Below are 1,153,433 nucleotides of genomic sequence, written 5' to 3'. Positions count from 1 at the left end.
ATGGCCATTTGGATTGGTTCCATGTCTTTGCCATTGTGAACAGTATTGCAATAAACATACGTGTGCATGTGTCTTTATAATTGAATGATTTATAGTCCTTTGGGTGTATATCCAGTAATGGGATTGCTGGGTCAAATGGTATTTCTGGTTCTAGATCCTTGCAGAATTACCACACTGTCTTTCACAATGGTTGAACTAAGTTGCCTTCCCACCAACAGTGTAAAAGCATTCCTACTTCTCCACAGCCTCTCCAGCGACTGTTGTTTCTTGACTATTTAATAATTGCATTCACTGGCATGAGATGCTATCTCATTGTAGTTTTGATTTGCATTTCTCTAAAGATCAGTGATGTTGAGCTTTTTTTTCATATGTCTGTTGGCCACATAAATGTCTTCTTGGGAGAAATGTCTGTTCATATCCTTTGCCCACTTTTTGATGGGTTGTCTTTGTTTTTATAAATTTGTTTAAGTTCCTTGTAAATTCTGGATATTAGGCCTTTGTCAGATGGGTAGATTGCAAAAATTTTCTCCCATTCTGGAGGTGCCTGTTTGCTTTGATGATAGTTTCTTCTGCTGTACACAAGCTCTTTAGTTTAATTAGATCCTATTTGTCAATTTTAGCTTTTGTCGTAATTGCTTTTAGTGAATTCATCATAAAATCTCTATGTCCTGAATAGTATTGCCTAGGTTTTCTTCTAGGGTTTTTATAGTTTGGGGTTTTACATTTAAGTCTATAATCCATTTTGAGTTAATTTTTGTATAAGGTGTAAGGAAGGGATTTCCATTTTCTGCATATGGCTAGCCAGTTTTCCCAGCACCGTTTATTAAATAGGGAATCCTTTTCCCATTACTTGTTTTTTTCAGGTTTGTCAAAGATCAGATGGTTATAGATGTGTGGTCTTACCTCTGAGGTCTCTATTCTGTTCCATTGGTCTATATGTCTGATTTGGTATCAGTACCATGCTGTTTGGGTTACTACTGTAGCCTTGTAGTATAGTTTGAAGTCAGGCAGTGTGATGCTTCCAGCTTAGTTCTTTTTGCTTAGGATTGTCTGGATTATGTGAGCTCTTTTTTGGTTCCATATGAATTTTAAAGTAGTTTTTTTCTAATTCTGTGTAGAATGTCCATATCTTTTAATTGGGGCATTTAGCCCACCAATGTAAAGTGTTTAATAAATGTTTTTGTTTATATGTAGTCTTCAAAAATATGTATGGTTTTTTCGTGAACATGTAACTCATACCCGTATTGAAGATATAGAACATTTCTATCACCTTTGAAAGTTAAATAATGGCAATATCAAGTCAATCCCACCCCTGCCCACCAAATCAACTACTGTTCTGATTTCCATTATTTGCCTGCTATAGAACTTTATAGAATCAAATCATATATTATATATTTTTTGCTTCTTGTTTCTTCAAGTCAGTATAATATCTGTGCTATTCATCTGTGTTGTGTTTGTATTAGTAGTTCCTCCCTTTAATCTGTCAGTTCTGTTTCACTTTAACATTGCATTTTACTATATCATCATTCTATTTCATCCAGTTTACTCATTCCTTTTCATGTTGATGCACTGGCGTGTTTCCAGGTTTTGAATATGATTAATACATCTACCATGTAAATTGATACACAAGGCTTTTTGTGACAATGTGATTTAATTTCTTTTAGATAAGTACCTAGAAGTGGGAATTGCTGGGCCACTTCTAAGGTGTATATTTGGTGTAATAAGCAATCACAAAATCTTTAGATTTTGTGATATTTTGTATCTCTAATAAGAAAGGGTGAGAATTACCCTTCCTCCACATTTTTCCCAGCACGTACCATTATCAGTTCTTTTAATTTTAGATATTCAAAACAGTGTGAAATGATATCTCATTGTTTCCATTTAACTTTTGAAACTTTGAAACATTTTACAGTAAGTTTTAATGTAGTTGTCTGCTAATTCTAACAACTACACAAATTCTGAATCAATTGATTAGTCTCCTCATATTGGTCTTGCTTTGTGGTTTCACTTTTTGTGCCTCGTCACCACTAAATGGATACAAGACATTACAAATTTTACCTTGATAACTGCTGGATTTGAAAATTCTTATATTCTTGAGGGTTTTTCTGAAATTCACTTTAAACTACTGAGAAACTGTCTGATGCTCTTGGGTGTTGCTTTTATGATTTTTAGTGGGTCTGGAGTGGTCCTCAGTGTAGAGTTAATTATTACTCACCACTGAGACAAGATACTATGCATAGGCTACCCAGTACCCTGTGGATTATGAGCTTTTCAGTCTAACTGTTGTGAATAGGCATTATTCCCACCCCTGTGTGAGTACCAGGCACTGACCCTTTTAGTTGCTTCAGATTGATTGATTGGCTGATTTATGCCCAGGCTGGGGCTCTTTTCTCTAAGGTATGCACTGATAATATTCAGATAAATCCTGAAGTTAACTCTCCACAGATATCTGGGGTTCTTTCTGTGGGCAGCTCCCTTTTTTGCTAGGGTTTGGACTTTTTCATAGTGACCAGAGAGTAGCAATGAACCATCATTCTGTAACAGAAACAAAAAACATAATCCCCAGTCTGCATATCTATAATCTGTAGTCCTCTTCCTTTTTGGACTACTATTTCTTCCCCAGTGACTCTTATACTTCTTTTAGATCTAGGCATTTTGTTTGTGTGTACATTTTTTTTTGTCTTATGCTATTTTAATCTCAAGTTAAGAGAGCCAGCTGTGTGCGGTGACTCACACCTGTAATCCCAGGCATTTGGGAGGCCAATGCAAGAAGATCGCTTGAGACCAGCAGTTTGAGACCAGCCTGGGCAATATAGAGAGACCTGGTTTCTAAAAAATAAAAATTAGTAGGTATGGTGGCATGCACCTGTAGTCCCAGCTACTTCAGAGGCTAAGGTAGGAGTATCACTTAAGCCCTGGAGTTTGAGGCTTCAATGAGCTATTAGTGTGCCACTTCACTTCAACCTAAGGCTCTAGATAAGACCTATCTCTAAAAAAAAAAAGCAGCCTGTCATCTTCCTCTCTCTAACTTTGGGACACTTATAATAAGGTTGAATACAAGGAAAGGGAGGTGGTAACACATACTAATTCATAATTCATCATCATATCATAAATCAAAAGTCTGGCAAGCTGATTTTAATGACAAAAATATATATATTCACACCTACTAGTCTATATTATTATTGTATAAAACCCTTATTGCTCATAAAACAATTATCAGTCCCAGGTACATGTGATGTTGCTTTGATACTAATTTTCATTTTCTTTTCTTTCTGTTTAATAGAACTTCAATAACTAAAGGTGCCTTTATTTCTAAACAAAATATTCATTATAGTCTAGGATATGTTCAGATCTTTGAGAATTATGGCCGCCATATTGAAAGAAAATGCCCTTTTAATGTGCTATTAGAAAAGTTTATTTTCTACAATACATACCAAATAAAAGTATATATTGTAGAAAATAAACTTTGTATATGATATTATATATCATATCTATGAAAGGAACATGACTTTCATAGATATGATAAAATTTTGAAGTTTCTTTCATTCTCATAAAAGCCTAAATATTATTTTCTTTACTTTAAAGCCATCTCTTAACTGTAGGATTATTTCAAATTAGAAAATATTTAATGGCAGAAAACACTCTTAAAACCAGGGAACTTGAAAATATTTCTCCAAGTATCTATTTCAAATTTCTATGAAAAGTTATTTTTGTATATCTTCCAAAGTATATTTATTTTTTCTAAGAAGAAAATATATTTCCAAGTTTTCATAACCACTTAGATTTATTTAGTAACTTTTCTCTAAGGAATTAAAGTAGGCTTACTCTTAGAAGATTTAACTCAAAAAAAGTTCTAATAAGTAGATGCAATGAGATATATTCTATTTTATTTTTATTTCTACATATTATTTAGAGTTTTGAACTTTTCATCCAGCAACATTCTGCCTGGCTGCCTCTTTGGTTGTAAATCAGAGCTCCTCAGACATAACATTGCTCCAATGAGGCCTTGAGAGCTTTCATAGGTACATTACTTACTGAATTGCACTCCAGCGCCCTGACAGAACAAAACACTGTTAAGTATACCATAAATTTCCATAAAGAAATAACTTCAGCAATAAACTCTATTTAGGGATAAGAAGGAAGAGAATAACAGGGCAAACTAAATAAACATCATCATAACACAGTACATTAGATGACATTTTTACAGTGACATATAAAAATGACTTTGTAGAATCTTGATAGCAACTTACAGCCAAACTTTCTTACAGGAACATAAAGCCTTCTTGATATCATGAAAATCTGTTGCAGTTCTCAGGAAAGTTGTTTTTAGGAACATTGTAATTCTGTTTAACTATGGATGTAAATGTTTTCAATTAATATTCACTATACAGAATAAGCAGGCCATAATCAATGTAATGAAATAACAGGGGATGAACTAAATCATTGATTAAACCTATTTGCAAAACAGTTTTACTAAGTCCATATAACATTCTGACTTACATGATTAAACACATAGATCTAATAGGATAAAATTAAAATGCAATTTACTATCTCTAAGTAGAGATAAGTATGAAAAATAAGAGATTTGTGTTTGTCTAACACAAATTGTGTAAGCTGAAACAAAGAACAAAATAATTATTTTATAAAATAGACCTGCTGATGAGAAACATACATACATAAGCTGGGAAAATTTAAATGTATATAAATACATCATTAAGCTGTAGACACAGTAAAGAAAGTACAGAGGGCTAATATAAAATGTAAACAGACACTGAGAAGCAAATCAAGTGTGTAAAATTCAGCTTTTATTCTGAAAATTTCCTCCAAATTCTGGGAGATTAAAGTTTCCTCTTGTTCTAGGACTGCATGGCTAGAAAGAACACAAGTTTTTAATGTGACATGGGTAGTTTAAAAAAAAAAAGTCTAATAAATCTGGTACCCAAAGTACCCTACATTAAGTGAAAGAATAAATGAAAAATTTAGCCCATTATAAAGAAGGGACAGCAAAAATACTTATCCATTTTAAACCTGAAACTGGATGAAAGAAAATAAAATCTCCCATGAAACTTTGTAACCACAAACTGAATGTCACATAGATTTTTCCTTGAATTTATGCTACCTGCATGTTCAGGAGTAAAAGTTGGAGAAATTTTAATTTAAAGTATGGTTAAGTTTTGCAGTGCTCCCTGATGACTGATAGAAGAAAGTAAAATCACCTCTAGGGATGTGCCACATCAATTCAGGAAACAAAACTTTCCATGTATAAAGTTCCAAGGGAAATGAGCAGTTTAGAGTCAAACATCTTAAAAGAAACAACATAAAAAATGCCGGAATACCCTCAAAGAACATAAATATCAGAATTATCAGACTATTTTATTTATCTAAAGAAAAGAAAAAGAACTGAGAACAAGAGTCTATAGAAAACAAGTAAGATTTGGGAGAGAGCCCTGCATATTTGTAAATAAAGAAGACTTCAAACTTAACATTCAAAATATAGGTTGAACAATAACAAAATATAGCTTAGTTATTGAACTAGTAGATATCTTATTATGAAAAGATATGTGATACTAATAACGTTTTAAAAACTTGAATTGACATTTTAAGGACAAACTTTTAATTTACAGTCTGGTAGGTAGAGAGCTTAGAAGTTGTCATTCATTCCTACCAAAAAGTAAAAGCTGAACCAACTGAAAAATCAACAACATTTTTAGAACTGTCAGAGAAGTAAAGTCACAGAGAAAAATCACTGCCCCCCAAACTGGAGAGAAAAATAAGTGAATACAGAGAATCACAACTCACCAGAGCAGAGACCCACAAACTGAAACCTCCATGGGGACCGGTGCTGGGTAAGAAAACCTAAGCTGTAATTAATAAATTACTAGAGGCTCAATGTAGATTATTTTGAGAGTCAAAAAGTCCAGGGAAACCCAGCTAAAGGAGTACCCCTACACTTTTATCAGCTTTAGTTTCTGCAGCTAAATCAGGTCTTCACAGTAAGAAAAAAGTCCTCATGCTTCTTGCTAGGGGAAGAGAAAAGTAATCATTTTGAAATTTACCAAAGTATTCTGCTCTGATAAGGCCTGCCCCTAGAAGAAACTGTTTTCCCACAGCCTAAACTATTTTTTTTGTTTTGTTTTGTTTTGGAGCCTAACTAACCTGGGGGAAGGGAAATGCCCAACTCTAGCCTTCTCTAGCTTTCTGCATAGAAGAAGAAAAATATCCAGCTCCAGTCCAATCGGGCTGTTCTGTCCCACCTGGGGCCAGGGAGAGGGGAATCCATGGGAGAAGTGAGAAGCACATGTGAGGTTCACAGTCCAGAGGCATAAGCTCATTAAAACTCTGAGACCTAATTGGGCAACTACAGGACACTTTCCCTCCTCTCACACACCTTACCACCTCACTTCTATTTAGCTTACTTAGATTAGATTTTTCTCTATTTAGCTTACTTTCTGTTGCCTAGGACATCATGTCCAGCTATCAAGAAAAAATTACAAGGCATACTAAAAGTCACAAACAGTTTGAAGAGGTAGAGCAAGCAAGAACCAAACTCATATGGCAGAGATGTTGGAACTATCAGACCAGAAATTCCAAACAACTATGATTATTATGCTAAGGGCTCTAATGGATAAAGGAGATAACACATCAGAACAGATGAGCAATGTCAGCAGGAGTTCTAAGGAAGAATAAAAAAGAAATGCTAGAGATCAAAAACACACTCATAGAGACGAAGAATGCCTTTGATAGGTTTATTATTAGACTGAACACTGCTGAGGAAAGAATCTCTGAACTTGAGACTACTCAATGAAAATTTCAAACACGGAAGAGCAAAGAGAAAAACGGCTTAAGAAAGAACCTGAACGGTATTTAAGAACTGTGGAAGAACTACAAAACATGTAACATATGCATACTGAGAAGAAAGGAGAAGAAAATCAGGGAGAGAAAAATAACAGAAGAAACACTTGAAGTAATAATAGATGAAAATTCCCCCTAAATTAAAGTCAGACACCAAACCACAGATCCAAGAAGCTCAGAGAATACCAAACAGGATAAATGGAAAAATAAAAAAAACTTAAAAACCTACATGTATTCATATTATACTTAAACTCAGAATATCAAAGATAAAGAAAACATCTTGAAAGAAACCAGGGGAAACAAAACACCTTACTTAAACAGGAGCAAAAGTAAGAATCATACCAATTACTTATCAGAAATCATGCAAGCAAAAAGAGAACAAAGTCAAATATTTAATGTGTTAAAAGAGAAAAAATATCCCACCAGCCTAGAATTCTGAGTCCTATGAAATTATCCTTCAAAAGTGAAAGAGAAATAAACACTTCTTCCAACAAAATTTAAGGATTTCTTTGTAACCAATTAGGATTAAATGTAACCAATTTATTTGTATAAATAAAATAAATGACAGCAATAATTCAGACAACGTGGGTTATTTTATTACTACAAAGTACTCACAGTGCCATAAAGCAGCATAGCGTTGACAGTGGATTTTAATGAATTGTAAATCTATATTGCAAACTCTAGGGCAACCACTTACATATAGGAAAAAGTATACTGATATGCTAAGAAAGGAAATAAAATGGTATTAAATGAAATCCTCAATCAAAAGCACAAATGGAAGAAAATGAGTAGATTCAAAACTATAAATAAAGAACTAGGTTAACAAATAGAAAACACTAGTGAATATGGTAGATATTATTCCAAGTATGTTAATAATTAAACATCAATGGTCTAAATACACCAATTACAAGACAAGGGTTGTCAGAATGAATAAAAAACAAGACCTAACTATATGTTGTTTCCAAGAAATACACTTTAAATATAAAGACACATATACATTAAAAGTAATGGATTGAGAAAAATATATCACGCTAACATATCAAAAGAAAGCAGACTCCAGACAATGGAACATTATTCAGCACTAAAAATTAACGATCTATTAAGTCATAAAAAGACTACTTAGGGAGGAACCATAAATTCACATTACTAAGTGAAAGAAGCCAATCTACAAAGACTACATACTGTATGATTCCAACTATATGACAGCATGGAAAAGGTAAAACTTATAGAGACAGTGAAATGATCAGTGTTTGACAGTGAGGGGAAGAAGGAGAATAAGTGGAGCACAGAGGATTTTCAGGGCAGTGAAACTATCCTGTATGGTACTAATGCTGTATATATGTCATTATAAACTTATCAAAACCCATAGAATGTATCACACCAAGAGTGACATAAACCATAGACTTTGATAATGATGTATCAGTATAGATTCATTGATTGTAACAAATGCACCACTCTGGTGAGGATTTTGATGGTAGGGGAGGTTGTGTACGTGTGGGTGCAGGGGATATATACAGGAAATCCATGTATCTTCCACTCAGTTTTGCTGTGAACCTCAAACTGATGTAAAAAATAAAGTTATTTAAAACGTTAAAGGAAAAAGTTTTTATTCCAGCCACAATGGTGTTACTAGACCAGACCAGCTAACCCCCCATAGTCAAAATAACTGGTACTCATGCTCTCCCTCCCTTTCTGTCCCTCTGTATTGCTTTCTGCACAGGGATAGTGTTAGCGACTGCTGGAGTGGGAGAAAGGTACTTCTGAAATCTCAGAAGATTCAAAGAAGTCTGAAGAATCAAATTGGAGGGAGAATAAGTTCACCCAGATAACACTATCATTGGGGTGCAGTTCCTGGTCCTCCAACTAGGGCCCTGACTTTGACATGTCACAACTGCATCTGTACATTCACCTGGTTGACAGTTCACCTGCTCTGAGTCTTAGACAAGTGTTTGGTCTTCAGCTTTTTCTGCTAATCTACGACAAGAGATAAGGGCTTCTTTGTAAGCTGCTCTGGCTCTCATCCTTAGTTTTCAATGACTTGCTAACTGACCACGGCTTTCATTATCAAACCACTCCTCATGCCAACTATGCTAGTCGAGTTCTCCAGCAATCAGACATTGAGACAAAGTTAGATTTACAAAAGTGCATTGACAAGTAACATCTTAGAAAGGAAAGGAGAAAGGCTTACAGAGAAGGACCCATCAGACCGTGATGTAAGATCTCACAAAGTATTGGCCAACCCAATAGGAAGCTCTAGAACAAACATTTGCTTTTAGAAGAGCTTCATGTTGGGTTCAGTCATTGGCAAGAAGAAAGTAACCTCAGCTCAAAACCTAATGTGTAGACCCTAAAGGAGCTAGCAGCTAGAGGCTGACAGCTGATCACACTCCTTGCTATGGGTGGAATCATTTCTTTAAAAAGGATCTAAGATATTCTTTTTCATATGATACAAACACTATCAAATAAGTAGATAGAGCAAGACTCTGTCTCAAAAAAAAGCCAAATCTAATTCTTGGGTACTATGCTCAGTACCTGGATGACAGGATCAATCTTACCCCAAACCTCAGCGTTGTGCAATAAACCCTTCCATGTAGCTGCTGATTCTAAAATAAATTTCAAAATTTTTTTCAAACAATATTATGATAAAACATGAATGTAAAAGAGACTTTGTCACTTAAGAGGTAATCTAGATTAATTCTTTATGAAAGTGTCTCTCTAGCCTATCATTAAGCACATACAGGATTGAGGAATTTATTCTCTAGAGTAGCCTGATTCATTTTGAGATGTTCTTTAATGGTGGGAAATTGTTTTATGTTAAGTTAAATTTTCCCTCCCATTATTTCTACCTTTTATCCTAGTTGTCTCCTCCAGAAGCTCTCAAAATCAATCCAAACCTTCCTACACACGAGTGCTTATCAAAAAGAGCTATCAAGTTCCTAATTCTTTCTTTCTCCAGAAGAAACATTCCCAGCTATTTCAGGTACCTTCTCATGATTTACAATGACCCAGAAATATTCTCATTCCTCGCCCTTCAGTTTTCTTCAGTTTGATTAAAAGACCTCCAAAGGTGAGCTTTCCAGAAGAGAACACAAACAATATCCTAGGTGAGGTTTTTCCCAGTGCAGAAAACAGACACCACATTCCACCCTCACAAAAGTAAAGTAAAAGAAATTTAAAAGAAATAAAGGGCAGGCAGGAGTTAGTTTGGATAATTTCTTGGGTAGACACATGATTAATTACTTCTAATTATAACCTCCTTCTTGGGAGTTATCAGGTCTTAAAACTGGCTAAGTAGTTTTATGCCTCAGGGTCTTTGCACAAACTGTCCTGTCCACTAAGAAAGATCTTACCATACTCTTCATATTCACTATCCCAAAAAGGCTCTTCCTTATCACTTTTTCTAGGGCAACCTTTTCACCATTATACTCTGACTCAGTCTAGTGTTTATTTTCTTCAGAAAAATTATCAAAGAAGCAATTATTAATTTGCATGTTAGCCTGTCTTTTTCTCTCCCACTAGAATATAAAGTAAACGTTTGGTTAAAAAAAAAATTAAAAACTGCAACTCTTTGTTTCATTAATATCCTGCCAGCCTTTGGCACAGTGCATGCATAGTGCATAAGTAACACTCAAAAATACTGGCCAGGAGTGGCAGCTCACACCTGTAATTCCAAGGACTTTGGGAGGCCAAGGTGGGTGAATCATGAGGTTAGGAGTTCAAGACCAGCCTGGCCAAGATGGTGAGACCCCTTCTCTACTAAAAATAAAAAAAAAAGTTAGCCAGGCGTGGTAGCATGTGCCTGTAATCCCAGCTGCTTAGGAGGCTGAGGCAGGAGAATCTCTTGAACCAGAGAGGTGGAAGTTGCAGTGAGCCTGGGTGACAGAGTGAGACTCCATCTTAAAAAAGAAGAAACAAAAAAATCTTTGGTGAATTAATAAATTAAAAAATCAAATGGTTTTTGCTTTTGTGACTGGATAAATAAGCCAAGACTAACATTTCAGAAGGACAAGTATGTTGTGGGAGGAAAAAGAGAATCAGGCATGAGTCAAAGTTTTGTGGTGTCTATATAATATGTAGATTGGTAATAAGGATCTAGATTAGAAGCTAGATCTAAAAAATAAATTTATGTCACCGAGCCACCAATCTATCTGACATAAAGTTGTGGGACTAGATAAGGAAATACTCAGATGTTACAATAAAGAAAAAAGAAACGAAGGGACACAGGGTGAGTAAATAAATGTCTCAGGTGATTAAAAGCAATCCAAGAGGTAGAAGTGGAACTACAGCCAAATAATTCCATTATTTCAAGAAGACAGAAGTGACAGAAACAGTCGGATGGGAATAGAAGAGATGTGAAAAATGTCCATGGGTGTTACAATTTAGCAGCTATTAGTAACTTTTGAGAGAGAGCAGTTTAATGGTATTTGGAGAGTGGAAGCCTGAGAGTCGTGCAGTAAACAGGTCAAAAAATAATAGGGTAAATAAGAGCACTCTGTCAAGATGATTAATTGAACAGTGAGTAAGGAAATCAAGGTAGCAAGCAGAGAGGTACCCAAGAACAAAGAAGGTGGTTTTTCTTTTTTTTTAGTTTGTTTTTAGATGCAATAGATGTGTACATATTTATCACCTAAGGGAAAGAGCCACTGGAAAGGAAAGCATTAAAAATAGAAAGAAAATGGGAACATTGTAGAATTACTTATCTGAGATCACAGGAAGACAGTGGAATGAGTACTCACGAGTATAGGCATTAGATATTAGGTAGGAGGCACTGGCACCTCCTGCTTGTGGGGAACTCTCATTGGTGCACAGAAGTTAAAAGAATGATAAATCTTTTAAAGCATTTATGTCAGAAACATAGAAAGACAGAATAGATAAGTAAACTTATTCCTCAAAAGCATGAAGCCCCCTTGGAGTTGGAGATCATTTACTTGCAGTGGCACAAAGTGGCACCAAAAATACATATTTATGCCATGTTCTCTACGACTGTTCAACTCACTTGGTAAAAGATAGTACAAAGAGATAAAAGGATTGATCTTGGGTTGGAAGTTTGTAAGGCAGATGCAGAATAATAATTTGAGAGAGGAGGATTAAAGGATACTGCCTTTATAAAAGATGGAAAGAAGCCTAGCAGTGCAATTTGATAGGATTTGTGAAAAATAACAGATTAAGGGGGAGACCACAAAACAAGTGGATTACAGAGAGGGATTAAAAGTCAGTCTGAGATTTGTTAGTAGGGAGATGTCTAATATACAACCATGCCAAATTCAGAGTTGGATATGTGAGTCTGACATAAGGAAGAAATGTGAACTGGGGAAATAAGGTTGGTATTCATCAGCATTAAATAGTACTTACATAGGTGAGAATGATATGATCATTGAGGGAGTAAGCAAAGATAGAGAAGGAAGGAAAACCAAAGTCTGAACCCTGTGTTCCTGGAGCACCAAGACATTGTAGAGAGGAGAGAAGAAGCTTTAGAAGGAGTACAGTAGGCAGAACTATTTGATTCCCGTCTCCTGGTGTACAAACCCCAAATATTTCCTCCCCTTGACTGTCGGTGAGACTTATTAATATAATTAGATTTTACTTTGACGATTAGGTTATATTTTAGGGCAAAGGTGTAGGGATTCAGCAGAGGTAATTAAGGTCCCTAATCAGTAGATTCAATTTACCAAAAAAAAGGAGCTTATTCTGTATGGGCCTGACCTAATCCAGCAAGGTCTTTTTATTTTATTTTATTATTATTTTTTTTTTAATTTTGTGAGAAAGGGTCTTGTCTATCACTTAGCCTGGAGTACAGTAGCATGGTCACTGCTCACTGCAGCCTTGACCTCCTGAGCTCAGGTGATCCTCCCATTTCAGCCTCTTGAGTAGCTGGAACTATGGACGCACATCAACATGCCTGGCTAATTTTTTTTAAATTTCCTTTATAGAGACAGGGTTTCACCATGTTACCTAGGCTGCTTTCAAACTTGTGGACTCAAGTGATCCACCCCCCTCAGCTTCCCAAAGTGCTAGGATTACAGGTGAACCACTCCACCCCACAAGAAGTGTAAAATATTCTCATCCTGGGCTTGAAGAATTCAACAGCCATGACTGGAGAGAGTTTTGAGAGGGCCATTCAGCAATGCCCTGAAAACAGTCTTAGCAGTGAGAGTGACCCTGATCTCATAACCAGCCAAACAGCAGAGGCCGCAGTCTTCAAACTGCAAGGAATGAGTTCTGACAATAACATGAATGAGCCTGAACGTGAACTCTTTTCCAGACAAGCCTCTAGATGAGAAAATACCCCAGCCAACACTTTGATTTTAGCCTTGTGAGACCCTGAGCCAGACTTTTGGCCAGGAAAAACTGTAAGATAACAAATGAATATTATTTTAAGCCACAAAATCTGTGGTAACTTATGACAAAGCAATGGGAAAACAATACAGAGAGTCATCATAGAAAATTACAATGAGTGCTGTTCTGAAGCCAAATGATTAAAGAGGGAAGAATAATTGACTGTTGTCAAATGCTACTGACAAAGGAAATACAATGAGACCGGCATATTGATTATTGGAGTCACAAAAGAGAAAAAATTGTGGAATTATAGTAAATTCAAGAGGAGATTTGCAGAAGTCTAGAGGCGAAGCTCAAAGGAGACAAAAAAAAAAGTGGAAGGTTACCTAAGTTAGGAAATGAATAAAATTAAAGTTTTCCAGTATAGACTGAATAGCATATTTATATGCCCATGCAAGCATGCTCATTCTTTTGGAGTGTGGCATTTCTGACCAAATGTAAATTTGCTACACTGGGTTGCCTTCTCTTCAAAAGAATCACCTCATCTGTCAGCCCATCTAAATGACAAATAATTAAAAGGATCCTGTTGCTGATGCAGCATTTCCAAAACAAGATGAAAACTGAGAGGCATCTGAACAACAGAATTTCCACAAAAATAACATTTTCAATACAGTTAATAGTTTGTGTGTTCTATGAATTCTCCCCAACACACACACATAACTGTAACTTCTACTTTTACAACTCTCATTATTCTGTATAGGTAGCACGGGGCAGTAACTTGCAGATGAAGTACAGAAAACTATCTTCAGATTAAGGAGTCATATATTATTTGTATATGCTATACTCAATTAACAGAACATTTGGCATAAGCAATTTTCAAACACAGGTATACACGCACACACACCAACACAAACATAAAGTAAAACAGATTTATTGCAGAGACATACGATCAACCATAACAGCGTAGTGAAAGAAATGTGCCCTTCTGTAGCTACTAACCCAGCTAAAGCAACTGCACTTTTTCCTGAAGAATCATTTATTGTCAAAGAACTACTGTTTATGTGTATTGAAAAACAATGCCGTATAAAGCTAATATCTCTATTCCTATTTCTTAGTTGATTTCTTTCGAAGATTGGTAAACGTGTAGAAATATTGATTTTATTCTCTAATAATCACTCCTTAAACTGTATTTCTGAATGCCATTACAACCCCAGGAAAAGGAGCAAGAACATGTTTAGTGCTGTTTGCCCATTTGCGTAGCACTAGTGGTACCAATTCCTGATAATGTGCCTACGTTTATGGAGCAGTCATTTGAGTTTTCAGCCTTGCTGGAATCGTGTTTTAGTTATAAAACGGCCATACCAATGAGTTTTAGAATGGATATGCATTAATGTGAATCTACCCTAGAAGAGCAAGCACTATGTATCCACAGAAGTCTGGTGTTTAAAGAGAGAAGCAAATGTTATCTCAATTCTGAGAAGTGTTTCTCACATCAAATAACATTCACTTGAAAATAGTAAAGTCATGTCGGTACATTTATTCCTGTGAACCAGTAACGCACTTGCTTTATCTTCTCATCTAAAAGATGTAAACGCTACTGGTTACTGAAAGAAGACCAGTGAAGAGGTATTTATGCTAAAGTGAATATCCTCATTATCTTAGTCACCGATCTACTATTGTAAGAGGACATCTATGCTAGTTGTTCAATAAATACATTTCAATGGAACTTATATAAAATAAACTCTTACCTTTTATTTATTTTTTGAATGATTGTTATCTCACCTTGGGAGAATAAAATACACTCTTTGTGTTACTGTTGGCTGGTAAAGAAAATATTGGCTTGAGTTAGTTTATCATTTTAGTGGGTAGAAAAAATATACTCTTTCTCTGCTGGAATCCTAATACTAGTTAGAAGTTTTCACAAGATATAAGATGATAAAAGAATAGTATTTGGCTTTTTATACAGTAGATTACAGCAGTGGCATGTAAAAGGTATAAAGAAAAAGTATTCTCTGACACTGAAGGAACATTTATGGATTTAAAGGCACTTGTGCTAGTCAGGGTTCTACCAGATATAGAGAGAGATGAGATAGAGATGATAAAGGTAAAGAGAGATAGAAGGAGAGAATGAGGAAGAGGGAAAGAGAGAGAGAAAAAGAATAGAGAGAGATTTCAAGGAATTGGCTTTCACAATTGTAGGGCTGGCAGGTGCTAAATATGTAGGCACGTTGACAGATTACACAGTCTCCCATAGGAGGTGACACTGTAATCTACACTCAGTTTCTTCTTCCTCAGAGAAGCCTGTTTTGCTCTTAATGCCTTTCAACTAATTGGATGAGGCCAACCCAGATAATCAAAGACAATCTCCTTTACTAAAAGTTAACTGATTATAGATGTTAACCACATTTACAAAATACCTTCACAGCAACACTATAGTTGGTGTTTAATTGAAAAACCGGGTACTATAGGTTAGCAACAATGATGCACAAAACTGACCATCATAACATCCATGACTTAAAAGGCATTGTGCTACCATAAAGAATTCTAGATCGAGTAAGCCCTACTGGGGCTCAGAAGCTGATAGAGAGATTCCTGTTTGGAACATGACATAAAATGTGTTATAAAAGCAGAGAGGAGTCTGTTTGGAAATCAGACTAGACATGTAATACATATTATAAAGATATCATATGCCTAGTACAAAAATATCACAAATAGGAAAAGTTCTGAATGGAACCCACTATATATTAAATTACTACATGATATAAGAAGCAACATCAATCAACCCAAAAATCGTTAATTATTGAAGAAATTGTGCTGGGAAAATTGAGTACTAGGGAAAAAAATTGAGTTTGACACTGTTCTCAAAAATTGATTTGAATAGTTGTACAAAGTTAAATGTGGAAATTCCCATAAGCTGGTGATGTAGGAAAAGCATCTAACACTCTTGACCAATTCCCACTGCAACACCAACTCCCCACAACCACCGCTAACGCTTGAGGAAAACAATTGAATATAAAAATAAGTAAAACCTTATATCAGCAGGGAAAACTAGCAAACTTGTTATGCACTTTCACCAGTTTTGAAGAATTGTTGCTATACAAAGCACATGTGAGATCAAAATAAAAGAAGGAATAAGTTCAAGACGGCTCACTAGTAAATGCTCACTGCTCAACCCACTGTCAGGAACCTTAACAGAAGATTCCAAGACCTTCTACCTCAAAAAGTTAGGAGCAACATTAAAACAATCGTAGTGTTATTTAGGGCTTTCTCCTCCCCTGAGTGGCTACAAGAAAGCAAGGCAGACAAAATATCTCTTATGCAAAGTCAGGAAACACGAATGAATAAGAAAACTGATAAATTAGATATAAAGGATATGTTAGAAAGTATAAAAAATATTTTATAAAACTCTAAGCTAAGTGTCTCATACCTGTAATTCCAGCACTTTAGGAGATAGAGGTAGGAGGATTGCTAGAGACCAGGAGCTTGAGACCAGCCTGGGCCACATGGTAAGAAACTGTCTCCACAAAATTAGAGAATTAGCCAGGAACAGTGGCATGCATCTATAGTGCCAGCTGCACTGGAGGCTGAGGTGGGAGGAGTGCTTGACCCCAGGGGTTCAGCAGCAATGAGCTATGATCTGAATGATTGGGGTAAATGGACTATTTTAGAGAAATTCAGAAAACTAATAATAAGTTTTGCTTTTGGATTAAATTGGTTTGATGAAGGGGTTCTGTGTTCAGAACCAGGAGCTCAGCAGGACAGGCCATGAGGTAGTAAAGTGCCAGAAATGGGATGATATCTTCCTGGAAGGCCAAAGGGGCACACATGAAATCAGTGAAGATACAAACAAAATACACCTGAGTCCTCAAAGGGCAAGATGTCCTTTAATGATATATGAGATCCACACATTTAATATATCATGAGTCCACTCAAATCAGGGAAAGGTAAATAAATGGATGAATTAATCAAAAACGTTCACTTGAGATGACTGGATAACCAATTAGCTCATTAAAATGATAATATTAAAACTGTTAGAACCCCAGCAATGTACAAAATAACTTCCATAATGATTGAGAATATTTTAAGAAACCACAAAATACCTAGATGAGTGTACAGGGGAATATTTATGCAATCTTGGTCCTTCATTAAACAGAGGTATATCAGAAATGCTTCACAGATTTAATCAAAAAATTATTAAAATCATAAACTCAATTCAAAGATAAGTTAAAGAAAATATATGGATTAATTTTTTCTGGCATTACTTTTAATATTAATATCAAGCATTATTTCCATAGCAAGAATATTGTTTTCAGTAAAAAGTGTACCAATGAACATAAACAGTTAATTCCCAAGAAAACAGCCATAAAATAGACATTATCTTTTGATCCAGTGACTACAGTTTTATGTAGGAAATGATGAAGGATATGAACCAAGGGGTTAGCTATAAATATTTACAGCGCAGCATTGTTTTCTCCTATATTGGATATACTGCACACTATTCCCATGATGTAGGCACCCTAAAAGCTCAGGCTTCATCACTATCCATTGTATCTGTGTAACCAAAAACCACTTGCACATGGAAAGCTATTGAAATACAAATAAACTTTTTTTAAAAAAAAACATTGCTTTCGATGGCAAAATGTTATAAACAAAACTAAATTATCTACGAAGACAGAAATAGATGAATTATGGTCATAGAAAACTCAATCAAATTCTAGACATCTATTAAAGTTATTGAAGAATAGTTAATAAAACATTATTTAAAATATGTTAAATGAAAAAAGCATATTATCCTACCCAATCTGAATTCTATAATAGGCTTTTCCTAAATAGTATCCATGAATTTCTATGAAAAATAAGATTTAAGACTTTTTTGTCGTTTTGCTTTTCTACATATTACATAGTAAACATATTATGTACACATTATTAATTATCTACTTAACTAATGACAAGAGGATATAAGCTATTTTTTAAAACTCCTTTCCAATTTATAAATTTTTCTCTTAATTGTGTGCAATTAATATGTATTAGGTAAAGAGTAAAGAAGTGATTAGAAAGTATTTTGCAAAAATATATAGAGAACATTTACAGAAAGCTAACAAATTGAGAGTCATAGCTTCTTCCTAGAAAGTTGTTCTTATTGTGTATAGATCTCTGGACCATAAGGAACCATATCCAGGCCTCATAGGGAAATTACATGAGGTTCAAAGACCTATTAAACAAAAAGATAAGTCATTAACACACACACACACACACACACAGGCACACATACACTCTCTCTCACACACCCACATCAACACACATGCATACATGTATTCACCCAAAATACAATTATGGAGTAGAAAAGAGATAACTGTGACAAAGTATCCTGGCTTGGAGTTGGAATATACTCAGTTATTTATGAAAGCAGCCCCCTTATCTATTCTTGTCTGTTGTTCTGGACTTTACTGCCTGTGACATTCTTCCTTGTCCATTTTCCTTAATGGTCACAAATGCAGAAGACTTTCAAGTCACATCTGGGTGACTGCTTTCTATTAATATGGTTTTGAGGCTTAACTGGCTTCAGAAGCCACCTAATAACAGGTTACTATAAGCCAGATTTTTCAGTTCCTTGGCATCAACCCCTCAGAAACTTCTGTTCTATTTGCTTCTAGTTGGTTACATATTCACATTACCACAGCTGAAGTTTTCAACCGGGGAAAATTTTTAAACCCGAAAACTCTGATCATGTATTTACTGGCCTCTGTGTTCTTACTGCTCTTATCCCTTTCAATTTAGTGATGGTCATGTTGACATGTCATTTATAGTAAGGAAAAAAGAATATCCCTTAAGTAACTATTTCTTAGTTTCTGGATGGTGTCTGTGGTCTGTCAATGAAAAAATTAAGGGAAGCTGCTTGTGAGGAGTTTGGGCCTAGAATTTTGTGACCAGCAACACTATCTGTTCAGAGCCATCTCATAGGAAGGCTTCATTTTGGAATAGGAAGCAGTTGGCTTTTTCAACACTGGATTTTAAAACCCAGATGCTCCATTATTAGATTTCATTCTGTTGACAACCTTTTCATCTCAGCAACCAAAATGATGTATTATAGCCCAAATTCATTTCACTAATAGGACTTTACTATAAATGGTAAAAACATCTAACATACATCACATTTCTGCATTTTTCTTCACATGTGCTCTGTAGGCATACAAACTGACTTCCAAGGTATCACAGATAATGGATTTGCCACACATACTGGTAGGACAAAATAAGTGTCACCTGTTGGCAAGCCTGCAATATCTGTAACCTTGCTGTTGCCACCTGCATTGGCACTGAGCCTATGCATCAAGTTTTAGGTTCTGTTAAGGCGTCCCATTTCCAGGCAGTGTCCTAAGGCTGTGATAGTTGAAATATGGCTTTGGACTCCTTAGGGAATTCTAAAACTAACAATGTTTACCTTAGACAAAATAGATGTCCCAAGAAGCCCAAGAAAGTATGTCAACTCTCCTCTGCTAAGTCCTCAGGGACACAGACAACTTCTGTCTTGTGTCCCTTTAATCTTCAAGAGAAGCTTCTTCCAGCTTTTGCTCTAAGACAGTGGCTCTAATTTCTACCCCGGGAACGGAGAACAAGACCATATCACATGCTGTTAAAGCACAACCCAAAATGTCATAGTTCATTTTCATTCAGATCTCATTGACCATAGTTTCATCACATGTCCATACCTAGCTACAAAGGAAGCTAGAAAATATAATCCTTAGCTGTGCTGAGTCCAAAATTCTATGATGTATAAAAAAGTGTGGCGATTCCTCAAGGCCTTAGAAATAGAAATTCCATTTGACCCAGCAATCCCATTACTGGGTATATATCCAAAAGACTATAAATCATTCTACTATAAGGACATATGTACACGAATGTTCATTGCAGCACTGTTTACAATAGCAAAGACCTGGAATCAACCCAAATGCCCATTGATAATAGACTGGATTGGAAAAATGTGGCACATATACACCATGGAATATTATGCAGCAATCAGAAATGATGAGTTTGTGTCGTTTTTAGGGACATGGATGAATCTGGAGAACATCATCCTCAGCAAACTGACACAAGAACAGAAAATGAAACACCGCATATTCTCACTCATAGGCGGGTGATGAAAAATAAGAACACATGGACACAGAAAGGGGAGTACTAAACACTGGGGTCTATTGGGGGGAAAAGGGGAGGGCCAGTGGGAGGGGGAGGTGGGGAGAGATAGCCTGGGGACAAATGCCAAATGTGGGTGAAGGGGAGAAGCAAAGCAAAGCACACTGCCATGTGCGTACCTACGCAACTGTCTTCCATGCTCTGCTCATGTACCCCAAAACCTAAAATCCAATAAAAAATTTAAAAAAAAAAGGGGTGAAAGGATAGTGAGGAAACAACTAGTACTTTGTATCACTTACCTAAGATGCATATATAAGTAATCAAAATGATGAGTGCCCCAAAGGAAAAATTGGTAGACAGAAGCAAAAAATTATAAAAAGAAGAAAGAAAAGTCATTAAAAGCATTTGAAAGTAAACCTCCCTAGTGATCCAAGAACGCAACTGGAATCAGTAAACCTATACATATTTCTATCAAATTTAAAATATTCTAAAAAATTATAATACCTGTTGTCAACACGAGATAACATTTCAGTAAGAAGTGCATCTCCATACAATTAGAGGTGTGTAAACTCAAACAAACTGCAGGAAACAAGTTATTCATCTGTCTCAAGAGTGTTAACAATATGCTAACACTTTCCTTTTGCTGCAGCGATTTCATGTCTAGAAATCTACCTTAAGGCAACAATAATACATGAGATAAGAGACTTTCATAAAAGAATGCTCACTGCCACTGTATTTACAATCGCAAAAAATTTAAAAATCTAAACTTCCACAAAAGAGAAATAACAAAAATAATTATGATTGAGACATATACTAGAATACTAATCAGCTGTTAAAAATCATGCTTAACAGAATACTTGGCAAATTTCTCTAGTGCAATGCTTGAATAAAAGTAAAACTAGGATATGACATTATTTTATAAAGTGGGGTACAAAATGTGAGTGGATATTAAATTTTAAAACAAAATACCTCAAAATTATAAAGGAAATTGTATTTTTAATAATTTTTTTGCATTTTCATGTTGTCTACAATGTACATTTTTATTTAATAGATCATAAAGCCAATGATATTATATTCAAAGTTATTTAGATGAAGATGACTATTTTCCTCAAAACTCAAAACTGTAAACCTCAGCAGATCATCAGAAATTAGTCATTTGCCCAGTTCATAACTGACTCTAATAGCTACCTGCTAATTTATATTATCTTTATTTCTCTTTTTTGCTGAACTTGTTGATTCAATAAATTGATGAATATTTGAAAAATGAGTTTCATATGAAAAAAATGCCCTTATTCATCCTAAGCTCTCTTTGGTTAATGTATTTTGTTACTCAGTACAGAGCCCTTCCCACATGCATAGTGGCATAAATATCATTTTCTCTTTGAGCTCAAACAGTCAGAAATTAATACTTTTACCTTTATGCTGATTTTTCATAATATATGGAATGAGTTAGTGGCCTCAAATTTTATTTTCACCAGCTGAAATCATGGAGAAGAAAATTAAAGGCAAAAATGTTGTTTAAATTGACATGAAAAGTGTATTTTAAGGAATCACAGAATCGCAATGGTTAACCTTCTCTGATTGTGCCAGATACCACACTAAGTGCTTAGCAGTTCTTGGCCTATCGTGTCTTCCCATCAATTCTCTGAGGCAGGTACTATGATTAGCTTCATTTTATAGGCCAGGAGTCTGAAGCACAAAGAGTTATATGCTTGTCCAGGATTGCTCAGCAGTGAGGGGCGGAGTTACGACTCAATCCAAGGCAATGTGGCTACAGCGTCTGCACGTCTGGCCAGATCCTAACACTGTCTCATCATATCAAGAACGATGATAGAATCACCCATAAGTTTTCAACAACGCAGCCTTTGGTAACAAGAGAAAGTTATGTCTTCCCTTATTACAGCTAAAGAAAATAAATTGCTTCTATGTTGATACCATCAGAGAGAGTTTCTCATTTTTACTTTTAGCAGATCTGCTGTGGTACATTTGATAACTTGGCAGAATCCAATAAAGAGAACAACAGAGGGAATATCAGATTCAGAATAGACACAGCTGGTCAGTGGCAAGAACGATAATAAAACATTTTGTCATCTTGAGCAGTAAGCACTGCATAACATCAGGATATGCATTCCTGAACGTATGTGTGTAACTGTGCCTGTGTTTTGTGTCTCTATATGCTGTGTCTGTCCTTTGAAGTATTTTCTTCAATTCATCATCCAGCTTCAAATTCAGACCTGCAAAAAGCTTCAGGCAAAGGGTGTCCTTTCAACTGTTTGTTATTATAATGAGAGCACATTTTACGTGAAGAGCCTACGATTTTAGAATTAAGAGCATAGTAGAGAAAATGATGCAATATTCAGTGAAACGTTCATAAAATCCATCCAGCTGCACCAGAGGCAGCTTTTATGATTCCCAAAAGGAAAGTCAGTTTCCTTGGAACAATAAAAGAATTGCACTTACATAACTGACATTTCATGAGGTGAGATAACTGTTCCTTCAGATTTCCAGAGCTGGCCTATGCAAAGTAGCAGGTCATTATAGAGCAGTGTATGTGTGTGTGCATGTTATACGTATATATCAGTCACTGTGTGGTCTAATAATTGGAGCCCAGCTATTGTGCTGTGTGACGTTCTGAACTAATTATTGCATTCTGCCATTTCAGGTAACTCTGACAAGTCATTCTGCGCATATGTCTCATGACTCTAATTACAAGCAGCTGAAAATAAAGTTATTCCTTAAGTTTTTTGTGTCTTCAAGTGCCACAGTATCCAGCTCTCAGAAGTCCTTACATTCCCTTTATACTCTATTTAGGGTTTCATTGAAATCTGTTATATTTCACATTATACTGAGAGAAAAGCAATCAAGTGGTTTTGAAAGATGTCAGCAAATATCTTGGACCAAATTCCAAAGGTAGTTTCAATGCCCCTAGGATCTTTTTAACATTAAACCCTATTAACCTAGGATCTAGCAACCACTCCTTTCACAGTGGCCAAAAAATATACATATATTGAGAGTTGGGGGGAAAACAATGACTCAAAAATATGAAAAAAAAATTTTTTTTTTAATTACATAATTTCTGCCAACACGGCATTGTGTCATCCTGTGAGCTACAACTCAATTATTAGTTACATATAAATTACTTTTCATTTTGATATTGATCTATCTTCAAGAGTGAGAAATAACGTAAAATCGTCATAATAAATTGAAAGAACCTAGTTGCCTAATCACTATTTTAATTAATAGTAGGCTTGTCACAATTCTTTGCTGTGGTTCTCCAGATGTTCAAATGTATGAATTAATCATTTAACATAAATGATGTGTATTATTATGGTCTGTTGAAGAGTTGGCTAGTTTGGGTTAAAAATCAACTTTGAAGGGTAATTAGAATTAAGCAGTTATGAAAATTCTGCTACAAAACCAGAAGAGTACTGTGGCATGCTGAACTTTTGCTATATTCATAGTCAAAGGAGATGCCTTTTTTATTAACAATCATCACTTCTGTTATAGCCCTGGTTCCCAACCTTGGCTGCACATTAGAATCCCATATAGAGTTTTCAAAATTACATATACTCAGGCCTCACTCAACACTTTTGAACCAGAATCTCAGAGGAAGGCCCAGGAATTTAATATATATATATATATACATATATATATATCTTTTTTAAAATTACAGGTGATTTAGATGTACTGTTGCTGTGGGGAACAAATAGAGTAACAAGTCAAAATGATCAGATTTCACTGATGCCTTATAATCAAAATGAACTTCAATGTGGCTGACTATGTCGTTAATGGCGCAATGTGTCAAATTTGGTCATGTTTTCAAGTGCCATTTCTGGTTATGTTGCTGCCTTGTTTTAAATGGACTGGGTTTTTTTGTAACTTCAGCTGCAAACAATATTTTCTGAGAGTACATGAAAAATATCAATTTTCTGCAGTGACTATACCACCCCCTAACAGAGTGAAAAGCCACTATTTTACTTCTTTAATGCTGACAAGTCATCTAAAGGGAGACCATTTATCTTTCCTGATAGTTCAGGACAGGAGAAAAATGCATTGTCTCCTTACTGTATTATCAAAACCAAACAAACAAAATCCAAATTAACTCACCAATTTTGTGAAAGAATGACACTTTTAATGAGAGCCTTTGAGATAATAGAATAAAAATATTACCTGTTAAAATGTACACACTGCACTTTGAACAGAATGACAGTTTATTCTCTTTTATTCTACAACCTTAAGAATAAATTGCTTTCTCTTCATCATCACACTCTGTAAGAATGCTTACCAACACACAAGAAGGAATTCTTCCCAAATTCCAGCAGCAAAGTAACAATGCATTTGAAGAAAGGGAAAACAGCAATCTCACAACAGTCATTCCACTAATGACGTGGCCCTTTCAAAATTCGTCCAAAATAACAAATTAAGAATCACTTGAGGTGAGGAGTTCAAGACTAGCCTAGGCAACATGGTGAAACTCTGTCTCTACTAAAACTACAAAAAAATTAGCTGGGCGTGATGGCACACACCTGTAATCCTAGCTCTTGGGAGGCTGAGGCAGGAGAATCACTTGAACCTGGGAGGCAGAGGTTGCCATGAGCAGAGACCGCACCACTGTACTCAGCCTGGGCAAAAAGGCAAGACTCCGTCTCAAAAAAAAAGATACAAAAATAAAAATAAAATAAGCCTTTTGTATTAGGGTCCTGGGGCTACTGCAACAAAGTATCACCAACAGCATGACTTAAAACATTAAAAAACAAAACAAAACAGAAATGTAATCTCTTGTTGTTCTGGAGACTGGAAGTCCAAAATCAAGGTGCCTGCAAGGTTGGTTCCTTCTGGAGGCTCAGAGGGAGAAAGTCTGTTTCCTCCCGGTTTGTTTGCTACTGACAAACTTTGGGGTTTCTTGGCCTGCAGACGCAAAATTTCAAACTCTGCCTCTGTCTTCACAGGGGCATCTCTGACTCTTCTGATTGCCTTCTTAAAAGAACACCAATCACTGGATTTAGGACCCACCCTGATTCAGTGTGACTACATATTAACTTGATCATATCTGCCAAAATTGTATTTCTAAATAAGGTCACATTCACATAGGTCCTGGAGGTTAGGACTTCAGCATATATTTGGGAGAACATAATTCAATTCACAGCACATGCTTTCATTAATTACAAAATTTTAAAAACTAACTTGCTAACTTTGAGTTTGAGTAAAATAACATTTCATTTATGTTCCTGAATTTAGCCCCATTCAAATCAGGTGATCCTGAGTAAGCTACTTCAGCCTGCTCAGCCTCAGTTTACTCATTTGCAGAAGACCATCTCATAGAACTCTTATGAGGACTAAACATCACAATGTGTGATATAGCGGGCCTAGAGTTAGAACCTGTACAATGCCATTTTTACAAAGAACAAAACTGTTTCCATTCTCCTCACAATGACTGCTAACCTTGGCTTCTGTAAACTGCCAAATTATTTGCAGGATGCAAACTGAGGTAAAGCTGCATACCTTCCCTTATCTGTAACTGCCAGAATTGCTGGCCTTTGTTTACCAGAGTAAGCACCCCCAGATAATTCCATCCTGGCGCCAAGTAAATAAAAATCTATGGATCCCACCCCTACCCAAACGATGTGTAAACGAATGTTAATCTCAGCATCTGTGAACCCCTTAAATAACAATCAGAATGTCAAATAGTCCCCTGGCCCTCGAAATGTCTGCAACCCCCTCACCCTCCTCTCAGCCCAGAAGGTGATTTGAATCCACTGGCCCTTGGAATGTCTGAAGCCCCTCACCCCATCCTCTCCCCTCACCCCCAAGGTGATTTTACGAGTATAAAAGGTCTTGTCACTCTCTTTTACAGGGCCACGGGTTGGAGAGACTTGAGTCCTCCATGATTGCCGGCAATAAACCCTGCAATTTGGCATACTTTTGTTCTGGTGTTGACTTTCTATGCTCAGTTCGATATAACAATGTATATCATCTGTATGTACGGCAGGCACATAATAATACTACCCACTTATTGCAGATTTATTATCTAATCCAAAACTATTCTTTAAATGAACAAATTGACACACTAAAGAGTTGAATGACTTCCTAATGTCACCCAGCTAGGAGTGAAACATCTGAGATAAACATCAGACTTCCTAAATCTAGAATACTTTCTACTACATCATTTTGTGCTTTTGAAATTGTAAAAATACTGGATTATTTTTTCCTTTTATTTCTCAATGTTATCAATGCTCATGAACCTCAGTCAGAAGAATGACTTAACTTTAAAATCTGCTTTGCAATGCAAGAGGCAAGTAGATAAGCTATGTGTGATCTTATTTCAAAACAGTTGCAAAGAGACAGAAACCAAGTATTCACACATACACAGACACAAAATGTCTCTGATATGGCATCTGAAATCACAATGTGTGTGTTTGTGTCTGTGTGTACGTGTGTGTACGTGTGTGTGTATACTTGGTTTCTGTCTCTTTGCAACTGTATTCTCTTCTACTTATAGTGTAGTATCCTCATTTCTTCAGTTTTCTTCAGCTACAAGGAAGCCTGGGGCATCACCAGCCACAAGCTTGGTCAACTTCAATGGAGATGGAGGCAGCCAGAATAAAAAATTTGACAGGGCTCATTTAACCAACACTCTTTCACCTGGAAGGCATTTACATGTGGTAGCTGCAAGTAAGGCAAGTGTAACTCTGCCAGCTTTACTTACACAGTAAACCTAGTACCGTCAAATAAAGTGACCTTAACTCCATTACTAGACCAGGCAACTCAACTATCTCAGGTTTCAATAAACTGCGTTTCACTCTCACAATGCCAACTTAGCTATAATCAATGTCAGCAGAAAGAATATGTTTTTAATGTTATTAATATAAAGACCATTTTGAGCTAATCATATTATTTACCAAAAACTTCAGCACTATTTTAGTATTTCGATATTTGGTTTTAATCTTTAAAATTGTGTTATGAATCAATTAAAATAGCCTGATTAAATTTTATCTAGCCTTTTTTAAATAAACATAATTGTTTTTAAAAGAACTGTTTTACTGTGTAAATATATTTCATGCATTTCTAGATGTAATGGGAACTATTTACTCTAAAGGAATTAAGAGATTTATTGTCAAGAATTCTGCTGTGTCATAAACTAAAACACAAAATGGAAAATCACTGTGAACTTACTATGAAAAAGTGATAAACTTTGTTGTCTAATGCAATGATTCATAAAGCTTTACTCAAAATCCTCTGGCTCAACTTCAGAAACCTTATAACCAGTTTTTCTGTATAAACCTAAAATCACTTTTATTTTTCATGTCAGCAGTTTGTGACACTCAGAATTTCTTCCCAAGTATTCTAATTTCATCAAAAATATGTAACAGAGAAGTTTCCCTTCCACAGCATACAGGATCAGTTTTCTCTATGTTAGCAGGATTGTCCTGTCTTTTTCAGGTAAATCTTCTCAAAATGTAACTCACCTGATATTTATAAAAGTTATAAGTATTACTGTAAAGATAACACATTTTCATATTTGTTTATAACTTGTAATAATATGACATAGAGGTATTAGTACCACCAATTATTTTAAAAGATTTATGCATCAGGCAGGTTTTGTGTATAATTCAAAATCATATTCAATGAGATTAAAGGAATTAAGATGCAATTACCCAAATAGTCTCAAAATGCCAGATAGTATCTATTACTCATATCATCTGCCTCAGTGACTCAAAAATCAATAACCCCATAGAGAAATGGCACAAGAAACATCAAGTTGATGTTTAAGACTTTGTTGATCTTGCCATTTATGCCCCTACAATTTCTATCTTCTTAAAAGCAAGAAAATTTTGTGCTTATAATAGCGTGAGTTCATTTTTATACAGGGGAGCGTAATTCAGTTTGTGGTTTGCTATCAATTCACAGTACGGAGAGAGGACAAAAAAAGGAACTTTACAGTAGAGAAACCTGACAAATACTACTTCTGCCAGTTGGTCAAGGTCAACGTCAACACTCATGAGTCATGTTGGCGCATGTATCCTTGATATAAGGTGATGAAAATGATGTCATACCTGTTCTTCCTTCCAATAACTATAGCACTAGTTTTATCATAAGAAAATAATCAGACAAATTCCCACATTGGGTATCCTCTAGAACATCCAACCAGGATTCCTCAAAATTGTCACAGTCATCAAAAAATAAGAAATGTCTAAAAAACTGTGACAGCTAAGACAAGCCTAAAGAGATATGACAGCAAAATGTAACATGGTGCCTGAATGGGATCCTGGTGCAGAAAAAGAAAAGACGAGGTAAAAACTGAAGGAATCTGAATGAACCGTAGATGTGTATGTGAGGAACAATACACAAACATTGGTTCATTAATTGTAACAAATGCCCCATACTAATGTAAGATGTTAATAATAGAGGAACGTGCACAAGACTATGTGAGAACCCTCTTTACTGTCTTCTTAATTTTTCTGTAAATCTAGAAATGTTCTAAGAAAAGGAAGTCCATTAGACAAATCCTCAAAAGTCCACCTGGAAAAAAAAAATAAAGGTGAGTGAAGGCATAAAATGCATTCACATATTTTCAACAAAAAATCTAGTGGATTAATAAGGTCTCCTTAATCATTTGAGAAGAGAATATATTGATATTCTTTATCGGTGCAAATATTCTTTCTCTCTCTTTCAAATAAACAATAAAGACATGTGCAATTATATTCAGAAAAGGCAATTTAGATAGAAGAAGATACAAACTAAGAATTATCCAGTAAACATAGGACAATGGGGCTAGTATTATTATTAGTCTTAATTAGTAGTTTCTTGCTATTAACCTACATATGTCATAAGATGGGATCCTTAATGAATTCGTTCTCTTTCTTGCTTTATGCTACTGGGATTAACTCAATTTCCCTCTTAAAAATTTGCCAAAAACAAAAGCAACTGTCCACCATATGACACGTAAATGGAAGTGGATACCTATTTCATTTAAGAAAAAGGACACTTGTTAAAACATAAATACTTCAATATGTCAGCAAAAAATGCTATTGCAAGTTGGCACATTGCTCTAGGCTTCTCATTAGCACCCTTCTTTCTTGATTGCTTGCTTGCTTTCTCTGTCTTCTTTATAATGTAAAACTTCTTGTTGAAGCATAACAAACAAATAAGAAAATTCAGCCCAATGGATGTTCAAAGTGAATACATCCACCAGATAAGCACCAAGAAACAGAGCATTATTACTGAACCCCTGAAGCCCCAGAGTGTCCCCTTCCAGACAGAAGCCTCCAATGGTAACCACTATCTCAAGTTCTAACAGAATGTTGCTTGTTTTTTGAAATATATATAAATGGAATCATATGGTGCATATTTTTTGAGTGTGGGCCCTTTCACCCAATATTATGTTTGTCAGCTTTATCCATGCCATTGCATTTTTAAAATTTTTCTGTTACTGAATTATACCATTGTATGAATATATAAAAATTTACCTATTCTACTGGGTTGGGTTGTTACCAGTTTAGCACTGTTGCAAATAGTATTACTATTGCTATTGAATGTGTCATAATTGTCCATTACCCTTTTGTTGACTTTGCTGTACCTTCATGGCCTAGCATCTCCAGGAAAGAAGTCAACTAAATATTTACTGAAATCAGAAATATTTCTGCATACCTGTAATGATGCCATTCAAAAAGGACCAAGGCCACATGTTTCTCAGTCTACCCAGTAAGGGATGAAACTGTTCCTCTAAATGACAGCAAGCAAAGAAGATGGATGGCAGGAGAGAAGCTTAGCCTTAGCTGATGTCAATGCAGCGTAACAAGCAGGCATTTAATGTTACGGTATGATACCAGAAACCAACAGAGTCCTGTACAAAAAATGAATTCCTGTTCCTGGATATTTTACCCAGCTATCACCAAACAATAACTTTGGACTAATCACCAGGCCCATTTCTTTGGTCTCTGATGACAAAGTTCCCCTTCAAGAGGAAAGACAGTCACTGCTTTCCAGCCACTAAAAACAGTGAGTGGTAAGTGTATATTTTCACGTGTTCAAATGTTTGTACTTGAGGCAGATCTTGTTAATTACTACATAATCAAGTTGATCCAATGTCATAGCAAAATATTCTCCTGAATCCCAAATTGTCTGAGATCCAGATTTGTCACTGAACAACATTTGAAACTCTCCATGTCAAATTTGTTTACTGAAGCTCAGGCAAGAATCCGTGAGAAAATAATTTAAGCATAAACAGTTCCGAACTTACGTTGGTTCAATTTACAATTTTTCCACTTTATGATTGCACAAAAGCAACGTGCGTTCAGTAGAAATCATATTTCAAATACTCATACAACCTGTTTTTCACTTTCAGTATAATATTTAATAAATTATAGGAGACATTTAACACTTTATGATAAAACAGGCTTCAAGTTAGATGCTTTTGCCCAACAGCAGGCTAAGGTATGTGTTCTGAGCATGTTTAAGGTAATCTAAGCTAAGCCATGATGTTCAGTTACGTGTATTAAACACACTTTCCACTTAATGATATTTTCAATTTTTTACTGGGACATAACCCCATCATATGTCAAGGAGCATCTGTATATTTATTTTCAGCATATATTAATCATAACAGTATTTTAAGAGAAATTTTACAAGACAGATGAATTATAGATTCTGAGGCTATGACATGGCCATTAAATAACCTCTGCTGACAAATAAATCCTGAAAACCCTCAGAAAAGAAAAAGTTATTCTCAATAATTCCCTCTAGTGTTAACTAAAGGAAAAGAAACTAACCAAGGTACCAACTTTTTCAGAGTTGAAGTCAGATTGATCACAAGGTCTTTATCTGTTTATACCCGAGGCTAAAGATGGCAATCAAGGTAAGAGCTTTCTTTCACAATAACATATAAAAATGATGCTTTTACATAAAGAATTTAGGATAGCCTCAGAGTCGCAGATTTTTCTAAATCTCCATAGTAGGAACATCTCTGAGATAGAGACAAATTGACCAAAATTTTGAGTCCTCAAATCTTTAGCCTACACATTACCTCCCTAAAAGATGCCAAAGAATAAATGCAGAGGAGGTGAGCTGGCAGAGAAACATTTCTCAATACTAATCATGATTGGGCTCCAAATTCTTGTCTTCACTCTCACTCTTGAGAGAGGACTGGATCAAATGGGTCAAGAATGCCATGTGTTCCTAGAGCACACATATGGAAGATAAGACCAAGTTTTTCTGGTAATTAAACATTTTACCAAATGGGAAAGGCTTAGAAAATTACTAGCTGGTAATGAGTATGCAATAAATATGAGCTTCCATTTATTTCATTCCCTAGGCTGTATTTTTAGTACAGATGCAACCGGTTTCTTCATGTTGCTCTGCTGGTCTTGAACTCCTGACCTCAGGTGATTCACTTGACTGGGCCTCCCAACATGCTGGGATTACAGGCATGAGCCACTGTACCCAGCCATAGATATCAATTTTTACTCAATTCTTGGTGTGGTCAAAAGCGAAGGGAAGGGCAGGATGAGGGGCCCAGCAGCCACATGGGCCAAGTCAGAGGCAGGAGGAGGAGCTGGGATCTGTGACACGTAGGTGGCCTGGGGCAGGGAGAGCAGGTGGGGAGACATCGGGGCAGGCGTGGGATGGGGAGACATCGGGGCAGGCTGGCTGGCACTGCAGTTTACCGTAACTGCTTGATCTTGCCACATCTCTTTTTCAGTCTCCTGGATGATGTTATTCTGCCTGACCTGCGGGTGTTGTCCGTGAATTTTTTCAGGGATTGGCGGGCACGTTTAGCGGGTGGGGGCCCCTGATCTCTCTCCCACCTCCATTGCTGGGGAGGGACCAGTGGCAGCTGCTGGGGTTGCGCTGACAATTTTGGTTGTCGGGAACTGCTGCTGGTGGCTCTTGGTGTAGAAGAGCTCCTTGTCACAACAGCTGGAGGATCCTTGCACTGGGTCCTCTCCCACGAGCTGGGCTGGTGGTCTTTCCCCAGTACCAGAGAGGCCGCCTTGTCTGGCCAATGGGAGCAGCCAGGAACTGGGCCAGGGAGCACTGCTGGAGCTGGGTAAGGCTTTCCAAAGGGAAGGACGCCTCCTGCAGGGCTGTGTGCGCTGAGCACTCCAAGACCCTTGGGATGGAAGCAAATAACCTAAGTTAAACATATTAACACACTGTAATCATTTACACTGTGATTCATTTCTGTCAGGTTTCCCTTATACCTCCTTAAGGTCCTGGGACTGCAGTTGAGGGAAGCAAGCTTTCCCTGAGTCTCCAGGGGCCTCGAGGTGGGTGCTACTCCCGCACTGCTACAGGGGCCCCCTTTCTCCTCCTGCCCCTGGGTCTCTACCTGATCGTCCACCTCCATCGGTTCTTCAGGCTCCTCTGCTCTCACCGCCGTCTTCAGGATCGGGGCGGCACTTGTAGCAAAGGCAGTCGGAGTGGAAAAGTAAGGCTTAGAGGAGGGATCTTCACGGGTCCCTCGCGTGCGAAGTGGCGTAGCACGGGTTTCTTCCTTGAGGGGGGCCTCCAGGCAAGAGGAGGCAGGTCCTGCATTAGGGCGCTCGAGTTCAGGGTGAAATTCGAGCTCGATGGAAAATAAGGCCCAAGACCTCACGGAGGGCACAAGAGAAATCGGGAACCCTGGAGGGCTTGTGGGGCAAGCACATGCGCAGGAGCTGCGGGGTGAAGCCGGCCAGCTGAAAAGTCCGCATGGACAAGTGGAGACCATCGTGGTTGCCACCGCTGCCAGATCTGGCAGATAAAGGAACACAATTTGCTTAGGGAATTTCCCATAGCATACAAGTTGCGCTCGGACAAAAATCACAGTAAGAAATGGAGAGGGTACTCCTGAATCACCCACTAGTCTGTGGGTGGGCAGCTGGGCTGTTATGACATCACAATGGGGCTGGTGACAGAGCAGGGTGTGGAGCAGTGCACAGGACCCCAGTGAGGGCACCTACAAGTGGAGTCAAAGGGCAAAAAGCGGGGCTCCCCATCCGTCCAGCTGTACCCTCCTGCTCCTGGGGGCAGGTGTGTGGCCCTGGATGGGCCCCGCTGTGGGGCTGTGGGGCATGTGGGGCTGATCTGCCAGAGCCCTTTCCACCTGGTGCCTGGCCCAGGTGCTGGCTGGCACCCAGTGGCCATGTCTTGGCTGGCCTTGTCCCCTGGATTACAGGGCCAGACCCTGCTGGAAGCAGAGTGCAGGACTAGCCAGATCCTGCCAGGCTCCCCTAGGGCCTCCTCAGTGCCTCTGTGCCGCCTAGAGCCAGGCCCTCCTTTTCCGTTGTGGTCCTGGCCTCGCTGGAGAGATTTCAGGAGAAAATGCATGCCCTGGCTTGACTGGCTGCTGCCCCTTACCACTTCCCTTCCTGGCGGGCAGGGAACTTTCTTTTACAAATTTGCCTGAGAACTTCCTTCAGGTCATTCGGGTGATCATGACCCAGCCAGGCTTTGAACCCAGGCTGTGGGATTCCACAGCTGGCACTCTGGCCTGTGTGCCTCCTCATCATGGATACAGCACGTATTCTAAATTTTCCCATAGTCCTACGGTACTTAGCACCGTGGCATATCTGTAATAAGCACATACACACATAGAAGGAGGTCTTCAACACATAAGTTGACCATGGCCCACTCTGGGCTCCTCTTCAAAGATGTAGGGCAGGGATCACCAGCTGTCAGCACAGCACCATCCCACATTGCACCTCTCATGGCACAATGTTCATGCCATTCAGCCCCCAATGTTCATTCAGCCCTGATGTTCTTTCTCGGCTGGTGGGAGGAATCTAAGTACGTAAAGACGATGTTACTAGATCAGCTTTGGTCTATCCTGAAAGAAATTCACCAGTGGCCTATTCTATATAGATAAAAGCCAATTTCTCTAGTCTTTCTAGATGTGTCTAGAAAGCAAGTACATTATTGATTGGCAAGTTATAGTGGATCAATGTAACGGATTAAAATATGATCCGCGTAATTTGGTCATACAATGGGGATGGATAACCATGAAGATAAAGTGGTTTAATAAGAAGCACCTAGCAGGAAGTAATAGACAGTAATAACTGGCAGCTGCTGGTATCATTAGATGTTGGGAAAAAGAGAAAAGGAGTAAGGACTTACAGATGCCTACATAAATTGATTATAAGTAACATATAAACAAGAAACGACAAACTGAGGAAGGCTGCAGCAGACCTCTGAGGAGGAAGGTCTCTTCATGCCTCATGCTCCAGTGCAGGGTGACCTCGGCTCTGTTACCAGAGAGAAAGTAGTAATTTAGGAAGAAACATGATTAAAGAAGGGAGCAATCCCTGCAAAAGATGACTAACAAATAACAAAAATTCTCCAGGATAATACACATTGAGGAACATCTCCTCAATGTGTATCATGTACTGTGATAAATAGTTCTTACAGTGGTGCAAGGGAGAAAAATCAAGGGGAAGGAACAAATGCTACCAAAATGAAAAGACGTATTTGGGCCATACAAACTCTTAAAAACCTTGGTCTGAGACAGAAGGATTGCTTGAGCCCAGGTGTTTGAGGTTAGCCCAGGTGTTTGAGCTATGACCGTGCCACTGCACTCCAGCCTGGGCAACAACACAGGGAGACCCTGTCTCTAAAAAATTATAATAACAAATTTTTAAAACATAGTTCTATGAGGTAGGTTTAACACTTGCTACTCACAAATGCTTTCTGTAGTTAAGGATAAAACTACATCCTTAGAATCTGCAAGGCAAAATGTTATTTATTTCCCATTATCCATCAACCACAAGTTGCCCTCACAAAGATGGACGATCTAAATGTCAGTTTAAAAAGGGGCTTCACAAAAGTGTATTCCATTCCTAATCACATCTGTGAATGTGCTGAACAGTCCAACTAATTGGTTTTCTTCCAGATATTTTCTGGTTCTGCAATTCCCTTTTGGATGTTTCTAACATACTTTGATACAAACCATTCAGCAACTAAGCCCACAGAACACAGTAAAATAACTCCGGGAAAAAAAAATAGGCATGGTTGGTGTTGAATATAAGCAACAGACAATATGTGAACTAAGCAAATCATTAGGGGAAATCTTCATCTTCTCTGATATTTTCATTTTGATTTAATAGGCACAGAAAAACATATGCTACAATTATGGAAAGTAATACATCAAAATAAAGGTACATCACATGACACCACACCTTTGGAGATGCATGAAATAATAGCAAAGGCCCTGAAAACTTTAAAAATGGGGCATTCTGAGTCTTGGCAAACCTTTGGGGAATTAAGAGAACGAAGTAAGGCAATTTATTACTTTCTACAGTTTACAACCCTAGGAGATTTAGGGAATGTACATATATATGCTTCTTCTATAAGGCTGGTTAACACAGGAGATCAGGGTATTTTCTTTACATTTCATTTCTGTAGAACCCTTGAAATTACATAGATTTGAATGCCAGAGGGAAAATAGAAATTTCCATCGCAAGTTTGGTAACAAGCATTGCAAGTAAAGGGTCAGTGTTCAATGTTCTATGAGTGGCCTACAAGCCTGAGCTTTTGCAAATAATGGCATATGCTTTCCTTCTCCAAAAACAGTGACAAGAAGATGAGAAGGGACTCCCAGTTGGGGAGGCCAATTGAGGGGCAAATGAGCCTGTCCTGCACTTGAAAATCAGTGCATGTGACAGAGAGCAAGTAACACTTAGAGCTCTAGTGGGCTGATTGGCATCCTAATAGCAAATCAAGACAAGCAATCCATTCTTTTAATATATAGTATTTGTCTTTTGGGGCAGATGAAGCTATACTAAGAAACCATGAATTTCATTCCTCAAGTAGTTTACCATGTAAGAAAATTACAGGAAAAAAATTACTAGGTACCTAAACAAAAAAAAAAAAAAAAGAGGCTCAACAAAGAAAAATAAATTTGTTGCATCAAAATTTCACATATTATAAAAAATACATATTTATACAAATGGTAAACCCAATCTAATGTAAAAAAATATTTAAAATATTAAACACATCCAATTGGTAACATATTATGTTGCTATTAAAAATAATAGAGTACATCTAGACTTACTATAACGTTCGTACAGGGATCTTACTGTTTCCTCAAATCCCAATCAAAACGATGAAAGAAAAATAAAATAGAGGAGTCATTATAGAACTCTGAATACAAAACCAAGGTGACATTCATATGGCACAGTCTTTGAGGAAGTTCCACATAAAGTTCTAAAGATCAATCGTAAATTTCTATAATGAATCCTAGGGGGTCAGGAAAAATATGAAACTGATAGCAAACAATTCAAAACCTTGTTGACATCAGCTCTATTCAGAGGCACATGCCCTAAGCTGCGAGTTCAGCAAAGCTTGTTGGATAAGACTCCATGGATAAAACAGGATGCAGTAAGGAAGCTGGCCAAACCCAACAAATCTAAGACAGCAACAAAAGCCACTTCTGGTGGTTCTCACTGCTCACTATACACTAATTATATAAAGCATTAGCATGCTAAAAGACCCTTCCACCAGCACCATGACAGTTTACAAATGCCATGGCAACACCCAGAAGTTACTCTATATGGTCTGAAAGGAAGAGGAACCCTTGGTTCCAGGAATTCCACACCCCATTCCTGAAAAGCTCATAAGTAATCTACCCCTTGACTAGCATTTGATCAAGAAATAACCATAAATATAAAAAAAGTCATAAAAATAATCATAAAAATGGCCAATCACCCTCTCATTCTTTTATGTTTTAATAACTTGCTCTCACTTAACTCTGTCTGTTCACTCTTGAATTCCTTCCTGTGCAAAGCCAAGAAACTATGTGACTTCTCAGGCCAAACTCCAACTTTGAGGTTTGCCCTAGGACATAACCATGTGAAATAACCAGTCTGGTGACGAAGCCTTTCCTTGACATGGTAGGCAGTCTTGCCAGGATGATGGTGGACATCACGCCTCTTCCCTCTCATTCTACTGAGAATGAAGGCTCAGTAAAAATATTACAGATAAAAGTGTGTCTTTGCTCAAGAAACATAACTGCCTACAGAGAACAAACTGTACTAAAAGTCTGTTTATTTCCTCTTATGCCAGGCAATGGATCACAGAACTGATAAAGTCACTTTTAATCAAAAATTTCTTCTGCAAAACATGCTAGAGAAGAATTCTAATAGCATCCTTATGGACAGTGAGAGGATACAAACAAAGCTTCTATGTTTCTGATTAATACCAGGCTAGACTGGTGTACCAACAAAATCCAACATCACACCCAGATTTCACTGTGCAAAGTTAAAGATGCAAAAGAATATTGCTTGTTATTGATCTTTCCTAAGAAAGCATAAGTAAATTATGATGTATTAGTAAGTTCACAGTAGAATTCTATGAAATATGAAGTACTTAAAATAGGAGAAAAAGAAAGGATAATGAAACAGTAAAGCAGAGCTGAATAAGACACAGAAAAAAATGTAAAAAAGTTAGAAATGCCATGGATAAAAGCAGTCTTACAGAAGCCAAAATACATCAGAAGGTTTCATCTAACATATGAAATTAACCTGTTTACTACAGCTACCAGAAGGCACTGAAATAAGACAGAAATGAATACTGCAAGAGAAACTATGATAGGCTATTTGACATCACTAAAAAAGAGACTGCAAAAAAATGAAATAGAAGCAACAATCAAATATATGATACATATTTTTAAATACTTCATATCTCATAAATATTACACAACCCCTGAAATGAAGGCTAGAATCTTCACACCTCAAGAAACTTATAACTTTCCAGAAACAAAATTTTAAAATAAAGTTAAAAAACTAACATACCCTGGTAAATAAAACTTTAGCATCAATTCCAAAAAAATAAATAAATCATGCAAGCATCCATGCAGAAAAACAAAAGACAAATACAAAAACTGGCCACAGACTGTTCTGTTTATTATTTGTGAGAACAATATGAAAGAAGAATACAGATTTGTGGGAAGCAAAATGTTATATATTAGAAATTCTGGAACAAACAAAAGTTAACATTTTACATGGTAGGCAAGAAGGCATTCTCAAATACTCTCACAAAGTAAACACATACTTATTTTATAAAAACTATTTAGAGACATATTCTAGGTAACCATGAGACAGACTGAAATGAAGACTCAGGAACAGAGAAATCAAGGCAGAGAAACATTGCCCGATAATGATGTCTCATCACTTCTATACACAAGTAAGTCTAACTTGTTGTAAATGCCATTATTTAAAAAGAATTAAAATTTTATAAACAATTATTGAATGCTAAATACATACTGTAAAATGTTATTTAACAAGCTGGAATATTTTGCAAAGGGCATAATGAAGAAAATATTTTATTTGTAAATATATTTTTAAGCATAAACACTACTGTTAAAAAAAAAAGAACAGACAAAAACCACATATACACATAAATAGGCAAATCTCAAAAGAAAAAAAAAGCCACATAACCATTTGTTTAAAGGATTTCTAAAACTATAATTTTAATCATCTCATCTTGGAGTGTAACACAAAGAGAACCAGCTATCAGCCTGAGTATCAGGAATTTTCCACAGAAAGTTTGTATTACTTTCTCTTCTTAGAGAGAGGTAACAGACAAAATGATTCTGTTAAGGTTACATATTAAGTATATCTTATTTTTAAATATGTAATAAATTATGATCATTGTGTACTTATCTATAAGACTTGGCCAGAAGAATATTTGACTAAAATAAAAACGGTTGAGCCAATTAACATTTGCCGTCTTCTAACAGGCAATTCTAAGGAAAGAAACCAATGAGAAGAGCCAATGTCTGACGTAACAGCATGGTAGAAATAGAATAGTCAAGAACATTGTTGATGGGAATGTAAATTAGTGTAGCCATTATAGAAAACAGTATGAAGGGTTCTCAAAAATCTACAAACAGAACTACTGTGTAATCCAGCATTCTCACTACTGATTATTTATCCAAAGGAAAGTAATTAAATATTAAATTTATTTAATTACTTATTTAATTACAATATATTAAAGGGATAGCTGCATCCCATGTTTACTGTAGCACTATTCATAATAGCCAAGATATGGAATCGACATAAATGTCCATTGACAAAGAAAGTTGTGGTATACATACACAATGGAATACTGTTATGCCATAAAAAAGAATGAAATAGTGTCATTCACAGCAACATGGATGAGTCTATATTAAGTGAAATACGTCAAGCACAGAAAGAAATACCACATGCTTTTACTTACATGTGGCAGCGAAAATGAATTCAATTGTTTTTTAGCTGCCACATGTAAGAGAGTAGAACTGTGGGTATTCGAAGGCTGGGAAGGGGAGGAGGAGGAGAGGTTAAGGAGACGTTGAGAAAGGGATACAAAATTGCAGCTGGATAGGAGGAATGAGCTCTGGTGTCCTGCAGCACTCACTGTAGGGTGCATATGATTAACTGCAATATATTGGATATTTTCAAAAAGTTCCAAAAGAGGATTCTGAATATTCTCAACACAAAGAAAATAAATTCTTTGTGATAGACATGCTAATTTCCCTGATTTGCTCATTATGTGTCATATACACATATGGAAATATCACTCTGTATCCCATAAATATGTATAATTATGACAAGTCAGCTAAAAATAAAAGGAAAAAAATATACAATTAAAAAATGTTTAAAATCAGCCTCTTCTGACAGTGGCTAAGAAAAAGTCAACAACCTGAAAGGGCTATAGGTAGGTAAATCTGCTAAAGTATGTATTTTTCAGACATTTGCTAGGAGAACCAGCAAGATTTCTCTCTAAGAAGTACCTGTGTGACCCAATCTCAGCCTCAGGTTGTCAGGGCCATATCCTTTGCCAGCCACATGCAAAGACAAGGTCCACACTTGGGAACATAAGTGGACACACAGCAATAGTGATCAGTGGTACCAGGGTTGACATTTTTATCCTTTTCATTTTCTCCAATGAACATGGATAATGTTTCTAATTCAAAAACAGAACGATATTTTTAAAATGGTGGTTGTAGATAATATATAACATGGACCACATTCATGACATAAGTGCTAAGGCTGGTAATAAAATTGTACAAACTTTATTTACAACTATGTGGAACAAAATAAGCTTGGAAGGGAAAATTAAAACAAAATGATATGAACAGTAAGATTATGAATGATAACAGATTTTCCTCTAATGTCTAAACATTCCATAAGACGGTTATATTTTTGAATCATTTTAGACATTTTAAACATAATTGGTATCCAATCATTCTGCAATAAATATATATTAAGACATATGTAATTTCTGTCCCAAAATAGTATCATACCTTCAAGCCTTTAAACAGATTACAGGAGGATCAATGAGTCTTCATATGTATTAGAAAGTGTTTTTTTTATTTGAAGTATTCAAAAATAATAAAAATAAACCTGGCAATTTACAATGAAGGTGATTTCCAAAGGAAGATTTTTTTGGAACCCACTGTTTATAGAAACTGTAGTAGTAATCATTGATTAATTATTGACATCATTGGAATTTTACAAGTGACAAATTTCATATCTAATCATGGATTACAGAGTCTCCAGAGACTGGGTATATTGCAACTTGTATCAAACAAATACAAGTTCTTTTGAATACAGCAAAAACCACAGAAGGACTTTTATGAAATTTCAGTAATCCTTGTTAGGAGAGAAATTCACAAGGCCAGAGAACCTTAACTTCTGAAACTATTGTTCTTCAGAGCATTTGAAGAGCCCATTGTCAGAGAAATTGAACTGGATCTGGCTTTTGATTTAAAATAAGTTCCTATCATAGAACTGTCACTTCCAGGCATTCCAACCTCAGGCACATGATGAGCTGTGGCTGGCAGAAGCTATAATCACAGGTAAAGCAACTGGTGATAAAGTACAAGGTGCCATAAGTTTCAATATAAATCAATAGAGAAATTCCATCTCTATCCAGTTAAATCATTTCTAACTTTATTGTCTTACAGGAAATACAACCTGTGTCAAAAGAAAGGCAAAGTCAGAATCTACCACTGTAATTCCTATAATTTCTATTTTCTTAACAGTGTTTCAGCAAACTTTTGGTCCTGCTACGTGAAAAATTTCTACCCTTAACCCTGAGCGCAAGGGTAGAATTCCATTGCACTGGCAGGTAAGAGCTCACAGCTGCCCCCTTCCCCAGGAATTGCCTCAGCTGGCAAAATCTGCCTTGCCATGGCCTCCCTGGCCACTGCTACTGCACTCCAGCCTGGTGCCTGGTGACAGAGTGAGACTCTGTCTAAAAAAAAAAAAAGGCAATGGGGAAAAAAATACACTGGGAGAAGTTCTCTTCCGAAGAGGGCTAAAGAAGGTCAAATACACATTGATAGAATATCAGGAGATCTGTGCAACCTGAGTCTTAACATTTAATTTGATTTTAAAGTATGTTTATTCTCATTCTTGTTCTGTTTTAGGTTGGTTCTGTAGAAGCAGAACCTGAAATTGGAATTCAGGTGCCAGGGATTTATTTAATTGCTGAATGATTCTGGAGTACAAAAGGTGAGCCACCTTGCCACAGCAGTGAATACTCTAGAGTTCCCAGATCCCCAAGGGCTACACACATACCCAGCCTCCATGTATCAGACCACGCCCAGCCTTCATCTAATACTACATCGTTTTCAGGCTCTTTCTCCTTCCTTTCTTCCCTCTCTTCTCTATCCCGCTTCACTCCCTCCACTAAAGGGTTTTTCCTGAAGATCACTTCCTCAATAAATAAATCGCTGGCACCTGATCTTGGCTCACTGCAACCTCTGCCTCCCGGGTTCAAGCAGTTCTCCTGCCAGGCACACGCCACGATGCCCAGCTAATTTTTTGTATTTTTTATTAGTGACAGGGTTTCAACATGTTGGCCTGGATGGTCTTGATCTCTTGACCTCGTGATCTGCCCGCCTCGGCTTCCCAAAGTGCTGGGATTACAGGCATGAGCCACTGCACCCAGCCCCCACTGCCTTTAAGACACTGACATTAGTTCAACAATTCTATGTTGACTTCCCAGGTATATATGAGAGTGCTTAAGTCTATTGCTAAGCATAGCCTTAATGTTTGGAAGAACATAATGACAATAAGATTCAACTCTTAGCTTTAAAGAAATAAAAGAAAAAGAAGATTCCACTCCTCACATATACTTGACTGCATTTTTCTAACAACACTGAAATTAGTAGTAGAAGAAAAGATATGATCTCTGCCACCTCCAATATTTTTATTCTTTATAAAGAAGAAATGCAGAACACCTTTAATGCCCAAGTGTTAGCTACCCTCTTCTGCCCTTCCTTACCTTTCTGTGGCTCCTAAACCACTTAACATATGTGAGGCTAGGTGTGGCAGCTCATGCATATAATCCCAACAGTGGGAGATCAAGGCAGGATTATTTGAGCCCAGGAGTTTGAGACCAGCCTAGGCAACATAATGAGACTGTCTCTACAAAAAAGTCAAAAGATTAGTCGGCATGGTTGTGTGTGCCTGTGGTCCCAGCTACATGGGAAGCTGAGGCAGAAGGAGCACTTAAACCAAAGAGGTTGAGGCTGCTGCAGTTAGCAGTTTTCACACCTCTGCGCTCAAGCCTGGGCAACAGAGAGATACCTATCTCAAAAAAAAAAAGTGAGAGAATTTGTTTTAATTTGCCTTAATTCCTCCTGAGAGTTTTAATTTCCATTTCAATCATTGGGGAAAAAATTTTTGAAATCATCTGCTCTGTACCAGGGCCTGGAGATTAATGTAAAAACAGACAAAATCCTTTTTTTTTTTCAACAATGCTTACATCCTATATTCTAATTGTGGAACACATACACACACACAAACACACACACACACACACACACACACACCCCAAAACAAAATAAATTGTGTTATATTCAGACAATGAAAGATAATTCAGTACTAAAAAGAAATAAGCAATCAAGTCATGAATAGAGGAAACTTAAATGCATGTTACTAAGTGAAAGAAGCCAATCAGAAATGGCTACACACTGTATGATTCCAACAACATTACATTCTGGCAAAGCTAAAACTATGGAAACAGTAAAAAAAAAAAAGACCAGAAGTTGCCAGAATTGCAGAGGAAGAAGGAAAAAATAGGCAAAGCATAAAGGATTTTTAGGACAGTGTATAATCCTGCAGTGTAGATACATGTCATACATTTGTCCAAACCCACAGAATATGCAATACCAAGAGTGAGCCCTAAGGTAAATTATGGACTCTGGATGATAATTGGCCAGTGTAGGTTCATCAATTGCAACAATGCACTGGGCTGGCAGGGGATGTTGATAATGGAAAACGTTACACATGTGTGAGGGCAGAGGATATATGGGAAATGTCTGTACCTTCTGCTCAGTTTAGCTGTAAACCTAAAACTTGAAAAAAAACCCAGAAAGTAAATAAAATTATAAATCATAGTAAAGAAGAACATCCAAAAATAACTTTATCTCTAAACTTTAATATAACATTTTAAATAAACTATTTTTCCCTCCGTAAATTGCCTTCTAGGTCAAGGAGCTTAGTAGTCCTTGAAATGTTTTAGTAAAATACAGATTGACCAAATATTTTAATATGATCTTATTTCCATACCCCCTCAAAGAAGAGAAGAGTATAATCATCTTAAGAAAGCACTGGTTTCTCCAGTAAAATAAGTTGAATAATTTCATAATTTAACAGTGGCATTATTTGAAATAGCAAGTACGTGATAAAAGATTTTTCTATAAAATGCACTTAAACTAAAAAATATTATCAGTATTTTTTGACAATTAGCTATTGTTCTGCAACAATTTCACTAATAAAAATTAAAATGGCTCTAAGTAGCTAAAAAGTGCACATTATGAAGTCATTCCTCAGTAGCGGAAATTTAAATGAACTGCTCTTTCAATGTAGACGGTAGGGTTACCCCACAGTTGCATTGACCAATTATTTGCATACTAATTGTGTTTTGTGAACATTGCAGCATCCATCACAGCCTTTGTTTCACGATCCACATTGAGACTGTGCTTCCAATTGGGCCACAGGGGTAAGAGTCACATTTACTTTGAGATTAACAACCAGATCTGAAAAAGGAATCACACACAACTCTAGCTGCAAAAGAGACTATAAACACGGTAAGATGGTGCAATGCTTCAGGAAGGCACTACATATCCCCAGCATGGAAACTAAATAAATGCCTATGGAATGAATGAATAAGCAAAAACAACATACACTCATATTGTGAAAACTTGCATTTTATGCTCCTTCATGTTCCCAATTAACTCAGAAGGAATACTTGATGGAATTGTAGAAAATTATTTTCCCAGTGATAAAGAAAATTACATTAAACTGGAAGACATATTAGAAGTCATTTTGTAACTTTACTATATACATTAATGATTATTGAGTGGAGTTCAAGATTAATAGGTCATACTTGTTGCAGCTGTAAAAATAAGTACTGTGTAAAATATGTAAAGTCTAAAATGTATGTAATAAAGGAAGGTGTCTAATAAAAATATGTGCAGCGATATTTTAATAAAAAGATGTTTCTTCTCACATCTTTCAATAAGGAGTCAGGCAAAAAACATATTATTCTAGCCATCCATCTATCTCCTTTTCATTGCTGAATCCCAAATTTGCTCTGATTAAGTGGTAGCATTAATTATATAGCTGGTTTCCTCTCTTGACTAGGATCTCCTCTAGTTCACTCTTGAGCACTTCATAAGATATTGCTTAAATTCTCCTTCAGTATAGCCAGTTTTATTCTGATCTTCTATACCTTCTAGATATTTCTATTGTCTTTTCATGAACCTACATTTAAGTTTCACAGGTATCTTTTTATTTTTTTGCAATAGCTTCATTGACTGTGCCTATCAGTTATACTATGAAAACTTGTAACAGACTTTATATACTTAATATAATCACACTTAAAAAATTAACTAATTATTTAAGATTAAACATAAAATTTATTCTTTATCAAAAACTTAAAGTAAAACAGAAAAAAATTAAAATAAAATAGAAAAGAAGTTAGAACATGTGGAAAACATATAAAAATAAAAATAAAATTTATTCTCATGAAATGTACAGATTTCAGAGAACTGGAAAGTAGAATAATATATTAGGTTGGTGCAAAGGTAATTGTGGCTTTTAATGGCAAAAACCACAATTACCTTTTTAAGAACCTAATAATAAAACCAAAATTAAATATCACTATGAGAGATTTGCTCTCAAGCTCAAAAGGTGAATTTGAAGTCCTGTGTTTATGTTAAAAAAAAATTGCATATGTACAGAATGAGAAGACAGGTAACATAACTAAAATTCACTTGGTTAAAAAAAAAGGATTTAACTGTGAACTCAGTGGGATCAATTTTAGGATGGGACAACTTGAAAACTAAATCCAGTCTAGCTGTACTGATAGCACATGAAAGAAAAGTTCTGCTGTATTCTAGTGCTTCTCAAGGTTTTCTCAGGAATATTTTCCATCTAAATACAACTTTTAAGAAAAAAACATCAGTGGCATTTTGCAACCTGAATGCTTGATCAACTTGACTCACTGAACTGTGTACTGAAACTATTGGAGCTACTTAGGAGTGAGATGAAGTGCTCTGCTGAGAAAATCAAGAGTGGGAAATCAAGAATAAGACAGCAAGTAGAAAATGTGAAATCATTGGAGTGAAAAGGAAGACTTGAACAAAAGGCAATGAAATAGCATTCACTCAAATACTGATGAAATGCTCTCCATTTTCCATACGCCAGCAACCGAATGAAGCGAAGACAATGCTATGACCTCAGTAAGTGCACGTGCTCATAATTCACAAAGAACTAAATGGATATCTGAATTTATCTTTTTTCTCTGCCTTGTATTCAGTTTGTCATGACAAGTATGTAAATTATTATTGTTTGCATAACTGCTCCTGATACATGAAACATTAAGTGGTTAGCACCCAAGAAGACCCTAACACATTTCAACATTATATCATGGCTGTTGGTGAAATGGTCTTACATTTACTTTTTTCAGAAAAATTGACATATTATATGCATCTCAGCAAATCTGTTATTAATGATATTTTTAAATATCATATAATTCTCTATTTCAAGAATCATAACCACTTCCCAGAAAATGGTTCTCCCCTTCACCGAAGAAATATATCAGGTATATTCTATGTATGTTTGATATGTACTTGAGAGATAGGAGAAAAATGCACTATTACTGTATCACACTATTTATTGATTAGAAATACTATTATTATTGCCCAAATGTGTATTTTGCAGTAATTATATTATGACTACACTAACATCTACCCAACAACTAAAAAGTGAGTTCTTGGTCTTCTGTGGTCACTTATTTAGTATTTCATGTTTTCTCTAAACACAATAAATATCACACCATTATAATAATTAAACTGAATGCCTTCCCTTATATTCCCCCTACTTCAAGTCATCTCAGCCCAAGCCACTCTCTGAGTAAGAAGAGGAGAAAGAAATAGTGGGTGTTTTGCCAAGTAGTTTTTTTTTTTACACTAAATAATATTCTTTCCCTCATAAAAGCAAGCTACAGATAATTCTTTCCTGTATTCTTAATTTACCTGTACTAGTAGCAGGACTAGTTCAAAACCATGGTACAACATCAAATTCAAGTACACTAATGTCATAATCATAAGGATCCCTTTTAAAACATCACTGAACATCACTCATAATGTAATTTAATGGCTGAGTGACTTGAAGAATTCAATCTCCTTCCTTAGCATAGCACAAGAACTGCTGCTACTCTCAGCATAAAAGCCCAGAATATGGTGGAAAGTCTAGTCTGATCAGTATAACAGGCTTCATCAAGTACAGAAAGATCTGTATGACTTAAATGTATTAAGCAAATATAGCCACTATTTCCCTTCTTAGAAATGTCTTGTCCTAACTTTTTCAACTTTCCTTTTCTCCCAAATGGAAAAATAAAAATCCAAAGAGCCATCTTGATTAAACACTCACATCATTCCTTTTACCGTGAGTACACAGCTAGACACACATACAATTTTTAGACACTCTATAAAGTGAGTCAAAAGGGAACAGACAAGAGAGACTGAAACTAATATCCAGACATTTAATGTAATTCTTGGATCAATCCAGACAATAATAACACTGATTTGATTCTTTGCTGAATGATCTAAAGATATGTCTATATGATATCATAATCTCTAAAGGAAATAATGAGAAATAGTTCAGTGAAACTTATCACTGAATATCACAAGAATGTTATAGATTATACCTTCCACTAAAACATACAGAGCCTTTTTATGGGTGCCCATGAGAAAAACTTCACTATGATTTTAGTACTAGAAAGAGTTTTCGTTTTTATCTTAAGGACACAGTCATTATTTCAACTGCTAATGTTTCTCTGTTTGTTCTAGCTACTGCAAGGTCCAAATCAGAGTTTGGATCCCCTTCTTACAAATGAGAATGACTTTCTGTCTTGTTTCTGTCCCTGAGTCTTCCATTTGGCATTAGATTATCTTATTACTTCTTTCCCAGCACCTCAGGTATGTCTTAAAGTCAACTCCAATTCTCTAATTCTCTTTTTAATTTATGGATCAAAGTATATGTCTTACTCTATTTTGTGTTGCTATAAAGGAATACTTGAGGCTGGGAGATTTATGGAAAAAAGAAAAGGTTTGTTTGGCTCATGATTCTGATGCCTAGAAAGTTCAAGAGTGGACATCTGCATCTGGTGAGTGCAGGCTTCTTCCATTCATGGCAGAAGACTAAAGGGAGTCAGCATGTGCAGATGTCACATCACAAGAAATGAGGGATCCACTGCATCACCAAAACATGGAGTTTGGATGGGATAAACATCCAAACCATAACAGTATGCATAAACAAGTAAACAATACATTGAGATTCTTGGTTTTCTTTTAAAGGTAATCTGTATAACCCTTTAAAAGATACACGGTTTTCACAGTTCTGCTTTCAGTGAAATATTCTATGGCATTATGTGAAAAATTCATCAAGCAAACAAAAGAAAATATCTTCCAAGACAATTTTATAGACAATGAAGAGTTCGTTCTACATAATTATTTCTTGTTTCAATCTTCAATTAACAGTTGAATATATCTTTGATTTGAGAATATTCCCCTTAATTGAGTTTTATTCTACCACACTAATCACAGATTCCCAGTCTTCCCTCTTGTTCCTTGACTTGTAAGTATGGTGTGTTCAGACCTTGGTCCATTCTCTTCTCTATGTACTCTCTCTTCCTTGGATCACATCCAGTCTCATAGCTTTAAATACCATCTATATGCTGGCCAGTCCCAAGTTTGTAGTGCCAGCCTAGACTACTTTCCTGATTTCAAGACTCATATATCTGACATGTCAACATTGCCCCCGAATGTCTAATAAACATTTCAAAGTCAAATTTCTAAAACCAAACTCATGATTTTCCTCTCAAACATGTTTAACTTATAGCTTTCCCTGTCTCTTGATGGTGACACCATACTTCCAGTTATTCGGCTCAAAGCTCTGGAATTATCTTTGACTTTTCTTTCCCACCCTATATTAAATCCATTAGATATTCTCTTGGGTCTAGCTTTAAGATATTTCCAGAATACAAAATCTTCTTACCCCTTTCACTGCTATACAAGCCACCAACCTCTCTTACTTAAGGTCTCCAGCACTAGGTCTTCTTTTTTCCACCATGGCATCTCCACAGTCTGTTTTTCACATGGAAGCCAGCGTGAGCCTTTTAAAACATCAGTTAAATCATGAGCCACCTCTCTGTCCAAAACCATACAGTGATTCTCCATTCACTTGTAGTGAATCCAAAGTCCCTATGAGGTACCACAAGGCTCTACAACTACCGGCCCCTCCATTACTTTCCCGGCTTCATCTCCACTTTCTCTTCCCCAACTCTGCACAGCTACACTGGCCTCCTTGTTTTGAGAACAACAGGGTGCTCTCCTTGCCTTCAGACCTGAGTTATAAGTTGTTTTCTCTGACTGGAAAGCTCTTCTCCCAAATATCATTTGGCAACATCCTCACCTGTTTCAAGATTTGTTAATATGTTTTATCTGTTTAGTGACTATGAATTCAATACTACATCTTTCCAAGCTCCTTCCCCACAATTTTCCAGCCCTCCTAATCCCCCTTACCCTTTTTAAAATTTTGTATATTGCTTATCGCCTTCTAACATACAATATAATTCACTCATGTATTACGTTAATTGTTTTTTGTCTTTCTCCCCTTGCTCTTATGGAATACCCAGAAGGACAGGGAACCTTGTGTGGGGCTCTGATATGGTCTGGACATGTAGAACAGCACCAGGAATATAGTAGGATGGTAGGTGCTGATTATTTCTTGAATGAATTGATAAAGGCTCATAATGCAATTCCGGGAAGGTATTCCTGGGAGAACCAAACTAACAAAATATGCTTATAAAATTGAGAAATTCTGGTTCCGGCCCATTATCAAGTTGGTTTCCTGGATATCACTAACAAAAATAAGAAACATCAGTTCTACAGAATTCGTTTAATAAAAATATATGAAGCCCAAATTTTCTGAGAAGTTTACTTCTAATACTCTGAGACCATGCTATTCAACATAGAAACATCAGCTGTTTTTCAATGAAAGTATGAGCCCTTAAATTTCTGACAAGCAGTGCCCTTTAACATTTGCAGTTTGAAGTATTTGACTGGCATCAACTAAAGCAAAGCACCATTGCAACAGGCACTAGTGCATCGTGATGAAGAAATTTCAGATAAGAGTCATGTTATAAGGAAATATTCAGCTGAGACGGCCTTGACAAGGTTGAGACACCATGGACAGCCTTGGCACAAGAGAACACAGAAGGTAGTGTTTTCATGAAAAAAATCTTGAAGATTTTTTGCGTCAAGAAAAGATGTGCTTCAGACCGGTCTTTTTTAAAACTTTTCAACCTCAAAAAGAGAAGTAAACTTTGTTACTGACGAACTACTTACAAGGATGGTTATATAAACATAAGCATATTGACACCAGAATGAACAGATCAAAATCACTTTGCAAGAAGCTAAGTTTACAAAAAAAGCATACACTAGACACTCAAGCATTGCTTTTCCGTTTATTTAATCTATTTTATGTATTTGGCAGAGGAAAGAGGAGGCTGGAGACTGGGACAGATTTTATTAGACGGAAGGAGTAGAGGTCAGGAAATTATACTCTTCCGTTCATAGAGAATATTGTCATTTTTAATCCTATTTTTTTTTGTTTTTTTATGTCATTCCTCCTTCTCAATTCCTATTTTCCTCCCCCACTCCCACAGTCAACCATTTTCATATCTTCAATACATGTCATTTTGCTTGCTATATTCTTATAAAATATGTGAGCTTGGTTTTCATGTATTATATTTGTACAAATATGGCTGTGTTATATATTTCAATTTGTTTCTTTTTTCTCAAAATTTTATTTTCAAATATGCTATGGTTTGAATGTTTGCATCCTCCCAAAATTAATATATTGTAACTAATCCCCAGTGTGATAGTATTGAGGGATGGAGCTTTGGACAAGTGATCAGATGAGATTAACGTCACGATAAAAGAGACCCTGGAAACTAGCCCTTTCTATCACGGAAGGATGCAGTGAAAAAGCACCATTTATGATGACTGGGCTCTCACCAGACATCAAATTTGCTGGCAACTTTTCTTGGATCTCCTAGCCTGCAGAACTGTAAGAAATAAATTACTGCTCTTCATTAGCCATCCTGTTTATGGTGATTTGTTAAAAAAGCCCAAAAGGACTAGGACAAAAATTACCCATATTTCTATGTGTATATCTAGTCCACTCCTGCTAACTGCTGCATAATACTCCAAGATGGGCACATGCTTTCCTGTTCATCCCTCTGTAATGGACACCCATTTTGTCTCCAACCATCTAAAGTTAAACACTACAGTGAAAGTCCTCATACTTGTCCCCCTATGGAGCTCTGGAGCTATGTGACTTTTATATATATAGGCACATATATATGTGTAGTCTTATTTTTAATTATGTGTTTGTGAGTTGGATTATTTGCTTCCACTTTTGTTGAATTATTTACCTTTCTTTGATGGGAACAAAAATATTAAGGCATTTCCCTGAAGGATCTTCTTACATATTTTTAAGACACAAGTTTTCCACATTATAACTTTACTATAAACCTACTAACTTATCCATCAATATCACCTGACTGTGGATGGCAGCAAAGATGGATGAGGTAATCTGACCTGTAAAGACTTTATTCAGTTCTTTAGGCCAGACTGCAAACCACAAGCGTGAGAACTTCATGGCCACCCAAACCAAGCAAAGATCCTTATCCTTCAACAATATATATATATATTTTTTCAATATACGCCAATGCCAAACAAGAACGAGATGAAATACGTACATTTAAGGACTTTCTGAACACTCTTCTTATATTAGAATGTGATTATGTAGAACAACAACAACAAAAACAAAAACCCTCTGAAATATATGCCCAGTCTCTAAAATCAGGAAAAAAAATCAGACGGGAAAAATTTCCTATGTACTTCAATCAGAGCCGTTCCCTTAATAACAATATCCATGTCAATCACATAAGAACAATGACAAGCCCCATGTGAGACCTTGGCTAGAGTCTCCCTCCTGCCCTGGAATGTCCTCAGCACTCTGTTCACCATTGTGTACACTCATTCAAATCTGACCTTCAGGACCTATCCCATCTCCATGGAAAATTCTTTCATTCTGTAGATTGTCATCCTTTAGTCATTCACATGAGACTATTAACAGTTTTTAGTTTTATTTCCTTTAGTTATATTTAGTTTATGATTTTTTTATTTTTGCTTTTATAAGATATATGACCCTGAAAAACCATATATCTTATAAATATATCCAAATAGATATATGACCTACCATCATTAATCCTTAAAAGCTTGTCTATTATATTAAAATACTGATGAACAGTTACTAAAAGTATTAGGGTATATACATTATAGCCCAATAGAAGTATATAAATGTTAAAGTTTGCTCTTAGAGTCACTAATTTTGCCAGCTATAATTTTCATTTGTCTAGACATGCTGACATTGGCAATGAATTTGACAATTTGAACTTCTCCATGCACATTATAGAAAATATTAATTACCTAATATCATCAGCATGATAAAGTGGTACAATATGTTGTCTGTCCAACTATTAAGTAGTTCTTGCTACTCTCAATAAGTTTACATCTAGAAAGAATAATGCAATATAAATACTCATTAGAAATACATTGAATAATTTATTTCATATATTCATGCATCATGAAAAAAATAACAGAAAATATTGCATGCCATAGGAATGGTATATTTAATTTTTTCTGAAAAAAATTTTTGATTCTCCTGATATATTTAATAAGAAAGCATGCAATGATAATTCAAGGCATATCTATATTTTTTAATACCAAAATATTACTGTGTGCCAAGTGATATTTGAAGAAATTAAAAACAACTTAATCCCCATAATAATCCCATGTAGGTAAATATCCCCATTTTGTGTTTGAGAAAGCTGAGGTATAACCCCCTCAAAACTAGTTAGTGGCTGAGCAAGGATTAAATCCCAGACAGGTTGGCTCCAAAGGCTATGCTTTCGGCAACTGTGCAATGTTGTCAGTCTATCTGAGATTTTATTTTTAAAATAAAAACTGGAAGACTGAGTCAGGAGGATTCCTTGAGGCCAGGAGTTAACACCAGCCTGGGCAATATAGTGGAACCCCTGTCGTACAAAAAAATACAAAAATTAGCAGGTTGTCGTGGACTCACCTGTAGGCCCAGCTACTAGGGAAGCAGAAGTGGGAGGATTGCTTGAGTTCAGGAGTTCAAGGTTACAGTGAGCTATGACTGTGCACAACAGCCTGGGTGACAGAGCAAGACCCTGTCTCTAAATAAACGAATAAATAAAATGCAATGTCACCCAATGTTTACTAAAGCCTTTTAACAAAATGTAATAAATGCATGTTTCTGACCATGCTATGGATTTTTTTTAAGTTTTATGACTCAAATAGAAAATCTTACTGAGTTTTATACAAGTGAAAACTGGTTTTGACGATTTAACAGCCCAGCCCTCTTAAAGTGCAGGAGTTCTCTTAATTTCCCTCAACACAAGAGAATTAACGGATTAAAGGTAAACCAATTTCAGCTGGCATGATTAGGCAAATGCTACCGAAAATTTCTCAGAGCCTTGTTTTCTTCCTTTTACACTTCCAGTTTGTACACTGAGCATCTGCAAAATAATTTTACCCAAGAAGACACATTCCACCTGATGGCACCAAATTAAGATATTCTAAGAGAGGTTAGTGCTTTAAAACCAGGGGAGGAGCAATACATTTAATCACAAATTAAGCAGGAAATAATTATTTAAAGCCACCCCATCAAGCTAGCAAACTCATTATGTTACCTAATTAATCATATCTTCACATTTGCACACAGTATGTAAAATAGTCAGCAATGGCCCTTACTGTTTCCATGCATAGTCCTTCTTTTCCTCTTTCAACAATGTATTTTTTAGTTTCTGAAATACAAATCAAAATACATTTTTGTTACATAACATGCCCTAAGATAATAATTTTAAAAATAGCCTGTGAACCATGTATTTTTTGACGAGCTGTTTCCTCCATTCATACTCTTGATCTATGCTCTTTGGCTAGAAAATGCTATTTGTTATACCCAGCAGTCACCTCCACCCCATCCCAATCTTTCTTGTTAACAGAGCTCCAATTTTGTTGAGATGTCAGCATGCTCAGGGAAAAGGCCCAGTACCAAGGAATTAATCGTGATTGTTTTGAACCTGACACAAGTCTACCCCTCCCTTTCTTGGACCCTTGTTAAAGCATGGTTTGGTAGGAAGCTTGGTATCTAATTCTGAGCAGTGAGGTGTAAGGAGAAGTCTACTGGGACCTTCTAGGAGAGAATTTCTTTCCTGGAAGGAAAAAAAAAATACAGAAACCTGATACCATGAAGCATTAAATCTGTTCTGAAACTGCCTGTCTCTGAACTTCTCATATGAAATTGTAAGCCTTTATTACCAAAGCTACATTTAGCATGTTATTCTATTATCTGCAGCCAAAAGGACCCTAATTTATATTTTGCTTGGCTTGTGCTCCAATCCACAAGGCCCTTGTCATAAGTATGTCCATGCTACTGTATCCTAACATCTACATTCGCAGAACTTCTCATAGATACCTGATTCTCTTTGCTTTCTTTTACATGCAAATTGTATTTATTTATGTGAAATAGAATAATTAGAAGATAAAATAAATGTTGGAAAATTTTTGATGTCCAAATTGTGATGATGACTACCAACATCAATTAAGATGGATTCAACTGTTCCTGATAACAAGAAATCTAGCAAATATCCTGATTATGCACATTCAAGCTGTGGAAGAATTCAGAAATAAGGTCATATTTTTTGTCAAGCACTTGCACAAATCCCTGTGAGCATACAGTTTTCCTTCTCTGAATTCTGAAGCATACTTACCACCTGCAGATACTGAGAAAACTGACAAATAGCTTCTGACAAATAGGCAACTATTCTATAGCAAAATGACACTGGGAAACATCCACTGTGCCAAATAGCATTTTATATTGAGGAAAGTACACTAAATTTTCACATTGTAGGTCAAGTTTATATACTTCATGATATCACTTTTGGGGAAAAGCTTTTTTCTTCCCTCTTTTATAATACCCTTGTAACAACCTCAATCAGAAATCCAAGGGCAAACTAAACCATATGCAGTGACAGTCTTAAATTAGAAAATTGTTCCCTGGCTAGACCTCTTACTGGGTTTGCTAGGACTGTGTACTCCAATTTTAAAAGAAAACAATGGTCAAAGAAGACGTGCAGGATGCTATAATGAGCTCCCATTTTGGAAACAAAATGTCAGGAAGGAGAATACAAGGTCATTCAAACATGAGATAAGTATAGTTATAATGTATACCAGAAAGGAAATGACTACATATCAGAATAGCAGGATAACATATTTTAGATTCCACAGAGATGGAAATGTTGGCTAAACTCCGTAAATCATAATTTATAAAATAAACAACATCTGAAAAAAGATTGGTTGCTGAAGGAGAAAACTACTTTGCAGTCGAAATACTCATATTACACAGCAGTAACCAGGCAGGGGTGAGCAGAGATTCAAAACAGAATTTGACTTGGGCAAACACTTCACTGGACTCAATCCCCCCCTCTATCACTTTGGTATACAACTTCAGAAATTTATACAGTGTTCCAGCAGAGACTTAATAAGAACTGAAATACTAAGATTGAGCCCTCAGGCTTAGACAACATTTATGTTACTGTCATGGCAAGCCCCTCACATAGATCCAAAAACATTAGCCATTCATTAAAATCTTTCTATCAGTTGCCTACCTCTTCAAAGGGGATTTCATCTTTATTTTGAACAGATGGCAAGCCCATCACAGTGCGTTCTTTATGACCAGAGCATAAACACTGTCTGATTAAATCATTCAGAAGCCAATTAAAAACTCCGCATTTGCTTTAGTAAGTCATATCTACAACAAGAGAGGGAGCATGAGCAAACCTAGGCAATTTATTGTCCCATCCCCTGAGGAAAATTTGACATAGGACATGGGTTAATAGAAGTAATCAGATACCTCTGTGTAGATATTTCTTGCCACGTGAACTCACAGCTAAAAGTGCAAATGGCCAGAAATGTTGAAAGTCCTTTCTCATACACATATTGGAATGCTCCAATGGTAAAGTCATCCACACACATAGACATTCAAAGGAAACCCACTAATTTAGAAAATTGGATCTCATTACAGAAAAAAAAAAAATAAGTTAGTGTAGCTATTGCTCTGGCACAAGTCTAAGTTCCACTTACCATGTAGCCAAAATATTGAAAACTTCATATCTAGCAAACTAAACACATGACTAACCTTACATTATGGTAAGACCTCACTCAATGGTTCTTGGAAACTATGACTTTAAAGGAAATGACATATAATGAAGTCAATTTTGCCATATAGTGATATAAACAAGAATGAAGTTCCGAAGCCATATTTCTGGTCTCAAAAACATCATCTAATTTCTAAATGAAGATCCAAAACACTTGAAATATTAAACCTTGAAATAAATGTGAGCTATACATGCATTTAAGAAAGCCATAAAAAACGATGAGTTTGTGTCCTTTGTAGGCACATGGATGAACCTGGAAACCATCAATCTCAGCAAACTGACATGAGAACAGAAAATCAAACACTTCATATTCTCACTCATAGGAAGGTATTGAACAATGAGAACACATAGACACAGGGAGGGGAGCATCACACACTGGGGTCTGTTGGGGGGAACTAGGGGAGGGACAGTGGGGAGTTGGGGAGGGATAACCTGGGGAGAAATGCCAGATATAGGTGATGGGGAGGAAGGCAGGAAATCACACTGCCATGTGTGTACCTATGTAACAATCTTGCATGTTCTTCACATGTACCCCAAAACCTAAACTGCAATAAAATATATTTTTTAAAAAAAGAAAGATTAATCGAAACAAAATAATGATTGAGCCAATTTTTGATGACTCGACAAGTGATAACAGTCCTAGCGGTGGCAGGCAAAATCAAGGCATAAACTGTTCCTGAAGTGAAAATTGTCAGAAGTACCTCCTTTCACTGTGCAGTTCAAAAACAATCACAAATGGGGCAGCTTGCTGAGCACTTTGCACGGCGTCATTTATTCTTACACACTTGTGTGATTATCATCTACTTGACAAATTTCTATTTGACAATAATTTTTTGGTACATACTTTCATTTGTTTTCTAACCTGCTTATTCCAGTTCAAGGTCCTGGGTGGCTGCAGCATGTTCCACAGTTGAGAATACGAGGCAAGAACCAGCCCCAGCCAGACTTCATCCACGGCAGGGCCACTCACACACTCAAACTCTTGCAGATGGGGGCAACTTGGCTGATTCACCTAATGGCACAGCTTTGGGATATGGGAGGAAACCCAGACAGGCATAGAGAGAAAATGCCAACTCCACACAGATGTGGACCCACTGGGAAGCAACTTTTTTTCCTCATCAGCCTTGTAAAGAAAAGACATGACATTATTTAAGGTCCTGCTATACATCGTTTATTCTTCATAACAACTTATTAGATAGGGACTATTATGCCATCTTAGAGATTAAAAAAAAACTGCGCCTTCAGAAAGATGAAGACTGTGTTCGGTGGGCTGGTTCAGGTTCTTGACTTTGGCACACAGAAGAATTTGAGAATGAGTTTAAAGTAAGAGTAGGCAAAGAAATTTATTGCAAAGTGAAAGTACACTCTTGAGAGGCACAGCGAGCTGCTCAGAGAAACAGCAGCTAGTGCCTTCAGGGGAATTCCCTTTATTGGAGCTGTGCATTCACATTCATAAAATATTGGTGAGGTCAAGTATGCAAAAGAGGACCTGTAGTTGGTGCATGCATTCAGCATCCGCATGCTCTCACATGCACTGCATGTATCATTAGCAATATAAAATCTCCACCTAGGGGTGTACATTTTTACTATTAAAATGAGGAAAAGGTCACTATAAGCTAAACCTTCAGACTAGCTGCACATGTGGGATACTGGAGAAGTTCCAAGCCCCCAACCCCAAGGCAAGAATTTGTAGCTAACAGCTTCTTGGGCTTTTGGTGCTCATTGGCTGGAGCTTGAGGAAGCTACATCAAGAAAAAGAACTTGGACAGGCACAATGGCTCACGCCTATAATCCTAGCAGTTTGGGAGGCTGAGGCAGGAGAACTGCTTAAGCCCAGTAGTTTGAGACCAGCCTGGGCAACATGGCAAAACCCCATCTCTAAAAAATATACAAAAATTAGCCAGGTGTGGTGGTGCACATCTATAGTCCCAGCTACTCAGGAGGCTGGGGCCAGAGGATAGCTTGAGTTTGGGAGACAGAGGCTGCAGTGATCTATGATCACACCACAGACTACAGCCTGGGCCACAGAGTGGGGCCGTGTCTCAAAAACAACCAACCAACCAAAACAACAACAACAAAAAGAATAAGGGACTAGGGAATTTTGTTCTTTTTCCCAGGCCATACCAGGTATTAGGAACTTGTAACCATCTGGCAGTCCACTGGTCCATAGGGCTTCACAAAAGGGGGCAAGCCAGTATGGCCCCCTAACGTTACTTATCCTGCCTCAATGTTCACACTCATATGTGGGAGCTAAAAAGTAATTGAATTTAAAGAAGACAATTGTTAGTATTAGACGTTGGGAAGAGTTGGAGGGAGAGGCGAACAGGGAGAGTTGCTTAATGGATACAAAAGTACAGCTAGACAGGAGGAATAAGTTCTAGTGTTGTGCAGCACTGTTGTGTAAATATAGTTAACAACAATTTACTGTATATTTTCAAAAAGCTAGAAAAGAAGATTTTGTTCTTTTTTCTGTTTTGTTTTATTTTGATTTTTTTCTTGATTTCTTCTAAAAAAAATTAATGAAATACATGTGCAGAATGTGCAGGTTGGTTACACAGGTATACATGTGCCATGATGGTTTGCTGCACCTACTGACCCATTCTCTAAGTTCCCTCCCCTCACCCCTACCTCCCAACAGGCCCTGGTGTGTAGTGTTCCCCTCAAAGAGAGGATTTTGAATGTTTACAACAAAAAAGAAATTATACATGTGGAGATGAATATGCTAATTACCCTGATTTGATCATTACACATCATATACATATATCAAAATATCACTTTATTTCTCATAAATATGTACAATTATTACATGCCAACTCAAAACATGTTTAAATTTAAACTGTGCCTTAATGAAGTTAAACAACTTGCTCAATATCACACAGCTAAATACGCAGAAGAGCAAGAATTTGGCTTTGTACCCATAAGTTTTGATTCCAGAGACATTCTTGAAACTACTACCTGCTATGTCCTCTGTAAGAGAGAACAGTTTTTCTAAACCCTTTTAGAGGAAATAAAATTAAAAGAGGAAACTTCGGTCTAACAATTGCTAGAACAAATTATTTTCAGGCACTGCAAACAAACAATTGAAGTACTCAACACAAAGCATTCTCATTTCTTCATTAAAGCAAAATGAGGATGTCTATGTAGTCCAAATTACTATATATACTTAAAGTAAATAAAATGACTTTATAAATATTCTATAATTCCGATTAAAGGATGGATTTTAAATATTCATATTTTAGGCTTTTCATGCCACACTACAAAATATGAATTGGAAATAACACAAATGTTATATTAAAATGTAAATGAGAATCTAATATATCTAGACTTCATCATCAAAAGGGCTTGTATTATTGATAACCTAACTGTGCATGATCTTAGGTGGCTGTCTAAGCATCGCAAGCATGGAAGAGTACCAAGTACCAAAAAAGTCACTGTTCAGGTGTGAAAGGAAATTAAGTCTTGGGACCCCAAACTCGTTAAGCCAAAGGGAAAACTTAAGCTGGAAACTGGGTCACGCAAACCTGCCTCCTCACGGAGCAGAAGCAACACCATCTTAGACAAGCACCACAATTTTAAAGTTCCCCTTGATCAAAAATTGCCTAAATCCAAAGGGCATCAGCCTAATGGCTATGGACAGCATGACCATAAATCATAAATGACATCTCCAACAAGAAACAATCCAACCCTAAGATAAACCCCTCCCTGACCAGAGATATGCCAGCCCCAGGATAACCTTGCCTCCAACCAGAGATATTCCAACCCTGCAATAAACTTATCCTCCACACAAATATTCCAAGCCCATGATAAGTTCTCTCACCTTGAACCCTTAAAAGCTCTTAGTCTGTAAGAGAGAGCACTCCAGATCAAAATCGCCAGAAGCCCCTCTCAGGTTTATTCACCAAAATAAACCTGTTCTTGATTGTTGAGCTGCTTTTGGTCTTTCTTTTCTCTTTCTTTAACTCTTACACCTTCCTCTTTTGCTTCCTAAATAAGATGTCTACAAGATGAGAAGCTACCCACCTTCCCCATTTTTCCCACAAAGAAATTCCTAGTGAGGTCCAAGATATTTTCCCTGAAGTGTTTCTGTTAAAATTTCATCATGGCAATGTAAATTGATAGCATATCTGTACAGGTGTAGTCACACCCCTCCCCACCTGACACAAATACATATCTGATTGTTCTCCTGTTCCATTCTGTCTATGTTATCCTATGTAAAAATACAGATTCCCTGCATTTTTCTTCAGCCCCAATTGTCTATGTCATCTTCTGTAAAAAATATGCAGATTCACTGAGCCAGGCAAAGGCATAAATGACTATTTTCCCTACTCCCCTCTCACATGAAAATTACATATATCTCAGAATCCCGTGCTTTCCCCTTTAATTTGAGCCCTCAAAATCATCTTCAGAGACCTGTAGCCCAGGTGTACATCCTTAACTTTGGCAAATAAACCTCCTAAAATGATTAAGACTTGTCTCATCATTTTTCTCAATTCACTCAGGAAAGACAGAAATACTCAAGAAAACTTCCTTATGATGTGATTTCTTACCAGAAAAAAAATGGATGTGGAATTATATACTTCCTTAACATATTGAGCAATTATAATTGTTTTAACTTAGGTCCAAAAGTCCAAGGCTTTTAGGGTGATTTCTTTTAATGTTTGAATGATTAAATATTACAAATTTTCTCTAGCAAGCTTGATTAATCTCTGGCAGATTAAGGTATCACCCAAAATTTCATCTTGTTTCTTTTGAGACAGGGTCTCATTTAATCACTCAGGCCGGAGTACAGTGGCACAGTCGTGGCTCACTGCAGCCTCAACCTCCTGGGTTCTAGCGATCCTCCCACCTCAATCCCCTAAGTAGCTGGGTTCATAAGCATGTGCCACTATACCCAGGTAATTTTTGGATATTTTGTAGAGATGAGGTCTCACTATATTGCCCAGGCTGGTAGCGAACTCCTAGGGTCAAGAGATCTTCCTGCCTTGGCCCCCCAAAGTGCTAAGATTACAAGCTTGAACCACTGTGCCCAGCCCGAATTTCATCTTTATGTAGTATCTATTTACTACTTTAAACATACTTAGTGTTTATTCTGGTTAAGGGGGATGACTACAAATCCATGAAGTTTTGTGATGATATATTGCTAAAATTGTCACATATGGTGCATCTGAGAAAATGTCCTACTATGTTAACTAAAAAGGCTAAGTTTATATTTTATTACTTGTAGCAAAGACCTTTTAATCAAATTACAATTGAATTTAACAGAATCTACTATTTCACAATCATGACAAATAAGAGTTTGGACCCAGTCCTCTCAAAAATTTGGTGCAGTGGCAGTTAATTAAACTAGGCAAATAAACTACTTAATTTAATTAAATCACTATTGGGTCATTATCGAGTTCATCACAGCTAAAAGAAAATAATTTAAAATGCAAAAAGAAATGCACTTTTAAAAATATGGGATGAATCCTAGCAATACAATATTAAATGAGAGATAAAAAGTCCAAATATTACAGGAAGTGATAAATGGCAAATGAAAATACAAAACTTACCTAGGGGTTGATCTGCCAGCTCTAAAATTTAAGATTGGGAAGAGAACACTCATGGTACAAGAAACTGTATTAGTACCTGTATCCTTCACAATGTCTATTTTCTCTATCTTCTTTATCAACTTATCCCAATTTTATTAGCACATGAAGATTAGCACCAATGAAAAATACATATGTCTATTGCAGCTATGGGTAGCCACATAACACAGTTCTTAGAAAGGGAATGAAAACAGAAATGTCCTGAGTGGGGCAATTTTTTAGGTCACAGCGAGTCAAGATCAGGCCACTGCACTTCAGCCCGGGTGACAGAGTGAGAATCTGTCTCAAAAGAAAAAAAAAAAGGACTCTCACCTTTGCCTCTTGCCCTTCCCTGCTTCAATATAGATATGATATAGACAGGAGGCCTAGAGGTGGTGCACCATTTTGCAATCACTGAAGTCACATAGGGCTTGAGATTAGAAAACGAGAAGCCCTGGACTTCAGCCACTTTCTTGATCAGTTGGATTTGCTTTGGACTGCCTAGAGCTCTTGACTTAGATCAATTAATCTGTGAATGATTAAATATTACAAATATGATGTTAGTAATGTTTAGAGTTAAGAATTTAGAATATCATCTTACTCATTAGTATTAGTGCTTAATACTTATTAGTATAATATCTGCATATTACTTATTACTAAGTACTTACTAGCACTAATTAGTACTTACATGCTAATATCTGCATATTACTTATTAGTAAGTGCTATTATGCTAATAAGTAATAAGCACTTATTAGTAATACTTATAAGTGTATTAGTATACTTAGTATACTAATATTAGTATACTAATATTACTTATTACTAAAGTAATATTACTTATTAGCAATAAGTACTAAGTAATATGCATTAAGTACTAATAAGTAATATGCATAATCAAAATTAAGATGATTATGTTATGACCTTTTTTATTACAACTGACAATTTCATAAATCAAATTTGCCATTTTGCCTATAAAGAAAATATTGGGCAATTTATGTTTTCATAACTTTCCTTAAAAACTGAAACTTCAGAATGTGAGTATATATGCAGACTATTTCAATATGCAGACTATTCAGTAGTGCTTTTAGCTTTTAATATAAAGCCATAAATATTTTGGAAATGTAAATTTGCCTCCAGTCTTTTATCATCTCACTCTAGCTTTCCAGTTTTGCTGAATTTTAGTTAACTGATTTATGCCTTTTTTATACCCAATATAGATTCATTTTTAACAAATATATAGTAAAAATCATAGATGTTTTTCAGTAAGCATTGCACTTTTCTAGAACACACAGAGCTATAGGTTTAACTAAAGAGAAAAAATGTCATTTTATTTTTGTTCAGATGTTTTCTAGAGTGATAAAAATTTTCATGGTGGAGCACACAGTACTAGCCTTTGGCAGTTAACTAGGGAGATGAGGCTGTCAGCTCAAAGAAATATATGTACTTGACAAAATGAATTGTTTATGTTATTATCTGGAGGTTACTTTATGGGCTCCTGGGTTCTTAACCCCAAGACACATAGAAATTCACAGTGAGAGCCTCAAGCAGACTCAGGTATCACTGATTGTTGGTTCTACCTTTGCATCCCCATTTGCCATGGGGTTTGCCCAGGAGTTGGTGAGAATCTTTTGACTAAAGCCAAGATGAAGCATCCAAGAGTTTGACATTCTAATTCCTGCTCTGCCCCTGGCTTGCCAACAATCTCAGATAAGACAGTTATCTGGTCTGTGCCTAAAGCAGCCTGCAAAGTGAGAATAATACTTGATTCCAAATCTCTAGGATGCTGTGTTGATTAACTCATACTTTACTGTGAAGCCAAGAAGCATAGCTATGCTTGAAGTTCTCAGTATATTCAAATAAACTTTTTAAAATCGTAGGTATCATGACATTCTCATACTCAACTACAGCAAAAATGAGGAGAAAATAAATCAAAGAAGAGGGTCTTTAATAAGCAGAACCACCATGTTAATATTCTAGATCAATACATTCCTACTAAACCTTAAGGTAAAAACGTTATTTCACTTCATCCATGGGTAAGCTTACACTCATTTGATCAGATGTGAAATTTATTTTAATTTTATAAAAATTTAACACACTAACATTTTCATTCGTTTGTGATTTTTTCAGTATCAACTTTTTTGCTGCAGTAGCTTAATCTCGAATGGGACAATGAATTAATTCATATAATTCCATAACCTTACCAAAGCATCCTTTTATTCTAAAGTGGCCGCCTTATCAGTGGTTATACTGATATAGCTCTTCAATCAACAATTGTTCTTGGCTAGGCACAGTGGCTTATGCCTGTAATCCCAGCACTTTGGGAGGCTGAGGCAGGCAGATCTCTTGAGTCCAGGAGTTCAAGACTAGCCTGGACAACGTGGCGAAATTCCATGTTTTCTACTAAGCATAAAAATTCACCAGTATGGTGGTGCATGCCTGGAATTCCAGCTACTCAGGAGGCTAAAATGGGAGGATCCCTTGAGCCCAAGAGATTGAGGCTGCAGTGAGCAGTGATCATGCCACTGCACTCCAACCTGGGCAACAGAGCGAGACTCTGTCTTGGAAAAAAAAAAAAGAAAATTAAAAACAAAAAACAAATCAAAATTGTCTTTCTAAAGAAGTCATACTATTAAGAATATATTCTTCTATGTATTTTTTCTTTACTTTCTCATAGAAACATAGTCAGTTATACTTTACATTACAGCAAATACCATAGCTGACACACACACAAAAATAAAGTACATAAACACAAAACCAGAACACTATGTTAATTGACAGCTTGGCATAGAGAGGTTTAATTTCTTAATTTGAAATTGGGGGTAATAAGGATAGTTAGCACATAGAATCATAATAAAGATTAAAAGAACTAATCTTTCAAAGTTATTACTGCTGTGTCTATAAGATAATAAGTAATTAATAAATGTTATCAATTACTATTACTCTATTTCAAGAATATACAGCAGACTAGTCATACTTAAGTTCTGACTCTCTAATGAGTAAAATTCAATGTCATTTGTATTTTCAACTGTTTTAGAAAACTAATGATAAAATACTTCTAAGATTCTTGATTTAATTTGAAAATAAATTTTTAAAAGAAAGTTATCTACAATATCAAGCAGTAATTTTATCATATATACATATGATATATATGTATATATAAAATATATATGTATATATAAAAATATATACATATATATACACATATATATATGTATATATAAAAATATATACATATATATATACACATATATATATGTATATATAAAAATATATACATATATATATACACATATATATATGTATATATTTTTTTCTTTTTTTTAGAAGGAATCTCAGTCTGTTGCCCAGGCTGGAGTGCAGTGGCATGATCTTGGCTCACTGCAACCTCCGCCTCCTGGGTTCACGAGATTCTCCTGCCTCACCCTCCCAAGTAGCTGGGACTACAGGTGCCTGCCACCACACGTGGCTAATTTTTGCACATTTAGTGGAAACATGGTTTCATCATGTTAGCCAGGCTAGTCTCGACCTCCTGACCTCACGATTCACCCACCTTGGCCTCCCAAAGTGCTGGGATTACAGGCGTGAGCCACCTTGTTCAATGTTCATTTTTGTATACAGATTCTATAATATGAGGATACAATGACCTCAAATACATTGTTCTTACCTACAGGAAATTTACATCTGGGTTTTTCTGTTACTATGCCCAGCACACAATGAACACTCAATATATAGTACCTATCATTACTCTAATATTTAAACAGATATCATAAATTGCCTTGTATAATTAGCTAAGTGCCAAATACATATTACAGATGGTAAGAGAGATGGCCTCTAGTCTTCATTCAAGGAAGACTTCAGGCTGAATTAAATTTGAGTCTCTTAATAGGTAGGAAGAATTCTGTGCTTGATTTTGTGCTATATTATACTATGTTACATCATATTGTATTATATATAAACATACATACCATAGCAAAGTAATCTATACAACAATTACCTCAAGACCTGCCCCCACCTTCACAACCTTTTTAATTAAGAAAAAATATAAAAATATAAAAAAATTTAAGACATAATGACACACCCAATTTCTCAGCAGTGGGAAAACAAAAAACAATTAGATAATAAGTAGGTCTTCTGTAAGTTTCACTAGAAAAGAATGGTAAAAATCTAGGGCAGAGCAAATTGTCAAAGAGAGGACAACTAAACCGGCAACAGAACCCGGGCACCATCTGTTACTCACTGCTATAGTTTGGATGTTTGTCCCAGCAAACCTCATGTTGAAATTTGATCCCTAATGTTGGAGGCGGAGCCTAATGGGAGGTGCTTGAGTGATGGAAGAGGATCTCTCCTGAATAGATTGAGCCCCCTGCTAGGGTAGGCAGGGATGAGTAATATCATGCTCTGCTAGTTTCCTCCAGAGTTGGTTGTTAAAAATAGCCTGGCACCTCCCCTACCCTTCTCTGGCTTCCTCTGTTGCCATATAATCTCTGCACAGCCTGCTTTCTTTTGCACTCTGCCTTGAGTGAAAGCAGCCTGCCTTGAGGCTTGCAAAAGATGCCCAATAGGCCAGCCAGCAGAATTGTGAGCCGAATAAATCTCTTTTCTTTATAAATTGCCCAGCCTCTGTAATCCCTTTATAGTAACACTAAACAGACTAAGACACTCACACTGTGTTTTCTTTCCTTGGTCTTCTGTGCTTGACTCGAGGAAATGGAAAGAGCTACTCAAACATGCTAAGAGGTCACATCCAAAACCCAACCTTCATTTATTCTATACCTGAATATCATTTCCTTAAACTCCGAACCTGCCTTGTCCCACCTGAACACTGCTCAAGTGAAAACGAATTACAACCCTGTTCCAGGTAACACCTCATATAACTTAATACCATCTCTACATGATATTTAATTTGATAACATTTTTGAACACATAATATTTAAAAAGTATTGAAGAAACATAAGTAAGAGAGCCATAAGTATGTCTTTAAGAAGGACCTATGGAGAGAACACACACTCTCAGAGTAAGAATCTTAAAATCTCTGACAGAAGCAGAACATAGACCAGGAAGGACTATGTATCCATAAGAAATACACTTTTTTTTTTGTTCTTGTTTTTTTTTACCTGGGAATGAGTACCAAAGAAATATAGGAAATAACTGTCATCCTGAACCATCTTTTTATTGGATAGAAGGTAATTTCAAAAATTTAACAGAGTGCAAAACAAAAGATGATTTATGCATCATCCCTTAATTTCTAGAAAGCATGGAGGCCTTGTTCGGCATGGCATCCCAAGCATATAACAGTGTTCAGAGCTCGGAATACATTGGTTATTCAGTAAATATTTTTTTAATGGATGAGTAAAAAGTACAGTTAGTAGAAGGAGAAAAGAAAAATGTTCTTTTTAGCTATTCATTTCATCAAGCCTTTCCTGAATTCCTATGTTTATAGTTCAGGGTCAGAGACTTTGGGATACACAGATTCATCAAACAAGAAATCTACCTTTAAAATGTCAAATATAGTGGTTATAGTCGCTAAAAGAAGTGAAAATGTGCAGGATCAAATTTAGTTTACAGGGAAAAAAGGAACAAAAGTCAAGTACACCATTGATGACTGCCCACAGTTCTTGGTGAGCCTCTGCTCCAGCTCTTCAGAAACCATTCTGGAGCTCCAAGAGTAAGACTGTCATGTCTCCGATAAGACGAGGAAAGAGTCCAGCAGAACTAAAACATTACATAGAAACTCTGTAAAGATCTGCTCGCATTCATGTTGATGCAGTTGAGTTAAATGGAATGTAAACTATGAAAATTTTACATAAAATAATAAAGATAAATAAATATGTTTTAAAACCCTGAAGAACCAACTCTGTATAAGACAAACATTTTCCTCTACCTAAAAATAAAAATATTCCATTTCAAGATGGCAGACTTTATACCAGTATTTCTCTCTCTTTCTTCTGCAATCTGGATAAAATCACAATAAGAGCACAGCAAAGCTATAATTAAAGAATAATAAAGAGAAGGGAATGACATATTCCAACCAAGTTCCAGAAGAATAAAAGCATTCCATGTAGGAGTCAGAAAAAAGCAGTATCCTGCCAATGGAAGGCACCAGCCTGCTCATCAGAAACCTCAGAAAGATCTGGATATTAACTACAGTGAGAAACTGAGCATGAGAACCAGGGTTAAAGATCTCTGTATAAGATTGTTAACCCATACCAACTTAAATCTATTGCATGCAGAGTGCCAGGAGCCAAACATTTATACTACAGGGAGAAATAAATAGCCTTTGTTAATAATAATGTAATAATAGAAGAATTATCTGCAGACAACTAGGACAGCTAAAACAAGTGTTGACACTCAGTGAGGTCCTCTGAATTTTGGCATTAGTGCTCTGGAATTCAGACCAGCTCCCTGTCTGCTGCCACTAGAACAAAGCCTGGCAGCCCACTAGCCCTGCCCACTAGCCCTGCCCACCTATCCAGAAATCTCTGTCAGGCTCTCTACTGAGTCTCCCTTTATATGGACAAAGTAAATCCCATTGTTACAAGTACCATAGTTATGCTGGTACCACCAAAATTGATGTCACAGTGCCTGTTTTATATTCTTCTCAAACCTCAAAAAGCAAAGAACTTGCAATGTACCACCCACCAAATCTCTTCCTTTCTCTATCTAACCAGAGCCATTGAACCAGCTGCTCAGTGGCTCAAGTCAAAACCACTGAATTTTTCCTCATTCCATAAACAAGTTCTGTCAATTTTGACTCCAAAACAATCCCACACCAATACAATTTCCCTTGCTCCACTGAAACCACTGAAATTCAAGTCATTGTAATCTTCAATCTAGATTCCCATAACTAACTGCCCTGCCACTATCCCTGGCTTTCATTCTGATTTCCTACAATGGAGTCTCAATTGAGAAGCCAGAGCATTCTTTTTAAAATGTAAATCAAAACTTGTCAGGCCAGGCACTTAGTTCAAGTCTATAATCCCAAAACTTTGGGAGGCTGAGGCAGGAGGATCATTTGAGGCCAGGAATTTGAGACCAACCTGGGCAACAGAGTAAGACCCAGTCTGTACAAAAAATAAAAATGAAAATAAAGTAGCAAGGTGTGATGGCCATGCCTCTGGTCCCAGCACCTCAGGAGGCTGAAATGGGGGGTCACTTGAGCCCAGGAGTTCAATGCTGCAGTGAGCCATGTTAGCACACTTTACTCCAGTCTGGGTAATAGACTGAGACCCCACATCCAAAATTTTAAAAACAAAAATGATATGCCCCTGGAGTCCATCCAACTGACTTCCTTCTTTGTCACTCAAAATGAAACCCAAATCCTTTCCCAAAGCCATAGGTATTACTGTCCCTGCCACCTTCCCTTACTTCATCTCAGGTCATTGTCCTCTTTCTCACTCTGCTGTAAACGCATTAGTCTTGGGTTCATTCAAGGTTTTCAAAGACTACTCCAAGCTCAAGACATTTGTAAGTGTTCTTCTTTCTGTCCAGTCGTTTTCTTTTTGGGTCTCAGTTTCCTTAGAGAAGTCTTTCCCAACCACCCAGACTCTCTCTATCCCACGGAAAAGCTCCCATAGTTGGAATTGTCTTTACGTTACAGCTATATATACTTAGTATGCTTATTTTTACTTGCATACTGATACTCATATATTATCATTCTCCTGCTCAAGAATGTAAGTCCCAAGAGCACGGTTGTCTCCTGCTTACCACCGTATCTGTGGTGCCTAGAACATGCCTGATACGCAATGAGAGCTCAAAAGTCTTTGCTGAATAATTGTTTGAATATATCATAAAGTGAAAGAAAAAGTCCAATATAAACAAAGGAAAACTAACTCCAGGGAAAGAAAAAAAAGAACTACAGAACTTATTTTGCAGCAAAACAGTAACTTTTAGAGTATCCTCATTATTTATTCAGGGTAATTTGAGAATGAGATGGAACCATCAGAAAGCAAAGTTCATAGAAATGAGAAAGACACTTTCAAATTTAATAGCATGAGAAGGTAAAATCAAGGCACCACGTAAATGTGCTATCAAAAATAAGAGCTAGAAAATAAGAAAGAAAAGATAAAGGGCACAGACAATTTCTCCCAGAGGTACAAGATTCAACTAATGGAAATTCCCAGAAGAGAAACAGAAAATGGAGAGAAAGGAAGCATATTAGTGAGTTCAGGTTGCCATAACAGAATCCCACAGACTGGGTGGCTTAAAAAACAGAAATTTATTTTTTCACATCTCTAGAGGCCTGAAACCCAAGAGCTAGATGCCAGTAGGTTTGGTTTTTGGTGAGGCCTCTCATCCTGACTTGCAGACGGCTGCCTTCATACTCTGTCTTCACACATGGCCTTTCTCTATATGTTCACAGAGAGGAAGAACACGCTATGATGTCTCCCCTTATATCAAGACACCAATCCTATTAGATTAGGGCTCCACCCTTATGACCTCATTTAATCTTGTTTATCTCCATAAAGGCCTTATCTCTAAATATAGTCAGAATAGGGGTTATGGCTTCACCATATGAATTTGAAGGAGACAACAGTTCAGTCCGAAACAGGAAGTGAATTATTTTTCAATGCATGCAAGAAATTTTTAAAAAACTAAAAAGAGACATAAATTTTAACATTAAAAGAACTTAGTGAGGGCCGGGCGCGGTGGCTCACGCCAGTAATCCCAGCACTTTGGGAGGCCGAGGCGGGTGGATCACAAGGTCAAGAGATTGAGACCATCCAGGTCAACACGGTGAAACCCCGTCTCTACTAAAAATATAAAAAATTAGCTGGGCATGGTGGCGCGTGCCTGTAATCCCAGCTACTCAGGAGGCTGAGGCAAGAGAATTGCCTGAGCCCAGGAGGCGGAGGTTGCAGTGAGCCGAGATCACGCCATTGCAATCCAGCCTGGGTAACAAGAGCGAAACTCCGTCTCAAAAAAAAAAAAAAAAAAAGGACTTAGTGAATGCCAGATAGGTTTTTTTTTTAAGTTCTACATCTCATAGTAAAATTTAAGGACAGGATAAGAAAAAGATGTTCTCATCTTTCATAAGACACTGAGTAGGAAGTTAGAACAAGTCATCTACAAAGGAACAAGAATTATACTTAAATTAAACATTGAATGAACATCATTGGATATCATAAAACAATGGAGAGAAAAATCATTTTCAACCTAAAATTGTCTACCCAGCTAAAATTGTAAACTACACAGGTAATATTTCATTTTCAGTTATAACAAGAACATCTAAATTTTACATTTTACACACTTTCCTTAGAAAGTTGGTTGAGGATACTGTACAGCCAAGTCAGGGTAAACCGAACAGCATCAGGAAAAGAAAGATCAGGAACAGTAAAGTCAAAGCAAAGACAATGAAGGGGAGAACTTCAACAATGGTGCAGCAGGTCGATATGAATTAATCCATAAAGGAAGAACACAGGAAAAGAGGACTTCAGAAGAGAGGCCCTAGGCTTAAAGGGGAGTGCCATAGATGAGATAGGTTAGAAGAGATTAAAAATCAGAAAAGAAATAGACCGAACTTTCAAGGCACAAGTATTAGAAACTCCAGAGGGAAATTAACAAAGTTTAAAACTGGGCTGGGAGTGGTGGCTCATACCTGTAATTCCAGCATTTTGGGAGGCTGAGGCTGGTGAATCACCTGAGGTCAGGAGTTCAAGACCAGCCTGGCCAACATGGTGAAAACCCCGTCTCTAATAAAAATACAAAACTTAGCCAGTGGTGGTGGCGGATGCCGGTGATCCCAGCTACTTAGTAGGCTGAGGCAAAAGAACTGCTTGAACCTGAGAGGTGGGGTTTGCAGTGAGCTGAGACCATGTCATTGCACTCCAGTCTGGGAAACAAGAGTAAAACTCTGTCTAAAAAAAAAAAAACTGTATGAGAGAACATGTGATTAAGGCATAATATTTAATTCTACAGAGAACAATTTTCATGAGGTCACAATATTACAAATAAAAATTAAATTAAGATAAAATATTTTATAAATAAAATTCAAAGGTACACAAAGACTAGGAGAACACATGCAACACACAGAAAAATGAATTTATGCCCAAGGAACAAATACAAGTGTATACATAAATAACAGGCAACTCAATAGAAAAATAAGAAGGGCATAATGAGGTAATTTATGAAAGACAAAATGCCAGTAAACATTTGAAAAGTTGATCATTCTCACAGCCCAAGAAATGCAAATCAAACTAGCTAGGAGAGATCATTTTTTATCCACAATATTAGCAGAAATAAAATTTTCTAACATCTAGGATTGGCTAGTAGATGTGGAAACATGCACTCACATGCAATCCTGATGCAAATACAAACTATTAAGAGCTTTCTAGAAAGCAATTCAATAACTAAATGTACATACCCTCTTCCCCAGTAATTCCTCTTCTAAAGTTAATTCAACAGATATAAAAGCATTAATATACAAGAATATCTGTACATTGGTATATACTAAAGCATAATATATATATATATATATATATATATATATTATATGGTAGGAAAAAAAACCATTACTCAAAAATCCATACTGTATCTCAACAAAAGTATAATTAAATATAGCATATCTATCTATAAAATAGACATTAAGCAGTTATTTTTTTTAATGAGTTAAATCAGTGGTTTGAAAGGGTATTTATTATAGATTATTAAACTGAAGAAAGCAAATTTTTAAAAAGTAATTTCAAAGAAGTAAATGACAGAATTTAGTTTGCAAAAATTAAAACTAAATAATTTTTTGAAATTAAGAGAAGCATACGGAGTAGGATCCTAATTTTCAAAGAAATAGAAAAGTGTATGTGTATGTTTATATACATCTATATGCTGTGTGTGTTTATGTGTGCATACATATATTAACATGTATTAATATGTATATTTAATAGCACGGAAAAAAATGTGGAAATATATACAACAGTAACCTTGGGGTTGAGGGGGGGTCCAAAAAAATTCTTATACACCTCTGTCATTTTCTCTAATTACAAGAAAAGTGTAATTATTTTATTTTTAAATTTTAATCAAATTAAATAAAAAGGGAAAGGCTAAGAAAAATTTGTTTAAAGACAAGGAACAAAAAGGAAGAATCAGTTATGGAATTAAATACTACTTAAAGAATACTGGGGAAAAGTCTCTACAATGAGTGATTTGTATTTTAGAGGAACTCATATGGTCAATGTGAAATCAATAAAATAAGATACTCGCTGAAAGGATAAGGTAACAGAATGAAGGTGAAAAACAAGATTGCACAGTTTTTTTAAAAAAAAGAGAAACTGGGGATAAAAACACTCTAACAAAAGTAATAAATAAAAATAGCAGAAAACGTAACATATGGGGCCAAATATTGAATTAGAGGACAAATGAATACAGAGAGCAAAGACAGAGATTACTAATCACTTAGAAGAAAGTTAGTAGATATATCAGACAGATAATAATGATCCAGCAAAAGAAAATCAATTGGTCTTCCTTCTGGGGAAATCTTGTGTTCTATTCTATAAATGGAATAGGGAAACCAGTTCCTTTTTATATATTACAAGAAAATTTCCATGAAAAGCAAGGGAAAAAGTGGGTCTACCAATTAAATAAGCCTACCATGTTTGAAAAATGAAAATGATTATGAAAAAGAATTATTAAAACTGAGACATGGCCCAGGAGCAGTGGCTCACACCTGTAATCCCAACACTTTGGGAGGCCAAGGTGGGAGGACCACTGGGTCAGGAGTTTGAGACCAGCCTGTCCAACATGGTAAAATGTTGTCTCTACTGAAAATACAAAAATCAGCTGGCCATGGTGGCACACACCTATAATCCCAGCTACTCAGGAAGCTGAGGCAGCAGAATTGCTTGAACTCGGGAGGCAGAGGTTGCAGTGAGCCAAGACCACACCACTGCAATCCAGCCTGGGTGACAGAGCAAGACTCTGTCTGGAAAAAAAAAAAAAAAAAACTGAGGCATATCCTGGAAATCTTTCTGAATTTCACAAATGATTTAGTTCAACCGGAAGTTGGTCAGGAAAAGCAGAAAGTAGAAAGGAAGGCGAGGGAAAGAGGAGGAAAAAAGAAGAAGGAAAAGAGGGAGGGAGTAAGAGAGAGAATAAGGCATGAATATGATGAGTATGGCTGAGGAGAAAGTTTGATTGTAAGAAAATGAGAGCGAGTGGTTTCCACCATCATCACCCCTTCTACTAGATCTCTTTCAAAACCAGCCCTGAAGACTGGGAGTTGCCAAATGTATAACACTTGCTTGAAACGATTGGGTAGGTTGAATTATAGGCATTTGTTTTTGTTTGTTTGTTTGTTGTTTTTTTTTTTTTTTTTTTTTTTTTTGAGACGGAGTTTCACTCTTGTTACCCAGGCTGGAGTGCAATGGCGCAATCTCGGCTCACCGCTACCTCCGCCTCCTGGGTTCAGGCAATTCTCCTGACTCAGCCTCCCGAGCAGCTGGGATTACAGGTGTGCGCCACCACGCCCAGCTAATTTTTTTGTATTTTTAGTAGAGACGGGGTTTCACCATGTTGAACAGGATGGTCTCGATCTCTTGACCTCGTGATCCACCCGCCTCGGCCAGCCATTTGTATTTTAACTGGGAATAAAGCTTTAAACCATTGAAGAGAAAGTTAATGGGGAAAATTTCAGACAATGAGGGGAGGATGGAGAAAGTATATGAGAGGTTTAAGGAATATGAAAGCTTCACATAGAAGCTAATACAAACCTTCTCAAAAGAAAAAAACAACAGTAAAACTTTTCTTTAATTTACTATATTCTTTCCATTCCCATCCTTCCACGTTTTGAGACCAGAACCAGAAATCTGGTCAAAAAGTTGCAAAAGCACTTGCAACTGTCATCAAGAAAAAAAGTTTCCAAGTCAAAGAAAGACTTTCTAGCTTCTGATATTTAGGATTTGAGAAGACCCTGAAAATTAAACATCCTCTCAAAACAAATAAAAGCAAAGAAACGTTCCTGCCAAATCCTAATTCTCTATTAAATCCCTGTGTCACATGGCTTACATGGTTTGCATTCCAGAACTTTCTTATATTGCCTCGCATGTTACATGATGGCATAAATAAATATAAACGTGGTACCACTTTTACCTGGGGGGTATTGTTGCCAAGGGGCTATTGTTGCTAAGTTTAGCCTGCCTGGCACTAAATGCTAAGGACCAAAAAGAAAGTTAAAATCCTGAGTTTAGAACTTGTCTTAGAAGGCTCAAGAAGCAAGGAATTCTATTTGCAAATACAATTAAGGAGTGGAGAAGTCTGTGTAAGCCTAACTGGTAAATAAGCACGGATGAGGATTTAATGGGAAAAGAAGGCAAAGAAGTTTCCATAACCAATACAGACAGTTATAAGCTGCCTTACTTCTTTTCTGTAATATGGAATGAATATAAACACATAAAAACACAAATAAACAACTAAATACATTTTTTAAATGAAATGCCATCAGCAAGAGGTTGCAGATAATTGAATCAAATTGTATCTTAGACATAGTTTTCTGGTCTGAACAACATGATTACTACAAACATTTCAGTGAAATGAAAAGATTATTGAAGTAATATTAAAAGTCATCAGCACACATTAAAACCAACACCTTTCTCACAAATGTGATTTATTTAAAGTTGAACTTAAACCTATAATATCAAGCAAAAAATAATGAAAAGCCATTGATCTGAATAAGCTATGATTTTCTAGATCAGAGTGCAACTACTTAAGTGCAATGAAAATAAGTCCAGGTCATGCCGTGATCCTATAAAAATTTGTCGTCTGTGATATTGGATTTTGCATTTGATTCTAAAAGGTCAGAAGAAGAGCAGAAAAGCTACGGTTCCATTTTATCCATAAATCATTTTGTATTCATGGAGGTACTGCTTCATTGCTAAGAGAACTGCCTAGAAACCAGATTGAAAATGTCTATGAATTGAGTAGGTTCCAGATGGCCAGTGAGCTGCACAGTGACCATGCATTTCAAAACTTTGAAGAAAAAGAAAAAAATATATATATTATATATATATATATATATATTTATATATATGTTACTTGAGATGAAGACACTTTTCAAAGTTCTGCATTTTTACAGATTCAGAACTGCTGTCATTAACCATGAATCACTTTCTCATATTAAACTCTTAAAAAATCATTACTAGTTATCAAGGCCATATTTTAATAGAAATGAGGTGGGATCATGCACTGTTTCTTATTACCTACCTTTTAGAAATTTTACATGGGTTCAATACCCCCTGCTATGGTGATACAGTACTATTCTTTCTTTCCACAGAGCATATTAAAACATGCATACACACACACACACACACACACACACACACACACCCCAATGAGTTTACAGTAACTCCCATGGCCATTTCAGAATTTGTCAACAGCAATAATAGCATTTTCTTTATAATCTCAATGTCAAGATTCCTACTCTTTTATTACCACCCTGGGTCTTTTTATCTCAATTCCTCTAGCACACTAATTCAAATAATCTTTAGACTTCGCCAGCACTTCCAATCCATTATCAACACCACCATGATATTTTGAACACCCCCTACATTCTACATCCTGTTTTATTTCTATTTATGTCTTTTTTTATTGAGACAAGGTCTCATGATGTTGCCCAGGCTGGTCTCAAACTCCTGGGTACAAGCAATTCTCCTGCCTTGCCCTCCCAAAGTGCTGGTATTACCCATGAGCCACAGTGCCCTCTTTACTCAGGTGAAATTCCACCATCATTATCATCACACTGTTGTATACATGATGACTTTACTCCTTTTTTCCTTTGCCTTTCTCTGGCAAAATCACATAGCAGTTAAATCCAACTACCTGCCTACTCTCTCACCTGCACATGGGTGGAAGAATCTAGATAAATAAAAACCCACATTTAAGTTGCTTTATATTCATGACCATGAACCAAGCCCTTAATGCTTTCTGGAAACCATATTATACTTTCTCATGCCCATTCATACTCCACTCTCTCACTATTTCCCATCTTCTCTCCATCATCAAACCTTCAGCACTTTATTTCATTCTCAGCAGACAATCTGGCTTCCTACTTTATCAATCAGAAAAGAACTCATACAATCTATAGACCCTCCAACCAGCATCTTCACTCATTCTGCCTTTCCAACTTTTCCCTGAGATTAATGACTCTCCTTTCTAAAGAGACTTATTGGGCTTGTACACTATAACCCACCCCCTTTACCTTATGTGAGGATAGCACTTAAATGATTTTTTCCTCATTTTGCTATACCTTTAATTTTTCCTCCCTACTAGATTATTTCTATCAGTTGATATGCTATTAATGTTCCATCTTTTAAAGAAAAAAAATCTTGATGTCATTTTTTCATTAGATATAACCACGTTTCTTTGCTTTCCTTTGCATAAGAGCTCCTCAAAAGATATCTTTAACCCTGGTCTCCAATTTCTCTCTTAAACCTACTGTAAAACCTTACGCCTCTGTCTTTAGTCCCATTCTCTATCTGCATTTCTTTCCATGACAGTCTCATCTGCCTCATGTTTACAATTTTCATGTACTTGCAGATATTTCCCAAATGTATAATTTATATCTCCAGTCTTGACATGTCTCCCAAATTCCAGGCTTATTTTTCCATTGCCCATTCAACATCCATGTTATGAACTGAATGTTTGTGGCTTCCCCAAAATCTATATTGTGAAGCCCTAACTCCCAGTGAGTCTGTGTTTGGAGATGGGGTCTCTAAGGAAATAATTAAGGCTAATAAGATCTTAAAAATGGGATACAATAGGAATAGAGTTCTTGTAAGTAGAGACCTCAGAGGGCTTGCTTGTTCTTACTCTCTGTGGAGCCCAGATGAAAGGCTGTGTGAGAACACAGCAAGAAACATCAGAACCTGTAAATATGTTACCTCACCTGCTGATATGGTTTGGCTGTGTGTCCCCATCCAAATTTCATCTTGATTTGCAATCCCTACATGTGAAGGGAGGGATCTGGTGGAAGGTAATTGGATCATGAAGGTGGTTTCCCCCATGCTGTTCTCATGATAGTGAGGGATTTCTCGGGAGATCTGATGGGTTTGTTTCTTTTCTTGTTTCTTGGTTGGTTGGTTGGTTGGTTTTGAGACAGAGTCTCACTCTCTCACCCAGGCTGGATTTTGGTGGCACAATCTCAGCTCACTGAAACCTCCACCTCCTGGGTTCAAACAATTCTCCTGTCTCAGCCTCCTGAGTAGATGGGATCAGGCCACCATGCCTGGCTAGTTTTTATACTCTTAGTAGAGACATGGTTTCACCATGTTGGCTGTGCTGGTCTCAAACTCCTGGCCTCAAGTGATCCAGCTGCCTCAGCCTCACAGACTGCAATAATTATAGGCATGAGCCACCACACTGGCCTGAGATATGATGGTTTTAAAACTGGCAATTTCCCCTCTGCCCTTTCTCTCTCCTGGCAGTGTAAGACATGCCTTGCTTTCCCTTCGCCTTCCACCATGATTGTAAGTTTCTTGAGGCCTCCCAGCCATTTGGAACTGTGAGACAATTAAACCTCTTTTCTTTTTAAATTACCCAGTCTCATGTAGTATCTTTACAGCAGTGTGAACACAGACTAATATACCTAGCAAAAAGGACTCTGTCAATGCAATTAAGATGTGGGAGATAATCCTGAATTATCCTAGGGGACCAATCTAATCACACGAAACCCTAAAAATGGATAACTTTTGCTGGCTGCAGGAAGAGAGAGAAAGAGAGATGCAGCAGCAGATCAGACAGGAGAGAAGAGGCTTGAGAAGGGTTCAACCCACTGTAAATGGCTTTGAAGACATGGAGGTCCATGAGCCAAGAAATGTGGGCAGTCGTGAAAAGCTGAGAACAACTCCTGACTGCAAGCCAGCAAGAAAAGAGAAACTTCAGTCCTACAGCCACCTAGAACTGAATTCTGCTAAAACCTGAATAAGCCCTAAAAGTAGATTCTCCCCCACAGCATTCAGCTTAAAGCTTTGTGGCATCCCCAGCAGAGAAACCAGCGAGCCTACCAGATGTCCAGCCTAAATAACTGTGAGATCATAAATTTTGTTGTTTTAGGCCATTAAATTTATGGCCATTTGTTACGGCAGCTAGTGATAACTAACAAGGCCTAAACAGCTGCCTCTGAGCTCTTAGGTTTTGCACACATCATTAGTGCTTCTCAGAAACCACAATGCATCCCAGTGGGAAAAGGGATAAGTAGGAGTTTGTCTGTGATGGATCCAGGCCCCTTCAGAGAGGAAGGCCAAGTCTGCAGTTACTCTGGGCTTGTGTCCTTTGAGTCATTATTATGTCCTGTTTGGTAAGACTTACATTATCTGCCTTGACATATATAAATCACCCTGTGTTTACTGCACAAACTGATAAGAGTGAGTCACTCTCTATACCTTCACACATTCCTTTAGGTCTCCAGGAAGTCTCAAATTAAAAAAAAAAAAAAGCCCTCAAGATAATCAGCCAGGTGTGGTGGCTCATGCCTGTAATCCTAGCACTTTGAGAGGCTGAGGCAAGTGGACTACTTGAGCTCAGGAGTTAGAGGTCGACCTAGACAACACTGCAAAACCCTGTCTCTAAATAAAAAAAAAATTTTTTTTTAATTAGCTGGGCATGGTGGCAGTCATCTGTAGTCCAGCTACTTGGAAGGCTGAGGTGGGAGAATCGCCTGAATTGAAGAATTTGAGGTTACGGTGAGCTGTGATTGTGCCACTACACTAGATTGTGCCCGGCCTCAACAGAGTGAGCCCCTGCCTCAAAAAAAAAAGGCTGGTATTTGGAAAAATGTCTGGGACTGCACAAATTTCTTACGTGTATTATTATTTTCAACTCTTCATAATCATCCTGTGAGACAAGGCCATCAGGACTTCCTATCTAATGCTTAGAGCGAAGGTGAGTAACCCACTACTCTGTGAACAGAATTCTGCCCAGACATGCTTTACATCTCCAGCATCTTAACTAGTCTTTTTTGGATGTGTTGTTCGTCTAAATTGGTACAATAACTTAACCTTTAAGTGAGTATTCACCTCCTTTTGTTGTTTTAAGTCTCTTATTAAAGGTCAAATTTGATCGACGTGAGCAAAGATCAACAAAAGATAATGGAATGGGGATCAGATGAAGACTCAGCCCTGGAGCTTCCCCTCTGCTGCACAACCCCAGAACTAATTCTGCTTTCAATTTAAAAAGTAGTAAATCTCAGGATAATCTTTTGAATGGCTTCCAGTCACTGAAACATGTTTTATAGCTTCCATAGAAGTGTGACGTTGATTATAAGTAAGATTTGTGAAACACCAAGCCACATTAGATTCTCAAATTGAAAATGAAGATTCACATTCCACAAGGCTATATGAGTTAGCTTTAAGCCAAATCAGCTGATTTGACTCCAGGTAGGTCTGCCACAGAATTATTATAAATAGATAAATAACTTGAGAGAACTTTCACAGTCTGGTCAGCAACTCATGCAACTTTTTGTTTGTTTGTTTGTTTTTGCTTTTTACGTGTTTTTTTGAGACAGATTCTCGCTCGCAAAAAGCTGGAGTGCAGTGGCGTGATCTCGGCTCACTGCAACCTCTGCCTCCCAAGTTCAAGTGATTTTCCTGCCTGAGCCTCCTGAGTAGCTAGGACTACAGGCACACGCCACCACACACACTAATTTTTGTTGTTATTATTTTTAGTAGAGACGGGGTTTCACCATATTGGTCAGGCTGGTCTTGAACTCCTGAGCTCATGATCCACCTGCCCTGTAATCATGCAAGTTTCTAACAGCTTTAACTCCTACCCTGATCACTACAGCTTTGAGAAAGCATGCCAATAAGAACAAAAGGTTCCAATGTCAATAAAATAATATTAATAATAGCTTTAACTTTTGTAACACTCGTTAGAATGCTAGACATGTACAATCTGCTAAACAGTCACTGGTTCAACAAATATTAACTAGGGCTTGTAAAACAATTATAGAGTTGAACACTGCAGCTAGTCTCCCTTGGGCTACCATTTTTAACTAAATGACCTTGGCCATAATATTTTAATTCCTATGTGTAAAATGGGGTAAAAATAATAGCTACCCCACAACTTGTGAGACACAAATGAGTTTGTGCGCCTAAAGCTCTTGGAAGAGTGCCTATTACAGAGTCAGTTCTCAATATGTCCTAGTTGTTACTGTGCATGACAGCTACATTCCGCATGATTACTGGGCACTGGAAATATAATGGTGATCAAGATATCCAAGTTTCCTTACCTCAATAAAGCTTATATTCCTATGGGGAAATAAAACACAAACAAGAAAGCAATAGATGTTTAAAGATAAGTTTATACTCCACTAAAGAAAATAAGCATGGTGGTTAGGTTGGCAACAGCTAGGTGGGGACAAGTGAGAAGGAGTAAGGAAGACCATCATTTGAGATGGGCCCAGCAGAGGACAATGAGCCCCCCATACCAAAACTGGAAATAAACATTCCAGGCAGAAGGAGCAACTACAAAAGCCTAGAGAAGATAAAATAAAAGAGCCAGGATCTCTTAAATCCTTGCAGGCCATGTAAAGAAGTTCAGATTTTATCTAAAGAGCCAAAGGAAAATGCTGAATTATTTTAATTGAGAAGGTAAATAATCTGATCTTTTTTAAAATCTTTATTGTATCCATTTCTTACCCTGTTGCACAGAAATTTATCTGCACAGTTGTAGAGCTTAAAATGGTAAGTATTGAAGTATATTAGGAAGATTCTCAACGGACAGCACTGGGAATGAGATATTTCTGGAATGTTTAGGTAATGCAAGTGAGTTTTCCTGATACCTTCTCTCCAAATATTCTGAAAAACATGAGTTTTGAGATTTTTTTTTATTTAATTAGGAGAAAGAGAACTCTGATACAGCACAAGATAGTTTAGTAAGTGGAACAAAGTTCAAAATGAGGCAAGAGGAAAAAAAATTAAGTTCCTTTAGTAAAAGGAACATGGTAACATGTTGTATTACCATAACAACGCATTCTTAGTAGACATCTTAAGTTCAATTTTACTTCTCTTTTCTAGAAAAAAAAATGTCTGTGCAATAGGTTAAGGAATGGAGAAAGGCAAGATAGAAAGAGAAAGACCAGTAGGAAATTATTGCAGTGTTCCAGGTAAGAGATGGTTGACAGCTGGGCTAGAATACTGGCAATAGATATGAAAACAAGTAAATAGAATCATAGTATGATTTGGAAGTAAAAACAAAAATAATCATGACAATAATAAACCTATGAAATAAGTGTCCTGGTTATCTTAATCTTATATATATATATAAAGGAAGAAGGCTTATGGAATATAGAAATGCAGTTAAAAAACAACTGGAGTTCAAGCACCAGGAATTTCTGACTGCCATTTAAATGTTAGGATAAGAAGTGTGGTTGTGTGAAAAATTAGCATTCACTTTAATGCTTCCTAAGTCATCTTGTCTAGAGTCAAACTGAACGCCATGCAATGTTTTGTAAGCATGCATCTGTTGAGTATTTGCTGTACGGAGCATCTTCAGGTTTGTTTTATTTATGTCTTGGAAGTTGTCAAAGATTTTTTATTTCATTCTTTTCCTTTCTACCTTTCCTTTAGTCTCCTAAGACATGCTCTGAAAGGAAGCTCTGCAGGAAAACTTGTTACTGTTTGGATTTTTACTTGAAAAAGGGGTTGTTTTTATTGCTGTATTCTCCAAAAGGTAGACTCTTTCTGAAATGTGTGAACTTCTACTAGAGAAATGGGAGTTGAACTCTTACTTATCTCCAACCCTGCAAAAGAATCAGAATTCCAGGATTATTATTTTACCATGTGCTGATTTGTACCTGGAGTAGGATTACTGTTGCAAGGAGAACACCTTCCAAAAGAAAATGTTATTTCAGTGCTGCCAACATTCCTAGTCTCCCTAATGAAACAATCGGCTTTCAGAATCTGACACTGCATCTCCCTGAACACACTCTCACCCACAAATTCTCTTGATCTATATTATCCACAGTTGTAGAGCTCAGAATGGGAAGTATTTAAGTATATTAGGAAGGTTCTCAATGGACAGCACTGGCAGTGAGATCTTTCTAGAATACATTTAGGTAAGGTAAGTGAGTTTTTCTGATACCTTCTCTCCACATACTCTGAAGAACATGACTTTTGAGATTTTTTTTATTTAATGAGGAGAAGGGGAACTATAATACAACACAAGACAGTTTAGTAAGTGGGACAAAGTTCAAAATGAGGAAAGAGGAGAAAAAGAAATGAGTAAGTTCCTTTAGTAAAAAGTATTACTATAACAAACTCATTCTTAGTAGATATCTTGAGTGCAATTTTACTTTTCTTGTCTAGAAACATCTTAAAAGTCATGTTATAAGGGGCAATTCTTTAGGCTGACAGAATTTTACGTATTTCATCTATTCAAATTGATTGGTCTTTCTACCTTAGCAAAACATTTGTGGAAGAAAGTTGACAAGGAGGAAATGGAACAGAGGATGTGAAATGATTCATAAATATTCACAATCTATCCATTAAATTTCCTAGAGTCCCTCAATTCCCAGCTTCATCCACTTTTCATTTCCTGAGTCAAGAAGAGATTGAAGTCTGTGGAAATAAGGTAAAGTAAAATGATAGAAAAACATAGACTCAGAATTAAGACTAAAATTATAAACAATGGTGAACTATACCTAATAGAAAGGAGCCCTTATTAACCCCACAACAGGTATAACGAACTTGAGCTCACTTTTAGGATTGGAAAGGGTGCATATTTTTTCCATGTGTTATCAAACCCCACCATAAACTTATGCAGGGTTTCCTTTGCATGGCTATAGTACAGAGTCATGTTTAAGTTCTTAATCTCAATGTTCTCCATGAACATGAAAGGATTTGGCAATAGCCGTAATTACTAGAGGGTCCTAAATAAGGCGGGTCACTAACAAGGCTTGGCTGCAGCTTTGGGATGTTCCAGCTTTTATTACAAATTCCTTTAAACTCTTCACAATGGGGGTTCTATTTAAATAAGAGGCCTACAAATAATTGTTTTTTAATTAATTTAAAAACTTTTTTTTTGAGACAGGGTCTGACTCTGATGCCCAGGCTGGAGTGCAGAGGCAGGATCATGGCTCATTACAGCCTCAAACTCCTGGGCTCAAGTGATCCTCCTGAGCCAGCTGCCCAAGTAGCTTGAAATGCAGGTGCACACCACCATGCTGAGCTAATTTTTTGTATTTTTTTAAGAGACAAGGTCGTGCTATGCTGCCCACTGCTCTTCTTGAACTCCTGGGCTCAAGCTGTCTTCCTGCCTTGGCCTCCCAAAGTGCCAGGATTACAGGTCTGAGCCACCACACCTGGCCTAAATAATTATATAAGGCTTACCATCAAGCCTGTACGGACAACCACCACATATGTAGACTCAGACTTTATTTCTCCCTGATTGGCAAATAGAACATTTTCAGTGGAAATGGGGAGACAGGAGTGGAAAAGAAATAGCTCCCTGATCTCGTCACCGCTACCTCTGTCCCAACCATTATAATTAGCATAGAGCTAGCTGGTCACCTCTATATCTAGTAGTATGCTGGTAAGTGTTGAACAAACATCTCTCCCAAAGTAAAACATCCTTGATCTGTAGCATTTGACAATTTCTTGGTGTAAATACCCCCAACGTGGCCCATGTCAAGCTCCCAACATGGTAACAGTGAACATGGAGCTGATAAAAGCTGTGCAGTCTGTTCTAGCTAACCATTATGAAGACTCCAGCACAGCACTGACGGTGTCTTATTTGGAAACAGGGTGAATGAGGATGGCGGTGAATATGGTGATAAGAAGCCCAAATTGTTAGTCACCACAATGCTTGCTATTATTGTTTTGCCACCATTCTTATATAAATGCAACTTTCTTGCATTGTGGAATAAAACCTTTAACACCTAGATAATTCCCACATGGTGCACAATGAAAGTTCACAGGAACAGAAATTCATTTCAGTAGCTCACATTTATATTTGCATCTTTTGTTGGCATGCTATAAATTATCTATTATGAAAACATGCTGGTATCTATATGAGATTAAGATAGGGTATGTTCTCTCTATCATCCTGAAAGAGAGAAATTTCTGGTTCTTGATGTGAGGCAATATCTTGGCTCTCATGATATAGTTAACACATGAATGCAAAAGATCACATAACAGAATTCACTGTAATAAATAAATAATTAGTGAAAAAACGATTAAATATCTACTTTTTTTTGAGACAGAGTTTCACTCTTGTTGTCCGGGCTGGAGTGCAATGGCACCATCTCGGCTCACTGCAACCTCTACCTCCCAGGTTCAAGAGATTCTCCTGCCTTGGTCTTCCTAGTCACTGGAATTATACAGGCAGATGCTACCACATCTGGCTAATTTTTGCATTTTTAGTAGAGACGGAATTTCACCATGTTGGTCAAGGCTAGTTTCAAACTCCTAACCTCAGGTGATCTGCCCTCCTTGTCCTCCCAAAGTGCTCGGATTACAGGTGTGAGCCACTGCACCCGACCTACTATTGACTTTTTTTTTTTACAACTACAATTGCCGTACAGAAAGTCCACCACTGGTTATACAAATACAATTGTAACAAGAAAAGTTCAGGACACCTGACACTTCACCTGATACCCTTCACCTAGTAGTGACAGTTGTCCTTGCCTGTTGAAGAAAGCAAGTCTAATCCTGAACTAAACTGAGACATTGCAACTTTCAGACAATTCATGTTCAATTACCACTGAGTGTCATGATGTGTCTTCTCCAGGAGCAAAAAGTTCCCTTTACATGATTCAGAGATCAATTTCCTACACCAAATAGGAGACGTGATATTGTTCAGGAAAGCATATTCACTGAACCGTTCATCTGATCTGAAAATGCATGTTCCTCTCTTGATTCAAAAAGCAAAATGCAAAGCAAATTTATTTTTGTGAAGTGACAACACTACATGACATTTTAATAATTCTAATTCTAGCACCAAAGAAGTCTAACAAATGTAGATCAATGCATCATTAATGGTTTTATTCCACCCTTCAGCTCTTTCTATCAATGCCATAGCATCTAGCCACATTTAGTTATTCAAATTTAAATCAGCTAAAATTAAATAACATTTAAAATGTGTTTATTAGTCTCAATAGCCACATTACAAATGCTCAGTAGACACATATGATTAGTGGTACCATAGTGGACGATGCAGGTATAGAACATTTCCATCATCACAGAAAGTTCTATTGGACAGCATTGACTAAGATACCCTGACCTCATTATACTAGCAAACCAGGAAATGAAGGGAAAAGAAAAACATTGAAACTGCCATTTGTCTTAACCCATTGCTATGTTCTCACAAAAATGAGTTTGGTCCAGCAGCATCTTTTGAACTGTCAGATGGTAGGGCACCTCTAATCTGGAACCCAATATCCTTGAGTGAATATGCAATTTTTTTCTTGCATATATACTTATAATAGGGAGAAATGGGGGAAAAAAATTCATTAAGTTTATGCTTAACATAATAAATCCAAAGCATCATATGTGCCCACAGGAGAAATAAAATCTGGCTGTCCAGGATTGATTCTTTCTTCTTATTTTTCAATTCCCCTTGACCCTAATATAATAGAAATTTTTGCAATAAGCACTGTTTTAGTCCCTGGGAGGAAAGCCTCCAAGTGCTCCCAATCCCTTTGTAGCCCAGACGTTTCTCTGCTGAGTCCTGACTCTACCAGCTGGAATGTTAAAGCAAGTTCAGAGAGCCTCCTCTCTGGGGTCTATTAATGAAGCAGAATTTTCCTTCTTTGACAGGCAAGGGCTAATTATCATCCTTGAGTATAAAAAAAAATTCACTCGGTGTCCCCTGGAAAAAACAAAAGCAAAATTCAAATTTAAAGCCAGCAGTTTCTGAATTAAATTTTGCAGAATCTCAGATTGATTAATTTCCAACTCAAGTTGCTGAAGCAACAACTCTGTCCTCAGGTATAATCTGTGCTTTTTCAATATAGTGGTTATCACAGTAGTAGAGGGTATCAGCAAAACCAATGTTATGCGAGGGGCGGAAACATAATGTTTTGTAATTATATATCTGCCTGTCAGAGGTGCCTTGGGTTGAACAATCTCTTGATGACAAAAAACAGATCTGATGGCACAAAAAAGAGGAAAATATTCTTGCATGCACCTGCCTGATTGTTCTAGATAAGCTAAGCAGAAAACAACACATAGCAGTCTATCTTGACACATAGGATTAGAAAATAACATTTACAAAAAAAAAAAAAAAAAAACACTACAAAAAAGTACCAATGTCTGAAATAAAAAGCCTCATCACACTTATTTTTCTGCTCATCTTTTTTCAATTCTTCTATCTAATGTCACTCCCAACCAGTCCTTTTTCACTGATTTTCTTTTCTTGACAGTCACCTATTTGCCCTTATCTAGAGGTTGGCAACATCACAGCCAGAATCTGAAAATGTCTGGTCACACTGTGATTTCAAAAAAAAAAAAAAAAAAGTCTCTCAATCTTAAAAGGTTCTATCTAAGATATTATCATGAATGTGTCAGCCATTTTCAAAAAATGGATTGGGAAGAATTTCACAATAGTTTATTGCTTACTTTAGTTGAAATGATGGGGGAACCATAGGAGATTTGAGTCATACTTTCTTTTAATATTTTTTTTCTTTTCCTGTGTTAACTCTTTTGTCTGACTCTTTTTAGTTATTTTCCTCTAAGTCCTTTTTCTAATTTAATACTATTTGTTCTCTGATACTTAGGGGAGCTGAGAATTTTCAAAGAAAATCCTAGAATGCAAAGTTAATTTTATACTGATTACTTAATTTTCACTGCAAAAAAATTGTGAGTACAGATTATGGAGTATATTTTTAAAAACAGATTCCATTTTTTCTCTGAGTATCATTTGCCTGTGTACCTTAAATGCAGTTCACTTGCCTGTGGGAGTTTGCAGGTTGGTAGTTGATATGGTTTGGCTGTGTCCCCACCCAAATCTCATCTTAAATTGTAGTTCCCATAATTCTCATGTGTTGTGGAAGGGACACAGTGGGAAATAATTGAATCATGGGAATGGTTGCCCCTATACTGTTCTGCTGGTAGTGAATATGTCTCATGAGATCTGATGATTTTGTAAGGGATTTTCCCATTCGCTTGGCTGTCATTCTCTCGTCTGCTGCCATGTAAGACATGCCTTTCACCTTCCACCATGATTGTGAGGCCTCTCCACCCATGTGGAACTGTGAATCCATTAAACCTCTTCCTTTATAAATTACCCAGTCCCAGATGTCTTTGTAAGCAGTGTGAAAATGGACTAATGCAGTAGTGGAGTGAGGTTTTTTCACCTAGTGGGAAGTAGACATTCTATGACCCATCAGCTTCCTGTTATTTTAACCTTCACTAGGGTCATGAAAAAACTTGAAGCAAGTTTTGTTTCTTCTCTCCCATTTGCTCTGTCATCTGTAGAATTTAGGTGAGGTAAAGAGGCAACTTCTTCTCATTAATCATTGCAAGTTAAGGAATAATTTTATTGCTGTAAATATTTTGGGCCGTATGCCCACTTCAAAGTTGAAGGTGTTAGGCCGACCCATTTTCTCATAAGATGTATGTTTCTGCACCTTCAACCAATATTCCTTAGTCCGCTAAAATACATTAGAAAGTAGGAAAGATAAATAGACTCACCTAGCTGTTTTGAGGTAGCAGATTGAACCATAAGGCATATAGAAGTTGCAGATTCATGTGTGCTTATACTATAATAAATAACTTCAAAAATAGACAAATTCTTTACAACATAAAATTGTAGGATAAACCAGAAGGCTAGAAATACAAAACACTGAATGATCAAGTTAAAATAGAAACCTCACCTTACTTAATGACCAAACCTGATTCAGAATACAGCAATTATGCAAGGTATAGGAAGGCCACGTGAAAATGCCTTTAAATAAGTATAGTGCAGTATTTGCTTTGCAAATATTTGAAATCTCAGTGTAATAGAACACAAATTAAAACGGCTTCATTATAGAAATTCTAGCATTAAATTTTCCTTTTTGTAAAAAAAAAAAGGAATAATATCTTTAAATACACTGTCAACTGTAAACTCCACAAGCAGTGTGTGTGTGTGTGTGTGTGTGTGGTATTCACTAATGTATGTCTGGCATATAGAAGGTATACAATAAATAACTGTTGAATAGCTTTTATAAAAGAGATTCCTGTATACGATCCCATATGATCTCACCTGATCCAGCAGTCTTAATGTGCAGACACTAGTCATATGTGTTAGCCTGTAGGCAGAGACTAAAGAGTATAGTACCCAGATAGTGTCACAGAAACCGGATAGAACTTAGACCAAAAATCAAGGAAACAGCTTTTGGTGAAAAAGGCAGTGATCAATGGGATCAATGCCTACTACTTGACAGACACCAAATCTGTCAGTTTTCATGGGATGGTGATGCCGCCTTCTCTAAAGATTTTGTCAGACTCAACTCAGCCCCCTCCATTCACTATCACAACACCATATTTCATTTTATTTTTACTTATTTATTTTTATTTCTATTTTTCTAGAGACAGGGTCTTACTCAGTCACCTAGGTTAGAGTACAGTGGTACCATCATAGCTCACTGCAGTCTCAAACTCCTGGGTTCAAGCCTTGGGCCTCCCAAAGTGTGAGGATTACAGGTGTGAGCCACTGCTGTCAGCCCATATTTTATTTTCTTAATAATTTTTACAATCATAAGAAATTATATTATTCAGCTACACATCTACTTGTTTATTGTTTCTCCCATCCCACTAAAATGTAACTTCCATGAATGAAGCATCCTTATCTGTCTTAGATGCTAAGGCAGTACCTGATACCCAGTAGACACTCTGCAAGATTACCATGAATAAAAAAATCAGTGGGCCAGCCATCTGCTTGAAATGATTTGTCTGGATTACCTTATGTTCAATTATTCTCTCTCTTTGCATACTTTACTTGAGTGACACAATTATTTATCTGTTTTTGTTTGTGTGCTTGTTGCTTTTCTTTTACTCTCTTTCCTCCCCTGTGATGTGGATTTCCTCCTTGGTGCACGGGTGAGCACCCTCAAAGACCTAGCAAGATCATGGTAGAATCCAAGGGAAAACAACCATGGTTTGAATGGCTTCCGCTAGCTCTTCCATAATATCTCAAAAAAGGAATGTTCTTTCTACCTTGTATTCATCTTTATGTTCCCTCTAATCTCATCAGAGAGGTAAGACCACAGGAGTAAAGAGTAAGGAAATAAGGAGGCCACCAGGTCTGCTTCTCATCCAATCCTTTAGCTAAGCAGGAAAATGACCTTGGAAGGCTCACATTCATTCTGTTCACTCTGTTTACCACAGTAGGATACAACATAGGGTGGTTTTTTGTTTGTTTGTTTGTTTGTTTTTGTTGAGTTGGAATCTAGCTCTGTCACTCAGGCTGGAGTGAAGCAACACAATCTCAGCTCACTGCAACCTCCACCTCTCAGGTTCAAGCAATTCTCCTGCCTCAGCCTCCCAATTAGCTAGGATTACAGGCATGTGCCACCATGCCCAGCTAATTTTGTATTTTTAGTAAAGACAGGATTTCATCATGTTGGCTAGGCTGGTCTTGAACCCCTGGCCTCAAGCAATCCACCTGCTTTAGCCTCTCAAAGGGCTGGGATTACAGGTGTGAGTCACCGTGCATGGCCAACACAGGGTAACTCATGGTCAAATCCTCAGCAGAAAGAAACATGCTTGCCTTAATCGTCCTTTGCATCACAGTTACTCCTTCGCAACCGAGGTGACAAAAGGCAGCTGGTAAGTTATTCACATCTCTGCATTACACAATCCTTTATCAAAACTAACAGCGCAGCCATCACAGGTGAGGAAACAGCCTCAGACTAGTCATGAGACAGGACTTAAACACATCTCCCAACTCTCGGGCACTGCTCTTCCCCTTACATCATGTTTTAATTACTTTTCACTTACCAAGAATGTGAAAAACAACATGAATGTTTTAAAGAAGCATGCTATATTAAAATACACATTTTGATTATTATTTAGACTTTGGTTGAGAGGTAAATATTTAAGGTAAACTGATTTTAAAACAACCAGGCAATGCAAAAGACATAAACCAGCCTTAACTTTTAAATAATAGGAACATCCTATGACCACCTGGACTCACTGATTTGTCAATGAGTAAGCCATTTGTCAATAACTTATGGCTTCTGTTTCTCCTGCCAGGCAATTTTCTGGAAAGACTGAAAAGTTTTGTTCTCATTTTCTTCAATATGGCAGTCATCCTAAACCATGCAGCAATAAAATTAGCCATTATACATTCAAGGAAAGACTTGGAAATTTTTTTTATAAAAATCTGACTATGTCCTTTCATTCATGTCACTTAAAGAGTTATTTGTACAGATCCTGCTGCTATTCAAAGTAGCCAGAACTCTAAATTCAAGTAAGATCTTTTCTTCTTCAATTCCTCATACTTCCTCACCCCTGTGGCTCAGCACTTTGTGACTGAATTTACTGGTCTTTCCCCAACGACGACCCTTTTTCTTCCATTTCTGGGTTTCTTCTTTTCTCACATTATGAAAGCCACACTTTTGTACTTAACTTTTGCACCTTCAAGAATTCCGTTTTTAAAAGCAAGAACGCTGTCTTTGCTGTCTTTTGATCTCCAACAGTGCACTATCTTTATAAATGGAAGCACTGGTGAATATGCAACAATTATCCTCTCCTCTTTGCTCTACTCATCCCCAATAATTTAATATGTTTGTGATAATTAGATTTGCAGTGAAAATGGAAATTTAGAGAAACCTTTAGGCTAACAATGGACATTGTCCTCTAATTGGACATTAGCTTTAACAAGTCTAGGCTAGATCCTAAGGAATTATCCAAACACCCTGAGCACTTTCCCATTACATTTAAATAAGTATCTGGGTCTTTTGAAATTTTAATCACCTAGAAAGCTGCTGTTAGTACCCTAGAGCCTGCTGGGTGAAATTATTACCCCACAGCATTTGTTCTGCAAGTACTAGATGCTCTTGGAGAAATAGCACCACATAACTTTCTCTTCCCTTACAGTCAAAAGTGGTAAAATCGCCAAAGAGATGACTCAAAGACTGGTCATGGAACTGTATCAGTAAATACAGTAATCACATAAGTTTGTCAAGATGAAAAATTGTCTTCTTATGGGAAACCAAACAGTTGTTTTTTTTCTGCCTTGCCGTTCCAGGTGAAAAAGAGAATGATAGCTATGTACAAGGTGGGTAGACAGGGTTTTGTTCTGGGTTCTGATATATAGGCTAAAAATTTAAAGGAAACAATTTAGTTTTGGCAAGAAAAACTTCTAAACTGTAAAAGTTATCTGACACTGGAATGTAATATACAGGAAAATCACAAGTTGCTTTCATAGGATTTCATGTTGTTAAATGTTGTAGTGAGTTCTCTGAGTGCTACCTAGGAGCAAAGAAATAGCATCTTAAAGAGGAGACCTGTGATTCTGTAAATGTATTTAAATATAATGAAGAGTTTGCTAACACTAGTGATTCTCAAAGAGTGGTACAAGTAATTGGAAGAGTAAAGAATATCGCTGTAAATATTTAAACACAAAAAGATATGTGCTCCAATCCGACATGGTTTTTAAAATGAATTCAGTATTCAAAAATGTAATCCCAAACATAAATCTCTCTGGAGTCAACAACACAAAGTAACACTTTGTACTCGCAGATTACCTGGCACTATGTAAAACATTCCCAAAATAAAGTGCTTGCCCTCTCTGGGTTTACATTCTACATAGAATGATATAATCTGAACATTTCAAAGAGTCAGTCTGAATCCATTTTAAATTTTGTATTATAAATCAGTTTTAAAGTCAGAATTACACAGCTTTGGGGGAGAAACATGGGTCACCACAGTTTTAAAGTCAGAATTATACCATTTCTGGGGAGAAATATTGGTCACCATTTCATAAAACTAATACTATTTTTTTCTTATTTTAGTTTTTAAATAGCTATCTTGTTTTTAAGAAGGAAAAGAAACATATGCTCATTAACTTTCTCAAAGTCCATATTGGTCACATTTTGAGATGGAGATAAACAATCCAAATCACTTAACATATCACAAGTGAATTAATCCACCTTTCTCAGAGACAGCTGGGATATTTTCATCCCAGTGTTACTAATCAATTACAAAGCCTACGCGGGAGAAGAAAGATTCTAATTTAAAATGCAAGCAGCATGTGAAGCTCTTTTTTATTATTATTTCGAGTAAATTGTTTCATTAAAAACTTCATGAAGGAGATGGCTTCCTGGGCTTGTACAGAGAAAAGTGCCAGGGACAGGTAAATAAGTCAGCAAAGTCCAAATTAACTTGCTTCATTATCTTATCTACTCACCTTCACAGCAGAATCTACCTTTCCACATCTCTCCCTTCCTCCGTGCTCTCTCCCCATGCCATTACTTTCCATCAGGGAGAAAAAAACTAGAGAACGAGTTTCAGTTCACTCTCTCTGAACACCTCCCTGGAGACGGCTCTCACTTTGACTGTACGCACTTCAAATGTTAGGCAGCACGTTGGGGCAATATTTAAATATTATGCCTACCAGCTGTGTTTTCTTAAATAGCATCTTTAAACTTCAGTAGCTGTGTTTGTGACAGACTCTACAAGGCATGGAATATGCGCTGCAAAATCATTTTCACCTCTAGAGGTTTAATAGTTCCAAAAATGATTTTACATCAGTAAGAAAAGTTTGCCTTTCTTCAACGCTTTCCCCATGTATAACTGAGTTAATGAGTGTTTCTTGCTTGCAGCTATCTTTCCAAAGGCAGGCACCAAATAGGTAAAAACATTCATCAGTGAAACTTTAAGAGAATAAGCCAATGCATTGAAACCTCAGTGATGGGTTCCAGACGACTGAAGTTGAACAAGAGTCGCAGTCAGGGCTGCGGACCATGATGACGACTATAAATAGAAGGTTAGCGCTAATGTCTCTCTGATCATGTTGCGGTCTATAGCTCACAAATTCCTGCCATTAAAAATTCTAAGAATTACTATGCAATTGAGAATGCAATGAATTTTTTTAACACCCAGTTTTTATAGAACATGTTTCTGAACCACTGTTTTTCAGGTAATTCTGGAAAGTGCATGCAAAAATTTTTTACCAAAATTAGAAAATATTATCACAAAATAGTGGCTCATGTATGGGATTCTCTGAATCCAAATGATCCCAAATCACATCACGAAACAGTTAAGTTAGCGTAAAACTTTATGTAGAAAGACAGAGTGGTATCTCCACACTGTAATAGGGAAAGGGACTCATTCCCCTAAGGATAAGCTAGCATCCTGCCAACTATTTCAAATGCTATAAAGCTAACTTATCTCTAATTCCTATTGTCTCCAAAAGTAACAGTCAAGGTAACAATACTGCAGATAAGCAAGAATAGGACAATTAGACAAGACTAGAGGCTTAAGTCTTACCACCTCTTACCTAGAATTGGTCTTTGACATATTAAATTCTTACTCTAGCACATCTTTTAATTTCTAGGTCTACTGTCTCTTCTACTTTCTTGGAGCCTTTTCAAACCCATCCTGCCTTCATTTTCTAAACTGATTGCTTAGATTCTATCATCCATCATGCATCACGTTGTTCACACTCTGTCAATATTTCCAACTTTTTTGAGCCAGTGTTCTTCCTTCTCTCCTAAGTTTCTATTAATTGTTAAATTAATGAGAGATACTAGAATGGGCTGGTGATTACTTAAAGCATTAATATTTTATTTTTATTAAGTCTTTCCAGAGCCCCTGTGTAGAATACACGTTAGCCAATCCAAAATTTTTCAATTATGCTTTACAATGAGAATAGATATTTGCACTTTTTTTTTTTTTTTTTTTTTTAAGACGGAGTTTCGCTCTTGTTACCCAGGCTGGAGTGCAGTGGTGCGATCTTGGCTTACCGCAACCTCCGCCTCCTGGGTTCAGGCAATTCTCCTGCCTCAGCCTCCTGAGTAGCTGGGATTACAGGCATGCACCACCATGCCCAGCTAATTTTTTTCATTTTTTTGTATTTTTAGTAGAGACGGGGTTTCACCATGTTGACCAGGATGGTCTTGATCTCTTGACCTTGTGATCCACCTGCCTCAGCCTCCCAAAGTGCTGGGATTACAGGCGTGAGCCACTATGCCCGGCCCGATATTTGCACTTTTACCTTTTTTTTCCATTTTCTCTTTGTTGGCCGTTAAAGATTATTTTTTCTCTGTGTTTGCTCTAACAGCCTTGTGTGTTTGATGTTGGTGGCTAATAAATTCATAATGCTAATAATCTTAAACATATCTCAGTATCTTTTGGTCTTCAAAGTACTATGAACTGAACTTCCAACATGGTTAAGTGTATAGGACACACCCTCAGGCTCTGACAGCTCTGCCTAAGGGCCTTCCAAACATCATCACACAACCGAGAACTCTTGTGCTCAGTGACTTGGAATTTCTTAAGCAGATTCAGCTGAGCCTTATAATATTTCAGTGACACCCAAAAAGACCATAATTCCTCTGCAGGAAGTGGGAATGCCAACAATCATAAATTGGCAACATAAACCAGGAAAGGACAGCTGAGTTTTTGCTAATGCAAGGCAGAAGTAGTAGAGGGTTGACTGACACTAAGAAGATTATCTCTGGATTTCAATACAGCAGTCAAATGAATATTGCAGATAAACACACTATCAACTTTATTCTTACAACTCTGATATTGACTTTAATCCTGACCTTGGAATAGCTTCTCTGTACACACAAAGCCTTTTTGAAATGACTTTTTTTTTTAAAGGAAACAATAATTTATCTAGTGATTAACTTTTATTTGGATGTTTACGGCAGGCCAGCCAACTAAGGGCTTTACATACATCTTGACTGATTTAAACATTACAACAACATGGGAGCTCACTATGAACTCCCACATTTACAGATAGGCTTGGTGCAGAGTCAATCCAATATCAGGGCCTGAGCAATTGTATCTCACTAGACTGCACTCCAGCAGTTTGTGCTTCAGTATTCTGGCTTCCTATCAGTTAACAATCTGGACAATTACTGATAATTATAAAAAAGCAAGGACTGATAGCAAAGACCTTGAATCAACCCAAATGCCCATTGATAATAGACTGGATTGGAAAAATGTGGCACATATACACCATGGAATATTATGCAGCAATCAGAAATGATGAGTTCGTGTCATTTGTAGGGACATGGATGAATCTGGAGAACATCATCCTCAGCAAACTGACACAAGAACAGAAAATGAAACACCGCATATTCTCACTCATAGGTGGGTGATGAAAAATGAGAACACATGGACACAGAAAGGGGAGTACTAAACACTGGGGTCTATTGGAGGGAAAAGGGGAGGGCCAGTGGGAGGGGGAGGTGGGGAGGGATAGCCTGGGGAGAAATGCCAAATGTGGGTGAAGGGGAGAAGGAAAGCAAAGCACACTGCCATGTGCGTACCTACGCAACTGTCTTGCATGCTCTGCTCATGTACCCCAAAACCTAAAATCCAATAAAAAATTAAAAAAAAGAAAAAAAAAATCAAGTACTAAAAATAGTGCAGAGCAAATGACAGCAGGTAATTGACTGGATTCAGGGTATAAGAAAAAAGAAAAGCAAAAGTCACCACACGTTCTAGTCTTCTCTATAGGAAAAGCAGGCTACTGACTATGTTGTGATCTTTAAGACCTTGAAACTTCCTTTAGACAGAAATTAAAGACCTTTGTCTCCAGTCTTCTTTAGAGCCAGGCATTCTTACCTTAACTGCTTTAGGGGCTTTCTAAGGACACATGTGTGTTAACTGGGCTGTTATGTTTTCTAGGAAGTGGAACACATTAATAAAGTGAAGGAATTAATTCAATCACTGAAGATCATTACTGTTTATTTTCTTTGTCTTTTTTTTTTTTTTTTTTTCTTAAGACAGAGTCTCACTCTGTTGCCCAGGCTGGAGTGCAGTGGTACAATCTTGGCTCACTACAACCTCCACCTCTTATGTTCAGGAGATTCTCCTGCCTCAGCCTCCCGAGCAGCTGGGATTACAAGCATGTGCCACCATGCCCAGCTAATTCTTGTATTTTTATTAGGGATAGAGTTTCACCATATTGGCCACGCTGGTCTCGAACTCCTGACCTCAAGTGATCCACCTGCCTTGGCCTCCCAAAGTGCTAGGATTACAGACACAAGTCACTGTGCCCGGCCATCTCTTTTCAATTATTAGAGACATGCATATAAAGATTTCTGGGAGGAGATGTTTTACACTTGTCCAAGTCCTATATCTGTTCCCATCACTTCACTAAAGCACTCTTGTTAAGGTGACCATGTGGTTATTTTTCGTTCTTATCATATTCTCTACAGTATTCTCGATTTGACATCTTTCTCCATTTGAAATAATCCCACTCTTTGGATATGAGGGCATTACAATCTCCCTTTTCCTCGTTCTCTGATCTCACAGCTCCCTCTGCGAACTACCCTTCTTTTACTGATCCATCAAGTGTTGGAGTTCCTCGGGACTCTGTTCCCAGCAGCTTCTCTTCACACTCTGCGTATTCGGCCTGGGCCACCTCACCCACTCATGTAGTTTCAGTTCCTGTATTTATGAAGACAACCCTAAAATCTCTATCTTCAGTTCAGAATTCTGAACAGAAATTCAGGTCTATGTATCAAAATGTATACAGGCTCTCATAGACACCCTGCAGACACCTTAAATTCCATAATTCTCAAAATCCAGTTGTCTTTCTTTAATCGAAAAACTTGTTTATTTTCTGTATCTCAGTAACCTAGCTGTCATTGTCCTCATCCCCCAGGTCCAAATCAACCAACATCTCCTGTGTCTTCTACGTCTTAAACATGTCAATACTCTCTGTCCTCACTACCACTAATTTAATGCCAGATGCCATCTCTCCTCTGGACTAAAAACAACTGCAGAAGGTCTTCATGCTTCTTGGTCCCATAGACAGGACCTGCCACGTTGCCCAAGCTGGTTTCAAACTCCTGGCCACAAGCAATCTCCCCACCTCAGCATCCCACAGTGTTGGGATTACAGGCATAAGCCACTGCATACTATTAATAACCTCAAATTTGCATGCTGTTCTTCAATCCTATTAGTAGAACGGCTTCCACTCCGTGTCTTTCAGAAGGCTCTTTTTTCCTACTGCTTCAATAACAAATTCTACATAGCCTTCAAGTTTCAGGTTAGAGGCTACATCCATAAAAAAATTTCTTCTAACTCCGGGAACTGACTAGCCTGCCCCTGCTGTGTGCTGCAAACATTCCTAATACTCATTCCTCTCCATGCAGTACTGTAATCGCTAAGTGCTACAGGGACAGGAATGAATGAGATCATGCTAGTGCCACAGATTTTCACTATTTAAAGTACTTCAGACAGAGAAAGGATTAGAAGATACAGTGGACTGGGGACTTATATTGAATCTGCATTTAAATAGTAAGCACAATGTCTTGGCTTATATTTGTTGTATATTTGGTATGCATTAGAGGGGTTCATTATTACTATGAGAGTAAATTGGATCAATGAGGGTCTAAAATTTCTCACAAGCCACCTGCTAATATCACTAATGAACTAAACCAGTGGTTTGCAAACATTTTTTTATTTAAACTTCTATCTTAAAAAAATTTTTTTAAGATAAATGGAGATTCTAAATTTTTCCTTGGTTGATCATGTACTGATTTATGTTTAAAGATTATCTTAACAAATGGTTTTTTTTTTTTCATTTTTGTGGGTATATCGTAGGTGCATATATTATTGGGTTCATAAGATATCTTGAAACAAACACGCAATGCATAATAATCACATCATGGTAAATGGGGTATCTATCCCATCAAGCATCCATCCCTTGTGTTACAATTCAATTGTACTCTTTTAGTTATTTTTAAAGTACAATTAAATTATTAATGACTATAGTCACCCTGTTGTACTATCAAATACTTGGTCTTATTCATTAAAAAATGGGTTTTAAAGACAGGAACTATATGAGTTTGGTTGGCTGCTATAACATCAGAGCTGGGTCTAGCTCAGAGTTATCAAATGACTGAAAGATAGAAAGTTTGGGCTAAAAAGTAGAGTAGCTTACAGAATGCAGTCTAACCACCAATGGGATGTGTGAACACTTACAAGATAACTCCTTCAAGGAAAATTTCTCAACAACATATAAGAAAAGATACTTGCTCACCAAGATGGACAAGACAAATAACGGTACATAGACACGCCATTATTTCCTTTTGAATCTAAGTGGCTTTTTGATGGGTTTTGTAAAACTAATTTCAAACATTTTCAGTGACTCTCAAAATAGTTGTGATTAGTGATAGGCCTGAGGGAGAGAGGTAAGAATAGATTCACTTTCATAAGCAAAAATATCACTATATTTGTGAGTAATGTTTTAGTTCCCATATTTTTCTTGAAGATTTCTGTCTTAAGTGGTTTTTAGAACAAAGTCATGCCAAAATTCTGGACCTATGATATCAGAAAATATAACCCATTCTTCTGGACAGATAAGAGCAAAGGAAGATTTCAAAAACATACTGAAAATAATGGCCAAGGTTTAACAGTTTGTCAGAAGTTAGCTGGAAAAACAAAAAAAATTCTTGCCAGCCACAGTGGCTCATGACTGCACTCCCAGCACTTTGGGAGGCCAAGGTAAGAGAATCATTTGAGGCCAGGAGTTCAAGACCAGCCTGGGCAACATAGCAAGACCCTGTCTCTACAAAAAAAAAAAAACCTTTTAAAAGTAGCTGGGCATGGTAGTGTGCACCTGTAGACCCGGCTATGTGGGAAACTGAAGCAGGAGGACCACTTGAGCCCAGGAGTTCAAGGCTGCAGTGAGTCATGATCATGCCACTGCACTGCAGCCTGGGTGACAGAGTGAGACCCTACCTATAAAAACAATAATAAATTTTTTGTATACACCCCACCTCCCAATAATAATATTTAATTCCTCAAGATAAGCAAACAACGTGATGTTCATGATCCTTGAGAGGAAGGACTGAAACTAGTAGAGTCTCATCGAGTTCAGAGTGGTAGACTGTGTGAGTTAAAGGAATGTTTTACAGGTCACAGGCAAACAAGAGTGCTATAGTTTGAATTCTGGTGCTTTCATTTAGAAGTATTTGGATGTTTTTCTGAAGGTGACAGACATGAAAGTCATGTGTTCCTACTCTTTTCTGATTCTTGAAGACAGAAAGCTGGCCTGGCCTGGGAAGCCGAAATATCTGATGAGTTTGATTTTCTTCCCTCCAAAACATCCATGAAACATTTGATCTCCAGATTCATTCTAATCCTTTTTAATAGCTTTAAACATACAAGTTTTAAGTGTACAATTCACTGGCTGCTAGGAAGTGTACAGAGTTGTGCAACCATCACTACAATCCAATTTTAAAACATCTCCGTCACTCCAGAAAGGAACTTCAAGCCTGCGTGCAGGCACTCCGTATTACTGCTCCAGCTCCCAGGTTGCCATGAACCTACCTTCTGTCACTATAAATTTACCTTTTCTGGACTTTTCCTTTAAATGGAATTCTACAATATGTGATCTCCTGTGTCTGGCTGATTCTGCTTAGCACCGTGTTTTTGAGGTTCATACATGCTGCAGCATGTATCAGTACTCCATGCCTTTCCATTGGCCAATAGACTGTGTTGTGTGGATATACCATTTTTTGTTTATCTATTCATCAGCTAATGAACATTTGAGTTCTTTCAATTTTCTGGCTAATATAAATAAAACTCCTAAGGAACATTTACATATAAGTCTTTGTGTGAATAGATAATTTTCTATTTCTTTTTCTTTTTTTTAAGAGATGGAGTCTCACTCTGTCGACCAGGCTGCAGTGCAGTGGCATGATCTCGGCTCACTGCAACCTCCACCTCCCAGGTTCAAGCGATTCTCCTGCCTCAGCCTCCAGAGTAGCTCGGACTACAGGTGCACACTGCCACACCTGGCTAATTCATTTGTATTTTTAGTAGAGACGAGGTTTCACCATGTTGGCCAGGCTGATTTCGAACTCCTGAGCTCAGGCAATCCATCTGCCTCGTACTCCCAAAGTGCTAGGATTACAGGCGTGAGCCACCACACCTGGCCATAATTTTATTTTTCTTAGGTAGGTAACTAGAATTGAAATCGCTGGATCTTATGGCATATTTACATTTGACATTTTAAGAGACTGCCAAACTTTTCTAAAGTAGCTATACCATCATTCTACCTTAAACTATACATTTCCAGAGTACCAGGTAAATGGTAATCACAGTGCTGTGAACAAGCCTACATTTGCTAACCAAAATAGACCATAAACCTCTACCGCCTCTTAGCTCTTACCAGTTAATATACTTCTATCATTCTACCATTTCATATTATCCCATCTATTGCTAGCTAAAGTGATATAATTTGATAAGTAAAATTGATCTATATGATGCTAAAATTAAATGCTAGTTACTTGGAACTATTTGGATATTCAAATTCAAATGGGGCATTAAAAGTTATCTTTCTTTTTTTTTGTAACTCTGCTTTAAAAACCCCAGAAGCATTCATATCCCTCCTACATCTCTTCTTAAAAGTTCCATCAACATCGTGAAGACATTGAGACTAATAAGTACAATTATATGACACAGAGATCCTTCAGTAAGTCATCTCCGTAAAGAGGCAGAAGGGAGCTCTTCGATTTAGTCTTTAGAGCAGTGTGACATTTCTGTGAAAAACAATATTTTATGTGAGACTGTTGCTTGGGTAGTCCATGAAGGATAAAGAAACAAGGAAAGGAAACACTGTCCACAGATCAACAGACATCTTTCCTCCTCAAGCGAATTCTGCATCATCAACCTCAGCAGAGCCAAGCTATAACCATGGCGTTACACAGGGTTCTCAATATCAGAACTATAGCATTCAGCTTTTCACAAGGAGAGAAATCTAAATTTCAGTTATATTTTTAAAGAGAATCTACATTGAATGGAAGAGCAAGGTCTCCCCCTAGTGGACATCTCAAAAATTTTGATTTTTATAGTAATTTGTCCTTGATGCAGTAAAATGTCATAATGGATAGAGTGAGCGACTAAACAGGAATATCGATAATTAGCTCTCACTTACTAACAAAGCCCATTAAAACTTGAAAATAATTCCACATTCTTTCATGGAGAAATGGAAAGCTACAGTCACCAACAAGACATTTAGAAGTAAATGTAGGCAATAAAAGAGAGAGGAGGCAAACTGTTAAAAGCATGAAGAACATTTAGCTAGATGATTAAAAATCTGTGTGTATAAAAAATCCTCAAGACCACATGAATTACCATATTGATGTTCCCCAGTTTCAGGCAATTATTGGGTATTTCCCACCATCAGCTCTGTAGATAGTGCAGTTTTTTCTTTATTTCTTTTTCTTTTTCAGACAGGCTCTTGCTCTTCTGTTACACAGTCTAGAGCGAACACAGTGGTGCAATCCTAGTTCACTGTAGCCTCGAGCTCCTCAGCTCAAGTAATCCTCCCATCCCAGCCCCACAAGGTGCTTGTATTACAGATGTGAGCCACTGCAGCCAACCAACTGCCCTTTTAAATCATGTCATCTTCAAAGGCAATTATAGGATTCTTATAACCATATATAATAATTTCCAAATTGTACGGTTTCTATTCTAAGTCGAGTAAAAGTGTAGAGAACAACAGATTTGAGGCTTATAACTATACTGTAATGCATGCTTTCTTCATTAGGATCTCAGCACCTAGGCAGAGATTAAATAAAACTTATGCCAACATTTGAGGACTCGCCGTGTTCTAGGCACTGGTAAGGGCCTGATATAAATTATCTTCCATAATCCCCAAAACAGTCCTGTGCTTTCTCCTTGATACAGATGAAAAAACTGGGCCTTCACCACAGAAATAGCAGAGCCAGAATTTAGGCCAGGAAGTCAGACTCTGGAGGCCATGCTCTTAAGCTCTGAATGAAAACAGAAAACAGCACAATATAAAGTGAACGCAAATTTCTCAGTGTTTTTAAGGAGAATGCGAATGCTGTTATAATTTATATTGTTTATTGGCTCATTTTCAAGAAATTTCAAACTTCCCAATTCAGTGTTAGAACTGAAGTGAGAATCAGAAGCCCTGCGCCCTTTTTCTATCTTTACCTCCCATTTGCCCTCAGACCAGTTTTTGATTTTTTCAATAAAATGACCTGTATCCTTGTGATGCAGTTTGGCTTTATGTCCCCACCCAAATCTCATCCTGTAGCTTCCATAATTCCCATGTGTTGTGGGAGGAAGCCAGAGGGAGACACCTGAATCATGGGGGTGGGTCTTTCCCATGCTGTTCTTGTGACAGTAAGTCTCACAAGATCTGATGGCTTTAAAAACGAGAGTTTCCCTGCTCAAGCTCTCTTCTCTTGTGTGCTGCCTTTCATCTTCTACCATGATTGTGAGGCCTCCCTAGCCACGTGGAACTCTAAGTCCATTAAACCTCTTTCTTTTGTAAAATGCCCAGTATGGGGTATGTCTTTATCAGCAGCATGAAAACTGACTAATACACTTTGTCTAGTGCTCTTGGTATTGAAGCCTTATGGTGCCTTACTGAAATCAATGGGGATATAATAGGATATAATATTCATCAATAAAGTGGATTATGTTCCTCATGCCCACTGCTAGGCAACCATAACAGAGTATAAAACATGAGCCCAAACCTCCATGTATAAAAGAAATATACTTGAGAGAGCATGAAAATCATTTGGTTCAACATCACTGTGGCCTCTGTTTCCTTAACTGTATAATACCATTGACTAGGACTCTGTTTCCCCACAGTGGCGCTTTTAGCCTTTGACAAGGCAGTTCTTGGTTGTTGAGGATTATCTCACAAATGCAAGGTAAGTTAATGTCTTTGGCCTCACCTTCAAAACACTAGTAGAGCACTGCACATTTTCAAACACACCCGTAGGAAAAACAGTAAACCCCTTGTCAAAAACCATGCCAAAATTCCTAGAATCTTTATCTCTCTCTTAGCCCAGAGATTGTCAAAAATAGAGAAACATCATGGAAGACAACAAACTCATAGGCACTTTGAGTCCATCAGTCAATAAGCATGTACTGATTGCTGGTGGGGTTCACTGCATCCAGTGAGGAAGACAGGAGGCAAAGCCAAGAAAGGTACATGAAATGTGTGATAGTGGTTCCTGCCATGATCATGCAGCTTTAGAGTTTGGCATTGAAAATACAGAACTATGATATATGGTCCTCAGTGTAAAAATGATCATTGACTAGAGTCAGAAAAAAACAAAACGGGATTGACAGCCACATTGTGTTTATGTGTTCTGTGTGTAAAAGATAGAATATTTCAGACTCTCTGTGTTATCAAAAAATAAAATTATTTTCTTCTTTTTCTGTGACTCAACCGCGATTTCAATACACTATTTCACATAATAACAGAAGTTTGGTCTGATCACTGAAAACAAACTCCAAGGTTTTCTCAGTCATTCCTTATGTAATCTCAATATTCCCTCTCTTTCATTTCTTTTCCATTTGTGGAGGTGAGAGGCTAATAATAGCAATAAAAGTAACAATAGCTAAAGCATTAAGCTACTATTGTCGACTTATGGTGCAATCCCTCCCTCCCACCATTCCTGCTTTCTCATTCTCAGACAGCTGATCTTCTTGCTGTTGTGATAGATTAGTCTGCATGTTTTACAAATTTAGATCAATTGAATCATATGTACTCTTTGCTTGGCTTCATTCGCTCAACATAATTGTTTTGAGATTCATTCATATTGTTGCATGTATTAATAATTCATTCATTTTGATTGTATGAATATACCTTAATCCATTCAATGGGTGATGGAAATTTAGGTTGTTTCTGGTTAGCAACCATCACAAATACAGTCTCTGTGAATATTCAGGTAGGAGCTTTTCAATGGACGTATGTTTCCATTTTCCCTCCACTCTTCCTAGGAGGGGAATGGAGGGGTCATATGGCAGGTGTACACACATCTTTTTAAGAAAATGCCAAGCTTTTCTAAAGCGGCTTTATTATTTTACATTCCCATCAGTAATACATAAGAGTTTACCGTCCCCCCAGCAAACTAACAAGGAACAGAAAACCAAACACAGGAAGTGCTCACTCATAAGTGGGAGCTGAACAACGAGAACATGTGGACATAGGGAGGGGTACATCACACACCGGGGCCTGGAGGACAAGGAGAGGGAGAGCATTAGGACAAATACCTAATGTATCCAGGGCTTAAAATGTGGATGATGGGTTGATAGGTGCAGCAAACCTGCACGTTCTGCACATGTATCCCAGAACTTAAAGTAAAATTTAAGAAAAAAAAAAACGTTTTCAGCCCCTCAACATGTGATAGGCTCAAACTTTTAAAATTCCAGTCATTTCACTGGGTGAGTAGTGGTAACTCATCGTGGTGTAATTTTTATTTCCTTAGTGACTAATGATCTTAAGCATCTTTTGATGTGTTTATTTATCGTCAGTATAATGCCTTTGATAAAACATCTGTTTGGATATCTTGCCCATTTTCTACCAGGCTATTTATTTTTATTAGAAGACATTTTTATATTCAAATTACAAGTTATCAGATTCATGTTTGCAATATTTTTCCTGGTTTATTTGCTTAACAGTATAAAATGTTTTAGTTGGTAATGTACAATATTGATTTTTTTTCTCTTATGAATTGTGTTTTTGGCTCTATATTTAAGAAATCTTTTCCAAGGCCAAAACCACTAAAGTTTTCTCCTCTGTTATCCTGTCATCCTCTAGAAGTCCTATACTTTTTGGGGTTTTTTGGGGTTTTTTTGGGGGGGTTTTCTTGAGATGAAGTTTCACTCTTCTCCCCCAGGCTGGAGTGTAATGGCGAGATCTCAGCTCACTGCAACCTCTGCCTCTGGGGTTCAAGCAGTTCTCCTGCCTCAGCCTCCCAACTAGCTGGGATTTCAGGTGCCTGCCACCACATCCAGCTAATTTTTGTATTGTTAGTAGAGACAGGGTTTCACCTTGTTGGCCAGGCTGGTCTCAAACTCCTAACCTTGATAATCTGCCTGCCTCAGCCTCCCAAAGTGCTGGGATTACAGGCATGAACCACCATACCAGGCAATTTTAGTTTTTATATTTAAGTTTATGCACCTTTTCAATGTAATTTTTGTTGACGGTGGCAGGTAAGAGTTGAGTATTTATTGGGTTTCTGCATGTGGCCACATGATTGTTCCCAAACTGTTTGTTGAAAAGATTACCCTTTTCTCATTACATGCATTCCATTAACCTATTTTTCTTTCCTTACCCCAAAATCACACTCTCCTGCCCCCTGCAGATTTATATACTAAGTTTTAAAATCAGTTGCTGAAGACCTCCAACTTTGTTCTTTTTCAAAGTTTTTTGGAATTTCTACGTCCATTGCATTTCTATATAAATTTTAGAATAATGTTGTCTATTGACTGAAAAAAAAATCTTTCTAAGGTTTTGGTTATCATTGTGTCACATATGTAGATCATTTTGGGGATAACTGATAATAACATTAAAACTTATGATTGAAACACAGTATATTTCTAAAATTATTTAGGCCTTCTTTAAATTATCTTAGCAAAGCTCAGTAGTTTTCCAAGTATAGGTCTTGCAAATCTTTTTTTAAGTACATTTCTCATGATTCCAATTATGCTATTTTTAATGTAGTTTCTATTCCTAATTGTTTGCCACCCATATATATAAATACTATTTAATTTTGTATTTGTCTCTCGTCATCTGTAAACACAACTAGTTTTACTTCTCCCTTTTTTCTTGCCTATTGCATTAGACAGAACCTCTAGTACACAACTGAGCAAAAGTAGTTAAAGCAGACATTCTTATTTTCTTTCTACTCTTAGAAGGAAAACATTCTGTTTACACCAACAAGTTTGATGTGAACTGTAGGTTTCTCACAGATACCCTTTATTAGGTTAACAAAGTTTCCTTCTCTGCTAATAGTTTTTTTCAGAAATGAATGTTGGATTTTGCCAAAGCTTTTTCCACTTCTACTGAGATGATCATATAGTTCTTTTGTAATCTGTTAATATGGTGAATTACATAGGTTGATTTCCAGTGCTAAACCAACCTTGCAGTCTTGGATGAATTCTGCTGGGTCATTATTTAATACCTTTTTAAAATATTGTTGGGTTTGGCTGGGTGCAGTGGCTCACACCTATAATCCCAGCACTTTGGGAGGCCAAGGGGAATAGATCACTTGAGGCCAGGAGTCTGAGACCAGTCTGGCCAACATGGTGAAATCCCGTCTCTACTAAAAATATGATAATCAGCTAGTGCCCACCTGTAATTCCAACTACTCTGGAGACTGAGGCAGGAGAATTGCTTGAACCCGGGGGGCAGAGGTTACAGTGAGCCTAGATCACCACTGTACTCCAGCCTGGGCAACAGACTGAGACTCTGTCTCAAAAAGAAAAAAAAAAAAAAAGGTTGGGTTTGATTTACTAAAGTGTTTGCAAAATTTTTGCACCCATGTTTATTTAGCAATTGGCTTGTAGTTTCCTTGAAATTTCTTTGGAAAGATTTTCTGGAAAAGGTTGTATTAAATTGGTACTATTTATTTAACATGATTAACACATATTAACATAGTTTAACTCTTAAATTATCATGAAAACAATATGAGGCACACCATTATCATCACTTTACAGAATGATTAATTCACTGCCCAAGGGTCATAACTTATAAATCATGGGGCCAGAATTAGAACTTTGTCAGTCTGATACCAAAACCAACTACTTCACTATACTAATTTCAACTACAGTCAAAATGAAATCGATACCTTTAATATATAAGTAGTATATATTTGATAATCCCGTTTAAGCTTCATTATTCATAGACTGAGATCTTGGCAGAAAGGGTGGAGGACCTTTGCTAAGGATGTATCTAGTTCTTTGGAATAACAGTATAACAGCATGTTAAAATGAAACTTTCTTTGCGCCAACTTTTGCTGAGGTCCCCAAAAACTCAGAAACAAAAATCAAAGGTTCAAATTTTACAAAAAGGATGTTTAAAATCTATTTTTATGAGTCTTTGTTCACAATCAGTCAAGGTTGGTAGTAGAAGCAGGTGAAATACATGAAAGCTGGATAACTGAGGCATTCTCCCACCCACTCCTCTTTGCCATAAGTCTAAAATGAAGAGATTTGAGAAGAGCTACCTATTGTGTGAGAAGCAAAGAAGCTGGTGTCTGACCCAAGACTGAGCAGAGCAAATTCAAAAATCTATCCTGTGAGCTGCTTGCAATGTCAGGACAAGGAAAGAGCAGCAAAAAAAGCAGCTTTTCTTTCATAATTTAGATTGGCAATGATGCATGAGTTGCCTGAGAGAAAGTGAATGTTCTAGAAGAAGTTCAACAGGTCGAAGCCTCCTGAAGAGCTCATTCCCAAAAAATAAAAAGAAGAAACAAAACAAACAGCCAGGGTAAGGGAACCTCAGCAATAAGAAGCTATGGGTGGTACCTCTGGGTGTTGATGCCTGTTGTGAGACTTTGATTCTTTTCTTCTTAGTTTAAAATAATCTAAACAAGCGACACACCACAAAAGAGAAGTGGCATAGAGTAATTTATCGCAAAGGCAAAAGGAATATTTTGAAAGTTAAGTGCAGAATAGGCAATACACACAGAGAGGAGTCAGGGTGAGCTGACATCCCGTGAGGATGACACAGCAAAGACTGGCACCAGGGAGACTCCCTTTATGGGAATCTTACATAAATATTCATGAGCAAGTGGGAAGAGGTGTCTGGGTGGTCCTCTGGGCACACAGGCACAGTAGCTGTACATGCTTGTTCATATGTCACGTGTCTCATTAGCATCTTAAATCTCCACCCAGGGTATATGCTTTTTAGAATTATAATGAGCACAGCGTCAGTCTGAGGACAGATAAAATCAAAATGCACATGCTCCCTACAGGGGTAATTCCCTACTAGAGATAGCTTTGCTTTAATGAGCTGGACTACAATGCAAATGTGGGGATTTATTGTTTTGACTGTATGGTCAGCACAGTTGATGCATCCCAAGGATGTGGCTGCTTCCATGACTACCTATCCTGCCTCACAGAGGCTCTGAGGATGAATCACAAGAGGTTAGCTGGAGACTGAATCTCCCACGTGAAAGGACTGCAGCACAGGGCAGCTAAGAACCCACAAATGTGCACCCCCAAAAAATCCTATTTGAACATCTATCATTTTCAAAGAAAAAAAAATTGTATATCTATTAGGTATGTTTCATTTAAAATTTTGAATTAGTATCCATAAGAATGATTGGTCATAGGAGGGGTGTGTGTGTGTGTGTGTGCGTCTTTGTTAGGTTTTGATAATGCTTTTATGTTGGCTTTATACAAGGTATTTTCTGTTGTGGCCCAAGTAAATACTGTTTTCTTCTGGTTTTACCATCTTAGACGAGACTTACAGAGTCCCAGAGAACAGCCTATGCACCTTTCACTCTCACCTACAAACTGCTGCAGCATTCTCATTCACCACAGTAAGGTAACTTACAGGCCAGTGACAAAAAGGAGTCTGTTATACAGAACATATAATTCACCATTCCCTCATTGCTCCTAAGAGCCCAACACTATACCTTCATTCTGTTCACCTCAACAGTCCAATTGAATCTCGCACGCTGCTCTACCCAGATTTTTAACCTCCTAACACTTGGCACATCTATAATCTAAATCCAACACCCAACCTCTCCCAAATCCCCTATATTCCTTCTCTGAAACTCATAGTCTTCTGTGTACCCTGTAATATCTTCAGCATCTTCTCTGAGCATTATTCATCCTTTTTCATGAATGCAGTCTGTCTTCCAGGGCCACGGATTTTCTCTAACTCTCAAGAAGAGGTGATTTTTCTCCATACTATATTTTCACCAAACCTAAAGGCAGATTAGATGTCAGGTTTTATCCTCCTTGCTACATCGAAACACCTTACCCCCTACTTCCTAAAACTCCCTTGATAATTCAGAGCATATGCCATCAGAACCTCAGACACCTTAATGTATTGAGAATTGTAGCTCTCACCTGATGACTTTCTTTCAATGGCTGTCATCAATTTGGATGACTCACTATGCCTGTACAGTCAACACCTTGGCCCCTAGGTTTTGATTTATAGTTTCAGATATTCCAAATACTTTATAATTTCTCTGACAATGCAAAGCATAAGTTGTGAATGTTTTTCTTTTGCTTTCCAAGGCATGAACTCATTTAGAGTACTATGCATGAGAAGGTCATTTATTTCATTTTTTAAATAAACATAGGAACTTCTCATCATTGTTAGCCTATTTCTTCTCATCTCACTCATATTAGACATGGCAGCTCTTCTGTTTGCCCCTATGTGAGGCCTCCTTGAACCTCACCTTATATGAGACCTAAGAGTGCTGTCTTACCATCAGAGAGTCAGTATGAAGACTGGGTACTGATAGACCACACTCCCTCTGCTCTTCTTTTATCTGAGACTGACAAGGTAGAGAGAGGAAGCTACAGGCAGTTAGGGAGGATGAAGTTGGTCTCTTCTCTATTTTCTTATTAATTTTATAAAACCCTGTTCTGTGTTTTGTTTTTATAGTCAAATGTTGACTTACTTCCTTAATTCAAAGTGAGCTGCTGAATCTTCCGTCCACAAAATATTACCAATTCTTATCAGGCTTTATCCCTCTTTTAACTGAATATTAAGTTTCTAAGTTCAAATGGCAGTCTTTCAGGCTAGGCATTAGGTTTTTCACCTCAGCAATCTTTCTTTTGATTCCATCCTGTTGTCAAATAGGCAACATCTGTCTCCACTATCCCATCATTTTAAGCATTCCTTTCAAACTAATATCTAGCTCTTCTTCCTAACTCATGTAGGGGGTAAAAAGTTGCTGAGTTCCAAGTCCTAACATCCTAAAGGACTTCTTTCTAACTTAAGTACAAAAAAAGTTCTTATCAAAGAATATATGGATTCACGATACCAAAGGTTTCCACAGAAACTTCTAATTTGACTCAAATGAGTTCAGTCCTATTAAAATGAAAACATTAAAGCAATAAGGTAAAAGCATTATTTCCACTGCTTTGGTAACTGGTGACTTCTAAACGACTTCTAAATTCGAATCCCTTTTAAAAGTCAGAAATGTACTGGCAGATTCCAGGAGTCTACCTTGAAGTGGAAACCGTCTTCTCACTTCCTATCCAGTAGGGCCAAAAGAAAATTTCCATTCTCCCTGTTGAACTCGTTATCTTTTTCTGATTCTTTATAACATTTCTGCCATTACATATACACAATAAATGTTCACAATCATCTTTATTTCTCCCTTTATCTAAGAGTCCCTTGGTTAATCAGTCACCCAGTTCTGTAGATTTCTCTCCACCTTGGGAATTAAATCTTATTTCTTTCTGTCCATTCACACACACAGCACTGAGAAGTTCAAGCCCATGTTACTCTTTTCCCAATCTCCCAAGTTATCTTAATAACAGACAATCTCCTCATGATTAGATGCTCAGTTTGCCATGCCAATTAAAGTCTCGACCACGTCACCACCAACTTAAAACACCTTCCATGGTTCTCTAACACCCTCTCAATCTCCTTTTGTTGTTTCCAATATCCCCCACGACCTGGTCCAAACAATCTCCCTGTCATAATCGCCCCACAAAAGTATACACAGTCAAGCCACAACACTTTATTCACTGTTCTCCAACCACATTTCATTTTACGTTTTTCATGACACTTCTGTTAAGACTCCTGTGTTTATTGCCACACTATTCACAATAGCAAAGACATGAATAAACTTGAGTGTTCATCAACGGATGAGATAAACCAAGTGTGGAGTGCACACATGCACACACACACACAACATGCACACACACACAACACGCACACACACAACACGCACACACACAACACGCACACGCACACACACAACATGCACACACACAACACGCACACACACAACACACACACGCACACACACAACATGCACACACACAACACGCACACACACAACACACACACACACACAATTCAGCCATAAATAAGGCATGAAATCCTATCTTTTGCTGCAACATGAATGCAATTGGAGGCCAATATCTTAAGTGGACGAAATAAGTAACATAAAGACAAATTCCGCATGTTTTCACTTAGAAGTGGCAGCTGAACAATGTATCACATGAACATAAAGTGTGGAATAACAGACGCTGGAGATTTGAAAGGGGAGCAGGGTGAGAAGAAGCTGAAGAATGAGAAAATACTTAATAGGTGCAACACGCACTGTTTGTGTGAGGTTACACTAAAAGCCCAGGCGGCACCACTGAGTTCGATATCCATGTGACAAAACTGCACTTTTTACCCCTTAAATTTATACAAATTAAAAAAAAGAATATGCCTATTCTTTCCTCTGCTGCTTCATTTCTACATGTTAAATCCCATTCAGCCTTCAAAGCCTGGATCAGATATGCTGCTACAAAGCCCTCTTTGGGATTCCATAAAGAATTAATCTCCTCCCTAGATGAATTTTCAGTTATTATTTATTACTATTATTCTCACTTAATGGTTAATATATTATTTTATTATATAATTACTACTATTATTAACTATTCTCATTTTATATTTATTATATTATTATTGTCATCTGATTACTCTCATTTATACTCTATAAATTTTTTAACAGCAAACTTGTTGTCAAGGAATTTACAGAGAGAGTATAAACGAGACTAATGAGATGGCATAAAATAAAAATGTCATGCTCATTTTTGTATTTTCAAACTCAGAGCTCGAGGTCTGCTATGGTCTGATTATTTATGTCCTCCCAAGATTCAAATGATGAAACCTATTTGCCAATGTGATGATGGCGGGAGGTAGGGCCTTTGAGAGGTGATTAGGGGATGAGGGCAGATCCTTCATGAAGGGAATTAGTGCCCCTATGAAAAAGGTCTGCAGAGAGCTGCCTCTCCTCTTCCACCATGTGAGATGGAGCAAGGAGATGCCATCAAGGAGAAGGGGCCCTCACTAGACACTGAATCTGCCAGCACCTTTATCTCGGACTTTCCAGTTTGAGAAATTCTGGAAAAAATTAATTTCGGCTGTTTATAAGCTACCCAGATTATGGTATTTTGTTACAGCAATTCAAACAGACAGAGACAGGCTGTAACAATAATAATTTTTCCATAGTCCGAAAGCTCAATAACAACAAGAACCAAGTAGGCTTCATTCATCAGAAATGTATCACCACCGCTTAACACAGTGCCCTTCACTAACTTTTGTTTTGTTTGTTTGTTTGTGACAGAGTCTCACTCTGCCTCCAGGTGCCAGGCTGGAGTGCAGTGGCACAATCTCGGCTCACTGAAACCTCCGCCTCCCAGGTTCAAGCAATACTCCTGCCTCAGCCTCCCAAGTAGCTGGGACTACAGGCACTCACCACCATGCCCAGCTAACTTTTGTATTTTTTAGTAGAGACAGGGTTTCACCATGTTGGCCAGGATGGTCTTGATCTCTTCACATCGTGATCTGCCTGCCTCAGCCTCCCAAAGTGCTGGCATTACAGGTGTGAGCCACCATGCCCGGCGTTGTTTGTTTTTTTGAGATGGAATCTCACTGCGTTCCCAAGGCTGGAGGGTGGTGGCATGATCTCAGTTTAGTGCAACCTCCACCTCCCAGGTTCAAGTGATTCTCCTGCCTCAGCCTTCCAAGTAGATGGGACTACAGGCATGCCCCACCACACCCAGTTAATTTTTGTATTTTTAGTGGAAACAAGGTTTCACTGTGTTGACCAGGCCTTTCTCAAACTCCTGACCTTGTGATCTGCTCACCATGGCCTCCCAAAGTGCTGGGATTACAAGCATGAGCCACCTTACCCAGCCCCTCTAACTACTTTTAATGAATGTTAAATAAAGAAGTAATTACTGAATTGATTTATTTTAAGTCTTCATTGTTAGTTTTAATTTGAAAGACATTTGAAATTCACCATTTGGTCAAAATATACAGCATTATATGAATGAAGTTCAAGGAATTTTATTTATATGTAGTGGCCACAGGCATCTGTCTTCACATAATAACATCCCTTACCAAAAACAATCCAACAGAAAAAAACACACCCTTTTGGTTATCTGCCATTAAAAAATAATGTAAGGCCAGGCACAGTGCCTCATACCCATAATCCCAGCACTTTGGGAGGCTGAGGCAGGCAGATCATTTGAGGCCAGGAGTTCCAGAACATTCTGGGCAACATGGCAAAACCCTGTCTCTATCAAAACTACAAAAAAAATTAGCCAGGCACGGTGGTGAACGTCTGTAATCCCAGCTAGTCAGACTAAGGCATGAGAATCATTTAAACCTGGGAGGCAGGAGGTTGCCGTGAGCCAAGATCGCACCGCTGCACTCCAGCCTGGGCAACAGAGTGAGACTTCATCTCAAAAAAATAATAATAATAACGTAAGAATAATTTAACAGTGAAGACATCTATCTTTGGTTATCATGCATCAACACAAATAATTCATAAGTTTGCTCAAATACCAAGAAAAATTACAGTCATCTCTGTACCCAATTGCCAATAAAGTTTCTAAAATCTATGAAATTGTGATACACAAAATATCTGTATGAGTTAATGCTGCTAATACTTGTGGTGGTTACAATGAGGGAGATGTTATTGACTTGCTATAGTTTTATTATTCATGCAGACATGATCTTCAAAGGGTGAGAAAATACAAATGTCTGTAACATTCTTTTCTTAACCTGTTAATAACAATCATATTTAATTCCTTCTAGTTTGTGAAATTATTCCACAGATTAATGTATCAAAATAGTCAAAGGTCACTGACAGCTGATCCAGAAAATAATGTAGAAGGCTGGAGTAACATTCAGGAAATACTCAAGGCTTCAGTCTCCTCATCTGTAAACTAGATAATTGCAATATATGATCTTTGAGGGAATGTGGGTTCTAACCTTTCATTATTTTTAGCAGTTTGTACCTTGAGTTAGGGAACTAATCAAAAAGAAAAAGTTTCAGAATGTTTCAAAGTCATGGCAGCAGGCTTCAAGCCAAAATTACAGCCACCTACTCCAAAGTAATTTTTTCTCTTAAAGAATGCAACACTTTGGAGGTTTTTACATTTTTTCTCCCCCAACCCCACAGCGCCGCCCCCACCCCCACCCCCCGCCAAGACTGACTCTTGCTCTGTCACTCAGGCTGGAGTGCAATGGCAAATCTCAGCTCGCTGCAACCTCTGCCTCCCAGGTTCAGGTAATTGTCCGGTCTCAACCTCCTGAGTAGCTGGGATTACAGCCACACGCCATCACGCCTGGCTAGTTTTTGTATTTTTAGTAGAGACGAGGTTTCACCATGTGGACCAGGCTGGTCTTGAACTCTTGACCTCAGGTGATCCACCTGCCTTGGGCTCCCAAACTGCTGGGATTACAGGCATGAGCCACCATGCGTGGCAGGTGTTTACATTCTTTTATGGTTCAACAAACCTTCAAGTTCACCATTTTATAGACCAAATCAATCCAGCCCGGGTCGTCTTTGTAAATAAAGTTTTATTGGAACACAGTCACACAAATTCATTCACGTATTGTCTATGACTAATCTTGCACACTAATAGTAGAGTTAAGTAGTTGCAAAGAGACTTTGTGGCTCAGCGAAGCCTTGGGAATTTACTACTTGGTTCACTGCAGAAAAAGTTTGCCAACCCTTCCTTTATAATAAGAACTTTCCACGTATTGTTAAAATGTTAGCCCCCCCCCAAAAAAAAAAACTTAAAAGAAGAGGTGACGTGAAGCTATTTCAATTTTTCTGATCAAGCCCTTGGCAATTTGTAAATTACTATTAATAGTAGAGTTAAATTATTTTTTAAAATTACTTTAAACTTAATTATGTTTCTATGAAATATGCAAATTTTTACAATTTTCGAATGTTTGTGATGTTTGAAAAACACTCGCAAATAAAACTGCCCAAAATATCTCTGAGTTCAGTATTGTGGTGAGTCCTGTTTGGTAATATTTTTATCGATCAGTAGAGGGCGTGCTTGACTCAACATAATTGTAAGTACAGTGGACACAATTCAGCCTGGGAACAGGTCAACGGCTGAATGGAAGAAAGTTAAGGAGAAATTATTCTGTTTTTGTATTGTTAGTGAAAAGGATTAGAATAGTACAAGAAAACTGCTCTATTACCATTTAACTGAAGGTAATGTTCTCCTCCTGAGAAGAAAATTACTCATCTACTCTTATCTTTTCTCATCTTAGCATTGGTTTGCAGGAACCTTGAGTATTTCCAACAAGAGACAACAACAATTTGGCTACAGAAAACAGGATTTTTTTCCACCAAGATGATACAGCACATCTTATGAGAGTGGCTACTCTCTCCACCCTCCATCTCTTTGCATTGTTGCCTGTGTACTGATGCCATTAGCATTGAGAGAGCCATTGTCCATTGTAAGAAAATATAAAAGAAGATCATTAGAAGTTCAGATTTCTGTAGTGGCTCTCTGGGTTTTTTGATCAGCACAGAGCCTGTCTGAAAAGTGAAACATTTCCAAGGAGAATGTGCTTCCTAACTAAAGAATGCTAGGCCCCTAAAAAGAGCCTGAAAAAAACCCACCTACCAGCAGGCTAGACAAAGGGTGCAGGTTGGGGCCTCTTCTTTGAAAGACCTGATTAATGTGAGGTCTTGTTACCTGCTTTATCACTGTTTTGTTATGAGTGAAAGGTTTCAGCATTCTTAATTTGTTTTGCGGATGGGAAAAGGAAAGGCAAACTTGCCTGATGGGGGTCTGAGGGTGAGGTAGATCCATTTGCCGTCGGTGAAAAATAACAGACACAAAAGACACAGGTTATTCTACAGATTCATCCTGAATGTTTTTTTCTGAAAAGGCAGCCCAAAGCATTCATCGTTCAGCCACTTATCTTGAAGAATAAGGTACAGGCTTGGCAGTTGCAGAAAATTAAAGTTATTCGTTATGCTAAAGCAAAAATAGATTCGAAGAACTAAATAGAAAAAAACATCAGTTTTAGGAAGTAAAGAGCAGGCATAGAAAGATTAAAATGAGGTAATGATTTCACCTCATCATTGTAATTCCTGTTATTCAGTAGTTTATTCTAAAGCACATTTAGGCCTAGCGTGTCTAGAAATAATCATCTTCTCATGATACGTGTAATTTAAAAATTAATTTCACAACCGCTTTCATACCATCTATAAAATTAGACCGTATATACCATGCTTTTGAGTTTTTTTAAGTGAAAAGCAAAATGTGGGCTTTTTACAATATTTTACCTCTGGTTCCCTGAAATTTAAGTCTTATGAAAATATTAGGAGATACACTGCATAGTTAATAGCAAATGTCCAATATGTATTTTCAATGAGTGAAGAGAGAAGGATAAGGTGCTTATGCTGGCTACATGTTTCATGAAAGTTATCTGATGAGGATGAAAACGTAACAGATCAGGGTACTTGGATTACTGTATTGCCAGTCACAAAGAGCAAGTGAAAGATATAATTGGGTTGTAATGTGGAAAATACCCCACAACAAGTAAACAAATGAGCCATAGTATGAAAAATATATGGTGTCTGACTCAGATTAGCTAGCTATTCCACAAATAGTAGCTAGTAGTCATTATCACAGTGTAAGTATAATTTGGTTTGATTGGATTTATTTTGTCACCTTTTTATTAACATTTTTATCTCATTTCTAATATAAATTGTCCTAGCCTTTTGCTACTCATTATGGCTAGACTTTGACACACATGAGAGAGAAAGTGATTGTAAATGTCTATACATACCTTTATGTGTCTCTATTTGCATGCATACATAAAACTTTTTGCTGTAACAGATTAATTTTTGATGGCACACATTAGCTCAGTGGTTGAATAATAGTTTTTGTTTCATTTACAATATTTAGTGCCTTGAATAACAGTTATATGATTAGATTGTGTATACAGTAGGTTGCGAGCTCATTACAAGATGCAAGTCTTTCTGATATTTATTTCCGAATCCCAGTAGAGTCTCTCACATGAAAGTCTGCTTTCAAAAAAATGCTTGCCAAATGAGTGAACCCTGATCAGACACAGCCAAACCGTTCATTATTTCCATGATTCAACCAGTTATTTTTTAAAAAGGAGATACAAATCCCCATTTTCCCAAAGCATGTAACAGCCTCTCCCAGGTCACATATCACCTAACAAGCACTCTATAATCTGAGTCCACTGTGGAAAGCATTAGTTCAGTCAAAAAAAACCTCATCAATTTAAAGCATGCAACAAGAAATATAATCTCATGGGGGAGAGAGTTCCATAAGATCTAAAAGAGAAGTAGAAATAAATAAACATATACAAACCTACTTGTTCTAATGAGATCTACTAGTCATGCCTGATTGCCCTGCGTAGTGCAGTGGAAGCATCTTGATGTGGGCGTGAGAGAGGTGTGGGTTTAAATCCTCACTCTACGTGAACTTGAGCAAGAAACTTAACCACTTTGAGACTCAATTTCCATGTCTGGAAAACAATGATAACAATATCTCAGTGTATTTCCTGAGGCTCCTTGGAGATTCAATGGCCCTTCCTTCTTCCATCTGTATGAAAGCTCGCCATCATTTGGAAGTATTTGTCACTGCACCAAACCACCAAGGCTTAAGGGTTAAAATAACTACATATTGCACGTTGAGTTCAGCTCACCTGTAAACAAATTTCTTCTTTGAGGGCAATAGCTGAGTCTTTTAGGATTTTCTCAGAAATCCCAGGACTATCCCCAGAAAAGGCACATGCTCCCTCAGATTTGTTTTGATCTATTTAGTTAGTAAGCAAGCCCTTATGTGTGGCAATCACTGTTCAAAGAGCTTTGCTAACAATCACTGATTTGATGCTCTGAGTTTAATGCCAGCCCCTGAAATAGGGCTCTGTAGTCTTGTTCTACCTAGCAATCTATTCTTCATCCTTAAATAATTCAGCTTTCATTCCTAAAATAAATGTTAAGCGATGGCAGTAGTTGTTAACTGCGGGGACAAGCTTTAAGTGCACTACAGAAAATTTGATGGAGAATTTTCAAAAAATAATAATTCAGAATTCTATCTTAGGATCAAAGAAATCTCTTCCACCTCAGCACAGCCCTGCGATCATCAGGGGAAATTTCCCATCAGCAAGACCAGATCCAGGAGAAGGGTCCAGATGTCTCTTGTCTAAACTCAACACCATTTGGCATCTCTCATTTTTACTGAAACTTTGAAGTAAGTAGGAATAGAAGTAGACTTAGTAAATTACCTGAGGACTGAAACATCTTTGACATATGTCTTGAGAACATAGCAACATATTTCTTTTCCTCCTTCAGAACACTAGCTTCACAGCTTCTCAGCACCCAAAATGACAGAAACAATGACAGACGGATTGGACAGCAAGCCTCAATTCCCTGGTGCTGAATGCAGACCAAAGTAGCCTAGGCATGCCTTTCCAAAATCTTGAAATTGAAAAAATATATATGTGATATGCCTGTGTTTCCATATTTATTTATTAGCTACTTGGTCACACTGGAGCTGGTTTGTTGGAATATTTTAAATTAGAACAATACAGTGGTTATGATAGCAGGCTTGATTAAGGAGGTTACCCTGATTAGAATCCAAACTCTACCACTTACTAGCTGTGAAAACCTGGACAAGTTGTGTAAATCTCTTTCCCTCAGTTTTTCCAGTTGTAAAATAATTATAATAGAACCTACCTCAAAAGTGTGTTGTAAAGATTAAATGTTAATGCATCTAAAGCATTTAATATGTACCTAACTCATCGTAAATACTCAATAAATGATAGCTAGCTAACTCTTCTCCTAGGCGATTCACTGTAACTGAGCTACATTTCTCTTGTCAAGCAGGGAATGTGCTGTCTTCCTAAACTGTTTTTTGAAGCCCACTAGTCTCTGATGTCCAGCAAAAAGGAATTCTCTTCTTCATTTAATTTTGGGAAACATTACATTTGCCTTGGAAATCCCAAAAGCACTGAAACGTATTAAGGGCTTTGCCATACTTGTAATTTTAAAGTCTGCTTCATTTCGTTTAACACAATGAATCCCAAGTATACAAGACCTCTTGACCCTTGAGTTTAGCAGTCACTCTCATTTTTATTATTTCATCTGTGTACTCTTCATTTTAAGGTGTTAATTTTCTTGAAATGAGACCCTTTCATTTTTCTTGTACATACATGGGACATCAAACTATTGAAAGCACATAGGCATCCTGAGATGAAGGGATCATTCTGGACTATCTGAGTGGGCCCTAAAGCCAATGACAACTATCCTTATATGAGAAAGGTAGGGGGATATTTGAGACACAGAAGAGGAGAAGACACCATACAGGAGGAGGCAATGTGGTCACAGAGGCAGAAATGGGAGGGATATGGCCACAAGGCAAGGTATGCTGGCAGCCATCAGAAGCCAGTAGAGGCAAGAAATCAATTCTCCCCTAGAGCATGGGTCCCCATTCCCCATGCCCTAGACTGGATGGTACATGGCCTATTAGGAACTGGGCTGCACAACAGGAAATGAGAGGTGGATAAACTAGCAAAGCTTCATCTGTATTTACAGCCACTCCTCATTGCTTACATTACCACCTGAACTCCACCTTTTGTCAGATCAGCAGCATCATTATTCACAGCTTCCCACAGGGGCACAAATCCTATTGTGAACTGAGCATGCGAGGGATCTAGGCTGCACACTCTTTATGAGAATCTAATGCCTGATGATCTGTCACTGCCTCCCATCACCTCCAGATGGGGCCGTTCAGTTGCAGGAGAACAAGCTCTGGGCTCCCACTGATTCTACATGATGATGAGTTGCATAGTTATTTCATTATATATTACAATGTAATACTAATAGAAATAAGGTGCACAATAAATGTAATATGCTTGAATCATTCCAAAACCATCCCCATCACCTGTCTATGGAAAAACTGTCTTCAACAAAACAGGTCCCTGGTACCAAAAAGGTTGGGGACCACTGCTCTAGAGTCTCCAGAAGGAGCATAGCCCTGCTGACTTGATTTCTGACTTGTAGCTTCCAGAGCTATAAGAAAATAACTTGCTGTGGTTTGAAGCCACCATGTTTGTGGACATTTGTTATGGCAGCCCTAGGAAACTAATACACCCAGTTTCACCACTGACAGATGGTTTTAATAAAGACACACCTTGCCCTGCCATTGCCCTCACCGTGTTCTGAGGATCACATATAATAATGCAGGTTAGAAAGCTTCCACAGCTGAAAGTACTCACACAGATGTAGCATTATCTTATTATTATGATACCAGACTCATGAACTCTCCTCCAACTGAAGCAAGAATTCCACATTTTGGTTGCTTGGCAACCTCTCGGCTTTCCCTTATTTCTTTTTTTGCTTTGTTTGGCTTGATTTGATTTTATGAAAACTAGATCCACGATCCTCATCTCCCAACCAATGCCCAGTATGGCAAATACTGAATTTCCTAGGAGAACCTCAGCCATACTTGTCATCCACTTCCTGCCTATAGAGGATAAACGTACAGAATTGATCTGAACAAGAATTGTTCTTCTCTCAAAACAAATCAAAAACTTCAATCAATATATACATATTTAGATCACAATAAACCCATTGAAATAACAGGAAGACATCAGAATAAGAGAATTAATTCAGACTGCAAGGTAACACCTTGCATTATTAAGTCACTTGCTCCAAAGATATTTAACATTATATTTCCATTTTAAAAGATGTACTGGACACATTTTAATGGCATCTGCCTCTTTGGTTTCTGAAAATAAATATATTTGCTTTCCTCCAACTTCCAAGAACTCAAGGCACAAGAACAAGGGCTTTTAAAAGTAACCAAAGGCAATTAGAGGCACTGTCTTCCATACAGGGAGACACATGAGAGTCCTTCTTTGTTAGAGACTGGCTTCCTTAACCCACTCGAGAAAAGAAGGTGGAAGATGGCACATCTGTCAAGAAGCATATTGAAAGAGCCAACTCTGATACTCTCACTTTCTCTTTGAAACTGTGTCCTTTTCCTATTCATTTCAGTAATTGACTTTACCTACTCCCTGCAGTGATCAAATTTCTCTTTGCTCTTAAAGAATCTTCATTTGATAGAATCTAGACTTGACAATATGCAGCTCCAAGTAGCAAACAATAAGAGTTTCCAAGGCGCTTCTAACTATGGGATTCAAATTTAAATTTATTTCTAGAAATGGATTCTTCATCTCTTAAAACATCCTAAATGTTATTGGAAATTCAATACATGTGTAGGGAACTTTGCAAAAACCAAGGGGTGTTTTCATTCCAACTCATCTTTTCTCTGCCACACTTTTACTTCACTTTCCTCATTACCATCTGGTAGTTCTGCCAGGGTTTTTCTCCAAAATTGAAAAAAATTGTTTCAATTTTTTAAGTGGGCATGTTGGGAGAACAGGATTGTTTTCCAATTTTATTTATGAGTTGCTCTACATGTAGCTTAATTTAGTCCATAAGTCTTTGTGAGACTGCCCATTCCCTTATATAACATCATTCCAAATCTAGGGTTTACAAAAGTAACTCCAATCTGGTGCATCCTATTAGCACATCATACACTCTTGTTAAGTCATAACAGGTAAAGAATGGAGGCCCAGCATGGTGGATCATGCCTGTAATCTCAGGACTTCGAGAGGCCGAGACAAGTGGATCAACAGAGTTCAGGAGTTTGAGACCAGCCTGGTCAATGTGATGAAACCCTGTCTCTACTAAAAATACAAAAGTAGCCTGGCATGGTGGCAGGTGCCTGTAATCCCAGCTACTTGGGAGGCTGAGGCAGGAGAATCTCTTGAACCTGGGAGGTAGAGGTTGCAGTGAGCCGAGAGAGCACCACTACACTCAGCCTGGGTGACAGAGTGAGACTCCATCTCAGAAAAACAAACAAACAAAACCTTTGGTGAATTAATAAATTAAAAAATGAAATGGTTTTTGCTTGCACTGAGTCGAGATCAAACCACTGCACTCCATCCTATGCGACAGAGCAAAACTCCATCTCAAAAAAAAAGAGAGAGAGAGAGAATAGGGAAAAGATTTTCAATGACAGGATGAGCCCATTACCATAAGTCTAATGAAATTCCCACAATTTGCCCTATGAGAAACCAGCATTTTCTGTCTTATATGATTCTTTCTAAAGTTTTTAAACACAAAATATGTATCGGGTATGTGTTTAAGGGATTAGAATATATTAGTAAATTAAAGTAACAAAAATCTCTGCCCTCAAAGGGCTTACATTCAAGTGATGGATAGTAGTCCACTCTTATTATGCATCAAGCACTGTTTTTAGTATTTTATATAAATTAACATATTTTATCCCCACAAGAATTTTATGAGATTCATACCACCATTTAAGATAAAATAACACTGAGGCACAGAGTTAAGGCACACTGACTTACTCAGAGGCACAAGAACAAAGTTAATCTCAGATTTAACACTCAAGGAAAAATTAAAATGCAAACATTTGCAAAAGAATAATATAGATGCCCAATGTTTAACTCAGGGTTCAATGGAATCTAATGAATAAATTCATCTCCACTGAATTTTTAGAAGACTTTTATTATGCAGCTTCTTTTTACAACCAACTCAACTAAAATTATGAATATGACTATGGCAATATTTTCCAGTTTTAAAATTATAAAACCAATTAGAAATGTATATTCCAGTACTATAAGAAAAGCACAGTTGATAATAGCTTTACTATTGAATTATTATTTTTAGAAAGAAAAATAATTTCAGCACTTACCATAGTTCATAACCATACATATATTATTATTTGATTAACGTCTCTAGCCACTGCCCTGTATTTAGATATGGCCTGTATAATATCAAGGACTTAGCACAATAGCACAGTATCTTATATATCAGAAATTTATAGGTTTAGCATTGTCTTTCAGTTTCTTTGTGAACCTGATGAGGATACTAACTACAGTATATAGTAGCCAGATTCGAGTGCATTGATTTGCTATGAGAATTATGCACAGCAAGAAACTCTCCCTGGACAAAGGTACCTTTAAGTAAAGGAAAGAGTTGTTTTTTTCAACAAATGATGCTGAGATGATTAGATACCTACATGCGGAGTAATAAACTTGAACCCTTACTTCACACCATATGCAAAGAGTAACTTGAACTAGATTGTAGACTTACAAGTAAGAACTAAACTAAACTATAAACTCTTAGAAGAAAACATAGGAGTAGTGATCTTGGATTATGTAATAATTTTACAAAAGCAAACACACAAGTAATAAAGGAAAACATTAATAAATAGGCATCATTGAAATTTGAAACCTTTTCACTTCAAAATATACAATCAAGAAAGTAAAAAGACAAGCCACGGACTAGAAGACATGTTTTAAAATCGTATCTCCAATAATAAACTTATATCTAAAGTATAAAAAGAAAAACTCTTACAACTCCATAATTAAGATGGCATACAACCCAGTTAAAAAGTGGTCAAACGCTGGGCACAATGGTTCACACCTGTAGTCCTAGCACTTTAGAAGGTAGAGATGAGAAGATTGCTTAAGTCCAGGACTTCAAGGCTAGCCTGGGCAACATAGCAAGACTTAGTCTCTACAAAAAAATAGTTGTTAAAAATTAGCCAAATGTGGTGGTGCACATGTGTAGTCTCAGCTACTCGGGAGAATGAAGTAGATCACTTCAGCCCTTGAGGCGGAAGCTGCAATGGGCCGGCCGTGATCATACCACGGCACACTCCAGCCTAAGTAACAGAGTAAGACCCCATCTTTTAAAATAAAAACACTAAACATAATGGGCAAAAGATTTTAACAGACAGTTCATGAGAGAAGATATAGAAATGGCCAACACAAACATGAAAAGAAGGTCATCATTATTCATTAGGGAGAGTCCAATTAACACCACAATGGAATCCCACTTCACCCCTAGAATATCAACAAATCAAATGCAGAAAATGCTAAGGACTTGGAGAAACTGGAAAGAACCTTCATATTGGTGAGAATATTAAATGGTGCCATCACTTATAGAATATTTCTATCAACCTATGCCACCCTAATGAATTACTATTCTCTACTCTTTAGAATACAATCAAGGCACTCTTTTACTTACAACTTCAGCAAGTAAATGACAAATATCCCACATTTCTCTGTTCCATGGCCTAGGAAAAGCAGCAGTCATTGATCACTGAACTCTTCTCCCACCCAACATTAAACCAGTGTCACAACTTTTCTCAACAGAGAATAATATGCAAACATTTTTATTTGTCATCTCCTGATATTTTCACCTCTTTTATGATAATATTATCATTCATGATCTTACATAGGCTACATATCAATATTATCGGTGAGCTTTAAAAGTTTTAGGAAGAAAAAAATGGCTTGCATATAACTTGAAACTAGACTACAGAAGCTACCATATAACAGAACTAGATTGGGCGTAGTGGCTCACGCCTGTAATCCCAACACTTTGGGAGGCCGAGGTGGGCAGATCACTTAAGGTCAGGAGTTTGAGACCAGCATGGCCAACATGGTGAAACCCCGTCTCTACTAAAAATATAAAAATCAGCTGGGCATGGCGGCAGGCGCCTGTAGTCCCAGCTACTTGGGAGGCTGTGTCGGGAGAATTGCTTGAACCCAGGAGGCGAAGGTTGCTGTGAGCCAAGATCATGCCACTGCACTACAGCCTGGGAAACAGAACGAGACGCCATCTAAAAAGAAAAAAGAAAAAGAAAAGGAACTGGCCATAAACTTTGTTCTATTAAAAAAACTATATGTGCTAAATTATTAATGTATCTTATTTCTTAGTCAAATCTTAGTTTATATCTTTGTCAAATGTAAGATGCAAAATCCTAGGAAAGTATGTTGTTTAAAATATAAGAAAATAAACTATAAAATTCATCTATTCTCTGCAATAATTCTTATGGTAATTTTTATTATGATACAAGTCATGGACAGTTTAATAAAATGCTGTATATTAAAGCTGAACACATTGGCACACATCTATAGTCCCAGCAGAGGCAAGAGGATCTTCTGAGCCCAGGAGTTTGAGAACAGACTAGTCACATAGTGAGAAACTATCATCTCTCTCTTTCTAAAAAGAGAAGAAAGAAAATCCTATATAATGATCTAATGTTAGAATTACCCAAGAAAAATAAAGACTATATATACCCTTTAAAAACCTTGATACTAAATCTCACTGCTTCAAATTTCTTTCTTCGGTAAAGTTTTATTCTTTTTTTGTTGTTCACTCAAGTATGTCAGACTCAGTTGGGACATCACTACCTTTAACAAGCTATTTTGTACCTCTACTATTATTTGTGAAAAAGAAAATCAGAGCTTCAATGTTATTTCTCTGCTTAATTCGAGTTCATGACCCTTTGTGTTGAGGTTATAATTGTTGCTGAATCTCATAGAGATAGTCATAGGAACCTTTTTTTTTTTTTTTTTCATTTCTTTCTCAACCAAAATAGAACCATAGCCTTGAAATCACCAGCTGGGTTCTTTGTTTTCAACTGCCTTAAATCTTACATTATATCCTCCATAGCTAAGTACAAAATCATGTAAGGCAGACCAAATTTCCTGGGGCTAGTTTAAATGGTTCTGTATTCAACAATCTTGTGAGTCAAATTGACCTAAGGCAATATAATACACAGTTAGAGTAATAGAAAGTGAGATAAAAGTCTTCATTAGGGATCAAATAACTATTACCTTATCCATTTGGAGTGTTCTTTTGAGATGCACTTAATACACTTCTATCTGTTGATAACAGCACCCCTGAATTAGAAAAAAAAAATAGCGATTTGTTCCTATTGAAATGATACGTTAGGCACCTGTTGCCCACAAATAAATCTGAGATCTGGGCTGTTCTGCCCGAATCACATCATTTCAGGGCACTCTGTGCCATGCGTTGCCACCTTTGTAAAATATTCACTCTGCACAATTTGTTTTGGTGCTCTGCCTCCCCCTGGGTTGTTAATATCAGCCCGACAAAATGCGCAATTAGGCTTCTCTATCTTAGCATAGTTCTTTTGACAAGAAACAACACTGCGAACCTCTGTGTTAACATGAACAGGTGATAAAGAGGGTCAAATAGCCAATCGTAGCTGCCAATAGGAGAGTTTCATGAAACATGCAAATCTCAAAGCCAGCTATTCAGCTGAAGCCCCAGGGAGTGGAGTTTGCTTTCTAACTCTTAATGTGTTCTCCTCTTTCCAGTCCTGCCACCAGCACTTTCTCTATATATAGCTTGGAAGCCCATTAAAGCAAAAAATGCTTTAGTCACTGAAGCAATAAAGTTGAATAATTGCTGCCTTGAGTCTTTCTCCAAGTCATTTGAAGGATGACCATTGTAAGATAGATTTACTTCTGGTAAATGATCTACATTAAAGAGTGGGTTATAGAACAGCCGGGACTAGCTTGGCAAAGTTACTGGCAGTGGCTGTGAAGTGGCGAGCACATTGCCGAAAGAGAAGCAACTGCCTCTTTACCAGGACTCTGCTAAACTTTCATGAGCAATATAGTTTGGCTTGTACTGCTGCAAGCATTTGCTAGTGAATGTTAGATTTTTTTGCTTTTCTTGAACTCATGAAACAATTGCTTTTCTAAGCAAAGATAATCATCTGGTCACTCAAGACTAAATATGAGTTATTCTGGAAACATAGGGGCAAAGACTGCAGAAAATTTCTCACTTTGCAATTTCCTACCTACCCTAAAGTCATTTCAAATCTAATAGGAGAGATGGAAGAATAAATAATTCTAACCCTAGCAACTTGCGAGGCGGTGTATAGCTTGCAAAGGGCACTCTACAGACATACACACTTTCCTTTTTCTTTTGTTTGTTTGTTTTTGAGACAAGATCTTGGTGTATAACCCAGGCTGGAGTGCAGTGGCACAATTATAGCTCACTGTAACCTCCAACATCTGAGTTCAAACAATCCTCCCACCTCAGCCTCCCGGGGAGCTGGGACTATAGACACATGCCACCACACTGGGCTTTCATGTGCATTTTTCTTATTTGATAAGCACAAGCTCTGCCACTTGCTAATTATGTGACTGCTGTGAAATTACCCACTTTCTTCTTGCCTACATTTTCCCAATTGTAAAGCTAGAGCCTTGTCCTCTAATGTCCTTGTGAGGATTAAATGAGAGACTATAAGAAGCAAAAAGCCTCATACCTCGTAAGCATTTAATAACTGCCGGCTTTTAAAATTCTAATAAAACATGCAGCAGAAGTGCAAAAACATATAAAGACTCTTATATAGCTCTCCAGAATTAGAAATTAATATAACTGAAATGGATGGAACCTTACAGTGAATACAGCTATGCACAATTTTCCATGAAGATTTCAATAAACAGAATTAGTTTGATGGAGAAAAATGAAAGAGATTTCCAGGGGAGTCAGAGAGCGGAAAAGCATTTTAATTAAGATAAGAAATGAGAGTTGTTAAATTGTCAACTCATGCAAGAATGAAACCAAGAAAAGGAGTTTAACCTACTTAAATGACAGTTACAGTAGTCTCCCCTTATTCACAGGAGATGTGTTTCAATACCCCCAATGAATAGCTGAAACCATGGACAGTACCAAACTCTATGTATATCAAGCTCTCTCTCTCTCTCTCTCTATATATATATATATATATATGAATTTCTTTTTCCTTCTTCACAATTTCACAGGTAGAAGATTGTTTGTACCGTAAATCTTGTCAACCTCAGCACATGATTCCTTTTTTCTTTCCTTATTAAGAACTTTCACCTTTTCTCTTTTTAAAAAAATATTATCTTTAATATTTGTGGGTACATAGGAGTATATACTTATGGGGTACACAAGATTTTGTTGTTTTTGTTTCTGTTTCTGTTTTTTGAGAGGGAGTCTCACTCTGTCACCCAGGCTGGAGTGCAGTGGTGCAATCTCGGCTCACTGCCACCTCCATCTCCTGGGTTCAAGCGATTCTCCTGCCTCAGCCTACCGAGTAGCTGGGATTATAGGCACCCACCACCACACCCAGCCAATTTTTGTATTTTTAGTAGAAACGGGGTATCACCATGTTGGCGACACTTGTCTCAAACTTCTGACCTCAAGTGGTCTGCCCACCTCACTCTCCCAAAGTGCTGGGATTATAGGCGTGAGCCACCACACCCAGCCTACATAAGATATTTTGATATACACATGCAATGTCTAATAATCACATCATGTAAAATGGGGTAGCTAAGCTAGTCCCTCAAGCATTTATCCTTGTGTTACAAACAATCCTATCACACTCTTTCAGTTATTTTAAAATGTACAATTAAGTTCTTGTTGACTGTCGTCATCTTGTGCTATCAAATACTAGGTTTTATTTATTCTTTCTATTTTTTGTACCCATTAATCTCTGGGAAACATTCTTCTAATCTCTATGTCAATGAGTTCAACTGTTTTGACTTTTAGATCCCACTAATAAGTGAGTACATGCAAGGTTTGTCTTTCTGTATCTGACTTATTTCACTTAACTACCTCCAATTCCATCCATGTTGCTGCAAATGACAGAATCTCTTTCTCTCTTATGGCTGAATAGCATTCCATTGTGCACATGTACTGCATCTTCTTTATCCATGCACCTGTTGTTGGACACTTAGTTTACTTCTACGACTTGGGTATTGGGAACAGTGCTGCAAAAGACATGAGAGTGCAGATATCTCTTCACTGTACTGATTGCCTTTCTTTTGGGTATATGCCCAGCAATGGGAATGCTGGATCATATGGGAGCTCTACTTTCAGTTTTTTAGAAACCTCCAAACTTCTTCCTAGTGGTTGTACTCATTTACATTCCTGCTGACAGTGGTGTACAAGGGTTCCCTTTTCTCCGCATCCTTGCTAACATTTATTATTGCCCAACTTTTGGATAAAAGCCATTTTAACTGGGGTGAGATGATATCTCAGTGTAGTTTTGCTTTGCGTTTCTCTGATGAGCCATTATGTTGAGCACCTTTTCATATGCCTGCTTCCCATTTGTATGTCTCCTTGTGAGAAATGTCTATTCAAATCTTTTGCCTTTTTTGACTTGATCATTACATTGTTTTCCTATAGAGTCGTTTCATCTCCTTATATATTCTGCTTACAAATCCCTTGTTAGATGGGTAGTTTGCGAATATTTTCTCCCATTCTGTGGGTTCCTTCTTTACTTTGTTATATGACGTCCTTTGCTGTGCAGAAACGCTTTAACTTGATATCCCATTTGTCCACTTTTGCTTTGGTTCCCCCAACACACACATACTTCTCTCTGAAAAGCAGCACTTTATGACTTTCCTTTGGCATATCTACATTGCCGGCATCACTATTCTTGCACTTTGGGGCCATTATTAAGTAAAATAAGCGTGACTTGAACCCAAGCACCACAGCACAATGACAGTCCATCTGGCCACCAAGAAGGCCACTAAGTAACTAATAGGCCAATAATGCAAACAACATGGAAATGCTGGACAAAGGGATGATCCACATCCTGGGCTGGTTGGAGCAGGTTGGTAAACAATTTCATTAAACTACTCAGAACAGCAAGTGATTCAAAACTTACGAATTATTTATTTCTGGAATTTTCCACTTACAGTTTTAGATCCCTGTTGATCTCGAGTAACTGAAGCATCGGAAAGCAAAAGCACAGATCATGGAAACCTTCTGTTACAGTTGACCCTTCAACAACCCAGGTTTGAACTGCATGAGTCCACTTATATATGGATTTTTTTCAATAAATACACAAATACAGAAATGGACATGACTCCATTCACAGTCAAAAGACACATTCATGCAGTATAAAATCAAATTAACTGCTACATACTTTACTGCTGTAATAATTTCATGGCCACCTCCTGCTGCTGTTACAGTGAGCTCCAGTGTCATGAGTATCCACTTAAAACACCATGTATCACTAATGGAGAGCTGTTCCTCTCTCCAGTAAATGTCACAGGAAAAAGTGATCTCTCGTGGTTCTCCGATATTTTTCACTTTGTTTAGTGCAATACCATAAGCCTTAAATACACCACGGGACCCATACGAACTGCTAATAGTGATGCTGGAGGTGCTCCCAAAGAGCAAAGTTGTGACATTACAAGAAAAAGTTGAATTGCTTGACATGTACTATAGATTAAGGTCTGCTACTGTGGTTGCTGCCATTTCAGAAAGACAATTCACATTGAAACAGATGAATAGATTTCTGGTATTCACAAGTACAGTGTTACCATAGCGGTATTTTCTCTTCCTTATATTTTCTTAATAACATTTTCTTTTCTCTAACTTAGGTTATTGTAAGGTTATAGTACATAATACACATAACAAACAAAATATGTATTAATTGACTTCATATTATAAATAATACTTCTGGTCAAGAGTAAGCTATTAATAGTTAAGCTATTGGGTAGTCAAAAGCTATACTCAAATTTTCACCTGTACAGGGAGTTGATGTCTCTAACTCGGGCATCGTTCAAGGGTCAACTGAACTTTTTATCAACTTGTCTGCTCCCTTAGGAAAAGGCAACGTTCTAATCACTTCTCGGTATTGACTTGCACTTAGTTTATACTGAATGCATTGTCTTTGAGTTAATAAAATGAACACATAAAATGTTTTTGTCACTTAAGTTCTAAAAGAGGTAAGTGTTGAGAAATGCAACAATTCAACTTGATCTCATCAAAGCATAAGGATTTCCAATACTTCACTGCCTACCAGATTATTATGCCACGCTATAATCTCTATTGGAAGAATTTTGTTTAGCTATCAGGAGATTATTTTCTATGAATATTTTTACATTTCTGGACAATCTAGGCTTTCTGAACAAAGGGTATTTGTTAAAGGATGCCTAAGAACAAATATGCTTTGCAAGTTAAAGAGAATATATTGTTCCAGAGAAATGTAATGTTATCTCCCTACAGCCATTTGCTTATATTCCAGGCTAACTTTCCCTTTCCTCATTGGAGAAGATCTGTTTACATTCCAGTATAAAGGGGAAAGGGCTGGCTCGCGCTCTCTCTCTCTCTCTCTCTCTCTCTCTCTCTCTCTCTCTCTCTCTCTCTCTCTTTCTCTCTCTCTCTCTCTCTCTCTCTCCAGGAGGGAAGATGGGATGTTATACCAGCCAGTCTACTTGACTTCCAAGAATCATAATTTCAGAGTTCCTCTCTTGGGGTATAATATCTTCTGCATGAATGCCTTCTGCATGTGCAGGGTAGTATAAGGCCTTTACTGTGTCACCCCATAGAGATTGGAGCTCTGTGAGAACTGTCATGTTTTATGAGTAACAAATGGTCTATTCTCTCATTTAGATACTTATTTCCTCTTGGAATCTGAACATATATATTCATATATATATATTATATGAATATATATTATATATGAATATATATATTATATAACATTAAATTATTTATATTATAAATATATACATATTTAACAGTAAAGTATTTTGTTAAAAATGTTGTATTGCACATCATAATCCAATTTCCCTAAACATTCATTTCACCTTTCCCCCACACAATTCCATAGCAACAGTACAGTTGAACAGAGCTAGGCCTGTGTTCAGTGAAACCATTCATGACATTCCTTTATTTTTTTTCTTGTTTTTGTTAGTTGGTTCAGAAGCATCGACCTTAAATCATCAGCACAAGGGATTTTTCTGGAAATACAGATTGGTTCAGGAATGGGTAAATGACCCACTTAAGGTTCATGATTTAGAAGGAAAATTTTGCTGGGAATTCTGAAAAATCTTCTACCTCTTAAGACAGTCTTAGAAAAATCCACACTCTCTTCTATTGAATAAGAACAAGAAGGCATTCAGACCAATGCTACTGACAGCAATCCTACAATTTAAAGGGGAAGCAGCTTAGGATAAAATGGAAACTGGAGAAGGGGAATTCAGGGAACTAGGAAAACCCAAGTTCTTGGTGAATGATTGCTCCTCTGGGTCTGCCAACTGCAAAGCCTTTCCTAATTCAGAACTTCCTATTTTGTGAGTGAATTAATTGCATTATGGTATTAACTCACTTGATTTAGGTTTTGTGTTCCATGCAACTCAATTCATTCTGATACACACTTGACATAGTGTCTATGGATAATTAATTCTTAAGATCTCTTTTGCTAGATCAGCTTGTATAAAATGCAAATTAAATAGAAGAAGAGGAATAAGAATGGCCTCAGAAAACCTAAATTCAAATCTTTGCTGTGTAATTTACTAGGTGTTATTTACTAGACAAGACTATTTATAAGCCAAAAGGAAATAATATAAATGAAAATGTTCTGTGAAATAGTTAAATGATAATGAACCATCAGCATATTGATTATAAATAAATGACAAAGCATCAGCTTCCTATGTGACAGGCATTGTTCTAGGAAGTGGGTATACATCCAGGAAAAGTGAAAAAATCTAGGCTATTGCGGGCTTTATATTTTAGAGGAAAGACAGAGAAAAAAACATAATAAACATATGGTAAATAACATATAAATAATACATTATTGGATGTATGAAAAGGCGGTGAATGCTATGGAAAATTATAAGAAAGTAAGAGAAATTAAGAGTGCTCCAGTCAACATAGGTCTCCCTGAGACACTGACAGCAGAGCCCAGGTAAAGTGGAAATGAGGGACAGGAGGTGGTGGCAAGGTCACAGAGATGCTAATGCAGGAATTACAGTGCCTAAAACACAGAGAACCAGATGAGCCTTTAAGGACTTGGGCATTTACTCTGAGAGAAATAAGGAACCACTAGAGGTTTCTGAGCTGATGTGACATGATCCATTACAAATTTTTGAAAAGAACACTATGGTTGCTCTATTGAAAATAAACTATAGCAGGTCAAGGGTGGAAGCAGAGAAACAGATTGGGAAGCCATTGCAGTCAGCCACTGAAAGGTGATGATGTATTGGATCACAGTAACTGTAATGGAAGTAGCGGTTACATTCTTGAAATATTTTGGAAATAGATTCAAAGGCTTTCCTCAAGGATTGATGTGGGATATGAAAAAGGTTAGGCCTGAGAAAGTAGAAAGATGAAGTTTCCCCACCTGAGATGGGGAGAGCTGCAGGTGAGTTACACTGAGAGTGGAGATCAGGGTCCAGCACTAGACATATTAACTTGGGAATGCCTAGTACTCATTAAAGTGAAAATGTGTTTATGTTCTTAATTGATACCATAGCAACCAGTACCACAGTAAGTACATGCATCATCTCATTCGAGATGATTCTTATAGCACCTTTATTTATAATTTTTATCTAGATGCTAATTAACTTGCCCCACATCACTGAACTAAAAAAAAAAAAAGAACCTATTCTCTCTTTCCAAAATCTGTGCTCTTAGACTCTTTGCTACATGGCCTCATTACTAATAAATGAGAAAACCATACTAAAGTGTCAGGTTTCTTCATACATATTAACTAAACAAAACTAGCCAGCTTTTAAAATATGACAGTGGCTAAGTTGGAATGAATTGCACAAGAGTATCTGAAAAAACATCGAAAAGAACAATTTTCCAAAATTCACCACACTATGCCCTGAAGGTACAACAGAAAATTGAAACGTGGCATCAGGCCAGCTTTAAACCTTTCATCATTTTAATCTTGAAAGATTATGATTCCAGCTTTAAGTAGCTTATGTGATTTATCTTCATAGGTCAGACCAGAAAGTCAGCAGTCATTTGGAAATAGGCCCCGCCATTGTGTTCAGTGACATTTTATATTGGCAGGAAGTCATCATTTATGCAATTATTTTGTGTAATCCTTGCATTCCTGTTAGTATAAGCTAGAAAGAAGAAAAAAAAATTGATGATCATGTTCCTTAGTGTGAAATTGGACAAAATGCTGTCCCATTGCTGATCCCTTCTTTCCACTAAAAAATAATTATGCCACTGTGGTACCTACAACTAAGGTATAATGAGAAAATAATTTTGTTGAAATGAACAGAAAGCTTGAAATGGAAACACATTTTCATTACTTTTCCATTTTATATCACCAGAATTCAGTTTCTCCTTGAAATAGTACCTACTTATAAAAACCAACACAAAGACACAAGTATTGCTAAGATGTTCATTTAAAGATATTGGGAAAAAGAATGAAACTAGTTTCACTGTCCCGGTTTTGTTAATAGCTGTAGTGACCCTTAATTTTGTCCCTCTTGCTGACTGACCTTGACCAGCTAATTTAAAAATTTACCATTTAAAGAAAAAAGCACGTTTCTTCATTTCTTCTTTTATACTCAATTATATTTCACTTGTATGCTTGGTACTTTTCTAAAAACCCAAAACAAGAAAAAAATCAGTAGTACTCGTTCATCTAAACAAAGATTTAAGATTTTAGGACCCATATAAATGATATAATTTACAGTTGAATATTGCTTATATCATTTCCCAGCTGAAATACTAAGAGTCTTTAAGATATTAATCCACTTAACATGTGTATGGCAAAAGACAGAAGTAGATTCCAGTTAATTTCCAATCTTGCAGCAGCCTATAGTGGTTAAAGACATAGGTGGTATATTAGTCAGAGTTCTCCAAAGAACCAAATAAAATAAAATAAAATGAATGATATGTGAAAGTAGAAAAAAGAAAGATTTTTAAGGAATTGGTTCACACAATTGTAGGGGCTAGCAAGTCCAAAATCTGCAGGGCAGGCCAGCAGTCTGGAGACCCAGGGAAGGGTTGACATTGCAGTCTGAAAGCACAGTTCCTCTGCTTCAGGGGCCTCAGTGTTTTCTCCCATGGCCTTCAACTGATTGGATGAAGCTCACTCCCATCAAGGAGGGACATCTGCTTTGCTCAAAATCTACTGATTTAAATTTTTAAAAGATTTTCACAAAGACATGCAGACTGGTGTTTGACCAAATACATACATACCATGGCCTAGCCAAATTAACACAAAATTAACCATCACAGGAGGCCTTGGAAGACTTCACAATACCAGCAGAAATTATGTAGATGGTATGTAGGTGCTGTATCAGTCTGTTTTCATGCTGCTGATCAAGACATACCCAAGACTGGGCAATTTACAAAAGAAAGAGATTTAATCAATTTATAGCTCCACATGGCTGAGGAAGCCTCAAATCATGGCATAAGGAGGAGCAAGTCACATCTTACATGGATGACAGCAGGCGAAGAGAGAATATATGAGCAGGGGAAATGCCAGATGCTTATAAAAACCATCAGATCTTGTGAGAACTCACTATCACAAGAACAGTATGGGAAAAACTGCCCCTCAATTATCTCCACCTGGCCCCACCCTTGACATGTGGGAATTATTACAATACAAGGTGAGACTTGGGTAGGGGTACAGAACCAAACCATATCATTCTTCCCTTTCCAAATCTCATGTCTTCACATTTCAAAACCAAACCAATCATGCCTTCCCAACAGTCTCCCAAAGTTTGAACTCATTCTAGCATTAACCCAAAAGTCCAAAGTCCCAAGTCTCATCTGAGACAAGGCAAGTCCCTTCCACCTATGAGCCTGCAAAATCAAAAGCAAGCTTGTTACTTTCTAGATACAAGGTGGGGGCTGGAGGGGTACAGGTATTGGGTAAATACAGCCATTCCAAATGGGAAAATTTTGCCAAAACAAATTTATAGGGCCCATGCGGTTCTGAAATCCAGCAGGGTAGTCAAATTTTAAAGCTCCAAAATAATATCCTTTGACTCCAGGTCTCAAATCCAGGTCATGCAAGAGATGGGTTCACATGGCCTCGGGCAGCTCCATCCCTGTGGAGCCTCCTTCCTGGCTGCTTTCACTGGCTGACATTGAGTGTCTGTGGCTTTTCCAAGTACACGGTGCAAGCTATGGGTGGATCTACCATTCTGGGGTCTGGAGGATGGTGATGCTCTTCTCGTAGCTCCAGTGGGTGGCACCCCAGAAGGGACTCTGTGTGGGGCTCTGACTCCACATTTCCCTTCTGCACTTCCCTAGCAAAGGTTCTCCGTGAGAGTCCCACCCCTGCAGCAAACTTCTGCCTAGACATCCAGACATTTCAATACTTCTTCTGAAATCTAGGCGGAGGTTCCCAAACCTGATTTATTGACTTCTTTACACCCACAGGCTCAACACCATGTGGAAGCTGCCAAGGCTTGGGGTTCGAACCCTCTGAAGCCATGATCAATCCAAGGTGTACCTTGGCCCCTTTCAGTCATGGCTGGAGCAGCTGGGATGCAAGGCACCAAGTCCCTAGGCTGCACACAGCACAGGGACCCTGGACCTGTCCCACAAAACCATTTTTCCTCCTAGGCCTCTAGCCCTGTAATGGGAGGGGCTGCTGTGAAGACTTCTGACATGTCTTGGAGACATTTCCCCATTGTCTTGGGGATTAACATTAAGTTCCTTGTTACTTATTTAAATTTCTACTGTCATCTTGAATTGCTTCTCAGAAAATGGGATTTTCCGTTCTAATACATAGGCTACAAATTTTCTGAAATTTTATGCTCTGCCTCCCTTATAAAATTGAATGTCTTTAACAGCACCCAAGTCACATCTTGAATGCTTTGCAGCTTGGAAATTTCTTCTGCCAGATACCCTAAATCATCTCTCTCAAGTTCAAAGTTCCACAAACCTCTAGGGCAGGGGCAAAATGCCACCATCTCTTTGCTAAAACATAACAAGAGTCAGCTTTGTTTCAGTTCCCAACAAGTTCCTCATCTCCATCTGAGACCACCTCAGCCTGGACCTTATTGTTCATATCACTATCAGCATTTTTGTCAAAGCCATTCAGCAAGTCTCTAGGATATTCCAAACTTTCCCACATTTTTTAATCTTCTTCTGAGTCCTCCAAACTCTTCCAGTCTCTGCCTGTTACCCAGTTCCAAAGTTACTTCCACATTTTGGGGTATCTTTAGCAATGCCCCACTCTACTGGTAGCAATTTACTGTATTAGTCCATTTTCATGCTGCTGATAAAGACATACCTGAGACTGGGCAATTTACAAAAGAAAGAGGTTTAATTGACTTACAGATCCATATGGCTAGGGAAGCCTCACAATCATGGTGGAAGGCAAAGAGGAGCAAATCCCTTCTTACATGGATGGCAGCAGACAAAGAGATAATGTACAAGCAGGGGAAATGCCAGATGCTTATAAAACCATCAGATCTTGTGAGAACTCACTATTATGAGAACAGTATACGAGAAACTGCCCCCATGATTCAGTTGTCTCCACCTGGCCCTGCCCTCAGTCATTACAATTCAAGGTGAGATTTGGATGGGGACAAAGAGCCAAACCATATCAGGTGCCATAAACAAGAGTAGACTCTTTAATTAGATGTGTAGTGGCACAACAACAGAAAAAAGCTAATGACTTTTAATTTAGTTAACCATATATGTAGTATTAACTAGCCTACTAAATCATAAAATATGGTCCCCAGACTGGAGAAACATACCATCTTGGGACCTTGTCTGTGACTTCTTTGAGACCTATTGAAACAAAAATTTGGGGTTGGAGCCTAGCAATATGGATTTTGACAAGCCTACTGGGGAATTCTGATGCTCACTACTAAAGTTTGAGAGCTGATGAGTTGGACCCTGGCATCACTACAGAATTCACGCATTTCTATTTGTCTAGAGGAAAAGTTTATTTTTAAATTGCTACTTGGTTAATTTACATAAACAGTATTTTTCTTTCACCAACAATCATTTGCCAAGTATCCACCATGCACAAGTTCTGTGTGGCTATCAACTCTTCTGAAATAACAAGGAAGTGACCTACAAAGAGAAGTGAGGCTGCCTAGGTAGGTTGGGGTCAATTTGCAACAGATTTTGTTTTGGTGTGTGTGTGTGTGTGTGTGTGTGTGTGTGTGTGTGTGTTTTGACACATTGAGGTTTGTTTATTTATTTGTTTACACACTGATGGCTTAAATTTCTGAAAGGAAAACTCCACATCAAAAAATAACTCTAAGAGCAACATGAAGAAATAGGATATCTAGGAAATGATAGAACTGCCCATGAGAAGAGCAGTTGGGAAACAAATAAAATCGTCTAGACAAGAAAGAAGTGAAAAAGAACAAAGGACAGAAAGATGATTTCAGAAATCAAATTAATGGGAATAAGTGGTCAAATGGATACAAGGCATCAGTGGAGACATGAATGTACACACACACACACACACAGAAGTAAATGCACATTGATGAAAGAGAAAGGCCAAATTTAAAGCAGAAAATAATTCAGACATGAATAGAGAAAAGTTGGAAATGAAAGACATGTCAGAATAAGTAATAGATCTGGGATATTTCAGTATAGAGTTCATGAGAGCAGATAAAATTGCACAGTTTAGAGTATTTACACCATGATTTTCCCAGCCTATGTACAAAGGGGAGAAGGAGAGGCCATGATGTTCATCATTGTATAGTTTTTGAAACGTAGTCAATACAACTAATGCAAACTAAAAAAGTAAAATTTGACACGATCTTAGCTGAAGAGATAAGCAGATATTGAGGGCTGCTGCACTGGATAATGCACACATGAAAGGAAACTCATATAGTCCTGAAGTAAAAACAGGAAATAGGGAGAATCAAGGAAGAATTCTATAGAAGACCAACTATTCTAGGAAAGGCAGGGGAAGAGGAGCCAATAAAGGCTTAAAAGAAGCTGCAAAGGAAAGTGAAGAGATGCAGAACTGAGCAATGGTAAGAAAACCAAGACAGGAGAGCACTTGAAATGGAAGGAGTGCTAAGGAAGCCCCGTGTCCTGAGGAGAACTGCAAAGCACCAACTACAGATGGATATCAGCAAGCCCCGGATGCCCAGAGTACAAATGGTCTCAAGACCATACAGGAGGGAAAATTCATCTTAGAGCCATTCAGTGTCTCCCATTCTTACTTCCCTTCCCTGCACAAGGAGGAAAGTAGACTCAAAGACCCCTCCCTGGCCGGGCGCGGTGGCTCACGCCTGTAATTCCAACACTTTGGGAGGCCAAGGCAGGTGGATCACGAGGTCAAGAGATCAAGACCATCATGGCCAACATGGTGAAACCCCATCTCTACTAAAAATACAAAAATTAGCTCAGCATGGCGGTGCGCACCTGCAGTGCCAGCTACTTGGGAGGCTGAGGCAGAAGAATAGCTTAAACCTGGGAGGCAGATATTGTAGTGAGCAAATATCGCACCATTGCAAAAAAAAAAAAAAAATTCCTTCAGCTCCAAAATTCCAGGGCAGAGATTTCCTGAAATTGGCAATGACCAACTTTTAGGTAGGGCTCAGTTGGCATTTTTATTACGAACCTATATATCAATTTGATTGGTCTGAAAAACATTGAAGTACAGTTGCTATGAGTGAACACAGTTTCTATTAGCATCTCCTCTCTGACTTCCCATAATTTTTTGGTGTGCTTGTATCATGAGATTTATGAAACACTGTTTTATGAACACATTGTAGAAGTCATCTCAGATTCCCTCCTCCCCTCCTGTAGCCTGGGACTATTGGCTGCCTTCTCACAGAAGGACATGTTTTGTCTTGTCCCTTCCTCTCCTGGTGAGTGTCTGTCTCTGTGATGGTCTCCACTGTACCTTCTGTGAGTAGATCCCTTTCTCAGAGTGTCTTGGCCACAATAGGTGATTGAAGAAATAAGTGTAAAGAAAGGTATAACATAATTATTTTAAAGTTGAAATTCAAGTGCCATCATGATTAGCCATTTTAAGGTACCACTGTAATTTTAAGAGTGATAATTACTAGAAGCTTCCCACAGAGCTGTGATACCCATTCATGAATGAAGCAGTCAGTCTAAGTTAACTCGGTTAAAAATGATTTCTTTTACATTTTCTGTTTATCTAATTTTCTCATAGCTTATGTTATTAACATACTGATAATTTCTATTTTTTCAACATGTGATGTAATTTACAAAAATCATTTCCCTGGAAGAAGAATAATACTAAGACAAATGAAACCAGGCACAGTGGCTCATGTCTAAAATCCCAGCTACTCTAGAGGTTGAGGCTGGAGGATCCCTTGAGCCTGGGAGTTCAAGGCCAGCCTGGGAACCATAACAAGATCCCATATCCAAAATAACAAAAAAATAAAATAAAATAAGCCTCAGTAACTGAAAAAAAGTTAATGTTTTTCTAATAATGATTGTCCTTTGAGAGATATTTCAGCAGAAGTTTATAGGGACATATGGAATGATCTGAACATTCACGGTACCACTATATACCCTTATCAGGAGTTATTTCTATTTCATCATAAAAAGTGAACTGGTTTTCTAATAGCCACAAAAGTAGCCATGGGACTAAGAAAGAGGTTTGTGAAGAGAATAGGAAGTATTAATAAAAGTGTCTCAAGTTTTGATCAGTAGCTTTTAGACAAAAAAACTGAAAAAAAAAGATATGCAAGGCTTATCTGTACAGAGTACGTATCAGTATGTATCATATACTATGATCAGTGTACAGGGGTCAGAGAGTCTGAGAATGGGGCAGAACAAAAAAAAGTGGAGTATTCTGAAAAAGTATTCCTGGTTAAATTCTACACCTAGCTATAGATAAAGGAAGGAAGACAGTTGTTCTCGGAGACTGCTGTGAGTTAGCTGCTTTTGAAATAGGAGGTAAGGAGTATCACAGGGAGAAAGACCATGGAGGAGAATATAACATACTGATACCCGAATAACATTACCAAAAGCAGAAATACCTAAAGAAATAAGTCCTCAACAAGAACCCAAACCAAAACCTTCGGAATCCAATTTTCAATTCAAATGTGTTTTGACTGCTTTCATCTTAAAATTTCCATTTAGCAAGAATCTTATGTAAAGTACACAAACAGGGAATATTTTTAAAGAGGCAAGGTATATGATGCTTTTTGGAATTCTGTAAGATCAGTTTACTTGGGCCTTTGGCATATGAACCAGGGTGTATATGTCTATATCCACACAGACCATCCCCTGCATATGATGGTTTAACTCAAACTTGTCTAACCTGCAGCTCACAGGCTTCACGCAGCCGAGTATGGCTTTGAATGTGGCCCAACATAAGTGTGTAAAGTTTCTTAAAACATTATGAGAGTTTTTTGAGTTTTTTTTTTAACCTTATCAGCTATTGTTAGCATTAGAGTATTTTATGTGTGGTCCAAGACAATTCTTCTTTCAATGTGGCCCAGGGAAGCCAAAAGATTGGACACTCCTGATTTAACCTGACAATTTTTCAACTTTATGATGGTGCGAAAGCAATATACATCCAATATAAGCTGCACTTTGACTACTCATGCAACCATTCTGTTTCTCACTTTCAGTACAGTATTCAGTAAATCACATGAGCTATTCCACACTTTATTATAAAATGGGCTCTCTGTTAGATGGTTTTGCCCAACTGTAGGCCAATGTTAATGTCCTGAGCACATGTAAGTTCAGCCCGTTAAAACTATAATGTTCACTGGTTACATGTATTGAGTACATTTTCAACTCACAATATTTTCAACTTAACAATAGACATAACAGGACATAACTCCATTGTAAGTAGAGGAGCATCTGTATGTCTATAAATAGATAATTTATATATACATAGATATATATGCCTATATTTAAATATATAGATATATGCAATCTGTATATCAAATAGATAGATATAAGATAGGCATGCACACATAATCACCTGCCATATTATAGCAATACCAGTTTGAAATTTTAAGTACTACTTACTTAACTGGTAAGCAATTTTCCAACCTTCACAAATGAGAAACACTAAATGAAAAGTTAGATCTCCATAAAACCTAAGTTTGTAATTATACTGAGATAAAGTTAATTTCAGTCATTCAGCAATTTAAATGACTAATACAAAATATCTCATAGCACTTGTGATCAAGCTACTGAAAATAAATCATTTTGTTTTATTTATAGCTATCCTCATTATCTAAATCAGTGCCAGAAATATTGTAGGAGATCAAGAGATCACTGTAGAAAGAAGAATTTTCAAGCAGATAGAGGCATCTACTGGCAAAAATGGATATGCTAATTATAAACAATTTTGAACTATTTCTTTCAACAAGAACCTCTGTATGCTGTCTTTAAGTCTCTAAGTCACATAAGAGTCGAGCTATACATGTAAGTAGTTGGTCTAATTTTTTGTTTGTTTTTCTACAGTTTTTAATATAGATTCTCTTTCCTTCCCCGAGAGCATCCCAAATTAATGAAGCCCTGCAATTATTCATCTTGCAGATGTATGACAACATTCTGTTTATACTATTGGCATGGAGTAAATTATAGCATAAGCATCAATACGTTTTATTATTCTAATGTTCGCTTACTCAAACATTTATGTCAGAGACACACAAAACAGAATTAAAAGAAAAATGTGATTGGTGCTGACTTCTTATGATGAAATATTCCCATATGGCGTAGCCTACATAGCAGCTAAGAAATCCTTGAATTATTAAGGAAATAGTTATTTCTTTCACAATTTCTCAAGAATTTGGGCTTCTACACTTTAATAACCTTCCAAACAGATTTTTTTAATTTAATGGGAATGTGAGCATAATCTTAGAATCATAAAAGGATAAATATATCTACATTAAAGGAAAAAGAATATATTCAATGATAAGATTAATATTTGCATTTAGACTGTAATTTTAATTGTGTCTTTGCAGGACAATGATAGTTTTTTTTTTTTAATGTTCATTTATACTATCAATAGGACAAAACCTTCCTGATTTTCCTTGGTCTTACGTTTAGATAAAAAAATATTCTTAATATTGTAATTTTTACAATAAAGTTATCTTTCTACAATGTAGAAATTTTTATCTCAGCAGCACTCTTCAGCTAAATAAAAATAGTCATTGTTTCTACTGTAAAACCCACATAATACAATGTTTTCTGCATTTTCTGAACCAAGTCTCTTATAAGAAACAAACATCTATGATTACAGTTAAACGTAGATATGTTTTGAAAGAGACTAATCTTGCTTGAGTCAAATTAAATAGGGTTAGACATGAAAGTCCACATGAATGGTCTATTTCCTGTTCTGTCTCAAGCAAAGTACCTGCCTAGTGCAGTTCTGAATTTGCAGCTGTCCTCTTCGCCTGAGTTTGACTGATGAAGGAGTCTTTTGTTCTACTGATAAGTGATACATTGTGTATTGCTCAGGTGCCTTGAACAAAAAGTATAGGGCAACACAATGAGCTTCTCTAGAGCCACCTTTAAGAAGACAAAGAATAAAAGTAAAACTAGTTTCACCTGAGATGTGTTCTTTTCAATGAAACTTTCCTTGCCCATTCTAAAGGAAAATATCATTTTGTCTGCTTATAAAGGCTTACTCTATAGATTTTCCCTGCCCCCCACATCCCGATTCTACGATAAAAGCAACAGGAACAGAGGTTCTTTTTTACTAAAATGGTTAAGTTGGGTGAATTGCTGGCTTTTTGAAGGGGATCGTTGGAGTGACTTTATCTGAGCTTGGTTGCCTCACTTAATCTAAACAATCAGATAGTCATTTACATAACTATCGATTCTATTTGGTTATCAATGCAGAAGGAAGATGTTTTAATCTTTTTTATATGTTCTTAAATTCATCTAATTTTTTTTTCAACGTATTTCTGAATGCAAAAATATAAATGTATAAATAAGTATTTAATAATATTTTTAAAGCCTACAGGAATTTTGTCTGTTTGGTTGGTTGGTTTTTGTTTTTTGTTTGTTTGAGACCGAGTCTTGCCCTGTAGCCCAGGCTGGAGTGCAATGGCATGATCTTGGCTCATTGCAACTTCTGCCTGCCAGATTCAAACAATTCTCCTGCCTCAGCCTCCTGAGTAGCTGGGATTACAAGTGCCTGCCACCATAACCAGCTATTTTTTGTATTTTTAGCAGAGACAGGTTTTCACCATGTTGGCCAGGCTGGTCTCAAACCCTTGACCTCGTGATTCTCCCTCCTCGGCCTCCCAAAGTGCTGGGATTATAGGTGTGAGTCATCACATCTGGCCAACAATGTTTTAAAATTAGTATAAGATATATAATTTATTTGGTGAAATCATATTTTATGTTTAAATAAAAGATTTGTATTTTTCTAGAGATATTCTTAAACCACAATGTAAAAAAGCATTCCTGGGGGTGGAGAGGACGGTAACATTTCTTTTTTCACTCTTCTTTGACCAGTAGAGCATGATGCCCCAGAGGGATATTTTGGCTTGACCCAAATGGTGTGTGCAGATCCCAGCCACTATAATCCACACTGTTCTGTAACTTGACAAGTCCACTTCATCAAGAAAAAAAAATGCACTACATTATTGATGATTATCACAGCAATTGCAGGAATTAGTGCTCTTACTGAGTTTTGCTCATCCATCTTCCACACCAGATTATTACATTTATATGATTTACAACTGTATGAGTCTTAGAATCACTAAAGTCAGTACAGAAAGTTTTCAATATAGCATTTCTATATTTGGTAAGTTCACAAAATATTTGTTGGATAATGAATAAAAGGCTCTCCAACATTGTGGCTGTGTTTCCGTGGCTCCTTACCCTTTCAGATGCACCACTGGCATTATATACTGTGTTATACAATCTATTACATGTTTACATACATTGTTAACACCATATAAATGTGTTTCAAATGTTTGTACAATTTATATATAAATGCCTGGTGAGCAGAATTTATATGTTTTATTAGCCTATAATCACAAGAGCCTATAACAGAGCCTGGCAAACAGTGGTACAATATTTGCTTAAGTAATTGATAATTAATTGGCAATGAGATGGTAAATACAGATCTTAAAGTTATGTAGAAGATTCTACAATTTCCACTTAGTCAAATACTAAATATTAACACTAATTTTGTTTATCATTTTATTCTTAATTCTACCCAAAATAAATTAAATATTGTAGGAGATGGGATTCCAAGTTCTACAATAAATTGGGATATCACAGAGAGGTGATAGTTTTGTCACCATTTTCTGAAATTTTCCTTCTAGAGATCCACTGCATGAAAGAAATTAGAATTATAAAATGTCCAACACTTCTATTATACCTTATGAACACAAATTTAAATAATGAATATATTAGTGGTTCAACACATGAAATAAATACTGCCCTTATTCATTTCTGATAGCATTGAGAATGTCACAATCAAAAAGTTCTAAAAAAAATTTATGCAACTATTACATATCGATTAGAAAAAAAAAACCTCTAATCTTACTAATGTTGCTTTAAGTCTGGGCAATAGAGAAAGCAGAGAAACAAAGAAAAGCAATACTTTGTTTACTATCAGTTTTCACTAGGACCATCAAGGTCAAATGCTTGTCAGTGTCTTAAATTTACATAACAACAAGATGAAATTGTCTTAGACACGTTTATTTCTTTTGGTAATCCAAATGCCACAGTTGCCCTCTAGGGTAATTTTGATGCTCTTAAGTGACCCTGGATGAACCATACCTTTCAAATTCTTTTCTCAAGCCATACACTTGGTAAAAGAAGCATATTGCATGATAAAATCCTACTGTAACTAAAGTAAAAATCCAAAATCTCTATTGATCACCTAATTTGAAGTTTCTCTTTGCAGTGAAAGCACTCCTCTCCAAATGTCCCAGCAACTTCTCCATGAATAAGGGCCTCAAAGTTAATATCTTAGGAATGGGTATATAAGCAAACAAATGATTAATTGTCTAGTATCTTGTATATTTTATGGGAGATGCATGTATGACAAGCGAGAGAGACAGAGAATCTGATTGAGAAAAAGAATAAAATAATAAATTTTTCAAATTTTACAGATTTTTTTCCTGTGATTGTACACAACAATAAACTCCATAATTTGGTGGCTAAAGGTCTCATACTACTAAAAAAAGGAAGTTACATCGAAGAAAGCATTTTTAAAACACCTTTGAGAACTTAACCATAATGTGAGGCAGATTCTGTTCCTTTTTCTCTTCACCTTTGATTCTATCCTGGGATGGTAGAAACACTGCTTTGTAGTACTTACCTTCTATATCCCTGAATGTAAGAAACCGAACCGTCCTAACCTGTGTTGTTTATCTAGGAAAGACACCTATTCAAACATAAAGAATAGTGTCCCACCGTTCCTCAGAAAGCTAGGGTATAAATCTGGATTGTAAAAATAGGAGGTCATGAGTAACCCCTTAACATCTCTGTTACTTCAGTTTTCTATTTTGTAAAATAAAGAGGATACTAAATAACTCACATGGTTTTGAGAATTCTCTGATATGCAACATGAAATATACTTTATAAATTCAGAGGTATTCCACAAGTATTTTACATTCATACTCTAATGAGAATTTGTTAGTAAACACCTGTGAAATCTGTCAGCCAAGCTTCCTTCAAGACATTATACACTTATTTCAATAAATAATCATCACTACAAATGTTTTTTGAAAGTATTGCTTTAAAATCCCTTCAGAGTCTGATTATAACTCACATGAGAATGATAGTCTTGTTAAATTGTAACAATAAGATGATTTTACCCAGATTAATCACAGTATTTGTCCATTCTCACACTGCTATAAAGACATTACCTGGGACTGGGTGATTTAAACAGAAAGGAGATATAATTGACTCAGTTCTGTATGGCTGGGGAAGCCTCAGGAAACTTACAATCATGGCATAAGGGGAAGGAGAAGCAAGGCACATCTTACATGGTGGGCAAACAAGACAGAGGGGGGATGGGGGGAGATAGATAGGGCAGAGCAGGAAGTGTCAGACATTTAAATAACCAGATCTTGTGAGAACTTACTCACTATCACAAGAACAGCATGGAGGAAACCCTCCTGATGAGCCAGTCACCTCCCAACAGGTCCCTCCGTCAACATGTGGGGATTACAATTTGGATTACAACTGACGAGGTTTGGGTGGGGACATAGCCAAACTATATCAATCACCAACATTAATCTCTAACTAGTTAAGACATTTCTAGTATGTATAAGTAAACTTAAATTTAACATAGTTTATTTTTTAAGGGAGGGCTTAAATAGTGATATAATTTATTTGAATATTGAGTTTGAGCTTGTTTTATTTATAAACAAATCATTTTTTAATATATGATTATGTAATTTTTCTCTCCACATCAAGAAGACCAGAGGCAATATATTTAAATCAAAGTATAACTTTTACTTTTTAATTCTTTCCTGTGTAGAAATCTACTTAGTAAGGACATTCATATTAATAATGGGCTGGTGATTTTTTTATCCATTCAATCTATCAATCAGTCAAGAATTATTTCTGAGTCCTTGCTGGAAATACCAAGTCCTCACCCTAAAGATGCCCAGTGTCTCATAGAAAAGATAATAAAATGGTAGCAAAATACCAGAAAAGAAAAAGACAAAACAGAGCAGCATATTTTAAAGGGAAGTACGTTTATAATAGGTGCTGTTTATTAGCAGTAATTCTAACTGCAGAAGCTACTGAAAGAGCAGCCTATGCATGAGACTTTAAGCATTAATGTTTATCTGTGATTTTCAATTCTAAGCTTTCCATCACATGCCTAACTCAGAGATGCTGAAAAGATTTCAACACACTTTTATCCAGCTCAATGTTTCTTAGCCAATAAGTAGACACTGAGTGCTAGACACTGTCCTAGGAAGTGGAAATAGTTTTTGACAAAAAGAGACATAATCTTTTTCTTTGTAACTAATGATATAGATGGACAAAACAGACATTAAACAACCTTTCAAAATAATTAAAGAATTTAAACTGCAAAGTACTTGAATAATATCCAAAATGCTCTAGGAATATATAATATGGAGAAAAGATTAGATCTCAATGTTTACCTATTTTTATTTGAAACAATGTAGGTCATTTTGTTTTCAGAAAAATAACGTTACAATACTGTAAATATTCTGCAAAACTATCATGAAGGCTGCATTATAATATTTTGAGTAAAACACTCATGTGCAGGATATCTATGAATTAACATTTTATCATTGTCATTAGATAGGTGTTTTTTTCCATCCTTTAAACTTGTCCCTTTTCTCTAGTTCAAAGTCTGACAGGTAACTGGAAATTCTAAACAGTTCAGGATTGTATGGGTTTTAGCAAATCTGTTGTATTTTCTAAGTGCTTAACAAGTTATTCTTTGATCTCTGAAGGAGTTAAGTCAGAAGCAGGCGTTAATCATTGAATTTCTATCTGGGTGCCACACTGAAAAATAGCATAAATGGCTTAAGCCCCAATTTATAAATTGTATTCATTTGAAATTGAACCAAAGAAAATATTTGTAAACTTTTGCCTCAAAATCATATTATAATGCTCTAGAAAATCATAAACTTCACTATAAAAGAAAAGGTATCAGTTGCATTTTTGGTAAACAACAAAATTCACTTAGATCTGCACTAAAGAGAAAATCAAGATAAATATGCCAATGAAATAGAGAACGATGTGTTTTAAACTAAAGAGATTTTAAAAGTAGAACAACTTAATGGAATGGCTGAAAGAAATTTGGGTAACACCATTACCTGGCAGCAAGAGCCTGAATTGGGATAGTCTGTATTATGATTAAACACCAAATTTATGTTTCTGTCAGTTTATAACACAGATGCTCTTTTAAAGACTTGGATAAGTACCGTATCACAAATTTCTCTTATTTATTCATTGTTGAGGGTCTCATTCTGTTGCCCAGACTGGAGTGTAGTGGCACTATCAATCCTCCATCTTGGCCTCCCTAAGTAGCGGGGACAACAGGCACACACCACTATACCCAGCTAATCTTTGTAATTTTTTCTTCTTGTAGAAACAGGGTTTCATCTTCTTGCTCAGGCTGGTCTCAAACTCTTGGACTCAAGCAATTCACTGGCCTCAGCCTCCCAAAGTGCTGGGATTACAAGTATATGCCACAATGCCCAATCCACAGATACTTATAACCGTGTCTTCTTTCCTTTCCAAAAGCTTAAGAAATAGAGCAATTTTTTCTTCTTTCCTTATTTCAATTGTAGAAATAATATGTGATTAATTCTCACTACTCAAATAATAAAATATAGGGCGTTCTAGTATTATTCCAAATAGTATATATGTGCTGACAGAGCAATACCAGACCAAAAAACCCCACAAGGACTGGCTTTGAGAAAGAACAAGAGTGTAAAATTCCTAGGGACAGGAAGCCCCCAGAAACCTTAATCAAATATTACCACGAAAAGGAGAAGTCCCTACCTGTGAGAAGCCTGTCTTGAGAATGAAGAGAGGATGATTATTGTGAAATGGTAGCGACAGTAGGTCCAGAAAGTACCCAGAAGTTAGCAAAAAGTAAGTTCAGAAAGTACAAAACATAGCAGGTGTATCTGGACTTGAAACCTTCAGCAAAATCCACCTTCTAAAGGTGAGTCCAATATTTTGGAAGATAAAGAATATGATGAGTTCTGAAAAGCTCAGAGCTGGGGTTAGAAACTTCTGTATTCATGTAAGGTCTGAGAGCCAGAGAAGAAGTAAGTACAGAGAGGGGCCATATATTAAGGCCTTTGCTGAAACAGAGAAGAGAGCTCCAGGATATTGACTCTGACATATTTTCATTTCACCCTCAAGATATACACACTGCTGGAACCACCTGGTACCAGGTGGCAAAATTCATCTTCTTCAAATATAGATAGAATAAGAGGATTACACTCTGCCTTCATACAAAGATTTTGGGTACATGTCCATTCATTCAATTTTGTTCAGTATTGTTCAGATCTCCTGTATCCTTACTGATTTTTTTGTCTGGTATTTTAATTTTTGAGCGAGCTACGTCAAACTCAATAAGAAAGTGATGAAAAAAAATGGTGTAACTTTCCTGCAGATAATAAAAACTCACTGGAGAAAACATTTTCAAAAAGTTAATGAGAAAATGTGACAACATTCTTAACGTAAACAGAAAATAATGAAATAAAAAAATGTCAACTGCTTAGGAATAAAGATAATGGAAGAGACATAAGAATTCTATTGAGTAAAATAAAAAACATTAACAGAAATAAAACAAATCCTAAATAAACAGAGGTATGTACCTTGTTCATAGATGGGAAAATTCAGAGAGACAAATTATCCCCAATGGATCTACAGATCAAATAAAATCCCAATTAAAAATTTTAACAGATTTTTTTCATGGAAATTGGCAGGTGGACTCTAAAATTTACATGGAAACACAAACGGCCAAAAATGGCTAAGACCTTCTTGAAAAATTAACAAGAGCTACTGTCTCTTATTTGTCAAATGAGCTACCGGTATAAGAAAACTTTAAAAATACGTGTTCTGCTAAAAAAAATCTTAATTTCACTTCCTTTCCCCTGTGTGATTTTTCCTTTGTTCTGTCTTTCACAGCACTTAGCACCTTCTCCCACACTATACAATTTACACATCTATTATGTTGTGTATTCTCCAGCTTGAATGTTAATTCCTCAAAAACAGGAATTTTTAAAAAATCTCTTTTCTTCACAATACATAACCCAAGGACTTCTATAAGTTTACTTTACATTGATGAAAACTTTAAGACAAATTTCCAGAGGAGTGTGTGTGCATATATGGGTATACACATACACATACACATATACATACACACATACCATATATATGTGTGTGTATATATGTATATTATATATATTATATATAGTACATCCATTCTAAATATAGCCATCAAAACATTGTATACGATTTACAAATGGGATCAAATACAATTTTTCAATGTATCTTTCTCTTCTTGCCTCTGGAATAAAAACAGATTGTTTCTTAAGGTCATTGTCAAGTAAGCAAAGTCATTATTATATTCTATAGAACATATTTCAGAACAGAATCATAGAATATATGCTTTACAGTTCACGAAAGTCAAAAGAAAAAATATTCACAATGAATTAAAAACTATCTGCCCACTAAAATGAACCATTCAGCACACCTTGTCTACAGCAATAACGAAAGATGAACACTTCAATCTTTTTTTTCCTGAATGTTATATCTAGGGGCAGCAATTATTTTTCCTTCTAAAAAAATGTACATCTGAAGTAATAAGTCATGTTTCAGGAATTACTCAATTCTATATATCATTGTAAAACTAAAAGTTTTTAAAAAGAGCCTCCATGTCTCACAGGGAATATGTAATAATAATTACTTATCTTTCAGTTCACTTAACTTTCCATGTTTGAACAGGAGAAATTAAAAAACAGCTTTTATTTTTGGGGGGAAATTGGCAAAAAATCTAACACATTTATCAAAGATCACAATATATAAATATTCATGTCGTCATTTAAAAAACAATTACCATATAATGAACGAAAAACGTTGTCTTCACTGACTCCAGAACCAAAGTATTTTATAATAGTCCTTATGTTTTATTTTAAATAAATGTTAAAATCTTTCAAAATAACTTCTTGTGGATTCCATAGTATTCTGTTTTCAGATAAAATGGGGCACAATAATGTCATAAAATCAAGATTTGTGTCTAAAAGCAAACTGTTGGTAAGAATTTCCACCAAGACTCTCCTAGTTTCTCTTTCCTTGATATTAACTTTAAAAAATCTTGTTATTTTCCAAGTTCTTTAAGTAAAGGACTCAAAATAAAGTGAAGATCGCATGATATCAATGACTGGAGTGAAGCACGCATTTGGTGGAATTAGCTTTCAAACAATACAGATACTTCCTAATTTACACATATTTAAAAATATCTCTATCAAACATTACAGTTGGTATCTGAAGATCTTTTATAAGGGCAGTAATTTTAAACATAAGCCACTTAAAATACTCTATCACTCTCTGGTATGAGGGATCTTTAATATAATAATGATTTAAGAAGATTCTTAATTATATTATATCTAATATAATTATTTTCAATTCTCATCTTGTCAAAAACAACTCTTTGAAAGAGGTACTCAGGTTACATTTTTTTAAGTCCATATCAAATAATAAAGAAATATTGCTTTTAAGCAGCAAAAACTGGACAGAATCCTAGTAACTTAGATGTAAACCAGTATTACTCAGAGTACATTGTTTATTAAGACAAAATAGTATGTTTTTTCATCTGAATTGATTCCTCAACTAAAAAATCTAAGTCCAGGAGAAAAGTTCTACAATATCTATTTGCTTTCCATAGTCAGGCAATGATGCCAGAAATATACATATACAGATGTGTGTATATCTTCAGATACTCTCTCTCTCTCTCTCTCTCTGAAAACCCTCTTTGTGACATCCAAGGGCTCTGACCTAATTTCTGGGCACCGTGCCACATTTCTAGTCATTCAGATAGATGAGTCAGTGCTCCCTGGGCCTTACCCTGGCTAGATCCACTCAGAGATCAAAACCTCTTCATCTCCTGGCAGACATTCTCAATGATGTTCTCATTTCATTTAAAAGCCAGGCTCCTTCAACCTGCCTGTGAGGACTACGGAAGAAGGCATTCTCACTCCATTTCATCATTTATGCCACCTTGGACTACCCAGCAGGAGACTCACAGACCACTCTCTATACTTTCAGGTAACTAACCTCATTCACAGGTCAATAGTTGCTCTCTTCCTTCAGGAATAAAAATATTTACCTCCCACATAAAAGAGTAGTCATTCAACAAAGCAGATTTTGCTTTTTATTACATAGAAATAGGTGAAAAAACTTGTAAAAGGGCTGTATCTGCCCCTATTCAACTCCTGCTTTTCCTTGAAAACCTTAATTTCCAGGATAATCTAGGATCTCTTTTTTGGATAACAAAAAGGAGATTGGGAAACCACATAAGAATCACCTAAAGAGCAACAAGAAACAGCAAATGACTGAACAAAAATCATTCAGTTCTGATAATCAAGTAGCAATTTTCCAGCAAAATACTGAAAATATGTCAACTTATATCCACATGGGTTACCAAATGCCTGTAACATCCTTGGTACTGTGTTAGACTCTTCTTTCAGATCTCATCTTCACAATATTCTACGATGCAAATATTATTCTCTTCTTTTTTCAGATGAGCAAAGTGAGGCAGGAAAAGGTGAAGAAACTTACCCAATATTACACAGAGACTAAACAACTTGGACACTCTTCTTAGCCTGGCCCATCTGATTCCAAAGCTAATACCCCTGCTATGCAATGATATTTCCTCCCATACATCTCTCTCAAGATCCTGCATATCCTTTAAAATTCAGTTCAAGTTCCATCTCTTAAGACATCCCCCAGAAATCTTCTCAATCATAAGTTAACTTCCCCAGCCATATATCCCCATAGCACATTGATTGGTTTCCTCAGCCGCCATTTACCCTCAAGATATCAGAGTAAGTTTTGTATGTTTCCACCTTGCCACAAGATTAAGTCACTGGAAAACAAGATCTAAATCTCTTATTTTCCCAAGAAAACGAAGGTTCGGTGTTAAATTAAGTTGAATTATCATTTCCAACAACCAACAACCTGAGCAGCTACCTGTCTTCATTATGAGCATTTAGGTCCATCCTGCAAATGTGTGGGACGCTGGTAGACATAAAAATCCCCTTCAACCTCATACATTTTCATCTGTTAAAGTGAATTATGAAAATGCCAAAAATGTGGAATACACATTTCTAAACTCTAGAAACACTCCAAATTAGTAACTCTTTGTATTAGGGTTCTCTTAAAGGGACAGATCTAATAGGACATATATTTATAGGGGAGTCTATTAAGTATTAACTTACATGATCACAAGGTACCACAATAGACTGTCTGCAAGCTGAATCCCAAAACTGAAGAACATGGAGTCCCATGTTGAGGCCAGGAAGCATCCAGCACAGGAGAAAGATGTAGGCTGGGAAGCTAAGCCCATCTCTCCTTTTCACGTTTTACTGCCTGCTTTATATTTGCTGGAAGCTGATTAAATTGTACCCACCAGATTAAGGGTGGATCTGCCTTCCCCAGCCCAGGGACTCAAATGTTAGTCCCTTTTGGCAACAGCCAAACAGACATACCCAGGATTAATACTTTGTATGCCTCAATCCAATCAAGTTTACATGCAGTATTAACCTTCACAGTCCTTAAATTCTAAAACTCCCTTAATGCAACACTCAAACAAATTTAAGGATTCAAGAATTGCAGTCTCACATAATAATAAAGTGTATTGTCCTTGACTTTGTTGATTCTGAAGAAAGGCTCTGATCTTGTGGTCTGCTTTAGGAAATTTATTGTCATTTCAAAACTTCATTAAAATTGAAAATAGATTTGTTACATGTCAAAAAGCAGTATCTACCAAATTGCTTCATGTCAACCTGTCTAAAGAGACAGAACCTTGAAAACAATGCATTCAATTTAGAAGAGATCTTTTTAAGGGAATCTAATTTAGGCATTTGCCCCTTTAACTTATATATATATGTTATATAAACACACACACATATATATAACAGACATTATATACATAAAGCTAACATATATAGTTAACATGTATATAATATATATGTTATATAATGTTGAATACAGAATCTACCACAAGAATGTCTATTCTTCAATCCACTTCACTGAAAGAAAACATAGATGACTTTGAAGAAACAGTATTAGTTCATATCTAAATTACCACATCACATGTATAATCTGGTAGTAAATCCATGACTTTTTGGAATCAAATGCCCTGAGTTCCAATTTCAGTTTTGCTACCTGCTGACAGAGATACCTCGAAATCTCTGTTAGTAGGCAGAAAATGTACTTGCCCTCAATATTCCTCTGTCTCGTCTGCAAAATGGAAATATAATGAAACCTACTGGATATGATTTCTGTAATAATTAAATGAGATGATCCATGTGAAAGACCAAAAGAGAAACTGGGACATGGTAGACAGGGCCAAAATTAGAAGTTTCTATAATTCTCTGGGCCACAGCTTTGAATGCAGTGATGCCAAAATTTGCACAGAGATTCTGCAAAAGACCTGAATAGGGCTGCCTTACCAGTAGACATCTGTAGTGATGGAAGGAGTTTCATCTAAAAATGTATATTCTACTGCCTACTGTATCTTTTTTATTCCTTGGGACCTTGGAGATTTCTTTCCTTGAATAATCTCATATCGAAATATCTTTCCAAAAAAATTGTGTGGAAGGAGTTAAGTCTTAACTCACTGTCTGCTAATATCTTAATTATCAGTTCATAGCTGAACAGACATTAGTAAAAAGCCATTTGGAAGTATAAATGGCATTCAGGATAGAGTGTTTCCTAAGCAAAACATGGAGAGTGGGGTGAGTTATACAGCAAGCTGAGAATCAAAGAGGTACCAAAAGAATATAGATAGGTAATAAAGAGAGTCATTGACAAAGTATCTTCTGCACATGCTGCATATGGTATAAACCAGAAGTGGTTAGAGTGGGCGGGGTAGGTGATGTTGATCTGTACTTGCCAAAGAGATGTTGCTAAGAATTAAAGAGAAAATTAGATGACACACATTATTAAATGAAAAATGGTAAACATTTTTAATAAAACTATTATTACAGAAATCTGAAAACACTAACAATTCTGGTTACATAGTATCTCTAAAATAACATTTGTGGCCTGGTGCAGTGGCTCATGCCTATTATCCTAGCACTTTGAGAGGCTGAGTCGGGAGGATCATTTGAGCCCAGCAGGTTGAGACCAGCCTGGGCAACACAGTGAGACCCCATCTCTACCATTAAAAAAAAGTATGTGTCTGTGTGTGGGGTGTGTGTGTGTGTGTGTGTGTGTGTGGTGGCATATAGCTGTAGTTGCAGCTACTGTGCAGGATGAGGTGGGAGGATCACGTGAGCATGAGAGGTTGAGGCTGCTGTGAGCCGTGCTCATGTCATTGTACCCTGGTCTGAGTGACAGAGTGAGACTCTGTCTCAAAAACAAAAACAAAATAAAAAACATTTCTTTTTCAAAGATACTTGTAAAAGTCTCCCCCATGTTCATTTTTTTTTTTTTTTACATTAAGGAACTGCCAAAAATCCTTGCATGTATGTGCTATAAATTACCTCGTTGTGTAAGGCCCTTAGAGGTCTGTAAGAACAGCCATTTGAAATGTGATTTTATACATTAAAACAATCTATTCCCATGGAGGAAGCTGTGAATATCTCTCAACATCTTTTGGCCACCCATGAACATCTCAACATCTCTGACTATGGAAAAGGAAATATTAGTAATACATAGTATATTTTTCATACTAAATCTCACTTTTCTTTAGGTAATTTTTCCTTGCAGGGATGTAAACTGACCCTGATAATTAAAAAACAAAAAACACAAAAAAGCACTAACTTCGTATTTCAAAATGTCTTGTCCACTGGCGTAAATTTCTACCTGTCAAGTTAAAATCCAAAAAGTGAATGTTAGTGGGGTTACTTAGCTATCAACAGTGCTGATTTGGTTCCAGATTATGGATCCTGGTTTTCAAATAGGTAGTATCACATACGAATGTTAACTCTGAAGATGAAAATAAATTTCTATTCTTGGCTTTCTTCTATTATTCCCTCATTATTTTTTTTTAATTCTTTGTTGGATCTCCTTTATTCTTATTCTTTCTGCATCCTAGGTCAACTCTGGTCTATCCCTGGTCTGATTTCTCTGTTTAGTGTCTCCCATCTCCTCTTTCCACACTCTCCTTTTTAAGTCTCTTGGCTTTTTCTTTCTTTCTTTCTTTTTCTTTTCTTTTCTTTTTTTTTTTTTGAGACAGAGTCTCACTCTCTTGCCCAGGCTGCAATGCAGTGGTAAGATCTTGGCTCACTGCAACCTCCGCCTCCCGGGTTCAAGCAATTTTCTTGCTTCAGCCTCCAGAGTAGCTAGAATTACAGGCATGCATCACCATGCCTGGCTAATTTTGTATTTCTAGTAGAGATGGGGTTTGGCCATGCTGGTCAGGCTGGTCTTGAACTCCTGACCTCAGGTTACTCACCCACGTCAGCCTCCCAAAGTGCTGGCATTATAGGCATGAGCTGCCACACCTGGCTGATTCTCCTTTTTACAGCCATCTGAGAGGATCAGCCTCTCAGATCCTGCCTTTTTCACCACCACCCCCTAACTCAACTTACATTCTATTGCTGCATTCTCTCTTTACCCTGACATTGAAGGCCTTCCAGAGTTGATCTGTTGGGAAAATTTGTACTATTTAAAAATGTGGTCTTACCCTAACATGGTCTAGACCATCAAAAATGTATTTCAAGTGTAAATAGAGGCAACTATCTTTGGAATTTTAGTAACTTCATGGAAGAGACTCCCAAAATGCAAACCAAATCAGAGCCTTATGTTTATTATATAACAAAATGCTTTTCTAATATGTCAGGACTTTAAATCACTAATAAATTATCCTTCATAGGAGTATGACTTCATTTGCCACATTATACATTTAAATAGGGATTTTTAAAAGCCCCAAAGTGTGCGTTTAAGAAGAGAAAACAAAAACGTCTATATAATACGGTATCATTAAAGGTGGAAAGAAAAATTGAAATAATTACAGACCAGAAGCAAAGTTGTCATGAATTACCTTGGAATTTAGCTAGATGGTGCTGCAGCCTGTGTGTGTGAATAGTTGCTCAGTCCAGTTACTGAATGGAAATTACCAGGCATGCAGATGGTCCTTATGTTTTTAGGGTATAGGATTCTGTTCGATATTAAAGAGAATACTACAATTAGAATTTTTCAAATATCTAATTCTTCTGAGAATGACATTTTGCATCTTTGAAAGAAAGGAGATACCCATGAATATTAATTATATACGTGTTTTGACCCTAAAATAGAACCATCAATATTGACATTCAGAAGTTTCATCCTTTTGAAATTCTTTCTTTTTTAAAAGTCTTTCTCATTCATTAATCATGACAACATGTTCTGTGTATTTGTATAATTCTGAGATAACTTTTGTAAACATCCCAATATCTTAGGGATTTATCGCATTCTACCAGAAGCTTCACCTCTGATCAAAACTGACAGTCACCCAGCTGATTTCTCAAGAAATGTCTCCAAATTATACAATTTTAAATAGGGCCAGTGTGCACACATGACTCTACTCTGCACCATACAATTTCGTCACACATTCAGCTACAATATGGCTAACGTTTTGTAACATGCCATTATTCAGCTTTAATTATTGATTTAATTTAATTGCTCACATCTTTCCTGGTGCTTTGAAGTTTAAAGATTGGTCACTTTCATCAGGAAGCTCACTAAAGAGGAAATTACTCCAGCATATTCACATCTCATCTCGTGCATTTTAATTTAAAAGTGAGTCACAGGATTGGGACACAGTGGCTCATGCCTGTAATCCCAACACTTTGGGAGGCTAAAGTGGGAGGATCCCTGGAGCCCAGGAGTTCAAGACAACCGTGAGCAGCACAGGGAGACTTCTAAAAAAGAAAATTAAAAGTGAGTCACAGGTAAACTACTAATCAAAAGAAATGAATGGATTTTAGTTGTATGAGTGTGCATGTGTGTATGTTTGGAATGTAATTAGTAGTTCATATTTAATATTTTCATTTTTTCAGAAAAAAAGTTTTAAATTCTCTTCTATAGAACATGATGAAAATAAATAATTATCACCACTTGCAATTTCTTCCTGCAGAAATTAACAAGAATGACAGAATCACAATTTACGTTTAGTATTTAAACAGCTCTGCCCTATAACCAATTACTCTACATAATAAATATAGTTTGTAGATATACACATATCCATGCTCATGCACAGAATCTATGACTACTTCAGATTTATCCAATAAAAAAGTAAAAGTAAAATGTGTATCCTCTGTGGCATAGACTTTTCAACTTTGTTCTTTAGAATCCTGTGGGATCCCCAGAAATGCCTTGTAGAGATGAACTAGGCTGATACATTTTCCTTTATTCTTACTGCTAAGACATTTACTATCTGCATAAAATACAAAAATGTAAAGACACACACATACACATCCTCTAGCTCTCTGTTCTATAAATATTGTAAATAATTGGAATAGATGTTTAGTCTAAAACATCACACTTAAGTTGTTTTTATCTTGATCTTTTTGACTTATTTTAAATTCTTGAAATAGATACCCTATGGAGAAGGAGAAAGAGACTGAAAGAAAAATTTTCTTCTGACTCTTTCTTATGAAATTCTCTTACAAGTGAATATAAAAATACATACATTGAAAGCACCCCAGATCCCTATGCTTTACAGAACTGCTGATGAGCCAGCTGCAGTCCCCCAGCTAAATGTCCCATCCATCCATCCCTTGACTCAATCATTTATTGAACATTAATTGAATACCAGCCATGAGCCACACCCTGTCCTAGGCAAGGAATTAGAAATGAATCAAAAGCAGTCCTCCAAGACCTCTAGAAAATCACAGTCTAAAGTGCTTAGGCAGATACTTAAACAAATAAAGAAAATACAATGAGATGAAGGCTATGATGGAGCTATGCATAGTGTCTGAACAGGGACGAAGAAAGTTCAAGATAGGCCGCGCTCCCTGAAACAGGCAATGCCCGACATAAGCCCTAGCCGGAGAGTATCTAATGACCAGGTGAAAAATTCAGCCCCAATAAAACCTCCTATTCTGGTGTAAGAGTCCTGAAAAGAAAGTGCAGAGACTGTGATAAAATAGAAGTATTAAGAGAAAACGGCTCTATAATGAAATTCCACCAGTTCCATACACGAAACCATTTGTAAATAACGGAAGACCACAGGCTTAATAGAATCTGCATACGAGCCAGATAAAACCCTCTATTGATTTTCTAACCCTGAGCAACTAATTTCTTGAGATATCCATTTATTTTTTTCTAAAAATTAAGAAATAATTACCTTACAAAATTATTAAAATTAAATGAGTTAATCCATGTAGCACATTATAAATATTAGCACCCTGCCCTCGTTTGTCAACAGCCTTCAATACCTAGAATAATACTAGACATGGGATATGGAGAAAATTCATGAAGAAAAAAGTGTTGATATAAAGTCAGAAAACCTAAGTTGGCCTTCAACTCCATCAGTTACTAAGCTCGATAACTTTGGGTCAACTGTGTACCTTTTCTGAGCTGCATTTAATGTAATAAAATAGAATAATAAAACCTCCTTTGCCTACCTAGATCGGGTTGTTATAAATATTAAGTAGGATATAATATGGTGCTTCAATAAGAAGCACCATTCCTATAATCCAAATTTAATAAAGACAGTTTGACATTATATTTTTATTAGACAGAATGGCAACAACGAATGTGTGTATGTGTGTTTGTGCACGTGTGTGTGTGTCTGTGTGTGTGTGTGAGAGAGAGAGAGAGAGAGAGGTTGCTAAAAATGCAAATATATTGACATGGAATGGTGTCTCACACCTGTAATCCCAGCACTTTGGGAGTCCGAGGCAGGAGGAAGTTGTTTTTAATCTTGATCATTTTACTTATTTTAAATTCTTCAGATACCCTACAGAGAAGGAGAAAGAGACTGAAACAAAATTTTCTTCTCTTTCTTATGAAATTCTCTTACAAATGAATATAAAAAACATGTACATTGGAAGCACCCCAGATTCCTATGCTTTACAGAACTGTTGTTGAGCCAGCTGCAGTTCTGGATCAGGAGTTCGAGACCATCCTGGCCAACATGGTGAAACCTGGTCTCTATTAAAAGTATGAAAATTAGCCAGGCATGGTGGCACAGTCCTGAGTCCCAGCTACTTGGGAGGCTGTGGCAGAAGAATCACTTGAACCTGGGAGGTAGAAGTTGCAGTGAGCCAAGATCATGCCACTGCACTCCAGCCTGGGTGACAGAACAAGACTTCAAAAAAAAAAAGCAATATATCGGTTCTTTTTGTTCCAAAATCAAGATCAAAGTGAACATAATTTTAAAACACGATGATTTTCAAAGTACAATACATTAATTTAAAAAACTATCTGTATACTATCTAATAAAATGATTTGAAAAGAGAATGGCTCTTAAAATCAATTTAAAAGGATAAATACAATGAAAAAGATGAAAACATTAACCCAGCATTTCACTAAAAATAGAATATCCAAGTAAAGAGTCTATCAAACTATAAAAATTGATCAAATTTGTTAGAAATCAAAAATGCAAGTTAAAATAAATAAAATTCTTTACCTATTAAGTTATTAAATAAGAAAAATAATTATAATAGCAGCATTGACCTTTATAGGATAAGGGAATGGGGTCTTACACATCTCCAGTGGGAAGAAGAAATTAGCATGATCTTCCCAGAATGGAATTTGGGAATATGATTTATCATCATTTAAAATGTTCTTTAATCTAAGTAATTCATTTTTTGATTAATATGATAAATAAAAATTATAGATCAGCAATATGAGCCCAGGAGTTTGAGGCTACAGTGAGTTATGATTATGCCACTGTACTCCAGCAGCCTAGCTGACAGAGGGAGACCCTGCCTCAAAAAAAAACTTGCTTTGAAGGATTATTTAGCATTATAGAAAAGTATGGAAAAAATCAGAAAGCAAAACTGTGTTTTTATTAGCCCGCTTTTATTTTTTTTCCAGATGGAGGTTTGCTCTTGTTGCCCAGGCTGCAATGCAGTGGCACAGTCTCGACTCACTGCAACCTCTGCTTCCTGGGTTCAAGGGAGTCTCATGCCTCAGCCTCCTGAGTAGCTGGGGTTACAGGCACCCGCCACCACACCCTGCTAATTTTTGCATTTGTAGTAAACACGGGGTTTCACCATGTTGGTCAGGCCAGTCTCAAACTCCTGAGTTCAGGTGATCCATCTGCCTTGGCCTCCCAAAATGCTGGGATTACAGGTGTGAACCACTGTGCCTGGCTTCATTACCCCACTTTTAATATGTGTATGTTTATTCCTTAGAAAAAAGACTTGAAAGCAATGAAATATCATCAATTTTATTAGTTATACATTGCTGTATAACAAATTACCCCCAAAACTTAGCAACTTAAAACAATGAACATTTATTTCTTAACTGTTTTTGTGAGCCAAGAATCCAGACACAGCTTAGCTGGTATTTCTATTTTAGAGTTTCCTTACAAGGACGAAGTTGTTGACCAGGCCTGAAGTCTCCCTCAAAGGCTCAACTGAGGATGAGTTCACTTTCTTTTTTTTTTTTGATTTAAGATGGAGTCTTGCTCTGTCACCAGGCTGGAGAGGAGTGGTGTAATTTCAGCTCACTGCAACCTCTGCCTCTTGGGTTCAAGTGATTCTCTTACCTCAGCCTCCAGAGTAGTGGGATTATAGGCACCCACCACCATGCCCAACTAATTTTTGTATTTTTAGTAGTAACAGGGTTTCACCATGTTGGCCAGGATTGTCTCAATCCCCTGACCTCGTGACCTGCCTGCCTTTGCCTCCCAAAGTGCTGGGATTACAGGTGCGTGCCACTGTGCTATGCTGGATTAATCCACTTTCAAGCTCACTTACATGGGCATTCTCAGGACTCACTTCCTTGAGGATTGCTGGACTGAGGGTTCTTTGCTAGCTGTCACCAGAAACTACTCTCAGTTCCTTCCTATATGGGCCTCTTTAACATGTAACTTGCTTTATCAAAGCCAACAAAAGAGTGTCAATAGCAAGACAGAAATGATGATCTTTCATTACTGAATTGCATAAGTAGCATCCCTTCAATGTTACCATATTCTATTGGTTAGAAGCAAATTACTCAGGGGGAGGGAAGTATATGAAACTGTGAATGCCCAGTGGAGATCACTCATGCTCCACGGAAGCTGCCCACCACACTAGAGGATGCCCCATTGTCTTCCCCACATCTCCATTTTTACACGTACTATAAACATATGTCATATATAAGAAAATACTTGTTCATAAGTAAATGTAATAAATTGGCTAATCTGTTAACAAAGTATTTACAAAATATATAAGAAGAGTTATTTATATGGTTTGGCTGTGTCCCCACCCAAATCTCATCTTAAATTTTTGTTGCTCCTATAATCCCTCAGGTTGTGGGAGGGACCTGGTGAGAGATAATTGAATGATGGGGGTGGTTTCCCCCAAACCGTTCTTATGGTAGTGAATAAGTCTCATGAGATCTGATGGTTTTATAAGGGGAAACCCCTTTCACTTGGCTCTCATTCTTTGCTTGTCTGCCACCATGTAAGACATGCCTTTCATCTTCTACCATAATTGTAAGGCCTCCCGAGCCACATGGAACTGAATCCATTAAATTTCTTTCTTTTGTAACTTGCCCAGTCTCAGGTATATCTTTGTCAGCAGCATGAAACAGACTAATACAATCATAAAACTATGTCTTACAATAATATCAAAGAAAATATTTTATTTATAGGCTAGCTATCTACAAAAGCTTTAAAAATTAAAGAAGAAAGGAAAGTAGGGAGAGAAAGGGAAGGAAAACAGGAATTTCATTGCCAAACACTTAGTGAACAGTTGGTTTAAAAAAATAAAAATTATGTTATAAGATTAGAATATCTTTTAGCTATTCAGCCATAGAAAAAAATGAAAAAGTCAAAAAATTTTGCTTTTTCTTTACTTTTATTTTTAATCCTCTTAGCTTTAAATATATTGCCTAGAGACTCAGTTACTACCCAGCTTGTGGTTTTTTGGAAGAAACATAACTGGACAGTTTGTTAGCTTTTCAATTAAAGACACTTAATCTATGTGGGATGTCATCTTTTTATAATCAGTGTTCCCATGCAGGGAAAATTATTCACACTACTTGCATGTAAAAAATGATTTAACTTTTAATGTTAAAATATGTGGTAAAATTCAGAAAACATCCATCATGAATGCAAGATACTTTCAATAAAAAGTAAGTTCTTTTTAAAAAGTCAAAATATTACAGATGTCAAGTAAAAAATTAAAAATAACCTACATAGTTATTATTGCAAAATAAGAGCTATGTCTTTACCATTATAATTAAGCTTCACCTGTGAATAGTGATGTGGAAAAGGAATATTTTGAGATTTTTTCAACCATTTATAGTTGTATTTTCCATTGAAAAATCGGTGAAACAAACACCTTTTGAAAAAATAAAATAGTCTAGTTATACTTGAACAACTTGAACAAGTAGTAAAATGCAAATAATTATCTTGCCTCAGATATTACTGAAAATGATATACATATATGTGTGTGTGTGTGTGTGTGTGTGTATACATGCACAGACATAGAGAGAGAGAGAGTTTTCTCTCCCACAACTATTATAAGGTGAATGAAATTATACAAATTGAGTGTGCTCCCCTGTTTGACTGAAATATGTCCTTATGCTGCACAAAACCTCTTGGGGAAAGAAAACAGACCTGTCTGTGAAAATAAAAGACTTGTGTTTCAGGCCAGACAGTTTATCTGATTAAGGAAAGAGAAGGAGGTTTATAGTCAAAAATGAATTCTCCAGCACCACACCATAAGCTCTTCAAACAAGATTTGTGTCACTCTGGACTTCATTCACAAAGGTGGAGAAGAGTTTTTCAATTCCTGTTGGTATTATTGGTTCTTGGTTGGCATCGTTTGGCCCAGTCTCTTGCAAAACACCAGGAACAAAGAACAAGTTAAATTCTACGTATGACACAATTAGTAGAATAGTGCAAGCAGCTCTACCTGCAACACGCATGTAATTGGAAGCCAATTTTACTAAATAAATAAAACTAAAAGTGTGAAAACCAATGTATATATCCCTCTTGGTATGGTTCTCTCCAAAATATAAGAAAAGTTAAATTCACACAAACAAAATTTTAACATTAATGAAATAAGCTGATTGGAGGTGCAATCTGCAAAAGAAAGAATCACTCCAAGAGGTTACAGTGAAATAAAAATTATTTAGTTTTATGTTGAATACAAAGTTGACTGTTTCCATAGTGGATGAACAGATATCAGATATTCATTCTAAAATGTAAAATAAAGTTTCCATTTTCTCTCTTCGGCTTAAGAAAAAACAAAAACAGTAACAGAAGTAAAAAATGCAATGCATTTATGTGCCTCTTACCTACTAACAATATCTTTTGCCTATCAACATTAAAGATATTTAAGAAGTTAGAGTTCAAAGACAAAAGGAAGATGACTTCTATATTATAACAAAGCCAAAGAGTTATTTTAGCTTTATCTCAGCAATAACATGCAAAGACTTTTCTAAGCTCTAATGTTTCTCCTGACTTGCCTTTCTTCTCTTGAGTTTGCTATGGGGTGAGATTTTTTTTTTTTTTAATTTAAGCAAAATGAGATTGAATCATTACCAAAGCAGCAACTGTAGCTCCTCAGCTCAGTCACCATACTAAGCACAGAAATTCCAAATGGTCGAACTGAGATGGGTAATTAAGTTTACAACTGAAGTCAGGACATCAATTGTCTTTAAAGATTCAAGTTTTCCTTTATAAGTATTTATCAGTGACAGGACATGATTTATGACAAATTACGACTTAGGTGCACAGTGTTCAAATCTTACCAACAAGAACTTTATCAACATAGAATTAGAAAGAAAAGAGAGAAGTTAAAGTAAATTTTACATTAACTAATTCTCAAAATTCCTTATTCTACCATCAGAAGACCTAATTCTGACCATTTTCATCTCCCTCCCCATGGGCTTGGCAACATCTCTATTTCCCAAATATTTCCCAGGCATTTGGACTCTGAATTCAAACATACCTGGAATTTGGATCCTGGATTTTTTACTTACTACTTGTAGGGACACAGAACAAATATTTACCTTATAGATAAAACAAAGTAAATAATAGTTCCTTTCCCACAGGAGTATTTTGAGAGAAGGTGGTAAATCATTTAGCACACTGCTTTATGTATATCGAAACATGTAATACTGTTTTATAGTGTTAACTACTATTGATTTTATTACCTACTTTTATTCAATAAATAAGTTTCTAAAAGCATGATTTTAAATATATTTGACCCTTATATCTGATTGGCTGCTTTTTCCAATGCCTTTACTTTAAATTTGTCTAATCAGAGCTCTGAAATAATTCTATTATTAATAATTCCTCATTTGTCTGTCAATTTGAAGGCAGGCACAAAGAAATCAAGTAAACTAAAGTAAAATTTAAAATTATCAGGCCCAGGGAAAAATAGAAGGAATAAAATGGTAATCTACTTTGAGAAAATTTATTTTCTAAAGGAAGAAATTCTCTTACAAGTCAAGTGATTGGACTTTCTATCTGTGGCCATAGTATTTGAGAATTTCTCCCACATAGTACTCCATATCATGCATTTTTATTATTTTTGCAAAGATGCATCTCTTTTTATCTCTCTCCTTTAAACCTAGGCCAGTGATTGTTCTTGGCCTTGACTTACACATCCTGTTCATAGAGACAGACCTGAAGCCCATGGGTACAACGTCAGGCATAAGAGGACTTGAATACCATAGACACACCTATCTTAATTGTGACAGGAGTAGAGATGTGGCATCATAGTCACCAGACAACAGCCACTTTAAGTATCAAAACACTTTTGAAATAATGATTAAATCTTTTATTTACCTGGAAACAAAAAATCATTCGTATTTAAAAAAAGAATTTTTCTCTGCTTTTTTGTTTGAAAGTGGACATAGAGTATAAGCCACCCACACCATACACTCTGGACATTCATTCTTTACTAAATATCATTTGCAATATAAATAGTTAATTGTCAATATATTAATATGTTAATGCAGATATGTATTTGTAACTATAGATGTACTTGTGATATTAATGGTTTTTGCCATTGCTTTTAATGGCCAAACCACAATCACCAACTTAATACATTCATGTTTGTATATATAAATTGCATTCATAAGTAGAGAGAGAAAGGAATAGGAATTTGCATAAGAAGCAGTATTAAAGGAGGGGCAAGGAAACTTAGATTGAAATCTTAGCTCTCAATTTTATTAACTTAATCATCCACAAGTTTTTACGAGTCTCAAAAAATGCACATATGCAATAGTGTATCATAAATGGGAAAGTACTATCATGTTTTTCTACTATCGATGCTTAGAACTAATCCTTGATAATCTGCAATAAGCTTTCTAAAAGTTCTTTCAACACACAAAATTTATTCTAAAGGGTGCTTTTGAATGCGGTAACGAATTTATTGAATGTTACATGCTGTGAGAAGTATTCTGTAGATACACAGTGGATTTCTTCTCTATTTTTTTTTTTCCTATGTTGTTTCTCTCTTAGGGGGAAATAAAGAGGAAGACAAAAATGAAAACTTCAAAATAAATAGAATTAAATGACTCTTTTCACTTCCATTATGTGCTATGGAAAGAAGATAATTTGTACACGTTTACATTTTTAAATTATGAGCGTGGGCCAGCCGTGGTGACCTTTGGGAGGCCGAGGCAGGTGGATCACCTGAGAACAGGAGTTCAAGACCAGCCTGGCCAATATGGTGAAACCCTGCCTCCACTAAAAATACAAAAATTAGCTGGACATGGTAGCAGGTGCCTGTAATTCCAGCTACTCAGGAGGCTAAGGCAGAAGAATCTCTTGAACCCAGAAGGCAGAAGTTGCAGTGAGCCAAGATTGTAACATTGCACTCCAGCCTGGGAAACAGTGAGACTCCACCTCAAAAAAAAAAAAAAAAAAAAATTTTTTTTTGAATGTGCATAAAAAGGAACGATATCATGTCCTTTGCAACAAAATGGATGGAGCTAGAGGTCATTTATTCTAAGTGAAATAACCCAGAAACAGAAAGTCAAATAACACATATTTTCACTTACAAGTGAGAGATAAACAATGGGTATACATGGCCATAAAGGTGAATAGATACTGAAAAACTGCCTGTTGGGTATAATGCTCACTATTTGAGTGACGTGTTCACTAGAGTCCCAGCCCTCACCATTATGCAATATATCCCTGTAACAAACCTATGCATGTGCCTCCAGAATCTAGAATAAAATAAAATACAAAAAGTAAAATAAAACAAAAATGAAACTGTGGGCATAAAAATCACTGTGTTCAACCACAGACTTAACAAGCATTCATCATATGACAGGCATTGTGCTATACATTTTGCAAAAACCTGGGGGGTAGGGGGTGGGGGTGGCTGGAGAGAGGAGCTGGAGAGACAGCATAAAGCACTATGAGGAATGAAGAAGTCAGTGAACAATACTCAGTGCAGGCAAGACCAAAGGAATTTTTTTAGAAAATGGATTTGCAGGGTTCAATTTGAAAGCATTTGCCTTGCTTCAATAAGATGTAGTTCTCTACCCTGACTCAAATTTGCAATCAAGTTTGCTGCTTTTAAGAATGAATAAAAGCACCTATAATCCAATAAAAAATTAAAAAAAAAAAAAAGAATGAATAAAAGCAAGTATTTCCTAGCACAAAAGGGTGACCATCGTCAAACATAATTTAATGGCACATTTTAAAATAACTAAAAGATTAATTCAATCTCACTCTTCTGCACAGCAAAAGAAACTAACAACTGTGGGAACACACAACCTATAGAATGGGAGAAAAGTTTTGCAAACTATGCATCTCACAAAGGCCTAATGGCCATCATCTATAAGAAACTTAAAAATCCACAAGAAAAAAAATGTGTTGACTCCTCAAAGACCTAAAGGCAGAAATACCATTTGACCCAGCAATCTCGATACTGGGCATATACCCAAAGGCATATAGATTATTCTATTATAAAAATACATGTATGCATATGTTCATTTCAGCATTATTCACAATAGCAAAGACATGGAATCAACTTAAATGCCCATCAATGATAGAATGGATAAAGAAAGTGTGGTATGTATACACCATGAAACACCACGTGGCCATAAGAAAAAGAATGAGATTTTTGTCCTTTGCAGGGATGTGGAGGGAGCTGGAAACCATTATCCTTAGCAAACTAACTCAGGAATAGAAAACCAAATATTGCGTGTTCTCACTTATAAGTGGGAGCTGAATGATGATAACACATGGACACATGGGGACAACAACACATACTGGGGCCACTCAGAGGGTGGAGGGTGGAAAGAAGAAGATCAGGAAAAATTATGAACAGGTACTAGGCTTAATACTTGTGTGATCTATATAACAACCCCTTCATGGCATAAGTTTACATATAACAAACCTGCACATGTACCCCTAAACTTAAAAGTTAAAAACTTAAAATAACTAAAGTAATATAATTGAACTCTATAACACCAAGGATAAATGACTGAGATGATGGATACTCCATTTATCCCAATGTGATTATTACACATTGCATGCCTGTATCAGAATATCTTGTGTAACTGATAAATATATACACCTGCTATGTACCCATAAAAATTAAAATCAAAACAAAATAACAAGTAAAAATGTTACTGCTTTTATCAATTCCTTTTCTGATTTTGTTTGTTTAGCTGGTTACTTCTTGGTTGGAGTTGGCTTTCAATTCTTGGTTAGGGATTGAGTAAGTAGCTGATTTTTACTTCTGGATTGTCAGTGGGCAGAACTAAAACAGGGCATGCAGGAGGGTGAAATAATTCATAAATTGAACTGATTCACAGAATCAAGAGTTTACAATAGATATAACTATAAGAACAGTAGTATCTCAGAAATCACAGATGTTTATGGGTGAGGGGGGTCAGCTCTGGACCCTCACAGAGCATTAATTTGGCAGTTCTAATCACTCTTCTCTTAATTTCAAACAATATATATACACACACACACACGCACACACACACACACACATATACAATGAAATATTATTTAGCCATAAAAAGAATGAAACCCTGTCATTTGACACACCACGGATGGAACTGGAGGTCATTGTGTTAAGTGAAATAAGCCAGACACAGAAATACAAATATTAGGTTCTCACTTATAGGGTGGGAGATAAAAAAAGTGGATCTCATGAAGACAGGGTAGAACAGTGGATACCAGAGATTGGAAAGGGCAAAGGATAGAGGTGATGAAGAGACGTTGTCTACGGAGTAGAAAAATACAGTTGGATAGAAGGAATAAGTTCTAATATTCAATAGTACAGTGGAAAAACTATAGTAAACAATGATTTATTGCATATTTCAAATACCTAGAAGAGAATAATTAAAATATTTCCAATGCAAAGTAAATATAAGTATTCAAGGGGATAGATAACCCAATTACCCTGACTTGACTGGTACATATTGTATACAGGTATCAAAGTATCACAGGTACTCTAAAAATATATACAACTGTTATATAACAATAAAAGAGAACTTGGGAGATATGTGGATTATTTAGAAAATACTAAGACTCAACTATAACTCCAGTGGATTACACTCAGTAGTACTTTAGAGTCAGCCTTATAGTTTAGTTTGGGATTTCAGAAAAGCATAACCTGGGACAAGCCTTTGCTCCTGGATGGTGTGTTGAAGGATGCAAGGCCAGAGAACTAGAACTGGAGGAGACTGGAAAGAATGAAACGAGGAAAGAAGCAAATCCAATCCCAGGGGTGTGGTGCTGCACTGGTTACTGCTATGGATATCTAGATCTCAATCCCTTTGGCAAGAGGGCTGCCACATTTAGCAAATAAAAACACCCAACACCTGCGCGAGGTTGCTCAAGACTGTCATCCAAGCACTTTGAAAGGCAAAGGTGGGTGGATCACTTGAGCTCAGGATTTCGAGACCAGCCTGGCCAAGGTGGTGAAATCCCGTCTCTACCAAAAATACAAAAATTAGCTGGGCATGGTGGCATGTGCCTGTAGTCCCAGCTACTTGGAACGCTGAGATGGGACAATCACCTGAACCCAGGAGGTCGAGGCTGCAGTGCATTCCAGCCTGGGCGACAGAGCAAGACCCTGTCTCAAAACAAAGAAACAAAATTTCCCAACACTTGGCTAAATTTGAATGTCAGCTAAATAACAAATACTTTTTTTTTTAGTATATCTCAAGCAACATTTGGGACATATTCATACTTTTTAAAAGTATGTGTTGTTTATCTGACATTCAGACTTTCCTAGGCATCTTGTATTTTATCTGGCAACTTAACTGGGAACTCTCCGAGGTACTACCTATAATGTACCTCTGATTATCCACCCAAAGATATGAAAGCAAAGGCTATTTATCTTCTGGCTCCCACACCCATTGGTCCAAGTTTGCAGGGGCAGAATGGAAAAGCCAAGAAGAAAAAAAAACAAAAGGTAACTAAGGCATCTGAAGCTTGGTGCTGTGAGGTTGTGTCTGCAGCAACAGCCAGCGCAGAAAAATGTGGCCCAGTATAAAGGTTTTTCGGGATTAAAAAAAAGTCGGCCAGATATGGTGGCTCACGCCTGTAATGACAGCACTTTGGAAGACTGAGGCAGGCAGATCATGAGATCAGGAGTTCAAGACCAGCCTGGCCAACATGGTGAAACCCCATCTCTACTAGAAATACAAAAATTAGCTGGGCATCATGGCAGGCACCTGTAATCCCAGCTACTTGGAAGGCTGAGGCAGGAGAATCACTTGAACCTGGGAGGTGGAGGCTGCAGTGAGCTGACATTGTGCCATTGCACTCCTGCCTGGGTGACAAGAGCAAGACTTCGTCAAAAAAAAAAAAAAGTCTAGCACACTCTGTATTGAAATTACAATGGGAAATTTTCGTTGTGTTTGATGATGGGGGCAGAATATGCCTTCAAAATTAGTGCCACCATTCTTACCTTTCTCTATTCTAGTAACAGATGGCAAAAGCCGATTTTCTTTTTTATTGAACCAGTGTGTAGGAAATGGAGATAAGAAACAGCAGCAATACAGGGACAGCATTTCATCATCCTTTTATCCTCAGGTGAGTAAGACCTGTTCAACAAGGACACACCAAACAAAGCCATTAACAAGGTCACCATAAGCCATCATTAGTGGATGCCAGTGGCTGTCACTTCACGCTCAATGTTCACTGTGCAGCAACGTGACAAGCAACAGAGATTCTATCTGGATCCCAGCAGCGCTAAACAGGAGCTAACTGGATACTTTGCTTCTCCCAAGATAGATCATGCCGTTAAAGAAGAGCTTTCAGCTAGAATTCCAATGTGAAATTCCCCCTAAAGAAACCCCAAAGTGCAAATCACATCTGAAGAGAAGCTGAAAGTTTTGCATATAGGAATTTTCTCCAAACTATTGACACTTTTTCACTAATTGACACTTTTTCAGGATGTAAAGTTCCAACACACTGTTAATTGATGGATAGGAATTGAGTTTGAGATCCTCATCTTTTGACTTTTGCCAAGAGCTTATGCTTTTGCCTTATTTCCATTTGGTATCACTGTTAATAATTCTTAGGAGAAAACAGCACAAGATTTCACATTTCAATAAACTATTATGTTTTGAACATTCATATCTGTTGGTCTTTACAATAATCCAGTTTAAACCTCAGTGGAGTTTTTTGGCAGGATTTTTAAGCAGCGGCATTTGCTTATCACAAACACTTCTGATCGTCTGGCCTGGAGGGTGGAGAGGAAAGGAAAGAGCCCATCTAGTATTCTTCTAGTGGATTTACTGTTAACATTTGGCCCTGTATGCTTTTTCTGTTTTATAATATATCGCAATAGGGAATGATTTTGTAAATGACGATGGGAGGATAAATTTCAAAAGTTCTAACCCCTTATACACTGCTAATCAAAAGATGTTGGTAGAAAAATCATAGCAACAGAAGTAAAATTCTCCCCACAGTGAGACTATAATAACCTTTTGTTCTGAATGCTCTCATTTTTGTATCGCCCTATGAGTTGATCTGCTCATCTTTTCCCCATTCAAGAGGTGAGATCATTCATCTCTGTGGCCTCTGTTTGGGCTTACTATTCACCTGGAGTGTGGTGTGTTTATACAGACAGGTGCCTGCAAAGCACCAAGAAGAGACTCCTTTTTTGGACTTTGTTATCAAAGTCAACAGGTCCTGAGTTTACTCTCTGTAGAGTTTACCATTTACATTGTCAGAAAAATTCCATAGGGAACTAAGCCCATTAGCACATCCTTCAGTAAGGAAGTTAGAAAGGTGCAGAGAATAGTGGGAATCCTAATAAGGGGAAAGGTTTGTTGGCATAAGAAAGGAATTGAGCATTTAATGAACACTATGGGCTAAATTCCTGTCCTTCAGATTATCTCAAACTGGAAACCCAAGAAATACTACTATGCTAGAACTGTTTTTTCATCTCAGAGAAAACACATAGAGTAGGCTTTGAAATAAATTAAGGATTATTTCCAACTGGAAGTGTTTCTCCAATTATTCTAAATTTTAGGTGTTCGGAGGACCGGAAGTCAAGGATATAGGCATGTTCAGTATCAGCCTTTTTCTATTTTTATTACTTACAGCTCCAGAGGCAGGATGGAAACTATGAGAAGTATCATTCATTACTTTTATTTATTGACAAGTAAAGCTTATACTTTTATGTCTGATCCCATGCACATTACCTCCTACCTACTATTTCTAATCATCTAAAACCAAGGAAGATCACGGATCAACTCCTTTAGTTTTACAGATGAGGAAACTGAGACAGAGACTTCCTTCTAATTATGACTTACTGATGGAGTTGGGATTGGTACCTATATCCTGAATCTAAAGTTCACCCACAACCCCTCTGATTTCCTTCCACTTCTAGCCAGGATCTGTCCCACTGAATTCATATCGCATCCCACAGACCCATCTGGCATGTCAATAAAAGAAAAGTTAGAATTCAACAGAAGACCCCTCTCCCCATTCAAGGTCTAATGGACTATTTCAGTGCTCCATGAATTTTTAACATCTGCTTAGACTTTCAAGGTAAAGACATCCCTTTCTCTCCTTCTGTGGAACTGTGTCGTCAGTCTTCTCTGAGGGACTCTAAACAACACGAAGATTGAAGGCATCTGTTGCAGTCTCTGTGTTTCCATGCTGCTGGTTCATATTGGAATTCAGTAATATGTGTGGAATAGATATATAAAAACTAAAAATGAAGATAGGTGTAGAAAAAGAGTGGATTCATCAAGGAAAGGTTGCCAAAAATACAAGGGGAGTCTGGGTGGAGGTAAAACATATTGAGAGTAATAATAGGAATGTAAAGAAAAGGGAGATTCTTATAAAGGCTCACTGTTGCCTTTAGGGTATCATGGGGTGAAGGCTACTGCATATATAACCCATATCATAAAACCATAGCCAGAGAGGTACACACAGTGGTGGTGCACACCTGTAATCCCAGCTACTGGGGAGGCTCAGGTGGGAAGATTGCTTGAGCTCAGAGGTTTGAGACCAGCCTGAGCAACATAGTGAAACATCATAACATCATCTCTCTCTCTTTCTTCTCTCTCTTTCTCTCTCTCTCTCTCTCTCTCTCTCTCTCTCTCTCTCTCTCTCTCTTTCTCTTAGCAAAGAAAATTTCCTAATTCACCCATCGTGGGAAATAATTTATAACAGACAGGTAGAAAATAACATTAACAATCTTTCTTCATAGGAAAGACTATGCTAATATATAAAACTATGTAAGGTTTAATTTTGGGGGGGTTCACCAGCACTCTCTCCCCTCTTCTATACACTTGCAAATAACACATTAATTGAACAATTCTGCCACATCATCCTGGTGTCCTTGAGAGATCTGGGATTGTCAGCAAACTCTCATTCTGCTACTAATACCCTGTCCATCATCTCTGTAAGGCTGCTAATAAGGTCCAGACAGGACTGGAATCGGCAAAAATAAATTCCTTCATGTTACTTCTTACAAAGACCTCCCCTGTGTTCTGGGGAGTGGAAGAAAAGGTGTTGAGTCACATGTTCACTCCTAACCCATCTTATTTTATTACCAGCACTCCTCCCCTTTAGCTGGAAAGTTGTGTAGCCTATGGGTGAGAGCAACAGATTGAGAGATGAATTAAGGAAGTGTGGACATGCTAGCAGTTCACCTTTAATGTGTGTGTGTGTGTGTGTGTTACAACTAAGAAATGGCCCACCATGATTTGAGAATATGGGTTAAGAATTTGGTACTTTTGCCCTCCACCCTGACCTGAGAATTACCCCCTCTCCAAGCCCAAAGAAAATGATCATAGAAGAAATCATATGATAACCAATAGCTTGAATTATGATTGTGCCCAATCTGAATGGCCTCCCTGAAAGTCAGCTCTGGAAACTCCTAGTGTATCCATGTTCTCTCCTTTTCCTGGTCCACATTCTTCTCTCCAAATTTTATCTCTCAGGTCATGGGCTGATGCTGCCTCATGATTATGGATTAGCTGGTTCTGAACAGGAAAAAATGAATAGGAAATTCTACCTACAGCTCCTAGTTTGTGCCTGTGCAATTCCCAAGTCAATCTGGCTAACATAGATTCATAAAGGGAGAGACATGGGGAAAGAAAATTAGGAGACAGGCAGTGGACAGAATCAAAAGAGTTTGAAACGGCCGGGTGCGGTGGCTCATGCCTGTAATCCCAGCAATTTGGGAGGCCGAGGAGGGTAGATCATGAGGTCAAGAGATCGAGACCATCCTGGTCAACATGGTGAGACCCCATCTCTACTAAAAATACAAAAAATTAGCTGGGCACGGTGGCGCGTGCCTGTAATCCCAGCTACTCAGGAGGCTGAGGCAGGAGAATTGCCTGAACCCAGGAGGCGGAAGTTGCGGTGAGCCGAGATAGAGCCATTGCACTTCAGCCTGGGTAACAAGAGCGAAACTCCGTCTCAAAAAAAGTTTGAAATAAGGCTACTATATGGTAAAGGATCATGTTAAATGCATTGAATGGAATCAAATTATGGATGATCCCATTTCTTTGAAGAACGAGGTTTTACTGTTGAGACATGATATAGCAGGCAGTGGAACCCATGGTAGGTTTGCAGAAGAGAAGTGATGTAATCAAAATGATATTTTAGGGTTATCAGTTCAAAGTTCAGTTGGAAGGGAAATGCCCAGAGACGTGAACTTTCCAGGTGACTTTATCTGTTGCTGTTTGTCATTTGTGAAAATACTGCTTCATGACTTGAAGCACACTTCAGCAAATCTTTATACCAGAAACCTGAACAAAAGTTTTCCAATTCACCCATTGTGGGTAACAATTTATAACAGAAAGGTAGAAAATAATGTTAACAACCTTTCTTCACAGGAAAGACTAAGCTAATATATAAAACTATCTATGGTTTGATTTTTTTTCACCCAGGCTGGAGTACAGTGGCGTGATCATGGCTCATTGCAGCCTCAACCTCCCAGACCCAAAGAATCCTCCCATCTCAGCCTCCCAAGTAACTGGGACTACAGGCACATGCCACCATGCCCAGCTAGCTTTTTGTTTTTGTTTAATGTGGAGGTTATATCTCACTGTGTTGCCCTGATGGATCTTGAATTCCTGTCCTCAAGTGATTCTCCCACCTTGGGTTCCCAAAGTGCTGAGAGGCTGGGAGGCTGTCACCATGCCAGGCCTGGTTAATATTATTCTTATTTATGGGATGGTTATCCTACTAAAATGAATAAGAAGGCATTTTCATTTTGTATTTCCTATACCAACTCACAAATATATTTATAGCTTCACCCATCCTGGCAACATGCCTCCTGTTACAATAAAAAAAAAAAAAGCTGTTTCTCCTATTTAAGATCAATCCATCTATTAGTATAGTGGAAGAGCCTGAGATAGATGATCTACAGTGTTGAAAGTCCATTTGAAGTCATTATCAAAAATGAATTATGAAACCAACAAATCTCATTGTATGACGTTCTCCAAAAGTGCTCTCCTATTCAGACACAGGTGCAGAAAAACATGCATACAAGGTTCATCTTCAGTTGGGTTTTGCCAGACAGGTGAACCAGAATGTTAGATGTGGATGGAGAGTAAATGTATTGAATGTGGCAGAGAGAGAAGATTGGAAGAAAAGTGACAATATGTGCATTGAAGGTTCAGATGAGGTCAAAGAATTATTGGAGTAGGGAAAGCTGAATAAGTTCACTGGGGAGAGAAGAGGTTGTAATGATAGAGTAGGATATTTGAATTAATGAGTTGGTGGGTGAAGATGTTTATTGTCCTACTAAAGGTGAGTGGCTTGTGTATGGGAACCACTGGCTCAGGTACAGAGGAGGAGATAGTGATAGGAGATGAAGAGGGTCCCGAATGAAGAGGCCATGCCATTGGCTGTTCCATCCATGTGTACACCAAAGCCAGTCAGGACGATGGTGGCAGTGATCAAAGAAGGCCAGTCATACAGACGCTGATGTTTTAAATACGTAAGGGAAAGCGAACTACATGCATCATTTAAATATCCCAAAGCTTGCTTTTAAGTCTAATTCCTTTGATGAAGTTCCTATGATTCCAAAAGAATAGATTAAACTGAGACCATTTTAATTCTGAATTTAGTAAATACCAAGTTTTCATAAGTGCTACACGATTTAGTCTAGATATATCTACACTCTATAAGAGACTAGCAGAGCACGTTTTACTGTCATGGAGCTTGAAATAGAGGAGAAACTTACTAAGAGTTTTCCTGCTAGGATGGGACAAAGGATATCTTTATTTGGCAAAGGTGAGTTTAGGTGGACCAGCTGCCTTTCTTCTAAACTGAGGTCACAGTCTGCAGCCAAAGTTCCCATAGCCTTTTGGTGCAGCCAGATTTAAAAAGAATCTTGTTCTCAGAAAGGCCAAAGCACATGCATATTTAAAGAGTTCTTTTAACACCTAGTTATCTGAGATAGAATTATCTTAACCCAAATTCCAAAGACTCCACATAGTTAAGATGCACAAATTCATTATCAATGGTGCTAAGAATAGCTCCTTGGAAGAAATGAAATGTTTATTTGGATCAATTAATTAAAAAAAAGACTAGCAAGATGGAAATAAGAAAAGTTCTTTTTTAACATGAGTTCTATCTACAGAATGTTCAATATTCTAAATAAGACCATCCATTATTAACCTTAAAACAAACACTCTCTTTTAACGCGTCAATCACTTTACCACCCTCATATCCAAAGGTGCTGAAGGCATTGTTTTCTTACCAGAGTCTTTCTACCTAAAAACCTAACTATTAAAAAGGAAACAAACTCAAGAGATAACTACAAATCCTGAGTAAATCAGTACTGTTATAAATTTGAGAAGGAATTAATACAATCCCCACCTTAGTACTAATCATTAAATGGGAGAGTGTAAAAGAGAGGAAATCTGAAATGTTCAAATTCTGAGGTGTTGGTCGTCAATTATGAATGGGTTTTTGTGATTAAATAAAACAATGTTGATCCTAATGCTAAGAACATTGGGTATATGCTTTTTGCGCCCAGTTCTAAACTAACTCTGTCTAATTTAGAATCATGAATAAATTCTCTGAAATATATTTGAGGTTATCATAGAGCCCATGGGACTCATTTGTAGCTCATGGCTGACCTAGAGAAAGATGATACTTTCAATTTTGGATAATTTTATGAGAAGCAGAGTAGAGGAAAGATTCTTTGAGAAATATCCATTTTTAATTATTATTATCTGACCAAATGAAACTTAATACATTTAGGCCAAATGACACAAAATGTAAATGACTGGGACTGTACACCTTGGCTCTAAAGCAGCAAAGCTATTGGCTTTCCAGGAAGTAGCTGATAAATGTGTGTGCCAAAGCTAAACAGTCATCATTTTTTCCTATTCTTCAGATATTGATGAGTATATATCTGTGATCTCACTTATTCCTGTCTTTTAAAATAAATGCTTCCTTAAAATTTTCAAACTGTCTAATTTTACTTTCTAAAATTATAATGGCATTCTAATTTGGTACAAATTTTTCTAGGGCTCTTAAATTATAAAGATTGAGAAAATGAGAAATAGTTATTTCAACAAAACTGATTGAAAATTGCCAAATGGTTTCAAACCTTGCCAGACCAAAAGGCCCTAAAACTAGTTATGGCTTGAAGTAAGAGATCAAAATATCAAAGTAAATGAAAGACTTCACCAAACAGTTATCAAATGCTTCTTAAGAATAGATAATGACACCTTTCAAGTCTTTATATTTAAGTACAGCGAAAGATAAAATAAAACACCTAACATTTAACAGAAAGTAAATACATGTGCAATTAGAGAAAGCATTAGTACTGAAATGGTAGTATCCTTAAGGAAAATATGAAATGCCTCCAAAATAAGAGAGAATAAAGATTGGGAAAGAAAAATAAATTTTACAATTTTGCATCATGCTTCTATTAATTGAATTTATTTTTTCTTTTTGAGTTTATCTTTCTCTGGTGTTGCACAGAAGTTTATACCATACATTCATGTAAGATACAAGACATTTAGCTGAATAAGTCATAGTACACTGTATCTAATTAATCTATTTTGAAAGATTCCCAAATAATGTAAAGTAAAGAACTAGACTATTGGAATGATCATTATGTGAAAAATCAATTCATATTTTTCAATCCACATTTTTATTTTAATTCTACCACAATCACATGGGAAAAAAATCTTTGAAAATGTCTTTGAGGCTGGACACAGTGGCTCATGCCTATAATCCCAGTACTCTGGGAGGTGGAGATGGGCAGATAAGTTGAGGTCAGGAGTTCAAGACTAGCCTGGCCAATATGGCAAAACCCATCTCTACTAAAAATACAAAACTTAGACGAGCATGCTGTCACATGCCTGTAATCCCAGCTACTCTGTAGGCTGAGGCACGATGATGGCTTGAAACGGCAAGGTGAAGGATGCAGTGAGCTGAGATCATGCCACTGCCCTCCATCCTGGGTGACAGAGCTAGACCATGTCTCAAAAAAAAAAAAAAGAATAGAAAAGAAAGAAAATGTCTTTGATCTTTAACTACAAAGTGAAGTTTTGCTAAGGTTATCATTTTCATATAACTAAAGAAGACAAATACCAGAGTGAAGTGACTGGAAAACTATTATTCAGTCTGGGATTTGACTTTATCCTACTTAAAAACTAATAAATCTACTAAATAGAATGTAACTGTTTCATGGAGGCAAAACAGAAGACACAAGATCTCTGTATCAGAGATCAAGGTCTTAATTGCTCAAGGCACAGCAAGCAAAGTGAGCATTATAACATTTGTGTCAGTTCCCCTTACCCACATGTCCCATAGAAGTGATCCTATATGACCAACATGGATGCTACATACACAGTAAATTTGCACTGTAGTTGAGGAACATTGAGTTTAGGATGCCACTACTATCAAAGCCAGCAGTAAGCAATCATTCTTTGTCTAGAAGAAGAAACTACTGAGGACTCCGCCAATATGGCCAAATAGCAGCTCTGGTCTGCAGTTCCCAGTGAAAGCATGCCAGAAGACAAATGAGCTCCCCATTTCCAACTGAAGTACCAGGTTGACCTCATTGGGACTGGTTGGATGGTGGACAAACTGAAGCAGGGTGGGGCACTGCCTCACCCAGGAGGTGCAAGGGGAGAACTTACTCTCCCAGCCAAGGGAAGCCATTAGAGACTTCCCCCAACACTCCAGCACTCCAGCTCAGATACTGCACTTTTCCCATGGTCTACACAACCTGGTTTGTCTATATCAAATCCATTGAAACAGATCGTGCAAGTTAACAAAAAATGAATGAATGTGTAAGAGGTATATATACATAGACTTTGTTTCTCTCTTATTTTCTTATAAATAAGAATAAATTTTGAAGTCAATAACTTAGCCTTATTTAAAACTAGTGATAAATCACATATATTTTGAAATTTTAAAATTTGTCATTTATGAAGTCTAGGTGAACTAGTTATTTCAAATTCTACATACCTACTGGGTTCTATGGAAGCATGAATGTCGTAATCAGCACAAAATATTCAATTAGGTAGGTAACCTCGCATATAACTTCACATTTTTACTTTAAAAAATGTTTCCTTAAAATTACCTAAGCAGATAATTTACTTCTTAAAATTGTAAAGGCAATTTTAAATATAATAAAATGTAAGATGATGCTGTTTCAGGGGCCTTTCAGTTTTGGAGAAGATGGAGGAAAACACAAAGGAATTATTCTACTTGAAAAAAATACAAAAATATATGGAACAAGGTTGACAAGACACTGTACATCAGGCAATGAAAGACAATGATCTTTGAAAGAGGTGAAACCTATGATTGTACCAGTGTACTGCCATGAAATAGTTTCCAGGCTACGTGCAGAGAGAAGAAACCCAAGTGGAGCCCAGTAGACTCTTTGAGTTGAGGATTTGGAGATGAGAGTCCAGGAAAACCAAAACAGCAAGAAGTCTTGGGACAGAGTGCCAAAGAAAAGAAAGCCGCACAAAGAGAGAATTTCAGAGATCTGGCAAGGTCTCCCTTGAGTATTCAGCTGAGTACTAATCAACAAAATGTACAAAAGTATGCGCATGAGCCTAGGAAAAGAAATACACAGGGCCTAGCCGGGCGCGGTGGCTCATGCCTGTAAACCCAGCACTTTGGGAGGCCGAGGTGGGTGGATCACGAGGTCAAGAGATCGAGACCATCCTGGTCAACATGGTGAAACCCCGTCTATACTAAAAATACAAAAAAAAAAAAAAAAAGAAATACACAGGGCCTAAGAATAGTGCTTATTTCTATTAGTCAGACCTCAACTATCATGTGACATTGGGTAAAATACACAGAAAGGTCTTGCTCTGTGTGGGGAATACTTAGACTTAATTGCTATGCAGTTCTCTGTGCACCGATCCAGTCCTACTGAAGACATTGCAAAAGTGATATCTAAAAGGACCTATTTCCACAACAAAACTATCCTTCATCCAATTAGGTAAAATTCACAATCTCTGGCATTAATTTAAAAAAATTATCAGGCACATAAAGAAGCAGTAAAAACAAAATCCAAAATAAGGATAAAAATTAGTCTGAAGTGACCCAGAACTGACACAGAATTTGGAATTAGCAGATATGGCATTAAAATGGTATAATTGAATTTTATATATCCAAAAGGCACAGTATAGATACAGAAGATATAAAAACAACACACAAATTGAATTTCTAGAGACGAAAACTGCAATGTATGACATAGAAAATACATGAATGAACAAAAGATTACATGGAAGAAATTAATAGTGAACTTTGAGACCTAGCAATAGACACTATGTAATATGAAGCACGGGGAGAGAATTTTTTAAAGGGAAGAGATAACAGTAAGCTATTGTACAACTATAACCAAATATATATTTAACTGACATCTTCAAAGGGTTGGAGAGTTAGAAAAAACTATTTAAAGAAATTATGCCCTGAATTTTTCCAAATTTATAAACCCACAAATCTAAGAATCTTGATGAACCCCAACTGCAAGAAACATAATGGAAAATACATACATGCGCATCAAGACCAAATTGCCTAATCAAGCAATAAAGAGAAAATCTTAAAATCAAACAGAACAAATGGTATGTTATATATGGAGGAACAAAGATAAGAACAACATTATATTTCCAGTAAGAAACAATGCACAAGAGAAGAGAATGGAGAAATATCTTTGAAGTACTAAAGAAAATTAAAATTTCAATTCATAATTCTAAATTCAGTGAAAATACCTTTAAAAATCATGGCAAAATAAAAAATATTTAGACATACAAAAACTAAAATTATTCAGGACTAGCAATCTGAACCGCAATAAATGTTAAGGGAAAGTAGAAAAAAATATATACCAGAAAAATAATTATTGACCTACACAAAGTCATAAGCACTAGAAATGGAAGTTATGTGGATAAGCAAAAACCTTATTATTTAACTCTCTTATTATGTAAGTCTCTTTAAAACTAGTTGACATTAACAAAAATAATAAAATGTACTGTGGGGTTTCTAACATATAAAAATAAGATGTATAACAACAATAATGTAAAGTTCGGGATGGGAGAAATGGGGTTTACCATTCTGTACTACATGTGAAATGGTACAATATCACTTGAAGGTAGACCATAAAAAGTTAAAGATGTATAACATAAGACCCAAAGTAAGCACCAGAGTAACAAAACAGTTAATTATACATGATAAATCAACAAAGGAGATGGAATAATAAAAAATATTCCCTTAATTCAAAATGAAGAAGAAAAAGAAGTAAAAAGGACAAGGAACAGATGGACAAATAGAAACAAATAGCAAGAATAGAGACTTAACCCTAACCATATCAATAACAATATTAAGTATAAATGGTCTAAATTGTCTAAGTAAAAGGCAAAAATTGTCACATAAGATAAAAATGCAAGATCCAACTCTACAGTGTCTGTAAAAAGCATACTTCAAAAATGAAGACACAAATAGAAAGAAATTGCCTCATTCTGACAAACGACATCTACGAAAATAACTACAACTGACATCATCCTTTACAGTGAAAGACTGAATGGTTTCCCCATGAGGTCAGGAACAAGAAAAGGAGGACCAGCCTTATCATTTCAGTTAAACATTGCACAAGAATTTCTAGCTACAATGGGAGGGTTATAAAGGTATTCAGATTAAAACAAAAAAGCAAAACTGCTTTATTTAACAGATGGCATCATCATCTATGTAGAAAATATAATGGAGGCTTCAAAAAAGATATGAATACACTAACAAATTTGCAGAATACAAGATCAATTTAAAACTCAATTTAGTTCTTACTAGCTTAAAACAAGCAGAAATTGACATTTTAAAACATTATTTACAATAGCAACAAAATATGAAATAGAGAGAAATCTGATAATTTGAAAGATCTATACACTAAAAACTGTGAAATATTATTGACAGAAATTAAAGAAATTCTAAATAAATTAAGACATATTGTGTTCATGGGTCACAAGACTCACATTGGGTAAGATGTTGGTTTTTTCAAACTAATGTCAAGATTCAAGTTAATTCCAATCAAGATCCTAGCCTGTGTTTTTAAAGAAACAGGTAAGTCTAATTTTTATTTTTGAAAAAATATCATAAGTCAATCAAATTATGTTACTACTCCAATTTTAATTTTATTCTTCAAAGTCATTTTGACTGTTCTGGGTTCTGTACATTTCCATATGAAATTTATATGATCTGATTTAAAGATTTACTGTAAACTATAGTAGTCAAGATAGTTTGAAATTGGTATAAAGATAAACTAATGAATAGAACATAACAATTTTAGAAATAGACACAAACTTGGACAACAGATTTCATCAATGATGCAAAGGCAATTCTATGAAGAAAACATAGTCTTTTCGACTAATTGTGCTAGAACAACTGGATATCCATATGAAAAAAGTGAACTCAATTCATATCTCACACAAAAATTAACTCTAATGTTTAATAATCATGGCTGCCCCAGGGACAGTGAAGGCATGGAAGAGAAGGAGTGAAGTGAGAGGGAGGAATTACAAAGGAGCTCTAGGAAACTTTTACCAATACACGCATTAACTTGACTATAAGTGACGTTGCATTAGTATTTACATATCAAAAACATACTACATTGTATACTTTAAATATGTGTGTTTATACACTTTACACTTCAATAAAACTGTTTAAAAATAGAGATTTGGTGCCAGACACAGTGGCTCATCCCTGTAATCCCAGCACGTTGGAGGCATAGGGGACACAGACTGCTGGAGCCCAGGAGTCCAAGACCAGCGTGGGCAACATGACAAAACCCTGTTTCTACAACAAATGAAAATGCAATAATTAGACAGGCATGGTAGTGTGTGCCTATGGTCCCAGTACTCAGGAGGCTAAGGCAGGAGGATAGCTTGAGGCTGGGAGGTTGAGCCTGCCATGAGCTGTGATTCCACCACTGCACTCCAGCCTGGGGGACAAGAATGAGACACTGTTTCAATTTTTTTTTTAATAAATAAATAAATAAAAACAAGGATTTTTTTAAAAGACAAATACTATTAAACTTCCCATTAAAATGGCTATTAAAATGTTAACATACTGTTAAAATTATGCTACTTATTAAAAATATTTTCAAATGTAAAGAAAATAAGAAAATGATGTTTGTGTAGAAACTTCACTTCGTTGTCAAACTCCAAGAATTCTGTTTCAACATGCTAAAAAGAAGAATGAATTAACTATACAGAGAAAAAAAATGTTACTTTATGTTCTAATATTAGAACATAATGGTTCTCAGTATTAATGGTTTAAATAGCCAAAGGTGTAAATTATTAAAAGACCTCATTTAAAGGTGCCTCTTTTTTACCCAACACTGCATTTTAAATAATTTTAATTAACGTAAAAAGGTGTTAATAAGAAGAAATTAAAATTTGGGTCTACACAGTTAAGTTGATGCCAAATGTGAACCTGAACCTCCTTCAGTAATATTAATCCATTCCATCACCCCCTAAACTTATTCTTACCCTTCTGTTCCTGCCCACTTTATATATTTTTTTACTTCTGTTCTTTCACCCACCTTCTTCTATTTTCTTCTGTATTATTTCTTTTATCATCTATCTTTGTCTCCATATTTTATTCATTGTTGCTCCCTCTGTTTATTTCCTCTACTGGCAAAAAATAATTCAATTCAATGTGAGTTGGGTTTTTTTCCAGCAAGAGAAATATTAAAGGTTTTGTTCATCTTTCAGACTAACAAAAAAGAGCATAAAACTCTAAACGTAGCAATGATAAAATTGAGATTTCAACAGAGATAGAAGCAGGAACATTCAGAGACCAAGAGACCTATAAAGAGAAACAAATTATGAAGAACAGCAGGCAAGAAGGAAGAAAAGGAGGCAGAGAGGAGTGGAAAGGGAGAGAGAAGGGAGAAGACAGAGGAAGAGAAAGAGGAAAGAGAGAGAAGATAGGTAAGTGATTACAGAGAAAAGTCAGTAGGTTTAGTTACTAATGTCAATGTCTAATAGCTGAGATAGCCTTTTAAATTAACTTAGCTCTCCCATTCAGAACTCCCCTTTCTAATGGTTGTGGCAAAGTCCTCTAGAAGTTACTAGGTTGCCCTGCCTTTGTACTTTGAAAGATTATAGTTGTCTCATTTTACAGCATGTTAAAACAAGATTTGGTATTAATATCGGTTTATTTTTCTGCGTCATATTTGCAATGATCCAGATTGTGCTTTTTCTGATTTTGCTTGTTACTGAACAAGAAGCATTTATTCCATCTAACGTACATCTTTAAAAGTTTTCATTCACACACAAAAGCATAAATCACTGCAGTTCTTTGTGTACTTTTAAAATAAATTACAGAAGCTCTTTTTACAAATGGAACAAACCACCTGGGATTGAAAGGAGACCGTGAGCCTTGGGATGGAAGACACTTTTAATCTTGATGTCATATGTAATGAAAATAAGCTCAAGGAAAATGTTGATCTCCTTGGTGAAAATTCCTCCATGTCCTCTGATCCATCGGTGTCAACTTGGTGACAGTCATGACAATGCAGTGGAGAATGAGCAGGACAGAAGGGAGGGAATGAAGTAGTAATATAGTTCATCTCCTCTTTAACCTGTGTTGCAGTTTCCGCCTTTGGTGAAAATTTCTTTGACATAGTATTATCATCAAAACCAAGTGCAAAAAGAGGGCAGGAAGCTCAAGAAAAATCCTGCATTAAACAACATTTTGTTATCAGAAATTAACCCCCCACAACTCAGAAGTATGAGAATTTTGTTAGTAATTTACATTATCTGCAAAATCAGATATACAGTAACTGTCAGTATCATTACCCACAGGTAATAGCTCTAAATCATTTGCAGGTGGGGCATTAAGTCTATGAATTATAAGACTGTAAGATTAGACTGGTGTTAAATTATCTCTGTACAGTTGAAATGATAGTTATTACTAGGACAGCTGAAAAGAGAAAACAGTTTAGTAGGTTTTGAAAGGCAGAGAATTGACTGGAAAAAGGATAAGGCATCTAAGGATGAGCTTAAAATAATGCGATTATTTAGCAGTCTACCACTATTTAGAAACAGACACAAAATCTACATTTACATTGCCTGAAGCTACCCAAGAATAACTAAATCCTTAATTAGTGGGATGTTGACCATAGAGGCATAATATATTTTGCATTTGCCATTCAACTACCTTAACATTGAACTAGGCATCTTCCAAAAGGTCTTTCACAATTTTTCAAAAGTCATCTGTAATTGGTATTTTTTGCTTATCGTCAAACCATGGATGTTACATTGCAACTTATGAGAAGTATTTACAAAAGAAATGAATGAAGGATCTTCTAGTTTAAATAGAGTTTTTCCAGTCCTGACCCCATAAGCCAGAAGTAACCTTGATGCAGGGCAGGTGAGCTTCAAAGTGGGGCTTAGCCTGCAAGGGTTCTTGGCTTTGCTCAGGGAAGAATTCAAGGATGAGCCAGTGATAGGATAGAAGAAAACAGCTTTATTGAAGTGGCAGAGTTATAGCTCTGGTGGTGTTACAGCTCCATCACTGCTCCTGCAGAGCTAGGTTATTCCATAGGCAGTTAGGCAGTGTGCTGACAGCCGCAGCTCAGGGCAGTGTTGGAGTCATCTTTATACCTACTTTTGATTACATGTAGATTTAGAGGAAGTTTATACAGAAATTTGGATTGTCAGGTCATTGCCATAGAAACAGGTGGTAACTGACAGGGCATACTGGTGGTTGTGTTTAAAGGAAAACTATTTCTGTCTCATCTCTTTTAGTTAGTCCTCAATATGGTCCAGTGTCTGAGCCCTCCTCCAGAGTCAAGTCCCAATTTCTACCTCAATCTGACAGATGCCATTAGGACTGCAATCCCAAAAAATACAATCCTACGCTTGTTCAAATGAAAATGCATTCAGCAGTATTAAGAAAGTAAGCTTGCTAAATTGCAATGCCATGAGAGCTTCACTTCCTAAAATGGCCAGTTTTTATTGAATAGTGATTTTTTCTACATTTTAGTATGATTTGTGATGTCTATTTGTGAAGGAACAAAAGTCCCTATGATGCCCCAATAATTTACTGATATTCTTATGAAATTTTATATTGCATGTGATAATATAAATCCTCATGAGTTTCTGAATTATCTTCTTCTTTCCCTATTTACTTTTATAATGCATAATTCTGGTTCTCATTTTTATAACTACTCCTGCACATCTTTCATAGTTTCTTTTTCATTTCTTGTGCACAGCTCAAGACTGTATCACAATGTCTTATATAGTCAGCAGCTAAGTAACTAAGATGGAAGAAAAATATGAAAGGCAATAGATCAAGTTATTAGTCCATAAGCTAAGGGAAATCATGGAAAAGCAGATTGTGGAGGTCAGAATAAGAGCCATGATCCTCATCTTGAGAGTTTAGCAAAAGTTGAAAAAGGAGACAAAACAGTCAAAATAACAAAGAGATAGAAACGAAGTTATAAAAGTGAAGATATTTGAATAGATAATGAGTGTAGATTGAGGAGCGAAGGACTTTTCTGACAAGTTCCAAGTTATAAACTCTTCTTTAATGAGCTCATCGATTTCCACAGTTTCAATCCTTACCTCTAATCTATTTATAGTTACACTTCTACCCATTCACTTAAATGTTAAGTTCTCTATCTCAGTTTGAGTATTTCATTACCACACATTTCAACTCAATATGTTTGAATCTAACTTTATTACCTTTCTTCCTAAATCAGTCCTGAATCAATTCCCTGTTTTCAGGTAAGTGATATTAGAATTTTTATAAGAAACCTGCTCTCCATCTTCTACATTCAGTCTGTCATAAATTTTGTCAATTTTTCTTTCAAAATAGTTTTCACATCTGACTTGCTTTATCCATTTCTATGCCCATCAACCCAGTGAGGCCTTCATTTCCTTTCTTCTGGACAACTACACGGCCTCCTATTTGACGTCTCCAGCTCTGTATGGTTTCTCTTCCCATTCAAATCTGCATGTAAGCTGCACATAAGACTGATTCTTGCAAAACATTACTTTCATTACCTGCATGACTTCCTTGTCCAAAAACAGCTCAATCACTCTCAGAGCCTTCATTTATCATTCAACACACTCCACAATTTGTGCATTTTTATCTCTATTATACTACCACATTTTCTCTTTCCCAAGAAAGCCTTTCTGTCCCCACTTAAACAATAATTATTTCTACTTTTCTTATTTTGTCATGCTCCTATTTTAACCCAGATTCCTCTCTTTTTTTTCTGACTTCCTCAAAGATATAAATCCTTCAATTTCACCTCAGACACATCTATTTTAGAAAGCCATCATGCCAATTAAGAATCATAGAGGGGGACTTAGGTTATCACATTCTGAGATATGCTCTGGGTTATCTTGAAGGTCAGTGTTTGAACAGCCAGTAAAGAACATATAACATCACTTCTACTTTGAAATAAGAGGATGGTTAAACCAATGAAGTGTGGTTCTTCACCCAAATAATCTGAAATGTAAATTTTTACATTTTATAAGTTAAAAAAAGTATTGAAATTTTAATCTTTAAAATTTAGTTATTATTTTAAAATTAAAAATCAATGTTAACAAGATAAAACCATCATAAAACATCTCATTTTTAAGGAGAACTGAAGGAATATAACTAAATGATTTTTTTATCTGAAAAAAATAAATTGTGAGAAAAGGAAGTAGAGAGGAAGCTAAGATTGTGGAAAGTAGAGGAAGCTAAGATTGTTAACTTAAGAACTTGGACTTATTCTTCTAATCATAGACATTGAAGGTGTTTAAACAGATGTTAAAAAATTTTTTTTAAGATTTTTATTTTCAGGAACAATATGATCTAGAACAGACTGGAAAAAGAAGGTTGTGCATAGGCAGGGGATCCAGTTAAGAGGTTGTCACCACAGTCAGGTGAAGAGTGACTGATGTGTGAACAGGAAGTAGAAATCATTTGAATGACAAGGGAGACAGAATCTTCAACAGTATCACATAGAAAAACAAAGTCACAGATTCAATCGCCAACTATGGGTGGAGTGATTAACAGATAAGGAAGGAAGAATGATGCTAAGATGCAGAAAAATGATAGTACTATTGGGAGAATGTGGAACTTCCAAAAGAAATCTGGTTTGTGGAAAAGAATAATGACTATACTTTTTTTTAGCAATACTGCATTTGAAGCGAGAACAATACTTACACACTGTTCCATAAGCAGGTAGAAATGAAAGCATGGGGTTTAAAATCGGGGTCAGATTTCAGGTAGATTTGGAAAGTATTTATCTATCTACATATGTCTCTATATATTTCATATTTAAAAAGCTTTCGGCTTCATCCCACGTGTTCTCACTCATACGTGAGAGTTGAACAATGAGAAAACATGGACATAGAGAGGGAACATCACACACTGGGGCTTGTCAGGGGGTGGAGGATAAGAGGAGGGAGAGCATTAGGACAAATACCTAATGCATGTGGGGCTTAAAACCTAGATGACAGGTTGATGGGTGCAGCAAACCACCATGGCCCATGTATACCTATGTAACAAACCTGCACATTCTGCACATGTATCCCAGAACTTAAAGGAAAATAAAAAAAATTTTTTAAATAAAGATCTATAGTAGACCCCGGCAGAGTGGGAGAAAGGAGGAATGGGGTGCAAGTGAGTCTTGGAGAATCCTTTTATACCAGTATTTTTGTTAAAATGGTCTTCATTACGATTGAATTTAACCTGATATCTTAAACACACATTTAAATGTACATCCTACATTTTAAAAAGCACTTTCTTACATATTTGGTAGAAAAGAAGTAATTCTGTTGAAATGGTTAAAAATGTGCCTTATTTCTATCGATGATTATTTGCTTGTTTTGAGAGTGCCACAATAATGCTGTGTACTAAAACAGGAGTCAGGAGTCCTGGCTTCAACTCCCATTTCATCACTCACCTGCTGATGCAAATGCAAACTCAGTATTTTTGGTTTCAAAGAACAGAAGCCAAGAAAGAGCCTACCTTTAAAGCCTCTCTTAGAGTCTCCTTCCTGAAATTATCTATATTTTCACATCTTCAGAGCTTGCTTCAGGGAAGCATTTACTCTGTGCATTAAGACCACACAGCCCCACCTTCCTTCCTCTCATGGTTGAATTGGTTCCCTCACCTGACTGACAGTGGCGGGTTATCTTTCCTAAAGGCCTCTTATCTCTCCTTCATTTGTTTTTTCAATTAACCAAAATCTCTTTATCTGCTTTCCATTTATTTGTTGAAACTCCTATAATGTCCTTTGAACAAGGTAAGGACTAAGAGGACCCAGGTTTGCTTAAAGAGCTGACTTAGCTGTACCAAGAAGTCTGTTCAACTAAAGACCATTTGGTCAAAGAGGGTATTTGTGTTATCTGCTTCAATTACATACAGAGCAGCCTTATGCTCTCTTGCATATTGATTTCCTTAGGTTCTCTTTATCTATAAAAGTTTATAATAGTGCTTATGAATTTCACTTCCAAACTTGCTTAGAGAAATGTTATGGGAATTGATGGAAGCAAAAGATTAAATCCTTAAAGGAAAATTCTATAGAAATATACAGTCGTAGTAGTGACATTTGGGACAAGGATGGACCACATACACAGTTGTGGTCCCATTAGATTATAATTGAGCCGAAAAATACCTGTCAACTAGTAACATAGGCATCAAATGTCACACTGCATGCAACACATTACTCACATTTGTGGTGATACAGTGCAAACCAGCCAACTGTGCTGTCAGTCATATAAAAGTAAAACACGTGTTATATGTGGTGCATAATACTTGATCATGATAATAAACCACTATGTTACTGGTTTATGTTACTACATCTTTTTCCATTATTTTAGAATGTACTCCTTCTACTTATTTTTTTTTTTAAGCTAACTAAAAAACAGCCCCAGACAGGTCATCAGGAATATTCCAGAAGAAGGTATTGTTGGCCAGGTGTGGTGGCTTATGCCTGTTATCCCAGCACTTTGGGAGACCGAGAAGGATGGATTGCCTGAGGTTAGGAGTTTGAGACCAGCCTGGGATACATGGTGAAACCCCATCTCTACAAAAAATACAAAAATTAGCCAGGCATGGTGGCTTGCACCTGTACTCCCAACTACTTGAGGGACTAAGACAGGATAATTGCTTGAGCCTAGGAGACAGAGGTTGCAGTGAGCCAAGACTACACCACTGCACTCCAACCTGGGCAACAGAGCAAAACCCTGTCTCCAAAAAAAAAAAGAAAGAAGAAGAAGAAGGCATTGTTATCCTAGCAGGTGACTGTTACATGTTCACTGATCATGCAGATCTTCCAGCCAGAAAAGATGTGGAGGTGGAAGACAGTGACACTGACAATCCTGGCCCTGGGCAGGTCTAAGGAATGTGCATGTTTGTATTTTCATTTTTAATAATAAAGTTTAAAAAGTGAAAACAAAATTAAAAACAGAAAAAGGCTTATAGAATTAGGATAAAAAGAAAATATTTGTACGCAGCTATATAATGTGTACTCTAAGCTAAATTATTATAAAAGTGTAAATTTTTTTAAATTTAAAAGTCTATAAAGTAAAAAAGTTACATTAAGCTAAGGTTAATTAATTATTGAAAAAACAGGGCAGGCATGGTGGCTTATGCCTATAATCCCAGCACTTTGGGAGGCCGACACAGGCAGATCACGAGGTCAGGAGATCAGGACCATCCTGGCCAACATGGTGAAACCCCGTCTCTACTGAAAATACAAAAATTAGTCAGACATAGTGGTGTGCGCCTGTAATCCTAGCTACTCAGGGGGCTGAGGCAGGAGAATCGCTTGAACCCAGGAGTCAGAGGTTGCAGTGAGCTGAGATGATGCCACTGCACTCCAGCCTGGCAAGAGAGTGAGACTCCATCTCAAAAACAAAAACCAGCTAAAATTTATTTAAGAAACTAAAAATTGTTTTATAAATTCAGTGTACCCTAAATGTACAGTATTTATGAAGTCTGTAGTAGTGTACAGTAATGTCCTAGGCCTTCACATTCACTCACCACTCACTCACTCAGAGCAACTCCCAGTCCTGCAAGCTCCATTCATGGTAAGTGCCCTATACAGGTGGACCATATTTTATCTTTTATACTACATTTTTATTGTACCATCTTTTTTACTATATTTTACTGTACCTTTTCTATATTCATATATGTTTAGATACACAAATATTTATCCTTATGTTATAGTTGCCTACAGTATTCAGTAGAGAAACATGCTATATAGGTCTGTAGCCTAGGGGTAATGGGCTATGCCATGTAACCTAGCTATACAGTAGGCTCCACCATCTAGGTTTGTATAAGTACTCTTGATCATGTTTGCATGACAATGAAATCATTTGACACCTTTCTCAAAAGACATTCCTGTCATTAAGCAAGGCATAAATGTATTTATGTATGTGTATGTAGGTATTTATGTATGTATGGTATATGTGTATGTGTGTTTATGTATGTATAGTATTTATATATAATATATAATGTATGTATTACATATAAGTGTATATATAATATATATGTACATTTTGTATGTAATGTACACACAATAATAATGTATACATACAAATATTTTCTTAAAAATTTAAAACCCATTTTTGTTTTGTTTTGTTTTGTTTTTTTGAGACTAGTCTTGCTTTGTCGCCTAGGCTGGGAGTACAGTAACATGATCTCGGCTCACTGCAACCTCCACCTCCTGGTTTCAAGTGATTCTCCCAAGTAGTTGAGATTACAGGTGTGTGCCACCACACCCACCTAATTTTGTTGTATTTTTAGTAGAGATGGGGTTTCCCCATGTTAGCCAGGCTGATCTCAAAGTCCTGACCTCAAGTGATCCACCCACCAGGACCTCCCAAAGTGCTGGGATTACAGGCATGAACCACTGCTCCCAGCCTGTTTTTAAACTCTTAAAATGTAAAGCATCCACTAAGCATGTCAGTAGGAGTTACAGACTTTTACAAACACAGGCAGTCTAGTTCATGAAATCATTCACATAAATGAAGAAACAGTATGACACAGAGCAATAAATGCAGTGTTACCAGATCGTTTCCAGGTCCTGGCTGAAATATCCCCCTGAAACCTCTGTATTTAATTCCTCCTTTTAGAGCCAATACTGATTCTTTTCTGTTTTATCTGATGGCATTACTGTTTCCAGAATCATTTTCTTGGTTTATTTTTTTGTGTCTCCTACTATTTTGGGGAAGTTCTTGCTATTGACACCCACAGTTTCTCATGCTTCAGTTTAAATGCTGAACTGTTGCCAACGGATTGGAATAACTGATTGCAAATTGAAAGAGCTGCCCCTGTATTCTCCTAATTGGAGGGATCATGAAATTTCTCACTAAAACAAGTACATTATAGACGTTGAAAGGGGGCGCTATTCATGATTACTTCAGGGAAACAAATAATAAACTGGGACTGTCTGGGGGAAACACCTACAGTCACTGTGACAGGTTGAACTATATCCTCTCTCCAAATTTATATGTTGAAGTTCTAACCGTCAGTACTTCAGAATCTGACTTTATTTGAAGACAGAGACTTTACAGAGGGAACTGAGTTAAAATGAGGTCATTAAGGTAGCTCTCATCCAATATGATTTATATCCTTATAGAAAGAGGGTACGTAGGCTGGGTATGGTAGGTCACCTCTGTAATCCCAGCACTTTGGGAGGCTGAGGTGGGCAGATCGTCTGAGGTCAGGAGTTCCAGACCAGCCTGGGCAACATGGTGAAACTTCGCCTCTACTAAAAATACAAAAATTAGCTGGGTGTGGTGGCAGGTACCTGTAATCCCAGCTACTCGGGAGGCTGAGGCAGGAGAATCATTGAACCCGGGAGGCGGAGGTTGTAGTAAGCCAGAATCGCACCACTGCTCTCCAGCCTGGGCCACGAGTGAGACTTTGGCTCAAAAAAAAAGAAAAGAAAAAAGAAAGGGCATATGTGGAGACAGACATGCATACAGGGAGAGCACCATGTGAACATGGTTCTTCATTGCAATAAGAAAATAATATAGACACCTTACTAAAAAATCTCATTTGTTAGTTCTGTGTGAATTTTAATTACTTGCAACCAAAAGATGCTTGACCACAAGACTTCAGAAAACCATTAAGAACAAGAAAAGGGGGCATCGTCCAAACTATTTAGGACAGCAAAGTCTAGGCAACAGGAGAGCTTAGGTTCACCCAAGGAAGAATGTTAACAGCTGGCAATAGTGGCATTTTTCAGACCAAAAGAAAGAAAATGCTCTCTCATTTTTTTTTTTAAGATGGAGTCTCACTCTGCTACCCAGGCTGGAATGCAGTGGTGCAATCTCTGCTCACTGCAACCTTCACCTCTCACGTTCAAGTGATTCTTCTGCCTCAGCCTCTCAAGTAGCTGGAACTACAAGTGCACACTGTCACACTCGACTAATTTTTGTATTTTTAGTAGAGACAGGGTTTCATCATATTGGCAAGGCAGGTCTTGAACTCCTGACCTCATGATCTACCTGCCTTGGACTGCCAAAGTGCTGGGATTACAAGTATGAGCCACTGTGCCCAGCCTCTCTCTTCTTTCCCAAAAATCTACCAAGAGTAGAGAGACTATTAGCAAAAACAGGAATGCCTTCAGGGTATAGGATCATGGTTGTGGTAGATTCTTACTCAGCATGTATTCCATTCTCCCCTTCACCTATGGGACTTGCTTTAGCCTAAAAGTGGACAAAAAGAATCTGACTCCTTGACTTTGGCCTCAAGCTTGCTTTGGCCAAAGAGATCATAGCAGAAGTGATGCAAAATGAGGTTGGAAACGTGAACTGACTGTTGAACTTACCCTCTCACACCTCTACCATCAGACAATATGAGCTTCCCTTGGATAGGTCTTATTCCTTCAGCCTGAACTGTAGAATTAATACACATGGAGTAAGACTGAGCCCAGCCTTCAGGGAGACACAAGCCCAAGTGGACCCATGGCTTTCAGCTGAGCCAGGCATGCCTAATTTAAATGAGCCAATTTGTAACCAACTCACGTATTATAAATGTTTTAAGCCACCAAATATTGGAGGACATTATTACAGCTTTATTATAGCAATTGCTAGCTAATACATAGGATTTCCCTTTATTGCATATAGGATTCATTGTACTACGTGATAGCCACTGTGCTAATCTTTGTACAGATAGTGAGGGAAACTGCATTGCTAGCTTCAAGGATCTTCTAGTTTGGGAAAAATTATAAAAGCGCATTTTAAAATTGACAAATATTGCAAAGTAGTATTTCTCTAAGTGCCAAGTGATATAGCATTAAAAGGTATAAAGATTATTAACAACAACACAAACAAAGATAATTGTGCTGCCTGGGCCATGGATTACGTAATCTTTTGGGGCTTCTCTTCTTTCAACTAAAATTGAGTGATTTGAACTAGGTTAGCCATGTGATGACTTCTAGGGAAAAAAGTGAAATCCTGTGCTTACTCAGAGGTAAGGACGATGTTGACTCGGACATTGACCCCATAAAAGAAGAACATCATTGAAAAATAACACAATAAAATGCATAGTGCTTGGCCTTGAAAAATGGATTGAATTTAGATAGATTGGTGTATAAAAATAAAATTATTGGAATAGGAGGTCAGAGCAGAAATCAAACATCTGTACCAATAGATACAGTAATTATGTCAAGGAAAGTACTGTCTCATTTTGTACATAGCTCTTTGAGACATGCTACTGCCAAAAGGAGCACTCCAGGCATGTTTCTATTTTATAAGATTTAAAAAATTATTACATCTTAAGCACTGCCCTTTCCTCTGACTACTTCTGCATTCTGAGATTGCAAAGTTTGAAACTGCTTCTATCACATTTTTAGAAAATTACTCCAGCCCTTGTGTTTTCCCTAAATAGAGCTTAAAATTAGTTTTTGCCTCAGTGAAAAATCCATATAGCACGATCAGAAGCTATATCTCTACACATCAATGACTATCCTATCGGTCTTGCAAAATTCAGTATGGCTTCCCACACAATCAGCTTCATTCTACTAATCACTGGAGATGATGAAGATTTTACAATTCGCTGAAGATTTTATAATAAAATCATGAACCGGAAATGAAATCAAAGAACCAAACTCTTTGCTCACTATGTGATGGCACAAATTCAGAGTCCTAGGGCATCACTTAAAAATATGTTTTTAAAAAGCTTGATTTCAGCCACCTAGAAAAATAAGCCTGTTTCTTGTAATTACTTGCCTCTGCATTTCTTGTTGTTATGACTTGCCTTTGCTTTTGGAGATCAATTTAGGATAAAGCTGTGCTTAAAATGTTACAAAGTGACCCAGGGATTTTCCTGGAAGTTTAATTCTATATGCTACTGGTCCCCAGCTGCAGACTTTCCTTTTAAGACTAGAATCTTTCCAAATATCCAACCTTTGCAGTGTCGGTGGGATATGTAGAGACGTCATTTGACAGAGGCTTTGTGTGCTGTCTTCATTACAGGCCAGTGAAAAACAAGTAAGGGACTAGAAGAGTACCAATTGCACAAATGTCATAACTACAGCATAAAAGAATAATCCTTGTTTCTCGTGACTCTATCATTTAGTTTCCGAAATCTTAATTCATAATTTTAAAAGTACTAAGCATTTTGAATTTTCTTCTTACCTAACCCTGTGCCATTTTCTAAACTCAATAGATAAAACCTTTTTTTCTGTAATTCTACTGAGAAAAACCTTTTCTTTTCTTAAGATTCCACCTGATGTTGAATCTTCAAAGAAGACTCATCACAGTAACACTTAAAAAGCACTCTCTTCAGGGAAAGGGGCGTGGGTGGATGTCTATAAACATACCTTTATGCTCTTCTTTGAAATTTTACCTGTAAAAGTTATTACACAGGAAATCCCCATGGATGACTAATACTTAAATTGAATAAATATCTCACACACCATAGGAATCCTAGAAGTAGCAACAGAGCAGAGGAATCAGCCAGTTGACTTCTGCTACACTTCTGAGAAATGCAATCAAAGAAATTCATTAATCATCACCCACTGAAAAATGATAAATGATTATTTGTCTTGCTTCAACATAGTAAGAAAATAAGAACTATTACCAAGTTCTCCTTTCACGTATAATACCTCATCCTGCAGATATGGAATGAATGGAAAGAAAGAGTGCTCTGTTGATTTACTGTATTGCTATAGTCAAAAACAGCTAAAAGATCAGTCTGAATAATTGATATAAATTTCCACCTGGCTTAATAGCGCCTTTGGTTACATATCTTCATTTTGTGATTTTTGTAAGGAAACAAGTAACATAATTATTATTATTTCTTTAGTTCTAAGAGCACAAGTAGAGATGGATCATGGAGAAGACAGAACAAGAATCTAGGAATGGAAAAAAGAGAGAAATGTGCAAACATTAGAAGTCTGGACAGAGATGTGTTTGAGAAACCGCTTAGAAACCTACAAACCAATCATTCCCAAGTGCCAGAAATGAAGTTTTCACAGTACACCAGAAACTACATTTGAAATCAGGTACCACACAGATAGGTCAGCCGCTAAGTGGTAAAAACATTTAGAACAGTGCTTCTCAAATTTGAATGTGAACACATGTTACCTGAGAATCGTATTGAAGCACAGCTTCTGATTTAACAGTTCTAGGGTCAGAGCTGAAGTGTTGCTCCTGCTGACAGTATTTACTATGGTTGGAGTATCCGGAATTTAGTCTACATGGAAATGGGGATATCAGAAAGTCAGGGAGGCAGCCTAGGGATCTCAGAGATTAGAACTCTAGTCACAAGAGGATAAGGATGCCTTATGCATCAGCTTGTATACCTGCTTCTTGCCAACACAGAAACCCCAGAGCATGGAGAGCCTGCAGCTCATCGATGGAAGGAGGTGAGCCGTGCCAGGGTAAGTAGAACAGATTTTGTAGGAGCAAGCATAAGGGCAGATGCCAATATTATCCAATACAAGCATGAAATCAAACAATTGTATTTCATTGACTCCCGCATTCTGATTTTAAAGGGGCCCCAGCTATTCAGTATATGTTTGATACGTGTTGTAGAGAAAGCTTTGGGTAACTGTCATTGACTTATTTAACTCAGGATAATTAAGGATAGCTCTATGTATACAGCGTGAGACAGACAGTTTAACATAGTGTCCAAGAGTCCAAAGATCTTGAAGTCAGACCACCAGAGCTTTAATTCTGATCTAATATTCATCAGCTATGTTACACAAACCAGTTTACTTAACGTCTCCGGGTCTCTGATTTCCCACCTATAACATAAGAATAGGTGAGATTGGGGGGGGGGGATAGTAAAAAACACCTGTATCATAAAATTATTGTGATAGCCAAGTGAAAATACATGAAGGTCTTAGACAAGTTCCTAGCACAGAGAAAACCGACACGTGCTATCACAAGACTTTGCCGTGGTATTTCTTCAACCACCTTTCTTGTAATGCCGAGTTAAAGACTTTTTAGGTCTGCCCATGATAACTCTAAGCCGGTTCAGTACTTAACAACTTCTGACCTGGCTTTTGCAGGCTTCTCACCCTTGGGCACAGAAATAGAATTTCAAAGCACCTACTGTCTTTATACAGCCCAAGGCTATTTTGTAGGGGAAAACCTATTCCTGCTCTCCAGCTGTGATCTCCTTTCACTATCTTCAATCCCAAATTATTTCTCTTGTTCCTCAATTATTAACATACCTTTGTAACTTTCTAGATGTGACTGGCCTATATATAGAAATATGTCAGCTGATATCATTTACTATTTTAAGAAAACACAATTTAAGGAGAAATATTTAGAAACATGCATTTCAGGTTACCTAATTCGTAGACTCCCACTACTACCACTTCATTTATTCAATCACGTGCCAATTCCAAATTCTAAAGATTCAAGTAACATTCCTTTTGAATTTGCCTCTTTCTCTTTTATTGGGTCCCACCCTCCTTTTAAGCTCTTTGTGTCTTACCTCAAGACTTGCAGGCTAATACAGTTAAATTCTCCCCTTTCTAATCATCTCCTACTCCTGGCATTCCTGTGGCTCACTGTTTTATTAATTAATATTTCTAAAATACTGATTCGTGTCAGGTTTCTACTTGTCTCCAAAATCTTGTCTTCCATATAAAATCTAAGCTTCTGTGCCCAACGTAGCAAATCGATTTTACCAATCTGTATCCCATCCATCTTTCAAGGCAGTAAATTGTGCATCATTCAATTTATCTCTCATGTGTTCCTTAGGAGTCATTTTCCTTTCCTCTGTTTGTGACCTTTTTCATCTGACTCTCATGGCCATAAAGCATTCCCAAAGATATGCATGAAGTGAATCTGACTGGCAGCTGATTGGGGTGCACACGTTAAGAGAAGAAAAACAGAAGGGACTCAGAAATACATTTACCCATATCTTTTCCTCAAATTATAATTGCAGCTAAAGATTTACACAAAAGTGACATACACCAAAGTATGTCATGGTTAAGAACAAAGTTCTTGCATTGGAAATGAGTTCTGTGACTGACATATTACCCATTGTTTGACCACAGGTCAACATATCTGAGCTGAATATGATCCCTACAACCTTCCTGAGATCACATTACCATGCTACACATGGGTACATAAAGCTGTCGGACTGTTATTTTAGAAGACGTGCAAGGAAGGACACGATACCACGGGTCAAGTGCTGCCAGGAGTATAGCTTTATGGCATAATATAGCTGCTTAATGGTCCATTGATAGTCCCTCCAGACACCTGAGGTGTTTAAAGCTTTAACCACCCAGGGTGTATAAAAGAGCAATAGTCAAGCTGTAACGCTTTACACAACCTGCTTTCGAAGTATTTTTTTAATATCAAAACTAATTAAGACCCACTATTTGATAGCCCAACAAGATGATTATAGTCAGTAATAATTTAGTTGCATATTTTGAAATAACTAAAAGAGTATAATTGGATTTTAACACAAAGAAATGCTTGAAGAGATGGCTAGCCCGTTTTTCATGATGTGATTATTTTAAAGTGCATGCCTGTACCAAAGTATATCAGTACTTCACAAATATATACACCTACTATGTTCCCAGAAAAATTAAAAATGAAAAATATAAAAACTGAGCTTAATAATTATATTTTAAAAGTTCGAGTCCAGAGAAAAATGATAAAGATGGGAAAAAAGTAGCAAAACTATTTCTCCATCTCTTGTATTAATAAAGAAGCATGATATATCGCTTATATGTTCTCCTCCTTTTAAATCAGTGGCATCATTTCCGCATTTGTTTTCTATTGAATGGCCATGATAAAGAAGTATAAGACCATTTGGAAGTAAATCACTCCCATTATTACTTTTTTAAAATTTAGTAATCAAAAACATAGTTCTTGGAAATAAGTATATATACATTATATATAGACAGAGACACATATATATACATAGATATATTTTTATATGTGTTTTTGTGTATCTCTGTGTGTGTGTGTGTGTGTGTGTGTGTGTGTGTGTGTGTATAACAAATTAGGCAGTATGCATCTGCAAACTCAACATTTAAATGGAGTTTACAGATGGCTATCTCACACCAACAAAAGCAGTTTCTACATATGCTGTCAGGCTCTATACCTATGTCTTCAATCTCTGCCCAAATTCAAATAGAAGAGATGAAGCTAGGGAGAGAGGACTGTGAGAAGAAGAATGAAGGGGAGAGAAAATAATATTTAAAGATGACTCCTATACATTATGCACAAGGTGCTACATGAGTTTTCACATTTCATGATATAATCTGTTTCCAACTCTTAAATTTAAACAAATGACTCTGAACTCACATATTTTAATTTTTTTTTAATTTTAAGTTCTAGAATACATGTGCAGGACATGCAGGTTTGTTACATAGATAAACGTGTGCCATGGTTGTTTGCTGTACCTACTAACCCATCACCAAGATATTAAGCCCCATATGCATTAGCTATTTATCCTTATGCTCTCCCTCCCCCTGCAAAATGGCCCCAGTGTGTGCTGTTTCCCTCCCTGTGTCCATGTGTTCTCATTGCTCAGCTCCCACTTATAAGTAAGAACATGTAGTGTTTGGTTTTCTGTTCCTGTGTCTGTTTGCTAAGGATAATGACTTCAAGATCTACCCATGTCCCTGCAAAAGACATGATCTCATTCCTTTTTAGGGCTGCAGAGTATTCCGTGACATATATATACCACATTTTCTTTATCCAGTCTATCATTGAAGAGAATTTGGCTTGGTTCTATGTCTTTGCTATTGTGAATTGTGCTGCAATGAACATACATATGCATGTAACTTTTTAATAGAATGATTTATATTCCTTGGGGCATATATTCACTAATGGATTGGTGGGCCAAATGGTATTTCTGGTTCTAGGTCTTCGAGGAATTGCTACACTTTCTTCCACAATGATTGAACTAATTTACATTCCCACCAACAGTGTAAAAGCATCCCTGTTTCTCCAAAGCATTGCCAGCATTCGTTATTTATTGACTTTTTAATAATTGTCATTCGGATTGGCTTGAGATGGTATCTTCTTGCGGTTTTGATTTGAATTTCTCTAATGGTCCGTGACATTCAGCTTTTTTTCATATGTTTGTTGGCTGCATAAATGTCTTCTTTTGAGAAGTATCTCTTCATGTCCTTGCCCACTTTGTAATGGAGTTGTTTTTTTTTTCTTGTAAATTTGTTTAAGTTCCTTGTAGATTCTGGATATTAGACCTCTGACAAATGGATAGATTGCAAACATTTTATTTCATCCTGTAGGTTGTTTGTTCACTCTGATGATAGTTTCTTTTGCTATGAAGAACCTCCTATGTTTAAATCTTTAATCTATCTGGAGTTAATTTTAGTGTAAGGTATCAGGAAGGGGTCCAGTTTCTGCTTTCTGCACATGGCTAACCAGTTTTCCCAACACCATTTATTAAACAGAGAATCCTTTCCCCATTGTTTGTTTTTGTCAGTTTGTCAAAGATCAGATGGTTGTAGATTGTGGCATTGCCTCCGAGGCCTCCGTTCTGCTCCATTGGTCTATATCTCTGTTTTGGTACCAGTACCAAGCTGTTTTGATTACTGTAGCCTTGTAGTATAGTTTGAAGTCAGGTAGTGTGATGCCTCCAGCTTTGTTCTTTTTGCTTAGAATTGTCTTGGCTATGAGGGCTCTCTTTTGGTTCTATATGAAGCTTAAGGTGGTTTTTTCCAGTTCTGTGAAGAAAGTCATTGGTAGCTTGATGGGAATAGCACTGAATCTATAAATTACTTTGGATAGCATGGCCATTTTCAAGATATTGATTCTTCCTAACCCTGAGCATGGAATGCCTTTCTATCTGTTTGTGTCCTCTCTTATTTCCTTGAGCAGTGGTTTGTAGTTCTCCTTGAACAGGTCCTTTACATCCTTTGTTAGTTGTATTCCTAGGTATTTTATTCTCTTTGTGGCAATTGTGAATGGCAGTTCATTCATGATTTGGCTCTCTTTCAGTCTGTTATTGGTGTATAGAAATGCTTGTGATTTCTGCACATTGATTTTGTATCCTGAGACTTTGCTGAAGTTGCTTATCAGTTTCAGGAGATTTTGGGCGGAGACAATGAGGTCTTCTAAATATACAATCATGTCATCTGCAAATAGAGACAATTTGACTTCCTCCATTCCTAATTGAATACCTTTTACTTTTTTTTCTTGCCTGATTGCTCTGGCTAGAACTTCCAGTACTATATTGAATAGGAGTGGTGAGAGAGGACATCCTGTCTAGTGCCAGATTTCAAAGGGAATGCTTCCAGTTTTTGCCCATTCAGTATGATATTGGCTGTGGGTTTGTCATAAATAGTTTTTATTATTTTGAGATACGTTCCATCAATACCTACTTTATTGAGAGTTTTTAGCATGAAGGCTGTTGAATTTTGTCAAAGACCTTCTCTGCCTCTATTGAGATAATCATGTGGTTTTCTCTTTGGTTCTGTTTATGTGGTGAATTACATTTATAGACTTGCATATGCTGAACCAGTTTTGCATTCCCAGGATGAAGCCTACTTGATTGTGATGGATAACCTTTTTGATGTGCTATTGCAATCAGTTTGTCAATATTTTGTTGAAGATTTTTGCATCTATGTTCATTATGGATATTGGCCTGAAGTTTTCTTTTCTTGTTGAATCTCTGCTGGGTTTTGGTATCAGGATGATGTTGGTCTCATAAAATGATTTGGGAAGGATTCCCTCTTTTTGGATTGTTTGGAATAGTTTCAGAAGGAGTGGTACCAGTTCCTCTTTGTACATCTGGTAGAATTCAGCTGTGAACCCAGCTGGACCTGGACTTTTTTTGGTTGGTAGGCTCTTAATTGCTGCCTCGACTTCAGCCCTTGTTATTGGTCTATTCAGGATTTTGACTTCTTCCTGGTTTAGGCTTGGGAGGATGCAAATGTCCAAGAATTTATCAATTTCTTCCAGGTTTACTGGTTTATGTGTAGTAATCTCTGAAGGTGGTTTGTATTTCTGTGGAATCAGTGGTGATATCCCCTTTATCATTTTTCATTGCATCTATTTGATTCTTCTCCCTTTTCTTTTTTATTAATTTGGCTAGAAGTCTCTATTTTGTTGCTCTTTTCAAAAAACTAGCTCCTGGATTTATTATTTTTGAAGGGTTTTTTGGGTCTCTATCTCCTTCAGTTCTGCTCTGATCTTAGTTATTTCTTGTCTTCTGACAGCTTTTGAGTTTTTTTGATCTTGCTCCTCTAGCTCTTTCCATTTTGATGATAGGGTGTCAATTTTAGATCTTTCCTTGCTTCTCATATGGGCATTTATTGCTATAAATTTCCATCTAGACACTGCTTTAAATGTGTCCCAGAGATTGTGATGCATTGTGTCTTTGTTCTCATTGGTTTTGAAGAACATCTTTATTTCTGCCTTCATTTCATTGTTTATTCAGTCAACATTCAGGAGTCAGTTGTTCAGTTTCCATGAAGTTTTGCGGTTCCAAGTTAATTTCTTAATCCTGAGTTCTAATTTGATTGCACTGTGGTCTGATAGACTGTTATTATTTCCATTCTTTTGCATTTGCTGAGGAGTGATTTACCTCCAATTATGTGGTCAATTTTAGAGTAGGGCGATGTGGTGCTCAGAAGAATGTATATTCTGTGGATTTGGGGTGGAGAGTTCTGTAGATGTCTATTAGGTCTGCTTGGTCCCGATCCAAGTTCAAGTCCTGTATATCCTTGTTAATTTTGTCTCGTTGATCTAATATTGAGAGTGGAGTGTTAAAGTCTACCACTATTATTGTGTAGGAGTCTAAGTCTCTTTGTAAGTTGTTAAGAACTTGCTTTATGTATCTGGGTTGTCCTGTATTGGGTGCATATATATGTAGGATCGTTAGCTCTTTTTGTTGCATTGATCCTTTTACCACCATGTAATGCCCTTCTTTCTTTCTTTCTTTTGATCTTTGTTGGTTTAAAGTCTATTTTATCAGAGACTAGGATTGCAACTCCTGCTTTTTTTCTCTCTCTTTCTCCAGTTGCTTGGTAAATCTTCCTCCATCCCTTTATTTTGAGCCTATGTGTCCTTGCACATGAGATAGGTTTCCTGGATACAGTACACTGATGGGTTTTGACTTTTTATCCAATTTGCTAGTCTGTCTTTTGATTGGGGCATTTAGTCCATTTACATTTAAGGTTAATATTATTATGTGTGAATTTGATTCTGCCATTTTGATGCTAGCTGGTTGTTTCGCCCATTAGTTGACACAGTTTCTTCATTGTGTTGATGGCCTTTACCATTTGGTACATTTTTGGAGTGGCTGTACTGGTTGTTCCTTTCTATGTTTAGTGCTTCTTTCAGGAGCTCTTGTAAGACAGGCCTGGTGGTGAAAAAATCTCTCAGCAATTTCTTATCTTAAAGGATTTTATTTCTCCTTTCCTTATGAAGCTTAGTTTGGCTGGATATGAAATTCTGGGTTGAAAGTTCTTTTCCTTAAGGATGTTGAATATTGGACCCCACTCTCTTCTGGCTTCTGGAGTTTCTGCTGAGAGATCAGCTGTGAGTCTGATGGTCTTCCCTTTGTGGGTAATCCGACCTTTCTCTCTGGCTGCCCTTAGCATTTTTTTCTTTCATTTCAGGCCTGGTGAATCTGATGATTATGTGCCTTGGGATTGCTCTTCTTGAGGAATATCTTTGTGGTGTTCTCTGTATATTGAATATTGGCCTGCCTTGCTAGGTAGGGGTAGTTCTCCTGGATAATATCCTGAAGAGTGTTTTCCAGCTTGGATTCATTCTCTCCATCACATTCAGTTATACCTATCAAATGTAAATTAGGTCTTTTCACATGATCCCTTATTTCTTGTAGGCTTTGTTCATTTCTTTTCACTCTTTTTTCTCTAATCTTGCCTTCTCATTTTATTTCATTGAGTTGATCTTTGATCTCTGATATCCTTTCTTCTGCTTGGTCAATTTGGCTATTGAAACTTGTGTATGCTTTGTGAAGTTCTCGTGTTGTGTTTTCCAGCTCCATTGAGTCATTTATATTCTTCTCTAAGCTGTTTATTCTCATTAGCACTTCATCAAACGTTTTTTCAAGGTTCTTAGTTTCTTTGCATTGGGTTAGAACATGTTCTTTTAGCTCAGAGAAGTTTGTTATTACCCACCTGCTAAAGCCTGTTTCTGTCAATTCATCAGATTCATTCTCCATCCATCTTTGATCCCTAGCTGGGAAGGAGTTGTGATCCCTTGGAGGAGGAGAGCCATTCTGATTTTTGATGTTTTCATCCTTTTTGCACTGGTTTCCTCTCATCTTTGTGGATTTATCTACCTGTGATCTTTGTAGTTGGGACTTTTGGATGGGGTCTCTGAGTGGATGTCCTTTTTGTTGATGTTGGAGTTATTTCTTCATGTCTTTTATTTTTCCTTCTAACAGTCAGGCCCCTCTGCTCTAGGACAGCTGGGGGTCCACTCCAGAACCTGCTTGTCTGGGGATCACCTGCAGCAGCTGCAGAACAGTAAGGGCTGCTGCCACTTTCTTCTTCTGTTCTCTTTGTCCTAGAAGGATACCTGCCAGATGTCAGCCTGAGCTCTCCTTTATGAGGTGTCTCTGAATATACAGGGGTCAGGGAGCTGCTTGAGGAGACAGCCTGTCCCTTATAGGAGCTCAAGTGCTGAGCTGTGAGCTCTGTTGTTCCATTCAGAGCTGCTGGGCAGGTACATTTAAGTCTGCTGCAGTGGAACTTATAACCATCTTCTTTCCCAGGTGCTTTGTCCTAGGAATGTGGGGCTCTATTTATAAGTTCCTGAAATGCTGCTGCCTTTTTTCAGAGATGCCCTGCCCAGCAAGGAGGTAGCCTAGTCACAGTCTGCCAGTAGAGGCATTGCTGAGCTGCCATGGCTCTGCCCAACTGCGGCTTGAACTTCCTTGTGGTTTTGTTTATAGAGGTATAGTTACAACTGCCTCAGTAATGGCAGATTGCCTCGGTAATGGCAAACTTCCTCGGTAATGGCAGACTGCCTTGGTAGTGGTGGACTGCCTTAGTAATGGCAGATGCCCTTTCCCCCACAGAACTGGACTGTCCTGGGTCCAGCTGCACTTGCTGCAAAACTCTCCATCCAGAGCATTTGAGATTGCTGGTCTTTGTGGGGGTGGGACCCGCTGAACCGGATCATCTGGCTCCCTGTTTCAGGCCCTTTTTTCAGTTGAATGGGTGGCTGTGGTACTCCCAGGTGTTCCAGGCACCAGTTGAAATGGCTACCCATATTTGTGTGAGTTTTTGTGCGGAGACCCACTGCACCAGCTGAAACAGCTGTACTGGAAACTCGTGGCACTTCTCAGCCTGGGAATCTCCTGGTCTGTGGACAGTAATAACTCGTTTGGAAACACAGTGATCACTCACCCTCTGCATTGTTCTCCCTGGGAACTGCACTCCAGAGCTGTTCCTATTCAGCCACCTTGGATCCTCCCCAATCAGTAATGTTTTACAGCCAATAAGTTGCTGTCTCTCTAACTACATTTCTTAAAACAATATTGCCACTTGTGTGGAAGCAATCAGATAGAATTGTCTTTAGTGTCAAAACTCTCAGAGTGATCCCATGTGAATAAACTCTCATTACTTCTGTATTCTGGAGAGATAATTCATTTTTTTTTAAGATCATGGTCATGAGCAGTGAATGAGCATTCAATTAAAAAAAATGTTGACTTCCCCCAAAAAGGGTTTGCCTTCTAAAGAATAAACAAGTACTTGATATCATCTACTTTGCTTGGGTCCTGTAAGGTCATTGAACTACAAAGAAAACCCCCTAAATATTTGTGGTTAAGGTTTCTGCCAAAATACAGCTTTTCTCAAAAGGCCCCTCAACCACAAACCTACAGTTAAGGATTAACCTCTACAGTCAAATAATAATGATGCGAAGTGTCCCTTCAAGTGGTAAAGATTAGCACTCCAGACAAGAGATTATGGTGGAATTTAGAGCTCAAAAAATAGGGCTAGAATCTAAGATTAAGTGAGAATTTTCTTTGAGTTTTAAGGACTGGGCAGAGATTCAGAATTGGAGCTCTCTGAAAGAGGCACTGTTTCTTTTTGAAGTGAACATGCAGCAACATCTCTTAGTGAGCAGATCTTTTGCTGGGCTAGGATTACTCTCTCACCATAGGTATATATTATGAGTAGAAAAGTGCATTGCTTTGGCTTAAAAAAAAATAAATTTCTGATGGTAAATAAACATTATATTTAAAAATAAAGTTTTTAAAAATTATTCAAAATGATCCAATGTCATCAAAAAAATAAGATAATATGCACTCACTATAGAGATTGTGGTTAATAGAAAAGAAGGAAAGAGGCCAGGCACAGTGGCTCATGCCTGTAATCCCAGCACTTTGGGAGGCTGAGGTGGGTGAATCACAAGGTCAGGGGTTCGAGACCAGTTTGGCCAACATGGTGAAACCCCATCTCTACTACAAATACAAACAATTAGTTGGGCATTGTGGTGGGCACCTGGAATCCCAGCTACTCGGGAGGCTGAGACAGGAGAATTGCTTGAACCTGGAAGGCAGAGGTCACAGTGAGCTGAGATCACCCCACTGCACTCCAGCCCTGGCAACAGAGTAAGACTCCATCTCAAAAAAGAAGAAGAAAAAAAAGAAAAGAAGGGAAGGGAAGATACAAAGATGCAAAGAAGTTTCTGGTCCTTGAGGATTTTATAGACCACTGAGGAAGACGGTTGCTTAGGGTAAGAAAGAGCTCATTGTTCCAGCTAGTCTCAGAGAGAAAACTTTACAGAGAGGGGTGGAGAGCCTTGAAGAAACAATTACCAGGAATTAGATATAGGCAAGAGGGGAAAAGGATTCCAGACAAAGAGATTAGCATGTGCACAGGTAAAGGCTCAACGTGAATGGTACTTTCTCACCTGGGAAAGTTATGTGGTATGGTTTGTGCCTTTCAGAAGTTGCCATAGGAAGGTAGAAATACAGGGGTTAGCCATAAAGTTAAATCAAGGCCAGAACTTAGAGTGCTTAGACACAGTTTAAGAAATTGGATGTGTATCACTGGCAAAGAGAAATATCAAAGACTTTTAAACAAGGGAATGAAATAGAAAATTTGGAAATAGCAAATTATAGCTTTAAAAATGAAATTTCAATTAAATCTTTTTCAATTTTCTTTCAGGGAGCTCTATCAAGGAGTTCTACTTTTCAAAGTCAAATGGGTCTCAGCTGAAGGTCAGGAAAGGCACACAGGGAGGCGATGTAGACTAGGTTCATATACTCCCTCTCCGGTATACTAGAGGGTTCACCTTTTAACTGCTTGATGTTTTGAGTTTGGTTTGAGGTTCACATGACAGTTAACTTGATTTTAAAAGATCTGGCAGCATTTTTTTAAGGTTGAAAACTACTGTTGTAGAAGATGAATTTCAAGTTATTACCCAGCCCTCTTTCCCAAAGGTTACCACCATCCTAAATTCTAAAGCTATATGTTATTTTTGCATATTTTTATTTTATATAACAAATTCTATAGTATCTACTCTAATCTATATTGTCTTTTTCTAAATCTGCTTTGTAAGATTATCCATTCTATGGGAAAAAATTTTTGCAATCTACCCATCTGACAAAGGGCTAATATCGAGAATCTACAAAGAACTTAAACAAATTTACAAGAAAACAACAACCCCATCAAAAAATAGGTGAAAGATATGAACAGATACTTCTCTAAAGAAGACATTTACGCAGTCAACAAACTTATGAAAACAAGTTCATCATCACTGGTCATAAGAAAAATGCAATTCAAAAACCACAATGAGGTTCTAACTGGCAATCATTAAAAAATCAGGAGACAACAGATGCTGGAGAGAATGTGGAGAAATAGGAACGCTTTTACACTGTTGGTGGGAGTGTAAATTAGTTCAACCATTGTGGAAGACAGTGTGGTGATTCCTCAAGGATCTAGAACTCGAAATACCATTTGACCTAGCAATCCCAATACTGGGTATATACCCAAAGGATTATAAATCATTCTATTATAAAGACACATGCACACCTATGTTTATTGCAGCACTGTTCACAATAGCAAAGACTTGAAACCAACCCAAATGCCCATCAATGATAGACTGGGTAAAGAAAACGTGGCACACACACAACATGGAATGCTATGCAGCCATAAAAAAGTATGAGTTCATGCCCTTTGCAGGGACATGGATGAAGCTGGAAACCATCATTCTTAGCAACTGACACAAGAACAGAAAACCAGCACTGCATGTTCTTACCCATAAGTGGGTGCTGAACAATGAGAACACATGGACACAGGGATAGGAACATCACACACCAGGGCCTGTCAGGGATGGGGGGCAGGGGCCTAAGGGAGGGTTAGCAGGGGGGTGGGAGCTAGGGGAGGGATAGCCTTAGGAGAAATGTAGATGATAAGGCAATAGATGCAGCAAACCACCCACCATGGCACACGTATACCTATGTAACAAACCTGCACAATCTGCACATGTAACCCAGAACATAAAGCATACAAAACAAATATAAAAAATAGAAATGATTACTCTGGATATTTTGCATTGAACTATCTTCCATTTCACTTACCCTCTATGCAGCTGTATGCAAACTAATTTTAGATCCATTTATTGATATTTTACTGGCTTTTTCCTTACCAAATTCTAGTCCTGGCTAAAATTCCCTCTTAGCTATTTCTGCAAGTACTTTGGGATGTCTCACATGCGATCATTTAAAAAGCTTCTCCACTCTCATGTGATATCTGGCATCTCTCCTGCTTTATACTAGATCCCTATAAGGATGTCTGTTGCCTAACCTACTGAGGGATGCCAGAAATGTGCCCAATGACAAACAACTGGTGCTATTATGGATAGGTACTGACGTTTCTATTCTACTCTTGCCAGAACCACTAGCATCAAGGCTATTAAATTTTATGGTGCTGAATTGTGTTACAAAGTTCTGTGGATATTTTAGCTTTTTAGGGTTTTTCAAATTATTTTTAATTGACAAATACAAATTGCATATATTTATGGTGTACAACATGAAGTTTTGCTATATTTATAAATTACAGAATGACAAAGTTAAGCCTTTTAATATATGCATTACCTCACATACTTATTTTTGTGGTAAGAACACTTAAAATATACTCTCAGAAATTTGAAGTATACATTATTAACGACAGTCACCATGATGTGCAGTAGAACTCTTTAACTCATTCCTCCTGTGGAACTGAAATTTCGTGCCCTTTAATCAACATCTCCCCAATTCCCCCAGCCTCTGGTGACTGTCATTTTACACTCCATTTTTATGAATGTAACTTTTTTAGATTCCACATGTAAGCGAGATCAAGTGACGTTTGCCTTCCTGTGCCTGGCTTATTTCACCTAATATGATGTCCTCCAAGTTTGTCCATGTTGTCACAAATAAGAGGATTTCTTTCTTTTTTAAGGATGAATAATATTCTGGGGGGAGGGTGTCACATTTTCTTCTTCCATTTATCCATTCATGGACACTGAGGGTGAGTCCACGTCTTGGCTACTGTAAGTAACGCTGCAACAAATATGGGAATGCAAATATCTCTTCAACATACTGACATTCCTTGGATATAGATGCTTTTAACTTTTAACTTTTATATTGTAGTCCCCTTATCCTAGAACTTGGGCCCCAGGCCCTACAAATAGGCCAAAGAACAAAGTGACAGCATTGTCTATGTTCCTGCTAAAATAAGTAATAGTTACTTGTGTTTGTGTAAATTTGACTCAATAATTTAGATGAAGAAGATAATAGAATCTTAAGTACAAAACAAAGACCTTATGTCCCATTTAACTTCCTGTGTAGTCAGCCAAAGATGACTTTAGCTTCTTGGGAAATGAGAGAGCCATGCCTTATCTTCTATGTCTTTATCATAGCAGTTGGCAGACACATTGTAAATGGGGGGCCCTTAGTAAAAGTTGCTGAATAAACAAATAAACACTGATACTAATAATCAACTCTCTTCTTAAGCTTAACTCATTCCTAGAAAGTTGCTCTAAAGTCTTTCGTATTATCTAAAACACAGAGGTGGGATCACTGATTCATAACTTGTTTTGTTTGCTTGTTTTTTAAAATTTCAATAGCTTTAGGAGTACAAGTGATTTTTGGTTACATGAATAACTTGAACAGTGGTGAAGTCTAAGATTTTAGAGCACCCCTCACCCAAGCAGTGTACATTGTACCCAATAGGTACAATGTATCCCTCACTGTCCTCCCACCACCCTCTTCCGAGTCTCCGTGTCCATTAAGCCTCTCTGCATAACTTTGCATACTTATAGCTTAGCTCCCACGGTACTTGGGTTTCAATTTCTGGGTTACTTCACTTAGAATAATAGCCTCCAGTTTCATCCAAGTTGCTGCAAAAGACATTATTTCATTATTTTTATGGCTAAGTAATATTCCACAGGGTGTGTGTGTGTGTACACATATACATATATATCTCACATTTTCTTTATCCACTCTGTTTGGTGGGTACCTAGGTTGATTCCATATCTTCACAATTGTGAATTGTGCTGTGATAAACATATGCATACAGGTGTCTTTTAGATAATAGTGACTTCTTTTCCTTTAGTTAAATTATCAGCATGGGAATTGCTGAATCAAATGGTAGATCTACTTTTAGTTCTTTGAGAAATCTCCATATTGTTTTCCCTAGAGGTTGTACTAATTTACATTCCCACGTTTTCACCCCATCCACACCAATATCTATTGTTCTTTGACTCTTTAATAATGGCCATCCTGGTTGGGTAAGGTGGTATCACATTGTGATTTTAATTTTCATTTCCCTGATTCATGATGCTGAACATTTTTTCATATGTTGTGGGCCATTTATATATCTTCTTTTGAGAAATGTCTTGAATCACAACATTTTATCAGCTTATTTCATCTCTTTCTATAATCAGAGAAAACATTCAACCAATATTATATATTGGTAAATTGTTATTTATCATTAAAATATTGAAAGTATCTTCATACTAATTAGGAAATAGCCACTGTCCTTAGTTCTATGAGTAGCCCACACCAATACTCTGCCCCCAACCATATTAGTGCTTAATCTAGCAGCATGGCTCCAAGTATCATTGCCCAGGCCAGTAAGGACCACCACCATCACACACACTATCCATGCTCTACACCATGGTCACCAGGGATCTCTGGCGATCAGCAGGCCTAGCCCAGCCCTGCCTGATCTCCCAGCTAAACCATGCCTGAATTTAGGTAGAGGAGATGAACACCAGCTGGTGGTTCTGGCTCCCCTCTACAAATGCCCAATGTTATCTACACCCCCAAAGCCACCACAGGCAGAAACACCGCTACGACCACTGAGACATCTATAACCAACAGACCACTTTAGGTCTGAGAAAAGGGAAGAAACTAGATGCCTACGGGGGAGATCTGAGGTGGGAAGATGCTTAGGAAATAGAATATCTTCATTGAATCCTTATGGAAATTCACCTTGAGCAAATAAAATGAGTTTGTTAAAACTCACTAAATACCCACGGTATGCATAGCAGCTTTCATTTTATTAATAAAAAACAAACTACATTGAGAAAGTACTTGCTGTGTGTCAGGTACCATTCTAAACACACATTAACTCATTCAGTAATTATAATTACTGTCATTGATTGCATTTTTCAGGTGAGAAAATAAAGACAGTCAGAGATCACTTAATAAAAAACCCAGGCACCCTGACAATAGAACTAGGCTCAACTGTATTATAAAATGCTTCCTCTTTGCCAACCCAAAGGATTGGGTTTGATTTAATCAAACATAGCCTTCTGATATATAGCTTTTGTTACCCAGTATAGAACAGAGATGTTGAATATTCAATAGTGTGTAGAGAATTAAAATAACTACAAAATAATTTAATTGCCCATAAGTTCAGCAATTGCTGAGAAATTCAGCACCATTACAAGTAGCAATGTTATTAAGAGCAATTCTCTATTTATGGAAATGTAAAAGTCATCTGAAAATCAATTTAATTGGGAAGTGTTGGAAGATGCTGATGTGGTTACTAAAAGGTCGTCGTTGACTTATCCAAGACTGGTCCTTTGCAAGCCATTCTCCCAGGGAAGGAACTGGCCTGCTTCAAGGCCCCAAGGACACCAATTCAGCCACATTCTTAAGGCAGTCACCAAGCAGGTAGGGTGTGGAGGCTGTCCGGGCCATTTTTCCTCATCGGGTGAAAGTTATACATTCTTATAAATAAACATATTACAGTATGTAACAATACTTTCTTGAATTTTAAAGTGTATAGTATTGTCTGGGCATGTTGGCTCATGCCTGTAATCCCAGCACTTTGGGAGGTCGAGGTGGGCAGATCACCTGGATGTCAGGAGTTTAAGACCAGCCTGGCCAACATGGTGAAACCATGTCTCTACTAAAAATACAAATGTGAGCTCCGCATGATGACGGGTGCCTGTAATTCCAGCTACCTGGGAGGCTGACTCAGGAGAATCACTTAAACCCAGAAGGTGGAGGGTGCAGTGAACTAAGATCACACCATTGCACTCCAGCCTGGGTGTCAGAGCGAGACTCTGTCTCAAAAACTGAAAATAAAAAATAAAATAAAAAGTATGTAGTGTATATCTATTAAGTGGTAAAATATATGAGGAAGTTACAAAATGTTCCTCTTTTTTCATTTTTATTTTTTAAGTGTTGGTTAATTTGAACCAAACTCTTGAATACATGTGAAACCATTGGGCTTGTCAACAAGCAACAGTATATTTGAATTACATCATATGCTTAGATTTCATGCAGTTTTCATGCCTTAATACCAAGTCATATTTTAAAATCTTTTTTTTTAGATACAAGCAAATGGGATGCAACTTGTGAATTTTTAGATTAATGTTAGGAGGCTGTACTCTGCATTCAAAGCTACGTTGGCCATGGTTAGAAATCACCTATTTAATTTAAGCAAATGGCTTCAATAATATTTGAACTACTAGAAATCATCCCACTTTAAGATTGGTTAGTTAAGATCCACAGCTCCCTTACACACACACACACACAGTTAACAAAGTAAGCCTGTTCTAGGTCAGCTCAGAAAAACATCTTGACTTTATGAGTTGGGTTGATATCAGATGACTCTTGACTGAAAAAAGTCATTTGATGATCTTTCTTTTGAAAGATCTTTTCAGTCAGTTATTGAGTTTTTGGGAAATGTAGCAGGTAGCAGAAAATTCAAGCAAACAGAGTAGATTAATGAACAATATATTATTTGGTTGTTTTGATTATGTTCAATTTTATTTTTAAAGGTATTCAAAAGTATTGTAATATATAGATTTATATAAGAAAATGTTTGTGTGCATGTGTGCATTTGCTATAAAACTTTCTTCATTTCTAAAAATCTTAAAGAATGATGCATTAAAAACCAAACACTGAACACACCGAACCAGCCCATGTTAGGTATTCAATATTTGGTTTTTAAAGAATAATTCTTTAAGATTCTCAGGAACTAAGAAAGTTTTGTAGCAAATGATGTACTGGACATTGGACCACAAGCTTTACATGCATTATTTCATTTCATGTGCACATCTTCATTTGGTAGATATTATTATTACATTCATTTTTAATCTGGGGTTAAAGAGGTTAGGTAAATTGGGAAAGCCTACACAGTTTGTTGAAGAGCTGAAGTTTTAACTGTCCAAGAGAAAAGCCCTTAATGTGCATTATGCAATAGTGCCTCCAAAACATAAAGTGCTTTAAGGTACCCAAAGAACTTTCCAAGTTATTTTATTTAATATTGACAATGACTTTTCAGAGAGATGTGCACATTTTGTACTGATCATGTAGTGGAACCAAACTCAAACCCCGGGCTACAGCTGCCTTCACTTCAGCCTAATTTAAAAGAGAAAACTTGCCAAGTCCAAATGCCGTTGTGTTAACTAATAGCTAAAATCATTCATATTTTTTCAAATAGCCATGGAGGAAAAGAGGTGACTGCAGTAGGATGTAACACACCCTTGGGTATTCCCTAAAAAACGTTTTCTATATTTTTAGATGTAGTCTATTTCTCTTCTTACCATTAGGCATTATAAAAGTAAAATAAGAGGAAACCCTATTTTTTGCTATTTAACTATTAAAACCTATGACTCTTCTGGTAGGGGTGATCATTTTCAAGGCAGAAGATGTTTATAGGCAGTCGATGAAAAAAATGGAAAGTAAAAAAAGTGTAGCAATTTTTTTCAGCTTTGCTTTTTATTAGAATTTTAAACATTCTTAGTAAGTTATTTACTGCCATATTTTTCTTGGTCAGTGTCCTAAATTTTTAACAGAAAGGAGATGATAGGATTAGGGGCATTCTATTGACTTTATGGATCTAACTGCTGAAATCATCTTTTCAAAGTCATTTGGGGTCGTTTTTTAGAGCACTCAGCTCTTTCCTGAGGATAGCCATGTTGAGACCAATGGTGATGATTTAGCTAATCAACAGAATGGTAATATATATTAAACATGCCAAAGCAACATTTGTCTTTTTGGTATTTCTGCTACACTGACATTAGAAAACCAAAGAGCTTTTTCTTTAACTCTGTCATATATTTAATTGTTTTTTCTTCAGAATACAGTTTCATTAGCAGCATATTTAATTTGTACAAATACGTGCTTGGCAAAAATGAATAAAAATGCATTTGAAAAAATTTTGTATACTATAAAATTGTGCTTTGCATACTCACTTTTATGTATTATAATTTAATATACATATAATTATTGTACAAAGCTGTTTATATAAAACCATATATGCTCTACCTCATGGGAGACCTATGAGTAATTTTCAACATAATTTTGACTCTGTGCGATACTTGTATGCTCTAACTTAGGAAATTAGCCTCTGATAAGATGTGGCACCACTGTATTCAAAATGTAAGCAAATCAACTTTACTGTTCTTTTAATTAAGAAGATCAAATTCCAGTTTTAAAACATTGATTTTTATTCTGAAGTGCACATTCCAATTAATTGACATGCAAATATATACTCAATTTATACTGGCCACTGCACTTTGCTATGGAAGAATCAAATGCCGTGTATCCAAGTATATATATATATATACTTATATATATACTTGGATACATATATATTGTTACTCTTAATTTTGAAAACAGAATAGCTGGCTATGCCTTTAGATCCTCCTCTTCCATTTTTTTTTTTTTTTTTTTTTTTTGGTCTGTTGAATGTGATTGGAGTGGCTGAGAATGTTTTAACATCTTTAACCTTTAAGGGAGCCCTAAAAGCATTCCACGTTCTCCCTAACATCATATGACACTGAAATAAGGTGGAACACCTTGCATCTAGAGTACCTCTGATTTCCAGCCTGCAACCTCTTACTCTGAGCTTTAACAGTCTCCGAAATTGCAAAGAAAACAATATAAAAGCACCTCATAGATTACCAGACCATTACTAGTCCTCGGCACTTCAGCAGATGAAACCTCCTTGATCCCAGACTATAAAAACGCCTTCTGAAGGCTATTCAGCTCCTCTTTGATTCTTGGCCCAAGTCTTAATTTTCTCACAGTGCTGAAGCTCTGTATTTCATTAGGGATATCATCTTAAACCCCTGTGTGCCCCTACTTGTTTTAAAGGGGTTTCTCTTCACAGATTCATTTCTATCTATTTTGTAGGTGAACTAATGAGTATCAAAATATATTTTTAAAACCTATTGATAATAAATACTGAGTTGTTTTCTTTTATTAATCCCAATGGTTACAAGCCTGAATTTCCTTTCTTTCCAATCTAATACAACATTTCATATTTAGTTCTTAGGTTAAAAACACACCATTAGGTTAAGTTCACATTTTGTTTCACAGTCTTCTAAGTTATTCTTGCACTTTGTCTCAACCAAATTTATAGAATTTCCAAGGGCAATCATGAAAAGTCTTAAGATCTTTTTACTACACACAGCATAAATAATATTGACAACAGAACTGGGGTCTTCATTCTCCCAATAAAGATAAAATACAAAAAATCTTGAATTATAAAATCAACCCTTAATACAACATGTTTATTCGGTATTTATGCTGCTTTTTTGTAAATGATTTCCAAAAAATCTACAAAAAGCCATAAAACAGAAGGCTTTCTTCCCAGGAATTATTTCATCTACAACTTAATTCACACACACAAAAAAAAAGTGGCCAATAGACCCCCTGGTTCATTTTTCATTTAAAATGCCAACGTAGTCATCACTTCTCCTTGATCATGTAAATAACACATGCTCATTGTAGAAAATTTTCACAAAGGAAGAAGTTAAATGTCAATTAGGATTATTTTTCCTATAGTAATTTTTTGGGGTTAAATATTTAGTGGAAACTTAAATTATTTACAATGGCATTAAACACAATGCAAAAATTGAGTAGCCAGCAAAGTTACTTTTAGGAATTTAAATGCAAAGTTATATTTGCCTGTGCCATTAGGTCAGCCATTTGTCACTGAGTAATCTATTAAAAAATCTATTGTTCTAAAATTATATAAGCATCATGTTAAGTTGTTAAGTTAGACAGTGGCTGTTTAGAAACAAGCCAGTAAGAAATAATTGCTGTTTTAATAGAATCATTTGTCATAAGTATGTAAAGAGATGCAGTCCTGTAGATGCAAATATAGAGTAGGTAATAAATGTTTAATACTACTATTAAGTCATAGGTCCTAGGAGAAAGGTCAGTGCATAGCTTGAGACTGTATTTAAGGCAAAGGCAATCCTCTTTTATATTTAACTAAAAAGGAATTTAAATGTTTTATACTCAAAAATTTTAACCAAACCAGGGGCACTTGGATTTGAATTAAACACCTTTATAAGGAAGATAGCGTCCTAAATTAATTGTTTTAAATTAAACGATTTTGTCTTCTGGGTTCAATTGAGACAAATATGTATAAGTGTGTTTAATCACACTTTCACTGGACCTAACTGTACATAGACCCCTACAAACCCACCAAATCTTTTCTTCATCTGAGCATTAAAACACTATGTTGCACAGCTGAGTTAATGGGAGATGAGCATAAAATAGATTCAGATAAACTCCTAAAATGAGTCTTGCTGAAAAGTAATCTCATAAAATGCAGGGAACATAGATGAATGAAGTTTGATCTCCAGTTTGGGGAATCACTCGTCGCATGACCTCAGGCAAGTCAGGGTCTAGGTAAACAATCTATGTTTTAAGAATACTGAAACATTAATAAGATTATGCAGAGAATACCTAGAAAGTTACAGATTCTCAACAATGTTTCTGTTTACTTAAATTCCTTGTGAAAATAAGAACAATAGCACTCTCCCTTATAGGATGAAAATCATCCAACTACTCCCATCACTAAATGCTTTTTTAAGTGTCTGGGTGAGAAACAATGTTTTATAATGTATAAGGCACATTGAAGCAGCTTTATGCCTTCTTTAGGAACTCTATAATCTTAGGTAAAGAAGACAGATAAACTCTAAAGCACCTGCATATTTCCTTAAGAGATTTTATGTGCTACCCTAAAAAATGGTATCCTGGTCTTAAATAATGATAACTTGCTTGACAAACCATTCACCCTTTGTTCAATGAACATAGTAGAAAAACAAATGCCCTAGGAAATAAATTACATGTTTGTTGTGAATTATTAACTTTTATTTTTTGAGATGGAGTTTCACTCCTGTCACCCAGGCTGGAGGGCAATGTGCAATCTCAGCTCACTGCAACCTCCACCTCCAGAATATAAGAGATTCTCCTGCCTCAGCCTCTGGAGTAGCTGGGATTATAGGCACGTGCCACCATGCCCAGCTAATTTTTGTATTTTTAGTAGAGATGGATTTCACCATGTTGGCCAGTCTGGTCTCGAACTCCTGATCTCAGGCGATCCACCCTCCTTGGCCTCCTAAACTGCTGGGATTACAGGTATGAGCAACCGCACCTGGCCTGTCATTAATTTTTTAAATGATAATTACTAATGTTAATGATAATTAACAGATACCTAGAAAGAATATAATAGCATACAACCTATTTTAAAGAAGTGTTTTATATAATATAAATGCATATGTATTGCTGTATCCACACAATCACATATTTTTCATGAATTCTGAAGAATATTTCCAGTAACATATAGAAATACATATAATGCAAAGTAACAAAAATATTTATAATCAGAAAAAAAGAGAAACTGTAGAGGTAGAAAAGATCAAGAGAAAGTTCAAGCAAATAAAAGCAGGCCTCACAGTCCTTGAAGTCAGTTTTTAAATTTCAATTGCTAATTTGACTCTGACTTTGCTAGTAGGCAACAGAGGGCAAAGCACAGAGGAAAGACTGTCAGACACAGAAGCCAAATGATCGTAAGGCTAAATACCCTGCTTGCACAGAGAAGCAATGCTTCTCCTTTCACAGAGCTCCAATAGTAGTTTCTCCAGGGAGGTTTCTCATCAGTGTGATATTAAAGGACAAAGTGGACAATATTTACAACAGCAACCCCCAGTAAACAAAACAGATACTTTTTTTAAAAAAACCAAATTCTGAAAATATTGTAATGCAAGACTGGTGAACTAAAGTAAAATTTACTATGTAAAAAAAATATCTGAAAGAAATGTTATGGGTCAGACTACAAAATGAGGCATAAAAGAACAAGTGCTCATGTGTCTTATTCTTCTCATTTATAAAATGAAGAAAGTAGACTAAATTTGTTCTAAAATTTTTGACTCAACAAAGAGCCTTAAAGTAGCTAACCCAGATCCTTGGATGCTAATGTTTCTATGAAATAAATAACAATAATGTCGTGAATGATGCTAACTGAGAGGGAATTATTTGGAGAGGAAGGAAATAGTATTTCTTGGGCTGACTGGCAACCTATCCATTTTTTTGGGCAAACCATGTGAAAAGAAAAATAGGCCAAATTGCCACAAACTGGAGGCCTGTGGGTAAGTTTGCTTTATTTGACTCATTCTAGCAAGAATGGTGTTTTTAACATTCTTAATTCATTGGGAATTTTTTAATATTGGAAGATTTCACATAAAAATTTGAATTTCTTGCTTCTAAAAGAGTCTGAAATAGTAACAATCAACTCGACCTGCATATCCAATGTCCCCTTTAGCCAGGCCGTATGCTCTCAAGTGTGACACCATCTGTATCATTCCCTGCAGTGAAATTGTGTCAGCTACCTTCTATCATCGTGCTTGTGTTATTTTCTTCCGGTTACAGATTTAGAGCAAAACACTATAGTTTCTCTGACATCTTCCTTTCAACAGTAGGAAGATGGCAGATTGATACAAACAGCAATTAGTTTCAAGAAAAATTAGAGACCTTATTTCTTAGTAGAAGTCATGAAGATGCCTACATATTTAAATATGTTCAGTTAATATGAACTGTTTTTATGCCTGGCATACAAAGAGGTGGGAGGATTGCTTGAGTCTGGGAGGTCAAGGCTGCAATGAGCTGTGATTGCCCCGTTGTACTCCAACCTGGACAACAGAGCGATACCTTGTCTCAAAGAAAACAAAAAAATGAAATAAAACAGCAACAGAAAAACACTGGTTACATAATACAAGAAGGCATTTTCATTGTACCTTATATGTACAAACACACATGTAACGTTTTATATGTATTTGATGTATTTGATTTATCAAAAAATATATTTGATTTTATTGTATTTAATTTTATGTAATGTATGTATTTGATTTTATATAACAAAAAATATGTATACTTTGTATTAACATGTTGCCTTTAAGTATCCTGGGACAACTGAGAAAAGAATAAATGATAATATTTCTAAGAGAAACAGTAAAGAATAGGATAGAAAAAGAAATGATCTCAAAAACCCAAAATTCAACTAACTTCCAAAAAATTACGAGCACATAATTTTTTCAAGTTTAGCTGAATGTGAAAAACATATAGTTTTTTAATCATATAAAAATATTACAGCTTCAAGTGGAGAAACACGCATATATGTTTATAAACACACTCACATTGGACTATTTAAAGATTACAGTAGTAGAATGCATTAGAGTCTTAGCAATGTATTGTTTTCATGATAAAATTAAAATTTATTAATATGAGTGTATGAACTCTGTAACGAAGATCAAACCTGGCTACAAAGCTATAATAGTTTGTGTTAAAAAAAGACAACTTTTAAAGTTAGAAAGAATTGCTTAACAAAATGACCTGGATAGAGAAGTTACCTGTCATCTTGACAAGTTAATGTTTCTGTAACATCTATGTTAATTGGCCTCATAGAATAGATAAACATACTATGAAGGATGTACAAACGAAAGTGGAAAAATTGGTCAGGATGTAAATAAAGTAAGCTCCTGGCCAGGTGTGGTGGCTCACGCCTGTAATCTCAGCAATTTTAGATGCCAAGGCACGAGGATCCCTTGAGCTCTGGAGTTTAAGACCATCCAACATAGCAAAACCTCACTTTTATCAAAAATCAGGAAAATTACCTGGGCTTGGTGGCACAACCTGTAGTCGCTGCTACTGGGCAGGTGAGGCGGGAGGATAGCTTGAGCCAGGGATATTGAGGCTGCAGTGAGCTATGTTCATACCACTGCACTCCAGCCTGGGCAATAGAATGAGATCCTATCTCAAAAAAAAAAAGGCAGGCGACGTGGCTCACACCTGTAATCCCAGCACTTTGGAAGGCCAGGGTGGGTGGATCACAAGGTCAACAGATCAAGACAATCCTGGCCCACAGAATGAAACCTCATCTCTACCAAAAATACAAAAATGAGCTGGGCATGTATAGTCCCAGCTATTTGGGAGGCTAAGGCAGGAGAATCGCTTGAACCCAGGAGGCGGAGGCTGCAGTGAGCCAAGATCACACCACTACACTCTAGCCTGGCGACAGAGCGAGAATCCATCTCAGGAAAAGAAAAAGTAAGCTTCAATTAAAAGGAAATGCTGTATTTAATTAAAAGTAGGAGCCAAACATTTGTGGAGTCTCTGTTGTAAGCAAGACACAGAGCTAATCACCCTACATTTATTAATGCATTTGAGCTCCTCAATCCACCTATGATTAGCTATTTTCTCCATAATCTTCTCATACACTAAGAAAGAAGGACCAAAATACTTAGAAAGATGGTGAAAACAAAATAACCATAAAATATGTGAGAAAGCTCGGCACACAGTAACATTACCACGGAGAATATAAACAACATCAGTTTCTCATTCTGTCCATCTCTGACTAAACCTGTACAAATACTTCTCTCCAGAGCTGGCTGACTCCAGAGCCAGGGGCTGCTCAGGTGAAACAGGCAATATTTGAAGCAAGAAGAACCATCCTTCCTATCTCTATTCTTTTTACCAATATGTTTCCAGAGGTGAGATTCAAAATGAAGTAAATCCTCAATAATGACACTAGAATCCCTAAAAAACTGCTTTGCTTACAATTTTGGGAGACCATGGCAAATCACACACACACAAAATAATTGTTAGATTTAATTAAACAAATACATACAACTGTTAAAGTATATCCTGGGTTCAGAATAAACTTAACCTCAAACCCTGTGAACCCTGTACATTCAAATCTGTGCAGCAAAAAATTGAACTTTAAAGTAAGGCTAGCAGGCAATATAGCCTAAGTCCTAGAAAAACAAAGGGCTGTGTTCAGGTCCTGACTTTTCTGCTTGCTAAATTATCAGACTTCAGTGCCTTCACCTGAGTTAAATAGGAATAACAATAGCAGTATCTACTCCATGGGGTGGTTTTGATAATGTAATGATATGATCTATGCCAAGCACGTGGGAAGCATACATTAGAATATCATCGACTTAGTTTTACTATATTCTTTTAAAGCACTCATGCAGAGAGAGAGAGAGAGAGAGAGAGTGTGTGTGTGTATGCAAGCACGTGCTAGAAATCTTCTGGTCATAAAGTCAACCCAATGCAGATTTTTGTTAATGAATATAGTCTAACCTAAAAATGCAATTAATTCTAACACCATATTACACAATTCTTTCCTTTTAACAGAGAATTTTTTTTTTTTCATTTACTGGGAAGCATGTGCCACGATTTAAAAAAAAGAAGCTATTTGAGCATTGATGAGTCCAGGTTAAAATTTTGGCAGTCACTTATTAGCTGGTGATTTCAAGTCACAAGCTTTCCTCTTTTCAGTTTTCTCATACTTTGTATAATCTTTAAAAATGAAGATTAACAGAGCTAATTCACACAAATTAGGCCCAAAATAAATAGTTGCTTTTATCATTATTAATGTTATTCAATCTTCACATGAACATTCTTATTATAGTGCACAGTATTTAATTTGTATCATAACCAAAACTGAACATTAAAAATGTGTGGACATTTTAAAAGCCTTGAATATCTCTTCATCTGACTACCAATTGCTGTGACTTAGAAGATCAACTTAATTAGAGAGACAAATGCTGTATAATTTTCCATATTCTTGGCATTTGTTGAGCCACATGGCCTCTTCCCCCACCTAATAGATATGTTAACTGATTGTTTTCAAAAGGAACATGGAATATTGAAAATGTTTCTGAAAATCTCTGTTGTCACATGTTGACACTACATAGCCTTGGAAAGCTTTCCGATACTTTTCCATAAGATGTAAATAAAAGAATTATTTTTCCTTTTGGGTCATGCTCAGACATGAAGGTAATTAAAGCATGATAGATATACTTTACACCTGGATTTTTTTAAATGGTAATAACATATTTTGGGATAAAGAATACAAAATCAATATCGTATTAGTTTAGCTATTTTAGAAGGAACCAAGAAGGCTGCAGTGACCTCCAGCAATAATAGATTTTTAAATCGACAGCTGGTTAACATTATCAGAATGAATCATGGAGCAGAAGAGACAGCTGGATTCAAGCCAGGGAGGCCAAAAGATACCAAAGATAATTTCTGTGTTTTAAAAGGAGATTTTTTTTTTAGTGCCTCTGACCTGGTGCTACATACATCTTAATTTAAGACGACAGGTAGTGTGCTAAAAAACAAAGTACAATTGTAGCTAAAACCCAAAGGATTTGAGCCAATACAAATGTTTTAAGAGCAGTATATTTTGCAACCAGAGCAAGGCATCCACTTTGCCCTCCACTGTGTCCAAGAACTCTTGGCTACATGCTGGAAATATCTACTGTTCTATTTAGAGCAGTTTAATGTATTTTTTTAAATAAGGAATAAACTGCAACTGTTTTTATGGTCAAGTTAAAACAAGACTCTTACCTGTAAGCTTGACAGGTAAAGCCACACCAATCCTTTCAGCTTTAAACCAGGGAAAAAAAATCTGTTTTATGCTTCTCAGCCTAGACAACAAAGTTGCGATAGGTTTTTTCCCTTCAGATTTAGTGTAAATGTCCCCACCTGACACACGCAAAGCGCAACTATCAAACAGAATAATGATGCTGATGTACAACACCTGCACTTTCAGGGCCTCCAACAAAGGAAGACAGAAACTTCTCCAGACACACCTGCTGATGGGTGGACGCCTTTAACCTCTTCTTCTCCTGATGGGTCCCCACAAGGCAGAAATGGAAGACAGTACTCCTCAGAGAGGCACTAAGAAGGACAGGCAAACAAAACTACTGTATATTACAAGGTTTAAATTTAATTATAGAATATATCTGACAACACGCTGGGGAGGAAACTTTATATTAATTTAAAAAAAGAAAACCAGAATTCACAATTGCTCCTAACCAAACCAGAAAAAAAAGGAAAGTGGGTTTCGAAAAACACCAAAAGAAGACAAGTTACTGTTTAAAGGAAACTCAACTTATGAAATTTTGTAGCATGATATGGTATATTAGTTCATTCTCGCACTGCTATAAAGAACTGCCCAAGACTGGGCAATTTATAAAGGTAAGAAGTTTTATATACCCAGAGTTCTGCAAGACTGGGGAGGCCTCGGGAAACTTACAATATGGTGTAAGGGGAAACAGACACGTCTTACGTGGTAGCAGGTGAGGGAACTTGTGAGAGAATGCAGGAAAAGCTGCAATTTGTAAAACCATTAGATCTTGTGGGAATTCACTCCCTATCACATACTAGCAAGTCCGCATACCAAACCAGCATAGGGGAAACCACTCCATCATCCAGTGACTTCCCTCCCTCAACATGTGAGGATTACAATCAAGATGAGATTTGGGTGGGGACACAGAGCCTAACAATATCATTTGGTAACCAATTTTTTTTTTTTTTTTTTTGAGACGGAGTTTTGCGCTTGTTACCCAGGCTGGAGTGCAATGGTGCGATCTCGGCTCACGGCAACCTCCACCTCCTGGGTTCAGGCAATTCTCCTGCCTCAGCCTCCTGAGTAGCTGGGATTACAGGCACGCGCCACCATGCCCAGCTAATTTTTTAGTAGAGACGGGGTTTCACCATGTTGACCAGGATGGTCTCAATCTCCTGACCTCGTGATCCACCCGCCTCAGCCTCCCAAAGTGCTGGGATTACAGGCTTGAGCCACCGCGCCCGGCCTTGGTAACCAATTTTTATCTTATCACTAGAAAATTTATCAAGGATAAATACAGCATATATGTTTCTGAAAAAAATACTTTTGAAAGACAAAGACATATCATTTATAGAGCTTACACATTTGCATACTTAATTTGATACCTTATGCATTCAGACTATTTTTAAAATAATATATAATTGTTTTAACCTACCTTTTTTAAATCTTGAATTGATAAATAAATGAATCATGACAAAATGAACAAATATACATTCTTTTTGGGAAAATGCTTAATCAAACTACTTATTTTAAAGTATGAGAAAAAAATTTAAGTCTAATAATTGTACAACTTGAAGTGCCACGTTATAGAAAAACCAAAATTTTCCACTTTGCAGCACCATTTGAAAGAACAGTATAGTAATATAGTCCTGAGACTCTGTATATGTTAAGGCAATTGAAACTTAATTACACTTAAGAATACTTTCAAACACTGGATTAAATTCCTATGTCATTAACCAATAAGATGTCTTAATTTATAAAACAATTGTCTTCAATTAATACATATGTGGTATAGCTAACTGGTTTTTACAAAACAATATTTTTGTTAAGCTTTAATAGTTTGTATGCACAGAAATCATTTATTTCACAGATAAAAAATAGGAATACTCAAGTGCACCACCCTCGTTTGTACACTGCAATCTGTTTCAAGGCTTGAGGTGGGGAAACTCAAAGGTTGTGTGTATTTCAAGTGTTAGATGTGGGAAGAAACAGAATCCCTTTGGAGTTTCTGGAAGATGAAAGAATGAACAACTTTCTTTTATGCTCTTTTCTCATCAGAGATAGAACAGATTTGCAAAGTTACCACCTAGCCAAATACTATTCTAAGCTCTGGAATTCTTCCCAAAAGTTGCAAGTGGGTAATTTTTTATTCAAATAAATTGACTTAGTCATTTGTGTGGTATCACCATTTAAAAGAGTAAGTCTTCATACCAAACCAGAGCATCATCTTAACAACCCATGTTTCAGTGGCCACCCTGCTAACCCATGACTGAACTTTAGCAGTAGTTAAAATTCAAATCGGACTGTCCACTGCCTATAAATGAAGCTACAAAGGGTTGACAGCGTGAGGATCAGGCTGGAGCAAGCTAATAGGTTTTAGTGTCTGAAACTTTTGATAATCTGGCTTTAAGTGTCATGGGTCTTTCAAGGTGGATTCCATCTGTCCTATAAAGTTATGTATTGAAACATAATGCATCCCTTTGATCTCCTCTGTAAAAACCCTATGAAGTCAACAAAATGCCCCCATTGACTCGACAGCCAGATCCCCAACCTGTTGGCATGAAAGATTTTAACATTCGTGTTTGTAAACAGTAAGTGAGCGACGTGTAGAAAGTCTCTCAATAAAAAGGCACAGAGATGGGCTGAGTCTTGCCATAGGTACAGGCTGACTAATATTTTGTACCAAAATAAAACATAAGACATTGTCCATTTTAATGTCCATTATACAAGCTTCCAAAGTCATTCTCCAATCATGTATTTATCTTGAAAAGCATAATAAATTTGATTTTCAAATCACTTATGTTAGTGAACAAAAATATTCCAAAACATAAATGTGTACCATGGTAAATGACACAAACAAGATATACATGTGTATTTACATGTGTATTTATACATATATATGTTTATAATACATTTATTATAACACATGAAGATATATACAATGTATACTCAAGACAGAGAAAACTGTGTACCATGAAAATTGCATTGCTTGTTGTAGTCAGAAAGATTCAAGTCTAAATACTGGTTGCTACTTCTGAGCGACCTTGAACATTTTTCTTATCTTTAGAAATGAGTAGGTACTAATATCTACTTAAATTGACTGTTTGGACTAACTGAGATCAGTTATATTAAGCAACTGGCAAATAGTAGCAATCAGCATACACTGTTTGTCCTTTCCTTCTCCATATCAGCAGCATACCCAGATGTAAATCCAAGTTTTTATTCAATATTAGAATTTAATGAGTTTCCTGTGTCAGAATTAACATATGTCCTCATGTTCTTGAATCACTGAACACAGATTCGAGAGGCTCTTTTTGAATAGCAAGGAAACTGTGGTCTCTCTGAAGGCTGCAATTCCCTGTTGACATATCTTCTAACAAGGGAAAATCTTGTCCATTCTTCAACACCCAGGTCAGGTGTCACCTTCTCTGTGATAACTCTTGCAGTCCTGCTGGACAGCAATAATGAACTGTTCTTTTCACTGCTCTTTGAAATCTTGGCTTATGCCATTATTATAATACTTATTAAATTGTATTTAATGTAATTTAATTTAAATTATAATTAGTTCTCATCCAGCCAGCTTCCTCTAAGAGAAATTGAGTTCTATGAGATCAAATCTATAACTTCGTCTTCCGGAACCCCCTGGCATGCAGCTCAGAGCCTGGAAGATAACAAACGCACAACAAAAAGGGAGAAGGCAGGAAAAAATGAAGCCAGAAGTAGTATTTGCCCATTTTTCCTACATCGTGTCTATGATCACATGCTCAAAAATGAGTAAGATTTAAAAGTAAATAAACAATGGCCATTAATCAAAAGAATCAAATAGTTTTAAGTCTTCTCGGGACTAACACTAGATATTATTTCAGCTTCTTACTCCTCAGCCACCTCAAAGATTTGCTGATTTTCTAACACCATCTAGCCAAGCATCTGACAGATGGCTCTGAGATCCACACTGTCGTTATGTGTGTAAACCAACAAATGTTCCACCCAGTGGCATATGTGTTCACATATTATCAATGCTAGATGCTTCAAGCTTGCAAACACAGCCCTACTGAGGAAATGTACATCTCTTGTGGTTTTATCTAAACACATAAGCCTTTTATTTAATTTGAAATTAGTAATCGTGTATAGCTGACCATTTATAGATTAATTCCCTTTATGCATTTCCCCTCATCTTCCACAGCTATTGCCACCAAAGTGATCTCCCTAAAGCTCAAATCTGATCATATCCATTTCATACCAAAAATATATATCACCAATGATAAAATCTAAACTAAATATGAACCAATCATAACCAAACTACCTTCTACTTGCCAAATATGCCATGCTCACTCGTGTCTCTGTTCCTTTTCAAATACTGTCTCATATCCTAAAATATCATTTTCATGCCTTTCCTATTAGAAAATCATTTTCCTTCCTCTTGGTTTCAGATTAATCATCAGCTTCTCTGAAAAAGCCATAACACTTTCTCCTTTTACTCACTGACAACCTGAGTACCCATCCACTGTGTTCCTGTGACAGGAAGGGTAGAATCTAAGTGTATATACCATGCCTCATAAGACCACACTATAATTATTTTTATACCTACGTGTGTGCATCACAAGGTCATATGCTATTTGAGAATAGAAACTGAATTTTGTTCATCAGAACCTGGAACACTGCATGTATGTAATTATTTGTTAAGTGAATTATTATGGTGATACTGTTCATAAAGTACTTACAGTAACTCTATATAGATATGTACGTAATCACAAAGTTTAAATAAAACACTACAAGATATAATTCAAGCTTTGGGGATCAGGACTAAGAAAGTTGGCAGGATAGAGTGGGCCTAGTCACACATAAAAGGATGCTTGAAACTGTGTCAGATTATTTCTTTCATTGAAATCAAGTCAATTTGAAACTTTCACATAACCCCCTTACAGCCAGGAGTTCCCTGAGACCACCAGATAATATAAGAGTAGTCACGAGCACACATTTCAATGGAATGCATTTTTAACATTATAGCACGAAGTAAAGTTTCAGGGCCAGGCATGGTGGCTTACATCTGTAATCCCAGGCAGTCTGAGGCAGGAGGATTGCTTGAAGCCAGGGGTTTGAGACCAGCCTGGGTAACATAGCAAGACCCCATCTCCACAAAAAATACCCCATCTCTACCAAAAAAAAATTTTATAGCCAAGCACAGTGGCACATGCCTGTAGTGCCAGTTACTCAGGAGGCTGAAGTGGGAGGATCACTTGAGACCAGGAGTTCAAGGCTGCAGTGAGCTGATAGTACACTGCACTCCAGTGTGGGCATCAGTACAAAGCTCCATCTCAAAAACAAATTAATTAATTAATTTTTAAAAATAGAACAAATAAAAGTAAATTTTCTAAAGCTCAGAGCAGTAAGACACTGGAATAAGCATGGGAGTAGATGACAAATAGTTCTTCCTCAAGAACGCGGGCTCTGGGCTGCTGCTGGCAGTGCCAGAAAAGCACATCCTCCTCTGACTCTCTGAAAAACCCAGAGCAGCAGCTTTCAGAACAGTGGGAGTGCTGGGATTCACAGGAACAAGGGCTGGCACATAAACCATTCCCCCTTAGTTCTGCCTGAGAGGTGTTTTCTAAGCCTGGATCCATGCCATCGACCTACATTAACCAGCCTCAAAATTCAAAGATTAAATAATGCACTAGATTGTTATTTTGTCACTAATGGGATATGATAAATGCTCGATATTTTTGTCTACCCAGAAACAGATCAGCTACCCCAGGAAGGAAGCAAGGCCTTGGATCTCTCTGTAGAAAGGGAAAGAGAGACAGAGATTTCAGGGAGACAGGTCAAGAGCAAGGAACGTGGGCCTGGTTGATTTGTTACTCCCGAGACCTTGCATATTTAGGGAGTGATGGAAGAAAACAAATAGCTAGCTGAAGATTATTCAGAGAATGAAAAGCAGAGTAAGTATAAAGTCCAGTGCACTGGCAGTATTGCTAACTGAAGTATTCTAATTATCCTAGTGGCTCAATTTGGATTCTAGATTTTTTCCTGCTATATATGCTTTTTTAATAATATATATATATATTATTAAAAAAGCATATAAAATTGTATTTTAGGTTTTGGGGTACATGTGAAGAACATGTAAGATTGTTGCATAGGTACACAAATGGCAGTGTGGTTTGTTGCCTTCCTCTCCATCACCTATATCTGGCATTTCTCCCCATGTTATCCCTCCCCAACTTCCCATTCCCCACTGTCCCTCCTCTATTTCCCCCCTACAGATCCCAGTGTGTGATGCTCCCCTCCTTGTGTCCACATGTTCTCATTGTTCAACACCCACCTGAATGAGAACATGTGGTGTTTGATTTTCTGCTCTTGTGTCAGTTTGCTGAGAATGATGGTTTCCAGTTTCATCCATGTCCCTACAAAGGACATGAACTCATTAACTTTTATGGCTGCATAGTATTCCATGGTGTATATGTGCCACATTTTCTAAGTCCTCATGTTTCCTGACTTTACATTTTTTATCGGGTGTCAATATCTCTAGGGACAACCATCATCTCTAGTTGTCTTCCATTCCTGCTAAAAAAAGTCAAATCCAATGTCCATGTTTATCCAAGAGTCTATGGCATAACAAGAATTGATAAATAGGAATAAACTATTCATCATCTGGTCAAGCCCCTTCATCTATCAAATGAAGGAATTAAAACTCATGGAAACTAAGTTGCTTGTTCAAGGTCATTGTATTCACTAAATGGAATAACTGGAGCTTGAGTTTTAACCAGTGATCACACTTTGCATGACACCTTGCTGGTTCTGCTGCCTCCTGCCAGATAAGCAATAATCTTATGGTAGGAATTATTTTTGTTCTAAATTGTTATAATTAATGAAGCTCCCCCTGCCCCATTATTTCACCTGTAATGTGTTCCAGCCCTTGTTACTTCACATGTGTATTATTTTCTGTCATGGGTATATGGAAGCAAGGGAAGAGGTGATATTTGACCATAAGCTATGCTCATCACTGGAATTCAGACATGTCTAGTTACACTAAAAGCATTTTCTGGCACACATAAAAACTATGTCATCAGTTTTATTTGTTCAACAATTTTTTTTTGAGACGGAGTTTCTGTCTTGTTACCCAGTTTGGAGTGCAATGGCGCGATCTCGGCTCACCGCAACCTCCACCTCCTGGATTCAGGCAATTCTCCTGCCTCAGCCTCCTGAGTAGCTGAAATTACAAGCACACACCACCATGCCCAGCTAATTTTTTGTATTTTTAGTAGTGACGGGGTTTCACCATGTTGACCAGGATGGTCTCGATCTCTTGACCTCGTGATCCACCCGCCTCGGCCTCCCAAAGTGCTGGGATTACAGGCTTGAGCCACCACGCCCAGCCTGTTCGACAATTATTTACTGAATATTTATTATGAGCTAGGAACTGTGTGATAGGCAATAAAGATGCAACAAGTAAAAGAGACTTTGTTTCAACCCTGTGGAATTTCCAGTCTAATGTGAGAGAGCTGCACACAAATAAGAACATGCAGAAAATCCTTGTTTTGCTCAATACTGTGATAAATGCTGAGAGGTGGAGATTAGGTTTTAGAAGGAAGTTACATTTTAAGTCAAACACTAAAGAGAAGTAGGCATTTTGCTGCAAGACATGAGCATTTATAGAACTCTGCTGAAGAGGAGGACTACTGTGTAGAATAAAACTTTCCCTATTCCTTGGTAACTGGCCAATGCCTTTATTCTATGTTGGTGATTATGCACTGCCCAGAGCTAATTCTTGTTGTTGGTGATGAATTAAATCATACTCTGTTTCCTCATTATACATATGGGTTATTTGCTCACTTTAGACTGCCTCTGAAATTTAGGCTTTTACCTACATCTCACCAGAAAGGATTAGACCAACCCTGAGCTCCACAATGATGAGTAAATTCTACAACTCTTCTTTTTCCATGCTCTGGTTCAGAAATGGGTCACACAAACTCAATGATTATTTGTTGAAATCAGAAAGATGCAATTATCTTCTGACTCAGTTCTTTTTTGAATTTGCAAAAAGCATTCATAGTCACTCATGTCCTTGCCAAGAGATGGTTTTTCTCATCTATCTGGGAGGGTTAAACACTCCAACCAAATGAACAATTTGGGGAGGAATGAATAGAAGATTTGAACAGCGAAGAGGATGCCTGACAACATCTACAGTGAGTTTCTGCTTCTTTCAAGTTATCATATGCTCTAAAATATAAGCTGGTATTGAAACAGAAAAAAGAAATAGACTATCTGAAGATAAATTTCACATGATTTGAAAAAGACAAAAATGTCTAAAAGCAAAAAGGTCATGAAAGATAATCAGCATCTGTAACAGCTTTTCACTTTGACTTGTGTATTAATTACATTAAGGGAACAATATGATACATGACTCATATTTTTCCTACATAAATGGCAACTGAGGAACTTCCAAAAAGCTATCAATAGATTTCTATTACTTCTAAGAATAGAAACATAAAATGGTTTTATTTTTTGTTTTCATATCATAAAATGATTTAAATAAATTAATACTTCATTCTAGAAACAAAGTCAAGACTAACAGTATTATAAGAGACAACTCAGTTTATACAAGCAGAGCCTTTTGGGTTACTTAGAGCAGTGTTTCTGCCACTCATATAATACTGTAGATTATTGTAATTCTCTAGTGCAGTCTTCAGGCATGAGACAGAAGACAGGAAGAATAGAATTGAGCTTTCAACCACTCAAGTAGGCAAAATGATTTATAAAGGAAGGAGGAAAAGAGAGCAAAAACTTAGGTCAGTTAAATACTGACCCAGAAGCTCCCTCAGTGTTTGTCATACTATGAGGGGCACCAATCAAAGTATCAATGATCTGGAATTATATACCAATGTTTTCTTAGTACATTTATTTTTAGATACTTGATTAAAAGAATACTGAAGAGGCTGAGCATAGTGGCTTCCACCTGTAATCCTAACGCTTTGGGAGGCAAAGGTGGGAGGATCACCTGAGCCCAGGAGTTCGAAACCAGACTGGGCAAGATAGTGAAACCCTGTCTCTACAAATAATTTAAAAATTAGCTGTGTATAGTGGTGCGCACGTGTGGTCCCAGCTATTCAAGAGGCTGAGATGGGAGGATCGTATGAGCCCAGGAAGTCAAAGTTGCAGTGAGCCATCATTGTGCCCCTACACTCCACCCTTGGCAACAGAACGAGACTCTGTATCAAAAAAAGAAAAAAGAAAAAGGGAAGAAGAAGAAAACCCCCAAAAAGAAAAAGAATAAAAAAGAAAAAACTGAAAGAGAATGGATTTATTAAAATACAATTAAGTAGCAATTTGTGTTTTGCATAGAATTTTAGCTGGGATGCTGATTTTTAACTTTGTATGTGATACCATTCAATCACTAAAAGTTAGAGCATTTTCTATTAAATTAATTGAAGAATAAACAAGCCAAAAGCCTTAAAATTGTTATTTTGGATTATCAGAGTAAATAATAATGACATAGTTTTGTAGTTTATAAATAAAGATGACTTTTTAAGATATCGATTCCTAATTCAAGATTATATATGTTCTGCAGATACACAGTTTAAGTTAAAAATATTCAAAAAGTAGAGAAAACTCTTTTTTTTTTTAGCAATCATAAAGAACACCAGGAAAAATGAATTAAGGCAGACTATGAAATAGCCAACATACTGTGGATAATTTTTTAGCTCATGAGAGACTCTCATTTATTCTCATAATATAATAAGTGATAGGTATTGGATCCATAGGAATAAATATAATTTCCTTAATTTTTAAAAATTTTTTAGAGACAGAGTCTTGCTCTGTTATTCAGGCTGGAGTGCAGTGGAACAATCATAACTCACTGCAGCCTCAAACTCCTGGGCTCAAGCAATCCTCTTGTCTTGATCTTCCAAAGTACCAGGATTACCAGTGAGCCACTGTGACTCGCCTAAATTATTATACGATATTTTATGTTATGAGTGAGTCTTCATTTAGCTGTTCCAGAATGTTGCTTCATCCTCAATCAAGGTCATGAAATAGACTCTGCCCCCTCAGTAAGCTTCCTTTGCCACAAGCTTCTCAAAGCTTAACCACGTCTATAAACCTGCAAGATATTTCATGCAAAGTTGGCTTCTGAATAAAATCTGTTGTGGTCTACCTCTAAAAGTCCAACCCCAGGTGAGCTTTAGATTCCCAGGTGTAGAAAACAAAATACAGTTCTGCACTTTCACTCTCTTACATCTCCTGCAAATCTTCCCTGGGGGCTCCATTTTGCGGTAAAGAAATTCCCCCTGTTTCAGGTCAGTACAAGGTCAAACTAGAGGTTTATTTTGTAAATAAAAGTGTGACCCATAAATGATTTGTTTCATTTTCTTGTGCAAATGTTATTTGAAGTAGAGATAATACATTTGTAATTGATATAATCTTTTACTCTGCATCGGCTTTGTACGTTGGGTGCTTTCAGACTTCAAGAGAACTGTTTGCATGCTTCTACTTGCATACATTCAAAGATCTGGATCAGAATTTGCTAGTTAATGTTCCCTTCAAGGATACAGAAACAGCAGAAGAAAAATAAATTTCTGTAATTTATATTTACCTCATTAGATGGCAGCATGCATCCAAAACCAAAGTTTAACATTTTGGTGGGAGATATGATATCTCTTAGAATTTGCAAAAGAAAATCAAATGTGCTAAAAATAGGTATTTATGTGCAAGTTCTCTACTATGTTTTTAATGTATCCATCTAAAGTTAGATATAATTTTTGAAAACATTTAACATCACACAAAATTACATTTATGTCCATTTATGCATTCAAAAAAATGTATTGTTCACTGACTCAGTGTCAGATGCTTCATTTCTCGAAACTTCAGTTACACATATGATCAAAACAAAGTTCCCTGCCTGTCTGGAGCTTACATTCCAAAGGTGGAAGACATATAAAGTGCAATGGAAGTAATAGATCGGTAAATGATCTAGTACGTTAGAAAGCAATGAGTTGCAGTGCATATAGATATAATATAAAATAGAATAAAGAGAGAATCGGGAGCACTGAGGTAGGAAGTCAAAATGTAACAGTAGATAGGAAAATCTATTTAGGTATCAGTGAAAAAAATGACAGTGAGCAAAGACTGGAAGGAGGTGAGGAATTTGTCAGGTAGAAAACTGGAGGAAGACTGCTCCAGGCAGATGAAATAGTTAATGCAGAAGGCCAGAATATTGCTGAAATAAAGGGAAAATGGCTAGATGAATAAGAAATGAAACCAAAAAGGGGAACATGTGGGAAGAGAAAGCAGATAATATAGGGCTGATATGGTTTGGCTCTGACCCCACCCTAATCTCATCATGAATTTTAGCTCCCATCATTCCCACATGTCATGGGCGGGACCCGATGGGAGGTAACTGAATCAAGAGAGCAGGTATTTCTTGTCCTGTTCTTGTGATAGTGAATAAGTCTCATGAGACCGGATGGCTTTACAAAGTGGAGTTCCCCTGCACATGCTCTCTTGCCTGCCCCCACGAAAGACATGGCTTAGCTGTTCATTTACCTTCCACCATGATTGAAAGGCCTCCCCAACCATGTGGAACTGTGAGTCAATTAAACCTCTTTCCTCTATAAATTACCCAGCCTCAAGTATGTCTTTATTAACAGTGTGAGAATAGACTGATACAAGGGCCTTGAGAACTATTGTAAGAACCTTGACTGTTACTATGACTAAAATGGGAACACATTGCAAGGTTTTGAACAGAGAAGTCATCCTGAAACAGGTTTTAAAAGCATCACTCTGGCTCCTGTGTTAGGAATTCAGCAGCCAGAAATTGGGGCTGAGGTAAAAACAGGGAGTGCAGTTAGGAGACCATTGGACCACCACACAATGATGACAGTGTCTTGGACCAGAATTCCAGCAATGGAGGTGGTAAGAAGAGGCCAGCTTCTAGATAGAATTTGAAGATAGAACTGGTGGAGTTCTATACAGGTTGCATTGAAGATGCAAGAAAGTGAAGGAAGTGAAAAACGAATCCAAGGTTTTTAGCATGAGGAACTGGCAGGATGGAATTGTCATCAAATGAGATGGCAAAGGCTATGGGTAAAATAAGTTTGAGGGGGAAGCATAGTTTTGAACATGTCTAATTTAAGATGAAACAGCCAAAAGGAATGTCAAGAGGGCATTTGAATATTTTAGTCTGGGGTTCAGAGAGAAGATTCAGGTTAGAGATATGTAATTGCGAGTCACCAGCTTAACTGTGACATTTAAACCCATTAAGACCAGATGAGATCATCAAGGGTAGAATGTAGAGGGGGAGAAAGAAGATAATCTAAGATTTGAGCACTGGGAAATTCAAAAATTGAAAAATTAAGGAGGAGCTACCAGCAGAGGAGATGAAGAAGGAAGCATAAGTGATACTGGAGAAAACCAAGGGAGCATCAATAGCTAATGTTGATGCAAGAAAGAAAATGTCCTGGTAACTGGTCAGTGAAGTGGGATCAAGAAAAAGTTTATCATTTTTGTTACTAAGATGAGGAAATGACAACATGCTTGTGTGCCAGTTGGCATGATCTGGTAGAAAGAAAAAATACATATATCATGCAGGAGAGAAAGAGGAGAATTGCTGAAGCAATGCCCTTGAGCAGATGAGAGAAAATGGGATCTAAGACAGGAGCAAAGGGATTAATCTTAGATAGCAATGCTAAAAGTTGAAGAAGCAGAAAAACAGAGTGTCTAGGTAAAGATGCTAGCAGGTGAAAAAGTGTCTTAGAGAGAGTGGGGTGGTGAATGCTCTAGGGAAATAAAGTGTGATTGCCTAGCATTAAGAGACCACCCAAGATTCGAGGTCATGGTCAAATGCCTTTCTCCAGCCACATTCAGCTTCCGAGGTGCAGACAAAGAGTAGGCAGAGTTGGATTTAACCAGGACTGGAATTTTGGCAAGGGCATACAAGTTCAACAAAGCAAGAGTCATCATAACGAAGTCATCATAACGATTGGCCATGAAATGTAAGTCAAGTAAGAAAAGGAGGAAGGACATGAAGGATGTGATGAGTATTAAAAAGATGGTAGGATGAATGGACTGCAGGTACCTGTGGGGTTGGATGGTAGGATGAATGGACTGCAGGTACCTGTGGGGTTGGATGGTAAGATGAATGGACTGCAGGTACCTGTGGGGTTGGATGGTAAGATGAATGGACTGCAGGTACCTGTGGGGTTGGATGGTAGGATGAATGGACTGCAGGTACCTGTGGGGTTGGAAGATCACTGCATACAGGACACTGACAGTGGAATGGAAAGATAGGCAATGGTGGTCACCACATGGGATGCAAGAAATTGAAATTATATAGAGAGGTTACAGTTATTGTGAAGTGTTGCTGAGGAAATGAATGACAGAGGCAGGGTTTGATAATTATTAATATATGTGTTGCTGTCTATGGTCTTCACCATTTTGGAAACACTTTTTTATTATTTGAAACTCCTCTAGACTGTTAATATATAGCAGGTAGGATCAACTTTAATATTTTATTCATTCTTCATGAAATCTCTTTCAGTCTCACCTCAGTAGGTTTATTTTTGGTAATGAATTAATGGAGAAGAGGGAGTAAATTTCAACTGTGCTGTTTTACCTAATTACCTACTTCTTTCTAACCAGATCACTGGTTTCTGTCACCCTGTTATTGTTTCTTATCGTGTGGTCCACATGGAATTGGGTGACTGTCTTTAATCACAGCTGTCAATACTTCTCATCAACTTGTATCCTGATATTATTAATGAATGAGTAGTGTTACATTTTAACATGTAGTACCTGTTACTGGTCCTTGAAATTCCTGCTTTTCTATGTTTACTTGTTTTTGTTCTAAAACATGCTGGGTCTCTGAGAAGACAAACATAACTTTATTGTTTGGGGTTTTTTCTAGGTTCATCTTCTCATTTAAAGATTTCAGAGCAGAGGGATTCTTTAAATTCTATTTCATTGACACAAAAGACTAACAAGTCTCTGATTTTGATATCTATTAATTAGATTTTTAAAAAGAAGATGCAGCTAATTAATGCATTATTGCTGACATTTTCATATGGATGCAACCTGATTTTCATTCATGTAGACCTTATTGAAGCTTAGAGGGATGGTTCTTCATCTCTCAAATTTCTTATAAAGTTTATTTAGCAGAAGGAACCATATTTTAAAACATTTTCTGTTTTCTAGTATCTTTCAGAATAGAGCAGAATTATTTCACAGAATCTAACTATATACGTGCCATTGTACTTTCTTCTTATACGTAACGTTACAATAAACTTATTTGGAGGAGATATGTATTGTTCATGACTAGAACTGCTGTTTCTAAATCTAGAACCTCATTTCTTTTACCAAATATAATTTGACTTATGCTATTTTATGGCACTTACATGGGCAAAGAAACTGCATTATTTTATTTCGATAAATTCTTGCATACTTTCATGTCTACAAAAACACAAGTATAACATTTTATGTAACTGTCCATGCATAATTGAATAACAGTATTAAAAATAGGACATTATTTATGCCATTCCACCACTTCTGAAAAGGATTGCAAAGAAATTTTATAGTGGCAAAAAAAGTAACTCATTAACATTTAAAAAAATATGCAGAGACACTCAGAGATGGATTTCAGCATCTCACAAGCCTTCTTCCGTAACTCACTTTATTTTAATTGCCCACTAGGTATCCACTGTATTTGGCACAGAGAAAACATAAGTAAAAAAAAAAAAAAACAAAAACAAAAAAAAAAACATTGCCCATGTCCTAAGGAGCTCATTATTTAGTAATGCAGATAATACTTATATAGCTCAGTTCAAAACAGAAAGGTCTGTGCTGAAATTGAGGCATCAGTACAATGCTGGCAAATCAAGGAGCTAGGGAGTGTTTCACAGACAAAACGGCATTTAACCTGGGACTTGAAAATTGAGTTTATTTAGGTAGGAAGGAAAAATGAGATTTTTCAGGCACAGAAAAGCAGTGATCCCCAGCATTTTTGGCTCCGGGAGCTGGTTTCAGGAAACCAATTTTTCCACAAAAGCTGGGGATGGATGGTTTGGGGATGAAACTGTTCCATCTCATATTTTCAGGCATTAGATTCTCATACGGAGCACACAACCCAGATCCCTCACATGCGCAGTTCACAGTATGTTTCACGCTCCTATGACAATGTAATGCCACCGCTGATCTAACAGGAGGCAGAGCTCAGGCTGTAATGCTCTCCTGCCCGCTGCTCACCTCCTGCTTCCCAGCCCAATTCCCAACAGGTCACAGGTTGGTACCAGTCTGCCGCCCAGGGGTGGGGGACTCCCTCATTAAAGAATATTTAAGGCTGGGCGCGGTGTCTCATGCCTGTAATCTCAGAACTTTGGGAGGCCAAGGCAAGTGGATCACAAGGTCAAGAGATCGAAACCATCCTGGCCAACATGGTGAAACCCCGTCTCTACTAAAAAGACAAAAATTAGCCGGACATGGTGGCACGTGCCTGTAGTTCCAGCTGCTCGGGAGTCTGAAGCAGGAGAATCGCTTGCACCCAAGAGGCAGAGGTTGCAATGAGCCGAGATCGCGACACTGCGCTCCAACCGGGCAACAGAGTGAGACTCCATCTAAAAAAAAAAAAAAAAAAGAATGTTTTTTTTAAAAAAAAGCTTTTTCAGGTTTTTATATACCTGAAGTCTCAAGTGTGAAAGAAAGGGAATTTTTTTAAAATAAAAAACAAAAAGCGTAGTTCAAGTGTGCATTCAGCATATATTTGTCTGCCTCCAACTGTAGCCGTTATTTGTAGTGGGCAGCAGAGTGAAGAGAACTGATGGTGATGACAGTAACTTATTACTATAGACAAGACGATTTAGTGAGTAAACCAAGTCACTGAAGTCAGACTACTTGGATTTGAACCCCACTTATGCTAATTGCTAATTATATGATCTCAGTCCATGTATCCTTATCCTCCCTAAGCCTTAGCTCTTTGGTCTGGAAAATGGGGGCAGCATGATGTTCACCTTGTATGTCTGTCATTCAGAAATATGAGATAGCCCATGTAAAGTGTTTGCTGTGCCTGCCCAATAGTATTATTTTGATATGCCATGACCGTGCTCAATGCTATATTAGGCATTGTACCTAAGGCAAAAGCAACAGCAATTTAGAGGAAAAGCTAGAATCAAGGGTCACTCCTATGGTGGAACTGCTTCTGCTTCTACCTACACGATGGTCCTTCCAATTACCTGATAAAAACCGAAGAGCTGAGGTTGCCAAAACAAGAGCGAAAGCAGGGTTGAGTCTTGGGGCTTGATCACAGCACACAAGCTTCAACTACTAGAGCTATTTCCACGTTTTGCACATGGCGCTTGAGCCTCCCTCTTGCAGGGTTGCCGACAAGATCTGGTTCAAAGTGTCAAAAGTAATTCTCTTTTCTGAGTATGCGATAATACCCATGGTCATCACTGGTAGGGTGTTCTAATGTTCATAGTCAGGCAAACCTTTCATTAAAAATCAGACAGCTTAACAGAAAAGCAAACACCGCATGTTCTCACTAATAAGTGGGTGTTGAACAGTGAGAACACATGGACACAGGGAGGGAAATATCACACACTGGGGCCTGTCAGGAGGTTTGGGGCTAGGGGAGGGATAGCAGGAGCTGGAGGGATTGGGGAGGGATAACATTAGGAGAAATATCTAATGTAGATGACAGGGGGATGGATGCAGCAAACCACCATGGCATGTGTATACCTATGTAACAAACCTGCACGTTCTGCACATATATCCCAGGACTTATTTTTTAAAATATCAAAAAAATAAAATTTTGAATAATGAGAAAAGTAAAAAAAAAAATCAGACAGCTTAATACCTTGATACTGTATCAAAAAAGTCTATATGTTAAGAGGAAATAACTGAAGTAGCAATGTGCTTAGGTTGATATACCTTATCGCTATCATTAGCAAGTGTTTTAAACAGTAGATTCATAGATAAATGATAAAAAGTTTGCAAAATTATATCATGATAAGTGTGGCATCTTCTATAGGCAAAAAGTGTCTCCCTGCTAATTAAAGGCCCACTTAATTTGCAATGAGATTTTTCCTATCATGAGTTATATATGAACCATATTTTGGCCTGTTACTTTATATATGTCTTCTTTTTCCCAGAGATCTATAGCTTTTCTGTTAAAATATAGACTCAGAAAGAAGGACTTTTGCTCCTTTTTCCCTGATTTTTGCACTATATTACTTCTTTTATAGAAGGCTTGGAGGTGTTTACATATTTCCTTTGGTTAACTGCACAAGGTAACTCAGTGTGTAATTTCTTGGGATTGATATATTTTTAAACTTCAAAGACTTTTTTAACATAAATAATCCTATGAATACTATTTGTTAGTTTTTATCTTCATCTAAGATTGATCATGCCATGTATTATTTGAAACATACATGAGAATGAGAATTTGCCTTTAATGAGAATGAAGCTGTGTGTCCCCAAGTGACTCCTCCTCCTCACCATCTTCTTCTTACCTCCAGCTAGTGAATCATCATTTGGAATTGCAATGTTGCAACAGGAGACTAAGTAACCTATCAATGTTGAAGGATGGCAAGTCCAATTTTTCAGTTACCTGTGTTTTTCCTGGTAAGTTTAGGTTGCCCTACAGGATCTGGTATCCCAAAGAAGACTTATATTTCCTTGACCCTATGGGTCTACAACAGGTTGAATCTCTGAATTTATTATCTTCTGGGGTTAGAACAATAGAGTTTCTTTAGAAGGTTAACACTTCTCCCCTTTTTACTACCTTCTCCTACTTTATTTTGCATTTCTCATCTTTCAGTTTTGTTTTCTCTCTATGCTCTCTCTACCTCCCTGCAAGACGGGTTCTCTGTGAGAGGGATGTGCTTAAACAAATCAAAAGTGGTCAACCTATTTGTTAGCCTAACTTAGAGCTCTGTTGTGAAAGAGGAATGTTGTGAAGGAGGAAACTAGTCAATATAATTCTGTGCTTTGATAGTTTCCTAATTTACTCAGCAGTTAATTCAGCCTGTAATCACCTGATTTCATTACTACCCAAAAACATTCCTTGAAAGAAGTAGTCAGGTGAATTTTCTTTCAAATGGGTAATCCAAAATAGTAAAACAGCTTGGAGGATCTAACAGTATGCACACAAAACTTTCTTGTTTTGAGTTACAAGATTCATGAAAATGAATTTTTTCATTTCATGATTTTGTGATTTAAAATATATAAGGTAGTCAGAATCTTATATATAAAATGACATTTCAGTAACCTTTGTGATTCAAAGAACACTGAAATGTTTATGTCAGCCCAAGTCAATTTGAGACTCAAGAACCAGAATGCATTAAAAACATCACTGATACCTTTGAGAATAGACTAATAGTATACATAACAATGGTATCAATATAAAAACATGCCTAAAAATACAACTAAACAGCAATCTACCAGCTCTTCTAAGATTTGTGTTATTGCCCAAACTTTAGCTTTCTATTTTCTTTCCTAATTAAACATTTAAGGAATTATAGTAATCATAGTCCTTAAGGAAAATGTGGAATACAGAAAAAAATTACATGAAGGATAGGAGGACATTATTCATTCATTCCAACTCACAAATACTCTCTCTATAAATGTTTTAGTGCACTTCTAAACTCTGTTCCTATGTTTCAGTTATTTATATATTAGTTTACCAGTTTTATATCTATCCAGCTTCTTTCACTTTTCAAAAATGCATATTACTAAACTTCCACATAATTTTAAATATAATTGTACTAGTAATTAGATAATTACCATTACATTAATAAGCATAATTAATAATGTTCATTCAGTGGATATACAGTGTCTCATTTAACCATTATTTGGACATTGAGGTTATTGCCAAGATCTTTTTCTCTATGAGAAACATTTTCATGTTGGTCTTTTTTGTGCTCATGTAGATTTGCCCCCCCCACATACACACACATTTCTGATCATTTCCTTAAGACAAAGCACAGGGGGCAAAACATTTGAAAAAAGTTTAAGAACTTCTACAGAGTATATATTTATTACATATAGTAAGTTATAAATTTATTATATGTAATAAATACAAATTACATATGTATTTATAAATTTATATACATTTATAAATTTATGTAATTTATAAATTACATATGTATTTATATTCTTATATATTTATATAAATATAAAATACATGTATACTTTATATACTTTATATTTGATATGCAAATATATATTTATATATTATATAATTATATATAAATGTATTTAATATGTGATAGATTATAAATATATAGCTACATGTATTAATACCTTTCAAACATATATTTGATATATATATGGGGGTGTGTGTATATATATATATGTATTTGAAAGAGTTGTTCCAGTTTGTATTGCCCTCATTCAAGTTTAAAGTGCCCATTTCTGCTTGCTATAAGAGTTAACTTAGATGCTTCATGATACAGGACTATCCAACAATTTTCTCATTTAAACATTGTCCCAATTTATACTTCCTCAGTTCTGTTTAGGCCTGGTCTATTGTTTACCTTCCCTATATGCCAAACACCACACTAACAGTAACATCAAATAAAATAAACAGAGGTCTACATCACCAAGGAGTTCATCATGTAGAAGAGAAGATGAGGTTTACCTCCAAATAGCCTAACACCACAAACAACCGTGGCTTCAACAAGACAGAAATATATTTCCCATGTGAAAAAAAATGAATCTAGAAGCAGGCTTTACATGCTTCATAAAAGTTAGCTCAAAATAGATCATAGATCTAAATGTAAAATGCAGAATTCTAAAACTCTTAGTGATAACATATGAGAAAGCCTAGAAGACCTTGGGTATGGTGATGACCTTTTAGATACAACACCAAAGACTTGATCAAGAACAGAAATAATTGACAGGCTGGACTTTATTAAAATTTAAAACTTCTATTCTGTGAGAGATCATGTCATGACCATGAGAAGACATGCAGCAGACTAGAAGAAATATTTACAAGAGACACATCTAACAAGAGACTGTTATTCAAAATATACAAAGATCTCTCAAAAATCAACACTACCGAAAAAAAAGCTTTATTTTAAAAATTGGCAAAAGTCATGAACAAACACTTCACCAAAGAAGATATAGATAACAAGCAAGCACATAAAAACATGCTTAACATCACATATTACTAGGGAATTGCAAATCAAAACAACGAGAGGGGACACAGCAAGATGGTGGAATAGAAGCCTACATCATTCGGCTCATTCCACCACCCAAAACACCAAATTTTAACAACTATTTTGCACATAGAAAAGCACCATGGCATCACAAGAACCAAAAATCAGGTACACGATTACAGTACCTAGTTTTAACTTGATGTAACTGAAAGAGGCATTGAGAAGGGCAGAATGGGGAATTCCCCTAGGGCTGGTCAAGAGATGTCTCCGTACACAGGTGCTGGCTGAGCCTACCATGGCTTTATTCTCCTCTGTGACAGGGCAGCACTGCATTCAATGTAAAGTCTCCCAGTCACTGTGCTCTCCCTTTGAAAGTGCACATATTCTCTCTTTGAGCCACATATACACCATGGAATATTATGCAGCCATCAAAAATGATGAGTTCGTGTCCTTTGTAGGGACATGGATGAACCTGGAGACCATCATTCTCAGCAAACTGACACAAGAACAGAAAATGAAATACCACATGTTCTCACTCATAGATGGGTGTTGAACAATGAGAACACATGGACACAGGGAGGGGAGTGCTACACACTGGGGTCTGTTGGGGAGAATAGGGGAGGGACAGCAGGGGGTGGAGAGTTGGGGAGAGACAGCATGGGGAGAAATGCCAGATATAGATGATGGGGAGGAAGGCAGCAAATCCCACTGCCACGTGTGTACCTATGCAACTATCTTGCATGTTCTTCACATGTACTCCAAAATCTAAAATGCAAAAAAAAATTTGAAAATGAAAAAAATAAAAATGAAAATACACAGAGTAGACAAAAGATAAAAAGAACAAAAGACAAGGAGGGTCATCTATAAGATCTAGGAAATAGTCTCAAAAGAGCAAGTCTAAGAGTTATGGACCTTAAGGAGGAGGTAGAAAAAAGAACAGGGGTAGAAAGTTTATTCAAAGAGGTATCAGAGAACTTCCAAAACCTACAGAAAGATATCCACATTCCAGTAAAAGAAGGTTATAGAACACCAAGCAGATTTAATACAAAAAAGAATTCCTCTGGTCATTTAATAATCAAGCTCCCAAAGGTCAAGCATAAAGAAAGGATTCTAAAAGCAGCAAAAGAAAAGTCTGGCAGCAGACTTTCCAGTAGAAACCTTGCAGGCTAGGCAAGAGCAGCATGATATATTTAAATTGCTCAAGGAAGAAAACTTTTACCCTAAATAGCATATCCAGTGAAAATATCCTTCAATCATGGAGAACAAATAAATATTTTCCCCAATAAAGAGGGACTTCATCAATGTCAGACCTGTCCTACAAGAAATGCTAAAGGGAATTCTTCAACCTGAAAGTAAGGATGTTAATGGCAAGAAGAAATTATCTGAAGGTACAAAACTCACTGATAATAGCAAGGACACAGAAAAACACAGAATGGTATGACACTATAATTGTGGTGTGTAAACTACTCTTGCCTTAAGCAGAAAGACTAAATGATGAGCCAACCAAAAATAATAACTACAATTTTGCAGGACATTGACAATATAATAAAACATAAAGAGAAAAAATAGGAAGTTAAAAGCAGGTAAACAAAGTTAAAGTGTTGAGTTTTTATGAGTTTACTTTTTGCATTATATGTTTGTTTATCCAATCAGTGTGAAGTTGTTATCAGTTTAAAATAAGGGGTTATAAGAGCAATGGCAAGCATCATGGTACCCTCAAATAAAAAAAAATACAATAAATACACAACAAATAAAAAGCAATAAATTAGAGCACACCATCAGGGAAAATCACCTTCACTAAAGGGAAGACAGAAAGAAGGGAAAGAAGGAAGCAAAGACAACAAAACACCAGAAAACAAATAGCAAAATGCATAAGTCCATACTAATCAATAACGTTGAATGTAAATGGACTAAAGTATCCAATCAGAAGAAATAGTGTAGCTGAATGGATGAAAAAACAAGATCCAGTGATCTGTGGCCTACAAGAAACACATTCCACCTATAAAGATACACACAGACTAAATATAAAGGGATGGGAAAAGACAGTCCATGCCAATAGAAACCAAAAGAGAGCAAGCATAGCTATATTCATATCAGACAAAACAGATTTTAATACACAAGTTATAAAAAGAGGCAAAGAAGTTACTATATAATGATAAAGGGGTTGATTCAGCACGAAGATACAAGTATAAATATATATGCACCCAGATATTTAAAGTAAATATTATCAGAGCTGAAAAGGGAGAGACCCCAGTACAATAATAGCTAGAGACTTTAACACCCCACCTTCAGGAATAGACATATCTCCCAGACAGAAAATCAACAAAGAAACATCAAATTTAATCTGTACTATATAAAAAAATAGACCTAATAAATATTTACAGAACATATCCAATGGCTGCAGAATACACATATTCCTCCTCAGCACGGGGATCATTCTTAATGATCTATCATATGTTAAATCCCAAAACAACTCTTAAACCATTCAAAAAAATTGAAATAATATCAAGCATTTTCTCTGAACACAGTAGAATAAAGCTAGAAATCAATAACAAGGAGAATTTTGAAAATTACATAAACACATAGAAATCAAACAATATGCTCCTGAATGACCAATGTGTCAATAAAGAAATTAAAAGGAAATTGAAAATTTCCTTGAAATAAATTATAATGGAAACCCAACATACCAAAATCTATGGGATACAGTGAAAGCAGTACTAAAAGAGAAATTAATAGCCATAAATACCTACAACAAAAAGAAAAAAAAACTTAAAATAAATAACCTAATGATGCATATTAAAGGACTATAAAGCAAGAGCAACCAAACCCCAAATTAGTAGAATAAAAGTAATAATAAAAATCATAGCAGAAACAAATTATTTTGAAATGAAAAGGAAAACATAAGAGATTAACAAAACAAAAGCTTGCTTTTGGAGAAGATAAACAAAATTGAAAAACCCTTAGCCAGACTGAGCAAAAAGATAAAAGATCCAAATAAATGAAATCAAAAGTGAAAAAGGAAACATTACAACTGACATGACAGAAATTCAAAGGACCATTCATGGCTACTATGAGCAACTATCAGCCAAAACATTGGAAAATCTAGAAGAAATGAATAAATTCCTAGACACATACAATCTACCAAGAATAAACCATGAAGAAATTCAAAACATGAGCAGACCAATAACATGTAATGAGATTAAAGCCATAATAAAATTTAACCCCATAAACAAGAGCCAGGACCTGACGGCTTCACTGTTCAATTCTACCAAACACTCAAAGAAGAGGCAATCCTACTCAAACTTTTCCAACAAAAAGAGAGGAGGAGGGAATATTTTCAAACTCATTCCAGAAGACCAGTATTACCCTGATATCAAAACCAAAGACACACAAAAAAGGAAACTATGGGCCATTATCTCTGATGAACAAAATCCTGAACAAAATGCTAGTAAATTGAATTCAATAGTACACTAAAAAAAAGTCACTCATCATGACCAAGTGGGATTTATCCCAGGGATATAAGGATGGTTCAACATATGGAAATCAATTAATGTAATGTATGATGTCAACAGAATGAAAGACAAAAACCGCATGATCCTTGTAAATGATGTTGAAAAACTCTTTGATACAGTTCAACATCCCTTTAGCATAAAACTGCCTAAAAACTGGGTATAGACAGAACATACTTCAACATAATAAAGCCATAAATCACAGACACACAACTAGTGTCACACTAAATGGGAAAAAATTGAAAACCTCTCCTGGAAAATCTGGAACATCACAAGGATATCCACTTTTACTGTTATTCAACATTGTATTGAAAGTCCTGGCTAGAGCAATCAATAAACAAAAATCAATAAAATATCTATATGCCAGAGTCAACAATCTGAAAAAGAAATATAGAAACTAATCCCATTTACAATAGCCACAAATGAAAGTAATACCTAGGAATTAACTTAACCAAAGAAGTGAAAGATCTCTACAATGAAAACTACAAAACACTGATGAAAGAAATTGAAGAGGACACACTCAAAAAAAAAAAGATATTCCATGTTTATGAATTGGAAGTATCAATATTGTTAAAATGTCCATACTACCTAAAGCAATCTACAGATTCAATGTAACTCCTATCAAAATACCAATGACATTCTTGACAGAAATAGAAAAAAATACTAAAATTTATATGGAATCACAAAAGACCCAGAATAGCTATCACTATCCTGAGTAAAAAGAACAAAACTGGAGGAATCACATTACCTGACTTCAAATTATGCTACAGAGCTATAGTACTAAAACAGCATGGTACTAGCATAAAAACGGACACATAGACCAATGACACAGATTAGATAAGCCAGTAACAAATCCACATACCTAAAGTGAACTCATTTTAACAAACATGCCAAGAACATACATTGGGGAAAAGATATTCTCTTTAATAAATGGTGTTTTGAAAACTGGATATCGATATGTAGAAGAATGAAATGAGACCCATCTCTTTTGACCTACAAAAAAATCATATCAAAATGGATTAAAGACTTAAATCTAAGATCTCAAACAAGAAAACATTGGGGAAATTATCCAGTACATTAGTCTGGGCATAAATTTTCTGAGTAATACCCCACAAGTACAGGCAACCAAGACAAAAATGGACAAATGGGATTACATCAAGTTAGAAACCTTCTTCACAGCAAAGAAAACAATCAACAAAGTGAAGAGACACCCCACAGAATGGAAGAAAATATTTGCAAACTACTCATCTGACAAGGGATTAATAAATACAAAATATAAGGAGCTGAAACAACTCTATAGTGAAAAAATCTAATAACTTGATTTTAAAATGGACAATATAACAGACATTTCTCAAAAGAAGACATACAAATGGCAAACAGGCATATGAAAACATCATGGATCATCAGAGAAACCCAAATCAAAACCGCAATGAGATATCATCTCACCTCAGTCAAAATGGCTTTTATCCAAAAGTCAGGCAATAACAAAAGCTGATGAGGACGTAAAGAAAAGGAAACTGTCATACAATATTGGTGAGAAAGTAAATTAGTGCAAACACTATGGAGAACAGTTTGGAGTTTCCACAAAGAAACTAAAAATAGAGCTGCCATACCATCAAGCAATCCCACTGCTGAGTATATACTCAAAAGAGAATCTGTGTATCACAGAGATATCTGCACTCTCATGTTTTTTGCAGCACTGTTCACCATAGCCAACATGTGGAAGCAACCTAAGTGTCCATCAGCATAGCGGCTCCCAGCCTTTTTGGCACCAGGGACCAGGTTTATAGAAGACAAGTTTTCACAGACATGTTGGCAGGGGATGGTATCGGCATGAAACCATTTCACCACAGATCGTTAGGCATTAGTTAGATTCTCATAAGGAGGGTGCAACCTAGATCCCTCACACACACAGTTCACAATAGGATTCACACTCCTATGAGAATCTAATACCACCTGATTATCTGACAGAAGGTGGAGCTCAGGTGGTAATGCTCCTGCACCTGCCATTCACCTCCTACTGTGGTGGCCCAGTTCCTAACAGGCCACGAAGATCTGTACCTGTCCACAGCCTGGGAGTGGGCACCCCTGCATCAACAGACAAATGGATAAACAAAATACAGTACTAATGAAAAATAGAGTGCTATTCAACCATAAAAAGAATGAGATTCTATCATTTGCAACATCATAGATAGAACTGGAAGCCATTATTTTAAGTGAAATAAGCCAGGCACTCACAGAAAGACAAGCATTGCATGTTCTCATTTATCTGTGGGATCTGAGCATCAGCATAATTGAACTCATGGAGATTAAGAAAAGAAGGGTGGTTATCAGAGTCTGGGAAAGGTACTGTGGGGATGAGAGGAGGTGGGGATGGTTAATGGTTACAAAAAAATAGTTAGAATAAATAAGACCTAGTATTTGATAGCACAACAAGGGGACTATAGTCAATAATAATCTAATTGTACTGTTTTAAAATAACTAAAAGAGTATAACTGGATTGTTTGCAACACGAAGGATAAATGCTTGAGGGGATGGATACCCCATTCTCCATGGTGTTAGCATTACAAACTGCATGCCTGTACTGAGATATCTCAAGTAACCCATAAATATATATATACCTATTATTTACCCACAAAATTAAAAGTAAAAATATTTTTTAAATAATAATAGAACAACAAGGAGATGCCACTACATACATATCAGAATGGCCAAAATTCAAAACACTAACACTAAATGCTGGCAAAGATGGGGAGCAACAGGAACTCTCATTCATTGCTAGTGGAAATGTAAATTGGGACAGGCACCTTCAAAGATGATTTATCAGTTTCTTATAAAATCATACATTCTCTTACCATACAATCCAGCAAGTAAGCACCTTGTTATTTACCCAAGTGAGTTGAAAACTACGCCTACACAAAAACCTGCACACAGTTGTTTATAGAAGCTTTCTTCATGCTTGACAAACCTTGGAAGCAACCAAGATGCCATTCTGTAGGTGAATGTATAAATAAACTGATATATCCTGACAATGGGGTATTCAAATGACTAAAAAGAAAAGAGACTACAAAATGTGGGCGGGTGAGGGGGGTTGAGGGTTGAAAAATTACGTATTGGTTACAATGTTCACTATTCATGTAATGGGTACTCTAAAAATCCAGACTTCACTACTAGGCATTATGTGCTTGTAAGAAATCTACACTTTCACCCTCTCTATATATGATTTCTTTTAAGAAAAAAAAAAGAAATGGCTATCAAACATGAAAATGCATAAAGAAGCTTAAATGCATATTACAAAGTAAAAGAAGCCAATCTGAAAATACTACATACTGTATGATTCAGACAATATGACATTCTGGAAGAGGCAACACTATGGAGACAGTAAAAAGATCAGTGGTTGCTAGGAGATAGGGTTAGGGAAGAGAGGAGAATATGCAGAATACAGAGAGTTTTAGGGTAGTGAAAATACTCTGTGTGATACTATAAGATGGATACATGTACATTTTTCAAAACCTAGAGAATGTACAACACCAATAGTGAGTTACAATGCTAACAGGCATATATCAATGTACATATGTCAATGTCTCAATTGCATGTCACCAAATGTACCATTAGAGTGAATGGTGTCAATAGTGGGAGAGATTGAGTGCGCTTAGGGACACCAGGTACATTAGAACTCTCTCTACCTTTTGCCCAATTTTGCTTTGAACCTAAAACTTCTATAAAAAATTAAGTTTATTAATTTTTAAAATATGATACAAATGTTAAAACACTGTTTAGTTAATTGCTTAGTAAAATGCATGTTTCCAAAACCACAGATAATAATTAACAGCATTTGAGTTGCTCTCTCTAGCTTATAAAACACATTTGCATGCTTCATCTAGCAATCTTCACAGTAAATAAAAACATCAGACTTGTTATCATTATTTAAATTAATGAACTAAAGCATAGAATAGCATTTGTAAAATTTTGAGGTAATCACTGCTATTAAAAATTAATTTGTTAAAACAAGATGAAAATTATTTGCAGATTTGTAAAGATATGCAGATTTGAGTTTCATTAATTCTAGACCCTCTTTCTACTACATAGGAAGAATTAATTATTATTATTAATATTTTAAAGATGATTCTAAAACATAAAGCTCAAATACCCATAAAGTGATAGATGGCACCCCATTTACAAATATGAAATAATTTCGTATATGTATATTATCACATTTGAGCCTTTCATTGACTGTATGAAACAAGCAAGATTATTACTATACCCCTTTCCATAATGAGAGAATTAAGGCTAACATTATTTATTTGCCTAAGATCATGCAACTAATAAGTGGTAAATCAGAACTCAGACTCATATTTTCTCACTACAAGTCTATACTCTCTCTTATATCTATAGAAGCACACAGATTACAGGACTCTTCATCTATGGCCTGATCTTGTTTGGTATAGAAAGTTTATCATATGTGCATAACTAACTTTAAAGAAAATAAACATCTAAAACTCATGGGAATTTTAATCACATTGATAACTTGCTTCTGAGACTTTGGCAAGACAGTAATAGGTCTAGGTTTTAAAAGTTGTTGTGAGTTTCAATTTAACTGTAGGTATTTTAAGAATTACAGGGCATAAACAATTTTTAAATCTTAGGCTTCTCTGATTTTTCTCACGTGGATTAGTACCAGAATTCAAATGGCATGCCTAAGCCCTTTTGCATAAAACAATCATTAGAATCTCTTACCAGGAAGAGAAAACAAAGCACATGTATTCCCTTTCCTTTAATATTCTACTGGGTATTTGATTTTTCTCTAATTAGTCCTACATTGTCTGGAATTACCTTTTCCTCTTTGTTCACTAGAGAACTTTGAATTTAAATTTTGACTTTATTACTTATTATCTATATGTGCTAGGAAAGTTAATTAACAAGAGATGAGGATAATATGGAAACCATAGAGGTTTTGTGATGAGTAAAGAAGTAATGTATTTTAAATATCTAGTACAGAGGCTGGTATACGGAAACTTTAATTAACCCCACTTTCCTCTTTCTTTCCTCATATTTGAGACCAGAAAAAAAAAAGAATTCTCAAATTAAGAAGTGTAAGAATCACGTGGAATTTGTGAAAAAGACAAATTTCAGGAAAATGAAAACCAAAAATTTTGATGCAGTAAATCTAACATAAGGCCACGAAATTTTTATTTATGCCAAGCAATTTAGGTGATTCTCATGAAGGTGATTCTCAACCAGGGTGATTCTAAACGTTACTTTAAAATATGATAAATAACTCAGAAAACATAGTAAACAAAGCAACAAGGGAATGAACGTGGTAAACTTGAAAATATCTATTTAGAATTTAAAAAAGCAATAATTGAGATCAAGATGAACAAAGAAGATACAAGGTGTATAGAAAACAGCAAAATATCAGACACATATATTACCTTATCAATAATTGCATTAAAATAAATGTATAAAACACTCCAACCAAAAGGCATATATTAGCAGAATGGATTTTTTTAAAGGATCCAATAACAGGCGTATGTCTACAAGACATACACTTAGACTTAAAAACACAAATGAGTTGAAAGTAAAAGCATAGAAAAAAGACACACCATGCAAAGAGTAACTACAAGAGAGCTGCAGTGGTTACACTAGTATCAAATAAAATCTATTTTGAGACAATTGTTATTAGAGACATAAAGGATATTTTATAATAATAAAAGAATCAATCCATCAGGAAGACATAATAATTATAAACCTACATATGCCTAACAACAGAGCCTCAAAATACATGGAGCAAAAACTTACAGAAAAGATGGGAGAAACAGACAATTCAACAATATTAACTGGAGACTAAAATCAACCTTCCAGACTCTGCAATCCCTCCCTCATGTAGCCACCATAAAATGACTCAGGAAATTAACTTCTGAATCTAGGTGTGAATCAGACTCTGAGCATTCATGCAAAGGTAGTGCTCATGTTTAAGTCCATAGTGTATGTGGGTTAGTTCTTAGAAATAATGTGGTGGGTTGCATCATCTCATTCTTATTACCATTCATACGGTTCTGCAGGGAAAATTTTTTTAACTAAAGATTTAAATAATAGGTATTTAGAATTTTTAAAAAAATTTAATTAGCTTTCCACCCCTCACCGAACAGCTATTCAGTGACATTAACTGTTCCTTTGGATTTTCAATTAACACTGTTCAGTCAGATTCAGGAATAGTTTTATGCTGTCATTGTATATGATTCAGAGAGATATTGTGATCAGTGTTAATTTTCAAATGATCTTTTCTGTTGTCTCAATGGCTATAAACTTTCTATCTCATTATGAAATAGTTATAAATTTATATCAGAAAACTTATTCATCACTTGACATTTTTTCCTTGAATTAAAAAATATCTTCAGGTGACAACATTGGAAAAAACCTTCTAGACATTGGCTTAGGCAAGGATTTCATGACCGAACCCAAAAGCAAATACAACAAAAATAAAGATAAATGGTTAAACTAATTAAACGTAAGAGCTCTTGTAAAGCAAAAGGAACACTCAGCAGAGTAAACAGACAACACACAGAGTGGAAGAAAATATTCACAATCTATACATCTGACAAAGGACTAATATCCAGAATCTACAATGAACTCAAACAAATCAGATAGAAAAAAGAATCCCATGAAAAAGTGGGCTAAGAGTTCTGATAAGCACATGGACCTTGCAACTTGTCCTCTTGAAACTTCTGTGAGACCACCACGATGAAAGGAAGTTAGTCTGGCTTCCAGGAGGAAAGGCCACATAAAAGAGAGGAGAGATGCCTTAGACCACAGTTAGCACCAACAGCCAGATACATGAGTAAATCCATCTTAAACCATGCAGGCTTTCCAGCCATAATATGAATGCAACCACAGGAATGAGGCCAAGAAAGAACAGTGGTAGAATCATCTAGCCAACCCATGAGAAATAATAAATCATTTTTTACTGCAGCCCCTCAGTTAGAGGTGGTTTGCTAAGCAGCAAAAGCTAACAGAGACACCATCCCTTCCTATCTATGTTGACAAGCCTACTTTAGCCTCTCCAAGTCTCTTCTGGGTTTTGGAAATAGCAAACTAACTAATTTCTGTAATTCTCATGCTTCCTTTTCGAATTTGTCCAAAAGTTGTCATCTTTATTACATTCGTATATCTTATATTATTTCTATACTAAGAAATTTTCAATAAGAACATTGTAGTGAATAATAGCCCAAATCATTCATGCCTTCTTATTATCTTCCCAATTTACTATTTCAGCCTCATTCTCATGCCATCTACCATCCTGTATTCTGTAGAACTTTGCACATTTTCACTACAACACTTACCATCTATTTACATAACACTTATGTATTTGTTACATTTGTTTCACTATCTATAGTAAACTATAGGTTACTACAGTACCTAAAACAAAGTAGACATTAAATAACCGACTGTTGTAAGAATGCTTTGCTATGACCAGGATACTTTGTTTTATATTGTTTCATTTGAACTTCAGTCTTGAAAATAAGATAATTTTATGTCAATTTTACAGATGAGGAAACTGAGTCAAAAGAGTTATGAGCCCTACTTAGGTCTCAGAATACTAGTATACTTAGAACACTTAAATAAAAGTGTGGTTATCTGATTCCTAGCAGAGTGAACTTTGCATTAATTAGCTACTCTTCATTTTCAAAACACTATGTATTTGCATACTTTGCAAAAGAAAATTTAAATATTCTTCCAAAATTCAATTTTGTCAGTGTTGTATAATTCTGTATGATATTTCTTTGATTTCACTTTATAATATTCACTTCTTTCCTTTAGTCTAATATAAATTAGCATGGTAACAAAATTGTTCATTTATGCTTCTTATTATGATGAATTCTTAAATAGAACAACCCCCTCTCCAATATCTTCAGAGAAAGCTTATCATTACAGTAGGTTCTGCCTGGTAAAAACGTATTTAATCTTCATGTGTGATAGTTGGCTGAAAGCCAATAGAATCAAAAGGGCAAGTCTGAGCAAGGAAGAAAACAGGTAGGAGTAGATGAGCACAAGGGTAAAACATCACTTTAATAGATGCAATAGAAAGTGTATTTCATTTTGTAGGGCATCAGTAATCTTGATGGGTTGAGTAAGTCACCAATGGCTTCTCCCATTTACCTGATTATCGCCTTGAGTATTTTACTTAATTTCTCTACATCTTAAATAACTTGTTTGAAAAACAAGAGTAATGTTGTTTCACAAAGTTGTTGGGGGTTTGGCTGAAATACTGTACACATAGAGCACATTGTATCATGTCTGGCATATAGCAAGAAAGCAATAAAGTATAATAATTGTTTTTATGTTAAATAAAGATTTTTTAGGGTAGAGTAATTGCTTATGAGCAATACTGGAGTTTTGAAATTACACTCCCAAATTAAAGCTGTTTTGTTAAATATGATGATATTTTATTGGAATGTTGGTGTTATCCTATGTTAAGACTGGGGGGAAGATATTGGCCAGATTATGTAATGTGCTCATGGATATACCAATCATATAGTAAGATGAATGAAACTACTGTGATTGATTTGGACAATACCAATTCACTCCCTACAATTTGGAAGATGCACAAGCTTCCTTAAGGAATCTGACCACTCTAATACCACTGAAAGAACAGGTGTTCTATTAGTATTGGGGAAATAGCTGTGGGTAACAAAACAAAGTGTTCACCCCACTTGTCTTACATCTTTTCTCCCCCGCTCATCAACTTACTTCAAAATGACAACTGTCCCTCTTGTTCTCGGAGTCCCCATTGACTCCCATATTGCCAAACGTGATTAATAGTTTCTTAGTCCTCATCTTCTCTGACCTTCCAGTAGCACAGAACACAACTGGTTACTCACTCCTAGAAATACTCTTTTTATCTATATGATGTAAAAACTCTCCTGATTTTCTTCTTATCTAGCACCTCCTTCCCTTTCTTTAAATAATCTTTCTCTTCTGTCTGACCTAATGTGACGCAGAACTTTCATTTTTTTCTCCCTAGCATCTATATGCCAATAACTTTAAAATTCTATCTCTAGCTTACATTTCCAGACCCATACATGTTCAATTCCTTACTTGACCTAGTCACGTGATCATTTCACTCGCATAACAAAATGAGCAATTCCAAAACTGAACTTTTTATTTTCTCCCCAATTGTTTATTGTGTAGTCTCACATTATTTCAATAAATAAGTCTCCCTCTCTCTCCACCTCTCTCTCTCACTCTCTCTCTCTCTCTCTCTCTCTCTCACACACACACACACACACACACACACACACACACACACATTTACTCGAGCCAGAAATCTGGGCATATCTTGATATAGCTCTCTCTTATCCCAACATTCAATATATTACTAAGATCCACTAATCTTATCTTCGGAATACCCCAAATCCACCCATTACTGTCCCTGTTCATCGCCAGCATCCAGTCCAAACTGTTCCAACTCTTTCACCTAGGCTAATGCAATTTTCTCCAAACAATGTCTGTTTTCTTCCACTTTTACCTCAATTCAATCCAATGTTTATTTTGCAGCCAATGTGGGCTGTTTTTTGGTTTGATTGTTTGCTTTTTGAGATAGGGCCTGGCTCTGTTGCCCAGGCTGGAATACAGTGACATGATCTCTGCTCAGTGCAACCTGAAACTTCTGAGTTCAATGGGTCCTCCTGCCTCAGCCTCCCAAGTAGCTGGGACTAGAGGCATGCACCACCATGACTAGCTAACTTGTATTATTATTATTATTATTATTATTTTGAGACAGAGTTCCACTCTTGTTACCCAGGCTGGAGTGCAATGGCGCGATCTCAGCTTACCGTAACCTCCACCTCCTGGGTTCAGGCAATTCTCCTGCCTCAGCCTCCTGAGTAGCTGGGGTTACAGGCACGCGCCACCATGCCCAGTTAATTTTTTATATTTTTTAGTAGAGACGGGGTTTCACCATGTTGACCAGGATGGTACTTGTACTATTTTTTAATATGGATGGGGTTTTGCTATATTTCCCAGGCCGGTTTTGAACTCCTGGGCTCAAGCAATCCTCCTGTCTCAGTCTCCCTAAGTGCTGGGTTTACAGATCTGAGCCACAGATTCCACCCCAATGTGGTCTTTTAAAGATATAGATGAAACAGTGTCACTTTCCTGCTTAAAATTCTTCTATGACCTTCCATGGCACTAAAAAGAGACTCAAATAACTCAGTGTGGCCCATAGGGGCTGTCATGATATGGCCTGTCCATGTCAATCTCTTCAATTTCATATCATGTTATGCTGGCCCCCTTAACTACTTAGCCATCCTGGCCTTTTAGTTTCTGGAACATGTCACACGCTTTTCCAACTGCAAGACCTTTATCACGCTATTCTCTAGATTGCTGTCTATACACAGCCTGCCTCCCACATCCAAATTGCACAGACTCCATTTTGAACTCCCATTCATCCTTCATAAAGATCTTTTCTGATTGTCTCAACTAAAGGAGATGCCTCTGTGATCTTTCTTATAGCCTTGTTCTTTTCCTTCATAGCACTGACCACAAGCTGGAATTTTAAAATTTATTTTAATTTTACAAATAAATTACAAATGTGTAATTATTCAAAACTTTTTCAGCTGAGTGCCTGTGACCCATGCATCTAATCCCAGCACTTTGGGAAAAAAGGCAAGAGGATCACTCAAAGCAACCCAGAGCCCACATGCTGCATGCAGCCCAGGATGGCTTTGAACGCAGCCCAACACAAATTCTTAAACTTTCTTTAAACATTATGAGTTTTTTTTGTGATTTTCTTTTTTTTAGCTCATCAGCTATCACTAGTATATTTTATGTGAGGCCCAAGACAATTCTTCTTTCAATGTGGCCCAGGGAAGCCAAAAGATTGGAGGACACCCTGGCTTAAAGCCAGGACTTCAAGAACAGCCGAGGCAACAAAACAGAGACCCCATTTCTACAAAAACATTTTTAAAAATTAGCATGACGGCATGTGCCTGTAATTTCAGCTATTCCCTACTCAGGAGGCTGAGATGGGAGGACTGCATGAACCCAGGAGATCCAAGCCTGCAGTAAGCTATGATCTTGCCATTGGTCTCCAGCTTGTGTGAGAGGATGAGACTGTCTCTTTAAAAAAATTGTTTTTGCCATCTGGTTAAAACCAGGTGTAATTTAGAGTATTTGTTAGTTTAATTACCTACATGAGTACATGTCTTACTAGATGCTTAAAATCCATCTCCCTTTGGAGATATCACTATAAGCACACATACACATATACATACACACACACACACACGCACACATACACATACACATACACACACAAACACACATACATATACACATACCCAGAAACACATGAAGATGCAGAAGTCACTATAAATTTGGGGAACTCATGAAATAAATATTTCATATACATAATCGTAGTATTATAACTGCCACTTTAATCTAATAAAATTCAGTCCTTACTAAAAGTTATCTCATTCTTACTAAAAAATAGATATAATTAAAAAATATAAATTCAATTACATTCAGCTTCAAGTTTCACTGTCAATAACGAGTTAAAAATCTTTAATATAACTAAATCTGGCATATTTGAATAAGTATATGTCAACAAAATACCAATATAACTTTATGGACCTCTATCTTGTTCTTGATTTTAATTTATTAGAATGTATCAATTGGCCTACACCAATTATTTTATGGGAAATGGTATCAGTAACATTTTTATCTTTAACATCCCAAATCGGAAATCCCCATTAGTGTAATAAATAATGTATTTGTCAGGGAATTGGCAAGCCATCTTAATCAGAAAACTTCCTGGCTGACAATCACACAAAATTGAGACCACAAAGCATATCTTAAATGTTTCAGCACTTGGATTTTCCTAAATACTTCTTTTAAGTTCTTTCTGAACAACTTGCACAGAGATCAAAACGTGCTAATTTCATCACTGCTAGCCAAAATCATAAAAGAACCCTATAAAAGCATAAGGATATACTTACTAACTTATAAACAAACTGTTTCATGGTTTTATTAAAGAGTCAATGAAAGATTTTCCTCATTTGTAAAATGAAGAGATTGAATGAGATGATAGCTAAGATATCTTCAAGCACTAAAAATTCTAATATTTGTTATTTTAGAATAAATAGTACATATTTTTCATTTCTCACAAGGAAAAGTAACAGTATATATTATTCCCATGTTTTACCATATTTTTTTTACTTTGGATTTATCAGTGTTTAGTGTATCAAACTGGTGTAGTAGGAGACCTGGAGTCATTTTTGCCTCTCTGAGGGATGGGAATACAAAACAGTAACTCATGACCACTTCTTAGCTTTAGAAAGAAGCTAGTTTGAAGGACTTTCACCATCCCTCTATACTATTCTTCTATCTTTCCCTCTCCACTCCAATTCTAGTAAACATATATACACATACCCTACCACCACCCCTACCGCCACCACCAGATGTCCATTATGGACATAAACATTTCTAATCTATTAAGGGCAGCAGAGAGCATCCTCCAGAGACCACAGAGTAAACAGAGCCCTTCTCAGAATCCATATCAGGTGTCTCACTTGACAGCTCAGCTAAAGCTTCTGCCCTGGGAAGGCACTTTGCTCAGATCCTTATTCACAGCCCTTGGAGATGGTGCTAAGAGAGTAACAGAGTTAAAATAAAATCAAACCAAAGAGATTTCAGGACTGTTTGTCAGGATCAAGTTGTGCCCTACCACTTGAGCCATCAGATCTTCTTATATTGCAATGGTGGAGAAAGACACTAGTGGAATTGATGGGAAGCCCCCACTGGGAAAATCACAACACAGGTTCCTGGGATACCAGAGCAAAGTCACATATCTTGCAATAGAGAATGTACATCTTTTGAAATGCAACTTGTGGCATGTTACTGAGCCATTATACAAACTGACAGCCAGACTATGGGACACCATGTGACCATGTGGCTAGAATTTCCCAACTTGAGCTTGATCCTGTCATATCCACCAGCTCAGCTAGGCTCAGACCACAAGTCATGCATCACTGTTGCGCCAACACCTCTTCCTCATCTCACTCCCATGGCCCAGAAGGGAAATCCCTGAGGACTAACTGATAGATGATCAAAGCGACCAAGACTGCTTTACAGACGAGTCAGCTCAGTATATGGATGCAAGGCACTACAGCCTAACTCAGAGATAATTATTTCAATTTGCAGAGTTTGGGGCAGTATGTCTGCCATCCACTTTGTGTAATAAAAGAAGTAGCGCGAGATTAGAACATATAAGGACTCCTGGGTCGTGGCAAATGGAATGGCTAGCTGGTCAAAATCCTACAAAAAAAAAGATTGGAAGATCAAAGACAAAACAGCCTGGCAGAAAGGAATACAGTCGGCCCTCTGTATCTGAGGGTTCTGCATCTGTGGATTCAAACAACCATAGATCAAAAATGTTGAGGGAAAAAACCTACAACTTTCCAAAAATAAAACTTGAATTTTGTCATGCAGTGCGTAGTAGGTTGAATACACTAGAACAAAGTAAGGTATAGGCATTGTGTTAGGTACTGTAAATAATCTAGACATGTTTTAAAGTACACAGGAAAATATGCATAGGTTATATACAAATATTATGTTGTTTTGTAAAAGAGACTTGAGCATCCACAGATTTTGGTATCTGTGGGGATCCTGGAACAAATCTCCCATGGATACCAAGCATTACTATATATATGGATAAATGGGAATGGGCATAAAGTGGGAAAATCTTCATATTAAAGGTTAACATCAATCCAAGAGCTCCCACCATGGAAGAGGCACTTAGCAATGAAGTAGATAAAATGCCTCAGCCGGGTGACGTTAGCCAGCCTGACTTTGGCCATTTCAGTGCTGGAACAATAAATGCATAAAAAAGTGGTCATAGTGATAGAGACAGAGGTTAGACATCAGCACAGCAGCATGAGCTGCTCATTTTCCTGATGAACTAACCACTGCTGCCTTTCAATGTCCAATGTGCTAGCAACAAAAAGCAGTGCTAAGTCCATGATGTGTGATCATTCCTCAAGAACACTATCTAGCCACTTGATCGCAAGTTGTCTACATTGGGTCCCTTCCATCCTAAAAAGCTCTGTGATTTATTCTGATCAATCACAGAAGGAATAGAACTTCTGGGTATATATTTGCCTTTCTTGCCCAGAGAGTGCCTATTCCACCTAAACAGGGTCCCACATACAGCAGAATGGATATGGGAGCAGGCCTATAACAGAGGAATGCATCTGTTATAACAAGTTCTAACCCATCTAGAAGCTGCCATCCTGATAGAATGTTTAACCTGGTGACGGGATCATGGAAATGCCAGCTCAAAGGTGATACTTTACAAAAATGATGCAACATCCTCCAGAATGCAGCATATACCATGGTTCAAAGATTTCTATGTTGTGCAGTGTCCCCAGTAAGAAGAAACTGAGAAATGTCGGGAGACATATCCATGTTTGCATCACTCTAAATATCACTTGTGGAATTTATACATCCACCCTTTCAATCCTGCAGCATTGAAGGTCCTGGTCACCAAAGGAGAATACTTCTTCTAGTGGACACAGCAAAAGTCCCATTAAGCTATAACTATGGCTGCTCCTGGCACTTCATTTTCCTTGTGTCCAGGAACCAGAAAGAAAGAAGAGGAAATAGTCATCTTGACAGAGGCAATAAGTCTTGATCATCAGGAAGGAATGGGCTGTTATTGTATCATTGGAATATGGAGGAATACATGCAGAACCCAGGTGTGGGCATCCTTAATGACTCCCTGAAAATTGTGAAAGCATATAGACAAATTAAACAACCCAGTGACAAGTGACAAGTCCTTAATGTTAGAATCTGATGCTCACCCCTTAAAGTCAGAGCAGCAGATGGCTAAGAGAGAGGGCTAGTCTAGATTGGGTCATGCTATGGGGAGGCAACAAGTATCATTTACGATTCTGAGACCAGGTTTACCAACGACTAACATTTGTGCCACCACTCCTCCTCTTCTATGTTTCCCCCAGAAAAAGAAACCTAATGAAATCCTGGAAGACTGTTTTCCAAATATTTATCAGAATGTGGATCCGAGCAACAAGGGGTAGACTATAATGGACATGGAGGCATGCTACCTACTTTCCTCTGCAAGAAAGTTTACTGGCCCAACTGTCCAAGTGATGTCAGCCCCTTCAGGAACTGCCTGCACTTTTTGGGGTGACCCACATCCAGCAATGGATGAAAGCATGTGTAAAAGTTTTCAGCCAATTCAGCTCAGGGAGCTAGAGCCATTTTAGTTCAAGAGCTAATTGTCAAGATTATCAAGCTTAATGTCATGTCTGGATCACAAATCAACCTCTGTTCCATCTGCTTTTGCCTTTGCTTCCACAATTGTGGATCCCAAGAGCATTGCTTAATAAACATTGTCTACTCTTTATTATCTCAGAGTAAAAGGACCCAGACAGGCACAGTGTCTCATGCCTGTAATCCCAGCACTTTGGGAGACCAAGGCAGGTGGATCACCTGAGATCAGGTGTTCAAGACCAGCCTGGCCAACATGATGAAACCCCATGTCTACTAAAAATACAAAAATTAGCAGGGCGTGGTGGCAGACACTTGTAGTCCCAGCTACTTGGGAGGCTGAAACAGGAGAATCACTTGAACCCAGGAAATAGAGGTTGCAGTGATCCAAGATTGTGCCACTGCTCTCCAGCCTGGGCAAGAGAACGAGACACCACCTCAAAAAGTAATAATAATACTACTAATAATAAGAAGAATGTAAAATGTCCCAGCTTGGATTATTTTTTCTGAATGAGACTCAGGGCAGAGAATGAGCCACGGGAGACCACAGAGTATAGCTCAGGGCGTTCTCACAACTCTGTACAAGCGCTTCTAGTATATGTTTTAAAATTTCTCCTAGGTTTGTAATTTTAGTGCTATGATAATTGAAGTGGCATGTATATAAATTTTCAAATATCCTTAGCTGATACATATAGAAAAATGTACATTATATATTTTTAAATTCTAAAAATTTCAGAGGTAAAAATTATCTCAAAATGGAGCATTGATCTAAGTGTATGAGTTAAAGCTAGAAAAACTTCAAGAAGAAAGTATAGAAGAAATTTGTAGTAACTTTGGGTTTAACAAAGATTTCTTAAATACAAAACAAACAGCATGAGCAAAAAAAATCAATAAATTAGACTTAATCTAATTTTAACTTCTGCTCAGTGAAAGACACTGTCAATTTAAAAAAAAAATAAGCCACAGACTGGGAGAAAATATTTTTTTAAATCTATATCCAAAAAATCTTTGAATACATAAATAATTCTCAGAACTCAATGATAAAATAAATAGCCCAGTAAATATGGGCAAAGCATCTGAACTGTTGCTTTACCAAAGAAGATGTACAGATGGCAAATACAAGCTCATAAAAATATGTTCAACTCTATTAGTCACTAAGGAATGTAATTAATTAAAATGCATTTTAAATGAAAATCATCTGCAAATTAAAACTACACGAGATACTAGAATTTCTAAGACTAAAAAGACAGTTCATACAAAGCATTGATGAGGATGTGAGACAACTAGAACTCTTAAACAATGTTATTTTAAATGTAAAATAGAACAATTACTTTGGAAAACCAGCTGGGAGTTCATTATTAATACAACTCAGCAATTTTACTCCTAGAAATTTATCCAAGAGAATTGAAAACATATGTCCATAACAGTTTCATTCATAATAGACCTAAACTGGAAACAACCAAATGTCCATCAATGGTCGAATGAAGAAACAAATTGTGGTATATCCTTACAATGGAACAGAACTCATTAATAAAGAGAATGATACCTCTGATACATGCCACGATATGGGTGAATCTCAGAAACAATAAGAGCTCATAGTGAATGATTCCATCTATACTAAATTTTAGAAAATAAAAGCTAATCTGTAATGACAATAAGTAGGTCAGTGGTTTCCTCTGACTGTGGGTCAAGGTTGGGGGTGAACAAAATGGATAATGACTCACAGTTAGACAAGGGGAAACATTGTGGCTTGCTGGAAATATTCTATATGGTGAATGTGGAAGTGGTTACACAGGTGTATATACTTTTCAAAAGTCATAAAATCTTTGAGTTATTCTATGTAGAGATTATAACTCAAAGTGTTTTTTATAAAGAATTTTGAATTTTTTTAAAGAAGGTGTAGCAAACAAAATATAAACAGAGACTTGAACACATATTTGTATATTCATGTTCATGGCAACTTTGCACAATAGCTAAACAGTAGAAATAACCCACATGACTCTCAACAGATGCACAGATAAACAATGTGGTGTATAAATACAATGAAATTGTGTGCATCCTTAACAAGGGATGAAATTCAGACACATGTCACAATATGGATAACCTTAAAAAACATAATGCTAAATAAAATAAGCCAGTCACAAAGGGACAAATATTGTATGGTTCTATTTTTATGAGTTTCCTAGAGCAGCCAAATTCATAGAATGATGTTTACCAGGAGCTAGGGAGAGAAGGAAATGGGGAGTTGGTAACTAACAGGTAAAGAGTTTCAGTAACTAATGAGAACAGAGGAAGATGAAAACATTCTGGAAATGGATGGTAATGATGGTTGCAAAACAATGTGAGTGTACTTAATGCCACAGAACTGTTGATATGGTTTGGCTGTGTCCCCACCCAAGTCCCTTGAATTGTAGCTCCCACAATTCCATGTTGTGGGAGAGACCTGGTGGGAGGTCACTGAATCATGGGGGTGGGTTTTTCCTGTGCTATTCTCATGATAGTGAGTAAGTCTCACAAGATATGATGGTTTTATTAAGGAGAGGTTCCCTGCACAAATTCTCTTCTCTCGTCTGCCACCATGTAAGACATGCCTTTCACCTTCCACTATGATTGTGAGGCCTCCTCAGCCATATAGAACTGTGAGTCTATTAAACTTCTTTCTTTTGTAAATTTCCCAGTCTTGGGTATGTCTTTATTAGCAGCGTGAAAATGGACTAATACAACTGTACACTTAAAAATTGTTGAAATGGTAAATGTTATGCTACATGTATTTTACCACAATAGAAAAGGAGGAGTAGTGAATACAATATGTGAGAGGGGAAAGTGGATATCCCAATTAAATGAATGCTTTGTTTCATGGGTGGGGAAACGTAGAGACCAACACAAGCTGATTTGCAAGGAATACTGACGCAATCCTGGCCATGAAAACACAAAACATGTAAACAAAGGATCAAGGAGATTTGAAAGGAGGAACTTCAAATACTTACTGTCCTGATCAACAGGATAGGTGAACCCAATGACCTGATTATCACCTTTAGAAATTTGCATCTTAAGTCTGCTCCCAGAGGAACGCATTTCCACCTCCCCAAAGCTTTTAATGGAAGCATGAATTTCATGAGAAATTGCTGCAAAACTGGATAAATGGAAATATTTGGATTTGGATTTGATGCACTGTCTGCACAATAGTTTCCCTGTGGCCTAAGACAAAGGGGTCATTAGATTCTGGGCTAATATGACTGCATATTCATAAGAGGAACACTAGCAAGTTGCTAAGATTCAGAGGAGATCAATAGGACACAAGAATCAGCTAAACTTGCAGGCACTGCAGCCATGGCAACAACCTTGGCAAACCCTCCACACAGATAGTAACAAGCCACTTCAAAATCACTGGGAGTGGAGCCAAGAGAGGGAACACTGAGACAAGGACTTTGTAAATCTTAAGGATAAACTCCTCCCCACACAAGAAAAACAAAGACAGCATCTAAAGCATTTTCTTTGATTTTTTTCTGATCTCTCAGAATTTAAGAAGCCTGGCCTTAAAGTCTGGGGAATCAAGCCCAGTTTCCCAAAGGGAAGGACCAATTATCCCAAAGTCCTTAACGTGCAGGTTCATTAAACATCAGTTCTGTCTAGAGAGACCCTAAACCTTGTGACCTGCTTTGAATGAAGGACAATATTCAAGAATATCAGAAAATTTCAGATACAGGATCAAAGATAACATCAATTCTAGGAAGCCTGACTACAAGGAGAGAAATTCTCTTGACTATTTAAGGATGTAGAGAAAAAGTAGCTGAAGTTGCTGGGTTATGAAAATTGCTGGACCTAGAGAGCCAAAGAAATTTTCCTGGGGTGGCATCTCTGTACTATAAATGTATCATTGCAAGGAATTCATTGCAATTTTAGGAAAGGTAAGAACCTTCTTAAAAAATTAAAGAGTAGAAGCCTAACAATTGGCATGCCAAAAGGGAATCTCTAGAGCAGCCCAGTATTACCACAATTGTAAATATGAAATAGTACCAAGTTTCATTAGAAGTACATTAAATCATATAACAGGGATAGATGTTAAAGAATTATTCCTTTTTTGTACTACTACAGGGATAAACTCTCCAACACTCTGTTATAATCTAATAAGGTAAAATTTAAATGGGAGTCTTGCCCTAATTCAAGGAGAAATTTCATTCCTTTCATAAATATCATATTAATCAGCAGTCAGACATAATTATAACTGAATCTCTGTCTTTCCTCATTAGTTTGATGACTAAAAATGCTAGAACAATTTAACAGGAAAAAAATTCAAGGGCCTTTCACCAAACAATAACTTTTGTGAGAGTAGCATTATTTGGAGCACATGAATTATTCACTGAATGAGACAAAAATTTTATCCTTGAGATCCACATTACCAAACAGAAGGCAAAGAAATCTAGTGTCATGTGTGGATATTGATATATCAGGTTGTTAGGCTGTAGGCTCATCATTCAATCACTCAGAATCTTGAACAACAAAATGCCTTAAAGCTTGCACAAGCAACTTTCTGACCTCTCTGCCCTTGATGTGGAACCATCGGCATGTCCCTAATCAAATGGCAAAGCTGTCAAGTCTGCCAAATAGTGTATTCATTTTGAAAGTCAATTGCCAGCCACTTTCTGTGCCATGGTTAAAACCCCAATTCATAAAGAGAATATCAAGTCCTTTGCTACCACCATGAATTGGATTATATCTGAAACCTCATTACTCTTAAGGAGGAGTGAGCAAATGACATTTCCATTGTTAAATGGAAACAGTACCATCAATAGAGAGTAAGTTCATCTCCGAAGAGATGGGAAGCATCTCAGATTGTGCTGCCCTGCTGGAGATCACTCCTTGGAAGGACATCCTTACTGATTCCAAAGGTACATTGCTTCTAAGAAACACTATCCTTGACCTCTGCACTTTTCACTCTAATACATCTCCAAGACCATTATTTCAAACAGTATAAGTTATAACCATCCAAATCCCAGCTTCAGGGCAAACAAAATAATTGGAAGTAGAGTCTTACTCAAAAAACTATTTACCTTCTCAGTAATTGATCCTTTCATGGTACCACATCTCAAAACTCAGACCCCATGGTGAACAGGAATAAAGCTGACTTGATGGTGGTGGATAAGCTTTTTAATGTGCTGCCGAATTTAGTATGCCAATATTTTATGGAGGGTTTTCACATCAACGTTCATCAGGGATATTGGCATGAAATTTTCTTTTTTTGTTGTGTCTGCCAGGTTTTGGTATCAGGATGATGCTGGCCTCATAAAATGAGTTCAGGGGGAGTCCCTTCTTTTCTATTGTTTGGAATAGTTTTAGAAGGAATGGTACCAGCCCCTGTTTGTAGAATTTGGCTGTGAATATTTTAAGTTGGTAGCCTATTAATTACTGCCTCAATTTCAACACTTGTTATTGATCTATTCAGGGATTCGACTTTTTCTTGGTTTAGTACTGGGAGGGTGTATATATCCAGACAGTTATCCATTTCTTTCTAGATTTTCTAGTTTATTTGTTTAGAGGTGTTTATAGTATTCTCTGATGATAGTTTGTATTTCTGTGGGATCAGTGGTGATATCCCCTTTATCATTTTTTATTGTGTCTATTTGACTCTTCTCTCTTTTCTTCTTTATTAGTCTGGTTAGCAGTCTACAGTGGCTTTGCCATGCTGTGGTGGGCTCTGCCCAATCTGAACTTCCTGGTGGCTTTGTTTACCCTGTGAGCGGAAAACAGCCTACTCAAGCCTCAGTAATGGTGGACACCCCCTGCCCCCACCAAGCCTGAGCATCCCAGGTCAACTTCAGACTTCTGTGCTAGCGGTGAGAATTTCAAGCCAGTGGATCTTAGCTTGCTGGGCTCCATGGGGGTGGGATCCACTGAGCAAGACCACTCAGCTCCTTGGCTTCAGCCATCTTTCCAGTGGAATGAACGGTTCTGTCTCACTGACATTCCAGGCACCACTGGGGTATGAAAAAATAATTCCTGCAGCTAGCTCAGTGTCTACTTAAATGGCCACCCTGTTTTGTGCTTGAAACCCAGGGCCCTGGTGGCATAGACACTTGAGGGAATCTCCTGGTCTGCTGGTTGTAAAGACCATGGGAAAAGCATAGTATCTGGGCCAAATCACACTGTTCCTCATAGCATGGTCCCTCACAGCTTCCCTTGGCTAGGGGAAGGAGTTCTCTTACCCCTTGCACTTCCCAGGTGAGGCAATGCCCCATCCTGCTTCTGCTCACCCTCCATGGGCTGCACCCACTGTCTAACCAATCCCAGTGAGACGAACCAGGTACCTCAGTTGGAAATGCAGAAATCACCCGCCTTCTGCCCTGGTCTTGCTGGGAGCTGCAGATGGGAGCTGTTCCTATTCAGCCATCTTGCCTAGGAATTCAAAGGAATTTTAATTTAAAACCCAGAAATCTCTTAAAACTAGGAAGCCTTTGGCAATGTTTTTTTCAAGCATAGTTCTCTAATACTTCTACTCTAGTGACAGATATTATTATACAAGATGTAGATATAACTTCACTATGCCCAACTTGTCCCAGTCTACTGCACTTTGGGGACCTGAATATAAGGTTTCTTACACTGATAAGCAAAGGCTACTTTCAGCATATGTGGAAGCTTTTAACAGTCTGATAAGTTTCAGCCTCCTGTGCCATATGTTCTACATGGAGAGGAGCCATGGTCTCAAAGTGTTGATTATATTGAATTATATATTGAACAGCATCTATAGGCAATAACTGGGACATAGGGAACACACTCACTCAACCAGGAAAGAGATCAATCTATTCTATTACAGCAACTAGAGAAGCTAATCAATGCTAATGAAAACTGAGTTGAAGACACTCTAGACAGTCTCTGGGAAATTAGTGTATTAACATGATCAAAAAGACTACTAGAATATTTTCAACAATACTATAATGTAAATTGAGTATTTCTATTTACTGGGTAGAATATTCAGTAAGCATGTCTTATAATGAGTCCCAGGCAATGTAGGTGTTCCATGTAACTGAAACATTACATTGTAATCTGATGGGGCATCTAGGGGAGTAATGCAAAAGATATAAAGTAGAACAGACCATTTAGAGTCTCATTAGATCTAATTGGCTTTCGAGTCATACCCGGATTACCCTGACACAACCCAAAACGTTAAAAATCTTGTGACATAAGAAATTTTGGTCAAGTTACAATAGAATTATATTAACATACCTGACTTCTAAGAGAAATAGTCAATTCTTCCAGAGACACGAGGATACTCTAACAGTACTACAGCCAGACTTACAATAAGCTCTCAACAGGATTCCTGAAAGAATTCAGCCCTTAAAAACCTATTATGTGTAATATATCAGCTTCTATACATGAAAAGTGGTACCAGATATGTTCCCTGGAAGAATTAAGAAAACAGCCACTGTCATCATTTTCTATAGAGCTTCATTCTCTTACAGAACTGCAGTTAACAAAAGCCAGCCAATCAACATTTGGGCACTTTTATGAGTCAGACTGTGCAAAATTTGTTTATGCCCTTAAACTTGAGTTATGTTGGGAAGAAAGTAACCACAAGAACAATGAAACTTACTCTAACCTGCTTTAGAAAAATAAAAAGCAATGTTTCAAAATAAATCATATTACACACTTTGTAAGTACATGCGAGGAGATGAATTGGTACTAGTGATAGGGAGAAGAGGCAGAGGAATTCTAGGCAGAAAAGGGCAGGTTCCCAACAAAATCCCACTCTCAATCCTGAAACTGAAACCCAAAGCGAGAACATTTATTTGTTTTCCCACCCGAATGTTGCCTTTTCCTATACAACCCATGGCCCTATTTTTTTTCTAGCATACTTCTCTAATACTTCTACTCCATTGATGGATATTAATATACAAGATGAAGATATAACTTCACTATGCCCAGCCTGTCCCATCTGTGCCCGTAAAAATTCTCTAGCACTTCTACTCTGTTGATGGACATTGCTATAATAGACGAAGATGTAACTTCATTGTGCCCAGCCCGTCCTGCATCCTGTGCCCATAAAAACCCCCAGGCTCAGCTGGCAGAGGGAGAAAAAGCATCTGGACTTTGGAGAGAAACAGCTTGACTTCAGAGGGACTGCCTGATGGCATAACTTCAGAGAGAAGAATCTTGCCAGAGATGGGTGGACTTCAGAGGAAGATTACCTTTCTGCTCCATCCCCTTTTCAGCTCTCCTTCCCACGGAGAGCCACCTCCATTGACAATAAAATTCCCTGCATCTACCATCCTTCAACTCATTCATGCGATCTCATTTTTCCTGGACACCAGACAAGAACTTGAGAACCATGAGTGTAGATGCAAAAGGCTCACACTTGCCCTTTGCCCTTACTGGCGAAAGGCCGCCTCCTCATGTGAAAAGGCAGAGGACCCACTGAGCTGTTAACACTTAAGCCATCCATGGGTGGCAAAACTAAAAGAGAACTGTAACACTCCCTCTGGGACTTCAGAGGTCTCAGGCACTCCCAGCCCCAATACACTGCATGGGGCTGGCATCGAGTTGGCTCCTACAGATGGCCAAAAGCACTCGTCCCAGCTCCTGTGTTCATTCAACTGCATGCCCCCTCCTGTGAGGGGGGAATGCAGCAGGCCAAAGTGAATGGAGTTCGCTCCTGCTGGCACCAGAGTAGCCAGCAGATTTCAATGCTCGTGTATTCCAGTTCCCACCTCATTCACTCATGTGCTCTCTCCCATGAGGAGTTGAGAGCTGTGGGCTGAGTAAACAGAGTAACCCCTTCACAAGTCCCACAGACGGATCAGGGACATATCCTGCTTCACTAGGTATAAACATTATCAGATGAAAACTGTTCCTTCATGTAGTATCATATTATGGTATTATTTATATATTTCCAGCCATGTAAAAGAAAAAATAAACTGTTAAGGTACTTACAACATCCATGTGTGGCATGCAGAAATATTCTGTTCAATAAGAAGTAGAACTGTTGAACTAATTTCATTAAATATGTATCTCCCTTGCTCTACTTCAGCTTCTTTAGCCTTAACCCTGTACACGTTACTCATTACAGTAGGTTTGATAAATAGCCTCAATTTGGAAATCTTAGAATAGTATTAGTTGTAAGTTCCATAAAAATATTTGGATTGGCTGGGTGCGGTGGTTCATGCCTGTAATCCCAGCACCTTGAGAGGCTGAGGTAGGAGGATCGCTTGAGCTCAGGAGTTTGAGACCAGCCTGGGCAACATAATTAGACCTTATCTCTACTAAAAGTTTTAAAAACTAGCTTGGCATGGTGGCACACACCTGTAGTCCTGGCTACCCATGAAGCTGAGGCCAAAAGGATAGCTTGAGCCCAGATTAAGTCAGTGGGCTATGATCGTACCACTGCACTCCAGCACGGATGACAGAGCAAGACCTTGTCTCAAAAAAATTTGTTTTAGTATCAACTTATTCTAAAGAACTAGAAGTGTCATACTGGGTCCCATCTGTCAATAGTAAAAGGCTGTGCAATCTAATATTGGGACAAGGAATTACATGCATTAAATAATTATACTAATAAACATTATAATATTCACCAAACTACCCTAATTTGGGGGTATTCTGACTAGAGGAAAGTGGCATATATCTCGAGGGCCAAGATATAATCTCTGGAACCAAAAGTCTGAAGTTAATTGGGCCCAGCTTGTGGTTGTAGATCTTTGCTGGAAAAGAACGGAAATAGAACCACCTTATAAATACTGAATACTAGATGAAAAGGCCATTAGAAATAAAATTAAATAAACTTGAAAACATGAAGAATATAATGTCCCAATAAATAACGAGTTGAGTACTTGTAAAGAATGGTCTTCTAGCTGCTTCAGTAGAAGTGTCCAGCCTTGGAAGTTTGTGCCCTTGTTATTGATGGACCAATATTTTGTCTATTTTAGGCTGTTGTTAAATTACAGAGCCACAGATTCCCTTCACCAGTTTTACTTTGGATAATGACCAAACATAAAATAAAATGATGACTCAAAGCATATTGCATCCATTCATTCCCAGGCAATAGAAAAATCGAGGGTTGAACATGGCAGGGCAAATCCTTCATTTGCAGGCTGGAGGAACTCTTGACCATTTGCAATGTGACAGAAGTGCCTTCATCTGTTAAAATATGGACTAATGTTCCAAGAGAATGGTACCAACAAGGCCTGGACCATTTAATCACCAAAAAATAATTTGAATAACATATAAAAGAGTTAGAAACAAAATGTGATATCTTTCTATATCATGAAAGACCATGCACACCTGTTCCTTTGTACTATTCATGTTAAAAAGCAGAGGAAGCGTATATCTTAGTGTGCCAGATGAGAAAAAAATAAATTTGATTTAATGTTATTATTATCAGCACTATCATCATCTCAGTAATAAAGGAAGAAGTTAAGCCATTTCATTCAGGCAGAGAAGTAACCATGCCACAATTATGGAACATGTCCAAGAGTGCATTTCATTTGAGTAATAGCTCCGAGGCTAGGGTCAGAGACGAAGACATATTGCCTCTATTGCTTAGAGTGTAGATATTTTTAAAAAAGACACCAGCAAATAATTCAGAATGTTTATTGTTAAACATTTATATGATTAACAATAAATGTTTGGCATTTTAGGAGGCCAAGGCAGGTGGATCACCTGAGAGCAGGAGTTTGAGACCAGCCTGGCCAACATGGTGAAACCCTGTCTCTACTAAAAATACAAAAATTAGCTGGGCATGCTGGCAACTGCCTGTAATCCCAGCTACTCAGGAGGCTGAGACAGGAGAATTGCTTGAACCCAGGAGGCAGAGATGGCAATGAGCTGAGATGGTGCCACTGCACTCCAGCCTGGGAGAAAGAGAGAGACTCTGTCTCAAAAAAATAAATAAATAAATAAATAAATAAATAAATAAATGTTCCTTTGAATTAATAAACGTATGTGTTGCCTATTTCTGTGAAACACATGACTATAAACTTAGTGACTTAAAATAATATACATTGATTATCTCACTGTTTCTGTGTGTCAGGATTTCAAGCAGGGTTTAACAGGGCCCTCAGCTCAGGGTTTCATAAATCTGTAACCAGAAGATGCATTTTTATCTTGAGGCTTGAATGGTGAAGAATCTACCCCCAAGCTTACTCACATCATTGGCAGAATTTAATTTCTTGCTGTTGTAGGACTGAGGTCCCCAACTTGTGGCTCTCTATTGACTGAAGGCTGCTCTCAGCTCCTAGAGGCCACCTCCAGTTCACCACTCCTACTTTTCCCAGCTGCTCACTTCAACAGCTCAGCAATGAGTAGAGCAAATCAACTAGCAAAGCAGAGTCTTATACAGCATGATCATAGGCATGACATTCCTCCCCTTTGCTATATTCTATTTCTGGAAATAAGTCACAAGTGCCCCACAGGGAATTACACAAAAGCATGAGCACCAAAAGGCAGGGACTGCAGGTAGGAGCACTTTCAAATCTGTCCACTACAGTCCACTGCTGGCTCCAATGATTCATGTCCCTTTTGCATGAAAAATATATTCACTGTCTCCCAAGTTTCTCCAAAATATCAACCCACTGTAACATCTGAAAGTCCAAAATTTCATTATGTTGATCAGACATAGCATGGCATAGACAGTGGAATAACAGACGTTGGAGACTTAGCAGGTGGGACTGTGGGATGGGATGAGGGATGAAAACGGGTTCAGTGTACACTACTGGGGTAACGGCTACACTAAAAACCAGACTTCACCGCTACACGATACATCCATGCCACAAAACTGCACTTGTACCCCCTAAATCCATAAAAACAAAAAATAAATTTTAGTTTGTTTTTTGTTTTGGGGGGTTTTTTTCTTTCTTATTTTGAGGTGGAGTCTTGCTCTATCGCCAGGCTGGAGTGCAGTCAACCTCCGCCTCCCGGGTTTAAGCAATTCCCTAACTCAGCCTTCCAAGTAGCTGGATTACAGGTGTCTGCTGCCATGCCCAGCTAATTTTTGTATTTTTAGTAGAGATGGGGTTTCACCATCTTGGCCGGTCTGGTCTTGAACTCCTGACCTCGTGATCCACCTGCCTCAACCTCCCAAAGTGCTGGGATTACAGATATGAGCCACCATGCCCGGCCAATATTTTAAATTTAAAAAAAACAGATGTAGATTTGGAGGAGATTCCTGGGCGTAATTAGTTAGGTATAAATTCTAGCACATCATTCTTCTCAATCTATGGCCCCATGAGACTAAAAAGACAAGCTTTATTTCCCTAACACACCTAATGATAGAATACGCATAAAAGCTATCAACATTTCTATTCAAAAAGAAAGAAATGGAAGGTACAAAGGAGTTACTTGTTTATAGCAATTCTGAAATCTGATCAGAACAATGTTGGGAGTTCCTTGATGAGGTTTCAAGACCTGGGAGCAATCTTCCATGTCCCTCCCTATCCATCTGTTCTACTTTCCTTAGTTTTGGCTTCAGCTTTGGGTGGGATTTCCCTTCAAGGCAGCACAAATGGACCTAAAGTTCTAAACTTACATTGTTCTAAATCCCTGCCATCTCAGGGGAGAACCCATCTTTCCTTAGAGTTTCATTAGGAATACAGGCAAGGCTTTACTTGGCATGCTTGGATCACATGCCAATCCTTAATTTAAATACTATGGCGACCAAGCACAGTGGCTGACTCTTGTAATCCCAGCACTTTGGGAGACAGAAGTGGGTGGATCACTTCAGGTCAGGAGTTCAAGACCAGCCTGGCCAATATGGTGAAACCTCATCACTACTAAAAATACAAAAGTTAGCCAAGTGTGGCAGTGCATGCCTATAATCCCAGCAACTCAGGAGTCTGAGGCAGTGGAATTGCTTGGACCCAGGCGGTGGAGGTTGTAATGAGCCAAGACTGTGCTATTGCACTCCAGCCAGGGCGACAGAGCAAGACCCCTTCTCAAAAATAAATTAATTAATAAATAAAATAAAATAAAAACCATGGCTAAGATTATATGTAAGACTGGCCAACCTGGGCCTTGTATTTATCTCTAGAACTTAGGTTATAATTAGTCTTACTAGAACTGGACAACTTTTAAAATCCACCATCTGGCCCCTAAACTGTTTAGTGGTATTACATAGAAAACGTTATGGCCCTATATTACAATGGAGATTCTCAGATTTGGCTCCAAGCAACTAAAAGCTCATTTGCATGTACCTGATCCTCTAACTTCTACATCAGCTTCTCCATGCCAACTCCTTCACTGCTTCATAAATAATAAGTGCTCTATTCCAACTCCAGACATCTGCAATGGGTAGATGTAATTCCACCTGGTTCCCCAGCCCAACAGAAAGAGCAGACGGACCAGCATCCCCTCCAGAGGAGGGGCATTCAATACAAAAAATATATTTGAAGGAGACAAAACTCCTGCACCCCAAGCAGTGTGAACTTTAAATATCTTAAAGTGAACTTTAAATATTCATGGATGCAACAACATTGCCTGGTTATTAATAGTTTTGAAGACATTAATGGAAGGTATTGAAAATGTATAAAAGTCTGATTTTAGAGAACCTGAGCAGAGAACCCAGACAAGCCTTCTTGGCCTCTGACCAACAGCGCTGTGAGGTAATGCATGGATGTTGTTTTAAGTGTCTGTGTTTGCTGTAATTTGTTACATAGCAATGGAAAACTAATATAATCCTACAAACCTCCTCCTATCAGTGTGAGTCTCTCAAACTGGTGCTTATGCTAGAAAATATTAGATCTCGCTAAGAACCCTCTCTTTAAAAAATACAATAAGGGGTCAACAATATTTTAGGGCAATTGATCATCTAAAAACTCCCACTTAAAATTTTAAAATATGATTTAGAATGCAAATATATGCCAAAGGATCCAGAAGTATCTCTTAGGAACAGCAGAGCTCAGTCCTCTTTGAGGTCATACTTTTTTTATTAGCCTAATTGTTGACTGTCAGAATCTTGAAATCAGGATTAATTTGGACTAAATGTCACTGGCTGCCCCCAATTATTTTGGCTAGTGAAAGCAGTATGCACTGAGCACATAAAGGTTATTTAATGGACTAACTTCATACTTACCAAGAATATGTAATGGCTTTTAAATTTTTATTATTAGAAATTAGAGATTATGTGCAGCAGGTCCTCACATAAAATCATTTCATTCAAGGCCATTTTATTATAAAGTTGATGAGAAAACAAATGGTGCCACAGCACAGCCACTGTCTGTGTGGACTTGGCGCATTACCTCCATGTTTTCCTGGGCTTTACTCAGGTACTCCAGTTTTCTCCCATTTCCCAAAAATGTGCACGTTAGTTTCATTGGTATGTCTAAATGGTCCCAGTATGAGTGTGTGTGAGTGTGTATGTATGTGCATAAATGTGCCCTGGGTGGCATGACATCCTATCCAGGATGGTTCCTACCTTGTCTCTGGAGCTGCTGGAATATACTCCAGCCACTTATGATGCTGAACTTGAATAAGAGAGTTGAAAAACGAATGAATGGATACAAATTATTGTAATATAAAAATTTGTCAAATAGACAATAATCATGCTAACGCAGGGCAATAGATGACGCAGGAAAGTACTCAGCAAGCCCGCCACATTGATTGTTTGTTTGTGAACTGCATGGTGGTAAGAGGTGCTCCCAAAAATTTTGCTTTGCCAACATTTATTCCTTGATTTAACCTACTACCACTACAACAACCGTCATTTACTGATTCACCAAAAGTTGAGTAAATAATTAGCATCACATTATGTTTTGAATGAATCTATCTTAAATGTATGTGTGACTCACATTTATTTCAATGTTCAACATTAAAAGTGTTTTGGGTCTTTAGTGTGAAAGTTAAGCATATAAACTGAGTCATTCATGTCATATCCAACTAAAACAGAGTCAAGAAGCCAGTGGGAAGAAAAAACTCATGGTGTGTAATCATTGCCCCAAGAATATAATTCTCTGCAATCCTGGCTGCTGAAACTGCCTGCTGTAACTCAAAACCAGTTTCATCTAATAGCTACAAAAACAACCTGATAGGACGCCAAGACTGGCTTAATCCACTGCAGTCACTCACCAGTCAGAGCTCGTCAGCTCCCCACATTTTACTAGTGCCAATTGAACCTTCTTTCAAAATGTTACAGAACATTTCTCCTTTTTGTGAAACCTCTAACCTTCTCTTTGTTCTTCGGACATACCGAAGATCTACATGGCTATTCTTGGTTCCCCAACAAAATGTTAAGCTTAGAGATGCATCTCTAAATTTTTATTTTGATTTAGTCAGAGATTTGGTGATATTTTTGAGATCAGAAATATGCCATAGCAATGTTATATAAATTATCTCACAGTAAAGCTGACTGCGTTGGCCAGGTGTGGTGGCTCATGCCTATAATCCCAGCACTTTGGGAGGCTGAGGCAGGCGGACCGCGAGGCCCTAAAGAGACTGATCAAGACCATCCTGGTCAAGATGGTGAAACCCCATCTTTACTAAAAAGACAACAACAACAAAAAATTAGCTGGGCATGGTGGTGTGCACCTGTAGTCCCAGCTACTAGGGAGGCTGAGGCAGGTGAATTACTTGAACCCAGGAGGCAGAGGTTGCAGTGAGCCGAGATCGAGCCACTGCACTGCAGCCTGGAGACAGAGGGAGACTCTGTCTCAAAAAAAAAATATCAGTTTCATTATATGTCATTTTGCTTAATATCACAGCTTCCAAGAATATATCAATAACATTAAGTGAATACTCACTATATTTGTAGGCCTAATAACTTTTCTATTGAAGTCAGGCTTTTGGTGTATATGAGATATTTCTGATGATTAGCTAATTCACAAAACTGGAAATTGCCATAACTGCATTATAAATGTAAGCGATAGCCTGAATGGCTTTCTTATTTTATAATCTAAGTTTATGATAGATCTATAATCTCACAGATTGGTGGCTTTAAATTTCTTGTTTTGTAACACAGGAACAGAAAACCAAACACCACATGTTCTCACTCATAAGTGGGAGTTAAACAACAAGAATAATGGGCACAGGGAGGGGAGCATGACACATCGGGGCCTGTCAGGTGGTGGGGGAGAAGGGTAGGGCTTAAAACCCAGATGACAGGTTGATAGGTGCAGCAAACCTCCAAGGCACGTGTATACCTACGTAAAAAACCTGCACTTCCTGCACATGTATCCCAGAACTTAAAGTAAAATAAAAAATAAATAAATAAAATAAATTCCTTGTTTCGACATTGCATTTGTCTGAAAACCAAACCTTTTATAATCAACAGACCAAGAGTTTCCTCCATCCCCATGTGCTTAGATTTCTTTTATCATTGCAAAAAAATGTAGAGAAGTTTGGCAATTGGTAGTTAATATTGCAAGAAAAAAAAAGAATGAAAAATGTAAGTTAATTTATGATTACTAATATTACATTTTAAATGAAGAAAATAAAGAGAAAAAAAGAATAACTAATAGATGATGTCTCTCCCTAGCATCCTGAGAATAAATTGTTTTCAAAATATTGCTTTGATAATAAATTCTTCTTATTTCTCCATGTATAAGTTAATTAATAAGTTCACATACCACTTCTATTTAGTAGTATCAAGTAAAATCTCTTTGGATGCCCAATAATTGTTTCTTCAAATAGTGTCAGTTCAGCAAAGGCAAATTATTTTTCTGACATAAGAATGGTTGCCAATATATAGTTACAAGTTTAGCCACCAGCACCATTTTGCAAAAGACTTAAAATATTTGCTTAATGCTTGCCTTAGGGCATGTATTTTAACTATGGATGTCAAACATTGAACCAAAAGTTGTTTTTTACTTTTTAGTTTATAAATAAAAGCAAAAATGGAGTTATTTTAAAGATTATTAAATTACTACTGCTAAACTTTTATTTTTTATATTAATAAAACCAAGAGATTTTGAGCTAAACCATTTCATTCTCTATCTCCCCCATACACAAACCTGAGTGCATGCCCAACTCTTTACATACACAGATTCACATATAGCTTTATTAAAGTCATATGTTGAACTTTCTCCTCTCACCCTACACATCAGCATTAATTTATGTAAGTATGAGAAAGTGAACGAATATAGAAATAAGATGACATTAAAGCAATAGTCTTGTCATTCAAAGCGTGCTTCAAGATCTAGCAGCATCAAGCCTCACCTGGGACATTATAAAAAGGCAAAATCCCAGACCACCCTCTAATAAAAACCCCCAGGTGAGTCATATATACATTAAACATTTGAAATACCGTTCCAGACTAGTGATTCGCAAGGTGTGGTCAACATCATCTAGGAAACTAGGTGAAACTAGAAATACAAATGTTTAGACCCCACCCTAGAACTACACATCAGAAACTCTGGGGGTAGAGGCCAGCAATCCATGTCTTACCCAGCTCTCCAGGCTGGTAAAGAGTGGCAGCTGGTCCTATTATGGCATGACCACATGCCCAACCATGAGGGTGGTGGCATCGACAACTGCTGGGCACCAGGAAATAAAACCTCAGAACTTCTACAAATCTACCAGAATTTTATCTGCTTAGCTTTCTAAACTCATCTGTGCCACTCTCCCAATAGCTCACTAGGCTCCAGCCACAAAGCTATTTCCTGTCTTAGGAACCCCAGACTCACTGAGGTTCTTATCCTTCCTCCCTGGAAGGTTCTTATCCTTCTCTTGACCTGGCTAGCCCCTTCTTACCCTTTAGGACCCATCAGAAATGTCATCTCCGTAGAAAAGCTTTCTCTGACCCATCCTTAATTTGTTCTTTGTTTGTCTGAGCCTTGTTTTCCTCATAGAATAAATCACAATTCATAATTAAGCTATTTGTTTGTTTATTTGTTTACTAACTGTCTTTCCTACCAGCCATTAGGCTCCATGATATAGGGCCCACCTTTACCTGAATCACCCCATTTCCCCTACTGCCTAACACAGTGTCTGGTATATAGGAGCCTTTAACGAGCATTTGCTGTGCCAAGCATGGTGGTTTATGCCTATAATCCCAACACTTTGGGAGGCTGAGGTGGGAACATCACTTGAGGCCAGGAGTTTGAGACAAGCCTGGGTAACATAGCAAGACTCTACCTCTACCAAAAAAAATAATTAATTAAAAACGGAAAATTTTTAAAAATGTTCACTGAATAAATGGCTAAATAACAGATATAATGACAAGAATACTAGACTCAGGTAGATGGAGACTTACCATTGTTAATGGAGGTGCCACAAAGACTCATTCTTTCTACAATCATACTGGGCGAAAGAAATGGTCTTTGCCACACTGAATTAAGAAGATAAGTAAACATAAGTTGATTATAATGTTCAATACTTTTCAACATTAGAAGTTCTTCAAATACCAAAGTCTTTCTCTAGGACATTTAGAATCTTTTCATTTTTTAAATGTTATATAAATAGGAGAAAGCATTTTTCTTAGGCCAAAAGGAACCAATGTTACATTTAGAAGGCAAGGCAATTGGTTGCATAAAAAATATAATCTACAGTATGTTTGTTTTTAAAAAGAAATTCTAAATCTCTATGGTTAACGTGGTATAGTAACGTCTTCTTTACAAAGCAAGACACCACAATAAAGTAATGGCACAATAAAGAAACGTTTGTTGTTTTTTACTCTTTGTATTATCTTCATATCCCAGTAAAAAATAAACTCTTTAATAAATAAATATATAATAAATATTTTCCAATTGAAAATGTATAAATAGGTCCATTCTTTTAAAAAATGTTCTGTCTTGGTGTGGCATGTTTCATAGTTCATAGTTTCACTCAGGTTTTGTTTTGTTTAGCTTTAACATATAATGCCATAACCTGTGAATTCTACTAGGTCCTCAGAATATATGTAGTGATGGTCTTGGCTAACTAAGTCAATCCATTTCTTCCACATGAAGTCTCTATTTTTAACATAAATCTTAAAGTAAACATAATCCAGAGAGGTGAGGCACCAGCAGCAACCATGTGGGGGTTCCCATTACCCACACTTGACAGATTATTGGCTTCAGTCTACTGGTAAGGACTGAGCCCATGTATCTAAGGGAACTTAATCCATCTATAAAGAGTGATCATCATCTATTTCTGGTCAAAATGTTTTTTCTCAATATTCTTTCCAAATTCAGTCTCCCAGTAGAAAATAGACTCTAATATTCTGAATGTCTTCTTGGGTTATTATTTATGATGGGAACTGTGATAAGAAAGAATAGCTGTGGTTTGACTCTTTCATAAAGTCACTAACACACTTCAAGTGTACATCAGTAGGTCCTTGTACAATTCTGGAACTCTTTCTGGATCCACTGGTCTAGGTAGGAAATGTGTAAACTTCTGATGTCTTTTGGACCTGGCACCATCTCTAGGAGTTCCGTCTTTGTTAAGTGCCACAAAATACCTGCGGCCAGTGTCTCCATGTTTATATATGTTGGATGAATAGGTGTTGTACCAGTTCTCTTCAAATTGTTCCCTGAAGATGCATTCGGAAGTAAGTTTCTCCTGAAACGGAAAAGATAACTATTATTTTCTTTAAAAAAATACCTTTGAGATAATTTCTTTACAGGTTTTAACTCTGTATTTTCATTTCTTTGCCTATCACTACATCCTCATCAAAGAAAGAAAAAGGTTAAATTGGTTTTGCTTTGTTTTAGTTAATATGTTATCTCTAATTCTTCATACAGGTTACTTCATTTGGCAGTATACTTTAAAGCAGCAGTCCCCAACATTTTTGGCATCAGAGACCAGTTTTGTGGAAGACAATTTTTCCACGGACCAAAAGGAGGAGGGAGAATAGTTTCAGGATTATTCAGGCTCATTACATTTATTGTGCACTTCATTCCTATTATTATTACATTGTAATATATAATGAGATAATTATACAACTCATAATAATGTAGAGTCAGTGGGAGCCCTGGGCTTGTTTTCCTGCAACTAGACAGTCTCATCTGGAGGTGATGGGACACAGTGCAGATCATCAAGCATTAGATTCTTATAAGCAGCATGCAACCTAGATCTCTTGCATGCACAGTTCACAATAGGATTCATGCTCCTATAAGAATCTAATCCTGCAACTGATCTGATAGGAGGCGGAGTTTAGGTGGTAACGCAAGCAATGGAGAGCAGCTGCAAATACAGATGAAGCTTCACTTATTTGCCTGCTGCTCACCTCCTGCTGTGCAGCCCAGTTTCTAACAGGCCACAGACCTGTACCAGTCAGCGGCCCAGGGGTGGGGATCCCTCCTTTAAGAACTTTAAGTCAAATGCCAATTTCCAATATTATTTTTAAATACTTAATAAATACCTTGAATTTTCTCATGTCCCATATTATCACCCTACTACCACCATCACTACCAAGCAGACCTGTAGTTTACCTTTTTCTATCATTAGATGCCAGAGTTCCACCTATCAAGCCTCTATTCTCACCTTGGAACATTTCAAGATCTCTCTAAGAACCAAATTCCAAATTCACGATCATCACTCCAAATCATATATCTTCTTTTTATGAATTTACTAACTGTCTGATGATACATTCCCCATGATTAACTTTTACCTGGATCTCTTGCTACTAAGATAAAAGCCCAATGATTTTTCATCTTTTCAAAATGGACTGTATATTATCCTAAGGGATAAACCACAGTTGCTTTTTTTAAATCTAACATATACACGAATATTGTATACATGATTTTTTTCTGTTGTAATTCTATTAATTTTACTATAATTCTACACTTATGATTATCATACATTGCATTGTTTTTCTTTGTTCTGATCTGACAGGAAGCCTAGAAAAAACAAGTTTTACCCTCACAAAGGACAAATATTTGTCCACTTCAATATCATCACCAATTTTTCTCAGTGTATATTAAGACTCTAACTGAATACTGTGGTTCCAGTTGAGCTTTTAAGAAAAAAAGAAGGTACCAGATAGTGCCATCTGCTTAATCATAAAAATAATTACAGAGACTTCAAGTTTGAGAAGATTGTTCACATAAAAAGAGGTGTGGGATACTGGCATATATTTTTATCTTACCAAGTCTTGTAAAAGCATATAAGCAAGTGTGTACAAATAAAAAATGTTAACAATGAAAGAGAAAAATCCATATTGTTATATAAGGTAGAGTGTTATATTGTCCTGTTATTTTAATTCTTGTGTTGCTGTTGCAGCTTTGTTCTAAAAATAAAACTTATACTGATGAAATATTAACCTGAAAAATACAACTTAAGTGCCATATATAAACATTCACAGTAGACCCACAGACATGCACTTATCCCTAGAGCAAGTTAAAAAATGCCCAATACAACTTTGAGTGAGCCCATGGCTATGGTAATTTTTAAGACTACAGGCATAGAAGAGCCAGTGTGTTTGCCATCTTCTCTTGGTACTTGCAATATCTCCCAACTTTATTCACTTATTTGCTACATACAAAGGTCAGCAAGGAAGTGATGTATATTTAGCTGTGGAAGATAATAACAGGTAGAGAAAGTTTACCTTAAACATAAAGGTCAGAGAGTCTAACATGGCAAGAAAAAAAATGCTCCCATTTAACTCTGTCTCTGGAGGGAATGATCAAAACATAGAGGAAGCTAGAAAGACTGAAAATAATGTGTAGGAAGAGCTTGTGAGCTGAAGGCAAATTTTAAAAATTCTAATTTTTAAAATTAACTTGTATAGTTCAGAGAAGAAAAAGAACATTATAATTCATTAAATACAATAGCCAAATATCAATATCAATAATTGTTGGGGATTTTAAAAATATAACTGGGTTACTAGACTCTTGCCCAGACACATGGAGATTTAGCAGGATATAGATTTCTAATTTCTACGTAAGTATATTTTATATTCTTCTAATAGACATTATTGGTAGACATTTTAATTACATATTAGTCATTATTTTAAGAATTACAATAATAATAAAAAATAGAAATAATACATACTGATCCATAGAGTTCTCCTTTGTCATTCATTCCAAGATAGAGACCACTGTCCACACCTCTAATGCTGACCAGTCCCACTGCCACACTGATGAATTCCAAAATACCTGCATATGTAAACAATTTACAAACACACTATGTTTTGTATTTATGAATAAGCATATGACTAACAAAACTCTTCCAAATAGTAACAGAAGTTGGCCATTATTGCTAAATATAATGATATATACGTAGAAGTCCTTTGTAAACTGGAAACAGCTAGGCAATTATTTTATGGCAGATGAAAAAAAGACAAGAAAAGAAAAAAAATTGCTCATCATATGTGACAACCCAAGTATAAAGGGGACCCCAGAGAACCTCTGACCAGCCAGTGCACTGGGACAATGGGATGGAGCCTTGGGAAATTCACATGCTTTGCAACAGGGAGATGCCTGGCCTTTCCTGTAACTGGGTGGTAACCTGGGATTCAGTCTGTGAGATGGGGGCCTGGTAATAGGAACCTCTCTTGCTTTGCTTATTTTTTTTTCTTTTCATCCAATAAATTCCATTTTTCTCTCCCTTCTATGTGTCCATGAGCCTACTCTTTTCTGGTCATGTGACAAGGACCTCTGCTTTTAACTGAATGAAGGAGAAAGTCCTACAACAGTGGCATAATATGAAGGATGTGAAACTTTACACTAGAGTGAGCTGGGTTTAAATTCCAGTTCAGGAACTTACTAACTAGGTTGAGTAGGCAAGTCATTTGTCTTCTTTGAACTTTAATCTCCTCATATGCAAAATGGATAAAATGCCTCCCTAAAGGAGATGGGTGAGAATTTTTTTCTGCACGCACATTTAGGCATTCAACAAATGGAAGCTATTATTATTAAAAATTGTATATAATAGAGTTATTCTCAGTTTTCCATGATCCCCTTAGTTAATTATAACCACTTTCTAGTCATCGTTTGTTTTTATTTACGATAAATCACATCAATCTGTTTCTAGGAGCAGCAGCATCCCTTATTGGGTATAACAGTGTTTTATAGTTAATAAAGGGCATCTGTTTCTATTTTCTCATCTGGACTTAAAAAACAAGCCCTTAAAATAAATAGAGAAGATATTATTATCCCGATTTTACATATAAAGAAACTAAGGCTCAGAAAGGCTTACTGACTTGCCTAAGGGACATGATGTTTGGAACTGGTAGAACTGATACTTAAACTTCCATTCTCAGCCCTAATCCAGTGTTTCTTGTTCAGGACACTGTTTCTTGAGGACAATACAGTAGTTTCAAGACTTTATAGATTATATAACATGTTATGTTTCCTGCTATATAATTTTTAAAATCAAATTGCATAGTTCAGAGAAGAAAAAGAACTTTATAATTCATTAAATCTGACAGCCAAGTATAATGAATTTAGCATGCAAGTAGATTTGCTATCAATAACTTCCTAGAATTATTTCCATTTATCGTAAACTAAGAACAAAAACTCTTCCCTAAATATGCTGATACACCATAGTTTAAAAACTTTAAACTTAATGTCTCCCTCTAAATCACCCTTTCGTTTTCTGCACACACTAAACTTTGGACTAACACCTTTGTCTCATTCTTCCCTCTTCAACTCTGCTGAAAAAGCATAGCTGTACTTTCTATGCTTGGAGCTGCCTTCCTCAATAGCATACTACCTTCACCCCTTCACCCCATCCTGAGCTCTACAAACAGTATAAATGTGTACCATTTAGCCTGACTCTTGCTCTTAAGTCATTTCTTGATTTATTGTACAAGTTCCTGTTTGGACACGTGATACTCCCAAGGCCAAGGGAAAGTACAGAATCTGACTATTTGCTGATATGCAGGGCTCTATTCTATCCAAAGCTTAATTCATTCTTTGGCAGAAACATAGATTCTTAGCAAGACAAATGAGCTCTTTCAAATTATTAGGAGATCATGTAGAACACTAGAGCTATCAAGGATCTTACAGCAACAATACACTGCTAAATAGTCTCTAAGTGGCTTGAAAGAGCCAGGATCCCTCATTGAAAGAAGATAAGATATAGCAAGAAGGCTCAGACTCCATGGGACAGCCATCATAATGACAAATACAGAGGTGGGGAGTGAAGGAAAATCAAACTCACAGCCAAGTTCATTAGCAAAAGAGTCCTGTCAGATACAAAAACATAGGCCCAAAACATAATTGGTAGAAAACATATATATTAATGCAATTTCATTCAGGATATAATTACAAATGTATAGTTACTTCGTCTTGAATGTTACATTCAAATTAAAAAGGGTACTGTAGCTGAAATGCAACTTAATTCCCTTTAAGTATCTGATTAACATTAAGATTCTCTTGTCTTGCAAAGAACAGGAACTGATTAAGTGATTAGAATGTAGAATGGAGTAAGTTTTCAACTACAATAAAATAAAGCCTTAATTTCCATATAAGCTAATTATCTAACAGATCTCATTAAGTATTCATTTTTCTTGGAAAACTAAAAGGTAAACCACCTATACTTTAATTCTTATCTTAATGCTGTCATCTTGCCAAAAAATATGTAGTTGTATAAAGACAAAAGATCACATATGTTCTTAGAATAATTATATGCAATCGTTTTAATTTTATTAAACAATATTCAAAACCTTATATATAACCAGGCATAAATAATTTGGCAATGGCTCATGGGACTGATGGGAAAGAGGTTACGTGTTTTTTGTGTGTGTTCCTCTTAAAGATTTTAGTCACACTTTTAAATTCTGATCCTTTTTCTCCTTGAGGAAATAGTATACCACATAGTAATTTGTAATCATTTGATTCTTAAATGAGATTTGACAAGTCTTTCTTATTTATAATATGAGGTGGCAACCAAACTAATTCCTTTACAAACAGCAGACATGAAAAACTTTCCTTAAGAGGTAATCACAGATTTTAGATAGATTTTCTAATGCCCAGTGTCCCATAAAAAGACTTGGAGGTACTTTGTCTTTCTGGTATCACTTTCAAAGCCAGCCTTTTTAATAATCATAATAAACAGGTGAGTCAACCCACAATGCAACCACATCAGACAAATCTATGGAGAATAGTGGAGAATAAAGGAAAAGCCTTTAAAGAAATATGTTTGATCTCAGGCTAACCTTTTTTTTTTTTTAAGAAATGATTCCATGTTTACGTATTAGGTAAAGTCTTCCTACTGTACTACTGCGCAGAAAACCTCCATTATAAATACAGAGATATGACCAAATAAGTATAAAATTGGCAAAAAAAGTTATTTCCTTTAAATCTCAAATAGCCATCCCTGAGTTTTTCAAAATTGTCACTCTGATAACAAAGATAATCATTTTTTAAAAATTAAAAAATAATATAATAGTAACTGAAGCACTAGCAAAAGAAGGCAAACAAACAGAAGCATACAATGTTATATGGGTTGAACATAAATTTTCTTCCTACCTACACTCTCTTGTAGTAAATTATGATATCTAAGCTATTGAAGCCCACTAGGATACACTATAGTATATCATCAGGAGGCCATTCACGCCTTTTGGTTTCCAGAGTAATCTGGGTTATCTTCCTTTTGTTTAGCAGTGAGTATTTTGTTCCTATACATAGCCTCCCACCATAGAGTGACTTACACTGGCACAAATTCAATCTGTCATTTTTTTTTTTTTGCAACTACTGAATAACTAACACAAGTTTAGCAAAAACAAAATGTGCTAGCAGGATAATAATTCTGATATGCAACTTCCATTCCTAAAGAAATGCCATTAAATGCCATGAATGAATGTTAACAAGTTTACAAATATTTACTTATCTCTCCCCATGGGGTCAGTCTTATAAACAGATACAAAGCAGAAAAGGCCTATTTTTTTTTTCTGTCATTGAGGAGATTACAGATTAATTAAAAGTGTCTTAAAAGTAGAATTTTCAAGACTACACTGTGTATTCCAGGGTGAAAGTCTGAAAATTACCTAAGCTTAACTTCTACCTGCTCTACCTTTAAGTATTGTCATATTTGTGTTTATTTTTAAATCTTTCTGGTAGTTGGAAGATTTTTCTGTAACGAGTGGAGTGAAGTCATCTTTCAAGGCAAGAGAACTGAGCCACCTGATGTCAGCAAAGTTCTTCAGAGTGGAAATTGTAGGGCCAGGCACAGTGGCTCATGCCTGTAATCCCAGTACTTTGGAAAGCCAAGGCGGAAAGATTGCCTGAGGCGAGGAGTTAGAAAATCTCAAGCCTCCTCAGTTTAAAAACCACTTTCTAAAAGTGACCCCAGGTTGGCCACTAGGTCATGACACTCTTGACTGATGGTCAATGGGAATTTGGAGGAGATCAATGGAAGCTGCAAACATGTGGGTTTTAAAAAGTTAATTTTCTAAGCCTTTAAGTGCTACCAAACGACCACCACATGCTTATTTCTATATCTAGAGTTACAAATGCCCCCATCAAACTGAGATTTACACTTCTCCAATGTTTTAATGTCCTACAAGCCAAGAAAGGAAGAATTATAAGAACAAGGCAGTGAGGATGAGATAAGAGAGGGCCATTCAGAGATGGGTGGATTCTCAAAGAATGCCATTGCACTACAGATTGTGGCTGACAAATTAATGGAATCTTTTTTAAAAATGCAATGAGTTTTTCCAATGATATCTGAGGATCAAAATCCTTTGAAATTGCTTGCAGGTTAATTCTCATAGAATGGAAACTTCTGCTATGGGGGAAAGATCCTGGGATATTAGAACCAGAAAGCACCTAAAAAAGATCATATAATTTAACCCAATTTTTTGTACAGAAAAGAAGCCTCAGACTGATAAGGGCACTTTCTAGTTACACAGCTAGTTAGAAAGTCATTAACAGGAGAGACTCTCCCAATCTAGTACCTTAACAGACACTGCCTTAACAATCGTTTGCTTGTTTCTTTCTTTTAACCCCTTCTCTTCCCAGGCACTGCTGGAGGTATTCTGAACTAGGTCCCTCTGTGTTCCCACCCATATCTTCTTTCGCTTTCCCATTTCCTCTTTCCTAAGGTCAACACCAAGATCCTTGCTTTCAGGTTGCACAATTTCTAAAAAGGAGCCTGGATGAAAAACTGGGCATGCTCCGTAGCCGGACAGTCTTCCCTCTCCCCCACCCCTCCCCCACTCCTTTTCTTTTCTCATCCAGATAGAACTTAGGAGCTCAGAGAATCTCAGACAGGTGAGCCCGACGGTAGCGAAGCTGCCCACGCAAAGTTAATCTGCTACCTCTTTGGGTGAACATTTGCAGGTCTCTAGGTAGACGCGTAAATGCTCGCCACCCAGGCCAAGAGCGACGACCTGAGCGAGCAGCAGCCCCAGGTGCATAATCAGCTGCGTAACCGTGGGGCATCTTTAAAGAAGCGCAGGCTTCCTGTAGTTAATTTTTGTAAAGTGGAAGGCATGGGGGAAAATGAGAAAGGAAATCGGAGAAAAATATACAGGGATTTTTTTTTTTTTACACTGCCTGCGACGTAAGCAGTGCAGAACTGTGATGCCGAGTGCACCAGGTCTTGGTGTCCCAGGCAGTGGGAAGAGCAAGGGGAAGGCAGGAAGGAGCCTGCGGAGCGCCCACCCTTTCTTCTGCCGCCCCCAGCGCTGGAGCTGCTGCCTGCTAGAGGCTGCGGCGACAAACGGGCAGGAAAATTTCTGCCGGTGCCTGCTCTGGCCCGCCCTTCAGCCCCAGCCTGCAACTCGCACCGGATGGGTCCAGGGGAGCTCCGGGCTCCGCGCAGTGCTGACGCCCTTGACAGGGAGGCGCACAGGGAGGGGACGAGGAGCCCAGCTGGGGCGCGGGTGGGGGTGGGGTCGGGATGCTGGTACGTACCGAAGAGGCTGTGGTCCCGCCGGGTGCCCTGCACGCTGCCGTCGGGCAGGATCTGCAGGTGGAAGCCGGTGCGGCAGTAGAGCTGCCGGCGGCGCAGGATGCCGTGCAGGTGCGCCAGCTCCGCTGCCCCCTGCCCGCCGCGGGTGCTCCGCTCCGCTGCGCTCTTGCGCTCGCTCAGCAGGGGCGGCTGCTCCCCAGCAAGAGGCAACAGGAAATGCGAGCCCACCTGCTGGCCCAAGCCCTCCAAGCCGCCCAGAAAGCTCCCGACTTCGGCTAAGGGAGCCATGTAGGGGGAGATCCGGAACACAAAAGACCCCCCCCAATAAAGAGTGTTGCGGGGGTGGGATGGAGGTGGATAGAGAAAAATTATAGCAAAACGAGCTCAAAAAGTTAAGGCCCGGTGACTCCTCTGAGGTCGCTGGAGAGACTTTGCACTGAAATGGCAGGGAAGCTCTCCCTGTCTTGGAGCGATCTTCTCTCCTTGGGTAGGTGGGAGCAGGCTGCTGGCTCTGCCGAAATATCTATAGCTGCCGCTGCCAATACTAGGACTGGGGCTGGGGGCTGGGGCTCCAACTCCGCAAACTGATCAGATCAGAGTCCTGTGTACATACACACCGAGTATATAAGCGGGTCCTCTTGACATATGCTAATCAAGTCCTTTCATGCGCGCTGGGGAGGTTCTGTTTGAAATCTTAAACCGGCCTCCTCTCAACACGTTTTTGCTCTTCGGAAGTGACCAAAAGAGGCCTTTGGCTCTTCTCCATCCGTGCCCTAGCAAAAATCATTCCTGCACTTGGCCAAATCCAGCCAGCAACTTCGAGGCCCCTCTTTGGGGTTGTCTTTGGGACAGTGGTGATGCTGTTCAGCTGCGTCCCTGCAACAACCTTTGATGTGAGCTTTGCAGTGATAGATCGGCGCTAAAAAGAGCCCAACTTGGCAGGTATATAGAAGAAGAGTAAGGGAGGAGGAGGGAAGGCGGGGAAAGGGGGGGGGGAGAGAGAGAGAGAGAGAGAGACAGAGAGAGAGAGAGAGAGAGAGAGAGAGAAAGAAAGAGAAAGGAGGGCGTTGGTAGGAGGAAAAAGAAGAGAATTGAACTCCTTGGGAGCCGCTGGGAGCCTGCAGTGGACAGGTGCAAAGAAAGGTAAGCCAGGGAGAAGGAAAAAGGGCGTTACCTGAGGCTTACAGACCTGCCCAGACACACATGAAAGAAAAATCAAAGCTTTGACAGTTTAACTTACTAATTTTAAAACATTAATAAAATGTACAAGCATTACTTTTTTCTTTTATCATTTAGATGGGGGATTTTCTTTACATAATCAAGGTTAGGTAAGGAACACCCTCTCTCCCCACTTTACAATTTCCCTTTAATGTTTATCTTTACTCAGCACATAATATAACCAATATTGTCATATATATGTACATATATACACATATGTATTTTTAATTGTGTGCTAAGGTCATGAACTTCTAATTAGCATAAAATAATAACAATATAAACATGAATCAAAGGATTTAGAGTAGATCCAAATAGGTTGGAAAGAAATGGTTTACATTCCTATGTTTTGCCATGAATAGAAAATGAATATCTGGAATATCGTCATAAATGATGAGTGGCCTCTTGGACCTTTACACAATCTAAGAGCACTTTCCTGTTTTTCTTAGTTGCGTTTTTGTAAAAGCTAGAGTTTTTGTTTACATTTTAATTACAAAATCTAAAAATAACTCAATGGAAATAGTCTTGATGCTTGATGTGTTTCGAGACTTCAAAAGTTACTGGTAAAATTGAAGAGCACTTGTGCATATTTTTAAAATCAAAAACCATGGAAGCAAAGAAGTTAGATACATGTCCATTGAAATGTTGAAACTGGTTTTGCACCTCTAACTAAATTCAAGATCTTTCTGTTAAAATTTTTCAGTGGCAGAAGAGTTGAGAATCATTGGGCATATTTATGCTACCTCTGAGCAACATTTTTAGGGAATCGCTGAAGATTCGTTTTTCAGGCTTGTTTCATGGTCTGTTCCACAAAAGCTTAAACCTGGGAGCTCAGCTGGATTTGACTGGTTTATTTTATTTGCTCTGAAGGACTTTTTTCTAACTAATTGGCAGGTGCTGTAAAGTGGGTATAGTTACACATTTTCATCACTATAGGCCTAAGTACTGACCCTGTGCAACCAAGGTATAAAAGAGTTCTTAAAGCAAGTGATTTACTGTTGATAGATATGAAATAAAACAAAAACACTGGCTAACAACAATAAACAGATAAATCACTTTAGAAATGTATATTGCTAAGTCTATTTTAAAGGTTGTTCCAGGTAAATGTCATATTATTTTACCTTTCAAATAACAGCAGTCTGTCTTGTGGTAGGACCCCAAATCCACCATAATCAAGATTTCAAAGCACATCTGTGTAAACATTATCACATCAGTGTAAAACATCAACCAATGAGCTTTAACTTTGAACCAAATCTTCTTAATTGCAGTGTTAAATCAAAGAAAGTTAGATCAAAGTTGTGTGAATCTCATAGCAGGATAACTGAAGTAGCCAGTACATCCATTGATCACTTTTAAAGAGGAGATACTTAAAGGTTTTAAACTTAGATCAAGTGCCTTTTAATGAGGTTTGTTTCAAGGTCTAAGTTCTGTGCAACATATAATGCTGTTAATTATTCCATAATGGATATATATTATCATCACCTGCTTCTAGAGGTACTAGTTCAGTCTATAAACTATTTTCCCACATGAACACTTTAGTCCTGTGAGTTATAGCTCTTAGACTGTTCAAATCTCTTCTATTTCATATATATATATACTAAAATATGGGGAATTTCTTATAGTCATGAAAGTTCAAATACTTTCACAATAGAGTCACCTTCTCTTTGTACACCTTGGTTTTTGTGTGTGTATTGCCTTATTTTATCACCACAATGACCATATGACATAGTCACATCCGACTTTATAAAGAAAAAATATGGTCCTAGATTCCAGTTTAGTCCAGAGTCCAACACCCAGGGCAATTTCCTTAAGTCCTCTAAATGCCTCTATTTTCTCTTTTGTAAAATAAGGAGAGTATAACTTCAGCCTAGTTCACTATGCCTAGAGTTGCTATGAGACTTAAATGTAAAAATATATATAGGAAAGTGGTTTTAAAACCATAGTTTTCTATGCATAGAATGTGCTAGACAAGTTAATTGTGAAATTTTTGCTTTATAACTTAGCAAATATAACTGGTCTGAAATACAAAATAAATCTTTTTTTGCCAAACCAAACCTTTACTGTGTAAGTTTTGAATGGTGCTTAATGCCGTTTTATAAAGGACCAGACTAGAAACAAAAAGATAAGGATTTCTTTTCTTTGCACTAGTCATGTGACAGGAAAAGATAACACTGAAGATTTTTTTTTTTGCACGTGCTGTGATGATATCATGGGAAGTTAAATAATTTTGAAGAGTGTTTTACAAGAGTGCATTATTCAGCTTTTAAGTATACACTGCAATCTAATCAACTTTACCTATGCTTCCTAGAGACCACACTTGCCTTGCTGTTATACAAATATGTGGTACAACTTCTACTTCCACAAAATGTAGTTACAGTTTTCCAGACCATATAATCTCTGTATAGCTTTTCAGATGATATATTGTCATGAATCTTTGTTTTTACATATGAGGAGTTCCACCTATTGATGTCTGTACATGTGTTTAATTTGAGAAAAAGGAATAGAGCTGTTTTAACAGTCATGATTTACACCCCCAATAGAATAAGAGTATATTTGCATATTACTCATTATTTATAATTACAAAATATTAGCAACAGCGTAAATTTCCATGCATAGGAAACTGAATAAATTATGGTACATTCACACAATGGAGCATTATACAGCTGGGAAAAACAAAGAATGAGAAATATCTCTATGAACTAACATATTTTCAGGATATACTGTTAAGTGAAAATAGCAAAGAATATACATAGTGTCTGCCTTTTCTGTAAGAAAGAAAAAAATAAGAACCTTCTACATCTATATGCTTATTTATTCTAAAAATAAACACAGAATGGATAAACCAAAAACTAACTAACTTGATTACCTGGCTAATTGGTTACCAGGGAATGGATGTGAATGGAATGGAATAGAAGGCATGGAAGAGTGACACTGGTCTGAGAACGTTTTATAAAGTTTTGACTTTTGGGAAAATGTTAATGTTTTACATTTTTTTTAAAAAATGAAATAAACAAAAATGAGGGAGAAGTGAGGATGGAATAAAACAAGAAGCAAATGGACCTAACTGTATTAAAGTAAATAATGCAACCACACAGAAGGGAACAATAATAGATTATTTTCTAAGAAAGAAAGAAACCCAAGTAATTATCAGATTCAGTCTTGTGATGACATAATCAAGGTCTAAGGAAAAACCACATAAAAAAATCTCCAACTTCAATGAAAAAACTTGTTTTCCTCAGTAGCAGGGGTTAGTGTGTTGTAGGATTGAACAAATGAATAAACATATTGAAGATAATGAGAGCTAGGGGTTTCATTATTAAAGAATAGCGTTCAGATATGAAAAGAAGGAAGACTGGAATGAACCCTGTAGTGTTAAGCTGGAATTGCAGCTGTCAGTATTAACACGTGGTGCCTGTGTGTATGTACGTGCATGTGTATGTGGCTATCATAGCCCTGTCCACTAGGGGCTAGAAGCAAACATATCCCAAGTCGGTGAGCATATCTCGCATCTAAGTCTTGGTTTCTCAATTCAGTATCCTACTAAAATGATCAATATAACCTTGGAAAAATGTCTGGTTCCAGAACTGGGCCATTATTTTGTGTGCCGGAAGGCAAGGAATTACTGAAAAGAAAAAAGAATAAGGACATGTCCAAGGAACATAAGCCAAATCTGGGCAACTTGAGCATCAAAATAAATAATGACAGGAACAAGATATTTATGAAATAAATAAAAATATTTGAGTGCAACCGTTAAAGTACACAACCAACCAAGAAACCAATTAATAAGGGAGAAGGGAAAACTTTTTCTCATGGCAGAATACCAACTAATAAATATTAAAAGAATGATGGAAAAAGGACCACTTTGCATCCATCCTAGGATCATTGCTGGTCCCGACAAAAACATCAATGCATGCTAAAACTTGTGAATAAAAGTGTGATGAAGAAGAATCTTTATTACAAAGAGAAAATAGTATCTTTATAGTGAATTAATCTAGTGAATACAATACTATCTTAACCGCATAATACAAGTGAATAACAGTAATGGGACAAACCAACCCCATATGTACCCTAGAAAGAATACAATGTCACTTACATGTTGTTCCTATCAAAAATCCATAATCTGAATCTAATTATGAAGAAACCCCAATTGAGGGGCATTCTACACCTGGCTGTGTTCTTCCAAAATGTCAAAATCATAAAAGACAACAGTTAAAAAACTGTTTCAGATTAAAACCAAGTAAAGCCTTGGCATGGTGGCTCACACCTGTAATCTCAGCACTTTGGGAGGCCAAGGCAGGTATAGCACTAGAGGCCAGGAGTTCGAGACTAGCCTGGCCAACATGGTAAAACCTCCTCTCTACTAAAAGTACAAAAATTAACCAGACATAATGGTGCATGCCTGTAATCTGAGCTACTCAGGAGGCTGAGGCAGAAGAATCTCTTGAATCTGGAAAACAGAGGTTGCAGTGAGCCAAGATCGAGCCACTGCACTCCAACCTAGGTGACAGAGCGAGACTCTGTCTCAGAAAAATAAAAAATAAAAATACAACTAAAGAGACCTGAAAACTGAATGTGGTATACGATCTTGGTATGGGGCCTGAACCAAAAGCTAACAATAAGAATGATAAAGAACATTATTGAAACAACTGGCAACATTTGAATATGGAGTGTGAATTTGAAAATAGTATTATATAAATAGTGCTGCAATAATCAGCTAGCCATATGTAAAAGATTAAAGCTGGACTCTTCCTTACAACATATACAAAAATTATGTATATGTATTTGATGTTCAATGGATTAAAGACTTAAATGTAAAACCCAAAACCATAAAAACCCTGGAGATAACCTAGGAAATACCATTCTGGACATACGACCCGACAAAGATTTCATGATGTAGATGCCAAAAGCAATTGCAACAAAAACAAAAACTAACAAATGAAATCTAATGAAAGCACTTCTGCACAGCAAAATAAACTACCAACAGAGTAAGTAGACAACCTGCAGAACAGGTTAAAACACTTTCAAGCTATCCATCTGACAAAGGTCTAATATCCAGAATCTATAAGAAACTTAAATTAACAAGCCAAAAAAAAACCCATTAAAAAGTGAGCAAAAGATATGAACACTTTTCAAAAGAAGACATACATGTGGCCAACAAACACACACACACAAATACTCAGCATCACTAATTATTAGAGAAATGGAAATCAAAACCATGGTGAGATACCATCTCATACCAGTCACAAGGGCTGTTATTAAAAAGTAAAAAAATAGCATGCTGGCAAGGTTGTGGAGGAAAGGGAACGTTTATCCATTGCTGGTGGGAATGTAAATTAGTTCAGCCATTGTGGAAAACAGTATGGCAATGCCTCAAAAAACTTAAAACAGAATTGTCATTAGAGCCAGCAATCCCATTATTGGTCATATACTCAAAGGAATATAAATATCTCTACCATAAGGACACATGCACATGTATGCCCATCGCAGCACTATTCACAACAGCAAAGTAATGGAATCAACCTAAATGCTCATCAGTGATAGACTAAATAAACAAAATATGGTAGATACACACCATGGAATACTATGCAGCCATTAAACAGAATGAGATCATGTCCTTTGCAGCAACATGGATCGAAAAGAAGGCCATAATCCTAAACTAACTCGGGAATGGAAAACCAAATACTGAATGTTCCCACTTATAAGTGGGAGCTTATTATTGAGTACACATGGACACAAAGAAGGGAAGAACAGATACAGGGACCTACCTGAGGGTGGAAAGCGAGAGGAAGGAGAGGATTGAAAAACTACCTATCAGGTACTATGCTTATTACCTGGGTGAGGAAATAATCTGTACCCCAAACCCCCATGACATGCAATTTTCTTATATAACAAACTTGCACATGTACCCTTGAACCTAAAATAAAAGTCAAAAAAGGGGCCAGGCACGGTGGCTCATGCTTGTAATCCCAGCACTTTGGGAAGCCAAGGCAGGAAGATCACCTGAGGTCAGGAGTTTGAGACCAACCTGTGCAACATGGAGAAACTCCATCTCTACTAAAAATACAAAAATTAGCTGGGTGCAGTGGTGCATGCCTGTAATCCCAGCTATCCAGAAGGCTAAGGCAAGAGAATTGCTTAAACCAAGGAGGCAGAGGTTGTGGTGAGCCGAGATTACACCATTGCATTCCAGCCTGGGCAACAGGAGCAAAACTCCATCTCAAAAAATAATAATAATAAAATAAAAGTCAAAAAAATAGTATTATAGCATTGTTAAAATTCCAAATTTTGATGATTGAACTGTGGTTGCATAAGGAAAAGTCTTAAGAAATACAAAATAAGACTTTAAGGATAAAGAGGCATGATGTCTGCAAATTACTCTTTAATCATTCAGAAAAAATATACGTTTAAATAAACTTACAGAACGAGAGACAGAGAGAGAGAGTGCAAATGATCAAGCTAATAGAGTGAAATGTTAACTATTGGCTGGGTGCAGTGGCTCATGCCTGTAATCCCAGCAATTTGGGTGGCCAAGGTGTGAGGATCACTTGAGGCCAGGTATTTGAAACCAACATAAGCGACATAGTGAGGACTTGTCTCCACAAAAACTAATTAAAAAAAAAAATGTTAGCCAGGACTTGGAGGCTGAGGTGGAAGGATGACTTGAGCCCAGGGGTTGAAGGCTGTGGTGAGCTATAATTGCACCACTGCACTGTCGCCTGGGAGACATAGCAAGACAGACAGACAGAAAGAAAGAAAGAGAGAGAGAGAGAGAGGGAGGGAGGGAGGGAGGGAGGGAGGGAGGGGGAGAGAGAGAAAGAAAGAAAGGAAAGGAAGAGAGAAAAAAAGAAAGGAACGGAAGAGAGAGGAGAGAGAGAGAAAGAAGGAAAAATGGAAAGAAGGAAGGAAGGAAGCAAGGAGAAAGAGAAAAAAGAAAAGAAAATGTTAATAATTGAAGAATTTAAGTAAAGGGTATGTGCAGTTCTTTATACTATTCTTGTAACTTTTCTGTAAATATAGAATTATATTGAAAGTTTTATGAACATTATTTAGTCATGACTTAGATATTAGAAGCACTATGAGAGAAAATCTAAATTCCACAGCTATTACTTAAGAGTTTCTAAATTTGAACGACTTGTATAGAAGAGTTCCAATCTGCACAAAATCCCACACCTTAACCAGAGCACATTGGGTATTTTTCATGGGTAGTATTGAGTACACATGAAAAGAGGACTATTAATTGACCATGAAGTCACATAATTTGAGGGATCATATTCAGGCAGAATGAAAATTTGGCACAACTTGAACATCTTGATTATTATTTGCTTATTTCAGGAATGGCAGATACTCTAATCCAGCTCCACTCTGCATTTTATCCCCAACAAAGAACAACAGGAAAGACTAATAACATATCATTTGATTCTGTTACCTTGTATTTTTTTTTTCCTTTCTCACTTTGCTAGGTGTAAGCAGAATGCTGATACGCACTAGTTATAAGACCTTGGGAAGATTGCATGAACTTCTTGGAACTCAGGTTTTTCCTTTAAAGTTAGGAAAACAACGTATGATCTATCCAACTTTCAAACGTGATACAGGAATTACATGGATAAATGGGTATGAAAATCCATTAGTGCTACAACATCTAAGTAATCACTTAAATGGTGATAATCATTATCAATTTTCTCTGGGTTTTAGCTCACTTAAAATTCCATGTTCTGCCCCAGGAAGCAAAAAGATAAAATGATTTGTGTTATCATAGCATCATCAAAATTAACAATGCTCTTTATTTGGAGCACAGAAAAAATAATTTTTTATGCTTCCTACAGTGAAATGTTAAATGTTAAAATAGTATTTTGAGATGGATATGAAGGAATTAAACATACTTCTAAAGTAAGTTATTTTGGAAGTAGTCTATTTTATAGGACCTGGCTAAATACATTCATCAGTACTACACGTTCCTATGAATTCATTCATTTGTGTTACACATAATCTTCTGTTATTATCATTTAAATATATCACAAAATTATATGGTGTATTTTATATTTTTTCACTGTACAAAAGAAACTTACCAGATCACCTTAACCAAACACCTTCATTTTACAGACAAGGAAGATGGCTTTCAGATTAATCTCACCTAGTTAATGGGAAAAATCATAATTGAAATTAAAGTATTTCACATCCAATTTCAGTATTCTCACTAAATCATGCTGCAAATATTCAAATAGTAATAAACATTGATTCTCTAGACCAAATGAAGTATACCTAAAAAAATGTGATTCAAATTGACATCACTGCTTATATGCATGGCTATAATTGGTTGTTACCAGAATCAACAAATGAACAATGGGTAAGAAAAATAATTATAGGTGGCATTTTTCCATTTCTTTATTACTTGACTATTATCAATGTATCCACAAATGCTATTAAGCTTCCTTGTTTTTAATATTTCCATTTTCAAATAAACAGTATTTTAAATTACATGCACTGCATTCTTCTGAAAGATAATGGCAATGTAAACATTAGAGGAGTATTTTTTTTGGAGATGGAGTTTCACTCTTGTTGCCCACACTGGAGTGCGATGGCACAAGCTCACTCTGGCCTCTGCCAGCCAGGATTAAGCCATTCTCCTGCCTCAGCCTCCTGAGCAGCTGGAATTACAGGCATGCACCACCACACCTGGCTAATTTTTGTGTTTTTAGTAGAGACAGGGTTTCGCCATGTTGGCCAGGCCGGTCTCGAACTCCCGACCTCAGGTGATCCACCCATCTTGGCTTCCCAAAGTGTTGGGATTATAGGCATGAGCCACTGTACCCAGCAGAGAGTATTTTAATAATAAGAATTGAAATATTAAATCATCAATATTCAGCTTTGGCAGTTCTGTGGAGGTTAAAATTTTTTTTTAATCAGCTATATTGCACTTTCCAAGGGCATATAATTGCCATCGAAATTCTTCTTTTTTAAAATTGTACTCTCCTAAAGAATCTATTCATGGTGAGGTGTGGTTGCTTGTGCCTATAGTCCCAACACTTTGGGAGGCTGAGATAGGTTCATCACTTTAGCCTAGGAATTCAAGACAAGTGTGGGCAACAAGGTGAAACCCCATCTCTACAAAAAATACAAAAATCAGCTGGGCATGGTGGCATGCACCTGTAGTCCCAGTTACTCGGGTGGTTGAGGTGGGAGGATGCCTTGAGTCCAGGAGGGTGGGGCTGCAAGTGAGCCAAGATCACAGCGCCACTGCACTCCAGCCTGGGCCACAGAGTGAGATCCTGTCTCAAAAAAAAAAAAAAGAAATTCATAAAATTTAAGAAGTCAATGGATATATGCAATTACTGTATTTATTAATTGTCTCTCCTTAGAATTAGCTAGAAATGAAAAATACCATTACAGGAATGGAGATACAAATGTTTAATCTATGGTAAGATCAAAAATAGAGATAAATTGCATTGTCTTTAAAAGTCAGAAAATGGCATCATGATTTATTAAACTACCTTGAAATTTCATTCTCTCAAGCAGTGTAAAGTGACGGGAATAATTAAAGCCTTATTTACCCATCTCTGTGTCCTAACTAGAGGCCTGAGGTAACTAGTACTGTTTATGCCAATTGAAATCTAGCCTTAAGCAAAAACTGCCCATCCAGAGTTTACCCAAATGACAGCTGGAGAAGTAGAAATAAACCTCCATCCTTACAGGAGGGTTAACTGGGAGAAGAGACTAGAAAAAGGACTAAAAGGCATTTCTTAAATTTTGGCACACAATTTTAGAAGACATAAAAAGCTTTCTGTAATGATCACTCTGAGTAAGAAACACTAGTACATGAAAGCTGAGTAACACTTCTGAATGATTAGGCATGATTGATACGTGATTAATATGCGATTATTAATATGTGATTAATATGCAATGTGTTGCCACCAGCTTAATATGTGATGTGCTGCCAGTCACCTCCTACTTGCCCTGAAGGGGATCTGGAGCAGATAAGATAAAAACAATTACACTGCTGAATATTCAGAATACAGTTTGCAGAACACGGAATATGATTATTGAAATATGTCACATTTACAAGGAGTCTGTCTGGTTTGAGGATAGCCTGGGAGAAACACACATTCATTCATGAAGTCCTCATACTAGAATGTAAGCTCCATGCAGGCAGGGATCTTCATCTATTTTGTTCATTAATGTACATCAAGCACCTATAACAATGCCCAGTATATTTTACATACCTGATAAGTATCTGTTGATTGATCAATATGCACCTTTAAACTGTTTCGGACATCTGAAATATTGCTTTGATTCCTTGAATTAATTTTTACATTTCCTCCAACTAAGGATAGATCTAAGTCATAGGATGTTTGTTTGAAAATGTAAAATTTAACTTGACTGTTTGAAAATAGGTGCTTACTAAGAAAACGATCCTTTACCTTAAAAATAACAACCTCCAGTCATAAAGCCATGCCCTGAAAGGATGGTCTTTGCCACAGAGGGGGAGTGGCCACCGGCCTCTCCTGGGGTCAGCCACTAGAGGACAATGTGGTCACATGCGCTGCCAGATCCTTGATAAGGCCAAGAGGAACCTTGATAGGCAGGCATGAATGCTTCCAAGTTTCGCTTCTCCAACTTCTAGTTATACTGTTGGTAAATTCCTCATGCAAGCCTCACTCCAAAAATGAAAAAAAGAAAACCACCACAATTGTCATGAGCAGGTCACTAGCAGAGATAAAAATCACAGAAAAATTGTGAAAATGTCAGTCGTTAGGAGGAAAAAAAGCGGCTCAGCAGATATTGTGCAGCTGTCAGGACACTACGAAACTGTTGATGCTGTAAACATTTGACCCAAACTCTTCCTGTGAACAAGGTTATAAAAGTTTCTAGCTGGCAATGAAATTGTGAAACCAGCTTAGGGATAAGGAGCTGAGTCAAGCGAATGAAATAGAAAGGAACTGAAGTTAGAGTTGTTTGCTGTTGTACAAAACAAGTAAAAAGAAGCTCTTCTTGAGAACAGCATCACCTATAAAACTGCATTTTATCAGCATTAGCAACAAAAAGACACAATCACATCGGCAACCTCTGAATTTTTTAAAATAAGAGATGAAAAGTTCAGAGAGCAGCCTTTTATGATGGACTTCAGTAAACTCAGATCTACTATTATTTCCTCAAAGTTACTCATATAATACACTGTATTTCTAATGAGCAATTACAATAGAAATGTATTTTTCAGGGCAATCTTATTTTGATCTAGTAGTTGACTGACTTGGGTTTCTAAATTTTGAACAATAATTCAATCTATGTCTCTATTATCCTGGAAAAGGAACTTCTATTCATCTTAAATTTGCATGGATTCTCAGTAATTTTACAAAAACAAATGCTGTATTTGTCATTCATCAAGAAATATGTAAGTTTGTACTACACAATAGGGCATGTCTGTGTTCATTAAAGGAAAATATGATCTCTGCCCTCCTGAAGCTTCTAGTCCAGCAGGTGGAGACAAGCAAGTAAAGGAGCGCATTACATTCTGGTGGTAGTGCTATGACTGGGGAAGTTTAAGATGCTTTATTAAAAGTAGGGAGCAGCTACTGTGATAGTGCTGCAGTGAACATACTCTTACACATCTTTACAATAAAACAATTTATATTCCTTTGGATATATACCCAGTAATGAGATTGCTGGATCCAAGAGAATTTGGTTTTTAAGTCTTTGAGGAATTGCCACGCTGTCTTACACAATGTTTGAACTAATTTATATTCACATCAACAGTGTATAAGGGTTCCTTTTTCACTGCAACCTCACTAGCATCTATTTTGACTTTTTAATCATGGTCATTCTGACTGGTGTGAGAGATGGTATCTCATTGTGGTTTTGATTTGCATTTCTCTGATGATCAGCGATGTTGAGCTTTCGTGATTGTTGATTGTATGTAGGTCTTTTTTTTGAAACGGAGTTTGGCTCTTGTTGCCCAGGCTGGAGTGCAATGGCATGGTCTTGGCTCACTGCAACCTCTGTCTCCTGGATTCAAGCATTTCTCCTGCCTCAGCCTCACAAGAAGTTGGGATTACAGGCACCTGCCATCAGGCCTGGCTAATTTTCATATTTTTAGTAGAGATGGAGTTTCGCCATATTGGCCAGGCTTGTCTCGAACTCCTGACCTCAGGCAATCTACCTTTTCTCGGCTTCCCAAAGTGCTGGGATTACAGGTGTGAGCTACCATGGCCAGCTGTATGTCTTCTTTTTAATGGGATTGTTCTCTTCTTGTAAATTTGTTTAAATTCCTTATAGATGCTGTATATCAGACCTTTGTTAGATACACAGTTTGCAAAAATTTTCCCCCATCAATGATAAACCAGATAAAGAAAATGTGGTACATATACACCATGGAATACTATGCAGCCATAAAAAATGAGATCATGTCCTTTGTAGAGGGATACTAATGAAGCTGGAGGCCATTATTCTTAGCAAACTAATGCAGGAACAGAAAATCAAATACCCCATGTTCTCACTTATAAGTGGGAGCTAAATGATGAGAACACATGAACACATAGAGGGGAACACACACTGGGGCTTATCAGAGGATGGAGAGTAGGAGGGAGAGGATCAGGAAAAATAATCAATGAGCACTAGGCTTAATACCTGGGTGATGAAATAATCTACACAATAAACCCCTAAGACAAAAATTTACCTATGTAACAAACATGGACATGTGCCCCTGAACTTAAAATAAGTTAAATAAATAAATAGTAGGCAGCAGCATGTGCTAAATCAGCCTTGAGAAAGGTGAGGCATTTTGGAAGAAGTTACATCTAAGCCGAGTTCTGTTAGGGAGTACCAGAAAAAGGATGGGAAACAGATAGGGAACACATCAGGACATTTCCCCTAGTAAGGCATGATTCATTCTTGTTTTCTCCTCTCTAAAACATGGTCCTTAGATTAGATTATCTCTGGTGTTCCATTCAGTCTAACATTCTGTGATTGTCTATCCAAATCTGAAGACAAAATGTAATAGAAAAAGAGAATTCAGTAACTTTGCTTTGTAGACTAATTTTCACAAGCCTGTCTCTTCAAATTACTTAAATTCTCCTTCCCTTAAAATCAGAGCTTTAAAGAAGATAAGGAGGGTTCTAATTATGGTACTCCTATGTTCATTTGATATTTGACTGATTTTAACAAAACAGATATGCAGATAAAATATTTTTATAGATATAGGACCTTCCAAATTCTGAAGTTCTCTCAATTTTAACAGTTATTTCTGTAGATAAATCTCCAAGTTCCCACTCAGTATTACATAAATGCCATGTAATTTATAATTTTTGACTCTAACATAATCCACTTGTTGCATATGTAAACTTTCAAAGGATTTTTTCCTTTTTACTAACCTCATGCTAGAAACTCAGCTACATTTCAATACAGGGCTTCATGCAGTAGTCAGTTACCACCTTTAAGACCTCTCTCCCAAGGCTATAGTTTCATGTCTCCAACTGCCCAGTTGCTTCTTCTGGTTGAATGTCTTCTGAGTCTTTCATAATTATTGAAGAAAGATTAGAAGAAAATTTAATTTTAATATAGAGACTGGAAGTAAGAACAAAAGAGCATTCCCACCATAGGCTGAAATTCATTTCTCATGTGTTTCTACTTTCATAGGACTTAAAATAATGAAGTGTTCTGTTAGTACATCTGTCAGCTTTCCTTCTGTATTTGGTTTTCAGTTTAAAAAAGCACCCAATTTAGATAATAACTTCGAGTTTTATGAATTGTTTTTATTATTGTTTGGTGTTCCTCTATATTTAAAATTCACTTTTAGAGACAAACTCTTCACAGGCAAATAGGTGTTTAATAAGTAAATCAGTGCAGCATTCATGTTTTGCCATAGCCATAGTTCAATGATTAATTCCAGATATCATGGAGTATTAGATGTTCTCTATCATTTAATAATCTACTTGTGGACTAAAAGATATAAGTGCTGTATAAAATCAGCCAATTATGTTAAACTAGCATATCTGCCTTTATTGTGTTTGTCATTAGCCTGAGTAGAAAGGCCTTTAAAATTTTTTTTAGAAAGCATTTGACTGCATTTTGTTTGGTATTGTATTTATTCAATAAAGTATTTAATTAGTGCTAAGCGTGAACTGGACCCTGTTGCTAAGCCCCAGCAAGCAATCATCCTAGGTAGGGTTTAATCCCCAGTTAAATTGCCATATTGCACATGTCTTAATGAAGTTTGAATGTTAAATAAATTGTATATTCACTTTAAAAAAAAAAAAAAAAAAAGGTCTTTATTACATAGATTTTGATCAAAGCATATGCCCCGAAACAAATACTAAACACAATGAAATCCTAATCAAACCTGGCACATTCTTGTATAACACTGGAATGGTGGAGGAACAGGCCATCTTATTCTGGAATAATTTGTTAAAGGAGACCCATGCACCTGTGTGATGATGTTAGGGTAGTTAATTTAGTGGTTTTCTACAAAGTCTTGTCATCAAGTGAAAGGTTCACTTCATTTCCCTTGATGTGGTGGTTCAAGGTTTTAGGTTCCTGAACATAAGATCTGAGATCGTCCTGAAAAAAAACTGCAATCATTTTTGAAGTGCAAGAGTTTTGATATGCTTCAGCTGCCAAGGAATTTATGAAGACCCGTATTTTCAGACTCTGCTTTTAGATCAATCTCTAGTGTTTGAGGCAAACTAATTTATTTTAACAGAAAAATATATTGCATAGTGACCTAAACATTTGGTAATTACTTTGGCTTAAGAATGAATACCTTCATGTGGACAAAATATGAATTTTAAATATAATAAATTTAAGAATTGGTTCGATGTATAATACACTTGTAAATTTGAAATCATATATTTTGATCAAACCTAAAAATTGACCTTAGCCTAAAACAAGACTTAATTACCTGGCAATATCAAATGACAGCTGATTCCTATTGGATATCAGCTATTAAATGCACAGCTTTTAACTGAATACCTACAAATTCAGCTCAAGAATAATCTCTACCAAGTCTGATTAGTTAGTTGTACCTGTCAGTATCTACAGACCTGAGATGACTCCTTAGTTTCAAGTTTTTGAAACAACAAATATAATTAATTTGAGAGAGTAAAAATAATTCCATAGTAGTATCTATTTAATTGAAGCCAATTAACAATCACGGGAAGGTGAGAAGGATTGTTTCCCTCCTCTTGATTAAAGGATGGGTATATTCATTTTGCGCTTTGTGGCTAAAGTCAAATTATTATCATTATTTTATTTATTTTTTATTTTTTGAGACAGTGTCTGGCTCTGTTGCCCACACTTGAATGCATTGGCACAATATTGGCTCACTGCAGGCTCTGCCTTCCAGTGAGCAATCCTTTGGCCTTATCAAGTGATCATTTGGCCTTATCCTCTGGCCTTATCAAGCGATCCTTTGGCCTTATCCTCTGGCCTTATCAAGCGATCCTGTGGCCTTATCCTCTGGCCTTATCAAGCAATCCTGTGGCCTTATCCTCTGGCCTTATCAAGCAATCCTGTGGCCTTATCCTCTGGCCTTATCAAGCGATCCTTTGGCCTTATCCTCTGGAGTAGCTTGGACTACAGAAATACACTACCATGCCCTGCTAATTTTTGTATATTTTCTTTTTTTGTAGAGACCAGGTTTCACCATATTGCCCAGGCTGGTCTCTAACTCCTGGGCCCAACCGATCTGCCTTCCTCAGCCTCCCAAAGTGCTGGGATTACAGGTGTGAGCCACTGTGCTCAGCCTATTTTTATTTTTACTCTTTTTGGAGACAGGGTCTCACTGCCACTCAGGCTGGAGTGCAGAGACGTGAACGTAGCTCACTATGATCTTTAACTCCTGGGTACAAGTGATCCTTCCATAAATGCAAATTCTTAATCCTAATCTTTTTTGATTTAGTCATATGTCCCACTCACCCTTTCCTTTTCTTATGTTGAAAGCAGTCTTCAAGACCCTCCAAACTCAAATGGAGAGGGTGATCTTAAAATACTATATTGATAGGCTGGAGCCAGCTTACACTAACTCACTAGAGCTGATTGTTAAATTTTCAGGAGTTTTTGAACCCATTGTTAGAGATGATATTAAAAATTAAATTATGTAAACTTAAAATTAGATAATTATATTAAAATTAATATAAATATATTAGTTCATATAAATATTAATTATTCAATATAAACTAATTGATATAATTAATATTAATGCAAAATGTAGTAAGTACTAACAAATCACTTTTACTCTACCATTATCTATTATGTCTTTTATATGTTGTAGCTAGTGGAAATCTGCATGACAATATGCTACCATGCATCTCTTCCCAACTCTGCAATCAGTAATGTCCTATTGGTAGCCTGAAATCACCATGGTGGGAGTATTTATGCCACGGAAATCTGAAAATGCTTTAAGTCAGGACTCCCCACCGCTTCTACCCCAGAATCCTTTGTTAACACTTTACCAGCACACCACTGGTACCTGCCCACAGGGCCCCCTAAGGGAAGTTGTTCTCCCTTTCCAGAAACTGCATCTCTGTATGACACCACATCTTTCCTCCCAGGCATAGCCGGTTGGCCTAGGAGTGAAAAACTAACAGAGGAAGAAAACATTCATAGGCCAGACCAAGCTAATGCTTTCTCTTTAGAATTTGCACTAAGATTCATAGAGACTGGCGGAATTAGTAGCCAAGTCATGCTCACAGCAGTGTGCTACAATGAATGTCCTTGAGCTCTTATGATGAAGGTCCCCAGAGCTGACCTGGTTACCCCACCTCCTGACACCTCATAGTACCGCTTTTTTCTAGATTCTATACAATTTTATCCTTAAAATGTGTCTTTTACTTGAGCTAATGTAATTACTTTCTATTCCTTGCAAATTAATATTCCTTAAAAAAAACAGTCTTAAATTCTCTCAGTTTCTGATGATTCAAATACAGGAAGGGCAGAATATCTAGGCTCAATTCCTGGTAGTATAACCCAGAGAAAATTCTTCAACATAGCAGCCTTGCAGTTTCCTCATCAGTAAAAAATGGAAAGAGTATATTTTAGTGGGATTTAAGCCCTAGTAGTCTACAGAGGTAACTCAGGCTCCGCTATGGGAGTTGAAAAGGAGTCTTTAAATGGACAAGGTCCAGATTTCCTTCCTTTTCAACTAGAGATACTCTGCTGTTATCTACTTTGTATTTGGGGGCTTAAGAAATAAGATTTCTTTCGACAGTTTTCACTAACCACTCCCTTCCCCACCCCACGCCCACCACCCCCCCAATAAAAACTTAGAAAGGTTAAAAAATTTCCAGACTATCTCTAAATTCTTTTTGGTCTTCTATAACTTTCCAGGGTAAATATAAAATGTTCCCATGCATTTTACAAAAACATTTGAATATTTTTTTTTCAACTTCTCTGTTCCTGCTGTTGTCTGCATCATCTTCTCTTAGTAGAGAGTTTCAAAAGAACCATGGCAGTCTTACAATTCAACTCAGTCCCAATCTGATAGTCCACTTTTAGTGGACATACTCACCTACGTTTTTCTGTGAGTTCTGGGCCTGGCCTGATAATTTGGCTTATCACACTGTTCTGGATAACTAATACCAATGAACTGAAGTTGACAGGGGATGACACTGGTTTGCCATCCCACTAAGCTTCTGCAAGTATGTACACTGACTAACCGTATGCTATTCTTGATATCTCTAACGGTTCCCTCTTTATGTTGAGCTTTTCATCTATTCTGAAGACTGACATTCTATTTGGTTATCTGTTCTTAAAGCAATTTTCCCACCCAACACCTGACAGTCTGGGATTAGAGCCAGAAACAAGGGTATGTACTGGTTGCACTAGGCCTTAGGACCACATAGCTACTGGGTCTGTCCACATGGACATTTCAGAGGAGAACATGCTGCAAGTTAAGGAAGATAAAACACTAGGTTGTTTGCTTAAGATACCAAGTTCTTTTTGGTCTTTTCCTTAGTAAACAAGAAAATTACTAACAGTATCTTCTTAGTAGTCTTCAAGTAGTAAACATTGTTTACGATGTTTATTAAAATATTCCTTGGTTAAATCTCCTTAGGCTATATCAAGCTTATGTAACTTTTCCTTTAGTTTCCAACTCTTAATCGATTTTATTGTTCTCCACTGAACTCTTTTCAAGCACTACATATTCCCTCTAAGTTGTATAGTTCATAACTGAGCAATGTTCTCTGGTAAATAACATATTAGTATAAGAGCATTAGGAAGATAACCTATTTTTTCTTTTATATTAACTTTTTATTGAAGTGTTACATATATAAAAACATTATTCAAATTGTAAGTGGACAGTTCTATGAATTTTTATTGAGTAAATACACGTGACATTGGCACCCATGTCAAGACACAGAACATACATGGAACTCCCAAAGCTCCTTTTCTCCCTTCTAACCACCACCCTGCACCGAGGGAAACCACTATCCTGATCTCTAACATTATTTATATCTATTTGTTGTTGTTGAACTTTTCAAATATAATAATACAGTTGGTTCTTTTGTGTCTGCCTTATTTGACTCACTTTTGCTTTAAAATTTATCCAAGTGATTGCATGTAATTGCAATTCAGTAATTTTCATTGCCTTATATCATTCGATATATGCCACATTTTTTAATAATCCGGGCCACTGTTGATGAACATATGAATAGTTTCTATTTGTTGCCAATTAGAAATGGTACTACCATGAATGTTCCTCTATATGTCTTTTGATAGACATAAAGACTAATTTCTTTTCATGAGTATTTCATCTAAAAAGTGAAATTGATGGGCCATAGGACATGCATATGTCCAGCTCTAGCAGACATTGTTAATAGCTTTAGAAATATTACACATTTTTTATGGCAGCAGCAGCAGGCTCTCCAGAGTGGCCACTGCCATTGAGCTGGCTGCAGCAGGGAGGTGCAGGTGGTGACAGCTGGAGCAGCTGCGGGAGCAGCAATGGTGGAGGTGGGTTCCCTGTGCCCTACATCCCTCAGGCAGCTGACCGCCCTGCCCAGACACTCATGCATCCAGGCAGGACCCACCCCCAGGCCTGGAGCCTCTGCCACGCTGGTCCCTGGCCCTGTGTAATTGCTGCTGTCTCCCACTCTCTCCCATAACACCACTGTGGGGAGGGTGTAGAGAGCAGGTGGGGCTGGGCTGGGAGCAGTGCTGCCCTCCACAGAGCCAAAGGGAACCAGGGACAAGGAGAAGCACCCCTAGAGCCTGCCACCCTCAGGGCTACCGTGACAGGGCTGGGCCCAACTGTCTCCTGGAGGGGGATCAGCTGGTCAGGCACGGAGGAGCAGGCAGAGAGGGGCTCAGCGAGGACCTGGAGCCCCTACCCTAGCGTATGAGGAGCTGGTAGGAGCCCCATCCTCCCAGGCACAGAACCTGGGCATCTCTGTACTCTGCACCTGTGGGGCTCAGGAATGCCCCCACTGCCCTGGCAGGCTTGGGGCTGTCTGCTCCTACTGCCTGGCCTGTCTCTGCTCCCAGCGTCCGATCCTATCTCAGAGCAAGGTTGGGGACACACCTGGGCACCATCACAGCCCAGTTGGGTGTGTGCATGCTTGGGGCAGCACTGACACAGCAGCTTCCTGGCGCCTAAGCCCCCTCTAGACTTTGGGCACCAACAAGCATGGGAGAAGGCGCGGGTGCGCTGAGGGTGGCTTGGTGCTGGCCTGCAGGTGCCCCTTGCTACAAGCAGCCTGGGCACCATGGACAGCTAGGCAGGAGGCAGACAGGCTCCTGGGTGTAATGGGAGGGCCTGAAGGCTGGGGACCAGGATGACAGTCCTGTGGACCAGACTGGGTACTTCTGGTGCCTTTTTCAGGCCACTCATGGCCGCCCATGGACCAATTGGTGTCAACTTCTTCCCCTCTGAGGCCCATAAAAGCCTGGGGCTCAGCCAAATCAGGGCAGACAATGGGATGACCAGCTGCAGAGAGGAGCTATCCTCTCTGCTGACAGCTGAACATGGACTGGGACATTCTGCCTAGGAGAGGAGCTACCCAGTGTGGATCTCCCCTGAGCTGTTCTATTGCTCAAGAAAGCTCTTCATCTAGTTCACCCTCCACTTTTCTGCATACCTCATTCCTCCTAGTTACAGGACAAAAACTCAAGACCCACTGAATAGTGGCTAACACCAACAATAAAACATGCCCCTTGCCATGTTGTGGGTAAAGAGAAGGAGTAAAGAGCTGCAGTGTCTTGGGGAGACCAGACCTGGGGTTCCCCGAGCCAGGACTGTGACTCCCTTTTTTGGGGACCTGCAATTCTTGGTGTCTTCAAGTTTCTGGGCACCACTGCATTCCCCGTTGCCAACTGGGGAAGCTGCTTGTGGTGTGCCTGGTCCAGCCACAGCTTCACAGAGAACTGGTGCCCATGTGGGCACTTGGAGCTGCCCACCCTTTGGCAGCAACCAGTGTGTCTGACTGTGTGCATTGGCTGGACCCCACAATCAGTCACACACCCCACGCCACTCTACTCCACACCTGACTCATAGTCTCCCTTGGGGGCATGGAATCCAGGTCAATAGTGTGAGTTCAGCGCAGCCTGCCAGGCCAAGAAGGCAGAACAAGCCCAGTGGGCCCAAACAAAAGAAGGCACCACTGGCCACAAAGGTTTCTGGCCAGGAAAACAACACCCCAAAGATCCTGTAACATTTTGCTACCAAAGTGTCATGCTTGTGTAAAGGGTGATCATGATGTTACTATGAGGTTATTCTGTACCAGAAGACACCTTTTGATGGGCATAGAAGCTTTCATTGCTATCAGACATGAAAATAAGAAATGACAATTGAGAAAGAGCTTCCTTGTTTTTGGGTGGGAGTCTTTGCTGGTAGTTAAGTCCAAACTGCTATTCCCTGTCTCCCAAGTCACTACCACCAAATGGAAAACAAAGACACAGGAGATTTGGGACTTAAACATCAGGAATCAAACAATGAGACACTGTCAGCAAAGTTCCTGGAAATTATGTGAAACAGATGGGACAGATGTAATAATCAAAGTGAGGGTGCTACTGGTCTGGAAGTTAGGTAAATATGGACAAGTGTTGACTTGGTTACTGCCACGAGTGAAAGATCTAAGAACAATCGGGGAGGTGTGGCCAGTCAAGTCACTGACATTTCGCCATGGATGATGCTGCATTTTCCTCTGAGGACCAAAAGAATGGGCGGAGCCTTGGGGGAAGCCTATTGCTTTAAGGCTCTAGTCCAAGAGGATACTGCCAAATAATAAGTAACAGGATAACTTTAGTGCTGGAATCTCTAAATCACAAAGTTTGTTCTTGATTCAAGACTTCTCTATGATAATACTTTGTTCCCTCCCCTTTTCTTCTTTTTAGAGACAGGGTCTTGCTTTGTCATCCAGGGCCTGGAGTGCAATTGCATGATCAGAGCTCACTGCAGTCTCAAACTCCTGGTGAAAGTGATCATCCCATCTCAGCTTCCTGAGTAGCTGGGACTACAGGCATGTACCACCACACCAGGCTAATTTTATTTTTTATTTTTGTAGAGACAGGTTCTCACTATGTTGCTCTGGCTGGTCTTGAACTCCTAGACTCAAATTATTCTCCTGCCTTGGCTTCCCAAAGTGCTGGGATTACAGGTGTGAGCCATTATGCCCAGCCCACACTGTCTCTAATCCTTCTTTAGCAATCCCTTGCTTTTTCTTTTTGGCCTCCCATCTGTGTTGATTGATTGCATTTCCTCATTGGTGTACTGCTTGGTTTGTCAGCTTCTTTGGTATCTGATGAGCCACTCTATTTCCTTGTCTCCTAACTTGCCTTCCGATGTTGGCCTCCAACTTTCCCTCTTCTCAAGACTAATAAATTCTTTTTCATTTAATAAAAATAATTAAAGTCCTAATGTGTGCCAAGAACTGGGATAGAAGATGCATGCCCTGGCCTCGTGTTGCTTAGACTCAGCTTTGCCTAATGAAAAAAGGGTGAGATGCAAATCCCTGTCTTGTGATAAGTGGGAGCTCATCAAAACAGAGAACAGACCCTCCGTGTTTTAGGTAACTTGGTTTCCATAGCCCTGAATTCTGAGGAATTGAGTTCCAGATTGCTGGTGGCTAGCACTTTGAAGACAATAGAGCAAGAACATACCCTCCCCAGCACTGTCTCCTTTGTCAATTTTCCCCCAAGGAAGACAGTATCAAAGATAGGGGACAATTTGAGAAACTGATGACAACTTTCCCAAGAGGGAAAGAGATCATTGCAGCCTTGCTCTTTGCTGGCAGATTTGAGTGGACCTGGGGATGGGGTGCTTCATGTGCCCTGATATAGATCTCAGATGTAACTGCTACTCTTTCTTTCAACTAGTCAAGAATCTGGAGCTCAGAATGAGCAAAATCAGGAAAGCAGTATATTTTAATAGAAGTTTTGTTAAACAAGACATTTCTGCCTATTACACATATTCACAATTTTCAAAATCACTAATGTATTTGCAATTTTAAATGCAGTCGACGCTTAAAATAATTAGGTCAGGGAATGGGTTTTTGTTTTGCTTTGTTTTTGTTTTTGCCAATCAGTTTGAGCTTCTGAGGTTAGCCTTGAACTGATGACCTCGCCTATCGCAAGCGCCATGACCTCCGGCGGGAGCCACTTTGGACCCCTGTTTTGCTTTGTTTTAACAGAGTCTAGCTCTGTCACCCAGGCTGGAGTGCATTGGCTCGATCATGGCTCACTCCAAGCTCCTCCTCCTCACTTCAAACAATACTCCCATTTCAGCCTCCCTAGTAGCTGGGACCACAAGCACACACCACCATGCCTGGCTAATTTTTGTTGTTTTTTTTTTTTTTTTTTTTTGTAAAGACAGAGTTTTGCCATGTTGTCCAGGTTGGTCTCGAACTCCTAACTGATCAACTCACCTTGGGCTCCTAAACTGCTGGGATTACAGACATTAGCCTGCCTGGTCAGGGGATGGAATTTTAAGTTGAAAGAAGAAAGCAATCATAGGCCAATTACAGATTTTCAGAAGAGAAATGACACATGAAAAATGCTATGAAGCATCTTTCTATGGTTTACTGATATACTTGGAGCATTTTAGTTAATTAGAAAGATGGGTTCAGAGATTTCAGCTTCACTATTTTGGAGATTGTGGCTTCCAAAGCGTTATAATTAAGATGTAGCAAATCCAAGGCTAGAGTCCAGATTTCTTGACTTCTAATTTTTTGCTTACCCACTGAGGTATATGCTTTCCTGAAAAACTCTTTTTGGCTTAATCTCTACTGTTTTAAAGATTTTTTAATGTTTCAGAACACTTCTTTTTACTTAGACCATAGTGAACGTTAACTGGATATTTCTTTCAAGGTGTGGGCTCTCACAGTGGAGTAGGGGCCTTTTGGAGGGTATTCTTAATGCTCAGTAGAATTGACATAAAAGATAAGGACTATTGGGCTGACTATATCTATCCAATTATATTATCTGACATTTCAAAAAAGTTTCCAAATTCCTACATTTTCTTAAAATTTTTCCCCTGGGAATTAAACTCAGAAAAATATCCACATAACAAGGGAATTGAGTTATTTGTGTGTATCTATAGTTACAGAGCATCAAACGTGGGAAGAAGACAGTAACTATTCTTAAGGAAATTTGGCCTTTATAGAGAAGGTACTGTTGAAAATTATTAGTAAAGTTACTTTTGCATGTGTGAGACATTTTATACAAAGCTCTCTGACTGCTCTACAGACAAACTTAGCCCTTCTCACAGCAGTACTTCTAACCAGAGAAATTATTTGCAGGAGCTCTATCTAATTTAGAAAACTACAGAGAAACTACAGAGATACCTCTATGTGTGTGTGTGTATGTGTATTTGTCATCCTAATGTGATGTTATTGTACTACCTCCCTAATCCTCTTTAGAGCTACTCAGATTTTAACATGAACAATAAAAATTGATCAGTCTGTCCAAGAATTCTGGCATTAGGCTACACAGGGAATTTATGAGAAAATCAAGAAATCATGTTCAGTTAAAAGTAAACAATGTCAGAACTATTATAATTTTTATATTATATTTTATATATATTATCCAGAAAATAATTAATTTGGGGACACTAAAATTCTCCAGAATATACAGATGGCATAAATTGAGGAAAATTGGTGAATAAAGCAAGAAGCTATCACTGAGTCTTCCTTAAGCATTTATTACATAAAACCAACAGTCTGAAACTCAAGAAAACCCAGAGATGGCTTTTAAAATAGACACTATTTGTTCATCTGCTACAGAAGATTGTTCTTTTTACCACTTTTAGCGTTTTAAAAGAAACTAAAATGCCATTAACCTCTATTAAAACAAGAGGTAATGGGGTGTACCTGATGGGCTACTTACATGCAAGGTGTTAGTGATTAATAGAAATTGCAGGACCTGAGCCAGAAAAGAAACTCATTTTGGTCGTCTCTGAAAGCCTTTAGCCATAAGAATCGCCAGAATCGACTGATCTTGTATTCTCGTCACTGCAGCCCAATTGAGATCACTGAATTTAGTTGTCTATACCCTTAGATAGACGATATTTTAGGGGCTCCTGACACCATTCCATAGTATGAAGAAAAAAGCTAGCATTTTCTTCAGTTAACAAAACTGGGGTCAGGGTTGACAAACGGACAGGAACTTCATCTACACTTTCGCAAAAAACTGATAAAATATAGCAAACAAAAAGTATAACAAAAACAAAAAGATGACACTATACGCTTATCATTTCTTTATACCAACAGCCCTTCCCTCAAAAATGAGGGTATCGTTCAAGATTTTATCTTTATTCACAGAATGTTTAAAATCCTTAATTTTCTATGCGGAAGACACTTCTGATTTGTTGAATTAAGTGACTGCGGGTGTGCTAATGCTTCTAAAAAACAGCATTAGCCTTCCCCCATCAAAAGTCCCGAAGCTGCCCTTGAGTCGTCAAAATATTTGCCTTAATTTGCAATCGTTATGACTTGAGCCAAACGCTTATACCTCATTTTTGTCGTGTAGGTGAAGATACAATTGCAAATTGCTCAACCTTGAGTCAGGAGGTTAGGAGATCATTAGAGGATGTGAGTGTCCCAGAGGGGCGCTGACCCCTGCTCGGAGACCCACCCCGCGTGGCAGCGCGCGGGCCCCAGAGAGCCGGGGGCGCCTGGCAGCCCAGCGCAAGGCGGCGCCTCAGTTCCGCTGACCTGGCTGTGCCCGCTGTGTCGCCGGGGCCGGCGCAGTTATTTATGACTACGTGGTTCGGCTGGGGCTGCTGGGCCGGGGAGCAGCACTGATCCGCCGCCTCTTCCAGGCTCTTCCCGGACCGAGCCCCTGATCGCCCGTGCTCAAAGTAACGTAGCGGATCCCCGGGGCCGCTTGAGTGTAGGGGTCGCTCTCGGCCAGCGGCGAAGCTCTCGGCACCGACTTCTCGCGAGGCTTCGGCGCCCCCTTCCGCCCCTGCTCCTCTGTCCTTCGCCCCCTCCCAGCACCGGAGAGGGCGGCCTCAGCTATGGCTGCGCTGCGAAGGCTCCTGTGGCCGCCACCCCGGCTGCCGCCTCCGCTTTTCTCTCACCAGCCCCTTCTTTGGCCGTGGGGGCGGCTTTTGGGGAACGCCCCAGGGCTTCCTGGCCGGCCCTTCTCCTGCCGGGAGGATGAGGAGAGGGCTGTGGCGGAGGCGGCTTGGAGGCGGCGGCGGCGCTGGGGAGAGCTGAGCGTGGCGGCTGCGGCCGGAGGGGGGCTGGTCGGTCTCGTGTGTTACCAGCTGTATGGGGACCCCAGGGCCGGCTCGCTGGCGACTGGGCGGCCGTCGGAGAGTGCGGCCGCGGAGCCCGAGGACCCACCCCGCGGCCGGGGGCTGCTCCCCATCCCGGTGGCGGCTGCCAAGGAGACGGTGAGTGCGCGGGCGCGCGTCCCACCTGCGCGGGGCTGTGACCTTCCTGCCGGGTGCGCAGGACCCTGGAGGCTACGGGGACGGTGCGAGCGCTGTGGCCGCGGATGGGGAACCCCTCGTGAGCGAGGCTGACACCTTCTAGGCCGGATAGCCTGGGAGCCGATCACCCACGTGTTGGGAAGACAAGTGATGCTGTCACTGATGCATCAGGACCATCAAGGTGGCTGCAGCTACCAAGTATCAATCCAAACCCAAAACCAACACCCCTCCCCTGTTAAAAAAAAAAAAAAAAAGATTTAGAAATGAAGGCTGTGACAGGCAGAAAGTGGGCCGCTGTAGATTTGGGAAAAAGAAACCCCTAGACTGTGCAGAGTGACAGCAAATGACCCAGAAGGTCTGGTGCTTTAAGATGAGTTTCGAAGCAGTGGTCTGAGATCTCAGAAACCACTATATTAGCATCAGGTAATTTATTAGTCCCAAGAGAGGAAATGCTAAACCTGCATACTAACCTCCTTATCATATACAAGGAATGATGATGTTACCAGATCGGAAAAGAAAAAAAATTATTCAAAAAGAGCATATGTCTTTATCTCTTTCCCTCTCCGACTAAATCCAGAATCTCGTTAGTAGATACAATAAAATACAGAATGGATAGGACAGCAAATGTAGGAGGTTGTGAATGATGCTAACTTTGGCAGAAGAAAGTCACATGAAAACGGTCGTCTGTCATTATGTAGTTAATAATATAAGGATAAAGATGTGTGAAAGGCAAGAGTGAGTAAAGGAGCGTGAATTTTTTTGTCACCTCAGTATATTTAATAGTCATGTAAATGACTAGGAAAATTGTTTAGGGAAAATTTCACACTTTCAAAGAGTGGGAACGACATAGATGAAAATAATTTAGAGAACAGGCAGCTATGCTGTTTTTAACTTTAATAAAATTTACATAGCCTTTGTTCTTAATACACAGTGGTGATCTGATATAGGTACATCAGTTCCTTTGGTGGAGGTTGTCAATGAAATTAGGTTACAGAATCTACTTTATGGACTATGTAGCAGCAGATCACAAGCCCATAACATAAAGTGCTTTTATACCTATATATTTAAAATACTAGGAAATACCCTCAACCTCCACCTCCACCCCCTACACACATACACATACCCTTTTGTGGCTTGGCAAAGAGCTTAGCATTAGAATTGTTCATGATGACAGAACTTTTAATTACCCATAGTTGATCTAGGAACAGATCAGCAAGGTAGGGAATTCAGGTAGTATTTTCTTTTCTTTCTTAAAATTAATTTTACTTTTATGGTTGAGAGATGGTATCGCACAGTTTTTAAAAAGACCACATTCAGAAAGCTAGAACTGTGGCTCCACCACTTGCTACTTGTGTCATTATGAAGAAATTACTTAACTTGTCAATGTCTGTTTCCTCACCTGTGAAATGAGGCTAATAGTCTCCTAGGGTGTTGTGAGAGTTAAATGAGTTAACCCAGTATATTTTAGAAAATGGTATTAGTAGAGAACATTCAATAAATTTTTTATTCATTATTGTCCACATTTGTGCATTTACATTATTATTGTTTAGTGTTTATGAAAATTCTTTTCATTGGCTGGGCTTGGTGGCTCATGCCTGTAATCTCAGCACTTGGGGAGGCTGAGGAGGGAGGATCATGAGGTGGGAGTTCAGGACCAGCCTGACCAACATAGTAAAACCCCTGTCTCTACTAAAAATACAAAAATTAGCGTGGCGGTGTCACTCACCTGTAATCCCAGCTACTGGGGAGACTGAGGCAGGAGAATCGCTTGAACCTGTTAGGTGGAGGTTGCGGTGTGGTGCCACTGTGCTCCAGCCCTGGAGACAGAGCAAGATTCTGTCTCAAAAAAATAAAAAAGAAAAGAAAATTTCTGTTCATTGTTTTAGAAGTCAAATAATGCTAAAGTCCTGTGTCTTACCCTTCTCTAGCCTCTAGTCCTGCATTCTGATGGTCATACCTCTTGTATTTCCCTCTCTGAAAGTTTTTATGATCTTATCTTTATCCCTGCTGCTTGAAATTTTTCCATTAATGAGCTTTGGTGTGGGTATTTTTTCATTGATGGTGCTAGGTTCCTATGGGGCGTTTCAATATGGAAATCCATGTCTAAAAGTTCTGGGTAATTTTCTTGTATTATTTCTTTAATGACTTTTTTCTTCATCCTCTTTTTCTTCTTTTTTTTCCTGAAACTGCTGTTTGTTTGAAGTTAAATTTCCTGACAGATCCTAATCTAATTCTTTTTTGTTTTTTTGTTTGTTTGTTTGTTTTGAGACAGAGTTTCACTCTTGTTATCCAGGCTGGAGTGCAATGGTGTGATCTTGGCTCACCGCAGCCTCCACCTCCTGGGTTCAGGCAATTCTCCTGCCTCAGCCTCCTGAGTAGCTGGAACTACAGGCACATGCTACCATGCCCAGCTAATTTTTGTATTTTTAGTAGAGACGGGGTTTCACCATATTGACCAGGATGGTCTCGATCTCTTGACCTCGTGGTCCACCTGCCTTTGCCTCCCAAAGTGCTAGGATTATAGGCGTGAGCCACCACGCCTGGCCTCTATCTAATTCTAGTCATTATCATATTTCAGCTTTTAAAACTGAAATATATTTGGAATATATTTTTGTCTATTTGTTTTTATAAGAGATATCCTGGACTTTATCGTCCAGTCTTCCTACTGAATTTTTTATTATTGCTGTTCTACTTTTTAATTCAATGAGTGATTTTGTGTTCTCTGATATTTATGAGTTACAGCATTCTATTTTGCTTCATGCCTGCTATTTTCTCTTTTTCTGTAAGGATATAAATTATAACTTTGTTTTGCCTTCTAAGGATATAAATTATAACTTTGTTTTGCCTTCTCTGTGCATTGCTTTACTTCTTCCAGGTTCTTTTTTATTTCTTTTTGATTTTATAAGCTCTTGCTTTCATTTTGGAGGTTTTCCTCACATATCTGTGGTTGTTGCCTATTATTTGAGAACCTCTCAGAAGGTCTTTGTCCTTAACATGGCCTTTCATTTGGTGATCTGGGCTTTTTATTAGTGTAGCATCCAAACATCAATATTTTATAGCTCTTTGTCTCTGATGCTCTTGAACTTCTACAAAAAATAGGAGAAATAGGAGGAGCAGTAGTCTTCTGGAGGCAGGCACATGTGCACATATGTGTTAAGAGCATGTATGTTGCTATCTAATGATATACTTAGGTATTGGTATCTAATCCTCTGCTTTTAACCCCACTACTTATTTGACTCTGTAGCTCATTAGTTCCCAAGGCCTTGTCCATTTTGGAATTCTCTACAGCAAATATTAATACCTTACTTCTATTTGGTCTTCTCTGCAGTACTCAGGTAGTGCCTCTGCTCTCTTAAGTCAACTATCACTCCTTCATTTCTTCAATTTTATAAATTTTTATAAATTAATTATCTTAAATGTTTTAGTGTCCCCTTCTTTTTCTTACCTCCTTTGTATTTTTGACCTTTTTATATTTCTTTACTGTGAATTTAATGTCGTTAAGAATTTAATGAAAAAGAATCATGGGGTCAATCTGCCATTTTTCAGAAATATGGTTTTAGTCGCATGTGCCTGTGGTCCCAGCCACTCGGGGCTGAGACTCAGGAGGACCATGTGAGCCCAGGAATTCAAGGCTACTATGGGCTGTTATCACGCCGCTCCATTCCAGCCTGGGACACGGAACATGACTTTTCTTGAAAAGGAAAAGATATTTTATTTTAAACCTATGCTGCCACTTCATTTATTATTATTCTTATTATTTTGAGATGGAGTGTTGCTCTATCGCCCAGGCTGGAGTACAGTGGCATTACCTTGGCTCACTGCAACCTCCTCCTTCCAGGTTCAAGTGATTCTTCTGCCTCAGCCTCCTGAGTAGCTAGGATTACAGGTACCTGCCACTACGCCTGGCTAATTTTCTAGTATTATCAATAGAGACAGGGTTTCACTATGTTGGCCAAGCTGGTCTTGAACTTCTGACCTCAAGTGGTCCACCTGCCACAGCCTCCCATAGTGCTGGGATTACAGTCATGAGCCACTACGCTCAGCCCATTCATTTTGATGTTTAAAACTATAGCTAAAAATTTCTGATTTATAAAGCCTCTTTTAAGTATAATATGCTGCTGAGCATAAACCTGACATATAAATTAACCTGTATCTGTTGTAAGAATAATTTAACTGATGGAAGTGAACAGCAGTAACTTACAGAAATACAGTTCTCTTACAATAGTCTTGAAGATTTTTATGTCAAAGATATTGGCTCTGAACTTCAGAAGGCCTTCCCCGACTCCATAGATTTGTTAAAATATCTCTATACTTTCAGATAATGACTTCTTTGTAATTATTTGTTCATTGTCTTCTTTACTTGTCTTAGCCCTTTAAGGAGAGGCACTGTGTTGGTCTTGGTCACCTTTATATCTTCATTGCCTGGTAAGGGTCCTAGCCTGATAGGTACAATATGTATTTGTTGAATAGATAAGCTCATGCTAAATATGTGTATGGAACATACAAACTGTGAGAATTGAGTTTAATATTTTGTTCAGCTAAAGTAGTTATTTATAGCGTTTGAATTGGGATGACTTCAGTAAAGGTCAAAATTCCAGGCTTTGGGAAATCAGATCACGTGGCACTGTATTTACTTTAATTGTGCTAGTTTGAGTTGCCAAAATATTTTAGTAAACTGTGGCTTTGACCTTTATATAGATTACAAAGATGTTGACAAGATTTTGTTTAGAACCTCAAAGTTTTAGCCTTAAAGCACTATTTTTATTAGTGGGAAAAATTTTTATACTAGAACTGCCTTTTTTTTCTGGACCACAATAAAAAAGAAACGATTAAATTGCTTAATATACTTAAGTGTTTTACTTATGGCACAGAAGACATGATCTGTTTTATGATTTGTTCGTCTGAAGAAGCTTCAAGAACATGTTTGCGTATTACTAGAGTGAGAAACAAGTTAGACGAATTTTGTGTCTCTTTCATATCTATAATAATTAATCATACATTGTTAAGTTTCTTTCACTTTATCTTTTCCAGCTTCTTTCTCAAGGCAGCATGTCTTGGGATGTCAGGATATTCTTGCTTTTTTCCAGAATATTGAAGAATTTGCCAGGTACATACAGGCATATCTCGTTTAGCTGTGCTTCATTTTTTTTGTCCTTCACAGATAACTGCATTTTTTACAAGTTCAAGGTTTGTGGCAACAATGAATTGAGCAAATCTGTTGGCACCATTTTTCCAGCATTATATGCTCACTTAATGTTTCTTTGTCACATTTTAATAATTCTTATAATATTTATTATTGTATCTGTTATGATAATCTGTGATCAGTTATCGTTGATGTTACTATTGTAATTGTCTGGGGGCAACATGAACCACACCCATGTAAGACAGCAAAGAATAAATGTTATGTGTGCTTCACTCCATGGACCAGCTGTTCCCTAGTTTCTCTCCTTCTCAGGCCTCCCTGTTCCCTGAGTCAATAGTGAAATTAGGTCAGTTACTAACCCTAGAAGGGCCTCTAAGTGTTCAGATGAAAAGAAGAGTTGCACATCTCTCACTTTAAATCAAAAGCTAGAAATTATTTAGCTTAATGAGGAAGGCATGTTGCACAAAGACTTAGCCAAGTTGTGAATGCAACAGAAAAGTTTTTGAAGGAAATTAAAAGTGCTCTTTGTGAACACAAATCATAAGAAGACAAAACAGCCTTACTGCTGAGATGGAGCAAGTTTTAGTGGTCTGGATAGAAGACCAAACCACAATATTCCCTTAAGACAGAGCTTAATCCAGAGCAAGGCCCTAACTATCACCAATTCTTTTAAAGCTGAGAAAAGTAAGGATGCTGCAGAAGAAAAGTTGGAAGTTAGAGATTGGTTCATGAGTTTTAAGGAAAGAAGCCATCTCCATAACATAAAAGTGCAAGGTGAAGTGGCAAATTATGATGTACAAGATGTAGCAGGTGATCCAGAAGATTTAGCTAGGATAATTGATGAAGGTGGTTACACTGAACAACAGATTTTCAGTAGAGACGAAACAGCCTTCTATTGGAAGAAGATGCCATCTAGGACTTTGATAGCTAGAGAGAAGTCAATGCCTGGCTTCAAAGCTTCAAAGGATAGGCTGATTGTTTTGTTAGGGGCTAATGCAGCTGGTGACTTAAAAGTTGAAGCCAATGCTCATTTAAGATTCTAAAAATCCTAGGGTCCTTAAGAATTACGCTAAATCGACCTGTGTTATATAAAGGGAACAACAAAGCCTGAATGACAACACATCTGTTTACAGCATGGTTTACTGAATATTTTAAGCCCACTGTTGAGACCTACTGCTTAGAAAAAAAGATTCATTTCAAAATATTACTGCTCATTGACATTCCACCTAGTCACCCAAGGGGTCTGATGGAGATTTACAAGGAGATGAATGTTTTTATGCCTGCTAACACAGAATTCATTCTGCAGTCCACAGATCAAGAGTAATTTTGACTTTCACATCTCATTATTAAAGAAATACATTTTGTAAGACTATAGTTGCTGTACACAGTGATTCCTCTCATGGATCTGGGCAAAGTGAATTGAAAACTTTCTGGACAGGATTCACCATTCTAGATGCCATTAAGTACATTTGTGATTCATGGGAGAAGGTAAAAATATCAACATTAGCAGGAGTTTGGAAAAGTTAATTCCAACCCTCATGGATGACCACAAGGGATTCAAAATTTCAGTGATGGAAGTAGCTGCAGAGATAGTGAAATAGCAAGAGAACTGTAATTAGAAATGGAGTCTAAAGATATGACTGAATTGCTGCAATTTCATGATAAAACTTTAACAGATGAGGACTTGCTTCCTATGAGTGGACAGAGAAAATGGTTTTTTGAGATGTGGTCTAATCCTGGTGTAGCTGTTGTGAAAATTGTTGAAATGAGAACAAAGATTTGGAATACTCCATGAACTTAGTTGATAAAGCAGTGGCAAGGTGATATGGTTTGGCTCTGTGTCCCACCCAAATCTTACCTTGAATTGTAATAATCCCCACGTGATGTGGGAGGGACCTGGTGGTAGGTAATTGAATCATGGGGCGGGTTTTTCCCATGCTATTGTTGTGATAGTGAATAAGTCTCACAGGATCTGGTGGTTTTATAAAGGGGAGTTCCTCTGCATGTGCTGTCTTGCCTGCCACCATGTAAGATGTGGCTTTGTTCCTCCTTTGCCTTTTGCCATGATTGTGAGGCCTCCCTAACCATGTGGAACTGTGAGTCAATTAAACATGTTGACTTTATAAATTACCCAATCTTGGGTATGTCTTTATTAGCAGTGTGAGAACAGACTAAGACAATAATTGGTACTGGTAGAGTGGGGTGCTGGTCTAAAGATACCTAAAAACGTGGAAGTGGCTGTGGAACTGGGTAACAGGCAGAGGTTGGAACAGTTTGGAGGGCTTAGAAGAAGACACGAAGATATGGGAAAATTTGGAACTTCCTAGAGACTTGTTGAGTGGCTTTGACCAAAATGCTTATAGTGCTGTGGACAATAAAGTCTGGGCTGAGCTAGTCTCTAATGGAGTTGAAGAACTTGTTGGAAACTGGAGCAAAGGTGACTCCTGGTATGTTTTAGCAAAGAAATTAGTGGCATTTTGTTCCCGCCTTAGAGATTTGTGGAATTTTGAACTTGAAAGAGATAATTTAGGGTATCTGGTGGAAGAAATTTCTAAGCAATAAAGTGTTCATGAGGTGACTTGGGTGCTGTTAAAAGCATCCAGTTTTATGTATTCACAAATATGTGGTTTAGAATTGGAACTTAGGTTTAAAGGAAAATTTGCATCCTGATAATGCAATAGAAAAGAAAAACCCTTTTCTCAGGAGAAATTCAAGCCAGCTGCAGAAATTTGTATAAGTAACAAGGTGCCAAATGTTAATGGCCAAGACAATAGGAAGAATGTCTTCAGGGAAGATCAGAGGTCTTCATTGCAGCCCCTCCTATCACAGGCCTAGAAGCCTAGGAGGAAAAAAATGGGCTGGGACTAGGATTTTGCTGCTTTGTGCATTCTTGGGACTTGGTACCCTGTGTCCCAGCCATAGCTAAAAGGGGCTAGTGTAGAGCTCAGGCCACTGCTTCAAAGGTGCAAGCCCAAGCCTTGGAGGTTTCCATGTGGTATTGGGCCTATGGATACACAGAAGTAAGAATTGAGGTTTGGGAACCCCTGCCTAGATTTCAGAGGATGTATGGAAATGCCTGGATGTCCAGGCATAAGTCTGCTGCAGGGACAGAGCCCTCATGCAGAACCTCTGCTAGGACAGTGCAGAAGGGATATGTGGGGTCAGAGCTCACACACAAAGTACTCACTGGGGCATTGCCTAGTGGAGCTATGACAAGAGGGCTACCATCCTCCAGACTCCAGAATGGTAAATCCACTGACAGCTTGCATCGTGCATCTGGAAAAGCTGCAGACACTCAACACCAGCCTGTGAAAGCAGCCAGGAGTGGGGCTGTACCCTGCAAAGCCACAGGGACAAAGCTGCCCAAAGTTGTGGGAGCCCACCTCTTGCATCAGCGTGAATCTGTATGTGAAACATGGCATCAAAGGGCTCTTTATTTAAGGAAAATTGGAGAATGAATAATGGGACTTAGTCTCTGTTAGGTGAAGCCTGTTGTGCTGAGAAAGCGGCTTTTAAATGAAATGAAAATGAAAATGCTCAAAAATAAATTATGGAATACTTTGATGTTATGAGATAGATAGATAGATGACATATATTTTTATCTGCAGTTACTGACTCATAACTACCATAGCCCTTGTTACAGTAAACAGAATCTCTCTCTGACCTTCTCCTGCCTTCCTTTCACTTGCCCACAGCAGGACTCTAATCTGACTGTGGGTCGTAAGACTCTCATTCCAGGGAGCATCCTGCCCCATACTCTGGAGGAAGAAATGCTGCACAGAGAGGTCAAGATGATTCTGAACAGACAGGCCTTGCTGGGTTTAGATTATACCATTTTTGTCCAGTTACATTTCAACATGGTTGCCCATGTTTCAGTCATGCCTGTAAAGTCCCCATAAAAAGGCCTCATAAAAAGTTACTAGTTAAGTCCCAATAAAAAGACCCAAGAGGGCAGAATTTGAGAGTTGCCAGATAGCTGAACATGTTGAGGTTCCTGGAGGGTGGCATACTCAGGGATGGCAGGGAAGCTCTGTGCCCCTTTCCCCATACTCCATCCTGCAGATCTGTATTAGTTGTTCTCATGCCGCTAATAAAGATATACCTGAGGCTGGGTTATTCATGAAGAATAGAGGCTTAATGGACTCACAGTTCCACAATCATGGCAGAAGGCAAAGGAGAAGCAAAGTCACATCCTACATGGAGGCAGGCAAGAGGGCATGTACAGGGGAAATTCTGTTTATAAAACCATCAGATCTCGTGAGACTTAATCACTATCATGAAAACAGCATGGGAAAGACCCGCCCCCATGATTCAGCTACCTCCCAGTGGGTCCCTCCCATGACACGTGGGAATTATGGTAGCTACAATTAAAGATGAGGTTTGGGTGGGGACACAGTTGTACTATAGCATCTCTTCATCTGTATGCTTCGCAGTATCCTTTATAATAAACTGATAAATGTAAGTAAATGTTTCCCTGAGTTTTGTGAGCTGCTGTAGCAAATTATTTGAATCCAGAAAGGGGTCATGTAAATCCCAACTTAGAGCCAGTCATTCAGAAGTTCTGGAGGCCTGGACTTATAAATTTCACCGAAGGGGGCAATCTTGGTGACTGAGCCCTTAACCTGTGGGATATGGCACTATCTCTAGGTACGCTTTGTCAGAATTGATTGGAAGACACCGAGTTGGTGTCTGTTGCAGAACTGATTGATTACTTGATGATGGGGAGAACCCCCTCCCACCTCACATTTGGTCACAGAAGTCTTCTGTGATGATTATTGTGTTACTCTGAGAACAGAGGAAAAACATGGTGTAAGTTTTTATGATCAAATATTTATTTGATAAAATAAATGGTTTATACTTTTGGTTTTGGTAATATAGAATCAGTTCTAAAAATATTTTAAATATAACTAAATACCACACTGTACTTATAAGAAATTGAAGGAAATTGCCAGGGACAGAAATAAGGAACTAATAAATGCAATGGTGTGTGAACTGTGGCTTATTTGGGAAGGAGAGGGATTATGATTCATGGAATTCTAGGGACTTGGACTTCAGTGTTCATGTGGGGACAGGAAACTAGATCTTGGGAAGTTGGAAGTGAGATGCCACCTACCTGAAGCCAGAATTCTTATCAAAAGGATGAACTAGGAAAAAAATCGTATGTCTGGTATAAGTTGATGACATGAAACCTGCAAATTTCCTCCTGGGCTCATTATAGGAAAGAAGACTCTCTTGAGAATGTATACACGTGGCTGCATACCACTTCATGTGGGTTCAGGGTTAGAACTTTACATTACCGAAGCAGAGAAGGAGGAGACATAGCTGCTGAAAGAAATGCAAAACTAATTTGGAAGGAAAAGCCCTTAACACTGGCTACATATAATTCCTACAGATAAAATCTAGATGAGAATGAGCTCATAATCCAGAAGTCCAAAATATATGAAGTTCTGTGATCAAGAGTCAGTAAACTGAATGTTTGGATTCCTAACAATTTAATAGTAGGATAATTTTGTTGAGTCTATAAATTAAGTATATTCAAAATGATTGAAGATACAATGAAAAATTTGTATGTAAAAGGGTAGATTGCAGTAAAGAATCAAATATAACTTCTAGAAATGTAAGATACAGCCATTGTAGGCCAGGTAGGCTAGACAGCATATAAGATATAACTGAAGGAACAGTTGATAATCTGGAAGATAATTTTGAAGAAACTGGGCACAGAATGTAACGCAGAAATGAAGATATCTCAAATAATATGAACTGTTTTTAAAATGTGGAAAATAGACTGAGACAGTCTAAAATTCATCTATTAGGGGTTACAGATGAGGAGGAGAGAGAATGAGAAAGCCAGTATCCCAAGAGATAATGATTGAAAGGTTCCCAGAAAGGAACAAAGACATTAATCTTCAGATTCAGGAAGTCCTGAGCAAGATAAATAAAAATATTTAGTCACATTGAAGTGAAACTGTAAAATCAAAGGTAAAGAGAGATTGGACAGATTACAAAGGGACTGCAGTTTTCCTGATGATAGACTAATCCCATCACAACAGATAGAAACCAGAGGACAGTGGGCTAATGTCTTCAAAAGTGGGAGAAAATGACTGCCAACTTAGATTTCTATGCCTCAGTAAGTTACTTAGGAATGGGAACAAAATAAATTCATTTTCATAAGAGACTTAAGAGTTTTCTAGTAGCCGATCATCATTGAAAGAACCGTTGAAGAGTACATATCAGAAAGAAATGAAACGAATTAACATACAAAGAAGCAGTGAAATTCAAGAAGCAATCTTGAACAACAATATTAGTAAAAATGAGAGCAGTTCTTAGCCATTGATTTTACGTAACAATAATTATTATCTTACAAGGAGTTAAAATAAGTGGATTTCAAACATTGAACAACTCATATACAAGACAGTGGGGCAAGATGAGTTAAAGTATTTCATGGGGGAAACTAAAATCCCTACTTCATGTCATCATTATCCAGGTGGATTAGAATCATACGTGTGATAAGTAAAACTTTGAGGTATTTAGAGGAATATATATGTTTTGATGTTTGAAACAAGATTATAAAGCAAAACCTAGAAAGGAAAACATTCCTACATTTCACTTCACTTAAAGTATTTAATAAAATAAAAAGAAGTCCAGGAATGGAAGAAGATAAGGTCTGCATATTGTGAATGTGTAGATCTACAGATTAATACAAAAAAGGAAACACAATAGAAAAATAAAATATAAATTCACTGGCCTTCAAGAAGGCAAAGAAGCAAAGTCACATCTTACTTGGAGGCAGGAAAGAGCATTTGCAGGGGAACTTCCCTTTATGAAACCATCAGATCTTATGTGATTTATTCACTATCACAAGAACAGCACTGGAAAGACCCACCCCCATGATTTAGTTACCTCCCACTGGAACCCTCCAATGACACGTGGGAATTATGGGAGCTACAATTCAAGATGAAACTTTGAATTGAATTTTCTCCACAACTGCCACTTATTTCATTTTATTTTATTGAGACAGAGTCCCACTCTCACCCACGCTGGAGTACAGTAGTGTGATCTCCAACCTCCTGGGGTCAAGATGCCTCAGCTTCCTGAGTAGTTGGGACTATGGCATACATCACCACACCCTGCTAATTTTTTAAAAAATAATTGTAAAGACAGGTTGTGACTGTGTTGCCCAGGCTGGTCCCAAACTCTGGGTCTCAAGTGATCCTCCCACCTCAGCCTCCCAAAGTGCTGAGATTATAGACGTGAGCAACCGCACCCGACCTACATCTTTGAACTTTGTCTAGACCCATTTTCTAGGTACGTATACTCTGTTGTGTGCTGGAAATATATGAGCTTATTATGGTTCCATGCAAATAAACAGTACATAGTTCTATATTTCTGATATAGAGAACTTACTCCATTTCTTTGAACGTCAGCCTTTTTCTCTTATTTCATAGGTAACTGAATATTTCAGACGGGAAATATTTCAGACTTTTCTCTTAGAGGATAAGACTAAATCTCTAAACAACCCTCTTTAAGTAAAAATTTTAACTGGTTTATGCCTAGTGTTCCATTATATCCTGGAACACTGAGCCAGGAAGACTGAGGGAAGGGTGGTAAAGCATGAGGCAGTGAAACTCACAAGAAAAAGTCAAGCAATTGGAATAGTTTTATCACCTTGGACAGATTTGGAGAACATCTAACTTATGGTGCCACAGAAGTTCTAGATACTTATAAACTTTGGGCCTGGAATTCAGTAGCCAAAGACTCTTTCTGGACCTAGCTAGTTAATAGTAAGTACATCAAGAGTAGATTCTCTTGATTCTGTGAGCCAAAGGAAAAGGCAGTATTTGCATCTAGTTTTCATTTAATCTTTAGAGTTTGTGGGTTTAGTATTTATTTGTCCATTTTATAGTTGAAAATGCTAAAGTTCACAGAAAGTAAATTATTTTTCTCAAGGTAACCTAACTAGGAAGGGATGAAGCTGGCATTTGAATATAGCCCTGAAGGATTGCAAAATCCCTACACTTTCATTCTAATAAACCAAGTTATGTAACACGAAAAAACACTGGGTTATGTGTGCTATTTCCCAAGTTCTGGTTCCAGACCCATTTGCTGCCTATGTGACCCTGTCGAAGGCCCCTGTAGATTAACTTTTTTATATGGCTGAGCTAATAATATATGTTATTGCCTGCTTGCCTTTAAAAAAATAATACTCCATTTCAAGAGTTATCTACATCTTTACGTCCACATATTCCTATAAAACATGAACTTTTTTTTATCCATTTCCTACAACCTGCTTTTTTCACCCAATGCGTATCTTGTGACTGTTACTATGGTACCACCTCTAGATCTACCATACCCCTTTTCATGGTCACAAACTATTCCATGGGTGTGCCATAATTTATTTAACCATTGTCCTGCTGCTGGAAATTTTGATTGTTTCTGTTTTTTCACTATTGGAAACATGCGGCAGTGACTATCCAGGGATCTTAAGTACCTGCAAATGTTAAATTGCTGGGTCCATAGCTATTAAATTTTAATAGAAACTTTAAAAAATTATTTTTCAGCTAAGATTTACTTCTACATGTAGTAAGTAATGAGCAGTTTCCTTACAAGTGCTGTATCCCTGAACAATATATACATATTTTTGTAAATTTTAAAAATAATATGCCCTTCTATAATGTATATGTATAATTTTCTATTATATTTAGGAAATTTATACATATTGATACATGTACTTCTTTCTAGTTGATTTACTTTTACTACAGTAAAATATACTATATTAATATTTCATTAAACTGATATAATTTCCATTTTTATTGATATTTTTGTGAAGATTGATAAATGGTCAGTTTTTATAGTCCCAGTTTATTAAAGACAAAGTTAACAAGCACCTTAGTTTGTTACTCAGATCCTTTTTCTTACTTGGTTTCTCTATTTGATCTGTCCATTTCTCGCTGAGATCTATTCAGGTCTCAGCCATGATTGTGAATTGATAAATTTTCATTGCCATTCTCTAACATTTTTTCCATCATGTGATTTTAAGCTATTTGGTTCATGTGTGTAATATATTTTTTAGTGAGTTTTTCTTTGTCCCATTTAGTGCTTTTGACTCTTAATTCCATGTATTTTTTAACATTCTGGGTAATGTTTAACTGTGACTCTTGTAGGGGACATTTTTATGACTTCTTAGAAAACACAGAAGAGTTGCTGTTTTTCAATGGAGGAGTTTAAACCTATCCTATATATTGTGACTGAGAACATGCTTGGATTTATTTTTGTTGTATTATTATGAGCATGTATTACTTCTTTATCACCTGACATTAGATTGGTCCTCTTTCTTATTATTTCTCTCCCTCTAGTATTTTAAAAGTTATACATCCTGTTTCTGGTCTTTAATTGGTTACACATACATCTACCCAGTTTTTAATATATGTACAACTGAAATTTGAGGAAAACTCAGTATCAGAAAATTTTTCATTCCAAAAAAGACAGTTCATTTAACATGTTTCATTACATGGGCCTCCCCACCTCATATTTTTCCAAAACTGACTACAGTATTAGTACCACGTAGGTATTGGTTTTATAATATTATGTTTTAATTTTGTTATATTTTAATTTTTGAAGAAATCATCATTTAACAATTATAGTAAGCTCTATAACCACATTCACACATTCATTTATTCAGCAAATATTTGAGAGCCTGATGCAAGCCAAAAACTCTTCTAGGTGCTGTATACCAAGTAAACAAAAAATTCCTGCCTTTGTGGAATTTATATTGTGGAATGCAGGAGACAAATTTTGGATTTATCAGCATATTTACAGTGATTGAGGGCTAGATGAGATCATCAAGCAGATAATTATAGATTTCAAAAAGGAAAAGAGGTCCAAGGATTGGCCCGAGGGCAATATGTAGTTGGGAAGTACCAGCAGAAATACCAAAAGGGTTACCCAGAGGGGTAGGAGGAAAAGCAAGAGAGTGAAATCTTAGAAACAGAAAGTAAATTATTTCAAGGGGAAATGAGCCACCAACTATGTCAGATGCTATAAGATGAAAACTGAGAAGTGACCTTTGGATTTAGCAACAAGGAGGTCATTGATGACCTTGACAAACAGTTTTGATGGCATGGTAGAAGGGAGAGCCTTGCTGGAGTAAGATCAAAAGAGAATGAGAGGAAATGTAGACAGCACTCTCCAGTAGCCTTGCTGTAAAGGGAAGGAGAGAAATGGCAGGGAGGAGAGCAAAGGTAGCTAAATAAAGATGTGGGACAGCGCGCTTTCTAAGGTGGGAGGAATAGCAACGTGTGTATGTTGAAGAGAAGTATACAATGGAAGAGGAAATAGCTTGACAGGGCTAGGGCAGTATTGCTGAAGCAAAATCTTTAAATAGGCAGAAAAGGTGAGGTCTACACACAGAACCACTATGCTATACTGCCTCTAGAGAAAAAGTGTTTAATTTATATTATCTTTCAATCAAATAATGAGATAATATATGTGAAAGTATTTATTAAACTTGTAAAGAACCCTATAGTGTAAGATACTATAATAAATACAAGTAGAGACCTGAACATTTTTTGTGTTTTAAATGTCATACATAATATTTGTATTTATGGGGTGTGATATTTTGATACATGCATACAGTGTGTAATGATCAAATGAAGGTATTTAGGTTATCCATCCCCTTGAACATGTATCATTTCTTTGCATCAAGAACATTTCAAATCTTCTCTTCTAGCTATTTTGAAATATGATATTTTATTATTAACTATAGTCACCCTACTGTGCTATTGAACTCTAGAATTTATTTCTTCTATCTTATTTTATTTATACTCATTAACCAATCTGTCCTCATTTCCCCAACCCCAACTCAACCCTTTCCATAGTCTGGTAACTATAATGGAACAATTAGAGGCCTTAAAAATCATAAATGGTCAGTTGCTTTATCTAGCAACTTTTAAAAACTTTGATCTCAGCCAGGGAAACACTATTGGCTTGTCTTCAGCTGTGTGTGTTTCCACACAGACACATTTACGAAGCATCAAAACATTTCACTTAGAGTACTTTGGGATTTTCCCACACTGGGACTTTGAGGTTTAACCTTTCGACCACCCAGCAAGCAAAGAAAATCCTACGTCTTTTACCTTCAAGATGCCTTTAAATAAGCCTGAAGCCCTTTGGGAAAACCAAATGTAATACTTCCATGAACATCGTTTTTAGCTACTTGAATAGAATCCCATGCAAGTCCATAAGATTCTTGCCCAGATAATGTCAAGTAGAAACATAAATTTGCAAGATTATTTACTTTTATGTTTTATAAAAATGTTGGTACATTTGCCAACATGAGGTAAATCCTAATACCAGTGCTTAATTTTCTACATGAAATTAATACATTTTAAAATCACTCTTTATTTTTAAATTTTTCAATTTGATTTAGTGTAAAACAAATGTGTCTTAAAGAAACTAATAAGGATGGGTAATCTAAATAATTTTGGTTAATACAAATTATTTTAATTTTTTCTTTCATTCTGATTTCTGTTTCATGGTTGCTAAAAGGCAAAGTATTATGCAGTGTAAGGTATTACGCAGTTCAGATAATTGACATAATTGTTTTCAATTGCCCTTTAGGGTATTATCAGCTAGTAGGCATAAGTTTCTCTAATTGTCAAGTAGTGAATCCTTTATCTGGCATTTAATCTTACCTCCCTGGGAAAACTAGACCTTACCACAGAGTAAATTTTCGAATTGCTGACCTGAAGTAACGTGAGCCTGTGCCTTGGCAGTGAACCTTTGCTTTCTGTTTTTTGTAGGAAGGATAATGATGTACTCTGTTGCCTGAGGCCCTAGCTTCACTACATTAACAAGTAACATCTAAGTACTAGTTGCAAAGGTCTAAGTTTGGAAATTCCAGAGAAGATAATTGTATTGATACAATATTTTTATTTCTCTTGGAAAGATGAGGTAATTTTAAAATGCAACTTTTATCATTTTTTAAGCTTCTCAGTTTAGAGCATCCACATAGTTACCTAAAAAGAATCATTACTTAATTTTTATGAAGAAATCATGTATATTATTATTATTTCCACATAAATTCTCATAAATAGCTCACAATTTCTTAGTAAAACAGAAAAAAATAGAGCTTTCTAGAGGTAGAAAGAAGATTCCCTAAATGTTTTTAGCAAATGTGAAAAGGGTGTCAAGCAATTACCAAAAAATAATTTCCTAAAAGGTGTAAAGCATAATTTCCTAGAAGGAGTAACACGAAATGGCAAATTTCAGTTATCTTCTGGCTCTCGAGTTCTGTGATTTTATGTTTCTCCTGTGTGGCCTCATACTTACACATAAGTCATGTGCCAAATCTGTGGTCTGTGCTTGAGCAGTTTTCTGCAGGATCTTTGCAAGGTCTTTTTGATGGAAAAAAAATTCCATTTCAGCAAAATTTGCCACATCTAAAAATACTGCAGTGATACCTTCCCTTGAACTTTACAATATCTGTATTTTCCTATTCTGTGAAAAATAGGACTATGAAAAGTTTTACATATCTAGTTAGAATATTCCCATATAAAGCCAAGAAATTATAATATTATTACATTTAATAGGTAATATTTGACAAAATCATACATGCCATGGTTTCATTATTTTGAAGTTTGATGATTGTTTTATTTTCAGAATGGATTTCACTATATGAAAGAAAGAAATGAAGTTGTTGGGATTTAAAACTTAAGTTTATATACATATATATTTTATATTTTGTTTCTGTTACTTAGATTTTAGATTTAGAAGTTTTGGTTATTTTAGTTAGATACTTTGAATATAGCAATCTGCCACCAGATTTAGGAATAATTCAGTTTTATAATTATAGAGTGAAAATGTTAAGACCATGATCTTGTTAGCTATAGATAGTTGAGTCAGTTTTTGTAAATTAAACCATAGGACAGTAATAGTACTTACTATTTCAGTCTCCCTTAGATAACGTGGGGAAGTTTATGGAGGCAAAAAGCATTTGTTTACACTCAGTATCTCTCAACATTCAAGGACTGAGGACCAGACCCAAATATTTTCTTTTCTTTTCTTTCTTTTTTTTTTTTTTGAGACGGAGCCTCGCTCTGTCACCAGGCTGGAGTGCAGTGATGCAATCTCAGCTCACTGCAACCACTGCCTCCTGGGTTCAAGCAATTCTCTGCCTCAGCCTTTCAAATAGCTGGGATTACAGGCAGCTGCCAGCATGCCCAGCTAATTTTTGTATTTTTAGTAGAGACAGGGTTTCACCATGTTGACCAGGATGGTCTCAGTCTCCTGACCTCCTGATCTGCCAGCCTCAGCCTCCCAAAGGGCTGGGATTACAGGCTGGAGCCACCGCGCCCAGCCCCAAATATTTTCTTAATCTCATTGCAGTGTTTTGAGAAAAGATCAGAGTTACAGAAGCATTTTGCCAAATTTGGAGAAACAAAGCCAGGGAGAGAGTACAAATGCAAATAACATTAAATTTCAAGCCAGTTGTGGCTATGTCTAAGAATTTAGAAAGAGAGATAAATTAAAAAAAAAATTCACTTAGAACTGTCAACCTAAGTGAATCACAGCAGTTTAGTGTTTCCTGAAACATTGGTGAAGGTGATTTAGAAGTGTTACCTCCCATGAGGCTCTTAAATCTATAGATGTGGTTTGTTTTGAAAGTGAGTCTCTCCAAGTGTTTCCTAAACTTACTCTAATGTTTTTTGTTTTTAGTCCTTTATTTTCCATGAGTCACCAACATTGTCACCTAAAGTTGGTATGACAGAGACTGCAAACTGTTGACCACAATTTCTACTCCTTTTCCATAATACTTAGGGTATAGAAGTCCAGGTCTTCTTCATTTTCCATCATTCCTTGCACTTAAGTGTGGCTGTGTGACTAAGTTCTCTTCAGCTAAAGGTGAGCAGAAGTGATTTATACCACTTCCAGGACTGGCCTGTAAAAGCTTCTCACATGAACTTCTTTCATACTTTATTTCCCTCTCCCTTGGTTGATAATGACAGTCATCATCTCCCTGGGTCTCTGAATGGCTATGTAAAGCAGAGCTCCTCGATCCCACTCCCAACCCTAGTCTTAGTGTGTTCTCTCTGGACTCTTATGTGAGAAAGAAATAAACACACTTGTGTTGTGTCGGAGCCATTACATTTGAGGAAGTTAGCCTACCTGTCTAATACAGTAGAGAAGCAATTAATTGGTAAAGGTCTTTATCATTGAGAAGGGAGATGATAGTTTTTGGATAAAGGTGAATTAAATGTCAGCTAAACATGTCTCTTAAGTTTTCCTAGTGTGGAAGTTCACCTAACTGACTGCCTGTAGGTTCAACCTCACCACACACACCATAAGACACGCAGAATATAAGGAGCTTTAGCTTGATAGCTAATTGGCTACTTGGACACTATTAATGTAACTGATGGATCCCTGTGACTTAGCCCCAGTCTTATATCCCAATCCCCTGTTTTGGATTCTTACTTTAGAAGGTCACTTATAAGATCCCAGTGACCTTATGCCAATTCCCCAGGGACTACATTGCTTCTTACTGAATCCAGGCTCCTCTTCTCTACTTTCTTCTTTGAATAGTGGACTTCAGTCCATTTGCCTGCTGCTTGAACCTCCTCTGTTCTTGGCTGAGGTCTGCAGTCTGGATCTTGAACTTGGTTTAGGATTGTGCCAAATGAATCTTACGCTGCATCTCCCATACCTTTCCTGTCTGGCTTCTTGTTCCCTCCACTGCTGCCCGTTCCTGAAGTCTTCCAAGTAGGTTGCTTCCTGCAGTCTTACTCATTTGAGCCTCTTCCAAGTTACATTTATGTTTTTCTTTTTCTCCAACATAACCAACTGCCTTCTCTTACCTTAGAACTCCCAGTATTAATTCACATTTGAAAAGCTGTATTCTCCCTTTTTTGCCTTCCCTAATGTGTATACTGATAAAATTATCACCAAATATACTGTCTGTTGGTTCCTGTTATTCCTCTAGTCTAACTTAGAAGAATTTGTGAATTTTATGAATCCTTTTAAGAAAGATATTATGAAACCAGAAATTACTCTTTGTTCTAGAAAATAATTGATCATGTGTAACTGAAAGAAACCAACCAAAGTATTATGCAGCTCCTAGCAAGGTAGTTACTTTAAAATTTTAAGGGGCCAGGCACAGCGGCTCAATGTAATCTCAGCACTTTGGGAGATTGAGGCAGGAGACTGCTTGCACTTGAGAGTTTGAGACCAGCCTGGGTATCATGGTGAAACCCTGTCTCTTCAGAAAATAGGAAAAATTAGCCAGGCATAGTGGTACATGGTGGCCTGCATCTGTGTTCCCGGCTACTTGGGAGGCTGAGGTGGGAGGATCCCTTGAGCCCAGGAGGTAAAGGTTGCAGTAAGCCATGATTGTGCCACTACACTCCAGCCTGGGTGACAGAGCAAGACCCTGTCTCAAAAAAAAAAAAAAAAAAAAAGTACATAGAAACTTCTTGTAAAATCTAAATATGAAAAAAAAACCCCACAGTTTTTATATGTTGCAATTACTTTAGAGGGGTGCCTGAGAATTGAGTATTCCAAACTTCAAGATCTAAGCCACAGTTGCTTTTGCCTGCATCTCTGCTTAAGAGGTACATTTTAACCAGACTTTTTACTCTCTTAAAATAATAAGCAATAAAAGTGAAAACAAACCCCATACGCCTTCTTATTGCATTAGCTAAACTTAAAACAGTAACCTACATTAAAGATGACATATTTGAATAACTTTTAAAAGATAGATTTTTATGTTATAATGTGATGTTTTTCTCACCAAAGCTTTAGATTCTCTTTTAATATTTCAGACTAAGGTCCTGCTTTGGAATCAGAAAACTTTCTTCTGGTTGTCCTTAAGTGCTCTCTGGCCAAGACTCAATATCCCTTTGGTTGCTTATTACCCAGTTCCCAATTATCTCTTCAGCCACAAGCATTCATTTATTCACAAAGCAACCATGCACTGAGCCTCTTACATGTGTCACGTACTGTGGTATCCACTGGGGCTATAAAAGCAAGAACTTACAGCTCAAAGAATTCATGATTGAATGGAAGAGACAAATACATAAACAGATAATTGCAACCTGGTATGAATGGAGGAAAGGAGTATAAGTGATATAATAGGGATATGTAAAGGAAATTGCTAAGATTTATCCAGATACTGTGTTGGCTCTCAGGGAAGCTGTGTGGTCAGAGTATAAGATGTGATTCATTATGATCGATTTGGAGCAGTAGCTTATACAGTAGAGAGGGTATGGTAGCAGTTTTCTGTCAGGTGGCCATCCTGAGAGTCTGAGTAAAAGAATTACGTGTTCCATTTGATATGGAACACCATGGATTCATTTCCTTGGCAATAACTGGAAAGGTATTGGGCTCATCGCCAAAGAAATTGCAAAGCTAAGCAGGGAACTGAAGTAGATCTGAAATATTACTGGAGCTGGCCGTAGCGGAGACCATTACAGTTTCTGGAGTTTATCCTAAGCTCAGGTGGAAATTAGACTCATTCTTGTTTCTGTCAACAGGTTAAGCCTAGACTGTGGCTAATATTAGCTTAGTTGATTTTATGAAGTTCTATCAGTAAATAACCATTGAATGTGTTGATAACTAGCCGAGCTCTAAACAGACAGAGTTTAGAAAGAAGCATTAAGGAGTTCTGGTAAGAAACAGCCTAACCCAAGCGCTGTTGTGGGTAGGTAAGCATGTACTGCACTTCCAGAAGGAACCTGTGAAGTAGGAGGACATCTCAGTCACAGATTAACAGGAACCCAGGTATGGATATTGGGAAGTCAGGAATGGATTGGTTCTAAGGATAAGGAGCAAATCAGAAGCTCAGTTCTTGTTTCCAGAATATAACAGGCAACACCCAAATCTCTGGCCTGAAAGTATGTGGTTACCTCCAACTTGGAACAGGTTTGGCTCCAAAACTCATATGAAAACAGGAATTCAAGGTTTAAACAATATTAATTATATTCAATAAGAATTTTTAATAATAGCAAATTTTTAACGCTGATAATCAGCTATAACTTATGATTAATAAGCTAGAATAAGATAACCTCCATGAATGGGTTTGCTGTTTATTGCCTAAGAAAAACTTACGTTCCATTATTTCTGTATTTAAGAGCTTCTTCAATAGGTCTGCTGCTGACACTAAAATAAACTCCAAAGAAGGAGATGCAGAGAAAATATTTCACCTGACAGAACATACACTGCATCTCTAAAAAAGAAAGAAGAAAGAAAAAGAGGCATCTCCAGGAAAGATGGAACATGGAAATTTTGTTTTGTGTGTTTACTTTGGGGAGATTATTTCTTAGAATCTAAGCTAGTTCAGTCTTCAGCTCCATCTTGCTTCTCCTATCTTTCAGCTTCTCAGAAAGGCTGTGTTTCTCTTTGTAGCCATTATAAGCTTAAGGGTTTTCTCTTTAAATCCTAAGTTTAAAGATTGTCACTTCACAAATACATGTTTTTTAGTTTGACTGTCATTTATTGAAATTAGATTGACTGTAATCTATAGAAATTAAGAATTTTTCTTATATAAATCCTTTCTTCTATGTTCCTTTCAGTCTTTTCCCTACCAATTCACAAATGGTCTCCTCATATGTTTCCAAGTATGTAATACAGAATTGATGGTAATGATTTTCAGTTTAGCAATTAATGTTTTAACAACTGAATTTATATATTTCGGATTTTCTTGGCTTTCATGTTAGCTTTCCCTACTGACTTTTTTTTCTTTCTTTTTTTTTTTCTGAGAAAAAGCTTTGCTCTTGTTGCCTAGGCTGGAGTGCAATGGCATCATCTCAGCTCACTGCAACCTGCGCCTCCCAGGTTCAGGTGATTCTCCTGCCTCAGCTTCCTGAGTAGCTGAGATTACTGGCGCCCACCACCATGCCTGGCTAATTTTTTTGTATTTTTAGTAGAGGTGGAGTTTCACCATGTTGGCCATGGTCTTGAACTCCTGACCTCAGGTGATCACGCATCTCAGCCTCCCAAAGTGCCATACTGACCTTGGATGTAGTATACTTATTGATGAGCTTTTACTACATTGGCAATTTGTGATGCCGAAAGTACCATTTACTGAAATAGTACATAGTAATGAAATGTTTTGGTTGATTTTAGGATTTTAAAATTAGTAATTAGCCTTTAAAAGATATGTCGGTCTAAGTAAGCAAAAAAGGTATTTAAGATGAAAGAGATCAGCAGTGAAACCTATTCCTAGTAATCTAAGGATACACTCCTCATCACAGAATCACAGATTCATTGTGCTCCAGTGAAATGGCTATATTTGTTTTTTAAAAGGTCCAGAACATTAACATGTTACAAGATCATTGTCATTTATAAACAACCAAGACTCACAAGAGGTTTAATAAACTGGTTTGATGTCATGTTCCACCTTTATTATTGTTGGGTTTTTTTTTCTTGACTGTTCATAATAGTGATGTTAAAAATTTAAAGAGTTTGGGTTTTTTTGAACTTTGGAAAATTCAGAAGCAAAGCTAAATCTCTTAAAGTTCTGAGTTCCTTATGACACCTTGATAGTCTGCTGGCCAGCTGCTACCTCTTTCTCAGAGGTTTCAGTAGATCAAGTATGTTCAGCAGAACTTCATGGACTGCTTCAAGTCAGCCTCCTATGCACTCTGAAGTTTAGCTTGGTCAGAACTATATCACAGTAACAAATGATAAATTATTCATCTTATGCCATGAGAGCATTCTCTAAGTAAACAGTCTATTGATAAAATCCAGAGAAAAAAGCAGATGGATTCTCCAAGTGTTTGAAAGTAGTTAGGTGTATGTAGGCAGAACATGATTAAACCAAGCTTATTTTTTTTTCTCTGAAAACAGTTTTAGTTAATGTTGGTAATCTTCCCAGTTGACTAATTGTCTTGTAATTCATTTGTATGTGGTAGACACACAACAGATACCTGTTGAATGAGTGAATGAATTTCCATTAAGTCATTCGTTGATGTTAAATATTCATCTTAGAAACGATACAGGTTTAAAAGATAATGCAAATAATAGAGTTTTGACCAGTATAGTTTGAGTTTTTGTGTGGGGATTTCTATTTATGCTTCTACTCACCCAACACATTTTAAATGTTTGTTTGAGGACTATTTATGTTTCTATTCTGGTAAAAAGGTGAAGAAGCAAGAGAACCAAATGATCTCTAAGGACCATTCTAACTCTAAACTCATTTTCAGAGAACAAACGAGACCAGATGAATACCCACTCCTGATATAAGGTAGACGATAATTATCAAAACTAACAGCAGACATTGCTTTTATTGTCGATTCATTGGAAGCATTCTCTTCAAAACATAGAAAAAGTTAAGAGTGCTTAATATTACTGATAATATTTAACATTATTTTATAGGCCTACACCTCTAGCAATTAAGGCAATGAAAATGAGATATAAACGTTGAAAAGGAGAAGCTACAACTGTCGCCATTTTGAAAGAATTTGTGATTATCCACTTAGAAAATCTGAGAAAAAAAGTTAAGATTAGCGAAGGAATTTAATAAGATAGTTGGATATGAAGCAAGTATACTAAAGTTAATAGCCTTCCCACACATGAGAAATAACCAATTGAAAATGTAATAGAAATAAAAGGTCTCATTCCCTGTTCAAATTACACAAACTATGAAATGCTTAGGAGTAACTCTACCAAAAAAATTTTTTAATTTATGTTAAGAAAACTACAAAATTTTATTGAAAGACATAGGTGAGGAATAAGTAGACATCTGTGTTCCTAGGTTGGAAAATTCAATATTGGGAGAATCTCACGACTGTCGATTCTCCCAAAATTTTCTCAAACAAAATACCAGTAGGATTTTTAAAATAGAACTTGATACACTGATTTCTAAATTACATATCAGTCATCACAAGTATTTTTTAAAAGATTGACAGTGGCCAGGTGCGGTGGCTCACACCTGTAATCCCAGCACTTTGGGAGGCTGAGGCAGGCGGATCATGAGGTCGAGATTGAGACCATCCTGGCCAACATGGTGAAACCCTGTCTCTACCAAAAATACAAAAATTAGCTGGGTGTTGTGATGCACCTGTAATCCCAGCTACTTGGGAGGCTGAGGCAGGAGAATCACTTAAAACTGGAGTATGGGGGTGCTGAGGTTGCAGTGAGCCAAGATTATGCCACTGCACTCCATCCTGGAGACAGAGCAACTCTCCATCTCAACAAAAAAAGATTGACAGGTGCAGTCCTGTTCTACTTAATGTCAAAACATATTCAAAAGATATAGTCATTAAAAGAATATGGTATTTGAGTAGGAAGAGACAAATAAGTCAGTAGAAGAGAATAGAGAACTTAAAAACCAACCCAAGTATTGGTTTTCTGTCCTGCTCTCCATCCCATCTCATTCTCCAACCAGATGAGCTGAGTTCTTCTAGTTGAGGATAAATAGACTATTCTGGGATCAGACCAGTTTACTGGGTTATCATGGGGAAATTGTTATTTACTTTTTTTTTTTTTTTTTGAGACAGAGTCTTGCTGTGTCACCCAGACTGGAGTGCAGTGGCATGATCTTGACTTACTGCAGCCTCTGCCTTACAGGTTTCAAGTGATTTTCCTGCCTCAGCCTCCCAGGTAGCTGGGATTACAGGCATGCACCACCACACCGAGCCAATTTTTGTATTTTTAATAGAGATGAGGTTTCACCATGTTGGCCAGGCTGGTCTCGAACTCCTGACCTCAAGTGATCCTCTTGCGTTGGCCTCCCAAAGTACTGTGATTACAGGCATGAGCCACCACGCCTGGCCGTTATATTTTTTACCAGTCCCTTTTTCATCTGAGCCCTCTTAATGTGTTTTATTAGACTGTGTGCTTTCTTATACTAAACTGAGCAGAGACAATGGAGGAAGCAATGAGTTGGCCATACTGGGAAGCCCCTTTAAGCACCAGGCCTCTGGTTATCTCTTTTATACATAGTCTTTCCTTTTAGGGTATATATATATATATATATTGTGCCTGAGGCACAAACCCTTTCCAAACTCCTTCCTGATCTTCTTTTAAAGTGGTGTTAAATAGAAATGTGGGCACCCACCTAATACCATTATCAAAACCCCACCTAATACCATTGCTAAGACAACAGGAGTGGATTCATACAGTGGAGTTTTAATGACAACCTTCAACTCTGCTTGGTGAGATTTCTTCTCATACCCTTACTCGGGGTTAAAGAATGCAATCTTTTCTATAGTTCTGCTTATTTTCTCTCACTTCGGCATAGGATGGATTAGAAGTAACGATCACAGGCCATTACTATAAAACTGTAGGGAAGCAATAATGAGTCCCTGAACAAAGGTGGTGGCAGTGGTTTTGATGTGTGAAATTAGGGAGAGGACTACAGGCTTTGTTAATTTATTGTTAGGAGAAGTAAAGGAGGAGGAGGGGTTGTCAGCATTAGCTTATGTAGAAGGTGGATCATATTCCCAGCTGCAGTGGTCAGGCAGGTTTGGTAAGCTAGGGCATTGATAGACTATGCTTAAGGACAGAAAGTTTGATGAGAAAACAGGCATCTCAGGAGCAGTAGTGGCAACACCAGGTAGAGACAGTAGCCACAGATCAAGTCTGGATTAGGTCAGAGCAAATATAGATGTTATAGGCAGAAACTTGGGGTGCAGAATGTTAGACCGCTTCAGATCATGGTGCATAAACAGTGGGAGCTCCAGGCTGAGTGGTCCTCCATGAAATTCACTGGTGAGAAGTCATGGTTGATTGATGTCACCTAGGCCCAGGGAAATGGCCTAGCAAGAAAAAGGCAAAAAGTCAACTCTAGTTACAGATAAGATTGTTTTTTCTCCTTGAGAGGAAGAAGAAACCCCTGGGATATGCATGTACAAGGGGACTAACATGGTAGTCTGATCCCCGAGGATTATTCAGGGATATTATTGCTTATTTTTCCCAGTGAGTTGTTCAGTGTCTCATGTCTCACCCATGGCAGAGCCAAAACAATTTCCCAGTACCTGTGGATACCTGAGCAACTGTTATTAATATATACTGCTAAGCCAACTTCTCTTTGACACTAGGCTGCTTTATCTTTCTAAAGCACCATTTTCTTTGAGTCATTGCTCCACTTCAACAACTCCTAAGACCATTTGTTTACTGTCAAATTCAGCTCCAGGGCTTTAGTTTGGCATTCAGAAATCATTAGCTCGCCATACTTTTACCACACTTTTCCATTAATGTGAATCCTCTGCTCAGGAAGATTATGACAGTCTTTCATATATGCTGTAGAAACCCCAAACGTTCATATCTTTTCTGCCATTAAAAATTGTAATTTTTCCTGAAATCTTTTTAATCTCACCCTCTACTGCCTTTCTTCTGTTTGCTTGAATTTAACCCATTCCCTTTCTCTGTGCCTTTTGTCTCTCCAGCTAGCATTCTGTCTTTCCATATAGATTGTTATTCGTTCTTTAAAGACAGACACCACAAATTCCGTTTCTTACCCTGTTAAAAGAGGGGAGCGGAGCTTTCTTTCAGTTTTTATTTAACTGCTACTGTAATGTTTTGAGAAGTCTTAGTCTTCACAATGATGGAAAAGATTAATCATTTGCCTGGCTTTTCATTTAATAAGGTGTAACTTAGAAATAAAGTAGTATTCTTGCTAAAAGTTTCTATGGATTGTTTTTGCTATGGCTTCTCAAGGTATTAAATATTTAAATAGTTTTTTCCTTATATGAAATAATTTTTATAAAATAAGTGAAAATATAATTCATGTATTATTGATAATTGTGTAAATTGCTCTAAACTCCCTGAGGACAGTTTGACTAAAAGGTCTTCTTTGACCAATCAGTTTCACTCCTTAGTATTAAATGAGGCTAGACAGGAGAATTGAACTCGGGAGGTGGAGGTTGCAGTGAGCTGAGATCTTGCCACTGCGCTCCAGTCTGGGCAACAGAGTGAGACTGTCAAAAAAAAATATATCCTGTGGAACTGTTTATGGATATTTCTAGATATTTTCAGGGTTCAGCATTGTACCATTGTTTTGTAATAGCAAAAGATTAGAAATTAACTGAATAACCACGTGGAATTATGTTTTACTATAAACATTTACTATGACATATTATACAGTTAACAAAAAATGGTCTTCTATAAGAATAGTGACATAGGAAAATAGTCCTGAAGTTTTAGTAAGTAAAAAAGCCAGATTACTGAACAATATATATGTTATAATCCCATTTTCTTTGCCAAAAGAAAACAAAAACAATTATATCTATAAACTTTTAAAGTCTGTCTTCCAATTTTATACAGTAACTACTAGAATATTTAGTGACATAGAAAAATGGCCCTGATCATTGATAAGTGAAAAATATCAGGTTACTGAACAGCGTGTGTGATAAAATCACACTTTTTTGCCAAAAATAAAATTATACTTACAAATTTTTAAAAATCTGTCTTCTAAGTTGCATGTAATAGCCATGCATTACTCCTGTAATCAGGAAAATAAATTGTTTTATTAAAAAAATTAATTTTCTCTGGTTACTTCAGAGAGAAAATAACAGTGGAAAATTATCTATAAAGAAAGGTCTTGAAATGAAGGAAAAGAGACCCCTCCCCCCATATACAATACACTTTCTAATTCTATCAATTTTCAGCTAACTTTAATTCTAGGTAAAATTCAGACCAGTGATGGTCACTATCCTTCAGTGATCTAGAATTAGCAGTTTCCCTTTGAATCTAAATATGACCACTAAATGGTTTCCTTAGTGGTAATTATAAGTGGCCTATTAGGGTTTTACTTTCTTCTTTTAGAAAAATAATGGCTGTTGTGAATAGACTTGTAATTAAATACATTAGCCTGTAAGAGTGCATAGTAGACATTCAGCAGGTGCTGGTGTTCCTTCTAAAGGTACCATTGGCTCCATAATTAAATATTCTCTAAGACTGAAGCTTAAGAAATAAATCAAAAAAATCACAAATCACTTCCGCAGAGTGCCAGTTTAAAATCCTTAGGCTCTTAATGATACTTATTATAGGATTTTTAATATTAATTAATTTTATGTATGAATAATTTATTAATAAAATGATTAATATTTTTCAGAAGATGATATTCTCACCCTTCTTCATTTACTCTGTTAATTCGCTTTCAACATAATTAAAAGTATTTATCTTCTCGAAGGAGGTATTAATTCACATGATCCAAATTTATTTGCTTTCTCAACATTAGGTTGCTATTGGCAGAACAGACACTGAAGACTTAGACCTTTATGCCACATCTCGGGAGAGGCGATTCCGTTTATTTGCTTCTGTAGAATGTGAAGGACAGTTATTCATGACTCCATATGATTTTATTTTGGCTGTTACAACAGATGAGCCCAAATGTGAGTATACATTTGAAATTATCTTAATAATTTTATAATTTTTTTAACTCTAACTTGTAAATGTATGGAGCAGTATAAGTTTTTTTTAGAAGAACTGAATAATACGGTATTTCACATAATACTGTGCTATTCAATGTTATCAAACTGGCATTTCTTACAAACTCTTACCTCTCTTCTCTTTTCAGAAACTTTCAATTGCTCTTTCTCAGCATAACATCACCTTACTTTTGATGCTCTTTATAAAAGACTCATATTCTGCCTATTCATTCTTATATCAAACCTGAACAGAGTAATTCAGAGAACTGGCTTTGAGGTTAGCTCTGGGCAAGAATTCTACCTGTATCTCTTCTAAATTTGTAGTGTTAATATATTAATAGTTTTATTATTTCTCACCTTTTCATACATTAGACCAATGGTTCTCAAACTTTTTGGCAGTATGTACATTCTTACAAATCTCTTAATATCTAACTTAACAGAAGACAGCTGTATTCTCACATGTGCTTTTTTATTTGATCTGTTACAATATGTTGTTTTACATTAAGTATATGAAGAAAAGCTACCTCACAGATATAGGTAGTAAAAAATAATATTTTAATAGCCTTTTTAGATAATTATGGATACTCTCCTTTGATACTTTATCACAATTGGCTAGTGATAGTTTAGGCTTCAAAAGCCTCTGCAGATGGTGGTAAAAGAGTAATGAGGACTAAGGGTTTCTGGCTGGCTTACCTGGATGGATGGCAGTAGGGACCAGGTTTCAGGAGTAAAATCACAGTTTCAATTTTGGTCATGATCTATTTGAGACACCTTGGATATGTAAAAGGATGCAGTAGGATTTTTTTTTTAAATAATCATTTCAGTTCACTGAAAGATAACTCACTAAAAATCAGTATACCAAATAATCATTAGTTTGACCCATATGTGCTTGAAACTGTCACACAAATACTTTAACTTAGACTAGAACAATTAGAGCCATTTTTTTCTCCAGAGTCAGCAATATGGCAAAAGTGAACCTTAAAATAAATCCTTAACTTGGCATATTGGCTGCTTGACAGATTAGCTTTTAATGAATTTTTGATTCTTGGGATTATTTCCACTGGATATCAAGGGAGAGATACAAGTACGTATTTAGGATTCATCTTTGCATGATTGCTAACTAATACAATGTATATGAATGACATTGCATAGGATAGCTGTATAGGATGAGAATATAGATAACCAAAGACTAGGCCTTGAGGAATTTCTGTTCTTTAAAAGATGAATGGACAAAGGGCTTTGAAAGGATGAGCTTCAAAAGGAGACATGGGAGTGGCCAGAGACATAGGAAGAAAATCATAAGGGTATGTAGTCACAGAAGCCAAGTAAAATAGCCAGAATTGCCAACCGAGTGGAATGCTCCTGAGAATTCAAGTTAATTGAGGATGGGAAAATGCCCACTAGATTTAGTAACATGAAGGCTATTGATGGTTTTTTAAAATGATGTTCTTTCTAGTGGAGTCATTAGGGCAATTGCAGGAGTGAGTAGCAGATGAAGAAATGAAGACGATGAGTGTAAAGGACTCTTAAAATATTTAGTTGCAAAAGAGAAAGGAACTGAAAGGTAGCTGGAATGCAATTTGAAGTAGATCATGCAAAATTTTAAATAAAAAAAAAATTTTAACCAGAAACTATGAGGGTAGCATCTAAAGAAATGGAAACTACATAAGCAAAAACATGAAATCAAGACAGTATGTGGTATAGTCTTGTAGCCACTTAAGGAATGTGTAGAATTATATAGTGATAGGAAAGGTCGAAAATTAAATGGTGTTCTTTTTTTTCTTTTAAAAATTTGAAGGCTAGGATAAGGATTATATCCTTTATATTTAATCCATTTGATACAACATAGATTCTTTATTACTGAATTAGTATAGATTTAATACTAATTTATTAATAAATATAAATAATCTATGTTGTACCAAATCAATTAAAAACATGGAATATCTAAACATCTACTTCTGTATTAAGGGCCTTTTCTGTGTGCTACGGGGGATACAAAGTCTGTGCACTCAGCAAACTTAAAATATTATGAGAGGACATAAGATATGGAAACAACCAGCTCCAAGGTAGAATATACCTGGCACATGATAGGTATACAGTAAATATGTCTTGAATGAAGGAAGTTTTTAGATGCTAAATGGTATTTTATATCCAATTCTGTAATTTTTTCAAACATATTTGAAAGCTATTCTTTAAATGATACTTGATAATCTATAATTTTTTTTTGAGTCAGGGTCTTGCCCTGTCCCCCAGTCTGGAGTGCCATGATGTGTTCACAACTCCCTGCAGCCTCAACCTCCCAGGCTCAAGTGATCCTCCCACCTCAGCCTCCCAATTGGCTGGGACTACAGGTGCACCCCACCATGCCACCAGCTAATTTTTAAATCGTTTTGTGGAGACAGGGTTTTGCTATGTTGCCCAGGCTTGTCTTGAACTCCTGGGCTCAAGCAGTCCACCTGCCTCAGCCTCTGAAAGTGCTGGGATTACAGACATGAGCCACTGTGCCTGGCCTCAATTTCATATTTTGAAAACTTGTACTTCATTATTTTCTAGAATTTTTTTCTTCGCAAAACATTCACTGGAAGCACACTGCTGGACTTTGCTTTTTGGAAATAACTTTTATGGTGATTCTTCTGACAGGTATTTGAAAACCATAAATTAAGAGTAAAAAACTGGTTTCATATTACAAAAAATGTATTCAGGATATTTTACAACCACAACCTCAGTTAATTTCTAACCACCACTTTTCAAACATAATTAAGAACAATCACATAAGATCAAGATATTCATAAAACCTTGAAAGTTTTGAAAGTTGGGGTTTTAGAAAAGAAAAGAAAAAAGAATAGAAAAATGTTTCATGGAGTGAGTATTAAATCAAATACATTAAAAATGTGGTGTAATGAAATTTGATTTGTGTTTAATCCTGGGCACTTACTGGCTTTGAAAACTTGGTTAAGTTATTTAATCTTCTGTTTCTTCATTTATAAAAATAATAGCCTCATGATTTTTTTGAAGATATAATTAATCAATTGTGCTTAGTATAGTATGTGGTACACAGTAAACATTTAATATTGTTATGTCATTATCATCATCATCATCATTTGAATTCATAGCCATGATTTTTTTTTCCCAAGACGGAGTCAAGCTCTGTCACCTAGGCTGGAGCACAATGGCCTGATCTCGGCTCTCTGCAACCTCCTCCTCCTGGGTTCAAGCAATTCTCCCGCCTCAGCCTCCCAAGTAGCTGGGATTACAGGCACCTGCCATCCTGGCTGGCTAATTTTTGTATTTTTGTAGAGACAGGATTTCACCATGTTGGCCAGGCTGGTCTCAAACTCCTGACCTCAGGTGATCTGCCAGCCTCAGCCTCCCAAAGTGCTGGGATTACAGGTGTGAGCCACCACACCCAGCCCATAGCCATGGTAATTTTTAAGCAAATATTTATACAATATTCATTTTTTTCCCTGCTTAAATTCATAGTGATGATTTTTAAAAGTCGTTGATATCATTTTATGATGACATTCAACAGGGAAAAGATGGTAGGCTGTGTAAATATTTGCTTTAAAGTTATATATCAAATAAATGTTGAGATATCTGATTGTTGATTATAATTTTGCATTATAATCTTGTTTTGCTTACTTAAATAGAACCTAAATGGTGACTTTCTTTTCTAGAACTAAAATCAGTAATTATTTTCCAACATAGCATGAAGAATTATTTTAATTTAGATTTTTAAACATTTATTGTTAAATTTTTCAGACATACAGAAATATATTTAAAATATAATGAATATCAACCTACAGGTTAAGAAATAATATTTCCAATGGAATTGAAGTCCTTCTCTACCTAAGTTATATTTATATATGCAGTAACTTCATGTGAAATAAGGAATTTAGAAAGTCAGAAAATCCTTTGAAGAACAATCTTGATGACTCTTTAGTCTTTATTTAAAAAGCTAATAATACTGACCATGGTGACATTTCCGGCAGAATGAATATGGCTTTTGTGAATAATTTACCATGGAAATCTCATAAACCCTACAAAACTCAAGAGTACCTCTAACTTCCTCTTTTGATTAATATCTTCTTAGCATTGCATAAGAGCATGTGCATGTACTTTTCTGCCATTTATTTTTCTTCTTACTGCTATATTTTAAAAGCAACAGAAAAATAAATATAATTTGTATTGTTCTATTCTTTGTTAAAAGAGAAGTGTCTTTGCAAAAGGAACATCGATAGTATAGTTAAGGTTACATGCTAAATTCTAATGTGTAGACCTGTGATTTGAATCACTTGATTACACATTTGTATAAACGATCTTGGATAGAGGAAGGATGTTGTTGCTACATAAAGAGGAAATCTATCATTAAAAACATATTTCTTCTCTTTCGATTTTAAATTGAGTTGTTTTATTGCCTAATAAAGAAAAATTACATAGCAAAAATTGCTTTTTTTGTTATTTTGAATTTGATATATTATTAATTATATGAAATAGCACCATTACCAGGTAAAAAAAGATGTTGGTTGGTATTATTGTAATGTAGCTGAAACAATTAATATTTACTAGTTACCTAACACAGCTGTATTATAGGGCTTCATCGCATTTAAACCTGGTGCTAATTCTTAGGCAGGCATTAAATATTTACAAATCTGAGCAAAGGAAATAGCAATACTGACTACACATTTGTCCCAATATTATAAGTTCTATAGTGTTTGAGATCTTTGGGGATATGAGGAGGAATCAGAAAAAGAAAGTGATCCCTGATATCTTACTCACCTATAACACTCTTGCTTCAGAGATGCTTCTTGAATAGTTGTAAGGAAGAATAATGAAACAGGACAAGCAAGTTTCCCCATCACTTCACATAACGTCCCTTTCCTTTCCTTTCTTTTTCTCTTTCTCCAATTCTTCTTCACCCCAGAGAGACCTGACCTATGAATTACGTCATGGAACAATAGTATAGGAAAAATCACAAATAATACCTTAAAATTATAGTTTATCTATGTTAATATTATTTTATATTCTAGTTTGAATATTTCCTAAGTATCATTATTTTTACTTTTAAGCCCACAAGATGTTTAACATGGAGAAAGTTAGGCTTACTTTATTAGTCCAGAAAGCCCCAAATTAAGATGATATCACTGTGGAGAAATGTTTCCTATATCACTGATACTTATTATAAACTGTGCATAGTATATAAAACAAATAGATAATATATGTAAGATCATATTACAGATCCAAATTTTGAGGTTAAAAAAACTTTGCCTTTTGGACATAAAAGTTTGGTTATCAGTTATGGTTATAGATGGTTAGCAAATATGGGTATATATTACATGAAGTATTTATTATCTAATTATCTTACATTTGTTTATTTTAGTTGCCAAAACTTGGAAGTCACTTTCCAAACAGGTGAGTTAAAGCTCTTGGTGGAGATGCACAAATATTATATGTGCATGCATTTATGTGTATATAATTTAAATATGTATTTCATAAAATATATTAGGTCTTTTTATACATTTTATAATTTTTTTTGCAAATCAAATCACATCAGGTTGCCTTTTTTACCCTCCAGATTGTCAGGGAAAAAAAAAAGATGCACATTTCTAAGAGTTGGTGAAAATGTAGATTAATGGTAAATCTCATGTGCAAACATAAATTGGTATACCCACTTTGAAAATCAATTTGGCATTATCTACTAAAACTGAAGATATGCCTACCCTATACCTAGTAAATGCATGCCTGCATTTAAATTCTGCAATAGTGCTTGCACATATACCTTGTAAAGTTGAGCTTGAATATACTCTGTAATCTAGTAATTTCTAGACTAAATACACTGGTATCTAGTATATATGACAAAGTATCACAGGGTGGGTTAAACAACAGACATTTATTTTTTCATGGTTCTGGGGACTGGAAGTCTGAGATCCAGGTGTCAGCAAGTTAGTTTCTTCTGAGGCCTCTCTCCTTGGCTTTTAGGTGGCTGTCTTCATCTTCTGTCTTCACATGGTCTTTCCTCTGGGCATGTCTGTGTCCTAATCTCTTCTTATAAGGACATCAGTCATACTGGATTAGGCTTATCCTGATGACCTCATATAATAACCTAATTATCTCTTTAAAGAAAGATTCTCTCTCCAAAACAGTCACAATCTGAGGTACTGGGGCTTAGGACTTCAACATATGGACATTTGAGACCATAATATGCAGCATGAAAAAAGAGGCTCAAAGGATTAGAATAGAGGAAAACAATATGACTGGAAGAAAAACGGAAAAATATTTAAATTTTAGATTTGCTTAAATTTAATAAAAATTTAACAGGGCTGCTACTGGTTATAAGAGCAAGAAACCAAACTTAATAATATGCTCCACCCCAGTGAGAACAATTAGAAACTAGTATTTAATAAAATGCATTTCATAATAGAAACAAGAACTATTAGGTACTTAAGAGCATACCTAAAGAAGATATACAAAACATTATTAAATTATCTTTTTAAAAAGACAAGTAAATGGAGAACTGTATCATGTTCATATTGGTAATAAGCCGTTTCCTTATGATAATGATTTTCCAAATCTATCTATAAATGCAGAGTAACTCCAATAAAAATCCCAACCAAATTGATTCAAAATTAACTTTAAAAATTAATCTCAGTAAGGGCCCCAAATATTTAGAACAATTCTAAAAAGGAAAGAGGGGGAAAGGGGGGAAAAAAACATCGAGTTGAGAATAATGGGGTTTATCACATGTTAAGATTAGAAGTAGAGCTATAATAAAGTAGTATTGCATCATTGCAAAGATATTTTTCAAAATTAGATCAAGGTAATAGAATATAGAATTCAGAAACAGATCCAGGCATATTGGATAGATCTACAAATTGCTGACAAAAACAGTGACCTCTCAATCTTAGATGTTTGAATAATAAATTTTCCATGGTGGGGACAAAATTAAGTCTCAAATTTACTACCATATACAAAAGCTGATTGCAGATGGGTTAAGTTCTTATTTGTGACAAAAATTCTATAAGATTACAAGCAAAAATGAGAGGCATAAGAGTTATTTTTTTAGATAAGACACATAAAGCGAAACTCGAAATTATTGGCAGTTTTTACTAAATTAAATATTTTAAACTTTAGCATCAAAAGACAATGTAAGCAATGTTAAAAGATGTATTATAGACATGTATTATAAAGATAGAGAATATGCATGCAACATATTAACAGAATAGGGTAAGTGTCTTGTAGAAAGTCATGTAGAACTCCTTTTTTTATCTTTATAAAAGAGATAATTGGCTCGATAAGAAAAACATAGACAAGCATACCTACAATGGCCACTAAATATATGTAAAGAAGGTCATATACTTACTTACTAGTAAGTAGGGTATGCAAATTAAACCAATGATATGATACCATTTCACACCCACCAGATTGTTAGCTTCCAGAAATCTAACAATACCAATAATTAGCAAGGACAACAAGAAGGAACCAGGTAAGAATGTAAATTGGTATCTTTATTTTCTAAATTTTTTTTTTAAATAAAGTCTCTCCCTCTTGCACAGGCTGGAGTGCAGTGGTGCTATCCTGGCTCACTGCAACCTCTGCCTCCTGGTCTCAAGTGATTCTCCAACCTCAGCATCCTGAGTAGCTGGGACCACAGGCACACACCACCATGCTCAGCTAATTTTTGTATTTTAAAAGAGACAGGATTTTGCTATGTTACCCAGGCTGGGGTATATTTACTTTTGAGAGAAACTTGTCAATACCTAATAATGTTGAAAATGCATATGAGAAATCCTTCTTCTAGAAATGCATACTAGAAAAATGTTTTTGTGTTTGTGACAGAAATCCTATATATCAGAGCCACCCCGCCCCACGACCTTCCCACGAAGCTTCATCTGTATTTACAGCCGCTTTCCATCACTGACTGCTCACATTACTGCCTGAGCTCTGCCTCCTGTTAGATTAGCAGTGGCATTCGATTCTCATAGCAACCCAAACCCTGTTGTGAACTGGCATGTGAGGGATCTAGGGTGCATGCTCCTTATGAGAATCTAATGCCTGATGATCTGTCACTGTCACCCATCACCTTCAGATGGGACCATCTAGTTGCAGGAAAACAAGCTCAGGGCTCCCATTGATTCTACATGATGATGAGTTATATAATTATTTCATTATATGTTACATTGTAATAACAATAGAAATAAAGTGCACAAGAAGTGTAATATACTTGATGATCCCCAGAACATTTCCCCTTCCCACTTCCCAGTCTTTGGAAAAATAGTTTTCTGAGAAACCAGTCCCTGTTGCCAGAAAGAGTAGGGACTACTGCTATACATGTTTCTCGAACATCAATTGCAGTAGCAAAAAGTTGGGAACAGTATGATGTCAGTCATCAGGGAAGTGAATGAAAGATTTGTAAAATAGAGAAACCCAGGCTAAATGTAGAAATACAGAGTTAAAATGAATAAATACATTATAGCTATGTGTATTAACATGAGTAGACCTAGAAAACATAAGGTTGAGTAAAAGAGCAAGTTGCAAAATAATATTAACTGGCAGTCATTTAAAGGATCTTTTCAAAGGTCTATGAAGTCAAAACTATTTTCATGATAATACTGAGAAGATTTTGTTTTATTTACTGTCATTCTCTCATGAGTATATGATGGAGTTTTCTAGAGGCTGTTTGGTAATGATGCCATTGTTCTACCAACTAATAGAATGTGTGTTTGTGTATTCTTGTGTTCTAAAATTTGTTTTCATTTTCAACTAAATTAAATATTGATAGATATAACCCATATAAACAATATATCTTTGGGGTTCATAATATTTTTAAGAATGCAAAGAGTTGCCTTTCAGAACTGCTACTATTGACAACTGCTGTGTAGCCATTAAAATGAAAATGAAGAATATTTGACAGGAAAATGTGCTCATGATAATATTATTAAATGCCAAGGGTGAGTTATAAAACAGTATGTAGAGAATGATTTAATATTTTCAACAATACCAAAATTACAATATAAATATGCCTAGCTAGAGAATTGGACTAAAAGAATGTTAAAGTGTGTGTGTGTGTGTGTGTGTGTGTGTGTGTGTGTGTGTTTAACTTGCCACCCCTAGAGACTCAATTAAGTTTGGTTTAAAACTTAAGTTTGTCATCCCTGGATTACAATTAGTTCTTGTTTTCTGTACTTAGTAATTTTTCTATAATATATATGTATTAACTGTATAAAAATTTTATTAAAATAGTACTCATTTAAGAAAATTGTGTAGCTCCTTTAAAAGGCAACTGTAATTCTAGGAAACTGAATTTGATTCAGCAAATATTTATTTTCTGCCTACAATATAATTCTAACACTAACCACTCCGAGGTTAAGCAAAGTGCCTAACAAGATTGCCCTCATTTCAGATGCTTGTTGCAAGTTTGGGGGTTCTAGGCCACCCACACTCTGAGCTTACTGTCTACAAGTCTGAGGTTGCCACAGCTCCCCTCAGGTTTAATCATTTGCTGGAATGACTCATAGAACTCAGAAAATGCAGCACCTACAGTTATGGTTTTATTAGAAGGAATACAGAGTAAGACCAGCCAGATGAAGCGACAAGGCAAGGTCTGGGAAGGTCCTGAACACAGAACTTCTATGCCCTCTTTAAGAACATGGAGTTGGGGTGTGTCACCTTCCTTGCCCAGCAGCATGTTCACCAACCAGAAAGCTCCACTATGCTTGGTACCTAGAATTTTTACTAGGATAGGTATGATTCATTGAATTATTGGCCATGTGACTGAACTTTATCTGTAGCCTCTCTGTTCTCCCCAGAGGTCAAGCTACAGGCCCAACTCTAATCACAGTTATTCTTTTTGGTAAGCAGCTCCCCTCCTGAGTCATCTCCTTAGCATAAACACAGGTATGAACCAAGGATTTATAATCTCCTTCCTAGGAACCAGGGACAAAGGCCAAATTCTTTATAGTATAACACTGCTACATATGAAACCAAGCTGGGAATAGGGCTTAGGGAGATTCCCAACATGGGTGGAAATATAAAGATTTTAATAAATTTTAGAAGTTCTTAACATTAACAGAGAAGACAAGATGAATGTGTTGATTGGATGATTTAGACCAGGAGAGACTAAATTATTACCAAAATATTTGGAGTCAGTAAGGGTCTGGCTCTATCATTTATTAGCTCTGTGACCTTGGGTGTTACTTATCCACTTTAAGTCTCGGTAAAATATGCATAATGAGGGTTGTTTTAAGAATGACATATTGTATGAGCCTATTGCCAAATACATAGAGGGCACACAATAAAAGCTAGCTATGATTTTTCAATCTTACATTTTGATTTTTCAGTCTTACACTGTAGCTGAGTTTAAGCTAGAACAGATGAGGTTGGAAGACATGGAAACAGTAAAATAGAGAAAGATTAGTTAACATTTATACAGTTACAATAGAAATGGTATAAATTAAGCTACATAAAATGTATTTGGAATGTTGTTTGTTAAATTAAAAAAAATTTTTTTGAGACAGGGTTTGTTGCCTTGGCTGAAGTGCAGCAGTGTGATCATGGCTCACTGTAGCCTCCACTTCCTGGGCTCAAGTGACCTCAGTCCCGACTAGCCGGGACTACAGATGAATGCTACCATGGCCAGCTGATGTTGGCTTATTTGTTTGTGAGACGGGGTTTCACCATGTTGCCCAGGGTAGTCTCAAGCTCCTAGGCTCCAGGAATCTACACAGCTCGGTCTCCCGAAGGGCTAAAATTATAGGTATGAGCCACCGATCCCAGCCCAGAATGTTTTATTAAATCTGTTACTCTGACAATAATGTTTGAGTTTACTGTTGTCTAAACAATAAATATCCCAGATTCTTATTTTAATTTGGACCTGAATTATTCTGTGCCATTGCTATACTATAATTACATGCACTGATTATCTGGTGGCATTTTTTTACTTGCAGTGCAGATATAGAAACAAAGAAAATGAACACAAGAATCCACATATGGGCTTCAAAGTGTCCATAAATCCCCTAAAACTGCTGTTCTGGCCAGGCATGGTGATGCACGCTTATAATCCCAGCACTTTGGGAGGCTGAGGTGGGCAGATCACAAGCTCAGGAGTTCAAGGCCAGCATGGCCAATATAGTGAAAACTTGTCTCTACTAAAAATACAAAAAAATTAGCCGGATGTGGTGGTGGGCACCTGTAATCCCAGCTACTTGGGAGGCTGAGGCAAGAAGAATTGCTGGAACCTGGGAGGCAGAGGTTGCAGTGAGCTGAGATTATGCCACTGCAATTCAGCCTGAGTGACAGTGCGAGACTCTGTAGCAAAACAAAAAATGCTCCTGCCTTTGACATACCAAAAATTTTCTTTTCCTGCTAGCTCAGCTTTGGAGTTAAAAAAAAAATTTATAAATGTCAGAAGGCATTTTTAGGTACAGCTTCAATGGGAAAGATTTGTCTGCAATGCTTCCCAAACTTGAATGTATGTAAAAATTAGAAGATCTTGTTAAAAATGCAGGTTGTGATTCTGTAGGTCTGTGATGGGCACTGAGATTCTGCATTTTGCACAAACTCCCAGGTGATGCTCAAACTTTTGGGGAGCCACATGCACTGGGGAGTGGGGATCAGATCTGAAAATAGAAGTGGGTTCTATGTTTGTTTTATGTGTTTCTAAGCAGACTAATTTTATTATTTCAAATTATCTCACCAAATTTCAAGTTCTCTCACCAAATCCTTTAATCATTTTTCTTCACAATTAACCAAATTATAGTTTTCACTTAGTTGTTTTTAAGACTATCCACAATAAATTCAAAATTGATTTAGTATATGAGTAATGATTCAAATATTTAAATTCTCTGCTATTTTTTCAACAGCAATGATAGATTGATTTTTTTATAAAAGAACAAGCTAAGCAGCAGTTGAAGTCTGTGTTCTTTAATATTTAAGTTAAAATGAGAAACAAATTGAAACAGTGACCACAATAACTCAGTACCCATTTTTCTGCTTCATCCAATTTCATCATTCTTTAAGTCACTAATCATTAAAATACTCTTCATTCTTTTCTAACATAATCCTTTGTTCATATATTTTCTCTACACAAAGCCCTCTAAATCCACATATGCTACAAAGAAGAGACATTACGTGAAGCCAGGTGACATGACCATCTCTGAGCTTGATGTGGAAATCCACGTTTTTCCATGGCTGTCATACAGTGATTCCTTTATAACCGGCTCCAGAACTTAAAGTCACCGTTTTATCTTGATTTGGCTGTCTCATATATAACCTGCCATTATTAAACTTATCTGAAATTTTAGGTAGCTCTAATTAAATTTAATGTAGCCTCTTCATTATTTCTTTTGTGTTTGAACTGTGCGCAAATATTGGGTTGTGCGCTTGAATGAGCCACAGGCATAACATACGATAAATAATGCCATGTTTCAGGTCTTTAAAGTGGAGAATTTTGCATGGACATTTAAACATGTCTTTGATCTGTTTTATAAGGAAGTGGTTTACCAATTCATCAGTAGTATAATAACTTCTGTCACAGGAATTAAATCAAATGCTCGCAGAAACACCACCAGTTTGGAAAGGCTCATCAAAGCTATTTCGAAATCTTAAAGAAAGAGGTGAGTTAACCTTAGTACTTGTCCTTTTTAAATACTATATTATATATACTATTTATATATGCATATTTTCTCATACCTAAAATTTTAAAATTATATATATGTGTATGCAGAGAGAAAAAAACTAAAGAAGAAAACAACAAAATATTAACATTTCTGGGTATCAGTGTGGTTCTTGGATAGTTCCACCCTCCATTAAAGGTGGTTTTCATGTTATTGTTTATATATTATTTGTATCTTCCAAATTTCTTTTACAACTAAATGGACTTACATAGTTTAACAAATTGTTCTGTAACCCTATTGAAAAGTATATTTTATATTTATCCAAAGAAAGCATTTTACAAAAATGCTAGATCTTCAAAGGTCAATTTTTCTTTCTTCCATTTTGCTCTGAGGGAATTATAGATATTCCTAAAGTAATCAACAGGAAAAGTTTAGTGGATGTATTCTTGGACAGCCTAATTTGGACATGTTTCCTTTAAAGGCAACACTTACTGCTAATATATCTGTTTCAACTTACTTTATTATTAATATCAATATAAGGTTAATTTATTAATTCATATATTTCCTGGCAATCAAGCTATATGGCTTTCATTGTAATTTTCTTTTACAGTGTACTTTTTTACACATTTGTAGAAAAAAATTATTAATGTTTTTAATCAAGTAATGTTTCTTGGAAATACATTTTTATATTCTCAAATATAGGAATATGCAAAATAAAAATATTAAAGAAATTATATAAGCAATTATATTTTCCCTTTTCATCAGTTTTAACCAGTATTGGTTTGACAGTAATGTGCTTCAGCCTGAAGACAAATACTTTGAAGGAGTAGTTATAATTCATATGTTTTATTTAAGTAGAATTAGAAAGTTCAAATTGCTTCCCCATGGTTTACATAGAATCTGAAAGGAACAGACACCTTATCTTTTACTGTAGGCATTTCATAAGTAAGATTTTTAAATCTTCAAGAAATCTAGGCCAAAGTGTCTTAAAAAACTCTTAGAAATTTTTTTCATAGATGTTATCTTAAAAGATTGCCATTCAGATCTTAGGGTGACATAATAGGATGAGGAAAATTCAGATCTCGGAAGGATCAAGTAAGTATGGTGAATTTCAAATATTTTTCTTAATATACCTCATGGGATAATACAAGTTGGATCAAACATAATCTGAGAAAAATAATGCATGGAAGAAGGAATCTGTTTTTAGTTAAGGGAAGGGTCTAATCTAGAAGTCCTAGGTTTAGACATGTCCTAATCCTTCTCATGTTATATGCAGGTTTGCATTTTCTTCCCCCAGGGGATAGAACCTATTCTGTGCCATATGACGAAAATGTTCCATTTCTGTGCTGTCTCAGATGGTAGCTGCTGGCCAAATATGGCTATTGAGGAGCACTTGAAATGTGACTAGCATAACTGAGGAACTTAAGTTTTAGTTTGATTTGATTTTAAATATTTTAAATTTAAGTAGCTACACCCTGTAGTACAATGCATATCTGTATCATACTGCGTAGATCATCAGGGTAATGCATGATCTCAGAAAATGTTAGAATCATTAGGTGAAATAGAGAAGTAAAAAGAGCCTTGCTTTTTCTTAATAGCAAGTAAGTGGCAGAGAAATTTTAAGACTAAATCTTTAGAACTACTGAAGACTGATTTTATTTTTATTTTATTTATTTATTGAGCCAGGGTCTCAATTGGTTACCCAGGCAAGAGTGCAGTGATGCAGTCATGGCTCAATGCAGCCTTGACCTCCTGGGCTCAAACAATTTTTCCACCTCATTTTTTTATTTTTTGTAGAGATAAAGTCTCACTGTATTGCCCAGGCTGGTTTCAAACTCCTGGACTCAAACAGTCCTCTTGCCTCGGCTTCCCACGGTGCTAGGATTATAGGTGTGAGCTGCCTCACCTGGCTGAAGACTAATTTTAAAATTAAAAGTTTATATACTTAAAATATTACCTAGTGGGAAAACATTATACATTTAAACATTAAAAATTATATGCATTTAAGAAAACATATAGAGAATTATAAATAGCCAACTGTAATATGTCATGGTATAGGAATTTAACAATGTAATGCTTTTAAGGAACTTCCCTTAAAATTTGTTTCGATCGAATTTTCAAAAGAAACCTAGTTGACATCTTTCTTATCCTCTGTTTCTAAAGATCACACCATTACTATATGCCTAACATTTTTTTTTGATCCTGGATGCCATAAATAAATTGAAGACATAGGTCTGTAGTATTCCATTTTTATAGTTGGAAAGCATTAAAAATATACAGTTCAGTGTATTTTTATATACCTTGGTAGTATTTTCTCTTTTACTTGACCATTTTTATTAAATTATTATAACGTATCATGAGTTTCACTTCATTTTTCTTCCCTGTGGTTTAAGTCGCCTCATTGTCTATATAGTCTTACAGACAAGTGCCTACCATGATAGTCATGGTCAGGACACTCACTATTAAGTAGTCCTTTACTTGAGAAAAATCTTGAGTTAACTATCAAATAAAAGATGCATAGCAGCTATTAAAATTCTTTATACCAACCAACATCTCCTGTGTATTCTACCAGGTCAGCTAGAACAACAGTTAGTGAGATGGTATTATGGAGATAGAATGCCTATTTCCCATCCCATTTCCTTTTCCCCTGCTTCTTTTATGCTTTTCTTTCCTTGTCTTAGGGATCCCTATGAACTCTTAAGTATTGTATCTTTATATACATTGACCATTCCAGAATCTTTCTACCATAACATTCATGGCAATCAACCAGAACTATCTGTCTATAGGTCACAATATTCTAGTATAAACAAAAGAAGGGAATGAATGCTTTCAGGGCCTCCTGGGTAAGTGCCCTTCACGTCTCTGACAAACTGCCTGACAGTGACTCCTCTTTGTTCTGTAACAAAGAAGGCAGCCTCAAAGAACACCAGATAAATGGAGTTTTAAAGTTCACAATCTGGTTAATTTAAGGATTTTTATACCCTTTTACCAAGCATCAGAACTATCTGATATCTAAGTAACTATTGTAGATACATAGTCCTGCTGTTAATTTTCTCAGTATCTACTTGGAAGGTCAGTTAAATCACTAAATCTAGTTTTGGGTGTTGTATTCCAAAAGCAAGAATTCAAATAACAGAATGCACATTTTTATTTACTTCAAACACACTCCTTTTAAAGTTTGTAAGTTTGGAGGTACAGAGAACTCAGGATGTGATGTACAGAAAGTATAAGCCATTTAGTTACAATAAAAACTTCTTACAGTACATTTAATAGAAGCATTGAAGATAATTTGAAAGCCGGAAAAGTGGTGACTATAGAGCTTTATTCTTAAAATGCAAAGCAAAAATCAAATTTCTAGGTAACAGTTTCTAAATGTTTTATCCAAATGTTACTAAAGAGTACTTAAGCACTTTCCAGTGTTAATTAACCATTTCTAGCCTTTTTATTTTTACTTCTTTTTTTTTCCTTTAAGCTTGGTTGGACTTGACAACCTTTTTATTTTAAGTTAACAGTCATACATTAGAAACTAGCAACAAGTTTAAAAGTTACTGCTATAAGTATACATTATGATTTTGCTTTTTTTGCCAATATATTTGAGGACATAATGATTTAATATGGGTTTCTACAGAGGCATGTGGAACAATTAGGTAAAATTAAATTTGTTGCTTCATTTGTTATAATTTTATAATTATTTAAAATAATATGTAGTTTTCAAAACTATAAGCTATTTATAGCATTTATTGCTATTAGAATAATATTTCATACATATAACTGATACTATTTTTCTTGTAGGTGTGATTTCTTACACAGAATATCTTTTTCTTTTATGTATTTTAACAAGTAAGTATAGTTACTAAATTTATTTCTGGATGCAGCTTTATTTTTTAAACAGAATCTCACAAAGCAGATCTTTCTTAGACTCTCTTACTCTTGAAAATCAATATCTGTCTTGTTCTGCAAAATTCATGTTTAATGCCATAGAAAAATGCTAAGCATAGCACTGTGAAGAGTCAAAAACATAAATGTTACAGCTTGTGGTATAGTAATAAATGCTTACAAATTATAAATTTAATACTATATATCAATTCTTCTGGCTTTAATCTACCTGAGACTCCAAAGATCATGACATGTAATAATTTGTAAATTTCCTACTGTACTCATTTGAATCATGTTTTCTGTAAGACTGATGTGAGAGAGTGAGTGAGTCTCTTGAGTCTATGAGAATACTCATTATTCACATCCAAAACTTTTTCTTCCTCTCATGTGCAACATTTCTTAGGAAATGTATGAAGGGTTTGCTAGGTTTTCAGTTAAATTTATTCACATTTAATGGAGAAAATTTTGTTATAGTTTACTGTGTTCCAGCCACCTGGCCTTTCTGTTCCTTGAATTCCCACCTCAAGGATTTGTACCTTCTGCTTTCTGTGCCATCAGTACTTATCCTCAAGATCCCCATGCTAATAAACATCGTTCAGGTTTCCTTTCAAATGTGAAGACTGAGCAAATCTTTACTTGGCCAACCTCTCTAAAATAGCTCCCTCTCTCTTTATATCTCTTTACTGTTTCATTTTCTTCATATTAGACTATTTGAAAGTATTATTGGTTTACATGCCCTTGTCTGTCTCCTGACACTTGAATGCAAGGTCCATTATGGCAAAGATTTTATCTTATTTGTTCATCTCTGTATTAAGAACAGCATCTTGCACATGGTACCCTAACCCAAAAAGTAGTTAGTAAATGAATGAAGAAAGGAATATATGAAATATATAGTTGAATTTCCAATTGTGAGGATTTGTGGAGATGCATGGAAACAAGAATATCAATAAAACTGTCATTAGAAACAAATCTAAAAATACCTTGTACTTCTTTGATTAAAAAATTCACACCACTGTGTTATTCTTAACTTTGTAACTTAATGAGGAATGATGTTAACATTGAGTTCTGTTGAAGTAAGTTTTGAGAAGGAGGAATGTGTACATGCACTCACATATGTGTTTCAAAAATTATCTTCCTTTATTTTTTTCTCTTGGACTTGTCACATTGCTCACTGCCTAGACTGAGCCAGTTTATCAAGACAGGGGATGCAAAAAGAAAGAGTAGTTCACACTGAGCTGGCTGCGCAGGAGACCGGAGTTTTATTATTACTCAAATGAGTTTCCTGAGCATTCAGGGATCACAGTTCTTAAGGATAGTTTGGTGGGTAGCGGGTGGGTGAGTCGGAAGTGCTGGTTGGTCAGGTCAAAGATAAAATCATAGGGAGTTGATGCTTTTTTCTTTCGCTGAGTTATTTCCTGGGTGGGGCCACAAGACCAGATGAGCCAGTTTATCATTCTGTGTAGTTCCAGCTGATCCATCAAGTGTGGGGTCTACAAAATATCTCAAGCACAGGTCTTAGGTTTTACAATAGTGATGTTATTATCCCCAGGAGCAATTTATGGAGAGTCAGAATCTTGTAGCTCAAGCTGCATGACTCCTAAACCATAATTTCTAATCTTGTGGGTAATTTGTTAGTCCTAGAAAGGCAGTCTAGTCCCCAGGCAAGAAGGAGGTTTGTTTTGGGAAAGGACTCTTATCATCTTTGTTTTTAACCATAAGTTCCTTCCAAAGTTAGTTTGGCCTAACTAACTAAACAAGGGCCAACTGAATGAACACAGCTTGGAGGTTAAAGCAAGGTGGAGTTAGTCAGATCTCTTTCACTGTCTCCATTATACTTTTGCAATGGCAGTTTCAGACTTAAAATGAATTAAAATGTTAGTGCTGAAGAGCTAGTATTGTACATTTTGTAACAGGGCTACCTGTCATTGATCCACTCTGCAAAGGCATAGTAATGAAGCAAGTCCAGTCAATGTTGCTACCCTGAGAATTAGAGCCGGTGTGAAAGAGCATCTCCAAGATGTGTTGAAAAGTTAACTTGTTTGCCAGAACAATGATGGATGCAATATTAATAGTTAAATTATGTACCTAAACCAGCAGTGTGATAGGCAAGAATAAAAATAATGTTGGCTAGGAAAGCCACTTGTTGAGATGCAACAAGATATAGTTTAGGAGTGTCAGAAAAAACATATATAGTGGGTTTTGGCACAGAAAGGTTAGGATCTTTGGGTGCTGTGAAACTTTCTTTGGAGTTTAGGACTCACCAACAGAAGCTTCTAAGAGTGCGAATTGAAAAATTATGGGATATTGTTTAGACTAGAACTAAGAAAAATGTGAAAAGAGGGCTGGCAGGAAGTGAGCTACATAATCTTGGTTACCTGTCTATAAGTGTCTCCTCTTTACTTTGTACTGTATTTTTCCCTCCAAACAATGCTTGTAAGGAGGACTTCTTTTCTATATGTATTTTCAAGATCTTTTTTAAAATTTAAAACTTGGATATTAGAGATGGCATAAATTTGTATTTTTTTGTCAAAGAAATAAATGAAAATGAAAGTAAGTTTAGATTCCTAAAATATATGCAAGAAGTGAGCTTGCATAAAGGACTGGCTTCTGTTTCTGTTATTTTCAGAGACAACTGTTACCAGTTAAGAAAGTAGGACACTATCTGTGCCTCTCTTGCAGGTTCAAAATTTCACAACATGTGGTAGCAAATATATCTGTGGGGGGTCCCTTTTTAAAAGTTGTGCCCCTCCCCCACAGTCATCTCAAAAGAAAAGATCCAGTGTTTTGAGAAAGGCATGTCCACTGAGCTGCTCTTTGAAGGACACTTGAAAGTTTTCTTATGTCCAAGTTTTCTCCTTTATGCTCTAGAAGTGAAAAGGAGAAAGAGATTGAACCTCATTATTACAAGGTTCATGAAATTGAAGCACGTCATAATACGTCAAAGTCTGTCTTTTTCAGAAAAGCAATAGTTCCTTGTATTTTGGGGGAATTGGTAATTAAATACTCAATCTTTTTTTGTGTTATATTTCTGTTTTTGAAGCCTCTAGAAGTTTAAACTCAAATGTATAATCTCTTATGTTTAACATTTATTTTCATAGGTCATTTCAGTTAGAATTTTCCCAAAAATCGGAACTAGTCCATTGTGTCACATTTTTTTTCTGCCATACTAAGTAGCTGAACATATTAAATATATTTAAAATATGATGAGTTGATATTTTCCTTTTAAACAAACCAACAGATTTTGGATAAGAAAGAGAAGTACTGATTTCTAGAAATAAGGAAAGTATTCTAATTTTTCTTTCAGTGCTATGCAACAAGTATCACAGAAGTACTTTTAAAGTGTATTATCAATTTGTATTAAGTGTACTAATAGGTAAAGCAGAACTATATATACTTTCATATGCTTTTATTATATTTAACTATATTTAACCAGTAGTAACATGTTACTTTTAATTTCTTGGATAAAGAAACTTTTTCTGTACAGAATGTAAGTAACTTTACAACTAATATGGATTTTGTACTTTAAGATGCATTTTTCCATTTTATGAATACCTTCTCTGTTTTTTCTGGCAGAGCCACATGCAGGGTTCAGAATAGCTTTCAACATGTTTGACACTGATGGCAATGAGATGGTGGATAAAAAAGAGTTTTTGGTGGTATGTATGTTATATGCTGCATTTTATCAGTAGTTAAATATTGCTTACTTAAAGTTTTACATTTTTGCCTTGGTGGCAAAACTTCTGTAAGGAAAAGAGTGAAAAGCTTATGCTTTTGCCTTTATTTAATAAAGCATATACTCAGGTACTTGAACAATATTTATATTACACAAATATAAATTACATTCAGTATATGATGATTATTGTTGTTTTTATATTACCTAAAAGTGTGAAATGTATCAGGAGTTTTCTATTGGGTAGATAACAGGCAGTCCTCAGGTTATATATGCCCTGTTAATATTCAGTCCCCATCATTTCAGCCACCTAGGCACAACTCCTTCCATAGGAGCTTTTCTTCCTTCTCAATATAGGGTTCATGATTTTTTTTTTCTTTTCTTTTCCACTTACTCCTGCCTTGTATTTCAGTCTTGTTCCCACTTCCCTGTTCCTTTCTCTTATCTTTGACCAAAGGCTGATAGTTCTTAGGTATTTACCTTTTGACGTTTCTTTGACTGGTCCAGCTCTGGTGCTGGTCTGATAGTGACTTCAGTTGCTCACTCAACTTCCCATACCCTCCTTCCAGAATTTTTCTCTTTCTTTTTGCCCATGTGTTTTGCATCTTTTTTTGTGACAAAATGGTTAGTCTGGTTTTTTTTCTTTGAAATAGAAAATAATATTAATTTATTTCTTAGAGTAACATACATATTACACTCTGTCTTTACCTACACTCTCCCAGTAAAAGAAAGGGAAATCAACAGTCATTTTTCTTTTCTTCTTTTTTGTTTTCTTTTTAATTATGGCCCTACCTCCTGAACAGCCATTTTATTTTCTATTTTTCCTTTGTAACATAGCTGTTTAAAATTCCTTAGAAAACCTCTGAAAGAGCTTCATATTTACTTCAGAAGTTGAAACTCAGAAGAAGTCTATGACATCATTCTTTTTCTTAGTAGGAAAGAGAAAAGATAAAAATTCTCATCAGAAGCTAATTAGTAGCCATTCAAAGGAAAACAATCAGACTAATTACTGGGATTTATCAGAAGGCTTAAACTCTCACCCACGCAGTCCTTGCCCAGGTATAGTGCCTGAGCCAAGCCACTGGAGCTGAAGCCTTCATTTCAGTACTTGGCAGAATGATGGGGAGATGGCAGTTTTCAATTTGATGACAATAGTTATACATGTGTTTCTACCATCCGAAAATGGCCAAGTTTAGTGTCATTTCCTTATGAGAGTGCACAACTGTATTTTAGGAACTTTCAGAATGGGCCTGGGCCTGTTTTTTCTACATAACGTTGTATGTCTACACTGCCAAGTTCCATCCCCCTGACTTCAAGTAAAAGATTAACTTTTGGAACTCAGTTCATTAGAAGTTGCCTGTGCGGATGTCTGCATTTTAGAGATGAAGTAAAACTGTAACATTAAGTACATTTAACTTAATTGTGAGTTACCAATACCAAAGGATATATTTTCTTAGCAGAAAAAACTGAAATCAGAAAACGTATCTATAGCTGTTTAAATGTTCTTGGTGGATGAAGCTGTTTATTTGTTTTTGGAATATACCTAGTCCAGAATAGTAGATAGGTGCCCAGAAACTCTTGCTGAATATTTGTTTCTTAATTGCTTTCTTTGTCAGCTACAAGAGATATTCAGGAAAAAAAATGAAAAGAGAGAAACTAAAGGAGATGAAGAAAAGCGTGCAATGCTGGTAAGAATACTTTATAGTAGCTTTAGGTGGGTTTTCTAGGCAACAATTATTTTATTCATGTTAATAAACAATAATTAAAGTTTGTAACTTCGAAGCTGTCCCTTTCTTGAAAACTTTCTAAAGTTTTTATGTAGAAATATTGCTTCAGTATTTATATGCATTGATATCAATATTTACTTCAAATATTGATATTAAACATCTGTATCCATAATCATTCATTAAATCATTTTCATCCATATTGTTATCTGTGAGATTTGAAGGGTATATCATACAGTAGATTAATACAGATCATTATGCATGTAAAAATTTAAAGGTGAATTGCAAAGATTTAATTATAATGTGAGAGAATTTAGTGGTAATATAAAAATATGACTGTTGAAACAAATAAATGGAAATACCTTTTTTGCATTCTTAGAGGGATATATATATATTAGAGATTGTTCACCTGGGATATATAATATTTTCATCTTTTTCTGAAGTTAGAGTTAAACAACCATTGTCCTCCATCTTCCTAACTAGTTTTCTTTTTGTCTGAATTATTTCAGCCTGACCATAGGCCAGGTTTATGTAATAAAAATAACAAACGGCTACTAAGATCTTACCATCAGGCACTATTCTAGGTGGTTTCCATACATTTCTCATTTAATCTACCCAACAGTTCTCTTATTATCCGTAATTCTAGATGAGAAAACTGATAATTGGGAAGCTTGAGTATCTTGTCCAAAGTTACATAGTTATTAAATGGCAAAGCCAAAGAGTTGAACCTGTGTCTGGCCAGCTCCAAAACCTCATTTTTATCTACTGTGATATATTTCTTTGGTACTTAGGTAACTAGAAATACAATGAATTTTGTTGGCATGTAAATAATAATTATTATATTTGCAAATTAATGGCCCTGTGCAGTAGTTTAATTGTCCTACATGAAATTCAAATGATTAACTTCAGAGAGCTAAAATTTTATTATTCTCATTGTTATAAGAATATGCATTATGTTTTTCTTAACATAGATTATCTATAGCAGATGTGTGCCATATTCAATCCCAATAGATTTATGAAGTGATTTATGTGTGCCATATTCAATCCCAATACATTTATATTTAGTTGAATAAAAACAGATTATCAGGATTGTGTAGCACTTACTGCTTTGTAGAATATTTGACTATGCTGTAATTCTCAGTAGTCATTGAATATCTCTCAGTATACTATTGACAACGGTTATGGAAGACAGCCTTAAAAAAAATCAAAGAATTGATTGTAATGTTCATCAAGTATAAAAGGGGCAATAGTAGTTCTCTACTTAATTCAGGTCTCATGGTTTTCAAATTGTGATTAATAAATCCTACATGAATAGCCCCATAAATGCAACCATTAGAGTATTAGCAGAGGAGACTAGAGAATTGAATACCTTCCTAAATTTTATTTCCTGTAGATAATATACTAAATGAGTAAACAGTTAAAAGTTAACTGTGATAGGTTAACTTTGATAGATTACCTCTACCTATAATTGACTGAATAGGCAAGTTGTCAATAAAATACTTTTTAAGGAGGTTGAATAATGTTAATATATCTATTGATATACTTTAATGATAAAGTAGATAGTATTTCAATGAATATAAATATAATTGTTTTATTTCCTTGTTTACTTATACTACTTCCAGAGAGGAGTTAAGCATCTTACAGTAAAAATACAGTAGTATTCTAATCATTAACATTTACTAATCTAGCCATCAAGTAATAAAGGGAGATTTTTAAAAAGGGAAAATTAATAGCAGACAATGCACACTGGGAAAACGTACAATGTTAGCACAAAACTTGGCTCTGAGCATCACTGCAGCCAAGGTATAAGATAATATTGATTTAATGCAAATATTTTATAAGTGATATAGTAAAACCTCATTAACTTAGATTAATTAGGGAAAGTTCATCTGAATTATAAAATCTAAATCATACCAGCATACCCTAAATTGTATTATTTTACTTTTATATGGGTTAATGAACCATTCCCTAGCAAATATATGGGGAAGGAGATTTGTTTTAAATAACAGATTAAAATAACTTTAAAGTAATATATAATTTGTTTATATATAAATGAATGCCTACTAAAGTCTTTGATATCCACAGATACCTCAGAAGTATTCATTTCATATAACTTAAATAGTGCTGCTACAATCTTACTTTTATAATTTACCTATCAGAACTTAAAACAATTCAGAAATAATATTTAGTACAGAAATACAGCTCTCTACAAATTACTGTGTTTAGCAATAATGACAGTTAGTGTTAACATTGTTAATTAATCACATTTTAAAGAATGCAAATCCGAATCAGGGAGGTTTTATTTTATACTACTTTAGTTACCAAAGATTTTAGTTATCAAAGATTTTATTTATACTACTTTACTTAGAAAAGATTATGTAAAATGTAAGGCAATGTTATCAAGGTGATGGAAATGACAATAAGATTCTGCATATTCTTATAACATTTGGCTGCGTGTTGAAGCAATTAAAATTTAGCTTATTGTGAAAATACATTAATTACATAAGAGAAATAGCGTAGAACAGGCTCAAGAGTCAGATTTTTGAGGTTTAAGTATTAGCTCTGCCACTCATTACCTGGGTGACCTTGGACAATGTCCTTAACCTCTCTTCCTCGGTTTTCTTCATTTATACAATGGGGGCATTAGGAGTAATGACCACATATGATTGGTATGGAGGTTAAAGCACATAGCCACTTAACCATGTGAAATATAATAAACACTCAAAAAGGTTAGCTAATAGGAAAACTTAAAGTTATTCTTTCATTAGTAGAACCATGCAGCTACTTTAAACTGAATTTAATAATAAAATATAATTTTATTATTTAAATAAAATAAAATATAAATAAAATAAAATTTTATAAAATAAAATATTATAAATAAAATAAAATAAAAATTACATCAAAACTAAAGTTAAAAATATATACCAAAATAAAACTGCGCTTCAGAAGGAAAAAGAGAAATGAACATCACATTTCTTGGGACACTTACTATGTGCTAAGCTCCATGCTATGCTCATTGTAAATGTCACTCCCATTTAGTCCTCATGACAGTTCTACCAGGTAAGTATTATACCGCTTTGCAGATGAGAAAACAGTCTCAGAGAGATTAATGTGCCTAATATCACAGCACTGATAATAGTAGAGCAGGATTCTAGCACAGGTCTCTCATACCATTTCCACTGCCATGCTGCTGCATCTGGATTTCCCCCATGCCATGTAGCATTGCGGAAGCATGTCCAAATCAAACTGCATACTTAAGGACAACATGTTTTACTCAAAACAGTAGTTCTATTAGAAGGTTAAAATGAAATGGTTGAAATGAGCACAAATTCATTTAATGTTTAATTATCTGAAATTTTTAAAACTTTGCTACTCATCTTTAACATTTATCCCACTTGTTTGTGTGCTCTAGATAGAATGTAGCATAATGATTTGCCCTTCCTAATTGATTATTTTGTCGTCTTTTTCCTTTTTTCTTTCGCTGTACTTGGGTTCATTCTGAAATATGACACTTCATTTGGCCCTTTGTGCTGTATGTCAGCGTCTTCAACTTTATGGATACCATTCTCCTACTAATAGTGTATGTACAATACTTTAAATGTTCTTTATGTATATTGCCCTCACCTGTTATACTTGATAATGTTATTTCTTTATATAAAGATATATCTGCTGTTTTTAAATAGAATGTTTCGGAATTTATTGAATACAATAGGTGCAATGAAGCCATAATTTTACATTTAATTCCTGGATTTATGTGAAGACTAAACTATGCAGAACAATTGTGTATCTTTAACTTTAGATTAAAATAAGGAAAAGGTAAGTGTACAACAACTAAAACATAATAATTGAAATTATATATTTCTTGGCAGTCTTTGAAGAGTTATATAGGGAGAGCAGGTTCTCAGGCTATGTTCCTACAGAACACAGGTATTTTGTGAACCAGAAAATTCATCTTATGTACAGTCTTTCTTTAATTCTAATAAAGAAGTGACTTAATAGGTAGACTTTCTTTAGTTTTCACTTTTGCTCACAAATTATTTTTAAAGCCTTTGTTCCCTGCCTGTTTCCTCTGGTCTACACAAAAATCTGGTGTAAGCTGCTACTTGATCCGTCTGTATCAGTTTATCGTATTATTTCTAAAGAGAATAATGATTTTCAGACTCCTTGTCTTAAAAAAATTGAGAATTTCTGTAGAAGAATTTCCAGTTGTACTCTTCTCCTTATGCTGAGCTTTCTTCATTCTTTTCTCCAAAGAAAGTCAGCACTTTAGGTTAACCTAGCTACTAAAGAACAACAGGCCATGGCCTTTTTTGAATGTAAACATGTGCAGGTCACTTAATTTCCCCAAGGATCCCTAAGCTTCCTAAAAGAATCCCTCAATTTATAGAAATTCTACCCTAGGAGCTCTTGAATTCAGGGTCACTGATTTAACATTACCTGCTAAAAGTGTTCTAGTTGTAGTGCACAATTCTAAAAGTAGATGTGTTGCCTCCCAGTCAAAATTCCAAACTATAAAAACTAATTCTTGCTATAGATTTAAACACCTACTGGAGGCTGATTAGCATAAAGTAAACCTAAGATGTTTATCCTCGTCATACAAAATGGACCTAGAATGGGTTGGGAAACAAGCCAAGTCTGTGGGATCCATATAACTAATTGTTTTGATTACTTACAAGATACTTTAAATATTTTCTATAAACATCACTACCCTTTTCCATTAAATAAAGCCTGTCATTTCCTTTAAATTTTTAAAGGATTACTCTGTTAATGATTTTTAAAATTTCTAGAATATATAAGATGAAAATCGCAGATTATAATGCTATATTCCCTGTAAATCTTCACAAATGTTAATAATTCTTAGGACTTTATGATTTGTTTTTCTAATGTAATATGCCATCATTATATGAACCATTTTTCTAACTTTGACAACTTCTATTTTTCCCTTAATCTCATAAGTAATTTTTATGTAGGGTGATTATGCATTTTCTTAAAAATATTACATCTCAGAATAATATTGCTAAAAGAAAATAGATCCAAATACTGCTCTAGTTTAAACTATATATACAGATTACAGTCACTCAGACATTAAGAGAATAATATTGAGAAGCAGACTTAAATCACAAATTTCATTTACATTATACCTGTTTAATAAAAAAATTTACGATTTTACATTGTATTGTGGTAATATATTTTGTCTTTATATCATTGTATAGAAGATGGCTTTTTCTCACATGTAAAATGCACATGTTAAGGTCATGTAAATTGATGTCACTTTTATAGACAGTCTTAAATGTTACATGATTTTTCAACTCCCTTAGGAGTTTACTTGGTTAGATAACCTAACTTTATTTCCTATGATAGAAAACTTTCTGCTCAATAAGGTATTACTATTTTCATAAACTACAAGCGAACAGGGAAATTCATTTAAAATTAGAAAAAAATTTCAACAGCCTGGAAATGTATATGAAATATCATTGACATAAGTATTACATAAATCTATTAGTATGGTGTTATGAATTAACTAGCAATTACCTGCTAGTTTCCAGAGTTGTGAATTAACTCAGGTATCTAATTTGAGCATAGATCATGGAGCTGGATATAACCTAAGAGATTTATAATACCCAGTTTCTACCTTTAGGAAGAAGTTTCCTCAAGGAAAGCAGTGACCTGCTTGGCTTTTTACTATGGAGATAGAGATTCTGTGGTCTCTGTAGTAGACTGTTCCAAAATTTAATCACTCTTACAGTAGAGTCTGCCTATTTTCCATCACATTGTTTCCTGCTTCACTGTAAGAGTGAGGATACGCCTTCGTATTGATGAAGATAGCTGTTGCCTTATAAACTTTTCTGTTCCAAATAACTCTGATTCTTTTCATATTTCCCATATGGTCACCTCTTAATTTCATCATTGCACAGTGATGAAAAGAAGTACAAACATTCAAATGGATAAATAATGCCAAAAGTCAAGTCGATTTGACTTTGGCATGCATTACAGGATTTTTAAAAAGATAGTTCTGAATTCTCCTAGTTTCATTGCCAACAGAAAATATACCAGTTTTTATACCAATTCTTTGATGTATATTGAGACTTTTTAATGGACTAAAACAATATTGATATTCCTAAATGATCTGTATTTGAAAAGAATGTGTATTCTCCAATTTGGGGTACAGGGTTGTAATATATACTAATATATATTACCAAGCATGTTAGTGATATGTTTTAAATCTTCTCTGTCATTACTAATGTTTTTGTCTGCTTGATTTTTCAACTAGTATGTTAAATTACACATTATAATGGATTTGCTAACTTCTACTTAGAATTTTCTTAATTTTATATATTTTGAATTGTTGTTACCTGTATAAGATTATAGATTATTTATATTGTCTTAGTGAATTGAATCTTCTATTATATGCTATCCCTAGATCTCTAGAAATTTGTTTTGCCCTAAAATCTCTTTTAGTCATCAGAATAAATATACTGCCTACCTCTATTTTAATGTTCTCTATTACTTTGTTTTTTCCTGTAGTGATGACGAAGTTTTCCCTGAGTTTTAAAATATATTTTAGTTCAGGAATTTTTTATAATTAAAATATAAATATACAATAAAAATAAAATTATAAGCATCATAAAGATCAAAAATAAAATACTGCCATATAGCATGAATCCCCTTCATATGTGTCCCCACTGGTAATCCCTCAGTGTCCTTCAAAGGATAAACACAATCAAGACTTTTATGTCAATCACTTACTTGCTTGGTTCTGTGGTTTTATCACCTACTTAGGGATCCTAAAAAATGTAGTTTAGTTTTACCCCTTTTTGTACTTTATATAACTGGAATCATTTTATATGACTGTTTCTGTCTCTTGTTTCTTTGACTCAACATCATGATTGTCAGTTTCATCTGTGTTGTATGTAGTCCATTTTTTTGCTGTAAACAGTGGCATTCAAGCATTGTGGTCTTGTGATCCCATTACATTGTTGAAAGTTGTTGAGGGTCCAAGAGAGATTTTGTTTACATAGGTTATATATTATATATTCACCATTATTAGAAGTTAAAACTGAGAATTTAAATATATTAGTCTATTATAAAACAATAATTTAAAAAGTCAGTATATGTTAACAAACAATTTAGGAAAAATAACTTCAAAAATGCAAGGAGGAGAGTGGTATTGTTTTACATTTTTTGCAGATCTCTTTAATGTCTGGCTTAGTAGAAGACAGCTGGTTTCTCATAGCTGTTTTTGCATTCAATCTGTTGCAATATGTTATTTTGGCAACAAATACTGTCAGTTGTTTACTTGGAGGTAACAGGCTCAATTGGTTCATTTTCTAAAAACATGTCTACCCGATACTGAAGTCTGAATAACGTGGTTTATCTATTAGTTGTTCTTTCAAGTAAAATGGTATCTCATGAAAAAAGTGGCTAGTTCAGCTTGCAACACAAACCATCACACACATGTTCTTTCTCAAGACAACGTGGTACTTCAGTGTGCAGCAGTAGTGCTGTATGCATACTTCCTGCTCATCACACCAAATATTAAAATGATACTCATTCTTCTATTCCTCTTAATTTCTCTTTTACAGTTTGCCATATTTGTAACTTTTCATGCTGCATTCTGTATAATTCTTCATATTTATCTTCTAGTCCATTAATTCTACTAGAGATATATAATCTGATATTAAATTTCAGTGACTAAATTTCTAAGAGTTTTATTTGGCTATTTTTCTAAGATTATAATAATTTATGATAGCCTGTTTTTCCTGAATAATCCTTTCAAATCTAGCGTCATACTTTTTAAAGTTATCAAACTTATTTTGTATTCCATGTCTAATCATTTCAATATTAAAAGTCTGAACATCCGGTTCTGTTTGTTTCTGCCAGGTTTCACTTAGGGTAGCTTATGTTCTTATGTCTTTAGCAATTTTGCGTTGTGAGCATACATTTGTTAGAATATCTCTGTTCGGATTCTTTAAGGACTAGATTATGGATATGTTCTTCCTGGGAGGATTCTGTTTAGTTTTCTTTTTCTTTTTTTCCTATAACATACCTAGGGTGAAGTCCCATGTAACTTGAAATAACAAGTCTCAGGTGACAGTTTTTAGGACCATGGTTGTCATAGTGACACGAATTATAAAGATATAGTTTTAATTTGCGTGTGTGTGTGTGTGTGTGTGTCTGTGTTCAAATATCACTAATAGCAAAGACAGTTTACTGTCTGTTCCTATGAGCTGTTATTTTATTTTTCCCCTAGTTTGTTTAATCTCTGAATATACCTTCTCAGACCATTTATTCAGACAGGGTATTTTTATGTCTGAACATGGACAACTTTAGGGAGCCATTATTCTGCTTACCACAGTGATATCTTAACCATCTCTAAATCAGTCTTCTTTCCTCCTACCTTCCTTTTTCCTTCCTTTCTTCCTTCTCTATTTCCCTCTTTGCTTCTTCCCTCCCTTTTTTTTTCCTTCCTTCCTTTCTTGCTTCATTCCTCCCTCCCTTTCAGTCATATGTATCATGGAATGCCTTGAATGGGGTCTTGCTTTGGCTCAGACAAAAAGGCATTGGGAAATTTTGGCCAAAACTACAAAGTTTAAGGAAGTTCTGTCAATGATAGACTCTGAACTTAAGCAAAAAATGTGTCAGACTTTCAGGGCACACTACATCCAGAACATCATTTTGCCTGTGCCATTCATTTGTGAAGTTCTGGGCTACCTATCTGTTTATTCTTTTACCTCTTTCAATGAATGTCGATACACTTAACACGACATCTGGTAAAGGGACCAGTAGCTCAGATAGCAAACAAAGATAACCGAGAAAACTTCAGGAAGTCTTTGCAAATTCGCCTACTAGTTCCGTATCAAAGCATCATAGTTATCTGTTTCACGGCCTTCACAGTGCCCAGTTACACCTGGACATTTTTCTGTATCAGCCTTTCCTTACTTAGCCTGTATGAATAGATATGTTCTGGTTTTGTATTTGCTTTGCATTTCTTGCTGTTAAAATCTAGTCCGATTTTCATTGCTACTTTAAGCTTATAATGTAAAATATCCTCATTATATTATATTTTCTTGGTGATAAAACTACCTACTAGTTTGCATTTCTGAGAATTTAATCTTAATTTCATCATTCAAATTATTGATTAAAAATTTTTAAACTATCTCCAGAACAGATACATCTATAGGAATCAGTGAGCGTGCTAGGTATATCACTGATTTATTAGCTATTCTTTCCTGCAGCAGTAGTTGCTTTAAGGATATTGTTTCTGCCCTCAGAAACTGTATAATTATTTAAAAAATGATGTAAGATAAAACGAAAACAAATATATCCAGTTACAGCAATTCAGTAGTATATTCTAGCATAAATCCCTGAGGCTAAATGATGAACCTGAAAGCTTTCTGCAGCGGCTAAATAAGGTTTTTTAAATTTAAAAAGTTGTGTATTATCCTGATAGATAAATACACATTTTGAAAATATTTTCAAATATAGGAAAGCAAAAAGAAGAAAATTAAAAATAACCTAACCCCATCATTTGGAGATAATTTATATATATATATATATATATTTTTTTTTTTTTGAGATGGAGTTTTGCTCTTGTTACCCAGGCTGGAGTGCAATGGCGTGATCTCGGCTCACTGCAACCTCCGCCTCCTGGGTTCAGGCAATTCTCCTGCCTCAGCCTCCTGAGTGGCTGGGATTACAGGCTTGAGCTACCGCGCCGGCTGATAATTAATATAATTTAATATATTTACTTCTTTTTCTTGCCCACAAAATATATGATTGGTTAAACTAATTTTCTCTCTTAATATGTTGTAAATATATTTGTGTGTGTGTGTGTGTGTGTGTGTGTGTGTGTGTGTGTGTGTGTGACAGTGGACAGTGTTTGGAAGTAAGGACGAGGCATGGCTTCACAAAGTGAATCATTCCTATTACTCTCCTAATAGTGCACAGTAAGCCTTATTTTCTACTTTGCTTAGTTTAACGATCCCTTTCTTTATCACATACTAACCTGCTGAGATGCAGTTTTAAAATGCATCCACATTCAAAATATGTGAATAATATTTTCAGACTAAGCATTTAATCTAGCTATTATTTATTGAGATTATTCCATACCTATTTAAAAGAAAATGAACTGTATTAGTTATGTATTTAGCTAGTTTTACCTGTTTAGCTTATAACTGCTTAGTTAAAGCTTATATAATTATTAAAGGGAGTGATGTTGATTCTCTGTCAATTTGCTACATTTATAGTTATGGTAATATTTATGTCTATATTATGTAAAGGGTTCCCACTAAATAATGCTTTATTAACATTAAGATTTTATTAAAACATAAGCAGAAGGCAGTGTTTCTAGTTAATAATAGTAATTAAAACTTAGGATATCTTTGAAATAATTCCTAGATGCATATAATTTTATTAGTTGCACTGGACTTTTAAAGATTAACGCAAAATGAAAGAGAAGTTCTGTTATCATCCAGTCACTTTTGAGTACACAATGCAGCATTTTCATCTCACCTTAACCAAAAGACCACCTGAGAGCCTGTGAAATCTTCCCTGATTTGTCCTGACAGAAACTGTGTTTAATTATTTTTGTTTATGGGGATCCAAGTTAGGCTTGCAGTTTGACATCTTCTAGGGTGATTAGACTACACTTCTTAATCTACACTTCTTGGTATCTCCTTCTATTATCAGATAGAATTTAGTATCCTGTCCTTGTAATAAAGAGTAAGAAGTATCTTAACCATTCACAATAGACATACCTACCAAATCTCAAGTGGCTTTGAGTGCTTTGACTTAAAACAGGTCTGATTCTTTTTGACAAGTTTTTGAATGAATTTAAACTTTGTCAAAAGTATGAAGATTTGAATCTTTGATACACTAGCAAGATTTATGATAGCCAACAATAATTTATCTTTTAATAGGTTGCCATAAAGTTACAAAAATTTTTCCAAACAAATTTACTTCACACAAGGTGTGAATAGAATTTTTTTCACTCTTTCTTAGAAGTTATACACCTTTCAGTAGAAGGACAGAGGGAGGGATCGAAGAATTTGATTCTTTTTGACAAAGCTACATTGTACTTAGAAATACTGGTTATATACCATTACACCTTTGAAAGTACGTGAGTTACCAACAGTGTAATACAATACTGTTGTGCACAGCAGAAAACAAAACAAAACAAAAAAGGTAAGCTAATGTGTTTTCTTTTCAAGGTTGGTTAGATTTAAAGTGTATAAATTATTCTTTGTGACTATTCTTCAGATTTCAGTTGTGCTTCTTAAAACTCCTACAGGTAATTAAAACAGATGCTGAAGAACTTGTCTCCAGAAGCTATTGGGATACACTGAGACGTAACACAAGCCAAGCACTCTTTTCAGACCTCGCAGAGGTATAATTAAACCTCAACAAGGTCCTTGTACTATTTGCCATTTTGTTAATCTAGTCCTCATTTCATTTTAGAGTCATAGTGATGAATCCCAAAATGTATGTTACATTTTCCATTTTTTAGTACAACAATAATTACTGTATATAAACTGTATTTGAATACCTCAGCTTTGACAGTTCAACTTAAATTAAAAGGAAATGCTGTTTCTTTTTAAGGATTACTTTCTAGAAATTAATATATATATATATATATATATATATATATATATATATATATACACACACATATATATATTTTAAAGTTTCACTGAATCTTTTAAGCTTACAATTTACTATGTTACATGAAATGCTGAAATGTTTCTCCCAGTAAAAGATTCCTAACTCTTCAAAGTTACGTTAGATTTAAACAAATTTCTAATGTTAATAGTGAGTAGCTTACCAAGGGCTAGAGGTATGGGAGGATGAGAAGGTATGGTAGGAACAGTCAGTCAAGGAAAGGAAGAATATTTTACCTTGACATTAAGATTGCCAGTGCATAATGAAAATAAAAAGCTGACCAACCTTATTTAGTTTTATTACTGTTTTTGAATTTGATACAAAGCTGCATCTTAACTGCTGCATTGGAGTAGACTGCTTCCATTATCCCATTCTTATGCCATTGTCAATAGGGATTTCTAGTTTTTAAAGATGGGCTGTATCTTAGAAACACTGTTTTGTATTTCTTATTAAGAACATTTCCTAAGAAGTTTATTAGAGGCAGCCTAGCAGTCTTACCAGAAAAGAACTTTTCAATAAATACTGAGATTTATTTTTCATTATCTCTCTCTTTTCAAAGTGGCCTTCTCATTTCTTTTTCTAAACTTTAAATTTAACTTTTAAAAGTTACATCTAAAAGTATCTAGAAAACTAAACTAGATACAGTTGTGACTTCTATTGTCCATATATATAGTGTTACTCTACTGATGTGTCTAGACTAGGGCAAACACTTGAAAATGTTAGTTTTGTTTCCCTTGTTCAATTTTAAAGTCCCAAAGCAAATAAATAAAGTATTTTGTCTTATGTTTAACATGTCTCTGATATACAAATGTGATATAATTATGACCAACAATTACCTTTTAAAATTACCTTATGAATATGAGCCATGTTTAGGTATGAAGTGGCAGATGTTCCATTTACAGATATTTTAGAAGCACTTTATTTAGTAATCATTTATTTACGTAAGTACATTATAATAGTCAGTGCTTAAAAATAAGAGCAACTGGGAACATTACCTCTTAAGAGTCCCTGCGAGTCAACTGTGACCTAGCTTCCAGGCATCAAATCAAGTCCTATAATTGTTGTCTCTCCCCCATACTAGAGTATCCACCTGCCAGCCTCCAACCGTCTTAATTCCATTTAACTCTAGTAAACGTTTTCAGTTAGATAAAATCTGCTAATTCGGTGTTGAATTTAATTTAAATCTTGGGAAGTTTAATATCAGAAGACCAGTCAGTTCCTGTGTACTCAGAAAATTATGATTTGTGATCTTTGGAAAATGTATATGGTTCTATTGTTGATAGGTTGGAGCTGATGGGCTTTTACAGCTTCCCAAAGCTAATTAATTCTGCAAACCTCTTCCCAACTCAACATTCTGTGACACCCCTTTGGTACTTGAAAGTGGCTGTGATAGGTATAAATACCACAGAAACTGGTCAACATTACAAATCATTTTTTTTTTTTTCTGGATAACTCAGTTTGCCACAACACTTTTGGCTATAATTAATCCACACTATGATCCTAAGCTGCTAAATTAATGAATGAATTGAATCAAATTTCATGAAAGTAAATCTAATGGAGAGAAGAAAGAGGGGAAAAAGAAGAAAAGAAAAGAAATCTTATATCGTGTTCCAAAATAAAATAATTACTTGGGGATTATCTGTTATTACCCTCCCACATTAGAATAATAGTTGAGAATTAACTACAGCTTAGTTACAAGTAATTATAAATCCTTATAGGTTACTGTGAATACCAGTGGAATATAGAATTGTTTATAGTATTTAGCATTTCAGGATTCAATTTGGTTCAGAAAGAAGACTTGGAAATCTATTTGGTAATTATATTTCTTTGTTATTTATTTAATATGTAATTATTGAGATAAAATCTCTAAATATTATAGGGAAACTGGATATTAGCCTTTCACATTCTAGTCTGGAGCTGTTTCTAGCCATAGATTTTTGAAATTACAGTAAAACTCTGTGTCTCCAATTGTGAAACCATATAATGAAAATTTGAGTATCACAGTTAAGACCACTTTGTCACCAAAATCATATATAATAAATTCTTAGCGCAGTATGAGTATATTATGCAACTGTTGAATATATTCTGTCAGTGTCAACATTATAAACACTATTTTGAGTTCTACAGATGAAATTAACATTTTGCTTTAAATTTGCTTTTAATTACATATTATTAGTAAATTTCAGTCGATTATTCAGAAACTTTATTAACAAACTCAAAAGCTTGAAGATTTCCTCCAGCCCTTGGATACCTCATAGGGTTATTATCACATTAATCAATAAAAATATGTTAAAAGAATATTTTAAACCCTTTAATAGTATGATATATTTCATGCAAGTTTATTTTATTATTGATGAAATCATTTTAAATAATTGTTAATCAAAGTAAGATAATGGCTTTTGTATAAATGGCCCATGGGGTTCTATTGTGGCTTTTTCTTCCTTTGTTATGAAAACACCTGAATTCATTGTAACAATGAGCACAAGAATCACAGGGATAAAGTCTCTATTTTTGTCTCAATCCTTGAGTGATTTGGTATGTAACACTGTTAGAACATCAAGGACACTGGTATAGTTTTCAGTGACTGAGCAGTACTCTGTTTCACTAAATGGGAGAAAAGTTTTTCCTGTTTTCATTTTCCAATTTTTTTTCTCTGATGTCATTGTTACTTATGCCTTATTGGATCTGGATTATCTGGATAAATGCAACATACATCTCATAAGATTTTGACGCTGAAAGACTGTTAAGTGAAGATCTGCTCTGCTCAGTGGGCATGAGAAAAACTGGCTGAATGAGGTCATTATTTAAAACCTGAATAAGACAAAGCCATCTCATTTTAGTGTACTATGTCTTGAAAAGGACACCCCACAATGTAAGAAAACATTCTTTAATTATGTTATCTGAATTCACTAACTTTTGGTGTTCCTGTAGCCACTCATTTTGAGGCTTTTTTTTCCCCAGATGTATATAATATTTACTTTCAACATCAAAAAATAAGAGTGAACAATGTAAAAATCGTTTTTTATTAAGATTGAACATTATTATCTTTTCTGTCTTGTCTAGTCCCTTTTCAATGTCCTGAAATATATTTGACAAAAATACATAATAACAGCTAACACTTTACTGAGCATTTGCAGTACCCTAGTCACAGGGCTAAATGCTTTAATGTGTTATCTAATCCTTACCACAACCCTTTAGGATAGATACTATTATTATTCCTTAAGATAGATGAACTTCTCTGAGGTCACTTAAATAATGAGAAGTGTCTGAAAGCCAGCTATCTGACTCTTGAATTCATCCTATTTGCTCACCACAATACTGCCTACTTGTGAAGTAAGCAACTTTTTCAAAAACATTTCCCCCTTCAGATCCCACTCTGTCTCCTTTCCTCCCATCCCATTCCTCAAGCTTCCAGATAGAGGTGAGAGCCTCTATTCTCATGCCGCACTCAGGCATGAAATCACCTCTGACATACTTCTCCCTACTAGTAATTTAAGCTGATAATAAGATAATAAGCTAGATTCTGTTAAATCACAAAAAGAGTGTCTATATTAATGTCAGATTTCTTTTTTCCCAAAAGCTATTTGCATCTTACAACTACTAATAAGAACGTTTGTTTGCTTATATTTTAACTTTATCCTCAAAACGGTTGTTATGGTTAGGATTATTCCCATTTTATAGATAAGAAATCTCAAGGCAAAAAAAAAAAAAAAGAAAGAAAGAAAGAAAAAAAAGTCAGTGACCCAGGTCTCTAATTTTAAATCTTGTTCTCTCTATGAGAGCAGGTTGCCTCTTCAACGTAAAGCTCCTGGGGAAAGTAACGCCTTTGAGAGCCTCTCCAATTATACTAGTCTCCCCTCACTTACGGAGCCCACGTGGCTGGCACCACTAATATTCCTCAACTTTCATAAGAAGCTTTTTCAAGAAAATGCATTTAAAACATAGTATGTGACACTTGGCTACCTGGCTGTATTTTTTTTTCTCCCAGCAAACAGACCAAACCACTATCAGATCCTCAAATAAGTTGGTTATATTATAGAGAACTTCTCAGGTATCCCTGCTACAGAGAATGCTTGGGATTTCTCAGCAAAATAAACTGAGACGTAGTTGTAGAGATCTACCAAACCAATGATAAGGTTACATGCTGGAAATGATTAGGAAAATCTAAACTAAATTACTTAAATATAAATAGAATATTTAGATGATTACTAAAGAATGTCAACCATTTTAGATAATTTAAAGTATAGACACACATGCTGGAGTTTTTAAGAGAAATGTGAGTACTTAGTCACTTTAGAAAAAAGATTTTAATGCATTAAAAGGGGGCATGTGGAGGGCAAATCAGATGTGATCCCTGTTACTCCATGTTATTCATTAAAAGAGAAGAAGTTTGGTCCATGGAGAAAGGAAATAAAGATTCAACAAATGTTATGAAAGATAAAATCACTGTCTTTATGAAACATTTGGAAGAGAGCTATGAGGAATCAAAGAAATATGAAAATTTAGTGTATGGAAGATGGGTGAATGAGACTTTTGATCAACAACTATGGAAGACTGATCCTTCATAGAGAAGTATTTGTTTTCTGTCTTATGTTTCCTATGGGGTACTATCAGGATTCTGGACAAGAAGTAATAAAACTCTGTACCTATCTACAGCTATTTTACTTGAATAAAAAATAGTATTATTTAAACTCTTTTTTTTTTTTCACATTTCCTAGGATGATATATAGGAGAGTTACAATCCTTTGAATTCTATGCTTTTTGTACCTGAGTTTATGAAATGAGTTAATGGCCAACTGAAGAAGGAAGGAAGGGAAGGAAAGAAAAGGAAGGTCTATAAAGCTACATTAAAGGAAGGTGGATGATATTCATAGGCCATTATACTTTATAAGGACTATAACCAAGCAGTTTTAAGAAAATACTTGGAACTTAGTTTATTAACTTGAGTGGGAAAGGAAAAATCATCTGGAATTAATTTTTTATCCATTTGACAAGTTATGTAAGACTTTGAAAAATTATAGATAATATAAATTTCAGTGTCATATTATTACTTTAGTTTTTCTCTTTCCAAACACAGTATCCATTTAAAGTATCATAATTATGGAATATAATGGTTAAAGGAAGCTGTTTTGTGAATCTTGGACCATTCTTGAGTCAGCCCCACATAGTCAATATATCTGAAGAGTTTATCTCTTTTGAACATCATTTAAAAATATATATTTTTCAGGTTAGGAAAATCCAAACTAAATTACTTAATAAAAATAGAATAGATGCTCACTAAAGGATTTCAATTATTTTAGATAATTTAAAAGATAGACTCATATGCATGATTTGAGATTAAACACTTCTTATATCTAAAATGTTTTCAGTACAAAGATCAGTTTCATTCAAAGTTCTATTATTAAAGTGTGAGCTTTAACTATAATTGCATGTATTAATATGCCTGTTTTTCATTCCAATATTAATATATTTACATTCTTGATACTTATATGTTGATAACAAAATCCTTTGAGAGGTATTGGGTATCCTTATTCTGTTTCTTTTGTTGAAGCTAACTTTTAAATTGTGAATTTTTTTTAAGCGTGCAGATGACATCACAAGTTTAGTAACAGATACTACACTTCTTGTACACTTTTTTGGAAAGAAAGGAAAAGCTGAGCTCAACTTTGAAGATTTTTATAGGTGAGCTTATTTTTATATTTTTCTTAAAAATTATTAGCATACTGAAATCAGAAGGTTCTTTAGAAATTGTCAGTACAGGAATACTCACCTCTTTGTTACTTTAATCTTAAATAAGATACTCTTTATAATAAATATTCACATATATCAGTACCTACATACCAGTGGTTATATTGATAATTATAACAGTAAGTTACTGAATGATTTTTTTAAATTCCAGATTTCTAGATTGATTGTTATCTCCTGTATATTGAAAAGAAAGTATGTTTGCAATTTCTTAGTCTCAAGATGCCACGGTGATAATAACAAGTAGTTTTAAGTATCATTGCTACTCCGGAAGTTACTTTTGTTATCCTCATGTTATAGATGAGGAAACTAAACCCCTGAAAAGCTAGGTTATTTGCCCCAGGTGCTGCAGTCATTAAGTGGTAAAGCCTCACAAATCATATGCTCTTTTCATTCTCATTTACAGGGAGGAACATTTATTAATCTTTGTGTCATCATACAATTATTTTCATGTAACCTTTTCTGGGACAGTGAATATTTGATCACTCCTGTTACCATTACTCTCCATTTATCTTTTTCATTCTTTATTACATTTTTGTCATAGATTCATGGATAATCTCCAAACAGAAGTTCTAGAAATAGAATTCCTTTCCTACTCTAATGGAATGAATACCATCAGTGAAGAAGATTTTGCTCATATTCTTCTACGATATACAAATGTGGAAAATACATCAGTATTTTTAGAAAATGTGCGTTACAGTATACCTGAAGAAAAGGTATCTAACCTTTATATTTAGTTGGTTATGTTACTGTTTTGTAATATGTGCCTATAAAACACATTGCCTTTTGTTAGTTCTTTTGCTTCTCTGTGGATTAAAAAATGTCTTAGATGTATTTCATTCTGTGTCCTAAGTGCCCTGGCTACATTTTAATAAATGAATTAATTGTAAATTCTGGGTAGATATCTACATTTTTCTTAGGTATTTTGAAAATCCTTTAGGCTGTTAGCAGTTGTTTTATTCAAATTAACATTATCATTTTTCAGGAGAATTCCACTTAGCTATATGCTTTGACTACTACCAAAACATCACCACATAAAAAACAGTTTATGTTGACATCATTTCTGTCACACTCTATTCCTTTCCATAACACCCTTAATAAAAGGTCATTTGAAGACCACCATTGATGAGTGAGTGATATTATCATCGGCTGAAGTGAAGTTTTTCAAAGAGTTTGGATGGCATGAATGGTTAAGAACCTGGGACAACTGATTGTCTATTTGTTTAGTAACAAAAGTGTTGTCAGCACTTCTGAACAGTTGCATTATCTAGTGGTATTTGAATGCATCATTGCAACCAAATAGAACTAGTGTTACAAGCATGGGATGTTTTAGATCTATTGCCTTCTATTTGTGTTTATACAAGGATCAGGTTAATCATCCAAGAAAAACTTGCAAATAGTTTGACTTTGTTTAGAATGGATACACTGTGACAATGTTAACAATTCTCCATGTCCCCTAAGGAATGAAAAAAAAAAAAGGACTTGATGCATTTGGCAATTAGTTTACCTTATCTCCGAATTAGAGGACTTTTTATCTGTTTCCATGTTAAACTGAATTTTTCCAATTCATAGGTACTTCCCTAAAAATAAATATTGAAATTGTACTACCCGAGTAGTACAGTTTTTCAGCTACTGGAGTATTACTTATGGCCTTGAATCTGCATTTTTTTTTTTGCTTTTACTAAATGGAAATATTAAAATCTGTAACTTAAAAGGTTAAGTTTCTTTAAGTTATATTCAGTTTCTGAAAACTTCCAATTTCTAGAAGTATCTGAAGCATCACAAATGATTACTTTTGAAATGGACAAATTTGCACATGAACCAGAATGAATTGATTCTCATTGATTTATTTTTTCTACATTACCTCATCAATCCTCAGAGCAACCTTCCAGGCTTGACAGCTTTTTTTGACATCTTTCTTTTAGAACAGAAGTTGAGGCTTTCAGGTACTTAGACACTTGTCTAAGAATTCATATCCAAGGCTTTCTAAGCCTGTGATATTCTTTCCACGCTCTACTTTTGTTTTTCCCTTCCTTCCACCTACTCTTTCCTTTCCTTCCATCTCATCTTCTCTCCAGAAGAATAATAGCTACTAATATTTGAATAGCACTTTAGATTTTTAAGTTACTTTCATTTTCATTTGTTTACATAGCAGATATTTATTGAGCATCTACTATTTACTTGCCTTTATTCTAACCACTGGGGTTAACATAAGCAAAATCCTTCTCTCGTGGAAATATATCTTCGTGGAAAGACACAGTAAACAAGTGAAAAAATGACATACTTACAGATACTGATAAATGTTATCAAGGAGAGCAAGACTCATGGGGACTGGAACAGAAGGTAGACTGTCAGGAAGAGCTTTGCTGAAGAGTTAAGAGGTAGCTTTTGTGAGGAATAAGCTATGGAAAGTTCTGGGTAAAGAGTCTTCCAGGCAGAGGTAACAGCAAATACCAAGGACCTGAGGACAGAGAAGCTTAGTTTATTTGAGAAAATGCCAAAAAATAAAGTAAGTGGACAGGAAAATTGGAGGAGATGAGTAAGAAGAGGTAGATACGGGTCAAATCTTTTAAGACTCTGTAGGCTAAGGTAAGAAGTTTAGATTTTATTCGAATAGTGACTCTAAGAGTAATGAGAAGCCACTCAGCAAACTGCCTCACTTCCTATTTTTGTAAGTAAAATTGTATTGGAACACAGCCATGCTCATTCATTTAATATATTGTCTGCAACTGTTTTTGTACCATGATGGTAAAGTTGAGGCAACAGAGGCCATGTAGTCAGCAAAAATGAAAATATTTACTCTCTGGCCCTTTAGGGAAAAAGCTTGTGTACCTTGCTTTAGAGCATAGGCATGATGCTCATTCAAAAAATATTTATTCAGCAAGTATTGACAACCAACTATGGCACTCAGATGTGGTCTAGTTCATGCGCCAGATAAAATCTGATTCATGTTTCAAAAGATATCTTGGCTGCTACATAACAGAATAGATTTTAGGTGGCCTGCCTTTGAAAGGAATAGACAGCTTAAGGTACTGTTATAGGTGCTCAGGCAATAGATAAGCATGGCTTGGACCAGGGTAAGAATAGGGAAAAGGGGCCAGATATTGATTGGATCATTTAAAAAGTAGAGCTGATAGTACCTGTTCATGGATTATAATTCAGTATAAGGGAAAAAGGAACTGTGAAATCCTAGGGCTTTGGCTTGAACCAGAAGTTGAACCAGTGCCATTTGCTGAGCTAAGCACAATCATGAATTTAGGGTTAGGAGGGAATCAAGAGTTTTATTAGGGACCAGTTATATTTGAGATTTTAAATAGATATCTGAGCGAATAATTAAGCAGGCCAGTTGGATATGTGAATGTAGCAGTTAAGGGTGCAGGCAGGACTACTGATTAGTAGTCCTTAGTGTATGAACTTCCACATTGTCTCCAGCTTAAACTTCTCCCCCGCATTTCAGGCATTTACACCATACCGCCTAGTCAGCATCTCCATTTGAAGATCCAGTAGATATCTCAGACTTAATGGTTGCAAACGTGAACTTCTGATCATTCCCATAAAACTTGTTCCACAAACCATCTACCCTGTTTCAGTTCATAGAAACTCCATTCTTCTTAATTCTTGTGGCCAAAATTTTGGATTCCCTCTTTTCACATTCTACATAAAATCAGTCCATCAACAAATCCTACTGATAATACCCATATCAGAATTTAACCACTCTTAGCCACCTCCGCTGCTACCACCCAAGTCACCATTCTGCCTGGATTATTGCACTTGCCTCCCGGGTCATCCTTCTGCCTCCGACTTTGCCTCCCTGCAATCTGTTCTGCATTTAGCATTTACAGAAATGCTTTTCACTGTAATTTAGATCATACCACAGTAAGATCTCCATTCTTCTAAAAGTAAAAGCCAAAATCCTTACAGTGGATCCTACACACACTGCTCCCTCATTACCTTTGACCTCACTTTTTATATTCTGATCCTCCTCACTCACTCTGCACCAGCCACAGAAACTCTGTTTCTCACATCTTCTCGCTTGTGGCTTTTGTATATGTTGTCCTCTCTATGCTATTTCTCAATGATGCCTACCGTTTCTAACCTAAAATGTAAAGAATAGCCTATTATATGAATAATATATAACCTATTATGTAAATGATACTCCCTCTCCTGGCATTCTCTATTCCTTCCTACCTTAATCTGTTTTTATTTCCATCGCATTATCATATTCTAACATACCATATAATTTGCTTATTTCCTTATTCAAATATATTTTATGTATATGTATGCATATCTATATTACATTGAACTCCCTGTTAATTGATGGATAGCTGGTATTTTAAAATGTAGAACTTAAAGCTTATTTGTTTTTATGAATTTTACCTACAGATATATTCACTTAGGATGAAATGGCACATGTACAAGGTTATTCACTATAATGTTGTTTGTAATAGCAACAGATTGGCAACGCCTAAATGTCTTTCAGAAAGTTGCTGATCAAATATGTCATGATATATCTATAGAATGGATTAAGGTGCAGCTGAAAAGAGATCAAGAAAATTCTTTACTAGTGTAGAACTATCTCCGAGATACCGTAAGTGTGAAAAGAGCATGATTTAGAGCCATTTGTAGCGTATAAAAAGCTTATGCTAACTCTGGAAGAATTCACAGAACTAGAAATTGGTTCCTCTAAGGAAAGAAACTACATGGCTAAGGGTGGAAGGGAAATTTTGTGCTATACGATCTCTTGTGCCTTTTGAATTTTGAACAAGTGAATATATTGCCATATTAATAAAAAAATTTAAATGCCATAGGACTAGGTAAACTTATCTAGGAAATAATGTAGATAGTGACCAGAGGGATGGAAAGATGGCTTTTCATCATAACCACATAATGCAAATATTAATAAGAAAGTAGTATAATTATTGTTGTTAAGCTTTAAGGAAATGGATATTCAGAAAGATTTAACTGGCTTATCTTAGGTCATTCAGCCAGTAAAATTTAGAGTTTGGATTTATTTCTCCTAACCTTTTAAACTCATTTATTTTTCTAAAAGTTATCATATAGTTGCCATTTATATCAGTTACCAATAAACTTTGAACAGTGTATACATAGTGGCATAAGTTATGGGATCAGCATGAATTTTGTGCTGAAAGCAAACATGGCTTATACACACTTGAAAGTCCCGTAAGACCATGTTTTCTGAATGTCTATTTGTATTTAGTCAGTAGTATATTGTAATGATTTATTTGGAGTTTTCGAGTTGGTCTTTTCCTCTTTCTACTGTTGTGTGTGTGTTTTTTATTTTGTTGAGGTAAAATTTGTGTAACATCAAATTAACCATTTTAAACTGAATAATTTAGTGGGATTTATGAATTCACAATATTGTATAACCACCACTTCTGTCTGCTTCTAAAACATTTTTATCATACCAAAACAAAGCCCCATATCTATTAAGCAGTCCCTTGCCATTTCCGTCTCTCCTCAGTCCCTGGCAGTCATCACTCTGCTTTCTGTCTCCATAGATTTACTTATTCTAGATATTTCACGTAAATGGAATCACACAGCATATAACCTTTCTGTTTGCCTTCTTTCATAGTATTTTAAAATTATTCACTTTTATTTAGTTTTTTTAAGAAACGGGGTCTTTCTCTGTCACCCAGGCTGGGGTGCAGTGCAACCATAGTTCACTGCAGCCTTCAACTCCTTGGCTCAAGTGATCCTCCCACCTTGGTCTCCCAAGTAGCTGCCTGCCTGGCTAATTTTTTTTTTTTAGAGACAGGGTTTTGGGTTTTTTTTTGCCTAGGCTTGTCTCAAACTCCTGACTTCAAGTGATCCTCCCACCTTGGCCTCCCAAAGCAGTGGAATTACAGGGGTGAGCCACCATCCCTGGTCTGATAGTATTTGTGAGGTTCGTCCACATTGTAGCACATATCAGTATTTTATTCTTTGCTATGGCTGAATAATAATTTTCATTTTATGTACATACTATAATTTGTTTATCCATTCATCCTTCCATAGACATTTGGGCTATTTCCACCTTTGGCTATTGTGAGTAGTGCTGCTATGAATATATGTGCACATGTAGTTTTGATTTGTATTTCTCTAGGGAATAATTATATTCATTATCTTTTAATATGCTTATTGGCCATTTCTTTGGGGAAATTAATTTTCAAGTCCTTTGCCCATTTTTAAATTAAGTTGTTTATCTTTTTGTTACTGCTTTGTGCATCTTCTTTATATAAACTGGATTCTAGAGCCTTATCAGATACATGATTTGCAGATATTTTCTCCCATTTTGTGGATTATCTTTTCACTTTCTTTTTATTTATTATTTGTTTTTAATTTTTTTCTACAGAGAGGGCCTTTACTCTCTTGCCCAGGCAGGATTGCAATGGCACAATCATGCTCACTGCAACCTCAAATTCCTGGGCTCAAGTGATCCTCCTGCCTCAACCTCCCAGGTAGCTAGGAGTACAGGCCCATGCTACCACACCCAGCTAATTTTGATAATGTTCATTAATGCACATGCTTTTAGTTTGATGAAGTTTAGTATATCTGCTTTTATTTTGTTCCTTATGTGTTTGGTGTCATAATTAAGCAGCTGTTGCCAATTCAAGGTCATGAAGTTTTGTGTGGTTATTTTCTAAGACTTACAGCTTTACCTATTAAATTTAGATCTTTGATCTGTTTTGAGTTAGTTTTTATAGGTGGTATGAAATTAGGGTCTAGCTTCTTTCTTTTGTGTGTGGATATCCAGTTGTCATAGCACCATTTATTAAAGAAACAGTTCCTTCCCCAATAAATGGTATTTTTGACATCTGTATTAGTCCATTTTCACACTGCTATAAAGAGATGTCTGAGACTGGGTAATTTATAAAGGAAAGAGGTTTAGTTGACTCAGTTCCACATGGCTGGGGAGGCCTCAGATAACTTACAATCATGGCAGAAGGCAAAGGAGAAGAGAGAGAAAACAAGGCAGCAGGAGAGAAAGAGAGAACACACAGGAAAAACTGTCATTTATAAAACCATCAGACTTATTAGAATTCACCCACTATCAGCATGGGGGGAACTGCCCCCATAATCCATTCACTTCCCTCCCTCAATGTGTGGGATTATAGGTCCCTCCCTCCCTCAACTTGTGGGGATTACAATTTAAGATGAGATTTGGGTGAGGACACAGAGCCAGACCACATCAACATCCTTATTGAAAGTGAGTTGACCACAGATATTTGGGTTTATTTCTGTATTCTCAGTGCATGTATTTTTTGATGCTTTCAACTTTTGAGTTATCATTGTTTTATTTTAGCATACAAGCTACTTCTTTTCACCTTATTTCTAACGGAAAATTCCATTCAAGTCCTGATGGTTTATTCCAGTAGTGATTCTGGGGGCGAGGATGGTAAAGAGAAGAAATGGCCACACCTTTTTTCTCTGTCCCTCTCCCCGACTGTCTGTTCCTCTCAGCCATTAAGAAACATTGCTTCAAATATATCCCTCAAAATAAATGTTCCATTTGTTATTTTATAATTTTGTATTTCTAAACACAAAGTATTTAATCTATACCAAAAGAATGATTGTATGGTTCTGAATTTGACCTGTCTTTCCAAACATGAGAACCATGTGTTGAAAAATCTAAAAGTTCAGAAGTTCAACATTGTAGTCTGTCATTTTTAAATTTATTTCTTAATTTCAAGCCTGCCTCCCAATATATTGATTTTTTCCCTTTATTTAAAAATATCCCATCCTCGTGTGTATTACACCTACCAACAGTAGCCTGTCTCCCAGAGACTGCTGTAATTTTAGCAGGTCACAGCATAAACTGGTGCAGAACCACAATAGTGACCAGTTGTTTTTTTTTTTTTTTCGGCAACAAGCTCTCCACATCAAGACAAACTTTCTGGTAGAGTCCTCCTGACTGATTCAAACATGATGGGTGGGATAGGGTCACAAAGCAGGATTCAGGATTGGAATGGTCATAAATGAATATAAGGAAAGAGGAAGTAAAAGACGTGAGGAGAAAAGACAGTAAGGATCTCATGTTGCAAGTACAAGATGAGTTGTTAATTGAAGTAACATATACCAAAAGTTGGGTGTTTGGGTAAAAATCTTTGATCTAATCAGCAGCTGGCTTATATGAAACTAGACCCCTGTGGTTCTTTCCCTGGCCTTCCAACATGGCCTTGTTCGTGTCCCTTCCTTGTTCACCCTCCTATTAAACTAAGAATTTGTTAGGTCTAAACTCAGCCTTCTGCTCTTCTGTCTTTCTCAATTACATTAATTTCCTGAGAACAAACACATTAACTAAATGCACCTTCTCTTGTCCAAATATGTATTCTCTGAGATAAATTATACTTATTTAAAAGACTTTCCCTATTCAACTGAAGTAACACCAATGGCAATAATTGCAGTTTATACACATGACATTCCAGAAGAGGCCACCCTGACTACCAGTCCTTTACATGAGCCCACACCACCCTAGTGTGGAGGCGCCCAGAACTGTCTCTCTGAGGTCACTGCACTTCCTGCTGCTGCCCTGGCAGTGCTATAGTGACAGGAGCAAGTGTGAATAGGCTACGTTGACTCGGAGTCAGCACTTTGATTTTGCATTGTCATTATAAAGATATTCGTCATCTAATGCTGAATCACATTTGAGTAGTACATATGGAGGGGGAACTTTATTTTTTGGCTTTTTTTGTTTTTTTTCTTTATTATCGTATTTACTTTAAAGGTTAAAAAAATCAGGTCTCAAATAGAGGATTTGCAAAATTGAAACTGTTTAATTCTTTTTATTGGCACTTTTTTTTGGAATTTTGTGCTGATATGACAGTGTTTAAAAAATATTTTCCCTATTATTGTAATGGTAGCAGCACTACCCAGTGAAAGTAAGTCTGAGTGAATTTTACCTGCCAGTTGGAGAACAGCTTCAAAATGTGGCCTGGAAATGTTTAGCTGCAAGATACATTGCAAAGGCTTAATCTGTTTATTTCTCTTCTGTGTTGATACTTATTTTAATAAGTTTGGCAATGCTAAATGTATTTTCATTTATTTTCCCAATACAGGGCATCACATTTGATGAATTCAGGTCATTTTTCCAGTTTTTAAACAACCTAGAAGACTTTGCAATAGCTCTGAATATGTATAACTTTGCAAGTCGTTCCATAGGGCAAGGTAAGTAATGATCTACAAAAATTAAAGAAAAAAAATCCTACATTGTTTCTAGAGATTTTGGAACTAATTAATTAAATGTGACATATCACGTATCAACTTGTGTGTGAAAGTCTGGTGTATACTTTCAGTGACAAATCAGTTCTAGTACTTAAAACAGTCATGAGGAAGAAACCTCATGGCCACTGGGTGACACTGAGGGACTTGTGTCTACCTATGGAAGAGCCAGCTGATCATGCCCTATTCTCACAGGATGGATTTATTTTGCTAATTTAGTGCCTGCTGACTCAGAAACTGGAATTTTCCTCAGCAGAGCCACCTCTTAGCCATGGACTTACATTAACCAACTAACCTGTAAAATTGAGCATCAGTTTTGGGTAATTTTTCAAAGAAATACAATGGTCACTGAATTCAGAATGCTGGTGTCCTCAGAGCCAGCTGTCTTAACAGCCTGTAGGTTAGCCTGTAGAAAAAGCCAAGTCTTTTTCCTAGGATGCTGTGGCTGTGATCATCCTCCCTCCCCTCATGGCCATGTCCTTTTTAAAAATTCTTGCCATATGGGGACTTGGTTTATCTTTAAGGTGATATACCTGTCTCTGCCATAATTGAGTATATGTTCATGCACAAGCTTAAATCCCAGAGGACAGTTTTTGTTTATTTATTATTATGGTCTAGAGAGAAGCCAAACTGCAGTCCCTAAGTACTGACGAGAATTATCTCTTTCCCAAGAACATAGATACTGATTTCATTATATGGCCTTATTCATTTATTCGTTGAATAAGAGAAACCCAAAAAATGTTATGTTTTACCCTTCCTGTAGTCTAGATGTTCAAATAAGGCATCTTCTCAACCCATTGTAGTGTTTTAAAGCCAAAACCTTTGGGAACTCCACCTCTACAGGCCAGCCTTTACTGCCATGATAAACCTAATCAGTGTGTAAAGAAACGAATCAATATCTGGTTACTGGGTTAGAATGGAAAAGTTGTTCTTTTTTTAGAACTGAGAAATGGAAAAAAAAATTGATGGTATCACCTGTCTTGCAGGCGCTAAAAATACGTCCATCCCTTTTTGCTACCACAAGTATCTTTATTCAAATTATTGCCTCTTAAAAGGAATATTCCTGTAGTCACCAAAGTGGCAATCCTGCTACTAGCTACTTTCCACTTTGATGTTTCGTACTCACCTGACAGAATAATTTTTCTTAAAAAAGTAACTTTTCTATGACACATCTGCAGTGGAAAACTTACATTTTCCAGTTGCCTATTGAAGAATGTTCTGGCTCCCTGCCTCAGAGTCTTTGTGCAGAGATTCTCCAGATACTAGATGTTCCCAGCTCCACCCAGACCAGATTCACTGCTTTCTGAACATGTTTTGTGCCCTCCCACCTCCCCGCATACCTTAGTTCATTCATGTCATCTCATCTACCATTTCTGTCATCTCTATGAGCTGAAATTATCCTTTTGCATTCAGCTCAAAGACAAAAATCACAGCCTTTTCCTAACCACTGCCTTTCTCTCCCTGCTCTATGCTACACACAGCAGTGATCACTCATCTCCAGATTTTCATAGCACTTTATTGGTACATTTTGTGTGGCCCTGTGCATTGTGGCCCTGCAATGGGCAAGGGTCTCATCTCCCATCTGAACTGTAAGTTTCTTGAAAACCTATTCATCTTAGTAACTTCTGAAGTATCTGTCACCAATAGTAGGTGCTCATTAAACATTTATTGAATATGCATGCATTATTAACCTGAGCTGCTTGGCTCTTTTCATTTAAACCCCCAAAATATGTGTTACCTAAAAGACAGCATGATTAATGAAAAGTCATGTGTTACAACAGATCATGATTCACATTTAGAAAACAACCTTTTTACAACCTTTCTGGTAATTAACACATATTATAAAAATATAACAGTCTGTTCTTTTCCTATGCAACATTTATCTAGATGAATTTAAGCGTGCCGTCTATGTAGCTACTGGACTCAGACTTTCACCACATTTGGTGAATACTGTCTTCAAGATTTTTGATGTTGACAAAGATGATCAATTAAGTTATAAAGAATTTATTGGAATTATGAAAGACAGACTCCATAGAGGATTCCGGGTAAACCTACACATTTTAGACCTATTGATATCCTTTTAAAGTCTGAGGGAAATAAATCCATCTAAGTTGAGAAATAACTTACCTTGATTTCTTAAGGATATAAACATGAATGCTTTATTTGAAAAGAAAAAAAACATAGGCCTTAGTGCCCTTAAGAAAAACATTTCTTGAGGTGATAAAAGAGAATGCTTTTTAAAAAAATGTAAAATCAGTTTGACCTTATAATAATTTATTTTCATATTCAATTAATCTAATGTCTTCATCCTAGTTTATGGAGGAAATGCGTTGCCAAATGTTTTCAGAAAATTTAGTCTGCATGTTAGCTTTTCAGACTTGTTACTATACAAATAAATATCACTATTTGTCATTTTATTTTATTTTATTTATTCCTTTAGAGACAGAGTCTTACTCTGCCACCCAGGCTGGAGTGCAGAGGCATGACCACAGCTCACTGCAGCCTAGAACTGCTGGGCTCAAGTGAGCCTCCTGCTTCAGCCTCCCAAGTAGCTGGGACTATAGGTGCATGCCACCATGCCTGGGCATAATTTATAATTTTTTTTTAAAGTAACAACCAAAACTGCTTTTTAAAAGTGCATTTAGAATGTCCTCCCAGCAAAATAAGTGTGTGAGCTGATGGATTTGTTAATAAGTTTGATATAATCATTCTGCTATATCAAAACATCACATTTACCCCATAAATACATATTTATATACTATTATTTATAGATTAAAAATTAAAAAATGACTCTGGACTGTTGCCCTGGCTGGTGTTGAACTCCTGGACTCAAGCAATTCTCCTGCCTTGACCTCCCAAAGTACAAAGATTACAGGCATGAGACACTGACCTGGCCACTATTCCTCATTTTAGATGAGACAGATTTCCTCTAGGCAACTTGAGGCCCTTAAGTCACTGCCTAGTCAGTACTTTTTAATATGAAAAATAAGTTAACATTTTTTTGTCTATTGAAATCTTATAGTAAAAATATAATTACCTGAAATTCAGTGATTTTCCCCCCAAAAAACATATTTTAAAGCTAGAAATACAGTATGAATAAATGTGTACGTATCTAATGTATTATGAATATCCACAAATAGAAGAAGAGAAAAAAAATCTATTAAAAGTAAGAGCTAGAATATTCAATATTCCCTCTGTCAAGAAAGAATATCCTTAAGTTTTATACTTTTTTTTTTTTTTTGAGACGGAGTCTTGCTCTGTCGCCCAGGCTGGAGTACAGTGGTGCGATCTTGGCTCACTGCAACCTTTGCCTCCCGGGTTCAAGCAGTTCTCTTGCCTCAGACTACTGAGTGGCTGGAATTACAGGCAGGCACCACCACACCGGGACTACTTCTTTGCATTTTTAGTAGAGACGAGGTTTCATTATGTTAGCCAGGCTGGTCTGAAACTTCTAGCCTCAAGTAATCTGCCTGCCTCGACCTCCCAAAATGTTGGGATTACAGGCGTGAGCCACCACACCAGCCAGTGTTATACATTTTAAAAGAGAAAAGGTTATATATACAAAAATTCAAGATTCATCTTAGACAATGATTTTAAAGATTTTTAATGACTTTTAAGTCCAAGCTGCGTGAGTAAAGATGCTGTGTACTTAACTGCCACCTAGTGGTTAGCTGTTAACATCTTAGATGATGCCAGAAGTACCTGAAACAACGTATGAAAATGATTTATTTTGCCTCAAAAATTTTAGAGTAGCAAGATCAAATTAAATATAAACTATGGTACAAATGTGTGACACTATTGCTCTCTTGATGGTTGTGTTTTTATTTTTATTTATTTATTGCATACCTGTGGCCTTTAACATTTTATTTGCATTTGCACATTTTTTATTTTTAATCAACAAATAATAGTATACAAATATGTATTTATGGGGTAAATATGATGTTTTGACATATATATGTAGTGAAAAGACTATATTAAACTTATTAACAAATCCATCAGCTCGCATACTTATTTTGTTGTTGTGAGAACATTTTAAGTGTGCTTTTTAAAAGCAGTTTTAAAATATGAAATATGTGATTTCTAACTGTGATCACCTTGCTATGCAATAGATCTGAAAAACATATTCCTCCTGTCTAACTGAAACTTTGTATCCTTTGGTCAACTTCTCCCTCTCCTCCCCAATTCCCAGCCCTCGAGTAACTAACATTCTACTCTCCATTTGTATGCGTTTGACTATTTAGATTCCACATATAAGTGAAATCACACTGTATTTGTCTTTCTGTACATTTGCACACTTTGCTGTTCTATTTTACAGGGTTATAAAACAGTCCAGAAGTATCCCACTTTCAAATCCTGCCTGAAGAAGGAACTTCATAGCAGATAAGTATGTTCACTTCTATTTGTCTAAATATATTCAATAACAATAGGAATCATAATTTATTTTTCTGTTATAATGTTTAGAAAATAGCTGAAAGAAATAGAATTATCTAATTTATTTTTAATTTTTAGGTCATTAGAGCATCTTGATTGACAGATTTTAAGTTAAATATAAAGTTTTGTATGTGAGCAGACCCAATGTAAGAAATCCAAATTGGAATTTTTAAATATAGGATAACTAGCACCCAAAGAATATTTGTTACTGTTTTTTAGGATTGTGATTCTGAGCATCCACAGAAAATAACAGCTTATTTTTTTAGTTATTTTAGTTGGCTGGCACTATGTTAAGTGTTCTTCCACAGGTAGTATCTCATTTAATTCTCACAGATATCCCATTTAAACAGCAGAGAAAAATCAGTGTTTAACAAGTACCTTGTCTAGGATAACTTGCTAGTCAGCGGAAACCCAGGATTTAAGCTTCATTCTATCTTATTTATTACTTCCAATTTATTGCATCTTATTATTCTTTATCACATACTATCTATTATTTATGATCCAAAGAAATGTGCCAGACATATTTCCAATCTCCAAATAAGGTTTTTTTTTTTTTCTTTCAAAAGTCAAGTGTAGCTATAAAATTTTGGTCAGTTTGGGGTTTTGATTAGTTAGATTTTTGCAATGGAGATTTTATTGTTTATTTTAAAATGCTTGCAAGTATATTCACATTTATGTTTCCTGCTGTTTTTCTCAAGCTTGAAGCGTGTGTGTGTGTGTGTGTGTGTGTGTGTGTATATATATATATATATATATATATATATATATATATATAGAGAGAGAGAGAGAGAGAGAGAGAGAGAGAGAGGGAGGGAGAGGGAGAGAGAGAGAGAGAGAGAGAGCGATGTTTCCCAAAGTGGTTCCTCAGCACATCAATCTTTAAAAAAAAAAAAAAGAGTTGCTTAATCAAGTTTAAGAAAGATAATAAAAGTGGTTAAATAAGTTTCTTCCCCATAGAGGGTATTGATCGTAATATGCTACTATTCATTTTGTGTCGCTAAAAGGAAATGGCAGTATTCAGCATTTTGCAGATTAGGTTTGAGATCTAGTGTTTTATGGAACCCATTTTGGGAAGTATTCGTCTAAAATGTTTAGAGGCAAGCAGGCTTATTTATTTTTTAAGGTGGTAACTGTTGTAGGTGAGTTAACAAAAGAAGTCAGGTCTTCCTAATCTCCATTTTAAGGACTTTTAAACTACTTTTTGAATTCTTAAATTAAACAACAAAAAAAGTAGGACTATTCCACACAGATAGTGTTCCTGACCAGCTCGTAGTAGTATCACACTGGCACTATTGATTCTAATAGTGCACAGAGCCATACCTGGAAGTGGCTACCTTTTTCTAAGCCTAAGACTGAGGATTAGCCCAATTACTAAACAAAACACTCAGCTTTTAAGTATTTGTGTCTTATATTTTATGTGGGTATTTTTATTGAATTCCTTACTGTTTCATGTTATAAGAATATTTGATTAATGCCATCACCTCAGAATTATATCCTAAATAAATATGGCTTTTGTGTTACTTTTTTTAATTAGATACTCCTAAAACAAAGTTTAAAGGATTACTATCTGGCAAATAACCAGAAGCAAAATTTTCAGAGTGGAAAGCAGGTCTGAGATCAGAACAAGTAAAGAATGAAGGAAAAGGTGAATGCTGTGAAGTTGATATTTTTTCCTGGAACTGAATTCTTAAACATAAAACAGATAAAATGCATCTTGATACTACAAATGTTATATATATAAAATCAAGTTGAGTTTTTGCCTTGATTTGCTGAACTCTGCACTTTTTCATTCCCTTCAGAAGTATGTAGATACTTCCAGTGACTACATATGTAGTACATATGTACGTAGGTACTTTCAATATTATTTATTTATTTATTTATTAGAAATTGCCTCATTTCAAAATAGTTTTTAATTCATGGAATGTTGATCGCCTAAAAACAAACATCGTATTTTCTTTGGTTTTGGACTGTGAACTTATTTTTGCAGATGAATATTGCTTGAGATTTATAAGACCTTTAGAATTGTTATTAAATTCCTGTTATTTGCCCAGTTTTTAATTACATTGAGATGATTTTGAAAACAAATAGAAATTAAGCTACTCTATAAAACAATTGTTTACATGTACTTTTAACTTTTAAAAGTACTTAATTAACATATGTTGTTTGACTTGTATAAAGTTTTTAAAAATTTTTGTTCATTTGCCAAAGTCAACAGAATGTCTGTTATTCTTTTATGTATACAGTAAGAAAATTTAAAGTGTAGAATTTTTCTCCCCAAAAGTCATGTGTTCATAGTAGAAGCAGTGGTAGTTGTAATGGTAATCATTGTCCTTGTCATTATCTTCTTAAACGTTGAAGCTACTCCTAATTGTAGGTGGTACATGTTAATAAAACTAGTAAAAATAATGTCTTACACGCTGTAACTTATTGCATATTGTTAATATATGTCTAGCATCAAATGAGTATTGTAAAAGACTAATATAAAATGGTTTAGAAGACTGATATATATATATTAAGTAGAAGCTAATATTTTCCTTCTTGCAAAAGGACCACATGCAAAAGTGATGCTAAACAGCCAGTAATAATAATTTAAATATAATTTATTATTTCAAAAAAATATGTCTTAAAAGGGAAAATAAAACCTTTCTGTTGAATCACAACAAAATTATATTTTTACATAGAAAAACAATTTGATAATCCTTAATAGAAATTTATTCAATTAAAAATGCTTAGGTTATACAAGGATACTATACAAAAATAGAACAATTAATCTAAATCAATATATTTACATATTGCATGTGGAAGTTCATTTATCTTCCTTTATAAGACATATTTAATGTAAGTTACATACACTCCAACTATTACTTTGCTTTTACATATAAAAATAGCACTGACTTTGTTTTTATAAGTTATTAAATGTGAAATTGATCTGCATCAGCTTATTTATAAAAGTAATGTTATTTCCAAGAAGATGTTACTATTAGTATTAATTTTGTATGTTAGACTTTTTACATTCTTTATCTGATATTATTTATTACAATAATTTGAGAATATATTATTCATAAGTACAAGGATCCCATATAGTATAATAATTAAATTTCACCTGCTTTGAAAGTTGATTTAATTGATTTATGAAATGAAATGCCTACCCACTCATATAACATACCCCAGGTCTATTTTACCTTACACTGAATGTTCTCAATATGATTTGGTACCTAAAGTAATTGAAAAAGATGCAGTTTCCTTTAATTCTTGACTGTAAGTTATACTTTCTTCCATACCTGGAAAATCCTGCAAATATAGTGTAAAAATTAAATTGCCCCATTAAAATCCTTTATAATTCTGTCATTCTCCCAAGGAATAATACCATAGTACATATGCAATCTTTATTTTATTCCTTATTGCTTATCAGAGTGAGTGGATGAAAACATTTGTAAGACTGCAACATAATATTAAAATGTAAATAAATAAATATTCTGATCAATTAAAATAGAAAAGAAAGTGGTAAATTACAGTGATGCCTTTCATATTATCACTCTTGAACTGTATCATCTATAAAATGAGTGATAAAAATATCTCACTGAATTGTGGCTTATATCAATTTAAAATTTATTAATGATTTGAAAATAATATGTACTAACTACATGTATGCTGTTATTGTCAGTGTTTCCTTCTACAGACTGTTCTTTGGAAAAATTAAGTTATACTTAAAATTAACATTAAACTTTTTACAGAAGGCATACATGATAAACAGTTTATGGTACTTTTCAGAATCATTTCATAGTAAGAAATTTATTTAGCTTAACTTCCAATTTACTGTTCTTATTATAAATTGTAAAGCAACCTGTCTTGCATTCTTATATTATCTTAAAATAAATATTCCTGCCCTTGAATCAAGAAACACTGTATTTGGCTTTCATATGTATCTATGAACTAATAATGACTTTCTGAAAATGTTACCTTCAAACTTTGGATTTGGACATCTTATTGGTTACTAAACCTCTTTTGATCTTATTCCCTCCTCTGAGGCAACATACCAGTGACATTTATCTCATCAACACCTTTGTGGGTAAGTAAATCACAGAGCTATAAAGACACTCAAAGTATATTATAGGAATTACTAAATTGCAGAACTGTGGTCGTTGGTACTGGAAACCTTTTCAGAAAGTTTATATGTGACTTAATGGAGTATTAATTTTGTAGGTATCAATTTACTAAGACCACACCTAAAAATGTTTCAAAATATACTCGTTATTATCCTACTTACTATAGCTATTAACTTACAATAGTAAGTTAACATTTCTTATGTTTACTTTTTAAGAAAAGCACATTTTTAAAACTTAGGATCCCAGTCTGGTAAAAGTGGGAATAAATCATGAAGATCATGTATTGGGTGAATATATTCACCAAATCTAGAAGTAGACTACTTCTTGAAGTGGGAAGAGATGGTTTGAAGAAAAAATAAAAGTAGAATGGTGATTGTAAATTTGTGGAGCTACCACGCAGTTTAGGCTTGTATGGTAGGACTGGAGAAGGAATTAATTGATCAAGGAACATCAGTGGGAATCAGTTACTGGGTTAAAAAAGGTAAAGATGGCAGCCATACTCTCTGACACAGTATATTCTGGTCACATTTACCATCAGAGACAACTGAACTTGATTATTAATCTAATTCAGTATGGCATTTCCTATATGCATACGTTTTAGGAATGAAGCAAGTAGCTTAAAGGTAAGCAGATTAGGCCAAGTGCAGTGGTTCACGCCTGTAATCCCAACACTGTGGGTGGCCAAGGTGGGCAGATCACAAGGTCAGGAGTTCAAGACCAGCCTGGGTAATATGGTAAAACCCCATCTCTACTAAAAATACCAAAAAATTATCTGGGCATGGTGGCACATACCTATAATCCCAGCTACTCGGGAGGCTGAGGCAGAAGAATTGCTTGAACCAAGGAGGCAGAGGTTGCAGTGAGCCGAGATCATGCCACTGCATTCCAACCTGGGTGACAGAGCGAGACTCTGTCTCAAAAATAAAAAAATTTAAAAAAAGGTAAGCAGATTAGTCTGCTAGCAGATTTTAAACTGAGGTAAAATGAGAGTTTAGTACAGATTAAAAGACAGTAAAGATATTTTGAGTCTATGCTATATCATGCTTTTGCAAGCTCTAGGTGCTATAAGAGTTAAACATTCAAGCTGAAAAATCTATAAAAAGCACTCTGAAAATCTATACTTTTTTGTGTCATTGCTCTTTGGTGTAAGAAGTTCTCAAGAAAGTGAGTAACTTACATACCATTTGTGCTGTAATATTTAATTACAGTGAGTGTACAGAAGATTAGCTGTCACAAAGATTCTTTTGAAATCAGATTGCACATGAAAACTGCATTGTACCCTGCTAAGTAAGCAAATTTAAGAAAGAGGAGAAGGTGATGTCAAGACTTACTGCAAAATGAACAAATAAAGGAATAGGATTTGCTTGATTTTCAGCCTATTAAAGAATAGCCAAATGTCAGCCTTAATTTATCAACTTAAGTATGTTTTTCTAAAATTTACAAAGATTCAGCCAATGGAAAGTATCCTTTAGTATTTGGACTGAGAAGTAAATTAAGCAAATGGAAAATGCTAAATAAATTATGCTAATAATTCAGTTTCTCATAGCGATAAATTGCCACATAAAGATGTATATTAGTAATTCAGATAGGGATATTTATTGCCTTTTATTTTTGTCACATGACTGATTATCAAATTAACACATGTGTTTTGCTCCCATATATGTAATGTTTTAAAAGCTTAGGTTAATTTCTGCTCCACAGTAGCTAAACTCCAAATACAACATACACTGAACCATTTCTAGTCTCCAGTGATTTTTATCCCTTCAAAAATGAAAAAACAAAACCAGAAAGGGATAAAAATAATCTTTTAAAAATCTAAGAGCTGAGCCCCAAGTAGCCAGGAGTGGAAACTATCAGTTTAGAGCCTGAATTGGACTTGCCAGAAATCAGCAAGAACCAGACCATATAAGGTGAGTATCCCCAGCTAGAGCAACAGAGTTCACAGATGGTTGGAACTAGAATGGTTGGGAGCCTGTGGGCTTTATGGAGAGGAGATATTTCCCTGAAGCCAGGGTTCTATACTGACAGTATGTGAGCACACTGAGCTTTGACGCAGCAGTGAGGGAGAAGACCTGAATTGGACCCCCTCTTCTGAGTTAAAAATTTTAAGGGATTCCCAAAAGTTCCTGAGATTAGTGTACACATACACACACCAGATGAAGAAGAAACTATCCCAAAAGAGTCTTAGATGATAATCAAGCATAAACTTTTAAAGAATTCTACCAAATCCAGATAAAGCTAGCCTCTATTAAGTGAAAATCAACAGCAACAATAAATTTAGACTGCAAAGAATGCAGATGTTGGAACTGAATGCAAAATACAGAAGAGCTATGTGTGAAATTAACTGAAATTTCAAAAATGGGTATACAAAATGAGAAAACTAGGGTTTAAACAGATATACTTATGAGATAGAATTTCTAGAAATAAACAGTTGCTGAAATCAAAACCTCTGTTGGAGAGTCATGTCTGTTAAACTTCTACCATAAACAATACAATATTGTACAACAAATAATTCAGGGCTTTGATCCTTGAAAGAAGGGAAAACTATGTGGTGACCTCTGCATTCACTGGCTTTCTTCCTGGGAGGGCTTTCCAAACTGCAGCAAAAGTAAGTGGAGCTCAGACAAAAAAGAGTTGCATGGGTTGGCAGAAATGGGACCAGAGTTAAGAATAGCTCAGGTAGCTGAAATTTGAGGGACATAGTACCAGGGATGGGGAGCTGTGCAGAAAAGAAGCACCAAAAATCTGCATAGGGGTACTCTTAAGTCTGACTGATTATGAAGCTGTACATAAGCAAGGCAAGACGTCATGGGGCATGGAAAAAAACAGTCACTGGAGGTCACATAGTGTTGGGAGCCATCAGAGTTCAAGTCAGCCAGTGTGTGAAGGGCTCACTGAACAATCGAAGAATTAAATAAAGGTCACAGCTTTACTGTAGCTCTAAAGTAAAGATAACTCTTGACCTATCCTAAACTAAGCCTTGACAGGATCATGCTATCCTATCAGTACTGCCAGCTACCTGCCAGAACAAAACTATAGGAAGACAGCAAACTCCTATTGTCAACAGTGTAGTATCCACAACATCCACTATAAAGTAAGCCAATATTATATAGGCTAAGCAGGAAAACGTGACCCTTAGCCAGGGGAGAAAGTCATTCAAAGAAACAGGCCCAGAGGTGACCCACATATTTGAATTAGTGAATAAAAACTTTAAGAACTATTATAAACATGTTCAAGGGTTTAAGTAAAATTAATAGCAGAACAGGAAAGGAGACCATAATTACAGACAGAAAAATGAAAATTTTAGAATTGAAAAATACAATATTTGAAATTAAAATTCATTGTATGAGCCTAATAGAAGATTGGAGACAGAAGAAATTATCAGTAAACTTAAAGGCAGGGAAGTGCAAGCTATCCAAACTGATGCACAAAAAGAAACACCACTGAGAAAAAGAAAAGAATAGTGTCTTAGTGATCTATGGAACCATATAAAACAGACAACTGTAAGTGTCATTGGAGATCAAGCAGAGGGGAAGAGGGAGGGAGAGTAAAAGAAAAATTGAAAAAGTACTAGCCAAAATTCTTCCCAAATTTTAAGAAATGTATAAGCCAGAGCTTCAAGAAGTTTAACAAACAAACCTACATCTGGTCATATCCTAGTTAAATTGCTAGAAAGAAAAAAAAAAAAAAATTCAGCGGCAAAAGATAAATACCAGGGTAATGATAAGAATAAGTGCCGACTTCTCATCAGTAACAATGGAGAACATAAAATAATTGATAATGTCTTAAAGGGTGGAAATAAATGTCAAGCTAGAATAGTATATGCAGTAAAATAGCCTTTTAAAATAATGGTTATATACAGACACCTTCAGATAAATATTATCAGGAAGAATGTAATCAGCAGACCTGTACACAAGAAAATTTAAAGAACTACTTTAGGCAGTTGGGGAATGAAACTAGCCAGAAATTTTGATGTATACAAAATAATAAAGTTCATCACATAAATTATAAATGTTTAGTAAATATACAGTGTTTTCCCTTAAGCATATAGAAAGGCAAATGAGGCCAGGTGTGGTAGCTCATGCTGTAATCCCAGTACCTGGAGGACTGAGGTGAATGGATCACCAGAGGTCAGGAATTCAAGACCAGCCTGATCAACATGGTGAAACCCCTTCTCTACTAAAAATACAAAAATTAGCTGGGCATGGTGGTGCACACCTGTAACCTACCTACTTGGGAGGCCCAGGCACAAGAATCGCTTGATTGAGGTGGAGGTTGCAGTAAGCTAAGATCATGCCATTGCACTCCAGCCTAGGCAACAGAGCAGACTCCATATCCAAGAAAAAGGCAATTGACTCTTTAAAATGAAAATAATGCATTGCTGAGATTATCACTGAAATATTTGATAATATCGCAAAGGACAGAAAGGGGTAAATAGAAGTATACTGTTATAAGATTACATTGTAGGCACAATGGACTAGTGTTAATTCAGTTAATAAATACTGAGACCCATAGAACCATAAGTGAGTTAAAAATGTAATATTTTTTTTAAAATAGCTAACCTGTAAGGCAGGAAAGTAGGAAATTAAAAAATGGGTACAACAAATAGAATAAAATAGCAAAGTGATTACATAAATTCAACCAAATTAATAATTAGATTAAATGTAAGTTCACTAAACATTCCAACTAAAACTCAAATGTTACCAATTTTTAATGAAGATTATCTTCTGTGTAGAAACTATGCCTTTTATATATAAAGACATGGATAGCGTTTATGTAAAATGATAGAGAAAAAAGATACCACGTAAACACTAGTAAGAAACTGGAGCGATTATATTAAGATCAGACAAAATGATATCAGGGCAAGGAGTATTACCAGATGTATTAGTTGGGGTCCAGTTAGGAGACAAAAACCACACTGATTTAATCAGGGAAAGTTTAATGTGAGAAATGATTGGAATAATGGCAAATTGACTAGTGAAAGTTGAAGATATTTTAACAAAAGAGTAGCAGATATGAGGAGCCAGTATTATGGCTAAGACTGAGATAGAGCTCCCAATATAGAGCATTCCCCTCCCTAGAGCTGAAATCCAGATGTCTTTGGAAAGGGCACAACTTTGGTTCACTGGATGGTGGAAAGTTACTGATGTGCCTTGCAAGTGGGAGTTGCTAGAAGTTTCTGGGATACCAGGGAAGCCATCCAATGAAAGTGGAGTCTTAATTATCAGGGTGAACTCACTGCATGTCAGAGGGAGCTGATGGTGTCTGGGCACCACTGGAACTGGAATCTGGAAAAGCAGCCCTCTGTAGGAGCCCAGTATAGTTGGAGGATGGCCCTGGGATTCTAGGGCTGAAAAGATGTGGGGAGCAGTGGCCTGGTTTGGTGTGCAGGGCCATACTGTGTGGGAAATCCCAGATACACCATCCCTATCTCCAGCTGAACACTGGAGAAAAGTTGCAACCTGCAGCATGGAAGAAACCACACAGGGAATAAGCATGCATGGTGGTGGGGGGTGGAGTGTGCCCTACAAGAGCCTAGAGAGTGAGCATACCAGAACCAGCAAAGGAAAATCCCTTCCTCCTCCAGTGTCCCTCCAGAACCCTCTACTGACAAGCTTTAACACTAGGCTGGCTAGCAAAGGTGACATTTTTACAAAATCCTTCTTCATTTATTACAAAGTAGGCGAAAAAATGGTGAATTTGGAGCTCAAAGGAAATCAATAAACAGCATAGTCTGCCCCTTTGAGTACTCACTGTCCATATATACCTTCTACACACACTTGAATGCTGTACAATAATAACTCTACATTTCACCTAACAGGATACTTGCCATCTTCAAAATGAGGAGATGCAACAATCATTTCATACAGTGCTGTGGTTATATTAATGGCCCTTCAGAATCCATCACAGTTCCACTGGATATTCTGTTGCCTAAAGACTAATTGTAAACTTAACCTCTAGCAACTTGCATATCAAATTTTTGTTAATAGGAAGAAGCCAACAAGAGGAAAATGTGAGCATATACACATAAGTACATATACATGAAAAGCAAAAAGGAAATACGCAAAGTGACTACAGCCCTTTTTTCTGCAATTGGTCACCAGGTCCTAACTGTTACCTATGGCTTCCTTTTTCTACTATTCATTGATTTCACCCACCTTCAGCCAGAACCTGGTAGAGTAATTGAAACTCTCACTTCTGAAAGGTCCAAGTCCTCAATTATCCTGCCTTTTTTGTTTTGTTTTGTTTATGCGCTTTTCCACTAAACTTTTCTATTGCATATGGAGTACTAATATACACCCCAAACTATCTCCTGAGTTACACATATAGTCCTCCTTGCCCCTAATGTATAAAGGCAACCCAGTTTCCTCTTGGCAATAGGGATCAATCACTCCACCTAGAAGAACAATCCACCTTTCTGCCTGTTGATTCAGTAGCATAAGGAATCTGAAACTGCCAAGTGGAAATCTTTCTCCAATTCAATAGAACCATTATGTCTCATGGTGGAATCACACTCCATATAAGGACTCAGATCTCTGAAATGGCAGAGCTCAAGGATGCCAGAAGAAGCAAATATTCTGCAAGTATGTTATTAGTGTTGCTCTGGTCTGAAGGTTGGTGACCTCCCAAAATTTATATGTTGAAATGTAATCACTAATGGGATAGTATTAAGAAGTGAGGCCTTTAGGAAGTGATTAAGTCATGAGAGTGGAGCCCTCATGAATGAGATTAGTGCCTTGGTTAAAGAGGTGCAGGGGCACTGTACACCCCTTCCTCCAGGTGAAGAGCAACAAGAAGAGGCCATATTGGAAGCAGAGAGCAAGCCCTCACAAGACATTTAATCTGTTTGATCTGGGATTTCCCAGCCTTGAAAACTGAGAAATAAATTTCTGTTGTTCATGAATTACCCAGTATAAGGCATTTTCTTACAGCAGCAGAAACAGACTAAGACAAATATAATAGTTAGAGGAGCCATTCTTACATCCTACTTTTGATTCCTGAACCCATGTATTCTGGTTATGATAGGGAAAGTGTACTACCTAGTTATTTGTTTGTTTTTTATCAGAGGATTAGCCCAATCAAACTATTCCACTATTAACAGAAGCTAGAAATAAATCCCTTTGTTATTGACATTTTTTGCTTACCATTGAGATTTTTGTTATTTGCGGATTATCTGTCTTTTTTTGCATATATTTTAAGAAATCTCATTCACTCTTTGTATATCAAATATACAGATCATTTGGCTGTTCTATAAGTTGCAAGTATTCGTCCAGTGTATTATTTCAGTTTTATTTCCGTGTGTGTGTGTGTGTGTGTGTGTGTGTGGCTTTTATTTTTATGTGTTCAAATGTGATCTTTTTATTTTCCATTTCCTTACTGCCTTTAAACTTAGCAATATCTCTTCCAATTTAATAAATATTCTGTCATATATTTTATTGTTTCTGTTTTCTTTGCATTTAACTTAAAATCCACCTGGGACTAATTTTGTTACACAGTAAAAAATGAGAACCTAGTTTGTCTGACCCACAAATATTTAACCAACTTATCCAGCACTGTTTACAGAATCATTCTTCCTTTTTGCCACGAAATATAATGCAATCTATATTTTAAATGTTTAAAAAGATTTTTACATACCTAAATCTATTTCAACATATGCCTTGGTTGGGGGATGTAAATGAATAAACTATTCTCTTAATTTGGACTATCTGGCTATTCTTGTAACCACATTGCTTTAATTCCTTTTTAATCTGTAAGACTATTCTGCAAGACTAGTATGCCTCCCTCTTCAACAGCCACACTTAAATTCTTCCTTTTTAAGTTTTAAATACTATTTGTACTGGTTTATCCTTTCAGATGAATGTTAGAATTGTTTTATCTTCTCCAAATGGGATTTTATTTAATCATGTTAAAATTATAAATTAATTTGGAATGATTGACACTTGTATTATGGTTCTCCAGAGAAACAGAACCAATGGGATGTAAAAAGAGGTTTATTGTAAGAAATTGTCACATGTGATCATGAAGGCTGACAAATCCCAATATGTGCAGGGAGAGGTGGCAGGCTGGAGACTCAGGTAAGATGTTGTCTTTCCTTTCTCAATCCTAAAACCTGAGAACCAGGAAAGCCAATGGTGTAGTTCAAGTCTAAAGGCTGGCAGGCTTAAAATCTAGCAAGAGCTGATATTTCAGCTTGAAAGCAGTTGGGCAAAGGAATTCTCTTACTCAGAAGAAAGTCAGCCTTTTTGTTCTCTGAATTCAGACTTTAAAATGATTGTATTTGGCCCACCCACGTTAGGGAGAGCAATCTACTTTACCGATTTAAATGTTAAACTCCTCCAGAAACACCCTCACAGACACACCCAGAATAATGTTTGATCAAATATCTGGTCACCAAATATCTGGTCCACCCAGTCAAGTGGACACATAACATTAACCATCGCAACACCTTTATACTATTCCATTTCATTCAGCAATAATTATTTGAGTTTAGTTATATATTCTACTTACAAGTCAAGATTTATGGGTTTCATAATCCAGGTCATGCCTGCTTCTTACAATTATGGTCTTTCCTAGAATATGTACCCCTATTGTTGCTTTTAAGAATGGACATTTGACCAGACGTGGTAGCTCACACCTGTAATCCTGGCACTTTGGGAGGCCAAGGTGGGCGAATCACACGGTCCCGAGTTCGAGACCAGCCTGGCCAATATGGCGAAACTCCCTCTCCACTGAAAATACAAAAATTAGCCAGGCATGTTAGCAGCTGCCTATAGTCCCAGCTACTCAGGAGGCTGAGGTATGGGAATTGCTTGAACCTGGGAGGCGGAGGGCGCAGTGAGCCGACATTGTGCCACTGCAGTCCAGCCTGGGCGACAAAGTGAGACTTCATTTCAAAAAACAAAAGGACATGTTCCCATTAGATTTTCTACCTGATTATTGCTGGTAGAAACAGAGAAACAGCTGGTTTTATTTGTTCAGCACTTAATTGAACTCTTCGTAGTTCTGAAAGTTTTTTAACTGATTCTGTTAGGTTTTCTGCTGGAAAGTCATATTACATGCAAACTAAGGCAAATATATCTTTGCCCTGACTACATTATTGCTTCTATTTCTATTTCCTGTATTATTGCATTTATCATAGCTTCCAGAAGAGCACAAAATCCTAATGGAGGCAGCAGAAATCCTTTGAATTTCTATTTTAATAGGATGATCTCTATAATGCTTCAAATTAACATGTTGCTGTTGATAGGAAACAAATACTTTATCATGTTTAAGAAGGTATCCTTTGTTTCCTGGATTTGGAAAACCCAGAAAAAGGACTAAGTGTTGAATCATCTCAAATACCTTTAAGCATCCACTTATATGATTATGTCATTTTTCCAATTTGACCTCCAGAGGTAACATATTTTTACAGTTTTCCTATATTAAATTATTCTATGTTATTGTAATAAACTCAAATAGATCATTCTTTTCATTTTCTGGTCTTGGACAAATTGGCTTCTCTATGTTAGCTTCTTCATCTATAAAATAGAGCTAAAAATTGTACTTACTCCATGTTATAGGACATAGTTGAGATAAATCACATAAATTCATATAAAATGACTAGCACGATGTCCAACACAAAGGGTGTTCAGCTAATATTACCATTATTGTTATTAACCAATAGAGTAGAATACGGTTAGAGTAGGGAAAATTGTATTTCCCTAAGAGTTTTTTTATATTCATGAAAGTGACATTTCTCATACATTTAAACTAGCTCAACCATTGTGGAAGACAGTGTGGCACTTCCTCAAGGACCGAGAAATAGAAATTCCATTTGACCCAGCAATCTCATTACTGGGTATATACCCAAAGGATTATAAATCATTCTATTATAAAGCTACATGCACACGTATGTTCATAGCGGCACTGTTTACAATAGCAAAGACCTGGAACCAACCCAAATGCCCATCGACGATAGACTGGACAAGGAAAATGAGGCACATATACACCATGGAATACTATGCAGCCATAAAAAGTGGTGAGTTTGTGTCCTTTGTATGGACATGGATGGATCTGGAAACCATCATTCCCAGCAAACTGAAACAAGAACAGAAAATCAAACACCGCATGTTCTCACTCATAGGTGAGTGTTGAACAATGAGAACACATGGACACAGGGAGGGGAGCATCACACACTGGGGTGTGTTGTGTGGGGGAGGCCAAGGGAGGGACAGCAGGTCGGTGGAGAGGTTGGGGAGGGATAACATGGGGAGAAATGCCAGATATAGGTGACGGGGGATGGAGGCAGCAAACCACATTGCCATGTGTGTACCTATGCAACAATCCTGCATGATCTGCATATGTACCCCAGAATCTAAAGTACAATAAAAAAAGTAAAGTAGGTATTTTTAAATGTTATATATTAATCATTGACAGAAACAATAAAAGAGTTTTTTTTCATTGTTTTATTGTAAAGCAATGTTTGCTTATACCCACCTCCTTGGGTTAAATACTAAGTCCTGTATACAGTTGGGCTGGGTTCATGGCCATGTTACCAGTGCAGCTGCACACAGCCCCATGTCACAAGGACCCCACACATGGGTTTTAATCCCCTGCAGCCACCCTTTTGAAATACTTAACAATTTTTAAGTTTTTTTGAATTTGTTTTTTGTATATGAAGTCAGTGGGACAATGGAGCTTGTGCAGGCAATTAGAGCCTCTGCTGACTCATGGCTCTCCTTCCCATTCCCTCCCCACCTTTCTGGGCCACCCTCTGCCTTGCCTGGCCTCACCCTCCCCACCCTGTCCAGCTACTGCCACCAGTCCCCATTCCCCAACAGGGGCTGGGTGCAGGTGTGGATGCAAGTTGAGTAGGGCACCCGTGACCCAGAAAGTCTTCAGGCAGAGTATGGGAAGCCATTCTGCCCTAGGCTGGCAGTGCCATGGTGCAAATCTTTTTTTTTTTTTTTTTTTTGAGACAGAGTCTCGCTCTGACACCAGGCTGGAGTCCAGTGGCACGATCTCAGCTCGCTGCAACCTCTGCCTCCCAGGTTCAAGTGATTTTCCTGTCTCAGCCTCCCAAGTAGCTGGGACTACAGGCATGCACCACCATGCCCAGGTAGTTTTTGTATTTTTAGTAGAGACGGGGTTTCACCATGTTGGCCAGGATGGTCTCTATCTCTTGACTTCATGACCTGTCCACCTCGGCCTCCCAAAGTGCTGAGATTACAGGCGTGAGCCACCGTGCCCAGCCAAAACTTTCTTTGACTCATCTTTAATCCAAGTATTTAAAGGCTTCTAGCACAAAAGTTGCAATACCCTTGGGGTTGCCTGTCCACTGTAGGTTGGGGTCTCAGGGCTATGAGTTATGAATTATGTAATTTCAGTGATTCCACATAGGAGCTAAATGTTCTGATATTTGCATTTAAAACTGGCATTGCCCAATATAAACAGTAAACATTACACTATTGTTTTCCTCCCCAGTGCCTGTGAGAACATCGTACTAATAATTTTTTTTAAATTTTATTGACTTAGAATGACATTAAATAGCACATAAAAAACACTATGACCAGTTGAGATCCTCAGACCACAGAAGGAAAGAGTTTTATATTTAATACCTTAAACCACACTATTTCCTGCTTTAAAAAAAAAATGGCCCTGTATTTTCATTTTACACTTTCATTTTACACTGGGCTCCAAAAACTACATAGCCTATTCTTTCCTGGGATATGGAAATTTGGGCCAGTGTGCAAGTGTGTCTGAGTTTAAATAAATATAGGATGGTAAGAAACAGATAAGGGAAAGTGTAATATTTTCTATTACATGGAAGTAGATATTAATTTTTTTCAAACTTACAATGGAGGAAGGAATATTAAGATGGTAAATATGCTCATGATACCAAACATGTCACCCACAAAGTGATAAACTCCAAGAGACTGATGTTTAAGGAGTTATGGTGAACTGCCTGATCCGATTTCTTGAATTCATCAATAAGGATTAGGGACTCAACAATGAAATTCCAAATAGGTTTGCGTTAAAAGGGGTGTAACTCCAGCAGAATATAAATGGATGTAAAATAGATAATAGCAAGATGTTATAATGTTTTTATTTTGCATGAAGCAGAAGCTGTTTAGGAAAGAAAAACAGGGGTTTAAAGAACAGGGAACGTACCTTCAACTGTTATGTCAGAGTGGTGGACCACGACTAAATGATTGTGATAGATCAGCTAGTCTTGAAACAAATTATGGAAGGAAACGGTGAACAACAGCTGCAAAGAAAACTATGCAAGAATTCTCAAATGATGTCCACTTTGTCTTTCATTTACCTAATTCTGGAAGAATACTGGTAACCTCACTTTTCAGTAATAAATATGTACATCATCGTCTTCATACCCAGAAGCATGAGAAACAAATGTTTAAAAGTCACTGAAATGGGTTTCACCTCTTGTACTTCATTGTTACACAGTGTCTTGCTAGAGAGGCATTTTCATTCCAGATGAATATATAGTTGGTAGTGCTTTTCCAAAAGTAGATTGTCTGAAGTTCTCTGTACTTGATTTCCTGGTACCAATTCCTCATTAAGGTGATTCATGAATTTTTTTTCAATTAGGTTCCTATGTCCTTTTAAAAATCAATTTGGAGTCTACCTTTCAACTAAATGAATGAGTCAGCGTATCATTCAGACAGGTGTGGACTTGCATAACTATAAAGTTAAATGAGACTTGCATATAATTGAGAAAATGGGCAAGGACTAAAAGTGGAATCTGAACAGGCATAACTATTTCAGAAAGAACAAATTAGAAAATTTGAATAAACAGGTGAATTAGTTAAGCCCTTCCATTCAGAATAGTGTGGTGGGTAAGCATAGGCTCTGGAGTCAGGGTTCCTCGAGTTCAAATTTTGGCTCTTTTGCTAACTTTGTTTGTAATTAAGCAAGGTTGTAACACTTACCCCTCTGCTTTTTCATGTGTAAGTGAGATCATGACAGCAGCTGTGTCCTTGAGTGGTGGTGAGAACTACATAGGAAATTGCCTTTAAAGCACTGAACTTAGCACATAGTAAACAGTTAGTAACTGTTAATTACTTTTATTCCTAAAATGATAATACTATTCATTTAGAATCAGTTTATTAGTAATTAATGCTAACTTGACCGTAAAGATTAAAATAAAGATAAGAATTCATGGGCTATCAAAGCATATAATGTGGTACTCATTATTCAAGTTGAATGACAACAGTGAAAAGAAACTTTTTCAAAATTTCATCTGACAAATATAGCCAAATACTTTAAAGCAAACCTATGCATTTTCTCTTCACTTCATTGTCCTGTTCCATGAGGGGGAAGAAAGGATGCATTTTAATTGTTGTGAGCACCTTCATCTATTGAAGTCTCGATTTTCAGGCATCTCTTTTGTTTTATTAAATATTTTATGCTGTGCCTGTAAAATATGTAGTCCATGTACCCAGGGATATTTCTGTCTACTAGTTTTCCATTTCCTAAAAACAGAAATGAGGAATGCCTACGGCTAAAAAAGAAAAAAACTGTCTTCCTGTCAGCAGTTCCTTCTGCTGATATCTCACCGATGCCAAATTATATATTCACATAATTTGCATTTTCCCACTCTTAGTTTTTTTTTAATCATTAGGTCAAAAGCTAAAATACATTCCTTTTTATAGCAGAAAATTACTCCTGTTGCTCAAAGCCAATTTGAAAGGTTTGATCATCAGAAAAACACATATGTCTATATATATAATTTGCAAATTTGGCTTCAAACCACTACTTACTTAGTAGTGCCACACAACAGCTTTTTTTTAAATGTGAGATTTTCCTTTAAGAAATGGACACAAAGCTTTACGCGTTTTTTTTGTTTTTGTTTTTGTTTTTGAAAGGCATTGTTTAAGCCTGTGCTTAACATAGTGCCTGGTGTTTGATAGATAACCAATATATATTTGTTGAAAAATAAGTGAATGAATGTGTAAGTGAGTCAATGAATGAAGGAATGAGCAAAGTAAGGCATATGATGAAGCCTGAAGGGTAAATACAGTCTTTGCTTGACTTTTCCTTTACTGCTTGACACATTTCCTAACCTTTTCTGCCTCCTAACACTAAAACAAATAAATACAATGACATACTTGAGAGTTTTCTAGTAAAATGCATGTCCCAACAACTAAAAAGCATTTCCATGAGATGGATTTTTTCAGGAATACTAAATGCTGATAGTAACTAACATATAGTCATCATGTATATTATGCATGTAAAATGCATAGCATATCTACACATACATATATGCTAGACACTATGCTAAGCGTTTATGCACATAGTCTTATTAATATCCTCAACATTCCTGAGAGAGTAGATAATATATGCCCCAGCTTACAGCTGAGGCATAAATAACTTAAGTAATTTCCCTAGGTTATATAGCAATAAGTATAAAACCAAGACTCAGACCCAGGTTTGCCTAATTCCTGAGCCAAGCTCTTAAACCACTATAGTGAATTACTTACGATGATGCAAGAATACTAGGAAGGAAACAGAGGTGACTTCTAAGCCATGGAAGAGGTGCCAGTGAGACTATGGTTTGGTGGAAAATTTAGGACTCTGAGCAAGTGCTATGGAGCTGGAGTAGACTCAGCATGAGGCATCAGGGAAAGATGGAATTTTTTCGGAGACAGCATCTCACTCACTCTATCGCCCAGGCTGGGGTGCAATGTTCTGATCTTGGCACACTACAACCTCTGCCTCCCAGATTCAAGCGATTTTACTGCCTCAGCATGATGAGTAGCTGGGACTAGTGCGTGCCACCATGCCTGGCTAATTTTTGTATTTTTAGTAGAGACGGCGTTTCATCATGTTGGTCAGGCTGGTCTCAAACTCCTGACCTCGTGATCCGCTCTCCTTAGCTTCCCAAAGTGCTGGGATTACAGGCGAGAGCCACTACGCCCAGCCGTGAAAGACGGAATATTAAGGCAAAGAACTGGCTTGGGGGAAGGCCGAGATATTGGCCTATATCTAGGGTCATATAATTTATCATCCAAACCAGGACAGTTCTGAAAGTGAAAAGGGACCCTATTCACAATTACCTCAAGACCGTGCTACAAACTGGGACTCTCCAAGCAAAACTAGGTCATGTAGTCATCTTTCCCATGCCCCACTCTTGCTAACTTACTTTTTTCCTCTCTTGTTCTCTTCTCCCTTCTTTTCTCTCCCTGTTCATCCGCCCTATGTCCCTCACTGGCTCTCTGGATATACCTTAAGTGGCAGTAATTTGCTGTGATTAACTGAGTCGGGTTGTCCATTAAGTGTCTCATGCTTGAACCGAGTTAAACAAATGCTCCAAAACCATAGTTCCGACGTTGCAGTATTGTTTATCGCTGCATTGCAAATTACGCCAAATTGCAGCAGCCTAAGAAAACAGACATTTATTATTTCACACAGTTTCTGAATCAGTCAGGAGCAGCTCTGCTGGGTGATTCTGGCTCAGGGTCTCTCGTCAGGGACTGCACTCAGGGTGCAGTCAAGCTGTTGACTCGCAGCAGAGGCATCGAAAGGAATGAGGTTTGAAGGACGGACTTCCGGAACTCACTCACATGGCAACCCCGTCCTCTGCTACACGGCCCTCTCCATGGAGCTGCTCATGACAGGAAAGCTAACCTCTCACAGGGCAAGTGATGTGAGGGTGAGGAGGAAGCCACGGGGTCTTCTTTTGAACTAGACTTTCAAATCGCCCACTATTAATTCTGCTTTACTTTATTCATTAGAAGTGAGTCACTAAGTGCTATGGTCTGACTGTTTGTGTCCTGCCAAAATTCGTATGTTGAAATCCTAACTCCCAGATGACGGCAGCTTTTAGGGGTGCAGCCTGTGTTAGTCCATTTTCACACTGCTGATAAGGACATACATAAGATTGGGTAATTTACAGAGAAAAAGAGGTTTAATGGACTCCACTGTGGCTGGGAGGACTCACAATCATGGTAGAAGGTGAAAGGCACATCTTACATGATGGCAGGCAAAGAAAGAATGAGAACCAAGTGAAGGGGATTTCCCCTTATAAAATCCTCAGATCTTGTGAGATTTATTCACTACCACAAGAACAGCATGGGGAAACGGCCCCCATGATTCAATTATCTCTCACTGGGCCCCTCCCACAATACATGGGAATTATGGGAGCTATGATTTGGTTGAGGTTTGGGTGGACACAGGTGAACAGTATCAGAGCCTTTGGGAGATGACTAGGTCCTGAGGATGGAGCCCTCAGGAATGAAGTTAATGCCCTTATAAAAGAGACCCTACCAAGTGTGTCGTTCCCTTCTACTATGTGAGAGTGCAGGTAAAAGGCACTTTTGAGGAACCAGAAAGCTGGCCTTCACCAGACATCAAATCTGCCAGCAGATTGATCCTAGACTTCCCAGTCTCCAGAATTGTGAGAAAGAAATTTCTGTTGTTTAGAAGCTACCTAGTTTATGATATTTTATTATAGCAGCCAGAATGGACTAAGATACTAAGTCCACTCAACACTCAAGGGTAGGGGTTAGCCTTAACTTCTTGAAAGAAGAAGTATCAAATAATTTGTGCACGTATTTAAAATAATCACAGCCACATAGTTTTTCAAACTGTTTGACTCTTTGATGTAATTTTACTTCTGGGGCCCTATCCAGAGAAAACAACAAAATATAAGGGAAATGCTAGATGAGCCAAGTTCTTTATGGTATGTTATACCAGTGAAAAACGAGAAAACACCTACATAATTAGCAATAGGGGGAAGGTTCAATGAATTATAGAATGCCTACAAAATAGAATATTGTGCAGATATTTAAAATTATTCTAGACTGGGTACGTGGTAAGCCCAGCACTTTGGGAGGCTGAGGCAGGAGGATCACTTGAGCCCAGGAGTTTGAGGCTACAGCAAGCTAATGACCATGCCACTGCACTGCAGTCTGGACAACAGAGTAAGATCCTGCCTCAAAAAACTTATTTTTAATTTAATAAAACAAATCTGAAGCCTGTATAGTGGCATAAAAAAGTTCATAATGAATATTTATGAGAACACAAAATTGTATGTAGACTATCATTTCAACTCTAAAAAGAAAATACACAAAAAGAGACAAGATGGAAACAAACTAAAATAACAATGGTTGTGCTCATTGGTGTAATCATGGGAAGTTTTTGTCTCTCTGTTTTCAAAGTTTCTGCTCTATAACTGTTACGTATTGTTTTGCTATATATAATTTTGTTATTTTTTATTTTAAAAGAAATAAAGATAATATTGACTTTCTAAATAAGGAATTTAGTAGGCTTTTTTTTTTTTTTTTGAGACAGAGTCTTGCTCTGTTGTTCAGGCTGGAGTGCAGTGATGTGATGTCTGCTCACTGCAGCCTCTGCCTCCTGGGTTCAAGTGATTCTCCTGCCTTAGCCTCCTGAGTAGCTGGGACTACAGTTGCCTGCCACCACACCCAGCAAATTTTTGTACTTTTAGAATAGGTTGGGTTTCACCATGTTGGCCAGGCTTATCTGGAACTCCTGACCTCAATGATCTGCCTGCCTTAGCCTCCCAAAGTTCTAGGATTACAGCGTGAGCCATCGTGCCTGGACAACTTTCATGTATTTTTTTTTCTGTGCAGCAAAAAATAGACTGTACTGAGATTGACAGGCTGTACGGCTGTTAGTAAGGGAATAAATGATGCACTCAAATGTGGTAACTGAGAAGAATTTAAATAATGGAAACTGACAGAGTGTGGTTGAGTACCCTCTGGAGTTAAGTGCTAACCTCCACCCCAGGCCTGAGGGACAAGGAGAGACAGGTACTGTATCACAAAGAAGCTGTGATCTTTGGTGTCAGACTGGGGGAGGTGGAAAGAACATCCCCATATATTGGTCTCACCTTTGATCCACTGCCTACCTCCCATTGGTTGAAACAACCAAAATCTAGAACACAAAGGAGCTGTAGCTCTTACAGGGTGAGCCTTCTATAACACAAAGAAAGGTGGAAAATGCATCTGGAAGAGCAAATGGAAATATCAATAAAGGAACAGTTTTACGGAGGTAAAACATGTGCTGCTTTGATGATAAGTTTCCAAAGCTCTTGCATACAGTCTACATCTTTTTTTGTCGTTGTTGAAAAAGTCTCATTCTGTCGCCCAGGATGGAAGGCAGTGGCACGATCTCGACTCACTGCAACCTCTGCCTCCCAGGTTCGAGTGATTCTCCTGCGTCAGCCTCCTGAGTAGCTGTGATTATAGGCACTTGTCACCATGCCTGGCTAATTTTTGTATTTTTAGTAGAGATGGGGTTTTACCATGTTGACCAGGCTGGTCTTGAACTACTGACCTCAGGTGATCTGCCCACTTTGGCCTCCCAAAGTGCCGGAATTACAAGCATGAGCCACCATGCCTGGCCACAATCTATATCTTTATACTAATAATTTACACCAGCAATATTTGAGGAATATATATTTTGGCATCAAAGCATTCACAGAAGCGTGTCCAGGTAGCCCACTAATTATGAATGATTGCTCTTTTAGACACAGACCTTCTGTGGTTTAGATCATGACAATTCAAACTGATTCTTGAATCTGGATATATAGGTTGGTGCAAAAGTAATTGTGTTTTTAACCACCAAAAGTACTGAAATTACAGGCGTCTGCCACCACATTAAAAGTAATTGTGTTTTTGCCACTAAAAGTACTGGAATTATAGGCGTCTGCCATCACATTAATGGCAAAAACCGGTCGGGTGTGGTGGCTCATGCCTGTAATCCCAGCACTTCGGGAGGCTGAGGTGGGTGGATCATCTGAGGTCAAGAGTTTGAGACCAGCCTGGGCAACATGGAGAAACCCCGTCTTTACTAAATATACAAAAAATTAGCCAGGTGCGGTAATGCATGCCTGTACTCCCAGATACTCGGGAGGCTGAGGCAAGAGAATCACTTGAATCTAGGAGGCAGAGGTTGTGGTGAGCCGAGATAGCTCTAATGCCCTCCAGCCTGGGCAACAAGAAAGAAACTCTGTCATAAAAAAAAAAGTAGTGCAAAAACGCAATTACTCTTGCACCAAGCTAATACACATCTCATAGCAAGTGTTATTTAAGCAGAGACAGTGTACAAACCAACAGGACATTTTCAGTAATACTTATACCAGTAGACCTCCTGATAAAATTATCTCCATTCAAATAAGAGATGTAGAAGCAGGCATTTTCTTTATTTGTACTATGAACTTCTCAAAGGCAAGCTTCTTGTTTTCGGTTTGGTTGGGCTGCTTTTTTTGCACACCGTATAACCATCACCTAGCACGATACCTAAAACACAGAAAGTCATCAAAATGTGTTGAATGGATGAATAGATGAGCCTATTAAAGGTCCATTTCACATGCCAGTTTCCCTATTTTCTTGTTGAGGTAATAAGAAATGGCTCAAGAAATGTTGGAAAGTTTAAGTAACTTGCTTAAGATCAAACAGCTAGCAGGTGACAGAACTATAATTCAAGCGCAGATGTTTCCATTGCAACCCTCCGAGGAAAACCAGACTCTTACACTGGTATTTCAGTTGTATTTCTAAACATCTAGCCTGAAATATGACCATTCCTTTGCAGTGCAAACATGATAAAACTTTATCTTCTCTTCACTGTCTCTGGAAACAAATTTAATGTTCTTCTGACTGAGAATGTTTCATTATATAGTTGACATGAAAGTATTCTTTTTCTGTATGAGAGAACATGATGGTAAAAATAATCCCACCCACCACCGCCTATTTAAGATGGAACTTCTGTACCGTTTTTTTAGTCTAACAGCGGTTGTCTCGAAGACGGTAGTCTTTCCAAACCCCCTCCCACCCCCAATCCCCACCCAGTAGGAGGATGGCTTTGTTTGTCCAACTGCCTAGGAAAGGGGGTGGCTCTATATTTAGTTGTGCAAAAGAACCAGACATCCTGACTGGCCGGCAGCGCTCAGGACAGTCCCATACAATGAATAATTGTCATGCTCCCAATGCCACAGCATCTTAGCCCCTGAGTGGTTCTCCTGCTTTTTCTAGGTTAGATCTTTCACCCAAAATCAACTATCCTGGGTATATTTAATATTTTTAATAAAACCTAACCATGACATTTTACTTGGCTCCCCCTGAGAATTTTAAATTCCTGGGCTTAGCTTCTTCAATTAAGCTTGCCTCACTTGGAATCTAAGTGAAAACAAGCTGATCATCTTGTGCTTGTGGTGGAGCGGGAGGAACAGCAGGCTAGGCATCAGGAGACCTGATTTTTGTATTTTAGTAGAAAATACAAAATGAGTTGCCCAAGGTCACACTGCTTGGCTTGTCGACATAGCAGTGTGACCTTGGGCAACTCATTTAATTTCTTTGTGCTCCTGTTTTCTCATCTGTACCATGAGAAAGGGTGGACACAATGAAATAATTTCTCGAAGCTGCAGCCCTAACACTCTCTGAGTAGTGGTAGAGCTAAACAAACCAGAGCCAAATGAAAGAGTTATTGTTAAACATTTGAAGGAATGATGGAGGAATAAAATCCCAAAAGAAAACTTCAGATATGACCTCAATTAATACCCAAATGGGATGGGCATGTGTAGACTCTTCTGAAGCAGAAATAACCATTCCCACTTCCCAACTCTGTGTCTCTTTTCTGCATCTTGCTTGGAGGTCATAGTCTCATGAAGGTTGTAGTTAATAGTAGATATGGCGGCCAAAGATGTTTTTCTTTCTTAGTTTATGGTGAGCCCGTAGAGTGTGATGAGCCCATTTACCTTGAAAGTCTTTCCCTTGGATTTCCTCTCTGCAGATTTTTCTTTCCCAAAATGTAGGACACTTGCTCCTTTGTGTCTTTCATGTCTATTAGCTAACTGGTCCCTGGGCCTTTCTCCTGGAATCTGTTTCTTCCTCTCCATTCCTCTTGCCATTGTCCCAGTTCAAGATTCCTTTTTTTTTTTTTTTTGAGATGGAGTCTCCCTCTGTGGGCAGGCTGGAGTGCAGTGGCACAATCTGGGATCACTGCAACCTCTGCCTTCCAGGTTCAAGCGATTCTCCTTCTTCAGCCTCCTGAGTAGCTGGGACTACAAGCGCCTACCACCACACCTGGCTAACTTTTGTATTTTTAGTGGAGATGGGGTTTCACGATGGTGGCCAGGCTGGTCTCAAACTCCTGACCTCAAGTGATCCACCTGCCTCAACTTCCCAAAGCCAAAGTGCAGGTGTTCCAAGCCCACTTTTTCTAGGTGGTTGCCTATCTGGTCTTAAAATTTATCATTATTATTATTATTTTGAGACAGAGTTTTGCTGTTGTTACCCAGACTGGAGTGCAATGGCATGATCTCAGCTCACTGCAACCTCCGCAATCTGGGTTCAAGCAATTCTCCTCAGAGAATTTTTGAGGAGAATTTTTGTATTTTTAGTAGAGATGGGGTTTCACCATGTTAGTCAGGCTGATCTTGAATTCCTGACCTCAGGTGATCCACCCACCTCGGCCTCCCAAAGTGCTAGGATTACAGGCGTGAGCCACTGCACCCAGCCAGTTTCAGACTATTTCTTATTTTTCTTTTGCTTCACTTTATACTCAGGGCACTGACCCCTGCAAACTACATTGCCCATGCTCTCATGCCATCTCACTTTCAGGTAAATTTGCAGCCTCTCTATCTCTCTTTTTCTCTTCCTCCTCTCTCTCTCTGTCTCAGGCCATGTCTCTAGTAGTGAGTAAATCACCACCAGGGTCCCCAACAACTACCAGGCAACACATCATTCATCTTGGCTGCAGTAACACCACCTTTCCTTTGTCCTTCCAGCCTTAGAGGTGGTATTGATTTTCTACAGCTGCTAATCTTTGTATTTATTTCACCTCATCATAATTGTTCCTTCAACTGTTCCAACATCTTTCAATTAGATTTCCTGTTTTAAATTCCTCCCATTGAAATCCCTAGAGTGATATTTCCTTCTAGTTCTCAAAATGGGCCTCTCAAGAAGAGAAGGCATTCCCTGCACAAGGAAAACATCCCTTCCGTTCTCCATGATGCAAACTCCTACGTATTTTTAAGCTTTAGCACAAATTCTACTTTTCTCTCAAGGTTTTCCTAACTATTCCAGGCACATTGAGTCACTTCTCCTTTGCTGCCAATGTACTTGGTGTATTACTGCAATGTGCATTTATCTTATTATAGAAAATGTTTCCACATTGGTCTCCTCACTAGTCCAGAAGCTCTTTGAAGTGAAAAACTAAATTTTTTAATTTGAATATCACCAACATCTGGGCACACAGCAGGCAATTAGTAAATGTTAAATAATATACTACAAAATTTTGAAAAATTTCTAGTTATATTTAAGCAGCCACAATAGGGTCATGATTCTTAAATTTTGCAAACATATCAGATACTTTAGTTGTTTTATAATGAAAACAGTTAGAACTGACCTCTTTATAAAGAAAGTGAATTAATAACTTTAGCTGAACTAGATATTTTATTTCAGTGTTGGCTGCAGTATAATTCATTGCCGGACTTATTATATTTCACCAAATAGTGGAATACTGATGTTTTATCTTCAGTTTCAGTCATTGGAATTTGTATTCAGGAATTTTGGAATTTATATTTCAAAATGCTGCTCATTAAAGAGTAATTATAAATTCCTATAATTAGGAATAGGTCACTAGTGTTACCACTGGAAGCATACACACACACACACACACACACACATACATCACAGCAGATATAAAGTCCAATTCTCCTTTTCTCTTCTTTAAAAAATATTTTAGAATGTGTAATTTCTACATGATAATTATATCAACATATTCTTTCAACAATTCACAAAGTGATTTTGACAAGTTGTCAAATCTTTTATGATTTCTGAAAGTTAAAAAATGGCATCTTTAACATTTTATTAAATTCAAGAGAAAGCTTTAAAAAACAAATATGTATTACCCAAACAGATTATTTGGTTTAAAGCATAAAATCCTAAATCTCTAATCATTTGGATTCAGAACCTTCAACATCTATACCGAATGTTTGAAAAACAAAAACACATGCTGTCTCATATTCCAGATATAAAGGCTATTGATATTCCACTACCAACCTAGCATTTCATATAACATGACCCATTACAAAAGAGAAATTTTTATCAACCAGTAAAATAATCCAAAGAAATTCAGAATACAGAGCACCTGAGTATCACTTGAAAATAATAATTTAAGGTCTTTGAGCTATAGAACCTAATTACACTGGATAAATTCTAGCTTATGGAAGAATCTCTGATGATAAAAATTTTTCTCTTACAAATGCGAAGCCAACATGCCTTTTTTGTTAAATGTCATCATTAAATATTTATTCTTTATTTTGCCTGCTCTTTTTGGAGGCTGGAGAAAACTGTTAAGACTTTTTTCCTTCTACAGTTATAAATTGCAGTGTAAGCCTGATCTCCAACTTACATTTAAAGTTTTGGACAATACTTGGAAACTTATTAAAATAAAATATTAGGCTGAGTTCAGTAGCTCGCACCTGTAATCCCAGCACTTTGAGAGGCCAAGGCAAGTGGATCACCTGAGGTCAGGAGTTTGAGACCAGCCTGGCCAACACGGTGAAACCCCGTCTCTACAAATAATACAAAAATTATAGCCAGGTATGGTGGCACGCACCTGCAGTCCCAGCTACTTGGGAGGCTGAGGCAGGAGACTCACTTGAACCCAGAAGGAAGAGGTTGCAGTGCTTTGAGATCATGCCACCGCACTCCAGCTTGGATGACAAAGTGAGACTCCATCTCAAAAAAAAAAAAAAAAAAGAAATTATTTGATGTCTTTTCTTTTTTTTTTTATTCTCCAGGGGAGTGTGTCTTGAACCAGAGCCAATGTGGGTTTGCACAAACCACTGGGCAAGACACATTAATTCCACCTCCGCTCACATCCGCTGTACAGAAAACCCAGCATGACTAATCTAGCCTACAATTTCACAGAGACAGAACTCAATATAAGCAGTTATTCTTCAGGTGCCCCAGTGATTACCTGCTCAACCAACAGAACAGAAAGTGTCTTAAAGACACTGCATAAAGAGAGACCACTCTTGTTTCAAGGCTGCAGTTATGCAACAATAAAGCTGTATCTTCAAGCACTGTTGGTTTAAATTCTAAATCTTACATTTAGCTTTTTGTAACGGAATTTGGACATAGATAGCATTCTAAGTTTCTCCATGCATATATTTTGAAAGTAATCATGTGTACCTAAGTCTCAGGTTGAAGAAATCTATGTACAGTGTTTTTTCTATGATCCAACTGGTACCTTACTCTTTTCTCCCCAAATCAACAGGTCTTTTATTGCATCATTTAAATATCATAAGTAGGTGTTAGGAATCATCTGGCATCTTGTTTCTGTAGCTGGACGACTGTTAGGTCTTATCCAGCAGCCTGCTGTACTGTTCCTTTTATAGAGACATAAATACAAACCACACATTTTCTGATATCCTTGTTTTTATTTAATCATCGCGGCTTTCTGAATCAAAGCAGCTGAATTTGCAGCAAGACCAATGTCACTTCCTTCAAGGGTTAATTCATCTTTCTGGGCTTGAGATACTGAACAAGCAACACCCGGCCTCCTCTGAACCCTGTGAATTTATTTTCACCCAGGAAATTTCGGATCTTGACCAGAGACCCATTCTTCTGGATAACAACATTGATGGAGAAGTGAGTACACGCAGAGCTCATCTTGTAACAGAAGCCCAGTGCGACATCCTTGACCATGTTCTGTGCATGATGATGCACAGTGCAAATGGCAGCCGGTTTCCCTACCATTTTTTGTCAATCTCAGAGCCTCATTTTTTTCTTTCCAAGGAGACTGATGTCTACATTGATGTAATTGAAGTCCCTCCGCAGGTTTTCTCTAGGGCCCTTCGCAATTACTGGGTGTCCCTTCAGAGTGATGTCTACATTTTCTGGAATGTGGACCGTCTGGTTGCAGAGAATGGTCTTCATTTTCACAGTAGATACAGCAAAAAGGCGGTTCTTTACTCTTTAGATTCATCTTCAAAGGAAGAAATCTCCTATACCAAAAACGTAAAATTGTTTTCAACTTCTGGTTACCTCTCATTTTTGTTTCTATAAAACAGTGAAGGAATTACTATATAGGAGACTTTTTTGTTTCTTATATTTACAAATATAAAGCCTTATGAATATTCAGACAAGACAAAATGTCTAGCCAGTTCTGTCCAGCAGAACTTTCTTCAACGATGGAAATGTTCTAGATCTGCAGCATCCAATGCATTAGCCACTAGCCACATGTGGCTACTGAGCATTTGAAATGTGGCTATTGCAACTAAGAAACTTATTTTTAATTCCATTTCATGTTAATTTTAACAAATTTGAGTAGGTGTATGTTGTCAGTGGGTACTTATCGGACAATGCAAGTCGAGAGAGTGTGATGTGAATGGCACCAAGTAAGCTTCTTCACCCCCAAATTTCTGTATCCCTATTTCTCAAGGTTCCTTCATCTCCATGAGTTGAAACTGACTGTTTAAGCAATGAGATGCAGAATGAAATTAAAACTACATGCCAGTCAGAGTTCTTGGTTGTAAACACAAGCCAACTCTAGTTGACTTACACAAAAAAATATTTTGCAGTTATTTAGACACTCCTCCAAAATCAAAAGGAAGCCTGGAGAATCAAGCTTGAGCTGGAAGAAAGGAAGCTGGTGAATGGCCAAGATCTTGCCACCATGAACAGTCAGCTGAGGATACCATTGCTGGCTGTGACATCCCTGGACAGTTGCCACTACACTGCAGAATTCTGCTGCCCTTGGTCACTCTCTGCTGGCTGTTCAACTCTTAACTCCACAATAGCCACTTCTAATAAACTCCAGTTGGACTTGGGCCATTTTATCACTCCTTAAAGATCCATGGTATAGCTGTCAGTCCATTGGAAGGAAATATCTGCTCACCTTTTGGGTTTATAGACAGTGCCCCTCCACATTTAGGGGCAAAGAAGGAAATCAGTGTAAGCAAAGGTATTTATTTCAATGAAATTTTTCTATTTTATTTCCAAAGAGATTGACCTTAGTGCCAATTCTAAAGAAGTGGATGCAGAATCAGAATGATTTGCTACATAGAAAGATGTTTTAAGTCTTTTAAATTTTTAATATGGTTGGTATTTTTTAATTAATCTTTAGCCATTAAATTATAATATAAAAATTATATAATTATAATTTTCTGTTGTTTTAAGACAGAGTTTCACTCTTGTTGCCCAGGCTGGAGTGCAGTATGATCTCGGCTCACTGCAGCTTCCACCTCCCAGGTTCAAGCAATTCTCCTGCCTCGGCCTTCCGAGTATCTGGGCATACAGGCTCCCACCACCATGCTCGGCTAATTTTTTTTATTTTTAGTACAGACGGGTTTTTGCCATGTTGGCCAGGCCGTTCTCAAATTTCTAATCTCAGGCGATCCACCCATCTCGGCCTCCCAAAGTGCTGGGATTAGGTGTGAGCTACCACGCCCAACCAATCATAACTAATTTTAATTAGTTACAATATTATTGGTCATGAAGCTATAATTCATATTTATAATTGCTTTGGTTAAGCTAACAGTTGATACTATTAAAATCTATGAAATCTACGGAGAAAAGGGTCAAGAGAGCTGCACTGCTTGGTGTGTGCCTACCATCTAGTGGCAGGACACATTAATGCTACTGTGCATGAAATCCTAGAGTGCATGAAAGGCAGGTTTGCCAGGGACAGTTTGCTCCACTTTACATTTTTCCCAATGTTTTGACTCAATCATTTGTAGAAAGAGACATCCTTAGACTTTGGAAATTATCTCCCATTTTATTCAGTATCATTACAGCTGAATTGCAAACATGAATCTCTGAGAGCCAAAACATATCTACGCATTAGTTCATTCCTACATTCACTAAGCACAATTCCTTTTATTTTATATTACATGTCTCCAGAAACAAAAAGTGGTTTAGGGATGCTATTATTCTCCCATGAAGAATGTTTTGACCACTATTATAAACACACACATTGACACTGGAGTCACTGATGTCATGGATTGCTGGCTTCTAAAGAGCTCTTCTCCCTCCAAAGAGTGAGAAGATTCAGTTTGAGAAAACAATGATAGAGAATCTATCAGTATTTATGCAGACCACTTTAGTAAGGATGGGAGTGCCATGAGTGAGTAAGACATACATCCAGACCTCTGCTTCATTCTGTCCAATCCTTCTAAGAGTTAGAACTCCTTGTAGTATTTGTGAAGTATCATACTCTGTTAGCAAAATCAAGACAATCAACTTCTTACATACATGAGACTAAGACAATCGACCTTATATTTAAAAGATAAATTCTTGTTGCAACGTTGCCCTCTAAGAACTCTTCCAAAAGGAAGACACAAACATCAAGCAGGTGTCCTAATAAAGTTTCTGGTAGGTGGTTTGGCTGAAAAGGTTGAGATGAGGTTGATGTAAGCAGCATTAAGGGAGATCTGTGCTCGCTAGAAGCGGGTGAGTCCATGGCTTTCTGGGCTTGGCTGGCATGCTATGTTTGATTCATATTATGCAAGAGACTATGTTAAAATGTTAATCTGAATCTGAAAGCAGGAGGAAGATTAGCTGTATTAACTATGAAAGCAAGGTAGATTTGGGGTTTGGGAACTGAAGAATTTGGGGGACTGGGCTGAAGGGAGAGGAGGAACGTTTAAGATTCCTTCATGGGGCAGGATATGATAATAAGAGTCCTGAAAGTTTGAGAGGTGAATGACGTTGCTAGACCTCTGAGTGCAAGGAGCATACAGGCAGAGGCCTAGTGAGGATGGAGTCAAGGTCATTAAGGGATGGGTGAACCCAGCAAGGGAGCCTTTCTCCTGTTCTCAGTCACTCCCCTCACTCGCCTTCCTGCCTAGCTGTCCACTGGCCCCTTCTCTTCTTAGTGTTGCCTTCTTCCTCCTTTGCTGTGGCTGGCTTTTTTCCACCCCTCCATAAATGGCTGTATCAGTTTAATCACAGTTACACATGAAACCTATAATTTCTTTTGCTTCTTGAACATCTAAATTAAAATTCGTGACTTGAATCTTCCATATTTCTAAAGAGTAAGTCTCTAGTGAAATTTCTTTTTAATTGTCTATGACCTTCAAATTATTTTTTCTGTTGATGTACAGTCCTAAAGAAAAAGAAAAGGAATCAAAGGCTCTCTATTCCTCAAAATAAAAGTTCTCCTTCCACTCTCATCAAAGTCCAGTATCTAGAGATTGGCTGCTCACCAAAGACCTTACATTTGTGCCTAAGTGCTTATGCCTAATTAGAGACTACGCAGAGATCAATCCTGTTATCTTGAGGCTTTAGAGATGCTTCTTCCTACTCCAGACTTTTTTTTTTTAAAGAGAACTTGAAAACCCCAGTAATAGTAGTATCCTTAAAATGGCAATAACAAAAAAAGGTTGAAATATTTCACAAATATTTATTACAAATAGGAACAACTGAACAACATCTTAGTAATAAAAATATGGCCTCCTTCAAAGATATGACCCCTGAGTACTTTTCCAAAAGGGTAAAAGATGTGAAACACGGCAAAATGCTGTTCCATTTCTGATTTCAAGACCCTGTAAGACAGTGAGAGGAGGAAAAGCACGGGGCACTGGAGCATCTAGGATCTATAGAGGCACTATTTGCACTTTCTCTGCTGTTTCCAGTATGGAAAATCCGACCCCTTCCTTTTCATTTCTTGATAGTCTCTACTGACTTTCAATTACTTGATTTGCTCATCTTTGTGAGGGTTTTTCAGTCCCAGAGGAACTTTTTTTTTTTTGAGACGGAGTTTCGCTCTTGCTACCCAGGCTGGAGTGCAATGGCGCGATCTTGGCTCACCGCAACCTCCGTCCCCTGGGTTCAGGCAATTCTCCTGCCTCAGCCTCCTGAGTAGCTGGGATTACAGGCACACGCCACCATGCCCAGCTAATTTTCTGCAATTTTTTAGTAGAGACGGGGTTTCACCATGTTGACCAGGATGGTCTCGATCTGCCGACCTCGTGATCCACCCGCCTCGGCCTCCCAAAGTGCTGGGATTACAGGCTTGAGCCACCGCGCCCGGCCCCCAGAGGAACTTTTAATTCCTGTTTTTACTCTCTTCTGATTGGGGGGCGCACAAGGTTAATATCCATGGAAAACGTTCAGGAAGCCAGACAAGTTACAATTTTATATTAATACACAGAATATCCAAAGAGAATATAAAATGCTACACCAAAATCAAGTGATTCACTGCGACATAGTATTTCTCTCCTTTCAATTATTTAATGTCCCACAGAAGCTTGACTGGCATTTTCTATGCATTTTTGAAGAGAAATGGAAAGAGATGTGGGGTGTGTGTAACGTAGTAGCTATTTCAGGAGAGATTAGCTTGTGTAATCCAGTCACAGAAGGATAATCGCAGACACCAGAGCTACATTTCTTTGACTGAATTCATGTAAATCAGTATTTTTTTAACTTCTACACATGAATAAGAAGTAATTTCATTCACTATGGTTGCTGTGTGGTGTAAATACACGTATTCACTAATGTTAAGAAAATTGTGCCTATTACGTACGGTAGTGAGGCGCATAATTTACAGACACTCATTGATTGAAGTGTTTCCCTGTGGAATCAGGTGCGTTCAGAATCAGATGAAGGAAAAACAAAGGAGGCATTCGTCTATTTTCCATTTCATGAATCATAAAATCAGAGGTTTGGTTTGACCACCTTTAGATTCCCCTTCGGAGTTCACTGGAAACCGCTTTGGAATCAGCTATCTACTAAGTTTGGAATTGCCACCACAAAAGTAAACACCGTAGTGAGGAGCGGATTGAGGAAAAAAATAAATACTCGGTGGAAGGAACCACCAGACTCTAGGGAGGGGACGGTGGGAACGGCCCCTGTCACAGTCACTCAATCATTTAGCCAAAGCGTCAATATTCTCAGAGCAAAGAACTAGTGTTTCTGACTCCAGGGGTGACTGGATTCACAACTAAAAATGCCTCTTCGTCGCTCTCCACAGCCCCTCCCACGCCAGGCGCCAGGTCGGCACCCCTTCTTCGCGGTGCATTTCTGCTTACCCCCAAAACCCGAGTAGTAAAGGGAAGCTCCTCGCGGCCCCCGCGGGTTCCCCAGGACCCGCAAGTTGAAGCGCGAGGGTTCCACGCCGGCTGCTGCGGGTACGCGGGCCTCAGCGCTGCGGACTTCCTCAGGGCACCTGGGTCGGGGCGGGCGCGGAGTTCCGCGCGCAGCGGCTTCTCCGCCGGCCTCGCCTCCGAACCCCGTGCGCTTCCCTACTTCCAGCGCGGCGGCGCCCGCGACCCCACTACCCCGAGTGCCGGGCTCCTGGGGAACGGTCGCCCCCGGGGCCAGCGCCAAGCAGCCCCCGCCTCCCTTGTCTTCCCGGAATCCAGGGGCCAAGCCGGAGGCGGCAGGGCCACAGTGGGCGCCCCCGAAGTGGCCCGAGCGAGGGCCCCTCATCCCAGTAGAGCCTGCTCGAGGGTACAGCCGGCCACGCCAGGGGAGGCGGCCGGGCGGCGGGGAACGGCGGGGGCGGAGCGCAGCCTCCCGACGACGCCGCCTCGCCGCCCCACTCCGCCTCCTCGTCCTCCGCTCGCAGCCGCCGCCTCCGCCGGGCTGAGGAGCCCGGAGTCTGAGGAGCCGGGAGTCCGCGGCGCCGGCTCGGAGCTGCGGAATGGGGAGTTAGCGCCACGGCGGCGGCAGTGGCCGCAGCGCACCCGGCCGCCGCCCTGGGGCCAGTCCCGCCGGGGGTGCCGGGCTCGCCCAGCCCGCCTCGGAGCCAGGCCCGCGGGCGGCGGCAGAGCTGGGCAGGTGGATGCGGCTGGAAGATGGCGCCCTCGGGCCCGGGCAGCAGTGCTAGGCGGCGGTGCCGGCGGGTGCTGTACTGGATCCCGGTGGTGTTCATCAGCCTCCTGCTCGGCTGGTCCTACTACGCCTACGCCATCCAGCTGTGCATAGGTGAGTGCGCCCCCGCCCCGGCGCCCCGCGCCGCCCACCCCGACAGTCCCGGGACCCTCAGCCTCGCCTCGGCTGTCGCCCCCCGGGTGCGCCCCGCCCGGGAGCCTCCAACCCGCCGCGTCCCCCAGGCCCCGGCCCCGCGGCCGAAAGCAGCCTCTGGGCAGCTCCTCGCGCACGCCCCTCTCCCTCCCCTCCCAACTCTGGGGTTACGGTGTCGCCTCCACCCGCACTCGCCGCCGAGCCTCCCGCCGCCTTCCGCTCACCGCCGCCGCCCCGGCCACACCCCCTAGAGGGGCAGACGGTCCCCCGGACCGCGGTGGAGAGCAAAGGCCGAGGCCGGCGGGGTGCGCCGGGGGCTGGAGGGCTCTGAGCTGGGCCGGGCCGCGAGCTGCGCCAGACCCGCGCGGGGGTGCTGGCCTCGGCGGCGGTGGAGCTGGATCCCTTGCTGGTTGGCGTCAATCCACTCGTTAAAAATTTGTGACAGCGCTTAGGGGTGTTTTTGTTGCCTTTATGATTTGAGGGCTGCCAGTTGGACACTTTTCTAGTTAAAAAGGATGTGGAGGAGGTGAGCTACTAGGAAGTATTTTCGAGGACATGTGCAACACACCAAACCATAATTTAGGTGTTTGAACAGCACGGAGAGAAAAAAGGTGATCGTCTGAGGTTTTTACATCCAGAGAGCCAAGTGGCTCCAGTCCGAGTTCTTGGTTCCCGAATTGGTGGGTAGGGTACTTTTAACGCTGAAGATTACAATTTTTTTTAAGTTGATTTTTATACACAAGTAGGGAGTGCAATGATATCGCTTAATGTAAGCTGGTTTCTACCTTCAGAGGTTTTGTGAAAACTAATGTGGGTTATCAGAAAAAGATGTTAAAACAGAGAATGACCTTTCTGCCAGTGACTTGTGAATGCTTTCTGTGTTTGGTGTTCCACCTAACAAAGTGTCTATGTTTTTGCCCTACCAAACACTAGCTTTGGGTGGGACAAGGGAAAAGATTAAATAGTGGCCTATTACATTGACCCTCTAATCTAAGCATTTTCAAAGCCTCAAGATTCAGACATAAAATCTTGTCTGAAGCCATCTCGCCTCAAAACGTTGCCCCTTGTGAGAAAGCCGTAATAATACATCAAAATCATCACTGATGTAAGTTTAAGGAGAACTAACTTTTATTTCATATAGTTTTGATAGTTTTAAATTTTGCTATTATTACTTGAAGGGATTTAGAAACAAGCTTAATAATAATTAAAAAAACCCCTCTTGAATCTGTTGTTAGGAAAAGATGAAGCTGTACAGGCATCATCGTGAGAATGCATTTAGGTATGTGGTGGTCAAATCATCTAAAATGTATGGGAAAGGACGGGCAGTAAATTTTGTGTTAACTGTTAATGTTAAAATAGCTTGCCTTATTGAGATAGACTATATAGGTTACATAATTGTTGGGAACCTTTGTTGTATTTCATTCCTTCACCCTCTTAAAAACAGTGAATAATATCAATTAATATAACCTGCAAAGAAGGGACATCCTGGAAGGCCTTCATTATCAAAATAGGCAGCTTATTCTCCTGTATTATTACATTAAGCTAAGAAGCTTAGCTTAGTACAGTGTCTCATGTTCATTTGGAGGAAGCATTTGAAGGCAAAGAGAGCTTTTCTGCCCTTACAAGGATGTCTGTGCCTAGCTGAGGTGCTACATGGCAGGTCTTACTATTATATTGGGTAGACAGGTGATGGGGAAAAAACTAAATGGAAAATTGCTATTATATCTGAATCTATGTTTATATGTCTTAAACTTTCTATAAGTTTAAGACAAATCTAGAGTATTCATAAAATCCACATCATTATTTTAGTGATGATTTTACTAAGAGGAAGAATGCCTCTTTTAAAACTGCCTAAGTGGCATGGTCTGATATTGATACTTTACCTATCACTTCTCGTCTCTGCCTACCTGGCACCATGCCTGTCTGCCTGGCCTTGCTGGGTAGTGCCTACCACATTGAAAGCAACAGTAAGTGGTCTTGAATAAACAAATAAATGATTCAGAGGCAATATCTCCTAGAATTTCAGAAAGTAGCTTTTGTATTTTTATTGCTGTAGAAACAACAAGTAATTGTTACAAACGATGTCGATTCTAGAGTTTTAAGAAGGATGAACAAGTTGAAACTGAATTTGATTCTAGAGACCATGGCAGTGTAGGAGTGGCAAGCTTTGCATAGCCTTGGTTGAGTGGGAAGTTGAAATGAACTGTACAGTTTCTTTATAGGCAGTTGGAAAGATGGCGACTAGTGTGACTGACACACAAAACCAGTCTCTGTTCCTTTTCACAGACAAAGCAAATGGAAATGCCAGCCCCCACCCCACCCCTAGCATTAATCACATCTCAGACTGCCCTGCCTTTTGAAGATTATTTTTCTTTTAGAAGTTGCCATTTACAAGCAGTTTTTCCAGATTTCTTCCATAAAACATTGGCCAAGGTGGACCAGAGTGTGGGGGTCAGGGACTGGGAACTGGATCGGGTAATAAATAGAATGAAAGAAACAGGGTGATTTGCCCTGGTCCTCCTTCCACATCTGCTCTCAGCTAGGGATGACCCTGAATGTAAATTATTCTGTGCCCTTTGCTGAATGAATTGCAATTTAGGAGTAGTGCTTATCCTGGTATCCTTGGAAACTGGAGATAATGATTCTCATTACAGTTAGTTTCTATATTTAACAACGTGGATGTATGTGGCTCTCTAGGCACTTTTTCAGTTAGCATAATTTTTGCTTAGTGTTTGTATTTTATAAAAATAACCTCTCTTTTTGGAATATGTGTATATGTAAAATATATGGGATGCACATATATTGTGTGAGAGTCAAGTATTTCTGGTGAAGTCAGCTTCCTATTCTGCCAAAGAAAAGATCACAAAAGACAGTTATACTGCTAACCATTTGGATTACGTTTATCTAGTTTGTTGATTAGGCTCTTCTATTCCTGTTCCTCCCCCTCCATCCTTCCCTTCCCTTATCACTCCTCTTCCCTCTCCCCTGTCCCTCTTATCCTTTTCTCCACTCCTGGCTTCTTTTGTGTCTTAACTGTCTTTTTCTCTTTAGTTATTAGCTTGATTTCCATCAAGTCAGATAAACTCAAAGGTAAAATTTATACAGGGAACTTTAGGATGCACCCTGACAGGGAGTAAGGGTGGTCTGCAGCCTCAGGCATGCTTGATTTAGTGGGCGCACGACATGGTTGAGGTGTGTTTCACAGATCCCTTATGGCTGCTGCTGTGTTAACTTTGCTCCTGGAAGAAGGTCACTGAAGTTTCCCCTTTTAAGTGCTCACGTTTACATTATTTTAACTCTTTCATGCCATTTTATTTAGGTATTTCAAATTTACTGAAAAGTTTCAATGGTACAAGAAACGTCCACATGTCCTTGTGTAACCATTTCAGTTACCATTTTTCTGAAATACATTAGTTTCTGGTTTCTTTGGCAGAGGCTATGGGGTATTTATTTATTTATTTCGAGACGAAGTCTTGCCCTGTCACCCAGGCTGGAGTACAGTGGTGCAATATCGGCTCACTGCAACCTTTGCCTCTTGGGTTCAAGCGATTCTCTTGCCTCAGCCTCCCAAGTAGCTGGGACTACATGTGCACGCCACCATGCCCAGCTAATTTTTTTGTGTGTATTTTTACTAGAGATGGGGTTTCACCACGTTGGCCAGGATGGTCTGGATCGCTTGACCTCGTGATTCGCCTGCCTCTGCTTCCCAAAGTGCTGGGATTACAGGCGTGAGCCACTGTACCGGTAGGGACATTTATTATGATGTTGCATACTAATATGGTTCTGAGTTTGCTTATGGTTTTAGTTAAGTCATTTTAAACAATCATGAAGATTGAAAAGCTTAGAGGGCATCCAGGCTAACTCCTCCTGTATTTCTAAATGAAAGAGTTAAACATTCCAGAGTTGCCACAAGTTCAGTGTTCTTTCTCCAAGTTACCTAGCAGAGGTGTCAGCTATGACTTTAGCTGCTGTGATTCAGATGTCCAAATGTCTCCTTTTCCCACCAAACCCCTCACCAAATCTCCTTTGCTGAGTAAAGTTAGCAACTCTTTTAACTTTGCTGTTGTTTACAAAGAGTTGACAGAGCTCTGAGAATAAGTCAACAGTTTTTACACAATGCTTTCAGAGTTTTAAAGGGCCTTGTAGTTTTGAGCTATACAGTAAATATTTTTGGTCTTATGATCTCTGTTCCAACCACTCAACTCTACTACTGTAGAGAGCAGCCATAGAAAATACTTTAACAAATAGGTGTGGCTTTTATTTAACAAAAGTGTTTAGCTAGCCTTGGCCCTTGGGCAATAGCTGGCTGAACTTGGGAATATATTAGAAGTTAGACCACTAGAATCTTGAGGTTTTACTCACAGTTTTGCTGTCTTTATTAATAAACATCCCTCAGCAGTGATCACACCCTATTATATATACTTAGGGATCAGTTTGAGAGATACACGGCCATGTTTTCATACTTTTAAACAAGCAAACAAACATCCCTAAGAACAAAATACATCAAGCCTCCTACTTGGATTCTGTGAAGTTATGACCTACCATTAATTCAAGGCCTTGGCAAGCTCAAGCATAGAGACTACTGGGGCTCTCAGTTGCTTTCCACCGTGAAATGAATTTGAGTTACACAGAAGAAGAAATGTATTCTTGTTATTGATATTTAAACTATCACTTTATATTATTAATATCTTGCTACTCCTGTTATTTAAACTATTACCATAAAAACTCTGTAGGACAATAAAGTATTTAAAAAGAAAGAGGCAGAAGATCTTGGGATTACAAATGTTTTATTAGGTTGATGCAAAAGTAATTGTAGTTTTTGCCTTTATTTGGTTTTGCCAACTATTTTAACTATTAAAATAGTTTAAAGTGGAATACAAGGCACACCCATAGTGATGCTTGCAAAACATTTAATGACTAAATCATTTTAGAAATTATTACATTGGCTGGCATGGTGGCTCACACCTGTAATCTCAGTACTTTGGGAGGCCGAAGTGGGAAGATCACTTGAGGTCAGGAGTTTGAGACCAGCCTAGCCAACACAGAGAAACCTCATCTCTACCAAGAAATACACATATTAGCTTGATGTGGTGATGTGTGCTTGTCCCAGCTACTCGGGAGGCAGAGGCTGCAGTGAGATGAGATCACGCCACTGTACTCCAGCCTGGGTGACATCTTGACACCCTGTCTCAAAAATTTTTTTTTAAAAAGAAATTATATTACTTGGTGGCAATATGATTCAAAATATATTAGTTTTGTGGCTTTTCTTGATATTGTTGAATATTTTAAAGATTTGAATTTATGTGAGTAGAATGATAAAAAACTCAACATTTCTTTGAATCCAGAATTCAGATGTATAAAATATGGTATGTTCCAAACTCTGGATCTGTGCTGCCATTTTACTTTAGCATAAATGATCAGGTCAAGAAAGAGCGTAAGAGAAAAGACTTAAGCTTTCTTGGTTCCATTTAGTATGTCAGAGACTTCCTTTACTTTTGACGTACTGGATAATGCGGCATTACTATTTGCTATTAAACCCTATTAGAGAGAAACATGCAAGGCAGTTAGCACAGTCTTAGCATGTAGAGGTGCACAATAAATGTTGAATGAATTAATCTCGTGGTTTCTACTTAGTCTTATTCAATTGTATAATGCAAATAAGTGAGAGAACAGGATCTAGGGGTCAAACCTCAGTTTAAGGTTTATTGTAGAAAGATTTCCTTGCAATTGCTTACTGAGAGTGTCAGCCATGCCATTAAATTGATACTTGGAGGAGTGTTTCCAGGAATTAAACAGAAGCTGATGGGATGGTTTCTTAAATCAAGATAATTAATTGTCTCTAGAGAAGGTGTGTTTCCATGAGGTTAGAAAGAAGGCAGCTTCTTAAGGGTTTGAGTAGGGTTCATTCAAAAACATTTATTTACCAGGCATTTCCCGCCACAGAAATGATTTAGAAGAGAACTTAATAGAGATCTTCTCCTAGTAGCCAAGAAAAAAAATTGCCTCTGGGAAAAAATCCAAAACCAAAGCTTTCTAGCTGACTTAGGCAAGAGGAGAGGGGTTGTCACCTTTCTGGATGCCATGTCCACAGCAGAGTGGTAGGAAAGCAGAAATGGAAAGCGAAACGTCTCTGTCCTAGATATGTGAATTGGCTGCTGGGCCAATGGAGAAGGATAAACAAGGTAGAAAGAGCTTTTGGGGAGCGTGTAAGGAGAAATGAATTTTAAGTCCTGTTACAGATCTTACTACATATATTTAGTGGTTGATACAGTCTCAGAGTGAGATTATAAGCAGCACAGTTTGCCTCTGCTGTAAAGTAGGAGGCTGTTTTAGCTTTCTCACTTCTTACCCAATGCTTGGGCCACTTTTACTCTGCTCTCAGCTCAGGGCCTGTACATGGTGGGTGAAACTGGGCAGGGAACTTCATGAATGCAACTCACTGAATCCATGGGAAGCCTGGAGAGCCTAGACTAGAAATGGACAGAAACCAGGGGCAGGTGGGTGAAGTAGAGCTGACATTACACCTGAGGAACAGCCTTTGGAAAGAGTGGCAGCCCTGGCAGCCAATCACCACAGAGCACTGGAACCACCTCTGCTCCCCCAGCTTGGTAACAGCAGGTCCAGTGTTCCAGCCTGGGCAGTGTCCAGTTGGCAGGGCTGGGGTGGTTGTGCCCACATCCCAGACTACATGATCCAGCGAACTCAGGTGTTTCATTTTTTTTTGTTACCATGGGGAGAAGTGTGCTAGTGGGGGGGAAAAAAAAAGACAAATTTATTTCAGAGATGAGTATATATGGGGGCAAGAGATTGGCCATGAGATAGTCCTCATCTATTTTTTTTTGTTTTTATTTTTTATCTTGATGGAGAATTTGTGATTTTCCTTCTCATACTAACATTTCATAATTTATGCTGCTGATTTATACTACTTCGTTTTGGCAGTTGTATCACATCTCCCAGCCCTTCTCTTCTCCAGGAACTGGTGGATTAATGGGTCCCCAGGGATTCCAGCACTGTTCGTGATGAGTGTAGATATTCTATCTTGTCTAACTTGCAAAATGACAGATTAGAATATGGTATAGATTCTTAATGCTGTCTGTTGGAAAAACAACATATCGAAGATCATTAGAAAAACATATTTAATATGATGTGGAATTCTGTTATTATATATTACCATTTAGAAATACTACAGAGAATTTATAATTAAAGCATAAAATAATTGAATGAAGTTTTTAGTAGTCCATTAGAAAATTGTTTAAAATTTTTTCCCAATTCCTTTAAGGGAATTTTATTATAATTGTCTTAATTATTGTTTCAGTCAAATGCCAAAAGTGAGAAGAGTGAAATTATCAGCGCAGGGGGTAGAAGGAGGGGGACATTGGGGAGGAGGTAGATGCTCTGATTTCTTTTCTTTTCTTTTTTTTTTTTTTTTTTTTTTTGAGACGGAGTTTTGCTCTTGTTACCCAGGCTGGAGTGCAATGGCGCAATCTCGGCTCACCGCAACCTCTGCCTCCTGGGTTCAGGCAATTCTCCTGCCTCGGCCTCCTGAGTAGCTGGGATTACAGGCATGCGCCACCATGCCCAGCTAATTTTTTGTATTTTTAGTAGAGACAGGGTTTCACCATGTTGACCAGGATGGTCTTGATCTCTTGACCTCGTGATCCACCCGCTTCGGCCTCCCAAAGTGCTGGGATTACAGGCTTGAGCCACCACACCTGGCCTGATTTCTTAAGAACAATAGGATAGCTGTAAAGAAACCAGACACGATTGCTTGAGAATTTCCCTTTCACAGTGATAATGTCATGTTTTATATCATTTATGTAGCATTTTTCCTAATTTGACTGTTTATCTGGCTGTGACTTTTAAATTCAGTTATAAATATTAGTGCCTGAAGTGTTATAAAATCCATTTTTATTTGAGAGATACTCTTAAGCAAAAATATATGCTGCATTTGTCATCTTAGCACTTCACCCCGAAATGCATACTTAATGGTAGTTCATTTTAGATATGTTATTGATTGGATTACATTTTTAAAATGCAAATGAATAAGTGCTTTTATAGATGGCTGGGTTTTATTTCTTTGCTAGTATTTCTTTTTGGTATCCTGAAGCTTCTCCTCATGTGAAGTGTACAATTAAGCATTCCTGCCATACTTAAATTGATTGGGCCTTTTATTCATGAGCATTGCCACCCCAGAGGAACAGAATGGTACCGAGGAGTTCATTAGCAAAATACATGCTAAACAATTAAAAAAAAAACAAAAAACGCATTTTCTCTAAGTCCTTTAAAACCAAACATCCAAAGAATAAAATAGTTTCAAGGTAGTTGTCTATCTCCGTGATCATCTTATAAAAGATATAATCCTTATAAAAATAAGTTCACATAGTTTCAAGAATTGTATTTGATTATTATTCAGTGAAACTTGAGAAACCAGAATGGCTTTATCACGACTGCCTATTTTCTTATGTACAGTTAAAATTAAATTCTGTGTCTGTGTTTACTGCATTATGTGAGTGGATTTTCATAGTATTTAAAGGGTATGTATGGAGTAGGGTGACTTAAAATTCAAGCTGAACTGTGTCCCTCATCCATTTGTATCCCATGGGTCCTCTCAAAGAGGTAGGTAACTGAATCTAAGTATGGCTTTTCACCAGATTTGTAGGGATGTGAGAAATGGTGTGATTTGGAATTGTGTTTGTAATGTATATAACATATTGGAAGTACTTTAGTGGGAAAGACAGCCCACTCCAGAACAGCTGAGCTGGGGCTGTAATGAGAAACACCTGAGGCCATTTGCAGAGCATGGAAAAGATTTCAATTATGAGTCTCCAATGGAAAGTCATAAGCTGGCTGGATATTGCAGCGGCTAATTTGTGATCAAGTTTACTTCTAAATGGGCAACTCCATGTGACCTGTTTTACGAAGAAAGGCAGTCAGGGATTTATGTACTTAACTATGACTAGTGATTAGCCAGGGCATCTCCAGAGAGGTCAGTTAATAGGAAAAGATATAGGGCAGGGACCGTTTTGATTTAAGCAAGATCTAAATTATAGCATATTTTAATGAAATGCAACTTATTTCAGGACTAGTACCTACTGAAAATTAAGATATGTAGAACCAATAACTGTATGTCAGTCAAAGGGGTGGGATGCGTAGTGATTTGCCTCCCATAAACTTGCCCTTTAACAAATGATTGCAAAATCCAAGAACTGAATGCATGTTAACCAGCCATAATTCATTGGACACACTTTTAATTTATTTGTTCAAAAATATCTATTGGCAGGTCTTGGATCTTACATTTCTAATTTGGGGAAGGAGAATGAATAAAAAACATAAGTAAATTATATTATTTGTTAGAGGAATCATCATTGTCATGACACAAAGCAAAAAGTAGGACAAGAAGGACTGAGAATGCCAAAGGAAGGTTTCAATTTTAAATACAATGGCTGTAGAAGGAGAAGGACTCATGAAATTTAAGCGGAGACCTGAAGGAGCTGAAAGATCTAACCACGCTGGTATTGTGGAGAAACGTATCTCAGGCCAAGGGACTTTCATTTACAAGGTTGGAGGTGGGGGTCAGCCCCAGCATGTTTGAGGAAGGACAAGGAGGTAGCTTTGGCTGAAGCATAGTGAACAAGGGAAAGGGAAGTAGGTCAGAGATCTGGGGAGAAAGTGTAGATCATGGAGGGCTGTAAGCCACTGTGAGGACTTTGGCTTAACTTGGAGTGACGTGAGAATCCACTGCAGGGTGTTGAGTGCAGAGCTTATGTGCTGCGACTTATATTTAAAAAAATCTTTGTGGCCCCTGTGGACCTAGGCTACTGCCTCAATCCAGGTGAGCAATAATGGTGTGTCAACACATGGTGTGGGAGTTGGAAACGGTGATGGGTGGTCAGATTCTGGACGTATTTTACAGTAGTGACAGCAGAACTTCCTGACAGACAGGTGTGAGTTGTGAAAGAAAGAAAAAAGGAGTCAAAAATGATTCCAGTGTTTTTGACCCAAACAACAGAAAAGATGATCAATTGAGTTGCAGAAGCCATCAGTTAGGTGGTATGGAGGGTTGCCTTAGGTCCAAAGTGGATGTGCTGTCATTGAAATAGAGATGCTGAGTAAGCAGTTGGCATTTGGGAGAGGAGCATAGAATGTGGGAATAAATTCGGAAGTCTTCAGCATATAAGTAGATTTAAAGACTGGCACTGGATACATTTGTTCCATCACATGTGAGAATGTAAATGAGCAGAGAAATGGATCAAAGATGACCAACACTGAGAATTGGAACCAGCAGAGAAGACTGAGAAGGAGCGCCCAGTGAAGGGGAGGAAAACTAAGAAAGTGTGGTGTCCTGAAGCCTGGGGAGGAAAGGGTATCAAGGAGAGGGAGGAATCAACATTGATACACATTCTGGCCTGTCAAGCGGGTGAGGACTGAGAATTTAACAATGTGCACATTGAACCCTTGTTTTGAACTTATTACTGACTCTTATGACCTTGAATGTAACTTACAAAGTTATAAAAAATAATCTTATATACCAGTATATGAGTTGCTGGGATATCTGAATTAATTCAATTCAAATTAAAAAGGCTTTACTCTGTTAGGCAAGCTTCACTTTCTTATTATCTGAAAATAATCTACAGAAAATTTCATGAGCAGTAACTATGTCTGGTGTATGCACCATTATAGCCCCGATGCCTAACACAGAGGTTGACACAAGTAACATTTGGGACATATGTTCCTTGGATGAATCAAAGGATTAGTGCCAGCTGGACTTGTTCAGTTTGAACCTTCTGTGCAGGGTGGACATTTCAAGCAACAAAGAATGTTGACTCTTACATGAGAGGATGATCTATTTTTGGCTTTTTACTATTTGATCATCCAGATGTTTATAAAGAAGCTTGTAATATTTTTGTGATTTCACATATAACAATAAAAAACCTCTTTTTCTTTCTGGACGTTAAAATGTTATCAACTGTAATGAGAATTTAGATGATAAAATTAATTGTAGAACTCACTTTAAGATTTAAAAGATAAATTATCTTTATATATGTAATATAATAATATCCTCATAATCTATAACAAAAAAATGAGAACAATTTAGAATGTAGAATTTTTGCCCCAGTATTCTTATAAAATCATCACAAAAAAATAACTGAAATGCATTTGCAGGAAACACTCCAATAACATTGCCTAGAGATACTGTCCTCCATTTTAGTAGTTTTCAGATAATTAACCCCCACTCCTGCCATTAATGTGCTAAAATTGTTACCCTTTTTAGATTTAAAAAAACCTTCTAAAATATGTTTCAATTTTCCTTTTCTTTGTCCCAGCCTTCTTAGGGCATACTGAATATAATTTAACACTGACTTAAGGCTATAAATCTGAGATACATACATGTATCAAGCTAGTATCCAAGACCCTTGGTGTTCTAGGATTTTACATTCAGTTTCATCTATTTCCTATTGACTGAAAAAGGTCAAGGAAGGCTGGAATGTTGGCTTGGCATTTTTTGAATCTCAAGCACCAAGAATCTGGGGAGACTCATGAATGAGCCACTTAGCATGCGGAAATGCCTAGCTAGTCATACACAGCTCGACAAAGCTTGTTTTCTCTGCTTATCACTTCTGGGGTTACTTCTTTGAGATACTAAACAGAAATGAAAACTTTTCAGCATGGGAATGACCAGAGGTGACAAAATTTTAGCTAATGTTGAATTTTAACTTAATTTGTTTTTTTGAGAATAACCTCTAGAGCAGATGATTTTTTAGTTTTTATTGTGGTAAAATATCAATAACATAAAACATTTTTATGTTAATCATTTTTAAGTATACATATTAGTGGCACTAAGTACATTCCAAATGCTGTGCGATCATCACCACCATCCATTTTCCAACTTTGTCATCTTCCCAAACTGCGTTGCTGTGCCACTAGCACTAACCTCATTCTTCCCTCCCCCATCCCCTGGCAGCCACCATTTGACTTTCTGCCTCGATGAGTCTGACTTCTCCGGGTATCTCTTATGAGTGGAATCATACAATATTTGTCCTTTTGAGTCTAGTTTATTTCACTTATATAATATCTTCAGAGTTCACTTGTATTGTTGCATGTGTCAGAATTTCATTTTTTCAAAGGCCAAATAATATTTCATTGCATATATATATCAGATCTTGTTTATTCATTAATAGAGGTTTGAGTTGTTTCTACCTTTTTAGCTATTGTGAATAGCTGCCATGAACAGTACATACAAAGATCTGTTTGAGTCCCTGCTTTAAATCCTTTTGATAGATACCTAAGAGTGAAATTGGTCAGCATATGGTAATTCTGTGTTTAATTTTTTGAGGCCACCATCCTGCTTTCTGGAGCAGGTGATTTTTGATGGAAGTATCACCTCAGAGAAGCCTATATATGCCCTTGTAAACATGTCAAAATCTGAAGGTCTCTAGAGGTATCCTTGAGATGTATCAATGTCACTGCAGCTTTTTTTCCCATCTTGCCATTTTGTGGTTCAGCAGAAAAGGTGATGGGCAGCGGGGCAGGGGATTGTGAAGAGTCCCATTTTGCCCATATGGTATCCCTCATTACTGGGTAGTGTCTTCCTCATGAGAGTGCTGGTCATCAGGCATGCCTAGGGCAGAAAACTCGAGAGCCTCTAGCTTGCTGTACATAGTCAGGAATTCAGCAACAGTTTTTGAGTAACCAGAGTCCAGATCATGTAAATGACAGATGGAAATTTAATCTTGAAAGAATATATTAGCAAGTGCAAATGGCACAAAAACTGAAAACAGGAGCTGGTGAAGAGAAGGGGGAAATATAATGTGAATGCATTGGTAATCCATGGTGTTAATTCTGTTCCACAGCGCAGGGATAGAACGTGATTTATAAATAAAGACTCAGGATTTTGCATTGCCTACAGATCCAGAGTAAGTGAAATGATTTTAGTAAGAGAAGGCATAAATCCATACATTAGGAGAGAGATACAGGCAGGAAACATGAGATAAAGTTTACACATTGAGCAAAGGAAGAGACTCATTCCGAATATTAATGACTGTATTCTTCAGTTCCTTGTGTAATTTTTTTTTAGAACTTCTCACTTACATTAATGAATACATCTACTGTGTAAACAGGTGGTAGTTGTATAATATTACACTATTACAAAATGTTGTGTCTTTAAGCAGTAGTCGTGGAACTTTCAATTGTGGGTGGCCAGATAATGGCAATGTCAAATTTGTTTTGGCTGTGACTGAATATACATACTGTTTCAACAATTGCTGTCAGAGAGATTGGGCTAGTGCTATAGGTGAATACAGTGTAGGGCCAGAGTATGATCTGCTGCAAGTAAAAAGAGAAAGGACTTTGATAATTCCAGCTGGGATCAAAGAAAGATTGTGTATGTTTACTTTATGAATATATGACAGTGAGGTTACAGAAGAAAATAGTGCTTCTCAGTGATCCAGTACTGAAGGTTGAGCTAGGGAATAGCTCGATACTCTTGAATGTTTTCATAGATACTGTGACCCAGTGCTATCATGCAGCAATTACTGCTGGTGCTAGTGTTGGTTTAAATCTTTGAATTCGTCTTTTCAAGTGTGCCACTGTAAATTTTATTCCAATGAGCATCATAAACACAAAGGTCGGAATTTCATCCTTATATAGTTTCTTTCTCTGGACAGCTGTAAAGTACTCATAAGTGTCAAATAATTTTATGAACCTAGAAATAATTGGTTTAATTTTAAATGTGTTATGTGTGCATGTACTCTGGTTGTACAGTACTCAACGCACAGCTGCTAACCCTGCGAGATGGTTTTAGAACGTTGCCTGTTTCCTTGGATATGCAAAGAAGCAGCATTGGTTTTTCTGCTTAATAAATCAAATAGCCAACGTTTGGTCATGAAAAACAAGGAACTCTCAAAATTGTCCTCTATGATAATTCTGAGTATATCAGATAATAAGAAACTTATCTAAGTTAAAAATAATCTACAAAAATTGTTTCTACTTGATCGTATATATATTTTTAATGGTGAAATAACCAATATACATGTGAGACTTTTTGCATGCTACCAATAAATAAATTTGTCCATGTGTATATAAGAAAGTTGAGTAGTATTGGGCAAAATAATCATTGAGGCACTTCCAATTCTAAAATTTTGGTTCTGACTAGTAAGGGGAGTGTCTCAGGATATAAATCCCTAGTTGATGTTCCTGTTGCTCATAGACAATCATTATGTGGAAAGCAGGCAGATCTTTTTTGAGGGTGTAGTATCCGTTGTAGACTTACATGGTTCTAAGCAGTCAGTCGTGGCCTCTCTGCTCTCAAGGAGGGCATCTGGAATTGGAAAGGAAGGGTGTGGGAGTTGAAAAGATTCTGTGACTGTAGGAACTTGGAGCTGAGTTGTAGCCCTGTGTAGACAAGGAAGGACCCATACAACTCTGTCTAAACAGGAGAAGTAAACTCATACCTGCGCTGAAAACTGTACACTTGCTGGCACTGGGAGTCTTGTCTATTTTAATTTGAGACAGGGATTATAGGATTCCACTGAGTAAGCTTTGAAATGAGGATGCTAAGATCAAGGGACCAGCCCTGAGATCAGATTTCCATATTTATCTACATTGCTTAGTGCAGTCAGTGATTCAGAAATTGTCCTTCCCTTTGCCAAGATGAAAGTGGCAGTGAGTTTTGCAGGGCCACCATCATGAGGGGATGTGTTTATTCCTTTTTCAGAACTGATAAATTGAAAGACCCACACATTCCTAATGATTTAAATACAAACATTCAGTGAATGTTTTCCCAGCTTTCAATTAGATAAGTTAGATTTTATACCATCTGTTTCTGTAGAGTAGAGCTACTTAGCTATTTAGAGCAATGATTTGGTCATCAAATTGCTAAAAAAAGTGATGTTGAATTCCACCACATATGACAACATGGATGAACTTGGAAGACACTGGGCTAAATAAGACACGCCAGTCACAGAAGGACAGATAGATAGGGCATGCTTCCACTTGTCTGAGGTATCTAAAATAGTCAAACTAAAAGAAACAGAGAACATTTGGTGGTTGCCAGAGGCTGGAGGGAGAAGGAGATGGGGGGAGGTGAGTCAGTAGGTATAAAGTTTCAGTTATGTTAGATGAATAAGTTATAGAGCTCTGTTCTACATCCTTGTGCCTGTACTCAGCAATACTGTATTATGCACTTACAATCATTTAAGAGAGTAGATCTCACATCATCTTATTGCAATAAATTTTAATAATAAAGAAATGATGTTGCTGAGTGTATGGGGAGAGGAACACTTATAACCCAGAGACTTTCATAAATATAAGAATTAAGAGTTACCATCCAGGACAGATCCATATTCTGTCCCTCTTAATGTCAGTGTCTACATGTGAAGACTGTACCTTAGGAGTGTGCCTGTGTCGTCCAAACCTGAGTAATTATCTTTCTTCTTCTCTTCTGCTGAGGATGGAGGTCAGGAAATCCCTATCCCATCTCTTACTCTTTCTAGTATCACCTTTTTACTCTTGCTCTAGTAACCTAGAGCCCTGTTCCTCCCCAAATCCTTGAAGTGGGATGGGTAGGAAAGTCTGGATTCAGGTACTGCCCTGAAGTATGGCCAAATATTTACATTTTTTTGTATCCAAAAGTTTGTAAAATTTTCTGTTTGCAGAGGTTTTAAGTTGGTTGATGGAGCAAGAGTGACAAGAAGATGACATTTTAAGCCCTACTTTCTAGAGTGACCCAGATCAGAAGTAGCAGGGAGTGGCAAGAGTATCAAACACAGACAGACCAAGAACTTGGAGCAACCAGGGAAGGGAATGGCTTCCCAGGACAGAGCAGGCCAGCGACTGGGATGCATCCGATGTCATAGATCCTGGGAGGTCACATGGAATCCTTGCAAGAGTTTTGGGGCCAAACAGAGCTATATGTAGATCCTATGATGACGTGGATGACGTTAGAAGTTACCATACCTCTGTGAGACTGCTTTCTCAGCATTTGAAATGATAATACCATCCTCACAGATTGTTTTAAAGTTTAAATGAGATAAACATTCAAGAAATTGCACACAAGGCGGGGTTTGTTGGCTCGCACCTGTCATCCCAGCACTTTGGGAAGCTGAGGAGGGAGAATCACTTGAGCCCAGGAGTTGAAGAACAGCCTAGACAACATTGGGAGACCCCATCTCTACAAAAACAAACAAACAAATTAAAATTATAAATTAGCAGGGCATGGTGGCATGCACCTGTGGTCCAAGCTACTTGGGAGGCTGAGGCGGAAGAATCGCTTGAACACCGGAGGCGGAGGTTGCAGTGAGCCGAGATTGTGCCACTGTACTCCAGCCTGGTGACAGAGCAAGACTCTGTCTTAAAAAAAGGAATTGAGCACAAATTTGGCATAGAGAGCATTAAACAAATGCTCCTCCTGTAAAGCTTCAGTCTCATTTTGGAGGATGCTGCAAGCTGTGTTGTGTCCCTCCAAAATTCTTAGGTGAAAGTCCCGAACTCCAGGACTTCAGAATTTATTTGAAGAAAGGGTCCTTAAAGAAATAATTAAGTTAAACAAGATCATCAGAGTAAGCCCTTATCCAACATGACTTGCCGTCCTTAAAAGAAGAATTCAGGATACAGAGAGGCACCGAGGGAAAATGATGTGAAGATACGGAGAAAACGTGTCATTTCAAGCAGAGGAGAGAGACCTAGGAAGAAACCAATCCTCCTGACAGCTTAATATCCGTCTTCTAGAATCCAGAAATGTGAGAACATAGATTTCTGTTTAAGGCACACAGTCTGTGACACTCTGTTATGACAGCTGTAGCAAATACAGGTGTTATCACTGAAGACTTGGAATGGGATGAACACCTGCTCTTATAGCCCAGCAGGATAGGGGAGAAAATCAGGGCAGCCTCAGTCCTGCTGTGCTGGAAGGGAGGTGTGTTTGGATGTTGCAAACCCAGTAGGCTTCCCTTAACACCGAGTCACTAGTTTTTGTAATATTGTTAATACTGTTATGCAGAAGCTTTTGATGGCTGATCTAGAGGCCAAACCACAGAAAACAAATCTTTTAGACCATAAGCTACCCTTAAGAGACTTCCCATATGTTGGTTTATGTGATTTAACGTAGTATTATTCATTTTTGTGTTTGGTATTTTGCTGTTCTTTCATTTATTTATTTCAAGACATGGTCTGGCTCTGTTGCCCAGGCTGGAGTACAGTGGCACTATCTCAGCATACTGCAACCTCCACCTCCTGGGCTCAAAGGATTCTTCTACCTCAGCCTCCTGAGTAGCTGGGACCACAGGCATGCACCACTACACCCAGCTAATTATAGGGTTTTGTTTGTTTGTTTATTTTGGAAGAGGCAGGGTTTCACCCTGTAGCCCAAGCTGGTCTCAAACTCCTGCACTCAAGCAATCCCACTGCCTTAGCCTCCTAAAGTGCTGCTATTACTGATGTGAGCCACCATGCCCAGCCACATTGTGCTTTTCTTTTGGGCCATTTTCCATGGTTCTTTGATAATGGCTAGCACATAGTTTAGCTCAGTACAGTTGTTTTGATATGTATTCTGAGATAGAGGCTGGGGAAATCATCAAACTCCATAGGGCGTTGGCACATGGCCAACGCATGGCAGGCCCCATCAGAATCTGGACTGGGCATAGTGAATTCCAAGTATGGGTAGCGTTGACAGGAAAGGAGCGCTGGGAGAGGTAGGACAAAAGTTTTTAAATTTCCTGGTTTCATTTCTTCTCATTCTACTAATTTGCCCAGATTGTAATTCACCTGCATTTTTCTGCTTATTCACACTTAAAAAGTCTTCCAGCAGTTTATTCCTAACAACTTGTCATTTCATGCTGCAGAAATTTTAGCATTACTACATGCTAAATATTCACTGTGTACTTCTTTCCCTAGATTGCTAATACACTGTTGGCACTAAACTTTAGGGAACTCCTACTCTTAACATGTCACAGTTTAATGATGAATTTATCCTCCGTGTTTGATGAGCAGCTCTTAAAAATGCGCCAAATTCTATTCTAGGTGCTTTTACCTTCTAGTTTAATTTTCTGAAGAGCTCAGTGAGATAAACATTGAGGTAATGTTGAGAGAGTCTAGATAACTTGTTTAAGGTAAAACATCAGACAGGATTCAAACCTTAGTGAGGGTCATGGAAAAGAAACAAACAAATGAAAATACAGGTTGTGTGAGATGCTAAGAGAGAAATAATGTATTGCTACAGTGATTGCAGGGTCTAACCAGACAGGAAAAGCTGACATTTAAACTGCAGCCTGAAGGATGATAAAGAGTGAGATTAGTGGCAGTGGAGTCGGATGTGGAGCTTTTCAGAGTGGGCATAAACACTAAGGTTTGCTGTGTTTTAGAAACAGTCAGGAGCTCAGTATGGCTGCAGCTTAGCCAAAGGAACTAGTGACCAGAAGTGGTCTTGGAGGAGAAGGAGGAAGAGCCAGATCGTGCTTGACCACTGAGGGTGAAGTAAGGAAATGGGACTTTATTTTACTGTAAATGGAGTGCAAAGCCTTGGGAGGGTTAGTGAGATGATATCATTGAATTGCACTTTAAATGAGATCATGGTTTTCTTAATGCAAAATGAGTTTTGAAGGAACTGTGTGGGGATTCAATGAGGAAGTCGATTGCCTTGCTTCCTGATTGTGGTTAGACTGTTAGGAATATAGGACGGGCTTTTATGTTAACTGAGAAAGTACAAACTGCAAACCCTGTGTTTGGGATTCAAGTTTTACACCATTGAAGCCTTATCCTTAACCTTTGCTTCTATTCTGAAGCTATTATCTGTCCTTGAGAAAACAGTTCCTGCTAATTTACTGATAAATGCCTTGGATTTATCAGTAAATTTGAAAGTCAAGATTTTTTTCTCCCACAATACAGCAGGGTAGAATTTAAGATAATTTTATAGCCAGAGAAACCTTCAAGATAAAGTGCAAATTTTTGTTTAAACAATAAAATTAAAACACCACTCCGCTGAGTGTCATGATCAAGATCTCACATATTGGGAGGATTGGGCTAGAGTCCAGGTCTCTGACTGCCCAGTTCACTGCCAGTGCAGAGGATCCAGGGAGCTACACAATGTTAGCTTGTTTAAGATGTAAGAAAGCCCAGAGTGACAGAAGCATCATGTACAAGAGGAAAGAGATGTGAGGTGAGATTGGAGAGAAAGGCAGGCGCTTTGAGTAATCAATAAAGTCACTACATATGAGGACTGCAAAGAAAAAAAACAGTTTGATAAATACTTTTTAAAAGATAAGTAGATAGATTGTAAAGAAAATAAATTTTAAAAATGTATTAGGAAGAAAAGGATACAATTGCGATTAAACTGAACCTGTTAATGTGAATAACATTTTTTCTTACGTGTCATTAACTAAGATCTGGCAGCAATGTCAATTTTGACAACTAATGCACTAAAAATGAACCAGAGCTTTTTGGAAAGTAGCTAAAAGGACAAAGGATTTGGCTTCGGCTTCAAGGGCTTCCCCTGGCCAATTTTGTCAAAGATTCACTATGAATTTGACAGACTACTTCCAAAAGAAGAGCATAATTAATTCTATTAGAGTAATTTGAGTACAGAAAACTAGCTTAGGGAGGGAGTTGGTGACCTTGACATGGGTGATTGCAGTGGAATGTTGGGGAATTAGACCAGTTGGAGTTGGAAGAGGAGGTAAAAGGAGGTTGGGGGTAGGGACAGTGATTTTAAATCATTGTTAAATTATCCTGTGAAAAGGCCCGAAAGTGGAATGGCAGCTAGAGACATGAAGTCAAGGGACAGATTTTGTTGAGATCGGAGATGTTAAAGCATATCATAAAGATATTAAAGCATAAAGTATGTTTGTCTTAATCTTTTGAATGTTGAGCTATTTCTGTGGATTAACTGAAAATGTTTTCATAACTACATCCTTGATTTTTCAGTTAGTTTTTACTTCTAAATGAAATGATATTATAAACGATAAGCTTCAGCAGAGGTGGAGCCTTATTTACCATTTTGTTCTCACCAGTATAAGCATGGTATAATCAATGTTTCTCAGTAAATGAGTTAAAGATAAACAGAAAAAAAATAAAGCTTGGCTATAAAATTATCTCTAAGATTCATTCATTAGAACCAAGTCTCTGTTTTGGAGTGTGTTTGGGTTTGATATTCTTCATTATCAGGAATCTGAGGCTAGAGTGTACCTGTGTGAGAATAAATCTGGAAACTGCACAGTAGTTTTATATTGAAAAGTTACTATGTATGAGCAATAAAGGTAACTTATTCCTCCAAAGGAGAGAGATTGAATTTAAAGACAAGAAAAATAAAATTCAGATTAAGAAAATAAATTTAAAATATAGCAATATACATTTGTAATAAAGTACCACCAAATCACATTGTTTTAGAAACACTTACATAACTGTTCTTTGCTAATTTAAATGGGGGAGTACATTTTTTGTCTATTATGAAGGTATAGCTTGGTATCTGAAAGCTTGAATTTTGGATGTATTTATGACTAAAAGTTCAACTAGATTTAAGTTACCATCAGTTTGCTGGGCTGCTGCATCTCAATAGATACTATTTAGGACAGTAACACTTTATGTAATAATAATCACCAAAGCCAATTTGTAAAAAATCAATTGACAAAAATATAGGACTAGAATAATAGTTGAGATCATCCCCTACTTTTAATCAAGGTTGAATTTAAATAATTCTAGACTAAATCAATTCTGATACAGTATATACATACACATACATACACATCCTATGAAGTCTTTTTCTGTGGAGAACCCTGACTAATACATAGGGGCTGGAGTACTTTCTTTACACAAGACTAGACAGTAAATATTTTAGGCTTTGCAGTCCATACTGTCCCTGTCTCAGCTACCTAACTGCCATTGTAGCACACAAGTAGACATGGAAGTGAATAGATGCATACATATTTCAATAAAACCTTATTTACAGAAACAGGCGTCTAGCTGTATTTGGACCAAGGGTTCCAGTACCTGGACTAAATGATTGTTTGATAGTTCAGTCAAAAGAGATAAGGGAGGCATACATTTGAAAGGATGGTTAATTCAAGCCAGGTTGGATTAAGGAGCAGTTTGTCATCCTTTTCTATATTATGGGTTATTACTTTGACTGATAGTCTCACTCTTTAACTTCAATTTTACCTGTTTTATTTTTTGTAAGGATTTCTTAAAGAACACTTAATGCTGTAACAAAAAACTCTCACTCTTGCCAGTCTTACCAATTCTAAACTGAGGACTGACTAGTTCAGCCTTTTTATCTGTTGTCCCTCTCTGTTTCTTTCTCTCTGTTTTTTGAGACAGGGTCACACTCTGTTGCCCAGGCATGAGTACAGTGGCAGGATCACAGCTCACTGCAGCCTTGACCTCCTGGGCTCGAGCGATCCTCCCACCTCAGCCTCCCTAGTAGCTGGGACAGTGGGTGGGCACCACCATGCCTGGCTAATTTTTAAATTTTTTATAGAGATGGTGTCTCACTATGTTGCCCAGGCCAGTCTCAAACTCCTGGCTTCAAATGATGCTCTCACCTTGGCCTCCTAAAGTGCTAGGATTACAGATGTGAGCCACTGTGCCTAGCTCTCCTGTTTCTTACAGGAATGATTATTGGCAGGGAAGGGGGTAAGTATAAAGTGTAGCCAGACAATACAACTAATGACCCAAACTACAAGCTTTGTAGTATTGATGATGGTTCTAGATTTTAAGATGAAGTTCTTTTTTTCTTTTATTTCTTCTTCTTTTTTCGTTTTAAGAGACAGGGTCTTGCTCTGTTGCACAGGCTGAAGTGCAGTGATATGATGATAGCTTACTGTAGTCTTGAACTACTGGGCTCAGTCAATTCTCCTGCCTGTCTCCCAAGTAGCTGGGACCACAGGCAGTGCCACCACACACAGCTAATTTAAAATATATATATATATATATATATATTTTTTTTTTTCTTTTTTTTTCTAGAGACACATGGCCTCAATGTGTTGTCTGGGCTAATTTCCAACTCTTGGCCTTAAGTAATCTTCCCACTTTGACCTCCCAAAGTGCTGGGATTACGTGAGTGAGCCACCATGCCTGGCCCAAAATGTAATTCCCAAAGACCTTAATTTTACTTTTGGCAAACAGGAACATTCTTGGTAACTATAGTAGTAATTTTCATTTTCTCTCTTCCTGTATACCATCAGGGCCAAGAAAGTGCTGTGATTCCCACAATTAATCACAGAGGAATTTGAAGTTCTGGAGGTATATTAGAAGATTAGAAATTACTGAAGCAAAATATTATCTTTGTAGGACATGGACGAAAAAGAAATTAGGCTAATCTTCAATAAAATTAGGCAAACAAGTGTTTGAAATTAAAATTAAAATTGTGATTCACAGTGTTACTATTGTGTGTATTTCGATTGTATGAATGGTACCATCCAGCAGATGTAAGACTGGTAAATATTTTAGTGGAATATTAGCAGTGCTCTTAATTCCCAGGAATAAACTGCACCTGACTTCTTTGGGCTGAATATAACATTTAGGTCTTCATTTAAAAAAAAAATTGTTTTTATTCATTAAGTTTAACAGTGCCTATCCAAAGTAGATTCTTTCACATTTAAGTTCTCAAAATGACTAACTGGCACATTAAGATAGAAGCTTTAATGTCTCATCATTACTCTGTGTTAAGAATGAAGACCACCTTTGTGATTTAAACAAGTTTCTGAAATGACACATCCGTATAAAAAGGCAAGTGACTTATAAGATATTTCAGATTTAAATTATTTTTCACCTTTTATTTTTGCTTACAAAGTCTATTTTTATTCAACATTTTGCATTGATTTCTTTCAGGAACCTGTACAAATATTACCTTTCTCTTCATAATTTTTGTTTATTTTTTATCCCCCTTTCCTATATGTTATACAATTATGGTTAGTATTAGCCAAATGAAAGATTATATGTTATCATTGTGTATTCATGGGGCTTATACCCCAGGCACTGTGTTAAGTACATTCCTTTATTATCCCTTTTAATTCTCGCTACAGCCCTAATGATATTGTTGTGGTTATTACCCTCATTTTGTAGTGCAGTAAGTGGGGTAGCTTGTGTAAGCGAGCAAGTGGCAGAGACAGGATTGGACCTTGCCTTCTTTATCCTGAGCCATCGCTCTTGGAACTACCATGCTTAGTAATAATCTCTTTTCCATTTTGACAAATTCAGCTATAAAAAAGTAAAATCCTAAGCAAGATCCAAAACCAAAGGTGGGGGTGGAGGGAACCCTGTAAACTTATAGACCATTTCTGTTTACAAAGTTGCTTGAAGCCCAGTTGAAGCCAGTATCTCCCTCAACCTTTTCTTTTTTAAACAAACAGGAACCATTTTGTCTTCTCCCTCTCTCCTCTCTTTAGAGAAGTATTTTCTTCACTTTACAGAAGAGATTACTTTCGGTGTTGTCAACTATGAGTTGAGTTCTACAGTGTGCTAAGCTAACATAGTAAAAGAAATAACTTTTCTCTGGAGTTTCTCAGGCCCAAAAAAGAAGAATGAACACTTGTCGTATGTCCACTTTGATATACTACTTTTATGTGATTCAAATTAGTTGTCATCATCTGTTTGTCTAAGTCAGTCTCTTACTCAGTAAACACATATGGAGCAGATGCTCTGTGCCAGTTATTGTGCTTTAATGAGGAATTCATTTTAATATGATCCAGCAGAACTCAAGGTTGTAACGTTTTTGTCACATGCAGGAAATGTTTAAATTGAAAGTAAAAAATTTCAAGGGTAGAATTAATATGCTTACTCATTTTGACTTTGAGTGTAAAGCTCATTTGCTTTGGTTAAAAACTGAGCGAACCGCACTTTTCTGTTGACAAAAATTAAAATAACTATAAATTTATCTCAATAGATGGTTTAAAGGAAATGAGATAAAGAAGACTGTACAACACTTGAAATTTCTCTATGGTAAAACTGAAGAATAGGTATCAACATCATTGCTAAGTAGACCAAAGTGAAATTCTGTGTGCGAAGTAAGAAAATTAAACAATTCTGGAGTAAAAGTCAAAGTTCACATTAAAACCAATAGTTACTTTTAGATTTGTCCCAGTTATGTTCAGTATTGCTGTTCAGTTTTTGTACGGGTATAAATAATCAAATTATATTTGATTACCATCTATATGATTTCAAAAATGAGTGTCTGTTTTCCATATATTATCTTTATATGCATATATATTAGAAAAGTGAGGCTAAATTTGAGCACTTTTGAACAAAATCACTCAGTTACTTTTGAACAAAAATATTTGCATTTAACAATAGCATTGCATTATATGTGTTTTTACACTGTGAGAAAGGAAACTTTGTGCTTGACAACTCTGCCGCTATTAAATTGAAAATTATAAGCTAAATCACTTGATTTACTGATTAAATAAACATGGTTGGGAAAACATTCATTTCCTGAGTATCACAAACTAAAACCTTGTGTAGTCTGTATATCTGTTAATGAAATAAGTTAATTTGTAAACTTTGATGGTATTTAATCAGTGAAAAGTGATACAAATTTTGCTAGTGTTTATTAAATCATTTAAAATAGCTGTATGCAACTTTATTTGCAATATGTATAACAGATAGGAGATTTCTGTTTAGAATATATAAAAGGTTCTCAATAACTACGTAGGCCAATAGGAAAATACTCACTTAGAAGAGAAAGGAAAAGCCAGTCATCACATTTTTAAAATAATGCCAAACTTCACTACTAATAAGGAAACTGAACACTAAAAGAATGATTTTTGGCCGGACGCGGGTGGCTCACGCCTGTAATCCTAGCACTTTGGGAGGCCGAGGCAGGTGGATCACGAGGTCAAGAGATCGAGACAACCCTGGTCAACATGGTGAAACCCTGTCTCTACTAAAAAAAAAAATACAAAAAATTAGCTGGGCATGGTGGCGTGTGCCTGTAATCCCAGCTACTCAGGAGACTGAAGCAGGAGAATTGCCTGAACCCAGGAGGCGGAGGTTGCGGTGAGCCGAGATCGCGCCATTGCACTCCAGCCTGGGTAACAAGAGCGAAACTCTCTGTCTCAAAAAAAAAAGAATGATTTTTATTTTGGCCTATGGTGTCGATAAAAATTAAACAGACTTATGTTTATGAGAAATTGAATAGGCTCATAATCTTGGTGAAAGTGTAATTGGATATAGCCTTTTGAACTGTCGCATTTCATTCTACAAATGTTACAGAATTATTTACTGTAAGCATGTGTTTATGTGTAAGTTGTGTGCTTTTTAAAAACTAGAGCATCTGTGGATTTTGAAGTACATTTAGGGAAAAGCAAGGTGTGAATGGTCAAAAAACAAAAATTGCTTCAAAAGCAAAATCTTCGAATGCTTATCAAGCTAATAGAGTAGTGGTCCAGGTCAAAAAGATTAGCAGCTCATACCAACTATACCTTTTTTAAAAAATTTTTTCAGGACAGAGTCTTGCTCTGTCACCCAGGCTGGAATACAGTGGCACAACGTTGGTTCACTGCAACCTCTGCCTCCCAGATTCAAGTGACTCTCATCCCTCATCCTCCACGTAGCTGGGATTACAGGTGCACATCACCACACCCATATTGGCCAGGCTGGTCTCGAACTCTTGATCTCAGGTGATCCCCCCACCTCGGCCTCCCAAAATGCTGGAATTACAGGTGTGTGCCACTGTACCCAGCCCCCAACTATACCTTTTTAAAAATATCATTTTGTTTTACAGTTTTCAATTTTCTCAACTCAAGACAAGGGAATAGCAAACACATTTTTATTAAAGCACCAGCACCTCTGGAATGGTCAGTAAGGGTCATTGATACATAAATGCACAAGTGGTCAAATTGCTTTTCCTTTCCTTAGATCAGCTCCGCTGAAGGATTGGAAATTTTGACCCAGAAAAGAGTTGTTGTCAATTTTGGAGCACTTTTGAAGACAGGGTAGCAGTGGCTAGAGAGAAATGCGCAACTGCGGCAGTAGGTTCAGATATTAAAAAACAGATTTGCCTCAAGCCTTTCCTGTGCCTTCAGCTGAGCCACTTTGGGGATTTATGAGAAGGCAAACTCTAACTAGCCTCTCATTTACAAGCGGACTTATACAACAGGCCATTCATAAGTCAAAGATCTTCCACGCCTGCCTGTCCCATTCTGGGGATCAGAAATGCTAAAGGGAATGGAGAACCTAGGAAGCATTTACAGATGTGGCATCTGGGTTGGTAAGAGATCTGGAAACCATGTATTAGTTGGTTTGAACTAGAACATTTCAGGGAGATACAATAACGTCAAATATTTGAAGATCTGTCATTTAGATTTTCTGTTTATTGCTATGGTTTAGAAGCCTCGATATCACAGATAAAAATCAAAAAGCAGCAAATTTCAACACACTGGAAGGATAAAGTTTCTTATTCTAAGGGCAATTCAGTAATGGAATGAGCTGCCCTCCAAAAAGCTATGGGTTCCTTCTAGCTCTAGAAATGCCTGAACTTATACTTGGTAGCTCTCTTGGGCAGGAGACTGGATGGATTGAGCAATCTTAAAAACTTCTCACACTACCCTCTGGTCCAGGCTTCAGACGGCTGTGGCATTTTATTCCAGCACTAAGGCCTGAGATCCTGTGCCTTTTTAAGAAGCTGAATAAGGACAAAAATATACAAAGTCAGACTTGATACAGCTGAGATAAGGCAAGACTTTAGTACAAAGAGAGAGACCAAATGGGAAAACAAATACACAATACAAAAGGCATACAGATGTCTTGATTACTAAATACAGCTTTTGTCTCAGCTTGCTTTAGCACTTGTAGCCCCTGGCCTAATCTATAATACCTGCTAGCTTGGAATATTTACAGCAGCCTGTGAGGAATGGCAGTTTCCCAGCACTGCCTGGCCTCTCACTGTGCCGTAGGAAGCAAGTAAAGTCATTGTGCATAAGCATTTGTACTTAGGAGGGAATTAGGGGGAAAAAGAGTATCTGCTGTGGACACAACATTTTCTTCTTTGTGGAAAGCTCACCAGGTGGTTGCGGATTTATAAAGAGCAATAAATGCCTGTGGAAATATAATGACTTGGAGAGCATTGCTTTTATCTAAACTCCATAGTTGGAAGGAAAACCAATCAACCAAATGATATAGGAATAAGACCCTCAAGGGCACACTTGACAATTTTGTTGGCTGCACAGGAGCCAGGGCTAAAGGGCACAATGGAGGCATGGCTGATTGCAGCCACCAGTCTTTTCCTCCACCAAATAAAGTTGAATGAATATTTACAGAATGTTGGTTTGAAGGAAAGCCAAATTATTAAGCAATTTAAATGCCTTATGTCTATGTCAAACCTTGTTTGCCATAAGCTTCATATAACCTATTACCTGTTTTTCTATTTATAGTGTCCATGGAAAACACTGGTGAACAAGGTAAGCTAGATTATATGAATGTTATCGATTTTTTTAATAGTTGGAAAAAACAAATTGTATTTATTTCGATTTGGTTGGGATTATTAAATTATTCTTTGAGAATGTGGTGACAAGCTAGCGTTAAAGATATCTCATTTTTCTGAGTTTGCAGATTGAATTCTTTCAGACATTTAGCAAAGAATTCTATCCTGAAATGGCTGTAATTGGGCCAAAGATTCTTAATTAAGGCTTTGAGGTATAGGGATATCAACAATTTCCTTTCCTAATTCGAAATATTACTTTGTAACTGAGTCACCTACCTAAGTTGTGAAAAAATATCATTGCTTTAGTCATCTCACACTGATTAAAGTGCCTTGTTGAATAATTCAAATTTTTAATGATTCTGTGAGTATCATCATTCTTTAGAAAAATTAAAAATTGCCATTAAAGTTTTAAAATACCAAATATGTTGCATTTAAATTATCATATTTTATTCAATGCTATCTTACAGAATTAAATTGTGTATTAATGTATTACCCAGAAGGAATTCTTATCACCATATACAAAATTAATATTTAAAATTTGGGCTGGGCACAGCAGCTCATGCCTATAATCTCAACACTTTGGGAAGCCAAAGCGGGAAGATCATTTGAGACCAGGAGTTCAAGACTAGCCTGGCCACATGATGAAATCCTGTCTCTGCTAAAACAAACAAACAAAAAAACAAAACCACAAAAATTAACCAGGTGTGTTGGGACATGCCTGTAATCCCAGCTACTCGGGAGGCTGAGGTAGGAGGATTGCTTGAGCCCTTGGGGCAGAGGTGGCAGTGAGCTACTGCACTCCAGCCTGGGTGACAGTGTGAGACCCTGTCTCAAAAGAAAAAAAGAAAAGAAAAGAAATTTGCATAGTATTTTAAGACTAACACCATACAGAGTGTGTTTGCATGCATTACTGAAAAAAGTATTCAGAATACTTTCTTAAACAATTGTCCCATGTGGTAGATAAGACACTTGAACTCCCACTGGAGGAGATCTCTTTGTCCAGATGTTCTCTGTTTAAGTATGTTATTATTATATCAGCTTTGACTACAGCCAAGCAAATAAGCAAACAGCTTCTCAAATAGGAACTGCCTTTGTTTCTATGTCAGTGAAGCAAAGTTCTTAAAGCCTGAGTGTTTTAATACTTGTTTAATGCTATGTTTGCTGTTTGAGGTTGCAGGTATAACTGCCTTATTTTTATAATTTAGAAAAGGTCCTTGTTAGTCATTTTGCCAATATATGGTCTGTCTACAGATGGGAGGCTTTTATTCATGGGCAGAGAACTCATTATGCATTTAGAAATTAAAAAAAAATCTTGGCTTTAGAAATAAATTTGTTGAGTTGTGTTTATTCTAGTATGAAGTAAGAAAACTTTCATAATTTATTATAATTGGTAATTTGGTTATTTTAAAACAAGTAGATCTTTTGTGAATGCCATAATTTTAGTATGTATTTGCATATTATGATGAAAATTATGTTTCTCTCATTTTAGTTGTGTGCCTGATGGCCTATCATCTACTTTTTGCAATGTTTGTCTGGTCATACTGGAAAACTATCTTTACATTACCAATGAATCCTTCAAAAGAAGTAAGTTAAAATATTAACAAAGTTATTCTAAATATAGAAATCAGTAATTCTGTTGTGTTATTGAAGAATGAATTTTATTTTTAATGTTGCAAACTTAGTGTAGTGATTTTTTTAGATTAAAAAAATTAATATGTCTGTTACTAAATGCTTGAATTTTTACCTGGAAATATTTTTTACCAGATGAACACTGAATTTTCTGTGTTAAATCAGTTATACATTCCGTTTCCACTTTAGAGTCAGATGTCAGGTTGAATGGATAGGTAGACAAAGATAAATAATAGATAAAATAGAGCTGAAAGGTAGACATAATTCTATTATAATGATCATATTAACGGTGTTTTAGTTGGTTTTCAGCCACCAGAAACAACAACAACAACAACAACAAAATAAGGGCTTAGCTAATCTTCCCTGCATTCAAAAAGTCTGTTGCTAGTCCACAGCTTCCAGGTACCGAACTCCTTCTATCTTGTTGCTCTGCCATGTGTAGGCTCCATTTCCAAGGTCCACTCTTGGTCTAAGATGGATGCTCCAGTTCCAGCCATCACATCTACGTTTTAGCCAGCAGACCAAGGAAAGTGGGAAAGAGGAAAAGCAAATGTCCTTCTCTGTGAGGCAACTTTCTAGACAGTGCTGTCATTTCCACTTACGTTTAGAAGTTAGTTATATGGCCACATCTACCAACATGGAAGGTGGGAGTGTAATCTTTCTTCTCAATGGCAATGTTAAACGTGAGGGAAGAAGAGAAATATGGTTACTGAGAGACAACTAGCAATCTCTGCTCCAGAGGGTGTTAAGTAAAGGGATGTGATCATATTTGCATGTTGAAAAGATTATTCCATTTGCTTCTGGATCCTTCATCCTGGGTATATGTTCTTGAATCAAAGAATTGTGTCTTACTCATTTTTGTATCCTTGGCATTTAGCCCAGCACATTGCTGAATAAAAATGTACTTTGCTAACAGTAATAACAGTGTAGTTTCAGTAAACCAAGTTTAACAACAACAACAACAAAGCATCTCTGTAGACTGTTCCCTGAAGTAATCAGTTCGAAATGCAACTTTGGTCAGAAAAGCCAGTAAATATGCTATTTGTCTTGGGAAAGGATAGCAAAAACCACAGATATTTACACAGAATTAATGGTATGCCTAGCTTAGAATGCTCTATCTATCGATCTATCACCTGTTTTTCTTCTATTCTCCGCTTCTTTTTCTTTCCCAGTCTTTTTTTTCCTTCCTCCTACCATATTTGCTTCTTTTCTATCATCTTTCTTACCCTCATCCTGGCCTTAATAGCGTGTTTAAAGAAAAATACTTCCTTCTGTCATAGGTAATCTCATCCATTGTGGTAGTTTACTTACTACCTCTGTATTGATAACTCCCAAATCTATTTTGAGTTCTAAACTCACCCTTAAGTTTCAAACTTATGTATCCCAATGCCAAGCATGGCTTCTTGTTAATTTCACTGACACCTCAAATTCAAAACATCAAAAACATGTCATCACCTTCTCCTTCCCCAAATTGTGACTCATCTGTTTCTTATGCCAGTAAATGGGCAGTTTATCACTGGTCTAATTCTGTGTCTTCATCATCTCCCTTGTCTGAGACATTGTATTCTTCTCCTGGTGTGTCTTCTGTTTACTGTCTTGCCTGCCTTTCCTTCCCAGAATCCTGCAAAACTTCATCCTCCACCCTGCAGCTGGTGTGGACCACCTAAAAGCAAATGTAATGCCTTCACTCCACCGCCTGTGTCTATTGCGATTCCACATATCCCACCAGGGAAAGCTCAGTCTCTCCTGCCTAGTGATAGCAGCTCTTGTCTCAATTTCTGACTTTCAGATTTATACTCCAGTAGTTCTTAACTACACATAGTTTCCTATATAAAACATGGCATTATTTTTTATTTTGAGATGGAGTTTCGCTCTTGTTGCCTAGGCTGGAATGCAATGGCACGATCTCGGCTCACTGCAACCTCCGACTCCCAGGTTCAAGTGATTCCCCTGCCTCAGCCTCCCAAGTAGCTGGAATTACAGGCATGCATCACCCCACCCAGCTAATTTTTTGTATTTTTAGTAGAGAGGTTTCTCCATGCTGATCAGGCTGATCTTGAACTCCCAATCTCAGGTGACCCACCCACCTTGGCCTCCCAAAGTGCTGGGATTACAGGCGTGAGCCACCTCACCAGCCAACACGGCATTATTTCTTTTCCAGAATACTCTTAACTCCTTACTCATCGAGTATTATTTTTCCATTCATACTGGCAGCTCCTTCTTGGTCTCCTTTGCTGGTTCCTCCTCAGCTCCTAGACTTCCGAAGCATTGGAGTGTTCCAGAGCTTAATCTCTGGACCTCTTTTCTTATATACCTGCATTTATTCCCTTGTGGATTTCACTTAGTTCCATGACTTCATGTGTCACCCTGGTGCTGCCGCTCTCAGATTCATATATTAGCCTGTTGCTTGCTAATAAATGCGTGACACATTTCCAGCTACCTATTTGACATCTAATAGAAATTTCAAGTTCAACAAAACTAAAAACAAACTTCTGATTTCTTGTTTAATTCCCCAGTTCTCCTAGTTCTAAAGTTTTCTTACCTCAATAGTGACAATTTCACTCTTCTCTTTAGGCCAGAAACCTTGGTGTCATCTTTGGCTATTCTTTTTCTCTGGAACGCCACATCTAGTTAATCAGAAAATGTTATAGCCTCGCCCTCAGAGTATGGCCACAGTGTGAACTCATGCCCTGCACTGCTCCCACCCTGGTCCAAGCCACCATCCTCACTTTTATGTATTTGCAGTAGCCTCCTAACAGGGTTTTTGTTTTGTTTTGTTTTCTTCCCCTCCTCCTGTGTATTTTCAGCACAGTAGCCCAAGTGATCCTTTCAAAAGACAAGACAGATCCCTCCCTTTTGATGTCTCTATACAAATGGTACCTTATCATTGAGGCTATGATGACTCTACGTAGAGTAGCAACTCCCCCTACCCCCAGCATTCACAGCCCCTTACCTTGCTGGGTTTTTCTCAGTAACATTTACCATCATGCAACACACTCCATATTTGTTCAATACTTTTAAAAATACACCATCACTAGAATGTAAGTTCTATAAGGGATGAAATTAATCTTTGTCCACAACTTCATCACCAGTGCCTAAAGCAGTATCCGACTTATAAAAGGTACTTGAGAGATATTTTTTAAGTGACTGAAGTAGGGAAGAAGTTATGCATACTGATGCAGGTTTATTTTTATGGCTTTGGCAGAAAGTTGAAGTGACTTCTAACTTCTCTCTAAAATTGTATATGACATTACTGGCTAACAATGAAGAGTTAAATGCGTTAATTAGGGTTTAAGAGAGTAGAGAAGGTTTCAAATAGTGGATCGGACTGAGTGGCAAAGGGAAATGAGACACAAATACAGAAGAAAGAACGTAGCATTGAAGAAGTAGTCAAAATGGATGACAGTGAAATTATAACAGTATCAGGCTTTGGTGATTTTTCTATAAAAGATAGATCTTATTCTTACAATTGTGTGAGATAAATATTATTTATTACTATTTTACAGATGGAACCATTGGCTTTGAACATGAAATTATTATCTTAAGTATCTAGTGCTTCTGTGTGGGAGAGCTAAGATTCAAACCAAAGTCCTTTTAATGCTTAAGGACACTTTCTCTTTGCTATACTATATTGTAGGATGGAAAGTAAACACAATGGGGTGGGAGTGTTCAGGACTTCCATTGAAGCATGGGGGGAAATGTAGAAAAGTTTTTTTTATATATTATTCATTTAATGTTTGTATTTTTTAAAGTTTTGTATATGAGGTACATAAGATATTAGCTGATAAAATATATACCAATACACTTGGACCTGGGAGGCAGAGGTTGCAGTGAGCCATGATTGTGCCACTGCAATCAGCCTGGGCAACAAATTGAGACTCTGTCTCAAAAAACAGAAAAAGAATATATACCAATAAATACTCATCTGTTAGCCATGTGGTCTCATGTTATTTTTTACTGTTAGGGGAATACAATCAAAAGAGTTTGGAGACCATTGTTTGGAAGAAAGAACCCTTCTTTGGTGGTTAAGAATCTTAGAATATTTATAAAATGCAAGGTCTTGGGCTATGCTTTTAATTGATCAGCTATCAGAGACCTCTCGCTTGTAAAATGAGGATGCTGTACTTAGAACACATGAATTAAAATTTTCCCTTTTCATAGCAAGATCCTTAAAGTGGTAGAAGTTTCTCATTGGTAAGCTTTTATCAATATAAAAGTAATATAACTGCACTAAATCATATTTTGAAAATGGTGACTAGAGCAAAAAGAAAAAAAAAAATCCATTACACCAATTCAACCACTTACATTCTGAATTTGTAGTTTAAAAAAAAATTTGTGAGTACATTATATATATGCATTATATATATAACACGTATTATATATAAATATATATAATTATAACATATGTATTATATATAAATATATATAATATATAACATATTTATTATATAACATATATTATGTAAGCATATATACTATATAACATATATATTATATATATACTATATATTATATATATATGGGGTACATGAGGTATTTTGATATAGGCATACAATGTGTAATAATCACATCAGGGCAAATGAGGTATCATTCTCCACAAACATTTATCTTTTGTGTTACAAAAAATCCAGTTATACTATTTTAATTATTTTTAAATATACAATTAAAATTATTATTGACTGTAGCCACCCTATTGTGCTGTCAAATACTAGATCTCATTCATTCTTTTTTTTTTTTTTTTTAACGTGAAGTTTTGCTCTGTCACCCAGGCTGGAGTGCAATGGCACAGTCTTGGCTCACTGCAGCCTCCACCTTCTGGGTTCAAGCTATTCTCCTGCCTCAGCCTCCTGAGTAGCTGGGGTTACTGGTGCTCACTATCACGCCTGGCTAATTTTTTAGTAGAGAAGAGGTTTCACCATGTTGGCCAGGCTGGTCTTGAACTCCTAACTCAAGTGATCTACTGCCTCGGCCCCCCAAAGTGCTGGGATTACAAGCGTGAGCCACTACGCCCAATCTTACTCATTTTTCTAACTTTTTTTTCTGATACCATTAAGTGTCCCTACTTCTGTCCCAGCTCCCCACTACCTTTCCCAGCTTCTGGTTGCCATGCTTTTATTCTCTATCTCTCTGAGTTTAGTTGTTTTAATTTTTAGCTCCCACAAATAAAAAGTTTATCTTTCTCTGCCTGGCTTATTGTACTTAACATAATGACCTCCAGTTCCATTCATGTTATTGCAAATGGGACTCATTCTTTTTTTGTGTGGCTGAATATATTCCATTGTGTATAGAAACACCATTATGTTCAGTATTCATTCATCTGTTGATGGACACTGAGGTTCCTTTCAAATCTTGGCTATTGTGAATAGTGCTGCAATAAACATGGGAGTGCAGATATCTCTTTAACATACTTACTTCCTTTCTTTTGGGTATATCCTAACTGCTGGATCATGTGGTAGCTCTATTTTTGGCTTTTTGGGAAACCCATCAAAGCAGTAATAATTTACATTCTTACCAACACTATACAAGGGTTCCCTTTTTTCTACTACCTCACCAGCGTTTGTTATTGCCTTTTTTAGTTATCATTTTTTGAGACAGTGTCTTGCATTGTTGTCTAGGCTGAAGTGCAGTGCTGCAGTCACAGCTCCCTGCAGCTTTGACCTCCTGGGTTCAGGCAGTAGTCCCACCTTAGCTTCCTCAGTGGCTGGGACTACAAGCATGCATCACCATGCTTATCTAATTTTTTTAAATTTTTTGTAGAGATGAGGTTTCACTCTGTTGCCTAGGCTGGCTTAAACTCCTGGGTTCAAATGATCCTCCTGCCTTGGCCTCCCAACATGCTGGGATTATAGGCATGAGCCACTGCACCTGCCCTTTGGCTGTCTTTTGGATAACAGCTATTTTAGCTGAGTGCAATGATATCTCATTGTAGTTTTGATTTGCATTTTTCTGATGACGAAGGATGTTGAGCACATCTTCATATACCTGTTTTCCATTCGTGTGTCTTCTTTTTAGAAATGTCTATTCAGATCTTTTGCTCATTTTTAAATTGTATTATTTGATTTTTTTCCAGTAGAGTTGTTTCAGCTCCTTATACATTCTGGTAATTAATACTTTTATCAGATGGGAAGTAGGCAAACATTTTCTCCCATTCTGTGGGTTGTCTCTTCACTTTGTTGATGTTTACTTTGCTGTGCAGAAGCCTTTTAATTTGATATGATCGCATTCGTCTATTTTTCCTTTGGTTGCCTATGCTTTTGGTGTATGACTCAAGAAATCCTTGCCCACACCAATGTCCTGGAGAGTTTTCCCAATGTTTTCCTTTACTAGTTTCATAATTTGTGGTCTTAGATTTAAGTATTTAATCCATTTTGATTTGATTTTTGTGTAGGGCAAAAGTTATGGGTCTAGTTTCATTCTTCTGCATATGGATATCCAGTTTCCCCAACAGCACTTATTGAAGAGACTGCCCTTTCCCCAGTGTGTGTTCTTGGCACCTTTGTTGAAAATGAGTTTACTGTAGACATATGGGTTTGTTTCTGGGTTCTCTGTTCTGTTCCACTGGTCTATGTGTTTGTTCTTATGCCAGTCCCATGCTATTTTGGTTACTGTGTACAAATGCTAGTCTTATATCAGTACCATGCTATTTGGGTTACCCTGCTACAATAAACTCTGTCATATAATTTGAAGTCAGGTAATGTGTTTATTCCAGTTTTGTTCCTTTTACTCAGGATAGCTTTGGCTATTCTGGGTCTTTTGAGATTCCATATAAATGTTAGTATGTGTCCTTCTGGGGAAGGCTTTCCAGGTTAGATGTTGTGATCTAAGCTGAAACTGCATTAGGAGACACCCCAATCCCATGAATACTGTGGTTCTTACAGACTGTAGATGTGTACTGCCTTGGTGGTCTTGGATAAGATTTGGAAGAATTCTCTGGATTAATGGGCAGAGAGTCCTGCCCAGTACTTTCTTCCATACAAACAGAGCTTCCCTTATTTTCTTCCAAACAAACAGAGCCTCTTGCTCTGTGCTGAGCTGCCTGGAGCTGGTGGAGGGGTGACATAAGTACCTCTGTGGCCAGTACTACAGGGACTGTGCTCAGTCAGACCCAATCAGAATATCATTGGGGTTCACCCAAGGCCCACTGTGTCCACCACCTGGCTCCCCCACCTATGTTCACTCAAGGCTCAAGGGCTCTGCAGTCAGTAGGTGGCAAAGTCAGCCAAGCTTGTGTCCTTCCCTTCAGGGTGGAGAGTTTCCTCATGCCGTGCTGGGTCCAGAGATGCCATCATAGATGCAAAGACTGTAGTCAAAAACCTTTTATTTTTATTTTGGTATTCAGAGTGTACCTGTTCTCATTTTTTAAATTTAATAGTCCATCAGTGACCTATTGGCATTTTTAATACCAGCATATTGTTACTGAAATATAAAAAAATTTAATGCCACACTCCAATTTGTAATTTTTTTTTTTGAGACGGAGTTTTGCTCTTGTTACCCAGGCTGGAGTGCAATGGCGCGATCTCGGCTCACCACAACCTCCGCCTCCTGGGTTCAGGCAATTCTCCTGCCTCAGCCTCCTTAGTAGCTGGGATTACAGGAACACGCCACTGTACCCAGCTAATTTTTTGTATTTTTAATAGAGACGGGGTTTCACCGTGTTGACCAGGATGGTCTTGATCTCTTGACCTCGTGAAGCACCCGCCTCGGCCTCCCAAAGTGCTGGGATTACAAGCTTGAGCCCGGCCTCCAATTTGTATTTTTAGACTGATCCCAGTTTTTCATATTATAAATAATCCTGTCATTAACATGTTTATACATAGAGCTTTACTTATATTTGGAATCATTTCCTTAATGTAAATATCAGACGTAGAGAAACTAGATCAAGGAAATGTAAGTCATTTGCCCAATTTTTTCCCAAAGGATTATAGCAATTTACAATGTAACCAGCCTTATTGGACCCTTATTATTGTATGTTATTATTAAGAGACTCTTTGTTGCCAATTTAATCAGCAAAAACTTTATTGTTACTATTTTTTGAGATGGAGTCTCCCTCCGTTTCCCAGGCTGTAGTGCAGTGGCACGATCTTGGCTCACTGCAACCTCTGCCTCCTGGGTTCAAGTGATTCTTCCTGCCTCTGCCTCCCAAGTAGCTGGGATTGCAGGTGCCTGCCACCATGCCTAGCCAATTTTTTATATTTTTAGTAGAGATGGGTTTCACCATGTTGGCCAGGCTGGTCTCAAACTCCTGACCTCAGGCGGTCCACCAGCCTTGGCCTCCCAAAATGCTGGGATTACAGCCATGAGCCACCACACCTTTTTTTTTTTTTTTTTGAGATGGAATCTCACTCTGTTGCCCATGATCCAGGATGGAGTGCAGTGGCACAAATCGGCTCACTGCGGGCTCCATCTCCCAGGTTCAAGCAATTCTCCTGCCTCAGTCTCCTGAGTAGCTGGGATTACAGGCGCCTGCCACGACACCTGGCTAATTTTGTATTTTTACTAGAAACAGGGTTTCACCATGTTGGCCAGGCTGGTTGGGAGCTCCTGACCTCAAGTGATCTGCCTGCCTCAGCCTCCTAAAGTGCTGGGATTACAGATGAGAGCCATCACGCCCAGTCAGCAAAAAAATTTTATGTTTAAATATATACATGTTAGATACTAGTGAGGTTATGTTTATTTTTGTACTAAATGAAAAACAACTAGCAAAAAGGGAAATACAGTTCTTTGAATTTTCTGTTCATATTAGTAGATAGTAGTTTGTCCTTAATTTGTATATTCTTTAAAAAATTATACTGTCATTATCTGGAAATAGTCTGATAATATTCTTCATTAAAAGAAAAGGAGGCTCCTTGGACAAATGGCTGATTCTAGGACTTCAGCAGGAAATAGTTGAGATGAGCCTGAAGCATCTTATAGTGACAGAGATACAGGGGAAAAAAATGGCCATGATGCATCAAATGGATAAAGAAGCCAACTGAAGGAACTCCCAGTAGCTAAGCTGGAACAATTTGAGCAACAAAAATAAAGTAGCATTGGATTATAACCCAAAGTATAAAATAAATATGAGATTACTGATGGAAAAAATAATTGAAGGAATAAAAAATAAATGAGAATAGTAAAATCTGTCTTATAGAAGAATTCCAAATAATGTATATAGATACTTTGCTGTCAAGGAGATGAGGAATAAATCTCCACTTCTTACACATGAGCTACATATGCTGAATTCCTTCCAGAGAACAAGATGGAAAAGGGGAGGTAATGAGTACAGTGGAGAAACTTGACAAAAACTTCTTGAACTGGATGGTTGAAGTCAACATTAACAGTGATAAGTCATGTTCATAGAATGTACCCATGGGACCAGGCACAGTGGCTTACACCTGTAATCTCACCACTTTGGGAGGCTGAGATGGGAGGATCGCTTAAGGTCAGGAGTTCAAGGTCAGCCTGACCAACATGGCTAAACCCCATCTCTACTAAAAACACAGAAATTAGCGGGGCATGGTGGCACTTACCTGTAGTCCCAGATACTTGCGAGGCTGAGGCACTAGAATCACTTGAACCAGGGAGGCGGAGGTTGCAGTAAACTGAGATCATGCCACTGCACTCCAGCCTGGGCAACAGACCAAGACTCAGTCTCAAAAAATAAAAATAAAATGTACCTTGTTATGATGTACTGAGCATAGCTCTTTTTACCTCTGTGGGTTTCTTCTCAGCAGCCCATAAACCCAGTCTAATCATGAGAAAAATATCAGACAAATTCCAATAGAGGGATATCCTAAAAAATATCAGAAGAGTACTACTAAAATTTATCAAAGTCAAAACAACAACAAAAAAAGGGAATATCTATGGAACTGTCAGAGCTGAGAGGAACCCAAGGAGAAAAGACAAGTAAAGGTACTGTGGTATCCTGGCTGAGATTCAGGAATAGAAAAAGATATTCAGTACAAACCAAGGAAATCCGAATAAACTGTGCACTTTAGTTAATAATAATGTATCCATATTGGTTCATTAATGTACCAAATGTGCTATACTAAGTTAAGATGCTCATAATATGGGAAACGTAGTAAAGGGAGTATGTGGGAACTTTCTACTATTTTCTCAATTTTTCTTTAACTATGAAGTGTTTTGTTTTAAAATAGAACTATTTAAACAAAAAAGAGCATTTATCAACCCACCAAAGAACTGCCACATCTGAAGGTTGGTGGTAGGTCAGATATGTTACCTGCTTCATCCTAAGAGATCTTTCATTCCTTCAGATTTCTCCAAATGGCATCTTTCAACAAATCTATTATGTGACATGCCTTTGTGTATATAAAAGTTTTCTTGCATGGGGGGGACCATATATTTGGTATATTTCAAGGTAGCAATATGTTTGTTGACATCCAAATTATATGAGTAATACCATGAAACTGTATTTGTTTTCTTAAAGCTGATGTTGGGTATGTTCATTTATTAATAAAAACATTGAGCATACTAGTGAATCTTCAGTGCTAGCACTCTCTAAAACTTTCCTCTAAGGTGATGAAGACCCAGAACTCTGTAGAAAAAGGTAATACAATGTTGATGACTTTAATCCATTTAACTATGATTGAATATTTTACTAAATTAATTTCTAATGCCAGGCTTTAAATTAATTTTAGAAGTAAGGAAGGGGGATATATCTGCCTGAATAACGAGAATCCTGTTTCTGAGAATAGAAGGTTGGAGACTAGGATACAAAACAACTTTTTCCTTAATATATAATTATTTTGGGGGGTAGGGGGCAGTCTTGCTGTGTCACCCAGGCTGAAGTGCCCTGGCACAATCTTGACTCACTGTAACCTCCACCTCCCAGTTTCAAGTGATTCTTCTGCCTCAGCCTCCTGAGTAGCTGGGATTAGGCACACGCCACCACGTCGAGCTAATTTTGTATTTTTAGTAGAAATGGGATTTGACCATGCTGGCCAGGCTGGTCTGAAACTCCTGACCTCAGGTGATCTGCCCACCTTGACCTCCCAAAGTGCTGGGATTACAGGCGTGAGCCACCATGCCCGGCCTATTTGCAGTGATTTGACCTTGGCCTGCTGACATTAGCTCCTTTGTCCATTACACAATTAGAATAAAGTATGCACTGTGAGCCCAGAATTGACCCCTGCCCTTGTGGAATTAAATGCTTATGAGAGAGAGGGATGAAGGACAAATGAACAAACAAAATAATTTCAAACTGTGGTATGGAACACAAAGAAAGCACACATAGACCTGATGCAGGGTATGACAGGAGAAGGGACAGAAAGTGTACCCAGTTGAGTAAGGAAATCACAGACATTCTTTGAGAAGATGACATTTAGGCAGAAACCTGCAAAATGTGAAGGAGCCCTTCATAAAAAGCTTGTGAAGAACAGCTTTCTAGGCAGAGGAATCCGCATATGCAAAGTTGATAGATACTTTCTGTGGAATGACCCTGCCATTTATTATTATAGCATCACAGCATCATTTGGTATTATGCTTCTTATACAAGACAGATATTTCCAAATAAGATACCCAGTTCTATTAAGACCATTAGTACATGTATGTGTGTGTGTATTTTTTTTAAAAAGTGCATTTTAAATTTTAAAGTATTCTGCACCTACATAATGCCCAACTTAGAATTTGTTTTTCTTCTTCTTAAAAATGTTTATAAATCTATAACAGCTATGCATATTTGTAAGGTACCTGTGATATTTTGATACAAACATGCAATGGATACTGATCAAATGAGAGTAATTGGGGTATTATTTATCAAATATTTATTATTCCTTTGTGTTGGGAACATTCCAAATCTACTCTCCTACTTATCTTGAAATACTCAGTAAATTATTGTTAACTATAGCCTCCCTGTTGTGCCACTAAATACTAGATCTTATTCTTTCAATCTAACTGTATTTTTGTACCCCGACCTAGAATTTTTTAGTAAGAAAGAAAATCTGGTAAATCAATATGATTGTATATGATAGATCAATAAATAGCTTGAATTTTACTTTCTCGCTTCTTGAATTCTGTTACTAAGATCTGAAGGATGACAACATTCTCACTGCATTAGATTCCCATTAAAGTTCTTTTTCAGAGTAACTGAAAATAGTGAAATGTATTCTGGGAATCCATTATCGAATCGAGAGATAGTTTTCCATCTGTTGGAAATGTGGTTCCCAGCCCTTTCTTTGATTCCAGGATCTTTAGATCTGTGGCTGTTCCTGTCCAGCCTCTAGAATTAGGCTTCATGGCCCATTTCTAGGGTTCCACACTCAACACTGCTCACAGCCATACACCACGCTTATTTATATATTCTAGTGATCAGAGTATTTGTGTAAATATACTTCGTTTTTTTAACTGAAGCTTTAAGGTAGCAAGCTATTGAAGAGCTGCTGATAGACTACACTAGGTTTTCACAAATGTGGCCTTCACTTATTGAAGTGTAATTCGAAACACTGTGGAATTAGTTAATAGGTAAGCAAATGCTATGACTTTATAAGAGGAGGAATAGTTAAGCTAGAAGACTCTTTTCTTTCAGATACCCGAGAAACTCTTCAGGAACATAACTTTAACATATCTACTACTTTAATGCTAGAAAACTTGATATACTAATTTAAAATCATTGATATCATGTAAATTTTCTACTTAGAGAAAACTTTATTTTCTTTTACCTTAATGGTTTTGAAATTTTACAATGATATTAAACGAAAGGCTATGCATACAGGAATATTACGGCAATTTAAAAATTATTCACATTTGAAAGCTGGAAATTTGTTTCTATTTTTAAAATGACCTCAGTAGAATTGTCTTTTTCTAAACAAAGGTATTTAAATTTTATTTCTCTTAACATAAAGATTTGGACTCAAATATAATTACCTAATTTTTATTAAATTGTTTTTCCTTCTTTCATGGACATATCACTTTAAAAAATTTTTTTTAAATTGTAAACTATTTTATACATATTTTTCTATATATACAAAAACATATATCTAATATACTACTTAAAGAATAATTAAGTAAAAACACCTAAGCAGTCACCCAGCCAATATGTCAAACATTGTTCATATTTTTCATCTCTGCTGCATGTTTTCCAGTGCTTTCCCTTTATTCTTCAAAAAGTAGCAACTATCTTGCATTTTCCATTAATTATTCCTTTTTCTTTATAGTTTTATCACATGTGTATGTATCTCTAAACAATTTACATACTGTTTAGCTTGCTGGTTTTAAAATTATATATGAATGAAATCATTGTATATCTGTTCTATAAGATTGTTTACTGTTGTTCAATATGTTGAAGTTCTTTCCTTTGCTGTACATATCTACAGTTTATTGTTAAATTCCAGTACTATTCCATTTTTGGATATATTATACCCCAATTTATCGGTTATCCTTTTGATGGACATTTGAGTTGTGTTTAGTTTTTTTGTATTTTAAACAATGGTACTGAGATTTTTCTTGTACATGTCTCCTGGTGCACATTTATAGAAGTTTATACAGGTGCATGTGTGGGAGTGAGAGAGAGATATTAGGAGCCCAAAATTAATTTTTCTCAAATATTTTTAAATTAGCTGGGCTAAATTGTCAACATAAGAAGTAAAATAAATAATTAGTTCCTTTAGAAATGCTGGGAGAGATTTCATGTAATAATTATCCGTAAGTTAAAACTCACTTAGATAAAAAAAATATGCTTAATGAATTTGTTTCTACTTTTGTTCTTAATTATCTAAATAAAAAAGTTATTCATTTAATTGTATTTATTTATTGGATCATTTTATCTATCAATCTAACTAATATTTTGTTGGAACTCTGCAGATTATAAGCATTTTTGTGTACTCTGTTCCTTTTGAATTACACAAACACCAGAGGAAGTGGATATAATTGTATTATGATGATGATTATTATATGCTTTTTCTAGATGTTTAAGTTAATGACCTGTGAGGTGAACAGACTTGCCCAGATTTCAAACTCTATTGTCTCTTTGAATGTACAGTATACCATTAATATTTTATAAATACCCTCTTCTGGGTATGGTAGAAAAGACCAGTATGTCATCATTTCTTTGAAAATACTGATTAAAATTTAAATTTATTCCACAGTTCCATCTCTCTTATTCAGAGAAAGAATTGTTGGAGAGAGAGCCAAGAGGAGAAGCCCATCAGGAAGTTCTTAGGCGAGCAGCCAAGGATCTTCCCATCTATACCAGGACCATGTCTGGAGGTAAATGTCGATAATGGGTGCTTTGCAATGATATGCAAATAACATCGTTAAGGTGACTGTAAGAAAGTGTGTTTATATACTTGAAATGGTAAAAATTTCAGAATACTATGTTATTTCTTGAGTTGTTGTTAAATCTTTCCTGTATGAATCCATAAAACATAATGGGAACATGAATAACATTGTGGCAAAGAGATCTCAGGGAAATCAGAACTGACTTTAATCCTGTTCTGCCTACTTAGTTATGACTCAATAAAGGTGTGAGAACTGCTGAAATCTTCATTTATAGTAGTACTCACGTTTAAGAATTTAATTGTAGACTTTCCTATTCATATTTAATTTAAGGGGGGCAGTATCTGTAATTAATATAAAATTAATATTTTACATGTATTTTTTCATAAATTTAGAACAGGCATATAGATGATGTAAAACTTCATTTAGTTATTGGTATGATTTTTTATCTACCTTTAAAATTTTCTTACAAATGCAATAAATTAATAATCTCTTGTTTGGGACATATTTTAAGGTAATTTAACAACTATCCAATTAAACAATTGTCTTAAAACTTATGTACATGGACTAGTGATGCTTGCCCACCAAGACTTGCACAGAACTTCTGTGACTTCAGAGCTTTGCTGCCCATTATGGTAGCTGCTAGCCCCATGTGATTGTTGAGCACTTAAAATACGGCCAGTTCAAATTGAGATGTGCTCTAAGTATAAAATACACACTGGTTTCAAAGACTTAGTGTGAAAAAGTATATAAAATATCTCATTAATGGGCTGACACAGTGGCTTGTGCCCGTAATCTCAGCAGCTCGGGAGCCTCAGGTGGAAGATTTCTTGAGCTCAGGAGTTAGAAGTTACAGTGAGTTGTGATTGCACCACTGAACTGCTGCCTGGACGACAGAGTGAGACCCTGTCTCTAAAAAATAAATTAAAAAAAAATTTTAAACTCGTTAAGATTTTTGACTGGGTGTGGTGACTCATGTCTGTAATCCCAGCACTTTGGGAGGCTGAGGTGGGCAATCACCTGAGGTCAGTAGTTCGAGACCATTCTGGATAATATAGTGAAAACCCATCTCTACTAAAAATACAAAAAAATCAGCCAGGCGTGGTGGCAGATACCTGTAGTCCCAGCTACTCGGAAGGCTGAGGTGGGAGAATTGCTTGAACCCAGGAGGCAGAGGCTACAGTGACCTGAGAGGACATCACTGTACTCCAGCCTAGGCGACAGTGAGACTTCATCTCAAAAAAAATAAAGATTTTTTATTACTAATATTTGTTTCTGACTCACTTTAGAATCATAATTGAATCTAACTCTAACACATAATTTTTATCCTGTTTATTTTCACTAGTTTTTGATCATCAAGTGGTAGTTTCTTGGTTAATATGACATGGTTTTATCCTACAAAGACAGAGATGTGCTTATATATGTTTAGGTATACTTACCTTGTAAGTCTAAACAAATACTGAGGAAATTTAAGCCCCCCATAAATAAATTATTGCTGAGTTTCCAAAGCTAGTGACAGTAAACGGCACATAATCTGGTGTTCTTATTCCTAGTCTAATTTAAAACTTTTTTTGATAAATAGCAAAGTACAGGAAATCAATTGGTTTAATTGAGGGAGACATTCTATTTATTTTGATTAAAATGGACATGTTTGTACCCTTTGTGAGCCTTATTATAACTACTGACAATTGAAAAAGCATTAAAAAACTTTCCTTGGGAGATTCTTTGTTCTTGTTAAACCTCCAGAGAACTATGGCTGTAGGCAAGTCCTTCCATTTTTGCATTCAAACAGCATCAAATATCTTATTTTTTACCAAATTTAAATTTTATATGTGTTTTAAAATTTAAATTTGGAGAGATGATAAAACCCATTTAATTTCATATTCAATTCAGTGTTAACTCTAAAACTAAGTGGAGCTTTTTGTCCCTAGCAATCCGATATTGTGACAGATGCCAACTTATAAAACCAGATCGCTGCCATCACTGTTCCGTCTGTGATAAGTAAGAGAACCTTTAACTTCTAAAATATCTACATGCTGGTGGTCTTTTTCTTCATTATGTTTCTTTTCTCACTGCTTTCCTGATTATCTTCTTTTCTTCATATTCTTGCTTCTCAGCCCTTTATTTAGGAAATATAGTTGGTATAACCCACTTGCATTCATACCAGTGTGGCTTAAGGTCACAGTCAACTGTCAGTTTTTCCCCAGATTCACTATGCGATGAAGTACATGATTTTTAGCAGTTCTGACTTGGCTAGTTCGATTTAGGAAATAGGTCTATGAGTGTTTTTCATTTTTATAAAGATAACTCAGTTGACTTCATGACAGTCAGATGTTGTTATATTTAATATATTCCAAAGGCAGTATTACTTGGCTTAAGGATTGATGCTGAAGGAGAAGTTTTATCCAGACCTTCTGTAAATCTATTGCAGTTTTGTACTTTCTTTAGCATAAGATAATTGTATATTAGTACATTGTACTGTTTTTAGAAAATAAGTTGCTTTGCATCTTAAGCATGTGTATTTTGAATTAAAGTTATATTATTATAATGAATTGGATTTAGTGTTTATTTTACGTGAGAACTTCTGCCATTATCCAATTCTTAGATAAGTAAATAATTTGCAATATTTTACTTGCCACAACTCTTTGAACTAACCATAATTTATATTTTATTTTATAATTTAATATTATTGTAATTTCATGGGGTATTGGGTTTTGTGTTTTACTTTGTTTTTTAGATGTATTTTGAAGATGGATCATCATTGCCCATGGTGAGTGTGGCTCTATTCTTAAACAAGTTTGTGTCCCTTATAAATGCTAATAAATTGAATCATTGATCCATGTAAATTTTATCATAAATTAAATATAACTTTAGTCTATACAGGAGGAACTTTCAGATTTAGTTTCTAATATTTGTTTAATTAACTTAAAAGAGACTTTATTTAGGGGAGTTTCCATGAAATACTTTTAAAACCAGTAGGTTAACAATATAAACGTTAATATCGCATGTTAGCCCAGAACAAAGTGTTTTCTTTGGATGCATGTGCATAAATATAGAGATTCCAAAATACGTCACAGAAATATACACAAAGATGTACATGTAAATTATACATAGTACCTCACTGGAAGGTGCTAATAAAGAATTAAGTCATCTAAAGCTTTAACAATTATTTTACACAAAACTTAAGGAGTAGAAAAGCAACTACACAAATACACAAATGCACAGATAAGTTTAAAAAAAAGTTCCCACTTAGAATTCATTAGTATTTGCTAGTATTTATAAGTCCCAAAATTAGGTAACTTAATAGAGGATTCTTTGAAATATCTGAATAGTAAGGTTAATTTTCCTTCCTTTCCCTCATCTTGGTGTATACATGTCTCTGACTGTCATGCCCCAATTGCTGGCTGGGTTGGATTTGGGCATGAGTAATACTTATTCTTCAAGCCTTCTTCCAGGGATGACCCTACAGAAAGGTAGACATCCCCACAAGTCCACAGTAGGTACGAGGTGAAATATATGTAGGGAATGGTTCTCTTTGCAGCAGGAAAGATTCCTAGGGAAATGTATAGATGACCGTATCCTGTATCTCTCACCAGTATACCCCTTTCTTTTCTCCACCTTGATTTTCTTCTTTAAAGCCGTCAAGCTAGTAAACTCCTATGAGAATGGCATTTTTGGGTCAGGTGCGGTGGCTCACGCTTGTAATCCAAGCCCTTTGGAAGGCCAAGGTGGGCAGATCATGGTGAGGTCAGGAGATTGAAACCATCCTGGTGATACAGTGAAACCCCATCTCTACTAAAAATACAAAAAAATTAGCTGGGTGTGGTGGCACATGCCTGTAATTCTTGATACTCTTGAGGCTGAAGCAAGAGAATTGCTTCAACCTGGGAGGCGGAGGTTTGCCATTTTAGTATTTTTTCTAAATCAAGAGTTAATTTGGCCCCATGAGAAACTTAACAATTTGATAGACTTTCCAGTTTTCACAGATCCTGTTAAATAAGTGAAGGAAAACAACAGAAATGAGACCCTATAATTTTTGAAAATAGATTCACGTGGCATAACTACGTGCTGTTGCTCCGCCTTTAGGTGGCAGTGTGAGAAGGTGAATGAACTGACTGATAGATACCTTTAATGTCTATGTCAAGTTGTTCACTTCCCCATCACTTCCGTTGCTGAATCCACTGTCCTCGCCACTATCGTAGCTCTGGGTACTCCCTTGCAGAAAGCAGCAGTCATGTTGACTTGTGCAGGATTTGATGCCAAGGGCCTAATACTCACTTGGTGCTAGCTGAATGAAGCAGCCATCATATTTAATTTTTTCATTTCAAATTAAAATTTTAAATTAAAAAGTCTATAGCTAATAGCATGCTTTTGGTTCCAAATTCAAAAATAAAGCAGGTGGACATGTTCTTCCCAGTCCTTCTCTCCACCTTCTTCCCCTAAACACAGAGAACCAGTGTTGTTAATGCGATGGCACTTCTCAGATATCAATATGTGTGTGTGTGTGTGTGTATGTGTGTGTGTGTGTGTGTGTATGTGTGCATAGCCTCCATACCCCCCCTTTCTTTTTAGTAGAAGTAACTACACTTTTGACTGAATCTGTTTCTTTTTATTTTCTTCACTTGATATTTCCTGGAAATGTTTCCATATGAATACATAGAAAGTCTTTTTCTGCAGGCTTGGTGTGAACATATTAGTCTAATTAACAGTCACTTATTTAAAAACTTCTAGGATGTTCTCAGACCTGGTGGCAACCTTTTTATATGGGTAATTTAAACAGGTCTCTTGAACCTTAACATCTGTCACCTTTGAACATTTGAAACATTAGATCAACAATACCTCTTTATTTTTCAATGACTTCTCAATCTCTCCTCTGGCCACTTAAGATTACCAACCAGAATTCTGGGGTTCAATGTCATACTATGTTTTAACTAAAACAGATTTTATACTATTTGATTTATTGGGTTTTCTATCAAAGTGTTTTATTCCTTTACTATAAAATTTTAGTTAATTAAGTATATAATATTAATAATATGTTCACATGCTTGCCAAAGATTAGGTAACACAAATAAAAGCAAACTATTTGAGCTTTGATTTATTGAGTGCCAATTATGTTCTAGAGGCCATGCATATAATCTGTAACACTTTTAACAGTGACAGAAAGAAGTAGAAATTATTTGTCTCATTTTAAAGGGGAAAAAAATGAGGCTCAGAAAAGAGAAAGAGTGGGCTCAAAGTCACAAAGGAAATTTTTTTTGGACTTCAGGGGCCACACTTCTTCCAATATATTATGTCCTTTTTCCAATTTAAAGTCAGAAAGCAATTTCCCAGAAACAGAGCCAATAGCTGTGTTTTACACAGAACTTAAACAACATAAGAAGGATGTTTACCTAGAACATGTTTTGTTTCTCCATATGAAATCATTAGCTAATTCTGCATGGGTGTTGTATCACATTGACACAAGGTCATTCAGTAATGCCCTTGTCTTTATAAAAAGGAAATTAAAAACTTCGATAGAAAGAAAGTGAGCCTTTAAGTTGGAGGTAAATGATGAGAACATATGGACACAGAAGAGGGAACAACACACACTGGGGCCTTTTGGAGGGAGGAGGGTGGAAAGAAGGGGACTAAGAGAAACAACTAATGGGTACTAGGCTTAATGCCTGGGTGATGAAATAATCTATACCACAAACCCCTGTGACTCAAGTTCACCTGTGTAACAAACCTGCACTTGTATCCCAAAACTTTAAGTAAAATTGAATATAAACAAATAATGTTTAAAAGGAAAATCTTTAAGAGAAAGAAAATGAGCTTAAAAATGAATTGTATTTGTACTTGTTTATTGATATGATAGTTTGAGTAATCTCCCACTCACTTTGGAGTGAGAACTGAGATTTATAAATTTCCATATTTGGAATTATAGCCTATTTAGAGCTGAATTTTGGAAATGACCTCAGAGTGCTTATCTTATAGATAAAGAAAATGAAATTCTTCTTTTTTTTTTCTTTTTGAGACTGAGTTTTGCTTTGTTGCCAGGCTGGAGTGCAGTGGTGTGATCTTGGCTCACTGCATCCTCTGCCTACTGGGTTCAAGCAATTCTCTTGCTTCAGCCTCCCTAGTAGCTGGGACTACAGACATGCGTCACCATGCCCAGCTAATTTTTGTATTTTTAGTAAAGATGAGATTTCACCAGGCTGGGACAGGATGGGCCAGGATGGTCTCAATCTCTTGATGTCGTGATCCGCCCACCTTGGCCTCCCAAAGTGCTAGGATTACAGACGTGAGCCACCTTGCCCAGCCACGAAAATGAAATTCTAACAGATGATTTCACTTTCTCCGGCCACAGCATTATTTAGTGTCAAATGGGCATTCTGACCCAGCTGTCTTAACGGCCATTCCTACTTCTTTTCTTAAAGTTCCCATTTAATAGACGTTGGCAGTCTGCTTGCTTCAGTGATGCCATGCAGAGAATAATTTGTGAAAAATTTCATTTAATTTGGGAACACTTGAAAGATTTTAACTTAATTAATCATAGTTGAAAATCAAACCCAAAGATAGCATAGAGGAAGGGTTTAGTAAATTCACCTAATCTGCCTGGCCGGATTAGGGTCTCACAGGCTCTGTGCTTTGAGGAATGCATATAATTGCATAATTTGACATTACATGCAGTTACATTGCTTATGACTGATTAAAGAAATATTAGATATCATGTTTTGTAAATATAAACATGTTTTTTAGTGAAATAGATTTTAAATGATTGTATGCTTAAAGAAATCATGAGTCATATTTAAAGAAATGCCAATAAATTAAAAGTGAGAGGAAGCTAAACGCTTCCTTGAGCATATGCAAATGTAGGTTGAAGATGTAAACCTCATTGGAAATGTTTTTGTTTTATTTACAGGGTGAACAATTGTGTTGGATTTTCAAATTACAAGTTCTTCCTCCTTTTCTTGGCTTATTCTCTGCTCTACTGCCTTTTTATTGCAGCAACAGATTTACAGTATTTTATCAAATTTTGGACAGTAAGTCATTAACTTGGTAACTTTTTTAGTATACAAAAATAGATAATACAGACTTTTCAGGACAGAATTATTTCAGACACTGATTTTATAGACTAGAGCTCATTGACATGCAGTTAGTCTTCATTATTCAGCAGATTCTGTATTTGTTAATTAACTTACTAAAATGTAGTTGTAACCCCCACATCAGTACTGACAGCTTTCATGGTCATCTGCAGACCTGTGCAGAGTGGCAAAAACATTGAGTTGCCCCGGTGCCCGTTCCCAGTTGAGGTTGAACAAGACGATGCTTTTGCCTTCTTGCTTCAGCTCTCATACTGTAAACAAGTGTGCTTTCCACAGTCTATTTAGTGCCATGTTTTTTTTTTTTGCATTTTTGTGCTTTTTGTTGGTGATTTTGCTGTCAAAAAAAGGTCTTCAAGTGTAGTGCTAAAGTGTGTTCTAGTGTTTCTAAACTAGTTTTCTTTAAACTGATGGGACTTGTGGAGAAAATACATGTGTTAGATAAGCTTAATTCAGGCACGAGTTATAGTACTGTTAGCTATGAGTTGTATATTAACAAATCAATACTGTATATTAAATAAGGTCTATTTAAGCAGAAACACACATGAAACAAGGTTATACATTCGTCAGTTGTCAAAGATGCTTTGACCAGAAGTTCATGGAAACCTAACCCTGCATTTTCCCTAGGAGCAGTGGTTCATTATTCACACATTCAGTGTTTGTGGCAACTTTATAAAACTTTATAGTACTGCGAATAACGAGAATTGATGACTCTATAAGATTTTTTTCAGTATTTAAAAATATAAGTATTTTCCTTATGTTTAAGAAGATTACTTTTAAACTGTTATGGCTATAATGTCCTTATGCCTATAATGTCCTGAGTTTTTATTCAGTACTGCTTGATTAGCTTTAAACACTATATATTTTTAATGTAGGCAAAAATAAATCAAAATTGAGGATTTAAAATATCCAGAGTTTCTCCTTGTGAACACCAAATGACAGTAAAAAGCAGTTTATTTGCTGCCAGGATTGATTTATTGTTTTCATTAAATTGTCTTTATTATGAATTTCTAAATTGCTAGGTCACTTATGTGAGATTTGAACCAAATTTAATTCCAAAGAGTTATTGAATGCCTACTACATGCCAGTTATCTTGCTAAGCATAGAAGGACATGGTGAAGAGACCTGCTGCTAGCCCTCAAGGATTCGTTCAGAGTTTAGCTTAAAAAATGATCCCTAAAGAATGTCTAGAACATTACCTCACTGCTCCTCATTCTTGTGGATGATTTTAGTTTCAAACCACAAATATATTTGAAAAGGAACAACCAAAATTTTCACTGTGTATCAAAAACTACTGTTGCTGTCGAAAACTATCAGTGAGGTCTTGTGACCTGTATCAATCTGTCAGATACTACAGGGTATTAAAACATGAGGACAGTTTATCAGAAGAGCCACCTCCTGGCAGCCGCGGTGTTTCACTACGTGTCCATAGCCCCAAGCCCTCCATTCTAGAGCCCTTCAGGTCTCTTTGGCATTATAAACAATGAGAGTGTAATGGGTTTTCTTTGAGATGGACTGTTTCAGCCCATGGATATTAAGATTTATTTTAGACAGGTGTTATGCACTGGTGTTGATCTTTTCTGTGGTGCCATTATTTAAGATAGATTGAAGCATTATTGTGAGTGTGTTGTTACATGTATTCATTTAGTTGATGCTGTTGTTTGTAGTAATTAATATAAAACATCAATAAGAATAGTAGCCAAATTGTGCCAGTTAACCTTCATTTTCTGGCATTATAATAAAACTGTTTAAACATTTGTGAATCTGTAGTATGTTAACAAAACATATTCAGGTAATAAATTTAAAACTACATTTTATAGTTCCATTTAGTTTACTTCCTACTATTACAGTTTATACATATACTGCCATAAATTTTCTGTGATTTAGTTACAAAAAACATTCTAAATTTTAATATAATTTTCATATATATTCATATTCTAGTAAACATTTAATCTGATGAAATATATACGTATTTTTCCTAAAGTTTTAACATAAAGCCACATATCTTTTTTCATGTCTGGATTTAAGAAAATTTTTAAGCAAAAACTTACTAATTTACTTATAAAATAGGGGAATACATATCCCTTTGACAAAACATTTTATTTTCTTCCTTTCTTTATAGAATGGTCTACCTGATACTCAAGCCAAGTTCCATATTATGTTTTTATTCTTTGCTGCAGCTATGTTTTCTGTCAGCTTGTCTTCTCTGTTTGGCTATCATTGTTGGCTAGTCAGCAAAAATAAATCTACATTAGGTGAGTATCCAATTATTGTAGTTGAGAGAACTTTAAATACATATACCAACATTCACTGACAGTTGCTATGTGATTAAATGCCAACCTGTCCTGAAATGGTAAAAATCATTCGTATTTCCCTCATTTGTTTTAATATGTCACTTACACACATGCAGCTTTGCTCATTCCATATATTTATTGATCGTCTCTTATATATATATACAGTAGTGAACAGGGGCAAAACAGTCTAGTTAGGAGCACAAAAATTAATAACCAAACATTAAAGTGATTACAAAATGCAAAGTGCTTCGAAGAAAATAAGTAGGATGCTGAGCTATGCATAAAAGGCTGGGGATGGTGGAAGAGAGCCTATGTAGAATGAGTGATCAGGGGAGAACTTATCAGAACAAAAAGTACTTAACCTAAGAAGTCAGCTCTAGGAAAAAAGCCATAGCATCTATGTTTGAAAGCCATACAGATATCAGACACAGCAAAAGCAGTGCTTAGAGGGCCAATGCATAGCTGAAATACCTATATTAAAAAAAGAAATACCTCTGTTGATAACATCATACCTTAAGGAACTAGAAAAAAAGCAAAGTAAAACCAAAGCCAGCTGAAGAAAGGAAATAATAAAGATAGGAGATGGTACAGATAGAGAATTAAAAAATAGAAAACAATAAAATCAATAGTGGATTCTTTTAAAAAAATATCAACAAATATGACATCCCTTGGCTAGCAAGAGAAAAAGAGATTTATCACAAAACTCCGAAATGAAAGTGAGGACATTACTACTGACTTTATGGAAATAAAAAGGCTAAGAAAATGCTATGAACTACTTTCTGTCAAAAAATTAGGCAACCTAGATAAAGTGGACAAATTTCCAGAAATACACAAACTATCAAATTAACTCAAGAAGAAATAGAAAGTCAGAGCAGATCCTGTAAGAAATAAAGTGATTGGTCAGTAATCAAAAAAACCGCACAACAAAGAGAAAAGCCCAGAACATAATGGCTTAACTGATGAATTCTGTGAAACACTTAAAGAAGAATTAACTTCTCAAACTCTGCTAAACATTAGAAGAGAAGGGGATACTTTCTAACTGATTCTATGAGGCCAACATTACCCTTATACCAAAGTCAGAGACAAAGACATCACAAGAAAACTAGAGACCAATATGAATATAAATGGAATGATTGTTAACAAAATATTAGCATACTGAATCCATAAACACATTAAAAGGATAAAACACAGCCATGATCAAGAGGAATTTTTCCCGGGAATGCAAGAGTGGTTCAGTATATGAAAATCCATCAGTGGTAATATACCACATTAATAGAATGAAGGAAAAATACACATGATCATCTTAATTAATGCAAAAAAAGTAATTAACAAAATCCAACATTATTTTATGATTAAGAAAAATTGCACTTAAACTAAGAAAACAAAGGAACTCCTTCAACTTGAAGAGGAGATAAAGGGCATTTGTGAGACTTCTACACCTAACATCATACACAATAGTGTTAAAACCGAAAGCCTTTTTTCTAAGATCAGAGATTAGAAACACCAAGGATGCCCCTTTTCACTACTCCTTTTCAACATTGTACATAAGTTCTAGCCAGAGTAATTAGTCAAAGAAATAAAGGTATCCAAAAGAAATAAGTAAAACTATTTTAATTTATGGATAACGTGATCTTATGTATAGAAAACCCTAAGGAAGTCATAATAAAAATGATTAATAAGCAAAATATGAAAGTTGCTTGATTTAGAATCAGTATGGGGAAAATCATTTATATTTCTGTACACTTAGCAATAAACTATCCAAAAAGGAAATTAAGAAAACCCCATTTGAAAAGGCATCCAAACAAATAAAATACCTAGAAATAAATTTACCAAGGAGGTGCATGCAACACGAATAATACACTGAAAACTCAAAACATTGCTGAACAAATTAAAGAAGACTTCCAATGTTCATAGGCTTCAAGACCTTATATTGTTAAGATGGCAATAATACCCAAAGTGTATTTACAGTGACATTTTAAAGGCTTTTGTTTTGCATAAATGGAAAAGCCAATTCTCAAGTTCATGTGGAATTGCAAGAGGCCCCACGTAATTAAAACAATATTCACCAGAAAAAGAACAAACTTGGAAGACTTACATTCTTGATTTCAAAACTTGCTATAAAACATTCAGTGATCAAAACAGTGTGGTGCTGGCATAAGGATGGATGTACAGATAAATAGAATAGAATTGAGAGTCCAGAAATGAACCCATACATCTTTAGCCAACTGATTTTTAACAAGGGTGCCAAAACCATCCAATGTGGAAAGAATAATATCTTTTTTTTTTGAGACGGAGTTTTGCTCTTTTTACCCAGGCTGGAGTGCAATGGCGCGATCTCGGATCACAGCAACCTCCGCCTCCTGGGTTCGGGCAATTGTCCTGCCTCAGCCTCCCGAGTAGCTGGGATTACAGGCACGCGCCACCATGCCAGCTAATTTTTTGTATTTTTTTAGTAGAGACGGGGTTTCACCATGTTGACCAGGATGGTCTCGATCTCTTGACCTCGTGATCCACCCGCCTCGGCCTCCCAAGAATAATATCTTTGAGTTGCGTGAGAACAACTCAGTATCCATATGGCAAAAAAAAAAGAAAAAAAAAAAAAAAACTTGCACCTCTACCTCTACCATTCACAAATATTAAGTCAAAATGGATCAATGACCTAAATGAAAGAGCTAAAATTGTAAACTCTTAGAAAAAAAATAGAGGGATAAATCTTTAGGACTTTGAATATGACAATGAATTCTTAGATATAACATCAAAAGCATGAGCAACAAAGAAAAAATAGGTAACTTAGATTATCAAAATTAAAAATCTACATGCATTAAAATACACAGTAAAAAGATAATCTGCAGAAAAAGAAGAATATTTCCATCCAATTCATTATCTGATAAGGGCCTACTATCCAGAATATGCAAAGAAATCTTATAACTCAACAACAAAAAGATACAAACACCCAAGTTAAAACATTGGCAAAGAATTTGAATAGACATTTAAACAAACCTTCCTCCAAAGAAAATATATAAATGGGGAAAATAAAATTTTAGGTTTTTCGTTTCAGCATTATTCAAAGAGAATATTTAGTATTATGGAAGGAATGTTGATGACCTTGTTCAAGACTCACTCTGTCATTTACTTATTGTGTGGTAAATCCCAGTACAGAAAAATAGGCTCAACATCATTAGTCATTAGGAAAGTGCAAATCAAAACCACATCGGGGTACCACTTTACACTCGCTAGGATGGCTACAATTAAAAATAAGGTCTTGGTGAGGATGTAGAGAAATTGAAACCATCCTACGTTGCTGGTGGGAATATAAAATGGTGGGACCTGGTGAAAAATAGTTTGGCAATTCTTTTAAAAGTTAAACATAGGGGACTCCATGTTTGGGTCCCCTTCCACGAACACTCCCTTTGTGGAAGCTGTTTTTCTCTCTCCTGGATTTCCCCTCTGGAGTCCCCTTCCACACTCCCTCGTGAAAGCCTGTCTTCCCCTCCTAAACTCCATCTCTCTCTATTCCCTTCCACTCAGTGTGGAAGCTGCATTCCTCTCCTGGATTCCATCTTTCTCGATTCTCTCACTCGGTGTGAGAGTTAGCTGTTTCTTTCTCTTTTCTTCTCCTGTTTCTCTCTCCTTAAATAAATCACTTTCTATGAAAAAAAAAAAGTTAGAATTACCATATGAACAAGCAGCTCCACTCCTGGGTATATACCCAAATAGAATTGAAAATAGGACTGAAAGAGATACTTGTATACCGCTGTTCATAGCAGCACTATTCAAAACAATCTACCCCTTTTTTTTTTTGAGACAGAGTTTCGCTCTTGTTACCCAGGCTAGAGTGCAATGGCGCGATCTCGTCTCACCGCAACCTCCGCCTCCTGGGTTCAGGCAATTCTCCTGCCTCAGCCTCCCGAGTGGCTGGGATTACAGGCACGTGCCACCATGCCCAGCTAATTTTTTGTATTTTTAGTAGAGACGGGGTTTCACCATTTTGACCAGGATGGTCTCGATCTCCTGACCTCGTGATCCACCCGCCTCGGCCTCCCAAAGTGCTGGGATTACAGGCTTGAGCCACCGCGCCCGGCCTAAATGCCCATCTAAGGATGTAGAAAATATGGCATATCTATAAAATGGAATATTAACCGTACAAAGGAACGAAGTCCTGATACATACTACATATATGTCATATGTAGTAGGAACCTTGAAAACATGCTAAGTGAAAGAAGCCAATCACAAAAGATTATATACTATATTCTCATTTTTATGAAATATCCAAAATAGATCCATAGAGAAAAATCACATTAGTGATTACTAGGGAATGAGAAGACAGGGGAGTAGGGGGAGTGACTGCTTAATGGATATGGAGTTTCTTTTGGAGTGATTAAAATAGTTAGACATTTCATATTGGTGACAAGTTGCATAAAATCATGAATATATTACTTTCTGTTGAATTGTCCACTTTAAAAAGGCTAATTTTACATTCTGTGAATTTCACCTCAATTGCAAATAAAAGGTCCTACAGGAAAAAAGAAAAAAAACTAGGAATATTTGAGAAACACGCCATGTGGCTGAAGCATAGGAAGCTTAAGTTGAGAAATATATTAATGAGGTTTGAGACGTAAGCAAGGACTAAGCTATGTAGAGTTTCTAGGCTAAGGTTAGGAGTTTCAGAATGTAACCAGTACTACAAATGCTTATGATCATAAAGGACACTCCAAGCTGCGAGCTTCAGTTATTATAATATGCAGTGAGGATTAATTATAGTGAATAGACAATTAATGTTCATTTTCAGAATTCTGAAATGAATCATTACGTTACAGAATTCTGAAATGAAATCATGACACCAAATACTATTAGGGTGAAAATATTGGTAAAATAAAGTAATTTCTAAGCCTGGGAATCTTATTTCAAATTATAATTCTCAAAAGTAAATTAATTGTTTCTAGAAGTTTTTAACTTCTGGAAACTTCTAGATTTAACTTGTAGCACTGAAAGTACTTCCCCTGGATAATATGGTTCGCTGAAATGTTTTAGAAAAAATTATATATCCCAGAATGAAGAATGCTAAGGATCTTGCAAATGACCACATTTTTTTTCATAGTGCCTAACTCTGCTAGTTAGATTTTTTTTAATATAATGGATAAAAATCATGTATTTCCATGTTCATACTCCAAAAATAAAATTTTAGATTTTGCATTTCAGCATGATGCAAGAAAAAAAATGTATTTTTGAAGGAATGTTAATGACCTTCTTCAAGTCTCACTCTGTCATTTATTTTTTGTGTGACCTTAGGCAAGTCCAAGAGCCTCTCTGAACCAGCTTTCATATGCAGAATGGCCAGATGCAGTACATGGTTCTGCACTGGATCCTGGTTTGGACAAACTAGATTTAAAGTACATTTTATAGTCAGTTGGAAACATTTTATTAGCCAAGAAGCAATTTCAGTGAAATTGGAAAATGCTTTGCCAGGCATGGTGGCATGGCACCTGTAGCCCCAGCTACTTGGGAAAGTGAGGCAGAAGAATCACTTGAGCCCAGGAATTGAAGGCTACAGTGAGCTGTGATACCACTGTACTCCACCCTGGGCAACAGAGTGAAACTCACTCAGAAAAAAAAAAAAAAGGAAAATGGATTTACTTAAAAACAAAGGTTGTAGAATGAATGTGAAGAATAGTCTCTTTTTTTTTTAAACCCTGGAGATATGTGTATGTATATCTGTGGATCCATTCATTTATCTGTTGACCAAAAGATCCAGAAGACCAGAAAATGCAGTTTTAATGAGTTTGCTAGTTTGTATTTTCTAATTTTCTATGATGCACATGTACTGTTATAATAAAAAGGGTTTATTTTAAAATTAAAATAGATATATCCTACGATATTTTAAAACAGAATGGACAACCTATATTTCAGGGCTGTTGATAGGTACATAAGCACTCACAGTCAGCTAGCCATTGATTTTCAGAGTTTCTTCATTTAATTATTGCTAAATATTCATGATTACTAGTAAATATGTTCTTTACTCACGTGATTGCTTTACCATGTTTTGTAGAGGCATTCAGAAGTCCAGTATTTCGACATGGAACAGATAAGAATGGATTCAGCTTGGGTTTCAGTAAAAACATGCGGCAAGTTTTTGGTGATGAGAAGAAGTACTGGTTGCTACCCATTTTTTCAAGGTACTTTTTTTGTGAAAATTTTCAGGCTTTAAACTAATGAAAGTAATGTGGCAAAAGATAATTTCAGGAAGAGAGTCTAGTTCCATAGGCTTGTAATTCTATGTAGGAACTCTTGTTTTTTAGAAGTATGATTCACTACACTATCAATGTGAAAATTAGTTAATTCATCTTCCTAATCACTATGTTGAAGCCAATGTCTGATACACATTTTTTTGCCTATAATATACCATGTTCTGCTCTCAGACATGAGCATTTTAACAAGGATTCACCCTGTTTTCTTTTGTTCCATTCTAAGTTTTTATTTTAATTCTAGTCTAGGTGATGGCTGCTCCTTTCCAACTTGCCTTGTTAACCAGGATCCTGAACAACCATCTACTCCCGCAGGGCTGAATTCCACAGCAAAAAAGTAATCTCATATTTTTCTTTTCATCTTACTTATAAATAATATACCATATTGTGTCTTTTGGTTATATGTTCCTTTGAAAAAAAATTAAGAACGTAAGAAAATTCACTGCAATGGTTTCTACCTGAAATGAGGGAAAAAAGAAAGTATGATTGAAGAAGGATACATTGGGAACTTCAATTATACTTGTAAAATGCTGTTATTAATCTAAGTGACAAGTAAAAAGGTATTCTCTATACATCAGGTAGGCAGACAGGGTAATATTGACGCTGACCTGCCATGTCTTTCCTTTCTGTGATAACTGTTAGAGTAAAGAAATCAGGCTTTTGGAGATCAAATGGATCCCCTGACACCTTCTTGACAATTTCATTAGAATGTATATTATGGCCTTATTGCTCTTGAAAGACCTCTGGGGATTATCTGAGCCATTTCTCTAGAGAGAGAAGCCAAGAAACTTGGAAATTCATTGTCTGGAGACTTTTGTTCCAGTTTTAAGTTTGTTTGATTCCAGACTATCAAGAATTTGAGGATGGCCACTGAAAGACTGACATTTGATTCTGAACTTGCTACTAACTGGCAAAAGGAAAAATACTACTTAAACTTTTAAAATGCTATGTATGAATTTTTAATGGTTTGAAATATCAATGTTTATATTTTTGTGACACATTTGAGTACAACCGTTCCTCTGATTTTTAAATGAAAGCCAACAGCAAAAGCACAACCATAATATCATTCTTTATTAAATGTTAGAGCTTTACTTAGTTGCTGCAGTGCCGCACACACAAGGCCCACACCAACACTCCATATTGAACATTTCTCATTGATCACAGTACCTTTTCCTAGGGAGCCTGGAGTGACCCCATAAACCTCAAAGCAGTGTTCCTGGTAGCTATCCGAAAGTCCTTTTTGTTCTTGTTGTTTGTTTGTTTGTTTTTGTTTTAGTTTTGAGACAGGTTCTCACTTGTCGCCCAGGCTGAAGTGCAGTGGCATGATCATGGCTCACTTCAGCCATGACTGTCCTGGGTCAGGTGATCTTCCTGCTTCTGCCCTTTTAAATTGGGAATTAAATTTAAAAGGAATTTAAATTGAAAATCGTTTTAAATTGTCAAAAGAATTGAAAGGTATTTGTTACCCCATCCCTAGAGTGAGCTCTGTATAGGCCAGACTCTACTAGTTAGTGAAGGGGCCCAGTTGATACATTTCACAGGGACATTCAAGGGTATCAGAGTTTTTTACTAAGTCATGCCATAATCCCACAGATCTAAATGTTTATGGTTTTTCATATACCTTAATGCAGAAAAAAATCTAGTTTTAATAAATTATTCAGAATATGTTTAAAGCTTTTACAAAATTTAATAGTAGTTTATAATACTTTTTTGCCCTTTGTGTTTTTTTTTTATAATTTAAGAAATTATTTTGGTTTTAGACATAGTATTTCGCCTTCCACTAAGGGTACCATAAGATTGGGGAGAACTCTTAGTTTTGACATGGTTACCTGACTAGGTGATCTTGAAGAGGTCAAGTAGTCTTTTGAGGCCTCTGTTTCCTTTCCTTTGAATGTTGAGATCAGATTTTGACAGCTGAAGTCTCTTTCTTCTTCAGAATTCTACCATCTCCCATGTTTAGCCCATATAAACTTTGTGTGGCAAGTTCTGCTCTCTTCTGTATTCCAGAGTTGAATATCTTGCCGTCCACTAGACACACCCACTTGGACACCTAAAAATCGTCTCCAACTAAACAGATTCAAAGCAGAACTTTGAATTTGAGATTCCCAGCCATGTGTACTGTCATCACCACCCTAAACCAGATTCTCCTCCATTCTTTCATATATCAGTGTTAGGGACCTCCATTCTCCCAGGTGTTCAGGCCAGAAACTGTGGAGTCATTCTAGATTCCCCTCTTTGAATTACCTTGTATTTACTCCATGTGCAAATCCTAGCAGATGTCTCTGACATCTATAATCTGAATACTTTCTTCCCACCTACAAAGCGGCTTTCCAGTCCAAGTCCTCAACACTGCTCCCATGGATTACTTCAGTAGTTTTCTAACTGATCTAATATTTTTGCCCCACTCCAGTCTATTTTCCATTCAAAATATAAGTCAGCTTGTGTCACTCTTCTGCTGAAAGCTGTTAGTTTCCCATCTTACTCCAAATAAAAGCTACTGACTGTCCTTACCATCACTTAACAAGACTCTCTGATCTGACCCCAGTCTTTTTCTTTTCTTTTCTTTCTTCCTCTCTCTCTCTCCCTTTCTTTCTTTCTTAGAGAGTCTTACTGTCCCTATTAAAACAAGTTAATAGCTATCTCTATTATCAGCCTGTTATCCAGGCTGGAGTACAGTTGTGTGATCATAGCTCACTGCAGCCTCAAACTCCTGGGCTCAAGCAATCCTCTCACATTGGCCTGGATGTCATTCGTTTTGACTTTCCTTTCACTCACAATCCTCAGACCCCACAGATCTTGCTGTTTCTCAAATGGACGAAGCATTTTCCTTTTGTAGTGCCTCGTACTTGCTAAGTAGGTTTCCTTACCATTCCTCCAGATCTGAGTGGTCTGTCTTCTCTTCATTTGTATTCTGTTCAGCGGTAACTTCAGAATAGAGGCAATCTTTGATAACCCTTTGTAAAATAGTAACTTTCTTCACCACTTCCTGTTAATGTAATTTTTCTCCTTTCCTTTCCTCTCCTCTCCTCCCCTACCCTCCCTTCCTGCCTTCTTCCCTTTCCCTTTCCCTTTCCCTCCTCTCCCTTCCTTCCCTCCCCTCCCCTCCTCTCTGTTGTCTCCTCCCCTCCCCCTCTTTCTTTCTTTTCTTTTTTTCTTTCTTCTCTCTCTCCTTTTATTTTTCCTTTCCTTTCCTTTTATTTTATTTTATTTTTGGGACAGAGTTTCACTCTGTCACCCAGGCTGGCATGCAGTGACATGATCTCTGCTCACTGCAACCTCCACCTCCCAGGTTCGAGCGATTCTCTTCCCTCAGCCTCCTCAGTAACTGGAATTATAGGTGCACCACCATACCTAGTTAATCTTTGTATTTTCAGTAGAGATGGAGTCGTACCATGTTTGCCAGGCTGGTCTCAAACTTCCTGATGTCAATTGATCCACCTGCCTCAGCCTCCCAAAGTGCTGGAATTACAGGCCTGAGTCCCGGCGTCCAGCCTGATTTTTTTTTTTTCTGTTGTCATAGCTCTTATTATCACCTTTCTCTCTCTCTCTCCAGATAGATAAATAGATAGATAGAGATATATAATTTATTTATTATTCTTCCTCAATTGCAGTGAAATTTCCATGAGAACAAAAACTTTGTTTATTAAAGTAACAGGTACTCAATAAGTATTGTTGAATGAATGGATTCTTGACCTTTGCTAGAGTCCTGTAGTGGTAATGAATCTTCAGAGTTCCTAAACCAGGATCTAGTTAGTCTTCTGTACCTGTTATATGGTCCCTTTCTTGAAGAATGATAAAAATTAAAGTAAGATTTTTTATATGAGCATATTTAAACCTGTGTGGAGATATACCCTTTTCTATTTTTTAAGACTTACCTCTAAAATTTTAATAAGGAATTGTTAAAGCTGCACAAAATTGAAGTATTCTAAAATTTTAGATATGACATAATTAAGGAGAAAAAGCATACCCATATATCCTTAAAAAACATAGTAGTTGCTATATATAATTGAACTCAAATATGTGAAATTATTCTTGAAATAATTTTAAGTAGTGTTTTCTTTTGAATACTATTTGCTATTTTGAAACATTCTGAAACATCATTAATAGTTTCTATGTCAGTGTTTCCTAAGTGAAATATTTTTGTTTATATTTTTTATGCCATCCAATATGTTGATGTGTGGCATTTCTACCTAAATTTTAAAGAAAATTCTTGGCCAGGTGCAGTGGCTCACACCTATAATCCCAGCACTTTGGGAGGCTGAGGTGGGTGGATCACAAAGTCAGGAGTTCAAGACCAGACTCACCAAAATGGTGAAACTGTCTCTAGTAAAATACAACAACAAAAATTAGCCAGGCATGGTGATACATGCCTGTAATCCCAGCCACTAAGGAGGCTGAGGCGGGAGAATCACTTGAACCTGGGAGGCAGAAGTTATAGTGAGCCAAGATCACACCATTACACTCCAGCCTGGACAACAGAGCAAGACTCCGTCTCAAAAAAAAAAAAAGAAAAGAAAAAGAAAAATCTTCTTAGAAGACGCCTCACTCCCCAACCTGAACATTGGATTTGTAAGATCTGATCATTTCAAATGATTTTTAATATTCCTACAAGATAGTTTGCTCAAATTTGTTGTTTCTGGGACTGAACATTGGGTTTGTAAGACTTGATAATTTCAAATATTTTTTAATAACCTGTGAGATAGTTTGCTGAAATTCGTTGTTTCAGTTTTATAGAAGAAGATAAGAGAACATTTTGTTCAAGACCATTTAGGCCACTTTAGAAGATGCAGGTCAGTTTTTCCTCAACTTCGTCTTCCTGCCGTCACATTCATATTTTCTTCCATGTCCATATATTACTTACAACGTTAATATTTTTCTCTATTTAAATTGGCACTTATGCTTATTTTTAAACCAAAGTTTATACCACGCTCATAAATGAGAAACTGGCATAACTTTCTATAAATAGAATATAACTTTAAAAATAGACCAGGTGTAGTGGCTCACCCATGTAATCCTAGCACTTTGGGGGGCTGAGGCAGGAGGATCAGTTGAGACCAGGCATTTGTGATCAGGCTGGTCAACACAGGGAGACCACTCTACAAAAAATAAAATAATTAGCTGAGGGCGGTGGTGTGGTCCCAGATACTCGGGAGGCTAAGGGGGAGGATTGAGCCAAGGTGGTTGAGGCCATGACTGGAACTCTGCACTCCAGCCTGGGCAATGGAGTGAGATTCTGTCTCAAAAATAAGTAAATACATAAAATTGATAATAAAATACTATTATTAAATTCCAACTACCTGCTAAAGCCTGGGACTGAGGACTATTCTCTGTATTAAAAATGGAGATTTGCTGGAGTTACAGATTGTCATCTTATTGTAATCAGAAGAAGGAAGAGACTGAAAAGAGAACACTTTTCTCACCGCGAGTCAGTGCTATTTAATGCCTTCTTCTTGTATTCCCCACATTATTTTGGGTACCTCCTGCAATCATCTTGAATCACAAGTGATTTGGGTTCTATACATTGAGAAACAAATCAACTTTACTATCAAAAATTAACTTATGATGATTATTATTCAATTATTCAGTCCCGAAAACCATCAGTTTCCTGCAAAACCATTGCGAGAGTCTCAGAGCCACCTTCTTACTGATTCTCAGTCTTGGATGGAGAGCAGCACAAACGCAGGAAAATGCAAAACTGGTAAGTGTGTGCTTGGTAGGCTGTCTTTTGATATATTTTATTTTTAGAAGGTAAACGTGTAAAAAAAATCCATTATATTACCTACAGACTTTTTCTTATTTTGTATTCAGACTCCCATTCCAAATTCAGAATTATTTTCAAAGAACTTCTATTCATGAAAATAGAATACCTTCTTTAATACCTGTTAGCAGCAGAAAATCATTTTGTGAAAGATGGATCTACATCGCCTTTCTTCTGTTTAAAAAACTAAATATTTATCACCACTCTGCAAATAAAATGATATAAGTAAATTCAAAATATAAAGTATAAAAATGAAAAAACTGCTATCAAATCAGATAGAAGATTGAAAAGTATCACTGAAAAGGATCTTAAATTATGCAGTTCTGTCTTTTACTCCAAGATTTCTGTCCAGTTTCAGAATGTCTAAGTAAAGTGGTTGTGCAATTATCATAACTTGAGCTGCCTGCGATTTCTTCATATCCCACTCACATACCATTTGTTACTGTTGTTGATTTTCATCTTTTGTTTCCTTCAGTCAGTGTAGTTCATTAGCAAGGAACAAGCAAGGCTTCAAAGTCAGACCTGATTTCAAATCCTAATTTGGACTTCTAGTAGTATGTGATATATTTGTTAAGTTACCTAATATCTTTTATACTTAGTTTTCTTATTTTCAAAAGACTACCTATTTCTCAGTGTTGGTAAGGAGTAGACAAAATAGGGAGATCATACATGCATGTGTGTGTATACATGTGTATACATGTGTGGTGTCCACATAAAGGAGTTAAAGCCATACATCTGTTATTAAGGTGTTATTAGCTAGGAGATCTTCAGCTTGACTACTGACTTTTTCTCCTTCATTTCTAGGCTTTTCAAATAAAACAGTAAATGTTTTAATGTGTAATGAACCAAAGTCAGGCAGCATGACTTTGGGATTTAGTGGTAGCAAAAAACAAATGGATAATCCCGAGTAAATATTCTAGTCATTATTTAATGTATTATCTTCTCCTAAAATATAAGCTTTATTTAAATAGTCTTTTTTATCTTTTTTTGAGATGGAGTCTCGTGCTATCACCAGGCTAGAGTGCAGTGGCACAATCTCAGATCACTTTAACCTCCACCCACTGGGTTCAAGCGATTCTCCTGCCTCAGCCTCTTGAGTATCTGGGACTACAGGTGCACTCCACCATGCCCAGCTACTTTTTGTATTTTTAGTAGAGACGGAGTTTCACCATGTTGGCCAGGATGGTCTCAATCTCTTGACCTCGTGATCCACCCACTTCAGCCTCCCAAAGTGCTGAGATTACAGGCGTGAGCCACTGTACCCAGCCTAAATAGTCTTATTTTTAACAAACATACATGATTTAACTATTCATAATTTGGTCACTCAGCCTTCAGACGTGCCATTTCACTTTCTAATCTATGGCAAGGAATAGGCATTGTCTAAACAAAAGTTGATCACACCAGTTTGTTCTTTGAATCCATCAGTTTCCTTAGAGGCAGAAAAGTGATATATAGTTGGGGGTCAATTGTTGAGAAGTGGAAAAACGACAAACTCCTCTTCTTCCAGAAAGGATTCATGTTTCATCTTATATAGTTTATATTAACATAGGAGTGGTTTCTTGATTTTCACATGCTTTTATAATTCTTTAGCATGTTCTATGAATTTTTTTGTTAGTTGAATGAATGACATGAAGAACTACTTAAAGTTTAAAATATGATGTATAGGAAGGAAAAGATACAGGAAAAATGAGGTGAGAAAGGGCTCAAAGATTGGTTTGACTAAAATGAGGTTGGTAGAGGAAGAATTTGGAAATGATGTAAGCTGATGTGAGCAGTGTGGGTCAATGTATCTTTCATTATTATGTTCCCCTACTTCCTCAGATGTATATTTCTATTTTCAGTGTATTGTGTGTGGGAGAGAGAGAGAGAGAGTTTGTAGCTGACACTGTATAAGGGGTGTGTGTGTGTTTCTATATAACCATCTTATACCTCCCTTATTATATACAGGACACCTTTGGAAGTCTACCAGGGGATTCATAATACATAGATGAATAACTAGTTTCTGTATACTTGTTCAAAGCAACCAAAAATGCTAACTTATGCTCTTTCATTAAGGTATGAGCAATCCTGCATTAACCATGGAGAATGAGACTTAACTCTTCAAGCAAGATAAATTCATGCTTTATAAAAGTACGATAATTTTCTCTTTATTGTTTTATATTTTTAACAGTCTTGTAATTTTCCTAGGGCAAACAGTTTCCGTAAACATTTTTACTTATTTGTGAGTGACTCATATAGAAGATCTTTTACCTGACTTGTGAGATTGTATTAGCCATGCTGGGGCCTCTGTGCACAGACCTAGCTTCAGTATTAGCTGGTATTTAGGTTAACTTGATGAATTATAGAATTAAGTTGATGAACAGAAGTCATTTTATAGTAATGCATTAAGTGGCAGGGATCAATCCTAAAATACTGAACTATACATAAAATTAATCTTGTCATTTTATAGGAAAATAGAATAATTGTTTTTAATTTTTTCATCTTTCAGAATATACAGTGGCATATCCTTGACCATCCATTAGCAGAATCTTACTGAGTCTAAATGCAGTACAATTATATCTCCTTAATGCACTCGTTGGCACACTGTCATTCCAATTTTGGGGTCATAGTAGGGCCTCATAGCATGTGTTAACCTTAAAATAATAGGTGTTCCAAATCATTTTCTTTAAACTTTATTTTTTTAAAACCTGCAGTTTCAAATCAGTTTCTTTAAAATATGATCTGGTTGGCCGGGCGCGGTGGCTCACGCTTATAATCCCAGCACTCTGGGAGGCCGAGGCGGGTGGATCACGAGGTCAAGAGATCGAGACCATCCTAGTCAACATGGTGAAACCCCGTCTCTACTAAAAATACAAAAAATTAGCTGGGCATGGTGGCGCATGCCTGTAATCCCAGCTACTCAGGAGGCTGAGGCTGGAGAATTGCCTGAACCCAGGAGGCAGAGGTTGCGGTGAGCCGAGGTCACGCCATTGTACTCCAGCCTGGGTAACAAGAGCAAAGCTTCGTCTCAAAAAAAAAATATATATATATATGATCTGATTATAAGCCTACAGTCAATAAAAAGCTACAATAAGGAACCCCTTTGGAACAAAAAACTTTAACAATTTACAGAGTTGAATATTAAAGATATCAAGATAACTCTCTATTTATAAAACTGCAATCTAGAATCCTAAAGTCTATTAAAAGAAGAGATCAGCGTGTAAAACAAGATTATTTGCATCAAAGTGTATGGATCTCTGTTTTTATTTGTTCTGGTTTTGATGAATTAGCCATGTATTAAAACAGCAAGATGCTTGTCTGGCAATTTGCCAGCTGACTTGTGTTTCATTTTGGGAAGACCAGTATCAGCTCTGAATACATTATGGTACAGTAGGTCACACTGAACGTAACTGGTTAAAATAGTGAAAATATAATATGAATTTGATTAAATAGCAAAGGGACATTATTAAATTTCTGAAAATAATTTTAGAATATAACTATGAGGCTAGGCACAGTGGCTCATGCCTATAATACCAGCACTTTGGGAGGCCAAGCGGGTGGATCACCTGAGGACAGGGGTTCCAGACCAGGCTGGCCAATATGGTGAAACCCCATCTCTACTAAAAATACAAAAATTAGCCAGGTGTACTGGCAGGTGCCTCTAATCCCAGCTACTCAAGAGGCTGAGGCAGGAGAATTGCGTGAACTGGGGAGGCAGAGGTTGCAGTGAGCCAAGATTGTGCCACTTCACTCCAGTCTAGGTGACAAGAGCAAAACTTCATCTCAAAAAATAATAATAATGTGCTATGAGTGTAATTTTAGAATGTAACTATAACAAATATGAGTCACTAGCCAATACCACAAATGAAATATTGTACAGAACATAGTTAAAACATAGAATTTCACAGGATTTTTTTTTTTTTTCAGTATTTTGAAATCAGTTACAATGACCATTGTTTTGAAGCTCAGAGCTATTAGGAATTTTTCTATGTGTTAAGTATTTTACGTATTTACATGGCAGTATTACATAAAAGCCATCTAGACTTCCCAGTATTTTGACATAATACCACTCTTGTGTTTGTTTATCTCCAACACCTTGCATAATGCCAGACACATAGTAGGTTCTGAACAAACATTCAACTGATAAGTGACAAAGTAAAAACATTGAAATTAAAAATTTGACAGAAACTTGATTTTATTAATTCAAATGACATTAGTAGTCATAATCACAAAATGGCAGCATGACTCAGCACTACAGACCTAAAAATATACTCCTGATTTTCTGATGTAATGTTTTCAATTCTGATCATATAACCAGTTTCAGTGACATGTTTTTTGTTGTTGTTGTTTTGTTTTTGAGACAGAGTCACACTCTGTCACCCAGACTGGAGTGCAGTGGAGTGATCTCAGCTCACTGCAGCCTCCACCTCCCAGGTTCAAGCAATTCTTCTGCCTCAGCCTCCTGAGTAGCTGAGACTATAGGCATGTGCCATCATGCCCGGGTAATTTCTGTATTTTTAGTGAAGATGGGGCTTCACCATATGGGCCAAGCTGGTCTCGAACTCCTGATCTTGTGATCCACCTGCCTCAGCCTCCCATAGTGCTGGGATTACAGGTGTGAGCCACTGTGCCCGGTCATGTTTTTTTTTTTTTTTAGTTAAATTTTTCCTAAAGTAGCTAATAGACCCTAGACTTTTAAAAATAATTTTTCCTGCTTTATGTCACAGATCTGCAATTCATTCAAATTGTATGTATAGCAAATAATAGTCTGATATTGAGGTGCCTAATTTATATTAAATATCTTCATTTTTTCTCCTCTTTTTGAATTACATTAGTAAATGACATCCTTTTTATAAAATATTTCTTAGTTCAGCGGTTTCCAGATGGTTATAATGTGCCTAAACCCATAGTTAGTACTAAAAAGTAAATTAAATTTAGCTTACCAACCTTTCCTGTCAAGTGGTATAAATAAAAAATACTGGCTGGGCATGGTGGCTCACATCTGTAATTTCAGCACTTTGGGAGGCCAACACAGGCAGATTGCTTGAGCTCAGGAGTTCAGGACCAGCCTAAGCAACATGGTGAAACCCTGTCTCAACCAAAAATACAAAAGGAAAAAAATTAGCCAGGTGTCGTGGCATGTGCCAGCCACTTTGAAGGCTGAGGTTGGAGGATGGGAGGATCGCTTGAGCCAGGGAGTGGAAGTTGCAATAAGCCAAGATTGAGATTGCACCACTGCACTCTAGCCTGCGTAAAAGTGTAAGGCTCTGTCTCAAAAAAAGAAAAGAAAAAAGAAATGCTGTGCTTCTAAGCACAGGAAGTTTCAAAATCATTTCCCTAAATGTCCTTCCCCACTCAGTCGCCACTCCTAAACTCCATTCAGCCTCAGATGAATGCAGAACTAATAACAGAACCCTGCCATTCACACTGTAGCCTCAAACTAGCAACATAGGCATGACCTGGGAGATTGACAGAAATGCAGAATCTTAGGCCTTATCTTAGACCTACTGAATCAGAGTTTGCATTTTGGGTTTTTTTGCATTTTAATAGGATCCTCTCTTGTATATGTATATTAAAGTTTGATTAGTATTGATAGAGATCTGTATTCAAGAACACATCTACTGAGTCTTCCAGCATAGTAAACAGTTTTGAATGAGGGATATTATTGAAACAGATTATGAAATGAGTTGGTTCGTTTTGCATATTTATGGTTAACACAGTAGTTCCATGTTTTCTGTTTTATTTCAAGGTATCTATACTGTAGATGGATGGAAGAGGCTTCCCACAGGAAGGTGCCACTGGTCAGTTGTGCCTATATCCCTTTGGCTGGAAATGCAGAATATGAATTGATTAGTTCTCTCCAAGCCATTGATTAAAATATAACATATTTTGGATCCAGTATACACATTGTTAAAACTAACACAAACTCCTATTAAATATTAAAAGTAGTCTGGTTTATTAATAACAGGGAAAACATCTCTGAAAAACCTGGACTATATTCAAGGACCAGTTTTTTACCCAAATATATGGGTAGCACAGTTTATCACATAGAAACTCCACTAATCATCTGATTTTCTGAATCTGAAAATTTAGACTATTAAGATATTAAGATTTCAGAGATTTCAAGTCACATTATAATAAGTGTTATTCGTAAAACTTGTTACCTTTAAGAAGATGGAAGTAGCAAACCATATTTCTTTTTTTTCCTCTCGTGAATCCTGCCTCAGACTGAATGAACTGTAATAACTGTGAATTTATTACAGAGTCCAGGTGGCCTACAGTTGAAGATCATCAATTTTTGCCTCACTTAATTCCAGCCTTCGTTCTCTGCTGGAAAATAAGTGTGGACATTGAAGCTTGAGCTCCCTTTTAAAGCAGTTGGCTGGAATACTTTTGTCAGAATACAGTACATTTCTGTTACATCAGAAACACATTTTCATCTCTTCTAATCGTCTTAAATGGGGGGGAATTTATGATGGCAGTTTTGAAGATTGTTTTATGATATTCTGTTGTCAGTTTGGCTTTTTAAAAATCTCTTTTTAGATGACTTCTCCTGTTGAACATAGTAAAAATACTGAATTTCTGTTAAGAATTCCTAATAGGTCAATAGATTTACCCTCCGGTGATACCTATATTATTTCTTTGTCCTCTCATCAAAACTATGACAGGTAAACTATATTTTTCCTTAAACACCTATTAAGATTAAATTATGCAAATAATTAAAAATCATATAACTTTTGGGAAGTTAGTTCAACATGAACTAAATGGCATGCTGTTTGGAAATTTAGTTTGAGATAAACTAAAATAGTGTGTTTGTTGATGCCAGAATGTTCAGCTTCAGTAAATATACTAAGAAGCTCTTGTGCCTTGTATGCATTATTTGAAAAAAGTTTTATTTTTTGTTTTGAGTGCAGTATAATTTTTGTAAATGTTAACAATTAGAATAATAAGCTGTATGCTTTTTGGTACTGATTTTGAGAATTTAAAGCAGATTACCTTTTAAAACTGCACCAACTAAGTAACTGGTATTTAATCGAAGAGAAAATGGTAATAAACTTTCAAAACCTTTGTTAAACCAAACATTCAACACAAACTAAACTAGAAGGCCAGAGGATAATAGAATAAAGGATCATTGCAATTACTTATCGTTGCTAAAAATATATTAAATGTGCTTATGGACAAAACAGTGTCAGCCAAGTCCATTTTGTAGTTCATTTGAGTACGATTCTTTGAACAATAGAAAAATCTGCATTCTTTTACGATTTGTTTTAAGCTAAAGAGTTTCATCTGACAATCTGCTTTAAGAAATCTCAAAAAATATAACATTTTAACTTTCATCTTAAAGAACGTTTTGGTCATTTTTTAGAATACCTGAAGTGCCAGATTGGAACCTATAGCTACTGCTAGAAGTCTTACAGGCAACAGCAGCACAGGATGTATTAATAATTATATGAAGTCAGATTTTTTTTTCAAAGCAGAGTACTATTAGCTTTTTTTGTGGACAGGATTCTATTAAGTATTCTCTCTAGTCAAACTGGAAGCTGGGGAAAAAAAGATGGATTTTTATCCTTTACTCTGCTAGAGTACTGTTAATGCCCCTTTCCGCCAGTCTTTTATATAATTACATATATGTCGATAACACATTAGAATCAGATTTGAAAAAGTTAAAACAATTTCATTGTTGTAACTGTTCCCTTTCTGTTTTCATACAGTAATACCTTTAAACAGTTGTTTTGAAATATAAGGGGTTATAATTTTTGGAGATGATTGTGTATCTTGTTAGATATGCCATATAAATTTATCTAAGTGAACAAAGTGCTAAATAAATATATCTACATTTTGTACATATTTATATAAAATTTACCCTTAAGTATTTAAAAAATTTAATGGCTTAACTCGAACTTGAAGACACATACTTTAATTATCCTTATTGTCCATTAAACTGATAATTTTGATTTTTTTTGTTTTTATAGATTTTACTATATAGGAATCAAGATTTAAGAAATTTTTCATTAAAAGGTAGTGTACAAATGCTTCATATACATTAGTTATTTGCTATTATGTAGGGAAGAGGATTGTTATTTGAAAGATATATTAAAGAACAGTTGCATCTGAATACAATGATGATGTGTTCAAGGAAGTTCATATCCATGAATTCACCCTAATATATCCTCAAGTGGTTGATCACTTCATTAACTGTCTTTAAGAAACTGCCTTTGCATTGACACTGACAATATAAATTATTTTAAGCATAAACTTTCCTAATAGTTTGTTAGAGCTACTAATGGCAAAATTCATGTCTTTAGTGTGGTCATAACATAGGTCTTTGGGGAAGGGGTGGTGAGAAGATAAGGTATTTACTTCGTAGTAAATGATTCCGAGGACGATTAGAAACAGACTATGAAATTCAAGTACACTGTAATCAATAGACAACTATTGGAAATACGGCATATGTTGTCAAAAAATAACTCTTAACTAGGGAAATCAAAGATATAAGTCATGTTTACAAAAAATAGCAATCGTGATGAATCTTGCTTCAAGAAAACATGAAAAAAGTATATTACTCCATTATATTATAAACTAGCAAATTTTTCCTATTTTGAAATACATGTAAACTTGCCGGGCTGATTCTTAAGTCATACTGTATCCTTTGGTATATACTTATATTGCCAAATTCTTGTCAAAGTGATGATTCTGGATACCTTTGATCAAATATAGAAACCTCATAAAATGGTAAATGCAACACAATTTACATTGTAAATCACGATGAATGTCTGCCCCAGCACAACCATCCCATCCACACACCCAGACTCCAGATTCTGATCTGCTAATATTTTGACCAAAGTGACATTTCAACAAGTGGATTTTTCACAGATAACGTGTTTTAAGTAATAGCCTCCTGCAGAAACGTTCTAAGCAGAAAACCACCTGGCTCAATCCGAAAGTTTTACACTTCTTTTCTGCATACTTAGCCAGTTCAGCACATGTGGTGAACTTCCCCTTACATGTGGAAGGGGACTATAATCACACACCTTAAGTATTTGCTACTCTTTTACAAAGATACCACTAGAATTTTTTCACTTTGTCTTGGTAAAAATTCCTAGATTCTACTTTTTATTGCAGGTTTTAATAATTTCATCTTGTAATGCCATGAAAAGCATTAAGTAGAAGCCAACATCAGAGAAATCTAGATTTTTAAATTGAGCAATTTGTTCTCCACCAGATTTCGTTTAGAATTTGTTACCAAAGGATCTCATTTTGTTACAGAACACAGGAAATCGTGTTATACTTTATAATGGTGAAACCATGCATTTTCCTTTTCTCTTTCCCATAAGATTTTTTATTATAGTAGTGCCCTGGCTTGTAAACAGTGGACATCACTGAAAGGATGAGATCAAGTAGGCTTGTTTCAAAGAAACTCCTGTGAATCAAAAACTGTGCATATGAAGTACCTCCCAGCACAATGTTCAGTGTTACAGGAGACTCTGAAACAGGGCACCCATTTTTTTTTTTTCCTTCCTCAAATAGTCCCCTTGAAATGTAAGCAAAGAACTATGATAATGCAATCCAGGTAACTAATAGTTCAATCACCAACACCCTCTAGTTCAAATACAAAAATCTGGGCAATGCCAATAGAAGACAATCATTTGCAGATCTTGTTGCAGGAAAGTGGGGGCAAAAACAAACTGCTGAAAAATGTTCAAAAGTAGATCTTTTTGATGTTCTTGTTCATAGCCAGCTTTCAGTATTTCTGTATTGTTTACAATTGGGGGAAAATGTTAAGACTACTTTTCTGAGTGGTTTATGAATACCATACCAAAGGGAAAGTGATTTTAAGCCCTGGTTTATGCTAGTTCCCTATTGCTCAGGAAGGATAGTAGCAGTTCATGGTTTTTGAAAACAACCTATCATTTATGTTGCCTCTTCCAGGGAAGGTTTAACAGTACAAGGAACTCAATCCTACCTAAAATTATTAATGCTTAATAGCTTGTGTGTGATGAATCAAGGTGCTTAATCAATTTTTTTAAAAACCCATAATACTTCAAAATAAAATTGTTGATGCTGAATTTAAACAGATACTAAAAAATGTGTCAGTTCTCCTGTTGTATTTTACTCAGTTATGAAAGCAAGGCTATTCTGTCAGTTTAGATTTTGTGTGTTTTTCTGTCAGTGTGTATGGCTCCCTAAAGTATACTACTATTAAAAGCATCTTAAATGAACTAATCAAATACTGTGTGAAAGCTGAATATTTTAAAAAGCAGCCTTAATTATAAACTAATCTTGGAGTAACATGCAAACGTGTTAAAGTTATTTTAAAAACACTCTTAAGCAAGAAGTAGAGGATAGCCCCAGAATTGCTACAATGAAAGGAAGGAAAGTCTGTATATACACATGAGGTAACTCAAGAACAGGTTTTTATTCTTTATACATGGGCTTTGCAGCGATACAACACCTGCTAACAACTTATAGTATTAATTTTTTAGAAAAACAAAACAGGTATATGGCATGAGTGAAACAGGTCCCCATCAAAAACATTTAAAACCTATGGTATGGCTAATATGATATAAAATATTAAGTACCCTTGGATCTTCAAACTTGCGCTTCCTAACAGTTTAGAAGCCATGATGATATTAAGTCTGAAGCTAAAGGAACTCCAATTTCTTGGTATGGTATTGAATAAAGATTCTTATCTTTTGAGAGAAACAGCCCCAACAGAAGTGTGTGAAAGCAGTTAATTTCCCCTCCTATGACAATAAAGCAAGAGGGCAGATTATATTCATGAACACGTCTCATGTACAAAAAATTCCTGCCTAACAGAAAGAAGAGTATTTACCAGTTTATCTTTAAAAAGAAAATGAGTGATTTTGGAGAAAGGTAGCTTGGTTTATTCAACTACAGATTATGGCTACAAAGCAATGAAATGGACTTCTAAAGAGAAAGCTCAATTGCTTTTATACTAAACATTAGATGCAACCGACTAATGCAATGGAAAACTATAATACAAGCTGGAACAAATGGAAATTGTCTAGTGAGAATGTACATGAATCTGGTTTTCTTGGAATTTTCACTCTATGCTTTTTTTAACTTTTAAAACCTGAAATGAAAATTATGCAGGACTTAGATGTGTACAGTTCAACATTTCTATAATGTCTTAATAGAAAAATGAAAGGGAACATTGGTATGAATGAAACTCTGATACAAATTACACCAACATAGCAAATGGCATGTATGAACTGGTCCTCACTACAAAGTACCTGCACACAGAATAATCAGTGTTTTTCCTAAGAAATTGTAAATTCTAACACATTTATTTTACAGACATGACACAACATATACATTCATAATTTGATTCCACCTCGAATTGTCTACCTAGAGGAGCCACTGCCTATGGCAATGCAGATGAAATGGCAAACAGGACAGATACAGAGATACAGACCCTTGAGTTTCTTCTAGAGGTAGACAAGTCTTTTTTTTTTTAAAGGTGGGGGGCGGGGGCAGGTAGCAAATAGAGGCTTTGCAAGCTAAGATGAAAGACACTACTTACGTACTCAAAATTTTTCACAAAATTTTTATTCTAAAAATTGAAAACTCAAAACATCAAGTACAATTTTTGATAGTAATAGAAGTCTACTAATGGGGAAAAGGTGTTTTTTGGAGGTAACATTTTGGTCATTTTGGGCTGAAAGCTGGTATTCCCTCATCAGAATCAATTGAAAATGTTAATCTGTTAATGCTGATCTGTAATGAGATTTCACATATTTCATCTTCACAAGTGTCTTTTCACACAAATAGTTTGAGGTTAAACACTGACACACCCATGAGCCTGTGATTTTACTTAAGCATATTCATCACTTGTAAGGCAACTGTAGGAGTCATCATTTTGGTATTTGCCCTTTAGCGTGTCATTCATTCAAGATGATTCATTTCCAACAGAAGATTAAAAGGAAACTCTTCAATTGCAGTTAAATGCTTTTAAAATTTAAGAATTTTCTTTGCACTGCATCAAGGTCCAAAAAACTGCTATAGGAAAATATAACCACTAAAAATGGATGTGGCAATAGAGTGCTGTTTTGACTTTTGATAGCACAGGAAGTATATAAAGCAGCTTGACAATCTTATGATTGAAATTTTAGTTTTTATTGAAATGAGTTTACTGTAGTATATCATGTTGTTCGGTGAAATTTATTAAGAAATATTTCGTAAGTCTGTGGCAAAAGTTAATTTCCAAAGTCACTCAGTTAAAAAAACAGTGGTTGAGGACAGTTCTTCTCATTCAGAAAAATATCAATGTGAGCCCAAAATAATCAAAATAAATCTTTAGCACTGCTAAGCCAATGAATGCCTGTGTGGTAAATCTAATCAGAATATTCAGCTTCTGTTTCTCACAAAAGTGAGGTTCACTGTTGACCAGTTCAGTAACACCAATATTTCCTGCAAAGTACTTGCTGATGAATAATAAAGTGAACAGCTATAGGTTTTAAACAACTTACATTTTCACAAGCTTTATAAATTTGACCAAATAAACTTTTTTCTGCTTCATGCATTTTTTTTTTTTTTTTTTTTTTTTTAACCACCATCAGTTGCATCACATCTTAGTAGATTCCACTTCAGGTTGTACTGTCTCTCAACTTTTTTTGAAAATATTCCCACTTGTAGTTCCATACAAATTCTACAGTCACTTCACATCCAGCAATGGTTTCTCAAAAAATGAAGCTAGGCAGCACTGAAGTTAAATAATAACACTCGATGTCATCTGATACTGTGTCCAAAGTCTTCATTCTTCAAACTACTATTCTCATCAAAAGGCTGATGTCTTAATCTTCCCTGGACACATTTCTTTGGGTTGGTTACTATCTTCAAGCATGACAGAACTCGGCATTAGTAAATGCTTTTCTTTGCTCAGCTAACAACTTGACCACTTATAAACATTTTAGTTACAGCCTCATTTTTCTTATTTTTGTGAAATTATGTTGTGATGTTTCATTCAAATTTTCTAATTCTTATGTTACTTTCCCATGAATTGAGAATATTTTGATGTTAGTCCGATACTGTCAGTCTATTCTTTTAGCAGTTATGGTGTCACTGCATTATAAACACAATGTACCACCACATAATAAAACAGTCCATATTCCAGTGTGCCTTAAATGCATAACATTCAAAGTGTACTTTCCTTGTTCTGAGATACGGGGCATGACCTGGTAGTAGGAAAAGTAATAAATGTGGCAATATACAGGGCATTCCAAATGCTTTCAGGTCATACCTGCATCACTGTGATTCTGTAGCTTGCCAAGCAGCAATGTGAAACAATGAGACAGACATAAACAGGTTCTGTAGCAGCTACTCATCTTTCCCATTGTAGCAAAAATGTATCCATAGATAATATGTAAATGACTGTGGCTGCACTCCAATAAAAACTTATAGACTCTAAAATTTGAATTTCATGTAATTTTCAGATATCAGGAAATATTCTTTTGATTATTTTTCCCAACGATTTAAAACAAAAAGCCATTCTCAGTTCATGGGCCATATAAAAACAAGCAACAAGCTGATTCTGGCTTGCTTTAGTAGATTTAACAGAAGATATGAGTCTGTAATTAATGGCTCAGGAACACTAAAAAAATTATCAGCCAAATATTTTATGTCTAAAACCTAGACTCTACAAACATTTGGCCTATCTGGAACAAAATAAAAAAGTAAAATTTAGACCCAGTAAGTCATAATGTTCCTCTACAGAAGTTACAAAATACTGTACAAGTGCTCAACTTACAATGAGGTTACATCTGAAAAAATACCAAAATGCATTTAACACAGGCAGCAGCATACAGTCCCCCAATTTACGATGGTTCAACTTAAAATTTTTGACTTTGCAATGGTGCAAAAGCAATACACATTCAGTAGAATGTGTAACCCCATCATAGGTCCTAAGGAGTTCCTAAACTTTTGATGGGGTTACCTCTCAATACACCCACTGTAAAGTTGAAAAATCATTAAGTTGAAAGATAGTAAGTTAGGGACTATCTATACTTTTTAGGTACAGAAGCCAGAACTGACCTACGTTATGAGCAATTATGTGGCTACTAAAAAGATAATCTTTATCATTCCTATTTCAAATCCAGCATTGATTTCTCAATGAATAGTTGAAATATTAGTTGAAGAAAATGTAAACGTTATTTTTCTCAATAAAAACTAGCAAATCGTAAGTGAAAAGAATCTTCATTTTTAACTAAGACAAAACAAAGCCAGAAACTTGCTACACTGTGTTAGATTTTTTTTTAAAGCCACAGTTATATCAATTGTATTTACTTGGTAAGTATATCCTTCAGAATAAATGCATTCCTGGAAAGGAGAGATAAAAATCAGTCCTTAATTAGCTAGTTGAGGTACTCATAAAGAACAAGAATAAGCCAATATTTGAAATGCAGAAAGGTTAGATTGATTTTTCAATTAATGGACTAATAATCATCTACGGTTAATGAAGGAAGTTACTGAAAGAGTTGCCCAAATAAAAAAAAATCCACAAAGTGTGTATTTCCAAAACAAAATCACCAGTCATCAAATTTATAAGAAAACATTTTTGAAGCCTTTATTTACAAAAGGTTTAAAAACAAATAATACCCTCTGTTTTGCAAATAATGTTTTGTTTAAAAAGGACCACCCAGTTACAGCACTGTAATATCATGAATAAAGAATGTACAAGGGAGACAAACCAATGTAACATTTGGAGATTTGCTAATATTACTGATTGTAAGTGTAGGTAACACACATTATAACTCGTAGTCCATCATTTCAAGGTAGAGTTAATGATTACTGAAAAGTCTTGCTACACATGCTCTGGTCTGGTCACATATTCTGCATGACTAAATATTTCAGTCTCTTTTGTCAATATATATAAAATAGATTGCAAAGATATACACAAAAAAATAAACAAGCATTACACTCCTCAGGTAATTTTATTAGCTATATATATATATATATATATATATATATATATATATATTCTCATATATATATATATATATATATATATATATATATTTTGTTGTTTTGTACCAAATCTCTCCATTATTTACTTCTGTAGCAAGCACAATTTTTGTTTTCTAATTTAATTTGGTACAAAATATACTTAAAGACTTATTATCTTTGGATTTTAATAAAATTGATTTGTGTAACCAACAAATCAATAGTATCATAAGTATGGCTACAAAATTTAAAAAAAAGGGTAAACAGTGACGGAATAAAAATAAGCAGATCAAGGGAAGTGTGCTATCATAACTAGCTTCAACATCTTGAGTACCAATTTCCTGGCAGATACTAAACATCCAATCACAAGGGATTCTTCCTGAAGGGTGTAAAGCTGGTTTGAAAATTCTTCAGTCACAGAGCAGCCTACACATGCCAATTAGAAACTGACAGACACTAGATGTGCTTGGAAGATTAAACACTACGTACAGAAACAGCAGTTACTAAGCTCCTCAGTAGTTTATCTTTTTTAGTTTCGCTAAACTGACAGCACAATGAATGTGCTACAGTCTGTGGGTCAAAACCAAGTAAATACTGTGTAAAGTTGGCAGATGGTCATTTTTCCAGCTAAGATGAAGAAAAAACAAAATTTCTGATAAAACAGAGGTTTTGAGTCAGAATCACTCTCTAAAGTGCAAAATTGATGGTCCACAATCTCAAATAGCTAAAACTCCTGCAGAATGGAAGGGAGAGACATGAAACAGGGAAATAAATTACAGTCAGTGCTAGTTAATTTAGGAAAAGGAAAAAATAAACCCAAGTAGGTAAAGTTTATCAAAATATTCAGTGATGTAGCTTTCCCCACTCTCTGTCACACACGCTTGCTAACAAGTATATTAAGGCCAAATTTAACCTGAATGCATTTTTTTATTAAGATCTGAGATAGGAACGGTCATACTTAGTACTGAAAGGTAGACAATAAAATGGGCCACGAAAGGGGCAGGGGAAAGGTACTGTCTATTGTTCAAGGGATTCAACCAGAGATAAAACCTATATACAAGCATGTGTGTAGCTCGAAATAAAAATAAAAGGACTATTTCATGTCATGACTGCTTGTTGGCTTCCTCTTCATATGCATTCCCTGTGCCATTCTGTACATAGGATGAACCAGAACCAAGGCCATACAAATGACCACAATATTTGGCATCATCAATATGATCTTCAAAGAACATCTAAAAAGGAATTTTGAAGAAAAAAAGATAATTTTAACCAAAAGGTACCACTTCTAATTTCTATTTCAGCAATGTAAGTACTGACTGTTCATTAAAGATGACAGCTCTTTTCTATGGTGTTCCTTTGAGGCTACATTAAGTTCAATAAATAAGACTAATGTAGTCAAAAGTACAGAGCTCAGAAACCAAAGCAAGAGACTACAAAAAAAAATGTATAAAAGCATGTCTTTTCCATTATCATTTAGACCATTTTTATAAGAATTTGCAATCATGGAAAAATAAATATTTTATTCCATTAATTTAACGATACTCAACAGTAAGAAGAAAGCCAATGATGGTAGGAAAAAAGTTTAGGTTCATAAGCTGTCTTAAGTCTATGTGCAAGGCTGAGCTGCTGATAAATAAACCCTAAAGTTATGGACAGTAAAATCTGAACATTCACACTATATTACTATCCTTGAAGAAGCCAAGAAAAATAAAAATAAATTAGTGCCAGATCTACCTTCAGTTAAACCATTATGACATCTTTAAAATGCAAAGCTAAAAAGTCCAAAAGGTTTCAATTATCTAATGAAACAATGGGAAGGAGTCCAAAACAAAATATTTACGTGTCATGAATGGACAGTCCAAGTCACTTCTGAATCAATGCTACTTAGCACAACAGCTTTAATACTTTCTATTAATACACTGCTACAAAAAGTTAAATTCTCAGCCTCAGTCAATAATTTAATGTCTAAGAGAATATACTCAAAATCTGAAGTGAATTTTTGCTTAAGGGAAAACTTTCATATAGGCAAGAAAAACCTCACTTTTGTTTCTGTACATCCAATTTTCCCTTCTGTTTACTTATAGCTAGGTGAATCTATGCATATCAATTACTAACAGTAGATATGGGTTCATTAGGTTTCATTTTTCCATACCTAACATTTTATACTCAAGGAACTGATCTCTGCCTTTTGCCATTTAAGGAGGGTTTCCTAATATGGTTTCTGATTCAACTACTACAATGGATTTATTTAATCCCTTCAGAATTCAACCCCCTTTTTAAGACTCAATCCAGTAAAAATCCTGAGTCCTACTCTTTAAAATCTCCAAAGCAGTGAAGAATGGCATGAGCAAATATTTTTATCACCAGTTTAAAGCCTAAAAGAAGGCCATGCTAGAAGAAACCTAAAAATCTTTGCCTTGCAGAAGGAGCACTGATGGAGTCTACAAAAAGAACTCTGGATTTCTCCCACTAGTAATGTGTTTAATCATGGAAGTTATTAGCCTGTTTTCTCACCTGAGAAATAATATCGTTGGACCTACTTGATTTCTCAGGTAGTTTATGTTTTAAAATTTGGGGTTCTAGGAAGAACATGTTCTCACAGTTCCTTATGAACTACATTTCAAGATGACTTATTTTTGAATACTTTAAGTGTGGTGGATATGACTCATACGGTATCTCTAATTATATCTTTACTTAGTAGGTATGTGTTGCCCAAAATCTTTGGCCATTACAAATTTTTAATGTTCTCAACCTAACAACCAACTGAGAAAAAGGCAGTGATGTCTTCATACTTCTCTCATTTTGAAAAAGGCCATTCCTGTGAGCAATGAATCAGATCCTGCCTGATGTTGTGGTCCTATCCGTTCCAGCTCTAACTGTTCTGCCACCTCCTGTAATCCACCCTAGAAGAAACAAAAATTGCTTGTCAAGGAGAAAAATATTGCAATGCCTGAATTCACCAACTGTACACTTAGTGACCAAAATAAAAATAAACTTTAGTATGTAAAGGTGAACCTTATAAAGATTAGGGGGAAGAAACAGAGAATGTGAATTACTAATGGAAACGAGATCCTAATTGGGAAAATGTATCTTCATCATGTTTCAGGGCATATAACAGGTAAATAATGTTACTAGAGATAGGAGGGAAGCAAACCATATATAGGGTAGTATTTATCAACTATAATCATAATCTATCAATCCAGTAATAATTATAAAACTGAATAGCTAGTATAACACCACTTTTTTTCAAATTTTCTTAAACTTCTCACCAGTCCATTTGTAGTTTTGCACTTAATTTTTACAAAACAAAGCCATTATGAATAACCGAATCATTAAGAATATGCTAAATGCTTAACTATGGTTTTGTTAGTTAAAACAAGTATAAGCATACAACTCCTTAGAGTGGTCTGCTCTAATCCACCTATATTAATACTGCTAAGATTAAAAGATAATGAGAGTGGAAAGAAAGAAAGGAAAACATTTAATAACAGAGAGAGGGAGGAGAGGGAAGGGGAGTAAAGGGAGAGGAGAGAATGAGAGTAGAGTGAAGGAAAGAAACAAACACCAACAACAAAACAGAAATTCTTCTCTAAATTGTTAAGGCCTCCACCAGTAAACTAGCCCTTCTGTACATCATGGCTTAAAACAATGCTTTGCACAGCAGTTCCTTCTGTGCTAAAAATAGCACGAGAATTAGGTATCATTAGCAGCTGCTTAGGAGAACAACGGAAGTCAACAGAACAGCATGGCTGACAATAGGTCAGAAAGCACCTTTGTCATTAACCTGATTTTTAACACAGCAGCTCACTCAGGACACATTCAGAGTATCTGTACTTAAAAACTTCCCAGTAACACACACATAGTGAGCAATATTTTGGTTCTCTGTTCCTGAAAACTGTCATTATACAGACATGTCAATTAAAAAAAAAGTTTCCTAAGCCAGATGAAAACATGAAGGCCCTGGATTATCAGCATGCAGTGCCAAAGGGTGGGCTGAGTTTCTCAAGCAAGGGATGCCCTGCAGCAAGTTCACTTGCTGGAAGTATAAGTCTACACTACAAACATAAAATAATCTTTCTTAAAAACTTCTCTAGTCACATTCTGACCATGCCCCGTATTAAAAAGTAAACGCTGGCCAAAACAATGTTTCTCATCTTCAGTTGTCTGTTAAGACCAGCCTGACCAATATGGTGAAACCCGGTCTCTACCAAAAATACAAAAATTAGCTAGGCGTGGTGATGGGTGCCCATAATCCCAGCTACATGGGAGGCTGAGGCAGGAGAATCACTTGAACCCAGGACAAAACTACATGGCTGAAAGATTCTTTTTCTGGCCAAAAGATGTTAGCTTGTTACAGGTAAGTACTATAGAAAATGTGTAGGTCCTGCCTAGATATTAGTAACATTCTAGGAGGCAGAGGTAGCAGTGAGCTGAGATTGCACCACTGCACTCCAGCCTAGGAAAAAGAGTCCCTCTCAAAAAAAAAAAAAAAAAAGCAAAGTTTCCTTATTTAATTCCCATGTTCTTTCTGCCTAAAAGCAAAGCTCTTCAAGTCTTTACCATCTAAAAGTGTAACTTTACTTGCACTTCCAAAACCTGATGAGGTGAAAATTTGATCAACCTTTGTTTCACTGAAGAAAGAAGAGACGATGCAGGTTCTAGAAATCACCTACATTGCCTCAATGTATTTTTGTTTCCTTTTAGTTATAGCTTAAATGAGTGCACACCTAAGAAAGACAAAACCACTGTATTCCCAGGGCCCAACCCACCAGAGATAATTCTGTTCTCAAAGTGAAGGAGCATTTTTCCTTATCAATCTCCTTTTGAAAGATGTTTAGAATTTAAAAATACATGTTATGAAGCATCAGAATATTACTACTGTCTAGGCAGGACCTACACATTTCCTGTAGAATTTACCTGTAACGAGCCAACATCTTTTGGCCAGAAAAAGAATCTTTTAGCTATGTAGTTTAATCCTAGAAACATTATCCTATCATTAGAACTGACAAAATAATTTCTAGCTAAGATAAAAGGAAAGAAAAACTCTTTTGCCACACTACTGAATACATCTGCACATGGCTGGCCACCTTAGAATCTACCTTGTAAGAACAGATTCCATGCATGCTGGGAGAAAGAAAGAACTCACACTGGTGTACATATGAGAGCCTCACTGTCCTCAAATTTTTGTTTTGGTTTGTGATTTTCAATCTGGCAAGCAATGACAAGAATCTGACCTAAGCCTGAATTGTGTTGAAAACTAATTCTGCTTTCGGCCAAGATATACTGAAGCTCTGAAAAAATGATTTCCTATAAATAATCATTTATGCAAGAAAAAGAATAACATGACCAGATAACATAATTGCATTTAATGTAATACTTTAAAATATGGTTTAAAACAACACCCTAGCCTAGGATCTTATGAGTCACTTGGTCTGAACAGTGTGATGTTAAAGATAAAGCCACCTGAAGCCTTACTTTGAGATTTTTGCAGCTCTTCATGAGGTACTTCACATCATAAATGACAGGAAAAAACAATCTAAGGATCTCAAAGAAGTCAAGTTCTTCTTCAGGCAAGTTAGAGTTGGTCAGGATTTTGATTAAATAGCCAAAGTCATAACCGCTATAAAAGGGTTAAAATAGAGAAGAGAGAAACATAAATACCATAAAGATTTTAAAAAAGATGTTTTTCTGATTCAAATTTAAGCAAGTCACATTACAGCCCTTCCAAAAAAATTAAAGAGAAGTGCACATAAAAACAGAGAAAACAAACATATTTAGAACTATAATGGGAAAATGCTGTCATCTTACAACAGTGTTAAGAACTTTATCACTTTATTATTCAGAGAGATCAACACAGATCTACACTACCAAACCAAGCCTGTGGTCACTAAAATACTATTTTGCTGATGCTCGAATAGAGAACACCAGAGTATCAAGCTGCACAAAGATGTCTCAAAAAAAATGTTTTTAATAACTATGAACATAGAGAAATAAAGATAAATGGAAACTTGGCCATAAGAGTTAGCAAATGTAGCAGAAGAACTGGCATTCGGTAAGCAAAAGTAATGCAAGTCATTCCATCTGTTACAGAAGGTGGTCATATACTTTATCCAAAGAATAAGATTCTAACAAGGTATTTTCACTTCTCTTACGTGACTTTATGAATAAGTAGGCCCTCCCTCTCTTCCTTCACAATTCTGGCTCCCTTAGAGTTATTATTAATGGAAACGTTGCACATGAAAGAAGTGTAGTAAAAAATAAGAACTACTCTCCTGGATAATAAAATGCAAACTCCTACATTCTCAAATCAAGACCTCTTATCCCTTCATCTGGACTTTTCCACAGCTGTCTGTCTCCCTACACTCCCAGACCAGTTAGACACTCCCATCCCTTATCTATCTTTCCTTCCAGGATTTCTGACAGGAAGTCTATATAGCATTTGCCTACTAACATTAAAAGTATAATTACATTAGCATTTAGGATTTATAAACTTCTTAAACTATTCTTTATTACTAGAAATAGATTAGAATATGATGAAAACAGCTGATATTTATTGTAATAAAATCTGATATCTTGATAAATATTCAAATATATCAGTCTGACTTAGATTCTAAACTCCAAGAAGACATAAATGAACCCTGCTTTTGTTCATCTTAATATCCCAGTGCCTAGTACACTGTATTTTGTCAGAGTATTCTTTAAATGAAAGGGTATGTCATATACAGTGTAAAAGGGTAGGAAACTACTTTTTAGTGCTTTTGTATCTTCATGTCTACGAAGTAAAAATGACTGAAAAAAAGTTATTTGTATCAGGAGTCTTAAGTTGTGTCTCCTAAGGTATGGTCTCAAGTGGAGAAGAGACAAAAAGATGGTAGATCGAGTGCGTTCAGTACCTACAACTCAACAATTTCTGCTTAGTACATATCAAAGTTGCCCATATGAACTGTCCCTCACTATAAACATCCCACAGGTCAGAGCTGGAAGCTAAACCATGCAGGAGATTCAGATTTAAAATAAACGTGTGAAACAAACCAAGTAAAAGAGTATTAACACCTATGTAACACAATGCTTTTTCAAAACCTAACAAAAGCCAAATAAAATCATTCTGAAGGTTACTTTAAATCCCTGGATCGTCAGTTTAGTTTACTTAGATAGGTAAACTCTCATACATGGAAGTCTATTTTCACAAAATAGGAACTAGTTTCCTTACCAGAAACACTCTTAAATAATCTAGTTTTACAATAATAAAGAATTAAAATCTACCACTTATTGATAATTGACTGTTTATAAAGTAATTTACTGACTATTAAAGCAAGTCTTCGAGATATTTCTTCTAAGGGATACCTTATCACATTATTTTTAAAAAATTAAATTCCATCTACACACACACCCCTAGCATTTTCTTGCTGTTTCATTTTAGATAGTACTTAGCACTATCTAACAAACCACAATATGAACTCCATTTTTAAAAAACTGTCCACCCCCATCAGGATATAAACTCCATGTGGACAAGAATTTTCATCTGTTTTAGTCACAGCTTAATTCCTAGCATTTCATCACAGTGCCTGCCATATTGTAAATACTCAATAGATTTTTGTAAATGTAAATTAATGGTTTCCCTTGTAGAACATTAAAAACTAAGGTGCAGAAATAGTAAAAGAAAACCCTGGGCAACATCAATTCCAAACGGCATTGCTGGCTTTAAACTAGGCCTTTCACTTTCTAGGGAACGTGTACTCTTTCTACTACGCAACATGCTTCTCACAGGCAAAAATGGATCCCATATTTTAAATTAACCTTTAAGCAGACTAACATTAGCCTCCTAAGAATTAGGTGACAACTCTATATGGCAGTCAACTCTTTCTAGAATTAAGCCTGAAATTGCTAACATAGTGACCGAAGTAAGTGTGATGCAAGTATGAGATGGAAACACAAATGGCATTTTCAATGCAGTCGTTTTACCTATGAAATGACAACCATTTGACCCCTTCACAGAGGACCACTCCTGAAGTCATGAGAAGTTCTGCGAAGTACTGGGTCTCAATTCCTTCTTCCTCATGTTTTTTAAACTGGATACCAGATGTTGTTAGCAGCTCTATAGAGTCCTGGGCATACATGTCCTCCCTGGCAGAAGAAAGAGAAAGATTCAAATATGCCATTACTTCAAACAAGCTGTTCTTCTGCTTACACCTGTAACTACAGTGCCAATAAGGAGAGAGAGGATTGGCTTGATTCCAACTGTTTGAAGGCTTTAACCTTTGTGCAAGAAAAATGCAATTTAAATGCAAGAGTCATTGTTTCTGAAAAGTGTTTCAAACAGTAAAAAATCATTCAAAGAGTTCAATGGTGCAATTTTAATCCTTACTATTAACTCAATTTCATTAGCCTTTCATACTTAAATACATTTAACTGGGTTTGGAAAAAGGGTCTTCTACTCACCAGGGGCTACCACCACAGAGTGACAGACAACTTTTTTCAGACTCTCTGTCTCAGCAGTCATTGTAATGCTGCTAGGTGGAGCTGCAGCCATAGCTGTGGGGGATATGCCCACCTCCTATGGTCTTGGCAGCATAAGGAAGGAGACCCAGTGGAAAACATCTCATGTGGTTGAGGTAAAACTACACTTCATCCTTAAGAAGAAGGAGATGCCTTTCATAAATGATAAGCCTTGCAAATGGCTCCAATAAGCAACACTGCTTAAAGTTAAGGACTATGCTGTAATAGCAATAATTTCTTCTGTCAACAATCATATTCCTAAAAGACTGCCTTATAAAATCAAGCCAGGAAATCTAAATATAAACCAATTCTTCAAGATTTCACTTAAGCCAAAAAGAAAGCCATCTCTAATTTCCAACCACAAATTTATGTGTATCTGAAATATTTAAAAAGTTATTAAAATACACATGTATTTTTGAGAATAAATGAAAAAGTATTTTGTGAATCTGCCATTGAACTTTTTATTTACTTTTTAAATTGTAAGAATAATGGTTTCTACCTTTTGGCAAAAGGAATTGCTATTAAACACTTTAAACAAAACTAAACCAAGGGTATATTTCACTTGGGCCAAAAAGCATTCTTATGGTTTGTCCTCTGGAAATCATTTTTAAATGTCTGAAAAATTACAAAGCTAATAATGGAATTATTTTAAAATAGAGGCAAACTACAATAATCACTTAAAAGTTAAGTCTCCCCTGGAAAATCCTTTAGGAAAGGTAACAGAATAAACCCAATGAAGTTGTTTAGTATTTTTTGTTTTTTCCCCAGTTAAACCACAGCTTTCCTAGGCTAAAAATACGTACTCAAAAAATTAGTATCTCAGTCATCAGGTCCCAATGCTCACAATGAGGTATGCTTTAGCAACTATAAGCAACCAAAGGCACAAAAAACAGATTCTTCCCCAGGCTTACATCGCTTTTGGCCATTTGCGAAGGTATAGGTGAACAAGTAGTTTCAGATCTTTTAAATTTCCAATAACACTTTTCACCTGTTTACTTGTAGCACATGGCTTCACCCTATACTTGCTTTACAAAGAAATATCAGATCATCAACATTCCTGTTTTTTTATATCAACCCATCTATCTGAAGATCTTTTTCCTTTAGACTCCGAAGACAGCCTGCCTCATCGCCAAAGCTAATTGCTGCCAATGCCTTAGATGCTTTTCCATGCCATTCCTCAAAGTATTTGTCAAGTGCCTATCTTTATCCTAACACCCGGCAACTCAACTCTTGAACACTCAAGTATGTCTGTGTATTATCTATAAAACAAAATAAAAACCACCCTTCTGTTGAATTCACTTTCCCTTCTTGAGACAGGGTGTGGCTGTCATCCAGGAAGCACTGGCTTGAACACCACTCACTACAGCCTTGACCACCTGGGCTTAAGCAATCCTCCTGTTGCAGCCTGTCAAGTAGCTGTGACTACAGATATGCACCACCATACCTGGCTAATTTTTGTATTTTTGTAGAGATGAGGCTTTGCCATGTTGTCCAGGCTGGTCCTGAACTACTGAGCTCAAGCGACCTGCCTGCCTTGGCTGCCAATTGGCCTTGCAAAGTGCTGGGATTACAGGCGTGAACTACTGCACCCAGCCTCCCTTCTTATGGAACTATCTCCTTTTCACTACCACTTTCCTTAACTGAAGCATCAGCTTCCTTTCTGTTACCAGTGAACTGAAGATGCCCTGTCATTACTACTGCCCTATTAAAATGATTCAAATATCAAGAATCACTGCAATCACCAAAAGAGATGATTTTTTACAAATGTGTTCTAATCCTCTCTGACTTATCAGTGACAATATTTCCACAGACTGCTTTTCCTCTTCACAGCTCAATACTCCACTTCAATTTTCATGGGTATATCAACTCCAAATTCAGTTTGGAGAGAATTCTCATACATTGATTGGTATTAACAACTGTAATTCTTAGACTCTGGCAACAGAGGAAACAGAAGAGTTACAAAATAGTGAGTTATAAAGACCATGACCAACTTTCCTCAATACTGTATCTCTAGTGTCTAGCACTGTATCTGACACTCATTCTACCCACTCCATTAGGAAGTCAATCTTAACTTTCTTCAAAATTTCCAAGATTCTGTTCATGGCGTTCTCTCTGTATTAAGCACTACTGGTTTATCTGCTAAATGACCTTTCCACCTAATGTTTTTCACTGTTTCCTTCTCCTTAAACATCTCCTAACATCGGTGTAAATCAAGCTTGTCCAACCTGCAACCCGTGGGCCACATGTGGCCCAGCATGGCTTTGAATATAGCCGAATACGAATTAGTGGACTTTCTTAAAACATTTCGAGTTTTTTTCTTTTTTGCAATTTGTTTTTCTTTTCTTGAGCTCATCAGCTGTCATTAGCATTAGTGTATTTTATGTGTAGCCTAAGACAATTCTTCCTCGAATGTGGCCCAGGGAAAACAAAAAATTAGACACCCCTGGTGTAAACTGGAGCCAAACTTCATAGTAAACTTTAGCAGGCCTTTCTAAGAAAGAAAAAAAAGATCCTCACTTAGAGGATCTACTAATAAAGCAGTTGTTACTAGAACAAAGGTATTTCTAGAAAAGGAAACTGTCAATTTTACCCAAACTGAGACACTGATGGGTTAACTCCTTCTCATGTACTGAGATCACATTATCTAATTTAAAAACAATGTTCTAATTCATTTGAACAAAAAGTAACAAACTAAAGAACTAACTTTAATAAAGGTTTATTATTTGAGAAAAGGATAGGAGGCAATTTTCACAGTGTTTCAAAGCTGTAGTTCTTATAAAAGGTTATCAGTTTGAGTGGAGATGAATACTTTTCACCCTTTATATAACAGGGGTGATGTCCAATCTTTTGGTTTCCCTGGGTCATACTGGAAGAACTATCTTGGGCCACACATAAAACATACTAAGAAAAAAAACTCATAATGTTTTAAGAAAGTTTACAAATTTGGGTTGGGCTGCATTCAAAGCCATCCTGGGCCACAGGTTGGTCAAGTTTACTTTATAAGGTTCTATAGTGTGTGTGTGTGTAAATAGATACAGGTATGTTTAGAGACAAACTATCACTCTGTTGCCCAGGCTGGAGTGCACTGGTTCAATCTAGCTCATTATAGCTTTGCACTCCTCAAAGTTCAAATAATCTATTCGATTGGCCTCCCTAGTGGCTACGATTACAGGGACACAGCCACCATGCCTGGCTAAGTTTTGAATGTTTTCTTTTTTTGGAAGGACAGAGTGTATGTTGACCGAGCTGGTCTTGAACTCCTGGCCTCAAGCAATCTGCCAGCCTTGGTTTCCAAATGGAGAGTATAGTATTAAATCCAATAGAAAATTTATATATATATATAATCCAATATAGTGAAATGGAGAGTCAGGCTTAACACAGTGTAATTATAAGCCATAACTGTACCACAGACATCATTACTCTGCTTTTCCTAAGCCATACTCTCATAAAATCACATATATTAAATATCACATTATTCAACAAAGAACAGAAGAAAGAATCCATAAATTGGCACTACCATTAATTGCTTACAGCTTCTTTTACTACTTTCCCTAACAGATATTAGAATATATAACACAAATGTAGGATATAAAATAGAAAAACACTGCAATACTGCAACATATAGTTAAGTACTCACTCAACATTATCAGTAAGTTTTTGCAAACTGCAACTTTAAGCCAAAAGATGGACAACAAAACCAGTTTTACCACAGTCTAATTGATAAAAACAAGAGTTAAGTTCCTATGGCATATTTCTGGTCACAAAAAAAAAAATCACCAAACTTCCAAATAAAGATAAAAATACTTGTAATATTAAACACTGAAATAAATGTGAGCTCTATGTACATTTAAGGAAGATTAATAAAAACAAGATAATCATTTACTTCATTATTCACTGGAGGGTTGAAAAAAGCCAGAGCCTATTCTGCCAGCTCAGGGCACAATGTGGGAAGCAACCCTGGTCAGGATGTCATTCCGTGGCATGATGCACTCACATGGATGACCTACCCACTCACACTGGGACCACTTAGCCACACCATTTCAGGTAACATGCACAGCCCTGGGATGTGGGAGGAAATCAGAGGACCTGGGAGAAAATCCACATATACATGAGAACGTGCAAACTCCACACAGGTAGTGGTCCAGGTCAGGAATCAAATTTTATTTTTTATGAATGTTACCATGAAACAATTTGAAGAAAATGACATTTGAGATCCTGCTGTACTTAGGAAATATTAAATATTTTATTTACTCAACGTACAGTTTGCAAATAATCTGTCCTTTTCCAAAAACACTCTAAAACTTCCATTAATCATCAAGACTACTTCTACTCATGATACAGAAATATTGTAACTAAAGAAACTGGGTGGAGACCCAGGGCTTGAGTTACAATGCAGAATCTGACATGATAAACACCAGGTTCAAGGACAACTACCACTTCTTCTACATGTAAATTAAGAGAGGCTTTGTGGGCTGAAGTACGATTATAAAACCGACTTGAAAAGAAACTGTACCCAAGGTTCCAAGGCACATCTTACTGCATTTGACATGTAATCTACTCATAAACTGGAATGACTGCAATAAAAATCTTTACAAGCAGCATAAATATTACAAAAGAAGTCTATACTTCAAATTGAACCCATAATTTTTGAAAGTAAAACTAATGTGGTAAGATTATTTTTTCTATCAGAAGTATGTTCAATACCCAAAGTTTTCCAAATACAAAAAACGTTGCAGTCCTATTTTAAATATAAAATCTGTAATATCAAAGTTTTTTTTTTTTTTTGGTCCTACAGTAAAAAAAGAAACCCATGCTTTTGAAATATTACCTTTTATACGTTTCCAGGACTACTACACCAAATTCAACTAGCACATCACTATACCTTAAGAAAAATTAATTCCTAAGATTAAACTAAAGAAAAAAAAGTCTGGGTTATACAGTTATTTCACACTTACGTCAAATTAAATTTAAAATTAAACTGCCATGTTGAAGTTCCTGGAGGGTATTCTCCTTGTTCATTCATAAATGTCAGTCCTAGCTGAATTATCTTTAACAAGTCTACATTACACCGCAGTAGTTGGTACTGATAGTCAGCATTGCTTCTGAATTCTCCAATGGGTCTTGCAACTACACCCGGAAATTCGGTGTCCTGTAAAACAGTTTTAAGATTCATTATGTACAAAACAGTCACAACCACAATCCACACGCACTCTTAATTCATTTTTGATGCAAATCAAAGAATCCTACAGGTGATGTTCTACACACTTATATTCAATTACAAAGTATCTTTTATCTAGAAAGAACATTACTTTTTAGAACCATAAAACTCTACAAATGTAATAGCCTTTTCTTAAATATATCCAAATTACTACTATGAGATACATATGATAAATGTAACCAAATACTTACTCTATACCCAAGAAAGGGGGGAAAATCATAAATTTGTATCTCCCAAAGGATAGGTGAAAAGAAGCTCAAAGTATTCCAACGCTAAAACATTTCTTGAAGAACTGGTTTAAAAGAGTGGAAAATGCCTGTACTTTCCAATTGCTTCTCTGAGACAAGGTTTTTCCCAACACCAAAATCCTAAGAAAAACATCGTTAGCCTCCTAATTTCTCTGGCCAAAACAATATTCTTTCTATAGTCCACAGAAAGTATACTGTCAAGAACTGCATGCCACCCACTCACTCTTGTAGGACGTTATCACTTCTCTGTTGCCACTCTTTATGATCTGAGAAAATCAATGAGTTTCCATTGGATAAGAAAATAATTTTAGTTCTAATCATGGGTAGTACACCTTTATTAAATTGTAGATTGTCTACATAGAAACATTCATATTTTAACCAATCAAACTGCTCCTCCCTAAAGTCATGCATTTGTTTATTTTTATTAAAAATACTGAGACAAAGATACAGCAGTTTAGTATTAGAATTCAAACCAGGGCTAAGAATAAAGAGTACGTATGAAGTCACTATAAAACAGTAAAGAAATCAGTATTTCTCTAAATTCAGTGCAATTGAACAGCCACTTTATTGGATACTATAAAACTCCTCTATTATGCTAAGAGTTGGGGGATGATTAAGGCATTAACCCCTTGCTTTACGGAGCTAATAATAATCTAGTGGATCCAGAAAACAGTATGGTAGCTAACAGATATACACAGTATAACGGTAAAGAAGAAAAATCATTAACTGGGTAGACATCTAGGCAGACTGAACAGCATGTGTGAAAGCAGAGTTGCTTAACAACACAGTATATTCATGGAACTCCAGTGTTAATCATGAAAACAAATTGCAGACCAATTTCACTGGCAAATTGGATTTTTTTGTTTGAGAAAGAGCTCTCTAGCTTCTGGGAGCTGATGTGTTACTATCAGCTAGGATTTGGTGTTGACAGGAGCAGACCGGGTGGCCATAGCTAGGCCCTAATGTTCTCCTGTTGCACATAATTTCACTGAAGTTCAACCTCAAATAAGGCCACTCTGTAATCCTGCCTGAAGAAGGACAAAAAAAAATAAACAATGTCAAACCACAAAATGACCAAGTATTAGCCATCCTGGCTAAATGAATGACTGTTCCTTCTCTACAGCTCTAGCCTCATTCTAGCATTCTAGTCTCTCATTTAAGACTTATTAAGATATCCAATCACAGAATTACCTCAGCTTCCTGACCACATCTGATCCACAGTAAAGCCCTGCTTCCTTAACTCCTCTCTAAGACCACCTGATGCAAGCGCAAATCCTTTCTAACACTCTCTTTCTCAAATGCCCTATGGTTCCCATGAATCCCAATGTGTTTTCCCTCACTGCAATGAGGGATAAACCCAACCTGTCAAATCGTAGGTGTATTCCTGATGGCTTCTGGCTGGATGGTAGTGACTTATTTTTCTTTTCATGGTGCAATTAACCTCTAAAAATATCAACCAAAAGGGATGAATTCAAGACTTTAAAATTTCCTTCCTTCCTTTATATAAAGTGTTTTAAAGATTTGCTTGTGGGCATACCATAGCAACATAATTATATTTTCGGATAACTTGACGAATTTTCTTCATCTCTTCATCCAAGTTGCAAGCCCAAACTTCACAAATTCTTTGGCTATGATCTACAGTTGCTGCTGGCATAGTGAGGGCACAAAGGAGTCTAGATGCCAAGCATCAAAATGTTATACTTGATTGAAGATTTGTTTCATAAAATATTGTATTCTTTATTTATGTACCTGTCAAAATAAAAAACAACATAAAGACCAGATATTTCAAATCTGAATCACAGAATAATTAATCTGGCAGGAACCTAAGGAGTTATTTATTCAAACTTATTGACTCATTAAAAAAAAAAATCAAAGTTTAGCAAGTAACTTGTTTAAGGTCACACAGCTACTTTGTAGGAAAAAAAGAACTACAGCACAGATTTCCTGGTCCTAATATCAGTTATTTTTTAAAAGTTTTTTTTAGTGCATACATACTAATCATTTTTTATAACTTTCCACTAAAAATTTCTCGATTTCAACTAATCCCCTGCATAAAACTTTATAATGCCATACATTTCTAGACAAAAATGAAAAATCCCTTAAATACATGTGACAAGATCAGATGTTACCATGCCAAAGGTGGTGTTTGCTTTTATTCCTCATCAACAAAACATCCAAAATCCGACTTGATTACAAGATCTATTTCACTGGCATTTATTCAAACTAGACTAGCGAGGTCAAAAATGTTTGTAAATGCTCTGAGAAAAAATAATGGCAAAAGAAAATTGAATGTTCGCAGTTACAGAAGGAAAAAAGAACACAATCGAACGTCTGCATTTTAAATTGTTTTTAATTGCCTAAAAATCAGAGCATAGTCCCTGGTTACCAAAGATACAGCTCAGATTTCTGCTTTACATAGAGTTTAGGTTGACTCTTCGGCAGAGAAATTTCAAATTCTTCTGCATTTTTCATATAATTTTTTTTTAAAAAAGCATAACAAGGGTAAAAAGAGGGCCTTACGACTGTTTTCTAACCTCCGAAAAGTCAGAAATATAACTTTGGATTCTCCAAGTAAAGAAACCAAAGGAGATCCAGGACATCCCTCCTTTATATATCTACCACCCCAATAAATACACACATACGCACATAAACACAGAGACTTGGAAAGACTCTATGGTTTTACACTGCTTTCCTCCACCTCTCTCTACTGCACTCCTAAGAGCCCCGAAGAGGCACCAAAAGCCTTCTCATTACTGGAGATAGCATTTCCGTACTGCATACAGGCTCCCAGAGAAACGAGAGAACGGCACAGAGGCATTCAAATCATAGATAACTCTCTTCCCTGGCAGAGTGCCAGTGCGAAGGTGCTGATAACACTGACTGGAGGTACACTGACTCGCGAGCACTGCCGCGTGAAGGAATACGAAGAGCTGAGATCTAGGCCATCCCCCTCCACTCCCAATTTCTGTCCCGCTACGAAGCCCCAGGTACAAAGCCTTTGCGTCATCAGTACGCGCCAACCCCATGACAAACCCCCAGCCCCAGTTACCCAGCCCCCCACCCGCCGCCAGACTCCTTCCTCAGCCAGCCGCACTCCAGCTGGCGCCATGGCGCACCCTCTCAGGTTCATGGTCCCCGCCCCCTTCCTACTTCCCTAAGCCTCCCCTCCCCCCGCAGGGTTGCGGCAGATGCAAGATCTACTTGGGTCGCTGAGCTCGCGCTCCTCCTCCTCCTCCTCGCCATAGAGACAGCCCCCGGCGGCGGTGACGGTGGCGGTAGCGGCGGCGGCAGCGGATGCCCCATAGACACCTCTCGCCCAGCAAGGGGGAAAGGCGAGCCGGAGCTGCGCTGCACCGTGCTGCGCCGTCGCTTTTCGCACGTCCTTGCGGGGGCGCTAGATGATGGCGTAGTACGCAGAAGGGCGGGGATAAGGGCGGGGCACGCAGGTGACGGCGGCGCGGCTGGTGGATCGCTGGGCGATCAGGTTCCCTGACTGGCCGGCTTGGGCGTCTGTGCTGTGAATGTGTGACTGCCTGTTCTGGCCGGCAAGTTCCTCTCTCCAGCTGCCCGCTGTTCATAGCATGTTCCCCAGATCCCGGGGAGCGCAGGCAGGGCTGGCTTAGAGAAGACGCGGTCGCCAGCGCTTGGGCCACGGACTTCCCAGTCTCCTCTTCTGTCTCTGGAGAATCGCCGGGCCGAGCGGCTGGGAGAAGCAGGCCAGAGCCTTCCAGGGCCTCGGGCCCGGGGACCCAAGGAGGATGAGCTGGCTCTTTCCCCTGACCAAGAGCGCCTCCTCCTCCGCAGCTGGGTCCCCCGGTGGCCTCACCAGCCTCCAGCAACAGAAGCAGCGCCTAATCGAGTCTCTCCGGAACTCACACTCCAGGTGACTGGTCCCTGCCTCTTCACCGGAAGAAAAAGTAGGACGGGAGGGCGGGCTGCTCCTAACTACCCTTGTAGTGCTCCCCAGCAGCTCCTCCTGTGGTTTGCCTCCGTGGTTCTGGGTCACACGCTTGCTCTCCCACTCCTGTCCCCTTTTACTGTTTTCCGCCGCACCCTCCCTGCCTCCTGTCCCACCACTGCTCAGCGCGTCTGATTCGGATTTACTCATCCCTACGGACACATCGCTGCTGACTGTAATCTCTCTCACAGTCTATTTCCAGTATCCCTAGCTGTCCCGGCTTCCCCACTAATCTTTCCCTTTGCTCACCTTATTGCCGCGTCTGCAGAATTGTTAAAATACAATTGCGAAGAGTAATCTCCAGGCTTCATAAAGAATGGAAAATAGAACTGTTGCAACATCAAAGGAAAAGGAAGCCAGAGTTTTCATCAGTGAATGCTTCTCGTATCAGAGTCACGTAGTCTGTCCTGTCCTCTTTGAGTCTCTAAGATTTACCCTGTTCCAGCAGCCTCTCCCCATCTCACAGCTTCCAGTGCCTGCACATTTCTCACTTCTTTCATAGTCTTGCAACACACTCAAAAATTACCTTATGTTCATCTTGATTGTTCTGTTGTCTTCCTATGAGTTTTTCATTTTATCGTGGTCAGTTTAGAAATATATTTACAATTCATATTATTTCAACTCTTTTTACTATAAATTGGTTTCCTGCAGCCTTTTACATTGCAAAGGCCCGTGGCTTCTAACGGTTTTCAAAAATTAGAACTGCTTCTTTATATTATACGCATTTTGCAAGTATATTAACAGTTTCACACTACTTATATAAAGATGACAACGTTGTCAACATTGTTAAGTCCCTAACCCCCCCCTTTTTTTTTTTTTTTTTTTTTTTTTTTTTTTTTTTTTTTTTGAGACAATCTCATTCTGTTGCCGGGGCTAGAGTGCAGTGATGCGATCTCAGCTTACTGCGACCTCCACCTTCCGGGTTCAAGCAATTCTCCTGCCTCAGCCTCCCGAGTAGCTGGAATTACAGGTGCACACCACCATGCCTGGCTAATTTTTTGTGGAGATGGGCTTTCACTATATTGGTCAGGCCGGTCTAAAACTCCTGACTTCAGGTTATCCACCTGCCTCAGCCTCCCGAAATGCTGGGATTACAGGCAGGTGCCACCTCACCCAGTCCCTAACCCTTTTAAAGATATTCTGTTCATACAGTTAGAAAATACATATCCTGAGATAATGAAATTGAATAATTTATATCTAAAACGGAATAATTTTAAATTAGATAGTCTTGTTAATAGAAAAGTTCACTGCAAAATCAGTTTGGTCAAAATAAGGCCTGATGCTGGCTGAACTTCAGGTGTTTCTTGTCTCAATTGTTCTGTTTAGAACGTTCAAAAGGTGAAATTTTACTCTATTTAACAGAAAGGAATGGCAGGCTATTATTGGTGGCTTTCATTTTGGAAAATTAAGTTCACAAAGTTCTTATAAGTCAGTCTTATTCCAAATCATGTTCAGTACTGAACTTTAAGAGCTACTCTCACAAGATAGGCTTATTAAATAAGGTGACTCATTTTTAACATGTTTGTTCCCTTAGAAGTTAATACCTTGGTAGACTGGTTATGTACTGTACCAGTCCTGCTATTGCAGAAACACTTTTTGAGAACCACCCTTTTGGAATTAATTGCTTTTAAACCTTTCTATATAGTATTATGTTAAATATTTTCAATGCTGACTAATTTTTTTCTTTGAGGTTGGAGTTTAATTTTTTTAATACTCCAAAGTCTCTTGCTGCTAAGACTGATAAGTAAGGAAAGTAACTGATTCTGAAATTTCTAATTTTGGCCTCCCAAATAAAGTGAGATTCTATAGAAGGAATTGTTAACGTAAGGAGTTCTGGAATTGGCTTAAGAGGATGAATAAATACCCTGAATCGGTTGCAGAAAGGATTCATTTCATATATTATTTTTTGAACCAGAAATTTTGAACATAAGATTGATTGGACATGGTTGTATTAGATAATGTAATGTATTTTGTAGTGTTATGAACAAATAAATTTATTTTATTCTTTTAAGTTCATTTAAAAATACTTGAAGCTTTATTTGAGATATTTTACATTTACAAATTATAGTTAAATAATTCTGGAGACGTTTAAGTAGGTCATATGCTTCCAGTTTTTCAAAAAATGGCACAATCCCAGAAAAAAATGCCATTCATTTATTCTTCTTAGTCCATCCTTTTAAATGACATCTGATTTTTTTCGGCAATTTATAAAAATTATACTTTAAGTTCTAATGACATCTATTTTTAAGCTAGGAGGTAAAAATAATCTATCTGTATGGTATCTGATGTAAAGATGGAAATGGTGTGACATCTTTCCTCATCAGTCATAAGGGGGACAGCTGACACTCCTATAACAAAAGACAAGTTAAGAGAAAAGCATTAACAGATTTATTTAATCAAAGTTTTACACTGCATGGGAGCCTTCAGAAATGAAGCCCAAAGACCCAAGGAAAACTGTATTCATGATTAGCTTCAGTGAAGAATGGACAGCTGTGTAGAAATGTGATTGGACAAAAGCGTATAGTAATGGTAATAGACAGAGGTGGGGGAAATCCAGCAAGGCCTGTCTGTCCAGATTTTTTTTGGCGTCTCTGTATGGCATTCTCCTCCTCTAATGTACGGCCTGGGACCCCTGTGGAATGAGGGTCTTCAGGGCAGAAGGGAAAGTGAACTTTCTGTATTTATGTCTCTTTGTAGGGAAGAAGGGTTCTAATTTGTAATACAATACTACCTTGGGGAAGAGGAATTATGGTTTCTATGACTTCTTCAAGGGAGAAAGAAGGACAGGAGAAGATCAGAGAGAACTTTGCTTCTGAGGCTTCCAGACTTTTAATTCAAAGTACTTAGTTTGCCAAAGTGCCATATTTTGGAGTATTGTTTCTGAGTCCCAACACTGTCAGTACGTTCCCTGATTAGCTAAATTAGTGGTACAATTTACACTTAAAGATTTTTGGTCAAACAGACACTGATTGGTTATTCTAAAGGTGTGGTGTATAAAAGTTGAAAGAATTTCCCATTTTTTTATGCACTGTACAAAGAAACTTGTTACATGAGGAATATCAGTATCTTGTTACATGCTGCCTACCTCCCTCGTGTTTCATATTATGCCTTTTCTCCAAATGTAAGGTCAATAGGTGAATATCTTTTTTTGGCAATGAAGGTATCTTTTTATGTCTGTATATTTATGAAAATTCCGCTTTAACAGTCTCTTTAAGTCCCTTTCTCTAATGATTGTGAACTCCTTTTTAGTTGCCGTAAATTCTTATCTCCTCATCTTTCTCAGTCCTCTACAAAAAAATAGGTGAATTTTATGTATATTTCTTCATCTAAGTCTCACCAATATGCAGGGCAAATGAGATAACTGTCAGATGACAAGATTTAAAAAAAGTGTTGTAGCCAAAGTGTTTAAGTCAGCTGTGTAAATAGAAACTAGAAATTATGTAGACTGGGCTCAGGTAATATGTTCTATCACAGTATTGAATTTATCACCACAATTTCTGACTTTATGGGCAGGAGTAGAACGAATTCTGTTTCTTATACTTCCTGAGGAAGGTAACTTTATGGACACTTGGTTTTTTCCTCTGTGAGGCCATATACTTTGTGAAGGCTGGGATCTTTCAACCCAGCTCCACTGGGGGTAAGAATTATTTACACCAATGGTGATGGTCTCATCACTCTTCCCCCAAGTTACTGTGGAAGCAGGACTCTTGGTCATTGTGTGTTGGAGAGGAATTCTGCTGGCAAACTGCTCAAAATGTTTTCTCAATAATAGTAAGAAATGTCTGAGAAGAAGAAATGTCTCATGTTTTGGATATTGTTACGTTAGACAACTCTGATCCTCCAATTCCTATCGATAAAATCAGGAATTGTGATTCCTGTCATGCAGGATTTTTGATAACTAAATAATATATTTAAGACATTTGGAAATGTATCTGGCACACAGTAGGCATATGACAAATTACATTCCTTCTTTCCACTGGAATCAGTGTGCCTGAAACCTTTGCCTATTAGCCTGTAAGCTTCTAGCCAGCTTGTTGTTTATGGATCTCTCATAAGCCTACCTACAACTCATTTGTCTCTGGCAGGACTACTTCTGACTTTCCATTTAGGAAGCAAGTCCATTCCAGAGAGTTAGTTTCTTTACAAATGTAATGAACTCATTTTCAAAGGCTTTAGGCATGAATGCAGGTAAATAACCTAAAATATTATCTTACACACAGGAGATGTAAACTGCAGTAGTTATGTATTTTGTTCTTGTACATATCTTTAAAATAATAGTGCCATTCTCTGTAGTCTTTAAAAAATGATTTAGTATCTTCTTTTGCTGCTAGTCTCCAGATTCCATTGTTCTTTCTGATTGCCTAAATGTTTAGCCTTAAAACTTCTTGTAGTGTCATCTCTTGTGTAGTTCTCCCCCACAGCTGCTAAGCTTACCCTTTTGCTCACAACTGTAAGACTTTCTCCACCCATCTCATGGGTTTCTGAGTAAGCTTAAATTCCATGCTCTTTTTATAGAATTGACTCTAAGCTCATAAAGACTCACAAACAAACTTGGTAACACAAGAGATATTGTAATAAGAAGATATATGTGTGTGCGTTTTAACCTGTCTCATGCTATATATTTTTATGAAAAGGATCCAAGTTTACTTTCTATTTATTTTTTGAGATAGGGTCTCACTCTGTCACCCAGGTTAGAGGACAGTGGCATGATCACAGCTCACTGCAGCAGTCCTCCCACTGCACATGCCATCATGCCCAGCTAATTAATTTAATTTAATTTTTTTTTTTTGTAGAGATGAGGTTTTACCATGTTGCCCAGACTTGTCTCTCAAACTCCTGGGCTCAAGCTCTCTGCCTGGCTTGGCCTCCCAAAGTGTTGGGATCACAGGCATGAGCTGCCACACCCAGCCTAATTTTTCTTTATTTAATAGACTTTATTTTTTAGTGTAGTTTTAAGTTCACAGCAAACTTTTAAAAAGGCATGAAGATTTCCCCTATACTCCCTGTCCTCTTCAACTCTTCTTTTAAAATGGAAAATCTGGAAAGATTGGTTTCCACATAGCAATGTTTGCTTTAAGCAGAAGAGTAACTGTCTCCTTTCCTGGGCTGCCCACTACCCATTTACCAATTTGCAGTTCACTCCCTGTTGTATTAGAAGCAGCTGCCTTCATTCGTGTGTATTACCTAGCTCCTGTAGTTATTTGATACTAAAACTTCTTTATGGAAGGAAATAACATTAATTTGCAATAAAAATTCTACAAGCATCTGTTACGCCTTAAGCCCATTGAAGCTACTGAAATCTACAAAATGTCAACATTTGACTTTATGAATGCGCTTTGAGCTCTATATAGTAAGCTTTAAAATTGTGTGTATCAAATAATCCTGTAATTAAGTAAAAACTAATTTGATACATTAAGTTATATAGTCTATTCATAACCAGTTATTAAGACTTAAAATTGCAGAGTATATGACACAATAAAGTGTGGTACCATTTAAGAAATATCATAAGAACTCAAGTGCTATCTTCAGTTAATTTTCTCATTAGCAGTATTAGTCTGTAACTGCTTTAAAAAAAGTTATGGGCCAGGTGTGGTGGCTCATGCCTGTAATGCCAGCACGTTGGGAGGCTAAGGCAGGTGGATCACGAGGTCAGGAGTTCGAGACCAGGCTGACCAACATGGTGAAACCCTGTCTCTGCTAAAATACAAAAAATTAGCTGGGTGTGGTGGCGGGCACTATAATCCCAGCTACTTGGGAGGCTAAGGCAGGAGAATTGCTTGAGCCTGGGAGGCAGAGGTTGCAGTGAACAGAGATTGTACCACTGCACTCCAGCGTAGGCAACAGAGCGAGACTCTGTCTCAAAAAAAAAAAAAAGTTACAGTAAGTCAGTCATTTCTCCACTGCTAGTTAAATCAGCCATATCTGCCCCTCCCCGCAACCTGAACTCCTTCCAAACTTTCTGCTGTTGCTCACCTAAGCCAAAAACCTGTACCATCTTCCATTTCCATTCAGTCTTCCATCTCTACTATCATGAGGTTCTAACAATTCTGTCTGCCTCCAGTCTTGTTCTATTTTTTTCTTCCACATTGCTGCCAGAGTAATCGTTCTAAAATCCAAATTTGACCATTTTACTCCTTTTAGTAGCTTCCTAACTCTTGTCAAAAAAAGGCCAGCCACCTTAGCTTGATTTCTGGTTGTCACAGAAGATGGTGATGTGACTGGTGGAAAGATATCAACAAACAAAAAGTAACATTTCATATAAATTGCAAAGGATATGGAGACTTTTTGAGAACTTGTGTTATTTTGTATCTGAAGCTTTTCTGATAGTGTTTTCTCCATCTAAAATGTATACTTTATTTCCCTGATTCACTTTTCTGGGTGTTAACACTTTTAAATGTAACCAGATGTTATTTTTTCCACAAGATCTCACCACCACTGGGTTAGGTGCTTTCTTCTGTGTTCTCATAGCTCTTTGCACATCTCAGTCATTATTAGGTGTTCTATTCTATAAAAAAAATATGAAATAAGTGGTCCTTGTCACACAGATTTGGAAAACAAATGCCGTTTACTTGGAATTTCTCAAAGTCTTTAATGTACTAAAGTGCATCAGCATTCTCCAAGAGACAGCTATAGTATGAAGGATTTTCCAAACAGCACTGAACCATTTATTGGAGCTGTTTCTTTTAAATTTCCAGTTTCTTAATTTTTCATTTTTGTATCAGCTGTGTGTGTCTGTGTGTGTACAAGTGCTGTTTTCTTTTGTTCTGAGGATAGTAAATACGTAAATTTATAGTCGACTTTGCTCTGTTAACTGTTTCCTTGAGTTTTTGTGTTTTAGTTTCTTGAATTTGGGACATAGTTTGAATGATTTTGTTTTATTCAATCCTTTATGATGTTCTCATTTCTGTATTTGAGGTTCCCTGTTGACTCACTTGTGAATACTTACTCTGTTTACCATTCTCTGCTTCTGGTGATGAAGAATAAGAATGGCATGTTCTTAGGTAGGGCAAGCTGATAGTTATCTTCTGGAAAAGGAGGCTGGCTTCCTGGGAGTCAGTAGCTTCCATGAGGTCAGTTATTTCCTGAGGTTTCTCTGCTAGCTTAGAGAGGCTATCTCTGTGTTAATCTGAATGCAGATATTACACTGTTTATCAGTTAGAACAAGCTGGGAAAAGAGGCTAGTTCCCTAGCCTACCTGTTGCTCCACAAATGTCATGTTGATTAATTATCCTGAGAAATGCTCCTGACCTGCCCTCTTCCCCTCAAACTCTTGGTTTGCACTGACTTGGTTCAAGGGCTTAGAGGACCTTCAAATTGCTTCAGACTTATGTTTTGGATTGTGATTGTTTTCTGTATTTCCTTTTTTCATCTTCTTTTTTTTTTTTTAATGTTACCCATTTTCTTAAATTTAATCCTATCTTTTTGTTTGTCACGGTTTCCTCAGAATGTATCTGTGCATTGTAGCTTTTGCTTTTCAGCACTGTTATGGATTTGCTTTTTAAAAATCTGTTTTGCGCTTCTGTCAAAACATCACAAGTACCCAATAAATATGTATAACTATTATGTATTCATAATAAATAAAAATTTAAAAACTTGATTTTTAAAAATCTAAATCATGGAGATTTAGATAGGATATTTGTCTGTCTGTTCTTCATCTATTCTTAGACCTTGAATCGTTTATTTGCAAGATTTGCCCATAAACATTACTTGAGTTACCCTACACTGTGGGAAATGCATGACATTATTGTCCTGAATTGATCTCTTTAGTCACTTGAGTTTCTCATCACATCATATTCATCTCTATTTCCATTTCCTTGCAAGATGCTGGATATATGGTAGCTGTTCAGTTGAAGTGAGTCTTATCAAATCAGTTTACACAAAATATAAACTAAGTGATAAATTATTATTTGTTCTGCAAAAGGAATCTTAACCATAACTGATGCCTCTATTGCATTTTTAAATCTTTTAAAATTGATACATAATAGATGTACATAGTTTTGGGGTACATGTAATAATTTAATGCATTCACATAATTTGTAAAGATCAAGTCAGTATAATTGGGTTGGCTATTACCTTAAATATTTGTCTTTATGTTAGTAACATTTGAATTTTTCTCTTCTAGCTATACTGAAATGTATAATAGATTATTGTAAGCTGTAATCACCCTTATCTATTGAACACTAGGTCTTATTTCTTTCATTAACTGTATATTTGAACTCACAATTAATTTTATTTCCCCTTTCATTTACTCTTTCCAGCCTCTGAAACCAGCAAGCTACTTTCTTTCTTTGTGAGATCCACTTTTTTAGCTTTCACATATGCAGTGTTTTTTTGTGTTTGGTTTATGTCACTTAACATAATGACCTCCAGTTCCACTCATGTTGCTGCAAATGACAGAATTTCATCCTTTTTTATGGTGGGATGATATTCTGTTGTGTATTATGCCACATTTTCTTTATCCATTCATTTGTTGATATGTACTTAAATTTATTGCATATTCTGGCTATTGTGAATACTACTGCAATAAATGTGGGAGTGCAGCTTTGGCAATATACTCAGTAGCAGAATTGCTGAATCATATGGTAGTTTCATGTTGTTTTTTGTTTTTTTCAAGGTTCTAAAGGTGCAGAGATATTTTTAGACTTTTGAGGAACCTCCATACTGTTCTCCATATCAGACTCCACATTAGTTGTACTAATTTACATTCCCACTAGCAGTGTATTAGGGTTCCCCTTTCTCCACATCCTTCACATTCCTTGCCAGCATCCGTTATTGCCTGGCTTTTTAATAAAAGCCATTTTAACTGGGGTAAGATGATACTTTTTTTTTCTTTTCTTTTTTTCCCAGAGACAGGGCCTCACTGTGTTGCCTAGACTGATCTGGAACTCGTGGGCTCAAGCAGTCCCACTTCAGCCTTGCAAGTAACTGGGTTTACAGGCGCATGCCATGATACTTTGTATACATCTTTTGAGAAATATTTGTTGAGATCTTTTGCCCATTTTAAAATCACATTATTTGTTTTTCTGCTTTTGAGTTGTTTAAGCTCATGTATTCTGGTTATTAATTCTTTGTCAAATGGATAGCTTACAAATGTTTTCCCCATTTTTTGGGGGGTTGTCTCTTCACTTCCTTGATTGTTTCTTTGCTGTGTAGGTTTTTAGCTTGATGTAATCCCATTTATCTGTTTTTGCTTTGGTTGCCTGTGCTTTTGAGGTCTTACACAAAAATTATTTGCCCAGAACAATGTCCTGAAGCATTTCCTCAATGTTTTCTTTTAGTAGTTTCCTAGTTTCAGGTCTTTTTAATTTTGTGTATGGTAAGAGATAGGAGTCTAGTTTCTTTCTTCTGTGTGCAATTACCCAGTTTTCCCAGCACCGTTTATTGAAAACATCATGCTTTCTCCATTGTATGTTCTTGGTGCTTTTGTCAAGATGAGTTGGTGTGGATTTGTATTTGGGTTCCTTGTTCTTTTCCGTTGGTCTATGTGTTTGTTTTTAGGCCAGTACCATGTGATTTGGTTACTATAACTATGCAGTAAATTTTGAAACCAAGTAGTGTGATGCCTCCAACTTTGTTATTTTTGCTCTGGGTTGCTTCACCTATTCAGGGTCTTGTGGGTCCATGTAAATATTAGGATGTTTTTTTTTTTTTCTATTTCTGTGATGCATGTCATTGGCATTTTGATAGGGATTGCACCAAATCTGTAATTTTGTTTGGGTAGTATTATCATTTTAACACTATTTATTCTTCCAGCCACAAGCATGGAATATCTTCCCATTTTTTTTTATACATGTCTTCTTTAATTTCCTTCATCAGTGTTCTATAGTTTTCCTTGTTTAGATCTTTCACTTCTTAGGTAAAATTGTTTTCTAGGTGTTTTATATTTTTTGTAACTATTGTAACTAGGATTGCTTCTTTTTTTAGATTGCTGACTGTTAGCATATATAAATGCCACTGATTTTCATATGTTAATTTTGTATCCTGCAACTTTATTGAATTTGTTTGTCAGGATTTTTGTTTGTTTTTTTGGTGCAGTCTTTAGGTTTTTCCAGGCATAAGATTATGTCATCTGCAAACAAGGCTAATTTAACTTCTCTTTTCCATTTAAGATGCCCTTTATTTCTTTCTCTTGCCTAATTACTCTGGCCAAGACTTCCACTATTATGTTGGATAAAAGTTTGAAAGTAGCTATGCTTGTCTTGTTCTAGATCTTAGAGGAAACGCCTTCAGTTTTTCCCCATTCACTATGATGTCAACTATGGTTTGTCATATATGGCCTTTATTATTTTGATGTATGTTCTTTCTATACCCAGTTTGATGAGGGTTGTGATCATAAAGGATTTTATTGAGTGCTTTTTCAGCATCTATTGAAATAATCATATGGTTTTTGTTCTTGGTTCTGTTAATGTGATACATCATATTTATTGATTTGCATATATATTGCACTGTCCTTGCATTCCTGGGATAATCCCACCTGATAATAGTGAATGATCTTTTTAATGTTTTGTCAAATTTAGTCTGCTAGCATTTTGTTCAGGATTTTTGCATCTATGTTAATCTGTAATATTGGCCTGTAGCTTTTCTTTTTCTTGTTTCTTCGGATAACGCTGGTCTTGTAGAATGAGATTGGAAGTAGTGCCTCCTCTTCAATTTTTTTTTTAAGCATGAGCAGAATTGTTAGTAGTTCTGTAAATGTTTGGTAGAATTAATCAGTGAAGTTATCAGGCCCTCAGCTATGATGGGAGATGTTTTATTATAGCTTTAATCTCATTATTCGTTATTGGTTTATTGAGTTTTTCTGTTTTGTCATGGTTTAATTTTAGTAGGTTGTATATGTCCAGCAATTTATTAATTTCTTTTAGGTTTTCTAATTTTTTAGCATATTAATGATTCTTTGTAGTTCTGTGGTATCAGTTGTTATATCTCCTTTTTCATTCTTACTTCATTTATTTGGGTTTTCTCTCTTAGTTCATCTAGCTAAAGGCTTGGGATGATTTTGATTATCTTTTCAAGTAACCAACTTTTCATTTTGTTGATCATGTATTATATTTTAGTCTCAACTTCATTGATTTCTGTTCTGACATTTATTTGTTTCTGCTTTTAGGTTTGGTTCTTGCTTCTCTAGTTCATTGAGGTGCATAGTTAGGTTGTTTATTTGAAGTCTTTCAGCTTTTTTGATGTAGTCATTTAGTGCTGTAAACTTTCTTCTTTGTACCACTTTTGCTTTATCCCATAGATTTTGTTGTGTTCTATTTCCATTTGTTTGAAGAATTTTAAAATTTCCTCAATTTCTTCATCAACTCATTGGTTGTTCAGCAGCTTAATTTCCATGTGGTTATGTAGTTTCTGAAGTTCCTCTTGTAATTGGTTTCTAGTTTTATTCCACTGTGGTCAGAAAACATACTTGATATGATTTCTGATTTCTTTGAATTTGTTCAAATTTGTTTTATGGCCTAAGATATGTTCTGTTATGGAGAATGTTCTATGTGGTGATGAAAAACTATATTCTGCAGCAGTTGAATCTCAATTAGGCCTATTAAGTCCAATGAGAAGTTTAACTTTGGTGTTTATTGATTTTCTGTCTGGATGATCTTTGCATTAGTGATAGTAGGGTGAAAGTCCCTTATTATTGTATTGCAATGTCTTTCCTTTAGGTTCATTTGTGTTTGCTTTATGTACTTTGGAGCTCTGGTTTTGGGTGCATAGATATTTATAATTGTTATATCTGCTTGCTGATTTGACCCCATTATCATTTTATGTAGTAACCTTGTTTATTTTCATAGTCTTTGATTTGTAGTCTCTTTTATTTGATGTAAGTATAGCTATTCCTGCTCCTTTTCATTTCCAGTTGCATGAAATATCTTTTTCTACTCCACTTTCAGTCTACATTGTGTCTTTATATGTGAAGTGAGTTTCTCGTAGGCAATATATTCTTGGATCTTGTTGCTTTGCTTTATCCTTTCAGCTACTTTGTGCCTTTTAATTAGAGAATTTATTCCATTATATTAATTATTGATAAGTAAGGACTTCTCCTATTTTGTTGATTGTTTTCTGGTTGTTTTAAATCTTCCCTCTTCCTTTCTTCTTTTCTTACTGTCTTCCTTTGTAGTTAAGTGACTTTCTTTGGTAGTATGTTTTAATTTGTTGCTTTTTATTTTTAGTGAATCAAAACTATAGGGTTTTGCACTATGGTTTTCATGCAGCTTACAAAAAATAGGTCTAACAAGTTATTTTAAAGAGACAGTAACTTACCTTAGATCCCAAAGAAGGTAATAGGAACAAAAAATATTATGGTTTGACTCTTTCTACCCAACATTTTGACTTTTAGTTGTCTCAATTTACACATTTATATTACCTCTCTCTTAACAGGTCACCATAGCCATTGTTTTTGATAGATTTGCATTTTGGGCTTCATACTAGAGTTTTAAGTGGATTGCACACCATAATTACAGTATTAGAGGATTCTGGGTTTCTCTGTGTACTTAATTTTACCAGTGGATTTTATGCCTCCAAATGTTTTGTCTTTGCACGTTAATGTTTTTTTTCTTTCAGACTGATGAACTTCCTTTAGTGTTTCTTGTAAGACAGGTCTTGTGGTGAATTCTCCATGCTTTTGTTTGTGTGGTAAATATTTTGGGTCTCTTTTATATTTGAAAGAAAACTTTGCTGGATACAGTATTTTTGGATGGCAGAGTTTGTTTGTTTGTTTGTTTGTTTGTTTTCCTTTCAGCATTTGGAAAATGCTGTTCCTCTCCCTCCTGGCATGTATGGTTTTAATTGAGAAGTCTGTTTCCAGACAGACAAATTAGAGTTCCGTTGTATGTTGTTTGCTGCTTTTCTCTTGTTGCTTTTAGTTTCCTGAGAGTTTGATTATTATATGCCTAGGAAGTAGCCTTATTTATGTCATATTTGTTTGGTATATCTGACCTTCCAGTACCTGAATATTTTTATCTTTCTCAAGCTTTGGAAGTTTTTCTGTGACTATTTCTTGGGATAAGCTTTCTACCCATTGCTCTGGCTCAACTTTTTTGTTTTGAATACCAGTAAATCTTAGATTTGGTCTTATGAGGTGATTTTCTGTATTTTGCAGGTGGTCTTCATTTCTTTTCAGTCTTTTTTCTTCTTTCTCTGACTCTGTATTTTCTAATATCCTGTCTTCAGGCTTACTAATTCTCTCTTCTGCCAGATCCATTCTGCCATGGAGAGCCTTTAATAAATTTCAGTTCAGCAAACATATTTCTCAGTTCCAACATTTCTGTTTAGTTTTTCATTATTACTTAAATCTCTTTGTTAAATTTCTCTGATAAATTTTTGAATTTTTTGTTTTATCTGGGAGATCAATGAGTTTCCTTAATACTGCTATTTTCAATTCTTATTCAGAGAGCTCACATATTATTATCTCATTAGGGTCAGTCATTTGTTCTCTGCTTTGTCCATTTAGGGAAGTCAGACTCCCTGTTTGCCCTTGTTTCTTGCAGATGTGCATTTATGTCTTTACTTTGAAGAATTTGTTATTTATTCTGGTCTTCTCTCTGGTTTGTTTTGGTTTTATTGAATATATTTGCTTAAAGACTCTTTACTGTTTGGTTGCTACCTCCTTTTGCTTCTCACTGGCACTTTAAACCCAGGTTTGCCTTAGTCTGGTAAATACTGGAGCACTGCCCATCTCTAATGGGGGAGCTCCCAAAGAGGATATCTCACCAGTGTAGGAAGGCTCGCAAAGGGTTCCTGCCCAGGGGATCTGTGGAACGTATCTCCTACAACATGGAACTGCTGAATAGGCACTCTGATTTGGTGTTTTCTTCGGCTCAGTAACAGTTTCCTGGGTTGAGGCTGGTAGTCTTGCTTCTCCCCTTCTCCCTTTTGTCTCTGGCTGTCCTCAGGGATATTTGTCCCTTCATTCCTCATGATGATTCCAGTGGGTTGAGGCAGGGATGAGTCTCCTGGCAGGGAACTTAGAATGGTGGGGAAGCTGAATGTCCACCTCAATCTCACTTTTTCCAGTGTAGAAACTGAGTTGAAGGGAAATTTTTCTTGTGCTTGGTGCTGGGAAGACTGTGGGGAGAGGCATCACAAATATGGAAGTCTAATTCTCTTACCATCTGCTCAGAGTTTTTTCACTTCTCTGTGGCCCTGAGAAGTGACCGATCCTCATATTTGAGTTCTGGGATGTGGCTGGTGTTAATCTCTGCCAAGACCAGCTCGGGTGTAGAAACCCCAACCCAGATGACACTAAAGGAATTAAGAAACAGACACAAATAGAGTGCAAAGTGGGACTATCAGGGCTAACAGCTCTCCGAGCTCAGAGCCTCAGGAGGCTAACAGTATTCTGGGCTGAGAGCCTCTTACAGGCTGTGACCCGTGTATTTATTCTCTCTAAACAGGTGATTATTAGTAACAAACAGGTGTTCTGTGTTTCCTCATAGAACAAAAATAAACTAGGCAGTTAGCTGGTGCCTGTTTACCACTGATCAAAGACAAACCAGAAAGCATTCTCCACTAGGGAGCCACAGGGGCAGGGTCACGTATTCTGTGCTTAAAGAACTAGTTTAACTGGTATATGATATACACATACTGTTCACTGCTTTGGAACACCTTGAGCAGTTTGCTGCTTCGGGGTCCAGCTCGGTTTTCCTTGCCATGGCTCTCAGCAAACAATATAGTCCATCCTACGCTCAGCAAATCTCAGTGTTACATATTTGTTCTTGGTTTTCTGTGGCGTTAAGTGAAGCCAGCTTGCTTCTATACCACCATGTTGGAACTGGAAGTCTCTAATGCATATTAAGATCTACTTGTTTATACTTTGGGGGACTGTCAAAGAAATGAGGATACCAATTAATCATATATTCTAATAACAAAGTTATATGTTATATCAGCTTTATTTAGCCCCAACAAATTCAGTCACTGAAGTAAAACCATAGTAATACTCTTCTCCCAGAGAATCTAGAAAAAATAATTATTAATTTATAGGTCATTTAAATTTTCTCTTGTGATGTGATTAAACTATTACTTTAAAATACATATGTGTGTATTTACATTGAAAATACTACCAGCCGGGCGTGGTGGCTCAAGCCTGTAATCCCAGCACTTTGGGAGGCCGAGGCGGGTGGATCACGAGGTCAAGAGATCGAGACCATCCTGGGCAACATGGTGAAACCCGTTTCTACTAAAAATATAAAAAATTAGCTGGGCATGGTGGCGCGTGCCTGTACTCCCAGCTACTCAGGAGGCTGAGGCAGGAGAATTGTCTGAACCCAGGAGGCGGAGGTTGCGGTGAGCCGAGGTCGCACCATTGCACTCCAGCCTGGGTAACAAGAGCAAAACTCCGTCTCAAAAAAAGAAAAAGAAAATACTACCACTGTCAGCATAAAGGTATGGCTATAAGAATGTTTATCAAAGCATGGCTTATAAGAGTAAAAACTGTAAACAATTTCAGTATCTAATAATAGAAAAATACCTTAAAAATAGTATGACCATGTACTAGAACATTATGCAGCCATTAAAAATGATATTGTAAAATAACATTTACTGGTTTGGAAAGACAATCACAATTAAGTGAGAAGTAGAACTTACAAAATTGATGTACAGTATATTTTTGTTTTAAATAAGGCTATGAATATACACATAAGTTTAGAAGATTATTCAGCAATATGTTAAGAGTAGTTTTTGATGATATGGTAACCTTTTTTCAGTGAGAATGAATGTTTTGGAATACGTTTTTTTAAAGTTATTAAAAATAGCAGCATATTCAAAATCACATTGGTGATGAATATTCAGGGAATGATTCCTGTTTTAATTAAAACAATTACATACCTATTGTTTTATCTAATGCGGCTAATCAAATGCATTTCTAGATTGGCATGATTAACTTGTTTTGGAATTTGTTGATGGTTCAACTGTCAATATTATAAGTATCACCTTCTGTTATTTGTGATACCTAGTTTGTGAAGAAAACGCATAAAAAAATTTTAGTAACTATCAACCATATAACTCGAGAAAATGAATTGGACATTTCTAACTATTTAAGTAAAAATTATTTAAATCAAATTTATTTTTGTATGTTTTCAATGAAAACTTTTTGTAAAAATCTAAACAGTGTTTGAAAAACTGATGAGTTAAAACTTGGAAGGCCAAGGCAGGTGGAGCACTTGAAGTCAGCAGTTCCAGATCAGCCTAGCTAGCGTGGCAAGACCCCATGTCTACAAAAAAAAAAAAAAATACAAAAATAACAGGGCATGGTGGCATGTACCTGTAGTCCCCGTACTTTTCAGGCTGAGGTAGGAGAATTGCTTGAACCCAGGAGGTAGAGATTGCAGCGAGCTGAAATCCTTCTACTGCACTTCAGCCTGGGCAACACAGCAAGACTCCCTGTCAAAAAACAAAAACCTTAATACTATAAATCTAGAGAGGGACCAACTTGCACGTTCTAAATGCCTATTTAATAATAGCTAATATTTATTGAATAATTATTTGCCTGGTACTCTGTTGGGGCTTTACATGCATTATTTTGCTTAATTTAACAGGGCTTTTAGGTAGTTAGATGTTTTTAACATCCCCCTACCCCATTTGGGAGAAAAGGCTTAATGTACCCATGAAAGTGAATAAATGGTAGAGACAGGATTTGAACCCAGGAAGCCTGACTCGAGAGGCAATGCTCTTAATCACTAAGATGCTGTACTTGACTTTGAACTGGTGGATGCTTTCGTGACTAGTATTTATTTCCTTGAGCAATGACCTTTTAAGGTTCTAAAACAACCTAGAGGAATAAAAAACTTAGGCCATTTGGTTGATTATGTGGTGTTCATGCAATGGAGGAGGTTTTCAGTCCAAAACTAATTCCCAAAGAGAAACTTCCATAAAAATTGTTGAAGTCCTGGTGAGTATCCCCTTGAGTCTTTTTTAAATTGTTACTTCTAAATGATAACCCCATTCCTTAAAATGTCAGAGAGGAAAGTTTATCTACATCTATAGTTTCTCTGTAACGCTATCCCAACACTTTTGAATCTTTTAAGCTATCTGAGATTTACATATCATAGAGGCTGGATTCTTATCAAAGGACCAGAAATGAAGGGAAATAAGGCTTTATAAGGCTATTAGATGAAGCATTCAAAAGAACAAAAAGCAAAAGTTATTCATATGCTAGGCATTTAAAGGGTATTCATGCTTGAAAAAGTTTCGTGTCCATTTGAATATTAAGCTTCCTCTGCAGCCTCACCTCATTAATACATTTTCCTCCTTAGAAATAGGAATATTGGTTAGAATTTCAAGTAAGCCCCTGAAAGACTTGCTTGGTATATTATAGTTGTAATGATGTATGCCTGCAAATAACAATAAAAGAATATTATGAATGTAGAGTGTTAGTATCAGGGACTTACAAGGCAAGAATTATATTCAGCTGTCAGTACACAAGAATGGTGGCTAAATCAAGATAAAAGTTTATTTTTCTCTCACATAAAAAAAAGTTCAGAGTTTGACAATGTCATAGTCATCAAGGACCCAGGCTACTTCTTTCCTTCTGCCTAGCTTTCCTTAGTGCATGGCTTCAATTCTAAGGGTCACTCATGGTACAAAATGGCTGTTGGAAGTCTTAATTCCTAGATGGAAAGAGGAAGTGAAAGGAAGTCAGGAAGGACAAAATGGGCTGATATCAATTGTCTATTATTTTGTTTTCTTGAAGGTATTTTCCTGGAATTTCTCCCTACAACTTCCCTGTACATTCTGTTGGCTGAGAGTTAAGTCTATAGCAACAACTAGCTATAAGAACTAGAACATTGCTATCCAGAATAAAATCAGGCTTCTTGACTTAGAAAGAAGGGGGTAACTGTTTGGAAAGCAGCCAGCAGCCTCTGTCATAAGACTGTAGGATACATCTCATTTAGACCTTTAATTTCAAGCTGTTAAGATCCTGACTTCCCCGGCTGTCTATATAGCTGGATAGTGGCAGTTAGAATCAGAACCCAGATGGCTTGCTGACCTTTATTAACCAGAGAGCACACAATTGCTTCTGCAAATGATAAATCGGATAGAGTGATAGTAAATCAACCTAGCATTAATGAAGAGTTTTTTTTCTTGCCTCTTTACCTCATCTCCTTCCCCTGGATGGTTCAGAGTATTACTGCTTACTTAGTTGATGATCCTTTCTAACTATAATCATTTTCCTTCCCCTCAAGATACAAGTTATGCTGGCAATCCTGATTCTGTGATTAAAAATAAAGGTAGCACTTAACATTTGTTTTTAACAATAATAGTTCATGACTTTGGGTAAACTTTTTAAAATTTTCTCTTACAGTATAGCTGAAATACAGAAAGATGTGGAATACAGATTGCCATTCACCATAAACAACCTGACAATTAACATTAATATGTGAGTAGAATTATATCCTACTTTTTCATTTAAAAGGACTTAGTGTTTTTATTGTTTTGTTTCTTAGTTATTAGAAGTAAGCTTTTAAAAGTGAACTTATTTCAAATAATTAATTTATAAAATAGTGCACAATTCAATGAGATAAAAATTTTTTAAAACTATCACTCTAAGTTATAGTGCTAAAAGAAAGAAACTAGACAAGTGGAATGCAATAAAAATGTGCAATACTAATTCTTAGTACTGTAATTGTTTTTATTGATTAGCACTAAAATCTTCGCTGGAGGTAGGCTGAACAGTGATAAAAAACAAAGGGGATATATATCGCCATTAGAGATAGATTCACCTTTAAATCAGAAACAAGTTAAAATACTCCAAATTTCAGCAACAGATAATACTACATCAACTGGAAAGTTCAAGTCTAGATATGATTTGCTGATCATTTTTATGAAAAAAAAAAGTTAAAAATATAAGCATCAGGTTTTCACTTAAGTTACGAAAAGTTGGACAAAGCGATTCCTGAAGTAGCTATTTTGCCTTAAATGCAGCTATGAGGATGTAGTGAAGAGATTGTGATTACTGCAAGTTGCATTAAGTGGCTCTTGCTAGAGCAAGTGTTTGGGCCAGAGAAGACGACACCTAACTTGAAATTACTCACTTTCACGTTCTCATTGCCTAGCATAGTGCCCGTACCTAGGAGGTCTTATTAAATATTAATTGAATGAGTGAATTAAAGCATGAATATATAACTGCTGTGTTCACTTGTTATATATGAGCTTTTTGAATCATCACAGCAGCCCTGCAAATTAGGGCAACTTACAGAAACATGATTAAGAGGATAGTCAAGATACAAACCTAGGTTGACTGGGCTCCAAAGGTCATTTAGTGCCTTTTTTGCCAAAGTAGTTTTAAAATCTTCAACTATGTAAATGAAGTAGTTTATCTCTCATCAAATGTCCAGGTAGAGCTGAGCAGAGGAAGCCAATAAGGACCCAGTTTTCTTTTCAACAGTGCTACTAACAAATAGTTTTCTGAGCGAGCAGGGGAACAAAGAGGCAATTCAAAGTAAAATATTCTTGAGTTTTAGAGATTTGGAAAACCTGGTTTTATATCCAGTAAACTCTCATTTTTAAGTTTTAAAGATTTCACTCACTAATCTTGGTTTTGTAGTATTTCAAAAAGGTTTAAAGTTGCACTTTTTTTTTGGTGTTGAAAACTTACTGTTCTTTACTTGAAACCATGTGATTGACCTCTAAGTTGGGAGAGATGTGTCATTTATGGCATTTAGAAGGGAGCCATATAGAACCAAGTCTTGATGACAGCTACATTTCAATCCTGCTACTTTCCATTTTATCCTCTTACTCTTTAAAAGTACAATAAATAGTGAAATAATGCTTCACAGCATTTTATTTATTTTTATCTTGCTTTATTTTTTTTTAGAGATGGGGTCTCACTTTGTTGTCCAGGCTGGACTTAAACTCCTGGGCTCAAGTGGCTCTCCTGCCTCAGCCTCCCAAGTAGCTGGGACTACAGGTATGCACCACCACGCCCAGCCTTGACAGCATTTTCAAAGTAGAAAAACCACAGGAAATTTATATGGCTAGAACCTGGGGTCCAATAAATAACCAGACTGGACTAGTATGGTTCACCTGATACAAATGGCTGATCTGATTTTTACCTAAGATTTTTTATAGCTTGGTGTATTGTGTTTGAAAGCAATTAATGGGCATGATGTGAAGAGTATTCTATAATTCATGTCCATATATAACATTAAGATTTTACTGTGTTCAATAAGTAGTCTTATTACCAAATTTTTTCTTATATATATTTTCAGACAACACATAATAGAGCATTATTACTAAATAATCCATATAACAGTGTGAAAATTTAATTTACTTTTAAATAACTTTAAGATTTTGACTGTATAATGCACCTTTGTTATCTTCGTTTTTGTTTTTTATCTGTTCTACCTCTATCAGATTGCTTCCTCCACAATTTCCTCAGGAAAAACCAGTGATCAGTGTTTATCCACCGATACGACATCACTTAATGGATAAACAAGGAGTATATGTTACCTCTCCATTAGTAAACAATGTATGTATATGGGATAATTTATTTATGGGTAATACAATAGGTGTATTACTTTTCTACTAAATATTTTAGAAATCTGAGGTGCATTTAAAGTTTCATTTTGTCATGGATAATTTTTTAAAAAATTGAATATTTAAGACTATGCCTTAACATTCTTAGAATATGATATGGCTGATTGTGAAAGATTGTAACTTACATATACTCTAGTATTTACCTTTGAACCCTCAAATGACTGTAAATCATCAAATATGGAAATATTTCAGCTCCATATTGATTAAATGGACTTTTAACCTGTTTACTTACTACCAGATATTTATAATATCGATTGTATAAAAAAAGGTTACAACTTGTGCATTGCTAATATCCTTTTAAATTTAATTCTTGACCTGTAAAAGTAAGTTAATATTTAGAATGACATTATCCTAATGAGACTCTATAGTCTTTTTCTGAAAGTGATTTTAATCATCATGTATTATTGTTACTTTCAGTTTACAATGCACTCAGATCTTGGAAAAATTATTCAGAGTTTGTTGGATGAGTTTTGGAAGAATCCTCCAGTTTTAGCTCCTACTTCAACAGCATTTCCTTAGTAAGTATATTTCTAAAAAAAAAGCCTGCCTGTATTTTAATTAATTAATTTTTTATTTATTTCTTTTTTTGAGACAGAGTTTTACTTTTGTTGCCCAGGCTGGAGTACAATAGTGTGATCTTGGCTCACCTCAACCTCTGCCTTTCAGGTTCAAGCAATTCTCTTGCCTCAGCCTCCCAGAGTAGCTGGGATTATAGGCATACACCACCATGCCTGGCTAATTTTGTATTTTTAATAGAGACAGGGTTTCTCCATGTTGGTCAGGCTGGTCTTGAACTCCCAACCCTCAGGTGATCCGCCTGCCTCGGCCTCCCAAAGTGCTGGGATTACAGGCATGAGCCACCACAGCTAGCAGTATTTTAATTGATTAAAGTAAGCAAAACATAGTTAAAAAATTCAAATGATGTTAAAAATCAGTCCTCCGATTTCTACATCCCCACCTTCACACAAATATATCCACATTTTCAGAGGCATATCTTTCACTCTTTTAGCTGTCTTTTTTTTTGAGACAGAGTTTCACTCTTGTTGCCTAGGCTGGAGCGCAGTGGCGCAATCTCAGCTCACTGCAACCTCCACCTCTAGGGTTCAAGTGATTCTTCTGCCTCAGCCTCCTGGGTAGCTGGGATTACAGGCATGTGCCACCACCCCTGGCTAATTTTTGTATTTTTTTAGGAGAGACCGAGTTTCACCACATTGGCCGGGCGGGTCTCGAACTCCTGACCTCAGATAATCTTCCTGCCTTCACCTCCCAAAGTGCTGGGATTACAGGCGTGAGCCACCATGCCCAGCCTTGCTGTTTCTTCTAATGTTTACCTACATCTTTTTGAATAATGTGTGCATACTTCTATGTCTTGATTCTTTCATTTTAGATATTATCTGTTGACCTCCTATTATAATAGATGAGGATTTCAGCTGTCTTTCACCAAACTTCCTTTCTCCTCATTCTCCCGGTGAAAAAAAAAATTATATCATGATTTTTAATGTTTTAATATTTGGTGTATTTATTTCTGTGACTCTAAATATTGTCCATTCCTGAGCCAAGTATGTAACCATGTTTACATTTTCCTTATGGTGTAATTTTTGCTTTTTTTTCTGGAATTAATAACTACCTACATTTTGCATTTGGTTTTGTTTTGTTTTAGATCATCTTTATTTTCCATGTCTTCTTAAAGTTAAGATGTTACTAAATTTCCACAGAGCTTTAAAACTCTGAAAAATTTCCCTTAAACCATTTTTTTCACATCATCAAACCAGTAGGGTAATATCTAGGTTTTATTTTTTCCCTCACATTCAGTGTTCCACTTCTTCCCTCTATTCTGAGTTTCTCTCTATGATGTTTGTGTAACTCTAAGCCAGGAATTTTTTTTGTTGTCATCCTGGGATTTCCCTTTGCCACTTTCTTGTATTGGATTCTCCATTTCTTAGATTTTGTTTTTCCCTTTCTCAGGCAATTTCCTAGTTTCTTGGTTTATTTCCTTCCTGTAGCTTCCTGAATAAAGTCATGTCCTTGTACTAAGGATGCTGTTTTAGTCTTGTTCTTGCATTGCTATAAAGAAATACCTGAAACTGGGTAATATATAAAGAAAAGAGGTTTAATTGGCTCAGCGTTCTGCAGACTGTATAGGAAGCATGGCATTGGCATCTGCTCAGCATCTGGGGAGCCTCAGGGAGCTTTTACTCCTAATAGAAGGTAAAGCAGGTACAGGCACATCACATGTTGAGAGGAGGGAGGAGGTACCACACACTTTTAAATAGTCACATCTCACAAGAACTTACTCACTATCACAAGGACAGCACCAAGTGGATGGCATTAAAGCATTCATGAGAAAGCCACCCCATGATCTAATCACCTCCCAGCAGGCTCTACCTCCAACATGGGGATTACAATTTGGTGTGAAATTTAGAGGGGACAACAACATCCAAAGTATATCAGATCCATAACAGATTACCCTAAAACTTGTGGTTAAAATAAAGACATTTATGTTTTTTAAGAATCTACCATTTGGTTAGGGACCAGTGGCGGCGATTGCTCACTTTTGCTCCACTTTTTGCGTTAGCTGGTGTCGCCTGGCAGTTAATGTTGGCTTAATGCTTACACTTTAGTGCTGATACATCTGTATGTGGCCTCTCCATGTGACCTGGGCTTCCTCACTGCATGGCAGGGGTAAGTTCTGAGGGTCAGGATTCCGAGAGAGAGCCCTCCAACCAAGTGGAAGCTCTATCATCTTTTTTGATTTAGCCCTGTATGTTATTCAGCATCCTTTCTGTTGCATTTTGTAAAGTTAGTCACCTAGTCTGCATCAATTGAAAGGGGAGAGAAAGTAGACTCCATCTCTCCATGGGGTAGCAAAGTTGAAGAAGTGCATATTGGTCTGGAAATATGGCTATGGCCATTTTGGAAAACACAATCTGTCACATTCGTCCTCCTAATCATAAGAATTCACCTCTTTCCTATATGTGAATCGTCACTCGCCCCTTTCCCCAAGAACTTGCAGAGTTCATCATATTACAGATTCAGGCTTGTGTTCTTTCATTTAAATCAGGTTCAGGTATAGATGAGGTTTCTCAGTTGTGTTCCTGAAGAACAATTCCTCTTGTTCCAAACACAAGGGAATTAAAGAGATAAGGTAGCTGCCCCTCTCACACCCATTATATAGTGGTAGAACAAGCCTCGGGTAACCACTATAGATTCCAAAAGAGAGAAAATAGGAAGCATACATGAGCCACTGGTTCATGTCAGTGCGGAAATCCAACTGGGCACATTTGAGGAAGACTTAGTTCATGGAAATGATTCTTCACAGAGTAGTTCTTGGTTCTTAGTTCTACCTTCTGCATCATTCTTCCTTTCTGTAAAATAATAGTCCTTGTTTCCAAGTGCATAGTTTTTTCAGCCTGCTTTCTGCCTATAGAAATTAAGGTTCCAATAGCCTCTTTTACATTTGGTACTGTCTCTGTCCCTTTTAGACCCAAAATGACACAACTCCTTTAAAATGCTTATGATTTTCTTATGAATCAGTTTTTTCTTTTATTTATATATATAAATTTTAGGTTGTGTTTTAGGTTTTGGGGTACCTGTGAAGAACATGCAAGATTGTCGCATAGGTCCATACATGGCAATGCGGTTTGCTGCCTTCCTCCCCATCACCTATATCTGGCATTTCTCCCCATGTTATCCCTCCCCAACTCCCCACCTCCCACTGTCCCTCCCCTAGCTCCCCCCCATAGACCTTAGTGTGTGATGCTCCCCTCCCTGTGTCCATGTGTTCTCATTTTTCAACACCCGCCTATGAGTGAGAACATGCGGTGTTTGATTTTCTGTTCTTGTGTCAGTATACTGAGAATGTTGGTTTCCAGGTTCATCCATGTCCCTACAAAGGACACAAACTCATCATTTTTTATGGCTGCATAGTGTTCCATGGTGTATATGTGCCACATGTTTTTCTGAGGTTTGTCAAAGATCAGATGGTTATAGATGTGTGGCATTGCCTCTGAGGCCTCTTTTCTGTTCCATTGTTCTATATCTCTGTTTTGGTACCATTACCATGCTGTTTTGATTACTGTAGCCTTGTACTATAGTTTGAAGTCAGGTAGTGTGATACCTCCAGCTTTGTTCTTTGTGCTTAGAATTGACAGCTATGTGGGCTCTCTTTTGGTTCCATATGAAGTATAAGATGGGTTTTTTCCAGTTCTGTGAAGGTCATTGGTAGCTTGATGGGGATAGCATTGAATCTATAAATTACTTTGGGCAGTATGACCATTTTCATGATATTGATTCTTCCTAACCATGAGCATGGAGCGTTTTTCCATCTGTTTGTGTCCTCTCTTATTTCGTTGAGCAGTGGTTTGTAGTTCTTCTTGAAGAGGTCCTTTACATTCTTTCTTTGTTAGTTGTGTTCCTAGGTATTTTATTCTCTTTGTAGCAATTGTGAATGGCAGTTCATTCTTGATTTGGCTCTCTTTAAGTCTGTTATTGGTGTATAGGAATGCTTGTGATTTTTGCACATTGATTTTGTATCCTGAAGTTGCTTACCAGTTTCAGGAGATTTGGGGCTGAGACAATGGGGTCTTCTAAATATACAATCATGTCATCTGCAAATAAAGACAGTTTCACTTCCTCCTTTTCTAATAGAGACAATTTGACTTCCTCCTTTCCTAATTGAATACCCTTTGTTTCTTTTTCTTGCCTGATTGCTCTGGCTAGAACTTCCAGTACTACATTGAATGGGAGTGGTGAGAAAGGGCATCCTTGTCTAGTGCCAGATTTCAAAGGGAATGCTTCCAGTTTTTGCCCAGTCAGTATGATATTGTCTGTGGGTTTGTCATAAAAAGCTTTTATTATTTTGAGATACGTTTCATCAATACCTAGTTTATTGAGAGTTTTTAGCATAAAGGCTGTTGAATTTTGTCAAAAGCCTTCTCTGCATCTATTGAGATAATCATGTGGTTTTCGTCTTTGGTTTTGTTTATGTGGTGAATTACATTTATACACTTGCGTCTGCTGAACCAGCTTGCATCCCCAGGATGAGGCCTACTTGATCTTGATGGATAAGCTTTTTGATTTGCCGTTGCAATCAGTTTGCCAGTATTTTATTGAAGAGTTTTGCATCTCTGTTCATCATGGATATTAGCCTGAAGTTTTCTTTTCTTGTTGAATCTCTGCCAGGTTTTGGTATCAGGATGATGTTGGTCTCATAAAAAGATCTGGGAAGGATTCCCTCTTTTTGAATTCTTTGAAATAGTTTCAGAAGGAGTGTCTTTTTTTTTTTGGAGGGGTGTCATATTTGATCACTTTATATAATATTTGTGTTATATAATTTAATAAATACCACCTGCCATAAAAATATTTCATCAATATTGTGCTTGACCATTGTTGTTAAGAACAATTTTGAAATAATTTGACATGTTTTATTCACAAAATCTGATCTAATGATCTTCTGTTTTTCTCTTCAGCCTATACAGTAACCCAAGTGGGATGCCTCCTTATGCTTCTCAGGGCTTTCCATTTCTTTCTCCATATTCACCACAAGAAGCAAACAGGAGTATCACTTCTTTATCTGTTGCTGACACGGTTTCTTCTTCAACAACAAGTCATACCACAGCCAAGCCAGCTGCTCCTTCATTTGGCGTCCTTTCAAACCTGCCATTACCTGTTCCTGCAATGGATGCCTCAGTACCGGTTGGTATTGTCAGTTATCTATATTTTGTGCCACTGAAACATTTATTCAGTCAATACACATTTATTACATGCCTCCATGTGCCAGCCACTAAGTTAGACACAAAATATACAAAGATTAAATCACATTTTTAAATTCAAGTAACAAACTCAGAAAGATAACCACAAATAATAATTTAAAATATGGAGCTTCTAGTTCTGATGGAGTAGAATAGACAGCTAGAGTTTTGGTAGACACAGTTAAGGGAATGGTCAGTGCTCCTAGGGACCAAGGTAGAACTAGTAGGTTGCCTTTACAAAAAATAAGATTCTGTTTTTTTTCACCACTTTCTTAGTGCCTCAAGCAGTGCATAATAAATATAGTAGGTGCTCAGCACTAAGCAACTAAGCAAATGCAAGCATTTATGCTTGAGGCCAGAGTTTGAAAGATTGTTACTAATTTTTCAGAATAACAAGGGGCTGTGTGAGAGCCAGTAACATAGTCAAAGGCATTGAGGTATAAACCGATGGCATTTTTGTGAAGCTGCCTATAGATCTCTCAGGCTGCTATATAGGGTATGGGCAAAGGCAGAAAAATGATCGTGTGGGAGCCGCACATGTCACATTTTGACATTTTGACATGTCACATTTGATGGGTCTGCTGAAGTATGCTGAGGGCTTCAAGTGTTCCATTGGCTTAAAAACTTGTATGTTCTTAAGCTACGTGGAATGTTACTGAGGGAGAGATTAATACTTTGGGCATAAAACATATAAAGGGGCAAAAAAAACCTTAAAATTATAACCCTTAGTGAATATCACCCATGGTATAGTACTCAATTATGAAACCAAACTATATCCAACATTACTGGTTTCAGAGTTTATAATCATTTAGAATATATAAACTCAAATGGACTTTGTTTTTCCAAAACTTTTCATTTTATTGTGTTAATGAATGTTAGGAACAAATTACAATTAGAAGTATAAACAAAATTATCCTTGGATAATTTTTATTATAATAATTATCCTTGGATAATTATTATCCTTGGAGGAGTTTTCAAGGGTCCTCAAGGATAAAAGTCATATATATTCAAACAGTGGCTATTCGATTGCTCATCTACCCATACTGTCTCATCTAACTGAGGCATGTAACTGTTCAGACTTTTGTTAAACTATTGCTTTTCTGTATGAAATGCCTTTCACTTCAGAGAAACATATTCATGTATAACAATGAAATCTATAGCCATATACTTAGACAAGAAAGAGAACTACCAGTTCTCTAACACAGGTACTCACATGGCACTCACCAAAAAAAAAAAAAAAAAAAAAAAAAAAAGTAATTCTATGAATACTACGCTGAAAAAAAAATAGACTGAAGGAATAAGGGGAGATTAAGGCCATGTGAAATGTGAAGATGAAAATATGATAATGAAAACAGTTATGGGATACAGTACATTAAAGAGGACATTAGTAATTGAAAGCAGTAAGAAAAATGGCTGAAATTTAATAATAACATTTAAAACTTTTCTTTAGACAAGCCAAAATGGTTTTGGTTACAAGATGCCAGATGTCCCTGATGCATTTCCAGAACTCTCAGAACTAAGGTAAAAAACCTGGAGAGTAAAGTTGGTGACACTGTCTACTTTATTTGTAAGCAAAAACCCCAGACCATTATTTCATATCCATATTAAAGTAACTGGTTTTTTAAATCTTCACTTCCTATACAGTATTGTGGTTGTCTTAGTGGGAAAGTTTTAAAACTCAGTAGGTCCTACAGGTTGTATTTATTGAGTGACTAGTACATACTCAGGGATTTTTATAATAGTTATTATAATAACTATTAAACACTAGTTATTAAGATAACAAGATCTTTTCTCTCATGTGGCCTGCATTCTTTGAAAAATATTTTTGAATACATTATTCCTGACAATTTCAAAATATATCTTGGCCTGTTTTAGATCGTCCATTTTTCCTTTAGGAGATAAACTTTACATATAGAGAAATAGATGAAAGTTATCATAAAGTATTGGGTGTTTTTACAGAGGCAAACTTTTATTCAAATTTATAGCAGAAAAGTTTATAGTCAAATTTAAGGTGCCAGTTTTTCATGGAACTTTGCTTCTCTAAGATGCTTCATGAAGAAAATGGTTTTTGGCCATTCAGTTTTGGGAAGCATTGCATCCTTTATACCCCCATTGAGAGTTCGTGATACTGATAAGGCTTTTATTACTAAGACTACTGAATGAAGTTAAACCTTTTTTTTTTTTTTGCAGTTCTTTTTGTCTTTAGGATATATCTCATCAAAGATGTACAGCCAGGTACCCATGAGAAATCCTATAGTTAATAAAAAGCATTTAACTTTATTTGCATCAATGTCTTATAGTCATTTTGAGGAAATAGTGATTTGTTATCTTCTGTAATAATAAATTAATATTTACAGTATACTGCAGGCATGTTAAAGGTTAATATGCATTGTAATGCTCACAATAACCCCATAAAGAAGTTTTCATTTAATCAGGTTATCTTTTTTGCTTTTAAATTTTTTAAAATAATTATTATGAAAACATCAAAAATACAAAAAAGGTGAAGAAACTAATATGATGAGCCTCCATGTATCTATCATGTGGCATCGACAGCTATGAACCCTTTTGCTCACTGTGCTTCATGCCTCCTTCCATCTAGCCTTCTTGGAGGGCTGTAGGTATGAGTCATGGTTATTTTAAAGCAAATACCAGATAATACATCCTTTTTACCGGTCAGTTCTTCAGTAAATTTCTCTACCAGGTAAGGATTTTCTTCCCTTTTTTTAACCATAACCCCAATCACCATTATCATCATGCCTAACAAAATTAATGATAATTCTTTAATATTACCTTATTTCTTCAGTGTCTTAATAATTAATCTTATTCTTGGTAGTTTGTTTGAGGCAGGATTCAAAATAAGTTCCACCTATTACGTTTGTATAGTGGATCTCTTAAGTTCCTTTTAATCATGAACTATTTCTCTACAACCTTTCTCTTTTACACACACACACATACACACACACACACACACACTTAGACATATACATACACATAAATATGTGAATAAATACATGTACATGTATATACATGCATACATATATATTATACATAGTGTGTATTTATTAAATTGGTTATTTGTCCTATAAAATCTTCCAGGTCCTATTTTTTCCTTAGTGCCTCCTTATGGTACCATTGAAGATATTTCTCTGTTTCCCATAGTTTATGCTGCTGGTGGCTAGAAGTAGACAAGGTTCAATACTTTTGCCAATGCTTATGTCATAATTAGTGTATGCTTCCTATTACATCGCATAAAGCAGCAGTGAGATTTGGTTACCCTTTTTTTAGTGACACTAAGATTATATCAGATTAAAGCACCTGAAATCATTGACCATCATTAAGTCTGTAGTGGTTGTAAATATGATTTTCTGACTTATTATTATCACCAGAATTTATTAACCAGAATTACTATATGAAGAACTTGCCTTAATCAACTACATATTTTGTTACACTGAAATACACCTCATACAGGAACAAGAAAAATGCTTAATATTTCCCCTTATAGTATCGACTTTCTCAATAATGAGTTGATGCACTATCCATCTCCAGAAGTTATTCTGATGGGTGAGAAGCTCAACTTGCCTTCTATATCATTTCTGACAAAGTAAAGATGCTATGTGCTCATCATGAACATTTCTTCTTCTACACCCATAGTTGGCCATTTCTCTCAAAGACACTTGTTCTTTTCCAAAATAACAATATTGGACCTGCATTCAGTATTTAACCTGCATTCAATAATCTTAGTAACAATTTTTTTTTTGGTTTTGTGGGTTTCTCTGTTGCCCAGGCTGGAGTGTAGTAGCACAGTCTTGGCTCACTGCAGCCTCTGCCTCCTGGGTTCAAGCAACTCTTTTGCCTCAGCCTCCCAAGTAGCTGGGACTACAGGTACACACCACCATGCCCGGCTGATTTTTGTATTTTTACTAGAGATAGGGTTTCACCACGTTGGCCAGGATGGTCTTGATCTCCTGACCTTGTGATCCGCCTGCCTCAGCTTCCCAGAATGCTGGGATTACAGGTGTGAGCCATTGCGCCCGGCCTGTTTTTGTTTTTTTATAGTTCTGTTGCCTTTGGTATATGACATGCCAGAATATACTGTTGTTATTGTTTTTTTAATCTCTTCAAATAATTTTTCTCTGGGTGTTTATATAACTTAGATAAAACAGGTTTATTTATTTTTACAGCAGTCAATTTTCTTTGAATTTTAATGACTGCTTTTTTTCCCTTTTCTTTAATTATTCTCAAATTATCTGACATTTTTCTATGGTTCCATAGTCAAAAATAAGATTTACTTCCATCCATATTCCCTTTACCTAGTTTTCTCACCCTACAGATACCTATTTTTGTTTTTGGTTTAGCCCTCCATTATTTCACCATGTTGACCAGGATGGTCTCGATCTCTTGACCTCGTGATCTACCCGCCTTGGCCTCCCAAAGTTCTGGGATTACAGGCTTGAGCCACCGCGCCTGGCCAGTTGTGATTTTTAAAGAAAGTAGATATATTGATAAATCCATTGAACCAGAATTTACTTTTTCAGATTCTGTTGAGAATGTATTACAGACTGCTTTATGTTCCATTGTGGTTGATATTTTACATGATTTTAAGGTTACAATTGGCTGCCTTATGTGTATATGTAAAAATTATTTAGAACCCTATCAACTAAATAAAGCTAAAAAATTATAAATAGTTGTCATGGAGAAAAAGTTTATTTCTGATACTTATTAACTTTTTTTCTTTTGTGTTTCTAGTGTGTCACAACTCACAGATATGAATGAACAAGAGGAGGTATTACTAGAACAGTTTCTCACTTTGCCTCAACTAAAACAAATTATTACTGACAAAGATGACTTAGTAAAAAGTATTGAGGAACTAGCAAGTATGTCTTCCCTCTTCTCAGCTCAAATTTTCTGAAAAAAAATCTGGTTTTTACCTAGAAGTAAATTGGAGGTTTATCTTACAGGAAAAAATCTCCTTTTGGAGCCCAGCTTGGAAGCCAAAAGGCAAACTGTTTTAGATAAGGTGAGTTAGTGATCATTTTGAAGAGATTTATATCATTTAAAAATAGAATAAAACATCCTTTTCATTTTCTCTTTTAGTATGAATTACTTACACAAATGAAGTCTACTTTTGAAAAGAAGATGCAAAGGCAGCATGAACTTAGTGAGGTAAGACTGTTTAGGTTTTTTCCTTTGCCATATAATTTTTTTTTCTTTTTTTTTTTGAAATGGAGTTTCACTCTTTTGCCCAAGCTGGAGTGCAGTGGCATGATCTCCACTAACCACAACCTCCACCTCCCAGGTTCAAGCAATTCTCCTGCCTCAGCCTCCAGGGTAGCTGGGTTACAGGCATGTGCCACCACACCCACCTAATTTTGTATTTTTTTTCTTTTTTTGAGATGGAGTTTTGCTCTTGTTACCCAGGCTGGAGTGCAATGGCACGATCTTGGCTCACCGCAACCTCCGCCTCCTGGGTTCAAGTAATTCTCCTGCCTCAGCCTCCCAAGTAGCTGGGACTACAGGCGTGCACCACCACGCCCAGCTAATTTTTTTGTATTTTTAGTAGAGATGGGGTTTCTCTATGTTGGCAAGGCTGGTCATGAATGCCTGACCTCAGGTGATCCGACCTCCTCCACCTCCCAAGTGCTAGGATTACAGGCATGAGCCACTGTGCCCGGCCAGAATTTTTAATCTTAATGTGCATGAGTCATGTTCTTACTCTCATTATCATCAGAAACTTTGAGGTATCTGACCTTATAAGACATGATGCCTTTAAACATAGATGAATAGCTCTCAGTGATGAGGTATCATACATTATTTATGGTCATACAAGAGTGTATTTGTTTCCAAAACAGAAAATTATGACAGGCCCTGACAAATAACTTTACTGGGAAAGTTGTGAAACCATTGTAACCATTGTAGTGAAACCTAGCAATGACATCATCAGAAACTTTTGACTCACTTGTAAGCTTATGTACAAATAAGCTTAAATGAAAAGTTAGCAAATTTAAAAGTACAATATTTTAAAAATATACAGTATTATCTGCTACAAACGAGGTTTTATGCTAGAAATCCAGTTATATGAAAATCAAAAGAATTTTATAAAATTCAACCTATATTTCTGGAAAAAATGTTATCAGTAACAACATCATAGTTAACAATATTCTGTTCCCTATAAAATCAGGAACTTTGGGTAAAGCCAATGAAGTAAAACATAAAATAGATACAAACCAACAACAGCCAAAAAGATGGTAAAGGAGAATATAAATTTATAATGAATTTCAGATAATATGGTCATTTGTCAGAATAAAGAAATAAGAATAGCTGCCTTTCCGGCGGTGACGACCTACGCACGAGAACATACCTCTAGCAAAGGATCTCCTTCATCCGTCTCCAGAAGAGGAGAAGAGGAAACACAAGAAGAAACGCCTGGTGCAAAGCCCCAATTCCTACTTCATGGATGTGAAATGCCCAGGATGCTATAAAATCACCACGGTCTTCAGCCACGCACAAACGGTAGTTTTGTGTGTTGGTTGCTCCACTGTCTTCTGCCAGCCTACAGGAGGAAAAGCCAGGCTTACAGAAGGATGTTCTTTCAGGAGGAAGCAGCACTAAAAGCACTCAGAATCAAGATGAGTGGGAAACTATCTTAATAAACACATTTTGGATTAAAAAAAAAAAAAAAGAATAGCTAACATTGAGCAATTAATATGTCTTGCATCACAAGAAGCAATTTACATGTATTGGCCCATTATTACATCAAATCCTATGAAATAGGTATTGTTACTTTTTCCTATTTTACAGGTAGGGAAACTGAGGCATGGGGCAATTAAATAACTTCCTGGAGGTCATATAGTAGAAATATTAGGAGTCTAACTTAAACAGTCCTCTTTAACAGAAAATGTGCGAGAATCAACTGAAGTACTGTTACATATACATTGGAACTTAGTAAATGTTGAAGAAGTTTTCACAATACTCAACATCTTTCTTTATACAAACTCATAGCAAACTAAAAATAGAAATTGTTGATTTGGAAAAGAATATTAGAAACCAGCAGTAAACATCACATTTAATGACAAAACATTTCCAGGATCCCATTAATGTTAGGAATAAGAGAGTAATGCCTCATGATCACTGCTGTTTAACGTTGCTTGGGAGGTTCTGAGTATTGCAGAAGACAAGATGAAAAAAAGTGGTATAATGTAAAAGAAGAAATGAAACAGTTGTTTTGGCCGGGTGCGGTGGCTCACGCCTATAATCCCAGCCCTTTGGGAGGCCAAGGCGGGTAGATCACAAGGTCAAGAGATCGAGACCATCCTGGTCAACAAGGTGAAACCCCATCTCTACTAAAAATACAAAAATTAGCTAGGCATAGTGGTGCCCGCCTCCCGAGTAGTAGTCCCAGCTATTCAGGAGGCTGAGGCAGGAGAATGGCTTGAACCCAGAAAGCGGAGGTTACGGTGAGCCGAGATCGTGCCATTGTACTCCAGTCTGGGTAACAAGAGCGAAACTCCATCTCAAAAAAAAAAAAAAAGAAACAGTTGTTTACCAAAAGTAAATAATCCAAAATTCTAGAGAACTGAGAAAATTTTTCCCTATGCTTCTGCAATTACTACTGCAAAATGAAGTAGAGAAAACAACTCATTTACAAGAGGAAAAAAATTAAAGTACTTAGAAGTGAACCCAATGAAGTAAGTTAGGAAGCTTTATTGAATGTCATAAAAGAAGAGTTGAGTTTTCTATTTTCTAAGACTATTTAGAGCAGCATGAAAGATACAGTATTATAAAGATTTCATTCTCCTCAACTTAATACAGTTCTAATCAAAATGCCAAGAGTATTTTCTTAAATCTTAACGGATATATTCTAAAGTTCATCTGAAACTTTAGGTATCAGATGGGTAAAAGTAGTCAGGAAAAGCTTGAACAAAAAGAAAAAATGAAAAATATTCCCTTTCCTAGCATCAGAATACACTGTTAAACTCCATTATTTAAAATGGTATAGTAGTTTTATAGGAAAATTATTTCTATGGAACAGACTATACAGTTCAGAAATAGACTTGTGTATGTATGTATCAGTTGGAAAAAATTTAGGATTCAATAAACTATAAACTTGGCTGTTTAGTATCCATTTAGAAAAAGGTTCAATCACTGGATCATACAATACACTACTGAATAAACTACTTATTCAATTCCACTGAATAAACTACTTCAGTGGAAACCATAAAAAGTCAGCTACCTCGTAGGATTTTTTAAGATTTTGGTGGTTTTCCTTTCTAAGCATAATAAAACAGATACAAGCATAAAGGAAAAACTTGACATATTTATACAGATTGAAAACTTGGATATATTAGAAGTCATGAAATCAAAAGTGAAGTTAAAAAAAGGGAACAAATATTTTTAGCATATACAACAAATACTAATGCCAATGCTCTGTTGCAAAAGGCAAAAACAGAAAACTGACAAAAGGAGGAGAAACATAAATGTCCAGTAAAGATTCTGCTTTAACAGTTATTCTGATCCTTAAATTTATGTAAGAATTGCTAGAAGTGATTCTTGAAATACTTTTAAAAAGCCACACACAAGACGTTGATTCCTAGGCTCCTTTCTAGGTGTTCTCACTCAGGATTTTCTGGGGATGATGAATCTTCTACACTGTAACATATGGAAGCCACTTCAGTAGACGGTTGGTTCCGTGATGGAGGAACCCGTTTTGTTTCATTTCCACTGTATACCTAATACCTGCTCCAGTGGTTGGCACATAGTAGGTACTCAATAAATATTTAATTAATAAGTAACAGATTTTTGAAAATATGTTCGGCTTTACTATAATTTTTTTAAAAAGCCAAATAAAATATCCATGTGAGCCATACTTGTAAAGATAGAAAACCAATTTTGTCAAGGGTAATAAGAAAATGGTGCATTACTGTTCATTTTTGTGTATGATGTGTCACAAAGAGAGATACTACCCCAAATGCATTAGGATGGCTGTTACTACTCTTTTTTCTTACTCTGTTGCCCAGGCTGGAGTGCAGTGCCATGATCACAGCTCACTGCAGCCTTGACCTCCCAGGCTCAAGCGATCCTCCCACCTCAGCCTCCCAAGTAGTCAGAACTACAGGTGCGTGCCATCACACCTGGTTAATTTTTGTATTTTTTGTAGAGACAAGGTCTTGCTATGTTGCCCAGACTTGTCTTGAACTCCTGGGCTCAAGAAATCTGTCTGTCTCAGTCTCCCAGAGTGCTGAAATTACAGGCATGGGCCACGATACCCAGCAGGATGGCTATTATTAAAAATAGTTTTAGTGCCTATATTTAAGTCTTTGATCCATTTTGAATCGATCTTTGTATTTAAGTAAGGTAAGGATACATCTTCACTCCTTTGCTTGTCGATATCCAGTTTTTTCCAGCACCATTTGTTGAAGACTGGTGTTTCCCCATTAACTGGACTCGGTCCTCTTGTTGAAAATCATTTGGCCATATATGTGAGAGTTTATTTCTGGGCTCTCTATTCTGTTCCATTGTTCTTTATGTTTTTATGCCAGTACCACAGTTTTAATTACTGTAACTTTGTAGTAACTTGAAATCAGGAAATATTAATCATCTTTGTTCAAGATGGTTTTGGCTATTTGGAGTCTCTTGAGATTCCATATGAATTCTAGGATGGGTTTTTCTGTTTTTGCAAAAAATGCCATCAAGATTTGATAGAGATTGCATTAAATCTGTAGATTGCTTTGCTTAGTAATGTCTTTTTAAGAATGTTAAATCTTTAAACCCACAAACTTGGGATGTCTTTCCAGTAATTTATGTCTCCAATTTCTTATAGCAGTATCTTACACTTTTCTGTGTACCAGTCTTTCACTACTTTAGTGAAATTTAATCCCATCATTTTGTCCTTGTTCTATTCATTAAAAATGGAGTCATCAGGTCCAGCCCACACTCAAGGGTGGGATTATGCAAGGGCAGGAATACCAGGAGGTGAGGTCATTAGTGGTCTCCTTAGCAGGTATCTACCACAATGATTTAATTCCTAAATCCTTGGGAAAGAACAATGATTTGCCCAGTTTCTCTCCTTTAGTAGTTTGCAGCCAACAGATTGGTTTCTCTTGAGTTAGGTATCTGCTGCTATCCAAAAGCTAAGGACCTGGGTGCAGCATTATAACATAGCAGATTTTCTCAAAAAGAGGTTATATAAGGCATATAATAGTTTCTCCATACCACTACCTCACTTCCTTTCCCTGTGAGTAATTCTTATGTGTATCATAAATTAAAGTAGTGCTTGGTTTTCTTTTTCAGAGCTGTAGTGCAAGTGCCCTACAGGCAAGATTGAAAGTAGCTGCACATGAAGCTGAGGAAGAATCTGATAATATTGCGGAAGACTTCTTGGAGGGAAAAATGGAAATAGATGATTTTCTCAGTTGCTTCATGGAAAAGAGAACAGTATGTAATACTCTTCAGTTGAGGACAAATATTGGATAAAATCTGGTGTTTTTATAGAGGAGGAGAAGCACTGGGTCTTAGCTATTTCTCTATTATATCATCTCCGTTTTTTGTACAATAGATTATTTACCTGAAAGGAAGGTTTCCATTCCTTGTGTGGGGATGTGGGCAAAAACCAAGTTCCTGGAACTTAAAACTTTGAAGGTCTGTCATGAGACTCTAGACAGCCTCACACCTTAGCTATTCCCAGGGAACCCAGGGAACCCAGGGGGACAGGCAACTGCCATTGCTCTAAGATGTCCTTTTGATGTGAGTTGGTATAAATGAGAGTGAGGGGCTGCACATGTGGCTGTTTCCTGTCTGTCAGAGGAATAGTCCTGGGTCACAAAGGGGCTCTTAGCAGAAATGGCTAATAAACTTTGTGCTGATCTAGAAGAAAACAATTTTTTTTGACAGCATAATATCAAATTACTTTAGCATACTTATGAGTGAAAAACATTAGCACATTACTGAGCTGGAGTTTTGAGTGCTGTGAAAGGAATCTGAAAAGCCTCTTGAGAATGATAACATCCTCCTCCTATCACTTCAGACTTGCTTTTTCTGAGTATACAAGCAGGTAAATCAAATAGTTCTGTTTCAGAAATGGTAGTATCTGTATCATTCTGTAATATAGCTGGTAAATCTAAGTCAAGTCTTAATAGTTGAAATCTACTCTTCAATGATTTGTTTTACCACTCGTTTAGACAGTTATCTGTAGGGATTATAAAAGACATTTTTAAAAATTGAGAAACTAATATTTCTGTTGTATTTAAAGAAAAATCCAAAAAAGTCTGCTTAATAGTTTCTTGCCTTTTAATACAGTCCAAACTGTTTACCTAATTTGTCTGAAATAATCACATTTTAAAAATAATCTTGTGTTAGTAAACTGTATGAAACAGCTGTGACACACACACATACACACACACACTCACTCCTGTTAAGGAAGATGGGGTGGATTTTATCATTCACATTTTTCATGAGAGGAAATTGAAGTTCAGTGATTTTAGTGACTTACCTATGGTTATAGTATTAGTAAGGCATTGATTTCTGGTCTATTATTCTTTAATGTTATATAATTGTGCCTGGAAGCTTGTATCTGTAAAAAAATTAGCTGGGCATGGTGGTGCATGCCTGTAATCCCAGCTACTCAGGAGGCTGAGGCAGGAGAATTGCCTGAACCCAGGAGGCGGAGGTTGTGGTGAGCCAAGATCACGCCATTGCACTCCAGCCTGGGTAACAAGAGTGAAACTCCGTCTCAAAAACAAACAAACCAAAAAAAACACAGATATTTAAAGTTATATAGTCAGATAACTGATATAAAGGATCAGTGTGTGTTTTACATTCTAGAAGCCAGCAGGCAAAGGCTGACTTCCAAGAAGGTGTTTTTTTTGTTTTGTTTTGTTTTTTTGATTATTAAATTCTTAGCTATCTTCAACATTAGCTGTCTTCAACATTCAATTTGAATAGTTAATCTTCATTAGCTATCTTTAACACTGAATTCTTAGATTATTAGCTAATTCAAAATGAATTGGTATCATATGGTCCTCTGCCTGGTCAGCTGGGCTGAGGGAGTGGATTATGGGAAGGGAGCATGAGAGGTTCCCTAAAACAGGGACTGGAGTACAGGAAAGGAAATGATAGGCATTTCTCATGACCCATTCAAACTGTTACCTGCTCCTTGTAACATGAGTGTTAATAAAATGAATTAGCTCATAATCTAATAATTTTAGCTATTAGATTATTAGCGATCTTCAACATTCAAAACCTAAAATAATGCCAACAAGTTGGCATTCCTGTCATACTTTAGGAAGTAAAGTAGTAGGCATATCTTTGGAAAAGTGACCAGTATTTTAAAAAATTTATTTTCCAGATTTGCCACTGTAGAAGAGCCAAGGAAGAGAAACTTCAGCAGGCAATTGCAATGCACAGCCAATTCCATGCTCCACTATAGGTAAATTGTATTTCAGGTTTGAGTCTCAAAGTTATCGCAACAGTTTCTTTAAATAGACATGTTGTTAATTGTGCCTGTTCATCACCCTTAAGCATAATTCTGTCATAATAGCTATTGTGCTATGTAACATAGAATGCTTTGTATTATATAATAGGCATAATATCAATATAACTGATAGAAGTCTTTTGGATGTTTTCTATTATATTGGCATGAATGAAATTTTTTTAACATTAGCTCCTTGTATAGAATTGTAAGTTATAGTCAGTTCCTTTCTCTTACCTGGTGTGTAGAGTATGCTTCATTACGTCGCTAACATTTCTCAGAAGGCTCCTTTGTCATTTCTTTCCTTGAAATGAACTTGCATTCGGTCTCTTTTCCATCCCACACCACAATTACTCTAATAATTTGCCCATCTCCATGACTTGAGGGTTCTCCTTTTTATGCAGCACTTACAGAATGATCTTCCTAAAATACCACTTTTATGATAAAATTTGCTCTGTTTCAGAACCTATAATGAACCCCTAGCAATGACAGTATCCATGTCAAATTCCTCTGGTTAAGATTTCCATAATTGGGCATATATTTCAGATCATCCATTTTAACTTTGCATTTCTCCTTACATTGCATTGTCTTACATGGCATGTTCTTCCTTCTACCACTGTATCTTAGGTTGTGCTCTTACCTGATGTCAAGATGCCTTTCCTTTTCTTCTGCATCTACGTTTTAGGAAATGATTTGTTTGCAAGAATAGTTCCCACCCCAACAAACTTAAGTAGAAACTTATGTTATTGGATAGGGCAGAGATTTATTATAGAGTAAAAATGAAGGAAAGTACAGTCACTTAAGAGTGAAAACAGCCACTGAATGACCAAAACAGCTCTTCTCACACCTTTTCTGAGGCTGCTTGTTTGCTTGTTTCTTATTTCTACATCTGTTTTCTTTTTCAAAATTTTTTCTCTTACTTGTCCTTCACCCATTCCTGCCCATAAGCCTGATTATATTATTCGACAGTTCAGGCAGCCAGTGGAGATAAATGAGTCCCTGGAGTTCCAGTACATTCCCTGGGAAAGTAACTGACCTGGTTTAGGCAAGCTATCCATCCTGGTGTAGTTAGTTTGGCCTGGAGATTGGTGTCTACTCCCTTAGTCAACTGGGCTGAGGGAATGGATGAGAAGGGAGCATGAGAGGTTCCCTAAATAAAACAGGGACTGGTGTATAGGAAAGGAAATGACAGGCACTTCTCATATCAAGTTAAACTATTATCTGCTCCTTGTAACATCAGTGCTCACAGTGCATTGTTTTATATGCTATTTTCCAAATCAAACTATAAATTCCTTAAAGGTAGGGGCTGATTTTTGATACCAACTTTGCATTTCTGCCAGCTTAAGAAGTAGACACCGCGCAGTTGCTCATTTATATGAACATACTAGAATTTGTTCCTTACATCTATTTCCTCATAGTCAAGGTATAATTTTATAGGCGTCTATTTATTATTATACTTTAAGTTCTGGGATATATGTGCAGAATGTGCAGGTTTGTTACATACATATACATGTGCTATGGTGGTTTGCTGCACCCATCAACATTAGATATTTCTCTTCATGTTGTTTCTCCCCTTGTCCCCTAACCCCGAACAGTCCCTGATGTGTGATGTTCCCCTCCCTGTGCCCATATGTTCTCATTGTTCAACTCCCACTTACGAGTGAGCACATGGTGTTTGATTTTCTGTTCCTGTGTTGGTTTGCTGAGAATGATGGTTTCCAGCTTCATCCATGTCCCTACAAAGGACAAGAACTCATTTTTTTTATGACTGTATAGTATTCCATGGTGTATATATGCCACATTTTCTTTATCCAGTCTGTCATTGATGTGCATTTGGATTGGTTCCAAGTCTTTGCTATTGTGAATAGTGCTGCAGTAAACATATGTGTGCATGTGTCTTTATAGTAGAATGATTTATAATCCTTTGGGTATATACCCAGTAATGGGATTGTTGGTTCAAGTGGTATTTCTAGTTCTAGATCCTTGAGGAATCAACTACACTGTCTTCCACATTGGTTGAACAAATTTATACTCCTGCCAACAGTGTAAAAGTGTTCCTATTTCTCCACATTCTCTCCAGCATCTGTTTTCTGACTTATTAATGATCACTATTCTAACAAGTGTGACATGGTATCTTACGGTAGTTTTGATTTGCATTTCTCTAATGATGAATGATGATGAGCTTTTTTTTTTCAAGTTTTGTTGGCTGCATAAATGTTTGAAAAGTGTCTGTTCATTCCTTTGCCTACTTTTTGATGGGGTCATTTGTTTTATTCTTGTAAATTTGTTTAAATTCCCTGTAGATTCTTGATATTAGCCCTTTGTCAGATGGATAGATGGCAAAAATTTTCTCCCATTCTGTAGGTTGCCTGTTCACTCTGATGATAGTTTCTTTTGTTGTGCAGAAGTTCTTTAGTTTAATTAGATCCCGTTTGTCAATTTGTCAAAAGCAGTTGCTTCTATGTCTTCAATGGTATTGCCTAGGTTTTCTTCTAGGGTTTTTATGGTTTTAGGTCTTATATTTAAATCTTTAATCCATCTTGAGTTAAATTTTGTATAAGGTGTAAGGAAGTGGTCCAGTTTCAGTTTTCTGCATATGGCTAGCCAGTTTTCCCAACACCATTTATTAAATAGGGAATTCTTTATCCATTGCTTGTGTTTGTCAGGTTTGTCAAAGATCAGATGGTTGTAGATGTGTGGTGTTATTTCTGAGGCCTCTGTTCTGTTGTTGATCTATGTATCTGTTTGGGTACCAGTATCATGCTGTTTTGGTTACTGTAGTCTTGTAGTATAGTTTGAAGTCAGGTATCTTGATGCGTCCAGCTTTGTTCTTTTTGCTTAGCATTGCCTTGGCTATATGGGCTCTTTTTTGGTTCGACATGAACTTTAAAGTAGTTTTTTCTAATTTTGTGAAGAAAGTAAGTGGTAGCTAGATGGGAATAGCATTGAATCTATAAATTGCTTTGGGCAGTATTGCCATTTTCACGATACTGATTCTTCCTATCCATGAGCATGTAATGTTTTTTCATTTGTTTGTGTCCTCTCTTATTTCCTTGAGCAGTGGTTTGCAGTTCTCCTTGAAGAAGGTCTTCACATCCCTTGTAAGTTGTATTTCTAGGTATCTTATTCTCTTTGTAGCAGTTGTGAATGGGAGTTTGCTCATGATTTGGCTCTTTGTCTATTATTGATGTATAGGAATGCTTGTGATTTTTGCACATTGATTTTGTAGCCTGAGACTTTGCTGAAGTTGCTCATCAGCCTAAGGAGGTTTGGGGCTGAGATTATGGGGTTTTCAGAGTATACAATCATGTCATCTGCAAATAGAGATAATTTGACTTATTGTTTTCCTATTTGAATACCCTTTATCTCTTTCTCTTGCCTGATTGCCCTGGCCAGAACTTCTAATACCATGTTGAATAGGAGTGGTGAGAGAGGGCATCCTTGTCTTGTGCTGGTTTTCAAAGGGAATGCTTCCAGCTTTTGCCCATTCAGTATATTGGCTGTGGGTTTGTCATAAATAGCTTTTATTATTTTGAGATACGTTCCATCAATATCTAGTTTATTGTTTTTACCATGAGGGTGGTTGAATTTTATTGAAGGCTTTTTCTGCGTCTGTCGAGATAATCATGTGGTTTTGTCATTGGTGCTTCTTCTATGATGGATTACATTTATTGATTTGTATATGTTGAACTAGCCTTGCATCCCAAGGATGAAGCAGACTTGGTCGTGATGGATAAGCTTTTTAATGTCCTACTGAATTTGCTTTGACAGTATTTTACTGAGGATTTTTGCATTGATGTTCTTCATGGATATTGACCTGAAATTTTGGTTTTTTGTTGTATCTCTGCCAGGTTTTGGTATCACGATGATGCTGGCCTCATAGAATGAGTTAGGGAGGAGTCCCTCTTTTTCTATCGTTTGGAATAGTTTCAGAAGGAATGGTACCAGCTCCTCTCTTACCTCTGCTAGAATTCAGCTCTGAATCGTCTGGTGGGCTTTTCTTGGATGGCAAGCTATTGATTACTGCCTCAATTTTGGAACTCATTATTGGTCTATTGAGGGATTTGACTTCTCTTTTGATTAGCCTTGGGAGTGTGTATGTGTCCAGAAATTTATGTATTTCTTCTAAATTTTCTAGTTTATTTCTGTAGACGTGTTTATGGTATTCTCTGATGGTAGTTTGTATTTCTGTAGGATAAGTGGTGATCTTTTATTTATTTATTTTTTTTGAGATGTAGTCTCACTCCATTGCCCAGGATGGAGTGCAGTGGCGTGATCTCGGCTCACTGCAACCTCCACCTCCCAGATTGAAGCAATTCTGTGTCTCAGCCCCCTGATTAGCTGGGATTACAGTTGCCTGCAAGTATGCCCAGCTAATTTTTGTATTTTTCATAGACATGGGGTTTCACTATGTTGGCCAGGCTGGTCTTGAACGCCTGACCTCACGATCCACCTGCCTTAGCCTCCCAAAGTGCTAGGATTACAGGCCTAAGCCACCGCACCTGGCTCATCTTCCTTTATTATTTTTTAATGTGTCTTCTTTTTTCTTCTTCTCTGTTTTCTTCTTTATTAATCTGGTTAGTGGTCTGTTTTGTTAATCTTTTCAGAAATCCAGCTCCTGAATTCATTGATTTTGTTGTTGTTGTTGGGGGCCCGGTGGGCTTGTGTCTCTATCTCCTTCAGTTTGGCTCTTATCTTGGTTATTTCTTGTCTTCTGCTAGCTTTTGATTTTGTTTACTCTTGTTTCTCTACTTCTTTTAATTGTGATGTTCAGGAGTCAATTTTAGATCTTTCCCACTGTCTCCTGTGGCATTTAGTGCTATAAATGTCCCTCTAGAAACTGCTTTAGCTGTGTCCCAGATATTCTAGTACATTGTGTCTTTGTTCTCATTGGTTTCAAATAACTTATTTCTACCTTAATTTTGTTATTTACCCAGTAGTCATTCAGGAGCAGGTTGTTCAGTTTCCATGTAGTTGTGTGGTTTTGAGTGAGTTTCTTAATCCCGAATTTTAATTTGATTGCACTATGGTCTGAGAGACTTTTTGTTATGATTTCTGTTATTTTGCATTTGCTGAGGTTTTACTTCCAATTATGTGGTTGATTTTAGAATAAATGCTATGTGTACTGAGAAGAATGTATGTTGATTTGGTGTGGATAGTTTTGTAGCTGTCTTTTAAGGTCTGCTTGGTAGAGAGCTGAGTTCATTTTTTCAATATCCTTGTTAATTTTCTGTCTCATTGATCTGTCTAATATTGACAGTGGTTTGTTAAAATCTCCCACAATCATTGTGCAAGAGTCTAAGTCTCTTTGAGGTCTCTAAGAACTTGGTTTTTGAATCTGGGTGCTCCTATATTTGGTGCATATATATTTAGGATAGTTAGCTCTTCCTATTGCATTGATCCCTTTACAATTATGTAATGCCCTTGTCTTTTTTGATCTTTGTTGGTTTAAAGTCTGTTTTATTAGAGACTAGGAGTGCAACTGCTGCTATTTTTGCTCTGCATTTGTTTGGTAAATCTTCCTGTGTCCCTTTATTTTGAGCCTTTGTGTGATTTTGCATGTGAAATGGGTCTCCTGAATACAGTACATCGATGGGTCTTGACTTTTTATCCAATTTGCCAGTCTGTGTCTTTTAATTGGGGCATTTTGCCTATTACGTTTAAGGTTAGTATTGTTATGTGTGACTTTGATGCTGTCATTATGATGCTAGCTGGTTATTTTGCCCGTTAGTTGATGTAGTTTCTTCATAGTGTTGATGATCTTTACATTTTGGATTGTTTTTGCAGTGGCTGGTACCAGTTGTTCCTTTCCATATTTAGTGCTTCCTTCAGGAATTCTTGTAAGGCAGGCCTGGTGGGACAAAATCCCTCAGCATTTGCTTGTCTATATAAAGGTTGATTTCTCCTTCACTTATAAAGATCAGTTTGGCTGGATATGAAATTCTGGGTTGAAAATTCTTTTCTTTAAGAATGTTGATTATTGGCTCCACTCTCTTCCAGCTTGTAGGATTTCTGCAGAGAGATAACACTGTTAGTCTGATGGGCTTCCCTTTGTGGGTAACCTGACCATTCTCTCTGGCTGCCCCTAACATTTTTTCCTTCATTTCAACCTTGGTGAATCTGACGATTTTGTGTCTTGAGGTTACTCTTCTTGAGGAGTATCTTTGTTGTATTCTCTGTATTTTCTGAATTTGAATGTTGGCCTGTCTTGCTAGGTTGGGGAACTTCTCCTGGATAACATCCTGAAGTGTGTATTCCAACTTGTTTCCATTCTCCCCATCACTCTGAGGTACACCAATCAAACGTAGGTTTGGTCTTTTCACATAGTCCCATATCACTCTGAGGTACACCAATCAAACATAGGTTTGGCCTTTTCACATAGTCCCATATTTCTTGGAGGCTTTGTTTGTTCATTCTTTTTTCTCTAATCCTGTATTCACACTTTATTTCATAAAGTTGATCTTCAATCTCTGATATCCTTTCTTCCGCTTGATCAGTTTGGCTATTGATAGTTTTGTATGCTTCATGAAGTTTTCATGCTGTGTTTTTCAGCTCCATCAGGTCATTTATGTTCTTTTCTAAACTGGTTATTCTAGTTAGCAATTCCTCTAACCTTTTATCAAGGTTCTTAGCTTCCTTGCTTTCAGAACATGCTCCTTCAACTTGGAGAAATTTGTTATTACCCACCTTCTGAAGCCTACTTATGTCAATTCATCAAACTAATTCTCCATCCAGTTTGGTTCCTTTGCTGGCAAGGAGTTGTGATCCTTGGGAGGAGAAGAGGCATTCTGGTTTTTGGCATTTTCAGCTTTTTTTGTGCTGGTTTTTCCTCATCTTCATGGATTTATCTACCTTTGGTCTTTGCTGTTGGTGACCTTCAGATGGAGTTTTTGCCTGGTCATCCTTTTTGTTAATGTTGATACTATTGCTTTCTGTTCGTTTTCCTTCTAACAGGAAGGAAAACTCTTCTGCAGGTCTGCTGGTGTTTCCCCTCCAGACTCTGTTTGCCTGGGTAGCACCAGTGGAGGCTGCAGAACAGCAAGATTGCTGCCTGCTCCTTCTTCTAGAAGCTGGTCCCAGAGGGGAACCTGCCAGATGCCAGCTGGAGCTCTCCTTTATAAGGTGTATGTCAACCCCTGCTGGGAGGTGTCTCCCTGTCAGGAGACACGGGGGTCAGGGACCTACTTGAGGAGGCAGTCTGTCCCTTAGCAGAGCTCAAGCACTGTGCTCTTTTTTTTAAATTGCATTTTAGGTTTTGGGGTACATGTGCAGAACACGCAAGATAGTTGCATAGGTACACACATGGCAGTGTGTTTTGCTGCCTTCCTCCCCTTCACCCGCATTTGGCATTTCTCCCCAGGCTATCCCTCCCCAGCTCCCCGCCCCACTGTCCCTCCCCTATTCCCCCCAAAAGACCCCAGTGTGTAGTACTCACTTCCCTGTGTCCATGTGTTCTCATTTTTCATCACCCACCTATGAGTGAGAATATGCAGTATTTCATTTTCTGTTCGTGTGTCAGTTTGCTGAGAATGTTCTCCAGATTCATCCATGTCCCTACAAAGAACATGAACTCATCTTTTTTGATTGCTACATAATATTCCATGGTGTATATGTGCCACATTTTCGCTGTCCAGTCTATCATTAGTGGGCATTTGGGTTGGTTCCAGCTCTTTGCTATTGTAAACAGTGCTGCAATGAATATTCGTGTGCATGTGTCCTTATAGTAGAACGATTTATAGTCCTTTGGATATACACCCAGTAATGGGATTGCTGGGTCAAATGGAATTTCTATTTCTAAGGCCTTGAGGAATCGCCACACTTTCTTCCACAATGGTTGAACTAATTACACTCCCACCAACAGTGTAAAAGTGTTCCTATTTCTCCACATCCTCTCCAGCATCTGTTGTCTCCAGATTTTTTAATGATCGCCATTCTAACTGGTGTGAGATGGTATCTCAATGTGGTTTTGATTTGCGTCTCTCTAATGACCAGTGATGATGAGCATTTTTTCATATGTTTGTTGGCCTCATGTATGTCTTCTTTTGTAAAGTGTCTGTTCATATCCTTTGCCCATTTTTGAATGGGCTTGTTTTTTTTCCCCTGTAAATCTGTTTGAGTTCTTTGTAAATTTTAGATATCAGCGCTTTGTCAGATGGGTAAATTGCAAAGATTTTTTCCCATTCTGTTGGTTGCCGATTCACTCTAGTTACTTGTTTCTTTTGCCGTGCAGAAGCTGTGGAGTTTCATTAGGTCCCACTTGTCTATTTTGGCTTTTGTTGCCAATGCTTTTGGTGTTTTGGTTATCAAGTCCTTGCCCACTCCTATGTCCTGAATAGTTTTGCCTAGATTTTCTTCCAGGGTTTTTATGGTGCCAGGTCTTATGTTTAAGTCTTTAATCCATCTAGAGTTAATTTTAGTGTAAGGTGTCAGGAAGGGGGCCAGTTTCTGCTTTCTGCACATGGCTAGCCAGTTTTCCCAACACCATTTATTAAACAGGGAATCCTTTCCCCATTGCTTGTTTTTGTCAGGTTTATCAAAGATTGTATGGTGTGCTCTTTTCAGAGCTGGCAGGCAGGAACATTTAAGTCTGCAGAAACTGTGTCTACAGTCACCCCTTCCCCCAGGTTCTCTGTCCCAGGGAGATAGGAGTTTCATCTATAAGACCCTGACTGGGGCTGCTGCCTTTCTTTGAGAGATGCCCTGCCCAGAGAGGAAGAATCTAGAGAGGCAGTCTGGCTATAGTGGCTTTGTGGCACTGGGATGGGTTCCACCCAGTTGGAACTTCCTGGCGGCTTTGTTTACACTTTGAGGGGAAAACTGCCTACTGAAGCCTCAGTAATGGTGTATATACCTCCCTGCACCAAGCTTGAGTGGCCCAGGTCAACTTCAGACTGCTGTGCTGGCAGCGAGAATTTCCAGCCAGTGGATCTTAGCTGAGTGGGTTCCGTGGGGGTGGGATTTGCTGAGCTAGAACACTTGGCTCCCTGACATCAACCCCCTTTCCAGGGGAGTGAAGGGTTCTGTCTCACTGGCGTTCCAGGCACCAATGGGGTATGGAAAAAAAAACTGCAGCTAGCTCATGGTCTGGCTGAACAGCTGCCCAGTTTTGTGCTTGAAACCCAGGGCCCTGGTGGAATAGGCACCCAAAGGAATCTCCTGGTCTGTGGGTTGTAAATACCATGGGAAAAGCATAGTTTCTGGGCTGGATAGTTCTGTCCCTCACAGCAGGGTCCTTTATGGCTTCCCTTGGCTAGAGGAGGGAGTTCCCCAACCCCTTGTGCCTCTTGGGTGAGGTGACACCCCACCTTGCTTCTGCTCGCCCTCTGTGGACTGTACCCACTGTCTAACCAGTACCAGTGAGGTGAACCAGGTACCTCAGTTAGAAATGCAGAAATCACCCGCCTTCTATGTTGATCTCGTTCTGCAGACCAGAACTGTTTCTCTTTAACCATCTTGCCTGGGAGCCCCTACAGGCAAATCTTAATTGGAAGATAATGTAAAAGGATACAAATGTGTTATCTTAAATCTTAGGGTTTTTTTAAAATTGTTTTCTTTCTAGATTTTCTGGAAACATGAACTGCCGAGAGAGGAATGGGACACAAAATTAAATGCTGTTTTGTATTTATGGTTTGCAAACTGGTACTTCATCAGTGGCTAAATTCACAGATATCCTGTATAGATTGTATACAGAACTGAGACTGATTTTGTACAGATTAGAATCCTTGCTATGATCTTTACTTTGAGAAATTTTTCTGCACTATTTGCACTGAAATGTTTATTTATTGTTGATAAATCCCATCATATTTAAGTTCCACTTCTGTTCCTCTTCTATTGATTAAATGCCTATGCATGTAATTTTAGCTAGTTTTTAATATTTTATAAAACTTCATTTAAATTTGTATTTTTAACTTGAAGCTGCATTTCTTTATCAAGAATGATATTTAGATTTTTTTTCTCTTAATCTTTTTTGAAAAACTATTTTCAACTATGAGAAAACTCTTTTTTCTTTCTTTCTGGATAAAACTTTCAAAAGCAATTTGTTTTTAAAATATTCATAGTATTAGGAAACACCAAACCTGCCTATGTGCCATCTCAAAAAAGTAACTTTTAATACCTACAATAAATCAAAAGAATAAACCAGCTATTCTTATATATTGTTTCATTTTTAAAACTAAAGATGCATTTTAAGAAGCAATACAAGTAAATATTTTACCTAATAGAAAAAAAATTGCCTTTCATTTAAAGCAGTCCAACACAAACTCGCATGCTAATTTTTAAAAAATAAGTATTTAGCAGGTTTCTGTTTGGATAGGTTTTCTAAATTCCTAATGTTTAAAACAGTCTTTATGTTAATATACAGTTAATCTATACACAAAAAAAGTCAGTGAACTTTTCTGACCTTTACTGTGAGTTACTTTTCCTAAGAGAAAAGCTATAGTAATAAGTAAAATTGAATTTTTAGGTAATCCTAATTTTAATGAATTTAAGGTTCTCTTGTACTATTTTCAGTAATTTGCTTCTATACCATGTCACAAAATTAACACATTTCTTGAGTACCCCTAAAAGCTTATGAAGGAAAAAGGCATGCAGGCTTGGAAAGGTACCATCTAAATTAAAAAACAAACTAATGCATAATTTCGTTTCAATTTCATCCCAGTATGATTGTCCTTCCAACACCAGCATACAATATAGATTATCTTTTTAAAATTTTTCTGTTCTTCCTATCCATGTTTTTGGCAACAAAGTTATAGGAGAAACAAAATTATTTTGTTAGAACTGAAACATGCTTAATAATCTGTGGAGGGTAAGTAGTCACATGGACTATAAAGATACAATGTTGGATACAGAACATAACCTGGATTGTCTCCCTAGCACTGTGCTAAGGGCATGCTGTTAAATCTTCAAAACAACCAGATGAGGAGGGAATAATTACTACTCCTGATTTATGGATAACTGAGCTAAGAGTGTTTCAAATTTATGATAGTCTTGGATATTCAAAATCTTTTCCTTAGTGTACTGACAACTAGAGCTTAATTTTCCCAGCAATTACTGCAATAGAAGATAGAATAATCTCAATATTTTGCAAACAATCACGTTATAGGAACCAGGTGCATTCCGAGAGGAGCATACCACAGCCCTTCATTTGATTAAGTCATTAGATATACCTATTTTATTCGGCACCTACTAAGAATAAGGCATTGTGGAAATACCATACAAAGATAAACCTTGTTTAGGTGCTTATCTACTTTCCTTTCCACCAGAAAAACAAAGTCAAAACATTTTCTTACAGAGTAAATCTCTTCTACATAATCACATGAGTAGTTCACCTCAGTGTTTTTTATTCTTTAAACTTGAACTATCCCAGTTTCATTGTATACCGATTAACTCGGGTTAGGTTCTCCTTCAAAATTCATTTGTTAGATAACCTTACAACCCAGTCATTAAATTAACAATTATCTACATTTAATACACAGTTCAGATAAAGGTTATATATGTCACCCAGAATGAAAAGAATCTACATTTGAATATACCCGTATGAATGTGGGTTCTGTTTTTGCAACAGAAATTAAGTGACCATTTTTTCTAATTTTATGGCTCTATATTTTCTTCATAAAAATTGGCCATATTGGAGAAGCAGTGTCAGTGGAAAAATGAAATGCATGTCAGAGTTGGTATTCTAGTTTTACTTTATAAGACAAGATGGAAATCAGACTTATAGAGGAATACTTAGGAGTTATTAATCAGTTAGGAGTTTGTCATAAGTAGAGATTTAAAGGTTAATATCTCAAAATAGAAGAAAATTCTAAATCAGTGAGATATAAACTAAAGACATCCACTTCAAAGTTGAAAGAAATTTCTAGGCATAGACTAGGAAATTTATATCAGAATAGAGGGTGCTTGACACAGATTTATATATGCCCAAATTGAAGGATGGTTCAGATTCATTTTTAGGAGAAAGTAATCATGTGCTCTTAAAGAATAAATATTTATTCTAGGCTTTCCCTCTCAGATCTTTACCTTCCATTATTCTATAAACAGTTCAGTTACTGATTTGCTGGGTCATGGTTAAAATTCTTACCTACTTCATATCAAACTTAAAGAATAAATCACCTGAGCTCTGAGTATTACTAATTGGGAAGTAATATGCCTCAAATCAATTATATACTGGTTTATTCCCTATGCTTTAAAGTACTGTTCTCAATAAAACACTTCCTGATGAATGTTTGATTTTAAATGAAAATGCAGTATTAGATATTTTAGTCTTGTTAGATTAGCCATGCTCTTTCAAGAATCTGTGAAAGTAAAGTTTTAATAAGCAATAAATGTAACCTTTTATATAAGTCTCAGTGCTAGGTTAACTTCTAATAAGTAGATGAACATGTTACATAAATTATGTCTTGAGGGGACTAAAAAAAGTTTGACTCCGATGTGGAAGATGTCACATTAAAAAACTACATTTTAAAACATCAAATATTTATACTATTTGCTTTTTGAATAAATGCATAGTGCTTTTTGGCATACTTTGTCATTTTTTAAAAAATTTTATTGTTTTTATAGACATACACTGCCAAATGGAAGAAATTAAAGCTGCATCCCCAATATTAGGCAACAAAGTTTCTAAGAGTGGGCAGCTACAAGAATGGTGTGAAGTGAGTTCTGTTATAAAAAGGTGAAAGCCATCACCACTATATCCTAAGTATTTATCATTTTAGCAAGGTATTCCCTATTACATACAGCATATTGCAGAAAATGAATAAACATTCCTTGTACTTAATTTGGGAACTGCTGAGCAGAGAATGTTCAAATTTTATATTGTAAAAGAATTACACTTGCTTTGTTTTTTACATTAACAGTACTTTTATATCACGGTTCTCTAATATATTCTATTTTTAAATATGATTAACACAGTTACATTTTTTCATTTATATATATTGCCACACTCCCTCCAATCTTTCATATTAGAGAGATCAGCAGTGTTGCTTTCTTGCCCTTTCTCTTGACTTTGTTCTAATTTCAGCAAAATGTAATACATTTATGCCATAAAAAAATTACATATTCAAAATACTGATGTAAACTGTAAAGTTTAAATTAATCCTTTTACATTCTAGAATGTACTAATATATTAAAACCATACAGTGTGAGTATCATTTATCTCTGTCCAAACATGGCAACTTTTCTCCATTAAGTTTCATTTAGGTCACCTAGTGAAGTCTTTTACTCCTAAGACGGGAGTGACTCTCCCTCAAATGCGCCTTTTAACAAAACAAAAACTCGAACTTTCAGCAGTCAGTGGTCATGAGATGTTACTAATGTTAAGTAAACCATATTAGCCAGTTATATAATTTCTAAAATGATAGATTACAAAACCTATTCCCTTCATTAAACAGACTTGACAACCAAATTCTCTGGTTCTTAACTGGATTTTCCCTCACAGATGTTTTACCCTACTAACTTTATAATGTTATACTTTGAGATCAGACTGGTGGTTGGCTCACTGTCGTCTCTAGAATAGTAGTAAAAGGTTGGTTGTTATTACAAGAAAACTAATACTTAAATTCATATATAAGACCAGGAGAATGAATGTTGCTTCTACCTTGTTAGGTATTAAATCATTGTTAAAGAAAAAGTGATATAAATTTTAGCATTTTTAAATGATGAGGAGAAACAGACTATAGATCTCAGAGAAAGGCAACAAAATTATTCTAACAATTCAAAATATATTATCTAAGGAAAAGTTAAAGTGATGATTATTCCTGATGATAACCTTAAGCAATTAAAAGCTCCTTAGGAGTATATCTATTAACCAAAAAGGATGCATCTCAACAATGTGCCTGTTTTTAGAAATATGGATAAGACGGTCAGAAAGGAAGATAATGTCAGATGCTTTCGAAAACACAAAATATACATCTGGAAGGCAACTAAAAGATTCATAATGATCACAGATGTGAGGGAAAGCAGTTGAGGCTTTTTAAGAGATGCATGCTATGACAAGGAAGATATATATTGATAACTTTAGGTAATAACAGAAGTAATTGCTCTGTAGTGAATATAATTTTCATAGTCTAGGATGAGCTTCAAAATGGTGAATAATTTTCCTTATATTTGATAAACGAAAGGACTATGTCCTCTTCAGTATCTAAGAAATCAAGAGCTGGGCACTTGTTTCCCTTTTCATAGCTGCATTAAAATAATAGTTCTCAATGACATGTACCATTTCTTGTTTTTATGATAAACTGCCTGTGTTCCCTTATTTTTGTAAGTGTTGCTTGTGTGTCCTTTACTTTGGAACTCCAAAGGGAAACTTCAGGCAGTGAGAAACACAGCTTCATCAGAGTCCCGGTCCTTGCCACTATCTTCACTCGGTGCATGCTCACCACCACTTGGAGACCGACAGCTCAGATCCTCCACCCCAGACTCCTGGTCACTGTTGGCTGACAGATCTGGATCTGAGCTTTTCAAATTGTCTTGGGTTAGAATCAGAGCAGAATCTTCATCACCTTGCGAAGGGCTCCGGGATGGAAATGATTTCAAATTCCCACTGTAATCCTGGGGAGTGTTGGCTATGCTGTTGTCTGAGGTAGAAAACCCTGAGTGCTTGCTGGGTTCACTTTGCTTACACTTCACCTTAGTGCAATTTAACTGGACCTTTTGAATTTTTTCCAGCCTCTAAGAAAGAAATAACAATTTCAGCAGAAATATCATAAATAATTTATCTTTTCCTCTATGTGCATGCTTTCAGCATTTGTTACCTCCCAGGTGGGTATAATGTTAAGAACATGGGACTCATATCGATTTGAGCTCAAACCTGGACTTTATGACATTGGGCCTGCTTTCTTTATCTCTAATGTAAGGATGATACTACCTGCCTTAACATAGGTTTTCTATAATTATAAACAATATAGCACAGGTGAAGCACCCTGTGATCACTAGTTTCCCTCCTTTCTGTACCTACATGGTTTCATATGATGATTCTCATCCCATGAACTCAAAAAATATTTTTTAAAAATCAGGAATGAAGTGTTTATCATCTAACTTTTAAATTGAGATACAATTCTCTTACCATGAAGTTCACCCTCTTAAAGTATACAATTCAGTGTTTTTAGTTATATTCACAAGGTTGTGCAACAATCACTACTAATTCTAAAATACTGTCATCAACCCCCCCGCCCCCCCACCACCAAAAGAAAACCCCATACTCATTATTAACAGTCATTCCCCATTTCTATCTCCCCACAGCCCCTGGCTACTACTAATCGACTTTCTATCTCTATGAATTTGCCTAATCCAGATGTTTTATATATATGGAATAATACAATATGTGGCTTTTTGTGTCTGGCTTCTTTCACTTAGCTTATATTCTCAAACTTCATTGATGGTATAGCATGTATCAGTAATTCATTCCTTTTTCTGGCTAAACAGTATTCCATTACATGGATATACCACATTTTGTTTCTCCATTCATCATGTCATAGACACTTGGGGTGTTCAGAATGCATTTCACCAGATTGCATGTTTTGATGTTAGCAGAGGAGGTGTTTTAAGATCAAGTATTATGTATTCATTCAAAAAGCATTGATTTAGGTTATGTGCAAAAGCACTGTGCTGGGCAGTGTGAGGAAAAGAAGAAATACAGACCCAGCCCTAAGGAACGTGGAGTAGTGGAGCAGAGAGAGGCAGGTTCATGCAATGTAGGAATCTTAAAATGGCAAAAGTTCTTGAAGAGGAATGGAGTGGTAAGGTTAGAAGGAAGAGAGCATAGTAAATTTCAGGGAGCAAGGAACATTTTAATAGGACTGTAAAAGATTTAAATGTGAACATTCTGGTGATGGCTAGTAAGTATTCCTGGCAGGAGGGACAGTGAGAGGAAAAACACAAAGGTAGGAAGGTCTAAATTGTGTGTAAGCAGCAGAAACAGTTAAATGTTTGCATGAAAAATAAAGTTGAAAAGAGAAAATCTCAAATGCTAGCCTAAGGAATTCTAACTTTGTAATAAGAAAGAGTCAGTTTTAAAATTAGGGTACTTTTAGATATTCTAAGTAATTTTTAAACTTATTATTTCAAGAAAAAGACTGCTGGAATAGACTAATAGAATCCTAAGATTTCATAAACTACAGTGGTACCAGTGGAAACAAAATTATCCAATTAGGAAAAACATTTTATTATAACCTCCCTATCCAAGTACAGGGAAGTAGTTATAGAAGCCAAAAGATAGACTTCATAATCAATCTCACCTATTATAGATCAATGATAGTTACATAATTTTTTTAAGTGGAGAAAGTTTTTTACAATTACATATATTTAATTTTATTCTTTTTCACACATTTCCAGAAAGAATTAATTTTGGTACTCTCAAATAACAGTAACCAAAAAAACTGACCTAAAATAAGGAACAGCCAACTAGTTTAGCAAATTGTAGAACTGAACCACAAGCCTGATTTCCAAAAGCATTAAATACCTAGGTTTAGGCTTCAGTTATCTGAGTACTCACCTGGATGGGCTTGTGTTTCAGGTTCTCTACTGGCTAAAAATGCGAAATGGTTGTGTTGCACTGAATCTTAAGAGGCTTTTATGAAGCAATGCTCTTTAAGAAATAAGCACAGACAACAGATTAACAAAGCAAGTATGTCTTACCTCTTCCAAGGCCTCTAGTTCTTCCTCTAGCTGCTGAGTTTCCTCCTTCACTGCCATCAGGTAATCTGTAACTGATTGTCGGGGCTGCATCCCCTTTTCAAAGCGGTTATACATTCCACTCCAAAACCTGGAAAGGACAGCAGAGTGTCATGATACCACCTTATCACAATATGAAAATTCACACCCTCAAGTCTTCTAAGGTATCTGTGATACCACAGTCTTATTAATAACCAGATGCAAATTTCAGCCTCAAGAAAGCCACTACCTAAGGTAATAATTTTGTGTTGATGTTTTTTTTCCTTAGTTCAATAAATGCCTTTTGTGGAGAATAAGTTATAAAAAGTCTACTTGTATATATGAATTAGAAAACACAGAATATACTTTTCTAAAATTGAAATAGCACATGTAACCATTTTCTTTTAAGAAAATGGCTTAGTTTTGAACTTTGAAAATTAGTCATTGTATATTTAGAATCTTTCAGTTACAAAGGGAATCTTAAAGTTGACATTTGCATTTGCAATAAATTTTTTTAAAGACAAAGTTTTGCTCTTGTTGCCCAGGCTGGAGTGCAATCTCAGCTCACTGCAACCTCTACATCCCAGGTTCAAGCAATTCTCCTGCCTCAGCCTCTGGAGTAGCTCAGATTACAGGCATGCCACCGTGCCTGGCTAATTTTGTAATTTTTTTAGTAGAGACGGGGTTTTACCATATTGGTCAGGCTGGTCTTGAACTCCTGACCTCAGGTGATCCACCCGCCTAGCCTCCCAAAGTGCTGAGATTACAGGCGTGGGCTACTGCACCCAACCAATAAATCCCTTTTTATCCTACACACAAAAGGATGCTGTAGTGCAAATGAGAAAAATGGTATTATCATAGGGTTATCCTTAGACCCACTATTTTATTTATGTAGAAAAGTAAAGTACTTTGAGGGCAAGGACTTGGTGTCCTTGTTTTATCCAGTGCCCAGAACAGTGTTTGATCCTCAGTAAAATATTTATTGACTAGCTATTAATAACAAATTAGCTTCAATCCAATTGGTCATACCTCAACAGCCCTTAAAACTTCTTTTACACACACTATGGAGGCTCTTTCCTTTATTATGATCGAATTAATATTCTGCTATAAATTCTGAGAAAATAATTAGATTGAAATAATAAAGAAAACATCCTTGAGAAATGAACTCTATAGAGGAAGAAAAGCCATCAAGTGTGTGTTGGGAGTGAGTAGGAAAAAAGAGATGGGATTTCTGTCTATTCTGCATAGTCTACCTTTTTTTTGACCACTGAGTTTTTGACATACATATCTAGCACACATATAGTAGAACCTATAGGATGCTACCCTGCTCTTTCCATCCTGATATATACAATCTTAACATAATTTCCACAAGGGAAGTACTTCCTCCAGGACTTGATTCAGTGGAGACAAAAGGCAAGCTATTATGTTGATGTAAAAGTAATTTCAGTTTTTGCCTTTTTGTTGTTTAAACTAATGGGAAAAACCACAATTACTTCTGTGCTAACCTTAATATGTCATGACCACTGTTGAAACTTGTGATTCCACATTTGACTGAAGGCATTTGCATTATTCTCTTTCATTGGCTTTTAAAAAATAAATTGGAACTTACCTTTTTATGATATCATTATTATAAAACATCAGCTCCTAAAGAGAATTCCACTTTTAGGAGGAATAAAGAGGTAAAGGAGACACTGGCAAAAATAACAAATCAGATATTCAAGCATCTTTCTCTGGCATCTTTTGTGTCCAACAAACATCTCACAGATCAGTGTTCATGCACTTTGACCTCTGAATGTTAAATGATACCAGAATCCAAGTTCATACCATAGCTACAAAGTTCCCAAGAGTTTACATACTTGTACATAAAGTTGCATGGTGTTGTAGGGAGATGAAGGGTTCCCTGGGTCTGGCTGTGATCAGCTCTAAACAGAGGATTCAGGTAGTCGGCCCGATTCTTCCACAGGTGAGCCCATAATGAGTATGTTCTTTCTTGAATCCTATTATAAAGAAAATAAGTCTCTAAATGACCTATTTTGGTTCTTACACATGATATATATGTTATATCAAAGCTGAGAGGAACTAATAATTGTTATCTGAAAACTGTGTGTCTGTTCTATAGCAGGTACATCTATAATCTTGGTGGCTTCATGGTATAGCGGAGAATACTGTAATAATCTCAACTTCACCACCATCTGTACTGGCCTTAACAAGGTGTTCAATTCCTTTTTTTTTTTTAATAGCTGTTCTTTTGTGGGGGAGTTTTTTCCCCAAATAGTCATTGGACATTTATAATCCATCAGACACTATTCTAAATGTTTCACATTTTCTCTCATTTAATCCTCACTGAATTGCTGTAAGTCCAATTCACAGATGAGGAAATTGAGGAATAGAGAGAATAAGTAGTTTCCCAAAGTCCTATAGCTAGTAAGTGGAAAAGCTATATTCAGACCCAAGCAGATACAGTTAAAATTGGCTACTCAGGTACAGGAAGCCACAAAACTGTATAGGAAAACAGGTGACCTTAAAGGATACACTCTGCTGCTTTCAAATCATCTCCGTTTATCAGGAATCACACTTGAGCTTCCTTAGAGAAAACAAAGTGGTATCCACTAGAAAAACTGATTTTCTTTATGCTCAACTCAGGAAGTATAAAACTACTGGAGTTTATTTTATTTGAACTGATAATTCCCAAAGTTAAATCTGATAATATGTATACACCATAGTTAAAATCATTTTATTCCATGAAAATTTTAAAAATGTTCTCTTATTTATACTGCCTAAATCACTTCGTTAAGTTTTTTACTATCACTTATTTTAAAGTACACATTTTATCTACTTTTGCCCTGGGATAAATCAAGACAGTTTTAATCTGAATAAATTATGGCTTTAGTTTTATATTTGCTTTCCCAATTAAATTTCCCATTTTTATTTTGGTAGCACGGCCACCAAAGATACCTAACCTTTTCCTTTAAATGCAAAACCCACTTTTTCTGACTCCAGAAGATTACCTTTCAATATTCATGCATCAAGTCTGTCAATCTGTGTGTATCAGGAAGAAACTGAGGGAAAAAGTGAAATTGCATGTATCTTTGTCAGTTGGCGACATTTAAACAGTTTCTGAAATGATGTCAGGAAAATAGCTTTAATCTGTCAGTACAGGTATGTGACTAAAGAAAATAGTTTTCAAAATTATGAAAGGCCATCTAAAGTTCTCAATCATCAAAATCTTTAGATAAAAATTAAACACCAAAACACTTACTTGAGTTCTCGTCTCTCCTTTTGGCTGTTACATAGGAAGTTTCCAAACTGGCAGGAATAAATGTGATGTTGAATGTGAATCAAAAACCTCTCATTGAACTCAAAGGCACAGGGAAATTGTTCCATTAACTGCCAAACACACTCAATGAACTGGTCAATAACGGGAGAGATTTCTTTTGGATCACCATCTAGATTGCCATATCTATAAAACAAAGCATTACAGACTTTTAAAGACAAGAATTATTTTTAAATTAGCCACAAATGCAAAAACCATCATAAAAGCAACCCCAGTTCCTAAATAAGTCTTACCTTACAAACTTGCAATGACAAAAAAGTGGAAAAATAACTTTTTAAATTCAGATTGCCAGAGCAACTTTGCAGTGAAGGTATGGATAGAAGGGATATGTTCATGTTAGAGTTAAAAAGAAAGCATCCGTGCAAAGCATAAAATTCAAAGATACTTCCCACAGAAAAAGGGCATTTTTAAATTGATTCCTTAAAAGTACATTAGAACTTTAAAAATCAATGTTGCACTTTATGAGTGGGTGAGAAGAAATGTCCGAACCGCCTTAGGGCTCTTCATTTTTTGCACTGTCTTGCTGGGAAGGGATGAGGAAGAAAGACAACTTAGTTTCACACGCTGTCAGGAGCATTCCCATTTCTAGAGCAGTTAAAGCTTGTCACATGATTTATTTCCATGTGACCACAGATTCCACATGTATTTTTATTACATCTCTCAGTGCTTTGCTTTTCAAGAGCACATTAGAATCTTCTCCCTCAAATTTGTATTGATTCTAAAATGAAGACTCCTTAGCCCTTTACGCTATTACGTGAGTTTACAGAGAATCCAAAAGGATGTTTTGGTGTCATCAAAGACAAAATAATATAGAACCTCATGTTAGTAACGGAGTATTACCTTGAAGAAGAGAAACTGCAGCTGGCCTAGTTACACTTCTTAAACATTCATGCTACAACCCTGCAGAAGGACGCTTTCCCCATTCCACAAATCAGAGACCAAAGGTCAGAGAGGACAGATGCCCAGGGCCAGACAGTGAATACCATGGCCTGGATCTGGAGTGTGATCCAGGATCTGTGTCTGGCTCTGAAGCCTGGGCCACTGTCCTTCATCACCCCTCCAGAGACCTGGGACAAACTGCACTCTGATACAAATATCTTAGAATTATAGAAAAGCAAAGAGAAACTGTTCCACAGGCATTTCACAGCTTGCAGCCTAAAGTGAATGTCTATACTTCTAAAATTGAGTAATTTAGTAAGTCAAATGTGTATGGCAGGAGAAAGGGACAGCTGATCCTGACTAGGACAATTAACAAACAAGCATTCTCTGTCTCTTCTAGAACAATTTAACATTAGTTTGTTCTGCCCAACTATTACCAAGAGGAATCAGAGTTGTAACTTCGTTTATCTATGATATGACATATACAACAAAACTTAAACTTTCTGAATAAGACACAAACTTCAAAAACAAGACTTTTCCCATAGACATTCAGTTGAAAATTTCACAAACAGTGCTTTTATTCTAAACATTCAAAGCAACAGAGTCTTAAATATTACTTACCTGTGATTAAACTTATGGCCAAAGGAAATCCAGTCCTTTTCAATTAATACCTACATAAGGAAGAATATAACTATCATGGAGAGAAACAAACAAAAAAATAAGAGATCACACAAACAATAATGTGGAGGAACTCAGAGGCACTTGGGGCAGAAGTCACCATCCTCGAGTAACCTGCAAATGCATGACCAGGCATTATCCAGCCATATAGAGATGCGGGTGGCAAGGGCAAAGTTGAAGGTCATCCATAAGAACAGTGAAAGGAAACGGATGTATAAAAATGTAGGAACCCCACCCACTGAATGCTTCCTGTGTGTCAGGCACTGTTTACATTCCTTTACATATGATCTCATTTAACTGTGGGATAGGTATTCTCACTTTTAGAGGGGAAACTGAAGGAAAGAGTTTTCATATTCACCCAAGATCATGCTACTAGCAAGCAGATGCCACTTCACAGCCCAGCTCTCTCCATTCCAAACCCCATCCCAACCAGTATGTGATGCTGCCTCTCAGTATGTCAATTACCAACCTCTTGACAAAAAACACATGGGAATGTTTTTCAGTGATATCTTCTATACATTAGAAGAATTCTAACATGATGGCTTTGGGGTATATTCAAAGTTTCAGCCCTGCTTTGGAATTAGGGTTAACATGAATTTAGAAGTCTGAAGCAGTCCTGATTATTATTTTTAAATTTTTATGTTATTTTGGTTTTGTTTTTTATATTGTTTTATATTTTAAATTTTATTTCTGAGACAGGACTCAGTCACGTAGGCTGGAGTGCAGTGACACAATCACAGCTCACTGCACCCCTGACCTCCTGAGCACGAGCAATCCTCCAACCTCAGCCTCCCAAGTAGCTGGGACCACAGGTGGGCTCTATCACACCTGCCTTATTTTTTATTATTTTTTGTAGAGTCAAGGTCTCACTATGTTGCCCAGCCTGGTCTTGAGCTCTGGGGCTCCAGCAATACTCCTTCCTCAGCCTCCCAAAATGCTGGGATTATAGGTGTGAGCCACTGCACCCTGCCTGGATTTAGTCAAGTAATATAGATAGTCTGATCAATATCACCAATGCTCTAAAGTAGCCAGAGATTTCCCCTACAAACAGATATGGACTGGTGGAAGTCTGTTCTTGACAACTCTGAAGACATTTTCTTTGGGTTGTACATTTAATGGGGCACAACGAGAATGAGCTGATGGTAGAAAAGGATGTGTGCAGGAGAACAGCCTAAGGGCAGTGTGTGACTGGCAACCTCTTCATCTCCAAATGCAAATGAAGGAATCCAGCCCTCCTGACCTCAGTCCATCAGGGGTCTGAAGCAGGAATATCGCTTTGAGGTGTCAATGCTATCACAGGTAATTGGAAGGTCTCTGACACTTTCAAAAAAGGAAAAATGTCCCAGAGAGGGAGCTTGCCTCTTCTCTCTTGTGTGAGGGTGCTGCTGATATTAACAGCAGACACCCAGCAGTAAAGAGATTCCATTAGGGCTCCTTCCTAAAGCATCTTCTGTAGCATGGATCATGACTGACTATAGCACTTTCTACCAAATCATGATTAAGAGGTTAATTCATTTTAAGGAACTTATACCAGATTAGCCAAAACTTCACCATCCCAGGCTACTATACAGTACTCTGTAGTTGAAAGCAACATGTTATCTTTTGATGCCCACCTACAAGGTTCAAACTCTATAGGAGAATATACTCGTAACTTTAGCAAACAATGACAAGAAAAGGCTGTGAAATGTTTAGTATTCTCTTGCAGGGATATGAAGGACCACTTAAATCCCAGAAGTGAAAACAGTTTTTCCTACCAAGGATGTTTGGCATGCACAATATAGAAAATTTTTCCCCAAATATTTTTTCTAAAATGTGTTTTCTGTTATATATTCACATTACCTCAAACCTGAAATACTTATGAGTAAATGATGTATCAAACTGTCTTACAAACTACCAAACATATTTTACATTTGCCCCAAAACTCATTCAGTATCATTGACTTGAAATGGTTTCAATATTCCAGAAATTCACCTCTATTCCAAGCCTATCTGATCTCCTCCCTTTTAATCCTGTTCAACTACTAAAAGAAAAATAATGCTGGCAAGAAAACAGTAGTTGCAAAAACAGAGGTCCATTCCCGGTCAAGGCACTGCCTGTGGGAATGACCCGGTGGCCACACTCACCATGAAGCCCTTCAGAGTCCGGTAGTGCGGGTCCAGCAGCAGGCTTGCCACTGAGCACACCTGAGCAGTTCTGTCCCAGCCGTCGGAACAGTGAACAAGCACACTTGCCCCTTCCTCTGAAACTGCCTAGAAAACAAATGATCCGCAAAGAGTCACAAAAAATGGCTGTAAAAAGGCAGAACCTTGGATCAGAGCCAGGTTTGTATATTACAGAAAGAAATTGCCAAACAAAACACCTGTTCATTCATGTATTTAGGGCCCCACCTAATTAGGACAGAGCCAGAATGGCCTGTTGCTGGCAGCTAAAGCTTTCCCTTCCCATTCTGTGCATGTACTTAATAAATACAAGCATTCATCCTATGCAAACGTACCTTCATGGCTTGTCCCCTAGTCCACCTCACCTTCTTCCCTCTGGGTTTCCATATTAAGCTTTACTGAAATTCTGGAGTTGCTACCGGCCCCACCCATTTCCAAAAAGGAAAAGGCATGAATATAAATTACAAAACTATGAACTTATAGATAAAAAGATAAGAGTCAAGTAATAGATCCAAGTTTGAGGAAAGGAGGAAAAAAACAAGGTAAAAATGATACCAGAAAATCTCTGCTAAGAAAAGAATTTCTATTTGCTATTGCAAATGCACATCATTTTTAGCTGAGTTTCTTGGCAGGAAATATACACTGGGAAACACGGGAGAGATTTCATCATAGTATTTATCACTACCTAAAATTCCAGTTTTATTAGTTTATTAATTCTCTGTCTCAGCTGAGCGCAGTGGCTCACGCCTGTAATTCCAGCACTTTGGGAAGCCGAGGCGGGTGGATCACCTGAGGTCAGGAGTTTGTGACCAGCCTGACCAACATGGTGAAAACCCATCTCCACTAAAAGTACAAAAATTAGTTCAGCATCGTGGCAGCTGAATAGCTGTAATCGCAGCTATTCAGGAGGCTGAGGCAGGAAAATCACTTGAACCCAGGAGGCAGAGGTTGCAGTGAGCCAAGATCCCACCATTGCCCTCCAGCCTGGGAAACAGAGCGAGACTCTGTCTCAAAACAAACAAACAAACATACTCTGTCTCCCACCGCAGAACGTAAGCTCTGTGAGGGAAGAGACTGGATCTGGCTTACTCGCATCGCATCTATAGAACATAGAATAGTACCTGGCACTAAATAAAGATTTGTTGACTAAATGATTAATAAGGGGGAATACACCATGGCATCGGGGAATATAAGGTTCTCTTTAGGTATAAATCTGAGGAATTTATTTTTTTAAAAAACTAAACAACACAAAAGACATTGCATCCTAAAACAGCTTATATGAAAGTTACAGCAACATTTTCCTATGGCAGAATGGAATCTTACCTTCCAGCTACAGAAACATGACTTTGGCTAAAAGAAGGATCTATTGGATATAAGCCCCAAGCCCCCGTCACTGAAGTAACTCACATTTGGTTGTATTCTACAGAAAGTTCTTTCCTCCATCCAGGATTAAACCTAATGGAAGAGAATACTTTGGAAATATTTGCTTACAGTGCTGACACACTGTCAGCCAAGCACTGTATTATTTGGCAAAATCACATCTTCACTGCACAAACCATATGGAGTTCTGCAAAGCCAGCTACTTAGTCAGTGCAGTGCAGCTTAAGGCAGGGAAGCCCATGGCGGGGTATCCCCATTTTGAAATCAGAGTGGCTTGCTGATCTGTCCCTTAATTTCTCCACAATTGCATACCTTTGCAATGAAGATTCCTGCATCCATTATGGCCTTAATGTGCCTTAGCCAGCCAGAGTTCTCCAGACCCCACAGGAAGTCACTCATGGAGGGAGATTTAAGTTCACACACTGCAAGATAAATCATGTTATAAAAGCAAAATTAAGGTAGGCTCTCATTTTACATATGATCATGTTTAATAGGTAGTTTGTTAATGATTCCTTTGTTATATTAGGTATTTTCTGGAAGACTTAAGTCAAAATACCCATGTTTACTAAACTTGATTCTATTGAACCATTTCAAGGAAGGCTTCTTTGGTCACGGGGAATACTACACTTGTTTACAAGTATATATGTAAAGTTGAAATCCTAATATTAATGAAAATCATTAAGAGTTCTGGCAGAAAACATCTACTTGCCTTTCCAGGAAAGATATTAAAAATGGGGCACTAAGGAATACTTGAATTCAGAGTGCTATGGGGAAGAAATCATATAACTAATTGTAGCAGATACCCACTTAGAAGTTTCCATCACCCAGCCACTTCAGGTTAGGAGTGTTGTAAAAACAAAACAGAGCGATCCTAAAACTCTTAAATGCACATGATTAAACTCCTCTTGCCAATAACTCCCACCCAATAGGAGTAGGGCCTATAAGCTTAAAAATAAGATGTACACCTCTGATCCAATTCTACAGCATCAGGGTAGGGGCTTTCCCTTTGGGTGAAAAGGAAGAAAACCTAGGACCCCAATGATATCTATATTTACCCAACTAAGGCAGGTGTATAAACACTTCACTAATATTACAGACCACCAACTTTCACCTGAAGAACTTCTTTTATTTAACATAAAGCATTAAAAAGCTTCAGAGCTAGTGTTCCAAGTACATATCACAAATACTGCATTCCAAAGACAAGGTTTAGACCTATAAAGCCCTATCAAGTCGTATCAACCAACGACTGAAAATGTAATCTACAGATCTTCTAGTTTATTTTATTGTACTCTGTAACACAGTAAACACATATAGGGAACAGGGAGCCCTTTTTCCTACCCCCAACTCCATGAGCAATGAGCTGTGTAATCTTGTACGTGTTATTCCACTCTGAGCCTCAATTTCTTCATTTTTAAAATGGGGAAGATGTACTAAATTATATCCTTCCAACTCTAAACCCCCAAGTTCAACTGTGAACTCTTTGAAAGCACTGTGCATATGGAACACATGGCAACCATTAACAAAAATATTTTATCAGATGCCCTGCCTCCAAGTACGCAGATCATAGGATTCACTCTGATTTCCTGCAACATAAAAGCCACACACACCAGCATAACTAATCACATTCTGAGACACAGATGACAACAACATTGAAGGAAATAACACTGAAATTCCCAGCAAAACCCAACCTAAGAAAACCATATTATGAGTATGTTCAGGCAAGATTCCAAAATCTTCCTTCTAAAAGCCTGCCCTGAGCTGGAAGCACAGCTCTGAAGACCTAATAAGCAGTTGGTGAAGTGAGGGCCCTCTGAATTCTCTCTGGCTCGGAGCACTGCCTTTCTTTCCAAGGCCACAGTGTTGTCCGCTCAGCACCTTAGGCCCAGCATCACAGGCAGGAAGACACTATGTGTCTGTTAATTACATGCAGAATGGTAAAGAAAATGACGCTTAGTGGAAGGCCTGTGAAAAATATGCAGACTGATTCACAGTCCTTATGGCTCTATTAGTCCTGTATCCCTGAACAGTCAGCTGTGGGCTGAGAATTTCCAAGCTTACAGTTTTAATCAGTAAAAGTTAGGACATATTTTAACATGTAAAGACTAAAAAGTAATATAACACACCCAGACAATGAAACACTATTCAGTGATAAAAGGTGATGAGCTACCTAAAGACGGAAGTTAAATGCGCAGTGCTAAAGGAAGGAAGCCAACTTTTCATTGAAAAGACTGCATATTATATGAAGTCAATTGTGTAATCTCCTAGAAAAGGCAAAACTATGGAGACAGCCAAAAAATCACTGGCTGCCAGGGTTTAGGGTGGTGAGAGGAATAAACAGGTGGAGCCCAACAATGTTTAGGGCAGGAAAGCAATTCTATCCACTATGACAGTGCGTACATTCATTATTAAACATCTGTCAAAACCCACAGAATGTCCAACAGCAAGAGTGAACCCTACAGTGGACTTGGATACTGATGTGCCAATGTGGGTGCACTGCTCGCAACAATGCCCCGCTCTATGAGGGACGTTAATGATGGAGGAGGCTGTGCATGTGTGCGACCAGGGCGAAATGGGACCCTCTGTACCTTCTGCTCAATTTTGCTGTGAATCTAAAACTGCTCTTTAAAAAAAAAGTATTTAAAAACATAATCATGTAACAGACACTCAGCTTGGCCACAACTGCTTCAGATCTCACTTAAGAAATAAACAACACAAAACAGAAAAAAAAAAAGGCTGGGCACAGTGGCTCATACCCATAACTCCAGCACTTTGAGAGGCCAAGGCAGAAGGATCATTTGAACCCAGGAGTTCAGACCAGCCTGGATAAAGTAGTGAGACTCAGTCTCTACAAAAAAGATTTTTAAAATGCCTGTAGTCCCAGCTACTTGGGAGGCTGAGGAAGACGATCACCTGAACCCAGGAGTCTGAGGCTGCAGTGAGCCATGATCATGCCACTCCACTCCAGCCTGGGTGATGACAGAGCCAGATTCTGTCTCTTAAAAAAAAAAAAGATACAAATAAAGTCTCGTGTTCTCCTGCTTCTTTTCTTTGAAGTTTGTTAATATACCCAAGAATTTTTTGTCCTTTCACTACCTACATACTAGCTGTGTGGGCTTGAGCAAGTTACTTAGCCTCTCTGTGCCTCACTTTCCTCAGATGTAAAACGGTAACAGCCTCTGTATCAAAGGGTTACTATTATTTATGTTAGCCCTTGTTACTACTATTATCCTCAAATATTTTATATGTATTCAAATTTACATAAATGTCATAGTCTTTGTAGTTTGTTTTCATCCAACTTTTTCAGATATCCATATTATGTAAGTAAATTTCATTAATTTTAACAGCTATATAATATTCCACTCTACATCTCAAATTATCCATTCCCCTACTGTTGACAATTGTTTCCTCTTTTTCAATATTTACAAACAGTACAGTTAAAAAAAATCTTTTTACAATCTCCTTGTGGAAAGTCTCCCTGTACCTGGACTTCTATAAATTAAATGGGCTAGGTCAGAGAGTTCCTACATCTTCAGCTCTATCATATACAGTTGGCCCTTTGTATTCTCGTACTCCACATCCTTGGAGCCAACCAACCACAGAGCAGAAATATTTGGGAAAAAAAAGTAACAATAACAACAGAAAAATGATGCTAACAGAAAACAATACAGTGTAACAACTGTTTACACAGCATCCACACTGTGTCAAGTGTTGTAAGCTAGAGATAATCTTAGATCTATGGGAGGAAGTGCATAGGTTCTATGCAGACACACCGTGTTATCAGGTAAGGGACTTGAGCATGTGTGGATTTGGGAATCTGGGGACTGGAAACAATTCCTCTTGGATACTGAGGGATGACTCTTGCCAAATTGCTCTTGAAAAGGGCTGCAGTGGTTTTTGATCTCACCAGCAGGGTGGTAATGTTCCTTTACCCATATCCCAACTAACGTGGGGTACTGCTGATGCTTTAAGTTGTGCCCATCTTATCATATTTCTCTAAGAATATTAATGCCAGTTTTTGTTTGCTTCTCTGGATTGAATTTTGTTTTCTAGACTTTTGAAAATTTGCTTGCTTACATATGTGTGTTAGGGAGTGTGGTCTCTGTCATGCATGTTGAGCTTTCCTCAATTTTCTGGTAATTTCTGCCTGTCCATTCACATATAAGAGCCTCACACAGGAGGCTGGCTGGCAGTGCCGTGTGCCATGTGCAGGCTTTCTTAGCTGCCAGGCTTTTCGATGGGGGATTTGGCTAATAAAACAATCTGCAAGTCCTTTGTCTTGGATGTTTGCAGGCCCCAGCATGGAGTCTTCCAAACACCTGAGTGCATCACATTGGATGCCAACTTCCTGAGAGGAGAACTGGGGCAGTAACCATGGGCCTCATTCTTCTATACTTAGACTCTCACTTAACCTGTTTTTCCCTGGCATTCCCTGCCCCTCTTGCAGCTTTGCCTCGTGCTCCTGATCCCAGAGTCCCTGTAGTCAACGTTTCCAGAACGGCTGACTTTCCAGAAAGCGTATAACCATCTTCTCTTGTGGAAGTATGGGAAGAGCCTTCACTAGGCTGTGCCGGGGAGGAAGGAGGCTTGGATCCAATGAACTGCTTCTTGTGCAAACGTTCGGCTAGTCCCAACACCTGATAGCTCTAATTCCAGAGATCGTCTAAGGATCTGCACTTCTATTTGGCTTACTTTGGGGGTTCTCATACTTCTGCCGTAAACTGCAGCCTTTTTTTCTAGTCTGTGGCATTACTTATCACTCATCCATTTATGTTGCAGCTTTTATATTTTTCGTTTCCATTACCTCCTCTTCCAATCTCTTATCCTTTTGTATTTTTGCCTTTTTTTCCATTTCATTATCACTTTAGTGGGGAGTCAGAAGGAAGTGGGCAAATTACTGTATGTTGTGTTTAACTGGAACAGAAACAAGAAATTACTTTGGGCCTGTGCAAGCCATCTGCTGGAAATGAGATTCCCTACATCAAACTGAGCTGTTAACAAAAAACCACTCATGCACTCAGGGCGCTGACCAGGAAGCCAATCTCTGCCCGGACCCGGCATGAGGAAAAGAAAAATCTGAAACCCTGGGCCTGGTCTTGCACATGTTTGGGATCCAAACACACCTTCCTTATGCACAGAAGCCCCCAAAAGGAGGAATTCTCATGTTGGGCCAAAAATCTCAGACGGCCAGCAGATGCAAACCAAAAGCTGCTTAGGAGCAATGATTCCACGATTCTGTAGAATCCCACAGAAAAAGCTGCACTGAAGGCAAGTTTACAACATACCAGAAAACAGCATTCATGATGATGGCAGCAGGCAGAGGAAAAAAGTTGCAGGATGAGCAACCCAAGAACCCGATATGATAGAACAGTCATCTGGAACAGTATGTAACCTAAAGATTATTGGAACTGGAGCAGGAGGATGGAAGGCTCCCACACACATAACGGGTGGTGTTCCTGAAGTGTCTGGACTCACTCTCAAGTGGTTCCAGGAGGAATCCAGTGGCTGTTGGCCACTGCAGTGGGGTCCCACCCTATCATGTCAGCTAATTCACAGCCAGGCTTCCTGAGAGTCTCTAGTCTGGATGGTTCCAGGTTAGGGTTTGCTACAGGTATTTTGCATATTTGGAAAGTGACATGAAGTGGCAGCTGAAGCAGCCATCCCTGCCCACTCCAATCTGTCCTCACTGCCCTGCCTCTGAAGGCCAGTCCTGTGCCCCCAGGGACACCTGACACAGGAGAAGCAGCCTCCACAGGCGTTCCCTCCAGCCCCGACTGCAGGCCTTTGCCAGTGACTTGTCCTCTGCTCTTCCAGGCACCCAGCTCTGCACCCTCACATCCCCAACGTCTCCTGAAAACAAGGCCCTTTTCCAAACCACTGCTCACTGTCCTGCTTCCCTGATCAAACTCACTGACACTTCCGGATCTTTTTATCAGCAGGGATTTCACATTAGCTTACTCTGCCATCTTGGGGAAATAGGAAGACCTCCTTGTTTCACTTAGATTTTAGTATCACGTGAACTAAACTGTACCTCTGAGTAATAATCATGACATACGCATGGGCAATAGCATGTAGCAATGTTTCAGGGCTTCAGAGGCAGACACAGCTGCACTCAAACTTCAGCTCTGCCCATGCCCAGTAACTTGGGCTAGTTACTGAGCCTTGCTGTTTCAAACAGAAAATGGGGATAAAAACACCTTCCTCAAACAGTTGTTGTGAAGATGAAATAAGATAATACAAATAAGCATTACATTGCCATAAAGAAGATTCCCAAAAATGGTGGCTGTGATACATATTTTATTATCTGTCCCTCCAGCACAGTGTCCTGGGAGGAAGGAGGTGTTAAGACTCCCTTGAACGTGTGAACGCCGAAGTTTGAAAAGTTAAGGCACGAAGTGATCAATGGCAGAAAGACACCTCAAATGCAAGTCTTTCAAAGACAAACCTAGAGCTTTTGCCACCACAACATAGCTGCCTTGGTGGGCTACAGACCAGATACCAGACACTCTTCTAAGTGCTTTATATAGATTAGCCTTAGCTTTTCAATCCTCAAACAATCATTATGAGGAACGCACTTACTATTCTCATTTTTGATGGGTGGAAACCAGCGCAAACAGAGGGTCAGGGCTTGTCCAAAGTCTCCCAGCTGATGGATACGTGGTGAGGCTCTGATCCAGTCTGGCTCCGGGGTTCATGCTCTTAATCAATGCCTGTCAACCTCAGCTTGTTATTTTTTCATAATTCAACATGAACCAATCTTGGTTCCCAAATACCAACAGTTTAAAGGCTGTGCTTTCTATTACTTATAACAGTGCCATCCTAATGTATCACTAGCCACATGTGGCTCTGAAACACTTGAAATATGTCCAGTCTGAATTGAGACAAATATGCTATAAGTGTAAAATATAAGTCAAAATTTAAAGGCATAGTACACACAAAAAACGCAAAAACACCCCTTTCTTAGCTTTTTATTCTGACAATGTTGAAATGATAACATTTGGGATATGCTGGGTTAAATAAAATGTTATTTAAATTAATGATATAAATATTATACATATTTATATGACATAAATAATATGAAAATTTCTTTTTACTTTAATGTGGCTATGATAAAGTTTAAAATTCTAAATGTTTTCTGCATTTGTCTTGCATTATACTTCTATGCACAGTGTTGACTTAGATTTCTCAAGGAAGTTTAATCAGCAGTCTTCAAACGTTTCTGCACATGTGCCTCTAAAACATATTCCCTTATACATCCTGAGATGTATAGCAAGACTGAGGGTGTGATGAAGGAAGGGTATGCTTGTTTTTTTGTAAGGTGGCAACAAGGCAATCAAGAAGGGAGCTGGGAAGGGAGACCCAGCTTAAAGCTGGCCCCAGGGGCATTCTGAGGCAGGTAATGTAATCGTAAAAAGGATATATAGAAGTTGATGATGTAAAAGCTGAATTCCATAAAGTAATGTACCCAGGGTGAACCTCAAAAAGTCTTCCTATGAACTCAGGGGTGCATGGACCCAGCCAGAAGACAGCAGAATCTGATACAAAGGATAAAAGGCTAAATGCCAGCCACAAGGTAAAACTGAGCAAGCCCTGTCCTTCTAGAGATCTGTAGCCTCGTGACAATGCCCAGCAATACTGGAGAGGCCCTCCAAGCATCAGGCTCACTTCTGCCTGTGCACACAGCCCTGAGACACAGCCCAGTGGGAAACACGGCAAATTCCAGCACCTTCCATGAGTGCTCACCACTCCCTGCATGCCTGCTGTTTGGGCTTTCTGTCCAACCCCAGGCCGTGACCCAAAGTGTTCAACTTAATCCTAAAATACATACATTCCACTGTGTGAAGTCTCAGGATGTAGCTGATTCCTCCAGACCTTCTACAGATAACATTCGCTTGCAGTCTTTTTTTTTTTTTTTGCTAAAAAGGCCAAACTTTGAAGTTGTTATTGTAAGGCTTAGGGCTAGTTAGCAGGCCTGAAGAGTATCTTGGCCGCCAATCTCTGAGGCTCAGCCCAGGAACAAAAGATCCTTCTCTTCCCACAAGGCATGTTAATGACTGCAAGTTTAAAAATAAAGACACCAGGCTTGCCAGCTAACCTGGAGATGGCCTGCAACAAAAGCAAGAGAGGAGTGGATGGCCACAGGACCAGGCCCCAGAATGTGCTGCCAGAGAGAATGTCCCCACGCTTCTCTGTCTAGTTAGCCCTCAGCAACGGGACAGGCTGCTGCAGCTCTCACCATGTCAGCATTAAGAAGGCTCCTTGTTTAACATTCCTGTTTTCAGGAACATTAAAACTGCATGCACTAGGTAAAATAACCCCACCAGGTTCTCAAGCAAAGTGAACCACTGAGAGTGTTTTCTCTCCCTGTTTGCTGAGTGGCAGGTCGAAAAGCAAAGAGGTCTGCAGATGATTAACAGACATGGGCAGATGGGGGTCCACTCGAGACTGAAGCAATTAGCACCTGGATTTTTAAATAGAAAACTGTTGTGTTTGTTTGGATAAACTCAGGATGAGGCAGAAATACTGATTTGTTCACTCTTGTTGCCAAACCCAAACCAATATTTACAAACCATTTTGCTGAACAAAGTTCATTTCAGCTGACATCAGAGGCATATGCCACAAACTACAGACAATGGGGCTTATTAATCAGGAGTTTCATGCCCGGGTCTTATAATATTTGTTTTATATAACAGGACAACTATATGTCATAAACATATAGAAACTACAGTTAAAAAATTAAAAAGCAAAGAAAATATATATAATTTTTAGACCTCTGCAAATGTAGAATTGACTTAGAAGAAAATAAGCCTCAGATAATCTGCCTCAGGTGTGTCCTCTAACACTCTTATTTTCTCCTATACAACTGCTGGGTGGGGTCGGCGAGGCTGCAAAAGAAGTCTCCATTTGAACCCTGTGAGGCTGGTCTTTCTTGTACCCTGAGATCTGAAGTGGAAACCTACATGGCCCTCCCTTGATTGCCAGCCCAACACACATCTAAGTTCTGCCAATGTTGGATCTGTCCCTCTCCCATTTTGGAGTCATGAAGCCAAGATCCACAAGACAGTCTTCAAAGAACTGGCAAAATGATGATAATGTCCCTGTACTGAACATCCCACAGGTGAAGCCATTCAAAGAGAACTTAATCATGGCCTGTACAATGAAAGTGTTCAGTTTAGCCTACAGGAGCCCCTCACCATATACTCCAGAATACTCATTATCACTGACCTAAAGGAAATGGAGCAGCAAGTCCATAGAATAATGTGCTATTAGTATTTATGGATGTGAATTTTGTGTCTAAAGACAGATTCTCAGTATATGGTGGTAACCTGTTCTATCTTAGGTTTAACACGTGGTAAGGACGGTAAGATGTGAATATTAATTGCTGAGGTATGTGAAACTTTGCAGCAAATAAAAAGCATGCAGCTGGGCGCAGTGGGTTGTGCCTGTAATCACAGAGCTTTGGGAGGCCAAGGCAGGAAGACTGAGCCCAGGAGTTCAAGACCAACCTGGGCAATACAGCAAGACTCCATCTCTACAAAAATTTTTTTTAAATTAGCTGGGTGTAGAGGTGCACGCCTGTGGTTCCAGATACTCAGGAGGCTGAGGCAGAAGGATCACTTGAGCCCAGGAGTCAGAGGCTGCTGTGAACTACAACTGCACCACTGCACTTCAGCCTGTGCAAGAGAGGGAGACCCTCTCTCATTTTAAAAATATGTATGTGTGTGCCCATTTTTGTCACATCTGCCATATGTAAATGATGAGGCTTGGTGCTTTCCTCTCAATAAACCCTCACAAACTCCCATCTAGAGTGGATAGAATTATCTTTTTTTTTATTTTTGAAACTGAGTCTTGCTCTATCACCCAGGCTGGAGTGCAGTGGCGCAATCTCAACTCACTGTATCCTCTGCCTCCCTGGTTCAAGCAATTCTCCTGCCTCAGCCTCCAGAGTAAGTGGGACCACAGGAAACACCACCACAACCAGCTAATTTGTGCATTTTTAGTAGAGGCAGGGTTTCACCATGTTGGCCAGGCTGTTCTTGACCTCCTGACCTCTGGTGATCCACCCGCCTCAGCCTCCCAAGTGCTGGGATTACAGGCAGGAGCCACCACACCCAGCGATAGAATTATCTTGATGTATTAAGGAAGAATGGCCTCAGATGCTAGCAACACAGCAAATACACTTCGATAGAAATCTAAATCCCTTGATTCCACTTTCCATATTATTTTCACTAAAAAAAAACAGAGAATAATCAAAAGTCAATATACAAACTGAGCCAGGATGAACAGGAATTGAACTGAAGCCAGGATTCGAGGGATGTTAACATCGAAATAGGGAACGCAAAGCAAATGGCACGAGAGAAGTGGAGACTGGGAAAAGGCAGGGGTATTGAGAGGCTGGAAAGACCGGCGTGGATGTACAATGGCAGGCCCTGGAGAGAGGGCCAGGAATCCCCGAAGACTGAAGTAGTGGCTGCCAATTACTAACGCGGTAAATGAGTGGTACATGCAGGAGAGGATGCAGGGGTGGCGATCATTCCACACGCCTCATGCCAGCAGACAAAGCTTCTAGGACCAACACTCATAAACTTTGAGACTGTACTGTCACTGGCAAGCAAATATTGAACTGGCAAATGTCAACTAGAGCCTTAGGGAAAAACAGCTCCTCCTATCACTAAATTTAGCCACATCTGTCTTGAGTTTGATGGCACACACTTTCTTCTACAAGCACTCACTTTGTAATTGTCCTAGTTCTCTGATTAACAAAACAATAATTCTGAGGGTGAACATTTTAAAATTAATCTTTGAAGTATCTCAGTGAACTGCAAAATAGAGCATCACTGGGAGAAATATAGCTACTATTCTCTCATTAAATCACCTTCTTTTCTGTTGTCCTTTTGACAATGTCAAGTAAACTTTCTGGTTTTGACATCCAGTTAAAACATTCAACCATGACTTAACCAGGGAAGGCCCTCACTGAGATCACTAATAAACAAGCACGATCTTTTCTTCCAGCCTGATTTCTGCCCTATGTCAAAACTGGTTACTTCTTTCAGAGGGAATGAACAAAGCATTAGTCTACCCAATGCCTGGCATCCAGAACACTCTCAGTACCTGTCTGATGAACAGATGCATGTGGAGATAACCGTCCAGGCTCCTGTGTGTTCAGGACAGTACTCACTACAAGCAGGTATTGTGCCTGAGGCTCTGCATAAATCATCTACCCTTCAGGGCAGATTCACTCTGGATTTTCAAAATGGAAAGACTGAATTAAAGGAATTTACCAGGCCATCCATGGTTACACAGCCAGTAAGTTGAGCTGAAATCCATCCACAGCACATGCATCCATGCTCTTCCTCTAGCCTATGCCTCTGCGCTTAGTATATGATTGTCCAGATGGGCAGATCCCATCCAGCACTTGAGCAGATGCGTTCAAAATCCATCCTCATCCAATACCAGAGAGGCAAAGCACACATACTTCGTCCATGTCTTTCCTTTAAATGACTACTCTGATAGCCTGTGAAGCCTGACAGACTCGCTGTTCTAGCAGATCACTTGTCAAAAAGCCGCACAAGCTGCTATTTCCAGGTAGAGCTACCTATTTCCACTGTAATGGGAAAGTGCGTTTTGTATATGGAAACCTAGGCCATGGTGCCAAATTTTGAGAAAAAATGATGAGAAATTTCCAGTTATTATGGGTTGTCTCCTCCAATAGCGAAGTAATCTGAGGATATTAATAATGGTTAAAAACTCAGACTACAGAAAGCTGAAGAAGGATCGTATTTTCAGCCTTTCATCAGCTCACATCAGGTAGAATTTCGCAGCATAAATTTGCAGGGAATGTGATAGGAAATACTCACTTTAAAATGAAAAGCTTAAATTTGCAATATCTATGAAGGGCTGAATCCGTCTTCTATTTCCTCAAGGCTGAATTAGCCAGCACCCCATTAAGACATGAGGTAAGGAAGAACATGTCAGCAAAAAGGACATTTGAACCAAGAGCCACAAGCTCTCCTCTCTCTGAGCAGAGAGAACTACTTCATAGACACTTTAGACCTTGGTTCCTCCAAGGCGACTTGGCAGGGAAGCTAGAGCAGGAATCCGACGTGTCACCGTAATACCCACCACGATGGTGCCGCCCATGACAACTCCAAGTTCTTTGCCTCCACCCATCCTTTCCACACTGAATGAAGATTCCGATTAATCAGGCCTCAAAACCTTTGCATGGAAGAACAGATCAGGTATCATCTCTAGAGCCACCTGATTTTGCCACACAACATTCTCCATAGTCAATGACCATCATGCCTGGGAGTATTCTTTTAAGTGGTTATATTTTAAGTCCTGCTAAAAAGATTCCAGTCTTTCAGAATGGATCTGCTTGGCCCCTTTCACACAGTCCCTGACCGCACAATCACCCACATCACTGAGCTGATACGGGGCCTGCATCCCACATGCTCTGGGGTCACTTCGTCGGCTCCGCTGTCAGGCTAAGGTTTGCAAGTGCATAGAACAACTTGCTCAGAAAATACCTGAAGGTCTGATGTGTTGTTTATTAAATCATTTTTGATGAACATGCGCTGATTGCATACAGACCCTATCATGAGACAAGCGCTTCTGTGCCTGTGAAAATTGTGCTTAAAACTCCGTGTCTTTGGAATAAAGAAATTCAGAAAATTTACCCATAGGAAGGCATGGGGGTCTACCAAATACTTGCCTGGCTGACTGAATTCATCTGTAGCCCATCAACATATCCATTTCATTGAGTGCTTATTTTAAAATACATTATTGCTTCCCAAGAGAAAACATAGCCACCTTACTTTAGAAAGCACTTTATAGTTTGCAAGACATTCTTTTAATGAGATGTGAGTTAAAGAGGGAAGCTATGTTGCTTACAATGCTTTACAAATACAGAAAATGAGATTTGTTCAAGTTTACTGAGAGACTAAAGCAAAAACCCAAACCTAGGACTTCACACACTGAGACCACAGTACCTTCCACACCAACCCCCTACCTCGAGTGGCAGAAAAGCCTAGTGGTTAAGAGTGGGGCATCTGAATTCACTCTAAGTAGGTAAACATGTTGGTTCTATGACTACTATTTTGAGCTGACACAAGTTTCTCAGGCTCTGTGCCTCAATTTCCTCATCTGTAAAATGAAGGTAACAGTAGCAACAACTGCAATGAGGATTACTTGAGTAAATACATCTTTAAAAATTGGAAACGTGTCCAATACATAGTAAGCCTTCCAAAAATGTATCTTCACTACTATGTGAGGTGGTTACAATGATCCTTGTGGTTCATATAATGATCCTTGTGGTCACAAGCTGTGAGCTTGTCTTATATCAGCACCACTAATCAACAAGGGTCACTGTAATATGATAACAAGTGTTAGGTTAAAATACTGCTTTGTAAATGTGACATGGAAAGGATGTTTTTAAAAAACAATTTAATTAAAAAGTGTAACACACCAGACTCTGTAACTGGAGAGAGGCACGCCTGTTGGCCTTGAATAAACAGGCTGCCATGTTGTGAACAACCAAACTTCCACATCACAAAGTTTGAATAGGGAAAGTAGATTCTTCCCCACTCAAACTTCCTAATGAGAATGCAGCCCAGCTGTCACTCTGCAGGCTTGAAAGACCCTGAGAAGAGGGTCCCTGGGTTCCCATTTATGCTTGAGACACATCCAGACTCCTACCCTACAGAAACCATGAGATAATATCACTTTTTAAAGAAGGAATATAGCATCCATAGCAAATATTTTGTAAATAAAGAGGAAAAAGGGAAAAACATCACTCTCATCCTTCCATGCTAACCCAATGATCATTCTGGACGTGCTCTCCTAGTCTTTCTTCAGACAAATGATTTCTGTATAGTGCATAAGAATATGGAAACAATTTTACAACCTGAATTTTTCACTTACGTTATACATATTCTCCCATGTTAGTACATATAGTCTTAACATTTGGTATTTTTCAGGGATGCAAACTTTTCTATCAAGAAGATGAAGTAAAATTAATCAGTCTACTACTGTTAGTCATGTGGCTTCCAATATTCTAAACACTACTATCAACACAGGCACATCTATATCTTCATTTTATTTGAGACAGGGTCTCACTCTTTGTCACCCAGGCTGGAGTGCAGTGGCACAATCATGGCTCACTGGAGCCTCAACCCCTGAGGCCCAGATGATCCTCCCACATCAGCTTCCTGAGCAGCTGGAACTACAGGTGCACACCATCCCTTGTTGATTTTTTTTTTTTTTTTAATGTTCTGTAGAGACAGGGTCTCGCTGTGTTGCCCAGGCTGGTCTCAACTGATCCTGAATGTCTCAGCCTCCCAAAGTGCTGGGATTACAGGCATGAGCCTCCATGCTCTTCCTATATCTTTATTTTTTTAATATTACTTTAATTTTGTCCCTAAGAGGAAGCAACCTGGCAAAACCTATCTTTAAACAAAATATGTCTCTCTAAGCCAATTTAAATGATACTATAAATATTTAGAGTACTAGTTTTACCACATTCTTTTCAGTAGTGTCTTAATTTGTAAAACATTGGGTGACAAATGGTACTTTGAAGTTTTACCTTACATTTCTCTAATTACCAGAGCAAGTTTACATGTTTATCTACATGTTTGTTTCAACTTACTGTTTACTCTTTTAAAAAATTATGTTTCTTCATCTATAGAAAGCAGATAATACCACGCACTGCACATAAATATTGTGAAAATCAGATACAATCATTTACGTGAAAATACTTATGACGTGTGGCAAAGAGCTGCTCAATTTTTAGTTTAATGACTACACTGATGAATAAGTGCTCAGTTCGATAGAAACAAACAATGGCCAACAGTATTAATCTAATAGTCATGTGGAAAGTAGGCACAAAGCTACTCATGGGGAGAAAGTGAAATTTTCTAGGTGACCTCCAAAAGATGGCAAGTTGATTGGAAGAGGAGGATGCGCCTCCTGTGTCTTTCCTGCCAACCTTCAGAGCAGATATGAAGAGGTGTCCCAACGGGGCACAACCTCAACAAGTGGAGACATGCGAGTCATTCCGTGCACCTCTCTACCTTCCTCTTCACCGCTTCCTCCCCAACACCCAGGATGGCTAAGATGTAAAAGCTCCACTTCTGCTAGTAACAATACTCTCGGCCTTGGAAAGCGACTATTCCGGGCTCTTCTGCTGACTGTTTTAATGGATGGAGCTGGAAGCCACAATCCTCAGCAAACTAACTCAGGAACAGAAAACCAAGCACCACATGTTCTCACTTGTAAGTGGGAGCTGAATAATGAGAACACATGGACACACAGAGGGGAACCACACACGAGAACTGTCGGTAGGTGGGGTGGGGGGAGGGAAAACATTAGGAAAAATAGCTAATGCATGCTGGGCTTAATACTTAGGTGATGGGTTGACAGGTAGAGCAAACCACCACGACTCAAGTTTACCTATGTAACAAAGCTGCACGTCCTGCACATGTACCCCAGAACTTAAAAGTTTTAAATAAAAAAAGAAAATACAGAGTATCCTCTTACTATTTGAGGGAAAAACCATTATCTATATGATCAAAAGGGAAACTACTGTGAAAGTCACTTCATTAAATTACAAAATTGCTTGTTATGTAACTGAAATGCATCATATTCTCTCCTTAGAAAGTATAGATCCCACAAAAAATAGTTTGGTTGAAATGTACAAATCGAAGTTCAAATTAAATCGGCTCTATAGAGGACCTACACAGGATGTGAACTTGGTCCTGGATTTCAGCTTCTGATGAAATATCTTGCAGCTCTTGCTCACAGAGAGCTGTTTGAAGCCAGAATGCAAACAATTTTACTTTTCTACTCTTTGAAATCTATTCTGATTACATCCATAGCAATGGTTAAAAAATGAATAAAATTATCATGAATGAAATGCATAATTCATTCCTCTGCCTACCAAGTGACCAGCAGTATGAACCTTCTTATCTCTTTGATGCCAAGGACAGCTGTTTGGAGGAGGAAAAGCCTTAGAAGGTGGGTCTGATTGCAACACTTCATCATCAGCTCAGCCTCCGCAATGGTTTATAATTTACTTGGTAAAAACAGATAGTCAAACATTGGTCAAGACCACGGACAAGCATCCAGGAAGATGTCCTTGCCTACTGCACTGCACATAGCTGAAAAAGTTATGTGGAAGCACCATGTTCCCTTATGAAACAGATAGCTGCCCTCCGGAACTTGGTCAGTTTGCATTTCTTTAGAAAACAGCAATGAGTCAGATCACAGGCGTAAGAGCAGGAGAAATGGTTCCTAACAAGAAACCAAATAATCACCAATTTAAAAACAAGTCAAATTTATATGCTATAAGTACTCATAGGAGCAACTTTCTGCAGAGAAGAATATATGTTCTCCAAGTCATCTTATGAAATGACCAAATGAAAAATTTAAAGCATAAATTAATGATGCTAAGTGAACAGTCTTCATATTAAAGTCATACTACCTTTCCAATAACAGTACCAAGCTAGTCCAATCTTTCAATGCATAAAAAACACAGTTTGTAGCAGGGACAGCCAAACTGTGCATGACAATCTCCAAAAGTTTAAGCTGCTCAAATCATGTATGATCACCGTGACCTAAGACAATGCCCAGGTAATGTCACTGTGACCTGAGAGACTGACTGCCAACTATGTAGAAAAGATGGAAATGGCTCTAGGGTTGAGATGTTTTCAGTTGTAGGAAGGGATTTTTTTCTAAAGAGGGGCATCAAATTGTCACAGCTAGAAGAACTATAGGAAGTTCTGGTCTAGGTTGGATGCAGTGACTCACACCTGTAATCCCAGCACTTTGGGAGGCCGAGGTGGGCAGATCACGAGGTCAGGAGATCAAGACCATCCTGGCTATGATGAAACCCCGTCTCTACTAAAAAAAAAAAAATTCAGCCAGTCTTGGTGGCACATGCCTGTAACTCCAACTATCCAGGAGGCTGAGGCGGGAGAATTGCTTGAACCTGGGAGGCAGAGGTTGCAGTGAGCAGAGATCACGCCATTGTACTCCAGCCTCAGTGACAAAGTGAGACTTCGTCTCAAAAAAAAAAAAATATTGGCCTAATCCTGTCATTTTGCAGCAGGTAATGGTTCCCCAAAAAAGTTAACTATGTGTTCAAAGTTTCATAATGACTGATACGAACCAGAAAGTCCAGAAAAGAGAATGGAAATTAGGCCTGTTTGTGACACTCAGATTTCTTCAACTGCAACATTAAGTTGTTCTGATTAAACGAAGAACTGCATAAGTAACTGAGAGCAAATGTGGATTCCTGGAAAAAATAATTCAGCACCTTCTTTGTCCCTCTTCATTCCAGAGCCTGCATTTCCAATCAAGACAGCCAACCTCCCTGGCTCCCAGCTCCAGCTCTCCAGGGCTTTCCCCTGAAGTGCAGACACAGCATGGACAGCCAAGGCACAAGGCCATGGTTTCTGCATCCTCTGCCTTTTCCCAGTTGCCAGAGCCGGAAGTGGTTAGACAACGGCAACAGATTCCTTTCAGGGTCTCTATGATCACAAGGAGCAGAAGTGGCAGACAAAGCTGGTTTTGCTTGAAATGCAGCATTTCTGCTCATCAGCATGTGGTTGGTTTGGCCACATGAATAACTCTTCTATATTACACAATCCATCTCTTTAATTTCCTATCCACACAAGTATGTAAGTCTGTGGGTATGGGTCTTACAGTGTTCGCTGCTACATGTCGGAGCGTGTGTGGAGGTGGCAGGAGGTTACATGCATGTGGATTGCAGTGGCTGCTGTTTAGAAATTCGAGTCAGAACCTCCAATATTCTCCCTTCTAAGGGCCTTCAGCAAGGATACAGTTTTTGAGCCTGATCTCCATAAAAGAATGGCTGGTTATTGCTTTATTCCTAAATGGCCTTAACTGTGGATCAAACTAACATTATGAGGAAGAAAGAAAAATATCCCTGTTATTAAAAATATCTAATTTCTACCTGAGATGTTAAGTACCATTGTAGAGTCCCTGACTGCTAATCACCAAGTGATAAAACCACATCACAGTGATGCTTAAAAAAGTAACAGAAAGGTTCTTAAATATTTAAAGAGCCACCATAACATGATATTCTTCCCAGATTATCACGCTTATGTAAATAGCATCATTGGGGGAAAAAAACATTTTAAAATCAAGACTATCTTATTCCCTTTTGGCATCAAAATATTGAACTGCATTTTTTAATGCTGTGCATAAGGAAATGGTTTACCTTCCAGCATTTTCTGCAGACTGTTCCTCATGACATGGATGTTCTCTATCCCGATAAACTGAAACTTGATATTGGAATAATTGTCTTCATTCTCATAGCCTTTCCCTGCAGCACGATTTGCCATTGCATTAAGCTGCAGTGGTCAGCAAAACAGAACAGTCATCAATTACACTGATGAAACAATGATGAAACAACCAAAACATTTCATGGACACCCAATCAAAGCATTCAAAATGATGTGCAGGAACACAGTATGCTTATCTGAATCACTGCAACATTGTACTAACTACACAGCTTCAGGCACTCCTGCTGAGCTTATATTCAACAGCATGAATTTGTTGTGTGGGTCACATTTTCTTAGCTGGAAAGCAGTCTATAGATAAACCCTTTTGGAGATGTCTCTTTCAGTCCCTGTCAAAGATGCCAAACTGATTGTCGAATTCTGTGATGGAACCAAGTAGTCCAGTTAATACTACATATAACCCGGAGGTTGGCAGAATAACAGCAGAAACAGCTGTCAATATAAGGCTCTAAACATTACGTTATTATGTCTTCTAGTATTACATTGGTCAATAAACATGTTATCAAATAGGAATGGTTGCATCATTCTGATTTGCCCACAAGATCCCTCAGATGCCAAGTTAAACCTTGAGCAGGAATTACTAAATAAAATGAAGGCAAGGAATGCAATCAAGTCTCCAGAGGCATTTCCTCCAGCCACCTTATTTAAATCTAGAGCTCTATTGGACTTTTTAATCACTTTCATTATTATAATTTTACATATGAGAAGTTGGAGTCTTCAAGACAAACTAGGTTAAGTCATAGCAGTCTTTGACGAAATTTATTACATCCAAACACTGTCCTAGCCCTGCATGGCGAAAATCAAAAAGGGGACAAGTCCAACTTTAGCTGGGAAATTCATAGGTTTCTAGAACAGAAAAACATTCTTGCTATTTAATTAAGCAGGTCATCACATCCTGGAAAACAGTACTGAATGACCATTCTCCTCCTCTACCCACCTGTAACTCCAAGGACAGGAGAGCTATCCCTATGCCAGGAACTCACCACCAGAAAAAAATCTGCTTTTAAGAGTACAATGCCACGCAGTACTTTTCAAAAAGCTAAGTTAAAAGAGCTAAGTTTAAAGTTAAAAACACATATCTTCTTTGACACAGTTCTCCTAAAAACCTGATGAAATTGAAAGTACCAGCACATAAAAATAGATGCCCAAGAATCTTTATTGCAATAAAGCTTAAAACCCATGGCTATCTCAATAGGGCAAAGATAGGATACAAGATGGTTTATCATGCCCTGGACTGCGAGCAGCAACCAAGGAGGAGGCCACAGATCACACAGCAAACAGACAGATGCTCCGAGGCTTACAATGGGGTTACATCCTGATGAGCCGATCATAGTTGAAAATACCCTAAGTCAAAAGTGCATGGCAAATGAAGCTGGCGCCTGCTGCTGCTGCCCAGCATCACAAGGGAAGTATAGTTTCTTAATGGGTCTGTTGCTTTTGTAGCATTGTAAAAAGTCAGAAAATCACCTAAGTCGAACCATTAAGTCAAGGATCCTCCGCGTGTAGACTTGGCATTGGCCATGACAAGTGAAAAGAGTAAGCTACAGAATAATATTCATACAATCATCCACTTCTTATAAAGCCAACCTATACACATGTATTTAAGTTTATGCATGTTGATCAAGCAGAATAAAAATGTATAGAAAGCGATACCAATTTGGCAGCAATTACATCAGAAAGACAGGGTGGCAGGTGACAGGGGAATGCTATCAGTACTACTTTAGATGCCCCTGGAATCTTTCATTGATATGGAGAGCATATATGAAGTTTGTAATTTAAATTAAAAAAATAAAGTGTATTAGAAGTGAAAAAACAGCACAGGACAAGCCATTGCCATAGGGGCCCAGGCTGGCAGACACCTCACGTCTCAGTAGCAGCCCTGCTCCATGACTTAGCTCATATGGCATCAGCTGGGGCACATCTGCCCCTCAGGACACTGTTCCCAGTCTACAAAAGGGTCTTTCTCCCAGGCATACTATGAGAATAAAGAGTTTGGCCTTAACCAAGAAAAAATATTAAAATAATGCATTTTAGTACAATTTACGCTCACACTTTTAAAAGTATAAATATTTTATAGGGAAAAATTTTCTAAAATTACCTATAGACATCATTCTTTCAAAACTATTATGAAATATCACTGCTTTGCATAATTATTTTTCAAAGATATTGGTTTATCCTTTAAAATAAGCTTCATAAATAGAATAGGATACTTGCAAGTATCTTTACGGACATGAACCTTACATTTATGCTGTACCTTGAATAATTCAAGTTAAGCCTATTCACCACATACCACAGAGATACTCTTTTTTAAAAAGCATAACAAAAAAAACCCAGCCAGGCACAATGGCTCATGCCTGTAATTCCAGCATTTTGGGAGGCAGAGGTGGGCACATCTCTCAAGCCCAGGAGTTCAAGATCAGCCTTGGCAACATGGCAAAACCCCATTTCTACAAAACAAATGCAAAAATTAGCCAGACGTGGTGGCACGTGACGTCCCAGCTACTTGAGAGGCTGAGGTGGGAGGATTGCTTGAGCCTGGGAGGTCAAGGTGACAGTGAACTGTGCTCATGCCACTGTACTCCAGTGTAGGTGACCAAGCAAGACCTCATGTTACTGACCATTCTCCTTCTCTACCCACAAAGGACAGGAGAGTTATCCCAGGCAGAGATATAAAACAAAAAAGAGAGAGAGACTACAAAGTCTACAAAAGTTATCATGGGGTGTGGAATAATTTTTTTAAAAATTAAAATTAAAATATTATTTTAATCTATAATTAAGATGCCACATACGCCTTATTAAATAGGTGATTATCTTTGATCCAGGAGAACTTACTGGTAGTCTTCTTTAAAAGCAAGGGAGCAACACAACCTCCTGAACATCAATGTGCACTTCTCAAAATGAACAGAAGGTGGCAATATTTAATCTACCACCTAAAGTGTAATTGCTTAGGATTTCCACTTATTTTACAGGACCTATCACAATAATGTAGCAAAAGATGAACCCTCAAAGCAGGAGATCAGTTTTACAATTAATAAAAATTCAATAAGTTATCCTGAACATTTTATATGTATGTGCGTGTAGTAAGATAAAGCATCAAACAAATCGCTATTACTGCATCAAATATGGTCGTCTGTCCCTTTGACTGAGAACTCCATTTCACAACTAAAGAAAAGCTATTCATTTCAGGTCCTAAAAATTCTCAAGGAGATAAAGCAATAAAGGTAGCCACTTCAGTTTCAATTTATGTTTAAGAAACACAACAGATAGGTGAAAAGTAGGACTGGAAAAAGTACCCTGTTTCCTAACACAAGGTTCTTTTGCTATTTGATAATATCAGTGTCTTTGGGTGTAGAGAAGCTAATAAATGAAGCAAAGACAACACTTCATGGACACCTACTGTGGCCAGGAGTCACATGGAGTAAAATCAAGCTGTTCTTGCTGTCTTCAGCTTAGAACTGAGAATGGAAGGGAAAGCATAGGCCCCAATGGTCACAGAGGACATCCACCAGGACTGGGCAGGAGCTGGGTTAACAATACAGACAGTGACAGAGACAGGATTTGGAATCTAAGGCAACTCCACCTGGCCTGGGGATCAGGGATAACGTTCTGTACAAGAGAGAAAGCTGAGCTGGACGTGAACATAATCTGGAAGGATGGAGAGAGAGAAGAGGGCATTCTAGATGACCAATGAGCTAACCACTCCAGGGGAAGATGAAGGCTCCTGTGTGGCAGCTATACCAACAGGGAAGGCTAGAAAGCACTCAGGGTCCACTATAACAGGTCCAGCCAAGGAACTGAGACTTCTTCTGTGGCAGTGGATTTTCAGCAAGTCTAAGTGAAAAACTGGAGACTGATTTAGTGTCCACAACAGAGAAGACAGGAATAAGAAGTGAGCAGAGAGGGGTGGGCAGTGTAAACCTTGGCACTGAATGAGAGGAGGGGTGGAGAATGCAGGCTCCACGAGGGACTCTGTCCATCTCATTTATGGCCATATTCCTGTCCTTCAAACCAGCACAGAACAGGCACTTAAGGAAGATTTGCTGATCAGCTGAGCAACTGCATAAATGACTGGATAACAGAATGAAGCCAGGGAAGAGCAGGCCAAGACTGTGAAGAAACAGCATCAGATTCTTGCCCTAACCCTGAATCAAACATAGGAAAACTTAGTCTGTGTTCATCTGGATATCAGGTTAAAGGTCAGCCTGGTCACTACCTTAGTCTTGGAGTCTGCCATTTTCACAGCTGCATTTTAGGCCTGAATAATGAGAATGCCAGAGCTGACACGGGTCCGAAATGACCGTAAAAGTTTATCTTGGCATGGGAAGATTGGGTCTTGCCCTAACACAGGTTGTCAAATGATGGTCCTTCTCTATCCCACCTATATAACTGGTTAAAGGAAGAAACGTAACTTGTGGTACAAACACAAAATTGTGAGTTGATTTGATTCCTTGCAACTATTCTCTACACCTGTGCTAATCAAAAGACTCCCTTCTACCTGCGAAGGGCATGTTGGGCAGATTTGATAGCAACAGGTTTACATTCGGATAGAAAATCTCCATCTAGCCTAACTTGGAATTCCAGTCCCGTATAGTATGTAAAATTAGGTCTTCCCCCGATTACAGGCTATTTGGACTGGTGAGGGTTTGCTCCGGCCCTCCCTCCCTCTCCTCTCTCTTTTAGGCCCTATCTGTGTACTGGGAGGATGCGTGCAGAGGAGGGGTAAGAAAAGAGGTACATTTCTCTTTGCAAAGCTAGGCAAGGTTGCAATTCTCTCTTCAATAGTTGAATGAGTTGGTCACCACTTCCCTCTCTGGCATAGTGTCTGGCAAGTGCTGAATCTCCCAAGGTATAGATGCGGGTTTTGGAGGTGGGGAGTACACATCTCACTGACATGGGAGAGCCACCTTGGCTTCAGCCTATTCCAGTCCACTCAGCTTCCCTCACCAGCATACCCACCACAGTCATCTGCAGCTGAAGACACCCAGTGGCTGAGCCCTTTCAGGAAGGTTGAAGCAAGATGGCTCCTGCTCAGCTTCCTTCCTCAGGATCCACGTGACCCATAGGAAATTTCTCCATCTTTGCCCTGCCAAAGGGAAGGGGTGCAGATTGCCCCACAGCCACGGGGCACTGACCTCTTCCCAACTCTCTTCCCCCTGGTTGCTGCTATGATGGCCATCAGCAGGTGTGAGACCCCAGATTCCCCTCTCTCAGGCACTTCTCATCTCTACCACTAATTTTCCTAGGTGACCCCTCCCAGGACTCAGCGAGTAGAAACCACCTACTCGCTAATTCCAGAGAAACAGAAAAACATCCCACATGACATCCTGTTACGCAACTGAAAACTCGCTGACCTGGTGAAATCAGGGGGCATAACCACAGTGCAGTCTCTGGAGAAGGAGCAAGGACAAAAGGCCAGGCGTCACGGAGGCAAGTGTTGCCTCGCCCTCCGCCCTTCTCTTCATGCCTCAGCACCCCCTCCGCTAGCCCTGGCTGCCTCACAGGAGCTGGTAAAGGGTTCTCCAGCCTCACCAGCGGTGAGCTCAGAGGTGGTAACCCTGCAGAGCCTCCACATGGAAACGTGGCTCTGCTGGTAATTTTTGTCAACAGAAAAAAGTACCATGGTCAAACACCTGGGTCAAACCCCAGAGTGGGCTCTAGGGTTACATAAGCCTGGATGTGAATCCGGGTTCTGCCCTCAACTGTGTGACCTTGGGCGAATTACTTAACCTCTTTTAAGTTCAAGCCCTTATCCATGAAAAGAAAAAAAACCCTCTTAACTTGCAGGATTCTTAAAAGAACTAAATGAGAAAGTGCCTGGCATTTTTACAAGCTCAGCAAAGTCCCAGAACAAATGAATGATAAAGTCATGAACAAGATTGCAGTAAAATGAGTTCTCTCTCATTGGAAAATTCAACAAATACTGCATCAACACTTTCATATTTTCATAATGCACCAGCCCCTAGCACTAATATGGGCCCTGACGAGCATAATTTTGTTTTGAATTAACATTCAATACATGCTTAAAGACTTCACTGAATTTTTTTCTTTTTCTTTCGAAACAGGTTCTCCCTCTGTTGCCCAAGCTGCGGTGCAGTCACACAATCGAGGCTCAGTGCAGCCTCCAACGCCTGAGCTTAACCATCCTCCCATGTCAGACTCCCAAGTAGCTGGGACTACAGGCTCATGCCACCACACCCAGCTAATTTTTTCTATCTTTATGCGGGTCCCAATATGTTGCTCAGGCTGGTGTCTCCCAAAATCTTAACATCAACAAGCAATTCAGAGGCTTTCATCTGAACAGCTGGCTCTGGAAGTTCTTATGTGGGGCCAGCCTTGCTCAAAGGGCAGGAACAATCCAGGTCAGCTCCCAATCCTTTTTCTTTTTAATGAAACCTGTGAGCAAATCTGAGAAGTGCCTGATTGCCATGGTCTACACTTCCCAGAGCAAACTCAGTCTCCTGGCTACCAAGGAGGCCTAACACACTCTGGAACAAAAGTCAACAAACACAATCTTTAGAAGAATGAGAGCTCTAAGCAAACAGTTTAAGCCTCACGTGAAGTGTGCATGGATGAATGAGAAGCAGGCACGGCTCGTACAAGACCCCTGTTTTCCTTAATGGATCAGCCTCAAACTCACTGCTGAGAGTAAACACACTTAGCGCTAAATAGACCCTTCAAATCAAATCCTTTGGATTAATTTATGTTAAATCTGGAATATGCCTGGCTCTCCAGCTACCACATTTCCTAGAAGGTTTACACAACACAGTACATATCTGGATCACTGGTCCTAAAATTAGTAGGTGAATCTGTCTGGCTTTATTTAAATCTGAAAAAAAAAAAAAAAACAAAAAAAAAACTGGATAGGAAAAAGGCTTCCCAATCTCTACTCAGTAAAGCCCCTGTCTTTTCTCTTTCTTTTCTTATCTTATCTTGTCTTCAGTGTATCTAAGCAGCTAATCATTAAATCATCTGTAACTATTAGGAAATTTAAAACGGCCCCATCTTGCAAACAAAGGGTACAAAGAAGAGGTGGCAAGGCAGTCACATTAGAAGGAAAGGTTTAAATGCAATGGCCCCGAGAGAAAGGCACAAAGTGAAAGAGAATAGTAAAAGCCAGAGATTTTCTGACATATTTCAGTGAAAATCTTCCAGCAAAGAAGCGATTTTTTTCTCCAGTTTGAAACTTTTATCTGGGAGTTGTGCTCTGAGAAATTAAAAGGAAGGGACCCTTGACCTGTAATCTAGTAGAATGTGAATGTGATCTAGCTGTAATATCGGTTTCATCACTGATCTCCATGATGGCTTTGCTCATCTGGCATCCGTGAGTAGTGACTCCATCCTCACTACTCCACACACATCTCTCCCACTGTGTGCTTCGCTCCAAAGAGGACAGGATGGTTCTGAGGTGAGGGTAGGAGTAGGGCGCCGATCTTTCTCTAGGAAAACATCGCATTACATTATCCTGGACACAAATCATAATATTTGGTGACATGAGGTTCAGAGAATCTGTGAAAATCACCAAAGCCTGAGTATCCACACAAAGGATTCAGTTCTCATGATTTCTCATATCACCAATGAGTATAGACCATGTTTATAATTACCTCTTACCAACAGAGCACACTTTTAAATGACTTGAACTGTTGGTTTTATTTTATCCTTCCTTGTAATTTTTTTTTTATTTCGTTGTAATGTTTAGGTCCTATGTTCTTTTTGTTTATACCTTCACTGACATATAATTCACATGTGACACCATTTACCCATTTAAAGCAAACGATTCAAGGGTGTTTGGAATAGCCACAGAGTTGTGCAACCACCACCATGATCTTATTTCAGAACACTTCCATCTCCCCAAAGATAATCTGCTACCCATTAGCAGTCACTCATCATTTCCCTCCCTTCCCCCAGCCCTAGGCAACCATCAGTCTATTTTCAATGGTTATGAATTTGCCTATTTGGAACATTTCATGATTCCTTTGTGACAGACTTCCTCTTAGTATAACACTTGGAAGATTTGTCCATGCTGCAGTATGTATCCATAGTCCATTCCTTTTCATAGCTGAATAATATTCCATTGAATGAACTTGCCATATTTTATAAATCCATTCTCTGCTGACAAACATTTGGTTACTTATATTTTTGGCTATTACTGATAATGAACAAATATTCACATACAACTTTTTATGTGGACATAAGTTTTCATTTCTTTTGGTTACATACCTAGGAAGGAAATGCTGAGTCATATGGCAACCCAACGTTTAACTAAATTTAAGGTCCTCATGGTTTTATACCTTTTCCATATTGAAAAAAAAATTTCAAACTCTAACTTAGGAAGTGAAAAGTTTCTTAAAATGAACTTCTCACCCCACAGAAAAAACCACTGTAAACAGTCCCCCAATTTTTTTTTAAATGGGATTGCATTCAACGTAATTTCTCTATCCTACTCCTAGGACATCCTGGACTCCTCGGCTTACCATACAAGGAGACAGAACTGCATGTTCATCTTTCTCCTCAGTCACAGGTCCAGGCACATTTTCATTATTGGCATGAAAAGTGCGATGCCAAATAGGCTGACTAAGGGATGTTCCACTCTGTCATCTCATTCTGCTACAGTCAAAGCACTTGTAGATGATTCTGTGTCCATCCCTCTAGCGACTCCACTTGTTGATGAGTTTTAAAAGAATTGGGTCTAAGGAGAAAAACTGGAAATTTTATTGGACTTAACACTGATTCTCCTTAAAAAAAAAAAGTAAGGCTGAGTGGAAGGTAAGTATAAGATCAACGTGACTCATCCCTTGATGTCTAGATTTATTATTTCTTTTTGGTTTGCTTAAATTAGAAAAGTAATGTATTAATACATATGTAATTGTAAAATAATGATTTTCTAACAATAAACAAGCAGAAAGCCCTCTACCTCCCCAACTTACTCCCTTCTCCAGGGAATTTTAACGGTTCCATGTTTATCTTTTCCGATCTTTCTCTATACATTTTTACATACCTACAACTTTTTTTAAAAATACGGTCTTTAAAAAATTTACATATTTTATAAATCTTTCCAAGTCACAGGTATAGATTACTACAAGTTGAATTTGAAAACTAATTTGAGTACCTTGCAACAATTGAACTGCTGGAGCTCTAGACTGAATTTTCTTGTCAGAGCAGAAAGAGTTGTTATAGAAATAAACCCAATACTAATTTGGTTATACTTAGGAGCACCATCTCCAAAAGGAAGCCACATTCATTTGGGTGCCTCTGTGTGCCCAGCACAATGCCAGGGGCAGGGGAAATAGAAAATGTACTTGCATACTCAGAGGCTTCAGGAGCAATGGACCTCCAGGAAGCAGCCAGCAGGGTGCCCAGATACTAACTATGCCAAAAGGAACCACGCCTTTGCAGATGAAGCAACCTGCACAACACATGGCAGTCGGCTAGCCTTTGCCTTGCCTCCAGTTTCACAACTCAGGTGCAAAGACATGCATAGCAATGGTGACACTTACTTTAGGCCGGGTGTCAACAACATAAACGAAGTCACTTCCTGGATTGGCTTTTCTAATGGCCTGGAGCATCTGCTCATCCTCTAGGCACCGGGCACTGAAGCCAGACAGGGGCTGGCTGCTCCGGCAGATGGAGGCCTGGGGGGAGAGATCACAGCAACACAGCACTGTCAGGTAACTGTACCCATGAGAGACACTCTCCTTGTGTCTCCAGAACAAAGAGCCCTTGGCTCATTGATAGTCCACCTCTGCTTACGAAAACATGATACAGCTTTCTGGAAATCAAGACTTGTTTATTTTTCATTCAAGTCAAAGAAACCACTAATGGGCAAATGACACAAAAAGCCTCTCAGTGCAAAATATTAGCAATGTGTAGAGATGTTTAGATAGGATCTAAGTTATGAAATTTAAAACCATTTAAATAACATACTTTCCTTTTCACTGGTATTATTTCATTTTCCTGCTGAAAGAAGAAGTAGAAAACGATTAACTGTTCTCCTCAAATGTACAGGATACTATTAATGGCAAGATTAGTAAAATAAAAATTATTTTTTAAAATGCTTTCCAACCTTTTTTTTCCCTTTACTAGCCTATCTAGAAACTTCACAAATACCAAAAACCAATTTTGATTCTAAATGGGAAACTTTCATGGTGACAAAAGGCCAGGCTGCTGCTAGATTTGATACCTAAGGACAGCAGGCACATACCCACGCTGACTTGTCTGTTTAGAACGAGGGGGATTTTTTTGGAATCAGTCTGCATTCTCTGCTGCAAGCCCCCTACCCTGCAATTCTGGCAGAGTAAACTGCATTGTCAAGTGAACATCTAGAAGAACATAAACATTTCCCTGAGTTATGAATACAGGTATAGGTATTCATAACTCGGGTACAGACCAAACCTTGCAGCTATACAACTTAGGCTTTTGTGGCAAAGTACTTTTATGGACTTAGGTTCTAACATTTAAATTAAACATAAAACACCCAATAAAATGCATGAATGACTCAAAGCATCTACACTGAGACTGTAAGCCCACAGTGTGAAAGAATGAAGGCAGGGATAGAAACCCTCCATGCCAGATAATACGGAGGGGATATTTTCACTGAAAAGAGTCCTATCATACCACAGCCTGTTCAGGATGCTGGCATTACAGGGTTCTATCCATCAAGGGGCACACCAAATCTTAGTCCAATCACAGCTTAACTGTCTTTAAGCCCAACCCAGGAAAACTTAACATGGGTTTGGATTACTCAAAAGGGCTTGGGTGCTCCTTGTTGGAGAAGGTGGGGACACTTCTCACTAGCGCTGAAGCTGGAGAACCATAGAATGGCTGGACATATGATAGGGCCATTGTCTGAGGGCACCAGCACCATTCTGCAGAGACAATCACTGAGGGAGTTAAAGGAAGCCTGAGACCAACAGCCAGGCTCAGAATTCAGGGGGGCAAGGTGTGGGAGTGGGAAGCAAAGGGGCAGCAGAGTCACTCCAGGGTGGCTCCTTCCTGACTGGTGGGGAGGAGAAAAAGATCACAAGGGTATGAATATGGAAGAGAGGATGGCAAGCAATGGCAAGGCCACCAGCCAAAGGAAGTGATGGCGGGGATCCAGAGGAGAGCAAAGGCAAGCTACATCCAGCAACCAGAAAGCAAATGACACAGATGGATTTTGTGGCGGTCCTGTTTCCTTTGATCTTTAAGGGGTAAAGGTCTGCCGCCTGCTGCGAGGGAATTCTGCCTGGAGAGAGAATAACTCTGAGCTGGCTTTAGATGATACTTTATCTGGGATAAAGAAATATTAGTTGGCAGGGTGCAGTGGCTCATGCCTGTAATCCTAGCATTTTGAGAGGCCGAGGTGGGTAGATCACCTGAGGTCAGCAGTTTGAGACCAGTCTGGCCAGCATGGTGAAACCCATCTCTACTAAAAATACAAAAATTAGGCATGGTGGTGCACACCTGTAATCCCAGCTACTTGGGAGGCTGAGGCAGAAGAATTGCTTGAACCCGAGAGGCAGAGTTTGCAGTGAGCCAGGATGGCACCTCTGTGCTCCAGCGTGGGTAACAAAGAAACTGTCTCAAAAAAAAAAAAAAAGAAAGAAAAAGAAACATTAGTTAAGAACAGCTGCCACCAGGTAATCTTAGATTCTATCAGAAGGGTTAGATGGGGATGGGAATGTATTTAAATGATGAGAATTTGAGAACATACACACCCAAACTCACTAAAGTAGTGAGAAACCAATTACAAAATAAGCAATTTAGGGACAACTACTATTTCAAATTACCTTCTGGTTTAGGACAGCTAGTCAGAACTGTTTTACTACGGAATGTGGTTGGTAACACACACATATTAAACAGACTACATTTTTGGTATTCTGTAGTTAGATTTTCTTAATAATCTAAAGATGTGCTCTAAATGGGATTTATCATGGACTCAGCAATTGCTAACGTGGTTTTCAATTTTGCGCAGAAGAGTAGGTTGTCTTAGTGCTTTTGTGTACCTTATACACACCCTAGGTAGATTATCCAAAGAGTATTACTATTACTTGGCAGCATTTCTTACTGATGTCAGAGCATAGATTAAAAGCTCTTCAGCTGTAAACCATGAAGGACAGCGCTCATTTACAATGCTACTAATAATTAAATACTCAACATTTTTGATGGCTTACTACAGTCATCTTACTACTGTGTTTTTGAGTGTTTATATGACAAACACTAGTATAAGAAATTTGCATATTTTAATTTAATTAACCTAATTATCATATACAATAGACATATTCTTGGCTCCACTTTATACATGATGTGACCAAGGCACAGAGAGGTTAAGGAACATACTCAAGATCACACAGTAAATGGGGAAGCCTAGATTTGTATCCAGACAGAGTATTTCCTGATTCTGAATTCTTACAAAGTGATGTAAGCCCTGATGGGAGGAAATAGGTCAGGCAACATAAAACAGCATTAAGATGCAGCATAAAGCCGGGTGCGGTGGCTCACGCCCATAATCCCAGCACTTAGGGAGGCCGAGGCAGGTGAATCACCTGTGGTCAGCAGTCGCAGTTCAAGACCAGCCTGGCCAACATGGTGAAACATGTCTCTACTAAAAATACAAAAATTAGCCAGCATGGTGATGTACGCCTGTAATTCCAGCTTCTTGGGAAGCAGGAGAATCGCTTGAATGTGGGAGGTTGAGGCTGCAGTGAGCTGAGATCATGCCACTTCACTACAGCCTGGGTGACAGAGCAAGACTCCATCTCAAAAACAAAAAAAGAGATGCAGCATAATAAAAGACCTGGCTGCCAGTCCCAGCTGTGCTCTCGGTCAGTATATGATCTTGGGTACTTTATGTATCTTCTCTGATCCCTGGTTTTCCCATGTATAAAACGGGTAAAATATTAAAACTACAGGGTGTAATAAGGGGCATAACACTAACACTTCTGGCACTGTGTCTAACACAGGAATTAATACAACAAGTATGAAATTATAAAAACAGAGCATGAAGGTATTTTTTTAAGGAAATTTGCCTCACTGGACATCTTTCAGAGCTTTGTTTTCTAGAAATGTGTACTGTTAATTTGGGAGACCATGCTGTGCACCATGTAAAGCAAAACTAAAAAAAAAAAAAAAATCCTAACATAATAAAGAATAACGGGTGTAGAAATTCTAAGACCGCTCATAGAAAGATACACAGAATTCTGACACTCAGCCTCTCTAACCATGATCTGTAAAGCTGTTAATTGCTGGATATTCAAAGGGAGCCCACATGGCTCTACATATCCCATGTGCATAAGGCGTAAAGTTAATATTATGTGTTGCCTCGACATCTGGTAAAACCGAGAGGGCCTCAAATGGCCTCAAGTTCCCTGCTACACTCTGCTCCTGTGGATAAGCTTCCCAAGTGAAACAATTCTCCTTATCCAGCAGAGCAGGTGCAGCTCCTGCCCATCCCTCAGTAGCAGGTTTCAGTTCCCTGCCAGCCCATGGAATTATGCTAGCAAGCTAATCACATCCTCCTGCAGGAGCCAAGGCTGACCCCACACTCCTGATACTACACAGCCTGCCTCCCGCAGCCCCTGGCTGGCACTCTGCTCCTCAGTGCAACCTCAGGTGCCCCTTCATGGGCTGTGGTGTCCTCCTCCCCCTGGCATTGACTGTATGTGACCAGTAAAATGGCTGTTGATCTCACATGTCCAGCGTCAAGTGTTGTGTGTCTGGCTGTCCCTGTAACCTACAGCAGGAATCCTTCCCTCACCACAGGGGTGAAAGGATGTGATTATAACCATTAAAAGTAATGGCAAAAACCGCAATGACTTTTGCACCAATCTAACACATGCATGGTAAGGAAAGATGTATCTTCAACAGGGGCCTTCATATCAAACAGAACTTCAGGTTCATAAAAATCAGATGCATTTCAAGCTTCTCCTAATCTAATTACCAATTCCCAGCACCCAACATTAGCCAAGTCATGTCACCACCAAAATCAGAAGTGTCTCTGTGGTAACATACGTGGGAAACAATATTTTAACTATAAAATGCAATGTCCTTACTCATAAGCATAAGTTATTTTTTGGGTAGGAATGCATCCTCTTAAGCCTCAAATGTCTCAAATAACCAAAGAGAAGAAAGAAAGATCAGCAAATGGATGGAATGTATACCTGTTTACTTCTTCTGGAAGACTGCCTGTTTTCTATGCAGCCATTGATGAGCAATGACAGCACAGATAACTACTTTGCTATTTCAGTATCTTCCATTTAACCACAGAAATCCACCTTTGGTAATACTTCCCTTTAGGAAAAGCCCTAGTCAAATCAGAAGCATTTATATAATTAACCTTGATATTAAAATGTAAACATTGTAATAAAACACAAATTTGATCATTATTTTACCGGTAAAATAGATTTTAGTTCATGGGGTTGGGAGAGTGGGCAGGCAAGTGTGTGTTCATTCAGGACTTCCCTGGGGTAACCTGATCGCACAGCGATGCTTTGAAACATACCTCTGTTCTGTACCTTGGAAGAGCTAGAACTTCAAGTCATTTCTGCTTTAAAATTTTAAATACGGGAAATCAATTATCTTAAACTCTAACTATGCTACATGAGTCCATTTTCAGGCCTGGAGGTCCAGTAAACAATAGTACTTGGGGAAGCAGGAGTGGAGCCACATGGGTCTGAGGTCAGCCAGGGAAGAAGCTGTCTCTGAGGTGTAATTGCTAAAAGTTCTCTCCTTTCTGAGACAATACACATTTAATCCTTATATTACTCACACTGACAAAAGTAAAAGGTCCTTTGTCTCAAGAATATAAAAAAAAGGGCTGCTAGGCACACTGTGCATACTTTTTAAATATTCTACAGACAACAATAAAACACCTCTGAAACATCAATGAAAGATCCTTTCTCTGTCTCCTGGATTCGTCTTCTCTCTTACTTCTTTAATCAATGGATGCTACAATAATGTGCATGTTACCAGCACCCTAAATTCAAGTACACCACCATAAAATTTCATATCCCTATTTATTCTATCTTTGACAGCAACAACAAAGAGGCCAGACATGGTGGCTCATGTTTGTAATCCCAGCACTTTGGGAGGACGAGGAAAGTGGATCACTTGAGCACAGGAGCTCGTGACCAGCCTGGGCAACATGGCTCTCCCCATCTCTACAAAAAATGCAAAACATTTAGCTGGGCAAGGTGGCACGCACGTGGTCCTAGTGACTCGGGAGGCTAAGGTGGGATGATCACTTGAACCTGGGAGGTCAAGGCTGCAGTAAGCCTTGCCACTGCACTCCAGCCTGGGGGACAGAGTGAGACCTTAATAATAATAAAATAAAATAATGAAACAAAATAAAATATAAAAAAGCCAGCCCAGGCAACTTAGCAAAACCACGTCTCTACAAAAAAATTATCTTCTCTACAAAAAAAAAAAAATGTTTTTAGACTTAGCAGGTGTGGTAGTGTGTGCCTATAGTCCTAATTCTTTGGGCAGATGAGACATGAGGATCCCTTGAGCTCAAGAGTTTGAAGTTACAGTGAGCTATGAAGCTATGATTATTATGCTGCACATCAGCCTGGGTGGCAAAGCGAGACCTTGTCTCAAAAAAAAAAAAAAAAAATCACATCTTCTTTTGCCTCTAACCAGTGCTCCAGTTCTGTGTAGGCTGAAATATATTTGGAGTTAATAAAATACTTTAGCCCCTAATTCAGGGCTAGGGAAAGAAGATAAATGAATGTAACTAAAAATAAGATAATTTATATCCTTCCAATTCACAGAACTTTCACCACTAAATGAATATTTTCCTTCGAAGTAGCAACAGAGAAGGCTACGTGCTCACTCTGATGAAGCTGGCATTGCTCAATGTATTTTTGGAAGCCTACAAAATCTGACTCAGACCCTGCTCTACCCCCCTTATAGATGTAGGCATGTGCATACACTTACACTCATACACTCCCCTCTCTGTTTATACCTCACTCAGCTTTGAATCCAAAACTATATTATCTAGCTTAAAAACTAAAGTTTCTCTCTCACCTAGCTAAAGCCAAATAACTTTTTGTTTTTTTAAAGATGGTTTTTGGCCAGGCGCAGTGGCTCACACCTGTAATCTAAGCACTTTGGGAGGCTGAGGCGGGCAGATCACGAGGTCAGGAGATCGAGACCATCCTGGCCAACATGATGAAACCCCGTCTCTACTAAAAATACCAAAAAAAAAAAAAAAAGCTGGGTGTGGTGGCAGGTGCCTGTAATCCCAGGTACGGGGTAGGGGGGCGCTGTGTCAGGAGAATTGCTTGAACCTGGGAGGCAGAGGTTGCAGTAAGCCCAGAATGCACCACTGTACTCCAGCCTGGGTTACAGAGTGAGACTCCATATCAAAAAAAAAGGAAAAAAAAAAAAAACCCAGAAAATAGAAAGAATGGGCCATGGACCTCAGCAACTTTTCTAAAATAGGCATGCCACAGATCTCCAGCACTGAATAAGCACTGAGGTGCCCACTTAGAAGAAGACAGTAACAGTATTCACTTGGATGATTGGGCTTAGGAATTTTCTGAATTTATTGAGTCATTTTCTGAATTTATTGAGTCATTTTCTGAATCATTCCTTTCCTGTCAAATAAACATGGGAGGTCTACATGAGATAAGGACTTTGCGTAGCTATATCGTGCATACCATGCACAGGAATATCCACATACCTTCTGAAGAATTCAAACACACACAAATACACAGTAGAAGGCAGCTAGAAAACGACTGCTTACGATAAAACAAGAAAAGCAAAGCGTCAAACAAAAGCATGCCTTGAGACTTACGTGGTTATCTTTATAGTAGTAAGAAAGGACAGGAAATCGCCGTCTACTCCGGAATTTGGAACTCCCCACTATGATGTGTGCCGTGGCCGATTTGGGAACATACAGTTCAGTAGGATAAGAGTCACAAACCTGTCACCAGAAAATACAAGGGATTTTTTTTAGGCAATCTAGTAATGCCCTGCAAACTGCTGCCAGAAATTCCACTTGACCATGCTTATAGGCTATATCCTTAAGTTCCCTTAACCATGTTACAAAGGAGGTTATTTCAAGGAAACCATAAGCTACTTCAGAGGAACAAAGTGCCGCTGATTCTATGTAATCATTTTGAAGGAACACAAGATACCCTTAGTGTTCTGTCCTTGTGCACTGTCCCCTCTCTCCAAGGACTCTTTGTGCCAGACCAGTAACAACGAAGGCTTCCTTCATCAAACCGAGACACACTGCAATTTTGCATCCTGGCTGAGAAAACTTGAGCTGCCAGGGTTTGGTGGAAAGACAGAATGACTCTGAGAGACAGTTTTCCTAAAACACATGCACGCTGGTTAAGCCAGAGGTTACCGCTATGGGTCCGACATGCCGTGTGTTCATTCCTGATCCCGAATCATTGCACAAGCTGATGCTCCCTACACACTCCAGCCCTCCACCTTCCCAAATCCCATCTATTCTTCAAGGGCCAATCCAAGTTCTACTTCCTTCTGGAAGCCTCTTCCTTGACCTTCCAGCCCACGCAGATTTCCAGATCTGATTTCCTAATGTGCCACACATTACCGCACAATATAGCAGCTTGATTTTTGTTTCTTATGTGATTTTGTAACCTGTAAGAATCTATGTACTCTTTGTATGCATCCCTGACAGTGATTACCACAGAGGAATGGTGCCTTGGAAGGATCTTGCAATTCAGAAACAGAAATTAGCAGTTTAGAACCTGGCTCTAATTGAGCAACTTCATGACCCTGGGGAAGCCAGACTACATTGTGCACTGTGGTTTGCTAATCTCTAGAAGTGATACTGCAGCAACAATATCTCATGGGGTTGACAGATGGATCAAATCTGGTAACAGCCACGGCAAAGCACTGCATAAACCACAAAATCCAAAACAAATGTTAGTGGTAGCAACAGTGATGACTGCTGTTCCTCAACACATTTTGCTTTCACATCAGTCCATCAATCTTTTCGCAACGTGAAGATCGCCCACATGGCAGTTTCCTGAGATTTGTTGAGCACTTATTTACTTCCTGGATGTCAAACATCTTCCTAGGCATATCAAGGGAGTCCTCAAGTAGGTGCAACAATAGGAGTGGATTAGTCCATTTTCATATTGTTATGAAGAAATACCTGACACTGGGTAATTCATAGAGAAAAAGGTTGAATGGGCTCACAGTTCCACATGGCTGCGAGGCCTCACAAGCATGGCAGAAGGCAAAGGAGGAGCCAAGGCACATCTTACACAGCAGCAGGCAAGAGAGCATGTGCAGGGGAACTGCCCTTTATAAAGCCATCAGAGCTTGTAAGACGTATTCACTTCTGTAAGAACAGCATGGGAAAACCCCACCCCCATGATCCAATTACCTCCCACTGGGTCCCTCCCATGACATGTGGGTATTATGAGAGCTATGATTCAAGATGAGATTTGGGTGAGAACACAGCCACCCATATCAAGGGAAAATACTTATCTGCAGGTCCTGTGTCCATCTCCAACCACTCTTATCATTCTGGAGGATGGGGTTGAAGGGACTGAAAACCCACAACTGAAGTCTAGGCCTTTTACAAAGTCTTCTGTGATGATGCTTCCCTTGCTGGCCTACATTGCCTTTGTTACCACAATGAGGAACATAGAGCAGGGAATAAAAGGGCCACGGAAGAGATTTTCACAGGCCCAAAGCCTAATTTCAGGATTCTGCCAGACATTTTAGTTCAAATTACACTTTGGGCCTGTGAACACCACCAAAGAGTTTAACATGGGCTCTGGCACTGACACTCTGAAGGAAAATCTGCCAAGAACAGAAGGCTCAACTAACTTGGACTCAGAGAGCTTTAGCTGGGAGGACTGCCATAAAACACTACCCTCCCTCCTCCATGCCAATCTGCTGTCTGAACCTCCATGAACTCAGCCAGCTAGAACACTACAACATGGACCACACCTGTTTGTCTGAGCTTCAAGAGACATGTAGTCATTGCACCAGATCAACAGTTTCCTAAAATAACAGTTTTTAAAAGGAAGTAAGTAGATTTTCAGTAAGTTGGGAATTACCTACATTCCTTCTTGTAACAACACTAAGGAATTGCAAAATTTCATGATTAAATAAGAGTAAGTAACATGCAAGATTTGTCAACATGCTTATTTTGCACAGCCTCTCTGAAGAGCAGGAGGTAACCTGTGAACTTAGGAACTCCTGCCAGGCCTTTTTATGGTCTTCTAAGGCAAAATAAATAAATAAATAAATAAACACTCAGGTTCGCCAGCATCATGGTCCTGTGTGCACCATAGCTGGAATGAGACCAAAGAGAGAAAATCAAACACCTAGAGTCCACTCTCCTTGACCCCAACGCATGGCCCTTTTTATTCACACAGGGAGCAAGGAAGACTACCTCCTGCCCTCTAAGAGTACCAGAGCTCTCACTCTACAAAATAGAGACATGTAGACTTTCATGGCTTGGCATGTGCCAGGACCAAGAGCTCAACAACCTGTGCCTAGTCACCAGTGGCCAGGCTTTTCAGATGTGGAGGCCTCTCCTCTAGGAACACAATACCAGGTATGAGGATTTCTACATTCTCCAGGGTACTGGGTCTAGGGGAAAAAGTTCCATGGGTCATAGCTTAAGTTATAAAGCATTTTGATGCATACTTGCTTGAGGAACTCTAAGAAGCTAAAATGACTTTGGGAAAATCAGATTCAGGGTGTCAGTTAACATGGGAAGATACAACCTCTTACCAAGCTGGGAGCATGGATATTTGTCCTGCTTTCATTAAAGTAGACAGCATTGTCAAATGGAAATTAAAATAACAATCCTACCTTGAAAATATAAAGCACCACTGAAAGGAATTAAAGATACAAATAAATGGTAAGATATCCTGTGTTCACGGATTGGAAAACTTAATATTGTGAAGATGTCCATGCTACCCAAAGCAACCTACGGAAACAAGGCAATCCCTATCAAAATTGCAAGGGGATTTTTTTGCAGAAGTAGAAAAATTCATCCTAAAATTCACATGGATTCTCCAGGGACTCCAAAGAGCAAAAAACAATTTTGAAAAAGAACAAAGTTAGAGGACTTACACTTCATAATTTCAAAATATAGTACAAAGCCATATCTATTTTGCAGCAATCAAACAGTGTGGTACTGGAATAAAGACAGACAAATAGACCAATGGAATAGAGAACCCAGAAGTAGGAGGCCAAGGTGGGCAGATCACCTGAGGTTGGGAGTTCAAGACCAGCCTGACCAACATGGTGAAACCCCGTCTTTAAAAAAATAAAAAAAGAGAACCCAGAAGTACACCCTCACGTATGTGGTCAAATTATCCTCAACATGGGTGCCAAGATCACTCAATTTCTCTTCAACAAATGGTACTGGGAAAAATGGATATCCATATGCAAAAATAAAATAAAATAAAGACGGGCCCTTATCTTGTACTATATAGAAAAAATAACTCAAAATGGACTAAAAACCTAAACGCAAGACCCAAAAGTATTAAAATCCTAGAAAAGAACATAAGGGACAAACTTTATGATGTTGGAGTTGGCAGTCTTATGCATGACAGCAAAAGCAGAGGTAACAAAAGCAAGTATTAGACAAATATAACTATTTGTTACATCAAACTTAAAAACTTTTATGCATCAAAGGACACAATCAAAAGAATGAAATGGCAACCTACAGAATGGGAGAAACTATTAGTAAACTACATATCTTAGAGAAATGAGAATCAAAACCACAGTGAGATACTGCTTCACAATTGTTAGGATGGCCACTATTAAAAAATAAAAGAAAGAAAACATAATAAAATAAGTATTGGTGAGTGTGCAGAGAAAATAAAACCCTAGTGCACTGTGAATAGGGATGTAAAATTATGCAACCACAATGGAAAAAAGCATGGAGGCGCCTCAGAAATTTTAAAATAGAATTCCTATACAATCCGGCAATACCACTTCTGGATATATGCCCAAAAGACTTGAAAGCAGAATCTCAAAGAGAGATTTGCACAGCCATGTTCACATAGCATTATTTACAACAGTCAAGAGGTGGAAGTAACCCAAATTTGATGAATGGATAAGCAAAATGTGGTATATCAATACAATGAAATAGTACTCAGTCCTAAAAAGGAAGGAAATCCTGTTACATGCTATAATCACAGATGAACCTTGAGAATATTAAGTGATATAAGCCTGCCACAAAAAGAAAATGCTGTATGATTCCACTTACATGAGGTAGGTAAATTAGTGAAATTCATAGAAACAAGAAGTAGAATGATGGTTGCCAGGGGCTGTGGTAGGTGGGAATGGAGAGATGTTTAATGGGTACAGAGTTTCAGTTCTAGAGATGAAGAGTTCCAGATATCTAGAGTACAACAATGTCAATGTACTTAACACTCCTAAACCACACCCTTAAAAATGACTAAGATTGCACATTTTATGTTATGTGCTTTTTAATCACAATGAAAAAAGTAAAGGAAAAACAATCTTAGCATTGACTGCCGTCATTTTTGCAATAAACTCACAGAGCTGTAGTCAAAATTCTGACAAATAATGCACACAATGATGCAACATATGCCACTAATTTTAAAACACCTCAGTATGCCACTCAAGATTTTGTCTGGTCTGGAAATCCATCTGACAAAATTCAGAGAGAATATGAGAAGTTCAGAAGAATGGAAAATGTTTTTCTCCTGAATTTTCTTTACACGGACTCTGCCTTAGCTAATGAAAGTGGATTAGTAAATTAATCATTTTAGCATTTTTTTTAATGAATAAGGAAACTGATTTTCTTTGTGCTCCACTAAATTAACTGGCCTTCCTGGAGTGCCCACATGCCTTGGTGCTGTCCTGGCAAGAGGAATGTTTTGGTAATTCTTTCACTCATTCAACAAGGTTTTACTGAGTACTTATTATACGCCAGGCATTACTTAAGGGCAGAAATGAAAAAGAGTTTTTGGCCTTGAAGATTTCACCCAGGACAGTTGATCTTTGTTAATCTGGTTAGAACCTTCCAATATGTGTATTGATCATTTCAGGGCACTAGCCATCTAAGATGCAATCCAAAAGTTTCACTCAGACTCCGAGGACCAATCATTCAGCTGAGCACTTTGGGATAAGAGTTGTCAGAAACTGAGAGATATCTACATAGACAACCTTCTTAAACATTTCTGTGCTCAAATTTATTTTAAGGGATTTATAATGAACAGGGAGAAGAAGGAGGTTATAAACAGCATAAAGTGACATATATGTGAATAAAACAAAATAATCCATGATACATAAAATATACCTGTAGAGAACTGAAATAAATGAGCTTTAATAAAATCACTGGTTTGAACTGTATTTTACATTTTATTCCAAGAGAGTTAGATTAAAACTTTAACCTAGCAATGAATACCAATTAATTTATTTAAATAAAGACAAGTTCAAGGTTTAGGTATAAAAAGAAATCTGAGCTTAGAGACTTAGACTACCACAAGCAAGTGTCTTATAAATAGTGATGGTAGTACAATGATACAGATGATAATAATAGCCTCTCCAAGGCCACAGTTAAAAAAATAGCAGAATTGGTTCTAGAATCTAAGTTTTGTATTCTATGTCTGCTGTTATTTCCACCATGGGAAACAGTTTATTTTCCATCAAATGACACTTCTTGACCCACCTACCTCAAAGGATTTGTCAGATGAACTTGTAAGAGAAGGGAGGAAAAAGTAAAGATTTTCTTAACCATGAGGTCAAAAGCAAAAGGAATGGTTTGGATATCCCTCTCTCCATGGGTTATTAGTCAAAAATTTTCTGAAGGAAGACAACTTTTATTCTAGGGCTAAGTTAGTGATAAATCAGCGTACATCATCTTTCCCCCATTTCAGTGATATTTGCAAAATCAGAACATCCCCTAGGTTTTTACCTTTTCTGTTTCAAAACAGTTTGCTCATTGTCAGTTTTGTTTTGCTGCGTGTTGCTGCTGAAAAGAAATACTGAGTAACTCATGTTCTGCAGTCTGTGCAATGCAGGACTTCAGTGACTGAATATGAGTCATGTTTGTACACTAACTCTAGAAGGAAATAGCATCAAAAATAGGAAGAACCTGTATTTCCAAGGAGACATTATTCCACAAGAAGTGGTTCTGCCTCATTTTCTTCCTTGCCCAAGCATGTGTCATATTTTTTTAAAAAGGGTATCCAATTTTCTTTACTAAACTTGGAATTTCCTTTCTTTCATTTCAAGACTAAAAATTCACTGCAAAGGTGAGCATTAGTATAAGAACAAACTAGTCTGATTATATGAGCCAGATAGTTTGTAATGATTAAAGCCATGGTTGTTAAATTTAAATATAATGATGAAGATACAGCATCATGGAAATGTCCATTCTAGCCCAAATAATCTATATACACAAGATATCCTGAGGAATTATGTCAAAGAAGCTGACTTTTAAGATATCAAGATTTATTATAAGGCTCTAATAATAATTGGTAAAATGTAATTGTGCAATTTATACAGTGTCAAATTGGGACACAGTTTAGCAAACAGATCAGTATTTTTTTAAAAAAAAAACCAGTATACTAAAAGACAAAACATGGTAAGAAAGATTGACAACTCAAAACTTCTGAAGACCCCGGGAACAGTTTATCAGCTATAAATTATAAGATTATTGGCTACATTATATAAAGAACTACAACAAGAAAAAGACAAATAATCTTATGGGAAAAAGAACAAAAACACGAGTAGATAATTCACAGAAGAGTCAACATGAATGGCCAAGAAACACAAGCTCAACCTCACTAGTTGATTAGGTAAATGCAAAAACCTTGGGGGCCAAGAGTGGTAGCTCGCCTGTAATTAAGATCCAATTCATACAAATCAGTTTGGCTCAAAGTTAAGATTAGGTAATAAATCCACATGGTTATATAAGTGAAACAATACAAAAGGTGCATAAAATGCTATAAATAAAAGCAAAGGAACAACAATGCCAAATTGCACCCAGTGACGCGGAAGCAGGAGAGTGAATCCCACTTTCATCCTTATGTTCTGTCCCATTACCAGCACCACTCTAGGTTATCACTTTTGGACAAACATGCTATTATTCTCCCTTCTTTGTTAAGCCAAAAGGTATCATACTATATTTGTCATATTGTGCCTTGCTTTTTTTAAGCAAGCACTTTTAGGTGAATGATGGCACTTTTAGGTGATTTAATATCCTTTTGCTCTATATTTTCTAATTTTCAATAATGAATATGCATTACTTACATAAGAAAAATGTTATCATACTATACAAATGAGAAAACAACTGAAGGAAAATTTTAAAACCTAAGAATGATTTTAAAATGGGATGGTGGGCATTTTTTTTTTTTTTTGCAATCTCTCTAGGATGGTCTCACATTATGCTTGTTACTTAATATTTTAAAAATTAATAGTGAAACCACCCATGATCATTAAGGAGAAATTGCGATTAATTCTGCCACTCTAGCTTCCCTGCCTCTCTCTATTCCTTCCTGTGAGTGTAGACGTATTTCTCTAGGGAAGCCTCTTGGTGACCTTGTGTACCAAGCAAGAGTTCAGTGAGCACACAGAGGAGCTGGTGCCAAACTGCCATCAGAGTATCCATGACTTGCCCACTAATCACTCACTACACTATAAAAAGACCTGATGGGAGAATGAGATCCTGGCCAGCTCTCCCACCAAGTGCCTGTCCATAAGGCCTGCCACCCAACCTCTCCGGGTTTTAAGTTCTTCGACCATGAGAGGAAGGGTTTGGAAGGGTGTAGAAGGGGTGATCTCTATGTTTCCCTGGTTCAAATACTTTGATTCTAGGTGCAAGTTGGAAATACAGCTGACAATAACCAAGAGGGACCTGGAAATCTACACATGGATATCTACAAAGAGCCACAAAACCTAAAGGAGATAAAACTAAAGGTATGCAAAGCTAGCTGAAATCATAGTTTCATGTGGCTTCAGTGCTTGGGTTTTATACAATGCCTTCACTCACTCTGTACTCTCTATTCACATCACTGAGCTGCCAGTAATTATTAGGGAGGCCCATCCGCTTGTATTCTTCACTGAGATTGATCAGCACCCAGCCTTGCTCTCTTTCTCCTTTATCCAGCATGGGGTTAAATGAAAAGCAGTATAACTCCTCGTATTTCACTGCAAGAAAAGGAAGGATAAAGTTAAATCAAGCTTAGTCAAAACCAGAGCCAAATCTCCCCCAAAACATTCTGTCCCAGCTGGAGTACCCTAAGAGGCTATCACAATCCCCACCCCTAGCACACTACTGGGCGCAACCTGTGCGCAGTGGATAGGATCCCCTACCTCCTCCCAGCAATGATAAGAACACCTTGGGGTATCAAAACTCAACTCTGCAGTACCTTCTTTCCTTTTAGAACACAGGGACATCTCCATTTTGAGCTTCTTTTTTTTTTTGGTTGCTTTAAAAGCAAATATATTTTCCAGACCACATAAAATATGGAACATAAAAATTAAGAACATATGCATTCAATCAAGATTCCATTTTTTTTAATGCATATGAAGCTTAGATTTGGAATGGCCTCTCAGAGGCAGACACAGGACCAGGCCAAATGCACATTTTGATGCTCACAGTATTAAAAAAGAAGAAATAACAAAACTGAAAAAACTATGGATTACACGTTTGCACTGGGAACATCTGAACTTTAAACAACTACATAAATGTCATAATTCCACTGTCCATTTGCACAGAATTCGTTAAAAAAAATCAATTCATAGTGCACAGCACTGTGCTCATGGGATAAGAACTGGTGAAGGCTGCATCATGATGCAGCTTCTTTCAATCCTGTCATGTTATCTCTGATGTTTGTGAAGCCCAAAAGCCCCACTGTTTCCCTCTCTCCAGTAAAAGCTAGGATTTTATTTTCTTGCTCTGGTCTTGCCATTTAAGGGGAAGTGTAGAGACCAGCGCTACCCAACAGAAATATAATGTGACCTATGTAGGTCATTTTAAATTTCTTTATATAGCCACATTTCAAAAGAGTTAATTTAATAATCTATTTTATTTAACTCAATATATCCAAAATCATTATGATTTCAACATGTGTGTGATATAAAATGTATTAATATTTGATACATTTCATTTTGTACTGTCTTTAAAATTTCACGTGTATTTTTCACTAGATGGCATATCTCAGTTCGGAGTAACACTGAACAACTATCTGTGGCCAGTGGCTACCATTTTGGACAGTGCAGATCTAAGCATTTCTGATGATAACAAAGGATAGCTGATACTCAGACCTTGTTTTGTTCCAGATTCTGTTGCACTTAAGTGCATTAATCCGGTTAGTAGGCAACATTGATGTTCCTCACTCTACTGATAAGAAATCTGAGGCAAAGGGAGTTTGAGGCACATTCCCTCACTCAAAGTCACATGGCTAGTAACTGGGGAGTCCAGGTTGAAATGAGACATCTGGCTGCAGAAGGCCTGCTCCTAATCATAACATATCACTCCCCAAAGGCAGATCCTTCTCTCTTCTTCCTTCCTTGTTCCAGTCCCCTAATCTTCCTGTTTCTCTCCAAAACATTTCCTTCTCATAGCTTCCCCAGGTCCTCCTATGTCCTTAGCATACTGATAGCATTCAATGTGGACAATTTAAGGTTCCTAAACACATGTATTTGAAACCCTTTATAGGATCTCACCACCAGCAAGAGGCTGCAGCAACACGCAGGCAGCCTGACACAAAAACTCAGGTTTCAAATTTGTTTTGATGGCTACTGAGATGACTCATCCACATGAAAGAGGAAAGATAAGGGTCATATTTTAAGAACCATATTTCTTCATTTTTTTTGTGAGTAAGAAGCAACTGTGGTGTGTCAGTGAGATAAATTATGTTCTATTTCAGTCTTTCGATGTCATATTTCTAAACTTCAAAACTTAGAATACTATTTGCACAAATAACAAAATATGAACATCCAGGTGCACTCACACACAAACCAGAGCAGACATTTTCCATAGAAACAATTTCTTATCATCTTAGCTAATGTTGCAGACAGCATGTATAACTTGAAATCCTGTTCTGGGAATAGTTGGCTGGACACTGACACGTCTTTTCCATCTCGAAGTACCATTTTCATGACTCAGGCTTCTACTACCATAATGTTAACCACAAATCCAAGTTGTTTAAGATGCCAAAAGACTCTCTTGAGAAAGCCTCATTTCCCTCAGTAAAAGAAGACCTACTGAAGATGGGGTAATAATGGAATTTAAGCTCCCTTTGTTAATATTTACAAATAGCTGTAAAGGTAGAAGAAGAAAAACATCCTATGACTACTGACAGTTTTCTGTGTGTGGGCTGATACCTGTTTCCACTGGGTAGAGAAAATGAAACTATCCATAAATTACAGCAAGACTAATTTATAACAGACATTAAGCAGATCACTCTTGAACTAGGAGACATTAAGATGGGTTGACACTGAAATTATGAATTTTTCCTTCAGATATTTTTAAGGAAAATAGTGATCAACCAATCTTCATGCCCAATTTAAACAAAATTCTACCTGACAGCAAGGAAAAACCCCATTTTTGTCAGCCAAAACTCAGTCATGTTAACATGGACAAGCTTCTTACCCACAGGCAAGCCCAGAAGCGGCCTCCAGACTCCGCCTACTCTGAGAAATCAAAAAAGTGCCACTAGCACAGAAAAAAATTTTACTGAATTGTTCACATCTCATAATTTTCTGTTCCTTTCATTCTCGACCTTTACCAAATACATAGCAGAATTTTTAGCAATTAGCTGGAAGGTAAATTTAAAAAAACACCAAGTAGGTCTTGCTCATCTTTTTAATTTTTTGGCTTATAGACTTTTTAATAATATATTGGCAAATTATAGTTGTATATATTTCTGGGGTAAAAAGTGATGTTATGATTTTTGACCACAATGCAGAATGATTAATCCAAGCAAATTAACATATACATTGCCTCAAATATTTCACATATTTTGTAACAAGAATATCTGAAATATACTGTGTTTTAAAATGTACACTACTCAGTTATTACCTACACTCAGCACACTGTGCAACAGTTCTCAAAATAATACTTATTTCTCCTGTCTAAAGCTTTGCACCCTTTGACCATCATCTCCCCATCTCCCCTTCTCCCAGCCTCTGCCATTCTACTCTTTGTTTCTATGAGTTTAACATGTAAGTGAGAACATGTGGAATTTGTTTTTTATGTCTTTGGCTTTCTTTACTCAGCATAATCCTCTCCAATTCCATCTATGTAGTCACAAATAACAAAATGTCTTCCTTTTGAAGGCTGAATAGCATTCCATTACTTATATATACCATGTTTTCTTTAGCTCTTCATCCAATGATGTGTACTTAAGTTGATTCCACAACTTGGCTACTGTGAATAGTGCTGCAGTGAAAATGTGAGAGCAGGCATTTCTTTGACATATAGATTTCAATCTTTCCAGTAAGTACTTAGAAGCAGGAGTGTTGAATCATCTAATTTTACTTTTGTTTTCTGTGGAACCTCCATCTATTTTCCATAATGGCTGTAGTAATTTACATTCCCACCAACAGTGCGTAAACATTCTCTTTCCTCTGCACCCTTGCCAAAGCTTGCTATCTTTCATCTTTTTGGTAAAGGCCATTCTAACAGTTGTGAGGCGATATCTCACTGTGGTTTTAATTTGCATCTCCCTAATGATTACTGAGGTCAAGCATTTGTTCATGTATCTGTTAGTCATCTATGTCTTCTTTTGAGTAATGTCTCTTCAGCTCCCTTTCTTAATCAGAGTACTTGCTCTTTTCCTATTGAGTTGTTTGAGTTCCTTATATATTTTGGATATTCATCTCTTATCAGATGTATGGCTTGCAAATATTTTCTCCCATTCCTTAGAGTGTCTCTTTACTCTGTTGTTTCCTCGGTTATGCAGAAGCTTTTTATATTTTAGACAAATCTGTAATCTTTACAGAATCTGAACAGAGAGAAAATATTTGCCTACTCTAGGAAGGTCATATCCCTCAATTGATTTTTTTACCCACTTTTAAAACAGGCATGTTAAAAGCTCCACCGGCTTTTCCCATTAGTCTGAGCCAGCATATCCAACATAAAACATATTTTGCTGTTAGTGACCCGCAGCTTTCAGCAGGAAGTGTACCGAAGGCCTCACCCTAAGGGGCACCATTACACAAGAGCTCCTCCAATAAGAAGCAAATACTCAAATGGCTTTAGACTGTAAGAGTAAACTGAATGTGCATCTTTAATTTTTAAAAAAATTCAGAAAAAGTTAATGTGGAAATCTTGGTATTCACAATATCATATATTATCTACATAAATCATATAGCTAATGAAACAGGAGTCAAGCTTTAATGTTTTCCTGCCCAGAGCAAAATGATAGTTTCTAAAATACTACATGAAATTAAGAATGAGTAACATTTTGGCTGTTTCTAGGAAGACCAAATCAGTGTTTCAGTTGAAAGCAAGCGCTCAACCCAAGCATAGAGATGCATGTTTTGACTGACTTTATTCTAGCACGGGTATTCGCTGTGCTCCCCTTAACCTAGGGCAGCTTGTGGCACTACAGTACAACTCAGTCTCTATTGCCCTCCCTGGCTCCTTCACTCTCAGATAACCCCACTTCCTACTTCCCATAGAAAATACAAGACATCAGGTGGAACTCTCAATTTGGAACCACCAGGTGAATAAACAGGGCTGCATCCGTATCCAACCTTTGCTCCTTTTCTCCCATGTAAAGGAAAGCGTGCTCCTTCTGCTAAAATAAGAGAGAGATGTGGGTACAACAAAACATTAGGGAAGGAAGGAAGGAAAAAAACCTAGCTTGTTCTCTAGGCATCAGGTTAAAGATTATAAAAACAGAATTATTTAGCATAAATATATGGAGGATTTGCCTCTCAATATAGACTAACTGGGAGAAGCAACAAATAATGCAATATTAAAATCAAAAGTATTTTAAAAATCTAAAGAAAAAAACAAACATGAATCAACATCAGCAGAATGTGAACGGTGGGAAAGGGAAGGGAAAAGTTACCAATAGTCATCAGGACACAGAGATGTGAGTGTTTTTTTAACCACAGTAATTATTGAAACCTAAATTGCATCAAACATTATGCTGAATTCGGGTAATTTAAAATAACTGTATCTGAAAAACCATTTAGAGTGGGGTGAGAAGATAATACAGCTATTACAGGATTTTTGCATATTTAAAATAAAAATGACAGTGCCTCACCTTTGCTATTTTTTTTTTTTTTGGAGACAGAGTCTCCCTCTGTCACCAGGCTAGAGTGCAGTGGTGCAACCTTGGTTCACTGCAATCTCCATGTCCCCAGTTCAAATGATTCGCCTGCCTCAGCCTTCCAAGTAGCTGGGACTACAGGAATGCACCACCATGCCCAGCTAACTTTTGTATTTTTAGTAGAGATGGGGTTTTATATGGCCAGGATGGTCTCTCGATCTGTTGACCTTGTGATCTGCCCACCTGGCCCTCCAAAGTGCTGGAATTGCAGGCCTAAGCCACCGTGCCCGGCCTGCTGTCTATTTTAAACATTGTGTTTAAATTGTGTTGGAATTAAACACTAGGACTGTTGAAGCTAACACAGTGGAAAAGGGCTGCAAGACTCTGATAAAAAAGAAATTACCACTGCAAAAATTGCTTAAACATCAATAACTTAGATAAGAAAAATAAAAACTTATAAATTAAGCAAATGAGACTACTTCAATCATGAGATTTTTTAAAATCAAAAATATCCAAAAGAATTGGGGAGTAAGATACTAAAAAAAAACTAGGAAAAGGAGGAAAATAAACAAAAGAAATTATTTAAGTGTTGAACCACCCACCAACACTAAAGTGGGAAAGATAATTGATTCAAAAATAAACAGCAGGAGGCAAATTGGAGGGAAGAGAGGAGAGAAGACATGGGAAAGCTGAGGGCCTCTGAGAAACAGGGGTATTTTCATTATAAAAATTCGCGTCCTTATGAATATATTAGATCTACAAGGTTAACTGATCTCATTTGAGCCACAACCCTTATTTTAACCTAAGTTAGTTCTTTACCAAGAATTTTTCTTGCATTTGGCCATGTTATGTTCTGCCTGAGATCTTCTATAGTCTGTGACCAAATTCTTATCAATCTTTATTCATACAAAAAGCAAACCAATAAAAATCTCTCCTAATATTTTAGTAATTTGATTTACCCTTATACCACAAATCCTAACTCAGTAAAGAGAGAATCTCAACATTTATTTTAAGTTGCCTGAATTCAGCAGAATGTCTAAAGCAATTTAGCTTTCAATAGTTACACTGGTTTTAAAACACCTCATGCCTCTGTGTCCCTCTGCTGACAGTTGGGAACTTTTCTCTTCCCTTCCCCATCCTTAGCATTCTGCTGATGCTAAGGTTTTAAAGTACTTTTGATTTTAATATTAAATTATGACAACTTTGAAAATATCTCCTTCAGAGGCCTTGACTTAAATGAACACCCAAACATTTCTTTCTATGTAAAAACAACTGTTTTGTCCTTTATAGCAGTGGTTCCCAAACTTTTTGGTACCAGCGACTAGTTTTGTGGAAGACAATTTTTCCATGGATGAGGGTGTGGTTGGGGGATGGTTTTAGGATAAAACTGTTCCACCTCAGATCATCAGGCATTAGATTCTCGTAAAAAGCACAAAACCTAGATCCCTCGCATGTGTGGTTCACAATGAGGTTCATGCTCCTAAGAGAATTAATGCCACTGCTGATCTGATAGGAGGTGGACCTCGTGCTTGCTTGCCCACAACTCACCTCCTGCTGTGTGGCCTGGTTCCTAACCAGCCATAGACTGGAACCTGTCTGTGGCCCAGGAGATAGGGACCCCTGCTCTATAGAACCTTGCAGTTAGCTGGGTGTCCATAAAAGAAACTGAAAATATGTAAATTTTGTTGACTACTAACCAGAATATCAAGAGAGAGCTATATTATACTACTAGAATTCAAAGTACACCTCCCTCACCAACCAAACACACACGTTTATTCTCATACACTTAGAGGAGGGGGAGTGTGTATTTTATAAAATATCTTCAGATGGTTCTAAAAAGCCACCCATGCCCCAACTGAAGGCTACTGTTTCATGTCTAACCCCTTCCACAATTCCCCATCTGCCTCTACAAAGTCCTGCTTCCAAAGTTATAGCCTATAATATGCCCCAATTTTAGCACTGCCTTTAACATTACACTGTGAAACTACCTGTGTTCTAGTTCACCTTCCCACATTTATTAAAGCACTACATTTTATACAAACTGGCATTTCTAATCCCCATGTTTCAGAATGCTAATGATTCTTTTTAACTCCTCTCAGGTGATGGCTTTGATTCAATGAATTACTATGATTTCCTTTTTTAAGAAAAGGTAGCCAGTCAGGTCTCTGACTACATCTAATATGTAACTCCCAAAACTTCATATTTTAAGAAAAAGTATCTATTTTTGAAACTGGGGGAACATACTAATTTCCCCCTCGCGGATCCTCACAGTGAGAGTCCTATCACTTGCTGCCTGAGGGCCGTGACCCTCCTGGTCCCTGTGATTCACTCTTCCAGCTGCTCAGCTCTTTCCCAGTTCTCTAGGCTATTCCTAAATCCCGTTAATCCGCTCAGAGCACATTTTATCGCCCAGTACTTCCATCAATCAATGACATAGAAACTGTTAGCACAGCATTCTCCTCACATTCTCTGCTGCGTGCAATCTAATGTACATCTTCCCAGAACTTCTGTTCCAATTTTAGTGCACCCTCCAAAAAGTTCAACTGCTTTTCTGGCTTACTCTGCCATTCTTTTAACACACTTGTATGAAAAAGCCTCAACCAACTGCCTTTAAAGGGAAACAGTGTAAAGTAAAAATTACCAGACTTTGACAGCTCCCTGGCATCGTTTCCATTCAGTAACTTTATCTCTTAGCTACCTATAAAGGATATGAACAAATCATAAGAAACTTAGGATCCAACCAAATGCCTTGGCAGGTTTATAATTGAACTTCTTGTCCTGAAGCAAAAAGCATTTGGCAAAGTAACTATCAGCACATACCTTATTTCCTTTATTAACTACTTCTGTGTAACACAATTTTATTTATATAAATGATCTCTTTTCACTGTATTCTTCCAAGAAACAGAGTATATTTCTTTTAAGGAAAACACCACCACAACTCACACAAGCCACACAGAGAGGCAAGAAACACTTCTGTACAAGTGAAGAGTAAGCTATAAATCTGAAGAGCCCAAGATGACAGCTAGAACAAGATAGCAACGGAGAGAATGTAATTTTCAAACCCAAATGTTCTTCCCACCACATCAAATTTTCTTTTTTTTTCCAGGAGAATCAGCAGATCCACACTCTGAATAGTCACTGATGCTAACAAAGTCCAGTTGCACCAACCTTGGAAAAAATAATTATCAAAAAGCAATGGAGGGGCAGGCATGGTAGTTCACACCTGTAATCCCAGCACTTCGGGAGGCCGAGGCAGGTGGATCCCTTGAGGCCATGAGTTCAAGACCAGCCTGGCCAACATGGCGAAACCCCACCTCTACTAAAAACACAAAAATCAGCAGGGTGGTGTTGGGGTGAGCACCTGTAGTCCCATCTACTCAGGAGGCTGAGGTATGAGAATCGCTTGAATCTGGGAGGTAAAGGTTGCAGTGAGCTGAGATGGCACCACTATACTCTAGCCTGGGCAATAGAGCAAAACTATCTGAAAAATGGGAAAAAAATCAAAGAAACAAAAAAGCAATGGAGACCAAACCTTAAAAGCCTCAAGAGGGAGAAAACTGCATAAGAACTGTCTGATAACATTTCCCACACAAAACAATTGGTCAGTTCTGTCACTGGCCCCATTCAAGGTGGCTCAATTACCATAATATAAGAAGGGCATAACTTAAAGGCAATTTCACCCCCAAAGGAAAACATCCTATAAACCCCACCAAGATTAAGTTAATACTAAGATTCATGAAAGAGACCCACATAGTAAATAACTCCGAAGAGACCCTAAAAAACAAGAAACTATATATCAGGCAATCATTCAGACTTGTCCTCATCTGAGAACCAGACTGACACCTAATCCCTCAAATACTATCATTTCTAAGCACCATACAAATTCTTGAACATGATTTGCAAATTTTTAAGAGGGGTTCCGTATTAAATGCCAAGTTCCTCTGCCCTACCTGGCCTTGCAAGGCGTATCAGGGAGATGTACACGTCATGGCAATCTCTTTCCTGAGGTATGATGAGCTGTATTATCTGAAAGTTCTTGCAGCGAATCAGCAGAGGGCATCCAGTAGCAGTTGTTGCCTGTTTCTCAATGGTGGAAATCTGACTGTGAAGAATCTAGAACCAAATGTTAATTTGCACAAGCTAAGCACAAGTAACTAATGAATATGACAAGGACTAACATTTCTTTGTGGCTCAAAGAAAGACAAGAAACAGTGCCCAACCTCCAGCCAGCTCAATCCTTGCATCCAGATGACAAGCACTGAGATGTTCCAGGTAAGAACCAACTTCCTAAATTTTTAATTTTATTTTTCAATACCAAGCTTCCTGATATCCAGGATAGTTATTTCAAATCAAATCATTCAGCATATAAATTTGCACAAGGCCAGGTAAGAAAACATTTTCGTAGTCAAATGTTGAATGCACTTAATCGCTAAAATTAAATAAGGTCATGAGAAGTTAGTAAAATTAACTTCTGCAATCAACAAAAGTTAGAGATGGCTCCGCTGGGAGGTGCCACCATGCTCCTTAATTCCACATGGAATGTTCAAGTTCTGTATCAACATGGGATTGTTGTTTACCAAGCTGTTGGTGGTCGGGCAGGCTACAAAAGAAGGGATTTGTTTTATTTTTTAAATTAATATTTTTTACTGCAAATCATAGTTGTACACATTTACGGGGTACAAAGTGATGCTGTGATAGATATACATCATGTGGAATGGATTAAATCGAGCTAATTAACATAGCCGTTGGTTACCTATAGTTTTTTGTTTGTTTGTTTTTTTACAGTGAGACCCTTGAAATTTACTCTCGTAATGATTTTTGAAATATATGTTACTATTGAGTATGGTCACCTTGCTGTGCAGTAGATTTCAAGACCTTTCCTCCTGTCTACTGGAAACTTGGTGCCCTTTGATCAATATCTCCTCATTTCCTCCCTATCCTATGCTCTCCCAGCCTCTAGTAAAACCATGATTCTACTCTCCAAAGAGGAGATTAACTTTAAAGGAAATCATGCTGAAGTGCATCTCTGGTGTTACAGGAGGGTCTCTGCTCAGTCTTCAATGGCAGCATTTTATTAAGTTTCCTCTACACTAAGAAGTGCCTGCCACCTTCTGCTAAAAATGTATCACGGTGCATGGAATATAGAAAAGGGAAATCTACAATTCAGGGATGTCATGATTGGGTTGTGAAAAAATAATATGGCCAGGTGCAGTGGCTCATGCCTGTAATGTCAGCACTTTGGGAGGCCAAGGTGGGCAGATCACTTGAGGTCAGGAGTTCAAGACCAGCCAGGCCAACATGGTGAAACCCCGTCTCAACTAAAAATAATAACAAGTAAGCCAGGTGTGGTGGTGCATGCCTATAGTCCCAGCTACTCTGGAGGCTGAGGCAGGAGAATCACTTAAACCCAGGAGGCAAAGGTTGCAGTGAGTCAAGATCACACCACTGCACTCCAGCATGGGCAACAGAGTGAGACTCCATCTCAAAAATAATAAGAATAAATATCTAATAGTTTCATTAAGTAGCAGAAATACCTGATGGTGAAACTCCTCTAGCTTTTCTTTTTCCAATTATTGGAAAAATAGAGGCAAGATAATAAAGTGACCAAATGGCTGCATTATAGGACCCTACAAATAAAGAGTACTGCAAATGGAGCACTAGAGGATGAAAATGCTGAATCTGGACAACTGACATTATTCGGTCTCTCCCTGACAGCTGTGACAGGAAGCACTTGTATCATCTGGCTTTTTCTAAGTCTCTCTTTAATGATGTTCAAATAATTCATGTTTAAAATGATTAAGTAGATATGACTGCACTGAAAAAGGCACACACATTCCAGAAACAGTTCCCTAACACCCAAGCATCAAAAGCCCACCCATCTCACCCTAAGGAAAAATGGAGGGCAAAACCTTTTTACTTCAAACAATGCAAAATAAGGAAAGCTAAAAATAAAGCATACCCATGTTTCTTTTCTTGTGTCAGGTGAATTTTCAACGAATATGACGTGAGTAGCCGTCAAATACAAAGTACCTAGAGCTGCTTTTTTAGGAGACACTCGATCTACCAAGCGGACATTTTCAACCTAGAGAAATCGGCATGATGAACAGAATTACCATAAACCAGAAGAGAGATTCACAAAATAAATGACAAGAGAGTAAACTCATACTTACTCCAAAATGCAATTTTTTGAGAATTCCCTAATAGTAAAAACCAAAACACGTCCCCTTAAGTTAATCGGATCTCTGAATATGATTCTGTATATCCAAAGATGAAAATTCATCAATTATGAAAATATGACTTTAAATGTACCACAAAAGATCTGTAGATCCTACTAAGAATACCCTCTCTGAGTTTTACATTGGTCTACACTTTTATTTCATTGGAATTATATAACATTTCTATTAAAGCAGAAAGTGTATGTGTTAAAGTTCAGAGTTTACACTGACCATGTATGAATTATATTCTAGGAAAAAAAAAATAACACATTTTGCTATGTGTTTCTAACTTGTAGAAATGTTAGACTGCTTCCATATAAAGTAGTAGGAAGTATAAACATACATATGGGAGAAAAAAAGTATCAGATAAATGTACATAAGGAAAACATACCATTTCAAGATCCTTACATTGATTTATAAAAAAAATCTTTCTAATGAATGGCATTATCACAACTCAGCTAAAATCCAAACTGCTACAAGAGATTTCTAGAAATAATTTTTATCAAGCATACATCTCTTATATGCAGGGCAATTTCAAGGATATGTGCACTGGGATCATCCTAACATAATATGTAATAGAAATGACAAGACAGTCTCTACAGGGCAAGAGAAAACTGAAGCAATGATGACTCTAGTAAGACACAGCCACTATAACCACCAGAGGAACGTTCCTATAATGACCACAGGGCACAGCAATCCTACCACTGCCAAGAATCAACCACCTTCAGATAAACACTAACTCATCCCTCCAGTCAAAATGGTAGTTGCTTCCATGAGGCAGCTTAGGAACTAATGCATTGTATTCGCTCCATTCTTCAGTTTAAATAAAAGCTGTGGGCCAACCTTGTGGCTCACACCTGTAATCCCAGCACCTTGGGATGCTAAGACAGGTTGATCACCTGAGGTCAGGAGTTCGAGACCAGTCTGGCCAAAATGGTGAAACCCTGTCTCTACTAAAAATACAAAAATTATCCTGGTGTGGTGGTGGGCATCTACAATTCTAGCTACTCAGAAGGCTGAAGCAGGAAATTCACTTGAACCCGGAAGGCAGAGGTTGCAGTGAACCAAGATCATGCCACTACACTCCAGCCTGGATGACAGACTGAGACTCCATCTCAAAAAATAATAATAAATAATAATAGAAATTGTGGTCCTGATCTAGTTCAGGAGCCTAAGACTTCCCTTCTGCTCCAGGAGACAGCCAGGGGAGTAGCAGACCTCATGAACATTCCTCAGGACACCAAGAGCAAACAGGCCTCAAGACCTCCCATTGCCTCATTCTCCTCTAAGCGCTTATAGCCAAGCCAGCCCTCTAAGTATAGCTATAGTGGATCCCAATTTTCAGAGATTACTTCCTCCCAATTTTCAGATATCAACTGAGGTCAATAAAGAATTAGGTACTATAAATATTTGTAGTCATGTAATTTAATCTGGGGCATTGCTAAATTCCTGAGGACTTCTGAATGTCTATGTATGTTAAAGACATTCATTCAACAACAGTGCCCCTCACCTACCAGCTTATGATTTTTTTAAGAAGTGTTTCTTTTGTTACTGATACGCTGCACATTCTTTTGTATGGTTATCCATCATGATGTATTTTTTGCAAATGGTCTTCATATAATTGGTTTACTTTCCTTCTAAGTGATCATTTCTTACATATTTATAAGAACTGTTTATATAGTAAGGATAACAGCCCAAGGCCCAGTGAGTTTGTATACCTGCCTCCTTACCAAACATTTTTATTCATTCTAGTATAAATCTCTTGAATGTTCTGAGTAGACAAATATTTTCTGTAATAATTTATTGCTTCCTTTCCAGTATTTATCTCTTTTTTCCTCGTATAATGAAGGCATTAATTAGAAAGTTGAGAGTAACCAGAAATAGCATGGAGACCATGGTCACTCTTGCATTGTTTTTCATTTGTTTAATAACAGCTTTATTGAGCTATAACTCATATACCATACAATTCACCCCTTTAAATGTACCTTTCAATGGTTTTTAGCATATTCACAGCACTGTATACATCATCATTATGCAACCATTAACACACCAATTTTAAAACATTTTCATCACCGCAAAAAGAAACCCTACACCCATTACCAGTCACATCCCAGTAATTCTCCCAACTACTCTGGCCCTACAAAATCAATTTACCCTCTGTGTCTATGGATTTGCCTACTCTGAACATGTCATATAAATGAAATCATTCAACATGTCATACTTTGATACTGGTCTCTTTCACTTAGCAATCATGTTCTCAATCTATATTTCCATCCAAGTTCATCTATTTGTAGAATGTATCACTGCTTTATTTTTTGTTGCCCAGTGATATACTATTATGAGGATATATCATATTTCATTTATCCATTCACCAGTTGATAGACATTTTGGTTGTATCTACCTTTTGACTACTAAGAATAATGCTGCTTTGTACTTTTGAGCATAAGTTTTTGTGTGAAAGTATGTTTTCATTTATCTTGGCTATATACATAGGAATGAAATTGCTGGGTCATTTGGTAACTCATATGGTAAGGCTTTTGAAGAGCTTCCAGACTATTTTCCAAAGCAGGTATACCATTTAATATTCCCACCACCAATATACACAGGTTCCAATTTCTCTGCATCCTTGCTAACACTTGTTATAATCTTTCTTTTTGATTATAGTCATCCTAGTATGCAAGATGGTATCTCATTGTGGTTTTGATTTGCATTTCCCTAATAGCTAACAATACTGAGCATCTCTTTATGTGTTCCCATTATAATCTTTCATCAAGTTTGATGCTGCTATTTATTATCACATTATGAAAGTGACCTAATCCTAGTTTACTAAGAGTTTTGATTTTTAAAAATCAGAAATGAATGTTATGCCTTTCTGATATGCATTTGGATAAATATTTGCTTTTTTAAACTCTAGTCCTAAATTATCAATAACAATAATAGTTTTCTTAATCTTTAAAGGAGTCCTGTGTTCCTGTTTTATGGCCAACTTGGAATCACAACTATGTAATTCATACATAGTAACTAGGTATTGATATTTTAATATTCCTTGCATTTTCCTTGCCATAGTTTTTTTTATATTTTGATTTTGTTTTGCATCTATACTTTTAAGAGCGAACCTGCATGCCCTAGCCTACTCATGGTACTTATCAAGTGAATTAACCATGGTTATGATTACATCAATTAATCCAAACGCTTTCAACATACAAATTATTTATTAGTTGGAATAAGTATTGTGCTTCTTTATACAGGAATAATTCCTTAGTGATGCTTTCAATTTCTTAGGTGTTTACAGATCTGTTCAATGTTTCCAATTTTTACTAAATCTCATTTTAATATCATTATAATACCTTTACAAATTATCTTACTGTATTTTCAAATTTTTACAATATTTTCATTCTTATCTCTCCCTTCTTATCCCTACCTTCATTCCTAATACTGTGAATTATTTGCTTTTTTTTTAACCTCTTTGTGATTAGACAGGCAAAGGTTTTTCTTTAACAGGTGTTGGACATATCAATTTTATAATATTTCTCTTTTCTACTGTTAATTTCTGGTTCCTTAATCAATGTTTTAACTTGCTCTGCTTGGGCATGCCATATAGTTTGTATTTGTTTCTTTGTTTCCAAATTTTCAGATTTCACAGTCAGTTTGTTAATTGTCACTTTTACTGTTTAACAACAAAAGTTTTTAAATTCAGTCGTTTTCCTCCAAATGTATCTCTAGTTGCATCCTGTGAATTTTATTCACGGCATTCTCATTCCTCCTACTTTGTAGATCCTCTTTAACTGCAGTTTTTATTTCTTCTTTGATCCAAAAGTTTTTAAGGGGAGCATTTTCCAAATTCCCATATGGTTGGGTTATTTTACTTAAACTTTTATCATTAAACATTCTATTTTGAACTAACTCAACAAAGATATTATGAAAGGGCTAGAAAAACTCTTTCTAACTCTTCAGAAAGAGTTAGAGGAGACAAAGAGAAAAATAAGGGGGCACATTTATTTTTGAATATTTCTTTGGGAAAAAATTCATTTGCAGGCTTAAATGTGCCTAGCAAAATTAAACAGAAGTTCAGGGATAATACACTTTCTAACAATAGCTACAAATGTCTACAAATAGAAAGCAAATAATTTTCCTTGAACTTAGGACTAATGAAACTCTTTTGAGATAATCATATTGCACATAAGATAATGCTTTGAGGCAAAAATATTTGATATGGATTATTCTCCCTACAGAAGTAAAGGAAGCTGTATCACTTAAATTAGTTTTAGAAAACCTCAATGGAGCAAAATAAGGTATGCAGATGTTGGTAGATTAGAATACTACCATTGAGATGGGATTTTTCCATGTCTTTTTGTTAACTTTGGATGCTGCTGCAGGAAAGTTACATTCCAAAATTTGGCAATAGTTCCTACAGGTCCCAGAGCTGTCAAAAGCAATTTTAAAGATACGGAGGGAGAAAAAGAAATGGAAAAAAAAAATGAGGGAAAAACCAACAGTATGATTTCCCAGAGATACTAATGATTTTTAAAATGAGTTATAAAAATTAAAATCATTTGTCTTAGAAATGCTATGAAGTCAGAAGGCACTGCTCAGGGACTACCTCACAGTTCATACTAAGACACTGAAAGCAATCTAAAATGAAATAAATTTCAGAGTTTGGGCACCATCTTGAAGACCCACTGACTCAGTAACTCAGACTTACTGTTGGGCTAACTTATTTCTATCTCATCTATACATATAATACGCTGTATAAAGTACAAAGTAATAAGGCCAGTTTTATACTTAGGAAGAGATAAGACTAAGGAAACAACCAGCTTCTCAAAATTGTTGCAACTCATTTGCCTGCTCCCAGAAGCACTATGCTTAAGACATACAAGCTATTCATACGCTGAAAAAGCTAATCTATGCAAAAGATATTATAATGTGTTATTAATTTTTGGATGTGAATTTGTTATATTCTGGTATTTCTAAAAGGGGGACACATCTGATGAATGACGTGTAAGAAGCTATTGTGTCATTTCATTGGCAGTGCTTTGTTCTTTTGTGGTACACAAAATCTTGCTGCCTCTTAGCATCACTGATGTCTTAGGTTTGTTGAAATGTGATAAATTTAGTCTTTAGCACATAAAAGATAATAATTCAGGCCATGAGACTAAAAAATTTTACCCAGGGCGAGCAGGCAGAGTGGGAAGAGATCTGAGGAAAATCCAGTGTTTAAAGGTCTAAATGAAGAGGAGAAATCAGAAAAGGACAGAAACAAAGAAACGAACAGATAGGAGGAAAACCAGGAGATTTTGTTGTCAAGAGGATGGGATGAAATGTTTTAGGAGAGAGGGAGTATCTATGTCAAATGCTGCTGAGAGATGGAGTAAGGCAAGAACTGTAAATTGCCCATTAGATTGGTCCTGGAAGCACGAGGCTCAGAAGTCATGAAAGAGCAGCTTGAGGTGTGAACTCCCAGGCACTGAGAAAGTAGATATCACTGTTTGCCAAAGCGGGGTTTGAGTGGGCAGAGCCAGAAGCAGGTAGTCTGACCACTCAAACTCCACCCTGGAGCAGCAAGAGCCACAGCATGTTAGCTTTTCAGAAGCAACTGGTATGTTAAGACATTTTAAGGAAAGATGCCTATTAGTGCTACCAACCAGGACATCTGCACTTGGGTTACACACGGGAAATAAAATGGCTGCATTAGGCGGGACTGAGAAATACATTTTAAAGCATTAGAAGGAGATGGGGATCGTTGAGCAGAGATTTGTTTATCTTGCTTATGTTTTCTCTCCAACCCTAAGAAACTTTCACCCTCAGTGTTTAGAACTTGCCTTTTTTAAAAATTAAGAAACATGTACTTATTTATTTAATGTTTAAAGATTTGGAAACGTAACAGGAAGAAGAGAAAATCACCCCTAGGACCATAATTCAACACAAGCACTGTCTTTTGGGAAAGATGCCTGTATTTCATTTTAAGTGTTTTTTTTTTTTTAATTAGGTAGTGAAGCACCACAGGAAATAATCCCCAGGGATGGAGTGAAGGAATCTAATCTAAATTATCTGAAGTCACTGTTTCATTGCAGTATCAACCCTTTCTTTGCCAAATCTTCAGAACAGTTGCCTATATACCATAATGCACTGAGGGTTTGGAAGAGGGGAGAGTTAATTAAGGAAGAGGTAGGTGATTAAGGAAGACCTGTGCCACAGGCCAGAGATACATAAATGGATGGTGATCTGCAATATGAACTAATGATTATGCCAGAGGGCACTGTGAAAATGCAAACCTCCATGGGAACAGGCAGAAAATCTGGGGAAAGCTTTGGACTTCTGAAGAAAAGAGAATTGGGGCATTCCAAAGAACTCTATCAGTATCATGAATCAGGCCAACCCTAGTTGTCAGTTTGTTTATGAAAACTCACCAAATAACAAAAACAAAAACAAATATTTTTAGAGTACTTACTCTATGCCATGCAGTGTGCTATCACTTCATATACCTGAGCTCAAGTTAATTCCCACAGTATCCCCTGACTTGTAGGTTCTTGCATAATCCCCATTTCATAGTTCCACTGAACTTGAGACTTGACAAACTTCCCCAGCTCCTGCAGGGAACAGGTGACGTGGCACAGCCTGCATGGGTGTTCAACCTTTTGGCTTCCCTGGGCCACACTGGAAGAAGACAAATTGTCTTGGGCCACACATAAAATACACTAACAGCTGATAAGAAAAAAAAAGGTCCATACATAATTTTCATAATAGCCACCACCACATATAGGCAAAAACATCCTCACATTTAAAGGGCAGGACATCCATGCTAGAGCTAAGGTCTAAATTCAAAGCCACATTCATCCTTCACCAGAGCTGTGGGCACTTGTAAATGCCTTTGAGGTCATTCTAGAATTGTTATTCAAAATTAATATGTTTGGCATAGTCAGTTAACAATTATTGTAAGAAGTCTTATACACGAAATTAGTATTTGGAAATAGAACGCTTTAAGACAAAATTATACTGTACTCACAAACTACTATCACAATATTGTTCTTTGAGATAAATCCAAAGACAAAAAGCTTGGCAATAGACACAAGAGCCCAAACATTGGCACTAGAAGACTTTGGGGATTCTCAGAACTAATAAAAGAGAGAGAACACTAAACATCTAATTCCATCCAACAAGATGCCTATGTGTAGCACTGTGTCAGTTTCTGCAAAGTGAAGCAAAAGGGTCAATAAGATAGAGTCTTTGTCTGTCTTCAAGAATCTTACAGATTCAATGGAAAAGACTGTGTTCCAGTTCAATGGCTTTTTTGAATTCCCGTCCCTCCTCTCTTGGGGTTACATTGAGGGGAAAAAAAGGTTTCATCATATTTTCTAGGCCAAGGCTGAAAAGCTTCAGTCAAAACCCTGGGCCCCACCACCACACTGCCAGGTCTGAAGAGGCCTCCCCGATGGCCCAGCATAGGTCCTTCTTGGTCTTCCCTTCGCTGCCTGGGCATCAGAAAGACCTCAAAAATCACTGAGAGACAGAGTCTTTCTTCAGTGATCCTCTACTGTGCCACCTTATAATTTCAATCTTAATAGAATGTAGGTCTTTCTACCCTGCAGATCAAATATTGAACTGCTGAACATTCAGGGTTCCAGAATCATCTGACTATTTGGATAGATAAAGTTGGTCTGTAGGACAAGGAATCCAAAGTGCAGGGCAGGGTGCCAGTGAGCAAAAAGGACAGAAAGCAGTGGCCCTGGCTACTGGCTTTTCTCAGGACAAAGACCAAGTCCTCAAAGCCATATAAATTGGGCTCCAGATCACTGTCAATCATCTGGGGGAAGAGATCCAGTGACTGTTTAACAGAGAGAAATCAAAATCTCTGCAGCAGCCAAAACTGAAGACAAGTTTATGTTCTAATCTAAGAAAAGCAGCTAGATAAATAGTTTGTTGCGCTAAATTTGGTATCATGACATTTTCTAACTCTACCAACAAGAAAAGAAAACTATGTGAATCAAGAGGCCTAGACTCTGATTCTGGTTCTGAGATTGAACTGCTGGGAGTAGGCAGTTTAGACATTATCTCTGCATTTTGACTTCTGTAAGGGATCTAAAGGGTCTTTAATGTCTCTCTGCATTCTAGCAGACTGCAGTTCTGACCCAGTGGTACTTTATAGACCACCTACATGGACACAAATGGCAATGGTGAAAATGCATACAATAATGACTCAACATTAAATTCTCTGGAAATCAACCCACTTGATAACCTGGTTGCCCAACACAACTTTTGTGACTTACTAAGGAAAGGAAGCATCAGCCACAGCAGCAATGATGCTGTGACAGCTTCTGAAGGTGGTCCAGAGGCTGCCCTGATATCCAGTTCTGGTCCCAAGGAACTGAGATGAGCATCCCAAGCCCAAGGACACCCAGCCCGCCAGCCTGGAAAAACAAGCTGCCCGGTCACAGTGACTCTTTTTCAGTTCCCAGATTCCTTCCCCATCTTGAGCTCTTCTTTTTTTGCTTCTCTTCGATAGTCATGAAGTCACTGGCTAGAAAACCTAGAGCACTCAATAAGATTTTCCGAGTTATTTCTATCTCTCTGAGTTAGTACTTAATCTCTCATAATTATCATTTGAATTTAAGACTGAATTGATGAAGTACTCTTACAAATAAAGACTTTCAGTTGATTTTATTTTAAAATGTATCTATTTAGCCATCCATCCATCCACCCATCCATCATCTTCTTTTTTTCCCCAATCTTTAATCTTGACATTCAGGCTACGTGGCACACAGAACAATCTTAGTGCCTCACATTAAATACCCACCCCCTGGTCAGAAAGTGCCTGAGTGATTAGGACAGCTTGTGCAGAAACAAAATTTGAAACCACTACAGTAATGAGAAGCTAAAAAAATGCAGGCAGAGTCCTTTTTTTCCTCAACGTTCTTCCATTGTGAGAACATGTTATATGGGCCACAAAATGTGAAGGTGTAAAGCACAAAAAATGTACATTAATATTACACTTTAAAATACACATCAGTTAATGTAGTTCTGTTACACTATGCAGTAATTAGCACAGTGATTAATGGAATGTGGTGAGGGCGCAGGGCAGTTGCTGTATGGAACACTCACAGGGCAAACGGTCAGGACAGAACAACATGAGAGTGGCTGGTTTTGTTCCAAGATATAGGGACTGGGATCCAGGGCCTGGTGGCAGCTCAGGTGAGACACATCACAGCCTAGGGGTGTGAAAGCTCCCAGGGAGGGGAGCCACCTTTAGATACCAAGGATCTGGTTGGGAGGATGGTTCTGGGCATGGAGGTTGTTTTATCTTTAAACAGTGCCCACTCCCTCAGTCCCTACTTAACAAAGTGCTGGTTCCAAATGTGGGCAATCCAGGACTACTTTTTCAGAAACACTGATGGCAAAGGAGGCAGCAGAACTGCAGTGTGTTCCTTTTAACCTTTCCCTCGAGCAGAGGGAGCAAGAGGAGGAAGGGTAATAACAACAATGACAATACTTTTACCATTGACCACACAACTACTGAGCATCAGATATTGTGCTAGGTATTGCTCATACGCTATTTCTAACCTTAGCTGAGACAAAGACATGATTACTCCATTTCACAGAAGCTAAAATTGAAGGGCATGAAAAGTCAATCAATTGCCTAAGCCTCACAACTAGAATGCGGCAAAGCCAGATTTCAAAGCAGAAGTGTCCACTTCCCTGGATCTCTCCCATACCTGACCTCTTCAGCCTGGGTGTAATATTGCAAACTAAGGAAAAGCATCCTGGCTCAAAAGTCTCTCCTCCATCGGCTCTGAGATTTCATTTACAGAGTAATATATTTAACAAGTTAAATGCTCTGGCTACAGCTCAACGATTTGGTCATTTTGTATAGAGCAGCTTGGTTGGCCATTGAAGCTCCCTAACTGTTCATTTCTCTTGTCTGGAGGGGCAAACTCCATGTTCAGCCTGAAGGGTCTGGTTCTCCCAGTGGTCCAGGATTCTCTGGGCAAAGTCTTGAGGTGTGCACCAGTGTGTTTCACATTATAAGGTGCAATGGCCTCCGGCAGCTTTGAAGGAACCATTCAGGAACCAAGTCCCACTTCTAAGCAGCCATGCATTAATTATAAAAACATCTACCATACAGAAATTCTCAAGTGATTCTTATTTATGGCAGGTGTCACTGTCGGTATAATGGTTGCTAAAAAAGATGTTTCAAGTTTGACTTCAGAACACCTGGACAAACGATCCCATTCTATACGTAACTGTACATGTGAGAGAAGGGAAAAAAAGCATACATCTCAGTATTAATTAAAAAATAATAATTATTGGCTGGGTGCAGTGGCTCATACCCATAATCCCAGAACTTTAGGAGGCTGAGGCAGGAAGATCACTTGAGGCTGGCAGTTCGAGACCAGCCTGGGGAACATAATGAGATCCTCATCTCTACAAAAAATAAAAAATTATCTAGCCATAGTGGCATGCACCTTAGTCTCAGCTACTTAGGAGGCTGAAGTGGGTGGATGGCTTGAGCCCAGGAGTTTGGGGTTATAGTCAGACATGATCGTGCTACTGCACTCTAGCCTGGATGACAGAGACGCTATCTCTAAAAAATAAAACTTTAAAAAATTAAAAAAAACAGTAATTATTGACAAACATATTCATAACACATACTTCAAAGTTTTACTTCTTGCTCCCACCCCATGTCCATGACTTCATTTCCCCTATGTTAAAGTCATAGTAACACTAGGGCATGCAAAAAAGATGAACTACCCAATTATAGGGGTCAAAGTACTCTCACACACAGGAAGAAAAACTGAGGCTATAGCAAATTCTTCAAAGAATGTAGAATCGCCACAATCTCTTACAATTACAGGAAAAAAAGCATTTCATTTTTCCAATTTAAAAAGAAAGCACTTTTTTTCCTATTTACTAAAGTTACTTAAATAAAAGGAGGTAACCATGAAGCTTCAGGAGTTTTTAAATTCAGCCTTTTGGTAGAGAAACAAAGAACAGCAATTGTTTTTCCAAAAGGAGGATTTAATCTGCCTAAAACTATAAAACCAATGAAAGTCTTTTCCCAGGACTATTTTATTCAGAGGTCAGAGATTAGAGAAGAACTGAGCATAATCCAAGAAAATATAACATAAACAGAAGAAACAGAGACTCTGCCCTTCATGAAACCCCTTAGATACCTCTCATATAATGAAGAAAAACGCTGATGGGATGCATACAGGGATATATCTGGGATGCATGCAAAGAATCCTATTTTCAAGTTGCCTAAAACAATTCACTCTTTAAAAAATGCATTCTGCTGTGAAACTAAGTCGTTTCAAAAACACACCTAATATAGTTGATATAGATTGGGGGATCTGTGTCCCCCATTCAAATCTCATGTCAACTTATAATTCCCAATGTTGGAGGTGGGGCCTGGTGGGAGGTGATTGGATCATGGGGGCGGTTTCTCCTGAATGGTTCAGCACCATCCCTCTTGGTATTTGAAATAGTTTGGCTGTGTCCCTACCCAAGTCTCATCTTGAAATGTAGCTCTCACAATTCCCATATATCATGGAAGGGACCCTGTGGTAGGTAACTCCCCGACGGGGGCAGGTCTTTCCCGTGCTGTACTCATGATAGTCAATACATCTCACAAGATGCTGATGGTTTTATAAAGAGGAGTTTCCCTGCACAAGCCCTCTCTCTTGCCCACCACCATGTAAGAAGTCTCTTTGCTCTTCCTTCATCTTCCAACATGATTGTGAGGCCTTCCTGGCCATGTAGAACTATGAGTCCATTAAGCCTTTTCCCTTTATAAATTATCCAGTCTCAGGTATGTCTTAAATAGGAGCATGAGAACACACTAATATAGTTCTGTCCTCATGATAGTGAGTTCGTTCTCATGAAATCTGGTTGTTTAAAAGTGTACCTCCCTCCCTCTGTCTTGCTCCTGCTCTCGCCATATAAGTAGAATCTACTCCCCTTTAGCCTTCCGCCATGATTTTGTTTCCTGGGGCCTCCCAGCAGCAGATGCCACCATGCCTCCTTCACAAACTGTGGAAGCATGAGCCCATTAAACTTCTTTTCTTTATAAACTGCCAAGTGTCAGATATTTCCTAATACCAACGCGAGAACAGCCTAATAATCAAATACAATACAAAGCAAGCTACTTGTAAAAGAATCCTGTGAAAACTAGATAGCTGCTGCCCATCAGTTGAAGCCCTTTTAATTTAATTAATTAAATCTGCGAAATTGTCGAGTGTCTGCTCTGTGCCAGGCACCCAGACTATTTATCAAACTCTCCTGGCCAGGAGCAGTGGCTCACACCTGTAAGCCTAGCACTTTGGGAGCCTGAGGCAGGAGGATTACTTGAGCCCACGAGTTAGAGACCAGCCCAGACCACGCACTGAGAGCCTGTCTCCATCAAAAATATTTAAAAATTAGCCAAGCATGGTGGCACATGCCTGTAGTTCCAGCTACTCAGAGGGTTAAGGTGGGCAGATCACTTGAGCTAGGGAGGTCAAGGCTGCAGCAGGCCATGACTGTGCCACTGCATTGCAGCCTGGGTAGCAGAACGAGACCTGATCTCAAAAAAGAAAACAAAAAACAGCTCCTAACTGGTAATACTGCCCACAGATGATCTGACTCCACCTCTATCTCTTAGGATTCTTCTAGGAGCAAGAGACAGAAACCTCAACCTCATATGGCTTGAGCCAAAAGGGATTTCACTGGATCATATGTCTATAAAGGTCAGTGACAGGACTGGCTTCAGAAGGACAGGAGGGCTGAAAACACCCAGCTCCTCACCCTCGAACTCTTGGCTGGACCCTCGATGCTGGCTCTCAGAGGGCTCTGCTCATGATGGCTCTAGTAACCCCTCCCCCAACTCCTGTCACAATCATGGCCATGAAGAAAAGCACCAGCTGCCCTTCTAGGAGCCCAAGCCAAGTCTCATTGCATCTCACTAGGTCACACACTTATCCCTAAATCATTCAGTGTGGTCACGAAATGATACGATTTGGGTAGCTGGACTGTGGTACACCACACACCAAAAACATACAGACTGAGCACAGGGCAGGCATGGTCTCTCAGAGGGAGCCAGGGACAGTGGATGATGGGCAACCAAAGCACAGCACATCCAAACAAACAGTCTAGTCCCCAGGTAACTACTCAGTCACGCTACACACACCCTGATCATGTCACTCTCTATTCAGAGCTACAGTGTCTCCCCCCTGCTGCTGACAGGGCCTTCCACAACCTGACCCCACCTTACCTGCTAAGTAAGTTCTTCCTTTCATTCCCAAAGCAATCACCAGTCTCATATGATAGATGTCACTGATCATTCTTTCCATGTATTCTGATATACCAGCATCTGTGCATGCATGTGAGGATAAGCACTCTGTTTCTTCCTCTACCAACACCTAATTAGTCTGGAGAGCCCATATCTTCATACTTCAAACTCTGGACAGAGCCAGTTTCAGCCAGGTTAAGTGAAGTACAAAGCTACACATTTGAAGACTAAGACCCAGTTTGAAAAAGGCTCACAAGCCAAAAGTTTAGACAGACCCAGGGATAGCTACTGGTAGAAAAGTTCACCCCAGTAATCTTGATACAACTTTCAAAAGTAAGGGAGAAAGGATAAATTAATATATCCAGACTGTTTTGTTATGCTGGTTGCACAAAAAGACATTAAAAATGAAGAAAAATCCTGTAATTGTATGCACGTTAGAAGGATTGTTAGTATATCAGTGTCCAAAGTGAACAATCTACGTGTTTCCAATTTCCCAAAAAATTTAAGTCCTTCCTCCACATGGGAAATAGCATACTTGATACACACATTTCTCTAGATTTTTGAGCCACCTACAAATCTCTAAATAATTCCTATATGTAAAATTATACTCAATGTTGAAAAATATGGGCTTTGAGAAATTTGCACGTAAAAGGAGAAAAATAAATCACCCAAACATCCTATACAAATAAGGATTATTTCACCTAGTTTAGATCAAGGTAAAGAACATATATTGATGATTTTGGATACCCCTGAGTGGCTATGAATGGGCAGGTTGTTGAGTTCCATCTACCTGTATAATTGTTAAAACAGTAGATTTGACTGATGTTTAAGGAAATGTTTAAAATTCTCCTAGGGGAATAATTAAGCTAAAATAGTGACACAGCCATAACTACTTAAGAAAAAAGAGTAATAGAAATTCTTAGAAAAGGCAGAACGAAACAAAAAAGAGCCCATTTTTGCTCAGGGGAAACTATAAATGTTATGCCAGCAGCCAACACTCATAAATAAAAAGTCAGGCACTTGAGAATTTTGCAAAGGGCCCATGTAATTTATTAGAATGACCCTGGATATGCAGGCTTAAAAGAACATGCACTGTTGAACAAGAGGACAGTTCCAGGATTTATTTCAACAGCACCTTAAAATAATCCCAACCAAAAATACCATTTTCAACAAGCACAAAGAAGAGAAAAAGAGGTTAAAAGGAAAATGAATGCAGAACAGATGCTGGGTCTTTGTAACTCAATGAATAAATGATGCTTTGTATCTCAAGGGATAAATGCATGGAATGACCTACTAAAGACAGCTGGGTTCAAAACAATCAAGTTATTTTCAAATATATAGTAGTATTAGGAGAATAAGACCTTGCTTTGAAGCAATACAGGAAGTCAAGGGCTTATTTGATTATGATTTTCCTTTAAAAATGTTTCTAAAATTCTAAAGTGATTCTGAATTTGACATATTTTTGACAAAGGCAGTAATGGCAAAGGACGAAACCATTTACTTATATAGCTCTTTGGGAACTATGGAGAAACATTTTTCCAAGGGCAAGTTGTGCCAAATAGAACTTGCTAACTATTGGTCCAAAGGTAGGCGACAGCTTGGGCACAGAGAGACCCAAGTCTTATGCTCTCTCTCCCAGCAATCCCTGGCAAGTGCCAGTGCCAGAGGACGAAGGGGTACACTCTGACCACCCAGGCCAAGGCCAGATTCCAGCTCATTTACACATTCTCATGCCAAACTCCTGGGCTCTGAAGCCCCCAAGAACAGACTGCATACATGGCACCACATTTTTCTCTTTCCTCTCTTAACAGTCCAGCCCTAAAATGTCCATCATTCCCACTCTGGGAAATGAGTATAAGGCAGAATGCCTTTGCAGACACAATGATGTGGAGGCCTCTTCTGAGGCCCAATAAGTAAAGTTGCATGTCACAGTGTGCTCACAGGTCACCAAGAACAGTAAGAAAAGGATACCACCACACACCCACCACAACATGCTCCCGTCCAGCCTGACGCCTAAGAGCCACCTCCTTAATAACACCTTTCCTCAACTACCCCAACTACTGCAATCATTCACTGTCCTCTTAATTGCTGTGACCTCTCTGAGCACGACTACTTGGTATCCATTTATCCTACACTAACTCATTACATTCTATCTTTGTTGTACAGGCTTTCATTACCAAAAGTTATTTTATTACTAATATTCCCTAGAGCACATGTACAATGCTAGGCACATACTCACACTAGAACTCTGGGAAGAAAGGAAAGAGCCACAGTCCTTGGCTCACTGGCTTCCCGAAACAACAGATTTCAGGACATCACAGCAACCTTCAACGGCAGGATCCTTAAAGACAGACACTACGGTTTTTTTTCTATCTTTGTAGCATGATGCCAAGCACAGGTGCTAAATATTTGTACAATGAGTGAAAATTAACAATACTATGGTAAAAAAATTTAATTATGTAATGGCTTGTATGTAGAATTAAGTATGATTAACCTGAAATGCTTTATTATTGAGTTTGAATTTTCAGACAGGAAGGTAAGAAAGATTCAGTTGTGGAAGACGTTGCACATACAGGAAACAAAGAGCAGAGACAAGGAAAAATAAAACAGAACTTCATCTACAAATGTGAAAAGTAGTGCCATATAACTAAAACAGAGAATACTGGAGAAGAAGAAACATAGCTGTTGAAAGACACTGAAGTTTGGACACTAAGTCACATTGAACCATTTCCTTCATTCATTCATACAACAAGTATTTATCGTGCACCTTTATTCCATACCATAGTGTTCTGAGTGCTGGGGCACATGAGTTGGGAAGATAAAGTCACTGCTCACATGGAGTTTGGAGGTGGGAAGGCAGGAAAACAGGCAATAAATACGTTTAAAAAAAACATATATCAGTCCATTCTTATGTTGCTATAAAGAAATTCCTGAGACTGGGTAATTTATAAAGAGAAGAGGTTTAATTGGCTCATGGTTTTGCAGGACATAAAGGAAGCATAGTGGCTTTTGCTTCTGGGGAGGCCTTGGGAAGCTTCTAATCATGGTGGAAAGCAAAGCAGGAGTACAGCTTCTCACATGGTGGAAACAAGAACAAGAAAGTGTGAGGTGGGAGGTGCCACACTCCTTTAAACAATCAGATCCCAAAGAACTCACTACCACAAGAATAGCACCAAAGGGATGGTGTTAAACCATTCATATGAAATCCACCCCCATAATGCAACCATCTCCCACCAGGCCCCACTTCTAACACTGAGGACTACAACGTGGCCTGAGATATGGTAGAACCATATCACCACGTGTGTGTGCCACAAGATTCATAGGGAGGAAATTAAAGAAACAGGATAAAAGTTGGGTGAGGAGGGCCAGTAGGATGCTGTATTAGTCCCTTCTCACACTGCTATAAAGACTGGGTAATTTATAGAGGAAAGAGGTTTAATTGACTCACAGTTACGCATGGCTCGGGAGGCGTCAGGAAACTTACAATCATGACAAGAAGGAGACGCAAACAGCAAACACATCCTTCTTTACAAGGCAGCAGGATAGAGAAGTACACAATGAAAGGGGAAGAGCCCCCTATAAAACCATCAGCTCTCATGAGAACTCACTCACTCTCATGAGAATAGCAAAGGGAAACCACTCCTATGATCCAATCACCTCCCATGAGGTCCCTCCCCCAACACATGGGGATTACAATTCAGATTACCATTCAAGATGGGATTTGGGTTGGGACACAGAGCCAGACCACATCAGGTGCCCAGGGAAGTCTTCTCTAATAACATGATTAGATATTTCAGTATAGAATCAGAGTGAGTGAGAGAGCCAGCCATGGGGGTATCTGGGGAGAGCATTCCAGGCAGAAGGAACAACAAATGACAAGACCCGGGGCAGAAACAGGTAGATATGGTCAAGGGCCTATGAGGAGGTGAGGACTTCTAAATCAGCATCTGTGAGGGGAGAAAAGTAGGAGATGAAGTGCCCCAGTAGATGGGCAAACCTTGTAGAGCCTCCTGGACAATGTTACAACTTTGACTTTCACTCCCAGTAGGGTGGGAAACAAGTGGAAAGTTTATAGAGGGAGAGTGGCAGAATCTGGGGAAAATCTTCTAAAAATGGGAGATTTTCCAAGATCTTGGCTTACAGTGATGATATATATATTGTTTTGAAGAGCTGCAATATTGTAAGTTCCATGAAACTAGGGCCCCTGTCTATCTTGTTCACCACTGGAGTTCCAGGGCCTAAAAGAGTACCTGGCAGAGAGAAAGAACTCAAGGAATATTTGTTGAATGTACAAGAGAATGAATATATGCATTAATAGTGCCTTTAAATTTATCTGTTTACCTTAAAAGGCAGAATCCCTTCTTTAAACTACTACTCAAACTGGCTGAACTGTTCACTGCAACTTGCACAGTTCAACTGTACCTTGAATGTTCTAAACAATGTGTGCTTTGCTACACGCCCTAAGGAATAAAACTTTCTTTCACAGCTTGGCAATAAATTTATTTCTCCGGGAATCTATGATAATCAGTGTTTTAATAAATGAAAAAGAAGAGAAAAGTAAACACACAATTTTTATAAAGTTGTCATAGCTTGCCACGAAACATTAAGTGGGGGTTATTTTTAAACCATTTTAAATGGTTGTGGGAGGAAGGGTTGGGTTTATATCCTGGGAAGTACTTTTACTCCCAGAGGCTTCAACTAGCTGTCCACCAGGGGAAAGGGCACTAGGAAAAATAGTTTAGACTTTTCCTGACCTAAGAAATATGGTACAAAATGAGCTTCTTGGACTCCAAGTGCAGTATGAGAATATAAAACTGAACCACCACACAGACAAAGTCACGGAATCTTGGGTGTCTGGTCAAGAGGTTTAATTTCAAGCATACTTCACAGCCTGTCCTGTTCAGAATGGAAAAAAAAGCAATAAAAATAAGCTTTAAATAAGGATGAGAAAATATATGTACATCTGTGAAAATAAGCATTCCAGTTGCTGTTTTGCCCACAGAGATGAGACAGAAGTGATAACCAAACCTAATCAGTTAATAATGTGAGTTCAATAGGGAAATGTTGAAATTTACTAATAAATCATGGCTCAAGTAGACTTACATAGGAGGTTACGGTTTCATGTCTTTCTCATTCCTTACCAGCATATAGATGTTTCAAGGTGTGGTGTATAGTGCCTGCCTTAATTGCATTCCGTTTGAAAGCTTTCATGGCAGCACAAATGTTACCCTCATACTTTCCGCCACTAAAAAGTCAAAGTGTGTTTCCCAGTTTCTTCTCCATACTTCCATTCCAAAAAGACTCTCCTTTAGGAATCTAGGGGGAAGGTCACTAAGGCTTTGCCTCATAGGCCACTGCAAAGGGTTCCTAAGTGAAAGTTGACACCTTTCCTAAAATCCATGTGTTTGATGAGATCAATGTTTTTATTAAAGAACAATATGCTCCAAAGTCTAGGTGTAAACTAGAGTTGGGTTACAGGGAGGCATTCTTTGCAGAGTGCCTCCAGAGGAAAGGATATTGAAATTCATTGTGCAGCAGGGAGATGAATGAGTAGGACAAATGAAATGTTTGCATTTAGAAAATTCTTTTTATTCTCAAATTTCATGGAAGTTCTTTCAGCACACAAACTTGTGGCCACATCTTTTTACAATGATGGTGGTGATAAAAATAATTTTAAAAACAGCTAAAATGTACTATGTGCCATAGCCTTTAGTGCTATTAAATGTATTTTGTTTAGTCTCTAACAAGATATACATGAGAAAGCCAAAGCTTTCAAGATCATATACCTATCTATAATAATCAAGATTGTATGGTATTGGCTAAGGATGGACATAGAGATTAAAGGAATAGAACTGGAAATCCAGAAATAAATCCATACATTTACAGAGAATCAATTTTCAGCAAGGGGACTAAGACAATTAAATGGAGTAGGAAAAGTATTTTCAATAAATATTGTTACAACAACTCGAATTCCATGTGCAAAAGAATGCATCTGGACCTCTCTCTCACACCATATACAAAAATTAACTCAAAATAGATCAAAGACCAAAACAGTATAAATCTTTGTGACCTTGGATTAGGTAATTTCTTAAATATGGCACCTAAAGTACGAGCAACCAAAGAAAAATAAATTGTACTTCAGTAGGATTTAAAGCCTGTATTTCAAAGATAACAAGAAGAAAGACACCCTACAGAATGAAATAAAACATTTGCAAGTCACATATCTAATTATCTAGCAGCCAAAATCTACAAAGAACATTTAGAAGATAGATAACCCATTTTTAAAAACGAACAGGAGTTGGAAGCCGTCATCCTCAGCAAACTAACACAGGAACAGAAAGCCAAGCATTGCATGTTCTCACTTTTAAGTGGGAGCTGAACAACGAGAACACGTGGACACAACACAGGGAGCAAAACACACTGGCACCGGTGGGAGGGTGGCGAGGAGAGAGAGAGCATCAGGAATAAAAGCTAATGGATGCTGGGCTTAACACCTAGGTGATGAGATGATCTGTACAACAAACGACTCTGGCACATGTTTACCAGTGTAACAAACTGCACATTTTGCACATGTAAACTGGAACTTAAAAGTTAAAGATTACAAAATAAAAAATGAACAAAGGATCTTAATAGATATTTCCCAAAGAAGATATACGAATAGCTAATAAGCACATAAAAAGATGCTCAACATAATTAGCCACCAAGGACATACAAATCAAACTATCATGAGATACCACTTCACACCCATTAGGATAGCTATAATCAAAAAAGACAGATAATAGCAAGTGTTGGTGAGGATATGGAGATATTGGAACCCTCACATATCACTGTTGGGAATATAAAATGGTGCAGCCTCTTTGGACAACTGTTAGCCTCCTAAAAGGTTAAGCATGGATTAATATGATATAATAATTCCACTCCTGAGTATATACTCAAGAGAACTGAAAACACATTTTCATACATAAAAAAACTTTATATACACAAATGTTCAAAGCCTCACTATTCCTAATAAAAAGCATAAACAACTCAAATATCCATCAACAGATGAATGCATAAACAAATGTGGGGTGTATCCATGTAATGGATTATCCAGCAATAAAAAGTAATGAAGTACTGACATACACTACAACATGGATGAAACTTGAAAACTTTCAGTTAAGTTATGCCTAACTGAAAGAAGCCAGTCACGATGGACCATAAATTGTATGATTCCATTTATATAAAATGTCCTGGGGCCAGGTACAGTGGCTCACACCTGTAATCCCAGCCCTCTGGGAGGCCGAGGCAGGCAGATCACCCAAGGTCAGGAGTTTGAGCCCAGCCTGACCAACATGGAGAACGCTGTCTCTGCTAAAAATACAAAATTAGCTCTTGTGGTGGCACATGCCTATAATCCCAGCTACTCGGGAGGCTCAGGCAGGAGAATTGCTAGAACTGGGAGGCGCAGGTTGCAGTGAGCTGAGATTATGCCATTGCACTCCAGCCTGGGCAACAAAAACAAAACTCTGTCTCAAAAATAACAATGATAATAATAAAATAAAATGTCCTGGACAGATGAATCTCTAGAGATTTTCCGGGGTATAGGGAGAGAGAAAGGAGGGATGACTGCTAGTAAATACCAGGTTTCCTTTTGGGGTGGTAAAAATATTCAGAAATTACGTAGATAGCAATGATGGTGACAGAATGTTGTGAATATATCAAAAACTACCAAACTATATCCCTTTAAAGGATAAATTTTATAGTATGTAAATATCTTCGTCTTTTGTGGTTTTTTTTGAGAGACAGTCTTGTTCTATTGCCAGGCTGGAGTGTGCAGTGGCACGATCTTGGCCCACTGCAACCTCCACCTCCCGGGTTCAAGTGATTCTCCTGCCTCAGCTTCCCAAGTAGCTAGGACTACAGGCACATGCCATCACACCTGGCTAATTTTTGTATTTTTAGCAGAGACAGGGTTTCATCATGTTAGCGAGGATGCTCTCGATCTCTTGACCTTGTGATCAACCCACCTTGGCCTCCCTAAGTGCTGGGATTACAATCATGAGCCACCGCACCTGGCCAATATCTTAGTTTTTTAATTATGCCAAAATCAAAAATATATATAAGTGGCAGAGAAAGTATTTTAACTGAGCATCTGACTTCAGATCCACCCTGCTACCCACTATGGTGCTAACAGTTAATATACATTTGCCAAACTAAGTATTGGTTCATTCAACACATTCATTCACTCAATAAGCATTTACTGAGCACTGATTATGTGCCAGGAAATGTATTTCTTTGCCCCTTTAAACCATTTTTAAATGTATCATTAAGTGGCATTAAGTACATTCACTGTTGTGTAACCATCACCACTTTCAATTTCCAAAACTTTATCACCTAAAAGAAAAACTCTGTGACTATTAAGCAAAAATTCTTATTTTCCCCTACCCTCATTACTCATAACCTTTTACTCTTCATTTCTAACAATTCTAGATACCTCATATAAGTGGAATTATACATTACCTGTCCTCTTTTATCTGGTTTATTTCATTTAGCATAACGTCTTCAAGGTTCATCCATATTGTAGCATGTATCAGAACGTCATTCCTTTTCATGGCTGAATAATATTCTATTGCGTGTACATACCACATTATGTTTATCTATTCATCTGCTGATGGACTCTTAGATTGTTTCCACCATTTGTCTACTGTGAAAAATGCAGCTATGAACCTGTGCATACCAGTATCTGTTTGTTCCTGTTTTTAATTCTTTGGGGTATATACCCAGGAGTGGAACTGCTGAGTCATATGGTAATTCTACATTTAACTTTTTGAGAAACTACCAAAGGGTTTTCCACAGCAGCAGTACCATTTTACATTACCACCAACAATGCACAAGGGTTCCAATTTTTCCACATCCTTTGCCAACACTTGTTTTGTTTTCCTTTTCTTTTTTAATAACAGTCGTCCTGATGGATATGAAGTGGTATCTTATTGTGGTTCTGACCTGTATTTCCCTAATGGCCAGTGATGTTGGGTCTCTTTTCATGTACTTATGGCCATTTGTATATCTCCTTTGGAGAAATGTCTACACAAGTCCTTTGCCCATCGTTTAAACTGGGTTGGTTATGGTGCTATAAATAAGTACATAAATATATAATTGTTTGCTTTTTTAAAACAGATGCAAACACCTAGACATAGAAACCAGAAAAAGCAAAGCAGAATCTTTCACATTACAAAGGAGCTATCCAGTATGCTTTTAAATATAACATTTTTCTCATACTGGGAAATGTATTTACAGTCTATGAACTTCAATCTTGATAGGGGAAGCTGACAAAGAAGAAAGATTAAACTACTGGAAGTAAAGTGGATTTATGTACATAATATGGAATAAAATAGTCAACGTTAAACAGTTATAAAAAAACAATAATATCCATTGGGAGATATGGCTGATCATACCAACATATGGTTTATTTTTAAAATTTCCACAGAAACTATGGGGATGAAGGGAGAGATGGCCAAATAGAAGCCTCCACAGATCATCCTGCCCCCAAGAACATCAAGTTTTAACAAATACACACAAAAAAAGCACCATCATAAGAACCAAAAATCAGGTGAGCTATTTAAGTACCTGGTTTTAACTTTGCATTGCTGAAAGAGACACTGACAAGAGTAAGAAAGACAGTCTTGAATTGCTGATGCAACCTGTCCCCCATCCCCTGGCAGTGACCAAGTGCACAGATTCTTTCTCCTATGTGGAAAAAGGGAGAGGGAGAGCACACCTTCTTGGAGACTTGGCATTATTCAACTCAGTGCTTCCCTATCACAGCAGAGCAAAGCTATGGCTCTCTTTAATAAATGGTGCTGGGAAAACTGGATATCCATATGGAAAAAAATGAAATGAGACCCATATCTCTTGCCCTACACAAAAATCAAAACAAAGTGGATTAAAGACTTAAATCTAAGACCTCAAACTATGAAACGATTACAGGAAACGCTGGGAAAAGTCTCCAGGACACAGGTGTGGGCAAAGATTTCCTGAGTCGTACCCCATAAGCACAGGCAACCAAAGCAAAAATGGACACATGGAATCATATCAAGTTAAAATGCTTCTTCACAGCAAAGGAAACAACCAACAAAGCAAAGAGACAATCAACAGAATGGGAGAAAATATTTATAAATTATCCATCTCACAAGGGAGGAATAACCAGAATGTGTAAGAAGCTCAAACAACTCTATAGGAAAAAATCTAATAATCCAATTTTAAAATGGACAAAATTTCTGAACAGACATTTCCCAAAGGAAGACATATTATTGTCTAAGCCAAGTAATCACAGAAGTTGTGATTAAACACTCCTCAAAAGTCACCCACACTTCATGAAATCCTCACTTCTAATAAGTCTAGCAAAAGTTGAAGTCTGGTTGTCTTGCGTGGAGGCCTGGGTGTACAGAACACACAGTCTGCTACAGAACTTAATAATCCATATTCATTCATTCAGTGTTATGAATAAAGGCAGTTAGCTGACAGGTACCTTTCTAATTCAGGGTATACAGACCGTATGCATGTGTGTGCTATGTGCATGTGTATAGGTATGTGTGTATGTTACAGGGAAAATGCTATGGAGAAAAATATAAAGAGGTAAAGTATGTTGGTTAGGGTGAGTTAGAATTGTTATTTTATATGTGATAACTTGGCTTTCTTGATAAAATAATATTTGAGCAAAGACCCAAAAAAGTGTGGGAGCAAGCCATCTCCATATCTAAGGAATGCAAGTTCCAGGCACATGAAACATCTAGTGCAAAGGTCTTGAAAAAGGGGGTGCTTGGTCACTATGTGACCACTACTCCCTGGATATTCCAAGCACACCCTTTCCAAGAGCAGGGAGTGAGGTAGTTGTGGGAAATGAGATTTGAGAGGGAGAAGGGGCAGATAATGTACAGAATTTCCCTCTAGGTTTGAGGAGACCCACGAAAGAAGTCCAAGCTCCAAATTACATTTAACAGTAACTCTGGCAAAATTAAACTGGTGGGGGAGTGACAAAGATGGAAAGGGGAACAGGCAAGAGACGATAGTATTTCAGAACAGGGTGGTAAGAATGGAGGTGGGATAACCTGGATATATTTTAAAAGTAGAGTGGTAAGGATTTACTGTTGGTGTACACATGGGAGGAGAAAAAAAGAGGAGTCAAAGGTAACTCCAGCACTGGAAGGGTGAATTGACGAGATAGGAAAGAGTACAAGAGGAGAAAACTGGGTGTGAGGCGAGAGGGAATCAGCTCAGTTTTGGACATAGTGAAATTGAGGTTCTTATTAAATATACGGATTATTTTCTTAATAAGACCAGGTAATATGACTCTTATGGATATTATGGATCTTATGGATAAGTTCCTTATCTTAAGGAACTACTAATATAAGAGTGACTTATTTTTAAAGAGTTATTTTTTTAAATCATGTATACTTTACAAAGGTCTCAAATTCTATTGAACATAGTCTAATATAAATTCAGCCAATAAAACTCTGGAAATTTTTCTTTTAAAAAAATTTTTAAACTTTTGTGAGCACATAGGTCTATATATTTATGGAGTATATGAGATACTTTGATACAGGCATGCATTGTATAATAATCACATCATGGAAAATGGGGTATTTAGCCTCTCAAGCATTTATTCTTTGTGTTACAAACACTCCAGTTATACTCTTTTAGTTACTTTAAAATGTTTAAATTATTTTTATTAAATTATTATTCACCCTGTTGTGCTAGCAAATACTAGGTGTTACTCATTCTTTCTAACTACTTTCTGAACCCATTAACAATTGCCACTCCCCACCTCCTACGAGATCCCACTACCTTCCCCAGCCTCTGGTAACCATCCTTCTATCCTGTCTCCATGAGTTCAATTGTTTTCTCAGCTTCCACAAAGAAGTAAGAATATGAAAAGTTTGTCTTTCTTAGCTGGCTTATTTCACTTGGTATAATGACCTTCAGTCTCATCCATGTTGTTGCAAATGACAGGATCTCATTCTTTTTTATAGCTGAATAGTACTCCATTGTATATATATACCACATTTTCTTTGTACCTTCATCTGTTGACGGCCACTGAGTTTGCTTCCAAATCTCAACTACTGTGAATAATGCTCCCATAAGCATGGGAGTGAAGATATCTCTTGGACATACTGACTTCCTTTCCTTTGAGTATATAACCAGCAGTGGGCTTGCTGGATTGTATCCTAGCTCTATTTTTAGTTTTTTGAGGAACCTCCAAACTGTTCTCCATAGTGATTGTACTCATTTACATTCCCACCAACAGTGTATGAGGGTTCCCTTTTCTTCTTATCCTTGTCAGCATTTATTATTGCCTGTCCTTTGGATAAAAGCCATTTTAACTGGGGTGAGATAATATCTCATTGTAGTTTTGATTGGCACTTCGCTAATGATTCCTGATGTTGAGCACCTTTTCATATACCTGCTTGCTATTTAAAAAAAAAAAAAACACTGCCACAACTACAATTTTAAGTGGATTGCTTCATTCCAACAAACTTACCAGCCTTGTCTTTGGAGCAAGCATATTGGATTAAACAGACTACCTTCTCAACAGCTGTTAAGTACTGGGCAATAAAGGTCTGACAATTAAACAGCAATACATATATAAACAGGTTGAAATCAAAACACCATACTGAGGTTGGTTCTTTTGATAAAATCAAATTGCAATGACAAGAAAAAGCAAGAGGAACGCTTGATAATATAAAAGCAGCCCATTACCCTAGAGGCAAGAATGCAAGCAGGACTCCAGAGGGCCTGGAACCAGCATTATAAAGCCACTGAGAACCCAAACTGCATTTTCTTTCCTGTTCTTAACTTCAAAACGCAAAATGGTAGAGTTGTTAAGAACACACACTCTGGGGCCACGCTGCCTGGTTTTGAATCCTCACTCTGGCTCTTACAGTTCACTAACTTATTTGACTTCAGTTTCCTCTTCTGTGAAATGGGGATAACAATAGCAGTCACCTCTTAGGGTGGTTGTGAGGTCTAAGTGTCTTATTAAATGTAAATCTATAGAATGGTGCCTATCACAATAGCTATAGTGTTATTTAAGAATTTTCTTTTATCAGTACTATCAGTACTCTTGTTATATTTATTGCTTTTGTTACCAGTAATTGCAAAAAATAAATTCAATCTCACCAATAAACAAATAAACATAAACTGATGGAAACTATACTTCATATATAATTCTCAAGAATTGTTTCAAAGGGGATTCCTCTGCTACACTAGCAGACACAATCCTAGTGAAAAACATAGCAGTCAGCATCAAAAATCTTTAAAATATATATAGAAATGGAATCAGAAAATATACTGTACAAATTTAATCTGAGGTAACAGAGATTTGCACAACAATTTAAATACAATGAGGTTTATCAGGTTTTTTTGTTTTTTGTTTTTTGAGCCAGAGTCTCACTCTGCAGCCAGGCTAGAGTGTAGTGGTGCAATCCTGGCTCACTGCAACCTCCATCTCCCGGGTTCAAGTGACTCTCCTGCCTCAGACTCCGAGTAGCTGGGATTACGGGTTCCTGCCACTATGCCCAGATAATTTTTGTATTTTTAGTAGAGACAGGGTTTCACCATGTTGACCAGGCTGGTCTCAAACTTCTGACCTCAAATAATCTGCCTGCCTCGGCCTCCCGAAGTGCTGGCATTACAGGCGTGAGCCACTGCACCCAGACTATCAGTTATTTATTGCAGTGAAAATATAGGGATAAATTAAATATCAACCACTAGGAGTTTATCAAGAACTAGGAAGTGTTTGAGATTTTAACCTGCTTACAACTAACAAGTAGCCTCCCACAGTTTCATATGCTGGCAGAAGACACAAGATTTCTGGGTCAGAGACAAAGGACATTAGTATTCTCTGTACACCAGGAGGTATAAGCTTCATCTTTGTATTAACTCTCCATGCTTCCCCTCCCAAGTCTAAGGGGCAATATGGAAGAGTCCATATGGATGCTGCACACAGCAGGGTTCTGCATCCTCAGTCAGGAACCTTGAAGACTCAGGGTTTAAGAAATGCCTGTCATATAAACCGGATGCAAATAATCCTTTGTCCCTGAGGATAACCTTATCTTTATTACCCCAGACAGCAAATAAACCTGCCCTCTGCTACTAAGGAAGAAGCTATTCCTCTCTTTCAAGGCTGTTCAGTATAAAATCATCCTTGAAAAGATGGTTCAGAACGAAAGTGCAAAACTGCAAAAAGCCGTGGGGAATTGCCTCCAGATACTACATAACGTATGGTCACAATGTGGATTATGTGGTTATAAAAAAATTACTTTTCAGAAAGATATTTAATGAAAAAAATATTTTGACATATTAAAAAACAGGTTCTCACTCCCCAAAACTACACACACACACACACACACACACACACACACATTTCTCTCATGAGAGAGAAAATGGACATGATTTTCTTTTAAATTGCATTGCCTTATAAATGTAAAGAAAAAGGCTAATATACACACAGCAGTAGTTTTTCTGGATTTTGAGATTATGCAGAATTGCTATTTTCTTTTTTTAATTATTTTTTATTTTTTAAAGACAGGGTTTCGCCATGTTGGTCAGGCTGGTCTTGAACTCCCGACCTCAGGTGATTCACCCGCCTTGGCCTCCAAAGTGCCTGGATTACAGGTGTGAGCCACCGCGCCTGGGCCCCTTTTCTTTTTTCTTTTTTTTTTAAAAGACCAGAATTGCTAATTTCTTTCTGCTCCTTTGAACGAAATTTTCTGTAATGTATGGCTTTCTACAAAATACATATAGATATGATATCAAAAGCACAAGTGACAAAAAAAAAGTTGGACGTCATCAAAATTAAAAACTTTTTGTGCTTCAAAGGACATCATCAAAACAGTGAAAAGAAAACCTACAGAAGGGGAGGAAATATTTACAAGTCATATAACTGATTAGGGATTTGTATCCAGATTACATAATTTTGCAATCTAATAATTTGAGACAAATAACTGAATTAGGAAAGGAACAAAGGAATTGAATAAGCATTTCTCCAAAAAGACAGGAAAATGTTGATAAGCACAAGAAAACACGCTCAACATCATTAGTCATTAGAAAAACACAAATCAAGACCACGATGAGATACCACTTCACACCCACTTGAATGGCTAAAATAACAAGTGTCAGTGATGATATGGAAAAATTGGAACCCTTACACATTGTTGTCGGGGTTTTGAAACCGGGCAGCCACTTCAGAAAATACTCTGGCAGTGCCTTAAAATGATAAGCACAAAGTTGCTATATGATTCAGCAATTCCATTCTTAGAGAAATGAAATTCTATCCAAGAGAAATAAAAACATATGTCCACACAAAAACTTATCACCGAAGTTTATAATTGCCAAAAATGGCCACACGAATGTCCCTCAATTGATAAATGTATAAACAAAATGCAGTATTAGCCACAGAACACATAAAACAAAATGAAGTGCTAATACATGCTACAACTTAGACAAATCTTAAAAACATTAAAAGAAAAGGTCACAAAAGCCTCACATTTTATGATTACATTTTTATTAAATGTCCAGAAAAACAAACATATATAGAGACAGAGAGTATATTTACGGTTACCTTGGGTGGGGAGAGGGAGAAATGGAGATTGATCAATAATGAGTATAGGGTTTCTTTTCGGAGTAATGAAAATGTTCTGAAATTAGATAATAATGATGGTGGTACAACTCTGTGAATATACAACAAAATCACAGAATTGCATACTTTAGAAAGATAAATGTTATGCTATGTCAATTATATCATACTTCAATAAAGCTATCATAAATACATACACTATACATGCACACTAAATCACCCATTATAAAATGGGGAAAATATAAACAACTCAAAAAGTAACGAATTGATCACTATACATATTTTTAGAAACAACCTCACTAGTAAAAAAAAGAAAATAGACTAAAAGGATGAAGTGCTATTCTCCCCTTTAAATTAGCAAAAAAAAAAAAAACCTTAAATAACAAAACAATGGTATAGTAAAAACAACAGTCTATATGCTACTACTGAAAGTGTTAAATGACAGAACATTTTTGGAAAGTCATTTGATAATATATATCAACTATAAAACTATTCATTTTCTTTGACACAGTAATTCCATCTAGGATTCTATTATAGGGAAGAAATCACATGCAGATAATAAGGAGGTGTTCATCATTATTATAATAGCCCTAAAATGGGAAAATGGTAAATATAATGATATTTCCTTAGGATTTTTTAAAAAGTCCCACATAATCTTCTAAAAGTATGATCTGAACACTCCAATTTAAAGAAGCAAACTACAAAATTGAATTGGGTGATCCTAAATTTCTAAGCAGACAATGTTTAATATATGCAAAGAAAAACCACCAGAAGAAAATGTACCCAAATATTATCAGTGGTTAATTTCTACATGCAGTCCATATTACTTTTATAACCAGAAAATAATTTACTAAAGGAAGATGAAAGAAGAGACAACCCTTGGAGTTGATGGTATACTGACAGTGAATGATCAAGAAAAAGCAAATCTCATGGACCTCCTGATGTCCCTCCTTCACAGACAGAAAATGACATCACTATTTATTTATTTATTTATTTATTTATTTATTTATTTATTTGAGAAGGAGTTTCGCTCTTGTTGCCCAAGCTAGAGTGCAATGGAGCGATCTCGGCTCACTGCAACCTCTGCCTCCTGCGTTTAAGCAATTCTCCTGCCTCCGCCTTCAGAGTAGCTGGGATTACAGGTGTGCACCGCAATGCCCAGCTATTTTTTTTTTGTATTTTTAGTAGAAACAGGGTTTCACCATGTTAACCAGGCTGGTCTCGAACTCCTGACCTTAGCTGATCCACCCACCTCACCTCCCAAAGTGCTGGGATTACGGGGGTGAGTCACCATGCCTGGCTGCAGAGATCACTATTTTCTGATGCTGAATATAGAATTTTGTAATTATAAGTTGGTGAGTTCAACATTAATTCTGGCAGTGTTCTAAAATGAGTTATTTAATGGAACTTTGTATGAACCTAAAAAAGGGAAACCACCAATCAGCAAGAACATCATAGAGTCACTGTCATCATTTCAGACAACTTCGTTTTTGGATGAGCTCTTTGGCGAGGTGATGGAGAACTAACTTGTCAACTGCTAAATGACATCAAACTGAGAGAACTAGTGAATCTATCGGGTTCAAGATCCTGAGAGATGGGGGCAAGTGGCTTTAGAAGTCACTTTTGCTTCTTGGATAAGATAATGAATGAGGCAACAGAAAGCAAGGTGATTAAATAGTACCAAACTGACAGAAATGGCAGATGTGTATTTCTTATCCAAAACAGAGTAAGAAATAAGCAAAAGTCTAAATTCAATGAGATAATATTCAACACAGATAAGTATAAGATATCATCATCAAGTCTAACTACTAATGGGTAACTCAATGGGTATCATCAAGTTTAGCTACTAATGGGCCAACTGCTAATGGATTTCTTTCGGGGGTCATGAAAGTGTTCTGCAAGTAGACGGTGGTGATGGTTGCACAATATGTAAATATACTAAAACCACTGAACTGTACCCTTTAATAAAAAAGGTGACTTTTATATTATTTGAATTTTATCTAATTAAAATATAATTTCAAAATGTTTTATATATCATATATTATGTCAGATACATTAACATCCACAAATATTTAACACTAATACTATATAAGAAGATTCACAATACTGTCAAGTAGTATTGTGTACAATTGTATAATGTACAAGAGGCCTGGATTAATAAAGCAAATTGTTAAAAATAATGAGGCTGGGCACAGTGGCTCCTGTAATCCCAGCACTTTGGGAGGTGAAGGTGAGTAGATCACCTGAGGTCAAGAGTTCAAGACCAGCCTGGCCAACATGGTGAAACCCCATCTCTACTACAAATATAAAAATTAGCTGGGTGTGGTGGCACATGCCTGTAGTCCCAGCTACTCAGGAGGCTGAGGCAAGAGAATCGCTTGAACCCAGGAGGTGGAGGTTTCAGTAAGCTGAGATCACGCATTACACTTCAGCGTGGGTGACAGAGTGACACTCCGTGACAAAAACAAACAAACAAAAAGCAATGAATTAATCATTCATTCTTCACTAATTTACTGCAGGCTTAGCTGGCCCCAAGCACTGTGTTAGGTGCTATAGATACAAAGGGTGAACAAGATATAATCTCTACCATCATAGGACTTCCATCAAGCCAGGGGAACTTGACATTAAATGAACATAACTCAAATACATATAACAATTGTAATGAGGAACCTAAGAGGAAAACACAAGGTTTTATGATAAAACACAACAGGCAGATCTGATTTAGATGGAGGAGTTGAACAACGGCCTGAGAAATCATAATTTCAAATGAGAAGGATCAAGTATTTAGCCAGGTGAAGAGTGAGAATTAATGCTCCCCGAGATAGAACAACAGTGCACAAGTCCTGAGGCAGAAAACAACTGGTCCTGTGGGAGAACTCTGTGAAGGCAAGTTGTATCAGAGGGTAGTGAATAAGAAGACTGTCACAAAACAAGGCTGCAGAAATAGGAAGGGCTCAGTCTACACAGGGCCTTACAAGCCATTCTGGGGATTCTCACTTCATATCCTGAGTACAAAGGGAAGCTACCTAGGAATTTTAGCAGGGAAGTAGCATGATCCATTTGAGACACAAAAGCACCACCCAGGCTCCTCTGTGAAAAACGGATTCAAGAAGAGCAAAAAAGTAAATGAGGAGACCAGTCAGGGTCAGACTGGAGGGTAGGTGTAGAAAGGAAGAGAAGACATTTGCAATGTCTGTTTTGGAGGTTACCACATATACTATTTCATAACTCAAATTTACACATGTGGGAAGAATGCCTTCCAGAAAGACCAAAGTCTACAAAGTAGAGATCACTTACCAGGATCCTGGACACATTCACCTCAATCCAGTACCAAATTAAATCCCACAAACACTTCAAATTACTTCCAGGAGTCCCAAAATCTTTTCATTTAATTAAGCAGTACTTGAACCCAAATTATGTGTAAGCTTCCAGCTTAGAGTGGTAAAGGAAGCCAGAGTTTTTTTCAAAGTGGTGAAGGAAGTTTTCAGAGTGGTAAAGAAAGTTTTCTGAGTGGTAAAGGAAGCCAGACAGTGAAGCAGAAACCTAGAAGTTAACTGGGATGAGTACAGGTAATACTTGGTGCCCTTGCTTTAACTCATCTGCAAGCCAGCTTGTCCTTGGAACTTTTTTCCTCTCTAGAGGAACCATTCTGAAGAGAAGCACTCTGCTTAGCATATGCTGTGTTAAAGGCTTCAGTTAAACACACACAAACCCTCAGAAAGAAATATGTGCAAAGCATTCCAGATTATGCATGTGCATCTGTCTCCTTAAATTGCACTCCAGAGACTAAAGCAGAACACAGAGACTGCCATGGATATTACACAGTCTACAGTCAGTGAATGAATGATTTCCCTTGTAACAGAAAAGCAACTGTACATTATACATGCATACAATTCTTTTCCTCTTAAAATAAAACTCTACTACCCACATGGTAAATATTGCTTTAAACATACAATGGGCCAAATAAACAAACTTTGTATCTACTCCTTGCAAACGCAAGACGCAAAACTATGAAATTGAAGGAAATTTACCTATAGTTTCACCAGAGTATAACAGAAGCAAATAATAAAGATGAATATGATTAGTAACAACTACATATTTAACTCTGCATGCTCTGTAAGTAATCTTGTTCTCTTTTTCATTTAGACTGTTAAAATTAACTTTGCTCTTAAAAATGTAAAACAGAAGGAGGAAGTTATTTAACATCCAGGAATCATTTATCTTTGACTGTTATTCTTTTCAGCTTCTTTAGAGTTGTAATTATTTATTACAATATATATTTATACAACTACATGACCACTGTCAAAAATGCTCCTAGTCCCCCTTAAGTCCTTCCATGTTAAGACAGCTCTTCTAAGAAGGTTTCCCTTGCCCTTGAGGGCAGAGCTGATCCTCTATCCAGTCTCCCCCTCTACCCATCGCACCTTGTATATGTCTCTATCGTACACTGACATATTTACAACTGCCTCCCCTTCCAGACTGTGAATTCCTGGATGCTCCCAGCACTCAATACAGAGCCTGGCACATGAAAGATTCTAAATGCTTGTGGAATAAAATAAATGAATAAATGAATCAGATCCATCCAACCTCTGTAATTTCTGATTTTTTTCACTGGCATTATCCCAAATGTTAACGACCCATCCAATTCAATAACACTTCAGACAATTTTCCATTTCCCCCCAATTTCTTCCTATTTCCAGATAAATGGGGATTTCTGACTTGAAGTACTGCACTGCTTAGGGAGTATCAATAAACACCAATTTTAAGAGTAAGTAAAAACATTTCTTGCGACTCAGCTTTACATGTGAATTTGTGCCAGGTGTCTTTGTATACAGAAAAGGCCTTGTCACCCCAAATTCATATTCCATAAGAAAGTGGCATCCACTGCCATGTCACCCTATCATTCTTGCTATCGACATCCACATCAGATATCACTTTTATAAAGGACCCCCCTCATCATAAAAGAAAAAAGAATGCCCTTGGCAAGGGTAGAGTCCATGAGTTAAATTCGTCCTTCTGGAATAAATTATTTAGTACCACTTAAACTCTGAAAGCTTTGAGCCACCTATCCTGTGGTTTATAGCACTATCTTCTAAGTTTACAATTTCCTGATTGTGAAAGGACAATTTAATCCCCTAGCGCAAAATCAATACAATTTAAATTTACTGTTGGAACTGACATTCTCCAGCAAACTGAAAGACTTCTTTTTCCAATGACACAAGATAATTTTAAACTGCTTTTACAAAAAAGTACTCAGGAACTATTCCAAAATTTAGAAATGAATTCTTCCTGGATATAAAGCAATTGCCCCTACCCCTCTTAAATGAGTGGGCTCCCTGGAGCCACCTGAGCTACGGCCACTCTGACCTAGGTTTGACCTGTTACGGGCCTACATTTTAAATGGAAGTTCTTCCAGCAAAAGGCAAGGAGCTGTGGTGGTAGTAACAACAGACAGCCAATAGGATTTTAAAACATATTTTCAGTCCTTTAGGGTTTTCATTCTAAATTAGATCATCAGTACAACTACTGATACATCAGTTAACGTTTCCGATGTTAATTTACTGGACTGATCAGGGACCATTCGCTTCTGTTGATTAGCAAAAACTGGTGTTGTTTACAACACACCAGTGCGTGACGAATCCATAAGCTGCATCTTTTTCTCTAACGAACAAAACAGACTGGAAAAGGCAAGAACCATCATTCAACCTACAGTGAACATTGATCATCCCTTCCGTGTAAGGCTCCTTGAAGCTGCTATACTGAGGATGAGGATGGTGACTGAAAAGGCCGAGTCGAGTGGGCCTGATCCCCTAGATTTAACAAGCTTCCAGGCGCAGGAGGCCATCTGCCTGCAGCTCGTTTTCCTTGCACCTGTCACCGAAAGGCTTGTTTCCCTTTCAACTGCTCTGAGCAGCCAACAGCTAAAAGGAAAGGCCTCGCGCCAGGAGAAAGAAGCGTTGATCAACAGCCAGTTGCTAGCAGACAACTGAGGTTCCCTCCCGTCCACCCCTGTGTCTACTGTGCGCCCCTAAACCAAGAGGTCAGACCCAGCAGCAGCTAAGGCTAGGCCTGAGAGGCAGCAAGAGAACGACCAGGCTCGTGGGGACCCAGAGATGCTCAGGCGCTCCCAGCTCCTCCCTCGCCCGCGGTCCAGGCTCCATCGGCGCCTGTCAGAGCAGTCGGCCTCCCGCGCGCTCAGCATCCCTCCTCCTCCTCCATCTCCTCTCGTCCCTCCTCCTCCCGCCCTGGTGCCACCAACCTTGGGCGTGCGGATGTGCTCCATGGCTGGCACACGTCTGCAGGGTCCCCGGCGGGCGCGGCCTCACGCACCTGCGTGCGTCTGCGGCGCGACGGGAGGGGCGCGTGGAGTGGGCTTCGCGCCCGGGCGTGGGCGGAACGCGGGCTTGGCTCCGCCCCCAGGTGCGCCTCGCGCGGCCCCTGGGCTACCGCGCGGCCCTAGAGAGCGCACCTCTGCGCCTGCGCCCACCTGCGCCGCCGTTGCGCCGCACCTCTACCCGAGTGGCAGGCGCCGGGGCCTCTCGCTCCCTCTTAAGAGGGGCAGCCGGCGTAGCACTGTACGGCCACTGTTCCCCAAGACACAAAGAGGGCCTTGTGTTGGGTGTGGTCTCTTGGAAGAGAGATGGGGAAGTACACGCTGCTCCACACCGCCCCTGGGCTTCCTTCCAGGGCGTCCCAAGATAGGTGGGATTTCAGAGTGGGGCGGAAAAGAAGACTGCCACAGACACTCTAGAACCAGGACGGTCTCGTGGGCTCGAGGTGCGTGTTTCAGCCCAGGCGCGGCAGGCATAGCACTGGAGGTGCGGGTGGAAATATTAGCAGCAGTATTAGCGCCCTGCTAAATGCTCTGCTAAGTCAGGCATCTCGCATCCACCTGCGACTTCACTGTTGCAGACAAACTTTTCCCTTGGCACGGGGTTGGGTGTTCATTTACTATCTTTATTTAGCTCCAACTGAACTGGGAGATAGAGGTACAAAGCATCCATTATGCGGTACCATTTCCCTACTTAATAATATTAACGGTAGTTGGAACCATAATTAGTACTAAGCCTCTTGGGAAAAAGTCAAAGAGAAGAAGAACGTCCTCTATTTTTTTTTTCTTGCAGCCCTAAGAGTACAATGTTCCACCATAACTAAAATTTTATAGAATATTACATAGTTCTTGGAATATCTGTTCAATTTTTTCCTTGCTCTTATCTTTCGGGCCAGATTGTGAATTTTTTCTTTTCCGTAGAGACTCTGCTTATCTCTTTTTGTTCAAGGCCTGGACACATTGCAGTGTTCCGACAAATAATTAATATGGTATTGAATTTATTTTAAAAATTCCAGAGCCCTCTTCCACACATCTTCTGCCTCCTACTACTTTGGAGGCAATTAGGATTAGCACTATAAACCACTATTTGCATATGTCATGATTGACCCAGGGCGTTGTTTCTTCTTTACCGAATAACAGCAGGAATAGAGTCAAGAGTGCTCTGGTGCCAACTCACACACCGGCCTCAGTCTCCTCGTTTATAAAACGAGAAAGTCGCCTGCCTAGATAATCTCAAAGTTAGCTATCATCTCCAAATTCTTTCAGTACAAAGAATCTTAAGTACTTTTCTGGAGGGGAACATTCTAAATAGGCAAATGACATTGAAATTTTATGCTTTCAGGGTTCTATTCTTCTACTGGTGAGCTGATTAAAAGTCTACTTGGTGAGTAATTTTTGCATGAAAAGTGTTTCTGGCCTGTTGCTTATTATAATAGGTTTTTTAAAAAACACTAATTGGTAGATGAAAGGAAGTAAATCTGAACAATTTAGCCTAATGTTAAGATATTACATCACAAACGGTGTTAATCCCTAACAACCACAAAGAACTTTCTGGTACTTACAGTGTTATATAGCCCTCTAAGCTTCCTTGCTGTTCTAACACCACCTAGCAGGGCAGAAGAGATTGAAAAAGTAGTAAGAATTGGAGGGCAGTAAGGTGAGAGAACAGAGAGTATATTGTTGAAATGGTTGGCTGTATTCATCCTAAATAGAGAGAAAAGGAAAACTGGCCATTCGTTTACTCAGAAAATACTGCTATTATTTAACTATTGGTCATACTTAAGGTATGATGGCAAATCCTGGAAGATTGAAGGGAGTCTCAGATAAGAAGGACATTAAGCCCTGTAATTGTGATATGGCCAACACCACAGAAGTAAAAGACAGACCAACTAAGGTGGTGACAGAGCATGGAGAAATACTAAAGAAAGCCTTAAGAAGAGTGGTCTACTTTCTGCCTTTCTCCTATTACTTCAAGAAAAATCAGTGGATAGACTTAGAATCATGTACTTCTTGAAGTTTGATATTTGGTGTGTCTGAAATGAACTGTAATCCAGAAGGATGAATGCTGCATCTCTGAGTCTTCACAAAGCAGAAATCTCTCCATCTGGTCCCAGACCAAGAAATGAGAAGGGGAGAGAAAAAAAGTTTATCCTTCCAACTCTATGTAATTTGCAGATGGAGCCACACTCAGATTTATACCAAATCAGCCTATGTCCACAGAATTGGAAAATGGCTACTTTTTTCTCTACTATTTATGACTCTTGGATAGAAAATAAGTGTATTTCAACAAAGCTATTTTTACCATCAAGCAAAATATCAGACAATAGAGTTAAGATCTAGTTACCTGCATGTCCACCAAACTGCTTCTTCCCTTGTCAGGGCACATTGTAGTTGCCGTCATTTTATCATCAGTGTCTGGGATTTTTGCCTTAGGAAATGGTAGGTATTACTCTACACTACCTGTCCTATCTGGGAACACAGGGACTATTACTCCTATCCTACCTGGGAACACAGGGACTACACTTCTCAACCCCCTTGCTATTGAATGGGGCCATGTGACTGGTTGTGGCCAATGGACTGTGAAAGTGGCTTATGTCCATTCTGAGCCAAACACCTACAAAGCCCCTGTGTGGCCCTTCACTTCTCTCTTCCCCTGTCTTGATGATATGGAGGTCACATGTTGAGATTAAAGAGAAAGGCTGGGTACAGTGGCCTACACCTATAATCCTAGCACTTTGGGAGACCAAGGAGGGCAGATCACCTGAGCTCGCGAGTTTGAGACCAGCCTAGCCAAAATGGTGAAACCCCATCTCTACTAAAAATATGAAAAGTAGCCAGGCATGGTGGCACGCACCTGTAATCCCAGCTATTCAGGAGGCTGAGGCAGGAGAATTGCTTGAACCCAGGAGGCAGCAGATGTAGTGAGCTGAGATCATGCCACTGCACCACTCAGGCCTGGGCAACAGAGTGAGACTCTGTTGAGAGAGAGAGAGAATAATGATAATGAATTTTCTGTTAAAAAAGAGAAAAAAAATAATAATGAATTTTCTCTTCATGTTTGAAGTAACTGTGGCCACAAACTATTCAGTATTAGAATGAAATGAGACAAGATTTGCTTACATTATTACAAGAACTGTGGAAAGCCACAGCTCATTCTTTTGTGAGTGAAAAGAACACTTTTTTGTCATTGTTGTCACATAAAGCCACTGAGCTTTAAAGCTTAATTTAGCCTAGCCTACCTTCTGGACTACGGTTCATTCCAGACACACCAAATATCAAACTTCAAGAAGTACATGATCCTAAGTCTATCCATTGATTTTTCTCGAAGTAATAGGGAAAAGGCAGTAAGTAGGCTACTATTCTTGAGGCTTTCTTTAGTATTTCCACATGCTCTGTCACTACCTTAGTTGGTCTGCCTCTTATTTCCTTGGTGTTGGCCATATCACAATTACAAGATTTAGTGTCCTTCTTATCTGGGACTCCCTTCCAGCATTTGCCAATATAGCCTATACTATATTGAAGTGGAAAGAGAATTTGAGAGAGAGAGAAAATAATACACTGTCTCTACCTTTGTCTTTATGATTTTTTTTAAAGAGGGAGTTGATAATGTCTTTAAAGATCTCTAGGGATACTTACCCATATTAGAGACCTAAACTACTTGATTGCAAGTTACCAAACATCTTCTAGAGAATATCTTCTTATGCAACTTTTATCATATAGATAATTCAGTTGCAAATACTATTGCTAAAAGAATTTTAAAACAAAAACTTGATATTAACTGGGCAGTTTCCCAGAATCCCTTTATCTTCAATGGCCTGAGGAGATTTGAATACTTATCAAAAACACTTGCAAGACTTTTTCCAGAATACTTACATTTCTCCTGAGGCAACTCAAACTTCTGATTTGGCAGTGAAACCAAAACATGTTTCTTTGGGGATGGTATTGCTAATGATTACAAACTCAGTACGATCCTATTCTGCGTAATTAAACCCAAGTGGACCATATTATGAGTGCAGCAGGGAACATATCTCTGAACAATCTCAGCCTCATCTGGAATCACTCAGTATGATAGGCTCAGCGTTGCATTTGGGGTTCTGCCTGGCAAAAAATAAAAGCAGCATCTCTTCCTTCAGGATTTGTATAAACCAACGATGCAATGTATCAATGTCTTGTTGGCCTTGTCCTGTGACAAAGATGTGGAGGAAAAGCACTCAATGGATTGCAGTCAGCTTGCCCTTCTTCTAGGAGCCAAAAGGAAATTCTAGGGCAGCAAGAAAAGAGTGTTTACTCAATAGTCAAGGCTTTAACATAGCCTCCTTCCAAAACTATGAAACTGCTGGAGTAAAACATAGGGGAGACTCTTCAGGACATTGGTCTGGGCGAGGGTTTTTTGGGAAAGCACTCAAAAGCGTAGGCAACAAATGCAGAAAGAGACAAATGGGATTACATTAAATTTAAAAGCTTCTATACAATAAAGGAAACCTACAGAAGGTGAGAAAACCTACAGAAGGTGAGAAAATATTTGCTAACTATGTGCATTTGCCAAGGGGTTAATATCCAGAATATATAAGGAATTCAAACAACTCAACAGCAGAAAAACCAAATAGTCTAATTTAAAAATGGACAAAAATCCTGAACAGAGATTTCTCAAAATGAGACATACAAATGACCAACTATGAAAAAATCCTCATCGTTAATCATGAGGAAAATGAAAACCAAAACCACAGCGAAATATCACTTCACTCCAATCAGAATGACTATTATCAAAAAGATAATAGTCATAATAACTAATGATGGCAAATATGCAGAGAAATCAGAGCCCTTAGGCATCGTTGGCAGGAATATCAATTAGTACAGCTATGATAGAAAACAGTATAGAGTTTCCTCAAAACTTAAAAGTAGAACTACTATATGATCCAACAATCTCACTAGTGGGTATTTATCCAAAGGAAATGAAATCACTTTGTTGAAGAGATATCTGCCCTCTCATGTTTATTGCAGCACTATTCACAATAGCCAAATATGGAATCAACCTAAGTGTCCATCAATGGATGAATATAAAGAACATGTTGTAGAGATACATAGTGGAATACTATCCAGCCATAACGAATGAAACCCTGCCATTTGTGACAATATCGATGAACCTTTAGGACATTATGATAAGTGAAATAAGCAGGGCACAGAAAGATATATACTGTGTGATCTTACTCATCTGTGGAATCTTAAAAAGCTGATCTCGTAGATGTGCAGAGTAGATTACTGGCTACCAGAAGCTAGGAAAATAGGGAAAGTTGGGTATGTGAAGGGATTGGTCAGTGAGTACAAAATTACACTTAGATGGCTGGAATAAGTTCTAGTCTTTTATTCCATAGTATAGTGACTGTCATTAACAACATTGTACTGTATATCTCAAAATAACCAAAAGAGAGGACTTTGAATGTTCTCACAGCAAAGAAATGATCGATGTTCAAAGTGATGGATATGCTAATTACCCTGATTTGATCATCGTACAGTGTATACGTGTACCAAATATCACATTATCCCATAAATATGCAATTATATGTTGATTAAATATAAGACTAAAATCTTTCAAAATAAAATATTTTAACATTTAAAAATAATTAAAGTAACAATAAAATAGTCTCCTGTATTTTGTTCTCGCTCTAGGAAGGCACACCACCCAAGTTCAAGTCTGTGTCATCAGGACACTGATTTTTTTTTTTTTTCTGAGATGGAGTCTCACTGTTGCCCAGGCTGGAGTGCAGTGGCACCATCTCAGCTCACTGCAACCTCCGCCTCCTGGGTTCAAGCAATTCTTGTGCCTCAGCCCCCCGCATAGTTGGGTTACATGCACCTGCCACCATGCCCAGCCAATTGTTATATTTTTTGGTAGAGACAGGTTTCTGCCATGTTGGCCAAGCTGGTCTTGAACTGCTGACCTCAAGTGATCCACCTGCCTTGGCCTCCCAAGTGCTGCGATTACAGACATGAGCCACCACACCCAGCCAGGACGCTTATTTTTCTTATTCCCTTCCAACTTCTATCCTTTTTTTTCTTTTTTTTTTGGTGGGGGAGATGGAATCTTGGTCTGTCATCCAGGCTGGAGTGCAGTGGCACGATCTCAGTTCACTGCAATCTCCACCTCCCAGGTTCAAGTGATTCTTCTGCCTCAGCCTCCTGAGTAGTTGGGACTACAGATGTACGCCAGCACACCGAGCTAATTTTCGCATTTTTAGTAGAGGCGGAGTTTCTCCATGTTGGTCTCCATCTCTTGACCTCGTGATCTGCCCACCTCAGCCTCCCAAGGTGCTGGGTTACAGGCTGAGCCACACTACCCAGCCCCACTTCTATCCTTTCAGCCATCACTTGGATGCAGTTAATTCCCATATTAGTATTTCCAGTCTTGGATTCTTTTCCTACATGCCATATTATATTTCCATCTACATGCTGAGTACCTCTACTTGGATGTCCCATCAATAACCCTCATGTCACAAACCAGATATAGTGAAGAACGTGGGTTCTGAAGGCAGAATGACCTATATTCAAATCACAACTCCGGCATGTATGAGCTGTATGACCTGAACCAAATTATTTAACTACTCTCAGTTTTAGGCTTCTTATCTATAAGATGGAGTAATGATAATGCTATGTTTGTGTCTCCCCAAAATACATATGTTGAAATCCTTACAACCAAGAGGATGGTATCAGGAGATGGGACCTTTGGGAAGTGGGAATTTCAGGAGGCATGGGGACAAAAAAATTGCTGTGGTCTGAATGTTTATGTTTCCTCAAAATGCAAATGTTAAAATGTTAAGTGCCAAGGTGATAGTGTTAAGAGATGAGACCTTTGGGAGGTGGGAGTCTTTGGGATTTACTAAACTACCATCATGAATGGGATTCGCACCCTTCTAAAAAGTGGCCTGAGGAAAACCTCTTATGTCTTCCACCACATGAAGCTGCAGTGAAAAGACAGCCATCTATGAATCAGAACCTGTCTCTCACCAGACACTGAATTGGCCAGTGCCTTGATTTTGGACTTCCCAGCCTCCAGAACCATGAGAAATAGATTTCTATTTTTTATAAGCCATTCTGTTTATGGTATTTTGTTATAGCAGCCTGAATGGACTAAGACAGAAAATATCTGTTAAAAAATAATCTATTCCTCAGATTGAGTAGTTGGTATATATATATGGGTATTTATCATGGTATTTCCTATATTTTTATTCATACCTTAGGTAGGTGAAAATAAAAATAGAATTAATAGCAAAAATGAGGGATCATTATACTTCCTTGTTATGGGTGTCTGCGTCAATTTACTGAAATTGAGCATATGACATATTACCTGACAAATATTTATTGAATGTTCATCTTATGCCAAGCACTGGGGACAAAAGTATTTAACAAAACAATCACAGTTCCTGCCCTCAGGGTGCTTCAGTTTAATAATATCTGCCTTATTGTCTCCTGCCTACTACCAATTCCTCCTCTTGACTTCATTATTTCTTTTATTGATCTCAATTACTCAAGTTCAAAACCTTGGAGTTGTTTTTGGCTCATCTCTCCTTCTGGCCCCCATATCAGGACAGGTGTAGTTTCCTCTACTACATTTCTCCATCCCATCCTTCTCTTCCTTTTTCACTGTTATGACTCTAGTTCCGATCCTCATTGCTTCCTCCTGGCTAGAATATTAGCCTCTGCTGCCAGATTAATCTTCATGGAAAGCAACCCTAATCATATCATTCTCCAGCTTAAAAACTTTCAAGTGGTTTACAATTGCCTTCTGAATTATATCCTTATTCTGTCATTTGAGACCTAGACTGCTGTCTTTGACAAACTCAGCCAAGTAAGTCACTGGCATTTAGCAGGTGTTTGATACATATTTTTAAATGTTGTCAGTTAGTCAACAAGTCCCTGTCTGTATCCTGCACTTGCAAATTTTTTCTATGTCTTTGCTCATGCTGTTCCATCTCTATCGAATTATTTGAGGTTCACGTAAAAATTTATTTGAACATTCCCACCAGATGCCGTTCTTCCAAAGTAACTCTTGTCTGTTCATTTCAATGAGCAGAGATTATCATAAACAGTTTATTTTCATCTGTCACAACTTATTTACAAGGACTTTGATCAGTACATTATGCTAAGGATACCTCACGGTCCACTACATTGATAATAACATGCTGATTAGACCTGTTGAACAGAAAGTGGCAGACGTCCAAGTAAGGCACACACATATCAGAGGGTGGGAAATGCACTCTGGGAAAATTCATGGTCCTGACATCTCCGTGAATTTCTAGAGATCTGCAGTAGTCTGGGGCATGTTAAAATAGCCTCTCCAATGTGAAAGGCAAGTTGCTTCTCTTTGTACCCCTACTAATACATGATGTAACCTATTCCTGAGCTATCCAGAAAGGCTACCAGCTCTGTATAAGGCACAGAGCACGAAAAGGCTCTCCACCTGGTTTGGGTTGTAGTGGATACAGATCTGCCCCAGTGGCCTTTTGATCTCAGCAGCTCCAGATATAGTCAAGGTAACTGCAGCAGATAGAGGTTGGTATGGAGCCTCTGACAAGCTCCAACTAAAGACACATAGTTGGTTACTGCATGGCCCACCACCAGCCATACAGTGCCCTTGTGTTAACTTTTAGGATATTTTAAAATATGGTAAAATATACATACAATTTATCATTTTAAGTGTGTAGTTAAGTAGTGTTAAGCATATTTACATTGTTGTGCAATCGTCATCACTATCCATCTCCAAAATGCTTTTCATCTTGCAAAACTGAAACTCTGTACCCACAAAACAATAACTCCTGATTTTTCCCTACCACTGGCCTCTGGCGATCACCATTCTATTTTCTATTGCTACAAATATGACAATTCTAGGTACCTCACATAAATACCATATGACCATATAGTATTTGTCCTTTTGCAAATGGCTTATTTCATGTGTCAAAATATTCTTAAGGTGCATCTATATTGTAGCATATGTCAGAATTTTTTGCCTCTTGAAGGCTGAATAATATTCCATTGTATGGATAGACCATGCTTTGTTTATCCATTCATTCTCCAGTAGGCAGTTGGGTTGCTTGTACATTTTGGTTGTTGTGAATAATGCAGCTATGAACATGAGTGTGCAAAAATCTCCTTGACACCTGCTTTCAATTCTTTTGCATAAGCACCCCAACATAGAATTGCTGGGTCATAGGTAATTCCATTTTTAATTTTTTGAGGAAATGTCATACTGTTTTTCATGGTGGTTGCAGCATTTTACATTCCCACTAACAGTGCAGAAGGGTTCCAATTTTCCTGTGTCATCACCAGTACATGTTATTTTCTGGAGAAGTTTTGGTTTTAGCTTTTTTTGACAGCAGCCATCTTATTGGGTGTGAGGTGGTCCATTGTGCTCATGATAAAAAGATGCAGAGGATGCCTGTGAACTCATGGATTGAATAGTGTCTAATCCACCATGACACAAACTTAGCACAGCCCAGAATCACTCAAACAAAAGAAGGAAGCAGGGCATAAGAGATCCTCCTGGAAAGTCGAGGCTTCAGTGAGCCATGATCATGCCACTGCACTTCAGCCTGGGTGACAGAGGCAACCCTGTCTCAAAAACAATTAGAAAAAAAGGGACTTCCCACTAAAGCAAATACTAAAGATCCGACTGAGTTGCATGAGAAGCTGATTCAGATTCCCATGTCTTCTCCCAGTGTCGATCAATGCCACCTCTCCCTCAATTCATACTAACAATGTTATAGGGCATTTAATGCACTTAGTTTATGAAAAAAGAAAAAGTTCCAGCCTGATTTATAGATGTTTCTGCAAAATAAACTCAAAGCAGCCAGAAGTTGAATGCTGCAGCATACAGCCCTGCTCAGGAGTGACCACCAAGGGTGAAAGGGAGGGCACTTCTCCAGGTGGGCAGAACTGTGCAGTTTTTCTGGAAATTTCAATTCCTTGAAAGATAGACGGCCACATATGCAGATTGATGCCAAGTAGAGGTGGGTGACCAGCATTTTGTTTAATGCCCAGAACTGGGAAGGGGCAAAATTTGAGATCAGCAACAAGAAATAAGGAAAATATTTAGGGATGGATCTTTCAAAAGAGCCCAGAGTATTAAAAATACTTGTGTCCCATGTAAATACTCACCATAGGGCATCGCTTCAGTGATATAGTGACATTCTCAGTAACTATACAAACAGGATGGTCCATTTTATGGCACCTCTTTCTTCTCCTCCTCCTCCTTCCTCTCTCATTAATTTTGTAATCTCTTGCATTAATTTCTGTTGGTTTAAAATACTGTTATCAATGGAATGTTTGTGTTACCATAAAATTCATCTTTTGAAACTAACCTCCAATGTGACTGTATTGGGAGATAGGGCCTGATAGGAGGTGATAGAGGTTAAATAAGGTCATAAGGGTCAGGCCCTAATCCAATAGGATTGGTGCCCTTATAAGATGAGGAAGAGACAACAGAGCTTTCTCTCTTTCAGTCAGGTGAGCAGATAGCCTCCAGAAGTGTGAGAAAGAAATTTCTGTTGTTGAAGCCACTTGGTCTGTGGCATTTTGTTATGGCAGCCCTAGCTGACTAATACAAATACTTACAGTAGTTTTTCTTCCTTGTGCTGATTCTTGCCTGGCAGATACATATCATAATATAGCTTTTAGGAAATCTAGATACTTTAAGTTTCATGAATTTATACGTACAGTCACAAGAATATTAATACCTAAAATCTCACCAGCCTGAAGCCTCGATCTTCATGATACAGTCATCTTCTTCCTAATATTTCCTAATAAATATTTCCAACATGTATACACAAGCCAATCCTGGTGGGTCCCTGCTGTCTAGTCAACTGGCTCAGAATTCCTTGGCAGGAGGACATGCTGCTCCTCTCTACTGCCGCTGTGGCTGTGGGGAATTTGCAGTGTGATGTCAGGGAAGCTAAAAGGCTACCTCAGCTCATGACTCAAGAATCAAACTCACACTCATTTTGGAGAATTCCCACTCTAATCATGTTTGCTTCCTAGAGCATAAGAGTTTTTTTCTTTTCCCATCATGGTGATCCAAACTGGGCCCTCCGTGACAGTTTTTCTGTGCCAATTCTTGACTGGGATTTAGCTTCCATTATGGTTAGTCACTGCCATTGCCAATATTGTGACTTTCACTATGGTTATGGTCACCAACAGTGCTGAAAACATGCTCTCTTCAATTCTTGTGAAGTCAGAAAGCTGCCTTTGTATGCCAGTGCCAGAGATCTGCCCACTGCAGATTTTCTTGAGAAGTGAAAGTCAGGACATTCTTAATTTAGGATTTGCCCCACAGCAGAGTTTCTGGGTCATCAAAGTGTCAGAGTCCATAGCCCTTCCATTCATGCACGTTGCCATTCCCCACAAGGTGCATAAATGAAATGCATTCTAAGATTAGTGAGCCCATTGCACCCAGCACCTCCTCCATTTTCCCTCTGACATCAAATCCTGTTGCTAGAATTTGTTCTTCATGGTTATCCCATTTGCAATTGTGATGAATTAATCTCATTCTTTGGGTGGAGTTAGGACCTTTGTGGAGCAGATGGTAAGCAGCCTGCATTACAGACTAGCTTATTCTTCAGATAATTGCAAATATCTGTTCAGGGTTCAAGTTTTTATAAATTCAGAAAGTTCTTCGGCTCCTGTGAAAATAATTGTATTCCAATAAACAAGTGGTGGGGCAGTGTGGGAGGCAGGATTTTTGCTAACCTAACAATCTGGAAGCATCTGAGTCCCAGCTCTAGTCCAGTTAGGACTCCTTGTCACATTCTGAATAGTGAAAGATTAGAAACAATAGCAAAAATAAATAGAATTATTAAAGTGTGGTGTGGCCATATTTACAATATGATATGGCGTTTAAAATTTTTTCAAAGAATCCTTAATGACTTAGAAAAATGCTCATGGCACTATTTTAAGCAAAAACCTGGATACAAAAGTGTATATACAGTATGACCTAAGTTTTGTTTCAAAACGTGTGTGTGTGTGTGTGTGTGTGTGTGTGTGTATAGAGAGAAAATAGAAAAAGGAATAAATAGATACAACATTTACATCTGGGTGGTGGGTTTGTGATTGATTTCAATTTTAACTTAAAAAAATTTTACAAATATTCACATTGCATATTTTAATAATTATAAAGAACATGTATTTTTAAAAAGTCATTTCAAGCTGGTCATAGTGGCTGATGCCTGTAATCCCAGCATTTTGGGAGGCTGAAATGGGCAGATCACTTGAGGTCAGGAGTTCACGACCATCCCAAGCAGCATGGTGAAATCCTAGCTCTACTAAAAAATACAAAACTTAGCTGGATGTGGTGGCAGGCACCTGTAATCCCAGCTACTAGGGAGGCTGAGGCAGGAGAATCACTTGAACACAGGAGACAGAGGTTACACTGCACTCCAGCCTGGTTGTCAGAGTGAGGTGAGACTACATCTCAAAAAAAAAAAAGACATTTCAAAATAAAAATCAATCATAATCAATAATCACATTGTCATGTCATGAATCAAAGCAAAAATTTTTGTAGAGAATACTTTTTTTTAGCAAATCATGAATTAGACACTAAATGGTTGAGAGACCTCCCCTAAAATTTCAATTCAAAAATAATCTTTCTGAGCCCAGTTATTATTTTTCAAGAACAAAATCAGGCATATTTGCCATGAGGAAACAATAAAAGCAAATATCCCAAATGTATAACAATAGCTGGAAAAAGAAAAGAGGAGGGCGTTTCCTCCTGAGCTGTCAAGTTCTTGGCAAGGCTGTTTTTATAACAACAACAACAAAAAAAAAATCCAAATATTTTTCTAGGAGTCCAGTTGGCTTTAAAGAAATGTTCTATGGTGCTGTAAAGACAATGTTCTATTAAAATTACTCAATTTAGCTTTAACTTTTAGTAATAAATCTGAAATGCATCTTTGGTATTTGGGTAACAAATATATCTTTGATATTTGAGAAAATAGAATTTATGTAATTAATAAAGCCTTACCTTAACCCCACACATCTTTTTAATTTTGATATAGATGCTAAATATTGGGAAAATGTATATAAATATGGATCTTGTCACCAGACCAATCTCAGATTCTTTATAAACAGATGTTAAAAGTTATTCTTGGGTTATGTTAGGGTTTTCTTGTGGAGATAATGACTAATTTGAAATGCTGGCTCTGCAAGAAAATTCTTTCTTCTCTTCTTTGGCAGAGAGAATATTTTTGTAAACAAAAGCAGTGAAGAAGATTTGTTCAAAATGGTGAAATAACATAAGGATTTGATCTGGATCTAACTTGCTGAAAACCACCTATGTTTGCAATTGGATTTGACAGTAGCAATTGACTGTGTTGCCACTGCAAAGACATTCTTAAAGCACTTAACATGGCACAAATCCCATTAATTTCTGGTAGAGCAGTTCAAGTTTATTTTCGTGCCTTGTTCCTAAACATTCAGCCATTTTGCAAGGATAATCGATACTGTGATTTGAATGTGTCCCCAAAATTGAGGTGTTAGAAACATAATCTTCTATACAACAGTGTTGAAAGATTGGGCCTAATGAAGATGTTTAGGTCATGAGGGCTCCCCTCTTATGAATGCATCAATGCTGCTATAAAAAGGGCTTGTGGGAGTGGGTACTCTGTCTGTCCTGCTCTTCTGCCATGTGATGATGCATCATTCCTCCCTTATGGAGGACACAGCATCCAAGGCAATATCTTAGAAACAGAGAGAGTAGGTCTCAACCTACTGGCACCTTGATCTTGGACTTCCCAGCCTCCAGAACTGTGAGAGGATACATTTCTGTTCTTTATGAATTACTCAGTCTGTGGCATTCTATTATAGCAGCACAAAATGGACTTAAAATAAGAAGGAGAAAGAATCATCTTATAAATGAATTATATTGGAAAAGTCATGTTGTAAAAAGCTTGTTCACTGCTCCAACTTCACAAATGATGGCTGTTTCTGGGCCATCCCACAAACAATGATACTAATCCTGCTACTACTTACACTGTAGCTAACTCCCATTTATAATATGTCTACAGTGAAATGCGTAGGAACTGGCTTGACCTTGCATTTTAGAAACAGACCTCCTCCCTCTACCTTAAAAACAAGAGGAGGCACTTCTACAAACTCCAGAGCAGTGGTAGCCTGGGCAGCTCTCAAGTGGGAGGGGTGCCATCAGAGATGGCTTCTCTTGAAGACCAATATCAACTCTCTTCTTTCTATTGTTAGGCTGAAAGAGTCATAAAGTTCTTTAGATTCCATGGTCTGTGAAGACTGTGAAACAATATGCTACCAGGATATAGAGATACATATGTATATGTAACCCTAGGAACAGACCTCCTCCTTCCACCTTAGAAATAAAGGAGGCACTTATATATAGATCAGATCTTGTGAGACCCTCTTATATATATAAGGAGTGCCTCCTTTTATTCTAAGGTGGAAGGAGGAGGTCTGTTCCTAAAATACAAGGTCAAGCCAGTTCCTATGCATATATATGTAACCCTATATCCATATATATGTCACATAGGTGTGTGTATATATATGACTATTTTTATACTCATATATGGAATATAATTATCTCAACACAATAATGTGTCAATGAAGTATCCATTTCCTTAGCTTACTTCTCCTGAATTTCATAGTCATGTTTGTTAGCATTTTTTCATTCATTTTGATCTTGGAAACAGTGAACACAAAAGATTTTAAGAAAATTTACAAGAGCAAAACATTAAATAGGGATAATTACATTAACTTTTTTACAATATTGAGAAAAATGGATCTTACTGTAATTTAACTGATAGTATTCCTGCCCACTTTTGAAATCATTGTTTTAAACATTAAAATTTTTGAATTAAAGAATAAAAGAAAAGATAAATGAAAAGGGACTCACTCAACAATGAATTCCCCATGACCTTATATTTAGTGACTCACCTTTGTATGTCAAGAAGCTCTGAAAACTAAAGTAGGGCAATAGAATGAACAATAAACTGGGCAATAGAACTTCCATTACTAGGAAAGTTTTAAAATTACAATATCCTTGATGGTATGAACAAATACTATTTGTCTCTTTGCAGGATGCATAATGCCTATAAATCCCAAGAAAGTGGGCTAAATGAATAAAAATATTTTTCTAAAGTCATTTCCTGCCTTGATTCTCATTCTCTTGAGTTACCAGAGATGACATTGACATGAAACCAAAGCAATTTGTTTTAATATTAGGAGTAGAAGCTTTCTAGGGAAGAAAATACCTAGGTTTGAACAGAAGACAGTGACAATGCTCGATTACTCTATTGAGATATTTATCAATGACATCAAACATCTGACTACTTTGGCCTAGAAAGAGGAAGCTTCTGCTAGCCATCTCATTGGCAGTGGCTCTGTGAGCTTCCTTATACTTTCAATTTCTGGAGTATCTCAAGTGCTAACTCCCAATCCTTAATTTTAAATATTTTTCCATTTCCATCATTAGCACACCTCAACTATGATTTCTAAATTTCAACAATCTATGTTTAGAATCGTGCACATTTTGTTAATTTTTTTCTTTTTCCTCACAATTTAATACACATTTGAAAATGAAAGTTCAAAAAGTACATGATTGAAACTACAGCTAAATGCCTTATCATATTTAACTATTTATATCTGCTACAATTGTCATGTCACTAGTGAAATGGTTTGGCTGTGTCCCCGCCCAAATCTTACCTTGAATACCCACGTGTTATGGGAGGGACCTAGTGGGAGGTAATTGAATCATGGAGGCAGGTCTTTCCCATGATGTTCTCCTGATAGCAAATAAGTCTCATGAGATCTGACAGTATCATAAGGGGGAGTTTCCCTGACCAATCTCTCTCTTTGCCTGCTGCCATCCATGTAGGACGTGACATGTTCTTTCTTGCCTTCTGCCATGATTGTGAGGCCTCCCAAGCCATGTGAAACTATAAGTCATTGTATTAGTCCATTTTCACACTGCTGATAAAGACATACCTAAGACTGGGCAATTTAAAAAAGAAGAAGGGTCTTACAAAAGAAAGAAAGAGGCTTATAGTTCCACATGGCTGGGAGGCCTCACAATCATGGCAGAAGGCAAGGAGGAACAAGCCATGTCTTACATGGATGGCAGCAGGCAAAGAGAGCTTGTGCAGGGAAACTCTTGTTTTTAAAACCATCAGCTCTTGTAAGACCCATTCACTATCATGAAAACAGCACAGGAAAGAGCCACCCCATGATTCAATAATCTCCCACCAGGTTCCTCCCACAACACATTGGAATTATGGGAGCTACAAGATGAGATTTGGGTGGGGACACAGAACCAAACCATATCAGTCATTAAACCTCTTTCTTTTGTAAATTGCCCTATCAGCATCATGAAAATGGACTAATACAACTCATCTCATTTTTCTATTAGCAATTATTAAAAATAATTGCAAAATGCAAGAATATATTCAATATTCACTTAACTGCATGAACACTTCTAGACAAACCAAGAAAGCAATATAGTTTAAAGTAATATGTCAGTTGGCCAGCAAGATCACCATGGGACAATTCTAAATGTGTATTCATCAGTTGATAAATAAAAGTTCAAAGTCTGCAAATTGAGGTCATCATAGAATGTAACAGAAGTGCAGATTGCTTTGAGTTCATTATTACCTTTACTCTTTTGTCTTACCCTTCAATCAATAAAGTATACTTTTATTTTCTAAAAAAATGTAATATTAAACTTTCATTAGAATGCTATGCAGAATGAATACTCCTTCAATATAAATTTATCTTTATAATGTATATAAAAATACATGTTCACACACACATACACACACACACAGAGTATATGTTCACTGAGAGGAGGAGACATCTCTTGCAAATTGTAGCAAAGTGCACATGGGACCACTGAGAATACTAATAACTTCCTCAAACTGGTTTCTCTATAACAGTTCAAAGCAAAAACAAAAAAAAATCATTATACAAAAAGACACCTGCATGTTTATCACAAAACTATTTGAAAAATAATCACTTCTATGTTTATTCACAAAACTATTCACAATATGAAAAATATGGAATCAACCAAAGTGTCCATTAATGAAGGCATGGATAAAGAATATGTGATATGTATACACAGTGGAATACTATTCAGCCATAGAAAGAAGGAAGTAATGTCTTTTGCAGCAAAATGGATGGAATGGAGGCCATTATCTTAAATGAAACAACTCAGAAAGACAAACACCACATGTTCTCACTTATAAGTAGGAGCTAAATTAGGTGTGCACACGACATAGCATGTGAAATGATAGACATTGGAGACTCAGGAGGGTGGGAAAGGCGGGAGGCGAGTGGATGATGAGAAATTAATGGGTGCAGTGTGCACCGTAAAAGCCCAGACTTCACCACTACACAAAATATTCGTGTAATAAAATTGTACTTGTAACCCTTAAATTTATACCAAAAAAAAAAAAAAAAAAAAAAAAAAAAAAAAAAAACAGAAATGGGAGGCACTACCAAGGCAGATCATTTTATTTTAATCTCTTTGGGCTTAAATAAAATGAAGAAGTTTCATTTATCATTGGAAATTCTAAAACCATTTATACCCCACAGTGGGTATTTTATGTCATTTAATTGTTTTTGCCTTTGTATTGCTTTATTTCACCTTCTTGAGGGGAATTGTGATACAATAGAGGCTCACAAGCCAAACTGCCTGGGCTGGAATACTAGCTCTCCCATTTCAGCTTACAGGCCTGGAATGTGCTTAACCTCTGTGCCCCAGTTTTCTCACTTGTTAAATGGGAATTAATAACTGAGTTGTGAGGAATCAAAGAGTAATGAATTCTAAGCAGTTAGAAGAGTGCCTGTCACATTCAAGCTCTCACAAACCCTTCATGCTGGGCTCAGCTCCTCTTCCATTTCATTTCTCTTTTCTAACTCAAAATAGGCAGAAATGAAAACACAGCAATTCTCATTAATGGACCCTAGTGATAGTTTGGATGAGACAGTTAATTTATCATGCAAGGCTGACCCACAAATTGCAGGCTGTTTCACATCCCTGATTTCTGGGCATTATTATTATTTTATTGCTAGCAGAAATGCCCAATCATTTTGACAGCCGAAAACAGCACCCTATCCCCTGCCCTGTCCCTTGGTTTCAAATGCCCACCCAGGTTAAGAGCCACAGCAGATATTTAATTCTCACTTTCATTGATGTCAACTAAAGGTTAAGGGAAAATAGTGGAAATAGTAGTGGATGAAGTAAGCAATAATATTAACAACTGCTATTTATTGAGTCCTCACTATAGTCCATGGTTCATAATAGACTCATAAGGAGAGAAAGAAACTGAGATGAAAAAAGTAATTAATCCAGGTCACAAAGGTGTCAAGGTGGTACAAGAATTCAAATTCATGGTTATCTTACTCCATATCACATGCTCTTATTCATAAAAACTAAATCACTTACTGTGTTAATTAAACTAAGACAGCTCTATCAGTTTGACAGAAGACCAGATTTTGTGCAAGTATAAAGTTAATATACTCATCTATACAATTATGCAGTATACCTGAACAGACCTGCTTTTGTTCACCCTGTACCCTGAACTATTAACTTTAATTGTTAGGTGGAGTTCAGTCTGTAGATGGTGTATTAGTCTGTTCTTACACTGCTATAAAGATACTACTCGAGACTGGGAAATTTATAAGAAAAGAGGTTTAATTGACTCACAGTTCCACATAGTTGGAGAGGCCTCAGGAAACTTAGTCATGGCCAAGGACGAAGGGGAAGCAAGGATCTTCACATATGGCAGCAGGAGAGAGAAGTGCGAGCAAGGGAAATGCCAGATGCTTATAAACCATCAGATCTCATGAGAACTCACTCACTATCATAAGAACAGCATGGGGCAACCACCCCCATGATCCAATCACCTCCCTCCCTTGATACATGGAGATTATAGGTCCCTCCCTTGACAGGTGGGGATTACAATTGGAGATGAGATGTGGGTTTGAAGGCAGAACCAAACCATATCATATGGATACAGATAACAATATTTGTGAGAATTCTTACGAAATTCACAAAAATTTTTTTGAGACCAATTGAATTCACAGTCTGTAAAGTCTTCAGGTCTTTCCAACCTGTGGATATGGCATCCACTGACCCATTGTTTTCACTTGCTCATTCAAAAATCCCTGTCTCCAACCAGGTGCAGTGGCTCAGCGTGTAATCCCAGCACATTGAAAGGCCAAGTGGGGCAGATAGCTTGAGCTCAGGAGTTCAAGACCAACCTGGGAAAAATGTTGAAACCCCATCTCTACCAAAAATACGAAAAATTAGCTGGGCATAGTGACACGCGCCTGTAGTCCCGGCCAGCTGCTCAGGAAGTCTGAAGTGAAAGGATCACTTGATCCCAGGACACGGAGATTGCAGTGAGCCAAGATGGTGGCACTGCACTCCAGCCCAGGTGACAGAGCAAAACCCTGTCTCAAAAAAACAAAACAAAACAAAGACACACAAATTTTTGTCTCCAGAAAAGCTCCTCTCAGGCATGTCTAGGCACTCCTAGAGGCTTGCTCAGACAGGCCCGGGAACACCTGTTATCCTCACACTCCAGATTCTGCCCTATGAAAATTCCAACTGGGGGATACCTCATCCTTGCCAGTGCCACTGGGCCCTTCAGTGAGAAGATTCTCATCCATGCCAAGAGTGTTGTTTTCTAGAACTTTCAGACTGACCATTTGAAGGGCCAGTGCCATGCTGGATTATTTCCTACAGAAGGGGAGAGGACGCCTCTCTTCCCAACTTTGGGTCACATCTTAATTTCTCAGCCTCAGTGCAGCTCTACCTGAGCCCAGAGTCCACAGAATTTCTCAGCAAGCTCTTCTAGGTTGGGGCTCACCCATGTTTCCATTGCTGCTGAAGCCTAAGTGAGGAGAGAGAGGCAAACACTAGGTCATTAGCCCTGTCCTTGTCTTCCCAGTGTGCCCTACTCAGATGTTTCTACTCTAAAGAAAATAAAAACCTTTATTGTGGTGGTTAATTTTATGTGTCAACTTGGTAGGCTATGGTGCTCTGTTTTTGGATCAAACACCAGTCTAGATGTTGCTGTGAAGGTATTTTTACAGACGAGTTTAACATTTAAATCACTGAGAAAATCAGATTACCCTCTAGAAAATGCATGGGCCTCTTTCAATCAGTTGAAAGGCTTTAGAGAAAAGATTGAGGACTCCCAAAGAGGAAACAATTCTGCCTCAAAACTGCCTTAGGAGTCAAGAATGCAACATTAACTTTTGCCAAAATTGCAGCAAGCCTGCCTTACGGATTTTGTACTTGGCAGCTCCTACAATTGTGTGTGCCAATTATTTAAAATAAATTTCATGTATATATATGATGTATATACATATCTATATTTGAAACTAATATATCCTATTGGTTCTGTTTCTCTGGAGAACCCTGTCTAATACACTTATGCTATCCCCTTTCAGACAAACCCAAAGTATTCAATCATAGAAACGCATCTAAACAGATGCCTAGTGTTATCGCCTGCTGGGAAGGTCAGCAAACCATACATTGATTGATGCCCAGTTGAGGCCTTTGAGAGCACTAGTTTATGTTGTAGATAATGAGTTATGGATAGTATTAGGTAAGTTAGGATATCAGTTTCTATTTCTCTCCCCTAGGACCCTACACCAGCATCGCTGAAAAGACGCCTCCTGTGCTGGTCTGGTCTTGTTTCACATTGTTCTTTCTCCAGCCATTCCACAGTGGAATATCTGATTCTTCAAGAACATTCCTACCATGACAATTTCCATTTCTGTTATGACTACTATAATTACCTAACATTTTTTGGCCATTTCTTATTTAACCCAGATGTCAATGAGGAGATCTTCACTCTGAGACATAATGAGCTTGAGTCCACAGTCCATATCACATGAAAGTCCACATGTCTACAGATTTTTAGATGGGTATAGGGGAGCCTATATGCTCAAAGTCAATGTAAGCTCCAGGTTTCCACTGCTGCTCTTCTGTACTATGTCATCTCAGACTTACACCTAAGCTTTTTTCTAGATTTCCAATGAAAAATAATTCAAACCAAATATTTGCGAAAATATAAACTATACTGAAGATGTTTAGGTTCCATAGAAGGGTCATTTCATCCAACACAGTACTGCCAACCTAAAACATGTATTAGTATAGTGGATAATGTTTGAAATGCCTGTTGAAGTTTTCTTTCTTTACATTTCCTTTGATCCTCCCATTTCTTCTCACTGGTCCAGCACCTGTAGCATCTTTTATCTTTACTGTAGAGGAAGTCAGAGAGAAGCTACAGGCAAAAAGCCTTGGAGTAGCAGAGACTTGAGCTGAGAGCCACAACACCCGAAGAGGAAAATGTTTTCTGAATTCCAAAAACATAGCTTTTATTATCAGGAGGCAATGCCTGAAGGCAGAAGACACAACGTTTACCCATAAACAATTTCTGTGGAGGAGAAAGATGAAGAGCCCATTTCCAGCCACACAAGAAGATAAAAGATTTTGCTTGAATTGGGGAAAGAACTTCAAAGAGGGGAGGAGAAGAAAAGAGTGAGTTTGCCTGTGTCTCTGGCCCCTGGCTCCACTTCCCCCCAGGCCATGTCGAGCTAGGGAGGAAAACTGCAAATCTAATATGGGTTCATGGGAGCCAAGACAAGAAAGGACTTGGCCTTACTTCTCAGTGGATAAGCTTGGGAAGACTGAGTTTCAACTCAGCATCCATCCCAGCCAGCAAATTCTGAGTGAAACACTCTGACAGCTGGCCTCATGGACCTCCAGGATGATAAGGGACAGTGGCAAAAAGTTGCTTGTGGTCCCTGAGAGGAGGATGGGAATGACACTTAGACAAGTGGACATTGATAGTGTTTAGATGTGTGTTCCCTCCAAGTCTTGTGTTGAAATGTGATCTCCAACGTGGATCCCTCAAGAATGGCTTGGTGCCCTCCCCATGGTCATGAATGAGTTCTTGCTTTCTTAGTTCATGCAAGAGCTGGTTGTTTAAAGGAGCCTGGAACCTCCTGCTCTCTCTATTGCTCCATCTCTTGCTGTATGACATGGCAGCTCCCCCTGAAGCAGCAGCGGCTGAAAACAAACCTCTCAAATAACGAACAATGAACAGGGAAGGAAGCAGTAATTTTATTCGGTCAGGAGCTGTATCAGGTATAGATGCCTCTACAACCGAGCTCCCTAACAAAGAAAATCCTGGCCTTTTTAAAGGCTCACAATTTAAGAGATCTAAGTGGTGCACAAATCAGAGGGTTGTGATTGATTTAGCAAGCGTGGGGGACGTGACTGGATAGGGGTCTTGAGTGGCTGAGTAAGAACAATGCCTTCCGGGATAAGGTTCCTCCATACCATGCCTATAATCTATAGATAGGATTGCGGTTAGGAGTAGGGGGTTTAGTTTTTAACCTCCAGACCTGGTCAGCTGTGACCAACTGGTTCTTCCACTGACCTTATCTGGCTGGCTTTTAACTTTCATTTCCTCTTTTTCCCCTAAGCATAGGCCGAGGGAAGGGGATCGCCTTCCTCATTTCCCCACTTTGAGTAGTTCACTTATTTATTAGTGAGGGTTCTCACTCTCTTCTTCACTATGCTGGTCATTTAATGATACCGATTGATAGTGATTCATGTCATATGCTTGAGCTGAAGTCTTTTGGTGAGCTACAATAGTGACTAAACCTCTAATCATCTGGAGGAATTACAGGAAATAAACAAGGGAGCAACAAGCATGTACCTATTACCCAGCACCACACCTATTATGAGGGTTTTAAATCTTCCCAAAGCTGAGAACCATCTCCTAAACATGGATGCAAGGTCAAACCTGTGCCAAACATGCACCGGCACATGGGCTAGTTTTGCCATGTCTGTTACAATATTTTCAACTGCCTGGCCTTGATCGTCTATATGCAGGCAACAGTTGGGAAACTGAATTTTCCACAGACTCCTCCTTTGGCTGCCAGCAAGTAGTTTAGTGCCAATCTATTTTGGTAAATAGCATTTCTCATTTGAGTTTCTTGCTAGGCCAAAAGGGTTAAAGCTTTACCAGTTTCGTTGGTGATTATTTCTTTTTTTTTTTTTTTTTTGGGGGGGGGAGGAAGGCAGGAAGGGAGGGAAGAAGGACGGTAGGGAGGAAGGAGGGGATGAAGGAAGGAAGGAAGGGAGGAAGCGGGAGGGAGGGAAGGGAAGGAAAGGAAGGAAATCAAGCAATGAGAGAGACATTGCCAACCTGGATCTAGAGGTTTACAAGTTGATTTTTTTTTGAGAGAAGGAAAGAAAAAAAAAAAAGTAAAGGAGAGGAAGAAAGAGGAAGAAAAAGAGGAAGAGTAAATGGAAATATTGCTTTATTTTGAAAAAAATTGGGTATTAATAATGGCCAATCAATGTTTCATTTAAACTTATGGGTAGGTGTGATGTGGTATTGACAAGAATGTATATTTTGTGTATTTGAAGTGGAGAGCTCTATAAATATTTATTAAGTTTACTTGTTCCGGATCTGAGTTCGAGTCCTTGATATCCTTATTAATTTTCTGTCTCATTGAATCTAAGTCTCGTATCTGTGTGTTAGGATCATAAGCTCTTACTGTTGCATTGATCCTTTTATCACTATATCTTTGTTGCTTTAAAATCTATTTTTTCCAATATGAGAATTGCAACTCCTGCTTTTTATTTATTTATTATTTATTTTTGCTCTCCATTTGGTTGGTAAATCTTTCTCCATCCCTTTGTTTTGAGTCTTTGTGTATCCTTGCATGTGAAACAGGTCTGGATGTAACATGCCGTTGGGTTTTGGCTGTGTCTTTTGATTGGGGGATTTAGTCAATTAAAATTTAGGGTTACTGCCATTTGATGTTGACTGGCTGTTTTATCCATTCGTTGGTGTAAATTCTTCTTTATGTTGGTGCTGTTTACTTTTTGGTGTATTTTTAGAAAGGCTAATACTGGTTGATTCTTTCTGTGTGTAATGCTTCTTTCAGAAGCTCTTGTAAAGCAGGCCTGGTGGTAATAAAATCTCTGAGTTCTTGCTTGTTCATAAAAGATTTTAATTTTCCTTCAGTTGTGAAGCTTAGTTTGGCTGGATATGAAATTCTGGGCTGAAGGTTCTGTTCTTTGAGGATGTTGAATATTGGCCCCCACTCTCTTCTGGCTTGTAGAGTTTCTGCTGAGAGGTCTGATGTAAGTCTGATAGGCTTGCCTTTGTGGGTAACCTGACCTTTCTCTCTGGCTGCCCTTAGTATTTTCTCCTTCGTTTCAACCCTGGTGAATCTAACGATTATGTGCCTTGGGGTTGCTCTTCTTGAGGAATGTCTTTATGGTGTTCTCTGTATTACCTGGGGTTGAATGTTGACCTGCTTTGCTAGTTTAGGAAAATTTTCCTGAATAATATCCTGAAGGGTATTTTCCAGCTTGGATTCATTCTCTCCGTCACATTCAGGTACACCTATCAAACGTAAATTTGTTCTTTTCACATAGTCCCACATTTCTTGGAGACTTTGCTCATTCCTTTTTATCCTTTTTTCTTTAATCTTTTCTTCACGTTTTATTTCATTAAGTTGGACTTTGACCTCTGATATCCCTTCTTCTGCTTGAACAATTCGAGTGTTTAAACCTGTGCATACTTCTCGGAGTTCCTGTATTATATTCTTCAGTTCCATTAATTCACTCATACTCCTCTCTAAGTTGTCTATTCTCAATAGGATTTCATCAAACCTTTTTTCAAAGTTCCTAGTTTCTTTACGTTGGGCTACAACATGTTCTTTTAACTCACCGAAGTTTGTTATTATCCATTCCTTGAAGAGTGATTCTGTCATCAGGATGCACTCGTTCTCCATCAAGCCTTGTTCCATTGTCGATGTGGAACTGTGATCATCTTTAGAGGGAGAGGCATTCTGACTTTGAGTATTCTCAGCTTTTTTACGCTGGTTTCTTCCCGTCATTGTAAATTTATCCTCCTGTCGTCTTTGAAATTACCAACTTTTAGATTAGGTCTCTTGAGTGGACGTCCAGGTTGTTAGTTCCCGGGCCAGAGCAGCGGCGTTAAAACTGATGGTGCTTTTCTCCCCAGGATTCTCCTGTCTGGCTTCCTTCTTGTGTCCGTAGTAGGCGACTCTGCCTTCCCAGGACTCCAAACCTCGGTCAGAAGGGGAACCGGTCCGTTTACTCTGCGCCGAGCGCTGCCGCGCCGGGCTCTGGTGTCGTGCTGGGGGCCCGTGCGGGTCCTCCGAACCTGTTTACTCTGCTCCGAGAGTTGCCGCGCTGAGGTGCTGGCAGAACCACTGCGCCGGCCACCAGAGTCGCGCTGGCCACCCGTGTGTTTCCTCCACTGGGGGATCTTCTGCTCCGTGAGTGACCAGAATTTGTCTGAAAGTATGGCGTCCTCTAGTTCTCTGTGCCTTCCCTGAGAGCTGCAATCTCGGGATGTTAGCGATCGGCCATCTTGGATCGTTCCTCCCTGGTGATTATTTCTAAGACAGCTTGTAGCCAGATAGTGCAGTTGATCATATAAATTGGGGTCTGGTATCCCCAGGAGCCGTCCTGTGCTCATGTAGCAGGCCCATAATATTGTATGATCCTTTTAGGAGGCCATTCATCATCTCTCCAATCTCCTATAGACAGGCTTCTTGGTTCCTGAGGAGATGTATAAATGGGGTAGCCTAACAATTCACCTGTCTTGACGGGTAGTAAGAATAAAGAGAGTTCGATAGTGCCTATGACATAGCTGCCGGTCCATTTTTCAGGCAGCTGCACATACGCTCTGTGCCCACGTATCCAATACAGCACAGCTGGGGCTGTCCAGTCTTGATGAAGCCCAGGAAGATTCCAGGCATCCTACAATTTAGGGAATTTAAGGAGAGGGTTTTTCTCTGCATGGTTTAAACTCCACCAAGTGACTGTATTTGCTGTTTCATTATACAGTTGCTGTCCCAGGCAACTCAGTCTCCCTACCAGGACAGTAAAGTCTTTTCCCTCTCTTGCTAGGCAATAGTGTTCAATAATTGAGACTTTTAAGACACAGAAGCTGTTGGTTTAAATTCTTTGGACTGAGGTTAGGTCTGGGACAGGATCAGAGGGCACTAACTCTCGGGCTTCCCATGGCCACCGATCTCCCATTGTAGTCCCCCCACACACATAACAAGAAGTAACATTAAGTGAGTGGACTACATTTTCAGCTAACTGGAGGAACAAGTTTTTGGTCTTCTTTGGGAGTTCTGGGTCTGGTTCGTTTAACTCATCATAAAAAGTCTGATATACCAGCGTACTGGAGGTATGTCTTTGGACCTCCCCTTGAATTAAGATATTTATCATGGGGTCCAGTCCTTTCCCATCAATTCCTAGCTTTACATATTCTCCTTTTCTCCAGTGGGCATCCTGTGTATTTGTAATTGTTACCTCTATGGATTGCAATGTCAAGGGGTACAGAGAACATTACTCCAGGGAATATTACATTTTCCCTTTTTCATATGGACGGGATCATTTTTATCAGTTTTCTAAGTGGCCCAGATAACACATGACCAGTAAGTATATTCACTATGCCAATGTGTTGTCTGGCACATATACTTATGCTCTATTGCATAACCCTTCTCCCAACCAGGAGAGCCACGCCCTTTGTCCATAGCCGCACAAGCATCAAATTTTATGACAACTTGCTTGAGAATTCCTTTTTCCTTTGTTCTAGCAACTAATGTACTTGAGGTTTTCCATGCCTCAGTTGTTAAGTGTTTTACCTTAAAAATTGTGCACATGGGGGGCTCTGATGGGTCATAGCAGACAACTGGCTGCCCATCCACTGGGCTGCACACTTTATTTTGGGTGCCATTATACTCAAATTCCCTTCTGAGTTCTTGTACATTCATAATAGCGTGGAACAAAAGGATGGTAGTGATTTCTCGTCCTGCATTAGTGACATTATGTATACACTGAGAACAGTCTCCAAAGTCAGGTAAAGTTCTTACCACCCAAGTCCAAATTCCAAGGAGAATGAGCACCATGATGAGTTTCCTCATGCTTCAGCCATGTGTGGACCGGCCAGCTTCTGAGATGTGGCTGGGGCAAGGCTTGTCATCTTTCTCAAGGTGAGTTTGCAGCTGTTGTCTGGGTCTGGTTGTACCCGCTAAGTTTCAGCCGCTGCAGGTTTTACTCAGCTATGTTGAATCCAAGCTGGTCTTCCTTCCACCTTCACAGCTGTGGGAGTGGTCAGGATTATGGTTAAGTGCCCTTCCACCAGGGCTTCAAAGGGGTGATATTCCAATCCTTTATCCACACTCAACACCTGATGAAAAAGGGTGAACTGTGGAGAATAAGCTCACTGGGCACCTTTTATTTACCTAGGCTGAGATGGTTTGGGCAACTTTTCTGAAGGCCTGTAGCTGTCTCTGCAATTCAATTTCACCTAACTCTTGAGGAGTTCCCGAGAGCCCCTGTAGTATAGGAAGTGACAGATGGGGTCATTTTTATAATGATGGTGTCATTTTTATATGGTAGAGGATTTTATAAGGGGAGTACCCTGTCTTTTTAGAAGGGGTACATCTAATTTCAAACAACACCATGGAGAGTGCCTGTACCCACTTTAACCCTGTCTCCTAGCACACTTTCCCTAAACTATTTTTGATTGTCTGATTCATTTGCTCCACCTTCCAGAAACTCTGTGGTTGATAAGCAGCATGCAGTTTCCAAGTGATTCCCAATACTGTTGCTGTCTTAGGAACCAAGTCAGCCACGAAAGCCAGCCTGTTGTCTGAGCTGATGTACAAGGGTAGTCCAAACCTAGGAATGAGATCTTGGAAAAGCACATGAGTTACTTCACAAGCTTTTTCAGTTCAAGTTGGGAATGCTTCTACCCACCCAGAGTATGTACATGCCAGAACTAGCAGATACTTATAACTTCCACACTTGGGCATCTCAATGAAGTCCACCTGGAGATCCTCAAAGGGAGCTGCTCCATCAGACTGTACGCCAGGCATGATCGTTGGACCCTGACTTGCATTGTGTTGTTGGCAGGTGACGCATCATTGTGGCAATGCCTTTGCTAGAGCCAACAAATGTGAAATGTAGAAATACCAGCCTATCAACTTTTCGAGAGGTTCTTGGCCCAGATGGATAGCCTCAGGTACAGCTTACACAACAGCAGTATTCAACAGCTGCAGCACTGCTATTGTTCCATCTGGTAACTGGATCCACCCTTCCTTTATTGTCTGTCCCCCTTCATTTTGAAAAAAGTCTCTTTCCTCCTTAGAATAGGTAGGTACCAAATCAGGCATCTGGGGGATTAGGGGAGCTCTTACTGCTGCTCGGTAGGGAGTGGATGCTTCTTTTTGAGCTTCTGAGTCAGCAGTTTCCCAGGTCAACAGAGGTGGAGGCTCATTGATGCCCCCAACAGTGCATTACTGTCACCTGTGGGGGCTTCCGGACTGCCTCTAATAGCTGCAGAATTTCCTGCTAATATTTTCTATTCCCCCTGAGTTTAAGAGTCCTTTTTCCTTGTATAATGCCCCATAGATCTGGAGAATTAGAAAGGTCTACCAAGAGTAGGTATAGATGTTCATAGTCTTACCTTCACTAAGCTCCAAGGCGTGCATTAAGGTAGTAAGTTCAGCTTTCTAGACTGAGGTTCCTTGTGGCAGTGATTTAGCTTCGACAGCTGTATCCAAGGTTACTATTGCATACACTGCACACCTCTCTCCAAGGATGTTAATGAAACTGCTTCCATCCATTTACAGCTCCCAGTTAGCGGTTGTCCAAGGCTGGTCTTGGAGCTCAAGCCTGCTGTAATTGACTAAGTCCAACACCTCAATACAATCATGTTTCACTGGGCTCTCTGATGTTTGGAGCAAGGTAGCAGGATTTAGGGTGTTACAGACCTCAATGTGAAACCATTGAGGTTTCACAAAGCAAGCTCTGGTACTTAGCTTGGCATTTGACAGCCAGTGATGTCCCTTGGTATTCATTAGAGTCACCACTGCTTGAGGGGCCTTTTTGTTTAGATTCTGCCCCAGAGTTAGCTTATCTGCTTCTTGGGCTAACAGGGAGTTCTTGGGCTAACATGCTAGGGCCCTTAGGCATGGAGGCCAGCCCTTTGCAACTCCATCCAGCTGCTTAAAGAGGTAGGCTACCGGCCTTGGCCAAGAATTTTGGATTAACACCCCAGCAGCTATTTTTTCTTTTTCTGGTACTTATAATGTAAAGGGCTTTGTCAGGTCAGGTAATCCCAGAACTGGAGCAGACATAAGTTTTCCCTTCAGGGTATGGAAAGCCTGCTTCTGCTGGGTTCCCCATTCAAGGGGTTCCTTGTCTCCCCTCTTTGTGACTTCATACAGGGGTTTGGCCAGCTCTGCAAAGTACAGGATCCACAGTCTACAGAAGCTGATGGCTTTCAAGAATTCTTTTACCTGCCTTGTGGTTTTGGGTTCCGGCAGTTTGCAGATGACCTGTGTCCTTTCTGCCCCTAGGCTGCACTCCCCTTGTTGAATAGTGAATCCCAGATACTGCACTTGCTGCCTGCAGATCTGAGCCTTTTTCTTGGACACTTTATACCACAGTCTTCCAGGTGCCGAAGTAAAGCATCTGTTCCCTTAGCACACCTGATTGCTGTGGAGTGTCCCAATAAAAAATCATCAACATACTGGAGCAGCACACAGCCTAGGCTCTTGGCAGAAAATTCTGGAGGTACCAAGCTAGTGCCTACCCGAAGATGGTGGTGGAATTTTTGAACCCCTGGGTTAGCCAGGTCCAGGTGTCCTGGGTAGTGACGCCTGTTTCTGGATTTTCCCACTGAAAGGCAAACAGCTTTTGGCTTTCAGGAGCTAGCCTGATACTGAAGAAAGCGTATTTTAAGACCAAACAAGTAAACCAGCTGTCCTCAGCTGGCAATAACCCCGACAACATGTACAGGTTAGGCACTGTGGGGTGCAGGGTCATGGTTGCTTGGTTGACCAAGCGCAGGTCCTGCACTGGTGGGTAGTCCTTAGTTCCCAGCTTGGGGACAGCCAGGAGAGGCATGTTCAAAGGAGACTGGCAAGGAATATAATACCATAAATTTTCAGGCATCTGAGATGGACCTGGATGCCTTCAAAAGCTTCCCTTGGGACCAGGTACTGTCTCTGTCTTGGATAATGCTCTGGCTTTACCTCAATAACCACCAGGGCTTGGTTTACTGCCAACCCTGGGGGGGGGTTGTCCTCTGCCCAGACTCATGGCCATCGCTTGGCTAGAACAGGGGTTAATTCTCATCCTGTTTCAGTTAGGAAGAGTCTCTACGCCTCCTCCCAAGGGACAATGAGGGCCATGATAATCCCTACCTGAGGCAGTTTTAACTGCAGGGAGTCCTTATCAGTGAAGGTGATGGTATCTCTTAGTTTGCTGAGCAAGTCTCTCCCCAAAAGGGGTAGGGGGGAGTCTGGCATATATAAGAACTGGTGTATAATTTCATGGCCTCCCACCTAACAGGTTCAGAAAGCCTGCCTTTCCAATACTCCAGTTGCCCCAGTTATGTTTATTGTCTTGCTGGGCAAAGGGGCCACGGGTTGCGTTACCACCAAGTGTTCTGCCCTGGTGTTGATCAAGAAATTAATGTCCTTGCCCCCTACTTTTATCCTGACCATGGGCTCTCTGGGGGCATTCGAGTCTGGTCTCCTTCAGTGTAATGGCCCCCCTGCCAAGCTAAACAGGGTAACCTCATCTTTTTCTGAGGCTTCTTGCTTATTCCCCTGCCAACTGAGGACACTTATTTATCCAGGGTCCCATTTCTTTACAATAGACACACTGGTTATGCTGTAGATATGGTTGATCTGACCCCCTTGCCCTGCTCCCTTGAAGGGGTTCCTCTGATAGCTGCGGCCAGCTAATTGATGTTTAGCCGGTTTTGTTACTCCTTCTCTCTGCGGCTTACTGCATCTCTATTCACAAACACCTGTTAGGCTATTTCCAACAAGTGCGCAGTGCTCATGGCTGCAAACCCATTCTGTTTTTGTAACTTTTTCCTGATATCATCTGTACTCTGACTAAAGCTCTGACCATGCACTGATTCTCAGGGTCCTAAGGATCAAAGGGAGTGTATATGTGGAAGGCCTCACACAGTCTTTCATAAAACTGTGCTGGACTTTCATCTTGCCCCTGCTTAAGTTGAGATACTTTGTATATATTTATGGCTTTTTGTGCTCCTTTTCTTACTCCCTCCAGCAAAGCCTCTCCTATCGAGTTAGCCTCTGCATGCCTTCTAAGGTATTTGGGTCCCATGGAGGGTCAGTTCCTGGCAACTGGGTCCTTGCATACTCCTGGGGGTTCTGGTAATCAGCTGGAACATGCTCTTCCAGCCATTTAGATGCTGACTGGGTGTTTTCTCATCAGTGTTAAAAAGGTACATGAGCAGCTGGTGACAATCAGCCCAAGTGGGATTATGAGTTTGGATGACAGTCTGAAGCAGGTTAATTAAAGGTTGTGGCTTGTCAGTGTAGAATGGGTTGCTATTTTTCCAGTTTATGAAGTCGGCCGAAGTGAATGGTATACATATGAAGACAGGCCTTTCTACCATGTGGTCATCCTCATCTACTCCAGTGTACCTCTGTTCTCTTAGAGGCATTTGCACTCCCACCTTGATTCGTAACCGGGCTGCCAAAGTGGGTGATTTTTCTGGGAAGGGAGCTGCTATGGGAGGAGTGCCTCATGAAGCTATGCTTCCTTTTCCTTTCACTCTGAGTGGTTTAGGAGTATTCGGATCTTGTGGAGGTACAGAGGCCTCTGGCTCTGGAGTGGGAGACCTCTTCTCCAAGTAAGGAGGGGGTACCATTGGAGGGGTGCTACTGGCAAAGAGTCTTCTGGTGCCAAGTTGGCCAAGACCTTATGAGTCTGTGTCCTCTGGCAGGCGGAGCAAGATCTTTCCCTACCTGTCTTTCCCTGGGCCACTAGAACTGCAGCTGCCTGGTCCCTTAACCACTGTGGGGGGTTCAAAACCAACTGTAACCAAGAGTCTATATGTGGGAATTGGTCAGGGTGTCCTGGCTTGCCTATAACCTTGTTCCCCTCCTTTGGAGACAAGAGACTTATCTAGGCTTCCTCCTGAGGGCCAATCCACCTCCATTGCTGGCCAAGCCACTTCACACAAAGTTCTAAGTCTTCCTGGTGTCTTGGTGGCACCATAATCTCCATTAAATCCCTTTTTGAAATTTTTTTGGTGGAGGTTTGCTCTGTGTTTTAACCATCTCCTTAAGAACAGCGCTACCAAAAGGTAGAAGGGTTTCTCGTGGACTTTGCCTGATGTTACTACTCGGGACTCTGTACTCCACCTTCAGTCTCTGGCCCATTTCAGCACAACACACTCTCTCTCTTCACTTTTGCTTCAGACCGGTAGGACCGTCCCCCTAGTGGGAGTGTTTCAGATGCCGCTTGGCATTGGAGAGATCGTTACTCCCCTCCACAATACCTACATTGTGAGGATACCTCCTTTAGCCTTATGCTGATCACCCCTGGTCCCAGCTGGCCCCACAATGCACTCAGGATGAACCGCCCACTCTAACGGACCTGCGGCCCCCATACTTTGTGGCTGGTGAGCCCAATTGGGCCACTCCACACTCACACACACACACCTCCCACCACCCAAATTCTAAGAACACAAGATTACTGAGACCAGTTACAAAGAAACAAAAATCAAGCTCAAAGTGCCAAAACAGATGATCATCTACCCAGTGGGGTGGGCAAGTTCCCAAGACAAGTCCTACAGTGTTTCTGACGTCTGGACACTTCAGGCACCTGTTCCTTCTTGGTGTTCAGCCACTGAGTGGTTCCGCACTGTGGGGGCTTACCCTGCCTTGCTCCAGCGAGGCTTTCCACTAGGGCCAATGCCCACCCAGGAGTGCTCTCATGACTTGTGTTGCCCAAGCAGGCTGCAGTCCCCAGCAGGGATGCTCTGCAGGGCAAGGCAAAACCGCCTGGAAGGCTGTCCCGGCTGTCCACCGTCCGAAACTCGTTTCCTCGTCAGGGACCAAAACGAAGCAGGAGCGGCCACAAATAGCCCTCTCAAACACCGAACAGGGAAGGAAGTGGTAATTTTATTTGGTCAGGAGCTGCAGCAGGCATAGATGCCTCAACAACCGAGCTCCCTAACAAAGAAAATCCTGGCCCTTTTAAAGGCTCACAATCTAAGAGATCTAAGAGGTGCACATATCAGAGGGTTGTGATTGATTTAGCAAGCGTGGGGTCATGACTGGATAGGGGTCTTGAGTGGCTGAGTAAGAACAATGTCTTCAGGGATAAGATTCCTCCATACCATGCCTATAATCTATAGATAGGATTAGGAGTAGGGGGTTTAGTTTTTAACCCCCAGACCTGGTCAGCTGTGCCCAACTGGTTCTTCCACTGACCTCATCTGGCTGGCTTTTAACTGTCATTTCCTCTTTTTCCCCTAAGCACAGGCCAAGGGAAAGGGGTTTCCTTCCTTACCCCTTCACCTTGCACCCTGAGTAGAAGCTTCCTGAGGCCTCACCAAGTGAGCAAATGCCAGTGCCCTGCTTCCTGTACAGCATGCAGAACCATGAGCCAAATAAACCTCTTTTCTTTATAAATTACCCAGGCTCTGGATTCCTTTATAGCAATGCAAAACAGACTAATACAGATGTGAAGGAATCTGATCTGTGTCTCAGTGAGGAGGACACAGGTGGTTTGCATTGAACAAGCAGTCAGAGTCCTTGGGAGAACAGTGGTAATTTTGGCATAAGCAGAGGGTCATGCACCCAGAGGCCTGGAGGGGATAAGTTTCAGCTCAGTAGCAGCTAGAGAAAGATAAAGGATGACTGGGGATAAAGCATCCTCTTCCCTGACTTGGATGACAGCTAAAATCTGTTCCTGGCCAGGCATGGTGGCTCATGCCTGCAATCACTGCACTTTGGGAGGCCAAGGCAGGTGGATCGCCTGAGGTCAGGAGTTTGAGACCAGCCTGGCCAATATGGTGAAATCTCATCTCTACTAAAAATACAAACACTAGCTGGGTGTGGTGGTGGGTGCCTGTAATCCCAGCTATTTGGGAGGCTGAGAAAGCACAGTCACTTGAACCTGGGAGGTAGAGGTTTTAGTGAGTTGAGACTGAGTCACTGCACTCCAGTCCCAGCCTGGGGGACAGAGCAAGACTCCATCTTTAAGAAAAACATCCCTTCCTTCTGGAACTTATATCACCTCCTTGGCAGAAGGGAAAAAATTGCTGGAAGAGTGTGGACTTGATTGAGAAGATAGTAATTATTTGCTGTGAGTTTTTAATCCTAAGTGTCTGAGCCAACCTTGAATCAGATTACTTTTGTCACTACCAAGCAAAAAGGGGCACTCGAAATCTAGTTCAATTACAGAGAAATGAAGAGTTTCCAATTTGCATGCCTTTGCAACATATGGGGAAAGTCTATGACATGTGGCATTCGGCTATTGGAGGTGCTCTTCTACTCACCCTCGGGGGTGTCTCACTGGGCCTTCCTTCTCACTGGCTTTCTTTTCCTCTTTTTTTGGAGATGGAGCCTCACACTACCACCAAGGCTGGAGTGCAATGGCACAATCTCAGCTTACTGCAACCTCTGCCTCCCAGGTTCATGCAATTCTCCTGCCTCAGCCTCCCAAGTAGCTAGGATTACAGGCACACACCACTACACCTGGCTAATTTTTTGTATTTCAAGTAGAGACGGGGTTTCACTATGTTGGCCAAACTGGTCTCGAACTCCTGACCTCAGGTGATCCATCCTCCTTGGCCTCCCAAAATGCTGGGATTACTGGTGTGAGCCATTGTGCCTGGCCTCACTGGCGTTCTCCACTCACGTTCGCTTCTCTGCTCCTTTCCCACCAAGACTGCCTTGGGAACTCCACATTCTGCTTCTTTAATGTGTAGAACAAGTCAACACAACCCAGATCCTGCTGTCAGCACACACAAACCCTCCAGTGGCATGAAGCGGCCTTCCACTGAACAGAATCCTTTTCAGAAGCCAGTCAGGGTTATGAATGGCATCTTTCTTCTATTACAGTGAAGTACCAGTAATATGCTAGCTGGTTTACTTACTTCATCTCACAATAACACAAATAAGAAAACTGGTGGTGGCCCAGACAGAAAATTGAAGGAAACATAGGTAAGAAATTGCACAGTCCCTTCTCAACCCTGGTCTCCCTGTCCCCAAATCTGTCACCACCAGCCACTGTATGGCAAAAATTCCTAGCCTTTGCTGATGGACTTGCTTAACAACCTTGAGGATTAAGTCTTGATCATCATACTTCTTCTGAAGGCTTGAATTCCTTCTAGTCTGCTTCACCTGATTTACTGGTTCATGAAAGAGCTGATTGATGTCTGTTTGGCTCTATCTCCCCATCTGAAGGGCTCATTATCTGCCTTCTCACTTTGGCAACTTTCTCAGTACAAACAGCCTCCCTGTCTTCTGAGGCCCAAGGGAATCTTAATTCCCTTTTGATGAGGATAGTCACTTCCTGCCCTGAGTTGAAAGTGAAATTTGATCATGAATATTTCCTGTACATCTCTCTAGGAGCAGTAGCTAATTTGGCAGTATTAGTGTTTAAGCATTTATGTTCACCCTGCTCCGTGGGCTACCAGGATCACCCACGGTAGTGATCCTGCAACCTCCTTTAAGAAAATGCCCCCAAAAGGAAGTTTAGACTAGTTGTCAACTAATAGTCTCATAAAATAGAGGGAAAAGAGAGAGTTGTGTAAATAAGTAGAACCACATAAAATACTTTGCCCTAGACTAAAAAAGTATATATTTGGAAATGCCTAAGAGCTCAGGAAAAGTAGACACCAGATATTTTCTAATTTCTAAATAGAGTAAAGAGAAGAATATATTGCATTTTACCTTGGTAAAGTAATGATCACTACAAATTTCACATATTTTAATATAGTTTCACTGAAAAGGTAAGAAATTTTTTTATATTTATTGAAACAGTCATAACTAGAAAAATAACTCATCTTCCATGATTTAATAAATTGTGCTGCAATAACCAAGCAGTCAGAATCATTTAACTTAAATCCAACCTGATAAATTTTTCTGTTTTTAAAAACATTTTGTTTAACACAGAAATGCAGGTTTGTTTAAAAATAATAAATCAGTGTAATTCATCATCTTATCAGACCAATGAAACAGTCTGATGTCCAATGCCAACACTACTACTTGACATTGTACTGGAGGCTCTAGCCAATTCAGTAGCAAGTATAAGAATTTAAAGATGTCCAAATTGAAAATGAAGGAGTAAATCTATCTTTCTTTGCAACAGACATGACTCTATACACAGAAAATCTGATGGATTCTACAAAAGCTATTAGAACTAACAAGTAATTTTAGCAAGGGTGTAAGATACAAGATCAACACAAAAAAAATAAGTTACATTTCTATGTGCTAGCAAATAATAACTGGAAATTGAACATTTTTAAAATACCATTTATGATAACATCACAAATATGAAATAGGGATAAATCTAACAAAAAAGTACAACTCTTGTATACTGTAAACTATAAACATTGCTGAGAGAAATTAAAGAAATCCAAAATAAATAGAGAGTTGTACTATCTTCATGGATTGAAGAATTCAATATCATTATGATATACTCCACATATAGGAGACACAGTGCAATCATAGCAAAAATTCTAGGAGGCTGTTTTGTAGAACTGACAAATTGGTTTGACAATGTGGAAATGCAAAGAACCTAGAATAGCCAAAATAATTTTGAAAAATAACCACTTTTTAATAAGTGCAGTAATCTAGACAATGTATTTTTGACTTGAGACCAGTTATTTGAGGGTAACTAAATAAAACAGAATCCAGAAACAGACCTGCACATATACGGTCAACTGGTTTTCGACAAAGGTACAAGAGCAGTGATAAAAGAAGAGTCATTTCAACTACAGTGCTAGAAAAGTTAATTTTTGAATGCAAAAAAAAAAAGCTGTGATATGTACCTCACACCATTCAAAAATTCACTTAAAATATATTATAGATATAAATGTGAAACCTAAAACTATAACACTTCTAAAAGTAAACATAGGAGAAAATCTACGTGACCTTGGGCTAAATGAAATGTCCTTATCTTTAACACCAAAAGCACAATGCAGTAAAACATAATTTTTTGTTTTATCAAAGTCAAGAAATTCTACTCTTTCAAAAACATCTTAAGAGATTAAAAAGACAAGCCACTGACTGGAAGAAAATACTTACAAATCACACATCTGTTAAAAGACTCGTGTCCAGAACTTGTATATAAAGTACTCTCAAAACTCGATAATATGAAAATAAAGACCCAGTTTTAAAGATGGCAAAATATCTGAACAGAAACTTCACCAAAGAATACTTATAAACCAAGTGCAGTGGCTCATGCCTGTTATCCCAGCATTTTGGCAGGCTGAGGTGGGAGGATCACCATAGCCCAGGATTTCAAGACCAGCCTGAGCAACATAGCGAGACCCCATCTCTACTAAAAAATGAAAAAAAAAATGCTAGGCATGGTGGCACATGCCTGTAATTCCACCTACATGGGAGGCTGAGGAGGGAGGATCACTTGAGCCCAGAAGTTTGAGGCTGCAGTGAGCTGTGACTGCACCATTGCAGTCCAGCCTGGTGATTCATTATCTTGACTGTGGCAAAGGTTTCCTGTATGTCAAAACCCATCAAATTCATACTTTGAAAATGGCAGTAGTGTATGTCAATTATACTTCAGTAAAGGTGTTATGCAAAAACATTTTTTGATTTTAATTTATTTAATTGAGAAAGATCTAGATTCTTTTTTTCTCTTCTTTTCTTTATTTTCTTCTTTCTTTTTCTTTTTTTTTTTTTTTTTTTTAGTGAGATGGAGTCTTACTCTGTCTCCCAGGCTGGAATGCAGTGGTGTGATCTTGGCTCACTGTGAGCTCTGCCTCCCGGGTTCAAGCGATTCTCATGCCTCAGCCTCCTGAGTAGCTGGGACTACAAATGCCCGACACCATGCCCAGCTAAGTTTTTGTGTGTATTTTTATTAGGGATGGGGTTTCACCGTGTTGGTCAGGCTGGTCTCGAACTCCTGACCTCAGGTAATTCACTAGCCTTGGCCTCCCAAAGTGCTAGGATTACAGACATGAGCCACCACACTCAGCCTATTTCTATATCCTATATTTTAAAATCCAAAATTGAGTTAGTTTTGGAAGTGCTTTAAGCAGCAATTTTATAAGAATGTTTATACATTATTTATTTGTTTATTTATATTTGCAGAGACAGAATTCTCGCTCTGTCACCCAGGCTGGAGTGCAGTGACACTATCTCGGCTCACTGCAACCTCTCCCTTTCAGGTTCAAGCGATTCTCATGCCTCAGCCTCCTGAGTAGCTGGTATTACAGGTGCTCACTGCCATATCCGGTTAATTTCTTTTGTATTTTAATAGAGACGGGGTTTCACTGTGTTTCCCAGGCTGGCCTCAAACTCCTGAGCTTAGGCAATCCACCTGCCTTCGCCTCCCAAAGTACTAGGATTACAGGAGTGAGGAACATTTATACATTTTAGTGGTCTAACTGAAGTAGTAAAACTGTACAGTCAGGTCTCTAAGTGGCAAATCTGTGTCAACGAAGATCTGCTATCATTCAGTATAACCTTGTGCTATGTGGAGTTCTGTGGGTGAAATGTGCAAAGGCTTTGTCTCTAAGGGTTCAGGAGATTTATACATTCCAGAGAGGATGGGATCTTAAGGAAAAGCTCTGACAGGAGAACATGGTGCTGGTAGCTTCAAATATGGGAATGGAAATAGTGCCTCGGCAGTATTTGCTCTGAGTCCTTTTGGAGTTGATGACATTCCTCACCCCACCCACTTGCACAGAGCAAAGGGCACTGCCTTACCAAGTGCATGTTTGGTTCTTCTAACTTATGGGAAGGCAGCCACAAAGCCCTGTGCTAGAAAATGAAAAGACCACAACACAGAGACCCCTGGTGTTCTCTGTCCCCCTGAGAAACTCAGAAAAGCAAAAGGGATCAAGGTGATCCAAATATGTGTTCTGGGACTGATTTTTGTGTTTCTGCCCATTTCAATAAAAGATTCAATGAGATGGTTGTACTGGCAATGTTGGCATGGAAAGGGCCACTGTGCATCTGTGGCAACAGCAGCTGTGACCAAGAGCAAATGACTTTGGCTCCCCATTAGGGAGCACATTGGGGCTCTGCCTAGAGTAAGAAACATTCTTGCAAATGAACTTGCCAGGAGACATCCCATGAGGTAGGAAAGGAAACGTAACAATACTCACTGCTTGCTAGACAGAGACACTCTGGGGTCTAGCCACCAAGGACTCTAATGCCGCATTGGGATGGGCAGTTAACAGTAACCACTGAAATCAGGGCATCCAGCTAGCCTCATAAGAGTGGAGTCATCTCAACACTCAGGAAAGAAAGGTAACTAAGTGTGAGTCTTTTTTTGTAATCTACCCAGAATTTGTTTTTAATCTGCCTAATTGTCTTATGTGAGATGCTTTGAAGAAACTGATGTCTGACAAAATTCTAGAAATAAATATAACAAGGCCAATGGTAATTCACACCTGTAATCCCAGAACCAGGCTGAGGTGGGAGGATTGCTTGAAGCCAGGAGTTTGAGACCAGCCTGGGCAACAAAGTGAGACCCTGTCTCTAAAAAAAAATAAAATAAAATACATTAGCTGGGTGTAGTGGCTTGCACTCATAATCCCAGCTACTTGGGGGCTGAGAAAGGAGGATTGCTTGAGCTCAGGAGTTTGAGGCTGCAGTGAACTATTATCATGCCACTGTGCTCCACCCTTGTCTCCAAAAAAAAAAATGAATGAATGAATGAATAAATAAAAATTAAAATACTTTAAACTGTTGCTGTACAATGATGGATTTCTTTTCCATGATGGAAATACTCTTTGTAACACATTAGCCACTAGTTACATATCACCACTGAACACTTACAAAAGTGACTAACACGACTAAGTTACTGAATTTTAAATTGCATTTAACTGTAACTAATTTCAACTTATATTTGACTAGTGACTTGTGGCCAATGGCTACAATAGGGAACAGTTTTTTCCTGCCATGAAACAATCGGCATTTTAGTTGGTGGTAAATAATGTTTCCCCACCTGAGTGAAAGTTAGAAACCAGTTAAATTGCTGCAAACAAAAGCACCAAAACTTTCATATACTGTTTTTGAGAGTATCTCAAAACTGGTACAATTTTTGTTTCCATTACTATTGGTTTTTCTTTTTTTCTGCTGAATACAAAGAGAAAAATTTAGAAATACAGCATAAACATGTGTTTGCTTTTTTTTTTTTAAGGAAACCCATTGATTTCATTAAGTTAAAGATTCTTTCAAGTTCTACATATTGAGCAAGAAAGAGTAGATATGTGTTATTTTGCTACTCAGCATTCACTCACATTTTTGCTGTTAACAGAACAATGGGTTTTGCTTGTTTCTTTGTTTGTGGTCTGAGTAACTATCAATGCCACAGAAACCTATTCACCCCTACTCCTCTGTCCTATCATATACACTTAGGAGGAGTTTGGTTTAGAAACTTTCTCATCATCCAATCAGAACTTGCACCTGTAGTCCAGCAACTCTGGAGGCTGAGGTGGGAGGATTGCTTGAGTCCAGGAGTTTGAGACCAGCCGTAGCAACATAGCAAGATCCTCCATCTCAAAAAATAAAAATAAAAAATAAAGTGAAATGAGATTTTTGTAGGGACCGTAGCCATGCCACCAGACTCTGGAAAGTGAATACAATTTAAGCCTGGAGGGGCCATGTGGAGCTGAGGGGTCACCAACATAAGAACCAAATAATGCAGAAAAACCAAGTTTAAGTCTCATGATGATGTTTGAACTCCAACATCCAGTCACAGAAAAAAAACCTTGTGGGAGAATTTGTTCTAAAAACAGCTTTATTGAGATACACTTCACATATCATATCATTCACCTATTTAAACTTTACAATTCTTGTTTGTTGTTGTTGTTGTTTTCCACTGGAATGAAAATTTTTTAAATTGTATTTTAAGCTCTGGTATACATGTGCAGAACATGCAGGTTTGTTACATAAATACACACGTGCCATGGTGGTAGGCTGCATCCATCACTCCATCATCTACATTAGATATTTCTCCTAATGCTAACCCTCCACTACCCTTCACCCCGCCACAGTCCCCGGTGTGTGACGTTCCCCTCCCTGTATCCATGTGTTCTCATTGTTCAACTCCCACTTATGAGTTTTTAGAATACTCATAGTTAACCATTACCACCATCAGTTTTAGAACATTTGCATCACTCTCTGAAAAACCTGTACCCATTAATGGTGACTCCCCTTCCTCTTCTTCCTCCAACCCTAGGCAACCACTAATCTATTTTCTGTCTCTGGAGATTTGCCTGTTCCAGACAAATGTAACATAGAGTTGTATTGTGACTGGCTTTTTTCACTTGACATATGTTTTCAAGCTTCATCCAAATCATAGCATGTATCAGTATCTCATTTTTTATTGCCAAAAGCAATTTTTAGATAAACTTTTTATTGTATTATTACACAATATAATATCCATACTCTTCACCTAGTTTCTCCTAATGTTAACATCTTACATGACCATAGTACATTTGACAAAACTAAGGAATAGTACTGTTTAAACTGTATATAGACATGCTGGCTTTTTAATAATTATCCTAAGCTCTTTCATTAGTGACTCTAAGTAGGCGTTCCTTAGAAGCTTCACGAGAGGCAGTGAGCTTAAGCCCTTCCAAGAGCTTACCCATCGGTCCACCCTTAGCCATCCTAGAGCAGATGTATAGTGGTATAGTGGCAGATCCTTACTAGACACTCTGTCAAGTAACCGGAGCAGCACTTGTGCCCTTGTCCAATTCGCTATCCCTTTTGTCCTGGCATTTCATCAACCAAGGAAAGAAAAATCACAACATCGTAATGTAAGAGAAGCCCCTTATAAGTCTTTTGACTCCCAAGTTTATTTAGATTCAATTAGATTCCCACAGAGAGTACCTGATAGATTCAAAGCCCGAGATTAAGTAGCTGCAGAATTTAAGTCATTATTTTCATAAGTAACTATTAATAAAAATATAGACAATAAATTACATCTATTGTAATCAGCAGCAGTATAATAATTACCCCAAGGATGCTGTCAAAAAAAATATAGCTGACCAACTAAGACCTACTAGCCAAATGGCTTAAGAAAACAGAATAGAGAACGATCCAAGATGGCCGATCGCTAACATCCCGAGATTGCAGCTCTCAGGGAAGGTGCGGAGAACTAGAGGACGCCACACTTTCAGACAAATTCTGGTCGCTCAGGGAGCAGAAGATCCCCCAGTGCAGGAAACACACAGGTGGCCAGCGTGACTCTCGTGGCTGGCGCAGCAGTTCCGCCGGCACCTCGGCGCGGCAGCTCTCGGAGCAGAGTAAACAGGTTCGGAGGACCCACACGGCTCACCAGCAGGACACCAGGGCCCGGCGCAGCGGCTGTGATGGCACCTTGGCGCGGCAGCGCTCGGCGCAGAGTAAACGGGACCGGTTCCCCTTCTGACCGAGGTTTGGAGCCCCGGGAAGGCAGAGTCGCCTACTACGGACACAAGAAGGAAGCCAGACAGGAGAATCCTGGGGAGAAAAGCACCATCAGTTTTAACACCGCTGCTCTGGCCCTGGGAATTAACAACCTGGACGTCCACTCAAGAGACCTAATCTAAAAGTTGGTAATTTCAAAGACAACAGGAGGATAAATTTACAATGACGGGAAGAAACCAGCGTAAAAAAGCTGAGAATACTCAAAGTCAGAACGCCTCTCCCTCTAAAGATGATCACAGTTCCACATCGACAATGGAACAAGGCTTGATGGAGAACGAGCGCATCCTGATGACAGAATCACTCTTCAAGGAATGGATAATAACAAACTTCGGTGAGTTAAAAGAACATGTTGTAGCCCAACGTAAAGAAACTAGGAACTTTGAAAAAAGGTTTGATGAAATCCTATTGAGAATAGACAACTTAGAGAGGAGTATGAGTGAATTAATGGAACTGAAGAATATAATACAGGAACTCCGAGAAGTATGCACAGGTTTAAACACTCGAATTGTTCAAGCAGAAGAAGGGATATCAGAGGTCAAAGTCCAACTTAATGAAATAAAATGTGAAGAAAAGATTAGAGAAAAAAGGATAAAAAGGAATGAGCAAAGTCTCCAAGAAATGTGGGACTATGTGAAAAGACCAAATTTACGTTTGATAGGTGTACCTGAATGCGACGGAGAGAATGAATCCAAGCTGGAAAATACCCTTCAGGATATTATTCAGGAAAATTTTCCTAAACTAGCAAAGCAGGTCAACATTCAACCCCAGGTAATACAGAGAACACCACAAAGATATTCCTCAAGAAGAGCAACCCCAAGGCACATAATCGTTAGATTCACCAGGGATGAAACGAAGGAGAAAATACTAAGGGCAGCCAGAGAGAAAGGTCAGGTTACCCACAAAGGCAAGCCTATCAGACTTACAGCAGACCTCTCAGCAGAAACTCTACAAGCCAGAAGAGAGTGGGGGCCAATATTCAACATCCTCAAAGAACAGAACCTTCAGCCCAGAATTTCATATCCAGCCAAACTAAGCTTCACAACTGAAGGAAAATTAAAATCTTTTATGAACAAGCAAGAACTCAGAGATTTTATTACCACCAGGCCTGCTTTACAAGAGCTTCTGAAAGAAGCATTACACACAGAAAGAATCAACCAGTATTAGCCTTTCTAAAAATACACCAAAAAGTAAACAGCACCAACATAAAGAAGAATTTACACCAACGAATGGATAAAACAGCCAGTCAACATCAAATGGCAGTAACCCTAAATTTTAATTGACTAAATCCCCCAATCAAAAGACACAGCCAAAACCCAACGGCATGTTACATCCAGACCTGTTTCACATGCAAGGATACACAAAGACTCAAAACAAAGGGATGGAGAAAGATTTACCAACCAAATGGAGAGCAAAAATAAATAATAAATAAATAAAAAGCAGGAGTTGCAATTCTCATATTGGAAAAAATAGATTTTAAAGCAACAAAGATATAGTGATAAAAGGATCAATGCAACAGTAAGAGCTAACGATCCTAACACCCAGATACGAGACTTAGATTCAATGAGACAGAAAATTAATAAGGATATCAAGGACTCAAACTCAGATCCGGAACAAGTAAACTTAATAAATATTTATAGAGCTCTCCACTTCAAATACACAAAATATACATTCTTGTCAATACCACATCACACCTACCTATAAGTTTAAATGAAACATTGATTGGCCATTATTAATACCCAATTTTTTTCAAAATAAAGCAATATTTCCATTTACTCTCCCTCTTTTTCTTCCTCTTTCTTCCTCTCCTTTACTTTTTTTTTTTCTTTCCTTCTCTCAAAAAAAATCAACTTGTAAACCTCTAGATCCAGGTTGGCAATGTCTCTCTCATTGCTTGATTTCCTTCCTTCCCTTCCCTCCCTCCCTCCCTCCCCACTTCCTCCCTTCCTTCCTTCCTTCATCCCTTCCTTCCTCCCTACCGTCCTTCTTCCCTCCCTTCCTGCCTTCCTCCCCCCACAAAAAAAAAAAAAAAAGAAAACAGAATAGCCCTAGACATGATATTAGCTGAAAAAGGTAGAGTTTGTGTTATGATTAAAACTCAATGTCGTACCTTTGTCCCAAACAATACTGCCCCCAATAAGAGCATAACCAAGGCTTTGCAAGGACTTACTGCTTTATCCAGTGAACTAGCTGAAAATTCTGAAGTTGATAACCCTTTTACCGGATAGCTAGAAAAGTAGTTCAGTAAAAAGAAAGGAATTGTAGCCTCAATTCTTACTTCTTTTGCAGTAGTACTAGGTGTACTCATTCTTGTCAGATGCTGCATCATACCCTGCATTCGTAAACTAGTTCAAAGACTTATAGAAACAGCTATTACCAAAACCTTCCCTAGTTTCTCCCAATCCTATACTAATAGGTCCTTTCTCCTAGAAGAACAACAAAGCTGAGTCATGTTAGATAAGTTTGAAGAAGATGTATGAATTCAAGAAGAGGAAATTGTTAAGAACAAATAGTTCCTCTTCAAAATGTTTCAGTTTCTAGTTCTTTGTCCTATTCTAAAAAGGAATCTTACCCATTTGTCTATCAGCCCTCTCTATCTCTGTTTTGCCCAAACAGGCCCAAGCATTTCCCATCACCTGTGCAACTGCCCTTCCTGTCAGAATCCCACCCTTGCCCCCTTGATGATGTCAACTCTAGCCAATCAGAATTAGCCTAGATTGTGCAGTCCAATCCCAGCCCACAAAGGAAAGACACAAGAACAAAGTCTGCCTTAGCAGATAGAAACTGCTGCTCTCCTTTGTTCTGTGTGCTCTCCCTTGCCTCTGCCTTGCATGCAAGAGAGGTGCTTCTATACAAGTAAATTGCCTTGCTGAGAAAACTTCTGCCTGAATGTTAGTTCCACTTTCCAGCACCAAGCATTTTTCTCTCTAACATCTGTTTCAAGAGAGCCATGGGAGGTCCCTGAGTTCAGAGAGATAGCATATATTCCTTTTGTCATCACACCATTAGCCATAAACCTATGATATAAATAGTAATGCTGTTAAATAAACATATGAAAAATGAACATTTAGATTTGTAAAAGCCTCATAAACATTTCCCTTTCTTCTCCTTCTCTTCTCCTTTTTCTTCTCCTCCTCCTCTTCTTCCTCCTTCCCCTTCTTCCTTTTTTTGCCAAATAAAAAATTTGAAATAATTAACTTACATAAATAACTAATCTATAAGGGATAAAGATTTTTTTCATTTAAATTACTTTGAGTTTGCTGGCAGCCTTTAGTGACAAACCTGGAAAAAGATACAGTGCCTATGTTAGTTTCACATGGTAGCTGCCTGGTAAATGTTTGTTGAATTAACCAATTATTCAAAAGCAACAAATATTTACTGAGTTAAACTCTGTGAAGGTGCCAAGAGGAAAGGTCTGTATCCTCAAGCTGCAATGACCTTATTGAGTAGATGAGACATTAACAGCAGAACCTACTTAGAGTCACCAATTAAAGAGCTCAGGATATTTATTAAAAAGCCAGCATGGGGCTAATTACAAGTTAAGTGACTGGGAAAAGGTAATGAAGAATTTCTGAGCAGAAAACAGTTATAGATATTTTACAGGGGAGACAGTTTGACTCTGGTGTTAAAGGGTGGATATGCTTTGGGCAGGTGGGCCAGTTGCTATGAGAGCATCAGAACAAGGAAACACAAAGGTTTCCTATCTGACACACTGTTTTTCCATTACAGAGAGTGTAAAAATGTGTTTGGGGTGAATTGCTTATGTCAGAGCAATCAGTGGTCTTTAATCGCAGATCTCAAAGAAGCAAAATGTCTCAAATACTCTTTAAAACTTTGGAGATGAAAATAAAATAAATCATGGCCAGGTGCAGTGGCTCATGCCTGTAATCCTGGTACTTTGGGAGGCCAAGGCGGGCAGATCACTTGAACTCATTAGTTTGAGACCAGCCTGAGCAACATGTCAAAACCCCATCTCTACTAAAAATACAAAAGTTGGCCAGGCATGGTGATACATGCCTGTAGTCTCAGCTACTTGGGAGGCTGAGGCACGAGGATCACTTGAAGGAGGCAGAGGTTGCAGTAAGACAAGATCACACCACTGCACTCCAGCTTGAGTAACAGTAAGACCCTGCCTCAAAAAAAGAAAAAGAACAAAAATAAAACAAATGAAAAAGACTTTGTAAAACTAGCAATTATCTTTTCCCGGAGTTTATGAGTTAAAATTTAAAGTTTAGCTACAGTCTCTGTATTTGTGAGTTAAAGTGAAATTACTTAAATAATGAAGTCATAATAATTTTCAACATTGTGTATTGAAAGAAAGTCCCAAATATCTGTCTTTTATAAGCCCACCTTATTTTTTCAACTTTTATGTTTTTAATTGAGATCATGTTATGTGGGGAATAGTTGTTTTCTGTTTATTTCTCTTTCATTAATTAGCAGCATATCAATTTTTCAGGTCATTCCTTTCATCCCAGTAACTTGAGGGCCACTTTGGTTTCTGAAGTCTTCAAAGAACTTATGATAAGACATTTCCACCCAGAACTTGGACCCTTATTTTCCTGCATTTGTACATATCTGTAGTTAAATGACAACAAATATGTATTCATCTTATTCTTAGAAATAGGTTGCCTATTTTTAAAACACACACTTTTCCATCTAATGATACCAGGACAAAAACTTTCCATTTGCTGAGGGAGCCTAATTAAAGAAATGAAAAAGAAAGTTATCTATTATTGGGGGAAAATTATTTTCCTTCTAAATAGTGCTAGAAACACATGTCAAGAAGATGTGCTAAGAATTTTTTTAAAAGTCTTGTTGTTCTTTTTTGTTTAATGTATCTGTGTGAGGCAGCTGCAAAACTTCACTTTTGTGAAAACAATCCCACACCCTCATTCACCCAAAGAGTTCTTTTCATCCAACTACACTAAGATTTTTTTCCCCAGATTTCATAGGCTTATAAAATTTTGAAACTTAGGGATCCTTTTGTCTAACTTTATAAATTACGCAAGCAGACAAGAATAATGCAGGAAAACAGTGGGAAAATCTATCCAGAGTTCTTGACTCTTAACTCTGTACAAGCAAACCACACTCCATCAGCATTAAGCTTCTCTAAAAGATCTGGTGATTTTAGGACTCCATATCTTGGCACTGGCAGCTCCCCTTGCCCAGAAGGACTGGCTCTTCTGTCATCAGAAACATGCCTGCTCTTCCTTCAAGACTCCAAAGATCACCTCATCTGGCCAGGTGCAATGGCTCACGCCTGTAATCCCAGAGTTTTGGGGAGGCGAACATGGGAGGATCACTTGAGCCCAGGAGTTTGAAGCTGCAGTCATGGGGCCACTGCATTCTAGCCTGGGCAACAGAGCAGGATTCCATCTAAAAAAAAAAATGTAGCCAGGTGTGGTGGCTCACGCCTGTAATTCCAGCACTTTGGGAGGCTGAGGTGGGTGGATCATCTGAGGTCAGGAGTTTGAGACCAGCCTGGCCAACATGGCAAAACCCTCCCTATCTCTACTAAAAAAAAAATACAAAAATAATCTGGGCATGGTGGTGGGTGCCTGTAATCCCAGCTACTCAGGAGGCTGAGGCAGGAGAATCACTTGAACCAAGGAGGTGGAGGTTGCAATGAGCTGAGATTGAGTCATTGCACTCCAGCCTGGGTGACAGGAGTGAAACTCTATCTAGAAAAAAAAAAACAAAAACTTTCCTAGCTAGTATCTTGTGACTCTGCATTCCCATAGAGTACTTAGTTGCCACCTCTACCATGGCATTTGGCATGGTGCATTACAATAATCTGTTCCATTGCTACTCACTAGCTCATGAGTGTTTCAGTTCTTTATTTGTATATAGCCATTGCCTAGCACAGTACTTGCCACGTAAATAGATAATTAATAACTGATGATTGAATGACTGTGGCCAGAACTTGCCTGTAGCTCCTCCCGGCCTCCAATAGATTGGTTACATATTCTCAAATCTCTTTCTTCTCTAAATGAAAATCATTACCTGAATAATCATTCGAGCCTCACATCTTTTGAATAGTAAATTAATATTAGCATGGTTTCTCATTTCCAAGCTTCTTTAATATGTTTGTTGAATAAACTATTCACTGCAACCTACTATTCATTAAATTCAAGGCATATAGGGCCATTCAGACTTCACCTTTGAAAAATTTAATCACTGGTCTCAGATTCAGCACATTTAAAATAAAATAAGAGTTTGATTACGTTCACCTTTTTGTAAGAAGTTTGTTTGTTCTTTATTAACTAGATATAATTAGGCTTCCTAAGTGGGATATTGCTTTTTGTTTTTTGTTGTTTTTTTTTAATCGCATTTTAGGTTTTGGGTTACATGTGAAGAACATGCAAGAGTGTTGCATAGGTACACACATGAAAGTGTGATTTGCTGCCTTCCTCCCCATCACCTGTATCTGGCATTTCTCCCCATGCTATCTCTCCTCTACTCCCCATCCCCGCTGTCCCTCCCCTATTTCCCCCCAATAGACCCCAGTGTGTGGTGCTCCCCTCCCTGTGTCCATGTGTTCTCATTGATCAACACCCACCTATGAGTGAGAACATGTGGTGTTTGATTTTCTGCTCTTGTGTCAGTTTGCTGAGAATGATGGTTTCCCGGTTCATCCATGTCCCTACAAAGGACACGAACTCATTGTTTTTTGTGGCTGCATAGCACTTTAGGAAGGTCAATTTCCTCATCCCCCAAAAGAAATGGAGAAAAAGAGGTAAGAGGTCAATGAATCCCTGGAAGAGTGTCCCAGCATCCTTTCAGGGATGGAGTATGACCGACCACCAGTCCACAAATGTGACTGGTAAGGGATCTAGTAACGCAAATGGAGCTGGGCAGAGTATCAGCCTGGATGACATGCACCCAGCACTAGAATACACCTTTTGTTAGAACGAAGGGAGCAAAGCCCTCAGAAAAGATACAGAGGCAGAGACATTGATTAAAACATCATCTCATAACACAGGTGGGGCTGTTACCCACCATGGTGTATATGTGCCACATTTTCCCTGTCCAGTCTATCATCGATGGGCATTTGAGTTGGTTCCAAGTCTTTGCTATTGTAAACAGTGCTGCAGTGAACATTTGTGTGCATGTGTCTTTATAATAGAATGATTTATAATCCTTTGGATATATACCCAGTAATGGGATTGCTGGGTCAAATGGAATTTCTATTTCTAGGTCATTGAGGAATCGCCACACTGTCTTCTACAATGGTTGAACTAATTTACACTCCCACCAGCAGTGTAAAAGTGTTCCTATTTCTCCACATCCTCTCCAGCATCTGTTGTCTCCAGATTGTTTAATGATCGCCATTCTGACTGGCGTGAGATAGTATCTCAATGTAGTTTTGATCTGCATTTCTCTAATGACCAGTGATGATGAGCATTTTTTCATATGTTTGTTGGCCTCATGTATGCCTTCTTTTGTAAAGTGTCTGTTCATATCCTTTGCCCACTTTTGATTGGGCTTGTTTGCTTTTTTCCTGTAAATCTGTTTGAGTTCTTTGTAAATGCTGGATATCAGCCCTTTGTCAGATGGGTAGAGTGCAAAAATTTTTTCTCATTCTGTTGGTTGCCGATTTACTCTAATGACTGTTTCTTTTGCTGTGTAGAAGCTGTGGAGTTTGATTAGGTCCCATTTGTCTCTTTTGGCTTTTGTTGCCAATGCTTTTGGTGTTTTGGTCATGAAGTCCTTGCCTACGCCTATGTCCTGAATGGTTTTGCCTAGATTTTCTTCTAGGGTTTTTATGGTGTTAGGTTTTATGTTTAAGTCTTAATCCATCTGGAGTTAATTTTGGTGTAAGGTGTCAGGAAGGGGTCCAGTTTCTGCTTTCTGCACATGGCTAGCCAGTTTTCCCAACACCATTTATTAAACAGGGAATCCTTTCCCCATTGCTTGTTTTTGTCAGGTTTGTCAAAGATCAGATGGTTGTAGATATGTTGTGTTGCCTCCAAGGTCTCTGTTCTGTTCCATTGGTCTATACCTCTGTTTTGGTACCAGTGCCATGCTGTTTTGATTACTGTAGCCTTGTAGTATAGTTTGAAGTCTGGTAGTGTGATGCCTCCCACTTTGTTCTTTTTGCTTAGAATTGACTTGGCTATTTGGTTCCATATGAAGTTTAAGGTAATTTTTTCCAGTTCTGTGAAGAAGGTCATTGGTAGCTTGATGGGGATAACATTGATCTGTAAATTACTTTGGGCAGTATGGCCATTTTCACGATACTGATTCTTCCTAACCATGAACGTGTAATGTTTCTCCATCTGTTTGTGTCCTCTCTTATTTCGTTGAGCAGTGGTTTGTAGTTCTCCTTGAAGAGGTCCTTTATGTTTCTTGTTAGTTGTATTCATAGGTATTTTATTCTCTTTTATGCTCTTTGTAGCAATTGTGAATGGCAGTTCGTTCTTGATTTGGCTGTCTTTAAATTGCTTTTTGTAATTCTCTTATCCACATGTTTGGCCTGGAGGAGTACTCCTTCACTTGTAAAATCTCCCATCAAGTATTTCAGGAACTAGGAAGGATAGAGTCTAAGATTGTAAACACACGCACACACACACACACACACACACACGTACGTACATATATATATCAAAGGTACTACTGAGGACAAGATGTCAAAAATTAAAACAACATTAAAAAAAAATCATCTCTATTATTATTTTCCAGTCCAGTGGTGAAATGGAAGTTGTTTGCCCTGGGTACTCTTACCGTATTGCTGACGAATCATTTCTGATGTGACATGAGGCCCCAGCACTGGGTTCCTGGGTGTTCTCTCCATTGCTGTTGCTGGCTTTATATGTTTCTTCCAAATGAGCCAAACTGGTGCATTTAACCCCTATGGAAAAGTCACTAACCTGTCAGAGAGGGGAATTTCTTAGGAGTGTTGGACAGATCTTTTGGGAAAAAGAAAAATCAAAGCCTGCATAAAACTGGGGTATTAGCAAACTATAAGCATGCACAGAGCCAAAAATAAATGTAGTATATTGGCAAAGGCTCAGGGCTTAGAAGTTAGTCTTTGAAACTTCTAATATAATGCTCAAGCTTTCCCTGTAAACAGAAAATATTAATATTTACAGTTCTTTATAGTACTAAGCAGTTGCTCCCTGGAGAGAAGTACAGAAATTCTAAGTGTTATTCTTATCTATTTTTTTTCATTAAGCCAATTGCTGTAACTGATTTTTAGATATACAGAAAAGAAGTCTTAAAATTTTACGTTATGCTTTCCTATAAAGACTTTGACTAGAGTTAAAATCATGTCTCTTCATGTATGGTGCTACCATATTCTTTTTCCTGAAACACAAAAAGATTCTAGCATTTCTATATCTGTATCTCTGCACACAATAATGTTTTGCTCTCTTTCTTTTTTTTTTTTTTTTTTTTTTTGGGAGACAGAGTCTCACTGTGTTACCCAGGCTGGAGCAGAGAAACAAAGTCAGCTCACTGCAACCTCCACCTCCCAGTTTCAAGCAATTCTCCTTCCTCAGCCTCCTGAGTATCTGGGATTACAGGTGCATGCCACCATGCCCAGATAATTTTTGTATTTTTAGTAGAGATGGAGTTTCATTATGTTGGCCAGGCTGGTCTTAAACTCCTGACCTCGGGCAATCTGCCCACCTCAGCCTCCCAAAGTGCTAAGATTACAAGCGTGAGCCACCATCCAGGCCTCCTCATTTTAAAAATATATATGTATATATTATAAATGATATATAATACATATATAATAAACATACATATATATTACATATGTGTTCAATATATATACATATACACACATATATGTATAAACATATGAAAAAATAGAGCTCTATTAAAATTACACTTTATGTGAATTACCAGACAGATTTTATTGACCACTGGAGGTCTATGGAAATAATCATCTAATAATAATGTGCAAAATGTATTGTCTAATTCCACATTCCAATCATACCTACATATGCCATTTCCCCTGGAATTGAAAGTAGAGACATACTGGGAAAAGATATTCACACATGCATGTCCTGATTAGGGCAGGAAGTAACAGACAAATCTCATGAGAGTCTTTCTTGCAACCCTGCCAGGCCAGTTGAATGGATTCCAGATGTTTCTGGGCTTATTATACACTTTGAATTGTTATCTGAACCAGAACCCTGACACTAAGAACTGTCTCCCCTTTGTTTCATTCCTCACATCCCCCCAGATTTGACTTGCTGAGACTTTATACCAGAGACTGAAAGAAGAAAAGAAAAACATAAGCCCATCCATTACTCTGGCAAAAGTTTTAATCAAAACACTCCCAACAGTTTCCTAGGGTTCTCCCTCAATCAGCAAAGAGAGGTAAGAGATCACTTTTCCAAAGCTTTTGAAATATAAATTCTAGTTTTCAAATCTTGTTCTGCTCAGAAGCCCATTCTTTGGGGAATGGTGGTTAATATTCAAGCATTGATATACTTTCTCCCCAGGACAGAACACGAGATGGGGACACCCCAGGAGAAGGAGCCATGCTCTGTGGAGTCCACCTGGCTTCCCAGCCTCCAACCTCTCCCCTCCCTCAACCCAACCTATCACAGTGTGCACAGCAATGAAATATTTTCCACATTATCCAGGTAAGAGAAGGGCTTTTCTTTTCTTCTGTATTGCACATAAAAGAGAAATTCCCTTTCCATGACATATTCTCTGGTGCATTTTTTTACACGTTTATTTTAGGTTGAGGGCAACATGTGCAGGTTTCTATATATATAACTCGTGTCATGGGGGTTTGCTGTGCAGATTATTTTGGCACCCAGGTACTAAGCATAGACCCTAATAGTTACATTTTTTATTCCTTTCCCTCCTCCCACCCTCTATCCTCAAGAAGGCCCCAGTGTCTGTTGTTCCCTTCTATGTGTCCATGAATTCTCATCGTTTAGCTCCTACTTGTAAGTGAGAACATGTGGTATTTGGTTCTACAATGAAAGACAAACAGTTGCAGGTGAGGAAAACAATGCTGGGTAATTGAACTGCATTTGATAATTTGCATAAGCCGTTCCCAGTCCTCTGAGGCTGGTGACTCATGGTGACTGGATGTGGCCTGAACCTTCTCTTCCTTTGAAATGTTACCGCCTGCACTAGTGTGTCACCCCCATTACTGTTACCACCTGCACTAGTGTGTCACCATTACTGGAGTTGGTCCCTCAACCACATATAGAAACTTGTCTGGTGGCAGTGGTTCTGTTCCAGGTTGAGCTTCACTTTCAGTCTAAGGGTTTATTTTGACTCACTGATCTCCATACACAGGGCCACTGAAAGTGCATCATGTAGCAGAGCTTTTCAGGAAATTTGTGTTCACAGGATGTTTAACTCTGCTAAGGAGAGTCGGCAATGATTACTTGAGTCCAGTTACATGGAAAATCAGTATGATTATTTATCCATTATTCAGTTTTCTGGGGGGACGTCTGAAGGGAAAATAATTGCTTAATAAGACTAAAACTTGTATTATAGAAGAAAATAGTGCACTTCATTAATAACATTGAATAGATAAAATATAGCCTTTCATGTTCAGAAATGGCCATTTTCTGATTATCCTGTGCTAATAACAAGTCCTCTATCCAGTCAGTCTTGGTGATGTGATAGTTGTTTCTAGGAAGAATCAGTAGATTACAGTGGTGTTTTTTTCCCCTAACTAATGATTTCCCCAAAATCTAGGTTTGTTTTTTTGTTTTTTGTTTACCTCTAGAAAGCTATTTAAAAACATTAAGGAGCTGGGCACGGTGGCTCACGCCTGTAATCCCAGCACTTTGGGAGGCCAGGGTGGGCTGATCACAAGGTCAAGTGATCAAGACCATCCTGGCCAACATGGTGAAACCCCATCTCTACTAAAAATACAAAAATTAGCTGGGGATAGGGGTGCACACCTGTAATCCCAGCTACACCGGAGGCTGAGGCAGGAGAATCCCTTGAACTCGGGAGAGACCGCACCTCTGCACTCCAGCCTGGCAACAGAGTGAGACTCCATCTCAAAAAACAAACCAAAAAAAATAAGGAATTATTTTGGATCTCCTCCTATATTATGGTTCTGTTACATGAAGCCATGCAAAAACACATTAGAGACCAGTTTATTCCATAAGTGAAGTATCTTACTTTCTAGACACATCTAATAAAATTACCTAAACTCTGGAGTAGGAGAAACCTGGTTATCAGTAGAAGAATCAGCAGCAATCTGAAATAATGTGAAAAATGAGTCCAAAAATGGGAAAGAAATCTCTCCCTGCATCTCAGAGTGGGTAAAACTACAAGCGCTTCTAGGCATTCCCTGTTTCAGAAGGCAGGGATTGAGGGGGGAAATGCATGTAGATTCAAAAGGACATTCTAACAAAATATTCTAAGAAATGGGGCATCAGTGTTTAAATCCCAATGGAAGGCCTACAGGCAGACCTGAAGTGATGCTCATTTAGTTCTGCTTTGGGTCTCAATTTTGTGAAATGTGTTGGATTCAAATGTGTTTGGGTCTCAAAATTGTGAAATGTGTTTGACTCGGACACAACAACATCCATCCAAGTCACTAAAATTGAAAACAATTCAATAAAATCTGTTCCTGAGTAGCCCCCATGGAGCCTCATTGGCTGTAGGTATCCAGAGGTATTTGTTCTGTCCCACAGGAAGGAAGCCAGAGTGTCCTGAGGGCATGTCCCCGGCACTGTGGATAAAGGTTCATCAGGTGGTGAGAAGTCAGGGAGGTGGGGAGGAAAAGCTGCAAAGAGAATCAAGGTCGGAAAGAAATGCAACAGGTATAAGACAAAATATCAACGGAGATTAGGTTCAGGGACCTTGCAAAGTCTATAGAGACATACTTTGAAATGAGTTGCAGTAGGACTGGAGCCTAAGGAACAGAATCCAGGAAAATGTGGAAACTAAGAGGAAACTGAGGGAGACATAGGTTCTGTATTGACATAGCAGTGCAGGTAGGAGCAGTGGTCATTGACCTCCAGTAGTGACAGTCACAGTTGGGGTCTGTGTATTTATTATAAGTAGACTCCAGGTCCAAAGGTATTAGGAACAGGTAGAATACCTTTTGGCTCAAGGGACTGAGGACCTATGGACTTTGCTTTTTTAGGTTGTACTATTAGATCACTAGTCCCAGGTCCTTGCTAATTTCTGTTCAGTGCCACCTGCAATTTTTTTTTGAGATGGAGTCTCATTTGTCACCCAAGCTGGAGTGCAATGGCATGATCTCAACTCACTGCAACCTCCGCCTCCGGGTTCAAGCCTGCACCTCTGATGAGGGTTGAAAAGTCCACAAAGATTAGGGATGAAAAGAATATGAAGTCATGTCTGTCAAAGAGATTGCTATTAAAAGACTGGATCTCGTGGTGGCTCACGCCTGTAATCCCAGGACTTTGGGAGGCAGAGGTGGATGGATCACCTGAGGTCAGAAGTTTGAGACCAGCCTGGTCAACATGGTGAAACCCTGTCTCTACCAAAAATACAAAAAAATTAGCTGGGTGTGGTGGTGGGTGCCTGTAATCCCAGCTACTCGGGAGGCTGAGGCAGGACAATTGCTTGAATTCGGAGGCGTATGTTTCAGTGAGCCTAGATTTGCCGTTGCTCTGCAGCCTGGGTGATGGAGTGAGACTCCATCTCTAAATAAATAAATAAAGGCTTTGGATCTAAGCACTTGGTGGTTCTCCAACTTTTATATATATGAGAGTCACAGTGCTGGGAGTGGCAGGAGTGGTTTAAAATAGAACCAACCTAGAGATGCTGTTTCAACAGATCTGGGGTAAGAACCCAGGAATCTGTGCACATAACTAGAGCTGTAGGCCGTTCTGATTGGACCAGCAGCTGACACACATGCAGCGCGGTCCCAGTGAGAAAAAGGTACCTCCAGTGGGTGCACCAATTTAAAAGCCCTTATTTCTCAGGTTCCCCCATGCTCTTGCCAGTGAGCACATTTTGGCCATCAGGGCTGGTAAAATTTCAGCCCCTCTCCTCCCTACTTGGCTGGGCAGAGTGCAACCTGCACAGCCTCTCTTGGTGGTCCTGATCCTGTAAAGGTATTTTTTGAACCTACTTTAATTGATCCTAAACTGCCCTGATGATAACAATGTCCCAGTAGCTTAATAAATGAGAGGTCTTGCTGGACTCAGTGGCTTACACATGCAATTTCAGTACTTTGGGGAGCCCAGATGGGAGGGTTGTTTGAGGCCAGGAGTTCAAGACCAGCCTGGGCAACACAGCAAGACTACATCTCTAAAATAAAAATAAAAAATAAAAAAATTAGCCAGGTTTAGTGATGAACACCTCCAGTCCCAGCTACTCTCAAAGCTGAGGTGTGACTCCATCCAAGAAAGAAAGAAATAAATAAATAGAAAGAAAGAAGGAAGGAAGGAAAAGAAGGAGAGAGGGAGAGAGGGAGGGAGGGAGGGAGGGAGGGAGGGAGGGAGGAAGGAAGGAAGGAAGGAAGGAAGGAAGGAAGGAAGGAAGGAAGACAGAAAGGAAGACAGGAAGGAAGACAGGAAGGAAGACCCTGGGTACCACCTTAAGCCTATCAAATCCGACTCTTCAGCGGCCCAAATTGGGAATTAGTATTTCTAACAAATGCCTCAGTCGTTCTTGCCCTCAGAGTCGTTTGAGAAGCACTGAAGCCTTTCTCCCTGGTGTGTTCTCTCTGCCTAAGGAAATTAGAGGCATCTTTCTACTCCAGATGTTACTGCTTCCTAGAATGGAATAGAAAGACATAGTAATAAGGACAGAAAGATCAGACTTGAAAAACATTTATGAAGATCAAAATGCAGTGGAAAAATATAATCCAAAATAAGCTACATGTGTTCATGGAAGAGGAAATTGGGAATATTTTCTTTTAGATTTATTTAGATCTATTTTTAAAGATATTCTGGCCAAGAACTGGCTTAGTGATGTGTAAGTGGTTGTAATATGAGACAGGATAACTTTGGATACTCCTGGCTGGTATTTGTGACCAGCTAGGGTCCTTGATTACTTGATAGTCTAATGACCACTCACAACCAGGCCTGAGCATGGTTGACATCCTTAGGTCCTGTGTTCTTCCAGCAGGCTTAACAAGATTGATTCCTCATGAATGTAGATGGCCATATGTACTTCTGGAGGGTGGTACCCATGCTGGGAATATTTGCTAAGAAACGTTAAACATGCAACCCCAATGGGAAAAGACCTTTCTAAATCAACAGGTGTGCTTTTCACAAAGACAGAATTCTTTGTGAGCAGCAAATAGCAACTTGCCAACTATCTGATTAAAAAGCCAAAGGTTTGAGCGACTAAACTCTGTTTCTGGAATACGGGTACCACAGAGTCTGGAAACACTGGAAAAGCCTCTGACTTTGGTTCCAAGGGTATGGCACTGAGAAACTCTTGGCCAAAATGCTCTGATGCTTCTGAAGAAGGACACGGAACAGGAACCTGCTTCTCCCAAAAACCAGCAACAGTTTTCTCAACATTGAAATCGGTTGCCTGAGAAATAAATTTCAGCCTTTTTTTTTCTTTTTGTAATCAGTATTTTTTTTTCTTTTTTTTTTTGAAACAGGGTCTTCTTTTGTCACCCAGGCTGAAGTACAGTGGTGTGATCACAGCTCACTGTAGCCTTGACTTCCCAGGCTCAGGCAATCCTCCCACCTCAGCCTCCCGAGTAGCTGAGACTACAAGCGTGTACCACCACACCCCGTTAATTTTGTTTATTTTTTATAGAAACGGGATCTTACTATGTTTCCCAGGCTGGTCTCAAACTCCCGGGCTCAGGTGATCTTCCTACCTCAGTCTCCCAAAGTGCTGGGATTAGAGGCGTGAGACAACATATCCAGCCCATAATCAGTATCCTTAAATTAAAACGAAGAGCAAGTTTCCTAGAGTTGTCTTTTAAAGCACTTATTGGGTTTTAAGGGATGTTGAATTTTTCCTCCTTAGTCCATTGTGTGGCAGATGCTTGGTACTCTGTCACTATCTAGTATCTGTACGTGACTCAGTTTATGTGTACCTTGGAGAGGATAGTGCAATAAAACTGGGAGTTTGGCAGTGCATCAGATTCCCATTGGTGGAGCGCCTGTGTCAGCACACATTAAAATTATAAAAACAGATACTGACTTCCAAACTACACATATAGACGGATAGTTACTGCCACAGTTACCCACTCACAACTGGGTCCGTAGTCACGTGTACTGTTGAAAAAGAAACACGGGAATAAAAATAGATCCTTCAGAAAGTCGCTGAGTTTAAAAACTCTGTTGGTGAAAAAAGTAACAAGTGGGATCTGGGCTTGAGTGTTTAACTTGGGGCTGACTTCTAAGTTTACTTTGTCTACCACTAGTAATATTACCTTTACCCAAAGACTTTTCCTTCCCCACTTTTCCACACTCCAAAAACTACCAATACTCAAAAAAGACAAAATAGATAACATGAATAGTCCTATAACTATTAAAGAAATTGAATTTGTATTTTAAAATCTTTTTACTAGAGAATTTTATCAGACATTTAAATAATTAACATAAATGTTACACAACCTCTTCCAGAAAGAGGAAGGAATGTTTCCTAAATCCTTTTACAAGGCCATCATTACCCCGATAACAAAACCAGACTAAGATAACACAGAAAAGAAAACTATAGACCAATAACTCTCACGAACTTAAATGCAAAAATCATCAACAAAAGTTTAGCAATTCAACAATGTATAATAAGAATACCACACCATGACCAAGAAGAATTTATACCAGATACACAAATTGGTCCAATATTCAAAAATTCATCAATGAAAACCTCCATATTAACAGGGTAAAGAAGAAAAATGATGTGATTATATCAATTAATGCAATAACAGCATTTGAAAACATTCAACAATAATTCATGATTTTAAAGAAACACCTCTTGGCCACACATGGTGGCTCATGTCTGTAATCCCAGGACTTTGGGAGGCTAAGGTGGGTGGATCACTTGAGGTCAGGAGTTTGAGACCAGCCTGAACAACATGGAAAAACCTCATTTCTACTAAAAATACAAAAATTAGTTGGACGTGGTGGTGGGTGCCTTTAGTCCCAGCTACTTGGGAGGCTGAGGCAGGAGAATCACTTGAACCCAGGAGGCGGAGGTTTCAGTGAGCTGAGATTGTACCACTGCACTCTACCCTGGGCGACAGAGCAAGACTCCATCGTGGAAAAGAAAAAAAAGTATAAAACTTCTACAAAAAATAGGAGACAGTCTTTAAGACCTAGGACTACACAAAGATTTTTGGGCTTGACAATAAAAATATAATTCATTAATTTAAAAATGGAAATTGAAGTCTACTAAAATTAAAAACTTTTCTTCTGGGAAAGACCCTGTTAAAAAGATGAAAAAAAATTATAAAAACTGGGAGAAAATATTTGCAAATCACATGTCCAACTTGTATCTATAATATATAAAGAACTCCCAAAACCAAACATTTAAAAATATCTATATTTATTTATTTATTTTTAAATATATTTTATTGCACTTTAGATTTTGGGGTACATGTGCAGAACATGCAAGATTGTTGCATAGGTATATACATGGCAGTGTGGTTTGCCACCTCCATCCCCATCACCTATATCTGGCATTTCTCCCTGTGTTATCCCTCCCCAACTCCCTGCTGGCCCTCCCCTGGTCCCCCCCAGTGTGTCATGCTCCCCTCCCTGTGTCCATATGTTCTCATTGTTCAACACCCACCTATGAGTGAGAACATGCAGTGTTTGATTTTCTGTTCTCGTGTTAGTTTGCTGAGAATGATGGTTTCCAGATTCATCTATGTCCCTACAAAGGACCCAAACTCATTGTTTTTTGTGGCTACATAGTATTCCGTGGTGTATATGTGCCACATTTTTCTTGTCCAGACTATCACTGATGGGCATTTGGGTTGGTTCCAGGTCTTTGCTATTGTAAACAGAGCCTCAGTGAACATATGTGTGCATGTGTCTTTATAATAGAACAATTTATAATTCTTTGGGTATATACCCAGTAATGGGATTGCTGGGTCAAATGGTATTTCTATTTCTACGTCCTTGAGGAAGCACCACACTGTCTTCCACAATGGTTGAAATAATTTACACTCCCAAAAACAGTGTAAAAGTGTTCCTTTAATCCACACCCTCTCCAGCATCTGTTGTCTCCAGATTTTTTAATGATCGCCATTCTAACTGGCATAAGATGGTATCTCAGTGTGATTTTGATTTGCATTTCTCTAATGACCAGTGATGAGCATTTTTTCACATTTGTTGGCCTCATATATGTCATCTTTTTAAAAGTGTCTGTTCATATCCTTTGCCCACTTTTAAATGGGTTTGTTGGTTTTTTTCTTGTAAATCTGTTGTAGTTCTTTGTAGATTCTGAATATTAGCCCTTTGTTAGATGGGTAGATTGCAAAAAACTTTTCCCATTCTGTTGATTGCCAATTCACTCTAATGATTGTTTCTTTTGCTGTGCAGAAGTTCTGGAGTTTAATTAGATCCAATTTGTCTATTTTGGCTTTTGTTGCCAATGCTTTTGGTGTTTTAGTCATGAAGTCCTTGCCTATGCCTATGTAATGAATGATTTTGCCTAGGTTTTCTTCTAGGGTTTTTATGGTGAGGTCTTATGTTTAAGTATTTAATCCATCTGGAGTTAATTTTAGTGTAAGGTGTCAGGAAGGGGTCCAGTTTCTGCTTTCTGCACATGGCTAGCCAGTTTTCCCAACACCATTTATTAAACGGGGAATCCTTTCCCCATTGCTTGTTTTTGTCAGGTTTGTCAAAGATCAGATGGTTGTAGATGTGTGGCATTGCCTCTGATGCCACTGTCCTGTTCCATTGGTCTGTATCTCTGTTTTGGTACCAGTGCCATGCTGTTTGGATTACTATAGCCTTGTAGTATAGTTTGAAGTCAGGTAGCATGATGCCTCCAGCTTTGTTGTTTTTGCTTAGAATTGACTTGGGTATGCGGGCTCTCATTTGGTTCCATATGAAGTTTAAGGTGGTTTTCTCCAGTTCTGTGAAGAGGGTCATAGGTAGCTTGACAGGGATAGCATGAATCTATAAATTACTTTGGGCAGTATAGCCGTTTTCACAATATTGATTCTTCCTAACCATAAGCATGGAATGTTTTTCCATCTGTTTGTGTCCTGTCTTATATTCTTGAGCACTGGTTTGTAGTTTTCCTTGAAGAGTTCCTTCACATCCCTTGTTATTTGTATTTCTAGGTATTTTATCCTCTTTGTAGAAGTCGTGAATGGGAGTTCACTCATGATTTTGTTCTCTGTCTGTTATTGGTGTATAGGAATGCTTGTGATTTTTTTCATATTGATTTTGTATCCTGAGACTTTACTGAAGTTGCTTATCAGGTTAAGGAGATTTGGGGAGGAGATGATGGGGTCTTCTAAATATACAATCATGTCATCTGCAAATAGAGACATTTTGAATTCCTCCTTTCCTAATTGAATTCCCTTTATTTCTTTTTCTTGCCTGATTGCTCTGGCTAGAACTTCCAATACCATGTTGAATAGAAATGGTGAGAGAGGGCAACCTTGTCTAGTGCTAGATTTCAAAGGGAATACTTCCAGATTTTTCCATTCAGTATGATATTGGCTGTGGGTTTGTCATAAGTAGCTTTTATTATTTTGAGATACATTCCATCAATACCTAGTTTATTGAGAGTTTTTAGCATAAAGGGCTGTTGAATTTTGTTGAAGGCCTTCTCTGCATCTGTTGAGATAATCATGTGGTTTTTGTCTTTGGTTCTGTTTATGTTGTGAGCTCCGTCATTCCATTCAGAGCTGCTGGGCAGGTATATTTAAGCCTGCTGCAACAGAACTCATAACCACCTTTTCTTCCCCAGTGCTCTGTCCTAGGAAGGTGGGGCTTTATTTATAAGTTTCTGATGTGCTGCTGCCTTTTTTCAGAGATGCCCTGTCCAGCAAGGTGGTAGCCTCATCACAGTTTGCCAGCAGAGGCATCGCTGAGCTGCCATGGGCTCTGCCCAACTGCTGTGTGAACTTCCTTGTGGTTTTTTTTATTGAAGTATAGTTAGAACTGCCTCAGTAATGGCGGTCTGTCTCAGTAATGGTGGACTGTCTCTGTAATGGCAGATTGCCTCGGTAATGGCTGACTGCCTCGGTAGTGGTGGACTGCCTTGGTTGTGGTGGACTGCCTCGGTAATGGCAAAAGCCCTTGCCCCCACAGAGCTGGACTGTCCTGGTTCCAGCTGTGCTTGCTGTGAAACTCTCAATCCAGGGCATTTTGGATTGCTGGTCTTTGTGGAGGTGGGACCCACTGAGCCAGATCAGCTGGCTCCCTGTTTCAGCCCCTCTTTTTTTCAGTTGAATGGGTGACTCTGTCTCCCAGACATTCCAGGCACCAGTTGAAACAGCCACCCAGATTTGTGTGCGTTTTTGTGTGGAGACACACTGCACCAGCTGAAACAGCTGTGCTGGAGCCTCATGGTGCTTTTCCACCCGGGAATCTCCTGGTCTGTGGGCAGCAAAAACTCATTTGAAAATGCAGTGATCACTCACCCTCTGTGTTCTCCCTGGGAACTGCACTCCAGAGTTGCTCCTATTCAGCTATCTTGGATCTTGACCTGAAATCAAAAATATTCATTTTTAAATGGAGAAAAGGGCTGAATAGATATTTCATAGGGAGGATATATAGATGGCAAATAAGCACATGAAAATATGTTCAACATCATCAGTCATTAGAGAAATGGAAATTGAAATCATAATGAGATATTACTATACAAATATTAAAATGGCTAAAATAAAGAATAATGATAACACAAACTGCTGGCAAGGCTGCAGAAAAACTGGATCACTCATAGGTTGGTGGTAGAAATTTTAATGCCACAACCACTTTGGAAATCAGTTTAGCAGTGCTTTGTAAAACAAATCACACGATATATCCTATTACCCAGCAATTGCATCCTTCAGCATTTATCCCACAGAAATGAAAACTTATTTGCATGAAGAAACTTGTAAATAAATGTTTACAGAGGATTTATTCATTATAACCTGAAACTGAAAATTAACCAAATGTCCTTTACAGGGTGAATGACTAAACAAACTGTGGTAAATGCATGCCATGGAATATTTTGCATCAATAAAAGGTACAAACTATTGATTCATACAACCATTTGGGTGAACTTCCAGGAAATTATGTTGAGTGAAAAAAAGGCCAACTCAAAGGATAATATATTGCTATATTTCATTATGTAGCATTGTTGTGTTCTTTCTGCTTTTTGGCTCAGCTAGGTCCAAGTTCTTGTCTCGCAACCAGGAAGAATTAGATATGCAGATGCCAGAGGAGTGTGAGTAGAGTAGAATTTATTAAGTAAAAGGAAAGCTCTCAGCAAATAGAGGATACAGGGAGTGAGGGGAATTCCCTTTTCTGATGGCAGGAAAGTTCCCTGTGTGGCTGGGTCCAGGGCCCTTTGTTGACTCTGAATGGGGAGTGTGTGCTGATTGGTTTGTGAGTATGGAAAAAAGGTTAAAGTGAAGACACCATCAAAGGTGGACTCAACAGAGCAGAAAACCGATTAGGAAAGGGTAGGTATATGTAAAATAGGTGAAGGGTAGGGATCAATCAGGAAAGGGTACCAAACAGGGAGACAAGTTCTCAATCTGGTCCAAGGATTTAGCTTGTAGCTTGGCTTTCAGGCTTTAAACTGTCTTCAGTTTGGAAGGGGTGTTTCACTGGGGACCTACACTATCTGCCTTGGTATTTGCCTGCCTCCTGCCATTCTCAACATTTCTGAAATGACATAATTATAGAGACGGAAAACAGATTAACAGTTGCCAAGGGCTAGGGATGGGAACAGTGGTGTGGTGTGGCTACTAAGAGGTAATAGGAAGGAGTCTTTGGTGACAGTAAAGCATCTTGATAGCGGTGTTGGCTACATGAAGCTACACACGTTATATATTTGCATAGAGATGTGGGTACACACACAAGCACACACATGTGCACACACACAGAGTTACATGTTTGGTGAAATCTAAAGCTCTGTGGATTTTACCAATGTCAGTTTCCCAGTTTTATTACTATACTTATACCAAAATTTGCTATAGTTATGCAATGTCAACATCTGGGGAGGCTAGGTGAAGGTTAAGAGAGATCTTCCTGTCCATTTCTTTGTAACTTCTTGTGAATCTATGACTATTTCAAAGTGAAAGTTAATAAAATAAAATAACAAGGTAATAAGCAAGATGAGATAGAAAGAAGCATAGCTGGTGATCTCAAGTCTTTCTGAAGTCAGTTGAAAGAGACATAATTTTTTGAAAACAATATGGCATAATTTTTTTGCCCAAACTTTTCCCCTGGAAGTCTCCCTTTTGGGACCTCTGAGGATATTATCCTAAATAAGAAAAAAAAGCTACATGCAAGAAGAATTTTTATGGTGTTATTTGTAGTAACAAAAAATAACTGGATGCAATCTAATTTCCCAGCACAAGTGGAAGGATTAATGACATCAAGATGCACATGTAGCCAGTGAAATGCCAGGTGCCATTACATGTGATGTTGAAAAATACAAAATAGCAAGAGGATAAATGCCTGAGTTAGTAAAATGGGACAAAATCAAGAGACCAAATAGTATGAATTATCTTTATGTAATATGGGAAGAGGGAAAAGGAAAGATATAAGAATGACATGTGTGTTGATATAATGAAAATCTTGGACATTTTTCTATTCTGTATTTTCTATATTTTTAAAATATAATTTCATTTTTATAAGTATAAATAACAAAATCCTCTTTCTCCCGCTTTAGAACATTTATCACTTTGAGCAGGCTCAGATGTGTAGCTTTAGATAATACCATGGCTCTGGGTGCTTGGGGAAAAAACACAGAGGGAAAGCTGAAAAATACACAGCTCATTCTTACCTGTTTTTTAATTTCACTTGTTATCAGCCCTATATTGTAGAAAGGGTGGGTATTCTCTGCCTTCTACTTTCTATTTCACATGGCCCAGAACCCAGCTTAGCACATTATTTACAATCACGATTCAGCTATGTGATGGAAACTGTACGCCATGTGAGCTGGGTTGGGTCCCTGATCACCACTCACGACATTGTTTCTGAATTCTACATAGTTGTCCACAAAATTGACAAGACCACTATCTTTCCTGGGCAGCAAAATATGATGGCTACTTTCTGCTTTCTATTGACAATAAAATCTTTATTTTATTTTATTTTTTGAGATGGAGTTTCACTCTCTTGTTACCCAGGCTGGAGTGCAATGGTGCAACATCAGCTCACCGCAACCTCCGCCTCCTGGGTTCAGGCAATTCTCCTGCCTCAGCCTCCTGAGTAACTGGGATTACAGGCACACGCCATCATGCCCAGCTAATTTTTTTGTATTTTTAGTAGAGACAGGGTTTCACCATGTTGACCAGGATGGTCTCGATCTCTTGACCTCGTGAGCCACCTGCCTCGGCCTCCCAAAGTGCTGGGATTACAGGCGTGAGCCACCACGCCCAGCTACAATAAACTTTTGTGCATGGGATATCCCTAGTGCAAACAGATGCATCATACAGCTTTCTAGATGTGAGCCTATTAAGAATTTAACAGTGTCTTGTCATTAGAGAAATTCAAATCAAAACCACATTGAGATACCATCTCATGCCAGTTAGAATGGTAGTCATTAAAAAATCAGGAGACAATGGATGCTGGAGAGGATGTGGAGAAATAGGAATGCTTTTACACTGTTGGTGGGAGTGTAAATTAGTTCAACCATTGTGGAAGACAGTATGGTGATTCCTCAAGGATCTAGAACTAGAAATACCATTTGACCCAGCAATCCCATTACTGGATTTATACCCAAAGGATTTTAAGTCATTCTATTATAAAGACGACACATGCACATGTATGTTTACTGCAGCACTGTTCACAATAGCAGAGACCTGGAACCAACCCAAATGGCCATCAGTGATAGATTGGTTAAAGAAAATGTGTACATATACACCATGGAATACTATGCAGTCATAAAAAAGGATGAGTTCATGTCCTTTGCAGGGACATGGATGAACCTGGAAACCATCATTCTCAGCAAACTGAGATATAAAATACAAAATATTTTAAAGAGATTTTTTTAAAAAAACAAAAAAACCCACAAGTACTTATATCTTACTGCCAACTTAAGCCCTGCTGGAAGAAAATTAATAAAATATTCTTTAGAAGGGGCTAGAGAATAATTGTGTGGTCATTTGTGGAATAAGTATAATGGAGAAAAGAGCCCAATGTGGTAAATATATATTTACCTTATTTCAAAGATTCGTATACTAGGAGAAAGTTGACTGTATTAGGGCTGAAGTCCAGCTACCACTGAGTGATTGAAGAAAGAACAGAGAAAACCCTGTTCTTGGAAACACTGTCTTTGAGAAAGAAACTTATTTCAGGGGACAGTGTGGAATGTTACTGATGCCACAATAAAGATTTCCAGTGGATTTTTCATTTGCTAACTCTCCTGAATCCTGTAATAAAGCAGCTTTGAAAAACTGAAGAGCTTTTATGCTATAATGACTGGAGTAGTTAAAATGTTTTCAATCTTCTACAAAACCCAGTGTCAGATTTAGTGTTGCATCTCTATTTTATCCCCAAACATACTTGCTTAAAACAAATTGATGGCAAAGCCCACTTGCATTCCACCAAAGAACAAGGAACAATGGGCAGAGTGACTGTCCCCTTGAAAGACCAGCCTGGTGTCATGCCAGATGTGAGAATGCAAAAGCGAAGAACATAGTCACTATCTTCGTGCAGCTAACATTGCAGCTAAGTAATTATTGACAGTGAGCAAACTCTGACCAAATCTCTCCAATAAAAGTCTGACCAAGGACTAGAAACAAGGAAAACTCCACTCCATTGCTGACTAGCATTATTGCTTATATAAAGACTTAGAGAGGAAAGTAATCACATACCTTATGTTCCCTGAGGACAGAACAAATTTTTCTTTGCAAGTCGAATTCCTTTTGTTTCTCTTGAAAAACAATGGAAACAAAAAGGGCTGTTTGCCTATTTCCAGGAGATAGCATAATAAATACATATAAAAACACATGAGTTCAGTGACATTCCTCTGATAGCATAAAAATTATAGAGTTAAACATAAGCCAATTCTGTCTTTGAGCTCTATTTAGCAAGGATGAAATATGGTTTAGAAGCTGCTTAACTTCAAGTGCTCCTACAGCACACGTGTGATGAGTTGAGTAAATGAATCAGAAACATATGGATTTCATTTTCTTTGCAATACATATGAGCTTAAATATCAAATGGAACTGTGATTGTCAAAACATATTCTGGGAAAAGCCTGATACAGTGTTTCTCTCAACCAAATCCAGTGAAATTATTTTCATTTGTTTCCTAGTGAATTCCAGTAATAACTTGGCACAGTACTGAATTTTACTTTTCCCTATTTTAAAGCTTCATTGGAGAATATCCCTTACTTTAAAATTGGCACTTTATGGATGACTATTTCATTGCTTGTTATTTTCTATTAAATACATGAACGTAAAAAATTCTGTGTTCAGATTTATTAATTTAAACAGAAATGAGGTTGACTACACTTGCTTTCATTAGGGGTAGGTGGATGGTGGGAATAAAATATTTTATTTATGTAAAATCAACTACTGTGTTTGAAAGAAGGAGATTCAAGAGTGTGAATATTGCCATATTTTTTCTATGTTTGCTCTAGAGTTTCATATTCAAACTTTTTCCTGCATGTTGATTTAATTGATCAAAAATTTCAACTGAAAGCTTTTGGAGAGCAGAGACTGTCTTAAGTTTTGTCCGTTAGTATGGTGTTTTAGAAAGCCCAACATTCTTTATGAATTGGGTAATGACCAATGCAGTTCACATTAAGAGAATTTTCTAAGCATTGTAAGTCTCACATTTATTATTTAAAACCTCAAAACCCCAAGAATTCCTCGTTGCTTCATTCCAAAGTTTAATTTTTAAGCGCTAGCCATGTGTCAGCTTCTTTCAGAATTTCATAGCCATTTATTTCACTCTCAGAAAATCAAGTTACTGCCATTAAGATTTATTTTAAGGAAAGTTGTTTAGGTTTTAAAGATTTTTCTAGAGACATGATTTATTATTAGCCCGACATTTATTTGCAGGATGGCATCAAACTACTCTTAACTATAAAGCAGAGAATTTGTCATGGGTGGGTCTCTGAATAGGAGAGCATATGCCATGCTGCACCACTTCGTCCCAGCAGATGGCTGGGACGCAGTGTATATAGGACATGGAGGAAAAACTGATGCGCCTTCAGGCATTCCAGCTAGTGAACATTTACAGTCTGTTTTTCACTTAGGTGTTTGCCTAAGAGCAGAAATTTGAACTAAGTTATCACAAGAATTGCCCAACACACATCACTTGTCAACTGGTTTTTGACACCTGCGTCAACACCAGATAGAAAGCAATGATTGCAATTCACCAGTCACAGCCCTCCACACACCCCTCCACACGCCCCTTGGTATCACTAATCACAGGGCTGCCAGATGGGACAAACAGTTCAGATTTACTTTATTTTTTCTTAGATTTTGTTTGAATCTTTGCCCACTTTGTATAATATTCTCTTTTAAACTAACCATTAGGAGGTTTTTATAATCCCTTAGGAGAAAAATTGGGCAGCATATTAGTAACAGGTAAAGCAAAGTTAGAAAATTTGTCTTTTAAAATATTTATTTTAAAAATTAAAAGAAAATTTGCCTTTTAAATTAAGTACCCCAAGTATTTTTACCTTCTGTACTTTAACAGGCTTGTAATACATTTCATCTCATTGACGATGGTTTTGACAAACACCTAATCATTGTCTTGCTGTATTTCCATCTATGTTTCCACTAACACAAAGTTAAGGACACGTTGCCGTAAGTACTGAAATCGTGTATTTATCTAGAGGGAAGCATATTTAAGGCAGGTACTATTCTCCTGCCAACTGCTTCAGCCTTGACTCACAGGTTATCTGCCACCTTCATTATGAGAGTAGTGATGTAGTCAAGGGACTCCCTTGAATGTATTTATGTTTCTTATGTCTTGCTGTTTTCATTACTCTTTCCTCGTCTTTGATTTTTTGATAATTTGATATGATATGTCTTGGTGAATTCCTGTTTGGGTTGAATTTAAAGAGTGACCTCTGAGTTTCCTGTACCTGAATGTTGTCATCTTTCCCCATATTTGGAAACTTTTAAGCCATTATTCTCTTAAATATGCATTCTGGGCTTTTCTCTCTCTCTTCTCCTTCAGGAATTCCTATTGTGCATAGGTTAGTTCTCTTGATAGTGGCCCATAATCCCATAGGCCTTCTCCATTTTTTTTGTTCACTCTTTTTTCTTTTAATCCCTCAAACTAGAAAATTTCAAATGTCCTGTCTTCGATTTCACTGATTCTTTCTTCTTCTTGATTTAGCCTGCTGTTGAAGCTTTTCATTGAAAAATTTTAGTTTAGTTACTTTATTCTTTATCTCTAGGATTTATTCTTTTTTTCTCCTTTATCATACTTCTCATTTTGTCAATAAGTTATTTTCCAAATTTTATTTAATTTTCTATCTGTATTTTCTTGTAGTTCCCTGAACTTAAGAGGATTGTTGTGAATTCTTTGTCACTTAATAGATTTCTGCTTTTTCAAGGTCTGTTATTGGAACTGCATTAGTCTCTTTTGGTGCGGTCATTTCACTCTGATTTTTCATAGTCTTTATGTCTTGCATTGGTGCCTGTGCATTTGAGGAAACGGCCATCCCTTACAGCTTTTGCTGGTGTTCTCTGGTGGTGGAAGACCTTCACTATTTAATCCAGCCTGAGATTCTGGCTGGGCCAGTTGGTGGCAACCTCGGGCAGGTAGACTTTGCTACTATGTGCTCTAGTTGGGCTAGGATGTTAATTATGCTTTGGGGTTCAGTGGAACTGTTCTGGGGTACACTGAGACCTGATCAGCTGAGCTCTGTCGTCTGGTGAGACCACAGGCTGAACTCAGCAGTAAGGCAGATCTGCTGACTGGGCTCTGTGCTTGCTTCTGATTGGGCAGTGTTGAACGTTGTCTTTCCTGAGTGGCCAGAATGCAGTTTGGTATCTGTAGTTGGACAGGGCCAAGTGCTGGTCTCTGAGGTTGATCAAGGTCTCTAGGATTGCTACTGAACAGCTCAGGGTAGGTAGGGCCAGAGGCTAAGCTCCACAGATATGTATAGACATGGACTTGCCTGCCTTCCTAGGGTAGCCTTAAGCAGTTCACCAAGACTTGGAGCAGCAGCCACTTGGCCGCTGGGCCTGGGCAGGCCAAATGCACCCTCTGCAGTTAATCACCACCCACCCCTGATTTTCAGTTTGGGGAAGCATTAATGAGCATATCAAGGGCTCAGCAGGGTCAAACCTCAGCAGCTGGGACCAGGTAGGGCCAGATACTCCCTTTGCAGATAATTGCCAACCTGCTGTATCTCACAGGCTGGGAAAGTTTCAAGGAGAGCACTGGGGCTGGGTGTGGAAACTGACCAAGGATTCGAGCCTGGGTGACCTGTCTGCCATGCTTCCTGTTTAGTGCTGCTGTTGGCTAGCTTTTCTGGAGGTGCATCTTCTCTGGCTAGAATGCAGAGCAATTGCCAAGATCCTTGAACTGGTTGCTGTGAAATAAAGAACCCTGGGCCGGGCGCGGTGGCTCACGCCTGTAATCCCAGCACTTTGGGAGGCCGAGGCGGGTGGATCACGAGGTCAAGAGATCAAGACCATACTGGTCAGCATGGTGAAACCCCGTCTCTACTAAAAATATAAAAAATTAGCTGGGCATGGTGGCGTGTGCCTGTAATCCCAGCTACTCAGGAGGCTGAGGCAGGAGAATTGCCTGAACCCAGGAGGCGGAGGTTGCAGTGAGCCGAGATCGCGCCATTGCACTCCAGCCTGGGTAAACAAGAGCGAAACTCCGTCTCAAAATAAATAAATAAAGAACCCTGTTCTTTGTTTTTATCTGACCTCAGGGGGTCTAGACCTGCTGATACCCCCAATATTTCCTGTGGGGAAAGACAAGAGAATGCCTTCTGTGAAGCATCCCAGAATGGTCAGGGAGCTGAACATTCACTTCCAACTCTGTCCTCCCTCAGTAAAAACTGTGGGTCCTGGGAAATCCACTGTGGGTGGCACTGTGCCAGCTTAGGGTAGGGTGGGGGAATGAAGTCAAAGTGAAGCCACTCCACGTACCCTTTGTGGGCTGCTGTTCTCAGTTCTCCGGTTCAAGGGGGTGTCTCAGCCTCATTTCTGCATTCTGCAATACTCATGGGGGCATTCTTGTCTGTAGAGAGTTGCTAGTTGGATTTCTACAGAGGGACTAAAGCTGAAGGATTCTTATTCTGCCATCTTTGTTGGATATGCAATCTTAGTCTCCTAACTCCAGAGTTAGTGCTAGTATTATTTGCATGCACTTTATAACAAATGAAGAATATATACAAAATAATATAAAGAGTTTTGCCTATGTAATCTCTTACTAAAGGGAAGAAAACACAAAGTGTGAGAACAGGCTGAGTGATATTGCAATGTCATCTGTCCTCTTTCTTTGGAAGGAACCATGTATGCTTTTCTTTGTTTGTTTAAGACATTCGGGCGTTATAAAATTTCCTGGATATTGTTCCCTTTGACTTAACTAGGGGTGTGTCTATCACTGAGCAAGTGAGGAAGGCTGATATGTAGCTAGGAAAAATTTATTAAGCCACAGACTTAGGAACATCAGCAAATCTGTGTTGTGCAAATCAGCTAAGAGGAAAGCATGACTTCATGCATCGCAGAGTCCAAAGGGAATGCAGACTTCGAAAGTAGAGAAAAGAGCAAGAGAGTTTTAAATGTAGTGTCTTAAAGAATATCTACATGTTCACACTAACCAGTCATTGAGGTCACATGATCACAAATCAGAACTCTGGATTGGGAAACAGAAAAAAAAAAGATACTTTGCCACCTAATTTTGTGTGACCTCATTTTGGAACCATAGTTTTCCTGTAAAACTTCTAAAATGTTAGTCATCAACCTTATGAAAGGATTCTGAGAAAGATGGGAGGAGAAGGTGCCTAGAAATCCATTAAGAACTACACATTACAAGATTTGACAAGCTGCTTAAGAACAGAGCAGGGTTAACTGTTTCTTCCATGCTCTCTTTGGCTCTTGAGGTGTTACCCAAAGTCAGTATCTTATACTCACACTTCAGGATCTGCTGCGAGGTCAGACTGTATACATTTTATTGTAATATTCTCAGTTTGTTAAAGATACTGGGAAACTTAACTTTCACAATTAGTCTGTTTAAAACAATAGTGCATAAAACCGCAATGTTCTACAGATGGTCATTTTGGAGGTGCTGATAGCTAAAATACAGTATTTAAGAAAAAGATTAAGTGAAAATTAAATTTAGGCTGCAAAAAAATAGGAGTTACAGTTTATTGGTACATTGTGTCACTACAAAATGAAAGGAGTATATTTTGTCTATTGACATGATTATTCTGTACTCTAAATATTCCTCAAGGAACATTTTCCCCACAGATAATAGCTTTGGAAAGTAATTCAATATTGACTTGCTACTTGGCTGGTCATAAAACACAACCACACACAAGGAAGTACCAATCATTAAAGCACTAGATAGGGCTGCTAGTCATGATCAACTGGTTTTAGGTAGTCTTAGTTTAGGGTGATGGACTTACTTTACTTTTGGTTTTTGAGATGGAGTTTTGCTCTTTTGCCCAGGCTAGAGTGAAGTGGCATGATCTTGACTCATTGCAACCTCTGCCCCCCGGGTTCAGGTGATTTTCCTGCCTCAGTCTCCCAAGTAGCTGGGACTACAGGCACCTGCCACCACGCCTGGCTAATTTTTGTGTTTTTGTATTTTTAGTACAGATGGAGTTTTGCCATGTTGGCCAGGCTGGTCTCAAACTCCTGACCTCAGGTGATTTACCCGCCTCGGCCTACCAAAGTGTTGAGATTGCAGGTATGAGCCACCATGCCCAGCCCTACTTACTTTTGAACTATTATAAAAGAAGTCTGAGTGGGAATGCAGAGTTAGGCTATTCACGGTATCATCATGTTCAGATTAGTTGTTTGAGTTGAATAAAATTGGAGGTAAATGAAATAATATAATGAAGTAAAGATAGTAAAAGTATATTAATCATGCATTTCTTATCATTGCAATATTACTATTTGGATAATTTTACTTTTTTTCAATTTGTGTTCCTGTGGTTTTTCTTGACTTCTTCTAGTGTTCGGTAGAAGTGACAAGAGTGGACATCTTTGTTTTGTATTTGATAGTAGGACTAACGTATTTAGTCTTTCAACTTTAAGCATGACATTGTGTGTTTTTGTAGATGTCACATTTGTTTGAAGACTTCTTTCCTGTTTCTTGTTTGCTGATCATTAAAAGAACTTACATTTTCTCAGTTGCTTTCTATCATACGGCTTTCCTTTCTTAGTCTATCCACAGGGTGAATTACATTGATTGATTTTCAAACTTACAGCTCCTTTTATTCCTGGAATTAATTATACTTGGTCACAATGTATTTTTCTTTTTATACATTGCTGGATTTGATTAGCTAATGTTTTGTTAAAGAGTTTTAGGTCAGTGTCCAGGAAAGACATTGGTTGGGAGGTTATTTGTTGGTTTGTTTTTATGCTTTCCTTTTCTGTACAAGTTAGTGTAGACCTGATAAAGAGAACCAGACAGTGTTTTCTCCTCTTTCTCATGAGTTTCTGGAAGAATTTGTGTAGAATTAGAATCATTGACATGTTAAATGTTTGATAGAATTTACAAGTAAAGCCACTTGGGTCTGGTTCTGCAGTTTGTTTTGTGTCAAAGTTTTAAACTATGAATCAGTTGCTGTAATTGATAGAAGGAAGTTATGGTTATTTCTTATAAAATGAGTTTTGATCGTTTGTATTTCTAATAGCTTAATTGAGATATAATTAACAAAAAAGTATATACATTTAAGGTGTACATCTTGATGTTCTGATATACATACATACTGTGAAATGATCACCACAATTAGGCTAATTAACATATGCATCACCTCATAGAGTTATCACTTTCTTTATTTTTAATATGATTACTTAGGTCCTACCCTTTTAGCAAATTCCAAGTATACAATACAATAGAGTTTACTATAATCACATTGCTGTACCTTAGATCTCCAGAACTTATTCATCTTATATCACTGACACTTTGTAACCTTTGATCATCATCACCTCAGCTCTTGACTACTTGCATTCTATTCTCTTCTTCTATGAGTTTAACTGTTACAAATTTCACATAAAAGTGAGATGGGGCCAGGCACAGTGACTCATGCCTGTAATCCCAGCAATTTGGGAGGCCAAGGCGAGTGAATCATTTGAGGTCAGGAGTTCAAGACCAGCCTGGCCAACATGGTGAAACCCCATCTCTACTAAAAATAACAAAAATTACTGGTGTGGTGGTACATGCTATCAGAGGATGGGGCTTGAGAATCACTTGAACCCAGAAAGTGGGGACTGCAGTCAGCCAATATTACACCACTGTGCTCCAGCCTGGGTGTTGAAGCAAGATTCTCTCTTGCAAAAAAAAAAAAAAAAGGAGGTGATACAGTATATGTCTGTCTTTGTCTGGTTTACTTCACTTAGTATAATGTCCTCTGGGTTCATCTTTATTACTTGTGTTAGAATTTCCTTCTTAGGGCTGAATAATAGTGTGTGTTTGTGTGTGTGTGTGTGTGTGTGTGTATGTGTTCACATTTTCTTTTCTTTATTCATTTGTTGGCAGACTTTTAGGTTGTTGCTATGTCTTGGCTTTTGTGAATAATGGTGCAGTGAACAAGGGGGTGCAGAAAGATCCTTGGAACAGTGATTTTTTTCCTTTGGATATATATACTCAGACAAGGGATTGCTGGATCGTATGGCATTTCTACTTTTAATTTTTTTGAGAAAACTCCATCCTGTTTTTCCATAATGGCTGCACCAATTTATACTCCCATCAACAGTGTGCAAGTGGCCCTTTTCTCTATATCCTCTGCCAATGCTTAACTCCAATTTTTTGGTAACAGCCATCCTAACAGGTATGAGGTGATATCTTATTGTGGTTTTGACTTAAAATTCCCTGATGATTAGTGATGTTGAGCACTTTTTCATATACCCATGGGCTGTTTATATATCTTCTTTGGAGAAATATCTATTCAGGGATTTCACCCATTTTCTAATTGAGTTATTATTATTATTTTTTTTTTTTGCTATTGAGTTGTGTGAGTTCTTTATATCTTTTGGATATTAACCTCTTACCAGGTAAATTGTTTGCAAATATTTTTACCCATTTCCCAGTGCAATGTACTAATATTTGTGTTCTCTCAGAATTTATATTTTGAAATCCTAACACTTGATGTGATGTTATTAGGAGGTACCGCCTTTGAAGGATAATTTAGGTTGTGGTGGTGAAGTCCACCCAATGGGATTAGAACCACACAAAAGAGACCCCAGAGAGCTCTGTAGCCCTCTTTCTACTATGTGAGGATAAAGGAAAAAAAACAGAAGTCTGCAACCTGGAAGAGGATTCTCACTAGAACCCAAGCATGCTGACATCCTGATCTCTGACTTCCAGTAACCAGACAGTGAGAAATAAATCTCTGCAGCTTTTAACCATCCAGGCTATGGTACTTTGTAATAGCAGCTCAAAGTGACTAAGAAACCTGCATTTCATTTTCATCTATCGATTGTTTCCTTTGCTTTGCAGAAGCTTTTAAGTTTGATGCAATGTCACTTCTCTATTTTTGCTTTTGTGCCTGTGTTTTTAGTGTGATAACCAAAAATCATTGCCAAGACCAATATCAAGAAGTTTTTCTCTATGTTTTCTTCTAGCAATTTCACAGATTCTGGTTTTACATTTAATTCTTTAGTCAAGTTTGAATTGATTTTTCTGTATGTGGTGTGAGAAAAGGATCCAGTTTCAATGTGTAGCATGTGAATATCCAGATGTCCTAAAAACCATTTATTGAAGAGATTATGTTTTCCTATAATAAATTCTTGGTACCTCTATCTAAGATCAGTTGATCATAAATGCATTGATTTATTTCTGGGCTCTCTATTCTGTTCCATTGCTCTATATATCTGTGTGCTTATATATTACCTTTTGATTACTGCAACTTTGTAATATATTTTAAAATTAGGAATTGTGATGCCTCCAGGTTTGCTCTTCTTTTTCAAGAATACTTTGGCTGTTTTGAGTCTTTTGTGGCTACCTACAAATTTTAGGCTTTTTTTCAATTTGCATAAGAAATGACATTGAGATTATTAATGGAGTTCACATTCAATCTGTAGATTACTTTGGGAAACATGTACATTTTAACAGTATTAAATCTTTTAATCCATTAACATGATATGTCTCTCCACTTATCTGAGTCTTTAATTTCCTTCTTGAGTGCTTTATAATTTTCTGTGTAAAATTCTTTCACCCTTTTGGTTAAGTTTAATCCTATGAATTCTATTCTTTTTGTTGCTATTGTAATTGGGTTTGTTTTAATTTCATTTTAAGAAATAACTTGTTAGTGTATAGAAATATAACTGAATTTTGTATGTTGATTTTGTATCCTGCAACTTACTGAATTTTTTAGTTCTAATAAGTTTTTTGTGGGGTCTTTAGGGTTTTCTACATATATGACCACATGATCATATTACCTGCAAAGAGAGATCATTTTAATTCTTCTTTTCCAATTCAGAAGGGTTTTATTTCTTTTTCTTGTCTAATTGCATTGGCTGGAACTTCTAGTACTATACTGAATAAAAATGAAGAGTGTGAACATCCTTTTCTTGTTTCTGATTTTAGAAAACAAGCTGCTGTCTTTCATCATTAAGTGTAATGTTAGTTCTGGGCTTTACTTATATGGCCTTTTTTATATTGAGGCCATATATGTAAAGCCCAGAACTAACATTAAATTGTTGAGGTAAATTCCTTCTACATATACTGTATTTGGAGCTTTTATCATGAAAGGACACTGAATTTTGTCAAATGTTTTTTCTGTATCTATTGAGATGATCATGTGATTTTTATTTACTCTGTTAATATGATGTATCACATTGATTGATTTGCATTTGTTGAGCTGTTCTTGCATCTCAGAAACCAATTGCACTTGGTCAGGGTGTATGATCCTTTTAAAATGGTGATGAATTAGAATTGGTGGTATTTTATTGAGGATTTTTACACATAAGTTTCTCAGGGATACTAGCTTTTAGTGTTTTCTTTTCATGTGGTGGCTTTGTGTGTCTTTGGTATCAGGGTGATGCTGGCCTCAGAAACTGAGTTTAGAAATGTTCTCTCTTTTTCCATGTTTTGGAAGAGTTTGAGAAGAACTGGTGTTAGTTTTTTAAATGTTCATGGAATTTATGAGTGAAGCCACCTAGTCCTAGGCATTTCTTTGTTACATAAGGTTTTTGATTACTCATTTAATCTCCTTGTTATTGATATGTTCCAAATTTCCAGTTATTCTTCATTCACACTTGGATGTATCATGCAATTTATCCATTTTTTCTAGGTTATCTAAATTGTTAGTGTTTAACTGTTCAAATAGTCCCTTGTAACATTTTATTTCCAAAGCATCTGTTGTAATGCCTTCGCTTTCATTTCTGATTTTATTTACGTTTTTCCTAGGTTAGCTAAGGGTTTGTTAATTTTGTTTATTTTTTTAAAAATCTAACTCTTAGTTTCATTGATTTTTTTCTCCTATTATTTTTCTATTTTCTATTTTTTCTTGTTCTAATATTTATTTCCTTCCTTCTGCTAATTTTGGATTGAGTTTGCTCCAATTTTTCTTGTTGCCTGAGGTATACATTTAAGTTGCTTCTCTGAGACCTTCCCTCATTTAATTGTCTATGTTTATTACTATAAACTTTCCTCCTATTACTATTTTGCTGCATCCCATAAGTTACAAAGCCTTCTATTTCCATTTCCCTTTGTTTAGCTCAATATATTTTCTAAATATATTTCCTTTGATCTCTTCTTTGACCCAGTGTTTGTTTAAGAGTGTATTGTATAATTTTCACACATTTGTGAATTTTTCCAGTTTTCCTTTTTTTATTGATTTCTTTCCATTTTGGTCAGAAAAGGTACCTGATACAATTTCAATCTTCTTAAAATATTTATGAACTGTTTTGTGATGGAACACAATTAGTCCTGGAGTAAAGACTAAGTGAAAATCTCACACTGTTAAGCATTAAATGAAGAATTCTTGGCTTTCCAATTCAAACTACCATTATTGAAATTTGATAATAGTAGCAACTTGTAAAAACCAAGACAATATCAATTTCAGATGAGAGTCCTGTGCATTAATGAGGAAATTTGGAAAACCTGAAAATAGTGAAATAATGTCAACAAGAAAGTGCAGATTATTAGAAGTACAGGAGAGTTTGAAATAAATATCTGTTCATGACTTTATCATTTAAGCTGAAGCATCAGGCTATCTTATTCTAATTTTGTGTACTTCTCCCTTTTAAGCGCCCCTCTAAATATAAACCCTGTGATTTATTTTCCCGACAGTATTGTCACTGCATTATAGGAGTGGGAAAGGCTAGTACCAAGGATTAATCTAGATTGGGTTGAGGATTTTGGTCAACAATGGTTAAATTGATGGAGTCCAGAACCAGGCTGTAGAAAAGAAGAAATAAGAATGGGTACTTGAAAAATGGAAAAATGAAAAGAAAAAATTATTTGAGTTCTCTATAAACTTGATGCATAATAAAAACTGTGGTTCTCTGTTTAATATATAAGAGTCAGGATCATTGCAGGTGATGATACAATACAGGTCATGGCTATAGGTTGATGGCTAAAGATCACTGAAGATGAGTTGTAAAGGCAAAAAAAAAAAAAGCAAAAAATTGGGAGCTGTATGGGTTGTCCACATTCTTGTTCAACACAGTGAGGAGTGAACGAGATTACCAGTAGAGAAGGAAAGAGTAAATGAGTCATGAATTTATTTGAGGTTGGTACATGATTGATCTGGGAGGTTAGTATAATAAGGAAGAAAGGTAAATAATGGTATAATGAGATAGCTGCCAGTGTGGTGATTTGGAAGTAGCTTTCTTAACCAAAGCAATTTACAACCACACATCTGGCCTGTAGGGCATAGGGGGTTACTGTGAATGGAAAAATTCCATTCTGCTGGGTTTCACATTGTTGAACTATAAGTTCTCGTAAAATTAAGTAGGAATAATGAGCTCTCTGTAAAGAAGCAGGAATAGAAGAGAGATCGTAGTTGCTTTTCATGAAAGGAAGATTCCATAAAGTGACAGGAAAATGATTCTAGACAGAAGTGATCAAAGGAGATAAAAGAAAACTTAAGGAGATATGGGTCCTGGTCCAGGAGATGATAGGTGCTAAATCTGGCACCTTTCATTTTTGTGTAGCCAGTTATGGGAAATATTTGATTGATTAGTGTACTTTTCATAGCAGATTTCACTTTCCTCTGTTTTTATTTCCCCCAACTAGGTTAGAGTTTTAAATCTCATTACTTTAATAATTTTATTGCTTCAGTGATCTGATGAAGACTGTAAATACTCTCACTAGATAAATGAAAATAGGCATTTTATATTTTAAATATTGAAGGCAACTTTATAGATTCCTAAGTGTATCTCCACCCTAACACTCTGCCTAAACCTATGTTCCAGACCATTAACTTGTTGAGGTCAGTAGCATTCATTTATGTCTGCCAAATGCGCAGCACGGTATCTGCATGTTATGTGGTTTTACTAATATTTTATTCAAGAACAAAGCAACAAAACAGTATTGCTAGCCAGGCACTATGCTAGAACCAGGTTTCTCATTTTCCCAAATACGTGCCAATACTTTTGTACTGTTGAGATAATTTGATAATTTTTTATATGTCGTATGTGTATATATATTTTTTCTTTTTTTTTTTCTGAAACAAAGTCTTGCTCTGTCACCCAGGCTGGAGTGCAGTAGTGCTATCATGACTCACTGCAGCCACAACCTCCCAGGTTCAGGTGATCTTCCCACTTCAGCCTCCCGAGTAGCCGGACTATAGGCATGTACCAGCCCACCTGGCTAATTTTTGTATTTCTTGTAGAGACAGAATTCCACCATGTTGCCCTGGCAATATATATATATATATATAAAATATAAAATCCAGGCTATATATATATATTTTTTAATGATATAAATATATTTCAGGGTGGATCCCAGGGGCTGGTTACCTTATAATTCCAAAAGTGCCAGAAATTTTGATGCCTTTGCCCAGGTACAACAGTATTAACTTCCCCAAAGCTTTCTTCCCTCCATTGGGAGTAAAATAAGCCCCTTTTCATTTCTGAAGGCACTTTGTTTTGCCTTCAATATTGTCCTCTCCAACTATTAAGTTCCTACCTAGTTTGACTTCGTTTCCATTTTCTTTTTTTTTGGAGACAGAGTCTTGCTATTTTCTATGGCCAGACGCCTTTCCTTATTTTTCTTAAGAGTATAATTAACCCCAAGGTACTCTCCCATCCAATTCCACCATTGTTTATTGTTTTATCATATTGAGTGAGGGTATCCATTACAGTAGATACTACTTTTTCTTTCCTTTTTCTTTGGAGACAGAGTATCACTCTGTCACCCCAACTGGAGTGCAATGGCATGATCTCAGCTTATTGCAATCTCCACCTCCCAGGCTCAGGAGATCTTCCCACCTCAGCCTCCTGATTGGTTAGGACCACAGGCACATACCACCATGTCTGGAAAATTTTTGGGTTTTGTTTTGTTTTTTGAGACAGAGTCTCACCGGAGTGCAATGGTGCGATCTCAGTTCACTGCAACCTCCGCCTCCAAGGTTTCAACAATTCTCCTGCCTCAGCCTCCCAAGTAACTGGGATTGCAGGTACCTGCCACCACACTCAGCTAATTTTTGTATTTTTAGTAGAGACAGGGTTTTACCGTGTTGGCCAGGCCAGTCTCGAACTCCTGACCTCATAATCTGACTGCCTCAGCCTCCCAAAGTGCTGTGATTACAGGCGTGAGCCACTGCACCCAGCCTAATTTGTTTTTTGTTTTTGTTTTTTGGAGAGACCAGGTTTTGCCATGTTGCCCAGGCCAGTCTCCAACTCCTGGCTCAAGTGATCTGTGCACCTCAGCCTCCAAAGTGCTGGAATTCCAGGCATGAGCCACTGCTCCCGGTGATCCTATTTTTGAAGGACAGTTGATACTTTGACACTTTGCAGTTTGACAAGATTAGATGAAGATGGAACAAGTAATGAGTGATTTGTTGCATGGGAGTATATATTAGGGACCATGAGGATAAAAGATTTTTTAAATATATATCTTCTGTGTAATATAACTACATAATTTGTCATGAAAAGGAAGAACTATTGCTATTTATTCCAAGTCAATATATATAAATCCATAAATCAAGATTCAAAACAAGATATATGTTTCTCTTTTCATTAAGACCCTTTTACTTTAAATATTTATTGTGGAAATGTACAGACACACACAGAGAGATACAGATTTAGAGAACAACCTAATGAATCCATGAACCCTTCATCTAGGTTCAGAAATTATCAAACTATAGCCAGTTGTCATTCTTTTGTACATGATGTACTCTTCCTCCCCAAAATGTAAGAGTAAATCCAAGACAGTATATTGAGTCATGACTTGAGCTAAACATTAATCCATTTTCACCCATACCTGGCTCTTATCCTCCACCACGGCCTGCTCATCAACCCTTGTCCCTGTCCTTCTTGTTTTTTCATTTATTTCTACTGCTCTGATGGGTTGAGTGTGCCAGAAGACAGAGTGTGAAGGTCAGTGCTACATACAAAGGACTCAAAGAGAGAAAGAGACACGAACAGGGCCTCCTGCTCTGCCCTCCTTTGATCTCATCCACATAGCTCCATCACAGTGGCTCCATAATAGCTGTGGGCAATCCCCTGGGCAGGTGAGGATCAGTCTCTTGCTGCTATGGCTGGGAGTGTTTCTGTTCCTTTCTGAATGGCCCCAGATTACACACTGTCAATACCACAGCCCCCAGAAGTGGTGATACCTGTCAGGGTAACTGGAATTGGTAGAAGCATGAAGGCTCCAGGCTGGCTTTTGTATAGCCTGTGCTTTGGGGGACAGAGACACATTGTCCACCTGAAGACCAAGAAGATTCTGCTATCCAGATATCTCTCTGTGTTCATCTACACCGATGAGGGTGCTCTTCTCGAGGACCAACCTTTTGTCCAAAGTGACTGCTACTACCATGGTTATAGGGAAGGGAACTCAGAGTCCCTGGTTGCTCTTAGTACCTGTTTTGGGGGCTTTCAAGGAATACTGCAAGTAAATGATGTTGTTTATGAAATCAAGCCCAGAAGGCTTTCTGCCACATTTGAACATCTGGTATATAAGAGAGTCAGCAAGGAGACGCAATTCCCACCCATAAGATGTGGATTAACAGAAGAAGAAATAGCACGACAATTGAAATTTCAAGAGAGTGATAACTCCACTCTGGTGCAAAGCACCTATGGAGCCTGGTGGATACACAGATGGTTTCTTGAACTGGTAGTGGTAGTAGACCACACAAGATTCCTTTATCAGAAAAGGAGTATTTCAAATGTGCAGAAGGACATTAGCCTTATTGTCAATGAAGTAGATGCCTTTTATTCTTCAGTAGAAGTTGAGGTGGTTTTACCTGGAATTGAGATTTGGACTGAAGGAAACCCCATGGCAATAAATTACCTATATGCACTCCTGCCAGAATTTTGCAAATGGAAGAACATCAGCTTAACTTCCTGCATAAAACATGATGCTGTACATCTTATTGTAAGGAAAGGATATGGTAAATATGCTGGCTTATCCTATCTTCGAACAGTTTGTACTCTTGGTGGTAATTGTGGAGTTATTATTTTCCTGGATGACCAAATGCTTAGATTTACATTCATTATGGCACATGAGGTTGGCCATACTTTGGGTATGCCACATGATAGAAGCCCATGTACATGTGGAGAGAAAAGATACATAATGTCTCCAACAGTAAACATCACATATAGGTTCAGCAACTGCAGCTATGAGATGTTCACAATCACTGTGAAAATGACCTGTTTAAGCGATTCACCAAATCCAGAGAACATCTTCACACACAAGTACTGTGGGAATGGTGTGGTTGAAGAAGGGGAGGAGTGTGACTGTGGGTCCTTATCCTTGTGTACAAATGATCCGGTTGTTTGGCAAATGTACTCTGAAGGCTGGGGCTGCTTGTGCTTTTGGGCTTTGTTGCAAAGACTGCCAGTTCCTTCCATCAGGCCACTTGTGTAGAGAAGAGAACAATGAATGTGCAATGGAACTTCGCACAACTGTCCAAAAGATGTGTATGCGCAGGATGGTCTCAGTTGCATGGATGGTGGCTACTGCTATCAAAAGGGATGCAGGAAACTTTATGAACAGTATAGACAAATTTTTGGCAAGGTAGCCAAGAGTGCAAATCAGAGTTGCTACTGGGAAATGAACACCCAAGTTGACCGTTTTGGTCACTGTGGTTTCAATAACACTAAATATGTAAGATGTTATATTTCAGATAGCCTCTGTGGGAGAGTTCAATGTGAGAACATGACAGAAATTCCTATTTTGAGAGATCATTCTACTGTGCACTGGACTCACTTCAACGGTGTCAATTGTTGGAGTACTGACTACCATTTTGGAATGACCATACCTGATAATGGTCAAGTGAAAGACGGCACAGAATGTGGTTCAAAACATGTGTGTATACTTAGGAAGTGTGTCCCTCTGTCATTTGAGGAAAGTACTTGTTCACCTAAGACATTTAATGTGAGAGGCATCTGCAACAATAAACATCACTGTCGTTGCAACTATAAGTAGGCCCCACTCTACTGCCTGTTAAAAGGGCACAGGAGGAAGTGTTGACAGTGGCCCATCCCCTAAGAGAAAAATGAAACTGTGGTTGCACAAGAAAATTAATTCATGTGTGTGTGTGTGTGTGTTTACATTTGTTAATTTTACTTAGTAGGAGGCACATACCACATCAGAAAGAAGAGCAAAATGTTCACACTCTACCTGAGACCAAATGGGGAATTTTTTTACAATTTCAGAAAAGAAATTCAATTCTTAATGAAATATCCCGTGTATGAACTTTTAGTGTCCTGGCAATAGAAATGTTACTGCCTATGTCAGAGACCACTAACAGAAAAACCCAGAGATCCCCTGTGTTTCAGGATTAACAATTGCCATTAAAGAAAGGTAATTCCCAGTGTATGTCTAGTTTTCATCATTTTAAGCAATTTTTATTATTTTTCATGGAACTTGTCTCTTTATGTTTTCTGAGCAAAGACACAGCTTGTGGATGGGGAGGGCGTGTGTGTGTGTGTATGTATGTGTGCGTGTGTGTGTGTGTATGGACTTGATGGCTCTCAATTCTAAGCCCTCTTCTGTCGTTACTGTGCTTTGCCCCATGGAAAATGGGAACCCAGAAATCACAATTCTTTGCCAGTCCTCTCCCTATTAATTTCTGTCAGCAGAGGAGCCAGAGAGAGCTAGAAACCTAGGAGAAGGGTTTGATTCCTGTTTATGTCAGTGTTGCTACAATAACAGCTTTTACCTAGGCAGCAGCAGTAGCTTTCAGTCTGTACATTATTTTCTGTATATCTATATAGGAACTCCCAGAACCAACAGTATTGCCAGCCCCGGAGATACAAGCACAGCTACAAACAACTTACACTCAGAGTTCTGAGTCCCAGACCTTTGAGACCTACACCAGATTTCACAGATTTCAGCCCCAAGTTGGCTGGACCCTCTCCCCCAAGGTTGGAGTCCTAGAACCAGGGGACCTTTTTCAAAGCTCTAGGTTCCAATAACTCCAGCCTCTTCCATTTGATCTCCAGGCTAGTAGGGAGAGCTACATCTGATTAGTAATTTGTGGCTATCTCAGTGGTGTGGTTTCCCATTTTGTGTCTGAACTCTATGTGATACATTACCTACTTTGGTACAGCAGAGAACAGAGGGAGGAGGAATCAGACATTAGAAAGTTTGGAATTTTCCTCACCATCGCCTTTGGTTTCTTCAGAATCTAAAAAGAGCATATTAACACTTGCCACTCAACTCCTTTGGAACTTTGGTAATAAAATAGGTTAAAGAAGATGCTTACAATTCTATGTAGGATATAATAAATTTTAGCAAGTCATGTTTCCTTTGTGGTTAAAAAAATGGAAAATCCAAATTAAACTTTGAACACCATATTTTAGAGCCACCAGAGAGCTGTAGCAACAAGGAGGACTAGATGAAGTAAATTTCAGGCACGGAAAGCAATTGTTAAATGAGTTGAGTGTTGCCAGCTGTTTCTTCCTCTGGTTTGCTTGCTGATGTTGGATGAGAAATGAGAATTAGGCTTAGCCCAGTCTGAGGACCTCTGCTGAGAGAAGAACCCACCAATCCTCTTAATTACAACACAGGATTAAATTCGTACATTAGACATTTTCAACCTTCAATTCAAAACCATTATCCCCCAACTCACATTTGATGAATTTGAGGGTGTTGTGGGATGATGCTAGTGAGCTAGCCTGCAATTTCTCAAAAAGTATAATTCACTAAAATCATGTTATATTTAGGACACAAGACATAAGTTTCTCTGTAGCATATGTACTGTCTCTTTAAGCTGCAAATTTGATTTTGAATTTTTGTGTAGTGAAAGGCTGGACAGCGGGGTTCAAAACCTTTGAGTGATAGTGATTCATCCCCATCATCTTTCAGAACTGAGGAAATAGAGTCACATCAACTCCTGGTTGAAAGTCTAGCAGGCTCATGCCTGAGCAGTATAAGAAAAAGAGAATTAGTCCAAGACTTAATAAAAACTCATTTACAGGCCGGGCATGGTGACTCATGCCTGTCATCCCAGCACTTTGGGAGGCCAAGGCGGGTGGATCATGAGGGCCAGAGTTCGAGACCAGCCTGGCCAACATAGTGAAATTCCCACCTCTACTGAAAATACACACAGACACACAAAAAGCCGCATTTACCTGTGACCTAGTTCAGTCCATGACTGGTTTAGATAACCATCTCCTTGTGCTATCTTTCTAACAGAAGAAAAAGGAGAAAATCCCTAGTGAAGACACTTAGAGCTTCTAGTTATTTTCTACACTATTTCCTGCATACAATAAAACATTTTCATTCATGCTAAGAGTAAAATAATTATTACCTGTTATAAGAGAAAAAGGAAAGAAAAAAAGGAGAAATTTTTAATAGTGTCACAAAGATCTAAACTGGAGCAAAAGTACATGAAAAAAATGACTACAATTAATATGATTTAAAATAAGAGAAAAATGTGCAAAATGTAAGAGAATATAGAGTATCCTCAGTGAATTGGAAATTATCAAATGGATATTTTGTAACTAGAAATTACAATTTATTATAAGAACTAGTAGATGAATTGAACGGTAGATTGTACAAGTCAGATTACAGAATTTAACTGGAAAACAGACCAATGGAAAGTCCCCACTCCAAAGCACACAGGAAAAAAAGCATAGAAATAAGAAAGCAAGAAGTGTATGGAATACACGAACAGTTCTAACAACCCTGATATTGGAGTTCCAGAGAAAGCAAAAAGAGATAACTGACTAGAAATAAGATTCAAACAGCTGTTTGTTACCAATTTTTTCAAAAGGGAGACAATATTTCTACCCACTGCTTTGTAATGGGCCACATATTTCTCAGAGGCACTTTGAAGTTTTCTTTTTCTTGTTTCTTTTCTTTCTCCAGATTGTGTCCTCTCTAATAACCTATCTTCAAGTTTGCTTATTCTTTCCTTTGTCTGTTCAAATCTTCTGATCTCCTCTATGGAACTTTTTACTTTGGTTTTATACTTTTAATTTTAGGAATTTCCATTTAGTTCTTTGATACACATACTTTCTGTCTCTTCATTGATATTGAAAGTAGCTTTTTGTATAGCATGCATTTGATCAGAAGTTGTGTTTAAACCTCTTGAGTCAGTGAGGAATTTGTTAGTTCTAATGTGTGTGTGTGTGTTTAATTTTTGAGTTTTGTACATATATGATCATGTCGTCCGCAAAGAGAGATGATTTTAATTCTTTCTTTAAAATTCAGAAGGCTTTTATTTCTTTTTCTTATCTAACTGCATTGGCAAGGACTTCCAGTACTATATTGAATAAAACTGAATTGTATGGACATCTTTTTCTTATTTCTGATTTTAAATGACAAACTGTCATTTTTCATGAGTATAATGCTAGTTCTGGTGTTTTCATATATGGCTTTTATTATGTTTAGGTAAATTCCTTCTGTATATAATGTGTTGAGAGGTTTTATCATGAAAGGGTATTGAATTTTGTCAAATGCTTTTTCTGTATCTATCAAGTTGATCATATGGTTTTTATCCTTCACTCCACTAATGTGAAATATCACATTGATTAATTTGCATACGTTGAGCCATCCTTGCATCTTAGCAACGAATCACACTTGGTTAGAGTGATCCTTTTAAAATGGTGATGAATTAGAATTAGTGGCATTTTATTGAGGATTTTTGCATGTAGTTTCATCAGAGATACTAACCTGTAGCATTCTTTTCTTGTGGTGGCATTGAGTGTCTTTGGTATCAGGGTAATGCAGGTCTCATAAAATAAGTTTGGAAGCATTCCTTCTTTTTTCAAGTTTTAGAAGAGTTTGAGGATTGCTATTAATATTTTAAATGTTTCATGGAATTTATGAGCAAAGCCATCTGGCCCTAGGCTTTTTTTTGTTATAAAAGTTTTTTATTATCATTCAATCTCCTTATTTATTATTGGTATCTTCCAACTTTCTAATTCTTCTTGATTCAGTCATGGTATGTTTCATATTTCTTGCAATTAATCCAGTTTTGCTAGGTTACCTAAATATTTGATGTGTAGTTCACAGTAGCTCCTTATGACCTTTTTAACTTCTGAGGTATCCACTATAATATATTTTCTTTCATTTCTCACTTTTTTGAGTCTAACTAGACTATCATTATTATAAGTGGAGTATTGAAGTAGTCTCATATTATTGTTTTTCTGTCTATTACTCACTTCAGATCTAACAATATTTGCTTTATATTTTTAGGTGTTCTGATGTTGGATGTATATACATTATTATATCTTCCTGCTGATTTGAGGCTTTCATCATTATATAATTTTTTCATCCCTAGTAACAGTTTTTGAAGAAAAGTCTGTTTTTTTGTGATACAAATATAGCCACTCCTGCTTTATTTTGGTTACCAATGGCATGGAATATCTTTTTCCATTCCTTCACTGTCAGCTTATGTGTGCCTGTACCTGAAGTGAGTCTCATAGAAAGTGTATCTCTTGATCTTGTATTTTATTCATTTAGAGACTCTGTGCTTTTTGATTGGGGAGTTTAATATATTTACATTTAAATTAATTATTGTTATATAAGGACTTACTAGCACCATTTGGTTAATTGGTTAGCAGCTGTTTTGTTTCTCTCCTTCTCTCTTGTTTTCTTCTTATTATTTGATGATTTATGTAATGATTTTCCTTTTTTCTCATTATCTTTTATGTATATGTTACAGTTTTTTATGGATATCATGTTTGCATAAATATCTTGTAATTATGTTATAATCATCTACATAAATGTTAAAACCATCTACAGAAATCATGTTAACAGCCTCTACATTTCAACTTCACCCCACCCAGTCTGTGTTACTGCAGTTAGAGTTCACTTCCTTTTATAGTGCATATGTATGAACAAATTTTATGGTTATAGTCATTCTTAATATTTTTGTCTTTTAACTTTTATATTAGAGTTAACATTAGTTTATGCCCCATTATTACAGTGTTATGTTACTATGTATTTATCTATATATCTACCTTTACCTATGAGATGTATGCTTTCATATGCTTATGTATATGATACTTAGCATGTTTTTATTTTAATTTTAACAACTCTCTGAAGTTTTGCTTGTAAGGAAGGTTTAGTGGTGATTAATTCCATCAGTTTTTGTTGTCTGGGAAACATTTTGTCTCTCTTTCATTTTAAAAGGATAGCTTTTCTAGGTATAGTACTTTTGGTGGGCAGGTTTTTTTTTCATTCAGTACTTTGAATATATCATCCCACTCTCTCTTGGACTGGCTCCCTCTTTCTCTGGAGAAATCCAATGATAATCTTATGGAGGTTTCTTTCTATGTGAGGAGTTGCTTTTCTCTTGCTGCTTTCAAAATTTTCTTTGTCTTTGACTTTTGCCAATTTTATTATATGTATTGGTGTAAACCTCTTTATATTCAACTTGTGTGGGATCCTTTGGGCTTCTTGAATCTGAATGTCTGTTTCTTCAGATTTGAGAAATTCTCAGTCGTTATTTCTTTCAATAAGCTTTCTGTTCTTTTCTCTCTCTTCTCCTTTGGGAACTCCATTATGCATATATTAGTTTTATTGATCATGTCACATAAATCCCATAGGTTTTCTTCACTTTTTTTTGTTTCTTCTCTGAATAATTTCAAATGATCTGCCTTTGAGTTTACTACTTCTTTCTTCTGCTTGATTGCTTTAGAAACTCTGTCAAATTTTTCATTTCAGTCATTGTATTTTTTAATTCCAGAAATTTTGTTTGGTACTTTTTTATGACTTTTATCTCTTGTTGAAGTTCTCCTTTTGCCCATGTATTGTTTCCCGGAAATGGCTGATTTATCTATTTGTGTTCCATTGCAGCTTGGTGAACTTTAAAACAATTATTTTGAATTATTTCTCTGGGAATTCGTAGATCTCCATTTATTTGAGGTTGGTTACTGAAAATGTACTGTGTTCCTTCAGCAGTTTCATGTTTCCCTTATTTTTAGTGTTTTTATAGCCTTGTGTTGGTGTGTGCATATTTGAAGAAGCAAGTATCTCTTTCAGACTTTACAGACAGCTTCAGTAAAGAAAGACCTTAGCCTGTGATGGACTTGAGGGCACTGGCTATATAAGTTTTATGGTGATGTTAGGTTCAGAGGGGCATGGCAATGCTGGTTCAGTAGGTGCACAAGGTCAGTAGTTCTTGGGTAGTACAGTGGTGCCATCTGTCAAAATTAGGGAGAGGTCAAGAGCCCCAGCATCAGGGAAGTGCAACAACATGGGTTTTGAGTGGCTCCAGCAGCTGAAGCTCACATCAGCAAAGACTGTGAGCAGTGAAGGCTGCAGGGATCCAGGACCATGGCAATGGCTAAGCCAGACAAGGGCCTCAGATGTTTTCTTGCTCTGCTTTTCTTTCTCTGGGGAAGTTGGAGCCAATGGGTTCCTCTCAGTGCTGAGCTTTTCTAGTCTGAAGAATGGAGTAATGTAAGTAAAATTATACTGTTCTTTCTATGCCTTTCTTTGCAATTATCCTCAATTTTTCTGTTTCACTGGTTGCTGCAGCTTCTTAACTGGACTCCAGAGCTCTCACAGACTTACTTTCATCTGGAGATGGTTGTAAAGTTATTTTGCATGGTGGGGGTACAACGGCTGGAACCTCCCAGTCAGCCATCTTGCTTATGTGCAGTACTTTTTATCTTCCTATGAAATATGCTGTTACAGCTAAATGGACAAATTTATTGGCATATGGTTGTTCATAATAGTCTCAGCATCATTTTAACATTTTATAATTTGTAGGAATTGATCTCTTGCTCATTTCTAATATTTGCAAGTCGTGTATGCAGTTTCTCTCTATCTTCCCATCGCTTTCTCTCTCCCTCTTCTCTATTTTAATAATGGTAACTAACGACTTATTATTTTTTTTATGTTTTCAAAGAGCCAGTTCAGGCTCTTTATTTATTATTTTTTGCTCTTTTCTGAATTTCATTTTATTGGTTTCTTCTATTATCCTTGTTATTCTCTTTTTTATTATTTGAATTCCATTTCTTCATTTTCTAGTTTACTGTGGAAGAAGCATAGACTTTCGGTATGATATCTTTCTTCTTTTCTGATATAAGAATTTAATTCTATGAATTTCTGAGCATTTTCTAAACTGTGTCACATGATTTTTAACAGTATTTTCATTTTCATACAATTCAAAAATACTTTCTAATTTCCTGTGTGATATCTTTCTTCAACCTACAGTTATTGATGATTGTTTTCTTTAATTTTCACACGTGAAGATTTTCTAGATATTTTTATCTTTACTGCTAATTTAATTCTGTTGCTAACAGAGAATGTAATGTGTTTGGTTTCAGTATAAAACATCTTTGAAAATATCTATGTACTTTGGAAAATAATGTGTACTTTGCTATTTGTGCATAGAGTATTCCATAAAAGGTGTTAAGGTCAACTTATAGGTTTGTTCAAATTTTCTCTGTCTTTATTGATTTTGTTGTCTATTTGCTCTTTAAGATAATGAGGGCTGAAATATTCAGCTATAACTGTGGACTTACCTACTTTACTTTTCAATTCCTTGGTCTTATGCTTTGCACATTTTGGTGCTATTTTTATTGTGCTCATGGACATATAGGGGTTTTATGCTCTCTTTATAAACTCGTATTTTTCATTACGGAATGTGTCTTTTTATGGCTGCTAAATTTTTTGTTCTCTCTATCCTGTCTGATATTAATATAGCCATTCTAGATTTTTTGACCATTTGTGTTTATGTACTACATTATTTTCAACTTTTTACTTTTAGCTTATGTGAATTTTCACTAATTTAGAGTTGGTTTTTTTTGTAGACAGTACATAGTTGGGACTTAATTTTAATCTAATTTATAATCTCTGCCTTTTATTTGAATCATTTAAACAACTTTCAATCTTGTTTAATGTTTTCCATTTTTTTTGTCTGTTCTTTGTTTTTTGTTGTTTTTGTTTTTGAGACAGAGTCTAGCTCTGTTGCCCAGGCTACAGTGCAGTGGGGCGATCTTGGCTCACTGCAACCTCCGTCTCCCAGGTTCAAGTGATTCTCGTGCCTCAGCCTCCCGAATAGCCGGGATTACAGGCATGCACCACCAAGCCCAGCTAATTTTTGTATTTTTAGCAGAGACAGGGTTTTTCCATGTTGGCCAGACTTGTCCTGAACTCTTGGCCTCAAGTGATCTGCCCACCTCAGCCTCCCAAAGTGCTGGGATTACAGGCATGAGCCACCATGCCCAGCCTGATTTTTTTTCTGTTATTTTTCCTGCTTTTTTAGATGCATTATAATTGTCATCAGAATAGTATTATTAAGTAAAAATAGGCAGACAAGCAAAAGTATCCCACTGTATTATGAAACAGAAACATGCAACTTACTTTTAAAATGAAATATATATGTGTGGACTGGGCATCATGGCTCATGCCTGTAATCCCAGCACTTTGGGAGGTCAAAGCGGGCAGATCACTTGAGGTCAGGAGTTCGAGACCAGCTTGGCCAACATGGTGAAACCCCATCTCTCCTAAAAATATCAAAATTAGCCAGGCATATTAATGCACACCTATAATCCCAGCTACTCATAAGGCTGAGGCATGAGAATCACTTGAACCTGGGAGGTGGAGGTTGCGGTGAGCCATGATTGCACCATTGCACTCCAGCCCCAGTGACAGAGTTAGACTCTGTCTCAAAAACAGCAACAACAACAACAACAAAGGAAATACATAATATGTGTTTAATTAGATTTATCATCTTTATTTGTTCTGCAAATTCAGAAGAAGTTATATTTCAGTTTGTTAAAAACTTTTTTATGAACTAGGTATCAAACAAAAAAAACTGATATTAGTGCAGAAAAAATAAAGAATTTGCACCTGAATGCTAATTCACCAATTTATTTACAGAAAACAGTTGGTGATTCAAAACTGTGCCTCCTAATTTTGGTTCAGTGTTGAAGGAAATAATGAAAAGTGTAATTTATATTAAATGGTGGTCACTCACTGTGTGACTTTTCAGTCTGTGTGAAGAAAAAGCAATCAATGTAAAACTCTTTTCACTAGAGTATGCTCCCTATAGTGGTATTTTCTAAGTGTTTGTAGTTCATAATTAGCTTCCTGTATGTAATGACAATAAACTCCTTCTATAATTCTGAACATTTTCTCAAGTAGCTCTCTCCGTGACATTTTTGCTACTTGAATAGACAGAATCTGTCACTTTCCCTCTGAACCTACTTTTAAAATGTGAGTTTGCTACAACTGTCCCTGCCTTGCAGAGCTGTGGGAAGAACTGCAGTTATCCAGGTGGTGGTAGGATGCATTTATATCATAAGAGAAGGTGTTGGAATATAAATCTGCCAATCAGTTACAATAAGTCAAAGCTAATATTCAACGCAACGTTTGTGTCTATTTCTCAGTCGGCTCAGAATTCTGAGGGAAAAGAAATGAGATTAATCCTTAAGCCCCAGCACATGATGCTTTGGCCAAGAGACCTTTAAAATGCACAAGTGGAACTCACACTTGGTGATCAAGATAGCATATAAAGAAAATGAAACTCTCGGGTTGGCAACTGCATTTGGTGACTGCAAGTGATTGGCTAGTTTTGTTACAGATACGTTGTGAAGTCTCAACTCACTTGAGTACAAGGAATAATGATTCTTCCTACTGTGTTGGTTAATTCACCCCATTCCTGCCTAAAGAAGGACTCTCCTAATTCTCTCTCAATTTAATCCCATAACTTTTCAACAACTTTACTTGTTAGATCAGTTTCATTTCATTCCATATAGCCTCAGTCTAGTTTGTGTTACTGAGGTATTATTGGCATATGTTTAAAGTGTGTGGTTTGATACACTTCGACAACATAAAAACATCCATGATATTCTGACCACATTGAAGAGAGTGGTGTTCATTACCTTCATTGTGGTAATAGTTTGATAGATTCATCACCCTCAAAAGTTTCTTCTTGGGCCAAGTGTGGTGGCTCATGCCTGTAATTCCAACACTTTGGGAAGCCAAGGTGGCAGGATTGTTTGAGCTCAGGAGTTTGAGACCAGCCTGGGCAACATAGTGTGATCTCATCTCTATAAAAAAAAAAATCATCCAGGCATGGCGGCATATGCCTATAGTCCCAGCTACTCTAGAGGCTGAGGTGGGATGATTGTTTGAGCTCAGGAGAATGAGGCTGCAATGAGCCATGATTGTACCACTGCACTCCTGCCTGGACCACAGAGTGAGGCCCTGTCTCAAAAATTTAAAAAAAAAAAAAATTCCTCTTGCCCCTCAAAGTTGCTTACCCCTACCCCTACCCACACCATCCTTTCCATCTACAGCATGCAGGCATTTTTTTTTTGATCTGGCTTTTTTCACAAAGCATAAATATTTCTGAGATTCATCCATGATGATGTATGTATCAATACAGGCATATCTTGTATAACTACACTTTGGTTTATTATGCTTCACAGATACTGCATTTTTACAAATTGAAAGGTTTTGGCAACCCTGCATTGAACAAGTGTATCAGCACCATTTTTTAATTGCATTTTAGGTTTTGGGGTACATGTGAAGAACATGCAAGATAGTTGCATAGGTACACACGTGGCAGTGTGATTTGCTGCCTTCCTCCCCTTCATCTGTATCTGGCATTTCTCCCCATGCTATCTCTCCCCAACTCCCCACCCCCGCTGTCCCTCCCGTATTCCTCCCAACAGACACCAGTGTGTAGTGCTCCCCTCCCTGTGTCCATGTGTTCTCATTGTTCAACACCTGCCTATGAGTGAGAACATGCGGTATTTCATTTTTTGTTCTTGTGTCAGTTTGCTGAGAATGATGGTCTCCAGGTTCATCCATGTCCCTACAAAGGACACGAACTCATCGTTTTTGATGGCTGCATAATATTCCATGGTGTATATGTGCCACATTTTCCCTGTCCAGTCTGTCATCGATGGGCATTTGAGTTGGTTCCAGGTCTTTGCTTTTGTCAACAGTGTATCGGCACTATTTTTCCACATTTGCTCACTTTATGTCTCTGTTATCATGTTTTGGTAATTCAATATTTCAAACTTTTTCATTATTAATATATCTGTTATGGTGGTCTGTGATCAAGGATCTTTCATGTTACTGTTGTAGTTATTTTAGGGAACCACAAACCACACCCATGAAAAATGGAGAACTTAATTGATACGTGTATTTTCTGACTACTCCACCAACCAGCCATCCCCGCATCTTTCTCCCTCTCCTTAGGCCTCCCTATTCCCTGAAATACAACAATATTGAAATTAGGCCAATTAATAACCCTACAATGGCCTGTTAAGTGTTCAGGTGAAAGGAAGAGACACATCTCCCATTTTAGATCAAAAGCTAGAAATAATTAAACTTAGTGAGGAAAGCATGTCGAAAGGCAAGATAGGCCAAAACTAGGCCTCTGTGTCAGTTAGCCAAGTTGAGAATACAAAGGAAAAGTTCAGAAAGGAAATTAAAAGTGCTACCTTTGTGAACACACAAAGGATAAGAAAGCAAAACAGCCTTATTGCTGAAATGGAGAAAGTTTTAGCGGTCTAGATAGATCAAACCAGCCACAACATTCTCTTAAGCCACAGCCTAATCCACAGCAACACCCTAACTCTCCTCAATTGTATGAAGGCTGAGAGAAGTGAGGAAGCTACAGAAAAAAAGTTGGAAGCTAGAGGTTGGCATGAGGTTAAAGGAAAGAAGTCATCTCCATAACAAAGTGCAAGGTAAAGAGCAGGGCTGGTATAGAAGCTACAGTAAGTTATCTAGAAGATCTAGCTATGATTATTGATGAAGGTGGCTACACTACACAACGGATTTTCAAGGTAGATGAAACAGCCTTCTATTGGAAAACAATGCCATGTAAACTTTCATGGTTAGAGAGAAGTCAATTCCTAGCTTCAAAGCTTAAAAAGACTGGTTGACTGTTTTGTTAGGGGCTATAAGAGGCTGGTGATTTTAAATTTAAGTCGGTGCTCATTGACCATTTCAAAAATTGTAGGGCCCTTAAGAAGTATACTTAAAGCTACTCTGCCTGTGCGCTTCCTGGAACAATAAAGCCTAATGAAACACACCTGTTTACAACATGGTTTGCTGAATATTTTAAGCCTAATGTTGAGACCTACTGGTCAGAAAAAAAAAAAAAAAAGATTTCTTTTTGAAATAGGGTCCCTCTGTGTTGCCCAGGCTGGTCTTGAATTCTTGGCTTCAAGCCATCCTATCCAATCTGTTTTTAGTAGGCCTGAATCTTAGTAAGCTCTAACATGTGAATGTCAGTGGCAAAATATAACCTAAACATAATCAGCTGAACCAAGAGATGGAATTGCAGTGGTAGCTGAGGTTGGCATTAGATTTTGAGTAAAATAATCTTTTAGTTATATAGACTATTAACGTGTTGGTGAGTTGAAAATTTCTTGATCCTTGTTGCCTATTTTTAGGACATTATATTGGGTTGGTGCAAAAGTAATTGTGGTTTTTGCCATTATGCAATACATCTACACATTTATTTTAAAATACATAAATATCAAAACCATGTTTCTTATTAAGAGTGTAAAGTTATATTTGGGTATCTGAAGGTATCTAAATATTAATAAATAAATGACAATAAGTTATAATAAGATATCCAAAGATTCTAAGACTATTTTTTTGAAAAGTATTTGTTTTTTCTAAAAGTTAATTTTTTCTCTCTGTGGTTTTGATTTTCATCCCATTTCACCTCAAGAACTATATAGAGGATTAACTTCTTAGTTTCCTGTGTCTTCTAATATAATCACCCTGTCACATGGTCTCACTGGCTCTTGTTAATTATAAAAGCACTAATAATAACCCTAAATTTCAGGACCTAAACCATGGGTTTAACCATAGAGGAGTGATAACTTTTAATCATAAATAGGTAGATAATAATAAATAACCTCTTCCATTTATTTAGGTTGAAGAGAGAAACTCTGCTCTGTATAGTATGAAAGGCCAAATGGGAGCCACCTGAAAATTCCCCCCGCCATCCACAGTAACAAAAGTAATATCACATCTTGGGCTGGATGGAAGGAAGCAGGGCTATGGTCCCCATCATGCCCCATTTTAATTTAAGAAGTTAGCCCACCGCAGTGTCCATGTTTTAAAGGCATGGGTCAAGGAACCACTTGGAGAACCTGTGCCTCTCATTTCCACAACTTTTGGCCATGCTGGGCCAGAGGTTCTAGCTCCTGGTAGGGAGAGGGATCCGTCTAGAAGTAGCTAGAATGAAGTTTCCACTAAATCTAAAGTTACATCTTCTCCCTTGACATTTTAAGCTTCTTATTCCAGTTAACCAAGATGCAATAAAGAAGCCCTGATTAATGAGCATACACAGTTGCTATGATATTATAGGGGTGGAGAAGACTATGTCCTGCAATCCTTTGCTAGGGGCTTTCTCTGGCCACTAAAGCATGCTTGTTCATGTTCTGGAGAAATGAACACATCCCAGGAGAAGCTGTGAACCAAAGGTGATGGAATTTGTTGAATAGATATCTCATTTTTCTCACCCTTCCTTAGCTCCAAGACACATGATCTGCACTATTTTCCAAAGTTCACAAGAAGGGTCAAGCTCCAGTTGTCCTTGCAGTTCTTTTCTTGAAAACACACTCTCGTACTCGTGATTGAGCTTCCCTCCCTTCTCTGTCTTCATTCCCTTCTCCCTTAAGCCTACCAAATAAAGTTCTTGCCCTCAAATCCTTATTTCAGTGTCTCCAGGAGTACCCAAACTAAGGCAGCGTCCTTGAAATTTGTTTTCTCTTTACGAAGCATGTTACCATTTTTAAAATACTGTTGTAGTGCCCAGCCACCATGCACACTTCAATACATGCTGGGATAACATCTTACAAAGCAGTGGTCTAATTGTTTACATGCTCATAGTCATGAATCAAAGATGCAAGAAAATATTCTGCAAATGATGCAAGAAAACATTCCTTGAGAGCACTCAAATTGTACACTAAAGTTTAAAATCTGTTTAAAACACGTATTTGCATACACACACACATATACGTATGTGTGTATAATATATATACACATATATGTATATACATAATATATCACATATATCACATATATACATATATAATATATATTATTTATCACATATATATATAATAGGCATTTTAAATTTGGGTACTTAAAAGGACAAATTTCTTTTCTTTCAGAATCTTCCCTATGTGGAAGATTCTGAGCCTTGGATCCTCGATGAGCCTGCTAATAAGGCTGTCTAAGTGGTACTCTGCATAACCCAATGGTGCCTTGCAACCTGCAGCCCAGTATCTTCTGGAATCTTCTGGGATTCTGCAGGGCACAACTGGATTTACAACAGGCATTTGTAAAATGGTTATCTGTCTCCTTAGATATTACCACCACAATACAAAATGAAATGAGCCAGCCCATGAAACTAAAGCACTTCCCTGTCCCAAAAGAAACGTTAGACTGTGGATGTTGAAGCTACTTTTATTCAATGCAGTTTTCATTGCCCTGAGGTGCTTTATCTACTGCTGGAATGTACTTACTGAATCATATTTTAAACCAGTATTCGTTCTGATTCTATATGCGCCTCAAAGTCTAAGCACATTGGAACTGGATAAAGGGCTACTGTCAAGTTCAATTTAGTTAAGATTACCTCCTCCACAATACTTCAAAGATTTTATTCACATAAATTATACAGGAGGATTAGAATATGCACTCAGTTAAAAAAGATTACTTTGCCATTCTGATGATCATGCACAATCTTATTGCTAATAAACTTCTTTGTATAGTTTCCCACACAAACAAGTAGAGTTTCTCATGGGAAATATGCTTCTGTAGTTTTTTTTTTTAAAGAAATATATACGAAGCTTTGTAGTTGTTTAAAAAAATCAACAAATAAAGCTGTACCTTAAAAGGAATAATCTACTGGAATATTACAGAAAATTAAATATCTACTAAGCCTGTTGCAAATAAATCAGCTTTTGAGGTTTCAAAAGTCATTTTTATAAGTGATTTCTATTGACCACATGATTATATGAGTAAACTTTAGAGAAGATGTTGAACATTTGCACCTCAGAGCCTAATGCAGCCTGCATTGCATATTGCCCATCTGTTTTTTTTTTCAAGTTTTTCATTTCAAATGCTTTCTCGGTTTTGTAACCACCCTCTCAATACCTCACTATTGTCTGGTACTCAACTGAATTCAAATTTTGGTGTTAACTGCCATGCCTCACCTCACAGGGAGGCTGAGATTGCAACCTCTGCATTAAAACAGGGGGCCCAGTGGATTTTCCGGAGACCCATAATTAGATGCATTTAATAATATATTTGAACATATTTTAATATATTTTTATAATGATCATATTTCTATGGTATGGGAAAGGGGTCCAATCCAGACCTCAAGAGGGGATTCCTGGATCTCTCACAAGAAAGAATTCAGAGCGAGTCCATAGTGCAAAGCAAAAGCAAGTTTATTAAGAAAGTAAAGGAATAAATGAATGGCTAGCCATAGACAGAGCAGCCCCAAGGGCTGCTGATTGCCCATTTTTATGGTTATTTCTTGATTATACGCTAAACAAAGGGTGGATTATTCATGCCTTCCCTTTTTACACCAAATAGGGTAACTTCCTGTTATTGCTATGGCATTTGTAAACTGTCATGGCAGTGGTGGGGGTGTAGCAGTGAAGATGACCAGAGATCACGCTCATCGCCATCTTGGTTTTAGCAGGTGTTGGCCTGCTTCATTACTACAACCTGTTGATCAGCAAGGTCTTTGTGACCTGTATCTTGTGCTGACCTCCTATGTCATCCTATGTCTTAGAATGCCTTAATGGGCTGAGAATGCAGCCCAGTAGATCTCAGCTTCATTATACCCAGCTTCTATTTAAGATAAAGTTGCTCTGGTTCAAACACCTCTGACGCTTATTCAGGCTGTGACATGACTGATTGTTTAAAGTTAAAACATGGCAATTTCATGATTTTTCTCCCCTTTCCCAGTTTCCTTCTTCTAGTTATTTTTTGTATTTATATTCTCTGATCTCCAAGTATGCCAGGAAGCAAGTAGACACAGGGCTAGTGTGGCAGAAAGGGAAACAGCAAGAATAGCATGCTGAAGTCCTTTCTTTCAATTAACACTCATGGGTCATGCTCTGGCAATCACTCCTGTTGACGCACAGAGGTGGCTTCACAGATGGAACTAGAGTTGAACAACTTCCTGGATAGAGCAATGTGGCTTAAAAGTGTCTGCTTTTTAAGTATTTGTTTATTTGTCTTAATGTAATGGGTAAAGATAATTCCTCATTACATGATTTACATCTGTAACCTGAGAAGAGTTAGATTTTTGACTTTAAATTGTATTTGGAACCCAATTTTAGACTGATGAAGGTATAAATGATCTAAGAGTAAAAACTTAGTGATTTAACTTGTTCAAAGTGTTTTCATTCCCTTGTGTATCTTCTCATAATCTTCTAGAGAAATTAAGTATTATTGTCCCCAGTTCACAGGAAAAAGAAACTTAAAAATGAAATTGAGGAATTTTTTGCTCAAAATCATACATTTAATTAAGTTAGCATCCAGTAGAATTAATTTTTTATTATACTACATATTTATGTGGAATAATGTCTTCTTATTTTATAATCTCTTCTACAGAATTTAATCTTAGGAAAGATCAAAACAAAAAACCTAAGCAGAACTGGAGTGCCTACCAGGTAAGGCCAGGATCTTATTCAGGTTTAGCCTGGCTATGAAAGCTCTCTCTCTCCATTTCCAGGTGTCTTAGTCCAGTTAGCATTGCTATAGCAGAATACCTGAGGCTGGGTGATTCATAAATAAGAGAGGTGTATTTTGCTTATGATTCTGGTAGCTGGAAAGTTCAAAGCTAGACAGCTGCATCTGGGGAAGGCCTCAGCTGCTTCCTCTCATGGTGGAAAGTGAAAGATGAGTGATAAGTGTAAAGAGAGAGGTGAGAGAGGAAATGACCGAGACTGTGGAAGCCAGATTCATTTTAACAACCTGCTCTTGCTTTCACAGACACAAATCAACTCCCCCAGAGTGAGAACTCACTTACTTCAGCATGAGCATCTATTTATGAGGAATCTGCCCTGCCCTGTGACCCAAACATCTCCCATCAGGCCCCACCTCCCAACACTACACAGTAGGAATCAAATTTCAACATGAGTTTTCACTGGGCCAAACCATACCAAACCAAAGCACCACGTAAAAAGCACAAAAGAGCAAGTTTTTTCTAAAGCTTCTGGAGAAAAAGCAGTTACCCTGCACAGTGTAGTTAAATTGAGTAGGTGAGACTAGAGGAAAAGCCCTATCAGATCCAGCAGTTTCAATTCTTCTATATAATTGAGGAAGAACCCCAGATGTTCTCCTCCTGACTAAGCTAGCATTGACTTGTTATAAAGAAGCTGGCGGACCATACTACCTGTCATTAAAAAGGAATTTGCCTTTTTCTCTGGATCACAAAAGGGAAAAAAGACTGCTTAATTTGCTGAAGGACATCAATTAGTGCCAATTCAAACATAAAAACAGGTGGAATCTTTAAAAATATATTCTTTGAAGCAATCATATATTAGGATACATTACCAACTCATGGAGCATTTTAAAGGATGCATTGGGTGAGGCTAAGCCAGACAATTAAAGACATCAAAGTCATACTGCACAATATTAATCAAGTTTAGCCTAAAGCTGCCTCCTTACATATTTAAGTTCTAAAGGTTTTTCTGTACATTGTGAACTCCAACAAGTGGAGGTGTTAACTGACCATAGCCCACACCTATGCTAATCACTGAGTTTTGGCCAATCAAATGTAGCCAGCTGTTGGAATGGTGTTCAAATAAGGCAAACACCAACCTGTAACAAATCCAGCTGTTTCTGTCCCTCACTTCCAATTTCTGTACATTATTTCCCCCCTCTTTTTTTTTTTTTGTCTATAAATCTTCCACCACATGGCTATGCTGGAGTCTCTCTGAATCTACTGTGATTCTGGGAGCTGCCTGATTCATGAATTGTTGATCATTCAATTAAACTCCTTCAAATTTAATTCAGCTGAAGTTTTTCTTTTAAAAGCAAGAAACCAACAGTCCTTCCTCCTTTTCCCCAGTACCACAGGGTAATTTTACTTGTCATTGTTTGATCTCAATGAATTTAATCTGATACAGCTACAGAGAAGTGCTGGAGGGGGCTAAACGCTAACATTATCACAGGAATACAAGAGTACCCCCCCAATCCGTGGTTTAGCTTTCTGTGTTTTCAGTTATCCACAGTAAATCATAGTTATTTTTGTTAATGATAAAGTATTTTGAGAGAGTCATGATACTCACATAACTTTCATTACAGTATATTGTTATAATTATTCCATTTTGTCATTAGTTATTGTTAATCTCTCACTGTGCCTAGTTTATAAACTAAACTTTATCATAGTATGTTTAGAAACAAATAAATAGTATATATAGGGTTTGGTACTATCCATGATTTCAGGCATCCACTGAGGGTCTTGGAACATATCCCCCACAGATAAAAGGGGATTACTCTTTTTTTTCTTTTTTTAAGAGGGAGTCTCACTGTGTTGCTCAGGCTGGAGTGCAGTGGCACAATCTTGGCTCACTGCAACCTCCGTCTCCTAGGTTCAAGAGATTCTCCTGCCTCAGCCCTCTGAGTAGCTGGGATTACAGGCGCCTTCCACCACACCTGGCTAATTTTTGTATTTTTAGTAGAGATGGGGTTTCACCATGTTGGCTGGACTGGTCTTGAATTCCTGATCTCAAGTGATCCACCCGCCTTAGCCTCCCAAAGTGTTGGAATTACAGGTGTGAGCCACCGTGCCCAGCCAGGATTACTCTATTTTGAGACCAAGGTTTTGCAACCTGGAATTCAGAGCACTATGCAAAAAGTTGTTGCTAAATGGAAATTGAAATTTAGTTATCTTTTCAGAACTGGGCTAGAACTTTTGGGTAAGTGATTCTACTACAGCTAGTTTTATGATTATATGGTGTACATGGTATGATCTGAAGGAATTCAAGTTCAATATCTTAAAAGTTCAAACTCGGCCAGGCACGGTGGCTCACACCTATAATCCCAGCACTTTGGGAGGCCGAGGCGGGTAGATCATGAGGTCAAGAGATCGAGACCATCCTGGTCAATATGGTGAAACCACGTCTCTACTAAAAATACAAAAATTAGCTGGGCATGGTGGTGCGTGCCTGTAATCCCAGCTACTTGGGAGGCTGAGGCAGGAGAACTGCTTGAACCCAGGAGGCGGAGGTTTCGGTGAGCTGAAATTGAGCCATTGCACTCCAGCCTGGGTAACAAGAGCAAAACTCTGTCTCAAAAAAGAGTTCAAACCCACTGCCTGTCATTGCACCATCGGGGGTTCATTCCTTTGGGAATTAGAGGCTTCTTAATCATGTAACTTTACTGCCAGAACTTGAAATTGAACTTGCTTTCTTTGAATTTTCCATCTAGGGGGTTTCGCTTCACTTTGATGCTGCCCTTTAGCCAACAGCCCTGGAGAACAAGTGTGAGACTCAGAAGAGAAGGAAGACTTCAAAGGGCCGGAAAGGAGGCTCTGGAGTTAGTGACAGGGGACTCAGAAGAAGTTGAGTAAGTTCCAGTGAAAGTCTGCTTCAGGTAGAACTTCTATACCCACCTTCTGGAACTTGAAGTACCTCTTTGTTATTTGATTGACTGTATGGCACCCTTCTTCCTAGATGTACTCAGTGACATATTTTTAAAATGGAAGAGAAATGACTTTAACATGAGGAATTGTGAGATCCCTTAGGGCATCATGAAACTAAGGAAAAAAAAGTATGTTGTCAAGTCAGCCCTGCAGTGGCTGGAGAAAGCAACCACATTTCTTTTTAACGTAATTGTACTGTCTCTGTCATTTTGTCATCAATATCAAATTAGCAAACTAATGATTACAAATGAAAAAAAAAGTCAGATCTGGAAATGTGACAGAGTAAGTGAGATAGACCAGCCAAGGTTACCTGGTACAAGGGACTTTTGATGCTAAAAATGAGATGATCCTGGGCAAATCAGGATGGTTGGCCAACCTAAGTGAGTTGCAATTTAAATAAACCCTGAGTTCTGTTCTTTGCATGAGTTGGTCTCTGCATTCAAAAGGTTTGCTCAGTTGGGAAGAATGTTTCTTTAGAGAAAATGTCATACGATGCCATTGTCCAGAAACATGCATTTGGAGCACATTTTTGGAACCTTGGTGAGAAGCATGGCAAAGATGTGACTGGCAACATAAACATACCTTTATTTTTTAGCTTCAGGTCCTGAGTGTGGTTAAGCCTCAGAGACAGCAAAGGAACAGAGAAGCTATTCTGCAGGTGATTGAGGGCAAAGAGGCACCGGAGACATGTAGACCCTGTCCATAGCAGGGCACAGCACTCGCCCCAGATACATTTCATCTACATATCTCATCCCAAACCTACTCAGTGCTTTCCCACCTCCTTTGTCCCAGAATGCCTTTCTCTTTCTTCTGCAACTGCAGGGAAAAAAAATACACTCTATTCTCCCAAGATCTTTTGAAATTCCACTTAAGGGAGAGAGTATTCCTGGCTACCTCTCTCTCCTTTAAATTCTCATGGGGTCAATTTTCTTCTGTTGGTGTTTGTCTACTGGTTGTAATGATAATTAATTTTTCATGTCTTATCTCCTCAGCTGGGTTGTGAAGAGAGAGCTGAAACAGAATTATTTCTTGTTTTTTTTTTAAATTTTCTCTGATGTGTTGCATAGCGCCTAACCCAGGTTGTCTAAGTCAGCACTATCCAATGGAAACATCAGGTGAGCCACATTTGTAATTGAAAATTTTCTAGCACATTGGAAAAAAGTAAAAAGAAACAAATGAAATTAATTCTAGTTATATATTACTTAGCCCCTATATCTAAAATATTATTTCAACATGTAATCGGTATAAAAAAATCACCTAGATATTTCTTACATTATTTTGATTCTGCCAAGTGTATTTTATACTTCAGCACCTCAATTTGGATTCGCCACAACTCTTTTTTTTTTTTTGAGACACAGTCGTTCATTCTGTCACCCAGGCTGGAGTGCAGTGGTGCAATCTCAGCTCACTGCAACCTCTGCCCCCCAGGTTCAAGTGATTCTCCTGCCTCAGCCACCTGAGTAGCTAGAACTACAGGTGCACACCACCATGCTCAGCTAATTGTTGTATTTTTAGTAGAGACGGAATTTCACCATGTTGCCCAGGATGATCTCGAACTCTTGACCTTATGATTCACCTATTTTGGCCTCCCCAAATGCTGGGATTACAGGCATGTAATCTGGGCCTGGATTTGCCACATCTGAAGTGCTCAAGAGTCACATGTGGCTAGTGGCTAGTGGCTACCATTTTGGACTGCACAGGTCTAAATGATAAGTTGAGAGAATGTACTAATGCAAACGATGGAGACTATATATGATGGAAGGAGTTTAGTATGACTTTGTAATCAATGAAAAGATACAATGAGTTTTTGAAAGGACTGCAATAAAGTGTCTTAACATAATACAAGTAGCGATTAGGGAGGTGAATTTATAGAAATCAAGAGAAAGGTTGATTTTTGTGATAAATACATGGAGGAATAGTAGCAGAACTTTGTGACTGATGGAATATAAAAAAGTAAAGAACAGAAAGGAGCAAACAATAACTTTCAGGTATTAAGCCTGAAGTACCAGGAGAATAGTAAGAAGAAAATAGGAGAGAAATACAAGCCTAAGAAAGAGATGAATTTGTTTTCCACCGTATAGTTTCAGGTGGTGATACCTTTATCTCATCCGAGACTGAATGTGGAACAAGAATGTGAGATGAGTCTTGGAAAGGAGTTTTGGGGGTTGATGTCATCAAGTTGTTTGGGCCTTAAAGATGCGTAACAACCTAGATCATGAAGATTGATGGACCTAAGTATGACTCAATAATTTAATCTTAAGAGTGCCTTAGTTAGCAAGTAAGACAAAAAGTTATCAGGATAGTAGGAGGATACCTAAGAGATCATGGAAGCCAAGGAGGAGACAGTTTCCAGAAAGAAAAAAACAAAGCAGGAGAGAGTCTGGGGCACATGAGAACTGGGAAAGGTCCACTGGATATGGTTAGGAAAAGATTTCTGGAGCAATTAGGCCCTTCGTCAAGGTTAAAGGAAAGAGAGGATTTACATTATCTGAGCTCTCTCCTAAATCCCTGGTTTTCAGTCCCTAACACAGCAGGCTAACTGACGTTTGGATTAAGAAAACTGACTTTTCCCAGCCGATAGAGTCTCAGCAGGAATCCTAGCGTGGGGTGGAGCTCAGGGCAATTCCTGGTTAACAGCCAATGTAAAGAAAACCCAGAAAGACACCAAGTGATATGATACAGGGAAATCCATAGGAAGAGCAATGTAGGATTGAAAGCCATTGCAAAACGATTATTTGTTCTCAGTTAAAAAACAAGCAGAAAAAGATGGATTAAAAGATTACTTGTCATTCATAAAGACTTGCTATATTTTTTTCCAACCATTTTTTCAATATTTTGTTGCTTGCCTTAAAGGATGGGCACATGTGGATTGTATCCAATGGGAAGTTGCCTCTAGGATTTTACACATTTTTGAAAGGGGAGCGAAGAACAGTGGTGGCCTAAAAGCTCTTAAAACTAGTGTTCTGGTCCCAGCGCGGTGGCTCATGCCTGTGATCCCAGCATTTTGGGAGTTCAAGGTGGGTGGAATCACCTGGGGTCAGGAATTCAATAGCAGCCTGGCCAACATGATGAAACCCCATCTCTACTAAAAATACAAAAAAAACAAAAACAAAAACCAAAAACCTAGGTGTGGTGGTGGGCACCTATAATCTCAGCAACTAGGGAGGCTGAGGCAGGATAATTGCTTAAACCCAGGAGGCAGAGGCTGCAGCCAGCTAAAATTATGCTATTGCATTCCAACCTTGGCAACAAGAATGAAACTCCATCTCAAAAACAAACAAACAAACAAACAAAAAATAACTAGTGCTCTGAACTCTGGTCCAACTCTTTTTCCCTTTTGAGTTGATTCAGTGAGAGCACGAGCATTAGCATCCGGTATCCAGCCATTTGAAAAAAAATTAGAGGATTTCAGCTTGTCTTTGCTAAAATGCCTTGGGAATAATAGAGTACAAATCAGAACCAGTAAGAATCCACTCCTTCAGTCTTGCTAGTTGAAGTAAATCCCTTATTTGTGGACATGAGATTTACTTTAGGTTGTATTTGGCAAGTGTGGGAGTACAGGGTGTGGAATTTATTCAGCTACAAAAGTCTCTTAAAATTCCCTGCAATTTCATAAAACCTTAAGAGTTCAGACATGCACGGATGTTTGTGAAATCTTTGGAAGATGACAACCTAAGTTACTCCATCTGCTGAAATGACTAAGCTGGATTTTCTGCTTCATTCTTAAGGGAACTTGACGAGGGATGAAAGTGAAAAGTGATGGCGGTAAACCAGGGAGGGTGAAGTAGAAAGTGGGTGAAAACCTTACTCAACTGGGAAAAAGATGCTAATTCAACTCCAGGCAGCAAGAGAAGATGCAAATGAAGATGCAAAATAGCTTAACCTTTTTCAATATTTCATTTCTAAAAATTCGATTCTATTTTCTCTTGTCTCATAGTCCATCTTAGAGATTCATACCAAAATTGTGGACATCTTAATTTTTCCGCATCTAAACACATTTTTTTTTTAAGAGACGGGGTCTCCCTATATTGCCCAGGCTGGAGTGTAGTGGCTATTCACAGGCGCGATCCCACTACTGATCAGCACGGGATTTTTGACCTCCTTCGTTTCCAACCTGGGCTGGTTCACCCTTCCTTAGGCAACCTGGTGGGCCCCTGCTCCCGGGAGGTCACCATATTGATGCCGAACTTAGTGCGGACACCCGATCGGCTTAGCGCACTACAGCCCAGAAGTCCTGGGCTCAAGCATCCTCCCACCTCAGGCTCCCGAGTAGCTGGGACTACAGGTACGTGCCACCGTGCCCGGCTAAACACATTTTTAAAGGTGAGAAATAACCAAAGTTGTGAGGCAGGATTCAGGGTTAATCAATAATTTCAAACAGGAAATGGAATATATTAAGTCAAGAACTAGTGTGTCAAGATATTCAGCAATCTTGTTAGAAAGTTGTTTGAAAGAACTTATTTTTTGCTTAGAGATGAAATAGCTTTTCTTATTCACACACATGAACACAGTGTGTTCTTGCCTCAGGAAGTGCTCCAGAGGGCAGATTAGATAAACTCAGAGATTGGTATTCTGACAAAATTGGCAGTTTCCGAATGTCAAATAGATTTGTTTATCCCAAATCATTGTGTTGTAATTTAATCACAGACTAAACAGATTTAAACACAGAGCATTTAAGTAAAAATATGTGGGGAAATAATTGCTCTTTTTCTTTTAAACCAAGTGAAAGATTTTAGATCAGATTACTAACCGTTAGAAATTAGACAAAGTATCTTGAGTCATCACTCCTTTGAACAACGCCTCCTAGCTGTGGGATTGAGGAGGCATCTGGTATTAAAAGTTCACATATATCATTTGCCTTCCTGTCATTAATGGTAATTTGCATAAGGAGTCATTTGTTTAACTGTGAAAATAAGTTTACATTGACAGTCTCTATTACCTAAGCCATTTAGTCTATTGGAGAATGCCTTCATAATCATGGTGCTGTTTAAACGTTCCAGTTTTTTTGTTTGTTTGTTTTTGTCTTTGAGACGAAGTCTTACACTGTCACCCAGGCTTGAGTGCAGCAGTGCCGGCTCACTGCAACCTCCGCTTCCTGGGCTCAAGAGATTCTCCTGCCTCAGCCTCCTCAGTAGATGGGATTACAGGCGTCTGCCACTGCCCACAGCTAATTTTTGTATTTTTAGTACAGAAGGGGTTTCACCATGTTGGCCAGGCTGGTCTCGAACTCCTGACCTCAGGTGATCCTCCCACCTTGGCTTCCCAAAGTGCTGGGATTACAGGCATGAGCACCCAGCCTACACTTCCAGTTTTTCATGAAATCCATGGATAGCTTCCTGAGGTACATGAACTCTGGAAACAGTAATTGAGATTTTGTGTGTGTGCTGGCTTCTGGAATGATGCCCCACACGATTTATTAGAATATCTTGGGGAAATATGTCTTGAAGTTAAGATTTAGAATATCACATTAAAACTGTATAGGTACTGTGAGGCAGCAATGCGAATCTGGCACTTTGCTAAAGTTATTACTAATAGGTGGATTAAAGGGACATTTACCCCAATACTAAGCAAAGTAAGGTGGACCTTTCTGTCAAACAAAAATAGTAATAGGCCGGGTGTGGTGGCTCAAGCCTGTAATTCTCAGCACTTTGGGAGGCTGAGTGGGGAGGATCATTTGAACCCAGGAGGTCGAGGGTACAGTAAGCTACGATCATGTCACTACCCTCCAGCCTGGGCGACAGAGTGAGAGACCCTGTCACTAAAAACAAACCACACACACACACACACACACTGTTCAATTCAGTGTGTGTTTTGCTTCGTTTTGGATTAAAATTAACAGGCTTTCACATTGTGACTTTGAGACTCCTAAAGTAAATAATAGCACAGGGGGAGAAACCCTGATTGTGTAACTTCTGCCCTCGCTCCCCTGGAAATGTCATTTCCTAAAAACCCATCTCCAAACAATCGTGGCTACCTATTGACGTCACTGGAGTCTTCCAAAATAGCAACTGCACATTATTTATCAACGTTTAGGTTGTATTTGACAAAGCACATCCATCTGGGCTTATATTTATCATTACTATTTTATTTTATTTTCTGATTTCCAAAATCTTTCTAGAATTAAAAGTAAACGCGGGACGAAACCCCCACTAAGAACTCTGCTTAGAAGATTTGGAAATGCCCAAATCTTGAGGTTTGGTCCTCCCAGGAAAGCATGAATTTTGTCCTCGTGCGCAGCCCCGCTTCCCGGTCCGCACCCACCGGCCTAGCCTCGGGCTAACGCCCGCGCACGTGTGCCCAACTCCTGGCGAACCTCGCGGAGCGGCGGCCGGACACCGCCCACCCCGGCGATTGGCCAGCGCGGCCGGGCCCGGCGGGAGGCGGGCTCAGGGTCGCGGTCCTGGAGCGCGGGGGAGGCTGGAGGAGGCGGCCCAGCCCGGCCCCGCGCCCCGCCCCCGCCCCGGGCGGCTACACAGAGGGGCGCCCACGTGCCCAGCCCGCCTTCTGCAGCGCGGCCAGCGGGTGCTTCTCTTCGCGGGACCAGCGAGGCAGAGGCCGCTCTTCCAGCCTCCCCCAGCCGCGGGCCCCGGACGCGCTCCAGCTGCCAGTCCACTGCAGCCTTCTCAGCGCGGCCCCAGCACAGCCCCAGTAAGTTGCCAGGTCTCCCGCCCCTCCGAGAGGCCGCGGGCGAGGGGCGGCCCGGGCACTGGGGCCGGCGGGGAAGGAACGGGGCGGGGGGTCCCGGAGCCGCGTCCAGCTGCGCGCAGCTACCCGAAGGCCGAGCTCCATCGACTCTTCCGCGGGGAGTCCCAGGACCGTGGGCTGGGGCCAAAGCCGCAGACCCTGGTCCTCCGGGGTGCGCCTCGCCCCGTCCGGTCCCTAAGCAGCCAGTCCTGCCGGGGGTCTTCGGGGACCGCTGGAACTGGGAGAGGGCATGGCACGGCGACTTCGCGGGGACCCTTGGGTCACTCTTTCCAGGGGGCCTCCGCGCACCCCTCTCTGGGTGGACGGGCTGAACCTCCCGTCCCTGCACCCTGCGGGGGTCCCTGAAGTCGTCTTCGCTCCCTTGGGGTTCTTGGTTTAAATTAGAAACCCAGCTTGGAGCACTGGAAGTCTCTCCATGTCCTGCGGGGAACCTGGTGAGTGGGCCGTCGTGGTGTTTGTACTGGGTATTTTAAAGTAAATGAGTGCCTTTTTAAATCCGTTTGAGATGGGCTGTATCTTTGAAGCCCATTTCATGAAACTGTTCTTGAGGCTTAGAGAATCTCCCTACCCATCATCCCAGAGTACCTGTCCGCCCAGAAAACTTTCTTGCCATCTTCTATTGACGCATACATCCAGTTTATGGAGTAAGGTATTGAGAGATTGTATCTTAAACTCATTTAAAAGAAATAAGCTCAGCAAAAGTCACAATTATACATAGCTTTTGAAGTGGATATAGTGTCTGGATTTCAGGAGAAAAAGTCCTCAGCCTCTTCAGTCTTGTAAATATTTATGCAAAACTGTCTAAAGCCTTTAGGTGACTAATTTTGGACCAGTAATAAGATTTATTTAGACGTTTTTGCAGAAACACTAATCCTTTTAATGAGGGGATATCGTCAGATCTTACTCAAACAAGAGCTCTCTGAATCTTGTCCAGGGCCGCCTGCGTTATAAAATTAGAATGTACGTGGCCTTGACTTGATACTTTTTCATTCTTGCCTGAGCCAGTCTTTAAAATTTAATAATTATCTCCTGCGGAAAGTGAAACATTTTGGGTTTGTAGTCTTTCTCTAGGTGTATAGGATGTGAATAGTGTATATTCATTATGTACCTTGTTAGGATTGCTTTGTAATTAGTAAATCCTTTTTTATTTTAATTGTATTGGAGAGTCACATGAAATGATCTCTCTGTGCAGAATATATGACTTTTCTCCCCTCCTTTTACCAAAAAGTTGCTAGTTGCCCGCTCTGGATGGAATCTGGGAGGCCACTGTATTGTGATTTTTCAAGTTTCCTCCCTTGGCCTGCACTTTGTTTCCATGCTGTGCCTTGATCTGGGAATGGTCATCTACCTTAAGGCATTTTAATCTTTTAGGGTGTGCCCTGGCCTTGGAGACCAGAGTAAAGCGCTGTGGTATCTGCAGAGATCCAATTTGCGGAATCCTTGGCCTCCTAAGCGGTGGACACAGCCCTTTTCATTCCAGAATCTCCCCTGTCACTGGGCTTTGGAGCCTGTGAAGGCACATAGAAGCTAGCAGGGGAGCTGTGGCAGTTTAAAAAGCTTGAGCATACCTTGGAGTTTTTCGTCTTGTATTCCCTTAGATCTTTGCCATGTGAACATGTGTGCCTGAAGAATTTTAAAGTTCAGGTTTCTTGCTTTGCGCTGCAAACACCTTTGCAGAGTGGAAGTGCCTTGTCTCAAGTGTAGGTGGTCTACCTTCTGTTTTCTTTTCAGACCTCCTGGCTTAAGCTGTTGTTTCTCCTGGTGGTTCTGGCCAAACCCAGAGCCCTCGTTATGGCTATTTCTTCTCTTTTCAGTCCTACCTTTTCAAATGGTTTTTCCCTCATGGTTGTCCTCTGGCGACTTCCCTATTTAGCCTAGTAGCTAGCCTCTGTCTTCTGTTTTATTTTTCCCTCTCTCCCTCCCTCTCTCTCCGTTTCCCTGGGTCTCTCTCCCTCTCTCTCCCCCTTTCCCTCCCTCTCTCTCTCCCTCTTCCTTCCCTCTCTCTCCCTCTTCCCTCCCTTCTCTCTCCCCTTCACTCTCTGTGTGTTCAGAGCCATCTGCTGGTTTTTTAGGTGCCCTTTGGTGAACAACTTGCAGAATCTTAAAAACACCTTCATGTTGCTGTTTGCTTTATTTCCCCAATCGTGTAGATATGAACACATTGATTTTGAAGACTCTTATAAACTACCTAATAGATGCCAAATATTTAGAACAAAAGCAAAAAACTTTAGTGGAATATATTTCTAAATAGTCACGTGTTTAGTATTGGGTGCATGATTTCAATGCTTGGTCATCCAACTGAATCCTGAAAAACTCAGTTAAATAAGATTTCACTTAAGTGATAGCACTTGTCTAAATGGGTTTGAAAATGGAAGTCGTCAACTCATTACTAAACCTTTGATCTGGATATTCAAAACCATATAGATACAGCCTTGAATGACAACAGAAAACGAATGCAACTGTTCTTGTCATTGTCTTCCATTTTAATAACTTCATTTTAGTACCTAATACAGTATCTGTCACATAACACATACTTAGTATGTCTTTATTGTTGAGTGAATGCTACTGATTTCAACAGTTTGAGAAAAGATGTTTTATCTGTCTTCAAATGTATTTATTCCTTAATTGAAAACTTACTGAGTTTCTACTCCGTACACTGGAAAATCAAAAAACTAATGTGTAGCTCCAGTTTCAGAGGGATTCTATAATTGTGTTTACTTTTGGTGAACTCCACTGATGGATTTTAAGAGTAGCTTTTTATTTTGCTCTACTATATTAAAAAATACCACCACTTCTAAGCAGGTGATTTCAGAACTGCCTGTGCCACAAAGCAAGTAATTTACATGCTCTCTAATACATGAAGATGATGCTACTATTTCATCATTAAAAGCACATATGCTGGACACTTATTTCACTGGTAGTAACACATTTGTCCTCAATCCTCTTCTATTTTGCTTTTATTTGACTCTCTGGCTCTTGTTTTAGAAGTGGTGTCTGTGGCTATGGAAATGTTGTGGATGACATTGACAAAACCCAGCCAATTCAGGCAGATCACTTGAGGCCAAGAGTTTGAGACCAGCCTAGCCAACATGATGAAACCCTGTTTCTACTAAAAATATAAAAATTGGGTTAATAAGTGTAGCAAACCACCATGGCATATGTATACCTGTGTAGCAAATCTGTGCATTCTGTACATGTATTCCAGAACTTGAAGTAAAATAAGAAATAAAAATACAAAAATTAGCCAGGTGTGGTGGCAGGCGCCTATAATCCCAGCTATTCGGGAGGCTGAGGCAGAGAATCACTTGAACCCGGGAGGCGGATATTGCAGTGAGCCAAGATTGTGCCGCTGCATTCCAGCCTGGGTGACAGAGAGAGACTCTGTCTCAAAAAAAAAAAAGCCCAGCCAATTAGGGGTTCATTTCTGTCTGGCTCCAACTAGTTAAGGTAATTGCAGTATGAGTCACCTATTAATTTTTCTTGTCCATCTTAGTAATGGAAACTGTTATATATCAATTAATGGAAGCAAGCAGTAGACTGTTTTCACTTTCTTAAGGACTTTTTTTTTTTTTTTTCAGACAGAGTCTGGTTCTGTCACCCAGGCTGGGGTGCAGTGGTGGGATCTCGGCTCACTGAAACCTCCACCTCCTGGGTTCAAGCACTTCTTATGCCTCAGCCTCCCAAGTAGCTGGGATTACAGGCATGTGCCACCATGCTCACTCAGCAAATTTTTGTAATTTTAGTATAGATGGGGTTTCACCATGTTGCCCAGGTTGGTCTCAAATTCCTGGCCTCAAGTGATACATTCACCTCAGCCTTCCAGTGCTGGGATTAGAGGCAATGAGCCACTGCTTTCGGCCTCTTATGGACTCTTAAACTTTAAATATTTCTGAGAAAGGCTTCTGCTGCCATTATGCTGACCTCACTGGTAAGTATAATTGGTATTGACTTAAGAAAAGATTTGAGTTAATGAGGCTATTTTAAAGGCTGGATTCGAATATGTGAGTCACATCTCTTCTGTTCTTATTTAGACTTTAAGTTTGAATCTCTTTCTTCAGAGTGATGTGGTTCCCTGTTTCTCTGGGTGTTATGGATGTGATGTATTGTGGAAAATCTTGGGAGTTTCTTGATACAGGACTTTATACATCCAAGACTGAATCATCAAGCTAGAGCATTCTAGTGCTACAAAGGTCATTAATTTAATTTTTTGCAGTATCCCCATCCTCCTGCAGAAAATAAAATATAAAATATGTAAAATGAAATAAAAAATGAAAGCAACACTCGCACACCCATTCTGGGACTGCTGAGTACTTAGCCCCCCTCTACAGAACTGAGCCTAATCTCTGATTCAGTAGCGGGAAGGCAAGTGATACGAGAACATTCCATGACCTTTGTAACAGGAGCTTAAAAGAAAAAGGCCCCGACTGTGTTGTATTCATTTTTGGAATATTTGGTGAACAATACACAACAAAGAATTTTTATGTCCCTTGTTGATTCTTACTAGTTTTTCCCACAGTTGTGGGGAAATTTTTCTTCTTTCTTTAACCCATTCTGGCTTCATCAAGGCTCCCTAAGTCTTCCTACAAGTATATATGTATATACACGGTGGGAATATATCTGTGGCTAAGGTGGGAGGATCTGTTGAGTCAGGGAAGTGGAGGCTTAAAAAAAAATGGAGAAATCACAAGAGGCCTTTAGTTATCACTTCCATCATTGCTTCTCCCAGCAGGAGACTCTCTGAAGACCAGCAGGAAAGCAGTGAGCCTTTACTGGTTAGTGTTGATTCCAATCTTGGCTTGCACCTGGGAATGGAAAAAGGACTGATTTAGAAAAAGAAAAGTGTTGACCATGGAAAGATTTTTGTCTATTCCATAGTAGAGAAAGATGAGTTCTTCTATTAGAAGGAAACACATTCAGTTTAATGTCTTATCACAGGCCTAGTAGAAGAAAAGAATGTTTTAAAAGAATCTTGGCCAGGCGTGGTGGCTCAAGCCTGTAATCCCAGCACTTTGGGAGGCCGAGGCGGGTGGATCACGAGGTCAAGAGAACGAGACCATCCTGGTCAACATGGTGAAACCCCGTCTCTACTAAAAATACAAAAAATTAGCTGGGCATGGTGGCACGTGCCTGTAATCCCAACTACTCGGGTGGCTGAGGCAGGAGAATTGCCTGAACCCAGGAGGCGGAGGTTGTGGTAAGCCGAGATCGTGCCATTGCACTCCAGCCTGGGTCACAAGAGCGAAACTCCATCTCAAAAAAAAAAAAAAAAAAAGAATCTTTACTGAAGACTTAAATCCCTATAAGATAATAGCTCTTCCATTGTACAAAGAAGGTTTCCATGAAGGTATGGAGTTGAGTATCACTGCTTCACTTTCCAGGTTCCTGGTTCTTGTGAATGTACCTTTTAAAAAATTTTTGATAATCATTCCTGAGAGGTTGGGTGGAGGGGGGCTTCGATGAGAAATTGATTCACATTTTTAGTCTACATAGGCAGATAATTTAAAGGAATACTGTAAAGTGTCCATTTCTACTGGGGGAATCACTTCGTAAGGTTTTGTTCAATGGACCTCAGGTGCTCTAAATTCTTTAATCGTAATTCTTCACCACACCCTGCTATCATACCATGATTGGTTCTTATATGACCAGTAAATAGTATTCATTTTATGTCTTGGGTTTGTCAGTGGGTGAATATTTATTATATTATTAGTTTAAAATACTCTATAGGTAAATAAAATTTTAAATGAACTTTCCATCAATCAATTAGTAAATAAAAATATCACAAATTTATTCTTTGTGTTTTTCCTTCAAGTAGAAAGCATCTTTATTGAAAAAAACTTTCCCCTTCGGAAGGATGGCTGTTTCTTTAGAAGATGACTTTTTTGCTTTCTGAAATTCACTTTATATTCACTCCCACGATGTTCCTTATCTGTTCTAGCAAAGGGTATTTATTATTCATACATGACGCTCATGTTCACAGAATATTGCAACTTGCCAAGGTACTTGTCCTGATAAAAATTCAAATGGAAACTATTCATGATAATTTGTATCAATGTGGGTATGAATTTCTCCGGGAAAAGCCTGAGTTCCAAACTTTAGGATACTCTGTACGGACTTGTTATTTGCTTTGATGATCATATGACACAGTACAGTTTTATATTTGTGTTTGAATTCACCAGCAAGTTTTAAGTGGTTTCTTTAATTCAGTTGTGATTTAAGCAATTCTTTGGGAGACACATTTGCTTGTGAGTTCTGTGGAGACCTGGAAGGAGCCTGAAGTGAGCTTTGACACTCCTTCCCTAGGCCTCAGAAACAGTTGTGTTTTGGCCACATAAGGAATTTTGTTTCACAGCAGCCTATGGAAAGAAAGTGAAGTCACATTGGCTGTGATTCACCAAGCAAAGTGAGATTTTGATTTCAACTCAGAGGCATTGATCTGAACTTTTGACTTCAACTCAGAGGCATTGATCTGAACTTTTGTGACGGCATTGTTAGAAGAATAACTACTAAGAATTCAGTTTATTGATCATCTTGAAACAAAATGGCACTGCTGAGTGTTTAGTGAATCTCAGCTTGGAGTAAGTATCAAGCAGCAGCTCTGTGCCCTGTGAGAATGTGCCAAGTACTGAATGAGATTGAGGCAGGTGGTAGATGAGATCTTGTGGCTCTCCTGTACCACTGGTCAGTTTCTTACAGAGTTCAGTTACTAGGGGATTGAAACCCTTACCTTTCAATTAGTTGCTCTTCAAATTATTTCACACTTTAAAGTCTTGAATTGCAGTGACATTTAAAAATGTTTATGTAATTCTAATTGGCAGAGCCCATACTTGATAGAATTGCCAGTGGTTCATATTATGGAATAAAATTGGGGTCATTTTAAGTGACCAAAGTAACAATTCTATCAAGTTTATCGATTGTATTTCTGTCTGCATTCCTTAGAGAACCCATATATGTTCACAGTTCCTCTTCTACCACATCCTCTTCTCTTTGGCTTTAATCTCTATGATCACCTTTTTTAAACAAATTTGGAGAAGTGAAAAGTCATACTCTTTTTAGGAAGAATTGTATTAATATTTACAACTTGAGGACCATACTGTTTGAGCAGTCTCCGAAATTTAACTGCAACTCTTAAAACATTGAATAACTGAATCAAATAAGAGAACTCAAAAAATTCAACTTAAAAAAAAAGAAAAGATCGTGTGACTTTTACAGTCTTGTCTAATGAAAGGGGCCTGCATTTGAACAAATGGTTCCCATAGTTCCCCAATATACAGAGAAGGAGCTCTCCTCCTTTATTCCAATATGCTGGCCATTCTATTTACATTCATGCCTCTGTGGGAAAGAAGAACTCTAAGATCATAGCAGCTGTTCTGTACAGCAGTGGCTCCCTTGATAAAACATCTAAGGATATTGGTTGATGAAAGCATCTACCCTTTAATCCCATCCAGTTCACTTCCCTATAAAAAAGAATGGACATCTGTATGTAAACTGCACCTCCTCCCTCCAGCAACTTTGTGTAAGATTTCTGAAAGGTCAAGACTTCCTGCATTACAACCAGTGGACAACTAGGGTTTGGAAACCCAAGATAAGGACCCTGTAATACAGAAACCATTTCAACTTCTTGGAGACATATCTTAGGAGAGAATCCTTTGGGCAGGATAGGGCCTTCTTGGTCATGCATCCTTTCCCCTTGCTAAAGAAGGCTGCTTATGGCCTCCAAGGAGGGGCTGAGAACTGGCTCAGAAGTAGATGTGGTAGTTGGGGACACTCTGTGAGTCACAGAGCTATGACCCTTTTCACTAGTACCATGGTGGACGCAGTTTCCTGGCCTCAGGGGTATGCTTTAGACTTCAGCGATCTCCAGCCTCACCATCTTTCTTTCCTCCAAATTCTTAGATTCATAGATTTCAATGTCTTCCTATGGGCCAGAAATAAATATGCTTGGGTTTTAGCTGAGAAAATTTAAATTGAGGATTTGTAAATGTATGCCATAAACAGGAAAAAAATGGATAAGAATAGTCAGTGCCCTTTTTTCTTATCCAAAATTGGAGCATCTTTAGTGTGACATTTGAAATCTAATCTTGCCAGCTCGATGTTAGTCTGATATGGATATTCTTGTAGAAATCTCTTGAGATTTAATAAACTTACTGTTGAATAGAACTAAGGCATACTAAAAAGCAACAGAAGCATCATTGCAGGGCCTTTCAATTTTTACAATATAAAATAACCTATAGCTTTTCATTTTACCATTATGTTTGTTTAAGAACATACTTAATGAGCAATAGTGAGACAAACTAAGGAATTTTAACGCTGATTTAGCTACGGAGATTATCTCTTGCAACACTTAGTTTATAAGCAGTTAGAATTTGTAAAGTTTTGTTGCAAAAGAAACCCCTCTCTTAAATGCATTGCATTTGCAGCAGAGTGGTTGTGTAGGTGGAGTAGGACTTGGTGTCCACACAATTCATCAAGAACATAGCACAAAGCGCTTTTACATGCCATTCAGAAACAATAGTGGGTGTTGATAAAATTTGTAGTACTAGAACTATGAACAAGTGCTGGGCTGGCACCTGTTTTAAACTCTCCTAAAACTTAGCAGAGTTTCATTTTTATAACAAAAATCACTGTTTTCTTTAAAGAGGATTGATACATGAATAAGGCTTGGTGTCCTGGAAATTCATTTGACTCTATCACTATAAAAATGGTGAGATACAGGCTGGGTGCAGTGGCTCACGTCTGTAATGCCAGCACTTTGGGAGGCCGAGGTGGGTGGTTCACGAGGTCAAGAGATCAAGACCATCCTGGCCAACATAGTGAAACCCCATCTGTACTAAAAATACAAAAATTAGCTGACTGTGGTGGCCCATGCCTGCAGTCCCAGCTACTCGAGAGGCTGAGGCAGGAGAATGGTTTGAACTCAGGAGGCGGAAGTTGCAGTGAGCCAATACCGTGCCACTGTACTCCAGCCTGACGACAGAGTGAGACTCCATCACAAAAAAATAAAAAGAAAAAATATGGTGAGACACATTCTGGCAGCTGGTTTTGTATTTTAAAGCCTAAACTTAATAGTACGTTTAAAACTGCCCTGTGTGAAATTTCAGAGGCTTTGGATACGTTCCTCTGTAGCTTCCCTGGCCATGGACAGTTATCAGGTTCCTGGCACAGTGCTAGAAAAATGTGGAAGGGAAGTTAAGTGCCTGGGAATGACATTTTACAGCACTCTTTAAAGGTTAAGAGACAGAGGCTTTGAGAGATATAACTCATCTGAGGTTAGATACTTAGGGGTAGAGTGAAGACTAGAGTCCAAGCATGTTGACTTGGAGAAAACAGTCTTACATCAGACCATTCTGTTTTTGTGAAAACAAATAATAATTGCTAGAATATACTACTTATGTGGAATTTTTAAATTGAGGATCAGTACAATTTTAGCTTAAAATGTTTAGATCTTAATGGTTAACTATAATTTATTATGTAATTTCAAAAGGCTGGAAGAGGATTTAAGTGTGTGTGTGTGTATGTGTGTGTGTGTATTATTATAATAATTGTTTGTTCGTTTGTCTTTTGTGGAGAGGGGGTCTCACTGTTTTGTCCAGACTAGTCTTGAACTCCTGGTCAAGCGATCTTCTCACCTCGGCCTCCCAAAGTGCTGGGATTATAGACATATACCACTATACCTGTCCTTTTTAAAATTTTTTGAAGAAAGGATTTTGAATGTCCATAACACAAAAAGATGAAAAATCTTTGAAGTGATGGATATGTGAATTACCCTGATTTGGTCATTACCTATAGTATATACATATTGAAATATAATTCTCTATCTGATAAATATGTATCATTATTACATGCCAATGAAAAAAATACAAATGAATAAATTTTAAAAACTCTTATGTTAGTATACCCTAAAGATTTCATGATAAGCTATTAAATTATTTTTCAAAGAGTTATTTGAAGCTGATGATGTGTATTTAGAAAATGGTAAGTGTTACAGGAAGAGTGGAAAAGAAAGTTTTGATAGATTTTTTAAATTCTTGGAAATTAACATATTTGGGTATAAGACATTTTAGTAGAGTGACAATCTTATGCTATGAACAATTTTATCAAATTGCATACTTGTGACAGAAAATGGAAAAGTATAGTCTTAATTTAAAAATAAAAAGACTTTAAATATGAATTCTGAGCCCTTTAAAGTCATTAGGATTTGAACCTCATAAGTGGTGCTTTTAAACAAGTAAGTTCTGTTTGAAGTGCTATTGTGCTTTTTTTAAAAAAGCTCTTTGAATTTTTCACTTTTTCTGATTATCATAGGTAACAGATGGTTTGCACTTAGTTCAGTGAACCAAACAAAAAAAAGAGCAGAGTTAGCATAAAATTTCTGTTGATAGTGCATTTTATCTATACTGAAATGGATCACATGAACTTTTTGAATAATGAATAGCATATTTACGTTATTCTGGTCTTTTTTGCTATGGAGTACAAGAGAAATGTCAAGGACAAACAACCTTATTGTTATTCTTAAAAATTACGTAAAATATTTTTGTATTTTTCCTGCATTGCTAACTTGAGGTATTGTTGGACGCTCTGTCTACTTTTAAAAAGGTAAATTGGGCCAGGCGCAGTGGCTCATGCCTGTAATCCCAGCACTTTAGGAGGCTGCAGGCAGATCACCTGAGGTCAGGAGTTCAAGACCAGCCTGGCCAACATGGCAAAAACCTGACTCTACTAAAAATACAAAAAATTAGCTGGGCATGGTGGCAGGCACCTGTAGTCCCAGCTGCTCAGAAGGCTGTAGTACGAGAATCACTTGAACCCAGGAGGTGGAGGTTGCAGTGAAGCAAGATCATGCCACTACACTCCAGTCTGGGCAACAGAGCAAGATTCTATCTCAAAAAATAAATAAACAAACAATAAAAATGATGATTGGTCAAGTGACTGAAGACTGAAAGCATGATTTATCTCATTGAACCACCGGTAATGGTAGTATATTAATATATTAATTTTTATAAGGATTTTAAAAACTGTGAGGACCCACATTATTTCTCCCAATTTTGAAAGTATTTAGTAGAGTTTAATTTGTTTTTTAACTTTCTGTTGACTGGTTATTGTCGCCTTTTGGTGGTGAGCTCCTGTGGTGTGTGTTGGTGAAAGAGGGAGGTAATGGTGGCATAAGGCAGGAGAATGATGTCACTGAAGTGGAGGCAGCTCTAGGAGTGGGGACTGCAGACACCAGCTGTAGTTGTTCGTACCAACAGTAATTGAAAGTTCAAGTCATCTGTTTTTTGAAGAATGGGTCCTTACTTCATCATGTCATTTCAATGCACTGCATATTAGAGCAGAGCAATAAGTAAAATTGAACTATATAATCTGACATCTAACTTTGTATGCATGAATCAGAATTCAGGCTATTTTCTATTTTTTTTTTTGAGCCAGAGTTTTACTCTTGTTGCCCGGGCTGGATTGCAGTAGTGCAATCTCGGCTCACCACAACCTCTGCCTCCTGGGTACAAGTGATTCTCCTGCCTCTGCCTCCTGAGTAGCTGGGATTACAGGCATGCCCCACCATGCCCAGCTAATTTTGTCTTTTTAGTAGAGATGAGGTTTCTCCATGTTGCACAGGCTGGTCTCGAACTCCCAACCTCAGGTAATCCACCCTCCTCGGCCTCCCAAAATGCTGGGATTACAGGTGTGAAATACCATGCCCGGCTCAGGCTATTTTCAAAAATTGAAGAAAAGTGCTCATTTTATTGAACTAATTGTAATTTCCTTATTATTATTATTATTTTTGAGACAGAGTCTTGCTCAGAGTGCAGTAGTACAATCTTGGCTCATTGCAAGCTCCGCCTCCCAGGTTCAAGCAATTCTCCTGTCTCACTCTCCTAAGTAGCTGGGATTATAGGTACCCACCACCACACCTGGCTAATTTTTGTATTTTAGTAGAGACAAGGTTTCACCATGTTAGCCAGGCTGCTCTCGAACTCCTGACCGCAAGTGATCCATCCGCCTTGGCCTCCCAGAGTGCTGAGATTATAGACGTGAGCCACCATGCCTGGCAATTTCCTTATTGTTATTAAGTACAATAAAAAGAGAAACAAGAATGCAATAATTTTTATTCTTTTGTTTTTCACCTCCAACAAAGTGAGGTATGCAGAATGGTGTTTTATGGTGGAGAAAAGTAATTTTTTTCTAGTGTTCATTCCACTAAAACATCTACTAAAATTATTTGCTAAATTGAATTTTTCAAATCTTTAAAAGTATGATATGCAGTATGAATAGCTTTGGTAAATCATAAGATCCTGGGCTCAGAAGAAGCCTATATGTTTCATTTCAAGCAGAACCATATCTACCTATTTCTCATTGTTGTGTGCATTATGTAAGAATGAACTAAGGTCCGGACATGGTGGCTCATGCCTGTAATCCCAGCAATTTGGGAGGTTGAGGCAGATGGATCACTTGAGATCAGGAGTTTGAGACCAGTCTGAACAACATGGTGAAACCATGTCTCTACTAAACATACAAAAATTAGCCAGGCGTGGTAGCAGGCAGCTGGAATCCCAGCTACTTGGGGGCTGAGGCAGGAGCATTGCATGAACCTGTGAGGCAGAGGTTTCATTGAGCCAAGATAACACCACTGCACTCCAGCCTGGGTGACAGAGCAAGACTCTGTCTCAAAAATATAAAAATAAAATATAATAAAAGACTAAACTGGCCATTTTTATCTGTACAGAGGTATCTGCAAAAAAGTCAAAATTGCCTAACTGCTAACATAAATGACATTACTTCCATATTTAAAAACAATAAAATGTTGAGAATATCCCTAACTAGGAAAAAAATCTGTAAAATTGCCACTCTGTCTTCCACAATGGCTGAACTACTTTACATTCCCACCAACAGCGTAAAAATGTCTCTGTTTTTCCACAGCCTTGCCAGTATCTATTGTTTCTTGACTTTTTAATAATCACCATTCTGACTGGCATGAGACGGTATCTCATTGTGGTTTTGATTTGCATTTCTCTAATTATCCATGATATTGAGCTTTTTTTCATGTTTTTTGGCAGTATAACTGTCTTCTTTTGAGAAGTGTCTGTTCATATCCTTTGCCCACTTTTTAATGGGGAAAGGCAATTCCTCAGGGATTTAGAACCAGAAATACCATTTGACCCAGCAATCCCATCACAGGGTATATACCCAAAGGAATATAAATCAATCTACTATAAAGACACATGCACACGTATGTTTATTGCAGCACTGTTTACAATAGTGAAGACTTGGAACCAACCCAAATGCTCATGAATGATAGACTGGATAAAGAAAATGTGGCACATATATACCATGGAATACTATGCAGCCATAAAAAGCAATAGATCACATCCTTTTTAGGGACATGGATGAAGCTGGAAGCCATCATCCTCTGCAAACTGATATAGGAACAGAAAACTAAACACATGTTCTACTCATAAGTGGGAGCTGAACAACAAGAAAATATGGACACAAGGAGGGGAACAACACACACTGGGGCCAGTCAGGGAGTGGGGAGTGAAAGGAGGGAGAGCATTAGGACAAATAATTAACGTGTGCAGGGCTTAAAACCTAGATGATGGGTTGATAGGTGCAGCAAACCACCATGGCACATGCATACCTGTGTATCAGACCTACACATTGTGTACTTGTATCCCAGAACTTAAAGTAAAATTTAAAAAACGAATCTGTAGAAAAAAGTTAAGCATTTTCATGTTAACTTCTTCATTCTTAGTCCTGCAGTGTTGACGTTTCCAACACTTATTTCAGTGCCTAGGAAGGAGGAGTTGCTGAAGAATCAGAAGAGCCCTCAGTGCCTTTCCTCTTTCTCAGTCATCTGTCACAGTCATTGTTTTGCAAGTTTTTAAATGGAGCTAGGGAGGGCTGATCTGAATTAGACCAATACAGTTACTGCGTTTTGAGATCCTATTATTACCTTTGTTGTACAATTTATTCACGGAATAGATAGAATTCAGTGAGTGAAGTTCTTATTCAAGTAATATAATCTGTCACTAAAGCATTAAACATTACATGTTAAAATATTGACTTTATACTTTAAAAAACCTGGCAGAACATAACTGTAGATCGGTTTTTTCAAGAATAATAATCGTTTTATAATTACTGATATAAGGTAATAAACTGGGGGCTTTACAATTCTAAACAAAAACTTTCCCCTTGAAAAAATTTTCATTTAAAACTCAGACTCTGAGAGTTAAAATTTAGAGGGTTGGAACCCATGCTAGGGTGGGCCAGCAAAGTTTATGTTCTTTCTATACCCCACCTTCTAACACACTGACATATGGGACTGTTGATTTCACAACATAATCTATCATTCTTTAAGAAAATAATCTTATTTAGAAATCTTTGGCTTACTTGCCTGAAGATAAATTCTAAACTTTCCTTTTTTCTTCTTTTTTTTTTTTTCTTTTTGAGATGGAGTCTTGCTCTGTCATCCAGGCTACAGTGCAGTGGCATCGTGATCTCGGCTCACTACAGCCTCTTCCTCCTGGGTTCAGGCAGTTCCCTGCCTCAGCCTCCCCAGTAGCTGGGATTATAGGCACCCACCACCACACCTGGCTAATTTTTGTATTTTTGGTAGAGACGGGTTTCACCATGTTGGCCAGGCTAGTCTTCAACTCCTGACCTCATGATCCACCTGTCTCTGCTTCCCAAAGTGTTGAGCCACTGTGCCCGGCCTAAAGTGTTTTTATAATTACAAGTTTGCTCTAAATTGAAACAAAAAATAAAATCAGCCACTTTTACCTCCATTCACACAAAAAGAAGTTTAAAACCTTGCCCGGTTATGGCTCCATGTATTTAAAAGATAGCAAAAGTTCCATTTATTTTAAAAGAGAATATTTTTTCTTTCTCATTTCAGTAAAAGTTATCACAAAGAAGACAGTTATACTGCCAAAAAACATGAAAAAAAGCTCAATATCATGGATAATTCAGTAAAAGTTATCACCCTGTGATAAAGGCAAAGGCAATAAACCATTGCCTTTATGCTCATTACTGTTATGATTCTAAGATTTAAGATAGTTGTGATTCATAAATTTGAACAAGTAGAATCTGTTGAGATGAGGCTTTAATTGATCATTTTTGTAAGACATCATTTTTGTCTGAATCAAATGATAGTGAAGCTAGACTATGGAATCTAAGAAGCAAGTCAAGGACATTCTACCAAGCAAAATTGACTTTTTGTCCCGCTTAGAGCAGCTCTAAGAGGGAAAGTTCCATGTATTCTCAGGGTAAGTTACAGGTAGATAGATTACACCAACGCACATATTACCAAAAACCTGCCACCCCACTCAACATTCCTACCTCTAAAGAGTAGCAATCAAGTTCTATTTATTCTCAGGATCAATTGTCTTCTATATTCGTGTGTATAATAGCATGGATTCTTAAAGCTGGACATATTTCAACTGCAGATAGCATGTAAATATCAATGATACGTAACAGTCTTGGTTCTTCTCCACAAGGGTATATGCTCAGCCCTTATTGGGAGTAAAAACACCTCTGCACATTAGTGAGGCTTCCTTGACCTCACAGTGTCTCTCAATGATTTGGTCACAATTCCCTGGATCCTGGTAAGTAACAGAAATGAATTAAACAGGTAGTATAAAATAAAAAGGGTTGGTGGTGAACTATGGTAACCCAAAGAGGAATCAATTTTAAAAATATATACAATATGTCCCAAAACATGCATTTGAGTTGGGAGAAGTGACTGATCCAACATTTATAGAGAACCCCTCAGAGTCCCTGACATCGTGGGAAGAATAGAAGTAGAATGAGCCCAGAAAACCCATGATTTTATTTTAGTTTTCTTTAAATATATCAGAATACAGTGGAATATAAAGCAATGTTTTCCCTTCTCAAAAATATACCTAGAAAGAAAAATGGGGAAATGCATAGCAGCCATCCCTGGAAGCTAATTCTAAAATAACTTAAAAATTTAAGTTGCCGACCAAGCATGGTACCTCACGCCTGAAATCCTAGCCCTTTGGGAGGCCAAGGCAGGCGGATCATTTGAAGTCAGGAGTTCAAAACCAGCCTGACCAACATGGTGAAACCCTATCTCTACTAACAATACAAAACTTAGTTGGGCATGATGGTGGGTGCCTGTAATCCCAGCTACTCAGGAGGCTAAGGCAGGAGAATTGCCTGAACCCAGGAGGCGGAGGTTGCGGTGAGCCGAGATCGCACCATTGCACTCCAGCCTGGGCGACAAAAGTGAAACTCCGTCTCAAGAAAAAAAAAATTGAGTTGTCCAGATTTCCCTCTTACAGCTGCTCTGAATAGGACAAAAACTCAATTTTGCTTGGTAGAATGTCCTTGCCTTGCTTCTTAGATTCCACAGTCATTTCTTAAGCTAGCTTTACTATTATTTGATTCAGCCAAAAATGACATCTTATAAAAATGTTCGATAAGGCCTCATCTCTAAGCAGATTCCACTTGTTCAAGTTTATGAGTTACAACTACCTTAAGTCTTAGAATCATAACAGTAATAAGCATAAAGGCAATGGAGACCCTGTGGTAAGTTTTACTGAAATGAGAAAGATAAAATCTTCTATTCGTTTAGAATATAACTATTTCTAGTATTTGATGCTGTAATTGTGTGGACCAAGGGTCAAACAGCATTTCTTTTCTGTTCTTGCAGGAAATTGTTTTATGTAATGAGTATATATGTTGGAAGAGCTATATTGGTAAAGGCCATACCTACTGTGCTGAATTATATATTTCATGCGAGGGTACCAGGAAAAGGGGAAGGACTTTATAGTTGCTAACACTAAAAAAAGATTTGTTGCATCAGATGAACCTTTAAACTTAAGAAACGTTTACCAAATCAATATTTATTTGATCTAAATAATCATTATGTAATGGTAATACCCCCGGTACTTGTCCAGAGTCATCAGTAATGAGGACATACCCTGTGGTTTTTAATTTTCTAGTCCCTGTGATACTTGATTGCCACTGTTTTTGAAGGATTGGGACGCTGAGTGGGGTGGTGGGTGCTTGGCAGTGTGTGCTTGTGTAATCTACATACCCATAATCTGACTTCTGGTTTGTATAACACACAGAACCATGAGCTAAGTCTTTGAAACAAGGGACAGAAAAGTTGTAGTAGTAGGCTTATGCTGTTAAGGAGTTAAGGTGGGAATTCTATATGAAAAGTTCAAATGATGTATTAAATATGGATCCAGTGTCTCTGCTCACTCTCCCTGTGCAGCACTTTAAACACACGTTCCTTGTGTGGATTAAGAAAATAATGTTGACTTTAACTTAATTATACTCATTTATTTCTAGGCACAAAATGAGAGCAAACCAAAACTTGGCAATAGAAAGAAGAGGTTCCTGATATTATCAGAGGCATTTGAAATAAAATCTAGGCAAAATGAAAACACAAAGACATGATTTGTAGGGCCAAAAGACTTTGCTTGTTCTGAAACATGTTTTGAATTCAGGAGTATGAAGAGCATCCGGAGTATTACAAATTGAGAAACCAAGAAGCCAAGAGATCGGTTAGAAATGAACTAGATAAATTGTAAAATGCATACAAGTGTATTAGAAAATGTTATATGTTCCAGTGAAGGCCATGAAAATCTTCAGCTTCTTACTGTAGATAACCTTCTTATATTAAATCATTGGAAATCTTTCTAGCTAGAGGTATGAGTTTTAATGTATGTTGGCACTTTTAATACAGACTTAAGTCCTGATGCTTATCTAGTATCTTCCTTTGTCCTTACACATTGATTTTCCTCTATTGCTTACATTTAATAACTATTACATTTCCAGTTTTAGGGCAGTAATAGTTCATGAATTTGAAAAGTTAGAATCTGTTAGAGATGAAGTTTTAAAATTCTGAAGTTTTTCAAATATATTTTTGGTAACATATTGATGACCTTTAAATTTCCTTTCGTCAGCTGGGTGTTAGGGGGCTGCTGAGAGCCTGGGAACTGCTAGCATTCTGTGTTTCTCACCACTTCTGGGTTATGCGGCATAAAGGAGAGGGCATGGGGTTTGCAGCTGTACAGACCTTAGGTTCAGATCTAGTTCTGTGTTTCTGAGAAGTTACGTAACATCTCTGAGCCTTAGTTTGATCAGCCTGAGACAGGACATTTCTCTTGGGGTGGTGGTGAGGCTTAAATAAAGTAAGGTATGTCAGGGGCGCAAGACATAACAGGAGAACAATGAATAGTCTCTATTGTTAATTTTATTTTTATACATCAAAGTCTGGGGTAGAACGGCCTTGCTTAAAAATGGAGTCCCCTTTCCTTTTAATTATTTTTTCTCCCCATGTGATAGTCTCAAATATGTATTCATTTTTCTTTTCTTTCTTTATTTTTTTTTTTGTACAACATCCAAAAGTAAAGGAAATGATATCCTGTAACTCCATCAATTCTGAGTTTCTCTTCAGTGTGCTATATTAAGCTAGATGATGTAATCATCAGCTAACATTGGCTTTTAACCAAGCCGTGGTGACAAGTTTCTTTCCTTAAGGCATATTCTGGAATAGTGTTTCATCTCAGTTTAGAATGTGTACTTCATAACTGGACTATTTATTGGTAGGGAACTGCCTGTGCTTCACTTTCTGGGATGTGGCAGTTAACTCTGCTCAGCAGAGAGCTCTGTCACTTCGCTAGTGTTCATCATGGGAAATTTTGAGCTCTGGAAAAATGTAAATGTCATGCTTGTCTCTTTGAATGTACGAAATCATAAAAACTTCAGTGGCCACAGCAAAACAAAACCATTTGCAAAAAACAAACAAAAAAATATTTTTTTAATTGTAAAACTTCATTACATTGCTTCTGAAACACGAATGCATATTATATTCTTTGATGGAGAGTCAGACAGACTTGATTTGGTCTGACGTTGTCCTGACATTGATCTGTGCTAGGATCTTAGTCTGCTTGGGCTGTTATAATAAAATACCGTAGACTTGGGACTTAAACAACAGACATTTATTTTTCTGTTCTGGAGGCTAGGAGTTGAGATTATGGTGCCAGCATGGTTGACCTCTGGGGAGGGCTCTTCCTGGCTTGCAGATGGCAGCCTTCTGCCTGTGTCCTCACTTGGTGGAAAGAGAATACCAGCCCCAGACTCTTTCTTTTTATGATGACACTAATTCCATCGTGGGTGTCCCACCCACATGATCTCATCTAGCCCTAATTACCTTCCAAAGGCGCTGCCTCCAAATACTATCACATTGTGAGTCAGAACTTCATAGAAATTTTGAGGGAGCACAAACATTTGGTCTGTAACAACCAGCTAGTAGCTAACCTCTTTAAGCATTGGTTTTCTCACCTATAATCTAGAGCTAATAAAAGCACTCATCTCATAGGGTTGATAGGTAATTCAGTTAGGTTAATATATGTAATACACTTAGCCTCATTCCTAAAACCTAGTATGCCCTTGATAAATGTTAGCTCTCAGTAGCAGCGCCAGCAGTAAGTCACAGCGATGGTAATATATTTTAGGAGCATGTCTCATTCCAGGAACTCACCAGAACTCTTCTGAAATTGTAAATTGATGATTGAATTCTTTTTAAGCAATAGTAATGAGAATCTCATATTTCTGCAGCTGTTTTCTCTTCCTAGGCTAATTGAGAGCTTCCTGTATTTGACTCCTGTTCCCTCCAGCCCTGCCCTTCCAGGTCAGCCTTACTGAGGCTGTGGAGTTTTGGGTTCTTCTCACTATGACCTTGCTGTAGACTTAGGTGCTTTTTTTCTCATTGCCTGTGGCTCCCTAGTATTTGCTTCAGACCCTTCACACTGTTTCTGTAACTTTTCCCCGTGCCATATCATCATCTCCTTCGTTTACTTCAGGGTAACTTATAAAGAGGATGAAAGTTTCTCTGGGGCTTCTGAATAAAGGTGGCCAGGTTCCTAAACATTCACATTCATCTTGCCAAGCAGTTTTCTGATGGCCTAAAATATTCTTTATGATCTCTTCTCCATAAAACCTTTTATAATAATCCAAGGAGAGCACCCTTCTTCTGTGAACCCTGGGAATGGATTCAATTTTATTGTCAACCAGTAACCTATCTGGTTGAAATATCTTATTCTCTGACAATGAGTTGGGCAAAGAAGAGTTTTCTGTGAGAAAGAATGGGTGATGATCAGAGTGAAACATATATCTTAACGCTATATTATACTTAGTTTTGGATGCTGTTTGATACTGATTATAGAATTTGGGGCATTTTGACACTGCAATAAGTGATAAAAGCATTTTAAATCTTAAATGCTTTAAAACCTTTCATGTTTTTGGAAAGAATTATTAAAGGGAGAAACTTTTCTATTGTGGCATATGTTCCAATAAAATATATTTTAAAACAGTTGTCTGAAGCATAGGGGTTCATGAGAATGTTTATGTATGTGATTTAATATAGATAGATATCACACACACACACACACACACACACACCCTTTTATAAAAAATATGGCTGCATGTTGTGGCTCATAACTATAATCTCAGCACTTTGGGAGTCCAAAGCAAGTGATCACCTGAGATTGGAAGTTCTAGACCAGCCTGGCCAACATGGTGAAATGCCATCCCTACTAAAAATAGAAAAATTAGCCGAGTGTGGTGACACACGTCTGTAATCCTGGCTACCCGGGAGGCTGAGGCACAAAAATTACTTGAACCCGAGAGGTGGAGGTTGCAGTGAGCCAAGATGGCACCACTGCACTCCAGCCTGGGCAACAGAATAAGACTGTGTCTTTTAAAAAAAAAAAAAAAGTACCTTTCCAAACAAATTTACTTTCATTTCAAAAAAGTTTCACAGGGGAGATGGGATATGAGAAGGACCTTGAGAGGAGTAAATGGGTATCTTAAAGTAGAGATGAGCTTAAGCAGAGGATAGTTTTAAATAGTGTATTTGTTTTGTACTCCAGCATTGATCTGTGACCACACAAAGATATTTAAGTATCTTAAAAGCAAATCAGTTCTGTTAATTGCTTTAAAGTTATTTAGATTTTTAATGTACAGCTAACATATATGTTACTGAAATGACTTTTTGTTAAGTCTGTTTCAGGCTTAGTATTTTTCAGATGTGATTTCATTTAGAAACAAAACATGCAGCACAACAGCGATAGTTACTCTTGCTGATTTATTGATATTATTGATTAGGCTAAAATATGTAAGGTAACTACATTTACTTCTGCTATTTTTTTATAGTCCTTGAGCCATTTTAGGATAGTTGCCTTCTAAAAAGAATATATTTAAAATATGAAGTTGTATATTTTAGTAGAGGGAGGTCAAAGAAATGTTTATATTTCAGAAAAGAAATGAAATACTTGTAGAGCTTAGACAATGTTTGGTATACTTTGTCTCTTCCCCACAGACAAAAAAGCTTGTGAATGGCCTGTGTTGGTTCTTTGCAATGATGGCAAGAGGACAGATGTAGATTGTAAGAATTTACATCAGATTAACTTGGCAGGATTCTGACAGTTCCTTGATACTTAATTCTAGGCACACTGTCTCTGTCTCATTAATTTCTGTAAAATTCTTGGTTGAGGAATTACACTGAGGGAGTTCTGCTGTTTCATCCACACTCATCCCTGCCTGCCATCCATCAGGTGCTTCTGGATCCCATGCCTGGATCAGACCATCCTGTGAAGACAACTGTGTCAGGAGCCAGTAACCCCAGAGACGGGGGTACTTATAGGGAGATGTGGTGCTGGGCTGTGGCCTCTTTTCAGCTTTCTGGCAGCAAGCTCTCATTAGCATGGGTGCTGGGATATGCTTGGCTAAGGAGGAACTCTCAAAAGCCAAAGCCTTGATGAAAACCCAGCTCTGTGTCCATGCCCAGAATGATGCATTGCTAGCATACAGTGGGCAGTAAAAGGAAGAAATCAAACCCAAATGTGGAAGCAAGTTTCTTAATGCCCTTGTATCCCTGTGTAAATTTTTCTGTCAAGCCACTTCCACAGAGGGCTGTTACCCAGTGGCCAATGCTTAAAGAAATTGTGTTTGAAAAGTTATTTATAACAGAAGCTACAGAATCTTACTGAGACTTACTGAGACTGTGTCCTTAATGACTATAGTGGCTTTCTGGCAACACAACCTCCTAGGTAAGAGAAAGAAACTGACCCAGGCTATGCTTGTATATTAGTTCCTTTTTATGCTGCTGATAAATACCCAAGATTGGATAATTTTTAAAAAGAGCCTTAATGGACTCACAGTTCCATGTGGCTAGGGAGGCCTCACAATCATGGCAGAAGGTAAAAGGCATGTCTTACATGGCGGCAGACAAGAGAGAATCAGAACCAAGCAAAAGGGATTTCCCCTTATAAAACCATCATATCTCATGAGATTTATTCACTACCATGAGAACAGTATGGGGGAAACTGTCCCACGATTCAGTGATCTCCCACCGGGTCTTTCTCACAACATGTGGGAATTATGGGAGCTACAGTTCAAGATGAGATTTTAGTGGAGACACAGCTAAACCAACTTGGCCTTACTGACTACAAGGAGCAGGGCTGAACCTGCATCCCGGGCTTGAGTAGATTGTGCACTTGTTTGTACCCACCCTGATAAGCAGCCAAGGGCAGAGACTGGGGAGGATTCTTACTATATTTTATCACATTTTCTTAGACAATATAATAAAGGATGCTGGTTGTTCCCAATTTTTAGCTGGGCATCTACAAGAGCACATGAAATAAAGACTAGGTCCTGTATCTCCCCTGAAGCATACTAGGGTCAAATTCTAGCCAATAACAAGTGAGGGAAGACATCTTTTTTGACTTCTAGGAAGTATGTTTTTTAAAAGGGGGTTGGCTGGGTACAGTGGTTCATGTCTGTAATCTCAACACTTTGGGAAGCTGAGATATGAGTTTCGCTTGAGCCCAGGAGTTTGGGACCAACCTGTGCAACACAGTGAGACCCTACCTCTACAAAATAAAAATAAAAATAATAGCTGGGCATAGAGGTTGCTCCTGTAGTCCCAGCTACTTGGGAGGCTGAAGTGGGAGAATTGCTGGAGACCAAGAAGTCAAGGCTGCAGTGACCCATGATCACACCACTGCACTCCAGCCTGGGTGACAGAGGGAGACCCTGTCTCAAAAAATAAAAATAAAAACCTAGATGACGGGTTGAGAGGTGCAGCAAACCACCATAGCACATGTATACCTGTGTAGCAAACCTGCATATTCTGCACGTGTATCCTGGAACTTAAAGTAAAAAAAGAGAGTAAGAAAATGACCAAACGACTAGAAGTAATGAAATTCAGTGCAACTCCCATCAAAATGCTACCACCATTCTTCACAGAACTAGAAAAAACAATCCTAATAGAACCAAAAAGAGCCCATGTAGCCAAAGCAAGACTAAGCAAAAAGAACAAATCTGGAGGCATCACATTACCCAATTTCAGACTATACTGTAGTCACAAAGTAGCATGGTACTGGTATAAAAACAGCACACAGACCAGTGGAACAGAATAAAGAACCCAGAAGTAAACCCAAATTCTGACAGCCAACTGATCTTCAGCAAGGCAAACAAAACAAAGTGGGGAAAGAACACCCTTTTCAACAAATGGTGCTGGCATGACTGGCTAGCCACATATAGAGGAATGAAGCTGGATCCTCATCTCTTACTTATACAAAAGTCAACTCAAGATGGATCAAAGACTTACATCTAAGACCTGAAAACTATAAAAATTGTAAAATGTAACATTGGAAAAACCCTTCTAGACATTGGCTTAGGCAAAGACTTCATGACCAAGAAGCCAAACGCAAATGCAGCAAAAACAAAGATAACTAGATGGACTTAATTAAACTAAAAATCTCCACAGCAAAAGAAATAATCAGAAGATTTAACAGAAAACCCAGAGTGAGAGAAAATTTTCACAGTCTATACAGCTGACAAAGGACTAATATCCAGAATTTACAAAGAACGGAAACAAATCATCAAGAAAAAAACAAATGATCTCATTAAAAAGTAAGATAAGGACATGAATAGACAATTGTCAAAAGAAGATAAAATAAGGGCCAACAAGCATATGGAAAAATGTTCAATATCACTAATGATCAGGGAAATGCAAATCAAAACGATAATGTGATACCACCTTACTCCTGTAAGAATGGCCATAATCAAGAAATCAAAAAAGAATAGATGTTGGCATTGGTGCAGTGAAAGGGGAACACTTTTACATTGTTGTTGGGAATGTAAACTAATACAGCTATGGAAAACAATGTGGAGATTCCTTAAAGAATTAAAAGTAGGCTGGGTGCAGTGGCTCATGCTTGTAATCTCAGCACTTTGGGAGGCTGAGGTGGGCAGATCATGAGGTCAGGAGTTTGAAACCAGCCTGGGCAATATAGTGGAACCCAGTCTCTGCTAAAGATGCAAAAGATTAGCCAAGCGTGGTGGCATGTGGCTGTAATCCTAGCTATGCAGGAGTCTGAAGAAGGAGAATTGCTTGAACCTGGGAGGCGGAGGTTGCAGTGAGACAAGATTGCGCCATTGTACTCCAGCCTAGGTGACACAGGGAGACTCCACGTCAAAAAAATATATATATATTGATTTTGGCAAGAGTCAGGGATTACTCAGAGCTCAGCTCTCTCCCTGCATCTAGACAAAGTTGTAATCTAACACAGAACCATTTTTCCACATATTTCTCCCATTCTCTATGTTATATTCTGTCTATTAAAAGTATCCTTTCAGTCCACCAGAGAAGTTTACCTTGACTTCTTAAGTTGAATAATGGGATTTCTTTCTGGGTTTCTTAGAGATGCTGGGCTCTTCTTCTCCCTCATTAGAAGGCATATCATCATTATGAGTATTCCTCTACTTGAAGAAAATAGTGTTTAGAAGTCTTATTTGTTAAAAAGGGGTAACTGTGGTCAGATGGATATGCTAATTTGCTTGCCTGGCGTAATCATTTCACTGTGTATAAGTATATTAAAAGATCATGATGTAGACCTTAAATATATGCAATGAGAAACAAGCTTTAGAATCTGAAATAAAAAAATCAGAGTTGCAGTTATTAGTATTTGTTGCATTTTCTTCTTATTTCTCAAGAGGTTATCTTTGCATTCACAGAAACACGTCCTAGAAAAAGGACACCATACAAATACAGGTTTGGGTGTTCGAACCGTAGGAGTGGCAAGTCCTGAGGGAGGTGCCGCTGATAATCTGGGAGGATTTGTTTGCTAGGGTTTTAATTTCACAATGAACTGGTTACCTTTAAATTATCATGGCAGAATCCTGCATGCCTCAACAGTGATTGGCTGTGTATGAGTTTGCACTCAGGGTACATTAAGCAACTGGATGGTGCTAACAGAGGTAGATGATGAAATATTGCTTCGTTGCTTGAAAACCATGACATTCCTGCAAGCAGGATTTGTTGAAACCTTCCTATGAAAGATTCTTAAACAAACCTGGTCTTTGTTGACATAGATAAATCAAATAGGGAGGCTGAGTACTGAGAGTTTGGGAAGTTCAAAAAATTTACACAAGCTATACTTTTTGGTAATATTCACAAAATGTTTGTCTTTTGATAAGGGGGAAATAATTTGCATATACCTTAGAACATTGCCTCATGACTAGCTAGTGGGCTTAATCTCTATACCCTAGATATTAAAAAAGCAGATTTCTAAATACTCAGAGAAAATATGAAGGTAATTCTATGGACCGTAACCCTAAAAAGTGATCCTGTTTGGAAAGAAGAAAAGGCAAATGTAATCAAAATCCGGATCTAATAATGAATGCTCAGAGTTAGGAACAAGAGGGGTGGATACCAGAAGGTTTCATTGTAGTTGCCGTGGAAATTCATTTTAGGAGTTCAGATTTAAAAGGTGGAAGAATAAAGTAAGAAGTATGGTTTGTGAAAAATGGCAAAGAAATGTTTGATTGGCAGCTTGTGAAATAGGAAGGTGATTAAGAAAGGAGAAGCCTGGTGTGGTAGAAGCAGATGACAGAGAAGGCAGAGCTCCTAAATCTCTATTTTGCTTTTGTCTTTACAAGAAGAATGGCCACCTGGTGAGAAGGACAAGACAAATGACTGAAAGGGAACCTGAAGCCTGAGTTGGTGAGAGAGAACCTCCCTAGTTTATGGGCTGGGCGCGATGGCTCATGCCTATAATCACGGTACTTTGAGAGGCCGAGGCGGGCGGATCATCTGAGGTCAAGAGTTTGAGACCAGCCTGACCAGCATGGAGAAACCCCATCTCTACTAAAAATACAAAATTAGCTGGGTATGGTGGCTCATGCCTGTGGTCCCAGCTACTTGGGAGGCTGAGACAGGGGAATTGCTTGAACCTGGGAGGCAGAGGTTGTGGTCAGCCAAGATTGCATCACTGCATTCCAGCCTGGGTAACGAGTGAAACTCCATCTCAAAAAATAAAAAAAACTAGTTCACAATTTTGGGTCTGGATAAATTACATCTCATGATGTTGGAGGAATTTTTAGACGTGTGTGTATGGAGTGAGCAGAGATCATCTTGGAGGTGCCCTGAAGTATGAGAAAGAGAGAGAAAGGAAAGAGGCAGTTACCCTATTTTCAAACTGAAAGCCAATGTAGATTCTGAAAACCATGGATCAGGAAGCTGCAGATCATCCACCAGCAAAATTTTAGCTGTATGTGGTATCTAGTTGGAAAAGAAGTAGCTTATCTCTAGAAAGCATCATGATTACGCTAAGAACACATTACGCCTAACAAACTGCATGCCGTCTTTCTCCATGGTTATTACACTGGTGAATTTGGAAAGTTTGAATATAATGTATTAGGATTTCAGCAAAGCACTTAATGTATTGTGATAACCTTGGGATAAGTTACAGAGAAATCTGGATTTCCTCTTAACATATTGTGATAACCTTGGTATAAGTTAGAGAGAAATGTGGATTTCTACTTAACATATTGTGATAACCTTGGGATAAGTTGGAGAGAAATGTGGATTTCTAGGTGGTTGCATGATATATCCAGGGTGTTGATCAATGGATCAATATCAGCCTGAAGGGACATCTTGGTGGCATGCCATGGTACTTTGTCCTCGGCTCTGTCCGGTTTAACTTTTTAAAAATCATTTATTTGGATTAACATATAAAACCTTATTTTCAAATTCGTAGTGATGCACAGGTAGGTAGGGTACTTAATGTGTGATTGACAGACTTAAAATGCTGAATTTAGGTTTTAAAATAACGATTGAAACAAAATGGAACCAAGAGGACCACACTATATAGAAATGTTTGAGAAGAAAGACATGAGGGTTTTAGTTGACTACAAACCAAATATGAATCGTTCACTCCCTAATTCATTCATTGGACAAATGTTTACTCCTATCCGTGTTTCAGTCACTGAGAAAACACTGGGGATACAACAAATGAATAATTATAGACCTTGATTTCCAGAGCTGTATGGTCTAAAGAAATATATTAATTTCATAGGGTTGCCATTAAAAGGTACCACCAACTGAGTAGCTTAAAATAACAAATAGATTGTCTTACAGTTCTGGAAGTCCAAAATCAACATGGCAGCTGGACTATCTGTCCTCCTCCTGAAACCTGCAGGGGAGGGTCCTTCATTGCCTCTTCTAGCTTCTGGTCGTGGCCATCAATCTTTGACATTACTTGTCTTGCAGCTGTGTCACTGTAATTTCTGCCTCTGTCATCACATGGTGTTCTTTGTGTGTCTCACATGGCATTTTTCTCTTCTTATAAGGACACCAGTCTTACTGGATTAGTGTCTTAACTCGATAATGCCTGCAAAGACCCTGTTTCCCAATAAGGTCACCTAGTAAGGTACCAGGTTTTAGGACGTCAGCTTATCTTTCTGGAGGACACAATTCAACCATAACAAGGAATAAAATCTATCGTCATCCAAGTAGTTGACTAATTAGGATTTTTTTTAAGTGACATAAAAATACAGAGTGCTGTGAGAACAGGGTGGCCTAGTTTAGCTTGAGAGAGTGTCAGGGGTGATTGGGAGCTATCCAGGCAAAGAGGAGAAGGAGTAACTTTCCAGGAAGAAGAAACAACTGTGCGGAAAGCCTGGGACAGTCAGAGGCTTAGCACTCTGAGGACGTTAAAGGAGCCCAGGGCAGCTCAAGTGGAGGAGGAGGAAGCAGAAGACGGCTGAGGAGATAGGGAGGAACGGACCCAGCAGAGCTCGGTACACTGTGTTGAGGTGGCTTTTGAAAACAAAGCAAAAATAATTAATAGAAGTATATAAAATGGAGGAATATCCTAAGCTAATTAGGCTCTGTGTTTGCTTCCCTACCTCTGGAACCCTTTGTTTTCTTGAGAGTGTCATATTTTAAGCTAGTCAGTGTTTTTCAGTGTGGCCATTACACATTCTGTTTTGTTTTTTTAGAGACAAGGTCTCGCTCTGTTGCCCAGGCTGGAGTGCAGTGGTGTGATTATGGCTCACTGCAGCCTGTACCTCCTGGACTCAAGGGATCCTCCTGCCTAAGCCTTTCCCCAAGTAGCTGGCAGTATAGGTACGTGTCACCATGTCACCATGTCTGGCTAATCCTGTAGAAACAGGATTTTGCTGTGTCATTCAGGCTGGTCTCAAACCCCTGGGGTGGTCAAAAGCTTAGAGTTGTGAGGAAGTTAACTCCCCCTGCCTCCGCCTCCCAAAGTGCTTGTCTGAGCCACTGCCCCCGGTCTAGTCATTACACTTAAATATATGAGGAGAGAGAAGTCTTGGGATGGTAGCCATTTGGAATTACTTAAAGGAGGAGACTTTCCTTTATTTGTTCTTAGGGCAGAGTGAGACTAATGGGTAAGAGTTATAGGAGGAGAACTCCATGAAATAAAAGCATTCAGAACTGCATAAGGAGAAGATAGGAAACTTCAAAGTCCTTGAAACTCATGACTCTCGGAGTTCATACAAGATGGCTGGCTGTCAGGGATGAAAGGAATTCTGAAGTGAAGATGAGAGGGGACTGATTTCCTCTAGGGTCCCTTCAAAAAGCATCCACTAGGTTTCAAATATGATATTAAGATTTCTAGACCAGGTGTGGTGGCTCATGCCTGTAATCCCAGCACTTTGGGAGGCTGAGGTGGGCGGATCACCTGAGGTCAGGAGTTTGAGACCAGCCTGACCAACATGGAGAAACCCCTGTCTCTACTAAAAATACAAAATTAGCCGGACATGGTGGCGCATGCCCGTAATCACAGCTACTCGAGAGCTGAGGCGGGAGAATTGCTTGAACCCAGGAGGCAGAGGTTGCGGTGAGCCGAGATCATGCCATTGTACTCCAGACTGGGCAACAAGAACAAAACTCCATCTCAAAAAAAAAAATTCTAAAATACATTTACATGCATTTTATAAGGAAAAATTAAGAGCATTATAAAGGCTTTAACTGGGATTAAATGTCACTGAGAGACTGTTAAATAATTGAAATTCATTTAAAAGTCTTGGCAGAATTATTTAGATGCTTCAGCTGCATTCAGTTCAGTAGCACGGTTTTTCCTTCAACTCTGCCGCGATTGCAGTAATTGTCCTTAACCGCGCATCTTGGGTCCATAAAACCGTCTCTTCCCTTTTCTTATGCTCTCGCTGCTGCCCTTAGTTGACTTGTTCTATCAAGCTCATTTCTAGGGCTCAGCTGCCAGTCATTTATGGTCAACTAAATAAATCCTGTTTAGAAGTGATGTACATAAATGTGTACTTCTGGTTTTCACCAATCAAGTTTTCCCTTCACTGGGGTTGGAGGAGCAAGAGGGTGCATTGTATAAGTGTCATCGGACTCTGTCTCTACAGAGGAACATTTTATTCATTTATTTATTTATTTATTTATTTATTTATTTATTTATTTTTCAACAGAGTCTTACTCTGTCACCTGGGCTGGAGTGCAGTGATGCGATCCCAGCTCACTACAACCTCTGCCTCCCTGGTTCAAGTGATTCTCCTGCCTCAGCCTCCCGAGTAGCTGGGATTACAGGCACCCACCACCACGCCTGGCTAATTTTTGTATTTTTAGTAAAGACAGGGTTTCACCATGTTGGCCAGGCTGGTCTCGAACTCCTGACCTCAAGTGATCCACCTGCCTCAGCTTCCCGAAGTGCTGGGATTACAGGTGTAAGTCACCGCATCTGACCAGAGGGACACTTTCAAAGAAGCTGCCAAAAGTCCATTGAAAAGGAATTTCGCCCTTCCCTTGCATTAGGTTGGTGCAGAGGTAATTGCTGTTTTGCCATTAGAAGCAATAGCAAAAACCATTATTACTTTTGCACCAACCTAATATCTCTTGAAGTAGACCCCATTTGTATTCCACACCAGTACTTCCCGACATCCTCTTATCTCTCCTCCCCGCTTCTCTTGGCAGGTGGGTGAGTGGAAGTTTCTCATTCTTCAGCCTGCTGGCTTTTCCGTGCCTCCTACCCTGTGTTACATAAATCAGCTTGGTTTCTTAGCTTTAATTTTCTAAGCTTTTTTCCCCTTCTGCTTCATCTTTAAGTCAGAATGAAAGCTTAAGAGCTGACAGAGGACAAGAAAGAACCTTCTTTTTATCTCCCTGCAATAGCTCAGACGGCCTGGCAGCTGGGACAGAGGGAGAGGGCAAGGGGACGAGGTGGGGACAGCTGGATACATGCAGTTCAGTCAATACCTTTTCATTTTTATGTGGCCAAGAAGGCTTGTGTGCTAAGGGTGGTAGGACAAACTGGGCTATAGCACTCATTGGAGAACAGCAAAGTGCAAGGCTAGAAAGGCAGGCTGCGGCCACACCACAGACGGGTGGTCTGAAAACCCAGGCAGGTTAGATACAAGTGTGAGCAAATAGATTTTTTTTTTTGAGACAGGGTCTCTCTCTGTTGCCCAGGCTGGGGTGCAGTGGCGCAATCTTGACTTACTACAGCCTCTGCCTTCTGGGTTCAAGCGTTTCTCCTCCCTCAGCCTCTTGAATTACTGGGGCTACAGGCACATGCCACCATGCCCAGCTAATTTTTCTACTGTTAGTAGAGATGGGTTTTGCCGTGTTGGTCAGGCTGGTCTCAAACTCCTGACCTCAAGTGACCCTCCCGTCTTGGCATCCCAAAGTGCTGGGATTACAGGTGTGAGCTACTGTACCCAGCCAATAAATAGATTCAAAACCTTAAAACTGAAATCTCATTCTTTATAGTATTTAAATCAAACAAGAATTGTTGTTTTTAAGGATGCTGGTATTTCTAAGTCTATTTAAATTGAAGGAAGCTAAACTCTGTTTGAACAAAATAATTCATTTACGAATCTCCATACAGTGTGGTTTCAAATAATTGCTTCCTCTCCTGGGGGTCACTCAAAGTCAGTGCTGGGAAATAACTGCTGGTTTCCTGGAAATAGTGGAATTCAGAGCCTTCCAAGATAGGATATTGCTCTCTCTGTCTGCATCTTAGTGCTAAAAACCCTGAAGGTCAGATGAAATGGCTTGTTATAAAGAAGCAGCAAGAGTGAGGAGGAAGCAAGTTTATCTCTCTTCTTACAGTCTTCTCTGAAAATAGAGCAGCTGTACCATGGCCATATTGTGTGTAACACAAGGCCACTATAAAGGTTTTAGAGGACAGAAAGATATAGTCTGAGGTTTGTTCTGGGGTAAAAAAAGATTTAAAACAAGTGTTGTTAAAAAGAAGTTTGAGCAACTCCATGAATAGTACGATATATGTGTATATGGTTATATTTTTTAAATTTTTGCTTAGATTACAGGGCTTGTAATGTTTTTATTTTTATGAATTGTATTCTTTGTAAAATCTCTTCTTACTTTATTTAAATATTTTTAAATTCCTATTGATCAATGATTATAAAACAGTTTTTATATTTATGAGATCATTTGAATTATAAGTTTTATAGTAACTTAAGCTATTATTATTCAGAATTAAAAATCAAAATAGATGTTTCCAGGAATTTCTGAGTAAGAGTTTATAGATTAATATGATTATTTTAAGTTTTGTTTTTTGTTTTTTTGTTTACTATTTATCAGGGAAATAACTATAGTTGCTGTTAAATATTTATGCAGAAATTCAAGATCTTTTTCCAAGGAAGGAATTATTTCAAATAAAGTAACAAAGAGGAATACTTGGACTTCTAATTGATTTTAAGAGGTTGCTGATTATATAAATTGTCAAAATATTAAAAGGAGTCTTAAAAAATGTGAATGTTTCAGAGTTATTAAAAAAAATGTAAAGTTGGTTTTTCTTATTTATATTCTTTGCCCTAAGGATGAGCTAAGCAGTACTGAGCCTTTAAAAAAACTCAACAATTCTAGAGTGGAATAATGGATGAAGACTTGGGTTAGTCATGGCTTTCCCCAGGAAAACTTCCTTGCTGCCCCCCAACCCCAGTCCCATGTGAGCACGGTGTCCTCTCCTGGGTGTCCCAGTCCCTGGACTTCCCTTACCCACACCTTGCTTTATGGTAATGGCCAGTTTACTTGTCTTTTTGTACCTGTATCCCCTTGTCTCCTGGAATTTTGTTTGGAAATTGCATTTAGATTACTTTTTTCTTTTTTTGAAATGTCTAAGGCATGATCTTTTAGAGAAACTGACTGTTGAGCAATTGGTAAATTGAATTCAGTCGATGCAATAATATAAAAACTAAGACAAAGACTGGAGAAGACTTACATGGAGAAATTGTTTACATTTGTGGCATATAAATAAGTAGAATAGAAATGTGACAAGCGCATCCCTCTTCAGTTTCAAGGAGCACGTCCTTTCCAGTTGTTTTATTTTTTTAATTGTTCTTGGTTTGCATATTTTAGATAGAAAGTTTAGAGGCTCTGAATCATGAAGAACCAGCACCCTTTTAATTGTTTTCCCTGAGCACACGATGGGAATATTTTATTCAGATTTATTTGAAGCCAGCATGAACTTGCAAACTTCTCTCAGCCAATAGCAACATTTCAACAGTCTGTCAAGAAGCTAACCATAAAATCTATGGTCATACATTGTTGCTCTGTTTTAAAAGGAACCAAATCAGAACATGTTTTTCACAATCCAAAATATAGTTTCAAAAGTGACCATTTTGTTTCAAGAAGTGAATTTGCAGCAAAACCATAAATCCCAACTCAGTATCCCTCTAAATTTCTTGAACTTAAACAAAAATGAATGTGAATTCTGGTTCAATTCCATTTCTGCTGCAGTTGAAGGAAGGGATTTTACCTAGCATTGAAACAAAAGTGGTTGAATTCTAATAATTAATTAAATTTAAATTAGGTAACTTTTATGGGGTGCAGGGTGGTGGATTGAAAGGGATACACTTTGGCTCTGTCTAGAAAGAGAACAATTAGAGGAAACCAGAGTGTTCTAAAGTATTTCTCAGCTCTTTGCTTTTAGACAAAAAGCTTTCTTATACCCCACTACCCTTCTGGTCCATGCATATACTTCTGGCATCTTTAATCTGAAAGACAGCTACTAATGCAGAGAAAAGTGAAACTCGCTTCCCAAGAACAGGCTATTTATTTAATTTTAAGTTTAAGTTCTGGAGTACGTGTGCAGGACTTGCAGGTTTGTTACATAGGTAAACATGTGCCATGGTGGTTTGCTGCACCTGTCAACCCATCACCTAGGTATGAAGACCAGCATGCATTAGCTATTTGTCCTGATGCTTTCCCTCCCCTCACCCCACCCCCAACAGGCTCCAGTGTGTGATGTTCCCCTTGCTGTATCCATGTGTTCTCATTGTTCAGCTCCCACTTTTGAGTGAGAACATGTGGTGTTCGGTTTTCTGTTCCTGCATTAGTTTGCTAAGGATAATGGCTACCAGCTTCATTCATGTTCCTGCAGAGGACATGATCTCATGTCCTTTTTATGGCTGCATAGTATTCCATCGTGTATGTACCACATTTTCTTTATCCAGTCTATCATCGATGGGCACAGGCTATTTAAAAAGGCAGCAGGAACATGGTTCCATCCAGGTCTTCAGGATTTCCTTGGCATCCTTGAGTTGGCTGTAATTTACATGGACAGTGGATTGAAAGTGGAATTAAGGTAATATTGAGTGGTTTGCTTTTTAAAAAACAGTTATGCTCATCTTTTTTAACAGTTTCTCTGAGAAGTGATTACCCTTTTGTAACAATGAGCAGTTCAGACCTCTGTTACCACAGTGGATAACCACCCTGAAATTGAACAGCATTTGGAGGAGAATCACTGAATTGTGGCAAATGTGATGGACAGTGTCAAAGACTTAGAGACTGAATCTTCAGTAAGCAAAAAAACCCACTCACTTAAAATATTTTGTTCCATGAAAATATCATGGCAGATATTACTCTGTTTGGAATTCTGGCAATTCAAAGAGCTCGACTTGGAAATTTTAACTGTATTTTAGAGGCACGTATTTAAAGTCTCTCTGTTTTTTTCAGTTTTAGAACAGGAGTGTAAGTTTCAAATGAAAAAACAATAACAGCAAAGACAAAACAGAATCCTCCTTGTATAAAGTCATACTGCAGTCAGTCTGACATAATTTGCTGATTCTCTGTTACTGTTATCTGTAAACTATATGCCATGTAAAGTTAACATTTTAACTTTGGAGTGGAATAGGAGCTCAGTAGTCTACCACCCAGCTTACAAATCCACGTGTCCCTTTCCACTCATTCTCTTCCTTGACTCTCAGGGTGGAGAAGCTCAGCTCTGTCATCCATCCATATCTCTTTACACTGCTGCCCATCCCCTAGAGCAGCTCAGAATCCCTCCTGCCTAGATTATTCTAGTAACCTGTTTACCTTTCTCCTTAACTCCAGTCTTGATCTTTCTTATCCCTTATTTATAATATAGTCAGAATGACATTTCTCAAATTCTGTGTCTGGCTTAAAGTTCTCAGTGATTCCCCACTGCCCCCAGGGTCAAGTTCAAACTCCTTGCACAGCCTGGGGGTCCTTTTACTCAGCTCTGCTGACCTCTGGTTTCCCTCTCCCTAAGCTCTGTGTAGACTAAACTACTCTCTACTCCTTCACTCTTAGTGTTTCCTCTGCTTAGAACACTTGTAATCCCCACTGCCCCCTCATGTCCTCCTTCAGGGGACATGAGCATTCAGATGGCTAAATTTAACTCATCCAAACATAGCTGTCTCCAAGAAGGCCTCTCTAACTACCTGCACCCCCATCGAAGTTAGTTAGGAATCCCTGCAGTGCCCGGCTTCCCCTGTGCCCGAGCATAGCTGTCTCATATTGCAACAGCCGTCATCTCTGTACCTGTGCCACTGCAAGTGACATGAGTGAAGAATTGGGGCAGCCTATTTATAGTTGTTTCAGTGCCTGGTAGGGTACACTCAAGTATTTGGGGGAACTGATTAAGTAGTGGAAGTATTCAGAAGAAATGTACATTTCTGGTCGGGCGCAGTGGCTCACGCCTGTGATCCCAGCACTTTGGGAGGCTGAGATGGATGGGTGGATCACTTGAGGTTGGGAGTTTGAGACCAGCCTGGCCAACATGGTGAAACCCTATCTCTACTACAAATACAAAAATTAGCCAGGTGTGGTGGCAAACACCTGTAATCCCAGCTACTTGGGAGGCTGAGGCAGCAGAATTGCTTAAACTTGAGAGGCGGAGGTTGCAGTGAGGCAAGATCATGCCACTGCACTCCAGCCTGGGCAAAAGAGGGAGACTCCATCTCAAAAAAAATTACATTTTTTACCAAAAGATAATCCTAACATTCAAATCTTAAGTGTGGTAGACACTTCTCTGATTCAGGAATCCAAAAACCTTCTCCCGTATGGTAAAATATTCCCAGTGCTTCCCTCGATATCCTTTCCTCCATTAGGTGAATAATTGCTCTGCTGCTAGCTTACTTCTATAATTCATTGGCAAAAAACAACAAAAAAATGTTTTAAACAGTATCACTGCACTCCAGCCTGCCACACACACACACAAAAAAAAAATTCTCTGCCTTACATCAAGCTATTCTTTCAAGGAGAGGGTATATACATCTGTGGGTAAAGGGACTGAACTAATGCAGGTTAAACTCTTTAAGTACCTTATCAGAAAAGTAAACACATATGAGTTATTCTACCAGGAAAACCTGCTTTTGGAAAGAAGAGGAATTTTCATTACATCAGGAAATGTAGCAGAAATGGCTAAAGGGAGCAGACTGAAAGAGTTGACAGTGGGAGTAGAGTGGGGTGAAGGAGGCACTCTCAGTACCATCTTGACCTTTGCAGTAAGTAGCATTTGGTTTCAAGGAACAGAAACCACTTGAAATAGCTGAAATGCCCAGGAGGTTTGTCCAAATCATATCGGAGAATCTTGTACACCCAACATTAGAGGTGCAGCAAGGCCTGGCAGGGACAGAGAAGCTGCCCGGGCTCCTCCTGCCCTGCCTCCCTGCTGGGGCAGCTGCCTTTCATCTCTGCCCTCTTCTAAATGACAATGGTATGGCTTCTTTTTTTCTTTTCTTTTTTTTGTTTTCAGGTAGAGTCTTGCTCTGTTGCCCAGGCTAGAGTGCAGTGGCAAGATCTCAGCTCACTGCAACCTCTGTCTCCCAGGTTCAAGTGATTGTCCTGTCTCAGCCTCCTGAGTAGCTGAGATTACAGGTGCACAACACCATACCCAGCTAATTTTTGTAGTTTTAGTAGAGATGGGGTTTCACCATAGGTCAGGCTGGTCTCAAACTCCTGACCTCAAGTGCTCCTCAAGCCTTCCACAGTGCTGGGATTATGGGCGTGAGCCACTGTGACTGGCCCACCCTGCTGTGACTTCTACTGCCAGCTTCTGAATTTCTACACCTTGTCAAGCAGGTCCCCAGTCTGTGTGACTTCAGCCTGCACCAGACCATTTGATCGCTTTAGTTACTGTGTTCCTCAGAGCTTCAAGAACATCTAACTGAGCATTCACAGCCTTTGAATATTTAACCCTCAGTTAGGCATCTCTCTGGTCCAGTGATCTGTGGTTTGGGGGTGTGAAGACAGTGGGGAGAGCAGGAGGCAATGGCGGGATCCCAGGTAAGGTGAAAGAATTCTGGGAAGAGCTGCTCCTCATATTTGCAATAGCACGTATAAGGTACAGGTCCTAGCAGCTTGGGGAAAGGGAACGGGTTGTACCCACTGGCAGTCAGAGTGATGTACTAGCCAAAGATTCTTCAAGACCTTATGGGCATGGGCATCTGCCTGGTGCCCAAGCCTGGCACTGAGTTCCAGTTGGGAATGCAGAGTGCTGACTGGGCAGAGACTCTGGTTACCAAGGCATCGAGGGCTTTGCCTTCTTCATTTCAGTTTTTGTTTCTTCTGTTCCCCAAGCCTAAAAACAAAAGTTGGATGCTTTATTTGATTTTTTTTCTACATATCTTCGAGCTAATTAGGTATGCCTTATTCCTGCTGTAATGTGGCTTTTAAAATGGAGACACGTGTTTGGAAGCACCAGCTGTCTTTACAGACTTCCCAGAATTCTCTATCAGCCCTTTATTTGTTGAATGTCTTTAGGAAAAATGCTTGCCTGTGTCTGGATTCTACATCAGAAAGTTTGAAATAATGAGTTCTTAGTCTAACTTCCTGGCAGTACTGATTTAGTATAAAAGGAGAGAAAATGTAAATATCATTACTACAGTGATTATAGCTTTGTAGTGGCCTCAATTGGGTTTTTCATTTTTACCTGTGTCTACATTTGCATTCAATTCTCTGGAGAAAACTCTAGAGGAAGAAATTGTTCAGAAAATTTGATTTGGAGAAAAGATAAGCTTTGGACCCAATATAAGTTAAGTGCATATGGAAGAGTGTTCCTTTTTCTCTGGAAAAATTCAGGTTTAAGGGTTGAATGCATGGGTTTGTGGTTTCTGTTTTTTGCTGATCAGGGCTGAAGAGTTATCATTTCTGATAGTCTTTTGTCATACATTATACTTTTGATGAATTTTTAAAGAAATTAATCTCTCAAAACTTGGTAAAAAGGATGAGAGAAAAGTCAGTAATTCCACGGTCTTGTGTCTGTATCTTTTTTTCCCTTTACTAAATTATTTAACTGACATAATTTGAAAATGTATCTTGGAACTTTAAGGTTGTAGAAACGTTAGGTTTGGAGATTGCAAAATAAAAAAAGATCTAGGGCAAAAACAGTACAATAAAGATCCCTATCTTTAAAAGCAATTAAATAATGATTTAATTACTTTTTTCCCCATCAGTCCCAAAACAGAAAGAGCAGATGTCTCACCATGAAACTAGCAACTGGAGTGAAGAAAGAAAAAGTTGTTATAATTTGGACAAACTAATCTGTTGAGAGTTTATTGGAACACTTACCTCACCGACTTGCCACAGCTAGTTTCTCCTGTAAGATTTATTGTCAGGGTCTGGGATACTGATATAGAAGATTAAGTTTGAAATGTCAGCCTTTACTTAGCAGAGGAAGGGAAAGATTCATTTCTAAGTGACTCAGTACATCAAACTTTTGAACAAAAGTGGAAATCTAGGATAAACTTGTGACTGTGATGAGCAGATTTCGGAAAGATTTCTAGGGATTGTTGAAAGGCAGTTTGCTCTGTTATATTATCAGGGTTAGGAATTTACAAGGCGTAAAATTCTATACTGTCTGGTTGATGGCCTGGGCTGAAGAAGTTTTAGAAAAAGGTAATTCCAAGTTGCTGAGAAAGGAATTTAGCTTTTTGGCAAGAATTTATAGGGCCCTATCAAGGAATAAGGTGTCTAGAAATGGTTATACTTCAGTTTGGGGAAGAATCGGGGCAGAGGCTAAGAAAGATCCACATGTATTATTAGGCTCATTAACATCATTCAGAGACTTTTCTGCAGCACATTATATTGTTAGTCCCTTCCAGCCCTCCCTTAGCTAATTCTATTTTCAGATCTAAGCTAATATGTGCATATTTGTCTTCCTCAAGAGACGCCACTGTCTCAGCCATTAATAAAATAATTGCTTATTGAAGAAAGATGCATATCTATTTCTCATATTGCCAGAACCACTTGTGACCTCATAGGGATATTGATAAGAGCCTTTATACTCTATGGGTATGAGTTTTATATGGGCCTCTTCCCAAAATCTGCATTGTTGTTCCTATACTACATGCATGTAGGTTTTATATTAAATACGAGTCCCTGGTCACAGTAGCAATAATTGACAGTGGGTACAATGGTGCAGATCAGTCTGCTCCTGGAAAAACAGTCTGTGCCCTCCAGATCAATGGAATCACCTCCAAAACCCTGCCTGTTATCTCTGCATTTGTATTGGTTGTGTAAGTGGGAGGGATATTTTTTCTTGGGCAGTGAAAGTCCCCTGTAAAAATGAGAGTAAGGTTGTCATAACCATTTCACATAAAAAGCTTATCTTTTTAAAAATGTTAAAGAAAAAAGTTATAAAAACTTCAAAAATAGGTACATATCAAATTACATCACTAACATTAGATACAAAATTTTTTCTATTCTCTTGTTGCCACACTACTTTCATATATCAGTGTGTCTCAACAGAAGTATATTTTACAAAAGCATGAAATTAACTTTCTTCGTCTACTAAGCACTGGATGATAGACCTGGTAGGACTCAATAAATGTTTGTTCAATAATGACTCATTAAATTGACCCAGTATGTTTTTTCCTTTTCTCCCATCCCATTATAGTCCTACAAAATAAGATCTGTGTCATGGTTTTTGCAATCCGTATTTTACCAGGTTGTGCGTAGTTAAGATTGTTTGCAAAGGACATTGAGTAACCTATCAGTTCTGAGAAGTTTCTGACGTGTGCTTTTCTAATTACTCAAAAGCAAATGAATGCTTGACAAATGGAATCTTTGTCTTTTTCCCCCAGAGCAACATAGAAAACCTGACTACACATAAAATACTTTTCATCTTTAATGGAAAGAAATATTTTGCCTATACAGACCCCTGCCCCCCAAAACCCTTCCAAAAAGAAAAAAAAACTAGGAAAGAAGCAGCAGAAATCATATCTTATCTGATTAAAGCTGTACATCTCTATAAGCAGTCCTGCCTCCTCGGTAATCTGGAATGAAATAAATTCAATTTCATATTGAAGAGATGACCATCGCTCTTTTTTTCATTTTGGGTAACTTAATAAAAGCTTTTACTGTTTTAACATTTTCAAAGGAAGTTTGTTTATTGGTCGACTTGCTTATTCTTTTATTTTTATGCTGGTCTTTAGAAATTTCACAAACAACATCATAATCATAGTACCAGAAAAAAAGGATTAGAAAAAAAGTTTACCCACAATCCTATTAGCCCCCAAATCTTTCCTTTGTTTTCCTTGCTTCCTTCCAGATTCTTTCTCTTTAAATATGCAATAGTTATAGAATTTATGTCTTTTTTATTTTTTGTGGAGAGAGAGTTTTGCTTTGTCACCCAAGCTAGAGTGAGTGGTGAAATCTCGGCTCACTACAACCTCTGCCTCCCAGCCTCAAGTGATTCTCCTGCCTCAGCCTCCTGAGTAACTAGGTTTACAGGCGCGCACTATCACGCCCAGCTAATTTTTCTATTTTTAGTAGAAACAGGGTTTCACCGTGTTGATCAGGCTGATCTCGAACTCCTGGCCTCGTGATCCACCCACCTCTGCCTCCCAAAGTGCTGGGATTATAGGAAATTTATGTCTTTTACTCAAAAAAGTCAAAGTTCATTTAAGTACTCCACCATGGGCATATTTTATTTGGTTAAATGACGAAAGGGTATGCTGCATTTTGTTTATAAGTTGGTTCCCAAAGTTGTATATGACGTGTCCCATTTTCACATGATCTTAAATCATTAGTGAAGGTCAGTGGGTCTTTGTTTCTGAACACTTTTCAGTTGGCAGTGGTCCCTAATCCTTGATATTTGTACATCTACATATAAAAATGCTTAAATAAGCTCAGCATTTAGTAACTACCTTTCCCACCCCTCTTGGCCCCCTCAGTTGGCCTTTATAAAACTTCTACTTTTTACTTCTCAATTCTTTTTAAGCAGAACACTTATCTTCTAGATGCATGAGAAAGGGCTAGTTAAGGGTTAGCTAGTGGTAGAAATTGATACACATTTGATTTATGGAAGTATTGATAGGTTGACTTCGGAACCCTGAATATTGGCAACACTAGTGATATCAACATATTTGCAGATTTTCCCACAAGCATTTGTGAAGTGCCATGATTTGGTACTCTGTCAGGTGGCACAGAAGATACTGAAGATGTATAAAAGTTTGTTTTTATCATCGAGGAACGTTTCACCTATTTTTTATTTCTCCTTAGGCTTTGCTTCATATTCTTTGACTTACCTGCTTTCACCATTGGAAACTTGTATTTATGTTTATATTGATGTGTGAATAATTTTCCGAAGTTATTTCCTAGTCTGCTGAATTACATGTTTCAGTAGACAATGCATTGTAGAGCTTTTTCATTTTTAATATTTCTTTTGCATATAAGTTGTACATATTCATTGGACACAAATTAGAAATAGGCATTGGCATTATAATATATGAAATACAGAGAAGTAAAAACCCACCATCTAAATATCATTACTGTTAATATTGTTATATGTTTTGCCTTAAACCTCTTTACTATAATACATGCCTGTGTATTTTTTCTTACTAATATTCATACCTTGTTTTATAACTTGATTTTTTTCAGTGTTAGATTGCTTATGCCTGCAGGAGGTGGGGAGTGTGATTTTTTGTCTACTTTATTCATTCCATTTTTAAAAGAACATAGAATAATACTTGGCATGGACTTTGGATATATTTATTTAGAAATGGCAAATATAGTAAGCATGTATATTTTAGTACAAATTCATACTTAAAGCATGGTTGAATAGCAGTTTTAGATTTCAGCATGCTTTGAGAGGTGATTTTTTAAAAATTCTAAAAAAGTTCATATCTGCTTCACATTCATTGTTTAAATTGAAAACAGAGAAGCTTACTTGATAAAGCTGTAGAATACATAATGATTATGTTTTTACCTGCTTTTAGATGATAGCCAAGTCCTGTAAGGCTAGAGACTCTATCTGTGTAAGACATCATTCTACATATGCCAGCACATCCTATGTAAGACATCATTCTAAATCCCAGCACATCCTATGTAAGACATCATTTTAAATGCCAGCACATCCTATGTAAGACATCATTCTAAATGCCAGCACAAGTCCTGGCATTTAGTAAGGCCTGAAAAATCTGGGCCAGACGTGGTGGTTCATGCCTATAATCCTAGCACTTTGGGTGGCCAAGGAAGTAGGATTGCATGAGCCTGTGAGTTCAAGACCAGTATGGGCAACATAGTGAGACCCCATCTCTGCAAAAAATAAAAGTTACCTGAGCCTGGTGGCACATACCTGTGATCCCAGCTACTCAGTAGACTAAGGCGGGAGGATTGATTCAGCCCAGGAAGTTGAGGCTACATTGAGCTATGACCGTGCCACTGTGCTCCAGCCTGGGCGACAGAGTAGGACCCTGTCTCAACAACAACAACAAAAACAAAACAAAAAAACCTGAGTTAAATGTATGTTTGAAGTAAAGAGAGACAGAACCTAAAAGATGAGGCAGTTCACCCCCGTCCTTGTAGTGAGGACTCATTTAACCATCTCTTGAAATATATTTCTATCAACATATTCTTAGAAAATTTTCAGGTTGGGCATGGTGGCTCACACCTGTAATCCCAGCTACTCCAGAGGCTGAGGTGGGAGGATTGTTTGAGCCAGGGAGATTGAGGCTGCCATGAGCCGAGACTGCGCCACTGCAATCCAGCCTGGGCGACAGAGATCCTGTCTCAAAACAAAAACAAAAACACAAAATTATAATATGTGAACAAGAACAGTGAATCTTTTTAATCACCGAAGGCTGCTGTATTCCTTTGCTTACCCCACATAAACCATTTGTTGTAGTCTCTTATAAAGGGACATGTATACTACAGGAAATTGAACTACAGGAAATTCAAGGCTCTGGCTATTAAACCTTCCTTCTGACTGTTCTGGGTCTGCATCTCTTCTAACAAGTGAAACACACACACACACACACACACGCACACACACACAGCCACTCTAATTGTGCCTGGAAGCTGGGTCGTCAAAGGGAGGGATGATGATTCCAGATCAGCTTCTAACTTCCTCCCTTCTGCTCAGGTTGCTCTCGTCAAACGTCAGAATGATTCCCTGCAGAGCTGCGCTGACTTTTGCCCGATGTCTGATCCGGAGAAAAATCGTGACCTTGGACAGTCTAGAAGACACCAAACTATGCCGCTGCTTATCCACCATGGACCTTATTGCCCTGGGCGTTGGAAGCACCCTCGGTGCTGGCGTTTACGTCCTCGCCGGGGAGGTGGCCAAGGCAGACTCGGGCCCCAGCATCGTGGTATCCTTCCTCATTGCTGCGCTGGCTTCGGTGATGGCTGGCCTCTGCTATGCCGAATTTGGGGCCCGTGTTCCCAAGACGGGGTCTGCGTATTTATACACCTACGTGACTGTGGGAGAGCTGTGGGCCTTCATCACTGGCTGGAATCTCATTTTATCTTATGTGATAGGTATGTTTCAAAAAGAAGTCTTTCTTGTGTGGAATGAAAGAAATCACAGCCCTGAGTCACAGCCGTTAGATTCAGTTGTAGGCGTGTGTGCATCATTTGATGTCTGTGTGTCCCATTTTTGTTATCTGTAAAATGTCTCCTTCGAATTACAAAATTCTGTGGGAGGTTTTTTGTTTGTTTGTTTTTGTTTTTGAGACAGAGTTTCACTCTGTTACCCAGGCTGAAGTGCAGTGGCGTGATCTCTGCTCACTGCAACCTCTGCCTCCTGGGTTCAAATGATTCTCCTGCCTCAGCCTCCTGAGTAGCTGGGATTACAGGCACCTGCCACTAGGCCTGGCTAATTTTTGTATTTTTAGTAAAGTTGGGGTTTCACTTTGTTGACCAAACTGGTCTTTAACTCCTGTCCTCAGCTGATTCACCCACTTTGGCCTCCCAAAGTGCTGGGATTGCAGATGTGAGCCATGGCACCTAGCTACAAAATTCTGTGACTTTTGCTTCATCTCTGACTATGCCTCTAAGTGGGCTTGCAAACTTTTTAATTATAATTCTCTACTGCAAATAAAGTTACCTGATTCCATAGTTATGGATATGAACATTTGATGACTATTGCATGGTTATAAAATTATCTAGATACTGTATACATGATTAAAATTTTCAATCTTTTGTGAACTCATGTTTATCCTGTAAATAGAGTAGCAAATGATGCTATGTTAATTTGCTCCCAGTGACTTTGTATTCTGTGTTCTGTTTTGGGAAGGTACATCAAGTGTTGCAAGAGCCTGGAGTGGCACCTTTGATGAACTTCTCAGCAAACAGATTGGTCAGTTTTTGAGGACATACTTCAGAATGAATTATACTGGTCTTGCAGAATATCCTGATTTTTTTGCTGTGTGCCTTATATTACTTCTAGCAGGTAAGAAAACTAGTTATACTTCTCCCCAGAATGACCCAAGCTAATTGTCTCAGGAAAATAGGTTACTTTTGAATTTGGGGCCTCAGTTTCCAAGACGAGGTCAGTATATGTATACATTTATGTTACTGTTAGACATCTGTGGGGTTTATCACTGGCTGGAATCATGTTTTAACCTAAGCCTAAATTGTGTGCAATAGTAGAAATAGCACTTCTGAGTAAATGGAACCTGGCACGTTCTAAATAATACGATGAGGACACTGATTTTTATAATAAGTAATTGCAGGTTTGCAGGAATAGCAGTGGTTTCAGTAAGGAAGAATGTATACTTTCTTGGCATTGTTTTATCTTATTAGATACTGCTAGGGATATTTGCAATGTCTAGAAGAAATTCTGTTTTTCTGACATCCTTCATCTATATAATGTAGGCCTTTGGTTGTAAAGGAAGCATGTTCAAATCACCTGTCATTTTGTAATGTCAACATGATACAGACCAACATACTTAGTACTGGGATTTCCAGTTTTCATCAGTATCGCAGCATAGTGGTTTTAAAAGGCACAAGAATTAGAATACCCAGATTTCATCCTTCTGTGCCACTCACTCCCTTTAGAACATAGAACAATTTCTATAATCTCCCTCACTCAGTTTGCTCATCCAGAACATGCGGGCATCAGTGTCTGCCTCCTACAGCCTTCTCATTTGGTTCCTAGTAAGCACTCACCTGGTACCGATTTTATTTCACAGGTATAGCTAATCCCTGCTCCATGTCCTAATATTTGTTTTAACTATTTGAACTTGTTCTTTCTTTCTTCCTTTCTTTCTTTTTTTGAGACAGAATCTGGCTCTGTCACCCAGACTGGACTGCAGTCTCCCAGATTCAAGCGATTCTCCTGCCTTAGCCTCCCGAGTAGCTGAGATTACAGGGATGCACCACCATGCCCGGATAATTTTTGTATTTTTAATAGAGACAAGGTTTCTACTAAAAACTCCTGACCTCAAGTGATCCCTCCACCTCAGCCTCCCAAAGTGCTGGGATTACAGGCGTGAGCCACTGCACTCGGCCACATTTTCTGTTTTCAGTCTCATTCTTACCTGCAATCCCGCCCATCAAGGATTGCACTAAGAGTAAAAACCATGTCTGTTCCTACTTCTTCCTTGCTTTATCCTGGGCAATCTGCCTCATGCTTTCTTGTCCAACCTTACCTTTGTTTTCTCCCTTATTAGAAGAGTGAGACAGAAATATCGTTCTCTTATGAAATGTTTACTTGAAAATTATATAATTTTTTAAAATAGCTTTACCCTTTTAAAAGTGAATCATTAATTAAATATTTAGGGATAAGAACCTAAAAAAGTGTATAGGTATAAAATGTTTTCCATTTTGAGTCTAATGTCAAGAAAAATTACATCATTTGTTTTTCAACAAAGAATTGATTTTTGTTTTTGTTTCTAACCAGTCTAACTTAGAAATAGAAACCAGTTGAGCATTATGTTGTTTACATCATGTTTTATTTAGGGATCATTTCAGTGAACTTAAAATACTCAGTTTTAATCTCTAAATGATGAAAAGCATGTAGCTATGATACAATGAGAACATATTTTAATTCCACAGCAAGACTTAGGCCTTGGCTCACATCATTTGACCTGTGTTCATTCACCATCATATCTTTCCTTTAATTATAGGTGAAACTTTGTTCTTAGAATCTTTGAAGAACAGACCCCATATTGTAAATCCCTATTCATATTGTAACACCAAATTACGTGAAGCAGTCGTTTTACTAAAGATACACTGGAAGTGTATGCTGTGTTTAGATGAGATACTCATTGGTGTCTAATCTGCCAGTGGGAGATGAGACTGCAGAGTAGACAGTGCACATGTGCTGTTGGAAACTTACAGGAAATATAAAGGTGGCTTTGTTATTCTCTGAGGTATATAGCAGTGGTTCCTAACCCAGCTTACAATTACAGAGTCGGGAATTGTGCTGACCATACAGCTTTCCTTTATATGGTTAATTTAAGATTCTAGGAATTATACAGGTAGAAGAACAAAATTCAAGTTCTTTCATCTCTGCTTGGAAAATTTGCTTATTTGATGGTGATAGCTAATAAATTTATTAGATATGAGGAAGAAACAAGTAAATCTGTGGCATCGTCTTTTCTTTTTTTTTATTTTATTATTTTATTTTATTTTTAAAAATAAAGATGAGCTTTCACCATGATAACCAGGCTGGTTCTGAACTCCTGACCTCAGGTGATCCACCCACCTCAGCCTTCCAAAGTGCTAGGATTACAGGCGTGAGCCACCACACCCAGCCACAAATAAGACATTTTGTTTGCCACTATTATAAGTCTGAACTTTAAACAGATTCTTGGACTGGTGGTTCATATCCATCAACTCGTTCAACTTTAGCACCTGTCTCATCCCCTGTGGCCTTCACCATGAAGCTCCATGAGTTTTCCCAATTCAAACTTGGGCTTCTTCAGCATTTTTACTTTTCTAACGAAGACATCATGGAGAGGATAAATAGATTGGCAAGCCTGTTCTATGTCTTTCCCAATGCTGTCTGGAATCAATGTATTGACCACTTCTTTCAAGTAATTTGTCTGCACCTCTCGGGTCATGATTTCCATCATCTTCTTCCGGATTTGGCGGACCTGTTGGTGCTGAGCCTAAGAGGTCTTCTGTATCTGATTGTTGTGTTTTTTAGTAAAACCAACACAGAACAGACGAAGCAAGTAACCATCGGTAGTCTTGACATCAACATGAGCTTCAATCATTGTCTGCCATTTTTGACCATGGAACACATTTTGTCACGGGTAAGATCCATGCCATGGAAGTTAGGCAGTTTTTGCCCTGAACATCTTCAGTAATCAGCATGAATTTCCTAAATGCAACTTCATCATTCTGCAAATCAGCAAGACTAACTTCAAACACTCGACCCTTGAGGCCATCAGATGCAATTTTCATTCCTTGGGTTCTGGTGACTAGCGTCTTTCCAATATTTTTTATATTGAACACAGCGGGTGCTTTCACATCATACCAATCTTTCTTAGAAAATGGATCAACCACTTTCTTCTTGGATCCCTTTTTGCCACCTTTCCTAAGGCACTTGTTCTTGCCAACCGCCATGGTGCTGCTCAGAGAGCCAAAAGGGCCGGCATCATCTTTTCAAAGCAATCATTTCCTCAGTGGTAAAAGATAAACTTCCATAGGACCATGATTCAAATCTTATACCAGATGGGTTAAAGATGTAAATCTAATTAGAAAAATACTGGAAGGAAACAAAGTAGACGTTTTGGGTTAATGTTTTAGAGAATTTTTTTCAAGGTAGAAACTAAAAAGAAAAAAAAATTTTTTTTCTAATAACTTTTCTACATGTATATAATCAACAGTAAGATTAAAGGCAAAAAACAAACTGGGAAAATATATGCTGTACATGACAAGCAGAGAGCTTATGGCATTAATATATAAATAAATTTTATAAACCAATGTATCAGTACATTTTCATACTGCTATAAATAATTACCTGAGACTTGGTAATTTTTGAAGAAAAAGAGGTTTCATGGACTCACAGTTCCACATGGTTGGGGAGGCCTTACGGAGGAAGGTGGAGGAACAAAGTCATGTCTTACGTGGTGTCAGGCAAGAGAGCATGTACGGGGGAACTGTTCTTTATAAAACCATCAGATCTCATGAGGTGTATTCATCATCATGAGAACAGCACAGGGAACCTGCCCCCATGATTCAGTTACCTCCCACTGAGTGTCTCCCATGTCACATGGAGATTATGAGAGTTACAATTCAAGATGAGATTTGGGTGAGGACACAGGCAAACCATATCAATCGATATGAATAGAATACCCTAATAGAAAAAATTGAAACTTTAAATCGAGCCAAACTTTCCAGAAAATATTTTGATAATATGAACCAACAGTTCTTACCTTTGATACACTATTATCTTGCAGAAAATTGTAAAGAAGTAAATAGAAAGTGTAGGAAGATATTTATAAAAGAATTATTATGTCAGTGCTATTTATAATTATAACAGTGATCTAATTGTCTATAAATAAGGGATAAATTAAAGTGTAGTACATCAATATAGTTGAAGATTATGCAGCTGTTAAAAATGAGACTATATATTTACTGGCACAAGAGAGAGAGAGAGAGAGAGTGTGTGTGTGTGTGTGTGTGTGTGTGTGTGGTGTGTACAAAATTTGGGAGGGAAAAGCATGGTTGATCTTCTTTATATTTTTTCTTTGTCTTCAAAGTACTTGAATAGGAAATTGATCACTTTTACAACCAGAATATAAAACTGTTAAAATGAGACTAGGTTTAACAAAATGCTTTTTGGGCACAGTTGAAGAAGTATCTTTCTTTATGTATTTTGTATGCATGGTAGACATATGTTTTAGCATTTATTTTTAAAGAGTTTGCAAGTGGGCCTGGCACGGTGGCTCATGACTGTAATCCCAGCACTTTGGGAGTCTGAGACAGGCAAATTACTTGAGGTCTGGAATTTGAGACCAGCCTGGCCGACATGGCAAAACCCAACCCTACAAAAAATACAAAAATTAGCCGGACATGGTACTTGTGTTCCCAGCTACTCAGGTGGCTGAGGTAAGTGAATTGTTTGAGCACAGGAGGCAAAGGTTGCAGTGAGCCAAGATCACACCTCTGTACTCCAGCCAGGGAAACAGAGCAAGTCTCCTTCTCAAAAAAAAACAAAAAACAAAAAAAGTTTGCAACCATTACCCTGAAATTAGATGTTACTTTACCTATCATTGGTAACGATGGCCAAAGTTACTAGATTTATGTTACTTACAAAGTGTGGTGTCTTCTGTGAGTATGATCTGCCTTCCAAAATTGAGTTGGTTGCATGCAGAAGACCTTTCAGGATTAGGTAACTAACTAAGGAGTAAGAACTAGCACTAGAGGTGGATAGATGGAAGTTACAGATATGAATGCTGGTGAAGTAATATCCTATAGCCCTGTATTGGCCTCAAAAATGCCACTGCCTTTCCTAAAGCTAGGTAAAAATTAAAATGTCCTTTCTTTTTCCATAGGTCTTTTGTCTTTTGGAGTAAAAGAGTCTGCTTGGGTGAATAAAATCTTCACAGCTGTTAATATTCTGGTCCTTCTGTTTGTGATGGTTGCTGGGTTTGTGAAAGGAAATGTGGCAAACTGGAAGATTAGTGAAGAGTTTCTCAAAAATGTATCAGCAAGTGCCAGGTAAAATATTTGAAGGTTTTTTTCCTCCTTCTTGTTTAAGAAAATATTTTAAGAGGGTGTATGAGTTCATTTTTACTCTGCTGACAAATACATGCCTGAGACAGGGTGATTTATAAGGAAAAAGGTATTTCATGGAATCACAGTTCCACATGGCTGGGGAGGCCTCACAATCACAGCAGAAGGTGAAAGGCATGTCTTACACGGCAGCAGACAAGAGAAGAGAACTTGTGCAGGGAAACTTTCCCTCATAAAACCATCAGATCCCATGAGACCCATTCACCACCACAAGAACATCATGGGAAGACCTGCCCCATGATTCAACCACCTCCCACAGGGTCCCTCCCACAACACATGGGAATTGTGGGAGCCACAGTCCAAGATGAGATTTGGGTGGGGACACAGCCAAACTATATCAGAGGGCATATATGAGTTTTATTCTAGAGCAATGGTTCTCAAACCTCTTGCTTCTGAGACCTTTCTGAGAGGCTATTCCATTCCAAGACCCCTCTTCCCAGACTCCCTTCAAACTTAAGGGAGTTCTCCCTGTGGGACAACTGTGTGAAGCTATGCAGCTGCTGGTTCCCAGCCTCAAGTTGTGCTACAGGTTTAGGGGAAAAGCAAGGAAAGTTCTAACTACTGGAAAAACTTGATCTTTTCCCCCAAGCAGTTTGCCACCACTAAATAACAATGAGTATTTTTGAGTCGTGCATCCTTTAGTTCCTCCTTCAGGGCCACCATTCCTTTTGTTGTATTCTCTTAGCCCTTTAGTAATCTTCAGACCTAATTTTTTTGGAGAATGTTAGTTGTACAAGCAGAAGTAAGATTACACAAATATTTATTGCATGGAATGAGGTACATCTGTATGTTTTTCGTGATACATGTTGTTATAGTCATTCCAATGAGGGAAGAAATTGGTATCCTATGAACTTATAAAGTTTTTAACATGTAATAAAATATTCAAGTTTATTATTATCAATCAAGACCAGGAAGTTTTGTTTCATGTTTTTAAATGTCTTCTTAGGGCATGTTAAAGACATGCACTCTGTCTTACTCAATGCTTTATGAGTTGAAGAATAGGTTCTCCTAAGAAAAAGCATCCATAAGAAGAGGAGGTTTCTGGTCTTTGTCCCAGAGCGTGGCTCATATGTAGAGTCTCTGCCTTCAAAATCCTCCCTGGCTGTGAGTTCCAGCCAGAGCCGGTCTGGACCTTCTATGTATGCTATCAATCAACCTGTAATTGGATGTCAGTGATACAGGAGGATTATTGTTAGGTACCACTGTTAGGGGCACCACCACATTCTCTAGCACAGGGTGAGAGAGGAGAGAATGAGGTTTTAGTTTTATGTATATCAGTTTCAAAGAGCTGATAAACACAACCGCCTTCCGAGAATGTGGTCTGAGACAAATCACCAGAAGGAGCAGTTTTCTGTCAAAGTGACTTTCCAATGTGTTTGTTCTCTTCCTTAGTGAGCCACCTTCTGAAAATGGAACAAACATCTATGGGACTGGTGGCTTTATGCCTTACGGCTTTACAGGAACGTTGGCTGGTGCTGCAACTTGCTTTTATGCCTTTGTGGGATTTGACTGCATTGCAACAACTGGTAAGAGCAGTGTCTTGGCTCACCGTAGAAGATTGAGGGTTCCTTGTCGTGCATAAGTACCCGTGTGTGGCAGCAGAGGGTCCAGGAAAGAGAGAGGGATTTGGGGTAAGAAGGGCAGTAGGCCCAGACCCAGCTGTGACACCTGCTGCCAAGGAAGAGTGCAACTCTCTGACCTTGGTTTCCATGTTGATAAATTTGAGAGAACAATTCCTACTCCTCAAATAGTATGAAGATTACCTAAAATAATGCATATGAAAAATACTTTGCAAGCTGTTGATTACTTTGTAAACGTTAGTCATTATTACCGTCCCTATTCTATCCAGAAGTGCTTCACCTGAGCCATACATGAGGATGACATTCTTAAATGGTCTCTTTGTTAGTGGGAGAAAAAAATATTGTATCAATTCTTTCTTCATTATCTTATACAACAACATAATTATCCCAGAGTCATTCTCTAAGTGCTTCCTCTATTTTTATGTCATGGTATGGCCATACAATTGACCACATTTAGAGTATTCAATTTCATTAGTGCACAAAGTATTCTGTTTTTTACATTGAAATTAGAATTTCATACAAATAGATGAAATAACTTCATCTGAAGACTTCATACTGAGGGGCCGACCAAATGGCATAGGAGTCATTTAATCTCTGTAGCTGAATCATTTTCTAGATGGATTAAGACTGCTATTCTATCTCTAAACACGTAATAGTGCTGGTATGTAATGGGGTTTGTTTGGTTCATTGGTTTTTTTCTTTCCTGGGCATGCAAAACTGACTGGCATGACTTCTCCTCTTCTTCCTCTGGGATTTGGATTTTTATGTAATAAGAAAGTACCTTCAAGAATAGAGGAAATTTCACGTAAAATAGATGGACCAGCTGGGCATGGTCTCATGCCTGTAGTCCCAGTACTTTGGGAGGTTGAGGCAGGTGGATCACTTGAGGCCAGGAATTTGAGACTAGACTGGCCAACATGGTGAAACCCATCTCTACTAAAATATAAAAATTAACCAGATGTTGGTGGCGCACACCTGTAGTCGCAGCTACTCAGGAGGCTGAGGCAGGAGACTTGCTTGAACCTGGAAGGCAGAGGTAGCAGTGAGCCAAGGTCTCGCCACTGCCCTCCAGCCTGAGTGACAGAGCAAGACTCTGCCTCAAAAAAACATAAAATAAAAATAGATGGACCAAGATAAGAAAAGAGAAGGGACAAAAGCAAAGAAGAATTACTCTGGAGAAGAGGAAGAATTTCGCACAGTTTAATTTATTTACCTACTGATGTTTTCCTAAGCATACACATCTTTTGTTTGTATTTCCTTAGGTGAAGAAGTCCGGAATCCCCAGAGAGCTATTCCTATTGGAATTGTGACATCTTTGCTTGTTTGCTTTATGGCCTATTTTGGGGTCTCTGCAGCTTTAACACTTATGATGCCATACTACCTCCTCGACGAAAAAAGCCCCCTCCCTGTAGCATTTGAATATGTGGGATGGGGTCCTGCCAAATATATCGTCGCAGCTGGTTCTCTCTGCGCCTTGTCAACAAGGTACATTGCATCGCCTTCGGGGCAGGGGCAGTTTGGGAGTCTACACAGTGTAGTCAGTGTCTAAAAATTTGCTTTTGTATATTTAAAAAGTATCCTAATAGAAACAAAATGTTATGTAACTGTGTATTTATTGATTATTTTGCTCAGAATTTCCATATAAAAATCTTAAAGGATAAACACTGCCATTAGTTCAGAGTCAGCTTTAAGATAGCAATGGTCCAGGCTTCGGTAGAAATATATATGGCATTGATACCCACACACACACACACACATCTGTTACACATAGTCATGTATGTAGGCATTATGAAACTTCAGAATTCTTGTCCTAAAATGTTTCTTCTTCATTAGTTTTGGTGATACTTGCAGTTCTTTTTTTTTTTTGAGACGGAGTTTCACTCTTGTTGCTTAGGCTGGAGTGCAGTGGTGCAATCTCAGCTCACTGCAACCTCTGCCACCCAGGTTCAAGCGATTCTCCTGCCTCGGCCTCCCAATTAGTTGTATTACAGGTGCCTGCCACCACGCCCAGCTAATTTTGTATTTTCAGTAGAGATGGAGCTGCTCCATGTTGGTCAGGCTGATCTCAAACTCCCGACCTCAGGTGACCCGCCCAACTCAGCCTCCCAAAGGATTACAGGCATGAGCCACTGCACCTGGCTGATATTCGTAGTTCTTCAGACATCTGAGAATATATGCACAGACCTCACATTTGCTGCCTCTGTTCAAGTAATACTGATTCTGTGTGAGTGGACACCATATGCTTTGTCTTTTTTAAATATAATGTGTTTTTTATTGTGAAACATGGAGACTTTTTCCTCTTAGCACCAGTCAGAGTGAAGTTGGTCTGAAAACAGCAATTATCATTCTTAAATTAATGGTGGAAATTCATATAAATATGTGAAGAGATAGGGTTGTTGAATCCCAAGTTTTCAGATTTCCAGTAGCTGCTGGTTTGAATACTTTAGAACTCATTTCCCTGGTTTCCGGAGCAACCCTTATTTTAATTAACATATGATTATGAGTGAGATACTTCGTTCCAGTTTTGTATCATGCCATACAGTAGAAGAGTCTTATAAAGCGAAAATTAATCTTTTTGCCAGATTAGTAATTTTTAACTGAAAATAATGTTGTAAAAGTCTGAAAGCAGAAAAAGAAGCCTTTTAGTGTAATTCACCAGACTAGGTTTATTTTTCCCCCTCAAACTCCCTTTTATTTTCTAGTTAAGACAATATTAAGTAGTGATTAGACACTTTTGGTTTCTCAGCCATCTAATAGTGTTGATGTTTATTTATTTGTTTATTTGTGTATTTATTTATTTGAGACAGGCTCTCGCTCTGTCGAGCCGGCTGAAGTACGGTAGCACAATCATAGTTCACTGAGGGCCAAACTCCTGGTTTCAGGTGATCTCCCCAGCTTAGCCTCCTGAGTAGCTAGGATACAGACTTGTAACACCACACCTGGCTAACTTTTTTTTTTTGTAGTGACAAGGTCTTACTAAGTTGCCCAGGCTGGTCTTGAATGCCTGACTTCAAGCGATCCTCCTGCCTCAGCCTCCCAAAGTGTTAGGGTTACAGATGTGAGCCACCACACCCAGCTTTGAGGTTTATTTTGAATCGCTTTAAGTAATTTCGAAAGTCTGAACTGTGAAGATACCAGGCCACCCTGGCCTTAGAAGGGATGGACAAAGATTCATCTATGGCCAAGCTCAACAGAGCCTTATTAAAGATAAAGAAGGGCCAGACACAGTGTGGTTCACTCTTGTAGTCCCAGCAGTTTGGGACACCAAGGCAGGAGCATCACTTAAGGCAAAGAGTTCAAGACCAGCCTGGGCAATGTAGCAAGACGGGGTCTCTACAAAAAAAAAATCAAGAAATTAGCTGAGCATGGTGACATGCACCTTTAGTCCCAGTCTCAGTTACTTGAGAGACAGGTGGGTGGATTGCTTGAGCCCAGGAGTTTGCAGGCACAGGGAGCTATGATGGCAGTACTGCACTCCAGCCTGGGTAACAGTGTGGCACCCTGTCACAAATAAATAGATAAATAGGATGCATTTTTAAATAAAATATTTTTTTGTTTTCTCTTACACGGTTATTTTTCACCACTAAGTAATGTATGAAATGGTACAGCTGGTAAACAAAAGTAATTCCTCACATCTCAAGCAAAAACTGTCTTACTAAACTTCAGTTGATAACTTTTCATTGTGGCCACCTCTGTATTCTACATTTATGTAAATTGATCTTCTTTGCCTTTTCTATCTTGATTATCTTATGATGTTGGAAATTATTACTAATTTGACCCAAGATCAAGGTGTATGAGAAAAAATACTGGTACAATAAATGCAAAAATATATCATTGTTGATTAAAGGTTGCAATTATTGCTTATGAAATAAAATTACTTAGTCTTTAATTATATAACAAATTAGTAATTTTATTTTCTAAGTTGTTGCTGCTCAAAATGTCTTAAGTTTGGTTTAGTCTTAATTACTTACTTTTAATTTGGGTTCACACAAATTACTTGCAATATTGTTTTTAGTCTGATAATTTTGCTGGGTACTTATCCATAACAGAATAATGAGTAGCACAATGGTAAATACTAGCAAATATCTGTAAATGCCCAATCATAATGCATTTAAAAATAATATGACATAATTATTGAACTGTCACGCTGAATGTTATACAGTTACTTTATTTCAGTTCAGGGATGTAATCTTGCATGAATGTTTGCCATACTGCATGTGTTTGCTTTTTATTCAGTCTTCTTGGATCGATTTTTCCAATGCCTCGTGTAATCTATGCTATGGCGGAGGATGGGTTGCTTTTCAAATGTCTAGCTCAAATCAATTCCAAAACGAAGACACCAATAATTGCTACTTTATCATCGGGTGCGGTGGCAGGTGAGAGAGAGTTGACTTTTCTTACGAAAAGGGGAATCTTTTTCATCAAGGACTCTGCATTAAAAATACAAAGTTAGGTGGTTTTCTGTATTGATTTACATGAAGCTCAGTCACTTTTTTTGTGAATGTTTCCTATTATGAATGTTTTCGTTCTGCATTTTCATGTGACCAGCCTTTACCTGTGTAATAATCCTTAAAATAACTCATGTGTGGATTTTGGATTTTTCTGTTCTAGTCTTCTGGGTTCTATGTTTCCTTTACCCCGAATTCTGTTTGCCATGGCCCGGGATGGCTTACTGTTTAGATTTCTTGCCAGAGTGAGTAAGAGGCAGTCACCAGTTGCTGCCACATTGACTGCAGGGGTCATTTCTGGTAAGCTTTACAGACTGGGCTTCTTGAGCATTGGACTGGAACATTTAATTCGCATGCATGGACTTATAAAGAGGGTCTGCATGCTGTGCATGTAAGTTAAAAAAACAAAATCACTGATAAATTAGTATATGAGCATTGGTATTAACATCTGAAAATCGTGGTGGCAGTGTTATACTGAAGGTCATTCTTAATTGACCCTTCCGGTTTTTTTTTTTTTTACTGTTTTGTTATTTTAATCTTTTGAGCTCTAACAAATAAGCAAAGGGTTGTAATGGCTCTTCGCTAAATATTGTAGATTGCTTTTCTGATGAACTAGCACACAAAATTCTATTATTGATGCATAAACTTTTGATTAAGGAATTCTTGCTTAATTTTTGAAATATTAATTTTAAAATAATGATTCAATTTTTTGGTCTAGGATATATGTTGACTATTGCTAAAGGACCATAGGATTTTTGAAATGCTAAACTTTACCTGTTATTAATAAGAAATGTCCAAGAGAATTTGTGCTTGGCCCTTGTAATCACTGTCCTCAGTATGGTGGGCATCTTTGCTTCTAGGGCCATCACAGCCATCTAACAGTTACAAACGCATACGTCCTCTCAAACTCCACTAGGAATCTATTTTTCCCTTCAACAGTTTTGGTACTTAAAGAATGTTCAGAAAATCCAGATTGCTAGTCTTTTGGCACATCTTAATATCCGTTAAAATACCTTTGGCCAGATTCTTATCCCATGCAGAAATTTTCAATGACGTTCTAGATCCAGAGAATGGCCTTAGAGGTACTGTTACAGAAAACAAAAGGAAGACTTTAGCAAGCTTTATACATAAAATAATGAACAACCTTGGTGCTAGAAATTCAAACCAAAATGACAATTGTGTTGAGACTCTGAATTGTTGGGAAATTAGGTTAGAAAAAGCTAGTGCTTCGTTCTGTATGAAATGGAATTTTTTTCAAGGTCAGAATGTATTTGTTTAAACATTTCACTTTGTAAACATTTTCTTATAAATCTGGCCCTTTCTTAAACATATATTAGCAGGTCAAGTCACTTATTTTCTCAGGCTTGGATTTCTGCCCCCCTAAAATGAAGATTTGCACTAGATGATGTCAAGTCCATTTTATGTTATTTTATTTTATTTTTTGAGATGGAGTTTTGTTCTCGTTGCCCAGGCTGGAGTACAATGGCGCGATCTCGGCTCACTGCAACCTCTGCCTCCCAGGATCAAGCCTCAGCCTCAGCCTTCTGAGTAGCTGGGAATACACGGATGTGCCACCACACCTGGCTAATTTTGTATTTTTAGTAGACCAGGGTTTCTCCATTTTGGCCAGGCTGGTCTCGAACTCATGACCTTAGGTGATCTGCCTGCCTCAGCCTCCCAAAGTGCCGAGATTACAGGCGTGAGCCACTGCACTCGGTACCTATTTTATTTTTAAATAATACATGATATTAAAGGTAGTTTATAATCACTTTTTTGACAAAGAGTCATTTATTTTATGTAACTCATTAGAAATTTTCTTTTTCCAGTAAAATACTTCTCAGTAATGATCCAGAATTTTTAAAAGTTTATTCTCCTCCATTCAGGAAGAATTTAATTTGGTGGCATGTGAAGATATTAAAATTAATAATTAAAAGAAGATAATTAGACCATTTTTTAAATGCTTTAAAATATTTTTGTTATTTTATACTTTGTTTTTAGCTTAGAACAGAGAGCTTGTATAGACAATTGATCATTGTCTCTTGGCTACCTTATTTGGGTATGATTTTTAAACATACCAAAATTGTAATAATCTGATGTATAAATATATGAGCAATGAAGATTTTCTTTTTGTTTTGTTTTGTTTTTTTCCGAGACATAGTCTTCCTCTGTCACCCAGGCTGGAGTATAATGGTACTATCTTGGTTTATTGCAACCTCCACCTCCGGGGTTCAAAGATTCTCCTGCCTCAGGCTTCTGAGTAGCTCTGATTACAGGCACGCGCCACCACACCCATCTAATTGTTGTATTTTTAGTAGAGATGGGGTTTCACCATTTTGGCCAGGCTGGTCTTAACCTCCTGAACTCAGGTGATCTGCCTGCCCTGGCCTCTCAAAGTGCGGGGATTGATTGTGAGTGTGAACTTCCAAGCCCAGCAAGGAATTTTCAAAGTGAGGCATGCAATGTGTTAAAAGAAACAATGTGATCTTGTAGCAGGAACATGGGGCTGTTGGATAAGGGGAACGCTGCCCCTGATGGGTAGTTGTGGCCTTGGTAAGTTAGCCTGTCTCTAAGATGGGGATAATCCTATTAGAAAAACTACTCACAATTGTCAAATCCAGCCATTTTATATAGCTAAACCTAAGTGATTTCCCATCTCACAGGATCATTGACTCAAAGGTAAAATGAGATCACAGAGGTTTCAATCTTGTAGAAGGATCTGAAACACCATATAAATGGAAGGTGATGTCATCCACTTACTGTGACAGGGAAAACTGTAGGCTAAATTCAAGTTAATATTGTCACTATTTTGCTGTTTCAGTGGAGAAAACAGTTGTTTCGTGGAAGTTACTCTTTAAAATATTTTTTTGCCTCTTAATACTTTGGGATTTGGTGTGTAGGCCCAGAAGTTGGTGTCTGAGATCTAGAAAGTCTACCTGGAATGCATGGCTCTAATCATAGTAGCATTTCACCTGTTTCAGAAACATAATTTAATTGAAAATTACTTTATTTTATCAGAATTACTAAAATAATTTTGAGTCAGGCTGGGCACTGTGGCTCACACCTGTAATCCCAGCACTTTGGGAGGTCAAGGCCTCTGGTTCACTTGAGGCCAGTTCAAGACTAGCCTGACCAACATGGTGAAGCCCTGCCTCTACTAAAAGTACAAAAATCAGCCAAGTGTGGTGGCACGTGCCTGTAGTCCCAGCTACTTGGGAGGCTGAGATATGAGAATCGCTTGAACCAGGGAGGTGGAGATTGCAGTAAGCCAAGATTGCACCACTGCACTCCAGCCTGGGTGACAAGTGGATCCTGTCTCAAAAAAAGAAAAACTTGAGTTGTATATAATTCAATGCACTTGGAAAGTAAAGTGGTTATATAATACTTTACTTTCCTTCTGTTTGAATGTTTTTTGTGGTTTTGAAAAACGAGCTAGCCAATGTTTCCTAGCAGTATTTTTCTTCTGAAGCATCAAAGACAGTGTTCTGTCATGTAATGTTTTCACTCTTTGTCAGGCCAAATATTTTTTAGATAATCAAAGTAGAATGTGCCTTGTAGTTGCTAGAGACCTGAGGGCTTTTGAAGTCCTATCAACAGATTATATGGACCCTAAGAACATCTTAACTGTGAGAGATTCATTTTCTATACTCTGCTTGACTTATCATTAGTACCAAAATGAAGTAGCAGTCAGATATCCCTCGCTCAAACGTTAATAACTGTATGGAATTTCCTCCCGGGCCATTTGCTTCATCATTCTTTTCTTTTCCCCCTAGCTTTGATGGCCTTTCTCTTTGACCTGAAGGCGCTTGTGGACATGATGTCCATTGGCACTCTCATGGCGTACTCTCTGGTGGCAGCCTGTGTTCTCATCCTCAGGTGAGTCGCCTGGTGGTTCTGCAGGGTGTACCATGCGTGAGGGGCTCTGGGAGTCGGATATTGAGCCCTCACTCTCCTGGATTCCAGGGAGCCAGCTGTCTCACCAAGGTGAGAGGTCACATCCAACAAAATAGCAATGAAAAGTAGAAGAAGCATATCTGGTCTTTAGCAAAGAATCAAATACAAGTTGACCATTAGTGGATAGGTTGCCTTAATCTGTATGAAAGGCAATTTCTCATAATGTTCAAAGACACTTAAGAGTGCTATGTTTTTTGTTCCATTAATTCAATTGTTAAAATTTTTGTGCTAAAGATTTAATCGGAGGCACACACAGATGTATGTAAAGGATGTTTATGGAAAAAGTAATTTACAATAGAGAAAAAATGAAAACTAACCTGAATATCACTAGGGGAATGGTTAAATAAATGAGGCTACATTTATTCAGTGAACTCTTCTACAGCAAATAAAATGGTATTTAATTTTATGGAGAAATATATCCATTTCAGGACACAAAACTACAGTATATATAGTATCTAAATTTATTTAAATAATAAATTTACATGAAGAAAATCATATATGCCTACATAGACATTATATGCCTGGATGAAATTGCACCAAAGTACTAACAGTGATTAACACTGGGTGGTAGTGTCATGGCTGGTTTTAAATTTCTCCTGTATACTTTCATGTATTTTTTCTCAGTGAGCATATTTCTTTATATGGAAGGAAAATGTTACTTTCAAAAATAAGTAAAGGCTGCCCAGAAGGTGAAGAGGCCATACTGAAAAGCCTGGGGCAGACACTAGGTGGAGAAGCAGGCTTGTTATTAGTCCATTCTCACACTGCTAATAAAGACATACCCAAGACTGGGTGATTTATAAAGGAAAGAAATTTAATTGGCTCACAGTTCTGCAGAGCTGGAGAGGCCTCAGGAAATTTACAATCATGGTGGAAGAGGAAGCAAACACATCCTTCTTCACATGATAGCAGGAAGAAGTGCGGAGCAAAAGCGGGGAAAGCCCCTTAGGGTGTAGTGGTGGGCACCTGTAGTCCCAGCTACTCCAGAGGCTGAGGGAGGAGAATATCTTGAACCCAGGATGGGGAGGTTGCAGTGAGCTGACATCGTGCCACTGCACTCCAGCCTGGGCAACAAGAGTTGAAACTTAATCTCAAAAAAAAAAAAAAAATCCGATCTCTTGAGAACTCACTATCATGAGAACAGCATGAAGGTAACCACTCCCATGATTAAATTACCTCCCACTGGGTCTCTCCCATGGCACATGGGGATTTTGGGAACTACAGTTCAAGGGCAGATTTGGGTTGGGGACACAGCCAAACCATCTCAAGGCTGATGTCTTGATATAAGCTATAGAGGAGGAGGATAAAGTAATAAAGGAAAATGGCATGCACTGGGTGTAGAGGTGGCAGAATGGCCAGATGAGCTTGTCTGGTTATAGCTAGAAGAATCGGTAGAGAAGGATGAGGCCAGGAAGACAGATTGTGATGAGGCCTTTGAATGCCAAACTGGTGAGTGCATTATTTTACAACTGAAATTTACCCAGAGTTCCTGTGCTGTTTTCATGAACCACATTTCCTTTGGACGTAGATAATTTCAGAATAATCATCCTTTTATCATGATCGCCTTACTTTACAACTTCACTTTCTTGTGCCATCTAGTACCTTACTCTGATTAGATGACTACTAGGGGAAATGTGGATATTTTGCTGCAGATACTTTATTGAAAAGGTTTGCCATGTGGCTCAGCATGCTCTGGGGCTGGACTCATAAGTATTGATTTACTCTACACACTATCACTCTGTATGATGTCTTACTTAAGGTTTTAGGTGCTGGTTTCACTTGGGTCAAATGTCTATTTGACAATAAAGACATAGATGTTTGTTTGGGAATAGGTACCAGCCTGGCTTATCTTACGAGCAGCCCAAATGTTCTCCTGAGAAAGATGGTCTGGGATTGTGTCCCAGCGCAGCCTCGAAGAGTGAGTCCCAGGTCACCATGCTGCAAAGACAGGGCTTCAGCGTGCGGACCCTCTTCTGCCCCTCCCCACTGCCGACACAGCAGTCAGCTTCTCTTGTGAGCTTTCTAGTAGGATTCCTGGGTAAGTGTTCTTCTCTGCGTACATTATACAGACCCAGAAGATGTGTGTGGGTGGAGCTGGCATGATGTAGAAGAGCACAGAGGGCCTCACGTTGCCCTAGAATATATTAGCAACCACCCTGAAATTTTTACTGAAAGCATCACCAGCAGTGGAGATCATCTTTATATGACCCGTATACATTTATTGTATCTTGATAATTGAAGAAAAGAGGATGGAATACGTCAAGACAAGAGTGACAGAAGTAGAAACTGGCACATTTGTTAGTGGTTATTTCACTGCTGGGTGAAAGTATCATGCCAGGTACCTCTGCCAGTAACCTGACTGGAACCCGAAGGAATTGTCCAATAATATAGAAAATCCTTGTTTGTTCACTTGCAGTGATGTAATCATTCATATTTTCAGTGACATCTACTGAACATCTCCTGTGTGCCAGGCAGTCCACCGGGCACCTGGGATGCCAAGAGAGGCAATCCTTTTACTGGCTTTTACAGGGCAGGATGATTGGTAACAAGTAGGGAAACACAGACTTCTCAAAGCAAATGGGAGGGTCTTCTAGAGCAGACTTGATGGTCAAAGATGGGGTGATGATGTCATTCTCCAAAACAAGGAGAAAAGATGCAGATGATATATCATTTGTGTACATTAGCAGTCTGTATTAGTCTGTTCTCACACTACTAGTAAAGACATGCCCAAGACTGGGTAAATTATAAAGAAAAAGAGGTTTAATGCACTCACAATTCCATGTGGCTAGGAGGCCACACAATCATGGTGGAAGGTGAAAGGCACATCTTACATGGCAGCAGGCAAGAGAATGATAACCAAGCAAAAGGGAGTTCCCCTTATAAAACCAGCAGATCTTGTGAGTCTTATTCACTACCATGAGAAAAGTATGGGGAAAACTGCATGCCATTCAATTATGTCGCACTGGGTCCCTCCCACAACACATGGAAATTATGGGAGCTACAATTCAAGATGAGATTTGGGTGGGGACACAGCCAACCATATCACAGTCCATGTTTACAATAGCTTAAAATAACCAGACATGCCATTTCCCATTTGAAAAAAAGGTAAGTATCCACCCCTGAGAGCATCCTAGTCTAAGAGTAGCCAATGAGGACACAGCACATGAGCAGATAATGCAAGTCAGTAACACCAAGTAGGGTGGTTGGCTTCTAAGGAGGAGAGAGTAATGAGCAAATGAGCAATGTTTCTTAAATCTGTGCAACTGAACATCTCTCTCCTCAGTGAAGAAGAAAGGGCAAGGTGAAGACTCTTTGTATTTAGCCAAGTAGATGTGTACAGAACTGGATGTTTTGTCAGAATACGCTGTTTGCACCAAACAATCTGGGTGGAGCATGGTGTGCTGACTGTTTTCCACACATCACCCCTGCAGCTTTTCTTGTGTTGGGCCTGAGTATCTTGACCACTTACGGAGTTCACGCCATCTCCAAGCTGGAGGCCTGGAGCCTTGCTCTCCTTGCGCTGTTTCTTGTTCTCAGCATTGCCATCGTTCTCACCATCTGGAGGCAGCCCCAGAATCAGCAAAAAGTAGCCTTCATGGTATGTGTAGTGAGGATTGGAGACCCAAAATATAATATTGTGTTCATTTTCTCTGCATAATTAATTTGGTGAGTTGTTTCTTTTGCTTTTTTTTTTTTTTCTGGAGATGGAGCCCTTCTTTGTCACCCAGCCTGGAGTGCAGTGGAGCAATCTCGGCTCACTGCAACCTTTGCCTTCCAAGTTCAAACAATTCTCCTGCCTCAGCCTCCCCAGTAGCTGGGATTACAGGTACATGCCATCATGATCAGCTAATTTTTGTATTTTTAGTAGAGATGGGATTTCACCATGTTGGCCAGGCTGGTCTCAAACTCCTGTGCTCAAGTAATCCGCCCACCTCCACCTCCAAAAGTACTGGTATTACATGTCTGAGCCACAGTGCCCTGCTTATTTGTGTATTTTTGTGGTGATGGGATTTCGCCATGTTGGCCAGGATGGTCTCAAACTCCTGAGCTCAGGTCATCCACTTGCCTTAGTGAATTGTTTCTTAAAAAAAAAAAAAAAAGAAGAAGAAGAAGAAAAGTGTCTAATGCAGTTAGCCAGTGAATGAGAGTGTCAGACTCCTTCGATGTGTTCCTTTTTATACAGAATTCCTTCTACATTGGCCCTCTTATTGTCTTTTCAAAAACTTGGGAATGTTTCTATCGCAATATTATTATATAATAGTAAACAAATTTCATGTTAAAGAAGCTATACTATGAGAAAGGTAAGGCGAATGTTTTGTTTTTAGAAATTCACTGCCCTCTCATGAGGACTTCATTCCCACCAAACACCCTTCCTCCAGGGCCAGGTATGATGGCTTACACAGGTAATCTCAGCACTCTGAAAGGCCAAGGCAGGAGGATCGCTTGGGGCCAGGAGTTCAAGGGCAGCCTGGGCAACATAGCAAGACCCCATCTCTACAAACAAATTAGCTGTGTGTGGTGGTTCATTTCTGTAGTCCTAGCTAGTCAGGAGGCTGAGACGGGAGGATCACTTGAACCCAGGAGTTCAAGGCTGTAGTGAGCTATCATATTATCACTGTACTCTAGCCTGGGTGACAGAGTGAGACACTCTCTCTAAAAATAAAACTAAATTAAAAACTAAAAAGACAAGCTTCTCCACTGCAAGGTAAACTATCCTGCCCCATTCGAGCTGAGAGTATATACTGGCTTAGGCTTGAAGAGAGCGTCCTGGAAGGATGTACCTGGGATACCATATGTATCTCACATTTCAGAAACATGCCCGTGTGTGTATCTAAATGAAATCGGTAAACCCCCAAAAAAGCTAAATCCTAAAGCCAATATTATTTGGATATGGTGCAGGTGTTCGTGAATCCGATAAACCCCCTGTTGCCTTGAGCTTTAGTAAATGCTCTAAAATTGTGATTCTCCTTTTCCAGTCTCTAGAGCATGGTTTTTACTGTGACTGATGTGGTGTGAAAGTATATTTGCCAAATTAATTGCCACCCTGTTGAAATAACTTGGGGAACATGCTTCAAAATATGAGTATATTCAAAAGGATTGTTTCCCCCCTTAGGTTCCATTCTTACCATTTTTGCCGGCATTCAGCATCCTGGTGAACATTTACTTGATGGTCCAGTTGAGCGCAGACACTTGGATCAGATTCAGCATTTGGATGGCACTTGGTAGGTGCTTTAATGTTGAGCTCTCTTTCCTATTTCATGTGCTGTGATGAGAGAAATGCACTCTCTCCCCCATCCTGGGAATAAAGGGTTTTTTCCCCATTTTTTTCTTTCCCAATTCTTAGGGATGTTTGAGTGCTTTTCCAGATGTTTTCAGATGCCTTTTTTAAATCAGTATCTCCCAATAACCCTCTAGAATCATGTAGGCTCTCTATTTTCTTCAACTTATGGGTGAAAAAAATGAAACCCAGAAAACGTCATTTTACATCAACCCAAAACTCACAACCAATTTTCTAAAATGGAACTAAAACAGCAAAATGCCTACATGTCTGCAGTGATCTTAGGAGGGTACTTAAAACATTGCCTCCTGATCCACACACGGTGTGGCTGTTAATAAACAGTTGCTTTGCACACGGTTCTTTGGACTCTCCTGGTGACAGTGACACATGGAAGGCATGTCCATGTCCCCTTCATTAATACAGGTCGTACTTTGCAAAATACCTGACCTTGACTCTGATAACTCACCACTTGTATTTAGGATATACTTGGAGACTTTAGCCCACATGTCATTTTGTTTACAGTATTAACTTTTAAGAACATAAAGTAAAATTTTTCCATACCAACACTGCAAAGCTTGTTGAGAGTGAAATACAATCCGGAAAGTTTGGGTCTTAAAAATAGAGGGGCACATTCCATCAGGAAACTATTTATCAAGGAGACCTTCTGTAGGGTATCTTGTATTTGCATTTTGTTCTTCTAAAGCAGCAGACCCAAACCTTTTTGGCACCAGGGGTGGGTTTTGTGGAAGACAGTGTTTCCATGGGCAGGGTGGGGGATGGTTTTTGAGATGAAATTGTTCCACCTCAGATCATCAGGCATTAGTTAGATTCTGGTAAGGAGCACGCAACCTAGATCTCTCACATGCATAGTCCCTTCTATGAGAATGTAATGCAGCCACCACTCTGACAGAAGGTGGAGCTCAGGTGGTCATGTGCAAGATGGGGAGTGGCTGAAAATACAGATGAGGCTTCGCTAGTTCATCTGCTGTTGTGTGGCCTGGTTCCTAACAATAGTGGTCCACGGCCTGGGGCTTGGGGACCCCTGTTCTAAAGTACTACAGAAAGGAAAGAGAAAAACTCAATTAAGTTCTGTATTTAATTCTCTACCTCAATAACTTAAAAGTCATTTCCTGACATACCTGAAACATTGATTTTTCCCCCCACCCCAACAGGCTTCCTGATTTACTTTGCTTATGGCATTAGACACAGCCTGGAGGGTCATCAGAGAGATGAAGAAGAAGAAGGTGCTTATCCAGACAACATCCATGCAGCAACAGAAGAAAAGTCTGCCATTCAAGCAAATGACCATCACCCAAGAAATCTCAGTTTACCTTTCATATTCCATGAAAAGACGAGCGAATTCTAACTGTTGCAGGAGGAGAGCTGGTCATCATCTTAACATACATATCCTACACTGAGTAAAACATGACAGGATGTCATGAGCATGCTAGGTTGTCATGGTTCGCTCCATACATAGTTCACCCTGACTTATACTTACTCATCTGTACAGCATCTCCTCAGATGGTGAATTATGTGCCCTGGGAAACTTCCTAAGTGGAGGCTTCGTTCATCAGTGATCAACAGCCCCCAAATAGTGGGAGTGCATGTACGTGTGTGTGTATGTATGTGTGTATGTATATGCTTGGGAACATGAGCGTTAAAAGTTAGCTGGTGTTTTACTATTTCTGTGTTACATCTTTCCAGTTTTGTCATTAATCAGTGGCATATACTGCACATACTGAAATAGAGGTAAATCACTGAATGCAAAGAGGTTTTGTGTGTGCCCCCTGCGGTTGGGGAAATAACTAGCAGCTCTACCTTATTTGACTTCATCACTGGGTAAATTTAGGGGATGCCAAAATGCAGTTACTCATCATGGTGTCTATCTCTGGTTAGGGATAAGATGAGGGGATAAGGAATGAGCCTTTTCAGTAAGTTGTGAATGCCAACAGTGGGTTTAATGCAAATTTTTTTCCCTGTAAGATATGACAGTTTGCTCAAACTGCAGCCAATAGGGGTGTCTGCTTCTGCTGCACTACACAGGCCAGGAGTGGCATTCAGGTCACTATTTGGCATTCTTTTGAATTCTTGTCTCCTTTGCAAACAGTGGTCCTAAAATACGAGCTCTTCACTTTTTGTGAATGACATATCCCCAGTCAGGGGCTTAAGAGAGGCACTGTGATCGACTTGGGACTCTTGAAATTAAAAAGTGAAAGTAGTCACCCTGGCCAGAAAGCTCATGGGAGTGACCATAATGAGAATATGTTTGAAGATCAAAGAGTTAGACCAATGCTTGAATACGCAGACACCAAGCATCCTTTTCTAAAAAGTCACTTAAAATAAGCCAGCAGACCCTCCCAGCCCACACAATCAATGGCATAACATCCTTTTTCCATTACTTACTTAATCACAGCTTAGTTTTTGTCTTAACCTCCTCAGGTACAGAGTTCACTTCTTTGTCTATGTTTCTTTTCCCTTGTTCTGGAGATGAGGAGGCTACACAGCATCGTGCAAAGAGGGAAGGATCAAGGGATAGAAGAGAAAATCCCCCTGTTCTGAGATGAACATGCCTATTCCAATAGTAAATGGCATCTGGCCCAATTTAAGGGCTTTGGATCTAATTTGCCTCTTATGTTTCTTTTGGAAACATTTAGGAATGTTTTTCTCTCCCTACTCCATACATTGTTTAGTACTTTTTATTCCATTTGCTTTCAAATGACCACACTAAGCCTATTAATACAAGCTCCAGGGTTTGTATACAATAACCCATCAGTGATTGAGGATTCAAATATTCTGGTTAAAAACATGATTATTTAAAACTGTAAACTAAAAAAAATTGAATTAAAACTGTATAAACACAGTTATCTTTGGAAATGAGTAAATTATTTTTTACATGTAAGATTCTCTAATTGTTACATTTTATATTTGAGGGTTCCCTAATAGTGGACTATTTATTTGCAGTGTGTTTTGCTTCTCATAAACTATTTTCTTTTGTACAAATCATTAAATAGTTCATTGGATGAGGCTGGGTGACATTTCCCAGGACACCATGGTGAACATTACCAAGCATGCTAGCTGGCCCACATAATCCAAAGGCAAGGAAAACATTTGTTTTTCTCCTCTTAACCTCCCAAGAGGTTTCTTGGGTCTCCCAAGAAATCAGTTATTTTATTGACACCATTAGAAAGCAAGTTGCATTTTTATGGTTTTGCATAACCAAGAGTCTGTTGTGATTAAACATCAAACAGGTAGAAAGCCTGGGTTTCTGGCTGCTAGCGTTAGAGCATCCATGACACAGAACTCATTACGGACATTCCACAACTTCCAGGGTGCACATGGTAAAATCGGAAGCCCAGAATTCTCTCTCAAGCTGGATGTTTTACTGGAGAAAGGGAGTTGGATAAGCATAGGTCAGATATTTGGGTAGGGATAGTAGGTATGTCCATAAACCCTTGCTGTTGTCACAGTACACTGAAAACCCCTTTGGTTTGACAGTTGATCTAGAATAGGCCCTTCACACAGGAAATGTGAACAGTTGTTAATATATAAACACTCAAATCGTTTACTGTAACAAAATCAAGAAACTTGTTTAGAATATGATAGGCAGCTAAAACTGTTATGCCCATTGTTCAATTTGAAGCAGAATTTAGGGAAAAAATATTTTTTCACATTGATATACTTTACAGACACAAATAACTATAAAAAGATGCTTTGTCAGCCACTGTGCCTTTTTTTCTGTGAGGACTCAAATGGATGTGTGTGTTTTAGGTATGTATGTGTGAGTGTATATGTATCTGCATGTGTGTATTTCATATGTCAGTGTGTAAGTCAGTTGGGTTTATGGTGGGCTTTGGCGATATCGCTATGTGGGTACAAAACCCAACTGATGTGGAGAAAAATCAATGTTTGATGTTGATAGATACGCTTACACCAAATTTTTAGTTTTTAAACTATTTTAAAATGTACTCTGATTTTATATGTATATTTCCCATAGATAGGCTCTTTGAGAAGTATTTATAATGTTTCTAATATGAAATCACTAAACTCTAGTACATTGTAACAGGTGCTTTGTAATCTGGAATGGAGAGGTGGTGGGCGCATTTGGGAATTCCTGGTCACTTGTTTCTGCCACACCTTTTCTGACAGATCTCTTTTGGTAGGTGTTTACTGGTAAAAGTCAGTACCACCAGCTCTGTGGCACCTTCCTGTTTCTGCGTTGGAATTCATAATGTTTTGAACTAAATGTTCTTTTCACTTTCTCAAAATTACTTAAATGTGTTGCAGAGTTCTGACTAGTAATCAAAAGTATATAAAGTCTTCTTCATTAATTAAAAAGTACATATGCACATTCTTTTGTGATTGAGTAAAAGCAGCTTAAATTACTTTTCTTGCCTACACTAAGGAATATATTCTCAACGTTTTCTCTGAGAATTTCTTATAATAGTGCCTCAATTTTATACTCTTTACAAAAGAATAATTTGTGAATGACCACCGAAAGGCAATGGCAGTCCTACATGAAAGAATAGAGCTATGCAAACTCTATTAAAAACTATGAGGAAAACTTAAATTGGCACCTTTGATATGTACTGAAATACTGATTATGATAATCACATTCTCCACAGAGATCAACATTGAGGAAACTAAAGCCAAAGTGTCACTTTAGAGAGATCTATAAGAAAAAGTAACGGATACATGGAGCTTTCCCATTACCAGCCATAGTTGACAGAAAACATTAGTTTCAGAATTATTTCCCTTTAAAAAATAAAAGATTGTCTTCTTTTAATTTCTTTGAATAAGAGAATTTTTAAAAAACTTTTACATTTTACATATTAGTCAAAATACTTTTTAAGTCTTGAGTGTTTACAGGTAATTGTTAAAAAAATTTTTAAGGCCAAGCTTGGTGGCTCGTGCCTGTAGTTCTAGGACTTTGGGAGGTCGAGGCAAGCCAATCACTTGAGCACAGGAGTTTCAGAGCAGCCTGAGAAGCCTAGCAAGACCCCTACCTCTACAAAAAATACAAAAATTAGCTGGGCGCGGTAGCACGCACCTGCAGTCCCAGCTGCTGGGGTACTGAGGTGGAAGGATTACTTGAGCCTGGGAGATTGAGACTGCGGTGAGTTGAGATTTCGCCACTGTACTCCAGCCTGGGCAATGGTGAGAACCTGCCTCAAAAAGAAAAAAAATTGTTTTAATAAAACACTTTGAATTAGAATCTATTTTTACCTATTTTCCAAATTGATTGAAATGCTTAGCAGGGAGCATAAGGAAAAGCCATCAGCATCCAATACCCATGATGACAGAGAGAGCACTTGAGCTTGCCTTTCCTCTTCTTGAATCAGGGCGTGTTCTGAGATTACAAACCACATGATGAAATCATGCCAAGATTCTGACTCTCCCTTTCTGGTGATGTTGCTCATGATTTCTCCTGATACCAACTGTTACCACCAAAAATACTGTTTCCACAGGGCTTTGAAGGATTGAGTTTAGCATGTACATCATGGGTTATTAAAGTTCACATGATTCTTGTGAAATTAACTGTCCTTTTTGCTAGGGCCAAAACAGTGCCTTCTCTTGCACACTTTACTTTTCTATAAAGTTCTCCCACATGTCCTTAAATATCAAGGGGGAAAGTAGGGGTATGCCAGCCAAGGTCAATTTTTAGTCATGTAGATGTGAAAGTAAGGTTGTTGACTTTATTGTTTTGGGGAGATTTTTTTCCCTTATATAACTATATTTAAACACTTTAAAATAGCCTTCCGGTTTCTGGATTTTGAGAAGCCTGATCTGTTGTTGTTGTGGTTGTTGGTTTTTGTAATATTCATTATTGTTTTTATGTATACAGTTTAGTCTTATTGATTTCAAATGCATTTTGTTATGGCTCAACCCAGTGGTAATACTGTTTGCTGGAAGGACTATAGTTAACTTTTATTCACCATGGCTGATGTCACTGCCATGATTGCTGGGCCTTAAAGAGCTTTCGCTAACCACTGACAGCCCAGTGGATCATAATCAGGACCCCAGGCTGGTTCCAGGGTCAGGCAGCCTCTAGGGCATGAGCATCTATCTATCTGTAGCTACCCTTGTTGTGTGGGCTCAGATTGATGGGGTGCAATATGAAGTGAAAGACTTCAAATGCAAGTCAGGGAGTTTGGGGTCCTTAATTCCAAATATCCCCTGAGCAAATCAAGATGAATAAGGACCAAGGAACTTCTGTGATTCATGGAAGGGGTAGCTGATTCCAGAACTAGCATAGTGGGACCCGGTCTACAATTTATGCACATGCACTGATAGCCTTGCTGTGCCATGTATCTCGCCAAGACCCAGTTGGGAAAGCACCTCCTATTGCCAACAGGTTGGGTTTCTCTGGCCTACACCTGATTAATGGGCTCGTTATCTTTGGTGGCTCCTACAAGTGCCCAGTTGTTTTATTGCTTTGTTATCATTGTACTTAATAGAAATTGTTGCTAGGGCCCAAAACCCTCCAGAAAGTCTATGTCTGTAAAAACCAACAAAGACATTGGATTTGTGTGGCTGTAAGGGGTTTTTTTAGTAGTAATTTTAAATTTAAATGTTTTTAAGTGATCATCAGTTTTCCTTTTTACTTAAGTTGTATTCTTTTGTAGAATTTGTAATAAATAAAAACTGCTGCTTTACCACTATAAAATATGATTTCTGATGTGACCGTATTTTAAAATAAATTTTAATCAGTAATAATGCAGAAGGCAGATGTCACATATACCAAAAGCACACATTTCATATTTACCTAATTTAAACACCTTTTTTATTTGGAAATCTTTAAAGCTCAGAAATATAATGCAATCTACATTGAAACAATTGAAGAATACTAAGCTGGCAACCTAGGGCCTGTTGTATGACTGACAAGTCCTGAGAGATGAAAGAGATGTCTTCACATGTCCTCAGTCCTCGTGGCACATTCCAAAAAAGTATCAGTTGCTCTTGAAGCATGCCACCCCAGAGTCACACACCTGGGATTCTACAACTGTGACTGCCGTTTAATGAGCCAATCACTTTGACGTTGCTTTGATCTGCAAGGAGTTCATCAATGTTCTTTCCACCAGATCTTTCTATTTGGTGGAAAGAACATTGAATATTTGAACGTTGATGGAATAGTCAAACATTGATGGAAAATTCAAATATTGATGGAATATTTAAATTAGGGTGGAAAGAACATTGATGGAATATTCAAATACTCAATGTTCTTTCCACCTTTAACAATTGGTGATCAGTTGTATATAACTAGGATTCTTTTTAAGTATAGTGAATAATTATCAACTTTTTACTCTTGATAGGGAGGGAGAATTCAGAAAAGCGTTTTTTTCAAATATGATTCTAAATTGCTTAAAAATTACAAATGTTTTGAGCTAGCTTGTTTAATTTTGAAACATCTTTGTGTATGCAGTTCCTGTTGTTTCTAGTAAATTGGAAGGAACAAGTTGAGTTTTAGAAACTTTACTATCAATTTAGACAGCATTGAAAACCAAGCTAAAATAGCAAACTCCTTGCCAAGTAGAAGCCTCAAACAATTTAATTTTTGTTTGATTAGGGTTGCTATGAGGCAGTGGTGCCCCGCCCATGTTCTGCCACCATGAGATCACATGAAATAATCCCCCAGGAGTTGTTTCCGGGCTCTAGGTCCAGCCAGAAGCTCCTGGAGGTAGGAATAAGATATTAGTGTTTGAAGGAGGCCACAAATAGGCTTCCTTTTGGGGCTATGGGCTCAAAGCCCATGGATTGCTAAGAGATTGTGCTGGGAAGTCCTCATCTATGTGGAAAGATAATTTTTTTCATCCTATAAATCTCAAAAAATTCTCAAAGACATGCAAAAATAACTCTCAGTATCCCATTATCTCAACTTGTCTTTAAAGTATGTCAAGGTGGCTGGGCACGGTGGTTGATGCCTGTAACCCCAGCACTCTGGGAAGCCAAAGCAAGAGGATTGCTTGAGGCCATAAGTTCAAGACCAGCCTGGTCAACATAGTGGAGACTCCGGTCTCTACAAATTTTTTTGTTTTAATTAGCGGAGTGCATGTAGTCCCAGCTACTTGGGGGGCTAAGGTGGGAGGATCACTTGAATCCAGGAGGTTGAGGCTTCAGTGAACCATGATGGCACCATTGGACTCTAGTCTGGGTGACAAAGCAAGATCCTGTCTCTAAAAGTAAATGAATGAATGAACGTGAAACTAGGAAGAAACTTCACTCAATACTCATTCACTTACATGAACCTTCCTAGTAACAGATTGATAGCCACCTCTTAAATAGTTGTAGATAGAAGAGTTTCAGATGTCATAAACTGTCAGTAAAGAGTTCTTATTACTCTGTTAAGACTGGAGCAGTCCAGAGGAAGTGGAAAACACAGGATAGAGACTGTACTACCCAGGAGTACTACATAGCCCAAAGTGGGCACCAATGTCCAAGCGAGTTTCTGAGCTGAGTCCCTTAACCCACAAATTGGCATCCCTATTGGCTGAGTCTTAAAGTCACCAGAATCTTTACCTACCTGCTCACTGATGCCTGATAATTTCATGGAAGGACCAACAATTTCACTGCTCTGGTAGAAATCAGACATGCCAATGTTCTTAAAACAGAACCATTGATTTTAACTGGCATGTAAGTATAAATGACTGATAATAGAAGCTTTTCAGAAAGATCATTTAGAGCCAGTAAGTAAGAGAAGGCAAATAGGCAGAGGCAGTTGAAATAGGAGGGAGGTCACTGTTAAGAAAAAGAGCAAAGGGGAGGCCAGAGCTCTCAAGTCACAATTTTCCTGTTCTACATTTTAGCTTAGAGTCTTTCCCTTGCCACTTAGAGGCTCTTGTAACTAACGAATAGGTGATGTATCTTTACAACATGCAACATCCTGGAGCTAGGAAGGTCATTACTTGTGTCTCATTGATTTTAAGCAGACTAAGGTTCTGGGATCCTTACCTTACCCTAAGATGTCTCTTGATGAGTGGCTCTGGGAGCATCAGAAAGGTCTGGAATTTCTTTCAGAATGAAGTTTTCAGGGAGTCCCATATTTAAAACCACTACATTGTGCCCCTACTAAAACCTTAAAGCATTGATTTTTGTGAAAAATTCATCTTGGCTGTATGTCTGTAGTTAACAAAGACCAGTTAGAGAAGTTACATGTCCTTATCTTGGGGATGGAGCAGGGATGTCCAAAATATTGGCCGATTTTTTCTTATCTAACAAATTCCTAACAGTATTTACCACTTCCAAGGGGCAAATAAAAAGCACAGAAGGCAATAGAGTAGGGACAGTTCCTGGGTAATCATAGAAAACTACCATTAATTAAAATAGGTAATGAAAATGGCTCCTGTGGCTCACACCTGTAATCCCAGCACTTGGGGAGTCTGAGGCAGGCGGATCAGTTGAGGTCTGGAGTTTGAGCAGCCTGGCCAACATGGTGAAACCCTGTCTCTACTAAAAATACAAAAATTAGCCAGGCATGGTGGCACACACTTGTAATCCCAGCCACTCAGGAGGCTGACACAGGAGAATTGCTTGAACTCAGGAGGTGGAGGTTGCAGTGAGCCAAGATCACGCCACTGCACTCCAGCCTGGGCGACAGTGAGACTAACCTAAAGAAAAACTAAAAAAAAAAAAACAAAAAGGATAAGAAGAAGAAAGAAAGAAAAGTGGGTGTTACAGGTAATGTGAGAGCATTTATCTAAAAATCCACAAGATCAACTGAAAACTATTTAGACTACTAAGAGGTCCATTAAGGTGACCAGATACAAGCTAAACACACAAAAAAAGTTAATCAGGACTTGGAAAAGGCGGCTTCAAATTGTATTTGATTTAGAGCTGCAAGATAATGCTTATTTTAATTGGCTAACATTACAGCAATTGTTGGAAGAAGAATGGAAAAGATCAACACAACAGAGATTCTAATAATAAAATTCTTTCTCACCCTAGAGACAAAGCACATGGATTTTTATAGTGAAAAAAGACCCATGAAAAACACAGCTTTGGCAGTTTTCTTTTTCAAATTTAAAATCATCTTGAGATTGTCTCATTCGAGGATAATAAGCCTGTGATGAAATAGCTACATGTCTTGGGAAGCTCCTATACGTCTCATAAATTCTGTTCCCATCCTAATACAGACCCTTGTATTAGTTTGCTGGGGCTACCATAACAAAGAACCATAGACTGGGTGGTTTAAAGAACAGAAATGTGTTTTCTCACAGTTCTGAATGCTAGAAATCTGAGATCAAGGTGGCAGAAGAATGGGTATCCTCTGAGGCCTCTCTACTTTGCCTTTATTTATTTATTTAGAGACAGAGTCTCTATCTCCCAGATTGGGTGCAGTGGTGCCATCTCAGCTCACTGCAATCTTGCTTCCCAAGCTCAAATGATTCCTAAGTAGCTGGGACTACAGGCACGTGCCATGCCACCACGGCCTACCAATTTTTGTATTCTTAGTAGAGATGGGGTTTCACTATGCTGCCCAGGATGGTCTTGTACTCCTGACCTCAAGTGATCCACCCACCTCCACATCCCAAAGTAATGGAATTACAGGTCTGAGCTATTGCACCTGGCCCTCTCCCCTGCTTTTAAATGGCCATCTTTTCCCTGTGTCTTCAAGTGGTCTTCCCTGTTTGCCTGTGTCTGTGTCCATATTTTGTCTTATAAGAACACTAGAAACATTGGATTACAGCCCACCCTAATGACCTTATTTTAATCACCTCTTTAAAGTTTCTGTCTCCAAATAAGGTCACAGTCTGAGTTACTGAAGGTTAAGATATCAGCATATGAATTTTGCAAGGGACACAATTTAGTCCATAACATAAATCTAGGATAAGTTTAGGTACTTAAATTTAGCTAAAGTGTACGTGACATAGAAAAGGCTTGAGAAAATAGAATTCCAAAATTGTTTTCTAGATTTCAGTATTAACCAATTTGAAAATGTAATGGGGTCAATTTTCATTCACAAGAGTGAAACAAATAAGAAAGCAAAAATATGAAATAAGCCCAACAGTAGGCTGGGCACAGTGGCTCATGCCTATAATCCCAGCACTTTGGGAGGCTAAGGTGGGAGGATCACTTGAGGTCAGGAGTTTGAGAGCAACTTGGCCAACATGGTAAAACCCATCTCTACTAAAAATACAAAAATTAGTCAGGTGTGGTGGCATGCATCTGTAATCCCAGCTACTTGGAAGGCCTAGGCAGGAGAATCACTTGAACCTGGGAGGCAGAGGTTGCAGTGAGCTGAGATTGTGCCACTGCACTCCAACCTGGGCAACAAAGAGAAAGAAAGAACGGAAGAAAGAGGGAAGGAAGGAGGGAAAGAGAGAAGGAAGGAAGGAAGGTGGGCAGGAGGGAGGGAGGAAAGGAAGGAAGGAAGGAAAGATGGAAGGAAGGAAGAAGCTTAACAATGAACAAGTAACACTTACATGGAAAAATATAACTATGTAACAATAAACTTATGTAAGTACTTAATTATATGACCATACACACATATGTTCACACACATACACCAAATTTAGCTAAAGTGTATTTGATATTTATAATTATATACTTGGAAATGCAAAATTCCAAAATAATTGTGTAAATACTAGCATTAACCAATTAGAAAACGTAATGGGTACATAAAAGAAGACCTGAATACATTGAAAGATATATAACATAACATTTATAGATGGGAAGACTCAGTATTATTAATATGTTTGTTCTTCCCCAAAGCTTAAAATCAATGCAATTATAATCAAAACACAAAATTTTTACGGAGATTGACAACCTGATTCCAAATTTCATCTGGAAGAGAAAATGTATAAGGATAATTAACAGAAGAGTAGTGATGTACGGGCATTCCTCTCCCAAAACCATAACAAAACAGACCATACATCCATACCAATTAATGTAGCAGAGTATTTTAATAGGCATAGATACAGAGATAAATAGAATGAAATAGAACAGAATAGAATAAATAGAATGAAATAGGTGCAGACCCATGTACCTATGTAATTGAATACATCCTAAAAGTCAATTTGAAAAGATGGAAAAAGGAAAAATCATTGAACAGATGATCGTATCACATTGACATCCAACTGAAAACACAAAATTGGATTTCTAGCTTGTGATACCAAAAATAAATTATGGGTGGATTTCAAGAAAAGGAAAATTATAAATGTTTCAGATGAAAATATGAAGTGGTTTGATAATTCAAGGCACAGAAGCCTTCCTAAGGAAATAGAAGACCTAGAAGCCATGAAGAAAGTCACTGAGAAATGTAATTGCTTAAAGAAACATTTGTTGTAATTGCTAAGAGAAAGGCACTAGCAACAAAACTAGAACACAAGCAAAGAATTAGAAGAAAATGTCTGCAGTGTTTAAAACACTCAAGAGCTTACTAGTCAGAATATGTTGAGTTACTATAAAACAATAATAAAAAGAACCCAGTTTTCAAAAGTAGGTAAATACAAATGAGCAAGAAATACATTAAGATACTCAGCCTCATCCGGGCTAACGTCTATCATCCCAGCACTTTGGGAGGCGGAGGTGGGCAGATCACCTGAGGTCAGGAACTTAACACCAGCCTGGCCAACATGGTGAAACCCCCGTCTCTACTAAAAATACAAAAAAAAAAAAAAAAAAAAAATAGCTGGGCATGGTGGCAGGTGCCTTTAATCCTAGCTACTCAGGGGGCTGAGGCAGAAGAATCGCTTGAACCTAGGAGGCAGAGGTTGCCGTAAGCGGAGATTGTGCCATTGCACTCCAGCTTGGGGCAACAAGAGCGAAACTCCGTTTCAAAAAAACAAAAACAAAAAAAAAAAACAGAAAGATACTCAGCCTCAAGAGTAAAAAAAAGAAGGAGAACTGAAGAACATAATGAGATTTGCCTACTTTACATTGTAAACACGGAAAGGAATAATCACATTGAGGTTTGGTGGGAGTGTGAGGATGTGGGTAGTCTCAGATTCTCCTGAAGTAGAAGTGGTTACCAATATGGACAGTTTTGTTAAAAGACAAACTGGCAGCATTTCCCAAAAATGTGAAATATCATGATCTTAGGCTGAGTCAACTCTTTCTGGGTATCTACCATATAGATATACTCACAGGCACAAAGATGTTTGAATAAGAATAGTTATTATGGTATTTTCTTTTTTTGAGACGGAGTCTTGCTCTGTCGCCCAGGCTGGAGTGCAGTGGCACAATCTCGGCTCACTGCTACCTCCACCTCCCAGGTTCAAGCAATTCTCCTGCCTCAGCCTCCCAAGTAGCTGGGACTACAGGCGCATGCCACCACACCCAGCCAATTTTTGTGTTTTTAGTAGAGACAGGATTTCATCATGTTGTCCAGGATGGTCTCGATCTTTTGACCTTGTGATTCACCCACCTTTGTCTACCAAAGTGCTGAGATTACAGGACTGTGCCACCGTGCCGGGCCCATGTTCTTTTTTAAATCAGTGAAAATATAGGTAGAGTAACTGAGCACAACTATTCATGAAAGCCAAGTTACTTCCTAATGTGGCACCATTGTGCCTCTCTCACCAGATCTTCTGTCTACACCACATTAATGGCCAGCCAGTCTGCCTTTGAAATCCTAAGATAGTGCAGGAGAAAAGCATAAACAGATAAACAGCGAAATGCAGAATTTTGTTGCATGGGCTACAACAGAGCCATTCACACCAAGAGAAGGGCTCACCCCAGAGGAAGGAGATGGGATCTGGGCTAACCCTTGTGGGATGAGTGAGGCCAGAGAAAGCAGGCAGGTGGGAAACTGGAGGAGGGAACTTTTGGGGGCAGATGGAAACAGCAGAAGCAGGGAATCTGTGGTGGCTGAGATGCACAGGCTGGAATGAGTGGCTACCAGAGTGTGCTGTTTGTGAGGCATGGAGGGCAGGGCAGGGAGTGAGGCCCAAGTGAGGAGAGAGAAGCAGGGGCCTGCGAACTCTAGAACTGAGTCTTGCTAGAGAGCCTCAGAAAGGTTTAAGGGTGAAGTTTTCTAGGGCTTCATTTGAAGACTGGGTTGGTGCAAAAGTAATTGTGGTTTTTGCCATTAAAAGTAATTGCAGTCCAGGCACAATGGCTCATGCCTGTAATCCCAGCACTTTGGGAAGCTAAGGCGGGTAGATCATGAGGTCAGGAGACCATCGTGGCCAACATGGTGAAACCGCAACTCTACTAAAAGCACAAAAATTAGCCGGGCATAGTGGCGCGTGCCTGGAATTCCAGCTACTTGTGAGACTGAGGCAGGAGAATCCCTTGAAACAGGGAGTCAGAGGTTGCAGTGAGCCAAGACTGTACCACTGCACTCCAGCCTGGCGAAAAAGCCAGACTCCATCTCAAAAAAAAAGTGATTGCAATTGATCGCATTGCCTGGCAAAGAATAAATTGAGGTACAAGAAAGAGGGGTAGGGAGATTCATTAGAGGCTGTGGCTGCACTCCTCATAAGGGAGGAAAACAGCCTGAGTCAGGGCAGTGAAGTTTGACAATGATGGCGTAAGAGGGGTGGACCTGCGCATGCAGTCAGCATAGAGGGGAGAGTGGGATGGAGAGGAGGAATCTAGAGGTAACCCCAAGCTCCAACATGGAGTGAGAATGAAACAGTCAATTCGTGGAGTCAGAATGAAAAGAAATCTCAGGGTGGGGCAGCTTAGGCAGATTCAGCCACTCCCATGTGCATCCTCCAAGTCCTTTGCTCAGAATTCTCCCCAGAACGTGACACACCATATTGCAGTGGTCTAAATGCTTGTCTATTCCTTAAAAGTAGCCGTGATACATGGACACAGGGAGGGGAACACCATACACCGGGGCCTGTCAGGGGGTGGGGGGCTGGGGGGGGAGGGATAGCAGGGGCTGGGGGGATTGGGGAGGGATAGCATTAGGAGAAATAGCTAACGTAGATGAAGGGGTGATGGATGCAGCAAACCACCATGGCACGTGTATACCTGTGTAACAAACCTGCACGTTCTGCACATGTACCCCAGAACTTAAAGTATAATTTTTAAAAAGTAGCAGTGATAGATGATGTTTTAACCTTCATATCCATAATAGTAATCACATAGCAAACTCCTGTGAAAAGAATCATCTAGTTCCCTCTCTTAATAAACTAGAGATGCTGAAACCCAGAAGGTTAAGTGACTTGTAAGAGGCGTTGAGAGTTTGTGGCAGTGGCGAGATCTGAACTTTGGTTTTCTTTATTCCCAGATAACTGTTCTTTACACCGCAAGGCAAGTGAGTGGCAAAGCTCAGGCTAGAGCTGGCAACAGAATGGAGAATTTTTGTTTCCTCCTGCATGAAGTGACTGAGAAGCCCTAGTTTGTTATAAATGGCAGCACTTCTTCCCTTAGGTGTTGAGGGAGAAGTTCTTTTCCTGTTTAGAATCGAGCTCTCTTTAATAGCAGTGCCTGGTGCTGAAGGTCACAATGAGATGGGCTGCTTCTCACCTGGGGAACACACACCTGGCACCTCCCCCGCTAGCAAACTGCTCTGAGTCTGCCAGCTCAGAAACCCAGGATGGCTCTCTGCAGAGGGGCATGTGAAAGCCAGAATCCTCTGCCCCATCGTCCAGGTTCTTAGCCTGATGAAAAAAAAAATTGAACAATGATGAAAAAAATTGACCAAAGTAACAAAAGACACAGCGAAAAACAAAGCAACAGAAGTGAGGAAGGAAAGCGCAGACATACTGAAGACGATTCACTGAGTGGGCTGGAGCAAGCCACAAAAGCCTGATCCTCTCCAGAGATTCTATGAAGCGAAAAGAACTTGAAAACACCCCTGAGTTCCCTTAAGAGGCCTCCAACTGGTTACGCCCTATGAAGGATTGGCCTACGGCCAATCAGAGGCTGAAGTGGAAACTTCTGTCTTGTTATCAGAGGAGACAATGTGGCTGGCCTGTGTGCCACCTAATCATGCCTAGAACTGTCTGCACCTGCTGATCTTTTGCTTCTGTGAACCGGCTGCACCTGCTTTTCTCCTGCTTATCCTTCTAGCCCGTGGTTACCCCAATTACCTATTCTCCCGCCTCACCACCACAGCCCAGGTTGTCTGTGCAGTCTCATTTTCCACGTTATTCCTGTAATGAGTCTGTCCTCCCACCCTCACCAGTAGTTACAGGGCTGCGTACAGAGCCCATTTCTGGACAGACGCAGAGAAGCAGCGAGAACCCAGGGCAACGGTCCTGTGAGTGAGTGCGTATGGGAGAGAGAAACGGAAAGAACAGAAATATTTAGGGAGCACTTTTTACAGAGCACTCAGGCTCTGCCTGAGGAGGTGGGGCGATCGCTGGTGACATTTGGACAATATGGTTAAACGTGACTCCGTCAGCACCCGCTGGGCCTTGTTGAACTCGGTATCTTGGTGCAAACGCCGAGCTTTGGAGAAATTCCAGGAGCGGCTGTGGTAATTCACTTTTCGCCCTTAGCCCATCCTCCCCGCTCTGGGAAGAAGCGCTGCTCACCGCGGCTCCGCCAGGGGGCAGGAGAAGTCGCATTACAAGGCCTTTTTTTTTTTTTTTTTTAATTCCCCAACTTTTCCCCCCAAACCCTGTTCCTCCTCATGAAACCGAATCCTCTGGCTGCGGCGTCCCAGGACCCCGCCCCTCGCCCGCCGCCTCCCCTGCGCTCCGGCCCCGCGCAGCCGCCGCGCTCTTGCGCCCAGAGGTCCGAGGTCCGAGGTCCCCGAGATGAAGGTCTGGCTGTTGCTTGGTCTTCTGCTGGTGCACGAAGCGCTGGAGGATGGTGAGTGACTCTGGGCGCGGGGCCACCTGGCTTGTGCCCTGACTTTAGCCGGGACCCGCAGCCCCCGCCGCCCGCCTGCCAGCTTTTGCGCTAACGTTCCGCCTTGGGTGGCTTGACCCCTGCGCCACTGCCTGCCGGATACACCTGCCCGCTCCTGGTGGGGTCTCATTTCCTCCCGCTCTTTCCCTGCCAGCAGAGCCCTCTGGGGAACGTGGCAGCTACCCCTACCCTTAGGAGCCCCCCAGGACCTCTCCATGCCCCGTACCTCCGGGCGAACCAGGCATCCCCAGTCAGCGCCTGGTCCAGCCCCCAGTGTCAACGTGTCGGTCTGGGAGGTGGCGCGGGAGCCTCGGATCGCTTCCACCTCCCAGCGGCGTGGCCGGGACCTCTGCTACTGAGAGCGGGTGCCACCCAAGCAGGGCAATCTCTGATTCCGTTGTAGAGTTCCTACCAGGGACCTCCTCCTCCCCTCGCAGCCCTGGGTGTGTTTCGTCTACTACCTTGGGCTTGAATCCTACAAGATTGCCTACAACTTCGAACAAAAACATCAGTGTAAGAAACTTAGAAACGAATCAAAACCCCACAGCTTGTTATATTTATCTAATTGGATGGGAAAAGGTGAAGAAAATGCTTTTTTTTTTTCCTGTACAGCATATGGGACCATGTCCACTGCGCGTTTTTGAATGTGTGCCTGCCTGGGTCCACGCTGTTGTGTAGACTCATGACCACATGGTCAGGGGTTATTTTCTGTGTGTGTGTTACTGTGATGCGTATTATACACTCCTGTTAGCATTTAGATGTTTTGTTTGCTCCACTCACTCCATGGGTGTTATTTGCACAGTACGTGTTTCATCTGGGTACATCCTGGTATCCTCAAACCTCTCTTGAAATTCCTGGGCATCAGCACAATTTTTGCTTAGATTTAGTGGAAAAGTAGCTTTTGCTGTTATGCAACTTCATGCTGGAGCCAGCTCCTCCATCCTAAAAGATTTGCCAAAAAAAAAAAACGCACATCATAGTTTGAAAATTCAACATAGTTGTGGGACTTGAAGTTGAGCACGAGGGTCCTTCAGCCCAGACCGTTGCTTAATAAAGTGTAGGCAGCACTTCTATTGGGAGAAGAGAAGACTGTTAACTCTGTCCAGAGAAAAGCTAGCATGAGTTCAGTTTGTAAAATGAAATATTAAAATGCTCCTGGCAGGTCCTTGTATGCAGCTGCTGAAAAGGCAGAAATGTAGCTTGTGGCATCATTTTTTGAATAGGGCAGGAGATGGCCAGGCAGAATTTCAAATCAGCCATTCCCGTGTTTATACCCAAGTTGCCAGTCTTAGAGGCTCAGGAAGTGGCTTCCATTCTGCCTCCTGGATCTCACCCAACCCATGTGAGTTTATTACAAACATCTGCCTAAGTAACTTAGCATTTCTTTAAATAAAATGTAATCCATACAAACAGTAGGCATTTACAAGACGACTGGAGAAAGTGGAATACAGACTGAATGTAAGAAGTAATTCGTAAATTGTAGGTGATAATAGCACTGAGATTTTGTTTATGAAAGTACACATATCAGCTGGCACTGATGGCTCACACCTATAATCCCAGCACTTTGGGGGGCCGAGGTGGGCAGATCACGAGGTCAGGAGTTCAAGACCAGCCTGACCAACATGGTGAAACCCCGTCTCTACTAAAAATACAAAAATTAGCCCCATCCCTACTAAAAATACAAAAAATTATGCCACTGCACTCCAGCCTGAGTGACAGAGCGAGACTCCATCTCAAAAAAAAAGTACACACATCTATAATGTATGGACTACTTATGGATAAAATAGTGAACACATAGTGCTTCATTAAGTTATGAAACAGTTTGGCTAAACCTATTAAGCATGGTTTTTGGTTTTGAGTTGTGTCTTGGGTTGGGGCCGGGAGCTGCCAAGGAGAGTGGATTACTCAGGAGGCCCTTGCCGTGCTGGTCTCTGATTGGCACTGGGAATATGCAGCCTGCAGGGCCATCCCGAAGCACAAACTGCAGACACAAAAAACTGCCTTTTCGTTTTTCTGATCACATCTAAAGACAGTCTTTTTTTTTTTTTTTTTTTTAAGTTGGAGTCTCACGTCTCGCTCTGTCATCCAAGCTGGAGTGCAGTGGCACAATCTTAGCTCACTGCAACTTCCACTTCCTGGGTTCAAGCAATTCTCATGCCTCAGCCTCTTGAGTAGCTGGAACTACAGGCATGTACCACCACACCCAGCTAATTTTCATGTTTTTAGTAGGGACAGGGTTTTGCCTTGCTGGCCAGGCTGGTCTCAAACTCCTGACCTCAAGTGATCTGCCCACCTTGGCCTCTCAGAGCACTGGGATTATAGGCGTCAGCCACCACGCCAAGTCAAAGACAGTCTTCTAAGTGGAAAAGACTTCCCTGCAAGTGCTCGTGGGGGTGAACATCTGGCCTGACCCAGTCAAGTTTGCTATTCCCAATTCTAAAATGCTTTAATTATTTGGAAGCAATGTGTTTTCTCCTCATGAAGAGGGGTAGCTGGAAGATCACATGATACTCCATGGCGTGAAAGTGAGGCATGAGAACAGGTAACAAATAGCCCAAGGTTCCACTTTTAGACATCGACCACGGCACCTGATTTTCAGCATTTATATGAAATACATGCCACTGAGTTTATTGATAGGGTGCTGCTATTTTCACATTAAAAAGTATAAAATCCTAGGTACTTCCTGACTTCTTTTGATTACCTACCTTTTGATTTTCTTCGAGACAGAGTCTCGCTCTTGTCACCCAGACTGAAGTGCAGTGGCACAGTCTCTGCTAACTGCAAGCTTTGCCTCCTGGGTTCAAGCGATTCTCCTGCCTCACCCTCTCGAGTAGCTGGGACTACATGCATGCACCTCCACACCTGACTAATTTTTTGTATTTTTAGTAGAGATGCGGTTTCACCATGTTAGCCAGGATGGTCTCGATCTCCTGAGCTTGTGATCCACCTGTCTCAGCCTCCCAAAGTGCTGGGATTACAGGCGTGAGCCACCACATCTGGCTGATTACCTACATATTTTTATTGAATGTCAGGAGCAAACATTGAAGCATTAATATTGATTTGTCACTACTGTTTGGTTGAACAACATGAGAACCTTGATCCATGCTAATCTGATCTTCAGTATAACCTGGGTTTATTTTGCATCTGGTGAAGGGGGTTTCTTTCTGGGAGGACTAAACAGGTTCATTGTGGCCGAGGGCCATATAGCCAGATTTCTAAGAAGGTAAAGAGAGAGAGACAGTGATGGTGATTCTCTAACCAGGAGCCTTTAACACTTTCAGGTTTTCATTTATTCTTTCAAAAAAAAATGTAACCATTAGTTCAGAAATCTTTAGAATGAAAAAAGAATTATAAAATTCCTTATTGTTTATGAGTGCAAATAATGCTTGGAAGCATGTAGGGTCTTGGCTGGTACGTTTGACATACAAAACAATTTCTGATACTTAGAATGCAGAAAGAGAAAAGTTTGAGGGTAGGAGAGAGATCTGATGGTCAAAAGATTGATGGTTTTTAAATCTAGACAAGGATCTAAAACGCTTTCTTTGTGGTGCTCATGATCGAATGGAGAGGAAAGATAATAAAGAAGTAAAGATATAATTTCAGGAAGTGGTAAATGGCATCAAGAATCATCAATCAGGGCAGGGCGTGGTGGCTCACGCCTGTAATCTCAGCACTTTGGGAGGCCGAGGCAGGTGGATCACAAGGTCAAGAGATGGAGACCACCCTAGTCACATGGTGAAACCCCATCTCTACTAAAAATGCAAAAATTAGCCAGGTGTGGTGGCACACACCTGTAGTCCCAGCTTCTTGGGAGGCTGAGGCAGGAGAATCACTTGAACCTGGGAGGTGGAGGTTGCAGTGAGCCAAGATCACACCACTGCACTCCAGCCTGGGGGACAGAGCAAGACTCTGTCTTGAAAAAAAGACAAAGAATCATAAATCTGGATCTACTAGGTTCCTAGGGCTGCTATAACAAGGTACCATGGACTGGGAGGTTTAAAACTACAGAAGTTTGTTTTCTCACAGTCCAGAGGCTTGAAGTCCAAAGTCAGTGTCACCACGGCCACACTGCTTCTAAGATGCTGGGGAGACTCCTTCGCTGCCTCCACTAGCTTCTGGTTGTGGTCAGTAATCCCTTGGCATTTTTTGGTTTGCAGCTGCGTCACTTCAGTCTCTGCCTCTGTTACCATGTGACCATCTTCTCCCTGTGTTTGTCTTCACATGGCATTTTTGTGTGTGTGTGTTCTCATAAGATTATCAGTCCTGTTGGAGGAGAGCCTACCCTAATGACCTCATGCTAACCTGATTACATTTGCAAAGACTGTATTCCCAAATGAGGTTACATTCACAGATACCAGGGAGTTAGGACCTCAGCGTATCTTTTGGTTTGTTTTTAGAGATGGAGTCTCACTCTGTCACCCAGGCTGGAATGCAGCGGCACAATCTTGGCTCCCTGCGACCTCTGCCTCCCAGGTTCAAGCAATTCTCCTGTCTCAGCCTCCTGAATAGCTGCGATTACAGGCATGCACCACCACATCCAGCTAATTTTTGTATTTGTAGTAGAGACGGGGTTTCACCATGTTGGTCAGGCTGGTCTCCAACTCCTGACCTCGTAATCCACCCACCTCAGCCTCCCAAAGTGCTGGGATTACAGGAGTGAGCACCATGCCCAGCCTTTAGCATATCATTTTAGGGGATACAATTCAACCAATAAGTCAGGGTGAGACATGGAGAGGACTGAGGGGGGCACGGGATGTGAGGATGCTGTTAGGATGAACAGCTGTAAGCCTGCCTGGAGCAAGGAGGCAAACCCCAGAGACAGCTGAAAGCAAAGCTGTGCACGCCAGGGGCACCACAAGTGCAACAGCTTCGAGATGGGCTTGATTCGGTTACCAGTGTGGCTGTGGCTATGATGTGTGAGACAGGACGTGGCCAAGCCTTGTCGGGCATGGGAAGATTTAGGGCTTGCTTCTAGAAGAGATGAAAGTCACCGGAGGGTTCTGAACAGAGAAGTACCCATAATTTGATTTCTGTATTCAAAGGTAGGTGCCGTGGTTTGGATATGGATTGTCCCCACCACATCTTACGTTGAGCTTTGATCCCCAGTGTGGTGGTGTTGGGAGATAGGGCCTAGTGGGAGGTGTTTGGGCCTTGGGGGTAGATCCTTGATGAAGAGATTAATGCCTTCCCTTGGGAATATGTGAGCTCTCTACTGTTTCCAGCAAGAGCTGCTTGTTAGAAAGAGTCTGGTACCTCCTCCTCCCACCCCACCATGCAACCTCTGCACAGCTAGTTATCCTTGCCTTCTGCCCTGAGTGGAAGCTGCCCGGGGTCTTCATTTGGAGCAAATGTTGGTCCCGTGCTTCTTGTACGGTCTGCAGAGCCATCAGCCAAATAAGCCTCTTTTCTTTATAAACAACCCAGCCCTAGGTATTCCTTTATTGCAATGCAAAAGGAACTGACACAGAAAATTGGCACCAAGGAGAGGGATATCGCTATAAAGATACCTGAAACTGTGGGAGCAGCTTTGGAACTCAGTACTGGGCAGAGATTTGGAAGCGTTTGGAGGGCTCAGAAGAAAATAGGAAGAGGAGGGAAAGTTTGGAATTTCTGAAAGATTGGTTATATGGTTGTGACCAATCTGTGGATAGAAGGAAGTGTAGCTAGTAAAGTTTGTGCTGACGGGGTCTCAGATGGAAACATAACTTATTGGGAAGTGGAGCAAAGGTCACCCATGTTAGGCCTTAGCAAAGAACTTGGCTGCATTGTGTCCACGCCCGAGGGATTTGTGGAAGGCCAAAGTAAAGAGTAATGTCCTAGGGTTTCCAGAAGACATTTCTAAGCAGCAAAGTGCTCAAGAAGTGGTGGGTGTGGCTATTTTTAAAAACTTAGGATCAAGATTAATTACAGCAGCAAAGGAATGACCTAAAGGTAGAATTTATAATTAAAAGGAAAGCAGAGAGTAAAAGTTTGGAAAATCTAAAGCCTGGCCATGTGGTGGAGAATGAAAGAGCACTTTCAGAAGAAGAATCCAAGGGCACAGCTGAGAGACTCTTGCTAAAGGAATTAGCATGAAATAAAGCAAATTGTGTGCCAGTAGTCAAGAAAATAGGTGAAAGGCCTTGAAGCCATTTTGGAAATCTTTGAGGAGCCCCTCCCGTCACAGTCCCAGAGACTCAGGAGAATAGAATGGTTTTGGGGGACAGGCCCTGCTGCCTTGTACAACCTCAGGATGCTACTGCCCCATCCCAGCTGTACCAGTTCTAGTCTTGACTTAAAAGGCCCCAGGTGTGGCTCCAGATGCTGCTCCAAAGGGCACAAGGCCTAAGCTCTGGAGGCCTCCACGTGTTGTCAACTCTGCAGGTGCCCGAATGCAAGAGTGATGGAGGCTTAGCTTCCACCTAGATTTCAGAGGATGCATCAGAAAGCCTGAGTATGCAGGCAGAAGCTGCTACAGGGGCAGAACCACCAGAGAGTCCCCACCAGGGCACTGCCTAGGGGAGCCGTGGGAAGGGGCTGCCGTGGGAACCCCAGAAATAGCCATCAGCAGCTTGCACCATCATCTTGGAACAGACACAGGCATTCAACTCTAACCCGTCAGATCAGCCACATGGGCTTCACCCAGCAAAGTCATAGGGGTGGGGATGGCCAAGGCTTGTTTTTGATTTTCCAGGCTCACAGTGGTAAGGAACTTGCCTCAAGTCTCAGATGAGACTGTGGACTTTTGAGTTGATGCTGGAACAAGTTAAGATTTTGGGGACTGTTGGGAAAGGATGACTGTAATTTGCAATATTTGAAAGACATGAGTTTTGGGGGCCCGAGGTAGAATGCTATGGTTTGGATATTTGACCTCCTCCAAACCTCATGTTGAAATTTGATCCCCGGCCAGGCGCCATGGCTGCCTGTAATCCCAGCACGTTGGGAGGCTGAGGCAGGCAGATCACAAGGTCAGGAGATCGAGACCATCCTGGCTAACACGGTGAAACCCCGTCTCTACTAAAAATACAAAAAATTAGCTAGGCATGATGGGCACCTGTAGTTCCAGCTAGTCAGGGGGCTGAGGCAAGAGAATTGCTTGAACCCAGGAGGCGGAGGTTGCAGTGAGCCAAGATTGCGTCACTGCACCCCAGCCTGCGCAACAGAGTGGGACTCCATCTTAAAACAAAAACAAGAAATTTGATCCCCAATGTTGGGGGTTGGGCCTAATGGGAGGTGTTTGGGTCATGGGGGCAGATCCCTCATGAATGGCTTGTTGCCCTCCCCGAGGTAATAGAACTAATAGAGTGAGTGGCTTGTTGCCCGCCCCGAGGTGATAGAACTAATAGAGTGAGTGGCTTGTTACATTAGTTCTCCTAAGACCTGGTTAAAAGGAGCCTGGCACCTCCCCACTCTCTGTCTCGGTCCATCTCTCTCCACGTGATCTCTGCACGCACCCATTCTCCTTCACCTTCTGCTACGACTAGAAGCAGCCTAAGGCCCTCACCAGATGCCCAGTCTTGAATCTTCTGGCCAGCAGAACTGTGAGCTCAGTAAACCCTTTTTCTGCATAAATGATTCCGCCTCAGCTATCCCCTTTACAGCAACACAGATGGGTGAAGAAGTCATACAGTGGAAGCCAGGGGCTGCTCAGGAGACAGTGTAAATGTCTGGGTGATAAGTGGCTTGGTCCAGGGTGGTATCAGTGGTTGGAAGGAAAAGAGGCTGCGTTCAGGGTCTATTTTCAAGATGAAGCAAACAAAACTTGTTGGTGAATTGGCTGTGGCTTAGGAGAGAAAAAATTTGAAAAAAAGAAGTGAGATTTGGAGGTTTTTGTCCTGAGTGAATAGAATTGCCATTTGCTGATCAAGGGAACATCAGCAAGGAGCAGGTCTGAAGGGGCATCCAGAGGTCAGACTTTCTAAATTTGAAATGCTAAATTTCAGACATGCTAACTTTGAGGTGCCTACTAGTTTTCCAAGCGGCCGTGCTGAATAAGCAACAGGTTATTCAGATCTTGAGTGTAGAGGCAGGGTCAGGACGGGAGCTAGGGCAGCTTTTAGCATGTAAATGCTGCAAGGGTCAGCGAACTGTGTGAGGTCACTTAGAGTGTGGAAGTAGTTAGCGAGGAGTGACCAGGCAGGAAAGGAAGATGAAGAGGAGCTGCCAGAGACTGAAGAGTTATCAGTGACCCCGGAGGAAAGGCAAGACAGCACAGGGTCCTGGGAGCCACGTGAATGGAGTTTTTCAAGAAGAGCGTCAACAGCTGTGTTCTAACAGGTGTTCTGGAAAATGCTTCAAATGGAGGTATTTATCCTGGCGTCGAAGGATCTAATTCTCAGAAACTGCTATTTGATGGTTTTAAAAATGATACTTTAAACAGTGATAGTGTTACCGGAAAGGGGTCCTGATCCAGACCACAAGAAAGAGTTCTTGGATCTCTTGCAACAAAGAATTCGGAGTCCATAGAGTAAAGGGAAAGCAAATTCATTAAGAAAGTAGAGGATGTAAGAATGGCTCCTCCATAGGCAGAGCAGCAGCATGGGCCGCTCAGCTGCACAGACTTACTGTTACTTCTTGATTGTATGCTAAACAAGGGGCGGATTATTTGAGTTTTCTGGGAAAGGGATGGGAAATTCCTGGAACTGAGGGTTCCTCTCCTTTTTAGACTATAAAGGGTAACTTCCTGATGTTGGCATGGCATTTGTAAACTGTCATGGCGCTGGTGGGAGTGTCTTCTAGCATGCTAATGCATTATACTTAGTATGTCATGAGCAGTGAGGATGACTAGAGATCATGTTTGTTGCCATCTTGGTTTTGGTGGGATTTGGCCGGCTTCTTTACTGCAACCTGTTTTATCAGCAAGGTGTTTGTGACCTGTATCTTGTGCGAACCTCCCATCTCATCCTGTGCTGAAGAATGCCTTAACCTCTTGGGAATGCCACCCAATGGGTCCCATCCTTATTTTTTACCCAGCCCCTATTCAAGATGGAGTCTCTCTGGTTTGAACACCTCTGACAGTAGGAAGGTTTTTTGGAGTGGGGTTCTCGAAAGGAGTAGAGAAAGGACAGGCTAGCTACATCATGCTAAATTTTCCTCTCCCTACTGTTGCTTTCCCACTTTCTCAGCTTCGTTCTTGGAAAAGTGTGTGTGTTCCTGTAGGGTGTTTCATGAAAAATGGAAAAATGAGAGCGGTGTCTCTCAGTTTATGTAACTGATTGGGAAGCAACTGAGCGGCTCAGAAGAATGTGTGTTGTGGTTAGTGGGGTGCTACTCTTAGAGCTGGCCTTTCCCCTTTACTGCCCATCAGGGAGGAGAAAACCAAGCAGCTCTAGCACTTGGATATTAATGACTGTATTTAACAAGAAATCTCATCCAAGCTGCAGTCAATGATTCTTCTAATGAATTAATCCACGCCCCCCCCCCCACACACACACACAGTTCTATTGAATTAGAGAGGCTAATAGGTCACTTTTGATGAATAAGATTTTACTGTGCTTCTCAGTTGATGATGAATAATCATGGTCCTTTGTCCTGCTTCCTTCTTGCTTGCTTTGTAACGTTTGTTTTTGTTTATCTTGGAAGTGAGGGGTTTTGGTTTTTTTTGTTTTTTGAGACAGAATCTTGCTCTGTTGCCCAGGCTGGAAACCTCCCTCTCCCAAGATCAAGCGATTTTCATGCCTCAGGCTCCTGAGTAGCTGGGAGTATAGGCACATGCCACCATGCCTGGCTGATTTTTTTGTATTTTTTGGAATAGATGGGGTTTTGCTGTGTTGGCCAGGCTGGTCTTGAACTCCTGTCCTCAAGTGGTCCACCCTCCTTGACCTCCGAAAGTGCTGGGATTATAGGCATGAGCCAACGCACCTGGCTGGAGATGAGGTTTTGACCAGCATCTCCTCACTGGGGGGATCCAGTGTGTGCCTTGGAAATGCATCTCCAGCTCTTCCAGAAAGATGAGGCTCGCATCCCCAGCATCAAGTTCTGTTTGGCTTGGAACTCCATGTCACATCAAACAGAATCTCATGGTGCATGAGACTTGTGCAAATCAAATGAAATTGCAACAATCTGCTAATCTTTAAGTGGATGGCAAGGCAATGGCATAAGCCAGAGAAAGCTCTAGACTTAGAGTCAAAGGGTCTGGTTTGTCACTACCTTCTTGATGACCTGGAGTGAACTACTCAGCATCTATAGGTTAAAAAGAGTAATACCTGCTTTGCCTCCACCACAGGTTTATCATAGAGCTCTCACATGACAACCATAAAACAAATAGCACTTAGCTCGCAGTTACTTACTATGGGTCAGATGCTAATTTCAGCATTTCTGACATATTAACTCATTAACTCCCACAATAATTATTATGGTTATTATGAGGTAGTTATTATTACCATATCATTCTCTATTTACGGATGAGAAAGCTGAAACAGTGGAGGGCAAGTAACTTCCCAAGGTCACGCAGCCAGTAAGAGGCAGGCCTGGACCTGAAATTGATAATAGTTTGTGAATTTTGCCACCTATTTCTCTAGAAAATATACAATGCAAATAGTCTCAAAATGCAATGGTAATGGAATTTGACTGTTATTTATCTATAGTATAAATTCTTTTATTCTTTTAGATCTTGGAGATGCCTCACCCTCCTGAGTAGCTGGGACTATAGGTGCATGCCACCATGCCTGGCTCATGTTTTTTGTATTTTTTGGAAGAGATGGTGTTTTGCAGGTCTTTGAAAAATAACCAGTTGACATAAGTAGGCTGAAGAGTCCTATTCTTTTTTTTTTTTTTAGAGACTGGGTCTTGCTATGTTGCCCAGGCTGGAATGCAGTGGCTATTCACAGGTGCGATCCCACTACTGATCAGCACCAGAGTTTTGACCTGCTCCATTTCTGGCCTGGGCCAGTTCACCCCTCCTTAGGCAACCTGGTGGTCCCCCACTCCTGGGAGGTCACCATATTGATGCCGAACTTAGTGCAGACACCTGATTGGCTTAGCATGCTACAGCCCAGAACTCCTGGGCTCAAGTGATCCTCCTGCCTCAGCCTCCTGAGTAGCTGGGACTACAGGCATGTGCCACCTTGCCTGGCTAGTCATGTTCTCTTAAAATTTAGACATGGGATTTGGGAGTCTCTCCATTCCAGGACTGTGTATCTGTGGGGCCACTAGGCTGGCTCCTTTAATATAACATTGTTACCATCAAACCATCGGCCAATTCTGTGGTCAGGCAGCTGGACCAACTATACAGTTAGTTCAACTGGTGGGCTATTTGGTCAAAAGGTCAAATTATGTTGCATAGATAACAGTAAATATTTGGATGCATAATCTCCATTATCAGATAATCTGATGTTCCTGGGTAACATAGACACATAAGATCTGATAGCTTAGAAGTCAGAAAAGTAGCTGTTTGTCTAATTCCATAGCATTTACAAACGGCTGTCATTTCTGATAACTTGAATTCCTGTTACACGATCCAGAAAACACCAAATTAGCTATTAATCCAGAGGTTCTTTAATCTCATAGGCATTAAAGGATTTATGGGGCACAGGTTACTTGGACATCATTCTTTCTTTTTTTGAGACAGAGTCTTGCTCTGTCTTCCAGACTGGAGTGCAGTGGTGCATTCATAGCTTACCATGGGATTACAGGTGTGAGCCACTATGCCTGACCTATTATTTTCTATCTTAAAGAAAAAAATTGTCTGGGTGTGGTGGCTCATGCCTATAATCCCAGCACTTTGGGAGGCTGACGCAGGCAGATCATGATGTTAGGAGATTGAGATCAACCTGGCTAATGCGGTGAAACCCCATCTCTACTAAAAATACAAAAAATTAGCCAGGCATGGTGGCAGGTGCTTGTATTCCCAGCTACTCAGGAGGCTGAGGCAGGAGAATTGCTTGAGCCCAGGAGGCAGAGGTTGCAGTGAGCCGAGATCTTATCAGTGCACTCCAGCCTGGGTGATAGAGCGAGACTCTGTCTCAAAAAACAAAAAAAACCTGTAACTTCCACTTTGTTGCAGAGCTGAGGCTTGTGCTTCACAATTGATGTTGCTGGATTAATGTACTTGCGTTGGTCTGACACATTCCCAACGGTTGCACTGCTTTTCCTTCTAGGAGGCTGTAAGCGTGTGTAAGGGAGCCATTGTCTATCCTCACCTATCATTAGAACCAGGGTGATAAACCACATATGCAGGGTGAGCAGAATCATGGGCAAACAGCAGATTCAACAGCAGATGTTGGGGGTTCCGCCTGGAGACTAGTGTTCAAGGTCAGACTGAGAATGCTCCGTAAGGTCTGTAGCCAAGATGAAGCTTAGTAGAGGAAGGAAGGGAGATAAGAAGAGACTCAGGCCTAAGAGAAGACAGAGGTCACAGAAAAGAGAGCAGGACTCAGGGATTGAGGCATAGAAGCCCAAAGAATGTGGCCTGGATGTTCACCCTGAGCGAAGAGTTCCCAAGGGCAGGATTGGTTCTAGAGTCAGGGCTAGGCTGAACTAAGAGTGGAGACCTCGTGGCTCCTGTTTCACAGGTCAAAGGGAAACACACAAAGAAAACCAAATTCATCATTACACAGTTGATTCCAAATCAATTGCATTTATTGCATTCTTTATTATACTTTTCTCCTGATCCATCATATTTTCCCTTTTTTTTTTATTTTTATTTGAGATGGAGTCTCACTCTGTCACCCAGACTGGAGGCAGTGACATGATCTCAGCTCACTGCAGCCTTTGCCTCCCGGGTTCAAGCAATTCTCCTGCTTCAGCTTCCCAAGTAGCTGGGAGTATGTGCACGCGCCACCACACTCAGCTAATTTTTTGTATTTTTAGTAGAGATGGGGTTTCACCATGTTAGCCAGAATGGTCTTGATCTCCTGATCTCACAATGATTGCCTGCCTTGGCCTCCCAAAGTGCTGGGATTACAGGCATGAGTCACCGCACCTGGCCCATTTTCCCATTTTCTACAAACGCCCTATAATTCTCTCAATTGGCCAAGGGCTGTGTGGTTATTTATTCAAAATATGCACAGAATGTTTATCTCCATGTAGTGAAATGAGCACTTTGGAATGGGAATGGGACCCTGACTTCCGCTCTCACATTCTTCCACTGACCAGCTGAGTGACTTTGTATGGTTTATTCAGCTTTTCAGGGCCTCCTTTATTTTTTAAATCTGCAGCATGAAGACTTGACCTAAATGATCTCTAAGGATCTCATAGGTTTGAATATTTTGTAGTTCTATGGGTATCTATCACCGTGGCCTCTGAACTTCTACAGACCGATGGTCAAACTGAAACTCGACAGTCCCCTTTTTCTTTTTCTTTCTTTTTTCTTTTTTTTTGAGATGGGGTCTCACTGTCACCCAGACTGGAGTGCAGTGGCTCAATCTCAGCTCACTGCAGCCTCCACCTCCTGGGTTCAAGCAGTTCTCATGCCTCAGCCTCACGAGTAGCTGGGACTGCAGACATGTGCCACCACACCTGGCTAATTTTGTATTTTTAGTAGAGATGGGGTTTCACCATGTTGCCCAGGCTGGTCTCAAACTCATGATCTCAAGCAATCTATCTGCCTCGGCCTCCCAAAGTGCTGGGATTACAGACATGAGCCACCACACCTGGCCTATAGTTTGCCTTTCATTCTTGTTGAGTGAACACCCCTGCATGACTGCAAGAGGCTTAGCCGAGATTTTTGGAGCCCAGTGGCTTGCCAGGGGCAGAACACTGGGGGCACTGTTCCCTGGGTGCAAGCAGTAAGGGGTGCCTTATTTATAGGGAAGGCAAAAACAATAAAAGCAAGCAACTTAAAGTCAGTAAGCCTTTGTTTTTGCTTTTTTTTTTTTTTTTTTTTTTGAGACAGAGTCTCACTCTTGATGCCCAGGCTAGAGTACAATGGCAAGATCTTGGCTCACTGCAAACTCTGTCTCTCAGGTTCAAGCGATTCTGCTTCCTCAGCTACCTGAGTAGTTGGGATTACAGGCACCTGCCACCACACCCAGCTAATTTTTGTATTTTTGTATTTTTAGTAGAGACGGGGTTTCACCATGTTGACCAAGGTGGTCTCGAACTCCTGACCTCAGGTGATCCGCCCGCCTCAGCCTCCCAAAGTGCTGGATTACAGGCGTGAGCCACCGCGCCTGGCCCATCAGTCAGCTTTTTATTATCACTCTTTGCCCGTAACTCTCAACAATGTTGATGATAAAATACTCCTTCCCCAAAGATATTTTGTTGGTGAAATTTTAAATCATTGCTACAATTACAGTTGAGTTTTAATAATTTAGATGTAAGTTTCAGATTCGTATACATTTAATACTTACTCTTTAATAATAAACATTGTATTCTACTGAGACATCGCCAGCCTCTGACATATGTAATCTCTACTTTATCATTTGTTTTGAGAGAAAGTTCATCGTGGTTCAGAATCTTAGCTGGGCACAGTGGCCCACACCTATGATCACAGCACTTTGGGAGGCCTAGGTGGGAGGACTGCTTGAGGCCAGGAGTTCAAGATCAGCCTGGGCAACATAGCAAGACCCCATCTCTTTCTTAAAACATTAGCTCAGCATGGTCTCACATACCTGTAGGCCTAGCTACTCAGGAGACTGAGGCAGGAGAATCACTTGATCCCAGGAGTTCAAGACTGCAGTGAGCTAGGATCATGCTATTGCACTCCAGCCCGGGTGATAGAGTGAGATTCTGTTTCTAACCATAAACCAAATCTTTTGCATGCACTTTCAGCACAGTTTGTGTCTCCAAACCCTGTGGAACTACATGTTTCTGTTTAAACAGTAGAATGAAAATGAACAATGATAACACAGAGATTGCAAAGTAAAGAACCAGCCTTGAATGGCTTCGGTTCTGTTTTATGTGACCCCTTGGAGACTGTGAGACACTGAACTACAGGCAATAATATTTTTGTTTTCTAAGGGCAAACTTCAGCTCATATATGAACTATTTTGCTGAATTTAATAATATCTTTGGAGCCAAAATATATTCCTTTTTAATTATTGTTTTAAAACTAAGGAGTCAAAAAATGATTATTACATGACTTTTACTGAAAACAATGTTGACATATGAGGAGGGGAGAATTAAAAAGTTATCTTCTCTGGAGTTATATAAAAGTGACTGGGGCTGGCCATGGTGGTTCATGCCCAAGTAATCCCAGCACTTTGGGAGGCCAAGGCAGGTGGCTCACCTGAGGTCAGGAGTTCGAGACCAGCCTGGCCAACATGGTGAGACCCTGTCTCCATGTCTCTACTAAAAATACAAAAATGAGTTGGGTGTGGCAGTGGACATCTGTAATCTCAGCTACTTGAGAGACTGAGGCAACAGAACCACTTGAACCTGGGAGGTGGGGGTTGTAGTGAGCTGAGATCACACCACTAAACTCCAGCCTTGGCAACAGAGTGAGAATCTGTCTCAAAAAAAGAAAAAAAGTTATTGGCCTCAAATATTCTGAGGATGCTGTTACTCTAGCCCATTTCTCCCTCCTTGCGTTTGTGCAGTTACTGCCCAACACCCTCCCAAGAACAAGCGTCCGAAAGAACCAGGGGAGAACAGAATCAAACCCACCAACAAGAAGGTGAAGCCAAAAATTCCTAAAATAAAGGACAGGGACTCCGCGGATTCAACACCAAAGACACAATCTATCATGATGCAAGTGCTGGATAAAGGTCGCTTCCAGAAACCTGCCGCTACCCTGAGTCTGCTGGCGGGACAAACTGTCGAGCTTCGATGTAAAGGGAGTAAAATTGGATGGAGCTACCCTGCGTATCTTGACACCTTTAAGGACTCTCGCCTCAGGTAAGCGTTTTTTTGTTTTTTGTTTTTTTTCAAACTGTGTAGGGTTGAGGATTTGTAATAGTTAGCGAAAACCCTTATTAACTATTATTTTTGTTTTATTTTATTTTTTTGAGACACAGTTTGGCTCTTGTTACCCAGGCTAGTGTGCAATGGTGCAATCTCAGTTCACCATAACCTCCGCCTACCAGGTCCAGGTAATTCTCCTGCCTCAGCCTCCCAAGTAGCTGGGATTACAGGCATGCATCACCACACCTGGCTAAGTTTGTATTTTTAGGAGAGACGGGGTTTCTCCATGTTGGTCAGCTTGGTCTCAAACTCCCGACCTCAGGTGATCTCCCGCCTCAGCCTCCCAGAGTGCTAGGATTACAGGCGTGAGCCACCATGACTGGAGTTAACTATTATTACACATTGTTTCTGACATGTACCATTTTACCCTCATAGATTATAAACATAGAAGCTCAAAGAGCAAAAGTCATAGATTTTATTTCTTTACCCAGTTAAAAAAAAAAATTGCAAATCCTACCAACATTGGTTGAAAGAGTGAAATTTTATAAGAAACCATATGACAAAACCATATGACGATTTTAAATGTATGATGAGTAAAATTTTATAGGAAGCCAAAATTTTATAGAAAACTATTATGCGTAGAGATAGATGTTTAAAAATTCATATTGTGTGGCCAGGTGCAGTGGCTCATGCCTGTAATCCTAGCACTTTGGGAGGCCAAAGCAGGCAGATTATTTGAGGCCAGGAGTTCAAGACTAGCCTTGCCAACATGGTGAAACCCCATCTCTACAAGAAATACAAATTAGCCAGATGTGGCAGCACACGCTTTTAATCAGCTACTCGGGAGGCTGAGGCAGGAGAGTCGCTTAAACCCGGGAGGCGGAAGTTACAGTGAGCCAAGATTGCACCACTGCACTCCAGCCTGAGTCGGCTCCACTCCAGAGCGAGTCTCTGTCTCAAAAAAAAAAAAAAAAAAAATTGTGAAAATTAATGGACTCAATGTTTTATGTTGTTTAAGTAATCATAATGAAAACTGAAATGACCTAACAGGAGATTTCTGTGAGCAACTTGACCAGATTATCAACTTCAACTACTTTTCAACTGCTTCTGATTATTTTTACCTTCATAAATCTATGATTATTGTATTCAGAGGCCTCAGCTGGTAAGACCACCAATGATTTCTCATGTTTGAATGAGTACCTTCAGGAGGCTGGGCTTCTGGACCAGGAAGTGTGGTTAAGTTGGTGAAAACAGCAAGTGTGAGAAGCAAGAAAGAAACACGTACTTCCCAGGGAGCTGGGAGGAACCTGAGCACAGGCTGTGACTGGGGGGGCGCGTATTGGTTTAGAGTCCTGTGCACCTTGGCAAAGTCTCCTAAACTCCTCTGGGTGTCAGTTTTCTTATGTGTAGAATGAAGGGTAGGGGATGAAATCATCTCTAAGATTCATTCCAACCCTATTTCCGTATACGATGGAGAAATACAGTGGATTAACAGTGAAGAAATATCAGATGTTATCTGAAATGACTACAATGGGAAAAAGAAAGGCTGCAGGCTAGGTGCAGTGGCTGATGTCTCTAATCCCAGCACTCTGGGAGGCCAGGGTGGGCAGATCAAGAGATCGAGACTATCCTGGCCAACATAGTGAAACCCCATCTTTACTAAAAGTAGAAAAATTAGCTGGGCATGGTGGCAGCTACCTGAAGTCCCAGCCACTTAGGAGGCTGAGGTGGGAGAATTTCTTGAACCTGGGAGGCAGAGGTTGCAGTGAGCCGACATCATGCCACTGCACTCTAGCCTGGCAACAGAGCAAGCCTCAGTCTCAAAAAAAAAAAAAAAAAAAAAAAAAAGCGGTGTGGGGGCTACAGAGGGCAGGTATTGCAGAATCTGCACATTCACAACAGATTCATATTTCCACACAAACTCTTTCTGCAGAAATTCATCTCCCCCAAGGACGTCATTACCCACTTGTTTACCCAACCAGAAGACAGGGGAGCATCCGTGCCTCCTCCCTCTCTCCTGCGTTCTCTACATCCAGTCAGTCACCAAATTAAGCCAATTCAGGCTTCACTTTTACATTTCAAAATTCTGTTAGTTTGGTGCAAAAGTAATTGTGGCTTTTGCCATTGAAGTAATGATGAAAAACTGCTATTAGTTTTGCACCAGCCCAATATATAACTCTATTCCCTCTTCATAGAAATTGAACCTTCTTCCGGGTATGGAAATCTGTCTACTTTCCATTCCTGGAGTCACTGTCTCCTGTCTCAACTGCTGCTCTTTCCTGTCTCTGATACTGCAGTCACCATGCCTAGGCTAGGGCTTCTCACTGCAGCTAGAGCAACACTTAAACGTCAGAGTGGCCCAGGCGCCATGGCTCACGCCTGTAATTCCAGCACTTTGGGATGCCAAGGCGGGCAGATCATGAGGTCAAGTGATCAAGACCGTCCTGGCTAACATGGTAAAACCCTGTCTCTACCAAAAATACAAAAAAATTAGCTGGGCATGGTGGTGTGTGCCTGTAGTCCCAGCTACTCCAGAGGCTGAGGCAGGAGAATCACTTGAACCTGGGAGGTGGAGGTTGCAGTGAGACCCCATCTCCAAAAAAACTAGAGTGGAGCATGTGGCTCCCTTACTCACCACTCGGTGGGTTCCCTTGGGGATAAAGTCCAACCTCCTGACCTGACAGTGAGGCCCTCCCTGACCTCTGCCATCTCTCTGGAGTCACCTCTCATCTCACAATCAGTCACTCTGCTTTCCCTTCCCGGGGCTCCCGTGAGATTCTCAAAAGCACCAGGTTCCTGAAACCCTAAAGTTTGCTGCTTTCATAGCCAGGATCACTCTTGGACCCCTCATCTCCGGTCTAACCCCAGCCCAGGCATCACTTTGTCTGGGAAACCCGTGGCAGGCCTCCCCAGCTGTGCGTTCCCACAGCACCTGATGCTTCCTCTTCCCAGCTCTCTTCACACTTACTACTTTTATTTTCTGTTAACATCTGTCTTTTTCACTGAGACCTGTAATCCCAACACTTAGGGAGGCTGAGGCGGGTGGATCACGAGGTCAGGGGTTTGAGACCAGTCGGCCAAGGTAGTGAAACCCCATCTCTACTAAAAATACAAAAATTAGCCAGGGGTAGTGGTGAGCACCTGTAGTCCCAGTTACTCAGGAGGCTGAGGCAGAGAATTGCTTGAACTTGGGAGGCAGAGGTTGCAGTGAGCTGAGTGGTTGGCGGTTAGCCTTCTCTATTGAATGCTTGACTGACAAGCGCCCCTGATACATTTGCCCTTCTTAAAAACACCTGCACCCACCCCTACACACACGCCTTGGAGAATAAATAAAATACACATATAAGTAATATTAATCCATCTACTTATGTCTCTTATCCTCCTGTATTAAGACATCTTTCACTTTTTTATTTTGCCTCGACCCTCTAGCATTGTGAATATAACAGGATAGAGTCCTTCTTAAGGTTCAAGTGGGCTGGATAGGGAGTGGAGAGGGAGAAAGTGAATCCACTCTTCCTGCTTCGTTCTCCACACTTGAAGTGCATGTGTATAATTGAGAATGTATGGGTATTCTGCTTGGAACAAATCTGGAAAGACTTACCACTATATACATTTGTGTGGTAAAAAACACAGTGTAGATTTGCCCTCTTAATAATTTTGAATGCCATGCATGGTGGCTCACACCTGTAATCCCAACACTTAGGGAGGCTGAGGCGGGTGGATCACGAGGTCAGGGGTTTGAGACCAGTCTGGCCAAGATAGTGAAACCCCATCTCTACTAAAAATACAAAAATTAGCCAGGGGTAGTGGTGAGCACCTGTAGTCCCAGTTACTCAGGAGGCTGAGGCAGAGAATTGCTTGAACCTGGGAGGCAGAGGTTGCAGTGAGCTGAGATGGCGCCACTGCACTCCATCCCAAGCAACAGAATGAAATTTCATTTCAAAAAAAAAAAAAACTTTAACCTGACTTCGTGGTGCATGCCTACAGTCCCAACTACTTGGGAGGCTAAGGTGGGAGGATCATCTGAGCCCGGAAGTCAAGGCTGCAGTGAGCCGTGATTACACCACTACACTCCAGCCTGGGCAACAGGAGTGAGAGACTATCTAAAAAAAAAAAAGAAAAAAATAATAATTTTGAAGTGTATGGTATTGTTAACTATAGGTGCACATTGTTGTATAAGAGACCTCTAGAATGTTTTCATCTTGCACGGCTGAAACTCTGTGCCCGCTGAAATCCTCCTCTCCTAGCACTCTTTCCTTGCAGTCACTTTGCTACTGTCTGTTTCTATGAGTTTGCCTACCCTAGGTACCCCATATAAACGGAGCATGCAGTGTATTTGTCTCTTTGTGACTGGCTTATTACTCACAGCATCGTGTCCTCAAAGTTCTTTGATACTGCAGCTAATAATGCAGTTTTCTTTTTGTTTAAGGCTGAGAAATATTGTATGTGTATATACTACCCTTTTTTTTTTTCTTGAGACGGAGTGTTGCTCTGTCACCCAGGTCGGAGTCCAGTGGGGCGATCTCTGCTCACTGCAATTTCTGCCTCCCAGGTTCAAGCGATTCTCCTACCTCGGTCTCCCAAGTAGCTGCGACTACAGGTATATACCACCACACCCGGATAATTTTTGTATCTTTAGTAGAGAAAGAGTTTCACTGTGTTGGCCAGACTGGTCTCAAACTCCTCACCTCAACTGATCTGCCTGCCTCGGCTTCCCGTAAGCGCTGGGATTACTGGTGTGAGCCACCATGCCCGGCCTCTCCTACGTTTGTTTTGTTTGTTTGTTTTTCTGAGACTGAGTTTTGCTCTTGTTGCCCAAGCTGTAGTGCAATGGTACGATCTCTGCTCATTGCAACTTCCACCTCCTGGGTTCAAGCAATTCTTCTGCCTCAGCCTCCTGAGTAACTGGGATTACAAATGCCCACCACCACACCCAGTGAGATTTTTTATATTTTTAGTAAAGGTGGCATTTCACCATGTTGGTCAGGCTAGTCACAAACTCCTGACCTCATGATCCACCCTCCTTGGCCTCCTAAAGAGCTGGGATTACAGGTGTGAGCCACTGCACCTGGCCTGTTTTGTTTTGAGACAGAGTCTCACTCTGTCACCCAGGCTGGAGTGCAGTGGTGAGATCTTGGCTCACTGCAACCTCTACCTCCCGGGTTCAAGTGACTCTCCTGCCTCAGCCTCTGGAGTAGCTGGGATTACAGGCATGCACTGCCATACCTGGCTAATTTTTGTATTTTTAGTAGAGACGGGCTTTCACCATGTCGGCCAGGCTGGTCTCAAACTCCTGACCTCAAGTGATCTGCCCACCTTGGACTCCCAAAGTGCTGGGATTACAGGCATGAGCCACTGTGCTTGGTCTAGACTACATTTTTTAATCCATCATCCAGCGGTAGACATTTAGGCTGCTTCCACTTTCTGGCAACTGTGAATGCGGCAGTGAACATGGATGTTGCATATATTTCTTAGAGATTCTACTTGGTGTATACCTAGAAGTGAGATTTGCCACATACATTTTAAATGACCTTATTCAACAAAGTCAGATTCATATACTTTTTATAAAAAAACAAAATTGATATAATTTAAATTCTGAATATTATTTAGTCTTTGATTTACACAAAGCTTAGAGAATTCCATACTTGAAGATTTGGCATTTTCTAAGAGTATTTTCAAATATATTTAAATTATAGATTAAAACATATTTGAAAACATTTTAAAGACTCAGAGTAGAGTGAGCATTAATCTGAAGAGAAATATTCAACATCTGAAAACAAATTTTGGCTTTTTAACATTAAATAGTGTTCATTCAAAGCACAGCAAGGGCCTGAGAGGAAAGTAATGACAGATGTGGGCTTCCAAAAACTTTATGAAATGTGAAAAAATGTGAAAAACATCTAGTTTTCATGATTCATTTCACACTAGAGATTCAAGAAATGGACTCTTGACATCGTTCCCAGAAATGGTGCCTTTGGATAGAGAAGTATTCATTCTGTATTCTTTTTTCCATAGAATGAGTTCTTTTCAGGGCTATGAGTGTTGAGTTTGGATGTTCCCCAGATCTTCATCCCACAAAGCCTTGTAGATTTTTTTTTTTTTTTGAGATGGGAGTCTTACCCTGTCACCCAGGCTGGAGTACAATGGTACAACCTTGGCTCACTGCAACCTCTGCCTCCCGGGTTCAAGTGATTCTCCTGCCTCAGCCCCCAAGTAGCTGGGATTATACTCACCCACCATCACACCCAGCTAATTTTTTTTTTTTTTTTGTATTTTTAGTAGAGATGGGGTTTCACCATGTTGGCCAGGTTGGTCTCAAACTCTTGACACAGGTGATCCACCCACCTCAGCCTCTCAAAGTGCTGGAATTACAGGCATGAGCCGCCGCGCCCGGCCCACAACTGAAAAATGCATACAATAGTCTATGCAAGTTAGTAAGATTTGAAGAGCACCACAAAGCTTGCCAGGCATTTCCTCTACGTGACTATATGATCTAAAAATTCCTAACCATAGACTTATTCCTCTGTGTTAAGTCACGACTTCCAGGAGGTCCTTGTTACACAAAATAAGTGAGAAAAAATAAACCAATCAGAATTCATTAAGAGTTATTCTCAATCATATTTTTTTTTCTTCAAGGTACAGTCTTGCTCTGTTGCCCAGGTTGGAGTGCAGTGGCACGATCTCAGCTCACTGCAACCTCTACCTTCTGTGTTCAAATGATTCTTGTGCCTCAGCCTCCCAAATAGCCAATACTACAAGCACACACCACCACACTTGGCTAATTTTTGTATTTTTAGTAGAGATGGGTTTTCGCTATGTTGGCCAGGCTGGCTCAACCTCCTGGCCTCAAGTGATCCATCCACCTTGACCTCCCAAAGTGCTGGGATTACAGGCGTGAGCCACCTCGCTCGGCCAAGCCTTGTAGTTTTAACCAATATTGGTGGCTTTCTGGAAGCATGACCACATTTATCCTAATGTAATCTTCTGACTACTTCATCTTTTCCCACTAAGTCCTGAGATGTTCTTGACACTCAGCTACAAAAGCAGGTAAACAGAGACAGCAATGTGTGAAGAAGAAAGAGGTTTAATGAACTTTTAGAGTCCTAGAAAGTAAAATGCCCAAGTAGAGAAAAATGCAGTATACATTTATTCTTCCCAAAGTGCTAAGAATGTCATAGTTGCTTATTAAATACTTGAATAAATTAATATATCTGGCTTTATTCATCAAGGCATGAAATATTTTGGTAAATGATTAAAAGACAATATCAAGAAAGAAACATTCATGTCACCTAAATATAATTTGGTATCTCTGTTGGATTGAAGGATGCCGAAATCCGTCTCTTCCTACTGATTTTTCACAGTGGTGTTTTAGCAAGGATACTGCCTCAGTTCCTTAGCCTGTAAAACAACATGGTCCCTAAGGACCCACTCAACTGTGAATTTGAGATGTGGGAAAATATGTGTTGAAAGCAGTATTTCATTAAGTTAACCTGTTCTAACCTGCAGTAATTTCATATAGATTTTTATGTAGATCTGCGTATGATTTTGTTGACGGTGTGGTATTCCATCAACATAACACAGCATTGTCTTCTTACCTGGTTCCCAGCTTGTGGCTGTTTGAGGTTATTACTCTCACAAATAGTGCAATTATAAACATATGTAAATAACTTGCTCTGGTGGTTCATGTGCCTAACACAGAGAAAGCATTCCGTTTACTCAATAAGGATAAATGTGTTACTGTACATGTTTCCTGCTGTGAGAATAAAGATGGAATGTTATGGAACAGAGATGCCAGAGGCTGAGGCACAGCTGGGTTTGATTCCTCCCTTTATCACTAACCAGCACAGTGATCTGTGATCAGTAATTTCCCTGGAATACAGTTTCCTGATCTGGAATATAAATATATTACTGCTGATTTATTTAATCAATTCTTCATAATCTGGGGTCTGTGTCCTTTTTCCTTCACGAAAGAAGAAGCCCCTTGAGGGCAAACAGCACATATGTGGTTCATCATCAGATTCCTAGCACCTAGAATGTCTGACACATACCAGAGCTTACATTTTGGCTTCCCCAGGGGTTTAGGGCACATGTCAGAAGTCCATTCCTAGTCCTTCATTCATTCAACCTTTTTTTTTTTTTTTTTGAGACGGAGTCTTGCTCTGTCGTCAGGTGCCAGGCTGGAGTGCAGTGGCGCGATCTTGGCTCACTGCAACCTCCACCTCCCAGGTTCAAGCAATTCTCCTACCTCAGCCTCCCAAATAGCTGGGACTACAGATGTGCCCCACCACGCCCAGCTAATTTTTATATTTTTGTAGAGATGGGGTTTTACTATGTTGGCCAGGATGGTCTTGATCTCTCGACCTCATGATCTGCCCGCCTCAGCCTCCCAAAGTGCTTCATTCAATCTTTAAAGAGAATTACTGAGTGCTGATGTGTGCCCTGCATGTATTGGGAGGTGTGTCTGCTAGGCAAACAACACAGTATTTCATATCTGTGGTGCATGTCACCTGCATCCATCCTCATTGTCTCAGAGCCTGATATGGTTCGGCTGTTTCCCCTCCAAAATCTCATCTTGAATTGTAATTCCCATAATTCCCAGGTGTTGTGGGATGGGAAGAGGGCAGTGGCAGATAATTGAATCATGAGGGCGTTTCCCCCATACCGTTCTCATGGTAGTGAATAAGTCTCACGAGATCGAATGGTTTTCTAAGAGGAAACTCCTTTCTCTTGGCGCTCATTCTCTCTCTTGCCTGCTTCCATGTAAGACATCCCTTGCTCTTCCACCAGGATTGTAAGCCCATGTGGAAGTGTGAGTCCATTAAACCTCTTTCCTTTATAAATTACCTGGTCTCAGGTATGTCTTCATTAACAGTGTGAGAACAGACTAATACAGAACCTGTTGTTATTTAGCCTCTTAGAGCCATCAGTCAGTTGACTCTTCCTTCTTCCTCTTTATCCACATTGCCCCTTTATGTCTTATGTATTCACGTCTCTCTCTCTTTTTTTTCTTTTTTGAGATGAAGTCTCACTCTGTAGCCCAGGCTGGAGTGTAGTGGCATGATATCGGCTCACTGTGTTCTCCACCTTCCTAGTTCAAGCAATTTCCCTGCCTCAGCCTCCCAAGTAGCTGAGATTTATAGGCTGATGCAGCATAACCAGCTATATATTTTTTTTGTTTTTTTTATATTTTTAGTAGAGATGGCGTTTCACCATGTTGGCCAGGCTGGACTCAAACTCCTGACCCCAGGCAATCTACCCACCTCAGCCTCCCAAATGTTGGGATTACAGGCGTGAGCCACCATACCCAGTCCTCTCTATTTTTTAAAATTTCATTTTTCCCTAACTTACTGGGGTACAGGTGGTATTTTGTTACATAGGTTCTTGAGTGGTGACTGGTAAGATCCTGGTGCACCCATCATCACCCAAGCTGTATGCACTGCACCATATTTGTCATCTTTTATCTCTCAGCTCCTCCCACTCTTCCCCCCAAGTCCCCAGAGTCCATTGTATCATTCACGCCTTTGTGTCCTCATAGCTTAGCTCCCACATATCAGTGAAAACATACGATGTTTGGTTTTTCTGTTCTTGAGTTACTTCACTTAGAATAATAGTCTCCAATTCTGGGCTGTGTCTTTCTACTGAACTCTCAAACATGTCCTGAGTTCCTCTGCTCTCTGTTCTTCCTTCATTTCCACTTGGAAACTTCTTATCCTAAATGACCTTGTTCATCTCCTTTCTCTTGTCTGCACATGGACACTGAGCACTGGAAGGAGCCATATAGCTGGCCATGTGACTGAGGCTGTCAGTCGATGTGGCCACGTCACTTCTCCCTAGCAAAGCTGAATACAGCTCTCTGGAAAGGTCACTTTTACTCTTTAAACCTCTGATGTCCACCTCTCTCACTTTCGGCTAATGAAGTTATCCCCTAGATTGAGAAATTGGAGCTTCAGTCACCTTAACTTTCTCTTAGCACTTCTCCTTCCCTGCTCTACCAATGATAGGGGAAGAGGATTAGGATTTTCCCTCCTGACTAAGGCCAAAGCACCAGCTGTGCCCAGGATCTCATCTCTACCTATTGTCTCAGGAACTTTGACACATCACTTATTCCCTCTTCATTCTGGGTGGTCAACATCTCCTTGAAAAGGATTTATGGATCCTTTTCATAAATCTTCACCAAATTAAGAAGTTCTGCCCTGACCCCCATGCACCCTCCAGCCATCTTCCTCTCTGCTAAACTTCACAGCCGTTCTCTGGAAGGAGTTCCATCCTCCTATTCACTCTGTGTTTTGTTGTTTTGTTGTTGTTTTTTGAGATGAAGTCTTGCTCTGTTGCCCCGGCTGGAGTGCAGTTGCATCATCTCAGCTCACTGCAACCTCCGCCTCCCGGGTTCAAGTGATTCTCCTGCCTCAGCCTCCCAAGTAGCTGGGATTACAGGTGCATAGGACCACATCCAGCTTTTTAGATTTGTAGTAGAGACAGGGTTTCACCATGTTGGCCAGGCTGGTCTTGAACTCCTGATCTCAGGTGATCCACCCGCCCCAGCCTCCCAAAGTGCTGGGATTACAGGTGTGAGCCACTGCCTCCAGCCTTCTATTCACTCTTCGATAGCTCTGCCTGACTCCTGGCCCCATTATTCCACATGGCATTTTATCACCAAGGTCAACAAAGGCACAAAATCCAGAGTTCACTTTTCTATGCCTTGGGATTTCCTGCACCAACTCCATTTAGCCGAGTGAAGCATCCCTGTCTTGGCTTCCACAGTCCTGTGTCCTTCTGGTTTTCTCTCTGTCTCCCAGCCCTTCTGGAGTCCTCTTCGCCAGATCTGAATCCTCCACTCCTCCAGACATCAGTGTTGGTTCTGTATCCTCCTCTCTACATGCTGGCAAATGCCCTCAATTTGTCCTGTATTACATTAAATGTTTCTTCTTAGCTCCAGACTGAGCTATCCAGCTGCCTGCTCTCAGTATCTGCTTGGAACTTTCATGAGCCTTTATTTAAGCTCATCCATCTATCCCAGCAACAGGGGAGGCCAAGATGGGAGAATCACTTGAGGCCAGGACTTTGAGGCCAGCCTTGGGTAACATAGCAAGACACTCATCTCTTAAAAAAAAAAAAAAAAAGTTTAAAAATTACAGGTGTGGTGGTACATGCCTCTAGTTGAAGCTTCTCAGGATGCTGAGGTGAGATCACCCGAGTCCAGAAGTTCAAGGTCGTGGTGAACGATGATCCATGCCTGCACTCCAGCCTGAACAACAGAGTGAGAACCCATCTCTAAAAAGAAACTTTAAAAGTTAGCCCAGCATAGTAGTGCACACCTGTAGTCCCAGCTACTTGGGAGGCTGCGAGGATAAGGTAGTTTGGGCCCAGGAGCTTGAGGCTGCAGTGAGCTACAATTGTACCACTGCTCTCCAGCCTGGGAGACAGAGCGAGGCCCCAGGTCTAAAGAAATAATAAACAAACTGAGCTCATGATCTTTTTCCACACCTGGTAATCCTCCTGTGTCCTTCAGTTCAGGGAGTGGCACTAATTCTATCCAGTTGCTCTTGACCAGAGGCCCAGGAATCACGCTGAATACCATTTTCTTTTTTCACTCCCACATTCAACCAGTGATGCTACTATCTAATTATTTGTTGCATTTTCCCACTCTTCCTATCAAAGTAGCAATGACTCGATACTAACTGTAGAGGGTGTCTATTTCCTGATGTTTTCCTCACGCCCGACTGTCTCCAACATGCTACAGGTCCTCCATATGTATTCCCATGAATGAATGGTGCCCAGGGCACTGAGCCTGGAGGGGATCTAAAGTCAGGCCCCTGAGATCATGTGACCTGAGACTCTGGAACAAGCTCAAAGACCTTTCGACCTGAAAGGGACCTTCTGGTGGTTTTGCTTAAGCCCCTCTTTTTTTGTTCTTTCCAACTTTTAGGTTGAGTGTGTCTATGTGTAGGTTTGTTACACGGGTAAATTGCATGTCACGAGGGTTTGGTGCACAGATTATTTCATTACCTAGATAATAAGCTTAGTACCCAATAGGTAGTTTCTCAGTCCTCACCCTCCTCCCATTATCCACTTTCAAGTGCGCCCCCATGTCTATTATTCCCATCTTTGTGTCCAGGTGTACTCAATGTTTAGCTCTGTCTTAAAAGTAAGAACATGTGGTATTTGGTTTTCTGTTCCTGTGTTAGTTTACTTAGGATGGTGGCCTCCAGCTGCATCTGTTGGCTGCAAAAGACATGATTTCATTCTTTTTACGGCTGTGTAGTATTCCATGGTGTGTATGTACCACATTTTCTTTATCCAGTCTACTATTGATTCACATCTAGGTTGATTCCATGTCTTTGCTGCTGTGAATAGTGCTGCAGTGACCATTTGAATTCTTGTGCCTTTATGTAGAACAATCTATATTCCTTTGGATATGCACTCAGTATGGGATTGCTGGCCCAAATGGTAGCTCTCAGTTCTTTGAGAAGGCTCCAAACTCTGCATGGTAACTGAATGAATCTGCATTCCCACCTGCAGTGTGTAAACATTTCCTGTCCTCCACAACCTTACCAGCATCAGTTATTTTTGGCTTTTGGTTAATAGCCATTCTAACTGATGTCAGAGGGTATCTCATTGTGGTTTTGATTTGCATTTCTTTAATGATTAGTTTTGTTGAGTATTTTTTTCATATGCGTATTGGCCATGTATATGTCTTCTTTTGAGGAAGCCCCACTTTTTGACAGGTAAGGGAACTGAAAGTCATAGAGAAGATGTGGCTGGTCCAGAGTGGCAAGCTGGCAAGTGGCTGTATGGGTCCCAGAAGTTGGGCGCCCTGGTTCCTGAGACAGAGTGGCTGCCCCACTCCAGAGCTCTGTGATATGTCTGGTGGGATAAATTTAGATCACAGGACACTCTTGGTCTGATGGAGGTAGCATCAGGCAAGATAGATTAATTGTTGACTTTGTTTTAAAGTTACAGACTAGACTAAGCAAATAAATCTGATTTCTAAAGATTCAAAACAGAACTGAAAAGCATATACTTACCCAGAATGGCACATCGATTTTTCTTGCTGGAATAGTTTTGAATGGAACGTGGTTGCAATTTCAGATTGATTTAGGGTAACTCTTTCGATGCCAGAGTGTGAAAAGATAGCACTGGGCTATTTGGAGAGAAGAGCTCCATCCAAAGAGTGTAACTGAGGGATGTGCTGTTTTGCAATGCTGGTTTCCTTTGCCTTGCAAAACCCTGTCATAGGAAGGTCCACTAGATGGCAGGTTTCAGCTGTGCTACAACTGTCTTCCTTTCACCAGAAAAAGAAACGTTCCACATGAGAACTGAGTGGACACACCTGCACACTTATGCCTATGGTCCTTTCATCCTTTCAGGCTACACAGTGGTCATGGTTTCAAGTTGTACTTTAAACAGTACAGAATTCAGTTTACCAACAAACACATTTTATTTTACTTTATTTATTTTTGGAGACAGAGTCTTGCTCTTGCCCAGGCTGGCGTGCAGTGGCACGATCACTGCAACCTCCGTCTCCTGGGTTCAAGTGATTCTTAGGAGGCCTCAGCCTCCCAAGTAGCTTGGATTATAGGCATGTGCCACCTTGTGTGGCTAGTTTTTTGGCATCTTTAGTAGAGACAGGGTTTTGCCATGTTGGCCGGGCTCATCTAGAACTCCCAACCTCAAGTAATCCCCCACCACCTACCTGGGCCTCCCAAAGTGCTGGGATTACAAGTGTGAGCCACCGCACTCACCCCAACAAATACATTTTTTTTAAAGGGAGTAGATATTTATAAGCGTATATACCCACAGGGACACATTCATTCCAGCCTCCATTCCCTGCTGGGTCTTTCAAGAACAGTGGCCACCTTGAACAGTGTAGTTGATCCTTTCGAGGCTAACAGAAACATGCTGATGACTGTATTTTCAGGTGCTGAAACTGATTCCGCTTTTACCTCCACTCAGTCCATCCCAGATCCCATAAACATCTCCTCTCTTTGAGAATGGAAACAGCCAAGATACTGTTTCTGACAACAGTACTGTTTGTCAAGCGCTCTGGTTCTCAACTGCTCTGCCCTGTTTCTTTCTTCCAACAATTTTTAAGCATCACACTTTGTTTATGGTCCCTGCCAGGCAGATGCTGGAGATAAGAAGGTGAGCAAAATAGACACAATCTCTATATCTCATAGATCTTTTAATCTTACGGAAGACAGTTAAATGAGCGATTTTATGTGAGTGCCTTGCGAACAGAGGTGTGGTGTCAAGGAGGAGAAAACTCAAGCTCATATCTGAAAGCTGAGAGTTCACTGGGTAAAAAAAAAAGGGTGTAAAAGAATATAAGGAAATTCCAGAAAGAGAGAAGAGTTTGAAGGAAATGCCTAGAAGTGGGGAAGAGTATAGCACCTGGAGCATGGAGGGCAGGTGGATGAGACGGGGCGGTCAGAGGCGGGGAGTGGGAAGGAATTTAGGAGGAGAGATGACAGGAGGTGAGGCAGACCATGGAGGGCCTTCTTGGCCACATAAATTTAGAGTAAAATCTAGGGCAGTTATGACTCAAGGATTTAAAGGCTTTCTAAATATGTATCCATAGAAAATGCGTGATTGGGCAGAGTGGCTCACGCCTGTAATCTCAGCACTTTGGGAGGCTGAGGTGGGTGGATCACTGAGCTCAGAAGTTTGAGACCAACCTGGGCTACATGGCGAAACTTTGTCTCTGTGAAAAAATACAAAAATTAGCCGGGCGTGGCGGAGTGTGCCTACAGTCCCAGCTACCCGGGAGGCTGAGGTGGGAGGATCACATGAGCCTGGGAGGTGGGGGCTGCAGTGAGCTGAGGTCATGTCACTGCACTCCAGCTTGGGCAACAGAGTGAAACTCTGTCAAAGAAAGAAGGAAAGGAGAGGGAAAGAAAGGGGAAAGAAAGAAAGGAGAGGAAAAGAAAGAAAGAAGGAAAGAGGAGGAGGGAGGGAAGGAGAGAGACAGAAAGAACACAGAGTAACATAAACCACAGTGTGAGGGTTGGCACTCCTCACTGCCTTCAGAAGAAAGACAGTGTCTTCCTGTGTCAGTCATATCCTTTCTTTCTCCCAGTGCCCCATATCCATTTCGCTCAAACTGGGTTTTGGTTTTTTTTTTTTTTTGAAGATAGAGTCTCACTCTGTCACCCAGGCTGGAGTGCAGTGGTGCGATCTCGGCTTACTGCAACCTTTGCCTCCTGGGTTCCAGTGATTCTCCTGCCTCAGCCTCCCAGGTAGCTGGGACTACAAGCGCACACCATTACACCCGGCTTTTTTTTTTTTTTTTTTTTAACATTTTAGTAGAGATAGGATTTCATTGTGTTGCCCAAGCTGGTCTCAAACTCCTGAGCTCCGGTGATCCACCCGCCTCGGCCTCCCAAAGTGCTGAGATTACATGTGTGAGCCACCATGCCTGGCCTCAAACTGGGGTCTTCAGATGTATTCTTGGACATAATGTTTTTTTTGCAATAATTAAAAAAATTTTTTTGCTTTCATTTTGTTGATAATATTAAAAAATTATATAAGAATATTCTGGAGTATCTGAATAAGCCCTGCTGCGAGATCAACATGATGCATTTCCATCTTCTCTGCACACATTTCATTTCTTGAATTTCGTCATAATACATTTTCAGGGTTTACAGCAGGAGAATTCTTGGCACCATGCTGAGCCAGGGTAGAAAACGAGAAGAAACTTAGAAGAGGTGGGTCAGGACAAAGGCTTAAATATAATAAATCAATGCTGGTAGGAACAAGGAGATGAAGATTTCAGCTGGGTTGTCAGCAACACCACCACAGCAGTAAAAACAAGATAAACTGATGTGGTAATAAACCCTGGTCCTGCTCCCTGGGAAGTACGGGTCCAGCCATTGTCTTTCAGGATGCCTCTGTGGTATCTGGTCGGATGTTAGCATTTTTTGTAAGAACTGGGAGTTGGGAGGAGTGCGTGGGGCACAGGAGATCTCTTTGATGGTTTGTTCCTCTGAAAACAATAAATAGCTTTTAAGGAGAAGGGAGGGCATCGGGGTTTTCATTTGGCCACAGTTGGCAGCAGCTTACTCCACCCACAGACAAAACAAAGGGAGGGTGGGGACGGAGCAGAGAGTGGGCTCCCGGCCAGGCTCATCACTCCGTCCAGCATCTGGAGGAAGAGTCTAGAAGACATGTTAAAAGGAAAAGAGAAAGATCTTAAGTGTTGATCAACAGAAGAATCCCACTGCTGAGAAAGAATCTTCACAGACTTTGGTAAATATTGCAGACAGCACTCTGATGTTACACTGAGAAAGTTTTTTTTTTCCCAAATAATTTATATTTTTGGTAAACACACAGAACATACAGTTTACCTCTTTAGCCTTATTTAAGTGGACAGTTCAGTACAGACATGTCTTCATGTCATTATGCAGGTGTCTTTTATATTCGAACTCACTGTCCTCCCAAGCTCGTTTTATTTTCTGAGCAGAACACATGAAGATGAGGAGGCTCTCACGTTGCCTTCATTCTTGTCTGGAGCATGGGTCCAATTGGGGTCTAATTTGCAGTGGCCAGTCAAAGGAAACACCACCCCCAAATGCTAATACTTGCCTTAATTGGTCATCTTCCCCAGAAATGACAAATACACAATGTAACCAAAGTTGAAGGTAGAGTGTTCTCTTTCCAGACTCACTGGCACCAGCTCCAGGCCCTGCTGTATTTCCCCAGAGATGGATGGGTGGAGGCAGCAGGAAACAAGACTTCCCCCAGTGTACTTAATGTTCTGACAGAGTTCAGGCTGCCGAAAAACACAGCTCGGTTCCGTTCAGGACATGGGTGGGGGAAGGGTAATAATAGAACTGGGCTCATTGTGCTATCTCAGGATAGAATGAGGTCATGCATGTAAAGCTCTTGGCACACGTGGTAAGCCGTCTCAATATCAATGTACTATTTCTGTCTACCATACTGTACCCAAAGGAGGTAAATCACAAGAAACCAGTTTTTCACACTTTTGTATTTTTGAGATGTAGTCTTGCTCTGTCACGCGGCGGCATGATCTCGGCTCAGTGCAACCTCCACCTCCCAGGTTCAAGCAGTTCTGCTTCAGCCTCCCAAGTAGCTGGGATTGCAAGCCAATGTGCCCCGCTAAGTTTTGTATTTTTAGTGGAAAAAGGAGTTTTGCCATGTTGGCCAGGCTGTTCTCAAACTCCTGACCTCAAGTGATCTGCCTGCCTCGGCCTGGGTATTTTGTTTTAAGAAATGTTTTAGACGTGTGTCTCAATCCCCTACAGACTCTTTGTGTCCATCGTGCTGTGGAGTGCTCACTGACTCTCATGCTAATGGTCCCAAGGTTCTTTCTCTACATCAGCCGTTGTTACTCGGTCTAGTCATCAGGGTGAGGAAAATGGGTTGAAGCATATTCTTTAGTTTTGGGGAAAACGTTTTCTGCTAACTCTTACTTAAAAATGTTTCTACCTACACCGAATATGTATAAAAGCAGAAAAAAACCGTTTCATTCAAGAAAACGTTTCATTTCTTGAGCACTTCTGGTAAGTCTAGGATTCATTATCCCAGGTGTGTTACCCAGCATTAAAATATAGTAAGAAGATCCCAATACAGTGAAGCTAGTGCGTCCAACCAAAGACAATAGGAGTATCACAAAGTTTTTGGTGATAATTTGGGAGAGGCTTACAGACTGGAGAATTGCTTATAGTGCCAGTGATGTATTTTATGAGTGAAACCTTGCTTTGACAAGCACGTGTACATGTGGGTGACGTGTGGAATCACATGCTCAGAAGTGAAAACTGGTGTGTCGGCAGCATGATCATTTTTGATCAAGAATTTGAATATGTAAAATATACATAAAACAACTTTGAAAGGTATGTCCAAGGAGGGAGTAAAAGAGTAAAGGATAAGATGTAAAACGGGAAACTGTGTGTCCTCTAGAATATGACTGTGTAGAATGGCACATTTATAAAAGAGCAAAATGAAGTCAAAGGTCTGCCTCCAGCTTCCAGGCTGGGCTCCCTCCTACCCACCATCCCACCCACACAGCCGGCTGCAGGTGGGCAGCTGCTAAATTGCCACCCTGGGGAGTCTGCCCAGAACCTTCTTGTGTCACTTCCCGTCCCGCATTCCCAGCTTGTCCTCTCTGTCCTGGGGCCTCAGGGGCCTGTCTCCGGCCTTGCTTGGTGCCTTGCTGCTCAAAGAGTTTGGTTGGATTGCCTTTGGGAGGTCATCCTGATATGTCCCATCTCTGCCTTTCAGATCACATCCTACTGTCCAAAGCCCTACTCTTTCCCCATTCTACTGCTTAGAACCCAGGTGAGGGCTGGGCGAGGTGGCTCACGCCTGTAATCCTAGCACTTTGGGAGGCTCATGTGGGCAGATCATGAGGTCAAGAGATCAAAGACCATCCTGGCCAACATGGTAAAACCCCGTGTCTACTAAAATTACAAAACATTAGCAGGGTATGGTGGCAGGCGCCTGTAGTCCCAGCTGGCTGAGACAGGACAATCTCTTGAACCCGAGAGGCAGAAGTTGCAATGAGCCGAGATCATACCACTGCTCTCCAGCCTGACAACAGAGTACGACTCTGTCTCAAAAAAAAAAAAAACCCAAGTGAGAGCTGGTGTCTCACGTTGGAGCAGAGGTCAGAAAGCACCAGCTCACCCTTCCCTGTAACCAGCTATGGGGTCAGTGTTCTTTGTGAACTTGACCTCATAGCTGGGTCAAGGCAGGGGGTTGGGGGTCCTGTGGGTCAACCAATATTAATGCGAGTGAATCAGTGTTGAATGTGCCCTCGTGCATTTATTTATCCAAATAGCTCGTGCAGTAGCACAATATATCACATCAGCTGGTAGGCATCCTGGGGAAAGAGACAGAGGGAAGCAATACCCCATACAAGAGCAGGAGGGGTGAGCAGAGCAAGTGTGTCACAGCCTGCAGTTAAGTAGTTGTCAGCTGAGCACAGTGCATGCTAAATAGCATTATCGTTTGCCTAATGTATATATAAAAACAGTCTGCGAAGTCAGACTGCCGTGTGAGAAAAAAGCCAGAAATGGTCCCAACACAAGCAGCTTAAGAACTAGTGAGATCAAAGACACCAGATTCAAGGACAAAGCAACAGAAGACAGCGTGTGGTCAAGTGTGAGTGTGGAGCAGCTGATGGGAAGGAGAGGAGGCAGCAGATGCTGAGGAGGCAGATGGATTCATTGACTCACTGACGACCTAATTGTAGGAGACCAGGCCTTGAAGATGAGATGGAGACTTGTGCAAAGCAGAGCCAATGAGGGGTCAGGCACGGTACCTCATACCTGTAATCCCAGCACTTTGGTAGGCCAAGATGGGAGGATCGCTTGAGCTCAGGAGTTTGAGACCAGTCTGAGCAAAATAATGCGACCCCGTCTCTTTAAGAATAAATGTAGCTGGATATGGTGGCATGCGTCTGTGGTCCCTTAGGAGGCTGGGGTGGGTGGTTGAGGCTGCAGTGAACCATGGTCACACCACTGCACTCCAGCCTGGGCGACAGAGCAAGACTCTATCTCAATTAGTAATAAACAAAGAGGAGCTGGCTGGGTGCGGTGGCTCATGCCTGTAATGCCACCACTTTGGGTGGCTGAGGCTGGCGGATCACCTGAGGTCAGGAATTCAAGACCAGCCCGGCCAAGACAAGGTTTCACCTTGTCTCTATTAAAAATACAAAAATTAGCTGGGTGTGGTGGCATGCACCTGTAATCCCAGCTACTCAGGAGGCTGAAGCAGGAGAATCACTTGAACCCAGGAGGGGAGGTTGCAGTGAGCCAAGATCAAACCACTGTACTCCAGCCTGGGTGACAGAGAGAGACTCTGAATAAAATAATAATAAAAGGAGCCAGAGAGAATAGCATCAAATCTCCCACAAAAGACTGTGATATGTAGCCAGCTTGGGGAACCACTGATGTGGCTTGGACCCTATATTTTGCAAGTGACTAGGTTAGAGCCACAGAGGGTCAGAGACTTCCTCATGTTTGCACAGCTTTTAGTAAAGTAAACTGGAATCAAGCCTCATTCCCAAGATTTTTATATACAGTCTCTACACCAAAAAACCAGTTTGTTTATTTAGGTTTCTGATGTTCAGAAGATTTACTGTCAAAATGGCATTACCGTGACCGAGTACCTTAAAAATGTTGGCAGGAAGGAGATTTGGTGGATGTTCCCGCAGTGAATTCGTTGTGCTGGGTGCCAATGGGCCCCCACCCCACTGCTGTTGAATTCACTATTCTGACTTGGCCATAATACACTCACTGTGCCTGCATGCCTACCCATTAGTAATTCACAGCTTGTTCTCTTAGCAGGGTGGCAGAGGCTTGCTCCATTGTCCTGCTCATCTTCAGGACCTATTCTTCCTGAATGCATAGCTACGAGCATTCAGCTAAGCAGAGCTGGGGCATCTTTTTCTCATGTTAACCACAGAGAAGTGCTGATGAGCTTACACTACATGTTAAGATTAGAATTGCCAGATTGATAATAAGGATTGGGCACCCCAATCCAAAAATCCAGAATCTGAAATGCTACAAAATCTGAAACTTTTTGAGCACTATGACATTTGAAGGAAATGTTCATTGGCACATTTTAGATTTCAGATTTTTTCAAATTAAGGATGCTTTTTTTTTTTTTTGACATGGAGTTTCGCTGTTGTTACCCAGACTGGAGTGCAATGGTGCCATCTCAGCTCACCGCAACCTCCACCTTCTGGGTTCAAGCAATTCTCCTACCTCAGCCTCCTGAGTAGCTGGGACTACAGGTGCGCACCAATGCCCAGCTATTTTTGTATTTTTAATAGAGACGGGGTTTCACCTTGTTGACCAGGATGGTCTCGATCTCTTGACCTCGTGATCCACCCGCCTCGGCCTCCCAAAGTGCTGGGATTACAGGGGTGAGCCACTGCGCCCAGCCAGGGATGCTTAACTCATAAGTATGATGCAGATACTCCAAAATCTGAAAATATCTGAAATCTAAACCCTTCTGATTCCACGCAGTTTGGATATGGGATAGTCAGCGTATATGTGAGTATACATATACATACACATCTGAATCGTGGTCACAAAGTTTGAAAGATGACCTTGTTGTCAAAATTGAATGAGAAAGGCCAGGCACAGTGGCTCACGCCTGTAATCTGAGCACTTTGGGAGGTGGAAGCAGGAAGATCCCTTGAGCTCAGGATTTCAAGACCAGCCTGGTCAACATGGTGAAACCCCATCTCTACTAAACACACAAAAATTAGCTAGGCAGGGTGGCGCATACCTGTAGTCCCAGCTACGTCAGGAGGCTGAGGCAAGAAAGTGGCTTGAACCCAGGAAGCAGAGATTGCAGTGAGCTGAGATCGCACCACTGCACTTCAGCTTGGGCAACAGTGAGAATCCATCACACACACACACACACAAGAAAAAACAGAAGGATGATTTCATTGTTATTTCTATGAGTTTCTCTACATGGTGGGTGCCTATCTGGAAAGTTATCATCTGTAAATTTCCTCCGAATCACTCATTTGGTTATGATTTACATATGTATTGAAAACAATCAACTGGCGTTTCTTTTCCAGGGCACAGTGGGAAGCATGCCAGACTCTCTTTTCTCAGGGGTTCCCAGGGATTTCATTCCCAGCCCTGCTTCTAACTGGCCTTGTAAGCTTGGCTCAGTCACTTCATCTCTGTAAAGTGAGAGATCCAACCAGACGGCCTCTAAGTTCTCTCCTAGTTCCAAAATTACTCTTAGCACTTGTACTTAACTCACATTGGATAAAAAAGGGCAGGGGGCAAAAAGTAGGACTCTTAGATAAGTTATTCAACTCTCTTTCACTCAGTGGTTTCTGTTCCATTCTGTACATTGTCACCTTTAACTGCAGTTCAAGGTCACACAGCCAGTAAGTGGTGGAGGCAGGATGTGAACCAAGGAAAGCCGACTCCCGCGTGCATGCTCTTAACTGCTATTTTCCAAAGGCCACTGGACATGGTCGGCCTCTTTGGGAAAAGCACCCTGAGGAGTAACTACATTTTGGTCAGATGGAAGAGGAAGAGAGCCCTTCAGAGGGAAAGAGATGGGTGGAGGTCTGAGGTGGAAATGAGCCACGTGTCTGGGCTTGGTGAGAAGCTAGATGGTGAAAGACACAAGGATACTCTCGAAGGACTGGGAGAGCAAAGGAGCTGGAGTACCAGGCAGAGGTGGTTGTGTGCAATTCCATGTGTAGTGGGAGAAACTAATATTTAGAACTGGAGGTAAACATAAAATGGCTTTCAGGAAAGTATATCTGATACTTGATGAAAGGCATCTGAAGGGGATGGAGGAGCCATTTCTCCAGAAAGATTGATTGGTCACTTGACAGAGTAGAAATGAGAGAGAATCTATGGTGGTCAGCCTGGGTGACAGGTAGAGTTGCAGCTCTGTGAAAAGAACTAGAGATGCCAAGAGTGGGCCCCATGTAAGAAGGAAGGCTTACTAAGACCCAGGAGCCTGGGCTATATTCCAGGGAGGCGGCACAGCCTTGGCAGGTCCGCACAGGTAAGGGAGCAGAACGGTTAAGGCAGAGTCATGCTGCACTCCGAGTTATGTGTTATACTCCACTTGGCAGTGTTTAATTAATCAGAACAAAATAATACACAGGAGTTTTAGGCCTCTGAAGGAATTCTTTTTGGCCCTGTGTATTGGAAATTCATGTTTTAAAAAGGCAACACATTATAAAACTCACCTCCAGGTATTGAAATACACATGAGCCATTGTGCTTATGCATTTATGCAGCATCTGTTTTGTACTTTAGAAACAGTTTAACTTGTTTTACTTTTATTATAGCTTCCTCTTCTTTTCTCTCTTCCCTCTCCTCTCCTCTTTTCTCTTCTCCTCTCTTTCCTTCTTCTCTCCTCTCACCCTTTTTTGAGACAGGGTCTCACTCTGTCACCCAGGGTGGAGTGCAGTGGCATGATCTCAGCACACTGCAACCTCTGTCTCCCTGGTTCAAGCGATCCTCCTGCCTCAGCATCCCAGGTTCAAGTGATTCTCCTTCCTCGGCCTTCCTAGTGGCTGTGATTACAGGCATCTGCTACCATACCTGGCTAATTTTTCTATTTTTAGTAGATACATGGTTTCACTAACACAAAAATTAGCCAGGCGTGGTAGTGTGTACCTGTAGTCCAAGCTACCCTGCAGGCTTAGGTGGGAAGATGGCCTGAACCCACAACATCCTTGAACCTACAGAAGTCGGGCCACTGTACTCCAGCCTAGGGAACAGAATGAGACACCGTCCTAAAAAGGAAAAGTTATTGTAAAAATGATAAAATCATAATACAGAGGAATCTGGCATAAGTCACTGTAGTAGAGAGACCTGAGCCACATTTCAAAATGTAACCAGTTGTTGAGATAGAAATATTGTATCACATTGCAAGGATTTTGAATAGTTCCTTGGATAGTATGCAAATATGGACATACATGATAGATAGATAGAAGGATAGATAGTAGATGGGCAACAGATAGATTGACAGATGATAGATAGATTAATAGATGATAGATCAATAGATGATAGACTGATAAATGACAGAGTGATTGGTAATAGATTGGTAGAGGGATAGAGATATTCCGGCCTAATTTCTGATACAGAAACCATATTCACTTTGAAGTTCTTTAGTTTGCATATTTGTTTCTCTATGAGATCCTCATGCATATTTCTTCTTTCTTTTTTAAAGAAACATAAACCGTGACAGTTTCAGTATGTTTCACCCAGCTGTCTGTTTCCCAGGATCTGTACTCTGTTCATATGGCATGGTTCCTGCATATCACACAGCCATTCTTTTCTGACACACTCTGAAATGGAGAGTTAGAGGAAACACAGGCCCTGTGTAAACACTTGAAACACAGACAAGCAAATACCCATGAGTCTTGATCGCTCTTGATTCTTGGCACAGTTCTTGCGTGTGGTAGAGGCCTAACAATTAATATTTGAAATGAATGGAGAATAAGGAGAATATTTACTTTTTAGTTTGTAAACTTGTTTAGAGACAATGTCTCCCTCTGTTGCCCAGGCTGGAATGCAGTGGCGTAATCCTAGCTCACTGCAGCCTCAAACTCCCAAGCTCAAGTGATCCTCCCACCTCAGCCTCCCAAATAGCTGGAACTATAGGCAGGCATTGGACATCCAGCTAATTTTTAAAATGTGTGTAGCGATGGGGGTCTGTTTCCAACAGAGGCAACACAGAGCGTCCAAAGCAGAAAATCCATCTTGCTAGTAGAGGCGCCCTGGGAAAGCTGTTTACACTGACCTTCAAATTCTTCTCTGGAGGCTCCAACATGTCCTGTGTAACCATGGGGAAGTTACCGAACCTCTCCAGCCTGTTTGTTCACCTAGCATGTGGAGTTAATGATAGCACCTAGCTCCCCAAGCTTCATGAGGATGCACTAAGTCAAAACGGGTGCAGGGTTTACGGCAGTGCTTAGCACACATTAAGCACTGCTTATGTTTCAGTTATTAGTTTCATCATTGTCATCCCTTGGGAGTGAGAAAAAGTAAAGTCTCCCTTGGGTATTGCCAATTACGAAGTAGATGCTTCATAAGTGATGGGTGTCCTGTTCTTGTTTCCTTTAATTACTGGATGGGTTAGTGTTGACTTAACAGAAAATAGTGTACCGTTTCTACTAAGGAAATCAGAATTCTGAGCTCATTTAACTGGATCTACCATGTTCGTGTTTGTGATATAGGAGTGTGTGTGTGAGAGTGTGAGTGTGAGAGAGAGAGTGTGTCTGTGTGTGCGTGTGTGTGTGGGGTTATATTTAGCAGATTTTACAAGGTCTTTAAAGATACCATCGCTCAGTCAAAATTGCTTTACTTCATTTCATTTCTGTAGGATGAAAATCCGTGCCCCCTCTTCATTTCTAAATGTTTGTAACCTGAGTTTGTGTCACACTAGATTAGATGCTCTCCCACTTACTAGCTGAGTAACTCGGACAAGTTGCTTCTCTCTGTTTCAGTGCCCTCATCAGTAACAGGGAAAAACAGTACTGCCATCCTAACGTGGTTATGAGAACTGGGGGACCGTGGTAATGACAATTTCTAAAATGTATTGAGGCTGGGTGTGGTGGCTCATGCCTGTAATCCCAGCACTTTGGAAGGCTGTGGTGGGAGATTGCTTAAGGCCAGGAACTCAAAACTAGCCTGGGCAACACAGCAAGACCCTGTCTCTACAAAAAATCTGAAAAATTATCCAGGTGTGGTGGTACATACCTGTAGTCCGAGCTACTCAGGAGGACGAAGTGGGAGGAGCCCTCAAGCCTAGGAGTTTGAGGCTGCAGTGAGGTATGATTTCACCGCTGTACTCAAAGCCGGACAACAGAGAGCAAGACCTTATCTCTAAAAAAGTAATAATAAAATAAAATAAAATGTGTTGAGCATTTCTCTGTGCAGATGCTGCTGTAAGTCCTGACGCTGTTTAAAGGGCTTAGCAGCATGCCTGCCCTCCATAAGCATCAGCATCATTGTTACTACAAGTCTGAAGAGTAGGTGAAGCTAGATTGTGGAAGACGAGCCCTAGCTAAGGACTCTGAAGGTCATGGTGAAGCTGGGATTTGGATCTGGTCAGTAGAGTTCCAAAGTCCATGATGTTATGCCTGTCACCATGGTCTTCAACCAACCTGTGGTCCAGACAGACATCTCTTTGTTATGCACAAACCTGCCCTTTTTTCTCTCTCTGGAGATCTCCTTCCCTTGGAATGCATGCCCTTGATTTGTGCATGTTGAAATCCTTCCTTTCCACCAAGACCCTCTCGGCCTAGAGACTTGCTGGTCCCTCTCTTTGGAGTTCTCATGGCATGTTGTACAGAAGAACTCGCAAGCAGGGACCTCTCTAGACATCACTGCACCCCTCCTGTCCTCTCCAGTGCCTCCCATTTATTTTGTACCTGTTAAGTATGTATGGGTACAATACCAATGAATCATTATCTTGTAATTCAGGGCTCACCCCCTGCCCTTGGCTTGCAGAGTCTTGGCGGGGATGGACAGAAAGTGGACCCCACTACTATTACCTGGCCACTGCCCCAGGTAAGATGCGCAGGTCCCTACATCTGAGGGATGTCAGCTCCCTCCCCTGCACCCTCTCACGACTTAGGCCACCCCCAGGAGAGAGCAGGCTGGGCTGAATGCAGGAAGCTTCAAGCTTCCACTGATGGAAGCAAGATTCTGTGTGTAAAGGCCAGGGAAGCATGTTGGAAGACATACACACACATACACAGGGTCTTAAAATTTGAACACATCGATTTGGAAATATGGACTTGGCCGTCACTGAGATCTCTGTGGGTCAGGGCTAGAACTCCTAGTTTAGAAAGAAAGGCCAGAGGTGAGCTGATGTGTTGGTGTGTTCAGAGCTGCCTCCTGTTGGTGTGAATGTTACTTCTCTTAGGACACCTTTTCCTGGCAGTTGGTCATGACACCTTCTTTTAGCTCCACTTAATCTCCCCATTCTCCACTTCTTCCATCGCTGGGGGTGGTGTTCAGTGGTTACACAGAAAGGGTCTTTGATGAAGCGTCTCTCTATAGACAGTGGCTCTGAAGGGCTCAGGGAATCCTCGTCTCCATTTTATGACACAGACTTGGCCTCCAGAGGCCTTCGTTACTTCCAACCCCTTGTGTAACCCACTGCCTAGACGATGAGATACCATTGGTAGAAATGGACATTTTAAATCCAGGCATTTAAACACTAATCCCACTAAATAATTCGTTTCCTGTTTTATATTGTTTGCATAGAAGAGGGGGTGGAAAAATGCAAAACTGTTTTCCAGTGCGTTTCCTTCCTTCCACCCACAAACCTACTAAAGATACAGCATGCAGACTGCACACTGGTGCCGGGGTTATTCCCAAGGGTTGATTTTTCACATGCCTAATTACTTTCCCAGTAATTAGGCATCTTATACTTTCGATCTCTTTGGAGTTCCCATGGCATCTTTTACTTTCGATCGCTACAATGCTAGCAAATGCTGGGGTCAGAGAAGATGTGCAGTGAATATACTGATGGCCTGCTGATCCTGTACCCTGGTTCTGAGCTCTACAGGAGGTGGCCAGACACTTGTCCACATGGGGAGAATACCGCCTCCATTTTCCCTTCCCTTTTCTAATTTCTTTTTTTATCTGCTGAAATCTAGCTTCATCCTTAAAACTAGCATTGACCTTTTCAATTTTTTTTTTTTTGAGACAGGTTTTGCTCTGTCACCTAGGCTGGAACTACAGTGGTGGGATCATAGCTCATTGTAGCCTTAACCTCTGAGCTCAAGAGATCCTCCCATATCAGCCTCCTGAGTAGCTAGGACTACATGTATACTACCATGCCTGGCTAATGTTTAATTTTTCGTAGCTACGGGGTTTGCTGTATTGTGAACTCCTAAGCTCTAAGCCATACTCCTGCCTCAACCTCCCAAAGTATTGAGATTACAGACATGAGCCACCACATTTGACCTGGGTTCACCATTTTCCATTTGCTGTGCTAATTATCCCCAATGCTGCATGTGTTCTGTTTATCATTGCTATAGAAATATTCATGATTACTATTACTTACCTGTAATTAAGATATAATTGGGATAATTCAGTGAACCAGGCATTGCTCGAAGGGTTTTGTATACCTTGTCTTATCTGATGAGTGGTATTCAGAACATACTTAATTGACTTAAGGAAGACTTCCTCACAATTGGTTCACAAGCTGTGGGTTTCAGGGAAACCACTTCAGCTATCTGAGACTCAGTTTCCCCCTCTGCAAAATAGGGAGCTAGAAGCCTGCCTCTCCAGTTTCTTTCCTTTTCCATCACTGGTTCAACTCGATTCATTCATATTTAGGGAGTCCTTACTGTGTACTCTGCACAGATTTGTTGCTTAGAGAATATAAAACAAATACAGCTCAGTCCCTGCCTCGAAGCTTGCACCATCTAGTGTAATGACAGGAAGCCAGGGGTATCTGAGGGGTAGAGAACAAGGAAGTCAATTATGTCAGGAAAAAGTGGGGAGAGTCCTGAGAGTCGATTCTAATTAGAAGCTTCCTGAAGGAGGAGAGCTTTCCGTTCAGGGTAAAGGGGGCAGTTGATGGAGTGGGAGTACAGAAGCGCCACTTGGCAGAGCTGGTGGACAAAACAAGCTTTTCCGCAGTGAATGAGAACAGGGCTGCCTTCGGGACCAACTGACCTGACATTTTGCCCTATGCTAAATGTAAACTGGTCACTGTGTTGATATTGCTGCAAGATAAACTAGGGAATCTCAACTGCATCATAAAAGTATGTGGATCTCAGAGGAGTGAAGCGTTTGGATAGTTGAGATGAGTCCCCAGATTAAAACTGCTTATTTTGGTGTACCCCCCAGTGCTGAGGCTCTCAGCCTCAGGGGAACCTCCAGTGTGAGAATGATACATCTGATACATCTGGATTTCTGCCACAATATAATAAAATTAATTACCATTAAATTGGCTGATGCTAGTGTTTAATAATAAAGATGTATGCCTCTCTCCAGAAAGAAACTGAAGGGGTTTGCAAATATATTTGCCATGCAACAAGATACAAAATACAAGAGATAAGGAAGAAAATCAAAGTAAAAATAATAATGAGGTCAGAGGAAAAGTCCAAATGCCCAAAGGCTTTAAATACTTGATTAGAAGCGGGCTGCATGCATGCTTTGGGCTTCAGGATCTTATCAGCCAATGTATTTTTTTTCTTAAAAGAAAGTGTTTGGTTTTAACATGATAATGCAGCATATCTAAGATTCCAAGCTTTAATTCCGAGACTTATCTTTATTGATGAAAGGGATTTTGGATATTGGATAATGCTGTGTGCTTTCATTCATGTTGACTGTGTATAAATTTAATTCATGAGATGCAGGCTGAAAGCAGAGCACCAGCCCAAGGCTTTCTGGCTGAGCTTCTGAGGCTGCATAGCTATTGCACCAATGATTTTACTTAAGGAAACCCCAGGTCTGAGGACAATTATGTTCTCCAAGAAGAGGAATTCTCTTTGACGTTTATTATTTCCTTTGAGGAAAGGCTTTTATCTCTGCCTACCCTGACACCCATTTATCAGAAACACACTCTTTATTTTTATTTTTTAGAGACGGGGTCTTGTCACCCTGGCTGAAGTGCGTTGACATGATCATGACTCACTGGAATCTCAAACTCCTGGACTCAAGCAGTCTTCCTGCCTCAGCCTACCAAGTGGCTAGGACTACAGGAGTGAGCCATCGTGCCAGGCTAATTGTTTAATTTTTGTAAAAATCGGGTCTTGCTGTGTTGTCCAGTTTGGTCTCAAACTCCTGGCCTCAAGTTTTTATCCTGTCTTGGTCTCTCAAAGTACTGGGATTTTTAGGCATGAGCCCCTGCACCCAGCCAAACACATTCTTATTTTACTTTGTGACAGTGGAGGGTGGTTGGGGCAAGTCTGCCCAGAGAATAGTGATGCCAAGCGCGACAGCTGGAAGGCCCCAGCCCAGATCTGACCTGTTTTGAGTTCATGTCTCTTTTATTCCCAGTGTCAAGCAGAATGAGCGCTACAGCCAGTTGACGCTGGTCAACTCCACCTCGGCTGACACAGGTGAATTCAGCTGCTGGGGGCAGCTCTGCAGTGGGTACATCTGCAGGAAGGACGAGGCCAAAACGGGCTCCACCTACATCTTTTTTACAGGTAAAATATTTGCTGAGAACTGAAGGCTCCCCCACTGCATGCTGAATAGCAAATAATGACAATCAGAGCACTCCCTGTTTGCCAGGCTCTGGGCTAAATGTTTTACATCAGTTATTTCATGTAAGTCTTGCCATAACCCTTCAGGGCAAATACTAATATCATTCCTATTTTTATTCAGATGGGAAAGTTGAGGTTTAGAGAGATTAAGTAAGTCCTTAACATCACACAGCAAGTAAGCGGTGGTAACAGGATTTCAACACAAACCGTTTGGTTCCAGGGTCTGGCCCTGCCCTCCCCAATATGGTAACCCTAGACACATAGAGCTACTTAAATTTAATTGAAAATTAATTAAAATGAAATAAAATTAAAAACAGTTTCTCAGTGCGCTTGCCACATTTCAAGTGCTTGATTGTGGCATATGGCTAACAGCTATTATGCTAGAGAGCACAGAGAGAGACGTTTCCTTTATCTCAGAAAGTTCTGTTGGACAGTGCTGCTGTTGACTTTCATCGTGTTTTCAGAACCTATGACCATCTCCTTTCTGGAAACGCCGTAATTGTGGGATACTTTGCTAAAGACCTCCTCTCATTTGTCCTTTTTAGTATTTTATTTTTTAATTTTCAGTAAAAAAATGAGGTCTCACTATGTTGCCCAGGCTGGTGTCAAACTCTTGAGCTCAGTCCTCCCGCTTTGATCTCCCATAGTGCTGAAGTTACAGGTGTGAGCCACCGTGCTCAGCCCCATTTGTTCCTATGAATACTATGAGCTGAGATTTTGGGGACAAGATTCCCAAAGACTGTGGCTCTTGGGTCTCCAGTCCCTGAGCTTAAGTGGACTGCCTGAAAACGTTCAGGTCAGAGTGGAGAACTCTACTCTGCAGTGCAAAGTAGGTTTTTGGAAGGTGGAGTTTGTATTTTGAGAAACAGGTGTTGCAGAATAACTACTCAGCCTCTTTTTTCAATGTCGCTCTCTAAGTTCAGAAGTTTAGGGGGTGAAGTTCTCCAACAAGGTTCAGAGGTCAGTAATAGCTTTCTGGAGTCTTAAAAATCCACCCCAGTCTTGTTGTTGTCCAAGACATTTCAGGTGAATACAGAATCCTCTCTTAGGCCTGGGCAGGGGCTTTCATAAGATTTCTCTATGCCCTGAATCCATCTACCTTTCAGATCTAGACCTAAATAGACCTAGACATAGACATAGACATATGACCCAAATGATGTTATGCCCTTACCATTAAAGAATGCTTTAGTGGCTGGGCACGGTGGCTCATGCCTATAATCCCAGCACTTTGGGAGGCCGAGGCCGGTGGATCATGAGGTCAAGAGATCAAGACCATCCCGGTCAACAAGGTGAAACCCCATCTCTACTAAAAATACAAAAATTAGCTGGGCATGGTGGTGCATGCCTGTAGTCCCAGCTACTCAGGAGGCTGAGGCAGGAGAATTGCTTGAACCCAGGAGGCGGAGGTTGCAGTGAGCCGAGATTGTGCCATTGCACTCCAGTCTGGGTAACAACAGCAAAACTCCGTCTCAAAAAAAAAAAAAAGAATGCTTTAGTACAATCTCATGTATTTGTGCTTTTCTGGCCAAATAGCTCCTCTCTGACAAGAAGATGCATTAGTAGGATATGCTGCAATTCTGAAAGCACATGTATCTCATTTTGATGCAGATTTTTTGCTCCATAGTTCAGCTGGATCCCAGTTCTTGTCTCATGATCAGGAAAACTTAGGCACACAGACGCCCAAAGAGTGAGTGGAATAGAATTGATTGAACAAAAAGGAAAGCTCTCGAAAAGGCTGCCCTCTACACAGTTGAATACAAGGGCTTCTATGTTCCCCTGATAGGTCTGGATTTCCTGTTTGTAAAAGGCATGAAGTCCTGGCAGCTCCACCCTGTCCTTTCAGCAACTGCATGCAGGTCCTTAATCTGAATCACTCTGCATTGATCTATTTCCCTTACTGAGCATGTGTGAAGGGATGGAATTTTTCATTGGGGGCATGTTTAGGCATGTGCATGACCTTGGTGCTTTGGAGTTTCTCTAAGTACCCTCCCTTATCTGTTTAGGAGAGTTCTCTGCCTCCTACCTCTATCAGTTTTATCCCTGGAAAATTAGGAAAAGCTATTTTATTATCTCCAAAATACTAGAAATACTAATGCTCATGCTGAGACTCAATGTTCCAGGACTTGTAGTGGCACAGTAAGGAGTCATACCTGTTTTTCTGATGCAGGATCAAGTGATCCTACTGCCTCGAACCTTTTCTAGGACAAGGTGAAGGATGGACTGATAGTCAGATTCTACCTAACGTAACTGGTGTTGTCAGGAGAATTGCTAGTAATTGTTCATAGGCAATCTCTTTGGATCTTCATTTTGGAACTTGCTACACAAGATGGTCCATGTGCCCTTCGTGTTATACCATGCTGTGAAGCAACAGTGGAAAAGGCAACCAACTAAGATGTGTAATAGTCTGTTATTCCAGACAAGGACCGATTCCATAACTTAAGTTGCAGAATAAAGATTCTTGCCAAGATTAGCACTGTTGTGTCTTCCCAAAATATCGGTTGAGGTTTTGAACTGAAGGCTTAGCTCGGGCAGAATGTCCTGTTAATATTACAGGCTCTCAGCTGGGTACAGTGGCTCACACCTATAATCTCACCCTAGGCCAAGCACGGTGGCTCACACCTATAATCCCAGCACGTTGGGAGGCTGAGGCGAGTGGATCACTTGAGGTCAGGAGTTCAAGACCAGCCTGGCCAACATGGAGAAATCCCATCTCTACAAAAATACAAAAATTAGGTGGGCATGGTAGTATGCACCTGTAGTCCCAGCTACTCAGGAGGCAGAGGCAGGAGAATCACCTGAATCTGGGAGGTGGCAGTTGCAGTGAGCTGAGATTAGTGCTCTGGTTGCTGCCAGGCTAGAGTGCAATGGCACAATCTCGGCTCACTGCAGCCTCTGCCTCCCAGGTTCAAACGATTCTCCTGCCTCAGCCTCCCAAGTAGCTGGGATTACAGGCACATGCCTCGACACCTGGCCAATTCTTGTATTTCTAGTAGAGATGGGGTTTTGCCACGTTGGCCAGGCCGGTCTCAAACTCCTGACCTCGTGATCTGCCCACCTCGGCCTCCCAAAGTGTTGGGATTACAGGCATGCGCCACTGTGCCCGGCCTATGGCTTTCTTATAGTAAAAGGCTGGGGCTCTAATTTTTATATGTAGGAAGCCACATTAATAAGTACTTTCCTGGCCGAGTGCAGTGGCTCACACCTGTAATCCCCCAGCACTTTGGGAAGCTGAGGCAGGCGGATCACTTGAGGTCAGGAGTTCGAGACCAGCCTGACCAACATGGCGAAACCCCATCTCTACTAAAAATACAAAAATTAGCTGGTCATGGTGGTATGCACCTGTAATTCCAGCTACTTTTGGGAGGCTGAGGCAGAAGAATCGCTTACACCCAGGAGGCAGTGAGCTGAGATTACAGTGAGCTGAGGTTGCACCACTGCACTCCAGCCTGGGTAATGGAGTGAGACTGTCTCAAAAAAAAAAAAAAAAAGTACTTTTCTAACCATTGAATTTGCTGTCATTTCGATTTAGTTTATAGCTTGTTAACTTGATTTTTTAAAATCTAAAATCCCATGTGCTTAGTTTTCTTTAAGTAATATATTTGCCATCTAGATCAGTGGACATAAATACATTTGCAGGGGACGTGTGTAATTTGTAATTACTAAAATGAACTTGAACACTTTTTCTTGATGGAAGCGACGGATTGCAAATAGATTTTTAAAGCAACTGGTGCAATCACTTATTTCCAAGTATGTATTATAGTATAAGAAGCAAGGCTAGGCACATTGGCTCATGCCTATAATCCCAGCACTTTGGGAGGCCAAGGCAAGAGGATTGCTTGAGTCCAGGAGTTTGAGACCAGCCTGGGCAACATAGTGAGACCCGAACTCGACAAAAAATAAAAAAACAGACAGGCATGGTGGCACGTGCCTGAAGTCCCAGCTACTCAGGAGGCTGAGGTGGGAGGATCACTTTGGCTCTGGAGGTTGAAACTGCAATACGTCATGACCGTGCCACTGCACTTTAGCCAGGGTGACAGAGTGAGACCCTATCTCAAAAAAAAAAGAGAAAGGAAAGATGATGATATTTTTGTGTTCTTAAATTCACATGGTTCACGTATTCAACTAACAGCTTTTCTTACTGATTCAGATTATTCTCCACACCCTTAAAAGTTGCCTCTAAATCTTGCAGTTGTAAAATCCTAAGGTGTTGCTGCTAAGAAAACATCTTTAATATTTTCCACTCCAGATTCTTCTCTTTACACATAAGGACGTTAAAACACAAGGAAATTAAATAATGCCTCCAAGGCCACGTAGATGGACTCTGTGTGAATACATGAATGTTGGGCACAACATTGACAGAGGTGCTCCTTACCTAAGCCTGAAAGCCAGTTTCTCATAAAGTAGCACAGACCTCCCAGCCTGATGGAAACCCATGGAAAACATCGAGACTCTGAGCCATTACGTACTCTTCCCTCATCTTAGAGCCAGGAGGGAGGATCTCCATGTTAGTGAACGTGGTACTTAGAGCCCAAGAACTCTTGGCTCATGAAACATTTGATGATGTGTCCAGTAATTCTGCCCCCAACCTAAAACACCATCTAACGGTGACACAAAGAAGGTGAGTGAGGAAGAAAGCCCAGAAAAAAGTATTTATTTCAGGAACGTTGTACGGAAAACACAAGAAGCCATGTATTAAGTGTTGGAGTCTGACTAGCTCTGAAGATTTCTCTTTGCAGTTAGCATAACATTCCCTCACAGAATGATCCAGAAAAACAAAGCATTTAATGAACTATGCCAAAAAAGAAAAGCTATCAGCACCAACAGAAATACCCTCAAAAGCCCAATCCAGAGTTTCTTGCCTGTCCTAAGGACAGAATGGGTAAGCCAGTCCTCATTTCTCTCATTTTGGTAAGATATAAATGCCATCATCTGAGCTTCAAGAACCAGGCCAAGTAATTTCAGAGAAAATAGGGGCATCTATGAGACTGGCTGAAGATTCCCAGCCAGGCGCTGGCCAAGCTGAGAGCAGACCTGAGACTGATGGGTTCCTCCTTCAAGCCGACTCCATTCCCCTCCACTGACCTTGACAGGTGCCAGGTCCTCTGGGCTGTGTAAGGACATGCTGAGGACACTGTCCCTGTGTTGGGGCTCCTGGGGAGCTCTGATGTGCTGGGAAGCGCTTCCTGACTGGCAGTTACTGACCATGGCTGTGCGGCTGATTTCTCCACACAGAAGCAGCAGATGACTTCAAGGTTTTACAACTGCTAAGGTTTTAAAACTTCAAATCATAAAATCACATTAATAAGTGCTTTCCTAAATACTAAGTTTAGCTGTAATTTGGATGTCGTGTGTAGCTTATTAACTTGATTTTTTTTTTGGAAATCTAAAATCCAGTGTGCTTCGTTTTCTTTAATATATTGGTCATTTACATGAGTGGATATCAATACATTTGCAGGGGACATATATAATTATTAAAATGAACTTCAACACATTTTTTGTTGTTGTTGATGGAGGCTACTGATTGCAATTTTTATTTTTGAGACAGTCTTTCTCTGTTGCCCAGGCTGGAGTGCAGTGGCACGATCTTGGCTCACTGCAACCTTTGCCGCCTCCTGGGTTCAAGCAGTTCTCATGCCTCAGCCTCCCGTGTAGCTGGGACTACAGGTGCATGTCACCACACTCGACTGATTTTGTTTGTATTTTTAGTAAAGACGGGGTTTCACCATGTTGCCCAGGCTGGTCTTGAACTCCTGAGCTTAGGCTATCCATCTGCCTCAGCCTCTCACAGTGCTATGATTACAGGCATGTGCCACCACACCCGGCCAGATTGTAAATATATTTTTAAAGCAACTAGTGTGGTCACTGATTTCATATTAAGAAGTAAGGCTGGGCATGTTAAACTTTAAGGGAATCAGTTTTGTTCTTGCTTCCTCAGGGTGATGATCTGTGGGCCTCATTTGGGCTTGAACTGATGCCTTTTCTATTTTCTTTAAGGAGACAGGGAAGTAAAATCATTCTTCCAAAAAATGAAAAGCATAAAAAAAGAAAACGAAAACCCAGCCTTTTCTACTCTTAAGGACTCAGTATTCTGAGTATTCAGAATCCTTAGGGGTGCTTTTACTTTGTTTCTCCGGAGTGAATAAGCCTATGTCTTCCCTTTACAGAGAAAGGAGAACTCTTTGTGCCTTCTCCCAGCTACTTCGATGTTGTCTACTTGAACCCGGACAGACAGGCTGTGGTTCCTTGTCGGGTGACTGTGCTGTCGGCCAAAGTCACGCTCCACAGGGAATTCCCAGCCAAGGAGATCCCAGCCAATGGAACAGACATTGTTTACGACATGAAGCGGGGCTTTGTGTATCTGCAGCCTCATTCTGAGCACCAGGGCGTGGTTTACTGCAGGGCAGAGGCCGGGGGCAGATCTCAGATCTCCATCAAGTACCAGCTGCTCTACGTGGAGGGTAAGCCCGGCCACCCCTGCCTAGCCTCTAGTCACTTTCCTGTCAGTTTCAGGTACTGCTGTTCTCTGTCTGCAGATGGAATAAGGAAATACCATAAGTGCCTTTTGTTTGTTTCATAGTTGTTGGGTTTGTTTGTTTTTTTCTGAGACAGGGTCCTGCTATGTTGCCCAGGCTGGAATGCAGTGACACAACCATTTTCTCACTGCAGCCTTAAAGCCCTGGGCTGAAGTGGTCCTCCCACCTAGGCTTCCTGAGTAGCTGGAACTGCAGCATGCACCACCATGCCCTGCTAACTTTTTGTTTGTTTTCCTACATTGCCTGGGGTGGTCTTGATCTCCTGGGCTCAGAGTGCTGAGATTATAGACGTGAGCCATCATGCTCGGCCCACTTATGCTGTTATTGAAGGCTTCCCTTCGGCACCACCACTTCCTGGATGTTCTCCTTCCTTGCCGTGACCCTAACCGAAAACCCCTCTTCTCCATTCCAGCCAAATCCTTCCGTCATTCACTCTGGTGCTGCCCCCGTGTTTGATCAGCAAATCTTCTATGTCCCCAGACTCCTTTAGAGCCTCCTCCCGGTTCTTGGTCTTAACACGAATCTGCTGTCTCCAAAGGACGCTGTTCACTGCCACCTCAAGGCTGGCATCCTTCTTGTACGCCTCCCAGCCCTCATTCTCTGCCCTTTTCTTGGGAACCTCTGCTCTTTGTGGGCTCCACCAGCGTTCTCATTTCTTTTCCTTTAACTCCCATGAGTTCATCAAACATTTTGGCAGTTGGTTCCTGGCCCTGCTTGTCACTCCATTTTTAGGGTGACTTTGATACTGAGTTGGAACCCACTGGCCAGGTTCATGGACCCCTCATCTGCTCCGTCTCAGATCTTCCAACCCTCATTGCAACATGAACGTGTCAACCCCACCACCGTGACAGCAACCACCGAGGCCGACCCCTGCTCCAGTCACGGGGCTTCTCTTTCCCAGGATGATGTGTTCGATGACTCCCTCCACCACGATCGTCACCTGCACTCCCTGCCCCACACTGTTCCCCGGGGCTTTCTGCTCTCCCCCCCCACCTGGGTCCCACCACATCAGGACCTGCCACCCGTGCCCCGCATACCCTCTTCTCTGTAATCTCTTGTCCAGGAAAGAACCATCCTAGATGAACACAGCTAACCTCCCCATGTCTGTACCCAGAGACTTAAGAGCTGTTGGGACACTCCCCATGGGTGGGTAGAGGGCATTGCCACAAATCCCCCATCTCTCATCCACTCTGCCTGCCTGGTGTCTTTTGCATTTTGTTCTGCCTTTCTTCTGCTATCACTTGGAGTTTTCAAATTCCCGCCTCATTCTCTTCCAGTTGGCCTTACTCTTTTCCTCTTGACAGAGCTGAAATATGATCAAGCTCCCAATTAAAAATGGAACTTCTTTTTTTTTAATGTGGCCATTTTAGTGAGGAGTTTCAATTCAGGGTGTTCATACGTGAAATACTTCTTTTCCTGGTAACTTCCATCCGTTCCACTGTGTTGAAATCCCCTTTCCTGAGGGCAGGGAGGTCTGTTAGTCCTGCCGAGTTTCACTTTCACATCCAGCAGGCTCGCTGGGTAAAACAGCCTCATTCTGTTTCTAAGACTGTTTGTTTAAAATCTTCAGTCCCTTGGGAGGCCAAGGCAGGTGGATCATGAGGTCAGGAGTTCAAGGCCAGCCTGGACAACATGGTGAAACCCTGTTTCTACTAGAAATACAAAAAAGAAATTAGGTGGGCATGGTGGCTGGCACCTGTAATCCTAGCTACTCGGGAGGCCGAGGCAGACAATTGCTTGAACCTGGGAGGTGGAGGTTGCAGTGAGGTGAGATCATGCCACTGTACTCCAGCCTGGATGACAGAGTAAGACTCTGTCTCAAACAAACAAACAAAAAATCTCTGCTTGGTCAGCTCTTAGCCTTCTCTCAGCTTTTAAATGTTGGTGCCCCGTCCCTACCCAGGTACCCTTCTTTCCCACTCCCCGTTCTTTCCCTGGGTCTGCTTCACATCTGTACACTGATAACTCCCAAGTGAGTGGAAGTGGCCAGATCTGGGAGTACCAGGCCCATGTATCCGCTGTCCACCTTGGTGTGTGCTGAGATGCTTCAGGGCCCCCATCCTCCTTGTGCCATCCCTGGACTCAGCACCATCCTCCCTGGATCTGGTTCTTCTTCCTCCTCTGTCTTGGTGACGGCACTACCTTCACCCAGGAGACAGGCCTGGGGCTGGAAGTCAAGCTGCCTCCTTTCTCCTCCCAGTCCTTTCTACTGTTTTCATTAAATCACTTTCAAATGCTACTGTTTCTCTCCACCCTCAGGGCAAAAAATGGATTAAGCCAGTATCACCTCTGCCGTGGACTAATGCAGATACTTTATCACCGCTCTCCCTGATGTCTGACTTTTTTTCTCCACTCTGTTGTCCACACTGTAGCTGTTTTTTCTTTCTTTTTTATTATTTTTTTAAAGACAGAGTCTTGCTCTGTCACCCAGGCTGGAGTTCAGTGCTGTGATTTTGGCTCACTTCAACCTCTGCCTCCTGGGTTCAAGTGATTCTCCTGCCTTAGAGAACTGAGTAGCTGGGATTACAGGAATGTGCCACCATGCCCGGCTAATTTTGTATTTTTAATAGAGATGGGGTTTTGTTGGTCAGGCTAGTCTTGAACTCCTGACCTCAGGTGATCTGCCCACCTCGGCTCCCAAAGTGCTGGGATTACAGCGCTTGGCCTTACTTTTTGTATTTTTAGTAGAGATGGGGTTTTCCCCATGTTGGCCAGGCTGGTCTTCAACTCCTGACCTCAGGTGATCCTCCCACCTTGGCCTCCCAAAGTGCTGGGATTATAGGAGTGAGCCACTGGGCCCAGCCCCTGATTTTAATTAAACCATTTGGTAGGTTCCCCCTAGAACCAAAGTCCAAATCCTCTGTGTGGCCTGAATGGTCTTGCATGGACTCATCTCTGTCTTCCTCCCCAGCCAGGTCTCACTCTTCCCTCCCCTCCCCTCCCTCACTGCCCTCCCCACCCCTGCCTAGCCCTCCCCCACTCCTCTGCCCTCCCCCATTGCCCTCCCCTCCCCTTCTTCCCCAACCCTCCCCCACTGCCTTCTCCTCCCCTCTTCAGTCCTCCTCCACTGCCTTCCCCTCCTCTCCAGCCCTCTTCCACTGCCCTCCCCTCCCCAGCCCTCTCCCACTGCCCTCCCCTCACCTCCCCAGCCCTCCCGCACTGCCCTCCCCTCCCCTCCCCATCTTCTTCCACTGCTCTCCCCTCTGTTCCCCTCCCCAGCCCTCTCCTACTGCCCTCCCCTCTCCTCCCCAGCCCTCCCACACTGCCTTTCCCTCCCTTCTTCAGCCCTCCTCCACTACCCTCCCCTTTCCAGCCCTCCCCAACTACCTTTCCCTCCCCAATCCTACTCCACTACCTTCCTTCTCCAGCCCTTCTCCACTCCTTCCCTTCCCTAGCCCTCTGCACTCCCCAGCCCTCCCCCACTGCCCTCCCCTTCCCTCTCCAGCCCTCCCCCACTGCCCTCCCCAGCCCTCCCCCACTGCCCTCCCCTTCCCTCCCCAGCCCTCCCCCACTGCCCTCCCCTCCCCACTCCAGCCCTCCCCTGTAGCCCTCCCCTCCCTAGCCCTCCCCTGCTGCCCTCCCCTCCCCTCCCCAGCCCTCCTCCACTGCACCACCGCCTCTCACCTGGAGCCATGCACATGGGCATTCCCAGGCTGCTGGTGCCTCCCTGCTTCTCCTGACCATGTCTTTGAAGCTGAGCCTTGAAATTTTAGTTCAAACATTGCTCCCTCGAGGAAGCCCTTGCTGGCTCTCAGACGATTCTCATCTGGCCTTTTGGAGCACGCTCGGCTTTTGCTTCATAGCTTTTAGCACAGCATTTTAAATTAACCATACAGCGACTCCCTAAGTGTCTGGCCAGAGAATACAGGCTCCAAGGGTTCAGAGATCAGGTCCATGTCTCTCCCTGCTCTAGGCCCAGCTACTAGCACAGCCTTGCTCAAGGCTGCCATTGAAATTGCTCACTGACACACCTGTAATCCCAGCACTGTGGGAGGCCAAGGCATGAGGATTTCTTGAGGCCATGAGTTGGAGATCAGCTTGGGCAACGTAGACCAAAACATGGAAAAGTTAGCCAGGTGCAGTGGCTCTTACCTGTAATCCTAGCTCCTCAGAAGGCTGAGATGGGAGGATAGCTCGAACTGTCCTCCAAGTTGCAGGAGTTGGAGGCTGCAGCAAGCTAAGATGATACCACCGCATTTCAGCCTGGAGGACAGAGACCCCACTGCTAAGTAAAAAAATAGACAGCTTGTTGAGTGAACTCAGCATAATGAAGACATGTGTTTCTGAAACGTGGGGAAGCAAGGCACTGCAAACCCAGGTAGCACTTGTGCCCTGCATGCGAACATCTTTCTCATCTGTATATTTAGACTTTCTCCCCTTCTGCAGATGGACAGCCACACGCCTGTCTGCCCCCCACCACCCCTGTGGCTGCCACCACCCAGTACTTCCTGCTTACTTTTTCCCTAGAGACTTCTTCCCCTCCCCTCTTTATTCCCTCTGAGCCTCCTCATCTAATCACAGGCTTGGAGGCTGTCCCGGGAAGTCCTGGTGCTTGCCTCCTCCCAGACCACCAAGGTCAACAGGTAAAGGTGGCTTAAGTGGCGGGCTCGCACCGCCCTGGCGCTGATCAGGAAGCTGTGAGGAAGGCAGAAAAGTCCATTTCTCTCCATAGAAAAGAGCACGTCTGTAGGTTTGTTTTCGAGGTTACATCAGGGTCTCATCTCACTCTCCCTGTCTCCTGCTTGCTTCCAGTTCCCAGCGGCCCTCCCTCAACAACCATCTTGGCCTCTTCAAACAAAGTGAGAAGTGGGGACGATGTCAGTGTGCTCTGCACTGTCTTGGGGGAGCCTGATGTGGAGGTAGAATTCAGGTGGATCTTCCCAGGGCAGAAGGTGAGTGTGGCACCTGCGTCTCAGCAACTGCGTCTCAGCCGGTGGTTTTAATTCACAGTTTGGTCCTCACCCAGTGATAGAGGCCATAACTTAAGAAGTGCAAGTAACATGAGAGGTTATGTTGGCGGTAGGGCTTTCTTGTTTTCTTTGAAGATGTTTCAGTATATTTAAAAATGAATTTTTTTTAAGGACAGGAAATGAAAGATGGAGTTTCATTAGTTAATTTGCTCAATGTACCCTCTTCATAGGCAGGTTGGAAAAAAAAACCCTTAACCAAGAAGGGACAGTAATTCTCATTGCAGCACCATTCACAATACCAAAGACATGGAATCATCCTAAATGCTCTTCAATGGTGGACTGGATAAAGAAAATGTAGTACATATACACCATGGAATACTATGCAACCATGAAAAAGAATGGTTGTGGGAACATGAATAGAGTTGGAGGCCATTATCCTTAGCAAAGTAACACAGAAACAGAAAACCAAATACCGCACGTTCTCACTTATCAGTGGGAGCTAAATGATAAGAACACATGGACACATAGAGGGGAACAACACACACTGGGGCCTACTTGAGGGTGGAGGGTGGGAGGAGGGAGAGGATCAGGAGAAATAATTGATGGGCACTGAGGCCTAATATTAATACCAGGGTGATAAAATGATCTGTCATTTCATGACACGAGTTTAGTTATATAACAAATTTTTGCACATATACCCCTGAGCCTAAAATACAAGTTTTATTTTTATTTTTTATTTTTTTTTTAAGGACAGTAGGAGGAAAGGGAAAGGAAGAATCCTCTCTTTCCTCCTGCCCCCACCTCAATTTCAGTCCCATCTTCTGGGTCAACCAGAGTCTAACCACCTCCTGGAGTCCTTCAGAGTGTTCTTTGTTTTTAATGTATTTTGTCATTTTTAAATTTCAGTAGGTTTTTGAGAACAGTAGGTGTTTGGTTACATGAATAAGTTCTTTAGATGATTTCTGAGATTTTGGTGTATTCATCACCCTAGTGGTGTACACTGTACCCAGCGTATAGGCTTCTATCCCTCACCCAGCTCCCACCCTTTTCCCAGAGTCCCCAAAGTTCATTGCATCATTCTTCTATCTTTGTGTCCTCATAGCTTAGCTCCCAGTTATGAGTGAGAACATACCATGTTTGGTTTTCTATTTGTGAGTTACTTCACTTAGAATAATGGTCTCCAATGCCATCTGGGTCGCTGCAAAGGCCATTATTCCATTCTGTTTTATGACTGAGTGATATTCCATGGTATATACCACAATTTCTTTATCCTCTCATTGATTGATGGGCATTTCAGCTGGTTCCATATTTTTGGACTTGTGAATTGTACTGTTATAAACATGTGTACAAGTGTCTTTTTTCATATAATGACTGCTTTTCCTCTGGTTAGATACCCAGTAATGGGATTGCTGGATCAAATGGTGGTTTTACTTTCAGTTCTTTAAGGAATCTCCACACTGTTTTCTGTAGTGGTTGTACTAGTTTACACTCCCACCAGCAGTGCAGAAGTGTGGAGAAATGTCCTCTTTTTACCACATCCATGCCAACATAAATTATGACCATTTTTGCAGGAGTAAGGTGGTATCACACTGTGGTTTTGATTTGTATTTCCCTAATCATTAGTGATGTGGAGCATTTTTTCATGTTTTTGGACGTTTGAGAATTGTTTATTCATGTCCCTAGCCCAATTTTTGATGGGATTTTTTTTCTGGCTGATTTGCCTGATTTTCTTGTAGATTCTGGATATTAGTCCTTTGTCAGATGTATAGATTGCAAAAATTTTCTCCCAGTCTATGGGTTGTCTGTTTACTCTGCTGGTTATTTCTTTTGCTGTGCAGAAGCTCTTTAGTTTAATCAAGCCCTATCTATTTATCATTGTTTTTGTTGCATTTGCTTTTTGTTTCTTGCTTTTGAAGTCCTTACCTAAGCCAATGTCTAAAAGGCTTTTTCCAATGTGATCTTCTAGAATTTTTATGGTTTCAGGTCTTAGATTTAAGTATTTGATCCATCTTGAGTTGATTTTTGTATACGGTGAAAGATGAGGATTCAGTTTCATTCTCCTACATGTGGCTAGCCAATTATACCAGCACCATTTGTTGAATAGGGTGTCCTTTATCCATTTTCTGTTTTTGTTTGCTTTGTTGAAGTTCAGTTGTAAATATTTGGGTTTATTTCTGGGTCCTCTATTCGGTTCCACTGCTCTTTGTGCTGTTTTTATACCATACCATGCTGTTTTGGTGACTGTGGCCTTATATAGTTTGAAGTCAAGTAATGTGATGCCTCTAGATTTGTTCTTTTTGCTTAGTCTTGCTTTGGCTATGCAGAGTCTTTTTTGGTTCCATATAACATTTAGGATTTTTTTTTCTAGTTCTGTGAAGAATAATGGTGGTATTTTGGTGGGAATTGCATTCAATTTGTGGATCGCTTTTGCCAGTATGATCGTTTTCATAATATTGATTCTACTCATGTATGGGCATGCAATGTGTTCCCATTTGTTTGTGACATCTATGTTTTCTTTCAGCAGTGTTTTGTAGTTTTCCTTGTAGAGGTCTTTCACCTCCTTGATTAGGTGTATTTCTTTATTTATTATTTTTTTTTGAAGCCATTATCAAAGGAGTTGAGTTACTGATTTGATTTTCAACTTGGTCACTGTTGGTGTATGGCAGAGCTACTGATTTGTGTACATTAATTTTGTATCCTGAAACTTTGCTGAATTAATTTATCCATTCTAGCAGCTTTTTGGAGGAGTCTTTAGGGGTTTTTTAGGTATATGATCATATCAGCAAACAGTGACAGTTGGACTCTTCTTTATTGATTTGGATGCCCTTTATTTCTTTATCTCGTCTGGCTAGGACTTCCAGTACTATGTTGAATAAAAGTGGTGAAAGTGGGCATCCTTGTCTGGTTTCAGTTCTCAGAGGGAACGCTTTCAACTTTTCCGCAGTCAGTGTAATGTTGGCTGTGGGTTTGTCATAGACTATTTTTATTACCTTAAGGTATGTTCCTTCTATGCTGATTTTGCTGAGGGTTTTAATCATAAAGAGATGCTGGATTTTATCAAATGCTTTTTCTGTGACTGTTGAAACGATCATGTGATTTTTGTTTTTAATTCTGTTTATGTGGCATATCACATTAGTGACTTGTGTATATTAAACCACCCTGGTATGAAACCCATTTGATCATGGTGGACTCTCTTTGATATACTGTTGGATTTGATTAGCTGGTATTTTGTTAAGGATTTTGTATCTATATTCATCAGAAATGTTGGTCTGTAGTTTCTCTTTTTTGTTATGTCCTTCTCCGGTTTTGATATTAGGGCGATACTGGCTTCACAGAATGATTTAGGAAGGATTCCCTCTTTCTCTCTCTTGTGAAACAGTGTCAATAGGATTGATACCAGTTCTTTGAATGTGTGATAGAATTCAATTGTGAATCCATCTGGTCCTGGACTTACTTTTATTGGCAATTTTTTTTTATTACCATTTCAATCTCACTGGTTGTTATTGGTCTGTTCAGAGTTTCTATTTCTTCCTGGTTTAATCTAGGAGGGTTGTGTATTTCCAGAAGTTTATCCATCTCCTCTAGGTTTTCTAGCTTGTGTGTGTAAAGGTATTCATAGTAGTTTTGAATGATCTTTTATATTTCTCTGACACTGGTTGTAATGTCTCCTGTTTCATTTCTAGTTGAGCTTATTGGGATCTTCTTGGTTAATTTCGCTAATGGTCTATCAGTTTTTTTAAATCTTTTCAAAGAACCAGCTTTTCGTTTCTTATATCTTTTCGTTTAGTTCTGCTCTGATCTTTGTCTCTTTTCTTCTGTTATGTTTGAATTTGGTTTGGACTGGTTTTTCTAGTCCTTGAGGTGTGCTTTAGATTGTCTATTTGTGCTCTTTCAGGCTTTTTTATATAGTCATTTAATGCTATGAACTTTCCTCTTAGCACTGCCTTTGCTGTATCTCGGAAGTTTTGATACATTCTGTTACTACTATCATTCAGCTCAAAGAATTTCTTTTTTGAGACAGAGTCTTGCTCTGTTGCTCAGGCTGGAGTGCAATATTGCATCTCAGCTCACTGCAACTTTCGCCTCCTGGGTTCAAGCGATTCTCCTGTCTCAACCTCCCGCATAGCTGGGATTACAGATGCCAGCCACCTTGGCTGGCTAATTTTTGTATTTTTTAGTAGAGATGGGGTTTCACCATGTTGGTCAGGCTGGTCTCGAACTCCTGACCTCAAGTGATCCACCTACCTTGGCCTCCCAAAGTGCTGGGATTACAGGCATATTCAAAGAATTTTTTTTAACTCCCATCATGATTTCCTTGTTGACCCAGGGATCATTCAGGAGCAGGTTATTTAATTTTCATGTATTTGTATGTGTTGAGGGTTCCTTTTGGAATTTTCAGGTTTATTCCAGTGCGGTCTGAGAGCACTTGATACAATTTCACTTTTCTTAAATTTATTGAGACTTGTTTTGTGGCCCATCATCTGGTCTATCTGGGAGAATGTTCCATGTACTGGTGAATAGAATGTATATTCTGTAGTTATTAGATAGAATGTTCTGTAAATAGCTGTTAAGTCCATCTGTTCTAGGTTATAGTTTAAATCCATTGTTGCTTTGTGGATGTTCTGTCTTGATGACCTGTCTAGTGCTGTCAGTGGAGTATTAAAGTTCCCACTATTATTGTGTTGCAGTCTGTCTCATTTCTTAGGTCCAGCAGTAATTGCTTTATAAATCTGGGAGCTTCAGTGTTAGGTGCATATATGTAAATAGCATTGTGATATTTTCCTATTGGACAAGTCCTTTTATCATCATATAATGTTCCTCTTTGTCTTTTTAAATTCCTGTTCCTTTAAAGTTTGTTCTGTCTTATATAAGAATAGCTACTCCTATATAAGACAGGCTTGTGTCTGAAAACCCAGCTACTCAGGAGGCTGAGGCACGAGAATTGCTTGAACGCAGGAAGCGGAGGTTGCAATGAATGGAGATCACGCCATTATGTTCCAGTGTGGGCAACAGAGTGAGACAAAAAAAAGAAAAGAAAAGAAAAGCTATTCTTGCTCATTTTTGGTGTGCCTTTGTATGGAATACCTTTTTCCACTCCTTTATATTAAGATTTTGAGTCTTATGTTTTAGATGAGTCTCCTGAAAACAGCAGATACTTGGTTGGTGACTTTTTATTCATTCTACCATCCTGTATCTTTTAAGTGGAGCATTTAGGCTATTTACATTCAATGTTAGTATTGAGATGTGAGATACTATTCTATTCATCATGCTATTTGTTGCCTGAATACCTTGGTTTTTATTTTTTAATTTGTTTTGTTTTATAGGTCCTGTGAGATTTATGCTTTAAGGGGGTTCTATTTTGCTATATTTCAATGATTTGTTTCAAGATTTAGAGCTCCTTTTAGCATTTCTTGTAGTGCTGCATTGGTACTGCTGAATTCTCTCAGCATTTGCCTGAAAAAGACTCTCTTTCCTTCATTTATGAAGCTTAGTTTCTCTGGACACAAAATGCTTGGCTGATAATTGTTTTGATTAAGGAGGCTGAAGATAGGGCCTCAATTTCTTCTAGCTTGTAGGGTTTCTGCTGAGGAATATGCTGTTAATCTGATACATTTTCCTTTTTGGTTACCTGGTGCTTTTGCCTCAGCTCTTACATCTTTCCTTCCTCTTGACTTTAGATACCCTGATCACTATGTGTCTACGTGATGATCTTTTTCTGATGAATTTCCCAGGTGTTCTTTGAGCTTTTTGTATTTGGATGGCTAGCTCTCTAGCAAGGCTGCGGAAGTTTTCCTTGATTATTCCCACAAATATGTTTTCCAAACATTTAGATTTCTCTTCTTCCTCAGGAACACCAATTATTCTTAGGTTTGGTTGTTTAATATAATCCCAAACTTCTTGGAGGCTTTGTTCAGTCTTCTAAATTCTTTTTTCTTTGTCTTTGTTTGATTGGGTTAATTAAAAAATCTTATGTTTGAGCTCTGAAGTTCTTTTTTCTGCTTGTTCAATTCTGTTGCTGAGACTTTCCAGTGTATTTTGCATTTCTCTAAGTGTGTCCTTCATTTCCGGAAACTGTGATTGTTTCCTATTTTTGCTATTTCACTGAAGATTTTTCCCTTCATATCTTGTGTCTTTTTAAAATTTAATTAGGCCGGGCGCGGTGGCTCAAGCCTATAATCCCAGCACTTTGGGAGGCCGAGGTGGGTGGATCAGGAGGTCAAGAGATCGAGACCATCCTGGTCAACATGGCGAAACCCCGTCTCTACTAAAAATACAAAAAATTATCTGGGCATGGTGGCACGTGCCTGTAATCCCAGCTACTCAGGAGGCTGAGACAGGAGAATTGCCTGAACCCAGGAGGCGGAGGTTGCGGTGAGCCGAGATTGCGACATTGCACTCCAGCCTGGGTAACAAGAGTGAAACTCCGTCTCAAAAATTAAAAAAGAAAGAAAGAAAGAAAAGAAAAGAAAATTTAATTAAGTTGGAGTTCCTCTTTCTCTGATGCCTCCTTGACTAGCTTAATAACTGATCTTCTGAATTATTTTTCTGGCAATTCAGGGCTTTCTTCGGGTTTGGATCAGTTGCTGGTGAGCTAGTGTGATCTTTTGTGGGTGTTAAAGAACCTTGTTTTGAAATATTACCAGAATTGTTTTTCTGGTTCCTTCTCATTTGGGTAGACTGTGTTAGACGGAAGATCTGGGGCTCGAGGGCCGCTGTTCAGATTCTTTCGTCCCATGGGGTGCTCTCTTGATGTAATGCTCTTCCCCTTCTATGTGTGTGGCTTTCTGAGAGCCAAACTGCAGTGATTGTTATTTTTTTTTTTTTCTGTATCTAGCCACCCAGCAGAGTTGCTGGACTCTGGGCTAGTACCGGGTGGTGCCTGCACAGAGTCCTGTGATGTCTCAGGTCTCTCAGCCATGGATACCAGCACCTGCTATGATGTTGGTGGCAGGGGAGTGAAATGGACTCTGTGAGGGTTCTTAGCTGTAGTTTTGTTTATTGTACTAGTTTTGTGTTGGTTGGTCTCCTGCCAGGAGGTGGCACTTTAAAGAGAGCATCAGCTTTGGTAGTATAGGGATGATCAGGTGGTGAGCAGGACCCTAGAGCTCCCACAGATTATGTCCTTTGTCTTTGGCTATCTGGGTAGGTAAAGACCATTAGGTGGGGGCGAGGCTAGGCATGTCCGAGCTCAGACTCTCCTTGGGTAGGTCGCTATGGCTGCTGTTGGGGATGGGGGTGTGGTTCTCAGGCCAATGGAGTTATGTTCTGCTCTGGATTATGGCTGCTCTGCTGTGTCATGCACGTCACCAGGTAAGTGGGGGAAAGCCAGCAGTTACAGGCCTCACCCAGGTCCTATGTAGCCCAAATGGATGGTCTTACTCCCTCTGTCCCCACCCACAGCACTCAGTTTGTTTCTAGGCAGTGGGTGAGTAGGGTTGAGAATCTGCCCCAGGCTACCAGCCTCCTGGGTAGGAAAGCAAACAGGGCTTTCAGGTTCCACATCTCCCTACTTGCCATGGCTTCTGTGTTGTGTCTGCACTCCCGCTTCATCCCCTCACCCGAGTTCTGTACAGGAACTTTGTGTTCAGTCAAAACTTTTAGAGAGTTGAGCTAGAAGTTTCCTTCTCCCTGTGGTCTTTTCCCAGTTTCTCTGGTAGCCCTTCCCAAGGACCTCTGTGAGACAAAGTCAGAAGTGGCTTCCCTGGGGACCAAGTGTGCCCACAGGGCTCTTTCTGCTGCTTCCTTCTACCCCCGTGTTTCACTTGGCTAGAGTGTTCTCTAAACAAGCTGTGCCCACGGCAGGCGGCTCTGAGCAGGCATCCACCAAGTGCGCATAGAAACCGACCCTGCCAAAAAGGTGCTGTGAGGCCAGAGATCATTTTAAAATAGACTTCTCATCAAAGCAATTGCAGCATATTTAGCCCTTGTGCATGATCTGCTTGCTAAAGTAACAGCTCCGCTACCAGCATGGAATAATCCCTTTGTTGCCAGAATAGATTTGGCCTCTCAACACACATTCAGTAGCTGACGTCCTTCTGGCTTACAGGCTGTGATTGGTGGAAAATAACACTCTCTGGGGAACAGTGTTTTCCAACATCTTGGTACTAGGTGCTTGATTATCAAAAGTGTTGGTCATACTTACATGACATTGATGATTTTCAATAGAGGTGTTTTCTTTCTACATTGCTATGTAGTATTTTATAAGAAAAGGTATTCACTTAGTAATATATTAGTTCTGTTAAACTAATTCGGAAAATACTATGTTCTCATTACCAGAGTTGGCTGGACATCTCAAAAGTGACCATTTCACGTTCCAGAAATAGAGATCATGTCATCTAGTACATTATCTTACCCATCCTTGGTACAGCTTTTCTCCCAGTAGAGTCCTAGGGCACGTTAGCCTATTCATACTTCTCCCTCTTCCAAATCTGGGCAATTGGGAGCTTTTACAGTGGGTTTTTTTCAGGCTTCTTTCAGTTCTGTAAATAAAAACTACTTACCTAGGAAAGGAAAGTGGGCAATGTGAAAAGCGTGGCCAGTGGAAAATTTTGTCCCTGTTGCTGCTTAATACCAGTTCCACTTTCTTGGTGTTTTAAAAGCATAAAGTTTAGCTTAAGTAGAAACTTAGAGAAGAAAAGGGCAGAAAGACAGCACCAAACAACATAATGAAATTCAAGGCTCTGTTTGCCTAAAGTGATTTCAGTGTAGAAGCTTCCACAGCTTATGAGCTGCGCATACTAAACAGTCTTTTGTAAGCATGTGCTTTGCCCTTTGAAAGGAACCCTCAACAGTGTTGGGTGAATGGGAGCTGTTTATAGCAGCTTGACCCTCGTGCTTCAGTCTCTGTGGGTGTCGTTAAACAGGATGAAAGGCCTGTGACGATCCAAGACACTTGGAGGCTGATCCACAGAGGACTGGGACACACCACGAGAATCTCCCAGAGTGTCATTACAGTGGAAGACTTTGAGACCATTGATGCAGGATATTACATTTGCACTGCTCAGAATCTTCAAGGACAGACCACAGTAGCTACCACTGTTGAGTTTTCCTGAGTTGGAAAAGCAAATGTCATGAACTTATGGAAAGCCCGTTTGTATACACTATCAGCTTTGGGGTTCTTTTGATTAGTGCTTTGCCAGAGGCTGATGTCCAGCACCAAACCCCAGCGTCCTGTGAGCCCGACCCAGACATCCAAACTAAGAGGAAGTCATCCAGTCTATTCACAGACGTGTTAACGTTTCTAACAGAAAGCATGCATTTTGATTGCTTACCTAGATATGTGTTCCTAGTTTTTATATATGTGTAAACAATTCTATATAATCACTTCTATTAAATGAGCACAGAAAGGCTCGGTGGTGGGGACACCTGGGTCAACACCGAGTGTTCTCTGTCATAAACCACCACAATACAGGAGAATTTTAAAATGTACTAGTTTGATTACTTATCCGTAAACGGCAACTCCAGATTCAAATGCTTAGAAATGTCATTTGTGTCTCAGTAGCAACTTTAAAGCAAATGTGAGATAACTGATCAAAGTACTGAGGAAAATCGTGTGCTTTTTTCTTTTTCTTAAACTGCTGCACTCAAGGGTGCTACTTCTAGATTGGTCTATTCAATAACTAGAACCTGTTTTTAGAGGTTTAGCTTTCAACATAAAATAGATGCATATATTAAGAACATTCAACTTTGTTTAGACATTTTTTTATCATAGTCAAAAATATTTACCAGGTTTCTCCAATTTTCTTATACAGCAAAAATTATTAAAACCAGCCAAGTTTCTCTCTCAAATACAGCTTTGAATTGAGAAAAGAAAAGCTTAGCTCTACCTGTAGCTCCATGAGCCAAGTTTCGGGCCATGACCTATTCTGTGGTTGCAGTGGAAATTCCTGGAAAATAAACTAAGAGGAGACGTGATCGTTCCTGTGCTGTTAAAAAGGCTGTGCGCTTGGTGACACTGGGAAGAGTGAGGTATGTCAGAGGATGCAATTCTTGAGTATTCCAGCATTATTTATTTGATCAAAGTAAAATACACTTTCCATCACTACAAACTGAGCACAACTACAGTTGTCTACACATCCGTATTTCTGACGTGCCAACATGTTGCATCCTACGTAAAACATTTGGTTTAAACGAAATCTCAAAAATTCTCTATTATGTTTCCTATCTTCTCCCCTGTTCTCTCCCATCCTCCAAAGACTTTTTTTTTTTATTAACTGCTGTAAGATTTATTTCCCAGTCACATACTACGGAGGACAGCAGGGAACAACACAAGATTTACCATGCGTAAGGGATGAATGGCAAACCCAACTTTGGCTAATGTCATTGAGAACAACTTGGAAGCGTGAGCACAGATATCCCAGGAGGTGACAGTGAATCTAACATTTCCATTTATCAGAAGCAAATATGGAAGGTATTACATACATGATAACTATTGGAAGTTAGACTTAAGACACATAATCACTAATTTAAAAGAACATGCATCATGAATATCAACTTGCTATGTAGTATACATGTAAATGACTCAAAAATCCACCTCTAGTATCCTGAATCTTCTTACTACAGTGGTTATTTGTACAGCCACTGAATGTAGATTAGTAAATACTGACATCACAGTGTTGACACATGCAGGGAGGGGGATATAAAGCCACAATTTTTCCTTCCACCTTTTCCAAAGTCTCAAAATCAGGGGAGTTAATAAGTTTTGGAAAGAAACTGAAATGCAACTTGGAAGAGAGTTGGACAAGCCACATCTTCCGCTCGTCAGCTGGCCATTTTGCTACCTTCCCAAAGATAGGGACTCCTCAGAGGGTCCCTGAGAAATGAGCATGTTCAGACTGTTTCTTCTATCAAATGCTGCGACATCAGTTTAATCAAGGTGCTTCTAGTCGGTAAGCACCGAATCCTACCTTTCTAATTCTACTAGCCAATGATTTCCTCTTTCTTGTTCTTTATTCTAACATTTCCCAACATTTGTAGTATCAAGTCCAGGCTTCAGTTTATTTGGAAAGTGGTTTGAGCACCTGGAAGATGAGCTAGCTCTGGAAAAGCATATTCCTTTATCCTTGGCCCACAGAAAAGGAGGTAGGAGGTAGGTGGTTTGCTTTCGTGGCTCTGGATGGTGGAGAAAGGTAAAAGGAAAATGAGAATAATGGGAGAGAAGAAGACAGGTTAAATCTGCAAGGACAGTTCAGATCAAGGTAAAAATAAGGCAGAAAAACCCATTGGTACTGCCCTTTTTCTTTATACAGTTTTTTTATAGAAAAATTCGGGTTCTACATTTACACATAGCCTGAGAAAATGGATTACAGGACAGTGTTAGGCTCCCGTGGTTAAGTACAAAATCTACAGAAAAATCTAGCTAGTTTCAACTGACATGGCTGAACACCGAAACTGCCAAGAAGTTACCCCCAAAAGATACAGAGAATGTACAGTGACAAGTCGAAGTTTTTCCTGTTATACCCTCTCCCTACCACGTGACAGGGCGGAGCAGAGTTGGTGGTAGATGATCATAATGCAAGCAACTATTGCTTTTTTTTCTATGGCTTTGGCTGAAATGTATATACTGACTACTATTTGATTAGTACATATCCAGATATATTCAGATTTTGACATTTAATACACAGCAAAGAAGGCTGCATCAGACACACGACACTCTGACATCCATTTCATTCACACACATTCCCCACCCCAAAGTCAGACTAAAAACTCACAAAGGTGTCTGTGGTGAAGAACATTACAAAGGTTAGAAATCTTCATCTGAATAGGCCCCTGAGAGTTTTTCCCCCTATGCTTAGGTGAAAAAGGCAATGAACAAGATTCTCTCGTTCTTTAAGTGCTTTGTGCAACAACGTCCGTGTGTCGGTGCTGAAATCTGTGTGTGGAGGAATCTTTTGGACTGAGACAAAAGTCTTCCTCCAGAGTTCCAGTCTCAGAAGCTGCCGATTCCGGCAGCTGTGATGGCTCCAGTTACCCTACGGTGATCACACGTGCGCTGATAGAGCTCTGTGCCCACGTTCCTCGCTGGGGTCAGTCCTGCAGACCTGTATCAAAATGCTTTCAGAGAGTCTGTTGACTTTGAGGAAGCGTCATCTGGGTGAAATGCTGGGGCTGGGGAAAGAGCCAGAATTCCGTGGTGACTGGAAAGGGATGGCCGAAGAGGTGGGAGATCTCTTGGGGCTGCACAGGTCCCCATTGTGCAGCTTCCACAGAAGCTCCTCATTTTCCATGGAGAGTCGCTTATTGACTTTTGACTCTTTCTCCAATGACTCTTGCAGAACCGCCTGCTCTGTGGAAAGTTGCCTTGAAGAAAAAAGCCAGAAACCATGTACATCTCTGTAAAATAATTACTTGAAAAAAGTGTCTCAGCATTTGAAATCTGAAAGTCCAAATTCATTCCTTTGGGACAAAACAGAATCCTGCACAAGGTGACAGGTATTTGGCTGGCCAGGAAACCCAAATACAGACCTGGCACAGTGGCTCGTGCCCATAATCCTGGAACTCTGGGAAGCTGAGGTGGGTGGACAACATGAGGCCAGGATATTGAGACCAACTTGGGCAGCATGGTGAAATTCCATCTTTATTAAAACCACAAAAATTAGCCAGGCATGGTGACATGCGCCTGTAGTCCCAGCTATGCAGGAAGCTGAGGTGGAAGGATTGCTTGAGCCCGGGAGGCAGAGGTTGCAGTAAGCTAAGATCACCACAGCACTCTGGCGTGGGCAACAGAGACCTCATATTAAAAAAAAAATTGTACTTTTCGGCCGGGCGCCGTGGCTCACGCCTGTGATCCCAGCCCTTTGGGAGGCCGAGGCGGGTGGATCATGAGGTCAAGAGATCGAGACCATCCTGGTCAACATGTTGAAACCCCGTCTCTACTAAAGATACAAAAAAGTAGCTGGGCATGGTGGTGCGTGCCTGTGATCCTGGCTACTCAGGAGGCTGAGGCAGGAGAATTGCCTGAACCCAGGAGGTGGAGGTTGTGGTGAGCCAGGATCACACCATTGCACTCCAGCCTGGGTAACGAGCGAAACTCCATCTCAAAAAAAAAATGTACTTTTTGGGCAATTTCATAGGAGGCTGAGTGGCACTTTTGCAAATATTCAATACGTTTTATGACTGTGTTACGGTGGGGGCTATTTCTATGTCTGAAAGCATTCTCAGAGGCAGCCAGAGGCCCGGGAGAAGGCTTGTGGGCCTGGGTCTCAATGTTCGGTCCAGGCCACTTTGGTAAACGCGTCAAATACTACAATCACGTTTTCCAGACAGAAATCAGTGCCCCTTTAATAACATCTGCTTCCCTCCTCTTCCCAGGAGGTACATGGGTAGAGCCTGGACAGAAAGTAACACTGGACGTGCTAGGGAGCGGGGAGCTCAGGGGAAACAGGACTGCTTCATTCTCACCTTGAAATGGCCATGTGCTTGTCCATCCGAGCTTTCAATTCTTCATTCTCCTGCTGGAATCGCTTCAATTTGTCAACCAGTGCTGTGTTGTTGTCCACCTTGGCATAAAGAAAAATTCCAACTTGTACACAGTATTACAAAAAATCCCCTCATTTCTTAAGGCACCTCATAACACAAACACTCTTTGGAGATTTAATTGAGGACAATGTAATGGCATCCTGAAATATTACACACTGACACAAAGAATCTAAAAAGAATGTAAAACAGCAAAACGGAGCAGCCGGGTATTTTAAAAAAATGTATGCCAGGCCGCTTAAATATTCATACGGGTAGTGGATTTGTTCCAGGTCACGTTGTTCTGGAATTCTGCAAGAACTGGTGCCTCTTTTTGTTTCAATGTGAAATAAACTCTGCAGTCACACTGCCCACACTTAGCAAAGCTTACATAGTTTCTTATGGGGGGCGGGGAGGAGACTCCCACATCTGATGAAAACTCATGGGCCAACAATTCATAGTACTTGACATTTACTATGGACTTGAACTCGGATTCATGGTAATTCTTCAGCATTTGCCTCTGAGTGGCCACACAGAGCTGCAATTTTACAGAGCTCTTAGAGCATGGCATGAAAGTAACACTCCAGGAGGCCTCGCTCTCCTTAGGTCAGCTCTCCTGTCCTCCTGCCCAGGCTGAACTTTCAAGGCAAACAAATAAAGGATCAGATGCCTGAGGACATTTAATCACTTCACCTGATGAAAGCCGATTCCATCCCCCACTCACTTTCTAAAGGTAAGGTTGTATTAAGTGGCGATATTACAGCTGCATCAGGATTAAGTCTATGTCCCTGTCCTTGTAGCATGACTACCCTGCTTTGAGTATGGTGCTTAGTTTGGAGCCCGATTGTTCTTAAGACATCCTATTACCCAGAAGCACCTCAGGACAACAAGCCATTTCAGGTGAAATAACTTTCCAGAAAATTAGTCTGGAATGTAAGAAAAAGGGATCTTCGAAATGTTCGGTAATTATGAAGGAATCCAAGATAAAACTGTGGAAAAACCTGGAATTCATGACTGTGGTGTTGTCCTTTAAATGTGATCTCATCCTAGGGAAACTAGTCCTGACAATGTCACAGGGCTGATACGGGCAGGGCCAGTTTCATGGCAAAGCTGTCTTAGAAAACTTCCCGTGAAGGTGGAGGTTGCAGCACACAGATTGCACCATTGCACTCCAGCCTGGGCAACAGAGCAACACTCCGTCTCAAAAATAAGGAAAACCTCCTGTGCTTCTTAGTCTCTTAATTTCATCAAAGGCCACTGTGTTTCCCCGTCATTGTATCAACCCATTCTTACACACACACACACACACACAAATGCAAGGCTGACAGGAATTATCAGGATACCTCCTGGGCGTGACAAGAAGCAAACACTAGGTCAACAAAAATTAAATGTGTTGCTAAGTTTACAGGAAAGTCTGTTTCACTGCACATGAGTCTTTGAAAGTTTTGATGCATGAATGGTCTATAGAGCAACTATTAACAGCATCATCCGAGCCATCCCCTAACTACCAGAGGAGACGGTATCAGACCCGTTGTAGCAGGATGACCTTTGGCAGGAGCTGGTATGTATACTCAGTTGGGCTCATTAACAACCATGAGTTCCTTTCCTTCCTTTACAAACACTTCCTGATAATTCAAAGTGCTTGTATAGCCAACAGAGGGGCTGAGCTGTTACCTCTCTCAACAGAAGTAACAGTCTCTAGAAGAAAACCAAACGCAAACCAACAGACACCAAACAGCAGAGAGGCCCCCGTGCCCGCTACTGTCCAGGGCTGGTTTGGGTTTGAATGAAGCACTTGTAGAAGAAGAGGCCAGTGGTGTACAGCGGCTGCATGGTCAATAGCAAGGCACTGCGAGGTCTGGGATCACTTAACGCTGCCTTCCCAAGCCCTGCCAACTTGGTTGAGTCCTGGCTGGCAGCAGCTGTGTTTCAGGGTTGGGCCAAGACTGACACCAGACACTGAGCATGCCACTCACACACACGGTTCTGGCCAGACTCATCACACACTAACATCATTCTCTGTCCTAGAGGCTGCAAACTCAATGTTATTCATCTTTTTGGTAATGCTTTCTACTTGTCCAAGTGGATTAATCTTACACATTTGTTTTTCTGGAGACAGAATCTTGCTCTGTCACCCAGGCTGGAATTTAAATACAGTGGTGCCATCTCAGCTCATGGCAACCTCTGCCTCAGCCTTTTCAGTAGCTGGGATTACAGGTGTGTGCCACCATACCCAGCTAATTTTAGAGACAGGGTTTTGCCATGTTGGCCAGGCTGGTCTCGAACTCCTGACCTCAAGTGATCCACCCACCCTGGCCTCCCTAAAGTGCTGCGATGACAGGAATGAGCCACTGCACCCAGCCCACAATTCTTTTATGACATGCTAGTTCACAAGAAGCAACATGAAGAATTCTATAGATCATATTGCTTCACTGCGATTAATTTCTATTAAATATATCCAACTGTTTTAGATCTAAGAAACCTGTCTAGGGTGGGTGGTATATTGAAGTACTGATTTTAAATAGATATTTAAACATTTTTCTTATGCAGGCAAAGGTTCAAAATACCACTGAAACATAAGCCTGATTTGTTTGTTGTAGGTTTTCCAAGAACTGGATGTTGTTTTACATGTTCCTTTAAAAAGAAAATTCTAGGAGGCAGCAATGAATATATATTGAACAAACTTGGCAAAGAAAATGTAAACGTTATCTTTTGTACAAATTCCAAATATTTTTAAGAGCAGTTAACCCAACTCCATAGTTCTAAACTTCTGGGTTCAGTTTCACAGATATGACCCCATTTGTAAGATCCTCCCTCATTGATTCTGAAGGAAACATACCAGTTTCTCCATTTTCATTAACTTGATGTCCTGTTGATGCAGTTTCTCATTCTTGATCTCTAACACAGCTTTCAGGCTTTCTAACTCTTGTTCCAGATACATGATCTGAGGGTTTTTCTGGAAAGGACACAGCAAGATATTGCTCTTATTCCACGTACTCACATAGTTGAAATTCTTAATGAAGAATCTTTGATTAGACATTAGACAAACAAGTAGCAAGCAACAGATGTCCATCGTCTGACAGCAATTTCAAAGAGGTGAAAAAGAAGTTAAGAGCACCTTAATATCAAAGACTGGTCCTAATACTGCAAACATTTCACTCATTTATCAGTAACAATATGCAAAAACATGGGTTGCATGAAACATGTTATTGTAATCAAGACAAAAACCAATCCTTACATACAAAACAATTTTGGCTGGAGATCAGGCAATCTGCAAGTCCTTTATTGGCATCTACCAGGAGAAAAGGGCACGAGAGTTCTGTCTAACCAAGTAAACTGATCGGGAAAGGAAAGGCAGTGCATTATACGGCTCTCTGGAAAACAACAAATAACAGTAACATCCTGAGTCTTTGGATTTTTGTTAGGATGAGGGTGTGCTGCCTGGGCCACACTTCTGGGGCAGACATAATACCGTCATTTTATACTGTGAAACCCCAGTACCTACATGGAGGGAGTACACAGCCTAAAATTCTCTCCAGAAAATACAAAGGTTAGCCAGGCATGGTGGCTAATGCCTGTAGTTCCAGCTACTCAGGAGGATGAGGCGGGAGGATCAACTGAGCCGGGTGGTGGAGGCTGCCATTAATTGCGAATGTGGCACTGCATTCCAGCCTGATGACAGAACAAGACCCTGTCTCAGAAACAAAACTCTCCAAAATAAACGCTACATAAGGGGAGGCGTCTTCTGAGAGCACACCAGCAGCAAGGATTCCCCACCACCGCCCACCGCCTCCTTGCCTTACTCGTGGAAATTCAACTAAACCATCCAAAATTTATGCTGCGAAAGAACAGCATAAGATCCACTGGTCAGATAGATGTGTTTAATGAAGGGATGTCTTAGGTACGAGTCAGTGGTGTGGAACATCAAGCTTATCTTTTGGTGCAGTGCTTTCTGCTCTGAACCAATCGTGAGGGAGAATCCAGAAAGGGGCCTTTCAGGATTATGTAATGCAAACCCCTTACAAAGAGGAAACATGTCCCACAGGTTAAGCGACCTACTCAGGAAAGATCAGGAAAGCTTCCCCAGCCGGAAAGGGTCAGAGCAGGGACTGATACTCAGATCTTCAACTCTAGGCTCTTTAGGTAGTTCCCTGAGGCTGGGAGAGCTGTGTGTGTGTACCTTGGCGGGTGGGGAGGAATGAAGAGAGGTTGGTTAATGCATCCAAACATACAGTTAGAAAGAACAGGTTCTACTGTTCAGTAACACTGTAGGCTGACCATAGTTAACAATAAATAATGTGTATTTCAAAATAGCTACAAGAGAAGATCTGACATGTTCCCAACACAAAGAAATGATAAAGGTGACAGATGCCCTAAATACCCTGACTGGAGCGTCACACAGTCTATGCATGTCTCAACACTCACATGTACCCCAGAAAGAAGTACAAAACTAGGTCTCAATTAAAAAATCATACATTTATACAATGTTATCCTTAGACAAAGGTTTTTCTTAACCTTGAGAATAGCGAATCTTACCTCATTTTTGTTAGAGGGAAACAGCATGATTTCCCGTCGGTTTGAAAATTACAGCATTTACTAGCTTTGGACCCTCCCTACTCTTTCTGACTTCTCTGCCAGCCCATCCCTTTCTCCTGGACTGCGCTCAGATGCACTCTCTTTTTTCCACAACCTCAGCGTGCCTACGTGACAGAGGCACTTGGATGTTTCTGTGCTCCTCCATCTGATTCTGCCCTTAGCTTTCCAAAAGCGGCTGCAGTACAAGATTCCCCTTCGTGTACCACAAACTCTTTCCAATCTGTTTCCTGAGCCATCAGTAAGGTTTACACCCTGCATGTAAGTCTGGATTTCGTTTGAAATCACTGACTTTTCCTAAGAATCTTCTAGAATAAAGAGCTTTGAGGTTTCTTTGAATATGAGCTCATCTAATGTTAACAAATAGCTCTAGGGTCTCACTGAGAAATCCACACATGCCCTGGCAGAGCTGGCCAGAGATTTTTAAGCAGAGAAAAGCTTTGCTTCTACAGTCCTAGAGCATAAACATATGGAACGAAAACGGTGGTACTAAAGGCAGAAGCAGCAAGGAAAAAAATTTTTCAAAAAGACAAATGTCTTTTTGAAAAAGGAAGGCAGGAGAGACAGACAAATGTAGCATGAGAAATTTGAGCTTCCAAGGCATTTGTACTTTTCAGAAGTGGCATTTATCCATATGATGAAATATTTTTCATCCATAAGAAGAAATGAAATACTGACACATGCTACAACAGGGGTGAACCTAGGAAACTTTACACTAAGTAAAAGACACACGCCAGTCTTAAATGCCCACATGTTGGACAAGCCCTTTTGTATTAATTCCTCAGAATAAGTAAATCCATAGAGATAGAAAGACTGGGGATGGCCTGGTACAGGGGGACTTGGGGGAGATGGGATGTGACTGCGAACAGGTCCAGGGTTCCTTTTTGGGGTGATAAAAATGTTCTAGAATGAGGTATTGGTGACCAATGGACAACTTTATGAATATACTAAAAGCTACTGAATTTTATATTTTAAAACAGTGAACTTTGTAGTTTGTAAATCATATCTCAATACAGTGATTTTTTAAAAAATAAAATCCTCACTTAAAACCCTAATCCTAACTGGTAGTTTTCTTGTTTTGCTGTAGGAAATTAGCTTAGACCATCAGAAACACCCTGGACTTCATCTGTATGTCAGTTGTTAGGATGATTAAAAAGAAAAAGATATTAAAGACAGAAGCTGGCGGGGTGTGCTGGCTCATGCCTGTAATCCCAGCACTTTGGGAGGCCGAGGCGGGTGGATCGCGAGGTCAAGAGATTGGACCATCCTGGCCAACATGGTGAAACCCTGTCCACTAAAAATACAAAAATTAGCTGGGCATGGTGGTGCGTGCCTGTAGTCCCAACTACTCTGGAGGCTGAGGAAGTAGAATTCCTTGAACCCGGGAGGCAGATGTTGCAGTGAGCTGATATCAGTGGCAGAGCAAGACTCTGTCTCAAAACACAAACAAACAACCCAAAGAACCTGTTTTATACACCTTAGAAAGCACACTGCCAGACAGGAAGAGGATTCCAAACCTGTGTTATTTCTCTAGCTGCTGAGCACTTAAAACTCCAAACAGCAACTGAGAAGAAAAATTCTTGATAAAGGAGCACACACAACTTACCACATTTGCTTTCTCTCTTGCTATTCTTTTTTGTTCTTCTGATTTCAGTTTTTCATTTAAAGCATCATTTTCACTCTTCAGATCACTGATTTGCTTCTAAAACACAAAGAAATGTGGAACGTAAGTTACTAAGACTCCAGAAACTCAGCATATGTACACAAATATTAAAACCAAACTAAGAAATGAAAAAAATTTGGGGGCGGGGAGGGCTGGGGTACTGAATTTCACCCACCTCTAGCCATTCCTGCTTCTCAGAAAGTAAATCTTCAAGTGATTTCTTTTCTATTTCATGGCCTTTCTTCATTTCTGGGAAAATAAAAGGATATTTTGGAGGCAAAAACATTCTATGAGATCAATGTATTCTACAACAGTGAAAGTGTATAGATGTAGAGGTTCATTATGAAGCCATATGATGTGACTTTACATCTATGGGATGCTTTTATGTAAACCGGCCATCTGTGCTCAAAGTAGCCTTGAGAGGTGGGTAGGGGAGACATTCCCATTTTATGACTGAGAGCACTGGGGCCCACAGAGGCCACGTGACCTTGGGAAAACACTGAGCGCCCATTTCAGGGCAGGTTCTCATAAACACCACTCCAGACTCCTGGTCTGGAAACCCTGTACTCTTTTCAATTTGCTCTTCATGACCTAAGCGGGCAAGAAGGAAGAAAAACTATGTTTACTAAAAGACTGCCCAGAGCCAGTCACTTTTACACATTGTCATCTCTGGATGCCTTCAGGCAACTCTACTTTTCTGGTGAGAAAGTCTTTGCTAAAGGTCACACAGCCGGTTCTTAGCACACATCCAGGCTGCTTGTAAGACGCGGCTGGTTTAGTAGAAAGACTGAGCGACACTGCCGATTCTGTTCTGAAAGCAATGGCTTATACACTTCCACTCACGACAGATGAAAAACCAAAAAGACTCTTTCTGTTCAGTAAGTGCCACTGACATTTCACAGCACCACTGCTGTGCAAGAGCGCTTGTGGGGGCGTTTCAATCCCTTATGTGGATTATAAGATAGAAACTTTAACTCCCAACTTCCAGGAACCTAAGTTGGCCACCACCGCCCCCCAAAATGACCTTTACAATCTTCCAAAGCCCATTCTATTTAATAAAAGACTGGCATTTATAACTATTACTTGCATCCTTAGTGGGAAAGGCATCTGTTAACAACGAACAATGCAGAAAGGAACCAAACACTCCAGCCTGAACGCCACAGGACATTCGCTGAAGGGGAGAGTTATGAATCATTTCCATCTTAAAACATATCACACAGTCCCATCAGATTTTATTATGTTTAAAGAGAAAAAAAGCATCCTTGCCTGAAAGGGAGGCTTCATAGGCCTTCTTTAGCAATTCAACTTTCTCCGAGTGGCTAGCTTCAATTTCCAACTTAGAGGTTTCATGGGCAGCATTTAAGTTGTCAAACTGTAAGAAACAAACAAAATCTTGGTTTAACAGTAAAACCAAATGTCCTAAGTTGAATAAGCAAAGCAACTACATTAGGAGACTTCACAGCTTCATAGGTAATTATGCTTGGGCTCTCGTTTAAAGGCTCCCTGACACATACAAAAAATGTATACAAAGGCCGGGGCAGTTGTTCATACTTGTAACCCAGCACTTTGGGAGGCAGAGGCGGAGGATCACTTGAGTCCAGCAGTTCAAGACCAGCCTGGACAACGTAGCAAGACTCTGTGTACACACACACACACACACACACACACAGCAGTTGTTCATACTTGTAACCCAGCACTTTGGGAGGCAGAGGTGGAGGATCACTTGAGCCCAGCAGTTGAAAACCAGCCTGGACAACATAGCAAGACTCTGTGTGTACACACACACACACACACACACACACACACAGAGCAGTTGTTCATACTTGTAACCCAGCACTTTGGGAGGCAGAGGTTGAGGATCGATTGAGCCCAGCAGTTCGAGACCAGCCTGGGCAATGTAGCAAGACTCTGTGTGTACACACACACACACAGCATACAGAGCAATGCAACTGGGATTTACCACGCAGCTCTCCTCTGTCTCTTTCCCTACCCTCAGGAACACAGACATAGAGGCTCTCCAGGGGAGATGGATGGAAATGGCTGCATCAGTCACAAGGAATGACAAGGAATGAGGATGTGTTTCACGGTGACAGGGCCACATGCTCTGTTCCTGTCATTTGACCACTCAGTTCCTAGCACATGCCTGGCCTGGAGTAGGTGCTCTATAGATATTTACTAAATGAAAAACTGAGTTACAAAGGGAACTACGAGATTAAAAAGGTTTATGATATTCTATTTAGTGAAAAAAAATGGGGTATTTAAACAAATGCCATTTTAAAAAAATAAAGAAATGCAAAACAATAGTTTGGCAACACAACACCAGGATGTTTACAAGGGATTATTTCTGTGTAGAAAGAAAGGGTTGTTTTTTGATTTTATCTTTTCCTTCTTTTTTTCTTCCCTTCTGTCACTTAAAATATATACATTGCTTTGGTCATAAAAAACTATCCAATTAAAAAGATACTGTTTCTGAGACGGGCAGATCACCTGAGGTCAGAAGTTCAAGACCAGCCTGGCCAGCATGGTGAAACCCCATCTCTACTAAAAACACAAAAATTAGCAGGGCATGGTGGTGGGTACCTATAGTCTCGGGAGGCTGAGGCAGGAGAACTGCTTGAACCCAGGAGGGGGAGGCTGCAGTGAGCTGAGATCAAGCCACTGTACACCAGCTTCCAGTTTGGGCAACAAAGTGGGACTCTGTCCCTTTAAAAAAAAAAAAAAGATACTTTTTAACCTATTAGACTGAAAAACAAAGAGAAGCAGGACTCTGTCTCTTAAAAAAAAAAAAAGAAGATACTTTTTTTTTTTGAGATGGAGTTTTGCTCTTATTACCCAGGTTGGAGTGCAATGGCACAATCTGGGCTCACCACAACCTCCGCCTCCTGGGTTCAGGCAATTCTCCTGCCTCAGCCTCCTGAGTAGCTGTTGCCCATTACAGGCATACGCCACCATGCCCAGCTAACTTTTTGTATTTTTAGTAGAGACGGGGTTTTACCATGTTGACCAGGATGGTCTCGATCTCTTGACCTCGTGATCCACCCGCCTTGGCCTCCCAGCCACCCGGCCTAAATAAAGATACTTTTTAACCTATTAGACTGAAAAACAAAGAGAAGGCTCATCAAAGGATGTGAATAGCAGTCAGGATTCAGTAAGCAGCAGCAGAGCCTCAGACAAGCTCTTGCTGCGAAAGCACAGACCTGCTCTTGCAATTGCATTTTGTACTTCTCTGCTTCTTCAATGTAGGTGTCCCGAAGCTTTTCATACTCCCTGGTGTAAAATTCTTTAAGCCGATTCTCTCGTTCTGTTTTCTCAGCCTGGTGCTGCTGGACAAATTCTTCGTACGATATTTGTAACTCATTCCTGGCTTTTTCTAATTTCTCACAGGTGGTTGAAGCAGTGACTGAAAAGAGGTAAGAAAGAAAAGGGAAGAGGTCATTTCAGCTGTGAAATGTCCCATATTCAGAGCAGTCAGGCAGAGCTGTGATGGCACCTGAAGCATAAACCAATGTCGTCTCGGGTCTCTAGTGACTGCATGTTCAAACATAACAGTATAGAAGTGAACTGTGAAAAGGAACATGAGCACAGGGCACCACTGTGGCTCACGCCTGTAATCCCAGCACTATGGGAGTCCGAGGTATGATGATCACCTGAGGTCAGGAGTTCAAGACCAGCCTGGTCAACATGGTGAAACCCTGTCTCTCTTAAAAATACAAAAATTAGCCAGGTGTGGTGGCAGCTGCCTGTAATCCCAGCTACTCAGGAGGCTGAAGGAGGAGAACTGCTTGAACCCTGGAGGCGGAGTTTGCAGTAAGCTGAGATTATGCCACTGCACTCCAGCCTGGGTGACAGAGCAAGACTCCATTAGGAGAGAAAAAAGGGAAAAAAAAAAAAAAAAAAGGAACACGAGGGAAAAAAAACAGTAAGAGAAGTACTTCAGAAGAGCCAGTTTTCCAAGTGAAGATCCCCCCTCTCATGTGGTGACCAGCCAGTGCAGTGGTCAAGAAAGGCCAAGATATTTCTAAGGACAAGGGACTCCTCCTTCTCCCAGCCAGCCAGTGTGGGAGAAGCTCAGACAGGAGCAGAAAAGACCACGGATAAGAAACAAGTGGACTTTAAGCTTGTGCTTAATTTGAGCTGATTCCAATTTGTTATTTCAAAACTAATAAAAATGAAATACTAGCCTCTGTTAAACACAGATCACCAGAACACAAATATTTTAGGAAAAATACTGAAGATCTTAAAAGCACTCATATAGGCCAGGCATGGTGATTTATGCCTATAATTCTAGTATTTTGAGAAGCTGAGGCAGGAGGATCGTTTGAGCCCAGGAGTTCATGACCAGCCCAGGTCACCCCATCTCTTAACATTAAAAAATTCAAGGGTTCAAAACCAGCCTGGTCGACATGGTGAAGCCGCATCTCTACTAAAAATAGAAAAATAAAAATGTGTTTTAAAAACTTTATCCAGGCTTGATGGTGTGGGCCTGCAGTCCCTGCTACTCAGGAAGCTGAGGTGGGAGGATCACTTGAGCCCAGGAGATTGAGGCTGCAGTGAGCCATGATCACACACCCGTCCAGCCTGGGCAACAGAGCGAGACCCTAGCTTCAAAAAAGGGAAAAAAAAGCACCAATATAAAATTAAAGGTTAATATATTATAAAAAGGCAAAGTAGTCTGATAAACATAATTGAAAATCAGAGCATCCTACCTCTTCCTACCACTACCAAAATAGAATTAATAACAATGTAATACATGGCAGAACACAGAGATATATGTTCACACATTACAATAAATCCTAGAAAATCCTGAATTCCTTAGGAAGCCTGACTTTGGACATTCCCAGTCTTCCGTCACTGCTGTGTAAATACAGGCATATAGGGAGCTACGGTAATTTTCAGGGGGTACACATGTTGTTCACACCCCCAGAGTGCCTGTGGATTAATACAACAGGGTTACTGGCAAATCTATTAAATTAACCCTTACTTCTCTTTTGTAAAGCAGTAACATTTCAGGAGTTATGGAAGGAGAAAGATTATTTTAGGGCAGAAAAAAATAAATTATTTTAGCTCAATAATTTATTTGACCTAAGAAATGTGAAACTGGCAGGTTCTCAGGACAAATTTCCCACAATGGTGTCGACTTGTTACCTCAGGAACATGCCATGTGGTGGCAGAAATACCCAAGTCACTTGCCCCAAATCAGTGTTCCTTCAGATGAAAAACAGGCCATATTGAAATAATGGCAGGAATAGTACCTGCTAAAGAGAACCCTTAAAAATTAAAGAAATCCACAAATACTTATTGAAGGGCAAAGAATTAACATTAAAAAAAAACGCAAAACACTTTTTTCATCCAAAATGCAGTTGAAATGAGCCAGTGATGCCGGATGCAGTGGCTCATGCCTGTAATCCCAGCATTTGAGAAGCCGAGGCAGGTGGATCACCCGAGGTCAAGAGTTTGAGACCAGCCTGGCCAACGTGACAAAGCCCTGTCTCTACTAAAAATACAAAAATTAGCTGGGCATTGTGATGGGCATCCGTAATCCCAGCTACTCAGGAAGCTGAGGCAGGAGAATGCTTCAACCCAAGGGGCGGAGGTTGCTGTGAGCCGAGGTAATGCTATCCAGCCTGGGCGACAGAGCAAGACTCTGTCTCAAATAGTAATGATAATAATAATATCCCACTGCACGTACAAATGACGTCTGTGTATCCATTCACCGTCCGTGGACACTTGGGTTGCTTCCAGCTTTGGCTACTGTGAATAATGATGCTATGGACACCGGGGGACAAATACATGCCTGAGTCCCTGCTTTCAGTTCTTTGGTGTATATACCCAGAAAGAACAGCTGAACCACAAGGTAATTCTATTAATTCCATTCTTGCTTTCAATTCTTTGGTGTATATACCCAGAGAGAATTGCTGAATCATACAGTAGTTCTATTACGAATTATTTGAAGGACCATGGTGCTCTTTTCCATCATGATTGAACCACTGTACATTCCCATCAGCAGGACTACACAGAAGAGTTCTAATTTCTCCACTTCCTCGCCAGAACCTATTTTATTTTTTCAAATATATAAAACAGTCATCCTAATGAGTACATCACTGTGGTTATGATTTGGTCAGATTTTCAAACTCAGCCAAATGATAGAAATAAAATTCTGGCATCAAGGGTGAAAATCCTAACCCAGCAAGAGCAATAGTGGGAGACAGGGCAGCGTGCCTTGGTGATGAAGAAACTCACAAAGCAGAAAAGATGGGACCCCAAAAAGATAGACGGAGGCCAGATTATAGGGGCCATAGCACAGAACTCAGTCCGTTGGGACTGAATGTTACGAGTTTTTTTTTTTTTTTTCCTTTAAAAGAATTTAGTAAGAAATAGTAATTATCTTCACTACTGGAGAATACGCTCTTCACATTCACTTTCCCTTCTATTACACTAGTAACCACAGAAGAAAAAATGACTCCGGAAATCCAATGTTAGTCAAACGAGTAAGCACGGCATTAGCTTCTGCCAAGTAACCTTCTGACTCTGAAGGTTCCTCATGTGAATCTCATACTAGAACTTTCTGTGAAAGCCGACAACAGGAAAATACTTTGCAAGCCATCGATGAAGGCATCGAACGGCTTTCTAGTCAGAGAAATCCTAATTTCATGCAGCCTTTTCACTTGCTTAACATTTCAGGTATTTGCAAAGTTAAAAAATAAAAAGCAAGGGCATGATCTGAACCTCTCTGGAAGCTCATATCCAGGACAGAAACATCTCAGTCAACTCAGGGTCTCAGCAATAAACAAGAGCCTGCCTTCAAGCCCTGGGCTAGAAGAGCTTCGAAGCAGATGTTAACAGCAGGCTACCCTGGCTGATTTTAACACATCTGTTTATAATACAAATACTGTTGGTTTGAATATATAATTACAGCACATCAGCCTTTAAAACCAAATAGGATACACACAAGTCCATTCCCATTAGCCATCAGGCAGGGCTGTTTCCTCTGTTTACAAAAAAAACCCAAAACAAAACAAACGTGTCTCAGATACCATGAAGTTTTGTTGGCCACCATGAGTGAGGTGAAGGGAGGACAGATGGGAAGAAATGGGAAAGAGAAAGGGAGAAAATGGGTCAGATGGGATAACGGGCGGTTCACTGCTGTTACTGCAATAGTCCAACGCAGCAGGCCCAGCCCCAGACAGTGACATCAGCCTGCAGCTGTGCACAGACCTTTGCTCTGTTTACTGGTTGGGTGTGCTGTTCGGGGAACAGCTGGGCTGCAATGATCACTCACACAAATGGCTTCAATTTGGATGAACTGGCCTGGGCTCCTAAGGAAACATTTATTTGGTATAAAGACTCGAGATATTTTTTAAAGGATGCACGTGTAAACGTTGTATTAAAGGTTCTCAGAGCTCTCCTCGGCAGCTGTGACATAACGTGTGTGTGGCGGTGGGTGTGCGTAGCCCTGATTTTAGGCTGCAGACTTTCCCTTGCACTGACTACAGCTGAGGAGAGATTGATGGCGCCCCGAGTGTGCTCTCGCTCCTGTCCTCAGCCTAGTCTCTCCTTGCTTTTTCTCCAGAATTCCACTCACTTTCAATCAATCAGACACCCAACAAACCAAACACAAAATCGTTCCGAATTTGGAAGAAGCAAGCATGGAATTTTCTCCCAGTGATACATGTGACTATTTGAAAGAACATATGACACAAACACAAAATCTACACGACGTCAAAGTAGTCCTTGTGTCCCTGCTGTTTTAATCATCCCATTAGTCGGTTTTTAAAAGCGTGTATATGATTAACAGCCTACTGCCTACTGCCTGTTGGAGATCTGTGGCACAACTCTGGTGTACACATTTGTCAACTATGAAAGCTATCTCCAGCAATCCAGCTTACGAGGGGAAATACAGTTCTCAGGATTTAGGGAGAAAGAAAAAACAGGAAGAAAGGAGAAGGGGAGAAGGGAGGGAAGGGGAGGAAGGAGGAAGAAAGGAAGGCAGACTCATGTAAAAAATCATCCATAAAGCAGACGGCCATATTGAGATTAGAAGTGAATATTTTCACTCTGCAGTGAGCCACCCGAGAAGAATTCTAGGCCAGTGACAGAAAAGCGTGAGGCCCTCCCTGACTGTTTAAATCATGAGTATCTGTGCAAGGAAAAAAAATAATTGTAACAATTCAAATGCTCTAAGTTTTGCTTTTCAAATAATGATGGGGCTGATATGTGGAAAAGGCCCAGTGCCACAGTCAAACATAATCTCTGAAAACAGAGCTGGAGTCCTCCCAGGTCCTCCAGCAGCTTTCCCTGCAGGGCAGGAGTGGAGCCATTACTTCATTAGCCCTCATGGGTTCTTCTCAGAGGCACAGGGCACACTTTTATTATTTCCATCTCACAGAGACTCATTTCCCTTTGTTGACTGATAAATGTACTGTTTACAGAGAAAAGCATTACGCACCCATGGACCAACATTGTTAATTTTCTTTTGAAATGATACAGTGCTTTCCTAGTTTTCATACATGAGTAGCATGCTTCATTATGAGACAATCAAAAATATTTTAGTGCTCAACAACATAAATAAATGTCCTAATAGATTAGAGCCAGAATTACTTGGGTTCAAATCTCAGCAACACCACTTAGCTGCTATAGCACTTGAGTAAAATACTTAAACCTTCTAAGCATACATTTCTTTTTTTTTTTTTAAGATGGCGTGTCCCTCTATCACCCAGGTTGGAGTGTAATGGCACGATCTTCACTCACTGTTAACTTCTGCCTCCTGGGTTCAAGTGATTCTCCTGCCTCAGCCCCCCGAGAAGCTGGGATTACAGGTGCCCACCTCTGTGCCTGGCTAAAGTTTTAGTAGAGATAGGGTTTCACTATGTTGGCCAGGCTGGTCTCGAACTCCTGACCTCAAATGATCCGCCTGCCTCGGCCTCTCAAAGTGCTGAGATGTGTGAACCACCATGCCTGGCCTAACCCTACATGTCTTCATTTTTAAAATGAAGATAGTATTAGTGCCTTCTCTGTAGGATGAAATAACACAGGTGAAGCACTCAGCCCAGTACCTGACTAGAGTAACTGTGCAGATAAAAGGTAACTGTTATGGCTTGCAAGAGTCCACTGATTCCAATGTGTTTGAAGATTCCTGGAAGACAGGCTTGGGGTTCCACAACAGAATATAAAAGTTAAGCACTGCTGGCCTAGTATTCAAATTTGGTACATATGCACACATATACAAAAGTATTACAGTGTAGTATACACTCACTTCAAGTCTTTATCTTCCACTACTATTGTTCTTGACATTATATGCAATAGAATTTTCCTGATTTGGAGATTTTATGTAAATGAGGCCCAAAATATAAAAAAGGAAAGTGCCAGGCAAATTTTCATAATGCTATATAAGCAAGTATGACAGAAAGAAGAGGAAAACAGGAAAACGAGACAATTCTATTCCCAAACTGCAAACATGCACCTTTCCCAGATGCTCTGGCCAGCCTGCTGTTGGGGGTGACTCTCCCCCACCCCGAATTCCCCTTCTCTGCACCATCTAGGAGGGAAACGGGCAGCCTGCCTCCAGCTCTGCCTGCCTTGAGCCCCCACTCACTGTCTCCTGGTGACCTGGGAAACCGGCCACCTGTCCTCAGTTCTGGGCTCCTTCACTTCTTTCTTCAACAGCACACACTCAATACGCTTCTCACGCTAAACAAAACTTTATCTCACTTCTCCTGTGCCCCACCCCCCAGAACGAGGAGGGGACACTACCTTCTAATGTAGGAGTGTGATGATGTCACCACATTCTACGAGAGGAAATCCGATCACAACACACGTCCATGGCAAGTGACTATGCTGGTCACTCCCTTAAGCCAGGATTGAATCTGATTTGAAACTGAAGGTAGTAATATAACTGAACAAGTAACCAAGAAGTCGTTTTAAACATTAAATTGATGCTTTGTGGACAGGCAGTGGCCTAAAGAAGGAGAAAAAGGTGGGACCTAAACTATCCCACAAAGAGGCATGTCCAGATTCCTGGGCCTCTGTGTCCCAATACAGAAGGTAGGAATAAATACCACCTGTTCTGCCAACCTTATAGACTGGTGAGAGTCAAGTGAAATAAGTTACTATTATGCTTCGTAGAAAAAGTCTTCCCACCCTGTGGAATAATCCTCTACTCATGGAGCTCCAGGGTTTGCCTCCCTAAAGATTCTTTGTCAAACGACCAAGAAATTTTGCAGACAAGTGGTAGAGAAGGTTCTTTTTCTAAATTTCAAAATTAGCTCCAAATGGCTGATACTCTTGGGCACGAAATTAATGAATCAATAAGAACTAATTTCAAAGTCTTCCACAAATCATAACTTACTAGGAACTTACTTTTTACAAAAGGCCTGCACTATCAAATCAATCCTCCCATAAATGCCACCACTTCACCTTTAAAACTCAGTTTGTACTTTCCAAGTTGCTATCACATCTGTTTCAGGTGATATAACAATGCTCTGAGTGAATAAAATAGGTGTTATCATACATCTCACCTTACTGAAGGGGAATGGAAATGGCAGAGCTAAAGCCAGAACTCCAGCCACTTTTTTGTTGTTGTTGTCATGTGTTGAGTAGAGATGAAGTGTTGCCATGTTGGCCAGGTTGGTCTCGAACTCCTGACCTTAAGCGAACTGCCCACCTCAGCCTCCCGAGGTGCTGGGATTACAGGTGTGACCCACGGTTCCCGGCCCTAGAACTCTAGCCTCTTTGAGAGCCTGAGCACAGAACACTAAATGGGATCTGACTGGCTATTTTTCCCAAGCTGAGATGGAGAGAGAAAATTCATATGCACCATGGACACCTCAAGGTAGTAGAGATAATTCTCTAGTGGAAGCACTGCTGAAAAGACTGCAAGACAAGGCAGGTAAAAAAAAATGACCTTTTCCCCCCTACACTGGTTAGTCTGACTCACAGGTGGGAAGAGAATTCCACTCAGCCAGTCTTCCATCTCGATCTTGGTGCCTGGGTACCAACTGGGCCTTCCCTAAACTTCTGTTGTCTCCCTGCCAGTGTTCCTCCTCCCACCCTTGAAGAGAAGCCTGAAAAGGCTTTGCTGTTTTTCAGCTCATTCACTGGCCAACATGCTGCAGAACAGATGCTCTCTCTCTTCTTTTTAATAATCACAACAGCAAACACTCCATGTACAAACGAAAACATTTCAGAATAAAAGTGGGCTGGAGGCAAGAGTTCGGCAGCAAAACTGACAACATATTCTAAGAGTCAGGCCTGAGAAAAGTGAGGCAGACTTTAAAGCAATCCTGTTTCAGTCAAGAGTTTCAATATAATAAAAGGGCGATTTTGAGTCAGGTACTGTTCTGCCTCTCCTCCTCCCTCATGAATCATTTTTTAGGGCACAAGGGGTAAAGGCTGCTGAAAGTCCTTGGCATGTGTAAAATCTGAAAGCTCATTTATAAGAATGGACTCAATTCAGTTGGAGTTACTTCAGATTATCCTTACTTTGCATATTTGATTTTTACATAGTTTGTTTTTTACATAAAAGAAACCACATCCTAGACAGCTAGAGCAGTGTCAAAGGGCAGTCCCAGGGGCACGTGCATCAGAACCACCTGGATGACCATTAAAAGTGCAGATCCCTGTACGCCGTCCCCAGCCAACCTTGTCAGAAGCAACGGGCATAAGAACCGAGGATCTGCATTTTAACCAGGTCTATTTTATTACACAATAAAGTTTGAGAACCACTATTCTACAGCAAAGGGTACTAAATTAGGAACTGAGAGACTGGCATTAGGACAAGGAGCAGGATAAGGAGAAACAGTGGGCCTCAAACACAGGTACCATTGGTAAAACTGCATTTCTGCAGCTGAAAGAATAGGGCCTTTTACTTATAAATACAGCCAGCCAAAGTCCAAATTGAGAGCAGATGTGGACAGAAAGAGAATGAGCTAAGTTTGAGGTGGCTGTCAACTCTGTCTTCAAACAAGCCAGGGAGATAAATAGCTCTGTTTGGCCTACAGTTGGTTTTCAGTGTATTAATAGATTTTTCATTAAAGCCTACTTCAAGAAAAATCACTTCTGGAATTCTATAACTCAAAAATGTCTTAACTGTAAAGAGTTTTAAAAGAATTTTAAATACACAGCCTTGTTAAACCAAAATTGTAGATAAAAATGGAACAGTACACGAATCAACACATTCCATATGGTGTGAGGTAGTCTGAAGTTCACAGCCCCTGGGTAAGTGTTGATTAAACAATGTGTATACTGCTCTTTTGGCAATACACTGTTTTTGCAAGTTACTTTCCTCAGTTAAGATACATTTTAACAATCTTTCTTAAACTTTTGAAGAAAGTATTCCAAAAGTAGTTATCAAGGCAAACTATTGTTTACTTCCAATAATTTTCGAATCTTTTGCATCATTTCATCAAACTTTCCCTGTGGTGACTACCGGAAGACTGGTGGTCTAGCTAATGGGTTCTTATGCAGGCTCTTTGCTTTCTAGCTGTTTGGCCCTTGGGAAGTTACTTAACTTCTGAGCCTCAATTGATTTTTTAAAAATAAAATGCAAAAGGAGTAGATGGAGAGCTGAACATTGTTTGTCAGGGATGCGTAGGCACCAAATACACAATACTGCTATACCTAGCTCATCAATTTCACGCACAAAAATCCACTAGTGTTTTTGCACTATTATGGGAATACTCAACACTTGTGGTGAATGAAAATTAAAATCTTCTTTCACAAAATAAAAATAATCAGGACTAATGTATAAAAAGATGTGAGTTAGGTGTTAATTCTGATGGCTAAAAAATAATTTTGAAATATAAAATAACTTTTTCTTCATTAATTGAGATCAAGCTTGTCCAACCCTCAGCCTGCATGTGGCCCAGGACAGCTGTGAATGTGGCCCAACACAAATTTGTAAACTTTCTTCAAACATTATGAGATTTGTGTTTTTTTTCTTTTAGCTCATGAGCTATTGCTAGGGTTAGTGTATTTTATGTGTGGCACTAGACAATTCTTCTTCTTCCAATGTTGCCCAGGGAAGCCTGAAGATTGGATACCTCTGATTTAGATAAAAAGTCTGATTCCAAGGATTAACATTAATAAAAAGCAAAAGGAACCCGAAAGATCATAATCATGGCCCACTATTCCATCAGTTTTTATTCAACACAACTCTAGGAAGAATCTTATCCTAGAGGCAAAATGTCTGCTGTAGATGCAGACTGTTTTAAATCTAACTGTAATCTATTTCAAAGGCTGACACAAAATGATCTGCTGATTAATGGGGATTGTCAGACATAACATAAAATGTATTAAAGACAATTACAGCTCTCCTTTATGACTATGAATTTCTAATGCTACAAGTATTATTATTTTTTTCTTTGCAAGATGTGGGTTTTATTTCTTAATTATTCTGACTCTGCTTTAACTGTTATTTTAGGTTCGGGGTACATGTGCAGGTTTGTTATATAGGTAAACTTGAATCACAGCAGTTTGTTGTACAGATTATTTCATCACTCAGGTACTAAGCCCAGTACCCAATAGTTTTTCTGCTCTTCTCCCTCCTCCCACCTTCCACCCTCCACCCTCAGGGAGATCCCGGTGTCTGTTGTTCCCTGATTTGTGTCCATATGTGTTTGTCATAGAAATTTTATTTAAACAGTTTATAGGAAAACATTTGTGCATAAACACTGAGCGTTAGCATATTGGTAAGGAGAAAACTACCTTTCCCTAGCTCCCATCCTTGGTAATAAAATCATTCATTATTGAAGTCTAAGCACCTGGTAAGTGCCAAGCACAAGGTGAGAGAACTACCAAAATTACAGAGATACTGGCCTTAACCTTGAGGAGTTCCTAATGCTTGAAAGATAGGGGCGAAATTCAACTGAAGATATTTTAGCTAAGACTTAAAAACTGAGTAAATGAGGAAGAGCCTGAGGGGTCAACGATGGGAGGGGAGTGGAAAGAAGAGCGTCCACTCCAGGCAGAGAGGATACTGTGTATAAGATGTGGGGAAGAGGTGCAGAGGAACTCATGGCTGGGCCTGGAAGGGGAGAGGAGGCGTGAATAAAGGGGGAAGAGAGTGTCTAGACGTGAATGTGGACTGGAAGGTTTCAGTCACTCAAATCATAAATCGTGTGCTTAGTATGTTAGGATTTTTTCCCAAGGCCAAAATGAAGTCTTTTGTGTTTGTTAAAAATGTCCAGTAGAGGCCAGGCACAGTGGCTCATTCCTGTAATCACGCACTTTGGGAGGCTGAGGCAGGTGGAGCAACTAAGGTCAGGAGTTCGAGACCAGCCTGGCCAACATGGTGAAACCTTGTCTCTACTAAAAATACAAAAAATTAGCTGGGCATGGGGGCAGGTGCCTATAACCCCAGCTAGTCAGGAGACTGAGGCAGGAGAATCGCTTGAACCCAGGAGGTGGAGGCTGCAGTGAGCCAAGATTGCGCCACTGCATTTCAGCCTGGGCGTCTAAGTAAAAACTGCTTCTAAAAAAAGAATATATCCGGTAGAGACACATGTTGGCTTTACTTTAAGTACAATCCTGGCCGCAAGTGGAGAGGAGAGTGCAGACCTGGAGGCAAGGGGACCTGTTCGGTAGCTGCTACAGTATTTTCCAGGTGAGAAATCGTGGGACTTAGCAGCAGCCAGAATGCTGAGCAGGGATGGATCACTTAGGTGACATTTAGGACGCAGACTGATATGCAAGTGGAAGATGGGAAACAGGAGTATGATTTCAGTTGTTAGCTAGGGTGGTAAGTGAATTATAATGCCACTGCCAAAGCTTAGGGGCAGGGGTAGATGAGGAGACGCTGCTCAGGAAGGAAGGGGCTGGGCCATCAGGAAGGCCTGATACTAGACTGGCTGACCCGACGGCAGCCCATCACCGGGAAGCATCTGCAGCTTGGGAAGGAGACGACTAGAAAGATAAATCTGGGTTGTTGTTGTATAGGTAGGAGCTGAAACCATGCAAATGGATGAGGAAACAGCTGGCAATGAAACCCCTGCTATATACTATGACACTATTTAAGGGGTAAGTGAACTTACGGGACAGCCACTCGATAGACTTTCCCACAGTCCATTAATGTGGATCATAATGAAGACCATGAGGCAGTGTGGAAAAGACCAAAAAGGTCACAGTAGTCATTTGACCAGGTGCAGGGGCTCACATCTGTAATCCCAGCACTTTAGGAGGCCGAGGCAGGCGGATCACTTGAGTTACCCCATCTCTACTAAAACTACAAAAATTAGCCCAGTGTGGTGGTGTGTGCCTGTAATCCCAGCTACTCAGGAGGCTGAGGCAGGAGAATTGCTTGAACCCAGGAGGCAGAGGTTGCAGTGAGCCAAGATCATGCCACTGCACTCCAGCCAAGGTAACAGAGCAAGCCCCTGTCTTAAAAAAAAAAAAAAATAGATCAAAGCAGATATTTAAGATACACAAATCTCAAAAGCATTATGAAGTCAGAGACAAAAAACAGCATACTTTATCTTGCCATTTAAATGAGATGCTAGTTCAGACAAAACCTTTGATGATAAAGGTTAGGTGAGTGTGTGCTTCTGAGGGAACGGGTGATCTATGTGAAATGGCATGAGACAATTTTCTGGGATGACAGAAATAATCTATGCCTGATAAGGATGTAGGTTTTAGGAGTACATGTCTGCCAAAACTGATGGAATAATAAGCATTCCACTGTATGAACATTATACCTTCATTTAAGTAATTATAGTATAAAGTTGTATCTATTCATATAAACTAAGAACAGGGACTGTGCAAATAAATTATGTCAGGCTGGTAGAGCTACGGGCTGTTTTCTTCTCACTTAACACTTTTAATTTTCATACACTGTTCCTAAAAAAGAAAATTTTAAACTTCAAATGTGAAAAAATACTTACCAATTACCCAAGAAAACAGAAAACATATTATACTATTTTTCCATAGGAAGCAGAAAAGATTCTCTGCAATTACGGACTTTATACCATAAGAGGTAAGGTATAAAGAAACGTGACAAGAAAACACAAGAGGCAGTAAATACGTCAACGTAGAGTATCAAAGAATCACTGGACCAAAGGGACCCTCTTAAGAGTTTTTGCAGAAGCAAAGTACCAGTCCTTCCATGAAAGTGTGAAAAAGCGTAAGAAGGACACAGCAGACATTTGACCACGTGCAGGGGATCACATCTGTAATCCCAGCACTTGGGAGGCTGAGGCCGGCGGATCACTTGAATCAAGCATTCCTGGCCAACATGGTGAAACCCCATCTCTACTAAAAATACAAAAATTAGCCCAGCGTGGCTCAGACAGCAGATACACACAGGCTGCACTGGAGGCTAGCTGGCTTCACTTGGTGGTATAGGATGCTGCCAGAGAGTGAGAGTGAGAGAACAACGAGAAAGTCAGTGGCTGGTGGGGACAGCTGGAGGCCATTAGATTCGAAAGGTGGAAAGGGCTTCCTGCACCGCTTCATCACAAGTGTTTGTAGGTTTCACTTCCCTCCCCTTACAGAACCAAAACCCTTCTCCAAACAGAGAAGGGCTGCCATCAGATGTATGCCCGATGCAACAGCGGCAATGACACATTCCCTAAGAGGCCAGTGCTGGGTGACTGAGGATCTGGACAGGCCACCCACTATACCAACACTCCGGCGGCAGAGAAGCAACACACCAGGCAGCCTCCTTGTCACGGACAGAAAGGTGACCGTGGGCACAGACGGTTACAGCTATTTCCTGTCAGGCTACTTGGCTCACTAGAGGTGCTGAATCCCTGGACCCCAACTGCAATCACTTAATTGTGCTGTCCACTAAACTGTAAAAAGAGTAGCCTGCATTCAAGCAGAGTGAATGGCAACAGTGTTCCATTCTCATTTCTGCCTTGTCTTAGGAGAACGGTTGAAACGTGAATCTCTAGATAGGCTCACCTCCACTTCCACTGGGTTATAATGAACTCTGGAACACACACACAAAAGGCCTCTTTCCTGATCTTCATACTCTCTATTAATTACATTATTTAAGGCACGGACAAAAGCAAATTGCATTGGTTATTTAGGCAATCATAAGGGCAGCTGTCAAGTCAAGTCACATGGCAGAAAGCCTGCCAAGTCTGAGAGCTGGGCTATCTCTCAGCTGGGGTTTCCTTGAACTGTTTTACCAGAACTCTCAAGTCTTTGGGATTCTGAAGTTTCCATCTATGTTAAAATTCCTTTTCCATAAAGAGGACTTCATTTCCACAGCCTAAAATAAGATCAGGACTGAGGTCTTGGCTAGGTATTAAGAATCTGGACAGTTAGTCAGGGATTTGGCCTCGCCTCCCATTGGAAGGGGAAAAGGGAAGAGAAATCCAGAGTCTTTAAAAAAAAAAAAAAGACAGAGTCTTGCCCTGTTGCCCAGACTTGAGTGCAGTGGCACAATGATAGCTCACTGCAGCCTCAAACTCTTGGGCTCAAGCAATCTTCCCACCTCAGAATCCCGAGTAACTGGGAGAGCATGAACACACCACCATGCTTGGCTGATTTTTAAATTATTTTTTGTATAGTCAGGGTCCTGCTGTATTGCTCAAGTTTGTCTCAAACTTCTGGCCTCAAGTGATCCTCCCACCTCAGCCTCCCAAAGCACTGGGATTATAGGTGTGAGCTGCTGCACCCAGCCCAGAGAAAAAGTCTTGTCCCCACATTCACTGCTCTTTGATTTTTGCCCTGGTGAAGGTGAGAGAATCAAGAGTGTTCAAATCCAGCAAATCAGATTGGCAGTGTTTAAACTCTGGTCTTGTCCAAAAGAGAAATGGGAAGTTTTGCCTAGAGTTGAGTGAACACAATTTGCTTCTCTGGTTGTTACCTTGCATTATTCATACAACATACCTGGGCATATTTTGGTGGAGTCTGTAACGTGCGCAGAAAGCTGCAGGGGTAAGGAACTCAGCCCTTGGACGATCAGCTCCAGATCTGGCTGAAGCTAAAGCAGGAAGGTGATTCCCTAGGCAGAGAAGCCCAGGGCAGAGAGCGGAACCCCAAAATGGTCAGTTTACTCCAAGATGGGAGCTGACATAGAAAAGGCAGCGTTGTCTCTGTTCCATGAACCCTAAGGACTTCCAGGAGGGACTGGGACTAAAATAAGAGTTTAGCCTGGAAACTGTAGAGCTGGGTGGTGAGTGTTGCAGACATGGGCTCCCTGTGGAGCAGGGGAGGTGATTCACCATCAGCCCCCTCCAAGATTAGCATAGAATGTGCCTTTTTCAGACAGGTAGTCCTAATGGACAGCAGCCTTTCAACTTCATATTGACTACTCACAAACCATCCCTTGGAAGTATAATGTATTTACTATTACCAAGAGGGGAAACTTTCACTCTTCTCATAAGAAAAGTGGTTCCGGAAAAAAAAAAAAAAAGACAACATTATTTAACAGGAATTCATACAATTACAAAAATAATTCTGTCCCTCTTTTCAGCAAGAGAAATGTTTTGCTCATCAGAAGTTCTGCTAGGCTTAGTCAGATCAGTGCCAGGAATTCTGTGAAGTGGAGGTCAAGCTGCCAAGATTCAAAAGAAATGTCGATGGTAAGTGTTTGCACAGATACCAGGGAGGGAGTGCTAACAGCTCCCAGCATGCACCTCCAGCCACACTGCAGACAGGACAACAAAATTTTCCAGTGTTCCCCTTGTCCCATAAAATTTAACAACAACAACAACAAGAAAAAGCTCTTACCTAGCTCTCCCCGGAGGTTAACAAGTTCTTGAGATAGGGTTTTGTGTTGTTTCAGCGCTTCCTCCCGCTGCGGAAAACACACATCAAGTTACTAATGTTTTCAGGAGGGTCCCTGTCAGTAACGTACACATTTGTTATCACTAGGAAAACGAGACCCCAGGATTGAGAAGCCAAGATAGGAATCATTTAGGCTAACAATTTGTGTTGTTGAAAGAAACATGGTTGTCCCTTCGTTGTTAAGGAAATTAATCTTGGAAAAATCTGTATTTTCGCAGGTCCCAGTGAAACTTTTGTTTGAAGCAGTGAATGCCCCATTTATAAATATTAACTTTGAGCCAGTCTTCACTGCTGATCCACAGAGCCTTTCGGCTAATGCATACTGTACTTAAGACGTAATGCATTCTCCTCCTCCAAGGGCAATAAACATCTAATCAGTCTAAGATAAATATTTAATGTTATAAACATAGGCACATATATGCACTTTGTCCCATATTTGCAAATAAAAAAGTTTTGTTACAACACCAATCCTTCTAAAAGAAAGACAAGAAGTTTGTTATAAAGCTACAGCAGAAAGATAATCCTTTAAAGAGAAAACTAAATTAATTTTTTCAGCTCCGTACCATTTTCTGATGATTATGATATTTTGGATCAGTGATCATTCTAAATAGATGTTAGAAAAACAAACGAAAGAAAACCAGATGGCCGTTTTTAGTATTAGAGAAGCAATGATCAACCTTGAGGTAAAGAATAATTTTCAAGTTACCAGCAACTCACAGCAATCACACATACACACATACTTACACAAATACAGTAATTACATACAGTTCCTTAAAAGGTAGATTCCCTAGCACCAGGGAGTAACTAAAAAAAAAAAAAAAAATGAAGAATTTCAAAGCTGGCTGAAAAATGCCCTCACAAGGATCACCCAAGACGGAGCTCCCACCGCATCCTGATCACAGCCTTGAGGAGATCATGAGACGCAGCCTTTGCAGGCAAGAGTTGCTTGTCATTCAAAGCATTTTCCCGGAATTCCAGACAGCCTCTGCAGTAGTCCCTGACATTCTTCCAGAAAAGCACTATAAACAAATACTAATTACCCTTGTTGCTGCACATGGAGAATAGAGACACATTTTGCTGTTGGGGCAGCCCATTTTCCAGCTTCTGTCTCCAAGTCCCCCCACCCCTCGCACTGTCCAAGAAGCATACAGGTGCCTGCGCCACCCACCAGTCGGGTCTGTCTACATTCAAAGCTCTAGCAGGAGGCTCGCCATTGGCCCTCGGGCGTCTTACTTCATGTCCTGCAGGTTACCGTGCGCCTCCGATCCCTCTCTCACAGAAGCTGATACTGCAGCTTCTGCCTTTGGCACAGGCAGCCTGCGATTACTTAAAGCCACAGCCTTTCATTTATGAAAAATGAGAGCCAGGCATTAGACTGATCGATTGCCACTTAGTTAAATATCAGCTGCAAGGAGGGAAAGAAAAACTGACCCTCTCTGCTTGGATAATGGAGTTATTTTTAGACTTCGTGAGCCTTTTTCCTCCCCTCTCTAATTGAGGTCATTAGATGATCACACTTACTAACAGAAAAGGGAAACTTGTTCTTCAAAACCCATATACTAAATGAGGTTATGAACTAGGTGAAGGGCAAGGAAAGGGGCGTGCTGTCCTTTAGCATTTTAAATGACATTATGAAATGAGCGGTGTATCAAAATCAGTCCGAAGCGCTCATCTGAGAGGTGCAGATCCTATGTATTTTTGCTTTGTTCTCACCTCTCAGTAAGAGCTAAGGCAGTCAAGTCTAAATGCCAGCACTGAAACGTGGTCAACAGGAACTGGGATTTAAGAGACACTTTTCACTGAGTACCTTTCGGCCTCAGTGGTATTCTAAACCCTTGGTTTTTAAAAACATGGTATTAAGTTGTTCTGAAATCACCAATCATTGAGTCTGAGTTTCTAAAATTAATACGTGGTTTTCTAATGTAGAAATTAAAGTTTGAGGAAAATCAGCCTGCATAATAGAAGAAAAACAAAAAAAAGTATCATATATATTTCTCTTAATATCATAAATTTAAGTCTTAATTTTGTTTAGTAATCTACTTCAAGTAAATACCAGGAAGTTTTGTCACTCAAGTAACAGGAAAAACTAAGCACCCACAAGCAATCCTGAAACTCATGTGGTCAACTGGCTTAAAATGCACCTTTCAGTAGCGGCCAAGTTGCTAATAGAAGGAAGAGATGGCGAGAAAATTAAATCATTATTCAAATTTATGGAAACTAATGGGAAGATGAAAAAAAAATCAGAAATTATAGCTAGTATAATTTCAAAGAATAATTTTGTGAAAACGCTATGTTCTATTGCAAAAACACACCAGGTGACATTTTTGCTTATTCAAAGGGCTTTTGGGAAAGGGAGTTTCACTAAGCATGAGGACATTTCCCCAAACTTCTCCTCACTGCACTCCACGTTCCTGTCCTTAATGCCTCAGAAACCACCCACATCTTCCAACCTCTGTCAATCACAGTAACAGCAACAGGAAAACTTTGAGGTTATCTGTTATTCTTTGTCTAAATGGGCGGTGCAAAAATCAGTCGGTTCTTCCTTCGTTAGGTGTCTTGAATCCATTGCACTTTTTGTATTAGTGTTACTGCCGCTCTAGTCCTGATCCTAGCCCATTCCTGGATTATGCGAAGCATCCCTTCACCTTTCAGAGGGCTCTTAGATTATTAGTCCATATTCTCTGTATATATAAACTCCCTTGCTCACAAAGAGCCTTTTAAGTGCATTCGAAATAAATTTTAAAAAACCACTTCACCATAGTTCCCTGGACTTGAAACATTTAGCCTCCCCTGTAGCCTCCCAGCCTCTCTCCTGTGCAGGTCACATGGACCACGCATATCTCACCTCCAGTCTTGTCAACACCACCCTCTCTGGAATGCAGGGCTTTTCTTTACTGACTCACATAAACCTTCTGGGAATGCTAAATGTCACAGATACCATCCCCCTCCCCCAAATGCATAGAAAGGCCGTTTACCCTTCTAAATTGGTTGGTAACTTATTACTTCAAACTAATTAAGCAAGCATTTTTCATAGCAGATGCTGTGAAAATATGAAAGAAATGTAAGACACAGTCCCTGCCTTCAAGGAGTGTGGGACCTACCTAGAACTAAAACATGAAGGCCCAATTTTTTGGTCATCTATCAAGACAGATGACCTCGTTGGACAGGAAGAAGTACTGAAAAAAAAAAAACAAGTGCTTTAAATACATAATCCACAGGTGAAATGCTGACCCCAGTGCTCATACTCTAATAGACACATACTAAGTGTTAGTTTCCGCCTGACTCTCCCTGGTTGCTTGGCCTTTACAAATACTTACCCTTTACTTATAGATGATAAAATGCATTTAATGTCCCTTAGATACTGATGTACTGTTTCTTTTTACTCAGCTGCTCCTAGATCAGTGTTTCTGTCTGAGATGATAAACTCTTAACAGTCCAGATAACAGGCTGATTCCATTCTCTTTGTATCGTAACATGCAGAATTTCACACAATGTGAAAAGAGAGAAAGTAGGAATCTGGATGGGAAAATGCCTTTATGCTCATGCATTAAATACATGAAATGCTCCAAGAAAAAAAAAAAATGGATTCGCCATAATTGAATTAGGAGTCTGGCTGTGGTGCCATCGGTGTGGCTGCATTTTTGCTAGCCGCTGAGTATCATCAACAGCACAGGGGATCTTGCAGAGAAGAGCCACATCAGACAGCTCATACCTGTGCTGCAACTGACCTCCTCCCCATCACCCGCACAGAGAATTTGCTCAATGCATTTACATTTTTTTGTTCTGAGACAATTTTACTGCTAGTGTCATTCAAAATTCACCCTTTTTAAGGTGCTACTTTAGGTTAAATTCCACTTCCAAAAAATAAAAATAAAAAGGTCTGGAAGCACTTTGAAAAATCACTCAGAGGTTTGCAGAGGGTGAATTCAGTCCTGTTCAGGTTTACCTAGAAACCCAGCCATACAACCTTTTATGAAGAAACTGAAATTACTACCATCAATACTGTTGATTGCTTTGGCTATCTGTGCAGAATACTACCTGAGCAATGATAAACCAATAATTAGAAAAAACTAAAGTAACATTAGTGTGTCTTTTGAGAAACAAAGAGTGTTACATTAGTTTCCAGATTCATGGGACATTAGAATGCCTGATAAGTGATGAAATATGCCTGCCACTTAAGTGGGAAACTTACAGTTATTAAACAGACTTGCAACAAAAGGTAAAATATAGTTGCAAGATTCTCTTAACCATTTTTATCCATAATCCAAGGTTCTAATGCCATTTAGAAAGAAAATGTTAAGCTATAACAAAATATATACATATATATACATACACAATACCTATATACTATACATATATAAAAATACATAGACATACAATGTCTATATCATGTATATAAAATATAGATACACATTTTATACATATACAATATGTATGTATTTTGTACATATTGTACAAAATATGTACGCACGCGCACGCACACAAATATATACACACAGTATATATTCTTCTGTAATGGGAATGAGAACTAAAAGGTGATAGGAATTTTAAAAATTGCTTAACTTTGCCCATGATTTTGTGTCTCCGACTGTTTTATTTTTATTATATTTATTTATTTTTTTTTGAGACAGGGTCTCACGCTGTCACCCAGGCTGGAGTGCAGAGGTGCGATCCTGGCTCACCGCAACCTCTGCCTCTCGGGTTCCTGTGCCTCAGCCTCCTGAGTAGCTAGGACTATAGGCACGTGACACCACACCTGGCTAATTTTTCTATTTTTTTGATAGAGACGGGGTTTCGCCATGTTGGCCAGCCTGCTCTGGAACTCCTGACCTCAAGTGATCTGCCTGCCTCAGCATCCTGAAGTGTTAGGATTACAGGTGTGAGCCACCACACCCAGCCTCCAATTGTTTTATAATAGTGCTCAGCATACATTACACAATTAGTAAATATTTGTTGATTATAAAATAAAGAGAGCAAAGAACATGTACATAAGACTTTATGCTCATCCTACATCTGGAATTCCATCTACTCCGTTCATATGTTCACTCATATATACATTGTGTTGTCTATTAGAGCTGCTAAGGTGGTTTCTTAAGAAAGAACTAGATGCAAATCCTGCCCTCAGTAAACCTGCTATCTTAAAAAGCAAAAACAAGCATTAAACCACTATCTCTAATGTAACATAGACAATGAAAGAGATGCATATCTGCTCCTGGAATCCAGAGGTGAACAGAACATAGATCTAGAAGGCCAGGAAATCATTCATTAAAGACTGAGTTCTGGACTGGATGTGGTGGCTCACACATGTAATCTCAGCATTTTTGGGAGGCTGAGGCAGGTGTATTAACTGAGGTGAGGAGTTCAAGACCAGCCTGGCCAACATGGTGAAACCCCATCTCTAATAAAATTACAAAAATTAGCTGGGTATGGTGGTGGGCACCTGTAATCCAAGCTACTCAGGAGGCTGAGGCAGAAGAATTGCTTGAACCCAGGTGGCAGAGGTAGCAGTGAGCTGAGATTGCATCACTGCACTCCAGCCTGGGTGACAAGAGCAAGATGCTGTGTTAAAAAAAAAAAAAAGCGGGTTCTGGAGCTGTATTCAGTAGAGTCAGAATTCCTTGGGCATCCGGACCTAACTTTAGGTGTAAGGTGAAATTCACACACAGTACAATTGTCTGGGAAAGTCACTAAGAGCTTGCCATGTTGTGGACAGACAATGCGTCTCTCTGTAGAGCAAACCCGCTGAATTTCTCCTCTAGTGTTGGATCTACTCTTTCTCTAACTGAGTACCTGATAAAGGCCTTGGGTTGTGTTTAGGGGCCAGGATGCATGAGGGAAAAGTATCTTTAAACACTAAGATTGTGGAGAGTAAAGAGGGATCATGCCACAGGAGGTGCTGAGGAACTGAGCAGACACCTGAAAGAAGAGAGGACTCCTGACCTTCATCTCAAAGACTCCTGGGCTAGGAGGGCACACAAGGGGGACCTGTGTTCTTCATTTAATTTTCCTTTTCCTTTTTTTTTTTTTTTTTTTTTGATGGAGTCTTGCTCTATAGCCCAAGCTGGAGTGCAGTGGCATAATCTCTGCTCACTGCAACTTCCACATCCTGAGTTCAAGCGATTCTCCTACCTCAGCCTCCTGAGCGGCTGAGACTGCAGGCACATGGGTAATTTTACACGCCTGGGTAATTTTTGTAGTTTTAGTAGAGGTGGGGTTTCACCGTATTGGTCAGGCTGGTCTCAAACTCCTGACTTCAGGTGATCCACCTGCCTCAGCCCCCTAAAGTGCTGGGATTACAGGCATGAGCCACTGCGCCCAGCCTGCATTTGTCTTACTTTGGTTGTCCGTGGACTCAATCTATGTAAATTAAACGTAAATGGGGATGTGATGCTGCTGTGAAACAGATCTGAACATGTAGGTACTGGGGGCGAGGAGAGCAGCCCAGTGACGATATTTGGACAAAGGATGAAGTACAGGAAGTTTATAGGACATTTTTAGTTGACAGTGTCCTAGATCTAGGTTTACTTCCTGGTTCTCCTCTTGCTAGCTGTCTGATAGCAGGCAAATTACTTAACTCTATTCCTCAAGTTTCTTATTTGAAAATTCTAATTCGTGTCTTTGGTGAGGATTTAAATAAGGCAAGTAAGACTTTCTGGCACTTAGTAAATACTAGGTTGGTGCAAAAGTAATAGCAGCTTTTGCCATGATGGCAAAACAGAAATTACTTCTGCACCACACTAGTGTTCAATAAATCCCTCTTGCTTCACCTTCATCTCTTTATGTACAGCTACAGCATCTGGGCATGAGAGTAACATTAAAAGGGGCAGTTGCTGCCAAATGACAGAAAGCCTTATAGTCCCAGCTAAAAACCAGAGTCTTCCCAAAACAAAATAACAATGTGAGTTATGCAGGTAATTAAAATTTCCTAGTAGCCACATTGAAAAAAGCTGAAAAAGATGAAGCTAATTTTAATATTTTATTTAACCAAAAAATATATAAAATATTTCAACATATTCAATATGAAAATTATTAATGAGATACTTTACATCCTTTGCTGTCATTCTACATTTTTGGAATCCATGTGCATTTTACACTTATACCACGTATCTCAAGTCAACAGATTACATTTCAAATGCTCATAGTCTCATAAGTGGCTACCACACTGGACAGATCAGCTCTAAGATAAGGGAGAACTACTCTAAGATTTAATCAGCAGCATGGGATGCTTTGTGAAGAGGAAGCTGTCAGCAATGCTTGGGATGGATTATAGGGGAGAAAGAGTGCAAGCCTAACGACTGGTTAAAAAGTTGCTATCATAGGTCGGCCTGGGTGGCTCACGCCTGTAATCCCAGCACTTTGGGAGACTGAGGCGGGTGGATCACCTAAGGTTAGGAGTTCAAGACCAGCCTGGCCAACATGGCAAAACCCTGTCTCTACTAAAAAAAAAAAATACAACAACTAGCCAGGTATGGTGATGGGCAACTGTAATTCCAACTACTTGGGAGGCTGAGGCAGGAGCATCACTTGAACCTGGTAGGCAGAGATTGCAGTGAGCCGAGATCATGCCATTGCATTCCAGCCTGGGTAATAGAGTGAGACTCCATCTCAAAAAAAAAAAAGTTGCTATCATAATCTAGTGGACAGCTAGCTATCCAGTGTCTGGGCAAGGATGACATTAGTGGGAATGGCAAAGACATAGGAAGGGGAGAAACACTGAAATGAGAGTTCACAGGACTTGACTGACATCATGAGAAGGATAAAGGAAAGAAAACAGTTGAGGACGGGGGCCATTAGGCTGAATATAGTAAAATAAAATAATTGGTTTTTCTCTAAATATCAAAACTAATTGTTCCCTACATTTCATAGTACATAGTTTCTAGTTAGCTTAGTTGGTTATACAAACACACTCTTGAGTTCCTTTCTTACAAATGAAAGAGAAACAATAATACCATATATTATTACTGTCACTAAAAAATTAGGTAGTCTCCATCTTCCTCAAAAAAGAAAAATAATAATCTGGGCCAGGCATGGTGGCTCACGCCTGTAATCATAGCATCTTGGGAAGCTGAGGCGGGCTGATAACCTTGTGTTAGGACTTCGAGACCAGCCTGACCAACATGGAGAAACCCCATCTCTACTAAAAAAAAAAAAAAAAAAAAAAATAGCCAGGCTGGTGGTGCATCCCAGCTGAAGCAGGAGAACTGCTTGAACCTAGGAGGTAGAGGATGCGGTAAGCCGAGATTGCACCATTGCACTCCAGCCTGGGCAACAAAAGCAAAACTCCGTCTCAAAAAAAAAAAAAAAAAAATCTGGAGAAAGCTGTACAATATTCATCAAGAATTCATTGAAACTGTCTACTATTCTGGTAGTAGCAGAGTTTCCTCTCTCCCCCCGCTGCCTCAACAGGCAACCATATCATAGGGGCCTCTGTATGAAACCAGGACAGGTTTGTGGATCTGAAATGAACTACAGAACAACCAAATTGAACAATTTTCTTTTTGCTTTTAATTTTTATTTTTTTCCTCTGTTGCCTAGACTGGTCTTGAACTCCTGGCCGCAAGCAGTCCTCTCTTTTCGGCTTCCCAAAATGTTGGGATTACAGGCATGAGCCATAGTACTTGGCCAGTTTTTTTCCCCTTTGCATTATCGTGTATATCCACCTGTAAAACTGTGATTAAAAAATATCTAAGGAGCTCAAGTTATATTCTCTTATCAGTTTCCCCCTTAATTACAGATTTATTGCTATATCAATAACATGTTGATATAAACTTGGTTTTCTCGATGAATTTTAACCAGTTCCTGAAGTAACATCCCTGAAGAATATTAGGGAAGAGTAACAACACAGCAAATCTGCTTTGCTTTTGTTGCACTACAGAGATTATTTTAGAAATAGATGGAAAGAATCCCCAGATATGATTCTGGGAGATACCTCCAAAGTGTTCTTTAATCCATAAATATAACCAACCTCATTTTTCACAGCATTAAACTAAGTGTGATATGAAAAGCTATACACAGGCTGAGCATGGTGGCTCATGCCTATAATCCCAGAAGTTTGGGAGGCCCAGGCAGGCAGATCACCTGGGGTCGGGAGTTCGAGACCAGTCTGGCCAATGTGGAGAAACGCCATCTCTACTAAAAATACAAAAACTTAGCTGGGTGTGGTGGTGCATGCCTGTAATCCCAGCTACTCGGGAGGCTGAGATAAGAGAATCACTTGAACCTGGGAGGCAGAGGCTGTGGTGAGCCGAAATTGCACCATTGCACTACAGCCTGGGCAACAAGAGCGAAATTCCATCTCAAAAAGAAAAAAAAGAAAGAGGAAAACTACACACAGACAGAAAAAATCAGTGAAAAAATGCTAATGCTAGTTTAGGTGTAGAGGCATACAGCAGTGTAACAGGCAATTATGTTTTTGCTGCCACCATTCTAACCAAGAGACTCCAGGGGAGAAAAACAAGGTGAGAAGATGTTTTCATCCCAAATTTCTAGAGACAGACTCAGGTATCTGGTGAATTGACAAAAATGTAACGGGATGAATTACACCTAATCTTTTCCATCATTTACCTAAAGATACTCCCAAGGCAGGCTCATAAGCAAGGTTCTCCCTGTGCCCCACCCCCGACCTCAATGAGAAAGGCTCTTTCTAGGATGCACATCCTTACCTCAGACAGTAGATGCTGAATCACAACTGTCAGTGCCTCAAACTTGGTATTACCACAGGCGAGAAGCTGCTTGAGCTGCAGGATAAATCCGCTTTGTTTTTCACATTTTGTTTTATATTGCGCCAATTCAAGTGTTTTCTCAGAGGACAGCACATCGGGAGCCGTCTGAGTCTGGATGCATAAACTTCGGGGATTCTTTTGCCTGCCCTTTTCAACTGCAAAAGGAATTAACATAGGCACAAAGATAGGTGAGGTTAATTTCTAAAATCACCACCAGGGTTCAGAAACAACCAGAGAAGCCACGGAAATGCATTTAAGTTATGTTTCTGTAAGGAATGCATATGGATGAGAACTGGAATGAGTCAGAGATCTAGATGGTTGGAATTCACGAACACAGACAGTGACTTCAGTTTTGACTTTACAAGATTTAGCGGAACAGAGAATCAGGAACAGGACACAAATAGATTTGGCAACCCAGAAACACAAAAACTGTGCAAAACGATGTTATTCTCCTGGTTTCTCATTTTCCGGTTAAATTGGTAGAGAAATCTGACTGATGAGAAGACTGACTTTTCTGATCTCACATGCTGAAGGAAACACACAAATCATTAGACCTAAAATTAAATGTCTTTCTCTACTCCCATACATTTTCTATAAGTTTCTCATCTTTTCCCTGATGATGGCCTAGTCATTTCCCAATCTCTAATAAATCTTTACATCGAAAATAGACTTTGCCTCTTTAAGTTCACTGTTAGGAGTACTATACTCTTGACTATACTATTCCATTTTCCCTCAAACAGAAGCTTTGTTGGTCTTTTCTCCCAGGCACTAATAACGGCTTCAATAAGTTTTCTAAAGCACATGCTAACACTCTAAATCCACCGAAATGCCATGATAAGTGATTCTTCCCTTCCTGTGCTATGGTGCCCTGGGCATTACCCTGCTTTAAATAAAAAACTGTTCAGTCTTGAAACCATTCCAAATGTGTCAGTCACTTTGAGTATCAAACAGAATTGGAAAAACAGGAAATGAACTGCTTAGCTTCTTGAAATAAACAAGCCAAGTAATCAAAACAAATCTAAATCTGAGAAAAAGACACAAGAAACAAACAAAAAAAACTTTAACAGTCTCCCACAAACTATGGCACCCACACTTTGGTAACAAGCAAATCTTAGACACCTTTTAAAGAAATTCAGTAATTATTGCCTCTAATTTTTCAGGAAGAGCAAACTACTACAGTGATTGCTTAAAGAAAAATAAAGAAACATCAATACTCATGTTCTAAGAATAAATGGCAAAATCTATTGAATAAACTCTAAGTTTTAAAATCAGAAAAAAGGGCTCTTATTTTCTATGGCTGCACTGCATTGTTAAATTACTCATATTTGTATTAATACTTATTAATTCTCAGTTCCAAAATGATGAAAATATCACTTGTTCCACTGCGTCTTTTTAATACTTGACAAGATGAAGTATTTACTTATTACTCTTTATTAGTAATTATTAGTAGCTTATCAATAACTGTCACTTCCATAGATGTAGAAAATAGCCAAGTTAATGTCATATTACAGTCCTGAAGAACGAATTATTAGTCACTTGCTGCATTAAGGAAACATAATCTAAATAATTGACCATGAGATTAGTATTCTTTTATGTCATTTCCTAAATGTTTTTAGAAACTGTCCCATAACATATAATGATAATACACAGTGTGTTGCTGATCACAGCGTGTTCTCACTTTCCTTCTCTTTTCATCCTCCCAATAACCCCACATAGGGAAGAGGAGGCTTATGGGTGTGAAAGGTCTTATCTGGGTGTAGACAACTTCTATGGGAATCCAGATTCAAAGCCAGAACCCAGGCCTTTGATGCCAAGTCTCTGCTGTTCCCACACATTTCGGAAAGAGGATTAGGCAGTGATATAATATATGACATACATAAAAATATTTATGCAATAAATCTAGTATCTTAATACATTCAAGCCCATTATCTGATATTTTAACAAAACCACATATAAACATCTGTGTGCTATATAATTTTATAAACAAAAATTTTTAAATTATTTGACTATCTAGAATTTACTGCAACAAATATAAACACAAGTTCATTCTCCTAAAATCATTTCTATATATCCTATCAAATTAGTTAAAATTTATTTATTGATAACTGCTTTATCATTTCCTGAGTCCTGAATAACACTGTTTTTCTTTCTAGAATTTCTATGCTAATTAAAGTTATTTTTAACATAATTTTGGAGCTTTAAAACTATCAGTTTATAATTATTTACAAAATCTGAGTGGTGAATCTCTTACGTTAATATTTTGGAAACAATATTCTTTTAGATTCTTGCTTTTTGCTTATAAATCCGTAACAAAAATATCACAGAATACATGTAATTGTACTAACAATGTTTACTTTTGAAGGGAAAGTAACAGGAATCAGATAGCTAAAAGGTATACTAAAGCATTTTTTATGCTTTTTAACCATGAGGTAAACATATTACCTATTCAAAAGTTAAATATAAGAAGTAAATTATTTAAAAGATAAAGTGAAATTTGAGGACATACATTTTTTATGTAATACTTAGCTATCAAGAAAATAGTCTATGCAGAATTTTTTCCTTGGGGAAACTACACAGGAATATAAACATTATACAAAGTTAGTGATAACTCTGAACAGAATACTTTTACGATTAAGGAGGAAAGGACACATTGACATATTCATCTAAGAGTACATGTCTTCAAATTTTAAAATGAGAGCACATAAGCAAACAGACCGCCCTCTACATGAAGCTGGAAACTCATGCTGTGCACTCAATCTTCTGCTCCATCTACTGTGCTCCCCAAGGATGAAGTGTGACCACATGGCAGACGATGACCCAGTTTCCGTATCTTTCCCACTCCCCACACTCCTGGCTCAGCTGAAGCTCAGAGATGATGCAAAAATCTCCAATGATGCTCAGAGTCCCAAGGCTCATAAATAGGTACTTCACAGAACTGAGAAGCCAGGGGTTTCCCTTAAACCCTGCAGGATTCATTAGTCACACGAAATTGGCATAATAGCCAAACTTTGCCCTTATCCCCGTTTATCAGCATGTTACTGTTTTGGTAACAAACATTTTATCTTTTATACAATAGTATAAAATACTTTATTTATTGTACCTATTAACAGAACATGTTCTGAATTCAAAGGACCTATTTAATCAGAAAGCTTAAAATTAAATGTGAACTTCTACATCGATTCAGATTTTTCTCAACAAGATAATTACCACCATCAGCTGGATCCAGCCTTACTGGGAATCATTATAATGAAATGACAACCTCCATCAGGAAAACAAAGGCCAGAACCAAACACATTTGCTCATTTGGAAAACAGTTGGGTAACACTGCTGGCTATCTTTGTTTTCTACTCAGAAAACTCAGTTTAATAAAATTTAAAACTAGTGCAACGAAGTAACGTATCCTCTTCTTAAAGAAAGGAGTTGGTTAAAGAGGAAGATGCCCATTTCTCACTCAAGTCACTTAGGCAAATGGACCTCCATATCTCAAGACCGAAAACAATTTTGAGAGAAAAACCTACCCATGAAGACATGGACTAACCATCACCACATATTAGCAGCTGAGGACACATCCATTCTAGCCCAAACAAGTCATGCGCTTCCTGTATCTGCTGGCTTTCCCAATTACTAAAATCAAGTTAGAGACAAGACCTACTGAGGAAGTTTGCCTTAGGTTCCATGAAACACTAAACACAGAATTTGGAAACTACTGTTGTCTACTTTTGTGTCCACTCATTGACCTTCTCACTCACTCATAAAATATAGTCATTAAAATCTACCATGAGGGCGCTACTGTGGTGGGTGTGCACCTGCCCTGGTGCTTTGGGGGATGGGAAAGGTATCACCTAAGAGGGTGGTACTGCCCAGAGAGGCACAAAGATACCAAAGACCTCTGTGGATTCATGCTTCTCTGGTGCTCATCTCTTCGACTCCAAGTACCAACCTATCTGTATAAAGGTGACAGTCATAGACTGGATGGTGTGTGCTTTCCACAACATGTTGCATTAAAAACTAATGTTTGTGGGTTGACAAAACATAGGCTATGAACTCAGAGGCTAGTGAAGGGTCTCTTCATCTCTTTTAGCAGTGTGGACAGACTGAAAATTCCCTTCTTTTTGCCCTATCTAATCCTACACATCTAAAAGCCCTCATAGGGACTGCTACACACAGGTTCTTTCTGTCAGTGTCTCCCCAGCATCTGGTGGCAGGTGCTTATCCTGGGATATTTCAATAAAAACAAAGCATTAAAATCAGAATTACTGGAAATTGTTTTCTGGTAAAAGTGAGTACCCAGTATGAAATGATCACCCAAATGACTACTGCTCAACCTGTAAACATCGACGGGATGCCTTCTTTATAGACTGGCACTTGCTCTGAAGAAACGGTGTGGATGAGACAGCCATATGCCATCCACGATGGGAAAACGATTTGACAATTATCTGCTAAAGTCATGTGTACAGTGTGTGGGAGTACAGCAGAGAAACGCCTAGATCTGCGGCAGTCAAGAAAGGGTTCCCAGGGCAGTCTGGATGGACATTTGCACTTCTGGCAGAGAGAAGCAGAGGACAGGCAGAGAAAGGGCACTGCAGGGAGATGAAGCCACCAAACACAAAGGTAAAACAGGGCAAGAGTCCCAGAAGCCTGGCTGTCAGCACTGCCAGTACTCCCAAAGCTAAAGTCAAATGAAGCCATGAAAACCAACAGGTGTGAGAGCATGGAGACCATGCAAGGTTTTATCTTGGAGCAGGCAGAGAAGAGCCTCAGCGAGGGCCTGGAGCCACAGTACAGGAGGCTCAGCAGAGCAAGACCAGGAGCAGAGAGGACAGGAAGGAGATCCTGGAAGAGAATCTCCTGGGCAGTGAGAACAGGCAGGGAAAGAGGAATGTGCACAGGGGGCCTGAGTGGCCACCTGGATCCAGGGACATCCAGGATGAGTCCCAGGTTTCCAGCACCTTCCTCATCATATCAAGGGGAGAAGATGAGTGTGTGAGAATGAGGTGAGGGCAGAGAGGGAGGAAGAGTTTGGGGTGTGATGTGTTGAGGAAGGTGTTATGCCATTCTCGAACACTCTACTTTTGATTGTCTAAAAACAGCCTTTTCTAAAGTCACCTGCTTTCCACATTTAATCACTGCCACGTAATTCTCCTGAGGAGTAATCAGCTCTTTATCTCCCAATGTCCTGAAGACTGCCCCACCCCTAGCAGAAGAATATGACTGCACGCACCTTCTAGTCACAGCAATTTAACAATGAGCGCTTGGTAACCTATGCAATCTCACATACAATTTTTTAAACTTACCTTTTGTGTCAATTATGAGTTTGTTTGTATAAAGTTTTCTAGTGTTCATTAGCTGAATACTCTAAGAGTTAACAGTAATAATAATTTAGGAGACATTTTTCTATTTCTAGGTAGATATAGCATTTACTGAATATGGAAAAATCTTAAGCTCAGCAAAGCAGTGTTCAGACATTTAAAATTATCCAAGCCAATTCTTTGTTGAGGGTGGGAGGAGGCTTTAAGATGCCTCAGCATTTAAACTTTTCATTACTATATTGGTAGAATTTGTTGCAATAGCTCATATACGAAAAGTGGTTCTACTTCTTTTCTTCACATTAAAAACAGATTAGAGAATGGAAAGCATATTCATATAAAAATTTCTGTTTTGGGTTAATTATGCTTACAAAATGTTTCCTGAAGCAACAGTTCGAACTTGCCTGTAACTATTTGTCCCATAGCTGACAGGAAAAAAGCAGATTTCTCATGCTCTTATGTACCTAAAATGGACTACTCACTCGAAGTAGAGTTAATACAAATTCACCACCTTCAGAAGTACTTTTAAGAAGGCATTGCCTCCCTCTTACAGCAACCAAAACAGCATGGCACTGACCTAAAAATAGACACACAGATCAATGGAACACAACAGAGAACCCAGAAATAAAACCACATGCTTACAACTAATTCATCCTTGGCAAAGTTGGCAAAAATGCATACAATGGGGAAAGGACACCCTATTCAATAAATGGCACTGGGAAAATTAGAAGAGAGAAACTGAAGCCCTATCTCTTATCAGATGCAAAAATTAACTCAAGACAGATTTACGACTTAAATGTAAGACCTGAAACTATAAAAATCCCTAGGGGGGGGAAAAAACTAGGAAAAACTCTTCAGGATATTGGCTGAGGCAAAGAATTCATGACTAAGATCTCAAAAGCAAATACAACAAAAACAAAAATAGACAAATGGGACTTAAACTAAAAAGCTTCCTCACAGTAACATAGACAGAGGAAACAGACTACCTATAGAAAGGGAGAAAAGATTTGCAAACCACGCATTTGACACAGATCTAATATTCAGAACTTATAAGGAACACCAACCACTCAACAAGAAAAAATACAACCCAATAAAAAGTGGGTGATGGACATGAATAGATGTTTCTCAAAAGACACAGAAGCAGCCAACATATTAACAAATGCTCAACATCAATCATCATCAGAGAAAAGCAAATTAAAACCACAGTGAGATACCATCTCATACCAGCCAGAATGGACATTACCAAAAAGTCAAAAAACAACAGATGTTGGCAAGGAGGCAGAGAAAAGGCAATGCTTATACACTGTTGGTGGGAATGTGAACTAGTACAATCTCTATGGAAAACAGTATGGAGATTCCTCAAAGAACTAAAAATAGAACTACCATTCAGCCCAGCAATCCCACTACTTTCCCAAAGGAAAAGAAAAAAAAAAAAAAAAAAAGCACTGTCTTAAAACAGAATGAAAATTAAAATAGCCAATTTAAACATTAAATATTAGAAATATTTATAATACAAACAGTAAATAAAAAGATGACATCATTCTCCAAATACTAAGCAGCCAAGGACAAGCCATCTGGAACAGAGGTACCTAGGACTCTGGTCACCATAGAGAAAAAAGGCAAATCTCTCACCCAAAACAGAAAGCTCCATTAGTCTTAATTTTCCACAGAGTTTATAAACATCACATAATTGCTGTTTATAAAAAGACCTTTGTTTTCTAAAGTAACTCAAAGTGTTGCCTAAGATAAACACAAATATGACATTCAATGCTAGACACCTTTAAAATCACAACTGTTATGTTTCTACTAGAGAAAACATGCGTATACTAGTAATTAAAAATATATTCATATATAATATATATATATAGAGTTGAAGTCTTGCTCTGTCACCCAGGCTGGAATATAGTGGTACGATATTTGCTCATTGCAACCTCTGCCTCCTGGGTTTAAGCGATTCTCCTCCCTCAGCCTCCCAAGTAGCTGGGATTACAGGTGCACGTTAATTTTTGTATTTTTAGTAGAGATGGGGTTTCACTGTTGGTCAGGTTGGTTGTGAACTCCTGACCTCAGGTGATCCACCCACCTCAGCCTCCCAAAGTATTGGGATTACTACAGCCATGAGCCACTATGCCTGGCCTATTAATAAAATATTATTCTTAGCTCTGAAAGATGCTTTAAAGCTCATAAAAGTATCATAATATATATTAGTTATAAGGTAATTCTCTATTAACTAGAACAAGTTAGTCTAACGAAACACGTATTTACTATATACAGCTTGCCATATTCCTCCAGTATCTCTTGAAGAAAAACACTGCTATCCTTCCCATTCGGAGTGCAACTACAAACCATAATTTATGATTTACTTTCCATTTTTGTGTGAAAAAAGATACTACATTAAAACATAATTTAGTATAGTAAAACGCTAGTTATCTGAAACTTGTCAGATTAAGACATCCTGTCTCTTTCAACATCTCACTTAAAAAAACTTATCAAAATCTTGCCTATTGTGAACAAAACGCCATTAACCACTTTATCGTCTTCTTCAATAGAAAGCTGTAACTACCAAACGGCAGATTTTCATGTCACGGCAAGGCTATGGCTTCAAAACAGCCGCAGCCACAGAAGCTTGGAATTAATCCACGACAAAACGTTTTCAGCCTCATGCCATTCATAATGTCGGTTCTTAGCAAATGCCTATGTGGCAAGAGGCCCGCAAAAATCTTTCATGACTGCTTTCAAGGAGGGGGACAAGAACAGTCTGGATCCACAGTAAGATAACTAAGGGGCCGAGAAAGGCAACATCTCTCATTCTTCATCTTGGTCCTTTTGGTTTCTTCAGCATTCTACAAATGCCTGAATTTTATCTTTTTACAGGCAAACTCTAATGTATGGTGTTTTTTTTTTTTTAGTGGAAGCTTTCTAATATGGCTTTATTGACATCTACATTTTGTAATATGAAAAACACAAGAGAAATTGAAGTTTACTTACTGTCACCTTAATAGTACATGACAAAATGCACTCCTAATCCCTAAAGCATCCATAAATGTACTCCTAATAACATTAAGTATACAAAACCCACATTTAAGGTTGAATACATTCCTTCCCAATGTATTTTATAACTGAAAACTCATTCGTTTAGGAGATAAAAAATCCAGTATTAAGACTTATGTCCAAACAACAAAACAACTTGTAAGTTTAATTCAAATCATTACAAATAGGTAATCAATGCCCCTCCAAAATGCAGAGAATAGAGAAAAAACAGCAAGGCCTGTGGCAAGACAACTTAAGTAATATACTCCCCTAATTTATAATCAGTCAACATCTGCTTGAGAAATACCTGTTCTATCTTCTCTGCAGCAGATATTGCCATAGGGCTCTTACTATTTTATACCTGTTTGTGGAACAGAGACTAGAGAAGCCACACCCTCTATTTCCCAGGCTCCCTTGCAGGTAGATACAGTCATGTGACTGACACCCAGCCAATGAGACAGAAGCTTAAGCGACCTGGCACCACTCCTTCCTTACTTCTTTTTCTTCCTTCCTGGAGCAGCCATTGTGAGATCATGAGGCAACAATCATGAGGAAAGAGCTAAGACAGCAGAGATGTGGACCCTGACATGGCGGAGCCACTGCACCACCTCAAAGCTGCTTTTCCTCAGGTAAGACAAGTAAGTTGCTTCTTAGTGAAGCTGTTATTTCGATCTAAAAGGAGTCAAAAGTGAATACCAAATGTGAAAATATAATTCCACGAATTTCATCCTAACTAAACAAATGCATTCACATTCTGCTTGCCTCTTACTGAACACCTGTTGAGCAGACACTGGGGTCTACTTGAGGGTGCAGGGTAGGAGGAGGGAGAGGAGTAGAAAAAATAACTTGGGTACTGGGCTTAATACCTGGGTGATGAAATAATCTGTACAATAAACTATTTCTCGTACAATAATCTGTACAATAAACTGTGACATGAATTAACCTATATAGCAAACCTTCCCAAGTCTCTCTGAACCTAAAAGTTAAAAATAAAATGGTAAAAGTAAATAGAAATATTTTGTCCTGATGCTACCTCTACCATTCCTCAATACATATGTCCACATGTTCCCTTTTCGCTGCAGAAATGACTTTTAATGTCAGCTCAGCAGAAAGAATTGTCTTTAGTGCAGTGAATTGCCTTTCCTGGAGTCAAGAAGGAAATTAACCTGTGAGGTTAATGGCACTCTTCACAGTAATTAATACAAGAATTTCCGGCTTCACACAAACCTGAATGCTAAGTGGTAGCAAATATATCTCAGCAAAGCCTTTTCCCTCCACTGACTCATTATAAAAATAGAACTAATATGCTGAGGCAAAATTCTGAAATAGACCAACTTTAATATTTTGGTAAGAAAGACTATTGCCCACACTTCTGCGAGTCAGTGAAGCCATCACGGGACTTCTTAGATTTTCCTCTGTGCCCGACATCCTGCAACATAACACACAGTACCTGACAAATTCACTGTCTCTCTCTCCTCTCCCCTATTTACAGAGGAAAGATAACCTGGAGCCAACAACATGCTTTGCCAGAGGTGGATGCCACACAGTAATAACGTATCAGAGTGCTCAGCACCCTGCGCGTTGGATCAATGAGAAAGCTTATTCTGGCTGGATCTCTGTAATGGCCAGCCCCCCTACCACCACATTCTATGCTCAGAAATATTACAACTCTTTTGTTTCCTTGAAGAAGCCCTTCCCCCAGTCCCTCCAGGCTTTGAGATTCCGTTTTCTCTGTCCGAAACACTTTGTTTCTTGGTTACTTCTCCATTTCTGAGGACCCAACTTAAAAGGCACTTACGGCCGGGCGAGGTGGCTCAAGCCTGTAATCCCAGCACTTTGGGAGGCCAAGGCGGGTGGATCACGAGGTCAAGAGATCGACACCATCCCAGTCAACATGGTGTAACCCCGTCTCTACTAAAAATACCAAAAATTAGCTGGGCGTGGCGGTGCGTGCCTGTAATCCCGGCTACTCGGGAGGCTGAGGCAGGAGAATTGCCTGAACCGAGGAGGCGGAGGTTGCAGTGAGCCGAGATCACGCCATTGCACTCCAGCCTGGGTAACAAGAGCGAAACTCCGCCTCACAAAAAAAAAAAAAAAAAAAGGCACTTCCACTGGAGGACCTGGATAAAAGTCCCTCCACCTGCTAAGAGCTGCCTGGGCACCCATCCACACCCTGCATTATTACCTCGTGCTCTGTCTCCCATTAAACAGAGGGCTGGGTGAAGGCAGGGTCCATGTGGGACTTAGTCCCAGCCACACTTCCAGTACCTACCATTATGCCTGGCACACAGTACATGTCTAATGGGTACTTCTGTATGAAATGAATGAATTAATCTGTAACTAGAAGGACCAGTCAGAAGCAAGGGAAAGGCTGGAGGCACAGACCACATACAAAACTCTTCAGAAAGCCCAATCAACATCTGAGGCTGGATTACACAAAACTGTTAATATTTGGCCACTTTTCACTTATTAGAAGAATAATTTTTTGTGTGTATGGTTTTTTAAGTAGAGACAGGGTCCTGCTAAATCTCCAGGGCTGGTCTCAAACTTCTAGCCTTAAGTGATCCTCCCGCCTTGGCCTCCCAAAGTGCTGGGAGTCCAGGTGTGAGACACTGGCACCAGCCAAGAAGAGGAATTTCAATGCTTCAGTATAATAAATGCCTGAACTAGGGTAATGCAGGGGGTAAAAACAAAGAGATTTCAAAGGATGGAGTTACAGAATTTTGCAACCAACTGGTTGTGGATAAATCAGGACAAATAATGATTCAAAGGTGGGGTCTGGCCGGGCACAGTGGCTCATGCCTAGAATCCCAGCACTTTGGCAGGCCGAGGCAGGTGGACTGCCTGAGGTCAGGAGTTCCAAATCAGTCTGGCCAACATGGTAAAACCCCATCTCTACTAAAAATACAAAAAATTAGCTGGCTGTGGTGCCGCATGCCTGTAATCGCAGCTACTCAGGAGGCTGAGGCAGGAGAATCACTTGAACCTGGAAGGCAGAGGCTGCAGTGAGCAGAGATGGCATCACTGCACTCCTGCCTGGGCAACAGAACAAGACTCCATCTAAAACAAAAACTAACAAAAAACCAAGGTGGGGTTTGATGACCAAGACACATGGTATCATTAAGAAACAGATAATTCAGGAGTATTAACTGAATTTAGGAGGCAAAAATAAGGAGAGAATTCATTTAGATAAAATGAATTTCCAGATAGAGTAATACATTGAAGGTTTTTAAATCTTCAGCCAGAACAGTCACAGATGTTGAGACTAAGGGAAACTTGGAAGTCCCCTTAGTCTGATTCCCTTATTTTGTAGCCCTGTGAGGTTAGGTACACAGAGTCAGTCACTTAGTTACTAGCAGAATAACGGCTATAATCCAGGACTCCTGGAATCCAGGTCAACATCATTAAGGCAACCAACACCACTTCCTTCACTAAAGATGCAAGCCCAAGTTACTGCTGACAGTTGACTGAGGTAAAAGTCACCGTGATGGCTTCAACATCCATTTGATGGACAATTTCTTGGACGTTAAAATAACATCATATTGATATGCTCACAAAAGATTTATATTGGGAGTAAGGAGAATTATACTCCTTATATCATTTTAAAAAGCTTCCAACACACAAAACACTTTCTCCATCCCTGGTTTTCCTTGGATCTAACAAAATTACAGCAAAATTTGCAGTTGTAAAATACGTACACCAAAAATTCTAAACAGAGGTCCCAGGTTTTAGTCCTGTCTCTGCCATTTACTATATGTCTTTGGGCAAGTGAATTCACTTCCCTGGGCCTCAGACTTCCTGGTATGAAATAAGATAGATTAGATCACCTCTACGTGCACTCTAGCTCAAAAGATTATGACTACGAATGAACAAAAAATACTTGTATATGAATTTAGAAAATAAAATGTGCCCAGTACATCACTATCAACTAAACTCTGGTAAAAGAAGACTTGTGTTTTTTGTAAGCTGTCTTGGAAAGCTGTCTGCTTCACAACAATACTACCAACAACTCAGAATGTCTACTCCTAGAGCACTGGTTAAGTAAATCATGACTTACCCAACAATGGAATGTTACAGGACTACTTTTTAAATGAGGAAGATAAACATGGGATCATCTGAAAGTCTAAAATACATTAACTTTAAAAAGGTATAGAATATATAGTACGCCTTTATCTCTGTATAACTAAAAAGAATATGAAAGGCCTAGATTTACATGTGATTGGAAATGTGCGGGCATGCTATACCAGCAGCCTGAGTGCCTCCTCCACGGAGAGCAGGCAGGGCCCCCAGGGGAGAGAGACTCACCCATTGCACAACCTTCCACACTGTTTATTTTTAACTTGGAGGGTGGATTACACTATTTTTTAAAAAACTCGTTAAAATTAAAAGCTATTTGGAGCTACTTTAGATCATAGAAGTTATGGCAAATATAAGGTACTTTTGTTATTTTTTGCCCCGCCTACTGATTGATTTTTTTCAGCTGGAAGGGCTGCAGCGGCCCTCGGCCGGGAGAGAAAGGCCACAGCTGATCCTCGCCGCCTTCCCCATTTACCTTCAGCTGTCAGCTCAGACTGAAAGGGAGAGGCTGGCAAACTCACATGACAGGTCAAGGGGAGTTATGAAACATGAGACAGAGGTGCCGGAAAAAATGAGAATTCTCCCACAGAGAAGGGAGATGCCTCTGGGAAAACTAAAGACAGTCAGCTGAAAAAAAAAAATCACCAGGGACGGAGATGAACCAAATGGAAAACAAGATACATGAGGGGGTCACATGAACATGAAGCAGAAAAAAAAAATCTATTTACATCCTCATCAAACCATCCTGTGGACACTTAACACTGACCAGCCCAAAACAAATCTAACAGTACCACAGTTACCTACTTTACAGAATAAAATTGATCTAATTTACCATTGCTGTAAATACCACCTAGAACAAAAGTAGCAATGGGTAGGACAACCCAATCCCCTAAAAGTGAGCAGAGAGGTCAGCATGTGCCTAAAATACAGACCAAATATATGTTCATCGTAGGCACAGAAAATAAAAACTAGATACAAACAAAAACCTCAGGGGGAGTATTTTGAGACTGCAAACGTTTTTACTATGAAGACTGGAAAACTAGATTTGTGACTCACTTATTACCTCCCTGTAGCCATTGGGATGTTTTCGTTCAGAAGTGTTTAGAAAACAGAAATCTTTTAGCCTATGAAAATTAACTGTCAAAATCTCACTCAGAAACTATCCAGAGAAAAACCATAGAAACCTTCTCATCTCCCCACAGGAAAAAGAAATATTCTTCTAAATTTGCCCATGTCCTGTTTCCCAACCATTTGAAGTCAAATGTTATTTAACAGGTGCCGATTTTCATGGATTTGGCTGGTGACAGAGAAAAGAGCTAGGAACAGCACCAAGGCAACAATTCTGTCTTCCATAAACACAAACGCCACAGTCTACTTGTAAACGGTAAAAGTATTATGCACTTACACTGAAACAACAGAAAACTATTTTTAAATGAAGCCTAATCTCTCATTAGAGAGAGCTTCGCTTCTCCAATCATCTGTTTCCTTGGAAAAATCTCTGATAAACATCTGCAGATGAATGAAGATGTCCCCCGTGCAACACTAAATAGAGATCTATGCAAGACAGACCTGTGTGGAAAACAACCGTGCTTCTCCTAAACCCTGAAGGCAGGCGAAGGTTTCGAAGCAGTCCTTTGGCTGTCAGTCGTACGTGGATGGTGGCTAAGGAGAATTTGGGAGACAACAACATGTCTTCGGAGCAGGTGGAGAGATTTCACCGAAAAGGCAGTTTCCATGGACTGTCACATACTGTCTTTTTAAACTCAGTACTCTTCAAAGCCAAGAAATAGAGTGAGAGGAAGCATGCCCACACAGCAATGTCATTCCACCAGAGGCAGAAGAAAAATATCCCCAGGGCTGGCCAAGTGTTTCTGGCTTCCGTTTTCACTTCCAGATGTGGCCAGAACGATGCTCTTCCTCTGAGTAAAATCTCCTTCCTGCAGCTCCAGAAGCAGCCTCTGAATTACATCACACTGTGCATGCTTGTGGAGTTGTTATGGTTTTCATCAGAGATGGGAGATGGTGAAGGGAGGGGGGAAGTGGGTGGTCTTAGGAGCTTTACAGAACAACCAGTAACGTCACAGATCCTGTAACCACTTGAAAGATCGCTAGGGGAAATTATCTACTTCAAATGCCTCGTGTTTATTTCTTAATTAGAAAAAGATTAAGATTTCATGAAAGTAAACTGTGTCCTGATTTTAACATTTTTCACTCCTTATATTTGCACTAATAACATGAGCTTTTTTTTCTTTAGGTATTTTAAATGTAAAGCTATATTTAAACCTGAAATTTTGGAAGAAGTTTTTTTTTTTTTTTTTTTTTTTTAAAAAGTCCAGGCAATCAATGTTCCCAACTACAATATTTAATAAAATTTCTATTCTACTATGTTAATGACAGATTGTCAAAAGGTTAAAGTTCAGCTTTAATTCCCGTGTGCTGAGGACCTCACAAATTATCAACAATAAAAGATTAATGTGGTTTCTCTACCAGATGTAGTATCAGAGTTCCAGAGGAATAGTCCATCAGAAAGGCATATTCTAGAGACTGCATTTATTGCTTGAGTAATTATGTTTATAGAACATCATGTGGTCTCTTCCAGTGGTCTTTCAACACTAGGAGTGTGAGGAAGGCACAATTATGAGTATCTCTTGCTGGTTACCTACTAATTTTTATTTAAGGAGAGTGGCTTGTAAAAACACGTTAAAACACAATGGCAAAAACCAAAATAACTTGAAAAACAAAGATATGGACATAAGAATTAACCACAATATGCCCACTTAAGATAATTCCATTAAACCAGGAATAGCTCGAGCTCTTAACATTTTTTTTTAATTTTATAAAGTACAACAAAACAATGTGTTAAAAATGTTCTATACCTGCTTCCAAGATTTCCTAGGAAATAAGACTTAGAAATAAATGCAGAATTGTTACCACAAATAACTCTATTAAGTGCTATTAAAACTGGTTGGAGGCAGTTAATTATTTTACAAATTCTATCGAGTATTTAGGGTATGAAGTGGGAGGAGGGAGGGAGGAAGGGAAAGTTTAAGTAAGTCCTCTTCCCTCAGGCCTCCTCCCTCTTCACTCAAGCCTCCAACTTGCCCTTTTAGAGGCTGTCAGCAAGGGAGACAGACCCAATAACCTGCCACAGGTTCCTGTGAGAAAGATACACCTAGTTCATACACTGACAATGAACCTTCTAAATACACTCGCTGCAGCATGACAAGTGAAGCACAAATGATCAAGGAATTAGAGACAATACAAGCTGCTTTTAGGTGTTGTCTTTTTACTTCATCCCAGTTTGTTATTATGAAAAAACCTAAACACCTTTTCCTATCAGATTCTAAATACTAAAACTATGCCATAACCTTTTCCTCTACCCCTCAAAACCTCTAAAAGCCAAGATACCAATCAGCATTAAAAACATAAATAGAATAACAAATTTTGATATTATTAAAAACAGACAAGCCACCACTCCATATAGTAGGAGGCCTTTTTTTGGGGGGGTGGGGTGCGTTTGTTGTTTGTTCAGTAATAGTAAACTTTAAATTACCTTTTTTTTTTTTTGAGACAGAGTTTTGCTCTTGTCACCCAGCTGGAATGCAATGGCGCGATCTCGGCTCACTGCAGCCTCTGCCTCCTGGGTTCAAGTGATTCTCCTCCCTCAGCCTCCTGAGTAGCTGAGATTATAGGCACCCGGCACCATGCCCGGCTAATAATTTGTATTTTTAGCAGAGATGGGTTTCACCATGTTGGCCAGGCTGGTCTTGAACTGCTGACCTCAGGTGATCCACCCGCCTCGGCCCCCTAAAGTCCTGGGATCACAGGTGTGACCCACGGCACCCAGCCTTAAATTAACTTGTTAAAAGAAAAATTCTTTAGATTCCCTAAAATAAATTAGAAGTCTAATCACCAATTAATCATATTAACATTTTTACTTGAATTACATTAAGCTATTATCACACATATTAAAAATAATCATTGTCAATGATATTTCTTAACAGCAGAGCAAGAAGCCAAAGGAATAAACAAGAACAGTGCCAGTGAGGAGGAAATCCAAAAGTCATTCTCATTTGTACAGCAAAATACACAAACAGCAGGTGTGCTAGATACATGATTGAGAACTGCACAAACTGGGCTGCAATTCTTTCCCAAACATAGTCTGCCTCCTGGTGGCTGTGCCGCACAAGTGCACCAAAACAAGAGAGTTGCTTTGGCAATCTATAAACATGGACGGCCATTGCTAACAGTCCACTGCTCCAGGCACTCGCTTACACACTTTACGTTTATTTGCTCAGTTAAATAACCGGATTAGCAATTAATTTCAGGTCACAACTATTTTTATACTATATACGCTTCTGGCAGGAGCCAAGGTAAAAAAACTGGTTCAAAAAATTCTTTGATTTTTGATCAGCCGTTAACCACTTTAGGCACTCTGTACTTTCTGCAATTGTACAAATGTGAGAGAAGTTTCTAAAGACAAAAAAAGTTTCTTTGTCATTTTCCAAAGTCTTAAGAGGACAAGACAGGCATCACTGAGGACAGTAGTGAAAAAATAAGGAAATTTTAGTGCCTAAGGTAGAAGAATTTGTAGTTGTAAAAGTTAGCTATAAGATGAGTCTTTGGGCTGGACATGGTGACTCTCGCCTGTAAACTCAGCACTTTGGGAGGCCAAGGCGGGTGGATCACCTGAGGTCAGGAGTATGAGACCAGCCTGGCAAACATGATGAAACCCTGTCTCTAAAAATATAAAAAATTAGCTGGGCATGGTGACAGGTGCCTGTAATTCCAGCTACTCAAGAGGCTGAGGCAGGAGAATCACTTCAACCTGGGAGGCAGAGATTGCAATGAGCAGAGATTGTGCCACTGCACACCAGCCTGGGCAACAAGAGTGAAACTCTGTCTCAAAAAAATAAAATAAATAAAAAATAAAAGGAAAGAAAAAGATGAGTCTTTATGAAGCAGAGCCTGTATTAGGACATCAGTGGAAAACAAAATCATGACTTAAAATTTTATGCAATGTAGGGTATCAATTTTAAACAGAAAGGATAAAGTATATGGGAGCAAACGTGCCAAAATGTCAGCAATGCTCTGGGAGGTGGAAGAGGCAGGATTTCTTTATAATATGCTTTTGTATTTTCCTAATTTTTTACAAAAGTCATGGAGCCAGAAAAAGATGACGATACAAAATGCTGGGGTAGTCAATATACTGTAATATCACGGTATATTCAAACAAATAGAAATTCCACTGAAGTCTGTATAGAAATGTGTCTTTTAAATCAGTGATTTAGAAAACAATGGTGTCATGATTCCAGACAAGATTCTAGTATATTCTGTATGGGGCTGCTTAGATGATACAAAATGCATTCAATTTGTCAGTTACTGTTTGTTACTGTTAATGATCATAAAGAATGGGGAAGATGATTACAATTCACACCAAGTGGCTTGTTCAGAGATTCAAGCTCTCTATTCATCCAATCTTCCTTAGCCTAATATGGAATATTAATCTTAACATCTATCACCTTACTTCCCCAACACAGCATTAATTGCAACATTTTCTTCAATTTATTCCTCACAGTCTTTAATGTAGTAAGTTCAGTTCTGTATTCCAGTTGTAGAACCTTCAGCTTAAGGCCCAATTTTTCCATACTATCCTCCTTACTAGGAATATACATTGTAATTATCAAAAAATTAACATGAAGCAATTAGAAAAACTATCAACTTCCATCCACCTGTAAGACAATAAGCTCTCAAACCATAGTGACATTGCCTTTTATTTTGCAATTAATAAGAGTTTAAATCAAAAGCAGTAATGCTTTGAATTCATGTACAATGTTTTTTAAAAACAAACACCAGTATGTTCACTGTAGACTATTTTTTAAAATTTAATTACTACGCATCATCCTGCTCTGTAATTTGTTTTTAAACTTAATATAAGCTTCATAAATGTATTAAACTTAAAATTTTCACACGTATCTTTCCACGGGATTAAATAAGCCTGTTATTTTAATGGCTTCAAAAATGTCTTGAAAATGTCAATGAACGTAATTTAAATAACACCTGTAGGGCATACAGGTTGTTTCCAACTTTCCCCCATTGTAAACAATTCTGAAAAGCAGTAAGTAAGTACATAAATTATTTTCCTAGAACCAATTCTGAAAACCAGAATTCCTGAAGGTGTTTGCTGTACGCTACAGCTGCTGTAACGTACCCTCAAGAGCTGTATGTATGAGCGCTGTTTCTTACTCTTCTCCAGTACCAGGTACTGCCATTAAAGGTAAGCAGGAACTGAGAGCACATTATTTTAATTCATATTTGGTAAACTCTTTTTATATGTTCTTTAGTACTTCATATATTTCTTTTCTGTTTAGTCTTTTTAAATGGTGGCAAGAACACTTAATATGAGATGTGCCTTCTCAACAAAATGTTAAGAGAATAATACAATACTGTTAACTGTAGGCACAAGGCTGTAACAAACTGCTCTAAAAAACTTCTCTTTTTGTCCTTGCATAACGAACCTTGTACCATTCAACAGCACCTTCCCATGCCCTGGCAACTACCATTCTACTCTCTGTTTCTGTGACTCTGACTATGTTCGATGCCTCCTGTAAGTGGAATCATACAGTATTTGTCCCATGACTGGCTTATTTCACTTAGCATATTGTCCTCCAGGTTTATCCATATCATTGCATATGGCAGGACTTTCTTCTTTTTAAAGGCTGCATAATACTCCACTGCGTGTGTATGCTGTATTTGCTGTATCACATGGACATTCAGGTTGTTCCCACATCCTGGCGATCGTAATGTGGCAATGACCATGGGAGTGCAATTATCTCTTCAACATCCTGATTTCAAGTATTTTGGTAAATAACCCCTTATCAGATATATGGTTTACAAACATTTTCTCTATCCCATAGGCTGCCTTTTCATGCTATTAAATGACCACTTTGCTCTGAGGATTTGTAATTTGATGTACTCCCACTTTGCTTTCGTTACCTGTGCTTTTGGTGTCATACCAAGAAAAATGTCAAGATTTGCCCCACGTTTTGAGGTGTTTTACAGTTTCAGATCTTATATTTAACTCTTTGCTCCATCTTGAGTTGATTTTTGTGTACTGTGAGAGATAAGGGTCCAATTTCATTATTTTGCTTGTGGATAACCAGTTTTTCCAGTACCATTTACAAAGAGACTATCCTTTCCCTACTGTGTATTACTGGCACACTTATTGAAGATTAGCTGACCATTTATGCATGGATTGATAAATCCATAAAATAGCCACTAGGCTATTTTATTCCATTGGTCTGTTTCTATCTTTGTGCCAGTACCATACTGTTTTAATTACTATGTATTGTAATATAGTTTGAAATCAGGAACTAAGATGCCTCCAGCTTTGTTCTTTGTCAAGATTGTTTTGGCTGTTTACAGTCCTTTGTCATTCATTACGAATTTTGGGATTGTTTTCTCTATTTCTGTAAAAATAAAAATTACACTGGGATTTTGATAGGGATTGTGATGAATCTGTAGATCTCTTTGGGTGTTATGTTCATTTAGCTTCTATTATATGACTTGTGTTTATCTTGCTCATTTGACAGAGCTCAATGAAGAGTTATGTGCTGATATTATCTCAATTTGTTGTTTGCTTGTAAATACTGTTTCTATGCTTTTTATTTTTAGAGATGGAGTCTCGTTCTGTCACCCAGGCCAAAGTGCAGTGATGTAATCTCAGCTCACTGCAACCTCTGCCTTCGGGGTTCAAGCGATTCTTCTGCCTCAGCCTCCTGAGTACTTGGGACTACATGTACATGCCACCATGTGCGGCTATTTTTTTGTATTTTTGGTAGAGATGGGGTCTTGCTATATTGCCCAGGTTGGTCTCAAACTTTTGGCCTCAAGCAATCCACCTGTCTTGGCTTTCCAAAGTGCCGGGACTACAGGTGTGAGTCACCACACCCAGGCTGTTTCTAATGTTTTTTTAAAGCTTTTGTTGTCATAATTATTAATCATTTCTATTATATTAGTGTTCCTGGAAAGATCTTTTCTACTTAAGTCTATATTCTTAGTGTTTTAATTACTTTTTGTGTTTAAAACTAATTTATCTGGAATAGTTTGTATTTATGTGAAAAAGATCTAGCTCCTGCTAAAAAGGTGGCCACTGTCTCAAGAAGATTAAGTAAATGATCCACTTCTCCCAAACCGCAACACCAAAACAACAAATATATCTCATATCAAAAGAGCATTTGCCTTTTAAATATAAGGAGAAAGTTATAATGATCGTAAAACAACAGTGAAAAACAGCCTTCTGTCTGCTCTCACCGGAAGAAACCCAGGCAGCCTCGGCATCACCTCATCTGCAGGTTTGCACCTTGCAACCTCTTCCCAACACTTGGCAAAAGGAGGCAAAAAGGCCACCCTGTTGTCCTGTGCTGTCTTTACTAAGTAACTGTGGAAGGAGCAGTGCATTTTCTACCTTCCAAGGCAGACATCCTGGCACCTGAGACTGATGATCTTGTGTAAAACAATCAGGGTGCTGGATAAATACAGCTCTGGTACCTCTCGTATCGCAATGGCTTTAGTATGTGGTAGAACCAAGGTAATAATAGTTTGCTGTGGTATGTGTGACATTTTGCTCATAAACAGTAAGCCAAGATTTTTTTTAGAGTCAATGTCAACTAGAATCTTGCAGCATCATAGCCTTTAAATAAATTACAACAGTGAGACCCCAAGAGGATGGTTCTTGACTTTAAGTAGTCTTTCCTGCTTGCTTTACGGATTTAAAATGATTCAACTTCCTGGAAAAGAACTCTAAAAATAAGCCACGAGAATTATAAAAACAACATAAAAGATCATCACCATTACCATTCCTAGGAGCTGAAGTAACTAGTATTTGAGAACCTTTTTATAAAACAACTCTATGATGTCAAATTATTCCCTTACCGGGAATTATTCCCCCAATATTCCCATGTCTCCAAATGAGAAATTGGAGACATGGAGAGGCTTAGCAACTAGCCCAAGGTCAGGACACTTTCTATTTATGTCCTGACCTTGGGCTAGTTGCCTTAAAAGTTCATTCCCCTCCTGCTCTTTTACATTGTCTTATGAGATAATGGAATTTCTTTAAAATAATTGATAAAGGTTAAGCTAAAACATTTTAAATTATGTTAGCCAAAAAAAATTAACAATAATATCCAGTATTGACCAAGGCATGATAAAGCCTGTCTTTTATGTCGACCATGGTATAAACAGATAAGCTTTTGGAAAACAATTAGGCTACTTGAGTACAGTGACTATAAATATGTACATATTTTGATTTCCTGATACTACTTTTAAGAATCTATCATAAGAAACTTCCCCCAAAGTTGAAAGTGCTAATTGTACAGCTGTTCATTATAGAATCATTTATGAATGTGATAGAGAAACACCCTAAATATTCAAAAGTAGGTAAATGTTACTGCACCTACTAAATGTAAAAGTGATTACTATATTTTAAATGACAAAGTAGAATATAAATGTATCTGAATTTCATTTAAAATTACAAATTTAAAAAAGCTAAAGGGTGATTTCTAAATTACACACTAAACTTTTTGAAGTTTGGCTAATTGCTGTAATTAAAAGTGATTATTTTACTAGAACTAAGGAATATGAAGTTGGTCAACTCAACTATAATTTCCACCACTACTTACTGCTTTAAAATAAAAACATCTCAAGCCATAGTACAACGATTAAAAATTTAACATTCAGAGGAACATGTTTATGTGTGGAGGCAGTGTCTTCTGTATCATCTAAAATATGACCAATTTCCAGCAGAATATGAAAAAAAAGGTGATTTGCAGCCACAGAATATCACAGTGGAGAGTAATCTAGAAATCCACCCTTTCAATTACATAGAAAACTATTATCAAAGAGGTTCAATAATCCACCCAAAGTCACTGTCTGTTTGGATAACATTTTTCAGCATCAAAGTTGTCCCTCCAAAGAGAACACACTTTGTTGTGGTCCTTTGTCCACAAAGTAACTTTTCCGCACTAGACTCCTCATAATACCGGGTTAGTCTTAAGTCATGACAATAACTAACCATCAAGAAGAACCTGGGAAAGTCACGCTTATGGTTTTGGGAAAATACACAGACCTACCACACAACGTAGATTAAGTGCAATGCTGACCCCTTAGAATATATTCTATATACTCTACAGAGTCATCAGTAGACTCAATGTAACAGGAATTATCAGAATGAGAATTATGAGATTTATTACGTTCCTAAAATCTCAGCTGACTTCATTACAGAGACTGACAAGCTGATCCTAAAATTCATATAGAAAATCAAGGGACCCAAAATGGCTGTAACGATCTTGAAAAAATCCCATCCTGATTTCAAAACTTACTAATCAAGACAGTGTAATATTGGCAAATGTAGACTTACAGATGCAAATAATACAATTTAGAACCCAGAAATAAACCCTCACATTCTTAACCAATTATTTTTAACAAAGGTACAAAGACATTTTCAATGGAGGAAAGAATAATGTTTTCAACACCTGCATGTCCATGTGCAAAAAAGAGTCATACTTTCTATCTCATACCACATAAAAATCTAACTCAAAATCAATCAGAAACCTAGGTATGACAGCTGAAACTGCAAAAATCATTAAAGAAAACAGGCATGAATCTTCACAACCTTGGATCAGGCAATTGTTTCTGAGATATAATACCAAAAGCAGAAGCAGCAAAAGAAAAAAAATCGACAAAATGAACCTTGTCAAAATTTACAACATTTGTGTTTCCAAGGACACTATCAAGAAAGTGAGAACACAGCCCAAGAATTGGGACAAAATATTTGCAAATGTTATCTCTAATAAGGGCCTAACATCAGACTATATGAAGAACTCCTACAATTCAACAATAAAAATAACCCAGTTGTAAAATGACAAATTATTTAAATGGACACTTCTCCAAAGAAGATATACAAATAGCCTATAAGCACACAAAATGACACTCGATGTCACTGGCTGTCAGAGTGCAACCGAAACAATGAGGCATCACTTCATACCCAGTAGGATAGCTATAATAAAAAAGACAAAGCCAGGTGTTGGCAAGGATATGGAGAAGCCGGATTCTTCATACACTGCTGCTGAGGGTATGAAATGGTCCAGCCACTTTGGAAAACAGCCTGGAAGTTTCTTCAACTGTTACACACAGAGCGACCATATGAGTCAGTTTTCTGATAATCGTTAACTAAGTTTTCAACAAAACCATTATCTTTTTTTCCCCTAGATATTAGGATGTACCAGAAACTCAAAAGGAAATAAAAGCCTAAATATGCACAACACAGAGTTTCTTCTGCATTTTTAGACCATCAAGGCTTAAATAACCATATATGTTCACACTCAGTGTACTGGGTATTTCTAGAGCTTAGATCATTCTGCATGGCTGTCTTCCTAGCTTCGAGAGGCTACAAAAGGTTAATAATTCTGAGATAATTCCCCTGCACTTCCCTGCTTATTATGCTGAGGAAACTGAATACATCTGATAGGGCATCAAGGATATTTGTTATTCACGATGTAATGCTATCCACCCTATTTTCTTTACACAAGAGGCTCAGAAATTTCTACCTCCTGCCCAGGTTTCCCTCACATCACAGCCTTTAATCCGGACCTCTCACATAGGACCATACAATACAGCCTTCCTCCCTAGAACTTGCTCATTTCTAATTCATGTTTATTTGAACATGGGTTTTTTTGACTATTCTATTAGCTTCCCAGAGACAAGGCCCCTGCTCATCTTTTGCTCAGGACTGCATCCTCAGCACCTGACACTCGCAGTGTGTGAAGAAACTGTAGTCAACATGCTGTAAGAATACCGGCATACCTGGGAGATACAGATCACCCCTTAAGACACGTCACAATATGGCAAATCACAAAAATTGTCTCGTTTCTCAGTGTATATAAAATGTATATTTATACTATATCCTATTAAGTGTGCAAATAATATTATGTCTAAAAAACAATATACCTTAGTTTTAAAATATTTCTTTGCTAAAAAAAAAAAAGCTAATCAGCATCTGAGCCTTCGGTGAGTAGGAATTCTTTTGCTGGTAGAAGGTCTTGACTCAATGTTGATGGCTACTGACTGATTAGGGTGGTGGTTGCTGAAGCTTGGGGAGGTGGTGGCAATGTAGAAACAGACAGCAGTGAAGTCCGCCACATCCACTGACGCTTTCATGAAAGACCTCTTTGTAGCATGTGATGTTGTTTAATAGCATTTTACCCACAGCAGAACGTCCTTCAAAACTGGAGTCGTCCTCCCAAACCCTGCCACTGCTTTAAGTTTACGGAATATTGACTCCTTTTGTCATTTCCACAATGTTCACAACATCTTCAGCAGGAGTAGATGCCATCTCAAGAATATACTTTATTTGCTCATTCATAAGAAGCAACTCCTCATCTGCTCAAATTTTTCCAGAGATCAGCAGCAATTCAGCCACATCTTTAGGCTTCACTTCTCACTGTCCTTCTCTTCCTCTTTCAAGCTCATTTTCAGTGACTTCCTCCACTGAAGAGCTGAACCCCTCAGTCATCCATGATGGTCTGACCAACTTCTTGATCAAACTCCTATTCATGTTGATGCTCTGACCTTCTCCCATGAATCACCAGTATTCTTAATGGCATCTAGAAGAGCAAACCCTTTTCAGACGGTTTCCAACTGACTTTGCACAGTTCCATCAAAGGAATCGGTATCTACAGCAGCTAGTTTTATACAAGGCATTTCTTAAATAGTAAGACCTGAAAGTAAAAATTACCCCTTGATCCATGGGCTGCAAAATGGACGCTATGTTAGCAGGTGTGAAAACAACATTCATCTTCTTGTACATCTCCATCAGAGTTCTTGGGTGACCAGGTGCATTGTCAGTCAGCAGTAATATTTTAAAAGAAATCTCTGAGTTGTAGGTCTTAACAATGGGCTTAATAGTCAGCAAACCATGCTGTAAACAATTATGCTGTCATCCAGGCTTTGTTGTTTCATTTATAGAGCACAGGCAGAGTAGGTTTTGCATTATTCTTAAGGGCCACAGAATTTTCAGAATGGTAAGCCAGGTAAGCACTGGCTTCAAGTTACAGTTACCAGATGTTTTAACTCCTAATAAGACAGTCAGCTTGTCCTTTGAAGCCGGGCATTGACTTCTGTTTCCCTGTGAAAGTTGTAAATAGCATCTTCTTTCAGTCTGAGGCTGAGAGTCTGTTGTTTTTTGTAGCCAGCTTTATCAATGATCCCAGCGAGATCTTCTGGATAGCTCGCTGCAGCTTCCACATCAGCACCTGCTGCTTCACCTTTTACTCTTACGTTACAGAGAGTTTCCTTAAACCTCATGAACCAATCTCTTCTAGCTTCCAACTTTTTTTTCTGTAGCTTCCTCACCTCTCTCAGCCTTCATACAACTGAGGAGAGTTAGGGTCTCATTCTAGATTAGGCTTTGGCTGAAGTGAAAGTTGCAGCTGGTTTAATCTGGTCAGATCTCTCCAACTTTCTCTGTGTCAGGAGTCTGTTTTGCTTTCCTATTTGTGTGTTCACTAGAGGAGCACTTTGAATTTTCTTCAAGAACGTTTCCTTTTCGTTTACAGTTTCGCTGACTGCTTGGCACATGAGGCCTGGCTTCCGGCCTGTCTTGGCTTTCAGCATGCCTTCCTCACTGAACTTAATCATATCCCTCCTTTAAAGTGAGAGACATACAACTTTTCTTTCACTTGAATATTTAGAGGTCATTATAGGGTTATTAATTGGTTAATTTAGTATTACTGTGTCTCAGGGAATAAGGAGGCCCAAGGAAAGGGAGAGAGATGATACGACCACTGACTGGTCCCTCTTCCAGTTGGGTTCACTGTCTTATATGGGCCTGGTTCATGGTGTCCCAAGACAATCAACAGGAACATCATAGATCACCATTACAGACATAATAATAAAAAAGCTTAAAATATTGTGAGAATTACCAAAATTTGACACACAGACATGAAGTGAACAACTGCAGTTGAAACAATGGTGCTGGTAGAATTGCAAAAAATACATTTGCGAGGCTCAAGAAAATGAGATGCTCATACCTTCTTTTCTTCTGATTTGCTCTTCTAAATCTGCCATGGATTTAGAAGCTACACAACTGTTTTATCATTGCATATAAAATAAGACAATGTAGGCAGGCAGTGTATGGGAGACCTCTTATCTCTCTCTTTGTCCATCCATGTATCTAGAGAGATTGATCGATTTTTTTTTTTTTTTTTTTTTTTGAGGCAGGGTCTCGCTGTGTTGCCCAGGCTGGAGTGCAGTAGCACAATTCTGGCTCACTGCAACCTCCACCTCCCAGGTTAAAGTGATTAGTCCACCTCAGCCTTCTGAGTAGCTGGGATGTCAAGGGCGTACCACAACATTCGGCTAATTGTTTTGTGTTTTTAGTAGAGATGGGGTTTCACCATGTTGGCCAGGCTCGTCTCAAACCCCTGACCTCAAGTGATCCACCTACCTTGGCCTCCCAAAGTGCTGACATTACAGGTGTGAGCCACCATGCTCAGCCTATACCTCTGTCTGTCTGTCTGTCTGTCTATCTAAAGTATGGAATTGTAGTAAAGACATTTTGTGAAAACTTTTATGGCTTCTTGAGAGACAAAGTTTTTGGATTCTCAGCTGTGGTTCAAATAGTGGAGGCTGCAGGCTATCTTGGGAATTAAGTCCAATCAAAGTGTAAAAAAGGACATAAAAATATAGGCTGCTTACAGGCAGCAAACCACCTGGTTATGTATGCACCTATGCAACAACCCTGCATGACCTGCACATGTACCCCAGAACCTAAAGTAAAATAAAAAAAAATACAGGCTGCTGAACTGTGAAGAGGTGCTAAAACCAAATCTTGACACCACTTAGCAATTAAGGAATATCCACTTTCAAAAGAGCATTTATCTTGGGAGAAGTAAATTTTCCATTTCATTTAGACCACATTAACAAGATCATTTTTAAAAAACACTACAATTCTCTGTTAGTAATAAAATGTCCTTTTATACATCAGATGACCAATCATGCTTACCATATTTTAATGCTATGTGGCCCATCATAAAAAGTTATATTTACACCTTAAATAGGAGATTCTATTTATAAGCGCACCAGTGAAAAAATCACTGTAAATAAGTATCTGAAATGTTATTTACAAAAGGATTCTTTTTATCCCCATCCATAAAGTGGTCACTCACCTGCATTAAGAGCTGTAAATAAATTTTTTCTCGAAGGACCTAAGATATAAAAGAAATATATGTAAAATATACATTTGACATATCACACAAAAACAAACCATGTTGATAAGAATTATTTTCAAAAACGCTCTCTCTCAATTTCAGGTTCCAGGTGAGAAATACCACTGAGATTCAACCAACTTCTGTCAAGTGCATTTTAAATATGATATTCCACATAACATCAAAATGTTGAAGAATGATATGAAGTTATTATCACAAATTAAATAGGATCAGCTTTAATAGGAAAAGCCACAGTATTTTTCAATCAAGAAGAGCCGAGTTTCAAGTTTTAACAGCACTGAATTCACACATTTACTGTGCACATAATACTACTCTGATGCCGGCAGAGCAGGGGCCAGACTTCACGAAGGACAATCACTTTTCAAAACTACCCATTTCTATTCAGCTATGAAGAAAAATACAAGATTTGCCTCCAAACTGATACCATATAAACATCAGGAGTGGTTTTGTTGCTCGTTTGTTTTTTGAGACAGGGTCTCGGTGTGTTGCCCAGGCTGGAGTGCAGTGGCACAATCTTGGCTCACTGCAACCTCTGCCTCCCAGGTTAAAGCGATTATCCCGCCTCAGCCTCCTGAGTAGCTAGGACTTCAAAAGCCTTCAAGAGCATACCACCACATGCAGCTAATTCTTTTGTATTTTTAGTAGAGATGGGGTTTCACCAGGTTGGCCAGGCTGGTCTCAAACTCTTGACCTCAAGTAATCCACTCACCTCAGCCTCCCAAAGTGCTGGCATTACAGGTGTGAGCCACGACGCTCAGCCTTTACCTCTATGTATCTATAAGAAATCTATGAACACTTCTACTTAACATGAAATAGTCATCTCTAGCACATAATCATCTGCAAATACTAGTTAGAACAGCTACGATGTTCTATCTGAAATTTTACAGAGCTGAAAATTTCTTAAAATATGTGGCTATTATCAATGGGAAGTACTGATTCCCACTCAAGTAAAACCGCTGTGACACAAAAAACCTATACATTCAATAGTGAGGCATTTTAGAATTCTCAGTCCCCTGTTCTACAAAGCTGTTCATGGAATCTCATTCTCTGGAAGTTATTTTAGTACCAAAGTCCAACAGCGTTAACTTTGTTACTGCTGTGTGGATCATGGGGCTTTATCATCTCAATGAAAACCAGTTTTCCATCTTGATGTCAACCCAGGAAGAGGTCATTTGATGCTCCGAAATTTTATTAAGTCACTAGACTAATGACAACCTGCTGCACACTGAAAAATTCAACCCACTCCTAAAATTCATGCCCATTTTATCTTCTATTCCATACAAAGAAGAGGTATTGACATACATTCGCCAACCTCAAGCACCACATGATCCTTTGAACACACACACACAGAGACAGACACATGTTAAGGAGGATGCTGTGACAGAGTAACACCTTTTAGAAGGTTACTTAGTAATAGTAAAAATCCGAAGACTTTCAGACAGGTTAACCCAGTAATTTCTCCTTCTGGGATATCCAGAAGTAACTAGAATCTGAAACAGTGAACTATGACTCACATTTGAAGAGGTTCATCTCAGTATTAATACACCCAATCAAAGTCCGAAGTTGTCCACTATGAAGTGGACAACGATAGAATTTGGAAACAGCAGACTGCTGCATGGCCGTTTAAAGTGAACAAGCTATCATGATATACCACCAACTTAATAAAAAGCAAGAGACAGAAGTGTATATTCATTATTACCCCAATTTTGCTGGAGTAAAAGCAAAACAACATATATATGCAGAGGAAAAAAGTCAGAGGAAATGTGATAGCAATTGGTGGTTGAGAGAATTAAGGAAGACTCTATGTTTCTGTGTTTTCCAAATTCTCTAACATAAATGAGGGTCTCATTTTATAGGTCAAGTTTCTCACTCACAGTTATTCTCTCAGGCTTCAGTTAAGCTTTAGTTCACTAAGCACAAAGATGGCTTTTTTTTTTTTTTGAGACAGAATCTCACTCTGTCACCCAGGCTGGAGTGCAGTATAGCGATCTCAGCTTGCTGCAACCTCTGCCTCCTGGGTTCAAGTGATTCTTGTGCCTCAGCCTCCCGAGCAGCTGGGACTAAAGGTACACACCACCACGCCCAGCTAATTTTTGTATTTTTAGTTGAGATGGGGTTTCACCATCTTGGCCAGGCTGGTCTTGAACTCCTGACCTCAAGTGGTCCACCTGTCTTGGCCTCCCAAAGTGCTGGGATTACAGGTGTGAGCCACCATGTGTGGCACAAAGCAGGCTTCTGATGTGCTTTGGGCCCACTGTGACAAAGCTGCATGAAAACACCGCACATTAAGTATATATCACATATTTTGTAAACCTGAAAATTACTTTTATAGTCACAGTAAATACAAAGTGAGTGATAAAAGAAGGAATAGAGATAAAGAACATGTAGGGCCAGGCATGGTGACTCATGCCTGTAATCCCAGCACTTTGGGAGGTTGAGGTGGACGGATCACAAGGTCAAGAGATCAAGACCATCCTGGCCAACATGGTGAAACCCCATCTCTTCTAAAAATATAGAAATTAGCTGGGTGTAGTGACGCATGCCTGTAGTCCCAGCTACTTGGGAGGCTGAGGCAGGAGAATCGCTTGAACCGGGAGGCAGAGTTTGCTGTGAGCCGAGATCGTGCCATTGCACTCCAGCCTGGGCAACAGAGCAAGACTCCATCTCCAAAAAAAAGAACATTTAGAGGAAGAACACTGTCTTGGACCAAAGACATGAAGACACAAATACAGTAATAAACATGAAATATCTACCCTGACAAAAAGTAAATCATGCATTTCTACTCCCATCTCTCTTTCCTAGAGCACTATTCTTAGATTAACTTAACTCTAGAAGTTCTGTGATTCTTACTTTATGCCTTTGTTCTGCCTGCTAATTTTATATGTAATGATTTTTAACTATAGAACTTACCGACTCTCAGAACAATTTTCTCAGTGCAAAAATATATCTCTTTACTTAACACATTTTTAATCACTGTTAAATATACCATAAACCTAATTGTCACTTAAAGCATCTTGCCCTCCCTCTTCTAATCACAATGAGGACCGTACCTTTTGGAGGAGTTTTCAGCAGGTGAACATGAGCCCTGGATATCAAAGGCTTCAAATAAAAGGATCCTGAGGAACCATTTTGAAATGCTGGTTTTGGAGGTTTCTCCTCATATTTGATGACAGCAGCATTACTTGCTGTAATAAAACAGAAAAGAACATTTTATTATATAGATAAATACAGTTTTGACCTTCCAAATTTATTCCTTTGTCCTTGAGTCAACAAATGCCCAATAAACACCTATGACCGGCCAGTCATTACTGAACGATGGGAGTACAGCGTGGATAACAGGTAGCTTGTGTGCTCAGGGATGCGAAATAAAGGCCGCAATCACAGTGACCAGACATCCGGTTTTGCCTGGCACAGTCTAACTTATGCATCTTGTCCAGTTCAGCTTTCATCCCAGATAAAAGTTGGGGAAGAAATAATACGGCTATTCATGCAATGTAACAAGGATGCCCCAGGTGCAGCTAGGAAGAATACCCATCTCCATGGGGACGAGGAAGAATTCATGCAGCCAGCTACTTAATGACATCAGAACAGTAACATACAGACTACTTGGTAGCTATAAGAATGAGAGGATGAGATCTGGTTCAAATCCTCGCTGCTGCAGCAAGGAGTTAAAAATGCCAACTTCTTCCCTGAACAAAGAAAGTTTGCTCAAAAAAAGAGTTTGCTCCAAATCGAAAACATAAAAGGGAATCTCACCTGAAAACAAAAACTGTCTTTTATATTATGTGTAAAAACCCCCCCCCGCCCCCCACCACCAACCCAGACTGGATTTCCATATCAATATCCAATTCTAAGCTCCTGATTCTATTCTACTATTCAACACTTATACATTTCTTTATTAACAACTCTGACCCCTTTTCTCACTTCACTCATTTAGCAAAGGGTTAAGATGCCTACCTTGTTTACAAAGACAGTATAACAAGATGGCTAGAAATTTTTCACTATGCTAAATTATTCCAACTGCCACAATAGTGCTTAGACACATCACATTCAAACTTTGCACAGGCATGCTATTATTTTCCCTAATCCACACCCAGTCCCTGTACAATGAGCCATCTGTTAATTGTTCTTGTGCCCAAATAACATTCCTAATATTAGGTCAAATCAACACAGAGCTTTTCCTCCTGCTGAGAAAATTCTGTCAACTTCCTGTTCTTTTCTCCAAGTCTCACCTTCCCTAGAACCTAGAGACTTAGTATTTCCAAAGTTGACGAGAAGCTAACAGGAATGATAGTATTAAAGATTCTGCTATTGTAACATTCAACAGAACCGTTTTAGATGTTTATATGAAGTGGATATTGGGTTTCAATTAGCATTTTAGCTTTTGCTGAATCAAATCCAACAAACAAAATTAGAGAGTTTGACCATGGAATTTTAACAATCTGGTTTTAGTCTTACTTTTCTTGAAGCTATATTACATTTGGCAACAAATAAGTCACTTATTCATATTTTTAAAATTAAACTGAGTGGCCGGGCATGGTGGCTCATGCCTGTAATCCCAGTACTTTGGGAGGCCAAGGTGGGTGGATCAGGAGGTCAAGAGATTGAGACCATCCTGGCCAACATGCTGAAACTCTGTCTCTACTAAAAATACAAAAATTAGCTTGGCATGGTGGCACATGCCAAGTACTTGGGAGGCTGAGGAAGGAGTATCACTTGCACCCAGGAGGCAGGGGTTGCAATGAGCTGAAATGGCGCCACTGCACTCCAGCCTGGCGACAGAGCAAGATTCTATCTGAAAAACAAAACAAAATTAAACTGAGTTCAATTTACAAACCTAATATGAAATTGTGTGATTCTAAATTCAGGCTTTCCTAAACTTTAGACACAAAGGCCTGCAGTTCACTAAGAGACCAGTAAGAAGGTTTCTCATTAAAGTAAAGGACACGTTTCTCATGAGGCCTGATACTCCTTTCCCTTGGCTCACTGTCACATGCAGAATAGGAGGTGATGTGCTGGAAACCAGCTGTCTCAATGCCACTTTTCAGACTCAATACAACACTCAATCGATCCAGCACCAGACCTATCAACTTCGTAACACAGAAAATGAAATCAGAATCCATACTGCAAGAATAAAATGTCTGCTTCAACTCAGGTACAAACACACATGTATTTACATTTTATACATATTTACATGAAAGCTATATGTACAAGATATTTATTCACATACTCTATGATCAACGATTGTACATGCTTTCTGCCTTTCTAATGACAGGCACAAACTATACTGAACTGAACATACTTGTTTGACTAACACTTAATATCTTTCTCGCAATCTCTACTCACTGTACTCGAGGCTGGCCCACTGCTTTCTAGTAAACCCCAACTTGAAGGACGTGTATCATCATGAGGCAGGATGCTCCTCACGTATTTCCCCTGCCCTCTAGTTCTGTTCCTAACACGGCAACTGGCTTGGGTATCCTGATGCTATCTAAATTTTCCCTTACCCAGACTCATTATATCCAAACAATAAAGTCCTCAGTGGCAACAGTTCCAATATAAAAGATGCATAATAGTTTCAAGCAATGGAACAGGATATAAAATATTCAAGTTCTGGCGCTGACTTGGCCACTGACTAGCTGTGCTGAATCACCTGTCTAGGAATAACAAGGGTCTGAATATCGGGTGTGGGAATAGACAGTACATTCGCTTTCACAAGGGCCCAACTGACTGTGGCATTCAGTCCCGCTGAGGCTGGATGCATCCTCAGAATCATCCTAAAGACACTGTTCTAAAGAGCCATGGGCACTAAAGACAGTTGGCCTGAAGAGACAATACATAAAATTCCCTATGTGGCCACCTATTTCTCAACCAGGTCTGTTAAGCAGTTTAAAACTGACTCTTTGGGTCAGGTCGAGTGGCTTATGTCTGTAATCCCAGTACTTTGGGGCCCCAGGCAGGCGGATCACCTGAGGAGTTCAAGACCAGCCCGAGCAACATGGAGAAACCTGTCGCTACTGAAAATACAAAATTAACTGGGCAGGGTCTTGCATCCCTGTAATCCCAGCTACTTGGGAGGCTGAGGCAGGAGAATCACTTGAACCCAGGAGGTGGAGGCTGTGGTGAGCTGAGATAGCGCCATTGCACTCCAGCCTGGGCAACAAGAGCAAAACTCCATCTTAACGAACAAAAAACAAAACTGCCCCTTTGTCATCTTTGGTCCTAACTGTCTCGATTATGCCAGAATAATAGATTCTCTGGAATCCTTATCATCTTCATTTCCCTGTGGCCAAAGTGTGGTTCAAGTGAAATGAAGAAGCTGTTGAGTATAAAAGGAAAACTGAATGGATAGTCTCAAAAAAGCCCAAGCAAAAGAAATCATTTTCCTATTAGAAAAGGGCTTCTCAGGCTTGACACAGTGGCTCACACCTGTAATCGTAGCTTACACCTGTAATCCTAGCACTATGGAAGGCCGAGGTGGGTGGGTCACTAGGGGCCAGGAGTTCGAGACCAGCCTGGCCAACATGACAAAACCCTGTCTCTACTAAAAATATAAAAATTAGCCAGGCATGGTGGCAAACACCTGTTATCCCAGCTACTCAGGAAGCTGAGGTGGGAGAATTGCTTGAATACGGGAGGCTAAGGTTGCAGTGAACCGAGACCGTGCCAATGCACTATAGCCTGGACAACAGGGCGAGACTGTCTCAAAAAAAAAAAAAAAAAAAAAAAAGCTTCTCATTGTTCCAGACTTCTATCTGCAAACTAACATTCATACTACATTCTAACACCTAGTGAAAATTAGCTTGTATAACATCATGTATATATACACAGAGCCAACATTCTGTTCAGTTTCTGAATTTTATGTGAATCAGTTTAACACTCCCCGCTGTGCCAGATCATCTGCCCACCTGGCTTAAAACCAAAGTCCTACCAAAATCTAAGCTTCTGAATTTCAAAAGCAAGATCACTCAACTATACAACAACAAGAACATCTCACATATACCCTAAGAAAACAAGAAAAGAGAAAGAACGAGAACAAGGTTAACAGCGGCCTGGCTATTTCCTTCATAAACAGTCCATTCAGAAGTGCATAAGTACTAACATGTTTTGTGAGGTAGAGCCTAAAGAATCGACTGCCTGTTCCTCATCTTAGCCTCACCCACAACAGACATCCCTACTTGAACACAAAACTTTCTCCCTGAACCTGGAAGCAGCCTGAGAAACAACTGACACCGTAATACAGCTGAATTCTTACCAACTAACCAGTGTTGGCAGGTGAAACAATACTCACTTGCCATTCCTGTTGTGAGGAAAAAAACCCAAACAAACTAAGGGTAAATAAGAGCCACCCTATTCTTTCCCAGCTTAATCATCTGAACAACTCAAAACACCATCCTGCCAAACAATTAGGCCCTGTCTTATTGCAGTGAAAAGGGCCAGAGACATTTGTTGCTGCAAGGATTTTGATGATGATCCAGTCCTCCCTTGTCATCGATCAAAGAGCATGGAGGCTAAGAGAAGAGAAACTGCACGGAGTTAGTAGCAAAACTAAAGTGGGGCCGGACACGGTGGCTCATGCCTGTAACCCAGTATTTTGGGAGGCCGAAGTGAACAGATTCACTTAAGGTCAGGAATTCAAGACCAGCCTGGCTAACATGATGAAACCCCATCTCTACCAAAAATAAAAAATTTAGCTGGGCATGGTGGTGCATGCCTGTAATCCCAGCTACTCGGGAGGCTGAGGCAGGAGAACTGCTTGAACCCAGGAAGCAGAGGTTGCAGTGAGCCGAGATCATACCACTGCACTCCAGTCTGGGCGACAAGAGTGAAACTCCATCACACACACACACACACACACACACACACGCACGCGAAACCTAAGGTGGGGCAAAGGTGAGTGCCCTTTTCTACGTGTCACACCCCCCTCAGCCACGGCTGGCCGTGAAGGTGAAGGGAAAGAACACTTCATTTCTTTTATTCAGTCTCCTTCTGTTCCATTTCCAGGAGAATGCAAATAGCTTTGGTCTGCATCTCTTACACTTCCCCTCACCATCTGGCTCTCAAAAATAAACATTGTTTTGTGGCCAAAGTCAAAGGGGAAGTGAACTCTTTGGACTTTATTTTCCTGCTAACATGGCAAAATTACACACTCTCCCAGGACCTCCTTCTATATTGCACAATAGTCCCCAAACCTTCAACTCTGTTCCTGATCTACAATATATCATTTATTTTTATCCAGTTAATGATCTTAAAAACTGGATGTCAGGTATCTGAGTGTGAAAGAGCTTATGATGTTCAACCTCTATAAATGAGCACATTTGGTACAGAAACCACTGTGAAATGCTTTACATTAATATCCAAAAGGATCATTATCATAACTTTGAAATTTTTAACACCTAAAAGAACACACACAAAAGAACCTACTAAAATTCCCAAATAAGAAGAATTTATTGCCTAAAATATTTTGATTCTGTCATTTGAAAAACTTAGTAACATTATTTCTAGAGGATTCCGAAGTTCCGAGAACCCAATGCTAATTTCACGGCAACACTGTGTTTTCTCAGAAGTTCCTAAATGATGCCATTAATGATATCACATCACAAAGAAACAAGCAGACAAAGCAAGAAACCAATATTCATTAAAGGCATACTTAAGCCAATATAAATCAGAACACTGATCAAAAGAGAAAGTTAATTCTTCAGATGACCATCCATTATCAGAAGCAGGAAAATTCAGCACAAAATAATTTTTTCATGTTTTGAGAGTCTTTAAAAGTAAATGTTTAATACTTTAAGATACAACTTAGAAAAATAAAGATGTGATGTTCTCATTTTAATTTTAGAAAAGTGTTTTTCTATAGTTGCACAACTACCAGCTACATACATTCAAAAACTAGTTATTTAATAAGAAATTAAACCATCAAATAGTCTTTGATAATAGGATAATTTCGTGTGCCAGAACACCAACGATGCTGCTGTTATATTAAGAGTGCCACAACACATAAGAGGCAATAAAACTGGTTCTACACAGATGCATTCACATCTTAAACATACATACAAAATGCCCCCATATACTACAATTACCATAAATTACAAGTCACAGAAATAGCAGTCAAAACATCCTAATGAATTTATTGAATAAAAATTTAAGCATGCTTACAAAGAAAAGAAACCAGAAATCGTCGACCTACTTTTTTTCCCCGTAAACGTGGCTAACAAAGGAATTACACAAAGGCTGTATGATCCCACGACCAGCAGTGTCAATAAGGTGGCATCGTAGTGCCTCTCTGAACCAGCCGGTGGGCTAAGTGTAGAATTGATAAAGATTTTTGAAGAAATATCAGTTTCTGTACAACTGCGAAATCCTCCTGGTACAGTCATTTAAAAGGATCAAAGCAAGCTTAAGCAGGAAACACTGCAGCCATGTTCACTCTCGTACCCCTCATGCTTGCTCTTAGTGAATTAGAATGGAGGAAGAAAAAAATGTGTAAGCTCCAAGGCGCTACACAGAACAGATTAAACCAGCTAGCAAATCAAACCAAGAAAGAGACTCATTGATCTGAATGCTTAATCCACAACAGGAACACCCTGCCACTAGACAGGCTCTGCGGGTGCATGGTAAACTGCTTTGTTAAAAGACAAAAAGGAATGGACAAAAGCATTTTACCACCTCCTTGGGAGCATCAGACACGGTACGGAAACGGTGCCAAGTCAACATGGATGTCGACAAAATGCAGGGCTACAGATGGTGTCTGCTTCAAGAGCCACAGATTCTGTTGCCACAACAGTTTTTCCAGAGCATGTTGGTGATTCTGTTTTGACGGTTTGTTTTTAAAATTTCATGACAAGACAGAGAGAGCTAGAGTGAAATGGACTTAAAATAATACATACGTGAATTGCCTTTTCAAATTCAGAGTTCTCTCTTACATGCAAACCTGATTTTGTGCCACAGCTTCAAAATTCAGATGATAAGCTGATCACAACCTTGTTTAATTTTGAGTCACACATCCAGTATTTCTGAAGTGCCAGGGTATGCAGCCACTTACTCTCAGCTACTGCTGCTAGGTGACCCGTCAGAAATATGCTCATTAATTCGGTCATTAATTCAATGCCTTCTCTACAAAAAATGCATACTTAATTCCCTGACATACCTGCTGTGTGACTTTGGACCAGTGACAACATCTCTGAGCCTCAATCACCTCATATATAAAAATCAGGGTAACAGTAGAAGTTACTTGAGAGCAAAAACTAAAAGCATATATGGTTATTCTAAAATACTGCTCCACACCCGGGAGAGCCCCATGAGCATTATTCCACTTTGTCCCCAGCTCCTAACCCAGAAGAGGAAACTGATCTGTCAAACTGGAGAGATCAATTTGCCGTCCCTCTCCACATCCTTGTATCTGCTTTTATCAGTATTCTCATCATCCACAGAAATACCTTCTTTTTCTCAACTATGTTTCAGAATAAGGATCGTTTCTTTTATATCCCATGTCCCTCACTGCGCCTATCATGGTGTCCATGCACAGCAGGCACTGCAAAATGGCTTAAATTTATGAATTATTTTGTGGGGAAATATAAAAAAGGAAATGAGAAAATAAGAACCAAGTCCAAATACATCTGGAATGAAAGAGGTATCTCAGTTAATTCACTCCTTTATACATGGAAAATAGAACTCACATTAACTGAAAACTTTAACACAATTCTCCTGAGTTTAAATGTTTTAGAATTAGGCTTCAAGTTATATTAGTCATATTATACAAAGTCTAGCACCCAAAGTTAAAGATTACAACACATATCCACAAGAGATAGTCTTCTGCAGAGTAAATAAAACTGAAGTAACCTTTTTTCTGATTCCAGTTAGAGTACAAATCCCCTGGGCTGCTACTCTCAAACCCCCAAAACACCATCACTTCAGACAACGCACTTTAGAATCCTTTATGCAGAAATACACTTTAACACACAATTATTTCAAGAGTGTTTTTGAAAGAACTTTGTTCTTTCTGCCAAACTTTCAGAGCAACTCCAGGGGAGCAGCACGCATATTTTTCCTGAAACCCCAGAAACAAAAATTCTAATTATTGGCAGAGCATTAGTTTTTCATGTAATGACGGTTTCAACAATCCCCGAAGTGTGATACCAAGTTGACTTACAATTGTTGCTATAAGTGCTCAGCTCACTGTGGGTGCTGGCTATTGAGGGGGTGCTTCCTGTCCTCCGTAGCGCAGAACTTTTCAAAGATGCTTTGGATTTAGAAAGTGGTCTAGGCAAATTCACCCATGACGACTGTGCTGTTTTCAAGGATGTAGGTTTTCCTTGGGATTAAAAAAAAAAAGAAGTTTCCACTGCTATTCATCTTGAAAGCTGGCACTTTTTAAGCCTGTAAACTCAAACTTCTGCACTAACCACAAAGTCAAAATACAAAATGAATATTCACAGTCATGTAACTGCAGATGAAAGATGAAAGCTTCACGCAGACATGTTTATTTTTGATCATTTAGAGGCAAGAGAGCAGAAGTGATGAGGCAATTGGGATATGAGAAGTGTGGCGGTAACCCTGTCTTCTAAAGTAATTAACTCGCACATGTTCTCTGAAGTAGATCAGTCTGAAGAATCAGGAGAAAACAGCTTTTGGCAAAACTGAAATCAAAGAATAAACAAATTGATGTGACCTCCCATACTGTTGACTAAAAAACAGTTATTCCACTAGCACAAAAGGCTATCATATAAAAAATAAATAAGTGGAAAATTTAAAAACTACCCAAACAGGAAGAAAAATGCAATTTCAAAGAAGAAATTTTATTTGAAAAATGCCTAGTGTTTTAACACCAGGTGGTGCTATAATATTGTTTCTTTTTCTTGCTCTCATCTTTTCTTCTTTACTCTCCACATAGTTTATCTGCCAAACTTAAATGATCTTCGCTCAAATTTCTAACTCTTTCTTGCAGTAAAAATGCTTCCATTTATCAGTGAAATAAATATACAGGCTTCATATCCTCTGGCATCTCTGTAACTACAATCTCCTGATGCTCACATCTGCTACCTAAATATGGGCATTTCCCAAGTTCAGTCTTTTGCTCCCAACTCTCCTCACACCCATTCTCTTGGAGAATCTATCTTCTTCACTTTCCTCTAACCATCACCCTGTGCAGACGAATCCCATATTCTCATGCGCAGCCCTATCTTCCTTCCGAATCCCTAGGCTACTCAATGTTTCAAAGTACTCATTGTGTACTTTAAGTTTTCATCTTGGACTGACATGCTCCTATTTATGCTAGTTATAGGTCCACTGTTTTATTTTTTTGAAAAAACAAAACTTTTTATTGAGAGGGAATCTTCGCTTTGCTGCCCAGGCTGGTCTCAAACTTCTGGCCTTAAACAATCCTCCTGCCTCAGCCTCCCAAAGTGCTGGAATTACAGGTGTGAGCCACCCTGCCCTGTTTTTAATTTTTTTCCAGCTTCAAACCATTGGAATCATCTTTTCTTCCCCAGATCCCCATATATTCTAGCACCATCTCCCAATGTTACCAGTACTACCTAACGGAAGACTAGCCGGAGTTGAAGAAGACCTTTGATGAAAATGACAGTGTTGCATATCACTAAGGACCCTGTAAGTGAGTCAAGTAATGCTGCTGGAAAGTAATGCTCATTGCTCTGTTCCAGTGATTTTGCTCCCTAAATACCTCATCGAATGGAGAGAAAGACATGGAAGCTCCTCAGGCCTGGCACTTGAAGTGACCACACTAAGCTCCCTCTTCGGCTCCAGCCTCACTACTGTATTCCTCTTCTACATCCATGTGTGCTCTGATCCAGTCAACCTAACTTTCTCTCTGACACAGGGGCACATCACGTGTTAGTCTATTAAAAGTCCACTAGGCACATCATTTCCTTTCAACGACGACCTCTTCTTCCGCTCTTTGATTCCTTATTTAACCCCTTATAGAGCCGTCTAAACAACTGTATTACACTCCTAAAATCTTATCTTTCCATCCCTTCCAACTCTATCATGTTACTCTCCCAAATGTGAAAATTAAGGTCATGATCCAGTCTAAAATTTGGGATTCTCCACTATCTATGGCATGTGGCCCAGGGCAGCTTTGAATGCTGACTTTGCACAAATTCATAAACTTTCTTAGAACATTATGAGATTTATTTTTGCATTTTTTTTTTTTTTTTTTTTTTTTTTTTTTTTTTTAGCTCATCAGCTATCGTTAGTGTATTTTATGTGTGGCCCAAGACCAATTCTTCTTTCTCCAGTGTGGCCCAGGGAAGCCAAAAGATTGGATACCCCAATCTATAGGATGGTGATCTTATCTTCAATCCTTTTATTTAATATTTATTTTACAGGCATAAATAAAAGGCAACCCTACCCACTTCTTCCCCTTTAGGCCATGCCTCCACCCCTTCATACACACATTCCCCTTAGTTTCTCTCTAGCCATTTCACTCTATTATTCTGCTTATGCCCATCCTCCTGACTGAATGGCCTCCTTTCTATCCCCTCCCCTATTTATGCCCAATGAATGCCAAGTCAGCTCAAGATTCTCTTCTAAACCCTTGCTACTCATTTGCGACTCCACCCTAGGTCTACTGAATCACCACCTGCTGTTTCACAAGATCGCCAGGTTTCTGAAGCACTGTTGAGAACCAGGACCTCTTCGTGAGCTTATCCAGCCAGGACACCCTCCTCTGTGTACCATGGACTACGCCTGGCTTTCTGCTCATGCCACGTACTTGCTTCTATCACAGCATCTGCTTCCACATTCCTCTTGGAACATCTCTAAGGTTCTTGAGATCAGGAAAGGCACCTGATTCAATTCTGCTCCTCAGAAACTGCCAACCTTCTAGCATGGAGTGAGCAATAATAAACACTTTCTCAACGAATTCATTTTTCTTTTAATGCCAGTAGTAAATGATACATTGCTATCATGGGTTCTTCCATCATCTACACTGAAGCATTCAATGCTTAATCCATTTTTACAAGCTTACAAGCTTATTTGTCTCTTCAGTCTATTAGCTAGTGACTTTCTTTACATCCTTTACAATAATTAGCAACTACTAGATAGCAAATACCCATCTTAAAAATTTATGTTTAGCCACTAGTTTTACTTGCTTTAGGAGAAACAGAAAAACTGATTTTTAGGCTATAAAGTTACCAAACTGCTGCCCCTTCAGCAAAAACACTGATGAGTCATCATCATCGCAACTAATAAGCAAGGTTTGGCAAGTAACAGATCAAAACGACTGGGCCACAGCCACAACACAGCCAAGGCTTCCGAAGTTTTGGAAATTTGCTTATTCTTCAGAAATGCATGCCTCATAGCTTTATTTCTAAACCCATCCTAGGTGTGCAGACATTTCTGAGTGTGCCTTGGAATTACTACACAAGACCTGCACTTTCACAGAGCCTGCACTAGAGGAAAGCTTAGCTCTGCACCCAAATATCATTTCTGTGATCCGCCCTATCTCATTATCACCCCCATCCAGGCCCAACCCCTACACCTACTGCCAAATTTTCATCACCAAAGTCTTCCTGATTCCACCATGACGCTTGACTAATGAGCACTGAGGATATGAAATATATGCCAATTTCACCAAAAGATTCATTCCTTTGATAGTGAGAATAATCTTAACCGTGTGTGACCATTACTATCCCAGTTTATTGATGAGCAAACTACTCAGGTAGTTAAATGGCTAACTCGTGTCACACATCCAGCCAGTGACAGTAAGGCCTAGAATCCACGTGCCTAACCACCTACCCAGTGTTCCCTTGGTCACGTCACAGAACGAAAGCATCTCAGCTAAAGAAAGAAGTATGAGGCTTGGAGGCAGACTGAATTCAAACTGGAGCTCATACTAGACAGAAGCACCTACAGCAGAACGCTGAAAACAGCGTGGATGCAACAAAGACATTTAACTGTTTCACCAACAGTCCCAACATTTAGCTTCACAGTAAAGATGACCTAAAGTAGTTCTAATCGGACTTCATATCAAGCAATAAAACACACACATCATAAGCAGTATTAAAAGCAAAACATGGCAATATTGGGTTGAGAGATTGCAAATAACCCAAACACTAAATTTTTAAACAGTGAAATCAATACGGGACTTCTCTGAATTACAGTTCTGGAAAGGTGACATTGACCAGTTCATAACATATTGTGTAACTTATCCCAGATGTGAAAGATTAAGATTTACGATCTGCTTGCCAGGATATTATCGACCTCAGTGGTTTATTTTAAGCTCATGCACTTAGCATAGACTTACATATAGACAACAGATTTGTTTTTATTCTATAATTACAACCATCTTTTCCATAGGGGAAATCTGGAAGAATGACACTTCCACTTTGCCTTAGATAGTAACACAGTCTACCGGATTTGAAGCAATCCTTCATTAATGAACCACTAAGACACCCCCCTCAGAAAACCTGAGTAAGTGTACTGTGTTCAACAACAATAAAATTCAGTAAAGGATGCCTAGCAAAACTAAAATGTCAATGGAAAGGTTTAATAAGTGAAAGACAGGATAGTGTTAATATTAATATTATCCTATTCTGTAAAAACAAGACGGGAGAATGGCGCCTGCCAGGGGCTGGGGGAAGGGAAATGGGGAGTTGTTCGACGGGTAGAAAGTTCCGTTACGCAGGATGAATACGTCCTACAGATGAGCTGTACAACGCACAACCTATGCTTAACGACACTGTATTGTGCACTTAAAAATGTGTTAAAGGGTAGATCTCGTTAGGTGTTTAAGAAAGAAGGAAGAGAAAGAAATGAAAAGGAAGAAAAGAAATGAACAAACAGGACTTGCAGGGAGCAATGAGAGCCATGAGATGTGGGAAACGGAGGAAGGAGACCAAATTATAAATGAACACTGAGAAATTATTACACGGGCTCGAGAAAAACTCAGAATTGGGTTGTGATTATATAGGCTGAGGGTTCCAAGGCAAAAATAAAATTATAGAAATAAAGTTCCATTGTGCATGTCCCCTGAGAAAATAAAAACTTACATATTTGAAGTTTTTATTTACCTAAATGTTGAAAGAGCACAAAAGGCTGTACCACAATTTTGTGAGACTATTAAGAGGTACAGCAGTGAGACAAGGAAGAAATGAGAAGATGCAGAAATGAGAATTTTTCCTTCAGACTTTATATATACATACATTACTACATATGAATTTTGATTTTACAATGAGCATATTTTATAATGAAACTATTAAATATTAAACTCAATGGGGTCAAATTTAATCAGAAAAGACATCTAGGACAAAATAATCAAGAAAGGACAAAATTGGATCAATAAAGTTGATTCTAATAATCATTTTTATTCCTGTTCATCTGTAAGCATTATTCAAGCTTTTTTTATTTAACAGTACTAGAAGAAGAAACAATATTTTAACTGATGCTTTGTACGACTATCATAAAAACAGTAGCTTTACTATTGGAAAGTTCTTCATGATACCCTCGTGGGATGTTTCCTAGGACTGGACATGAAAGCCGAAGAATGAACTCCTGAATGAAGGTGCTTTGTCTTGACACTTAAGTTAAATGATTCACTCTCCAGTAAAGAGTGCCCAGGGCCCTCACAGATATATAGTGTAATCTCTTGGCAACAATTTGGCCTTCTCCATTCTTTAAAGAAGGCCTAGGAAAGAAGGTGGGTCCCCTGTTAAAGGGAACACCTGTAAAATCATGAGAGCAATTTCCAGAGCCACAGAAACAACTGCCAAAGCAATTTCTCATCTCTAGACGAGAACTATCAATCACCTAGATTCAAAGGAATCCAGCTTTAACATATATCTTTAAATTTTTGTAGAGGTGAGGTCTCACTCTGTTGCCTTGGCTGGTCTCAAACTGCTGGTCTCAAGTGATCCTCCTGCCTTGCTCTCCCAAAGTGCTAGGATTACAGATGTGAGCCACCGTGCCCGGCCTTCATATATTTTTCACGAGACTATTTAGCATTGAAAAAGTGACTTCCTGTTCTATACCTTTGATCACATTTATGGGTTTTCAAGATGAATATTAATTAGCTAACAAAAAAACCACTGACTACTATATTACCTATATCAGATGACACAGATTTTTTTTTTTTGAGACAGTCTCACTCCGTCACCCAGGCTGGAGTGCAGTGGTGCGATTTTGGCTCACTGCAACCTGTGCCTTCTGAGTTCAAGCAATTCTCCTGCCTCAGCCTCCTGAGTAAGCTGAGATTACAGGCCTGTGCCACCACTCACGGCTAACTTTTTTGTGTTTTTAGTAGAGATGGGGTTTTACCAGGCTGATCTCAAACTCCTGACCACAAATAATCCATCTGCCTTGGCCTCCCAAAGTGCTGGGATTACAGGTATGAGCCACTGTGCCTGGCCAACACAGATCATCTTAATAAAAATCCAGCCGGCCGGGCACGGTGGCTCAAGCCTGTAATCCCAGCACTTTGGGAGGCTGAGGCGGGTGGATCACAAGGTCAAGAGATTGAGACCAATCCTGGTCAACGTGGTGAAACCCCGTCTCTACTAAAAATACAAAAAATTAGCTGGGCATGGTGGCGTGTGCCTGTAATCCCAGCTACTCAGGAGGCTGAGGCAGGAGAATTGCCTGAACCCAGGAGGCGGAGGTTGCGGTGAGCCGAGATCGCACCATTGCACTCCAGCCTGGGTAACAAGAGGGAAACTCTGTCTCAAAAAAAAATAAAAATAAAAATCCAGCCAATGGATTCCCATGAAGGCATCTGTTACACAAGTATTTATGTGCTTACCCAGTAAGGCAACTGAAAGTAATCACAAAGTTCAAACGTATACAGAGCCAGAAACACCTGACATCCCGCCACAGAATTAACTACCAGATGTTCAGTAAAAACTGTAAGCTAGAGAAAACATCATGTTTCATCATAATAAGATACGTTCTGTAGTTTACACAGCTTAGTAGGAAAACAGGTATCATGGGGAAGAAGAAGAAAGTGAGGCTGGAGAAGTAGGTAGTTTTCAACTGGGTGAGAGATGGCAATGAATGCCAGACTAATAATTTTAGACCGTAACTGTTAGGGATGGATACGGTGGGAAGACACATGTTGGGGCAGGGAGACTGAGGCTTTCTTAGCATTTACATCAGAACTTGATTGTGTGGCAGCAATGTGCAGAACTGACTGAAGACTGAAGTCAGGGAAATAGATGGGAAGCCAGTGTACCAGCACCTGCCAGGGCTAGAGAAGTGAGAATTTTAACTAGAAAATTAAAAGGTTACTGAGGTCCGTATGAAATGTATCAGTAAGGCACACAAGTAGCAAGGTCACTAACTACTAGAGTCAGAAAGAGAAAATGCTAAATTAACAGACATAGTTAAAATACAAAGGCATGAGAACATGTTTACTTTTTTCCAGTTAATTAAGAGAATACGTTTCTAGCTATAATTATAACTTGAGTTCTTTAGATACAAATCAACTACAGAGAAAAAGTTACCTTTAGAGTAATTATCTACAGTAACTAGGAATTATTATAAAACCAGAGGAAACCTTGAAGTGACAAGTTAATGATAAGGGAGAAATATACTCAAAACTGTGGCTGCAGGTTCACTTCCAATTAAGCTTGAGGGACCAAATTCTCTCACTAACACTAAATATATGTGTTTAAGAATTTAGCTTCAATGGTACAGTATTATTGTATAAATATTAAATAAACCTGATAGGCTGCTTACCAAATAAGTATTATATAAAATCCATATATTTCCTATGTGCCAGGAAAAAACAGAAGAGGAAATCCCTTACTTTAGTAATGAAAGGAGCTGCACAGATGGACACATGCCTATGCACTGTTTCTATGAATAAATGGATCAAAAAGTGCTATTCTGTTGTAAAAATTATAAACATGAGAAAAGTAAAAGATTTGAACAACTGTACACACGTGAATTATTCCATGAATTGATATTTTAACTGAACACTATTCAAATCTGAACCTACACGTGATTGCCTTTAAATGGGGGTACTGAATTTTTTAAACACACTAATCTACAATAATTAAGAACAGCAAAAAAAAAAAAAATTTAGAACAGAAAAACAATAAGGCTACAACTTAACAACGAAAATACCAAACAACCCAATTTAAAAAGTGGACATAGGACTCAAATAGACATTTATCCAAAGAAAACAAATAGCCCTAAGGCACATGCAAAGTTGCTAGGGAAATGCAAATCACAATCGCTGTGAGATACCACTTTGTACCTAATAGGATGATATCATAAAAACAAAAAGCAAAAACCAAAAATTAACAAGTGTTACCAAGGACACAGAGAAACTGGAATCCTTGTGTGCTGTTAGTGGGAACAAAGCCACTATGGAAATGGTATGGTGGTTCCTCAAAAAATTAAACCTAAAGTTACCATTTAATCCAACAGCTCCATGTCTAGGTATAGATTTAAAAGAAGTGAAAGCAAGTCAGTCACGGTGGCTCACACCTGTAATCCCAACACTTTGGGAGGCCGAGGCGGGCGGATCACCTGAGGCCAGGAGTTTGAGACCAGCTTGGCGAACATGGTGAAACCCTGTCTCTACTAAAAATATTAAAAAAAAAAAAAAAAATTACAAAAGCATGTTGGCAGGCCCCTGTCATCCCAGATACTTGGGAGGCTGTGGCAGAAGAATCACTTGAGCCTAGGTGGAGTTAACAGTAAGCAGAGATCTTACCACTGTACTCTGGCCGAGATGACAGAGCAAGACTTAATCTCAAAAAAAAAAAAAAAAAACAAAAGCGAAAGACTCGAGCACGTATCTGTACACCCATCTTCACAGCAGCATTATTCACAATAGCCAAAATGTGGAAGCAACACAAATGTTCACAGGCAGATAAATGACTATACAAGGTGGTATAGATATACCACGAAATACTATTCTGCCTTAAAAAGGAAGTTGACACACATGCCACACATGAATGAACCTTGAAGACATGGTGCTCGCTGAAATAAGTCGGTGACATATACTGTGTGATTCTCCTTACACATCACTAGAATAGTCAAATGCATACAGACAGAAGGTAGAATGATGAGTGCTATGGGCTGAAAGAAACAGAGAACTAGGGGTTAGTAAAATGGATACAGGATTTCAGGTGGGGAAAAACAAAGTTCAGGAGATGGATACTGAGGTTGGTTGCACAAAACTGTGACTGTACTTAATGCCACAGAATTGTACATGTTTAAATCATTCTACTATAAGGACACATGCACACAAATGTTCATGCAGCACAGTTTACAATAGCAAAGACCTGGAACCAACCCAAATGCCCATCGATGATAGACTGGACAGGGAAAATGTGGCACATATATACCATGGAATTGTCAGCAAACTGACACAAGAACAGAAAATCAAACACTGCATGTTCTCACTCATAGGTGGGTGTTGAACAATGAGAACACATGGACACAGGGAGGGGAGCATCACACACTGGGGTCTGTCGGGGGGAAATATGGGAGGGACGGAGGGGTGGGGAGTTGGGGAGAGATAGCATGGGGAGAAATGACATATATAGGTGATGGGGAGGAAGGCAGCAAATCACACTGCCATGTGTGTACCTATGCAACAATCTTGCATGTTCTTCACATGTATCCCAAAACCTAAAATGCAATTTTAAAAAATAAATAAATAAAAAATTGTTAAGGCCAGGCATGGTGGCTCACGCCAACACTTTGGGAGGCTGAGGTGGGTGGATCACAAGGTCAGGATTTTGAGACCAGCCTGGCCAACAAGGTGAAACCCCATCTCTCCTAAAAATACAAGAATTAGCTGGGTGTGGTGGTGTGCACCTGTATTCCCAGCTACTCAGGAGACTGAGGCAGGAGAATTGTTTGAACCCAGGAGGTGGAGGTTGCAGTGAGCCGAGACCGTGCTATTACGCTCCAGCCTGGGTGACAGAGTGACACTGCATCTCAAAAAAAAAAAAAAATTTGTTAAAATGGCAAATTATCACACCTGTAATTCCAGCACTTTGGGAGCTGGAGGCGGGGGATCATGAGGTCAAGAGATGGAGACCATCCTGGCTGACACCGTGAAACCCCATCTCTACTAAACATACAAAAAATTATCCAGGCATGATGGCGCGCACCTGTCTTCCCAGTTACTCAGGTGGCTGAGGCAGGGAATCACTTGAACCCAGGAGGCAGAGGTTCCAGTGAGCTGAGATCGTGTCACTGCACTCCAGCCTGGGAGACAGAGCGAGACTACATCTCAAAAAAAAAGAAAGAAAAAATAAGCAAATGGCTTAATATGAAACCATAAAAAACAATAATATAGGTCAGTCTTCTCTTTGAGTAGGGACCATCTTATGCATAAAAACATAGGGAAAGCTAACAAAAACAACATATTTGACAACATAAAAATGAAAAAAAAATTAAAAATCACCATATGCAAAATAAAAAGACATGCTGTAAAAACAACAAAGGAAATGAACAGCAGCAAATCAACATAAAACCTTATGCCCCCAAATACAAGCGAGCAAAAGCTCTCGATGAAAGGAGGAATAAAAAGAGTTTAAAGAGTTGATAACTTTTCTTTCTTAATTTAACCTCACTGTGTCTAACACCTTTCCTGGTGAGCCAACTGTCATTCCTAACCTCCATCCACTGCTTAACCGCCCCCCCCCCCAGAAAAGTTTAAAAAGTCAAATACTTGCTTCCCAACCTTTCATGTCAGTAGGGGCAACTGTGAAATCTGGTCTGCACCAATCAGACATAAGGACAAGAATGTGAGGAGGGAGCCGCTGATCGTGTGTCCCTCTGATACACGAAGACAGCAGGAGGACCCTGCCCTGCGATGCCGTCCTCTGCTTCTAGCCTTTGAACACAGTCCCAAGAGGTGGTGGCATGCACACGGAATTCTCTGCAGCCATATTTTAACTGAAAAGCCAGTGACAAAGCCACATGCTGAGGCAAGATGAGCAGAGAGGCAGAAAGGACATTTCCAAATCATCAAACCTGAAATGGCCTGAGTGTAGAACTCTGAATGAATAAACACACAGCCTCCGGTTTACATCCATTGGTCAGGTTTTTGTCCACTGGTCAGGTTTTCTGTCACCTGCTATAAACTGTGTTCTTAACTGCCCCATTCTCCTGCCAACAGTGTTTGATGCAGCTGGTTCCTCCTTTCTCCTTGAAAGGCTTTCCTTACTGGCTTCTGGGATGCCACTACGTTCCTGGCTGATCCTTCTTGACTTTGGAGACTCTAGGGAGCACCCCAGAGCTATCCTTGACCTGTGCTCTCTACACTTATACCACCTTGGGGAACTCACCCAGTCTGGTGGCTTTAAATATCCACTCTATGATGCTGAATCCTAAATTGATATCCATAGACCAGATTTCTCCCATGCATTTCAGACTTGCATATCCAGCTTTCTACTCCACACGGCCTCTTACCAATCATTTCAATGTAATGAGTTTCAGATAACCCCTTCCAAACATCTGCTTCCACCATCCATTCCACCATCTCAGGTAAGGGCTGCACCTTCCACTGCTCATGGTCATCAGTGATCCCTCCCTTTGCTCTCACCCCAGATCCAATCTAAGCAAATCTCTCCAGTTTCACTGTCAAGCACATACCTAGAATCTGACCAGGACCCACCGCCACAACCCAGGTCCCAGAAACTGTAACTTTCTGCTGTCATCACACTGACCCCTCCTAACTGCTCTTCCTGTTCCTACCTCACGGGCATCCCGTCTACTCCCAACACAACTATCGGAGTAATCCTGTTAACATTTAAGTCACTCCAGTTAAAAATCAAAGTCCTAATCATTATTTTCAAGACTATACATGATCCATGCTGGGCATGGTGACTCACACCTATAATCTCAGCACTTTGGTGGGCTGAGGCGGGCGGATCACCTGAGGTTAAGAGTTCAAAACCAGCCTGGTCAACAAGGTGAAACCCTGTCTCTACTAAAAACACAAAAATTAGCCAGACATGGTGGCGGGCACCTGTAATCCCAGCTACTCGGGAGGCTGAGGCAGAAGAATCCCTTGAAGCCGAGAGGTAGAGGTAGAGGTTGTGGTGAGCCAAGATTGTGCCATTGCACTCCAGCCTGGGCGACAGAGCAAGACTCCATCTCAAAAAAGTAAAACAGCAGACACTGTCGCCATTATACACATAAACATATGTGCATGAGAATATGCAAAAAGAAGCGGTACCAAATAGCCATAAATTTTTATTATCTACCAAAAGCTATTTGGTGGTGGCAAAATGATGGGTGTTTATTTCCCTTCTCACTTTTAACTTAAAATGCTATATCTTTAAAATAGCCTACTGTAAAGAGAGCAGTGGAAACTTGACAAACTATCCAATTTGCCTGATTCAATTCAAGACACAAAAGGGAAAGAATAAGACAGAGCCCCGCACGCCTTTCTGGACATTGACAGACATGGGCTCTGGCTCAGCCTCTTCTTGATTGACTGCCAGAAAGCCAATCCATTGTGTCCTAATCACCACCGGCCCTCCTCTACACTTTCACGCATCCGTACTGACTCTGACCTCAATCTCTACATTCCATACTCTGAGTCGTTACTCCTCTTCTCACTCTACTTTCTAAAACATCAGTCAAGTCCTGAAAAATATCTCAATCCCTGTGCATGCTCCTTATTCCTCGGATCCCAGGGGACAAAACTTAAACAGCACAAAGCATAACATTAAGCCAAGCCTGGCCCCCACCTAATTAAGAGTGTGACTCTATTACATTATATAATCTCCTATATTACAAAAGAAAAAATTTAAGCAAACTTTGGTATTTGTAATTTCACCCTCTGCCAAAATCCTACAGTTCCTTTTATTAAATTTTAGATTATAAGAACAAATGTGACAAGGGAAGAACCTGTCACCTCTTCTGTTTGGCAGTTAATACCAAGAGGGCAGAAACCATGTCTTACTCATCCCACCATCCCTCAGTCTGGCATATGACCTACAGAGCATACATTCTCTATCTATTGAGTAAGTATCTTCCAGAACACAGTGTATTTCAGTAACACTTCACATTTATATGTCACAAACGTGATTCTAGTATTCCACCTTCTTGAGTTCGTCAAGGCAGTATTACACTAGGACTCTGTATAACTATCCTCATTTGCTTCAACTCAAGGGTAAGTTCCCTAGATAAAGGCAAAACAACGCAGGTGAGTCATAACAAAAACACAGCAAGTCTTAAGAGAGCAGTAATTTGACAAAGAAGCAAGAATGTCCCACAAAGCGAGGTTCTCACGATGACTCGAACTACACGGAAGCGCAGCGTTCCGGGTGACGCTGTCAGTACCTGCCTCTGCAAGTATGTTCACAAGATGTCTGTGGCTTCAGGTGTGGATTAAGCAAAAATAAGTGCCTTAGTCACAGGCCTGGAACATGTGTCCCATAACTAAGAGAACATTTAAATTCAGAGTGTAATAAACCAAAGACTTAAAGGTGTCGCATCCTTTTCCAGGCTACCATGCAAAGGAGATTAACAAGGGTCTTCACATGTTTACCAGCAATTTATTCACCATCTGACGCTCATGCTAATAATGCCTGATAAGAACAGAAAAGGTGCACAATGAGCCTCCTGGCTCATTAGGAGTCAAGGTTTATGAGCAGAGCTCCTTTGAGCAATGAGATGGTACGATCACTGAGACCTCAAAACTTCACATCGTTTTTTTTTTTTTCTTTTCAGAGCGTCTTGCAGAGACAGGAGCACAGTGGTGCAATCATAGCCCACTGTAGACTCAAACTTGGCCTCAAGAGATCCTCCTATCTCAGCCTCCCAAGTAGCTGAGACCACAGGCAGGAGCCACCAAGCCTGGCGTGTCCCTTCTATCTTTATGTCAGCTCTTTTCTGATGGTTTCCTCGGTCTCTACATATTTTTAACTCTTAAAATACTCTTAAACCTCAAACATGCACATACTCCTTGGAGGTGCTTCCCAGTCTGCAGCTTCCTTAAATTTCATAAGCCCCAAACCAAACTCCCTACTCTCTTCCTGAAAACTTCTTGCTATTCTATTCCACATTTGACTTCATGACCCACCACCCACCCAGCCTCTGACGGCAGCGTCTGGGGAGACACTGGGACTCTTCACCAGCAACAAAGGTGACCAGACACTCTTTCTCCCTATTACTTTAAACATGCACTCTACTGTCGGTTCTCAAAAGTGTGCAGTGCTCTTTCAAGTTTGTGTCTGGAGTTTAGAACTAATCAGCCTCAACCTCCCTTGATGCAGAGGCTCATCTTTCATTGGCCACGGGGACACGTTTGCTCAAGGCATGCTGACCCCAGCCTTGATGTTCCCCAAGCATACCGTATCCTTTGACAACGCCACATCTGTACCCTCGGGAATGCCAGAAGCCTCCTCTGCTGGCAAGCTCCTGCAGGCTCATTCCAAACAGTTCAAATGTCACCGCCTCTGCTCCAGTTCTCCCTCACAACGAATTAGTGTTGTTCCTTCACTGTGGATACACAGTGCTTCGCAGAGGTCTCCATTCAAATCAAACCAAGTGACATTTTTAAACACCTGTTGTGCAACCAGTACACTGTGCTAGGCACTGGAAAACATGAAAATTCCTAAGGGCTGGACTCTATCCTTATGGATCTCACAGTCTAGAAGGAGACGGACATGTAAGGAAATAGCGTACAGCACTGTAAATGCAAAGCAGCAGAGAGGCCAGGACAGCTCAGCTGGAATCTGGAGAGCAAAGAGTTTTTTCATAGTAAAGATTTGCTTGAAACATCCCTTATCCCCTCACCCTCCAATCAGTAAGCTCCTTAAGAGGGCATACTTGCTTAATCCCGTTTGTAGTCTCAGAATCTAGTGCACTGCTCAACACAGAGCAGGTACTCTAAGCACTTCTTGAATGAATGGGCAAGACTGCAGTGTGATATTAAGCCTACTCGTGAGTCATTCCATAAAGCAATCTTCTCCATAATTACTGCCAAATGACAATTGTGTGAAATGTCTGGAAAAGATCAAGCATTTACAAGCAATGATGTTCCTGAGGATGAAAAGAGGACATGTGTCTCATAGGCACCCACATGGCCATGGCTGGTCTGTCCTCATCTCCTCCGCCTGTCCACGTCCTCCAGCCCCGACTATGCACAGTGGGCGGTTCACTGCTTCTCACACCCCCCCCACTCTGCCTCACCTCGGGGTCTCTGCACGGCTGGTCCCCATGCCTGGAAAATCCTCCCGCCTGACATCCAAATGCCTCCCTCCTCCCATGCTTTCAGGTGTTTGCCCAAATGTCACCCTGTCAGTGAGGCCTTTCTTGACCACCTGTTTAAAAATCTAATTTCCTACACTGTTTTATTTTGCCTTTTTTTTTTTTTTTTTTTTTTGCTTGTTCTGCTTTTTTTTCCAGACAGGGTCTCACTCTGTCACCCAGATGCAATTGTGGCTTGCTGCAACCTCTACCTCCCAGTTCAAGAGATTCTCCTGCCTCACCCTCCAGAGCAGCCGAGACAGACTACAGGTGCCTGCCACCACCCCCAGCTAATTTTGGTATTTTTAGTAGAAATTTTCATCATGTTGGCTAGGCTGGTCTCAAACTCCTGACCTCAAGTGATCCGCCTGCTTCAGCCTCCCAAATTGCTGGGATTATAGGTGACAGCCATCATGCTCGGCCCTTTCTTTTTTATTTTTCTATTCAACGTCATGAATACAAAAGTTTTATTTATTTTCTTAATCCCCTTATTGGAATTTGAGGTCCCTAAAGGAAGGATCTGGTCTCTTCCGTGCACTTCATTCCAGTACTCAGAATAGTTCTTAGCACAAGCCAGCCTTACCCATATTCTCCCTCACACACCTGTGGTTTAATGAAGAATTCACTCATGTCCATGAAGGAAGACATGAGTGTGTCAAGATTCCTGCACATATGTAAAGGAAGGGGGTTAAGAGCACAGGCTATGGGGCCAGACCACCAGGCCCATTTCCCATCTCCACCAATCACCCCACTGTGTAACTCTGGACAAGTTACTTAAGCTTTCAGACCCTCAAAGTCCTCATTTGTAGAATGGGATAATCACAGAATCCCCACTAGGAGCTGTAAGAATTAAATGGGATTATCCATTTAAAAAAAGGCTTAGCACTTGCTTGACATACATACACGCTCAAAACCTGTTAGCAACTATTACTATTTTTATTAAAAGAAATCCTAAGACACGCTCTAAAGAAAGTGTTTTAATTACATACAACTATAGAAACACCTATCAGTGACACAGCAATCTTAGATTTTATTCACATTTTAGCGACAGGCTCTTGCTCTGTCACCCAGCCTGGAGTGCAGTGGTGCAATTACAGCTCACTGAACCCTCAACCTCCTGGGTTCAGCAGTCCTCCCACCTCAGCCTCCTAAGTAGCTAGGACCACAGGTATGTGCCACTTGCCAAGCTAATTGTTATTTAATTTTTTATAAAGACAGGGTCTCACTATGTTGCCCAGGCTGGTCTCAATCTTGCAGGCTCAAGTAATCCCCTCACCTAAAGTTGGCTTTCACAACCACTTACTGGGTAGTAACTTCTGGTTCTTAGTAATTACTTTATGCAAATGGGCAAAAAATCTCTCATAATTTTGCTTACTATCTCTCTCAAACTCTCACCTAGAAAAGTTTAAAAGGATATAAAAGTAATTTGAAGATTTTCAATTCTTTTTAATATGGAATGAATGAAAAAAAAGTCAGTTTATACAAACAATGAAGGAAATCACTTAGCAAGAAGAGAAACCTGGGATGACAGGCAAGTCACTGCAAGCTCAGATGGACTACTGTCTTGAAAGGAATTTACTAACCCACAATAAACTGAATTGAAACAAAGAGCCACCCTTTTGAAATGTGGTTTCTTTCTCTCTAGAAGAAAACTAAAAACCGTCTCTTTCAGGAGGCCTTTCTCACGGGGCCTTTTCCCCACCCATCACCATCCTTTGTGCCGCTTCGTGTTTGCATAAACCCGCTCTTTTCCTCCTCGCTTGGTTTACAGGAGTCACAGGGCAGGGAGGGCATTCTGTGCTACTTCTGTAATCCTGCCTGGGTCAGGCTGGCCACTGAAAGGGCAACTGCATGTCTGTAGAAAAGCACATATATTTATCATCTAAACCTTGTAAGAGCTGGTATTGCCTCCAAGAGAGAGTGACGGTGGGTCTCTCTGAGGATGTCTGAATTGATCATGAAGGATTTACTGAGCAGTTGGTTATTCAGCAGCATTCATTATTTGTTTTTGTTTTTTTTTTTGAGACGGAGTTTCGCTCGTTACCCAGGCTGGAGTGCAATGGCGCGACCTCGGCTCACCGCAACCTCTGCCTCCTGGGTTCAGGCAATTCTCCTGCCTCAGCCTCCTGAGTAGCTGGGATTACAGGCACGCGCCACCATACCCAGCTAATTTTTTGTATTTTTAGTAGAGACGGGGTTTCACCACGTTGACCAGGATGGTCTCGATCTCTTGACCTCGAGATCCACCCGCCTCGGCCTCCCAAGTGCTGGGATTACAGCCACCGTGCCCGGCCCCTATTTGTATTTTTTTATTGTTTTAAGTTCCAGGGTACACATGCAGGCTGTGCAGGTTTGCTACATAGGTAAACGTGGGCCATGCTGGTTTGCTTCATCTAACAACCCACCCCCCCCTAGGTATTAAGGCTGGCACGCAGTAGCTATTTTTCCTGAAGCAGCATTAATTTTCAGTAACCACATAAAATCATTTACATCAGAGTAAACTGACATCAAGCTTTAAATGAAGACCTCAAAAGAGAAGTGCCAGTTTCTAAACCATTCAGCTGGGCAACAAAAATTTTAATTTTCAAAAAACTAAACGTTAGCCCAGTGGGTGATTCATGCCTGTAAGTTCTGGGAGGCATACTTAAGCCCAGGAATTCGAGACCAGCCTGAGCAAAGTGAGACCCTCATCTCCACAAAAGAAATTTATATATATATATATATATATATATATATAGAAGCTGGGCATGCTGACGCACACCTGTGGTCACAGCTACATGGGAGGCTGAGACAGGAGGACCACTTGAGTCCAGGATTTCGAGGCTGCAGTGACCCATAATGGGGCCACTGCACTCGGGCCTGGATGACAGAATCAGACTGTCTCAAAAAACAAACAGAAAACAAACAAACAAAAAATTAAGCTTAATTTTATTATTTAAAATAAAACTCATGGTCATACCAGTAGTATTTGGATTAGTAATGTGACAGTTAAGAGCATGACAGGCTGGTCTGAATCTCACCTCTACCACTTTCCAAGCTGCATGACACTGGACAAATTGTTTAACTTTTCTGTGGTAGAGTCCCCTTGTCTAGAGAATAGGCACAAGCCTCACAAAGTTATTGTGAGGTTTAAATGAATTTACAGATGAAATTACTAAAACGGAGCCTGGAACTTGACGTATATTTAACAGCATGAGCTGTTATCATTCACATGATAATAATTGCTATGAGAAATAATTTTTGTCACTATCTCATCTTATTTTAGTGCATTTCCGAGAAGCAAAGGTACTTTAGATTTGGTTTGTTATAATCTCTTATCATCTAGTTTCATAAATCTCCATTTTAACTAGTAAAATGGAACAGCTCTTTGAGAGGCCAAGGTGGGTGGATCACCTGAGGTTAGAAGTTCAAGACCAGTCTGGCCAACATGGTGAAATCCCATCCCTATTAAAAATACAAAAATTAACCGGGCGTGGTGGTCAGTGCCTGTAGTCCCAGCTACTCAGGAGGCTGAGGCAGGAGAATCACTTGAACCCAGGAGGCAGAGGTTTGCAGTGAGCCAAGATCACGCCACTGCACTCCAGCCTGGGCCACTGATCAACAGAGCGAGACTCTATCTCAAAAAAAAGGAACAGCTCCATTAGGTTTAATTACCATTCTTTCTCACATTCATTTTAAATCTTCAAGAAAATGGGTATTTCAATACTGGGTCTGGTTTTCTACTTAAGTGTCCTGAAAAAATTTATTGAAAACCCCAAATTGGCTGTAACATTCCTGCTGCTTACCTTTCAGCAGAGTGACTGTGAGTGAATATGGTGGAATCCATTTGGTTTCAATTTTCTAATACACAAACACTTCATTGTACAATCAGTGGCAACAGGCTCGCAGTATCTAAAAGCACACGGTTTCTGCTCCTTGATTTTATTGCTCTACTTTTAACTCTGCGGTGATTGTTTCTTGTCCCTCACAAGAAATGCCTCTCAATTTATTGACAGCATCACAACAAATTAGTTGCTACTAATTTTTTTGCAAAATGTAACATGGTAGAAACAAGTTCATCTTCTCAGTCTGCTCAGGCTGCCATAATAGTAATAATACCAGATGTGGTGGGGTCGGGGGGGGGAGCTCAAACAACAGAAATTTGTTTTCTCATAGTTCTGCAGGCTGAGATGTCCAAGATAGAGGTGCCAGCTGATCTGCTTCCCAGAGAGGGCCCTCTTCCTGGCATCCAGATGGCCACCTTCTCATTGTACCTCACATGGTGAGGACAGTTCCAGTATCTCTTCCTTTTTTTTTTTGAGCTGGTGTCTCGTTCTCTCCCCCAAGCTGGAGTGAGTGCAGTGGTGCTATTTCGGCTCACTGCAACCTCCACCTCCCTGGTTCAAGCAATTCCCCTGCCTCAACCTCCTGAATAACTGGGATACAGGCACATGCCATCATGCCCAACTAATTTTTTTGCATTTTTAGTAGAGACGGAATTTCACCATGTTGGTCAGGTTGGTCTCGAACTCCTGACCTCCTGATCCACCCGCCTCGGCCTCCCAAAGTGCTGGGATTACAGGTGTGAGCCACTGTGTCCGGCTGCCTCTTCCTCTTTGTCTAAGTGCACAACCCCTACTGGATTAGGATCCCATCCTTATGACCCCATCTAACCTCCATCACCTGCTCACCAGCCCTGTCTCCAAATACAATCACATTGCAGGCTGGGGCTTCCACATACTGACCTAGAGAAACCCAAGCATTCCATAAAAGTCTTCTAACCAGTCAAATACAAAACTCAAATTCAAATCCAAATCCAGAACGTTTCTGGTTATATTAACTTTTTTTCCATTCATATACAGAAAACCACCCAGTAAAATGCAATTTTGTTTTTAATTCAGACTGAAAAATCTGGATGCATAACTCAGTTATCAAGCTCATAGACAGAGGAAGATAAAAGCTCAAAAACATGCCCTGTCTCTTCACTAAGACTACACAAATCCACTTTTCTCTAAGACATGACATTACAGAGAGTAAAAGGACTTAGCAACTGCTTCTCCGCTGGGTGGGACTGATCACCTATATAAAATGATTCTATCTTTTTCCATGTATCCTGGGTATTGGCCTAATTTCTTTAAAGTATGTGCACTTAGGTTTTCTGGGATTTAAGCACCACGAAATTCAGAGAATCACACGAGTAGCAGCAGTTACTCAGAAAATTAGGTGAGCTCCAAATTGTGCCTAGAAAGATGAGGGCTGTAAAAGCTGACAGGGTCTTAGATTCTCAGACACTTAACACTTTCCAGATGTGAAGGCTGAAACCCAGGGAGAGTAAAAGACTTGCTCAGGCAGCATACTGGGGCCAGAGTGGAACCAAAACACAGGGCTCCTAACTACAGGCGGGGGCCAGGGGCCACACTCAATGCACCAAGCTATGGGTGGTCCTCACAGAGGAAGAAGGGAGCTACTCATTCTCTGGCAAAGACCATGAGCCTTGCTGGGCAATGATAGTCAGGAACAGAGCTTTTTCTTCTCCACCAAAGGACAGGGTTTTGCCCTGCTGCCCAGGCTGGAGTACAGTGGCATGATCATAGCTCACTGCAGCCTTGAACATCTGGGCTCAAGTGATCCTCCTGCCTCAGCCTCCTGAATACCTGGGACTACAGGTGCATACCATCATGCCCAGCTAATTTTTTTTTTTTTCACAGAGACAGTGTCTTGCTATATTGCCCAGGCTGGTCTTGAACTTCTGGCCTCAAGTCGTCCTCCCACCTCAGCCTCCCAGAGCACTGGGATTTCAGGCATAAACCACCATGCCCAGCCAGGACCAGAGCTTTCATCTCACTCATGCCTTGACTCCCCAGGTGTGGCAATATCCACCAGTGTTTCTCCCAATGTCTTTTGACTTCTGTTTTTCCTCCCAAATGATGAACACTCCAAGCTAATGAATTCCTCTTTCCACCTCATTCCTCTGGGGACGGAGATGGAAATGTGCTGCCAATCTCTCCTCTTCCAGGCTTACCTCTGTGGTCAAGTGACCTTAACCTTGATGCTAGGCCTGAATCTAAACAAACAGCACTTAAAACATTTCTGTGCAGTATAGGCTCCTCACACTTGAGGCTTCATGATAGGGTTGAAAAATAAAACCTAAAAATACTAAATTGTAGACAGCTAAAGAGATCTTCTGGGATTTGCTTGCTTTCATTAGTTTCCATAAAACATTCTCACAAGTGTGGACACATCACTCACTATTGTTGTATGGGAACTTACTCCTAAATTGATTTGACATGACTTGAATTTGCTCGGGGTTGTACCTGCAGAAATAAGGTGTGTTCTCTGCAAGTTTCCTCAGTCATTGGAATGGCGAGCAGGCTTTTCATTCTACTCCGTGACACAGGGCTGACTTTTCCAATTCCATTTCTTTGTAACACAAAGAAATCTGTACATCGGCCAAATTTAGTATGATACTTAATAGCTACTCTTGAGGCTCTCAAATTTCACTGGCCTAACAGGACCTTAAAACCACAACTTCTAAGATACCAGCCAAGATAAATAAAAGTTCATATTTTAAAAATTCAACTTTTTAGTGATGCTCATATCCCTCCTAAATTTATAATATATCTCTAAGTAACATTTTTAAAAAATTAATCTATTCACATGTATTGAGGGCACACTGTGGACCTACTGTTCAACACTTCAGTATTGTTAAGCACTTAACCATTTGAAAAAAATTAACGAAATAATTCATATTTACAACAGCCCCTCGGTTGTCTATTTATGTACACATCCTTCTGAATAGCTTATAAGATGGTTTACGCACCTGTATCTCTCTCCTCAACTAGCCTTTGCCTTGCTCAGAGATAAGGGATATGATGTCATCTTTTCCTACCTTCTCTGCTCAGGATGCTGGTCCCCAGAAGGCTAAATGACAGAATGCGTTAGTCCTATAATCACGACTGTCAAATTTTACATTCAAATAATTCCTAACTGTTGAACTATTTATTCTTACCAGAACTGGACACACGCCTGATCCTCTGAGGAGATAAGGCTCGATCAGCACTGTGATTTCTACTGTCGCTGTTCCGCCTCAAACAGGACACCGGGGGCCCCACTTTGCCTTTTGGAGCAGCTATTTTCCTCACACTGCAGGAGTCAGGCTTGGATATATTCCTACCTGAGGTGGTTGTCGTTTTTGAAGCAGAGCCCTGTGAAAATAACAGTTAAGACTGTAAACCAAAAATAAAATTCTAAGCGCCCCAATTGATGGAATGGACCCCTCCCTCTAGGCTAAGGGAATTCCAAAGAAACCTAAAAAACTAGTTCAGGCCACAGTGGGAAGGAGGGTCAGACATGCCACATTATACTCTCCTTTCTTTAGAATTCAAGCACAACTGACCAGCATTAACATTAAAACATTAAGTCAGATAAAACAGACTCTTCACAGCAAAAAGACACCAAATTCCAATCTGACTCTAGTACAGCCTCACATGACAGGTAGCAAGCCCTGAAGGAAACTGAAGTATTTTTACCCCAAAATATTTCTCTTGAATATACTTTGAAATGGCCTTGCAAAGCTGTCTGTTGTGGGGAACAAATTCACATTCCATAGAGAATCTTTTTCCCTTCCCAGATCTTTTTCTGGTCCCAAAGCAATGAGCTGAGAGTCCAGCACCTTTTAAAAGTCTAAATAGGGAATATCTGCCATCTACTGCCTCTAAAGATGGCCACCTATGAGATTTCATCTACACAATAAGAACCTTGGTCTCCACAGCCCCTCATCTTAACCGACACACTTCTTTCTATTGATTTCAGATCTTTAAATAATAACTTAATTCTTTCAACCAACTGCCAATCAGTAAATCTTTGAATCCACCTACAATGTGTAAGTCCCTGCTTCAAGACATCTCATCTTTCCAGACCAAACCAATGTATATCTTAAATGTACTGACTGATGGCTTTTGTATCCCTAAAACATACAATATCAAGCTGTAACCCAACCACCTGGGCACATGTTCTAGGACCTCTTGAAGCTCTGTCATAGGCCATGGTCCTCATATTTGGCTCAGAATAAGTCTCTACAAACATTTTAGAGTTTGGCTTTTTCATTAACAAAATTTTAATCCAGATGATACCTTTTCCATACCACTCCCATGTGGTATTAGCTATGTGAAAGAAACAATTTCTAAGTGGACATACACAGTTGTCCTTTCATATCAAAAATGATTGATTCTAGGACCCTGGCAGATATCAAAATCCATGGACACTCGAGTCTCTTACATGAAATGATATAGGGTTTGCATATAACCTACGCATACCCTCCCAGATACTGTAAATCATCTCCACGTTACTTATGACATCTACATCCTTGTTTCAAGTGGATTCGACATAGTATTCAGCATGTAGTAAGTTCAAGTTTTGCTTTTGGAAATATCACCGAAGTTTTCCTCTGAATATTTTTAACCCAAGGTTGGCTTAATCCACAGATGTGAAACCCATAAATACAGAGAACTGACTATATTCAATTTTCATTTTTACTATGAAGCAATTAAAACACTTCACAGTTTACTCTTTAAATCACCATATTCTGCCTTTGTACCCAATAGTGAGAGTGTTCTCAAGATCACCAGTGCCACAAGTTAAATTCAACTATAGTTTTCAATCCTTTCCCTGGGAGCAGGGTCAGGGGGAGCCGTCTCTCTATGGCATCCAATCTAACAACTGCATCCTCTGGTTTCCTGACAAAACTCTTTCCTGGTTTTCCTTCTACCTTTTGGGTCATTCCTTTTCTGGGTCCTATTCTTCCGTACCTTTGGAGGCTAATAATATAATTTGCATCGGTGTCCCACCCAAATCTCATATAGAATTATAATCCCCAGTGTTGGAGGAGAGGTCTGGGGGGAGGTGACTGCATCATGGAAGCAGACTCCCCATTGCTGTTCTCAGGATAGAGTTCTTAGAAGATCTGGTTGTTTAGAAGTGAGTGGAGCCTCCACCCTCGCTCTCTTCCTCCTCCAGTAATGCAAGATGCGTCTGCTTCCCCCTTTGCCTTTGGGCCTGGACTATAAGTTTCCAGAAGCCTCTAAAGCCATGCTTCCTGTACAGCCTGAGGAACTGTCAGTCAATTTTCTTTACAAATTACCCGGTCTCAGATAGTTCTTTATATAGCAATGTGAGAACAGACTATTACAGCTAGTATTCAGGAAGACCTAGCCTTGGTCCTGTTCTCTTTCCTCACCATGGTGCTCCTCCTCCTCATCACATGCTCCTCCTACATGATCTTGGCTGTTTTAATTGCCACTTGTACACTGGTGCATCCAAATCCACATGCCCAACCAATACTCTCTCCTGAGTTTCCCATACACCTCACCTCTTTCTACATCTCCCCTCTCAGCATCCTTCAAGTACCTCTATGTATTAGTTCATTTTCACATTGCTGATAAAGACACACCTGAGACTGGGTAATTTATTTAAAAAAAAAAAAAAAAAAGTCGTTTAATGGACTCACAGTTCCACGTGGCTGGGGAGGCGGCTTCACAATCATGGTGGAAGGTGAAAGGTGCACCTTACATGGCAGCAGACGAAAGAGGATGAAAGCCAAGTGAAAGGGGTTTCCCCTCATAAAACCATGAGATATCAAGATGCACTATCATGAAAACAATACAGGAGAAACTGCCCCTATGATTCTATTATCTCCCACCAGGTCCCTCTCACAGTATGTGGGAGTTATGGGAGCTACAATTCAAGATGAGATTTGTGTGGGGATAAAGCCAAACCATATCACTCAACTTACTAACATATAGTCCTTATAGGAATATACATAGAGCCCTTAATAGATTATTATTCTAAATACTAAGTTTATGTATCGACTCACTTAACCCTCATATAATCCTGCGAAGTTGGTAGGTTTATTGTATACCATTTTACAGAAGAACATGAAGCATTTTCTAAAATTAAACTTACTTTCCCATCTATCTGAAAACTTATCTCTTCCTGTATTTACCACAACATACCCAGGCACCCAACTTCAACAATGAAAACTATTTCTGAGTGCTTTCTTTCCTACCTCTTACACCCTGCTTTTCCATCTGCTGTCATTTCTCACCAAGATTACTGAAATCATGTCCTCAGGATCTTTCTGGTCTCACCAGCTTTCAAGTCACTTTTCATTTGCCTGCTAAAGCAATCTTTCTCAAACTCAAATAGGCTTAGACACCTTCCATCTATCTTCCCGATAACATCTCTTCTTCACAAGGCCCAGTAATCCTTTTGCATATGGAAGCCCCTGCCATCCTCTTCACCTCATTTCCTACTGCTCAGGGTTCTACAGTCCCAGTTCCCATCACACCTACCACCTAGAGTCCCCTAAATGAGAAAATCTTCTCGTATTTCTTCATCTTTGTACGTAGTATTCCTCTACCCAGAATATTTGCCCATCAAGTTCCAGCTAGTGACAACATGTGCTCTCCCCTATAAGCCTTCCTTGACAACTCTGCCCATCACCACACCTCATTCCTTCTCCTGCAGCACAGCAGTCTACTCACACTCCCAACTTAGCAATCAACATACCCTTGCTGGTTTACTTTCTCATACTGATAGAGGCAGAATGCAGAGAAATCCTAAGCAGACAAGGGCAGGTCCCCAACAAAACCCCACCTTCAAGCCAAACACCCTGAAACGCACAGCCCAAAGTGAGAACTTCTGTCCCTGTTTGCCTGCTCTCTCCTGAATAGTTCTTTCTGAATAATGTCTTTTTACCAATTGATTGTTGCCTTTTCCAAAACTACCTACTGCCTGTCCTGCCCCAACATCTCATGCCTATAAAGACCCCAGACTCAGTGGGTAGAGAAGAGGTTTGACTGGGGTATTAGTCCATTTTCATGTTGCTGATAAAGACATAGCCAAGAGTAGGCAATTTACAAAAATAAGAGGTTTGACTGGACTTACAGTTCCACATGGCTGGGGAAGCCTCACAATCATGGTGAAAGGCAAGGAGGAGCAAGTCACATCTTACATGGATGGCAGCAGGCAAAGAGAGCTTGCACAGGAAAACTCCCCCTTATAATAACTATCGTATCTCGTGAGACTTACTATTATGAGAACAGCATGGGACCCTCTCACTGGGTCCTTCCCACAACATGTGGGAGTTTAAGATGAGATTTGGTTGGGTACACAGCCAAACCATATCAACTGGAGAACTGAGAGGATGCCTGGATCTACTGCCATATCACCTGGAACATGAACACACCTGATCTCATCTGATCCTGGAAGCTAAGCAGGGTCAGGCCTGGTTAGTACTTGGATGACAGAGGGACAGCTGGACTTCAGAGGAGAGATGGCTTAACTTCGGGGAACAGCCAGCTGGAGATGGCTGGATTTCAGGGAAGATCATCTGGCCGTCCCATCTCCTCTCCAGCTTGCCTCTCTGCCAAGAGCCACTTCCAACACTAAATAAAATTATCCACCTCCACTATCCTTCAATTGTCCATGTGACCCAATTCTTTCTGGACACTGGACAAGAGCTTGGGACCCACTGAGAGTGGATACCCAAAAAAGCTTGTCACACTGGCCCTTTGCCCTCTTGGGCTGAAGGCAGCTGCCCCACACAATGAGGCAAGGGGCCCATTGAGCTGATGAGACACCGCTGTCCATGGATGGCTGAGCTAAGACAGCACTGTGACATGCACTCTTGGGCTTCTGGGGTAAAGACACCCCCACCTGGGCACTGCTGTGGGGCCCACACAGAGCCTGCTCCTGCCAACGTCCAAAGTGGCTGGCTGGATCCCATACTCGCTTGCCCACACACTCCCACCAGCAAGAGGTTGAGCATGGTGGGCTGAATAAATGGGGCGCCCCATTCCAAGTTCGACAAAGGGGTAGAGAAAAACTCCTGCATCAGTATTACCCTCTGCAGTAGGCACTACATTTGTACAAAGTCTCTTTTTTCCCCTGTATCCTAATAATCATCACCATATATATAATACACACTAGGTACCCAATAAATGTTCCTATTCTACATGGAAGAAATGAAATGGGAACACAAGCCTTACTCACAGTGTACATTCCAACATCAAACGATATTGTGCATTCTCCCTTTACATTAATGTAAACCAAGACTAAAATTCTAACCCCCACAACCATCTGAATGGACCCCTTCTCTCGAGCAAGGGCATTCCAAGGTTAACCTGAAAAACTAGTTCAGGCCAAGAATGGAAGCGGGAGTCAGACATGATAATTTCCTCCCTGTTGGAATTCAGGCACAGCTGACCAGCATTAACATCAAGCAGACCTTAAAACTAATAGAACAGACTCTTTAAGACTGATAAGAAACATTTACTATGAATTCCCTTTTTATTGATTCCAGGTCTTTAGATAACTCTTTTAACCAACTGCCAATCAGAAAATCTTTAGGCTGGGTTGCAGTGGCTGAAGCCTATAATCCCAGCACTTTGGGAGGCCAAGGTGGGCAGATCACATGAGGCCAGAAGTTCAAGACCAGCCTGCCCAACATGAAGAAACCCTGTGTCTACTAAAAATAGGGAAAAACAACAACAACAACAAAGCTGGGTGTGGTGGTGCATGCAGGTAATCCCAGCTACTTAAAAGGCTGAGGCAGGAGAATTGCTTGTACTCAGGAGGCAGAGGCTGCAGTGAGATCAGAGATCACACCACCACACTACAGCCTGGGCAACAGAGAAAGACTCCGTGTCAAAAAATAAAGAAAAGAAAAAAAAATCTTCACATCTGCCTGTGACCTGAAAGCTGCCCCCACCTCCAGTTGTCTTGCCTTTTTAGACAGAACTAATGTATAACTCACATGTACTGATGCCTTATGTCTCCCTGAAATGTATAAAACCAAGCTGTAGCCTAACCACCTTAAGCACATGTTCTCAAGACCTCCTGAGGGCTGTGTCATGAACCAGCTGAGAATAAATCTCTTCAAATATATTACAGAGTTCGACTCTTCTTTTTGATACAAAGAACTGAGCCCAACAGAGACTTAGTAACCTCCCTGAGGTCACTTTGCACAGTGAATGATGGAGCTACAATTTGAAACTACTCCAAAATCCATGTTTGTAAAGTAGCATGTTCCCCACCATTACCCTTTTCCTTTGTTTAAAAAAATCACAAGTGTTAATTTCCTGTAGAGATACATAAAGCCTGACACTGATGACAGTTGAATTCACACATTAGGTGAATTCAGCAATAACTTAGTAGGCCAATAACCCATCAGCACAGCTGGAGCTCATGTTTTGGCACTGAGAACACCACAGAATTGGCCAAGAAAAGCAAGGTGACTGTATGCAAACTAACAAAGATCTTCTGTCTCTGGCTCGGTTAGATTAAAGCTGCCTAAATTCATCTCCCAGAGAAAAATCTTCTATAAAAAAGTAACCCAAAAGTTAATCTCCCAGAGAAAACCTTCTTTCAAAAGGTAATGCAAACTTCTCATGTTTACAAAAGTGAATCTTCAGCAAATCACTTACTTTTGCCTTTCAGAGTCAACATTCCAAACATTTTGAAACCCTATGGTGTATGGAGCAGAAAAGGCCAGGATTCAGGTGAGGGCCCTGAGTTTGAATCCCAATTTTACTACTTAGCAGCTGTGTGAGTTTGAAGTGACCTCTCTGAAGTATTAAAATGTAGACAACAACTGCCCTATTGTTATTGGGAAGAGTAAAGAACAATGTATGTAAAGCACCTGAGCATTACAGGGCCCATTAAATGGCATAATATACCTAGAACACCTGAGCAAAATACCTGGGCCAGGGCAAGCAGTGGATAAATAATTCCTTTCCTTTTAGGTAAGTCTCCATTCCCTTTATCTCACCCACTATCATGAATAAATACAACCTCTGTCTCGAGAAGCCACGCCCTGTTCAAATTAAAATCAAGTTCCTTCTTCCAAATAAGAACTTTTCTAAAGATTCAGATGAACCCTGATCACCAAAGAGCTGTGAGGTTGCAGGCAGCCTAAGGAATCAGTAAACTCAAGGCTTAAGGTAGGACAAAGCTAACAGTGAAAATTAACATCCACCGGGTGCAGTAGGCTCGTGCCTGTAATCTCAGCACTTTGGGAGGCAGATGCGGGCAGATCACTTGAGGTCAAAAGTTTGAGACCAGCATGGCCAACATGGTGAAACCCCATCTCTACTAAAAATACAAAAAATTGGCCAGGCATATGCACCTGTAGTCCCAACTACATGGGAGGCTGAGGTGGAAGAACTGCTTTAACCCGGGAGGCGAAGGTTGCAGTGAGCCAAGTTTGTACCACTGCACTCCAGCCTGGGTGACAGAGCAAGACTCCATCTCAAAGAAAAAGAACATTAACATCCCTCCAGGATGGTCTCTTCATCAATTCAGGGTAGTTAGAGCCTTTGAGTGCCACTGAAGTGACCAACAGGTATTGATGTTTTAGGAAAACACTCCGCGAATTCATTCAGCTCTCTACAGTAAGTGCAAAGCCAGTGGCCTATGAGCATCTGCCCACTTTCCTGTCCTCCTGCTCAGAGACATGGAAATGTGAAAGACGTGAACTAGCCAAATTAGAGAGCACTGTGCTTCAGACATGATCATGAAAAAAGAGTAAGTCCTTTATAACCAGCTGATAAGCAAAAGTGACAGCGTTGAGGATACAGGACAATCTTTCAAGACTTACAAAGTATTTCATCTCTAATTAAAGAACCCTAACTGCCAGATTCCTAAGGTGAAAACTGCTTCTTCTCCAAGATGTACTGGGATCCATTTCAACCTGATGATTCTATCACCTTTCTTCAATACCACGTCGTGAGCCTAAAAAACAGCCTTTCATGCTGCACATGGGAAACATAATCCTAAGACTAAATAAACAAATCAGGAAAATTTTTAGTTTCAAAATTACACAACCAATTTAAATTCAAAACAAATTACATTAAAAAAAACTTTATGATAGTGTTTTTGGTAGTTGGGGACTGACACACAAAAACATCTCCCATAAAAAAAGAGAAATAAACATCTTGCTTCTATGTGTATCTATAAACACCAAACTTAGAACATTGATTAGAATTAAGAGGGTGTTGTCATTTAATTTTGCAAAAAATTAAAATTATAAATAATGTAAGTTTTCTAAGTTTGACTTCAAGATAACTTAAACACTAAATTTGAGTTTTGAAACAATGGATGAAGTCAGTTTAGAAATCACTGTGGTGTATGTACCATTCTTCCAAGTAGAGAACATTGGTTGTTAAAGCTCAAACATCTGTAAACTGATATTTTAGAGAATCGAGAGTATCTTCAGTCTTTCCTAACCTTGTCTTCTTAAGGGATCTTACAATTTCCTCCTGTGTGGCCCCTATGCACCTTGAAAACACCTAAGTCAGCCCTTCTGCACTTGCTATTCTATGTGCTTCATTCCTCTTGCCAGGAGCCCTCCAAGGGACAAGCTGTCTGTGTCACACCTGCCTTTCACCCCTGGCACCTAGCTCCATTCCTGGCCCAGATGACAGGCACCCAAGGACAGCCTGTCTGGGGCTGAAAATACACCTAAGTCCCCACTGCCAAAAATAGGGCCGAGGACAAGTACGCTATGGCCTGTCAAACATTTTTAAAACTCAGAAAACCGGTTTCTTCACACTATTCTCAAAAACATATGCATGTTTAAAGAAAAATCACTTTTACACTGCATGTGAATTCTTTATTCTTTAAATAGAACTCTCTAGGTCCCCCAAATATTTTAGACAGGTGCTATGGAAAACATACTGGTTTTTCACTATACATCAATATAGGAGATTTTATTTTATGTACCAGGAATGAATACATTAAGGCTGCAAGAGGCCTTACACATCCACTAGTTCAATACTTTCATTTCTGGGTCTCAAAAAATTACTTGTTCAAAAATCACAAGAGCTAGTCAGAGGCAGAATCAAGAACACTCCTGGCTCACAGAAGAGGGCTGTACTTCCCAGAGCTGCCTCCTCCACAAGAGTCCAGGAGTTATTTTTATGTTGACATGTTTACCAGCATTCCCAAGCCACTTCTTAAATGTGGTCCAATACATGTAAAAGCTGACAACCCAACTTTTCAGAAAAAGAAAATATAATCTGATTGTATCAGCCATTTAACCACTAACTATACTAAAATATTAAAGTAACTTTTTTTTAGCACACTAATAAAAGGAACAGTGATACTTGATACAAAATTCTGAAATTGAGGATTTTTTTCCCCATATTCAGGTTTGTTATATTTGAGACCTACTAACACGCTAATACGTACTGAAAAAAACAAAGAATTAACAACTAAATGTAAATCTGCCCATCTGGTTCTGCAATATTATTGACTAATAGATAACTAATTGGTAACATATCTTAGTTTTCCCCAGTGTTCTCAGAAGCATGCAAAATATATATATTTATTACTTACCAAAAACAGAGAACCATATTCAAAAGTGTCATTCATAATCTCTTGTTTCAGCTCTTGTTTTTCCATAGATGTTCCATTTTCTTTTTCACCCTTCTTTTCAGGGCTAATCCTGTCAATGTTGGGAACATATGCCATTTCCAAACATTCTGCACTTTCCATTTTGACAGGGAGTATGCCTTTGATCTTCTGAAACAACGCAGCTACAGACCCGGCCTCGCACGCCGAGCTGGAAGAAGTGGCTTTGTCAACATCTTCCTGATTCGGTTTCACGGCAGATGTTGTTCTTGGAACCTTGTGCAAAGCATTTTTAGAATGAGTTGTAACATGCACGGCCTGGCTAGTAATGAGTTTATTAAACTGCTGCTTATGTGTCTTGTTAATTAGAATTTCTGCCTTTTTGTCTGCATTCAAGTCAGATCTTGGCGTTCTGCGCAAGACTGTTGCTGGCTGTCTGGAGGAAGACACTGATGAGGGTGATGAGGCACTGGTCAGCTGAGGTCTGGGAGTGACCTCTGATAAAGCAGCATCTTTGGATTGCAACACTGGTCTAGACATAACTTTTGCTTTGACATTCTTGAAGTTTGGTCTGGGATAACTTATAATTTCAGTTTTTCTAACTTTGCAGCCTGTTGGGGTATTTGTTTTGGTTGATTTTCCTAGACTAGGTTTACATCTGTTCACAGGTGCCCCCTTCGATTCTGGCACAGTTTTAAGCCCTCGATTACTCTTCTCCACTTTCTTACATTTCTCTGTTGCTTCAATTGGTGAAAGAGAAAAGGTTACTTCTGTGGGTTCTAGGACTGGTGTTGACATGCACATCATGTTGTTTGTGCTAATGACCATATGGTTTGCATCCCAAGTCAATTCAAATGATGAACCCACCTTTTGTCCTGGCGGGCTACTGAGAATCAATTCTGAGGTACGATTCTGGGTTCCCAAATCCTTTCCTTTGGAGGCCATTTGTGTGTCTTCAGTCTCAGTGACTTTATGCTCTGGGTTCAGCACTTGGGCTTTACTTTTATCAAAAGCTGGCACCACTACAGGGCATTCATCATCAATAAGACAATTGGACACTGTCTCTCTTAGATTTTGGCCCATTTCCTTTTGCCTGTATGAGCTCTGTGAATGCAACTCGCTCTTGGATTCATGTTTGGATAAACAAAAGAACTCTTGTAATGCAGACCCACTGGGGACTAACATGCCATCAGAAACTGGTGTTAGAGCTTGTATCTCTTTTTCTCCAACTAGTCTTTGCTGTGAGCCATCTGTGTACTCACTGGTGACCTTTCCTGAAGAGCATGGACACTGATTTCCAATATCTGGACCAAAAACCTCAGTTTGCATCACCACATCAGAAAACGCTACGTAAGTCATGTCTTGGGGTTCTGATGGTGTAGCTTGAGGGCTTTCAAAGCGTTCTCTATCAAAAGTAGTTTCTCTTGCATGCATCTTATCAGAATGGGAAGATGTCCAAGAGGAATAAGATAAAGATGTATTTTCACTTCTCCCACCAGTTGGTGGCAGACTTCCAGCGGTATGGAAAGACTGACTCTTCCCGACGCCATGATGTGATATAAAGGTGCAGTTAACTCTATCCACTGTCATGTCAAATGTCTGGTTTAGCTCCAAGGCAGCAGAGTAGGCTGTACATTTCAAATCATCATTAGGCTTCCACATAAAAGGCAAAGCCGGCTCAACACTCTGGCCCTGAACTTCTTCTAAGCATTGACAATTATTCTGCAGATATTCAGGCTTCTCTGTACCTACAAGTGCAGGAGACTGACAAATCGAATCTTTATGCCTATCTAACACCTGCTTACTAATGAAGTCACTAGAAGACTTTTCATGATCAAATACTTCAATACACTGAGGGCTTAAAGAAATATTTTCACCAGTGACCACAGAAGGGTCAGTTTTGTAATCAACCACCATGTCATCTGGGTGCACAGAATTCCAATTCACACTGCTGACTGAAGAGTTTTGTGTAGGTGGTGATTTGGGATTGTATCCATGTGTATTTCCATCTTTATCACTGGTAAAGAAGGTTTGCAATTCATCTTCTGTTTTATCATCTAAATTATCATCATTCATCCTGAAGAGTAACCTTAAACCTCTGCCATTTTATTTCTTCAATTCCTTTCAAATGAGAGGGTAGGAAAAACGATCTGTCTTCTAGGGTTTTCAGGATAGTTCAAAGTTTTTTAGTCTAGGATGCTCTGAATATTCAATGATTTGCCGTTCCCTAGAAGAAATAAAATGTTTAACACAAGTTAACTATTAGAAAAATTAACAGGCCATCCCTTGATTAGTTTCAATCACTTTATTTTCACATTTAGAACCCACAACTATTGAGGTGGGTAATTAAGATATAATTAGCTAATCTACTACCCCTTTTCAAGACACCTTTTTGATTTGAGGGAATGGGGCAGAATGGAAAATGGAGACATTGCTCATTAACCCTGTGCCTGACTGCACAACTGAAATGCTTCTTTCCCACTCCCAGGGACTTTTCAGAGTGAAGGAACTAAGTCTAGCAATAGTTTTTTCTTCTTGTTCGTTGACAGAATGACAATACACCCAGATATCCTTACAACAGTCCCAACATGTCTGTTGTCCCAGGATGATTAGTAATCATGTCCCTTTCATTCTCAGAAAGGCCCCCTATTATTTCCATGCAGAGTAATTAGACAGACCATGAAGGCCCAGCAAATAAGCTGAGGATCAATGAAGAACGTACGTTTCTCCTTCGTTTTCATTCCTATCTTAAACATATGGCATTTCCAAACTGAAGGGAAAAAAAAAGTTGTCCTTTTTATTTTATTTTATTTTATTTTTTAAATAGAGATGGGGTGTCACCATGTTGGCCAGGCTGGTCTTGAACTCCTGACCTCAGGTGATCCACCCATCTCGGCCTCCCAAAGTGCTGGGATTACAGGCGTGAGCCACCTTGTCCAGCCTAAAGTTGTCAATTCTTAAAGGCTAAAGTGGTACTCTGCCAGAAGTCTCTCGAAATGTTAGAGAGCTGCCATATATTATGGACTAAACTGTTCCCCACCCCCTCCCCAACTCATATGTGAAGCCCTAATCAGCCTTATGCAACTGTGTTGGAGACAGAACCTTTAAGGAGATGATTAAGGTTAAATGCAGTCAGAAGAGTGGAGTGCTGATCCAATAGAGCTGGTTTCTTTCTAAGAAGGGGAAGTGACGCCAGAATGCTCTCCCACCCTCAGTTCACCCCCTCTCTCTACTAAATTAGAGTACACTGAGAAGAGTAGGAGAGCTCTCATTAGTAACAAACCCAGAAAAGAACCTTCATCTTGAACTTTCCAGCCTCCAGAACTATGAGAAAACAAATTTTGTTGCTTAAGCCATCCAGTGTGTGGTAGTTTGTTATGGTGACCAAAGAAGACTTAAGTACCACATGACCCAGCAATTCTACTCCTAGAATCTACTGAAGAGGAATGAAAACATATGTCCACATGAAAACTTGAATAGGAATGTACATGATTCTTAAAAGAAGTACTATTCCTAATAGTTACAATGTAGAACTCACATGTCCATCAACTGATGAGCAGAAAACAAAATGTGGTGTTACGCATACAACAAAATACTCTTTGGCAATAGAAAGCAATGCAATTGACACACAGTGTAACATGGATACAGAATTACACCTGAAAATATTATACCAAATCAAAGAAGCCAGTCACAAAAGTCCACCTATTATACGACACTATTTACATGAAATGTCCAGAATAGGCAAACCTATGGAGACAAAAATTAGATCAGTGGTTCTTAGGGCTGGGAAGGGGCAGAGAGGAAGGGAACAGGCAGTGGCTGCTAACCAGGATGATGTTTCTTTTGCAAGTATGTTCTAAAACTATATAATGATGATGGTTACACAATGTTAGATACTGAAAACTATTGAATTGTACACTTAAAAATGAAGCCTTTAAAAACACCCATAAAAGCATTCAAATCTACAACTTTTTGCAAATCTATTATTACTGTTTTTTTTGAGACAGAGTCTTGCTTTCCCAGCCAGGCTGGAGTGCAGTGGGAACCTCCACATCCCGGTTTCAGGCAATTCTCCTGCCTCAGCCTCACTCAACTAGCTGGGACTATAGGCGTGCACCATCATGCGTGGCTGACTGTTGTATTTTTAGTAGAGATGGAGTTTCACCACATTGGCCAGGCTGGCCACAAACTCCTGACCTCTGGTGATCTGCCTGTGATAGCCTCCCAAAGCACTGGGATTACAGGTGTGAGCCACCACGCCCAGCCACTTTTGGGGAATAACTCAAATTTTACTATGCTTTTGGCAAACGGCAGTGCCTAAGAAAGGTCCACATGTTCAAGCTAGGACTGCAAACATAAAGATACACACACACTTGAACTGACTTTCTAATCCTAGTATTCAATGTCAATCCAATGTCACAGTACTGCTGCAAAGAAAAAAATATATCCATGAGAGAGGGAAAAAATTGCCATTCTGTGTGTTCATTCAAACTGCTGCATTAAGAGTAGGTTTTGGCTGGGCGCAGTGGCTCACGCCAATAATCCCAGCACTTTAGGAGGCTGAGGTGGGTGGATCATGAGGTCAAGAGATCGAGACGATCCTGGTCAACAAGGTGAAACCCTGTCTCTACTAAAAATACAAAAATTAGCTGGGCATGGTGGTGCACGCCTGTAGTCCCAGCTACTCGGGAGGCTGAGGCAGGAGAATTGCTTGAACCCAGAAGGTGGAGGTTGCGGTGATCTGAGATCATGCCATTGTACTCCAGTATGGGTAACAGCAGCAAAATTCCGTCTCAAAAAAAAAAAAAGTGGGGACCAACTCAAGATGGCGCGGTGAGAACAACCCAGGATCGAAGCTCTTGGTGAATGCGCGGAGGGTGAGTCAGGGCCGCATTTCAGATGGATCTTTGTTGCGCACAGAATGGGGAAATTCCCAGGTATAAAAGAGACGCGGGATGCCAGCGCAGCGGTTTTGGCCGGTGCAGCCGGCAGCTGGTGCAGCTGGTGGCCAGCGCTGCAGCGCAGCAGCGCTCCACAGCACTCCGCACAAAGCGCACTGGTCTGGGCACCCTGTTGAACTGGTAATCTGAGACTTGAGAGGGCAGATTGGTATATCCATCTGATTGAACAGGACTTGGACAGTGAGCCAGACCAGGAAATTCCAGGGAAATGGCATTTGGGCCAGGGCAGTGGGACAAACAAAACAGCGATTCCAAATGCTCCAGGTGGAGAGTTTCACTGCGGGCACAGCTGAACCCAGGAGGGTGCAGCTCGGTGGGGGAGGCGCATTTGCCATTACCGAGGCAACCCACCCCTACTGAGGTACACTCCCATTGCTGACGCAGCCTGCCATTGCCGAGGCAACCCGCAACAACAGAGAGACTCCGCTTCAGGGCATAGCCCGTGGCAGCAGGGCGGAGACCGCAGCAGCAGGGCAGAGCCTGCAGCAACAGGGCGGACCTCACACCAGCAGGGCAGAGCCTTGGCAGGCAAATAGTGACTAGACTGCCTCCTAGCTGGGCAGGACAGCACAACGGACACTCATAAAGAAAACCCCAACCCCCTGAGACAGAGCATCTGAGAAAAAAAGGGTTTTTTTTCATGAGTTCTGCTGCAGAATTAAATGTAGCAGCCTAACAGCCCTGAATGAACAACAGAGCTCACAGATCAGCACTTGAGCTCTTATAAAGTACAGAGTGTCTCCTCAAGCAGCTCCCTGACCCCTCTATATCCCGAAGACTGACATTTGTCAGGCATCATTCTGGGACAAAGATAGCAGAAAAAGAAACTGGTAGCATCCCTCACTGTTCCGCAGCCGCTATAGGTGCACCCCAGAAAAGCAGGGCCTGGAGTGGACCTCAGCAGTTGTACAGTGGAGGGGCTAGACTGGTAGAAGGAAAACCAAGTAACAGAAATACTTCATCATCAACAATCTGGGCGTCCACTCAGAGACCCAATCCAAAAGTCAGCAACTACTCAGATGACAGGTGGATAAATCCACAAAGATGGGAAGAAACCAGCGCAAAAAGGAAGAAAACACCCGAAACCAGAACACCTCGACTCCTACAAAGGACCAAAACTCCTCACCAGCAAGGGAACAAGGCTGGACGGAGAATGACTATGACGAAATGATGGAATTAGACTTCAGAAGGTGGATAATGAGAAATTTTTGTGAGCTAAAAGAACATGTTTTAAATCAATGCAAAGAAACTAAGAACCTTGAAAAACGATTCGAGGAAATGATAACAAGAATGGATAACTTAGAGAGGAATATGAATGAATTAAAGGAGCTGAAAAACACAATACAAGAACTTCGCGAAGCATGCACAAGTTTCAGCAGCCAAATTGACCAAGCAGAAGAAAGAATATCAGAAGTTGAAGATCAAATCAATGAAATAAAACGAGAAACCAAGATTAGAGAAAAAAGCACAAAAAGGAATGAACAAAGTCTCCAAGAAATGTGGGACTATGTGAAGAGACCTAACCTACGTTTGATAGGTGTACCAGAATGTGACGAAGAGAATGAATCCAAGCTGGAAAATACTCTTCAGGATATTATGCAGGAAAATTTCCCCCACCTAGCAAGGCAGGCCAACACTCAAATGCAGGAAATACAGAGAACACCACAAAGATATTCCGCAAGAAGAGCAACCCCAAGGCACATAATCGTCAGATTCACCAGGGTTGAAATAAAGGAGAAAATACTAAGGGCAGCCAGAGAGAAAGGTCAGGTCACCCACAAAGGGAAGCCCATCAGACTCACAGCAGATCTCTCAGCAGAAACACTACAAGCAAGTGTTTGGGGGTCAATATTCAACATCCTTAAAGAAAAGAACTTTCAACACAGAATTTCATATCCAGCCAAACTGAGCTTCATAAGTGAAGGAAAAATAAAATCCTTCGCGAACAAGCAAGTACTCAGAGATTTTGTCACCACCAGGCCTGCTTTACAAGAGCTCCTGAAAGAGGCACTACACATAGAAAGGAACGACCAGTACCAGCCATTCCAAAAACACACTAAATACTAAAGAGCATCAACATAATGAAGAATCTACATCAACTAACGGGCAAAACAGCCAGCTAGCATCAAAATGGCAGTATCAAATTCACACATAACAATATTAACCCTAAATGTAAATGGGCTAAATGCACCAATCAAAAGACACAGACTGGCAAATTGGATGAAAAACCAAAACCCATCAGTGTGCTGTATCCAGGAAACCCATCTCACATTCAAGGATACACAAAGTCTCAAAATAAAGGGATGGAGGAAGATTTACCAAGCAAATGGAAAGCAAAAAAAAGCTGGAGTTGCAATTCTCATCTCTGATAAAATAGACTTTAAAGCAACAAAGATCAAAAGCGACAAAGATGGCCATTACATAATGGTAAAAGGATTGATACAACAAGAAGAGCTAACAATCCTAAACATATATGGACCCAACACAGGAGCACCCAGATACATAAGGCAAGTTTTTAATGACTTACAAAGAGACTTAGACTCCCACACAATAATAGTGGGAGACTTTAACACTCCACTGTCAATAGTAGACAGATCAACCAGACAGAAAATCAACAAGGATATCCAGGGCTTGAACTCAGACCTGGAACAAGCAAACCTGATAGACATTTACAGAACTCTCCACCCCAAATCCACAGAATATACATTCTTCTCAGCACCACATCACACCTACTCTAAAAATTGACCACATAATTGGAAGTAAAGCACTCCTCAGCAAATGCAAAACAACTGAAATCATAACAAACAGTCTCTCAGACCATAGTGCAATCAAGTTAGAACTCAGAATTCAGAAACCAACCCAGAACTGCACAGCTTCATGGAAACTGAACAACTGGCTCTTGAATGTTGACTGGGTAAACAATGAAATGAAGGCAGAAATAAAGAAGTTCTTCGAAACCAATGAGAACGAAGACACAACATGCCAGAATTTCTGGGACACATTTAAAGCAGTCTCTAGAGAAAAGTATATAGCAATAAGTGCCCATATGAGAATGGAGAGATCCAAAATTGACACCCTATCGTCAAAATTGAAAGAGCTAGAGGAGCAAGATCAAAAAAACTCAAAACCTAGCAGAAGACAAGAAATAACTAAGATCAGAGCTGAACTGAAGGAGATAGAGACACAAAAACCCTTCAAAAAAAATCAATAAATACAAGAGCTGGTTTTTTGAAAAGATCAACAAAATAGACAGACCACTAGCCAGACTGATAAAAAAGAAAAGAGAGAACAACCAAATAGATGCAATAAAAAACGATAAAGGGGAAATCACCACAGATTCCACAGAAATTCAAACCATCATCAAAGAATATTACAAACAACTCTGTGCACATAAACTAGTAAACCTGGAAGAAATGGATACATTCCTGGACTCCTGTGTCCTCCCAAGCCTAAACCAGGAGGAAGCTGAAACTATGAATAGACCAATAACAAGGGCAGAAGTCGAGGGAGCAATTAAGAGCCTACCATACAAAAAAAGCCCAGAGCCAGATGGGTTCACAGCCGAATTCTACCAGACACACAAAGAGGAGCTGGTATCATTCCTTCTGAAACTATTCTAAATAATCCAAAAAGAGGGAATCCTTCCCAAATCATTTTATGAGACCACTATCATCCTGATACCAAAACCCGGCAGAGACCCAACAAGAAAAGAAAACTTCAGGTCAATATCCACGATGAACATAGATGCAAAAATCTTCAATAAAATATTGGCAAGCCGATTGCAACAGCAAATCAAAAAACTTATCCATCACGATCAAGTAGGATTCATCCTGGGGATGCAAGGCTGGTTCAACATACGCAAGTCTATAAACGTAATTCACCACATAAACAGAACCAAAAACAAAAACCATATGATTATCTCAATTGACGCAGAAAAGGCATTCGACAAAATTCAACAGCCCTTTATGCTAAAAACCCTCAATAAACTCGGTATCGATGGAACGCATCTCAAAGTAATAAAAGCTATTTATGACAAACCAACAGCCAATATCATACTGAATGGGCAAAAACTGGAAGCATTCCCTTTGAAATCCAGCACTAGACAAGGATGCCCTCTTTGACCACTCCTATTCAATATAGTACTGGAAGTTCTAGCCAGAGCAATCAGGCAAGAAAAAGAAATAAAGGGCATTCAAATAGGAAAGGAGGAAGCCAAATTGTCTCTATTTGCAGACGACATGATAGTATACCTAGAAGACCCCATTGCCTCAGCCCAAACACTCCTGAAACTGATAAGCAAATTCAGCAAAGTCTCATGATATAAAATCAATGTGCAAAAATCACAAGCATTCCTATACACCAATAACAGACTTAAAGAGAGCCAAATCAAGAACGAACTGCCATTCACAATTGCTACAAAGAGAATAAAATACCTAGGAATACAACTCACAAGGAACGTAAGGACCTCTTCAAGGAAAACTACAAACCACTGCTCAACGAAATCAGAGAGGACACAAACACATGGAGAAACATTCCATGTTCATGGTTAGGAAGAATTAATATCATGAAAATGGCAATACTGCCCAAAGTAATTTACAGAATCAACGCTATCCCCATCAAGCTACCATTGACTTTCTTCACACAACTGGAAAAAAACACCATGAACTTCATATGGAACCAAAAGAGAGCCTGCATAGCCAAGTCAATTCTAAGCAAAAAGAACACAGCGGGGGGCATCACACTACCGGATTTCAAACTATACTACAAGCCTACAGTAATCAAAACAGCATGGTACTGGTACCAAAACAGCATGGTACTGGTACCAAACAGAGATATAGACCAATGGAACAAAACAGAGGCATCGGAGGCAACACAACATATCTACAACCATACAATCTTTGATAAACCTGACAAAAACAAGCAATGGGGAAAGGATTCCCTGTTTAATAAATGGTGTTGGGAAAACTGGCTAGCCATGTGCAGAAAGCAGAAACTGGACCCCTTCCTGACACCTTACACTAAAATTAACTCCAGATGGATTAAAGACTTAAACATAAGACCTGGCACCATAAAAACCCTAGAGGAAAATCTAGGCAAAACCATCCACGACATAGGAGTAGGCAAAGACTTCATGACCAAAACATTAAAAGCATTGGTAACAAAAGCCAAAATAGACAAATGGGACCTAATCAAACTCCACAGCTTCTGCACAGCAAAAGAAACAGTCACTAGAGTGAATCAGCAACCAACAGAATGGGAAAAAATTTTTGCAGTTTACCCATCTGACAAAGGGCTGATATCCAGAATTTACAAAGAACTCAAATAGACTTACAGGAAAAAAACAAGCCCATTCAAAAATGGGCAAAGGATATGAACAGACACTTTACAAAAGAAGACATATATGAGGCCAACAATCATATGAAAAAATGCTCATCATCACTGGTCATTAGAGAGACGCAAATCAAAACCACATTGAGATACCATCTCACGCCAGTTAGAATGGCGATCATTAAAAAATCTGGAGACAACAGATGCTGGAGAGGATGTGGAGAAAAAGGAACACTTGTACACTGTTGGTGGGAGTGTAAATTAGTTCAACCATTGTGGAAGACAGTGTGGCGATTCCTCAAGGCCTTAGAAATAGAAATTACATTTGACCCAGCAATCCCATTACTGGGTATATATCCAAAGGACTATAAATCGTTCTACTATAAGGACACATGCACACGAATGTTCATTGCAGCACTGTTTACAATAGCAAAGACCTGGAACCAACCCAAATGCCCATTGATGATAGACTGGATTGGGAAAATGTGGCACATATACACCATGGAATATTATGCAGCAGTCAGAAATGATGAGTTCGTGTCGTTTTTAGGGACACGGATGAATCTGGAGAACATCATTCTCAGCAAACTGACACAAGAACAGAAAATGAAATACCGCATATTCTCACTCACAGGCGGGTGATGAAAAATGAGAACACATGGACACAGGGAGGGGAGTACTAAACACTGGGGTCTATTGGGGGGGAAAGGGGAGGGCCAGCAGGGGAGGGGACCTGGGGAGGGATAACCTGGGGAGAAATGCCAAATGTGGGTGAAGGGGAGAAAGGAAGCAAAACACACTGCCATGTGTGTACCTATGCAACTGTCTTGCATGTTCTGCACATGTACCCCAAAACCTAAAATGCAATAAAAAATTTAAAAAACAAAACAAAAAAAGAGTAGGTCTCATTTTTCTATCTTGCAGTGTTTTCTCTGTGTTCAAACTTCAGTGGCCTGAATAAAACCAAGAGAATAGGAACTATGTTAAAACCGAAACATCAGTTTTCTTCCCTAACAGTGCTCCGTGTGTTTCTGGCTGAGCATCCTGAAATCAGCCTTTAACAGAATATAAAAAAGTCTGCAATGTTTATTTCAACAGCATGTGCACATACACACATCCAAAAAGCGGCTGTGACCCTAAAATGAGGGCTGTATGATTGATAAACTGATGAAAGCGTAAGTCTGTTAACTCTTTTTACCATATAACTCCTTAGTGAAATCACTGAATAGTTTATTGGCAAGCGCCTTAACAAAAGCTTTTATGAAACATAAATTAACATTTTCAATCATCCAGTATAAAATATAAGCAAGCTAAACGTTTAAAGAAAGAAATATATTTATTCATTTTTAGGCTTACATGCATGGGATATAACTTCCAAAAAGCACTAAATATGCTACACCTTTCTGCTTCCCTAAAGTCCAACACTCACTGAACAGATTTTGGTGTAAGCAAATATGGGCAAAGCGCACTGCAAACATGCACTTAGCATAAATTGTGGGAATTATTTGTCTTTCTAACAGTTGTTAGCTTCAATTAAGGGAATGTTTATTGCCCAAATTCCCCCTTCCAAAGTACATAAAAGATGATTTTTAAACCTGAATAAAGTAAATGGCTCATACGTCAAAGTTATTTTTTAAATAGTATAAAAGGATAAATAATTGTATCACTAGTCCTATGTTTGTTTTTACCAGTAGTCCTTTTTTTTTTTTTTTGAGACAAGGGCTCACTTTGTCCCCCAAGCCACAGTGCAGTGGTGTGATTACAGCTTACTGCAGTCTCGACCTCCTAGGCTCAAGTGATCTCCCACCTCAGCCTCCCAAGTAGCTGTGACTACAGGTATATGCCAGCATGCCTAATTTTTAAAAAAAATTTTTGTAGAAAAGGGGTCCAGCTTTTCTTATTTATTAATAATACTAAACTGAAATCTTCACAATCTTTGACATCTGATCATTTGCCAAACTGTTGTATTCTTTATAATGTGCACCTTACTATATATATACATTATACATACATATATATAAATATATTAACATATACAAAATATTTTTTATATATTATATACTCTCTCTGAGTTTGGCTTTTATGCTGACCACAGTATATGCTAACCTCATATACTGTGGTCAGCATTGTCACCCAGGCATTTTCCCATGTCATTATAGTATAAACACTTATTTTTTTTTTGGAAACATAGTTTCACTCTGTCATCCAGGCTGGAGTGTAGTGGTGTGATCTCAACTCACTGCGACCTCTGCCTCCCAGGTTCAAGTGATTCTCCAGCCTCTGCCTCCTGAATAGCTGGGATTACAGGTGCATGTCACCATGCCTGGCTAATTTTTGAATGTTTAATAAAGACAGGGTTTCATCATGTTGGTGAGGCTGGTTTCAAACTCCTGACTTCATGATCTGCCCACCTCAGCCTCCTAAAGTGCTGGGATTACAGGCATGAGCCACTACGCCCAGCCGTATAAAAACATTTTTAATGGTTGTGAAACTCCACTAAAGTTAAGACTAAATGTTTTAGATTTAAAAGCTAGCGGTTCATAAGAGTGACAGAAAAATGAAGAAGCCATCAACCATTCAACTTTCACATAACCTTTTAGTACACTTGGGTTTATTATTTTTTTTAATTCAGAAAAAGAGGTTGGGTATAGTGGCTCATGCCTGTAATCCCAGTGCTTTGGGAGGCCGAGGTAGGAGTATCACTTGAGCTCAGGAGTTTAAGACTAGCCTGGGCAACACAGCAAGACTCTACCTCTACAATTCTTTTTTTTTTTTTTCATTAGCAGGGTATGGTGGTGCATGCCTCTAGCCCAGCTGCTCAGGAGGCTGAGGAGAAAGGACCCCTTGGGCCCAGGGGTTAGTAGCTGCAGTAAGCTCTGATCACATCACCACACTTCAGTCTGGGTGACAGGGTGAGACCCTATCACTATTAAAAGAAGACAAAACAAAATAAAACAAATTTCAAATTGGTGAGCAAAGAGACTAAAAAACCCACAATCATGTGTTCATAAATACTTAAGGAGTGTTTTGATATAAAATAAATTTACTGACATCTCTTCAACTCTGTAAACAAGAGGAAAAAATGAGTGGTACAGAAATTTGGATATCAAAAAGGCTCTGCAGTTAAGCTGTTAAATTCCAGGATTAGCTGGAAGATCAACCTGACAATTCATAAAAGAAAATAACTTTAAATCACCATCCCCACCATGAATACAAAGCCACGGACAGAAAGGGATGACTAGCCTTCCCTCAGGAGTTTGTCAAAAGAGTTAAAGTTGGCCATTTTGTTTTACTGCCAATTTTATTTCTCCCCAGCTTTAAGAATGGGTCCTAAGCTTCCACCACTTGCTAGATACATACATTCTTTGACTTAATCTCACCTGACTCATTAAGCAAAGTCTTCCTATTCCTATACCTGCAATGTAACTTGTAGAGCCTTCAAAGTTACCATCTTGGAAATGTTTTTATTAAACCAGATATAGAAAGTTAAAAAATAAAGAGAGAGAGCATGCATGTTGGAGGAAAAAAAAAAATTTTGAAACAAACCATCCTCATCCAAGGGGAGAATTCCTCAAATTCTCTTTCAGTAGCACTGCCTACACTGCCTACCAGAACAAAGGTGTAAACCAGAACAAAAGGTTTAACACTTGTGTAATGCTCCAGAACAAAGCAGATGATCAAGTTTCCTTCCTAATGCTCCAGAACAAAGCCGATGATCAAGTTTCCTTCCTAATGCTCCAGAACAAAGCCGATGATCAAGTTTCCTTCCTAATGCTCCAGAACAAAGCAGAATGATCAAGTTTCCTTCCTAATGCTCCAGAACAAAGCCGATGATCAAGTTTCCTTCCTAATGCTCCAGAACAAAGCAGAATGATCAAGTTTCCTTCCTAATGCTCCAGAACAAAGCAAGAATGATCAAGTTTCCTTCCTAATGCTCCAGAACAAAGCCGATGATCAAGTTTCCTTCCTAATGCTCCAGAACAAAGCCGATGATCAAGTTTCCTTCCTAATGCCCCAGAACAAAGCCGATGATCAAGTTTCCTTCCTAATGCTCCAGAACAAAGCCGATGATCAAGTTTCCTTCCTAATGCTCCAGAACAAAGCCGATGATCAAGTTTCCTTCCTAATGCTCCAGAACAAAGCCGATGATCAAGTTTCCTTCCTAATGCTCCAGAACAAAGCAGAATGATCAAGGTTCCTTCCTAAGAGAATCACTGGGAAAATAAAGAGATCTTTTTCAGAGAAAATTTTGGACCAAAGAGAACAAATTCCTCACTTACTAAAATTTGGGAATATAATAGAGCAGCTCCTCTTAGAAGATTACCAAAGTATGTATTTCCCTAAGGATTTACAAGGTTAAAAGTTGTTAAGTATGTGCTGAAAGAAACGGTCAAAGAACTACTAGCATAGTCCTTGAGGTGTAATTCCAATGCCTTTGTTATACATCTAAATCTACTTTCTAAATCGTGGCTTAAGAAAAGTGATTGTTCATTCCCCAAAGATAAAAAATTCCATCATGTGAAGAGACACACCTGAAGAACTAAATCATATTAATTACAATTATTATAATAGAATTCATCATCATTACCATATTAAGGCTAGAAGAAATTTTAGAGATCCAATTCAAACTTCATTTTACAAATGAGGAAACCTCTGAGAAATAAATTGCATGATGTGGCCAAATCACTTGTCAGTAGCAGATTATACAATAGTTGTGTGCCTTATTTCACTAACTGAACTAGAAACTCATTAGAGGCTTATATAAGAGTAGATGTCTATCTTCCTATTACCCACAGTGTCTAGCTTAATTATCTGGACTTATTATGGTTAACCTTACAACACTGTATCATAATTATAAAATAAAGAATGTTTCCAAAAGTAAAACATAAAAACTGGATTCATTACTTTATAACCACACAGAACTTAATTTTACTCCTTATTTATGTAATACTCCTTATTTTACTCCTTATGTCAATATATACATAAATATACTGTCATATATACACCAGTCCTGTAGGATGTGAATACAAATATGGTTACAATGTACAGCTTCCAAGTCATAAAGTCATTATCAGTCTTCTTAAAAGAACTCACAAATCACAACATAGTTTAGCTCTGCAGCCTTTAAAACCCAAAATATTACCTGATTTTAAAACCCAAAATATTACCTGATTTTCAACCTGCCTTGAATCAAAAAAGATGACATTACAAAACATCTAAGCTGTAATTTTATGTTATTGAAAATTAAGCAGTTGAGGCTGGGTATGGTGGCTCAGGCCTGTAATACCAACACTTTGGGAGGCCAAGGTGGGTGGATCATTCAAGACCAGCCTGGCCAACATGGGAAAACTCATCTCTACTAAAAATACAAAAATTAGCCAGGTGTGGTGGCAGGTGCCTGTAATCCCAGCTACTCAGGAGGCTGAGGCACAGAATCGCTGCAATCCAGGAGGCGGAGGTTGCAGTGAGTCGAGATCAGCCTGGGTGACAAAGCCAGACTTTGTCTCAAAAACAAAACAAAACAAAAACAAAAACTGAGCAGTTGAACAAAATGTCATCAGCAGCATGTATTATAAAAAATATATTCATAAGTCTCTACCTCCTATTAAAACCATGCAATATAGCTAATAAACAGTTCTATTCTAAGCCTCAACTTACTACTATTTCTCATAATTCATGCTCACATTCTTAAATTTGCTCTTCCAGCCTACCTATCATCAAGCTCAATAACCAACTCCAGCACTAGGTTTAACAGAGCATGTCTACCACCTAGGAACCAAACAGAGATGTACCTGGTGGTCAATTTCCTAAAAAGCACCATGATTTCCCATGAAGTTGTTTAAAAAAAACAGCAGGAAACTAGAGTTGATTTAATGCATTTCAAAATGGAAGGCTATGAAGTAACAGACGTTGTACCTTAAGTAATTTAGAAAACAGGTATAAATTTGAAATCACATCCTTTCATTCTTCTGAAGCAGTGTTTCTCTGACTTTAAGGTGCCTACAAATCAACTGGGCCTTTGGTTAGTTAACTGACTGATTCAGAAGGCAAGGTTGCGGCCTGAGATTCCACATTTCTATCCTTCTACCTGGTGATACCAATCCTTTTGGTCCATGGGCCACCTTGGAGTAGCAAAGATGTGGCAAAGAGCTTTGAGAAACGTCTGTCCAGCTGACCAGATCAATGACAACAGTGGCTGTCAGGGCCGGCTGCTTTCACATCCAATGGTATCATTTCTTAATCAAAGTAGATACAGACTTTCCCTACATTTGGACTCCGTCTCAAAAAAGAAAAAGAAAAAAGAAAAAGAACTTTGCTCTGTTGCCTAGGCCGGAGTGGAGTTCAGTGGCACGATCTTGGCTCACCACAACCTCTGCCTCCCAGGTTCAAGCAATTCTTCTGCCTCAGCCTCCTGAGTAGCTGGGACTACAGGCATGCACCACCATGCCTGGCTAATTTTTGTATATTTAATAGAAACAGGGTTTCACCATTTTGGCCAGGCTGGTCTCAAATTCCTGACCTCATGATCCGCCGGCCTCAGCCTCCCAAAGTGCTGGGATAATAGGCATGAGCTACCATGCCCCGCCTGAACTCTTATGCTTTTGAATGCGTCTCTCAAGACAGCTCATGTTCTGCATCTAGAAAATAACTGGAAATGGCTGGGCACGATGACTCATGCCTGTAATCCCAGCACTTTGGGAGGCCGAGGCGGGTGGATCACGAGGTCAAGAGATTCAGACCATCCTGGTCAACATGGTGACACCCCGTCTCTACTAAAAATACAAAAAATTAGCTGGGCTTGGTGGCGTGTGCCTGTAATCCCAGCTACTCAGGAAGCTGAGGCAGGAGAATTGCCTGAACCCAGGAGGCGGAGGTTGTGGTGAGCCGAGATCGCGCCATTGCACTCCAGCCTGGGTAACAAAAGCGAAACTCCGTCTCAAAAAAAAAGAAAGAAAAAGAAAAATAACCGGAATGCAGGGAATGTTGCTTCCATCCCACTTTGGTTTATTCCTTTCATGTGGAGGGAGCTTAATTCATGAAACACTCTTGGCTTTTGACTCACTCCATCCAGGAAAAGTGAAGTGACTTAGATTTTTGTAAATTACTGAGAATTAGCTGCACCAACTCAGAATGGCCCAACATCTTTTTTTCTCTTGGGAATGAGCTGCCCACCAGGGCCAGGACAAGGGTGCAGTGAGGGAGATCCTCACTGGAGGCACTGGTTTAAGACAAGAGGATTAACAGTACCCTACCCAGTTATCCTGGAGCCCGAGGCAAAGAGAAAGACCGGTAACTGCAGCTGGCTGGTTACCTAACTCATCTCTTCTTTCTAGCTCACAGACAACGTTTCTATGTGTTGTGCAGGTAATGCTATCTGTTCCAGCCAGCAGAATGTGAGTGGACATTATAGGTACCGCTCACACGTAATCCTTCATGTTCATGTGACTTTACACAGATGAACAAAGCAAGCCAAATGGAGAAACATGTTAAAGATGATGGAACCGCAAGATACAACAAGCCTGGATCCCGGAATCCCTGCTTGGAAGATCAGTGCCCACAAATCATCAGTACCCATCTAGACCTTAGCAAGGAAGAAATAAATTAGTACTGAATGTGAACCTGACCATTTTAAAGGGTTTTTGGGGGCAAAGAAGAGCGATGATAGATACATTCTTAAATACTGTAACTACTTTGAAAGAAGAGAATAATAAAGCTGGGAGCAGTGGCTCATGCCTGTAATCCCATCACGTTGGGAGGTCGAGGTAGGCAGATCACGAGGTCAGGAGATAGAGACCATCCTGGCTAACACAGTGAAACCCAGTCTCAACTAAAAACACAAAAAATTAGCTGGGCACGGTGGCATGCGTCTGTAATCCCAGCTGCTCAGTAGGCTGAGGCAGGAGAATCACTTGAACCCGGGAGGCAGAGGTGGCAGTGAGCAGAGATCAAGCTACTGCACTCCAGCCTGAGTGACAGAGTGAGACTTCATCTCAAGAAAAAAAAGAGAGAGAGAATAATAGTTAAGAACTATGCCATTTTAGTCATCTTTTATTTTGTCCAAACAAAGATGTTACAGGCCAGCACTCGCTTAATATGAAAAAGCTGTATCATCTATAGATCCTTGGGGATATAGAGAATCAGGGTAGCTGATGACATCGGACCTGTCCTCTTACTCACTGATAGTGTTCAGAAATCCAAGCTAATAGGTCCCAAAACAGCCAGGAAAAATGTTAATTTCTATGTTCTTGCATTTTTGTGAAAGAAAACTGCAAAAAACGGCAAATTTCTATGTACTTGCAGTTTTATGAAAGAAAACCCATTAAACAATAGTTTATAATAAGGCATTCCTTACACACTAACAATTTCCCTGTGCCTTTTCCATCTTTAAATCTTCCCCAGGTCTGCTTCTTTCAAGAAGTCTTCACACATTAATCTCATCCAAGGGCTGGCAAGCCATTTCTGAAAAAGGCTAATAGTCAATATTTTAGGCTTTACAGGACATGCAGTCTGTGTTGCATTTACTCAAGTCTGCTGTTGTAGAATGAAACGCTCCACAGACAATACAGAAATGAACAAGCGCAACTGCATCCCAGTAAGATGATTTACAAAAAAGCAGGCAGTGGGCCAGATTTAGCCGTGGACTGTAGCTTGCTGACCACTGAACTAGTCTATGCCCTAATCCAGTGTTCCCCAACCTTTGTGGCACCAGGGACTGGTCTCACGGGAGACAAGTTTTCTGCAGACCGGGAGGAGGGGGATGATTCAAGCGTCATTTCATTTATTGTATACTTTATTTCTATTATTATTACATTGTAATATATAAACAAATAATTATGTAACACATCATAGTCTACAATCAGTGGGAGCCCTGAGTTTGTTTTCCTGCAACTAGACAGTCCCATCTGGGGGTGATGGGAGACAGTGACAGATCTTGAGGCATCAGATGATCAGCTCGCAATCTAGAACTCTCGAGTGCACAGTTCACAATAGGGTTCGCACCCATAGGAGAATTGAATGCTGCCACTAAAGTGACAGGAGGTGGAGCTCAGGAGGTGAAGCTCAGGCATTAATGCAAGATATGGAGAGTGCCTACAAACACAGATGAAGCTTTGCCCTCTCCTCTGCCGCCTACCTCCTGTTGTGTGGCCCAGTTCCTAACAGGCCACAGCCCAGGGACTGGGGAACCCTGCCATAATCAATCAAAACTAACTGTCATCGGCCGGGTATGATGGCTCACACCTGTAATCCCAGAACTTTGGGAGGCTGAGGTGGGCGGATCACCTGAGGTCAGGAGTTTGAGACCAGTCCGGTGAAACCCTGTCTCTACAAAAGAAGACAAAAATTAGCTAGGCGTGGTGGTGTGTGTAATCCCAGCTACTAGGGAGACTAAGGCAGGACAATCACCTGAACCCAAGAGGTGCAAATTGCACTAAGCCAAGATCATGCCACTGCATTCCAGCCTGGGCAACAGAACAAGACTCTGTCTCAAAAAAAAAAAAAAAAAAAAAGACTAGCTATCATCTATACTTCACCATTAACACACAAACACACACACACACACCCCACGTTTGATTTTATTTCTATTTCTTGGCTCCTTCAGAAGCAGGTCAAATCAACTGAAGGACAGTATACACTCAATTTTCTGGTAAAGTCCATCACTACTTCTTTACATAAAAATACCCACTCACAGTATCAGTTACCATAGGGCTTCTAAATTACCTAAAACAAACAGAAATTGCACCAAAAATTGGTTCTTAGTTTTCACAAATTCTCCACTAATTATAATTTATCATATATTATATACTTAATATATGATAAAATTATTTTATACTATGATTTAAGAGATATTTCTGCTAGCATAAGTTTACCTTTATTTTTTAAAAAAGCCTAATTGTGACTTTAGAGCTATTTCAAGACTAGACAACACTGGAAGCCCACTTAGCGAATTTTTGTCAACAAGTTCAAGTTGGTTACAGCTGTTAAAGATCACGAAACTGAAAGCATACAGTATTAGCAAAAACAAGTCTTATCAGTATCCATGCAATTTTAAAGAGAACAGAAACTTGGCAACTAATGAGTAATTAAATGTCTGCAGAGCATCGAATGTGAGTATACCCAGTCCACAAATAATCACCATTCTTGATTAGAATGAGAAATGTTTAATTCCCACTCATCCTAAAGGCCACACACGAGTCTCATTCTTCCATGCGATTTCTTCCTACTACTCAACATGGCTTTTTTCAAGTTTAATGTGCATACCTCTCTCAGCAGTTGAATGGAATAACTGTTGCAGCATTTGAGAGTTATTTTTCTCTTAGACATTTACAGACCTTATCTCAAGGTGACCAAGAGCCCAGAGTTAAGTATTTGTGAGGCAGTCGATGTGAACTCTGAACTTACCCAGTTGGTTTATATGAAATATGAAGAATGCACTGTACTAGCCATTATAAGAAAATATTGTACTCATTTTCTGGGGGTTTATTATTTTTGTTTGGTCTAAGAATGTACTGCCAATCCCTCTTTTAAAAGAGAAAACTGATTTCAATACATATTTTAAAATATGATAATGTAGTGTTAATGGATGTTGAACTTTTATTTTCTTGTTTTGGTAGATTGAATTGAGAATCATATGATCAGTATATTTGAGAATTATATGACCAGTATATAATAAGATTGGACACAACCATTTGCCATCTTTTCTTGTTATCATCACATAGTGTGGGTGGGGAGAATAAATATAAATCACTCCAGAATAATGATAAATGGTTTTTAAAACTCGATATTGAATACATTCCAGCTGATACTTTTCTTTTCCACTTTGGTGTTAACAGCCTCAGGGTAAAATACACATATTTATTTTTTAAAAAGTTGCATAAATCTTTATGTTATAAACAATAAAGTTTAATATTAGTGTGCCATTTCATTTCTGTACTGTTCATGATGATGATAAGGAATTTGGAGCCAATTTTAATATATGAATGTATTTTTTCTGTGTATGTGAGACGGAGTCTCGCACCGTCTCCCAGGCTGTAGTGCAGTGGCGCAATCTCAGCTCAATGCAATCTCTGCCTCCTGGGTTCAAGCAATTCTCCTGCCTCAGCCTCCTGAGTACCTGGGACTACAGGCATGCACCACCATGCCCAGATAATTTTTTTGTATTTTTAGTAGAGATGTGGTTTTACCATGATGGCCAGGATGGTCTCGATCTCCTGACCTCATGATCTACCTGCCTTAGCCTCCCAAAGTGCTGGAATTACAGGTGTGAATGTATTGTTTTTACATGTCATGATTAATGCTCTCGATTAGCAGTTTAAAAAAAAAAAGAGTGAAAGGAGGTAAAAGGGGCTGGGTATAGTCACTCATGACTATAATCCCAAAACTTGAGGAGTCCAAGGCAGGAGGATTGCTTGAGGCCTGGAGTTCAAGACCAGCCCAGGCAATACAGCAAGACCCCATCTCTACCCAAAAAAAAAAAAAAAAAAAAAAAAAAAAAAAATCGGCCAGGTATGGTGGTGCACACCTATCTATGGTGCCAGCTATCCTGAAGGCTGAGGGCAGGTGGACTGCCTGAGCTCAGGAGTTCGAGGTTGTAGTGAGCCATGATCATGCCACTGCACTCCAGCCTGGGTGACAGAGCAAGACCCTGTCTCTAAAAAATAAACAAAAATTTTTAAAAACTGTGAAAGAGAAAGAAGGGCTTGCAAACAGTAAGACGCTCCAAGTTTGGGGGTTGGGAGACATGAAGATAAAGAGGTAACAGCCTGGTCGGCTCTTACCGACCAGTAGAAGAGTTTGGCTTCTACTCCGAGAACAACGTGAATTTACCAAAGATGTTATGATGGAGACTGATGCTTCAAATTGGCTGAAGGTGAAAGATGTCCTAGTGAAAAGAACTGCACACAGGAAACTGCTAAGACAGATGTGAACTCCTGGCAGTGGCGGCAAGAGGCAAAGGAAAGGACAAGCCAGACAGGCTAAAGAGGCCACTGCTGTATCCTCTGCACTGAGCAGCAGAGCTGGTGGCCAATGAGTGCCCAATGCAGGTCTGTTGAATTAAACATTATTCTAAAAGACTACTTCACTTACATTAATATTTAAAGAAGGAAGCCACAGCAGATCGTATAGGAGAGATGTATAAATAATCTATCACATTCTAGAGAGATACAAAGGATTTAGGCTTTTAGAATCAACTAGGAGAGTTTTATAATGTTCTCTCTTCTCTTTCTTCAAATAAACCAATATATGAGTTTAGGATATTAACTCTGAATGTTCTAGGGTCTCAAAGGTTTTTTACTCAATCCAAAACAAATAAAAGAGAGGTTCAAAGAATGAATAAGAGATCTGGGTTAAAATGAATAATTTATTAAGCACAGAGGCAGATACTATTTAGTTTAATTATCCAAGGAAAAGTAATTTACTTCCTTCCAAAGCACACACATTTAAGACTTTTTAAAGGAAAATCATATTCAACAAAGCTATCAGAGAAACTCTGTTTATGCCATGGTTAAAAAAAAACAATTAAAATGACCTCAACAAAAATGTATCACCCCCTTTCCCTACCCACCCTAAAAATCACATGAGCTTTGTATTTAAAATATCTTTAAGAGACTTTTTGCAGTAATTAGAATATTTTTATAGAAACAGTCAAAAATTACCAAGTGTCTTATAAGCAAATAGAAGTCTCCTACCTCCAAAATAAGAAACAAAAACAAAAAACCATTACAAGACCACCAGCAGAGAAAAAGAGAGTGCCGGTGGGCAGATGACATTCCGAAGTCCACGAAAACTGCTAGCAAACACAGCAGAAAAGTAAGAGAAGCGTCCAAAATATCATTTTTGCACCAATAAATAAAGATTAAACAATTAATGGTATTTTGTTTTCACTTCTTGAGTAGAGTTTTCGGGGGTTTTGTTGTTGTTGTTTCTTTAATATGGTTACAATTTAAATGGGCACTGGCAATGGAAAACTGACTAACTCATTCAATAGCACAGTATAGTCAGTCTGCCTTAGATAATTCACACTATGCAATTACAAAGCCTTTCCAGGGGGGTGGAGGAGCAAGCCCCTAGCTGATGATGACAGGGACAGCACCCATGAAGGAGAAACTCCCTGCAAAGCCTGCTGGAAGTAAAAAGATTCAACACAGCGAATTAACTGACCTACTGAGGTTCAAGAATTCCGATTCCTGAAGTTCATTCCAAAAATATGCTTTTATTCCAACTTTTTTTTTTTTTTTTTTGGCTCAACAACTTCCTAAAACCTCCAAACCAGCATGTGGAAGACCCCACACATTCACAAACTCTTAAAACTGCATTTCTGAAGGCTTAGTCAGTAATCTTACTAAGTAAAATGGTTTAACACTGTCAGGGCACCCTATATTCATTCCTTCAAGGTATCATAAAAGCAGTGGAAATAACCAAGTTGCATTTCCCTCAATCCTCATCTCTTGCTGCAAAGATGAAAGCCAAACTGCCAAGTTTAAGATGCTCAGATCATTGTAAATCATAAGCACTCATGTAGTTGCAGTTTTCTTCCCTCTCTCTGTCTGACCCATTGCCACATTCTTTGCTTACACACACACACATGCGCACGCACACGCACACACACACACACAGACACGGGGGGGCACTCCAATCAGAATCACAATGCAAAGGTGACAAATAAGCAGGTTCTAGATACTTCAGATGACATATAAAGTAAATATGTAGTAATTTCCTGCCACACTCCATACCATTGTTGGTATAACCATAAAATAACCACTGTCAGTTGTAACAACATATAACATTTTTACATGTAGCTTAATAAAAGTTTTTGTACTTGTTACTTTAACCCAAAGCAGAGCACCACATTCGACTATTATCCTTTCCAAAAAGTTCGTAAGGGTGTACTCACATTAATTCATAATAAACTTTGCATTTTCACACATTCTAGAATTTAGCCTCAAAGAGTGGTAACCCAATACCGTATGATAAATACCACAAACAAAATGTAAGCAGGTGGAAAGCATCTAAGATTCAAAGAGCAGCTTTTAAAAAAATCACTTTTGAAACTTGAGTGCTTTTAATTTAAATGCTCCAATCAACCATACCAAGCTAACTTACCTATATTCCTCAGAATATCAAAACCAACTGCTATAAACATAAGCAAAAGATGTCTTATTCAAGTTATCTGTCCAAACAAACATTTTTAATGCCTTTGGTTGCACCTAAGAGACTGTCTTTCACGAAGCAACGCAGAAACTACAACCAGACTAAAGGAAATCCAAACACCAGACCATACAATGAATCCTCTCTGGGGACTATGGTTATTCAAAGACCAGCTCAGCCTTGCAGCGGTAATTGGGCTGAGTGTAATGATTCGGTTTTTTCTTCCAAACTAAAAGAATTTTCCTTGGACTCTCTGCCAGTGAAACATCACAGACTTTTCTGAGGCTGTATAGGCAGAAAACTTGTAGGCAGATGTCTCTTAGTTATGTTACACACATCACTTACAGTAAAACTGAAAACAAAAACATGACAAGTTCTTTAAGCAATTTTCAGATCATCTCTGAAAACAGAAGGGACTTTCGCCTGTCAGATTAAATCAGCATTCACTGTGGCTGCATGACTGCTTCTGGATGAAAGAAACTGGAATATTCCAGTGACTTGGATAATGAAAAGGAAAAAAAAAAGTTTTAAAGATGTTAAGTATGCACCTATAACAAAACTGGAATTCAGATTTAAAGTATAATCTTCATTATCCTGCCTAAAATTTTACTTCTCATTTCCCAGACTAATTACCTAAACCAATAAATTCTCAGGGGTGTCATATCCTTTAAACTTAGGAAGTTCTGAGTGCTAAGAAATTCTCAAGTTAGTAATAAATAAAATAATATGTGTAAGGGAAAGTTCCAGAAAGATACTATCTCAGCAGTGGTTCACCATCTCAGGTCAGTGATGAGGAACGGGAGGCAGCGGGATCTTTTACATCGTAAGTTTGCTTTATAAATTTAAATAATTATTTAAATATTTGTAATTGCTTTTGGAATTTTATTTAAATATCAAAACATTAAAAATATATTTATGCTCCAATGGAATCAAATTCAGTCTTCATGGATTGAACTTTTCAAATCAGCATTTCTTTCACAGACATTGCAATTAAAAGATCTGGAAATCTTTTATTCACAATCTTGGGCCAGCATATCTGCTCTCAGTAATGTGAGTAACTAGTGTCATCAAAGCTGTTACTTTACAAAATAGTCAGTGTAGTCCCTAAATCAATGTCTTTCAAATTCCAACAACAGACTGTCTGAATCAGACACCTGAAATGCATGCCAAGAAGTCTTGCAAGCAGGCAGTCTACACATGAAAACAAACTCTACAATAGATGAGCTTCTCTTGAAATTAAATACAATTCTTACGAACAAAGACAATTTTGCTATTTTCCTATAAATGGGGTCCATTCATGGAAAAGAGATTGACTAACACGGATGAATCATCTTCCAATGTTTAGAGTAGCTGGGTTCAAACCCAATCTATGAGTTCTACGTGTGAGAAAACGGTGGTGTAGAGAAAATAAGTTAACAATTTCTAGTAGTGTCTCTAATGCATAACTCTAGGAGTCCCCATTTCACACCATATTCTATGGACAGAAACTCCTTTGGTCCATTTACATTAAAGATGATGGCCATGGTGCCCCTAGAATTGTGCAGGGTAACAGCCCGGATGACTTTTAAGACCATACAATTATTTAGAGGCAGAACGAGGATCAGAATTATCTTCCACCTCTTCTTCAGTTTACCATCATCTTGCCTCATAAATGTATGAAAGAAAGCAAAATCATAGTGCATTTAGGATAAAGTTCCAATTTTTATCCACTTTAAAACCTGTCCATTTAGCCACCATAAGTGAAATGGCATGAATACCGCAGACTAACCCTGCCTTCAGAACATCATATGTATTAAAAGGGATGCCTACAGAAACTAGACACATACCTACAGAACAAAATAACTTAAACATTTAAAGATGTCCTCCACCAATATACTATATTAAACAGTTTGTGTCCCAAAGCTACAGGTGAAAATAAGAATGAGTATTTCACTTGCATAATCCAAAGTTGAATCCCTGTTGTTTTCAATATCCCTACTGACTATACCACAGGGGATTTAAGTAAAGAGATTCATAATTATGACTGTTACATTACATCTGCTAAAACATAATTATCTGGTCCTGCTTCCCTGCAGAAGAGGCCAGCATACTCCGAACTGATGTCATACCAGGGAAGTACTTTTGGCTACAATCGCTGATGCCAATTAAGATAAGAAACCAGTACATTCAGTACTCTAGTGGGCTGCAAAGCAGATTAAGCTTTCCTACAGAGAAACTAGTCCAAAACCAGACACAGTATGTTCAATTTGTTTTTATAATCCACTATCACTGGATGTTAAAGAGAATCCAGGCACTAAGTAAAAACATTTCAAATCACAACTTTGTAAACAGCCAGGGTAGTTCTTCTAACTTTTGAAGCAACCCTCTGTGATTCAGCACCAAAAAAACACAATGGAATAAAAGATTAGCAGAAACCAAATGAACATAAGGTGCCCTTGAAAAGTACTGGTATGGAAATGAAGATTGTATAAGAAGACTAAGCCGTAATAGGAAATCAAAAGGAGATTAAGCTCCCAAAGATAAGTTCAGAAGAAAAACTACAATGTACTAAATTATCCTTCTAGTTTCCTAAGTTCACTCAATAGACACACATGCACAACTTTCCCTCACTTTCACCTAGTTGGGGTGAGAAGTTAACTGGCTGAGCAACTGTTATTTCTCTTTACTCCTGGTATGCCAGAGAGGATCCAAGAGAAAAAAAGATATACGGTAAAACCTAAAGATTAGGAAAAAGAGCCCCAAGGAAAATAAGATTGTATTAAACATCACTAGAAATAAGTGTCTCTGAACCGAACTTCTCAAATATTTTGCAATATCTCAGATAGCCATACATGAGTGCAGCGGTGGGGGAAGAGTCTTCAAGAGTCACGCTAGCCACACTGTCATTAGACGTGGCCTAAAAATGCTCTGGGGTGACCTGAAGCAAGCCAAAAAGCCTAGTGCCTGTATCAGCGGCCTTCCTATATAAAGGCAAATCTAGGGTAAGACACCTTAATTTGATGAGGGAGATGTCAGAGATCTTGCTATGCCATATCATGACGAAGGGCCATAGTGCATGAGTAAAAGCCGGCCAACTCAGGTCTCTCTTCTTACAAAGCCACCAGTCCCATCATGGGGGCACCTCTGATGACCTCACCTAAATTGAATTACCTCCCAAAGACTCCACCTCCAAACAAAACTTTGGAAGTCACATTCAAATCATAGCAATGTAGCACCAAAATCCCACAGGGCCTTTCCAGGAAGATCTCTGACATCTCCCTCATCACTCCTATGTCAACCAGCTTGGACACACATCTACATGTGCATGTATCAATGACTAGCATTTCTGAGGTGGAAGCTAGGGCCCAAAGCAGGCTGTATGTCAACAGGCCTAGGAGGCAAATCTAGTCATTTCAATGTCCATGCTCTTCCCACTGTGCAGCCCTCACATCTACATTCCCTCCTTCAGCTCCATAACCTCATTATGTGACCTTAATGATCCTGCTGGTGAAGGTAGTCCCCAACCCACAAGCATATAATCTTCCAAAGTTCGCCTGGAGATTTATTTAACTCAAAGCTCATTTTCCTAGATAAATGCTATTAACAGCATTTCTCTCTTAATAGCATTCTGTTAATAAGCTCCCAGGCTGGCCTCCAATCTGAAACCCATTTAAACCACAATGCAGCCACTACTAGTTTGGGGAAAAAAACTAGTTCTTAACATCTGCATAAGGGCCAAAAAACTGAACACCAGTTAGGTCTTTGTTTTGATGTGGAAAAAAGAATCAAAGCTATTGCTTTTCCTACTTGATTCTGGTTACTTCCACCTCAGTCTCAAATCAGAAGAGGATAAGAAGGGGAGAAGAAAATGAAAGTAAGTTTACCCTTTTCTAAAACTTAAAGAAAGGGAAGGGGAGGTGATGCCATCAAGGTGACTCTCATGAGAAGATGCTCAACATCACTAGTCTTTAGAGAAACGCAAATCAAAATCACAATGCGATACCGCTTCACATTCGTTAGGATGCCTATTATCAAAATATTGGTGAGGATATGGAGAACTGGAAGCCTCTTGCATTGCTGGTGGAAATGTAACATGTGTAGCAGCTATGGAAAATAATTTTGTTCTTCCTCAAAGAGATAAACATATAATTGCCATATGACCAAAAATTCCACTCTTATACCCCCAAAACCAGAAAATGGAGCCTCCAAGAGGTATTTGTACACCCATGTTCACAGCAGTATTTACAATAACCACAAAGTGGACACCACCAAAGGTGTCAGTGTCCACTACTGACAGATGAGTGGATAAACAAAATGTGGTCTATACATACAGTGGAATATTATTCAACCATAGAAAGGAATGAAATTCTGTGACATACTGCAACATGGCTGAACCCTGAAAATATTGTAAGTCAAAAAAAAAAAAAAAACAGAAAAGGACAAATATTGGATGATTCCACTTACATAAAGTACCTGGAGTAGTCAAATGAATAGAGCCGGAAAGTAGATTCGAGGTTACCAGGGACTGGGGAAGTGGAACATAGTGAGCTATTATTAAATGGGTCTAGTTTCTGTGTGGGATTATGAAGAAGTTCCAAAACTAGTGGTGATACTTACACAACTTTGTGAATGTACTTAGTGCCACTGAACTGTACACTTAAAAATGTTTAAAACGTAAATTTTGTTATGTATATTTTACCATATTTTTGTTTTAAGCAACACCACAAACGAAGACTCAGGTAATGGCTTCACCTCACAATACCTCAATGTTCCCAATCTACAAAATAGGAGAAAAATACTGTACCACCTTCGGGATCTTGAAACTTTGGGCTGAGTATCTGAGATGAGTATCTAAGACCTCACACATTCAATCCTCAAATGCAAAGGGTCTGCATGACAGCATGTATCACCCCCAACACGCCTGCCAGATGGAAGCTTTTCTAAGCTAGATGGTGACACAGAAAGCAGCCATGTATGTGTACATATGAACCAGTTTCCTAAGTTTGCAAGTTCTGTTAAAATCTTCAATGAAATCCTCACCCTGTTAAGTATCATAAAAGAGATATTATTTCATAGAGTAAAATTAGCATAGTAACCACAAGTATGCTCAGGAAGATTTTTTTCGAAGTAGCTGTTTAGAATAAATTATTAGGAAAAACATCTGAACCCATGGCCACCAGACACTGGGCAAACAGAGCTCAGGTACAGACTCCTGGTAAGGCAGCATGGCCAACCTAGGTGACCCCAGCAGGTGCCTAAAAATCAAAGTGACCACAAGACACACAGCCCAATAGTGGGTCACATGACTAAGCAGGCCTTTCAGTTTAGTAAAGGTGCTTACGCTCCAATTCAGCCACCAAGCCATTCAGCACCAGTGCTGGTCTAATTTGCAGGCAAACAATGGCACAACACCTCTGCATGGAACATTCCCAGTCAAGGTCCACTTAATAAGGAAGTCCTTCTGCATGGTTAAATAAATCTCAGTTAGGATGCATTGTGGTGATAAGCGGTCTTTAAAACTTGCTTCTATTTACAGTCAGCCAACTACAGACAACATAATCAGGAGAAAAAATATGTAACAATAAAAAATACAGTATAACACAAGTATAAATTTATTTACATAGCATTTACATTAGGTATTAAAAGTAACCTAGAGGCTGGGTGTAGTGGCTCATGCCTGCAATCCCAGCACTTTGGGAGACCGAGGTGGGCAGATCACCTGAGGCAGGGAGTTCAAGACCAGCCTGACTAACATGGAAAAACTCCGTCTCTTCTGAAAATACAAAATTAGCCAGGCTTGGTGGGACATGCCAGTAATCCCAGCAACTTGGGAGGCTAAGGCAAGAGAATTACTTGAACTGAAGAGGCGGAGGTTGCAGTGAGCTGAGATCATGCCATTGCACTCTAGCGTGGGCAACAAGAGTGAAACTCCATCTCAAAAAAAATAAAAATTAAAAATAAATAAAAGTAACGTAGAGATGATTTGCAGTCTTTGGGAGTATATGTCATTTATATGCAAAGACTATGATATTTTATATAAGGGACTTAAGCATTCTCAGATTTTGGCGTTGACGGTGGAGGCAGGGGCGATCCTGGAACCAATCCCCAAAGATACCAATGGACAACTGCACAGAAGTCTCAGATAAGTGGCCTGCTGCAGTCACGCCTCTAATCGCAGCATTTTGGGAGGCCAAGGTGGGTGGATCACCTGAGCTCAAGTTCACCAGCCTGGCCAACGTGGTAAAACCCCATCTCTACTGAAAATAGCTGGGCATTGTGGCACATGTCTTTAGTCCAAGCTATTTGGAAGGCTGAGGCAGAAGAATCACTTGAATCCGGGAGGCGGAGGTTGTAGTGAGCTAAGACTGTACCGCTGCACTCCAGCCTGGGTGACAGAGCGAGACTCAGACTCAAAAAAAAAAAAAAAAAAAAAAGAGAAATCTCAGATACAAGGTTTATATAATAAATGCTGACTGTAAATTAGATTATTTGCTATTAAACATCACTCATAGGTGATGATGAGTGATGTTTAATCACTACTAACTAGTTTTATATCTAAATACAAATATAAAGAAATAGATGTGTAATACTCCCTGGGCTCTCTCCTCTTTTAAAACCTAATTGCAACTGGCTTTCTGGAGACCAATTTCAACAGCTATAAAACTTGATTTCATGGTATCTTACTGAAAATGGAAAATTCTGGGTGTGGGCTTAGTTTGCAACAATCTCCTTTCTCTAAACACAACTCCTCCTACTCACTGAAATAGGTTCCACTAAATGAGCTAGTGAATTAGCCCTCATGCAGAAACTTAGCTCACACAGTGAAAGATTTTCCCAGCCCCAGCATTTGGATTTGAAACAGGTGGTCAGGGCTGGGCACGGTGGCTCATGCCTATAATCGCAGCACTTTGGGAGGCCATTGCGGGTGGATCAACTGAAGTCAGAAGATCAAGACCAGCCTGGCCAACATGGCAAAACCCCATCTTTACTAAAACTTCAAAGAAAAACAAAAATTAGCTAGGCATGGTCACGCACACCTGTAATCCCAGCTACTTGGAGGCTGAAGCAGGAGAATCACTGGAACCCAGGAGGCAAAGGAGGCTGCAGTGAGCCAAGATCTCAGCACTGTACTTCAGCCTGGGTGACATAGTAAGACTGTCTCAAGAAAAAAAAAAAAAAGTCGTCAGGCACGGTGTGTCCTGGAACTAAAGAACGTAAATCCAAGCGCTGTGCATCAGCCACCTTCTCCACACATCCAGAAGCAGAGAAAGCAAGTCTCTACAGAGACAAAGATGGGACCAGTGTAGCAAGAGGTGCAGAAATGAAAAACAGTGATTACCTACCGGCTTGGTTCCTGAGAACCTGTCAGACACTGAGTTCTCAGAAGGACTCCATATCCTTACCACACGTATCCAGTGTTTGCCCCTTTTCGCTTGGCTTTTTATGACTTTCTATTAAGAGTCTTAAGTAAACTACTGTCAGAAATTTATTATAGGAAATATTTGAGAAAATTTTCGGTATATATTTCACATCTGTGAAGACTTAAAAACGATCTCACTGTTGACAACAAGGAATTAGGAAATTACAGTCCAGTAACTCAGTAAAATACAACTATGTATGAAGTACGCAGTTTACAAAACTAGGAAAAATGTTTCTGTGTTTTATGATTACTATTACATAAAACACACAGAAAAACAAAGAAAGAAAATAAAAACAGATGTGGGTGGGGTTATGGAGCTGTGGGTTACTGATGCCACTTTAATATCTTGTATTATTAAACTACAAGATAATCGGATTGCCAAAAGAAGAAGAAAAATCTAATTGCCAAAAGCTAGAAATAACCTGAATGTCCATCAATGGTAGATTTTTTTTTTTAACTGTGGTACATTCATATGATGAAACACCATTCCACAAAAGAAACGTAAACCACTGATACACAAACCACACAGATGTATCTCAAACACATATGCTAAGCAAAAGATGTCATGCACAAAAGGCTCTATATTGCATGCCTCCATTTATACAATATTCTGGAAAGGCAAATCCAAGGGAACAGGATTGGTGTTTGCCTAAGAATGAGAGATGACTGAAAGGGGCACAAGAAAACTTCAAAATGGTGAAAATTTCTATTTTGTTGATTGTGGTTGGTTGCACAGCTACATGTGTTTGTCAAAATTCATTGTACTGTACACCCAAAAAGTGCAAATTTTGCTGTAGGTAAATTATACATCAATAAACCAGACTTAAAGAGGAGGGCAGGTGTGGTGGCTCACGCCTGTAGTCCCAGCACTTGTGGGAGAAGGCAGGCAGATCGCTTGAGCCCAGGAGTTCGAGACCAGCCTGGGCAACATGGTGAAACCCTGTCTCTCCTAAAAAATACAAAAATTAGCCAGGTGTGGTGGTGGGTGCCTGTAGTCCCAGCTACTTGGGAGGCTGAGGTGGAAGGACCGTTTGGGCCCAGGACGGGTAGGCTGCAGTGCGCTGAGATAGCACCACCGCACTCCAGCCTGAGTGACCAAGTAAGGCCCTATCTCCAAAAATACATAAAATTAAAGACGACACAGAGCTCAGATACCAAACCAAAGCTACTGAGGTACCTGTAAGATGTCAGTTTTCTAATACTGGATGACAGTCATACATTAAATGTACTGAGTGCCCATCTTATGCCAAATGCTCTGCTATGAGCTAGTACAGCATGAACAAAACAGACAAAAAGCAGACACAACTACATAAACAAATTACAGACCACATAGGAAAGCATGGATTCTCTGATTGCTATTATGGGAGTAGGGGTCAGAGAAGGCCTCTCTGGGCAAGTCACCCAAGCTTAGACCCCAGGAGTAAGTAGTAGGTAAGGAGGCAGAGAGTAGAAAGGTTTCTAAATGTGTCACTAGATCAACAGTCAACAGCAACTCAACTGTTTCAACATACGAAGTATGGTTATATTTTACTACTTTGCTATTATCAGGATTAGGACCTCCTAAGAAAAAAGCCGTAGTAAATGAAGGTCTTTAAACAGCCTACAGACAGTGGCCAGGAGATGTAATGACGTGTTTCGGATGTTAGGGACCGTCAGGGAGTAGGTTCCTCCAAGCCTTGTCAATATTTCAAAAATAATCAACACATGTATGTATTTCCCTGAAATGAGGTTGCCTGTGGGTAACTAAATCCCATGATCTGGTGTTTAAAAGATTTGTTGTATTTGTTCTTCCTTCTGGCTCAATTTGCCATGATTTATTTAACAAGGTTTCCTGAAGTTTATCAAGGTTTCTAATGATAATTACACACACACAACCTCATATACTCTCTCTCTCTCTCTCACTCATCAAAAATTAGACAAAATGGTCCCAGTTAGACAAAAGAAAAATGTCTTTACACGATGGGAATCAAGGCTGAGGAAGGCCCTTCACTACTCTATCTTAGTTTTCCTTCTAAACTCACAGACTTCTCTTTGGCAAATGCCTCTGAAGGATTCTTCTCTGATCCACCTCCAAGTGTTGGGGGAGGGAGGACAGGGCCCAGTCCCTTATTCCCTTCTCTTCCCTCCCTCACTCTTGTTTCAAATACACTCATGATAATTCCCACAAGCTCATCATTAGCACTGATCTTTCCCCAAAGCTCCAGGTTTGAATTCTCAACTGTCAATGTGACATCTCCATTTACATGTTTAACCGGAATCTCTGATATGGGTTGGATGTGTGTCCCCTCCAAATTTCACGTTGATACATGATCCCCAGTGGTGGAAGTGGGGCCTGGTGGGAGGTGATGGGATTATGGGGGCAGATCCCTCATGAAAGGCTTGGGGCTGTCCACATCTGGTTGTTTAAAAGTGTGTGGCAGCTGATTCTGGCCAGACTTCTTATGGCTTAGCCCTGCTCCATAAGAAGGGCAAAAAAACAAAACCAAAAATCACAGTGTGGTATCCCCGCACCCCATTCCCTTGCTCCTGCTCTCGCCACGTGACGTGCCAGGTCCCTGCTGCCTTGTGTCATGATTGGAAGCTGCCTGAGGCCTCACCAGAGTCACATGCCAGCAACATGTGTCCTATATAGCCTGCACAACCATGAGCCAATTAAACCTCTTTTCTTTATACATTACCTAGCTTCAGTTATTTCTTTCTAGCAATGCAAGAACAGTCTGATACAATCTCATGCTTCAAGGGAACTATTGGTTTTCAGACCCCTGTCCATTTCCTTCTTCTCCCAGTGTTCCTGGTTTTCAATAAGACATCATGAATGTACCTCAAGCCAAAAACCCAGGAGTCAGCACTAAGCTGCCTCTTTCCCTCTCTCCCTAATAGCAACTCCAATAAGTACTGGAGTTTCAAAGTACATTTCAAATGCAACCAATCCTCACCTTCACTATTATTCCTGGCCCAAGTCACCACTTTCCCTCTCTGGGACTAACTGGGCAAGTCATGAGCCCTTGCCTCCTTACAATATATTCTCAAAACAGCACCCATGGCCAGGTGCAGTGGCTCACGCCTGTAATCCCAGCACTTTGGGAGTCCAAAGTGGGCGGATCACAAGGTCAGGAGATAGAGACAATCCTGGCTAACACCGTGAAACCTTGTCTCTCCTAAAAATACAAAAAATTAGCCAGGTGTAGTGGCATGCGCCTACAGTCCCAGCTACTCAGGAGGCTGAGGCAGGAGAACTGTTTGAATCTGGGAGGCAGGCAGAGGCTGCAGTTAATCGAAATCACACCATTGCACTGCAGCCTGGGTGACAGAACAAGACTCTGTCTCAAAAAAAAAAAAAAACCAGAGTCAACCTTCTGAATTGTACCCAGTTCCTGCCATCCCTCAGTCCAAGCCTTCTGATGGCCTCCTATCACACCTAATACAAAAAGGGGACCCAGTGGCCTAAGACAATAACGAACAACAGACTAACCTTATGCAAAAGTGATGTGAAGCATCATCAAAGGCAAAGGAGCACTTACTGCCACCACAATCAAGATGACACAGATGACAGGCTTACACTTCACAGTCAATCCTGAGGGGCTGTGGAAGAATCTGAAAATCAATGACATTTCATCCCTCAATCAGTAGGTGTTCAAACAGAATTCTCTCTTATCTAATCACATCTCCACAACTACCCTGAAGGTTTCAAGGGATAAGAGTCTCCTGGTTCTTGACCACTGATTATTTACTCCACTAACTTCTAAAGTTCTGATTCCACCTAAAATGGAACAAAAGGAGTCTCTAAAAGAAATACTAAGTTTCAAATATCTTATAGCCAATCAGAAAACAGCTACCATTCTGGAAGGATTATTTTGGGTCTCAATTTCCAATGGAAGTTTCTTCTAGCTCATATGACTTCAACATACAATTTGTATCATATTGTATCCAAAGAGGTATTAGTAAGGATGTCAAATAATCCTCCCATAAATTTCAGCTTAAAATGTGTAGGTCTTTGTTTAAGTGGCTTGTTGTCTGCAAGTTTTGAAACAAGGCTTCACTTTGTGTTGAAGACAGTATAAAGAAACAAGACGTGTTACTGTTTCCATTCCTCCTGACTGACAGTGACTAACATTCAACACCAAAGAGTTTCTTACAAATCAGAATTATCCAGAAATATATCCCAGTAAGCCTAGCCTCATACAAAGACTAACTTCAATATTTACTTTCATTTCTAAAATTTTTTAAATCAACCACTAAGACTTTTACCTCCCCTTGCACAAGCCAAGAAGAAACGCCTGCTCTTCCCTGCACTCGCCACACCTGTCTTTGGGGCTCGGCAACCTCCTGTCCCCCTTATGTGATCAACTTCTGGCATCGGGAAAGCAGCAGTGGCTCTGTGCCCTGAGGGCCCTCTTTGTAGGCTGTAGCTATTTTTAGACCGGCGGCGGGCCCTGTGATTCCTAACTTGGCTCTAGATAATCACGAGGCAGCCTTTAGAGAGAAACCCTTCAGAAGCCAGGCAAGTCCCTCTGGGATTAGCAACACTCCACTGCTAAGACAGCAAGTCTCGGTCCGAAGTTCTACACAGGCCCTCCAAAGACAACCCCCTTTAACCTGATGGTGCTCGGTTAGTCAGACCCAAGACCAGGTTCCCGTTTCAAATGAAACCAAGTCCCTGGTTTCATCGGGCTAACAAATCAAAGCTGACATATACTACTCATATATGGATTTTAGCCAGGAAATTTAAAACAACTCACTGATGGGATGTCCCCCCCTCTTAAATGTCATGTCCATTCACAACACTGAGATTTCAGATGTGTGTAACAGCCTTGGAAAGACGTATTGATAAAAATATTCAAAGAAAATGTTAGTCATCTTTCAAAAAAAAGCATAGCATACCAAGACGATGTAATAAGTTAAGTATTCCCTTGTGCTGTTTATAAACATAACCATATACTGTATCATTTCTAATTGGAAAATGTCTGCCAGAAACATGACATACATCTGAGGCTAAAACTATACACTATCTTCTGCTATGCGTCTATGAATGACAACTATAATAATTTGAATGTTAAGAACCATATATTCAAAATAAGTATTTGATTGGTTTTTCCATCTCACTCTTAAAATAAAGCATAAGAACCTCAAACTAGGTTTAAATGTTTTAACAGTGAAGTTTTATGGGAGAATACATCCAAAAATATAAAGTACATTTATGTATTTCATCTCACATCTTCCCTCCAAGGCCATCATAACATCAAAACTGATGCCATTTCTTTATCCATAACTTGGATTTTGTAAAGAATTGTAGTATCTTTTCTGAACCCACAAGTCTATGGTATAAAAAAAGTTTGATCCCCAGATTTCTACTGGTAACATTAAATGAGGACCTTAAGAAACCTGGTTGGACACAGTGGCTCATGCCTGTAGCCCCAGCACTTTAGGAGGCAGAGGCAGGTGGATCACCTGAAGTCAGGAGTCTGAGACCAGCCCGGACAATATGGTGAAATCCTATCTATACTCAAAATACAAAAATTAGCCAAGCATGGTGCTGGTGGGAGCCTGTAATCCCAGCTACCTCAGGAGGCTGAGGCAGGAGAATCGCCTGAAGCTGGGAGGCGGAGTTTGCAGTGAGCAGAGATTGTACCAACCTGGGAAACAAGAGTGAAACTGTAAAAAAAAAAAAAAAAAAAAAAAAAAAGAAAGAAAGAACAAAAACCTTATGAAAGTGGTGAGGATAAGATGTTGGCTTTTGTATTTGAGAAGGCAATCTGGCTTGACTCTGAGCTACATCTCCAAAAAACAAAAAGGATTCGCTCACTGGTCCTGGCTCTGACAGTAAGCACCTGCCTAGTGGAGTGTCTGACTGTGAAGGTGAGTGAGGTATTCTGTCCATTCCATCCATTCCTTAGTTAGAACTTTCCAGAGACTGCTAGAGGTGGAGGTGATACAAAGGAATACAACACGGACCAGACCAGCCAAGTCCCCTCCCTTATCCTCGTAAGCAGAACAAAGTCTCAGTGCTCCAGGACTGGCTGCTTCTTGCCTTTCTTAGAGGCAAGTGTAGGAAGCGCTAGCCTACCAGTCCTCAGAATCTGTCCTCACTAGACATGCAGGAGGAGATGATGTAATTTTTTTTAAATAAAAAGGTATGCAAAGTGCATGCTGTTGTGCTACGAGAAAAATGTGGAAATTTACAGGTTGGCCATTGTTTAGCTTTGTATTCTGCAGCTGATGTGTCAACTCATAGGCTAAGGCTCCATGAAGACAGTCCTTGAGTCTGACTTCCAAGGGTCTCACAGCCTACTGCTGACAGTTTTTATAATCATCGGTACAGGGGCAAGGCAGACACCTAATTTAATGCTCCCAGCAGTAATTTCTCAACAAACAATTCAGTAACATGCAATTCGTGCCCACGGCAATTTCTCAATAAACAATTCACTCAACTGAGATTTGTGGAATTCAATAGCCCCCAAATGTTTTAAAAGCAAATAATTTAGTATCTACTCATGCCTTTCTTCAAATGATTTCAACTCTGTATAAAGTATTTACCCATAAATTACATAAAATAACATCTCTCCTTTTGATACTAATTTCCTATAGCTTAGCTGTTGTAGGCAAAATGGTGGTGTGGCTGAACTTAATCCACATTTACAGTTGAGACTACTCCTATTCCCTGCTGTTACATCAATGTAAGACATTTTAATTAGCAATCTAAACCCTGACCATTTTCTTTTCTTTTTTTTTTTCTGAGACAGAATTCTTGTTACCCAGGCTCGAGTGCAATGGCACCATCTTGGCTCACTGCAACTTCTGCCTCTGAGGTTCAAGTGATTCTCCTTCCTCAGCCTCCCAAGTAGCTGGGATTATAGGCACATGCCACCATGCACGAATAATTCTGTATTTTTAGTAGATGGCCAGGCTGGTCTCAAACTCCTCATCTCAGGTGATCCACCCACCTTGGCCTCCCAAAGTGCTGGGATTACGGGCATGAGCCACCATATTAGAGACTTTCAAGAAGGAAATGATCCCTGTGCATTTTTACTATATTCAGAGTTCCAACTAGCTACAAAAGGAGAAATCTCCACCATCGCATGCAGAACAGTCTCAGAGGAGTTCCACAGCTAAAGAATGGGGGCACTTCTCACACCACTCTGTCAGCTCCTTATCTCTGACAGATAAGGAAGGAGAATCACTTGAACCTGAGAGGCAGAAGTTGCCGTGAGCCAAGATGGTGCCATTGCACGCGAGCCTGGGTAACAAGAATTCTGTCTCAGAAAAAAAAAAAAGAAGAAAAGAAAATTGTCAGGGTTTAGATTGCTAACTAAAACGTCTTACATTGATGTAAGAGCAGGGAATAGGAGTATTCTCAACTCTAAATGTGGATTAAGTTCAGCCACACCACCATCGTTACAGAGTTGCCTTTTTATAACAAGAACTTTTGAGTTTTTGTTTTTTGGGTTTTTTTTTTTTTTTTACAGAGTCTTGCTCTGTGTCCCAGGCTGGAGTACAGTGGCACAATCTTGGCTCACTGCAACCTCCACCTCCCGGCTTCAAGTGATTCTGGGACCTCAACTGGCTGAGAAGCTGGGATTACAGATGTATACCACTACATGCGGCTAATTTTTGTATTTTTTGCAGCAACAGGGTTTCACCATGTTGGCCAGGCTGGTCTCAAACTCCTGGCCTCAAGTGATCCACCCACCTCAGCCTCCTGAAGTCCTGGGATTACAGGCATGAGCCACTGTGCCCCACCTATATATAACAAGAACTTTTATTCATGCAATAAACATTCCTTGGTCCTCTATCACATGCCAGCTGCTTTGCTAGGTGATGGGAACACAATGGTGAACAAGATGGTCCCAGCCATCAAGGAGCCTTCGAAGAGCCTCCAGTTCATCCAAGACGACAAAAACATACCAGTAAATAATTACAAAACTGCAAAGGTAGAAGCGGGACCCAGAAAACAGGCTCCATTGCTACAGAAATGGAGAAAACAGTGGAGCGTCGCTTCCAGAAGGAGATAAAGCTTGAGCTGAGACTAAGGCACAGGCAGGTGAGTGCCTCTCAGCCTTTCAGATTTTATGGATCAGTGACATCCCCACTCCAAAACTCTGCAAAGACAGCATGGGGATGTCAGCTTTAATTCTGCCATGAAGGACACTTCAGACAAAATTTTTATTACTGCCAGCACATGATCAAAGGACATTTTTAACACAAAAAAGTGAAGGGGGTACATAACTGCAGCATAAAGAACATTCCTTTAGCTTAGGTAGTATAAATGGAACCTTATGAAAATCTTGGTACATTGTATTTTTATGGCATCTCACCAAGTTCTCATCAATGTCCTGTCACCAGGCACCCCTGGGTCATAGATGCACATTTGGAACCTCTGATCTAGGTGAGAAAGGCAGTGGTGGATCTGGAGGGCAGTTTCTCACCTCCACAAACATCAAAGCAGCAGACCAGGAGAGAAAGAAATACACAAAGGCAAGTACTGAGAGGGCTAATGGGTCAGCAAAGGCTGAAGGCCAGGTACAGTAGGTAATGCCTGTAATCCCGGCACTTTGGGAGGTGGAGGCAAGAGAATCTACTGAACCCAGTTCAAGACCAGTCTGGGCAATATAGTGAGATCCTGTCTCTACAAAAAATTTAAAAATCAGCTAGGCATGGTGGCACATGCCCATAGTTACAGCTACTCAGGAGGCTGATGCCAGAGAATCACTTAAGCCCAAGAGCTTGGAGGCTGCAGAGAGCCATGATCGTGCCAATGCATTCCAGCCTGGGTGACACAGTGAGACTACATCTCCGGTAAAAATGAAAAATTTAAAAAAAAAAAAAAGGGCCTAGAACACATCAAAAAAGGGTCAGTGTATTCTGACCCTTCTCGTACTGGAAGCCACATCAGAAATCACATTCACCCACACACAGACAAGCCTGGGGACAGAGGTACCTGAAGACCAACCTCGATGAGCTGCTTCCACAGAGGCCAGAGAGGTCTGGAAGGCAGTACCTGGCACCAGATAGCCCTCACCCGCTGCCATGATGCTAAAAGCCCCTCCAGGACCCAGGCACCAGCTCAAATCAAAGCCCCTCCAGGACCCAGGCACCAGCTCAGATAAAAGCCCCTCCAGGACCCAGGCACCAGCTCAAATCAAAGCCCCTCCAGGACCCAGGCACCAGCTCAAATCAAAGCCCCTCCAGGACCCAGGCACCAGCTCAGATAAAAGCCCCTCCAGGACCCAGGCACCAGTTCAGATAAAAGCCCCTCCAGGACCCAGGCACCAGCTCAGATAAAAGCCCCTCCTGGGCCCAGGCACCAGCTCAGATAAAAGCCCCTCCTGGACCCAGGCACCAGCTCAGATAAAAGCCCCTCCAGGACCCAGGCACCAGCTCAGATAAAAGCCCCTCCTGGGCCCAGGCACCAGCTCAGATAAAAGCCCCTCCAGGACCCAGGCACCAGCTCAGATAAAAGCCCCTCCAGAACCCAGGCACCAGCTCAGATAAAAGCCCCTCCAGAACCCAAGCACCAGCTCAGATAAAAGCCCCTCCAGGACCCAGGCACCACCTCAGATAAAAGCCCCTCCAGAACCCAAGCACCAGCTCAGATAAAAGCCCCTCCAGAACCCAAGCACCAGCTCAGATAAAAGCCCCTCCAGGACCCAGGCACCAGCTCAGATAAAAGCCCCTCCTGGGCCCAGGCACCAGCTCAGATAAAAGCCCCTCCAGAACCCAGGCACCAGCTCAAATAAAAGCCCTTCCAGGACCCAGGCACCAGCTCAGATAAAAGCCCCTCCAGGACCCAGGCACCAGCTCAGATAAAAGCCCCTCCTGGGCCCAGGCACCAGCTCAGATAAAAGCCCCTCCAGAACCCAGGCACCAGCTCAGATAAAAGCCCCTCCAGAACCCAAGCACCAGCTCAGATAAAAGCCCCTCCAGGACCCAGGCACCACCTCAGATAAAAGCCCCTCCAGAACCCAAGCACCAGCTCAGATAAAAGCCCCTCCAGAACCCAAGCACCAGCTCAGATAAAAGCCCCTCCAGGACCCAGGCACCAGCTCAGATAAAAGCCCCTCCTGGGCCCAGGCACCAGCTCAGATAAAAGCCCCTCCAGAACCCAGGCACCAGCTCAAATAAAAGCCCTTCCAGGACCCAGGCACCAGCTCAGATAAAAGCCCCTCCAGGACCCAGGCACCAGCTCAGATAAAAGCCCCTCCTGGGCCCAGGCACCAGCTCAGATAAAAGCCCCTCCAGAACCCAAGCACCAGCTCAGATAAAAGCCCCTCCAGGACCCAGGCACCAGCTCAGATAAAAGCCCCTCCTGGGCCCAGGCACCAGCTCAGATAAAAGCCCCTCCAGGACCCAGGCACCAGCTCAGATAAAAGCCCCTCCAGGACCCAGGCACCAGCTCAGATAAAAGCCCCTCCAGGACCCAGGCACCAGCTCAGATAAAAGCCCCTCCTGGGCCCAGGCACCAGCTCAGATAAAAGCCCCTCCTGGGCCCAGGCACCAGCTCAGATAAAAGCCCCTCCTGGACCCAGGCACCAGCTCAGATAAAAGCCCCTCCTGGGCCCAGGCACCAGCTCAGATAAAAGCCCCTCCAGGACTCAGGCACCAGCTCAGATAAAAGCCCCTCCTGGGCCCAGGCACCAGCTCAGATAAAAGCCCCTCCAGAACCCAAGCACCAGCTCAGATAAAAGCCCCTCCAGAACCCAGGCACCAGCTCAGATAAAAGCCCCTCCAGAACCCAAGCACCAGCTCAGATAAAAGCCCCTCCAGGACCCAGGCACCAGCTTAGAAGTGGGTGTGCTGCTGGGGAAGAAGGAAATCCATTCTTTGCAGGAGAGAAAAGCCTCAGATAGGAAGTGTGAATTGACAGTACTTAAATCCTCAAGTGGGTATTTATGTGCGAGTGACTGTTTCAAACCAGAAAAGACCGATTTATCTTGAGGTTGCTACATTATATGTTTTCTCCAAGTGAGGGGAAATGAGGATGTGTGAGGCAGTGGGGTTATAAAGAAACAAGTTCCATTTGGGATCAAGTGTCCATGCTGCCTCTGTAGTTGAGTGATTGGGTGGGCTGGAAGAAATGGATCCACCCAAGCGGTATGAAGGCGCCAGGTTCCACATTTCATATTAAGAGTTAGGGTGCTATGTTAACAACTAACATGTAACACGCTGCGGGGGATGCATTTTATGCACAAAAGAATTCCGCTCAGGCCATGACACATCAGTTCCTCAGATCCCTTACAAACTTACCCACCTCAAACCAACACATACCACTTTGTATCATGGCTATACATTTCAGAAAGAAAATAAAAATAAAAAATTTTTAAAAGACTCTCCTAATACACTTGACAAGCATTGTCAAGTGTGGCTGACCTCACTGCTGAAAAGCGATTGGAAGCTTTTGGACATCAGAAGGGCTGGTGAGAGAAAGTGCTGTATAAACAGTGTCTGGCACATCCAAGGACGTGACAAGGAGGGGCCGCCTCTCCTGACACCCTGTCATTCCACTTCTCCACCCACACCCAGCAAAGTACGTGAGGCCAGGATGAGCAGAGAGCCACAGCCTCCATCATGGATAAAGATAAAAACATCAGCACACAGTTCTTCCAAGTCCAAAAAGTGTTCCCACAGCTGTCCTCCCAGTAGATAGTCCCATGGGACAGACAGGTCACATGACAGTCACTTTTCCCCATCTCCGCCTGAGATGCTAAACCTGATTTTCCCAGAAGCTGAGCACCTAAAACACAGAGTTAATAAATAGTAGCAATGGACAGTGAACTCAACTCAAATGTGTAATCTTCATCTATTTCCACTCTCCTCCCCACAATAACCAAACCACCTAAACACCCGGTACCTCTGCACAGTTACAGACCCTATAGCCACCTGACCTGAGGGGCGTACATTTATCAGGGAGCTCCCAAACTGACTCAGGAACTGAGTTTCCCTCGACAAGTCAAAAATAATCTCATTTTCTTCAAGGACAAAAACTGATACACCAATCCTTCTCATAGGGTTGTTATAGAGTTAAATAAAACTTTTGGAAACTTCCTAACACACAATTGTATGTTGCTATTGTGATGTCATCAACTGTATAAAACAAGCCTTCTTATCATCCTTACTTTTTTGATGACCAAAGCTCCATAACGTATTCATTCAGTCAAGGAGACTTTCTGGGGTGATGGACATATTCTGTATCTTGATTGGTGTGATGGTTACACCGACGTGTATTTGTCAAAACTCATATAATTCCACACTTAAGCCAGGTGCACTGCATTTCATGATACTTAATTTTATCTCAAATAAAATTGTTTCAAAGATCAAATGGTGGTAAATAGCAATGTGTCTTCTGAAACATCTTCATGATTACCGGAATCTATAGATTTTTTCTTTGTTCTTTTTCTGTAATCTGTTTACTAACTAATCCTTCCTACCCAACTAAAACGCTTAAATGTTGACAATAGCTACTAGTTACCATTTTTGTCTCTTTCTCAGAACTTCATATTTACTGTGACATCCTGAACATACTCATCTAGACCCTTTTACTAAAGTAGGTCTCTGGTCACAACCCCGTAGGCTATGACAGCCACAGACTAAACAACTACCTGGAAAAGCAGGTAGGGAAGGATCATGTGCCAGCTGCCTGCAGTCCTGAGCCAACGGACTTCTGACAATCTCAACTGTATTTCTCTATCTAAGTCAGCATTCTTTCAACAATTTATTAAACAAAAATGTAAAACATGATTCTAAATACTCCTCCTAAAGGAGGAAACAAAATAAAGTCCTTGATGTCTAAGATATCACAAAATATTGTAGATGATTTTCAAAATTCCATCAAAAAGTAAACTTTTTCATGAAAATCTGTAAACAAGTACAAGAGGCAAAACAGTAAGTTTCAGGATAGTATTTACTTTTTTTTTTGAGACAGAGTTTTGCTCTTGCTGCCCAGGATGGAGTGCAGTGGCACAGGATGTCGGCTCTCCGCAACCTCCGCCTCCCAGGTTGAAGCAATTCTCCTGCCTCAGCCTTCCCAGTAGCTGGGATTACAGGCATGCGTCACCACACTCAGCTTTTTTTCTTTTTGTATTTTTAATAGAAAAGAGGTTTCTCCTTGTTGATCAGGCTGATCTCGAACTTCCAATCTCAGGTGATCCGCCTGCCTCGGCCTCCCAAACTGCTGGGATTACAGGTGTGAGCCATCACGCCCAACCTGGTATTTACTTTTATATGATGAGTTGTTTGTAAGAAGTAAATAATTAAAACTACCATATATGCCCAGGGCTTATCAAAGGCACTGTCAAAGACTGTACAATTATGCTACAGAAATGATTTCATATATGGACCATGCATGCTGTTAGCTTTTAAATTATATGCAGTTAGTTTTTTAAAAATACCCACAAGATGGCACAGGTTGCTTGAGGGACTTGAGGGTAGAGTGTGTGGGCAGGGCAGAGTTTACAGCTGAAATATAATATCTTTACCCCAAAGTGTTAAATGACCATGACATTTCCTTGTTTAGAAACTTAAGAGTTGTCTTCTCTCTCCAAAGTCCACTTGGTGAAAAGGAAATAATTTTCCATTTGAATCATGCCGACACTAAATGGAAAATGTCTTTATGAGTGTGTAGTTACGCAAGTTGGCACCTCACCCTCTACCTCCCAACCTTTATTAAACATCAACTTCCTGCACCCTTTTGTTTAAAATGATTACCTATGTTAGGCTTTCTGCTGGCCAGTAAGAGTTCTTGAACAGAAGGTCATTGTATATACACATTTAATCCACAGCAGTAGACCAGGGAGAGCCAACCTCCAAGACAGGGCCTACTTGCACAGTCCTAACCCTGTATATCCCTTAAAAGACAATCTGGAAATAGAGAACTGATGACTTTCACGCTGAAGTCATGACTGACATTCAGCTGTGACTGTGGATTTGGGGGGCATTCATTCTTCCCAGTTCTGACGCCGGCCTCACCTCCTAAATTTCCATCTGGGATTACCTCCATTTCCTCCACTAATTACCCGCCTCTCTGCAGCTCACAATAAGGAAACAGAATTCAAGATTTCTATTTTAAAAAAAACTTTTCAGAAAAGCAAATATTAGTTTCTATCCAGCATATAAAACTTCGGACTGCTAATCTGTAAAATGAGATACAAAAAAATCTCATTATTCAATTGATTGTTTCTATAGAGTTCTAGTAGGACTTATTGGAAGCAGTCTGAAAGCGGTAACGTACTACGTAAGTGGAATACGTCATTGCAACGATCTATAACTGTCAATTTTCCACTTGTGCTAACTAATCTGAATGGCTTACAACATTTAATACGTTCCGTGATTAGAAAATGGAAAACTAAACCATAATTCTAAGCTACACCATCTAAAATTTTATGTGTCAAAATTATTGAGTGGTGGTTCACGCATGTAATCCCAGCACTTTGGGAGGCTAAAGTGGGTGGATCACTTGAGGTCAGGAGTTCGAGACCAGCCTGGCCTACATGGTGAAACCCCATCCCTACTAAAAATGCAAAAATTAGCCAGGCATGGCTGCAGGGGCCTTTAATCCCAGTTACCCAGGGGGCTGAGGCAGGAGAATCGCTTGAACCCTGGAGGTGGCTGTTACAGTGAGCAGGATTGCACCACTGCACTCCAACCTGGGCAATAGAGCAAACTCAATACACGGGGTGAGTGGGGGTCAGGGGGAACTACTGTGTGACTTTCACCATAACACCAAACATTTATCTAAATAGTTCTGGTCCCCAATTTTCTTCCCGTATAAGACAGAGCACTCAAGACCTGCTCTGCCCAACCACAGGGCTGATGTGATCAGTTCTTAATACCATATTTACAATGTGCTTGTCAAAAACATTGGGAATTATTATTATTATTTTTTTTTTTTGAGACGGAGTTTCGCTCTTGTTGCCCAGGCTGGAGTGCAATGGCGTGATCTCAGCTCACTGCAACCTCCGCCTCCTGGGTTCAGGCAATTCTCCTGCCTCAGGCTCCTGAGCAGCTGGGATTACAGGCATGTGCCACCATGCCCAGCTAATCTTTTGTATTTTTAGTAGAGATGGGGTTTCACCATGTTGACCAGGATAGTCTCGATCTATTGACCTCGTGATCCACCCGCCTCGGCCTCCCAAAGTGCTGGGAATTATTATTTCACTTTGCTTAAAAGACAAAATACAGAATTGCTTTCATATTTAGATAGTGTATGTACATAGTAACATTTTTCAACTGCAACTCTAAAATATGACTATTCTGGACTAGGTGAAAAATTAGAACGGGCATGTCAGTAGTTTAATATCCGAAAGTGCATTATTAGATCAAAGTGATGACTCAACCCTCTTTTGAGTGCACTGATTGATAGCAAATGGACAACATAACTCACAGACTTTACCAAAGATAAAAATATCTGCTCTGATTTTTTAATACAGTTCAAATGTAACAAAATAGCAGCTCATTAGACAAACTCTCAAGAAAAACAAGAGGTGACAAAGCTGGAGTCAGAATAAATAATCTCCAATGTTTGGTACAAATCAATTCTTTCTAAGGAAGAGGGAAAGTTATCAGCCTCCTGAGCCTAGAATTTAACTCCCAATAGACGGCACCAGCAGATCCAAGCAACATCTCCACCAAGGATAAGCTGCAGAGATTAAAATGAAACACCTATCTATGAATCAGAAAATTTAAAAATAGAGACAAAGGAAGGTTATTAGCACCTATTGATAATCTATATACCTGGCACCTGTGTTAGAATAACTCCAGGAGACAAGGTCCTATCCCTACCTCCAAGCATTCTGATGAGGCAACTTGGGTGCAAAGATAATGAAATTTCACCCAAGTCACATGGCTCATAGGAAAATCTCAGACACGAACCCAATTCGGCCCATTAGTTCTGTGCACTCTCTCTGACATTACTGCACAAAATGTTCTGGACACCCATAACATTTTTCCAATCTATAATAAAGTATGTCCCCAGGGTTTCATAATGGATGTCAGGGTGAGCAAAATCGAGCTAAATGGTGAAGTACCTCTATTTGTTTATTCCAAATTCAATAAAAACAGGAGGAAGGAAAGAAGGAAAGCAGCCCCTGGCACTGAAGGATGGAGGGCTAATGATTCACCATCAAAACAACTCACACTATATAAGCAGAAAACAGGTTTCATTTGATTATACATCTGTAAGGTTATACATTTATAAATGTTCAGCTTAATAACCTATAACCAGCACTTTCCAACAAAATAGTCATATCTGCAATATAAAATGGTCTAGGTTTTCTTTCTTTTTGAGACAGTTTCACTTTTTTTTTTCTTTGAGAAAGAGTTTCACTCTTGTTGCCCAGGCTGGAGTGCAATGGCATGATCTCAGCTCACTCCAACTTCTGCTTCCTGGGTTCAAGCAATTCTCCTGCCTCAGCCTCCCAAATAGCTGGGATTACAGGTATGTGCTACCACACCCAGCTAATCTTGTATTTTTAGTAGAGACAGCATTTCGCCATGTTGGTCAGGCTGGTCTCAAACTCCCGTCATCAGGTGATCCACCCGCCTTGGCCTCCCAAAGTGCTGGGATTACAGGCATGAGCCACCACACCCAGCCTAGGTTTTCTCATAAAAACAGAAACGTAGGATTTTTCTTACCTCCTTTATTGACTGACCCTATTCTTTTGAATTCAAATTAGAAGTATATCCCTCTGCATAGGTGCCATTAAAATCACTATAAAGCAACATCTTGCCTCTACCAAAAACACAAAAATTATCCAGGTGTCGTGGCACACACCTGTAGTCCCAGGTACTCAGAAGACAGTGGCATGAGAATCACTTAAGGCCAGGAGGCAGAGGTTGCGGTGAGCTGAGTTCCTGCCACTGCACTCCACCCTGGGTGACAGAGCAAGACTCCTTCTCAAAAAAAAAAAAAATCAGAAAGCAAAACAATTTAACATTAAACAAAAAATAACTTCCTGAGAACATTAAATCAAGTTCAACAACCAGCAATTCTAGTGAACTACTAAAAAGTTTTACATAAATGCAAAGCTACTCTGAAACACAAATCTTATTAGATGTGATGAGAAAGAAGAATCCTGGCCTGAAAAGTAATCTGAATTCCTTTAAAGCTACACATATGTATTTCTCCAAACAGAAAACAGCCCAAGTCCCTAGTCAAGAGAAATTGTCAACTTGTGATTGTCTGCATGGAGAATGTAATAAATTATCATGAGTGGAAGCAATTACGTACATGTATTTGCACATGGGTATGCGAGATGTTCTGAAACTGACTCTTCATAAGAAAACAGCAACTCAGAAGGAACAAGAAACTTCCAGCTCTGATGCTCTGTTCCCAAAGGCATGGCCTTTCAGTGGGACACAAGACTGAGGCTGAGCTACCTTCCCTCTGCTTGCTGAGTCTGAAACACTGGATGAGTGGGTGAGGGCAAGAGGAGAGGGCAAGGAGCAAGGCAAGAGAAAAACGGTAAGGAAATTAATATCTATGGTTTAAAAAACTTTCTAGTAGCTGTGACTATCTGAAAAAAGAATGTCAAAATCCCATGCCATCAAAGCTCTAGATGATTTATTCCAGACCACATCTGGAAGAAATAATTATAAAAGTTAAAATGTACCCAATATCCAAAGATTTAGACCCTATCCTTAAGAAGCAAATAGATAATAGAAAAGGTAACTAAAAATTTTTATTGAGAGAAATTAAGATATGCCAAGTATTTTCCTTCTAAGTCCTTTTGGAGAGAAGGAACAGGTAAGCATGATTAAGGATAAGGAAGCTTTATATAACCAAGATGTCAATACAGCCTATGTGACCAAACTTTGGTCAAGACAGCAGGTGGAACTTTCAATGCAGGGCCCAATGTTAACAACCTGGGAGAATATTTCTAGTAACATGGACACTTACTAACATTTCCAAAATACGCTTTTCACAATGATCGGGGTTTCTCTGACTTCTCCAAGAACTGAGGTCAAATTCTTTTTTTGTCTGTGCTCTTCTACCTCACAGTATTTAGCCCATAGAAAGTGCTAAAAAATAGCTGAGGCTGTTAAAAATCAAATGTGGTGGCTCATGGCTCACACCTGTATTCCCAGCACTTTGGGAGGCCAAGGAGGGTAGATCACCTGAGGTCAAGAGTTCAAGACCAGCCTGACCAAAACCCTGTCCTCTATTAAAAATACAAAATTAGCCCGGTGTGGTGGCACATGCCTGTAATCCCAGCTATTCAGAAGGCTGAGGCAGAAGAATCTCGTGAACCTGAGAGGTGGAGGTTGCAGTGAGCCAAGATCATGCCACTGCACTCCAGCCGGGACAACAAGAGTGAAACTTAGTCTCAAAAAAAAAAAAAAAAGAAAACGTAATATTCTAATAGCAAGGATTTTTACTCATGCTTTGTATTTATCATTTGACATGCAAATGCAAACCTAACTATACACTATGTATAAATGACTTGGTTCTATATGTGGTCTAGATTGGGGATCTAATAAAACAATATTTCTTGGTAGCTAGGTCCTGGCATGGCTCAGCCCTTTTAAGTCCATTTCTACTTCTCCAATATCCTTCTACCCTATCCTGACACACCAGCAAGCAGGACTTCTACAATCCCCACTTCAATTAAAGTCTATTGCGTTACATTCACAATAAGAAGCAAATATGGTTCAATTCTATGACTAAAAATGAAATGGTTACAGTGTAGCAGTTTACTGTATAAGAAAATAAGATTTTAGGGCCAGGCGCAGTGGCTCACACCTGTAATCCCAGCACTTTGGGAGGCCGAGGCGGGTGGATCACAAGGTCAAGAGATTGAGACCATCCAGGTCAACGTGGTAAAACCCCATCTCTACTAAAAATACAAAAAATTAGCTTGGCATGGTGGCACGTGCCTGTAATCCCAGCTACTCAGGAGGCTGAGGCAGGAGAATTGCCTGAGCCCAGGAGGCGGAGGTTGCGGTGAGCCGAGATTGCGCCATTGCACTCCAGCCTGCTGGGTAATAAGAGCGAAACTCCGTCTCAAAAAAAAAAAAAAGAAAAGAAGATTTTAATAGCGCAAGGTGAGTTAGCCAGAATTCTGGGAAATATGACTCAACCACCTTGACACAGAGGTCAGGGGAAGGGGGTAGGTCTATGCTTCAATGTCATCAGGGGAACTGCTCCTATCTATGCTGGCTTCTATTTTTGTTCCATAAAGCTAGCCACCTGAGCTATGTTTTAAGAGGACATGCAGTTTCAACTTCGTATCATTCACTGCTAACAATCATTCAAAAATCTACAAAATAAACATAAAGGAAAACTAGTTTCTTATTTGTCATTGAACACTGCCGAAAACCTCATATGAACTGCTTATCTGAAATAAGGTGAAGAAATATTGATTCTTTTCATCCAGATTGGTATATGCGTAAATAATACCTGAGTTAAATATTACCATGTTTCCAATGTACAAAAAGTATAAAAGATAAGCTAACTACCCAAAAGTCAAGACTTAATGAACACGGTCACAAACACTATTTACACAAGAATGTATGTTAGGCCTCTTCTTCCTACTCTCTTGGTAAGTATGAGCCTTTCCCAGTCTTTCCCAGGATTCCTTTCTCAATGTCCATTTAGGACACAAGATTTCTTAGATGTTTTAGTTAAAAGTAGAGAAGATCAGGGTAATTATATTTGATTAGTCCTGAAATTTAAACACTAATTTTCTTTGCTTCTGCATCAAGCTTAAGACACGATTTACTTATCAAGTACAAATTTCTGTATTTAAAAGAATAAGGTTATTTAATAATTTAAAAACCTCTTCCATTTTACCTCAAAGATCAATCTGTTCCTAGTCTGTTCTTCCCTTTAGCTGTGGTCACACTGTGTCCTAGCAATAAAGCTTCTAGGTTAGCATGAAGGTAAAATGTGTGTTTTTTCTTACTTTTATTCATGTAACTCATGTGTATACAAGAACATTCTTCTTTTTCTTTTGAGACAGAGTCTTACTCTGTTGTCCTTTCCAGTCTTACACTGCTGGAAAGAAGTGGTGCAATCTCGGCTCACTGTAACCTCCAACTCCTGGGTTCAAGTGATTCTCCTGCCTCCGTCTCCCAAGTAGCTGGAATTAAAGGCATGTACCACCACACCGGCTACTTTTGTATTTTTAGTAGAGACAGAGTTTTACCATGTTAGCCAAGCTGGTTTCAAACTCCTGACCTCAGGTGACCCACCTGCCTGGACCTCCCAAATTGCTGGGATTACAGGTGTGAGCCACTGCACTCGGCCAAGAACATTCTGTTTCGTTTTTGGGTTGGTTTGTTTAAGATGGAGTCTTGCTGTGTCAGCCAGGCTGGAGTGCAGTGGTGTGATCTCGGCTCACTGCAACCTCCAGCTCCTGGGTTCAAGCAATTCTCCTGCCTCAGCCTCCCAAGTAGCTCGGATTACAGCACCAGCCATCATACCCAGCTAATTTTTTGTATTTTTAGTAGAGATGAGGTTTCACCATGTTGGCCAGGTTAGTCTAGAACTCTTGATCTCAAGTGACCCGCCCAGCTCTGTCTCACGAAGTGCTGGTATTACAGGCATGAGCCACTGCTCCTGGCCCCAAGAACAGTCAATTTAGATATGGGCCTGCTAGCAAGACTTAAATGCAGTTCATTTTAAAATAAATACATTTTATTACAATTGAGTATAGAGCTTAAAGTCCTATGAGCTTGTCAAGCCTCCCCTGCTGCTTGACACAACTCCACTGAAATATAAAATTAGTGCAATTTCAGGCCAAAGTGCACTCCCTGGAAGTGAGGTTTCCTTCCAACCTCTTTGCCCTTCCCAGCTAGTTTGAGAAAATTATGACTTGCACTTCAACTTTTTTCACTGCTCAAAAAGATTCTAATCAATGCCACTCTAAAAGTAAACATGTTTCCTCATGAGAAAATTTAAGTGACCTTAAGATTATCTTTACTTAATTTTACAATTTCAAAATTAAATCTAGGTTAGAATAAAAAATTTGTTTAACTAGTGCATAGTCAAGAACATTCTTAATTTAGACAGGAGCCTGCTCTTTAAATAAATACATTTTTATTCCTTTCCAATATACAACTTAAAGTCTAAGCTTTAATAAACAAATAAAGTTGTTTTGAAATCAAGATTTATATGTAAATATGTACTTCTGAAGTACCTGAAAGCTATTTACTTCCAAGTTCAACCTTGTTTATGTAACTCTCATTTTGTTGAGAAAACCCACCCTTTCTTCCTTGATTGTGTAACATTTATAAATCAGGGCCATCACAAGTTGCAAATCTGCTTATGGTGTATGAAATGAAGTTTTAGCATCTCCATCCACATGGCAAAGATCAGCCCCCAAATTTGTCATCTCCAAATGAAGTCTTTTCAGCCATCCACGGCCACGTGAACAAGAAAAAGCCATGCATTAACATCTCATGGAAAATCGCCCATATAAAAGAACAATCTTAAAGATTACTGAGGAAATTTTCTCTAAGAAAATAAATAACCAACATCAGGGCAATCATCTATAGAACTTAATTTAGAAATAAATTTTTAGGCTGGATACAGTGGCTCAAGCCTGTAATCCCAGCACTTTGGGAGGCTGAGGTGGGCAGATTACTTGAGGTCAGTAATTTGAGACCAGATTGGTCAACATGGTGAAACCCCATCTCTATAGAAATATAAAAACTAGCCAGGCATGGTGGTGCACACCTGTAACCCCAGCTACTAAAGGGGCTGAGGCAGAAGAATCACTTGAACCCGGAAGGCAGAGGTTGCAGTGAGCTGAGATGATGCCATTGTACTACAACCTGGACGACAGAGTGAGACTATCTAAAAAAAACGAAAAGAATATATTTTTTTTCGAGATGGAGTTTCGCTCGTTACCCAGGCTGGAGTGCAATGGCATGATCTCGGCTCACCGCAACCTCCGCCTCCTGGGTTCAATTAATTCTCCTGCCTCAGCCTTCTGAGTAGCTGGGATTACAGGTGTGCGCCACCATGCCCAGCTAACTTTTTGTATTTTTAGTAGAGACGGGGTTTCACCATGTTGACCAGGATGGTCTCGATTTCTTGACCTCGTGATCCACCCGCCTTGGCCTCCCAAATGGCTGGGATTACAGGCTTGAGCCACCACAGCCGGCCGTCTGAGGCCATTTCTAAGTGCCCCTAAGCACACAGATTCTGAACTCCAATTTCTTTTTTTTTTTTTTTCTTTTTCAAGACAGAGTTTTGCTCTTGTTACCCAGGCTGGAGTGCAATGGCGTCATCCTGGCTCACCGCAACCTCCGTCTCCTGGGTTCAGGCAATTCGCCTGCCTCAGCCTCCTGAGCAGCTGGGATTACAGGTACGCGCCACCATGCCCAGCTAATTTTTTGTATTTTTAGTAGAGACGGGGTTTCACCATGTTGACCAGGATGGTCTCGATCTCTTGACCTCGTGCTCCACCCACCTCGGCCTCCCAAAGTGCTGGGATTACAGGCTTGAGCCACCGTGCCCGGCCTCCAATTTCATCCTTATGGCTCAAATACAATCCTATGGCTTACTCTTAGGCTGTAAGGATGGGGAATAAAAGGGACTCAGGCTCTGATGGAAAATACACTTCGTTCAGTGAGGTCTTTCAGGGTATATTCAAGCTTACACAACACAGAAAAAGAACTCAGCTTTGAGAAATCAGGAAGATATGCTTTCCCTGCTCAAATAAATTGTTTGCTGAGTAGCAGTGTTGGAAATTAATCCAGGAAATTTTTAAACTACATATACAGTACATTTGTCTGGACATCAAGACAAGACTCATTATCAAGTCAGTATAAAACCACAATAACAACTATAAAAAGAAGAATCCGTCAAAATGGCACTACAAGTAGATTTACCGAAAATACATGGGTTGTGGGCCTACTTTATATAATCACAATAACAGATCTGAAAAACTTTCAATCTTTGGGATTTTAAACATTCTGCTCTGATTGCAAATGATGTTGTTCCTAATATTATATAACAGGCACAATGGCTTCTCATCAACAAATGCAATCAGTTCGCAACAGTCTCTATTGCAGGATATGGAAGTTCTTATAATTAATTTGAAAAGATTCTATTTCAGAAATTGGGGGAAATTTTTTTTTTTTTTTTGAGATGGAGGCTTACCCTGTCACCCAGGCTGGAGTACAACAGAGAGATCTCAGCTCACTGCAACCTCCGCCTTCCAGGTTCAAGCGATTCTCCTGCCTCAGCCTCCCAAGTTGATGGGATTGCAGGCTTGCGCCACCACCTTCCAGGGTAATTTTTTTTTATCTTTAGTAGAGATGGGGTTTCACCATGTTGGCCAGTCTGGTCTTGAACCCCTGACCTCATAATCCACCCACCTCAGCCTCCCAAAGTACTAGGATTACAGGTGTGGGCCACTGTGCCCAGCCGGAAATTTTTTTTTTAATTTTCTACCACAGTCACAGTTTATTTAGTAGTGTCAAAAATTCTTGTTTTGAGAAAGTCAACAGATTTATTGGCATTAAAGGAACTTCTGTATGTGAAAACCACCATACATACATAAAGCAAAAATAAAATGGGAAAAGTATCTGCAATATGATTGGTAAAGATTTACTGTCAATCCATAAGAGGCTCTTATGAATTAATGGAAAAATACTAATATCCCAGAAAAAAATCTGGCACTACGTTAAATTTCAAAATGGAAAACAACTAGATTTCTTTGGTGTTCAAATTATCTGTCATCAAAGAAACTGAAATTTAAATAGCACTGTTCACCTATAAAGCTGGACAAAATATTTTTTTCCTTTTCAAGGATGGTTCTCTATGTTGACAAGAATATGGTAACACGAGTATCCTCACAGAGTGCTGGTGGGAGCATAATTCGGTTAAACATTTTTTGGAAACCAGATGGCCAATATGTATTAGGAGATCTTCCAACCATCAGCTGTATTTCAAGGACTCTAAGGATATAAACCCTGCACATAAAGTTTTAAAAAGGTATTTGTTGCAAATGTATATTTAGTAATAGCGGAAATAAATGAAAAACAATTTGATTGATACATCTATGTAACGTATTATTAAATAGCCACTAAAAGGAGATTTTTGAAGATTTAATGACATAGAAAATTTTTCATGATACATTAAGCAGAAAAAACCTAGCACGCAATAGTATATCTGGATAAAATATATCAATGTAATAAATTATGTTCTATACATTAACACGTATTTTCTTAAACATTAACTGTGATTATCTTTGGTGAAATTCCTTAACTCACTTTTCTGAATCTACCTATTTTTATACAGCAAGCATGCGTTACTTTTGAAATCGAAACCAACAGGGTTAACAGGGCTATTAAGAAAAAGGCTTTTTAAATGCTTGAGTCTACTAACTGCAGGTTCGTTTCCAAAAATATTGTAAGAAATGTATCTAGAATTTTATAATCCTATTATCCTCCAAAATGTAACCTTGAATTATTTACATATAAAAGGTCTTGTTCCAAACATGATTTTCTAGCAAACACTACCAAGCAGATCTACCAAGCACTATTTTCTCTTCATAAATCTGATTTTAAAAAGAACAGGTGAAAAAAAGTTGCTGCCAAGTTACATAAGTTACTAAATATTATTTTAAACTAAATTCCACTTCTAAGGTTTTTTGGCTTTGGTTTTAAGGATAAGCATGTAGTTCTAATCTTTTCTTCGTATAACTTTCATAATATATTGCTTATGAAAAAGAAAAATCTCTAACAGCACTTTGCACACTGTAAAGCCCTGTACTAACAGGACATCATCATTTTAACTTAAATTGTCCATCATTTCCTGCCCTAACCATCCCTGAAAAAGAAATTTGTCTACAGAACTGCAATTCCTTTTAGATATCCATACACTGTTGTCTTGTATACAGCCTCCTTAAGGAGGTCACAGGTTCCCAGGAAGCAATGGCTCTCTTTTTAAATCCCCTCCCTCCTACATTGCCTCCCTTCCTCCTGAAATCCACTCCTAAAACCTCCACTCCCACCCTCCAGCCCAGCGCTGTGATTTAGTGACGATTGACTTCCAATCACCTTCACCTGGCAAAACTTGAAAGCTTTCAACCACCGTTTTCCCTAAGAGTTTGGTTTCATTGAAACAAAACACACTGGATTTCCTTTCTTAGAACACTGACTAGTTCAAATAAACAGTATTTAACAGAGTCTGTGCAGCAAGCTAAATGAAGAATTAACCTCTTCCTTCCTAATCCCAAATTACTCCAAATCAAAATCAACAAACAACTTGGTAGAAAAGAGTACGTCTTCAAAGAGGAACAAAATGGTTCGTCAGTCAACACCTAAGTCCACAAAGTACTACAGGGTCGTCAATAAGGTCACCTTAATTAAGACAGGATTTTTCGAGAGCCTGAAAAGTGCAAACGAGCTGCAAAAAGTAGCGAGGTGCGGCGAGGGGCCTTTGGGACCTGCAGCAGCAACCCAAAGGAACCGGCTTTCTCAGCCCTCATTCCTTCTGCTGAGAAGGGGCCCAGCGAGGAGGCTGGGACCGCCGGCCCCTGGTGGGCGGCGTAAGGAGTCCACGGTCAAGCCCCTCGGTCACTTTCAAGGTGACGGCGAGATCCGCATCCGTCTCTTCCGCAGGCTCTGCGCCGGCCCACGTGAGACCCGCCTCCGCTCCGCCGGCTCTGCAGCCCCATTTCCCCGTGACCAGCTTCGGCCCCCAGGCTCCCGGAACGCCCCCTCCCCTCCCTGGGGCCGGTCCAGTCCCCCAGAGCGGCGCGCTCGCCTGTCCCCCCTCCACCCCCGGCCGCGGGGGAGCGGGAATAGAGCCCAGCCCGCACTTACCCGCAGCTCCTTCAGGCCCTGCGGGAGCAGAGACAGAGAGGCTAGGAGCGCGGGCGCCCTTTGGACCCCTGTCGGGGGCGCAGCGGACTCGCCCCAGAGGCCTCGGGGGCGGCGTCTGCACCTGGGAGCGCGCGGCGCGGCACCACCCCACCCCGACGGCGGCTGCCGGGCAGGACAGGGAGTCCGGGAGCCCCGGCCTCCCCGCCTCCCCGCCTCCCCGCCTCAGGGGCCGCCAGGGGGTGGAGCAGGGCGGGGAGTTCGGGAAACTTGTAAATAGCCGAGCTCAGGCCTCCCGCGGCGGCTCCTTCCGAGGGCCCCCTCCCGCGGCTCGCGGCGGGGGACCGGGTCCAGCCACTGTCCCAGGGGGCGGCCCCCCGGGGAAGCTGAAGGACGTGCGATACAGTACCTCTGGGTACTGAGCTCCGCTCGGCTGCTCGCACCTTCCGTTCGCGCTCCCGGGTCCCAATCCCGAAGCCTCGCGCGCTCTCGGGCTAAGTGCGGACCAGCCCCACGCCCCAGGCGCCCGCCCTGGACAGAGCTGCACCTGTTGCCACGTGCGCCGCGGGGCGCCGCGGCTGCCACTGCCGCCTGCGCACCTGGCTGCATCGCGCAGGGGTCCCGGGCTCCGCGGCACCCAGCGCTGGGGCCTAGGCCGGGCCGCTGTAGGTGGGGGATCTGTCTCCTGCTTCCCTCTGGCCACCTGCAGGCCGTGAGGCCCCATACCGCGGGGCGGGTAGAAAGTGGAACAGTTGAGGAGTTATCAGGACTGAGGCTTGCAAGGAAGGAGTCGTGATTGTCTTCGAGAAGGGCCGACTCGCAGTCTGTATTGTCTTCCTGCTTCTAGCAAGTTTACTAGCAAGTATGTATTAAAGGTTAAAGAAACGAGCTCTCCAGCTGTGAGAGCTTCAGATACAACGTGGAAAGCAGTCTAGAAGCCCAGAGGGAGAAACTAGGCCCGACCTACTTTTCTCAAAACACAAACTTAGTCCTTGCTCTTTGCTAAACTGAGCAGATTTCATCCATAGCTTTTAGGCCCGTAAAATATTTTCTTCTATAAAGCATATTTTTTTAATAGAAAACTTGTCCGAAGATGCTACTCTGCCTATGAAATGTAACATTACTGAACCATTAAATATCAGACAACCTGAGAACAAACTTTTAATATTTTTAATTTTAATACTTTCTTTTTAATTACCTGATTAGGGTTTGCTAAAAGCTCTTAAAGAGAAGTGAACTTTTTTTGAGAATAAATCTAAGGACGCTGTATTTCACTGTTTTCTATACAGTGAATATTAGAATAACTGACAGATGTCTTGCCATTGATAGATGTAAAGCCTTTTCACGTGTACAATGATCCGATCCATTCTTTCTTCACTACAAAACACAGGGGTATATAGATCAGATTATCTCCACTATTCAAATGAGGAATTGAAGCTCAGAAAGGTCAAGTGACCAGAACAAGGTCACACAGCCAGTGAGGGCAAGTGCAAACCCAGCAAGCCTAACTCCTAATCTTCTTTTTTAATTCCATTACATAATGACACCTCTCACTTGCTTTCGAAATCCCTGCTGTCCAGATAGACATGCAACTAACATGATCCGTGATGTTAGGAAAGGCATGTGATTCATTTTAAATAGATTAAACACCACCGGATGATTGTCCCTATGCAAAAGTACACAAAAACAAAACAAAACGCTGACATAGTTTCTGCAAGTCAAGAGGCAATTATGTTAATTAGCAACAAGCCTCCAGCCCTAAGCAGAATACCTCTTGTGTTAAACATATCGTTTAATCTTTATAACCCTCATATGACCTAGGTGATTTGGTCTAAACCCCACAATCCTATTGTGTGGCTTAGTTATATCTCTAAATATGGAACCTGTTTTACTTCATTTTTGTATGGGATGGTTTGAAGGGGAAAAATACTATCCTCTGCTAAGTAACCCGAGCTTCCTTTGCTGGCACTGGGGAATCTGAAACTTAGATTCTAATTGTATCCACATAAAAACAAGTTATCTTCTAGGGGCATCTTCAGAGACTCCTCAAGGCAAATATTCATGAAATGGGGCTATTGACTTTTCATCTCGGTTCTGGGCATGTTGCCATGTTCCTGATCTCTGAACTCTAACGCTGTCCTGCTGCAGACTCCAGGAGCAATATTAAGGATAAAATAATAACTCACATCACTTTGTGGCCCTTTGTCCAAAAAAAAAAAAGTTGGCTCAGTTTTTTCCTCCATGAGAAAAGGTAAATTAAAACTATATTGAGAAACCATTTTTTCACTTATCAGATTGTCAAAAATTAGAAAGTTTGATAACCACAATGTTTGGAAAAGTATGGACAAGCAGTCACAATGCAAATGTGAATGTAAATTAGAATAACCTCCATGGGGGAAGGTCAGAATACCTAACAATATTGCAAATATACATGTAAGAGTTGATCTTGGCCAAGCATGGTGGCATGATGAGTCATGCCTATAATCCCAGCACTTTGGGAGGCTGAGGTGGGCAGATCACCTGAGGTCAGGAGTTCAAAACCTGCCTGGCCAACATGGCAAAAACCTGTCTCTACTAAAAATACAAAAATTATCCAGGCATGATGTCACGGGCGTGATGTCACATACCTGTTAGCTACTCAGGAGGCTGAGGCAGAAGAATGGCTTGAACCTGGGAGGTGGAGGTTGCAGTTAGCCAAGATTGCACCACTACACTCCAGCCTGGCCAATACAGCAAGAATCTGTCTCAAAAAAAAAAAAAATAGTTTATCTTACAACACACATGAGAAATGGCATGTATATACAAACTTGTTTATTTCATCATTGTATATAATAATAAAAGGTTTTTTTTTAATACAAATATTCTTCACCAAAGGACTGGTAAATCATGATACAGGCATAAAATAAAAACCTATGAAGGCCTTTAAAAAAAATGAGAAAGTTCTTTGTACTGTTATGAGATGATCTCTAATATATATCATGTGCATTTTTTAACACAACACAAGTATCTAATAGTATGCTACAAATTCTACTAAAAAGGAGGAAATGATATACCCTTGTTTGGGTGCATATATACATATATTTGTTTGATAAGCATAAAATAGGCCGAGCATGGTGGCTTGCACCTTTAATCCCAACTCTTTGGGAAGCCTGAGGAGGGAGAATCACTTGAGCCCAAGAGGTTGAGACCAGCCTGGGCAACTTAGTGAGCCCCTGTCTCTATAAAAAATACAAAAATTAGTCGGGCATGGTGGTATGTGTCTGTAGTCCCAGCTACTCTGGAGGCTGAGGTGGGAGGATGGCTTGAGTCCAAGAGGTTGAGGCTGCTGTGAGCCATGATGGTGCCGCTGCATTTCAGCCTCATGACAGAGCAAGACCCTGTGTCAAAACAAAACAAAACAAAAACCCATAAAATATCAGAAAAAGATATACCAGAAGCAGATAATATTGGTTGTGTCTTGAGATGTGAGTCAGATAAAGGGCAGTGTTTGAAGAGAAATTTGTTACTAAATACGATTTTGTACTTGTTTTGGATTCTGAGTCATGTAAATAACAGAACTCATTCTAATATTTTAAAATGTTTCACCAAATGAAGTTTTGCCATCAGGAATGGCTAAAGTTTCTGTCAATGAATTTCACTTGTACGGAAAATAAATGATTGGCTGGGTGCGGTGGCTCACGCCTGTAATCCCAGCACTTTGCAAGGCTGAAGTGGGCGGATCACCTGAGGTCGGATGTTCGAGACCAGCCTGACCAACATGGAAAAACCCCATCTCTACTAAAAGTATAAAATTAGCCAGGCATGGTGGCGCATGCGTCTAATCCCAGCTACTTGGGAGGCTGAAGCAGGAGAATTGCTTAAACCTAGGAGGCAGAGGCTGCAGTGAGCCAAGATCGCGCTATTGCACTCCTGGGCAACGAGTGAAACTCTGTCTCAAAAAAAACAAAAAAAATCTCAATGGATGCTTTTGACCCTAGTTCTTCTTTAGTTGTCTAAAAAGACAACTCTAACACGAATGTGGTGATAGGATGAATCGGCAATTCCTTACTACTTTATTAGCAGAGACAGCTCCCTGGGGTAGAGTTTCCAGCTAACTTTCCCAAAGTCGCATTCAATCACAAATGAAAAAGTATTCCAGGTTTTAATTCCCAGGGGAAATTCCATGGAGTCGTTGCCTTTGTTCCCAGTCTGGGTCCCTTTTTTGTTATTTCTGTTTACTTACACCACCTTCTCATTGAGAAGGGAGTTGAACATTTTTAAAAGACAGGAACATTTAAAAATAAATATTTTTATTTACATTTTAAAAATACATTTTATTTTATTGTACACTTTAAAAATAAATATTTCAAAGTATAAGTATTTTTAGTATAAAATGGGATTCCCAGAAAAGCATACAGCTAACAGTAAACATACAATTGAATGACAAATTAAAACATGGAGCTTTGGCCGGGGGCGGTGGCTCACGCCTGTAATCCCAGCACTTTGGGAGGCTGAGGCGGGTGGATCACGAGGTCAAGAGATCGAGACCATCCTGGTCAACGTGGTGAAACCCCGTCTCTACTAAAAATACAAAAAATTAGCTGGGCATAGTGGCGCATGCCTGTAATCCCAGCTACTCAGGAGGCTGAGGCAGGAGAATTGCCTGAACCCAGGAGGTGGAGGTTGCAGTGAGCCGAGGTCACGCCATTGCACTCCAGCCTGGGTAACAAGAGCGAAACTCCGTCTCAAAAACAAAAAACATTGAGCTTCCTGAGAGCCACGTGCCCCAACCACTTACGTAATTGTCATTTTCAAAAGAGGGTAATAGTTTCTCAAATGAAGCAAAACTTTTCCTAGCACTGAATTCTAAGAAAAAATTTTGTCACTCATTTTCAGTTCAAGACTACAAAGTGGAAAATGACAATATACCATTAAAATAACGTAAGAAACTTTATATGGTTATTTTTCATAGTTACTGTGAATAAAACTAGAAGTTTCTTTCTTCTTCTTCTTCTTATTTTTAATACAGACGGGGTCTCACTATGTTGCCCAAGCTGGTCTTGAACTCCTGAGCTCAAGCAATTCTCCGGCCTTGGCCTCCCAGAGTGCTGGGATTACAGGCCTGAGCCACTGTGCTCGGCCAAAAAACCCCCAAAAGTATTGTAATAAAACTCAACTTGAGGAATTAACTCACCCAAACAGAAACAAGTCTTTTAACAGCATAATGAGATCAAGGACTGGCTGTAAATAGAGATGCGTAAAAACAGCAGCTTCTCCAGGTATACTTCTGAAAGTCAAATAAGCTCATGGTAAAACTCGAACATCTCCACAAATCCCTTGCCACAGAGGTAGACACAGTTGCTTTACACAACATACCAGAATTTTTCTAGTGAGCCACTCATTACATAGGTGCAAAAGCATTGTCAGAAGTTGTAGTAATCTCTGGCAAAGTCCCAGAATGCTGGAATTTTGTGATAGTGTCCACGACCTTTTCTTTGCTTTTTGAAGAGAATACATGTGTTACAAATAGTTATATGACTTTTAATTCTTGTATCCCAAGATGGTGAGACATGATGGTGAAATACACTAACTGACCAGCTATAGCAATGGCTGCATAAAAGAAAGTAAGAATGTGAGAGCAGTGAATGGTCCTGACTTATTTACAATAACTCCCAGGTTCTTCAGCATCTATTTTTTTTTTCTCAGTGGACTTGAAGATGCAACTGGACTCTCTTCTTTTTTGTTTTCTTTTTATTTATTTTTAATTTTTATTTTTTTGAGAAAAGTTTCGCTCTTGTTGCCCAGGCTGGAGGGCAATGGCGCAATATTGGCTCACTGCAAACTCTGCCTCCCAGGTTCAAGCGATTCTCCTGCCTCAGCCTCCCGAGTAGCTGGGATTACAGGTGCCCACCACCATGCCCGGCTAATTTTGTATTTTTAGTAGAGATGGGGTTTCTCGATGTTGGTCAGGCTGGTCTCAAACTCCTGACTTCAGGTGATCCACCCGCCTCAGCCTCCTAAAGTGCTGGGATTACAGGTGTGAACCACCACACCCAGCTATTTTCTTATTTTTGAGACAGGATCCCACTCTGTCATCCAAGCTGGAGTGCAATGGTTCCATCATGACTCAACTGCAGCCTCAACCTCCTGGGCTCAGTTGTTCCTCCCAAGTAGCTGGGACTGCAGGCATGTGCCACTATGCCCAGATAGTTTTTGTATTTGTTATAGAGATGGGGTTTCACAAAGTTGCTCAGGCTGGTCTCGAACTTCTTTCAAGTGATCTGCCCACCTCGGCTTTCCAGAGTGTTGGGATTACAGGCGTGAGCCACTGCACCTGGCCCTGGACTCTCTTCTTAATGTCCCAGAAGGGTGACTACTAGAATAGAAATGTTCTTATGCCAAAGTCTGAAGATTTGTAAGTATCTCAAGAAAGAAGTTTTTTGTTGCAAGTTCAAAGCCGTAGAACAAATGAAGAAATATAGCTTCCTCCTATCAAAATGACCTGCACGAGTTTCAAAAACGCTTTCATCTCCCCGTACCATGGAAGGCATCTTTAACAGTCCTATTCCATTTATAGACTCTGTAGAAGGAACTGTTCTTAAAACATGATGCCAAAATTATTTTAGTTCACACACAAACAAGTTGTCCTGTAATTCCACCGTGGGCCTCCTCATATTAGGAAGAAATTAAGAAAAATGTAGTAGCACCAGTTTGTTATGCAACCACTTTGAAAATGTTTACTTTACTTAAAATGTCATGACTAAAGAAACTACTTGTCCGCAAAATCCACTCTTGACAGTGAATCATAACTGTGTGACATCTGGGCTTGGTCAGGCTTTACTCTAATCAGATTGAGTCTTTCCTTAAAAGAGGGAGGTATTTTCAATTTCAAAGTATTTACTGCTTCAGGACAGTAAATTAACATTAATAACAAGTCTGTGGCTTTAAGGCCTCATACCTTAGAAACTACCAGTCCACTTAGCTTTTTTTTTTTTTTAACTTAGACTTTTTGAATTTGCTTTTAAGGTAGCTTTTAATGTATGCCCCTGACATTGTTGTCCTGACCAAATAAAAACCCTAAGAGAGCTGCCACTGCTAGTGTCTTCCAGTTTGCTGTGTTTGCCCTTGGGCCTTCTTCACTGGTCAGTGATCACCTAAAAAGAGTGCAGAGTCATGAAGCCGAGGGGGTTCAGTCTTTCTGTGCTGAGACCAGGCCAGATCCAGGCTGGGTCTACTAACTGATTTCTGGTTCATTGCATTTGCAATTTTTGGTCTTGATTCTTAGTTCCTGATTCATGATTGACTCTGAAATCCTCCCCACTTGCAAGTGGTATGCAGTCAAGCAGGCCAAAGCGTTCCATGTTCTAACAAATGTTTGCAAACTATAATAATGTAGGAAGAGAGCCATAAACTAAATGAACACAGCAATTAGCCCTCATGCTGTCACTTAAGCATTCCTCAAAATATAATCATGCTTCTAAACATGGGCTGGCGATTCAGGAAAGAGGCACTGAAAGTATTAGCCTCACGATTTTCTCTCTACAGTGAGCATAGACTACCTATGTCTAAACCACATTGCAGTGTGCCAACATTGTGAATTAGTGCCTGACTGGATACCTGAAAGTAAGACAGTCTTACTCTTAGCCATCTAGAACACTGAGAAATCCAGCTGCTAGACCAGGATGGAAACTTAACACTACCAAAGATTGATCTATTTTGGGTAAGTATACTTCTGATCTCTTTGGGTAAGGATACTTCTAATCTCTTTTTGAGTACTATATTAGTCTATTTTCACAATGCTATAAAGGACTACCTGAAACTGGGTAATTTATAAAGGAAAAGGGTTTCAGTGACTCAGAGTTCTGCATGGCTTGGGAGGCCTCAGGAAACTTACAATTATGACAGAAGGCAAAGGAGAAGAAGGAACCTCTTTACAAGCCAGCAGAAAAGAGAGAGAGTGCAGGGGAAACTGCCACTTTTAAGTGATCACATATTGTGAGAACTCCCTCACTATCTGAGAACAGCATGGGGAAACCACTCTCATGACCCAGTCATCTCCCACCAGGTCCCAACATATGGGGATGACAATTCCAGATGAGATTTAGATGGGGACAACGAGCCAAACCATATCAAGTACCTACAAAATTATACTGAATCTTCACTGATTTGCAAACTGATTATCTGCAAATCTTAGAGAATAAAACACAAAAATATCATTATCCCTTCAAAACTGAGGACATAAATTGGAGTTAGAAGACTTAGCTTTGACACCTAGATATGCTTTCATTGATTTGACCTAACTTGATCTCAGTTTCTCTTTTATAGAATTAGTTCTTTAGATCAGAGGTCCCCAACCCTGGGATTACAGACTACCACTGGTCTTTAGCCTGTCAGGAACCTGGCTACACAGCAGGAGGTGAGCAGCAGCAAGTGAGCAGTATCACCTGGCCAGATGAACGGTGGCATTAGACTCTCATAGGAGTGTGAACCCTATTTTGAACTGCACATACAAGGGATCTAGGTTGCATGCTCCTTATGAAAATCTAACTAATGCCTGATGATCTGAGCTGAAACAGTTTGGGCCAAAACCATCCCTTCCATACCCCATTTTGTCTTCCAAGACAAAAGATCATTCAAGGCTACTATGAACACCTTTACATGGAAAAACTAGAAAATCTAGAGGAAATGGATAAATTCCTGGAAATATACAACCCTCCTATATTAAACCAGAAACAAAAACAAATTGGAAACTGAACAGAACGATAACAAGAAGTGAGACTAAAACAGTAATAAGAAAAATTGCCAGCAAAAAATATTCCAGGACCAGATGGATTTTCAGCTGAATTCTGTCAGACATTCAAAGAAGAACTTGTACCAATACTACTGAAACTATTCCAAGAGATACAGAAAGAGAAAATCCTCCCTGAATCACTCTATAAAGCCAGTGTTATCCTAATATCAAAACCAGGAAAAGCCATAACAAAAAAGAAAACTACAGACCAATATCCCTGATGAACATAGATGCAAATGTCCTTGACAAAAGCATTCTCACAAAATACCAGCTAACCAAATCCAATAGCATATCAAAAAGATAATACACGTTGATCAAGTTGGTTTCATACCAGGAATGCAGGGATGGTTTAACATACATAGGTCAATAAATGTGATATACTACATATGGTTGTCTTATGAAAGTTTTGTCAAGTAAATACCTCAGGAAGTGCTCATGGAAACAATCTTGAATTTTTGCACAGTGATAATGTTTTATATGCTGCCTTTATCTTGGAAAGCTACTGGCTTACATTTTTGATATACAAATTGGCTGGGTGTGGCGGCATGCACCTGTAATCCCAGCTACTCTGGATGCTGAGGCAGGAGAATCACTTGAATCTGGGAGGCGGAGGTTGTAGTGAGCTGAGATCACACCACTGCACTCCTGCCTGGTGACGGAGTAGCTGAGCCTCCCAAGTAGCTGAGCTCTCCCACCTCAGCCTTCCAAGTAGCTGAGACCACTGGAATGAACAACCACATTCTGCTAATTATTTTATTTTTAGTAGTAACAGGGCCTGGCTATGTTGCCTAGGCTAGTCTCGAATTCCTGGGCTCAAAGGATCCTCCCACCTCAGCCTCCCAAAGTGCTGGGATTATAGACATGAGTCCTCGAACCCAGCCTGGAAATTATTTTTATATTTAGCTTTAATAAAGTATGGATAGCCATGTAAAAATATAATTGGACAAAAAGAGTATGATCTAATATAAATACATGAAGTAGGGAAACCCAGGAACGCCTGGGTTAGACAGTAAGCTTAGACAGTAAGGCCTGTGTATTAGTCCATTCTCATGATGCTAATAAAAACATACCCAAGACTGGGAAATCTATAAAGGAAAGAAGTTTAATAGACTCACAGATTTACATGGCTGGAGATGCCTCACAATCATAGCAGAAAACAAACGAGAAGCAAAGGTATGTCTTACATGGAAGCAAGCAAGAGAGCTTATGCAGGGGAACTCCCATTTATAAAACCATCAGATCTGGGCCAGGCACAGTGGCTCATGCCTGTAATTCAAGCACTTTGGGAGGCCAAGGCTGGTGGATCACGAGGTCAGGAGATTGAGACCAGCCTGGCCAACATGTTGAAACTGCACGTCTACTAAAATACAAAAACAAAAAAAAGACAACTGGATGTGGTGGCAAATGCATGCAATCCCAGCTACTTAGGAAGTTGAGGCAGGGAAATCAAACCCAGGAGGCAGAAGTTGCAGTGAGCTGAGATAACGCCACTGCACTCCAGTCTGGCAACAGAGCAAGACTCTGTCTCAAAAAACAAAACAAAACAAAACAAAAAACCCATCAGATCTCATGACTCTTCACTACCACAAAAACAGTATGGGGGAAACTGCCCCCATGATTCAATTATCTCAACCGGGCCCCGCCCTTGCCATGGGGATTATTGCAATTCAAGGTGAGATTTGGGTGGGGACACAGCCAGCTCATTATCAGCCTGTCTGTCTAGGTGGTTTTTTTAAAGCCTCTCCAAGTATGTACTTTTTTTTGTATATAGGGCAGGACCCTCTCTGGAATGGCGATCATATTGCCTATAAACAAGGTAGCTCAGATAACTTTTTTTGACCAGGTTTTAAACAGAAAGGTGCAGGAAAAATTACAGTAATGTTTTGAGGTTTTATGGCTGGTTTTGGGGCAAAGAGGTTGTCATTTGTATGACTCCCCTTGGGGGAGAGGGAGTCTAGTTTCTATGGCAAGCCTTGAAGGAGAATGGGACCTTACTCTAGACAAGTCTTAGTCTTAGACAAGAAGACAAGAGAAAATTAGAGAGAAAAAAGTTTTGCTTCTAAGACTGTTTCTGAGGCTTTTATTTTGGGAGTGTCTTTTGAGTTCCAACACCATCAAACAGATCTCGGTGGTCACCAGCCCTGTATGGTGGGCACTCCTCAACAGCACCAAGAATGAAATGCTCAAACAGGTTAGCCAAAGTCCCTGTGGATGCTAATAGGGTGCCATAGAGAGGAAAAATGAGCAAGCAGAAGGAAATCAGCTTTTATTCGAGATCTACTATGTGCCAGATATTTTGCCAGTAGCTTCCACATATATTATTTGATTTGATTTGATCTAACAATCACCCCAATCTTCTGAAGGAGAATTTTCAGGTCTTCCTAAGTCCTATGCTCATTCAACAAGAAATTGTAAGAAACTTAATCTCGATGAAGGAACAGGAATCAGTTCAACTGCAGCAGCATAGAGACACCTGAGTCAGCACTAATGAACCTCGTGAAGCCCTTTAGTGTTTGTCAAAACTGCTACTATTTATAAAGGAAAGAGGTTTAATTGACTCACAGTTCTGCATACCTGGGGAGGCCTCAGGAAACTTACAGTCATGGTGGAAGGGGAAGCAGCCATGTCTTACATGGCGGTAGGCAAAACAGAAGTGCAAGCAGGGGAAATGCCATCATATCTCATGAGAACTCACTATCATGAGAACAGCATGGAGTAAATCGCCTCCATGATCCAACCACCTCCCACCAGGTTCTTCCCTCAACGCCTGGAGATAAGAATTCTAGATAAGATTTAGGTGGGGACACAAAGCCTAACCACATCAAGATGTATCATGGATTCAAAGATTTCTTGATGAAAATTACGAGTTATTAAGATTAATTATGATTGTGATAAAAATAATAATACCAAACCTTGAATGTGTACCATGCACAATTTTAGGCATTTTACACTTTATATATATTGTTTAAATATTCATAACAACTCTATTAGGTAGATATTATTGCATTCCTCTTCTTTTTTTTAAGAGACAGGTCTTGCTATGGTACCAGTGCTGCTGCTGGCCTCAAATTCCTGGAGTCATGTGATCCTCCCACCTTGGCCTCCTGAGAAGCTGGGACTATAGTCATGTGCTGTGTTGTCCAGCAGGTAGATATTATGATATTCATTTTATAAGTGATGAAGTTGAAACCCTGTCTAGTTATAAATATGCCCAGTGTCACACAGCTAATAAATAACAGGATTAGGATTGAAATCCAGGTCAGTGTGACCTCTGAGCCACCAAATACACTGCTTCCTTAGAACTCTGCTCTTTGGACATCTACATTTGATTTACTTTTGTGTTCCAACCCCAAATGTATAGTTCAAAAATAATATGTAACTATAAAACTAAAGATAATTTTTAATGAAAAGAACCAGAATTAATTTTATAATCTGTTGTTAAAAGCATCTCTCTTAATGAAGAAATGTAAGTCAAAAACACTTGAGCCAACTTACTTAAAAAGCAGAAACATAAAGAGGGTACCCTTGCCACCACTATCACTAAACAGAGAATATAAACAGATTTAAGTGTGTTTTACGTATTACATGGTTGTTGCATACTTAAAATGTCAGCAGGATCAAACTAAAAATAGTTATACACAGCTAGAAGACAATTGACCATATCAATAATACATTAAATACCTAACAATAAAATTAACTCGAAACAGGTATTTTCTTTTAAAAAAAATATTGATTGAAGGCACAAAGAAGATGCCAAAAGCAATTGCAACAAAAGCAAAAATTGACAAATGGGATCTAATTAAAGAGCTTCTACACAGCAAAAGAAACTATCATCAGAATGAACAGACAACCTACAGAATGAGAGGAAAATTTTGCAATCCACTCATCTGACAAAGGTCTGATATCCAGAGTCTACAAGGAATTTAAACAATTTATGAGAGAAAAATGAACAACCCCATTAAAAAGTGGGCAAAGGAAACAGACACTTCTCAAAAGAAGACATACATGTGGCCAAGAAACATAAGAAAAAAAAGCTCAACACACTGATTATTAGAGAAGTGCAAATCAAAACCACAATAAGATACCATCCCACACCAATCAGAATGACTTAAAAAGCCAAAGAACAACAGATGCTGGCAAGGTTGCAGAGCAAGAAGAATGCTTTTTCACTGTTGGTGGAGGTGTAAATTAGTTCAACCATTCTGGAAGACAGTGTGGCAATTCCTCAAAGACCTAGAAGCAGAAATACCATTTGGCTCAGCAATCCCATATTGGGTATCTAACCAAAGGAATAGAAATCATTCTACTGTAAAGATACATGCGCATGTAAAAATAAATAAATAAAAACAAACAGATAAAAAGATCAGTGTACGCGTATGTTCATTGCAGCACTATTCACAATAACAAAGACAGATTCCTGTAGATCCAGGAATCAACCTGGATGCCCATCAACGACAGACTGGACAAAGACACTGTAGCATATATACGCCATGGAGTACTATGCAGCTATAAAAAAGGAACCAGATCATGTCCTTTGCAGGAACATGAAGAGAGGTAGAAGACATTATTGTCAGCAAACTAATACAGGAACAGAAAGCCAGTCACCACATGCTCTTACTTATAAGAGGGAGTTGAACCATAAGAACACATGGACATATGTATGGGAACAACACACACTGGGGCCCATTGAGGAAAGTGGGATGGTGGGAGTGAGAGCATCAGGAAGAATAGCTAATGGTTGCTGGGCTTAACACCTAGGGGATGGGTTGATCTGTGCGGATCTGTGCAGCAAAACCATGGCACAGATTTACTTACATAACAAACCTGCACATCCTACACAGGTACCCCGAAATTAAAAATTGAAAAAAAATTGAGTAAATTCTAACAAAAATGGCAAACATACCTAAAGAACTATGCTACATTCCTTTTTGGGGATTAAATAAGACATCAATTAAAAATGTTTAATATATAAATTACTGCAGTTACAAATTCCTGTGAGAACCAACAGTGAAAAATAAATGAGTGACGGGATCAAAACATTTTCATTGGTAATAAAGTGAACTCAGCAAACTTGGAAAACTGAACATACTGGAACAATAATCAGAATCATATGGTCAGGGTTATCACAGTCTGAAATAAGAATCTGACTTATAGGGCAAGGGAAAAACCACATAATAAATTGTCTTCCAAATAGTTGGCTAACAGTCTGGAAAAAAAATCAGGTTAGATACATAAATACACTAGACCAAACAGTATAATAAATTCCAGCTGTATAAAAAAGTAAAAGCACTTTTTAAAAAACTGAAGAGTGGTTTATCTATCTCATATGTGAAAAGGAACATGCATTTTTATTTTCTTGTTTGAGGCAGTGTCTTGCTCTGTTGCCCAGGTTGGAGTGCAGTGGTGTGCTCACGGCTCACTGCAACCTCAACCTCCCGTGATCTCAGCCTTCCATCTCAGCCTTCCAAGTAGCTGTGACTACAGGCACACACCACCATACCTGGCTAATTTTTTCATTTTTATGGAGACAAAGTCTCACTATGTTGCCCAAGCTGGAGAACATGCACTTCTAATCACTGCAGAAAACAAAGGCTGTTACCAGAAGCAGGGGAGATTAATTGAACATAATTACGTTTTTTAACTTTCATGCAACAAAATGTAAACTAAAAATGCTATAAAGAAAATTTTCTAGTATAGAATAGATGTTACAAATATAAACTGATAATAACTTTCTCCCAAAAATATATGAAAAAATAAATAATCACTTTTCACTTGATGAATGGACAGTTTGCAATAAAGAAAATTTAGACTACATCATTGTGTCTTTCAAAATCACAGTTTTATTAAAAAGGAAAATAAAGATCATTTAAACACACATGAAGACCATCTTACAGAAGCATTAAGCTGGAAGACCTTTTCTTTTCTTTTCTTTATTTCTTTGTCTCTCTCTCTCTTCTTTCTTTCTCTTTCTTTCCTCCTTTCCTTCTTTCTTTCTATCTGTCTTTCTTTTTTTCTGTCTTGAAATGGAGTCTCGCTCTGTTTCCCAGGCTGTAGTGCAATGGTGCAATCTCAACTCACTATAACCTCTGTCTCCTGGGTTCCAGCAACCCCCCTGCCTCAGCCTCCCAAGTAGCTGGAATTACAGGCATCCACCACCACACCTGGTAAATTTTTGTATTTTTAGTAGAGATGGTGTTTCACCATGTTGGCTAGGCTGATCTCAAACTCCTGACCTCAGGTGATCCACATGCCTCAGCCTCTGAAAGTGCTGGGATTACAGGCTTGAGCCACTGTGCCCAGCCTAGAAGACATTTTTTAACTTGTAACACCCAACCTGGACAAGTCTTTGAAAAGAAGGCAGATGCATATTTTGTATATTAATGGTATATTTATCTAGAAATGAAAAATGGTGGGCTGCGCTTGGTGGCTCACGCCTGTAACCCCAGCACTTTGGGAGGCTGAGGTGAGTGGATTACCTGAGGTCAGGAGTTTGAGACCAGGCTGGCCGATATGGTGAAACCCTGTCTCTGCTAAAAATACAGAAATTAGCTGGGTGTGGTGGCGCGCACTTGTAATCCCAACTACTCAGGAGGCTGAGGAAAGATAATGTCTTGAACTCGGGAAGCGGAGGTTGCAGTGAGCTGAGATGGTGCCACTGCAGTCCAGCATGTGTGACAGGAGTGAGACTTGTCTCAAAAAAAGAAAAAAATGTAAAATGGTTACATATTTCTGGGGGGTAATCTATAACATACTCTTTGACCCATTACCTATACTTTCCCGTGAGGAAGGAAAACTAACTTATAAAGCAATTTTCATTGCAGCCTTATCTATAATGGGGAAAATTAACTTCAGTTCAAATGCCCAATAGTATTTAAATGTTTAAGTAAATCATGATGTATTACCATATATAAATTAATATGATAATTAAATGGAGGATGTAATACATATATATGTTTATATGAAATAAGGTGAAGTAAACAACTTGAACCCATGATCACTTTATACAATTATATAGAAATATATAAATGTAGGCCAGGTACAGAGGCTCACACCTATAATCCTAAGGTGAGTGAATTACTTGAGTCTAGTAGTTCCAGACCAGCCTGGGCAACATGGTGAAACCCTGTCTCTACAAAAAATACAAAAAAAAAAAATTAGCTAGGTGTGCTGGCACAAGCCTGTAGTTCCAGCTACTTGGGAGGCTGAGGCAGGAGGATCGATTGAGGCTGAGGCTGCAGTGAGCCATGATCACACCACTGCACTCTAGTCTGGGCTACAGAGTAAGACTCAGACATTTATATTTCTTTTTCCTGGTATGTCATGTGAATGTCATATATATATTTCCTGGTTTGTCATATATATAATATATATAACATATACGTATATATCTATAATTACACATATATGTAATATATGTATATATATTTCCTGGTATGTCATATGCATGTCATATATGTATTTCCTGGTTTGTCATATATATTATATAAATAAATATATATTTTTTTATATGACATACCAGGCATATGACATACCAGGAAAAAGATCCAGATTATGGTGGATCCAGAGTGGATAATTACAAGTTTGTAGTGTCTACACACATATGATGAAGCTCTTGGACCATGAAAGCTCTAAGGACAACAACCGTAAAGCAAAGACTTAAAAGGTTTTATCATTAGACAGACAGGTGTGGTGGCTCACGCTTGTAATCCCAGCACTTTGGGAGGCCAAGGCGGACAGATCACAAGGTCAAGAGATTGAGACTATCCTGGCCAACGTGGTGAAAATTAGCTGGGTGTGGTGGCTCACCTCTGTAATCTCAGCTACTCAGGAGGCTGAGGCAGGAGAATCACTTGAACCCGAAAGGTGGAGGTTGCAGTGAGCCGAGATGGCACCACCGCACTCCAGCCTGGTGACAGAGCAAAACTCTGTCTGAAAAAAAATAAAAAGTTTTATCATTAGATTAATTGCAATTCACTTGATCTTTCATACTATATATATATATACATAAATCTATGAAGTATATATATTTATCTATAAATGTCCTTTACTTATAATGACAGGTAATATATATAAATTTTACTTATATTTACTTATATATAATTTACTTATATATAAATGACATTTACTTATATATAAATGAATACTGATATAGATCAAAAGGATTTTGATTGATTTAAACGGTATAACAATATTTATTATGTTTCTTTATTTTTGTAGAAAGTGCAATGATGACCATGATGTGTAACATTTATAGAATGCTTATTATGTGCCAGTCCCCTAAGTGCTTTTACATGTATTAATTTTATTTGGCTTTGTAACAACCCTGTGTGCTGAGTTCTATTCTTTATTCTTCATTGTGTAGGTGAAGAAATTAAAGCACAGGGCAGTCAAATAAATGACTCCAGATCGCAGTTTAGCTGAACTGTCTCAAAGTGGCAGCATCTGTCTTAACAGCTTAGATGATTACTATTTGCTAACTGCTTTAATCAGCCTCCAAATTCTGGTCCTTACATCTCATGTCTACATTCCCATTCATTTCTCTAGTATGAAAAAAAAAAGGAAAGAACTGAAAATCTCAAGAGGATTCCAGGAAGTCAAAACAATGAATTATTGAATAAAGAATCTGAATTAAAAACAGAACCGTACTGAAAAAATAATTGTGTTTAGTGAGATAGAAGTAATAATGAAGGGATATTGATAATGGAGAGGCCATGCATACATGAGGTGAGGGATATATTGGAAATCTCTGTTTCTTCCTCTCAATCTTGCTGTGAACCTAAAACTACTCTAAAACCATCTTTTGAAAAGAAATAATGATATAGTAAACATGTGTTCTGGGATTTAAAAAGAGAGACTTTTCATAGCCACCTCCCTCCCCCCTACACACATACAGGGTCATCTCTGTCTTCATTCATTCCCTTACTCAAACAATTTGCACAGACCCAACCACTAGGCTCCAGTAATCCTAAGGTTTCGAGAAAATCAAGCACAGAAAAAGGTTAAAACCCTGAAGGAATAAAAGAATTCCTTTGCATCCATCGCATTTCTCAGGAAATGAACTAACAAATTCATTGCTTTTAAAGGAGGACATTTTCTCAATGAAATTGATTCCAAACCTTCGTTAGGGAGACTGTTCAGGGTAAAGCTGACCTGTCAGACTTCTTAGCTGATGCCTGACCTGACTATTTTTTATCTTTAGTACAGAGACCAAGGTGAATCGCCTTTTAAAAATATATTAGACTGTTGACATGTCTTCTATTTTGTACTCCAGGTAAAAACAATAAACCAGGAAAAAGAAAGTAAAATTCAACCTTAGGCTCATGGATCCAGAGTGGATAATTATGAATTTATAGTATCTACACGCATGTGATGAAGCTCTGTGTACCGTAAAAGCTCCAGTGACAACAACCATAAAGCAAAGACATTAAAGGTTTTATCATTAGAATAATTGTAATTCACGTGATCACTCAGGGTAACAAAATCCTTCAATCTACTGTCCCAAGCCACTATATCTTACATTCAGCATATTGGTTTGTCTATCATTGAACATTCATTTCCTACAGTGCTTTTTGGAAGGCAACAAAGCAGCCGCGCTGCTACTTTATATTGATTCCTGGGTTGTCCTTAGGAAAAGCTTTCAGGAAGTTTAATAGCTTTGAATGATACTTAGATTTAACCAGTGATTAGCAAATATACGTCCTTCTTTTTATTTCAGTAAGAGAGTACTAGAACTTAGATCTTTATTGTTTCATCTAGTCAATGCTGTCATTATTGATCAAGATCTCAAATGACACTTGTTCAGTAGTGTAACTGATATATGCAGAAGAATATGAAAATAGCAAAAAGGGCAACTATGAATGCTGCTACCAGACAAGATTTTAATTGCTTTATGAGGAAGTTATGCAACCAGTGAGGAATGGAGCCTTTGGAGTGGCCTGACGCTGAAGGTTTTAGGTGTATTTTTGCTTTCTTTGAAGAAATAATTAAGCCATTTTATTTAACAAAAAGGCCGTTTATCAAGAATTACTTAAAGCTGCTTTAAACCTGAGTTTGCAATTTATATAATATATTTAAGCAGCCTCAGTGCCCTTTTTAACTGGATGGTTTTCACAGATTTATCCAATTTGAGATTTATCCAATGAGAATTCCCTTTGGTTCAAGTATATATGCCTTCTCTTCCATAAAGCAGATTTAAATGAAAGAGTGCAGTCTGTTATCTCAGACATATCAGTTATAAATTTGATGTGGTAAATTTATGAGAGGCCAATTATTGTTATGAAAAAATAGATGGAAATATGTGATAGTCATTTACTGATTATTAGAGCTAATCTAAAAGTATTTACTAAAAATAAGCTATTTCTTCCTAGAGGTACTTTATTTTTACTTTAATCCTTTATATGTCCTATAAATAAATTAAGAAAAAAATGTCATTTATATTTATCCACATATTTTCTATTTTAGGTGGTCCTCATTCACTCTTACAGATTCAAGTTACCATCTGTTATTATTTCCTTTGTCACCTGAGGAATCTTCAGAACTATTTCTTCCTATATGTACCATGTACAGATACTCTACAAAGTCCATTATATGATGTACAAAGCAAAGCATACAATGTACTCTCTGCTCTAATTATTTAAAATTTATATAAAACCTTTTATTTTTTATTTTTAATTGGTTATTTTATTTTATTGAGATGGAGTCAAGCTCTGTTGCCAGGACTGGAGTGCAATAGCATGGTCTTGGCTCAGTGCAACCTCCCACTTCCCAGGTTCAAGTGATTCTCTAGTCTCAGCCTCTAGAGTAGCTGGGATTACAGGCATGTACCACCAGGCCTGGCTAATTTTTGTATTCTTAGTAGAAAATGGGTTTCACCATGTTGGCCAGGCTGGTCTTGAACTCCTGACCTCAGGAGATCCACATGCCTTGCCTCCCAAAGTGTTGGGATTACTGACATGAGCCACTGCACCCAGCCTAATTGGTTATTTTCTTATTAGACACCACATATCAATTTTCTTACTGTGGTGATATGAAATAGCAATTAACTTTGAAATATAATTCATTTTTCTCTATTACTACATTTCCCTTAAGAACTACAATAAATTATTTTACTAAAAAACATTGTCCTTAATGTACAATGAGCTAATCATTCAATAATTGTGACGAAGCACAGTTACCTAAATTATTTCTGTGTAATCACCTGAGGTTCTGGTTAAGCCCTCCTCCTCATTCTCTGCTTCAGGACATGTTAGTGACTAGATCAGATTATGTTTAAGTAAAAACAAGCCATGTTTCTCAGTGCTTTATCAAGCACTAAACACAAAGGCATATTTTAAAACGTAGTCAACTGGAGTTCCACTTTTGGTAATGGTAGGGTAGCTGGTGTCAGACTAAATCTCCTGCAGATCACACTTACATACTGCGAAAAAAATGTAAATAATGTTTATCTGAAGGCACTGGAGAGTGTTTAGAAGCAGGCAGAAATAAGAAGGGAATCAGTACTTTAAAGAAGGGAACCAGTCCTTTAAAGAAGGGAACTGTAGGGCCGGGCGCGGTGGCTCAAGCCTGTAATCCCAGCACTTTGGGAGGCCGAGGTGGGTGGATCACGAGGTCAAGAGATTGAGACCAATCCTGGTCAACGTGGTGAAACCCCGTCTCTACTAAAAATGCAAAAAATTAGCTGGGCATGGTGGCGCGCGCCTGTAATCCCAGCTACTCAGGAGGCTGAGGCGGGAGAATTGCCTGAACCCGGAGGCGGAGGTTGCGGTGAGCCGAGATCGCACCATTGCACTCCAGTCTGGGTAACAAGAGTGAGACTCCGTCTCAAAAAAAAAAAAAAAAGAAGGGAACTGTATAAGTTTTTTCAGTCGAGAATATTGCCCAGAACTTGCGGTAGAAAGAATCTAGAACTGAAGCTAAAACCACAATTTTAATTGCTTCAAGAGTTAAAGGACAGGATTTGGGGCTGCCAACATGGCTGGATTATGAGGGGAGAGATTTCAGAAAGATGGTACCCACAGTTATGGGAGCCTCTAAATCTGTGTGTAAACTCTCTACACACATTCCTGCAGACCTCCACACTGTGTGTGTGTGTGTGTGTGCGTGTGTGTGTGTGTAGGAAACTCCAAGTAATGAAAAACTGAGAGAGAGAGAGAGAGAGAGAGAGAGAGTGTGTGTGTGTGTGTGTGTGTGTGTGTGTGTAGGAAACTCCAAGTAATGAAAAACTGAGTACAGATTTCAACTAATGCCCTGACAAGGGAAATAAAATTTGGAATTAGAGTCCAGCTAGAACAAAACTCAACACTCAGCCAAAAAAATAGACAATCAAGAGTATTTAAAATATATCATCAAATGAACCAGGTTTAATCAAAACTTACTAGACAGGCATGCAAAGAAACAGCACATCACTTGACACAGAGTCAAAAAAAAATTCAATCAATAGAAGTCCATCCCAATATGTTTCAGATGTTAGAATTAACAAAAAAGATTTTTAAAAAACTGTTTTAAATATATTTAAGAACTTAAAAGATAATATCAGTGGAAAAATGGAAACAAAAAGAAGCAAAGCAAATTCTAGAATGAAGCAAAGTGTAATTAAGTCTTTAAAATGGGCTTAACAGCTGATTGGAAACAGTAAAAGAAAACATTAGTGAATTAAAAAAAAAGATGAACAGAAATTACCTAAACTGAAAAACAGAGAAAAAAAAAAAGAAATTAAAAAGATCAATGAAGAAACATCAAACATATGAACACAGATATACTTAGAGTCCCAGAAGGAGAGGAAGTAGAAAATGGAGTAGAAAAATATTTGAAAAATCAGCGGGGCACTGTGGCTCACATCTGTAATCCCAGTACTTTGGGAGGGCAAGGCGGGTGGATCACCTGAGGTCAGGAGTTCAAGACCAGCCTGGCCAACATGATGAAACCCCATCTCTATGAAAAATACAAAAATTAGCTAGGCCTGGTGGCATGCACCTGTAATCCCAGCTACTTAGGAGGCTGAGGTTGGAAAATTGCTTAAACCCAGAAGGTGGAGATTGCAGTGAACCAAGATCATGCCAGTGCATTCCAGCCTGGGTGACAAAACAAGACCTCAGCTCAAAAAAAAAAAAAAGAAAAGAAAAATATTTGAAAAATTATGGCCAAAATTTTACCAAAATTTGGTGAAAACATAACCGTACAGATCTAAGAAGTTCAGCAAACATAGCAGAAAGAAAAGTACAGAAAACCATGCTGAGACACATCATAGTAAAATAATTTTTAAAAGATAAACAGAAAATCTTGAAAATATCCACAGACAAACTACACATGAGAAAAAGGGGACTGATCTATCAAACTTCAACAAGTCAAGAGAAATTAAAAATAGATTCCAGGAGACAATGGAATTACATCTTCCAGGTGCTGAAAGAAAAGGCTGTCAACCCCAAATTCCACATCCAATGAAAATGTCCTTCAAAAATGAAGAAGTAAACACATTCTCAAATAATGAAAAGTGAGAGAATGAGTCACCAGCCAACATGCACTACAAGAAATGCTAAAGAAAAGTCTTTGGGTGACAAAGGAAATAATAACAGATCGTAACTTGGATCTGTAAGAATGAATAAAGACCACTAGAAATGGTAAATATACGGATATATGTAAATGGCTACATTTTTTCTCCCCTTATTTAAAGGACATATGAAGGGTTAAAGTAAAAATTGTAACATTATGTTGTAGAGTTTGCAATATAAGCAGATGTAATATATATGATCAAATAGCACAAAATTGGGCAAATTATGCAGTTGCAAGACAGTTTACATGATGTAATGTGATTTAATATACATATGATGTAATATACATATTATAATGTAATTAATGATGCAATATGATATAATATACATATTGATGATGTAATTTACATGATATAATATTAATGATGTCATATTAACTTTAAGCAGATGATACTAAAATTAAGGATGCATATTGCAATATCTAGAATCACCACTGAAAAATGATGTAAAGAAGTAGAACTAAAAATTCAGGGGCCGGGTATGGTGGCTTATTCCTATTATCTCATCACTTTGGGAGTCCGAGGAGAATGGATTGCTTGAGATCAAGAGTTCAACACCAGCCTAGGCAACAAAGCAAGACTCGGTCTCAACAAAAATTAAAAATGAAAAAATTAGCTGGGTGCAGTGGCATGCACCCATACTGTTAGTTGCTCAGGAGGCTGAAACAGGAGGATCACCTGAGCCCCGGGCTTCAAGGCTATAGTGAGGTATCACTGCACCACTATACTCCAGCCTAGGTGACAGCGTGAGACCCCTATTACTTAAAAGAAAAAAAAGTCAATAGAGAATTGAAATGAAATACTAAAATATTGTATTAAAATAAAAGAAAGCACAAAAAGAGAAACATAGAAACAAATATCAGACTGGACAAATGAGAAACAAATAACAAAATGATAGCCCTATATATAATTACATTTATATAAGTTACAATATAAAGATTATTAAAATGAATTTAAAAAAGTAAAAGATACGCTGTCAGCAAGAGATGCACTTTAATTATAAAAACACAAATAGTTTGAAAGTAAATAAATAGAAAGGATATACCATGTAAACAAAAACAAAAAAGCTGGAAAGGCTTTTTTAACAATTAAAAACATGCTTTAAGAGAAGGAGTTCTACCAGAAATAAAGACAGTGTATGCTAATATAGACGGTCATTAATCAGGGAGACCCTATCATGAAAGTATATCTACCTGATAATAGACCATCAAAATATAATAAGCCAAAACTGACAGAACTAAAGGGATAAATAGACAAGATTACAAGTTTGAGTGAGACTTTAACATAGCACTCTCAGTAAACAATAAGATAATGAAAAATCAATAAGAATTTAGAGTATCTGTGAAACATTATCAAACAACTTGGCCTAATTGATGATTATAGAGCACTATACCTAATAGCTTCAGGATATCATGTTTGCATATACAACATTCATCAAGATAGAACATAAGTTAGGACATGAAATAAGTCTCAGTAAATTTCAAAAGGTTGAATTCTTACAGAATATATTCTCTGATTAAAATTAAATTATAAGCAAATGTCTAAAAGAACCTCCAAATAGAAATCAAACAGTATACTTTTAAATGTGTTGAAGAAGAAATCATAAAAAAAATTAGGAAAACAATGGAATCAAATGATCACAAAAGTACATTTCTTCCAACAATCTAAATTCCCAAATAGAAGTTTGTGAGACTCAGCTAAAGCACGGCTTAGAAAAAAAATTGAGAGCTTTAAATGGCTATATTAAATAAGATAAAACTTTCAAATCAATGATCTAAGTTTTTACTTAAAAATCCAGAAAAAGGAGGACAAATGAAATCGACAGTAAGTTAAAAAGAATAAAATAAATAAGACTAAAAGCCAACAATATAGAAAGCAGACCCAATAGAGAAACTTAACAAAGTTAAGATTGATTCTTTGAAAACATTAATAAAATGGGTGTATCCTGGTGAGACTGATAAAATGGAGGAGTGGGGCAAGAGACCGTAGGAGAAAGAATACAAATTACCTATGTGAGGAATAAGAGGTAAGAGAAGAATATTATAATCTACTTTATGTCAATAAATGTGATAACTTACATGAAATGAAAAATTACTCAGACAACCAGTTATCGCACTTGACACAAGATGAAATAGGAAATTTGGATAACTGTACATCAATTACATAAGCTCTTTCAGAAAACAGGAAAAATAAATACTTCTCAACTCATTTACAAGGCCATCAAAATCCTGTTATCTGACTTTGTCAGCATAACTCTAACAAGGACATGTACAAAGGAAATTAGAGACTAATGTTCCCAATACAAGCACAATAATCATTAACAAAATATTAACCAACTTATCCAACAATATGTTAAAAAGGTGGTATATCATGACTAAGTGGGGTTTATTCCAGGAATGCGAGATTGATCAATATTTCAAAATTAGTGTAATTTATCATATTAACAGAATGAAGAAAAAAAACCACATGATAATTTCAATAGAAGCACTTGTGACAAAAAAACTCTTAACAAACTAGGAATAAAAAGAAACTTCCTGAACCTGCTATAGAACATCAGTCAATATCACACTTGATGGTTAAAGAGGTAATTCCTCTTACATGATTGGAAAGCAAGCAAGGATGCTTCTTTAACGTCTATTCTGTTGGTAGTCTGAATCAATTTGATAAAAAATAGAAATAGAAAACATAACAATTGGAAGGAAGAAGGAACTGATTCCTATTTGCAGATAATGTAATTCCCTATATAGAAAATCTTAAGGAATCTGCAAAAAGTTATTGGAACTAATATGTGAATTTAGCAAGACTTTAAGATACAAGTTCAATATAAAATAAATCAAGTGCATTTCTATATACTAACACTAAACACATTTTTAAATAAAATTAAAAGGTTATTACTTCAACAATAGCTTTAAAACAAAATACTTAGGAGCAAATTCAGCAAAAAATCTGCAAAACCTTAATGTTCAAGGCTACAAATACTAATAAAGCAATTAAATAACACATATAGAGATACACCATGTTCAAATGTCACTAGACTCAATATTATCAAGATGTCAGTATTCCCCAAAATGATCTTAACTATAATCCTAGTAGGCATTTTAGTAAAGGTGACAATCTGATTCTAAGACTTACTGGCAATGTAAAGGGCCTAGAATAGCCAAAGCTATGATGAAATAAAAGAACAAAGCTGGAGGATTTTTATTATATAGCTTCAAAAGTTGTGTAATATTGGCAACAGGATAGGCATATAGATCAATGAAATAAAGTACAACACAGAAACAGACCAATGTCTATCTGGTTATTTCATTTTGAACAAAGGTAGCAAAGCAATTTAGTGAGGAAAGGAAAGTGTTCAATAAATTATGTGGAATAACTAGATATCTATATGGAAACAAAAGAACCGTAACTTCTACCTCATTCATCCATGGCCCTAAATATAAAAGCTTAAACTATAGATGGTCTTTGAAAAAAAACTTAAGACTACTGTGAATACTTCAGGTAAGTGAAGATTTCTTAGAACAGAGTAACAACCACAGAATTTTTAAATGATAATAAACTTTATCAAAATTTAAACCTTCTCATTAAAAGACACTTTAAAAATGAACAGGAAGCCACAGACTGGGAGAAAATATTTGTAAAGTATATATCTGACAAAAAATTTGTATCCAGAATATATAAATAACTGCAACTATTCATTACATCAATGCAAGAAATAAAGTAAATAAAATCTTTAATAGACACACAATGAAGGAAATACTATTCATGTCCAATAAGCACATGATCAAGTTCTTTATTAGTCATTGGAAAAATGCTAATTAAAACTTCAACGAGATACTAGCTTATACTCAAATGTCTAAAATTAAAAGTACTGAAGACACCAAATATTGGCCAGGAAGTGGCAAGTGGAAATACATTGCTAATGGAAATCAAAAACAAAAAGGTTGGTAATGTCTTATAAAGTTAAGCATATACCTGCTCCATGACCCAGAAATTCTACTTCTAAACGTTTACCAAAGAGGAATTAAAACATTGTTCCAAAAAGTCATGAATGAGAACATTCACGGTCACCAAAACCTGAAAACAACTGAATTGCTCATTAATAGGTGAATGGATAAACCAATTGTGATACTGTACACTCAAACAATGAAACACCATCCACAGAAAAGAACTCCTGATACATCTAAAATATGGATGAATCTCTCAGACGCTGTGCTGAGTTAAGGAAGCTGGACGTGAAGAGTATGTTCCATAATTTCACTTATATAAATTTCTCAAAGAGGTTAAAAAATATGTGTTGAACATCTATGTTGGAAAAATAAATCTGGAGTGGAAAAAAAAAAAAAGAACAGTGTTTGCCTCTGCCAGTGGTGATAATTAGAAAGAAGCATAAGGGAATTTTTAGGGTGAAAAAAATGCTCTAAATTTTGTAGAGGGTTAAACAGAATATGCATGTGTCAAAATTCATCAAATTGCACACTTAAGTTTTGTGAATGTCATGCTATTTAAATTTTACCTCAAAGATCAAGAACCCAAAACAAATGTTAGCTCTAGTAGGTTTGCTTTTATCAGTGGACTAGCAATTTCAAAACAGGTTTTTGTGTATTCCAGGTTGGAACAAATTTATGAATTTATCGAGGATAAGGAAAGCCAGGCTTTTCATTGTTCGTGGAGAAAGTTAGCAACATTGAAAAGGGAAACTAAGCTGTGGTGCTGGATTGGAATCAGAGGTACAAATATGAAATAATGTTTTTTAGTATCTAGATATAGATTTATAGATAGAGGTAGCAATAGTTATAGATATGGAAATACATAGATATGTGTATGTATGTATGTATGTATGTATGTATATGTGTCTATGTAAGTGTATGTGATTCCTCATCTGTTCACTCACTGGATCTAGAAGGGTCTCTGGCAAAGAACACGGCTGCTATCCAGATCATTCTCCCTAAATATCTTTAATAAATGGAATCTGGTTTCGTTGAAGAAATGCTGATTCCAAAACTAGAGCAGGAAAAGTGGAAGATGAATCAGGAACATCTCATGGTATCGGTAAGGATATGCTCAAAATATGATATGCACATATTGACGGGACAGGGTTGGCTTGAAGTGGTTGCCACCAACCCAAACTGGCAAAATCACACATTAATATAAACAATAGTAATACCGGGTTAGAATCTACTGAGTAAAGTTGGAATGTATGAGTCCGTACTGATAGAAATAAAAGGAAGGAAAGGAGGGAAGTGTGTTAGACCATTCTTGCGTTGCTATAAATACCTGAAACTGGATAATGTATAAAGAACAGAGGTTAATTGGCTCGTGGTTCTACAGAGAGTACAAGAAGTGTGGTGCTGGGCGGGGCGCAGTAGCTCACGCCTGTAATCCCAGCACTTTGGGAGGGCGAGGCGGTCAGATCACCGGAGGTTCGGGAGTTCGACCAGCCTGATTAACATGGTAAAATCTCATCTCTATTAAAAATACAATAATTATCTGGGCACGTGGCACATGCCTGTAGTCCCAGCTACTTGGGAGGCTGAGGCAGGATAATTGGTTGCACCCGGGAGGAAGAGGTTGTAGTGAGCCAAGATCGTGCCACTGCACTACAGCCTGGGTGACAGAGCGAGACTCAGTCTCAACAACAACAACAAAAACTGTGGTGCTCGCATCTGCTTATGGTGAGGGCCTCAGGAAGCTTCTAGTCATAACAGAAGGGGAAGGGGGAACAGGCATCTCACGTGGTGAGAGGGGAAGCAAGAGCGAGATGGGGTCAGTGCCACACACTTTTATTTTTAATTAAAAAAATTTTTTTTCAATTTTTTAAATGTTTGTTGCTTTTGGGTACCTAGTAGGTATATGTATTTTTAGGGTACATTAGATGTTTTGATACAGGCATGCAATACGTAATAATCACATCACAGAGAATGGGGTATCCATCCCCTCAAGCATTTATTTTTTGTGTTACAAGAATCTAATGACTCTCTTTTAGTTATTTCCAAATTTACGATTAAGTTATTGACTATAGTCATTCTGTTTTACTATCAAATAGTAGGTCTTAGTCATTCTTTCTATTTTTTTGTACCCATTAACCATCCTTACCACCCCTCCAGCCCCACCCTTTCCGGCCTCTGGTAGCCATCCTTCTATTCTCTACGTCCATGAGTTCAATTGTTTTGATTTTTAGATCCCACAAATAAGCAAGAACATGCAATGTTTGTCTTTCCGTGCCAGGCTTATTTCACTTAACATAATAATCTCCAATTCCGCATACTTTTAAACAACCAGATCTAGAGTTAACTCAGAGCAAGAACTCACTCCTCACTAAGGGAATGGCGCTGAGCCGTCGTGAGGGATCCACCCCTGTCATCCAGTTGCCTCCCACCAGCTTTCACATCCAACACTGGAGATTACATTTCAACATTAGCTTCGGAAGGAACAAACATCCAAACTATATCAGGAGGGAGGAGGAAGGGAGGAAAGGACAAAAGGAAAGAAGGGAACAAAGGAGGGAGGAAGGTTGTTTACTACACTACCAGCCTCAAAGGAAAAATGTTAACATAGATTGCCCTTCTCTCTCATAACAACATCTCCCATTCTACCTGCTCATCTTAACATGCGAGTTGTCACTCCTCACTCTGAGAGGCAGGGACTATCTTCCTCTTCTTCGAATCCAGGCAGGACCGTGACACAGCAGTTTAGCCATGCTTCTAACCTTAACTCTAAGGTTAGGTCCTACGAGTCAGCACAGCTGCTGCCAGGCGTGCTTGGGATGATCACTCTTGGGACCCAGCTCCCACGCTGTGAGGAAATTTAGGCCACGTGGAGAGGCCACAGTGTTCCATTATGTGGGCGTTTCAGGCAAAAGTTCAACAGCCTCAACATCACTAGCCAGATATGTGAGTATGGAAGCTTTAGAGAATAACTCCATTCTTTCAGTTGAACCCCCAAATCATGAGAAATAGTAATACGATAACATACTTATTCTAAGCCACTAAGTTTTGGAGTGATTTGTTATATAGTGATAGATACCCTACTCATTTTATGAACATAAGTGATCCTTACATTTAGTAATATAATACATAAAATTTACAATGATCTCGTTTCTTACCTATCTTACTAAACTAAATGATATCATGTATATGTCATTCTTTGAATGTCAATAAAAAAATAACAAATTAAATTCAAAGTGCTTTCTATGTGCTTTTAGATTGTTATTGATAGATAAATGGATTTAAAGAATTGTTCAAGCAAGAATTTCAAAAAAATTGGAAGCTTCATGACTTGCTGGGACTGAATCGCTATTGCCTTCTTTGTTGTTTTTGCTTTTTTCCTTTCTGTCTCATTTTTAACCCATCTGACTTTCAAAATTACCCCACAAAATCTGGTGCTCTTCTAGCTTTCCTCTCTCAGTGTCTGTCATCATCACCCGTGCGGTTGCTCAAGCCAGAGGCTTAGGAGTTATCCTTGACCTCTCTGTCTTTGCCATCCATAGCCAATCTATCACTAAGTCCTGGCCATTTCTTCCCAAAGAGCTTCTAAATTTTTCTCCTTTTCACCTCCCGTGGCATGATCTCAATTCAACTGAAACCTATCAATTGTTCTAACCAAATTTCTAGTCTTCACCAATTCTTTACATCAGAATAAATCTGGTCATGTTACTGCCCGTTTTTTTGAGTCTTACTCTGTCGCCCAAGCTGGAATACAGTGGCATGATCTCAGCTCAATGTAATCTCCGTCTCCCAGGTTCAGGCGATGATTGTGCTTCCACTTCCCGAGTAGCTGGAACTACAGGCATGTGCCACCATGCCTGGCTAATTTTTGGATTTATAGTAGAGACAGGGTTTCGCCATGTTGCCAGGCTGGTCTTGAACTCCTGACCTCAAGTGATCCTCCTGCTTTGGCCTTCCAAAGTGCTAGGATTGCAGGCTTGAGCCACTGTGCCTGGGCCTGCTTCTTTTTGATGGTTTCTCAATGCTCTCAGAGAAGGAGATCAAATCCTAAACGTGGACCACAAGGCTTTCGATAATTGGACTCCTGTCTCCCTCTCCAGCTTCTTCCTGGCAGCTTCTTGTCTTTTATTCTAGCCATAATGGCCTTTTGTCATTTCCCTCTGTCTTCCCACTTGGCGGTCTCCTTGACTAGGATCCCTATGCTTGAAATCTTCCTATATCCTTTTCTTGGTTAATATGGTTCTATAATTGTACAAGTCTCTCCTAAAAGGTTCTTTCATCAAAGGATTCTTCCTGAATCCCCAGCCTAAGTCAAGTCCTCTGCATTTTTACATCTACTGTACTGTGTCACTGAAAAATGTAACAGGAACAGAAAACCAATTCATAAGAGTTTATATATTTTTCCACCACTGCAACCACTAAAGAAAACTCTCGCCAAGAGCTAGCTTTATCTGCACTGAGGATAGAACAGATGGAAGAAGAGGAAAAGATAGGAGTAAGAGGTCAAAGAGCCAGGAACTTCTCAGGCCAGGGGTCAGAAGGAACTTGGGAAAATCCGTTTTTATCAGTGAGTAACCGCAGAGGGAAACATTGAGGATGAAAGCTATGGGAAAACATGTTAAACTTCTCTTTTGCAGTAAGATGGACTCTCTTGGATATTTTCTGAAGAGTTGCAATAAAGTTTTCTTCCACTGGTCTGACCAAGAGAGAGGCTGGTTTATAGTTTATGCATATTGAATATTAATTGAACACCCTGTCCTCCTCTCACCTCCACTTGCATACAGGATTTATGGGGTCAATGTCTTCTTTTGCTTGCCATTGCAACCTTGGTGTTTACACAATTCGTAGCAGAGGCCGAATCAATATTTGATGAATTAATGTGTGATTTGGAGCAATTTGCTTAACCACTCCACACTTCAGTTAGGGTTGCACTTTAAGCTTCTCAATTCTTTCAATAGAAATAGCACCAACTGCAGAGAAGATAAAGTATTTACCCCCTCCTCCCACCTCAAGAAGTCTGGGATAGCCTGAAACAACTAATTACAGTTCTGATATTTCTCTGGAGTTGCTTTGAAGTTTCATGTTTTGTCTTAAACACTTGTTTTATGATTCCTTTTACAACTTTCATGTTCATATTCCATACCATTATATGTCAGGTTTTTTAAAAAATTAAAATAATTGTATCTCAAGTCTTCTAATAAAATGAATGGCATTGTACCTATTACCTCCAGGGCTACGCAAACTTAAACCAGTTTGACAAACTCAAGTATTCATTAAATGATCACAAAGGCTCTCTTTGAGCCAAAAGTTTTATGATTCTTGGATTCGAATGAGTTGAACAGCTAATATTTACCGAATTCCTTTCATGTTCAAGTCATAGGGGAGAATACAAGGAACAATGAGATGAACTGCCTTGGAGAAAGAGCTATGATGACAAGTCATGGATATGTACAAAGGTAATATTATAAGGCAGTACAGAGTGCCAAGTGAGTACAGCAGCTTGTTAATACAGAAGAATCCAGGATGATTGAGTCCTCTAGGCCTCAGTTTTCTCACCTGTAACATGGGTAACCAGGCTCATGCTTTTATATCCCAGGATAACTATGAAGTTCAATAACATAAAATATATCTACATACAAATGAGACACCATCTTCTCAGAGTGGTTTTGATCACACGGTGAAATCCTGCGATAGGGGTAGGAAACAAGTTGATAGACTAGCATAGCAGAATGGCCTTCATGAAGACACAGAAAAAGAAATATGCCCCAAAGATACAGGAAACTAAAAATGACAATCTTTATGGGGTGGAAAGCTCAATCAAGGGAGCTATCTCTGAAAAAGCAGGATATTGCAGGCCTTGAATTCTAAGTTAAGAAATGTAGAATCACTACTGTGGATATTATTTTTAAAAGATAAATTCCTTGGTATATAATTTGGTTCATATTTTGACACAGCTGGGAACATTTTGGCACAGATGAAAGGGCTATTTTAAATGCTTCAACTCCTTTAAAGAATATTGTAAGTGAGACTTGAAGAAATCAGATAATTGCTTGCAGAGATCGAGTGTCAGGATGGTAATATTGCTGAAAGAGTAAAGCAGAGAATATGGTTGTTTGTTTAAGTGAAAAATGAATTGGCATTATGCCAGATGTGGGCAAACAGAATAGAAGTAAATTTAAAAAGAGTTTCAATATAACTCTTGAAGCTTGGAGGCAAAAAGCAAATGGTCTTCAGTGTAATTTGGAAGAAATTCCAGCATTATTGAATGAATAACACATGGCTTAAATTTTAATCTGAAAGCTCAACCAGTTCTATAAGATGAAAGTGTGGCATTGGTAGAAAAATGAGACTTTTGAACACAATATAGAGGAAACAGTACATGGTGATGGTGATAATTCTATATATTCAGTCATATAAATGAGATTTTTGAAAGTCAACTGAAAAGAAAATACATTGTTAATATACAGTATCAGCATTTGTTTAATGGAAGAACCTAAGTGCAAAACACATCTTTAAGTTTCCAGAAAGCACATCTCTTTTGCAAAACATGGAAAAGTCCACCAAAGAGTGCTGAAACCATATTCCTTTGGGTGCTATCAAAGGTGGCTGCATTTGAGCAATGTATAGTATGCTATAATTTTTGTGCAAAAGAAAGAATACATCTTCTTGTTGGCATGTATAGTATGCTATAATTTTTGTACATGTATATAAAATAATAAAATAACCCTGGAAAGATACAAAACAAACCTGTAATTGTGGTTTGCTTCTAGGACATATGAGTAAGGGGGAGAAATTTCTTATTTAGGTTTTTCTTTTTTCTTTTTTGAGACAGAGTCTCTCTGTGACGCCCAGGCTGGAGTGCAGTGGTGCAATGTTGGCCCACCACAACCTCTGCCTCCCGGGTTCAAGAGATTCTTGTGCCCTAGCCTCCTGACTAACTTGGATAATGGGAACCTGCCACCGTACCTGGCTAAGTTTTGTATTTTTAGTATAGACGGGTTTCACCATGTTGACCAGGCTGGTCTCGAACCCCTGACCTCAAGTGATCCACCCACCTCAGCCTCTCAAAGTGCTGAGACTACAGGAGTGAGCCACCCTGGCTGGCCAAGAAATTTCTTTGTGTATCATTTTGAATTTTTAAAGTTTGAATCATACAAGTTAATTTTGTAGTCCAATAAACAGACAAATCAAATGACCTCAAATAAAATGGTTATCTCTGATACGGTTTCCAGCGTTTGAAGGTCACTTTATTAATAAATAAGTCAACTTTCCCTACATACTCAGATGGGTAAAATAGTAATCCTCCTTCTCCAGCACATTCTTCCCAAGCTTTTTAGTGTGCATCAGAATCACCTGGGGACTGTTAAAAACAGATTGCTTGGCCTCATCTTCCAGATTTTCTGACTCAAACTGGCTGGGGCAAGTCCCAGGAATTCTCATTTCAACAAGTTCCCAGGTGCTGCTGCTCCTGGTTGTCTGGGAACCAAAATCTGAAAACCACTGTTCTAGCAGTTACATCGGCAATGAGTCACTGGTGCTGTAAAACACTTCACATTCCAAAGCAGAAATAAAAATGTATATGAATTAGAAGTCTTCCAGGCGCGGTGGCTCATGCCTGTAATCCCAGCACTTTGGGAGGTTGAGGTGGGTGTATCACCTGAGGTCGGGAGTTCAAGACCAGCCTGGCCAACATGGTGAAACCCTGTCAATACTAAAAATACAAAAATTAGCCTGGCGTGGTGGCGCATGCCTGTAATCCCAGCTACTCCGGAGGTTGAGGCACAAGGATCTCTTGAACCTGGGAGGCAGAGTTTGCAGCAAACTGAGATTGCACTCCAGCCTGGATGACAAGAGCAAAACTCCGTCTCAAAAAAAAAAAAAAAGTCACCAGGCTCTAGAGAACATAAGCAAAACTTTATAGACCTAAAATGTAACAGGATCTGAAGGTAGCATCTCTAGATAAACTGCTTCATAAAGTCTCCTCTGTATTGATAAATGGACACTATGCCCAGCACTCTTACTTATTATGAATACTGTAATGACATAGAAGATACCCCGTTGCCATCAAGAAACTTCGAATCTAGTTTAAACCATGTGTCCCTTTTTGAGAGATGGTCCGTTTAAATGTTTGTTTTAATCCTGAATTACATAGAAGGTGTAACTCAAGATGTTTTGTGAAAAGATTTTGTAGCCCTTGTATTTATTTCTCATTCACTTTTACCCAAATTCAGATCTGTCAATGCTTGGTGAAGAGTAAACAATCTGCAGTTTGCACATGTTGAACTGAAAGCCCATAAAAATACAGATGTGGGCGGGGCGCAGTGGCTCACACGTGTAATCCCAGCACCTTGGGAGGTTTAGGTGGGTAGATTGCTTGAGCACAGGAGTTTGAGACCAGCCCAGGCAACATGGCAAAACCCTGTCTCTACAAAAAAAATAGAAAAATCAGCCAGATGTGGTGGTATGTGTGCCTGTAGTCCTAGCTACTTGGGAGGCTGAGGTGGCAGGATCACTTGAGCCCAGGAGATCAAGGCTGCAGTCACCTATGATTTCAACACTACTCGCCAGCCTGGGTGACATAGTGAGACCTTGTCTCAAAAAAAAAAGATGTGTGTTGAAGGACAACCTTATTGCTAACATTATGTAAGCTTAACTTTTCTTATACTGTTTCTTTATCTAAAACTGAGTATAACTGTAACTATCTCAAATGTGATACTCTGATGGTAATAATAAAATCCAATATTTATTGAACACTTACTAATAATTTACATGCATTAATCCATTCACTCTTCCCAACAACCCTATGCGATATGTATTATTAGTATTATTTTCCATATAAGAAAACAGAAGCTCAGAAAGGTTTAAGAAACATGTCCAAGGTTAGTTGGCCAGTAAGTGATAGAGCCAGGATTTGAATACCTGTCCTTTCCTTTTTTTTTTTTTTTTTTTTTTTTGAGACGGGGCTTCGTTGTCATTACCCAGACTGGAGTGCAATGGCATGATCTCAGCTCACCGCAACCTCCGCCTTCTGGGTAGAAGCAATTCTCCTGCCTCAGCCTCCCGAGTAACTGGGACTACAGGCGCATACCACTATGTCCAGCTAATTTTTGTATTTTTAGTAGAGACGGGGTTTCACTACATTGGCCAGGATAATCTCAATCTCTTGACCTCGTGATCCACCTGCCTCGGCCTCCCAAAGTGCTGGGATTATAGGCGTGAGCCACCATGCCCGGCCCTTGTCCTTTCCATAATCACCGTGCTTGCTGCTTTTCTTAAAAGTTGAAGATGAAAGTAAACCTTTTTTCACCTCAAACACCTTAGTTCTCTTTAGTAGGTTGTATAAATGGGCCTTTGTACTTTTAAAAACATATTGCCCTGATATGTTTCTATAAATGTGGAGAAAACATATGTACTTATCTGATTGTATTATATGTTTTTGTGTGTGCACACAATGCAGTGTTCTGTTAGACCATTGTATATAAGGCTGTTAAGTTCAGGCAATATCTTGGCGGGGCATGGTGGCTCATGCCTGTAATCCTGGCACACTTCGTGGCTGAGGCGGGTGGGTCACTTGAGGTCAGGAGTTTGTGACCAGCCTGGCCAACATAGTGAAACCCCATCTCTACTAAAAATACAAAAAGAAGCCAGGTGCAGTGGCAGGCAACTGTAATCCCAGATACTCGGGAAACTGAGGCAGAGGAGACTCCCTTGAACCCGGGAGGTGGAGGTTGCAGTGAGCCAAGACCATGCCATTGCACTCCAGCCCAGGCAACAAGAGTGAAAATCCATCTCAAAAAAAAAAAAATCAGGTAATATCTTCTTTTTTATTTTTAGAGACACAGTTTAGCTCATATTGCCTAGGCTGGAGTGCAATGGTGCAATCTTGACTCACTGCAACCTCTGCCTTCCGGGTTCAAGCTGTTCTTCTGCCTCAGGTAATGTCTTAATTGCAAAAGATATATAGCAAATGTTTATTGAATATTATACTCTTTTCACTTCCTGCTATACACCCAGTCTCAGCATTAGACAGATTATCTTGACAGAAAAATCAGCAAAGAAACATTGAATTTAAATTGGACTTCAGACCAAATGGACCCAACAGACATAGAACTAACATTCTACCCAAAAACTGCAAAATATGCATTCTCTTCATCAGCACATGGAACATTCTCCAGGATAGAATGTATATTAGGTTACAAAACTAGTCCCAACAATTTAAAAAAGTATTATCCGACCACATGCAATAAAACTAAAAATAAATACCAATATGCCTATAGTCCCAACCCTTTGGGAGGCTGAGGCAGGAGGATCACTTGAACCCAGGAGTTCATGACCAACCTGGGCAACGTAGTGAGACCCTATCTCTACAAAAAATAAAAAAGTTAGTTGGGTGCGATGGCACACACCTGTAGTCCCAGCTATGAGGAAGGCTGAGGTGGGTGGACTGCTTGAGCCCAGGAACTAAAGGCTGTAATGGACCATGATTGTATCGCTGCAGTCCAGCCTCGGCAACAGAGTGAGACTCCAATTCAACAAAAACAGAACGAAAAACCAAAAGGAAAATATGTAAATACATGGAAATTAAACAACATGTTCCTGAATGACCATTGGGTCAACAAAGAAGATGGAAATAAAAAAATTCTAGGAACAAATTATGGAAAGAACATATCAAAACCTGTAGAATTCAATAAAAACCGTGCTAAGAGGAAAGTTGATATCAATACATGCCTATGTCAAAAAAGTGGAAATGTGACAAATTAACAATCTAGCAATGCACCTAAAGGAACTAAAAAAAAAAAAAAAAAAGAACAAACCAAATCCAAAATGAGAAGAAAATAAATAGCAAAGATCAGAGCAGAACTAAAGAAATAGAGAATAAAAATCAATAAAAAAAATTGGTGAAAGGAAAAATTGTTTCTTTGAAACAATAAACAAAATCGAAAAAAGTAGGTTTTATTTTTTAAGGTAGTGTTAAGTTTACAACAAAATTAAGCAGAAAGTACGGAAAGTTCCCATATATCTCCTGCCTTCACGCATGCATAATCTCTCCCATGATCAACATTCCACCCTCAACTGGCATATTTGTTAACAATCAATGGATCTATGTTGACACATCATTATCACCCAAAGCCCATAATTTAGGGTTCACTCTTGATATTGTACGTTCTATGAGTTTTGACAAATGCATAATGACATATATCCTCTACTGTAGTACACAGAATAATTTCACTGCCCTAAAAATCCTCTGGGCTCTGTCTATTCACCTCTTCTCCCCACATAACCCAGTAATTTTTTCTTTTCTTTTCTTTTCTTTTTTGAGACACAGTCTCACTCTGTCATCCAGACTGGTATGCTGTGGCTTGATCTTGGCACACTGCAACCTCCGCCTCCTGGGTTCAAGTGATTTTCGCGCCTAAGCCTCCTGAGCAGTTAGGATTACAGGTGCCCACCACAACACCCAGCTAACTTTTGTATTTTTAGTAGATAGGGGGTTTCACCATGTTGGTCAGGCTGGTCTCAAACACCTGATCTCAAGTGACTCACCCACCTCAGCCTCCCAAAGTGGTGGGATTACAGGCGTGAGCCACTGTGTCCGGCCATAACCCAGTAGTTTTTAATATGTTTTTCTTATACAAATAATGTATAAGGAGGAAGAAATATTTTCATCCAATAATATAGTAGGGTTAAGAATGTTTGCTTAGTATAGACATGAAACTAATTATCAAGAATGTCACACAATTCTATCAAGCACTGCAACTTCAGAATGATAGGATGAGCTTTCATGTATCTTGTACTTAATTCATCCTCCTCTGTGAAGAGGTGAAGATTTCTTAAACTGGTCATTAAAAACACGAACCACAAAAACATAACTGATAAATACTCATGAACTACTCATCAAAAGAGAATGAGAAGGCAGGCCACAGACTGGGAGAAAACATTTGCAGAGTACAAAGCTTATATCCATATATAAAGGAAACCTACAAACCCTTAGAAAAAGACAAACAGCTGAATTTTAAAATGGGGAAAAGACTTGAATAGATCCTTCCTAAAAGAAGTTACCCAATGATCATAATGGAATGAATATATGAAAAAGTGCTCAGTCTCACAGCTATCAGGGAAACGCCTATTAAAAAACCACATTGCAATGCCATGATATACCCATCAAAATGACGAGTTAAAAATAAACAAAACACAACAAAAAGCCTGACAATACAAACTGTTGGAGACAGTATGGAGCAACTAGAACTCTCATATGCTGCTGATGGGGGTGTAAATTAGAAAGGTAACTTTAAAAAATAGTTTCACAGGATTAAATTGAAGCTAAACATCTGTATGTACAACGTACATACAAGAGAAGCTAATGCTTTTGTCCACCAAAAGGAATATGCAAGAATGTTCCAAGAATGTTCATGGCAACTACATTCACAATAAACCAAATCCGAAAGCAACCCAAATGCTTGGCAAGAGTAGAATCAGTAAATAAGTTGAGGTATATTTATACAATGGATTACACTACAAGCAACAGGAAGAAATAAACAATTGTTGCATGTAACAAAATGGGTAAATCGCACTGAAAAATGTTTAGCAAAAGAGGCCAGGCACAAAAGTACCTACTCTACTGTTTTCCTGTGTGAGTGTGTGTGTGTGTGTGTGTGTGTGTGTGTGAAGTTCAAATACATGCAAAATGATGGTAATGAAATTTAGAATAATCTAATAGTAATTGCTTCAATGTCCAAGGGCAGGGAACAGTGAGAAGAGATGTGACAGACCCCTTGGGATGCTGGAATGTTCTGTATCTTGATTTAAATAGTTCTGCACAGATGAATATATATGAAAATTCATCACTCACGCATTTTACACATGAATAAAACAGAAAACAAAGTCATTCTGATTAATATTATAAAATACAGATTTTATGATATTAAAATAATCAGTACTGAAAAAGCACTGAGTATTAATCTAGTCAGAGGGTCTGACTGACTTTGCTAAATATGGAATTGGCATGGAAAATTACATTTTGCCACACAGTGAGTGTGCAAGGATTCCATCAGAGAGAGAATATTGAATACCTTTCACACAGTGAATATGCTTTTTGTTAAGAGATGCTTGCTTCTAATTGCTTTAAATTTGTGAGTCAGAAACTGCAGGAAGAGGGAGTGGAACTATTCCCCACCCTTCTCCTCTTGGCGCCCCTACTGACCACAAATCCTTGGCTTTAATTCTTATTGGAGGTTTTCTGTCCAATTCTACAGTTTTCTGCATTCTAAATCACACGTTGTATAAATAGATGACAAATACTTAGGGCTTGGAGATGTCTTTAGATGTTTCTCAGACTTCCCCGTGGGCCAGTTCTCCACCTTCCTGGCACTTGGACTTGAATTCACAGGCAATAGTTGGAATTTTACTTTGGACTTTCTTTCTTCTTTTTTTGAGATGGAGTCTCCCTCTGTTGTCCAGGCTGGAGTGCAATGGTGCAATCTCAGCTCACGGCAACCTCCACCTCCCACGTAGCTGGCATTACAGAATTGTTCAAACAATTCTCTTGCCTCAGCTTCCCACGTAGCTGGCATTACAGGCACACACCACCACACCCAGCTAATTTTTGTATTTTTAGTAGAGGTGGGGTTTCACCATGTTGGCCAGGATGGTCTCGATCTCCTGACCTCGTGATCAGCCTGCCTCGGCCTCCCCAAGCGCTGGGATTACAGACGTGAGCCACCGTGTTTGGCCTACTTTGGATTTTCTTTCTTTTCTTTTTTTTTTGAGGTGGAGTCTCACTCAGTCACCCAGACTGGAGTGCAGTGGCGTGATCTTCGCTCACTGCAGCATCTACCTTTCAGGTTCAAGTAATTCTCCTGCCTCAGGCTCCTGAGTAGCTGGGATTACAGGTGCATGTCACCACGCCTGGCTAATTTTTACATTTTTAATAGAGACGGTTTTTCACCATGTTGGCCAGGCTGGTCTTGAACACCTGACCTCGTGATTCACCTGCCTTGGCCTCTCAAAGTGCTGAGATTATAGGTGTAAGCCACCACGCCTGGCCTACTTTGGATTTTCATTTGTCTGTTATCCCTGTGGCTCTAGGTAGGATTTGATTAAAGTTAACTCATAGGATTTCAGTAAACAAATTTTTAGAAATCATTGGAAATGTCACATCTACCAAAATGAATTTTTATATGATGTCCCTTAATGCATGTTAACAATCTGTTGGTATATCACATGCTGCATTCTCTAAAACCTGGAGCATATCAAATGTAATTGGC

The 1,153,433-nt window shown here is 38.7% G+C and overlaps 11 protein-coding genes and 1 pseudogene across 59 annotated transcripts; 7 read left to right on the top strand and 5 right to left on the bottom strand.

The window, feature by feature from the left end:
- Nucleotides 1–30,594: 30,594 nt before the first annotated feature.
- LOC144576378 (uncharacterized) lies at nt 30,595–33,247 on the bottom strand. The gene is made up of 2 exons (XM_078346900.1): nt 32,585–33,247; nt 30,595–32,365 (listed from the first exon to the last, which is right to left on the bottom strand). The coding sequence occupies exons 1-2, from the start codon at nt 32,963–32,965 to the stop codon at nt 31,916–31,918; spliced, it is 831 nt and encodes a 276-aa protein (XP_078203026.1). The 5' UTR covers nt 32,966–33,247; the 3' UTR covers nt 30,595–31,915.
- Nucleotides 33,248–281,201: 247,954 nt separating this feature from the next.
- Nucleotides 281,202–292,609, bottom strand: FGF20 (fibroblast growth factor 20). Its single transcript, XM_002756905.7, has 3 exons — nt 292,017–292,609; nt 286,207–286,310; nt 281,202–283,773 (listed from the first exon to the last, which is right to left on the bottom strand). Exons 1-3 carry the CDS (start codon nt 292,300–292,302, stop codon nt 283,528–283,530), a joined length of 636 nt encoding a protein of 211 aa, XP_002756951.2. The 5' UTR covers nt 292,303–292,609; the 3' UTR covers nt 281,202–283,527.
- Nucleotides 292,610–318,625: 26,016 nt separating this feature from the next.
- MICU3 (mitochondrial calcium uptake 3) lies at nt 318,626–405,424 on the top strand. 10 transcript variants are annotated; one of them, XM_002756904.6, is made up of 15 exons: nt 318,626–319,048; nt 348,403–348,556; nt 353,970–354,001; nt 361,122–361,200; nt 364,993–365,040; nt 368,650–368,732; nt 370,363–370,434; nt 374,012–374,050; nt 381,761–381,856; nt 387,710–387,810; nt 388,418–388,589; nt 396,930–397,038; nt 398,980–399,137; nt 401,408–401,476; nt 403,058–405,424. In XM_002756904.6, exons 1-14 carry the CDS (start codon nt 318,668–318,670, stop codon nt 401,474–401,476), a joined length of 1,593 nt encoding a protein of 530 aa, XP_002756950.1. In that variant the 5' UTR covers nt 318,626–318,667; the 3' UTR covers nt 403,058–405,424. The 10 variants fall into 10 exon arrangements, 6 of the variants coding, with proteins under 6 accessions (XP_002756950.1, XP_078203548.1, XP_008977484.1 ...); XR_613129.5 differs by lacking the exon at nt 398,980–399,137; XM_078347422.1 differs by lacking the exon at nt 353,970–354,001.
- Nucleotides 405,425–436,157: 30,733 nt separating this feature from the next.
- On the top strand, nt 436,158–511,397 carry ZDHHC2 (zDHHC palmitoyltransferase 2). Of its 5 annotated transcripts, XR_013525562.1 has the most exons (15): nt 436,158–436,531; nt 440,206–440,314; nt 463,924–463,950; nt 465,463–465,557; nt 479,684–479,804; nt 481,745–481,814; nt 482,551–482,583; nt 486,715–486,835; nt 489,018–489,150; nt 495,236–495,362; nt 495,676–495,768; nt 501,017–501,129; nt 503,245–503,319; nt 506,918–506,969; nt 507,432–511,397. XR_013525562.1 is itself a non-coding variant. In XM_078347419.1 (14 exons), the coding sequence occupies exons 3-13, from the start codon at nt 463,929–463,931 to the stop codon at nt 503,283–503,285; spliced, it is 969 nt and encodes a 322-aa protein (XP_078203545.1). In that variant the 5' UTR covers nt 436,158–436,531; nt 440,206–440,314; nt 463,924–463,928; the 3' UTR covers nt 503,286–503,319; nt 506,918–511,397. The 5 variants fall into 5 exon arrangements, 2 of the variants coding, with proteins under 2 accessions (XP_078203545.1, XP_035126096.2); XR_013525560.1 differs by lacking the exon at nt 440,206–440,314; XR_013525561.1 differs by lacking the exon at nt 440,206–440,314 and having other exon boundaries at nt 509,142–509,289.
- Nucleotides 511,398–516,242: 4,845 nt separating this feature from the next.
- Nucleotides 516,243–533,470, bottom strand: CNOT7 (CCR4-NOT transcription complex subunit 7). Of its 3 annotated transcripts, none has more exons than XM_078347420.1 (7): nt 533,293–533,470; nt 531,629–531,840; nt 529,581–529,774; nt 524,092–524,253; nt 521,605–521,749; nt 518,922–519,032; nt 516,243–517,361 (listed from the first exon to the last, which is right to left on the bottom strand). In XM_078347420.1, the coding sequence occupies exons 2-7, from the start codon at nt 531,743–531,745 to the stop codon at nt 517,233–517,235; spliced, it is 858 nt and encodes a 285-aa protein (XP_078203546.1). In that variant the 5' UTR covers nt 531,746–531,840; nt 533,293–533,470; the 3' UTR covers nt 516,243–517,232. The 3 variants fall into 3 exon arrangements, with proteins under 3 accessions (XP_078203546.1, XP_078203547.1, XP_035126100.1); XM_078347421.1 differs by lacking the exon at nt 533,293–533,470 and adding an exon at nt 533,141–533,213; XM_035270209.3 differs by lacking the exon at nt 533,293–533,470 and adding an exon at nt 530,035–530,211 and having other exon boundaries at nt 531,629–531,843.
- Nucleotides 533,471–533,545: 75 nt separating this feature from the next.
- VPS37A (VPS37A subunit of ESCRT-I) lies at nt 533,546–616,691 on the top strand. Of its 7 annotated transcripts, XR_013525558.1 has the most exons (13): nt 533,546–533,974; nt 552,339–552,413; nt 554,390–554,504; nt 554,990–555,090; nt 560,041–560,266; nt 561,773–561,843; nt 565,069–565,196; nt 565,281–565,339; nt 565,417–565,485; nt 569,337–569,434; nt 570,610–570,753; nt 572,663–572,743; nt 582,345–585,304. XR_013525558.1 is itself a non-coding variant. In XM_003734583.6 (12 exons), exons 1-11 carry the CDS (start codon nt 533,850–533,852, stop codon nt 572,741–572,743), a joined length of 1,194 nt encoding a protein of 397 aa, XP_003734631.1. In that variant the 5' UTR covers nt 533,546–533,849; the 3' UTR covers nt 615,195–616,691. The 7 variants fall into 7 exon arrangements, 6 of the variants coding, with proteins under 6 accessions (XP_003734631.1, XP_078203543.1, XP_035126095.1 ...); XM_003734583.6 differs by lacking the exons at nt 569,337–569,434; nt 582,345–585,304 and adding an exon at nt 615,195–616,691; XM_078347417.1 differs by lacking the exons at nt 569,337–569,434; nt 582,345–585,304 and adding an exon at nt 615,195–616,691 and having other exon boundaries at nt 533,546–534,008.
- Nucleotides 566,697–567,053, top strand: LOC108588012 (small ribosomal subunit protein eS27-like pseudogene; annotated as a pseudogene).
- On the bottom strand, nt 585,308–687,797 carry MTMR7 (myotubularin related protein 7). Of its 3 annotated transcripts, none has more exons than XM_035270196.3 (14): nt 687,166–687,797; nt 652,329–652,451; nt 650,320–650,482; nt 641,131–641,288; nt 632,953–633,081; nt 625,673–625,807; nt 616,098–616,230; nt 598,175–598,284; nt 596,447–596,572; nt 594,267–594,316; nt 592,692–592,892; nt 591,289–591,429; nt 589,418–589,544; nt 585,308–587,452 (listed from the first exon to the last, which is right to left on the bottom strand). In XM_035270196.3, the coding sequence occupies exons 1-14, from the start codon at nt 687,172–687,174 to the stop codon at nt 587,090–587,092; spliced, it is 1,968 nt and encodes a 655-aa protein (XP_035126087.2). In that variant the 5' UTR covers nt 687,175–687,797; the 3' UTR covers nt 585,308–587,089. The 3 variants fall into 3 exon arrangements, with proteins under 3 accessions (XP_035126087.2, XP_002756946.3, XP_035126088.2); XM_002756900.6 differs by having other exon boundaries at nt 687,715–687,797; XM_035270197.3 differs by lacking the exons at nt 650,320–650,482; nt 652,329–652,451 and having other exon boundaries at nt 687,715–687,797.
- LOC128929422 (uncharacterized) lies at nt 687,569–797,971 on the top strand. 8 transcript variants are annotated; one of them, XR_013525565.1, is made up of 7 exons: nt 687,569–688,232; nt 689,129–689,170; nt 740,781–740,924; nt 788,685–788,743; nt 791,508–791,645; nt 792,789–792,836; nt 797,840–797,971. XR_013525565.1 is itself a non-coding variant. In XM_054243796.2 (5 exons), exons 1-5 carry the CDS (start codon nt 687,569–687,571, stop codon nt 791,538–791,540), a joined length of 942 nt encoding a protein of 313 aa, XP_054099771.1. In that variant the 3' UTR covers nt 791,541–792,836. The 8 variants fall into 8 exon arrangements, 2 of the variants coding, with proteins under 2 accessions (XP_054099771.1, XP_054099772.1); XR_013525563.1 differs by having other exon boundaries at nt 792,714–792,836; XR_013525568.1 differs by lacking the exon at nt 788,685–788,743.
- Nucleotides 797,972–798,220: 249 nt separating this feature from the next.
- SLC7A2 (solute carrier family 7 member 2) lies at nt 798,221–869,896 on the top strand. 2 transcript variants are annotated; one of them, XM_008979229.5, is made up of 12 exons: nt 798,221–798,369; nt 841,365–841,762; nt 842,520–842,675; nt 847,735–847,900; nt 849,368–849,501; nt 850,818–851,040; nt 854,167–854,303; nt 857,774–857,876; nt 859,787–859,992; nt 861,386–861,552; nt 863,068–863,176; nt 864,405–869,896. In XM_008979229.5, exons 2-12 carry the CDS (start codon nt 841,387–841,389, stop codon nt 864,596–864,598), a joined length of 1,971 nt encoding a protein of 656 aa, XP_008977477.4. In that variant the 5' UTR covers nt 798,221–798,369; nt 841,365–841,386; the 3' UTR covers nt 864,599–869,896. The 2 variants fall into 2 exon arrangements, with proteins under 2 accessions (XP_008977477.4, XP_008977475.4); XM_008979227.5 differs by lacking the exon at nt 854,167–854,303 and adding an exon at nt 853,792–853,931.
- A 9,907-nt stretch (nt 869,897–879,803) lies between these two features.
- PDGFRL (platelet derived growth factor receptor like) lies at nt 879,804–949,469 on the top strand. 4 transcript variants are annotated; one of them, XM_035270191.3, is made up of 6 exons: nt 879,804–879,939; nt 895,437–895,734; nt 925,223–925,374; nt 931,596–931,889; nt 936,717–936,856; nt 946,753–949,469. In XM_035270191.3, the coding sequence occupies exons 1-6, from the start codon at nt 879,885–879,887 to the stop codon at nt 946,825–946,827; spliced, it is 1,014 nt and encodes a 337-aa protein (XP_035126082.1). In that variant the 5' UTR covers nt 879,804–879,884; the 3' UTR covers nt 946,828–949,469. The 4 variants fall into 4 exon arrangements, with proteins under 4 accessions (XP_035126082.1, XP_035126085.1, XP_035126084.1 ...); XM_035270194.3 differs by having other exon boundaries at nt 946,669–946,810; XM_035270193.3 differs by having other exon boundaries at nt 946,627–946,810.
- Nucleotides 946,865–1,141,955, bottom strand: MTUS1 (microtubule associated scaffold protein 1). Of its 15 annotated transcripts, XM_002756898.6 has the most exons (16): nt 1,112,913–1,113,088; nt 1,090,615–1,090,736; nt 1,055,292–1,057,533; nt 1,045,906–1,046,101; nt 1,023,886–1,024,047; nt 1,015,784–1,015,918; nt 1,012,674–1,012,712; nt 984,977–985,191; nt 975,258–975,324; nt 959,783–959,985; nt 957,852–957,957; nt 956,761–956,834; nt 956,529–956,624; nt 953,169–953,285; nt 950,276–950,373; nt 946,865–949,174 (listed from the first exon to the last, which is right to left on the bottom strand). In XM_002756898.6, the coding sequence occupies exons 3-16, from the start codon at nt 1,057,380–1,057,382 to the stop codon at nt 948,961–948,963; spliced, it is 3,813 nt and encodes a 1,270-aa protein (XP_002756944.4). In that variant the 5' UTR covers nt 1,057,383–1,057,533; nt 1,090,615–1,090,736; nt 1,112,913–1,113,088; the 3' UTR covers nt 946,865–948,960. The 15 variants fall into 15 exon arrangements, with proteins under 15 accessions (XP_002756944.4, XP_017819221.4, XP_035126075.3 ...); XM_017963732.4 differs by lacking the exons at nt 1,090,615–1,090,736; nt 1,112,913–1,113,088 and adding an exon at nt 1,141,819–1,141,955; XM_035270184.3 differs by lacking the exons at nt 1,090,615–1,090,736; nt 1,112,913–1,113,088 and adding an exon at nt 1,113,319–1,113,405.
- Between the last annotated feature and the right edge of the window lie 11,478 nt (nt 1,141,956–1,153,433).

This window comes from Callithrix jacchus, chromosome 13, assembly GCF_049354715.1.
Source record: "Callithrix jacchus isolate 240 chromosome 13, calJac240_pri, whole genome shotgun sequence".
Taxonomy (NCBI): domain Eukaryota; kingdom Metazoa; phylum Chordata; class Mammalia; order Primates; family Cebidae; genus Callithrix; species Callithrix jacchus.
The sequence above is the reverse complement of the archived record's forward strand: the minus strand, read 5'-3'. Positions and strand labels throughout refer to the sequence as shown.

Bases quoted from the DNA above. Each gene is read 5' to 3' on its own strand.
- LOC144576378 (XM_078346900.1), bottom strand. From the start codon at position 32,965: ATGGTCTCCACTTGTCCATGCGGACTTTTCAGCTGGCCGGCTTCACCC. The intron at 32,366-32,584 runs GTAGAGACCCAG...TTCCATCCCAAG, and splicing joins CGATGGAGGTGGACGATCAG to GGTCTTGGAGTGCTCAGCGC.
- FGF20 (XM_002756905.7), bottom strand. From the start codon at position 292,302: ATGGCTCCCTTAGCCGAAGTCGGGAGCTTTCTGGGCGGCTTGGAGGGC. The intron at 286,311-292,016 runs GTACGTACCAGC...TTACATATGCAG, and splicing joins GCGGGACCACAGCCTCTTCG to GTATTTTGGAATTCATCAGT. The intron at 283,774-286,206 runs GTATGTATTATT...TTTCCGTTTCAG, and splicing joins AAGGAGAACTCTATGGATCA to GAGAAACTTACTTCCGAATG.
- MICU3 (XM_002756904.6), top strand. From the start codon at position 318,668: ATGGCTGCGCTGCGAAGGCTCCTGTGGCCGCCACCCCGGCTGCCGCCT. The intron at 365,041-368,649 runs GTAAGTATAGTT...TTTTTCTGGCAG, and splicing joins TCTTTTATGTATTTTAACAA to AGCCACATGCAGGGTTCAGA. The intron at 388,590-396,929 runs GTATCTAACCTT...TTCCCAATACAG, and splicing joins ACAGTATACCTGAAGAAAAG to GGCATCACATTTGATGAATT.
- ZDHHC2 (XM_035270205.3), top strand. From the start codon at position 436,402: ATGGCGCCCTCGGGCCCGGGCAGCAGTGCTAGGCGGCGGTGCCGGCGG. The intron at 481,815-482,550 runs GTAAGAGAACCT...TTTGTTTTTTAG, and splicing joins CACTGTTCCGTCTGTGATAA to ATGTATTTTGAAGATGGATC. The intron at 486,836-489,017 runs GTAAGTCATTAA...CTTTCTTTATAG, and splicing joins ATTTTATCAAATTTTGGACA to AATGGTCTACCTGATACTCA.
- CNOT7 (XM_078347420.1), bottom strand. From the start codon at position 531,745: ATGCCAGCAGCAACTGTAGATCATAGCCAAAGAATTTGTGAAGTTTGG. The intron at 529,775-531,628 runs GTATGCCCACAA...ACTGTTTTACAG, and splicing joins AATATAATTATGTTGCTATG to GACACCGAATTTCCGGGTGT. The intron at 517,362-518,921 runs GTATGAAGACAT...ATTCCTTTTTAG, and splicing joins CCTTTTTCAAAATGAGAGAA to ATGTTCTTTGAAGATCATAT.
- VPS37A (XM_003734583.6), top strand. From the start codon at position 533,850: ATGAGCTGGCTCTTTCCCCTGACCAAGAGCGCCTCCTCCTCCGCAGCT. The intron at 552,414-554,389 runs GTGAGTAGAATT...TACCTCTATCAG, and splicing joins CTGACAATTAACATTAATAT to ATTGCTTCCTCCACAATTTC. The intron at 565,197-565,280 runs GTATGTCTTCCC...TTTATCTTACAG, and splicing joins AAGTATTGAGGAACTAGCAA to GAAAAAATCTCCTTTTGGAG.
- LOC128929422 (XM_054243796.2), top strand. From the start codon at position 687,569: ATGCTCAGGCGCTCCCAGCTCCTCCCTCGCCCGCGGTCCAGGCTCCAT. The intron at 689,171-740,780 runs GTGAGTAATTTT...CTTTCTCCCCAG, and splicing joins GCTGATTAAAAGTCTACTTG to GACAGAACACGAGATGGGGA. The intron at 788,744-791,507 runs GTAAGGCCAGGA...TTTTCCATCTAG, and splicing joins AGAACTGGAGTGCCTACCAG to GGGGTTTCGCTTCACTTTGA.
- MTMR7 (XM_002756900.6), bottom strand. From the start codon at position 687,738: ATGGAGCACATCCGCACGCCCAAG. The intron at 633,082-641,130 runs GTGAGTGAAGGC...TTCTGGTGACAG, and splicing joins ATGTGAATAGAGAGTACAGA to GTTTGTGACTCTTATCCTAC. The intron at 591,430-592,691 runs GTAAGTGTTTTG...TCTTTATAATAG, and splicing joins AAGGAGAGACGAGAACTCAA to GATTCAAGAAAGAACATACT.
- SLC7A2 (XM_008979227.5), top strand. From the start codon at position 841,387: ATGATTCCCTGCAGAGCTGCGCTGACTTTTGCCCGATGTCTGATCCGG. The intron at 847,901-849,367 runs GTAAAATATTTG...TCTCTTCCTTAG, and splicing joins AATGTATCAGCAAGTGCCAG to TGAGCCACCTTCTGAAAATG. The intron at 861,553-863,067 runs GTATGTGTAGTG...TTCCCCCCTTAG, and splicing joins AGCAAAAAGTAGCCTTCATG to GTTCCATTCTTACCATTTTT.
- PDGFRL (XM_002756929.7), top strand. From the start codon at position 879,885: ATGAAGGTCTGGCTGTTGCTTGGTCTTCTGCTGGTGCACGAAGCGCTG. The intron at 895,735-925,222 runs GTAAGCGTTTTT...TTTTATTCCCAG, and splicing joins TTTAAGGACTCTCGCCTCAG to TGTCAAGCAGAATGAGCGCT. The intron at 931,890-936,716 runs GTAAGCCCGGCC...GCTTGCTTCCAG, and splicing joins CCAGCTGCTCTACGTGGAGG to TTCCCAGCGGCCCTCCCTCA.
- MTUS1 (XM_017963732.4), bottom strand. From the start codon at position 1,057,382: ATGAATGATGATAATTTAGATGATAAAACAGAAGATGAATTGCAAACC. The intron at 1,046,102-1,055,291 runs GTAAGTAATAAA...TTATTTTCACAG, and splicing joins AATATGGTTCTCTGTTTTTG to GGCTCTGCTTCAAAAACGAC. The intron at 950,374-953,168 runs GTATGTTTCCTT...CTTTATGCCAAG, and splicing joins TAATGAAAATGGAGAAACTG to GTGGACAACAACACAGCACT.